Source organism: Plectropomus leopardus, chromosome 16 (assembly GCF_008729295.1).
Source record: "Plectropomus leopardus isolate mb chromosome 16, YSFRI_Pleo_2.0, whole genome shotgun sequence".
In the NCBI taxonomy this organism is placed as follows: domain Eukaryota; kingdom Metazoa; phylum Chordata; class Actinopteri; order Perciformes; family Serranidae; genus Plectropomus; species Plectropomus leopardus.
In genome coordinates this window covers 3,253,209-4,359,715 of record NC_056478.1, presented here as the reverse complement: position 1 = coordinate 4,359,715, position 1,106,507 = coordinate 3,253,209, and the positions used below count along the sequence as shown (strand labels likewise).

General features: G+C 39.7%; 17 protein-coding genes and 2 long non-coding RNA genes across 26 annotated transcripts; 9 read left to right on the top strand and 10 right to left on the bottom strand.

Annotated features, from left to right (window-relative positions):
- The first annotated feature begins 31,920 nt into the window (after positions 1 to 31,920).
- tbx18 (T-box transcription factor 18) lies at positions 31,921 to 45,885 on the top strand. Of its 2 annotated transcripts, none has more exons than XM_042503443.1 (8): positions 31,921 to 32,351; positions 34,047 to 34,206; positions 35,622 to 35,723; positions 37,240 to 37,411; positions 38,621 to 38,788; positions 40,386 to 40,450; positions 41,795 to 41,889; positions 42,935 to 45,885. In XM_042503443.1, exons 1-8 carry the CDS (start codon positions 32,117 to 32,119, stop codon positions 43,474 to 43,476), a joined length of 1,539 nt encoding a protein of 512 aa, XP_042359377.1. In that variant the 5' UTR covers positions 31,921 to 32,116; the 3' UTR covers positions 43,477 to 45,885. The 2 variants fall into 2 exon arrangements, with proteins under 2 accessions (XP_042359377.1, XP_042359376.1); XM_042503442.1 differs by having other exon boundaries at positions 34,044 to 34,206.
- An 89,857-nt stretch (positions 45,886 to 135,742) lies between these two features.
- irak1bp1 (interleukin-1 receptor-associated kinase 1 binding protein 1) lies at positions 135,743 to 139,174 on the top strand. Its single transcript, XM_042503545.1, has 4 exons — positions 135,743 to 136,016; positions 137,145 to 137,226; positions 137,321 to 137,451; positions 138,128 to 139,174. The coding sequence occupies exons 1-4, from the start codon at positions 135,754 to 135,756 to the stop codon at positions 138,378 to 138,380; spliced, it is 729 nt and encodes a 242-aa protein (XP_042359479.1). The 5' UTR covers positions 135,743 to 135,753; the 3' UTR covers positions 138,381 to 139,174.
- On the bottom strand, positions 138,421 to 143,718 carry si:dkey-261l7.2. The gene is made up of 7 exons (XM_042503544.1): positions 143,417 to 143,718; positions 143,001 to 143,135; positions 142,059 to 142,148; positions 141,745 to 141,833; positions 141,307 to 141,467; positions 139,900 to 140,016; positions 138,421 to 139,824 (listed from the first exon to the last, which is right to left on the bottom strand). Exons 1-7 carry the CDS (start codon positions 143,599 to 143,601, stop codon positions 139,714 to 139,716), a joined length of 888 nt encoding a protein of 295 aa, XP_042359478.1. The 5' UTR covers positions 143,602 to 143,718; the 3' UTR covers positions 138,421 to 139,713.
- On the top strand, positions 143,612 to 145,659 carry LOC121955540. The gene is made up of 2 exons (XR_006106635.1): positions 143,612 to 143,676; positions 144,204 to 145,659. It is a non-coding gene; the product is annotated as an uncharacterized LOC121955540 (long non-coding RNA).
- LOC121955539 (pleckstrin homology domain interacting protein) lies at positions 144,607 to 205,513 on the bottom strand. Its single transcript, XM_042503546.1, is given in 41 exon segments — positions 144,607 to 150,870; positions 151,636 to 151,782; positions 152,280 to 152,521; positions 152,603 to 152,814; positions 154,255 to 154,407; positions 155,674 to 155,826; positions 155,966 to 156,025; positions 157,036 to 157,111; positions 157,323 to 157,448; positions 157,547 to 157,667; positions 159,583 to 159,738; positions 160,771 to 160,832; positions 161,950 to 162,061; positions 162,164 to 162,184; positions 162,187 to 162,245; positions 163,745 to 163,869; positions 166,838 to 166,945; positions 167,211 to 167,321; positions 168,418 to 168,625; positions 168,741 to 168,838; positions 169,508 to 169,642; positions 170,591 to 170,693; positions 170,784 to 170,967; positions 174,084 to 174,224; positions 175,441 to 175,666; positions 175,791 to 175,919; positions 181,370 to 181,504; positions 183,843 to 183,999; positions 185,733 to 185,834; positions 186,397 to 186,437; positions 188,252 to 188,352; positions 189,243 to 189,313; positions 189,764 to 189,864; positions 191,521 to 191,742; positions 198,086 to 198,246; positions 198,572 to 198,670; positions 200,793 to 200,943; positions 204,909 to 204,968; positions 205,120 to 205,149; positions 205,235 to 205,293; positions 205,409 to 205,513. Coding segments are annotated over 41 exon segments (5,517 nt in total). The 5' UTR covers positions 205,449 to 205,513; the 3' UTR covers positions 144,607 to 150,151.
- A 6,013-nt stretch (positions 205,514 to 211,526) lies between these two features.
- On the bottom strand, positions 211,527 to 224,853 carry hmgn3 (high mobility group nucleosomal binding domain 3). 2 transcript variants are annotated; one of them, XM_042503507.1, is made up of 6 exons: positions 224,706 to 224,852; positions 221,105 to 221,155; positions 220,850 to 220,879; positions 217,212 to 217,262; positions 215,348 to 215,446; positions 211,527 to 212,322 (listed from the first exon to the last, which is right to left on the bottom strand). In XM_042503507.1, the coding sequence occupies exons 1-6, from the start codon at positions 224,718 to 224,720 to the stop codon at positions 212,281 to 212,283; spliced, it is 288 nt and encodes a 95-aa protein (XP_042359441.1). In that variant the 5' UTR covers positions 224,721 to 224,852; the 3' UTR covers positions 211,527 to 212,280. The 2 variants fall into 2 exon arrangements, with proteins under 2 accessions (XP_042359441.1, XP_042359442.1); XM_042503508.1 differs by lacking the exon at positions 220,850 to 220,879 and having other exon boundaries at positions 224,706 to 224,853.
- Positions 224,854 to 234,290: 9,437 nt separating this feature from the next.
- Positions 234,291 to 244,364, top strand: enpp5 (ectonucleotide pyrophosphatase/phosphodiesterase 5). Its single transcript, XM_042504019.1, has 4 exons — positions 234,291 to 234,517; positions 235,609 to 236,505; positions 237,755 to 237,931; positions 241,806 to 244,364. Exons 2-4 carry the CDS (start codon positions 235,620 to 235,622, stop codon positions 242,210 to 242,212), a joined length of 1,470 nt encoding a protein of 489 aa, XP_042359953.1. The 5' UTR covers positions 234,291 to 234,517; positions 235,609 to 235,619; the 3' UTR covers positions 242,213 to 244,364.
- Positions 244,365 to 245,178: 814 nt separating this feature from the next.
- Positions 245,179 to 266,318, top strand: clic5b (chloride intracellular channel 5b). The gene is made up of 6 exons (XM_042503964.1): positions 245,179 to 245,853; positions 261,157 to 261,266; positions 261,348 to 261,473; positions 262,807 to 262,913; positions 264,488 to 264,669; positions 265,729 to 266,318. The coding sequence occupies exons 1-6, from the start codon at positions 245,260 to 245,262 to the stop codon at positions 265,891 to 265,893; spliced, it is 1,284 nt and encodes a 427-aa protein (XP_042359898.1). The 5' UTR covers positions 245,179 to 245,259; the 3' UTR covers positions 265,894 to 266,318.
- On the bottom strand, positions 251,644 to 276,198 carry LOC121955880. The gene is made up of 3 exons (XR_006106645.1): positions 275,772 to 276,198; positions 264,535 to 264,654; positions 251,644 to 251,702 (listed from the first exon to the last, which is right to left on the bottom strand). It is a non-coding gene; the product is annotated as an uncharacterized LOC121955880 (long non-coding RNA).
- Positions 276,199 to 282,624: 6,426 nt separating this feature from the next.
- Positions 282,625 to 336,630, bottom strand: runx2b (RUNX family transcription factor 2b). Of its 3 annotated transcripts, XM_042503360.1 has the most exons (8): positions 336,445 to 336,605; positions 336,091 to 336,214; positions 312,697 to 312,959; positions 311,147 to 311,303; positions 308,140 to 308,244; positions 293,325 to 293,492; positions 289,228 to 289,389; positions 282,625 to 283,955 (listed from the first exon to the last, which is right to left on the bottom strand). In XM_042503360.1, the coding sequence occupies exons 2-8, from the start codon at positions 336,146 to 336,148 to the stop codon at positions 283,477 to 283,479; spliced, it is 1,392 nt and encodes a 463-aa protein (XP_042359294.1). In that variant the 5' UTR covers positions 336,149 to 336,214; positions 336,445 to 336,605; the 3' UTR covers positions 282,625 to 283,476. The 3 variants fall into 3 exon arrangements, with proteins under 3 accessions (XP_042359294.1, XP_042359296.1, XP_042359295.1); XM_042503362.1 differs by lacking the exon at positions 289,228 to 289,389 and having other exon boundaries at positions 336,445 to 336,630; XM_042503361.1 differs by lacking the exons at positions 336,091 to 336,214; positions 336,445 to 336,605 and adding an exon at positions 314,017 to 314,177.
- Positions 336,631 to 445,000: 108,370 nt separating this feature from the next.
- On the top strand, positions 445,001 to 467,934 carry opn8a (opsin 8, group member a). The gene is made up of 4 exons (XM_042503898.1): positions 445,001 to 445,073; positions 454,909 to 455,202; positions 458,228 to 458,553; positions 467,620 to 467,934. The coding sequence occupies exons 1-4, from the start codon at positions 445,001 to 445,003 to the stop codon at positions 467,932 to 467,934; spliced, it is 1,008 nt and encodes a 335-aa protein (XP_042359832.1).
- A 7,935-nt stretch (positions 467,935 to 475,869) lies between these two features.
- opn8b (opsin 8, group member b) lies at positions 475,870 to 492,364 on the top strand. Its single transcript, XM_042503019.1, has 4 exons — positions 475,870 to 475,939; positions 485,051 to 485,344; positions 490,373 to 490,698; positions 492,029 to 492,364. Exons 1-4 carry the CDS (start codon positions 475,870 to 475,872, stop codon positions 492,362 to 492,364), a joined length of 1,026 nt encoding a protein of 341 aa, XP_042358953.1.
- Positions 492,365 to 501,121: 8,757 nt separating this feature from the next.
- On the bottom strand, positions 501,122 to 531,632 carry mmut (methylmalonyl CoA mutase). The gene is made up of 13 exons (XM_042503650.1): positions 531,547 to 531,632; positions 528,939 to 529,364; positions 526,704 to 527,071; positions 525,370 to 525,527; positions 520,552 to 520,723; positions 520,218 to 520,466; positions 519,977 to 520,088; positions 514,014 to 514,129; positions 509,579 to 509,694; positions 507,485 to 507,616; positions 507,236 to 507,383; positions 504,728 to 504,895; positions 501,122 to 502,277 (listed from the first exon to the last, which is right to left on the bottom strand). The coding sequence occupies exons 2-13, from the start codon at positions 529,333 to 529,335 to the stop codon at positions 502,149 to 502,151; spliced, it is 2,265 nt and encodes a 754-aa protein (XP_042359584.1). The 5' UTR covers positions 529,336 to 529,364; positions 531,547 to 531,632; the 3' UTR covers positions 501,122 to 502,148.
- A 1,093-nt stretch (positions 531,633 to 532,725) lies between these two features.
- Positions 532,726 to 549,077, bottom strand: fkbp1b (FKBP prolyl isomerase 1B). Its single transcript, XM_042503373.1, has 4 exons — positions 548,707 to 549,077; positions 547,269 to 547,316; positions 535,251 to 535,363; positions 532,726 to 533,509 (listed from the first exon to the last, which is right to left on the bottom strand). Exons 1-4 carry the CDS (start codon positions 548,741 to 548,743, stop codon positions 533,381 to 533,383), a joined length of 327 nt encoding a protein of 108 aa, XP_042359307.1. The 5' UTR covers positions 548,744 to 549,077; the 3' UTR covers positions 532,726 to 533,380.
- A 152-nt stretch (positions 549,078 to 549,229) lies between these two features.
- Positions 549,230 to 555,342, top strand: LOC121955575 (WD repeat and coiled coil containing). 2 transcript variants are annotated; one of them, XM_042503594.1, is made up of 4 exons: positions 549,230 to 549,328; positions 550,872 to 552,780; positions 553,202 to 553,322; positions 554,424 to 555,342. In XM_042503594.1, the coding sequence occupies exons 2-4, from the start codon at positions 550,873 to 550,875 to the stop codon at positions 554,615 to 554,617; spliced, it is 2,223 nt and encodes a 740-aa protein (XP_042359528.1). In that variant the 5' UTR covers positions 549,230 to 549,328; position 550,872; the 3' UTR covers positions 554,618 to 555,342. The 2 variants fall into 2 exon arrangements, with proteins under 2 accessions (XP_042359528.1, XP_042359529.1); XM_042503595.1 differs by having other exon boundaries at positions 550,854 to 552,780.
- Positions 555,343 to 555,534: 192 nt separating this feature from the next.
- Positions 555,535 to 585,034, bottom strand: mfsd2b (major facilitator superfamily domain containing 2B). Its single transcript, XM_042503596.1, has 15 exons — positions 584,841 to 585,034; positions 582,859 to 583,242; positions 575,754 to 575,879; positions 574,701 to 574,825; positions 568,080 to 568,203; positions 564,377 to 564,455; positions 564,052 to 564,233; positions 561,845 to 561,935; positions 561,049 to 561,170; positions 559,770 to 559,853; positions 558,949 to 559,032; positions 558,698 to 558,807; positions 557,419 to 557,562; positions 556,213 to 556,389; positions 555,535 to 555,892 (listed from the first exon to the last, which is right to left on the bottom strand). Exons 2-15 carry the CDS (start codon positions 583,222 to 583,224, stop codon positions 555,844 to 555,846), a joined length of 1,863 nt encoding a protein of 620 aa, XP_042359530.1. The 5' UTR covers positions 583,225 to 583,242; positions 584,841 to 585,034; the 3' UTR covers positions 555,535 to 555,843.
- Positions 585,035 to 592,869: 7,835 nt separating this feature from the next.
- On the bottom strand, positions 592,870 to 601,102 carry ubxn2a (UBX domain protein 2A). Its single transcript, XM_042503640.1, is given in 8 exon segments — positions 592,870 to 593,858; positions 595,558 to 595,719; positions 596,706 to 596,764; positions 596,767 to 596,845; positions 598,392 to 598,501; positions 599,254 to 599,356; positions 599,715 to 599,777; positions 601,076 to 601,102. Coding segments are annotated over 7 exon segments (741 nt in total). The 5' UTR covers positions 599,759 to 599,777; positions 601,076 to 601,102; the 3' UTR covers positions 592,870 to 593,674.
- A 3,617-nt stretch (positions 601,103 to 604,719) lies between these two features.
- On the top strand, positions 604,720 to 716,461 carry atad2b (ATPase family AAA domain containing 2B). The gene is made up of 28 exons (XM_042503446.1): positions 604,720 to 604,906; positions 608,718 to 608,884; positions 609,862 to 609,893; positions 610,012 to 610,159; positions 611,492 to 611,591; positions 611,663 to 611,792; positions 612,001 to 612,144; positions 612,655 to 612,730; positions 612,929 to 613,030; positions 613,869 to 613,980; positions 614,129 to 614,244; positions 615,639 to 615,813; positions 616,797 to 616,885; positions 617,649 to 617,808; positions 620,296 to 620,386; positions 622,228 to 622,539; positions 623,157 to 623,307; positions 625,585 to 625,771; positions 627,453 to 627,638; positions 637,199 to 637,334; positions 640,281 to 640,477; positions 641,627 to 641,786; positions 647,252 to 647,374; positions 652,591 to 652,719; positions 684,331 to 685,071; positions 687,483 to 687,613; positions 704,491 to 704,619; positions 714,923 to 716,461. Exons 1-28 carry the CDS (start codon positions 604,808 to 604,810, stop codon positions 714,962 to 714,964), a joined length of 4,365 nt encoding a protein of 1,454 aa, XP_042359380.1. The 5' UTR covers positions 604,720 to 604,807; the 3' UTR covers positions 714,965 to 716,461.
- Positions 716,462 to 723,459: 6,998 nt separating this feature from the next.
- On the bottom strand, positions 723,460 to 1,101,889 carry LOC121955786 (kelch-like protein 29). 3 transcript variants are annotated; one of them, XM_042503866.1, is made up of 17 exons: positions 1,101,765 to 1,101,889; positions 1,100,309 to 1,100,412; positions 1,060,677 to 1,060,745; positions 1,021,162 to 1,021,239; positions 964,567 to 964,878; positions 908,775 to 908,922; positions 901,126 to 901,650; positions 866,080 to 866,218; positions 856,945 to 857,141; positions 850,701 to 850,813; positions 847,665 to 847,811; positions 828,012 to 828,210; positions 805,323 to 805,505; positions 801,612 to 801,792; positions 767,273 to 767,466; positions 748,219 to 748,363; positions 723,460 to 724,851 (listed from the first exon to the last, which is right to left on the bottom strand). In XM_042503866.1, the coding sequence occupies exons 5-17, from the start codon at positions 964,837 to 964,839 to the stop codon at positions 724,668 to 724,670; spliced, it is 2,628 nt and encodes an 875-aa protein (XP_042359800.1). In that variant the 5' UTR covers positions 964,840 to 964,878; positions 1,021,162 to 1,021,239; positions 1,060,677 to 1,060,745; positions 1,100,309 to 1,100,412; positions 1,101,765 to 1,101,889; the 3' UTR covers positions 723,460 to 724,667. The 3 variants fall into 3 exon arrangements, with proteins under 3 accessions (XP_042359800.1, XP_042359802.1, XP_042359803.1); XM_042503868.1 differs by lacking the exon at positions 1,021,162 to 1,021,239; XM_042503869.1 differs by lacking the exons at positions 1,100,309 to 1,100,412; positions 1,101,765 to 1,101,889 and adding an exon at positions 1,081,943 to 1,082,190.
- Positions 1,101,890 to 1,106,507: the final 4,618 nt, after the last annotated feature.

The window sequence follows — 1,106,507 nt, the reverse complement described above, 5'->3', positions numbered from 1 at the left end:
GCGTCAAAAAAAGGAGTAAATGACCTAATCGAGCTCAAACCGTAGCTCGACTAAACTGTGCATGTAAACGTACTGGGTGTCCCAAAGCTTAGCTGAGTGCTGCAAATTGGAGCTAAATTGTCAGCCCAAATTGGCTGTCCACAGACCCAAAACCTCCCCGATTCTTGCTGCCATTTATGTTCTCCAACTAACTCACACTTGATCTTTTGGTGCCAGAACACAGCCAAATATGCGCCGACACTCAACCACAACAGGACAAACACAGCATGTCAGCGTTTTACCCAGAAACGACGCCACAATCAGCTGCAGCGGGGCGCTGTGAAAGGCCACATTGTGAGTACTGCAGAAGAAGAGGTGCAGCTTGTTTGGGCCGGAGGAAGCTGCTATTTACACAAAAGGTGTCGGAGCAGCACACATTTAATTGCTTTGGCTTGTGCGTGTCCGTGCGAGTGTGTAATGAGAGTGTTTAGCTGTGTAAGCCTGTGTGTGTGAACATAATCGCCCATGATATACAACGTTATGGCCGTTTCTTAATAGCAGTGTTTTAAGAACGGCCATTAATGCAGCTTGTAAAATATTCCCAACACCACGCCAAACACTCACTTCAGTTTCACCTCCCTCTCTCTCTCTCTCGCTCCCTCCACCTCGCTCTGCCCCTCTCTCTCTTTCCCTCACCTCATTTGTGGGAGAATTTATTTAACTCGTTAAAAACAATTCTCTGAATATTCCCAGCTGAGTGACCAGGCTTCCGTTTTTTTCCCCTCGTTCATTCTTTCTCTTCGCTCCCTCTTTGTTTTTTTCCTCTCTTCTCTTAAACTAACCTGTATAATGTTGTCAGAACTGCTTGAGAATGAAGTGCTAAGTGTTGCTTTTTATGGGGAGGAAACAGACTGGAACAGCGGGTGTGTGTGTTTTCTGATGCCTACCCGACACACACACACGTATATACATTCACACGCACTGAGAAAACCCCACAGTGAATATGTTATGAATTACAACCTGTTCACTGATGAGACAGCCCCGAAGCTTTGAGCGAGCAGATCATTAGCGTTTGTGTTGTGTGTGTGAGCGTGTGTTTGCGTGTGTTTTTAGGGTTGACAGTATCATTAAGGCACCTTGGTGAAAATCTGTTCTCAATTGTTGTGGTGATTTCTGCTGTTTTAATTTGGACAGTAAAGGCGCTGCCAGCTCTACCCGCCGCGATGCCGTGACCACTTAGCAATGTTAACTCCATTCCCATGCACACAAGCCCTACACACACACACACACACACACACACTTTCATGTATTGTGCCCATAAATGCTCAGCACACAATTTGTTTTTCAAATCTGTGATGTGTCATGAGTGAGGACTCCTTTGTTTAAAGGGTGTGAATAATGTGCAGAAAATTACTTAAACTGTCTTCAAAAGTGTTGGAAAACAAAAACCGAAGCATGGCTCCTCTCTTTTTCTGCATTATACTAATAAGTATACAAGTAGACTAATAACAGGGAGGCAAGCAGGGGAAATATTATTATCTGAAATGTGAACATAGCAGAGATCAGAGCAGAGCTGCAGAGCGGCTGTCCAACTCCACATTCAAGAGAGACTCTGAGCATTTCCACGACAAGCGGTGTTCCTTCATTAATCATTTCAGAGGCTAAAAGTGAAGCTCTGTTTCCTCTGTCAAGTTTATAACTACAGCTTTTAGTTGGCTTCTCAAATGTCCCTTGACATTTGCTGAAGAAACATTAGATGACAAATCTGCTGGTTGAAGTCATGTTACGTCCAAAACACAAGATTCATTAAGGGCCTAAATACAATCCCGTTGTTCCTTGCAAGTTACTTTGCACCCAGGATTTGTCCTATATGTTTAATTAGCAAAAGTGAAATTGGATTCAAAGATAATGATAGCATTCTGGCACTAGGCTATTTGACAGGTGCCATTTTATCAAATGTATCATCAAATTCTGATTTCAGATTTTGGGTTTTAAACCTGCATTTAAATGTTTTGGTCATTTGAGTCAAAAGCTAAAATGACCTCTTTTCTGCGAAGGCTTGAATTCATTCAGAACATTTTTTCTCTTCCCTCTCCCTCCCTCCAGGCTCTCTGCTGTCCCGGCTGACAGCTGCTACGAGCACCTCTGACTCCGCCTGAGGATGAGAGAAGCTAAAACACGATTGAATGGAACTAAAACAATTCCTGAAGCAGCTGCACCAGAAACAGAAATGAATACCACTAAGCAAATTTTGCAAAACAATTAGATCAGAAGACATGGAGATTACATGAGTCCTCCTATTATTGCACCTATTGACCCTAAAGCAGCTTGTTGTCATCGATAAACTGTTCACAGCGCAGATGTTTGCCAGCTCAGGATAAAGAATGCAGGACGTTTCTGTTTCTTTACGTTTAAATTTGATTTCCACGGTGTCGAAAAAGCCACTCATACATCACGTTGGAACATTAGCGGGGTGTAATGGTAGTAATGGTAGTAATGGTGGTGCTGGTGGAGCAGTGAGGGGTCCTGGGATTTTAACGGAAACCAGATGGATGTTTGGATGGCACCGAGTTCCCCTGCCTCACCCAACAGGAAATGGAATTATGGGCGATTATTCACGCTGCTCCCAGCGTCAAATCTCATCTTATAGGTCTATGATATCTTTGTTTTGAAAGCGTGCACGTGTGTGTGTGTGTGTGTGTGTGTGTGTGTGTGTGTAAGAGCGTGATTAGGTATGAGGGGTGTTGGCCATTAAATCGAGCTAATAAAGTCTGTTGCCTTTCATTAGTGTGCGTTTAAACGGCAGAATGAGTTTGTGTGTGTTTAGGTGTAGCTGACTGTGTCTGTGTTAACTGGGTGATACTTTGTGTGAGTGGACAGCCTGCAGTTGAGAGCTTGTGTGTGTGTGTGTGTGTGTGTGTGTGTGTGTGTGTGTGTGTGTGTGTGTGTGTGTGTGTGCGTGCGTGAGTGTGTGTGTGTGTGAGTGTGTATTCATTGAGCATGTGTTATGTTGTTAATAGCACACCTCGTTGGGCAGGCAAAATGAGGTCGTTAAATTGGTGTACAACTATGCTTGTGTACTCAGATTTAACAAAAGACTGGTTTGTATTTGTAAATGTATGAGTAGTGTGTGCATGTGTGTGCATGTGTGTGTGTGTGTTGCAGCATGTGAGATGCTAGCATGATAGTTTCCAAGTTTAAGAAACACAACCATCTGTTCATCTTGTTCTGATCTTTGACTGCAGCAAACTCATCATAGTTACCAGTGTTATGCATGAGTGTGTCTAACAAACGTACTCGTGTTTTTGGTGAACGGTGTACAGAACGTATCTGATTCAAACGAAGGAACTTGAGCATTTTTCACTCTCACAACAGTCAGCATTAGTAACACGCTGTAATTTACAGCACCCGAAGATTTACAGCACCCAGCATGCCGGTGTTGTGCCAGAAACTGTTTCTGCGTTGATATGTGTTTCCCTTTTACCTAAATCTGAACTAAGCCTTTTCTTTAATATGATAGTTTGGGATTTTTGAAGGGCTGTATGTGATACTTATGTATAGTCAATGTATTGTAAACTGATGGTTGGCGTGCTCCCAGTTACAGGGCGCACCCCGCGCAGGGGTTGATATTAAAATGTATTTTAGCCACTTTAAAAAAGGAAGGAATATAAAATGTAATTAAAATATTTAAAAAAGTAATAGTTTTCAGTAAACTACATGCCAAGTCAATTTTTTTTATTATCACGGATATGTCTATCATTTGCAGCAAGATTGATTTTTATAAATCATTTTTTGTGCAGTGTCAAATACTCAGTCATACCGCTTTGCCCGTAAAATGCGCTTTTCATAATCAGGCTATAGAAATTATTTTATATATCAGTCCTTATCATAAAGATAAAGATAAAATATGCATTAATTTTCACAATTTTAATCCCATTAAATGTCAGGTTTTTGTCATGATGCCACTATATTTTTAGATAAAAACATCATATATATACTTTTTTTTTTTTCACACACACACATATATATATATATATATATATATATATATATATATATATAGATATAATATATTTACTTTTTTTTCCGATATACTACATGCAAATTCGATTTTTTTTTTTTTTTACACTGCCTGTCACATCCTGGGATATATCAATATTTAGCAGTAACAGTAATTGTGACAGTGCACTTTAGTGGAAATAGCATGTATTTTCTCCATATGCCAAATATGGTAAAATGGCATCAACAGGTGGAAAATAGTACAAAATTACAAATTCCAAGGCGAAAGCCCAGAATGACACCCAGAAATAATACAGTGCATGTTTTTATGCTTTGATGGCTGTGGGATCAAAAATTGCAGTTTGACTGTGTTTCAGTGGAGCAGCTTTTGAAGTTTAAAGTATGAATGTAAGAGTTTTGTTTGCACAGTGTATTTTAGACTTAGTGTAGAATCTTGCCAAAATGCATGCCATATGCACGAACACAGCCAAAATGATCAAAACAATGAAGAATGAAAAGTGTGTAAAATGCGCCATAATTCCCTAAGGGTTAATATTCAGTCTACTTTGGCCCCATTTTGAGGGTGTTTACAGGTTTTAACTAAAAACAGTTGCCTAGTGTTTCTGAAAATTAGTGAACAAAAAGCTTAAGTTATGGGCCGTGAAACCAAAACAATAAGCTGAAAGATGCAAAAACACTGCACTGAGGTGAGGGGAACTACAGAAACAACTGGCCATTTTCTTTGGATTAATCACTGCGAGAGACCGCTTTAACAACACACATCTGACCCACCATGGACATAAAGATTTGGATTAAAGCTGCTTTAACTTCTGTGCACTTAACATGGAGTCTGCAGAAGCAGGTATGTGGAGGGTGGGACTAGTTTCTCTGATCCTGCCTATCACCAGGAGCACAGATGATGATGTGTTCACACAGCTGCAATCTCAGATGTGGCTATTTTAGCAGCTCCTAACTCCACACCTCGCAACGGGATACACTTTATTACAACACACACACACAAACACACACACAAACACACACACACCAATGTGCTGGGAGCACCCCTCCCAGTCATGCCTGGCAACTTTGTAGTTTCTCACAGCTCGGTTCCCTGGAATCATAAAAACCCAGGCCAAAAAAAATCTAACCTGGGTACCTGCGACATGCTTCAATCATTCTGTGCCCTTTAAACGGAGCGGGAGGTGGGAAAAGTCTCGAATACTTTCAGTTTAACCGACTCTAATCTGTGTGCTCTTTAGCAGCTCATTATGCCAGCTAATTAAGACGCAGAAACAAACTTAGAAAAGGGGGGAAAAAAAGAAGGACGAGGCTGATTATAGAGCTGCTGCATACTTTTTTAAATCAAGTTTGGTCCTTCGACCTCACAAAAGAAACAAATACCCTTTTAACAGCAGAATGAACGCACAACTGCTCGTGTTATTTAACTGTACTGCATATGTTTATCTTGTGTTTATTTATACTGCATAAATCTTTTTACCACAATGTTGTGTTTTTAACATTATTGTACAAGTATGATTATATATATTTTTTAATTATTATTTTATGCTTTAAAACATCCAGCAAGGGGACCGTCAATGATAAGCCACCTTTCATTAACTTGGGTGCATTTACATTTGTTTGCATGTAAGAGTTACAGTTAGGGTTATCAAATGTATCTTTTCAAATAAACTATGAATAAATCAGATTTTTTGCAAACATTGAATAGAGAGATAAGATACTTTTGTGTTTTTGCAGGGATTTTTTTACTTGCTAATCTACTGGTTGCAGTTATGGCAAAGCTCACGACAGCTGAAGACAGTTTGTGAAAGCACGTGGTGGTATGCCTCTGTGCAAGTTACAGTTTACATCCATGTCTGTGAAAACACGGATTCCTCCCACACATCTCTCCTCTGTAGCACAGAAAACCTACACAAACACTATTTCAAGGTGGGTGCCTAAGGTTCTTGAGTTATGGCCCAAAACATGCTTTATGAGGTCACTGTTACCATGACCTTTGACCTTCGAACATCAGATTGTAATGAGTTCTTTCTTGAATCCAGGTGGACATTTGTGCCAAGTTTGAGGAAACTTCCTTCAGGCCATGTTCAGTTATTGCATTCATGAAAATGAGATGGTCCCCCTGAATCTCAAAACTTTGACAGATCAAACGAGAACTATCTACGTGACTAGACAGCAGCAGTTACGTTTCTTTTCCGACTGCTTTCACTTATGCAACTTTGCTGCACGTAAAAATATATAGAGGATTTTTTTAGCTCTGTGTCACTGCAACAGTTGCCAAATTCAATGATGGATTTTCGGAAAACTATCGGAGCAGGTTTTGCTCATTTTCTCAAGTCAACCTTTTCTGTTATGTGTTGCATTAGGATGTTTGTGTGCCAAGTACACAAGCTGCAATCATGAGTCAAACTTTTACCATCTGTTAATGAAGGCGGATGGAGTTTGCTTTTAATTTAGTGCAACTTTTATGTCTGCTTTTAATGAGTCGAACACCATGTGCGCCAATGTCATGTGTTAGCTTGGGTCTTTCCTGTGCTGCCTGCCTGCCCGTCTTCCAGTGCTAATGTGCTAATCTGCTGTTTAGTCCAACCAGATGGGTTTCTCCCCCCACACTGGGGGGAAATGGGGGAGTGGAGAGAGAGAGGGGAGAAGAGGAAGTTACCTGCAGAGATCTCCCCTCATTAAAAATCCCTCTGCCGAAATTACACACCCCACACTCAATCTCTCCCTTCCCTCTTCCATCCCCCTTTCCCAGGATAACCGAGCAAACTTTTATTAGGCAATGACAGCCTCAAACACCAAACTCTCCTTCACTCTTTCTCTCTGCAGCTATTTACTTCCTTCCAATTACTCGCTAAAATCCATCTCAAGCTAACGTCTGACAGTTAGCCCGAATAGAGACGTCATACTTTGGCATCCACTTCACAGGCCTGTTGGCATATGTGCTGACTTCACATAAAACTAACACATTCCTCGCCATAGACGAGAATAAAACGAGAGCTGGAGATGAAAGCGAGCGAGATCTGAGAGCTAGATTGATATATATGTGTGGAAACACGATATGTTAAAGAAAAGGAGATGAAAAACACATATGAAACCCAATCAGGGAGACCACACATACTCTATCCATCATTCACACACACATGCATACACGCACATGCTAACAGCTCTCTTGCCTATGCCCTCTGAACGTCTATCAAGTTCAGACCATCATGCATGAGCGCATTCAACAAGTAAGGGGAGGCGTAGGGCCGAGGGCAGGGGCAAAAAGAGGTGGAGGGAGGAAAGATGGAGGGAGGTTAAAACCTTCCTTGGAAGGCAAATAAGAGCGGACTGTTTTAAAGGCCTGATTAAAATTCTTATACTTCAATACTCTGCTCTTTAAGTGGGCTGTTGACAAAAACTACAATTACGACCACACACTTGTATGCCTTTGTGCACCAGTCAAGTTTCTCTAACAGTTTACATTTATGTGTGTTAAAACATGGATGCCTCACACACAACTTCCCTCCGGCAGCACAAAATATCTATACAGTCAGCTCAGTGTCAAGATTAGTGTCACCAATTCAGTATCTGACCAAATGTCTTCCCTTCGGTTCCTGAGTTATGGCGTTAAAAAACAGGCAGAAAAGTGTTTTTGCACATCATGATGTCACAGTAAAGTTGACTTTTGACCTTTTATGTATAAAATATCTTCACTTCACCGTTTTATCCTGTTAGGTACGTGTGTGAACTGTTGTTCTAACCAGTTTATTCTTAAGTCCAAGTGGACATTTGTGCCAAATTTGAAGAAAATTTTCTCAAGGTGTTCTTGAGATAACATGTCAATAAGAATGAGACAGATGCCACATTAGGTGACCTTTGACTATAAAAATGTTATCAGTCTAACGTTGAGTCTAAGTGAACGTTTGTGCCAAGTTTGACGACAAAAATACCCATGAGCTGTTCTTGAGATATTGTGTTCACAAGAATGGTACAGATGAGGTCACAGTGACCTTGGACCAAGAAAATCAAATCAGTTTGTCGTTGAGTTCAGGTGAACGTTTGTGCCAAAATTGAAATAATTCCCTCAAGGTCGTATTGAGATACAGTTTTCACAAGAATTAGAGGGTTGCAAGGTCACAGTGACCTTGAACTTCTGCTATCAAATTCTGATCAGTTCATTGAGTTCAGGTGAAAGTTTGTGCCAAATTAAAGAAATTCTGTCAAGGTATTCTTTATATATAGTGTTTACGAGAAAACAACAGACGAGCTGTGTTCGAAATCATCCCCTATCATGGATTTAGTGCACTATATAGTGTGTTCACCATTTTTAGTGTTGTTCGAATTCTCAGCTGTTTTCATCCACTATGTAGTGCACTATAAATACCCACAATGCAAAGCAAATTTGAGTGTGCATACAGTGTACCCTACATTCAACTCCTGTACACCACAATGCAATGCGGTCATGTATTTCCAGGGGGAAAAAAACCAACGTAGTGTCCGAACTCCATTTGGTTATTCACTATATAGTGAACTAATTAATACACACTGCATAGTGAATAGTGAGTGAGTGATTAAGGGGATTGTTTCAAACACCAAAGGCGACAGTGATCTTGAACTTTGACCTATGACCACCAAAATCTAATCAGCTAAATTTTGAGTCCAAGTAGACCTTTGTGCCAAATCTTTAAAAAAAAGTCCCTCAAGGCATTCTTAAGATATTGCATTCGAGATTAATGGGAGGGACGAATGAACTGATGGATGGACGGACGGACAACCTGAAAACCGAATGCCTCCGGCCACGGCTTTCACCAGCACAGAGGCTTAAATGGGGAGTGAAAGAAAGAGAAAAGAGTGCCAGTGCTGTGAGGCGGTGCTGATTCTGAACAGGCTGTTTAACGACGGAAACTCTGCTTCAAGAAAACTCCACCGCTCTTGTTGAGAAAATCTCATATCATGAGGAGAAAAGAGTTGCTGAAAACCTTCATATCAAATTTTAAACTCATGGAGAAATTTGATAGAGGTTAACGGTGGCAATCTCTCTCTCTCTCTCACACACACACACACACTCACACACACACACGGGCTCCATCTTTCATCAAGACAATGATCTCTTTTCCTGGACTGTCTACACACTCACACACTCAAAACCAAACCGCGGGACTAAAAACGGTCCTTGTCATAGTCTATTAGGAGTAAATTTGCTGTGTCCACAGAGTTGTTTCTCTCTTTCCCATTTCAGCCCCTTTCACTCTGTTTTGATTGCTCACTGGATTTGGTACCTCTCACCGCCTCATAGTATTTAGGAGGATTTAGCTGCTGCCATTAGCCACACGCAGTTTGATCAACAGATAACACCAGAGCTGTTTTCCAAACGAGCTACTGAGTCCAACGATCCATCTTCTCCTGACTGCTGAGACACAAACAAATACATTTTTAATTCATCTCCTCCTTCTTCTTCTTCTTTGCCTCTTGATCACGGACTATATTTTAAAAAATGATTTAGCCACCCTGACATCACCGAGTGGTTTGTGGAATTCCATTTTGAAGCTTCAATTTTGCCACTTTGTTCGTCACCATTTTGGATTTTTGGAGCCATTTTTGGAGCGGTGACCCAAGGTGACCATATTTGGACAAGAGCTAGGCTTGGGTGATATGGAAACAAGTCACCATCATTTTTTTCACATCAGTCGATATCGATATATATCACGATATACATCAAATCAATATTTCCGTCAAGCTTAAAGGTTCCCTTTGACTCCTAAGTGAAATATGAAGACACCGAGACACCGGCGGAAAATGAGAGCGGAGCGGAAATTCAGAGATATTGGTGGAGAAATCAGCGGTGAATGAGGGCGGAGCAAAGCGGACATTCAGAGACACCGGCGGAGACATCGGCAGCGAATGTAAATAATGGGGGCAAAAAACTCAAAAACTTTGTCCACAGTTTTTTTTGTCTCTCTGATTGTATCTGCCTTTACAAAAAAAACAAAAAAATTCCACTGGTTTAGTTTTCGATATATTCCAGTTTCAATGATGCTCAGAAACATGCAGCCTTATTGGCTGACAGAACACTGATACTGGACAAGTCTGCTAAAAAACTGGATTACTTTGAATTTCAGTGTCCAATACCAACATTTTAAAGAATAGTTCAACATTTTTGGAAACACGTTTATTCTCTATCTTGCTGAAAGTCGGATGAGAAGCTCAGTGTCACTCACATCTTCCTATCTGTCTGCACAGTAAATATGAAGTTACAGCTAATAGCCAATTAGCTTAGCCAAGCACAAAGACTGGGAGCAGGGGGAAAAGCCAGCACGACTCTGTCCAAAGGTTACAAAATAAATCCACCTTCCAGGAGTCTTGTCATCACCGTGAGGTTGTCAGGCGTCCAGTCAAGAGTTATTAAATACTATAATATAATTCTGTGTGCAACCCATGGATGCAAGAAAGGGCTGGATACTATGTTAACAATGGTGATGCATTCAGTCTAATAAAAGTTGCTCACTGGATGCATGTACTTATATGTATAAGCCTCTGCAGGCCTCCTCACTTTTCCCCATTTTTGGGCCCAAAGCATGCAAACTAGTGTCCTTCCCAACTTTTTTTAAACGATTATTTTGGGCATTTCTGCTTTGTTTTGATAGTAGAGATAGAAAAAGCAACCGAGAAAGAGGGGATGACATGCAGCAAAGCACACAGGTCAGATTCAAACCCTGGCTGTTGTGGTAAGGACTCAATCTTAATGGTATGCACTCTACCCCGTGAGCCTCTGGGGTGCTCCAAGTCATTCTCAATTTGTGATGCTCAGAAAAATATATTTGCCATTTTACGGTGGCTCCTTTTCCGATGCTTATGCATGAGAAAAATGGGCCAGTGTGCATGAATGGGGAAATTTCAATACCCCATACAGCCACTATGCCAAAATTGCTTCAAAGTCCAGCTCTATTCCTGGGGACTCGCTGCAGCCAAGAAATAGCTCGGCACAAAGACTTGAAACAAAGTTAATCGGCTGCTGGATGTGGAATCATACAATATTTACAGACATGAGAGTGGTATTAATCTAATCATCTAACTCTCTGCAAGAAAGCAAATAAGCCTTTCTCTCAAAAAAATCTCTCTGGAAAAAATTAGGGAAAGATTTTTGTTATGATTATTATAAAGTCAAAAGTAACTGCTGGATGATGACGCAAACTCCAGCCTTTGATTTGCTACATAAAGGGCTCACACTTCTGGTATTGGCACTGAATGATGACACTGGACAGAAATTGTGTTTTGTGAATTTTCCTACTGAATTAGGGACTCTAAGCAGAATTTTTATTTCTGGGCAAGCTGTTGTTACTATCACTTTTGTGTCAAGGACAGCAAGTATTTTTCTTTACATAATTAGCAATATATCTCTTGATTTCTATGGGTGACTACCAACGGTGATCAAACTCATTGATATAATAACTATCACACAACAATTACCACCGGTATCTAATGATATCATGTGGTTGACTTATAGATTTTCCAACAAAAAAACAAAAAAATGCTACTTTCAGTCTTCACAATCTCATTTAACATAGTTGTGTTGCAGGTGGAAACATAGTGACTGGTCTCTGTTGCAAAGTTTTGGAGCCGTGTGCTTCATAAAGTCAAGGTTTCCAAAACATTTTCAAATCAGAACCCATATAAAAAATTTGTTTTTCATGCCGCTGGGCCAAGGCTGATGAAAACACATTAAAAGTCAGCAGAAAAGAAGCATGACCCATTTAGAGCTGTAAACTGCAGTTCAGAATCCAAGCTGTAAATCACAGGTCTGACCATTGCTCCGGCTTCAAAAGAAAGTTTAATATAAAGTATTACATCAACACACAAAAACATATATATCTGCCCTAAATATCCGTCTATCTGTGCACTGGGCTCTTCAATCCGGCTTGTATGGAGAATTATTTTTGTCCCAAATGTATGCAGACAGCCACAGAAAACATGACTACTCCTCCGCAGTATTTACAGGACTTTTCAACAGTCCTCTGCACTCTTGATTTATGAAATAATTACAGTATCTGCTTCCTAACCGCACCTCGGTCCACACTGTTTGAAAGACAGGCAAGCATGCACTAAATTATAAAAGGGGACCACGGGGGAAGACAGGGGAAGATATGGAAGATGAGACTAAAGAGAAGGAGGGAGATTGAGGTGGACGAGGAGAGAGATAACAAGAATAGGTGAAACTCAGCAGCAATGTCTCTTCACAGAAATATAATCTGGTTACAAGATTGCAACAGACAAGGTCTCAGTGACCTTTACCTTTTACCACCAAATTATAATCAGTTCATCTTTATGTCCAAGTGGACGTTTGTGACAAATTTGAAGAAATTCCCTTCAGGTGTTCTTTAGATACTGCACTCCCAAGAAAGCAAGAGACTAGAGCACAGTGACCTTGACCTTTGATGACCAAAATCATATCAGCTCCTTGTTGAGTCCAAGTGAATGTTTGTGCCAAATTTAAAGAAATTCCCTCACGGTGTTCTTGAAATTCTGTGTCCACGAGAATGCAATGAATGAGGTCACAGTGACCCTGACCTTTGATCACCAAATGCTTATCAGTTCTTCTTTTAGTCCAAGTGGACATTTTTGTGCTAAATTTGGAGACAATTCCTCCAAGTGTTCTTTAGATAGCGCCCTCCCAAGAAAGCAACAGACTAGGTCACAGTGACCTTGACCTTTGACCACCAAATTTTTAATGATTTCTTCTTTAATTCAGGGTGAATATTTTTGCCAAATTTGAAAAAAATCCTTCAAGGCCTTCTTGAAACAGAAGCAAGGTCAAAGTGACCTTGGCCTTTGACCATCAAATTCTAATCAGTTCATTGCTGGTCTAAAGGGACGTTTGTGCCAAATTTGCAACAAAAAAAAAAAAAAAAATCCCTGTGATGAAGTCTAGCTGTATCATGTTGTAGCCGCGTGGATGAAAATGAGATGTATAAGACCTGTATGTGTTTGATAGAATAAGGAAGTTCAGCAGCGTCTGTGTGACAAGTGCGCACACATACACACACCGCATCTTTTACAAATGAGACACTGCATAAAGCCGCAGCATTAGGGCTCAGAATCAGACATTTTTGGATAAATCTGTCCTGACTGTGTGGTGCTATGAAAGCCCAGTTTCAGAGGTTCCGAGCACCGCTGAGCCAAGAAACAGTCCGCTGGTTAGACGAACACAGATTAGCAGCAGGCTTTACTGTCAGGGAGTATCAGTGTCCGTGTCCTTTGACTCCACGGCTATAAAAACAACATTTATAAGGTTTAATACAAACACTCGTGTATTACAGGGAGGTTTAGGAACAGTTAATGGCGTATGTGACAGTTTGTTTCCCTTTCATAATGGGATCTGAGCAGAGCAGGTAATTACAGCAGGCAGTTTCTTAGGCTGCACAGCAATGAATGTTTACCAGTCTGGGAAAAAGTACAATATAAGTGTTGGAGCCTCAAAGTATCAGTGGGATTAGTGACAAACACGCTAAAACCATAATGATATTCTAACCCTACTTTTAATACTGTCCTCCTCTCAATCTGTTTGGCTGGACCGCAGCATGCAAAGCCAGCCTTATAAAGTGATTTCCTACTTGTTGCTGATTAACCATTTGAAAACCGAGCAAATGGGCTTGATTTCTTTCAAAAACATAGGAAGAAGGCAATTATCAATGAAAGGAGAAATAAGCCAAAATTAGCAAGAAATTAGTAACAAGTACAAGAAAATTACCTGATAATAAGCAAGAAAAAAGACAAAGACAGTTAAAAACAAACAAATAAGGAAATTACCTGGAAAAAAGTGCATAAAATGTATAATATTTTTTCCCCTAACATTTTTTCTTCTATAGCTTTTTAAAATTAACTGTCTAAATCTACCAATTTCTTGCATTTGTGGAACATTTTCAAACATTTTTTCAAACAACTTGCCCATTGCCTTTTGCCCTTTGCACCTTTATCACAGTATTACTGTATACAGAAACCCAAAAAGTATGTTTTTCAATACCGTCATAAATACAGGCACTCCTCTTTCTAAAACTCTTTCTTAAACTCATTGTATGTAGTGCACAGCACGCACCTCCAGAGCTCATTCTCCGGTCTCTACTGGTGGAACAGGCAGCTGAGCTGAAAGACAACATGACACCGAATGGTGGAGGGAGAAGTTACAGGACTGTAAACAGCCGACAGCCAGCAACAACAGAGAGAGACTGTAACAGCATGGTTTTTAAATTCTAACTTGGTGAATTTCACATTTATTTTGACCAAAACGGAGCTGGTGATTGTCAGATCAGTGGACTTACTAACTGGAATACAAGCAAGAGTAACCAAAATGATTTGGGTGAGTTATGGTTCTGTGGAGGTTAAATGATGTGTGTTTTATGATGACTTAACAAGGCAATAAAGCTTCGTAAGTCTTCAGTCTTGGTGTAAGAATTTTACTTTTCTTAAAGGTAAGTGACTTTCTTTTGCGTATTTAGTGGTCTGAAAAGTGGAAGGTAATAGCTTTTGCCATATGCTGTATAACGTGGTGAAATTTCAGGAAGGTGTGAGCCTAGCTCAAAGGTTTAAATACATGTAAGAAAAGAAAAGTGATTATGCTCCAGGTTTCAAAGGGTCAAACAAAAAGGATCTTACTGTTTAACAGAAAAGTGCATCTCTGCAGGGGTCCTTTTAATAATGTTGTCAGACACTTAGAATAACAATCTGAGCCTATCAGTGACAAAAAAAACACAAAAAAAAACAAGCCCTTTGAGGGGACGTAAACTGATGACACAAAAATGCCCCAAATGGTGACATTACTGTTTTCCTGCCGACTGCTGCAGCCCTCTCGCTCAATACTGGACTGATTTCAAAAGTTCTTGTTCCCATTAGTCACTAAAAATATTATCTCATCTCAACACAACTAGACAACACACAAACAAACAAACAAACAAACAGACACCACCTTGGCGAGGCGGTGTGATGTCAGCAGGTGTGGTCAGTGCCGTCCAGCTGCATCCTCCTCAGCAGGGGTGCTAGCAACATCCTCACTGCCTCATTAACAAATCATAAAACCTTCACAATGGCATTTGTGTGTGGGTGTGTCAGACAATACTCAGATGGTCCGTTCATGTGAAAGATGAAAGACTGAAAGACTTGGTGAGTACAGTCACACACACACTAACAACTCAACTGTGACCAAAATGTGTAGTTTTCTGGAGTAATTAGAGGGTTTGAGTGAAGGACTGCCAGTGTCTCAGCTGGTGTGCGGCCAAAGTAAAGTCAACAACTCCTAATTTTCTAAAATATAAGAAAGATGAATGAACAGATGGGCCAGTAAACACAAATGTGATGGAAGGACAGATTGATAAATTATCAAAAGATGGCTGGGAATACTGGGGAAAACTAGAACCACTGCCTCTGCAAACCCATCAAGCTGCAATTGCAGATGACATCCATGTCTATGAAAACATGGATGCTTCACACACACCTTTCCCCCGGCAGCGCAAAAGATCTATACAGTCAGCACAGTTTTTAGGGTGTCAAGACTAGTGTCACCAATTTAGTGTCTGATCAAACGTCTCCCCTTCTGTTCCTGAGATATGACATTGAGTAATGGCCAGAAAAGAAAACATCATCACTTCATCATTTTATCCTATTGGGCATTTGTGTGAAAATGCACGAGTTATGACCAAAAACATTGTTTTGTGGGGTGACCACCAAATTCCTATCGTCATTAAGTTTTGGTGAACGTTTGTGCCAGATTAAAAAAAAAATCCCCTTCAGGTATTCTTGAGATATTGCAATTACAAGAATAAGAGCGATGAGGTCACAGTGACCTTGATCCGTCACCTCTGACCATCAAAATCTGATCATTCCTTCCTTGAGTACAGGTGGACGTCTGTGCCAGATTTAAAAAATCTCCTCAAGGTGTTGAGGTATCAGCATAAGACAAGGTCACAGTGACCACTCTTGAGTCCAAGAGGAAGTTTGTGCCAAATTTGAGGAAATTCTCTCAAGGCCATCTTGAGATATCACACATTCACAAAATGAGACAGACACAAGGTCACATTGACTTTGACCTTGGACAACAAAAACTAGGTTAATTGTTGTGTCCAAGAGGATGTTCGTGTCAAATTTGAAGGAATCCCCCAAGGTGTTGTTCAAACACTGTGTTCAAGAGAATGAAACAGATGTTAGGTCACAGTGACCTAGACCTTTGACCATCAAATTCTAATCAGTTCATAGTTAAGTCTAAGTAGATGTTTGTGCCAAATTTGAAGAAATTTCCTCATGGTGTTCACAAGAATGAGACAGACACTAGGTCACAGCGACCTTTGACCACCAAAATCTAGTCAATTTATCCTTGAGTCTAAGTGGACTTTAACACTAAAATTTGCAGATATTTCCTCCAGGCCTTACAGATATCGCGCTCACCAAATAAGATGGATGCAAGGTCACAGAGACCGTGACCTCTGACCACCAAAATCTAATTAGTTCATCATTAAGTCTAAGTTGATGATTGTGCCAAATTTGAAGAAATTCCCTAAAGGTGTTTACAATATATTGGTTTAACGAAAGTGAGTTAGGCACAAGGTCATGGTGATCTTTTTCCACTAATCTAATCTTTTAATTCTTGAGTCTAAGTGGATGTTAGTGCCAAATTTGAAAAGAAAAAATCCCACAAAGTATACTTGAGGTATGGTGTTTACAACAATGAGACAGGTTACAGTGACCTTGACTTTTGACCTTCTACAACCAAATCTAATCATTTCATTGTAAAGTCCAAGCGGAAGTTTGTGCCAAATTTGAGGAAATTTCCTCATGGCCTTCTTGAGATATCACAGTCACAAAATAAGATGAACACAAGGTCACATTGACCTCGGACAACAAAATATGATCAGTTCATTGTTGAGTCCAAGAGGACGTTTGTGCCAAATTTGAATAAATTCCCTACTTGAGGCCTTCTTGAGATATCATGTTCATGAGAATGGGAGAGGCAGACAGACAAACATAATGCCTCCAGCCACGACTGTCGCCAGCGCAGAGGCATAAAAAGGCACAAAGAGTCAAAGCAAAGCCCAGTTTTATTCTCTCTTCTACAACACTGTACTAGCACTGAATAGAGTAGGAATGTAATAATAATATCCCACTCTATAAACATCAGTCCAAACCATATTCCTAGTAAATTCTTCAGCTTTTATATCATTTTTCTGTCGGTATATGTGAACCATTTATTTGCCGCCTTCTCCCTCCATCTGTTCGAAGCAGTCAACATCTTTGGAGTTTATTTGGAGCCACAATGACACGTGGCAGTTTTGCAAGGATGAAAAATATCCCCCGGCTCTTAATATATGGCAAAACCCTATAGTTGTGAATTGAGAAACTGTATAAAATGCACATATGCACACACACACACACAGTAACGTGCATGTGCGACTGGGCTATAATATGTTTGGACGGAGCAGGATGCCAGGCAGTGCCCGTTAAAGGCTCTAATGTGGCGGTGGTTTCATGGTGGTTGGCACAGATCAGCAGGAAGAGGGCAAAGAGAGGGATATAAAAAAAAAGAGGGAGTGATGGGGAGAGAGGGGGGTCTGGGAGCAGGAGGGAAAGAGCAAGCTAAAGAAAGAGGGCTATAGTTACAGAGGCACGCCACAGGCATCAAACAGTGGTGGATATATGAATTTTCTCTCTTTCTCTCTGTCCTCACTTCATCCCTCTCTTCCTCCATCCCTCCCTCTCTCTCCGGCCCATTCACAGTGTGGTCCTGGGGTGATCAGAGTGGACCCTGCCCTCTCTCATTCTCTCACCCTCTTTCATCCCATCTTTTCTTTTTGCCGTGGAGTGAGCGGAGGGGGGGAATCAAAACACTCATACTTCCCCTAAACTCATCTTTTATTAATCAGACCTCAGCAGCGTGTCTGAGGTGGGGGGGGTAGTGACGCACACGCTGGTTTGTGAGTTTTTAAAAGTGCCTCGTGAATGCACACACATACACAAAAGTAAAGACCAAGAACATACAACTGACCGCTGACAAATGCCTCGGGGTGTTTCATATTTCCTCGGCTGCAAAACAGGCTGTCACGAAAAAACACCAGAGTGCTCAGTTTGTGCCTGAGTATGTGTCAAAGAGAGAGAAAGAGGAATTAGCGAGACAGATGACTTGACTGCACCACACGACCTCCTTCTCCCTGTCATTCATAAAGCCCCTCTTTTCTTTTTCCTATCTTCCTCACACACACACACACACACACACACACACACACACATACACACACACAGAGCGGCTCACAAGCGGAGCGGATATTCTGGGTGGTGTTATTCCAGGTGTGGAGTCGTTGAGGTCTCCATGCTGTGACCCTGTTATCCTGGGAAGAGGGAGAGTATTAGAGGCATGCCGGGAGAGGAAGAGACTCTATATCAAAAACACATTTCGCCCCGAGGCCGTATCACTGCAGCTATATTGCTACAAATAAAGAGATGTGTGCGTGTATATACATGCATGTGCACACACATTTGTGCATACGTGCAGACATGCACATGTGCAAACATGGTAATGCAACTGTGTTTATACACAAAACATACTGATGGATTTTATCAGTCAGTTGCACAAAAAGGTTGACCAGAGGGGTCAAACTTAGCAAACTCAATCGTTTGTTTGTTGCCAAGATCTACGTCAGTTATCAAAGCGCTGAAAGTGAAAGAGGAATAACAAACAAATAAAAGCGATTTATCAATTTCCTTACAACTTAAGTAGTCACTTAACTTTAAGAGAATATCTGTGGTCTCTGGTTGGTTCATTTTTTGACTGCAAATAAAAAGTATCATTAAAATGAATTCAGAATGGGGTAGTTTTAGTTTACTATTTGCATTTAATAAGACAAGGTGTTTTTTGGGGTTTTTTCTGCATTTTTCAGGGGCAGAAACAACAAAAACAAAACTGGCACTGATGTTTGCTATCACTGTCCATGCTATCAATACTTAATTCTTCCTCCTTTTGAAAAGAATGTGCCAATTTGCTCAGATTTCAAAAGGTTAAAGTTTCTCTACCATATCGTTACTGTAAATATGTCTGTTCTATATTGAGGATCTTGAGTTTTGCAATACTTTGCCTTATTTGTAATCCTCTTAATGTTTTCTGAATGTTTAATGTGTGCACCAAAAACTAAAGAAAATTCCTTGTGAGTGAAAATATATTTGGCAATAAATCCTTTTCTGAGTCTCATTCTGAGTTAAAACTGTGTCATTACAACCAATTAGATCCTCTGAAAGGCTTTAAATAGTACCTGCCGCTGGCGAGAAAAGACAAAGATCTTTTTGTAACCAAGTTATAAAATTTCATATACATATGAATGTTTTGTGCACGTTTTAACGCAGACATTTCCTAAATGTAGTAATAAAACAGCATTCCTGAAATCTGTGCTAAATGCTAGTTCGCTCTGGGCTGGACGCTGAACGCAGGCGGGGAGGAGACGCAGGCTCACCGGACGCCTTAGCCGCCAATTCTCAATTTTAACGACTCCGATCTTTGATTAAAAAACGCCTAAACGGTTCCAGTTGAGCCAGAGAAAGAGAAAAGGAATAAAACTCCGACATCTAAGAGATGAAAATAACCGTTGTTCTCCAGTTTTAAGAGGCACGTGTGCTGGGGTTTGCCTGAGACGTCAGTTACGAGCTGCAGATGTTTGTATGGTTTTTTATGATTGTTGTTATTTTCAAATTGCGGCGTTTCCGTGATGAGCTGAGCGCTCGTTAGTGTGTGTGTGTGTGAGTGTGTGTGTGTGAGTGTGTGTGTGTGTGTGTGTGTGTGTGTGTGTGTGTGCGTGGGCGAATGAGAGCGGAACATCCGAAGAAAAAAGGTCTGGAGTACTTGGAGCTTAATTAACCATAGTTCTAATCTGTGCACTTTTTAGCAGCTCATTATGCAACCTAATCACAGGAAACTATAGAGGTGATTACACACTATGACAGACTACACACACACACACAGACACACACACACGCACACACACACCTATCAGTTGAAGAATTCCCTGGCAGTGAACAGCAGGGGGTAATCAAAGCCTCTGCACACACAGTCCTTCCTTCTAATGAGCTCATGCACACATTCAGATCGAATCATCGTGTGGTTTCACAGGTTATGAGAGGAGAAAATGTTTTCACCTCTTCTTTTCTGGACGGAGAAAGCCATAAAAACAGCACCTGCTCGCTCGTTCTCTCGCCTGCCCCTCGTCTCTGTCTGTCTTCGAGGCAGTGAGGTAATGAGACGAGTTGTTTTGTTGCCATGTAACAGCATAAAGCTCATTTTTAACACACTCTCATCCAAAGCACAATGATGGGGCAGCTACAAGCACAAAAGCCGGGGTCAAACGTATATGATCAACCAAGTGAAGACTATGAGCTGATGAAATAAACACATTACTTTGGCAGCATATTGACACGAGCGCAGAAGTATTTTGGATCTTTATGTGTCTGTTTTACGGCGTTTTCAATGCCAGGAAATAAATATTTGCGTATTTCCGAAAATTATGACTCTGCTTTGTAATTAACAGAGCTTAGATCAGCCGGATAAATATGTATAACTGAGTCTCCCGCTGACTCCAGTCCATGTGAGCCAGTCCTGCAGAGCTGATGACCTTGTTGAAGTTTAACCCTTTGGGACCTTTAATATCACACACACTCATATTGCATCAGTCTTAACAATAAATATTAAATATTCATCAGTTTTTGGAATTTTAACCCTTCAAATGCCAGGTTTTTGTCATGATGCCACTATGTTTTTAGATTTAAAAAAAAGTTGGAAATAAGCTGGAAATTCTAAGATCAAATACAACTACATAATCTTGCCAAAATGTATGCCATATGCCCGAACACAGCCAAAACTATAAACGTATGAAGAATAAAAAGTGCGTAAAACGCACCAAACAGTCCCTAAAGGCTAAATAAACATACAAAACTGTACAAACCACATGGACGGTTACAGACCATTTTCACAACAGAAATGATTCATACCACTAAGTGGACAAACAAATTAACTTTGAACCTCTAATTTAGCTTTCATTTGCAGTTAACCCTTTGGTTTTGCTGCTAGTAGCCTACATTTCGAAATGTTGCCGTGACACTTTTACTGGTGTTCTGAGTTTGTTTAGAGCATGAATAGTTTCCTACCTGCTGCTGAGTCTTGGCAGTCTTTTCTCCAAAAGCCTCCGACCAGATACTTTTTTCCAGCAGCTGGAAAAGAAGGTTAAAAACAAAAGTTTGTTACCAGATGACACAATGTTTTTTAAACAAATAAACACATATGTCAGTGACTTTTAGCAACATGGATTGTGACAGTGGACCTCATGGAAATAGCATGTATTTCCTCCATTTGCCAAATATGGTATAAATGACATCATCAGGTGGAAAATAGCAAAAATGACAAATTCCAAAGCAAAAGCCCAGAATGACACCCAAAAAATACTACATTGCATGTTTTCATGCTTTGGTGGCTGTGGGATGAAAAATTACATTTGTTTGTGTTTCAGTGAAAAACATAACAATTAGTGACAGACAGATTTATTAATATCACACATACAACGTTTAAGTGAAAGCAAAGCAAAGTGGAAACAGATTTAAAAAATTTTAAAACACAAGCAAGTATTGAGAGAAGCTTGTATAACAAACTCGTATAAGGCGACCGAGCTGGTCTGCAAATTCAAGCAACCGAGAAAGATGCTCTTGTGAGACAAAGGCCTGGCTAGCTAACGAAAAAATGAGCGACAGCGTACTGACTCGAGAACAAGTGGGCGAAACTACGATGCTAGCAATGCTGGTAGTTTTTATAATGCTAGAGTGTAAGGTGAAGAGGTTATGTAAGTAGGACTCCGGTGCGTCATGGAGCCACCCGTTCAGGCCCGCTGGAAAAAAATGTAAAGCGGTAAAATGGTGTGAAACAGTTTATGGTCTAACTCGAAGTAATGAGTCCCTTTACATGTTTTCAACAATTAATTTCCAACATTTCTAAGATGTTTGGACAGAAATCTCTTTACACAAACTTTTAAATAAGTTTAAAATCCCCTCGTGGGATCAAGCTGGACAGATTCAGATGCTGCTGTCGTGTTTCCCAGGTTGAAGGCGAGCTCTTCACGCACTGAGCCAACAGTGAAGGTAATAAAGGCCTGAGAGCGTCTGCTCTGTCTGCTCTGTCAGCTCTGTCAGCTCTGTCGGCTCTGTCTGCTCTGTCTGCTCTGTCAGCTCTGTCAGCTCTGTCTGCTCTGTCTGCTCTGCTCTGTCTGCTCTGTCTGCTCTGTCGGCTCTGTCAGCTCTGTCGGCTCTGTCGGCTCTGTCGGCTCTGTCTGCTCTGTCTGCTCTGTCGGCTCTGTCTGCTCTGTCTGCTCTGTCAGCTCTGTCTGCTCTGTCGCTCTGTCAGCTCTGTCTGCTCTGTCTGCTCTGTCTGCTCTGTCTGAGTGACATGCAGGAGGATAAATATGGCTGCAGTCCAAGGATGTATTTGTAAATGAAGTAATACCGGAGCAAACGTCTGCATATGGATAATGATCATTGGCCAGAGAGTACAAAGTGGAATTGTGAGTGAGCGTTTTTAGTCAGTTATGAATCTTAGAGCTCTGTGATTGACAGCATCAAACATCTGTAAAGAGCTGACAGTCTTTCACGTAAACATAGCTGCGTTTACATGCACACATTTTCTCAATCGGTCAGCTGTTTACACGGGATGTCCTCTGATATGATCTGGTTTACATGTGCTGAAGTGGAGCAGCTGTGGGACATGAGCAAAAATTATGACTATAGTAACTTGACAGAGCTGCAAACTCTCGCATTGACTATGAGACACACACAATTGACACTTTTCACACACTCTCAGGCTACAAGTGTATTTGGTCACGGTGAAAAATAAATAATTGATAACTTCTGACAGCAGCACAGCGCTCTCTTCCTCCTCTCACACACCTGGGAAAGAGTGAGTAAATTACTATGGTTACAGTGCTGCTCAAGGCGCTCAAGCATCGTATCAGCTAAAATTTTCTTGTAACTTTTTACTGATTTTTTGTGAATTTTTGTGCCATTTCTTGTTAAGTTGCTCGCTGCCTGCTGCCCGAGTTTTTGAAAGAAATGAGATAATTTGCTCAGGTCTTGAAGGGTTAACGGAGATGTTTTGTTCAGTCCTGACTCCTGATTTTTGCTCTGATAAACTGCATTGATGAAGAGCGAAAGACTCTGGATGTGTCTCAGTTTGATGTTGTTAAAATAATGATGTGACAGGCTGTGTGGTGACAGACCTGGCTTTGCTCAGCGTTATATTTCTAATCTGTGAATACGAGGATGAATCCAGCGCCAGTCCGGCAGCTTCACGCTGTAACTCGGCGCTGCAGAGAGCTTCAGTCATCTGTGTCTCTCTCTTTCTATCTGTCTGTGTGTGCGTGAGTGCAGGAGACAGGCATCTGCAGCCAGAGCAGGAGTTCAACTTGAATAACATCCGAGGCGCTCGGAGGCCTGAATAAACGGCGTCACGACCAGAACCGGCTCGTAAAAATATTCAATAAATGTCATAGATCCATCAATTCCTATCAAGCGCGTCAGTAAATACCACGTTTTCAATGGAAGGTTAACTTTATGAAAAAGAGAGCAGGGGTCACTTCACTTGGATGACGAGGGACCGCGGGCCAGCATAAGCAGGATGTGCTCACAGGGGCCCCGGCCGTTTGCTCTGCAGTGTTGGCACGACTGCAAATAGAGCTGGAGCTGCAGTTATGACTTTCCCAGTGGAGCCATACGGGGGATCCGGCAGTTCTTGCCTGGGATTCGGCCCCCCAGGGTGACGAGGGACCCCTCAGCCTGCAGGGAGGCAGATGGCTGAAGCTGGACGCGTATATATCACTATATGTCCGTCTGCTGTTTGACGACACTCTCTCACTCACAGTTTCAGCACTAAACTGTCCTGATGGCAGGAAAGATCAAAATTACACATTAGACAACTGAGGAGAGGCTTCACCTCTGAAAACCTTTCACACTTTGAAACCTGAGCAAACTGGCTTGATTTATTTCAAAACCATGGGAAGAAGGCAATGAGCACCTTAAAAGAAATGACCCAGAAATAAGCAAGAAATTTGTAAAAAAAAAAAAAAAAAAAAATATATATATATATATAGTATTAATTAAAATAAATAAATAATAATAAAATAAAATAAATATATAAAAAAATACTAAAATGCACAAAAATTACCTGAAAATGATTTTTTTTAAAAATAAAAAGAAAAAAGGACATGACCTAAAAAACTGCCTAAAACCTATAGTAATCTGGTAAAAAATACTACAATTATGAAACACATAATTCTCTAAATCTACTTGCAAGTTGCTAAAGTTGCTCATTTCCTTTTCCTACATGCTTTGGGGGAAAAACAACAATAATTTGCTGAGGGTCCAAAGGTTCAAATACTTGTGAAAGTTGTCTGAATGCAGCACAAGAAAAGTGATGTCGATCCAGGTTTCAAAGAGTTAAGAGGCAGTATGTCACCACTGTAGGGGAGACTGGGGTCGGTTGTCACGTTCTATTTTAGGGTAATTTTAGAAATAAGAGAGTTGAAATTGAGTTGAGGACTTTTCGTGTTTGTTAAAGGTAAATATCCAGCTCTTCTGTGTTTCTCTTCCAGGTGCCAACCTCCAGGGCTAAAAAATGAAGAGTACACTGAAGTGCCAAAAACTGCTGTTCCTGTACTTGAGGCTGACTCTAAACAGAGTGAAACCCCACAGACCCTCATGTTAAAATGCCAAACTTTACAGCAGAAATAAACATGTTTACAGCCTGACAAAAAATACTTCTGGTCTCTAGAGCTAAAATTCAAAATTCATGATAACTGTACAGGAGGTGATTTTTCTGAACTCGACACACAGTGACGCTCAGTCGGTGCTTTTGGAGTAGGAGTGTGACGCCAAAAGCCACCTTCCATGTCCACATGCAATGCACACAGACACGTCAGATGATAACACTGCCGGATGAAACCGGTCGCCAGCACCTGAATTCTGAAAGACAAAATCAGGTAATAACGCTGCTGGTAACCACGTAATAAAAGGAGCACGAATGCACTTACAGGGCGGGCGGAAATGACCGACCTTCGTGTCTGGAGTTCGCTTGTGGTGTGGGTGTGGATGTGTGTGTGTGTGTGTTTGTGAGAGTGTGTTTTTGTTCCACACCTTACCATGTGCCTCTTTTACCTAAACCTAAGTCTGTAACTTTGGGAAAAACCAACCTCATAGTGTGCGACTACCGACCTCATCATGTGGATGGCTGTCACAAAATTTGACCGTCCATATCTTTTGAACATTAAGCTGAGAAAAGTCACAAAGGGAATTTTTTAGGAACAAGAGTGTAGGTTTTGTTTGAGCATTGGGGAAGGGACACATATGAAACAGGAGCTTCGGGAACCGCCGCCAGAAAATTTTGTGCATCACTCTTTTTCCTGAATTCTGGTACATTTTTAAACGCCAATTTGCAACCCTTCTGCACCGATTTATGTTATAAATGTCTTTGATTCTGTCGAAATTAAACAGTTCTTCTCTTGTTTTTATTGTGGAGGACAACTGCACATGCTCCAAATACTGATGGGGATGTGTCCCCTGGGTCCTCCCCCCAAAATCTACACCTATGATAAAGGATTGTTTTTGAAAGATTCAAATGAAAGTACAACTTGTAATGAAAGTGTAACAACCAACCCTGTTCTCCCCTACTGTCTCTCTCTCCCACACACACACACCCACGCGCGCGCACACACACACACACACACACACACACACACACACACACACACACACACACACACACACACACACACACACACCACACACACACACACACACCTTCCCCCGCCACTCATGCCACTTCCGCCATAAAAGCCCTGGCAGCGATCCACGTGCCCATTAGCACGCGCTAAATAACTGTTAACAATGTATTACCCAGACTCCCCTGCTACACACTTCTGCCCGACCCGGCGTCCCTTCAAAGCTCGCAGGTAATTATGTCAAAGGTTTTTAATAAACAGCCTATTCAGAGCGCAGTGGGTTACGCCTACATTCACAGCGACTAACTGTAGTTTTAAAACGACACTTTGACGGCCTCTGATTGGCTGAATGACGCCCAGAGCCGTTAAAAATCACCAGGTATACCACGCACCTGCATGTGTTCCTACAGGCCTAATTTGGGCTTTTTTTTACAAATATATTCTGGTGACATTGTTTCACTAGAATTTGCTTAAGAAAATTATAAAAATGAAGTGTACACTGTAAAATCTGACAAATTCATCTTAAAATACTCTTGGAAACCGATTACCTTGCAAACGGAAAATAAATATAACTATTAATCTTAATTTATGTTTACTTTATTATCTAATTGTTAATTTTAGCTGAAATTAGCTGCATTTACTTAATCGTGCAACAAGTTGCTGCAACAAGTGTTAGCAACATCAATAAACAGAGCTAGTCTGACTTAAGTTGATCATCACAAAAAGGATTTTGACAATGATGAAGTTAGTTTATATATATATATATATATATATATATATATATATACATACATACATACATACATAGGGAGAGGGAGAGAGATGCTTCTACATATAAACAGAGACTGCTTTGTTCACATCTTCACAGAGACATGGTTAACTCCTAACATCCTGGATTAATCTTTTACTGGATGGGTGGACCTTGTTCAGAGCCAAAAAGGACACAAAACTCTGATGTAGCTGCTGATTTTAATTAACTCATCCTTCAACTCCAAATATGTAGCAGGATCAAAGACAATTTGTTTTGTAATTTTTTAAACTTTGTTTAAAAATAAAGACAATAAAAAATACTTAAATCAAATCAAATAACTTAAAGAGATATAAAGTAAACAAAGACTAGAGATGAATTTACTTACATTTTCAAGGCAATCTGTTTCCTAGAATTTTTCAATTGTAAAACCAACTTTTTTTACAGTGTATTATGGAATTGAATAAATATTATTAAGCCTGTATCAACTATTATGAAAAAGTTAATTAGTTATTGATAAATTATTAAATACCTTAACGTGCCGTTTTTTCCAATATGCGCTAAATGGCTGTTAAAGACTGCGCAGTAATAAATCAAAGAAACAGCCCGAGCCAATTAGAATGGTGCACGTGCATTTTCGTGGATGAAGGGAGAGCCTGTCGCGGGCAAACAGTGATTTACACTTGTTTAACAAAAATCGTCTATTTTAAATTTTCCATGCAGGGATAAAAGGTAAATGCTTCGCTTGCATCCGCTCTCAAACCGTTTATTCAATCACGTTCAGGTGCTGACAAATTGTGATATTCAGCAGAACTGACACAAAGACAGTCTCACACACACACAGTCTGCAAGAAATGAATAGAAACACAACAAAATACATAAAAGGCCCGAGATTTTTTCCACATAATGTGCAAAACGTAGCTGCGTTCATCACAAACGGTGCACACAGCTGCCAGACTGGCTCGGATACATCAACAAGTTTTCGGACAGAGAGAGATTTACACTATTTTTAGAGCAAATGCATGCAGAGAGGAAGGCTGCGAATCGTTGCATGCATGGCCACAAAGAGAGAAAATGAGCTGATATATATTTTAGACGCCCAAAATATCCACAATTACTTTGTCTCAAAACACTTTCAGGTAATTTTGTCCACAGATACTTACTGAACTTTCTCAGTTTCTTAGTAATAGAGCAAATTCACAATAGAGCAATACACGTTTTAGGTGTTAAAGTGAATTTTCTTTATCTTTGTATTCCTGGACGGCTGTGTGTCCTGCTATAATCCCTCAAAAATCAATATAGGATTATATATAGATATTATAGATATAGATATATTATATATAGAATTATATAGAATTATTATAATATTATAAGCTAGCCTATTAAATAACCGAACACCAGGGAAGATGATAGTGATCTCTGAGATGCAAAGACCAAAGCACCAATAATAATTAAATAATTAATTTAAAAAATGTGTGTTTTTTTTCTTTTAAAAAAAGTGTAAATATATTTGTAAAGCTAAACTAGACATGGCTGCAACGAAAATGGTGATGATTCATATTATGATAATGAAACTGCGCCAATTAACAGTTAACCGACTATCCCAACTGTTAACAGCAATAGAAATGAATACATAAAAGTAAAACATGAGAAATATATCATTATCACCATTATTATTATTATTGATATTATCGTTATGTTCATTATTATACTCATTATTATCATTATTGCCACTTTTATTTTATATAATTATTTATTCTTATTATTTCTAAGATGGAAAAATTTATCAGATAAGACTTTTTGGTGAGCTAAGGTCCGAGGTTTATTTTTTTTTTAACTATCAGAACATGACAAATGTCCTTAATTTTATCCGCATTTCGTTGAGGATAGTCAAAAAAATTTAACCTCCAATAGGCCTGTTAAATGCCAGTTCAAAATCCTTCTTACACCTCAACTTTTATCATATTTCAAAATAAATGCAAGTTATTTAGCTATAATGTTTCTCAATATTTAAACTGTTTAATAATATTAAGGAATAAGTAAAATATAATTAAAGGTATTTTTGTTTGTTTCTGTAAACGTTGATTGTAAATCAGAATTCGCTTAAATGTAATTAAGGGGAAACACAAATAATTGACGCTGTGAATAGACTAAAGCATCCTTTTGATTATTGATGTTTGTGGTTGTATGCACACGTTTATGAGCAAACATTTTGGAGTCTTTTTCTGCCATGTGCCAGGAGGAGTCCTGCGGATTTTGAATCGAAACTAAATTCCATTTCAAACGGAGCGGAGCCTCTTTAATTCTCACGGCTTCATTAAGAAACGTGACATTCCTGCAGGTCCGCGGGGAGCGAAACACGAGGCTTTTGATCTGATAACCCGCGCGGATATGGGCACGGGCCTTCCCCTTGACGTCCAATCATTTACACTGAATTTATGCCAATAAACGATGGCGACGGCTTGTTTATTTAACCAACAAGCCACGAGAGGCCTGGAGCTTCGCAGTGATTTTAGCGGAGGAAACATCACTGAAACAAACTTTAAAAAAGAGGCCTAACGAGATCCTGATGTAACTTATGGCATTTCACATAATCGAATGCAATTATTCCGTCAAAACTTTGATAAATGAGCTTAAAAAAAGGACGTTGCTAAGTAACAAATTAGCAGATTGCGGGATGGTCCTTTATTCTGCGTAAATGCTGCATTTCAAACAGTTTTGCGGTCACTTGTGCTCACTGGAGTCTGTATTTGGGGTCCTAACAGGGCCATCAAGAAATCAGTTTTGCGCGCGCTCGCACGCACACTTGCGCGGCCTGACTGCCCTGTTTATTTATAGCCAGGTTCTCCCTCTCCATATGTGCGCACCCGCACCAAAAACGCATTCCCCGCGTGACTACACGCTCAAATACGCAGCCTTGAAAGTGTGGAAGATTATTCCCAAACGTGCACGAGGGAAAACAATTCACATCTCAACTCACTTCAGCTGTTTGTATATTAAATCACTTCTACAATAATGTTATAATGATAATAATAATGTATCTAAATCATAACTCTGGTCTGAAATCGATGTATTTTATTTACAAGAAAATGTTGGGATATATTTAAAATATTTTGTTTACATTTCCAAACCATAATAATAAGAAACGAGCACTGTAAGCCTATAATAATAATAATTATTAAACAGACATTTTTCACCTGAAAACAAATCTTTAAAGCACTTACACTTACATTTATGTGTTAGCTAAGCCGACAGTCGTTATAGGCTATTCAGGCATATATAAGTGATGTGATTTACAATTACAGGTTAAGATGTGACTGCAGTTTTATTTTTGTGCAGTTTCAGCTTCTCTGTGATGGCTGTTCATCATTTTTGAGTAAATTGAGTGAAACAAGGACTGGAATTTGTTTGCACATTGTTGCCAAAGATATTTTCACTACACACACTTGTGCCAAACAGCATAATGTTTTGTATTTGTTTGTTTTGTTTATTAAATGCAGCTTGCTATAACAATGTCATGAAGCAGAGCTTTTGTTGGTTAGGATTGTTTCTGCAGTTGGAAAGAGTCTGTTTTCTCAATAACATGTTTGTGTTATTGCTGGTTTGCGCCGATTTGTATCTTCCTATTAGTTATTTTTTGTTATATTTAGCCCCTTACTGTTAGCTATTTTTATAATTGTTTTTACATCTCTTAATGTAATTTGGCTTATTATTTAATAATATATTTTCCCTGTTACTGTTTTTAAGGAAAATACTTAAATCTTCTCTTACTTTGTGGTATTTTTAATAAGAAGCATCACCATTTGTTTTAATTAGGATCATGCATGCTCTATGTATAATTATTGCTCAGGAAAATTCAATAATAAGAGGCACAAGTTGCAGATTGTAAAACAAAACAACAGAATGCTTTGATCAGAGTGGAAATGTGATATATCATGACCCTGGTCTGGCAAATATATTGTACATATTGATTTGCACCTAATTATACCAGCTATTATGTTTTGTACCTAATGATATCTAGTTTTAAATTTAGTTTATATTTGCTATAAACCAATGGCATTTAATATTTGCTATTTTTGCTTTCTCTGCTATTAGCCCATCTTTATTGTGTACTTTTTGTCTTCGCTCCTAACTTTGTACAGCAGTTTTCCTCAGGATGAACAAAGTTTGATCTTACCTTCAGTAATCTTACATGGAGCATGTTGATGGGACTCACCACACATTAAATGGACAAATATTACAGATTTCAGGGTTTTTATAAGATATCTACTGAAGGGGATAAAAAGAGAAAAAAAAGAAACAGCACTTTAGCAAATATTTTGTGAGCCAGTGCCACATAGGGAACCAGCAGCCTAACCAGATACTGTCTGCTAACAGGGGTGTTCCTAGAATTTAAGGACATTGGGGGCTTAGGCCAGACCTTGGTGGGATCCTTCCTTCTTTTTGCACCAAAGCTGCCTTTGAAAGGTATAGCACGGGATAAGTTGCACCTTAAAAAAATGGTCCCATACTTGTCTTCTTTTTCTGGTGCGGAAGTCAGAAAAATGTCACAATGGTGCAACGGAAGAAATGCACACAGAACAGAAAAAGATTCAGATTGAAGTCTGGATTTTTAATATCTCTTATTTTACATGTTGTGGGGCTCCACAAACAGTAAAAATATGTGTTTGTGTGTCTTCCTTTGCTGCATAATCTACCCTTTAAAACATTTTTCTAAAAAAATATTCAAAATTATAAATTGTGATCAGAAAAATGGTAGTTGTTTCTAATTTCTATTGAGTACAGAATATGTTGTTAATGCAATTATTAAAAATGTATTGACTAGTTTTATTTATTTTATATTTTAACAGTGGTTGAACATGACTATTTCTGTAAATACAAATGTGAACATGATTACAGATTATTATTCTTTATTTTTATATTTAGGCCAATTCTTAGTTGTGGAAATATATATATTATAGATCTAAGGCTATTTATAAAACACTCGTGGCTGAAGCCTCAGATTCAGGCCTAAGACGCCACTGACTGATAATACTGAATATCAACATGTGAAACGTGCTGTAAGAAAAACGCTCATTTCCCGGATGGAAGCTACAAACGGCCTCCATCAGGAGGTACTAATGTCCAGATATGCAAAGCATGTCGGGCCGGTGTGTGAAAATGCGCGCAATGCCCCAGAGAGACGCTCTTCGCGCTCCTCCGCCTGAAGACATGATTCATTCACCAGCTCCACTTTTACCCCATAAGGCGGCACGAGCGGCCCCCTCAGCGGGCGGGACCAGGGAAAAGTTCCGGGGGGCTGTGATCACTCCTGATTGGCTGCTCTGTGCGGTGATTGACAGGTCCACTTCTCCTGCTCTCCTCTAAGCTCCGGTTGTTGACGCTCTCCAAAAGTCCGCACGGCTCTCACGGATAACGGAGACATTACAGCAGCTCGTGCCGGCTCCGTCTGTTTCCTCCGCTGTGCGTCTCGAGGGCGCACAAACCGGCGCACCGACAGCACCGGACTGTCACCGTGGATTCAGTTTTTATCGGCTGTGCCTCTTTTGAACTTTTCTCGCTCCCTGCGAGCTCGTGACGCCGTCTCCTCCCTCTCGTGGTCCCGAGACCGAGAGCCATGGCAGAGAAGCGGCGGTCCCCGTGCGCGCTGAGCGTCAAGGCGCACGCGTTCTCGGTGGAGGCGCTGATCGGAGCGGAAAAGAGACGCAGGACGTCCGCAGAGGATGCCGTGTCCCCCGGCTACGAGGACGGAACGGATGTGCCTGATCTCACCGGGAGCCCGGGTCCACGAGCCGACAGAGCGTGCACCAGCGACCGAGGCAGCGAGGCGGAGTGTGCAAGTGACGGATCCCGTAAGTCAAAAACACCAAATAAGGCCCGTAAAAATAATAATAATAATTCAAATAAATTTAGAGAAAAAATATGACCAATAATAATAATAATAATAATAATAATAATAATAATAATAATACCTTTTATATATTAAGTGCTTTAAAGGGTAATCAAAGGCAAATTGCACGATACAAATAAATAAGAATGCCTGGCTCTTGAAACAAGACAACATTATTAGCATCATATACAACACTGTAAAATTAATCTAAAATAATGCTCATGTTTGACCATATATACTTTCTCATTGTAGGCTGTAATCGTTTTCGCAGCTTTTTACTCTAATTCGGCTAATTATTTAATGGGCTATGCACATTTTCCCTATTATTATTTTAAAGGACGGTATTTAAACTTGCTTTTACTTACTGACGTTTTTAACAAGAAGTGGATCCGGGTTTTTTCCATAAGGATCGTGCATGCTTTCTTTATTGCCAAGGAAATTTAATAATAAGACGCAAAAGTTGCAGATTATACAGAAAAACAATGATATAGGTCAGAGCCCCACAGTGGAAATGTGATATCATATCGTGGCCCTGGTCTAGTAAATATGAGCGGTGTGAGTGTGACTAATGTGAGGCGCTTTATGAGTTGTGTTGCAATCATAAACACGCCAATTAGCAGCGTATAAAGGCAGGAGAAGTGCACGGAAAAAGGAAGAGGTCTGCAGAAAGCAGAAACCGGCCGGCCTCTGACAAATTAGGATTTAAAATCTGCTTTAAAATGCGCTTGGCTGAGGGGTTTGTCTTTGTGTTCGTTTTTTGGGGCTTGTTAGGCCCACGTCTAATGTCCATAAATTTCCCCCACCTGGCGAGGCCTGTGTTGAACAGCGTAAATAACAACAGCGGTGAGACACATAAACACTGCTGTGAGGGTGTCCTCTAAACATATCCTCAAACTGGAGTGCTCCATCATGAAAATCATTACAGGTCCTACTGGGACCTTAATTGGAGTTCACTTATGAGTGTACAGTAAACTTGACATTTTTCTACAGCATCATAATATACTATAGTATATATATTCAGTAATGAGCAGGGTGACCTTAAGTTTAAACACATATAAAATACATTATTCCTACAAATTCTGTAATTATTAGGTTACTTAAAAGCATTTTTTTTATCTGCCTGCAGTAAAAATAACTCGCAGTGTGTCTTAAAAATTTGCGACTTTTTCGTAGGCTGCTGAAAGTTTTTCCATCATTGCTGTAGTCACTGCAACGATTTAAATTATACATAAAAAATATATGAAATTACCCAATAAGTCATATTCATATGAACTATATGTCAAATGCTAAACGTGTTTCATACACGTTTGGCCTTCGTGCATTAGGGAGTTCGTCCTGCTGTGATGTGATGTTTAGATTAGATTTCACTTTGTCAGAAATTATTTTGAAATTTGTCTTGTCCCAGGAATTGTTTCACTTAAATAAAAAAATACAAACTATATTTTAACCAAACTACAAAAACACAATAAAAAATCACAACAGATACGAAAAGTGAGTGCAGTGCAACATATTACTCATTACTTGTTTCATTGTTCGACTCAGTTACATGTAATATGCTACAAGAGTCATAAGAGGAGTAACACTGTGTGTGAGTGCATAATGTTTGGCCCGTGTTTCTGTTAAAACGTGTTCATCCCGCCTCTCTCCGGTGCAGCAGAGAGCGAGGACGCGCTGCTGGAGAGCCCGCAGCCTGCAGCTCTGTGCGCGGCGCCGGTGACCGGCAGCGGAGAGGAGACCCGGGTCGACCTGCAGGGATCGGACCTGTGGAAACGGTTCCACGAGATTGGCACGGAAATGATCATTACTAAGGCTGGACGGTAAGATCCTAATGCTCAGAAAGGAAAAAAAAACGACGCGCTCTAAAGGAATGTTATAAAAACATGCAAAGAAATATTTATTAAGCCTATTTTGGATTCATTTATTGCCAACTGCACAGATACAGGACAGGTACTCTGGGGTTCTTGTGCGTAAAGTAAGCTTTACTTCATCTTAAAAAAGGTCAAAAAAGGCATTTAAAAGGAAAATATATATTAATTTAATAAGAGTCATAATAATGGCACATAATCTACACTGTAAAATCTGATACGTTGATTTTACTCAAAAAAAAAGAAAAATCTTGGAAATTGATTGCCTTGAAAATGTAAGTAAATACAACTATGAGTCTTAATTTATGTTTAGATTAGATTAGATTAGATTAACTTTATTAATCCAAAAGAAAACTGAAGCACCAAGCGGTTCACAGTAAAAAAAAAAATCACACAAGACAACAAAAACAAGTTAAAATCAACAGATAAAAACAAAAATGGATTTAAAAAAAAAAAAACATATACAAAAAAAAAAACCTCAAGGACTAAAACCGAAAAATAAATAAAATATTTTACAGTAAATTTATATCTAATTGTTAAGTTTACTTAAAATTAAGTTATTATACTTAATTTTGTGAAGCGGTTGCAACTTCAAAATGACAAGTTTAATTCAATCAGTAAACCAGGTTTACTGCTGTTTATCTATTCTGCTGGGTGATATTTGTATATTCTTAATATATATACTCTTAATATATATTATTGGTAAAATCCTCTTTGCGATCATCAAGTTCAGTCAGAATAACTTAGTGAAATTGCTGACACTAAATAACAAGGTAATTCCATTTGTCATTTTTAAGTTGTAACAGCTTCACAACATTAAGTAAATGCGGCTACATTTTGAGTAAACTTAACCCATAGCCATAAAGTAAACTTGCACAGAAAATAATACTTACATTTATTTTCCTTTTTCAAAGCAATAAGTTTCAAAGATTATTTTAACCAACATAAATGTGTCAGATTTTACAGTGTATTTGTACAGGTACAGATATATTTGTAATTTTTGTAGGTAAAGTGAGCTTTGTTTTATCTCTATAAAAGTCAAAGAGAGGCAACAAAAATATTAAATAATTATTTTTGAAGAGTCATAATAATGATAATAATAAAATTAATAATAATAACATATTATCTATTAAAATAGGTAATGGAGCAGATCATTTTACAAGAAATCAGTAATCTAATTTCTCACCTAACCAAGATGACAACCTAAACATTTTCTGTTTATTTTATCTTATTTTTTTCAATTTTGTTTTATTTTGTTTTATTGATATATCAAAGTAAAGTATTAATAAGTGTGTGTTGTAAATCCACGGATCCTGAGGCTGATCGGAAATCTCCAATGCTGATGATTTATTCGGTTTTCCTGTCAGGCGGATGTTCCCCGCTATGCGTGTGAAGATTACGGGCCTGGACCCACATCAGCAGTATTACATTGCCATGGATATAATCCCCGTGGACAACAAACGGTACAGGTAAGACGCGCAGAGCACGCGCGCGCAAACGCACACACACTCACCCCCCCGCTGTACATGCCAAATGTAAGTTCCTTTCATAAATTTCAAAATGTCATTTTAGAAAAGTATAAATAAAATAAAAATAGTTTAAGGAGTGACACAGAAAGTGCAAATTTAACAGACGTACAGGAGTGGCCTGTGACCTCACACGCATGTCCTATAGCACCAGAACATTACAGTAATTTTCGTTAGCATGCAGTCTTAATTTAGACTCCATATACACTGATCCTGGGAGAACCCAAGATTTTTCAATTGTGCAACTCCACTTCTGTGTCCACAAATGGCGCTTGGCAGCGGACTGCTGTCACGGCGGTTTTGCGTCCCTTTTGGGAGAAAAAAATCCCTTTTGGATGCCTAACCTCTCCACCCTCGAGGGTCAAACCGACAAATGTCGTTATGGCGCAGAAGAAAACAGCGTGTTATTGCAACGGCGTCAACGCAGCCAAGTCTTTGCATGCGACACACTGCAGGTCTGTCATTTCAAACGTTCAAAAGCCGTTTATATGGCAACACATTTTTAGCGGCGCTGAGGAGTGATGAGTGACACAGAGGACGTGTTATGCGCCAGACTGACGAGATATCGTATAATGGGCCTACAGCACAGTCTATGGCCTTCAGAGGAAATGTGGCGCTCACGTGCACGCGCAGTAAAGAGCCGCAGGCGGCAGCGCGCCGCAGAGTCTGCAGCTTTTAACGCTTTACAGCAGGTGATGAACGCACCTTCAGCCAGATGAGGAGCTAATTAGTTTGGTTTCTAGCTGAAGGCCATCAGACTTACAGCCTCTAATGTATATTTGCATCGTTTTAAGCCATGGTACATTTAATTGCATATCCTAAAAATAGGACAAAGCGGCTTTAGGCCTGCGTGCTTTACATTTAAAGCGGACATTTGACTTGGCACGAGCTTTGTTTAACTTCTTAATATTAAATGTAGCACACAAGGAAATATGTTTAATAGGGCCTACGTTTATTTATACAAAAATCTTTTTTGGGGTGTATGATTAACATAAATAAATCTGTAGTCATATATTCCTGTAACTAATATTCAATCCTCTATTATTTTAGTTTTCAGAAAAGGTCTGTATTGTTTAGGGTTGTAATGGTATGAGATTATCACAATATGATAAGGTCTGAGAAAATATCGTGGTTTCATGGTATGCCTATAGGCATTTCACAATTATTATCATTTTTTTTACAGTTTCTTTGACCTTTCAAAGCATGGAAACAGAAAATATTTTTTTTCAACAAATGTTTTACAGCTAATTAGTTAAAAGGTCTTCCTTATGAAATATAGAACCGTCAATCTTTATACCAGCAGGCTATATGACTGTAACCGTACTTGTGCTTATTACTGATCGTCAATTTTTTCTTGCGTTTTTTTCGTTATGCATGAGAAAAAGGATGAAAAAAATCTAATTTATGTTAATTTCTCTCCCTGTGCGCGCGCTCGTGTGTGTGGGTGCACGCTATAAAGGTACGTGTACCACAGCTCCAAGTGGATGGTAGCGGGGAACGCGGACTCGCCTGTGCCGCCCAGAGTCTACATCCACCCGGACTCCCCGGCCTCAGGAGAGACGTGGATGCGTCAGGTGGTCAGCTTCGACAAACTCAAACTGACCAACAACGAGCTGGACGACCAGGGACACGTGAGTACCACAACCAAGACTGTCTGAAACATAATCTATGATAGTCAGGGGAGGAAGTATTCAGGACACTTATTTAAAAAACAGCAAAATATCACGTGACAGTGCTGCTGTAGCGTCAATAGTCCATAAACTACATATCAACTACTTTTGCACTATTGTCATATTGCCACCTCAGGCTTCCTGTGTGTGTGTGTGTGTGTGTGTGTGTGTGTGTGTGTGTGTGTAACATGGCTGTGCAATTCTCTATGTGGAATATTTAACCACTTAATGCAATGCAAAGTGCAAAATTCTATGTATTTACAGTATACTACACAGCATATGTGTACTTCAGCTATCCTTTGCAACTATCAGTCATTGGCATGCAGTCGGCCTGTCTGTGTACATGATGGGTGTGTAAAGTGTGTACAGATTTTGATATTATATTATTTTAATTTATCTCATTTGTCTTTTTTGTATTTTTTTATCCTTTAAAGCAATCAATAACTTTTTTTTTTGCATTTTTTCTTGCTTCTGACTTGCTCTTATCTTAAAGTAGTAACAGCACACTGTAAAATACTGTTATTAATAAAAGTGAAAAAACAGCCAGCTCTGATAAATGAAAAATGACTCCAAGGACATCAAAATGACTGCCAATTACTTTTCTAGTCAATCAACTAATTATTTCAGCTGCATTTGTATACTTTACTGTGGTTTGTGTGTGGAATTTTTTAAGTAACTAAAATTATGAAATAAATGTAGAGGAGTAAAAAGTACAGTATCTCTACATTTCACCACAGGTGATATTCACAGATATACTTGCTGAATGTTGCCCTTTCTAATGTTAATCTATCTCCGTTACAATAGGATGAGGTAATACAAAAATATTTTTGAATACATGTTTTTGTTGCAATAATTACTCTTCTAAAGCAGCTGTAAACATTATCACTAAAAAGTCAAAATTTACAAGACAACCAAAGCCTGCAACTGAATTTTTCAACAATGACAAGAAATAGTACAAAATATTTAAAATGGAAAAAAATACATCGTTGCAAGCTCCATAGTTCCCCGTCTAAGTTGGGGGTCTTTGATTTAACAGTCTGTAGATGTGTGTTTTTGTGTGTGCAGGTGCAAATAACACCAGCCAACAATGCTGTTTTACGGCTTTGAATAACAGTAAATTGCTGTTGTGTAACTTAAGCCTGAAAGAACATTTTCTTCCTCCGTGTCCAGATCATTCTGCACTCAATGCACAAGTACCAGCCGCGGGTGCACGTGATCCGCAAGGAGTGTGGAGAGGAGTTATCCCCAGTGAGAGCCATCCCTGCTGGGGAAGGCACCCGCACCTTCGCCTTCCCCGAAACTGTGTTCACCACCGTCACTGCGTATCAGAATCAACAGGTAACACAGCTGACCTCCACACCAGCACATTTCCTCCTAAAAACAACGCCACTGAAAAAACTACCGTGGCCAAGAGACCCGCGTTACAGCAGAGCTACACTGACGGAGCTGCCAACAGAGACTTGTAGTTTGTTTTGCAGTTTTGCAGTGTTTATAGTTACAAACTCGTGATGACTGATAAGAGTTTAAAATAAACTTTTGTATGTCTTAATGGAGCACATCTTCAGCTACGTGTTTCAAACAGATACAGGACTATAAGAGGCAAAAAAAGGAAAATAAGGGACAATTTTGGTGCAATAACAATTTTAATTTTTGCCCTTGGTCTGATCTGCATTCTAAAGTCTACTCTGAATGCACGTGTGAGTGTGTTTTGCAAAACAGAGACAGACCAAGAGAAAAATCCTGCAGTTTCCTTCTGTAATGTGTATTGCAATGTCAAATCTGATAAGTCGATCTTTGTAAAATCATCTTGGAAACCGATTGCCTTAAAAAAAGAAAGAAAATATAACTAGTAATCTTAATTGGTGTTGACTTTATATCTGGTTGTAACGTTTACTCAACATTTAGCTGTATTTACTTAGTTTTGTGAAGTTGTTGCAACTTTAAAAATGACAATTCAAATGACCTTTTTCTTCTTTTAAAGTGCTGCCAACTTCAGTAAACCAATATAGTCTGACTTAACTTGATCATGACAAAGAGGATTTTGATCATGATGAAGTTGTGAGATCTGCAAGTTCTGTTTTGTTATCATGTTTAAGAAAATACAAATATGACTGACTAGTTTTCAGCCAGGAGACTACGGACATATGGTGCAGTAAAAGTGGTTTACTGAAGTTGAAAAAACTTGGAAAGATTCATTTAACCAAACTTGTCATATTTAAGGTCCAACAATTTCACAACACTTATGACAAAATAAGGTTTAAGGTTTAAGTAAACCTCACAGTTAGATATAAAGTGAACAAAGATTAATATTTATATTTACTTACATTTTTCAAGAAAATCAATTTCCTAGATTTTTTTTCAACTTTTTACGCTGAGGACTAACTGTTAAAAATGGCCATGCTACTCACCTATATTGATTTTTTAACTACTTTTCTACATGGCTTGGGCGAGTCATATTTTCTGAGTTTTGCCCACCAAATTTCAAAGCTCCTGGTTTTTCTGGATTTTTGCAATGTGAGCTTTGAAGGAGGATGGTAGCTGGCGTTGGCCCGCAGCGCATGACGCCTGAAGTCAGAACATGGTGGCGATGCCTATAAAAGTCCCTCTGGATGCGGGTCACAGAGCCGGGCCTTAAACACCACCCACAGCCTGGGCAGCCCTATGGCCGCCCCACAGACACGTGCGCACACACACATGCACAAATTCACATATATGTGCAAAGAAACACGTATGCATTGCCACATATAGTCAACAGACAGCAAATTTGGCTGCAAGCTATCCACATTAATGTATTTATTTATAGATCTGACTGTCATATTGCACTAAGAATATTATTTTGGGTGGAAAAAAATCTTCCATTACACAGTGTATGTTATCATAGACTTTGTAATAACTAGATTTTTGGAAATAATTAGAGTCTTATTTTACTTTTCAGATTACAAGGCTGAAAATTGACAGAAACCCGTTTGCCAAAGGCTTCAGAGACTCTGGCAGAAACCGGTGAGTTCAACTCAACCACAAAGATTTTCACATTATCTAGTGCATTAGGGGTAATGTGGGATGCATGACTGCATTATATTCTGGCTTGCTTGTGGTTTTTGTCACGGCTATTTCAGTCTGATTTTATGGGGAGCAAAGCTTTGTATTTATTTATTTTTTTCCGATGGAAAACGTGCAACAGCCTCCCATTAAATCTGCCCTAAATGGCAGGAGAGAAGTTGACTAAACGGAGCAGACGTGGCACATATTATTATGATTTCACCGTGATGCATTTTCATTTAAATGTGCTAACTTTAAAGGCACATTAATCCTCACAACTGCACAGTTACGGGCACATGCTCGGAGAGGGGAAAAATCTAACCTCGGCTGCAAACCTAAATGGAGCGTCAGATTCCAGTCGGCCTCGAGAACATAAACATCAACAGCAAAATAATAAAAGTCAAGAGTGTCCTGAAGAAAATCTGTATAAACACATTTCTAAACATATATAAACACAGCATTAAAACAACACGGCAGTAAAACTCCAGCAGTCTCCAAACAGCCACTCCCCTGAGGCCTCACAGAAATCATTAGAGAGGAGGGGAGAGGAGGAAAGGGGAGCGAGGAGGAGGAGGAGGAGGAGGAGGAGGAGGGACGTGCGAGACAGAACATTTGAGAGGTAGAGAACAGCAAACTGGATAACCCTGACAGCTGACCCTATAAAAGTTAAACTCAGGAAGGCCAAAAAAAGAGAACTCCCCTTAAATATTACAGGAAGAGTTAAGCAGTTTGCTAAATAAACTTGCGCTCTGATAGGCTGCTTCAGAGCTCACACAACCGCTCCGGGCAGCTTGTCTAAATTATCACCGTGGCTACAACCCCGCGGGGGGGAGGACTTTTATCCTCACGCTAACGAGGGGTAACAGAGCACTCGCATTACCCCGCCACGGCAAAACCCTCGGCCCCACCTAGAGGAGGAGGGAGACGCAGATTGGGGGGGAGGGGGGAGTCCCACCTCATAAATCCTTGCTGCGGCTTCCTGCTCCTTCGTCCTGATTCGCCCGTAAAAGCCGTGTGAAAGCAATTACCTCCGAGCACCCGGCCGGCAGCAGCCAATCGCAACGTGGCGTTTATGCCCCTCATTACCTGCCGTCTCCATGGAGACGGCGAAAGAGGGGCCCCGCTGGTGACTAAGATGGCCGCCAGGTGGTTGGCGTAATGTGAGGCATGCTGGGAGAGAGCGGCTGCAGCTGCATTGGCGGCTAAACAAAGTGCAAGTTTTGCTCGGAGTGATTTTCTGATGGTTTTTCAGCGGTGTGTGTGTGTGGGTGTGTGTGTTCACGAGTGCGTTTGTGTGTTTTACAGGATGGGTCTGGAGGCTTTGGTCGAGTCTTATGCATTCTGGCGTCCATCTCTGCGAACACTCACTTTTGAGGACATCCCTGGCATCACTAAGCAAGGTAGAGTTAACCAGCAGGAGTTTTTATGATACTGAGAATTAGTCTTTTTGCTTACAGCCCAGCTGCACGAAGATGTAGGCGTTGTAATTTTCTGGAAACCATAGATGTTAACATTTGTATACCTCACTGTGCAGAACTCTGTGCAACTTCACCCCCACAAATTACCATTCATATGTATTACCCAAATAGTGTTATGTCAAAATTGTGAGGAAAACTTGTTTTCCACAGTGAACAAATAATCTAAAAATGGAGAAAATTCTTGATGAATTAAGGTCACAGGGGTCCAACAGCAAAACTAAACTAAATCCTGCTGTATAATCCAAATCTAATGTGTTCAGTCATATTTTTAGTATTTAAAAGAAAGACCTTTCTGATGGGGAACTGAGCAGAGAGTGAAACTCATCTATGCTCTCTTCAAAGCCAACCTCCATGGACAAAAACAAACGTTTTTCCTCTCTGAACACACGAGTTGCTGATGGACTGACTGGCAGTTAGTTTGTGTTGTGTAACTTTGGTGTTTTAAAGGGTTAATTTGGATTCACCAAAGTCACACAATAAGACAAACAAACTATCAATCCAAGCAGCGGTAAACCAGCAGCTCCTGTGTTCAATGCGGTAAAATTACTGTTTTAATTAATGGAGTCCGGCTGGATAAATGACACGCTGTTGTTAAAAGTGGACCCCAATGACTTCAAATCATCGATTTTTGTCTGTTTTTTGGATTATCCATTCACCATGGAGATATGCAAGAAAAGCAATGATTTTGTGGAATTCAACGTGACACAGAGTGAGTTAGTGATATAGAAATAATCATTTGGGGAGTGAAGTATTCCCTTAAAGCAGGATTCCTGTTTGAATGCAGCTGAAACACTGAATGCTGTATCTAAATTTTAATGTGGATAAGTCATGTCGGGCCTGATACTCGTTTCGGCTAATATGGAAAGTATTGATCTGCTTATTGGATTCCTCCCTGAATCTGAAATGACAAACAGCGTTATCATTTAAGTGGATTTAAGTTTTAATTTTCCTTTTTCTGTTTCTGCAGGGATCCCCGGAGCTCACGGCGGTATCGGAGCATCATCTCACCTGCTCTCCACGTCCCCGTGCTCCTCACCTTTCCAGGTCTGCCCTCTCAGCCCGCCGGACTACACCTGCAGCCGACCCACACACCCTCTCCATCGTTACAGCAACGCCCCGGAGCCGTTCCCCCCTCCCAGAGGTCCATCTGCGTACGAAGGCGAAGGATTCTGTTCCCTGCCTCTCCCCGCGTCCCAGCTCGGCTATCTATCCAACCCCACCCCGCAGGGTTACGCCGGGCTTCGCCTCCACACGCCTCCCTACAGCCTGTACGGTTACACATTCCCTCCGTCACCACGCCTCGCAGCCAGCCCTGATAAAATGGCGGCCGCTGCCACTGCCAATCATCAGAGCCCTTTCCTTGGCTCGTCTCCCAGCGGGACTCTAACGGACAGTCTGGGTGTCCTCAGCGGAGGACAGCAGGGATTCTTGTTTGACTCCCGGACTTTAGGACTGGCAGGTAGCCAGCCGGGAGGAGGGGCCTCGCAGGTCACTGCCCACATGGGCTGAATTTGACTCCAGACATCTCATGAAAAACAAAATGACACCCTGGAATGGGTGTAAGTTGCTTTTGGTTCAGAACGAATGAATCATCCGTGTGCTGAACAAGCATCGGGACAAACAGAGAGGAGGGACAGATGAAGCCACCGACTCTGTGAGCATTCAGAGCTCCTCTGAACTGAAGGGAATATTTTACCAAGTTCTTATTTTCCAGTTACGTTCTCTCGGACATGCATGTGCAGCTGCAGTGGTCACTAAAGGGAGAAACTTCCTGCGGCTTTGGATAAGGAGTCCAAACTCAGTGACTGAACTGGAACTGAAAATGGATTGGGCAGAAACTGGGCTGGCCCCGGCACTCAAAGCGAGCACTTCAACCCCTGGCAGGAGGCCCCGAAGCAGAAACCGTTTTACTCACACAGCAGTCGACATCACCGCCGTCATCCTGCCCTCTCTGGATGGAGTTACTGAACACCACTTAAAATCTTTTATGGGATACGTTGACTAAATTCCATTTGTCAATTAAATTCTCTGTCACACCTGGTGGTGTTCTCCATCAAGTCTGTGGAATAACAAACATGTAGCTCAAGTCCATCTAGTAAAAAGCACTCCAGGCTGAGCCTTTTCACCACTCACACTTAAATTTTTTTTTTACACATAACACCAGGAGCCTGTCCAACACGTTGTCATCCCAACTCGCTAAATACCACTATTCCATCAGTGAACCTACACCTAAAAACTGGATGCACCAGGTACCCTCTCGCATCAGTTTTGGGCGTTCAAGGATGCCGTGTCAGTTTCGGATTGTTACGTGCTTTCAACATACACTTCAACTTTCACAGGAAATTTACAGTTTACGTTCGTTGCCTGTATACTAGGGGTGTAAATCACAAGTTTCACCGCGATACAATATTATATCAGTTCCCAGGACAAGGAAATTATATTTGCTGATATCACAACTTCTGCAACGATTCGATTTCCACTCGATTTAATGCAGGGGCCTGTGATCGACATGAAATTATATCAATAATATCCACGTGGTCTGGCACTTGGCTGATAGCACAGTTTGATTTTTTATGAAGGAGACAAAAACGTGCCTTGGGAATTTCAAAATACAGGATGTACTTTTAAGATAATATGTATTGATGTTTTTACTTAGCACATCCTTTAATCACTATATCGATCCAGACAGATGTGTTACCCCCCTGATGCAGACAGTCTTTAAATAGAAAACCGAAAACATACGTCAAACACTTATGTTTAAAAAAAAAAAACATTGTGGTTGCGCTTTAAATAGTTATTACTAATGTAATGTCACTTCATTGACATACATCACGTGACGTGTCACAAGCATTGAATTATACACATTCTAGCACACTGCATTGTTATTAAAAATAATTCCATCAATTTTTGGTTTCACACAGGAAACAAACAGCAGTTTCCCGGGTAAAAGACCAGAGTTTGTTTGAACTATTGACATCCCCTCCTACCCATCCTATGCAGACTTTGTCGCTCTTTATCCAACAGTTGTTGCCGGAGGCGTCACAGACTGTTGCTGCCCGCTGTGTATCATGCAAGTGGCAAACTATGAAAGTGAAAAATGAAGCCAATGCACAAGTGCCAAAAACTGCAGTTCCTGTAACAGCCACTTAAGACTTGCTCCAAAACAGAGTCAGTCCCCATAGACTCACGTTAAAATGCCCAACTTAGCAAACTTAAACAAGTTTACAGTCTGATCCAAAAATGGTTTGTCTCTGTAGTTAATCTCAACATTCATAACAACTTTACAGGGATGAATTTCATATAAATCACCTGTTTACGTTTTACGTATTTATTGTTGCCCAAACATGATCACTTCTGGCTCCAGAAACCAGGATAGCAACACCCGAAATGCTGAACTGGAGGGTTCAAAATAGCAGTCACAAACCAGTGGGGGACACCACAGAGGCTACATCCATTATTTATACGATCTATGATATCGTACCGCCATGAACGGTACCTCTGTGTGTTGGCGTCTGACGCTAAAGTCAATTGACAAAACGGCAGTATTTGACGAGTTGGGTTGTTGCCTGCTGCACGTTGTGTATCGTATGGACGCAAAGCATGGCTCTGTGTGTCGGTGTCGGAAGCTGAGATACGCTGACAAAACTGAGGCATTTGACGAGCTGAAAGTGAAAACAAGCTGGCTTGTCACGTATTAACATGATGACATCACGGCCATCGGAGATATCTCGCTGACAGCTATGGACTGACGAGGTTAATGCAGCGAGAGAATGATGGATGACGGACTGATCCACATATTCTGCGTCTGGTTTGACAGACGTCTACTTGATGCAGCTGTTTGGACGTCAGGCCGAACATCTACCCTTGTGTGACACAGACGTAACTGCACATGATGACTCTGTATATAGGGGAAAGGAGGGAGGAGAGATGTGTATATAAAGGGCCGTGTGACCCTTCGCACTTAAAAACCCCAATGCACCTGCTTCTGCTCTTTAGACTGGGTCAGGTACGCCGCAGCCGACCCTGACCGAAAAGCTTTTCTTTGCAAACACGCGCTATATCACCAGCACACCCTTTGGCTGAGGACATTAATGTGTTCTGTGACCTTTTTGAGCCAAATAAAATATATCTATTCATGTCACAATGTTAATATGTAATCAATATGTTACTAATTTAACTGATTTTGTGTTGTTTATTAAGGCCGTTGTGAACATACATATGTGTCTGAGTGTTTTCTTTCCACTTTTTTCTAAAAGTACAGCAGTTACTTACAGCAAGCTTACAATATAATATTTCCTTGTGAAAACAAAGTTGGAAGACTGTGTGTGTTCTCGCTCATGTATGTGCTCGTGTGTGTGTGTGTGTGTGTGTGTGTGTGTGTGTGTGTGTGTGTGTGTCATGAAGCAGTTATAGTCTGGGGTCGTTCCACAGGATTTGGATTCCAGAGAAATGAAAAATACCACAGGAGACGAGGAAAAAGAACAACTCTCACATCGTCCTTATTGTGTAACGGCGATGCAAACTAAAACCTACAACTGTGCTGAACTGACTGGTCACACGAGGCCGGGTGTGCGGTGAATGTGGATGTGGGTGTGATGGTGCGGACATGTGTGAGTGTGCACATTTGTGTGTGTGGCAACAGGTGGTTGAGTGTGTGACCTCACAGTCTCAAAGTTCATGCAGATCCCTGAGAATTGACCCCCCTCCTCTTCCTCCTCCGAAGTCAAACTACTCCGCTGAAAGCATTCGCCAAGATTTTTCAGAAAGCTGTTTGCTTTGTCATTTTAACCCATTTCACCACCTGAACAAGCACACGCACTAAAGACGCCAAGAACCCGAGACAAAACACAGAGACACATTCCCTCTGTACCTCCAACCCAAAATACATTTTGAAAAGAAAACAAGACAAGTGCTACACTTCATCTCTTGTAATATCTGATACTGCAGAGACTTTATCAGTAAGCAAACAAAAAGAATCATTTAGACAGCAACATTAACAGCTGCTCAAAACTGTCAAGTGTTTCATCTTCATATCATGAGTCTAACTAAATGATAAAAAACTACAACTGAAACTGCAAATAGAGAATGAACTCCTGACAACACTCCTGGTCTGTGGCCAGTTGAACTTAGAGAACTCAATCCATTTTTCATGTGAATAAGTTTAAAAATTAGGAAAAAAGTAACGCTGAACAGTTAACTCCATGCCACAAAAGATCAATGAAGACAACATTTCCATTCTACTTGGATCTTCATCAAGTCAAAATGTTTGAAAGGATGAAAACACGTATATTTACACATCAGTAGGTTAATGAGCTCTATGGTGGCAGGTGGTGATAAAACCTAAAATAAAAACCTGAATCTAAAAATCAAATGAGACAAGAGTCTTGAGATCAACAGCTGGTTACAGTAGACTAGATTCTGCACTCATTACTTTATTATATGAGACCAGGGACGTTGTTTCAGCAAAGGCCAAGGTATGAAAATGTGCAACCCTATTACCAGAGAAAAATGTTGGAAGTGTACATTTCTGCAAACCACTGATTCCTTTGATTTGTACATCATTATGTCGCAGAGATGCTGAAACATTACATTTCAGCAACAATGTGGTTAACATGTTGCTAGGTTAAGGCACAAAACTTGGTTATAGTTCAGAAAAACATATTTGCCTTAAAATACACACTTTTTTACACAGCAATGTCTTGGTAAAACACAACATTTTTTTGTGGTACTATCCCCGTGGAAAACCAGCGACTTAAACAAATCAATCTTTAGCCTCATTCCCACTGCACAAAAAAACCATTAACACCCGCTAACATCTGGCTTTTTAATGCAATGGGAATACACACCATCAGCATTCACACCCGGGTCGACCCTACAGTAGACACTGTTTCATCATCTCCGGCTCAGATCAGCATTGATGGGAACACAACACCCAGGTCAATGCGGTAATTTTAGCTCCTTAACTGGCAAGATGCAATGATGTACTGTCACTAATTACCCCCCATCTCCTCCCAAGCTGCGCTCAAACATTATTATTATTAAGTTACTCTGCACCGAGTTTGAAAGATAAACTGAATAACTAAGAGATAAAGTTTTCAAAAACCTCTGTTCCTGCTGCTATCTACTGTTTACCTGTTCTTCTACCTGTCCATGACGTCGCACAGACACACCAACAAAACAACACACACAATCAAAACAACCCACACACACACAAAAGCTGACAGAAAGGCAGACTCGTATGCTGCAGCGTTGTGTTCACTAGCAGTGGCAATGCAGCCGATCGACTATATTTAGCGGGTTTACCAGCGTTTGAAATACTCGCATGCATGCGCTAATTTTGGTGGGAAAGGGGTATGTGGTTGGTTCACCTCTGCTTATTGTTTGCATGTAATGTTTGACTTAGAGTAGTGAAAACGCCATTTGCTGCACCTTTTTTGGTGCATATTTCTTCAATCACATGTCTGAATTCATTCATTAGCGCATGTCAATGGATAAAAAACACAATCATCAATCATCTGTACAGGTTATTGGGCATTTGCATAATGCAACTGGGCAAAATGCTTGCATAAAACAATGTAAATCATTATTTCATCTAAAACTTACATACTAGCTCTAAAATTTCTGCACATGGGAGAAGTTTCTGACAGAAAGGTGATAATTTTAGCCCACACCAGGGTTATTTTTCTTAACCTTAACTAGGAAATCCAATTTTGGCAGAAAGCTCAGAAACTAGCAGCTATTTTTCTGCCCAGTTATTTTGATAAGTTTAGTTATGTAATTCCATATTACGCGTTACTAATACATAATATGGTCACAAACAAACACATGCAAACTATAAAAATGTGCCATATTAATAGGTAAGGAATCTTTATTTACCCAGGAACTATTTGTTATGCACAAATGATCAATTTTAAGGTAATATGAGTGAAATAGGTTTATTATTTTTATTTTTTAGGGTATGGCAGCTGCCCTACTTTGCCATACACCTATAATGCATGTGTTTGAGACCACAGTGTGTCCCCACGTACTTTTGAGGATTTTGAGATGCACAAGATGTTTTAGGTGGAGAATCTATAATTAAGAGTCTGATAAGTGACTACTGTATGACATGCATCATAATATGCAGTACATCATTATAGAGCTGCACTTGTTTTTAAAATTCAGTCTGTAGATTTAATTTTGCATTTCTAAACAGACTTACACAAACTGATTTTTCAATTTTCCCCAGTATTCATCCCAAAATTTGCTGACTCTCTCCTGCTGTCACCCGTTTCCTCCTCTGCTCCTCTGTCCCCCCCTCAGTTGTCTCCTGTCACTCTGAAGGTGAGAGGTGCTGACGAGAGGAGCACATGTGAGGGGGGAGAGAGGACTGAAGGGGGGAGGAGAGCTTATTTTAGAACCCAGGAATGATTGGCTTGTTGTTTCTGAGTGACAGGGGACGGGCCCCCTGCCTGGCGCATCCGTACCACACACACAGAAACACACACACGGCATACACACATGGAAATCTGACCATTTACACACAGTGCTAGATAAATCTCCTTCAGTTCTTGTGAAAACGTAGCTCTTCTAGGAGATCTGATTCAGGGATGATAAATAAAAAGAGTCTAAATTTGTCCCTGGCACAAACACTCACATATTCACACAGACACACTCCTGCATGGTGTCAGTGGTCCGGTGATTCTCGGTTGAGGTGGGGACATTAACACTTGTGTATGACCAGGTGCCGACGTGACAGATCTGTCACGCTATCTGCCTGGCGGAGGAGGACGGGAGGGGAGGAGGGAGGAGGGAGGAGGGAGGAGGTGAGGCAGCAGTGAGCAGGAGCATTAAGTGTGTATAGAGTTAAAGCAAGTCTGTCCACTTAGCAGAAAATAAGCTTTTTTTTTTTTAAAATCCCTTAAGGAAAGATGTATAAACTATTAAGAAATAAAATGCGCCTTAAAACAACAAAGACAACGAGCCAAAATCTTCAAATAATGTTTGATTTCCTTTGCATCGATGGGGTGTGAGCTCTGTGCAACTGGGTTAGCTGACAACTCCAGCAGCTCAACGCCTTCAGACACATTTCAGCGCAGAGAATACGGCTTACTTTTATTACATTATTGAAACCTAATTTTATATACTTGTCTATTTTTTCCGCTAATGTGTTTTTTGTTGTGCGAACATTTTAGGAAATATTTATGTTTGCTTGAAGTTTGACTTTCAGTTTGACAATTTTGTTTCTTTTTCTTAAACATGCATATGCTGGTGAAGATTCTCAGTCATCCAGGTCATGATCATTCTAAATGCTACATCACAGGCAACTAGGCTTTTAAAGAAGTCCCTTAAATGAGGATTGAAACGTTTTCTAAAAACTCAAGCAAGTCCAGTTGCCTACAATAAAGCACATAAAATGATTTAACAAGAATCTATCTATTTATTTATTTTTGACAGACAAACCAACTAATTAAATTAATGACAACTTTCCCAGCACGTTCACTGGAACGATGCTCTTGTTTTAAACTTTTTCATGCTCTTACAATAATGCCTAGTGTATAAAAGTTGTGCAGAAAACATGGGATCTTGTTTGACCGTCTTTTCCAAAGTGTCTGCTGCAGCTTGACTGCAGTGTTTTGCACTGGTTGGTGCTTTAAGTGATGGAACAGATTTGTGGTGTTGCTATTTGAATGTGTCACTACGACAGATTTTAAAGTATTACAAATTACTATGTTTAACGTATCATCTTAAGATATTAATAGATATTACAAGTGAAGCAGACAACTTTGATTTGGTGTTATCATTAGCTGTACATTAATACACACTCTGCACTGCTGCCAAAGCTTCTCATCATGACACTGAATATCCCCAAAGCTCTGTGGCATCAAATCAAAGCTGAGTGACATCAGTCTTCATCTTAAAGTGTGTTTGCATGTGTGGGTATGAATTCCTGCCAGCTCAGGCATACCAATAAAGACATACATGATGAATGAGTGGAAGAGAGAGTGGGGAAAAAATGACAATATTCTGGGCCGTACTGGCTCCTAAGGTTTATAGATAATAAATATATGTTGTCATAGACATGCTAAATATGATGGTGCACAAAAGTCAATGTTTTTACAGAGCTATCTGTGCCTGCACTCTCTCTCTCTGTCACGCTCTCTCTCTCTCACACACACACACACACACACACACACACGCGCTTTGCCTCCTTGCATTGCTAAAATATGAAGTCTTCCATTTTCCACTTGTCACTTGGTGCTGAATACTACAAGCTCTCCTGACCTTTCCTGTCACACTGTTTACACAGTTACAGTTCGCCACATGAGCTCAGCTGACCAACACTGACTGAAGCGCAGCCCTCGTTAAAGGGACATTTCCCCTAAAAATCAAAAATACTTATTTTTCTTCTTACTTTTAGAGTTACTTATCAGTCTAGATTGTTTAGTGTGGCATGCCGAGTATTGGAGATATTGGCCGTAAACATGTCTGGCTTCTTTACAATAAAATGGAACTAGATGGCTACATGTTTGTAGCCTAAAAACCCGATGGAAACACACTGAAGGGTAGATACTAAACACCCATGATTAAAGACTTAAAAGCAAATGGAAAAATACTGAATGGTTGCTATAAACACACGTTTGTAGCCTAAAAAGCCGATGGAAACACACTGAGGGGTAGTTACTAAACACCCATGTTTGAAGCCCACAAGGCTGCTGGAAACACACCGACTGGTCGCTACAAATAGACATTTGAAGTCTAAAAGCATAACAGACACACACTGACTGGTTGCTACAAAACCCAGATGTTTAGAGCCTAAAAAGCAAATGCAAACCACCGACTGGTTGCAACAAACACAGACATTTGAAGCCTAAAAAGCCGATGGAAACACACTGACAGTTTATCCCTTTAAAATGATCATACTGTACCTATGAGACTTTTTGAATCAGTGAGGATACACAATACTGTTTTCATCAGACACATTTTAAATTGGATTAAATTAGTATGGATTACATTAAATATAAACAACAAGCAATGAAAGCATAAGAAAAACATGCTGCTGTTGAAAAATTGTTGTGAAAACAGTTTGTTGGCATTGCCTTGAAATGTTTCCCATGTACAGAATGATGGTCTCTGGCATCCTCAAACAGTGAGTCTTGGCGAAAGTGGAATAAACCTATTTACCATATCTTTCCTCTGCACTCGCTGCCTCTCTTCCCTCGGGGAATTGGCTACCCCGAGCACTCAACACAGAAGTTAGCATTTGCATAGAGGCCAGTTATGTGGTTTTAGCGTCCTGTGTGATTGAAGCGTGCATTAACATACGGGCCAACGAGGTGACCACGTGGTCGAGCGTGCTCAGAGGGGAGTTGCGGCCTGCTGTACGTGACCGAGCATATGAACTGGGGAGTCCACAGGTGAGGTCATGTTGGGCAGTGACAAGAAAGTTCCCTGGAGCAAAGAATAAGGTTTGGCACAGAAACCTGCAACTGTCAGGCAGAAAAAAAGTCTGTTTGTGTCTGATGAGCAGCGTATTAGAATTACAAATTGAGGTTTAGACGGATTTATCTTGAAATGAAGAAAAAGCCTCATGCTTGTTGAAGACAAAAGGACTCTAAAAAGTTTACCAAACAGGAATTTTGTAATGATCTTAAAATATGTGTCAACACTACGAGGAGTTCAGTAAAAGATGTCCGTTCAGAATTTAGCCTTTGCAGCATTTCTCAATTTAAAGAGCCAAAGATTTATGGAGGAGAGACGACAGGACTGAATACTGACGCAGAGAGGCTCCTCTGCCCCTGCTGCTCTTCCAGGAAGTGCACCTGTGCTCTGGGGGGGGGCTCGGCTGGTGACGAGAGGAGGGCGGGTGTGCTGATGATGTTGCAGGCTCAGCTCAGCTACTCCTGCGTGACCTGTTAATGGCCTAGTGGGTATTTGATGACAGTTGCAAGAATCTGAGGCTCAGGGTGTCCTTTACAGCCACTAAGTCTTTGTCATCAAATCTCCCCCCGCTAAGCTGATTTATGGCCAGCTCCATGGGGCAAGTTTCTCAGTACCCCCCCATTAGACACCCCATGAACTCTGATCTATGAGCAGGGTGTTGAGAAATAATTATGACACAATTTTTTCCTTGTAATCTTTCCATGTCAACAAAAAGAACATGAGCACCTTCACATACTCTCTCCATAGTTTTGCGGGGACAAAGGGACTCGCGTGTGAATACACATGTAGACTTCAGTGTACGAGGCTGCATGTCTGTGTGAGACACTCAGAAGGTCTTACAGACGGAGTGTCGAGCCAAAATGAAAGCACAGGCTCTGCGATGTCTTGTAAATGTCTATCAGTTCTTTAACCATGTGATCTGTGGCTGCGTCCCTCATGAGCCCTCTGGCCAACACATAACCAAGTGCAGGACAGTTATTCACAGCTGCCTTAAGCGGACGGTTTTAAGGGCTGAGGACTTTGGGGGAACTTAAATAAACACTTGACCTAAGCACCTGCTTAACACTCGCACCAAAGACAAGATGGAGAACACCGAAACTACAATGCACAAACAGTATGTTGACACTAAACTGTTAAGGTTTCTTAAGTGTGAAACTGAGACAGTGTGACATTAACCTGAATGGTTATGTCAAGATTATGTAACTAAAAGACAAACCATGGCTGCCAAAGGGACTCTGAATATTGAAATATGTCCTGTAGGACATGAAGATGCCTCTTGTGGGTTTACTGAGAAACACTTTAAAGTCCAAAGTGAATCCAAAACTCTCAGGTTTGGTTCTAGATGTCAGTGAATTTGAACTGGAAATAAGAAAGTTATATATACTTATCATTATGAAGTAATTTTGGTTGCACAGTGTAATGGTTGTAAAGTAATGGCACCACCACCAGCATTTAGATTGGTTCCCTTCAAAGGTGTGTTCACACCAAATGCAACAAGAGCGTCTCGCACTATGAGATTACACGAAGAGTCAAAGCAAAAATATAAATAGACATGAACAGACGTGAATAGACGCAAATGACACAAAGATGCCAAATTTGAGCTGTTTGTGTATTTGTGCAAGTCTAAATTTTTCAAATTGCGCAAGAAATTCACTTGACACTGTGTTGCAAAAGCCTAAGAGTTTTTAATTGTAGTGGAGATTCTACCGATGTTGCCGAGATTGAGAAATAGCATCTCGGTTAACAGAACTGTGGCCGTCTGTGTGCACCCGCTGCTCTACCAGTTGGAGTTGTTTTTGGGGTTTTCATGAGCACTGCACACAGCTTAAAAAAAAGGTCTTGCAGATTAGTGACTGAAGTCATAGGACAACATCATTAGTTCTGAAAATATGCATTTGTGACTTGTTTAAGTTATTTTGATAAGTTGCGGAAAGTGGAAGGTAAACTATGGAGAGAGACTTGTGGAGTTAGCAGCAAGCAACAAGTCCCTTCGTCAGATTTAAAACTACTGTGTGTTGGAGAGGATTCTGGGTAGCATGTAAACACTGGCGTGCAGATACCACGAGTTGTTCTTGGTGTCCCACAAGTGTGCATTTGTGAACCCAGCTTCCACACTAGGAACTAAAGGCTACAAGAAGACTGGAAACATGATGCCAGAGACGTTTTTCAAAACAACTTTGCCTATAGGGGCTTCAGGATTACTTCAGACAAGCTGTATGGAGACATTTTGTGGTTTTATTTATATGTTTTTGTAATTTATATGTTTATATGTTTTATGCCATTTTCTTCAGTTGGGAGATGAGTGCATTGCCTTTTCCCTGTGATTCTTCAGCAGTGTTTTGTGGAGTATAAAACTTCACCCAACTTTCCATCTGCATAAGGGTGAGTAGATAGTGACTGAGTTTTCATTTTTGGGTAAACTATCCTTTAACTCATGTCCTCAGTGTCTTTGAAGCCCACTGTAAACCTATTGCACACTTGTGTAATTATGAGATAAACCATCTTGCTCATAGTTGCATGTCAGTTTAACATTGACGGTTTTTTGCTGCCAGTTAGCAACATTACAACATTTAAAACTACAGATTTTTTCCAATAAAGTACACATTTACAGCATGGAATTAAAAAATACCAATCTGCTGAAATCTGATTTGAGTAGCAGATATGAGACGCTGGAACGACTGGTCAGCAGTGTGCTGGTTACTGATCCACAGCAGACGCGGCTGGAGGTGACTGACAGGGTCGCGCTGCGTGTTTGTATGTTTATATCTTGTGTGTGTGTTTGCTTCCATGTAACAAAAATAGTGTCCCTTCCTCGGGCCCCGGCTCTGACATTCTGCTGCTAATAGGGAAGGTGCGTGTGAGTGTCCATATGTACGTAGCCCTTGCCTGACCGTGGCCCTGTCCAAGTCTTAGCATGCTCATTTATAGCCAAGCAGCCCATCAATCTTAATAGAGGAGAGAAGCGCAAAGAGCCGATGAAATGCCAGACATGATCACTATTCACTCAATGGCGGCGGGGAGAGAGAGAGAGAGGAGCAAGACGAGGGAGGCGCAGGGGTAAGATGAGAGGAGGGGAGATGGAGGAGGAAGGGTGAGGGAGCACGGAGGGAGTGAAAGTGAGGAGGGAGGGAGCGGGGAAGAAGGATGGGGTGAGAAGGAGAGAGGTCGCAAGTTGTTTATCCCTGTAGGTGATAATAATGATCTGATCCTCTCTTCTGTCTGCGTCTCGCTGTGTGAGTGACGGCTACATGAAACACTGCTGAACGGGCCGAGGTGAACGTGATGTCTTTTTTTGTCTGACACGCGCACACACTTTTATATGCACATTTTTTTCTCATAATCAAGCTGCTAAAAGTTTGGAACAAGTTTGACGAGCACATGCTGTATCAGCGGCGGGGCTGGATGGATCACATGCCAGCTGTTAGATCACACTGTACTCTAATGTGGCCATACTGAGACCTGGCCTGGAATGGATTCATATGTGTTTGTGTGTGTGTGTGTGTGTGTGTGTGTGTGTGAGTGTGTGTGTCAGTGGGGGTAGGAGGTCTGCTGAGAGGTGGGGAATGGCGAGAGGATATTTGGCAATGTGCTGCGAGACTGTGCTGACACAGGACACTGCGTCTTCATACAACAACGGAGCTGTCGCTCTCCCGGGCACGACGTGCAAGAGAGTCAATAAACAGACTGACAGCGGCCGTGTTTGTCCACTAACATCATAATACCATTAGGGAAATAATGCGAGAGATGCAGAGCTCATGCTTTGAGAATTGCAAAGGGGATATGCCATGACTCAAAGTCAAGATAAATACAACTACAGTACATGTATATGTATTATTTCCATTGATAGTCTCCACACACATGCAGCTTTTCACACTTGAAGGATCAACGCTGGATGCAAACGTCCGACAGCCCCACATTTGTGTGTTATATACGCATCAAAAAGTGAAGCAGTGCTGGTTATATATACACGCAGACTTTGTCATTGTGAGGTAGAGGCGATGGTGTAAGGTGTTACATCTGGGTGTGAAGTCTGCTAAGCTGCAGACCACTTTTTAAGACCAACAAACAGCAAAAATGGTTGTTTTTTAGCATGCCATCACTGGGTTTAACATGATCTTTTCCTTAACATAAGCATGTGGTTTTTGTGCCTGAACATAACCTCATGTCAACCGCAGCACTGTTGAAATTGTGCAAGCGTTGGATTGAACAGTGGTTGTTAAATAATGCCTGCAAAGAGGCGCAGTGTTATGACGTCAGTCAAGAGCGGCGTGTTGTGTGTTCTCTACCCATGCGTCCATGCAAGCCCCCAGGAAGTGCGCCAGGCTCTGATGCAAATTTTACATTGTGGACAAAAGTGGAATTACAACGTCTGGGTCGGTCGTGTGATTCCCACTGGCCCAGAAAGACTTTCACATTGACTTACCTTGGGAAAGAGATGTCTGTACATCAGTGAATACATTTTTGTGAGCATCAAACCCCCCACAAAACAACTCATTTCACTATCTAGATTTAAGTCATCCAGTTTGATAATATTTGGAAAAGGGCCATAAGATTACATTTTTTAGACCGCCATTCAAGCTAACCAGAGGTCAGTCAGGCGGAAGTTACCCCCCTCAGACAAACTCAGCAACCTTAAATCTCTAGTGTCCATGCTCTATGGGTCAGCAGATCTGGGTATTTTACACTGATTCTGCACCCAGAAAAAGGGCCTTCCAATAATACATCCATGGTGTTGATACTAATAAACAATGGTGTGTGTTTTATGTGGTGCTGAGATGCACTTTTTTTTACATTTTGTTTACATGCATACAGGTATCTTTGTTTTGTTTGTGTCCTTTTTTTCCCGTAATTGACGTGTTTCCATGAGGTGTATTTTATACTCACAATTTCAATGTGTGCAATTTGAGGTTTAATGGAAACCCACCTATTGACCAATCACGTTAAAGATGCAGGTAAACAGTGCGTGTGGAGATTTGCAACACATCAGTCGAAATGCAATCTGAGAAGCCATCAGCTATCGACTGAAAGTGATTTAGCTTTAATTAGCTTTTATAATATTTATCTGCAGTCATATAAAGATATCTGTTTATACAGATTAGTTGAAATGGCGACTGCATGGAGGAGGAAGTCATCGCCCCGATAGCCTACAGCGGACTCCCTGAAATATTCGCCACTGCCTTCAGAGGCTATCGTTGTCAGATCTTTAGCTAATGGTTTCGGAGACTGAGATAAAAGTTGTCTAAGCTTTGTGTATGTGCCCTAAAAAAATCTTCTATCACCTTAATCATCTGTGAAATGCCATTTTAGAAAAGTACGTTTTATTTCTCACAGCCAGAGAGCACAAAAGTTAAATTTAAGTTGTGAGATGTTGTTGGATTTTGTAGGTTCACTAAAGCCTTATCTGGATTTTCCTGCACGTCACTGGAATAAATCAGTACTGAAAATCGAGGGTTGTTTATTGGGGCAGTTATTTGTTTTCACTGTGTTGAGTGAGATTTTCCAAAAAGGCGGATAATTAATGTAAAAAAGTCACTCTGAAAACACATCCTGGATCACCTGACATGAGAAGATCTGAAAAAAAATATTTGCAACCTAAAATCAAGATCACTGATATTAATTCAGATTTTGTGGATTAAAAAAAAAAACTTTAAAATTTTATCAAGTCTGTCCTAAAACAATATTCCCATTCACACATTAAAACAGCTATTGGACACGATCATCCCTCCGCTTCATAGCGGCTGTGTAAAGATTCCTTTCTAACATCATTTCAAAAGAAGAGATGGAGATTAAATTAAAGTCCTTGTTTGAGGAATAATGTGTGCAATGTTTTAGCCAAAACTAATACGAGCAGTCTGGCAAGTATCTTCCAGAGTTAGTTTTTTTAGCACACATTTCCCTCTTTGTGTTTCCACAACGAGATTTTCTTTGTGCAGCTGCAGTGGCTCGATATCTGTACTAAAAATACTGTAACTCTGGATGATACCAACTTTATTTGTCTAACTCAGACAGCTGAAGCTCTAACTGAACTCAAGAACGCATTTTGGCAAACAACGAGGACTTTGGATTTTGTTCCCAATGTCTTGAACCTCTTCCAAACACTTGGCTCCCGCTAAACTACTGAGATGATCTTTCAGGTATTGCCAGTTATTTTCAAATATTCACAATTGGAAGCAGGCAGATTATACGTTTTTAATTTTAAAAATAAAACAGAGAAAAGTGTCCAAAAAACTATATTCACAACTCTGTGCTGCTTTATATTAAGCATTTTCTTAGGGTAATTTTCTCGTTTTTCTTTTTTTTCAATACTTTTTTAATTAATTAAATTTTTGCTTGTTTTTGGGTAATTTTCTCGTTTTTCTTTTTTTTTTAAAATACTTTTTTAATTAATAAAATTTTTGCTTATTTTTGGGTGATTTTCTTGTATTGTTTTACTAATTTTTTGGATATTTTTGGGCTATTTCTTATTGGTCACTGCTCATTGTCTTCCTCCTGTACTTTTGGAAGAAATCAAGCCAATCTATTCAAGTTTCAAAGGCTGAAGACACACTTGTCTTCAGAAGGTGGCATTAGACACACATATAAATGTGTTTTATTAAGACTGGTTAAATTCATTTCAGATTTAAGTCGTTTCTCCGGACGCACAATCTGATTCACAAGCTGAACAGCTCTTAGTGGACAATATGTATTTTACATTACTCATTTAATTAAGAATTATAAAATGTTTTACAAAGCCAGTAAACCCAGATGAAACAACACTTGTATGTTTTGTCTGCTTGAAAAAAAGAGGAACTGATTTATCTTATCATTGCATGAGATGTGTCTGCTTGTTGCTCTGTTCAGCGAGATATATCAAGCACACATCAAAGCAGTTCAAATATTTAAAAGCCTATTCATGTTTTGTATATTTTGCCTGCAGGTCTGAAAGCCAGGACCACAGAGGGCAGTGCGGTGAGGTGAACCTGGGAAAGCCAGCAACAGCTGTGAGAAACCATCAGATCTGCCATTCCTCACACTTCAACAGCCAACAAGAAAGCGATTTACGACGGCCGGAGAGGGGGAGAAAGAGACGGAGAGGGAGAAGGACAGAAAGAAAAGGACAGGCAGCAGAGAAGGAGACATAAACAGAGAGAGAGAGGGAGAAAGAATGAAATAAACAGAGAAAAGAATAAAGACAGAGGAGCTGAAAGGAGATGTAATAAAGCAAGCGAAGTGAAAGAGGAAAGATAAATAGACAGAGAAAGGGGAGAAAGAGGGTGACAGAAAAAAAACAAGATGGCTGACAGGGATAGAGTGATCGCGTGGAGCTGGAGAGCAAGACGACAAACTGAGAGGTTCAAACATTTAAATTTGAGAATATCACATCTAAATTCTGCGCAATGTGCGTTACACATGATCCTGTTTTCTGAGACTCCCGACTGCCTGATCAGCACTGTCACACACGACAGACACACTAACGCAGCTCCAAGGTCATGCGTCCAACAGCTGAGCGAACAGCGGCACAGCGCTGCACCCAACAGGCACGGCAGGCAACCTAATGACACTCGGATATAACAGCATCTCTCCGTACACGAATCCGGCGACCGTTTTGCTCGTTCTGCCCTCTTATGGCACCATTAGAGCCAATACTATGGTGGCAGGTCGCAGTTTTCACTGCAGCCTGATGACAGTGGCAGCAGCAAAACTTGATTTTCTACATTATCGAAACGAGCGACAAACTTTGGCTTTAAATGTAGATATTATTTAGAGTCATCCAAATCAAGGTGAAGTTTGAGAAGAAACAAAAACTCCTACTAAACATAGCTGTAGGTGTTAAATGTAACAAGTGGCTGTGTTACCTGGTGACTTTCAGTCAAATGCATAAGTGATTTTTCTAGTAATTTGCGTAAATGGTCGGCCATCAACTACATTTTTCTAGGGCCAGATTTTTTTCAAGCAGAAGCTGTTGGGGGTCAGACTTTAAAAAATATATCTATGTACATAGCTACATTAAACCTAATAAGCCTATCCTTGTTAAATAACTGAATCAATGGTTGTTTAATAATATTTAACAATTATTAATTTAGTAAGAAAAGAAGAAATAAAACGAAATGTTAAAAGAGAGCTTTGAGACTGTCCCCACATCCAAACAACCTGTGTGTAACAGATAGAGTAACATAGAAGGTGGAAGGTGGACTATTGCATGCAGTGTTTCTAAACTAAAGTTATTAATAAGTTAATCCGTACACTGATATTTATTGCCATGCAGGCAACAGCCTGGTACAGCCTCTTAAAGACAGGAATGTCGGCAGGCTATTAATAAACGAACACTTTAATTACTGACCTTAATCACACACTGCAAATCAAGTAGATATAACTATAAATCTTAAGTTATGTTTACCTTCTTTCTAGATGTTAAATGTACTCAAAATTTAGCTGTATTTAGTTTTTGCAACATAAAGATGAAAACTAAAATTACCTTGTTTTTTCTGAAGTGTTAGCAACTTCAGTAAACCAAGTCAGGCTGACTTAAAGAGGAGCAAAGAGGATTTTGCCAATAATGAAGATCTGCAAGTTCTGTTTTTCTAACATGTTTAAGAAAATACGAATATGACTGACTAGTTTGCACCTGGCGGAATACACAAATATATATATATGAAGTTGCTAAAACTTAGAAAGATCTAGTCAATAATTTAAGTTGCAACAACTTCACAAAATTAAGTAGATATAACTACATCAGAAGTAAACTTAACAATTCGGTAAAAAGTAAACATAAATTAAGACTTATAGTAATATTTACTTGCATTTTCCAAAGTAATCAGTTTCCTCGTTTTTTTTAAAAAGTAAAATCAACTTGTTAGATGCCCTAAAAAAGCCCTAATTATTTTCAACACTTCTTAGGACAGCTTGCATTTATATATGCTTGTATTGTACAGAGACACCACTGCAGTAACAGCGACCTGTTTCCAGTACTTCTTTGAAAATAAAGGTCATTGTGGTAAACTACTGCACCTATAGAAAGGCCAGACATCAGGAAAACTACAGAATGATGCTTCAATGCTTCACTGGTGCAGGTGTGGTGGACCTCATGTCCTCCAGGTAAGGAAAAGACTTAATACACACTGATCCGACCTGCTGCTCCAAAAAAAACTAAAGACATTTCCTTCTTCACCTCCTCCACCTCCGCACATACACACATTTCCTCCGGTCGCGGTCTCCATTTCTGTGTGCTTGTCTTGTCTGCGGTGGGTTGGTGGTGAGGAAAGCTTCGTTTATTTGGTCTTTTAATACAAGCTGACCCCCTGTCCGCTGGTGTGTAAGAGTGTATGTGTGCGCACGGGTCCAGAGAGCACTCTCCCATGACAACTACGTCAACGACCCAGAGACAGTGTCGACAGAAGACCACACCGCACGGCAAGAACACACATCAACTCAACACACATGCACACAAATACACATATACACTCATATATCCAACTAAAACGTATAGCACATAGGAGAATATGTGTGTATGTGTGTGTTTATGTGTGTTTTGGTTTTGAGGAAATCTTCAGCATGTGTTAGATGAATCCCCGGGGCTCTCGCTCAGCTCTGATTGGCTGGCGGGCTCTCTGTGTTTGTTTCCGCAGCGACAGAGCTGTCACTGCCTCCCACCACCCAGGTAGAGCTGTCAATCACTCTGGCTCCTCATCAACCACACGCAGGCCTCGCTGCAACCAATCACAACGCAGAATAACCACCAATATCTAATAATAATAATTACGATAGTGAGACATTATGACGTTTTACTAGAAATAAAGGAAAGCAATTTAAAGAGCTTCTGCTTTATGTTGGAAACAAGTCTGGTTTCTAATCAGATTTAGAGAAAAGGTTCATTTTAATGGATGAAATATTTCAGGACTAAAATTCAAAACAGCCGCTGTTAAACCACAACTTGGCCTTTGCTTGAAAAAAAATTGGCCGTGTCCCGTTCTTTAATCACAACCTTCCATTCGGTGCTTTTCAATCTGCGTTTCGTCATTACTTAAATCGCATCGTCGTTATTATTATTACCCCTCTTATTTATGACCTGAATACCTCAGAGGGCGTCTTTCCAAACAATCAAAATCCATCTTTGAAAGCTGACTTCATTTCTTGACTATAAGTGCAGAATCTTAAGCTAAAGATCAGTCTGTTTACTGAGACGGTAAACACGGGGGTTATTGATGTGTCAGCAGTCTAAGGATAGATTTGGAATAACATCATGAATGTATAAAATGTCAGATGAAAGAGAAATTAATTTGTTTGTGTCATTTTTTGGTGTTATTTTGAGCATTTATGTTTAACACACACACATGTGTGAGTCTTTGGCCACATTTTATCAACAGCAGAGGTGGGACCAATACCCCTTAACCACCAAATTTAGAGCACGCATGCAGGTATTTTAAAAATAATCTACTGAGTCCTTCAGGTTGCCAGTAGAGCAGCAGATAAGTATGGCTTTCTGTATGTGTGTGTCTGTGTGGTTGTTTTTGTTGTGTTACTTTCAACGTCAAGGCAGACCGGAGAAAAAGAAAACAATAGAAAGCAGCAGCTCAGCTACCAACAGCCCAGGTCCACTGGTGCTCACAATGAGCAGTCCAGCTCCAAAAATATAAAAACAATTTGTGGAAGAAGATATATATTATCAATAATGGAAGTCTGCCACTATAGCTGGGCCATATGGCTTTAAAATAATATCATGATATTTTTAGGCTATATCGCCATACACGATACATATCTTGATATTCTGAAATCTCCTCTAAACTACTGTAAATTACTAAAATACAAATGTTTTAAATGAACTACAGTCACAAATAAAGTAGCTACTGCCATAAAATAAAGTTACATAAACTACTGTTATAATAAAATGCAATAAAATAGTTATTATGCTAAATAAAGCATAATGTTATAGTAAAGTTAAATACATTAATGTGATAATTATATAAATCAAAGCGGAACCCTGCGGTGCTTAAACGACCGAGCTTGTCTCGGGGCCAGAGATGTTGATGTTTTGCTGCGGACTTACAGCTTCCAGTCAACAGGTGGATATAAGCGTCACATCACAAAGCCCTATCCACCACAAATAAATTAATCTGTAAAATACGCTGTGAAGTGAACACAATTCTGCCTATTTTGCTGCTAGAATCCAATAAACCGCTCAAAATTCTTTAATTTTTTTATTAAACCAGCTGGACTCTGAAGTAAAAACAAAATGAGCAATAAAACAAGAATGGTAGCAACATTTTAAATGGTAATTTTCTATTTATACTCTAAACTCTGAACGCGATATATTTTGTGTAGTCAAACTTCAATACAATGAAAAGTGATTATCAAACCACTTTCTACATTTTTTATTGTATGCTGATACATTACAGGCACAAGCTGTGGAAACGAGCCACCATGCAAAACACTGGTGTAACCATCAGGAGCAATTTGGGATTCACACTCTGACATGTGAACAGGAAGAACCGGAGGTCGAACCACCAACCCTCAGATACTGGCAACCTGCTGAACCACAGTCATCCAAAAAAAACCACCACAGCCACCCAAAAATATCTCCTCCTCCAAGCCAGATTTGTTTTTTGGATCGGTAAATGTGATAATGTGTGTGTTTGTGAGTGTGTGTTAGCATGTGTTTTGTGTTAATCCTTGCCCTTGCTCAGCAGTCACACACACCGCTGTACACACACAGAGCAGTTTGTCCCCTGCGGGCTACAGTAGCTCCCTCAGTGCTCAGCTGAATACAGTAAAGCCTTTACACTGTAATCACGGATCAATAATAGTGATCAGAGGCCCATCATCAATACTGTTCCATCTGCTTCCATTTGGCCTCAGCAAATAAACACACACTTCATCTGCAGACGCACAATTTGACTAATTAGTGTCTAAACAGGCTGCTGGAGAAACTGATTATTTTCATGATATAAACACAATTATTCTAAACACACAGCTGACACACTCCGCTCACTTTAACACACACACACACACACACACACACACACACACACACACACACACACACACACACATGCAGGTCTACAGTATGAAGCCGTCATTAATGCGTTGAGCCGGATGTTGCTGTGACCTTTCTCTTTTTAGGCGCGACCCTAGCAGATGACCCTGGAGAGGGATTAGTCTCTGATACGCCTAATTAACCCCACAGCACACTGCTCAGACTGCAGCAGCAGCCACTCACACACACCACAACACCCGGTCTCTGAGGTTTTTTTACTTTCTTTCCCTCTTTTCTTCGTCATGTGCGAGCCTCCTTCACTTTTCATTAGTCTTCTCAAACAAACAAAGGCTACAAACGAGAACAAACTGCATCTGTGCTGCAAGGTTTTTGTGCAACACCTGCAAAATCCATCTTCATAGCCAAAACCGCCTCACCTTAAAATGAGCTTCTTAAACCCGTTTTCCCAAAAGTTTTCCAGACACCCTGTCCACCTTGACCCATCCACTAACACTCCTCTGGCCCGAGCTAACCCTGTGTAATCCCTCTGAAGCCTAAACAAGTGTATTTTGACTGTCGGGTTTGCAGAAAGGAAGCAGATTGGATTTCCAACACGAGTTTAAAACAGACAAAAACATCCACATTCAAACCTGCGGAAATAAGCCTGTTAACGTAAGACACAGAGCACGTGCAGACTCGCACCGAGGTTTAAAAAAAGAAGTGAGCAATCAGCAACTGCATACACATGGATATAAAATAAATAACATTTGATGAGTTAAAACTGTGATTCTTCAATTTGCTCAAGGTGTGATAAGTCATTATATATTGATCCAAGCCCAAAGATTAAAAAGTTGTTTTTAAACAGTGTGAAACAAATCAGTTTCTCTTTAGTTCCTAAATTAACCAACATTATTCATTCATTGCAAGCCAACATTCAAATCTTTAGATGATGATTTGTTTGAATCAGTCTGACAGTATCCAGTCAAGTGTCCATGTGCAACGGGTGTAAATATTTTTAACCGCTGAGTTTTGCGTAATTTAGATTGTTCTTTTTGCTTTATTTATTGTTTGTACATACCTTGCTTTAATATCCCTTTGCTGCTGTGATAATGTAATTTTACTTGTTGTGGGACTTATAAAGGATTATCTTATCTTAAGTTACAGGAGAGAAACACATCGAACTACATTTTAATACTGAGTGTCACTTAAAAAAGAAACACAAAGACAATTTTGTTCTGGTGAAATAACTAGACGATGGTCAACAAAAAACAAATCGCAGTATGCAAAATGTGCTGGTATAAAAATTACACAACTTCCAACTTGGTTTGACTTTTAAAGTTCACAAAGGACAGTAAATTAAGGCTGATAATAACATATTAGCAAGTGCAGGTTGCTATCAGACGCCGAGGATGTGACAAGGTGTCGGTATTTGACAACCTGAGAATGAGAACGGCTTGCACTCTTCACCTCAGAGACACACACACACGTGAAGACACACACAGCTGTGTTCATGACCACAGCCGCACGCACGCAGATACAGTACAGTATGTAAAGTATCCTGGGTTGGGTTCGGGACGACGCAACTCGACACCCGACCACGAAACACCCGACACTCTATTTAGAAAGTTACCACGCAACACGTCTGCAAGCTTTGATTTTTAATTGGCTGTGGTAAATAGCACCGATACTCTGACTTTTTATTTAGATGGCTTAAGTTACTGCGTTTATCAATAGATTTATGTGACACATGTTAACTCCCATCCTGTTCGCACCTCCTCTGCTCCTGCAGCTGCGCATGCGTACACGACTTTTAGAGCACAATTTGTATTTTTCTTCATCTGCACACAGATTAGTTTCAGGAGCGATTCAGGAAAATATAATGCAGCCTAAAGACAGCAGTTAACCATGAACACACACACATGTTTCAAAGGTAGCAAGCCTCCACAACAAATCAGAGGAAACCAACCATGTCTGTCAGTGTGTGTGTGTGTGTGTGTTTGTGTGTGTGTGTGTGTGTATGTTCTTTATCTCTTCACAGAGACTTATGGGTAACTCCCTACAGCTGCAACTTTTCCCGGCTGTGTCATTTTGATAACTCGGTGCATGTGAATGCACGTCTTTGTCTCCAGCGCTGTACAAAAAGCATATGTTTGTGTAAACTATCTCCCAAGGCCGGAGTCTGCAGCACAGGTGTGAAGGTGTGAAGGAAATGAAAAAAACTCCAAACACTCATATGTGTGTGTTTGTGTGTGATCTTGTCTGTCTCACACTATCGCATTTCAGTCGCACAGTTCTATCGTTTGTCTGAAAATTCGCTTTATTTCTAATTTCTGTGACGCCTGTGTTATTTGGGGTTTTTTGTGCAGTCACTGGTGAGGACGGAGGACAGAGTCTGAGTAGGAGGACAGAGAGGACAGAGGGGGGGTTAACTGGTTATTACAGGAATCCAGAGAGCAGGACAGATGGTTAGACACTGGTCAGAGTTACACAGCAAAAGGTTGTAAAAGAGCTATGGGAAAACCATGTGTGTGTCACCTTGGGAAGCACACACACTCTCACACACAGATGCACACATATGTACGCCCTCACACTCTCGCAATCATGTGCACATTTGCTAAAGGTGATGAGAGGGGAGGGTTTGGAGAAAAAGGAGAAACAGACATTCAGAAAAAGACTTTAGGATTGTTCAAACAGCCTGCATGCAGAGTCTCTTATCTCACAACAGATATTTTATTTCAGTCAGCTCTCTTTTATTTTAATCAAGTTCAACCGGGGTTTTTTTTTTCATTCTGTTTTACAAAAATGTTCCCAAAGTTAACTGCTGACTGACCTCAGCAACACTGATGAAAAGAGATTTAATGCTGCAAAGAACAAATTCACCAGGTTAGTCGAGATTTTTTGGAAGACAAAACAAAGGCAGATGGTAAAACTGACCCAAATCGTCAGTTGTAAACATCCATCATGGATCCCACACTGATCAAAATAAACAGTGCCATATGTAACGTAGTTGTGTGCACTCAGGTTTTTTAATCATAATGGGAGATTATTAGCGACATTACAAATTGTTCACTGTCAGATTTTACATCCAAATTAAACAGAAGCAAAACTGTCGGCTTATATTCATCCTGTATGGACACAAATGTCATTGCTCTGACTGTAAGGTATGATGCGACTGTCCAGTCACCAAAAGAAAATGTTGCCGCATGTTTGTGCAAATCACAATATGTTGGTTTTGTCATTACGAATTATGACATTTCTTCAGTGAGCGTAGTTCAGATTACACCTCCAACACGACTGACCACTGAACTACAACAACAGAGGGCATTTTTAAGGATTTTTTTGGCATTTTTGCCTTTATCAGATAGGACAGAGTGATAGCGTGAAAGGGGGAGAAAAAGGGGACGACATGCAGTAAAGGGGTGGAATCGAACCCACGGTTGCTGCAGCAAGGACACTGTCTTCATATATGGGGTGCCTGCTTTATCCACTGAGCCACAGGACGCCCCAACAGAGGGCATTTTTAATGACACGTCAGGACATTTCCAGTAATGCTGCATTAGTTGCCAGCTGATATATCCATTGCCAACTAATCTGATAATCAATCAATCATTTGAAATTTTAACAAAAACGAGTTCATGCCTTGCAGCTGTATCCCCCTGCACACCAGTGAAGGTTGCAGTTACACTTTACATCCATGTCTGTCCAGACTCATAAGTAGCACTGACATTTGACAATGCTTCAAATATGGATGTAGCTGCAAAGAAGCCACAAATCCTAAAACATGGATGTTTCACACACATTTCCTCCGCAGCACAGAGGATCTATACAATCAGCACAGCTTCAAGGCGATCACCCAAGATTTACTCAGTGACCAAATGTCTCCCCATCTGTACCTGAGTTATGGCGCTTCATTATGGCTACAAAACATTATGACATCACAGTAAAGTTGAGGTTGGAAGATACATCCCCCCCCCACCCCCCCCCTGATTGAGGTTGCTATCGGCCGATAATGCGTCCAGCAATCAGCGATCAGCCCAAAAAAAATCATCATTATCTCTATATTGAAATACAACCTGATAGATATTGCATTATGAAAGCACTAGCATGATAAATGTTCACATTGCACATTTACGATCAAAATCATAACACTGACATCGCCTCTGTACAGCAGCCAGAGACGCCTTTCACTCAGTGTGTATTATTTTGAACCTCACACACTCATATCATCCTGCACCACGCTGCAGTGCAACACTGCAAGTGACAAAGGGGGAATTTTAGGGTTCAACAGAAATCCAGCAACAGTCCACGCAAACAGAGACATATTTTCATTTGACGCTAAATATACACTGATGACAAGTCGGATGTGAAATCGTGTGGAAGATGTATGAAAGATGGTGGGAATGTGAGGGAGAGAGTGAGAACGAGAGAGGCCGTCAGTCTTCTGGTTAATAGCGCATCACCAGAACCAGCAGGTCATAACCTCTGCTCACACGCCGTTTTATTTCAATTACAGACACAAGGCCTCGTATCGTGTGTGTGTGTGTACGTGTGTGTGTGTGTACGTGTGTGTATGTGTGTGTGGATTGAGATGGAGTGTGAATGGTGTTTATTTGGTCATGGGTCTAAACCGGATGGAAAGGTGTGGGTAACAGCAGCAGTGGGAGATGATATCATGAACGCACATGTGGCCGTGTGACCGTCAGTAGTTTGGTCTTACTTGGTTAGGAGCTCATGCTACATTGGCGTCCGGAGTCCGTGTCCTTCCCGTCGTCGTCCCCTGCAGCGGGTTGGTCGTGGGAACGGAGCGCGCTCGCATGAGGCAGCTCACAATCCGGCGTCTGTCTGAAACACAGGGTGAGAGGACACTTAATACAGCAGCTCATTGAAGAGACACTTGATTTTTCATTTTGTCCCCTCTCAGTGTCCTCTTCTTTGCAAGCCTAAAGAGGAAACAAAAATAAGCTTCAGGCAGCTATATTCTTTTAAATTTCTCTTATATTTTCTCTCTAACTTTCTGGTAAGAGAAAATATAAGAGAGCTCAACTCCAGATGCACCAAACGCTCTGAACCACCCAAATCTGCTCTGACCAGGTGTGCTCAATGATGAACTCCACTGATTAGAAGTCACCTGTTAGCACAGGTAACGCCCCCTCAACACTATATAAGGGCAGGTTAAATATTGACAAAATAATATTTACTTTGAGTTATAGTGGAACTATAGAGAGGAACATTCCCCAAAATGTCAGGACACTCGGAGACACCAGCAGAGAATGACAGCAGAGTGGACATTCAGAGACATTGGCGAAGACACCGGTGGAGACACCTGATGGACAATGAGAGTGAGCGGACATGGCTGGAATGCGTTCTATCAACACTCTTTCGACTGCATCTCATATTTCAATCAAGAAACAGTTATATCGCAGTTGATATCGTTGTTGTTTTATCGCCCAGCCTTACCTGCAATGTAATAATGCAGCTATTATAAACACTCTAAAATCTTATCTAAATAGTTTGTGGTCTGTGAAAATTAGATATTTTTCTCTTATCTTGGTCAGAATGCTCTCCACCACTAAAATTTTTTCTCTTACCTAAGTGAAGAACAAAAACAAGAAAACAATGGTGGATCCCAAAAATCAGTGGGTATTAACAAAATAAGCACAAATCCTGGATACAAGCAAAAATAAGAGAACATTTGTTTTGTGTGTCGTTTCTTGCATGAAGCCCAGTGTTTGTAAGTTTGATTTAGTGTTCGTACAGACAGGGGCAAGTCAAATTCAAGGACTTTCAAGTACTTTTTCAAGCACTCATTTATATTTTCAACCACCATCGTTTTAGAGTACATCCCATGTAAACAGTTTAACCGAAATCTGCAGATTGATTTCAATCAGACTGAGAAGAAGTGTGCATGTAAACGCACCTACTCAGTAAAATTGATTAAATCTGTTATCCTGACCTCAGACGAACCTCTGCTGCCAAGATTAGAGATGCAGCCCGTATAATATCAGTGCAGTTTTAGCATGCTCGAATTCTGACCCACATGACACCAAAGAGACAAGCAGAGCCATAAACACACAAACACAGGACACATACATGTCTAAACAAAGCAGAACCAACAGTGACCATCACACAGCGAGTGGTTACAGATGAAACAGATGAGGCTTTTTCATCTGTCCTCCTGCCTCCGTAAAGATCCCGGGGCGGGATAGTCTCGCCTCACTGCAGGTGTAAGTGTAAGCGGGTGTGAGTGCAGGGAGAGTGGGACAGACTAAAGCAGAGAAAGAGGCAGAGATGTGGGAGCAGATTAGACGCGTCCTTGGCGCCTGTCTGTGGTTCCAGTGAACTGATGTGTCACCCGGATCCTGAGGGTGCTGACAGCAGAGCTGGGAAAAGAGCTTGTTGATGCTACTTAGAGTTATTCTGCTTTTTATATGATCCGGGAAGTTTTGTCTGTGTTTTGTCCGCACAGGGACAGAGAAAGAAAAAAAAAGGTAAAGTTATTGTCTTCACTTGTTTAACTAGCTGCTGCTGTTTTGTTTTGTTAACTTACAGTGGACGCCACCGTAATTATTGGTTTAAGCCTGAAAGGCTGACACCTCATTGTTTTTGTGCTGATTTATGATTCATTTTCTTTAGAAATGTTTTTGTAAATTCCAGTGAAGCCTCCTGCAGACTGAGATTGTTGCAATATTACAAGTTCAGTGCAGCTACTCTCTGTGACATGCATCTTAATAAACTTGGGTAAGACATCAAGTTTGACGTCCGCTGACATCAATATGAAAGAACAAAACATTGTTGGTGTGTTTTACATCAACGCTGCTGTAGTGTCGTGCAGACACAAAAATAAATTGAGCCATCGCTATGGTGGCATTTTTGTGTGTTGGAAATGTCTGAAGAAGAGTGGGAGAATGTGGACGCGGCCGTGGTTGAGGAAACAAAGCCAACTTGGCACGCCAATTTTGCAACGAGAGCTCAGAGTATTTATTAGCAATCACTAGCAGAGTTGCACTGATCACTGCGTCATTTCATGCTGCATTTCTGTTGGTTGGTCAGTAGGCGTAGGTCGTAACAGCAGTCACAGAGTGCGATGATCATCCCAAATCTCTGACGCTGTCAGAATTTTATCTCAGGCTGCCTTTGATGGCACGCCTGTGACAACGGCCATCCTTAAACCTCTCTCACTGTGTAACCACCAATTGGCCAGATGGGGTAATAAATATAATTATAATTATAATTAAAAAAGAGGGGAGGATTATCAGAAAAAAAGGATTTAAAAAAATTAGGGATATGTCAAGAAATATATATTTATTATTTTTTTCAAAATTATTTATTAAAATTAATATTACGAAATTATGTTATTAATATATTATATATATATATATATATATTAAAATATATACATAAATAATACATTTTTTAAAAATATAAAATAATTTTCAAAATATATATTTTTAGGTTTTTTTTAGGTCTTTTTTGTTTGTTTTTGTGCCTAACTTTTTTTTTGCTTATTTTCAGTTGTTCTTAAACTTTTTTGGGGGGGGGGGCGTGCAGGTTTTGTTAAGTTGCTTGTAGCATTCTCCCCATGGTTTTGAAAGAATTAAACCAATTTGCTCAGATTTCAAAAGGTTAAACTTCACATGATTCATGCTGGCTTGAAACCTGGAATTGTTGCTTGCAGCTATATTCTTGTGGTATTTTTCCTTTGTTTTATTTCATCTCAATGTCTGGGAGGGTAGCTAATATTACCTCCCTGGCTGGACAAGACTAAACAAAGTAGAATCAGATACTTAAACTCAGAAACAAAGACATCATCAAACATAACCGATCCACTGCTCAGTCCCAGCCCGTGTTGAAGGGTTCCTCGACGGTAGTTTTTGTAACAGAACTGATGTTCCCAGGTCACCCTGCTCTCCCCCTTCCTCTCCTCTCATTTGTTTTCTCTCAGTGCTAATCTAAATTCCTCGTGAACACCTTCCATCACACGCCTGATGATCCGTGCACGGCGCCCTCCCTGACGAAACCGTTTCATTGGTCCTCTAACACACACAATACACACTGTAGTGTGTTCCTACCCTTGACCTTTGACCTCATCTCCCATAATTTCACTGTATTTGGATCCCAAACACACTCGCCTGTAAGCGCTAACAGATAAATCCTAACAAAAACAAGAGAGGCGCGCGCACGCACGCGCGCGCGCGCACACACACACACACACACACACACACACACACAAACTGTTTGTGCGTTTTCAGGTCAGCATGTCTTACTTGATCATACATCTCAATCTGCACATGACTGCGTGTCTACAGCACATGAACAACTCGTGGATTTATCCGATGATTGTAGAGGAGATGTTAGCACGCTGTCTGTGTGTGTGTGTGTGTGTGTGGCCATGAGCGTTCTCCCCTCAGAGAGTTGTATTTAATTTAGGAGCATGGCTACGACTCCCTTGACTGCAGTAGGCGTCATGCTCTGTAACGCAGCGGGGGCCCTCAGATCGGCCAGAGGAGAGGAGAGTAAGAGGAAGCAAGTATTGCAACAGGCGCATGTAATGGATGAGTGCAAATCTCCTCAAATCTCCAGATCCTACTCTTTCTTTAAGGGTAAATTTAGTATTGTTTTTATCCCTGAACCCATTTTCTCATGTTTTGGGAAAAACAAGTTTCGGTCCAGCACTGAGGAGAGCACTGCAGCCCACAGCCACTAACCAGTAGGCCACGTAACCCCTCTGAGCACATGCACCTTCAATGCATGTCCATTAAAAAAGGTTTTTTTTGTCACTGACAAGACTCACATTGTTATTCTAAGTAGAGCTGGGCGGTATGACTTAAAAACATTACCGTTTTAGGCTGTATCACGATATATACATCACAATATTTTTTAAATGTCCTTTAAACTAAGGTCTACTACTAAAATAAAACAACATTTTGAATGAATTGCAGTTATAATAAAGGTAGACAGAGTAGCTACTGCCAAATAATAAAGTGAAATATACTACTTTTATCATACAATTAGTGCTGGGCGATAAAACGATAATGATATAAGTCGCAAAATAACTTTTCCTCGATTGAAATATGAGACGTAATCGATAGAATGTCGATAGAACACATTCGAGCCATGTTTTGACTGACAACACAAACAGCCAATGATAATAAGAATAGCGCCGCGGCGAACCAAATGCAGTGAACGACTTTGATTCTAGAACAGCTGGAACAGTGTTTGACAGCCACAGCGCTGAAACAGCCAAATTAGCAGAGGTGGAAAGTGACTTCTTTAGACTTCTACAGACTATTTTGTGTTAGTTTCAGGTTTAATTAGATTTTGGATGAATTATTTAGAAACTTGGCTCGTCTCAGGCCAGTTTTGCTGCGTCCAGTCAACAGTTGAATGTTAGCGTTACAGACAGACTGTTACCTCAGGGCCTGATGAACGATGATGATTTATTCAGTTTGTGAGCGGGCCACAAACTAACAGCTCTCAAGCTCATATATTTAACAGTATTTGCAATTTGCAGTTGTGCTCCAGCTGTGCTGGGATCAAAATGTGACTCAATTGTTACAGTCTGGAGCTCTGCAAAAGCCCTGCTCTGTGTGTGTGTCTATAGGAGGTGGAAAACTGTAGAGGAGAGTGAGAGAACCAAAATGCCAGTGGTTAAAAAAAAAACAGTGAAATATTAAGCTTGTACCCAAAAACAGATTATCTCTACCAATTATATTGATGCTGAATTGACAAGAATCCTGTCGACATATGGCAAATTTTGTCTTTGTTTCAAGAGTAATGTGTTTTTGCAGACACATAAGGAATTGTTAATATGTAAGATTTCTTGAAGGGGGTTTATTGTGATATTTTACACCAGGAGCAGGATGGGAAATAATCTCAAAAAGAAACTATTTGTCAAATAGTGATCTTACAAGTTGTCCAATGTTTGCAAAATCTTTACATTGTCTTTAGATGTGAAAGGGTGTCAACCTTTAGCCTTTTAAAAGTATTTCCAAAGTCTTTGAATGTACAGTAGGCATAAGCTAAGTCAATAATGGATTGCGAAGATTCAGATTTTCTGAGCTGATTCTGATTCAATAAAATGATATAAAACCTTGATTAACTCGTCCTCCACATGTTCTGACCTTTAAGCTCTTTTGTCATCTCCTTACATGAACTGTGTAGGAGAGGAAACAAACAGAACAAACTGCTCTTATCCCGTTGGCAAAGCAACTTGTCAAGATCCAATTATGCTCTTTGTACTGCGGCAACACACATTATCCAAAGATTATGGAGACTTTAAGTTCTATGGTCAGAAATCTAAAATTACTCTCCAATTTTTTCCGACCGTAAGCGCCCGGCCACATGTCTGCGTTAACGTCTCGCTGCCGTCTGAGGACATGCATTGTCTTACCTCAAATTTAATTACAACAACAGAGACGAGCGGTTAGTGTGTATTGCGTGCATATGGGCAGCATGGATGGATACATGCACTACAAAAAGTGTGTTTGCATCTGCTGTCTCTTGGCCTATAGGAGCACAGCGTCTCTAAACAGGGCCGTGCTTCGGCCTTGTAAACACTAAACATAGTGGGCTGTGACCAGCACGCTGCCATGCTGCTTGTGATTAGCAGGTTACAGCGGAGCGATCAGAGAGAGCCAGGCGAGCGGAAACCAGAGAATGTGTTTTATGTGGACCTTTTTTTAGCATATATTTCCTAGAATTAGCTCCATCATGGCAGGACTAATTTCAGACGCAGGGGTGTAAACGCTAAATATAACGGAGCAAACATCCGACAGATGCAAAGACAGAAACTAATAAAATGTTTCTTTACAGAGTTAAATGCGCATTAATGTGAAGCACATACACACGGAGCACATGCTGTGTGGGCAGCATGCTGCGCTATATGTGTTGCTTGTAAACTTTTTCTTGAAAAGAAACTTCTAAAAAGTTTAACATCATAAACATAAACAATGTGCCCGAAATGCAACCATGTGTGGAAAATGTGGACGTTTCTATTTGTGTCTAAAGGTCTGAGGCAGGACACCCAACTTATTCCAAAGGGCCAAATTTGGCCCACGATAGGGTGCCGGTGGACCCCTGACCATTTTCTAATTCACAATAAAAATAAAGTAAATCACACTGGGAATTGTTTTCGTACTTTTAGTACACATAAGGTGTCAGAGTGCATAAAACAGCATCAAAACAGAACTTGTCTATCAAAAAAAGTGCCCGTGGAGGATCCCCTGCACACCCCATAGAGGTCCCAGCTAAGCCCCTAATGTCCTAAAATCCCAGAAAAGATCCTACAAATGTCCTAAAATCTAAAAAATGTCCTGAAAGTCCTGAAACTTTGAAAAAAAATCCTTAAAAATGTCACAAAATTCTAGTTATGGCCTATAATCCTAGTAATGTACTTAAATCCTGGAATCATTCTAAAATCTTAGAAATGTAGTAAAATCCCAGAAATGCCCTAAAAACACAGAAATGCTGTAAAATCTGAGAAATGTCCCACAATCCCAGAATTGTCCTAAAATGCAAACGTCCTAAAATCCTAGAAATGTCTTAAAATCCGACATATGCCCTAAATCCAAGAAACTTCCTAAAATCCCAAATGTGCCCAAAAATCCTAGAAAAGTGCTAAAATGCTGAAAATGCTCTTAAATCGAGAAATGTAGTAAAACCCTGAAAATGGCGTTAAAATCCTATAACATTCCCCAAAATCCTAGAAACCTCTATGTTTCTACATCATTGTCATTTTGCAAAAGTGGCCTCCAAACAAAGCCAGCTGAGTGTCACAGGTCTAAGGTGTGTCATTATCAAGTTCAGAGAGCAGACGTCTCTGAACACACACTTCCTCACACACAGAGGTGCTAACTGAGGTGGCCCGGAGGGATCAAAAGAGGTCCGGTCCGAGCAGCCCATTACTGCTATAAACAACCATGAACACTCAAGTCCCCTCGTACGCCCTTTTTGTGCTCTTGTTGTTCATGTCTGTCAGCAGCCTCCCCTACATACACACACACACACAAGCAGTCAAAATAAAGTTATCTCCAAGTAAACATCCACATAATGCAAAGACAGAGGGGGGGGGATGAAAGAGACGGAGGGAGGTGTTATCTGTGGTCATCAGGTGTTGAAAGGAGAAAGCCCCAAATCCTAGACATCTGTATCTGAATGAGCCGGAAACACACATTGACACAAGTGAAAACTAACACCCCGTAACCAACACACCGTCATTATTGAGCGAATTAGGGCTGAAAATCACTCTCCAGGTAAACACAAGTTGGGGCAGATGTGGTGTGTATGTATGTGTGTGTGTGTGTGTGTGTGTGTGTGTGTGTGTGTGTGTTACAGCAGCAGTCAGTGAGGCAGAGAGGTGACGCGGCACAATCTGGAGTGCCGATCTGAACACATGAACGCATAATCCTGCACTCTAAAAACAATAAGATACAGAGACTTATTAGGGTGTGTGTGTGTGTGTGTGTGTGTGCCAGACTAGCCTGTTTTGGATAAAGCCATCAGAGGCTGTGGCAGGAAAAGGCCAAATCACTTACATATTTTAAAGACAGCAAAGGGGGAAGTAAAAAAGAGGAGGAAATGGGGGGGGGTGTCTTACGAGGTGTGTGTGTGTGTGTGTGTGTGTGTGTGTGTGTGTGTGTGTGTGTGTGTGTGTGTGTGTGTGTGTGTCGGAGGGTGACAGCCTGTCGGCAACACCTCCAGAATTAACACCTTATTATTCACACATGCATCACTGTGTGCATGTGTGTGTGTCATGCGCACAGGTCTGTGTCTGCTTTAGAGGGAAGATTAAGGGACAGACGGAGGAGGAAGTGGGGAAGTATGTGAGGCAGGTCGGGTAAAATATGGGCCATTATTCTTCAAATGACGTTTTTTTTCTTTTCATGCATCATAAAAGATATTTAACCTTTAAGTCCTCTTCCCTGCCATTTACCAGCACATTTTTTTAGGGGGCATTACAAAAAGTAGTTCAGTAAACCCTTAGCTTAAATATTACACACACTTGTATCGCACAAAACGCTCTTTTCAAAATCAAGCTTTAAAAAATGATTATACATTAGTGTACATTTTTTAACCAACATCAGTCCTAATCATGATTAGATTTTAGGACGTTTCTAGGATTTTAGGACATTTTTAGGACCACCTTTGTGGTATTTCACTTCACAAAATTTCCCATTTGGGAGCATTTCTATCACCATTAATTTCTTCCAGAAAATGACTTAATTTACATGCACACTAAAATTTCACTTTGACTCCAAAAATGACATATTTTGATCCAGATACAGGTCACGTAAACAGTATATTCTGTTTAGATCTTCTCAATCAGGTCGTTTCCAAATGTGGCATTATCTGATCATCACATGCAGGATATGAAGGTATTATTTGGCTTTTAGTAGCATTCTTTGGACATCGCAATCAGAAAATACATCTCAATCCACAATTTTCCCACAGATTGCAAAACACAGCCTGTTGCCTGTTTAAAGCTCTCCACAGCTTCACAGGATCGAACAAGTCCACCACCACTGCAAAACTTTTTAAAAAAACCCTATCTTGATGCTAAAAAGCAAAAAGAAAAGCAGCTCTAACCATCCTTCTTTTCCATATTTTTCCATGTTAGACAAAATGTTAGGGAGCGTTATTCAAAGTATGCACAGCTGCATGTTAATAGAAATGTTAGTGGAATTTTAATTCTAAGTAGTCATGTAAACAGCTTAGTTTGAATACTGTTTTTTGAATGAGGGCAGAAAGCAGAATATTTTGGCACGTAAACATAGCCAGTGAGACGGTGTATCATCATGAGACTTTGCCAGCAGAGGTCAGATTTATCACTGGAAAGCACTGCTGCTTCTGAGCTTCTGTAAAGGCTAATAAAAATAAACATCTCATGATGGATGGCTGCTGAGTACATTTTTTTCTCTTAATATTATTGTCTTCACATTTCAATAGGTTTTACTTCTCCACACAAGGTTCAACTGCATTCAATGCTTTGTTTGCTTCACATCATCCATCTCGAACATGCATCACATTCCACACGATGTTTTACCATTCACAGTCAGCTTTATGGCGCATGATAACAAAAACACAGGAATCATACATAATTGAATAAAACCTTTCCTTCGTGGCATGTGGGGGCACGGGAGAAAAGCTAATGCATTATTTATGGTGCACGGCGACTCTGCATGGTTACTGACCACACCAGGAAACAGGAGATGGACCGTGGGCTCAACCTCCACCCCAAAAACGTCCTCTCTGAGTCAACCTCAGCATCAGCCGTCCCTGATGTAGATTAGTCTGGTAAACACTTGCTAAACAGGTAACAAATCAGACTGATTGTTTTATTAATCATCACACTGACAGATGTCAGTAGAGTCTGCAAAAGGGAAAGACAAAATATATCAGGCTGATAAATTATGAGCCAATAATGGAACATTTATATTTTTATGGATTATTCTGATAATGTAGTTATAGCTGATAAAAAGGGCCAATAATAAGAAGCCAGACTACTTTCAGTGTGCAGAATTTAAACATCGCGATATAGTATGTGGCAGCAGACCAGTGATACTCAATTTACGACCCGTACGCTAAATCTGGCCCCTGGTAGGGTGCCAGGTGGCCCCCCAAATCACTTTCTAAATTCATAATAAGAATAAATTGATTCGCAATGGGCACTGCTTTAGTACTTTTAGTATACATACGGTGCTAGAGTGCATAAAACAACACCAAAAAAGAGCTTGTTTGTCAAAAAAATGCTTAAAATCCTAGAAACCTCCTAAAATCAGAACAACGTACTAAAATCCTAGAAAAAATTCCAAAATTTGAGCAACATAGTAAAATCCTTGAAACGTACTAAAATCTGTGAGACAAAGTAAAATCCTAGAAATATCCTAAAATCCTAGATACGTCCTGGAAGCTGTGGAATATTAAATCATTCATATTTTCTCACCACATCTTAACCTTTTTTACCCTCAGGTGTGCACAAACTGCAGGCTATAAACTTCTTTTTAAAATACAAAAATGCGACATTATTGAATATCTTTACTGCATCAGTAGGTAGTTATCAGTTATTGGTATCAGATAAAAATATTCTGCATCCCTCGTCTGCAAGTTGGGATCATAGGTTATGATTTTGACCTCCTGCCACTTCCTTTCACCCTGAAAGTCATTCATAACAGCAACTCAACAGCTCCCTCACTCCGACTCTCCCAGACTCCCCCCTTCCCTCCTCCTATCTGTCTCTCCCCCTGCAACTCCCTATCACCCCTAACTGCTCCTCCCCATCCTGCAAGAGTTGTGTGAATCACTTTAACCTCCAAAGATAAGTGATAAGTGTGTGTGTGTGTGTGAGTAATTAATGAGCGTGCGGGGGTGAGGACATTCCGTCTGACGGCTGTCTCCAAACACAATCAGTCCGTGGAAACACACAGAAAAGAACCAGATTTTCATTAAAACACACAGACTTGGGCGGAGGCAGCCTCCCTCCTTATTCCAACATTTATCCTATCTCTGACCTCTTAATTACACACAATTACACAGACAAATACACACATTTATCTTCTTCATGGCTCTCCTCTGTCTCATATCACTGACTGTATCCCGAGTCCTCGCCATCCACGTCAGTTATTACCAAGAACTTCTGGGGTTGCTCTTTTTTTTCTTTGTAGTCAGTCGGCTCTGTCCGGTCGCTGTCCGGTTGGTGAGGCCGCGGTTATTTATCACCCGACGGTAAAATGGAGGGGGCTGCCGGGCGCCCGGGCCTTATTAGTGAGATTTACAGTGCGCAGGAAAGGCTCTTAAAAGGGGAAACTCTCCTATAAGCACCATCAGCTGTTCATCAGATAACACCCACATGACTGGACCAGTACAGGCTCCACGTATGAGAACTTAAAACACACACGCACACGCACACACACGCACACGCACACACACACACACAGAAAGGTAGAGCGGAAACATGCCGATTTCCCATTTGGTTTAAAACATGGACCGCAGTGACCTTTTACTGTCTGTAGTGGTGTTTGGTGACAAACTGGAAGACATTTTTTGGCCTTTTCCTCCCACTAACACTGAAATAATAATTAAATCATCGCTGAGGGAGAGCATATATTTTCATTGTCAGAACTTTCCTACTCAAATCGTGCATAACCATCGTTGTGCCAAAAACAACTTTCCACCCTGCGACACAAATTCTACAAACTGCTGCTGAGGAAAAAATGTACCCCACCTGCGCTGCAGTAACAAACCGGCAAAAACATCGTAACGCAACGTTAGTCGGCCACGTCAACAAACACAGCTGGTGGTGGGAAGCCGATGAGGGATTGCTCACAGTCTTATTGCTGCATTAGTGACTCAGAAATGCTTATTATACTCTACCAAGCCAACAGCATCAGCACACAGGTGAGGTTGGGGACTTTGTAAAAAGACAGTGTTAAGTGCAGTAGCTTGTAGTGTACTTAAAAGCCGTGTAAGGAAAAGGGGCCAAGATTATTGTGTTAAACAGTAACAGACAATTCCTGCATAGTACACATTTTGAGAAGAGATTCATTTTGTCAACATGCTTCTCAGGTGAAATGAAGGTTAGCAGCAAGCTAACATCTGTCACAACAAAGGAAAAAAAAAGGGACAACTTTATCTCAGCATTAAGCAGGTTAGGTACCACCATGAAAACAACGCCAATGGAAAGTCAGTAAAGACCCTTTGTCATGGTGGACACATGAACACCCTTGAATGATATCGCATATTGGGTGGTGGTTCATGTTACGACCCTACAGTATGTATAAAGAGCAAAAAAGTCTGCATAGGAACGAGGTTGTGATGTGGCTAGGTCAAAAAAACAAAGGACTTTCGCCCAGGAGACGTCTGTCTGTGTCCCGTGTGGCGCTAAAAGTCAATGTTGACTTATTTTTACTGTACACATTTACGTCCTTTACATAGTAACATCACTTTACATCATTTTAAGACATACTTAACATGCTGTACGTCGCAAACGCAGTTAACTAATACCAAGTGGTTCTGCTGCCTAAACCCAACCATATACCCACAGTGAAACTGAACACATAACCTGGCATGTATTTTTGTGAGATTAGGTTGAATTGGGAAAACAGACCAGTAAAATGTATTCCTACACCTCTTGTGTCACAGTGTATCTAACGTCACCGCCAGACACAAATAACCTTCACAGTCCTGCACTAATGTGCTGGTGTTAGCAACATTAGCCACCATCACACCTGATGAAGCCCCTCTAACCCACCTCACATAGTGTGAGTGTTAAAAGTTAAATGTGTGCTTGTCGTATCTCATGTTGTTAAGCAGTGGGCCTGCATGCCCTTATCGGGGCTTTAAGAGCTGGAGAGGGTGAGAAAAGACGAACAGGGTCTCTGTCATGTGTCTCCGTCACAGCCCTGGGGTTCAGGATCTGCTCTGATAGCAGCCAACAGCATCATTTGTCACTTAGCACACGCCTAAGTGTTGTTTGACACACAGATACTTCAGATAGTCACACATTTATGAGCTGGTATTTACAGTTCACCTGCACACACAACATGTCACAGCCACATTTCCTCCAACATTACAGCAGCTTCAACCTCTCACAAGCTGTGTGTACATGTTTGTGTGAGCATGTATATATTTTAAAGACACTATACATGGACAGGTATTTATGAAAACATATTTCCTTTTATGTTTTTGTCTCTTGTTCACACATAACCTGAGTTTTAGGTCACTAAAATTAAGACTTTTTTCATAAGTGCTTTCTAAGGTGCAGATTTACCAAATCTCCAGTTACTTTGTATCCATCTGCACATTTAAAACATGTTGGGAAATGATGATGTCATCTCCTTAATTGCACATTCCCACTGTTGCTTTAAATAATGAGCATACACCAGAAACAAAAGCAAGGGGAGCTCTGAAGCTGCTCCGTCTGCTTCCCAGGGAGCTAAAACTGTCGCTGCAGCTCTGATCTGCCTCTCCAGTTTTGAAGCTCTTTTATATATTATTTTAGGAATAGCCTACTATCAATGTTAGACAAGCAAACACATGCAGCCACTCAGAGGCAGACAGACAGAGACAGAACATTAGCTTTATAAGTGATTAGAAAAGAGCCGAGGAGCAAAACTGTATTGTAGTCTACCACGTCATCCCTGAAGCTTGTTCAAAAGGTACGTTTTTGATTTTACATGGAAAGCATTGTGCTGAAAAAAGGCACTATTGAGCACCAGTGCTGAATTCTAGGTACCCAAATGGTACTAGTATAGGTTCAAATGTAAATGGCACCCAATCCTAGAAGGAAGCTGTTTTGGTACGCTTCTCTACGAAAAGTAATGCACCCAAATTTGCAAATATCCCACATATTTTGAAAGGCTACAATCATGCAACTAGTGCACTAACAGAAGTAAACAAGGAAGCCGTCCCCGTGGTGGATGGGTCACAAGATAATGGATTTTCCCCATGGAGATGCGAGTTTGAAATTGTGTGAACTTCAAGTGAACTTTGAGTTATTTTAGGGTGCGTCCTCGCCATGTTTCTTTTCCTAAACCTAACCACAGGGATTCTATTGCCAAAATCTAACCTCTTTAACCGTATATCTATTACCTAACTGTATATTTAAGACTAAACATCATTTGTGGGGCGCTAACTCGTATTATATCATACAAACTGTTATGCGTGCATTTTCATACAATATCATACAACCTGGTCTATAAGAATACGCTGAAGCCATTGCAACATTTCGGCAACACTTTGTAACACGCAGGTCATGTGGACAGAATTTTTTCTGTCAAAAGAGGGTGATATATCGGTTTTTAAAAGTATCTGTGGGTGTAGACGGGGCCTCACAGCTCTCAGTCTTCAGTTTATGATTTCTATAGTAATTTGGTGCAAGAAATGACCCAAACTCGGCCTCGTTTTGCCTGAGCAGATAACTGGTTTCAACACTAAAAAAGCAACATTTTATGATTTTGACTCCCTTATAATGTTACAAAAACTCTTGCGATCTCTCTGGCAACATGTATTTGCTTGGCAAAATGAGTTTATTGAAGCAGTGAAACACTCTCCAGCGGCCGCTGTGGTTTCGCTGGCATCGGACCGCGCGGGCACGAAGCCCTTCCAGGACTTCAAGTTTTGACATCCGTTCAAGCCTTCAGCTGTGATGTTATATGTATGAGCCCACTAAACAGATCTTGTGGAGCACTTTCACTATCATCCATATGCAGAAGCTTCTTCCTTCCTCCCGGCCAGCGGCGGTTGTGGGCTCCTGACGACGAACGCCCTTCCTCAGAAGCCAAAGAGATTGGAGTGATTTCTTAAGTTGTTTTCTTGGCCTCCGCTACAACAAAAGTGTTTCTATGTGAGTCAGTTGGCCGCTTATGTCTGTAGTATTTGCATTTGTGTGTGGGTGTGTTTATGTGTGTGTGTGAATATGATAACTGCGGAGGACGGTTATTTTAGAGTCAGTTCCTCTGCTCCTCTGAGGCTGTCAAAGAGACAGAGAGGCAGGATGAAAGACCGCAGAGAGAAAACCGCAGAGGAAGAGCGAGTGTGTATGTGTGTGAATACAAGCGGCCGTATTTACATGGCAAAAGTTCATTTCTGCCCTTTGAAGTGGGGAGTATCAGTGTCTTAAGAAAACACGCTGAGGAAAGCGCAGTTGACTGTGTGTGTGTGAGAGAAAAACAGAGCAGGAGAAAGAGATGAAACCATTAATAACTTCTTTATCACAGGGGTCCCTCTTTGCCTTCATCTCCTTCTCATCCTCCCTTCATCCTTCTTCTCAATCTCTTCTTTTCACTACTTGTCTCACAGCAGCAGAGTGATGGGGCTTGGTGGCTCCAGCCCTCATAAATTTGATAATAAGTCTCTTCATTAATGTGATACCGACTCCTTGCATGTTTGTGTCTCCCTGTTCTCACTCTTATCTCCTACAGAGACAAAAAGGGCAAATCCCCTCGAAAAGGGAAAATAATACAAACACAGAAAACAGCTGGTGGAAAAGAAGAGCTGAAGATAAATGAGAAAATGATAAAAACACACAAAGATGATAGCTGGAGTTAGAAAGGGAAGTCTCCGAATTAGAAACAAGACAAGAGAGTATCCGGGAAAAGCTATTCAAGAAAAGACTGAACTGTAAGGAATGCTGGGATGTCTTTTTTGTTACAAATGCGACAACGGAGCAAATAGCGGTGTTAATGTCATTACAATAGCGATGATAAAACATGTTTGTTAATGACCTTTTTTCCACAACTAAAGCCCTATTTGCTCCAGTGTGTGAGACAGCATGCCGGCATTGTGGAAGCAAAAGAGCGTGATGTTTAACACAACAGCGTCAGCAGCGCTTTCTAAACAATAACAATGACTTAACTCATCTTGTCCTCTGCTCGGAGCTTAAGGAGCTCCTGGACCAAATTTTTTTTTCGATTTGCAAACATTAACAGCTGCTGTTCTTTTTCTTTGAGTTAGCCGCTAACTCCAAACAGCTCATTTTAAACACAATGTGTCACATGCATACATCGTCAAAATGTCCGATCATGATCCCGTTCTGCAGCTGTCCTGTTTATACGGACAACGTTTGGGGGCTGTTTCTACCTACAGTGACAGTGTAAAAGGGCCTATAGAGACAGACATCCATTCATGCTCACATTCACAAGAATTGACCTAAAACTGATCTAAAACCAATCTGCATGTTTTTGGACTGTGGAAGGAAGCCAGAGAACCCGGAGAAAATCCACGCTGATATTAGCTTAACATGGAGACCCCAGCTGCCTCTATGTGCATCAACCTTCCCTCAATCCAGAAGAGGGTTCAGAGCAAGAAGTTACTCTTCGTGGTGGAGACATTTTTACTTCCACAGATATTCATCACAGCAACTATACACATAGCTCTCAAGGACGTCTTTCAAACAGTCAACTGTCTCTCTCACCACAAACCCTTCACCCTTCACCCAATGACCTCCACGTCATCCGAAAAGATTGCCCATAAAAGCTTTGACAGGCACCATGTGAGTCCTCAGATGATGATTCCATAAGATCACATTTTCTTACGTTTTCTTTTAACAGACACAAAGACTCGCTGCTGCACAACTACACGCAACATGTGCACACAGGTTTTACTGACTTTAAGACGTCTCATAATCATTTTTATGGAAAGTGAGAGAGGGGAGTCAGAGTGTCAGAGAGAGACAGACGGACGGAGACAGAGAAGTGGGGAGCTCGCTCCATCGCCACCGTGTCCAAAGGAGCCGGTATCTCCAGATAAAATAATCTGGTTATTCTCAGCAACACTGGGAGGAGACGTGCCTTTTACATGGCGTGACCCTTTGAGTGTGTGATTGCATGTGTGTGTTAATTGCATCCACGGGGAAAAGATACAGAAGATTATGACGTTACTGCTCGTACTGGAAACCTGGATGAAAGAAAAGAGGAGATTGAGCAAGCGAAGTTTGACCTCGACCACTTGAATAACTACAGAGAGCCATAAAGTGTCGGACGTCAAACACATACACACAGCCATGAACAGCTGCAGAATGTAACTAAGTACATTTACTCGAGTACCGTTCCTAAGTATGAATCTGAAGTACTTTAGCATTTTATTTTCATGTCACTTCATATTTTTACTCGGCTACATTTCCCTTTGCTTTACTACATTTATCTGACAGTTTTAGTTGCTTTACAAATTAAGATTTTTGCATAAAAAACACAAAGAGTTTATAAAAAATGAAGTTTTGTTATAAATTAGATAACAAAAGAGTTTATACAAGAGAACAGATTCAACAACTGTTGATTAATCTGTCAACTGACAGAAAATTGCCAATTATTTTCATAAACATTCAAGTCTTTTTCTATTTTTAAATGAGTTTGAGTTCTGGGGGGTATTTATTCATAATTTTAAGTTTTAAGTTTTCTTTGTCTTTTTCTTTGTCATTTTTTCTGTTTCTCTTTAAATGATTTTGAGCTGTATCCAATTTATTATTTTGGACTTTTGGGTGATTATTTCCTCATTTTTATAATTTTTAGTTTTTTTTGGATTTTTTTTTCTTCTTTTAATAATTTTGTACTTTTGGTGCATATTTCCTATTTCTTTCTAATAATTTTGACTTTTTTAAAGTATTTTTTTTATAAAGATTTTTCTATATTGGGTACTTTTATTTTTAAAACTTTAAGTCCGTTTTCTTGATTAAACTTACTTATTTTTACTTAAGTAGCATTTTTAATGCAGGATTTTTACTTGTAACAGAGTATTTTCACAGGGTGGTAGAAGTACTTTTACTTCAGTAAAGGATGTGAATACTCCCTCCAGCACTGGCTATTCACAAAAACTATTGACAGGCACCGTGGGTTTGTATTATGTGGTTAATCTCTTGATTTCCGATGTATTATGTTGTAAGTCGGACTAACACTTTCTTGGACTGCTGATTTAAACCCACCAGAGGGGAGTTTGGGTAAAAGCAACACATGATTTATGATATGATCAAATATAATATGCTTGATGCCTTCTAATTTCCTCTGTATGACATAATCGTCTTGTTTTGGAGCCGAGATCTGGTTTCCTCCATGTGGGCAGAGACCACTGTCACTCAAATGTTTATGAAGAAAAACAGGACTCACTGGAAAATAATGATACTGAGTTGATTATCCATAATTCATAAAGCCTTTTATTTGTCCTGGTGGTCATATATTTCAGTATTTTCTGTGGAATATGAAAAGTGTTTACCAAAGCAAGCATTGCAAAGAATTATTTGGTTTTTGGCTTTCGCCTATCATCGTTTTTATTACGTCTACTTCCCTCAGTAGTTTGACCTTTATCTTTTGACCGGTATAACTCCTTCCCCTTCTGCAGGAAGGAAAACTGAAGTATTTTTTGTGCATTAGTACTTTATTCATGTTAGCGTGCAATTTTAAACTCCAGGTGCAATATTATACATTATACATTATTATTAGACACTTTATTTTCACTTGTTTTTTGCTACTGTATTTTTAGAGCAATCTGAAACAAGAATCTCAAGAAGTGATCCGTCACGATAATCACTTATGTCTAGGGCTGGGTGTCTGTATTCGACCAAAACAACTCGATACCAAGTGTATGGAGTCGTCTCCTGTCAAACAAAACCTGCATTTGATCCATTTTGCAGCGGCTGGATCAGTGGACTTTCTATGACCTCCCGGCGAATAATCGCGTCTACCCGGTAAGCACGAACCAAACAGCTGCAGCAGCTAACATCCAAAAACATGCCTTTGAACAGTCCAGACAAACTCACACCCACAACAATCGGCTCGTCTCTGTCGTTAAAGCCCTGTGATGCTAACAGTTAGCCCTGTCATTGTGTGTGAACGGCCGGGTGGACTCTCACATCTGTCCCCCGTCCAAATCTCACGCTTACAAGCAGCAGCAGCTCACCTGACATCATGACCTAAATTCAAGAAAATATCACTGAGCTGCGGGTGCTGAAAAACAAGTGTCGTAACACTCTTTCTCTCTCTGACGACTGAAGCAAATAAAACATTATTTATTTAAGTTTTACAGTTTACACACCATTCACATATTGGGAATCAAATGAAGTACTGGTACTGGTGTTGCTTTAAAGGTACTGGCACTTGTAATTTTTTAAACGATACCCGGCCCGACTGATGGCTGACTGACTCACTGAAGTGTGTGACGGTGTATTTATTTAAAGACACTCTGCCTGTATTTTCTTATTTTCTCCTTTTTTGCTTCTCAGTTAAGTTGCTATCTCTCCTGTCAGCAGCTGGAGTCGGTGACACGCATTATTAATTAAACATCCATCGGCCCTCAAACTCAGCTGATGCAAAAAGAAGGACAATTTCTCTACGTGCTGCTGAAATAGCTTCACAGGTCTGACACTTCTGACAAAGTGTAGCTCACACTGAACATTCATTGTTAAATTCATGGTTTACTGCAAAGCTGGAGCCGTATTCATCTGAGAAAACTCATCAAACGAATCAATTTTTTCAGTTTCACCACATTAAGACCTACAATGCATTAAGCTTGCTCTCTATTTTTTCAAATAGTCCAGGATTATGATGATCAGAAAGATAAAAACACTCCAAAATAGCCTTGATAACACTCTGTATTTCAATTTTCTTATCATCACAGCTAAAAGAAAAAGTAAAATACTGTTTTACTCAACACACAAGCAGAGAGGACGTGTGATGTGTCACCGCTGGCTGATACTTTAACGGACAGTGAAATCACGCCGTTCATCTGGCCTCCGCGACACTCATGATGTGACATTCCTTTCACTTTTGCTCAAATATCCTTCCACTCACACATTTTCAGAGCTCACAGGCTGTTTTTTAACGACAGTCAGATGATATAAAGACTTCATTTCAAGGTTTCTCTCTGCTCACGACCCAAATGAGTCCTTGGCTGCGATGACTGCGTGGAGCCCAACCAGCAGAAAAACGGGTCTGTGACCTATTTTGGGTCCTGAGCCATAGCTTAAGTAACCACTGTCATTGACAGCATTCAATAGGTCTATTTCCAAGTGTTTTAGTGGCTCAATTTTCACTGCCCCATTGCAAACAGACTGCAGGGTTAAAGCCAGGAAAATAGTCATAGGTTGAAGTTGCATCCAACTGTTTCAGAGAGCAGAACTTTTGATGAAGAGGGTCAAACTCTTTAATATTCTGCTTCTGTCCACATAAATTATGAATTCAAAGGGTTCTGTTACTGTTTCAGTAAAAAGCAGCTGCAGCAAGAAAGCGAAAATGGATGAGTGTTATTAATCATTATAAACTGTTCTATAGGCTACCAGTCTCACCAGAGGTGGATCCAGAACGTGGCTAATGGGTGGGCCTGGGAAAATCTGCATGTGTCTGGCTGTTTTAAGCTTAGATATGTATAAAAATGAAACAGGGTGAAAAGAATTGGCGGACTAGTATTATTTTTGTAGTCCTCATATCAGAATACCACACATATTAATGTGCCAGTAGCGATGTTTCCATTAAAGTAAAGAACATTAAACTCACAAGTGATTTGTTGTTTTCACCATCACAATGTGTTTCATTTTATTTTCCAGATGTTTCCTCTATATGAGCTCGAGTCTGATGTTTTCTTTTGAACAATGTATGACAGTTTGAAATTTAAAAAAATGAAAAACCCAATGTTTCTGCTCTGATGACGAGATGGAAAATAATGACAGATGAAAACGGCGTATCAGTCGCAGTGTTAGACTGATACGTTCACACTGAAAAGTGCAAAATTACAAAGTCTGTAGCTGCATTTACATGTAAACGTTTTCTCAATCACGATGAAATCAATCTGTAGATTAGTCAGATTGACGTTAGCGCGTGTAAATATGATGTGGTGCTTACACGTGCTGATGTTTACACCCCCATGGAGTCAAACTAACTCTTTATCAAGCAACTGTGTGATACCAACTTCTCCTGGAGGGTATAAAGAGGAGAGGAAGATGAGCACACAGAGCATGTGCAGAAAGAACGAGGCCAGAGATCAATCAGCTTCATGGTTTACATTATACAAATTTCTTTTGATCGAACCGATGAAAAATGAATCAGTTTGGGCCTGTTTAAGATGATTGAGGTGTTTATATGGATTATGTTTCATCTGTTTGGGCTTTTAAACGTGCCTATTGGCTTTCAGAATATTAAAACTTCTGAAAACTCACCAGGTCACCACAGCAACCTGTGGACTGACTGAAATTTGGCTCCTACATTTGACTGACTTTTCATGTATTAGATAATTTACCAAAGCAGACATGGTATCATGTGCTTTCACAGTCTGTCCATGCAAACTTTAATAACTGTTGCTAAAAATGTTTTATGTAACCCTCACAAAAATGTGACACTGAAGAAACAAATGACAAACAATTTCAAAAATAGTTAAATAAATGAAAGTAAGACTGACATAGATAAATAATCTGGGACAATTGCTTCTTTTCTCTGGGAACCAATCAGATTAGCTCAAAAAGGTCAAAACCATATGAGACTGTGGGAGGTATCTGGGGTTTTAGTCCTCTCTCTATTTGTCCATGTGTCCAAGAAAAGAGTGTATGTGTCTGCAAATGTGTGTGGGTGAATACATGACTGGTTTTATCATCAGATTTTTTAAAACGCTCCACTTTGAATATGATGATGTCATAGCCAAACCATCACCATCCAGTCCACATCTGGCCAATCACAACTCACCGCCGGCTATCACCATAATAATTATTATCATATCATGTTATCAGTGTCCTGTTGGACCTCACATTCACCGAGGTACTGCAGCTTTGGGTCTGAGGTTACTGCATGAATCACAGAGAAATATACAGCTTCAAATATGCAGACATGAAAAAGCTGAGCAGGCTGTGGTGCTGAAATACGCTCAACTGCACCTTTGGGAGTAAAAGTGTTTTTAAACCCGGGTGTTGCCGAGGTCAGGATGGCAGGCAGTCAGATTAAACACAGCCGAGGCATATTTTCAAGAGGCAGGGCTGTTTAGCAGCGAGATAACTGAGAATTATCATTGAATACCTTCGAGAGCCACGTCATGACGAGAAGTGAACGACTGGATCTGAATCTGTGCTATCAGACTGATAAGCTGCACTGATCGCCGAATGAAGCAGACTGCATCCATCAAGAGTCCTAAACTCAAACTAGACCACATACCTACGCATCGGATCACTCCCTGAGAGTCTCTGCTGATAAAAATCTTGTACTAAGATCAAAAAATATCTTAAAAAAAAAATGTATTAAAGGCTCAATTTTTAATTCAACAGTTTTTGACAATAGGGCAGACACCTTCTGGTCAGCTGGACGATTGGTTGTGTGACGGATTGGGTCCGTGTTTCTTGATTGACTACTATCAGCTACTATCTTATCATTCATAAACAAAACATGAGCTACACTTAACCAAACTTCACAGAGGTTTAAGACAAGCATCCGTCTGCCCAACTAACTCAACAACGAAAGATGCTGTCTGATGATGTTGCCTCTCTCATATCGAGGCAACAGTTATGTCATGAAGGTACCTTTCACAACTTCAGCTGTTACTGTTAGTCCGCTGATGCACTTTTCCAACGAAAGTCTCATTTTCAGACAATCGCAGGAGTTACTTTCATACGGCTGTGTGACCACCAAAGTGTTTTTTGCAGCTGAAAAAGCCAAGCGCTCCTCTGAAAGCGCCCATCTATGAGCACCAGAAGGTGCAGCATGTTTTCAGCTGAGGTGGCATCTGGTTGCTAAAATATCAAATATCCGCAGAAGTAAAAATGTTGGCACAAAGTAGAGTATTTGCTCTGGATGACAGACGGGCACAGGCATGCTGAGGGACAAACCAGTCTGTGTGGCCGGCAACAAATTATTTTTTCCTTCAGTGTTGTTCAGCAAGTTTGTACATGCAGGGGCGCCTTATATTTCACCTGCTGAATTACAAAAATTGTCCCATGATTCGACAAAATCATAAAGGCAAAGCGCAAGAAGCCAAAGACACAAGTGGGAGCAGCCAGATTATATAGTAAAAACATAAATAAAGTGACATATTCATGTATTTCATGTCCAAAAAAGAGAAGGAGGAAATGAATACTTATCAAAACCCACCCCCCCACCCCCTCAATTTTATTAAAAAAAAGAAAGGAAAAAAACTTAATTTCAAAAATGAATAATTATAAAGAATATTCTGGCTTCTGGAAAAAAAATCCTTTGCACACACACTACATGGTAGCCACATCAACCAGCTGACTGTTTGAAGAGTCGACAGTGTGTCAGTCAACTCAGATTCTTTTGGTTGAATACAGCATCATATGATAAATATCAGTAATTAAAAATAAAACGGTCAGTACTGAATAAAGTTTCAGGAATATGTAAGAAAAGGATTGAAGAGGAGGAATCTGCAGACACACTGTTCAGTGTTATATCTGATGTTTCACTGTGTAATAATATATGGAGAACTCTTTTACATTCTTTCCATCAGAGACTGTTAAGGTAAGTCATGAACCTTTAAACTATGTAAGGGTTAACTGCTCTTGCATGGCTATTAAATGGTAACAAGTACATCTGCCAAATGTGTGTGTGTGTGTGTGTGTGTGTGTGTGTGTCTAAGTAAAATGAACAGGTATCTTATAAGTACTTCGACCAGAATCATGGCACATTAAATGCACATAAAACTGAAGGTGAATATTCGATTTTTCCGACCTCGAGTGTGTCCTGGTTTTTCCATTTTGAAGCTGATCAGAAGTGGCACATGAAAATGTGACACACACTCTCTCTTGTTCCCTATCATCCACGGACACACACACACACACACACACACACACACACACACACACACACACACACACAGAGAGAGAGACCACAGGCCCTCACAGACCTATAAGTGTCTGTCTTTAAGCATTAAAACACACAGAGGCCCACAGGACAGTCAGAGGGAGAAAACGACACATCAGTCAGCTCAGATCCAAAAGACAACACCAGGCCGGCCAAACATTTTTAAAACATTTTTTTGTAAAACTGCATTATTGCAAATTTGACACTAACATGTAATCCTGCAATCTCTGTCTTCAAGTACCATTCTCTTAGTATTCCCCACTTCCCCTAATCTGAAAAGATTTTCGATAAATAGGTCAACATTTCCAGCAACTTTTTTAAGAAAGTCAAGTGAAATTTTTAATGAAAAATGAGTTAATAAAGATAGCTCTCTGAGGATTTACAAAGTAAAAGTTCCTCCCATGCTGACACTTTCTCTGCACTTTTTAATTAATTAATTTTATGGGTGATAATGAAAATAAAATGCCGATGCACATAATCAGCAAAATGCCAAATATCGACTGCAATAATCAGCCAGGCTGATAATCTGTCAACCCCTACCAACGATGCTGCCACATTAGTGTCACAGTGGTTATCTTTCATCAGGGACAGCCCAAAATCGCAGTGTATACCGGCCTTAAGGGCCCCCAGGGCCACAAATAGGGCTGGTGTCCAGGTAGCGTTGCAATAATGGAGTGCCGGTCAGTTAGTGCGGTATCAATCATCTAGGCAAACTCTAGAAAGAAAGCACTAAGCCTATTTCTTTGCATTTTCTGTCCCTCTGTTCATTAAACTTGACTGATTGACGGCACAAACCGTCCATGTGTGTTCAAGGTGCTGATGCATGCAGAGGAAAGCACGCAGAGATTTTGTTTAGTTCTTGGAAAACAAAGTCCACAAAATAAACAGATTTGAAGTCGACACAACAACAAAGTGGAAATCATCACATTGGCCGAGCCACATGAAACAATAACCATTAAGTCATTCTCCTGCCCTCTTAAAATCTTTAATACGCTGAGTCTGTTAATTGTTTCCTCACTCGGGAGGGACACGCTGAAATGTGCTGACAATCAAAATAGCATTTGGTTTATTTTCTCTCCTCATGGTTACCCTGTATACATGGACATAAAACATGAAATGCAACTCATGGCACTGGCCTCAGTGCCCTGCCAACGGACTCTCTGTGTGTGTGTGTGTGTGTGTGTGTGTGTGTGTGTGTGTGTGTGTGTGTGTGTGTGTGTGTGTGTGTGAGAGAGAGAGAGAGTGAGTGTGTGCGCGCCTTTACCCTGTCGGGTTTCAGATTTATCTTGATTGTTTCCTTCCACGTCTCTTCAAAAAGTTTTCATGTTTCTCGAGGGTGAAACTTTATGTCGACTGTGGTCTCTGGGTTTGGTTATTTTTGAAAGCAAATGCGGAGGAAATATCCCAAACATTTTAACGGCCTCTCTTCAAAGGAAGTCGACTCTCTGTTGAATTTAATTAAGAGACAGAACTGAGATTGGCCTTAAATAGCTCGGCTTTTTACTGAGCTTTTCTGAACTTAAACATAAAACCACATTTAGCAGTCATCAAGTCCACGAATCACCACCCTGGTTTATTTAAGTACGAAATTAGGCTAAAATGGGAGAAATCTTTATAAACATGGTGGGACATTTCTGGGACAAGCTTGACTTGACGGCAGCATTCACACCCAAGATCCCGCCTGCAGGTTTCAACAGCTTATATTACAAAGATAAATATGGAAATTAGATTATTACATATACCATTTTAATGATGTAATGCAATGCAATTAAGCAGAATATAAGAAACTTTTTGAAGTATTGGGCATTTGAAAGTCTTTAAAGTCCACCAGCCAGACTAAATTTGTTAATCACAAGGCCACCTTCTTAAGCCCTATTCACAGAGGATTAGCATTACTTCTATTACTCGTAATATTTTCAAACAAACCACAAAAAAAAGCAAAAAGCAAAACAATCGTTCTTTAATTGTAATCAAAAGAAAATGTTAAATTAACAGTGATATTGATTTTAGGTATGAGGTTCGGACCTTTGCTGGGAGGACATTTTAGTAACTGGACCTCTCTGAATTTTAGTAGAATAGGTATAGTAGTATATTTGTCATGTTCAATGTCTGACAGAAAATAAATATTTAAACCAAAATTAACCTTATGATATCTTCATATCTCACTTAGGAGTGAAAGGGAACCTTTAAGCTTGACAGAAATAGTGATTTGATGTATATCGTGATATGTATCAATATCGACTAATATAAAAAAATCTTGATTAGACTTTATTTGATATCGCCCAGCCCTACTGTCAAGTAAAAATTCCACTGCAATCTTATCATATTCCACCAAACAAAACAGTCGTGATAACGTCAGTCCCATGTAAATTGGCATTTTGGTAATTATTATTGTTACGCAGAGCCTTGACTTATTCAAATCACCAGAAACAATGTTAGTATCGTACATTTCTGCATGTAGCAGATTTGTGGAACTTTATGTTTTAACAACACTATGATTCACAGTCAGGTTTAGGCTAAGAAAACACTTGTTTGGTTGTGGTTGGGAGAAGATTGTTGTTCTTTAAGACTATTTTCTTGGCTTTTTGCCTTCATTAGACATCTTAAGTGTGAAGAGGGAGAGACAACACACAAAGGGCCACAAGCTGGAACTGAACCTGCTGGAGATGCGATAGTCTCAGTGCATGGGGCGCCTGCTCTTACAGGTGTCCTGTGGAAAAGACTAAAACTCCACTTAAAAGACTCAGATTTGGGGGCATAACCCCTGCTGGAAAAGCAGCAATGTCTCAAACTGACTGGGGATGTAACTGTTACCAATATCACAATAAACCGCTATAAATTCCTGATGGTTAGTATTATTGTTTTAAATTTAAATGTCGTGATAACTATTTTCATGAGTTTTTAATTCCTGGTAACACACTGTCCGGCATCAACAAAAGTTTGCAACATTCTTCCAGATGCGGGCGCAGCATGCAGCGTGGGTCTGTTTAGCTGTTCCCTTGTTTACAGTCAGTGTGCAGCAAGTAAACCAGTGATGCTACTGGTCCTTTGTCCTCATCTACACTTACACAGACCGCAGCAGCGGCACGTCCAGTGCGAACGGCCCAACTGCTCAACGGGAGTGCCGGGAGCAAAATCAGCGCGCTTCGCAGCTGTTCATGTCCGGTGTGAGCCCAGCAGAAAGCTATCAATCTAAAAGCTTTCATTAAGATTAATACACATCTGATATGGTTTGATATGTTTAAACAAGGTAATTGCCATGTTATTATTCTGATTATATAAACAAAAAAGTGCTGCTAAATTTATTGTGATTTTCAAAACAAAAGTTAGTGAAAGAATTTCAGCACATTTTGGAAATTATGTGATAATTTTGGTCATCATAATTGTGATATGAAAGTCCAATATGGTTTCATCTCTATAATAGAGTAAATAGTCAATTCAGGTCAAGCTTGTGCAGCTGATTCACCTCAACTCTGCTCAACACGAGAGAGAAACTCCCTCCTGAGGTCAGTCTCAGTACTGCACCGCTTCCCTGAGGGAAACCTCTGCTGTAAGGTAGAAAAGAAGGACAGAGAGGTCCAGATGTGGCAGAGCTGGGTGCCTCAGAGAGGAACGGTTTTTAGGGCAAAGGCAGGTAAAGTGACAGCACTTGTACATGTGTGTGATGTCTTCATTGGTCCACTGCAGCAATGACCAAGGAGACGTGTGCGTGTGTGTGTGATGTCTTCATGCTGGTCCCAGTGGGCTGCCGGTTTTAACAGAGCATGGATCACAATTACTGTTCCTCAGAGGGAGAACAGCAGAGAGCGAACTGAGAGCCCTCACACACACACACACACACACACACACACACACACACATCTGCTTTGTTCCTTTCGTCCAGCAGCTGAAATTCCCATCAAAACTTTACATCGTAAAGCCCCATGATCATCATCATCATCATCATCATCATCATCATCATCGTCGTCGCTGCCTCTCTTTGGTTTTCTCCTTTGTTCTTCGGTCCTGCTCTCCATTCTTTCATCCATAGGTCACACACTATTCTCTTACAATATTTATAAAACAGAATAGAAATGTGTTTACTTGATTCTTACATAAAATTTTTGAGCCAACTTCCCGCAGCAAGTATAAGTTCATGACAACAGAATGTTTTCAGCAGATTTATCTTTGTGTGTGTGTGTGTGTGTGTGTGTGTGTGTGTGTGTGTCAGAAGGCCTCGGCAGTGAAACCATCAGCTAGTTTGAAGTTTGTCCCCTCGGGGCTCCATCCAAGAACAAAGATGGTAAAAGTTTTATTCTTCAACACACAAAGATCGGCGGCCAACAAGGGCGCTACAACGGCCAGAAACCTTTGTATTGTATTTGTATTTATTGGTGAAATGTGCAGCAACCTCTGAAGACATGCCAGTTTGAAATATGAAAATCCAAAGCAAAGACAACAACAGAAACACCCTACAACACCGGACCGAAGCAGTTTACTCAGCAGTCAGTCCTGAGTGGAACATAATGACACCAAATCCCAACAGAAAACGAGTGTCTAACAATCAGGTAGCCGTGTCCACATTTCAATCACTTCATGTAAACAAACCATGTAGCTATCAGCTGTGCACTCAAGAACAGAACTGAGACTTAAACATTTAAAATGTGGGTGAGTAGCCAACTTACTTTCTTCCTACGTTTGTAACGTTACTTTTTAAATCAGAAAACACACGTTTTATATTATGATATTTACTGGAAATTACATACAAGATAGCCAATAGCAAGAAACATTAGGCTTGCTGCAAATACAGAAACAAAGCAAAATCAGCTAGAAAAGTACTATCAATATAATGCAGATCTCTGCCTGGCAGCCGTGGTGGTATGATGCTGTGCTGAACAAAACCAGGTCGCAGTATTTGTTTTTCAAAGTTCGTATCTCCTCCTTTATTGGCATGCTTTCTGCTGCTGCGGTAAAAACCCCTCCAAATGTATACGTTTGGGCTGCTTTTGCACTGTTGCCCTTGTCGGCCTCCATACTAAAAATAAAATAATCTCTTCATGACACTCAATCTCCTCAGAGTGTCAAAGCCTGAATGCAAGTTTTGCACATGGTTATTCAGGGTGCAACACAGAGTCACAGAGGTGACAGCGGTGATGACTAAAGCAGAAGTCCCATCAGTTGGTGACACAAGGACACACACACGCATGAAACAAGCCACCTCGGAGGCAACATCTTGCCAGTTCATTACATTCACTTGGACTGTGGCCTTTAACACACAGTACCACCAAGAGAGCAGCAAAACCCCCCAACAACTATACACACACACACACACACACACACACACAATCATCATCTCACAGAAAGCTGACAATCAGCACAAAAGCTTCTTTTTAGTCTCCAAATCCAACACACGAAAAAAGTTAAAGTGAGAAAAAAATCATTGTAATCAAGGACGGTTCATCATTACACAAGTAAATAGTATTAGACAGATTTGCAGACAGATTGCATTAAAAAAAACAAAACAAGTATGGACCGACTATTAATAAGAGGACGTAGAAGACTATCGAGTGCTCCAGGGATGACGTTTTTCTGTAGGTCGACACGGAAGATAGTGTCGCTCTGGTTCCCTTGTCAAAAAGCCTATGAGATTTTTCCATTAGATTTTGGTTTTTGATTTAGATTTTTTAAATAGACTCTGTGGTAAACAAATGTTTATGATACTTTGTTTAGCAAGATAATCTTCATAAATTAACATCACTTTTGGATTTTTAGCCTAAATGTTATCACCAGAAGTAAAACACTAATGTGGCTGTAAACAAACTGCACCACAGTTGCATTATTTAATGTCGCCACCACGGTGCCGTGAAGCCATGTTCGGTGTGATGATGTTCCTTAGTCTAATTTAACCACTTCATAGCCACCTTTTATAAAATGCATAAACGCTTCTAAGGTATTTTATGTTGTGAAACAAAACTTGAAAGTCAGTTTGTTCAGTCCATCCTCTCTTTCCAAACACAGAATATGACACACCCACTGAGGTCATCACTGTTCAAAAGCAAAACGTCCTATTTTTTTGGCTCCGGCTGAAAATCAAGCTTTAAGAAAGGAGGTATCATACATGTGATTAGAAGCACATTATAGAAAATAGAAAAATTAAACTCATGATGCACTTCATGTGCACGTCCACAACATGTTTCATGGTTTAGACAGACTGGACAGATTGGACACTTTGGACAGTGTGGACAGACTCACAGCAGGCTGAGCTGTTAGAGCTTTGTTCCTTTTGCAGCTCAAACTGTTTATTGCCTCCAACTAAAATAAGATGAAACCATCGGCATTTCAAGGTCCCGTGTACAACATGGTTATCCCTACAACATACCACTGTCCTGAGTCAAGGGTCAAAGGTCACGGGTCAGGGCCCACTGACATGCTGCTGACTGTTCCTTCAGCCAATCATCAATCAGTTTCCATCGTCAGGCTGCATAACTGCAGCAATCGGCTCTGTCAGCAGTTGGTCGAAGGGCAAAAGGGGGCACTGACAGAGAGTGTGTGTGTGTGTGTGTGTGTGTGTGTGTGTGTGTGTGTGTGTGTGTGTGTGTCTGCACATTCCCAGTCCTGTAGTGGCATGAGGGTCAGAGGTGAGCAGTAAGCAGCTCTCCTGGGGGGGCTGATCTCAGGGACACACACATGTACATACACACTTGTTGCCAACTTACTCTATTTAAGTGACACGAATAAGGACAGAGTGATGCCAACACACGAAGAATCCGCAGCATGGAGAAAAAAACTCCTGCAGGGTTGCACCCGCCACGAGTAAGTTCACTCCTTATACAGGTTGTAAAGCTGACACTTGTGGCTCAGTAACTAAGTTAGTTCATGACTAAATCAGTTACTAAAAGTGGTTGCACCACAGCTACTTTGGGCATAACCTCAACAGTTTGAATGTAAAGTCATAACTAAAGCCTCATTCCCACTGCACAAACAACCCACTAACATCTGGCTTTTTAATGCGATGGGAATGCATACAATCGGCATTCACACCCGGGTCAAAGGACTCTGCAGTAGTTATGGGATTTTATCGCCTCTGGCTCCGATCAGCATTGATGAAAACAGAACACCTGGGTGAACGTGATGATTTCAGCTTCTTAACCGGCGAGACACAATGACTCATCACTAATTATTGTCCGCAGCCACCTAAGCAGCTAAAACACCAACTTAAATACATCTGCACTGAGTTTGAAAGGGGGGCTTGATAAGTAAAAGATATATAAAGAGGTAAAACCACTGGTAAGTTTTCAAAGACCTCTGATCCTGCTGCTGTCTGCTGTTTACCTGTTCTCCTGCCTGTCTGTGACGTCGCACCGACTCACCAACAAGACAACGCACACACACACACATACATACCAGCTGACAGAAAGTCTGACTCACTCTCCAACGGTAAATGTGGCAGTGGGAACACAGACATTGAACTGGTTTACCTGTGTTTAAAAAACCCGCCTGCACCTGCTAATTGCGGTGGGAATGAGGTATATGGCAAACAGCCAAACTGTGACCAAAGAAGAAAAAATACCCCTCCAAAGGCAAAAAGCAGTAATATTGCATTTCTTCGCTGCATTGAGGTGTCACACAGATTCTGACAACTGAGATGAAACAACACACAACAAAGTGCATAGTCTTAAGTGCCTTTTACACACAGGCTGCAACTTGTCCACAAAGTGTGGCATCATTTCAATGTAAAATAGCCAGAAACTGACAAAAGGCTAAACTGCCAGAAAAGCAAGGTAGGAGGAGGTATTAACTAAGTATGACTATTGTGTTCACTGTCTGTTTTTGCTGAAAATCGCGTGTTGCATGGTAAAAGCTGGGGAGACTCTGTTTCTGTAGATGCACCGCAGCTGAGCCACACCTGAGCAGCGCTGCTCAAGCAGACAGTGTGGCTGCTCTAATCTGTTAAAATGGGCACAGAAATAAAAAAACAGGCTTCGTGAAGCAAATATTCTACTCTGCAAACATCTCTGTATTTGTATTTGTCATCTGAGTGTATCCAAATCTCCATGTTTTCATTAAAAAAGGATATTTTTTTTAGATATTAAAACAATAATTAGTCTTAGTGCCCATGAAGAGAGTATAAAGGTAACTTGCCCAACTGAGAATTTTACTTTGAGTGTGTGACGGTGGTCAATGTGTGTTTTCAGTAAAAACACAATTTCCGTATAGAAGTTGTGAAGTGAAATTCCCACCTGTGCTTTCTCTCTCTCTCTCTCTCTCTCTCATTCAACTTTTCCTCCTTTTCCTCTTTTCATCCTGTATGTGGCTGAATACAAACGCATTCACACCCTCACACACACACACACACACACACACACACACACACACACAGAGAGAGAGAGAGAGAGTACACGCCCACATGCAGCCGGCTCCCCTCCGCTCTGCTTTAAAGCGCTGCCTATCCAAACAGGAAAGTGGCCTCTGCCCCGGCAGCAGTTGAGGGCACAGCAGTGGAGATTTCATTAGTCACAGCTAACAGGCTAATTATCCGCTTCAGCGCACCTGTAAAACTTAACTGTGTGTCAATCTCACACCATCACAGACACTGCACATAGGTGTGTGTGGGTGGGTTTGTGGACATGTGGGCGGGTGTGTAACAAACCCGTCACTTTCTGTGTTAATATGTGAACTGTGTGTCAGTCGGGCCTCTGTGGGCATGTGAGCATTTTATGTGCATTAGTATGACTGCAACTCTAAGCTGCGGGTTATTTAATGGACATTTAGGATCATGAATTGGTAACGAAACAGGCGACAATTACTGTTATTTGCTTACGTTATGTTTTTTTAATTACATTTTCTGTTTGTGCTATGAAACTTGATTATACAGGAGCTGTGCAATGTTTGTCAAACCAAGAAAAAGAACGTTTTGAGATGATGCTGAACACTGTATATAACAGCATCATTTTTTTCAAAAAGTGCAGCAAAATGTTTAAGTGTTTAAAAAAAACCTTGAGCAGCTCTAATAATTATGAGGGGAGCAAAAGGAAGTCAGGTAACACTGGTGTACAGCGACAAATTTGGCGTTGGGAAGTTAACGTTGTTTTTGTAAGTGCGGCCATGTTTGATCCACGTTCTTAATCACGTGCTTATTATTGTCACGATGACAAAGCTCTCCTTACGTTACTTAAGTATGGATTTTGACTAGGAGTCGACAGACAGCGTGGCCGATTATCAGGGACAATATTTGTATTTATGTATTTATATTATCAGTATCAGCGTTTTAATGAATGCTGATAAAATTCAATAATGAAATAGTGTGCATATTACACCCAAACAACACCAGGGAGGGATGTCTGCAATACATGCAAAGAAAGTATCTGCATGGGAGGAACTTCAACCTTGTAAAATCTCAGGCAGCTGTTTTGTGTTGGAGTTTGTTATATTCCAAATTCAAAATTTCAACAGAAATATTTTCATTTTCGATGCATATTGACAGTTATTGGTCTCATTTAGTACTGATAATCGTATCGGCCCTGCAAAAACTAATACTGGTCGGCCCCTAATTTCGTTTCCCAAACACTGAACAATATTAATGCATAAACGACCAAACACTAAAGAATTTGATTATATTTTTGATCTTGTGAACACAATTTAAAGCCTGTCCCTGAGTTCAATGATTTAAGCAAAACACAGCCCGGGCTATTAACTGAAGTTTATTAGTACATAAAGATTAAACACAATTCTAAATGCAGTTTCTCATATATTTCTCATAGAAGAGAAGAAGAAAAAGAAGGAGAGGAAAAAGAGAGAAGATTGCAACAATAAAATGCCATTTTGAGGGTTTCGGGTATCTTTTCAAAATAGCCTAAAATAGAGAGATAAAGGGGAGCGGGGGCTACTGATCTGTCCAAGAGTCTTTGAGGTTTAGGGAATTTCTCACCATTTGACTGCAAGTTCCAAAAACCCGCATCCTGCTCCATGAATAGTGCTGGAGAGACACACACACACACCCACACCCACACCCACACACACCCACACACACACACACACACACACACCGGTACCCCCTGCCCGGCAGCCTCTTTGTAGCCGTGTTGTGATTGTATCAGATGTGGAGCGATAGAGGTTCGGAGTATGGGGGTGTTGGTAGGGGGATGTGTGAATTTGTAATGTGCTTATGCTGGAACCGCAAAGACAGGAGATAGGGGCACCCAAAACTGTGTTGTACTCCCACACACACTCCCACACACACACACACACACACACACACACACACACACACACACACACACAGTTCAAAGGCTCAGAGTGCACAATGTTGAGGTGAGCTATCAGTGTGTGATCTAAGGCTATATGTATAACACATCACAGTTTGAATTACTGCATTAGTCCATACAGCAGCTTTATTAAGGCGGCTCTGCAGAAGCGAGGCACAGGCAGGGGTTTATGAGATTTACTCCGTGACGCTTGACGTGTTGATTTTGAGTCGAGATTTTACTTTTCCTGGCTATGGCTGCTCCTCTACAGTACAAAACTGCGACTGCGAGGCCCTTTAAGATCCGTCGTCGAGCCTCCATGTGTGGTTGGCGGCTGAGGTCCTGGAAGGTCAGCAGAAGCTGAAGAGCGAGCAGCAAATGGTGTCACTTCCCTAAACGGCAGGTTAGAGGTCAAAGGGGAGCCACACTGGACTGCTGGACAGGACTGAGACAACATACCTACAGCACGCTGCTAAACAGTACATAAAAGCTATGGAAATTTGTCACACTAACTTTCATTTACACTCCTTTACAGAAGTGCTGATTATTTTTTCACACCGTCGTTTTTGCAAATCCTTCTGTTATGAAAAGGAGATAACTACACCACATGTACTAACTGTAAAATTTTGGTAAATTGGTAAAAGGTGACAAAATTTTCAGAGAAGAAAATGATGACTAAAATCTTTGACAACAGATCAGATCACTTCACAAGTTTCTGTATTTTCAGAACATTGGGCACATTAAAGAAAACTGAAAGACTTAAGTTATTGAATATTCAGGGAAACTACAACATAGAGGACTGAATTTATGTAATCTTTCCAATTAAAATTCACCAAAATTGTACAAAGCCACATTTTAAAGTAGTAAAACCAACAGGACACCAGAGATGTGTGATTTTGGGGACACTGCATTTTATAAGAGTAAAGCTATTGAATATTTTGAATATTTATTTTGAATCATTTTTCTTGTGCTGCTTTCAGATGCCTTTCACAAATATTTAAACCTCTGAACTCGAAGCAAATTGGTGTGAATTCTTTCAAAAGCATGGGGGGAAAGGTAATGAACAACGTGGTGAGAAATGTGCAACAAATTGCAAGAAATTAGTGGATTTGAAAAAGATATTTAAAAAAAATAGTGATAATGTTGAGAGAAAAAACAGCTAGGGGAATAAAACTTTATAATTATCATGATTAAATATTCAAAATTAGTTTATAAAATTATTTTAACACTTTTTAAAGCACTTTTCAATGTCAATTCCTTGTTAGTATTTTTTTTCCATTAATTTTCAGGTCAATTTCTTGTTAGTTTTTTTTTTTTGTTTTTTTTTCTTTGATTTTCAGGTCAGTGTCTTGTACTTTTTACTAATTTCTTGATCATTTTTGGGTCATTTCCTCTATTGTGGCTCATTGGCTGCTTCCCATGTTTTTGAAAGAAATCTAGGCACTTCGCTCAGGTCTCAAAGGGTTAAAGGAAGGCTTGCTTTGATAAAAAAAAATTGTAGCTTGTTGTCTATTTTACTATGATTAGAAATCAGTTATGTTTAAACTACAACTTCAGTGGACTGTACCGGCCTACTGTCACCCCTGCCACATGACTTAAGTCCAGATATGTTTCTTGAGCTGTTTCCTGAAACTCTCCTTTAAGTCTGATGAAAAACTGCTTTTAGCTCCCACAACAGCTCCTCAAAGCTTTTAAAGATCTTTTCCCTTCATCCTATAGTTCAAATTCCTCCCTTACCTTTTTTTTTCCTCTTTAGGCTGGTTAAGGAAGTGACAGAGCTACAAGATTTAGAAAGAAAGCCTGACGCTCCACTCTTTTTCCTAACAACTTACCAAAGGTTTTCTTTGATCCCTTAAACTCACTCCGTCTCTGGAGTTTGACAAGCAGACTTGCTGACTGTGGTGATTTTGTGTGTGCAGTCGACCGTGACACACCCACAGCCACATACCGTACACCATACACACTTAACATATGGGTGTGCCTCTAAAGCTGGAGCCCGTTACGCGACTGATCTCATGACTGTTCGAATTTTAACAACATTTATTGCTTTTGTTTACTGGAGATTATTCACTTATGATGTGGCACAGACGAGGCCGCGCATGGCTACGAAGGACCTCCATACCAAACCGACTCATAAAGTAAACTTGTCATTATTTTCCACTTAAAGGGATAGTTTGGATTATTCTGAAGTGGGTTGTATGAGGTACTTAACTATACTCAATGTATTACATTCAGTAGATGTCGCCCACAGTTTGAAGAAACAGGCAGGAGTCCAAAAACAGAAGCTAAGCTATGTACTGCTGTGGATGGGGCAGCAATAAATTGTATTTTATCCACCTAAAATAATCACAATCAGTTTAAGAGTGCATTATTTTAAGAATATTTTACTGTTTTGGGTTTCCTTCAAAAAGTCTTTTCAGACACAGCTGAAGTTGTTATATTCGTCTGTGTTCTCTTCACAGCCCCCAGACTCTGTTGACAAAAACATTAATTGTACCTCGCTGAACACAGGAGCTGCTGGTCTTCTGCTGCCTCCATCAGTTAGTTTGTTACTGTGTGACTTTGGCGTATCCGGTCTTAAACACCATTTCATGAGAATCCCACATATTATCATGGACAACATTTCAAAACTATTTCCATGACTTCTCAAGGACCCATAATAAAATTTCCACAAACATTCACATCATATAACAAGAAAATAATTGTATAGTAGAGCTCGGATTCTCTGCCTGAACCTGATTGGGTCTGACCTGCTTGGTTTGGGACAAGCTGTAATTTCTCACTATTCCCTCAAGCTTGGATCAGGACTGGCTCTTGTCGAGTTAACATTTATTTTTTTTGTCCTGAACTGTCTTGTGCTGAAATGGCACTTTGGCAGGAGTTTTAATGGAGTTTTAATGGACAGAATCTAGAGGGAAAGAGAGAGAAAGATGGAAAGAGAGCGAATGCGACAGAGGGACAGAAAAGTAGATAAAGAGAAAGGGGTGCTGCAAGGTGACTTGGCTGGCAGTGTTGGCTTCGGCCTTCCCAGCAGTGGGACAGATGTGGGTGACATGCAGCAGACAGTGGTGATCAACATCTGTGCACTGCATCCCTTTGAATCGCTGTGCATATTAGACGCACTATGGTGCTAGGAAACATGTCAGCCCTTAGTTTGTAATACACGTTTTAATATTTTAAAAAAATCTATATTTTACAATGTTAAAAAGACAGGCAGCAGGAGCGCTTCTGGTGTCCCTAAAACCACCTGTGCTTACACCCCAATGAAGCAAGCCGATGCGCTTTGATGTATTTTAAATGTTTCTAGTCCTATAATTTAAAGGCCTTTTTTGCTTTTCAAACCATCCTCAGTAGCTGGGCCTGGACCTTTTATACCACAGTTTTTTGGCTGTATGTTCCTCCTTTTTTTGATATATTTTTATTTTATCTTCACTTCAAATACTTCAAACTACGTACAAAGTCAATACATTGTCTTGGAGATGCTAACTTCCGCATCATCCTACAAAAAGAAACATCTTCCCTGCAGCGCTTTCTGGTGCACACCGCGGTCACACGGGATGCTGACAGACACACACACACTAAGATCAGAAAACTTCCTGCTGCTCACTGTGGTCGTGGCGGTGTGAGGGTACCTCCTGGCATAGAGCCTTAGCTGGACAGCACGGCGGGGTACAGGAGAGTGTTTACACACACACACACACACACACACACACACACACACACACACACACACACCATGTATGGTGATGACGGATGGTACCTCTCCTCTCTCCGGTCTCCAGCTGATGTACACACACCATTTCTGACAAAACACCTGGAATAACACCACAAACACATAAACACACACTGGCACACATACATACACACACACTCATATACACACACACACACACACGGTGGCCAGAGTCGCTGCACCGCTGCTGGGCCAAGATAATCATAACTCACACAACCCGACTGTTGTGTTGGACGTGACTGTGGTACCACTATGCTAATAAATGAAAAACATACCTGCACTACAGTGTAAAGTACTCCACAGATCCCACATTAACGCCTCTTATTCTTTATAAAATGAACAACCAGGTCGCTGCACTATGTATCAAATGTAAGAGAAATATTGGGACACACATTTATAATTTTTGGGAATCCCCAAAGATCTTAAAATTCTGGAGTAATATTGCACAGGCATTGTGCAAAATATTGTCACTAAAATAATCTAAAATCCAAGCCTCCTCATATGGAGCTTGCAATCTAAAACACTAACCCCAAATAAATCTGGCTTCAAACTATGTGACAAACTCCTCCTTGATGGGAGACGTATTTTAAAGCTGTGGATAAGACAAATCTCCCTCAGTCACCCAGTAGCACCCAAAAACCTTTCTAAATGTATCTGTATGTATCTTATTTTCTCTTACTGGTAATTATTGTCATTATTATTTTTATTATTAGATTTTGTTTTTATGAAATAATAACTCTGGAAAAGAAATACAAAGCACACATCTGTATTTTAAGTTTGCTATCTGTTTGTAAAGACGCCTATCGTTATAACAAACAAACTTATCTCTGCTCGCTTCCTGGTGAGGAGGAGGAGGAGGAGGAGAAGGAAGAGGAGCTGGAGGAATAAAAAGATAAAAAGAAAACAGTAGAGCCATTCATAGAGCACGATCCTCAGGGAGTGTGGTGCTTTGTATGAAGAGAAACAGTGTGTGTGTGGGTGTGTTTGCAAAAGAAAAGGGAGAAAAAGGAACTTCAGGAATCATAAAACAGGTACAAAATTTAAATCTATCAAAAAATATAAGCCTGTTTGATCTATACGTAGATACATATACAGTACACAGCGTGCCATGCGTGTGGTCTCGTCCTCTCATCCTGTTTAGGAAGGAGAGAGAGACCCCTGTTTCCTTTGGCTCTGAACCCTCTGTTGTGACTACATTACAGCCCCTCCATCACCACCCCCAACTCCATATGTCTCCATACTGAAGCCTCAACACCAGAGTCCACATGAACAGGGTTCAAACCCCCCAGGCTGTCAACAGTCGCCTCGCTAGTGTTTAATAAAGCATTAATTAAGGTTATAAATAATAATAACAATCATTTTGCCGACTGAACAGATCAAGTGGTTGTGCAAATGTGTTTTAATATGGAGCAAAAACAATGTCCAACCATAAACCTGTTTAAATAACGTATAAAAACATGATTTTCACAAGATACAGGGATGAAGATGGGATTACAGGGGATACTATTTGTTTATTTTTTTTGGTTACTTAATCTAAATTAGTTTAGAGATTTTTTATATATATATCGGTTTATATATTATGTATCACTATATAGCCTAAAAAAAGCATTACAATATTATTTTAAAGTCGCATAGCCCGTTCCTGCTTTTCCAGCAGGTTATGTGCTACCAAACGTGTCCAAACATCATCGTTTTTTTTAAGCATAACCTGGTGATTTTTGTGCCGAAACCCTATGTTGCCATGACAACGACAGCGCATGTTGATGCAGCTGCCAGTAGCTCCTAAAATCCTTGCTACTTTTTGACTCCATGGGCCCTTCTGCTGAAGCACGACTTTTCTATGCAATCGGATGGAAATTTTCATCAACTCATCCTTTAATGTTTAGGGTTGGCCAGTCTGAAAATTTTCGAACCAGTTGCCCCACATGAGTCAGCTGTTAATCCTCAGTGAAACATAATATCTGCCTTTACATCCACACTTTTTCTCAGTCTGACTGAAGTCAATCTGATTGAAGATTTCGGGTCAACTGTTTACATGGGATGTCCTCTAATACGCTCTGGTGTTTCCATGCACCGACGCATGGAAACAGAGCAGCTGTGTGACTTGTGCACAAATTAAGAATATAGTTACTTGACAGGGCTGCCAACTCTCACAGTGACCATGAGACACACACAACTGACACTTCTCACACCAAAAGTGCATCTTCTCGTAGTGAAAAATAAATTAAGGATAACATCTGACAGCAGCACAGTGCTCTCTCCTGGTCCTCTTCAACAACCAGGTGTGGTTGAGTGAGTGACTACAGTTATGGAAACGCTCAAACCCTCTGAAGTTGAGTCAAACTAACGGCTAAAATGGAGATTTATCGTCTGTTCAGAAGAGTATTTGCTGTCGTTTTGATTATCTTAATCAAGTAACAGCATTATCTAGAAATTGTTAAGGAATGTAACTTCTTTGAAAACTGTACCCTGTATGTACAGAACAAAAAATGTCATACAATACATTCTTTCAACAGTTAATTAGTAATAATTCAAAATGCTGGAGGGTGCAAACTTGACAAAGGACAAAGCCAGGCGGCTGTTTCTCTATTCTTCCAGACTTATGCCAGGCTAAGCTAATGAACTCGAGCTCCATACTTCACGATCACACAAGTTGTGTCGATCTTATCATCCAACTCTTGAAGTGAAGACAGTTTTGTTCCCAAATGTTGGAACTTTTTACTAAAAGAAAAAAGTGGCTCTTTAATGCACAATAACATCTCTGTTTTACAAGATCATATCAAACCAACAGAACAAGCCAAGAGGCAGCGAAAGAAACAAAGAGGTAACCTGGAGTGAATTTCTTCATGTTTACCCAAAATATACAGAGCCTGATTCCCTCCATCCCAGCTGAGCGCAGACAAATCCGCCAACCGCTTGTCAAATTAAACCCCCATTAGCAGCATAAACACACAAGCTCACACACTCGCACAAACAATCCATTACCAGCACAAACACACCAGCGCTGCACACATGTTTAGCCACGTCTCCCGCTCAGAGTGGCTCTTCAAATAATCCTGCACACCCAAGTCGTCTCCACGCCCAGGTAAACCGCTCACAAGCTGCCTCATGCGGCTCGAGCTCCTGACCCGCGCCGCCAACTGTCAGCACCTGTCACGCTGCGTGTCCGGGAAGCATGCGCAGATTTAGCCCCGTAACGTCACACCTGATGAGACACGGCACCCCGCATGGAGTCCACAGTCTAATTCTTTCCATACGCGCTTGTTAACATGTAGGATTTTCTTTGCAGCCACCATAAAGCAGAGTGTGCAGGTAACACAATCTCATGAAACTGCGCTCCGCCTGGCAGCTGCTAGAGGGATTTACCTCATAATGTAGTAACGTAAACCCCAAAAGTAAGACATCGCCGTAAAAAGGACAATTTCATCTGTCTTCCTTCCTCTTCCTGTGTGGGCCCCCAGGGGACACCCGGCCGGTAGTGGAGGGTGAGAGTTTGGGGGAAGCAGAGAGTACATGGAACACTTAATATGCACTCCATCAGCGTAAACCAATCATCAGATGATTTTCAGGTATACGGCGGTGTTTGGATGAACATGACGAGGTGAGTTTATGGGCTGTGGCCTTGAAGCGGATAAAGGAGCGAGCAGAGACGTCCGAGACCCAAACTCAGGACACATAAGGTGTAAAAGAGGAAGGGGCAAGAATAATCCGGTGTCCGTTCCACTAAAGACAGCCTATGCATCATTAAACAACGCGGTTGATGCATGCGTCTCTCAGTTTAGCTCAATTTCACCGACAAGAAAGGGTTCACTCAATCAAACACAAGCACATCAGGAATATCTGTTTTCCACACTTCCCTACTATTAAATGGAGACAAATGTGGAGGAAAAAAAACAGCCACTGAGTACTTTATGTTGAAATTTACCCACTGGATTTATATCACTGAAATATTTTACTTTGACAATCTAAGAAATTACCTAAAATCCTAGAAATGTCAAAAAAAATTTTTAGAAGCATCCTTAGATGCTAGAAATATCCTAAAATGCTAGCAATGTCCTAAAATCCTAGAAACATCCTAAAATCCCAGAAATGTCCTAAGATCTTAGAAACATCCTAAAATGCAAGAAATGTCCTAAAATCCTATAAAAATCCTAACATCCTAGAAATGTCATAAAATCCTAGAAACATCCTCTAATCCAAGGAACATCCTGAAATGCGAGAAATGTCCTAAAATCCCAGACACATTCAAAACTCCTTAGAAAGTCTTAAAATCAGAGAAACATCCCAAAATCCTTCATATCTCCTAAAATCCCAAAAATGTCCCAAAATATGAGAAATGGCCTAAAACTCCAGAAACATCCTTAACTGCTAAAAATATCTTAAAATGCCAGAAACCTCCTAAAATCCTTGGAATGTCCTCAAATCTTACAAATGTTCCCAAATCTAAGAAACATCCTATAATCCTACAAACGTCCTAAAATCTTACAAACATGCAACTGGCCCCTGGCCCCCTGTCATTTTTCTAAAAGCGCACCCCCAGGCAAAGTATCACTGCCCTAAATCGGACACACTGGACCTTTAAGTAAACACAAGCACATCAGGAATATCTGTTTTCCGCACTTCGCTCTTGTTAAACGGATACAAGCGCGGGGGGGCCACGTCTCAAAAGTCTTTGTAAATGTATTAACAGTTTGCCAGAACTTCTTTCACACATCATCAGGCGTGTGAGTTATTTCGAAGGCCTGCAGAAACAGAGGTGCTTCAATCTCTCTTACTCAGCATTTGTTTTAAAAGTTTAAGGCCATTTTGCAGAAACATGCTGAAGAGCTATTTTACTGCTGGAGAAATTACTTCTGAAAGCAGATCCGCTTTTGGGTTTCATTTAGTATTGTGAGTGACCTAACATTGGTTTTATAGTGTGGAGACTTTCCATGCTTACTATGGTTTACCAAAAGCATCCAATCACCTCTATTTAAGTATGCTCGCTCATAAAAAGCGGATCAAGAAGCTATTTTCATTGTTTATTTGTGTGTTCCATAGAGATGCTGTAAATGTTTGCCCTGAAATGAATCCAAACAGAAAATCTATAGCTCTGCCTCCTTCCTCCTCCTCCTCCTTTTTCTTCCTCCTCCTCCTCTCTGGAATTCTACTCTCTCTATTCTAATAAATCTGAAGGGGCCTTTTCCACTTTTACAGGAACAGCAACTCATTAAATGGTTGATTTCAGATGGCAGAGTGTGAATGTTTTGAGTTAACTTTATTGATCTGTGAGTGGGTCTGCAGGCCGGAGAGAAACGGACGTCCCCTCCGGCACATGGGCAGTAGATTTACACCTCCGCCATTTAAAGACACCTCTAAACCCAGATGGCCAGCGGCCCGCTCTCTCCTGGCAGGGACACCGCGGTTGTCTCTCCTGCGCACACACTCGCATAAACACAGCAAAAAGGCCTGGGAAAAAGGAAAAGGATATTTTATTCACTTACCTGCATGAATACACCCTCTCTCTGCTCCGAGGACCGTAGTGATGCGTAACAGCCTGTTGGTTCATGCCTGGTTTACTTCAGCCTCCTCGGAGCTTCAGCTCTGGCCGTCTGTAACACACGAGGAGGTTGTGAGGAGGTCAGAGAGAAAAACATAAATAAATAAATGATTCCATTTTTAAATGACTATTTGGAGGCTTTCCTGTTTTATATGACACTTTATATTAGGGAAGATGAAATAAAGTTCAGCGCAGTTCGAAATGTTGAGAAATAAATATAAATATCATTAAATGTATCTTAATGGACAAGAATGAAGCTTTATGATTAAATTCATCTATTCAAAGCCAGCCCTACACAGTGTAAGGTAATGCTTAGAGACCACTCTCCGTGGGCCCCCTAAGGAAACTTTTTTTTCTTTAAATAAACACAAGACAATAACGGAAAAAAAGTAATTCTGCAGCGTCAGGTAGGTGCATGCCAGCACAAAAACAATATGCTCATACATGATACTGCACTATATGAGAAGTTGAAAAAAATTAATGACAAAAAGCTAAATAAATGACATTTGGGAGTTGATTTAATAAAAAAGGTATAATTATCTTTTTATTGCACAGCCATATGCTTTGTCTATCAAAAAGGATATTTCAACTAGTCTGGAATTTACTGTGTCACAGAACCTCATAAGAAACCATAAAAGAGCACAAATATACTTTAAACCCTAAAATATGAAAATTTAATAACTTTAATACTTAAATAATAATTTATTAAAAAACAAAAACATTGGAAAAAATGCTCTTTTCTTTGGTAATTTTATGCTGAAACCGTGTTTAGTTTGACCACTGATCCCTGCTGAATATTCGTACATACTGTTGTGCAGCATTCGTTGTTGGTCATTTCCAACGCAAATCTTAAGGCAGCTGAGATTTAGCCCTTTCAGTTAACAACAAAACACTCAAATATTTGTCAAACTTTAACTGGATAAAGCAAAAGGCCCTGCGAAGGAGCATTTATGGGGTTAAGGGGTAATTGACAAATATTGTATTTACTGAGGTCTTTTTTAGAGATAATGTTGCAACTGAATAAGTGAATATGACTAAGCTTTATGTGGTAAGAGGCTTAAAAAGGCAAGTCCATTTACTTAAGTCTACATAAATATATGTTCATAATGTCTACTTTAACTAATATTGACATCAAACAAGGGCTGCCACCTGAATGTTGGAGATTCAGATCATTTTTGTTTTGTGGTGTTTGTTTTTTTTTTTTTTGCTAATCCATGTGTTGCGCAGTTTACCTCTGAGGACGTTTTGGTCCCCAGATTTTGCTGTGGAGTGAGTGCTCTTGACTTGTATGCTACTCTTTGATTCAAACAGCTGCAGCACAGAGGAGATTCTTGGCATGAAGGGACAGAGAGAGAAAGATATACTGCTCCTCTGCTAGGAAGTGGTTAATTTACAGCTTACATTAAGTTAATACAATGCACTCTCTGGCTTTTATTTTATATCTAGTGTCAGCAAAACATATTGTTGCACTTTTGCGATCCCTCCTTCGCACCGTTAGTTTGTTTACAAATGACATGAACGTTGCTGTCTGCTAAATAATTTGCAGAGTCCCGTTCAAACATTTTAACTCTGTATGGAAACGAAAGCGAATCATCAAATATTCGTATTGAACAGCCAAATCTGATTCGACTGCCATAATTCTGAGACAACACACTATAAACAAGGTTCTTTAGTGCCAGGTGAGGTGGCAACATGTTATAAGTGGAGCTCCCAAACCAAATACTGCTTTATGTCCCCAAAAGTGTTGGGCCCGGCCCTACATGTTTTTGAAATAAGGCCGTGCCTCCTCTGAGCTCTTCGGGTATGAACAAACGATGGGGCCTCGGGGGAATATGACGCCCCTGAAGGACGTCACAGCGTGGCTTAATTAAGCAGTCTTTGGTGTTTCAGACCCTGTAAGTCATATTTGCCCTCCCTTCGCCGTATCAGCCGGGGAGAGCTTGGTCTGTCTCCTTCGTATGACATCACTCCCTGAGTATGAGCCATTTCTCATAAAGCTCCACGGTCCCCAGGGTCTCCAACCCATGAGATCAGGGAATAGGCAGGGTGATTATGAAGACAGCTTTTTATCGAGAAAAAGCTGAACTAAATCTTGTCCATTTCTGTTTAGAGCCAGACATGCAGGATGTGATTCATTTTGCAGCTTTTTTACGCTCATTTAAACACTCGGACCTCATCTGTGTGTGTTCTGTTAATCTGTTTAGATTCTCTCTTCCTTCCCTCTCAAACGTCTCTCTCTTCCCCTCAGGGCTGAAAGCTGTGAGGCTGTAAGGTCCCTTTCTTCCCACAACTGCTCTCAATCGCCCCTGTGACTGCTCGGCTGTCAATCACGTTAACATCAGACCCACACTGAGCACATCAAGCCTGCTGGCACACACACACACACACACACACACACACACACACACACACACTGACATACACACAAAAAACAGGGTTTTGTAGGGGGAGTGGAGAGATGAAGGGGGTCCTGTCAGCACCTGCTGGGCCTCACCGGAGAATCTGCGGAGACGCAGAAACACACACACACACACACACACACACACACACACACACACACACACACACACACACACACACACACACACACACACACACACACACACACACACACCGCAGGGCACTGGTTGTAAAGGTACCACTTTAATTTTGCTCGTATTTACTCAGCCTCCCCCCAAGTTACCTCCAACCATGCCGTCCCACCGTGTCAGTGAGAGGCGCTCTGCCCTTTAACCGAGGTACGCAATGGGCAGCTAGAACCCACGATATAAAACACACATGCACAGGAGCGTGCACGTACAACAGGTCTAAAGGTCAGATGTGCAGACACAGCAACTTATGAAGAGTGGTGGCAGAAGTATTCAGATCCTTTACTTAAAATATAAGTACTAATACCACCCTGTGAAAAGTACCTTATGCAGAAAACTCTTTAAAAACAGAAATCCAAGAATCACTTTTTTAGGATTATTTTTGGGAGTTTTTGGCCTTTAATCAACAGGACAGATTGAGGGTGAAAGGGAGAGGTTGAGGAAGGGACATGCAGCAAGGGTCGAGGTTGGAGTCGAACCTGCGACCACTGTGACAAGGACAGAGCCCCGGTACATGGAGGTGAGCATGACCAGGTGAGCTAGTGGGTGCCCAAAGCTAACAAAATAAATAAATAATTAAAATAAAAAAATAAAATAAATAAAAACAAGTACATACATAAAAATATTGTTAAAAAGTCAAAATTATAAAACAAAATTTAAAAACACAAACAAAAAGCAGAAAAACCACCCCAAAACTCAACTTTATTAAATAATAAAAAAACACCCCCAACACTGGAAAATCATTTAAAAAATAGAAAAAGACTTAAGTGTTTATCAAAATAGTTGGCAATTTTCCTGTGAATCTACTGATTGGTGCAGCTGTATAAAATCTTTGGTAAATTTATTCATTACAAAAACATCATATTTTATAAACTTTGCAAAATCTTAATCTGTACAGCAACTAAAGCTGGCAGACAAATGTGGTGAAGTAAAAAGTTATTATATTCCCTCTGTAGTAGTAGTAGAGTAAAAGAATTAAGTAGTATGACAAGAAAATATTAAAGTAAAGTACAAGTACCTCAAAGTCATACTTAAGTAGAGTGCTTAAGTAAGTGCACCTAGTTAAACTCCACCACTGCTTATCAACACACACCTAAAAAACGAATTTTCTATGAGCGAAGGACTCACAGACTCAGCTCTCGAGGTCCCTTCTTATGAAAACCTCTCGATTAATTTCATCTGTTTCTGTCCAAAACCACACACACACACACACACACACACACACACACACACACACACACACAGATGTAACACATGCACACAAACATATTACACACACAGAGTCCATTAGGCTCATGTGTTGGGCCCAAACCACGGCCCAGAGTGCTCTTTCATGGCTCCATCATTACATCAATAAGTCTTCACATTAATCTCAGCACAGCAGAGCACACAGGCTATTACCAGACCAGCCCTGCACCACAGAGGCTCACTCCCGAAGCAGACATGAGCAAAATAGTCGTCGAATACATTCTGGATACTTGATAAACACACGAGGCGCGCTCGGTTCGTCTGCGAGGGATGTGTCCAGTTTTGAGGCTGCTTAAACGGCGAAGGATAAATTACCTCGAATGCATGAAACCATATCTAGATATATTTGACCACGTGTGCTCTGAAAAGAAAAACTTTAAGAGTTTTTTTTTTTTTTTTGTCTGCTGATTTAATACAGAGCCCGAAATTATTTTTGAGGAGCTGGTTTCAATAGTGACTAACGAGAATCTTTCGCCAAAGCCTGTTCGAATCTGTGTAACATAAGATCATGCCCTTTTAATGAAGCTCTTGAGACTACGTCTCAAAAAAACGTTGAAATATTAGCTTACTCCACCGTTTATTATGAAATCAGCCTTTGGTCTGCAGTTAAGAGCTCCTGTGAGAAAAACGCTGCTTGGTTAATAATCACGAGGATGAGCTAAGGCGACTAAGCTGAGGCTGCCATCACAAACACGGCATCAATCACACTTAAAGGTCCAGTGTGTCGGATTTAGGAGGATATATTGGAAGAAACTGAATATCATATAATAAGTGTGTTTTCTTTTGTGTATAATCATCTGAAAATAAGGACTGTTGTGTTTTTGTTATCTCAGAATGAGCTGTTTATATCTATATTGGGAGCAGGTCCTCGTCTATGGAAATCACCAACTTGCACTGCCACGTTTCTACAGTAGCCCAAAGAGGACAAACCAAACACTAGCTCCTGATAGGGCCATTCGCGGATTTTGCGTCCCACACTGTAAGTTAGCAACCCCTCTGTGACGAGACCGCCAGAAAAACACTGATCTGGAACGTGAAACTGTTTTATTTAGGGATGGGACGATGCATCGCGATGCAGTTAAAAATCGCAAAAAAGTATGTGAGATTCAAATCAGTGAAATGAAAAACAAACCACAACACTTTCTTTTAACAGCAGAGGGCGTAATCTACTTAAGCTTTCGCTTGCTCGACGTGCTACGTCACTATGTGTTCAACATCCGAGAGTAAAGCCAACTCGCCAACGTTAATAAGACGAAGCAGAAGTGTGGCGGATTGAGCTTCCTTAAGTCAGAAAGTAATAAAGGTGATGCAGCATGAGAGCTGGCATCAGGAGCTGCGGTCCGCCCCGCCTACGCACGTTACTCCTTAACAACGACTACACGGCCAAACCACACTGAAAAGCACATTTGCAACCCCGCTTGGCCAAACAAGTACAAGAGCCAAAGAGAGAGCCCAACCTATCACCCAAGAGCGGGAAAAGACCAACTTAGTTCTTCAAACTCGCCTTCTCTGCTTTCCCCTCTAACAAAAACAAACCTTCCCACAGCAGACACCACTGTCCCAAGTGAAAGGGCTTTTTTTTTTTTTAACAGCAGGGGACACTGTGAATGTCCAGAAATGCATTCATTGCATAGTTTGTGTTTTGCATTTATACCCTACCTCAGAAATAAAAAGGGATTCTTTAATTTGATACAGAAAAGAAGAGAAAATGCAGTATTTTGCATAACTTTTGTTAAAATAATAGAATATTTTTCAGTCATAATTTTTCTGTAATTTGTATTTTAAAAAATCGTGAGAAAATCATATCGTGATTCGTATCAAATCGTGAGTTGAGTGAATCGTTACATCCCTAGTTTTATTTAGTGTTTTAATGGTTTAAATCTTCTGGTTTGTTTGCGGAAGAGACCTCTGTAGATTCAGCTCCCAGTTAAAATCTTCCTGAGCATCTGGAAACGGCTGCACAAAACTCCTAAATAGGGGTCGACAGATTATTATTCTACCGTTTCACTCGGTCCGTTCGTTTTGGAGAGGAGGAAACCTCGGTGGATAATTCGGCACACAGTAAAAACATCATAAACACTGAAAGAATTTTAACCGAGAGAAATTTCAGCTGGTTGCAATCTGCAATTTTTACCACCAGATTCCACTAATTCGCCCCAAATTTTACGCTGTTCCTTTAAAACAGACAAAAAACTACATTTTCGTGCAGTCCAATGAGTTTAAAGCTCAGACAGAGAAAGGGGGAGAGAAGGGAAAAAGAGGAAGAAAGAGATTGAGTGGAAGTGAGAGGAGGGGTGTTTAGCCCTCGTCTGTCTGGACAGGAAATGGGGTTCTTTAACCCTTGACCCCGGTCCACTGTGCGGCTGTGAGTGGGTTTGTGTGTTTATGCCTCAGAACAGGTTCTCTCAGACAGCGTTTTGACGGACAGATGGTCCTCGTTGTCATGGCAGCCCGTGCAGGTGCGTATGTGTGGAGTTTCCTGCCCTAAGGTGCAGGAGGATGGCGGGGCGGGGGTGTTTATTATCCGCAGTGCCAACGGGCAGCCGAGCAGCGCCGCTCCCAAGAGGTAAGAGGAATGATGGAGGAGAAGGAAACGAGGGGGAGAAAGAGGGAAGGTGGGATGAATGGAGAAAAGAGAGAGAGAGGTAAGCTGTAAAAACGCTGGAGGAGCGTCCACTTTTATCACCCTGGATCTGTTCTTGGATGAAAAAAGCTGTGAAGTAAGTTTTTCACTCGTCTCTCATTCTCTGCCATAACGGGAGAATAAAAGAATATTGCCTCAGAAACCTCCGCTGTTCCCGGAACGGCAGCCGCGGCTCCGATGACCTCAGATATTGTTCCGTTGTATCCTTTTATTCTCCTTTCAACATTTCAGACCGCAAAATGTGAGGCGGGCGGAGGGGAGAGCGGGGGGTGCAGCGTGGAGGGAGTTGAGCGGCGGGGGCTAGGGGTCAATACTGGAGATTCTCCCCTGAAGGCAAGTCCGCTGCAAACGGGGTAATAATAAACGTTTTGGCGTTTTGAGTTTCTGAACCCCATCAACCCGCCCGTCTGTCCTCAGTCCACGGCTACAGCTCCAGTATCGAACGCACGCCCACCAAAACGAGTATGAATCAATCATGGTTTTTTTTTTCTGATTTGAGTATTTTATTTATCTATATTTTATTATCATTTCTTCATATATTTTTTATTTATTTATTTATTTATTTATTTATTATTTGTCTGTCTATTTGTTTTTTATGTATTTATTTATTCATGTATTTTCATCTTTCTGTTTATAGGTTTTATCCTGCCTCTGGTGTTTCCTCACGTATGGTGGCGTTTCTTCAGTTCCTGATTTTAAAAGAGCTATATAAAGTGCTATATACATAAAGTTTTTGATTGATTGATTGATTGATTGATTGATTGATTGATTGATGAGGCTTGTTGGAACATTGTATCGATCAGTTCCTGAATCTGTTACATGCTATGGATGAAAGCAGGTTGACAAGTAAAATATTTCTCCAGGATAAACAAATTATTGTTTTTTGGTCTAATAATAAATGAACATTGTTTTGCAGCTGAGTTCAGAAAGTTTTTTCTTAAAAAACAGATCATTATTGGTTTGTTTAGACAATCTGTGTTTGTCGAGGAACAATGACGGTGTGCTCAGAAATATATAAACTAAACCAAAACTGTATTTGTATGCAGTGGTGGTATCTACATGTACTCATACTGTGCTTAACTCTTTGGGACTGTAAGGCGCATTTTACGCACTTTTCATTTCATTTTTGGATCATTTTGGCTGTGTTCATGCATATGGCATACATTTTGGCAAGATTGTGTTGTTTTTGTTCCACCTATGTTTGTAGGAATTATACATGTTTTCTTTTACAAAGAAAAATAAAAAACAAAATGTGATGACTCTATATGTTGTACGAATACTGACTTATCCCTACTATTAACACAGAAAAACATTAAAATCAGCCAGTCATCTGGAGGAAGCCTTTGAGAAGAGGGAAAAAAAATCTCTTTATTGAGATAATCTTTAAATGTTCAATAGTTCCTTATGCAAACAATTTATTTTGAATATTGTTTTAGTTTTGTTTGCCTTTTTCTTTTCTTTTTCCACATGTTTTGTATATTCCAGACCGTAATAAGTGTGAGGTGACGGTGATTTGTAATCCCATGTGGGATGAACTAAGTGAAAATCTAGCCATAAAACAATAAAAAATAAATCAATGAATAAATGAGTACCAAAAACTGTGAGCTCATTCTCTCTTATTCAAGAATAGCAAACGCTACGACTAACTACAACTGTCTGTGTTTAAAATTAAAACTATAAAATACTGCACTAAATTTTGTATTATCTGTCTTGTCATGTGGTTCAAACTAAGAATAAATTATTATGAGATTTATTTCTTTAACTGACCGGGCCACCATGTTTTCAGGCCCCTTTGCTCCCACAGGACGAGTCAGCATTGTTACTGTCACCGCTGCGCTCAAATCACAAACACTTATGAGAAAATACCTCAAACTAAATGACTGAAATCTGTAAAACCTATTCAGATTTATTTGATCAGCTTTTAACCAGCAAAGGATGTACTTAAAACAAATTTAATGTCAGAGCATTTTGAAACAAATTTGATTTGCAATGCACTGCAACCAACATTTGCTAAAAAAAACATATTTTGAATGTCGACAAACAAACATCTTACACCCACAACTAGAAATGAAATTGAATCAAATGTAAAATAAAAAAACTGAAAAACTTTTCTGAAAACTAATTACAGGAAAACCCCAACTTAATAACACTTTAAAAAGAGATTAAATAACCCTGAAACACACAAACACGGTTTGGCAAAGTGGAAATATGCCTCTACCAGCCGTCTAATCCCCAGGCCTCGTTGTCTGGGCTGTTTGTTTTTGTGTTTACTCTGGAATGTCAGACATCCGAGGACACAGCGGAGAGGAAGGTCAAAACCGCAGAGCCCCGAAGACTCAACAAACATTATTAAATTCTAATTTGTTATTAAAGGGTGGTGGAAAGCAGTGAAGAGAACCCATTAACAATTTCACTGTTTTCGTGTCCTTAAAGGTCTTCATGCACTGTGGGAGTACGCCCAAATACGTCCCCAATGCAGGACATATCAGGAAAATAAGAAAATACAATAACATACTACCTCTGTTTAAGTCTATATGTTTGTTTTTTTTTAAAGAAAATCTTGCAATGCATATCTTTCAGGATCCGCAGAAACCCTGTTTTAGGAAGACACGTTTAGGTGACGAAGTGACTGGACGCTACAGAGGAGGAAACAACAAACGATGGAATTTAAACCTTTAAAAGAAGAATTTGACCAATATAAAAGAGTCCTCACTTAAAATCCGACCACCTCTGCAGCAGAAAGACGTAAATACTTTTGAAATTGGTGCTACGTAACCAGAAAGAAACAGAGAAAAAGGAACTTTTGTTAAAGAGATAGAAAACCTACGACTACCAGAATTTGTCGAATTTGTGAAACCCAAAAAACGTCATCCAGGAGAGTGGGAGGGAAGGAGGGATGTCTATGCAGTGGTTAGATGGAGGGAGGTCACCACAGTTCATCTGCACGTATTACCCACAATGTTTTGATGCAAAGCAGGTTGAAAATAAGCAAAGTATCCTGTCAAAACATGAGGATGGCTCCATGGAGATAAATCAAAGCTTATCGGATTGATATATATATATATATATATATATATATTATATATTATTATATTATTATATATATATATTTTACAAAACGTGTTTGTCAAATCCTGCACAAATGGAAATTCACTATTTTCTCAGCATATTCACGATGCACTTTTCTCTACAAGCAAAAAAATTATGAAAACAGGCTCTAGAGAAATAAAAGCTCTGGCTATTTGATTTGAGAGATCTGATGTGGACACGCAGAGATCTTATAAAATCACACTTTCCACTTCATCTGTCAGAAACGCGGCCTGATCTATTGTTTGGAGGAGAAGAGTGGGAACAGAGAAAAGAGGGAACAAACAGGGACAGGGTGCTGAAAGGGCTGTTAAGTCTGTGATAGATCTTTGGCTCTCAAAAAGACATGATTCCTGTAGTAACAACGGACTTTGTGGGGGAATATATCGCTGCAGCCTCCATGAGGGAAACATGTGTCTCTGTGTGTGCATTTGAGTGTTTTTCTGAGTGTGTGTGTGTGTGTGTGTGTGTGTGTGTGTGTGCGCGCACTCATTAGTGAAAAGCCTCAGTGCAGACTAGCTCCAGTTACAGTAGTAAACGCTGCCTTTGAAGTTTTAATAGAGCCCTGAAACCCAACCAGGCCTTAAAAAACACAGATCTGCAGGAAAAGGGGAAAATGGAGAGAAAGAGGTGGAAATGGTAAAGAATAAAAAAAAAACCACACAAAATGTGCAAAAACTGAAAAGATGAAGACCTGCATTAAAAACTAGATAATTTCATGTAATCATGAGCCAAAAAACTGCCACTGTGATACTCTGCAGTCACTAAATGTTCAGACTGGCCGTTAATACTAATGAAGCGCAACATATATAAACACACACCTGCTGACCTGGATGACAGACACATGTTGTCGCTCTGACAGAAGCATTACTGACATATCAGGTATCTCAAAATGCTCTCTGTAGTGCCTTTAGTGTGCATTAAAGGGACAGTTAACCCCAAAATCAAAAATACACATTTTTATCTTTTACCTGTAGTGCTACTTATCAGTCTGGATAGTTTTGGTGTGAGTTATTGAGTGTTGGAGATATTGTCCATCTCTATGTCTGCCTTCTCTCCAATATAATGAAACTAGATGGCACTCAGCTTTTGGTGCTCAAAGTGCCAAAAAATACATTTTAAAAACTCAACATCAATCAGTGTGTGGTGGGGTACAGTAATTAAATTACAAACTGAATGTCAGTTACTTAGAAAACATGTTATTAAATTACAGTTACTAATTAAAATGTTAGTGATTGAGGGTTACATATGAAAACAAAACTGTTCAGTTAAAAGTTTATATGTTGAATAAAACATTCATTCATTCTTTTTGCTGTGCAGGAATCTTTTGGCAGATTTTTGGGACAACGCGGTTCAGCAAAGCCATTGAGACAAACTTGAGTGCAAAATCTATGCACTTATGTTTTTAGGTCTTTTCAACTTTTATTGCCTTGTGTAAAACAAAAATTGGGGACAATTAGATTCAGGAGCTCCTTATCCTCCAAGCAGAGGATGAAGTCAGACAACATATAAAAGAGATGGTAAATGAGTGTTACGTCATTGTTTTTGTTTATAAAGTGCTGCTGACACATGTTATATGTCACGCTAAAGGCCGACACTGCTGTATTAAACGTCATGCTTGTCGCGCCTCTTTTGCTTACACTATGCCGGCATGCTGTCTAAAATGCATGCGTGATGCTGCCGTTCTTTGGTTCGGTGTAAAAATGAAAATTAATTGATGTTATTGCCCATTCTCTGTGTAAAAAGGGCTATTAAGATTGAACACTCAGCAACTCACACCAGAACAATCTGGACTTTTAATACCCATATCATTACCATCTTTAACAGCTCAGTTTAGTCCAGACACCTGTGTGTGTGCCTCGACACAGTAATTAAAACACGCAGGCCTTTCTGTGTGTGTGTGTGTGTGTGTGTGTGTGTGTGTGTGTGTGTGTGTGTGTTTAACTGGGCGGGTATTTATCTGGGTGGGTGTCTGTGTTGCAGAATCTTCTGGCATGCATTGCAATAAACAGATGTGGAGTCTTTATGAGGTCTTTTCAACAGGTTCAGTGGTGCCCCAAGTGTGTGTGTGTGTGTGTGTGTGTGTGTGTGTGTGTGTGTGTGTGTGTGTGTGTGTGTGTGTGTGTGTGTGTGTGTGTGTGTGTGTGTGTGTGTGTGTATGTGGCTAAGCATACATAGGCCTAACATGGAAACCTCTCATCAGCGACCTGTAAAAGTAACCACAAATGGAAATGAACAGGAAAGGTGTGGCATTATTCCTATGTTGACAGAAAACTTTAATGCTTTAAATATTGCCATCATAATTTTGCAAGTTACCATAGTGACAAAAAACTATTCTAATCTACATACACAGGAACAATGTTCCTAATCACAGGAAAAAGGAAAGGGAAGTTATTGGGATTTTTCAACCTGGACCCTATTTTCATGATTTTGTGTCTCAGTGACTGCGAGAGGAGGGCGGTCTGCCGGTGTCTCTCAATGTCTGCTCCGCTCTCATTGTCCAACAGGTGATTCCAATCTCTTCTAGGACACCAAAATATCTAGATCCGGCTCTGATACGGTCATTTATTACCGTGCTCGCTGCTCACAGTAACTGCTGAACTGCTGTGTGTGTGACGAGGACATGATGAGAGGACATGATGAGAGGACATGATGAGAGGACATGATGAGAGGACATGATGAGAGGACATGATGAGAGGACATGCTGGACACGGTTTGAGTTCAGGTGTAGTGAGTTTGCAGCTTGGTTATGCTGTACGAATAAACTGATATCTGATGTTTGATTCCTTCAACAACAAGCAGAACAACATGTAAATATGCAGAGATCACAACAAAGCTGATACTTAGGGACTGTTCTGTAGCTGTGCTGCTTCCTGACATTTTGGGGAATGTTCCTCTCTATAGCTCCACTAGAACTCAAACACAATATTATTTTCTGCATTATTTTTGTACAATTCAAGTTCGCTTATGAAGATAAGAGGGGAAAAAATAAATAAATAAATAAATAAATAAATAAATATATATATATATATATATATATATATATATATACATATATATCAACGTAATGCTCTTGTTCATTATCAGACCAGTTTCAAAAAGTTTCGATACAAAAAACAGAGTTAACCACCGTAACATTTTCACAGGCTTCCATGCTGCTTTCAACTGTTTAGTAACTTGTTTTTCAGCACATTTGTGACAGAAGACACGACACACCAGTAAAAAAAAAAAAAAAAAAACCCACATAAGGATATACTCATTAGCCGGCAGTTGAAAGGGTTTATGGCTTATATTTAGCAGGTTTTGAGACATTTATAAATCCTGCATTTACTCTCTAATTTGAGTGAAAAAATAGTATTAGACTTAAAAACATGGGAAAATAGGGTCCAGGTTGAAAAACACAGAGGTTTCCCTTTAAGTTTTATATCTGCACCGTCCATAAATCTTTTATTTTGCACGGCAAGCATGTTAACTTGTCAGAGTAGAAAAAGCATATGAGTGATGCAACTGAGCTAGCATGCACAACACCACAACCACAGAACTAGCACCCAAAAAAACAGAATGCACTTTATTAATGTAATGAGTTACACCTGTGCATCCCCCGTTAAAATATCTGCTGATACAAAGGTTTGCTCAGTGATGGGAGTGCAGCGGGGCTGTGGACAGGACTGTTTATTTGGCTGCGAGCTGTTTACAGAGATGGACGCTGTGGAGCTGAGCGACAGCATGAGAAAATACTTCTGATAATATACTGACATGCAGAGAACTCAGCGGTGAACTTGTTGCTCGTCTCTCAGGACCTACGGGCATCACTCCACAGATAACAAGAAAATGCAAAAAATCCGATTCTCTTCCAATTCTGAAAAGTTGTGTTTTCTAAAATGCTGTTTGAAATACTCTTGTGTTTTGTGATATGTTGTCCCTATTTCTAAAATGTTATGTTACATGAAATGTCACGTGGTGTTGTGGTTTTTTAATGTATTTTTTGTGTGAAATGTCATATTTTCAGATGCCGTGTATTGTGTTTTCTGAAATGCTGTTCAGTGAAATATCATTGGATTTTTGAAATGTTTTCTAGAATGTTTTTTAATATTGTTGTGTTTTGTGATAGTTTGTCCCAATTTCTGAAATGGTAAAGTTTGTGGGAGTGGATGTGTTGTGTTTTTTTAAAACACTGGTTTTTTTTTTTGAAAAGTCATATTTTCTGAAATGTTGTGTGTTGTTGTGTTTTGTGAAATGTTGTTGGGTTTTTGAAATGTTTTCAAAAATGTCGTGTTTTCTGAGTTGTCATGTTTTCTAAAATACTGGGGTTTTTTTTCAAATATTGTGTTTGTGATATGTTGTTGGAATAACTGAAATTTTATGTTTTGTGACATTTTCTAAAATGTTGTGTATTGTGTTTTCTGAAGTGTTGTTTGTGTAATGTTGTTGGGTTTTTGAAATGTTGTTTTCTGAAATATTGCAGTGTTTTTTAAATTGTCTTGCTTCGTATAGTGTTGTTGTATTTTCTGATATGTGTCTGCTTTTGACCCTTAGGGCCACCATACATCTCGGTACGTCACAAAGCAGAAATGTAATTATTCTGTTTACGTTCATACTGAAATTACACAGCTGTTAATAAAACTTTAAAGTTTTTATAAAATGACGAAAGCCACATAAAGTAAAATATCAACAAACATAATGACAGAGTGAATCATAGGTGCAGCTTGATTTGTGATCTGACTTTTGGTTCAGAGCACCTCCTGCTGATCAAACAACAATCTCCACCTGAACATATTGTTCAGCAGAGCTGAACACTGCTGCTTTTATAACCAATAAAAGTGTTCATCGGAAGAGTCTGGAGACAATGAAAGTCTCCATTTATTGTGTTTCTTCGTTCTATCAGCATCTGTTTTTAACAGGCAAAAAGATTTGTGTGGGGGAATAAAAAAATGAACTTTTTTTTCCCCTTTCACAATAAAGTCCTAGACAGATGACAGCTGTGGACACACAGAGTGCACGCTGCATGTTTTATCGCCTTCGCCCATAAATAAAAAAACGCAGAGTGGAAGAAATACAGTCAAAATATATGATTTATGGCAACGGGCACAGGAGGGAGTCTGGAGATTTCTTGGACAATATGAAAATAAAGCTGCAATAAAACTGCACGGGCCTTGATTGTGGTCTATGGAGAGACGTGGAAGGCCTCCAACGCAGCTAACTTTATTACTTCATCCGAGAGAGCGAGAGACACATCAACAGATTCAGAGACTATAACAGTCAAATCTTTTTCCCTAAGTGGCCACAGTCTCCATCTGAAGACCCCCAGACCCTTTTTCACCCAACAGCCAGGGACACAGCAGAGGACGAAACCTCTTCAGTTCAGTTCACTAAGCGTTTTATTTATGCAACCAACCTTTTTTTCTTGGTTTACATAAATCTTTACAACATAATTTCGTGGCAGGCACAGTAAGTACTATTAAACGGGTGGTAGTTACATAAACATCGCAGGAGAAAAAGAATTAATGCTTTCAAGAGCAAAATGGATTCTTGTTTATGTAAGTGGTTGGTAACCTTGTGACGATCGCCAACTGAACAAATAATTTACAGCCATTTTCATTTACAGCAACATCACAGCGCCCACATATGTTGCTCTAAGCATTAAAAATCTTTGTGAGAAAGAGCCGTCTTTATGATCAGAGGACGGGGAGAAACAGAGACACCAGAGTGAGGGATCCATTTTTTAGGTGGTAAAAGCAAGGGTGTTAAACATATAGCTCATCGGTCAGAAGTGGCCTAACAAAGGGTCCAATCCAGCCCACTGGGGGACTTTGCAGACCTAATCAGGCCTTAGTGGATTTTGCAGGCTGTTTTTTGGATTGTTGTGGCCTGAAACTCTGATTTCAAGGCAGCTTTTTGGGTTTTTTTGTTTGTTTGTTTTTGGCAATGAAACATCAGGGGCAAACTGCAAAGATAGCTGTGATGTTGTCTGGCATTCTGGGCTTATTATTACAAGCACTCTGTGTTTCCCACAAAATTAGAAGCTAAGGCCACCTTAAGTTGAGAAGACCATAAACAGAAAAGTCTTAAAAAATATGCGTTCATATGATAACATTGTGAAAATGATCCGCGTGTACACAGATCCACAAAACCAACCCAAAGTGCTGTAGTAGGAGCAGGGCGATAGATGTTTTAAACATTAGCAGGTTTATTTCTTTTGCAGCCACCGCACTAACATTATTCCCAATTGAAGGCTACGTAGGCGTGTTACAGAGCGATAACGGAAAGGCGAGCCCCTTATACGTGGGAGCGGCCACTTATGAGGGATTTCTGGGAGTTATGTGATGCAATAACAGCTCTTGTAGCGCCTGCTGCATCATGAGGGAGCCAGGTCCTAGTAACAAATGCATAGCCAAAGCACCCTGTGACCTAGAAAAGTGAAAAAAAAGTGTTTCCACTGCAGTTTTGCTAAATATGGCCATTATGCATCACCTAAAATACCACCTCATGCAAGCATAAAAACTTTTTCGCGATAAATAGGAGTTTTTTCGAAATGACGTGTTTCTATTAGGCATATCTTATATTCACAATTGAAATTAACGCAATTTGAGGAATAATGGAAACCTGCCTAGGGAAAGAGAAGGAGACTGATCAAATAAATACGCTGCACGAGGCCCGACAATGAAATGAGATTTTACCCGTTTCACCTGAATTATTGCAGAAAATAACTCTGCAGCAAATAAACTTTTATGACACTTACACATTTTTTTCAGCAAGATAATCTCAAACTTTTATGATTTCCGAAGTGTAAATGCAATCGCCAGAGGTAAAAGCTAATGCAAGGCTATAAATAAACTCCACTACGCTCATCATCGCCACAACAACCAGTCACACATTGACGCATATGAGAGGTTCGTCACGTCAGCAGGTTTAGAAAATAAATTCATCGTCATGTTACACTGAGGGGAAGGTTATCCTCGGATGATTACTGCAACTATTTTGTTACACACAACAAAACTCCATTAATTTTTCAAAACTTTCAATGATTTTCACTAATCCCATGTCTTTTTCAGGCCTGGAAACGTGTTTGTTAAATTCTCAATGACCTTAGGAACCCTGGACTGTGAGTAGTTAACTGACTAAATGTGAAAAAAAAGATATATTGTTGAAATTTGACTTATTTTTCTTGAGATATCTCTGATATCTCTGTTCATCTTGTGTTTTGTAAATGGAAGAACATTTTCAGAATTTATTTCTTTACATTAAAATAAAATATAACATTTTGGAGTTATTGATTTTGTACTGGTCCAGTTGACTTTAGATCATATTGGGCTGTAAATGGCCGATGAACTACAATAATTTTGACGCCCCTGTGTTGGAACGGCAGATAATTCGGAGATAAGTGAAAATCAGCCTGCAAAGAAAACGCTCTCTGTGTAGATTTAACACTGAAGCGTCTCTTCTCCTCCTCATCCTCTCGCATATGAAAACAGTCTATTGTAGCGCTGCATCTCTCTTGGCCGGAGCTGCGCATCAGATCTCGAGTTTCACAGAGCATACCGGGGGACCGGCGAAACCGGAGACAACAACAACAAATACGGCCCTGTATTTTTAGGTTGTGATTATAAAGCCCGTTTCACAGTTTAATACTCCGGGGAAACCAAACAAACTCTGTTGTTTAAAGAAACCAGCGTCCAGAATAAGATCAAATCTCGTCTGTTCCCAAATGTCCGTGAAAAATGAAAGAAGAGGGCAAATAATACAAAGAGGGACCGCAGTTAACACGGCCTCCAAACTACTGTGACAGATCGATGAGATACACTTCACACAATGTCCTGTTTTTACACAAAGTAACATTTTCATCACTAATTTCACAATGAAAATAAATCTAAATTTAACTATTTTTGACCCAATGTCTTTCTTTTGTATTATGATTATTATTATTTCCTTTAACATCACTATCATCTAATTTCTTAGACCTTAAAAAAATCTGGTCACTAATCAAGAGACACTAATTTAAAACTTTTAAACTAGAACATTATATTAATCAAATATAACAAATGCATAGATAAATAACTAATAATCAGAATAGGATTCAATAGAAGCTAAATAAAATTACTACTATTCATCTTTTCTTCCAACAACCAGAAGACCTTAAATATTTGAGTTTGAAGTATTCTCAATAATAGTATAATGATTAAATAATAAAACAAACAGGATTAAAAAAATATATCCACTTTAAGATTGAGGACTGTACTGCATGAAAAGGCCTGTCCTGATTTTTTATTTATTTCTTCCCCCCGTTAAGGGTTTTTGGGGGGATTTTTTCCTTATCACACTATTAGCCATCCAAGACAAACTGTGAATTGTTATATTGGGCTTTATCATTAAAACTGACTTGATTATTGATCCTGTCTCTTCCTGTGCTGCCATACAGTATATTTACTGCACTATTATGTTGTACTTTGTCGCCATCTACTGACCAAACAGAGACACTGACAAACCCAAGTGACCTCTGCAATACCCTGCGTACTGTTTCACTCCACTCTGACTGTCAACAGTGACAAAAACCCTGTTTTTAAAAAGTACTGCTACACAACAAACCATAACATGTTAGCTGACGATACAGCTAGAAGTGAAATCTTCACATGAAAGCGTAAATATCTGCATGTATGCAGCTGTTTACAATTCACATCTTGTTTACATGTTCACAAACACCAAAGCAAAGCTCTGCTCAGACCATGAGGAGCAGTTTAGAGTTTGGTCACATCAACATGTGAACACGAGGAGCTGAGGACTGAACTGCCAAACCTGGACCACCAACTCTCTCCATAAGAAAATTAAGATAATGCATTATGGGATGCTGCTACACTATGAAGATCTTCGAGGACTAGAAGCACAGGAAAGTATTAAGAACCTAATTTACTTTCAATTGTTTATTTGCTGCCAATACTCATTAAAAATTTGTGCAGAGTAAGGCTGCAAAAATGTCAAAATCGCAGTACGGCCAAGTGCAATATTTAAATCACGTGAGCAGTAAATATTTGTTAAAGGTAAAATGTGTCACAACAAACCATTTCAATGAAACATTGTGGTGCTACAGAGATTCATGTGTCCAAAAAATCTAATTCCAATCCAGACGTAAGGGAACATGCTTTTACGCTGAAAATAAAGTGCAAAAAAAAAAACAACAATTTTGCCGTATTTGTCAATAATAATAGCAATATGATTTAAGGTTGTTTTTTTTCAAAAAAGAAACTACTTTCTATAAACTGTTTTGCAGCATATATATTCTTTAAATATCCACTAAAGGCCCACATGTATGAACTCAAGAAACATTTATTTATATTTGTTATTTTGAAATTCTTACTGCCGTATATGACATCCATTTTAGTTGCAACTTATTAATTGAAATGTGATTTTTTTTTTTAATTTACATAATTTTCACCTAATTAATATACTATGTCTTCTCAACATTGTATTCTTACATGGGGTTTTGATATTTTTTAATTTATAACTCTATAAATATTTTAATCTGGAAAACTTTATGTTTAAACTGTAAATAAAAGTATTCTCATTCCTATTATAATGTTGAAATGCAAATACATATAAAGTGTCACATACTGTACATCAAACAATTACATCATCCAGTTTTGTCTTTTAAACAGAATCTATTAGCCTAAATTGCCATGTAAGTTAAGCTAATAATCATTAATAATATTTTCAATATATCCTACTACATGCAAAGTTGGGCTTTTTTGTTTGTTTTTTAAAATTACAACAGCCCGGGATGTGTCAGTAATTGGCAGCATCATTGATTGATTCATGAAAACAGCCAAAATTATCAAAGAAAAAAGCATATAAAATGCTCCAAACAGTCTCTAAGGGTTAAATAAACATACAAAACTGTATAAACCACACGTACAGTTACAGACCATTTTCCCAACAGATATGACTCACACCACTAAGTGGACAAACAAATTACCTTAGAACCACTAATTTAGCTTTCATTTTCAGTTAACCCTTTGGTTTTGCTGCTAGTAGCCTCCATTTCAAAATATTTGCCTTGACAATAATTTTACTGGTGTTACTAGTTTGTGTTTAGAGCATGAATAGTTTCCTACCTGCTGCTGAGTGCTCTTGTCAGTCTTTTCTCCAAAAGCCTCCAACCAAATACTTTTTGCCAGCAGCTGGAAAAAAAGGTTAAAAACAAAAGTTGGATACCAGATGACACAATGTTTTTAGATGAATGAAAACAAAAATGCACGAAACACACAAAATAAACACAAAAATAATTAATATTTTCAATATAGCCTACTACATGCAAAGTCTTTGTTTTTTAGCCCGGAATATGTCAATGACAGTGCACCTGGTGGAAATTAAATGTATTTTCTCCATATGCCAAATGTGTTAAAAAAAAAAAAAAAAATTTCATCAGGTGGAAAATAGTGAGTGTTGAAGAAAATCTTGTACTCTTGATGAACCGATGCACAACTAAGTAAACTCGATAAATAATATAATAAAACTTAACGAGAAAAGAAGTATAGTTGCATAACGAAAAGAACTCCGTGAGCATCAGTTACTTGAATACATGTTTATTACACAAATCTGATCAGTGAAGCTGTCGGCACAACACGTGTGCCAAAACTTAAAGGAACAGAAGAGTCCTTCAACTTTCAGCAGTACATTTCACACGTCTCACAGCTGTGCCAAACAATGCAGACAAAACATCTACAAGGTCTCGCTCCGGCAGTTTCTTAAAACACAGACTTACTGGAGACAGTGAAAGACTGTAAAGTCCTGATGACATTACTGAATCACATCACACCGTACAGTTACTCACGACTGCATTTGCATTATTAGAAAATAATCACTTTCTACGACAGTAAGAATTACAAATTCCACAGCAAAAGCCCAGAATGACACACAGAAATAACACAATGCATGTTTTTATGCTTGGATGGCCGTGGGACCAAAAATGGCAGTTTGAATGGGTTTCAATGGTCCATTTTTGGCACTTAACAGTGTGAATGTAACAATTTTGATTCAACGGTGTATTTTAGACTTATTGTAGGAGCTGAGCTGGAAATTCAAAAATTAAACAAAAATATACAGTCTTGCCAAAATGTACAACATACGCATGAACACAGACAAAAATGTCAAAAGATGAAGACTGAAAAGTGCATAAAATGCTCCAAACAGTCCCTAAGTGTAAAAAAACACAAAAAACATACAACACTAAACTGTATAAGCCACATGGACAGTTACAGACCATTTTCATGATAGATGAGATATGATTCACACCACTAAGTAGACAACAAAAATTACCTGAGAGCCGGTAATTTAGCTTTTATAAACAGTTAACCCTTTGGTTTTGCTGCTAGTAGCCTACATTTCAAAATATTTATCTTGACACTAATTTCACAAGTATTAGTTTGTGTTTAGAGCATGAATAGTTTCCTACCTGCTGCTGAGTCTTGTCAGTCTTTTCTCCAAAAGCCTCCGACCAGATACTTTTTGGCAGCAGCTGGAAAAGAAGGTTAAAAACAAAAGTTGGTTACCAGATGCCACAATGTTTCAGATGAAAAAAAAAACACAAAAATGAAACAATTTAATTATAATTTTAATATAGCCTACTACATGAAAAGTAAGGTTTTTTTATTGGCTGATTTTTATTTTTTTAAAATCACAACCTGGGATAAATCAATGATTTCCAGCACCACTGACTGACAATCCAAGTGTAAATAGCATGTATTTCCTCCATATGTCAAATACAGTTGGTAAAAAGTGAAAAAATAGTTAAAATTACAAATTCCACAGCAAAAGCCCACAACGACATCCAGAAATAACACAATGCGTGTTTTTATACTTTGCAGTTTGAATGGGTTTCAATGGCGCATTATTTGCACTTAATATTACGAATGTAACAATTTAGTTTCCCCAGTGTATTTTAGACTTACTGTAGGAGCTGAGCTGTAAATTCACAGATTAAAGAAAAATACACAGTCTTGCCAAAATGTAGACATGAACAGTCAAAACCGTCAAAAACAGAATAATACGAAGCGTGTAAAATACTCCAAACAGTCCCTAAAGGGTTAAACATGGACAGTTACAGACCATGTTCACAACAGACAGGATTGATACCACTGAGTGGACATAAAAATGGCCTTAGAGCCGCTAATGTAGCTTTCCTTTACAGTTAACCCTTTGCTTTTGCTGCCGACATTTCAAAATGTTAGCAGTGACACCAGTTTGACTTTTAGCATTTAGCATTTAGCATTTAGCATAGCATTTTAAATAAACACTCCGACCGGATACTTTCAGCTGGCGGCTTTTAAAGACGCTTAAAAACTAAAGTTAGGTACCAGAGACCAAAATAAATACATGACGCTAATATATAATTTCAATTAGCTGATATTTCAGGAAAAATAAAGACATGATTTACCTGAACTGTCATGTTTGGGGTCGGAGATCAATGGCGGAAGTGTGTTTAGATGCTAATTTGGGTCACTTTGTTTCACATTTTTCGTGTTATTTATCAACACTGGCGACATTAAACCACCTCAGACTAAGTCAGAAGTCGGCAGAAATAATTCACACGGGAGCTGGTTCAACGAAAACGATGTGGCGAGAGCTGAAATTAGTCCTAAACATTTTTGGGGGCTTCTTCCGAAAGTGTGTGGGGTAGCACATGCGCAGTGTTTACTTAATTGGGAGAGCAAATCACAGGTGAGTCAACAGCGCGACCCGCATCACGTGATCACAACCGCAGGCTTTACGTCATTAACGTGCAGTAAAACAAAATAGTAATCACATTACACAGTCTGGTTTGTAGAAAAAAAGTTCAATATGCAGTTAGGGACTGTTCTTTATTTACCAGAAGAAGAGCGTGGCTGCGGTGTAACTTTGTTTTGTGTTTTTGTTTATGTTTTGTTTTGTGTTTTTTTCTCCCCAAAGTAACAAATATTTTTCTTTGAGCCTCCCTGTTTAACTCGTGGAAAATACACGACCCTCCCTCTACCACAGTTACTAGATTTTAAAAACCTACATGTTCATGTTTGTTTGTTTGTTTGTTTGTTTGTTTACAATAACACGTCAAAGAAATCAAAAGGGAGAACACAAATGATTTGATATCAGAGCCATGTTTAACCTTTAGGGCCTGCTTTATTATTACACACACTCGTATTTTTTACTTTAATTATCTTTATTTTTTGAAAACCAACATCAGTCCTTATCAGAAATATCAAATATTCATTCATTTTCAGAATTTTAACCCTTTAAATGCCAGGGTTTTGTCGCAATGCCACTATGTTTTGACATGAAAAACGAATTATTTTCAATATACTGCATGTAGTCATTTATTGTTAGTTTGTTTTTACATTCAAATGGTTTCGCTCTGCACTCAAAATGTGCTTTTCAAAATTAAGCTTTGAAAAATATTATACATTAATTTTTTTTAACTTTCATTGACCTAATTTTTTTAACCAACATCAATCCTAATCATAAATATCAAAAATGCATTAAATTTCCGAATTGTAACCCTTTAAATGCTAGGTTTGTGTCATGATGCCACTAAAACAGGGAAATGAATTATTTTCAATATGCTGCATGCAAAGTCATTGTTTTGTTAGTTAGTTTGTTTTTACATAGCCACACTGGCAACGCTCTGTGCACAAAATTCACTTTTAAAAATTAAGCTTAAAAACATTATACATCGTTCATTTTTTAAAAAACTTTTATTTACTTATATTTTTAACCATCATCAGTCCTAATCATGAATAACAAATATTTATTCATTTTCCGAATTTTAACCCTTTAAATGCCAGGTTTTTGTCATGATGCCACTATCTTTTTAGATAAAACAAAAGACAAAACAAAACATAAAAATGATTTATTTCCAATATAAATAATGCTAAGTGGAATATTTCATTTTATTCATTTTTTTTTATCTCCACAGCCTGGGATATATCAATGATTGTGACAGTGCACCAACGGAAATAACATGTAGGTTTTTTTTCAACATTAACATTGACTACAACTCCCGTCATGCATTTCGGCTATTACCATAGTAGCGGGAGTTGTTTTCTTTCTTCTCTTCCGTCATGGAGAGTCAGAGCAGAGTCTTCGCTGCTGTTTTACCGGATTTCGCCGGTGATGAGAAAGAGCCGGGACTGGAGGTACGAGCCGTTAACCGTCAGAGTCCCGGTAACCGGCTCCGGGAGGTCCAGGTGACGGGAACGGCGGAGGTGTGTTGTCCGGCGGACCGAGTGTCGGTGCGGGTCAGTGTGAGCAGCAGCAAAGAGTCCGTGAACGAGGTGACCGGCAGCGTCTCGCGCAGACTTGAATACATTTTACAAACTGTCAGGTAAAAATTAAAGTTTAACACCGTTAACTTTAAATAAATATACTCGTAGTTTCCGGTGAAGCTGTAAATCTTCCGTTAGCTAACCAGCTAACGCTGCAGGTTACGTTAAATATGTAACTCACGGTAACATTCACTATGGTAACACTATTTTCAACGTTAACAGCAACTTAAGTGGTAATAATAAAGTGTATGATGATATAAAGGGAGTGACAAGTAAACAGCCAAAAGTTGTTAAAGTTGCTACAAAGATATAGCTAATAGGCTCGTTGTAGTAGCGCTAGGGACTGTTCTTTATTTATCAGAAGAGGGGGGAGGCTGGGGTGTAGCTTTGTTGTTTCTTTATCATCTCTGAAGCTACTAATATTTGTCCTTGAGCCTCCCTGTATGACCTGAAGAAAATGCATGACACTCCCACCACCATAAATTAGTTAGTAAATAAATAACAAAGAAAAAGAAAGTTTAAAGCTGTGTTAAAAAAATATTAAATGTCAAAAGTTAAAGATAAAATCCTGGAGTTGAAAAAAAAAAAGCCTAGATTTTTCACTCTTGTCACGTAAGCTGGTTAGTTAAGACAAAAAGTTTATTTTTGGCTAAATTTAAAATTAGACATTAAAGGGGATTTTAATGAAATATCCCAATTTTAAGGCCAAATTTGGTCATTGTTCTGAAACGTTCATCCCACATGTGTTCAAGGACTGTCAGTTATTTCTGTTTTTATAGTCTCGCCATGATAAATGGTGTAATTTTGGTGATATAAAATCCAAATAAATACAAAGTACAGCAATGTAAAGTTGTATGCTCATCTCCTATGCCAAAATTTAAGTCCAAGCAATCAAACAAAAAACTTTATTTTTACAGATCTTGTTGTGATTATTAAAAATAGTAATGTACTTTGCATGTAGTATACTGATAATATTTTTTTGAGTTTTTTTCATTCCAAAACATAGTGGCATCCTGACAAAAACCTGACATTTAAAGGGTTAACATTATGAAAATGAATCAATGTTTTGTTTTTTTAAAATTGCATATTGTGCACACAGCGACATGGTTGTATGTAATATTGGCGCGGACCCTCAGGGTTAATATAACATGTAATAAAATCATTTTTCATCCACGTTTTCTGCTCAGACAACATGGTGTCGCTGATAAAGACGCCTCAGTGAGGAAGTTCCTGCACCGAGAGGCAAACCAGTATCACATGGAAGCAGAGGTGGAGTGTTCAGACAAACACTGATGGTTATTAATGTGTCATGATGCCGTTAACTTTCACTGATCCACTGACAGCGTGACAAACGGTCCCGCAGGTCGTGGTCACGTTCTCAGACTTTGAGAAGATGGAGCGAGTGTGCAGCGTCCTGCTGGAGAAGCTGGACAGGACAGTCAGTGTGGGGACGCCGCAGTTCTTCCACAGCGCTGAAAGCCTGAATCACATGAGGTATTAAAAACACACACAGCTCAGCAGCTAGAGCCCGACCGATTTATCGGTCAACCGATATTATCGGCCGATATGATCCTCTCACAGACATATCGGAGCATATTGGCACCAGCGTATGTTTTTTTCTGATATGGGCCAATAAGAACTTTTATTTTTTATTTTTTATGGACCATATAATAAAGAAAAGGATGCTTGAGTGGTTTAGTCACAGTTAGTTAGCAACTGACTGATACTGAACAGTACTGATGTTTATTTCGCTATTTATTTTATTGTATTTATTCTTTATTTAAATACAGGGTGATGTGTGTTTTATTTTTATATTCTTTCTTTGAAAGTTCAGCGAAGACTGATGCTGAACACATACAGTACTGGTGTTTATTTTTATTTTTTTATTTTTGTTTGTGTGTAATGTTAAACAAGTACATCGTTAAATAAAAGTTGTTTAAGAAAGCAGCCTTCTGAGTACTTTTGCATCGTCATATCGGTGCAAAATCAACAATCCACATAGAATTTATGTATTTTTTTAATCCAGCTCAAAAATTCACTATATCGGTAATCTGTGAATTTTTCTGCAATGAAATCGGTATCGGTCTCAAAAATCCCACATCAGCAGCACTGTTGACGTTCAGCAGCTGTAACCTCTGTGTGTGTGTGTGTGTGTGTGTGTGTGTTTTAGGCGGCGTGCGTGTGTGTCAGCCGTTGAAAACGCTCAGCAGAAAGCCTGCGCGGTCAGTCAGCTCCTGGGACAAACCCTGGGACCTCCGCTCCTGGTCCGAGAGGAGGAGACGAGGGAGTGGAGGACTGAGGACGAGGAGGACGCGGGCCAGGACGCAGCCCGTCATCACCTCCCGCGCTCAGCCACAGTCACCGCGTCCTCACGCGTGTCTGTCTCCTTCAGCCTCAGAGACAGAGGCAGGAAAAAACTCTGAAGACATTTATCATCGACTCGTGGAAACAAAGAGCTGACGGTCACAGTTTGAAGTATTTTATTGCTCGGCTGTGATGGCTGAATAAAAGTGCTTTTTTTTTTTCTTCCTCAGCCAACACAGTTTTGTAAACAGAAAAAGAACTTCAGATTTTAAAGCAGTTTTGTCATTTTAAGCATTTGCGGGCATAATTTAACTTCAAATCAGTAAAATCAGGCACACGTTAAAGGGACAGTTCACCCCAAAATGAAAAAAAAAACCATGCTATTTATCAATTTAGACTTTTTTTTAAGTTTGAATAAAAATTAAATTGCTACACTTAGCGGCCCCTGCAGGTTTTTCCATGCATTTATTTGTCTTGATGGCCATAATGTCAACATTCAGTACGTTTACATGCAGTTTAGTCAAGCTACGAATAAAACTTGATTACGCCATTAAATTGAACCACCAGGGAAGAATCCGTTTCTAGATGGACGTATGTCCGACTCTGTCACGGCAGGTGGAGATATGCCCTCTTTCAGCTGATTGCAATAAACTTACGTATATTATTAATAACTTCGGGACAGAAAACTGCTGCGTCACCTACAGATAATCAAACTCCGCCTTCATTGATTAGTTTTAAGCCACCTAAAAAAAAAAAAAAAATTAAATAAAAAGACAAATGTTGCCTACGTTACATAAAGAACATTTTCAGCGTTTTACCTTGCTGTGAATCTGCATGTTTGAACACTTGGCAGGTGAATTTTGATAGAGAGAAAATAGTTCCTACATGAAACTGCTCTCACTGACGTCTGTGGATTATCTTCAGTAACCGGGTCATGATTTTTTGGGAAGAGACACTGCTGTTGAGTCTTTAAAATGTATTTTTTTGAGCACTACAAGCCGAGAGCCATCTAGTTCCAGTATATTGGAGAGAAGGACGACATCTCTACAGCCGAAACCTGCAGCAGCTCACACCGAAACTATTCAGACTGATGAAGAGCACCACGGGAAAGAGGAAAAATACGTATTTTTTATGTTTGGGTGAAATGTCCCTTTAAGTTAATTGTTTGCGTTGGATTTGCTCATTTTTTTTGGCACATGAAATTAACATTTTTATATTTTTACATCTCAAAGAAATAAAGAACAGTTCATGAGTGAGTCTCAGAGTTACTTCAGATCCACAAAAGACACCGTCACATCGAGAAATGATCCTCGATCTGCTCAATTATGAGACTTTCACTCATTTCAACACTGACAGATTCAAGAAACCTTTAAAAGGTGAGAAACACACCGAAGCCATGTCCACGCTCTCTCATATCTGGTGTCACCTCTATGAACACACGCAGCCGAGCAGTCAGTCCTCCTCCTTCCCGTCCTCGGGGTACAGCTCTTTGAGCCAGGGCTGCATGATGAACCGCTCGCCGTCAAAATGTGTGAAGTATTTCTCCAAGGTGGGAATGTCCGGCTAGAATCATCCGACAGAGATCAATTAAACGTGTGTGACTGTGGGAGCTTACGTGCTGTGATTCTCAGTACGTACCCTCATCCCAGTGATGCGCTCCAGTTGTGTCTGAGGCAAGTATCCAACCATGATGGAGGAGGGCCCCGGCCCGCTGAACAACACTTTATAATGAGGGGTCTTCTCTGCTTTGAGGCCCTGCAGGCACAAACGCACAGCCACAGAACTCACTGACTTTTTAAAATTTTTTTTTACAGCTTTTCAAATGATAAAATGTCAAACACAAAGGAAAAGAAGTAAAAAAACAGTTGTAATTGGAAGGAAAAAGAATAATAAATTCCCTCAAGGTGTCCTTAAGATATCGCGACAGAATGCGACAGATGAGGTCAAAGTGACCTTTAGCCTTCACCTTCGAACACCAAATTATAATCAGTGTATTCTTGAGTCCAAGTGGATGTTTGTGTAAAAATTTGAGGTAATTCCCTCAAGTTCTTCTCAAGATAACACGCTGATGAGAATGTGACGGACAATGTCATGGCGATATTGACCTTTGACCACCAAAGTCTAATCATTTCATCTGTGAGTAAAAGTGGACATTTGTGCTAAACGTTGTGTTGTGACCTTGGACCTTGATGAACTTCATCAGTTCATCATTGAGTCCAAGGGGATGTCTGTGCCAAATTTGAAGAAATTCCCTCAAGCTGTTCTTGAGATACCGCATTCACAAGACTTAAGCAGATGAGGTCACAGTGACCTTGGCCTTTGACCTATGACCACCAAAATCTTATCAGTCCATCATTGAGTCCAAGAGGATGTTTGTGCCAAATTTGAAGAAATTCCCTTAAGCTGTTCTTAAGATACCATGTTCACAAGACTTAAACAGATAAGGTCACAGTGACCCTGACCTTTGACCTATGACCACCAAAGTCTTGGCAATTCATTGTTGAGTCCAAGGGGACGTTTGTGCCAAATTTGAGGAAATTCCCCCAAAGCCTCCATGAGATATCACAAGCACAACAGTCGGACACACAGACATCCTGAAAACATCATGGCCCTCGTTTGTGAATCTCAGGTGAAAACCAGCTCAGATCGGATCAGAGAACCACCAGTCGCAGCACAGGGATGACAGGGCGTCGATAAATGTGGCTGCACATCCAGCTGGCAATTGTACATTTTTAAGTGATTAAAACATAACTGCAAATTAGCCATACTCAGTGACAGTCAGAATATGGTCTAATAACAGTTCTCCGCTGCAGTGCAAGTCCATGTTGAATCGAACTTGTGTACAAGTTTCAACGTGACATGAGATTTGTTCGTAGAGGTATCGTATCACATTGATAACTGCTGAGCTTTGCGTGGAAATGATCATACGCCGGGTATTTTCTCTGATGTCCGTTTAAATGAAGGCCATAAACTCCAGCTGCAGCTATCGTCAACGTGGACGCATAAAAACATTTGAATGTTGAGTATTTTTTAAGAGCCGCTGACCTCAGCACTGGAGTACACTTTGTCGACCCACTGAGGAGGCGCTCGCATCTCGGGGTCCCAGCTCACCACCACGCCCACCATGTGGCCCTTCCTCTCCATCACCACCTCTCCGACCCGCAGAAACACATACGGAGGGCGAGGGCTGCGCACCGTCTTCGAGGCTGCAGGAATGAAGAACAGCAGAAGAATCCCGTGAGGCATTTTTTTTTGTTTTTTTAACCCTTGAGACATTCATTGTTTTCAGATTGAACCCATTCACTGTCTGACTTCTCAATAAGGGTAACAAATCACAGTATATATTATTACCATAGTCAGGATATCACAAGACATTTACAATCACAACAACATTGTTTCATGACTGAAGTATCGTGATAATATCGTATCGTGGAGCCTCTGGGTATTCCGTAATAAGCACATTATATGTATGAAGAAACCAACCTCCAAAGAAATCCTGGTCGTTGTCATAAATCATTTCCTCGATGGCAGGCGAGTCGAGAGGCACTTTCTCCTCCAAGCCGAGCAAAGACCTTTGGAAAACAAAAATGTTGTCCGTCTGAACTCACGAGAGAGTAGCCTGTGTGTGCTTCCATGTTACATCAAGAACTCTGACATTAGAGACGACTTTAAAGGTCCTGATCTGGACGCGGTGCTTGATTCGAGAAGAGAGGATGCAAATGATCATAAATCAGAACGCGTGTCCAAGTCTCAATCGATCTCAGTCGTTTTTGAATTGCAAAACATCTCAAACTCACATGACTTTGGACATCTGCTGGTTTGCCCAGTCCCTCCACACTGTGCTGCTGAGGTATGACGCTCTCCAGTCTCTCCAAATTCTGAGCAACCTGAAACATCACGGTTATCGATTTATTATTTATTAAAAGTCCTGCATTGAAAATGCTACTTAAGCAGAATCAAGTATGATCATCAAAGTGTACTGTAAGTATTAAAAGTAACAGAACCCCATGAAGAAAAATAAATTTTACAAAAAAGTCACACATAAAAAAATAAAAAAATAAACCCTTCAAATTAGGAAAAAAAGGAGAAAAAAACCCACACCCAAAACTCCAAAAAGAAATTTTTAATTGCAAAAACATCCAAAAATTGAAAGTTAAAAAAATAGAAAGAAAAACACCCAAAAATCAAGATTAATTTTTAATTAACACCCCAAACTCAAAATTATAAATAAAATGATATTGCGTTTGTCTTATATTTTTGATGCAATTAATTTGTAAAGTAACTAAAGCTGTCAGATAAATCTAGAGAAGTAAAAAGTACAATATTCCCTCTGAAATGTAGTGGAGTAAAAGTATAAAGTAGCGTGAAATAAAAATTAGCAAATGTACTTAGTTACATTCCACCACTGTGAGTATGACACAATATATATGCTGCACAAGCAGGAATAAGAATAAGAAACATAAGCCTCAATATGATAAATGCAACACATATGGCACAGAGTATTACTGCAGTTTAATTATTGCATCAATTATCGTGCAGTTAAGATAGTGTTATGAATAATTGTTGTTATATTATAATTATATTATTGGCCCCATTGCACAATTGAAATATCAATCATGGCAAATAAATTATGTAATTATAACTGCATACGCGCTTTTTTTTTTGTTTTTCTACAAAATGGAAACACTCCACACTGACGGATGTGGCAAATAAAAAGCCCCCTCACGCACGGCTCTTACCTCGTGCTCGCGTGAAAGCGCTGCGCAGGCGTGGAGCCGCTCCAGCGGGAGATGAAGTACTGCGCGGGCACGGCGGAGAGCAGCAGCACGAGCTGCAGCACCGCGGTGGCCGAGAGCTGAGGCATGACCGCGCACCTGGGGACGGAAATGCGCGTCAGGAGGATGTGACAGGTGTGGAACAAAAAATGCAAACCGATCTAAAGAAAAGTCGCTAAAATAAATCAAACTAAGTTTTGGCATAGAGCACGTGCACTTTCTACATTTTATTGACGCGCGTGTCACTGTAGTTCACGCTGAAATCATAGGAAGTGAAACTCTTGATGACAAACATATGGCGCTGCAGAAACTTCGACGAAATGCAGGTGAAACAAATTATCCGTCAAAGCTTGTTACTGGTAATGAATCAAGAGTCTTACCTCGAGTTTAAAATCCAAACTTTCCTCCAACTATCTGCCAAACATCGCGCCTGTTTGCGCCCTGGGACCGGATCAGAGTGACACGGTTTCACTTCTGTTTTATTTACATAAAGCAAACTCCCGTCCCATGCCGCCGGTACCACCTGCGTATTTAAATTTTCCGTCAATATTGCCCGAAAGATCATCCACCCAATCACAGCAGCCCACGGAAGAACCGGCGGACCTTTAGCGGATCGCCACGTCAGGAGGAGCCGAACACGGTGAGCTCCGGGCGGGAGGAGGCAGCGCGCAGTGACGCTGTGGTAACGCGAGGTGGAAGAGTTGCTGTGTTTGCAAAAGCATTGAGTGATCCGCCTCAGTCCTTTTACAGGTTGTAGAGACGTAGAAGTACTCAGAATAAATTATTAAATATTAGTTTTAAGTAGGCTATAATAAGGAAAATGTGAAATTGAAGTATTAAAATTAAACCCTATGTAGAATAATCTTCAGAATAATAACAAAAGAATAAAGCACTGCAAAACTTAAAATAAAAAACTAGAACACCCCAAACTCAAAGTAATAAAAAACAGAATAGCTCCAAAACCCAGAATAAAATATAACACCCCAAAAGTCAAAATGATTAAATTATCTACATATATACATTGAAAATAACAAAAAAATAAAGCTCAAAATAATTTCAAAAATAGAAAAAGACTTGAATTCAGAATAGAGCAGTTTCACTTTATAGATCAGTGTTTCTTCTATGCTGTTTGACATGTGTGCTCACCTTTTTTCTCTGATAATTTAGGATCCAGATGTTCGGGAGGTTATTCCCATGAGCCGAATTATCCACAGAGGTTTCTTCTTCTCCAGAACAAACAGACCAGGTGACTTCAATCTGCAAAAACACTGAATGAAGCATTTTCAAGTTAAGAAATCAATGTTGGGGCTGCAAACTACTGTGGCTGAAGTGAAAACTCAAACGTCCAGCCAGCGTTTGGTTTGTCGTTGACGAGGACCTGCTCCCCGTATACACATAAACAGCTTATTCTAAGGTAACAAACACATGTCAAAATCTTATTTTCAGGTTATTATACATGAATCAAAACAGACTTATTACAGTATTTTCCATTTTCATGACAACAGATCCCCCTAAATCCTACACATTGGACCTTTAAATGACACAATCAACAACAGGCAGGAAAAGTAAATATGGAAACACAACTGTTTATTTACTTAAAATATCGGTATGAACTAACAGGACAGCAATACTCCCCTACACATACATTCTAGCTTTATGCTTCTTTTTTGCATTAATTCCTTTATATATAAAAAGTATCCAAACTAACAAAGACATCCTCTTCGATCAGTTCACATGAAACAGACAACCCCTTTTAACCCTTTCCCCTTCCCGTCCCCTTAAAACTTAAAAAAAAAAAAAAAGCTTCCTGGTGGCTCACATGCAGCCACTTCACACACACACACGCACACACACACGCACGCACACGCTGTGACCTTCAACCTCTGACCAAACAGAGTGACGCTCGGTCAGAAGCCACAAACAAAACTCTGCCACACGTTAGCACATTTAGCCGGCGGTGAATGTGTGTGTACATGAGCTCCAAAGCGCAGTGAAGTAAGAGGGCTGATCTGAACCGCCGAATCAAAACGTCTCGCTAAAGATCATCTTCATTCGTGCTTATAAACCAGTGACTCGCTTTTAAGGCCCCTTTTGAAATGATTAGAGGTTGAACTTACAGGGTTAACAACCTGACTAGCAATATAAGATCAGCTTTTACCCTAACAGACGTGATAAATGCAGATAGTGAGGGTGATCTGATGAAGAGACGCGATAACAGAAGAATAAGTCTGATGTTTACTTGGCTGCAGTCCCATGTTGACTGTATTTCAATGGGAAAATCAGGGCGATCGTTGCAAATTCAAAATATGTGCGTTAAATGTGGCACACATTTTGGATTCTCAAGTACTGCGCTTTTGTAAACATTATGAATTGAGCTCAAAGGTTTGAAAAAAACGGGTCTAAAATCTTGTTTCGACTCATGATAATCTGTGCACATATATAAATATGATCTGAGAAAGAAAAACACTTCAAACGCTTTATGCGCCCACTAAGAGTTTATCTTAAATTATGTTTGCTCACGAAATTTGTGGCCGTAGATCATAAGCTTCCTAGCTTTAAACGGTAAATTTTGGTAATTTTCAGTCTATTTTTCCAATGTTTCTGTGTCTAAGAAACTAAAAACATTTGACCTGAATAAGATCCAAGTAGGATCGAAACTTTGTCTTCATTAAACTTGTGTGGCATGGAGGAAGTGTGCAGGCGTTTGTTTTTGTCCTCAAGAAAATAAGAGGAACAACATTTTTGAAATTGGTCCAGTATTAAGTGAGATGAGTGCAGCTGGAAGCCACAAAACAGGCTACAATGTAAACACTCTACACTAAATTTACATCCACCATGAGTGCTTGTTTTTGCCACTGACGGGCTCAGATTATTATTAGAGGTGTCTGGATAGGATCCCTGCAGAGATAGACCTTTCTGCTGAAGAGTAGAAACACAAAGACTGCACTACATGGCCTCTACAAAGTCGCTTCTTTACGCTGCTTTGCAGTTTTCACGCAGAAACAACAGCGGCGTCAATGTGCCACTCCAGTGTGTGATTATAGACAGCATGCCGGGATTGCAGAAGCAAAAGAGGCGTGATGTGAAACACGGCAGCGTCTGCCTCCAGTGTGACATATCACATGCACGTCTGCAGCGCCTTCTGAACAATTATGGCAAACGTGACAAAAACAATCATTTTCTCTGTTACATGGTGGCTGATCTTGTCCTCTGTTCAGAGGTTAAGGAGCTTTTTGACATCACTTTCTCCCGAATTTGAAAATGTTTTCCGCTGTTCTTTTTAAGTTAGCAGTAAAAGTAAAATGTCTATTTCGGCAGGGATCCTTTCCAATAATGCTGTCAGACACTTAAAATAATCTGAGCCTGTCAGTGGGAAAAACCAACACTTTTGGTGGATATAAACTGTCAGCGTAAATTGCCCAGAGTGGTTACATTGCAGCCTGTTTTGCAGCTGCAGCGCTCTCTCTCTCTCCATACCTGATCAATTTCCAATAACTGTTGTTCTCATTAGTCACTTAGGCAGAAAAACATGGGAAAGTAGCGTCCAGCTTGAAAAATACTTTTACTAGTTACCCTTAAATAAAAACCCCAATTTGCTTGCCGCCAGTCAGTTGTGGATGAAGGTGTCAGTTTTTTATGCTGTCTTAATCTGTAATAAAACTCTTCATATACACAATATAAACAAATCTTTTGTGACGTAAATATAAGCCAGACTGTGTGAAAAGAAAGTTGTTAATTGTGTCCTCTAATAAGTGTGACAGAGTATAAAACACTGCTCTAACTCCACAGATCTCGTCAGTGAATCATTGTCCTGTACTGCGGAGACGCAGACAGGAAACACGTGAAAGAACTCGACACACTCGACTGTGGAGACAGAAAATAAACACATTCAAAAGCCATGATCTAAAAACCTTCAGTGCCCAAAGACAGAATTTGGCATTGACAAATGCACAACATAAAAATAACAATGATGAACAGATGAGATATATGTTCAATAATATGTGACATCAAAGACCTATGAAACAAACCAGGTGTGTTTAGATCAGTCCCTTCAGGATTTCGCGAGTGCAACAATTAACACCAATTCAGCAAATCCCTGTAAATTCTGCACAATTTTATGCTATAATAAGCAATTTGAGGCAAATTTGACTATTAAAAAATGGGTAAAATCTCTTTTCATTGTGGAGCTGTGTGCAGCGTATTGATTCGCTCATCCTCTATCTCTTTCTTGGTTTATCATGAGACTGCTGCTGCAGGAGTGTGAGCTCTGTGACTCCGACAGAGTCGCACACAACTTTTCCACAAAATTAGCCCTCGTTCTTAAAGTGGTTCGGCTAAAGATTCGTGAAACGTTGCTACCATCCAGCTAATTAGTCCATGTTTCCGCCAGTTTTGCACACAACCATTGTAATCAAAGATTACAACGATTTGATGCACAACACAAGTACACAGTGGTAGCAAAATCACAGATTGCAATATTATCTATAAACTTTTGTTCTGCTATTACATGATCCTGTTTTTGTTTTTTGTCCGAAGATTTCTCACGTTACTTTTACATCTTTACGCCCGCTGATAATGTCAGGGTTCACTCTTCAGGTCAAGGATTTTTTTTGGGGAGGGGTCCAGTTGAGAACCAACTTTTCAGCTCTGATCCAATTTATTTTGGGTCGAAGTGATCTGAACGGTTCACAATTAGGTCCTAAAACCAGAACAGATTCCAACAGTGACAGGGCTAACTGTTAGCAGGGTTCCCACGGTCATGGAAAACCTGGAAAAATCAGGGAATTTCACATAATCATACTCCTGGAATCATATTTTTCAGGGCTGGAAAAGTCATGGAATAAGTCAAAATCCATGAAAATTTTAGAAAATTCCTAGAATTTTGTTTCATATAATGATATTGTTACAGTAAATATGTATTAAATTTAAATGGGTAATTTTCTAACATTACAGCAAATTATTTTCTGTAGCCGACGACTTAACATTCGGTGTGAGAGTAACAGCTGTTTGTTGAAGGTTAACTGCAGCTGCGGCCTGAGCGGCAATCTATGATGAGCAGTGACGAGGCGGACGAGGTCATGGCGCCGGTCCGTCAGTGCTCGAACAGCTGCATCAGCTGATCGTTGATTAAGTTTCAGTGGAAATGCCAAATACTGATAATAAGCTTCAAATCAGTGACATCACAATTTTTTTTGCAACTTTCGCTTGCAAAAAAAAAAAAAAGCCTTTACCCATCAAAACAACACACGTTTTTATAAAAGCTGCTGTAAAATCAGGGATTTTCAGGCTGCTGAGATCCCAAAAAACAAACTGCAAAATCCTGGAGGGACTGATAGATGCTACCGTCCAGTTCTCCCCGATCAAATCCGCAACACGAGCGGCTGATTTTGGCGTTCAGTCGCACCGTATGCTGGAGTAAAAACCTGCTAAAACTGGAGGCCGTTATCCTATAAACTCAGTCTATTTTTCAGAGAGAGAGCGACGTGTTTGTCCTTCGTCATACAAGCCAGTCAGGTCCAGTCCGAAGTCCAGTTCTCTGAACCGAGCAGAACCAGGAAGTCCAAAATAAAAAAGAAAGAAAACAAAGGCCCCAAAAGCAGAAAGGAGGATTCAATATGCCAGAGTAGCGAAGGCACACAATCAGAAAGATGAATATAAGACTTGTCTCTCTCTCTGCTGTCCAGTTTGACCTGGCTCGATCCTGTTTGCTCCATGAGAAAAGTGCTAAAACATGCGAGACAGAACTGTGTGTGTGTGTGGTCACCATAAAAACACATTTAAAAAGTTCTTTTTTATATGTTAATTTTTAAAATACACAGGGTTACTCCCTACGACTGCATTGATAAACCGGTCTGTGGTAAGTGCATCTCAAAGCTAGTCACCCAAAGCTCCACTGGCTGCTGTACCTTCGGTATAAACTGACGATAGGTTGGTTATAGGATAGTATATCGACATGAATAATGGTTTTACAACAACAGTAAAGTCTTTTTTTTTCGACTGCCATAAATACATTTCTTTGAGAGGTTTCACGACGAACTGTATGCCACTGTTTGCACGCTGAAAGTGAATGACAGTTGCGTTATAAAAACACGCACGCACTCCTCCGATTACAAACTTATTCACACAGGCACATGTACTTTGCAGGGCAGAGGCCTTTTACACACATGCACGCACGCACGCACGCACACCGAAGACATAAAGGCACAAGGTATTGCTAATGTTGAGGACGCGCTGAGACACCTATCGCGACGTATAAATGACCCCTCTCACCCATGCATCCTTTCTCTCCTCCTCACAGTAAAAACAGCTTCTAGAAAAACAAAGAGATGCTTTTTCGTTTCTAACAAACATGCAAAAAAAAGGGACGCACACCCACACACACGTCAACGGTAAACAAAACCTACAGATCTACAGTACCAGCAAAGGTACGCCATTTGGTATTTTAGCGGACACGCTCAGGTCAGCCGATGAGTAAGACTTCCGAAACAGAGAGCCGATCATCACGTACAAATCTTAGAAAAAGAAGCAGAGAGGGAGGGTTGTATAAAAAAAGAGCGGGAGCAATGAAGGAGGAAAGGGGGGAGGCGTAGTCAGGTCCGTCACGGAGCTGACGATTTCAGCTCAGTGCGCGTCTTTGACCTTCCCAGCAGAGACACTCGAAAAATCCTCAAAAATAGCAGGATACAGCTCTCCTCGTGATTTTTTTTTCAAGTACTAAAACTGTTTGACTACTTTTTCTCCCGCTCCGACACCGACTGTGTTTGAGGGCAGGCGGAGGTGGAGATCGCTGGACCGGAGCGAGTCGCGACCAGCAGCGGAGTCATTGAGCTCCTGCGAGATCCAACATGGACCAATAATGTCGGAGGGACAGGTGGACGTGGCGCTATCCGGCGTAGTGATGTGCTTACTGGGCCGAGAGGACGGAGGAGCGGACAGGTGTGTTTCTCCGTCGCCACAGCTTTGAATAGCAGCAGCTGGACGAGCAGCTCCCCGGACGTAAACGCGCAGATCACCCCTGCGCGACCTCCTCCGCTCGGACGCCCTCGAAGAAATCTCAGGCGGATTTCCTCCTCGGTGTCAGCGCCGCGCTCCTCACATCCTGCGTGTCTGATCTGTTACCAGCCTATCAGGTTGGCTTTGGCCTTTTCGGTCAGCTTGCGCACGCGTCCTTTCGAGGAGGTGCCGAATGTGATCGACGAGTCCTCAAACAGCAGCTGCCTCTGCTCCTCCTCCGAGTCCTCCTCCATATACCAGGCGGAGCGTCTCCCCTGGTTGCGTGTGCGCATCGACCCTCCCGCTTCGTCCCCTGCCTCCTCCTTTGGCAACTCCCTCCGATTTGATCTTTGAGGAGCAGCTTGAGGAGGAGGAGGAGGAGGCGTGACCTCCTCGTTGGCCTTCCTGCTGCTCCTCCTCAGTGGCGAGGGCTCAGGTGACTCAGCAGGAGGAGCGGCTTCTTCAGTTCTTGCCACTCGCGGCCGGCCGCGCCGCTTCTGCGTCGCCGCCGCGCCAGAGTCCGACAGCGCGGACGTCTCCTGCGCCGACGACGTCCCGCCTTCGTCCCCCGTCGATTGATCAAGGTCGTCGTCGGGGGTGGAGCTCCTGCGGGTGCCGCTCCTCCTCATCTCCTCCAGCTCCTGCTTGCTCTTCCTGCCTCTCTTCTTGCCCGGCGGGCGGCCTCGCGGTCTGGAGGGGCTCCCCGGAGTCGTGACCTCTGGAGGACTCAGCGGAGCCTCCACTTTGGATTTCCGGCCCCTCCTCCCCACTCCCAGGGTCACATGACTGCTGTGGCCGTTCAGGTGGGCTGTGCTCTGAGATGAGGGGCTGACAGGTGAGCCTGAGGGGGCGGGGATTCATTTACAGGACAAAAAGGAAGAAAATATTTATCAATAACTGACTGAGGTATCTAAGGAGCCCAGAGTACAGCTGTCACACCATTAAACTGAAAATAATCACAGAAATTCCCCTGAAACAGTTGTTATTTTTATTTGGATGTGCTGTCTGATCACCAGTTTACCACAGACGAGTATTAAATACTGCATATTTTGTTGATGACTGCAAGAAAAACAATTACTATTAATTAACATGTTTACATGCTGGAGCGCTGTGGGATCAAAAATTGCATTTTGATGGGTTTAAGTGGTGTATTTTTTGCACTTAACAGCATAGACACAACAATTTTGTGTAAACGGTGTATTTTAGACTTTTGAGGTGGATATTTCTAGATCAAACAAAAATACTATCTTGCCAAAATGTATGCGATATGCATGAATACCGCCAAAATTATCAAAAAACATAGAATGAAAAGTGTCTAAGATGCACCAAAAAGCCCTGAAGAGTTAAAATCTCACAATTCTAAAATAATAATAATCTGTTTCTTTTTTTTCAGATGACATTAGTTACATAATTAATATTGTTTCTTGAGGGGCAACATGTTAACGTTTTGCTGTGACGGTCGTTTATAACAGTATTTTATTCCTGGCACCTCGTCGATCATCCCTGTATGTTAACATGATGGTAATATGAGGGTTAAATATGTGTTTTATGACTTTAATCATAAACTACAGGATCATTCACTCACTTCTTTGACACTGTCTCTTACCAGGCGTGAGTCGTACAGGAGTCCTGAGTTTCCTCCGGGTGCTTCCTCCACTGCTACTTTCCGCGGCTGGAGAGGGCGTCACCTTTTCGGGCGCTGGTGGCGTTGGAGCTGACACAGAGTTATGAGTCCTCAGCGAGCGAGTAGACTCTGACGATAACAGAAGAGATAATCAATAAAGGAAATTAAGTGTTTACCATGTCAGAACTTAAAACTCTTCGAACTAAACAAGCGGATCTGGAGCGATCATTTCGCTCTGACAAGGATGTAAAGGAAAGGAATTAGAGTTCTGTCGCATCCCAATTATTGTTTTTTTTTTTAAACTATTATCAATTAATTTGATCCCTGTTTGTTTTGTTTTTAAGTTTTTTGTTTGTTTTTGTTGTTTTTTTGTTTATTTATATTTAACAGAGTTGATTATAATGTATCACTTTATTTGTGAAAAAAGACAATAAATGCAGTTTAAAAAATAAATAAATAAATAAAAAAGCCAAAGTGACTTTTCTCAGCCTTGTGAAGCCCAAAACATGCTCGCTCCTGTCTGCGATTCTGATTTTTTTTCAGATCTACTTCGTTCTGTTGGCCAATAAAGCGCTTAAACCTGCAAACTGCAGCTTTATTCACTCTGTCTGAACGTCTGATCTCACCTGCTGTGCTCTGTGTGCTGCTCGTGGCGTTATTCGAGGACGATGAGGAGGGCGGAGAGTGTGTAGAATGACGCGCCCCACTCCGTGTCCGGCCCGCGGCCGGTGTGTCTGCCTTCCCGTTGACCAGCTGCGGGGGCTGTTTGAGGGGGGTGCTCTGCCTCAGAGAGGAGGGCCGTGCAGGAGGTGGCGACGGCTCCTTTTTTGCGGTCACCCTGGATGAAACACGTCTCTTCCTCTCTGGACTAGACGGAGGACGAGAAGAAAAATAATCAAACCTGATGTACGGTCAGAGGGAGAAAAAGTCAAAATAAAACGTCTTCTACCTGGATGCAGTGCTGCTGGTTGGTGATTCGCTCCTCCTCCTCCTCCTCTTCATGGCGTGCCGTGTCTGTCTGTCTGTGGTGTGTCGTGTCTGTCTGTCTGAGCCCTGTCGGGTCAGTTTGTCCGTCAGGCCGTGGATGGCCTTGTAGTCGGCCAGGATGGAGCTGACGTGCTCCTCAAACAGTGCAGAGAGCCTCAGACTCATGCTGTAGATCTGGACACAACAACGGACTCACTGACTCCACGGTCACACAAGAAGGCCTGATGACTCTGTGTGTGTGTGTGTGTGTGTGTGTGTGTGTGTGTGTTGGTATAATTTATTTACCTTTTCTAAGATCAACTGTATGTTATGATTGAAAACGTATTTAAGTTGCTTGTATTTCATTTTGTACAAGCAATAGGACTATTATTTTTGAGTCTTGGCTGAAGTCTCATGTGAGTAATAATCACAACAGCAGCGAGGAGGCAGCAAGAGCGCACAATTTCATGCTCTGGTAAAAAAAAAATTTATGGAAGCATAATGGACTTTATTTGGATGTCGACAGTTATGAGAAACCTCTGAAGAATTTTCCCTTTTTTAGCAGCACGCAGCCTACGAGGTATTTTGTTTGGTGAAATGTTATTCTGCACACTGAGGGGGTTTTTACTTCACGTGTGCTGACTTGGCGTAACTATTATTTCCCATAAATTCTTCACAGTAAAAGTCCCTTTTAGTTTCTTTATTATAAAGCCTTAATTGTGATGCAGAAAAACGAGGAAATTATTTTTCATCATCAGTAAGTGAACACAGCTCTTACACATCTGAAACATGAAACTGTGAAATAAAGCAGATATTTAAAACAGAAACAAGGAAGCAGGAGAGAAACTAAAGTTCAAACCACAAAAGCACTGAAAGCTGGACTCAGACGTTTTAAAAGCATCTTTCTCTCTGGTCTCCTGCACAGACAGCTCAACATATTCAACACTGCTACCTGCTTGGAGGCGGTCAGGCACATGAGACGGTCCATCTGAGGCACAGCGTGCTAACACGGTGTTTACATTTCCCTTTTTATACTAGGGGTCGTTTTTTCAGGGCCGATACAGATACTGATTATTAGTACTTAATGAGATCCATAACCGATATTTTGAACAACAATATAACAAACTGAAACACAAAACTTTGTTTAAATGCCTTTTGCAGATGTTTAATCTTTACTGAAACTTTAAACATCAATTGCAGCAAATTCCCTGCAATGTTTTTTATAAAGTTCAGTGAAATTTTAAATAAAGAATGAATAAATGAAAATAGCTTCCTGTGGTTTTACAAAGTAAAAGTTCCTTCATGCTGACGCTTTCCTTGCATGTATTGCAGACTTCCTTCTCTGGTGTTGGTTGAGTGTAATACATATTTTTAAAAAAAAATAATAATTTTATCAGTGATCATTAAAATAAAACGCCGATACAGATAATCAGCAAAATGCCAAATATTGGCCCGAATAATCAGCCAGGCCAATGATCTGTCAAACCCTAGTTTATACTGTGTATTTAGTTTTAAAGGTGGATTTGGAGAGAAGCTCCAAAAGCACCAGTAGTGAGAAAAACACTAGAATCACAGTGTGTGTGTGTGTGTGTGTGTGTGTGTGTGTGTGTGCGTGCGTGCGCGTGTGTATCTCACCCGAGACTTCTTACTGGGCGTGTAAGCTTTGGAATTGCTGAAAATGAGGCGGACATCTTTGCAGAGCTCGATGGGAGATTGGTACTTTCCTTCTTTGAGCGTGTTGAGGACGGTGCCGAAGTCCATCGGTGAGTCGACTATCTGCAGGTAGTCCTGCAGGAGGCAGACGGATTTTTCAATCAGTTTTCAAAAGGACTGAAGGAGAGAAAGACGGAGGAAAGGAGGCTGAAGAAGGAGGAGATTTCAGGGATCTGGGGTTTCACCTTCCTCTGTTGACAAGGAAACTGCAGCCGGCTGAAAGCTTGAGTCTGTTCACATTTCCTCCTTCACAACATTTAAGTCTTCATTACAGATGCTGAACAGACTGTTCTTCACACCCAACAACCCCTTCACCTCAGATAACTCTCCTTTTGTAGCTGCATTTTAGCCACCTGTGCCCCAAACTGACAGTTGAACTTGATTCAAAGACCAAAAACTGAAAATGCAAAATAACACGAGCATAAAGGAAATTGAAAATGACATAAATTCAGATCAAATCCAGATGGGATTAATTTGTTGAGCTCACAAAAAAAGCATTTCAATCCTGTCTGGAGCAAAGCACACCAAATAGAGAGATTTGAGGGAAACATGCCTTAAAGTACACTGAATACTTCAATAAAGAGCCGTGAGGACAGTGCCAAATGTCAGGTTTCGTGACCACACCAACTCATCATTCGCAAAGTCGAAAATGTTAAAATCCTTTGATTTGTTGAATTTCAAACTGCAAAAATAATGTATAAAGCAAGGAATTATCTAATTCTAAGAAATATTTGGAAAATGGAAGAGATGAAGGTTATAATTTGAGGGGAAAATTAAATTTAGTTTTTCAATTTGTGGAGCTAAACTGTGAAACAGCCTGAGAGTGAAGCTAAAGCAACATCCAAACATTTGGATTAAAAAAGGATTAAAGATATGATTTTCACAAGGTACAGAGATGAGGAGGCCCACAAACAATCAGCTGGTGTTTACATGGATTTATATTTAGAAAGGAATACGTGAAAATATGTAGATTGTTTATATGAATATAAATGGGACGTGAGTGAGTGTATTTATATTTTGTCTATGAATAGATTATTGTGGATCAGATATATTCAGAGAGAAATATTTATATAAAGGTGTGCATACGCCGGTTAACATGTGACATAATTAGGATTTTTATAAAGGAATTATTCATGATAATTTAATTAATGAGTAAGGAGGTAAGATTACACGAGTTTATACTTCATCTATGGTTCTTCTTTTTGTAAATTGGGGCAATTTTATGATGAAATTTATTCCTTTTTTTTCTGTCATTCATATATTTCTTAAACTAATGTTTTTATTGTATTTTACATGTTTGAAATAAAGAATCAATGCACCACAGAGTCGGTGCACACGTACCGGGTACTCCTGCAGGTCCACAGGTTCTCTGAAGGGCTCCGAGTCTTCACACTGAAAGATGAGATCCAGCAGCTCCTTACAGCGTCCCCTCCACGCGTGAGGGTCGTATGAACGGGGTCGGGTTCGAAGCTGTCGCTGCGTGGGCCGGCGACCCTGCGACAAAAAAAAAAAAAAAAAAAAAGAAGACATATAAATGGAGGTAAATGTTGCAGCTGACACAAAACTGCCTCCTCTCCTTCAGCTGCTGGATTACGACATGTAAAAAAAAGCTGTTGTTATCAGATATTGTTACCTTATGGTTTCGTGTGGATGTTCCAGGAGTGTTGGTGTCCTCGTCCTCCTCTTCATCATCCTGCACAGAAAGGAAAAGGGGAGTTAAATAAAGGGAACGTCTTAAAGTGCTTAGTATTTCACCTAACGGGCGTAGCTTTGCCGGATGCAGCGGAGCACGTTTCGGTTAGTCCTGTGGGTTTCTCAGCTCGTGCTCTGAACGCACATTCATGCATGCATCATGAGATCAGTTTATCTGATACATGAAGGTATACTCAGGTTTTCCTATAATGTGTTTAACTGTTATCACACCTTTGTACCTTGAAATTGATAGTTTAGCTTAAAAAGTTAGGACAGGGATCTTCTGATGCCAGATACAACAATTAAATCAGAACTGAGAGCCCTGTTTTTGAGTAGATTGTTATTGTTGGACATAATTTACTTACAAATGTAAGTTTGAGTATATTTTAGCACATATTTTCCAGTATAATGTTGTGATGATCTGAGAATTTATCAGGTAAAAGTCATCTGAAAATGTGCAGGTGAGTCTTGTCTTGGTCGCAGTCGTGCCGCAGCACAAGGAGCAAAAATCTAAGTGTATCTCTGTAAAACAAGTATCACAAAAAATAAAAATCATGTGAGGTCCTCTGTAGGTTTAATCTTAGGCTTAAGGCAAAGATTAGTTTTATAAACAAGTATTTTGGTTGTGGCTTTGCTGTCTTGTCTGAAAAATTGATAAGACAATTCCCAATGCGACCGTTTTTGCAACACAGGACGAAAGGCACCAAGTTTTTAGGGAAACCCTTAAATTAAGGTAACACATGTTGTGCTCTACAGGCCGCTCTGACATAGAATATTTCATTATTTTAACTCAAAACTGTCGTTCAGATGCGACATAACTTTTATGTGTAACAGAGTCTTTGAGCTGCTGTTTGACCTCAAATAAAGTGAAAATCAGCTAAATGTAAAAGCAGTAAGTTACCTTATTTGATACAAATTACATTATTATTACTGTCGCTCAATGTGAAATCATGTGATCAAGTTCAGCCATTAATTATTGTAAAAAAAAAAAAACATGTAGCGCAAACACACCTCATCCTCAGAGTCAGAGAAGGTCGCCTTCTTCATGGTTTTGTAGAGCGGCATGAGGTCTGTCAGACTTTGGTCCCTAAAGAAAAAACAGAAGAGAGCAGAAATTACTTTAATGCTGCAAATGTTGTGGGAAAAAAACAGAAAATAACCTTAACAGTTAACCAGAAGTTCCTTGATTACTGTTTTTCTCTTTGTTTCATTAAGAAATGAAACTGAACTGGTTAATAAACATTAGTTGCGACATTATTTTCGAAAACTACATTCAGAATCAATGATTCTGTACTCACTTAATGAACTGCAGCATGAGGTCAGAGACAAACTTGGCGGTGGTGACGATGAATGATCCGGGCTCGTTGAATGTTTGGGCGTTGTGTTCGATATAACGAACCTCCCACATCAGAGAGGACAGTCGTCTGAGGAGGAAAAACAAATGTGGTGAGTGTGTGCTTCATCATATCATACACACACACACACACACACACACACACACACACGGCCTGACGTGGCGTACCTGTAGAAGTGGTTGACCAGCCTCTGTCGTATGGTGCTGAGGTCCGTGACGTAGGCGACCACCGTGCAGTACGTGGGGTACGCCTGCAGGTCAACTGGAAAGGCAAATGGCGCTGCCACATCTGAGGATAAAAGACAAGATGATAAACATGTAGAGAGGATTATTTAGTAACACACTGAACAACGCTTGATATCTATATGATGTACGTCTCCTTCAAAATAAAATAATCATCATGTTGAGTATTACAACAGCAATTTTTGTCGGTCTTACACTGAACAGATTTTCATGTCGGAATAAACTCATGAGATGTGAACACTCTTGTGATGGTTTGATGTAAGTTGGTCATTAAACTCTGTCTAATCTGTTTTAAGTTGATCTTTTTCTCGTCTTCACGTTCTGACAAAATCAAACATATTATTGTACATTTTTTTTGTTGGCTCATGCAAATACTGAAATTCAATGATGTGAACAACAACAACCAGTAGCTGCGCTCTCTGCAGCGCCAAACAGGAAGCAGCAAACTGGGTAGACAGTAAACATGGAGGGAACTCGGCGGAGGTGCAAGAAAATGAACAAGTTGGAGAAACTGGTGGAGTTGTGGAGTAAACAAGAGTTTGTGTTTATTTCAGTGTATCAAATTCATCAAGCAGCACTTATTTTAGTGAGAATTTTTAATTTTTGAAGTGGTTCGCCTCTCGTTCCCGCAGTCTCCTCTCATTAGAGAAGTGCAGCTGACCAACAGAGGCTGGCAGAGAGCTGAGCCGACAAAATCAAGAACATACAGTTTGAAACAGTTCGTCTCTTTGAATTTTCTGATGCCGAATTTACAAGAATACTGTCGTCATATGAAGCCTTTTATCTTGTGTTTCTAGAGTTGAGTGTTTCTGCAGAATCATGAGGAACTGTTAATATGTCATATTTCTTAAAGGGAGTTTGGTGTGATATTTTCCACCAGGAGCAGGATGGGAAATCATTTTAAAAAGAACCTAGTTGTATCATGCAAAAACTGACGCTGCGAGATCCAAAGGCTTTGCAAAATCTTAAACTGTGTGACTGAAAACTCACATGTACGGTCTCCTGGTGTTTGGTAGGCATTAGGGATGACAACTTGTAGAAAGTTACTGGTTGTGTTTAAGTCGGTGTGCGTTTAATACATCAACCAGCACAATTTTTGAAACCTCTAATTTCCAATGTCACCTCCCACCAAATGGCATAGCTAACTAACGGAGGCTGGTCGTAAATTGTGGTGCAAAATCCAAAATTGTAATTTCTTTGTTTAAATAGTTTATCTTTATGGATTATATTGATGCCGAATTGACAAGAATTCTGTCGACACATGAGACCTTTTAATATGTGTTCCTAGAGGGTTGTGTTATTGTTAATATGTCACATTTCTTAAGGGGAGATTGGTGTGATATTTTCAACCAGGAGCAGGATGGGAAATAATCTCAAAAGTAATCTAGTTGTAGTGTTGCAAATACTGGCACTGCAGGAGACAGGGTTATAGTGTGTGCCTAAAAATTCACTGTCTTTAGATGTGAAACTTTAGTTGAAAGTCTTTTCAAAGTCTTGTGTATTGTCGGCATAAGATGCACCTAAAAGAGTTAATAAAATCCAGTCCTGTAAAGCAGCTGCAGCATGAGGCGTAGGAGTAGCAGAGAGAGATCTTAAGGGATTAAGCGTTCTGTTTGTTTTTATGTGTCTAATCCCCAAATTGTCACTAGAGGGAGCCCTTATACCAGCTTCCCCCCCGCTGGGAGGATTGCAGTAATACAAAGCTTTTCCCTAATATGACATTACATCACTTAACAGGAATTCAAGCACCTCAATATGTGGCTCAACATGTTAGCAGCTTATTCCTTTTTAAACGTATGAGTCGTGGCCCCGCTGGGCTCACGCTGGCGAGCTCAGAGCGCTGACTCATGTTGTGTGGAGTCATGCCGCCGCCGCTTTACCAGAAATGTGGCTCAACTTCTCGTCCCTGCTTACATGACACAAGGGGTGTGTTTATTCACAGGGGTTTGATGACGACGTACCGAGCGTGCAGAGCTGGTCGATGGCTTTGATGATGCGCTCGCACTCCTCTGCGCGTGTGCGGCAGCCCCATTCCCCGTCCAGAGGGACGTACAGCAGCTCCTTCTGTTCTTCTTCTATCAGCGGGACGCTCATGCCCAGCTCTTCCGGGAACGTGGCTGCACGGGAGAGAACAGCAACGGAGAAAAGTTGAAACTGTAAATTAATTAAATTGGAATAGTTCAACCCTTTGAAACCTGAGCAAAGTGATTTGATTACTTTACAAAAACATGATGTAGAGAATTACTTTAAAAATGTCTAAAAAAGGTCCAAAAAACTATAATTACCATAATTATTTGTTCAAAACCATGTTACAGAAGTATTATTATTATTTTAAGCACTTTTCAGCTAAATTCTTTGTTTTTTATTTATCTTTCGTTTTGGTAATTTTTTTGTAATTTCTTGTAATTTTTTGCTTGTTTTTGGCTAATGTTTAGGATATTTGGACATGGCCTAAAAATTTGCAAGAAGTTGGTTAAAAGAAACTAAACAATTCCCACAAATAAGCAAAAATAAATAAATAAATAAAAAGTAAAACAAAGTCAAATGATAAAAGTGCTGAAAATAAAAAATAAACATACATGTACGTTTTTTTCCTGTAACATTCATCCCTTTCTTTTTTAAATTTTACCCCCTTTTTTAAACTAATTTTCAGGTAATTCTCGGGTCACCTTTTTCTATTTTCTTGCAATTTGCTGGACGTTTCTTGCAAAGTTGCTGATTGCATTTTTCCCATGTTTTCAAAAGCAATAAAACCAATTTCTTTAGGTTTTAAAGGGTTAAAGGGATGGTTTGGGATTTGTGAAGTGGGGCTGTATGAGACACTTATAATAATAATAATAATTTTATTTATAGAGAGCTTTTCAAGGTAACCAGACACTTTACAAAAGTCAAAAAAGTATAGTCCTTGTATCACATACAGCAGCTGGTGGTCTACTTAGACTGATGTAGATGTTTTCGGTGGGCCTCTTTTAAAGTATTAAAATCCGTTTTGATGTCAGCCTCTGTGGGACTGCGTCTGTTTCTGCAAACCTGGAGCACCGAACACCAGCTACTGTATGAAATATACTGACTATACATAAGTATCTCACTGATGTCGCTCCGGGTTTGAAAGGGTTAAATGTGTGTGTGGGTGTGTTCGAGAGACTTACCATCGTCAGGGATGGGCTCCATGTCCCAAGGACTCATCTTCTCTGTGTCTCCATTATCCCAGCTGGAGGGGAAACAGTGTTGACATGAATCATCAGCATCATCACGTTGTGTTTGCAATTTCTCTTTTTATTTGCACAGGTGACGCGTGTCGCCCTCGCTGACGCTCTCCTCCAAAAGTGGGTGTTATTCTCTTAACAAAGTTTTTTTAAATAACGCGTGACCTTAAGCGCTCGCTGTTGACGAGAAAAACTAACTCACACAGACAATATGCTGATTAACGTTTCCAATTGGAATGTCACCGATAATGAAAGTTGAGCAAAACAAAGGGCAGTGTTAGTTGGCGTTGCTGTAAATGTCATATTCAAACTGTCATCCATGATTGTTTTATAAAATTTCCTGAATGATTTAAGCCATGAGGTGTTTGTGCAGTTAATGAGTGTTTTGAGAGGATGTGTCAGATGCCTGGAGTTTGTCCGATTCGACAAATTACCGTTACATGTTAAGTTTCCATGAAACACTTTTCTTTCTGTCAGTGTGGAAGGTCAGGTCTTAAAACCCGCTCAGTGCCAGCAGGTCTCACCAGGAGAAGTGAAATGTTCGGGAGTGGGAATCACGAATTGGTTTCAAATGGTCTGATCCATCATAATTGTATCCCGACATTATCAATTCCTTTTATCAGTTCTGGTGCATTTTTCTGACAGTTGCACTTTGCAAAACAATCCAGGGTGCGTACAGGTTTCAGACCGGCCTACCACCTGTATAAACAGAGTTTAATGCAGAGAAGGCCAATGTGACAGCTACAAATGTCTATTTAATTTTTAATGTTTACACGTTTTTTTAGTTGACAGTTAAATTTCCCTTCGGGGATTAATAAAGTATCTTCATTATCATTCATTCAATCATTCAGAAAGGCCTACCACCTACATAAATAGAGTCATATGTGGAGTTGGTCATTTTATCAGGGACAAATTATCAGAATCGCCTACCACCTAAAAAAATAGAGTTAAATGTAGCGTAGGTCAATTTAAAGTGAAAAAATGTCTATCAGAATGGCCTACCACCGCTCTAAATAGAGTTAAAGGTAGCTTAGGTGAGCTTAGATTGTGCAGGGCTTTGATCAAACCTGCTTTTTTTAACTGTGCATCTCTGAAAAGAGTAAATCAAAGCTGTGATCGTACCAGACGTTGTAGCACTGAAACAGGCTGTCGGGATACTGAGGCTGGTACGGCTCCTGGCTCTCGATGGTCCCAAACCACCAGGCGTCATCAATCACTGACCGAAACCTGTCACCTGCGCACACATCACAGTTAGGTCAGATCTTTACGAGAGAACAACAGTCGACTGCAGAAAGCGAGCTGGAAACAAGCAAGAAAAAAAAAAAAATCGGCTGACCGATACTCCACTGCCTTTTCTGGCGTTGTCAAACTGCTGCCGCAGAACCAGGAAGTCGATTACATCAGGCATGTCGTGGTACCTGCAACGAGACAAAAATGAAGTCATTAAAACTGCAACAAAGCACGGAAATAAAAAAAAAACTAAACAAAATAAACAGAATAACAGATCAAAAACAAAACTGAAAGTAGCAGTTTAGCATTCCCATAACAGTCTCTGCTTTATAATATCAGTCAAGATTTCTAAATTAAATGTTTTATAGCTACTGTCTTGTCTTGAGTTGAGATGAGAATTAATTAAGTAAGAACTGTTCATATTTATAGTGAGCAGAGGGAGCCACAGAGTGCTTAAGAAAATACATTCAAACTCTGTCGGCACTGAAAACCTGCATATTGCTGGAAAGAAAAACACTGAAAAAGTTCAGTGAAGAATAGGACATTTTGGTCAGACCTGATACCCTGGAATCAGCAACTACCCTGACCTTATTTACCTGACCTTTCTTATTATGTCTATTTTATGTATTTATTTATTCATTTATTTGTATTTTATTTATTTATTTTTAAATTGTATTTGTATTCTATTTATTTATTTTTAAATTTTATTTCAATTTATTGGAATTTTTCCTTATTTATTTAATTATTTTTTTACTTATTTTTTTCTTATTGTCTCTTCTTATTTTTATTGCTAGGCATTGCCTCTACTGCTGTTCTGTTTTTCATTATTATATTTGGTTTGGTTTTCTGTTGTTTTCCAATTTTTGCTGTGCTTTTCTGCTGTTTCGTGATTTCACAAGAGGATGGGGGTAGGAATGAATGAGGTTTGTGGTTATGATAAGTCTTTGTTAAAAATTAAAAAAAAAAAAAATCTGTTTTCTATGTTCTCTATGTACCACCTCCTCGTTTCAATAAAACATTGAAATATAAGAACAGGATGTGTTACACTGTAGCATATTTAGTAATGTATCATATACTAAGAGCACGAGTGCCGCGATGCATCACAAACATGCAGTTCGGGTTTGTTTGCAGGTACTTTTGTATCTGTTGTCTTTGTCAAAATAGTAGAGCTGTATCACATGATGCATACATTTATTCTTTATTAATTCATTCATTTATTTTATTTTATAGGTTAAGGGAATGTCAAATATGTGTTAGATTTGTTATGATGTCCTGTTGTTGTTTTTTTATTAAACCTGTCTTTCATTGCCCTGATATTGTGTGTCGTGATATTGACCGCGGTTTTGTGTCAAAAATAAAAAAAAACCCAATTTGTCCAAAAAAAAAATAACAAAGGGTTCGTTTTCAAAAATATTTTCATTTTCACTTTTTTTCCCCTAAATTATGTTTTTGTGTGTTCAAGACAGAATATCAGTCAAAGTGGTTTTTGGTTGTTTTGATAAGATATGTCAAAGTTTTAAAGCTTTTTCTTTTTTGGTGCGCTCAAAGAAATATCAGTCACACTGGTCGTTTATTCATGTTGAGAAAGGCTCTTATCTGTTTTTGCAAACGAACTCTTCTTAAAAGTGAATCATCAGAAAGCGGCCGACTCTCTGAAGCTCTTGTGGATTCGCAGCGGGATGCTTACTTCATAGAGAAGGATCCTCCGGTCAGTTTGCCGGTGTCGGGGTCCAGGAAGGACAGCTTCAGACAGCACAGCGTGGGCAAGCCGACCTCATACTTGATGCCGACTATCTTCATCAGTTCCTGCTCCTGAACACCACCAAGAGAAGAACAAATTATTCTAAATGATGCAACTAATTACAACTAACTAATGGTATCAATATTTGGGTTGATACAATTTTAAACACAGATTTATTGTTAATATACCCATGAAAGCCGGACATTCTCTCAATGTTTGAGGTCTCTAGTTGTTGGTTGTAAATTTTCATGAGGCTGTGATTATCTTACAGGTCACAATACGTCATACTATACAGTATACATTGAATACAGTTGCCTCATTCAATCCACAAGAGTCTCCGCTTATCAGTTATATCCAATTTATGTAATTTCACGGCTGTTTATGGATGTCAGTATGCAGAAATACTTAAATACAAAATAAAATCTGTACTGCATGAGAAAAACTGCATGACTGTGGCCGTAGGGCAAATATGGCTTTAAAATAGTATGACAATATTTTTAGGCTATAACATGAAACATGACATGTATCTCAATATTTTGAAATCTACTTTAAACTACTAAAATAGAAAATTATTAAATAAACTACAGTTACAAATATGTTAGCTACTGCAATAAAATAAAGTGACATAAAGCACTGTTATAATAACGTTTAATAAAATATTGTTATGATGTAAATAAAGTATAAAGTTTAAAAGTGAAATAAAGTATTGTTATGATTAAATAAATCAAAATGGAACCCATGGTGCTTTTATTTTGAAGGACATGGCTCGCTCAGGCAGGAAGTGTTGATGATTTTGCTGCGAACGCGAAGTTTCCCGTCAACAGTCGGATGTTAGCAGAGAGTTAAACTGTAACTGCAGTATGAGGATTCATCCACTGCAAGATGGAAACAAACTAACAGCTCTCCAGCTCATATATTGCAAAGATTTCCATGTTGCACTGGTGCTCAGTGGTTGCAAAATGTGACTAAATAATCGCGTTTGGAGCTCTGCAGATAGAAAAACACAAAGCCTCACCTGCTCACACTACCACTCGTTAAGTTAAACTGTTACCTCAGCGCCGTTAAACGTGATGATTTATTTCCTCTAAACTGGAAACAAACCAACTTTCCAGTTCATATATTAATAGTATTTTGAAGTCATAGTGGTGCTCCGTGGTCGCAAAATGTGACTTTACAGTCACGATTGGAGCTCTGCAAAAGCCCTGCTGTTTGTGTGTCTGTGAGAGGCAGAGAGCCATAAGAGAAAGAGGGAAAAACAAAACGCCAAAGCGAGACTAATGCCGTTGGTTAAAAAAACTACGAGACAATTTATACTTGATGTTTGGGATGAAGTTATTTTATAAATTGCACATGGAACAAGCTGCAGTACTTTGAGTATATCCGATTTATCGCGCAGCCCCAGTGGGACCAACATAAAGTTGGCATGTCTGTAAAAGGGAGACTCATGGATACCCACAGAACCCATTTTCATTCAGATACCTTGAGGTGAGATTTTAAAGGATCACGGCCGGTACCAGTGGATTCCTAAAGTCTTCTAGTTTTTGTGTGAAACCAGTAAAACTCAGCCTGCTTCAGCCTCTAAAAGACAGTAATGTGAGCCAAGATCACCAGCGTTCCCGCAGCTCTCTAAGGGTTAAACATAGTTCAAGCCCTCGATTGATAGATTTTCTTTTCAGTGAGGTGTGTTATGTAGCCTGAGCTCTTTCAGTCGAGCAAAAGTGAAACTGCAGAGAGTTATTCTTCAGTTTTGCGACGCCTGTTTGTCCAAATTACAATGAAAGATATAGAAGAGAACACTGCATTTCAAACGCTACAGGCAATACAATCACAAAGATGCACACCGTGCCTGCAATGCATTGTGGTTCGCCGTCTGCAGAGAAATCACTATTTCTGCCTCCAAACATGAAAAAGAAAAAAGTAAAAATGCAATCCCATAAGCTCTTACTTTAAAGTGTTGAAGTGTCTGATGTTTTTTTTTCCTTTCTTAAATCTTTTAAAGGCAGTTTCATATACAGGAATGAAACTCTGCAGCGGAAGTATATTTTTAGGACGGAAAAGGGATTTAAATCAACATGAAAGTGAAACCAGACAGGTGTCTGTGGTAAAGACGAAATACAGGCAAGAGCTTTGCAAGCTAAAGACCATGTGTGTGTGTGTGTGTGTGTGTGTGCGCGCGTGCATGTGTGTGTGTGTGTGTGTGTGTGTGTGTGTGCGTGTTGTTAATAATGAAACAACAGAGAGTGATTGCATCATTGTAGCTTGCAACTGTGTAGCAATTCCTAAGAACTGCTGTGTATTTTCTAATGAAGATTTTTAGTCATTCTTTATCTCCATTACTCACATTTTTGGCCCTTAATCTTGAAACAGCCTTAAAAGATGAACGTAACAGAAAATGTTTTTCACAGTGATTTTCTTTTTTTTTTTTTTTTTGTTTTGCTCTTAACCCCTTTAAACCCGAGCAAATTCACCTAATGTCTTTCAAGAACATGGGAAGGCAATGATTAGCAAGGAATTAGTTTTAAAAAAATACAAGATAATTATCTAAAAACACACAAAAAAATGGAAAAGAAAAATGGTAAATAATAAATAATTAATTATTTCAGTTAAACAAGCAATGATAAGGCTCATAAAAAGTGCTACAAATGTAATGTTGTTAACTTTTATTATATAATTATAATTAAATGACTATTTTCAAATATTTTTCTCTCTCTTTCATCTTATTTATTCAATTATTATTAATTTTCAGTTTATTTTCTTTGCTTTTTCTAATTCCCAGGACATCCCTTGTCACGTTTCCTGTTGCCTTTAACACCATATTTTGAAAGGACATCAAATCAATTTAAACTACTGTAGCTCCTCTGTGTGAAGACTATTGATTCCTGTTACATGGCTCTTCTGTTATTCTTATGAAGGGCTCCTCCTCAGCGGTTGTGTGCCCGCAGATAAAGAGACAACAGAAATCTCGGGATACGTTGGGATCTAAAGAGCACGTCGCTCTTCAGAGAGTCTTAAATCCATCTTTGTCAAACTGTTCCTTACCCGTAGCTCCATCTTGTGCCAAGGCTGCTTCTTAGGATTGATGCTGTAAATCTTTTTCTGTTTGGCCATCTCCACGTAGGCTTCATGGCCCTGTCTGAAGTAGTATACCTGCACACACACATCAATATAAATACACCACAGAATTTTCTGATGCATGATGTATATTCTTCTGGGAGGTAACTCTACTAAAAAATATAAAGTCAGTGTGCTTCCTCTATTATTGTGTGCAATGGCCGCTGCAGCCTCCTGGGGCCGCTAACTCTGCTGCAGACTGCTCTGGTTGCTATGTAAAACACGAGCCAGTGTTTTGGTGCGAGCAGACATGTGCGGGCCATGTGGTGCGGACAGTGTAACAGAAACAGCTGCCGTGTACCTCGTCCCCCATCTGGGGTATGTAAGGACATCTGCGGGGGACCGTGTCTGTGATCCAGGCTGATGGAAGCCACTCCTCCAGAGTTAGCCCTTGCTCCTGAAGGTCTGTCCTCTGAATGACAAACAACAAAACAAATTCTCAATTAGAGGGGCACTCTGAGAGCGCAGACCATCAAGGCCAAATGCCCCATCTCACGATGACGACAATAGAGAAAAATAATCTGTGTATCCGCTCTGTAGTTCAGATCTGCTCCAAAATTTAATGTGTTCATTTTTAATCACATTTTCTGTTTTATTATTTTGTATTTTGAGAGTTTTAAGTTCATATTGACATATATATTAATATTTTTGTTTTCATTACTGGCTGTGTGCAATATGTGTTTTTATTACTGGGTGAGTGCAACAGGTGTTGTATGCAATGTGTGCACAATTTGTATTAAGTAAAACTGTGACTATGTGCAGTTGCATATCTGGTGTTTTTGAAAATTTGGGGCATATTTACCCCCCTTTCCGAGAAGCATGATATGGTTGATACCATTAGATTCATTAAGTTTTCTAGTTTTAGATGATACCTGTATCATCACTCTAGCTTTAAACCTCAGCCCTGTGCAGCCTCTTCAGACAGAGGTGTCAGCTGGCGAAGAAGTTAAAAAAAAGGGCTAAATAGCCAAGATGACATCACAATTTAAAATCTAGGAACTGAGCAGGAAATTGTGGGCGTGGCCAGCAGGATTAACACGACTGTGCATATTTAGTACATATTCGTATAAAAGTAAACCTGCACCATTTTGGAGATCATATTCTAGTTATCATAATACATCTATGAGACACAAACACAAGTACCGACCTGCAACCAGACCGTCTACCGCAACAAAAAACAGAGAAGCTCAGATTACAACTCACACACATACATAGGGAGCGAATACAGCAGCAAATAGTTGTTTGCTGCTGTATTAAAGATCTAAATATCATATACAGCTCCTTTAAGAATAAAAGTAGTAATTTTGGAAAACTGCCACTTTGACATTAAGCATGCAAAAAAAATTGCATGAGAAACTTTGAAATCTTTCAAATCTATGCATAAATCACATAAAAACCTAATATTTAATCTGAACACTTTGGGTAATAACTCTGAATCTATGATGTTACTCCTGACGCAGCAAGGAGGAAAAAATATTTTGTTACAGGCATTAAAACTAATGACTCACCTTCCTTTTCTCCTTTGGCTGCTTCTTCTTTGGTAATGCGCCGTCTTTGTCCACTTTGTCTTTCTTTCTCTCCTTCTTCCCATCCCTCTTCTTCTCTCCGTCCTCCTCTGAGCCGCTGCTCTTCTTTTTCACTTTCACGCTCTTCTTGGGCGGCTCAAGGTTGATCCCCGCGTCCGCCGTCCAGTCGGAGTAATCGCTGGAGTAGTCACTGCGGACGCATCGCAGAGAGAAGATTAAACACACAGCTGCTTGTGTTTACGTTTATGTGCATATAGCAGAAAGTTGATATGATAAATGTGCGTTAAACACCGTTAATATCTCACCTTGAACTACTGTGGTCGTCCGGCCAGGGCTCCTTCTGCTCCTCGTCCTTCTCCTCCTCTGAGGAATGCCCGTTGATTTGCCGTACCTCCACCTCTCCCTAAAAACAAACATAATTTAAAGTTAACACTTTAAAGATAAACAAAAAGACAAACAGAATCAGTGCAAATGAAATACATCAAGAAAGGTAATAAAGAAGAAGTCTGTATATCACAGTAACATTTGTGAGCGGAGAAGTTTAGTGTGCTTTTACGGACATTAACAAGAGATAAATGGAACTGAGCCGAGCTACATTAATTTAACCCTTCAATGCTAAGCCCATATCTATTGTTGTCAAAGTGGACATAAAGTTTATTACACTGTTGGACTGTTTTAAAGGTAGGGACATGCCATATCTTTGACTTCTCAATTGTGTACGCTACATTGTTTCCCATTAATAACTACAGTGGGAAGCCATAGTGTAATTTGTCCGGCCATAGTCATTAAAATATACACAGCGCTGGGTTATTTATAGCACAGCAGCGGCAGAGAGGAGCAGCAACATCACGTGCATTAAAAGTAAAACGAAACTGTTATTTCTTCTTGGCCAAAAACTCGCTTTCACTTGCAAAAATGTGCAAATATCTTGTGTCATCCATCGATCAGACTGAGCTCCGTTTTCAGGAACATCATCTGCGTCGAAGATGAGTTTCAAGAAGCGTTTAGCACACAGCTCCCCGTAAAGTTTACAACGTATACATTTAAAACAGGGCGGTAACAGTGTATCTACCTCTGAGGTGCTTTCATCGTCATCGGCAGCCTCGGCGCTCTGGCGGCTCGTCTCCTCCATAGCAGCACGCGTTTGGTAGCCATGGTTACCCTGGCTCCTCCTGCCCTCGTCAACGGACTCTGATGTCGGATGAACCTGAGAGATAATTCAACAACTTTTTAAAATTACTCCTTTGACACCTTTAAATAAGTTTTCTTGTGTCACATTCAGACACCTTTCACGACCCATTTAACCCTTTGAAACCTGAGAAAATTGTTGTTTTTTTTAAAACATGGAGGAAAAGGAAAAGACCAACTTGGCAACAAATGTCCCATAAACTGCAAGAAATTATTAAACAGTGATGAAGACAATTAGATATAAAAAAGGAAGGACAATTATTAGAAAATTGTCAAAAACTATGGAAAATAGGGTGCCGGGTAGCTCAGCTGGTAGTTTGGTGGTTTTTAGAGGCTACATGTCGTCATCGCAGCAGCCTCACGTTTGAGTCAGAACATCAGCCCGCTGCTGCATGTCATCCCCACTCTGTTTTTTTTAAAGATATTTTTGGGGGCTTGTTTGCCTTTAATTGATAGGACAGCACAAATATGAAAGGTGGAGAGAGAGAGGGGGTGACATGCAGCAAAGGGCTGAGGCCCTTACACTTTTCCTGTCATCTCTCTAGCTATCCTATCAAATAAAGAGCATACAGTCCAAATAAAAAACTTTTTTAAATGCACAGTGGGGAAAAAAAAAAAAATTATAATTATATATTTAAAATTATGTTACAGAAAAAAATATGTATTCATAAATTTATTTCATTTTCTGCACCTTTTTGGTGTCATTTGTTTTCGGGTTTGTTTTTGCTCATTTTCAGGTCATTTTCTTGTAGCTTTTTACGAATTTCTTGCTATTTATTGGGCCACGTGTCGTTGTCTGATGCTCTTTGCCTTCTCCTCATATATTTCAGAGAAATCAAACCAATTTGCTCAGGTTTCGAAGGGTTAACTAAAGCTCTGTGTCTAACAGAGCCGGGAATAAAATACAGAAAAATAATTTCATTCCCATAAAACAATAATGTGTGTTTGTGTGCGTTAATTCACTCACCCTGCTCTCCTTGGGGAGCGAGTGGATGGTGCGTCTCCTCCTTTCTGACTGATAAATATTGATCTCCTCCTCGCCTTTGGCCTCACGCCAGTTCACCTGTCTCCTACACGATAACACGCCGAGTCATGACATGCGTTAATACACTCACTCCCAAAAACACGTTCCTCTCCGTGACATCGGCGTTGTGTGTTACCTGACGGAGGCGTCCTCCAGCTCGGGGACCAGCACCCTGCGGCTCCAGGCCACCAGGTCGCCCTCTGTGGCCATCTGGCTGCGCGGCGCGTTGCTGTGCATCTGGCGGACGCCCTCGATCTGCCCGCTGCGACGCAGACCCACGTTGGGCGGGGAGTGCACCTCTGTGGGCGAACCCACTGATCCTGAGGGACAGAGATGAGGGGAAAAATAAAGCTTTCACCTTGAACATTTAAGTGACTCACCTGCTCCACAAGTTAACCCTTTGAAAAGTGAAGCGACATCACTTCTCGTGCTGCTATCAGACACCTTTTACAAATATTTGAACCTCTGAATCCTGAGAAAATTGGTGTAATTTCCACAAACTGAAAGAAATAGGTAGATTTAAAAATGTATTTTTAAAAAACTATGGAAAACTGTCTGGGGAAAGACGTCTATGGGAAACAAGAGAAAAGCTCGGGGAAAAAACTATATTTATAATTATAAAAATTACACATTTAAAATTATATTACAGAATTATGTTGTATGTCCTGCTTTCTTTTATTTAAAAAAATAATAATTTCAGGTGATTTTCTTGTTTTTTTTTTTACTAATTTCTTGCAAAATTTTTGGTCATTCTTCTTTTGTTGTTCATCGCCTTCTTTCCATGTTTTTAAAAGAAATCAGGCCAGTTTACTGAGATTAAAAATGTCAAAGAAAATCTTAAAAGGCCAGCTTAACTATTTGAAATGCTACTGCATGTTTTGATTGAAATATGCCAATACTTGATTAACCCTTTAAAACTGGAGCAAATTGGCTGGATGTCTTTTAATAACATGGGGATTACATGTAAATTAGTAAAAAGGAAAAAAAGAAAGAAAAATAAAGTAAGACAATACATAAATGACCAGAAACAAGAGTTTTAAAATATAATAATTCCGTAGTATAATTTAAAATATGCATTATTAATATTATATTACAAATATAGTTTTCATCATTTGAGCAGTTAAGCTAAAAATTCCTCCCTAATTCAGATTTTTTCAGGTACGTTTAAGCATGGCATTTTGTTTTGTCTCAGTTAACCACCTCTTCAGTAACAACAGACACAGCCGTCGTTGATCCAGTCCTCTCCTTGAATGCATTTGAAAAAAAGCTCATTTCATCCCTGAACAGCATGGTGCTGAATTCACTCATGTTCACATATCATGTTAATACCAACACCTTAACGTGCCTTATCAGTGACAGCAGGTGACTCAAATCATCTAAAAAGTAAATCAGAAGTTTTAAAATAAAGGCTGAAAGGCTGCAGCTGTTGATTATCTATTAATCTGTCAGTTATTAATTATAATATTTCCGTTGCCATTTCTAAAAGCCCAAAGCAGCATCTTGAAACCGCTAATTGTGTCTGAGCAGCAGTTAAAAAAAAAAAAAAAAACTCAAATATATTCAGTTTACAAAGACAAGCCAAAGAAAAGCAGTAAATCCTCACATCTGAAACCAGCAAATATTTGGTATTTTTCCTTGAAAAGAGACTAAAACCATTAATCATTCGACAAAATAGTTGCTGATTATATTTGTGTTGACAGACTAATTAATTGTTTCAGCTCTAAAAATGATTAATTGAGTAGGAGATACAAAGAAAGACAAGAAGAAACAATGAGCTAGCAGGGAGTCAGTTAATGAGTTAATGATATTGTATCTGTAAAATCTAATGTAATTCATGTATTGTACGCTTTATACAATAATAGACACTCATGATTTTGTAATTAGGAAGGCTGTTTCTCTCTGTTCAATAAAAGCAGCTGCATGCAGGCAATTACTTCTCTTAGTGTTTGCTGATGTTACTTCGGAGCACCAGAGCCACAGACACACCAGTGATTTCGTCCTCTCTACACTGACTTTTTAAAATGCTTTCTATGGTGCAGATTTTTCAAACTTCACTTACTTGGTTTCTGAGTCAACAAGTGAAACCTAACGCTCTGAAAACATTGACATTTTCTGCTCAGCTCGTGCACGCACATTATTGCTCTGTGTTATAAGCATGAGCCAGAAACAATAACAACAAAGACAGACTACCGCTTTGTTTCTGTTTTGTTTGCACTGCTTGGTTTAATACACAGAAACTTAGTATTTCTGCTAAGAATGCCCTTTGAAAGTCAGAGGCTCAAATCTTCAGTCGGAGACGCTCAGTCGACTGAGATTTTCTGTGCAGTGTGCTGGGGACGTTTTGGTCACCATTTTTTGCTGCCGAGTGAGTGCTCCTTTCTTTCATGCTTCTCTTTGCAGCTGCAGACATGCAGGCAGCAGCACAGAGTGAGAGAGGCCGCATCGTAAGGTAAAGAATTTTAAAGTTTGTGGATTTTGTTGATATCTAGTGTACATAAAAAAATGTTGTTGCTCATTTATGACCTTTCGTTAGTGCATTTAGCTTATTTACTATATGACTCACTCTAAACGTCCCATAGAGCCCGATCTGATTTTAAAACTGTGTATGAGAAACAAAACAAATTGACGACAAAATCCGATTCGTCTGGCATAATTCTGGGTCGGGTGCAGCCCTAATATACGCAACACTTCAAGGACAAACATTTTTGCCCCACATCAGCATCCATAGTTTTAAGTCCACCAAAGACGATGGTTCAACCAGCAGATGGCGGGACAGTTAGAGAGTGGGATTGTTGTCAATAAGAGGTATCGTAAGCAGATATATCTTAAATTACAAAGGTCATGTGGACAGAATATTTTTTAGAAATCGAAGGGGAAAATATCGATTTTTCAAAATATCTGTATACATGTAGACAGGGCCTAGATCTGCTGTATGTTTTTATCCCTTAATGGATAAGATACCAAAGGTACAGTTCAGGTGTCAGTTCTCTGTATCCACCAACTCTTTGAGAAAGGTGTGTTTAATTGAACTTTCCAGGTTTTCTGTGTAAATCTCACAGTTGTTCAAACTGCTTGTTTTGCATAGTCAGGTATTTTGTTTGTTGCATATTTCAAATGAAGAGTGCATAAAAAAATATCTATTTAATTGTTCTATATGCTAATTAAAGCCAAATATCCCAAGTAATTACCCTGACTATGACTAATCATTATTACAAATGTACTGCATGTTCTACTTTTCACACAGATAATTATACTAATTCATCACATCTGGATTGAAATAGTGTTTGCAAATCGCTCTCAGCTTGTTTTATCGTGCTTCATATAGAGTTGAGTTTGCAACATACTACATGCCACAGAAAGCATCAGGATTTGTTGCTCTGAATAAAGTCCTTCCAACACTGCAGCAGTGTTACTTCCCGTCACGAGGCGGTCTTACCTCTGTTGGACCTGGTGTTTGCAGCAGCAGAGGTGTCATTTGTTCCCAGTCTTTGGTCCTGCTCCTGCTGCAGCCTCTGAATCATCGTGTCCAGAGGACTGGGTCCGTCCACCGCCTGCTCACTCACCACTTGGTTCAGACCTGACCCAGACAGGAACGGAGACAGAGACACAGACAGAGAATTAAAAGTCAAAGACAAACAGAGAGAGAAAGAGACAGTCCTTGTCCAATCTACAAAATCTCTTAATTCAACGACAGAGAGAAAACCGCCACTATCTTATAATAACTGGATGTACATATTGCTTTATTGCACTTGTTCTATTTTAGTGAAGGTCGGCTAAAAATCGTCTGCATGTCACAATGCTCTAACATCATCTTCACAGATGAAAAAGGGAATGGGTTTTTCACAAAACCTTTACAATTGCCTCAATGCCTACAATGCCTCTGAAAGGCTGACAGCAGTGCAAGGTTAGTTTCACACCGTTATGCATAAACTGTGAGGCAAAAACCTCAGAGAGCTTGTAGAGAGTCTCATAACAAATTCATCTCCTTCACCTGCCTTCACTGCGTCCTATTAATGCATTTAATAAACTGCTGTTTCTGTTTGTATCCCTGCCAACATTTTACACTACCATATTAATTCTGCCTTTTTAATCACCAATGCCAGTGTAGTTTCAGTTAAAGCATCTCATTTAAGGAATACTTCAGCACCCCAAATGACTATTTAAATATCAGTTACTCACACTGCGTCGTACTGAATTTGTGGAGGAAATTTGTTTTTCTCACATGCCTCCATGGAGAGTGAAGAATCCAAGATCTGAGAAATATTCTTGATGAATTGAAGTCGTAGGGGATCCACATTTAACAACAGCACTATATAAAAAACTATATAAAAAATCTGTTTGCAAACTTTCATACAACTTGTGTAGTGTAATCTAAGTCTCATTTATCTAGTCCGGTTTTGTTTTTCACTTTTACTCCAATTCATCATGAATATTGTCCATTTTTGGATTCTTTGTTCACTGTGGAGGCATGTAAGAAAAAAACATCTTCTTCTCGAGTTCATGGTAACACAGGGTGAGTAATTGATATAAAAATGGTCATTTTGTGAGTGAAATTCTCCTTTAAGCACATTTGAGAACAGATATTCTTGTCCGAGCAGTATGATGAGAGGAGCGCGATAAAAGTGTCTTTGATCAGTTGACAGATGAGTCACAATTAGACCGAAGACGACAGTTTCACCTTCCTTTAAAAAATCTGATCTGTAGCGTGCAAGATGACGACTGAAAAAAAACTACAGCTGAGTTCGTGCTCTCAGGCCGCTCAGAGAGCAGATACTCCTGCAGGTCCACAGTACCTGAGGAAGTGACGCCCATCTGCGGGATGAGCTGCTCGTCCCTGCAGCCCTCCCTGCCCGGCACCAGCCGCTGGTATCTGGGGGCGTGGGGGTTCCCGTCCACATCCACCAGGAAAGGTGGGGGCATCAGGTGCGGCGCCTGCTGCGTCTGCTCGTCCAGCACGTAGTTGTTGGCATCTCGGATCAGCGGCCGGTAGTCGGTGTGGAAGAACATCTGGTCCGCTATCTGAAGCACAGATGGAAAATAACAGGATGCATTTACATCTTACTGTTTCAATGAGGATGTAAGAATCAGCTGTTAAATTTCAGGTACAGAAATGCTTATAAGCCGTATGAGCTGGTTCCATTACCTTGTCATACTTGCTGCTGGAGCCAAAGCCAAAGATAAGCAGGTGTCCGTGGGAGTCTGTGGCTGCAAAATGCTGCCCATCTGGACTACATTTGCAGTCAAACAGGGCTCCGTGCCCTTGGCCCTCGATCTATCCACAGAGAGAGAGAAAGAGGGGGAGACGCACACTGTAATTCACAGCATTACACTGCAAGAGGGAATTCCAGGCAACTGTTGCATTAGTAGGACATGGACACAGTCAACTCATGTCCACTACACAAGACCAAATATCCCATAAGTCACGTGGCTTTAATTGCATTTTCATTTCATTTTTTCAACATAGATTTAAAACAATCTACCCTTTACATTGTAGCTTAAACCCTTTAAAACCTGAGGAAATTGGCTTGATTTCTTTTTAAAAAATGGAAATAAGGCAATGAGCGACTAAAGAAATGACCCTAAAAATAGCTTGAAATTGGAAAAAAAAAAAAAAAAAAAACAAGAAAATTACCAGAAAAAACAGGGTTCCCACACATTTTCATGGAAAAAAAATAAAAAAATTTTTCATGACTTTTCAAGGGCCGTTTTTTTTTTTTCTCACAGAGACAGAACGTGGGGAGAAGATGAAAAAATGTATGTGATGATAAACGAAGCGCTGTCACACGTCGACACACATTAGAGCTACATTACGGCGACAGATACAGAAGTTAGATTTGCTGTTGTTTCACGGACATTTATCCATTATCCATTATTTTAATGATCCACAATAAAATGAATTATTTATAGCAATTTGTAATTGTTAATTTTCTTATTTAAATTTTCACTTGTCTTAATAAAAAAAGCTGCAGGGAACTCGCTGTATGTGATGCTGAAAGCTTCAGTTTTGAGTAAACATTTGCTGAAGGCATTTAAAAAAAGTTTGGTGGTGGAGTCTGTTATATTCCAAATTGTAAATATTGACAGAAAGATTTTCTTTTCTTTCATTTCATTTTTTAATAAAAATGCAAATCAGTTGCAAATATCAGTTATCGATCTCTTTAACTACCAATAATCAGCATCAGCCCTGAAAAAAACAATGAACGAACCCTACTCCGAATTTCCCTGTATCACGTAGAATGACAACAAAGCTTTCTAGTCTTTTCTGTTCGGATCTATTCTCAGCTCGGGAAAGCGGACCACCAGGATGCAGCATTAGTTTCTGTCTCTGATGTGTCTCTCCAGGTGTCTGCATCTCTCCCACCTGCAGCTGCAGGTAGTGATTGCGTGCAGCTGATTTCAGTCACCCGTCATGACCTGATGGTTAAAAACCCAACAGAGACGCTCAGATGGAGCCAGCGGGCCGGTTGGCAGCTTGTGTGTGTTTGGTTGTGAGAGCTTCTGTTGGTGCACCAGAATCGGTAAACTTGCCGTGGGGAGTGTGTTTCATAGTCTTATATTCCTAAACTGCATTTATTAATTTTATTTATATTACTTTTGTTATATGTGATGTTATTGTTACCATTATTGCTGTGCATCTCCCCCCCTTCTCTCTCTTTCTCTCTCCTATGTGTCATTTTGTCATCTACTGTAATTTATTTGTTTTTTCCGACGTCTATTGCACGTCTGTCCGTCCTGGAAGAGGGATCCCTCCGCAGTTGCTCCTCCTGAGGTTTCCACCATTTCTTCAACCCGTTACAGGGTTTTTTGGGGGGAGTTTTTCCTTAGTTGATGTGAGGGATGTCGTAAGCTGTCCAAACTGCATGTCATCCTGGACAATGTGTCCCACCCACTCCAGGACGGGCTGGTCAGTTACAAGGCTGATAGCACCAAAATGCACCAAAGAGCACCACAGGAAATCATCCCTGCCTGTGGCCATCAGACTTTACAACTCCTCCCTCTGAATGTCCGAGCCTCTGAGTCAATGAGTCTACTCTGGACTCTATAATGTGCAATAATCCAGTGCAATAACTCCATCCATGTGTAATATGCTATATTCAAATGTTAGTAATCTGTTGTTTTATTTATCACATGGTAGAAACAAGATATATTTATTATATATTAGTACTTATGTTTAAATTCAATTGATGTATTCAACACTTTTCAAGACTTTTGAATGGGAGCATCTGTAACTAAAGGCAATTTCCTCTTTGGGGATCAATAAAGTATTTCTGATACTGATTCTGATAAAGCCTTCGGAGGCAAACTGTGATTTGTGATAATGGGCTTTATTAAAAAAATTGACTTGACTGAGTGAATTTAACAGTTACCTTATTAAAACGTATGTTAAGTAGTTCAGCTGTCTAATCTGTGAAAAAGTAGTTTTCAGATGTTGACTTTAAGCTTTTGGTTGTAAACATTTTATTTCTTTATTGTAAATAAAATCCTTGTTTTTGCTTATACTCCCCTGTTTAATTTTATTGTTACGCCCCTCATCCACTGAACTTAGAATATTTTTTATCTAATGAATTTTCATTCTGTTCACATCACTCAGACCATTATTATATATATTAATATATATAAATTTAAATTTGTATTTGCAAATATTAATTTATAAAATAAAAAAGAGTACTTGGCCTTTGTGTACTGAGACAATATTGCCACACAAAATATCTCAATACTGTGCTATAATGAATTTTCTGCCCCCTAAAAAGCAGTGATATCCACTCCTGTAAAACAGAGCACCACCTGCAGAAACTGAAACTTAATCAACAGAAAATCAGAAAGACAAAACTCAAACTGTTCTGACGGTCAGCCGACTGTTGCCTTCACTTCATTCTGTGGTTATTCATTTACTCTCACAATAGCTCCATTCAACCACAAGATGAAAACACTTAAGAGCTTTTTTTGCCTCTCTGTCACTTAATCAGTTAAAAAAAAAACAGTCTGCCAAAGCTAAACTCACTAAACTCAGATTAACCTGAAGCACTGAACGTTCGATCATCTTCCTCTCTGGTATATGTAGAAAAGGTGTGTGTGTGTGTGTGTGTGTGCGCATGCGTGTGTGGGTGTGTGTGTGCGTGCGTGTGTGTGTGTGTGTGTGTGAGATAAGCCAGCTGATGCACAGACAACATTAGAAGCTGTTTAACAGTTAAAGGAGCAGCACTGATGAATCAAAGGCACAGTAAGAATGAGCAGTGCATGTCAGTTTCAACAGACCGCCGTATTGCAAAGTGTGTGTTGGTTAAATGATGTGGTAATTATATTATGTTATGTGTAAAAGCTGCAGTGCAACTCCACCTGAACTGGCTTCAAGGCTTGGGAAGTTTGGCAATTCACCCCAAAAAACAAAAATACATATTTTCCTCTTACCTTATAGTGCTGTTTCAAATCTAGGTTGATTTTGATTTGAGCTGCTGAGAGTTGAAGATGTCAGCTTTAGAGATTCAATTTTCAAGCCAATTATCACAGTTTGCCTCAGAGGACTCTACAGCCTGCGACATCCCTCTGTCCTTAGACCCTCACAGCGCCTAACAAAAAACTCCCCCAAAAAATGGAAGAAACCTCAGGAAGAGCAGCTGAGGAGGGATCCCTCTTCAGGACGCACAGACGTGAAATAGATGTCGTAAATAACAATTAAATTACAGTAACGACAGAGAGAGATTTCTGCCTTCTCTACAATGTATCGGGACTAGATGGCACTCTGCATGTGGTGCAAAAACTTAACAGCAATGTCTCTTTCCAGAAATCATGACCCGATAACTAAAGATAATCCACAGACCTCCTTGTGAGCAGTTTCATGTAGGAACTACTTTCTCTCTACAGAACTACACCAGCAACCAAATCACTGTGCAGAAGGAAGTTTGCATCTTCTCATGGACAAGACGCTGACGTCTGAGACAGCACCAGATGTTAACATTAACACAGACCTGCGGGGGTGACGACTTTTGTCGGACGACAAATAATCCCAAAAATAATTACAATAAACAATACTGTTGTCATTTTAAGACAATTTAATGCCACTAATTTGTTGATAAAAGCATGATAATGCAAGTACATCCTTTAAAATTTAAAACTAAACCCGGCATCATGTTGGATAAAATTTTGGAAACATTCTGGTTTGAAATAAACATGCATGTAAACCTAAGAGCATATATAGACATCACCTTTATGATAAGTTGATTAGGCCTTAAACATTTATGGCGTCCTCATCTGCTGAGCTACCAGTAAACACACACTTCTTTCGGCGCAGTGATACGGTTGGCAGGTGTAGTTTGGTAGACAGAAAATAGTTCCTACATGAAACTGCTCAGAATAAGGTCTCTGGATGTCCCTTTGTCCCTTTAAAGCAAGTCTATGTCCCTTTTTTAACCCTATGAAACCTGAGCAAACTGGTTTGATTTCTGCCAAAACATTGGAACAAAGGCAATGAGCAACGAACGAAGAAATGACCCAAAAATTAGCCAGAATTTAGTGAAAAGTACAGGAATATTGCAATAAATTATACTGATGAAACTAAATAAATATATATATAATTCTGTAACAAAAGTATGATTTTTAGAAATATAGTGCTTTTTTTCTCGCGTTCTTTAAAAACAATTCTCTAAATCTACTCATTTCTTGCAATTTATGGAACATTTCTGACAAAGTTGTTCATTGCCTTTTTTCCCCATGTTTTTGAAAGAAATAGCACTAATTTGCTCAGGGGCCAAAGATTTAAATAATTGTAACAGGCACCTGAAAACAGCACAAGAAAACTGATGTTTCTTCTTTTAAATTAAAAGTCAAATGAATAATTAATAAATAAATTCTTGCTCAACTCAATAAGCTCGAATGTTTTGTTGCTTCAGTTTTGCTTGTCTGTAGTTTATGGTGGCTCATGTTAGGTAACAGCTCATTTCCTCTGTAGGGCATGGTGCACGAACATCAGCAACCTCTACACAGATATTGCTGTGTAACTGACATTACTGAGTCATATATCTGACATTTTAGCATCTTTTATTACTGTCCTGTAATAGTCACTTGGTGTCACATAGTGTCGCTATTCAGCAAAAGCTCCACAGCCTCACTTTAAGTTTCAATCTGAAATTTGGGCCATTTTAACAATCACACACTTTGTGTCATCAAACAACACCATTCACTGTCTATGATCAACACCGAGGTTTGGCCGACTGACCGGCACACCGAGTGACTCACTCGCTCTGAGACTGTGATTAATGCTCTCCCTGGTAACCATAGAGACGCAAGCAGGAAATACAACAGTGGGTACAATGATTAACGCACCACGTAAATACGTGCGCTGGCATATGCGTGTCAGTGTGGTGTCATGATTGCAGTCTAAAGACTCACGCCAGTGGCCAAAACCAGTGCTTAAAATGACGAAGCAGGAAAGCAAAAAGAGAAAGTGAAAGCAATAAGGGCAGAGAGAACAGTGAAAGAATGTGAGACGAAAAAACAAAACTGAGAAAGGAAAAGCAAAATAATGTGTGGTAGGGAAGAAGCAAAGACTGAAGGAATAAGGAAAATAACATGCTAATTCTGCTGATTCACAGTTAAAGAAAAGCGTGTCACATCATGTGAGGATCTGGACACACTTTGAGCGTCAGTGTGAATTCAGCCCAAAGACAAAACAGACAGTGAGTGAGTCAGAGTGAGTGAGAGGCACAGGGTGTCCGAGCATCTCACCATGTTGAAATAGGAGCGGATTTTGACTCCTCTGGCCAGGTCCCACACAATGCAATTCCCATCATGCCCCGCCGAGAAGAGGATTCTTGGATCGAAGGGGTGAGGCTCCAGGACAAACACCTCGTCCTCATGACCCTGGAGGAAAACAACATAAACATACAGATTAACACGCTCAAATATATATTTAAAAAAAAGACTTAATGAGGATTCATTTCATAAGTTTCGGGGTACTTTCTGAATTATTTACCATCTGAACTCAAACAAATTCTGTAACAAGGCCGATAACCTTCAGAGAGGACGCAAACTATACCCAGTCCCACATGAGATCTCCTAATATCTCCAAGTACTTCCTAAATCATCTTTAGCCTTACGCTGTCGATAAGAGTCAGAGGACAATGTATTTCACTTTTTGGGATAAACGTCAATGTAAATATTTTTATTTAATTTTTAATATTTATATTTAGATATTTTTAATATTTATATAATTAATACATTTTTATTTTTTTATAACTTTTTTCTTTTTAAATGTAATATCATAATTATTATTTTTATTTTATTTTAATGTTTTTGCAGCCATATTTTACCTCTATATCTTTTCTTATACATTCCTATTCCTGTTAATTAATATTTGTATTTTTTATTATTTTGTTTTGGATTTTTTTCTTTTTAATATGTAATAATTATTATTTTAATCATGTTTTTACAGATATATTTTACCTCTGTTATCTTACATCGTTATATGTATGAGTGCATTTGGGTTGGGGGGGTTTATACCTTATACCTTATAACCGTGTCTGTACATGATAGATTTGTTTTGTAATATTGTGAGCCTTGTGTTCTGAAAATATTTTTTTTAAAACTAAAACAAGAGACTTAGATTCTACTGCGAGAGCTGTGTGAGAGTTTGAAAACAGATGTTTCGATTTGGGCTGTGACGATAACCGTATCCAAAAAAATGATGAGGACATAACTGTCATCACTGCATTATTTTTTTTTTGAGTTGATATAACAAAATCCTTTAAAAATGCAACTCTGGCTCTGATGCAGCCCCTCCGTCTGCAGCAAACACTCTGTTTTCTCGCTCAACGTCCCGCCCACAACACTGTCTGATTGGTTTCACCTCGATCGACACTGAAGGCTGCCGTGTCACGGAGGGCAAAGACGGAGACAAGAGCTGCTCCAGAGAGCAAGAGGACTCGTGGATGTGAGTCAAAAGTGAGACAGAGCAGATATAAACATCTACAATGAAGCTGCAAAAACACAGAGTTTCTGCCTTTAGTAACAGCAGTTGGTAGATGTGACTGTAGTTGTATGAGTAAGACGACTGTGAGAGGAAAAAAGGGAAGAGACAGCGCCTGCACACGGCGAGAGAAGTGACCAGATTATCATGGTTTATAAAAATACAGCATATTTAGACATTTGATACACCAGACATCAATAACATGAAACCAGTGGTGTATTTTCTACCCACTTTGGACCTTTCATGTGAGTCAGCCGTCCTGTCGCTCTGTTTGTCAGCGTGAGCAGAGAATCCAGCCTGCAGTAAACTTCCCACACTTCAATTGTAAACCAGTCCCTTCAGGATTTTGCAGGCTGTTTTTGGGATTTCTGTGGCCTGGAACGCCTGATTTCACGGCAGCTTTTCTACAAAGTTGCAATGCAAGTTGCAATATTTTTACCCATTTTTTTCATCATTAGATTATTTTTTAAAATTGAAATTACTTAGGATATGATGCATTTTCAGAGCAGTACTGTCGCATGAATTGTTACAATTGCAACAGCACGAAACCCTGGAAGGGTTTAAATTCTCTAATAAACCGGAGAATGATCAGTGACATTATTGATGTACATAATTTTTGGGGCTGGAATGCAAACCGCAATTGTTTTTTCACTGCAGTGAGTAATGTCACCGTTTTTATATGGTTTTGCTGTTGTTAAACACAGTCACCCTTTTAATTAAAATTCATCAAGAATTTTCTCTGTATTTGGATTCTCTGTTCACCGGAGACATGCAAAGTTTTCTTCCCAAATTCAACATTAGACGGGATGAGTGACTGATCCTCAAACATTCATATGGGGGATGAAGTATTAATTTACTGGCGTTTTTTTTCAGTTTTCAGAGCCAGCTACCAAACCAAAACTCTTTAAATGCAAGAAACAACAAATTTATATTTTCACATTTCTATTAATGTCCAAATTTACTTTTTCTTCTGAGTTTGAATGCATTGCTTTGAAAGCAGCTATCACATGGCCCACGTCCTTGAATATGTCAATAGGAAGAGCATCTAACAGTCCCTGCATTGAAGAAATATAAATGAAATAATATAAATAAATAATTCAATAAAGTGAAGAGCAAGTTGTAGGACTGACAGAGATCTGTTTGAATGCCATTTCAGTAAAATGAATGCAAACACTGACTTTTTATATCTGTGTGAGCATTGTGTGCATGTGAGCATGTTTGATCACTACTCACCATCAGGACGTGGACGAGGTTTCCGGTGATGGAGTTCCACACCTTCAGCGTCAGGTTGTTGGCCGCCGTGATCACCGTGCCGTCATGGCGATCCCATGCTACCATGGTAACCTTCAGCTTCGTCACCTTATCCTCAAGCGGAGGAGGGTTGTACTTCCTAAAGGGAAGATGGTGATACACTGATGTCATGTTCGGACCAAATAAAGTCAGTGTGGTTTACTTTATAAACAAGAACTACACAACAGAGCAAATAAAAGATGTATTATAAATGAGATAGAAGTGGAAATGTCTGATCTCGGAGGTTTTGATTCATCTTTTTCTGGAAAAAAAGGAAGAAAAACTTGGAATCTCTGGAACTTAAATTTAATTTGGACTTTGATTTGAATTTAAATTGCAGGCCAATGTCTGAATTGGGAACACTGGGTATGAATCGGATCGACAAACATTACGACAATTTCAGTTTACCATATTGTGTCTCTTATGTATGTGCAGTGCCTATTTGTTTATTGTTGTTTATTTATTTATTTTCTATTAAATTGTCCAGTCTTTTAAAGTAATATATATATATATATATAGATAAACTTATTTCTTTTCTCAGTCTTTTTCCACAATGAACAAGGAACAAGCTATTTCGACAGCCAGGCCTTTATCTCTTAACTGTTAATAATGAAAAATATTTTTTCACATCTGCTGAACTGCAATAAACATCTAAAACATTTCAACACTTTCTTGTGCAACTCCTTGGCTCAGATTTTATGTACTTTTTTCAGAGTATGAACACAGTTAAGTTCGAGGCATTTCCAAAGACTTCAAATTATACTGCAAAGACCAGAAGTCCATTCAACTTTATACTTAATTTACTTCAAATAAATAAATACCTTCTATTATATCCAAGTCATCTAAAACAATGAAATATTTTAAGATAACCAGGTTATCTAAAAATCTGTATGTCTTCTCACTGCTGTCTCGTCTCGTGTTTGTTGTGTTCATTCAGGCTATTAAAGCTTAAACAGCTTGTCACAGTCGTCTTCATTCATTCACTGTCGCCTGACGCCTCCCGTAAATCTATATTCTGTCTGGGAGCAGTCAGGTAATCAATCACTGTGTCACACTTTGTGCCACAGGTGTGACAGTGTTGTTGTTTTTCTTCTTTAACCCTTTGAAACCTGGATCAACATTAAAAAAGAAGAAAGGCAATGACCATACTGGCAAGAAATTATTTAAAAAGGGACAAGGAAATTGTCTAAAATTTTGTTTTAAATCAGAGGGGAGGATTAATCAAAACTATCCATAAAATTCTGAAAAATGTCCAGAAAGCTATAGTAATAATAATAAACAATATAAAATAAATAAACTTTTTAAAAAATCTCAGCATTTTAAGTTGTTGTTTTTTTTTGTTTTGTTTTTTTTTTTTTGCCTATTTATATGTTTTTTTTTTAGAACTTAAGAACTTTTTTTCTTTTTTTAATTTTTGGACCATGTCTTTTTAAATTGCTTGTTGTCTTCTCTGCATGTTTTTGAAAGACATCAAACCAATTTGCTCAGGTTTCAAAGGGTTAACTTAATTATTTACACACTGTAGATGATGCAGTCAACATAAATAAATGCAGATGTAAAGAATTGCAGAAAAGGCATTTTTGGCTGCTGAAACAAAGGATTTTACATTTCTTTTAAGTATTCCTCAATAAATGTTTAACTTCAAAACACTGCATGCTTTCTACTGGGAGCATTTACAAACAATAGGAGTGGGTCTTTTGCATACAGCATGATTGATTTTTGTCAAATTTAGACTGACATCGGAACCCGCAGGATGATCCCAACCCACGGCTCCGAGCTCTGAGCACGGCAGCGCTGGTGGAAAAGCCAGACTCTTGACAGCCGTACACACACATACCCGGTAATTTGGTCTGCATGTCCAGCAGAATGCTCCTCCAGCCCTGAGGCTGCAGCTGCCAGATTCGTGCTGTACCGTCTCTGCTGCCGCTGACAAACCTACAACACACACACACACACACACACATTTGAGAACATGCAGCATATCAACTGTAAATTTAACGCTTGGTTCTATGTCAGCTTTCTGCAGCACAATGAACGCTTTCATCTGTGCACATCAGGATACACTAATTGTATGTAACCTCCCCCCCTCCTCCTCCGTCTCCTCCACTCTCCTTTTTGCATAGACAGTCTCCTTCCTTCACTGCTGAGATTACAGCGACCCAGGGGAATTACAGCTGAGCTTGTTTTTCTGCAAACTCCACATAGGCACACGCAATTTAACACTCACAGAGTGCATGATATGTGCAAGTGTTTGTGTGTGTGTGTATGTGTCCTGTTAGCTTTATAATAGGTGTGGTTAATTTTTTGTGTGTGCACTGCTGTCTGTATGGAGCCTCTGGGTGTTGTAATGTGACTTGATGGTGTCAGCAGAAACACCAACTTTAGTTACCATTTAATACACGCTCTAATAAACGTCCTCTCTCTCTCTCTCTCTCTCTCACACACACACACACACACAATACACACATGCACACATACACCAACTGTGCACACCTACCTGTCACTGCAGTGTGAGAACTGGATGCTGTCGACTTTGTCCTGGGTAAAAAAAAAATACAAAAGCAAAGTCAAAAACAACATAATAGGCGACAAAAATTTCCTCTGATAGTCTTTCAATTCATGAGCGTTTTATCGTGTATCACCAATAAATCATCTGTTTGACAAACCAAAAAATATCTCAACTCAAGGCCAACTTACTAGCTTTTTCCAGAGCTTTCACCTGCATCTCATGGACTTCCTCAATTGATGCAGTTTTCTCAGTTGTTTTAGAGAATAATGACTAATCTCCAAGAAAACTGAGCAGGCTCTGCTGAGGAAGTCCATGAAATACAGTTGAAAGCTTTGGGGAAAAAGCAAATAAGTGGATGTTTAATGTAAGTTTTGTTTTTTTGGTCAAATTACTATTTTCAAGGTGAAGGCTTCATTCACACGGACAACTGTATCTTTGTAAACAGGGGTTTTATTTTTAGTTTCTATTTCTATCTTTATTTTTTTAGGGTTTTTTTTCTCATTTGTTCTAAAAAAAATTGTCTTTATTTTTATTTTTATATTCCTTTCCTATTGACAGATTTGACCGTGTACACTTAAGAGTGGATGTCTGTGTTGTTCTTTTTTTATGTTTATGTAATTTAAAAATTAAAATAATGTGTACAAGTGTGATATACACCTGAAGAAAAAGTAAATGTACACACCGTATTGTTGTTGATTAAAACTAAATAAAAATTCAGTTGACCGTAAACATGTATTTTAAATTGTAAGGTGACAGGCAGTTGTCCGACCGACAAACATTATAATATGTTTTAATACGTTATGTTACTTTTGTTATTGGATACATATATTAACACGTTCTTCTGTTTTTTATTTTCTTTCTAATTTTTGTTTTATATTGTTTGATTTGTAGTATCTGTCTTGCCTTAGTCCCGTCTTAGTTTTGTCTTGCTCTTTAATTCAATTACTACTCACACTTTTGTTTAAAATTTACTGGATTGACCAAATTTTATCTTTTTTTTTATCCGTCCTTAACTGTCCTATTTTTAAAAAAATCAGTAAACAGATTGTGGGGAAAAAAAGTTGAAAAAAATCTTTCCACACAGACTATTATAAAAAATCTCTATCGAAAACACATAAACACAACTGATGTGCTGTCAAACCATCAGGAAGCGATATATAAACTTAACCCTAAAGCCAAGCAAGGAAGACGGTGTCGGCCAATCAGAGGCCTGAGAAAAGCTGTGACCTGAAGGTTTCCTGGAGCAGTGACCTCTGTGACGCCTCAGTATAGTGAAAGAGTAACTCTACATTTATGTGCAAACACGTAAAAACTCCGATGTTGCGTAATGGGACGCGGTGGTCTGATGATGTTGTCTGTCGGGACACGGTGTCGTTACGTTCCACTCAGGAGCAGCTGCTTAGTCAGTGGGACACCGGGTAAAATTTGGTCCGCTCTGGTGTTCAGCCTGATATCAAACCCGTCTGAAAATGATTGAACTGGCTCAGTCCTGTGAGACGGAGATACTCTGAAGTCTCAAGCCAAAAAAATCAGTTTACTGTGTTTTTTGTATGTCAGCACTGCAAACAGAGTTTCACCCTGAACGTTTTACAGAAGGTCAGTTTTCAGTGACCTAAAATGCAGTTTGCACGTGAAAGGAAAGCCAAAATGCATAAAAATAGCTACGTTTACAAAAATACTCATGACCATGTGTGCTCTGCCCTAAAATTAACTTGACAAAAACTAAATATAAAAAAGTTTTTAGTTAAACTTGATGATAAATAAGTCAAAACATTCTGAAGCATCTTACTGTGACACAGACAAACAGAGTTACTTTGACACAAAGATTTTTCGGTGGACTCACTGTGTGGGACTCAAGTTCAGAGATCTTCTCTGGTTGGCCTGAACCGAAGTAGTAAACCCTGATGATGTGATCCGTGCTTCCTGTGGCCAAGAACATACCGCCTGCACACACGCACACACGCGCGCACACGCACACACACACGCACACGCACACACACACACAACAGCATCAGTGAGATAAATGCATATATCCCAATACTTTTATATTAACATAAATGATAATGAAAATAAAAAAATCATATGCATGTCTTATTTACTGTTTCTCAAATGTACCAATATGTGTCCATCACTCATATACTGAAGTTTTTGTCATTATTATTATCGTTATCATCATCATTGTTATTATTAATAAGATTATTATTATTATTATTATCATAATTATCATCATTATTATCATTATTATCATTATTATTATTATTTCTATTATTACTATTATTATTTATTATTATTTCTATTATTATCATAATTATTATATTTATTTATCTATTGTTTAATTTACCTGTCTTTTAAGTTGGAGCAGGGAGGGGGGTATTTGATCCGTTGTTAAATAAGTTTAGTTGACATGTTTACTGTTGTATACGTTGTGCAACATCCGTATGTCAATTTTTAACTTTACTTTTTTCATCTCCAAAAAATATGTACTTCACGAATCAAACCATGGGGAGACAAAACTTTGCAAAACTTGTATTAAAAGTTAATGTTAACTTGTATTCGTGAGTGCAAAACTTTTTCTGTAAAAGAAACTTTAAAAATAATTTTTCAAACATTCAAGGTCAATTTAACCTCCAAACAGAAACAGACTCAACAACTGTGAAGCACACTCATCCCACATTTAGTGCGAAGCAGCAGGCCCACTTGAGAGCGGCTGTCTGCTGTGCTAGCTCTTCAGTTAATCTGGGCTAATTGTGCACATTTTTTTCAGCTCTTTCTGCTGCCGTTTCCCTCCGGTGGTCTCGAAGCATGCGTGAAAATCAAAAGCGGGCCGCTCTCACCTGCACTGAAGGAGGAGCAGATCATCTGGACGCCAGGTCTGGAGCGCTCTGTGAATTTACTGGGCCTCTGACTGGACGCACAAAAGAATGGGGGGGGGGGGGGGGGGGGGGGGGGGGGGGGGGGGGGGGGGGGGGGGGGTGAAAAAGAGACATTTAAAATGAAACGTGCTGAATTGAAATCCCAGTTTTTAAAGGCTTCCTTTATGCTTTATAGAACTTTAATTATTTTTGAAGGCAGCACTGCAGAAAAATGGAAGTTGAAATTGTCAGTAGCCATTAAAAAAAAAGTGACATATCATCCAAAATCCTTGTGCGGCTTAAATTCATACAGTCTTTAAGAACATCTAGATAACACAAAGTAAAACTACAAACTCAGCAAACTTGTGTTATGATACACAAATATGACAAAAGCAGCAGGTTTTCTGGCAAACTGCTGAACAAAGTGTCGATGCAGGAGGTGTGAACGGCACTTGTGCAGGTGAAACTGTGCATCCTGTGTGCACTTTGTATGTGTTTCTCACCCAAACTTGAGCGTGCGTGCGTCCCACTGCCAGAAGCAGATGGTGCCGTCAGCGCCGGTGGACGACAGGTAGCGCTTTGAGCCGCAGCAGAGGGGAGAAAACTGCAAAGACAACCAATTAGAGGTTACAGCTGAGTATAATGGGCGATCGAGAGACGTTGCTAACACTTTGGCAAAATTAAGAAAATTAACCGCAGTCAGCTTAAAAAACATCTGTAACAGTGTAAGGAGAGGTGTGAGATTAGCACACAAGCTTAAAAACACAGATACACAAACAAAACAAAAATAAAAGCGCAGAAAATATTAAACAGATATTAACACAGAGGCCAAACACTGTGTAGTCTGAAACTTTACAGGATAACATCTGCAACGTTCTCTTTTATTCATATTGTCAACAAATCCCATAAAAACACTAAAAAAACAACAATAAACAGATTCGACCAAAAAGTTTTGCCTCATATCCAAACACTAATGTAGCTCAGTCCTCTTTAAACCTCATTTGTTCTTCAGAAACAATTCAAAACCAAAGAATGAGTCGTGCCGTCTATCCGGATGACATGCTCCTTTATTACAGACATGTCCAAAGTCCGGCCTGAGGGACAATTTCGGCTGCAGGATGGATTTTAAATGGCTTGTTGTTCAAAATAAACTACATGTGGTACACCGCACAATATTGGTTAATCAAGCAAGATTGCTTTGCATTTTTTCCGTTCGCCTCATAATGGCATCGTGCAGTTTATAAACATGCACGCAGAAATCACACAGGACGAACTAATGAACCGTAAAGAAGCAAACCAACTGTCACCGAACAGCAGGATACAGACACAAGAAAAAAGCAGTGTTGAAACTTTCAGGAGTGACTGAAAGTTGAATACATTTTCTAAAATATTTTTGGGGCTTTTTTCACCTTAAATTGACAGGGAAGGTGCCTACATTTTCACTAAAAGTTTAAACAGTAACATGAAATCCATTTACAGCAAATACACTTTAAGTCTTTTTTGAATAACATTTTCTAAACACTGCAATGTCCAGCTGTCTCAGGAAATATCGTATTCTTTTTTTGCAATATCTATTTTTATTTATTTATTTATTTGTTTATTTATATTTCTTTATTTAAATTTTATTTTTATTTAATTTTAATTATTTACTTTTTAAATGTATGTATTTATTTATTTTTTAATTTTATTTGTGTCTTCAGTGGGAATAAAACAGCTTGAATTTAAATGCCACAGACAGAATAGGAAAGGTAATAAACACACAAAAAAAACATAGCCTGCCCTAACCTTTCACGACAGGCACCATTATGCAAATTTGATTGTAAAAATGAGTCTGCTGATGACAATAATACTGGCTTTTATCACATACTGGATATCAGCCAGTCGTGCCATCTTTTGCTCATATGTTAGAGGTTTCATCTTGACCTCATCTACTAACAGTTAAAACCTATGGTGGTGCTTTTTTCATCCTATATCGAAAACAGTTATGCAGAATCTGGCAGCATAAAATGAATCAACATGCAGAACTCAAACTAAAACCTCCGCTTGGCTGAAATTTAGTCTAAGACAGATACTTGAGTTGAGGAAGTTTTTCTAATGTACTGCTTTTACAGACACATATAAATATATATAAAGAAAATAAGGAAAGGCATAATAGCCCTCTTTTAAAATTGTTATTAGTTGCTTTTAAACTCCTTTTTTGGAGGAAACCAAATACACTCAAAAACAAACATGCAAAAGCACACAGCGAGCGTCCTCTTACCTGCAGCGAGGTGATAGACGCTGCGTGACCCTCCAGGACGGCCAAAGGGGCGCAGGTCTGTAAGCACCACACCCTGATGGTCTTGTCACAGGAACCAGCGGCGATCATGGTGTTCTCGTAGCTGACGGCCATGTCGGAAATCTCAGCGGCGTGGCCACGAAGCGTCGCCAGCAGACGCCCGTCATCTGTTCCCCAGATCTTCACGAGGCAGTCGTCTGAGCCCTGGAAGAAGAAGAAAGCGCCGCCGATACAGCTATCAGACGTGAGTGAAGACTGGTATTTTATAAAGTTTGAGAAGTGGCGTGTCTGCCTCTGCCTCGCTTCTGGTAAGACAAATTGAACATGTCAAGTTCAAAAAGACTTTAAAATATATCTGGGCACTCTGCAGCCGCAGACTGTCAGCACTCTGACAAAGCTGGAACACAAACAGAGGAGGAAATGAGGTTCTTCAGATGCAGAAAATAGAGGTGATTCATCTGCGGCGCGTCGAAAAGTGAACGCTGAACATTTCAAAGTGTTTACATGCACATTATTAATTTGATTGTTACCAGTAAGGACAATACGTGAACACTGCGGCTGTCGTGTAAAAACCTTCACCTGAGTATCTGCGGCTAACTAAAGCTCAAAGTATCCCAATTAGAATAATCAGTGCCAAATCAACAGGAAGTGATGTCACTGTGGTGTGAGTTTATGGACTCGAGGTTTACACAGAAAGTATGCATTCAAACACAAAGAGCTCCGCTTACCAAGGTTATTATATTCAACTAAAACTAAACTAAAAACATCAATAAGGTGATTAAAAAAACATTTTAGTAACTGAAATGAAAAATAAAAACAGACTTCAGAAAATAAGGAATTGTGTTCTTACAAAACTCACTAAAATAAACCAAGAATATACAATAAAGGTCTTAAGTTGTTGTTTTTGTGAATTGGTCAGTTTGCATAATGATGCACTGGTGCAAATGTTTTATTGAGACTGGGAGTCATTTGCCTTCATAAAAGTGTTGCGTTTGTTTTGTTACACTTGTTTACAAACTTATTTAAAATACACCCCTAACAAATACCCCCGATATTAAAATCAAAATAACCTAAACTTACACCAGAACTAGTGATAACTAAACATTTTTAAACAATAAAACTAAATGGAAACAAGCAAATCCAGTCTGGAAACTAACTTGAGCTAAACTGAATTAAAAGCAAAATAAAAATAAAAACATTAAAAAAAAAAAAAAAAAAAAACTATGATAACTCAGCTAAAAATAAAAAGTACACTTACATTTCTGTTCTTTTATTTTGTAATGCTTGCAATACACTAAATTACAGTCCGTCTGTGCATTATGCTGATTATTGAACAAATCACACAAATGTGGGTTATTGAGGAAATTGTTTTTTTCTAAAGAATTCATTTTTTAAAAATGTTCATGCTTTGTTTTTAATTTAATATTCTAGACTACTTTATTAATCCATGGGGTAATTTGTCTTGTACATAAAGGCTACCACATAAAAAAGCATACAAAGTGCAGACATAAATGCAGCGCTGCTCCTCACTGACAGAGAGACAGATATGAAAGCGGAGAGGAGGAGACCTGCAGCAAAGGGCCCTGAACTGGACTTGAACCTGGAATTCAGCAGCAAAAATTCAGACTTAATGGTACGTGCTCTTTGTGTTGAGCTACCAGAGTCACCACCTCCAGGTTTATTTTACTTTCTCTTATTCAACCTTTATTTAACAAGGCAAGACAGAACAAACGCGTTTTAACAATGGTGGTCTTGCAAAAGGCAAAGCCTCTTGAGGGAAGAGTCCAGACTAAAAGAAATGTCAAAAGTTACCAAGACAGCAGCATTCATCCAAACATTTCCAGAACGCCCTCCTCTTACATACAATCACACAGCGGCTCCTGCAGCCATGTCAATGGCTCCTCAAACCAGAGCAAGGTAAAGTGAATGTCGACTGAGATGCCATTTAAACACAAGCAACAAGAAAAACAAATACAAACGGAGTCACTACACAGAAGTTCAGAACTGAGATTTTTCACATCGCTGTGAGACCGACGGTCCGCTCTGTGAGGAAGAGTGCACCAAAAAAGACGAGTAAACACACACTGCCTATAGATATCAGAGAGGCCACCACAATAAATATTTTTAAAAGAAAACTAAAAACTTTTCTCTTCACTTAGCCTTTAACTAGCTCTGACCTTTGCATTTTAATTTGTGCTTCCGCACTGATGCACCTCTTTAAAATGTTGTATTTTCCTAAGTTTTTGCATTTCGAACTCTATTTTTAGGTTGTTTTTTTTTGCTTTTGTTTTATCATCAAAATTATCTCTCTATGTTATGCATTTTATTTTTATTCTTATTGCTTTCACTCATATTATCAAGTGAAGATGCATTTTGTGTATTAATTCTGATCTTCTCTTATTTTCACATGCAGGTTTTATTATGTCTTTATGTCTTTTCATGTAAAGCACTTGGTGCATTTAAAGCATATTGGGCATCATTTTTTGTATGAAAGGTGCATACAAATAAGGTTTATTATTATTATCATTATTATTATTATTATTATCATTATTATTGAGAGGTGGCTCCGTTTATAGAATACTTATTGTGAGTAATGAATGAAGTAAAAGCGAAAGTGAAAAGCTAAAAAAGGAGCACAAAAGCAATGTTTAAAAAAAAAAACACACAATAAATGATAAATAATCCATACATCTAAGAGAAGTTTAGTTGCCCAGAGGCAGATTTTTTAGGTCCGGACTGCAAAATGCACGACTGAGACCCTAATGAAGACGTGGAAACAGCCTCCGGGACGTAACCCAGACTTTCTGGCTTTGATCCAACTTGTAAGGGGTTAAAGAGTTTGTGATTCAACACGGTGCCAGATCCATCTGTGCCATGATTACAATCTCAAAAATCATTTTTAAAACCAACAGGTAGCCAGAGTCAAGGTGAAAAACGCAGCGTGACATAATCTAATAGTTTGTGTGATTTACACAAGCTGGAAACAAAGAAGTGACTTTTGGGAGGAAAAAAAAGGACAGAAATTCACACAATGAGGCAGGTTGAGGATAAAAATGAAATGTTAGAAATATAATTTATTAAGCGTGGTCGGACGATTTCCCCTGACAGACTGACGTGATTCCAGTAAGTTACAGAACATGCCGAAACCTTTTATATCTGCAAAGTGTTTTATAAGACGGACCACACTATCAGCATCAGCATAGATTTTTAGAGGAAATGTGAGATGAAAACACCAACCCCCGCCTCAGAATAAATCATAATCGCTCGCTCCATCACCAGCAGAACAGAGTCAGACTGGAGCTGTTATTTTATGTGGACTGATCAAAACAGCGAGCGCTCCCTTAGTGATTCAGAAAAAGCTCAAGGACAAAGTACGGCTGTGGCAAGATGGACAAAAAAAACGATACGCCGGTGCAGGTTTAGGAAAAAAGACTTTGCACAAACTTTCTTTGTTGCTACAGACATGAAAGCTGCAAACAATGCAAACCAGCTTGTCTAATTTGTCCTTCCAAATGGCCGTGATAATGAGCTTGCAGCCATTTCTAAAGCTATATCACGCAAATCGATGTGGCTGTTTGCCAATCAATTCTTTAACTAAACCTACATGCACTTGCTCATTGATCACAAATGATCGTGGCGAACGCTTGGGGCTAAATAAGATGATCAATCAGTCTGTCTTCCACTGCAGCAGAGTGAGGAGAGATCCGAAAATAAGGAAATATATAAATAAAAATGATCTTGTGATGAAAGGAGACAGCGAGAGAAAGAGAGAGAAAAGGGAGAAGGAGAAAGTGAGGGAGACCAAGAATGAATTTTAATTCTGGCACTTAGCCAGCGCCTCAGAGGAAACATTTTCTCCAGTTATGATGAGAAATGGCAAGAAGAAGAAGGGGGGAGAAGAGAGGAGAGGGAAAGGAACAAAGGAGGGGCAGCGCAGGATGAGGGACGGGGGAGAGAAACAGAGAGAGAGTGCGGGTGGTGTACGAGCGGTGGAAAGAGAGATAAGAGGAAAAGAGAGACAGAGGGAGTCAATCTAACCCCCTCCCTCCCCTCTCCTCCCCTCCCTCCCTCTCCCTCAGCAGCCAGCCATTTTTAGAGATTTAAGAAGTGAAAGCTGAAAATGGTGTATAGCAGCAGGCAGTGTTTGACTCAAGGATCCAAACAGAAGGACGGCGACATTAAACCAACATCATCTCATTGTTCGTTCAATATTTAACACTTAAGCTGCGCCGAATCTCTGACAAAATCACACCGAAAAGGAAGCGAACAAAGCCACTTTTACACAAGGGGCATCCAGAGGGCAAAGGTCAGCTTCCTCCTTTAAAAAGAGACAAGGGGAGGTCCTTGATTCACTTCCTTAAAAGGTAACTTAATACTACAAAGATGTGTGAATTTTCTCCCGTTTTTCACAGTGAGTCACTCAGCGAAAGTGTCCCAACACAGGAAGGTAAACAGTAATTACCTCCTACCAGAACTACAGCAGGGAATACGAACCCGCGCTCGTCTTGGGAAGCAGAAGACAGCTTGTAACAATCAAACACACACACAGCAAGCAAGAGGTGACCCTAAACAAACACCAGCGCACAACAATGTCACTGAAATCACTTTGAATCCGCTGCTTAAACGCCAGTACACACACACACACACACACACACACACACACACACACACACACACACACACACACACACACACACACACACACACACACACACACACACACACACACACACACACACACACACACACACACACCAGCGAGATACATCCCAGCCGAAGTCAACAAACACACCACAACACCGGGCCTGTCACGATAACTACTTCTGTGCAACGATATATTGTCTCAGAAATATTGCGATAAACAATATTATTGTCATTTTGTGACTATTTTATGCCACTGATTTAATGATAATATCATAGCATACTAATGAAATTATTAAATTAAATTACACACTTTCAATGAGAAATTAACATTTTAAAACTAAAGAATATGCAGACATTTTAATTAGAATATGAAATTTTTTTTTATAGTTTTTTAAATACTTGTTAAAAGGTCTAATGTGTAGGATTTAGGGGGATAAATTGGCAAAAATATAATATAATATAATAAGTATATTTTCTTTTGTTTATAACCTCCTGAAAATGAATTGTTGTGTTTCCATTGCCTTAGAAGGAGCTCTTTTTATCTACATATTTATATTTGTCTGAGGAGATCACCTTGCTGCAAAATTGTTTCTACAGTAGCCCAGAATGGACAAACCAAACACTGACTCTATAAAGGGACATTCGCGGTTTCATGTCATCTCCAATAGTTAACAGCCCCTGAGAGTTGAAAAAACATTGATTTTTTTAAAAACGTGAAACAGATTTATTCTACGGATAATTCGGCTCTCGGTTAAAACCTCCTGAACGTCTGGATCTTCAGTTATCGGTGAAAAAAGGTGAACAAACATAAGCAGGCGCTGCGCTTACGGCCTATCTGCAACAGGCCAAACATCATAGTAGAAACAATGACTTTCAATTTTAAACTGCTTTATTCAGTGTTTTCACTGGTTTAAATCACCTGATCTGTTAGTGTAGGAGAGGAAGAGACCTCTGCAGATATTTCGGCTCCTGATAAAAACCTGAACACTGAAGAAATTCTAACTAGGAGAAGTTTTAGCTGGTTGCAAAAAGCAATCTAAATCGCCCTAAATCTTACACACAGTTCCTTTAAGATATACAAGAAAGCTGCCTTGCCTAAAGTACCTTTATAGGAGTAGCCCAAAATTACTTAGAGAGATTTGCTTCACAATTTAGCCGACAAAAACAACAGAAAGTCAGGCCTCTTGAGACTTCTAGACAAGCTTAGCAAAGCTCCGGGAACACCTCAGTTAACTCCATAATCCTGCCGGTGTGCTGCAGTCGGCTACCGGGGACAAACGGCCTGGGAGCCGGGAAATTTGAAGGTGACTTTACAGAGCTGAGAATGAAGTTTTTGGAGGGTAGAAAACTACAAATGACCAACTTTCTGGCTTGTTGTCAGGAATAGACAAGCAGACTATCAGAAATGTGCCTCCTCCACTCCAAAAGTGCAGCAGCAGGGTACCGTAAGCTACACTGTGTCGTCTTTGAAATTTTGTTTTATTTTTCTTCAGACTTGGCAAGCAGGCGAGAGAGGAGAGATTAAAAAAAAAAAAGAGATTCGGGGAAAACCCTGCTGTTTATTTGGCATCATGTTGACTAAACTGTTATATTCTTATGTTAATGAACACACATGTAAACACAACAGGCAATATCGAGGTCAGCAAAAATGATCCAGGTCATATCCACATACCGTACACAACGTATGCATCGAAATGATTATGTGTAAAAAAAAATTTGCACAACTTTATATTACGTTACTGTGCTGTGTCTTTGTTCTGACCTGCTGAGGGACTGCAGATGCTAATTAGCTCTGAGCACGGTGCATCAAATGTTTTTAACTGTATATAGTCACTTTTAAATAAATAAATGAATGTATGCCTTCCCATGACGCCGCACATGCACACAAAGACTGCAGCCTTACCGTGAAGATGCGTCGTCCCGTCCTGTCGAAGGTGAGGCAGTACACGGACGACAGGTGTCCCAGGATCCTCTTGTGCATCTTCATGTGCTGGTACACGGCTGTGGGCACCAGCTGCCGGAGACGGTAGGAGCCATTCAGTCGACGGCTGAAGCTCGTCTCGACTGGATGGCGAGAAAAAAAACACACACACACATCGGTGAGGAGGACATCTGCATATGTAAAGAAATCAAATCGATGAAAACCCACTCATTTAATAAAGGATTTCAAAGAACATGAAAATGGGCCGTGACAGCAGAAAACCCTGCGCAGAACTACACTGCGAAGAAAATCAATAATAACACTGCTGTCAAATGCTACTTGGCAAGCAAAAACACAGTAAAGTACATAAAATCTGACTCATAGACTGAAAATCAAAGGCAAAAAACAAACAGTAAAGACGACTGAATCTTCATTTTTTGTTTTGCAGAATTCAAATGTTTTCTTTACCGATATTAGGAGGGCTCCCGTAGATAATAGGCGGCTCCGGTGGTCGTCCACAGTGCAGCGCAGCCAGCGCCGAGCCCTTCCACACAACATGCTTACAGTCTGGAGACAAACAAACACAGAGGAGACGCATGAAGACACACAGGCACGGAGCGGGTGCACGTATGACATATAACCCCGGGTTCCTACAGCTTAAGGCACAGTAGATGTAAGAATTTATTTAATACCATTTGTTTGATTTTCCAGTAATTGTACAATAACCTAAATTGAAGAGAAAAAAATTAAACCATCAGCAATTATTTAAGGTTAAGGACAATTTTGTCCATATGTTTATTGTACAATAAAACATAATTTTCATGGCAGATCATCAGCCTGGTCAATTATTGGGCTGATATTTAGTATTTTGCCGATTATCTGTATCGGTATTTTATTTTGATAATTACCGATAAAAAATAATTAATTAAGTACAGAGAAAATGTCAGCATGGGAGGAACTTTGACTCTGTGAAACCTCTGGGAGCTATTTTTTATTTATTCATATTTTATTTACTTGACTTTATAAAAATAAAAAATAAAAAATAAAAAAGTTGCTGTGAATTTGTATATGATGCTGAAAGTTTCTGTTTTGATCAAAAATTTGCTAAAAGTATTTAATCAAAGTTTTGTGTTGGACTTTGTTATATTCAAAATTCTAAACATTGACAGAAAGATTTTATTTTTATTGTAAATGCATATCCGTTCCAAATATCGGTCTCATTAACTAGATGAAAATGGTGGGTGTTTTTTTTTGTTAATTTTGTATTCCTCACTCTGCATGTGGGAGTCCACCACCTTGACTCCCATTGTATCGGGTTTAAAACATTTGCATAAAATACACCAGGTCTCATACGCACTGCCCTTCACTGGTTTCAGCCGTGCTGCAAATCTTGGTTAAATAGGCAGTTTTCGTTAAAGCTGCGCCTCCCCTTGTTGTCCGGGGTACAGTGACAGCCATCAGACAGAGGATCCTCTGCTCTGAGCATCCCGGCTGGAAACAAATTATGAGTGTTGTTGGCTCCACTCTCCTGAGCTGTGTGACATTACAGAGATAGTTCAGATTTTTTGAAGTGGGGCTGTATGAGGTACTTATCCATAATCAGTATATTACACACAGTAGATGTCAGTCTGCACACCCCCAGTTTGGAGAAGCAGGTCGGAGTCTGACATGGAAGCTAAGAAATCTTCTGCTGTGGAGGGGTCAGCGACAAAAAATATTTTAGACTCCTAAAACAAACATCACTTTAAGTGCACTCTAGAATATTTTCACTACTTCACTTTCATATCAGACAGTGATCTCCAACTGGAAAATGAAGCTGTTATATCGCTCTCTTCAGAGCCAGACTCCATTTAGAAAAAAAGTGATTAAACATCACTGAACACTGGAGCTGCTGGTCTACAGCTGCCTCGGACTTTGGCGTGTAAAAGGGTTTGTTTAGATTTACCAAAAAGTCACACAACACAAACTAACTGAGCAGCAGTAGACCAGCAGCTCCTGTGTTCAGCCAGCTGTGATGATTTTAGGCTTTGACGAGAGCTTCACCATCGCATCAGGCTATCTGACAGAAAGGTTGATGAAAATACTCTCAAGGTAGCATATACTTAAAGTCAAACTGAATTTTTTTTGGTGGCTAAAATATAATTTGTTGCAGTGAGTTGCTTAGCTTCCATGTGAGACTCCAGCCGTCTTTTCCAAACTGAAGGCATGCCGACTAAAATCTACTCCAAACTTCAAAAAATCTGAACTTTCCCTTTAATGCAACAGGCATTCAGTTAGTTGTTTATAAAAAATTAAATCATTTTTTAAAACGCAACGTCGGGAAAAAAAGTCATAAAATCCTTCTTCCCTTTTTTAAGCATTTCTAAGACTTTTGAACACCTGACTTAGGAGAATTTAATTCTATTAAGGCATTTTTTAAAGATTTTTAGATCAGAAACTGTCAAATGAAAATGCAACAAAAAAAGAGACACATGCATAGATATATAGTTTGTATAACTTGTCTCGGCATACGAGCTTGTTCTGTGTGCATGCTCTCTGATATCTGCACGAGCGCATGAAAGAATGTATTAACATGAATCCTGTTAGTGTGCAGATCGTGCAGAGAGGTGCAGCAGCCTGAGAGGGTGTGTTTGCATATGTGTGCATTAAAGTAGCTCATCATGTGCACATGCACTGTGTGTCTACTCACTCTTGCTGGTGCGGAGGAGATTCTGTCTGCCAGCCCCCAGCAGGCTGGTGAGTCCAGGCACGCTGGCAGGGACCTCCCTCTCCAGCAGCGGACAAACTCTGGAGCAGACCTGCAGCAGGTGGTCTGGACTGATGTGCCGGTAAAGCTTCACCTGAACACACACAAATGTAGCTCAGCTTATGTTCACAATGGTAAATGATGAAACACAAGTACAAGGAGAGCGAGGTGGTGTAGTGAAAAAGGAACGCATGTTAAAGACACTTTGTTACCAAAATGCTGGTTTGTGACATCAAAGCTGTACGAGCGCCAGGATTCCCACACAATTTCATGGACGAAATTTTACAACTTTTGAGAGAAATTGAAAAAATCTACGTGATGGTAAACAAAACATCACAAATCAACTTCTATTAGAGCTACGTTACATCAACAGTTGACAGAAAATTTGCCGCAGTGTAACATTACACAGAAGGATATTCACAAAAATACTACTGTAATTCATTTCATTACACATGACAACATCCTGAGCCTTTTCCAAAAATTTCAAGAATTTTTCTGATTTCACAGATTTTCCAGGCCTGGGAAATGCGATTTTGGAGTTCAATGACTTTTCCAGGTTTTCCACGATCAATTCAGCATTATGTCACATTACCTGGAAGGTAATTGCCAAAATATTACTGTAACTATTTATTTCAGTACACACAATTCAATTTCATGACTTTTCTAAAAAATGTAAAGAATTTCTCTGATTCCATGAATTTTCAAGGACTGGAATCTTTGTTCCACCTTTAAATTCGGATGTTTTCACAGGTCTCGTCTTGAGTCTACCCTCAGCAGCAGTTTAAGGAAATTAAGTCGCTGGATGGATGATTGATCTGCTGATCTGCAGAGCTGATCTGATCGATGGACGAGAGGAGCAGCTGCTGCAAAAGGCCCATTTTTAGACCCAGTGTAATAAAGGGTTAAGTTTCAATTACACTGCTGCTCCGTCTGTGCCCAGAGTACCCTCTGCACTCTAACAGTGTGGTGTAATCAATAACCGGCAATATATCCTGTATATTCCAATAGCACTCCTAATGAACAGTCCAGCTCCACAAATATAAAATCAATATGTGGCAGCAGATGTTTTAATCACGGCGAGCCACCATCAAGAAATAAATATGCTGGAAACATTTTAAAAACAACAAAATTCCATGACTTTTCCAAAACTTTCAATGTTTTCGACTAATTCCATGACTTTTCCAGGCCTGGGAAATGTGATTATAAAATTCCATGACCTTTCCAGATTTCCCATGACCATGGGAACCCTACAGCTCCACACTTTTTGTTGCAAGGAAAAGAAAACTTCCCTAGACAGACAACCATAGTAATGTGTCACATTATTACACCATAAACTAACTAATAATACAAAGAAAAACATTTTCAGTAGGTCCGACTCTGTTCCAAGAGCGACTGAGAAAAAAGGGAATAACTAAGTATTTACGAGCGACTGAAGATGAAAAGGGTTGTTCTTTGGCTTGAGTCCATTTAGTTTCAAACTCTTAAGCACACGAGTACAAAAATGTATCTTCAGCAAAATAAGGGGAAGCACAAAAACAAGGTCAATACCCCAAATGCATGATGGTTTGCTGAGAATTTCAAAAGTAAAGGTGCCCTTTAAAAAAAATCAAATCAATTATTATTCTCTGAGGAGTTCGCCAGAATCAAATCGAGCACGGACAAAGGTAAAAATAAATAAAACAATAACCTTTCTTACTGACTGACATCATTTCAAATACACCAACACAATTATCAATCATTAAATATCTATGTCACAAAATGGGGAAAGATAAAAAAAAGAGCATCTGCAACACATAAATGCTGAAATTTGGTCAAAATGTTTGTCTTTGCAGCACAGTAAAGCAGCAGTGAAGGGGGTGTGGCATGCAACACGAGCATGAAGCAGAATGAAAGCCACACTGTTATAAACACAGCGAGTCTGTGATTTCACTGACACATGGGCACACTCCTGCACGGCCTACCTCAAAGAAACACACGTGTCTGAGTGACTGGAAAACGATACGCCGACGGGATGAGAGAGATAAACATGCAGCATGCAGCACTGTGCTCATTTCAGGATTATTTTAAACATTTTCATTTAAACCAGACGTGCAGGTAATCATCTTTGTTACAGACACATCTCATTTAAATATCTGAACGGGGTCAAATGAGCCTGAAATTAAACAATTACTGCAATCACACACATTTTTTTCTCCATTCCTTTATCTGACAGTATTCTGTCACACACACACACACACACACACAATTAATGACCCCTTAATTGCTTTCAACACTGTTGCAGGTTCAGAGACGTGATCAGTGTTTCTAATATCAGCCTCTCAGGTGCATGCAGTGCCACGACAAACACACACACACACACCGACAGAGAGATGTGCAATAACAATTTACTCTATTTTAGTTGCATCTTAAGGGTAATGATATCACGAGTCACAACAGCAGCACCAGAAAGCACATGGCCCCTTTACGCAAGCTTCCCAGTATCCTTCTACATTTTAAAAATTATATTATATTTCAAATATTTACACATTTATAAAAATCACTTCTTTAAGATATTACTCCCCTGAAAATATAGGTCTAATACTTAAAAAATAATAAATAATTAATTAATTAAATAATTAAAAATTAAAATTAATAAATGGCTATAATTGTAGTTAGAATGAAAACAGGCTATTTTTGACCAAAAATAGGTTTAAAATTGTTAACATTGTTTTCCCGTTGTGTTTTACATGCAAAATTCAAATAGCGATACATCTAATTAATCAGCCCTAATTAATTAACCACAATTAATATCGTTAATGATTAAAATATCGCTGAAGCCAAAGCCTCATTGTTGCCCAACCCCCTTCTGTAGCAGTCCAGACATCAGCCTACAACCGCGGACAAAACAGCCCGATCCTGCGCCCCTGCCCCCTTTATATGTTTCTATTTGGTCTAATAATTAAAAATCACCCGCAGTATTTTTTTTCTAATAGAGGAAATTATGCACAATAGACAGGAGGCAGGCTGATCTGCTGGGAAAGGGAGGAGGAGGAGGAACGGAGAGCCGAATGAGCCAAGCAGGAAGAGAGAGGAAAAAAAGCACAGGCGGGCAGAAAGACTGTCAATAATGTCTTAAACGTATAAATTGACATTTGGGTGAATCTACCACACGCGATCTAGTCTCGGGTGTTCATCCGTGTGCGTAAAAGAGCGGGTAAGCCAGAAAAATGCCGCAGATTAAATACGCCATATGCCGTAATTTTTATATTAATGTTAAAATATCAATCAAATAAAAATAACCCCCCCAAAAAAGTACGGGTTCACACTTTTCAGCAAACTGGCAAAAATAATAAATATGCACGCGATGATTAATTCTCTCCACGCCCCCATGCGTAAACGGCGCTTTCAGGCGAGCCCCTGTTTGTTTACATGACAATTAGCGCGTCAATTAATAGCGCGATTATAAGATATCAGCTCAACGTTACCTCGCATCTTCACATTAACTGATCTCTCCTCCATCCGAGCTTGCACCACAATCCAAAAACCCCCCAAAGAAGAGGAAGCAGCTCTCCAAAAAAAATGTATCCACGCCAGACAGCTGCCCCTAAAAAATGCGCGCTGCAACTCCAGCTTTACTGTATGTACTGTTTATATTCTCCTCAAAAACTCCTGTTTTCTAACTCTTGCCCCCTGTGTGTTTTCAACCCATGCACACAAATTATGGTTCTTGCAGGACAAGAGCGCCTCCATCTCTCTCTGGCTCGTGGCGCAGGGAGTCCCTCCTCCGGATCCAGGCGCTCCTACACCACAACACTCATGACGTATCAACATTTCACACACATTTTTCCAACAACTATTACAACCTTTTGGACATGCATGGCACCAAACTCGCACACCTCGGTGCACAGCAGGCTGTGGACCCGAGTCCTCGGTGCCCCGGAGCGGCCCCAACGTGCAGGCAGCTCGCCCTGCAAAGTGCTTTGCAGTTTTTTTCTCCACCACCTGATTTAAAAATTGCGGGAAATTCAATTTTTATTTTGCTCTCTAAAAACTTTTTCCTCAGTTATAGGGCTCCCTTACCAAATTTTCGTACGTCCCGGGGTGCTCCTGCCCTGTCCAGTCCAGCCTTATGGGTAGCAGCTGAGATGGAAAAACAGTGTCGGCTGTTATCATCCGCGTTATAAATGTGTCGAGTGATGTTTTAAAACACTAAATGACAAATCAGAGTAAAAGCAACATCACAAAGTACAGTGCAGGGAGAAGCATCTCTCTCGTAGTGCTGACTGCTTACCTCCTTCTCCTCCACCTCCCTTATCAGGGTCTGAAAATAGCATAAAAATACAAAATTACACCCCATGACAATTTCGTACATGTTATAAATTATCCCAAAATGCAAAAACACCAACCTCGGCTGCTTTTTGACACGGTCCAGCTTCTAGAAATCGGGCTATTAGGAAGTACAGTTCTGGTATGGTTGGAGGGGGAGAAGAGGACGGGAGCTGCGTTAGAAAGAGGGCACCGAGGAAAATTGGGGGGATATTAAAACAACAGTGACACATTTTCGGATCTCCTTTACTCACCAGAAGTCAACTGCGCGATGTGTGTACTGTCTGAAGCCATTTTGGTGTTGTTTGCCAGGGCAGCGCCAGAGCCTGTGTGGTGGGTCTAGGTGGCTGCCCTGTAGCTGTCACTGTTTATCCACCAGGAAGAGGCTGCCTCCATTCAGCTCCGCGCGCACAAAGTCCCGGCTGCGTCGAGTACCCCTCCGCGGTGCGACAAATAGTGCGCGGCGTGCCTGTCGTCCCCGCGGAACAGCGTTTTCCGTCAACAAATAACCAACCGCGAAGACTTTATTTATCTCGCTGTGCGTTTATATTATTTTTCGTTTGTTTTGTTTCGTCGCGTGGACATGTTTGTGTGAATCCCCCTCCCCCTCAAAAAAAAAAAAAGAACAAGCGCGAGCCCTCTGCGGAAGGATACACGCGGTGTGTGTGTGTTCAGAGGGGAGGTAGAAATGGCAGCCTGCTGTAGGAGAGGACACATTGCTGCATGATTACTTCGTCGCTAAATAACATTTATTACGATTTTTTCCCGAAATTACACGCATTTAAAAAGTATATTTTAAAGTCTGTTGTGGGTTAATTAAACGCTTTTCGTGCTCTATTTTTCCGTATTTACACGCGCGGATGTAGAATATGGCCACCGTGTTTGAGGGGGATTCACAGCCGTTAGAACTGTTTTTGTTTTTATGAAAACGGTCGAGCGGTTTGTGTTAATTTTGCGTTTTTGGCGACTTTTTCTGATCTTTGCGGCGGTATTGTGTAACAAGATGTCTGAGCTAACACACCCACTCTCTCTGGGAGCCGTTTGGTGGTGGAAGTCGTCCATTTCTCTTCCAAATAACTGCCAGGCAGTAAAATGGGGGAAGGGTTGGAGAAGAAGGGGAATGCAGCTTAATGAATGAAACCTCGTGAGTTACAGGAATTTAAGGGCAGTCAGAGATCAAAATGCAACATTGATCATTAAACGAGACTGTCAAGGAAATGCATCACAGCTACACACTTCCTCTCACTGCACAAGTTGTCTGAAAAAGGGAACAGCACCAAGGTGTTATTTCCTGTAATTCAATTATTTTGATATTAATTAATATTTGTGTGAAGGATGCATTTTATGTCTTTATGTAATGCATACATGTTGCAGCAGTCGGCCAACAAAACACAAGCTCCCAATCTCTGTCTGACCTTTTGAACTGTCAAGTCTGTCTTTACTTTAAAGCAAACATACATCTACATCATAAACTAATATCACTACATCTCTACATTCTGTTGAAAATTACCAAAAAATACCTATATAATTGCAAAATATACCACATTTTGGTTAAAGTCACTGTCTTGTTTTGTTTACCATAACCTAACTCAGTGTGATATGTATCTTTCATATGATGCATAAAGTGTATATATATTTATTATTCTTATTACATACATATTGTCTTGTTCACTGTAGCATAATGCACATACTTTTTGTATTTCAAAACCTTGACATTCTACTTTGTACATAGTAATGTAACATAATGCACATATTTGTATATTTTGTGATTATATATACACATACACACTCTACACACTCAGCATTCAAAACATATTTTACATTTTTAAAAATTTGCATTTCTCATATATCGGTGTAAAATTGAAGCATCATGCACACATTTTTATTTTATCATTTTTTGCTAATACACTTGTTTAATTTTTTAATCTTATGCCTTTATTTTATTATTGTTTTTTACTTAATTATTCTTTATTTTTCTCTATATTTGGCACCAGAGGGACTGTAAGGAATCATAATTTCCCCCCTTGGGATCAATGAAGTGTTTCTGAGTGTGATGATATTTACACACTGGCTCCAGCTCCCTATAGGGGTACCCGAAATATCACAGGCGGTTGCAAGGCTGTCTTTATTTTAAGGGGTATAAGAAAATTTTATATACACATAATTAGCCTATATCTTTGCATTTGATTCATTTCCATGAGGAAAACAAAAAACTTTTTTTTTTTTAAATTTAGATTATGATTCAATCTGCATAAATAAGGAATTATTCCCAGCTGTTTTTAGTTGTACGCTAAAATATACATTGTTTTGATACGATGGTGTTATTTCAAAAATCATAGACGCTGGTATATAATCTGCTCTCCTATTTATATAGCACTTGTCTCACTTAGATTCCTGGCACAGATTTAAGGGAACAGACGAGTTGTTGCTGTGAAGAGTGTGATGATATAAAAACTTGAACAGACGACTGACTAATTCTCGGCCTGTTGTTTACTGAATTTTGTTTTTTGGATGAAAATTTAAAAAATCTATATCACATGGCCTTAACATAGTTTTCTTTAGTGTAGCTTTATTGTGAAATGCAGAGAGGCTTAAAACATCAACTAACTTAGAATGATTTAATTCAGTTTATTTGTAACAGCTGACAAGATGTGAATCAGGAGATGAACGTGCAATATAATATATCTTATATGCATATGATGTCTGAAGTGCACGTTTTCCCCAAATCCTGTTCACTCAACACATTTTTTTGTATGCTTTGCTTTGCAACATCACAGAGCTGTAATAAAATCCAGGCCTTGTTTTTGAGACATTTCAATAACAATAACAATAAAAGACAAATTAATAAACAGACAGGAGCGAAAACATTATTGGTGGAGGAAGTGATCTGATGAAACATATACAATCCCAGATTTTTCACTTACCCTCATGGATTTGAAGGGTGGTGAAATCACAAGTATCTTTTTAGGAACTGAAACCAAATTTAAACCATATGATAAAAATGGCATGCTTGTTGCTTTTGCATATTCACCTCTCTTTCTGCAAAGTTAAACTTCAGCTGCTGTACAGAAATCCTGCAGCCGACAGGGAGTTAATGCAACCTCGTATGTGTCGACTAAAATTGTCTTTTTAACAACTATACGCCAGGTGGCCCACTGACCTTTTTTAAATTCACAATGACAATAAATTTATTTATTTTTGTGCTTCTGTACTTTAAACGTAAATACAGTGCCAGATCGCACGAAGAGAAGCATTAGAATAGAATAAAATATATACTGTCCACCAGAGTAGAAATTTGTATTTGGCCCACCAAACACAGCAAAATAAACTGCAAACAATCAGTGAGTAAAAGCAGAGCACACAAACACGTCATTAGAGACACTTAACCCGACAGCTTCAGGTCATCGTCTGTCCCTGGTTTAAAAACTCAAAAGGATACTGATGGCACTTGGCATGAAGGACTTCATAAATACATTTTTAGTTGCCAGAGGGGCTCTATAGCGCCTCCCAGAGCTCAGGATTATAATGGAGCTTGTTTATTTAAAAAATACATATATATTTTTTAAAAAAAGGTCCTCAAATCCTAGACGCCCCTGTAAACCTGATCTGTGTAGGGCTGCAACTGGAGAAACTTCCTGGCAAACACGAGTGAGGACAGCTAACATCCAAAAATTAAAAGCAGGCAATTTGTTCATTTATTATATATTCTGATTAATATTATTAACATTATTTTATACTGGGCTCCTGTCATTTTGCAAAAGTGCCCCCCTGGCAAAGAACTTCAAGAGACCATCCTGCAATCTGTGAAACACTTCACAGGCTTCATAACGTGGTGAAACAGTGCAGCCAAATTTGAGCCTCCAGGCCTCCGTCTGTCACTGATGTATCACCTGTCATCCTGACCCCAAAAGTGTTGTTGTTGTTGTTGTTGTTGTTGTGTTGGCTCACATGACCACAAGGAGGCAACCTCACTCTGCAGCATGTGTCTGTGCACAGGGCCACAGAGGGGTCAAAGGTCATGAACAACCAGGGACACGTGATCGCTTACATGTCGAATTTTCTGCAGGACGTTACTGATTAACGACCAAATAAAAAATCCACCAGTCTGTGTTGAACTCATAATAATAATAATAATAATAACTTCATTTATATGCCACCTTTTTAAAACAGGTGTTTACAAAGTGCTGACAGACAGAACTCAGGGAATCATAAAAAAATAAAAAAGTAAACATCAACAAACAGGAAGGCCAGAATAAAAAACCGTAAACAAAAGGTCAATGAGATTAAAAAGAGAGATAAATGTAAAAGGTTTTTAAAAATATAAGAATAAATTCAATAAAAGATGATAAAAATAATATAAGAAGCAATATAACAGGTCCACATCACATCAGTGGGAATAAAGAACAAAGAACTTGCCTAAAATGATTAAAAAAAACACCCTGATTATTATTATTATTTGTTTTTATGGTACATTATGACTTCATAACTTCAACAATTGCATTGTCTTTTCTCCTGAAACCATATAGCTTTATTATCTTTTACCAGACATATCCACACCCTTTATGAAATTGCTTCCTAAAGTTTTTTTTTTTTTTTTTTGCCTTATGTCTCGTTCTGATGTAATCCACATTAGATTATTCGATTAGAGCGGTCCTTCCCTGCGTTAATGATTCACAACAGCCACAAACACATTAATCCAGAAAGCTGATATCTTAATGTGCCTCTTGCATTGTGAATTATGGCCTCTATCAAACATGCATCTGCAGCTTTTCTATCAGTTTTGATTTCTGCAACATGAACATTTATCACAAATCAGTCACAGTGTTGTAATTATGGAGGTCTATAAAGCTGCATAAAGATTTTAATTATCAGTATTGAACCTGAAGCACCATGAAACTTCCACAGTTGATTACTTACAAAAAGACAATCACACTTTTGTATTACTAGTTTTCAGATGACTGATATTCAAATATGCAAACGATTCTAGTTACATATGGTCTATTTTCCTTATAATTTCAGAACAAAATCAACACAACTGTTGTTTCACTTTGTTGGTATATTGGAGTAAAAGGTTTTTACAGACGGGATTTTGGATATCTCTTTTACAACTCCATAAATCAGCCAGAAAAAATACATTTTAACCATGTTTTTAGAAAGAAAATGTTCTAGATAGGAATAAAACTGAAAAGTCTGGTGAATCTAAGCACCCCAAAAGTTGAGATTTTTGGCTCAGAGTACGAGAAAAATCTAATTTTAAGAAAATTATCTTTAAAGTTAGTAAAGTTCAGTAAAGTTTTTGAAAGTTCAATACATTTTTAGACCAAAAAAGAAAGAAAAAAGACACTCGGGTATCATTTCTAACTAACAGATATTCTCACAAAACATCTCTATTTAGTTAACCCTTTAAAACCTGAGCAAAAATATGAATAAAACCAAACTACGACAATTCTTTCTGAATCACGTTTTCTGAAATGTTATGTTTAAATGTGCAAATGAGGCATAATCTATTTTAAAAAGAACATTTTTGCCTACATTTTCATAACAAAAATCTTAAACTTAAATGTGTATTTTGGATGTTTTTTTTACTCTAAAAGAAGACATGTTATGAAGGCAAAATAGCCAAAATTAAAAATAAATAAATAAAATTGACCGGTGCATGAAATATTAATTTTCACTCTGTGTGTTCAGATCAGCTCATCCTTGTGGAAGATTTTCCACTTTGAAATTCAAACTCATTTTTAAGTAATAAGCACTGTTGCACACAATCCTACTGCTGTTTAGTTCTGTTCATATTGTTGATCTGATAATACATTTTTAAACTGCCCTTTTCAGTATTTGTGGAAGCTTTTCAGACATCGTCGCTCCACACCTCCACGTAAAAAAAAAAAAAAAGGGAACTGGTCCCCATCATTGGTTCATGAAGGTGACTGACAGTTTGTCCCTAAATGAAGAGACCGTACGAGTGTCATCAGTCCCACCACTCTGGCAAATGCTGACCTTTCACTTCCTGACGCAGCAGTTGTATTTAACACAGCCACGTGCCCCTGGCGACCTCTCTCTCTCTCACACACACACACACACACACACATACACACACACACACAGCGCCGGCTTTGTGTTGGTTTAAAAAGTAACTCTAAACATAAACGCGGTGAAAAGGAGCTCTCGAACACAAGCCGAACATGCATGCACGTGTTGTTTCGCAGAGTCCAGGTGAGAGCAAACTATTATTTTGTATTGGTGGACATAACAAGAAGATATCCACATAGAGAAAATACACATGAAAGGCACTATATACATAAGTTTGCACATGGTATTTTATTCCGAATAAGAGAAAAGACACAAAAAAAGGCACAAAACAGCCCCGAGACATCAACTTTTCCTTTTATTTCAAAATATTCTCCCAACAGGATGAAACTCAAGAGAAGCCCAGAGGGTCCAAAGCCAATAGAGCCGTCTAGAACAGAAGCACCACTCATTATTGCTATGTCACTCTGCTGCAGGACAAGGCGCTCAGGAGGTGGAGGGGGGGAAGAGGAAAAAGAGGAGAAAGGAAAGGAAGGGGGGAACACAGAGACCCACAAACACATTCACTCCAGCACACACATACAAAAGGAGCTATGTGAAACACAGTGGTGATTCTAAAAACTACGATATTTTTAAAAAAGCTGCAGACGTTCTCCGTGTAGCTCTGCATCCAAACTGCTGAAGAACAAACCGTCAGGGGAGAAATAGTCAGAGTGTCAATGTGATCTTCCGTAGAGACTAAAAATACAAGCAGAGCTGGTTTTAGAGATCATAACAGTCGTGTTTACGGCCCCCTTCAGGCAAGACGGAGAACATTTGCAGCCGTCTGATAAAAACACTTCATTCTGTCTTTCTGTAGAGCGATACAGAATGGAGGGAGGGAGGGAGGGAGGGAGGAGAGAGGAGCAGAAACATACTGAGGGGGTGAGGAGGAGCTGAGAGGAGTGTGGACGTGTCACGGGATGGGGCTGCTGGTTGTCCGTCTCTACTATCACAAGTCTAAAAAAAATTCAGCATGGTACAAAAATCGTCAGTAAAAAAAGATGCTTTGCTGCCGTGGAGTCAGAGGGGGGCGAGTCGGGTGGACGCACCCGTGTCTTTACGCCTTCTCCTCAGTCGCCTCCTCCGCTGCTTCAGTTACCTGAAGGGAAGAAGAGGTAAAGGAGTCATACAAGTGTTAGCCATCAGTCTCGCCACGGGTAGGTTCCAATGCGGACTGGAATAAACAGACCTCAAAAACCGAAAGATTATCTCCTTTTTCTTTTAGGGAAATATTCACTTCTTCGCTTTCTTGCGGCGAGTTAGAAGAGAAGACTGATACATCGCTCATGTCTGTAAGCCACATGAGAAGTTAGACCAGAAACAGCTTAGCACAAAGACTGGAAACAAGTTGAGCCCGGCCCTATTTTAACTGTCAAAACAAATCCACCTACCGACACCTGAAGCCTGTTAAAGCAAATAAGCACATTACCCAAAATGTTTATTGCTTTAAAGAGTAACTTCGGTAGTTTTGTTTTTGTGTCTAAATGACTAATGGAAATAACAATTTTTCAGACTGGTCCATATTGATGATGGCAGCACATGTTGATAAAGCAGCCAGTAGCTCCTCAAATCCTTGCTACTTTTTTTGCTATATTTTTCTATTTTTTCGACTCCATGGCCCCTTCTGCTGAAGCACGACTTTTCTACGACAAAGAAGCACTCATCAACATCGGGAAAAGTTGTGTGGGGCTTGGACTGAATGCAGACTGCGAGAGGATCCCCTCCAACGGTCAGCCCAGAGGGGAGAAACGAAACTGAAAGCATCGGACGAAGAGAGGGAGGAGAGCCGGCATCAGGGCGAGGCTGACACGACTTGGACCGTGAGCTTCTCCTGTCTAATGTCCGGTCACAGGACAATAAAGTGGATGAGATGTCATTGAAGCTCACTCAGCAACGGGAGATCAGAGACTGCTCTGCACACATCTTCACAGAGACATGTTTAACCCCGAACATCCTGGATCAAGCTGTTGCACTGGATGGGCGTACCTTGTTCAGAGCTGACGGGACACAAGACTGCAGGACTTGTACAATGCCATCTGCAACAACATGTCTGAGCAACCAGGTGGAATTTTCATAGTTGCTGGCAATTTTAATTAACTTATAACTTTTTTTATAAAAAGAGTATTAAATATACCTTGTACCTTGCATATTGAGCAAGTGGGAAAAGGGCTGTAATGTTACCACTCAGTGTGTTCACTTCTCATGTCCACTAAAAGTGTTTGTTTTTGCCACTGACAGGCTCAGATTTTAATTCTAAGTGTCTGACAACATTATGGAAAGAAATATACCTCATTGTCTCTCGCCAAAGCTACCTCACTCCATTAAAGTAAACAGTAATTTTATTACTAAAACTCACAACAAATGTCTTAATTTGTCTCGCTGGTTTATCAAGTTATCAGGATTATGTAACCCCTTCAGATCTGGTGTGCAGTTTATTTCTGTTTAATTAGGAATATAGGTGTGGGAATATTACTTTTCTTAACATTTTGTGGGTTTCTATTGTGCATCTATTAGTCTGCAAAGCAGAAAATTAGTAACGCACTCTGCACCGGGAGGTGTGGGGGGGCGTTAGCATTGCCCCTTCAAAATAAGGTATGAAATATTACATACCTCCTAAGCCCACCTCAAACCTCAAAAAATAATTAACATGAGTTTTGAGAGGAAAAATGGAACTAATCGCCCTAACTGGATGATTGGTCAGCCTGAACACAGTGAGCTTAAATAACTACTGAATATTTCCCTTCTTAACCCTTTGAAACCTGGATCGACCTATTTTCTTGTGATGCATTCAGATGCCTTTTTTAAGCTGTAAGACACTGTGAAACCTCAGCAATTTAAAAAAGATAGCGAGAAACTTGACTTGAAAATGTCCTAAAAAAGAGAAATTAGTAAAAAAATATTTTTAAAAAATGCCAGATTTTTTTAAAGGGGGGATTAAAAAAAATCTAGGAAAACAAATCCAGAAAATGATATTTATAAGTGTTATAATTAAATATTTAAAATGTTTAAATAATATTTACTTTTTTTCTTTTTCCAATGTCAGCACATTTTGGGGTAATTTCTTTTCTTAAAGCTTTTTTTCATGCTTATTTTCAGGTAATTTTCTTTCTATTTTTACTTTTGAAATGTATTTATTTTTAGTAATTTCTTTCAAATTTTGGGCCATGCTTTATTAGCAGCTGTGTGAATTTCCTTCAGGATAAATAATGTATCTATTTACCTTTCTATTTAGTTAATCATTGTCTTCCCTCCATATTTTTTGCAAGAAATCAAACCAACATGCTGAGGTTTCAAAGGGTTAAAATCTTGTAGCATTCACATTGTTGGCTCATGTGACAGATTTCTGTTTTGTTAACATTTCTCAGCATTTTTTTCTCTAAAAAAACTGCTCACTAACATGCATAACTCCTATCTGCAGGACAGAGACATCTCCTGTCTCTGTCCCCTGCCTGACCATTGGACGAGCCGGTCGTCTAAAAACACAGTGAGCCAATCACACGTCACATCACAGCGACCCCTCCTGCTCGCGTGTTAAAAAGTTGTCCTTGGTCGGCTTCACTGCACACAGCGACAGAAAATGACAGACGCTCAATTCACTCTTTCTCTCACCAACAGTCTCTCTCGGACACGCCACAGCACTGCAAAGCACACTGGGTAAATTTTTGCTTAATTAACAGACAATTTGTAAACGAGTTAGTCACCGCAAAGATGGATTAGAGACACACGAGCGTACCCTTAACTCTGACTGTCTCACTCTGCCCTCTCACTGACATCAAGGAGGGAGCCGTGCTTCTGTTAGAGGACACACTGACAGACGGACGAGACACGTAGATCTGTGTGTGTGTGTGTGTGTGTGTGTGTGTGTGAGCATGCATCATGTGAGCGGGAGGAGATGTGTATTAGTGATAGTGAACAGTGTGGTTATGCAGTGGAGGAATATGCGTGCAGTTTGTGTGTGTGTGTGTGTGTGTGTGTGTGTGTGTGTGTGTGTGTGTGCGCGTGCGTGTTCATGTTTATGCACAAACCGACAACATAAGGGAATAAAGATCATTATTTTCTTGTCTGTCTAACTGAAAGTTCTCTTCTTTCATCAACATTTTTTCCCAAATTTTCCCTCCTCATACCTCATTGGTCTTGGTCTCTCCGTTCTGGGCGGGGCCGTCATCCTTCTTACCCTTAGCGCCGCCTTTCTTTGCCTTCGCCCCCTTATCATCTGCCACTTTCTGCACAAACAAATGAGAAAAACACATAAAAGTTACATGATAGTACACACAAGGAAAATATTTCTAATATGACTTCCAAATAAGGTTCTAAGATCTAACAATACACTTGAGTATTGCAATATTATGTGTTGTAATACTTTATCAGTTTTCAAAAACTCAACATTAGGGCTGTCCCAAATGCTTTAAAGTTTGTTCTTTAGTTATAATTACTCTCTAATACCTGGATCGACTTTTTTTCTGCTTTCATTAGTGTTTGTACCTCTTGAATCTGAGAAAATTGGTTTGATTTCTGTTAAAAACTGTAAAAACATAATGTCCAACTTGGCAGAATCAGTATTTGCATGCTTCATTTTCTTTTTTAAAAATATATATGCATTATATTATTATGTACATATGGTGTGCCCTACATTGTGTTTATTTTTTTAATTGTTATTATTTTAAAATTTTCTTAATTAGTTTAGGCAAGCGCTTTATTTTAGTTTTTTTTAATGTTTATGGGCAAATTTCTCAGAGTGAAAAAGTAGCGTTGTTATGTTGGACGTTAACAGGGCTGTTTACATACAAATAAAGTTCCCACTGCTCTGACTGCAAAAAACTTTCATTTTGAACACTGAATAACCTTTAGACCACAGTATTACATCACAGGAGCAAAACCCCAAAGGAGCTATGGACAAGAGAAAAGCTTACTGGTCGCATATCCTTTAATTTATCTAAAAAATGATAACTTTATCTTGGCTCAAACCATGGCCGCCCACACTGCATCTATGCCAAGACAGGTTAACGAAAGTGATCTCGATGAAAAAAATAACAGCAAAACTCCACAGAAGGACAGAAAGTTTCTTGTTAACATGGGCTCATTTGATTACCTATTTTAGATTACCATAGCGATAAGGCGCTGTACTGATTTAATGTTAATTTGACCAAAGCAGACATCTGTTTCTTTTAATGTATTAATATATTTATTTTATTTATTACGCGCCATGAGAATTTATTGTCCATCTCCTGACAAATGTGGATAAACATCTTGTTAAAAAAACCCCAACTTTTAAGCAGATAGTGGTGTGTTCTTACACTATGACAGTTTTAAGGAAATATGTTTTTTAAAAATAATTGCGAAATACCACCTTGCTTACAGTATTGCAATATATCACAATATATTGTATTGTAACCCATGTATTGTGACAAGCATCGTATCGCCTGATTTTTGCAAATACACAAACATTCCCCAAAGTGATCCATCATGTGTGAGGAGCTTTTTTAAAGTTAATTTTCACCTGAATTCAAATGCGTCAACTGAAACTGATTTCAAACCAAATTTTAAGTTCCCTCTGAAAAAATTAGTGTTTACTAAATGCCTGTCATGACAGAAAATGAGAAAAATGCTGATTATATTGCAGACCGTCTGCAGTCCCTAAAAGTAATTAAAAAAAAACAAAACAATAAAATAAAAATAAATACAAGTTGAAACTAGGAATGTTTTTATTTACTATACTTTCTAAAAATTAAACAATCCTTTAACATTCAGAATAAATACAAATTGGTGGATTTTTCTTTTGAAAGTGAAATGATAGCTGCAATGTATGTTTGTATGTGAGCAGCTGAGTGTGTGTGTGTGTGTGTGTGTGTGTGTGTGTGTGTCTCACATCCAGTGGCCTTGGTCACGCACACGGGGCAACTGAGCGCCTCAGACTGTTGCAAATTTATGGGGATATAAATAAACCATTGTTGACGTAGTTTTGTGTGTGTGTGTGTGTGTGTGCTTTACCTTGACAATGGCCTTCCTGGGCTTGGCCTCAGGCTTAGGTGGAGCAGATCTCTGCAAATTAAGCAGAAGTCATTCAGGTCTGACCACCTGCACAATGCATCATGTTTTGGAGAAACATATTTGTAGTTCCTCCTCCTCTCGACACTTAAAGGGTCATTTCTGAACGATCTAAAATCTTATTGCTTTTGCCACAACAGCTGTGTAGAGAATTCATCAGGACTAACACGTGGAGGCTGCCCTCCCATAAGATATTAATAATAATGAAGTACTTGCACTATATGTCCTCAGTAATAGGATCTGACAATGCTCCTGTGCTCAGTCATTTTAAATATCTGCGTCTTCTCAAAGCAAACTGACCTCAGACCGCTGCACAATGACTATATCAGATGGGAGTTCAAATTCTGGCCGCTCGCTCTGAGAAAGTTTGCTGCAGAGCTTTTCCAGGCCGTCGAGTGTAGATGGCGTTACCCTGAAGCCACGAGCTACAGTACGAGCTACTGCTGTGACAAAATTAAATCATGTGATTCTTTCCCAGAATATCTCTGTTTTTCCTTCAGAAATCTCTGACGCTCTGCACATGAGACGACATACGAAAGGCAGAAACTCTTCTTCGGCGGCTGGAGGAAGTGACATTTGTACATGCCGGAAACTACCAACAACTTATTGGAATTTACAAACTTCATAGCAGTGTTGGTTTACTGCTAAAAATAGTCTCATCTAATCAAATAAGCTGATCACTGAATGCATGCAAAGAGAAGGAAACATCAGATCAGGAAACATGCAAATATTTACAGCCAGCATGCTTACGTCACATCAAAAGCTTAAAGGAGTAGTTTGATGATTTGGGAAATATGCTTACTCTATTAGAAGTTGTTATTTTTGTGACTTTCTTGTGACTTCCATGACTTCTTTCATCATGCTGGAAACGTGTAAGAAAAGTACAGAAAACGTGGTTTCGAATAGGGGTGGACAGATTATCGGCCGGGCCGATTATTGCTGCAAATATTTGGCATTTTGCAAATTATCTATATCTGTGTTTAACTTTAATGTTTGCAGATAAAATCAATTAATAATTCAAAGAAAGTGCCGGGATGGGAGTAATTTTTACTTTGTAAAGCCTCAGGGAGCTATTCTTATTTATTCATTTTTAATTAAAATTTTCACTCGACGACAAACATGGGAAAATAGTGTCCAGGTTAAAAAACGCCTCAGTTATGCTTTAAACATGAAGAGTCAAAAGCTACTTACATTAGTTTGGCATAAAAACAGTTAAAAAGTCGGATTTTCCCAGTACAGATATATGAGTGGTATTGACCTGCTCATCTAAAAAGCATATTTCTTTTCCTTCAAAGCTTCCGGGAACCAAAATCACCAAAAACTTTCTTAAAATATAATGAAGTCTCTTACATGCATAATAAAAGCGGAAAAAATTATCAGACGTTAGCCTCAGTCCAAATTTTAAATAGTCATTTTAGTTTTTTCAGTTATCTCCGATCCATATCACATAATATGGATAAAGCCAGTCAAAAATTTGAAGTCAGTTACAGTTGATACTAATTTAAGTTGCCAAATTGAAATCCCTCAATGCTCCTTTCAATGGGGTGTGTTCATAAACACTCCGAGTGCCGGACCGTTGGTAAATTCGGAGCGCTGTTGGACTGTACCGTTTGGTTATGCAGAGCAGCGCACTCTGGCAGTGTCAGAGCGACTCTGGGCACTCTGTGTGGGGAGAGAGGGGCAGCAGAGCGCCGAATAGAGCGCAATGAAGTTAACCGTTAATTCATGGAAACAGAACGCTCCGTGGCTTTGAACAACAGCTCTCTCATTTATGTGTAGAGCGTCAGATTGGATTTACGAACGCAGCCAGAGTCAGAGGGCTGGACCATACAGAGCCGTACCACGCCGACTCTGCTTTGCTCCATGGCTGTCGTCATGGAGACGAAAGACAGTTGACGAAGGAGGTGTCAATCTAAACGTGATCTGCCATGCACATGCAGTCTGGAGAAATGCTGTTATCCTCAAATTGAGCTGTTTTCTGACAGTTGGGAACGTTTGTTTTCACCCAGATTTTTGTAGATACTTAATGAGACTCAAATTTGATATAAAATGTGAATTCTTACTATTTGAAGCCACGTTTACAGAGGCTTTAATGGTGCAGCTCTTTGAGACTTTCCAAATGTTATCAGGCTGAATCTCTCTGATAGTGAAAGTGAAAGTATTTTTGGGCCCCGTGGCAATACGTGACGTTTCCCCACTATTTCTTCACACTGCTCTGAATGTCGCATACAGCTCCTTTAAAAACACACATGCAAATGTACAAACACATGCAAAGACTCAACAGAGATGGGTCCAACGTGCAGAACACCACAGATAAAAACACACGGCCTGTTTGGCAGAGCTGCATGATCACATAAACACGATAACCAGTTTGCTAGATAATATCATTATGGTAACTATCCATTAGTTTTACTGGGATTTGGGGAACAACTGGAGAATTCTGATTGAAAATTGGACATTTTCCATGAGTGGGATAAACAGAAAGGACATCTAGGCACTCCAAAAAACGAGGAGGAATAATAGTTTTTAAAGCCCTGACGAAGACCAGTAGTGGTCAAAACATGTTGGCTTTTTAAAAATGATTTAGCCAATATAATAATGGACTTTTAATGTAATTCCTTTTCGATTTCACATTTTTGGAGTGCCTGGATTTCCTTCCTGTTTATCCTGTTGATTCCTGTTTTCCAAGAGCACTGCGCACAAGTTTATGACCTATTTAATCATAGCTTATAGTACAGAGTTTTAGGGCCACGTCGAGAAAAAATAAATTAATAAATTTGAGATTTTGAGAATAATATTAAAAGAACACAGTCGTACATTTATGAGAATTAGGCCGGAATATTACTAGAATAAAGTTGTAATTTTACAAGAAAAAAGACGTAATTTTAAGAGAATAAGGTCATATTTTTACGAGAAAGAGGAAATTATATTACGGGAATAAACATATTGCCAGCCAACTATGAAACAGGTGAGAGCACAGGCAGCCTCCGTGGCAGCCAGTGTCCCCGCCTCACACAATCAACAGGTAACCTGTTGACCAGGTAACCTGTTGACCTGTGCTCTTTCCTGTTGTATATTGCAAGTTTATTCTCATAATATTACTACTTTCTTTTCTCAAAATATTACTTTTTTTCTCTTAATATTACGACTTCATTCTCAGATTTTGAGAGTAACTTTTGTTTTTCTTTAACATGGCCCTGATCCTCTGTCGTATATAGAGCAACCAGTCATCTCTCTCATTTTCCATGAGTGGTTCTCAGTCAGTTTTAGTAGAAAATGTTTTATGGTCACTAACTAATCATGCAGCACTACACATCAACGAGGCGTTGCAACAGGCCACACTGAGAACGGACAAAGACAACAGAGAAAAGACACCGAGCCAGATCCAGTCCTCAGGGAGCGTGTTTATGGAATTTGTAAATTGCTTCGATCAGATCCATAAACTGCGCGAGGACTTTACTCTGAGCCTCGGTAACACGACACCTGCTGCCCCACGAGGTGACGGCGACGAGGGGGAGGCGGGAGGAGGAAGAAGAGGACAGTGACAGAGGTGAAGACAGGGAGGGGAGAACGAAACTTACCAATGACAATCTCTGTGACCTTCTGACGGGCTACAGGAGCAAACGGATGATCAATGAGAGACAGAGAGACAGTGACAGAGAGACAGATATCAGTTGTACCTTTGACGGCTGATCTCGAGTGCTTGGTGAGTGCTACAAGTGTCCTAATCATTAACCTGTCAGGTGTCTCTGACTCACACACACTCTCTCGTAGCAAAAAAACACAGCACACCTGCACAACCACACACAGCACACAAACACATCCGAAACTTTTACCTCTTGCTTTGTGACTTTGGAGGCCTCCTTGCCCTCAGGACCTTCTGGAGACTGTCGGGAAAAGTATGAAGCAACACAGGGAGTGTTAGCAGGGTAACTTACTGCACCACCCCCTCTGAAATGAGAGGGGTCTTGTGCAACCATAAACTTATTAAAAAATGGCCCAAAAAATTGCAAGAAATTAGTAAAAAAAGTTAAAAGACAATTACTTTAAAAAAGCATAAATTAAAAAAAATAGCAAATAACCTCTAGAAAGTGCAAAAGAATGTATTTTTTTCTGTAATATAATTTAAATATAATTAATTTTATTTTTATTTTTTGATAATATCCAATTATCCAGATCATTCACCTGTCACTTGTCACCACTAAGAAATAAAAACAATTTTCTAAGTTTCAGACGTTTAAATGTTTGTGAAGGGCGTCTGAATGCAGCAGAAAAAATGGATGTCAATCCAGGTTTTAAAGGGTTAAGGCTGGGTTGTACCAACAAGGATTAATTTCATCTAAGGTTTGCTCTTATCAGAGTTTAGTAAAACCAGGTTTGAAATGAGTAAATCCAGGTTTAAAGTTAATCAGAGCTCTACTGCTCCATTAAAAATTAATCTCAATTTAGTAAAGCCAAGTTTTTTTCATTTAAACTGAGTTTAATCAATAGGGACAAGTGTCATATTGAAACCAAATAATACATAAATAAATACTTGAACAAATACACGTAATCAGCAGGCTGTTGACGCCTAGTAAATATAAAAGAGGCAAAAATGAATCATCATAAAAGTTGAGTTTGTCTCAACATGTTTTGAGGAACTTGATTTTACTTAATCCATTTCAAAAAGGAAGTCATTGCAGAAGTTAAACGTCCTCAGCTGTAGGGTTAAAGTTAAGCCTGGATCACAGTTTAGATTGCAGATTAAAGTTTTCTCAGATTTTAATTTTATCTAGGTTTAGAGTAAAAACTAAACTGAGATTTTAAGAGAGGTTTAAACTGAATCTTTCTTCATTTTAAGTTAGTTTTAAAGTTTGGTGCAACAGATTCAATCAGGTGTAAAAGTTTGTTGTTTTTGGTGCTATCCAGCCTAACAATTTTGTGATTAATGGTTTTCTGATGTGTACATTATGTGCTTTGAGAAGGCTGTCTTATCTGCTCTGTGAAGTAATGTAGGGATATAAATGCAAAAACATGCTAATCATTAGCTTCAGTGAGAGGTCATAAGGTTACAAACTGGCATAGAAAGTGCTGGAGGCTCAGTTCTCTTTCACGAAACACATCACCTCTTGAACAGGAATCCCACTTACTAATGATATAAGACATGTGTTTGGGCTGCACGATTCATCAAAAGTTGCAATATTTTGACAAAGGTAAAATGTGCCACAACATACCAGAGGTCTGTTTGGTGCATTAAATGCAAAAATTACCATTTCCAATGAAATCACAGTTCATATTTCACTATCTATCAAAGTAATCACAATATGATTTTGCATACTGTGCAGCCCTACAATGTGTACCTGGAGCTGAAACCAAAAGCCGATTAAGTGATTATCAACAGAACATTAATCTTCAAGTATTTTAATAATCCATAAAAAAAAAAATCAATTTAGATTTTAAGGACACAACTCATGAGCACAGCACAATAAAACAAAACAGCTGATCAAACAAATTAAAATAAATAAATTTAAAAAAAAAAAAATAAAAAATCAAATTTCAGCTCAGGCTTTGGGTAATTGTTTCGTTACTTTCTGACATTTTACTAACCAAATGATTTAGTCAATTGATTGAGAAAATGATTGTCAGAATAACTGATGATGAAAATGTGCAGAAAACTATCACGCAAAACAAAAACAACAGGAAAAAAACAGCATAACAGCAACTATAATAAATTCTCTCCCCACTGATTTACAAACTTAAAATGTATATAACAAAAACATTTATACTATGTGTCCGCGTATTGATACTATATTGCGAGCAAAACATCGCGATATTATGCTGTATTGATTTTTTTTTAAATCCCACCCCTAAATATATCATTTTATAGGCAAAAATTCCCCAAATTCACTGGCTCCACTTTCTATTTTATTAATATTTGTTGTAGTAATTAATAAGAGGAAAAGCAATTAATTTGATTTTGGGACTGCTGATCAAACAAACAAATTAACAAATTAATTAATAAAAAAAAAAGTCTAAGAGATCTGATTGGTCTTTGGGGACATGTTTGGTTAATTTGTGATATTTTACAAACCAAATCGAATAATTGAGAAATTAAATGTCAGATTAATCTATGATGAAAATAAACGTACAGCCATGTGCAGAACACTGTAACACAAACTTATCTAACTATCCTGTGCATATCTTTTAAAAAAAAAGCATAACAGCAAACAATAATTTATTTTTCCACTTATTTACTAATATACAGTTACTTTGCCTATTTAAATATTTTATTCATATATTAAAATTAATATTCACAATATGATGAGTTCTTGGAATCATAAAATATAATAATCATAAAAATTTAAACTTATTAATTTTAACATATTTGTATTTTTCTTAAAATAACAGAAACAAACTGAACACATAATTTTTAATTTAAATCCAAATTATTTTTTAATTAATATTTGTAATGAAATATCATATGATGTGATGATGACATGTGAGCTCCTTTGGGATTACCATTTTAATGAAGGCATCTTGTTTACATGCCAACAACTGAGGTCCCCAAAGAATGATGTAGGAGTGTAAACACGAATATTTGATACCAACACACCGTCAGCCCACATTCACATGATGGAGGCATGAACACTGTCGGGCTGCAGGCAGGTGAGGACAGCGCACAGGAGAGCCCACCCCCACCGTGAAAAAAATGTGTTGGTTAAGCCTGCAGGTTGGCAATCGCATCATTTGCATGTGGGCGACCTCCGCCCCTGGAGGCCCCCCATTCTCTGTCCTCAAAGGCGAATCTGCGCAGACAATGGCAGTTTTTAGATGGCAGAAAAGCCAATTTCCATGTATGCACTGATACAATGCGCCGGAGCTCGTCGTGCACTGCTGTTTGGATAGTGTCACGGCCCCTTTTAACACAGCGGCAATTGTCCCTGATCCCCTCTTTCTTTATTCCTTTCTCTCCATCTGGACATGGGTTTGTTCAATCGGCTCGGCGCCTACCGTTCATCACCACCGGAGAAAATTGAACCTATAGCTGGTGATATTTCTATTTACTTAAGATCCGATATATGTATGCGCACCTACGGGAATTAACATCACGCACGTCTCTCCTACGGGGTTTACGCATCTATCCATCCGGCGGCTCCGTCTGACATTCACCAGCGCGCACAGTGGACAGAGAAGTGGCACATAAACGACCACAAGAACGGCCATTGAGATGAGCGCAGGGACATATATAGCTCAAATTGAAACATTATTATATTAAAATGACACATAAACGCGGAAAAGACGCGGTAAATGCAGGCAGTGGGCGGAAAGACGCTTCCTGAAACTTTGGCATCGCCTCACCTGCCTCGACGTCGCCACAGAAATCGCGCACTGTTATTTTCCTCAAATGCGAGAGCAGAAAAACTACAGTGAAGTGCACGACACACACACGACACTCACCTTTCTCTTGGGCATTTTTACGCGTGAATTATTCTCCACCAAGCACGGCTAAAAAAAGGCCAAAGCTGAAGGTCCAGTAGAGGCGAATTTGAACTACCTCGAAATACAGGATCAATATCTAAGCACCTTCGATAATATGTTGATTATATGCACTCCCCAAAACTCTATACCTCCCACAGCCATTGGATGGAGCAGTCAAAATCCTCTCCTGTGCTGACTCCTGATTGGCTCCTCGCGTCTCTATGTAAATAAGAGTCTCGCGGACAGTGGATGAGATTTACGCGAGGGCGCGCGTGATTGGCTACGCGCTCTTTGTGCGCAGATCCCACCAGACGGCGGCGGCTGAGAGGGAAAGTGGAGACAGGCCAATGAAAGCGGGGCCGACTCTCTCGGTGGATCTGGGTAATGTAGGATGAGAGAAAGAGAGAATGTTGTAAATGAAGCACAAAGGACCAGAAAAACGGGCACAATGGCACAATGTCGACCATAAAGGAGCTCCAGAAAATCTGGCGGGTATTGTGTCTTGTAGGGTTTCCACCGCTGTAAAGAACCAGAGTAATCATACACCACTTTTTTCACACAATCACTGCAGAGGCACCAGTCCCTGCAGGAACATGATACCGGTAAAACAATACTGTGAATAAGGTCACTCAAAAAATCGCCACAGCTGACAAATTAGACCACTGATAAATTTTTTAAAAGATGAGGACAATTTTTTTCCACTTTATATACAAAACAAAGGACAAGTGTAGATAAAGGTTAAAGGTTAAATTGTGCCCAAGTTAATTTCGTATTCCTAATTTGTTTTGCTTTCTCCACTAGGACTAAAATTATACAGAAAAGTAACATTAACTAGAGCATATTGGCAACAAAAGAAGAAATGATCCCAAAATTAGCAAGAAATTATGAAAAATATAAGATAGTTATCTGAGAAATTAGCCAAATAAAAAAATAAATGATAAAAAGTTTTAAAAATCATCAAAAACACAAACAAACACTGGAATGACCTGGAAAATGTGCTTAAAAATTATAAGAATTTTATAAAATCATTAAAATATGTTATTATGATATTTCTAAATTAAGTTTAGTTTAATGTTTCACATCTTTTTAAAAACTGAAAATCCACTAATTTCTTTCAATTTGTGAAACATTTCTGACTAAAATCATCACTGATGACAAGTTAGACCTGTCATTTTTGAATATGGATTTTTTTTCTCATGGGAGTGTAAACATAGGACAGGTGTAAGATTCATATGGCTTATAACCCTAGAAACCCTCATAACCCTAGAAAATCACAACAAATTGGCTTGTTTACTTTCAAAAACACTGGACGGTGATACGCAGCCAAAGAAGAAATGACCCAAATTAGCAAGAAATGATGGAAAATACAAGAAAATTGGAAAGTTAGTGCGCCGGCAGCAGCGATCTTACTTTGTGCCTAGCCTGTTAAAACCGTCCTGATCACGTGAGCTCATCATCCTGTTTCTCTCCCTCTGTCAGTCTGGACTCTCTGCCAACCCAAACAATTTCAGTCCACCACAGTGGAGTCTGGCCAATTAAGGATCCAATTACGCAGCATGCAGGCCGCTGCTTTGGAAACAGTAATGGCAACTTGCACAGAAACAAGTGCTAACTTTAGCATTAGCAGAGTAAACACGGCGATTAGTCAAGTTAAATTAGTAATAGAGTCAATAACAACAATTAGACAAAAACAAGAGGATGCAATCACATAGTTCTTCAGAGGAAAGTGCTATTTTGGCATTTTGTCTTTCTGGATTTGGCCAAAGCCTGATTTATTAACTGATTGCTCTAATGGAGGAGCAGATCTGAGGAGATTGTGATCATACAGATCAGTGTCACAATGCTTCAGACAACAAGGACGCTGGGATTCAGCCGTCCAGAGGCAGCTGGCTGCTCAATGAGAAATGTTGAAAACACATTAAACTGGCAATGCCAGAGAGATAGGGACTGCACATACAAAGGGTAAATGTAAATTAATTGCATTGTTTAGATCCTTGCAGCTTTGGAGATGCCAGATTGGCCCCAAAGCCCCAAACAGTCACCAGAATAAAATGCTGGCATTGTACATTTCTGCAAACCACAGATGTTTTCCATTTGTACGTTTCATCCGTATTGTATCAGCATTTCTAAAGTGACATAGTTGAAATTACATGTATTTGAGTTTCTGATCAGAAGGACAGCCTGTGTTTTTGACCACATGTTGTGACGTTTCTAGCTCTGTTTGTGGCGACCATAGTGTGTATTTGAAGCCAAAACATGATGTTTTTCTAAATATAACCAAATGGTTCTTGTGCCTAAACGTAACCATGTTAAACCTTAATCCTTAAACCAGGATCAACATCAGTTTTCTTGTGCTGCGTTCAAGCGCTTTTCACAAGTTATTTGACCCTTTTTAAACCGGAAACTGGTTTCAAAAACAAGGGTAAAAAGTAGGGCTGGGCGATAAAACGATAACGATATCAAGATTCAAGATTCAAAGTGTTTATTGTCATATGCACAGTATGGAAACATGTTTCCCTGTACAATGAAATTCTTACTTTGCTGTCCACAGAATGCCTAACGTTTAGCAAATATAAAGAAATATGAAATAGAAATTTAAAAATTTACAATAGAAGAAATTTAGAAATTTACAATAGAAGTAGAAAGAACAGTGCAAATAAAAACCACGATATAACTTTTTGATGTAGTTGATAGAATCCACTCTCATTCTCCACCGGTGTCTCCGAATGTCTGCTCCACTCTCATGCGCTGCAGGTGTCTCCACCGGTGTCCGGTCTCATCCTCTGTGGGTGTCTCTGCCGGTGTCTGCTCCCCTCTCATCCTCCGCGGGTGTCTCTGTTGGTGTCTTCCAATGTCTGCTCTGCTCTCATCTTCTGCGGGTGTCTCCGAATGTCTGCTCCACTCTCATCCTCCCCTGGTGTCCGCTTTGCTGTCAATTTCCACCGATGTTTCCGCCAGTGACTGCTCCGCTGTCATTCTCCGCAGGTGTCTCCGAATTTCCGCTCCGTTTTCATCCTCCGCGGTGTTTCTGCTGGTGTCTCCGAATGTCCGCTCCGGTCTCATCCTCCGCTGGTGCCTCCGCCGGTGTCTTCTCTCATCGTCTGAGGGTGTCTCCGCCGGTGACCGCTCCGCTCTCATTCTCCGCTGGTGTCTCCGAATGTCCACTCCGCTTTCATCCTCCGCGGTGTTTCCGCCGGTGTCTCCGTTGGTGTCTGCTCTCATCGTCTGAGGGTGTCTCCGCTGGTGTCCGCTCCGCTCTCATTTTCCACTGGTGTCTCCGAATGTCCACTACGCTCTCATTCTCTGCCGTTGTCTCCGAATGTCCACTCCGTTCTCATTGTACAAGAGATGTCGGCAGCAGGTGTTTGTCCTACACTGTCTGCTGCAGGTACATGTTTTTGTAACCACTGAGCACCGGTGTAAGGGGCCGCCGTCTCCCCCCTCCCACTTTCTGCTCTGTGTGTGTGTGACGGGGACATGATGAGAGGACACGCTGGACGCGGTTTGAGTTCAGGTGTAGTGAGTTTACAGCTCAGTTCTGCTGAAAGAATAAACTGATATCTAATGTTTGATTCCTTCAACAACAAGCAGAACAACATGTAAATCTAACAGAGCCGTTACTTAGGGACTGTTCTGTAGCTGCGCTGCTTCCTGACATTTTGGGGAATGTTCCTCTCTATAGTTCCACTATAACTCAGACACAATATTATTTTTGGCATTATTTTTGTAAAATTCAAGTTGACATAAGAAGAAGAGGGGGCAAAAAAAAAAAAATATAAAAATGAAATTGATTTTGCTGTTAAAAATTACTTCTTTTTAAAACAAAGTGATTTTCCAGCTTTTTTTGTTTCCTTTATGACAATGCACAAAATAAATTCATCTGTACTCTCCACGTCTCAGCCTTTCATACCTTCGGATAATGAAAAACAAACAAAAAGAAGTTAGCGGTTAACGGTATCTTATTGGCCACAAGAAGCTGGAAATTATTGGTTTATTGGTATCGGTTGAAATGTATCACTGGTTATGATATCTTCAAATATCACTTAGGAGTCAAAGGGAACCTTTAAGCTGGAAAGAAATAGTGATTTTATGTGTATCCTGACATATATATCGATATCCACTGATATGAAAAAAATTATCGTGATAAGACTTTTTTCCATATCGGCCAAAAAGTAAAAAAAGAGTATTATTTAAAAATGATCAAAAAATTTATAGAAAACTTTAATTAAAATAATAATTTTATATTCACGATTATACATACATATATATATTTCCTTTTCAGCACCTTTTTGGTAATTTTCTAGTTTGTTTGACTCTTTTTTGTCCCTTATTTTCAGGTAACTTTTTACACATTTCTTGCCATTTTTTGTCTTAAATTGCTCTTTGCCTTTTCCCAATGTTTTTGAAAGAAATCAAACCTATTTGCTTAAGTTTCAAAGGGTTAAACACAGCATTGTCACAACATAAAATTAAACATTAAAACATAAAGTTACAACATATACACTGCATATGAAATGTACAAAAGTAATATATGTGACATTTACAGATAAGTACAGTGCCAACATCCATTCTGCTGATTGGATTGGTCCCAGTACAAAAACCTCTCTAGCAGCCTGAGTGATTATCTCAGCACGACTGTCACTCTGTTGTGACTTGAGGGGAAAATCCTAAACATAATCCTAAACCTAATCCTGTATTGCACGTCTGTTTTATTTTATGTTGCCCACTGGTCAGATATATTATATAGTTGCTCCACATAACTCCTTTCACAGGATACAAACTCTCACTGGCAACTTAATACATTTTATGACACTGAAGTGATTTTTAAAATCTTGTTTGCAAAAGTTTAATTCAGGATATATGAGCCTCGTGAAAACCAGAGTTGTTTTAATTTGTAATTCAAATTGTATCAGCATGTGCAGAAACTTAATTTTATCCATAGATATTAAATCTAGGGCTAAAACTCACAATTCTTTTCATTTTTGATTAAACTAGCTATTTTTTCTCCAACTGATCCTTACAGATGTCTAGATCTATGATTACTGTTATTTGACTTCACACAAATGCACAGACTTATTTGACGGGGTATCTTAAAGCCAATCACAGTGCCTCACCTCATCTAAAGTGGACTACAGAAGAGTTGACAATGAGGCGATAAGGAAGCACACGGCACATTTCAGTCTATAAATCATTTTTGTAGTTCTCTTTTCATTGGTTTATGAAAAATTCTATTTTTCCTGTGACCTAATTTTAAATATATAATTATAAATATAGACTTGTTGATATTTTTCCCTGATTATTTGATCTTTTTTGTTTTGATTCTCTGCCTCTTTTCTATTTTTAAGCCAATATTTAGGTCATATTTTTGTCACCTTTTACTGACCTTTTTGCGAGGCATTTGGCAAGTTGCTAATTGCCTGTTTTTTTTCTGCTCACATTTCAAAGATTTAATAGCTGTGAAAGGTGTCTCAACGCAGCACAAGAAACCTGATGTCAATCCAGGTTAACAGGCCGCTGACAGGTTAAAGGTGTTTTGTGATGAACTATATTAGGGTTTTTACCTACTTCTCTCAATATAACTGCTGCCACAAGATATAAATTTTGCATCTAACAGTTAAAAGCTCATCCACAAACTCTGTTAATAGCTATATTGGTTTACTACTTTGCCAACTGACAGTAATATTCTGAGCATCCAGTAGTGTTGAAACTCAGCCAACTTTGCAACACTAATAATCTAGAAGCTCTTCTATAAAACAATGTCCTTCGTACTCTACAACCTTGAGCGCATAACAGAGAAAGTCAAAAAACCTTCTACAAAGAAATCAACAAAAGCTACCTCTACATTCTTGTGCAGCATCACAATAGACAGAGCTACAAACGTCACAATGGGCAGAGCTTTCCTGCCCAAACAAACAAAACCCATCATGTCAGAAGTCAACCAGAACACACAGGAGCAGGTAGGTAGACGGCCGCTCACTGTGCACACATATAGATTCACACTGTCAGCTAAATGCACAACACAATGAGGAACATGTACAACACATACATATATAACAGACACACACAAAGGCAATCCACACTGAAGAGAAATAATCCTAAAAATGTGACGTTTTATGTGCTTTAATCAGATTAGGTGGGTTTCCATTAACCCTCAAATTGCATAAATTGAAATTGAGCATGTAAAATACGCCTATTTGAAAGACATCAACTTTAAAAAACACTGCCATTTATCGCAAAAAGGTTCTTGCATTCGCATGAGGTGGTATTTCAGGCGAATCCAAAAAGCCGTATTTTGCAAAACTGCAATGGAAACACTTCTTTGGCTTTTCTAGGTCACATGACACTATGTCTATGTGCTTGTCAGTAGGAACTGGCTCCCTCATGATGCAGCAGGAGCTACAAGAGCTGTTCTTGCATCACATAACTGAGAAAGTTGAGCGGATCATCCTGAAGTTCTGAATCCACAACTCCTTTATTGAATTGTGGACTATCATTTCCAAAAATCCCTCATACGTGGCCGCTCCCACATATAAGGGACTCGCCTTTTTCCATTATCACTCACATAAAACGCCTACGTCACCTTCGATTGGAAATAATGACGGCTAGCGTGGTGGCTGCAACAGAAATAAACCTGCTGATGTTTTGGACATCCACCGCCATGCTACTTGCTTGCAATTGTGTTTTCCAAAATATTGTTTAAGTTTTGCAAAAATCTTTTATGGCAACCCACCTACTGAGAGCACTGGCCTTTACTTTTTCAGTTTGCACATTTTCTCTCGTTTGTACCTTTTGTCACTTATTATGGGCTTCAGCTAGTTTTGCACATAGCATAATAATAACTAGATACTGCAAGCCAAGATGGTGCCTATTCAGTCCAATGGATTTGCTTGCCTGGCTCATATGCCCAAAAAAGTTTCTACCTTCCAGGCAGGGGCATAAACATAGACAGTGTCATATTGACAGTTTGTTTTGCAGTAACAGGTGTAAAGTCATTTCACAGTATATACTGTAAAATTACAGTATCCTGCTGGTGTCTGCGCTGCAAGCTCTTTACTGTTATTTTACAGTAACATTTTTTACAGTGTGCTTTATTAATGCTCTGAATATTTCAGCACCAGAGAAAAGGTCGCGGGATCACCATAGTCTATAGGAATCATCCACTGGGGACCATAAATGTCTGTGCAAAAAATTCATGGCAATACATCTAATGGTTGTTGCAACTCTGGACTGAGAGTCAAACTTATCAACAAGGAGCTAAGCCGCTAGCGTGGCTAAAAATAGTCAAAGTGTAATGATGCATTGCTTTGCATTTGGTGTCCGATTTAAACATGCATGACAATGTGCAGTGTTAAAGGTGATAAATCACATGACTACTTTGTTTACAGAAACCAGAACCAACCTCATCACAGGTACGCCATATCCAAAAACCTCTGTGAGAATAAACATGACAAACAGTCAGACTAACAGTTTTTTCAGTCTAATTTTCAGTCATTTCAATCAACCTAAATTATTTTTTAAAAAATATATACAAAGAGAGTCACAAATGATTCACACCTCTTACCTAATTTAACTCATTTGCCAGAATAATTGTTCGTATTATGTTTCTGCAAACCATGTAGTTACATTTGTGTGTTTCTCATGCAGTTGATATCTTGATAATTTTCTGTATATTTTAATTTATGTTGTGACCACACTGTGGTTAAAGTTTGGTTAGCTTTAGGCAAAAATACCAAACACTTGTTTAGAGTTAGGAAAATAACATATGTTTGCTTAAAACATCTGGTTTGGTCGCTGCAATCACAGCTGGAAATGTCCTGAGGTCTCATTAAAATATCCAGTAGTAGAGTGTGCGCTCCATATGCTGAGTCCTTTGCAGCGGCCCATGTTCGATTCCAGCCCGTGGCCCCATGGCTGTGTCATTGTTCCCAACCCCCCCTCTCCTATTTCTCCTGTCAATCTATAGCTATCCTGTCAATAAAAGGAAACAAATCCCCCCAAAAATGATTAAAAACTGAAATAAATCCACATTCATTAGTCTCCAACAGTGGTCTGCTGCCAGAGTCCATCCCCTCCTCCTCCTGATGAGAAATGCAGCTCATAAACATGTATTCTGAACTACGTCATGTGTAAAATTTAAAACATGTCAAATATCAGTGGTTTGCAGAGCTGTACAATGCCAACATTATATTCTAGTGACTGGGCTGTGAAACTGGCCAAATGCCAGAAAAACTTCAAAATATGTTGGCTGAAATTTTTTTAAATGAAATAATGAGTCAAGTCTTTGCTCTGGGGTCTTAAGAGTCAGTTTTCCTCTGAATATATCTTTGATGTAACTATTCTTAAGTTTCTTCTAAGCTATATTTCAACTTTATTTATACCTTTATTACCAGTCAATTAAAATACAGCAATGCTTTTTTGTTCAGCTGTCTGAAAAGTGCTATTAGACTCAAATTTAGGTAGAATTTGCCAAGTCATTGTTATAACTCAAACTGGAGAATATTATACTCATTGTCCACTCTTGAAATTTCCTCAGAGGGTTAAGGGTGGGTTTTATGCAGCAGTGGATTGTAACTAAGCACATTAACTCAAGTACTATACTGCATAATATAATAATATATAAATATAATTATATATAAAAATATATAACTTTCCGATAATTTTCTAGCACTTTTTATTATTTCTTGCAAATTTTTGGGTAATTTCTTCTGTGCTTTCTTCCAGGGATTTTGAAAGAAATGAAGCCAATTTAATCAGCTTTTAAAGAGTTCTGACTTTGCAGAATAATTCTAGTCCAGGTAGAGAAACCAATACAAATGAAGCTTTGAAAATAATAATAATAAAAAAAAATGTCTAAAAAAGGCTATTAGCACTTTTTCCCTTTTTAAAACAAATTGCAAGAAATTAGATTGAGAAAATTATTTTTTTTAAAAGATAGGGACATTTTTCCAGGGAAAAGGCAAAAAAGCTAAGAAAAGAGTATATTTTGAATTATTTTAATTACACATTTAAAATTATGTTATAAAATCAGTATATTTTTTCATCACTTTTTTTCCAGTGAAATAGGCCTGCTCTTCCTCAGAAGTTTCTCTCTGCGGACATGCAGTGGCTCGTCAGAAATAGTCTCACTGTGCTGATGCAGCGTCATGATTGAGATGCCATCTTTCCTCTAACTGAATGTGAAGAATCTGACCTGGCTGCCTTTATGCAGGACTTGACTGACACCTCGTGGACGCTGTTTGTCATTAGTGTTGCAGGGGCGGATATTGCACTTCCAGCATTATGATGATCTGACGGAATTAGAGCAACACTGTCTTTGAAGGGGGGACTATTTTTAGCAGCGGAGCATTATTTTTGAGTGCGCACCTTCACTCCTTTTAAATGAAACGCCCTTCACAGTGACACATATTTATTTATTTTTTCATCTTAAAGCAGAAACGCTTGTAACCTGACTGACACCAAGACGTCTATTTATACCACCAGACCTCCCTCCCTCCCTCGCTCCTTCCCCCTTTCTCCTCCTCCCTTCCTCATCCTACATTACGTCATCGGGACCGGTGCATTTGCAGTGAATTTGGGGGATGCAGCTGTAGCGAAGCATGCACATGCAGGAGACACCGGACAGCCTTTTGTCTTTAAATGATCTGGTTCGGTTCAGTATATGTAAATAGAGGCGACATAAAGGTTATTAAAAAAACAAAACACACACAGCAGGTTAAAAGGCGGGACTTCCTTCCGGCTGTTTATCTCGGTTGTGCAGCGCAAGGCGAGCCAGTGCAGGATCAGATAACAAGGTAAGCTTGTTGACAGTCTGCGCCGTATTTTGTGTATTTTTTCTGCCGAGATCATGTTTGTTGTTGCTGCTGTGTTTGTCTTATTGTTGCACGCAGAGCTTCGCGTGGAAGCGGTTAGCTCTGCAGCACTGATGCTAAAACACGGAGCTCGTATTTCCCCTAAAATGAGGCTAATTGTCAATAATGTATTTGTAGTAAAGTCGCTCTTATAGATGCATTACAGTCGTTATATCCTCAGTCTGACATAATTGCTATCCTAACCGGTAATGTCTTCAGTGCTAATTAATGCTTTATGTTCGGTGTAGCTGCTGTCTAACTACATGTTACGATTATAAACATGATATCAATATTGCAAAAACGTAATGATACATATATTGTGGCATAACACTAATTATTATCGATCTGATATCACAGTAGAGTTTTGCAGCTGTATTACAGTTATTACTGTAGATGTTTTCCTACTAACTTCTTACACTTGTTCGAAACTGATTATTTTCTTTATTCATCATTTTTCTAATAATTAAATGTATAGAAATGATCTATTACTTGTTCCCAAAGTTCAAGGTGACATCTTTAAATTGTTTTGTCCAACTGCCAGTTCAAAACTGGGTGTACACGATAGGGGTCAACCAATATTGTCTTTTCAGGGCTGATACCGATTATTAGTAGTTGATGAGACCAATAACTGATACACATTTACAATAAAAATGAAAATCTTTCTATCAATATTTAGAATTTGGAATAAAACATTATTATGAGGGGGCCTGTCACTGTTTTGAGATACTAATTATTTTGAGGAATTTTATAATATTTGAAAATGTTTGTCATTTTGAGAAAATTTGTTGTTATTTAGAGAAAGTTTGTCATTATTTTGACATACAAACTCATCATTTTACAGTTCTCTCCTTATAATTACAAGATCTTTCTGTTCCCTCAACTGGCAGCAATGCGCCTCCATTTCGCCCAAATGACAGAAACAGCCTCAAAACATAATTATGCAGAAGTATGTGAGCAGGCTGTCCTTATACTTTTGTGTCGATAAGAGAGGTTAATTGAGTTCTTCCTCAGCGGTTTTTGTTGTGTGTCTGTAGGTTTTCTCGTCATGCTGGGCTGCTTGCTTCGAGGAGGCTGCAGTCCTCTCATCTGCCTGTGGGCCCCGCTGCTGCTGCCGTCGCTTGTCTCCCTCCACCGCCTGGACCAACATGGCAGTAGGAGCCACGGTGTGAGGGAGCAGCCCAAGCTGCTGCTCGTGTCCTTCGATGGCTTTCGCTGGGATTACATCTACAGGGTCCCGACGCCTAACTTCCACAGCATCATGGATGACGGCGTGAAGGTGGAGAATGTGGAGAACGCCTACATCACCAAAACCTTCCCCAACCATTACAGCTTGGTGACGGGGCTGTATGCCGAGACGCATGGCATCGTGGCCAACGAGATGTACGACCCCACCACGAACCGGTCCTTCTCCATGGAGACGGACAGTATTTATGAGTCACAGTGGTGGGAGGAGGCGGTGCCTCTCTGGGTGACCGTCCAGAAAGCCGGAGGGCGGAGTGGGGCAGCGATGTGGCCGGGGTCAGATGTGAAGATCCACGGCATGTTCCCCAATCAGTACCTCCAGTACAACGCCTCAGTGTCCTTTGAGAGCAGAGTGGAGCGGATTATCGAGTGGTTCTCTGCGCCCAAAGAAGAAGCAGTGGATTTTGGAGTTCTGTACTGGGAGGAGCCGGATGAAAGTGGGCACATCCTCGGACCGCAGAACAACCTTATGGATAAAATCATCGCCGGGATTGATGAGAAACTCGGATTCCTCATGAATGAGTTGAAGAAGGCAGGGCTGTATGAGAAAGTGAACCTGATAGTGACCAGTGACCACGGGATGGCGCAGCTTTCCCGGGATAAGATCATAGAGCTGGACGAGTACGTGAGCAGAGACCTGTACACCTGGGTGGACAAGAGTCCCGTGGTGGGGATACTGCCCAAAGAAGGTATCACTTTAAAACGTCAAAATTCAATGCTAGCAAGAAACCTAATTGAAAGGAACAGTTTGACATTTTGGGAATTTAACTAATTTGCTTTCTTACTGAGAGTTAGTTGCCTCGGTCCAGACCTTTAAATAGGTTCACTCCACTAAGTTGACAGATTTGTTTCTCAGCAGTTTCTCCTTTGAAAATTAATCGATCAAATGCACACCATGGTAGGACTAACGATTAGCCAATCAGTGCCACTGGCAAGACTAAAGTTGTTGTCAAACTGTTTTAAAGTGGAACCAGTAAGGAGTAATAACAATTGTAACTGCTATAGACGAGACAGACGCTGCTATTGAGGCTGTTCTAAATTGAAGTGTAGTCTTAATATTGTCCGATATTTTCGTTTGTTTTACCAAATGTTGTTAGATTCAGGAGGACATGTCGGTCTTTAGTGGTTGGTAAGGGGAAATCCAGCCCCCCTCCAATTCTAAAGTTCACAAATTGACATCACATTTATTGGATTTGTACAAAAACCAAAACTAAGTCAACAGAAGGTTACTGAAGGTGTCGGCAAACTTCCCCTTCCTTTTTTTTCATGCATGTGTCTCCTTTGTTTCTTTCTCTGTTCCACCTTTACATTTGGACGTGTCTTAATGACTTTTCCTCATCAGCAGTTTGTGGAGTTTAAGTGGCAGGTTTAATAATTGATCAGTCGATCAGTCTGACCAGATCCAATCAATTTATGAGAGGAGCAGCTGTTTGTAAATGAAAGCAAACGTTTAGTCTAATGAACGCATATGTTTCACTTCAACACTGTGATGCTATGAATAACCAAATGGTATATATTTCCCAACTAGGGATACACAAAAAGATTGGCGCGTTATCGACATTGTCAGATATTGACTTTAATATGAAACATGCAATTTTTTGCTGATATCATTAACCATTTTTAAAAATTGAATGACAAAGTGAACATGTACAAAATACTGTCCCTAAGTTGAAGTATTTTTCTTATTTTGCACAATAAATTAATATTACATAGACGGAAAAGCAATGTGTTTTATGTCTCCATCTAGTCCATCTACATTTTAGGAATACAGAGCTTCAATCTAAAACCAAATGGCTTTTCAAAATTTAATATAATTTATACATAAATTATTACAGAATTTCTAAATTGCTGAATTTCTTGCATATTTGCAACTTCTCCTGAAACCTGTGTTTTATATCTATGGAAATTTTCAACCATTCTTCATGTGTGTTTTTGCAGGGAAGCTCGAGGAGGTGTATAGTAAACTGGTGGATGCAAACCCCAACATGGTGGTGTACAAGAAGGAAGACATTCCCGAGCACTTCCACTATCAACACAACATCAGGATCATGCCAATCCTCATTGAGTCCAAGGAGGGCTGGACCATCACGCAGAACAGTAGCGAACACCTCATGCGTACGTATTTCACACCTGCTGGTTTGTATGAGTATTTTTCAGCTGTATCAAATGGCAGGTTCAGTCTGCTCTAATAATAACTTCACAGGCGGTTTTTCAGTTATTGAACAAAGCTAGCTTGTGTAATAGCAGCTGTAATTAACAAAGAAAGCCAGATTTGTTTTCCCTTGGAAACAGCAGGAGTGTGTGTGGGTTTGGAAGTTGGTCCTGTGCTGCTTCCAAGTGCAGTTTTTTTTTTCTTCTTTTTAAATTAAGCAGGCGTTTTTTCACCCTCTCTTTCGGATTAGAGATCTTAAACTGTGTATTTTGAGTTTTCAAAGCAGCTTATGTTCCTCCTTTGCTGTTAATCAGCAAAATGACCTGATGGAGTCTGAGGCTGGAGGGAAAACCTGCTGACTTTCAGTCCACAGTTACAACGTGGTGTCAGATTGCTCAGCACACACGCTGTCCTGCATATCAAAAGTTGTTTCCTCAGCATAGCTGTTTGATATATGAGAGATCAATAGGCCTGGATGATAAAACCAAAGCAACCAGCGTCTCAGTGTATTACAGGGAAGGCACTTTGATAGATTACACCAGTGATACTCAACTTATGGCTCAGGGCCAAATGTGGCTCCCCAACCATTTTCTAATTCACAATAAAAATAAAATGATTCACACTGGGAATTGTTTTTATACTTTTTGTTTACATAAGGTATCAGAGTGCAAAAAAACAGCATTAGAATAGCTTGTTTATCAAAAAAAAAGTGCCACTGGAGAAACCCCCACGCTCCCCAAAAGATGTCCTAGCTAAGCCCCTATTGTCCTAAAATCCTAAAAAAGGTCCTTAAATCTTATAATATCCTAAAATCTGAGAAATGTCCTTAAATCCAAGACGCATCCCCAAAATCTGAGAAAGGTAAAATCCGAGAAACATCTTAAAATCCAAGAAAAATCCTTAAAACCATGAACAACCTATAATCCTAGAAATGTCCTAAAATTGTAGACACGTTCTAAAATCTGAGAAATATCTCAAAATCACAGACACATCCTAAAATCATGAAAGTGTCCTAAAATCCTAGCATGATCCTTAAAATCTGAGAAACGTCCTAAAATCTTAGTCACATTCTAAAATCCTATAAACATGTACGGGGCTGCTGCGACTGGCCCCTTTCATTTTGCAAAAGTGGCCCCCAAGCAAAGCAAGTTGTGTATCCCTGCTGTAGACCCAATGTGAGTGAATCGCTTCAATGCTCACTTATTAATGATTATTATCGGTGTGTGTGGACTGGACCTGCACTTCCTGGTGGCTTAATATTAAAGGTACGGCCACATTACAGTCAGACCCTGTGAAAACACACAGTTTAATGTTTACTTTGATTGAAGATCGTATGACAGATTAATTCAAGCATGCGTTTCTTGTGTTGGTTAAATCTAACATTCACTGTATTCATATTCTTAGGTGTTGCACTAATGTATCTCTGGGGCCTAACAAAACATGTTAAATGCATTTTCTTCCTTGCAAAACATTTTCAAGGCCAGTTTTTTTAATCTTTTAAATACTGCATTGTTTACATCCATATTAAGATGTCATCCTGTTCGGCCCTGGCTGCCTTTCTTGCTGTTTTGCTACGCTTCTTCACGTGTTAACTCCACCGTCAGTTATTGAAATAGCCTGAAACCTTCGGCAGGACTGCATACTAGTTTTGGGCTGGTGTAAAAATATCCAACAGGTTTGACATTAAAGGCAAATTTATAGTTGTACGTTGGCTATACGCAGAGCCTACGCCATAGCCTATGCATGCGACCTACGCTGTTGTGAGCATTTAATCTTGTGCGGTTGTGTGTTTGTGTCGCTCTGGCCGTAGGGTTTCCGTGAAGTGTTGTAAAGTTCGATTGATTCAAAACACCTAAAACACACAATAAACACGGCCTAATTGCGTCAGTTTCTAACACAAGTACACAAATGGTTTTATTGTAATTCAAAAGGCTCACAGACAAAAAAATCGTCTTTTGTTGGACACATTTCCACCACAAATACAACATGGACGTTATTAGCACAAGCCCATTGTAGAAATTAACAATGGACCTGGACCGGTGTGCCGAATTTTACCACTAGGGTTTGCACTTGACTCAGCAGTTGTTCCCGAGGGGAACATGATGATGCTGCATTCCAGTCCAAGTTAGAGGTCAGAATCCCAGTTGAAATTTCCAGACCCGCAAACTTTAGGTGCACAATGCCAAACGTAAACAAAATCGCTGGCTGACCTTGAGAAGCTGATGTTTCTTTGGCAAGTGTTCACACAATTCAACTTTTAGCAGTGCAGCCTCCTTAAATAAAACAGGAGAGGGAAAATAACGCGTCATCATAGCTGTGTATTAGTTCTGATTAAATACGGGCAAATATACAACACTGCGTTTTAGCTGAGGGTTAACTACTTGACAATGTGCACTTCTATGGGGGTTGCCATTGTTGTGTGGCAACAGACAACTGCTTCCTCATAAAGTCAGGGTAGATTTTTTTGACTAGAGTTTAAAGTATGAACTTTCCTTGAACTTTTTCTAGTAGGAGGTCAGAAATTTTCAAAGTTAGAGTTGTCTGGATGCAGCATTAGACTCGGCTCTATCACTACTAGGGGTCGACAGATTACCAGCCTGGCTGATTATTGGGGCTGATTTTGGCATTTTGCCTACGTTTCATTTTAATGATTGAGGATAAAATTAATTTAAAAGTGCAAAGAAAGTGTCAGAATGGGAGAATTTTAACTTTGTAAAACCTCAGGGAGCTATTGTTATATACCCATATTTTTACATTTAAATTTTCACTTGACTTTATTAAGAAAAAAAAGTTGCTGGGAACTTTCTGTATGATGTTGAAACTTTCAGTTTTGATTAAACATTAAACATTTGCAAAAGGCATTTAAACAAAGCTTTGTGCTGGAGTTTGTTATATTCCAAATTCTAAATATTGACAGAATGATGTAAGTTTTTATTGTAAATGCATATTGATTCCAAATATTGGTTATCGTTCTCATTAACTACTAATAATCGGCCCTGAAAAAAACAATACTGGTTGACCCTTAACCTCCAATGTTGGCTTAATGGAAAAGAGGTTTAAACGAAAAAAAAATAAGGTCATCCAGTGCCTGTGGAAGAAACACTACTTCGCATACTGAGTGGGCTACATATCCTGGAAGCAAACCCAGAACCTAGAAACGTTTTTTAGCGTTTTAGCAGTTCTTATTAGACTGAATATTTCCCAATTTAGGGTCCAGTCTCTGGATCAAATATAATATCCGTGGTTGCAGCTCGGCAGTAAATTGTGCACGGACTAGGTGTTAGTCCGAATATAAACATAATAATATTATCGTAATCATGCTGTTATATTGTAACAGGAGTTGGATTTAGTACAGTGATGCTGTTGGCATGGGTTGCTTATGTAGGCTACTTTTTAATTTGCCAGAACGTGTCATAATGACAAGTGCAGAGTTAGATAAAATCAAATTGGTTCGAGCTTGTGCAGCAGATTGGACCACTACTGTTGCAAACCCTGGTGCACTTTTGGTCCATGCTGGTAGAAAAAAGAAAAAAAAAGAAAACTTCTGGAGTAAACGTCTCTAAGCTCATCAAAGGTCTATGTGCTTGCGTGTTTTGATTTAATTTTCTGTTTTGCTTGTGGGTTGCTGTGATTGATTTAGCAATAACGAGTCAGCTGGGGCAGCAGCGATGTTTGTAAATCATCTGAGAGAGCTGCTATGCCAGATTCCATAAATCTCTCTGCCTGTGATTAACGGGATGTGGAAATAGGAAATGTGTAGAATAACAATGCAAAAATAATTAACATCAGAGAATTGCACCTCTTCATGCAAATATGTTTCTTGTCTTTTCTCTACAGTCGGAAATCACGGCTATGACAACAGGTTACGCAGCATGCAGCCTGTGTTCGTGGCCCGCGGGCCGGCCTTTCGGCAGAATTACATCAAGACCTCGATGCGCTCTGTCGACCTTTACCCTCTCATGTGCCACATCCTGTCCATCCACCCTCTACCGAACAACGGCTCCCTCTCTAACGTTCAGGACCTGCTGTCCGTAGAGCCGACGCCATCCCCGCCCACCACCGTCGCTCCCAGAGTCAGCGGATACTCCTACGCCCCCGTGGTGGGTTCTCTCCTCGGCATCGTGATGGTGCTGGGTTTTCTGGTGGTCTACATCAGACAAGTGACGCTCAAACAGCTGCCCTCACTAAAACACAGAAGCAGGGAGATGTCGCAGCCCTTACTGCAAGAGGACTTGCACCTGTAGCTGAAGAAACCGAACGTAAAAGAAGAGGAGGTATTGCTCCCCAAGGTAGTCCGCTCTGTCCAGAAGCATCCCCTCACGCCTCCCTTTTACCACTAAACGCCACTGTGCTGCTTTTTATTATCATTTGGAGATCAAAGGAATCTAAGCTAGTCGTGTACAGAGGTACATCTCCAGAGTGTAAGGGGAATGTCTGGGGTTTGCTTCTGGTGCAGGCTTAATCAAGATAATAAACCTTTACATGGGCTTTATAGTGGCTTTGCTTTGGTTGTGAATTTTACTTAATATCATCTCGTCATTTTCATCATCACAAGTAAAAACGCAAAGCTAAGAGTGGAACTTTAACCTGTGATTCTGGGAACCTTTGTTGGCCAAAACCAAGACTTTGGCAACATGAAGGTGTCAGTATGCTCAAAACGAACTTGATTATCTAAAGGTAAAAGAACAGACACAGGGGACTGCAGAGTGAAAAGCCTTAACTGAAGCATAAATGCTCACACAGACAATCTTTCTTCGATGGCATTCATAGGGTTGCACTCCTTTTCACATAAGGGAGAAAAGTAATGAAGTGTGAAGAATATTAAAAGATAGCTGGAGGGAGAAAATCAAACTCTGCTTACAACAAGCCTAAAAACAAGCCTAGTTGGCAGTTCAGCATGCTTAGATTCAGCCAAAATGTTAGAAAGCAAGGCCATTTTAACAAAACTTAATCCGTCAATTCACATGATGAGCATCGAATGAAGAAGGTATCAAACGAAGTTCTCAGTTGTCTTTGGTATCACTTTAAGAGAACTGGTTTTGGTACTGCTGTGTCACTTTTTAGACGAGCTATAGGAGGGAGGGGATTTAAGCTGCTGTTCAGCGATACAAAAAGCAATTTGTTTGAAGCATACGGACACCTTTACTCCCTGACAGTAACAGCTGATTGACGGCAGCAGATTTAGATTAGTTGGCATTTTAAAATCTACGCAAAACTGATTTGTTTATGTCACAATGTAAAGATGGAACTAAGTCCAGTTTTTGCCACCAATTGTTCTGCTTAGGATTTATTTGAAATAAAAATGCTGTGATTAATCAAAGAAGTATTCAGCTACAGTCCCAGGAGGTCGGCTGGGGTCAGTGTTGTTTTCGAATGTGACTTGGGTGCAGATGTTCCACTAAAGACTCACTCAGTGTGCCAGGCTCCTGTCGTCACTCATCCCAGGAGCCGATCACATGACGACCTCGCTCTTTAGCAGTCAGTTACCATTTGCCTTTTAACTTCATGGAGAACGTCTCTCTGAAAGTGTGCAATTGTGTGTGGGTCTGTTTTTATTTTTGTAGAGTTTGTGTTCGGAGGGCATTTTTTTCTGTATAGATGACCGTGTCCCGCCCTCCTGTTCATAACCATGGCCATTTGTTGGTGAAATGTGAAGTGCAATTGCTATTGGTCAGTATTTCGTCTTAGGAATTTTAAGGGTTTTGTTGTTGTTTGGTTGAGAAGACTATTTCGGCATGACTTGCAAGAACTGTTCCCCTGATTTGCACTACAGGATTGAAACGAAACAGAACGACGGGGGCAGTAGTTTGATGCTTTTTAGGTCATGTATAATTTGCACTTCCTGTTAGTAGTCGCTATTTAAAATAATAATAAAAAGTTAGGTGCCTCTTGCCAAAAAGCTTTTTAATTAGCATAATCATAGAAAGTAGAATCCAAATCTGCAAATTAATAATTCTAATATTTTTTCAGCATCTTTTAAAAAACAATTGGTTCAATTTTCTCCTTTTGCTTTTAGATGCATTGACTAATAATACGTGTGCCCAAAAACAATGACAGACATCACTGTGATATATACTTTTTACAAAAATTAAATTCTTAAATTGAGAGAATTTATATGGAAATTGTTAATTTTCTGATGATTGTCTTGCTTTATGAAGAAGTGTTGTCTGATGATTTTCCCCTGACTTGTTGACGGAAAAGTGAAATAAATCCAGAATATATTTAAATAATTGATATGAAATTGTTAGATAAGATAAAATATTAGATCAGGTTTACCTCTGATAATTACATGGATTTGAAATATGGATATTGATTATGATTTACAAATTATCTATCTTTGCCATGTTGATGCAACTAAAGAGTCTTCTGAAATTAAAGGGACTTATGTGAAACTGAGCAGTTTGTATTTCATTATTAACTCTCTGCATGTATGTTTAAGCATGTTGCCCGGGTCTTTACACGTGTTCTTTACTATTTATTGTCTTCACTTTCCTCACATCAAAGCCGAAAAGTAAGCGGCTTCACATCTCAAGACAGGCTGACAAAAAATTCATGTAAATACAATTAATTATTTGGCATAAAAAAATAACAAGTTGTAAGATTTAATGGACTGTAACAAAAATCTGGGTGGAGAAGTGTGGGGGTTTAACTTATGTTTCAATTTTTTATTTATTTATTTTTTAAAGTAAGAGCTTCCTCAGATTTCTTTTGGACTCTCCCATTGACTAAAAAAAGAAATACTACCCTCCTATCAATATCTCAGAAAAGATAACTGAGTTTGTACTATTGATTTCACTATTAAAAATTAAAAGAAGGCAAAGTGGAATGAATTATAAGATGACATAACCCATGACAATAGATAGATAAGGAGTACATTAGAGGTGGAAGTATTAATAGAAAAAAAAGAAGAGATTTATCAGATAATGGAGACAAAAAAAATCACAATTTTCAGACAATTTAAATGACTGCAGGTCAAGAATGTACACATTTTATGTTAAATTTTCGTTTCTGTGACCTTCAGAGCACTAGAAAGTAGCTGTGTGCCAACCAGCCCTAAAGCCCTTTAACTGTTTCCTCCCTGCCAGTGCGTCCTTGAAGGCACAGGCCTCAGCTTTTGCATAAATCACTTGTTAACTTTGCGGGATCAAAGGTCTCCTATGAGTTATCGCTGGAATTTGCCCGAGCGCTCAGTCAGTCAGAGGCAGGCGGACTGTGAGCCACCACTGTGTCAGCACTCCTCCTCCTCCACGTTTAACCTCCAGCTCTGCGAAAAAACAACCCCACAGACAACATGGACCACATCTATGACACGGTAGATGACGGGAGCGTGAACGAGGAGCGCCGCGATGGAGCTGGCAGCTCCGACCGAGAGCCCAAATGTGAGGACTCGGGTGAGGCGAAGGAGCAGCTGTACAGCGAGGTGCAGGTCCACGTCTCTGCAGAGGGAGAGCGGGACTACATGGACACCAGAGACAAGCAGAGCAGCTCGTCCTCTTCATCCAGCGATGATGAAGAGGAGAAAGCAGAGGATAAAGCAGAGGAAGAGGTTAAAGCAGAGGAAAGAGCAGAGGTGAGTGTGGAGCCAGTGGTGGAGGTGAAGGTGGAGGACGTGAACGGAGACGCACACGACTCATCCAGGCGCTCCTCGGCCTCCTCAGCATCCTCCGCCTCCCCCAAAGACCCGTGCGACGACCCGCCGGTCCAGCCGAGGGCACAGGAAGAGTATATCGGGGAAGATGGGATGTCGTACACGGTCCCTGATACTGACAGCACGCCGGAGGAGCCTGTCGACTACAGCCTGAAAACTCTGGAGAGTGTCACTCTGGATGAGAGCAGCGCTGCACCGGCTGACCCCAACCAGCCCGACATCTCTCTGTTCGTCAAGGTAAGAAACATATACAAAGTACATGTACTCAAGTACTGTGCTTTAGTAAAAAATTGAGGTATTTGCAGTATTTTCTTTTCATGCCACTTTGCACTTTTACTCCACAACATTTGAAGTAATGTTAAGTTACTTCTCAAATCAAGATTTCTGCATAAAAACCTAACAAGAGTTTATAAAACATGATGTCTTGTTATAAATTAAATAACCAGTTTATACAAGTACAACTGAAATCAATGATCTGATTTTCAGAAAAGAAATTTGCAACTATTTCGATAAACACTAGTTTATCAAAACTAAACTAAGCCATTTCCGTTTTTGGATTTAGGGTTGTTTTTCTAGATTTTTAAGTTTTTCAGTATTTGTTCTTCTATTTTTATAAATGTGTTTTTGGGTGCTTCTTAAAACAGTTTTCATGGGGGGTTTAAATTATCAATTTAGGATGTTTTTTTAAAATTATTTTTCTAATAATTAAAAAAATAAATACATTTCTTTTCCATTTTAGGGTTTTTTTCTAATTTCTTTTTAATAACTTTGAGGTTTTAAAGTCGATTTTTCTCGTTTGTTCGTTTTTTTATTATTATTTTTCTGCATTGGGTACTTTTACTTTTAATACTCTATATACTTTTTCCTAATTATTCTTACTTATGCGATGGACCTTACTTACTTTTACTTAAGTAACATTTTCAGTGCAGGATTTTTACTTTTAACAGACTATTTTCACAGTGTGGTATTAGTACTTCACCTTAAGTAAAATAACTGGATATCTCTCCCACCGCTGCATATAGAGAATCAACCAGTCTGCAGGGTTCACCCAGGCCAAGCATCAGTTTGATTCAGTACCAGAAAAAACAGCTGAATTAATTTTTTTTTTTCACTTTTACTAGCAGTGTTGGCGCCGTCTTGTTTTGTGTTTCTTTCACTGTGTTGAAGGGTACTTTACATTTTTGGGATCGTCTTGCACAACTCCTGTTTCGTTGGTGTTGGAGTTAAGCACCTGCAGTGGTGGCACTCAGTTATTTTACTAACAGCAACAGCAACAGTACCACACAGCAGAATTACTCTATTAAAAGTATGTAAAAAAAAAAGTAAGTATGTAAATACTCAAAGTATTTCATGCATTCAGGTCAAATGGGGCAAAAAGGCAGTTAAAATGGGACATTTATCTGAAGTGAAACCAGCGTGTTTTTAGGCTGCCAGGTGCCATAAAATGAGTTTGGTATTTTTATCACTTAAAAAAATATTAAAGATGACGCAGAGAGTCGATATCAGCCACAACAGTCCAGAATTACACACGTGTGAATTCACGCCCTGGGGATCAATAAAGTCTGCTCTTATCTTCACCTATGATGATAACAATCCATTTAGTTGTTGATTATATTTGGTATTAACTTAAATCTACAAAGTAACTAACGACTAAAGTTGTCAGATAAATTTAAAGTAATAAATAGTACAATACTCTGCAGCAAAAATGTAAATACTCCAGTACATAAGCACTGGTACACATGGAGAACCAACACTGCAGAATTTCAATAATGGTAAAATAATCAGGATTGTTCTGTTAAGGGTTTTCTTCTTTATTTGTTGTATTCCTTTTTTATCTTTCTGATTATCAAAAAAATCATACGTTTCCATACATAATTTAATTGAATATACTTTTAGATTTTAAAAATACTTTGATTAAAAAGAAATCTGTAATATTATTTAATAATAATAATAAATACATAAAAAGTAACGTCACCAATAAATAACAGTAAACATATACAACAGAATAAGCAGCATGAATTCATAATTATATTAATATAATATTCATGTCCAAAAAGGAGTAGAGTAGGAAGAAGTAAACTGCTTTTCAAGTCCTGCCCATGTTCATATCTAATTTATCAATACTCAATCAATCTCATAAACCAACTTTGTACACCAGCGTCTAACCACACAACACAACTAAACCAGTGTTCATGCTCCTTATGTATAATTAACAGCACTGTCCAATCAAAAACGTTAAAAGCAAAACCAACAAACAATATCACCATTAGCACGCTTTACGTTCTCTTCACAAAAATATTTTTTTTGTACATCGTTTTCTCTTCACCTAACCAAACAGAAAGTCAAAAAAACTTACGGTATTAATAAGAGACTGTTCTAAAACATTAGATTTAGTATAACACAGAAACATATCTGCCAAAGTTTTGATTTCAGTCCGAAATGTCAGTGATGTATTTGGATCAGAAGCTCAGTTAGTGACTTTAATCTGCGGGCCGCCTGATGTAATCATTAACTGGTTTATAGTACAGTCATAGAAACCAGAGGAGAACTGAGCAAATCCCACCGTGTGTTTTTTCCTGCCTCTCTGATAGAGCTGCTGCTCTGTGAGGGGGACTATCAGCACACGCAGGGGTCACTTTGCTGATTGGGCAACACAGATTCAAGGAGCTCTGTTTGGGTTCAACAAAGGCTCCAGGATGAGGAACAACAGCAATAATTTGTGCTAAATCTTACAATTGTCTTAGTGTTGTATCACACTGTAAGAACTGAAACGTTGATCTTATTTTAAAAGACTCTAGGAATCTGACTGCGATGAGAAACATCAGTAAATATAACTTAAGTTACCTTTACTATCTATGTGTTCCCTCATGGTTTCCTTAATTCTACAGACGAAACACAACTGTTCTTTATTTAAGTTTAAGAACTTAGAAAGAACAAATCAATTTAACTTGGCTTTTTTAATTCCCCTCTGCATTTTTTAGTTCCTTAATACCCAACGTTAAATTCATTTCAAATTTAATTGTATGTAATTAAATCTGTGACATTGTTGCTACTTAAAAATGACAAGTGAAATCAACTGGTTCCTTTTTAAGTTTCAGCAATTTAAGTAGAAGGTTAGCCTGACTTAACCCTTTGAAAGCCAGGAAAACTGGTGTTCCAAAATAATTCATCCAAAGTCTGATAAAACCTGAAACTTACACAAAGTAGTCTGTAGAAGTCTAAAGAAGTCACTTTCCACCTCTGCAAATGTGGCTGTTTCAGACACTTTGGTCCTTTGAGGAGAAGCTGCGCTCTGTTTGTCTGTCTCACTGTGCTGCTGCCGGACAATCAGCTGTTTGATCTGCGATAATGAAATGCTGTGGCTGTCAAACACTCAGCTGTTCTAGAGTCAAAGTCGTTCACTTTTTTACATGATTGTTCAACACTTCTGCCCTCCCTGTGTTTTGGCGTTAGATTTTCCTCGGTATCATAACAGCGTGAGACAGAGCCCAAAAGCCTGAGACGCACTGCAGATGCGTGGGAGTTGGCAGCCCCGGTGGGGAAAGGATTAACAGAATTTTTAAATAACCGAAATACCCAACATGGGCAAGATTATGTCGGTTAAAGGTTCTGAATGGCGGTTTCAATTATTTTTCGATTAATTGCCCAGCACTACTCCTTTAAAAATATTGTTCTTAGTCTTACGTTTTATTACAACTTGGCCACGGGTCCGGATAGGACGAAGTTTGGTCCGGATCCAGTTGGTGATGCCTGGCTTAGAGGTAGGCTAAGTGATGAATCAGTGGTATGAGCGCTACTAATAGCTACCTCTTTGCATATTGGTCACACGCAATGACAGAGCGAGACTGTTTGTACAACTGCTCTAGTCGGAGCAGTTGGGCGTGCCGGAGCTGGCTGTCGGACATGTCTGCGCTGGAGTTGGACATATCCGCGCGTTGGAGCGGACTGTAGGACATGTCCGCATGTCAGTACAGATGAGTTGCAAACAAACAAAGTGCTACAGTCTGACCTGGATAATAATTCCTCTAAGTAATCCAAAGATATTATAATGGTGACATGGCCTCCAAAAACAGCGTTAGCCTTTAGCTTTGCCAATAACATAAGAACAACATAACGAATATCAATTGTTCTGACTATTTCCAGGAGAAAATGATCATTAAAAAAGGAGGAGGTTTTGTCTTTTTTTTGGTCAGTCATAAAAAATCTCACTCTGCTTTAAAATTTGTCCTTTCAGCTGATTTTCACCCACTTTCTTCACCATTGGAAACACTGGTGGGATTTATACAGATGCACTATCTTGATGTCATTATCTCATAATTATGATAGACACGGATCATAGTTCGCCCTGGAGTTGACAACATGCCTGACCCCTTCTCCGAATACCACCCCGCCCCTCTGTCCTATCCCGGTGATTTCCCAGCAGATTAATCTTCAACAAATCGCCATAAACCAAACCGAGCTGCACTATAAAAACAGGGAGGGGAGTCTGGAGATCGTCCGAGCTGAAAGCCTGCGTGGCTCCTCCCTGCTGTCTGTGATAAAGCAGAGTAGGCTATCACTACTATCACTAATAAGCATTTTTTAAACTTTTATATACTTATACTCTTTGATAACAAGCTGTTTATGACACTAACTGTACGGGATGCTTCACTGTAAAAGTCTGGATGGCCGTTTCACAGCTCCAGGGTTTGTTGTCACTAATTAAATGATTCACCAATAAGACAAAGCTTTTATTGATTACTGGGCTGTCACATTTGCTACGTGTGTGTCGACACAAGAGGAGAGTTCAAACACTCCTCTCCACCTCTGCTCCAGAAAGATACAAAGTGTCTGTTACTGTTTGATGTTTGGGTGAATCATTAGCCCAACAAGTCAGTGATTTGAGCTTCTTTTTGTCTCAAGAGGACACAAAAACTCCCAGGGTCATTTCTTCTAAAGCCTTAATGGTTTTATGATCATTGAGGATTTAGAAATCCTCACCAAAAACTTCAGTGTTCGAATTCAAGATCATTTTTTGAAGGTCTCGGTCTCTCCTCAGACTTGACCAGGGAGAAATTGGGATACTTTATAGACGCTTGGGTGAATTATTAGAAAGAAGAAAAAATATATTGTTTAAATAACATATTGGATGTCAATATATAACAACTCATTGGTCGATAACCTTTTCTAATAGATACATCCACTTTTTTCCACCTAATTTTACTAATCATATCATTTCTGTTGTTGTGGAGTTAACATCACATTATGAAAACTCTTTTGGTCATGACTCACCAGCAGATGGAGACATAAAATACAATGATTTTCAATGTGTGTAATATTCATTCATTGTGCAAAATAAGAAAAATACTTCAGCGTAGGTTGGATATTATGTACAGTTCACTTTGGCAATAGAAAATGATGTGTGTGTGTGTGTGTGTGTGTGTGTGTGTGTGTGTGTGTGTGTGTGTGTGTGTGTGTGTGTGTGTGTATGACATCAGCAGAAATCAGCATATTGGTCGATTCGATTCATTTTAAAGCTAATAAAGGCTGATACCTATGATGTGCTGATATTATCGTGCATCCCTGAAAATAACTGACAGTGCTGAGCCACTCCTTTAACATTTACATATATGTAGGAATTCAACAGGAATTATTTAATTTATGGGCAATAAGACTGTAATCAGTACAAAGAAAGCATTCTGTTTTTAAAATACCAAATGATGATTGAATCCTTTATTTTCTTACATCTTCTAGCCTCTAATAGTGTATGTAGATTTCAGAATTACGGAGACAAGAAGTTGCTGTTTTACCAGCTGTCCTGCATCAGACTATTTCTTGGCGTTTAGACGGAGCCATGCTAACTGCCCGTTTCCAGTCTTTATGCTACAGTGCATTCAGAAAGTATTCAGACCGCTTCTCTTTTTATTATGTTTCAGTCTCATGCTTAATTTGTTTAAAATATTTTTTTCCGTCCATATCAGAGCCCCATAAAGACAAAGCAGAATTGACTCAATATTTTGCAAAGTTTTGCATACCTGGATTTTGAGATCCTGTCGAGCTCTGTCAGGTTGGACGGAGACTGGCAGTGTGTGGCCATTTTCAGGTCTCTGGGAAGAAAAGAAAAACAAAGTCCGCTCACTAGATTTTCCCCGATGGATATTTAATATAATTATCATCCGAGAGAGAGACAGTGAGAAAAAAATACTAGAAAATAATTATTTAATTATAATCATATAATTTAAGTTAATTACATTTACATTTTTCGCACTTTTTCAAGCCATTCATTCGCTTTTTCAAATTTAATTATTATTATTATTCTTAAACCATTTATCCCCAATTTCACTGGTACTTTTTCACTAGTTTCTTGATAATTTCTGGATAATTTCTTCTTAAGTTGTCAGTTGACTTCTTCCCATGTTTTTAAAGGATATCTGCCCTTGTTTCAAAGGGTTAATAAACATAAAATCAGTGTCTCAGGTATATAAAGGTATATTTTGTAACTGAAAGACGACTGAATGAGCTCCACATCTGAAAATACTTTCAGCTCAGCTCATCATCATGTATTATTTTCATCCAGCGAGGTCTATTGATTCTGAAACTGTGATTAAAGCCTGTACAAATAAAACCTAAAATAATACGTTCAACAGCCTTTTGCCTCATAAACACTGATGATGAACTTCCGTAAGTGGCTCAGTAATTGGTTTGTGCTGCATGTTTGTGTGTCAGCCAGGAGAGGGGGCTGCTCTATAAATAGAAACTGTTTAAAAATCATCTCTCTTTTTCTGTTCTCATCTGACTTTCAAATTCACACAGGATGAGATGTTTAACTCTCGGGTAAATCTGCGAGCGCCACTTTCTGGCGTGTGTGCTGCTGGTGAAGATTTTTGGTGTCAGACCTGCTTTTATTTTTGTCGCCCTACATAGGCCATGTTTCTGTAAGCCAACGCCAATTCCTGCCTTAAAAACCAAAGCCAAGCATCAATAATTCACAGAGGAATCCTCTCCAGGTCTCCAGCTGGTGATCAAATATAACCTGCCTCATTCTGCCGCAGTCAAACACGCATGGGCATTAACCCCCGAACACCTGGATCAACAGCACTTTTCCTGTGCTGCATTCAGACACCTTTCATCACTTTTAATCCCCTGAAACCTCAAAAAACTGGTTTGATTTCTTTTAAAAACACAATGAGCAACTTAGCGAGAAATGCCCTGAACTGCAAAAAAAAAAAAAAAAAGACAAGAAAAGTGTCTGAAAATGAGTTGGGTGGAATAATTATATATTATTAAAAAACAAGGGGAAAATGTCTGGGAGGGTATATATACGTATATTATATATGCTGTATACAGGAAAAAAGTATTTAAAATATATCTATTTTTTTTTCTTATTTTCAGGTAATGTTCCTGTAACCTTTACAATTTCTTTGCTAATTTGTCAGGCTGTTGCCTCTTACGGTACTCGTCATTTTCTTTCCATGCTTTTAAGAAACTTGTCCATCACATTATTTTTAGCACTTTATTAAGGAAACTTTTATCTTTTTAAATTTACTTTTTCCTTTTATTTGATTTTATCTCTTATTTTGAGGTAATTTTCTTGTAAATTTTACTAATATCTCATGCCATTTCTAATTATGTTGCTTGTCACCTTCTTCCCGTGATTTGGAGAAATCCAGTCAATTTGCTCATATCTCAAAGGGTGAAATATGAATTCTGCCGCTCAAAATACTGACAAAAAAGTGACACAAATATCAGCCTTTTGTGCAATTAATATTTGGGAATCCTCGAGAGCATTTTTAAAAATGTTATAACATGGCTGGAGAAAGTCAGGCTCATGTGACCTCGAAAAGAACTCGTCCGAAGACAAATAAGAAAGCGAGGGGGGCAGTTTAGGAGAGGAGTCAGGTGATGGTGGTGGTGTGTGGTTTTAGAGGGCAGTTTGGTTGCAGCGGTGGGGAGAGAGGGATGGAGCTCCACCCCCTGGTATAGACTGACACCTGTTTTCCTCTTTGTGTCAGTGAGAGCTTGCTCTGCTCTCCATCTGTGTCTAAATCAGAGCGAGGGGCTCTACCTGCCACCTGGACACAAACACGAGACGACAGCTTTCTGCAGGACCAAAAAGGTGGAGGAAATCTTGAATCAGGGACTTAAAAGAGAAACCAAAAACTGCTTCTCAGGCAGAGTGAGGATACTCTTAAAGAAGATATTTGGGTTTTTCATCTTTTCTTCAGGAGGATGTAGACCTCAAAGGATAAGGATTGTAGTTTAAAAAAAAAAAATCAAGGTGACAGCCAGAAGCAGGCATCATGTCCACTAACAGTCAAGACAGAGACCCTGATATCGAGCTTTTTGTCAAGGTAAGACAGAGACAGAGCTATTATTGCAGTATTTTATGAAGTTTAATGGAATATAGAGGCAGTTTATGGGCAGGATTTCCAGTGTGGCTCCGCTGTGTGTTGTGGAAAGCTCGTGTAACTCAATAGTCGAGGTAGAGTTACAGTGGCACGCTGCTCTCTGTGTTGACCCGGGATTGTTGTGACAGTGATACCGAAGCTGCTCGCTGATGGTGGGAAGCTCGGATACATGCATTAACGGTGCACGGAGGGCTCGTTCTTTTTACTCACAATCCATTAAAATCTGCTCTTTTATATTCACTGACATTTCTGCAGGTGTTCACTGATCAACAGAGGCTCCACATTAAAACAGAGTGATAAAAGTGCCTCCGTCAGTAGATGCAGTCGTGTTGTTTTGTTCTCCGCATGAGATGCGTTCGAGGCCCTGTGGGGAATGTTAGAGGCAGATGAGTCTACCTGAGGCAGGTGAGGGGAAGGCAGGTGGAAAGGTTTGCGGTTGATGTGCTGCCTGGATGCACTGACCCAATTAGCCGGTGTGGAGGCCGATTTCAGCCAAACTAGCTCCCTGGAAACCAGTCAGTTCACTGACACTCTGCTCGTATCACAATGTTCCTCTGCTGTTTCAGTGCTTTAAACTCTTATTTCTAGGGAGAAAACTGCTGTAGCTCAATAAACTATGTTTTGTATTTTGGTACATTTAGTTCAATAAATGCTGTTCTTCATTAAAAACAAACTCAGTGAGATGTGTTAGATGCAGAGCCAGTCTGATGGATGCACATCATACGGATTGACTTTTATAGTATCTGCAGACATTTTAGTTTTTTTACTTCATGCTGCATCTGAGCTGTACAACAGCAAATACGACGGTTAAAAAAAATAAATTAATAAAAAAAGGGTTGGGAAGGGTGTGATATCCAGAGAAAATAAACAAAAAAAATTTTTACTAGAACAAATTCACAATTTTAAGAGAAAAATCTTGAATAAATCTCTGAGATTGAAGTTTTAAATTTATTAACTCACAAATTTATGATTAAAAATAAAAATTAACTATTCTCAAAGGTTAAAGTAATACATTTCCGAAAACACAAGTTTACAAAACTAAAATTTGGATAAACTCAGAAACTAAGCTAAATTTATGATAAGTCACACATTTACAAGTAAAAAACAACTGAAAATGTATAAGAAAAAAACTTGAATTTTCTCCGAGATCAAAGTGGAAAATTCGCAAGAACAAACTCAAATTTATGAGAAAAAAACTTGAATATTCTCTAAGATTAAATTGGTAAATTTACTTTGAAAAAATCGCAAAATTACAAGAAAGAAAACTAGATATTCTCAGAGATTATACATTTATAAATTTGCAGGAAAACCCCCCAAAAATTCTGCAAGATTAAAGTCACAAATTAATCAGAAAAAAAACCTTCAATGGCCCTTATATGCGATCACAGAGATGTGACCTCGATGAACAGACAGCTGTCCTACATGGCTACACATCATCTAATGACCTCAACGCTTCACAAATCTAGACTCTAACTGTACAATCAATTCATCATGAAACAAGATATTTGAGTAATTTTAGCATTTTATGGACTGTACCGCTGAATCGCTGTTTTTTATTCATCTGAACTCAAATTAAGAAGAGAGAGGATCTGTAGTCTAAACTCCAGTAATGAATAATCAGCACTGACAAAATCCTCAGTGAGTGGCATCTCATCTAACTGCATATTCTGTAAAGGCCAGTTTCCTTTATATTTGTGTATGTTTTTTATTTTCATTTTTAATATCAGACAGTAGGCTGCCTTCGTAATTTCCATGTGTCGTTGTCTTGCTCAGTAATATAATGACTTAACATTTCTTATCTTATCTGAAGACACAAAGATCAATTGAAAAATACTACACAGCCTGTAGAAAATGGTTATATAATGGTTTCTGTGGCTCTGGAGGTCAAGGTTTTCTCAGCTCGGACCGGGAGGCTCTGAATGTGTAACAGAAAGCCAAACAGGTCAATGATAACCAGGAGGCCATACACTGAAAAACATCGAATTGGTTGGTTGGACTGTGGGATACAGTATTTTTGGGGCTTGACAAATAGTTGAGAATAAAAGTCAGGATATCTTAACATCAGGATATTCTTTTTTTAATTTCTCCCTTCAACCTTCTGAAAGTACAATAACGAATTGTTTTTTTTTTTTAAAGTTTCACTTCCCAGTGTTCATCTAAACATAAACCCTTAATCTTTCAAAAACTGAGCAATTTGGCTTTTTTTTCTTTTCTCAAAAACATGGGAAGAGGGCAATTAACAATTAAAGAAATGACCCAAAAATTATCAAGAAATTAGTAAAAAGTAAAAAAAAAATAACTGAAAAGTATTTGGAAAACAAAAGAAAATACAAAAAAGGAAAGCTAAAAAAAGCAACAAAAAGGACCTGTAAAAAGTGCTACAGAAAGTTCAAACTTTAAAATAAAATGCCCAAAAGTGAGCAAGAAGTAAGTAAAAAGTTACAAGAAAATTATTGTAAAATATGCCAAAAAAAAAGAAAGACAAACAAGTACTTGAAAAAAAAAACCATTTTTTTTCCCCTTTTATGTAACTTAATTTTAATAATACATTAAAAAAAAAAAAAAAATCAATAGAACTATATTTTCTGGACTTTTCCTCCCTCTCTTTTTAAATTGACATCTAATAATCTATTCCACGTCATTTTAGGGTATTTTTTGTCACCTTTTACTGATTTTTCGCAGTTTGCTAGACATTTCTTGCCAAGCTGTTAATTCTATTTTTCACCTCTTTTTGAAAGAAATCAAACAAATGTTCTTGGGTTTCTGTGGTTGAAATGATTGTTAAAAATGTCTGAATGCAGCAAGAAACTGATGTTGATCCAGGTGTTAAAAGGTTAAACAACATATAAATTATTTTTACAGAGTAGTATACATGTGTAAGTATGTGATGGATCATATGAAGTAGCGTCGCCTCCAGAGGACCTCATCACATCTCTCAGCGGCTCCACGCGCTCGCGCTCCTTCTGCCCGCGGGCCCAGTTGTGTGTGACAGCTTTTGTCCTCCGTGTTCTAGATGTTGATTGGCTATTATCAGCGGCTGAGTATTGTGTTACGACCGTGCCGCTGAGCCCAGCCATAACAATACTCAGACAGAAGCATCACATGCGCTCAGGCTGCATGACAGCGGCGGGCATCAATGGCTGGCGTCCATACAGTCGGCTCAGCTACTTTTAGACTGACAGCTCTGTTTTCTGGTGTTTGCTGGGAGCTGAATGACAAAATGTTTTCCACTTCAGTGTGGAGAGGTGACTGCTGCAGTCACTTTCTTCTTAAATATCAGCTTTCTCAAGTAAAATTCATCTACTTGCTTCTTCATAAACAGTTAAATTCTAAATGATCAACCTCAGCTTTAATATTACACACACTCATATCGCTCTGGGCACAAAATGCGCTTTTCAAAATCAGGCTTTAAAAAATATTAAACATTAAAATTATTTCTACTCCCATTGATGTTTTTTTTTTTCTTTGGTGAACATCAGTCCTAAGCATAAATATCGAATATTAATAAATATTTCGGAATTTTAATCCATGAAATATGAGGTTTTTGTCATGATGCCACAATTGTTTTTAGATAAAAAAAATAAATAATTTTTTTGGAATATTTATTTATTTTAAAGTATTTTTCTATTTTTCTATTTTTTGGATTAACACAGCCTGGGGTATGTCATTAATTTGCAGCAACTTTGATTTTCTCCATATGCCAAATATGGACAAAATGACATCATCAGGTGGAAGACAGTAAAAATTACAAATTTCAAGGCAAAAGCCCAGAATGACACCCAAATAATGCAATGCATGTTTTTAAGCTTTGTTGGCTGTGGGATCAAAAAATGCTGTTTGAATGGGTCTCAATGGTGCATTTTTTGCACTCAACAGTATGAATGTAATATTTTGTTTACACAGACTTATTGTACGAGCTGAGCTGGAAAAGACTAAACAAAATTGCACAATCTTGGCTTAGTGTATGCCATATGCATGAACACAGCCAAAATATATAAAAGCAAAAAGAATGAAAAGCGGGTAAAACGCGGCCCCTAACAGTCCCTAAGGGTCAATGGCATAAATGAAAAAAAGTATCTTCACAGTCAGATCTCTGTTGACCTCGAGGTCAGTGCCCTTATTTTGCTGAGAGTCGTGGAGCTCTCTGCAGGTCTGACTCGAACTCTTTGCTCCGTCGGCCAGTGAACCAGCTGATGGAACCACTATGTATAATTCAACTGGGCCAGTGGGTCAGGTGTCACTGCTGATGCTCCGCTGTGTATTTATATATATATATACCGACACACGATATCACCACGTGTACACGAGCGTACGACGACGCAGAGGAAGTGATTCTATCAGCAGTGTCACTGTTTAGGAGGAAAACTTGCAACCCCTATTTTTTAAAATGATTTAACAATTTATGAAAATTAATCTTTAAAATTAATTAATATTATAATGACTTTATGCAAAAATACGAACTACACAGACGTGACACAAAAGGAAAAATACCCTTTCAGCTTATTTTATAGGATTTGTAATTCTGGATTCACTGATGAGCTCAATAAAAAAACATTTGTTTAAATGCAAATTAATTATTAGGCCTAAGCGTCTGAGACTTCAGCCACAATGTTTTATAAACAGCCTTGGAATTAAAATCTAAGCTTTATATATGTATCAAAAGTAAGAATAAGGTTTAAAATCATAAAGGTCTTGGATCCAATAATGTGTCATACCATTAATATTTGTACTTGAATAAATGTACTTAGTTACATCAAACTAATGTTGTCATAAAAACATATATTTAACTATTTTTCAACTTTAGTCAGATTTTTAGGGGTAGAATTTGTAAAGTATTCTGAACTCAATACTAATTTCTAACATTTATATATATTCTAAGGCTGTCAAATGATTAATTTTTTAAAATTACAATTAATCACACTTTCTGCTCAAGAGACCCCTGTGAAATGGCCAAATTTTAGCCTAACTGAAGCATTAATCCTACCCCTTATTGAAACTCCTCTAGTTTCATATGAATACAATATCATCATCACCGGAGCTTCAAAACTCAGCCCGGTACAGCCTCTTAAAGACAGAAATGTCAGCCAGCAATTAATGCGATTAAGAAAAAATTAACACATTAATTACTACTGACAGCCCTAATTATTTCTCATTACAATTCATAAATAATCTACAAAGTACAAACAACAATAGTTTTTAAGATTAAATAAAGTGCCAAAGTGCAAAAAAGTATCAAAACAGCTAACAGAAGGATCTCCCTGGACTCCCCTAAGAGGTCTGGGATAAGCCCCCAATATCCTAAAATCCTAGAAACACCCCTGCAAAACATGATGCTTTAACCTGACATGAATATGCTGCTTTTGTTATCTGCTCGCATCTGTATGAAGCATTTAGTGCACGCAGAATAACGTTTCCTGATTAGAATATGTTGGCAGAACCAGAGTTTACTTTTGGTTTGACTCGTTTCTTATCATTCATTTATATCAGAGATTTAATGTGTGTTTGTGGTGTGTTTACATTTACACAACCCATGACGCGTCTCTGAACAACCTTCCTGGTCAAATAAAAGTCAAAGATAACAGTCAGCTAAGTCCAATATGTATTTAATTATTAGCAGCAAGGTTGTTTTTAGAGAGAGACAAAGATTTTCCCAACAGCAGAAAGCTGGTTTAAAGCCGGACTGTGCAGGATTGTCCATTACTGCTGCAAACACACTCGCCCGTGAAGTGAGAGCAAAAGCAGACCCAAAATTTACTCTTGTTTAGTGTTCGCCTCACTATATTTGTGTTTTTTGGGTGCTGTGTCTTTTGAAGACCTCACCTGAGCGCTGTGGGGGACCGTGACCATTAATGTCCCAAACAAAGAGAACATAAGTAGAAAATAAGAAAATACAGGCTGAAGGCAGAGACTCTGCAGAAAAACACACCACCACATGCCGGGAATGTGTCAAAAGTGATGATTTAGAGATATTACTTCTGTTTGAGTCTATACGTGTTTTTTTAGCGAAAAGCCAGCGTCGTATATCTTCAACGAGTAGCGGGTGAATAATTTCATTACAATCATTTTGACAATTATTTTCTCGGTTAATTTTTGCGTCAATAAACCTTCCGAAAAAAGTGAACAGTGAGCCCGAGTAATGCCATCAGATGTCTAGTTTTGTCCAACCAACAGCCCAAACTCAAACTCAAAAGTAAGAGCACCAAATAAATGCAGCTGTATTGATGTCAGAAATGTGTTGACGTAAAGAAAAACTTCAGCCCCCAAATGACTGTAATTCACTCTGTGTAAAGTTAAATTCAGGAGAAAAATAAGGTTTTTTTGCATACTTTTGGTGAACAAAATATCCAAAAACTGAAAAAACTCTATGTCCCTGTTTAACAACCTCAAAACTATATTTAAACACAACTCATGCAGCATAAACCAAGTCTTACTTGTCCAGTCACATGCTCAGTGTTCTCGAAATACACGAGTGAAACTAATCTGTGCTTTCTCTTTTAAAGCCAAACTCCATTAACAAAAAACATAATTTTACCTCGCTGAACACAGGAGCTGCTGGTCTAACACTGCCTCAATAAATTATTTTGTTCATGTTATTGTCTGATTTGGGGTTTTAAAGGGTTAGTTCAGATTCACCAAAGTCACACAATAACACAAACTAACTAACTGATGGAGGCAGTTTTAAAACCAGCAGCTCCTGAGGCTCAGTGAGGTAAAATGATGTTTTTTGTTAATGGAGTCTGGCTTTAAAGAGAAAATAGATTAGTTTCACTTTTAGTTCAGTTCCCTGTCAAACATCAGTGTGTTTGTGAGGTACTGAGCGCATGTCGGGATAAATAAGACTTGGATTATACTGCTCAAGTTGTGTGGGAGTTTGTAAACTGATGTTTAGATCTAGTTTTGCTGTTGTTAAACATGGACCCACAAAATATCAATTCATCAAGAATTTTCTTTGTTTTTTCTTTGCAAGAAAAATGAACTTTTCTTCTCAAATTCAAAGTTACACAAAGTATTCCTTTAACTCTGGTACTTTTCCACGCTATAGCTGCTGCTGTACATCCACTCTATGTGCATGTTTTCTAGTGTACACTATATTTCCACTGTGTGTCATATTTCATCACTCTGACTTGTTTCCTGTCGTCTTGTTTGCATGCAGGCGGGCAACGATGGAGAAAGCATTGGCAACTGTCCCTTCTCTCAGCGCCTCTTCATGATTCTCTGGCTCAAAGGAGTCGTCTTTAACGTCACCACCGTCGACCTCAAAAGGTAAAAAATGCATGCCTTCCAGCGCACGAATACACATTGAAACATGTCGTCCTGACAAACTTCTGTCCCTGTCCTCTGCAGAAAGCCGGCAGATCTGCACAATCTAGCTCCGGGGACACACCCTCCATTTTTGACCTTCAACGGAGAAGTCAAGACGGATATCAACAAGATCGAGGAGTTTCTGGAGGAAACGCTGTGTCCACCAAAGTAATGCAACTGGAAGGTTTTACAACACGTAGTTTACAGTATCGCTGACTGCACACACGCTGCTTTTGGCTGGATTTATTTGACTTCAGCGACACTGTTGAAAGGGCAGGAAACATTTTAGTGCAATAAAAGCCAATATGTGCTGTAGTTGATGAAGACTGATGTTGACCCTTAGGGACTGTTTGGCTTTTTTCACACGCTTTTCAGTCTTCATATTTTGATCATTTTGGATGTGTTCATGCATATATTATATATTTTGGCAAGATTATGTGTTTTTGTTTAATCTTGACATTTTCAGCTCAGCTCCTACAAAACGTCTAAAATACACTGTGGATACAAAATTATTACATTCATAATGTTAAGTGCAAAAAATGCACCATTGAAACCCATTCAAACTGCCATTTTTTATCCCACAGCCATCAAACATAAAAACATACACTGTTTTATTTCTTGGTGTCATTCTGGGCTTTTGCCTTGGAGTTTGGAATTTTTAGCATTTTTCACCTAATAATGTCATTGGTACCTTATTTGGCATATGGAAAAATATATGCTATTTCCACTTGGTGCACTGTCAGTCAGTGTCGCTGCCAAATCATCGACAAAAAAAAAAAATCTACGTAGCATGTTGTTAAAAAGAATTCATTTTTTAATGTTTTTTTATCTAAAAACATAGTAGCATCATAACAAAAACATGGCATTTAACGGGTTAAAATTATGAAAATTAATAAATATTTAATATTCATGATTAGGACTGATGTTGGTTAAAAAATTAACTAAATGAAAATAGAAAATCACATTATTGTATAACATTTTTAAAGCGCATTTTGTGCACAGAGCGACACGAGTGTGTGTAGAACTGAAGTGGCCCACTAAGGGTTAACTGATACAACTGTTTGTTGTTTATAGCTGTTATAAATCTTTTAAGAATGAGTATATATGTGTCTCAGGCCCATAAACAGTAACTATACATGCTTTCTTTAGCAGCAGCTTTTGTGTAATTTTTTTAAAAAAGACGACAGGTTTATTGTTTTTTTAATGTTTTTTTTGTTTTTGCCATTTACTTAGAAAATGAAAAAATCAAGAGGCGGTGTGTGTGCAGTTTTAGAGAAAACTGTCAGATCAACTAAATCTTTCTTTTATTGCCTGTAAAGTTTTTTGCATTATAAATGGACCTTAGTGTGAGAGAGCTTAAGGGGCGGGCGGCCAACTCGGTGTAACATGCATTCAGCCTGAGCCGAGCTCCAGTCCAGGTGTTAATGCTATCCAGATGCTTTGCGTCTCTGACTGCGTCTCCTGCCTCTGTCCCCCCCTCCCCCTTCTAACGTCTGCTCAGGTATCCCAAACTGGCCGCCAAGCAGAGAGAGTCGAACACAGCTGGAAACGACATCTTCGCCAAGTTCTCAGCCTACATCAAGAACACCAAACCAGAGGCCAACGCCGGTGGGCTGCTCGTTTTATGCCATTTACACACACACACACACACACACACACACACACACACACACACACACACACACACACACACACACACACACACACACACACACACACACACACACAGAGCAGAAGAAAACATGACAGGCACTATTCTGTCTCTCCACTAGGGCGAGGCAGAGTCCACTGTTTGAGACTTGCTTTGACTGCATATATTTTGCTTTGCCGCCACCTAGTGAGCTTTTTACAACACACTTTGACTTTCCAACAATACTGTATTTTAGAAATATCAGCATCCTGATTGAGCAAAATCAGCCTAATATAAAATAAGAGCAAAAACAGTATTGATTCATCATCCTTAAGTGCTTACATACCTGATTTCCAACCTTTTGATAGCTAGACTGACATCAGTTTTCTTGTGCTACATTCAGCCACCTTTCACAAGCTATTTAACCCCTTGAAACTTGAGTAAATTTGTTAGATTTCTTTCAAAAACATGGGGAGAAAGGCAATGACCACCTTTGTAGGAAAAATATCCCAAAAATAGCAGGAAATTAGTAAAAGGTTGCAAGAAATGTACCTAAAAGAAAATGATCCAAGAAAATAATGAAAAATGTCTGGATAACTAGATTTCTAATTACTTTTTAAATTTTATTTTAGAACTTTAGTCATTTTCTTGTTAGCTTTAGTTTTGGAGTTTTACCTAAAAATTAGGTTTAAAACAATGGGAGGATTATGCACACAAATTATACAATATACATACAAAGACAAGATACATACATATTCCCAAAAACACACAAAAAGATGCAAAACAACAATGACACGCAATACAACAACAAAAAAAAATCAAAATCACACAAAGTCTGTGTGGCTTGCTGCTGTGTAGGAGAGGAGGGTGGAGCCTTTTACATATTTACATACAATTCTCTCATAATCCATGCATGTAACCCAACTATTTGATGTAAATATAACCCTTTGTGCTTTCCATTATGTTTAAAATATAATAATAGTTGTGGTGCATATAGCCATCTCATGTGGCTGTGCTCTAAAATTGTAACTTCTTTGCTGTCAGTCCAAAGCGAGAGTAAGAAAGTACTGAGTATAGATGTATACATAAATCCAAATAAATTTACCGGGAATTAGAATCCAATTATAAACATAATGTGGGCAGAGGTGCATTCTTAGAAACGCTTTGTATGCTGCACTGACCACAAAAATACAAAAAATGTTTAAACAAAGTTTAACTGATTCTTTAGCATGGTATGAAAACCTCATGCCCATTTTTATTTAAGAGTAATATGTATGGGAATAACAAATATAACAGAATAATTAAATACAAACCACATTTTGTGGCTGCTATTATTCACCCTTTTTAAAAATCTCATTAAATGTAATTGATTCACTTATTTTCTTAGTTTTTTGTTGTTGTCTGCTCTTGTTTTGCATTTTTTAAATACATTTGTCTTTATTGTAGGTCTTTGTGTTGTATTATTTTATTTTTATGACTTTTGAAACTGTTAAAACTAAAAACTTTTGACAAGAGTAATTGTACCCATGCTTGTTTGTGTTTTTGTGTTTAGTTCTAGAGAAAGGTTTGACGAAGGCCCTGAAGAAGCTGGATGATTACCTGAACAGCGTCCTGCCGGACGAGATCGACGCAGACAGCATGGAGGAGGAGAAGGGCTCCACCCGGTGCTTCCTCGACGGAAACGAGCTCACCCTCGCAGACTGCAACCTGCTGCCCAAACTGCACATAGTCAAGGTAAAGAGGGAGAAACATTCACTCATGTTAATAAGTTCTTTTATGTGGATTGTGAATGTATACTTGGATGTATACTCACTCAATTATAAAAAAAAAAAGTAAACAGGACATGGTATCACAATTAACTATATATATCTGGTGAATATTTATGTACCAGTTTGTGCATTTTCTGCATCAGTTTGTAGTATAAATGTCTTTAATTTTGTCAAAAAAGTCCTCTGCAACTGAGAATCAAAGAATTCAGAAAGCAGTTTTAATGAAGTAGAAAATTCTGCTCATTTTTCTAAAAAAAAAAGTATAAAAAAATATAAAAGTATAAAAAAAAGTATCAAAATAAATCAAGTTTTTTTCAGAATTTTGAGAAAGTGATTTCACTATTTCAGAAAAAAACAGAACAGATTTTATTTTATTTTTTATTATTATTTTATTTTCTCAAGGTAATGCATTGCACTGGCATTACAGAAAAAAATGACTGAAATATTGAAATATCTCCACGACTATTGAATGAAATGCCATGAAATTTGGTACAGACTGACTGATGTGAACCCTTGACCTTCACTTTAGCGCCACCTGCAGGTCAATAACCAGATAACTGCTAAACTGACAGCTCACTGCATCTTTCTCCTTTCACATTTCCACATGGGAGATTTCAGGGGCGATACAAGTTTCTCAGTTGCAGAGGACTTTTTTGACAAAATTAAAGACATTTATACTACAAACTGATGCAGAAAATGCACAAACTGGTACATAAATATTCACCAGAATGCATGAAAATAAGTGTTTGATGCTCAAAATGTTCTGTCAGAGGAACTCTGCAGTCCTGTTTCATACCTGTCTGCCCCAGCGATGAACCAAAACCTAAACCCTTCTCACCTCTTTTGAGAGAGCAGTACATGAGGCAGGCTGAGAGAGCAGGGCATAAAAATGTGAAGTGAAGCAAATCACCTCTAAATACTACTGCACATAAAGAAATGGTAAAGTTATACGACTGCTTAGTGTCAGATTTTAAATATCTGTCAAGTTTGTCTTCAGTTCATAAAGTCACATCTTCTCTCTCAGGTTGTTGCTAAAAAGTACCGCAACTACGACATCCCCTCGGACATGTCGGGGGTGTGGCGGTACCTGAAGAACGCCTACACGCGTGACGAATTCACCAACACCTGCGCTGCCGACTCAGAGATCGAGATGGCCTACAAAGACGTGGCGAGGAGACTGGCCAAGTAACTCGCCAACCAACCCGAGCTCAGACAAAATAAACTAGAAACACAACACACAAGAAAAAGATCTCCTTTCAACAAATGTGACTGTCCGTTAGTCTTCTTCAGTGGTGTTTTTGACTGTAAGTCAAAGTAAACAGGTCAGATGTTGCAGATGTTATTGGGAGCTCTGGCTGCTTTACAGCTGTACATGTTGCAGTTACAGATATGGCAAAAGACTTAACTAACTTAAAGGAACAATCCACCCCAAAATCAAAAACACATATTTTACTTCTCACCTGTTGTGCTCTTTATCAGTCTAGATTGTTTTGGTGTGAGTTGCCGAGTGTTGGAGATATCAGCTATAGAGATACCGTCCGTCTCTCCAATTTAATGGAACTAGATGACACAAAAAAAAATCTAAAAACTCAACGTCTCTTTCCAGAAATCATTCCCCGGTTACTCAAGATAATCCACAGACCTTGTTGTGAGCAGTTTCATGTAGGAACTATTTTCTCTCTACCTAACTACATCCACATACTGTATCACTGCGTAGAGGGAAGCGTGCATCTACTGCCAGCTCAGCGAGCAGCACTGAGCCCGCCATCGTTTACATATCACGCTGTCACAAGCCTGAGTCCTGCATTGGGTCGTATGTCGATGGGTGAAGAAAACAACGTGGGTCAGTTGGTGGGTGTTGAATGGCAAATATATTAAAATAATAATTTTTAACGATGAATGATTTAATCCTGTGTTTGCTGACTTTGTGTCGGTTCTTGCTTTTGCATAATTTGGAATATAAGAGCCGCTTCACTCAGGTGTGCCACTAAAAGGCACGTTTACTCAGAAAATGCCATTTTAATGAATATTTTTTTGCATATTCTCACAGCAGCACATCATGACAGTTCATTTCATCTTAAATACAATATCTTAGTTCCACATGTACGAAATGTTCCAAAATGATCACTTTAAATGTGCTGCATAACCAAATTATATGAACAAGCCCTGGTTATTACGGGGTTTGCGGTTTTTGTGTCGGGTTGCAGAATCAATTTGTCATGTGTGGGTGACAAGTGTGGTACTGCACATTGCGTTTCTGGTTCATGAGCAGGTCTTAGACCACATTTAGATGAGAACCCCCAAACACTGTTGTCGTGTGAACAAAAGGCCAAACTGCAACAAAAGTGTAACGTTTCATGTATAGTTTAGTAGAGAGAAAATAGTTCCTACATGAAACTACTCACAACGAGGTCTGTGGATTATCGTGAGTAACCGGGTCATGATTTCTGGAAAGAGATATTGCTGATGAGTTATTTAAATTGATTTTTTTGCCGCTTTGAGCACCACAATCCGAGTGCCATTTAGATTTATTATATTGGAGAGAATGCAGACGTCTCAACAGCCAATATCCCCAACACTTGGCATCTCACACCAAAACTATCTAAATTCTTAAATAGCACTACAGCTAAGAGGAAAAATATGTATTTTTAATTTAAGGGTGAACTGTCCCTTCACTTCACAAACCACATTTATTTTTGCTGCTGTGAAACTTCTGACCGAACACTTTTACTCAAACATGATTGTGTCCCGTCTGTATTTATTTCTCATAACACAAAGCTCTCTTTCATACATAATCCGCCGGTCCGCACGGCCAAACATTTTACTAGCTGCTGATGTCAGGGTCGTTCACTTTATTTATTCCCAAACCCACAGAAGTCTAGTCTGACTCCAGTGTTTATTATCAAGTTTTGGCTCCCGCGGAGACACCTTGATTCATCCATGATTGATGCTCGCTGAATATGACCGTTCCAATCTGCAGATTCATTTTGACTCTTATTACTGTCTGTGTTGTAGTTGTTTTGTTTCCTTGAGCTTATCCTGATTCACTCCTGCTTCTGAAAGATTGATTTGAAGAAAGACTGATTTTAATAATGACTTTATATGATGTCAGTTCGATGGAACGAAATGTAGCTGATGAGGGCACTGATAGAACAAAGCTTGTTTCTGATTTCTTTGCATGAATCTGTTTTAAATTGTTTTGTTTTTTTAAAGATTCAGTGTGTAGGATTTAGGGGGATATTTTGTAGGAAATGGAATATAATCACCCGAAAATAGGAACTGTTATATTTCATTACCTCAGAAAAAGCTGTTGCTGCTGAAAAAGTTTCTTTGATGCTGTTTGGCATGTCAGAGATGGGCCGCTAGCCCAGCACCTGCTAATGTGTGCTCACTTTTTTGTCTGATAACTTTAGATCCAGACATTCAGGAGGTTTTTACCAGGAGCCGAATTATCCACAGAGGACTCTACCTCTCAAAAACAAACGGACCAGGTGATTTAAAGTGCTAGAAACATTTAATAAACACTGAATAAAGTGTTTTTCCAATGGGACGTGCTAACTATGGTGTCTGATGCAAAAAAAAAAAAAAAAAACAGCTGTGAATGTCCCTACCTAAAGCCAGTGTTTGGTTTGTCCATATAGGCAACTGTAGAAAAATTTCGTAGACGAGGACCTGCTCCCTATGTAAATATAAACAGCTCATTCTGAGGTAACGAAAATACATTGATTCTTATTTTCAGAAAACGTACTAATAATGTTATATTCCATTTCTGCCAGTATATCCCCATAAATCCTACACACTGGAGCATTTAAAGTACAATAAATCCTCATCTATGTGCCTTTATTTGGAAGTATCAAAAATCCATGCCAACGTCGCTGATGGACTCATTCTGAAAAATGAAATGCATCACAGCCGGAGCTGAGACATTTGTTCTGCCTCCAGCTATTAGTGTTCAGTCCAGGTATTGATTTTGTCTTAAGTTACACATGATATTATGAATGGAGAAAGTATTTATTTAGCTGCCCCCCAATCAGGCCTGATTAGCCATTAGCACTGCGATGAAAAGCGTCTTCCAGGCCGGGTCCACGATGGTCAGGAGCCCTCCGGCCCCCGTCATCACACACACATTTCCTCCGCTCTGAGGAGCCTATCAGCATCCAGAGGCTAAAGTTCAAAAGTTTCATTGTCCACGCAGAGGAGGATGGAAATTTGTCTCGGGGCTTATCGTCTTTGGCTTGGTGTCAGGCTGCAACTATAGCGAGACTTCCTTGAAGAACCATAAGGCTCTTGTGTGGTTTGGACAAACATATGATATGAAATTGGAGCATGATGACTGAGAGCCTTGCTCATTGCGAAGCTCTGCAAATAAAATAATATTTTCACAGATCTGCTTCTGCCTTTTCTTTTCTTTTCCAGCGAGGTGATCAATCAACACGGACACTTTGGAGGTTGTCACGCGGCGAGGCGCTTCGTCTCCGCGATAGCGAAGGTGAAAGCAAAGATCACGGTCCTGAAAAGGGTTAAGTGTGCCTGACTGAGTTGATCAAATCCAGTGGTGCAGGTCTGTTTCTCCATCCATAACGGAGAGAGGGAGAAAGAAGGAGAGAGGGAGAGAGAGTGATGACCGTTGACAGGCTTAAATAGAGGCTTCCATGCCAGGGATCAAACGCCATCCCTCTTCTCCACTCTCTCATTAAGACGGAAAACCCGAGCGCCGCCATCCGATCTGTCTCCATTTTTCCTCAAAGGAGTCTAACTTGAAAGATCTGCGCCTGTCGGATTTACAATGGTGGGCGAGTGGTGTTTACTGAGACGCGGCGTTGCCAGAAACAACAGTCAAAGAAAATAAATGGAGCCTGCCTAGTGTTTCCACAGGAGTAAGGAAATATGGAGCGAGACTTGTGCCTTGCTGTTTGGTAATTAGTACCTAAACATCCCTGTCCTTGGATCCCATCGCTCACATCCAACATTTCTGCAAGCTGGATAATATACAGTGGAGCATTAACGTCAAACACGTCTGGTCATGGGGCCTGGCACGCCACATTAATCTGTTATTACACTCCCAGTGGATCCACCAGTCGCTGGCCTTGGCTCGGCCACCATAGTACAGGGAGTCCATATAGGCTGACAGGGACTCACACTCACTCACACACACACACACACACACACACACACACACACACACACACACTTTTATAGCCAGGTTTACTAAACCTTTGCAGCTCAGGCATAAATTGTCTAAATTGAGCGTCGCTTTGAGACCTGAGCTGATTAAAACAAACTGGTGCGTTTGACGTGTGAGGACCCACCAGAAACAGTCCTGTGATCCAATTAAGGGCCAGACCCATAGTTTAAGAAATACTGCACACATTTAGACCTCAGCGCTCCTTTGCTGCTGCTTACCATAGATATTGTACCCAGGAGACAGACGCATATGTTTCAGCCTGAGGTGGAGTTTGGTTTTACCTCATACTGTCCTGCTATTTTAGCAGAAACCCCGTATTATTCATGTCCTTTAACTGTGAGCGCAGCAGAAAGGGCTTCATATGTTGAGTAATCTCATACTATATCCTATCCAGATTTTTCACTGTGATCATACATAGAACAGACTTAACCCTGGTTTGTGTTCATGTACACGCATGGATGGTTAACTGAATGGGCATACCAGGTACAGGACTCAAAAGGACTACAAAGATACACAAAATAACCACAAAGAGACAAAAAACCCACAAAGAGACACAAAAAAACTATAACCAAAAGGGCAAAACAACAAAGACACACAAAACGACTACAAAGACACACAAAAGAGACAAAAAATGACTACAAAACAACCACAAAGACACACAAGATTACATCAAACAGTATAACTACAAAAGGGGAAAAACAATCAAAGAGACACAGAGCAACTACAGAGAGACACAAAATGACCACAAAGAGAGTGCAAAGACACACACAATGTCTTTAAAGAGACACAATATACAAAAAGGGGCAAAACGTCCAGAGACTTACACTGACTACAGACACAGAAAGACACAAAATGACACCACAGAGACACACACCACCACAAAGACGCAATAACTAAAAAAGGAGGTGAAACAACCACAAACAGACACATAAAGACCACAAAGTGACGCAAAGAAACTTAAAGTTACTTCAAAACAAAAGAACAAAACAAAACAAAAAATGACACAAATTGACTTTAAAGAGACAAAACAACCACAAAGACACACAAAGTGACCAAAAGTATGCAAAAACACCACAGAGAGATGCAAAGCAACTGCAAAGGGAAACAAATTCATTCAAAGATGCACAAAACAATTATAATGGGATACAAAATTACTTCACAGAGACAATATAACCACAAAAAGGGGCAAAACAACCTCAAAGAGACCTAAACTGACCACAAACAGACATTAAAAGACCACAAAAAGACACATGCAACCACCAAAAAGAGACAGTGACTTGAAATTAGACACAAAATGACCAAAAAAGTGACAAATGACTTCAAATGGACACAAAATTACTGGAAAGAGATACAAAATTATTTTAAAAAGACAAAAAATTACTTTAGAGATGCAAAATCACAACAAATTGCCTCAGAGAGACACACCAAACCATAAAAACATGCGTAATGACTAAAAACTATAACAAAAATTATCTAAATACATAAATAAGCGGTAAAACCACCACAATTAGTCTGACAAAATTAATTACAGCAAATTAAAACAATCTATATTTTATAAACCAAACTGTGTTATTTAAGAAACGCATTATCTCTATTTATTCCTAGTATCCATAGGTACACCATGTCAACATGTGCATTTGCCTCCCAAACAGAACGTTTTTTTATTTGTAAAGTAAAAGCCCGCTCCTTTACCTTTCACATACAGATGTGAAATTTGGTAAGCATATGTATCATGTACAAAAGTACATAAAAGCTTATTGGAGCCGTACCCTGAACCCAACAGGAAGTCAGCCATTTTGATTTTACTGTTCAATCTGGTGCATTTTTGGCCATTTCCAGGGGACCTACTTTTTCAACCTTTTACAGATTTCATCAGATTGACTTTAAATTTGATGTGTACCATCTAAAGACCTTAGACAGAAAAAGTAACCAAAAGCTTGAGTTTTCGTCACACCGTGTGCCCGTAGTGAGGTGTTAAACCTCTATTTTTCATCATGAAAGAGAAAGTGGTTTATACCTCCAAAGTAAATTGTCCAAACTTTGCATGTTTGATGACAGTCAGCCCTGACAACATCTACAGTTACAGCGCCACCAACTGGCAACAAGAAATAACATGTTAAAAAGCTGACTCCAATCTCTGTCTGCATTTTGACGTTTTCACAGAAATGAACTGCTGCTTCAGCCGGCGTCCCGCCTGTACCCCCAGCGTGGCCATGGATGCGAGGGCCCTTTCATCGCTGCTTGCAGCTTTAATTATTATTATAATGACTGATGTTGGGTAATGACTGACATGTGACATGAACATTGACCTCTCCAGAAGGTGACGGCTGAGGAAATACAGGCCCGAGAAGGAAGTGTCTAATCAGGAGCACGGCCGCCATCCACAGGAACCATGTCATAACAGGAGATCATGTTTAAAAGAGCAGACAGAGCTGCGGAAGACGAGTCCTCGTCTCTTCCACCCGGAGACAGAGAGCATCTAAGAGAGTATCACATTCTCCGCAGGTCCCCCAACCCTCCTTCACTCGCCTGCCCTCGGAGGCTTGAGTGACTTGTGGTGAAGCTTGATGGGGATTATTGATCTGCCTGGCGCGCGCCTGCGGTTTCGGCGTAAGACTGACGACCTCACCAGAGAGAGTTCTTGGCACACGACGGCCCCTGTCTTAGATCAGCGCGGAGGCCGGGACAGGCCTGTCCTGGCCTGTAGTGAGGACTGTTTGAGCTCGGAGCCAGGTGATCAAGACATTTTTCTGTGTATTTAAATAATCAGGCCCAAATTTAGGCAGAAGATAACAATAAACATATCTGATTGGCTTTTTGGAGAGGAGTAGAAATGAGTAACCATGTCTGCAGACAGCAGGGCCCGCGGGTATTTATGCTCTTGGTTAGATTTACTGGTTAGGGTTTCAGTTCCAGTTGTGGACCACATGAAATAATCCATGGTCACTGGAGAAGGATGTGGACACTGTGCTAATTATGTGAGATGATGATGTCAGGTATTGATACCTTCTAGTGAGCCAGAACTTTCCCCTCTCCGCTGTCTTCCAATGTATATAACCGCGCTGTAGCGACCACACTCGCTATATGACCACACTCACATCCACATGTCGGACATGTCTGAATCCTCGGCAGCCCTCACACATCCGCACTGTCAGCCGGGCGCTCACTTTATCATTCATAGTTGTAAATCATCGCTTCGCCTGCAGGAAACACGCAGCATTTTATTTTCCAGTCATAAACCATAAAACCTGCCTCTAACACGAGTTATGATCCTTGGAGACGGAGAGGATGAATGTCTAAAGCAGAACCAGACACGATGGCGGGCATCCTTCATCCCCCTCTTTGCCTGGCATCCCCGCACGGTTGGTGGATTTTCCAAAAAGCCCCAACATGATCTAAATGTCACCAGGGTTGTATGTCATTCAGCGGCGAACTGGTTCTCACTGCTCCGAATTACCACTCCATTAGTTCTCAATTAACACTCGTCTGATAAAAATTTAACAGCCCTTCATGTGACAGGAAGAACACACAGGGCTCCTTCATGCTTGACTTTCAGGCGAAGATGGGGCCCCTGCCCAAATTTTTGAAATTTTATTGCCTGGCTGAAACCTATGGAAAAGGCCTGTTTTGCATGAATATTTGGCACAGAGAGAAGGTTTATCCTGTCTTATGTTCTGTACACTCATTCGTGCTGCAATAGTTTGCCATTTTTTGACAGTTGAGATGGTGTATAATTTGAAACACTGACATGAAGCGGAGCCTTCGGACAAAGAGGTCTTTTGTTTGTGTGTTTGGTCGCTGTCCATGGTCCTGACACTCGCATTTTCACAGTAATTCCTTTTTTTTTTGCAGGCGGTGTGGCCATGTATCAGATTGCATAATTTGAACTGGCAGAACTCATTAAATGTAGGCTTTTTATGTTTCATAAGTGCACTTTTCTCTGCGTTTCACTTAGCAGCAAATGGTTTCATGGAATCGAATGTTTCCAAAGCGGGCTAAAGACACAGGCATGCTTTAATCTGGTGATGAATGGATTCTGGTGCTGGATGTCAGGCCAACTTACAACCTACCATGTCTGTGAGGCTCTGGGCTGCTGCCTGGACGCAGCTCGCCCGCCAGTCGATCATTTCTTTTATTACAGGTCAGAAGACAAGTCGTCATTTACATCACTCATTCCCTTTTCCAACAACATGGTTCCGTTTCAGTTTCCGCACCTAATTTTGAACCATTCGGAGCATTTCAACCAAAAATAAACCAAAAAATTTAAAAATAGCAGGTTTTGCTTGACCTGAAGTGTAAACTGTGATGGCATCAGTGGGGGTGTTATATTCTCCGGGTGGAAAAATGGAACGCATTCTGATCCCAACTTGTCAAATACCACCGCTTTTTCAGTGAATCTACACGTCTAAGAGGCCAACCACAACCGCTCCAAAAACGCCTTGCAAACACATCTGGAAAAAAGAGCTGGGAGTACTAAACACTGCGTGCGTATACTGCATGCGCATGGCCAAAAATTACAATGATGAGCGGGGCGACTCCGCATACTATTGGGAAACTAGCGACGCATCTCAGCATGATTGGCCGCTAACTATGGCGCACTAGATACCCTCCTGCGTCTGTTTTGGCCGTTCAGGGACGCGGTGTCAATTTGCACATTTTGTGCTTGTTGCATGCAAACAGTCATTTTCAATATAAACTTACAATGTAAGCAAAACACTTTAAGGTTAATTATCTTAGATTTCGACAAAGGAAGCACATGGCTGGCTTAAAATTCACACAGAAAGCGAACAGTGGGTTCCTGTTTTTTGGATTAAAACCAGTAACACATCCAAAACACATCATAACGCACCCACTATATGCACTATGCATCAACACCAACATGAAAGCTGATTTTTAACAACCACAACACACACACATACACACACACACACACACACACACCCAGCGGCGTTTGCAGCACAACCATCAGATCTTCCTGCGTGTCTCTCAGCAATGAAATAGCACACCATCACATAAATAAATATTTCCACACATTAAATATTATTACTGTACAACAATAAGAAAACACTGGTGAATGTCAGAATCTTTGTAAAAAATTGCATTTTTGAAAAGAATATTTTTTACTTAAGACCGGGCTGGGCAACATGGAGAAAAGTCTTATCGCAATAACTTTTTTCATATCAGTCGATATTAATATATATCACCATATACATCAAATCACTATTACTGTCAAGCTTAAAGGTTTCCTTTGACATCTAAGTGACACATGAAGATATCATAACCCTGTGAGAGCGGAGCGGACACCAGCAGAGACACCCAGATACCAGCAGAGAATGAGAGCGAAGTGGACATACGGAGACACGGTGGAGACACTGGCAGTAAATGAGAGCACAGCAGACACCAGCAGGGACACCAGGGGCAAAAGAGAGCGAGGGGACGTTAGTAGACACCTACAGAGAATGAGAACAAGCGGAGACATCAGTGGACACACCCGCGAGAATGACAGCAGAGCGGACATCCGGAGACATCAGCGGAGACACCAGCGGCAAAAGAGAGCGAGCAAACATTCAGAGACATTGGTGGAGACACAGGCGGAGAATGAGAGCATGTGGCGATTCAGAGACACTGACAGAAAATGACAGCTAGTGGACACCGATAGAGACATCGATGGCAAAAGAGAGCGAGCGGACATTCGGGGACACTGGTGGACAATGAGAGCACAGCGGACATGGCTGAAATGCTTCTATCAACATTTTATGGACCACATCTAATATTTCAATCAAGGAAAAGTTACATCGCGATTGTTGTGGTTTTGTGGCCCAGCCCTAACTTAAGAGCAGTTGGTGAATGGGGCCAACTGTCAGTAAATTCAAAGTAATTACCTTTGACTCAGCGACTCTTCCCACTTGTCCTGTCCTCTCAAATTCTTGTTGTCCCAAAAAGACACAATCCATAAAGCGTTTTCAAAATGTCACTTGTTTTTACTCTCTGGTAGTTTCACGTCCCCGTTGCTTTAATCACGCTGTAAATCCTCTCTGGACCCACCGAAAGTCTTCTCCGGTCACTGACGTTAAACCGGAAACACCGTTAGCTAATTAGCATGTTCGCTCGGTGCTAGCTGTTAGCCACCGTTAGCAGTCACAGTTGCTCTCGATAAAGTGCCGTTTAAAACCTTTGCTGGTCTCAGAGAGTCCGTCCACTTCAGGTGTAGGTCCTCCTCTTGAATTTATTCCTTTCTTGTCTCGCAAACCGTCGTTTTAAAAAGAGACACTCGAAGTCGGTCGGCAACACTTTCGGCTTCAGCTGTGAAGGCGGCGGCCATTATGTTTCCCAGCAGCACCACGTAGCTCGCTCACGTCACAGACCGCCAAGTCAGGCTGATGACGACACCAGAAGCATGCGCAGTGGGCGGTTCTATAACCATATATCGAAATCTGATTGGTTGATAATTCTTTTGCAGCTCCAGGCTCCAGCCAGCAGCACCTGTGATGCGTTCACGTGACATAGGAAATCCTAGCTTATTGGATAAGTTTGAACTTTACTTTAAGGCTATTTATTTTATTTTAGTGAGTTTTACTGTTTTACTGGATGGTATATTGTTTTATTGTATTATTTTTAACGTTTCCAATTTCTCTTTTATTATTTGTTCTGTTATCATTTTATTTACCACCTATCTACTATAAATAAATATATAGTAGATAGGTAACTAACTTAATATTAATATTATTTTATTTATTGTCATTTTTTATCTATAGGTTTTATCCTGCCTCTGGTGTTTCTTCCCTAATGTTAGCATTTCCTCAGTTCCAGGTTTAGAAGTAATCTTATTTAATTATTGTTTTGTCTTGTCTTGTATGAAATGTGCTATACAAATAAAGTCTGATTGATTGACTATTTATTTAAACCTTTTAGTGTGTTTTATTGTTTTACTATAAGGAATATTATTTTATTTTATTATTTCATTATTTTTTAACATTTTTATCTATTATTATTTGCTCTGTTATCCTCATATTTACCTTCTACTATTAAGAGTATTTTATTTATTTATTATACTTATCATTAATATCATATTTATGAGTTTTATGTTATGTTGTTATGTTGTGCTTTACTTTTTTTTGCCGTGCAGGAATGCCTTCCATTTTTGGACAACGCGTGTCAGAAAAGCCTTTGAGACAGATTAAAGCGCCACATTTATGCACTTAAGTTTCTATGTCTTTTCAGCTTTATTTCCGTTTTAAAACATTCATTAGAAAAGTAATAAAATGTAAAAAGTTACATTAATTGGATGAAGTAATTAAAATATCTACAAAACTTATTACATTTTTAACAGCATAACTAGTAATTGGTAATCTATTACATTTCAAAAGTAACCTTCTCAACACTGCCACTAACAAAATAAATTTGGCCACATGCAGCCTGCCTTTGGCTGTGTGGAGCTGGTATGGGTGGGCCCCTCACCCCGGTCCCTGAGGTTAAATTTTTAAAAAAAAAGCCACTAGAGTGCGCCAAAGTACACAGTTATTGTTGACTCAGTTTGAAACCCTCCTGGAGCCGAAACGGGAGGGGGGGGGGGTGGTCACTCAATTACAATCAGATCACATTAAGATCAGATTTTGCGTGTTTTTATGGTGGGCATGTTTCTGGAGCGTCTTCCTCTGAGACGCTGAGGTGGCCCGACGCCACCGGATCAGATCAGATGACATCAGATTAGAAAGGTTCAGGGAGGTCGCTCCCATTCGACAGCCGAGGCCCAAACTGGAGAGCTCCCGGAGTTTATCTCAGGGACTAAATGAGAAATCAAGATGCATGGATTCCTGCAGAACACACACACACACACACACACACACTGAGCCCTGTTAGTGTAGACGGAAACATAGACAGAGATATACAGCTCTGAGTGGTATGGGACCCTTGAGGATCACTTCCCGCCTGAGCTGCTCCTCTGAAACCTTTGTAGGGGTCAAGTAAACAGTTTGTATGGGCTGTCAGCTGTGTGTGTGTGTGTGTGTGTGTGTGCATCTGATTGGAGTGGTTTTATCTCCTCATAAACTCCTGTTTGTGCTCCTCACTGCTGGTTGCATAATATAAAGAGGAGAGTGCTGCCTGCTGAAAGACTGCTCACGACCTGGTGCAAAAATCAGGCGCACATCATCGCTGGCATCAAAAACTCAGAACTCCTAAAATGAGTCTGTCTGAGCTCTGCTGTCTCTCCCGTGCATGCAGGACATTATGCTAATTTCTCCGGGTGTCTGGGTCCCGTTGCTCCTCCGGAGTTCATTACTATAATTGCTAGACATGGCTGAGAACGCTGCGAACGTGAACCTGAAACCAGCGGGAGCTTTTTCCACGCAATCTATATTCAGGGAAATCCCGAGAATGTTCCCAATCTGAACCTTAAAAAAACACATGGGATGGTGCAGCTCGCCTTCTCTTCTTCTTCTCTCTGTTTCTCGAGTGTGTGTGTGCGCACACTTAGATTGGCTCTATTATGTCTTGGAATAATGTAAAACAGCTTCCCCGGGTCTCCCTGTCTCTGTTCCTGTCTCCGTCTCTCTGGTTTCTCAGCGTACCTTTGAAATGCAGCCATGGCAGTGGCGGTGGCAGCAGTAGTCTGGCCCCTGAAGCGCCTCGGTCCCCCGTCCAAAGACAATGTTGGTGCAGACGGAGCGGCAGACCAGAGATGACACCGCGCAACACGCTCGGAGATCTGCTTGTTAACTGTTTCACAAAAGATTTAAACGAGTGATGACACGGCGAAATGTTCTTGGAGAATGAGAGCGAGCTCGGCGGCGGGCCTTGAGAATTAAACGGACGTTCAGCAGACGGGGAAAATCGAATTTAAAGGCCCAGAAAATGCTGTGGATGATTTCTAGAAACACACAAAAACCTGAAAGGTCCTCAGCAGCAGCTCATCTGGTAGAACGTGTACGAGCTCAACTAAAAGTCCATTAATTTTCGATGAGAACTTCGGCTGTATTTGCAAAACTTCTGTCCGAAGTTTGCCACAAATACGTTGAAAAATTTTGCAGCAGATTTCGGGGAACAGGAAGTTTGCTTAAAACCGCATTGGCTAAGAGAGTGTTTTAGTGTTTGCACCGGAGGTTTCCACATCACACCTGTGTGAGTTACAAACAAAACCACGATTGGCTTATTGTGACATCACAAAATCTCAGACGAACATCGCCTGGACGTCAAAAAAAAAATACAGTCCGACAATAAAACGAAACACGCATGATGATATGTTGCAATGGTGATGCCTTATAGTTTGCCTACATGAAATAAAACATAAAAAATGTAATTATTCCATGATTATTTTACGTAATTATTCTCTTAAGGTCCAGATCCTCCGCGGTTTCTCCTGTGTGAGGGAGCTATGTGACATTTATTTGTTCCACTGAAGACGGCAAAAAGTTAAAATATTTTAACCTTGAACAGCTTTACAGTCTATCGTTACCATTGCAGATATTCTCTGCCAGCTTCTCCTCGTTTTATCGTCTTGTTTTCATCCAGTAAAATGACATCCGCTTTAAAGTAAACAAAGAAACAAAGAAACTTCCCCTTCCAGCACATGGACGTGAAAACAGCCGTCTCCGGTCGAACTGTGCACACACATCATTCATTAAGTTACAAAAAGCAAAACATATTTTTGAGCGGAGGGGGATTTAAAACGAAAATTCAGCAGACATGAAAATCAAAAACACGATGTGACCCGTTATTTCAGTGCAAAGAGGAGATTAAGAGGGAAAATTAAGTTACAAAATTCCTATTTTATTCTTAAAATAAACAAAATGTACAATCACAATGCCAATTTCACTCACTGTTGTCAGGTCTGTTTGTCCCTTAAAAAAAAAAAAAAAACTCACTTGATGTTTTATGAAACGTACCAGCAAAAACACCTAATGGAGCCTCCATTAGTTTCAGTTTCCTGACAAGTGTTCATGAGAGAAGAAGCATCACAAAAGACATAACAAGTAAACTTTACATACGAGCAGAGTAAAGTAATGGATCCTGGATATCATACATGTTGATCATTAAATAATACAAGGTGACGCAACATTGAACCGAAGCAAAGAATGAAAAAAAAACAACACAAACAAAAGCCGATGAGGACAAAACGGGATGTCAGTGCTGCTTTGGTGTGTAAACAGATTTTCAAAAAAAGACCGTTTCCTGTTCAGAAAGAAAGAAGCAGATGAAATAAATTCCCACAGATGTGCTCGGTTTTTATGTAACTTTGAATAAATTTGTAATTGGGGAAAAAAGCTATAAAATCACAACAATCTAAAAGGTTTTTATTTGCTTTCTTATGTTACACTGTAACAGCGAAAAGACTTTTCGTTTGGGCCGAGGCAGACGAGGAAATGTACTGTGACATGTTCAATTCCATTAAGTGAGTTCAGAACATCCTCTGCAGAGACGGCGAGAGAGGCACTGCGTGCAAACCTTCAATGAAAAGCTTGAAGTCTGATCCTTGGACCGGCCCGTGTTTTTCTCAGCTTTTTCAAATTGGGTTATTATATTACCTACATGCACTGAATATCATATTGTATGAAAGCAAGAAAAATGCTTTTTTCAAACAAATACCAACTGCCTCGTGAGATCAGATTCAACTCCAATGTAAATGGCTTGTTTGGCCAAGTGTTATCCATTCTGAGTGTGTGTGTGTGTATGTGTGTGTGTGTGTGTGTGTGTGTGTGTGTGTGTGTGACTCCAGTGGCGTTATATCTGCACTGAGGACCAAAACCACGAGCCCTGCTGGCAGCCTGCCGCAAGTGCTGCTAGAAATAAAACAAGAAATAAGTGCTTTATGAAACAAACATACACAAGTCTCCCATATTTTTTGGTTACCAGTTTTGCTGCCAGCAGCTGCGTCCAATCACCTCGGTTTTTTTTTTTTGCACTCTTGCCTCCAACACTTCTTTTTAAAGCTCACGTAGTCATTTCAAATTGGAAAATATCAGACCTCCCGTCACACCGGTGCCACGGAGTGATTTTGGGTTGAGACGCCAGTACGTGAGGACGCTACAAATCTGTTCTCCAAAGCAAAGAAAAAAAGGAAAAGAAAAGGAAAATAAATAAAAGCAGGAATGTCACAGTCTCTTCTGTCTTTAACTGTGATGTTTTTCTTTCAGTCTCAGAGACTGAAAGAGGAAAAAGCAAAGAAACAAACATAAAAACTGTACCTGTGTGTGTCTCACACACACCCAGACAAACTTTTTCAAAGCTATCTTTAGCACATGGTGTGAAGGCGAGGGATGGGCTTTAAAACCACCGTCCGAATTTCAGAACTCGCAAAAATAATAAAAATCTAAGGTTAGAATAGGAATGTGAATCGGCCGATAACTGAGAACAAGTGCAATTTAAAATTCAATTATTGTTAATTGAGGCCTTCCTCAATGAACTTATTAACCCTTTGAAACCTCAAACAACATTAATATTCCTGTGCTGCTTTCAGACACCTTTGACAAATATTAAAACCTTTGAACCCTGAGCAAATCTCTTTCAAAAACATCGATAAAAAGAAGGAATATTCAGCAAATTGCAAGAAATTGGTAAATTTAAAAAATGTAGGGAAAATGTCTCTGGGAAAAAAAACTGATCATAATCACATTTAATATATCATAGAATAAATATAAATATTTAAGCATTTTTCAGCACTTTTTTTTTCGAACTCCTTTTTCCTTAATTGATTAATTTTCAGGTAATTTCCTCGTAATTCTTTTAAAAAATTTAAATTCTTAATTTTTAATTTCTTTATTTCTTTTTGAAGAAATCAGGCCAATTTGCTCAGGTTTCACAGGGTTAACGGAGGCAGAGGTCTACGCGCCAACTGAATATATTGCATCATTTATTTTGCCGTATTTTATTACATATTAGCGAAGTGGTCCGTTTCACTGCCATCTAAATTTCTGTGTCGTCTCCTAAAGTCGATCCTGCTCTAACTACGCTACACTGCCCCCACGATCTCAGGTGGTGCTGCTCAGGTTCGTCCGTATCGGCAAGTTTTCAGAAAACGTACACAAATACGGACGAAGTGAATGCAGCGTACATACGGAAACCTCCATCTATCTTTGTGTCGGTACGAAATGTTGAGCGTAAATGAGCCAAAAGTCTCATCATAAACAGAGAGTGAGAACAGCGGCACCAGAAGTGCTGACAGAAGAAAAACGCTCGCAGCTCTACAACAAAATAAGATTTCACCTTTTTTAAATAGCGAAAAAAAAAGTCGTGTGTACATTTGGAAGGGGTGGCAGTGATTACTTTACATGCTGAACGACATCCAGATGAGTACTCGAGTACTCGTGCCCATCCCTAATGAAGCTGTAACAGACTTGGCATGTGTTCCCTATAATCTTGACAGCCAGACTGGAAATAAAAATACGTAGATTTACAAAATCTGTGACAGATCATCCAGAGATTATTCCAGTCCTGAGGAGTTCACGTATCATAAAATAACCTTAAAGTCCGACCTGCCGCTGCGGCGTGCGCCACAAGGCGTGGCAACGCCAAACTCATCTTTGGGCTGCATGTCAGTTCGTGTATAAATGTACCATTTCTTTTTTGGACGAGAAAAATACACATGTATCTTTGTGCATGTCAGACGAGACAAACTAAAAGAAATCAAGCAGAATTTCCCCCAACGCATAATTATTTTTCCTCATTGAAGCTCTCATTCGTGGTGTGTTGCCAAGAGGCACAATACAAGTTATTGCTCAATAAATACCAAAGGTTTAATTCCAGGCCAAATGTGTGTCAACGCCTCGCGAGGATGTCGGGCTCTTAACGCGAGGAGCAGTAAAACTGAAAGTTACACCAGAAGAAACATGTTGCAATACTCTTTGGAAATTACATTTCATATTCGAAACGATTTAAATCTTTGGGTACGACAAAAACAATTAAACCTCTCACTCTTTTTTTAAATTACCTATCAAAAAACAAAACATTTTAACTTAGTCATATAGATGCATCAAAAATATTCAGATTACACTTCTTTGACTCAAGTTTCAAATACAATACATAATTTATGGCTTTATAAGTTAAAACTAAGAAAACGCCTCAATCTACACCAACGTTTCACCCACAATATACAAGTTAAATTAATCGGTTTAAAGCAAATTTACTGTCCATACCACTTAAGGTAACATATGTGTTACTCTCATCACTTGCTACTCAGTGCCTAACTTGCATCTTGATATTGTCGTAGTACAAAAACATGCTCAGCAAAAAGCCTTATTGAAATACAAACACTATACAAAAGAGGCAGTCTTTTACAAATATTGTTGAAGCATCCCTTAGCTTGTGGATTATAATAAAACTGAAATATAGTCTCATCCACTGGGCCTAGTAAACCGAAAAATGGTCTTTCTCGTTATTGCTGTGAGAATGACTCCCTTTGTAGTGCCTTGGTCAAAACACATTCCAGGAAGACGAGTCCATACAAGTCTTTGTTTTTTTTTATCTCAACTTTAATTTCCAAGTAAATCGTAGAGATGAGAGCTCCAAAATCCCCTTTTCAATTTAAAAAAAAAAAAAAAGGTTTTGTGCTTTCAAACCATGACATCAGTTGACTTCCCCTTCGCTTTTTCTTCAATATGGCCTCCAGACAGCTTCATCCATGCGGCCTCCGGTGTTGAGAACGGTCGGGGAGTTACTGTGGCTCCCGTCGCCGTCCACCCCTCCCTCCGTCTGGCTGGGCAGGTTGGGGTTCACCAGGGAGGTGCCCGTGGAGGCGCTAGTGCAAGGCGGGATCATGCGGGAGGGCGAGCGATCCCCGCCGGGAACCATGGAGAACTGGTACGAGCCGGACGAAGCGCCGTAGTAGAGATACGGCGTGCTGCTGGTCTGGAAGGGTCCGCTCTGGCTCTGGGTGGAGCCCGGGTACGGAGGGGGCAGGTAGGTGTGGTAGTGGGCGCTGCCCAGCGACATGGCGGAGGTGACGGGCGGCGTGTAGGTGAAGGTGGCCGGGTAGTGCATCCGAGGGCTGGAGAAACGGCTCTCTGTGAGGGAGGAGAGGCCCGGGAACTGACGCTCGAACTGACCGGGGAACGGGCTCAGATCAGAAGTACCTACGGACACACAGAGACGTTCACATGTTCAGGATCCAACGACACGGCAGGAAATATCACGCAGGCCTCAATAATCACCAGCAGAGCTGAAAACTTCTGATCGGGTGATCGATTATTGATCAATATACTCTTGTGCTTAAAACGTAGCTTTTTTTACACCACCTGACTGAAAATGTTGTTTTTTTGCTTTTTTTGTAATTTTTAGTAGTGATTATCTTTTAAATTTTAAAATCATGAAGTAATTCATTTTTTATCCTCTATATATTTTATTGTGCTGATTCAGGTAATCTAGAGATAACGCACAGACACTCCCCCCATTGACCGATCGAATTTCAGTCGATCAAGTTTTTCTTTGGTTGATTAGCGCCTTAATTACCAGTTTGTCAGTTTTGATTATATTTAATGTGGCTTTGGACCCTTAAACTATTTATCACTTTGTCTTGTCGTGAAACTGAATTTAACAGATAAGTCCCCGGAGGACAGAAACGGTAGTAAATTCAGTTGGATGTAATCAGATATGTCGTTCAGATATGTGTATTAACTAAATCAGGAAAGACTCTGGCTGATGTGGGCTCTGTTATGGAACGGCATCCGTCTATAAATATTGTTATATTCATCAACTTGTGTTTTTTTCACGTAAACTCTTGATAAAGTTAACAAACACATCCCACACATGCATATTCCTTTATGTGTTTACGCCTCTGCATATTTATGTTTCTGTGTGTGTGTGTGTGTGTTGGCGCATGTGTATCTGTATAACTGTTTATGCATACAAATGTGTGTGTGCATACGGTGTGTGTGTGTGTGTGTGTGTGTGTGTGGGTGGGGGGGGCGCGTATGTGTGTGAATACTGTATGCACATAAAAAAGCAGTTGGGATGAATCAGGAGCTGCACATGTGGAAACACTTTGAGCAGAAACAGTTTCCATGAGATCCATAATGAGGCAGGGCTGAGCTCTGATGTGGCTCCTCTCCTCGCCTCCCATCGGCTCCAGCGTGTGTGTGTACGTGTGCGCGCGCACGAGAGAGCGAGAGAGACAGAGAGCGAGAGAGAGAGCCGAGAAGGAGCTGCTCCATCTCACCCTTCGTTCCTCTCTTTGCTTCATCCCTTAAAAAATACCCCAAAACCACTAACTGGCTGCGGCGAGCTTCTCGCTGGGCGCAGAGTTTAAGGAGAATAGGAGGTCCTCCCCCTCTCGCGCTCCCTCCCTCCCTCCCGTCTCCTCTCAGTGGTTTAGTCCAGCCATGGCGCTCTTATCATAAATCACCAGGCGTCTTCCGTGTCACCATGTCTGCTGCGAGAGGACAAGGGGTGGCGGGAAGAGGAGGGGGGGACGCAGTGTTTATGTGCAGGGAGGAATTGTGAAGTCGGGTTTGTCGCTAGCGTCAGATAGCATATGCTGCCAATTAAGGCCTTTAAACTTCCTCTTTCCACAAGATCTGTTTGATTCTAATAGAAATAGTAGGTGATTGTCTCCGCTGTGGAGGAGCAGTGTGATCTCAGACGTGACCGGCGCTGTTCAATAAAGTCCTGACTCCTGCTTTTAACATTTGGACCTGTTTTAGTGCTCAAAGGGGCCCTGTGATGATGAGCCAGTTCGAGCTTTATTCGTTTAAATGAAACCAAAGTGGAACAATGTCTAAATATTTGGAGGGACTTTGCAAACTCTAGAGCATCACTTCCGAATTTGGTGTTTTACTTCCAACTTTTGCAACAACTTCAACATGTCACAGGGTTCCCACGTTCATGGAAAACCTGGAAAAGTTCATAATTGCATTTTCCAGGCCTGAAGAAGTCATAGAATTAATAAAAATCATCGAAATTTTCCAGGGCAGCCCAATAAAAGTCAGAGATTCTAATCATCAGTAGGAAACCCCTCAGTCGTCTGATATTTGCTTTAAACCGAGCGGTTGTGTTTTTGTTTTTGTTTGTTTGTTTTGCGAGTCCATGTGCTGTGCAGTGTACTTCTTGGGATGTTTTGGTCCCCAGATTTTGCTGCAGCGTGAACGCTCTTGATCGTCACGCTACTCTTTGATTCAAGCAGCTGTGTTTGAAGCAGCACGGAAGAGACTCTCGACACGCAGAGAGAGAAGCTGCTCTTCTGCTTAGTCGTGCTGAATTTACAGCTCACAGCAACTTAATATGAGACAGACTCCGGCAAAAACGTTGCACATTTGCAATCTGTCCTTAGCACTGTTAGCTCATTTACTACGTGAATGCTACTGTCACACTGAACGTCCTGCTGTGCCTCTTACAAACTTTAAAACTTTATCTGTAAAAAACCCTGAATCTTCGAATATTCGTATTAAACAGCAAAACCGATGTGATTGACATAATGCTGAGTCGGGTACAGCCCTGGAATTTTGTTGTGTTTGATGAAACTGTTACCGTAATTTTCCGTCAGCCCCACATAATGTAACAATAACGTCAAGCGTACTCTCCCAAGCTGGCGACGTACTATAACTCTCTTATGTGTCTTTCGTCAATGTGTGACGTTCTGTTTACCATCAGGTTTCGGCATTTTCTCCATCTCTCCCTCCATATCCACGTTTCCATCAAAGGTTTTCGGTTTAGTACCTCTGGAACCAAAAGTATCACCTATGAACGTGTACCTAGACCCTAGATCTGTTCAGCGTTTCCACCGCAGACAGTACTTTTACATGTGGGCGGGGCTGTTGTCACTCGCTGTCACTCACATTTATCGTTCACAGAACAGGGCTGCATCACGACATTTTCAGAACAAAAAAGAGCAGGCTGGAGTGAGGGTCTCTCTCTCTGGGATATTTATTAATAGCGGGTTTGTGCATTAAAACAGATGGAGCGGTCAGAGTTGTCATGTTGAAATTTAAGGTGTGTTGATGGATTCATGTCATCAGGTCATATAGTAACATTACAAGGAAATGTTCTATGTTAAAATCTGCCGCTTGTTGGCACAGTGAATTATATCAGTTTTTTCTCAGTCTACAGTTGCTGCAAGAGGCTGCAAAACAGCATTTTAGTTTATAGTTATAGTTTACTACTGTATGAAAAACTTGAACAGCAGCCGTGAGCACTGAGTGTGTCTGCAGTGTTACTAGCTCCAATTTTTAGCATCGGATCTGTGTGCTGGGTACCCCAAACAGAGGGGTGATGAAAAATGGACACGGTCCCACTTTAATACTCATTTGCACTGTTAAATTTGTATTGTTTTTATTCTTGCTTAGTCTTAGATTCTATTGTTTTATGTCATTGTATTTGTTGCACTGCACTGCTGCTTTAATCGTGACCTCAGTCGTTGGTTTCATTCCCTCTCATGTATCACATTGTACCTTCTAAAGGTACCATCCGCAACTTTTCACAATGGAAGCACACAAAAAAGCAAACTGAACTGAAACCACCTGCAGGTGGAAACGCCCCACATGCAAGCTGAAATGATGTTTGAATAAAATTTTAAAAAACGCCCCGCAACTAGTGCTAGGAAAAAATAAATAAATCATGGAATAGTTTTGAAATTTTGTTCGTGACAATGTGTGGGAACCCTGATTTCAACATGTGAGCTGGATTGTGTGAAGGTGTGTGCGAGGCAGGGCGGGACTGTTTGCGTTGGAGCATCCATATCAGCTTCTGCTTGTACTTGTCGGTATGTTCTGTGGCTGGATACTGTTACAGAGCAGCCTGGCGAGGTGTCAACATGATCTCCAGAGATCTGAGGGCCTTAGTCACATCACTTAGAGGGCATTAAGTGCTCGAGGTGTGCGAGTGGGTGAAGGCGGCAGGCGAGGTTCGGGGCCCGCGTTCATGCGTGCGCTCGCACATGCACGTGTGTGTCACTTTGAGAACAAAGCCCTGACGCTGGTGAGATGAAAGCTGAAGGGGGAGACCAAACTAATCAAAGCTGACAAGGCAGCTGGCTGGATTTTAAACCCTCTCTAATGCAGAGTCACACGGCCTGCGTCGCGTAATCACTCACCCTCGCTCCGGGCACACACACACACGCGCACACACGCGCACACACACACACACACACACACACACACACACACACACACACACACACACACACACACACACACACACACACACACACACACACACACACACACACACACACAGGAGGGCGTAGCACAAGAAAACAGAGGGAAAAAAAAGTAGGGCAGAAAAAAACCTCTCATGGCAGCGAGTCAAACAGGTGTACGGGGGAGAAACTTGTCTGGCGGCATGTTGGGAGTTTAAAGGAGCTTTCACATTGGGGGAAAAACAGAGACAAATTGGAACACAGATGCCGCCGCTACGGCAAACAGACTGGCTAATGCAATTACCCAGAATGCCTTGTGAGAGTAGTGTATTGCTATAAAGACACTTTATTTGTCAGTCATGAGCCTGTTATTATCCCTGGGCCTGTTATTACCCATACTCCTCTGGGATCAAAGGCTTGGAGTAGAGAAGAAAAACGGAAACAATCGTCACTGTCACTGACTACATGCAGCTCGCCATGCTATATTAGAAAAATAGTAGCACATCCAGTACTGTGCAAAAGCCACCTTAAACTTTGTTATTTTAGTAAGATTATAATGATCATACATGTTCATGTCTCAGTAGTCTCTGAAATACAACCACAGCATACAGGAAATATGTATGCAGCATTAAAAACGCAAATATTTCAGAATAAAACAGCTTCAACAGGCTAAAGTTGAAAGTATTTAGTGTGACCTCCCTTTTCACTTAGCATGTCTTAAACTCTCTTGGGCAGAAAATGTGAGATTTGAAAAAATTAATCTTCTGGTGTATTTACAGCATGCTAGTCAAAACATTTCCAAAGATCAATATCGATTGATCTAACTTCTGTTATGGTTGCACAATTCCATGTTTCACACTAAATATTGACTTCAGTTTTAATTTTGTTCTAACTTTTTTGGTGTTTTAATGCATTATAAATGTTTATTAATAAAAAAAAACACACCCTAATAAATACATAAATAAAAATAAAATAAATAATCAAAACAACAAAAAAAATAATAAAATAAAAATAAAAAATAAAATAAATAAGTATCCTCATTACTACTTTGCTAAAAACAACAAATCTATGGTGGGTTGAGACTTTTGCAGAGTACTGTAGATTATTTTTGTAATCTTTGAGTGTGTGTATGTACGTCTGTCTTTCTCTCTCCTCTTCCCTCATTATATCGAATAAGAAAGCGTTTAATCTGGATAATTTATGGCAAATTAGGGAGTACTGGTGGGACAATGAGATTATTTAGGTGGTTTCACACAGTGGCGGAGCAGTGGTTCTACCTGGCAATCGTCTAGGCACGTCACTGATGGCAGGCAGGCCCGTGCCTCGGCTGGAGGAGAGGGGGGTGGTGGAGTGGACTGAGGGGGACGCCATGGGACTCAGGTAGGACGGGTACGTCTGTTCATAGGACCAGGGAGGAGAGGACTGGGACTGACGAGGGTCTGATGGGGAGAAGGAAAGTGAGGAAAGGAAAAAAAAGCAAGGGGAGAAAAAATAGCCCAGAAAGACATACAAAGAGAAAAAAACAGACAGGAAAAGAAAGAAAGAATAATTACTAGTGGCCAATCTGCTGGTTTAAATGTGCTATATTTTGGTATAATGGGCATCAAATTAAAATAACATTCTCAACAACTGTAGACATTATTAGTGTCTGTTTCTGTGTCCTTAGATTTAGAGGTAAGTATCAGTTGGCCGTGTTATGCAACATCCTCCATAATGACACATCTAATGTTTACCTTCGTAGAGAAGATCTTCCTGTTTGCCTTATAAAACATTGTGCTTGCAGCTGAGGCACAGAGAGCCTTGCTGGCACACACCCAGGGCGTAAACACACCAGCACACAACCAAGAAAATAAGCACTGCACACACTTTACTGTGTGTGTCTGTGCTGCAAAAGTATTGTAGAGCGTGAAACTTGGTCGATATTGCACTGTATGTGGGCTATTTTTATGAGTTTTAATGAGATAATATAATCAAATGATTCACAACCAGGGCAGCTGCCAGGGAACGTACAGAAAGACTGAGAAAGACTCGCTCAACTAATTTAAACAAGTAAAATATTACTAAAGATTTGATTAAAAAAAAAAAAAAATACTGAGTTAGCTGTAATTCCTGAACGTCCGTGAAAAGTTATTAGCAAACCGAGAGATCAAATGTTAAAAAGTTAACATTGAAAGTAATGGAAAAACTGTTGAAATAGTTAGCTTAAAGATATAGATTAAACAGCTCAAGTTGTCAAGCAAAAGTAAAAGATAAACAAGTGAAAAAGTTAAAAAGAATGGCTAAATTAGTAAAACAGTTAGCTGAAAGTAACAGGCAAACTGTTAAAAATAGTTATCTAAAAGTAACAGAAAAACAGGTGAAATTGTTAGCTAAAATAATGGCTAAACAGTCGAAATAGTTAATGTTAGCTAAAAATAACGGATAAAGAGTCGAAATAGTTAACGTTAGCCGAAAAAAACAGATAATGAGTCAAAATAGTTAACGTTAGCTGAAAATAACGGATAAATAGCTGAAATAGTTAGCTTTAGCTAAAAAAGAAAAAAAGGCTAAACAGTTGAAATAGTTAACGTTAGCTAAAAGTAACAGATAAACACTTTAAATAGTTAACATTAGCTAAAAATAACGGCTAAGCCTGTAATAGTTAGCTTTAAGTAATGGAAAAACAGGTGAAATAACTAAAGTGAGACAAACAAAGTTAAAATAGCTGAAAATAAATAATAAAAGGTTGAAATAATGAGCTAAAAGAAGACTAATGGTTAAACTGGTAATAGCTAAAGTAAAGGCTAAACAGTTGAAATAGTTAACGTCAGCTAAAAATAACAGATAAACAGGTAAAAAAGTTAGCTTAAAGTGATGGAGAAACAGGTGAAATAGCTAAAAGCAGGATAAACAGTAAAAATAGCTTAAAATAATGCATAATCAGTTAAATTGTTTGATAAAAGTAATGTATTAACAGTTGAAATAGTTGGAAGTAATGGATAAAAAGGTGAAATAAAAGTAATGGATAAACAGGCTAAAATTAACAGAGGAAATAACTACAAGTAACAGATAAAAACTTGAAATGGCAAAAAGTAACAGACAAACAGCTGAAATAAAAGGAATGGATAAATTGGCCACATAATAAAAGTGATAAACACATGGTGAAATTAACTAAAAGTACTGACTAATGGTTAAACATCCAGCAACCACACCCAGACAAACATGACAAACTGACCTCATTAACAGTTAAATTGAATGAAAACATTGATATTCACTTTTTATAAGCCTTTTTAAATAATATCCAGAGTAAAATCAATTTAAACAAACGTTTGGTACATGACAGATGTGGTGCTGATGAAGGGTTAGGCCTACTTAAGTTCATGTGACAGGCCTGTTGGGGTTCGTCAGACAAAAAAGTTGGGATCCTTCGCTCTAATTCAAGCAGTACTTGAGTTTTACGTTCTACTTGAGAAGTAGTTTGCTCACAAGCAATTAATGTCCAGTCCAGTGAATAATCCTCCCTGCTCTCTTCCACACTGCCACGCTGTTTAACCATCCCTCAAACGATCCTCTAAGTAACACCACAGCGCCATGCCAGAGAGTAACGAAGAGCTAAATGACGACCTGTGACGAGCCTCCGCAGGTGTGGGTGATCAGGTAGCAGCCATCGCAACCGTGAGAGATGGTGTTACCTTCTAGGATGCAGATTGATGGAGTGACGGAGCAGAGAAAGACAGACGATCTCAGAGGCAATGTAACATATTCTGTGGTCCCACGGGACAGGCACATGGCTCCAGTTAGGGTTTGATATTTCACGTTACATATAGTAAATGTGAGTCAGCCTGCTGGCTCATGCAGTGACACCCTATAAGACATTGCTCAGATGTGTGGTGCATGTTAAAGGAGGTTACCTACTTCAGAAATTGATGTTTTATCTGGATTTTTTTGGCAGTTTGGGTTTAAAATACAATGCAAAAAAAGTATCTTATCTTTCAATACGAACACAAAATGCAAGGCTAGGTAATCTGTCTGAAATAATATTTTTAAGAATATTTTCTGTAAATGTAAAAATCACAATATAGCCAAAGTACAATGCCAAACTGTTGTGCATTACATAAAACAAACCTCTCATCACATGCAAAGCTAAAAAAATGTAATGACTCATTCTGTTACGTTTTAACCCTTTGTCCCCTGCAACAGAAATGGTCTGACGGTTCCTTCTTTGGTATATTTCTGATGTCATTTCTTTGAGTATCTTCAAATGCTTCATATCCCGTTAAAGCCGTACAACCTAAGCTAAAAAGTTATTCAAGTCAATAAACCATAATAATATATAAAAGGTTTGAAATTGTGTTATCCAAAAATCTCATGGTTATTCATTGGATTTTTTCAAAATGTTTCTAAATGTAGAGACATAAACTTTGTCTTACCACTGGATAAGTTATTTTAACTATGTATTGTATTGTTTAGTTTTTCAGATATGCAGATTTTTATGAGGCGTGACGGATTCATCATTCATTCCTTTAGCGCCACCATGCAATTTCCCGTGGTTTTGCACCACACATAGCATAGCGCAAAAATGTCATTACAAGCGTGTAACATGATGATATGCAAGACAGAAGCCTTGGCTTTCTACTGAAAAAAGACTTATTGTTTTATGGTTTTTATTTTAGATCCACAGAAAGAGTAAAAAAAAAAGACTTCTCGCAGCCGTTACAGGGAATACGGGCCCAATTATGATGAAATACCATGTTTGCATGGCGCGTAAGGTAATGAAACGTAACATCATGACGTAATTACAGGGAAGACAAAAACCTAGCTGTCTGAAATGAATGAATGCTTTAGCTTTTATGGTTTTTATTTTAGATCGATTTAAACAAAATCATGCAAACAGCAATATCCCGCAGCTGTCCATGGCACGTCTGTTTCAATTTAAATTTTCTTAAAATTGTTTCTAACTGGCCATAGATCGTGTCATAATAAAAGTCCATATATGGTGAATAATTGCCAAGCTTTAAATTAAATGTGTATCCATGGGACCAGGCCATAAAAAAATAGAAAAAAATGATTGGTTAAAGCCTAAAATTATTTATAATCTGGATAAAAAAAGCTTTCACTGTTGACTGCAGGGAAATGAGGTATCATTTCACTGTATGACACCTCTAAGAGGGGACACACACTTTGAAAAACACTTGTGATGCTAATTACCTGTAACGGTAAATAAACAGGTTTTGTATTTTAAACTCATTTTAGTAACATGAGACTTGAAGCTCTGTCCACTTTTGACCATGAGGATCTTTCACAGGGGGTCAGAGGTCGAGATCAGCTACATGACGCTGCTCTATGACACTTCAGGAGGGTGGAGTCTCTGTGATGATGTAAGCGGGGGGCTCACCTGTTATCTGCGTCTGTCCCTGCGGGTTGAAGGAGTTGGCCCCTGCGTTGAGAGGTGGCCGGGGGCCTTGAGTGGGAACGGCCACCCTCACCCTCATCCTCTCCAGCTCACTGAGGCGGTCTGAGAAGAGACCGGTCTTAGGAGGGTCCTCCAGTTTCTGACGATGTCCTGTGGACACAAAAATGTTTCTTTTATTGGTGAGGAGGATTCAGGCTGCAGTGAAAAAAAATAATTATTTGCTGACAGTGTTTATTACTGCTGTGATGTTGCATGCAAACCATATTATCATCGATGTTTGATGAAAGACACAGACGCCGCTCAGCTCTGTACGATGTATGATTTGTTTGTTTGTCCTCTTGGCATGCAGTCTGACAGTTAATCTCCATAATGTACATTTCAGTGACTCAGTCCCTCTGTGTGCCATGCCTAGCTTGGTAAATATAGTTTGTGCTCGTAAACAAAGAGGAGCTAAAGAGAAGCATTTGGGAGAGGGATGCTACATCCTGCTAATTAACACAGACTTATGCAATTATCTCGCATCACCTCCCATGAGAGAAAAAAAGAGCAAAGACGGGTGAAAGGAGTGAGAAGCATGTATGTTTAACCTGAGGCTTCTTCCTCAGGTAAACACGAGCTCTCACGCCATCGCCCCATTATCCCCACAGGAGTCGTAACTTATGCCAAATAGAGTATATTATATCTTTCCCTGCATTCCTCTGCCAATACTTTTACACTCTTTATATCCCTGATTTTGCTCTCATCACTCTCTCAGGCTGCTAACTCTAAACCCTTTCGATATACAAACACAGCGCACGCACGCTGCAAACACATCCATCGTGCTCACAGTGTGTCACTTGCTCTGCCTGAGCCATCTCGATCCCAGCAGCCTCATCTGCCCTGCAGTGGGAACCACAGCAAAACCTGCCCAGAGGCCCAGGTGTAGACCAGTTTAGAAAAGGTGGAGCCGAGAGAGAGGCCTGTGCACACACAGTCTTTTTTATCACTGACACAGGTTTGTGTCAGTGCGTCTGTCTGGTCTCGCACCAGCTCTCCTGTAAAGGCGGTAAAGTAAATATCAAACAGAGGAGAGTAGAAACTCCTGCTGTGCTTGGCCGAGCTCCAGTTGGCTCAGGCAGAAACAACGAGCTACTTCAGAATCCTGCCCAACCTGCCTGCTGCCTGGCTGGGAACAAAGGCCTGGCACTACCCCTGCAGGACTGGCTGGGTGTTATGGAGGGAGATGATCAGAAAAATGGTCATTACAACGATCAAAGACCGCAGAAAATTGCCTCACCGGGGGTCCTTACGGACTATTAGTCTAACATGTGCTGTAATGACCCCCCGGCTCAGGAGCTTTGTTGCATGACATCTCCACCTTCCTCTCAACCTGAGACACTTAACCAGCTTTGTCTGGGGGCCACATTTGTAAATAACAGGAGGCCAGGGGCCAGTCGCAGCAGCCCCAAACATATTTCTGAGATTTTAGGACATTTCTAGGATTTTAGGACCTTCCTAGGATTTTAGGACATTTCTTGGATTTTAGGACATTTCAAGGATTTCAGTGGAGGGCACCACTCCACTGACTCCACTGGCACCTTTTTTGATAAACAAGCTCTATTTTGATGCTGTTTTTTGCACTCTGGCACCTTATGTATAGTAAAAGTACAAAAAAAATTCCCAGTGCAAATCACTCTATCTTTACTGTGAATTAGAAAAAGGTTGGGGGGCCACCCAGCATCCTACTGGGGGTCAGATTTGACCTGTAGGGCGTAATTTCAGTGTCTCTGCTTTAGCCCCTTTGAAACTGCCTGTTCAGAGCGGGAATATTGTGCTGTCACTTTGCCTTGTCTTTCTGTATAAAAGGTACAATCACTCAATTTATGACAGCCTTTAAGCCTTTAACCTTTAAGCCGCCATAGAAGGCAGTAACTACACCAAAACAATGTCTGTACAATTTAGGACAGCCGGCAGTATAGATGTGACCTTTTGACAATGTTTTTGTGCGACCAGGGTCAGAAATTAACGCACATGCAGGTAAATTTTTCTGTCTGGAGAGTAAATCTCAGAGTCTGTCTGTCACAATGGCGGGTAAATGTTAATGTACCAAAACAGATACGTCATTTAAAAAAATATGCGGAGAGTTTCTATGATGTTTCGGTGTCTTTGGGATCGCACTGTTGTCTGTTTGACACTCACAGCAACAGGGTCTTCATGTTGCATTCAAGTACACCTCGTAACCTGTGAAATCTACATTGTTTTGTACAGCAAACAATGTGGACGCTGACTATGATGCATTCAAGTGCACTTTGCAAACTCAGTAAACGACCCAAACAGCCTAACGGTTGTATAAAAGGGAAAGCATATTACATTACATTTTTTTAAATCCCATTTAGCTCTACACAGAAAGATGTTCAAAATTCAATTTAAAATCAAATCAAGATACCAACATGCTTTCCAAAATTATTAACTGGAGAGGCATGATGTTCCCATCGTTGCCTAAAGGCTGAGGCATAAAGAGGGGACTTAATAGCGGCATTATAGCTCGATCTCAGTGAAAAAAGTGTCCTCCTCTCTGAGGATTTCATGTCATTCTCACCGTCAAATAAATACCAAATGACAACAAAATAATATTTTAAAGACTGCCTCCTCCTCTGTGTAGCATTTTTCCACTACTGCAATTCTGAAAAAAAAATATTTCAGCCACAGAAATGCTTTTATAAACCATCCGGCTCTTCACAACAAATTAATTTATTCTGGAACAACTGTTTGGAATTCGACTCTGCAATGTCTTGGCGGGAGTGAAAATGCAGCCAGTGACAGTCAGACAGACCATGATCTTTATTACGATGACGTTACCGGACTGGCATCATTATCCAGTTCAGAATAAACAGACATCATCCGCTTCTTCACATAGCTGCTCTGGTACGCGAGTAATATCGGCTACTTGAAAACCTCAGCTTATTGAAGTTTTTTTTTTTTTTTCGCTTTATAACATAATTCATGGCCATATTTCATTAATAATATTTCTCCGTCGTTCCTGCGGATAATTTGTGCCTCTCGCTGGCATTCCTCGTCTCTCTGTGCAAGCTGTGCCCAGTCAATCATAGCGTTTCCATTTTCAACAGACCGAATTTCTATTCTAAAAAAGCCTCGGGACACAGTGCGGGCTTTGTGCACAGGCCGTCTCCTAGTGATGGGAATAAATAGCAATGGGAGACCGAGAGAGATGAGGGGAGACAGAGGGGGACAGACACGAGAGGGAGGAGGCACATGGAGACGAAGAGACCCTGATGACCAGTAAATTAAGAGCACTGGATGGGTCTGAACCAGTGAGGAGACGCAGAGTGCTGAGCAGAGCGAATGGTGAAACAGTTAGAGACGGTTTAGAATTTCGACATCTTTGAGGAAGATCCCAAAATACAGACAGATATTTACATGTATATTTAAGGAGATAAAGATCTGCAGAGCAAGCCAGCTCTGTCACTGCAAGCTTTAACGTCTCAGCTTCCACCCTGGAATATATTGTCAAAAAAACCTACGAATGCATCCCAATTTAAAGGAAACCAATGTATATTTTCAACTTATAGGAATGCAGCATGTCAACCACCACATTAAGGTCCAATTTACACTCCAAACAGCCAGACCTCAAGTCCATTAGTTTAGCCTGCCTTGACAGTAAATACAGTTCTTCATGAGTTAATTACACCTTTTAGTCGACAACTGTTGCCAAACACAAGACGTCTCAGCTGTTTTATCGGAACCCTAGCAGGGCGGAGGAATGAGCCGGGGGTATTTAAAGGAGCGGGAAAGGCGGATGATTTCACTGCCGTAGGGAAAGTCCCTGAGATTCCCATCATCCCTGTGAAAACAGCGGAGATTTTCGATAGCGCCTGCCACTTCCCTGCCCAGCCAGCGGCCGGAAACATGGACAGATTCAGACCAGATGTGAGCAACTTGCGCACACACACACGGAAACACACGAGAACGGACGTATGCAAGCACACGTCTGCGCATGCAATCATGCACATTTGCACACATGCATCATGCATACACCCACATAGAGTGCAAGCTCGTGCACACCCACACACACTCTAAAAAAGATTAGTAATGATTAGATAACACCTCTATAGATAGTATCTCTAATCACACAGTTGCACACTGATCCTAGAATAGTATTATTTCAGCCGTCCAAGAGACATAAGTCTGGATTCAACTGGCCCCTGCTGATCTGATAACAGTTAGTAAGAGCAAGTAGACAAACAGAATATAAGTCCTCTGTAATTAATGGCAGCATTAGATTGGATCTGAGTCTGAGCGCAGAGATCTCTGACGAATAGTGAGCTGTTGCTTCATATGTCCTGGCTGAAAAAAATCCTCAAATATCCACTTTTTTTTAAGTAGGGAAAATTTTGCTTCGGGATTTTTACACCAATTTTGTCTGGGATCAGTCTGGTTTCAACCTGGGTGTCCCGAGACCCGATAAATATCTGCAAAACCCCTTAAAGTCTAAAATTTCAAAATTCACCACCAAATCGGCCCAGCTCTCACCACAATTATAATAATAATAATAAGCAGGGACTTGATGAAATCAAACATAACTTAATAATATTAAATGTATTTAGATATTGAAACTAAAAGTACAAGTAAATTATTGAATTAAAAAAAAGCAAGCAGTCAGAATTTTGAGGATTATGACATTTACTTTTTTGTAACATAAACCACCTTAAAAATGGACGACATTAGACCTAAAGAAAAGCTTTTTTCACAACTCTAAGATTTCAAAAACAAATTCATTTTTCCTTCCCTCCCTTTCCTTCATTCATCCGTCCATCCCTTCCTCAGTTCTTTCCCTAATTTGCAGTGCATAATTAAAATGCTTTGGGTAAATGTAAAAGTATATATTAAGGAAATGCAGTGAAGCAAAAGTGAAAGTTGGCAGAAAAATAAAAACTCGGGTAAAGTACAGATACTCCAAAAAACACTTAAGTACTCTAACTAAGTATTCTGACTTCTTTACATTACACCACAGTTGTTAACCTAACCTAACCTAACGTCTCCTGGCTTAATTTTTGCTGCACAAACTGGAAAGCGGAGTCGATTCTCAGGTCTCAGCTAGGAAAAGTCCTGAGATACCTTTAAAGACCCCCCTCAATCCCGGCAACACATCAGCGATCACTACAGACACATCACTCGGAAACTCTCGTGCCTGCAGCCTGACTAAGTAACATGTGAGGAAAATGCGTAGCGCCAGAAAATCCTGAATAAATGGGATAATTTATAAATTTGGTGTCACGTCATGCCCTCTAAGCCCTTCAGGCTGGTTTATGATCACTGGGTGAGCTGGGATGAATGTATCTTTGGGGCTGATTCAGAAAAACCCCCGCGCTCGTGGAGCCTGGGTTGAATCAGCCAGTCTGTGTTTGTGTGTGTGTGTGTGTGTGTGTGTGTGTGTGTCAGTCATCTCGCAGTGGAACGGCCAGTAAAGTCGATGAATGAATGCTCCGGGTCCATATTTCACTTTTTTATTTGGAGCCCTCACAGTGGCCATGTTGTTTTTGTGCGCGGTCAGAAACAATGAATTATTTCAGGTGGCAATCTGAAACTGGCAGAGCGTGGCTCGAAAGGAAAAGCGCTGAGTGGGTGACAGCCAGGCGCCCGTCTACCATGGGGGTCTGGGATAAAGGGAGACGGGGGGGGGGCGAGAGAGAGAGAGAGAGAGAGAGAGAGAGAGGGGGGGAGGTGATGAAAAAAAGTGAAAAAAAGTGAAAAAGAGAGGAGGTGCGGGAGATGAGGGACGAGCGAAGGAGAGGAGACGGAGAGAAAAGGGGGAGCCAGGCTGTCGTGGAGCGCTGCCAGCCGTCTGTGTGGTCCATGCGTTCCAGCCTGGAGGAAGCAAGCCAGGCAAGGGAAGGGCACACACACACACACACACACACTTACACACAGACGTACACAGCAATTCCCAAAGGCGAAACATTTATTGAACACAAAAACACATTATATACACACTTGTACGATAAGTTTAAATAGCACACACAGTTTGGCTTGTGTGTGCCGCACCTCTCCGCTCACATTAAAGCGTTTTGAGTCAGACCAGAGGAGAACAAATCTGATGTTTTTTTACTGCAGCTCAGGGCCAACCACCTCTGGACCCCCTTTCATAATCTTTATCTCTCTTTATGATTCACTTTCTGCCTCCCTTTCTCACTCTCCACTCTGCTGTCTTCCTCTGCGTCTCCCCCTCCCACTGAAAGATTTTGTGTTTTGCGTTGTAAAGGCCTTGGCACCTCTTCAAGGAACTTCATAAGACATTCAACTGACTGACTGCCTCTGGAAAAGCCTGCAGTCTTTTTTTTCTCCCCTCTCTTTCCCCCCTCCCTCCCTCTTTTCATTCCTTTTCCTGCTGATGTTTGGGTGGGTTTTATTTGTCCGGCCCTCATTGTTAAAAGCTGTTTCGAGCAAGGTGTGGGTGTGTAACTGTCTGCGAGGTAGAAAAGAGTTTTGAGTCTTCTTAAAGCCTCTTTAAGTACCTTTAAGTATATTCTATTTTTGGACAAGACATGGTAATCCAGAAACATAAAGGGTCTCATATTCATGGACACAATTCAAATAAAAGTTGGCTGACATTAAATAGTGTGGTACAATGTAATTAGTATCCGTGAGGATTGCAGCATTTAGCACTGAGCATACATATCTGTTGTCTGAAACAAAGCCCAGGCCTTATGCAGCAGGTAATAGTACCCTGCCAGTGCATGTAATGGCATGTGTGTGTGATGACACTGTTCAGAGGCTTGTTGGTGTCGTCATGACAGACATGTTAATGAAAGCGTCTCACTTACTCATACTTTTTTTCCAGCCTAGCAGCACTGAAGGTTGTGAGTGTTAATGTAGTCCAGCAAACACTACTATAAGGTTGTTAAGTTATGTGGGTGTTTGTCTGAGTGCATTTTGGTGAGTGTCAGTGCTGCATCTAAAACAATGGACTATACATCATCTTGTACTCCAAATCTCACTTGTGGTGTGCCACAAGGTTCCGTTTTAGGGCCTCTACTGTTCTCTATGTGCTTCCTTTTGGGGAGATTATTCAAAAATATAATATTAAAGGAACACTTCACCTCCCAAATGATAATTTCTCTATCAATTACTCACCTTGTTTTGCATTGAATTTAGAAGATTTGTTTTTTCTTGCATGCTTGTTTTTTCTTGCATGCTTCCACGGTAAACAAATCCAGTCTTATGGTTGGTACTTCCCAAACACATGCATTTTTCCCTTAAGTGGTAACCGGCACACAGATGTGTGACTCGTCTGTTTATATGGAAGTGTTTTAAATAGTTAATTTTTAGTAAAAATGCATGCACTGCAACAAATTTTCCTGCAAAATTACTGACAGCTGTAGTTGCTAGGGCTGGGCAATATAAAGACATTATATCGTATCAAGAAATGAGACTATATATCGTCTTAGATATTGAAAATTAATATATTGTGATATTTTTACAGCACTTTGTTACATTGTGTGTTAAGGAAGTACTGACTATTTGACTGGATAGATGAGTCTTGGATTATACTGCACGAGTCGTGTGAGAGTTTCTAAACGGATGTTTTGATATACTTATGCTGTTAGTAATTGCTGACCTCTATGACTTAAATTTGTCAAGAATTTTCTCAGTTTTTGGATTCTCCATTCACAGTCGAGGCATGTGAGAAAAACATAGTTTACGTCATGAATTTAACATTACATGAGGTGAGTCATCGATATATAATTGGATATTTGGGGTGTGAAGTATCTCTTTAAGGTTCTTTTTTTATGCAGATGACATCCAACCATACGAATCACAAATTCCAGGCTGTAATAGCAATCTTTATGAAATTTATGAGCTAGTAAATGGGAATTTTCTAAAAGTTCGCAAATTGTTACGTGATTGCTTATGTTTTTAAAAGTAACAATGAAAGTTTCTTTTTTGGTGGATGGTAAATTAATCCTTTGAACCCACAACAGTTGGCGCTTTATTTCTTTCAAAACCATGGAAAAGAAGAAAATGAGCAACCAAAGAATTAATAACAAAAGCTCAGCAAGAAATTTGTAAAAAGAAAAGGAACATTTCATGAAATTTAATAAGTTTCCTAATAATCCCAATAATTCTAATGCATAATTTTAAATATGTAATTTTTTTAATTTGAGAAATTTCTTGTAATTTGTGGAACATTTCTTACCAAGTTGCTTACTGCCTTTTTTCCCATGCTTCTGAAAGAAATCACACCAATTTTCTCAGGGTAAAAATCTTAGAAAAGGAAGAAAGAGAAAAGTAATGTCGCTCCAGGTTTCAAATGTTAATATATTGCCATTTTAGTCATATTGAGATTTTCTTTAAAATTTTATTATGTTTGAGGAAAATGTTAATACGCCCATTGCATCTTTCTTCTTGTCATTATACCTTTGCACTTCCTGCATTACTGTAGGTCGCTAAATTGTTAGCCTCGGTGGCTTCTTGATGCAGACAGTAGCGTCCAAGCTGTCATTGGCGAGCAGCTGTGTTCTCACAGCATAACCACTTGAACACCAAGCATACTGTGTACACAACTTCCCATGTCACAATCAGGAGCTCACAACTTCCACTTGAAAGCAGCATTATTCAGCTTCCTCTAAGTTCCTTTGCGAGCATTTTCATTCACATAATTTCCATTTTACATTAGTTTTTTCCTTTTATCTGTTTATTATTTTTATCTAAATTTCCTTATATTTCTGCACGTTTTTTCTTAAATTTTGCTCTGTGAATCACTTTGTAACTTGTTTTGTATTAATGTTCCATTTCAACATGCATAATGGTTAGACTGCTTTTTTATCCGATTCCTTTTTAGTGTCCTACCTTTGCATTTTATGTTTTATTTGATGTGTTTATTATCTTTGTTTACATATGTAATATTTTCCAATCTTACGTGTTTGTATTTTATATTTTTTTGTCATGTGTGATGTTATTTTTATCTTAAGCACAATGAGCCTGTCGTATGAAATGTGCTAAATGAATAAACTTGACTTGACTGTTGCGAATGTATACAGACATATATCTGCAAGTACTGTGCATATGTGTGTGAGTGTGTGCATGTGTGTGTGTCGCAGGAAGAGTTTGGCTTGGCAGACAGGTCCTCTGAACCACTAATATTGTCTGCAGGCCTGTAAGTAACCAGGGGCCTCTTCACCAGACTTGTTAACACCCTGACCAAAATCGAACCAAAACACGACCCTGTCCCCAAGCCCAAAACCCCCCAGACCCGGCGGCTTCAAACTCCCGAGAGCAGAGACGGGCCTGACCGCTAACCTCCACCGCTGACACAAAACTCACACACACACACACACACACACACACTTTACACTGCACAGAAACCGCTGCAGTATGCCACAGCGAGACACAGTACATGTGACGCCACAATGGTTTTTGTCACCTCCTATGTTTGTCTGTCATCAATTAACTATAATGAGAACAGTGGGTTTGGACAGAAAACCTAGTATATTGTGTTATTACGGCTCGGCTATTATCACTCAGGAAGTTTGTCTCAGCTGGCCACAGCCACCGTCAGGAGCAGCTGAAAGGAGACAGAACCACCTATAAAAGCATACTGGTTTAAACAACCACTCCCTGTCTATTAGCTCAAAATGACATTTAATGAGGCCTATTAGCTCCGCTCCAAATCAGCACTGTGGCTACACTAGACTAATGACACCAATAACACACGCTCTCTGCAAATCCTGTCATGTGGGTCCACACATGCATAGACGCGAGGCGCTGAAGGACACACATACATGCATTTACAATCGTACATCCACGCGAACAAACATACATGTGCACACGCTCGCTGAGCTGTTGGTGCAGTGGCAAACCACAGGGTAACCGAGAGCTGTCAAACGATTAAGCACAATGCGAGCCACAGAAACCGAGTTAGCCTCCCGCTAATAACACAGTGGCCAGAGGGACCTGACTAACCGCTTACCATACCCACACATACACTGCAGCCTCTGAGGAAAATCACACCACAGATCTTTAAACTCGGCCTCGCTGATATTCGTCACTCTGACCACGCAATTAATTAAACAGAGCTCAGCGCCACAGCTCGGAGATATGAGCCCAGTTCGTTCATGGGTGGTCCGACTTCAGCCCTCCCCAACTGATTTTAGACGTGGAACCGCTGGGGAAATGACATCCCTCAGAAAGACTCATATGGCTGCCATAAGGCTCATCAAACACGCCGACAAAATGTCCTTCCTGAATGAGACGCCCACATCCAGGCATTAACAGGGAGAAAAAACTGACAATAACAGAAAAAAAGTGTTAATTAAAGCATGGAGAATGGTTGCTAATTTTAGCCTTTTCAGCCCACATTGAAGTCTTGTGTTATTGTCAGCTTATTTTCCAGAAACACCACTGGCTACGGTTACATGCACACCAATATTACCCCATTATTCTGAAAACGACAATATTATGAATTTTGTGCAGGTTATATATAGGCAGCATATTTTGTTTGAAGTTTCCAAATCAGACTGTTTTCCACATTTGGCATTTTCTGATTAAGTCGTGTCGGATATTTCTGTATAACACTGGTCTTAAGTGCACTATTTTATCTATTATTAACAGTTGGATGACCTCTGGCATATTTCCAAACAGTTTTATTTTTTTATTTATGTTTAAGATTATTATTACTTATTTATCTACTTGTTGGCTTTTGCCTTTATTGACAGGACAGATTGAGCGTCAAAGGGGATACAGGGGATGACATGTAGCAAAGGGCCACAGGTCGGAGTTGAACCCGCAGCCGCTGTGGCCAGGCCCTTGTACATGGGGCGCCCACTCTACCAGGTGAGCTACAGGGCGCCCCCAAAATGATTTTTAACATGATTTTAATCAACCACTACTAAAAAAAACTTATCTGGAACCTCTTTTACTCAGTAATTATCAACCAACCTCTAAACTTTGATTTTTATCTAAGGTGCTGGTGAAGGTTATTTCATCCTAATTAATCTTTCATATAAATAGTAAGAACATTTTTTGCAGTTTTCAGCCTGTTTTTTGATTCCACCATAGCACAGAGACGGCCCTTGTTAAGGTTTGCAAAGACTTACTTTTAACAGCTCCTTTTTAAACTTTACTTTATTCCCAAGTGTTTATTTATGATCACTGTGATGTTTGCATTTTATTTTTGTTCTTGTTTTATTGCTGCCTTGTTTTCATCTGCTGCTTTTCTGAAAAGCACTTTGGAACCATGTAAAGAAAGTGATATGTAAATGAAGTTTTTAAAATTGTTATTATTATTACTATTGTTAATGGTAGTAGTAGTATTAAGCAGCAGTCAATTCCAATTTTCAGTTATACTGCAGTTTGTGACACACTGCCTTTTGTCTGTTTACAGTCGGCTCTGTGTGTTGTCATGGATACGTTGTACACAAACCAGCTTGCCCACAGTTTGCAAAGCTTTGGGGTAAAGATGCATGTGACAGAAAATCCCAAATTTCTGGTCGGAAGAAGAAACACAGCTGTTTTTTAAACATTATGAAAGACTAAGATATCAACATGTTTTTGAATACGCGCAAATATCACAGCAATGCCTTTTTCTAGAAGGTGACAGAAGAAAGAGCCCAACAAGTTTGCCGAAAAAGTTTTGATGCAAAGAAACAAAATGACAAGCGGCTGCAGCTTTCATTATTTTGATGTGATAAATGACATGTTTGGACACATTAATCAAAGTATGCACGGCTGCGTGTAAACAGGAATATTTGTGGAATATTCATGTTTATTAGACATGTAAACAGCTTAGTAGGAATATTGTCTTTTTCGGGCAAAAAGTGGATTATTTTGTGCATGTAAACATACTCAGTGTGTGTTTTTTTGACAGAGAAGGACCACAGAGTGCCAGTGTATGTCAGACTTAAGACAGCCTACTGTTCTTTCTCCGCATGTCTCTGTGTGGACCCCTCCCTGTAGGGGCCCGGTGTACCACAGGCCTCCTAATTACCCACTCGTTTAACACAAAATAGAGCTGTAATGGCCGACAAAGCCCCCCCCACGCATGTGTCAATGAAGCGTTCACAGATAGAATCACAGTTTCGGAGACAGCCGGTGCTCTCAGCTCCGAGGCTCTCCGTGCTGAAAACCTGGAGGAGGGGAGGTGCGGTTGAGAGGGCACATGTGTGTTTTGCCACCCTCCGACCTCGGCTTAATGACCCCTGAGAGGGAGACGTGTTCTGGCTGTAGTTTCTGGGTAAATTACACCGCCACTGCAATTCTGACCACTTAACAGCAAAGCAAAGAAGTTCAGGGGTTACGTATGATGACATACTCTTTATGGCTTAAATTACTGTCCTGAGACTGAAGTTAGAACATGCAGGCTCGCACCGCAAATTGAGAAAATAGAAGGGAACAATGGCTGGAAGTGTAAAGCCTCTTCAAAACGCCACGATCCCCTCACCTGGAATCAGGTAAAGCTGCAGTTTAGTCACTCAGATTCACTTCACAATGTGGAAAGCTCTCTGGACACGACTTTGTAGAGACCAAACCGGGGGCTTTTCTAAACAATTTCTGCTCCAGCTCCCATCTGCTCGCCACCAAATAACAGGACTTGTTTGAAAGTCATCTGACGGGGGACAGCAGATGCACAGGAAATGCTTTTGATCAAACAAGATGGCTTGAGAGCGAGGAGGAGGAGGAGGAGGAGGAGGAGGAGGCGGAGGGAAAGAAGTGGGTGTGATTGCGAGTACATGTGCGTTTTGACGACAAGCATGTGCCTTTGTTTCGAGGGGTGCGTGTTGATGAACGCTGAATGTCGAGCGTCTGAGGCATTTTTTGGCACCGCGGGCAGGTTTTCCTACTTCGGAGACTGATGGTGGTACTAATCCTACTGTCTCCCGGCTCCTCTGTGTCTCTGTGTCTCTGTGCGCCGTGGTGCCATATGGACGGGGCAATGGTGGGCGGGTTGTTTGCGATGTGATATTGTTCATTGAGACGCCATGAGATGAGAATATGTTTTTTTTTTATGAATAGGGAGGAGGGTTGGGGAAACAGCTGCATGCCAGACCAGTTGGCACTGACGGCTATAGTAAAGTTTTTTTCCTCCTCAGTTGTTTTTATATGGCCCATTAAAAGGAGCTGATGCTAGCATTCTGCTACCCAGTGTACCCTCTCAGGAATATTCTGCCTCACTTTTTTATTTCTTTGCTCTCAAACCGTCACATGGGAGGCTGAGCGGCTTTCCTCGGAGGTCAACTTAATTAAAAGTCTGTTGATTGCTCATTAACACAATCACAACCTTTTCCAGTAAAAACCTTTTTTTTGCTGTTAATTAACTTGTTTTATTAGCCTGTCACCATTTTAGCTCGGCATTTGCTGCCATTGGCTGAGCGCGCAGTCGTCCACGCCCACAGCTTGGTTAAAGGAGCAGTGCACTGATTCTGAGGTTTGGCCACATCAACAGCAATACGATTATATTTTTTAGCTGCAGTGTGTAGCATTTTTGGTTTTTAATGTTAGACTGGTTTTTAGTGGTTGTACTGGTTTAAATCACCTGGTCTGTTTGTTTTGAAGAGGAGGAGACCTCTGAATAATACGGCTCGCACTTAATAACCTCCTGAACGTCTGGATCTTAAGTTATCAGAGAAAAAAGGTGAGCACACAGATGCCGGGCTTAAGCCCGTCTCCACAATGCCCAACAGCGTGGGAGAAACACTAATATTTAATATGAAACTACTTTATTAAGTGTTTTTAATGGTTTAAATCAACAGCTCTGTTTGTTTTAGGAGAGGAAGAGACCTCCGCAGATAATCTGGCTCCCAGTAAAAACCTCCTGAAGAAACCAGGAGACGTTTTCGCTGGTTGAAATCCCCCTAAGTCTTTCATGCCGTTCCTTTAAAACTGCATTTTAAAAAGAAAACAATTTCCGATCTCCCAAGCGGTTTTAACAGTTTCAGAAGTAATCTCCGTCTGTGCTAACACGCCTCACAATGTAAATCATATGACTCTTCATGTACACTGTGTGTGCTCGTACTGTTGTTTGTTTACTCTTCAGTTGTTTGTTTAGTTACAGTAAGAACTTCGGAGATGGCGAAAAAATGACCAGAAGCGTATTTGCTTGGACCTACAACAAGGTGGCACAATTACTGAAAGTAACATACGAGCATAAAGCAATCAAGGCGGCAGAAAACAGATCGGAAGTCATTTTGAAGCCAATTCGTAGACATATCAGAGCGGTACTGGGAGCATTATCCATTGCTGGAGGGAGCCATGGCGATGGGAAAAGGTATCGTTTGTTGCTGTAATGTTTTGGCTTTACACATTGTCTGCGTCACTGTTTCCAAAAGTCCCAGTTTCCATCGTTTCCACCCTCCAGACTAAAACCCCCCGAAGGTATTCAAACAAAAAACGGTCAGCAGCGATGTAAATGTAAGCATTTAAAAATGAAAATGTATTAGTGTGGATGCAGCCTTAGTTTATATGAGATGTACTACTCAGCCTGTAAAAACTGTCACAATATGTCTTTTGTGGCTCTGGAGGGAGTTCTGCATAGTTGTAGTTGTGTCTAATTGAAAGGTACAATTGAGTTGCATTATGGGAAATCTAGGAGCCAGTGCTTGAGGGCACTTAGGGACTAAATTCAGGATATTATGACCTCTCGTTCTCCAACTTTGACCAATCTTTTCCTTGTGAATCCCCCACGTTATTCAGTCCATCACAAAATTGCTGGTGCACTCATAAAAGCAAATGAAATCATGTAGTTTTCTGCGTGTGTGTTAACATATTCCCATGCCGTGCTGCGTGTGCGTGCCTTTGTACTCACTCCTGGGCTCACGCGGTCCGTCCACGGTGACCTTTATGGCTCGGTGGTAAGTGGCCACTTGTGGTGGGTTGGTGAATACTGTGATTGTCAGCGTGAAGCTCTTGCCTGTGGTGACATCAAACAACATCAAATGACACACTATCTGCAGAGACAATGACCTGCATTCATCTCTAAACCATCCCCGAGTCACAAGTGTGGCTGTGATCACATAAAAGCCAATACAAACCGGGAAAAAACTTTGAGAGGATTAACGACAGGCAACATTGGCTGTTTGAGAGGGTCTATTTAGGGTTTTTTGGCAGAGCCTAAATGGAAGACTGACTGGAGGAGCCAGTATCTTGTTATCCAGACTTTCTCCCTGTCGAACGCAGTGTGAGTGGGCGAGAGGCATTTTAATAGTCACTTCCTTTCTCGATAATCCCCAGCAGTTGCTGCCTTGGGGTTGAGTGTGTGCGCTCCCATGTGCACGCAACACGAACGCTATGAATCAGAGTGCAAGTCAGCAGCAGCAGTAACGTCTGAGGTATGCAGGCGCGTCACGTAGCCGTGGCTACGTACGGGAAACAGGAAGTGGGGGGCAGGTTGCTGCAGCGACTCATCTGAGCAGCTGTCCATTCAGGCGCAGACACCTACCCGTGCATGTCCTCCCCTCTCCTGCTCTGCACTCTGACTCTGTAAACATGCCTTTCATAGGAGGTGATTCGGGGAGATAGCAGAGCACAGATGCAACAGGTGTTCCAAATACCTGATCTGAGCTGCATGTGGGTGATCTCTGATCGAGTGAGACACCTATGGGGCGTTTACACAAGCAGGTCGGTTCACTTCAGTTCAGCTCAGCTCAGTACGCATTTATTTGTGTTTCCATTGTGAAAAGTTGTGTGTGGTACCTTTAGTACTTTTGGAAGCGTCTACGTTTTCTGTCTCTCTGCTCGGCTACCAAACACACAGATCTAAAAGGTGGAGCTAGAAACGCTGCAGTGTGTCAACACTCAGGGCAGAGCTGCAGCTGGTTTTCATACTTTAGTAAACTATAACTAAAAATAAAAAGATGTTTCAGCAGCAGCTTAAAATAGCTTAATTCACTGGGCCAACTGGCAGCAACTTTTAAGGTGGAACGTTTACTCGTGATATTGAATGCATGAGTTGATGACGTGAATTCATCAACCTATCTTACATGGAGATTAGGGCTGTCAAAGGATTCATTTTTTAAATTGTGATTAATGGCAGAATTTGAGTAGTTAATTGCGGTTAATCACATTTTTTAATCACGTTTTCAATCCCATTATTTTGCATGACAAAACAATTTTGAAGTCCATATTAAAAAGATAAAGCAATTCTTATGAGATTGTCTTGATTAAGGATTAAATGACAACAAAAAACTACATGACTAGCAAAAACTGGGCTTGTCTGTAAAGGGGAGACATGTAGGTACCCACAGAACCCATTTTCATTCAGATATCTTGAGGTCAGAGGTCAAGGGACCCCTGTGAAATGACCATACTGTTTTTAAATCGCCAAAATTTGAAGTTAACATTGGAGTTAATTTCAAAATGACAACTTTGACCACTCCGTCTTTTATTGTCTCTCTTAAATGACATACACTTTTAGTAATGAGTGGATCTTCAGTGTTTAAAAAATATATACTAGATTATGTGAACTGCATATAATCTGATACTCACATGGAGAAAAAACGTTTCTGAGATTTGTTTCAGTGCACTTTGGCGGCACTAAACTCGTGCTCATGGCAGACAAGGAGTCAATGCATAAACCCGAGATTTAAAAACATGTAAGAGTGCTGTCTGCAGGGGAGACGCTGCACGGATCTCGGGTCCAGGTTCACGTTCATAGGTGATACTTTTGGTTCCAAAGGTACTATACTGAAAGCCTTTGATGGAAACACAGCTGGGTGCGTCACCTCCCTGTCATCATCTGATCTAATTCTTACTGTCAAGGCAGCAGCACTGCTATACTATTAACTCTAATGACGTTATCAAAAGTATCCGATTACTCTCTCTCCTGTCCATCCTTGCTGTCATCACGCCGTTTCAGCCCCGCGACTATCAATCCATCTCTGCCGGCTCTGCCCACCTCTGTGTGCACGACTTTTAGCTATCTAACATCCTATCAGTTCGCTCTGCTTGTACTTATCTCGGGTATTCATTTCAGACACCTCGTAGTCTGATCTCCCCTGGCTCCTATGTCACTTCCTGTGACAAGATTCTGTGTCACATCTGAGGGGACGCACGCGAGGTGTCTGTGGCAACAAGTACCATCTGCTCTCTGTATACTGTCACCCCTCATCCCTTTCGACCGCTTCTTCCCTTTTTTTAACAGCTTTAACGGAGAAGAAAAGTGACTGCTGACAACGCTTTTCTGTGAGACGTGCAGAAAAGAAAAGCCTCCCAGAAAATGCTTCCAGTAAATTTCGAGAGGCGCATCCTCTGCTCCAAATCTCAAATAAGACGATTCAGTAACAAGGCCGTAAATGATGCAAAGAGTGGCTTTAGTGATGCCAAATATTCTGGGAATGCCATTTGACCCAAAAGGAGTGCGCCTCTGCCTGAGGATATGTGCAGAGCAATCAGCTGCAGGGCTGCAGCACCACCCAACATGTTTATAAGCCTGAGCTGGGTCACGTCAGGTGAACGTTACGGAAGGGATTAAAAAAAAAGGGACTTGTTATCAGATTGACACTGTCTCTTGCAGCTGACTGACACACATCTTATCTCTGTCAATCTGAAAATAAAAGCAGGAAACAGTGGTTTTGACAAAGCCTTTCTGTGCCACCTGGGTTAAAAGATCAAAAATAAACCAAAGGCCCTCATTTTAAAGCAACACGATTCACCACTCAGACTTTAGGAGACGGGCGGTGGGATTTGAGCCCGGAGTTAGAGATCATTATGTGGTCGCCATGAAGGGAATGTGACCACTAATCCACACCACTGAACCTAATAGCTCCTTCTGAGTTGTAGCAGTGTAAAGTGAACGGGGTGTTTCGGGGCCTCACCTCGGCCACTGCGGCCCACAAAGCGAAGGTCGTTGAAGCGAGCCACTTGGTTCTTCATCACACCTGAGGCGTTCCGCAGCTCGGCGGAGTAGTTCTCGTCGTTGCCTGCCATTACTGTGACAACGGTCCCGTCTGGTATGTCTCCAAGGGCGACCACCTGTTGGGGAAGAAAGGTCAAAGAGCAGAAAATCAGCAGAGAGTTTGCATTTTGCTCCCTTGTGCAGTGACTCAAAATTGGTGAAATAAAAACTCAGTGTGCCACATCTCTCCTTCTGTTCATGGTTAAAGAAAATTAGAAAAATTTGATTATAAAAAAGTAATAATAATAAAAGAACTGCTTCAGTTTAAAAGCCAAAACAAGAGTGGAATCAAACCCCGGCTTCTCTGACAAAAGAATTCATCTAATGTGACAGACTTGTTTTACATCATACCATCTTCCTTCCAATTGTGTTGATGAATGGATTTAATTTCACTCCTTGAACGCAGCCTTTAAAAACAAAAAGCGGCGAGAAGACTTGTGTTATCGTTTAGATTCCTGGATGCAGATAAAAGAGCACGAGCGGGCCTACAGAGCAGCAATAATTACAGAGCCGTAGTAATAAGAACGGTTAAATAACAGATATATTTTAAAGTGTGTCACATCTGATTTGGAGCCAGCGCTACAGCTACAAATTTCCACTTTGGTGCGTCTTTGATCCGTCCTCTAAATAATGTCTGTCGAGTAATTAATAGGACCTTTCCTGTGAAATATCATGGGAGAAAAAAAAATTGTCAAGGCTTCAAAAACGCCTCGAGAGGCCTTAAATGTATAAACAATTAGTCTGTGCTGCATGTTGAAATTTTTCTGTCTGTGCTTGTTCGCTCATTAAACCTCAACATAATTACAATAATTTATTGTATAATCATTAAAATAGTAGTAATAGTAGGTTACAATGTGGTTGTAACCCATATGTGACATGTACTGTTTTTTTTTTAAACATAATGAAAATAATTGTATATTATGGAAAACTGTAATTAATTACAATGGAAACAAAGCTTTGATAATTAACTGAACCATAACAATTACAGTTATTCATAGTAAATTAATTATATGTTATTTGTTTGTTTACGAAATGTAAAAACAAAACAATAACAGCATGTGATTTCTTTCCCTCTTTTCAATCTACATCCATTTCACCAAACCTTTAATACTTTTTTGGCCGTTTAAGCACCACCTTTCCTTCACGCTTTTTCATTTTGTAATTCATTTTCTGAACATATAACTACACTACATTTTTTGTTAATTGCTCTAACAACATGTTGTTCAGAAAATCGAGGTGATAAAAAATCAAATGAGACACGAGGGAAGAGGCTACACAACACAAAACATCGGCATCCAACAGCGTTAAATTCATCACGTTTCATATGGGAGTTTTGAATTTAAAAAAATCATGCATTTACTGTTTTCTAAAATCTATTTTTGGCTTAATTTAGCGGGTGTTTGTCTTCCAGCGCACGCGGAATCACACTGTGGTTTACGCTCCTTTTAATTTCACATCACTGAGACTCACCTTAAAGGCGACTGGCAGCGTCTTGTTGCACCGCCAGTGGGAGGGCAAGACCGAGCACAGAAAGTTGGGGCTGTCGGTGCGGACCAGCTCGGCCGGGTGGTCTGCGATGATCTCGGCCATGCTGCGGTTTTCGTGGGGACGCAGTCTTGGCACCGCCGCCGCTGCGTCCGGCTGCCCGGCTGGAGAGCTCACATCGTTCATCTTCCCTGGGACCGGCTGGAGGCTGTTGGACGGCGGACTGAACCTCCGACTGGCGCTGGGATCTACGGGAATTCGCATCACAACAGCGTTGATTATCAAAAAAAGAGAAGGCACCAAGCGCTCTGCAGCTCCTCTCTTTCTTTTCTTTTCTTTCTCTCTCACACACTCTCGGGGAGAAACTCTGGAGTGTGCGCCGCTGCTCGCTGAACCTCAGCGCGCCTGCCAATGGAAACTTCGGGAGCGCACACCGCGTTTCAAAACCCTCTCCACTACAAACTTTAGTGGGCGCCTTCAAACGACAGAAAATATACTTCTCCGGCGAAGAAAAACAACCCCTGAAAACTTGATGATGTTTTAAATGACAAGCTCTTTTTTCAAACTTCTCGGGGGAAGCGTCCATGCGCCATAACGCAGGCGGAGTTGCTCGTGTGTGGATATAAATAACATCAAATAAATGTCCGGGCGCGTAATCGCCTATACAATTACAAAAAAAGCAAAAAGGAACAACCCAGATGCTCTCAGTTTTTGTCTGTCTTCTTTTAGCGAGAAGTCAAAGCGCTGCTCCAGGTGCGTCATTGAAGTCTTTGTGCCAAACTGAAAGGCTCTCTGAAAGCCCGCAGGCGATGAACACACACACACACACACACACACACACAAAAGTTTTCAAAGTCAAAGGGAGAAGCTTTAACAATACTTAACAGAGCTATTTATAACCTCGCGACGCGTCAAAAGTGTACACATTTTCCGTAAAGTCTCGCGCTGGGTTTGTTTATAGGGTTAAAAAGGTTGAAAAAAGAGAAAGAAAATCGTCGCCGGTGAGATGAAGGAGGCGGAAAATAGAATCCCGTTTTTGTAGCCGTAAATGTGGTTAGTGTTTGGAGGCCGGGGTTTCCCGTGCGCAGGGTTTTTGTGGTTTATATAGCTCGAGCGCCCAGCAATTATTGCGCTGATGCGACTCCAACACGTGGTGTCTGGAGTCAGATCCATTCCCTCTGCCATAATCTATCACGCCTATACAGACCACCGGACGCTCTATACCTTCACGCGGAGCGACGTTTCACGCCTTTTTCTCGCTCTCACAGATAAGAGTTTCACACACAGCCCCCCCGCCGTACATACCGACATGTTACCGCTGCGCTGCCCCGTCCGCGCGCTCCTGACTCCGGTCATTTCCAGTCAGTTAACACGCATCAGTCCCGTTAATCAGCCCGTGTTGTGTTACCGCCGTGTCCTGACAATACGCGGCTCAGGAGCAGCGTTCAGAGAGCCGAGTCCGGCTGAGAAGTGAGTTACACTCCATGCGGCGGGAGTGAGTGAGTCACCGGAGAGCGGTGAGTCAGGTAGAGAGGCGCAGGAGTAGAGTTTCACTCGGTCGCAGGGGAGAGCTGTTGTGCAGGTGTACAGGTATTCTGCAGCGCGCGGGGCTTTAATTTATGTCTGTGCACTCGTGCGGCCGTTGCTCGTAAACCGAAGGGTCTACTGAGAAAATTAGTTCAAAATCTCTCGTGTCTCACAACTTGTGAGAAATATTTTACAGCTACAATTCACAATGAAATGTAAACTAAATATAACAGCGCCCAAAGATACACTTCTGGATGATTTCAGCCGTGCGTAATTACGCACAACTCACTCACTGTTCATGCACTTAGGTACAAATTTGAGGTACTTTACTTGTGTGTTGCCATTTTATGCAACTTTATATATGTATCTCAGTACATTTCAGAGGGAATTATGGTATTGTAATCGACTACATTTATTGTTAAGCTTTAGTTTGTTTGCAGAAAAAACCTATATTTAACACACAAAACACACCGTGATTTAATAAAATATGATGCATTGTTATAGATTTAACTGCAAAAAAACAACATAAAGCAGTTAGAATGAGACCAGCTTACATAATAGGAATATACTTACACATAAATGCATATGTTAATAATATTAAAATAATATAATACATTATGGCATAACACTCACAGAAACCTTTTTCTGCTTTGTGAGTGCTGAAGTATTTTTGTACTCCATTCCACATTTATCTGATAGATTTAGTGACTTTGCAGAACAAGATTTCCCACACAAAACAAACCAGGATTTTATAAAATATAATACATTGTTATAGATTTAACTGCCCAAAACAATATTAAGCAGTTAAAATGAGCTAATTCTATACTTGCTTCAACCTTAAAATGATGCCCACGTGTAAAAATATTAAAATAACATGATATATAATGGTACAACAGTCACAATAACTTTTTTCTCCCCCTTTATGAGTGCTAAAGCATTTTTAATTATACCATTTTGAGGACTTTGACATTGTGGTATTGGTACTCATAACTAAATAAGTAAAAACAAAAAAAAAAAAACTAAAAATAAAGTATTTAAGTCCACTGCTGCAATGTGAAAGATACAAAATACTTAACTTGCATATAATAACATAACAAAGCAAGTCACACAAAAAAATCAAAAAGAAATCACATATTTAGGTGAAATCTTATTTTGAAGAAAACATAAACGACATCCTGATAATTACACATTTTCGCTGTAAGCAAAATTAGCTCAAATCAAAGAAATAAAATATTTTTTAGAGCTTAAAAGTGTGATATTTCAGAGTGTGTGCTGCTCTGCCTGCCCCTCCCGTGTCTACTGTAGAGGGCATCATCTACCCTCTGTGAGACTCATATCTCAGCCGGCTCTCATCACCCACCCCACCCTCCGCCCTGATCACCCATCAGTCTCCCTATGACTCTTTTTCTGAGTGCCACATCACACAGCAGCATGCGTATTTGCCACTCTGTGTTCCCTTTTCCGTGGCTCCCAAAGAGGCTTTTATTGCAGCGAGTCTTTAAGACAAAGGCCTTTGATACTTCAGGCCTGTTTCAAAATAAAAGGGACCTCTGGGAGGCACAGCTGTCAGGTTATTTGGGTCCTGTCGCAGCTTTTGCAGCTTGTTTTTTATATGCTGTTTAGCTCAGTCTTATGCATTTCTATAATAAGGGTTCTGTGCTGAGAGAGAAAAAGCCTAAAGCCTGAAATAACTTGACTTCTTGTGTTTCATAAGTACGTGGGTGTGCACATGCATGAATGTCTGTTAGTGTGTGTGAGGATGTGGGAGGGATATATATAAAGTCTGAAAGCATTGACATGCATCTGGCACCTCGTCATGTGGACGGCGAGGGAGGGAAAGAGGAAAAAAAAAAGAGTGATTGAGTTACACTTCCCCTCCGTGTGCCCCAAACACCAGAAATATGGTTCACATTGTCCAACATTCTCAAAGATCAACTAACAATTCACGGATGGATAAATGCGAATAGTAGTAATTAAATCTGTAATAGTGATAAACACGGCCTTGCAGGAACCGTGGAGCCGGTTATTCCAACAGAGTTAAGTTTCAGCTCCGATAATATCATTTTTTCACCGCTGAATACATTTTGGGGTAATGTGGAAAACATCCTTAATGTTGTAGTGGAATTTAATTTAGGAAATGTTAGGGATGAAGTCAATTTCATGCCATCAATTTAATCAACCTAATTATTTATAATGCATGTGTGTTTTACGTTATTTAAGTGAAATTTGAACTGTTTTTTCTTTTTATTCCAAAAAGACACTAAAGAAATTTCACACTCCTTTTTTTGGCCAAGTCTTAAATTTGGATTTTCTGCACCCTGTTATTGTCCCATCAGACGCAGCAGCAGCAGGAAGAGCCTCTTGATTTTCCCAGCCTGGTCCCAGGCCCCGGCCGCCCCCTCCCTCCACCTCCGCCCCGGTGTAGTCGTGACTTTAACCATGACAAGCTCAACTCATCAAAGAGTGTTTGTCCCATCTGACTCCGCTTTGCCTCTGCGCTGTACGTCCAGCATCTGTCTTCCAGCTCCCTACAGGATACGACCGTGCATTCACACACAGCGAGGCCTGCTGCTGTCTGGCTCGCTGTCACTCAGAGGTAGGGCGACCTCTGCGTTTGAAATGTGTCGTTTGAAGTCTCGGAGATGTGAAGGAGACACTAGAGAAGGCGTTAATGTGCCAGAATACGCCGTTCAATCAAAACAAAACAAAAAATACTTCTCCGCCTCACTGTCCTGGATTTAACCCAGCCAAAAAATTAACTTCTGATTAAACTTCACGCAGTATTGAACTTTTTTTTTTGATATTCGACCCATCCCGCTCAGTATTAACAAACTTAATCTCATGTTGTAATGAATCCAGCATAAAGCTGTTCATTCAGAGCGGCTGCTGCTCGCCTGGTGCACAGCTGGATCGTCTCTCTCAGCTCTGGTATTATTCATCTACTGTGTTACACTGGCTCCGAGTCATTGCACAGTAGGAGAAGTCACTAACAGTGAAGAACCACAGTATACCACATTGAGCAGGATGTGCAGTTTTATGATTTATGGTAATATTGTATTTCTGCCGCTCAGTTTCAATTATTTGTTTTCAATAAAAATCAAACTCGGCTGACACTCTCTGGCTAATTTTCCTGTCGAGATATCAAGCGCGTAATAAAAGTTTCTGTTCTCGTTCCCACTTGGAATGACAAAGAGTGTGCGAACCGCTAATATGTACACACACGCTTTTAATGCTGTCAGCAAATGAACCGTGCAGAATCTCTCGCTTCCCTTGTCTTTTTCTTTATAACTGTGCGTCTGTCAGCGTCTATACGTCTCTCCTGCTGGTTTACAAAGACACAAACACGCGGAGATCCTCAGAATTAACACCTCGTTGGAAAAGATGACAGGACAAACAGAGCTAATGCTAAAAAATACATCAATAGTCTCATGCAACAGTTTAACCCTTTAAAAACCCAAGCAAATTGGTTTGATTTCTTTCAATATCATGGGGAGAACTACAAAAGACGAGGCCAAAAAATGATCAAGAAATCAGTAAAAAAAAGTTCTAAGAAAATTACGTGAAAAAAAGCAAAGAAATTCAAAAACAAACAGAAAATGTCCTGAGTGCTGAATTTTCTGACATTTTAAAATTATTTTTCTGATAATTAGTGTTAATACCTCGCTGGGAAAGATGACAAACAGAGCTAATGCAAAAAATAGATCAATAGTCTCATGCAACAGTTTAACCCTTTAAAACTTCAGCAAATTGGTTTGATTTCTGCCAATAAAAAGAGAAGTTCACGAGTAACGAGTAAGACATGGCCCAGAAATCAAATTAGTAAAAAGTTTTTTAAACAAATTATCTGAAAATAAGCAAAAATAAACAGTAAATAAGTATAAACTATGTTTGTCATCTTTCCCAGCGAGTAAGTAACATATAAATATTTTTCTGGACATTTTTCTAATATAATTTAATAATAACCAGCCCAGCCCCTGCTTCTTTTTTATACCTAATTTTCATATCATTTTCTTGTCACCTTTTATTAATTTCTTGCAATCTGTGGGACAGTTCTTGCCAACTTGCTTATTGCCTTTTCACTCCAGGTTTTTGAAATTATTCCAACCATTTTCTCTTGTTCCAAAGTGTAAAATAGCTTTGGAAAGTGCTTAAGAAAACTGATGTCGATCCCAGTTTAAAGGGTTAACCAGGATTATAGGTCTATGTGTCATTCACACGCACGCAGTGGCGCCTCCAGAAAATTTCATAATGGTGGCCAGAGGGCGCCACTGAAAACATTGGAGTGGCAAAACCAAAAGCCCAAACTTAATTACCGAATTACAATGTTTGTTTGTAATAACGTCTGGCTAGAAAACCGCCGCGTCACGTGCACAAAATAAAACCGTGCTGAGCAAACGTTGCCTCAATTGGTTAGGGGTTAGCCACCTAAAAAAGGCCAAATTTAACCGTTTAAATGTAAGCTTCAGGATATTTTCTGTACTTGCTGTCAGGCAACTCTTTCCGATGAGGAACTGAAGCCGTTATCTCGAAGCAACCAGACTCCATTGACAAAAATCGTAATTTACTTCACATAACATGGGAGTTGCCTCGCTCAGATAGCGTGTGACCTAAAGCAGTGAAAACATTACAAATATACCGTACACTTCAACTTGTATATATAAACTTTTTTTGTAATATGTACATTTCAATAAATTTTGTGTTACTGCCTCATCTTGAAACTTTGATAAATAATTGACTCTTTGTTTTTATCTTGGTGTTTTTTTTAATGTCTGTTTATTGTTGTTTCATTGGGGAGGTATCTTCAAAAGACAGTTTTGGATTCTGCACATTTTTTTTTACTTTTTAATTTCTTACTGCCTTTTTTTTAACACACATATATGTGAAAATAAATAAAGTAAACTAAAACGAATAATGATCTTTTGGGTGGGTCATTTTAGTGGCCCTCGCCCACAGCAGTACGTCGCTCAGCTTCCGTTCTGGTGAATTTGGTTTATCGGTAACAAAGCAACAAAGACCATAAAATAAGCACAGCAGAAACGTCAGAGAGATCAGAACACCCTGTTTAACTCTATATCTTTACACATTACACTTGTGGCTAAAAAATGACAACAGAGATAAACAAGTTTACTGATTTTACATATCTCTGATGGATAGATATGACAATAAAATGCAAAAAAAACACCATTCTGACTTAAGTTGTGACTCATACTGCAAGCACTACATCGGCCCAATATGCGGATAACGTAAAGCTCAATCAGGATGGCTGCGGCCCCCCTGACTGCCCCTTTGGGAGCACCACTGCATGCACACGCTTTCACATTTGACAATAAACATATATTTGCCTATTAATGCAAACACATGAGAGCAACACTCTTCTTTCTCCTCCCTTTCACGAGCTCATACTCTCATCATTCAAGAGGAAAAGTACAGCCACTTAAGACTCAGGATAAAGGCTCCATTTCACAGTGGTGCATTTTTCAAGACACTTAATTATAGCTTTCTAGAGGAGGGCTGTGACGAGGCCCAGGCTCTTTCAGCTCTAACGGGATGTTTCCATGTTTGGCAGGCCACCAGCCAGCCGGCCTGCCAGCTAACCAATCAGCGAGCCCACCGGGCTCGGCAGCAGAGCGGCCAAAGATCCAGTCCACTAGCCAATCAACCAGGAGAGCAGAAATACGGCCACAAAACTAGCCTGCTAGTTAGACTCGGGCTGGTAGCCGGCCAACCAGGCAGTCAATTAGTGAACCGTGCTCGCCACTAGAAGAGGATGACGACGGGCAGAAACTTAACTCCTAGTGACCTCACCAACCTCACCGACTCACATCCACGCACTGATCACAGCTAAGCCCTTAATGACTGTTTGTCACCGAGCACCGTGACATCACCGTGAACTGTTAGGACGAGGTCGGCACGTTCTGCGGTGTGCGTGTGCGTGCGTGCGTTCCCGAGAGACCATTATCACTGTGTGTAATCCAAGTTCTGTGTTTGCTGGAGTGGCTACAGAGTTTAATGTATTTATTTCTCAGTGCGAAACGGCGATACAGACAGTCTGATATTTCAGTCTGCTGTTGAAATGGCAGCGAGCAGCATGGAAAGAGATGGAGACATGGAGGGGGCGGCTGCTCACTGCTTGTGGCAGGAGGGTAGAGAGGGAGGGAGGGAGGGAGGAGGGGTATAAAGACAATTTCCTCTCTGCTCTTATTGCTCTGACTGTCTGCCGCCTACCGCCTTCACGGAGGTCCCTAATTGAGATCACTTGTACTTAAAAATAGGAACAAAAAAGGAACTTCTGTGGGCTGGGAGATGGAGAGGAGAAAATAAAGCGGTAATATGTGACGAAGGCTGCCATTAAAGAGTCCCAATGATAGATCAGAGCGACTGGGGCACACGGAGCTGAGAACTCTTTCTCCGTCTGCCAGCGAACCTTCAGATGTTGACGTGTCACACACCACCTGCTGTCACAGCGCTACAGCCGCGCATGTGGGGGAGTGTGTCTGTAGGGTTTTTGTGTGTGTGTGTGTGTGTGTGTGTGTGTGTGTGGTTCTTTGATGGGGGAGAGTGACAGTGCCCGGGGCCGAGGCCAGACTTATGCCAAAAACAGGGAGTTCAGTTTTTCCACTTATGTATGTGAGTGTGTACATTAGGTTTTGTCTTTACATTGACTACATTAACGCACACAAATATTCCACCGTTTTCCAGAATAGGGGTCGACTGATATCGTTTTTTCAGGGCCGATATTAGTAGTTAATGAGTTAATTAGTAGTAGTTAATGAGACTGATAACAGATATTTGTTAACGATATACATTTATTATAACAATGGAAATATTTCTGTCAAAATTTAGATGTTTATTTATAACAAACTGCGACACAAAACGTTGTTTAAAATGCCTTCAGCAAACGTTTAATCAAAACTAAAAATGGTGCCTATTAACCCTTTAGAACCTGGATCGACATCAGTTTTGTTGCGCTTTACCCAAAAAGAGATCAAACATGCAGTGGTGATGATGCTGTCTGTAACACCTAAAATACGCAGAAGCAGAGACCTGAGCCTGCATGAAAACAGCATCACTTTCTGCATGATAGACTGTGAAGCAAACTTATTTCATAATATAGAGGTACGGGGGCGTGGCAGTATGCTGATTGAAAATACTGTTCACATGCCTGTAAGTTAAAAATGACTGATTAGGGCTGCACCCTGAGAGACGCCTCAGTCGACTCAGATAGATTCACGTTGAGCAGTCTGTTTGTTTGTTTTGTCGGTTACCGTGCGGTGGGACGTTTTGGTCCCAAGACTTTGCTGCAGAGTGAGAGCTCCTGACTGTCACGCTACTCTTTGGTACAGGCTGCAGCGTCCTGCAGTGACACAGAGGGAGAGACGTCTGCGCTGTAAGACTCTGAGACAGTGTTATCTTGTCTCTTCTGCTTAGAAGTGATGAATCTGCAGCTCACAGCAACTTAATACAATATACTCTCCGGCTTTTGTTTGATATCAAGTGTTGCTTTGTGATCTGTTGTTAGAGCTTGTTTACTGTATCACATGAATGCCGCTGTCACACTGAATGTCCCACTGAACTGCGTTAAAACTCCAAAACTTTGCATTGAAAAAAAAAAACAACCGCAAACTAATCGCTAAATATTCATATTGAACAGCCAAATCTGATATAATTGACATACAGTGCAAATTCTGATGACTAAAATATGCATGCTGGCAAGAATAAGACGGGTCTGACGGTACTTATTTTGAGTGCAAAGTAAGACAATGAATATTCATACTTGCATCCTCACTTATTCCCGATTCTACTGCTTTATTTCATTATATTTATCTGTTGCTTCTACTAGTTTTAGATTCTTGTGTCCTATTTTACTGCTGCATCAGTGGGACCTCAGTACTGAGTTTCAATCCCTCTCATGTACCTCATGTTTTGGAAGGACGATAAACCTTCTTGAATCTTGAATTTCTTTTTCATCGAAAGTGCAAAAAACGGAATATTTTGTGCATTAACACTCTGCTGCAACAAAATACCTGCACAGTGATCAGGCATATTTGGCCGCCCCGCTCTGTGCAGCCATTGTGTCATTACTTCTGCTATTATTAGTCCTTCGCTTCAATTCAGCCTTTCCACCAATCAAACCCTCCCCGAAGCTGCCTTTCCCAGACTCAGCCCCGGAGCGTCCCCAAAGGTGTGCTGGTTTCCCCTTCAAAGCATCTATCACTCAATCAGGTCTGATCGTGCTATTAATCAAACAACGAGCCCCCTCCTCGGAGACCAGTTTGAAGGATTGGCCTGGAGGAAACGCAGCGTATCCAGGAGTGGTACCGCACCGCGGCTGGGAACAGGAACCCTGTAAAGAGCGTTTTTCTTGGACCGAGACCCTCTGTAGGTGCTAAAGACAATACAGACACTCGGGCTAGGCCAACATTCCACTTTACACTTTTCCCTTCCTCTGTGTATTTCACTGGTCTACTTCCCCTCTGCAAACTAGCCGGCTAGTATCAAAATATTTATAGTACATCTGCAAGACATGCTGTTCTCATGTATCCAGGACCGTTTAGCCCTGTGTTCATTATGCGAGGTAAAACTAATACCAGATTTATAGGGGGAGACTTCTCTCTGTTCTCCCCTGTCCGTGCAGCGCGATCGAGGATGATTTATGTGAGGCGGGGAGGCACAGGCCAGATAGATAGAGTGACTACACGGCGAGAGGCAAACACGCAGCGGCCCAGACTAGCACTCGCAGGGGGGCTATCGGCTGTCACTCGCCCGTTTCCACTGCTCCTGTTTTGGGACTGGAGGACGACAGGACGGCGGCTGGAGGGAGAGGAAGGAGGTGAGGATGTATGTGAAGGGATGCCCAGGTGCAATGGGTCCAAATCGATATAAGGACATGTAAAGAGGAGCCAGACGAAGGGAAAAAAAGTCTGTCATGGATGCTCAATTGCACACAGACATAAACAGAGCCGGGATAAACCCACGCCTTGAAATGTACCATATGCATTTTTTTGTCTCCGAGTGTTTAAATGTGTTAAATATACTATCTGTTTTGCTTGGCCTTCGTTGCAGCCTGGGTATCATGGATATTACTGTGTCGAATAAGTTCTGGCATTGCTTTGCTGCTTCATTCCTGGGGGGCAATCAACGTCAAAACTGTCAGTCCGGCATGTCCAGCACCGAGACAACGGCCAATCAGATAAACAGGAAATGAAAAAACAGTCCTGGGCAGGCACGGCGTGCAGCCACAGCACTGGGCGTGCATCGAGCACTCAACTTCCGAGGGTTTGGATCTCGCTCTCCTTTTCTTTTTTTTTTTCACGATTGCTTCCTGATCGCGGTCCAGCTCGGAGCGGCTCCAAAAACACCGAGCATGAACTCTGCAACCCGGAGCCATACAGAACACACGAGCTCGGGTTCCAGACCATTTCAAAATGGCCCCGGGAAGATGCTGAGAAAATGTTTGAAGGCCTTACATGAAGCGTCTGTTGTGCCGAATGAGTTAACAAATTAATTTGAGAGTGTCACCGCTGATGCAGCAAACTCTTTGCCGAAAAACCTTAGTCTGTAATTACAGTGAGCCTATTAAGCTACTGGTCAGAAGTGACTCACAACAAGGTGGGGGGAGGGAGGGACGGGTGGACGGAGTTCACTTTCATAGCTTCCAGCCTGAGATGTCTTCAGACAAAATCAATTCCAGTCATCTTCGGAAAAGCGGCTTCAATGAAAGAAAACATCAGGAGAGTTTCGGGAAAACAGGATTTCACAGACAATAAATGACTATTGTGTGATTACGCGACCTACGACCCTGTATTTTCCACTCAGAGGTTGCCGGTTATTCCAGGACAGGGCCTTCTCATGTCTGCTCTGCCCCAAGCTGAGACTCGGATGACGCCAGCTTTATAGCGCCTGAATGCAGTCCTGAGCGAGGAGACTCCTCGACTGCTGGCTCCCACGGGGGACATCAATCACGTTGTGAAACGCTGTCCTTCAAACACAATCAATTCTGTGGGTGTTGCATTATAGCGAGAAGTTGACACATAAAAAACCCCTCTTTGGCAACGGCGTTGTTGGGATGTGGTCTCGGGCTGACAATTAAATTGTCCGCTCGGAATATGCTGTCACTCTGGAAGCGCGGGATTTATGGCGAATAATTTTCGCGAGAACTGATCATCTTAAATGTTTTAACTGGGTTTTATGGCGTCATAGATCACTCTGATATGTTCTGTGGTCCTCGGGGGACTGACAGCTGTCCCCAGTAGTTGCATTTTCAGACAAATAAAAAAAAGCCTCCTCTTACTGAGAGAAAAAAGTCCACCACCAAACTTTTAACAACTTTCCTGCAAGGCGCAAATATTCCACGCTTTTAAAAACCACAATCACACAAGCATCTTTCAGCAGCTTCTACCAGCAAAGAAAACCTTAACATCACAATAAAGGTTAAAGCTGTAAACATTAACCCCATGTTTACATTGCAAGGGACTCTTTTTCATTAGTAATTGCCTCACACTGTGAGCCTGATGATCGGGTAATATTAAGATCAGCCCTCAGGGCCTGCTTCCCTCTCAGTCTCTCCTATGTCTATAAAATCTTTTACTCGCGGCTCAAACTGCAGCACAGACCAGCTCCCATTAGATTGTGTGTGTGCTTTCAGAGTGAGCCTCTTTAATGTGCGCAGGTCATGTGCTCCTGTGTGTTGTGGGTGTGTGTGTGCGCAGTATGTGTGCAGCAGTAAAGGGGCTGGCTCTGAGACTTTGGTTAACCGGACTGTAATTTGGAGGCCCAGTGAAGACTCCCAGCAGCCTCGCTCTGTTTGTTTACCAGAGAGACCGACTCTGCTGCATCTGCAGGGTCCTGCAGGAAAAGGGCGTGTGTGTGTGTATCTGTCTGGCTTTGTGTGCATAAGTGTGTGTAGGTGTAGTCATGTGTGTAATGCTGTATTCATGTGAAAGTAACATTCTGCAGAGTATGTAGAGATAAATTTGTCTGCGGGCACCGGAAAAATTATTTAGACCAGCGGTTCCCAACTGGTAGGTTGCGGACAAAAAGTGGGTCGCGGGTCCATTTTTAATGGACCACAAGTGACTAGTGACCGTGTCAAGTTTGTGAAAAACACACATTATTTTGAAGTACTGTGAATATGCAGCAAAGAGCTTTTATTTTGAAGTGCAGTAGAGTGAGAAAATATATTTTGAGAACAGTAACTATTTCATTGCCTCGTTCTTGGCATTATGTGGCCTTTTTTTAAAAAAAAAAATACGAATAGGTCTGTTCTTTATTTATCAGAGGACGGGGTCGCTCTTTTTTTTCTTTTGAGCTTTCCCAAAGCTACATATGTTTCCTTGAGCCTCCTTAAGTGTTGAGTTGAAAAATTCAGGCAATTTCTTTCCCCAACAGAGGTCCAGGTTACGCCCCTGGTTTAACCCTTTAAAATTTGAGCAAACTGGCTTGATTTGATTCAAAAACATGGGAAGAGGGCAACAAGCATACTCAACAGCATACTTAGACATTTTCCATTGTATATTGGTAATATCTAACCCTTAAGCTAATTTTCAGATCATTTTCTTGTCACCTTTTCCTTTATTTTTTTGCAGGATTTTTCTCGTCACGTTGCTCATTATGTTTTTTCCCGTGTTTTTGAAAGAACATTTTCTCAGGTTTCAGAGGTTCAAATGCTGGTAAAAAGGCATCTGAATGCAGAAAACTGATGTTAACTAATTGCACTTTATTCTCACAATATGTTTTATTTCATTCTGCTTTAAGCCCACGTTATTTACATTTTGTTAAATAAAATCGAGTAGATGGTCATTTCTCTTATGTGCGGATCTTGAACTAATGACTAAGGAGAAATCTGGCTGGACCTCTGACTTTGACTGCACATTTCCTTAAATGAACATATTTTCGAATGCACTTCTGAACTAAAGCTCCCAATTAAGCAAAAGAACATCCCTCATTCTTGTCTCTCCACCTTTAAGCTGCAGTAAATCAAAGCCACAACACTCCACCTTTTCTCTCCTGACATGCTAGCTTTGTCATAAATAATAAAACAACTTCACAAAAAAACACCCTCACATTAAAAAGTGTTTGTCAGCAAAAAATGACTGCTATTTTTGTTTGTGCCGAGAGTAATTCTCCCGAGACCAAACTGCGCGCTTTCTGTCCCATTTGGGCTTTTTTTTCTCCCCCCCCCCCCCCCTCCACCAGTCCTCCTCCCGAGCAGGAATAAAAAGAAAACAATGCGATTCAAAAGGCCGGAGCTCCCAGCCTGTCATTTAGCTGTGACTTTGAATTGTCTTTGCTCTGCGTGAGCTGTTTTCTCTCACACACAGAATTGTTGCAGCATCCTAAAATTCCATCACGGGAGAGGAAGAAAGACAGAGGAGGAGAGGAACTTTCAAAATATCACTCTAATAAAATATTCCTGCTCCTCTGGGATCCTCCTTTGCTCATTCAGCATCAGGAGAAGTGAAGTGGAAAACGCCTGTTATTGGTCTCCGTCCAAAAGAGAGAAAAGAGAGAGAGACCTATTTCCTTTGGGGAAAGACAGAAAATAGAATGAGCGGCGCAACAGTTGACGGAAAAAACTTTTAACTGCGACAACAAAATGAACTACAGACGACTGTAAGAGGGCAGCTGTCTGGGTGAGTGACAGGATTCGACTCCAGACTGAAAGCCCGCTCCGGCGAGGATCAGACGCCGCGTACGTATATAGACTTTGATCACGCGGCGCTGCTTGTCGGAGCGGCATGATTGGATTGAATATGTGTAAACTGGAACAGCTCGGGGATCAACATAAAACACAGCAGCTACAAGTTCTCCAAAGATGCCAGCCTCAGTGGCAGGAGAGAGAGGAGCGCTTTGAAAACAACCTGAAATGTAACGTAGGGGATTTTTGCAGTTTTGTAACATTGCTGCACAAGCAGAAATTTTTCAAAACTTTCCTGTTTTTTCACAGCGAGAGTCACGCAGAACTTCTGAATATTTGCAGCAAAGTTGTAAGACAGTAAACCCAGCCGGCAACACTTTATTTTAACCCCTTGTTTGGCATTTCTAAGCAGAATATCAACACTTTTTAACACACCCTCATGCAGTTAAGTCTTTTCATGTATTTGTCAACAACTTCTCAGTTTGACGTTACAATATACACAACTGTAATCATTAAAAATGTAGATTTATATGACACATTTGACAGTATTTGTTTCTTGTCTGTATTAAATAACTATCACTCTGATTCAGGGAGCTTTTTGTTTGTTGCGTGGCGAGCTTTGACTCGTTATACTTGCATGTAAGTCCAGTTCTGATTAGATTTATGAATAAATTCGTCTCCGTCACTCTCTATGACCGCTGAGCAAACGCTGTCTGCTGATGAAGACCATGAGATCTGACTGAAAGCTCCAGAAAAAAATGGATTTTTATCACGCTTCATAAAAGGAGTTATAATCGTTCACTAATACGTTAATAAAAACGTAAAACGTCCAAATATCTGTTTATGATTCCACCGTAGTGAGTTAGAAGCACACCTTTTTTAAGAATTTATATGCTGCTTATTAATACTAAACAGGGGTTGAAATCAACTGTTTTCACGTCAGCTCGAATTTTTTGGTTCTTAATCTCACTTCACTTCATGCTTGTTTCCCTCTTTTCTTTCTTTCTCCTTGTCGACCCCTCCTTCGGTTTCCTTCTTTTCTTTCTTCCCTTGCTTTCTTCCTTTCCTTCTTCCTTCCATCATTTGCTCTTTTCTTGACTACCTTACTTTCCTTCCGTTTCTCTTTCCTTCGTTCGTTCCTGTCTTTTTGTCTTCTTTCCCCTTTTTGTTCATTCGCATCTCTGTCTTTCTTCCTTACTTTCTCTCTTTTTTCCTTTCTTTTGCATCTCACCTTCCTTTCCTCTCCTTCCTTCCTTCAAGTCTCTTTTGTCCTTTCCTTCTCTTTCTCTCCTTCTTTATTTTTCTTTTCTTTCTTTTGCACCTGCCTTTCCTTATTTCTTTTCTTCTCCTTTCATTCTTTCCTTCTTCATTTTTCATTTCTACCTTCCTTTCCTTTCTTTTCTGCCTCTCTTTTTCCCCTTTCCTCCTTTCTTTCTTTCTTTTCTTCCTTCTTTCTCTCCTATCTTAATTTCCTTTTCTTTTCTCCTTTCATTTCTTTTTCCTTTTATGTTCTTTCTTCCTCCCTTCTCTTTCTTTCAAACCTTTCCCTCTTTCTTTATCTCCACCTCTCCTTCTCCTTCTTTCTCTCTGGAGGCCACTTTTACAAATGAGAGCTACGATTTTTAGCTTCCCTCGTCTCCCTGGAGACTCGTCAATATCAGCTACACACACTCTCCGAGGTTCAAAGACGACATCCCACTACACACACCTACACACACTCTGCTGGCCCCTTTTGTGTCTCTGGGGCAGATTTAATTTCAGTGTCTGTGCACACATTGGATTATGTCTCTATGTGCGCGTGTGTGCGCGTGTGTGTGTGTGTGTGTATGTGTGTGTGTCACAGGTGGTTCAGTGCTGCCGGTGACTCTGCTCTGATTATTGCGGTGACCAAAGCATCGCCGCCCCGTCACATTTGTCATCGCCCTGTTCCTGAAAGCGTGGGTGGGAGGGGAAGGATGGCGGGAGGACAGAAGGGGAAGGAGGACGGAAAGGGAAGACGGGAGAAGAGGAGGGCAGATGATGGTAAATGGCCGCCCCCGCGGTGCCATATGGGAGGTGGTCTGAAAGAGTCGGTCTTGAGTTGCAAACCGATCCCTCTCTTTGTATCACATCTCTGTCTCACTTACTCTTTTTCCTCACTTTAATGTTTCTTTCTCCAATTTTCTCACGTTAGCCGTCACTCTGACATGAAAGAATAAACGTGTAACCCCTCCACACACACACACACACACACACACACACACACACACACACACACACAGACCACCATAAAAGGCTGGCGTGGGCGTTGCCGAGTGGGTGGGCACGCTGATTTTCAGGTGTATTTGATCTGTTGTGTTCACACCTCGGCGCTGGCAGGGGGCCCGCTGTGTGGGCAGGTAATTTGAGCAAATTAGGAGATGGGGCCCGTGTGTTATTAATGACACCCCACACCCTCCGCTGCACGTTCACCTATTGTTCCTCCTCTGCACACACCTTTCTTTTCTTCCGCTCCGAGTCCCCACCGGTCCCATCTGCGCCTCCTGCTCTACACCCACCTTCAACAACCTCTCTGGAGGCGCACTGTATGGAATGCACACACACACACACACACACACACACACACACACACACACACACACGGTGCACATGGGACGGGGGCGGCAGGAGGGGGGATTGGTTCCAGGTGCCAGTTTGAGTGAGAGCATTAATCAAGCAGACAGATCTTGTCACCTTCAGCGCTCTCTCTCTGTCACACACACACTGTACACTACTTCCTGCCACAGAACAAACTCCACTGTCCTAACTCCGCCACATTATTACACCAAACTCCCATTTACAAACATCACATTTCTGTCGTCAAACTGTTTGCTAAGTAGCGCTGGGCGATAAAACAGAACCATAATTATCTCATTATAATTTTCCTCGATTTTATAAATGTTCGATAAATTCTCAATGTATATTTAACCAGCCGTACGCCCGTAGACGGGAGCTGTAGCGCTCTTTAAACATCAGCTACCACCTGCCATTAAGCACAAGAAGAAGAGCGTCCACCTTTCACCGGCCACCGACGAGCGAATAAACTTATTTTTGGTTTGACTGTTTCAACGATGAATAACGTTGCACCGTGACTGAATCCACCACATCGCGTTAGAATAACGTTAGAGAAAAACTGCCGTTGAACAACTGTACGACGACACTGAAGTGCAACTCCTCACAGTGGCACAAATAAAAACATCGACCCGACAACTCCCACATATAAACTAAACCTGTAACAGCAGTAAATAAAGAGACGTCAGCATTAGCACTGTAACAATAAACTATGTTTTAACTTCAAAAAGTTACACTTTTAAGTTGACTGAATCGGAGAAAACAGATGATGATTACACTGATTTTCTCTAATTTGGCCAACTGAAAAATGACAGCAGCCCGACACTTTTTTTAAGAGTATTTTTTGGACAGTTGAAGCTTGAAAGAGGGAGCGAGAGGATGACTTGGGAAACGGGTGGCAGCGATACAGCCTTGTTAAAAACTCGATCTACCAGCTGAGCTCTTGAGCGCCCCCTAACTTTCAAAGTCAAAACAAGTTATCTGTTTTTAGAGTGAGTAGCTGTATAGTCGACTCAGAAAATGCTCATGGTAAATTTAAGTTAACATGACTGAATAACTGGTTGTTTAAAATAACGACGTGACAAACTGAGATTAAGGTAACATGAATTAAATTTCCCTCATTTGTAAACATGATTTCTGCCTCAGTCACTTCAGACAGACTCTCAAAATCCGTCTGTTGTTATAGTTTTGAGTGAGAAACGTCAGTAATTACAGACTGTGGGTGTAAAACCGTCTTTGTCTGTTTACATTGTTGCTAAAACACAAATGTTTCAAAGCGTCTGCACACAGATTCAACATGCTGGTGATCAGGTGTTTTTGGTCGATATATTGTTTTACTTATTGACATTGTTTTGAGCAGAACTGTTTTTAAATCTACCTCAGATTCGTGAAATGTTCTGCTGTTTGGTAAATGTTGCCATATTCTGATGATAAACAGTTCAAACCAAAGTTAACTCTTTGAAACCTGAGCAAATCGGCCCGAGAGTGCACTGAGCAACTTAACAGGACATTACCCAAAATTAGCTAGAAAATACCAAAAAAGTCAGAATAAATGGCCTGAAATTAGCAAAAAACAAAAAAAAAAAATTGTGATGATAATAATAAGAATAAAATAACCAAAATAATTATAACAGGTTTTCTGGAGTTTTTCCTCACCCTCCCTCTGCTTCTCTGTATCTCTTTAAACTAATTTTAAACCACTTTTTCAGTTTTTTTGTTTTTACCTTTTCATAATTCCTTACAGTTTCCCGGCATCTCTCGCCAAGTTGCTGATTGACTTCTTTTCTCCAAGTTTTGAAAAGAAATCAAATAAATTTGCTCAGGTTCGAAGGTTTAAACGTTTGTGTCAAACATCCTGAACGCAGTACGAGAAAACTGATGTCGATCCAGGTGTTATAGGGTTAACGTCTGGTTGCTTTAACTTTTACTCAGGAGCAACAATCAGCCTTTAAACTTAAGAGCAATGACTGTTTTGGTAGATATTAATCGATATCGACCTGGATTCAATTTTTTTTGTGCAATCATTTTGAGCCGTGTCACAGCGCCCTGATGCTGAACGATTATGAGAAAGTGAGCGTAGAATCGGTCTGCAAACATGTTGTGGCGCCGTCTCCCCTCAGACGGCGCCACTGATCCGCAGCCAAGCTATTGATCACAGTCAGCGCTCGCTGCGACTCTTTGATGCTCATCTTGTTTCACCTTTCTCCCCAAAAACAGAGCAGAATCCCCTTCTGTGTTTACAGACGTGTTACCTGACGTGGGATTAAAAAACGCTGCTCCCTTCATGACCTGCCGGTACGTAGGTTTATATATTTGGGCCTGAGTCAGAGGGGATACCGCATTCCTTTAAGATTAAACTAACAAGGGGAAAAACCTGCCCTTTTCTCCGGCGAGGGGGCAAAACAGGTAAGGCCTTGTGTAGGTGCTGCGGCCGCGCTCTCACTCACGTCGTTACAGGCTGAACCCAAACATCCAGGAGCCTCGACACTCCATATTTCCCCCTTATAGAAACACGGAGCGTGGAAGTGAAGCCGCCTCATGTTGAGGACACAATGCTGTTCGGGTTTCTCCTGGTTCTGCTTAAGCGTTCTTCAGACCCAAACAGAGACAAGGGGGGATTTGAAACAGAGAAAGAGGTATATGTGTTATAATACTAGTGTTCTGTTTCATTAGGGCGAACCGCTTCCAAGATTGACCGATTTTCAATGTGTTAGGTAGTTACTTCCTCTCTGAGGGCTTATATCGGATAATTCGCCCAGCGTGATGCAATTTGAAAAGGATGAAGGGCTGCAGGATCTTGTTAAGTGTGAAAATAGCACGGCGCTGCATTAAAAGCCTCAACGCAATGGCATTAAGCTACCTGGTAATTATGGCGCGTTCAAAAAAACGTAGCTCTGTAGCATGCAGAGCGGTCCAAAAAACACACACCAGTTTGGCCAGCAAAGATATTACTGATTTATGAGGAGGGGGAATACAAAAAAAGGCTTTATCGCTGCTGTGAGAAAGTTGCTTTTGAGTCTATTATCAACACGTTAAACAGGCAGAAAGCTACAGTAAGCAGAGTCAATTGGCAGGTTGCCTCATCATAACAGTGTAATTAGCCCTCCAGCTACTGACGACGGGGATAAAAGACGGGATAATACACAGCGCCCTGTGAGTATTTACACTCAACTCTGCGTTTGTTGTTGCAGTCTCCGTATTACAGCAGTGAATGTGATCTCGCTGCGGTGTGTCAATAACTCCTCGCTGCTTCGTTTGGAAGGAAGCGCAGATATTGTTCACACACAATCTCTTGTTTTCTGGCTGCACTCATTTTTTTCACTGATTTCAGATCTGATGTTTCAGACGTAACAGCTCACAATGTGACCTTTAAAAACTAAGAAAAACACGCCTCAAGTTTAAAATCAACAGTGGGAAAGTCCATTCAAATCACAAGTTCCCTTGACGCTCTCATTTGGACCTTAATAAGTGCCTACAGCCTATTTAGCGCCATAATCAACCCACCATTCACTGTTATATGAGTGCAAACACAGACCAATTAATCTATCTTTGATTAAACATGAACTGCACCCCCCTGATTACCCTCAGGAGTCATGGAGACTGATGTGAACCTCCAGCGCTAATAAGTCCTAATAGCCAGTGCAGCAAACACACACAGCACCATTTTACTCCATCAATACGACCCTGCCGGGGATTAAATAACATGTTTGCCTCAGAGGCACAATTAAGCATCGCTAAATAGAGTTCCTTTGAGCACCGAGTTAAAGGGAAGAGTCTTCTCTGGCTGCACAGTAGCAGCCAGTGAAGCGCTCAGATTTTTCCCCCTGGCTTTTTCAAATTACCTATTGATGAGTGGGCTTCACGTCTCTCCCTGGCTGAGGAGGAGGAGGAGGAGGAGGAGGAGGGAGGATGTCTGGTTCACTTTTAAGATGTCTCCAAGAAGCAGGCCTGTGGTTAGATCTAAGGCAACACTTATGCAACAGAAGCTGCCTTTCTCAAATACATATACGGTTTCCCCTGCAAATTATCTGAGATTTTCTTTTGGGGAAAGTTTTCCGCCCGAAGTCTTCAGATATTTACCCGCTGTTCTTTTGATCGTGTTGATTTGGGTCCGTCTGTGTAAGCACTTTTTCTCCCTCTCTCCCCCTCTCTCTCTACTGGAAGATAATTGCTCCCATGACTTAATTGTCTATATGTAATTAAGTTTGTAATAGAGAAAATAGGCACTTAAATGTTCCCCAGAGAGGCACGGTGGTTGAGTGGGTGCCACACATGTTGAAGATTATTCCGCCCTCCTCATCTGATCTGCCAGTCTGGTGGAGGAGTTATAAAAAAAAATGTATTTGAGGCAATTAAATGAAAATTGCTTGATGTAAATGCCAAGACAAAATTTTAATGAGCCCCCTTTTTTCGCAATTTGGAATATTTGCCCGCTCCCTCAAGTCAACTCGATTTATCGCTGGGAACTCAGAGCTAAATTAAAAATGTCCTTAAATACAAATTTACGGACGGAGTACTGTGGCTTTCTAACTAACAAAACATATTTTGTAACTTGTGTTCTCGTAAAGCTGGCTGACGCCGGACAAAATGATCCATGGGAGCAGGATGAAAATATATAAAAATCAAGAAAAGGCAAGATGTTATGACAAGATGTTACAAAATGGATCCAAACTGTGAGAAAACAATCCTTATAACTCAAAAATCAGAATTTAAAGGGAATTAATATGTAAATTTAACAAAATTTTGCATCAAATTTGATCTTATTTTAGTTTAACAAAAACTCATAATCAAAACTTCCTATTGTCTTTAATCAAAACAAACATTTTTAAGCCTCCAATGCTAAATTTGCCACTTTTAACACACTTCATGTATTTATTTAAGATCATAAATACGACAGAAAGCCCTGGTGGTCTTGCAAAATCACATTACGCTGTCAGGGGGGCTTTTTGTGGTCGCACTGACAGATTTACTACCCAGATGTTCATAAACAGGGGCGACATCAGTGAGCCGCAGCACAATCTCAATCAACTGTACTTTATATACAAGAATTGATCTCTGATTATCTCAGCTTCTCTCCACCTGAACATCTGCACACATCTCTCCACTGCAGCGTGCTTCCAATTTCCTGCAGCGCCGCTCCTCTCCTCGCTTCCCGCGCTCCGACCCCAGAGACACAGTGAGAGGTCAGGGGTTAACGTGGTAATAGGTGGTGGTGATTGGTAGAAGACGCTCACTCTCTCCCGGCTTTCAGAGCATATTAGGGAGCCACCCTTCGCTTCTGTGCGGAGCCCCAGAACAGCTGTGTCTGACCACGGAGCGACTTCTTAAAAACATCTTTTAAACATTTGATTTGGACAGAGGAGCGGAGGCTATGGACCGGAGCGGAGGAGAGGAGGAGGGGGCGGAGGGGAGAGAGAAGGGGGGAAGCTATTAAACTGTCTATTCCTTGTGTCGCACGGGAATGGAAATGTTTGTTTAAATTTGAAAATTCGTCTGGTAAACCCTAAAACATCATTTATTCTGCTGATTGAATTAGATTGTGTAAAGAGGCTGTCACAATAAGAGACAGAAAACCCAAAACAGGCCGCAAAATGCAGCGTGTGAGCTGGCCTTCACAGGTAATTTAAAATCATGACGCTGCTACTGTTCACAAGCCTTGAACTTTTGTGATGTTATTACTTTTAAATCCACTTTGGCATCCAATCCAGATCTTAATTATATGACTGGACGAACATAAAATAGATTAAAGTAGAGAGTAAAATCTATTTAAAAGGTGCAAATCTTTGAAAACATATTTTTATATCCTAAGAAAGTACAAATCAGATTATCATACAAAAATAAACATATCTTCAGAGTAATTTGAGGAGAAGTCAGATTGTTTTAAACTTAAATTAATTAATCCAGCACTTAAATCACAATTCCAAATCACGGAAGTCTTGTCCAGAGCGGATTTATGTCTGTCGATTAAACGCTCCCTGCAGAAATCCACACTGATTAATTAATGACAGCAGCAACATTGAACAATTTCAGGAAGCGATTACAGACCTTTCTTGGCAAACTAATCAATACTTCTTCCCTTTGCACACACAAAACAGACACCAGCGCACACACACCATCCAGTAATCCCCACATCTTGTTTCAATGCTCCACTGTAAACTCTCTTGTGCAGCGTCTGTTTACGTTTGTCAAAAATATCACCCATGCTTTTTGTTTTCGGTTCCGCAGAAAGGCATCGGCTTTGTAAATCTAAGAGTATGTTGCACAAACATGTCATCTTCCTCTCTGAGAAATATTTATAAACATCACGTAGAGTAAATACTGGAATCTCTAAATGCACAGAGGTTTTTTTTTTTGTATTTGCGCACCACAAAAAGCCTTGATGATAGTTGGGTCTTTCTTCCACCGCAAAAGCTTGGACCTTGATAGCAGGTCCTCAATGACCTCAGCTGATCCCCCCCTCCACTCTTCTGGATCCTTCAGTCACATCCAAGATCCTTACCCCCTTTACCCCAAACCCCCTTAAAGCCTCCATCCAAACCTCAACACCTGACCCCGAGTCCTCCCCGTGACCTGCGCCCCAAAAACCCAACTCCAGACACAACGGCGAGCGGCGGAGCGGTACTCACCCCAGAAGAAGTTTTGTTGACATGGTGTCACTGTGCTGAAGAGGCTGTTAGATGCCATAGCTGCCTCTGGTTGCAGCAAGCCCCACTTTTGTTCCTCTGTGGTTTCCGTGACCCCTGACACGTCCTAAACCAAGAGCACGCAGCGTGTCATGAGGAAAAAAAAATGGAAAAGCCATCCACAAGACATGCTTTTACGTATCAACTATTTGGATGACCACAAGTAACAACCAGGTCTGGTTTTATGGAGCAAAAAAAAAAAAAAAAGAAAAATTGCAGAGGCAAATATCGCCTTTGCGGATAGATCAGATGGTGTCGGACTTGCTTGCTTGGCGAGTGTGGTTGGAACGTACTTACTCGCTTAGCGCCGTCCTTGTGACTGGTGCTGGCCCGCGACGATTAACCATTTACACTCCAGGTCGCCCTCAAACACCAACCCCGAGCCGCACGTCTGTGGTTCTGTGGTTGTTTGGGAGGCGAGCAGAGCCCTCACACAACCCAAAAGGCACCAGCTTTAAAACTCGTCTCTTTCCTGCCCTCCATGTGCCGTCACTGGAGAGCCTGGGTCACATGAACTCTGACGTCATCACGGCACAGCAGTCGAGTGGGACAGCCTACCGTTGTGGCTTTCTTCCCTCTCTCTCTCTCTCTCTCTTCTCTCCTCTCCTCTTGGACTTTTTTCTCTCCTCTCTGGCTCCCCTCCTCTCTCTCTTGCGCGTGGTTCGGCGGCGTTTCCAGGCTCTCTGGGGGATCGGGGTCTGACGCTCCCATGAGTCAGGAGGCTTCAGTGGGGGCAGCTTGTTCAACCGCCCATGCCTCCTCAGCATATGGGGAACAGCGCTCGCTCTGCTTTGCTCTCCCTTCACTCTTTCATCCCCCTCCCTCTTCTCTCTGACTCCGCTGCTCCTTCCCTCAACTCCTTTAACAGGCTGCTGTGCTGCTCCTGTCTGCCTCTGAGCAGGGAGAGCTGAGCCTGGTAAGATTTGAGGGTGTGAGTGAGGAGCGAATGGCTGGCTGGCGGTGTGAGACTGGGTGTGTGTGTGTGTGTGTGTGTGTGTGTTTGTCTGTGTATGCATGTGCAGCAGAGAGAATGAGGAAAGAGAGAGACAGAGAGGCTGGCTGTGTGTGTGTGTGTGTGTGTGTGTGTGTGTGTGTGTGTGTGTGTGTGTGAGGAGAAAGCGGAGGTGGTGTGAAGCTGCTTATTTACAGAGGAGTGTGTGAGAGCTGCTTCAGTGTCACTTTTGCAGACTGGATTTTGTTTTTCCTCCCGTTACGTTGCCGTGTCACAGACAGTCGTCATGTTGTTGTGTCATTGCTGTAATAACTGTGTGTGTGCATGGACGCGTGCAAGCCTGGACTGACCTTTAAAACTACAAAAAATAACATAAAATGGCACGTTTTATGTGCCATGGGTTTTTAAAATATGCCGCTCTAATATTTGAACGGAGAGGAACAATATTTAGTTTCAGGGTGCAAAGCTGGCATCATTTACCAGCCAAATGTTGGTAAAATATGCAAGTGGCTGGCAACTTTTATGAGCATAACTTTGTGTCATATTTGCAGAATCTGTCAGTACATGAGACAGCTAATCTGTGAAAAAAATCATGGTAATCCTACTCTTTGTAGTGCTGCCCAACTTGTCCAGATTTCTCCTCAATCATTAGGTCCACATGTTAGACAAAATGCCACACTTTCAATTCTATTTCACGAAATGTAAACATGTTGGCTTAGAGCACAAAGAATTAAATCATAATGCATGAATAAACAGACAAGTCACTTAAAAATAAAAGCTCTGTGCCGAAAACTCACTGTACTCTAAAATAAAGTGTGTTTTTTTTACAAAATTGACACATTTTCAAGTCAACTGTGGTCCATGTAGAATGGTCCTGTGATGCACTTTTGGGCCGCGCCCCACCAGTTGGGAACCACTGCACTAGAATATACCACTGCTGCTCGAAAACCAACCAATCAGAGCCCAGGAGTCTCGAATGTTGCGCACTGACTGTACGATGTCAGCCCGTTTTAGAAATGTTCTTGTTTAATTCGAACTCTCACCGTACATGAAAATCACCTGCAGTATAAAGCAAAAGCTCATGATTTATGTGCTCACATTGTGCGATCTGATCATCCAACCAAACCTAACTGTTTAAACTCTGTTTTCAATTATTAAAAGTCAACTTCATTGTCAATTCTGCCACATGTACAGGACACTGACGGGATTAAAATGCCATTTCTCCCAGACCCGCGGTATAAATATGCAATTACACAAACAACAGAATAGAAAAGTATTCAAAAGTAAGAAAGAACCAAATATAAGTAACTTTTTTAAAAAGAGAAAAAGGTCAAGGACGTCTTAGCTGAAAGAAAGACGGAGCAGGGACCCCTGATGACTTATATTGCATAAAATAGAGTTGCATGTTAAACTGGACGGACAGTAACATGTTGGGCCGTCGATGGCATCATGTAGCAAGGTACAGTTCAAAATAATGTTGAGAACAAGATTCAAAAAGAGATTAACAGTCCATTACTGCAAAAACAAGTTAATCTGAGTTCTGATTCCCCTCTTGTGCTCTTTCTCACAAGCACACAAGTTAGCCTGTTAGCAACACCAACATATCAGCTGGGCACTTACCTTGGGGAGTCGATTCATGGCTGTGCTTCTAGTGTGTGAGAGCCTGAAGACGGCAGATCAACATTTCTGAAATTCATTCCAAAATCTGATGGTGGGTTGGGAGCGAGCTGAAACCTCCGGAGCTGAAAAAAGACGCAGACACAGATGTGTCAAAAACTGCAGTTCTCCTAATGACCACTAGAGGCTGGCTCCAAGACAGAGTCAATACCCACAGACCCTCATGTTAAAACGCTCGACTTTACAGCAGAAATAAACATGTTTACAGCCTTATAAAAAACGTTTTTGGTCTGTGTAGCTAGTTTTAACATTCATGACAACTGTACGGGGGGTGAATTTTTATATAACGCACATTTTTTTATTTTATCAAGGTTTGAAGTTACGCATAAAAAAAAGGCGTGGCTCCTCTGAGTGACAGGCAGTTTGCAGATAGCGTCCTTTGCCTCACTCAGATCCACTCCTCACTCCTCCACAGTACCAGACTCATGCCCAAATATGGTCACTTTTGGCTCCAAAAAACAATATGGCAACAGCTGAAATACCAAACTAGAGGCTTCCAAATGTGAGTCTACAAACCAATGGGTGACGTCATGGTAGCTAAGTCCATTATTTCAACAGTCTGTGGTTGAGAGCAGCTGATCCAGCCATGATCAGTCCTCAAAGCCCCCAACACACTACGAAAACAATGCCTGATGAAGTTAAAATTCAGTCTGACTCTTAAATGAGTCGTGCAAGTTGGGTTGGAAACTGGCACAAATCGTGCAGCATGTGCACCTTAACGCAGCTGTCAATCAAGTCAATTACTGCTCATTAACGGTAGTCAAACTGTCAAATTAAGCAACAGCGCTAAAATATGAATCAAGATTTTGTAACTGCATTGCCTTTTTTCTTGTCTAAAATGTTCACAAGCATATTTTAGTATACTGTTTAAAACAAGAAAGTTTGTGCTTGGTTTTCGCTCAACAGTTTCCAAAATGCTAGCAAAAATTCTCATTTTACAGTCAAAATTAAGTTTATTTTAATTTTTCCATATGTACAGGAGGTAGATGGGATTGAAATGCCGTTCCTCCGAGACCCTCTCTATAAACATGCAAACACACAAACAGAGGACTAGAAAAAAAGGATAAAAAAGTGACTAAGTGCTGAATAGAAGTGATAAGATTACAGTTAAAGAAAGGCACACATAAAAAAAAGTACAGGTAAACAGTACACCAAAATGTTTCTGAAAAAGATCTGAGGTGAGAAAAAAGCAGCAACAGAATTGTGATTCATATTTGATCAGCGTTGCCAAGTTTGGCAGTTTAACCACAGTTCACCAGCAATGATTGACAGCAGCGTAAGAGACACCTCGGCTCTGATTGGTTGTTTTCGTTGACGTGGTTGATTCTAACAATGCATGAGAAGCGCAGATGATCTGTCTCGTGTACCACTGTGTGGATATAATGACTATTTAAGCAGATATGACAGAAAGTTACTTTCATAAAAGTTACCTACAGCTTTAATCGACTCTCATAGAAGCGACAGACGGGGGCGGTTCCTGTAAGACGCCGTAAATTATGTCCACCTGTCTCCACTGTGAAAGAGATGCCTTCTCACAGTCTCGCTAACGCTCGGAGGCACACACACCATAACACAGACGCCCTGCAAAACGGCCTGCCAACGTGCAGAGCCGCGCGGGCAGCTCATGACAATCAACAGTGAATCATCACACTCACACACACACAAGTTCCCACACATGCAGCACACACACCCTCGCACGTCACGGCTCGTCTTTGATCAGCGATCGTAGGTGTTTGTTTCAACAGATCAAAAACACAGACGGGGTGTTAGTGCAGCGGCAGAGGAATGTGAGGAATGGCGCTGGGAGTTCAGTCAGGTTCGAAAGTGTTTGAGTGTATCAGTCATCGTGTCAGTGGCCGGTGGGCAAGTGTGACTAAGCAGAAAAGAGAAGAACAGCGCCTCGGGCTCTTTCCTTATGATTTGTTATTGCCAGTGGAAACTACCTTTTAATAAGTCATTTGCATAAATCTATCACTGCTGTTTTTTAATCACCGCCTGTGATTTAAAGGGCTGCTCCAGCCAAAAAAAAAAAAGGTTCGAGTTTCGAGATATCTCGCTTTGATGTTTGAACGCAGTTTCATTTGTGACTCACAGCAAACACAGGTTTCAGACACTTCAATTTAATGGTTTTTAAGATTATTTTCAGCCAAATTAAGACTGAACTTTTGATAAATCATCTTATTCTTATTCGAGCATCGCAGGTAAGTGTAAAGGTACGTATGTGCTCCTGTGCAGATGTGATTTATGTCTGAATATGGTTATTAGAGTGAGTCGGGTTAATCTACAGTTTTCTAACAGGCAAGAGCAAATATCAAGTAAAAAGACAGCATTATGTTCAGTGAAAGGCTTAGAAATTTGCAAGATCAGAAATGTGCACTTTCACACTGAAGAGCTTGACTCATTTTGACAGAAAGAAATTAAAAATGATAAATACATTAATAAATAATAAAATATAAAATCAAACAATACATGAAATTGTGGCTTTAAGACCTCACAGATTTAAATTTAAAACAATTTCATGACTTCTTTAAGGCCTGATATTTCTACAATTAAATGTAAGATATTTTGAAAATTATTTCAAGACTTTCTAAGGACCAGCAGCACTGAAAATTTCTGATTTCTTTTTCTTAAATTGACATGCCTTTCTTGAAGCAATGTCCCCATTTTGATGGACCTTTTTGTTTTAAAGAGCTTTTATATACATATTTTTTGCCAAAGAAATAGTCCCAAAAAATCCTGCTCACACTGTGTTTCATGGATTATCCTTTATTTTTAAACGTATTTCTATTTCAAAAAATGTTTACAGCATCGACTAGCAGGGTTTTAGTCATTCTAATGTTAATTTTTAAAATGTTTGAAGGAAGCACTTCGTACATCACAGCCCTGAGATAACACATAAAATCAACGTACATGAATGAAGCGATTGATTTTATTGCATTAAATCCAAGTGAGTCCAGTCTTAACTCATGTTTGCACACTGAGGGAATCTGGGGAAAAATGAGCCGAATATATAATAAAAACATCACTGTCTGAGAAATCAAGTAAACACTTTGTTTAAAAGCTGAAACTAAACATGTTTTCTTCTTTTGCAGTCAAGCCCTTATTTATTTCAAATCTTGATGACCTTAATATAGTGTTAGAAAAAAAGTGAATAAAAATGTCAAACTTGAAATACAAATAATCCCACCAGATTCCACGGCACAACAGCATTTCCACAAGTCTTTGCCACCTACCTTATTTTTGTGCAGTGAAACATTTTCCTTGGCTTGCTGCTTTGTAAATATTTGCTGTCTAAAACAAGAACATGCCTCTGGAGTTACAGCACATGTTACAGAATCCTTAGGGATGCCTATTCAGACGCTGCACACACACACACACACACACACACACACACACACACACACACACACACACACCACACACACACACACTGGATATCGCCGTACCTATTTCCATCCCCAGATTTAATCGATCTTGTCACCCGTGCAGTTTACCTTGATGCTAAATTTACAATTCAACAACAGTCTCTCTTAATAATTGTTGGAGTATATGTTTTGGATCGGCAGTCCAATAGCAAAAACTGTACACGAGGATTAGTTTGGTACTCGATACTTTAAGAATAATACTTCAGGCCATGTATAAACATTTTTAAAGTTATTGGGAATGGATGCTTTGCTGTCAGAAGCATTAAACTTTTCGGACGGAGTGCAGCACCGCTGCGAGCTGCGCCGAGCCACAGTAAATTACACGCAGTTTGATGGGAATATAATTTGCACATCATGATTGAATCTGAAATACTGAATGAAAAATAAAACATAAACCCAACTCATATGGCAGGAAACACAACTTCTTGGGTGGCACGGCATGTGATAAACAACCTTGATGGTGAAAATGTGAACTGTGATGATGTTGTCGTCTCAGATATCTCTGCATGAAGTCTTTACGAACTGCGAGAGCTGAAACTGAAAAGAGCGGATGATGTTTTCCCCTGACGCAGTAACAAAGTTTAGTTAAAGCCGGCCAAATGTTGTTCTACTTGCCCAACTTTCGGTCGGGTCAGCAGTTCACCCACCTTAGGAAAACCACAACAAACCGTTTCCATAGCTGAAACCTTGACCACAACCTCTGCTCGTGTCTATAAGCAAGTCTGACGGTTTAACTCAACTCACCCGCGATCTAATCCAGAAAACATGCAAATTAAAGGTTTTGATTTTGTTTTCAAAAGTATAATGTTTTGGGGATATTTGGCCTATAAACTGTTTGGTTAAAAAAGGTATTTATTGAATTTATTCTGGCCTGATTGGAGGGATTTTTGCAATTACATCGTTAGAGGAGTTGATGATCTGAAGTTCATGGAGTGTTTCAAAGGATTTAACATATCAAATCAGACCGTGTGTGTACTCTGTTTAAGCGGTGGAGGGAATTTTACACAACCAGCACAGTTGCAGAAGAAAAAGGCGGCATTGTACGTGTCTGCAAATCGCAAATAGGTTACATTTCTACTTTTCATATGTACCATATCAACGTTTGTGAAGTATAGGAGCTGACTTTGTCATTGGGAGGTGGAGGGGATGGTGTGACACAGAGGTGAGACGCCTGCCAAGCTGCAGACCAACGTGTGAGACCAATAAATAACAATTACTGAGTCACTGCTGCATCTCCAGCTGATTTTTTAGTCACCAAACATGGGTGTTTTTTAGCAACTCGTCACGGTGTTCCACTCACGATAATACCACAAAAAGTGGCTGTTTTTACTAAAACATTGCTGCATTTTCTGCCTAATTAGTGCTTTTGCCGAGACAGTGCCAAGAAAATGTATTGTCTTATCACAAAGCCATAGCTGCATTTTCTGCAGGGATAATGTGACGAAAAGCAGCTGTTTTTACTGAACCACCGCTGTGTTTTCTGCCACGATAGTGCCACAAAGAGTGTTTTTTTACAGACATCACTTTCACGTGGTAATAGTGTCTTGCAAAGTGGTTGCTTTTTTATTGAACTATTGCTGTGTTTTGTGCTGTGATAATGCCACTATTTTTTTCAGTTATCAAACAGGAGAGATTGAAACTAGATTATACAAAAGGCCACAGAAATGTGAGGAGTTCACATTTACAGACACAACTCGACAGAAACAACGTAATATGCAATATGCACTATAATGTTCATGAAAACACAGGGTTGTGTTATGTGTTAAATACTGACACCACACTTAACATGGTAGCAGGAGCATGAAGTTGGGAGGATTACTACTGCCTCGCTTCTCTGAAATCAATAAAGGGTAGCCGAGTCTTATTTAAAAAAAAAAAGTAAAATAAATATGACATTTTCTAGTTTAAGGTCCTACATAACATCTCTTATTAAGATAATGTAGGTGGGATGTTGAGCCTGTTTCCAGTTCAACAAAATCAACCTATGTGCTAAAAGTGGGTGTATTTTTTGCCGATCCATCACTGTGTTTTCTGCCAGGGTAGCGCCATGAAACGCCTTTTTTTTTTAAGTTGAGCCATCGCTGCGTGTCCTGATGGGACTGTGCCATCAAAAGCGGTATTTTAAGCCAAAACATGATCTTTTCTTAACCATATCCAAGTGCTTTTTGTGCCTAAACCTGACCACAAATTTACCACGGCGCTGTTGAAGAGACATAAAGTTTAAACGTGTCCACTACATAATAACATGCAAATATAACATATCCGTGGTTTGCAGACATGTACTATTCCAACATTTATTCTGGCGTTTGGGTTGATACAACATACTGCCAGGTTGTCCTCATTTTGCTGTACAGACAATTTTATAATATATGTACTCCTTGCTGTCAAAAAAATGCTTTTATGTGAAGGTAATAATGTTAAAGTCTGGAATATGATGTGGAATATAATATTTCATTCATTACTGCCTCTCCACTGGTGGCCGTATACTACACTTGCTATACTTGTGTGTGTGTGTGTGTGTGTGTGTGTGGAGCTGAAGAGCCTGGCCATACTCTGAGCTCTGGCCAAGGTCTGCCCTGAGGACTGTGGTCGATGGCCCACCCTGCCAGACACTCTCTCTCTCCTACCACTCAGGACCACACACCTTCAAATGGACTCCACTTTGTTATCACAAGCTCTCACAGAAACATAATAGAGGTATCATGTGTTGGAACATGCTTAAAATTACACATGCTATTAACACGGTGTGTCTATGTGTGTGTGTGTGTGTGTGTGTGCGCAATGCAGTGCCGCTGCTTGCCTCGCTTTGTCACAGCAGATGAACTTCGCAGCGGTGTGTTTTCATAGAAAATTATTTCTTGCAACAGAGTATTCCTGGAAAAATATTGGGGGATAATGATACCTAAGATGAGTTAAAATTAACTCAGACGGAGGCTGTGAGGCTGTCTGTATTCGTCTCTCTGCGAAGGCTAAAAATGACGTGACATAATTAGCTCAGAGCAGACATTACACACGTGGAGGTATTACAGTATTAGAAAAGGAAGGGCTTATTAATAGCCCTTTTGGCTCGTGTTGTGTACTCTCTCTGGCGCGGCATCAGAACGGCCCGACGGGGCAAACAGGCAGGTACAGTGATTCACTTTAACAGGCGACATCTGTAAAACGCCAAGGTAGTTTACACTGCGGCCGAGCCCGAATTAACGTGCTTTCATTGGAAACAAACACCACTTGCAATCAGCTTCTGTTGGCCGCTGGTGTGAACGTAAATATCTCCTTACAGCGCTGCTGAGGCGGGACGCTGACCCTGCGCCCATAGAGTGAAGCAAGAGTCATGGTGAGGTTCACTTCAACGCAGTCCAAAACTCATGGAAGTGCAGAAACTTAATCTACGACGCCGTGTCGCCAAGAGGATGTTGATGTTCTGTGTGAATTGTTTGGTAAGGTACGGTATGGTATAATCTTAATGAAAAGTAGATATTTTTCTTCTGGAGTCCAGCAGTGGTATCTACATCTTCCAGTGACTTAAGGCCCTTTCTTGTGGTGTCTGGACAGCTGTTTTTGGAGTCACAGCTTTGAGGGAAAATAAAGTCGGCCTTTAAGTAATAAGGGGAAATGTTTAATATCGAATGGCGCGCGCACAACCTAAACACACATTAAAAATAGCTCTTGGAGTTGTGATTACATAAAATTGCAAAAAAAAAAAGAAAAAAAGGGGTAAAGTCAGATCATTGGTGGAGGCTGCGATGAGGAGGCTGTGGCTGACCACCGAGAGACGGAGCCATTTCTTTTTTTTCTTCCATTCCTCATTTTAATCAAGCGCCCCGTCCAGGATAAACAGTGCCTACCTACACTGCAGTTCAAACAGCGAGGCCCGCTGAGACCCAAGCGATGATTTCTAAATGTTCACTGACAACTTGGTTTAATTTGTGTGCTAAGTAGATGGAGGTGGACTTATATATATCTTTCTTACTTGGCGCACATACCGCTCTCCCGCTATTTCTCCACCTCTGTGAAACTTTATGGTTCTTCTCAGTATGAAAAGCAATACTGGTCCTCTGCGAGTCCTGCTGTCTAGTTTATATATGCCATGCTGTGTTAAAGGTGAGGACAGGTCCAGCTGCTGAGGCCTGAACTGAGACTTACAGCAGCTTCTTCAAACTGCATGCACATTTTAAGTAACTTCCAAATTTGAATGCTTGAATTAAATTATAATACAGGTTTACTGTGGATCTTTAAGAAGTCTTAAAAGGCTTTTAATTAAGTAATTTAGAAAGAAGGCCTCAACTGGTATTAAAATAACTTAAATAAATGTTTTAAAAGTTTTAAAAATGCTAAAACATGGGAAGTTGGATTTTCTGAATCGTTTTTTTCAGATCCTGTATCGCAAAATCACAATTGGTAACATCTGTTTTTAAAAAATCAGTCCTTGATCTCTACTGGTGGAACAGGAACCTGAGCTGATGAAACAGCGACACTAGTGGTGGATGGATAAGCTACAGGACTGTAAACAGCCGGCGGCCTGCAGCGACCCATCTACCGTCCATACCCCGGTGAAATTTCAGAAATGTATGAAAGTATAAAAATAAGATACCACCCAAGCCTTGCACAGATGGATTTAACATGAATTGGTACTGACATAATTCAGTCAGTGCCCTTAACTCCCCTTACCCTACTCTTACTCCTGCAGCAGTCGTGTCATGATAAGCAGAGAGAGGAGCGACAGCGGGACAAGGAGGCACTGATCGAGGCAATAAGCTGCATGCACATCTACAATGAAAACTGGGAATTATTTTTATACTCTTAGAATACATAAGGTGCTAGAGTGCATAAAACAACATCAATACAGAGCTTGTTTATCAAAAAAGTGCCAGTGGAGGATTCCCTGCACCCGCTGGCAGAGGTCCTAGCCAAGTCCTAAAATCCTAGAAACATCCTGAATAACTAAAAATGTCCTAGAATCCAATAAATGCCCTAAAATGCTAGACATCCTAAAATCCTAAAAACATCCTAAAATCTGATAAATGTCCTAAAATCCAAGACATGTCCTAAAATCAGAGAAAGGTTCTGATATCCTACAATATCTTCAAATCCTAGAAATGTATAAAACCTACAAAAGTCCTAAAATCCTATGTTTAAAACCTAGAAATATACATACAGTATATAAAATACAAATGTCCTGAAATCCAACAACACCCAAAAATCCTAGCAAAGTCCTCAAAGCCTAGAAACAGCCAAAAAATTCAAAGTATGTCCTAAAATCCTAGAGTCGTCCTGAAATCTTAGAATTGTCCTAAAATCCTAGAAAAGTCCTGCAATCCTTGATATGTCCTGAGACCCTAGAAATGTGCTTAAATCCTAGAAAAGTCCTAAATCATAGAACTGTCCTAAAATCCTTGACACATGTATGGGGCTGCTGTAACTGGCCCCTGGCCTCCCGTTATTTTGCAAAAAAGGCCCCCAAGCAAAGCAAGTTGAGTATCCCTGATCTACGTGTTGCACTGATGCCCAAATCTAGTACTCGGGTATGATACTCATCCCTACTTCACACCAAAGACTTGCTGACCGTGACCGAGGACCTCCAGATGCTCCTGCTTCTACTCGAACTCTGAGTCTCTGTTCAGCTCGTGTCCAGTGAGGTTGGTACAGTAACGCTGCGGCCACTGGAAACCCTGTCATTGTGTGGTCAGTTGTCAACAGCTGAGAGATTTTACAATAGCTGCGAGGCCGAGGTCGCCGGAGTTCAAGCGTCTGAACTGCTAAGTCAGCGTTATAATTACATCGCGCTGATGATACAACTCCACTACAAGGTCACATGATGCCCTCGGTCACGAGATGCCGTCACTCCAGGCAAATGTCAATAACAGAAATGACTGTGTGTCAGCGGGTGTGAGGAGGAATAAGTTAACTCTGCGCTGGCCGTGACTCAAATCTCGGGGTCACGACAGCCAATCGCAACCTGAATGAGCTTATACATAAGCTGCCCATTATGTGTCTCAGAAACTCAGTTTACTTGCTGTCGAGAACAAAGTGCGCCTGATGAAGGCAGTCGGCTCGCTGGAGAAACAAGCCATTATGAGGAGGAGTTCGGCACTGTGTCACTGACAATGGGGCAAACAAAAGGCTCTGTTGTCTTCTCCAGTCGGTGGGTTATTTTTTTTTAGTCTGTGGGGCTTTTGTGATGGATAATTGCCCTCCTCACATGATTTCATAATGCTGTGACTCGTCTTTCAGTCCCTGTGTAACACAATAACAAGATGTAAAAAAAAAAAGAAGAGGGGATCTAAATCTGAATTTTTGACATTGTTTAGAAGTGGCCGCTTTTCTTCATTGTGGTGTATAATTTTAGAAAGATGTATGAGCAGGACTTGAACCAGTCATAATAGAGCCTGCAGCACAGGCAGGCCAGCTCCCAGAGTTCACTGGCTGTATTGTCTTAGGATAATCGTTTAAAAGTGCTCGCACAACTGTACCATAGTTTATGGCTTTATATCTTATTGCTGTCTGGATATCAAATTCAAATCAGATGGGAATGCTGCGAGTCAACCCAGATTTATCCTGAACAAAAAAGGAAGTTGCCATAGTATGTAGCATTGTACAGCTATATTACAACTGACATTTATATCTCATTTTTATGGTTAAAACATTAAATAGCAGTGAAATAAGGCTGTTTTGTAGAAGAATTTACAAGCTCATACTAATCACAGTTTGCTTCTTAAGTATGACACTTAAGGCTTAGTTTCTCCTTAACTGAGGAACTTTGTTAAATGTGTTGCACAAAATCTTGAAACATTTTTTCTTAGTCAGGCACTTTTAACACAAAGATCGTGCTGCAGGGCAGCTTCTAAATCTCTTCTCTATGCCTCATTTGCATTTTTACACTGAACCATACTGCAAATTTTGTTGCAGTTTGGCCTTTGGCCTTCACATGACAACGGCTTTTCTGGGTGTGAAAATGCAAACTTTTGAAACCAGGTTCCAGAGTGTATTTTTTTGAAAAGGCAACTCCATCTGTCGCAGTGTAAACTGGCAATTCACAGATCCTGTGAGAACAGTGACGTCATGGCCGAACTACTGTTCTTCTATGTGTCATCACAAAGTTACACCACCAACTACTGGCCTGGCATGCATACTACAGCGTTTTTGGTTGTTTCTGTAGATCTGTGTACACGAAGATCAATCTCACAATGTTATCATATCAACGCAGATTTTTAAAAAAAAAAGTCAAAATAAAAGACTTTTGTGTTTTTAGTAGGGCTATTCTTGTGTAAATGTGGCTTAGACAGCATGCAGGCACTGTTGAAACTAAAGAGGTGTGACGCTTAACACAACAGTGTCTGCCTCTCCTGTGACATATAACATATGCATCAGCATCGCTTTATAAACAATAACAATCATATAACACGGCAATAACAATCGTTAAATGTCCCTGTTACATGCCTGCTGATCTCGTCAATACCTCTGTTGCATTCTGCATTTGTACCTTACATACAGAACGGCGAGGCGGAATAATGGCATGACATTCCCGCCTTGAACAGGCAGCGTAAAAGGAGTCAAGGAAAGACATCAGGCATTTACACTGCACTGAAAGATATTTTACACCATTAAAATACTACTGGAGACCGTTGGTCTGCTTGCATTGGAAACTTTGTGCCTTGATTCAACTATCACATCAGATTTCTTTTGACCCAGCACCACATCAGCCAGGCTGTGTAGGTTCTTTAGTTAATAATTTGATGAATATTTGGCAATAAGACATTGTGGTTTTTGTACGTTGATGACACTAAAGGATCAATCAAACTCGACCATTGCCATGAAACCAGCAGCAGATTAGATGTTTCCTGAGGGCGTGGGACTGCATGTCTGTTTAAAATTAACTGCTGAAAGTTAAACAAAATTACTAAAATAATAAATAGTAATAATTCCCCACATGCTAAAGTTAAATAGATGCCTTCATTTTCCCCATTTATCGCTATAAACTCAGCCATGTTTCTGTTAAGATGGAGCAAGAAGTATGTTGTTTTTTTCCTTACTTCGGTTGCTAAGGTCCTCAGTGCAACAGTTTAATAAACTTCCTTTTGCATAAGACCAAGATAAGGAGAAAAAATGAATTCTTTGGTAACCAATTCAAGGAAACATTAAGGAGAAGACTTAATGAAAACTTATGTTTTGCGCAACCAATTTTATTTCTAGTAAACCTTAACCAAGACCAAGAAAAATCTTGACTTCAGATGTTTTGTGCAAACGGCCCAAAGTTAATGTTCCTTTGTAGCTGACAGCAGTTTACTACAGAGTGTAATAAGAGTCTGAGTTTCTGCTGCACCCCAAGAACTGAGCGACCTGTAAAAACTGTCTGTCTGCACGTGTACTGTGCGTGCGCAGAAGAAACCCCGGGGCATTGTCTATTAGATGCTCGGTAGGTATGCAGTCTTTTTTCTGAGTCAGCACAGATCAATCCGGGACAAGCCAGCAGAGGAATGTATTTACTCCTCAAACATTTAACTTCAAACAAAAAGCACAAATCACATTTTAATGTATGCTGGAATCTGACAAATCCAACAGCATATTGACACGTAGGAATGCATATATCATAGCGTGGCTGGGTAAGCGAGCACTTGTAAACACATTCTTAAAACGAAACCTGCATTCCAGTATGTGCCGTTGCAGATTAAATATGCTTGTAAAAAATTAGAGTCTTACTGTGCCTCTGGGAGTCGTTTTACAGTGCAAGAAACCCAAAAGCCCAGTTAAACAGAGGTGGGTGTTCTATATTATAAAAAGCAGAACGGGAGAAAATCGCAGTTTACATGCATACCTGAAATAAACTTCATGAAATTTTGTGGTTTTTCACATCAGTGCCATAAGAAGTATTCTGATCCTCTATTTAAAAAAAGTAGCAAAGCCATTGTGAAAAAATATTCTATTACAAATAAAAGTGAACTGAAATTTTTGTAAAGTTAAAGACAGAAGTAATGATGGGAATCATCAGTCACCACGATACCATATTATCACGACACTTCTAATATTATTGCAGTTTTAACTGTTTACTATTATGCTGACTATTATTATAAAATGTTGCAATACATTTCGATTTATTACCTTTTTTTCAACTGCAAATTATGTTCTAAAAAGTAACTCTTGTCAACATCTGTTTTATTTCATAAGATAAAGTTTTCAGTCTGTTTATCTCACTTCATTTTTATTGCAGCAAATATATCTAGTGGACAACGTCATTAATTTTATTATTCTAGTAGGCTACCAAAAGTTTAATTTGTATTTGCAATATAAAACAAATACATGATTAAAAACATAATACTTGGTGTTTGTCAAGCAATACATTTTTGCCACCCAAAATACTGATGCTGTACTGTATCAAAAGACAGAAAGATTATCAGTAAAATGTTGTATAAATATCAAAAATTAAACTGTGCAGAAAGTAGGCCTGTTTAGTAGTATATTTTTCTATTTTATAATATTTGTTTACAGATACTGATGCATCGATGTGCAGGTAGCATGTTATTGTTGTAGTCAGTCGAGGTGAATTTATTTGATCTGTTACTGGATATTTTGCATGCAGTTAAACTCACTGGATTTAAATATGTGCAAAGTAACAAGCAATGATGATCAAATAAACAAAGCAGAGAATAAAGTACATATTTACTTCAGAAATGTAGTGAAAAAGAAGTACATGGTAGTATAAAACTAAAGTAAACTACCTAAAATGTACACTTACACTGTTATTTTCTTATTTATTTACTATTTTCAGGCTAAACCTTAAATACATATCAGTGGCAACAATGCACCACAAACAAAAAGTAATCCCACCATGGAATGAAAAAGCTACTTCATTCAGTTACTTACTGTGAAAGTATTTAGTTTATTTTTATGTACTCTACACTGTAAAATCCCAAAAACTGATCTTAAAAAAATCTAGGAAACTATATGCAAAAAGGTAACTATAAATGTTAGTCTTAAGTTATAATTACTTCAGTTGTTTACTAAATTGATTCCTAATTGTTTTCTTAACTCTAATAAATAAACACAAACTGTTCAGTCAAAGTCAGGCTAACTTGGTTTAATTAAGTTGACACTTTAAGATTTCACTTGTCATTTTCAGGTTACAACAACTTAACAAATTTTAGCAAACAAAACAAAATTTTAAGTAAAAGTGATAAATACCATCTTGGACTTTAACTTTCCCTAAACATATTTGCTATTTTGCACACTCCCTTGTTAATATTTTTGCAAATCCTGGACAAAATTGTTCAGCTTTCTAATTTTTAAGAAGCTACACTTTTAAAATATGTTTTCCATATTTTTATGTATTTCTATTCGTTTTATGCATATGTTCTTCACTGTTGCAGTACTTTGCTTTTAATTTTATTTTTTGTTTATTTTGTACGAGGAAAGCACACAATCAAATGTACCGGTAACTGCACCAGAGTTAGTTGGCAGCCAATTTGCATCTGTTGTCCAATTAATGATTTTTATTTCCTCTTTATATGTTTAATATATGCACCAAAGCAAATTCCTTTTAAGTGAAAACCTGCTTTGTAAATAATCGTATTCTGATTGAATGCAATGTTTATTTCATGTAGTACAGTGAGTCCTACCAAACTAAACTACCGTGATGACTACTGACATTTACAAGGGTGTCTCTAATAACTAAAAATTAAGAAATGTACCACATACGGTTTAATATTTGGTACACATCCTCAAGCTGGAAAGTTGGCGCCATTTATGAATGAGAGAGTAATGAACTGTGCCTTTGTGGCAGCGACGCATTTAAAAGCAGCAGGAAAAATCATTCATGAATCCTAAATTAGCAAAAATACTTCACGGTTGACTCCCCCGGCACTTTGCCTTCATGTAGCTGTCATATAATCATGATCAGAATTAGATATTTTTGTGCCTTTTTCATCCAAAAATAAAAGGACTACAGCTGCACTTATACACTAACGTGTCTCCTTTGAACAGTTCACTCACATATTGTTGCCTCTCCAACGTTATTTTACAGACGGTGGTTTCGGGGATGTGTATTTGTGAATTACAATGACTCCTTTTTTTACTCTCAAAACATTCCAGCAGCCTGCGAGATGAAATGCTGGAATCCGAGGCATGATGCTAATTTGAAGACAGAATAAATCTATAAATCTGACTTAGTCTCTCGCCCGGGGACATACAGCCATGATAATTACAGGTTGACTTTACAGACATGCAGACATCTCTCATCTGTATCGCTAATAGTATAACCAGCAGGCTGCTACGTGCTTACTCAACGTCTGGCAGGAGGGGTGAGCAGAGGTAAGCTGTAACAATGATATCATTATAAAGCAGAAATCGGGGTGGCTCGGATTGCATGTTGTTATGACAAAGATTTACTGCAGTTTAAAAAGAATTATCTGTTTGTCGTTACACTGCGTGCAGGATTATCCACTAATTATCGACCGTGAATAATTCTGAAATCACAAATGGAAATAACGGTTGCAGAAGTGCAAAGCCAGATGTTCAGTCTGTGTCACGGCGTTAGCTGGCAGCCTGAATTAAAACATATTTGCGAAATACATCGCTTTGATTGTCCCACGCGAACAAACAAACAGGCATCCCCTTTCCACTGGCAGCGTGACTATCTGGGGAAGATCTAACACAAAGCATAACGGATGATCTGGGAGGACAGTGCTGCATCTGGTTGCAGTTAAATCCTTGTTTTGCTGTGTCCTTCAGACTTGGTGCCATAGGCCCAACTGCTCAAGCAAGTAGAGTTCATATGGACGCAAAACCAACATGTGGTGCCTGGAAGACTCCCCACAGAGGTCAGCTCCAGGACTCACCGGCCCAGGAGACAATGGATCAGGACGGTAGTGGATTGGATCGCTGGTGCAGGCCATGAAACGAACACTGGAGAGACATTAACCCTTTAAAACCTAAGGGAAATTAGTCTAATTTCTTTCAAAAACATGGGAAGAAGGTACTTAGCAACTTAAACCCCTTTTCCACCCAAATTAGCGCATGCCTGTGGGTTTTTCAAACATATTTAATCCCACTAAAAAGAGGCTTATAGACTGCTTTCCCATTGCCAGTAGAGCAGAGCTGTGTACACGGCTCTGCAGCAGACGAATGTGCTTTTCTGTTTGTGTGTGTGTTTTTGGTTTTCTTTTGTGTTTGTTCTATGTCACGGATGGAGAGGAGTGCTGGTAAACAAGAGAAAGCAGCATGACGGAGGTCTGTGAAAACTTTACGGTGCTTACTTCTCTTTACGAATCTCTAATCTTCGATACTAATTCAGTCTCTCTTTCAAACTCAGCACAGATTAATTTGGACTGATTTTTCACCTTTTCTGTAAAACAGTTTTTAATACATCATAGCTATTTTAAAAATAATTTTCTAAATCTACAATTTTTGTGCAATTTGTGCTATTTCCTACCAAGCTGCTTATTGCCCCATCAGACCAATTTGTTCAGGGTTCAAAGGATTAACCCTTTGAAACCTGAGCAAATTGGATTTATTTCTTTCAAAAACATTGGAAAAAACTCAATGAGCAATTTCAGAAGAAACTACCCAAAAATGAACAAAAAAAGGTTATTAAAAAGAAAGAAGACAGAAAATTACCTCAAAAAAGTAAAAAAACAAACAAAAAACAATGAACAAAACCCTAAGAAATTAACAGTAATTCTGTAAAATATTTTAAATATATAATTTATAAAAATAGTTTTTGAACATCTTTCTTCCAAATCTATTAATTTCTTTTAATTTGCAGAACATTTCTTGCTAACTTACCTATCGCCTTTTTACCAAATGTTATCAAAAGAAAGACAAACAAATTTTAAAGGTTTAAATACTTGTGAAGGAGTCTGAATGCAGCTCAAGAAAAGAGATGTCAGTCCAGGTTTCAAAGGTTAAATCGTGTGTTGGTGTGGGGAGCTTTATTGAGCTGGAGACGAGGCAAAATGTAGGTCTGCTCAAATTTAACCTACGTTAAAAAAAAAAAAAAACGTTCCTGTTTCTCATTTTATTTCTCCGTGAGTTTTCTTGGCTCGGCCACCAATCAGAGCAGGTGAGCTTCGCATCCAAACCAATCAAACCTTCCTGTTCTCAAAGACGTGACGAATTTCTGCGCGTAACGCTAACATGCCCTCTCCGCTGCTCGACCTCCAACTCTGCATACGTAGGAGTTCATCAGAGGCAGTTATATTGTTTTTGCATGGTCAGACTTTTCCGGGTATTTTTGCGGCCTCCTGTTTGCACACCTGGCGGAATTGTGAAAGTTTGTCTTGGGTCATGTGTGTTTACCCACCCCGGGCCCCAGAGGTGACCCCATCACGCCACCGACAGGGAGGCCAGCACTTGCGTGTGGCGATTTCCAAAGTGGCCGGGCTTGGAGACGTGCCGACACTGCCTGTGCTGCCTTTCAGCAATCTGGCCCCGCTCTGGCTGCGCTCAGAGGAGAAGGGGGGGGGGGCTTGTTGGCAGGGCCCTGCAATGTTTTCAGAAGCACAGACTTCTGGCAGCATCGCTCAATATGATGGAGAAAAATGCCTGCTGCTAATGAAAGCCAGCAGTGTCTCTCGAATTGGACTACAAACCGAAAGGCATTATGTAACTGAGATACCGTAAACATTTCAAAATTGTCTCTCAACAAATTATCAGTGTTTATTTTTTCCACATTATATCTGATATTTTTGAAACAGTTTGTAATTGAAGGAACTGCTCTGACTGGAGCCTGCGTTTCTTTTGAAACAGAGGACATTTTGCCTGCAATTATTTTTCTGTTTCATTATCAAACTGTCCTTTTGGCCAGTGGATTTCAGGAGGGCAAGCAACAGGCGTAGTTTTAGGATGCTGAGGTGTTATTTGTACGGACCTAGTTTGTATCTGTAAACAATCAAAATATTGACTTTGTGGCTTTAGGTCCATGTTAGGTGCAGGGGCGTAGCACCAAATTGTGTGTCCTATGCTTAAGCAGTCTCTGTGGGCCCCCGCCCTGCCTCTGTTTTTATTTATTGACGTGTTTATTTGACAAATGCATAAAACATTCATATGTAAAATACAAAGGAGATGCAACGCATTCATCAGGGAAACTCAACTCACTTTGCTTGGGGGCCACTTTTGCAAAATGACATAAAGCCAGGGGCCAGTTGCAGCAGCACCATAACTGTTTCTTGGACTTTATGACATTTCTAGGAATTTTGGACGTTTCTCAGATTATAGGATGTTTCTAAGATTTTAAGAGGTTTCCTGTATTTTAGGACGTTTCTCAGATTTTCGGACATTTCTCTGAATTTTAGGATATATTAGGGGCTTAGCTAGGACCTCTGTTGGGAGGTTCAGCTGATTAAGAGGCGCTCCATCCCGTCTCTGTCCCTCAACACTGGACTGAAATCCAATTAAATAGTAAAACTAGGCAGCGGTTACCAAATATAAATCAAGATTATGTTCCTGCACTGCCTATTTCTCGTCTAAAATGTCTTCAGAAATGTAATTAATTGGCCTGTTTTATCTTAATGCTGAGAGTTTGTGAAGAGGAAGAGGGTGTCGTACTGCCTCCTGCAGAAAAACAGAGGCTGATCAACTATAAACTAAGATTCAAACAATTTTTGTCAAATCATTTTTTAAGCACTGGGGAAGGATTTTTTTCAGAAAACAATATTGCAGGGCATGTTTTTTTAATTACAAAATACCAAAGATTACACCATTTATCACCACCAGAAACTGTAAAAACACAGATAATTGTTGGATTTTCAAATTTCTGACAATCTTTGAACACATCATGTGTTGTTATTCAGGTTTGTGAAGCAAAATTCCATGATATCTCTAAAACTTTCAGCTTAAATTTAGTTTTCCATAACTTTTCAGGCCTAGAAATAGCTATTTGCAAATAGTTTTTTTGTGACAGCAGGAACCCTGATTTTAATTTAGTCATGAAAAATACATCACAATTAAAATCAAACTTCTTATCAGTCCCACTGTTCCCTCCACTACGATGCTCCTGGTTAGGTGTTTTATTAAAGATGTGCAATGTGAAAAATCAAGACCTTGCCTTATCAGAGACGTTTACACCCTGTGTCTGCGATAATCAGCGGCTGGTGAATGCTCCTCTTTCACTCGTGTTTTGATAGTGGTGCTTTTGGCCCGAGCTCAGCGCTGCACCTACAGTATGTATTAGCCAAATATTTATCCTGTTCAGAAAGACGTGGCTATATTGAGATGGGAATAGGGTAAGATGATTTAATGGGCACACCAGAGGGCCCTCTTGGGTGCCAAAGTTTTTGCAATTTTGGTGGTCTTCTCTCAGAGATCAGACACCTGAAGGGTCGTTTTGGGAGACCACGAGATGCCGTGATTCAAGACCCACTGAGGGGACATGAAAGTGTGCAGAAGATGGAGGGGCCTGGATGGCAATTACTGCTCATCAAGGCAAATTTCAAAGGGTGACTAAATTGTTGAGAGTCTTGCACATGATAGATTTACAGTTTTTCCCCTTGGTGTCTCCCCTTAAGAGTCGGGGTGGAGAAGCAGCAGTTTTTATGTCTGCGCAGACATCATCACTGCACATTAAACTCTTCCTCACTGGAGGTTTTTTTTAAGTGTATGAAGTTAATCAAAACTTACATTTGAGATGCATTCCAGCGTGTCCGACTCACATATTTGCTTCACTGTTTACTGACTGCTGCTCGAGCAAGTATTTGATCCCACAGGAATAACAGAAACGAGACATTAAAGACAAAATCTGTCTCCGTCTTTATTTGGAATCTAAATCCTCTCTTTGACTTTTTAACTGCGGACCAGCAGAGAAAATGTGATTTTTCGGTATATTTAATAAACCCACTTTCACTCAAAATAGATTAAAGCAACATTTCATCCTTAAAGCCGTTTCCTCTGGAAGATTCCTCGCCGTATTTGAGACCTGAAGAAGTTTCGAACCTACACATCGCACTTCATATATCACCATTAACGTCAACTGTCATGAGCTTAAAAATAACACTTGTCTTGTTGTATTTTTCTCCGTGTCATGAAATCTGATGAAATGCTCTAAAGTGTCTTTGGTGTTGTCCTTTGGATGAGCAGCCGCAGGAACAGATACTTCCAGAGGGCACAGCTAAAGTTACAGCATGAGGGGAATCAATCAATAAACCCGAGCTCTGCTGTTTCACTTTCAAACGCAGTGACACTTAATCACTGTACGAGTCACGGTCTGAAGGCACTTAAAGTCCTCGTAAATTCCTTCACGAGTAACAAGTTATTCATTAAGCAATAATGCAGAGTTAATCTAAAGTATTTCACTGCCTCTTAAAATGATTTTAACACATGCAAACACTGCATCCTATTTTAAATACACGATGAGTAAACAGAAAACGAGTTGTTGAAATATGTTGTCAATAAAATAAAACAGTTTATCTGGAAAAGTACAAGAACAAAGTGTGTTGCTCCAAGACGTATAATGAGTTATATAATTGAACAAAGTAATAATACTTAATTAAAGTATTTAAATGATGATGTCATCGTTTGTATAGTTCATTAAAAATATTTTTAGGTATTGGTATCGGGTTAGAAACTCTAGAATTGACAACAATACTCTGCCATGAAGGTTTCTGTGTTTCCCATATTTGACTTTCGTTTAAGTGTTGTATTTAATTTAGCTCGCCTGGCGTACGTTTGAATCTCAGATTTTAGCAAAGTACACAGACATTTTAGGGGACAAAAAGGAAGAAACACATATTTTTAAACAGAGGGAGACTTTAACCCTTTGAAAGCTGAACAAATTGGCTTGATTTCTTTCAAAAACATAAGAAGTCAATTAGCAATGAAAAAAGACCCCAAACACCCACAAAGCCTACGCAGCTGACTGAACCTGCTATACTGGTTCTTTGATATTTTTCCTCCTTTTTTTTATGTTGCTCATGTTTGTTCGTCTGTTTGCTCGTTTACAAACCCGTCATGTCACCCAGTATATTAAGGTGTGTCCTGCTTTGTGTGCGCTCACCTGTTTTGTCTTGCCTCACTAAATTAAAGAAAGAAAAAAAAGACCCAAAAATTAACAAGAAATTACTACACACACAAGAAATTTAACTGAAAATTTTATATAAAAATAAAACAAAATAATATAAAAAATTAAAGAAATTTTAAAAAGGAATTACATGGAAAAAGTGCTTATAATTCTGTCACATAATTTTAAACATGTGATAATGATCATTATAAATATACTTTTACTACTTTACATACTTAATAAAGTATGTATAATGACTTTTGCACACTGTACATAATATGCTGATTATGTACAGTGTGCAAAACTATAAATGTAAGAAAGAAAAAGAAAATTAGCACTACTATGTGAATATTTAAATTATAATATGGATGATACGCTGAGTGTGTTTTCTAGCTTTTTTAACAACATTCTCAATTATCTGCTACTTTCTTGCAATTCCTGGAACATTTCTCGAGTAACTCATTGACGTTACTTGTGAAAGACGACTGAGAACAACACAAGAAAGGTGTTGCTCCGGTTTTTAAAGGGTTAACAAACATAACCTGGTCCATGGAGATTTTTGATTGACAGCTCAGGCCTGCTGTTGATATTCTAGGATTGCTTGGTTTTTAAGGCCAAAACTTGAAATGCTACTACATCTTTTTTGAAGTATTTACTTCAAAGGAGACACTATTACTACAAGATTTAGGAAGGTGTTGTTTTAAAACCTTTAGTACTTCCACTTTCACCACGTCTCGGTTTGTGTGTTTGGTCACGAAAAGCCTTGACGCAGCATCTTGATAATCCTCTGTGAACACTCCTAAAGGTTTCGTAACACGCAGAAACTTGGGTGGCCGTGATAAATGACATTTGACATTCAGAACTGCTTGCATTCATAACAGTCATTACATCAGTGTTCCCTAATGGTGGTTCTTATTTTAATGGGCAGGATTATATGAAAGGCCGTGACGTTTACACTGAATCTGTTGCACCTAATTAGAGTGGAATGGTGGATGGAAGGTCTCTGCTTATTCGCAGGCACAAACCGCCCGACCAGATTCACAAATATCCTTTCCTCTAAAGCGACCGCAGCGCTGTTAGTGTTGTTTCAGGTACAGCGTCTCCTCATTTCATTAATTTCAGCAGGCTTCAAAATAAATGAGGATATACGGTACATGTTGCGTTATTCAAAGCCAAACTCAACAAGACTTGAGTTTCTCTCCTGTAATTCTGCAAAACACTGCAAGATTTCTGTCAGGTTTCACTCTATCAAAGCTCTAAAAATGGACTTTTGTTGTGAGAGCTAAAAAGCCACAGGGGAGCCATCTGAGGCCCAGTGTGAACTACAAAGTCTCCACGCAGCAGCGGTTATCTGCCCTGACCTTCTCTTGTAACCGGGGCCAGGTTTCCCCAAAGCATCTCTGTAAGCTAATGTGTCGACATGATCTCACTGCAAAATGCTTTTAAGAAACTTCACAGGGCCAAGTGTCCTTCTGCCAAACAAGGCTAAATGGTTTACACAGAAAACACATAAACCAGAACGACTGCTTCGCAAAACACAGTTTCATCAGATAGCTCATTCTCCATGCAACAACAGGCCTTAAGGCACTGATATTTAACTTAGGGCTCATGGGCCGGATCCAGCCCCCCCATCCCCCCCCCCCCCCACCCAACCATTTTCTAATTCACAATAATAATAAAATGATTCACAGTGGGAATTGTTTTTGTACTTTTAGTTTACATAAGGTGCCAGAGTGCATAAAACAGCATCAAAACAGAGCTAGTTTATCAAAAGAATTGCCAGTGGAGGATCCCTTGCATCCCCTGACAGACGTCCTAGCTAAGCCCCTTATGTCCTAAAATCCTAGAAAAGTCCTGACATCTGAGAAACGTCTTAAAATCCCAGAAACGTCCTAAAATCTGAGAAACCCTAAATCCTAAAAGCATTCTAAAATCCTGCACATGTCCTAAAATCCACAAAATGTCCTTACATCCTAGAAACATCCTTAAATCTGAGAAATGTGCTAAAATACTTGAAACATGCAAAAATGCTAGAAAAGTCTGAGAAACCTTAAAAAACTGCTAAAACTTAAAGACTTAATGACCTAAAATCGTGGAAACATCCTAAAATGATAGAAATGTCCTAAAATCCTAAAAAAAAGTATTCTACTCCAAAACATCCTAATAGCCTAGAAAACTTAAAAATACTAAAATACTTATGTGCTAAAATCCTAGAAATGCTCTAAAATCCTAGACATGTGCTAAAATCCTAAAAATGTCCTAAAATCCTAGAAATGCCCTAAAAGTCCTGTAAAAAGATGTGTGGTGCTGCTGCGCCTGGCCCCTGGCCTCATGTCGTTTTAGAAAAGTGGCCCCCATGCAAAACAAGCTGAGTGTCCCTGCCTTCGGGGAACTGGCTGACTCGTCCCACCCACTCACTTTCTCAGCTGGAGAGAGCAGAAAGACAGACTGCCGCAGATGCTCTCTGTGTGTAATATAACTGGATGAATGCGCCTGTATGATATACAAGTGACTCACCCCTTTTCTAACAAACGCCTTCATTTTAATTTCAATTTATTGTCGTGACAGCTGTGAGATAAAATATCACGGCTGCAGATATCAGAAGACACGATGACTAGCCACCTATTGAAGGCATGACTGACTCTCAGGGCCGCTGCCAAGCAGAGGGAGATCCCCTGCTAAACAATATGATATCACTTAATCCCGCTCCTATTCCCCGAGCAGCCGAGCCCATATATGCTTCCCACTCAGCAGTGATGACTGGGCGCTCCGCTGATGAAAGAGAGCAGAGGCCCATTAAACCTTACGACTCATCGGCTCATCTGAGTAATCTGGAACAGGCTCAGAGCCGGGGAGCCGGCGGAGGAGACAGAGAAATGATAGAGGGACAAACAACTGACAGCTAGAGGGTGTTTTTCTCTTTTTATGGTTAATTGGTATGGTTCAATTTTCCAAAAGAAATAATCCAATGTGTTCACATTTGACATATTTGGTCAAAACTATAATTGCCATGAAGAGGAAATAAAAATGCTATTTATGTGGAAAGAGAGAGCGAACATTCAAACCAGCAGAGCAGGACGGTCAGAGCAGCCTTATGTGCACAGCTGCCATTGCAGTTGTGGTAGTGAGCCAGCTTCCATATACTCGTATTTCTACGAGCACGCCGCTGACTAGCGTGTGATACTGGAATGATATTCAATTAAAATAATGCAAAATTAGGGGGCGCCATCATGAAACCCAAAGGTAATAATAAAGAAAATAAACATTACATTTACAGAACAGCTGTACAGCAGACAAAAAGGCTAGGCTAACTAGCTTCCTCACTGCGACTACAAACAGCAGGATGCTGCTAACTTAGTGGAGAATGTTGTAGATTGTTTATAGCTAATGTTATGTGGGCTTTTGTGAAAACAGGGAACGTGGCGTTTATGGATGTTTGTAGGCTATACATACAGGACTATAGCGTGCTACAGTCAGTCACACACCACAAAAGTCCAAAGCGTGTCTCTTTCAGATGTCAGTCAGCTGCTATAATGGGAAATGCCCACCCAGAGTCCTAACGCTCAGAAGCTGTTTCCATAAATACGTCCATAAACTGGTTTATTCTCATTGTCAAACTGCTGTTCAGAAGATGCCTGTTTCGATCGGGCCGTTAGATTGGCCCGTGGAGATCGCAGCTCTGTCAAGAACCGCTCACACAAACGTCACACTCAACATCAGCTTCCTCTCTATCCTGAGCAACACCACTGGACCCGAAACAGATGTTTTCAAATGAAAAACGCCGCGTTGCACTGCCTCTCTAACTTATTGTACCCCTAAATAATGTAGAAATTACCCCAAAACCAACTCAATGGTTACTTACTGTGTACCTCTGCTTATACTTCAGAGGAAAACACTGTATAACAGCATTTATCTGACAAACTTGTTGCTGGTTATGTTGCAGATTCATATTTTGTTCACAAAATATATCAATCAAAATATGACACATTGTAATTTCTTAAACTATCCAGCATTATATTAAAACTGGAAGCTCCACCTTGAAGACCACGTTGCTTGTTTTTGATTTCTTTTCAAAAACAAACAACGTAACAAAAAACTACCAAAATAAGAGCAAGAAATTTGTAAAAACAAAGAAAAACATCTGAGAATCAGCACATACACAAAAAAGTAAAGTAAAAATTTTTAAAAAACAAGAAAATTACCTTAAAACAGGCTAAAAATTGATATGTGTTGTTGTTTTTTCGCGACATAGTAATACCAAAAAAATAACAAGAAATTTGTATAAAAAAGATACAAGATAAACATCTGGGAATGAATGTACACACAAAAAAAGTAAAAAAAAAACAAAAAACAAACAAAACAAAACAAGAGTATGACCTTAAAACATGCTAAAGATTAATATCTTGAGTTTTTTTTGTTCTAATTGATATAGATTTGTTTTATAGATATAGATTAGCGCCTCGGTCCTAACCGCATCACTGTCATGCTCAAATGACGTTAAAGCAAACCCTCTCGTGTCATAACGCTTAAATGTAACACGACTCCAAATCACACCAATTTCAGCAATGAGCGCCATTTGGTCCCCTGTAACACACTCGCGATTCTCAAAATATGTGAACAACACACTCACACGCGTACATTCATGGAGAGATTTCTTGCTTAATAGTTAAGATGAAAGAACATATGTCCAATCGTTGCAGTTCAGGAGAGACCCTCTAAAAGTGGTCTTGAGACCGCTATCAAGACCAAAACTGATCTCAGTTACTATAAAATCTACCTCTTCCTGCTGTCGCTATCAAAAAAAGGCATAAATGTTTTAAAAAATAGCTGCAGTATCTTCACAGCTAATACTTCCAAGAATAATGAGACATCAAATATCAGTTTTACTGAATTAGGTGACGCTCCTCTTTGCCCGTGAATTTTTACGCCTTCACTGCTCACTTGTATCGGCTTTATTAAAAACCCAAATGTGCAGCACAGAGCATCTACTGTGGCTCGTTTAAAAGTTGAAAGACTTGTTTCAGCCTGCAGTTTCTCCAACTTCCGGACTATATAGGTCAGGGAAACCTGCCAAAAGGCTTCCTGCATATTGGGCACACGTGTTATGCCACACATCACCGACTGACATTTGATGTTTTCTACCTCTCCACTTCCACTCCCCTCATCCCTCCCCCGCCTCCCCCGCCTCTCCGGGCTCCTCTCACCTCTCTGTTCTCCTCTCCTGCTTCCACTTTTTTTTCTCTCCTCTCCTCTTCTCTCGTCTGCTCCTCCCTCGGATAGTGATTGTGATGGAGAGGTTAATCCGGCCGGCATATGGTTGCCATCGGCGGCAGATCTCCCCATAATGGTGGATGGACAGTGTAGGCTAATCACGATCTTTGATCCTCCACGAAACCCTCAGCTCGCGTGGCTCTGATTTCCCCGCATCGCTGCCACGCTGAAATGAGGAGGCCCTGCCGCTCTGGAAGTCATTTTGGGCTTATTACTTAAGCCTCAGCGTATCCCCATTGTCTTTGCGAGCATTGGAAATGACTAGAGGCTGTGCTTCTGTGCAGTCGGCGTGCGGGTATTTCCTTTAACTGTGCAGCTCTGCTGGCCAACTTTGTGCCTTCTCGCCCTCTTTCCACGGCGGCCAACTTTTGATGAGAGCTTTAATTTGATGTTGTTAAGGTTGTATGGTTTCAACTTTGCCATTTCTTTGGCTTATAATAGTCGAGGTTTTTTCCCATGCGAACTCGTAGCCTGTTGGGCGACGTCCTAAAATGGCCTCCAGATTTATTGGTGAGTTGGATTTTTTTTTTCACTCTCCGAGAAAAGCCAAAGCGAGAACATTACTCAGCAGCAATTACTACAGCAGTTGACAGGGTCGCTGCTCGCCACGACCTACGCACATCCAAGCGCCGAGGTGTACAGTGATTGACTAATGCAGTACTTTTGAAAATGCACAATTACACCTTGCAGGCTTGGGGTTTTGTGACAGTGTCATCTTGGCGAGGCTGAAACTGCACACCGGCAGAGCTCAGGATTGTCACTGAGGCAATCACCGACACCTCAGCAGTAATTAGAGTAAGACTTATGGAGGGCATCAGTCACGTCCCTGTTCCAGTGACTCATGACCCCCTTTAGTGGAACACACAGCCACATACACACACCTCAGTGCCGCCTGCACACACGTGGAACCAGTCAGCGGACACTGAGCTCGGGCTGGTCTTAAGTAAAATGTAGAGGCTTTGAATGGATGATCTGTTCACGGGGAGAAGAAAGGCAGGCTATCACGTTGCCAGATCTGGAACACATTGATGTTGATGCTACTCCCATTGTCAGACGAAACTGTGGATTTTATTTGATATACAACAGATGATTCACAGGATATATACAAATACTCTGACAGGCTACAGGCACATGCAGATCTGTGAGATGTGAATTGGGTTGCATCTGTGCTTTACAGGGACTGCATCCACATGCTCAATTTGATTGCTTCTGTTACTGTTTATTTCAAACTGGCACAGCGAACTAAAGGAGCAATTTTAAGTCAATATTTAGAGCAGTATTGCTCAACTTGCGATCCATGGGGCAAATGTGGCCCCCAATAGGGCGCCTGCTGGCCCCCTGACTATTTCCTAACTCACAATAAAAATAAAGTGATTCACATTAGGAATTGTTTTGTACTTTTAGAGAACTATTAGAGCACATAACAGCATTAAAAAGGCCTTCTTTACCAAAAAAGACCAGTGAAGGATCCCATGTACCCCCAAAAGAGCTCCTAGCTAAGCCTCTAAAGTCCTAAAATCCTACAACCTAAAACTGGAGAAACTTTCTAATATCCTAGAAATGTCCTCACATTGGAGAAATGTCCCAGAATCAGAAAAATCCTGCAATCCTAAACATATCCTATATTAAAAAAAGTCCTGAAATCCTACAAATGTCCCAAATGCTAAAAACATCAAAAATTCTATAAATGTTCTTAGATCCAAGAAATATCCTAAAATCCAAGAAATGTCCTAAAACCAAAACCATTTTCTGAAGTCCTAGAAATGCCCTAAAATCCTAGAAACATCCTTAAATCTTAGGAATGTCCTAAAATCAGAGAAATGTCTTAAAATCCTAGAAGATCCTAAAATCCTGGACACATGTATGGAGCTGCTGTGATTGGCCCCTGGCCTCCTGTCATTTTGCAAAAGTGGCCCCCAAGCAAAGCTAAGTGAATATCTCTGATTTAGAGCATACATTGTGCAACAAATAAAATTCCAACAGACATTAAAAAAACAACTCTGTATTGCTTTTGTAAGAGCTGAAGTTTTCCATCAAGATTAAATTAAAACTTTTGACAGCTCCGGTCCAAGTCACTGCTCCTTTTCATCCAGCGGCCTCCCAAAAGGCCAACAAGTACTGGCAGATACTCTCACCCCGGAGAACTTGAAACAGGAGGGATATTTGACGCGGCCGGCGTGTGTCAGCTTTTCTATTTCAGCCCAGCTTTGAGGCACACCTTTGTGCGTTGCTGTGAAGTAAATGGATATTTTCCTCAAGGATACCTCACAGCGGAGTTTGTGTGTTCACCAGGAGCTTTCAGTGCGTGGTTGGAAGACAGACTACGCTGCAGACAGATCTCTGGTTTAGCTCTGCCTTCTCCCCCCTTTGCTCCTGGCCAAAACTATGCAGATGAAAGTTCGGAGAGTAACAAAGTGATTAACAGCGGTGCAGCATGAATGGCTGAGGTTTGCCATATTTCTCCTGCTGGGTGGTAACCTAATGGCCATATTAACATTAATTCAATTTTCTCTCATGCTGTCTCCTCAGAGAGACGCTTCATTATAGCGGGGGGACATTCCTGAATTTTACAACATAAAGAGTGGGAAAAACAGCTCGTGAGGAAAACATTTGCTGCAGCGACACAGCAAAGTTTCCCAGGATATGGGCGGCTGCTCTTTGTCTTTGCTTTTTTTATCAAACAGAAGCTGAGTTTTATTTTAAAGAGCTGTTTGTGCACATTTTCAAAATGAGAAATGCAGACCATATCCTGTTATTGAAGGCCCGAGTGTCTTTATTGCCCTGTGAGGCAGCAGCACATGGCACTGTCCCCTCGCTGCAGATCAGGGGCGCTCTGCGAAGGGGCAGCATGTTTAGTCATACATTAGGGCGAAGGACACTTAAGTGCTACCTGATGTTAGCGGGAGTGCATGTGGACACAGCGGGGTTTTTTAGGCGTGCCTCAGAAAGTATGCACAATAATTTTGCCATTTACTGCGGTCTTGTGATGGTGCACTGCCGCTGTTATATTGGTTTGGAATGTACCATTCTATTTTCGAGCGAGACCACTCAGTGGGTTGTGGGCCACTACGGCCACTGGCCCACTCATGACTTGTACAACAAAGCCCGGTGATTGGGCCTCGACCGCCCGGCGGAGCTGCCTATTTGACGCAGGACATTTTTGAGGTGATTGTGTCAACATTTCTGCACTGCAACATCCTTTATAAAGAAATATGACTGACAGAGCGGACATTGAATTTCACCACAGTGTTTTCCCAAATTCTATCCAACAAATTGCCCTGTTGGGATTTCCAAGGTTTCTACTTCAACCCTTAAAAGGCAACTGGAGATTGATACAAATATGATGAGGGAAATTATCTTTTCTTTTCCTCCTTCTGATTGCAAATTAACCACAATTTGTTATAGATCTTAAGAACGTCACGAGAACAATCCTCGTTCTGTGGCCGCTCTGCCTCATTCATCTGTGTGAATGGAGCTTGTAATTACAGAGCCCAGCAGTTGTGTTTAAACGGCAATACAGTTTTGCAGTTTTTCACATAAACTGTCAGAAGCTTGAATCTGAAACGAAGCAAAATAAGCAATATTTCTGTGGAGAGTCCCTGCCAATAGCCCGAACAAAATAACAACTCCCCATCCAGGCCAACTGCTGTGGCCGCCCTGTTTATTTTTCTGGACAGAGTTCATCGATGGAATTTCAGAATTAACTGACAGACTTAAAAATATTTATTGAAAGGGCACCGTGGCAAAAATGAACATCAGAAAAAAAAAAATCAAAAAGCATCCATCATCGCTGTTCGGGGAGTATATGAGCGTGGTACAGCTGTCATTTCATTTCCACTCGTGCTAAATTAAATAAAGCGTGAGCTGCAAAAAAAAATAAAAAATCTCTGTACTCTGGAGTCTGCAGCCCTCTGCCACAACATTTGACTGACCACTTGTAAAACTGAGAATGAAAAAGTTGCACCGTAATTTGGACTCCACAAAGACATTTTATTAATGAAAATTAAATATATAAGCCCACATTTTACCACCAAAGAAACTCAGAATGTCAACACAATACTTTTAACCCATTACACATGTGGGTGTACAGGTTAATTTTACTCAGTTTGCTGCACACTAACCGGGTCTGGTGGGAGCTTGCTAGCGGTGCCACTTATTGGGCGACTACGGCTAATAACGCTGTCTCGACCCAACAGCATCACTGTGGAAATACTTTTTACTTATACCCTCAAGTCTCCTGGTGAGTAGTAGTTTAGTTGTAGTAGTTTTAGAGACTATGTTATCAGTGTTACGCTGGGAACAAACTGCTGCGTGAGCATCGTTGAACCTGTTGTTTTTTTTTTTCGGCGCCCGTTTTAACAGGTCAGAGCGGCCACGTTGCCTACATGAGTAACGTTGTTCAGGCGTGTTTCAGTTGCTCGTCAGCCGCAGCACATTTAGAGAAACTGTGACGTTGTGAGCAGAAACAGTGAAAATGATGTTTTAATAATTACATTGACTCTATGCCTCCTTTTATTACAGTTTCAGCGTTTGTCTGTCACAGAGACGATGAAATACAAACACATCTGTCTTACTCCACCTCTCCTGCTTCCATTTGAAAATAAAACGTCTTTTTAACAGATGTTAAAATGTTTTTTTTTTTTAACAGATGTTAAAATGTTTTTTTTTTTAACATTTTATTGTGAAACATCTGCAGGACCGTGTTATTGAATGCACGAGCTGCACGTCTTTATAACTGAGTGGAATATGTGATTATAAAAATACAGAACTCGCAGAAGCTTTACAGCAACAACACTGCCAGTGTGAACTCCTGAGTGTGAAACACGCTGCAGCTCGGCAAGGTTGCCGAGGTTGCTGCTCATGCACGCAGTGTGTTCCCGTTAGCTTTGTTAGCACAGTTTGCAGCATTAGCAAGGCTAGCAGTGCTAACATAGTGAATGATGGGTTGAACAGCACAAAATGACGCCACTCACCAAGATGGCGTTACCAGCAGTTACCGTAATATCAACAACATTGCTACCTAGCTTTCTACGAGCATGATTAGAAAATCCAACCTCCCCGTCCAACCAGAACGCAGCTGGATGGCATCAGCTGAGAACGCAGCAGAACAGAACCGGTGGCACTGTTATTATACACCTGTGGAGGCCGGGCGGCACCAGGTGCGTCCACGTACAGCACGCAGCGGCGTCACTTAAGAACGCGGCTGGACAGAACTGGTGGCGTGTGCACAAAGTGCTGCAGGACAGTGGCGATGGACGGGTCCCAACAACAACGGACTCTCTGCAGGAGTTTGGAATTCACTTCCCGTGTGAATGTGAGTTTATGTTTTTGGGAGGTGGTTTCTGCACCTTACTGTGTGCCTCTTTTGCCTAAACCTAACCATTCATGACTTTGTTGCCTAATCCCAACCATCGTGACAGTCAGCACTGGTTGGATAGCTAAAATGTCCTAAATGGGCAGAGCGGCGCCATGTGAGGAGCTGGGATAAGAATGTGTCGTTGGCTCTGTGTACAAATTTAAAGGCGGCCCAAAAAAGCAACTTTGTAGCGTCCCTAGATCGCAATTACGGTGTAAAAAAGGGTTAATGGATTGCTGGACTAAAAAGAAAGGCCTCTTATATTTTATGTTATTTTGTGTTTTTGTTTTTCCTAAAAATTAACCAGTTAGATACCAGCAATGGCTTAATGAATTATTACTGTTGATATTTCTTGCAGTCGCTGCCCGGAGAAAAACATTTTTCAAGTCTTTGGAGGGTTTTGGGCAATTCTCCTTCACATTCTGCCTTCTTATGTATTGTATATTCTTAATGTTCATATGTTTAATTAATGGCTGTCAGGCTATCAGAAACAAAATTAAGTGAAACCGACATCCCTAAAAGCAACACAAACACTGTTAAATTTTGGGGTTAATAGTTGCCGTGGGGTAACTGTGTGCAGTTGGAGGCCTGCATGAGTATTGATCCATCATGCAGCGTCGGTAATAGTAGCTGCAGTAGTTGTACTAGTGGCATAGTTAAGCCTAAAACCTCAAAAGCATTTCATATGTGAGCTGGCTTTGATTTGGAGCTTGAATGGGGGAATAATGGGAGGCAGACAAGCTGGGGAGCGCAGCCACACAAAGGCACCGTGCCTCTCTGAGGGGTCTGGCTGCCTGGCTGTCTCAGGGCCCTGGGCTGAGGTTGAGACCGAGGCTGAGGATATAAGGTTGGGGTTTCACGCACCACGGAGCTGCACTGGGGTTAGTAATGAAAGGCCTGGATGGATGAGGAGAGTCAGAGGCGTGTCATCCTCTCCTGCAGCCCGACCCTCACCTCGGAGATTAGTTCATCACAGAGGAGTATCAGGAGGGCTTTGGGAGCAGCGGAGGATTGAGTGTGTTGAGGAGCGGGGATGGGACGCGGGCGGGGTGGGGTGACTCGGGGTTGTGTCGACTCTTTTCTTAACAGCGCTCCTAAAAATAGGTCCTTCCACTATTGGAGCATGAAAGCATGAGGGGGTTTTCATTTTAAATCAACTTAAGCAAAGCAAATCTTAAATTTGATGCCAGATCAAAGTTTGGTGAATATATGAAAAAGGGAAACATGGAATTTTCCACTTCTTTTGCAACATTGCTAAAAAAATGTCTGTTGCACCTTTAGCACGCCTGGACAGCCAAACAGGAGCTCTAATAAAGGAATAAAAGAATATCTGCAGCAGTTTGAGAGGGGTGACGCAGCCTAATACAGCCGCAATAAAGTTAGAACGTCAACTACGGCTGATTTATTTGAAGTGGAAGGGAAGTGTTTAATACGGGACACATGGTTTCAATAGATAGCTGAAGTTGCACGCCACGAACTGCAGAAAGATGTAAAACGGACCGTGCAGGAATTGGTCAGTGATAAGTGCATGATATAAGACAGACGCAGAACGATGCCATACAGCAGGGATACGTGACTTGTTTTGCTCAGGGGCCACTTTTGCAAAATGACAGGAGGCCAGGGGCCAGCTGCAGCAGGATTAGGATGTTTCTAGCATATTAAAACATTTCTAGAATTTTAGGACATTTCCAGTAATTCAGTACATTTTTTAGATTTTAGGACGTTTCCAGGATTTTGACCATTTCTAGGACTTTAGGACATCTGTAGTAATTTAATATGTTTCTAGGATTTGAGGAATTTTCTCGGAATTAAGGACATTTTTTGGGTTTGGGACATTTCTAGGATTTGAGGAATTTTCTCGGAATTAAGGACATTTTTTGGGTTTGGGACATTTCTAGGATTTTGGGATTTTTTTGGGCTTTAGGGACAAATCTAGGATTTTAGGACATTTATAGGATTTTACAACAATTCTAGGATTTAAGGATGTTTCTCAGACCTTCTGACACATCAAGGATTCTTGGACATTTCTCTAATTTTTGGGACATTTCTCTAATTTTTGGGACGTTTCTAGAATTTTAGGACGATCGGGGCTAAACTAGGACCTCTGTTAGGGGGTGCAGGAGATCCTCCACCGGTGCTATTTAAAAAAAAAAAAGTATAAACAAGCTCTATTTTGATGCTGTTTTATCCACTCCGGCACCTTTTGCACCAAAACTACAAAAAACCAATTCCCAGTGTAAATCACTTTATCTTTTATAGCCAATTAGATTATGGTTTGGGGGCCTCATTCCAACCTATGGGGGGCCAGATTTGACCCGCAGGCCATAAGTTGAGCATCACTGCTATGCAAGTTCATTCTCAAACTGTTCCTTTTAATTCAGATGTTTTCACAGTACTGTATATTCTGCAAGCATATTTTTACCATTTTGATAAACTCTCAAGAGAAACTTATTTCAGTCCCTCTCCCATATGGAAGCCTGCATCTCTCTTGGTTATATCTACAGAGACAGACAGGTGCAAACAAATACACACCGCAGTGCGCTCCAGGGCCTCTACTGTACACAAGCGTGCACGTCCAAATATACCAAATCCCACACCAAATCTACTTATGCAGTCTTTGTTCAGTGTCTTGCACTAACACTTGGTGCCTCTGCTGCCAGAAAAATAAACACTATCACTCAAGACTGAGACAAGAATCCGAAATACTGTCTGGCACAGAGGAGCTGGGCAGAAACGCCACTGTGAAAATCCAAACATTTTGGAGACAAATTCAGAATATTATAGCAATAAAACATACACTTTTAGAGGATTGACACATTTACTGAATATATGTGAAGAGTTTGTCTGCAGACGACCAAAACCAGGTCTATTTATTTTCCTTTAAAGTGGTCATTTTGGCACCTGCTTTTGATTTTATTTTAATAAGTATTTTGACAAAAGCTATATTAGTTTTCAATGGTTTGAGTCACATTTTGGTCATTCGATTATTGATGTTCTGGTTTTAGTCAACAAAAACTAAAAAAAAAGACTGTAGTCTGGTTTTCATCAGTTAAACTTTAGTCTCATTTTTGTTAAATTTGTATGTGCATTCTGAGACTAAAGCTGTTGTCATGTTTGATTATTAAATTTACCGCTGTTACAGATATTGTTGTTTGCTGTAATAGAATAAACCTGTTCTATAAATAAAGACATTATTCCCAATCTGAGCCTGTTCACTGTCCTTCCTGCTACATATGCTCTCAACTGCAGAACAAAAGCTCACACACACACACACACACACACACACACACACACACACACACACACGCACGCACAGAGCAGGGCTTTTGCCGAGCTCTGATTACGACTATTTAGTCACTTTTTGCGACCACGGAGCACCAATGCAACTTGCAAATATTATTAATATATGAAGTGGAGGGCTGTTGGTATGATGGCCGCTCACAGTGAATGAATCTTTACGGTTAAAGGTGCCGCAGCATCTGTTTAACTGTCTGCTAACGCTAACATTCAACTGTTAACCAGAAGCTTCAAGTCCACAACAAAAACATCAACACTTCCAGCCTGAGACGAGCCAGGTCCTTCAAAATAAAAGTACCATGGGTCCACTTTGACTCGTTTAATTACAACAATACTTTAAAAGAAAGTATTTAATTTCCTTATTTAACTGTATTTCATTAAATGTTATTATAATAGTAGTATACTCAACCTTATTATATGACAGTAGCTACGTAATTTAACTTTATTGTAACTAAGGTTTATTGAGTAATTTAGTATTTTAGCAGTTAAGATTAGTTTAAAGGACATAAAATATTGAGATATATATTGTGCATCGCGATATAGCCTTAAAATATCCCAATATTATTTTTAAAAAAATATCGCCCATAACTAAGGGGGTGAAACTGCATATATTGCAAAGTAACAGCAGCAGAGCTCTCCAGATTGATCTCCGTCTCTGATGAGCTCTGCAAATGGCGTTTTCTTTGATCTCCATGGTAACGCATAATGAGCAAGAGGGTCAAAGTTTAGGGTGCAGTCTTACGAAAAAGTAGTATGCCCTGATATTGTGTATACAGCCTGTAGCAGTACGTACTATATAAGTGAGAAGAATGAGCATGCGATTTGAAACGCATTCTTTGTCTCAAATATCGTCCTCAGTCAGTTTTCAGCATTTTTAGTTAATCGGTTTTATTGATGAAATTACGACTGTTCTTAATCCTTAACATTTCCAGCAAAAGTTGACAGAGCACACATGGTCTTTTCAGCAACACCCTGTTTTACATTTACACACGTTACACACGTTCACACCTGGTAGCTGCAAAAATATCCAAAGTCATCAAGTGCTGGCCGCAAAGCAGCTCCGCTGGAGTCGACGAGGGTCAAATGCCTTGTTCAGCGCGAGACGGCCTGACAGCTTTTCAGCAACTTTCTGCTCACAAATCAGCTTCTACAACTTTTAGGCTGCAGCTCACAGATTCTCCCTTTGAAACATTAGCAAAGTGGTGGGATTTCTTTGATATGGGAGGAAAAGTCAATGACCAAACTTGGTAAGAAAAGTCACAAAAGTGACCTGAAAATTAGTTATTTAATTATCAAAACTATGAAACAAATGTCCAGAAAACTATTTCTAATCCTTCTAAATATTCATTCATGTTATTTCTTGCTTATTTTCAGTTTTATGTAATCTTTTTTTTTTTTTTTTTTTAACTAATTTCCTGCTAAATTTTGGGGCATGATTTGGTAAGTTGCTCATTGCCTTCTCCCCATGGTCTTCGAAAAAATCAAACCAACTTCCTCTGGTTTCAAAGGGTTAAATGACCAATCTCCTGCTGCACTGTCTGCATGACAACCAGCTGCTAAATCAAAAGCGTCTTTTTCGGCTGTTTAGCATTATGTGCTGAGGCTTCATTTCACAGACTTTTAATTTTCTTTTTTTTCTGCTTGTTTATGGGCATGTGTGTGATTTTTTGCGAGTTGAGAGAGAAGAATCCAAAAGGGAGGGAGAGACGGAGAGCTGAGAGACAGAGAGAGAGAGAGAGTGGGAGTCCTGAGATGAAACGCTGACATGGAGTTTCCTTATGGTGCAGAAACGGCCCGTGAGTTCGGAGGCGTTGTTGAGACTACAGAGAAACGCTTTCCTCGTTTTTGCTCTGGAGGAACTGACTGATCACTGGCCAGCCTGCTCGCTTTCGAAAGACAGTTGTCTCCGTAGTTTCCTGATCCGGACCAAAGCCCTTTGTGACTAAACAAAAGGAATAAATTACCCAACTGGAGTGAATTATAGATTTTCCCCCTAGAAGTTGCTGGCATTTATTATATTACAAAATGCCTTTATGTTAGGAACAGAAATTAAATGGGGAAGTCGTAAAAGTGCACGCCCAGACTTATGGCAACGACCTCCATTATTCTGTTAAACAGAAACGCTCCTCTGGAAGGGTCAAGCATTTATACTTCTGTATATGTTTATATCATTTTGAAGATGTCGGTTATTAGTTCAACCTGGTGACCCCACAGACGGTTTGCCTTCTGTCAGAAACGACATTTCCTACAGTGTCAAATGGGCTCCAGGCGTAAGCCTTTGAGCTCGGCTGCTACATCTGCTCTACATATTCATCCCAGGGCCTCTTTAATTCCCTGCGCCCACACACACACACAAACAGAAAACACACACAGATACGTGCACACGCACAGGCGGCTCAACACACATATAAACATGCACTGTGATTAAGGAAGTGAAAAGAAACAATTTATTTATTATGTCAAGCTTGAAGAGGAAGAAGAGTCGGTAATCTTCATTTAAAACAAGCAAATAGTTCTTAAAAAGCTGTGACCGGCTGTGTCGAGTTAAAACCACAGTCTTATTTCAAACAGCCCAAACTGTAAATACACATCTCACAGGCAACAGACTCGGTGGGTGCAATGTCCACAAATATAACTGGTGATTGATGAAATGTTTTTTCGTGAATGTACTTCAAAATGTATATATCTATGGGTCTGTACCCGGCTCAGAATTATGTCAGTTCAATCAGATTTGGCTGTTAATATAAATATTAGACTATTTGTTCAGCATGATGTTCAGAATGACAGCAAAGTTCATTCAATATAGTAAACAGGCTAACTACGTTAGCTACGGATACAAAATGTGCAACAAACTTTTTTTGCTGACACTCATATAATTTTCTTATCAAAGAAAAGCCAGACTGTGTCGCATTAAGTTGCTGTGAGCTGTTAGTTTGACACTCCGTTATCTTGGAGTTTGACCGCGCAGAGACTACCTTCCGTACCGGAGAAGAGCATATAAGCGAGGAGCGCTAACTCTGCAGCTACGGAGCCGTTTACACGGCAACAGTTGCTGCATTACACACTAAACTTTTGTGTAATCTTTTGAAAACGCCAGCCCTTCTGTTGCTGTGTAAACTGGCAATGCAAAGATCTTGTGAGAACGGTCACGTCAAAGATTCACTTTGTCTATGCGTATTACGTTTTAGACAAATAGCCATGCGCAAATACGGGGACAACTGCATACTGTAGCATTTTCAGTTGTTTTGTGGATCCCTGTACGAGGATCATTTTTACGATGTTATAATATAAACACAGATTTCTTTTAAAACGCAAATTAAAGACTTTCCTATTGTAGTAGGGCCATACTCATCTAAGCTTGGCCTAAATCTGGGGACCGAAATATCCCCAGAAGTATGCTGGACGGCAGGGATGTCCAAATGGTTTTTAAAGGGGGCAAGATTAGATAATGACAAAAAAGGTCCAGACCAGCTGCTTCTCCCATTAAAAAGTGATGGCCCTCACTGGTGACTTTTTGTCTTTGCTGCGGCCATGCTTGTTACCCAACAGGAAATCTCTCTTGTTAGATAACCATTTGTTGCTTGTTTGCTGTCAGTTCATGAAAACACATTAGTTCTGCCTGCGTAGTACCAACTTGGTGCATGTCTTCTTATTTTTTGCTCGTCCTGCCATTGTGAGATGAAAAGAAAAATGCAAAGTGATCTTGCTTGATTAAGCAATATTGTGCATTAGGCCACATACTGTACATTTTGATGGTAAAGTCGTGGGCCGGACTTTGGACATGTGCAATAGAAATAAACGTGCTAATGTTTTGAACATCCATCAGCATGCTTCTTGGGATGTTATCCCAAGAGAAGTCGCTTGATATCACTCAGTAGAAACGCAGTGATCTCTCCCCTGTGTTTTATTGAATGTTATGTGCAAATCTGTAATAGAAACCGGCCTACTGTGAGTGGATTTAAAATATACATCTTGTCTTGGTTTGGCTTATTTCAAATGAGTATTTATGTAAAAAGTTGTAAAACGTATCTTAATACAGTACGTGTACATGCATGTGTGTACTCAATGAATATGGACAATCTAAAAGTTAAAAACAGTATTTTGTTTATGTCAGCAGCTCTTTAGAATTTAGTTGATTTTAGAGGTTAACGTTCCCTTTGTACTTTTCAAAGGTTATGAAAATTAACGTGGGTCATGTGCAGTGTTTTGTCAGCAGAAGGCTGCGGGCCGTGAGCTGCTGTTTTCTTTGAGATGGAGAGATAGAGTCGCTGTTTGCCAGTGCGTCATGGTTAGTTAACAAGCCTCTGACTACCTGCTCACGAATAAATCAACCGAGTTCCTGCCACATGGCTCTGTTATCTGTTATTTTTAGTGTTTTTATATGAAAAGCTGTAACTCACTCAACAGAGAAAGCCCCCCCCACAACGCTCAGTTTGGGTCAAGGAAAAATCTGCAAACTGCGAGACAAATTGCTCCCGGGGAATAATGAAAAAACCTCTTGAAGTTGAGTAATTGAGTTACATAAAACAGAAATGTACAAAATCAGCATCGCCTTTAAACCAGGTCTCTTCCTCCCTCGTGTGTCTACCGACCTTTTCTCTCTCTTGTCTGCCAATCTAGACTCTGTTACACCCCATGTTCCCACTGAGTCATATTATTTCCATATTTATGTCGGCAGCAGCCCCTGGCTTTGATCTGCAGCCGTGTTCAGAGGCTGATCCTGTTATGGCTTGTTCCTGTAAATACTTTGAAGTGCTCCAGGATTAGAAGATTGTGGACCCAACGAAAAAACAAACAGCTCTTTACATTTACTTACATTTATAAGGCCCCTTAAAACACACGAAAAAAATCATTTGGTAACTGTAGATGAAAGTTTACTCTGTAATTGTTGGTAATTGTGGTGCCACTGTTTATGGGCCCTGACAGAGCAAGATTCGGAGTGATTGAATTTGGAGTGTATTTCTGCCACACACAGCATCCAGCCTTTGAAACCTGACAGCAGCTGGGGTTTGCACACTATAACCATCTTTCTGCTGACCGTTTGCTCGACATGGGAAAGGCCTGAAGTCAACAAGGATAACACTGAGCATGCCCGCCTGTCTGAGTTTGATGATGACAACATGGGACACACGGAACACATTCGACATACAAGCAAACAAGACTCGCGGACATGTTTGTGGCGGTGTGAGGGCTGTACTTATGAACAGTTGTGCTGGAGACCGAATGTTTACTCATCTTAGTTCAGCATGTTGTACCCCCTTTCTACTAAAATAAGCGTGTATATGCATGTTTTTCAAACATGGGAAAACCCAGCTAAAAATAGGCGATAGACTCCTTTCTCATTGCCAGTAGACCAAAGCCATGTGTAGACAATGATGACTTTATGTTTTTGTTTTTCTGGTGTGTCATGTACTCTGTCTTGGACGTACTGGAAAACAGGTTTAGTAAATAGTAGAAAGCAGCATTGAGGCCAGTGAAAATGTCATGATGGTTATTTATTTAACCAGTCTGTAACTAATTCAGAATTGTGCCAGTCGAATCAAATTAGGCTGTTACTCTACGATTTGGGTTCACCAAATATAGTAAACGAGATAACTGTGCTAACAATCAATCGCAAATGTGCAACAACACTGACACTAATATCAAACAAAAGCCAGAGACTGTTGTATGACGTTGCTGTGAGCTGTAAATTCACCACTTCTCAGCAGAAAGTCTCTCCTCCTATGTGCTACTACCTGCATGTCTGCAGCTGTTTGTACCAAAGAGTACTGTGAAAGTCAAGAGCGCTCACTCTGCAGCAAAATCTGGATACCAAAACATCCCCAAAAAGCACACTTCACAACAAAATGACTATCAAAACAAACAAACTGCTGACTGCTTGACCTGAAGCAATCTCAGTTGACTGAGGGGTCTCTGATTGAAGCTTTTTGAATATCCTGCCCAACTTATTTTAATATCTGTTACTTCTTCAGTCTCTCTTTCAAACTGGGTGCTGACTAATTGAATTTTAAATGATGTTCAAGCGCTGGTTGGGGAATAATTCATCCCCATTCATGATTCATCCTCTGAAATCAAAATTAAATCCAATGCTCACACAAACATGTTAGTAAAAACAAAAATATCAATCTGCTGTTGAGGGTAGAGGAAGTCAGGAAGTTAATGCCTGACCCAAATTTCATGGCAATTCATCCAATAATTGTTAGGACACTTCTGAGCCAACCAGCAGACTAAGATTGGCCCCCAAAGAGCCACAGCGCTATAAAAACACACATACACATTCTCATGTTTACAAGGGGGGCCGATCCTGAGAAGTGTTTTTTACGATATTCTGGTCAGTGGACTTGAGTGAGCGCAGGTGCTCTCTGATCCTCTGTATCAGCCCTCTGAATCACCCAAAAATAAAAAAAAAAGAAAAACCCAATTACACCCAACTATGCTTTTCCACGCTATCCAGAGAACAAAGACACTCTGATCCTTTTAAGTGACAAAAAGGCGAAAATAAAAACAGAGAGTCAACTAAAAGAGGAATGCGTGGTGGTGGCTGCTCCACATCCCCTTGTACTTGTCAAGAAATGTAAAGAGTTTCTTCTCTTCCCCCTTTTATGAAAGCCTGTTAACTGTCGCACAAGTAGTGACCGCAGCTGTTTCGTGACATTTATTTTCTTGTCGTTTTTTTCCCATCGTTCTCTAATTGGCTTCTGTTTGTGCCCTCCTCTTATGTGGTCTCTCTTCACTCAGCTTAAATGAATGTACACTCAGGCTCGCTTTGAGGAGGGAAAAAAGAAAAAATGACTTGTGTGAGTTTTTTAGTGGTGGCGGCACAAATGTTGTAGGTCACCGAAATTATTATCTTTAATTCTGAGGCTGTGAGTCTCTTGATTTTCGGTTGCTGCGTGTGGGTGACCTCATCCACTTCATTGCACATTTCATCGCATATTTCCTGTCCTTTTGCCACTTGGTCTGTGGTCTATCACCCTTCATCGTGTGGTCTCCCTCTGACCAAATCACCAAGCTGTGTAAATTGCACATTGGGACAGACAAAAGAGCAGGGTATCATTTCGACTACTGTACACTGTGGCACAGTATTAAATGAATGAAGTAGTAAGCTGGACACACAGGCTGCCGGCACAGTTTGCACGTTTGAGCCCCCTCTGAAGCGCCTCCAGTGCTTTGATATTCTAGAGTGTGTCTTTTTACGTCATGACAGCCTGTCAAAATGACTTTTTCTTTGCTGCTCTTTATAATAAACTTTGAGAATTACCTCTCTTATCCTATAAAATTCTTCATCCCGCACTCAACTCAACCCAATCACTAGAATAAATGTTTGCATTGTACGTTTCTGCAAAACACGGAGATGTTATGTTTGCATGCTTCATATGTAGTCGATATGTTGAAATATCATGAACTGGCATTAAGTGAATGCAAACATGGGTGGACATGTCCCTGACTCACATAAAAAAACAACCGCTTTCGTTGCTACAAACAAGCTAGATGTGTACCGAATTCATGTTAAAAAACACCCGCTATTGTCACTATGAATAAAACTGGACGTGTCCCAAACTCACTTAAAAAAAAGACTGCTTTTGTTGCTACAAATACAGCTGGACAGGACGAGTCTGGAACTCGCATTAAAAAAACACATACTTTCATTGCTTGAAACACAGCTAGACATGTCCTAAATTCATCTTAAAAAACATTGGCTTTTGTAGCTACAAACACAGATAAACGTGTACCAAAATCCTGTTTAAAAACACATGGTTTTGTGGCTACAAACACGGCGGGACACGTCCCAAAATCAAATTTGAAAACAGCGGCTTTTGTCACTACAAATACTGCTGGACATGTCCTGAATTCTCTTTAAAAAACAAATGCTTCGGTCATTATAAATATGGCTGAACATCCAAAAAACACCCACTTTTGTTGCTACAAACACATCTAGACATGTTCTGAACTCGTATTTAAAAACACCTGCTTTTGTTGTTACAAATATTGATGTGTGTTTCCAAAACTAATGTTTAAAAATATACTCTTCTGTTCTTACAACTATGAACAAATTCATATTAAAAACACCTGCTTTTGTCACTATAAATACAGCTGGACATCTCAGGAACATACGATACAAAGCATCTGCTTTTGTCACTACAAGTATGACTGGACGTGTCCCAAACTCAGGTTAAAAACACCCTCTCAAACACTTATCTGCTGTCTGCTGCTGTGCAAATGCAAACCATTGTCATGTAATCTCACAAATATAAATGTAACAGATTCTTGGTTGGCAAAAAATATGTCATTTCATTTTGGTGCCAAGCTGCTCAACTGTATTTCAGCATTAAAAGAAAAATCTTTAAATCGTATTTACACAGTGAGTATTGTAATGAACAGCATCCAAAACAAAAAGTCATGATGTATTCTCAACTTCAAATCAGTTCAATCGTAAAAATCAAGCCACGAAAACACAGTAAAGGCCGAATGCAGACGCACACACTCATATACCACAACAGGCCACAGAGGCTAACCATTTTTATAGTAGCAGTGAATAAGATGTGAATAATCCAGATAAACGGATAACGCATAGCCCAGAGTTTGCACATAGGAAGTGTAACCCTCAGACCTTATTGTGTTATTTGGAAATGTGTGACTTTACATTCCAACTCACTACCCAAGGCTTGTAAAGATAGTATAACGACAAACACAGACAGCAACCGGAATAAAAACAAGCCTCCTTAAAGCACACGCACACACATTACACACACACACACACACACACACACAAATACACAGTTACTGGAAGAGAGACAGAGGATTGCAACGGGAGAAAAAACACAGAGAGAAAAACAAGCGGGCAAACCACTTGGGGAAAAAAACACCCTATATTATCAGGGGTGGAGATCTGCCACAAGCACATTCCTGATTCAATACTCACTCCATCCAAAGCTATTTCAATATTGGTAAATACTGTAGTGAATCCACAGGCTGGGGACTGCACTGCACCCGGCAGACAAAACACCTCCAGGATGAGACATAATACTGCAGATGTGTTGTAAAACAGGAGCCAATAACCAAAAAAATCACATCGATCTATCCATCGATCCATCTACTTAACTACTTAACCACTGAACCACAGAAATGAGATTGACGTCACAGTTTTTGGCTGTCATTTGGCAACTGAAAGAAAATTTTGTGATGTCTCATATTCTTGCCAAGAATACGGTACGGTACATATAAGGTTAAACTACAAAAACTGCTCTACGGTGGCTGCATCGACTGATCCAATTTTATTTCAGGGTTAAAAAGATGTGACAGCTTTCATAGTTGATACTAAGAAAGTAAAAACATCTTCATGGAAGTAAGATTAGGAATCTTTGTTCTATCATTTTTAAAAAATTGTCTGGCATTTATTCTAAAGGTTTTTTTTTAAACGTACCGTCTCTCTCCCCCTTTCATAAATTCTCTCCTGTCAAATAAAGGCAAAGATGAAAAAGAAAAATAAAATAACACAAGTGTTGGTTTATGAAAAATATTCTTTGCAAGGGAAAGAATAATTATTCTAACTATTTGTTATTGTATGATGTCGCTTTTAGTTTCTAGGAGTTGCGGCATATTGCACTTTTTTTTATTGTAAAATTTTCTATTTTATATAATGTCTCTTGATATTTGCAATGTTTATTGTTATGAACCAAATCTCCAACACAAGTCCATTTTCTGTGTTTTTCTATCGGGAGAGCAGTATGGCCAAACCATGCAGAAGTGCTGCCTCGAAAATGCCTCAAAGCACTGCACAAGATTTAAATGATTTCAGCTTTGTTTGTCACTGACCTTTCAACCAGAGAGATAACAGCCGTACGTGAAGCAGCCAAACGCCAGCAGCAAGCAGCAGAGGAGGCGACCTAAGACAGTGATGAAAAAATAAAATAAATAAAAATAATGATATATTTTATTCATGGAGTGCTTTATAAGGAACTCAAAGACACTTTACAGAAGTCACAAAAAAGATCATAAAAAGAATACATTAAAATAAATGACATGCAAACAACAATTCATTTGACATTAGAAACTGAAAGCAGTTTTGAACAGGTGGGTTTGATAAGTGATTTGAACTTCATCCTCCTCCCCAAACTCTGTAGTACAACCAGTGATGCATGGTAATGATTATTTCAACTGACACCGATAAACCGATAATTTCCAACTTCTTGTGGCTGATAAGATACCGAAAACCACACTTCTTTTTTATGAAAGGGTTTGAGAGGGTATGAAAGGCTGAGATGTGGTGAGTACAGATGAATTTAATTTGTGCATTTTCATTAAAAAATGACATTTCAGACAAAATTTTTTTTAAAGAAAGTTATTTTCAAGAGCAAAATTAATTTCATTTTTTATTTTTGTTTTTTTCCCTTTTCTTCTTATGTCAACTTGAATTGTACAAAAATAATGCCGAAAATAATATTGTGTTTGAGTTCTAGTGGAACTATAGAGAGGAACATTCCCCAAAACGTCAGGAAGCAGCAGCTACAGAACAGTCCCTAAGTAACGGCTCTGTTGTGATCTCTGCAGATTTACATGTTGTTCTGCTTGTTGTTGGAAGGAGACACCGACGGAGGGTGAGAGCGGACACCAGCGGAGACAATGGCGGAGGATGAAAGCGGAGCGGACATTCGGAGACACCTGCGGAGGATGTGGGCGGAGCGGACATTGGGAGACACCAGTGGAGAGTGAGAGGGAACATCGGCGGAGACACCAGCAGACGATGATGACGAAGAGCGCAGCGGACATTCGGAGAAACCCTGCTCCAGTTTGACACGCATCATAATACAGTAATTCAAGAAGGCCTTGAGTAAGTTTCCTCGAATTTGACACAAAAGCCTAGTTGTACTTATAATCAGAATTCATTTTCACAGACATGGACGTAAACCGTAACTTCAACTTGATCCAGAATTCTAGTGTAACGTTGTGCTTAGGGATGAACGATAATTATCAGACCAATAATTATCAGCTTAAGACATCATACCGACTTAACACGTCATACCAATAATTCCAGTAATAAAATTTTTGACCAATAAATAGAACCGATAATAATAAGCAGAACATTGCTTTGATTTGGCCCGTGTTGCCATGGTTTCACTCCGCCAGTCCTACACACACATACACACTGTGTTCACGAGAATGAGACAGATGCAAAGTCACAGTGACCTTGACCTGAGTCCATGTGGACGTTTGTGCCAACTTTGAAGAAATTCCCTGAAAGTGTTCTTGAGATGTCCCATCCACGAAAATGGGACAGATGGACAACACGAAAAACATAATGTCTCCAGCAATGCTGCTGCTGGCAAAGAGGGTTTGAATGAGGCCACGTTTAGACAAAAACGGGTTCATGTTCATATGATAACATTGTTAAAACAATCCTTGTGTACACGGATCTGCAAAAACAACCAAAAATGCTTTAGTATGCCAGGCCAGGCCAGTAGTTAGCGGTGTAGCTTTGTAATGACGCACCGTCTGAAACAAAATGCGCATGTGTGATGTGCTGCCGTGACGTGACGTTTGGGCCAGCAATTCGCCGTTGTCTTGTGAACAAAAGGCCAAACATTTTAACATTTCATGCAAGAACTGTTGCCGTGTAAATGGCCCCTAAGTGTGTTTGCAATGAGTTAACAAGGCATTTAAGCTACTTTTAGTTTGGTAAAAGGGAGACACTTAAAAAAAAGAAAAATAAGAAAAATAAATGTAAGAATATCAACATTTTGGGGGTGAGTTTTACGCTGCACACAAACACTGTCATATACCGTACATTCCGGTGAAATTTTAAGAATGATGTACTCCTGTGTTGCATTTTGCCTCTGCATGCTCTGTGCTCTACCTCCGGGTGAGCAAAGAACAAATTTCTCATTGCGTGAAGGCTTTAGTGGTGTTAATGGTTCATGTTTAAAGAAAAAACATTTGAGTTGTAAAAATGTTCTTATCTAACACTCGATCAGAAAGCATAACTGTATTTCCACACTAAACTGATAACCTGCAGAACCTCAGCAAACATGAAAAAATTTAAATAAACTGAAAACAGTGGTCAGGTATGAAGTAGAGAGCCACAAATATTACGCATAACCCATGACGCGTGCGTCTAAGTATTGTGTATTTGCAATTCTTCTGAAGCAACACAAGCAGCAATTTTGTCAGCCTGCAGAATGCAGCTCTGGAAACCTGCCTGGCCAAAATAGAGCTGAATACATTTTTGATTGCTCTGAAAAAAAAGGCATGTGAAATGAAAAGTTAATGAATCAGTAACGATAGAGTCCAACAGCAAGAAGGAGCATCATAAAGCAGTGCGGCGAGGAAATAAGTGGTGTGTGTGTGTGTAGGGGTTAACATGGGGAGGGAAAGCAGGAGACCAGAGATAGAGAGCGAAAAGGCAGAAAAAAAAGAGCAAGAGGCCGAGACGTTGAGGGGATGAAAGGTCACGACCCTGACACGTGTAGCTAGTTGAACCTTCAACTTTTAGCGGAGGTCAGCGCCGGGAGGCTTGGAGGGGAAGCGCTTTATTGTTCTGGGTTACGAGCTCCTCGCCAGTGCTGTTAGGAGCTCCTAAATCACACACACACACACACACACACACACACACACACACACACACACACAGAGTGCGGGTCATTCGGGGCTGCCTGAGCCAGATACTGCCTGGCCTGAGCACATTTTTCCCCTGGTAAAGTCTTTATCCGAGACGCCTCACCCGTCTATTCCGAGAGGCTGCTGAAATGGAAAAGACGAGGTGGGTTTTATTTCGGACCGTTTTATGATACCGACTAATGTATATGAAAAGACATCACCTCATAAACCAATAGAGTTCCCGTGCTCATGCACCTACTTAACGCACCACGCGGGGTGTTTCACATGAAACATGAGAGCTGCGAAATGCATTCAGATAATGATATGAAGTGTAACAGTGAACGCTAGTTTGCACGATTACATAACTAAAGCTGAAACAACTAGACAAATAATCGATCGGCTGATTAACGGAAAATGAATATACAACTGATTGATTAACAGTTTCAAGCAAAAGAAATCACAGTTTCTCTGGTTGCAGTGTCTCAGTTGTCATCATTTCTTGCATTTCTTTGTCATATATGACAATAAACTTTAATTCTGTGGGGTCTGGACGTGGAAAACAAGCACTTACCGAGTGAAAAACTGCAGATATTCATTAGATGCTAAAGGTGCAATAATTTATCAGTTAACTGACTACTTTTCAACTATTTAATTAATTTGCCAACTAATTTGATAATTGCTTAATTGATTTGAGTACCTTTTTTAAAGAGAAAAAGTCAAAATTCTTTCATTTTAGCCTCTTAAATTTTAGTATTTTCTGTTTGTTTGTACTCCTCTGTTACAGTACACTGAGTATTTTTGGGCCGTGGACAAAACAGGACATTTATGGATGTCATCGTAGGCTTTGGGAAACACTGATCAACATTTCTTTTATCATTTTCTGACAATTAATTGATCCAGGAAATAGTTAGAAGATTGACAACGAAAATAAAAGTAAGTTGCAGCCCGACAGTATATATTAGATCTATTGAAAATATAAATCAATATTTTCAGTATTGAAAAACACATTCATTCAAATGTTCAACTCAAGTACAACTTTGAGGACCTGATATTTTACTTGAGGATTTCTATTTTATGCTTCTTGTTATTTCTAATACACCTCTATTTTATGAGCTACTCTTGTTACTTTTCCGATAATGTTAATCATACAATGAGTTTATAAAATAAAATAAAGTACATTCATGTAATTATCTAACATCTGGAGCTTTGCCACGACGCTACAAGAGTAAAGTGTGACAAATGTGTCATCAGTTATATTTAAGACTTTTTAAACATCACTCGGGATGAAATTTAAGATCAATTTGAACAACATGAACACATTTTGGTGTCCGGTATTAGCAGGTTTCCTACTCCCTCATTTGACTTGTATGATTGATGTTTTCTCAACATATTCAGTCCTTCTGCTTTCTGTGCAGCCGACATACAACGAAACATTTGAAGATGAAATGCTGCAGATCTTGGTGCTGGTATCGTAGATACGCGGAGACAAGCGAAGAACAGACCTGTGAAACACCTGGCGTTTGTTGGAAAGTTGTCTGGGCAATTTTGTGTCTCTCAGTCTCCACTGTCTTGATTTCCATCCTGCCAAGTTTCAAAACGTATCACATAAAGCACATTGAGCCTGGTACATACGGCCTTTTTTAGGGTTTCAGCCATGCCGAAAAATCTTGGTTCAATTTTTGCTGAATTTAGGTTACTGTGGCAGCTAGTGTTGTTGGATCCACTATCTGCGTGAGGTTAATGCGGGAACCATACAGGAAATTATTTTGACAAAAAAAAAGTTTGTTTCCAATGATTTTGAGATTTAGCAATGCAAAGTCAGAAAAAAGTGATTTATGAAATCCTGCTTCCCATGTCTTTGCTTTTTTAAGACTTTTGAAAGATTGATTAAAGACATTTTGACACAAAGTACGATTGAATTCCACGTCTTTTACGAAAGTGCCAGTTTTACTAAATGAGCAGTTATTTTTGATTCTTTATGTATAATTTGCTGATAATACTTTACTGTATTTTCGTGTAAACAGGATTTCATCCTTAAAATAGAGTATTTTTACTCAGTAAAGGATCTGAAAACTTCCTCCATCACTATTTATTTGACATAGAAATCTTTGAATTGTTTTACTTTAATGACGAACAGCAAAACACGTAAAATTGATCATAACTGATTATATTCAGTTTATATTAAAATGTACTCTTTTAGTACTTCAAAATGACGTGCTTAGACATGAGTCCAACAAACCTCACGAGGCATGTGCTGTTCTAGCAATGTGTGTCTAATACGAACCTTTAAAACCAGATTCAAATCTAATTTGACCATAATCTGAGGCCGATCGGTGGGTGCTCCTCATTGATTTATTGTAAACTCTGGTAAGTGTCAGTGTGAGAGGTAGCAGAGAGGAGTGTGATGATGATAACCTCAAATGAATTCTCCTCTCTCCACCCTCCTCCACAGTTTATTAGTTTAGGCCAGAGGCCACTTGTAGCCTTGCAGAGTGGATGGTAATTGTGTGCGTGCTCCTTAAGCACCGACCGCAGCAATAATAGACTGAATTATACAATAAATTCCCTCCAGATGTGCTCCCTCCACTCCCACCCACCCACTCCAATTTGACAGTTCGCACACCCACAATCTGTGCGAGGAGGCCTCTGTCCGCACACACACACACACACACACACACACACACACACACACAAAAGTACGTGCACTCACTCACCCATACACGGGTGTACAAATGTACATACACACACACGGTGGCTTAGTTGCAGTGTTTGCATTGTCAGATTGTTTCCATACTGGTGTTAGCTTGCTGCGTTTCCTCACTGCTGGTGTAATTACAGGTCGTATTAGCTGATAGTGTTTTGCTAACCTCCTAATAGATGTCCTCTTGCCTCGGAAACCTCACAGAGAGTCCATTCAATAACAAGCAGCCTCTCTAACACCCAACACGATTACAGGCTGATGTTTGGAAGTGTCCTACAAAAAGACGCGCAGCTAAATGATGTGGATTTTTCTATAAATTTTTGATTTGCATTATAAATGCTGGGAGAAAACGCAGTGAAAGAATAACAACACCCTGCATGGGAATCTGCCCGTCTATTTCTGTCATATGGAGGAGGCAGCAGAGGAGGAGGATAAGGACAAGAGGAAGAAAGGCGAGGAAAAGAGCGGTCAGACTAATTATTATGTACACTGCTGCTGAAATGTGAGGCCTTTTTCCGGGGGGTGTATTTCTTCCAAAAATGTTTTCATTCCAGATTTTTGTGTACTTCAGCCTACCGTCATAGAAACATATTTTCTTACGGCTAAATATTGCCCAGCGCTCAGCCGGCGTTGTGCTGATGCAGGCGGATGGTGAGAGAGTGGACCACCAGTTAGATTGGCTGGCTACACTTTCTCTGCAGACTCTGTTGGTGTGCTGCTGTCAGCCTGCACAGTGCCACCCAGTGTTCACACACGGGGCTTCATTCCAGTGAAAAGAGACGGATAAAATGTGACAAATATGCATTATTGTAGCAGTCAGTGGTGGAAGATGAATTCAGATAATTTACTTTGAGTAAAAGTAGCAATATTTCACCATAAATATACTCCAATGTGAGTAAAAATCTTGCATTCATAAAGTTTTTTCAGCAAAAATAAATGATCAAGAGTATTATTTATGTAGTCCTTGTGATTTATATTTTATTATTACTGGATTATTAGACCAGATGCATAAATAGTAAAAAGAATGCTGTTGTCAGCTGAGGAAATTTGAGTTGTTTTATATTCTCCCCAGTAATTTAATCTAGAGCATTTCATGTTCTATAAACTGATCATGTTTTGTATGTTTTTTTAATACTTTTTTATGAAGTAACAAGCGAATAAAGGGTTTAAATGCAGTGGAGTAAAAAGTGTTAAGTGTTGGGTTAAACACATGCTGATAATTTTGCCTTTAGAAAGAGAAATAAAGATATGAAAAGGAGAAACAGGGTCTGTTTCAAAGGGTTTAGGGGCAATTTACTGCTGTTGGGAAATGTTAGACTTATCAGATGATGATGAGGATGTTAATTTAATTAAATTCTAGTGAAGATAATTGACAGACTTTGAATATGTTTTTAGGGTATATGTCAGTACAAAATGCAGCTTTGTGTCTGAAAAGTTGTGTCTTTGTCTTTCGTGTTTATTTGTGCCTCAGTGAACTTTGCTTGATGAGGCACGAATTTGTTTTTTCAAATAAATATATTGTTTTAAAAAATACACATATCTCTCTGAAATGTTTTGGAGAAGAAGAATAAAGTAGAAGAAAATGGACCTACTCAAATAACAGAACAGGCATACCGCACTTGTAGAAAAGCACAGTACTAAATTAAATATATAATGTTACTTTTAACAATACAGAAAATATCTTATATAGTTGTCATATTAAAAGTGTTTGCAGTATTTTTTCTGTTTTGCAAAGTAAAGAGTAGCAGGAGAGACTGGAAAAAGAGACAGATATGCAACAGAAGTTCCTGAATTGAAAATGACAAATAATTAGATATGAAATTATAACAAACAACTGAAGGCAGCAAAATAAAATTTATGATTTAAATTAACCAAAAGTGCCATCCTATCAGAAAAAAAGACAAAATTGGCCATCACTCCCACATTAATTTAGAAGTTTAAATCCCACAAAACAAAAAATAAATCCAAGTTTGTTTTCTAAAGCGATTTATGATATTACATTATGACTTTTTGAGCTGCCATATAACTGGAAGAAAAAGACTCTTCTCCAGTAGGATCAATGTGACACGAGACTAGACTTGGTCTTTTCCTGGTTTCAAAGGCTGTTTCACAGTAAAGTGATGTAATTTTCTGAATTTAGCTGTTCTTTTATTTGCCTTTAGCAACTCAAACATTATATCCACATCACTGATGATTATTTATCAAAAATAGTGCTGCGCAAATATTTTGTGAAAGCACAAATGGCCAAACCTACAATGTCAAGGTATTTAGAAAACTTGATGTTTAATTTTCTCCATATAATCCAGCCTTCTCTGTAATTGTTAAAAATACAAATTAGGCCTCAGTAGAAATATACACCTCAGCTTTCAAATTCTTGTTGTTGATGACAGTGATATTATCTATGAATGAAACACATAATTCAGTTCAGGGAAGGCTGCAATTAAAATTTGTATTTCCAGATAAAGAGATGGCATGTAACACATGTTTAAGACTCAAACATCCATCAACAGGGGAGTCATAGTGGATGAAAAAGTGGGACTGATTACCCTGGGCCCCAGTGGGAGGTGGGCCCTTAAAAAACCATTTAGCAGCAGCTTTAGGTAAAGGTGTGAATGCAGCCGAGGCAACAAGCTATAGTTTGTCTTTCTAACTAATTAGAAAGAAAAATTAGAAATCAAAATTGAATAAATTTGTTGAACAGAACTTTGTATGAAAAAATAAGTGGAAGCTCTCTGAGGCTACTCTAAACCCTTAAAGGCACAAAATGGTCTGACAACAGTAACCGACTCAGAAATATGACAGTCGAATCAAACTTGGCTGTACAATACAGATAATCGACAATTTGTCGTCGACACTAGATATCAAACAAAAGCCAGACACTGTGTCGTATTAAGTTGCTGTGAGCTGTAAATTCACCACCAACAGCTCCCTGCACCAAAGAGAACTGTGAAAATCAAGAGTGCTCACTCCACAGCAAAATCTGGGGACCAAAACATTCCCAGAAGTACAGTACACTAACAGCAAACTAACTAGCAAAAGAACAAAACAACAGCTGCTCAGCTTCAAGTAATCTCAGGTGACTGACGGCTCTTCAAATGATTTCAGAATGACTTCAGATGATTTGAACCTCCAACTTTCAAGCAGTAGCTCTACAAAATGGTTCAGCCCGCCTCTGCACTAGGATCGTCTTTAAATGCACTAAAGTGAGTGACTGCTGCTGGAGCACCAACATAAACTGTCATATACCTCCCCAAAGGAAAGGAAAGTGCGGTTCCAAAAAAATAGAGGGAAAGAAATGAGAAAGATAAAAACTGACTTATCAATTTCTTTTTTAAAAATGTGTAAGAGAGATGTGGATTAAGAGAGCATTGGCGGGGGCCTACAAAGACTATGCACAGGGCCTAGAATACTATGCTACGCCCCTGTCCATCACTATAAGGGGCCATGTCCACTTAAGAATTTTTTTTGTTTTTTGTTCAGCTGAAACCCATCATGCCCGACAGGAAACGCACCTCGTACTTTGGAGGCACAGCATTTTTTTGACTGAAGCTTTGGTTGCGTTCGGTTGATATGATACATGGGAGCAGCCACGTGTGAGGGATTTCTGGAAGGTTATAGTCCACGATTTCACAGAGAAGGTGAAGATGATTCGCTCAGCTTTTGAAGATTTGTGACACTTATTGTAGCGCCTGCTGCCATAGCATCATGTGACCTAGAAAAGCCAAAAAAGTGTTTACATTGCAGTTTTGCCACATACAGCTTTTTCGTATCACCTGAAATACCGACTCATGCTATCGTAAAAACGTTTTTTGCAATAAATAGAACTTTTTTGAAACTGAGACGTTTCCATGTTGCATGTTTTATATTTGCAATTTCAATTTGCACATTTCAGGGTTAATGGAAACCTGCCTAGTGACAAGCGGGTTCACCCAAATTTCAACATTTTTCAACTCTGGGTGCAGCAGCACTCAGCGAAAAAAACCAAAGCCTAGCGCCTTGTCACACTGCTGGCATTTGTATCGCGGCGTAAATACGCAGCACTTCATTTGCAAAGTTCTAAAAAAAATATGCTGGCCTCAGAAAAAAAATCATTTGGTGGACACAGCCCCTCAAGCTGCTACTACTCCTACCAGCAATAATAACTACAATAATAATACCTTAAACGTCAAAGACCAACATGACCATGTTTCACATATCTTAGCTGACAGTGTTCGCTCTGTTCCACTGTCACATGGTGATATTGTGTTTGCCAGGTGAGAGGCTGGCCGGACTAATCAGCAAAGGCAGAGTAATTTGCCCGCAGACATGTTCCAGAGCTCAACTCCCTGGTGCTTTGCTCAACCTGCTCTCCCAGGTGGCTTCAATGCTTCAATGCCCCTTTTACCTGCTCCAAACTACGCGGCCAGAAAAAAAGGAATAATTAAAAAAAAAACACGTCATAACAGGAAACAGGAACAGGAAAGAGACTTGGCGGACTCTGCAGAGGCCAGGTGCAGAGTTTGGCTAAACCCCCCCTCCCCCTTTGCCTGTGCAGGCAGCAGGGTGGCTGCTGGTAGCAGAGGCCTTTTCATCGCCAAGCTTCTTTATCAAACCCCTGGGTCTAGTTTGTTCTCCTGTTGCTGCTGCTTGGTGGGTTGCCGTTATAAATTAGACTGCAGGAGATGTGGGGAGCTCCCTGGCGGATCCCTGCCTGACGACTGCTCGCACACAAGGTCAAGTTGAAATATCAGCTACACCGTTCATTTTTTTAATTACAAAAAGCGAGCTCGTAAAAGCGGCCTCATGAGCCGGGGTGGTACGGTTTTCTCTTTTGGTGTTTTCCTCCACGTCTTGCCTCCCGTGCTGTTCGCTGTGTGTCTTTCCACAGTCGCTCAAGGATCTTTAATCACCATGTTGAGGGGGAAAGATGGTTTATGTAGCAGCTATTTCAATTTATTTGACCCATCAGAGGAGGCACGCTCACTAATGACTCCTTGTGAGATAGATCCGCTTCATCCTTTCCGAGCTCACGCTTGGAAATTTACTGCTCGAGTTCACTGTCTGAACAGCGGAGGGAACAAATTAATTTACAGTGGTGCTGACCAGTTTAGAACATGATGACGTTTGGGGGAAAGAATTACTTTTAGCGTGCCCCTAAAAGCCACACTGTAAAACAGTGTGAAAGACATGAAATCAGATACTAAAATTACTAATTCTAATATTGCCCTGACTTTTTTTTTCACAAATCCGAAGATGCATTCATTGGGAATATGAACTCTAAAACATATGCACAATTAATTATTTGCATCCGCAGTAAAAGAGTGTTGTTTTTGTTTATTTTTGTTTGAGTGGTTGTCGGCTGAGTTCGTCATCCGGAGCCCTTGTGGCCTCCTGGGTGGCCGTGGCTCATGCCAAAGATGCCCCTGCCGTGTTTAATCTTTGACATTTATTTGTTTGCTTTGTGAATGAATATGCAAGCTGGAAACATCTATTAGTTCTAGTGTATCCTCATTACAGGGGGCCGTTCATCCTGCTAGACTGTGGTTGGTCAGGCGGCCGCTCCTCCAGACCAACGTCCAGACGCCGCCTGGCAACCTTCAGCCATTCAGTTCTCACTCTCGGCGTCCAGATATTATCTGGCAACTGTCGGTGCAACGGGGCTCAGCTCGAAGCCACACTGGCATCACAGCAGCAAACGGAGCCTCGAATTAGTCCAGGTTTATATCAACATTTTAAAAACTTTCAATGAACCCCCTACACAGGGAGGGGGTTGTGATGCTTTTAAATATTGACTTTTTTATTTGCACATTTGTTGTTGTCTCTCATAACACTTCCAGCAGCCGCGTGCTTGTTTGTGTGCTTTATTCGGCGCTCCTCTGCAACATCCACCAGGCCTCTAAGAGCTGGCCTCACCTCATCTGGCAGCCATTACCTGCACACATGCTCCTGTCTGAAGGTTGATCTGCCGGGTTAAACAAATCCAGGCAGCGCGGCCCGCCAGGAATCAGCTCCATACATCAGCTGTGGAACAGCCAACATGACAGGGTTAGAGCTGGCTACCGTTAGCCGCGCGCTATCACTGATCTCCCAACGCCAAATATGCTCGAAAACGACAAACTCACTTTGGTTCAGGTGCTGGATGTCGCGATCAAATATACTGAGATATGTGGCGTCTGCTGAGAGGTTTGAAGGAGGGAAAAGGCTCCTGAGTCTCCCTCTGGAAAGATGTGACACGAATCATTTCTTATGTATGAAGTTCCAAACTAAACAGTAACAGGCATATAGTCTCGGTATTGAATGTGGAATTCGGTAATTATCTGCAGCAATATGCTTCATCCAGCATTTTGGTGTGAGGCGAGGCATAAATGCATAACTGTCTCTCAGCGGGGATGGCACGGAATTGACAATTCGACCAAGTTTTGTGGAGCCTGATTCAATTCCGTGCCCAATCAAAAGCGCTCGAGATTCCATTTATGTTTATTACATTTCCTGTTTCTCACTTCATCACGTCGGAATTGAAACTGACAGGGTAATTATCATTTCATCCTAAATTGATCCCAATCCATGTGGGCTGGCTCCAAACACAGAGACACGAGAGGGGGAAAAAGAGAGATGGAGGAGGAGGAGAGAAAAAAAAGCATTTTGGGAGCATTTGGCGATGGTTCAGTCATCTGTAAGACGTATCGCTTGAAGGGTGGGGAGAGATGGAGGGAGAGAAGCAGGGAGGGAGGAAAAGGAAGGGGAGACGTTTGGAGATTGCGTTGCGGGTGTTCCCTTGATGTCCCCCTGACAGGAACCAGATTGGGAGCCGCGCGGCGTCGGCGCTTTGGCTTTTTATTCGTCTGGCTCCGCCGGGTTTTTCCTGGCCTGAGCAGGCCCGGTTCTGAGACGCTGTGGCCCACTCGTGGAGCCAGCCTGTAGTTTAAGTGAGAATAACAAATGCTAGAAAAAATAATAGGCCTACAAAAAGAAAAAGAGAGGAGCTGCACAATCCTACTATTGTTCATAGTAGCTCGGCAGAAAGCGCAGGCGAGCCACGTCTTTGGGACATTTTACTGGCTGCAGTAAAGAGTGTGTGGTCCCTGTTTTGGAGAGGTCTGCCAGACTGACAGATACGCTCTACAGTAGTATTGGATGGTTCCGTATCATGTATTTTGAGTTGTGTAACTTGGCACGGCTCGGACGAAAGCTGTCATTCATCACGCTTTTGCCGGGCTGAACGTAGTGGTCCGAGTTGCTTATGATGGCATAGTGTGCAATATGTTGAATAAGTCATCGTAAAGGCGCTTGTGGATAGTGGCAGACGGCGAGATTTCACCTCCACCTCAAAGAACTCACACATTAAATGACAAAATCCTGCAATTTGACAGGCATGTTTTAACTTAAAGCACTCGTATATTAAGAGAAGAAATATTTATACATGTCAGAGAAATAAAGTTATTTACAGAGAATAAACTCTGAATCAAAGGTTGTATTGAATAATGTGTAGCTTAGCTGTAGGGGGTATGCTACATGACACTGAGCATGTCTGTGCGGTTTTATTTCAGAGAACATGTAAGCCAAAAATCTGAGTCTATACAAGAGATGCACTAACTTATTGGCTGAACATCGGTATCGGCTAATATTCACCTGGTTGACTGCCATTAGCCCATCGGTAACAGCGCTGCAACAAAATGAGATTTCTAACAAACGACAGTCTTAAGAGAAAAAAAAGGTCATGGAGAACTACTTTAGAGACCCCCAAAAACCTCCGGATTTAGAGAGAGGACACAAAGTGATAAAAAGGGATATGCAGGCATTTAAAGATACAAAAATAATAACCAACAAACAAAAAAAAATAGTATATCACTGCAACCTTAATGGGAAAATGACATTCACCAATCACATTGGTCAATGTTTTTCTGTTGCATCATATCGATTCGGCACAGACTAAAACACAAAGCCAGACAATGACGACTTCGTTTTTTCCAGAAGACGATGGAAAACGTGTTCAGGACAAACAGAGATCTCCACTGGTAAACTCACTATCAACTTTCCAGGAGCAGACCCACAAGAACAGCACTGCTTTTAAGCCAATTTTGGTAGTTGCCAAACAGAAATAAAAACTGCTGCTATGGGCCCAGAAAGTCTTTTTCCCCATAGACTTGTATTGTGAAAGAGACGTCTGTAAATCAGTGGATATATATTTTAAGGAGCATCATAACCCCCACAAAATGACTCATTTTACTATCTTAACTTTCAGTCCATTCAGTCCAAAATCATTTTGAAATTCTAGAAAAGCTGCAACACTGAATAATTTTCAGTTTTCAATTCCTGTTAGCTGAGTGCTAAAACGGAAGTAGTCGACTTGGCTGGCAGAAGTTTCTAGTGCACCTTCTCTAAGAGTCCACTGATGCAAAGTAGTGCCAGTCATCCGGGTAATTTTACACACGGCACTTGAATGTTATTGGCTTCATGCACCACTGAGAAACTTTTATGGGAATGAACACGGTCCTGCCTCCAACGCTGTATCCAGTTCTCTTTATGCATCCATGATGAGAGGACGCACCATTGTTTCCCTAATAAGCCAGATTGTGAACAACAAATCCATTTTGACGTTCACAAGAGGAGAGCTTTTTAACATTAGCTGTAAGCAGCCGGAACTAACAGCTAACAGAGGTTTAACTGGGTTACATTATGATACAGTCAAGCTGTATTCAGTAAAAATGAGCGTTTGGCAGAGGTAAATTATAACTTTATGATGACGTGTTCATGTCATATTGCAAAATTTGGTTAATGGTGATAAATATACCCTGTATTGATGTGGTGCTGCAATGACTGGAAAAATGAGCTCATCAAGTTGAAACAACAATTCTGAAAGTCATCAAAAATTGTAATACTCAAGTGGTCTTATATGCTAAAACAATGTGGACAAAATTACATGTTTGGTTGATGGTCATAACATTTTTATTAAAGGATGTGAGGGAAACTCTGGGATCATCCGAGGTGCATCAAACATTGGTGTGACTCAATTTGTGTTCAATGACTGTAAAACAATTTCAATTAATTTCAAGATGTTAGTGTTTTCCTGGCACAAAAGTGGGAGTAAATACCTAAAACAAACAAAAAAAATGGTTTGAGCCCAGAATTTTACAAACAGTGCGTCCCTAGTCTGTCCCTAGACAAAGTGGAAAAAAATGTGAAGCGCTGTGTTGCATGTAAGATTACTCTCCCTTCTCCAGCCTTTTCGTGTTTAATATTATTCGGCGTTAATTCCCTGGACTTGTAGCACGCACACGCAGTCATGTCCCTGGCTTCTACTGTGTGGGGTACAGAAACACAGTTCGGTCTGTGCTTAATCAGTTCTGTTTTTAAGTGTTCTCTGCTCGGTTTTCCAGCTCAGCCCCGTGAAAGAAAAACGTCTGGTCGTGGGTGGCTTCGCTGGGTCACTGAGCCCACAGAGTGGAGCATTTCATAAGAAAGAGCCCACTTAATTCTGAACCATACGTCGCATTAGCTGATTTACATGTGGACAGCTATCATTTTGTGAGGAGTTTGACATTGATAAATGAGGTGTTTTACCTAATAGGTAATAAAAACAAATTACAGGTCTTAAGAGAAAGGATGTTCTTCATTTGGCTCTGTTTTCTGTCTCTTCGAGGGCAAGGGCCAGATTGTTTCCATATGATTGTAGCCTTCATTTGTTAAGACTACAGACAGAGATTAATAACGGCATTTTCTGATGACTGATCCATACTTCTCCTTGGAGTTATTTAGAGAAAAAATGGTAGGAACAACTGGACATTCGGAATAAATGACAGTTTTATCTGCACACTAAAAATGTTCCAAGTTACTAAAAGTACACAGTATTTTAATCTGCCAAGAAGCATTATTTCTCTCCCTGTGATTCTCTGTCTTTAAATAGCCTTTTACTCTGTTTGCACAATTAAATTTTATTAATTACAGGAAAGTAAAATCTACCACCGCTATAAAAACCTGAAATGAACACACTGCTGATATTTATATCCTCCCAGCAGTATGCTGAGACCAATAAACATTTCTCTGATTAGCAGGGCACAGATATGGTGAAAAAGGCCATGATGTTTTCACTATGAGACTGTTAATTATGGAGGGTTTAAATGCCTCAGTGCAGTGATTATGTGGCTGCTGCTCTTGTCCACGATCCGTCAAATACCCTGAATTCAAATAAGTGAAACCATAAACAATCTACTTATGGTCAGCAGGGATTCGTGGCGTATTCGCGGAGGGCGAAACGCTGACATACAATGTGGGATGACAAATGACAGTCCTGAGACGAGAACAAATCAGTGCTCTGACCAGAGAGTTTTTTTCCAAAGAGAAAATATTAGCCCAAACAGCACTTAGTAGGTGAGGGTGTGTTATTCTTAACCGGTTTGAATCACTACTGGACTCTGCGGGTCCCACAGAGCTCGTATATAAGCTCTCTCAAGTTTCTTCAGCTAGGCGTGAAAAGGCTTCCCTTCTGGTGTAATGCAAGCCTGAAAGAGGACAAGTCTGCCTCTATTCCCCGTCTCAGCAGAGTCAACCCGAAAGGATGAGGCGGACATAGTCAAACAGGCTATAATTTTCCACTGAGAGATCCCTGCATTGTGAGGTGTGATTCCTCGCCATGCGTCTGCAGGTGCCAATAAATTATCACGATGCACAGTGGGACATGTACTAAAATAAAATCAAAATAGATTAAAATCTGTTATTGAAAAACTCCACCCATGTACAGACGGGGGGCCAAAATGAATGCCTGAAAAGCTCCAAATGTGGGTAGATTTTGTGTTTGGCGACTAAATCTCAAAGGGCTGTCCGCTACAGTGGTGGGTCACATAATTAAAATATGCATATGTATGTTGAGAGTTTTTACGGTGCTTTTGAGTCATTTGCTGTCATGCTGTCCGTCTGTGTCGAAGACAAGTTTGACATAGACTATATATATAAAGATGGACAACATGACAGTTCCCCTAAAGTGTAGCTTTTCAATCTCTTTCGCCCCCTGGTGTCTGAGTGCAGTATAGGTCATAAAGCCCACCCCTCCATGTTAGTAAAATGGACATAGGCTAAACTTAAAACTCAAAGTACAGGCCAAATAAATTTTTACAAAAGATGTTTTCTGTCACTGAAGCTGGTTCTCATCACCCTGACTTTTGTTCAAGTGTTTATTTTTTTATGATAAGTTAGGTTTTAATGAGTTATTAAATTTTACAAATAGGGGATTTCCCACCATAATTGACAGCTGTGACAGCCAATCCATGTGCTCGCATTCAATAAAGCTGCTTGTGATTGTCAGACAGGTGTTTTGGTGGGAACTCTCTCACCACAGATACGGCTACTGCGCAGACAGTACAAAAACAAAACATTACTTTTGTTTTTAAACCAAACTGCCTTTTTGATGTGACGATATTGTAGGAATGACTATTTGTACTTTGAAAAAGTATCAACGCAATTCCATTTTTGATCAATAATCATTAGTAATATGACAACGTGTGTAAAGGCAAAAATTAAAACAGGAAGAGTGGCCTGATAAGTTGAGAAAAGTAGATCACATTACTGTAATGCAACCTTTAAAATCAGCAAAAAAACCCCCCATTTATTCCATATTACCATATAACAATATCCAGTGTCTATGACGATATACAGTCTCATATTGCGATACAATATGATAGATTTATATTGCCCAGCCCAAGTGCTCCCTAACATTACTTTGGACGGTAGAAAATATGCTTGACCGGTCGACTTTTTTCATGTACTTGGTCGATGAGTGAAAAAGCCATTTTCAGACGCTGTGTAGTGGTATGACATGTAATGACTACATTATATGTTTGCAGGACTGTAAAATGGAAAATCCACATGTGCATGTTCAGTTCAAGAGGCCGGAGACATCGCTTTTTAACCTTGAAATTAGAGTTATGTTTTGTCACAGTCCGGCAATCATCATATAGAGAAACAAAGACGATACTTTCCCAGTGAATTGAATTTTGCCGTTCCGTCTTGCTTGTAAATGATGCAGGCGTACGTAATGACTGCGCAGTCAGACCGAGGTAATTTCAAGTGCCACATCCAATCAGCACTATCACCACAAAGCATCACAGCTTGGAGCGCAGTCACTCTCTCTGCAGGGCCCTCAGCTGAGGTGATCCTCAACCGCTGAAACACAGTAAAAGTTACCGATACGCAGCGAAGAGAAAGAGTGAGGAAAGAGAAGGGGGCAAGAGGGACTGGTGGGTGGAGGGGGTGAAAGAGTCTTGGATCCTGTGGTAAGTGCCAGAGGGACACATTTTGTTGGAACACGGGGTGTGCTGAGTGATGGGAGAACGGCTACAGCAGTGTTTAGAAACACCAGTCGGCCAGTCTATTGCCTAGGAGCCTGGGTGTCTGCGCTGAGCTCTCCCCCCCACCGCTCTAAGTAGGATGGTACATGCAGCCTCACTGCATACCGCTCTGCGCGCCGCTAAAATTAGCCCCCCTGGAACCAGATGGAATTCTAAACAGAATAAACTTTTCTTGACTTGATTATATTGAGCCTTTCCAAGCTCCAACATTAAAAAGAAAGAGAGAAGGCAAAGAACGAGGGGGAACCTTAGAAGCTAATTGCCGTGGGTCTGGCGTGCACATTGGGCATTGTGTTGAATCGAGACGCTGCAGTAATGCCGGAGCCTTTCCCCGGGCCGTGTCTCCCAAAGGGGGAACTGTCACATCTTCCATGCGTTTGCGGTGGGCTCGCAGCTCCACGCGGACTGCATGTGAAGCCGCTAATTAAAAGCAAGCGATCCGTAACTGTCTGGCTCACCAGGCCGTGCTCATCCATGTGGCCCCCATTGGCTCTTGGAGACCCCCGGCCCCTGACGAACACTGTTGGGCCTCTGCGTGGGAGTGATTTTGAGGAAAAAAAATACAATTCCCTTATAAAGCAACAATGGCAGCGTTAGTGTATTTCAATAGAAGGAAAGATGGATCAAAGTCAGGCTACAAAAACACTGTAACAGATGACTGAAATTAAAGACAATAAATTAGAGACACTAAATTTTCATCACATTATCATGGAAAAAAAGTGACATTATGAGTGAGAGTATTAGTCAATTTGAAATGTATTTCAGACCAGATTTTTTTTTTTTTTTTTAAAGGTGTAATCCTAAATATTCCAGGCCTGGCTGATTTAGTGACACCCGTGGTTAAGTGCGGTTTAATACAACAGCAAACACTTGTTGAGCAGCTACTTTGTCAGAAATACAAAAGAAGAGCAGCTGCTGTGCCTGTTTACAGTGCAGCAAAACAAACACAATCACATTGTTTTAATAAAAATGTCTGTCAATAATAATAACAACTTGGATTTGATTTTACGCTGCACACAGTGGAATACAACAGAAGGGAACAGCAAAGTTTCTTGCTGAGGAGCTTAAGCTGTCGCCCGCAACTCTAAGGCAGGGCCTGAATACTATTTTCTGGGTTCTGCAGCTTTGGCATTTATCAACAGCGAATAATCGGAGCTTCAGTTGGCGTGCACAGAGAGGGGGGGGTATTAATTTAATAAAGGCCACTAAAGTTGCAGTTAAATTTCAGTGATTTCTGACTGATCTCATGTGAATTGTTGCAATCAAGGCACTCAGTAGGTGTTGGGTTCAATGACCTTTCTATGCACTTTTTGTGACATTACACAGCTTGTGACAATTATTATTATAATGGACAAATTATTAAAGAGCGACAATCTAATCATAATAGCCTGACAAAGCCCTGTGAAACAGAAGCAGATCATACTAACTCCTACAAAGATTTAACACATATTTATTTATTCTCACAAACATGGAAATGACATTTGTCCTCCAAAACACCAAAATGCCTACCCAATTATCGAATATTCAAATGGCCTAATATTCAGGTCCAGCCTTTCTCTCAGGCTACATCCACGCTGATATATTCTCATTTTGAAACACATCATTGATATCGCATTTACCTTTGTTTCCACATTACTGCAGCATTTTGTCCTTCTGTGTTTTCATCCCTCTTGAGTTACTACTCCTCTTTTATTGCGATGGCTTCCTCAGTTAATGGATAAAGTGCATCAGATTTGCTTTGCAACGACTCCCAATTTGTTTTCTGCTACCTTTACTGCCTTTTGCCCCGGCAACACTTCCGACCTCTACCTGTAAATGACCACTACCTCATCAATATCTGTGGCGTTTTGTAGCATTTATTGTATGTATTGTATACATATGTATGTATTATTTCTGACAGTGAAGTGAACTTGCATCTAATCACACACACACAGTGTTGCTGCCTGCCGGCCCTATCTGCCTGCATTAACTTTGCTGCTGACAATTGCTATCAATATGCTACAATAAAAGCCTGGAATTAACAAATGAAAAGATTCTGTCCACAAAAAATGCTAACATGCTTTAAATATAAAAATGAAACAAGAAGTGCTGACTTGAAAATATATATTTTTTTTATGTTTGTGAGATATATTACAGATATTAATATTGAAAATGTAGTAAAAGGTGTATTGTTGCTGGTATGATGTCAATATGATTATAAACAGATAATTTTCACTGTCTATTTTCACACACCATGCGGAAAAACAAGGCAAGACTCTAAATCTCTAGGTGAGCTGCAGCCAAGCCATGCCTGAGCTGAGCCGCTCTTGTGGGCAGTGTGGTTGATGTAAGCCGTACACCTGGGCGCCATAAAAACCCCGAGACGTTCCACAACGCATGTAACTGTCAATAACACGAGTATAAAGGTCCAAGCCAAAAAATCTTGTCTGCCTTTGTGCCATCTCTGTAGTATTTTTTGTATTTAGGCAACCAACTGCAGAGTAGACAAACTGCTGCCTGCTGAAATCAGCACACCTAAAAGATTATTTCTTAAACGGTGCCTAAATGCTCGTGTATACATGGATATTTTCATTTTAAAACACTGTATTGAGTGAAAACACATTAGTGTGAATGTGGCCTTGATATAACAGCTCACTGTGGCTGCTTGTTCTATTAATTCTACAAAAAAAACTGAAATTATCTGACAAACATAAGTGAAGACAATTACCACTGTCCTATTTTATAGATGTGTTTTAGAAAACACTAACAAACATAACTAACCTCACTGACTTTACATTTCTTGTTCCTGCTTCATAAAACAACCTCAGGAATTGTGGACTCTGCCACTAACAATCAAAACTACTATTTAAAATGGGAATTACAGAATGTAAATACATTGAATGGCCATTGCTTAAAACATATAAAGGGTTTGATTTCATGGAAATCATACTGACTATAACTGAATGTGTCTTTCGATACTCCAACTGAAAGTGCTGTTTACATATATATAGTTTTTGCACAATTCCTTTTCAGTTTTGTTGCAGATACTGTAAGCTGTGAACTCCTGGGATCTTAAAAAAGAAATTGTGAGGCAGACAATAGCAGTAAAGTAAGCGATGTGTAAACAGAGGAAGCTCGAGAGCACTTAGAATACAATACAAATTCCTTTAATGAAACAGCCCATGGTTGGTAGACAAGACGGAATGGGACTTTGACTCGCTCCAAACAGCGACTTTGATTACCGAGATTTGTTTGTTTCCACAAAATGACAGCTAAAACCCCAAGTCCTTCTCTAAACCAAAGTCTCACTACACTGCAAACTCGGCCCAGTGGTTGGCCACCTACAGAACAGCAGAAAAAAAAACAAAGACGAGGGAAAAACCCCTTTGTATCAAAGGCTATCTTCTGGTGACTCCCTGGCTCGTGTTTATCGAACGCTGATTTTAATGCTCCATTTTTATCATGGCGATTAGCGTTGTTTAGTAATCAGTCAAACCGAGACTTCCCCTTGTCCGCGTGAGTGTAAACACTTGTCTTCTCAAAACGGCTTCATTTGGATAAGGAAAGGACAGAAACGTCTCTGTGAATGTGATGGTATATTTTTCTCTATTGTTTGCTAAAGCAGAAGCACATGATGCAACACTGGTGTTTACGGGAGAAAAAGCAGTAATTGCAGTATCAGTCATATGTGAGCCATGACACATATGACCACCATGAATCGGCCTTTTCTCTCTCTGAAATCCGTCTCATCCCATCGCAGTTTTTCCACCTCTCTCTGGCTTAGCTCTCCGCCACAAATTTTATATGATCTCCCTTTTTTCAATAACCTCAGTTTGCTTTGATTACTTTAATCACCTTTGAATCTAACCAATTTTCAGAGTTTTGCGGTAGCGCTGCTCGGGCCTGCTTGGTGGCGTGTGTGCGATTGAGGTGAGACTGCACTGCTGCAGTAGCTCACTTGAGCCGAAGAGTTTCCTCGACAGTAGGAAGGAAAACCTTTGGGAGAGAGAGAGAGGAGGGGGCGGTGGATGGAGGTAATGTGAAAGGGAGCGACCCAGACGGTGACTTGGCTGGGGTCAGGTGTAAACATATGCACAGCTGGCAAGCAGATGTGCTCAGACGAGAGCCAGTGACCATGTCTTTGGTTCCTTCCTCTCCGCTCACCTGATGTTCAGCTAATTCAGCAAGAAAAAAAAAAAAAAAATCATGCACATGTAAAATTGTGTGCAGACTGAAAATACACACAAGGGGTCTTGCGATGCAGACAGTAAGAAAAAATCAGAAGGGGGGCGCACAGAGAAATCAAAATCTCTGGTTACTCCACAAGTGGCCTCTGCTCCTCTGTTACTTAGCTAGTCAAGCGAGTGTGTGGTCGATGAGAGAGAAAGTATAACATTTCCCATTTTCTACTTTACTGGAGTGGTCTGGGAGACTCATCGGATGGGATTTTAAAAAGATCTTTCAGTGCACTGACATCCACCAACACGCCATGATTACATTCCTTTCACCCATTGCTTTCTTTTTTTTCCCCCTGACTTTATTCAGCGTGTGCCAGGCCGAAAGAGAACGGACAATTTTGTGCATTTTTGTGGATTTTCTGAGACCCCTAATCAAACGTTCAAACAAATGATCTCATGATGTAATGGACTGGAGAGATGCAAGCAACAACAAAACAAAACTCTCCTCCGCTGCGAGAGCAATAACCAAAAGTTTACACCCCGGCAAACAGTTTAAATATTTACCAACCTTAGTAAAACAGTCGGGGATTATCCTGTATTGTTATAACACTGAGAAAAGACTCTCATACTTTCCATATTTTCTGCTGATTCCATGAAGCTGAAAACAAGGAGAGGGATCAGATTAAAATCTCTTTGTACATAAACTACCCATTGACTCACTGTCTTCCTGTCGGAAGGAGCAATTAGCTCTCCGAGACAAAGATCGCAGACATGTTAAATGGCTGAAAATAAATAAATGTGGGTATTGCCGTTAGACTTTAGGCCCTGTTTCAATTAGAGCAGAGGCCGTGGTCTGTGTCTCTCACTGAGCTGCTGGCTCCTTCCAGCTCTGCTTCTATGGGGACTTTTTAATTGCTATGTTTTAGCTGAGAGGGAAACAGAGAGGGGAAATGTACTGTATTCATCTTGGCCTCCCACTATGCTTCACTCATGAAGGCCTGCGGTGATTTGTCTCTTTAACGTGGAACGCCGTACAGTCAAGTACAGTGCGGCTCAGACAATGCATTCATTCTTCCCATCATGAATGGAGATTTTTCTTCCACAGTTTTTTTTTTTTTTTTTTGCTCTGCAGCGGATTGATTTATGTGACATAATTTATTATGACCGGCTACCCGAGCTGCTTCAATTTCAGGAGGTAAAATGATCTGGAGATTTGCTAAAATCACAACACCTTCAATATAAAAGCTTTTGACAAAGTCTGCACTTGATATTCATCATTAGATTAGCGGTTGGCATCTGTTAAGCCTTATATAACTGATAAAAGTAGTCTGTGGCTCTTATTTTAAGGATTGCATTCCTTTTCAAACATTCCACACAATCTGCTGAAGTTGGTTATACTGTCGATGGAGCGTAAGATTTCAAACTCCTCCGTCTCTTTTTGCTTTTTCCATATCCAGCCGGTGGCAGCCATGTCAACTATCAAAAAGCAGAGTCTGCTTACAGAGATGACTGATGAGCGACGGTAGCCAGATCTGTGTGTGTGTGTGTGTGTGTGTGTGTGTGTGTGTGTGTGTGCTCTTTCCTAGCATCCAGACATGTGGGTCATAAGAGAGAGACCAGATACACACCTCCTGATGTCTCTGCTGTCAGATCAACACTTTTTGTCAGCACATCTCTCTCTGTGCTGCTCTCACACTCTCTATTCATTGTCCTCAGGCATCCCATCAATCACTCTTCTTCTCAGCTCCGCGACCCCAAATCTGTGTTTGCACCGCGCCGGGACGAGAATGTTTAAAGGTCCCTTTGTCCCTTTGAGAGCGGGATGAATTTCCTCTCAGATGCGATAATATGATGACGGTTACGCTATTTTCGGGGACGCCGCAGTCTCTTATTTGTGTCTCTCAACACTCATAATAAGCAGCGTGTGCCTTCTGTGGCGACGCTGATACCTTTCACCCTTCCCTCTCTCTCTGTGCGTTGCGTGATTACACGCAGACACATGGTTTGAGTTTGAACCCCTGCTGCCGCCGCGCGCTAATATCAGACATGCTTTGAATTTATCTCACATCTTAATGGACGACAGGGTAGACAGGCAGTTTGCAAACTGCAGAACCATTCCTCTCGCCCTCTGTTTATGACCATATTTATTTGACTGGATTCAAGGAATGAAGCAAATTGGCCCCCGCGAGAAAGAGACAGAGAAAGTGAGAGGGGTGAGAGCTCCACGATGAATGGCCGCGCGTTTAACTGTTAAGTCTGCGGTCGGGAGAGCTGTCAAATGCTTGTCTGTCTGATAATAAACCTCATTACAGAGTGATCTGAACAATCAAACCATCCCATTTCCTCTTGGACAACTTGGGCCTCTCCCTCAGGTAATGCAGTGTCTTCCTGCCTCTGATAATATTCGAGCAAAGCAGGAATGTCAACAGTTAACTGTTAACCGCCGAGAATATTTTAACCAGTCACATTTGTTTCTACAGGGTAATTTGCTTCTCTTCTGTTTTCTGCACCAGTCGGGTCTGGAAGGAGCTAGCTAGCAAGCAGCACTGTCCCTAACCAACATTTGTAGGTGGGGCCCATGTGGGTAGTAAACAGGCTGAAGAATGGGCCCTATATGGGAATGACCACTGGTTCCATCATGGCCGAATGCGAATTGTCCACATAGCTCAGCTATAAGATTCCCATTTTGGGCCCATTCCCAGGTAACCCTATCATAATCCATGTGGGGCCCACTTGAGTAAACCCACCCATGTGGGGCAATCAGCAGGGGGCCATTACGAAGCCCATCAACAACCACATTTAAAGCCCATTTTTCAGCCCATTTACTACCCACAGGCACCCCACATTCAAATGTTGGCTGGTTTCTTTGGTGGTTACCGTTAGTAACGCCATCCAGTCCTAACAGTGTTGCTGTGGTAACATTGTGCTCAACCTTCAGTCACCCAGGAGGCCCAGTGAGTAAGCGACTTACTTTAGACCTGTAAAACCCCTTTAGCATTGTTGGCTTTGCTATTAATGTTAGCTCTGTTAGCGGTGTGAGCACAGCTTGTGGTGCTAACACAGTTAACAATGCTAAAAGGCTTTTGCGGTAAAAATGATGTCCCTGAAGTTACCAATAAAGTCAGTTCCCACTAAAGTTAACTAAAATAAACCTACCTAACGATTAAGTTACCACAGTTAGTGGTGTTAATACAGCTAGTGCTGCTAACATACAGCAGTTAACAATGTTAAAGGTTTTTGGGGTCAAAATGAAGCCATTTACTCACTGGGGTGACCACGAAAACCACAAACGTATGTTTTTCTATACTGTCATAAATACAGGTGCTCCTCTTTCTATTAAACTCATTGTATCGAGTGCACAGCATGTACCACCAGAGCTCAGACTCTGGTCTCTACGGGTGGAACAGGAAGCTAAACTGAAAGACATAATGACACCTAGTGATGGAGGGAGAAGTTACAGGACTGTAAATAGCTGGCAGCAAGGACAGCGAGAAACCCTGGGAAATAACTAAAATAATAATAATAATAATAATAAATATGTTTTTTCACATCTAACTCTGTGAATTAAGGATTGATTTTGACCAAACTGGAGCTGGCGATGGTTGGAACAGTGGACTTACTAACTAGATTACTACCAAGAGTAATCACTTTTAGTAGTCACTTTTGAATTAAATGTTTAATTATGAGCAAGTCAATTAGCCACATCAATCTTCCGTGAACAAGAGAAAGTGGATTTCAAAAGGTGTACAGTTGTTTTTCTCTGTTTAATAAGGAAAATATACCCCAGTGAAATTTCAGATAGGTATGAAAGTCTCAAATTTAACATACTGTCAAGCCTAGTTTCTACATGTTAACGAAGCTGACCAGCTATCTGTCAGCAACGCCAACAGAAAAAAAAAGTCAAAACATTTACATCACAAAACATTAAAATTTCAACACCTTTAAATGAAATGCAGTCTGAAAATGTATTAAGTCAATGTAGTGCCAGACTAAAGCAAAGGCCGCTAGTATTTCATGTCTTTTAAGTAACTGGTTAATCACCAGTTAATGAGTGTTGACCTTTTAAAAGCAAAATACTGAAACTGACATCCCTGGATCAAAGCGCTTTTTCTCAAGCGTCCAGGTTAATAAATAGGTGTAATGATTTTCATCGGCCCCAGGCTTCTAGTAAAGAACATCCTCACACATCCTCTTGACCCCAAAGGCCACGGGAACACATTCAGATACTTGCGGTCATTTGTATTTTTATGTCAGGCCGCTGCAGTAGTTGCAGTATCACATTTCACTACAGTGGCCCACTCACTTACTGAAAGATAAACTCCTTTTTGTTGACCTAAAGTGCTTTGCTTACGCTTCATCAGTCGGTCGCTCGGTCAAGCAGCAGTTTTGGGCGGGGAGGCGAAGGCGAGCGGCTCAGCACAAGTGGCAGCAGGAACAAAGACTGGCTTATGGCGTGTGGCCATCAGACAGGCTACATCAACACTGTTCGTCAGGACCCAAGAATAGTGCGGAGGGCTGAGTCAGCCTCGCAGCAGCTACCCACAGCGAGGGGAAGAGAGGGAGAAATGTGTGCGAGATGGCCAGATGCAAAGGGAACGGAGAGGAAAGAGGGGGAGAGAGAAAACAACCCAAGATTCTTGTTAAAACGAGATTGTTAAGGATTCCTGCTGTGGGATTTACTTTTTTTTTTTGACGTTCACCGTTTGACTCCATGACTCCACTCTTGACCCCGGAGCACACAAACACAAATGGGGAGCTTGGCCTCCATAACGGCCCTGTTTACTGGAAATGCTGCTCACCAGGGACAATAAAGACTTATGATGCATACTCGGCTCCTGCCGACCTTTTGCTGTTGTGGCTTAATCTAACTTCCATACCCGCACATGTATACTGTACACACGAACAGAAAGAGAAGGAGGTGGTAAACAACATACACATGTCCCTTATAACTGGATAGAAAAAGTGACTCATTTGAAAACAAACCATGGATAAAGATGCCAAATTTTTCTGTCCTTAACGAGGGAAAGAATGAAAATTTGTCTTTGAGGGTTCAATAAAAACCCACATTAAACATTCAGGGGGATAGTATTAGGTGTGTGCATATGGAAAGAGGTACACCTATTAAAATAAAACCATGCAAACACATAATTTATGGAGCTACTGTTTATAGCAACAGGACCCGGCATTGTCATCGACCTAACACTTGGGGTGTTGTGCGGTGGAGGGACGAACTGTTTATTTTGTTTATCGCTTCCCTCTATCGACTGCATGCGGAGTGTGTGCACGCGTGTGTGTGCACGTGCATTTTCATTTGGAAGCGATCTCCTGTGTTTTTCCTGTTGCAGAGCACAGAAGCGTGTGGTGTGGAAGCTCAAAGCGCTCGCCCACATCAAGAGAAACCATCCGGCCTTACAGCCACAAGCCCTCCCCCCCCCCCCCCCCCTCTCAGGCGTAATAACAGAGCCATCAAATAGCCATATTTATAATCTCCGAATGGGCCAATTTTAAAGTGGTCAACTCCAGAGGTATAGGAATTGTTGAGAGCAATTTGCGGTTTTCATTCTTAAAGAGGCACCATCCCAGTGGCAAATGAAATAAAGTCAGTATCTTTTTTTTTTCCCCCCCATTTGTCAATATGGAAGCTGGCTTCAATTACATCTCTGGCTTCATTCTGATATCACTTCAAAATGATTTATTTAAATTGGGTTGGGCAAAAATCGCTTTATTATAATTCTGCTCCGTGTTTATGTAACACACAAATTATAGCATATATCATTTCCCAAAATGCAATGATGAGATTGCGCCAGCTAGATACAGCATGCTGTGCACAATATTAATCAACAAATTCACTACCGGCTCATCTAATACCTCAGCCTAGTCAGTGGCTCTACGCATTCAAACGATATGTTTTCGGACTGAAGTAATTTTTTCATACTACTGCAAACCTAACTTTTTGTTGTCTCTACACCAAAAACATTAGGAATGATTGTTAGTTCTTAAAGTGCTGTTTTGAGGGACATTTTGGCTCCGACTTCCTCCTTGCCAAAGGAGATTTGGCTCACAGAATCAGTGAAACCATTTAAAATCACTTCTGAAAACACATCTTTATAGACTTGTTTTTGTGTAATGTTGATGTCTTGATACTCATTTTCATTATTTTGCAATTGCTTTCATTCTTTTTACTGTATATACTTTTATGGTATGTTTTTTTTTAACATTTATCATCTCTTTTAGTCATTTTAATGTTTCCTCTTAATCTGTCTACTTCTTTACATACTTTAGTGTGGTATCTCTTGTTAAGCATTACCCTAATTGTCGTCTTGCCTGAGTTTAGCGTTATGCTCCAGCTAATTAGGAATAAAGGGAAGCAACATAAAAAACAGTTGTTTAAGGTAAATCAGAGTTATTTACTTAACCAGATCTTGTGGTGTGGACACACGAAAAGGGGGGATTCTTATGACAATGTTCTTAGATCTATGAAAAAGTTTATTCTGTCCAAAAAGATCTTATGTAATGTGACATACGCCAATAACATGGTTTAAAAAACTCAATTTGACTTTGGGTTTTACATGGGACACAAACAGTGGTCTTCTGGGTGAAAGTCCAGTATGTGTTTGACCAATCCACCATCTCTCCCTGCCACTGTACTCAGACTTTCTCACCGTTTCTACGGTATTATTTCTGCAGACGGGACTATATTTGAGTTAGTTAAGTGTTTGGTGTTTCATAAAGATGCCGTATAGTGCCTTGTGTGTCTGTAACATAAACTGAGGGCTACTGAACTGGCTGCCGTATTTGCCACACCGGAAATAAGGACGGGTTGTATTAATATAAGTGCAGTTAGTGTATGTCTCCAGTATTTACTGTTTGCAGTATTTATTATTAATCTAAAGGGTTTTACTAATCAGTTCATTATAAAAACATATTCACACACCTTGAAATGCTCTATATTTATCGGTGCTACATCACCAGTTTTCAGAGGTGGAAAAGAGAAGTTAAATGCACGCAAAAAAGCATCTGGTTTAGCAACACATTGTGAGCAGAACCAGCAGCAGATCAGCATACATGAATACATTTCATCTGGTCATTACTGTGCAGTTATGGAGCCAAGCGCTCCTGCCAGTTTCCAGCCTCCTGTCACTTGCCGGTATCTGACACTGATGAAAAATGCAGTGTGTTTCGATCACCACAACATTAGCATTCTGTTTTCTCTATATGTTGAGATCAGATGACTCCTAAGTGTTGATCCAGTATGATAAATGTAGTGCTGTATAACACGTAAATCACTGATTCAATGTTTTTGTAGTCTGCATTAACCTTTAGAACTTTTGATAGTCGATGTGTGACAAAGGTCAGTCATTTAAGACTTCTTAAAGTGATTTGCCTAATAAGAAATAAAGATTATTTTTATCATAGTCAAAAGTTATAAGTGTAGCTGTATATAGTTTGGTAAACAGGCCTGGATTAACCAGCTTGAATGAAAAATGAGTTGTGGAGCTCCAATTCAGCTCCCAAAGACAGTGCGTGATCGGTGGTGATGATGCAAAAACGTATTCAGGGATTTTAACAGTTTAATGAATATCAAATATGTGCTAACTAGATTTTACAAAGGGTGAGAGTCAAGATCAGGTTAAAATGTGTGGGCCATTGTGATGCCCTTACCAATTCAGTTTATACAGCACGTCGTCTGTGAATTTTAGCAAACTAATCACGAGAAGTCAAATTGCCACGGACTAATTATCTCACAGTGAACATGAGGCCTTTGATAACCCTGAGATCTGGAGTCCTGGGGCAGTTTTCCTCTTTGCCTGGTTGATAGTAAACGTCAGTAATGAAAATATAAGCTCTTTAATAATCAACAAGTTCAATGTGCAGAGCTCTCTTTACAATTTAAGTCACAGTATGCTGCATTTCTTTCACTTAAAATACTCCTTATTAAGAAGTTCCAATGACAGCTTTTTCAGCTCAGTTTGTCTAAATAAATGACAAGTTTGGCTTTAAGGGGACCTGTAATGCTTTCCCTTATTTTCTGTCATATATTAGTTTGGGGAAAAACTGATTCAGCATTCAGAATCACAATTTAATGATTCTTTTAATTGATTTTTAATGCCCAGATCAGTCTAATTCAAATGAGGAGATGGAAAGAATTTGCCACTTGTATGTTGGCTATCTAAAACTAATGTGACGTCATACGAAAAACAAAGACAAGCAAGAAAGCTGTCAATGGCAGCGATGGACCTTCAGCTGCTCTAAGAGCAACTCAAATTCAGCCAACAGGGCGTAAACTCCCTGCAGGAGCAGCAAACCTTCAATGATATTTACTAATTCCATGACTTTTCCAAGTCTGGATAAAGAGATTGTGAAATCTAATGACTTTTCCAGGTTTTCCATGACTGTGGGAAACCTGCTTTATGAGCCACCTGGAGGCCACACAAATGTACGGTGCACCAAACACTGCCTGATATGAGAAACCCAAACAACTTTCAAAAAAACGGTTGCTGAAATATTTTCCATTGTTTTGACCTAAAGACCATCTTTGCTTAAACCCATCTTATGCAAATATACATATACATGAATATTGTTTTGGAAAATAACAAAGTATTTTAGAAACACAGACATCTGCAGATTTCAAACTGCACTAAAATCCACATCTAAAAACTCCACATGAGAAAGCAGCAGTTGCTTTTGACCTAATGGCAAATTATTCAATGATTTTCCCCTTGACTTGAAAATGACGGAACTACTGAATATTGTTACCATCTAACTCGCATTGTTTACTGATGCTGTATCCAGACAGACCCCTGTGCATTTTGACTGCGTGATATGCAATGCCAGACCCATAGCTATTAACTCCAGCCTCCTTTCATCTTTCTATCCTTTCTTTTTGCTCTCTGCCCCTGAAGGGTTGTGCTCACGCATGCCACCCTCATAATCAGCCATTCTGATATTCAAATGAGTACAGAAAAACATCATTCGCACATGTGCAGTCGACGACCAGAATACATCAAGGGACAGCTGGCATGAAAATGGCCTCTCATTTTTTTTTGTAAAAGTGGAGATTAAAATGGATAGAAGTGAGGCATAAGGAAGAAATATTGGGAAAAAGAGGCCAAGCGCGGGGAGCTGTGGAGCTGTTAAAACACGGCCAAATTACACCGCTGTCTGAGCAGGAAGGAAACCGGGCTTTATACACTCCTCAATAACTTCCTGTTAAACATCCGCAAATCACAAACTCACAAAAGGATTAAAAAAAGAGTATAGCAGAGACCTAGTGTCATCTAAACACTGGTTGTGTATTTATGTGACTCCACTTGTAGGAAGCTGACCACCACCAGGTTCCTCTCAGTGTGTGTGTGCATGTGTGTGTGTGCGTGTGTGTGTGTGCGCTGGATGGGATGTGTGTATCACATAGAGGAGGATGTTATCAACATGGCAGTGATGAGAGATGAATGGCGTCCCACGGGGCCGCCTTAAGCCCCTGCACATGTGCACTGCACTACCACCCACTAAAAATATGACTCCTGGATACTTTTCCGACTTCTGGCTCTGTCCATAAATCAGCGGCCGGACAGCGGGGCTCGGACTTGGCAGAGTATCAGACGGGCCTCCAGTGACTTGGCCTGTCCGTCATCCTGCCGCTGCTGCCTCGAGCTGCTTAATTAATGTGGCAATTGAATGCTGCATATCATAATGAACACACAGCCCCCTCTATCTGAGCCTTCCTGGGCTTGTTATTCTTGGTCCCCGTTAAGGATATGTCCCTGTGTATGCTCGGATATTTATAGGTAATGGATCTATTAAAATGCATGAGAACGGATTAAAAAACAAATAAATGCAAAGGTGCTCAAACGAGCGTGGAATGTTTGGAAAAGGGATTTTCGGTTTGATGTGTTTTCACAGCGTAGCTGTCGAATTTATCACTTTCACTTTTGTTGGTGTTACTCCGTCGCCTCATTTCATCATTAAGAACTCACAGGCTGTTTCTGCCGTGGAGATTTTTCATTTTCATGAGGATTCTTGCTTGCTGGAGTGTAAAATATGCTCAGGAAGCTCACTTAAAAGATCTAAGTAACCTGTCCAATGGCCCTTTTCAAAGAGCGGGAATAAAAGGTCGACTTGAAGCAACCAAGTGACGACAGACAGTATGGCTGTGCGATATGATTAAATATATCGTCTGACGCTAAAAAAAAGTCTATCGTTTCATGATATGCTATATTGTTTATTTGGTTTACGTCATCTTTTATCACTTTGCATCACTACCACGTGGCCGAGGGGGCATCTACACAATGCACGGCACCAAAAAAACAAACAAACAAACAAACATGGATGAGCTGGAAAATGCGGACACCGACTGGCCTACTCAAAACAAGGAGAAGCTCGTACTCAAAAGAGGCGCTGCATCTGTTGTTTGGACGTGGTTTGGGTATGAGAGTCAGACATAGAACTGGGGGTGGGCAATAAATCGAATATACATGATGCAACACGCCTTGTTTCACGTGTGATGTATAAAATGACTTTATCACGAACATCAACTATAAATTGTCTTGTTTTTTTAACCACTGGCACGAGACTCACTTCAGCGTTTAATTTTTCCCTCTCTCTCCTGTAGCTCTCTGCCTCCTGCAGACACACCCACACAAAGCAGGGCTTTTGCAGAGCTCCAATACTGACTTTTTAGTTGCATTTTGGGACTATGGAGTAGCAGTATGACATGTGAATACTATTAATATATGAAGTGGAGAGCTGTTAGTTTGTTTCCAGTTCGCAGTGGATGAATCCTCATACCGTGATCTCCAAATCACAGCGCTACACTACATGGAGCTCTTTTTCCACCACTGACCATGCAGGATGTCTAGCCTTCATGGAGGGTTGTAACTCCTGCAGCTCATTGCTCAGCTTCAGGCGGCGGTGTTTCTCTTAGCAATGGGGGGAACTGTATCAATGTGACAGGCGCAGGTAGAGGTTAATGCCTCTCCATTTGTAACTCTTTGCTGAGCGTAATGCCACCTCCCTTGGTTATAAAGACTTCATAAATCACGTGCGCAGATCCTCCGCGATTTTAAAACTAGAGACAGGCTGATTTACGGCTACAAGTTCCAGCAGACTTCTCATCCTTTATCCTCCTGTATCGCCCCCCCTCCTCCTCTCTGTGCTGAAGCAACTATTCCCTCTACTCTCTTTTTCACTCTGTCCTCTCCAGGTGTCTGGACTCTGACTTAGCACCACAGCTAGCCAACCAACACACGCACACACAGGAAAAGGATCCACTTCCAGGGAGGGCTAATAGGATGTGACATCATTTATGGCTGACTGGGGGTAATGTGTGACATGTCAACTCTCCACGGTGGGATGTTTTTCACTGAAATTTTTCAAACCTGCCACGGAGCAGAGTTTAAAATAAAGCTGAATTACACAGCAGTGCAGGTTCAAATAGCAGCACAATTTAAGGCCGGAGCGTGTGCGCCCTGTTTATCTCTGCAGGGCGTGCTCAAAAAAGGCGTAAAAGTTGGGCTGTAATTCTCAGGTCTACATGCACCGATGCACCTACATTGGTACAGCTGCAAAGTCTCTTATGCCACACGTCCACGTCCTTGTGCGATAATACATTTACAACTGAAAACGTAGCGGCATAAACAGAGAAAAGACGAGACAGAGGGGCACGACAGCAGCACTGTAAAAGTCCAGCCTGCCTCGACTGCTGTAGCACAGTGAAGTTAGTATTAAGTTGGATATTCAACAGACTTTCACCCTGGAATAGGGAGGTCAATGGTTAACCATAAACTGTTAAACCACCAAAAACATTTTTGACCAGTTACACATGTCGGTCTATGGGTTAATTCTGCTACCCCTCAGTTTACTGTACTGCACCTGACCCAACCACTATTACTACTACTACAACCACCACTGCTACTACTACTACAACTACTATTACTACTTCTACCACCAGTACCACCACTACTTCTACTACAACCACAACAACTATTACTATTACTACTACCACAACTACTAATACTACTACAACAACTACTGTTACTACTATTACAACAACTACTACTACTACTACTTTTTGGTGCAAGTACAATAAAATTGGTGCATGTACATTTAAAAGCAACATGCAGCAGTACATGTAGAGTCACTGACGGTGGCAGATCTCTATCCTTCGTTGCAAATCATGTGTTTTGATCAGGTCGACCCCGGCCTGGGCTGAGGAAGTGGTCTTGTATATACATTTGGACTTCTTTCCTGTGAGTTATGACCCAGGGCTTTTGATGGCGAGTTCTCTGCGTGCACATGATGCTCTTTCCAGATCAGTAGAAATAAATCAACATGCTGTATGTCGAGTCTCACACTTAAGGAGTATTCAGGGGGCTTTAATCTGTAAATTTGAGCTACCTGCTGAGATTATGTACCTCTCCAATACTAATATACCTCTTGTACTTTCATAGATTTCTACACCAGTAACCAGTCAGACACTAAGTATGCTTTTTTGTCCCGGGCCATATGCTTTTTCTCAAGCTTCACTGTTCTTGTTGTACTGGGAAGACCTTCAATGAGTCGACTTTGAACCCCAATCCAATTTCTCTGCGCAACTCAAAACCATAAAGAGCAATTTTTAAAGAGTCTTTGTTTCGGTCATTGAAGAAAGGAAACAGTCTTTCTTGGATATGTTTGTACTCAAAATAGTGGACCCTTTGTTTTAAAAGACTTTCATTTGTTATGGCTTCACGTCTCTATTTCTGCTGTGCAGTCGGGTAAAAATGAAGTCTCGGTTAGGCTTCGACTGTGCGTGCAACTGTGCGTCTCTTTGCAAATCATTGAGGAAGCTTAGTCTTTTAGTATTCTTGAGTTCTGGAGGAGAGAAGGGGGCAACCCCAATAATGTTGTTTGACAGCTGGGAGCAGGGGCAGCAAGGCGATGGTGTCCCACAATGCAATTGTAAAAACAAACAGCGTGCGAGTGTGTGAAAAGGGGCGGGAGGCGCTGTTCACCACATACTGGAGCAACGTATGTACACACACTCGCATATACATACTGCACAAACTCCTAACAGGCCTCGCGTGTGTTAGACTTTAATCCAGTCCACTTCGCACACGTGTATTATGACAAGCGCAACCTCCATGTGTCCAGATTACTCTCACTTTCTCTCTGTTGTTCTTTCAGTGCCGGCTGAAGGCTTCTAATCCTGTTAAGAGCTGTCAGGACTAATACAACGACAGGTCAAACCACCACTGCTAACCTCGCCACCGCCACCCCGAGATCAGGGGTGTTGACACAAGAGAAAAGAGCCACTGTGTTTGCCTCTTTAGTGGTTACTGTCAAACCATCGTGAACCATTCCTGACAATACAGAGAGAAGCACCAACACGCCCATTTGTTCTGTATCAAGACAGCTTTAACTTAACTTTTGAATCAGAGCTTTTTACTTAATACTTAAACATTATATATGAGATCTGAAAATAAAAGAATATACATCAGGATTTCCCACAGATTCATTAATTTATGATGGCATTTATCATTAGGAGTAGGGGTCAACCGATTTTGGTTTTTCAGGGCCGATACTGATATGGATTATTAGTAGTTAATGAGACAGATAACTGATATGCATTTACAATAAAGAATAAAAATCTTTTTCTCAATATTTAGAAGAATTTGGAATATAACAAACTCCAACACAAAACTCTGTTTAAATGCCTTTGGCAAATGTTTAATCAAATTTTAAACTTTCAACATAACATACAGAAAGTTCCCAACAACTTTTTTTATAAACTAAAGTAAAAAATTCAAATAAAAATGAATAAATAAAAATAGCTCCCTAAGGCTTTACAAAGTAAAAGTTTCTTGAATGCTGACACTTTCTTTGCACTTTTTAATTCATTAATTTTATCGGCAATCATTAAAATAAAACGCTAATACGGATAATTGGCAAAATGTCAAATTTCAGTCCTGATAATCAGCCAGGCAGACAATTGATCAGCCTCTAATTAGGAGATATTTATGTACACTATTATTTTTTTCAGATGCATTTTTTTAAAATGTTTGAAATAGAGTATATTCAATTAAAAAAAGTACTTCTGTGTTTTTGCATTTTCATGCATTTTTGATCATTGCCTTTAAAGCTCTGTGGGCTCAAACTGACGAGTCTCTGCTGCGCAGTTTATTAAAAATAAAGACTGTTTTCAACTTTGATTTTGCACTTGCCTCTCTTGTGCTCGGTTTAGTGGTCAAGCTTCACCGCAGTGTGCAGCAGTGGCCCTGTTTGGCCAAACTTAACAAACCTCATTATTAGACAAGGGAATCTCTTTATGACAGGCACTCCTCACTAATGGCTCACTCTTCAGAGCGGCTGGACACGTAATGCTTTCACCAGCAGTGAACCAGTGCTGCCCAGCCTTGTGAGCTGTTGAACAGACACGAACCCATGATGCCAGCGTGTACATGCTCTGCCATCATTGGATCTGCAGGACACAGTATGTTGACCCGCGGGACGGGGGTTCACACCGACGCACACGCTACGACAAACAAATATATGCTGTGGTTTCTCCTGCGGCCGCTCAGCTCATTCAGGCTCTGACCACCATCAACAGCCCCCCTGCCCCGCCGGCTCCCCGTCCCTGGAGATCACACCGCATCGCTGGGTACTCACATCCTCGGCTGTGAGCAGTAAAGCCAGCAGCTGGGGGGGGATGCGTGAAGGGCAGAGGAGAAATCTGAGAGGAGGATTTATTAAGGAGGAAAGAAAAAAGGTGGATGTGACGAGGCAAGCGAAAGAGGAAAGGGTGGAGGGGGCTACCTATCACATACTTTATCATATACAAAAGTTCCAAGTGTGGCTGTCATCCCGGAGACGGAGGAAGGAGAGCTGGAGAGTAAACGTCTGTGTGCTGATGGAGATGAGGCGATGGTGACATCGGCTACACTGTGGCTATTGTATGAAAGCTTTGGAGGAGTTTGCCTATCTTGAGGGTGATCTCTCAATGTAAATTAAATATATTCAACATGACTTTTTATATTTACAATAAAGACATACAGCACTGTCCAAAAGTCTTATGCCACCCCAAACTTTGTTAATTTAGCAAGGCTGTAATGATCATACATATTTATTTCTCAGTAGTCTCTTTACTAAAATACAACCTAAACATTCAGGAAATATATTACATGCAGTATTAAAAACTCAAATACTTCAGAATAAAACAACTTCAGCTGGCTGAAGATGCAAGTATTTAGTGTGACCTCCACTTCCACTTAGCATGTCTTAACCTCTCTCGGGCAGAAAATAAGAGATTTACAATACTAACCCTCTTGTGTATTTGTACCAGGATGCAGTCAAAATATGTCCAAAGATTAATATTGACTGTTTGATAACACTTTTCTAATAGTTGTACAATTCCGTGTTTCACAATAAATATTAATATCAGTCTGAAGAGGGCATTTTGTTCCAGTTTTTGCAGTGTGTTAATGCATTTTACATTCTCTGCATTCTTCGTTGGTATCTTAAAGAGATTGAGAAATAAAGAATAAAAAATAGATGTTGCCCATTATTTTGAGATTTTACAATGCAACATAAGAAAAAAAGATTAATCAAATCCTACATCCCATGTCTGAGCATTTTAACTCATTGACACATCCCAGAATCTAATAATCCACCCCTAAAAAAAATCAAATCAGCAAAAAAAAAAAAAAAAAAAAAAAAAAAGGCATTTAAAGGGTTAAAAAATCTAAAAATGAATGAGTATGCAGTATTTATGTTGAGGACAGACGTTGGTCAAAAGATAGAAACCAGAAAAACTGGAGAATAATAGTATTGCTTAATATTTTTTAAAGGCAGTTTTAGAGAGAGGAGGCAGAGCTGAACTAACATTTTAGGGGACCAGAGGGTTAAGACCTTTGAAAGGTTAATTTGAGTCAATTCAATACATATTAAGGCCTTATTTTTAGAGTGACGAATTTATTGCCTTTCACGACTTTTAAGGAATCTGTGGAAACCCTGATTATTCTGGCAAAAAACGTCCTTGATTCAGCTTTGTGCTCTTTTGTTCTGGGCCCATCAAGGAAAAGAAAAAGCTGTGTCATCACGGGGGGGAGGTGGTGGAAGGGAGGAGGGTGGTGAAGTGGCTGGTTCCCAGGCTTGCCCTCTGGGCCTGTTAATGCCTTCTTTCCCTGGACACACGTCAGCACATTTAGGGTGTGAGAGGGAAAGGAGGAGGCAGAGAAGGGACCCAGAAAGGGAGACAGTGAGCAAGAACATAGATGGAAAGATAGCAATAATTGCAGCCTGTCAGGAGATCAGAGACACAGAAACTCGCTCAGCGGCAACAAGTCCGACTTCCCCAGCATCCTCTCCTCAGTTTAGGCCCTGCCAGCCCCCACATAAACACGGTGAACCTGTGGAAAGTTTCACTCCTCTCGGGAGGGTCCCCTTCTCTCCTCGCTCGTTTTATATCCGTCTATCTGGCCCTCGACTTTCTTGTCTTGTTTTAGGAAAATTCCGCTGGTGGTAATGGTGTGCGCCCCTGCAGCCCTAACGTCTTCCATGTGACCATCGCAGAGGCAAAGCTCCAGTTTGTGTTTGTTTTAGGCAAACAGATCAGTTGCCACTTCATCCATCTAGTTTACCTCTCCAGTCCTGGAAGTTGACGTCCCACCAGACGCTCGCGTGGGCGCGTGGGCTCCAGGAGAACCGAAAAATCCCCAAACCCACGCCAAGCCGTCACCTCCCTCCACTGAGCTGCGCTTTATTTTCATGTGACAAAGTCTTTGATATGAGGCCTGAGGCCAAAAGGGAATGGGAGATGGAGACAGGGGGAGACATTTGCATAGGCTTGTTAAAAGTCACCAATTAGGAAAAAGGCCTCACACATAGTGGCTCGGGCTTTGCCAGGGGCTCGGTTCAAATCAGGACAACATCGCCATCTGCAGGTGAGCTGCAGGACTGAAACCAATACCAAAATGCCACATCTCAGAGCTACCAAACAACACAAAAACGAGGAGTAATAACATATTTTTTTGACATCAGCAGGTTCCAGTTTAGCCCTGACACCACAGTTTAAAGAAAAATCGACTTAAATATCGTGCTTCAAGGCCTCCTCAGCTGCAGGTGGCGCGCTGATTCCACTCCCCCGTTCATGACTGCGGTAAGAGCTGGATGACGGCCTTGTTTGTTTAGCCAACAGTGTTGACGCCCACCCACAGGTGCCAAAGGTATAGTGAGTGCCGTGCCAGCTGTTTGCAAGCCACAGCAGCCCCTGCACTGCTTGGCTTCACCCTGTTTGACTGCCTGATCTCACAGGAAGGGAGGAAGTGGTTGAGTTACCCAGCAGCAAATTTGAGGTTTATAAAGAGAGAAAGCCGTAAAAAAAAAAAAAAAATCCAAGTGCAGTTTCCTTTAACTCAGCAGCTCGCCACGGTGAGGTACTCTGTCTTAATCTGTAATTCTTTCATTGTCATTAGTCAATGTTGGGATTGACCTCAACTCAGAGTCAGAAGTGGCTGCACTTTTGCCATCACAGCCCCTCGACTTTGGAACGACCTGCCTGAGGACATAAAACTGACAGAATCAGTGACATCTTTCAAATCACCTCTTAAAACACACTTTTACAGACTTGCTGTTATGTGATGTCACCTTTATTTATTTACTTATTCATTCATTCATTTTTTAAAATCTATCTTCTTCTGTTTATTCATTTTGCTGCTCTTACTCTGTTTATGCATTCCTTGTCCTTCTTATATCCTGTTCTTATCTTTTCATGTTTTAAATTTATTTACTTTCATCTGTCTCTTATTCATCTTTTTATCTTATTTTTTATTTTATATTTATCATCTTTTATTGCTTCTTTTCTTATATTTTATAAAATTGTATTTAGTTCTTTAACTGCCTTTAGAAGTCTGCCTGTTTTATCACTTTTATTCCTTTTATTTGCTTTATTCTTATTGACCTTTTGTGTTTGCTTTTTGTTCTTGCCTTTTTGTTTGACTTTTACAGACCTTTCTGTGGTTGGCATGTTTGTTAATGTTTATTTTTTCATCCCCTGAGTTCCTGCCTTTGCTTCATCTGTTAAAGCACTTTATAAACATCTGTTTTTAAGGCTGCTGTATAAATAAAGTTATTATTATTATTAAGGAGAAGAAACGTAAAACTACAGATTCTAGCGTTATATTCAGTAAACAGAGAGAAGGGCAGGAGTTCCAGTTTCATGGAAGCTTGATTGCCTTGTAAAGTTGGATTCATTACTCTATTAATCTGTTGTTACCTGTGTCACACCAGGGAGCCACCCACAGCAACCGCAGGCAGGCAACACATGCTCACTGTGAGACCAATAATCGAAAAAATGTTGCTCATGACATCAGTCATCGCTCTGGCAAGCCGGCAAACAGCGCACACATCGTCTGGCTGCAGGGGGAAATACCTTTGCATTTCTCATGATAGCATAAAGCTGCATTTTATCTGAGATGTGAAATCAGTTAGGCATGTCTAGCATTTGGATTTCATGAGAGCTTACCTTAGCATGGTCCTGTCACTGCCAAGATGTAATGGGAAGAGGGGTTAAGGTACAGAGGAGAGAGAGAGAGAGAGAGAGAGGGAGCTGGCAGCGTTGCCTGGCTTGTTATTGCCAGTACAACGAAGCTCAGTTCACACTCAGCTGTGGCATATTTGGAAAACTTCAAGCAAAGCGGCAAGAAGAAGAAGAAGGGGGGAAAAAAAGCTTTTAAATCAGTTCCACTCTCCAGTAAATTACAACCCTGCATTTTTAATTTCCTCTCTCCATACAATGTTATTCATTGGCATCCAAGCCAAACATGGGCCCCTGCAGCCAGCGTAGCTCTGCAGGACAAACTGTCCTCTCATGCCGTCGCTACCTGTCAGGAGCGCAGGGGCGTGACTGAAATTTTAAAAAAATGCATTCCTTGATGTGGAGCTGAGAGGTGTGTGAGGTGGATGAAAACACGGGAAAAAAAGAACAAATAGAGATGAAACCGCTGAGTGTAGATTTAATCTAAAAAATGTTAACATGCCCAGAAATTTGGACTACAAAATCTAAATCTGATCGCTGATAGCAGCCACTGGCAATTATCTTAATATGTTTGTCCAAGTGAATACTGCGGTCAGGAGGTGTCTGCAGTTTTTAAGAAGATCCAGACGTGCAGCTTAATGAGACTCAAATGCAACAAAAGTCCTGTGACGTATTTTAGGTGCACGCTCCTGCCGTGTCGAATGTTGAATTCGTGGACTTTGCATACCAATATTTCATGGCAATAATATCGCAATTACACGCCAAGACGAGAATGTGCATACCCAAACATGCTTAGTCCATGCCTCAGGAAACTGTCTAAGCTCCACTAACCACTAGAAAGAGACACATTTGGCTGCTGAAATAACATTAAGAGCCTGTTACTATAATAGCAAAGCCTCATTTGTTAGCATTACATATCTAAATACCATCTGAAAACCATGGCTCATTCTGATTAAGCAGGCTCTTGTAACAGTGTAACATTTCAAACTGTTTTTACGCCCGCTGTGGTGTGTAGGCCACGTTACTTTATATCTTCTGTTTGCAACCTTCCATCAGGAGTTAAAGGGATGATTTTCAACGAGCATTGTATCAAAGTGATGTGGGAAGTATCTGTAGATGAGCTGTGTTAAACCTCCCTCCACCTTAACAGAGCCAGATCGCCCTTCTCCCCAACAACAGCCAAACTCAGCCAGGTAACACAAAAATATGCAAAACACACCGTGCACGGTGAAGTGGAGCTACAGTTATAGCTCTATTAGACAATTTAATTGGAAACTGTGCTTGTCCCAGTATACAAGCACTGGGGGAGAGTCACTTTATTGACGGAAGTGTGTCCAACCGCTTCCGTAGGTGGTGATATGCCTCCTCTCAGCTAGTCGCTATTGGACCTTCTTCAGCCTGACCCATTTCGTCACAGACCCAACAAGTTAGCAAGCAGCAAACTGGTTGCATGGAGAACGGTTAAAAACATGGACAACTTTTCAGCGCTGTACATTTTGTACATATTCTGTGCTTTACTTGGTACCTGTTTTGTTTTCTTCCCTTCATCTTCTTTGGTTTTTTCTGGGCTTTCCTCTATGAATTCGTGCTGTTTGACTTTCGGATCAAAGCCTGGCACAGTTACTATGGAGCATGTGCAGGTCGCCGAGGCCAGATCAGGTCTGGTTGAAGTAAATAGTAAATACGACGCAGTAAATCAACCCCTGACCACATTATCTCGATGTGTTATTCTGACTTTCGAGGAATTCAACTTGGTGCTGTAGCGTCAATATATCAGTATATCAATATATTTACTTTATTGGAGTTGCATTGTGCAGAAACAATAAAATCTAGAAAGTATTTTTGCATCACACTATTGTCCTTAAAAAACTTCAATTAATGATTAAGGTAAAATATTCTAACTTTGATAAAATATGGGGACGTTTTCTACCATTTCTAAAAAGGGAGAAGGCTACAGAAGTCTACTTGCCTTAATCTCCTGATGACAGTAAAATTTTGTGCATCTCAATTTGCTATCTGTCTTTCTTTTGGGCCATCAACAGTCATATAGGGGGCCTTTTTCATTCCCTAATTATCTGTTTTGTACCTTAAAAAGTACTCTATGTAATGTCCTTTCTTTGCAGTTTATATTAAGATGATACCTTATTATGAATGTTCTGAATTATACCTTACTTGTTTTCTGCTTTTTTTTGTATTTTTTTTGTTTTGTTTTTTTTTAAATCCAATGAACATACTTGCTAAAAAAAGAAGGTATTTTGCCGTCACAGTACATCTGCTTTTGTCATCAGGTCTGAGTACTGTAGGACTGTTTGACAGAGATGTCGAACAGGTTTCAAACATGAAAGAGGATATGAGATCTCATTTAGAGCGCCAGACTGCCAAGACTTGCCAAGGTTCTGCGAACTCAGCTGTTTCTGTGCCACACAAGGCGATAGGATAAGGCACCTGGCTTTTGCTTAGACAGGCCTCGCATGTCTATGTAATCCGGAGAGACAGCGAGGGCAGGGCTCGAACTTCTCCTTAGATTTAGCCCAGAACACAACAACATAATCATGTCATTACCCCTGGGCCATTCTGCCACATTGTTGTTGCGGGTGGGAGACACTGGATTTGATTTCAGCAGACTTAGCTGACCTCCGCTTCACGGCCCACCAGAACAGGGGGAACTACAGCAGGCCGTCCTCCACGCTGGCACTCGGCCTAGCCAAACATTTTAACTTTCATAGACAAAAACAAAACCGTTTCGCCTTTCTTTCCCTCCATTTCTCCCAGTTCTAAAATATTTTTTTATAAAGCATTGAGAGGACGTGTTTCTACTAACTTTTGCAATTTTGTGCTGCTGTTGCAAAGTTCGGCCAAAAATTCCTCCGCTGCACCCCCTCCGTCTTTCTGCTCCAGTGTTGATTATTTTGCTTTTTGTCTTTTCTTTCCTCCTAAATGTGTTATTCATCCTGTTCCGTGTGTCTCCAGGCACACTTCAGAACTGGATATAAAATAAACAGACGCGTTTTCACCCCTGTCGCTAGGCCTTGACTGCGTATACCTGTAACAATAAACAGCCGGGGCTCTGGGCTTGTTTATACTCATCTCTAGCCGTTTGAGGACAGAAACACAACAGGAACTAGACTGTGTGTATGGATTTGCTAGGCAGACGCCCACTACGAAGCGTTGGGTTGGTGGACGCTACTAGACCATGATAGAGCGGAGGCTGCTGGCAGGTAGTGTGCTCTCTGTCTGGCAGAGTCGAGGTTTACCTTGGAGTGACACCAACCATCTGCATGCTATAAGGACTAAATTGCCAGCTTGATGTCCAGCAAGCGAGACAAAACCGTTCCACATACATGAGAGTGTGTGTGTGTTTGTGTGACTTTGTGTATATAAGTGTATGTAAGAGAACCAGACAGAGACAGAAATCCTAAGGCAGAGCGCTGCTGTACAGTGGCCATCTGATTCCATAAAGCTCATTTGTAAACGTCATTTTTCATTTTACAGCCTTGTTTTTTTTCCCAAGTTGCTCACATCGATACCTTTACACCAACAATGGATGAAATTACTAATTTCAGGGTGAAAAAAATCACTCATGTTGATGAATCGCAGGGAATAATTGCTGACTTTGCAGTTCTCCACTGAGACTTTGAGATTCTTCCAGCTCGCTGTTTTAATTTTAAATAGAAACGGCATGACAGCAAAAATAAAAGGCAATAGGAAAATATAAAGTAATATCCTGATATGTGAAAAATCTAAAACAAACACAATAAAACTCGTAAGATCAACTATTTATATAAATGGATTATAAAAAACTAAAATATTAAAACCACTAAGAACCACCAAAACGTACATCTTAAGACTCATCATCATTCATCACGTGTCAATTTGATTGGAAGGGTTTGACAGAAAAGTGACTTTCTAAACCACATCGACTTTATAAGGCAGCTATGTGTTCACGTTGTGTTTAGAGGATGTTGTGATGCTCCTAAGTTTAAAAAAGTCACGTTTGGAAGGTTTAAGGCAGATAAAGTACAAGAAACTTTCTTATTTGCATTATCTGCACATATATTTAAAAAAAAAAAAACCTCTGCTGCCAAAGACAGTGATAACCTGTCAATGCTACATGTTTGTACTTTTACTGTAACTGGCACCTAAAGGTACTAATATCAGCAAACCACTTGCAGACAAATTCAAATGTAAAATAAGTTCATGAGAGTTTTGTTATAGTTGAGGCTCCTGTGATCTTCATCGTTTGGTTTCAGGTGGTCATAAATCTCAGTCCGAGCTGACATAAGTCAGTCACAGTCTCTGTCAGTCACATGTTTAGTATCATCCTCAGTTTTTAGTCTTGGGTCATGCAAACCATGAAGTTTCATGATATGACCATCAACAACCAATAACTGCGCTCTCTGCAGCGCCAAACAGGAAGCAGCAAACTGAGTAGACAGAGAATATGGAGGGGACTCAGGGGACGCACAACAGAACAAGTCTATTATCTTGAACCGTTGAAAAGGAGGAGAAACTGGTGGAGTTGTGGAATGAACAAGAGTCAATATTTAATTTGAGATGCATCTGATCCACCAGCAGGCACTTATTTTAGTGAGAAATCTTAATTTGACTGTGGATGATTTGCATCTGATTCCCACAAACTCCTCCCACTAATATAGCACAGCGGATCAAATGGAGGCTGGAAGTTGAGGCAACAAAATCCAAAACCTTAAATTTCCATGCAAACACAGTTTAGATTACAGATTATACTGACGCCGAATTGGCAAGTATACTGTGACATATGATGCCTTTTATCTTGTGTTTCTGGAAAAATTAGTTTTTGCAGACACATAATAAATTGTTAATGTGTCCTGTTTCTTAAAGGAAGTTTAGCATATTTTCCACCAAGTACAGGATGGGAAATAATCTCAAAGGGAATCTAGTTGTTGTCTTCTCAAATAGTGACTGCAAGATTTTATAGTGTGTGACTAAAAAGTCACAATGTTTTTGGATGTGAGAAGGTGTTGGACTTGGTAGTTTTAAAAACTTTTAAAGACTTTGTAACTCATCCAAGAGGAAACGTCATTTTTGACAAAGCGTGATGAAGACATGATTGATCCTTTCAGAAAAGTTACAAAAAATCTCAAAGACTAAAATGGTAAATCTGGTTGCTATTGAATCAGTACTTTCAGATATCCTGTAACCTGGACATCTTTATCTTCTTACACAAAAGCGCCTGTAGCCACATCGTAGCTAGATTTGCACCTTATCAATATTGTAACTAATATCCCTTTTCCACCAAAATTAATGCTACACACTGGTCTGTCAAAAAACGGGTAAACCTGTTAAAAAATAAGCTATAGACTGCTCACATTGCCAGTAGAGCAGAGCTGTGAAATCTTCTCCTTTTCAGTAACACGTATCTAGGAAAGATATTTACACTAAAAACCTTCAGCCCATCAAGATCTCTGCTCTTTATGAATGAATGAAAGTCTCCTATTTCATAATGACACAGGACAAATCACAGGGGTGCTATACCGCAGTAAAAATCAAAACCAGCGGGAGTCTCTGCATTGACTATAAATCAAGCTTTATGTCACTGACCTCTTTCACACAATGTGTGCTGCACTGGGCTCAGGGACATGCTGTGTGGAGTCCAGGTCGCCTCCTTTGTTCTGTTTCATCGTCTTTTCTGCTGATCCTCTCTGTGTGAATAAAAAAGATATGAACGCAAGACATCATTCAATAAAAAAGTTCACTTCGGACAGATTCGTGACAAAGAAACACTGATGGAAGTGCAGCTACGAATCAAACAAAGGAAGGTTACAGTAAGGTAACCTTGAGAATTGGCAGTTCGTGCTATAAAGTGTCTAACTGTAGCAAATTCACTAAATCTAGTTGGGATTATGGGTTGGCCCACACACAACCATCATGGTTTAGTCAGGTATGCAGAGAAAGTTTCATAAATAATCTCTCCCAGCGTCTCGAGACACAACACGCCGGACAGACGCCTTTAATTCAGCTGACAAGAAAATTAAAAGCCTTCGTTACCCTTAAGTCATCTAGGGGAAACAAACTTTAACAACTCAGACAATCACAGTATAAATGTCGCTGGGCCAATCCCAGGCCAGCTCTGGGGTTCTGATTAGTTTTCCAGAAGGATGTGGGACTCACAAGTGTGGCAGCTGCTTAAAATAAAGTGACAATATTTAATGGGGTTTCAAACCTCAGCGAGTCACAGCATCCTGCCAAGCCCCTCGCCATGGCATGCGCCCAAACCCTGGTTTTATCGAACAGGACACGGAGGAGTGAGCTTGTTCTCTCAGCTCAGTGCCATTAGGACGCCTGGATGCACTCAACCATTTTCAAGAGTTGCGTTTCCCAGCAGCAGGAGCTTTTTATGCGTGCCATACGTGCACATACGCTGACATACGTTTTTGAGGTAAATGCTCCCCTGACGATCAACGGCATCAAAAAATCCTGCAGAGTCGAGTTAATCTAATGGGGTTACAACAATTTGTGAGGTCTGGGCAAAGCTTTTTTCACAGGAGTGTGGTGTGCATTATCGTTTCTTTTTTTCATTTTTGGGGCTTTTTTTTGCCTATATTTATTTTGCCATTTATTTCCACAAACCCAAATCATCAACTAACACACTTTCATAGAGACAATTTCATACCCAGAAATTGCTACTTTTTACTTTATTTTAATACTTTAAAAATTAGCAAAGAAAAGTAAAAAGCAATGCTGTTTATTAATGATCCTTTTTGGGGGCTTTTGTGCCTTCATTTCATTTTTGCCATGTGTATAACAGTATGATTTTATATTATATGAATTTTTCTTATCATATTAAGAATTATACTGGTACTAGTCCATACTCGAGGATATGTGCGCCACAGCTACATGCAGACTTCATGAGATGTGTGCTCTAAAACCTTGTACAGACCACATATATATATATATATATTGGTGCAGATTTTGCCAAAAACGTAAATGAAGTGGCTAAAAAACATCTGCTTTGTAACAACATAGATTTTTAACCGCTGTGAAAGAATGACAAAATAGCGCTTTATTTCTGTCATTCAACTGCAGCTCCACCTTTGACCACAGTGTGGGTTGCAATGGCAGAGTGGCGCTGTCTGTGTTTTTACTAGTGTCTGCACAGGCAGAAGAAGACACAAGTCAACGTTATTTATAAATTACATTTATACAAAATGGGCACGGGCAGTGGGTGAATGTGACAATGGGCTTCGTCAGTCTCCACCTGTGGCAATTCTCAATGCCCACGTGCAATTTCCGATTGACTGGGCAGAAAAATGGATGCAGACAGACAGAGTTCTCTTCATTTTACTGTAGGATTATGATGAACGATATGATATGGCACAACCCTAATTAGGGATCGACAGATTATCAGCCTGGCTAATTATTGGGACTGATTATTGGATTATGTGGCATTTTGCAAATTATCTGTATCGGTGCATTATTTTAATGATAGCAGATAAAATTAGTTAATTAAAAGGGGTAAAGAAAGTGTTAGCACTGGAGGAACTTTTTCTTTGTAAAACCTCAGGGAGCTGTTTTTATTCATTATTAAACATTTGCCAAAGACATTTCAACAAAGTTCCAAATATCGGTTATCAGTCTTATTTCCTACTAATAATCAGTATCGGTATCAGCGCTGAAAAATCAATATCAGTCGACCCCTAATTTGTTGTATTTACACTTGTACTTGAAGCTGTCCTCTGGTGATGCGATCGCCCAGGACGACTGTTACTACCGGGTGTAAACGGCGCCTCTGTTGCAGTGAGTTCAGCCTCCGCTCTGATCAAGGGCAGCTGAAAGAGGTGTTGAGTCACACACACTCAGACACATAGAGGGGAGCTCGGAGACTAACAGGAAATGTAATTACTGTCTGTCTGGGCGCAGCATTCCTCACAGTATGGCCAATTTCACAGCATTTCAGTGAGTCAACAGGTCATAAGTAATCATAATGAGCACCTTAATGTTTTCACACGGCGCAGAGCACCCCTTTGTGGTTTTATCCCTTGACCATTTGATCCTTCTAATCATCTACAAGCTATTTAAACTGTACACGGGAGCTGCGGGCTCGTACAGGTCCCAGGAGGAGGCCCGCCTCTGTGTTTGTGGAATACTGTCATTTAAACACTGTGTCAACAGGGATCGGGTTGCTCACATAGTTTCTCTTTTGCTCAAAGGCTGGCGGCGGCGTACGGTGGAAGTGGACATTGCGCTGACAGTGCGCTGTCAGGGCCTCAGGTCGTGAGGGGATATTTTACGCTGCAGGTCATTATGGCACCACACATTTCAAGCTGTGCCTGACAGGTTATGCTTCGGCCTTTGTTGGGGACTGTGCTGCATATAACATAAATAACAGCTTTAAAGTGAATGGCTGCCGGGCAGATACAGTACCTCTACAGTGTCGTCTGTCCCATCACTCGATCACACAGACATCCAGAGTGAGTGAAATAAGATCTGGCATCAATGGCTTACACAAGACAACTGCAATAAAGCTTCTCTTAAAGTTACAGAATAACTTAAAATCATTTTTAAGATTTAAACATCTTACAAAAAGACTACAGTTAGCCAGCTGGCTAACACTGGCACATTTACACAAGTGGGAAATAATGTGTGTTGTCCTTAAATAAAATAAATGAAATGAAGTGAAGTGAAACTTTCTAATCTGTCCCATGAACAATATGCTAACACACACACAAATATCAACACCTGGAAAAAGATTTCTTCCCTAAATGTTCAACGAATATTAGCAAATATTAGCATGCTAAGACTAAAATAAAATGCTGAACATTATAAATATTACGTCTGTATAACTGAAGCATGTGATTGTTGTCATTCTGAGCATGTTAGGTTCCCAAAATGAGCATCTGTCAGTTTGTTAGTGTCATTGATTTAAGCTGTTGTTTTGTCACATCTACAAAATCATCTAAAATATTATCAACCTTTTTGGATTTTTGCAATCTATCTTGCTTTCTCACAGATAAAAATAGAAAAAAAATGTTATAGCTGCATGCAAACAGATAAAGCAGAGGGAGACACATAACTGCATTGAGGTACACACATGTACACACTGACACCACACAGGCAGTGGCTGTGAGTCCAGGTTGTCTGTGCATACCTCTGTCAGTGCCAAAATGATTAAACAAATACCCCCTTTGTGCGCAGCAGCCTTGATTAAGCGGAGTTGTATGTACCCTCTGAAAAAGAAATACAGGAAAGTGCCTTTGGTGGTGCCAAAATTCACTTGCCCTGTTAAAACATCGCTGCTGTCAAAGTTGTTTTTACTCTCTCACATGGAAACTAAATTTATCATGCCTCTCCGGAGCATTCAGGTTTAAAAAAAAAAAAAAAAGAAAAAAGCAGAATGAGTGTGATTATTTATGTGGAAAATAAACACTGAAACTTTATCTGCATTAGTGGTCACAGAATGCTGACACCAATAAATTTTAAGCAAGAAATGATCTGCAGCGCCTCCGTCGGATTGGAAACAGGATTGTTTCTGTTTACTTAATCGATCATGGGATCTTTAACGTGATACCAGGCATTAGTGATAAGGATTTGAGAAATTACAAACAAAGTAAGAGAGGAAATTTCTCTTCAGTCATTGTCACTTTGAACATATAGTATTTGTTATTATCCACATAATGTAAAATATGCAGAAATGAACATCTGCTGTCTCACAGTTATAATCATCTCAGTTTAAGATTGATCTGTTTTTTAACAGCTCTGCTTGTAATTTTCTCCAACATTTATTATTAAATCAGATTGATATGTTTGAATGAAAGAGAAAACTGAAGGAATGTACCATTTTTTGCCAAAAATCAAATCTATAACTGCCTATAATTTATATAAATCAGCAATATCACTGAGTAAATTTGTGCATGATCATGAAGTGTGGGCAGACGGACTAAATGAGACGAGCAATCCTGCTCTCTAGTGGTGATATTCTGCATTGCAATATAATGACTTTTCCTATCATATTATTTGTCTTTCAAAAAAGAACATTTTAAAATGCCACCTTGGGTTTTGGGAAACTGAAATGGAGACTTTTCATTGTTTGTGTACATCCGGCCCAAATCATTAACCAGAGTTAGAAAAGTGTTAGAAACTTTAAATATGTTTTACTGGCATGAATGACAGCTGACCAAAATTGTCAAAGTGTCAAGGATAACAATTCACAAATGACGCAAAAGGGAAAAAAAAAGATTCACTGAATAAACAAAAATAGGTAAATATACAAAAGAACAAGACAATGGTAGAAAACAATAATGACGCGTTTTGGGAAGTGCCTGTTTGTGTTTCTTGGTCTTTCACTGTCCCCTCAGGTTTAGGATGTTGATACGTAATGGACAGTAAGATATGCCCCGTCTCCTTCTCCTTGGAGTATTTATAATTTTGAGTGGTTATTAAGCTGTTTGAGATCTGAAATCTGTGTTTAAAAAAACACGCACATCCAGACGACAAAAAGATGCTGGACAAGAGACAATACAAAAGAAGAAAAAACACATCAGACTAAGCTCCCATCAAAAAAATATTCAAAATTTTTTTTTCCTTTTCTTGTTTTCTAAAGGCGCCTTTTAAATTAAATTTAGTATTATTACTACTACTACTATTATTAAAAAATCTTATTTACTTGCCTAAATGAAAAAAGAAAAAATAACTTCTGTCCTCCTGCAAATACATAATGAATGGTCAAATTTTACCAGCCAATCATAGCTGACCATTGTTTTTTTTGGCTGGTGAGAGAAAAAAATCTAGCAACCACTTGCTAATTTCCATCCCTGGATTAACCAGTTGATTGGTAATGAAAAAGTAGAAAAGTTAAGTGCTGTCTTAGTCGATTTTGTGTGACAAAGTTTAATAATTTCTGTCAATTTAGTGTCTAAAGCTGAAACCTGGTTGAAGCTCGCAGGTCACAGAGGCCTACATTTTTCTGAATTGCTAAAAAAGCAACATTTCTGCTTTAAATGCTTTTAAACAAACTTTTAAAATAGCCTATGATGCTACTTCCACACTTTAAAGTTTCTAGAGAACAAGAGCTGATGTTCTGATTTGACGCTTATTGACTCTCACTTGATCTCGCAACTGTGACGTGCAGACATCCGTACACGCAGCATCTCCTCGCTCCGTATCTCTGACACACTCAGACGACGCCTTTCTCTGGCTCAGCTAGCGTCTCTGTTTGAGATGACACGTCACTGAATTATGAATGACCCTCCTTTAGCATTCTTTTGATTCTGTATTCTTATAGAGACTTTATACATTATGCCGAGGCCTCCTGAGGAACTTGCATTATTGAAGCGAGGTTTAAAAACGTGTTGTCTGCTGCTCGAGAAATTTTAGCAGAGAAAACTGGGCACCATTACTCACAACAAGGCACTCTGACAAATGAAACGCTGTCTTAAATGTATCATTCATGAGGTTCTCTGCTCTACCTGTCTTCTCCCCTGCTGTTCTTTTATACTTTCCCTCCTTTTGAAGAGTGTCTTTTTTAATAAGCATAAGTGTCCATGGCAGCCAGGCAGAGAGCAGAGCGTCACAGAGTCAGACGCTCTGCAGCAGCTCTAGAGGGCCTCATACTCAAAGAGAGGAGCTCAGCAACAGTAAAACAGTTTGATTTTGGTTCCAAAATAAAACCAGGCTTTCTACATCTTCAGGCTTTCGATTATTTTTTGGGGCTTTTCATGCCTTTAATTTGATAGGACAGAGTAAATGTGAATGGGGGAGAAAGAGAGGGGGTGATGTGCAGCAAAGGGCCGAGGCCAGAATCGAACCTGCGGCTGACACAGCCTGTGTACATGGGACAGCCACTCTATCCACTGATCCACCAGGCGTACCAGACTTAAGAGTTTTTAAAACTTTTTAAAGCCACTTGGAGAAAAATTTAGCAATTTTTAATGATTGAAGACGTTTTAATATAATTTAAGACCTTATTTTATATATATGACTTCAATACCTTTAAAAACTTTTCAAGGATCTACAGGAAAACAGGCAGATCAAGAATCTCACCTCACATATTGGTCCAATTTCAGACCGTTGAGTAGCCCAAGGTGTCCGTCCTGCCAGGAAAACAAAATCTGTGTCATCAATCAAGGCACTACATCCAAGCTACCAACCTGATTTTCAGGTCATTTACAGAAGAATTTCCACAGTATCAGGTCACTGACACTGCTGGTATCCATGCCGTGGAAGTATGTGAATGTAATCATGGATTATAATAACTGTATGAAGTTGCATGATTAATCCACAGTAATGATTTAGATATTTTGGAGATTCCTGAGACCCTTCCAAACTGCCAGTTCAAGGGGGGCGTATCACACTGTTATGCTGCCTCGCCGTTCTGTATAAAGGTAAGATTCAGAATGGGAGGACAGTTGTTTCGTCTTAAAGCCACCACAGGATGCAGCCACAGCGCCGAAATAGTGTTTGTACACACGGGACAGCTGGCAGGACGGGTGTGACGTTGTGATGATGTATATGTACGATCAGAGTGGTGAATTTTTCCTGTTTGCGCTACTTTTAAAGAAAATGTCTCCTTTCTTTCTTCTTTGTTCTTTCAAGCTGCTTTTACGCAGAGATCAACCTTTATACCGCCCCTGCACTTTTACACAGAACCAAACGATGGCAGCAGTGTTTTGCTCCAGTGTGTGAGTACACACTGCACTACGGCGCCCTGCGATCAAAGGCGGCATGACGGGGACACGAGCGTCTGCCTCCAGCGTGACATACAATATACCCGTTAGCAGCACTTCTATACGATAAAAAAGGCATCTCAATCATTTACGTTCTCTTTCCAAGTTTATAGACATTTACAGCTGCTGTTCTCCCTCTTTGTATTAGACACCGTGATAACAGCTGCTTTTTAAAATTGCCCGTGGTGGTTCGCACACATAAACAGGTCATCAAAACGTCACGCTTGTGCCGCCCATGCTCACGTCTTTCCGGCTTCATGTTTAACACAGACCTCGTTACAGTGCTGTTACTACTGCCGGTCCTGGCTCAGAGGCCAGACCACTCTGTCCCCCCTTTCATGATCTGACGTTATACAGAACGGCGAGACAGCATAACAGTGTGATATTCCCGCCTTCAACAGGCAGTGTGGCTATACTGATATAATAGCAGAACTTTTCACATCAGCAGCAGCCTTTTTGGTTGTCTATGAAAATGCGTAAACAGAGCTCGTCTGTCAGTCATAGAATCAGCTGTGATCAGTTTGACCAGGGCCAGAGCGGAGAGAGCGCCGCACAGAGTACTTTCAAACCTGACAAAGTGAACGCGGCTCCCACACTAGGAGCTACAGGCTACAACAAGGCTACAAACATGACGCCGATGACGTTTTTCAAAACAACTTGGCACATAGTGGCATCAGGACACTTAGATTACTTAAGACAATCAGTTTGAAGACATATTGTGGGTTTTTTTGGGGTTTTTTTTGTTTTGGTTTTTTTTTTACATTTGAATCCTGGTCACCATTTGCTTCAATTGTTTGAGAGATGAGTGCATTTTCCCCATGAAACTACAATGGTGTTTTGTAGACTACAAAACTCCACCCGATTTTCCATTAGGATGAAGGTGAGAAGATAATGACTTAGTTTTCCTTTTTTGGGTGAACTATCCCTTTAATCAGTTGTCATCATTTATAAACTTGATGCCTTGCTTCTTTCCCTCAATGTGGAACCCAGCACTAGATGGCCATGTCACTGTGGGAACTCAATACCCATCTCTACACCTGCGTCTATATACAATACCTGATCACACTGCTATGTATATCAAGCTTACTTTAAATGAGTTCTGCTAATCTTTTTTTTTTATCAAAGTTTAAATTTAATAAGTTTAAATCTGAACAGAACAAACCGATGACATCCACGACAGCACAGTTCAGAGAGATTTGATATCACCCTTTCCTTTCATTATTGAGATCAATGATGAGCTATTTATAGACCCGCTGGTCTTTGGAATTGGCCCTTAGGATTATCTCACTCTGACAATATATACAGAAGAGGTATGCGGTAATGAGCACTCGGTGCCTCACTACTCACTGCCTTTTCACGCCTGTTCTCTCTTCTGACATTAAGGGTGCGAAACAACCTGATCCCTCATTTGACTGTACATTTTTAAAACTCCTCTGGTCAGAACCGACTTCTGAATACAGTCTGCTTGACATCTCATCCAATATCACTTCATATATTAATGTTGCCCTTTCTTTCAGCAGAAGAACTCTACGCCAACTCATTAACAGCTTTCTATCATCAAATTAAAAATGTACCATCCATCCATCAATCCATCCATCCACTTTAATCTGCTTATGCGGGGCCGTGTTGCAGAAGTAGCAAGTGAGATATATAATGAGATATATAATCCCTCCAGCTTGTTCTGGGTCTCCCCAAGGCCTCCTACCGGTCGATGTACTCGGAAGACGAGAGGCGCCCAGGAGGATCCTGATCGGATGCTCAAACCACCTCAACAGGCCCCTTTCAACATGAAGGAGCAGCAGTTCTACTCCGAGCTCCCTCTGGATGTCTGAGCTGTTCACCCCTAACTCTAAAGCTGAGCCCAGACACCCAAACTCATCTCGGTCGCTTGTGTCCACAATCTCATTCTTTAGGTCCCCACCCAAAGCTCATGACCATAGTTGAGGGTTGGGACGTAGATGGTATGGGGTGTAACTATGCACTGATTTGGATCACTTTATCAATTCAATGATCAACAGTGTAATGTGATCGATGAAGTTAAAAAACTTTTTCTTTTCTTCTTTGTCACAGAATATGTTAAATTATTTTATTTTATTTTGATTGCAGGCCCCTAAATCTAATAATTATATCATGGCAGACTTTGCGATATCAGCAAATATTCTGCAAACATTTTTGTGAAAAGAATCAATATAATATTGTGAAACTGGTGGTTTACACGCCTATTAGATGGACCTGTAAACCCCGAATTAATCTCACACTCTATTTTATCCTAGAAACTTGATACCTGAACTCCTTCGCTTGGAACGGCATCCGTCTGCCAATCCAGAGAGAGCAATCCGCCGCTTACCGACAAAGCACGTCGGTAAGCGGCGGCAAGCTCATGTCTTTTTTAAGAAGTGCAAACTAATGCTGTGTGTTGAAAAAACAGGTCTAAACTCAGGTTCTCAGTTTCGTCTACCATGGCTACAGCGGTCACTAGGTTATCAATACAATTGTATTAGAGTGTATGGATGTCATGAGTTGGGTGGTAAATAGGCAGCATTCATATCCCCCCATGAGTACATGTGTCCTTGGTAATTATCTGTTACATCTGATTATAGATGATTCTATAAATAAGCATACAATTAAATAAAAGGATGAGAACGGAGAGCTCAGATAACAAGATAAACATAGCAAAGGTCATTTGATGCTGTTATTGTCAACTGATACTGTCCATTATAGTTATAATTAATATAACACTTACTGGAATATCTCAGGAACGCTCTGAAGGAGAATGTATGATCAGACGGAAAATATGACCTCCAAGAAATATGAGATGGTTTTGAATGCCGCATAAATAGGCTGTTTTAACCAAGCAGAACTGCTCTTATGTATCTACTGACAACTGATTTATTCCATAGCATTCATTTAACAAATAAAATAATAATAAAAATCTACCACCATGTACTGATTTTAAATTTCTGGAGCTGGATCCTTGATTAGGAGTGCTATTAGAACTTGTATACCTTTCGACACTCTCTGAGCGCAGAGCATACTTTGGGCACAGATGGAGCAGCAGAACACAGTACAAACTAAACTTAACTGTCAATTGTGCCAATTCTAAAAGTTTGCATTCAATCGCATCTGCAACAGCTGCTCCTCTCATCCATTGATCTGATCAGCTCTGACCAGATCTATCCATCAATTATCCCCCCTGTGACTCAACCTCCTCAAACTGCTGCTAGGAGGGGAAGAACTCATGAAAAAGGCTTTTATGGTGCAAGTGTCCTGGGGGTTTAGATGTGAAGTACTGCAAATCAAATAAATATCTGAAGGTAGCAAACTAATGAGGTGAGAGATTGTCAAGTGTGATATTATTACCATGTGTGGCCTTCACAACGTCTAAAAAGCTGTTTGATGTTCAACATCTTTTATCTCTGGGACTTTGAATAGCATTTCTATTCTAAATTAATCCACTAATAGCATTGAAAGTTACTATGCAGCTGGAAGTAACAATACAAGCATCCATGTTAAGTGATCAAATCCTCTTGAGACATTCGCTCTCCATATGGCTCAGTGTGTAAATGATCACATGTATCCAGATGGGACCCTCATTTAGTTATGAAAAATACGGAGACAGTTTTCTAGTGAATGTGATATGCCACCTCTGACATCATTCAGATACTTCCGAACTGATAATTGCAGCACATGTAGATATTATTAGATATTATATAGTTGAGGGCAGTGCTGATGTGACAGTGGAGGCTTCAAACTCCAAGAATCTTTCCATCAAGAGTCTGTGGCTAGTTGTTTGTATGGTGGGTTTATAACAGGGCTAACAGCATTAATAAGCTAATTGTGATGCGATTAAGGTCTGTAATTAATGAGTTCTTTTTTTTTTTTTTTTATCACGTTAATCGCCAGCCAATATTTCCATGTTTGAGAGGCTAAGTTTTGAGGCTACAGTAATAACACTAGTATTTTATAAGACTAGATGACCTGAGAAATCCAGTGTCATCTTAGCATCTCAGTAAAGCTTGGCATAAACCATACAGTTTTTTAGAAATGCTATTGTTAATTCCAACTCATACTGTACAAGTAAATGGACTGCGATGTGACATGCACTTATGGCCTGAGAGTGTGTGAAAAGTGGCAACCTTGTCAAGTTACTATATTCATCATTTTTGCACCAGATGATATTAGACAACATCCCATGTAAACAGTTGACCGAAAATCTGATTGAAATCAATCAGAATGCCTCACGCAGCATGAAAAAAAAACAAAGTCTGGGGGTAAGAGAAAGAGAGAAAGAACAGGAACACACTTTAAATTCAAATTTCTGGTTAAAACATTGGACTCAATTAACCAGGGAGCTCTGTCACTACCTTCTCTTTCCTCATTTGTCGACTTTTTGTTTCCTGCTCTTTGGGCCTCCCCTGCCCCCCCACACTCGTACATTCATACGCACTCACATAACAACAACAACCCTACGCAACTGACTGACCTTCCTATTACACACGCCACATACCACAAGGCCTTGATTTTTTTTCTTCTTCTTTCCTTCCCTTTCCTATGTTGCCTGTAAGCTCTGCCCTGTCTGCTCTCTCTTGTCCTGTGTTGCTTCACTAAATAAAAATCAGACTGAGCAAAAGCGTGCATGTAAACACAGCAGAAGTCATTAAAAAAAAATACTTAAAAAAAAACTTTCATTTTTTAAGTATTCATTGGACACATTCAGTCCTCCAAACCAAGGACTTCAATAAAAGCTCAACCACACATAAAAGTTAAGCGCTGTAAATAGGCCACAAGCAAGGAACGTAATTGCCATGGCAATGGAGGGTTTTGTAAATGTATGCATGCATGCCTTTTCAAGAACGTGGTTAAGATGTGGGAATATCAAAGGAAACGCTGCTTCGGGTGATACTTCAGTTTTGATGTTGATGAGATGCTGTGTCCTGAGGGTTATTCAGTAACACGTTATACTACAGATATAGAGCACATACTTAAGTGATGCTTAACTGTAAGTAATGCGTCGCTCATGATTCACGATGCCTGATTTAATGCAGGATATTTCATGAATTATGTAGCTCCTCATTAATAGATTATGAAGTCGGTATGACTTAATGTGGTTGGTTAACCTTGTAAGTCATAAGTTAATTAATGTTAATTCACATTTACCTCAGTCATTAACCCCACTTGCACAAAAGTGCTAATTTTCAGATTTCATTTTTCTCACAGAAATTAGGGCTGGGTATTGTCAAGAACCACACAATTCAGATGAAGAACCCAGATAATTCATTAGAATACCTTCTGATATGTGTTCAATAAAGCATGCATTATCAGTTTTTAAAACTCAAACACATTTAAAGAACAGAAAAGTGCACATTTTTGTCTGAGTCAAACTTAACAAAACATTGGTTAATTATGGTTAACTAAAACTCTGATGCAATTATTTATTCTGGCATAAGGGATACATGTTTTTACATATAAACGTACATTTTGTGAGCGTTACTTTAAGGATAAATGTTTTCAACTTTACAGTAAAGGTCACAACTAGCACTAATAAATGGCTTACTGTGGTAAACCAATGCTTTTTCAGCACTGTGATGCAGTTATTTATTCTGGCATAAGGGATACATGTTTTCAATTTTACAATGAGGGTCACAAATTGCATTAATAAATAATTATTTATGTTAAAGTAATGCTTTTTCAGCACTCTGATGCATTTCTTAAGCGTTACTTCTGGGAAATATGTTTCCAGCTTTATAATAAATAAATAATAAAGAGCGTTAATACATGGTAATATTTATAGGGATAAGCAATGCTTAATCAGCACTCTGATACATTTATTGAAACTTAAAAGATGCAAGCAATGCTTATATATAACATACACAATAATTTATGGGTTAGGCTATAAGTTATATATTTACATGAAGATGAAGGAATATGACAACCTCTACATGACAACTATGGAGTGTGTCTGCTTATCTTGACCTTTACTAAAAATGAATCCTAAATTGGAGGGTGGAGGGAAATCATTATCCTTTAATCTATCTGAATAAATGACATATTTTCCTTCAGTCTGTGTCTTCTTCTTTTTTTGTCATGACTTTAAAGCCAGGTTGTGACAAACATGCTGGCTGCTTTTAAAACTCATGAAAAAAAGAACTTGGACATATTGAAACTATGTATATAATCTTCAGAAATTCTTCTAAAATGCGCATGTAACTTGCACACTGTGTGTAGAGGTCACTGAAAAATGACTCTGTGAGAATGCTATGTTCCATGTCTTAAACTATTCTGCTAATGCATAGATCAGTATGTCACTACGTAGACCTGCAGTTTATAATAATATGGAACAACGTGATAATGGCACATCGCAGCTTCTCAGCAGTTACGGTGCATCCTCAACTATGAACAGCATTTTTATAGCTCACAGAGACAGTATGTGAACTCTGATGTTTTCACTGCCCTTTTCACACATAAAGAGGTGCAAAGATCTCAGGGAAGAGACGAGGAGAAGGTGCGAGGTGGTAAAGATGCTGCACGCTATAATAACCAGGGTCAAGAGTTCAATTATTTCTGTGGTCAGTACAACTGACTTTCAAAATAAATCAAAACATGAAGGGAGCAACTGTTTGTATACAACTCCCTGTCATGGACAACATTTAAAAACTTGACTTGACTTTCTAAGGTCCCAAAATATTTTTTTTTCATGCCCCACTTGCTCAGAGTTCCTCAAACATATAAGCTTAACATTCTGTTCATACATAATTTCAGCAATTTTATTGAAAATCCAATAATAATTTCTGTTTTTACAGTTTCCAGCTATGATAAATGGCGCGATTTTGGTGATTTTCAAAGAAAAAATGCCTTCCAGAAAATTTAAGAAATAAAACAATAAATACAAAAAATAAAATCACCCCAAATTTGTAAGTTTTGATAAAAATCACCCAAAAAGGGCCAAAAATGTAAAAAAGAAGAAAAAACAATCAATACAACTTTTGAAAGAAAACTTTCCTTCCAGAGGCAGTTTTTATGATAGTGGGGTTAAAAAAAATCACCAAAATCATAATATTTTTGTTTTGTATAAAGATCGCCAAAAATAACAAAAGAAGAAGATAAAAAAATTGCCCAAAATTGTTAAAGAAATCACGCCTAATGGTTTGCAAGGCAAGTTTCCTTTAATAATTGTCTGTTAAAAAAACTAAAATACAGCCATTTAAAGTTGAATTCCTTTCCACAAAAGCCAACACATTTTCTTTTTTTTTTTTTTCCAGAACTTTCAATTATTTTTACTAGTTCCATGACTTTTCCAGTCCTGGAAATTGTGAGTGTGAAATTCCATGACTTTTCAAGGTTTTCCATGACCGTGGAAGCCCTAGATTTACATACAGCTATGTTTTAGAAATAAAGCACAGTTTAGAGCCAAGATTCCCAAAGAGAGGAGTTAAAACCTGCAACTACCTGCAATACACCCGTCTGCAACGCTCTGAAAACCTGCCAGTTCTCACCAATGCAACGAGACCAAACAGTGTATCATCTCCACAGCAGCAATTCTATGAACCTACATCCAGCAACAATTAATCCATCAGTGAGTATGTGTGTGTGACATGCGCACAATCAGCAAGCAGCAACAACTGTCCAACACAAACTGCAAGGACAGAGACCGAAAGATGTGCCAACAACCGCGGGCGAGCAACAAGGCAACAGCATGACCAGCTCATTTATCACAGTGCCGCTCAAGCGTTTGTTAATTGGGCTTAACTGACTTGGCCAGCAGGCTTTGCTACAAGCCGAATGGCTGTTGAAACAAATGATGGGTTTCACCTTCTAAAACCAGCCGCTGGTGACTTGTCCAGCTGGGTCATAGCTGACGCCATCGGCTGACCTGAGTCGTGCTGAGACCAGTCAGTTCACAGCGCTGCAACTTTTCTCTACAATGTTCTTTAACAGGGTTTAGAAAAAAGACTGCTTTCATCTATAAAAAAACACACTGTAATCCACATCAATCCAATGAACTAAGATTCACCTGTACATAACAATACACACACACACACACACATACATGCGAACATGAATAATAGGGGACTATCTAAGTGTACTATCCAAGAGGGAACCTTTATTAGCAGTCATTTTAAAAATACAAAACTAGAATTGAAAATTTACTTTTGAGGTCTTCTTTCACAATATTACTGCAAAATCACATTTGCAGTAATGCATCTGTCCCTTCGTCATTTCTCATAATTAACAGCCAAAACATTTCCGTTGTGAGTACAGCCTAATTTAGGATTAAGTAACTTGGTACTTGATCACTTAATGAGTGTAGAAGATAAAAAGCTGCCTACTGATTAATCACCTTTGCCACAATCAGTCAGAGCTGACATCATACAGCGTAAATACGTTTGGCTTTTAGTGATCCAGCCTAGGTGTGTGTGTGTGTGTATAAATGGAGTGTTTTGTGAGGAGCAAGCATAATGTGGCATCAAGTGATTGCAATCAAAATCTGTATTTATGCTGTGTTTGTGTGTGTGTGTGTGTGTGTAAGTGGAGTGTTTCCATGAGGGCCGAGCAAAATGTGGCATGAAATGATTGTTAGCAATTAAAATCTACATGAGTGTGTATGCGTGCGTGTGTGTGTGTGTGTGTGTGTGTGTGTGTGTGTGTTCAGTTGCAATAGTGCGTGTCGGTGAGGGTGGAGGGGGTCTGTAGATCATGTGTGCCGCTGTGCACCGTGGAGTGAAATGTGGCAGGTTAATGTCCGTACAGTAGATTTGGTGTCAGATGCTGCATCGTGCAGGAAGACAACGATGGACAGGAAACAAAACACTCAGTCTTTCAAAAATTCAGCAGAGGTACAAATGGAACTAGACCTGAGAACCTGGTGAAGGATTTTTTTTTCATGTCATTGTTTTAAGCAGCAAGTGGACAAACATGGATGATAAATACATGTCCAAACTGTCACCTACTGTTGATTTTTGGGCAGGGATGTACCTGCTAGTAATTGGTGAGTACATTGCACCTATTTCATTGCCATGTCCTGTTAACTTGGCTGTTAACATTTTGAGCTTGCATAGATACATTTTCTGGAAAAGTTCCTGGCTGCAGGCATGACTGCCATTTAAATTTTTGGTGGTCTTTTTGGCTGGAGGTCAAGACATGGACAGGATGCATGATTTCAGTGTCAAACTCCCTGTCTCAGTCTTATGAGCTACCAATTTGTGTAAACAACGTCGTTAGTTTGATTTGTTTCACTTCTTGTTCCAATAACTTTAAAACTGATAAGAAACCTTGTTGAAGTGATGGGGCTTGAGTGTGTTTACACAACATCTTAAACAAGGTTTTCCACTTGGCACAATCTCTCCAACAAGCACACAACATTACTGATTCTTCACACCAAACAGGAACACACTGCACAACATTTCAGAGGATATTTCACTTATGTGAGCCCTTTTCACGGCCTGAGAATCAGAGCTTCGCATTTGTTTGACTGAAGTCTTCCTGCCAACTTGAGTTCAGTTCTTTAAGCTGCATTCATTCATATAATGCTCTTATGCAGCCCTGTGACCGCTCTGAGGTATTTTATCGAAATGAAATAACAGTTAAAACTGGAGCGAGAGTATCATTTATATATGTATCAATATGTATCATTTGGTAACTGTTTAGATGTTTAATTTGTGGTTGGTTTTGGTTAATTTGTGTTCAGTTTTAACGGAATATTTTAAAGCAAACTGAATTTACGTTATGCTGACATATACAACAATAACACTTATTTTATGTTCTTGAAATTAACAAAATATTTGTCATATTTTGCTATAACATCAAGAATAGAGAAAATTCCCTGAAATATTTTGATATTATTTTAGGGCCATATCTCCTACACCTGTATACATATGCCCAAATAATGCTTTTAAATGCAGATATCACCTGGCATATCCCACGTCTTAATCAGAAAATGCTACATTTGGAAAAGAAAAGAAAACATAGTTTGGATTACATAAACAGAATATGGTGTTCACGTGACCTGCGTCAAATTCAGAATAATCAGAGTAAAAGTGGAACATTAGTGTGCACATAAATGTAGTCACTGATTGGAGGTAACAACTATTCGAGTGTTGCTGGCACATCTCCGTGCATGTGTGTGTGTAAATGTGTACCTCCAAGGAAAGCTCCAACACTTCACTTCCTCTCATGCTGGTGCAGCTTTGTAATCCCCGGGTGACTCATAAATTCACACGCCTGCACTTAGTCATCGATCTGTGTTGCCATTTGCCTCAGTGTTTTCATAAGTGAACCACAATCCAGTGATCCCGAGTCCGGGCAGAGCATCAGTCCACGGGCCATTGTGGGGAGACCTGGGATAAAAAAAAAGGATCAGCTGTTTCTGAAGAGTAAAACCATACTGCATGTTCATACAGCAGCTGAATTTACCCCAAATATAAAACTGAATACGTGGTAATCTATCATAGGTGGATCTTGAACTAATGACTCAGGAGAAATCTGGTCCCTGTGACCGGACCAGTTTGTACCCACCGATGTGCAGTATAAGTACCTTGGTGTAGCTCAGCCTGTCCATATCATCCATGGCCCACAAGCAGTGGCTTTATGACCCCAAGGGGGTCCTGCCCCACAGTTTGAAAACCACTGGGTTAAGGCAAGATATCCTTACAACTAATTATTGATATCTCTAATTTAGGTTGGGAAAAAATGACCTGGAAAAGAGGTCCGAAACCTTCGCATGCCTCTTATTATCATGATGATTTTGATCTATGTATGGCTTTACATCTGACATGTCTTATGCATTGACATGCAGAGTAAATCACAGCTATTGTAGGGACAGAGCAGGGTTGCAAATTGAAAGTACTTTCCTTCATTGATTATTGGTAAAAAATAACGATCGATAAATAGTAATTTTTAAAAAAAAAAAAAAAAACGCTTATTTCACACAACAACAAATGTGATTTTTTTCATCAATCAAAGCTCATCGCAACATACTGAATATAATCTGACAGAATTGCAAAGCCTATCAATAAATAGATTAAATTTCATAGTTTGGGTTAAATTCTCCATCATTGATTAACTGTTATCATCCCGAGAACTAAGATTAATGTGTTCCTGAAACTTTGAAATTGGAAAATGGGAACCTGGAATCATAGACACACTGCCAATAAAGACTATACTTCAATATTATGAAAATTAAAAGCCAAAAACAGCAAATAAACATTTCAATATTGATCTCTTAACACTGTAAACCTCCATGATAGTGTGCATGGCTCCTCTGAGATACCAGGAAGCTAAACACACACAAACATGTCCAATATCTGAAATAAACAAACGCAACAGCTCACAAAATTTTAGTCTTAATCGGCTTCAGTCAAAATATACAGTAACATTATTATTTCACTCACTAACTCACTGTTAATATCGACAAACTGAAACAACCGCTAACAAAGCTAACTTACCGTTAAATCGTATTTTACCGTTAACGTTGTAACGTCCCAGGGCTAACGTTAGCTAGTTATAGTTCGGATGTTAGCTAACGTCGGTCGCTTTCCCTCATTACTTCACAAAATAAAAACATGCTAAAAGACAAATGTTGTCATCAGCAAGTGCAGAAACTGACCTTTTTTACTTGTACACATAAAACACTAAAAAAAGGGGGTTTAAGCCTGAAAAACGGAGCGTTTCCTCAGCTCCTGTTTGGGCTAATTTACACAAGCTGTCTTTGTAAATGCAGCTCAACGGCTGTTCGCTCCCCCTACTGGGTATGGAAGATCATTTTAGCCCAAAATAAATAACAAATGAATCACTGAAAAAATAAATACTAAATGAAAAAAAAAAAAACTATAAAGTAAATGAATTAATAAATAAAACATAAAAAAATGGATCAATAAAATATATATATACACACACACACACACACACACACATATATATTTACACATACACATATATAAATGAATAACGAATATGACCATAAAGTAAATGAATGAATAAATAAAACATCAATAAAAAATGTATATATATATATATACACACACAACATATACATATATACACACACACACACACATAAAAATATACATACACACACACACACACACACACACACAACAAAAAAAAACACACACACACACACACACACACACACATATAATAGTCATTTTTCTCAATCCTCCTTTTATTATATAATTATATTATTATCAAAGCAAAAACTCCCCTATAAAATAGAAGGGTTGTCATACATGTACCAGTGTACACATATACACCCTGTACCTTGTGAGAGTATTATCTTTATGGCTCTTTAAAATGAATACATCATGCATCAATAAATCCATAAATCAAAAAAGTAAATGTAAATGTGCAAAAATAAATGTATAATAAAATTACTATATATATATAGAGAGAGAGAGAGTGAGACTACTATGGCATTTCATAACTACAGACATTTGGTTCGCTGCTGGCAGTAAAACGTATATAATGTAAATATCAGGCCACTGACATTTCCCACAATATATTTAGTCTGACCTGAAACTGAAAAAACAGAATTTTCTGTCATATAAAATAACAATATCCAGCAAAAAATCTGATTCATTGACTCTACAAAAGCTGCCCAGGCCAAGAGAAAAAGCAAGCGGCTAGTAAAGACATGAAACAGTGAGACGTTTAATGTTTTTTATTTTATCTAAGGCTGGGGAAATACAACTCTAAATGGTTGTATTTTGTATTCTTTTTTTTATTTTATTTTTTTTTTTCTGTATGTTTCACTGACTTTAGTTGACTTTGTTTTTGTCTCTGTTAGGCGTCTTTGAGCATTGTGAAAAGCACTCAATTTACAATTTATTATTATTATCATTATTATTATTAATAGGTCTGAAAAGCAAATAAAAAATAAATTAAAAAAAACACGCCAAAACTACACAATTCATCATAAAAAAGATAAAGAAAAAGAAATTACTGCTGGCTTCTCAAATTTTTGACAGTCATCGTGTGCAACAAACCACTTGTTATTATTATCATTATTCGAGTGCTACCAGAAAAGGTCAATTTAACTCTTCATAAACAACATTATTATTATTACATTAGAATTATTTATTATTCCATCCCCATCCCATGTCAATACCATGCTACTTCTTGTGTGAAGAGTGTGTGTGTGTGTGTGTGTGTGTGAGTGTGTGTGTGTGTGTGTAATTTAAATAAGTGCGGTGTTAACAGTGTCCTCCCCGCTGCACTAGAGTAAAAGAGTGTAACTGTTGACCCTGAGCCGGAGCTGCCGCGTGTCAGAGATGTTCATTCCTAATGAACTGGCTCTGATTCTTCCTGCGTGTCGTTTCCCACACGACCGCAGCATTATTGTTCCCCGCCTGAAGACTCTGAAGAGTTTTCGCACACACTGGTGACTCTGAGATCCTCACCGCATGATTCGTCACATCGTCTTGACATAATACGCCATATAAGGGATTGATTATTTGCAAAGTGCGACACGTGCAAACACACAAGACGCACAATCAGTCACACACTGGACACTTAGCCTGCATCCTGAGTGATGCAAATGTCAGGAGCCGTCAAGTAAAAGGCTTGGAATTAAAATGCAACACCGCAACTCAACAATCCATTTTTCAATTATGGTGCATCTGGTTTCCATTATTATTATCACATATTCATATATTTAACTTTTCCTCCATTATGTTTTTCAAATTAAATATCTCAAAATTAATAAATATTTAAATATTCAGAGTAAATAAAGGTTAATTGCAATTTGATTTGTCTTTAAAATTAAATCAATGTTTAATTTCATATGCTCTAGAAGCATATTGCCTCAGTTTACCAGCTAACTCCTCTTAATGAAGGTGAGACCTCATTACTGTAACATAATAATTGATAATCTGATCATTTTTATGTTTTATTTTTCATTTGTTTTTTTGTTTTGTACAAAAGCCCACAGGCATCAGCAAACAAATTTTCAAATGTGTGCACAAACTTTTTAAATTAATTTACATAGAAGGGACTTTAATGTCCATTACTGTAATTATTAATGAAATGATTTAACTAAAGAGACACTCTCAACCAGCTTTCTATATGAACAGTGTGTAGATGAACTGTGGTAACTTCTCTCCATCGAACCTATGCCTCGACATTCTTCTTCCAGATGACGTATTTCACGTTATCCAGCAGAGTTTCGCTGACTTAGGAGAAAAACTAGGCAGTTCAAATCTAGGCTGATCAAAAATAAATCAGGATTATGTTAAAGCAATGCCTATTTCTTGCTTCAAATGTTGTAAGACACCTATTTTAGTGCCCTGTTTAGCTGTATTAAAGTGCTCGGGGAATGAAGTTTTTCTGTAGGCGAATGCGGAAAAAAAGCCTATGGGATTTTTTTTCATCGGATTTTGAATCATTACAGAAAATAAGTTCTGTGGCAAACAAACATTTATGATGCTTCAGCGGGATAATCCTCACAAATGAACACCACCTTTTGGATTTTCGAAGCCTAAATGCAATTGCCAGAAGTAAAAAAGCTAATGTTAGGTTGTGAACGAACTACACTACAGTCGCGGCGCCGTCTCTACGATGCTGTAAAACTATATCCAGCATGGCTCGATGTAATGACGTCCTGTAGTCTCATTTAGCAACTTGTTGGCAGCCGCCTTTATTCAAAACAGCTAAAGGTTTCAAAGTTCACGGGAGAGGTATTTACTGACGTATTTAATGTCATAGAATAAAATGTGAAAGTCTTTTCAGCTAACCACAGATCTTATTTCAGACATCTAACCATAAACCTATTAAAATGATAAATAAATAAAAACACTGACTTTGAGACAAAGAAACCAGAGGTGCTGAAATGCTAAATCATTTCCAGGTTTTAGGACTCATTTCTGGTGTTGCTATAGTAAGAGTTTGTGAACAGGAAGTGGGCGCCACACTGCTTCCTCCACGAGCCCCCAGGAAGATAAGATACGATAATCCTTAATTAGTCCCATGACAGGTCAATTTGCAATGTTGCAGCAGTAAAGGGATATCAAAGCAAAATACAAGATAAATACAGCAAAGAGATCATTAGTAAAAAAAAAAAAGACGCAGAACTAGAACTAGAAATAGCGACTGAGCAAAAAAATAGAAATAGAAAAAGAGCAAAAAGGATAGTATAAATAGTAAAAAAAAACAAGAAACAAAACTCTAAGTAGAGGACTGATTGGGCGAATGAGATGATGTACAGGAGGAGAGAGTCGAGCCGGGACTGGAGGTGATAAATGTGGCTCAGTGTCTCTTTTCACAAGCTGAAAGCAATAATTACATTTAACATTTCAGCAAAATTCAGTGTGCGTGGAAAATTCTGTGGAACGGAACAACAGGTTCATATGAACAGCACTCAACTCTGTCACTCAAAATCTCATTTAGTCTTCTGACTTATCTGTGCGGATGAGCGCTTTGGCGATCAAATCTCAGTGTGACGCGTTCATAATTGATTTGAGTGTCAGAGTGTTGCTTTGGCTCATGTGACGCTGATGCGAACAGAAATAAAAGAAAGGGCTGCACAGTCTGGAAATAAACAGCAAAAATATGGAGTTTAATTACAAAAAGAGCTGCAGAAACATCTGTAACACCTCTTTTTTTGTTTTCGAATTTCATCACAGCAACACGTTTTTGAGCTTGAACATTCAGTTTTATCCCTTTTGAACTTGATCCAGTCAAACGAAACATATATAACAATTTAGTATAAAAAATGATTTTGTACAGAGTAAATCTGTCTCCCAAATTTAACTGATCTCTTGTTATTCTGTTGTTGTTTTTTTACCCCCTTGTAAGGTTGTCTTGAGTGTTTGAAAGGCTCCTACAAATACAATTTTATTTAAGAAATTATTATTATTATAAAAATTATTATATTATTATTATTGTTACCATCATCATCATTTTGACTTTTCCTTTTTTTTCTTTCTTTTTTTCTAATAATTTTGATTTTTTTTGCCATGAGTACTTTTACTTTTAATGTCATAGGTACATTTTCCTGATTACACTTACTTACTTTTGCTTATGTACCAATGCAATGTTCAATGCAGAACTTGTACTTGTAACAGAGTATTTTCACAGGGTGGTATCAGTACTTTTACTTAAGTAAAGGATGTGAATATTTCTTCCGTTCGATTCAAACCTGATGCCCTTTGCTGCGCGTCAACCCCATTCTCTTAAGAAGAAGATTTTTTAAACCGAATTCACAGCAGTATGTAGAGCAAGAATGAAAATTTCACGTGTTAACCGATTTTTTATTTTTTAATTTAATTTAGTTTTCCCTCTCTCCTTGACAAATCCTGGTAAACTTCTGATACTTCTGATTTAGAACAATCAGTGTGTTCTTGTACAGCTAACTGTATTACTCTATTACATGAATGATGCCTGTGTTTAAAGCACTTTGAGTGGCTGATAAGAAAAGAAAAGTGCTATATAAAGATTACATAAATACTTAAATACTCCCATATATCTGCTGCAGTGACTGACTGTCAGCCCAAGGGATTTTTATGTGCAGTGCAGTATGTGCCATTATTTTCTCAGTAAACTTCTGTGAGAGTTTTCTTGTGGATTCAGATCAGCTACGACAACAAAAGCTTATACGAATCTAGTCAGCATGCTCAAATCACTGACAATTATTCCTCCTATTTTCCAACAGTTACAGTCAAAGTCTGCTGCCAAAAGCACTTATTTTTACAGACATAATCACAAAAATCAGCTAACAACATGCATGTCTCGTCTTGACAGAAAGTGAATGAATACGGTATGAAGGTTGCTCTGGGAGAGAAAAATCCATTAAGACTGCTTGGGGACAAGCAGTTGATGTGCTTTTTCATAGATTAAAAGGATGTTTGAAAAATGAATACATGTCGGCACAATATTGCATGCTGTGTCAATGAAATTCCCTTAAGCTTATGTAACAGAGAGATATTATGTAAAGCCGGTTGAACCCAGAACCCATCGACCAATCTCTCAAATGGAGTAAACATTATTACATAATTATCCCAGTAATCTCATAATCAATAGTCAGTTCTATTTTCAGTATCACTGTAATCTGTCACCTGTTTATAATTGTTGATAAGATTCACTATAAACAGGTGAAAATCAATCATTTAGATTACACATTACTACTAATAGATTACAGATGTTAAGAACCAAAGTTTTTGTATCAGTAAATTCAAAATAGTCTCTTTCCTTTCTTTTATTTTTCATTAGGATGACATTGTGGAGAGAGCACTTTAATCACATGCACTCCACATCAGCTCTGGTTCATACACAAGGAAACTACCGTGTAATGAGGCGAGAACATTTTCCAACAACATCAGTTTTCAATAGTCAGGATGTTGTTTATGCTGCACCGGAGGTCTCACTTATGGTCAAATATGCATGAAAAATGTGCTAACTATACAAAAATTCATCGTTTCTGTGACTGTTTCAGCTTTAATTTGAGCATTAGCTTTCCTAGCAGGCAGTTTGACTGTTTGGTATCTGTCTTTTTTTTTAAATGACGCAGTTACAAAGCTATAAGGTGAGCTCTAACTTAAAGAAATCAGTTCACATTGTAGGAAATACACTCATTCACCTTCTTGCCGAGAGTTAAATTAGAAGTTTGATACCACATCTAGACACCATGAGCCTATACTATAGAGGCACCTCGTCAAATACTGATGCTTGGTCAGTGGCCCTACATGTCAAGCTATGATGCTCTAGGTTCCCCCTTTAACATCCGTTTTGGACACTCGGAGACAGCGTGTAAATTTACTCTTGTTACATGCATTGTGTCTTTTCACAGGAAATGTACAGTTTCTGCTCCTTACATGCAGACACAACACAGAAAAAACATTAATAAAACAGTTAAAGCAGCATAAAACTGTCTGTTGAGAACATAAAGACAATAGACTAAGCATGTGATAATGGGAAATTTAACCACGTGCTCTAATGAATCCGGATCTTCGTTAAAGGGCGAGAGAAGCATCAGAATCTCATGTCAAGTTATTTTTAAACAACAGGTGAGTCACCATGGATGTCAACAGCTTTTACCAGCTTGTAAAATTTTCTCTTACCTTCGAAAAGATTTTATTTGTTATTTTATTTTGCTTTTTCATATAGGCTTTTTTACTATACTTTATTGATCCTTTGTGTCGTTTTGAGATGAGATTCTTTAATAAGCCTAAAGGGGTTTTCTGTATCTCACCTGCACAATCTGCTTCTATGTTGTCATTGTTCTGTTGTTTTGTTTTTACTGTGAAATAAATAGATAGATAGATAGATAGATAGATAGATAGATAGATAGATAATAGTAAATATGACAAATTACTCGTGAATCCCAGAAATCAACGGGTATTAACATAAAAAGAAAAAATCCTGGATACGAGCAAAAATAAAATAAGATTTGATGGTATATGGCATCTTGCTTGAGGCCCAACGTCTCCCATGTGAGCGATGTGTAGACATTTGAAACCTCTTCTAACTCGAGCTCTACCTGGACACTGTCCCCACAGAACGTCCTTACTTTACCCAGAGTGGTTGTTTTGTCACTGACACGACCTTTTGACCTCCAGTGATGGATGAGATCAAGCAAATCTCACAAAGGGATGAGTCGATTTTTAAAGGAAAGCTGAAAATATTCATACTTCATCTTTGTAGTCTGGTATTTAAGCAGAGTCTTGCTATCCATATTCTATGTTTTTTTTACTTAATTTATTTTTCAAGATCCATTTTTGCATATTTTATATATTGTTCTTGTTTTTGTTTCGTCAGTCAAACTGTATGCACTTTTACCTGCTTTCCATTTGTTTGAGATGTCGCTTTCCTTGTTTTGATTTTCTCTCCTGCAGCTCTCCTGTCCATCTTTGGGAATGCGGCGGTCCTGGTCAGCGCAGCTCGCCGTCTCACCCTGCTCAAAGCTCCCGAGCTGCTGACGGTCAACTTGGCGGTAACGGACATCGGCATGGCCCTCAGCATGTACCCTCTGTCCATCGCCTCAGCTTTTAACCACGCCTGGATTGGAGGCGATACATCTTGCCTCTACTACGGCCTGATGGGAATGATCTTCAGCGTCACCAGCATCATGACTCTGGCCGTGATGGGGATGGTCAGGTACCTGGTGACAGGAAGTCCACCCAAGACAGGTAGCGTAATCTCAGCTGGGATTTAATAGCAGACAGCTATTCCAATCCAAGACACTTTTCGTCAATTCTCGCAAAAATATCTTCATGGCCTAATCACCAGAATAATGCAAAACATGGATATGTTACATTTGGACGAATCATTCTTCTTCTTTTTCTTACATAATTATCTCTGCCCTCATCTGCCTGCACTTTTTTTCTTATCAGTGTTGGGAGAGTCGGCACTGATTGATAGTTTCATGGGGAATCGCACTTGTCAAACCCCTTGAAGGTTTTCTGGGTTTCCACTAAATATCTCAGTTTCTATAAGATTGTTGCTTTAATATGTGCTAAATAAATCAAATCAAAAAACAACAAATATTTGGTTATGGTTCGAAAAATATCATTTTTGGCTTAAAATATCAGGTATTGTCGCCACAAACACTGCTAATAATGTGCTGACTTACCTACCGACACAACAGCTACCGCCAGAAATGTGGCGATGTGTTTGACTCACCTCAAAAATACTTCGGATTCAGACTCTTACTTCAGCTGAAACACACAGATAATTGTCCATGATACTAAGCTGCTGCCCTGCACATAACATGTAGAGCTAACTAACGAAGCAGCAAGCCAGTCTGCAGCCAGCAGCTGTCACGTCAAGCAGCTGAGGAACTATTTGTGTCAGCGGACCCAAAAAAATTATGAGATGAACAAACAAATCATTACCCGTTGCCGCGTTTAACTGTAAATGTGGCCTCGCCCTGCGACTGAATCACAGCTGTGATGATATACAGTACAGCACGACACAAAATCCTGTGACCATACACAGCCCCGGCCCCGAAATAAAAAAACGTGGCCTGGACCGAGCCACATGACACTGTTACAGCGCATCAGCCACAGGGGGCATTCTCGTTCTAGCAGGAGACGGGGGAAAGGTCACGGATGAATGGAGAGGAAAGAGTCGGAGCTGACAGGAGCACTGATGAGAGGGGGGTATTTGTTTCTGTGGTTAGTTCATTAAAAACTGCTCTGATCTCCTTTAAAGGCGAGTCAGCAGTTCAGGAGGAAGACTGTTGATATTTGAACACCAGCCGGCATAAAGAAACCAATGTTTGAGGTCATTCTTATCAAAGGCCGCAGGGATTAAGCTCCTCAAGCAGAGCTGGACATCAAATGGTGAAGAAAGTCTCTTATCTTTTTGAACCAGAAACTCTTTCCTATAAACCTTTCAGGTGGTCATCAATCACAAACCTCAGCAGTGTATTGACAAGGATCATTGATGGAAGTGAACCCTTTAAATGTAACAGAGTCAAATGTAATTTAGCTATCAGTACCTGATTGTTCTTTACACCTGTGATTTATTGATGTGTTATAGTTTGACTACCTCTGTGTTGAATCTTTGTTCAGCTGAACAAGCCTTGTTTTTGGGAGGTGCAGTTGGTTTTAATGGGATCCCAAGTAAGCAGCATGCACATCATAGTCTGCTGCATAACAGATACAGCTGATGCCTTTAAGGACATTTGCACCGATGTTCATTTGTTCAAGTCATGTTAAACAGTATATTTGGAATTTCTGTAAGGACTTTACCTGCAGGAAATTACTGATCTATCAAATCAAGTATTTGTGTCTCTTTCTGCATCCTAAGAAAGCCCTGTATAGACTGAATAACAGGGATATTTGCTTTGCTTGGAGGTCACTTTTGCAGAATGACATGAGGCCAGTCACAGCGGCCCCATATGTGTCTCTTGGATTTGAGTTCATTTCTCGGATTTTAAGATGTTTCCAGAATTGTAGGACAGATTTTAGGACAATTCTTAGATTTTAAAACATTTCTAAGATTTTAGCATGTGTCTGGGATTTTAGGATGTTTCTAGGACTTAAAGATTTTCTCAAATTTGAGGATAATTCTAGGATACAAGACATTTGTTGACAGAGACATTTTTCCTCGTATTGCATAAACACTGGAATGATTTCAATAACTTTAAAGTGAGCATTGTGCAGCCGTGTTTTCCAGGTAAATACAAGTATCAGATCAGGACTCTGATCGGACTTTTATCTGGATTGGGGGCCAAAAAAACTTGATGAGGACATCCCAAATAATCAGAACAATAATCATCCTCTTACCCGCTGGACGGCAGGGGCCCTTCAGTGTGGAGTTTGCATGTTTTTGTGGATTTTCTTCAGGTCCACTGGCGTCCTCCCGTAGTCCAATGAAAGGTTGTTTCAAGGTGACCTCTCCAGAGTGACCTCTGCCTCTTGCAAAATGTCAGCTGGGACTGACTCCAGCCCCACGTAACCCTGTACCAGGAAAATCAGTTATTATTTGCATTTGACGTACACAAAAAAAAAAAATCCTGGCATTTAATTAATTCCAGAAGAAATCAACCAATACTGACATAGTTGGTTTTGCAACTTAACACCTGTCAGTGCTGATAAGAAACGCCAACACCATCGGCTGCCACAGCTTCCTCCTCCCATCCTCCCCTTTATGTGCTTAGCTTTTCTCGCTTTAAGATCTAATGATTATGTTTGTGTGCAGATTAGCTCTCAGAGAATCCAAACTATCGCTCCAATTCTTCACTCAAAGAGCAGAAGTTTCCTATCCAATCTAACATCTATAGAAATTATGTAATATTTCATCTCTTCATACATTCCTGAAATGTCACCAGAGTAAACATTTAATGCTGGTGTAAGTATGCAGCGTTGACCCCACGCCCGTCAGCTAGCGTGCTACTTTTAGCTTTTCAACACCGAAAAAAGCAATGAGCATCTTGACAAGACATGGCCCTGAAAGTTGCGAGAACTTATTAGAAATGACTCTCTATATATATATATATATATACACACACAGCAGAGGGCATTGAAGGCATTTAAAAAACAGTTTGAGGGATGAGAATTTTAGAAAATTATTAAAACTGAGAAAACTGTATTTCTGCAGTATGTGACAATGACGCCATCTCATGTGGTTTTCTTATCCATAATTTTTACGGTTTAGTTACACAAAGATGCAACATACTGACACAATTTGAAATGTGTTTGTGCTCAGGTATCAAGTTCCAGAGGAGAACCATCAGTATCATGATCAGTGTGATCTGGATGTACGGCAGCCTGTGGGCCTCGTTTCCTCTGCTGGGCTGGGGCAGCTACGGCCCGGAGCCGTTTGGGCTCGCCTGCTCGATACACTGGAGCGGATATGGGGAGTCCATGAACCACTCCACCTTCATCATGACTCTGTTTGTACTCTGCACCTTCCTCCCCTGTCTGGTCATCCTCTTCACCTATTTTGGTATTGCGTGGAAGCTGCACAGAGCCTACCAAGCCATCCAGAACAATAACTTCCAATACGGCAATGTGGAGAAGAAAATCACTCTTGTAAGTATAAGACCAGTGGCGGCTGGTTTTTAAAATATTTTAGGTATAGGTTTGTGCCATATCACTCAAATTCAGTAGCCATCCCTGTGCAGTTTAAAGGAGGTGTATGTAGTTTTTCAGGGGATATACTGGCAGGAATGAAAAGTGATATAATAAGACTCTTTAGTGTGTAATCACCTGAAAATAAGAATAATGCCGTTCTCCGTACCTTAAAAATGAGTCGTTTGTATCCACACAGAAAGGAAGCAGGTAGCTTGTGGAGATAGCTATGCTGCACCACCATCGTTAAAAGTGCTTTATTCAGTGTTTTTAGTGGTTAAAATCCCTGGATCTGTTTGTTTTGGAGAAGAAGCAACCTTTGTGCATAAGCTGGCTTTCAGTGAAAACTCCTTAACGCCTGGATGCCTATTTATCTTAGAAAAAGGTGACTTTTAAACTGAAACAGCTTTATTCAGTTTTTGATCAGTTTAAATCACCAGGTCTGTTTGTTTTTGAAAGCTTCTGGTGTTTATGATAACTAGCAGTTTTCTCTTCTTAGCAACCTTTAACTTAATGACGTAAACTGCAATAGTCCACCTTCCACCTTCTCTCTCCCTCCCTCCCCCGCCCCTCCCTCTGTCACACAGTATGTTCACATGATGCTAGAAAAAGTCTCATTTTTGTGTTAGTGTGACTAAAAGAGGACTTTTAAAATATATGTAAACATGTTAGTCCAACTGAAATCAGACTAACAAGAATTTCGCGAAGAATGACTAACACAACCAGTTAATGCAATTGTAATTTTACTTTCTCCGTCATGTGCATGCCTAAGTTGGACCGTAACTGGACCAGGCGTTCTTCACGTGCACCTGGTCGCCACACTGCCCTCCCTCGGTGTTTACGGATAGGGGTGTGTTTGTTGTTTATGAGGGGGAGAAGGGTGCTGCAAAACAGGTCAGGCACTTAACATAATTAAGTTCTGACAAGGGACTTGTGTTTTTAATTTTGGCTTAGGTGAGGGACATACAACTTTGTAAGGTAGTATTTCATATTTATTTTAAATAAAAAACCCACACCCCAGCCACCCTCCTCCTCCGATAAATAAAGTACAGTCCCACAACCTCGACACATAAGTTTATCCACGTGCTGCTGTGGATGAGGCCGCAGCAAAACATATTTTAGCCACCTAAAAAAATCAATATCTGTTTAAGTTTATGTTAATGAAGTCTCGTGTTTTTGATATATCGGCTTTAAATCCCAGTCGATAAGGGCTGTCTCAGGGCAAGGTAAAGCAGTGAAAATCTTGGAAATATATCATATACTTAAACTGATAATGATTTCTTTAGGTGGCTTCAAACTCATCAATGAATCCTCAGCGCCTTTTGATTATATGCACCTGACGAGGATGTTTTCTTCCCCCAAGATATTGTAAATAAACAGTTATGATAGTTATTCAGTCTTTATTATAGACTGTATAAATAATACAGGGTAATTTCAGCTCGCTGAAGGAGTGCTTATCTCCACCATCCGCAGCAGAGTCGGGCATACTTCGTCAATAAATCGATTCTCCTATGATTGCAGCCCGGCTTATCCGCATGTAAACATATTGACTATCACACACACACACACTGCGGTGCTAAGTGCCAGTCAACTGTGTAAAGTGGACACATTCAAAGGTTTGGACCCAGTCAAATATCCTCATGCAAGAATGGGGACAAATTCATGGCTCATATTTAACACATCATTGTATTTAATTTTACAATTATTTTATTTTATCATTAAAAAATAAAATAATAAAAATAATAAGTACTTGGTTCAGCCCCCAAGAGTCTGCGAGAAAAATCTTGACCCTTGGACAAATATAGTCAATGACCCCTGGTGTTTAGTATCGATCTTTTTTCAATAAGACGATCAATGCTGTATTGACTCTGTCCCTTTAGCGTTCTTCCACTGATTGAAACATTCTCACGAGACAAGAAATCGTACAACATTATGCTTGAAATGCAGATAGTCCAATTAATACTGCATATATTTTATTTTATTTCTTTAACTTTATTGTTGTTTTATTGGTGCCTTGTTTTTTAATCTGTTGCTTGTCTGAAAAGCACTTTGTAATTATTGTTTCAAAAAGTGCTACTTAAATAAAGTTTATAATATCATTATTAGTATTATTATTGTACATGCAAAGGACAAGAATACATTTTTTTTCTTCATATTTTGGCCTATATTAGGTAACATGACAGAAAAAGTAGACAATTTTAAATATATAATTATAAGAATAATAAAGATATTTTTTAGAAGTTCACTATGAATCTAATATTTAATAATCACACCCCAGCTAATTTTCAGGTTGTTTTCTTGTCACCTTTAAGTCATTTATTGGCAATTTGTGTAACATTTCTTGCCAGGTTGCTCACTACCTTTATCCCCTTGTTTTTCAAAAGAAATCAAACTAATTTTCTGAGATTTTACAGGTTTAAATGCTTTTGAAAGCTGTCTGAATACAGAACAAGTAAAACAATAAAATCCAGGTGTTATTGGGTTAAGTGCAAATAAATAATAAGATTTAATACAATTTAAAACTTCAAAATACTAATAAAAAAAACAATAGTCACAATACAAATGTGACTAATATGCCTTGGCTTGCGTGCACACAATCAATTTATAAAAACAAATGAAATCAGTGATATCTATTTTTGAACCCTTCAATATGTTGCCAACCACATTGTAAATGAGAATTATCAATTGCGGCGTATAAATTCACATTTTATATCTCTCAAATGAAAAAAATACAGAAGCTGAGAGACGTTTCTCGGCAGCAGCCTGGTTCATTTTATACTTTTTTTATGTGCCGTCAAGTGGAGGCATTTGTGCTCCATTATGCTCTTTTGAGTATTTGTATTCAAAGCTGTGTTCGTACAGACATCACACTAAGGCGGAAACACTCGTCAATAACTACAGCGATGTTCTGGCTATATCTGGACAAAGAACAGGCGTACGGATCTGTTTGAATAGCGTGGACATAAAAGTGATATCCAAGTAAACAGGATGTGTTGATTTTGTGAGATCATAGCAGGTAATCACCTCGCCGTCTGGTTCCTCTTCTCACTTGAAGCAGCTTTTGGAGCACAACCAAGACAAATAAAGATCAGATTAAGCTTTGTACGTGAACGCCCTCGAGAGAGGATGCTCAAAGGATGAAGCCGGCATTATGTTATATTTTTCTTACAGCTCAGCTCAGCTCAGCTGGACGCCACTGAGGCTGACGAGTAAATAACCCCAAGTCTGCTTTGTGTGGAGTTTTGAAGAGGAATGATAGACGGGAGGAGAGCATCTGTGTCTGAGGGCTGTTTAGTGTCTGTATTAAAACAGAGCATATTTATATATACTGCTGTATGATTACAGGTAATAATACAAAATTTTAGCAGTGTGAAATGCACCACAATCACTCGACTGGACAACCAACAAAACCACCATGTTCCCATAGAGAATACATCCGTCACTACGTTCACACTGCAAGCCTGTTTTTCACGTTATTGTATAAAATCTGAGGAAACTGTCTCTTTTTCCAGAAACGTGAAGAAAGCAATCAGCAACTTAAGAAATGAACCCCAAAAACTGCAAGAAATTCATAAAAAGTACAAGAAAAGTGCCTGAAAATAAACACAAAACACAAGGAAATTACATGAAAAAAGTGATTAAATAGTAATAATTCTTTAACAGAATTTGTACATAATATATAATTATTAAGATATTTAATTTTCATAGTAAGATGTCATAGGATGACGTAGAAGTCGCACTGAATTCCAATACAGGTCACATGGCTGTTCAGGCAGAGATCAGATTTCAAAACATCAGATCTGTATCTGATTCAGAGCAAAATACGAAAGTCACCCAAATCTGATTTGAAAAAAATCAACTCTGTGTGATTTGTGCTAGATAAGATAATATCTAGATAATTAAAAAAAAAAAAAAAAACAACTCCCATTTATTGCAAAATAAAAGTTTTCCCGCTCCCATGAGGTGATATTTCAGGTGATATGGAAAATCCCTACTTCGCAAAATTGCAATGGAAACACTTTTTTGGTTTTTATGGGTCACATGATGCTATGGCTCCCTCATGATGCAGCAGGAGCTACAAGAGCTGTTATTGCATCACGTAACTCTGAGAAAGTTGAGCATCATCTGGAAGTTTTGAATCCACAATTCCTCTGTGAAATCGTGGACTATCAGCTCCCAGAAATCCCTCATACGTGACCGCTCCCATGCTCCCAAGGGGCTCGCCTTTCCTTTATCGATCTCATAACACGCCTATGTCGCCTTTGATTGGAAATAATGACGGCTCGCGCGGCGGCTGCAATAGAAATAAAGCTGCTGATGTGTTGAACATCCATCGTCATGCTTCTTTGGATGTAATTGCCAGAGGAGAAGTCCTATAACATCATTCAGTTGAAACGATTTCTCACAATTTGTGTTTAGATTTTGCACAAATCGGAAACCCGTCATTAAACAATCATATGTGCGTCACAGGGAGGAAAAATCAGATTTGGTCCACAGTGTAAACAGAGTCCACATGAAGCTGCTACATTTGTGTCGCACACTGAACTCAGCAACCTTCCTCTGATGTGAAGCCACGTCAGCCACCTGCTGCAGGTACACTGAGCTGATTAACCTTCACCGCTGGATTTTCCAGAAGTGGAATCACACATGATACAGAATCTTTTACACCAACTAATCCTATAAGAAGAGAAGCAGCAATAATGCGCCACGCTGCCTACCTCTACCTGTGCATGACTGTGAACTCACTGAACTTCTGCTCACACAGACACCGTTCACGCCGCGGCGCCTCTGCCCGCCAGCCCTGTCGTTATACTCGAGGGTGGCACAGGAATGGATTTCCGGTGCTGTGTTAAGTTTGTATAAAAATTTAGCCAAAAATGTATTTACCCTTTGAAACCTGAGCAAATTGGCTTGATTTCTTTCAAAAACGAGTTAGCAGGGTTCCTACGCCTAAAGGCAAGTTAGACTTAAGACTTAATTATTGCCACTCAAAACCAAACAAACCAAAAATATGAACCGTGAGCAGTTGCTGCTTGAAAATTAAGACTAGCAAAGCGCTATATAAGTGCATTTACCATTTACCATGACACAGTCAGCTCCAGATGTGATATGTAATGTAATGCTTGGTAGCAGATTAACTCAGTGTTGGTCTTTTGGGACTTTTGTACATAACAGAAATACAGAAGCTCAAGAGAGTTTTCATTAATTAATTTGCCCCTTGTGAATACAGAGTGGGTGTAAGGTCCAGGCACTGACATCAATTACCATCAGCGGACTAGAACTAAAAAACACTTCATCGCAGATCAAAGAATGAAGGCGATAAAGAGTGATCCCTCTTAGGAGAATGGCACAAATCCTTCTCTTATCACTTCCTTGATATGTGAAACCACTTTCGTGTGAGGTGATGGCGGACTGTTGATTACCGCATGTGATCCGTAAGCCCCCGGTGTATGCATTATCTTTAAATTATACATCTACAAGTGTGCGATTGCTGAAGTGTGTGCGCATATTCATGAGTCTGTCAAAGTGCGAGTACTGACTTGAATTTGAAAGTTGGCATGTTTACAATTACAGTTCAGTGGAGTACTGTTATAAGCTATAACACGCTGTAATTACACCATTAAACTGGACTACTGTTCCTGTTCCAGAATACAAGCACAGGGGGAGAATCCATTTATCGACACAAGTATGTCCGACTGGAGATATGCCGCCTTTCAGCTAGTTGTATTTACCTATATTATTTATACAGTCTATGATATAAATCGCATTACAATCACAACTGTTTATTTGCAATAACTTTGGGGAAGAAAAACGCTGCGTCACGTACATATAATCAAACAACGCTGTGAAAATTCTGCCTTGCTTGATCAGTTTTAAGCCACCTTAAAAAATCAGTATCAGTTCAAGTGTTGCCTACACTATATTTAAAATATTTCCACCGCTTAACCTTGCCATAAGAACGCCTTTGCCAACAGGGATTTGAAGCCATTATATCAAAAACACCGAAAATCATTTTAGTCCACTGAACGGTGGAGCGGCTGCTCTACCGCTGCCTCCATCAGCTGTTATGGAAGCTAAAGAGGAGCAGATATTTAAATATAGTGTAAACTGATGATTTTTTGTGTGTTTTTGCAGCAGATTAGAAAATAAAGCCAAAGGTCATAATTCTTTTGTAAATGTACCTGTGGTTGGACTCCATGCTGCAGGCGATGTGACGCTGCAGGAAACCGAAGGAGGGGGACTGACAAAGATCAGAAGGAAAAGTGTCTGGCTGATCCGCCGTTGAGCTTGACAGAGCGTGCAGGGTCGCCGACTGGTCATCGCTTTTACACATCTGGGCCTCTGTGAACACAACAGATTTGTTTGTGCAGCAGCCAATGCCCCGCGGATACGGCTGTTGAGCACATGTGCCTGAGTGTGTTTATACCTGTGGCTTTCACTTTAACTGTGTTTTCTCACAGAAATGCATTTTTGTTTATCATATAGGTGCCAGTTAATTATGAATCAGTCAGGCAGAGCTGGATTCAACACGTTCCATCGATCACTGATGTGCATTCCTTAGTAATGCTTAATTTTCCATATTTTCACTTGCAGGAAAGCAGGTGTATGTCAGTGTATTGCTCCTTCTCCCCAGTCACTCAAGGTAGTTTTAATCTATTAGGTGGTCCATAAATGCACCGTTTCGCTCAGCGGGACTAACTGGGCTGCTAAGCAAACAGCATCTCCCTGCTGTGGCGCTCATATTTAAATTAGAATACATACATTCATTTGGCACAATGTATGTGCCTCTCTGCAAAATTAACGTAATTCAAAAAAAAAAATGTGCTAGCCACACGGGTACAGGGAAATCACAAGCATCTTCAGAGAATTGGTGGTAATGACGGCAGCGTATTCTCATACAACCGTTCAAATGATATCTAACGAATTAGCACCGTCACAAATGATGTACTTGATGTTAAGTTACTTTGGTTAAACTTTAAAACTTGAGAAAAATTGGCTTGATATCTTTCAAAAACGCACCCCACCCCACCCAAAAAAAAAGTATAAGAGAAATTACTTGAAAATTAGCACAAAAAGTCAGAAAAGTAAAAAAAAAAACACAAACAAAAAAACAACCCAAACAGACAAGGATATCACTGAAAAACATGCTAAAAAACATTTGTGACATCATTTTCAATATCTTATTATGATAATCATGAATATAGTTTGCCAGAAATGTGGCTTATTTAAAAAAAATTTAAAAATTCTTAATCTACTTATTTCTTGGATGTAGACAGACGGACGGAGTTTTCTTTAATTTATAGTAGGACGTTTATTTATACATTTACTATACTGAAAGAGCTCAGACGGTTTGTTAAAGTATCAAAATTGGCATTTAAACATATGAAACAAAACTCATTCTAAGCACTCTAATTTTTTACATAATAGATTGACTGATTAGTTTAAGTGTGATGCACTTAATTGTGCCCAGCCCACATCGGCTTTTAAGGCACCCAAGGATGCTTTACATAGAAGAGGGAACTAAACTTAACAACATACAGAAACGAAGATTTCAGGCCAAAAAGTCCTAGACACAAATGTGGTAACTCCACCTTTCAGCTCTTAAATATTTTCTTTCTCCATTTACAACATTTTCTAACATACATAATGAGCTCAGAAAGAAAACTCTGACTTTACGCAGACTTTAACATTCCTTGACAAGAAGATGAAAACACTAATGATATTGAAATTCTTTACGAACTGCACTGGAGAATGGAAAGTGGAAACCGCTAATTGGTGAGGGGCGCTAATAAACACGCCCCTCTGCTGCTCATCGGGGATCATTTCCCATTTTAATTCCTTACATAATATGACAGACAGTCGAATCCCTCAAGGAAAAATAGATGGGTTGCGGCTAATTTTCACCCGACCTTATCTGGATTTCAATTGCCTACCAGATGGATGGCATGCTATTTGTGTTGGCCTCACGTCGCCATGGTAACACAATGATTTCTAATCATACTGCTCACCATAACTGGTGCTGAAAGGCTGAGCTGTTACTGCTCATTAACATATCACTTCAGACTTAATTCACTTCAGACGTTAAAGCACTGTTCGTTTATCTACGCCATCAGTTTAATGAACCCAAACATAAAATCCTTTGCAGCAGTGCTCGATGTGACACAGCAGCTTTATGCTCGACATCCTGCTATGAAAATCATGTGCGCAGGTGTTTTTGTTATTGGTGGACAGAGCAAACACTCAGTTTCCTCCTGTTTCCAGTCTATGTGCTCAGCAGCTTCATATTTCATGTACAGGGATAAAACAAATAAAGGAGATAAGAAATAAGTGGTACTGATCTTCTTATCTAATCTTCAGCATGAGAGCAAAGCAACATAATTCCTAGAATTTTATTATCATAGCATCAAATATTTTGCAATGTGCAATTGTAGATACTGTAATATATGTACATATTTTTTTAAATGTTGAATATTTGCATCCTATTGTTGATAATGTTCTTTTTGCTTTATTTATCATGGTCAGTTTGCTGCTGTAATAATGCAAATTTACCCGTTGTGGGACTAATTAATTAATCTCTTATTGCACCTCGAAAAAAATGTAAGCCATATGCATGAACACAGCCAAAACAATCAAAAAATGAAGAATGAAAAGCTCGTAAAATCTGCCAAATTAGGGCGCCCAGTAGCTCAGTTGGTGGAGCTGGCGCCCCATGTATACAGCTATGTTCTTGCTGCAGCGGCCGTGGGTTTGATTCTGCTGCATGTCATAACCGTCTCTCCCACTTTCACGCTTGAGCTGTCCTGTCCAATAAAAAGGCTAAAAGCCTAAAAGCCCCTGCGGAAGTACAACATGAACAACAAAGCCTGCGTGTCTTGCTCCTGTATGGGAGAGGACGAGGGGTCTTTTGCATATCTGAGCCCAGGGGTCCACTGTCTCATAATCCGCTCATGCTCACACCCATCTGTTTTATTCTCTTTATTCCTGCCTGCACCTCTCATGCTCTTTGATCTGCTTCTCTTATTCCAGATGGCTGTGATGATCAGCTCAGGTTTCCTGATTGCTTGGACCCCCTACGTGGCCGTCAGCTTCTGGAGCATGTTCCACTCGCAGGAGCAGGCCCGCATGACGCCATTTGTCACCTTGTTGCCGTGTCTCTTCGCCAAGAGTTCCACTGTGTACAACCCATTTATATATTTCATGTTCCAGCGCACATCTCGGCACGAGCTCCTCCGCCTCGAGAGACTGATATTTTGTTGTTCTCATCAGACCAATTCGACGGCTGAAGGAGAGAAGCTCAAAGGCAAAACGGTCAAAGTTACTAATGAAACATGCGGGGTCTAACAGGAGCTGCTGACAGAGAGTCAGAGTCAGATGATGCCTTTAAGCTAAAACACGTGATGAAGTCTACAGTTTTGTTTTACTGATGTTTTCAGTTGACATTAGCTCTTTGAAACTTGTATCAACATCAGTCAGACTTTACAAGCTTAATGACCCTTTGAAAACTCAGCAGATTGGTTTGGTTTCTGCTGAAAATAAAAGGGAAAAAAGGCAATGAGTAACAGGGCAAAGAAATGGGTCGCATTCATAAACACGTCGTCAAAACATCGCAGTCACGCCGCCCATGGTCACGTCTTTCTGGCTTTACACAGACCTCATTTCTGCACTGTTACCTCCTCTGTTCCTGGCTCAGAGTCGAGACCACTCTGTCCCCCGTTTCCGCAATCAGACGTTATGTACAGATCGAGGCGAGGTGGTATAACGGCGTGATATTCGCACCTTGAATAGGCAGTGTAAATGTCGCTTTTGTGTCTGTGTAGGGGAGCAGGGAGGGGCTGTGGATTGAGAGGCTGTACGATTCAATGTCTGGGTGTGTTTTTTCATACTCCACAAGGGAGACACTCCAGGCAAAAATGCAGGTTTTAGTTACTATTAGTTACTTTGCCATTATTGTTTGTGAGTGTGACCTTCCCTCTGCCTCCCATTGATGTTTGTGTTTATTCTTTGATGAACTTTAGTTAAAGTTTTACAATTCCCACGGCATCCTCAGTTTGCCTGCCCCATCGTTTATCCCCAGCATGCTGAATTCACGTTCAACTCGAAGCTCCAGAAGACGGCAGTCAGCTTTCAATTACAGTGTGCGTTACAAAAACACAAACACATACATCAGTGATTTCTGGGTCTGACAACTTGAGCTATAATGTTGTATTTGTCCACGATATCATTATGCGAACCATACAGCAGTCAAAGACCTCCTGTTGCTTTCACATTACACAATTTTCCACAATTTATATCATGCTGGCATTGGAGCAGATAAACAACGCAGCACAGATGGAGGGGAGGGGGGCACACATTAAGTATTTTTTTCATGTGTATTTGGCCCCAAGGGAGTGTAATACCCACAGCTTTACTCATATAAAATAACGATCTGGATTTTCTGTCAGATAACACTAATTGGAGTTGGAGAAAAAAAGAACAAGATACAGCACTGGTATGTTTAAAAAAACAAACAGTAGAACATCGACTTGGAAGGAGAAGGAACAGTCAGTATTACACAAAGAATCAAACAGCATTTATAGGGCTCAGATAAAGGATGATTGGCTGCCATCTACCGTGCGTCATGTACCAGCGAGGAGGAACGCAAACAAATGCATCAACAGAGACACCGCACAACCAATTACAACATTCACAATGCTGCATTACAGAGTGAGCCAAATGGCCTGAACACACATCTATTAAACATGGAACTGCACTTTTTCTGACAATGTGTATGTGTACATATATCTATATACTGTAATTAAGAAAAAAGTAATGTTCTTTTCATTCTCTATTCAACAGCTCGTGTTTCTAAACTCAGCATTTATTGATTTTTATTGGTCGGATTTGAATAGCTGTATTGTCCCTCTTAGTGTTAGAAGCCTCTGCAGCCCGTTTGTTTTTATGTTTCGGCTCAGTACATTTGCATTTATTTACCTGATCTAAAGAAGTTCAGTTTTCTGATTGAAGCTACTGACTCAAACAAATAGGGAAACGATGGACACAAACAAATACTTTACAGGTCTAGTGAGCAGGATTTAGTTGCAAAAAAGTAAAAATTGCAAAAATAATTCACCTTCTCCTTCACCTTCACCTTCTAAAAGTGAAAAGAAACATTATGCAATTCAAAAACATCCTCGTCATGGCAGGTTTGTTGTTTAGGAGCCAAGAAAGTGCCGTGTCAAGTCTGTATTTGTTTGGATGACCATTTCCAGAGCAAGGTGCAAAGCAGCGATACCAGAGGGCAAAGAATCAGCCCCCTCCAAGCAGGCATGTTTTGAATGAGCAGTGCATTAGTCCTAACGATTACTGACATCAATTACTGATTTCTTGATGGATATATATGAACATAATTACTCCCACCTCTCTCACACACACACACACACACACACACACACACACACACACACATATACAGTAGTAACCTAAAGGTTACACTCTAGATCAAATCTATGTGAAACACACGGTACGTGGTAGTGGTTTACCATGTCCCATTATCAGAGCTGTAATTGGGGCCAAAAGGTCGGGTTCACACTGTTTTTTTTCCATTAGACGGTGGGGGGAGGGCTCAGGCAGTACAGCTTTTAGCCCAAATTTTGCTGAAGAATGTAACGTCCTAAAATCCCTGAAACGTCCTAGAATCCCAGAAACATCCTAAAATCCTAGAAATGCCCAAAACTTTGAAAAACATCCTAAAATCCAGAAATGTCCTAAAATCCTAGAAATGTTCAGAAATCCTAGAAATTTCCTAAAATCCTAGAAACGTCCAGAAATCCTAGAAATGTCCTAAAATCCTAGAAATGTCCAGAAATCCTAGAAATTTCCTAGAATCCAACAAAGGTCCTAAAATCCAGAAAAGTCCTAAAATCCGAGAAATGTCCTAGAATCCCAGAAACATCCTTAAATCTTAGAAAGGTCCTACAATAGTAGAAATGTCCTCAAATCCTAGAAACGTAATAAAATCCAATAAATGTTCTAAAATCCTAGAAATGTGCAAAAATCGTAGAAACGTCCAAAAATCATAACAATGTCCTTCAATCCAAGAAATATGTTAAAATCCAGAAATATCATAGAAATGTCCAAAAATCCTATAAAAATCCTAAAATCCAAGAAATATGTTAAAATCCAGAAATATCATAGAAACATCCAAAAATCCTATAAATGTCCTAAAATCCTAGAAACATCCTAAAAATCCTAATATATGGTCTATTTGCATGGCTAAATACCACATGAAGTAATCTAAACAGCACCTTTAGTGCACAAAACCCCCTGAAGGTTCTTTAAACAGAACTAATGATTACGCTTGCTGTTGATGTTGTCTAACCACATGATAAATAACCGAACACTCCTCAGAGAAACAAGACAAGTCAAGTCACGAGCAGCTTCTTTCAAAGGAAAATCCGCATGTTACACGCAACGTGTTACTTTCACCGCGTCGCCTGATGCCCTGGCTGCTTCTGCTGGTTATATGACGTCTGAGAGATTTTGTGGAGAAAACTTGCTGCAGTTACTTTCAAAACAAGAGCTCAGGGCACAAACAGAACGTCTGTTTCTAGCTGTGGGCAAATGTGAGCTGTGGGCAGGGATGTTAATGGATTTCTATAATGTATGTATAATTTCTCTACGGCCTTGAAAATGATGAAAGAATAGGAATAAAAAGAATCAGACATTCACAAGTGCTGTCTAATGCGGTCCAAAATAAAACCTTGTTTTGTTTTTGTTCATTATCGACACAGCGTGACGATAATCAGAATCGTAATTACTCTCCACATGGAGGAGCTTCTTTCATTCTCGGCTGGCCGGGGCTCTCGAGGAGGAGACTCCAGCTCTCGAGTGCTGATGCTGTCGTAACAGAACATAACACAAGCGTGGGAAGTAAAGCGGGATTGAAGCTCTGGGCTCAAAGAAAATTGCCTCTGCGTGATTTTGACGATGATGAGCTGTTATCACATATTTTATGTGATAAAAAAACAACAGTGCATGCTGGGTATTACACCAGTTAATATGACAGACAGAAAAATCACATATTTACTGAGGATTCAGAAAAGATGATTACGGCTTCCATGGACTGGTTTAAGGAATAACGGTCCCCATTATTACGGGCAATGCCAGAAATTTAGAGACCTTGTTTTTCTTTTTCTTCTGCTTGTTTTCCATTTGTTTAATTTCTGTTTTATTAGTGTTCTTAACCTTGGTTTCTGTTGATTATTACTTCTGATTTGTCATCCTTATACTTTTTGTGCTCTTTTATTGTGAACAGCAAGGAGGGAGAAAAATGCCAAATTACCCGAATGCATAGAGGGAAGAGGGGTTGCCAATAAATGGATACTTCATAATGTTGAAAATGGACATGAAAAGACTAAAAATGCGATAAGTATGTGAATCTGTTGTGAACATCTCGGTCGTATGTTGTATGTGTTATTTCTGTTGAATAAATAAAAGTAAAAAAATAAATAAATAACCCATTTGCAATTGTCACTTTGTATGATGTCAGAAATAAACATCCTATTAATCATGTCGCTTTACTATTTTGGTGTCATAATCAGGTTTTTGTTTTGCCTGATATAATATGTCACTTGTGGGGCGCAGTGAGTCATATATATGATAATGAGCTTCACACAGTTGTTATAAAGAATCAGCACAAAAATAGAAATCATGCTTCCACCTCACATAAAAGCACATTTTATGCCTCCTCTGGTGTAATACCAACACTTTCATCTGTGTTACATAACGTCACTCTGTTCAGTGCTGCTATATTAGAAGTCTCACACTAATACGTCACACCCCAGATGAGACTTAAACTTAACTTTTGTTTTGTTTTTCTTTTAAATTTTATATAATGCTGGAAAGTTTAATAAATAATAAATAATCATATGACTTTGTAAAATTCCCAAATTGAAGTTGATTGTATAAAAGCTTTTGTAAAGAGAAACCAAAAAAAAAAATGCAGCGGCAGCATAACAGTGGGACTTTGTCGCGGCCCTATGGCGCGATCTCTGTGTGAAAGCGGTTACGGCTGCCTGTACAATCCATGACGCTTATTTTGTGAGTTTTGTTTCACTCTTCTCAGACAGAAGTGGCACATACAGTAATGTGCGTGGTGCGTTTTGACCATAACCTGAAGCTCCGGATGCTTTTAGTTGACACTTTGAGCCAGAAAAGGTCAAACTGTTGTCAGAATAGATTTTTGTCTACATTATTCAAAGTAAAATTAACACATTAACACAGTTTTGACACCTCGCCCTCAGGCTATATCAGCCTTTTGTCAGACAAACAACACTCCACCAACAGCTACTAATCTTTTGCAAATTACTTTGCAATTACGTCAACAAGTCGTTTAAACTCACACTCGGTCCCTATGCAGCAGAAACATTTGACATCTGCGCACTTATTCACAAACGTCATTTCTGACAGACTGCCCGGACAGTGAGGGTCACTGAGTCCCCACAGTAGATTTCCTATTGCAGGTGTTGGCAGTGACGCAGAGACTCAAACGAGAAAAGACAGCTAGCTGAGAAAAATTCAATAAATCTTTCAGTCTCTTTTCTTTTTTTTATTATTTCACTTTAAGCCTTTGAAACATGAGCAGATGATTTCTGCTTGATTTCTTTCAAAAACATGAGAAGAAGGACAAAACTTAGCAAGGAATTAGTGAAGTACAAGAAAATTACCTGAAAAAAATATATATATAACAAAAAAAGAAAGAAAGAAAAAGAAATGCACATAAAAAACAAGCACACAAAAAAGAAAAAAGTACTTAAAAATATACATTTGTTTGTGGACCCAGCAGATTCTGAGCCTGTGTAAATTATGTACTTAATCCGTTTGTTTTATTATTTTAAATCTTTTAAACATGTCCTATATTTAGAAGTTATTGAAACCATGGTACTCCATTTTGTGTAGATTACCAGTTTTAACATGAGAGGAGCAAATGATTCTATATATATATATATATGTTTGTTTTGAAATAGTCTTTTATTTTTCATTCTGTTATGTCACAACTACATGTTATGTGTTATATGGAAAATCTGAATAAAAACATTGTGGGGGAAAAAAAAATTGTAACACATTTTCAAATTATGTAATTATGATAATTATAATATAGTTCTTTTTTTTTTATTTTTCCCTCACCCCTTTTTTAAAAAAAAGTTTTTTTAATCTACTAATTTCTTGCAATTCGTGAAACATTTCCTACCACTTTGCTCATCGCCTTTCGTTTTCATGTTTTTAAAAGAAATCTTTTCTCAGGTCAAAAAGGGTTTAAATGCTTGCGAAAGAGATCTGAAAGGTTGCTCCAGGTTTCAAAGAGTTATCTAATCACTGTTTCAGTCATAAAGCTGCAGATTCAAAATAAAATATCTTTGTAAAATCATGAGTGTTAAAACTGCAGCTGATGTTGACACAAAGCTAACTGAAGTCCGCCTGGATGTAATAAAATTAGATTTTAATTTACAGTGACCGACAGCTGGAAACGAATGTGATCTGAGGTGCAACTAAAGGGGGGAAATAGAGGGGCAATTACTGCATAAAGCTGCTAAAGCCCATCACAGTGCAGCGACCCCGAAGGAATCTGAGCACACCTGACTGGACAGACCTCTTGTGACGTATGTTGTCAAGGCACATGAAATGTCGGGATGCAGAAAATAGTTTCTTGCCTTCCAGAGAACAGAGAACATCTTGTCTTGGTACAACTTAAAAGTTCACTCAGGAAGACTGTGTTTGCATGTTTGGGCCTGTAATTTATTTTACATACCATCTTCTGGTGTTGCTCTCTCATTCGTTCCTTCTGTCATTGTTGGGGACAGTAAATAGAGACGTTAGAGGGGTATTGAATTAAGGCGGATAAAGGAAAAGCCTGGCTTATTTTGATAAGTCTCACTACTTTAAGTGAGAGATCTGTTCCACAAATGTGGCTTATCTGAGTCACGGCTCAGTAACCATGGTAACTTGTCGTACTAAACTCGTCTGCTCCATGGCAGGATAACCGTCGAGCTTAGTTTAGCCGCGTGTCAAAAAATCCAAAAAGATAGCTGCGTACAGCAGCCTTCCTTCTCTTTATCACGTGTCTGTAGACGTTTTCCTCACAATGTGAGCGAGCATGAATTTATGTATTTTATTTATTTTTTTAAAACACTTTTACTGTCTAAATCCTTTGAAACCTGAGCAAATGAGCTTGCTTTCTTTCAGAAACATCAGAGGGCAGCGAGCAGCTTAATAAGAAATGGCTGTAAAATTAGCAAGAAATTAATAAGGAAAACATACAAGAAAAAATTACTGGAAATATAAAATCAATAAAGTTTTCTGGACATTTTTCTCTCATTATTTTTATTCTATGTCACCTTGTGCTTTTTTTTTGCAGTTTGTGGGATATTTCTTTCCAAGTTGCTTATTGTTTTGGGGTTGTTTTTTTTTAAAAGAAATCTAACAATTTTCACAGGTTTCAGAGGTTAAATTGCTTGTGAAAGGCTTCTACATGCAGCACGAAAAAAAACACTGATGATGGTCCAGGTGTCAAAGGGTTAAAAGCCAGTAGATTAGTTAGTTTGCCACCAAGGAGGGATTTTTCTCCCCACTAAACTACCAAAACATGACCTGTCCTTCAGTGGCTTAATAGACTCAAATAATGCCAAAAATGCCATAAAACCAAACAATCCCTGAAGGTTACGCAAATATAACTACATTTTAAAATCTTAAACTAATAAGTCGATAGAAAGTTCATTCAGACACTTTTTTAAAGCAGCCAGTTTTCTAGATTTTTTTTTTTTTTACAGTAAAATGAACTTGTCAAGTTTTACAGTGTAGCAGCAGCATAAGCCCAAAGTATGTTGAAAGAATTAACTCTTTAATCAAAGGCTGCCTTTCATGTTCTCCTCTCATGTTATGTGTTAAATATGTAGGTGATGAAATGGTGACTCGCTCATTTAGAGCCTCCTCTCTTTCCCTCACTTAAATAACTGCTGCCTGCAGTCCCACAGCAGCCGGAGGAGACGCTGGATGGTAGCCCTTCCCTCAGACGTTATGTCCTCGGAAACACACCTTACACAAGCTACAGGCTTCAGCGCAGCAGAGGACACCAGCTGAGGACACAGCAGTGCGCGGCGCGGACCTCCTGTTGTGTCTCAGCTCCTCACTTGAGGACAGATGGATCTGATGCCGGGACGCATCAACAGCGGCACTTTCTGATCTCCAATCACTTTAAATCTGTTTTTTTTTTTATTCGTTTCTGTACTGATCACAGTTCTAATGGATATCTACACCTCCACGTTATCGCCGGCGGTGGACATCGGCACAGGTTGCTACCTGCTGGTTGTAGGTAAGTTAGAAGCCGCGCTTGTGAGTGAGTGATATAAGATGCGCTCAGAGGCTTTGTATCACGGCTCGTTATATTAGTTACATGTGAGTGAAATGAACAGTTTTATAGATTAGACTAGAAAACAGAAGCAAAAAAAGCGCTAGTTTCCATTTTACGCACATTAAACTACAAGAGGGCTGACATAAACTTTACGCGTAAAAGATGGTAAACTCAGAGAAGTCGCTCGTTTTTATCGCGTTTTCCCCCCTGGCCTTCCTGATCAGTACCTATGTCACACAACTTTTCTTTTTTTTTTGCTATCTTTCTAATTTATTCCCTTTTCATAACCACAATTTTCCTCTTTTTTGTGCTATTTTATTCTGGCGCTCCACTTGCATAAACAGTCACTCACTTGTCTCCTGCTGCATTTAAAGGCGAATCCCGCTGCAGGAGCGGACTGAGCCATTTTTCCAGTTCTCTAACAGAGGTCTGCTGCTGTCTGCTGCTGGGCAGCCACCTCACCTTGGTGTGAAGCCACCTACATCCCCCCTCCTGCTAATGACAGACCCTGCGCATATTCATCAACTAAATCACATGTATGAAACATACAAACAAAACCAAACAAAAAAAACCCATCTTATTCTGGCGACTGGGTTGGCAGTTTTCTTGCCAATATGTTAACGTGTATATATCTGTGAATATATGGCCTATGAATGTCTTTGTCATCAGACATTTGAATTCTCATATCCTCAGAAATGACAAAAACAAATAAGTCTGCCTGTAGAAGTGCAGCTTTAAACCCTATAGAATACATATCCTGTTATACTACATAATTTGGCCTTATGCAGTATGTATATATAGTGCTGTAATTTAGTTAATACGTGTGGTTAAAGATACAATAAGACCCTTCATGTGGACTACAAAGAAGGGAAATTGGTGAACCATTAGTCCAATTATTCACTCACTGCACACTCACAGCTGGGTGCTTTAACACTGTGAATTACTTTACCTGTAAAACTTTATGTGCATATGTAACGTTTATTTTAATTTCATATATCCGACAGTAAAACCATATCTGAAAATGTAGGACAATACGTCCCCTGGAGCTCACAAATGCTCACATTCTCCTGACAGGTGTGCTCTCATCTACTAAGATCTAGCAGCGGTAGCAATCAGCGAGGATTAGAGACAGATTTGCGGTGACATATACCCTCTTTCTGTATCACACTGTGCGTGTCTTCATTATAAGGCAGTAAATCTACACAATAACCAGAGGCAGACTGATAGATTTGCAGAGTGTAGTGAAAGATGGATGATAGTGGCTTTGGAGAAACACATTGAGTGTAAATTTGCCGAAAAAACACAAATAGCTGACCCTGATCGAGTATCCACAGGGAAACACACACACGCACACACACACACACACACACACACACACACACAAAATCCATCATAAGATCATAAGATATACTTTGAAGTGATTTGTTTGGAGGAGCTGGTGCAGAAACTCTCACATCTGCAGCTCATTTCTTTGTTGTTCACTGTTATGTGGCGGAGTCTGTCTGTGTGCATTTTTGAAATAAATCATCTGCAATTATAAAAGTCAACAGACTTAAAACTACAAACACAAGCATTACTTTATGACATATGTTAACCCTTTGATAAATGAGGAAATTGTTTTTGATTTTTTTCAAAAAACATATGGAGAAGACAAAGAGCAAATTAACAAGACATGGCCCAAAATTAAGTAAAAAATTTTTTGAAAAGATACAAGAAAATTACCCGAAAACAAATGCAACTTTACCTAAACTGGATAAATATATATATATATATAAGAAAATCATATTATTTCATAGATTTTGACATATTTTTTTCTGTAACATAATTTTAAACAGAAAATTAATCTAATTATAAATATAGGTTTTCAGACATTTTTCCCTATTTTTGAATAATTTTCTGATAATCCTCCCCTCTATTAAACTAATTTAACTAATTTTTGGCAATTTATGTAATTTTCTTGTCACCCCCTAAAAACATTGTCTTTAAATGCAAATTTCCGGCAGAAAGCACAGTGATGTCCTGGTAAAACAACTGTTTTTTTGTTTTTGTGGATAATTTCTCAGCAGGAAACACAGCTCTTGGTACAATCTCAGGGGGGAGTGCAGTGCTGTCTATGTAAAAAAACAACAGCTTTTCTAGGCACGCTCGTGGCAGAAAATGCAGCGATTACACTATAAATAACAAACACTTTTTGTGGCGCTATGCCTGATGGAAAAACAGCGAAGATTCACATTCAGCGGCTAAAGAGCCGTTGGAAACACAGCTGTTGCAGAAAAGTACAATGCCAACATTTCCTTCAGGTAACTGGACTGTAGTAAAATAGTGTAAAATTTGTAAAACTTTTAAATAGTTTACACCTATTTGAACCTTAAGTTCTAAATAAACTTCTCATATCAATGTCAATAAAACAGTTCAGCTTCATGGATCAAGGAGAACAAGCAAGAGTTGTCTTTTTGCTTTTTGATACTATTTTTTCAACTATATTACAACTATAACTATATATAACTATATTATGCCATACTATATTATATTGCTAAATAATACATAATAAAATATACATTTAGGACGGCAAACAAATGACGGATGCTCCCCTGCTCTCCCAAAAAAGTCACACTACCACCCCTTCAGCTAAAAGAAAACTAGCAAGACCCTTTTCTTTTTCTGAACTCTAACCCCTAATAATTTGCATACAGTCCCTTAGGTCTGATATTACACACTGTGTCTGCATCCGTGACTTGTGCAGGCAATGATGGGACCCTGTGTGGAAGCGTGAGTCACAGTAAGACAGTACAGCCAGCTACTGCAGACTGAACAGATGAATGAATAAAGAAATAAATGAATGAGTTTGATGGAAAGCCAGCCTGCTCGTGTTATTAACGCGTCCACACGGACTGATTCTGAATGACGTCGAGGTCCCACGGGGATCAGACACAAAAGCAGATGTGACACTGTGGAGAATAATTGCCCGTCAGAGTCTTTCCATCATGTGATCATTGCTTGAACATATAAATAATCTCTCCACATTCACTGCTGCTCAGTAAGTTAACACTAACACACAAACATGGACCATTCACAATGTCGCATATCTGGATCACACAAGTCATTAATCTTTCGGGCTCAAAATTCATACAATTTTTTAGATCTTGTAGAATTTCAAATGGCACAAATAATGTTTTGGTTTTTTTTTAATAATTAAATTTACTACTTTAAATTCAATTTAATAATTCATTTTATTTTGATTTAATTAATTTTAATTTTTTTTTTATATCAATCTGTAGAGTGAAGTTATGGAACAGTTTTAATGTGAAGCCCAAACAATGTCCAAACATAAACTAGTTTAAAATAACATAGAAAAACACGATTTTCACAATGATAATATGAATTTGTTGAAACTTGATTTTGGATATTTGGGTACATGCATATGTGTTTAATTAGGACATTCGAATATCTAAACCAAGTCATCAAGCGCTAGACAATTTCTTTTGCTTTAGGTTTTTCATCGTCTTTAAATATTACTTTTTTTCTCTCTTCTGTTCACTAATTTGTACAATAATTTCTCTACCTTCTTATTTACATGTTCGAAAAAAAATCCCAAGTCAAATCAAATCAAAACATTGATATATTTCTATGGATTAATTTTAATTTATGAGAAAAGATTGCTTTCAGCAGAGGAGTCAGGTTAAGAAAATCCTGTAAATCCCTCATCCTTCACTCGCCACCCTTCCCCCTCTGCTCCCTGCACTCAACCCATCTCCCAAGTCATCCCTCCTCACTCAATATTTTACCATTTGACCATTATTGAACCATGTAAGCTTTAGGATACAGAAAGCATCCTCATTTGACCTTCTCGTCTATCCATCTTCAGATTTTACAACAAAAAATTAACATTTTATCACAGCTTCACAAAGCATTCGCTCCGTCTTTAAACCCAAACACTGTACATTACTCACACTACGACGATCTGTGGTTTGGTGAAAAGGGACCAATCAAGCTCATTTTTAGGTTAGTGCTTGTATTTGGGGTTTCTACAAGAACATGTTTACATGCTTTAAAGTTTAGAAAACGCTGTTTTTCTCACACTCTCTGCCTGAATATCTGTATTCTTCCTCTGTCTCAAACACGCAGCTTTAGCACCTATCTCCCGTCCTGATGAAGCCCAGGCTGCTCTGATTGGTCAGCGTTTCCGTAATAGAGTACCTCAGGGATGACATTTTTCTTTTGGCCAACCTGAAAGATAACGTTATATTTTCCAGCTGATTTCACTGCAGAAAATCAGCTCTGTGGTAAAAACACGTTTATGATACGCACACTTTTCGTTCAGTAAGATAACCTACACAAATGAACACCAGTTTCAGGATTTTTGAAGCCTAAATGCAACTGCCAGAGGTAAAATGCTAACGTTAGGCTATAAACGATCTACACTATGGTCGCGTCGCCATCGCTGCAAGGCTGCAAAGCCCTGTTCGACGCTGTTTGGCGTGATGACGTTCTGTTGTCTCTTTTTGCCAAAGACACATAAAAGCTTTAAAGTTTGCAGCAGGGGTATTTACTCACGTATTTATGTTGTAGAACAAAACGTAAAAGTTAACCTTGTGTTAACCACAGAACTTATTTCAGGCTTCTTAGAAAAAGAAAAGAAAATTTAAAAAAACCATTGACTTTGAGAAGAGGGAACCAGAGGTGCGAAATGCTAATTTGTTTCCAGGTTTTGGGACTCATTATTGGGCTTCTCTATTGCACTCTTGACTTTCTTACCAGATCTGGCGACTTTTAAGCCCCTTTAAGCATTCCCTCCAGGATGCTGCAATCGGAGCAATTAATGCAAATTGAGCCACTCCCCAAGATTTCTGCGAGACCTCGTAATTTTGTCCAATCACAGCAACTTTACCAAAAATTTGACCATTTAAAAAGGGTGAAATCTCAATTCCAGGGTTCAACACCAATTTCTGCCAATGGATTTTCAAAACTTCTCCATTACATTTCTATTTTAATATTTTACCTCATCCATGACTTTATATAAGTAGCTAAAAATATCCTGTATAGATGAAGCCACACATTGTTTGACACACACTTCTCAGGTATTTGCCTAAAAATAAAATGTTAGTTCCTGCCAACTTAACTCGTTCGTTAGATATTCCTGCCGCCCACTCGCTGCATATGCTAACAGACCACCAAAAAGTGTGTTTCTTTCGCTCCAAAAGGGGGTGTGGCCTGGGCAGTGACGCCATGCTGGTCTGGTCTATGTGTTTCACATGATGCTAGTGACATTTCAATGGCCCCACTGCGCCGCACTAGATTTTAAATCAGTAATACATGGAACGTATTTTGCTTAAAGTTAGCCATGTTTGGGGGATTTTTATGAACATATTTTAAACAATAGCTACAACAATGTACAATCAAAACTTCCAATTCCAAACCATTACCAGGCCTGGAAAACAGTTTTTCTAATTTCAAAACTTTTCCAGGAATTTCATGACCATGGGAACCCTGCATGTCACACAGCATATTGATTCACTCAGCGCCTCATCCCGAGACTACTGCTGTCCCTGTGACAGTCACGCACACAGTGACAGGGATAACTGTTAGCATCACATGGCTAACGTTACCCGATGATTATTAATCAGTTTTACGGCATAATTGAGCCATTTCAGTGGGAAATGTTGGGACCGTTTAACAGCGCAGTGTCTATTGCAACTATTTTTTCACAATTTAATTTGCTCCCGTAATTTCATTGCTATAAAAAGTCTTAATATACTCACACAATAATTCCACTTTTTCTAACATTATGTAAATATACTGAGTGTGCGTCTGCCTTCCTGTCTGTCCAGGAGGAGCACACAATTTCAAACTAGATTGTTTGTAAATTAAAACTAGTAAGAAATTAGATTTCCTGGTATTAATTAGGTTTGGTGTTTAGGAAACAAATAGCAGCATTAATTTTTTGAGTCACTAATTGTGAATTAATTAAATTTCACCTAATGACTGCATACAACATGGGCTTTTTTTTAAATTCTGCACCGCTGTAGGCTCCTCAGTGAGCTGTCTAAGACCCAAGTGTCTCCATCACTTGAAGTGTCTCCATTGATTGTTTTTTATTCTGTCCAGTGAGTGGTTAGAGCTATGGGCTTGGCCGCACTGGCATGAAATTGATTATCAGCGACCTGGAAGTTGATGGGATCACTGGGTTTTTGTCCTTCTGTAGACTCACAGCTGACAGGTCAAAGGTAGTTTACGGAAGGCAGGTAGGAGGTTAAAAACTTAATGAGTCAAACTGAATTCAAACTTTAGTTGTACCTGCTAATTATTATATCACATATAATTATGCAGCTTTCAAGTAAGCGGTGTAAATGTGGCGCTAATGACGTTAAAAGTCTGTTTAATTGTCAGTTGGCCGACAAGCTCTCCGGGGTGAATCTAGAATTACCGTCCTCTTTCACACTTTCACCTGAAAGATAAATGACCCTGTCAGCAAGAGTCGGGAACAAAACGGCACTGTAGAGTTCAAGGTGCTCGGAAATTATTAATCACCTCACAAAACCAACTGTTTCACCTTGGATCAAGGCAACAGAGAGTGAGCGCAACAGGCCGGCTCTTATTAGGGGTGAAACGCCTCCAGCTACGGCAGGTGAAGATTCAGTGTTTTGACACTTGTGTTTCATGTACTCCACCATTTGATATCCATGAATATATTGTTAGAGCTCAGGTTAGGCGAGAGGGATTTTTAAATGGGAACTACACCCATGTTATTCTTACAGTCCAAAAATACAGGTAAAATTGAAGAACTATCTCCCAAATCCAAAAAGACGAGTGCTAAAATTCAAATTGGAGCTGCTCCACAGACAATAAATTGGAAAATATGTTATAGATAACAGAGAACAAAGTATGACAGCAAGCAGTTAGCTTGTTTATTTTTAGATCCCACTGAGCCCTTTTCAAACTTTAAAACTTTATGTGGGAAAAAAAGAAAAGTTTGAATATTCATACTGAACAGCCAAATCTGATTTGACTGGTATAATTCCAGTTGGGTGCAGCCCTGTGAATCTGCGCAGGAAAACTGAACTCTGAAAACTGACTTATGAGTTTATGAGGCGTCAGAAAAGTATTGGCAGTTATGAACTCATGCACGCTTATTGCTCTGGGTGAGATAAGTGGAAAATATATACAGTGTTGGAAGTCAAGTCCAATATGAAAAATGTCGTGCGGCCTTGACTGTGCCGGTGTGACCAGCAGAGAAAGATAATGCGGCAGCAGATGTTCAGTGACATCAGGTGGAGGTGTGAGTCCCCAGGGATGTGCTCCATTACTGATAGCCGTGTGGGCTGAGATGATGAAAGTACCTATAAAATTTTAAAGATGTAAGAGGGGCACTCAGTTCCCTCTGTGCTGTCTTCATCTTCTGAGTCACACACCAGGGCCGGCGCTCTCTTTTCTAAACACAACCATAACCTTCCAGTGTGGGGTAGTTTGGACAGACGTACTCCCTCATAGCAGTAGAGATGGGGATCCTATAAATGTTTCAAAATAAAATTCACTGTATCAGCAACTGATGGAATTCTGTCCACAGAGACACAGTCAGGTAACTTTTGTTTTGAAAGGGAAGCAAGGAAGTTGAGGTAAAACAAACATATTTGTATTTCCTAATCTCTGTGACAGAGAGAGACTTTAAACTGCAGTATAAAGTGGTATAGAGTCAACAAACGAGAGCGTCACGTGTAAAAAAACGGCGAGCAACCATTTCTGTAGATGTGCTGCAGCTGAGACGCAGCTCAGACGCACCTGACAGGCGCTGCTCAGGGGGGCAGTGTGCACGCTCTCATTTGATAACATGAGCAGCGAAAAAAAAACAACACAATCAGCGCTGCTCACGCTCTCATGACGTGCACTGTGTGAAACAGTGCGACGCATCGACGCACGTTACGTGAATCGACATATTTATGTAATCGATTATGTCGATTACGTCGATAACGTTGACACGACGCCCCAGCCCTAAATGTAACATCAAGAAAAATCGAATTTAGTGTTTAGTGTGAAATTCGCTCTCCCCAACAATATAAATGTAGAGTAGAGATGGAATTACCTGTTTTTAACATCCTGTCATGAGCTCTAATCACCTTAATACAAATACCTTAATTCAAAGTAAATATTTACATTAAAATACAATAATTTATTCCCTACTCACTAAAAACACGACTGAAAGTGACAGTAAGACCAGTTCTGTTAAAAACGATTGTTGCCCCGTCTTTCTACCAAATAACAGAAAAGTATCAGCAGTTGTATCGATGAGGACTTGGATCGTTGAGGAGTCTCGATAATGGTATCAGTGTCAATAAAAATGATCCCCATCCCGACATAACAGTAGCGTCAGCCTTTTACCAGACTCCTGATCGACTGCACCACTGAAAGGTTTTTATTACTGTCTGTTTTGTAGTTTGTGGGCTGAGCCCTGGGCCTCTGTTTTGCAGGCTGATAGTAGTTGCAGTTGAGGGTCTTTCGCCAAACCTCAAACATCTGTTCTGGGGCTTCTGCGCGATAAAAAAACGGAGAGGTCGCTTTCTCTCTCTTGACTCTCAGTCAACCTCCATCCTGTGTTTGTTTGACACTTTCACTCCCCCTCACATACATCACACACACGACTGATCTCTCCCTGTTTTACTTCATCACTTTGTTTGGCCAGTCTGTCAGGATCACATGCTGTCTTATTTTGGACGCATCAAGTCGAGGAGCGTCCAAAACAAACAGAGGCCTGAGAGGGAAGGGGGCGTGGGGGATAACTTATGTCCTAAACATGCTGTGTCACTCGCCCCTGGCATGTCAGCAGCCTGTCTCTCAGGGGGAATGATGTTAAAAATGTCCTGGGAAAAACAGAGGAAACCCCCTCTAACTCACTCGATTTAAGCGAGTAGAAGTGTAACGGATCCTGGCTCTGTGTTATTTTGAGTTTGGGAATTTGTCAAAAAAAATAAAAGCAGAGGTACGCCTAAATTGGGAATTTTGAGAATTGACCTGAGCATCATTATTTACTAAATTTACTTATTTTGTAATGTCTCTGTTTCCTCTTCCTGTCCGTTGCAGCTGTTCTCTCCATCGTGGGAAACATGCTTGTACTTATCATGGCAGTCAAAAGGTCGTCAAGTATGAAACCCCCGGAGCTGCTGAGCGTGAACCTGGCGGTGACAGATTTGGGAGCAGCTGTCACCATGTACCCCCTGGCCGTGGCCTCTGCCTGGAGCCACCGCTGGATCGGGGGGGATGTTACGTGTGTCTTTTACGGCCTGGTCGGGTTCCTCTTCGGCGTCGCCAGCATCATGAACCTGACCATCCTGGCCATAGTGCGCTTCATTGTGTCCCTCAATCTGCAGTCACCCCGTGAGTAATTCAGGGCTCGAAAACTGATTAAATACGACCTGTTTTTTTTTAAAGTTTTATCATTTATGGATCATATTCATGATGCAAGTTTAATGCAGCGACTTCTTCCCTCTGTGAACCTTATGTTCTGTGCTCCAAGACCAACAGACAATGCGACAATTAGAAAATTAGTCAAGGGGTGATTTTTTTTGTGAGGATGATTGAAGCAGGAGTTGTGAAACCTTTTGGTGCTTAAAGTTTAATCTGCTGCGCCAAACCTGATGCCTGCCGGTATCATGTAAAAACCATCAAGTAAAAACAGCAAATTTTTCAAAAGTTTAAACAGCTGCACTTCAACAAGGAAAAATAACAAATATACCTAACATGCAAGACCACAATTGGCTGCTTCTACTTATCGATTCAAACGATAATATTTCTTTTAATTTCTTATTTATTAATCAGACTAATTCTTTGTTATTTACCGCTGTGTTACTGTTTGAGCAGCATTTCAAGGGCCTGTGGTGGTAATGATGCGCAGGTCAGGGATTTTTAAAACCCGCCACAACCTGCCCCGCCAAACGTAAACAATCAGTGACCCAAAACCGACCCATAAACGAAACCAGAGCTGCAAGTTTCTAGTAATGACCACTGTTAAAAGCTTGCTGTTGGCGCTACTGCATGTCATTTCCAGTAATTATCAAAATATATAACGAGTTTTCTGCTCATAAAGTATGAGGGTATAAAGACAACTGACAAGTTGATCTTACTTTAAATATTCTTGGAAACTGATTTCCATGAAAAAGTAAGGTAAATAAAACTAATAATCTCAAGTTAGGTTTACTTTATATCAGGTAAAAATGTATTTCCCTCTGAGAATATGGAGGCCTGACACCGTGTTGTAACAAGCAAGCATCTGTCCATCCGCACTGAATCCGTTACATATGAACTCCAGTAACGTCACGTAAACAAACCACTCCACCAAACAGCTTTGCACTCATGGAAACAAAGTGTTAGCCGTATGTGTCACATTTGGAGAAGGTGTTGCAACATAAAACTGACAACAAAAATTACCTCGTTCTTTTTAAGTGTTAGCAACTTCAGTCTGATAAACTTGATCATGTCAAAGCGGATTTTGTTCTTTCTTGTTAACATGTTTGAGAAATATACAAATATAAGTTTGCAACCAGCAGAACACAGATATAAACTTAGTAAGATTGACTTATTTAAATTCAAATTTATTTTTAAGATAAAAGTTCACAAAATTAAGCAAATGTAACTAAATTGTAAGTAAACGTCACAATTAGTTATGAAATGAACATAAATTAGTTACAGTTGCTTGCCTTTTTTAAGATAGTCAGTTTACATGAGCGCACAGCTGACTGGAAGAGTGGTTTGTTTACCTGACGTTACAGAAGTGCACATGTACCGGGTTCAGTGTGGACAGAGAGGCGCTCGCTTGCTCTTAGGACACGTTGTTAGGCCTACATGTTCTCAGAGGGAAATATTTTTACCGGACCATATGACAGGAGAAATGAAAACATGTCAGACTGATTGTAGGATCAGATTGATAACAGGAAGCCTGAGCGCAGCAGCAGTGACCATAAAGCTGCTTGTTAGAGAAAAGGTGGACTCAGACTGCTGCTCTGTCACCTAATGACACGCCATCTGCGATTCTGGGCGACTTAGTTTAGCCTCGTCCAAAGATGTTTTTGTCTTGTATAATTCTGTTAAAAGAAGTATTTCACTGCTGTAAACATAATAGTAGCTGTATTAGCTGCAGAGAGATGAAAACACTTTTGAAATTGGTGCTGCGTGACAAGAGAAAACTGAGAAAAAAGGGCTTAGTCATTTACTTTCGCTCAAGAAGTAGAAAACCTACAACGACCCTAATACACTGCGGTGCACCTGACCAACAAACTCTGGCGGTAATTTAATGCCGCCAGAGTGACATGTCCGAAAGCCAGTTTACACTCCAACACACCATGGTCAAATGAAACTGTCAGTGAACTATGAGGGCAAAAAACAAACCACAAAAAAAGAGCAAAATAATCGTTCTTTAATCGTTATCAAAGAAAATGGTAAAATGTTCAATTTATCACAATATTGATTTTAGGTATGAGGTTCGGATCTTTGCTGGGGTATAGGTCCTCCAGTATATTTGTCATGTTCAATGTGTGACAGAAAATAAATATTTAAACCAAAATTAATCTTATGATATCCTCATATCTCACTTCGGAGTAAAAGGGAACCTTTAAGCTTTACAGAAATAGTGATTTGATGTATGTGCTGATGCTGCGACCCTGCCTTTGGTTGTGCTCGTGCTGTGGCTGTACTGATTCTGTGCCCCCCGCTCGCCCTGATCGTGGTCTGGTCCTGGTTGCGCCGATGCTGTGATCTTGCCTTTGGACAACTCCCTTTCACATATGCATGAGACTGTTATCATCTCTATTGCTATTTACGGCATCTATTGCTCGTCTGTCCGTCCTGGAAGAGGGATCCCTCACTATCCTCTACCGCTCTTCCTGAGGTTTCTTCCTCTTTTTTTTTCCCCGTTACAGGGGTTCTTTTTGGGGAGTTTTTCCTTGGGTGATGTGAGGGTCTAAGGGCAGAGGGATGTCGTACACTGTAAAGCCCTCTGAGGCAAACCTTGTTTTGTGATAATGGGCTATATAAATAAAACTGACTTGACTTGACTTGACTATATCGTGATATATATTGATATCGACTGATATGAAAAAAAATATTGTGAAGACTTTTTTCCCATATCGCCCAGCCCTACCTTTAAAGTAGTAGCTTGACATTTTAGTAAATGCACTTACTCACTTTACTGCTGAGAGCTGATTGATGAACACACAGCTATGGCAGGCAGCAGGTTAACTTAGTTTCTAACATAAATTTTGGCTGGTTATGGTTTTGCATTACCTGCTACATGAGTTTGGTTGTAATTTTTCCATCTAACAAGCAACATCACATTGTTAGGATGCCTCAGGTGGTCACAATTTGTTGTAAACTTACAATTCAGATATTTTTCCAGCCAGGCTCTCTCATTAACTTCATCCCCTGATACTGGATCATGTATCACAACACACTTTACTGACAGCTAACCTTTTTCACACTGACACACACGATGGCAGCTCTGTGGCTGACATAAACAGACTGTTTTGACAGTGCATGCTGGAGACATGGTAGCTAACCGTGTGGAAAGATTAGGCACTTGACTCCACGCCTACAAAGACCTGGTGCCAGGTGGGTTTAGTCAAGTTGAACAGTCTCATCATAAAGGGGAAAAAGGCCCACACATTTGCAAATGTCTTGAGATGCAAAGAAATTAGATCTAGCCAAAAGGTCTGAAAAAAGTCAATTTTTCAGATAAAAACCTGTCATCAGCACAATTTCCAGACCGCGACTCTTTCCAAAACAGCTTTGAACTGTCAGGTGGAAGGTAGGAGGAGGTGTCTGAACAAATATACAACACAAAAGTACGCAGTAAACCTACGCATACGCATGCAATCTGTTTATGCAGACATGTGCATATGCATGTGGGTGTACTGTTAGTGAGTAATACTACAAATGTACACAAACATACAAAAAACACCAGATGGGCTGGCTTACACAAACATCCCAAATTTGGCTGACATTATGAGACACGTCTGATGTACACTGCTGTAGGTATGATTAGTATACAAGAACTAAAACACAGAGAGCATAAGACCAAGTCCACATCAGCTTCAGTCTCAAGGGAGGAGACAGAGATCCCAAATTACAAAACCCAGGAAGACCATGTGGATATTTTGTCCTCATATAATAAATATTGGCTTCAAGATACTAATATTAAAATAAAAACAATTGAAAATAAAAAATAAAGTGAGGCATTTATTGGAAAAGCATCTCGTGTCCTCCTTTTGTGCCATCTGACAGATCACTAAAGCATGTAGAGGATTTTGTTAGAGACTGCTGAAGATCAGAATTTAAATGGACTTTTTTATATTAAATTTAGAGGATCTTACTGAGAAGTTGTTTCATATTTGTCTTTTTAACAGTAATCTGCTCCTTATAACCTTACACAATCTAATCACCAGAATAATTGTCAGCAGTGTATGTTTCTGCAAATCACAGATATGTAATGCATGTGTTATTATGAAGCGTATTTGTTGAAACTTTGCATTTCAAAAACGCTCTGGTCAACATGTGCTTATGTTTAGGCACAAAAAGCATTTAGTTATGGTTAGGTAAAGATCATGTTTTGACTTAAAATACCTGACTTTGTCTCACAATCACAGCTGGCAATGTCCAGATATCTGCTAAAAACAAAAGGTTTTGAAGAAAAAAAACAACAAAACAATTAGGTGGCTCTATCTCAGCTGGAAATGTAGCCGACGTCTCACTAAAAAACAACCGTTTATGGTGGCACAATCATTGGACATGACAAAGATGTCTCGACGTAAAACGCCCACTTTTGGTGGCACAATAGCTGGTGGAAATGACACCAGTGTCCCCCTAAAAAACAACCCGTTTTTGTGGCAAAATTGCTGCATAAATTCCTCTGATGTCTGGTTGAAAATTCACTCCTGGACATGACAAAGACGTTTCGACATAAAACAACCAGTTTTGGTGGTCTTCTTTGAAATGACCCTGATGTCTCTTAAAAAAAAGGTTTTGGTGGCACAATTGCTGCTGGAACTGCAGCAGATATCTCGCCCAAAAAACAAAAGACACGACGTTGATGTCTCATCATAAAACAAACAGTTTTGGAGGAACTATGGCAGCTCAAATTCCGCTAATGTCTCAATGTTTATAGATTAGTTTTTGGCGTTGCCTTTTTTGTATAGGACAGCTTAAGTATAAAAGGGAGAGAGAGAGAGGGTGACATGCAGCAAAGGGCTGCATGTGGGAATCAAACCTGCAGCCGCTGCAGAGAGGACACTGTCTCTGTACATGGGCCGCCCGCTCTACCAGGTGAGCTAATGGGCGGACCTGCCTATAATGCACAGTGTGCTTAAACAACCGAAGAAACAAGAAAACAACCAACCTTTCTTTTTCTCTGTCCAGATGAGAAGATCGGCTGGAGGAAGGTGAAGATGCTGTGCATGTGGACCTGGCTGTACGCGCTCATCTGGGCTCTGTGCCCCATCCTGGGCTGGGGACGGTACGGCCCGGAGCCCTTTGGACTGTCCTGCTCTCTCGCCTGGGGACAAATGAAACATGAGGGATTTTCATTTGTTATCTCCATGTTCTCTTTCAACCTCCTCATGCCTACTGTCATCATCATTTTCTGTTACTTTGGCATCGCCATCAAGCTCTATTTCACCTACAAGACGTCTATGAACAGCAACCGAGTCCCCAATATCATCAAGCTCCATCGGAGGCTGTTAGTGGTGAGTCGCTCTTTGTAAGGAGACAGCTCTGTCATTACACATCATCTGTCCTTCAGGGTATTCAATACTGAACTGAATGCTTCTTGATAACATGGAAAATAGTCTGTTAGCATAATTAACTGGGCATTGTGAAAAGCATTTTGCTCAATATTGCAAATGCAAACTTCCCGCTTATGTAACAAAGTAGTGCACCAGTAATCCTTCGGTATTGTTGTTACTGAACAAGCAGCCTTGTTTGGAAATCACTTGAGCAGAGGAAAGCCGCGCTTAGCTTTAGACCAGGAAAAGCCAGCAGCGTGATGTTCAGTTTCATTAAATACAAAAACCTCGGGCCAGCTGCGTAAACATTCAGTCGCTCTACAGAAGCATCCGGACAAAAATAATAATAGACAGTAATAGATAACAGTAATAGTTAATAGAGGATAATAAAATCTTAACTTACTTAAGGATGCTTCGAGGATTTCAGGATATTTCTGGGATCTTAGGACGTTTTTAGGATTGAGTAAGATTTTAGGACATTTCTCTGATTTTAGGACGCTTCAAGGATTTTAAGACGTTTCCAGAATTTTAGGACATTCCTAGGATTTACAGACATTTCCAAGATTTTTGGACATTTATAGGATTTTGAGACATTTCTAGGATTTTAGGACATTTATAGGATATTACACATTTCTAGGATTGTAAGAGATTTTTAGGTTTTTAGGACATTTCTCTGATTTTATTACGTTTCTATGATTTTAGGATGCCTGAATGATCTTAGGACGTTTTTAGGATTTTAGGACATTTCTAGGATTGTGTGTGATTTCTAGGGGTTTAGGACATTCCTAGGATTTACGGACATTTCCAAGATTTTTGGACATTTATAGGATTTTAAGACGTTTCTAGGATTTCAACACATTTTTAGGATTGTAAGAGGTTTTTAGGATTTTAGGACATTTCTCTGATTTTATTACGTTTCTATGATTTTAGGACAGTTGAAGGATTTTAGGACATTCCTAGGATTGTGAGATGTTTTTAGGATTTTAGGACTTTTGTAGGATTTTAAGACATTTCAAGGATTTTAGGACATTTCAAGGATTTTAGGATATTCCCAGGGTTTTAGGACGTTTATAGGATTCTAGGACATTTCTAGGATTTTAGGACATTTCAAGGATTTTAGGATATTCCCAGGGTTTTAGGACGTTTATAGGATTCTAGGACATTTCTAGGATTTATTGATGTTTCTATGATTTCATACATCTGTAGTGTATATTGCCAGGTACATATTGGCATTGTTTTTTCCGAGATCTTGTGGGATCCTTACTGACCTCGTCCTCCAATTCTATTGCAGATCGCCGTGCTCATCAGTGTAGGCTTCATAGCCTGCTGGGCGCCTTACGGCATGGTAAGCCTGTGGTCTATTTTCCGTGACAGTAGCACCATCCCTCCTGAAGTCACCCTCCTCCCGTGCATGTTTGCAAAGAGCTCCACCGTATACAATCCTTTGATCTACTACATCTTCAGCCAGAGCTTCAAAAGGGAGGTAAAGCAGATGCACTGTTTCTGCACCGGCCCTAACCTATGCCACATCTCCAACAGCGTCCACGACAACAGCATTTTTATGGTCAGCGCTGAAGTCAAGTCCAAAGTGGAAGCACGGTCTACTGTGCAAGAGATCGCGGACTGAAAGACTGATTCTGGGTTGAAAGACTTTTTTCAGACATGCTTGAGAAGAAAACTTGAGAAGATAACACATGCTTGTGTTATCTGTTGAACAATTAGTGGTCTCATAATGTGTTATCTCACAAACGGATATCAGGATAGTAAACTCTTTCTCCAGTACAAGTGGTGTGTGCAATTCTAAACTAAAAGCAGGGTACTACTGGCCTGTGTTGTGTGTGCACATAATGAATGAGAAGGCATGTTTGCACATTATGTTAAATGCTGTGAAAGTTCAGCAAATTTAGCTTAAGATAAGAGTTAAAGCTGTGCTTACAGGTGGCTAAAACCCCTGAACCATTGTAGCCCAGAAATAGTGATAGCAACAAGCGGCAGCCACACAGAATTAGAGAAAATCATGCATTTTAACACATTACAAACCAAAGGTTGTACAGCAGAGTATGACAAAAAATTATTTTGTGCAAAGAAAAAGAAGAGTTGTTTACTTTAATGCTTCAGGTTCCATCTGTGATACACTTTTTTTGTTAAAAAAATAACAAAAAATACATTTTTGGTAGTTTTGAGACACCAAATCAGTATTTCCCAGGTGAAAAAAAGTCAGGAATTCCAATTAGCCATTACTGTGCTAAATGTTAATGTTTAATTGTTTATGTTTAATTAAGCTTGAAGGTCATATTTCATAAATCTGCCTCTAAAAATGTTTACAAAGTAACAGATTGTCCATGTTTACCCTGTCTAATGGATTTCAGTTGGCTTCTTAAATCTTTTTTCTTTAGCAGCCGTATACCGCTATGTTCAGGAGAGGGAATGTGACCTGCTATTTTATTTTAAGGATAAGACTGTCATTATAATTTTATCTTTTTTATTACCAACAAATTTCAAATACAATGAAAAAAATGAATTTATTCTACTGACAAGTGTTGTCATGTAAAACCGTTAGACTTGTTTCCACTGTAATGAAGGAGTACTTCAGCCGCAGCTTTGCTGTTTTTCAAAGAGTGTGACATTTTGGGAAATATGCTAACTGATAAGAATATCAGCACGACTCATTTTTTGTGTACGATACATATGAAGCTACCGCCAGGGGCCTGTTAGATTACCCAAAAAAAGACCTGTAAAAAATCCTGCAGAGTATTTACACTTTAGTTTCTATACGAGTTTAACAAATACAATAACACAAGAGTGTTAACAAGCAACCTTTGAAGGTGCTGATAGGCTGATTTTTTTTTCTGGCTGGCCATCTGTGAACCAAATATCTCGAAATCGCCTTGAGGGGCGCCGGTGGCTCAGGGGATCGAGCAGGCGCCCCATGTACAGCGGCTGAGTCCTCGCTGTGGAGTGCGGCTCCAGCCATCTCTCTCCCCCTTTTACACTTACTGTTCTCTCCAATAAAGGCCAAAAAAAGCCCAAAAATATGTTTAAAAGAAAAAAGACTGCCTTGAGAGAATTTTCTCAAATTTAGCACAAACATCCACTTGGACTCAACAATGAACTTATTACAATTTTGGGGTCAAAGGTCACTGTGACCTCACATCCGTCTTATTCTTGTGAACTGGTGCCTCATGAAGGCCTTAAGGCTACTTCTTTAAATTTGGCACAAACAGCCCATTAAGCAAAAAATGAAATGATTAGATTTTGGTGGTCAAAGACCAAGGTCAGTGTGACTGCGTCTGTCTCGTTCTTGTGAACTCAAAATCTCAAGAATGCCTGGATGTATTTATCTATTTTATTTTTTTTTAAGTATCAAATTGGACTCAAAGATGATCTGATGAGATTTTGGTTTTTATACATCAGTCATTCTGACCTTGCATCCGTCCCATTCTCATGAACGCAACATTTCAAGAATACCTTGAGGGAATTTCTAAGAAATTTGGCACAAACATCCACTTGGACTTGGACTGATTAGATTTTGGTGCTTGAAGGTCAAAGTTCGAGGTCACCAACACCTCACAAAGCATGTTTTTGGTCATAACATAAATCAGTACCCCAATTATTAAAAACATTTCACACAAATGTCTAATGGGATGAAATGATTAAATTACATGTCCAAAAGGTCAAAAACACTTTTCTGGCATTACTCAAGATCGTATTTAAGATCAGACGGGAAACATTTGGTCCGATGCAGAATTGATGACGTTAATCTGACTGTATGGATCTTCTGTGCTGCGGGGTGAGATGTGTGTCAAGCATCCATGTTTTCACAGACATGGATGTAAACTGTAACTGCAATTTGAAGAGTTTGCAGAGGCAAACGACCACGAGGTGGTAGTTCCAGTTTGACCTTTGGATGAATCCAGGCTGGCTGTTTCTCTCTGCTTTCAGTCTTTGTGCTAAGCTAACTGGCTGCTGGTGGTTCATATTTATCATTAATTGATTGAATTCTATCATCTAACCAGACAGAAGTCTGATTTCCAAAATGCCTTACTTTGTCTTTAAAAGATTTTGAAACTAAATAGAGCTGAGCTACGCACTTAATTTGTGACTTTGGTGAAAAAAAAAGCGGTTGACAAAACACTCCATTTCGCCAGTTCCCTTGTTCTGGAGCTTTCGACTGGATCACACAGTCCTCGTTAGCAGATCAGTTCGCTCAGTGACTACAGACCTTCAAACTTTTAAGTGGATGAACAAATTCTTAAGGCGCTCAGAAACTCAAACTGTCAATAGGGACCAAACAATGCAGTTGGAGGCGTCGGGACAAATGACGACATGGACCTTGAGTTGTGATATTTTGTCAATAAAAATGTTATTCTAAGAGCCAAATGTCTCAGACTGTACAGTCGGTGCTTGTTAGTAGGATGATGTATTTTTCCGTGTTTGGCCTTTCACTGGATTTGTTAATAATAAAAAAAACTGAGCTTTGGCCTTTTAAATCCTTTATTTGCAACTTTGTGAACTCTCAAACCATGAAAATAAAAGCTCTTTTAGAAATAAGTGTGTAGCTGATTTTCATGTCATCAGGGTAACAACCGCTCTTTATATTTCACTGGAATTTCCCCTGATGGTCTTTTGCCTTCAGCCGCTGCTGCAGAACAAACAGCACAGCACTGTATAGAAATCAGCCTATAAAAGCATTGCTGTGAGGATAATCAGTTCATTTTACGATACATCGCTTAACAGGGAACTGTTCTCATCCTGTTTTACTCAGGAATTTTTTATTATTTTTTCCCCAATATGTTTAGCAGCAATTTTCTTTTCATGCTTGACTGAGTGGCAAATACTGTCAGATTTTTCTGTCTTGTGTGTAGCTTTTTTGTAATCTTGTAAGTACTGTTGACAGTGCTAAATTATCTATAAAAGATGTGAATGTAGAGCTGTGAACCTTGAGCATATTTGTGTTCATAACCCGTTAAACATGTTTGAGAATAAACACTGACTGAATCAAATAAAGTGGTGGAGAATGAATTCACTATGGGGAGTGTCACGCAATCACACTTCCAACCTCGATTACGGAAAAATAATCCCGAAAAAAATTAAAAAACAGCGATTCTCATCCTGAATTCAAGTCAGGCACAAGCCCCTTTTACACCACCGTCGATCTGTATAAGAGGAGGAATGGGAGGCAGAGCCGCTCGCCCTTACACCTCCAGCGGAGACAGTCAATATGTTTACATGCAGCGACGCTGAGCTACGGTCGAGGCTCCATTACGCCATTTAATTGGACTTCTGTCTGTGATGTCGCATTTTACAAGCACAGGCTGAGAATCGATTTATTGATGGAAGTTTGTTTCGGGTTAGGGTTTACTACCTAACTAACCCTAACCCTCAACACAGTGGCTGACTGCGTGTCCAGAGGCGTGCTGGAGGTTTCATGTACTCCGTCTCATCATAGACATGAAAAACAATCACATGCTGCCTCCCTAAAATGGCACTCGGTCACGAACACTTTGCAAACCCCCGTTATAATACATCAGGGTTTGCAGGAGGCTGAGATGCGGCCTCAGGTCTGAGTGTGTGTGTGTGTGCCGCTCTGTGTGTTGTGGAAAGAAATCCCCCAATGGGGACAATTAAGTCTAAAAAAAAAAATAGGGTCTCGCTATCTAATTAGTAACAACACAGAGGCTGTGACACACAGCAGAGCGCACAGATTTACAGTGATTTACGCCAGAGGCGGCGGGCTAACACGCTCACAGATATAAAGCTGAACATCACATTAGAAATGTGACTAAAGGCTGGATTTACGTGACATGGTTCATAAACAGAAAGCTCCAATCTTTAAATCAGTGAATTTTAAGATCCTTTCGGTGTTTTTTAAATCGCTAAACGGCCTTGCAACATGTTATCTGTCAGGCATGGTCGAGATAAATGTGCCCGTTCGGTCCCAACGATCCTCAGACTCGAACCTCTCGATGGTTTCAGAGGTCAGAAATAAAAGACATGGAGAGGCGACCTTCGGTGACGAAGGCCCTAAACTCTGGATCAGTCCGCCTGAAGGTCTCACAGGGCTCTACATCTGCGAAACCTTTCAACGAAATCTCAAGACACATCGTTTTACCATTTCTTTCTCCTGATATGTGTTTTAAACTGACGGTTGTTTTATGTCGTCTCCTCAGTTTCAACTGATTTATTTATTTATTCATTTATTTTTTTTATTTTAATATATTTTTATCATCCATTTTCATCTTTATTTCCATCACAAGTGTTATATATTCTTTTATGTTCATCACTTTATGTTGCATTTTATGCATGAATTGGCTATTTAAATAAAGTTATTATTATTACTATTATTTTTTACGTTTACCATGTTCACCATCTTGTGAATTATCTCTGAATATAAAGTACAGCTGAAGCTGATGGTACTGAAATTAGCCTCATAAAGAAGCAGGTCGTACCACTGCATCACCGAAGTCACGGTAACGTCTCCAAGTCGCCGCCATCTTTGTTTGGGGCAGAAGGTTGTGTGTACTCTGTAATCAGCATGCTGCAAAATCTTGAACGTGCTGCAGTTTTTTATTCTTTCTGCTCAACTTCACAACCTTGAATTACATTTTGATTTAAGAATATCGAGGCCAATAAGCATTTGATTATTTTCAAGCTCTTTCTGGTGATGGAAAGGATAACACGGGAGAGAACTCGCCCTCGTCAGCCTTGAATCCACATTAGGCTGTCTTATGATAACACCACCTTCACGCTAGCTTGAAAAAATGATTAAATTATGAATACAAGTAAAATACTTGATCTGGCCACGTCTGGGTCGATCAGTCGTACAGCAGCTCTCTGGCATGTTGATATCACAAAGAAAATGATCTTAATTTCTTCTTTTTTGAGCATTTCTCTGCTATAAACAGTACCGGAAGTGATCTGAACCCCAAAGTCGACTCTGAGAATTTTTTAAAAATAAAAATATGCATGCACAGTATATTTGTGGACTAGGAGGGAGCTGAGAAACACGTTTCGAGGCTGTCACTTCAGTCAGGGCTGTTGGGGCTGACTTCAATTTCAAAATGAAGAAAACCTGAGGGATGTTGGATTATTAAAAAGCGGGCTTACCTGACAGATAACGCCCGCTTCTCATCTCTGCTCGAGTCTTCATTCGCTGCTCGTAGCATCACAACAGAATTTCCAGTCGAGTTGCAATGTGGGTAACGTAGGCACTAGGTTTTAACAAAAAAAAAGAATGTATGTTATAAAAAAGACAACACTGATGGCTGAACAATGTCACGGGCGAGCGACGCTACGTCAGTGGAATATGAGGAATGATTATAATATATTCAGTATGTTTCCTTTAACGTGGAATCACCTGAAAATAAGAATCGTTTTGGTTTTGTTACCTTAAAATTAGCTGTTTAAATAACTACATATGGAGCAGGTGCTTTTTTTAATGTGACACCTGTGTCACCTGGTCCGTTTGTATACACACCAGTCTCACCAGCATAACCAGCTACACACACCAGTCACACCAGTCTCACCAGCATAACCAGCTACACACACCAGTCTCACCAGTATAACCAGCTACACAAACCAGTCACACCAGCATAACCAGCTACACAGCACCTGGCTCAATTTGCGGCAGCGGCACCTAACTGTGGCACCTCGTGTGTCACCCCCAGATGCCGCAGCTAGGTGCCGCTAGCAGTCGCAGCAGATGCCACTGGTTGCCGAGACGTGCCGGGAGGTGCCAGTGCGTGTGCCGCGGTTTGGCGGTTTTTGTGTGTGTGTGTGTGTGTGTGTGTGTGTGTGTATTCACAGGCTGTCAGTGCGCACGCACGCGCGCGCGCGCACACACACACACACACACACACACATACACCAGAGACAGTGAGATGAGAGGAAGCTCATATCATCCTCGTGTCCCCTTTTCGGCGGATTTTTCCGCTGCTGCAGATAATTTTGTCACCTTGTAATATATTAATTTTGTGAGTAGGCTATATATCAAACCGCCAAACCGCGGAACACGCACTGGCACCTCCCGGCACCTCCTGGCAATCAGTGGCATCTGCTGCGACTGCTAGCGGCACCTAGCTGCGGCATCTGGGGGTGCCACACGAGGTGCCACAGTTAGGTGCCGCTGCACAAACCAGCTTGCTGTCTCTCCAGCTACACACACCAGTCACACCAGCATAACCAGCATAACTAGTTAAACTATCCACCAGTATAAACTTGTTTTCAGTTTTACAGGAACTGTAACGGATAAACCAGCTGGAGGGACCATTACAGGCGCGTGTGACCCGCAAAACCATCAAAAATTACGCGAAAACATCCCTCGAGCTGGTCAGGCAGGTAAACTTTGACTCGGTTCCTGACTTGTGCACCGTGTCCAACACTGGCTGAAAAAACTCTCATGGCAACAAAATTTCACATTCACGATTCACATAACAATCTCGATTCTGTTTTTAACGATTCAGAATTGATTCAAAAATCCTAAACATCGATTATAGACTATATTTACTAAATAGAGTTTTTTATCATTTAGAAAAGCCTTAATAATTCTGAGACCGTTTGTCGGATCGTCTCCGGTGAAAGCTGCCGGTTGTGCCGTTCAGAGGATGACTCCGGCGCATCGTAGCTCTTTCAGAGGCCTCGGTATCCAGCCCTGGAATTCGGTGTTCAATAAATCCATAATGACAGATCGATATTGGGTGTCTTCGGTCCATATTTTATCCATATTTCGATGATAAAAGTACATTAGCGTCGATGCTAAACGCCATATTGGTTTCCCATGGTTCCTTTAGAGAGGTCAGAGGTTTGTTTCGGTCTTTTCCACCAATCGGAAGACGATCCGATGCTTTGTATCCGGCTACGTATGCCATACGTCATATGGAGCAAACTGCGCTGTGATTGGTCAAATCCTCCCGTATCTATCGCTGTGTTATTGGTAGCGCCTCATGCATTAGAATAAACGCTGTATCCCCTATCAGGCAGAGCAGGCAGGAGAATCAGGCCCCTCTCTGAAGTGTCAGGAGTGTGATGTGGCCCTCTGCAGCAGCACAGAGAGGAAAACGATGGGACTTTTCTTGGAAAAGTGTGTCCATTTTTTAAACTATAATAATTACAATGTTTATTTTTTCACTTTCTGATTCCCCACACTTGGGAGAAGGTTTTCTACAGCAAAAAAGCTAAAAAAGCTTGTACATAAGAAAACCTCCATAATTTCATCCACACTTTGCTTTCATAACACAATATGCCACTGTCGAAACAGACTGGAGTAAATGTTGAAATTACACCTGCTATGTTTTGAATTGGAAATCATTTTGAATTGAGAATCGATGACCAAAGAAGCAAGGCTAAAGGCAAATCTGGCCCTACATAGGATGCTAAGTGGCCCCCCAATAATTTTATAATTCCCAATAAAAACAAAGTGATTCACACTGGGAATGTTTTTTGTACTTTATAGTCTGCAGCAGTTGCCAGAGTGCATAAAGCAGCATCAAGATAGAGTTTTATTAATAAAAAAAATAAAAAAGTCCCAGTGGAAGATCTCCTGCACCCCCCAAAAAAGGTCCTAAGTAAGCTCCTAATGTCAAAATGTCCTAAAATAGACACGTCTCAACATCCTAAAAATGTCCTAAAATCAAAGAATCGTCCTTAAATCCCAGAAATGTCACAATAAATAATAAAGCAAGAAATGTCCTAAAATCTGATAAGTGTCCCAAAATCCTATTAATTTCTTAAAATCTCATAAATGTACTAAAGTCCTAGAAATGTCCTTAAATCCTAGAAATGTCCTAAAACCCTAGAATTTAACGAAAATCATAGAAATGCCCTGTAGCAAAGCAAGTTGAGTGTCCCTGGTTTACTGGTTTGGAGTGGCACAATGCATTCTGGTAGTTGTAGGTTTTCTACCTCTTCAGCAAAAGTAAATGCCACAGCTCTCTTATGTTTTTTTCTGATCATGTAGCAGCAGTTCAAAAGTTTTTGCATTGTTCTGCGGAATAGACAGCCTAATTTTCTGAAAATGTCCTCATTCCAGCGATAAAATACTTAAAATTCAAGTATAAGTATGCTTACATGGAATAAAATTAGTAAACTGGAGGTGCTGCGCTAGAAAAGTACCACAATGTCATCTGACGTCTGCACTTATAAAGTGATTTCAAGCCAGTAATAACCAGCTGGGACCAGTAATTACTGTGCCCATAATTACTGCAATTTTCACTCTCTAACAAGTACATATGCTCCACCTCCAAGGAGCCAATTACTGCAATTTAGTCGGTGTCAAAACAGTGTCAAAATAAATCATCCTCTCCTCACCAATTCTTACACATTAGTTTTGAAATACTACAAGTAAAGAAGGCTTAAAAAACCCAAATGAGATCACCCACTTCATTTCCAAAGTTTACAAACTTTATTGAGATCGCTCAGTCTGATTCACAGTCACAAGTAGAAAAATACTATATCCAACTGTTCCATAAGCTGTTCTGTGGTTTTATCTCTGACACAAGTAATTGGAATTAAACACGATGAAGAAGAGGCAATAGATCAAGACAACAGAAGGCCACTTTCATGATGATAATATCCATGAACAAAAAACCTGGGGGTCATAGGAGCTTTGATTTAATGTGAATTACTTGATCCGTCTCACTGTGCTGGCAATTATAACACCCTGCTAAGTAACTGCAAAAAACACACACATCTTACAGTTAAAACATTATAAGTAACTTTATAGCGCTGTGATGTAATGTTTTATCGTGGATGAAAAACAGCCAATGTGTCCATCACATTTGTTTGCTTTGGACATTTATTTGATTAAATTTGGTGTATAATTTGCTTGTTAAAGGTGGGTAAAAGTCTTAGGGCCCTTTTCACACCGACCTTGTTCTCGTAAAGATCTCCGGTTCTGTTTCTTGTTAAAACTCGATAGTGTCGAGCGAGAGGCAGAGCTCCCATTCATAGTCTGAAATTTCTAGAATATTAACAGGATATTCATAATCATGTAACCACTGCAATTCACACACAGGCATGCTGCAAAAGGTGAAGTAATTAATTAAATCACCATTTAAGCGAAATATGTGTGATGGGATTTCTTTAGATTTTGAGTGAATGAACAAAACTAAAAACTGTTTGTGATGTTCTTCTTTTGTGCATTTACAGGACTGAAAATAGCAACCTGTGAGGACAGTGTTAGAAACTAAAATCAAATCTGATTTTCAGAAAATGCAGCACAACCACGACACCCCAACAGGTTTTTAATCATTTCGACTGCTGTATATATGTTCGAGGTCTCATGGCGGCGAGTTATTTTTCCTTTTTTACAATCTTATACCACAAGCTGACTCTGTACACGCGTGTGAGCTCCCACTTGTGACTCTGCTGTTGCCACAAAATGAATAAACAGTTCTCGAAGTTGTTGTTTGAGTTCACATGGCCTGCCGGATGTTCTCCAGGCTCTTCTCAATGTTGTCAATAACCTCCACCGCAGCTTGAGGGATCCGGGTTCCTGGGCCGAAGATGGCGCACACGCCGCTCTGGTACAAGAACTCGTAGTCCTGCAGACGCACAGAGACAGAAGACAGTTTATACGAAGACCGCTTAATGAGAAATTCAGCTCTCATCCTGCCGAGAAGGAAGGATGTGTATAATCCCTGGATAATTATATGAATTATGCTTTTTGGAGCGAGATGGCACTGCATGGAATCAAGGAAATCTGACAGTGAGGTGATGATAATTACATGATCATCCTCATCATGTCGGATTGGTTCTTTGTCCACATGACAGCAGGGTAACATTTAATTTGTTCATTTGTGTGCCTTCAAAGTAAAGCTGAGTAGTGGCTAAATCTAGGTGTCCACACTGCAGACTTTGGTCGTACACACTGTGATGTTTTCACCAAAATAATACCGTGAGGGGGGAAGACCGCAAAGCCGCTGATGGCCAGGCGTCAGATGTGTCACTCGTTGCTGTGGAGCTGATTCTTATGCATATTTCTGCATCATGATGTGTTTTACTATTATTTCTGGCCTTTATGATTGAAGTATTCAAGTTTTAATTCAACTGTTTTACACATCTGTCTGAACTTTTTCTTTTTTAGACTGTAACTGGAAAAACTACGTCTTTATTTCAATGAATTTAGGTAATTAAATCAGTGAAGCTGGGTAAAGTCTGAAGCCCGAGAGAGTATGTACAGAGAGTCAGCGTGAGGCGCGTTTTGGACTTGATGAATTATGGATTTAACTACACTTGCTGCGAGCAAGCAGGCAAAACGTATATTAATTAATTTCATTCCAGGTGGAATGAATAAAAGCAAGGTAGAAGCTGCAGGTACAACACCAACCATAAAAGTGAATTAAAGCCATTAAAACTTAAAACAAAATCTCATTAAATAATTATTCAGACAAAGAATAAACCAATACAAAAAGCAAAGATGTGAGTCAGAACCTATAAAAAAAAAAAAATTAAAATTCAGTTAAATAATAAAACTAAAAGGGGACCATTAAAAATAGAAAAATACGTATGAATTAGAATAAATAAAAGAAATAAAAAGAATAAAATAAGATAAATACACCTAAAAAAAATTATAAGATACAAGTAAAACCAACAAAATACAATAAAATAATAGATAAACCAATAAAACAGTAGAGGTAAAAGCATAAAATTATAATAAATAAATTAGAATAAAATAAAATGATAGTTAACACTTTAAACCTTGGCAAATGGGATTAATTTCCTTTTTCAAATACATAGAAAGGCTGTTAGCAACTTTAAAAAAAGACCTAATAATTAACAAGAAATTAGCAAAAAGTACAAGAAAATTACCCAAAAAACTGAAACTAACAAAATAAAAAAGGCAAAATAAAAATAAAAAGGGGGAAATTACCTGAAAAAATGCTTAAAAATTATTCTGTAAAATAATTTAAATATCTTTTTATGATAATTATAAATTTAGCTCTCTCTTAGCTTTTTTCCCTAATTTTCTAAATCTGCTAAATTCTTGTAATTCGGTGGATATTTCTCGTCAAGTTGCTCATTGTCGTTTTCCCATGTCTTCAGAAGACTTAAAACAAATTTGCAAAGAGTTCAAAGGTTTAAATACTTGTGAAAGGTGATTAAACACAGCACATGAAAGTGAGTTAATCCAGGTTTTAAAGGATTAAAATAGTTGAACCAGACTACTGCTGCCACTAAGGCTGCGTTTCGTTGCTCTCTTTGGGATTTGCTAGACTTCAAACCTTGCTGTAATTTGCTGTCTCTTTTTCGTCCTCTCTCGTGGTCGTCCCTTTGAGCTTCATTAGTGTCCTCAGTCTTTCCATTTGGTGGCCTCCTCTTCTCTTGTCTCCAAGCTTTATTCTTTTTACGCTGTACGAGAGACGGCGTCTGAGTGGCGACTAAGTGCTGATGTTTTGTGATGGATCAGTTGTGTTTGAACAGCTGCTTCGCCTTAAATGCTTAATCGGCACAGTTCCTGCGTCAGCAGCACGTGACGGCCACCTCGCTGAACTGCTGCGGCTCGCATGAGTGCGGTGTTCACGCTGCTGCAGAGCTGCCTCTTGCTATAGCTGCTGTATTTCCACGATTTAAGGACATACATTTATGGAGCCATGCTAGCCGCTGCATTGTCAACAACACGGTCATGAAAATATTTCAAAATAGTACCAAGCCACAGCTACAGGTGCTCAGTGTGCTGGCATTGTTAACACGAACATCAGCTAAAATGTTTAATGTGATCATCAAAGTGACGCCAGCAACTCACGCCGCCTTTCTGAGGCTCATTAAAAGATGAAGTCCTCCCTGTCGGCTTTAATTATTGAAAGAAAATGGCTCAAACGTACTGGAAACTTTGATGCTTTTACCGACTTTGAAAAGCATCACGTCGAGCTTAAAACATTAGCTCGCCAGACAAAGTTAAAAATACATGACTAACTGCGCCCACACCTGCTCACAAGTCTCCATCACCGGCGTCAAAGAACAACAGGACGACAGGAAATGAGTCAAAGATTACCTGCGGCGGGATGACGCCTCCACAGATGACCAGGATGTCCGGCCTGTTGAGCTTCCGTAGTTCCTTGAGGAGCTCCGGGACCAGGGTCTTGTGTCCCGCGGCAAGCGTGCTGACCCCGACGCAGTGTACGTCTGCATCGACCGCCTGCTGGGCGACCTCGAGGGGCGTCTGTTCACCCGAGAGTCAGACGTGCAAAAACGAAGAAAACACAACTGTTGAGTGATGTGTTCAAAACATAATATAAAAACTGCAATATCGACACTACAAAGTACAGATGAAGTGATTCGATTTTGGTGGTCAAAGGTCAAGGTCACTGCGATCTTGCAGCTGGCTCAATCTCGTGTACGCAATAACTGAAGATGGCCTTGAAGAAGTCTCCACAAATTTGGCAAATTTTGGCCATATAAAAATATTTTTAGTTTGTTTACTTTGTTATTTTTGTTGAAAAAACAAATGTTGTACCAAGTGGAATTTTGATAACAGCCATATAAAAATATTTTCAGTTTGTTTACTTAATTATTATTGTTTAAAAAACAAACAAACAAATGATGTGGAAGTGTGAAAAGAGCTACATAAAAATATTTTAGCTTGTTTATTTTGTTGTTTCATTAAACAAATATGATGCACTGAGTGGATATGTGGTAAGTTTAAGATTTTTTTTTTTTTTTTTTACTTTGTTTTACTTTTGTACTTTGTTTTTGTTACTTTGTTTTATTTTGTTGAAAAACAAATGTTGCACTAAGTGGAATTGTGATAAGCAGCACGGAAAAAATATTTGTACAAATAAAAATAAAAATCCTTGGGATGCTTGGATGCAGACATTTGTTCATGTATTTCATTGCAGAGCTATTTAACTATCAAGCATATACACTGGAATGATTTTAATAACTCCAAAGTACTTCAAGTAGCGTCGGCGTAGTTGCATAAAAAAAAAAAGCTTCTCAACTTCAAATGTCTCTGTCAGCTGAGGGGTCTCTGATTATTTGAATCTTCGACTTTTCGGGGGCAGCACTACATCCTTCCCTTCCTTTAACACTAGGATTTTTATTCAAATATATATTTTTTTAATTTTTGGGAGCAAATTACCCCACAATAATGAATTGCCTCGATCCTGGCAGCACACCCTCTTGTGTACTATTGCTTAAGTACTACTGCTGTACTCTGAGATACTGTGTACATCCTGAACAGATCGGGGGATTCATCAGGATTTTACACATCAGCACGATCCGTCACACGTTATCATTACAGGCGGAGAAATCTGAGCTTATCTGGCTGAACTTTAACACATCACAAGATTCAGAAGTTCAAAGTTATTTGAATTTGTGAACTCTCTTATCAAACAATGAAACAAAAAAATGACTGTGAATCTGCATCTGCAGCATGTAATGACCGTAAAGAGCAATGACGCTCTGCCCTTCAGCATGTACTTGATTTATTTGATAATCTGCACCAAAGTCACGGCGTTCGGGGTCACGGCGTTCGGGGTCACGGGTCGGGGTCACGGCGGTGAGCTCGGATGTGTCTGGTTAGCGCAGTCACTCCACCAGTTGGCTTGTGGACCTTTTTTTTCCTCTCAGGTCAGACTACACTGAAATGTTCGGTATTACATCATAAAAGGTGTTGTGTTTTGATAGCTATTTTCGGGACCCACTCAATGCCAGATAATTTCCTGTGGGGAAAAAAAAACCCTTTTCACATTTGAGTACATGAATGACAATGAACATTTTGTATTATAAAAATCTATTTGGTTTACCGGCAGAAATGGGAAATGCACGGCATTTTCTGGCTGGTTTTCCTCGCAGTTTTGCGTTATTTACTTCTGCATGTGAGATTCGAGAGACTGGATTCCTATCATGACAGGTGTAAGAGGAGGAATTTGGGAAAGTATTTTTTTTTTTTTTTAAAAATAGATATTACCAGTTATTTGGAGATTTTACTATGCAAAATAAAAAATAAAAAATACAATCCTACTTCTCAATTCCACATTTGTAAGGATTTTGAAAGATTAATTTAAGATAACAACTAAGACCTATTTTTATATTTACATTTACATATTTTACTAATTGGTTACTATACTGTATTTATATTTTTACATTTATATTTATACTTATACATACTTGCGCCTATTATTTCTACTTGCTATAATTCTGTATGCCGGCATAAAAGCGACTGTAACGAACCACATTTTCCCCCCGGGAATCAATGAAGTATTTCTAATTCTAATTTGGATGTAATTATATTTTAACACACAGAATGGAAGCAATCAAGTGCTTACAAACGCAAATATTTCAATTTATCACAGCAGGAGAAGCGCAGGTGCAACTAATAAGATTCATGATGCCTTTGTTCCATGAGAGTGTGCCTATAAGCTCTGCAGTGAGTGTGCGTCACGCTTAACTGTCACGCTTTCTATATGATGTGCTGACTGTTTTATGTCTGCAGAAAATGTGTGAGGTAAAAAATTGAGTTAGGCAGCACATGTGTAACTTCATTGTGTCAGACGCTGACCTGAAACAGTGGTCCGATGTCCACATCAAAGCCCAGATCAGCGAACCCTGTGGCGATGACTTTGGCGCCCCTGTCGTGACCATCCTGGCCCATCTTTGCAACCAGCAGTCGAGGGTTCCTGCCCTCGTGCTTCTTAAAATCTGCAACTCTGCGATATGGTAAAAAATGGTATGAAAACAGAACGTAACTTAAGCAGTTGGGCAATGAGTCTGTGCATTATGAAAATAAATATTAAGGTTTATTTTGTACCTGTTGTTGGCCGTGGCGATCTCTTCATGCTCCCCGAACTCGCTGCGGTAAGCACCGCTCACCATCCTGGTGCTGGCCTTGTGTTCTCCAAACACTTTCTTCATGGCGTCAGTTATTTCACCGACAGAACATCTATAAAATAAAAAAAATAAATAGAAAACTGGAAATACTGCCACGCACTCGAACAAGGAGAATGACTGAACGATTTCTTTTAAAATTTCAAACCAAAAATTAAAACATATATTAAACAAACAAAAAAAAAAAAAACAAAAGTAGAGAGCCCAAAAAGGAGTTGGTAGTTGTAAGTAAAACATATATATTCCTACCCCTTTCTCGCTTTTTTTTTTTTTTTTTTAAAAACTCCTATATCGCTGCCATCAGGCACAAATCTCAAATCTCCACATTTCACTATTTTCTTCTTTTTCCCATAAATTAAATTTATTGTCCCCCCTCTATGTCTATCATTGGATTTTACCATTTCTCAACCAATAATGTATTTTTAAAAAATCTTTTAACTTAACCTCCTATTTCCATTGGATCCTTCTGAAAACAGCTTTGTTTCTAATTCCTGACAAGTAGCAATGTTGGAGATAAGATGTTTGCACCTGACAACAGCGATATTATGTTTACAAATTTCACAATTATATAAATGTACAACTATTTCAAGTTTATTCACAATCCAAATATCCAAATGTCTCCACTTCTGTTCCTGATTGCAGGCTTTTAATTGTGAGCAAATAAAATAAATAAAAAAATTAATAGAGGAATGTTTCATGTATGTTTTTTAAAGTGTCATTTTGTGTTGACAGTCATGTTTAATTCATGTTTTTAAATGTCTTTCTTTGTGTCAACAGTCATGTTTAATATATGATTTTAAATGTCTTTCTTTGTGTTGACAGTCATGTTTAATTCATGTTTTTATATTTCCTTCTTTGTTTCAACAGTCATGTTTAATGTATGTTTTTAAATATGTTGTTCTGTGCAATCAGTCATGTTTAATGCATATGTGTTGCTCTGCGTCAACAGTTGTATTTAATTTATGTTTTTAAATGTGTTACTTTGCGTGGACTGAAATATGTAATGTATGCTTTTAAGAGTAGACCTCAGGAAGATTAGTGTGCTTTAGGGCACAGCTAAGAGATCCGGAAATAGAAACAATAAACACTGTGTCACACTGTTATTATGTAATTATATACAAGAGCTCTATGTAAAGTTTGCATTACATCAAGCTAAGAGTTTCACATTATATCTAAAAAGTCCGCTCTGCATGTAAGGTTTCAGGTTTCTTAGTCAGCATTAACATATTTCTATAAGCTTTGTGTCTAATGTAGCTTTTGTGATGAACATTTGAATCTCGGATTTTGTGCACAGACAACCGCTCCTTTTTCACAGAGGTGTGTGAAAACACATCTCTAGTGACCAACTTTGAACAGTTACAGGTCAGTATAGTCAAAGTCAGATATTTTAGGGCACAAAAACATAAGAAAAACACATTTTTGAGTGAAGAGCATCTTAAAAGATCCAGTGTGTGGGATTTAGAGGCTTCCTGTGGTCAATTCAAAGAATGGAAACTTCTCGCTCGTGATTAGCATTTAGAAGAACGACGGTGGCCAATGTGAAAATGTAAATGGCTCTATTCTAAGATTTAAGGACATTTCTCGTTTTTGTAGACATTTCTATAATTTCAGGACATTTCTTGGATTTTACATCACTTTTAGGACCTCTGTTGGGGGTTGGAGGGATACTCCAATGGTACAGTTTTTTGATAAACAAGCTCTATTTTGATGGTGTATTATTCACTCTGGCACCTTATGTATACTAAAAGCACAAAAACTGTTGCCAGTGTGAATCGCTTTGTCTTTATTATGAATTAGAAAATTGTTGAGGGGCCACCCGGCACCCTATCAGGAGGCCAGATTCTGCCCGCAGGCCTTATATTGAGCAGAAAAGGTCATCTTGTCGTAATGTAACCTTTTCACAGAACATCTTGGTGAAGAAAAGGCAGGAAACATGATGAAAACTGCAGTTAGTATCTGAAGCTGCAGTCATGCAGACGTTAAAATAAGAGATTTTCGTGACAGTGGGAGGTCTGACCTTGCTCGTGCCGCCTCCACAGCCAGGGCTAAAAGGTTCCCCTCCCCTGTCCGGGCGCACTCCTCAATGGCTGCCAGGCACTTGATCGCTGCCTCAGGGTCACGGCTCTCCCTCACCTACCACACAGAGAGGAGACAACATGCCATAAACATGCTATTTTGATGCTTTACCTGCACGACATTTATGCCCACTGTAAGAAATTGAGATGGTGTACAGACGATTTTTTAACTCATCATTTCAGGAAAAGCACTGGTGTTACTGATAACAGTAATGATTCCTCTGCTCAGACGACACAGCTGCATTACAATCATCAGAACAGACTTCACAGATGTTCAGATGCTCACTAATCTCAAACATGCACTCACTGCAGGATTTGGAAATAATGGCACATAGTAAACCCTGCAGGATAGTATTAGGATTTTTGTGCCCGAACGCACAACCTCACTTCATCTCAGATGTAAACAAAACAAAGACAGATCATGTTTTAGAGTATTTATAAAGACAGTGGTTCCTACAGCTTACAGCAAGTGGAGATTAAGTCTTTTTTAATGCCACTCACTGATTTCACTGTAACCAAAATTGGGGGAAAAAATGGGAAAAAAGACCTGACACCAATTAGGGATCATTTTTGCCCAAATATTTACATTAATAAACAACATGACTTTTGCAGGAATTGCAGAAAATTTGCAGATTTAGAAAATTTTAAAAAGCAAAGGAATATGTTGAGAAAACTACATTTATAATTATCAGAATTATAAATACATATAGGTCGATGAATATTTCTGATTGTGCTGCAAAATGACTGTTTTAGCCACTTTTTTCAGGTCATTTTCTTGTTTTTTTGTTTTTTAGCTTATTTTTCAGATCATTTTTCTGGTACTTTTTACTAACTTGTTGCAAAAGTTTGGCCTATCAAATGACTTTTCTGGTCCTTGAAAACATAATTGTGAAATTCCATGACCTTTCCAGGTCTTCATAACCATGGGAACAACCTTGTTACCCAGTTTAGTAACAAGTAGATGTTGATCTGAGTGAAACTGGCTTCGATTAGTTTGACTCATCAGTGCCTGCGGCAGTCTCCCATAAACCCTGAACCTTGAGACATTACCTGACGTCTCCTGCATAATAATATGGACATTATAAAAACACAGCGTGTCCGTGACAACGATTCAGGCTTGGAAGATGATGGATAGCGTTTGAACTGCCTTCACAAACAAACAATGTGCTCATCACTGACAGATAAAAGATCCTATGTTGTAACACAATAAATAACGTGAAGTCTGCAAACATTATCAGTTAATCTGAAAATAATCTGAAGAGGCATAGCTAACGTCCACATCTGCATGCAGTCGTGAAAACGTGTGCGTCAAAGAGAAGTGGAAGAAAGAGGCGAATATAGTGCTGTCAGAGGACGAGTGGGAGGAGATTAATGAGCAACAGTGGAAAACAACTTGCTCGTTACCCTGGAGAGAACATGGATGGAAAAACGTTATTGATGATTACCATTGATATGGTTGATTACCATAAAATGTCTAAAGACAAAAAAATTAAAATAAATAAATAAATAAAAATAGTAATTTAATATTTAATTTTAATTTAATAAGTTACACTGAAATAATTCCTTAAATCTCTCTTTTGACAGAAGTGCTAAAGTTATGTATGCAGAGATAATATTTTATCTTTGTTTATCTCGGGTTCTCTCTCTTTTTTTAAATAAACTATAATTATTATTTATTTTTACATTAGCAATTTTTTATTTCAGTTAATGTGTGAAAAATCGCATGTGGGATGGGTCATGAAAATGGCCGGACACATAAACAAAATATTAATTAATTCATTTAATATTCATTCAGTATTCGTCTTGCTCGTTACCCTGATAATTTTCTGTGTCTTTAATTCATGTGTTTTATTTTATTTTATTTTATTTTTTTGAAATGAAATGAAAATGAGTGGATAGATATGGATACAGAAACATATGTAAATATGTGTGTGTGAGTATATGTAAGAGGACAAATAGGGAGAGAAGCATGAATATACTCATGGAGTGTCCGTCCTTTTTAGTTCTTATTTTTGTTAACTTTTAGGATAATTTGTTATGATTTTCATTATTATATTGTTTTTTTTCGTGTTGTCCTTGAGGTCAATCTGAACCCAAATGAAATCTTTTGCCATCAAAATATGCTTTAAATAACAGTCAAAACAGGGCAGGTCAGAAAGACCCCAGAGGACAAAAGGGGTATGACATTACGAGGGTTTTAAAGGACAGAAAAATGTGTATGACACGATTAAGTGTTTGATGGATATTATGTCCTTGTCTCAATAAAAACAGAATTTTTAAAAAAAAGAAAAGAAGGCGTGCATCACGTGAAGAAAAACTATCCGTCACATGGAGCTGCAAACTGTCATCTGGTCTGAATTCTGCTCCGCAGATAAAGCAATAATGTCCTGCAGACCTAAACACCGCAGTCTTCCTCCCTCTTAGATCACAAAAACAACAACAGCTTGTCATCTGCTTTTGTTCGTGGTTCAAAGTTCCTTTCCTACTTCAAGCATTCGCCCGCAGGAAAGGCAGCGTTCGGTTCTGGCTAAGCACCGAGGCATTTCTTTCCATCTGTTCTCCTCGTGTACTGACATTACAGGGCCCAGTGACCCTCCGACAGAAGCCCCAGATACTTGACTGGCTCCTGACAGCCGGAGCAGGAACGTTCTCCTGTTCGTTCACAAACATTATACAGGAGAGCTGCCTGCAGGCTCACTGCACGTTATAACCACATGCATTCATCATACAGACAGAGAAATGGCTAAATGTGAGACAATAGTTCTGCTGGTCGGACAAACTAACAGACAAACACACAGAAACCACAAGGTTCCTAAATGAGAGAAGTGCATATCCTAAATCTAAGGATCATCTTAACAAGTCATTTCCCTGACATACAAACAGAGGAAAACATTAAAACTCACATTCTTAAAATGAACTTTAATAAAACTGAAAAAAAAACCTCTTGAGATTCTTGTAAAGGTATATAATAAACTGAATTTTACTCAATTTGCTTTGCTTGAGGGCCACTTTTGCAAAATGACAGGATTTTATAGTCTCTAGGATTTTAGGGCATTTCTCAGATTTTAGAATGTTTCTAGGTTTGTAGGGCATTTCTGGATTTTAGGACATTTATGGGATTTAAGGACATTTCTAAAATTTTAAGATATTAGTAGGATTTTATGACACTTCTAGGATTTGGGGGCATTTTGGGGATTTTTAGAGCATTTCCATGATTTTAGGAGGTCTCTCAAATTTTAGGAAGTTTCTTGGATTTTAGGACAGTTTTAGAATTTTAGGAAGTTTCTTGGATTTTAGGACATTTCCTGGATTTTAGGGGCTTAGCTAGGACTGTCCATCAGGGGTTGGATGTTAGGATATTTCCAGGATTTTAGGATATTTCCAGGATGTTAGGACGTTTCTAGGACTTCAGCTCGTTTCTAGGATTTTAAGACATTTCTAGGATTTTAGGGTATTAGCTAGGACTGTCCGTCAGGGGTTGGATGTTAGGATATTTCCAGGATTTTAGGATATTTCCAGGATGTTAGGACGTTTCTAGGACTTCAGCTCGTTTCTAGGATTTTAAGACATTTCTAGGATTTTAGGGTATTAGGGGCTTAGCTAGGACTGTCTGTCAGGGGGTGCAGAGGGTCCTCCTCTTGCACTTTTTTGATACACCAGCTCTATTTTGATGCTGTTTTATGCACTCTGGCACCTTATGTATGCTAGAAGTACAAAAACAGTTCCCACTGCGACTCATTTTATTATTATTGTGAATAAGAAAATGGTTGGGGGGCCACCTGGCACCCTTCTGGGGACCCTTATTTGGCCAAGGGGCTGTATGATGAGTATCATTGACATACTGTGAACACATATAAGAATATATATGTTTTCCTTTCTTCATCTCCAAGTATGACAGATTTTGCTTTAATAATTGTATCATTTATTTACGCATGAAAACTGTGAATCGCAATATCAACATAAGAATTCTCTGGGAAGATGGTAAACAACACTGGACAAAATGTTGATTTTGTTTTGAAAAATGAATGCAGACTGTAACATCTAATTTCAACTGCCTGAGGACCTTTGTTGCATGCGTCACTATCTCCCCATGTTTTCTGTCAACAAAGTAACAAAATACCAAAACAAACAAACCAAGAAAGCTCATGCATGTGAGTGTGTGTGTGTGTGTGTACTATTTAACAGTGCTTGAGTCATCGCAACACATTAGTTCAAGGTTTCCAGCATGGATAGTCAAGTTGTGTAACGGTGACACTGTTTTGAAGTCTTTACACGCGGTGGTGGTATTCCCTGAATAAAAAGCACAGGTGGAACAAATGACGTGTTAATCTTTAAATACCACTAATTCTTCTATTAAACTGTCAAAGGAACACTGACCTTCTTCAGCTTTTCAATCTGTTTCTGACGCACAACAGTGTTATCTATGGCCAGCACCTCCACAGTCTCCTCTTTCTCCAGACGGTACTTGTTCACCCCGACAATGACCTCTGATCCTGGAGGAGAACGGAGAGAAAAGTATACGTGTTCGTGAATCAGCAGGAAAGAAATAATCCCTCAATAATCACTCATGACCATTACAAGTGTGTGGCAGCGTATTCGTCCGCAAAGAATCTGCTCTTATTTTCCTCTTATTTTGCAGCATTTGGGACGATTCTGGGCACACCGTGCAGGTGAGATTAGGACTAATAAACTGTATAATAACTTAGAGATTGGGTGCCACACCATTAGCAGCACACATCCATGAGGATATATATATATAAACTATATATATAAACTAATAATTTTTTACTTTTCCTCAGGTACGATTTTGAATAGGGATGTCCCGGTTATGTTTTTTGCCCTTGTACCCAATCCAAGTCATTTAATACCGAGTGTCTGCCGATACCAAGTCTCGATCCGTTACTTGTATTTACCTGGTAAATACAAGTACTCAAGTTATTAAATCAATCCAGTGAATATACTTGGCAGTGTAATAGCTCTCCAATGAGATACAAGAAAACCTGTCTGTATCCAAACATTTCCTCAGAGTTTATTTTTTTCCATTTTTTTAAAATAACAAAATAAAAATAAAAAATCATTTGTTTTCTCAACAAAATAACAAAGTAAACACACTAAAATGTGTCCTCTAAAATTGCTCTCAAATTCAGCATCGTAATAAAAGTACATAAAACTAAACACAAGTAATATAATCAAAATTCCACTTTTAAGCAATGTTATATATCCTAATTTATTTTACAGAATAATGATAATTTTTAAGTAATATTACAATACAATATTTTACAGCCGCTTAGCTCAAGACAAGTGCGTCCCCCGTGCTCACCTTCAGGGGCAGGAGGGGTGTAAAGTGACACACACATATACCATCATACCAGAGAAATTTCCGGAAGGTATAAAGCATGACACACCACCCAATCCTTGTCATCTCTCACTGAGCCCATTAAGATGAAGCACTCGTCTTCTTTGTTGAGAGTCGTACTGGGAAATGTTGAGGAGAAGCTTCAACAAATCACACGAATGCAAACAATAACTATCTCCACATGTGCTCCAAACTCATTGTCCGTATTTGCAGGCACAAAAGCCCGTGACGACAAACCCAAATGACACGACTGCGTCAACGAGCACTTGATCAACATCTCAAAGGCGACTCGGCTGTGACGCAGCTTTGTCGCTCACTGTGTAAAGGGACCGTAACAGTGTAAGGTGCCCCTGCTGTCTTACTTAAGTGAATACTTGAGGCTCTATACTGAACATGTCATATCATGGATAAAAATTTTAATCCGACCTAGATACGTGTCATCTTGGACAATGTCATGGCAAGACTGTATAACTCCTCGCTCAGTGTGTCTGAGTCAATAAACTGTATCACTTGGATTTAATTCACCCATCTTCAATTATAATTTCCTAATTTATTTACTTTAAAATGTGCAATAGGTTATTTTACGGTGCAATGACTCTTTATACACAATAATTGGTGCAATAATTCAACTACAGCAATCCTGTGTGCAATTACTGAAATGTGGTCAAGATAAGGAAAGCACTCCAATTATACTTTTTTTTTATTGCTACACGGACGTTTCGTGCCAGACGCCCTTCTTCAGAGTGTGCATTCGGCAATATCACGAAAAAAGCCCACAGGCCCAACTCCACACATGAAAACACCTTCAGTTCCTCCCAGCAGAGGGAGCCAACATTTTTAAGACGCAGAATTTCAGTAATATGCATTTAAATCATAAAAAAAACAATAAAAATAAATATAAAATAAAGTAAATCAATAAGTAAATTAATAAATTATTAAAAATAACAGCATAAATGAAATCAATAACAACCATAACAATAATAAAAAGAACAAATATATAAATTAATTTTAAAAAATAATTAAATAAATAAATGGAAAAAACCACCACCAACAACAATAATAATATGAAAAAAATAATAAAAATAAAAATCATCAATAAAAAAATAATAGAGAAATTAATAAAATAAAATAAAATGTGTTTTTTTGTTTGTTTTTTTTTACCTATTAATCAAATTTGCAATATTTTTTCAATTCTTGTATATAGGCTATTTTTAACATGCGACACATATTGTGTATATTTGTCTTCCATTGTTCTTCATACTTGTGTATACATCTGCTGTAGATTGTAGCATCATACGCATATTTTATATTTCTAAATTTGCATACTAGTTTTATAAATTTTACTGTAGCATGCGGCACATAGTGCTATTTTATATGCACTTCACAAACTCAGCACATTATAGATATTTATCATTTTAAATATTCATATACTTGTGCTAATTGCTTCTTACTAATACTCTATTCATATATTTTTTTCTTTTATATATTTATCATATTATACATATTTATAATATTAGATATTCATATACTAGTGCTCATTGTTTTTATCAGAACTGTATTTCTGTTTTACATTTTTACACACTTTGTGCTGGTACTTTTTTCTACTTCTTTCTATAATTCTCTATGATTGGCATCAGAGCGACTGTGACGAATCACAATTCCCCCTCGGGGATCAGTAAAATATTTCTGATACTGATGAAGAAGCCCTGCGTTTCAAGGCCAGCTTACAAAATAATGATTGCTATGAACACTTAAGTGCTCAAAAATTACACAGAGAGCAGACAGAAGCTTATAATTCTCTAAAAATACATCTCAAAATTTGACCACGGTGTCGGAAACCTGACCTGAGAACCGAACATGGTCAATCTGAATTCAAGCCTCATCAGAAGTGGAAACAAATGTCAGCAGCCGAGATGGGCTGCAGGGCTGAATAGAAAGCCAATGAATATCAATGAGATCAGGCATCAGGGGGATTACGGAGGAGAGCTGCACAGTCTGTGAAGGTCCTGCTCTGCTACATCGCAGACCTTTCAGGGCTCACATAGGTTACATAAATTCCGAGAAGACATTATAAAGCCTCGGGTAAATTCCTTGATAACAACCTCTCCGAGAGCACCACACATGCTGTCCTCGCTTTTCTAACAACACAACAACAAACACAATGTCTGAATGAAGCTCAGATACCATCTTGTGTGAGCTGCGTTCCTGTCCTCTTGTGGTCGCCCTGTAAGACCGGCCTACAAATTACGCTCCAGGCACTGAAGTCTAACGAGGCTCAACATGCACGCGTTTGGGTTCAGGGCACTTTCAAGGGACACGAACTATATATATATAAATTCCTCTGCAGGTGAAGGGATCAGCATTTCAATAGTGAGAGTGTAAACAGATAACACGCTCAATTCAAGGCTGCTCAATGCAGGATTAAGAGAATCTGCTCATCGGGGTCATTACATCTGAAAGGAGCAGGGTCGCCTTCCTGACGTTAGTAAATCTTAGAGTACATTTGCACATGAAACAACTCGGTACTTAAATCCTTCACTGGATTCATGAATGTTTATGATGAAGTGGCCGATATTTGGTATACTGCAGATTATCTGTATCTACGTTTTATTTTAATGATCAATGATAAAAACCTCAAGGTGCTATTTTTTTAAATTTTATTTTAATTTAAATAACATGAACAAAGTTTTATGTTGGAGTTTGTTATAATCCAAATTCTTAATATTGACAGAAAGATTTTCATTTTTATTGTAAATGCATATCAGTTCCAAACGTTGGTTATCGGTCTCATTAACAGCTAATAATCAGTTGACCTCTACGAAATACCTGCACCGGATTCATTAACACAAAAATCTGTATTTATCATGTAAACCTACTGACTGAGCACACCTGGATGAGAGCAAAGTAAGAACATTTGGTGCATCTGAAGTTGACTTAAAAATTAAAGAAAATGTTGCTGCATGACGTCCAGTGTTTCTTAAATCACTCTTTGTCACATCAGAGTTCGGCCGTTAGCTCATCACCTGCTGAAGTGTTCTCTTTATTTCTCTGATATTTCATAGCGAGATGTTCAGGAGGATTTCACCGTGAGCCGAATTATCCACAGAGGTCTCTTTTCTCCAAAACAAATGAACCAGGCTTAATGCTCAATATTTATGAAATTAAATTTAAGACTTTTTCAGGACCTGCAGACTACCTGGATTTAAACAGTTTATGCCAAATTTGGTAAGAAATGTGACCGTTTTAAACAGGATGAAGGAGCTGTACACGCCACCTGATTATCAGATCCGAAACCTTCATTTGACGTTTGACTGCAGCTGCGGTTCAGAGGAAGACGATGTTAGTATGATGGAGATGAAGAGGCTGCAAAGATCACAGGAAGAGCGGCTTTAAGGCAATAAGATTAACAGTCAGTGACCTATATATACACACGGAGGTTTTATGTCCTTTAACTTGACAATTTTGGGAGGTAGACTTCAGGAAGTTTCAAGCAGAATCCATTCCTCCTCCATATGTGCCCGTCACACTCTCATTCAATTTAAAGATTGATTATTAACTGTATTTACTATTATTGAGTCATTTACATTTTAATAATTCCTTTTTTTCTTTCTCCCTAGAAAATTAAAATGACTCTATCAGCTTACTTAGATTTATTTTTTTTAATTGTATACATGTGTTCATATTTATATGTCTTTATTTTTATGGTTTTTATTGCTATTTTTACATATTTTCATTTTATTGGTGTAGTTGACATTAGTTATTTTCCCGTTGCATTAGGTTTTTATCTGTGTTATTATAAGTATTATTATCATCATCATCATCATCATTATTATCAGTGATAAACCGATCATTTCCAGCTTCTCATGGCCGATAAGATACCGATAATCGATCATTTCCCTTTGTTTGTTTTTCGGATCAGTCAGTATCAATAACTTAACCCCGACTTTGTCTCTCAGTCCGCAGCGCCGTCAGGTCTCACGGTGCAGGCTGGTCAGCAGGTCAATGATGAGAAACAACAGGGGCGCTGAGTTTACGATTATTTCTATCTTTATTTGTTCATTTGTTATTTTCAAGGCAGAACACGAATAAAAGGGCGCTAACGGGCGCAGCAAATTATTATCAGGTTTGTTTTTTTAGCACGACCAGCAGCGCCCCTCCAGCGTGTGGCGCTCTACGACCTCCTATATCTCCTCAGTGACAGTATGTTTCCTCCTTGCTCAATGATGATCTAAATAAGTTGCTAAATGTTTCTCCTGTTGTGTTTTTTTAAAACAGCGCTGCTGAGAGGGTCCGAAAAGCTGCTGAAAAGCGATTAAGTCGGCACGTTAGCAGTCCTCTCCTCTCGTCACCCTGGGACCTTAGATCGTCTTGATCGTTTGTTTTTGGACCTGGAAATGTTGTTTTATTGCGTAACATCCGTAACAGTGTCCCCTACACTACAGCGAAAACACAGACTCACGGAAAATCTCGTCAATGGCGGGGAAAGAGTTAAAAGAAACAATGGGTTAAACCCTGCTGCTGACTGATGTTGTGGACTGATCTAGCAGCAGCAGTTTGACACACAGCATAATGCAGAGTGTGTAGGACTGGAGGAGCGAAACCATGGCAACACGGGCCAAATCAAAGCAGTTTCTGCTTATTATTATCGGTTCTATTTATCGGCCAAAAATGTTATTATCGGAATTATCAGTATTACGTCATTAGTCCCATTATCCTGCCTATAATTATTGTGCATCCCTAATTATTATTATTATTATTATTATCATTATCATTATCATTTACTTTATTATTGATAATAATTTGAATTAAAACTTGCTACAGTTGCCAGTTGAGACAATATTATTAACTGTTTGTTTCTTTGTTTAACATATTTGTGTGTCACATGCACGATCGTCATGTCTGTTGAAAATGTTAAATCAAAAAATAAAAGTTCTATAAAAAATTTTAAAAAAGGTATTAAGCTAATGATATACTCAAACGGTACCTGAGTCAATGCGGGCCTGTCTGCGTGCAGCACACTCCTCAATTTTAAGTTTTGGGATGCCCTCTGCCACGGCTCTGGCCATGCCGCCCATCTCCTCGATCTCTTTGATGAACTAAACAAAGAAAAACACAGCTCGATTATCGTGACAGTTTCACAGAGATCAACTATCCCCTGAGTGAGACAGACATGGACAGAGTAAAGAAATAAACCCGGCTGTGGACGTTTTGTCCCAATGACAAACCTTCAAAGCTTTGTTATAGACGTCGTCGGTGAGAGCCTCCATCATGTGCGAGCCCCCCCAGGGATCGGCCACTTTGGGGATGCCGGACTCTTCCTGGATGATGATCTGCGTGTTCCTGGCGATGCGAGCGCTCTTCACTGTGGGCAAGCCCAGAGCTTCATCGAACGAGTTGGTGTGGAGCGACTGGGTTCCTCCGAACACGGCCGCCATGGCCTCAATCACTGTACGGATCACGTTGTTGTACGGATCCTAAGAGGAAGGAATCACACAGGAACGTTCTTCATTTTTGCACGTTTGAGTTTGATCTCTATACATTTTAAGGATTGCTATTTACTTGTTCGGTGAGAGACCAGCCCGAGGTTTGGCAGTGTGTGCGGAGGAGCAGAGACTTGGCATTTTTGGGCTGGAAGTTCTCTTTAATGAGCGTGGCCCACAACCTCCTGCCCGCCCGCAGCTTAGCGATCTCCATGTAGAAATTCATCCCAATCCCCCAGAAGAATGACAACCTGACAACACAAAATTCAAAAAAGAAAAACAGTCAGTTATTGACGTTAACATGGATAAACATCAGTTTTCATTCAGGTGCCTTTTACTAGCATTTAAACCTCTCAAACCGGAGAATATTGGTTTGATTTCTTTCAAAAACGCAAGAAAAAACATAATGAGCGACTTGGTGGAAAATTTCCCGCAAGCTGCAAAAAAATTAGTAAAAGGTGACAGGTAATTATCCGAAAATTAGCCGGGGTTGATTATAAGATTTAATCAAAAAACAAAGCAAACAATGTCCAGAAACTATATTGGTGATTCTCTTAATTATAAATGTATATTTTTAAAATTACAGATCTTTAGCACTTTCTTGAGGTAATGTTTTTCTTGTTTTTTTGTTTTGTTTTTGAGCATCTTTTTCCTGATTTTCAGGTAATTTTCTTGTAACTTTTTTTTACTAGTTTCCTGCTAATTTCTAGGCCATTTCTTTGTCGCCCTCTTTGCATGTTTTCGAAAGAATTCAAGCCAGCTTGCTCAGGTTTCAAAGGGTTAACTAAAAATTGAAAATGAACATAAATTAATTCTATCAACATTTATATAGACACAACATAATATGAGACCGATCCATCACATTTAAAGTATTGCATCTTAGATTCAAAGGTAAAAGTTTTGTTTTTTTCAGCCTGGATCCTGTTTTCCTGTGTTTTTGTATCTGCTTGTAGTGACTGACAGAAACAACAATTAGTCACTGAATCGGTCAAGTATTGAGTGCTATTGAGTGCTGCAGTCGGCAGTAAGAAAACAGGCTGCAGTGTAAGCATCTGGGGCATGTTTGTGCAGCACTTTGTTAAAGAGTAAGATTCTTTTCTTAACCCATAAACAGCCTCAAAATCGTTATTGCCAAACGCACCAGACTCCATTAAAATGAACACTATCTGAAACGCAAAGTCGACAGAAACTAAATAAAACACACAATAGCTGTCGTGATTCAGCTCAACACTGTTCCTACAATCACCAGCTCTGGTTTGGCTGAAAAAAAACCCTCAATTCACTCAGTTAGATGTGAAGATGATGAAAATGACTCACTGAAATTACTGTTTATTTATAAACCGAGTACAATCCTAGTTAAAAAGGTCTATTTAGGCTGGAGTGAGAAAGCAGACGATGCAGACTCACCAGTCTAAATACTAAGTATCCCGAGTGTCCCATTTGGCAAAATATTAGGAGCAGTTATCACCAGAGGCCCCACAATACGACATTATTGCGATACTTGAGTTACGTTTAAATACTATTGCTATTTTAAATATTTTGCGATATGCTGAGTATCATGATTGACATTTATTTATATTGTGATTTATCACCTCTTTTTCCCCTAAAAACTATATCCCCAGAGATGAACTTTGTCAACATCAGTTTCATCTAATAAGGATTATAATGTTATTGTTGCAAAATGGACATTGGGAACTGAAAAAGCAATTGACTTTTTTATTCTAGAAGGCTGATAAAAAAAACAGTTTAATTTGAATTTTCAGTATTATCAACTCATATATTATGAACAATAAATACTTGGCGCGTATTGATACAATATCGTCATGCCAAATATTGCAATCCCATACATTTTTTCCGCCATTATAGCAAGTTTACTGGAAAAAATTGTGCATTGATGAAAAAATGAATAGAATAAATGTAATGCATCAAATAAAAGAATAAATACTGTGTAGAGGGAAGGACAAATGATAAATAATGTGTGTTTCTCTTGCAAAGAAACAATACAAACTTCGTCCTTCACTGTACAGCAGAAATCTTCCTGTTGTTTCAAAGACACAATGACACAGTCCACTGAAAGCCCATCACTGTGGCAGATCCAAAAGCATCTCGTAACCAACACAATTTCAGCACTTCAGTTCCAGTTTTTGTGTGAACACAAGGTCGACACTGGTCATGTGTCTGAAGAAAATCTGAACAATAACAGATAACAGGGTGAAAGCCCTTTCATTTCACACAATAGCGTGGAACATCTATATTGATTCAGAGCTGCAAGGCCACTCTCTGAAGTCATTATTTGGAGACCCTTAAAGCTGGACTGGTCCATCAAGATGTTCCTGGGAACAGCTTGCAAACATAACTCTGCTGTTATGTGAGTAATCAGCAGATGAAGAGGAGATGATGAAAGTATAAGCGCATGAACGAGAGGTGGGCAGAGGGCACGGATGGTGAAGTCGTGTTGTGTAATTGACTGATAAGACCGTCCGCTGTCTAAAGCAGCTCTATCATCGATAATTTCTTTCAAAGTGCACTGGAAGAATGTAACTCTGTGAGTGACAGGTGGGCCGAGCCGAAGGCCATCATATAAAAGATACATTATAGACAACAGTAAGAATAAAATTCAAAACCTTGTTTAGGTCAACAAGTGGCAAATTTAAGCAAAATGTCGGAAATGTCAAGTTAACATATCACATACCTCACATATCATATATATTTTATATTAGACAACACTCTTTGTCTTGGGCTCAGTGGTAAGTATTTGTATAAATTACTATTTAATCTGTTTGATTTGACTAGCAGCATTTCCATCTGGCTTTAATCGTACGCTGATTCAGTCTGTGAGTCCCATCTGGTGGTTTTACAAATAAAGATGAAGGTATTTGTTTGCTGGTTACATGTGGCTCTCACGCTTAGCTATCATGCGTTAGTTCAATATGCAAAGCGTCAGCAGAGTATAAATAAAAGACCAACATCATGGCAGAGCTAAGCGTTTTTCTTCAGAAGAAAAGCGGTGGCAGGGCGATGAGGAGCGTTTCATCCCAGCATTTTACAAGTAGCTCCCAGTGCTTTTTATTATGACCTAAAATCCTAACAACTTTCCTAAATCACTGGAAAAGTCCTCCAAACCTAGAAACAAGCTACAATCGTAGAAATGTCCTAAAATCCTAAAAAAAAAAAAACCCACCCTAAAATCTTAGAAATGTTCTAAAAATCCTAATAATGTCACAAATCCTAGAAATGTCCAAAAATCCTTGTAAGGTCATAATATTCTACAAATTTTCTAAAAATCCTAGAAATGTCCTAAAATCCAAAAAATGCCCTAAAATCTAAGAAATGTCCTAAAATCCTAGAAATGTCCTAAATATTTTTAAAATGAATGTCCTAAAATTCTAGAAAAGTTCTAATATCCTAGAAACATCCTAAAATCCTAGAAATATTTTAAAATCATAGAAATATCCAAAAATCCTAAAAATGTCCTAAAATCCGAGAAATGTCCTAAAATTTGACAACTGCCCTAAAATGCAAGAAACGTCCTCAAATCCTAGAAATGTCCTAAAATCCAAGAAATGTCTTTAAATCCTACAAATGTCCTACAATCCTAGAAAATGTCAAAAATCCGAGAAATGTACTAATATCCCATAAAATTTCTAAAATCCTTGTCATGTCCTAAAATCCTAATAACGTCTCACAATCCTAGAAATGACCAAAAATCCTTGAGATTTCAAAAATTCTTGAAATATTCTAAAATCCTATAAACATCCTTAAATCTGAGAAACATATATGGGGATTCTGGGACTGGCCCCTGGCCCCCTCTCCTTTAGAAAAACTGTCCCTGGAGTACAGCAGGTGGGGTGTCCCTGTCCTGAGGTTTGTAGGAACTGTCCGTCCATGAGACCGTCCACTTCGTGGCTGCACCACTTCTATCACGTCTACCTCGTCTGCCGGCCACAGCCGCACCTCTCTCTCCACAGAACGACCACACAGCTGCTGAGAGAGCGAACGGGCCCGAAGCCCGTTTGTACGACAGCCTGAAAACAAACACCTATTTCTCCGAAGGGCACCGATGAAACAATCATAAACGAGCATTAAGCCCTGTGATGTGAATGTAGCCAAAGTGGCCGAAACGAAATTTAAAAGGTCACAATCCATGTTATAAACACATCTGAGTCACACGTGAGCAAAAAACAAAACAAAATCCTAACTTAGGTCACGTTTTAGCTGCAGTCTGAACTACTGGCCCTTTGTTAGTGTCTGACAGAAATACTTATCTTGGTCATTAGTGACTGCTGAAGCTCTCGTTAAAAAAATAGTGTGAAGAAAGTCTTGTTCCTGTCAGATGCGGCGTGTGACAGACTCTGATGGCGCTAAGAGCTTTGTCACACCTGAGATGAAGGCGTCATGGTTGACATCTTGTAACACTGGAGTCTCGAATTGCTTTGTAATGTTTTGGCTGTAGCAATTTCAACAAAATTTCCTCCACTGGGATCGGTTAATTAATAGTTTTCATATCTTATATTTCAATCTATATTTTTGAAACAGAATTTAGATTAGACTTAATAAATGTTCCCCTGCAGCACATTTATCATTTTCCAGTATTCATTTATCAATCCTGGCTGCTATTTCCTATATTTAGCAATTATTCTAGCAAAGTCATGGTTAAAAATAATTTAATATATACAAAGTTAATGAGACAGTGTATTATGTCTGACCTATATGTAAGAAATAATAAACCACAGCAATATAATGACTCATAATAACACACAATGTCACTTTAACTCCTCTAACATTATGAATAGTGGTCGCAATATTGCAGCCCATTAATAATATTTAAGAATACATTATCCGGCCACAGCAGTGAGCTCCACACCTCCACACTTATTCAGATGTTAATATTTTGTACCTCGGTGCAAACTCATCGATGGTTAAGCCTGCCTTCAGACCAGTGCGGCAGTACTCCAGGCCGTTGGCAATGGTGTAGGCGACTTCCAGGATGGCGTCAGCTCCAGCCTCCTGAAGGTGGTAACCACTGATGGATATGGAGTTGAACTTGGGCATGTGCTGGTAACATGGAGAGTTAATAAAATCAGTGAAACTCACAATATAATAAACATTACATTACTATTATATACGCAAGTTAACCATTAAAAAAACTGACCAGATTATTCTTTCAGAAACATGGGGAAAAGGCAATGAGCAAGAAAAGAAGAAATTAACCCAAAACTAGCAAAAAATTAGTAAAAAGCACAAGAAATTTTGAATGAATGAATGAATGAAAACGTATTTCAGACATGTGAAAATTAAATAAACAAACAAAAGGTTAAATCAGTTTCAACAAATAAGCGGAATAAGTGAAACGCTTGTTACATAAATTCCATTTACAAGCACTGACATGCCTGTAAAAAGGAGAAGGAAGAAGTTTAGGCTCATTTAATCATCCCCTGCTCCGCAACTCAGTCATTTATCTTCATTTTGAATAAATATATTACACATATATATGCATATACCCATATTTTCCTGAAAATTAGATTTAAAAGAACATTAAAAAAACAAAAACAAAGAAAAGACCTTCGAAAAAGTCCTTAAAAATATTTTAATATTTCTTTAACTGAATTTTAAATATGTAATTTTGATCATTATAAATATAGTTTTCCACCAGCTTTTGAATTTACAGTCTGTGAAACATTTCTCACCATGTTATTAATTGCCCATTTTCCCTATATTTTTTAATCTAAGGTTTAAATACTTGCGAAAAGGCATGTGCGAGCAGCACAAGAAAAGTGAAGTTGCTCCAGGTTTTAAAGGGTTAAATAATATGTGCATTCAAAATTCTACTGTTAGTAAAAGTAATAAGTATTTTCAACACGTTGTAGTTAAAGTATCAAAAGTAAATAAACTAATTTTGCAGTAAAAGGTCTCCTGTAACTCCATCATAAGCAAGTTGCTTTTTGCAGGTTTCAAAGGGTTAAACAGCTCGTAAGAGGTGTTTGAGCTCAGAACAAAAAAACTGATGTCGATCCAGATCTCAAAGGGTTAAAGTATATTTTTGGCGCTTTGATTACCACAAGCCGAGCGCCATCTCGTTCCATTATATTGGCGATTAGGCAGACATCTCTACCGCCCTACTCTCGAAAACTCACACTAAAACTATCCAGATTGATAAATAGCACTACAGGTAAGACGTAAAATACGTATTTTATGTTTTTCGGTATAACTGTCCCTTTAAGTGGTACTTACTTTGGAGGTATAAGCGAAGATGTCTGCGATGGCGTGCATGGAAGGCTCCGGGGGGAAAATATAGGTGTTGCGTACCATAAACTCCTTCAAAATATCATTCTGAATGGTGCCAGTCAGTTTGGCTTTGGGGACGCCCTGCTCCTCCCCCGTCACAATAAACATCGCCAACACGGGGATGACCGCTCCGTTCATCGTCATGGAAACGGACATCTTCTCCAGAGGGATTCCATCAAACAACATCTTCATGTCTTCAACCGTGTCTATGGCAACTCCAGCCATGCCGACGTCTCCGTGGACTCGGGGGTTGTCCGAGTCGTAACCGCGGTGAGTGGGGAGGTCAAAGGCCACGGAAAGACCTTGCTGTCCAGCTGGGAAGACAGAGCATAAGAGACAGTAGATTAGAGCTAATGAGAGACAAAAATGGGATGGGGAGACAGACTGGAGCTCAGAGCGAAACAAATGTCACTCATGACAGTGATGGGAGAGTGGTGTAGAGACGCCTCCAGTTATATGACACTTTTAAATGCACTCTTTTGTTCAGACATCTTTTAAAAAACTGCCATTTCTCTTGTTTTGCTTGCAGATTATCACCATAAGATTATCACCATTCTTTGATTTCATGTCGTGTGTAAACCATCACAGTCTGCGGTTTAATGAAGTCATGTATGTTTCACTTGACTGAGCTCAATTCAGCGTGCCGAGACGGCTCCAAAACACTGGAAAGTGTGGCGGTACTACGAGCCTGTGGCATCTGGTGACATTTTACGCAACTGAGTGCCTCCGCTCACATGATGGGCAGAAAAAAATGCATTTCAGCACTAGTGTTCGTGTGTCATTATACAAATCTCCTCCGGCAGCGGTTTTCAAAGTTAGGGGCGCCTGAGAACTTCAGAGGCGGCGCACGGTCAGACAAAACAAACCAGAGAAAGGAAAACTAATATGGACTTGAAACAAAAGATAAAATGTCCGTGGAGATAGGAGTTGCTCACCTTTCTAAAATCCTCTTCCCCTAAAAGTACCAGCAGAGTGCGGGTTTTCTGCATTGACCTTGATTAAAAGCAAGTACCGTTAAAGGCTGCGGGGCGAGGACGATTTATGCATCCCTGCAGCACCTGCCTATGTGTGTGTAAGACGCAGACTCATTGTTCCCACTAAAGTAGGTGAGTGAGCAAAATAAGAAGGCAAAACTGTGAATCAGCTTATCGCAGAGAGATTTCTGCACAATACTGACACAGTAGATGGTTTTTCCATCACAGATTTGCACAAAACTTAAGCGATATTATTGAAATGTCGATAAAACACAACTGTGAGATGACTGCGTTTCCACTGAGTGACGCTATGTGCCTTCTCCTCTGGTGATAATATTCCAACAAGCACGGCGACGGATGTTCAAAACATTAGCAGGTTTTGGGTTTACAACAAACAAAATGTAATCCATTGTGTGTAAAACAAAAATGGGAAAAGATGGGAAAAACCGAAGAGGAATGGGAGAAGTTTTGTGAACTACAATAGCATGTACCAACTGCTGGAGACAATGTGGGATCTCAGATGCCGATCATTACCATAAATTCTGGTCTCTCCCATTATCATTTCCTCTCTGGCAGAAGGCTTATTGTTTTCTTGAGTTTTCATGCTTTACCAAGAGGTGGACTGTTTTTTCCCTTTTTTAATGTTTTTTTCTTGTTTGTTTCTTTCCTCTTAAAAAAAATCATACAATTAGTATAACTGTTGCTTGTATGAATAATGTTACAACATATACTTCTCATTTATTTTGATCCTCTTTGATGTCTTTCTCGCTTTAATGTTAAAAACAGAAAATTATGTAAGTATGTTGTGCTGTATAATGTACACCAATTTTATTTCCAACAAAAGCGTTCTTAAAAAATACAGATGAGGATGTTTAAAATGTTTTTTAAAAGATGTTTATAGATGTTTAAATAAATATTTAAAACATTTTTTTTTAATCAAGATGTTAACAACATGGCTGAGTAGAAAATGAACTAAAGCAACAATGACACAAGTTTGGGGGGATGGCAGCAAAAAAAAACATATACATAAACAAAAAATAGTGACTTTATGTGTTCGGGTTCAGATGTGTTCTGGGAAAATGATTTCCAAAACTGTGTGTCGAACAAAACATATTCTGCTATTAGGTTATTATTTAAGGGTGTGTTTTCATTTCACATTTTTCTACAGTTAACAATGTAAACATACATACACAAATACAAAACCTACCTTTAATATTGTCTTTATAGAACTTGTTGCTCTCCTCCACGGTGCTAAAGCCAGCATACTGCCTGATAGTCCACGGTCTGTAGGTGTACATGGTAGGATAGGGACCCCTTGTGTAGGGAAACACTCCCGGCAGTTCATCGGGCCTGTCAGCTGAGTCTGCTTTAGTGTACACAGGCTTGATGTTGAGTCCCTCTGGCGTGCGCCAGATCAGATCTTCCGGGTTCTTCCCCTTCAGCTGCTTCTTGGCCAGACTGGCCCACTCAGGGTGCAGCTCCTTCTGGTCCTGACATGGTGTGGAAGTGTGGATCAGACAGCGGTGTGTGCGTGCTGAGGAGACGGAGACTTGAGCCAGGCGCCGGGCAGCCATCGCTGCACACGCCCTCTGTGCAGTCAGCATGTTGACTCAGTCAGACGCACATGGACCACCTGAGGGAGACAATGAGGAGCGGCTGTGAAGTGGCTAAAAATAGTTTAGGTAGGAGTGAGTTAGTGCGCTATAAAATTTCATTTAAAAAACATCTGGAAAACTGACTGCCTTAAAAAATGTAAGTAAATATACCTATTAATTTTTATTTATGATAAATTTTAAATGAAAGAACAAATATATTAAAAACACAAAAGCAAAAGTCAAAACAAACGGCATAAAAACTCACACAGAAGCAACACACTTAAAACAAACAGCCAATTTGCAGCATTCGGAGACGAGATGTGCATGCAGTGCTCAAAAGATCCTTAATCCTGTTTTTAAAATCTCTAAGGCTGATAACAGAGTCTATATTAAGATGACTCTGCAGCTGACACCAAGATGACGGAGCAAAAACTCTAAAAGCACCAAAGTCAGTGCAGGTTCAATGAGCAACATACAAAAGTTGCCCATGTAACTCAAAATTGCAACTAGTGTCCATTTTAGGAGTCAGTAAAGAACATAAATAAGAAGGCAGTTCATGTAAAATGGCCTAAAAAGAAAAGAATATAAAAGTATGTGATGCCCACATTACAACTATTGTTCTGGAAATGTTTACACACCCCTAAACTGATATTTGTAGATTTATGTTGGATAATATTGTCTGTAATTTTGATCTGTTACTGGAAAATATTTATTTTGGTTGTTTAAAATTTAACACAATACATGAGAAAGAATATTTTCTAATCAGTTTCATTTTATAGTTTGTTAAGTTTTCCATTCATAAATGTAAATTTACCAAAACAAAACCTCACTTTCAAGTTTTCAAGAAAAACACCGAACTGTTTGTCAACACTTTAAAATTCGTTTATAAAAAAGCACAATGGTCAAGGCTGAGTCAGAATTATCCATAGTGCTTCTTTTATTTTAAAAATTAAACTGGTTCAACAAATCTCTCCATATTTTAAGGAATTTTAAAATGTTAAATAACTATTTACCATTATTACACACACAGTTGATTCCTCATAAAATTATGTTATTGCAACTATGTTTTCACTTTATATTTAAGGAATTTTAAAATGTTAAGACAATAGTGTCAAAAACCATTAAAGCTACCAAAACTGTGAGACTGAGCTCCCAATTTAATGTTTTCACTTATTTTTTTTCCCCTGTTTATTTTTATTGATCCCTGACATGTTTTGTGTTTATTTTAATTTATTTTAGCTCCATCATTTATTTTTGTGTGTATTTACCTGTGTCTCTATTTCATTTGAAACTTAACTAATTATTTGTTTCATTTCATTGTTAACTAATTTCACACAATAAATAATAAGTAAGAAATTTTAGTGTTGGTTTGCTGCTAGCTGGTTTTGTTGCATAATTAACATGAGGCCAACCAGTAAAAAAGCATACTCTGACACGCTAAATGTCCTTTACTGACAGGTCATTTTTGGGATATCGATGCTCATAAATTAACTACTTCAACAACATTTCAGAAAATAAACAAACAAACACTTTAGCTAATGCTAACGTCAAGATAAATAGCCAAATTGTTTAAAAAGCCGACACATAATGTTACTGATACTAACTTCCACTAAACGCATTAAATAATTACGTTTTTAGGCACTTTTAAGATACTTAGTGAGCAGCTAACGTGTGACATTATCAGTTATCAGATGACATTATTGTAACATTCAGCAGCAACAACGTTAGCATTAGCTAGTTTAGCATTGTCTGCTAGCTAAATTAGCTTTAAGCAAAGTTGCAGGGCTAAGGATTATTAAATGTATATTGACTAATGTGAAAACGTTTTCAATTGATAGTAAAAAGCCAAAAACGCGCATTTTAATGATGACAAACGTGATGACATTGTTGTAACATTTTGCAGCAACAACGTTAGCATTTTGTCGGCTAGCTTAACTAGCCAGCCGTCATATTTAAGCGAAGTGAAAAAGCCTGGATTGATTAAATTCATTTGTACTGATGTGAAAACATCTTCAATTGATACTGAAAATGCAAAAAAAAAAATGCACGTTAATGTTGATATGCGTTAAGTAAGATTAGCTGCGCTGCTAGCTAACAGCTGATGTTAGCTCGTTATGTAGCGTACATTTAAACTGATTTTCGCTGACATTAGACGTATTGTTGGTACGTTTTAATATGTATCAGCGCACATTTCTGCATATTTTGAGATCATTTTCTGACCTTGCCGTGTGTTGAGCTCTCTCTGGTTGACGAAAGGCGTGTGGTCGTTCATCCAATGAAGTTTCATAACATTGACTGTCAGCCAATAGCACGCTAACGTCGGCGGATGAACTTTGACCCGGAGACACTGGAAGTAAACAACACTTTGAAGAGTGTTGAGCGTCGCAGAGATCATCAACCTCAGCCAACGTTAGCAGGCTCCAGTTATGTCTTATTTAATGTTACATAATATATTTTTTAATAATATGAATAAGACTTGTCAGTGTATAAACCTCAATTCCCATTAACGTCTGATTTAAATTTTCATGTCTCAATACCATAGACTGCATATAATATATACTTAATACAGTTTATGCTCAATAACAACAAAATTATCTATTATTTTACCCTTTACAATAATGATTAAAAAATTAGTTGCAAAAACATAATATTATGAGGAATCACCATGTTCATAATTATGGTAATTACGTTTATAACACTTTAAAGGTCCTTTTAAATAATGTGGAAAACATCAATGGACCAATTATTTTCTTTAACCAGTAATCAATTTAAAATTGTGTGTTGTAATTATTATAACAGACAAACACATATTCTTTTAAATAATCTGAATTACGTATTTTATTTTTTAAATAAGGATTTAACCTAAAGAATGTGTTCATAAATATGGTAATTAAACATTTAATTGCCATAATAATGAACACGTTAATAAATTAAATGAATACCCCAAACATGTTCATTTGTTTTTATTTGGTATTCAATTTTTTAAATTAAATATTTATAACTTTACTGTTATCAGCTCTCTTGTATTATTTGCCTGGTGTAATAAGTACTTTTTTGCTTAATAAAATGTTTGTATAAAATAATAATGGCAACTGCTTCTTTTATTTCTTCTTTTTTTATTTCTTTTAATATGTATATACTTTTTGAAAGTATAATCAGATCTCTTGTCATGTACCTGTATGTCTGACAAAATTATTTATTTTTGCTAAATTAAGTTTAAAAAATAATAATAATAACAATATAGTGTTGATTATAGGAGTGAAATTAGCATTATCAATCATTCTGACCTTGACCAGTATGTGTTTTTTAATAACATCTGCCAGTAGGCGGCGATGTTGCCACTAACATGCAGTCAAACATATTACAAATAAACTTAGAAATCACACACAGGACTCAGACTTCTCAACACAGTACATGCCATTTTTATTCAAGAGTTGGTCGATAAACTGTCGTAGTAGCAATGGCTCTCACAGAGTTCTGTACAGTATTGGATCGGGTTAGACTGGATAGGGTACACTTGCAGTAAATGTTTATGAGGGATATAAAACATACTAAACATAGCAACATCATTCAGAGCATTCAGCAGGACGACCCTTTATCAAAGTGGCAATGCAGACAGTGGTATATAATGCCCAGTTATGACACAGAGCTGAAGTTTTGTACTTTTCGACGTATGTACCCTTCCTCTGTTGTTGAAACTGTAAGGCAGTATATGTTTTGATTGCAATGTAGTAACGGCTTTTCACCCGGATTTTCTCGTGGTTCAACGAAATTTACAACTTTAAAATGCAATTAAACAAAATAGCATCTCCGACTAACAGAAACAAAAATGCGACGTGTGTATGTTTGAAAAAGTCTTGCAAGATTCCTCGCAGTATCTATGATGACAAGATGGCAACGAAGCAGCATTAGATACGTTTAAATACTGAACTAAAGACCGTAAAAATCATAGAAGAGTGACGGGAGGCGGCAGCCGAATATGGTCTCCCTGTGGAAACAGGTTGTGGCGAACGCAGCCTCATTCAGCTTCAACCTTCTGATTTAAGCTCGAGCATCACTCCAGCTTCAGCAGTTCCACATCGAATACGAGCGTGGCGTGCGGGGGGATGACTCCGGGGTGGCCTACCGCTCCGTAGGCCAGCTCTGGCGTGCAGGTGATCTTTGCCCTCTGACCCAGGCTCATCTGAAGGACCGCAGAAAAGGAGAACATCATCAAGCCAACCATTATTCTCATGATCGATTGGTCTAAAATTATTTTCTATATTTGTGTTTATAAAATTGTGAAACGTGTCCTGTGTAATGTACCAGAATCTAAAGTGACATCTTCAAATTATATGTTTCATCGTAACAGCCACCCATGGTCTCTGAGTGTATGTTTTGATGCTGTATCCGTGGTTACAGAACATTTGTTTGCCTTTTAACTTTTTTGAAACTTTCTTATTTCTTATTTTAATAATTAATTTAATGTATTAATTATTAATTTAATAATCAATTTCTTCATTGTATTATTATTATTTTTTGTATTTATTTCTCTTTTATTTTTTTCCATGCTTGAAAGGTCTTCATGTTCATTTGGTTGTTTTTTTTTTTTTTTGTCGGGTTGCAAGAAAAACCAAATATAAAAACTTTGCTCATCAGACAATACAACACAAAAAATGTGTTTTATCCTCAGTCAAAGCTCACAGCTTTCAGCCGTCAATTATTCAATTACATTTCACATGTTCATGTTCGATTAAATTCTTAACAACAGCTTAATCAATCATTGATTAATTGTTATCATCCCTGGTTATTTTTATGTATGTTCACATGAACATCGAACCATCCATCCATTTATCTGGATATCAAAAAAAATTGTCAAATGTTCATTTTTGAAGAGCCAAATCTGATTGGACTGGCATAATCCTGAGTCAGGTACAGGCCTAACATTAACTATTGTTTTGCTTTAACCTAAATATGATGAAGCTGCAGACTCTTTGTTTCCCATGAAGACAGGGGGACACTTTAAAGGCCCCTGTGTGGAGTCTTTTTCGTCCCCCGAGAGGAAATTCACTCACGGTTTATCGTCTAAGATGCAGTGTGCGTAATGCAGCTGAATTTGTTCTCATTGGGGACAAATAAAACAATGAACAGTCAGGTGTCTTCAGTCTCAGATCAGGGTTGCTATGGCTTCAGGCAAATTAGATTTAAGACTTTTTAAGACTTTTATTATTGCCTCTCAGAATGAAATTTAAGAGCAATTTTACAACAACAAAACTGAAGGATAATTCTGCCGCAAGACATGACGTTATTGTCCTGTGAAAACATGAGATTATCTTTACCAAGCGTTGGTAAAAAAAAAAAAACCAAAATTTCAGAGCAGAACACATGAAAGACAAAGAAAATATTCTTAGAAAATAATATATTAGGTTTAGTGAAGTGGGAATATGTGGCATTTATTGGCTGGTTTTTTTGGTGATTTTGTGTTTTTCTCTGCATGTGAGATCCGGCTGCCTGGATTCCTATGATGACGAGCTTAATACGAGGAATTTGGGAAATTATTTAACCAAAAGTAGATGTTACCACTTATTTTGAGATTTTACGGGGGAATATCAGAAAAAAAGCCCTACTTCTCATGTTCCAAAAATGTTCATAACTTTTGAAGGATTGATTTCATGTTTTTTTTTTTTTTTTCGATTAATGAATTCAATGCCTTTTAAGACTTTTCAAGGATCCCCATGAACTCTGTCAGATAGCAGAGGTACCCGGCACATTCACACAAAAGTGAAAAATAAAACAAGAATAACAGCAATAACTATGTGGTTGGTATGATTCTGTAAACACAAAAATAAAAAGGAATAAATGAACTTCCAGCTACAGTTAAAAGGGCTGAATGTAGTGAAATAATGTAATAAAGTTATGGGCCCGCCTTCATTTTCTCCTCTTACCTGTGCTACACCTTCCTCCCAGCCCTTGATGACCTCACCCCGTCCAATCTTGAACTTAAATGGCTTGTTCCTGTCTCGGGAGGAGTCGAACTTCTTCCCATTCTGCAGCATACCTGCCAAAGAGAAAAGCATATTCAGAAAATAACATCTGCTTAAACCTTTGGATGCTTGAGCATAATGGCTTGATTTATCTGAAAGCACGGGAGGGTGACGAGCAGCTGCACGAGAGAAACGGCCCAACAAACAACAAACAAACAACAAACCTGAAAATAAAGTACAAAAGAAACCGTAAACAAACAAAAATGAAAAAAGGGAAATAAAATTACCTCAATAAATGCCTTTGGGGTTTCCTAACTTCTCCTGCACAATTTGTATTATATTTGTTATTATCCACTTGTTTTAATCAAATCTTGTGTCCTAATAAATTTAATTAAAAAAAAAAAAAAGTTTAATGAATTATTTAATTTTAATGTGCTAAAAAACACTTTTTAAAATATATAATTAAGAAAATTATATAGTTTTCTGGACATTATCCCTCCAAAAAATTTGGGATAGAAAAAAACCTAGAAAATTTAGCTTTAAAAAGACAGAGAGGGAGCTAAAAAACAATATTAGAAGATATTTAAAAAAAACAGTGAAAATGTCCGGAAAACATTTACAATTAGTTAGTTAATTGTTGTTTTTTTTTTTGCCTTTTTGTTGTTTTTTCTTTTAATACATTTTCTTTTCTTTTTTTGCTAGATTTCAGGTAATTTTCTTGTTTCTGGTTACATGAAATGTCAGAAAAATACATCTATAACTACTATCATAATAATTATTTTCTGAATATATTTATTAACTTATCTTTACCATTTTACATTTTTTTCTTTTTTACATATATTTTCTTTTCTTTTTCTGCTAGATTTCAGGTAATTGCCTTGTTCCTCCTTACTTGAAACTTGTTTTCGAAAGAAATGAAGTCAATTTGCTCAGGTTTGAAGGGGTTAATGAACCACCCATTTTGGTCATCTAATACATCATAAAGACTAAGCACGCACTGCAGTAACCCTACCTACCTTAATCCATTTTCATCTTTTATCACAGCTTGATGCCAGATCAATACACGCCCTTTCCTCAGCGCTAATGTTTTGGAAAGAGGCATTTTAAGATTAAAGGAATAAAGTATTTCTGGCTCCAGTCGGAGGAATTATTCTGGCGGGGCTTCTTATCGGATCTTGGGTCTGTTTCAATTACGCAAATGAACAAAGGGAATGTGAATCAGGAAGCTTTGGCCTGGTTCAGTGGATTATTTTTAAAGTTAAGTAGGCCATTGCTCGCCTGTATCTAGACCACAGGGAAGAAAAGGGGTAACAAAGGCGGAGCGGTGCAGGACCGCTCCTTCAGAGCGCTGACCGACATCATGATAACACTGAGGCCATTAAACACGACTAAAAGGCACCGGCACGACCTCATCCGTCATTTCAACATGCACTCCTCGCCTTCCCCTCGTCACTTTGGCTTCAACCCTTTAACACCTGGATTGTCATGAGTTTCCTTGTGCTGTCTTCAGACGCCGTGCATTTAACCCTCTGAAACCTGAAAAAAAAGTTTTATTTGTTCCAAAAATGTGGCAAAAAACTTAAAGCAACTTTGCAATATATATCCTGCAAAACTATTTTCTTGCAGTTTGTTTAACATTTCTTATAAAGGTGCTCACTGCCTTTATCACCATGATTTTGAAAGAAATCGCACCAGTTTTCTCAAGGTTCAAGGTTTAATACTTGTAAAAGGCAACCGAAACCTGGAGCAATATCATTTTTGTTGTGTTGCTTTCCAAGGGTTAATAAAGGCATCGGGGGAGAAAATGCAATAGCCAATTGTATCACCCAAAAATGTAGTTATGTAGTTTGTTTTTTACTAAAATGTTGACTACAAAGAGTGTGTGTGTTATCTGTGATGCAGTTAAATGTTGTTTATTAAAAAGTGATTCCAGTGTGCTTTACTGCATATTTCGATGATTTTTAGGATAATATCATGAATTTTAATTATTTTGGCCGAGATAATCATGACATCAAATTTATCGTGCCTAATCCATAAAGCCCATTAACTTTTTAAACCTAGACCTCAGTGATGCAGCGAGGAGTCAAAGTGGTCCTCAACATGCGCTTGCATTTTGGAGGCCGCTCCATGATAGTCCTTTGATTTACTTTTCTCTGTCGTACTTCAACAAGTGTGAATACTTGGCATTTAAAGTTGTGTGCTAAGTGAAGTCATCCAGTCACATGAATGTCGGTACTGTACTGCTTCTCCCATTTCATCCCCCCTAAACTTAGTAGGTCCATCATTTCCGAGAACCACAGTAGATATCAGTTGGACTGGGCTCAGTCCAACCACAGAGTCATCAAGTGCACACACCAAAGCAAACACCACCTGCTGCAGGGCACTCGAGTAGCAGGGAGGCTAAACCTTCTTGCGTCAACCGCAGAGAAGCGGGTTCGGTTTCTGGCAGTGTGGCTGCAACTCGCAAGGAAACACTGGCTGGAAATGTTCACATGTGAGGGGGGGAGTGAGTGAGGGAGCATATCCTGGGTGTTACACTAATTAGTCTTACAGGTTTGTTGGGGTGTCTGTTAACCTTTTGAAACCTGGACAAGCTGGTTGATTTCTTTAAAAAAAAAAAAAAAAAAAAAAGAAGGGGGGAAGAAGCCAACATGCAACTTAAGAAATAACCCAAAAATTAACAAGAAAAAAATAAAAATGTAGAAAAAAAATTACTTGAAAATAATAACTCAATCACACAAAAAGCTTGCAAGTAAAAAAAAACAACAACAATGAAATAACCTGAAAAATGCTCAACAATAAATAATTATTTTAATTATAATATTGTTTTAATTAATAATTTTTTACTAGCTTTTTTTTTCCCAAATTACTTTTTTATTTTTTGTCAAATTGCGCGACAATTCTTGCCAAACTGTTAATTGCCTTTTCCCCATGTTTTCAAAGGAAATCAAACCAACTTGCTGTGGGCACGAAGATTTAAATACTTGTGAAAGGTGTGTAAACCCAGCACACAAAGAGTGATGACTGTCCAGGTTTCAAAAGGTTAAGAGAATGCTGGTTTTAAGAGCCGACACCAGCAAATACACAGGCAGTAAGACCCCAGGAGCAGTGCCACGTTTTGAAGCTAATTTGACAGAGTGGCCCGGTTATGAAATTCATACCTTCACGAGCGATATATCTAATATACTCGAGGTATTGCGTCTTGTTCCGCCTGCAATATATAAGTAATATAAATTGTCACGTCGTTTTTATGAGCCACCGGCATTTGGGTTCCCTCGTTCTCTCCTCTGGCTCTCTGCCTCTAACAGACACACACACAAAGCAGGGCTTTTGCAGAGCTCCAGACTGTGACAATTTAGTCACATTTTGCAATCATGGAGCACTACTGAAAATTGCAATAAAAGCACCATGAGTTCTTCAGCACCGTTAAATGCAATGATTTAGTCTCTGTAAGCTGGAAACAATCTAACAGCTCTCCAGTCATATATTAATAGAATTTGCAAGTCATAGTGGTACTGTGTCTGACTTTTCACACACAAACCACGTCCAAATGACAGAAGTAGCCCCTATTTTGGATACGAGCTCCTTCTCATTTTGAGCAGGCTGGTCGGTGTCAGCGTCTTGTGCTGTTTGTTTGTTTTGGTGACGTGGATTGTGTAGACGATCAGCTGACAATGTCACTCAAAGAGGCCCGATGTTAAATATGCGTAACTTTGGGCCATAACAAAATATAAACAGGTGAGTTATATAAAAATTCACCCCCTGTTAAGTTGTCATGAATGTTGAAATTAGCTGTAGCGACCAAACCGCACTTTGAACCAGGCTGTAAACATGTTTATTCCTGCTCCAAAGATGAAGAATTGACTTTACTTTGGAGCCGGCCTCCAGTGGCCATTAGGCTTCATTTTTTCAGACTCTGAGGTTGCAGCTTGGGTACACACCAGCAACTGGCTAAAACCAGCTTGAAAAACAAACAAAAACAACAATGGAGAAAATATCATTGGCTCCTTGTTTCCTGTCAGAAAAAAAACCCACACAGCAGCATTGCTCTAAAGAGAGATATGACCTCTGATATTTCATAACAGCATGGTGGTTTACTGTGAAACTGTGTTCTATGCTACCTCTCAGTTTTTGTTGCAACATATATCAGTTCGGCTGAACAGGAGCATAGATGTTTCACTCATGGCTCTCGGGCTGTATCTTGCAGGAAAGTGGAAACATCACAAACGACTCCTACATCCCATCGGTATCAGAGCTCCGTTATCACTCTCTGGACAGCTAAGCATGGGTGGGGTCTCTGCAAAAATAAAGCGGGGCCCGTCCCTTCCTGAGGCTGACTCCCAAACTCTCCTCGTGAAAGATTTCACTTGCTAGAGCCCTGGCTATATCTGCAAAAAAAAAAAAAAAAAATCTGTGGCGCACAGGGGTGGGGTTATTTTTACTCAGTTTACTGTATCCTGTCTCACCCCTGTCTAGGACGGCAGCCAGCACAACAACCCCCCCTTGGCCCAAGCGTGGATGAAATGAGATGCGTGTAAAGCTATCTGTCTACAACAAACTTATCTATGTGTTGTCGTGTTTCGCAGCTGCAAGCATGCACGGCTCGATGGAAAGAGTAAAATCTTCTCATGCTTCATATGTGCCACAAACTGGGAGTACGTGCGGTGTGTTATTAGAAGTATTTCAAGCAAAGATGATGAACAGCAAATTTACTTCTGCAGCACAGACAGCCTGAAAATGATCCTCAGCAACGGCTTAACCCTCTGAAACTTCAGCAAACAGGCTTTTTTTCTGTCAAAAACATGGACAGCAGGTGACAGGCAAGAAATTACCCCAGAAACTGCAATTAATAAAAAGACATAGGATAATTACCTTTAGTTAGCAAAAAAAGACAAGTAAAAATACAAAAATAGGAACGGACCTTCAAAAAAATGCCAAAATAAAATAAAAATGATAAATATAAAGGGGTTAATAGACATATTTACTAATAAATTTCCACGACTTTGAGGCAAATCTTAAAGATCATATATTCTCTGAAACATCCATCGATACCCCTTATTGGTTCTTTTTCATTACTATATAAGAGGTTTTAAATAAATATTATTTGATGATAAATGTAGGGACTGTTCATTATTTATGAGAGGGGAGGGGGTGGTGAAAAAAGGGGGAGGCATGCCAAATAATTCTTTAAGCACTTGCGAGAACCCTATGTTTTTTAAAATAATATATATATATATATATATATATATATATATATTTCTAAATTATTCTACTAGCACGTTTTCTATTTTTTAAACAGCCTTGTTTTTTTTTTTTTAATTTTCAAAAATGAAAAATGAAATATTTAATCGCTAGAAATTTTAACAGAAATTACTGGTGAATTTTAACATTTCTGACGGTCTTTAAACACATCATGTGTTATTATTCAGGTTTGTGAAACAAAACTTTCGGGGTATATCAAGTTATCCAAAACTTTTCCAAGACTGAAATGAACTTTTTCCAAATTCAATTACTTTTGCATGTTTTTCATGACTCTGACTATAAGAAATATTTGCTTTTCTTTAACCTAATTCAAAATATGCAATTATAATAATTACAAACATAGTTTTATTGATATTTTTCCATAGTTCACTGATGATTTTCTTAATTATCAGCTAAATTTTAGGTCATTATCTTGTCATCTTAACTATTTTTTTTTCTTTCAATTTGCTAAACATTTCATGCCAAGATTGGCTTTCTTCCAATTTTTTTTTTTTTTGAAAAATCAAACCAATTTGCTAAAATTTCAAATATTTAAATGCCTGTGAAAGGCATCTGGATGCAGCACAGGAAAACAGACTTTGATCTAGGTTTCAAAGGGTTAAAAATGACAATTTTGAACAAGACATTGGGTGTCATCTGGCAGGATTTCTCCTGCTCTCCTCTATAGGGGAACTGCAAGAAGGCCATAATTCAGCAGAAGCTCAGGCTGATTTAGGATTTTTTTGTCCTAATTCAGAAGCATTATCAGCTCCCTGCTTTCCTCAGCTCTATGAAGTTGGGACTGAAAACGTCCCGCGGCGTTCAATCACAACATTTTCCCTTGGAGTGCGAGTTCAGCCTCTGCTGACACACAACCCCGCGTTTCAGTCTCTATTTCTGTGTCACACACCGAGGACCCATAAGGTCTCAGCACGTTTCGTGGTGAAGTCTGGAGCTCAAACATGGTAAGGAATGACGTCCACATTTAGGCATGACATCATATCCACGCAGCCTGTTGCTCCCAAAGCTCACGCGTCTTGTCAGCGGAGCTCGACATGGCCGTTTATCATCATCGCCTAAGTGCCAAATTTCATCAATCACGGAAACCCAGCGGCTGCTGTAGTTTTCTTTATATTGACTGATATCAGATCTGCTTCCCTTTTCTTCCCTCAGTGAGAGCTTGACGCAGAGAAATGAGCTTGTGATTGCAGAGTTGCTGGCTCAGCTCTCAGCTCTTCAAATCTACGATCGACCCTCAACTCGGGCAATTTACCGTCAGATTTTCAATCTTTTGTCCAGTCATACTAAGGATGCAAATATATGTCAAATTTATCTACCACGAAATCTGCCACAACATTGCATGGTTATTTCATAACCTTTTACGCTTCAAAATATTGATATTTTAAAACATTAAATAAAAGCCTATTTTTTCAGTCAAGCTTTTATGTAGTGTCTAACTATCTTAATTTTACAATTTATATTTCTTCTATTTATTAAGATCCATTTTTGCTTATTTCCTATGTTGTTCTTGTTTTTATGTCTTCAATCAAACTGTAAAGCGCTTTGAATTCGATTTGTTTGAAAAGCGCTGTATAAATAAAAATTTGATCGATTGACTAGTATAACTGTGCTCTACTACTCTCCTTACTGAAAACGGACCGGGCTCTACATTAACACATTACATTACAGGGGAAGTAATCTCAGTTTGGGGAAAGTGAAATGCTTCGTGCAGTTGGGCGCGTAAAACATAAATGTGATGTGTAATATAACGTTTTCTGAAAATCAACAACACACTGTTACACTGAAGCAGAGCTGGATCTGTCTCAGCACCGAGTATTGAACACGACTGATTAAAAAAATTCGGACATACTGGACACCATAGAGGTTGACTCTGGGGTCGACGATGTCATACACGATATAACGTTACGAACGTTAAATATCTCTTCAATGCTGCATGCAAAAGACTTTTTTTTTGCATTACAAGGGTACTCAGGTAGTTTCATGGGGTCTCGCCCGTAGATGCATTATTATACGGTTTTATTCGTTGATATTGTGTTCCACTTTCATTGAGTTCATTTTTTAAGCCAACATCAGTCCTGATCATAGATATCAAATTTTCATTTATTTTCAGAATTTTAAATGTCAGGTATTTGTCATGATGCAGCGGTGGTTATCACAGCATAGGATATGTCTATTACTTGCAGCATCATTGTGACAGTACACCTGGTGGAAACAGCATGTATTTTCTCCAAACATGGTAGAAAATGATGTCAGGTAGAAGATAGTACAAATTACAAATTACAAGGCAAACGCCCAGAGTAACACCCACAAATAATACAATACACAGCCAAAATTATCAAAAAATGAAGAACAAAATGACTTAAAATGCGACAAACAGTCTCCAAGCGTTAAATATTGACAGATCAGTTAGTGAATGTTTTTTTGTTTTTGACTTTCGAAGGCAAAATGAACCAAACTGACATCCCTCGCTTAAACTAAACAAAAAAATACATATATATATATATATATATATACACATCAGACTAACACGTGACATTTTTTTCAAGTCAATTCTTTCTTTGTTTCTATATGTTGTATTAATACTGTATTGGGGCCTTTTATCGTGGTAATATCGTCCTGTGAGATCTTTATCATCGTTATATCCCTAATTGTAATTAGACTGGGCAGCTGTGCGTGCATGTGTGAAGGCAGAGCAGGTCACTGAAAGATAACCTGAGAGTCAAACAGATGATAACACATCTCAGACCAACCTGACCCACACGGACGGCAGCTCTGAGACGAGCTGCTGATCCAGACGCTGTTAACAGACCGCCAGTCAGACGTGACACAAACCAGAATATGTGTCAAAGAGGGAGCAGCTTTTCCCTCTCTATTTTTTTATCCCAGCAAGAGCCTTTAGCGCCCTCGTGGCTATGAGCGCTCGGCTAATTTGGGCAACCACAACTCTCACCAGAGTCGGGGAGGGGGGGTCACACATATCTGTGTGTCTGTGTGCTCTGGCATGTGTGTGTCTGCATGTTTAAAATCCCAAAGGAGAAAGTGAGGATTGAAAAAGTACAGCAGTGTGAGCGTCTCTGTGACAAACCAGGCTCCCTAATGTGAAATACTGGGAGCAGAGTGGTTTCCAATCCCATTATGTGTTAGGAAATCACTCTCTCCGTACAGTTTCTCTGGCTCGGTGCAGGCTGCACTGCAGGGTTTTTGCACTAACAGCCAGCTGGATGATTCATGTCCCAGATCTGCTGCTAACCTCTATCACCACTTCTGTCTCTCTTTATCAGATCTTGAACTAATCTCATATCTGAGCTTTTAAATAAAACAAATGTGGGTTAGTGTCCGTCTTTACTGACCTGAAAAGTAAATCTTAAGTCCTCATTAGTTTAGCTTTCATACAAATTCCTGGATATCTAATCCACAGTGGCTGACTGCACCAATTAATCTGGATTAACCAAAATAGGAAATTAGATCATCAGGGTTCCAGGATTACCTTTTGCCTATTAACCCTTTGAAAACTGCGTAAATTGGCTTGGTGTGGCAAAAATATAGGATGAAGGCAAGCAAAACTTAAGAAGAAATGATCCAAAAATGATCAAGAAAGTAGTAAAAGAAAAAAAAAAGTTCAAGAAAATTATGTTAAAAATAATATTAAAAATGTTAAGTCAAAGACAAACACACGGAAATGACCAGAAATATATATATATATATATATATATATATATATATATATGCATGCTTAATTCTTTAATATAAAACATGATGAAAAAAATCTAGGGGGAAATGTCCAGAAATCTATACTATAACTGTAATAATTATATAATTAAATTTATGTTACAGACTTATTATTTTAAGCACACATTTCTATATTTCTTATCAAATTGCTCATTGCCTTATCCATATTTTCCCCAGAAATCAATTCAAACCAATTTGCCCAATTTGCTCAAAGGTTTAAACTTGTGAAAACCACTTAAACGCGGCACAAAAAAGTGACGTAAAGTGTCAAATTACACATTAAAAAATGTGGATAAAAAAATCTAAATTAAATGATTATAATTATATGATTTGTGACTTGCTGTGACATGCATACTGTACACCAACCGCCACTTATTACATTACAAATGCTCTAATTTTCTCTCAGCGAACCACATTCTCCGGCTAATCTCCTGGCTTGTGTTCAACACTAAGGTCTTATTTTCTCACGGCTCTACCTTTCAGCACCGGTGCACTCTTTTCTATCTATGCACTGCAACACATTTCCCCTGCTGTTACAAAAACATATTTACAGCTCTTGTTGTGCTCCGTGGATAAAGTCCTGGCTTTGGCTTAACTCTGCATTTTACGTGCCACTGCTGCTAAGTTACAGAGAGCTTATGGGTAAATCCTGTGCAACAAAGAGGGAAAAACAAAAGGAGAGATGGGGAAAACTTCAACAAAACAGGCTGAATCAGAGAGTGAAGGGCACAAACTGAAAATAAACGGTTATTCCCAGGCTCGAGCACATCCTGGCGTTAACGGGTCTTGTAGTCGGGAAACAGTACTGAGGTTTGTTCCATTCAGGAAGCTGATCAGTACATCCGCTGTTTTCACTGTTTTTAGTTTTTCAACCTGAGTCATATTTTTCCATGTTTTCATGTCTAAGTGACGAATGGAGAGACAGCAGTTTTTAAAAATGTGTCTGATATTGAGTGAGAGGACGAAGCAGTAGCAGTGTAACATTATTGGGTGATTGTGCACCATCCATTCACGTCCCCTAAAAGTGCTTGTTTTTGCCACTGACAGGCTCAGATTGTTATTATGACATTATGGAAAGGATCCCTACAGAGACAGATATTTTTACTGAAGTAAGATCCTTTTTGAAACACCACTAAATCGCCACCGGACTCCATTTAACCCTTTGAAACCTGAGCAATCTCGCTTGATTTCTGTCAAAAACATGCGATAAAGGCAATGAGCCATGACACAAGAAATCACCCAAAATGAGCAACAAATTAGTAAAAAGTACAAGAAAAATTACCTGAAAAATTACTTAAAAAGCAAACAAGTAGATGACCTTGGAAAAATTGCGTAAAAACCATAATAATTCTGTAAAATAATTTTAAATATATAATTATAATAATTATAAATACATTTTTCCAAGCTTTTCCCCCTAAATGTTTTCCCTAGCTTTTTAAAAAATAATTTACGAAATTTGTGGAACATGCCTCACCAAGTTGTTTATCGCCTTTTTTCCCATGTTTTTTAAATAAATTGCACTAATTAATTTTTCTTCATTCTCCAAGAAACGTCTTGCAAATTGTAAAAATCTAGTAAAAAGTGACAAGGCGGGGGCAATTATCAAAAATTTTTTTAAAAAAAGGAAAAATTTCCAGAAAACTATATTTATAATCATTATACTTAAAATGATGTCACAGAATTTTCTAAGCCACTTTCTCAGGGTTTTTGTTTTTTACATCTCTATCTTCTTTCTTCTAACTTTGTACTAATTTTCTGGCAAATTTTTGGCCATTTCTTGTTCAGTTGCCCATTGCCCTCTTCTTGTGTTTGGAAGGGGAAAAAAAGCCTATTTGCTCAGGGTTCAAAGGGTTAATATTCTTAGGCAATTTTTACGGAAAGCTGCGATGTTTTTTTGTTTGGGTGTTCTTTAAAAATCCCCCAAATAACACTATTAATTACAACCAGGAACTTGTAAAATCAGAAATTATTGTTGGATTGTCTAATTTCTGACGGTCCTTGAACACATCATGAGAGATGCCTAAATTATATATAAGTAGTTTGAATCTTATATGTTTTAAAAAAAACAAAAACATAAAGGCAACAACACAAAAGCACCCCAAAAAATAATCTAAAAAAAAAAAAACCTACGGGAAAGTGGGACATGAAAAAAATATATATTTTGGGTCCTTGAAAAGTCATGGAAAAGTTTTGAAATTTTGTCCGTAACAATAAGCGGGAATCCTGACAGCAGTGAAACAAAGCGGAAATTTTTCCACTTAACTAAATACTATCAGAAGTCATATGAGCCAAGTAATCGTAACGAATTAAGACGACCATGTGGACATATTTTTAATGATGGACGGGAAAGGCCCAGCTTCAGGGACAAGCAAAAGTTTCTCCGGACTAACAAAGAATACACTATTCAAACACAATCAAACCTGTTTCCTAGAGACAGAGCCATCGCCGGAGAGCGTGCAGTAACTTTTATAGCAATGTAATAACACTGATACTCAGACAGAGTGATGACTGTGAACTAGGCTTTGTTTACTTTCTGTCTGACCTAGTTGTCTGGACTGCCAAGCCCGGGGCACTGAATAACCCAAATTTATTTCCTAAATGTCTCAGCGTCTTACTGCCCCGCCTAAAAATTGGGGAATCTGACAGGAGACAAACAGCAACAAGAAAGCATGTCTTTGTGTGCATGCGTATTCTACATGCATGGTGCAAGCTTCAACAGTCTCTAACTTGGCATTAACAACACAAGTGTCAAATTTCTCCAGCAAAACAAAAGAAAAAATATATTTCCAGCACATACTGGCAGCTCCACCCTGTCTTTGAAACTTTAAGCGACACACAGGTGCGTACATGTCCGCAGACTGCGAGAGCCGGGCTGCATACTGAGTCATGTTGCGCTACAAACACGCACAGGGACAAATTTCCTCTCTCACCAAGGAGACAGGACAGACGTCTGGCTTGCAAAACACAAAAACAAAAAGGTTAAGTTACCTATGTAATGAACAACACACGTCTGGTTCTTCTTTGGAAATGTTCTTCCTGTTGAGAGGAGAGAGAAAACAAGTGTTACTGTGTGTTTACACACCTCAGAAACTGTCAGGCTTATCTTGTGGATTAACAATGTCTGGGTTAAGTCTGGTGAGGCGTTCCCAGCAGGAATGTCCCCTCATGCCTGCAGACAAGTCAAATCTGTTAAGAGTCAAGCTCATTTTGCAACTTCAGCCTGGAGGCGTCTTTTTCCACTGAGGGGCTTTCATATGTCTCTAAATATGCCATTAGCAAGGTTCACACACATTGTCCAAGACTGTCCCAAGACTTTCTTTTTTTTGCACCACTTGCCTGGCATTTTTCAAACACATAAAACTTGTTCAAACATAATTTCAGCGTCCCACATGATGTGTTCAATGACTGTCGGAAATGTGAAAATCCAACAATAATTTCAGTTTTTACAGTTTCTGGTCATGATAAATGGTGTCATTTTGATGGTTTCCTAGAAGAAAAACATGCCTTTCGAAAATGTAAGAAATAAACATAAAGCATTGCTCCAAAGTTTTAAGTTTTCTATTAAAAGAGCAGCAAAATTGCAAGCGATAACTTTCCTTCCAAACCCTTCAAAAATAGACAAATAGTCACCAAAAATCTCCTAAAGTTTTTTTTTAAAAATAAAAATCACCGAAAAAAGTTTTCTATGAAGATCTCAAAATAACTAAAAATTTAAATCGTCATAACTTTTTCATAGAAAACTCCAAACCGGTTTTCTTTTTTTTTGTTTGTTAAGAAATGTAATCTTCTTTTCTTTAAAGATGGTGGGAAGCCATGAAGGGAGCGACCAATACATAAACTCATAGTCATGTTCCATGAATGTAATTTGACTTATTACACATAGCACATTTCCATGATTCATCCAAAACTTTCAGTGATTTTTACTAGTTCCAGGACGTTTCCAGACCTGGAAAATGTGTGCGAAATTCCATTACTTTTCCAGGTTTTTCTATGACAGCTGGAAACCTGCATTAGTGCGTTCAGCAGAAAAAAATAAGCCTGCAGGAGTCTTGCAGGTCAGTGCCTTTATTTTGTCTGCCTAATCTTAGCTGCATTGTGGGCAAATACAGAAATGCAGATTTATTTTTATTAGTAACAGTGTGCATGGAGAGTTCTAGAAAGACCCCGTGCAGGAGTCAGTTATGATAAATAAACAGTGAAAATTTGGGCTTTAAAAAATCCCAAACATATGCCGAATACTTCAATTAGTTACCATCAATCTAAAAAGTATATGTACATACATCCTAAAACTACGAGTTTGATATTTTCCGTAAATTATTTTTAAATTTTACAAAATTCGAGCGACATTCCGGGGGAACCACCGAGCCCCACCACAACAATCACCACCTCCGCCTCAAAGCACTCAGGAGCGGATAAACCCACTTACCGTCACCGGGGGATATTGTCTCGACCTCCACGCCCATGGTTGTGCTTCTTCAAAATATAAGCTCTAAAACATACGGACTAAAAAGCCTTTTCGACAGACAATATTACCCGTTTTGCGGCTACAAGTCGGGCTATCTCGGTGGAAACCATGCATTCACCGACCAACACCGACCCGGAGCTGCAGACAAGCGCGGGACAAGCCAAGATATTTTGTAGTTTGTCGCGAGACAGCGTCGAGATCTTCAACTCCGCTACGTACGTTGTCTTCAGTCTTCAACGCAGCACGACGGTTAACCTAAATTTCAAGTAAATAAATCAACTTGTGCCATTTTTTGTTTTCTAATTAACTGGTCTTTATCAGAGTAAATATTTCGCTAGTTTTAGTTTCCTTAAATTACCCAACAATAAACACGAAGCACCCTCTAGCGGGCAAAATGGCTTAAAACACGCCGATGTCGAATTCAACTACATATCCCATGATACACCGGTAACGTCCGTTAGTTTTGCTTCCGGGCGAAGTAAAAACGAGCAGGGAAGACACTTTTCAGCCGGTAAAACGTGATTAAAATGTGGGAAAGTCGGCTTTATACGGATCCCACATGAAATGCTGATGGTTTTATAAGGTACGTGCAGAGAAAAAATATTTTTTACGGATTTTTTACGCTTATTATTCGTTAGCTTGCTAGCTAACGTACTTAAAAACGATAAGTAAACGCTTATAACATTAATGATTTCCTGTCAGTGTGTTTTGGGAAACTTCTGCGTCTTATTTTTAACCAAATATGTAATATAACCACACCTCATTAAATTTGTTTGATGTTATTTCCTATAACATATACATATAGATGTTATAATCAGATTAACATATTAGTTAATGTGGTCCAGTATTAAAATTATCCGTTTTTAATGATAACTCGCTCATCTAATTAATAATACCTTTATCTGTTCATATTTATTTAGGAACAATGCTTATTTGATTTTTTAAAAATTCATTTATTTGTTGGGGATGTTGAAATAAGCTACTTTATTTAAAATACAGAGCATACAGCTCATGTGCTTCACAGAGAGATTAGGGACTGTTCGTTATTTATTACAGATAAGTAGATGGTACTAAATTTGGGGATGTTGTTTGACTTGGTTCAGGAGTGAGACTTTTCAACTTTAAATGAATACCCTCTGGACTTTAAATGGCTGTATTATCTATACCCTCTAAATCCCGAATATGTAGCTCACAAAACCACAATACACTACACATGAAAATACACAACACACAAAACAAGGGCGGCAACTAATGTTTATTTTTTATAGTTTATGGAAAACTATGGATTATTTTCTCTATTTATTGATTGGTTGTTTGCTCCATAAAATTGTGAAAAATGTTGATCAGTGTTTCCCAAACCCCAAGACGACATCTCCAAATGTCTTTTGTCCACAACAAAAAATATATATGTATTTAGGTCACTGTTACAGAGGAGTAAAGAAAAAAGCTGTAGATCAGCTGTAAATCAGATAATTTTGACTTTTTTCTTTGTTTAAAAAAGTACTCAAATGGATTAGTTGGCGATTAATGTAATTGTGAAAACTAATCGATGAATCATTGCGGCTCTACACATTGCTCACACATCAGCACATTTGTTAAACTACAATACAATGAGCTGTAGTATTTCGTTTGGCTCATCCAGCACTTAATCTTTGTTATTAAGGATTTATTCCTGGAATTAGTTGGTAACATGTTCCACATTTGGAAACGCGTTGTCCAAAATTAGCTCTACAATGAGGTGGACTAAAAGGACATGACCTAATTGACCCCAAAGCGATCATGACGGTTTCACCAGCTCTAGAAGAGGAAATGCTGTGATGAGACACTCCCACTCAACACATCGTATCGTCAATGCCCCGAGGTCCTAACAGGAGCGCGTGTTGTTAAGGTCATTCAGGCGTAAGCAGCTATAAGTGTTCGTCACCACGGCGTCGGCTCAGGCAGAGGGGATTAAGGCATGTACTTGGAAGGAGACACGAGAGAGGCTTTTGCTATTCTTAATCTGCATAGGTATAGGCATAGGAAACTCCTGTGCGGGACCCATTCAGACAGCTCTCTGCCATCAATATCAACTCTGAGTCATTTGTCTTTTCCTCTTTTTTAACAAGTGTTTTCATACCTGCCAGGATGGATCTTGGGAAGGCAAAGCTGCTTCGGACGGGTCTCAACACTCTTCACCAAGCCATCCACCCTGTGCACGGGATAGCATGGACGGACGGCAAGCAGGTCTGCCTGACATCTCTGTATTTTATCAACGGCGAGGTGAATTTTGGGGACACAAATGTAATCGGGCAGTTCGAGCACGTCTTTGGGCTCTTCTGGGGCCCGCTGTGCTGCCCGGACTCCCCAGCCTTGCTGGCTGTTCAGCACAAGAAACATGTCACCGTGTGGCAGCTGCAGCTCAGCGCGCTCGAGCAGAACAAGCTGCTGTGCACTCAGACTTGTGAGATGAGCGAGCCGTTCCCGTTGCTCTCCCAAGGCTGCGTGTGGCATCCTAAGCTGGACATCCTGGCTGTGCTGACCAAGAGAGACACCTCTGTGTTGTTTTCAGTCCGAGTGGACAACCGGAGAATCAAAGCGGACATTAAAGGTAGCGGACTCATCCACTGTGCATGCTGGACTAAGGATGGCACACGCCTGGTGGTCGCTATAGGAAGTTCTCTTCACTCTTACATCTGGAATGACATCCAGAAGAGCCTGGTGGCGTGCTCCTTCTGCCCCATATTTGACGTGGGAGGCTACATTTGTGCCATCGAGGCCACGGGCGAGGCTCGAGTCGCTGTGGCTACAGAGCTGCCTCTTGATAAACTCTGTGGGTTAAACGCCGGCATCGCCTTCGACATGCCAACGGAGGCCGAGTCGCTGCAAAGCCACGGCTCGCATGTGGTCATGTCAGAAGACGACAACCTTTTAGATTCAAGAAGACGATCTTTTGAGTCCGAGAGGTCCTACATCCCGAACTCAGGCCCTCTGGACCTCACCCACCTCTTGGCGAGGCACCGCCGCTCTGACCCCAGCCCTCTCATTCACCTGCGTCGCAGAGACACAATGACAGGCTCCGGCCAGGACTCCTCACACCTCATCCTGGTCACATATGAGCGTAAAGTCACCACCAGCCGCAAAGTGAGCATCCCGGGGATTCTGGTTCCGGATATTGTGGCTTTTGACCCACGTGGGTCCACAGTTGCAGTGGCATCCAACACCTGCAACATGGTGCTGGTGTATTGCATCACAGCGTCCGCCATGCCGAACATTCAGCAGATCTCTCTGCAGACGAACGAGAGGCCCAAAGGACTTTGTTTCCTCAACGACAAGATGCTGCTGTTGATGGTGGGCAGGCAGAAGTCCAACGACCCTGCCTTCCTCCCGTCGTCTAACACGGATAAATATATTCTCCGTCTCGTAGCCAAGGAGCTGATGCCCGACGGAGAGACTCCCATCACACCATCCCCCTCTCCTCACAACCACGAGTCGAACTTCTGCGCAGGGATTAGGAGGCACTCGGAGCACCTGTCTAAGGACGACAGGGAGCGCCCAGGGATAAAGGACTTGGTGTTACCTGGAGGGGGAGTTGTTCGCTCGCCGGGCAACACGCGCAGGCTGGTGACGGAGGTGAGGAGCAGCGAGCCCAGCCCCGTCACTAGCTCTGTGGACTTCTCCGATCGAGCCTCAGCCCTGTCCAGCGCCTCCTCCATCACGGTTGAGAATTTCGACATGGAGCACGTCAACCGCATGACCAGCCTGGCGGTGGCCGGACAGGTCAGCAGGGACTCCAGCCGGGCCAGCTCGCCTCGCCTCGAGCCGGCGGACAAGCTCCACACGGACCCGACGCTGCCCATGCCCGAGAAGACACCGGGTCCCTCCAAAGAGCGAGCCCTGGAGCAGCTGGTTCAAAACATGGAGAGGCTTTTTACGCGCTTTGCAGACGTACAGCAGTGCCTGACGGAAATCAGAGATTATACCCAGAACGGCAAAAAGGCCCTGAGCGTCTACCCCAACGCCTGTGAACCCCCTTATGTCAATGTCACCTGTCAGGTACAGTTTTACTCACTACACTCTCTTCTTTGTGTGTTTGTAACTGACTCTGCACGGATGAGCTCGAGAGACGGTGATTCCTTTTCTTCCTACACACAAGCAGCTTTTGCACGAGAGGCTTAAAGAGCTTAATCAGCTGGATTTTACACTTTAAGGATAAGCAACTGAAATACCTGGAATCGTTTAATGTGTTACAGAATCCATCTCTGCTGTCTCATTGGCTTATCTGATTGTTTTCTTGGTGGGTTACTACGCTTTTTTAACGTTTTTTCTAGGTCTGATTTCTTTATTTGAACACATCATACAAACATATCAAACCCACAGTTCATTTGAGTAAATATTCAAGCACATCTGATCTAACACGGTTTCTAATCAGCATCATTTATCCCAAAAAAACAACAGTTCTTTGTTCATTATGCAGAAGCAGTTATCAGAAAATGTGTTCATTGACGAGCGGAGGCCGGTGCTGCTGTGCGATGGGAAGTTGTGTCTGCGTGCCCTCCAAGACCTCTTCAACCTCACTATTGTGGAGATGATGTACGGTACGTGCAGCCTTCTTTTAAATTGCACCTTAGAGTCTCATTTGCTTTCTGTTTAAACCTTGGAAATTAATTTGCCTTCACTACACAGCATGAAAGTCCACATTTCTGATGTTACAAATCTTCAAACTCCTGCACCTAATTTTGTCTTTTTACTTTACACTTTGAATTACCTGTTTGCAGAAAGTAAATTAACCTGACTTGTGGTAATAGCCATATTTCTGCAGAAAACCCACCTCTGACACCTACCTGCAAATCTTGAAGAAGAAAAAGATAATTTATCCAAAAATCTGTCGAAATTTGGTTAAAAATGGTCTTGAAAAGATCTAAAACAGCGTTAAATTTAAGTGTCTGATAACTGTCGACATGCTGAATACAAGGTTAATAAATTAAAACCTCTTAGAGGAAACTCCTCGTAGGTTTTTGGGAAGTTCTCTCTCTGAGTGTTTTTCGGTGAGCTTGTGTGACGGGTTTCCCTCGTTATCTTGTTATGTCACCTGAAAGTCATCAGATAGGCTGTCCTTGTCAAACTCTCTGCAGGTGCTCCTCTTTAGCTTTTTTTAAACCTTTATGTGAGCTATTCACACTGAATTTTAATTCATGAAAAACTCTTATTTTATTGCAGTCTTGGACAGCATCGCAGGTGTGTCAGCGTGCGTAAGCTATAATTGGAAGTGATTAAAAGCCTAGGTCAGATTACAGGTTTAAAGCAAAAGCAGCTTACTACTTTTTAATGAGTGAAGTGTTTCGTTGCAGTAGCACCAAAACACTGTGCTGGCCAGAGCTGACACAGCGGCAAGTATAAGCGATCACAAACTGCCTTTTGCGGTGCTTTAACTCTTTAATTGATAGTTAAAATGACACTTTGTGGGGATGCACGATATTGGATTTTTGTCAATCTCAGATACACTGATACTTTCTGACTCATTTTGGCCGACTGTCGATAACGATAAAAGCACATATGTTTTTCCACCTAATCGCAGAGAGCATCAAGTCTCTCCTGTAGAGGAATTAACATTATATCATGATGGTCCACTGATGGATTTTCGGTAAATCTTAGATGCACAGAAAAACATGCTAACAGGTCTTGTGTTTTGACTCCAGGTCCATTGTGGATTGTACTTGTGGCAGATGCAGACGGCTTTGTGCCTCTCACGTTCAAGCCCAAAGAGGAGCTCACAGTGCGAAACGGGAAGCGAAAAACTACCCTGAGGACTCCCGGGAGTCCGGACAGCTCCGCCCCGTCCAGTCCAGCCCCCGGCCAAAACCCCAACACAACCACAGAGACCTCCACATAGTGCCTCCAAAGACACCTCGGTTTGGACTTGTGCAGTATTCCTCCGGTATCTAAAATATGCAAAGCGGAGCAGATGTGGACTGAAGATGCAGATACATAGTTATTGTTACGTTCATTTTTCTATTAAAAAACAGCAGTGAGTTTAAAAAATGGGCTGCCTGTTCAGATGTGATGTTTACATGCTGCTGCTTTGAAATGAACCTGAAAGATGTTTGAGCCATGTTTTGTTTTTTCTTGTTTTTGTTGACAAAATGCAGTGAGGACAACAACTGTAGTGCCACGATGCTCCAACAGCCCGGAGTACGTTTTAGAGATAAGTCTTGAATTTTCCTGCTGTCATATTTCAAGATCCAGTAGAGGCTTATATATTTTGTAAATGTTTTGATTTTTATTTGTTTTTCTTGAATCCCTGCAGAAATCCCCACTGGTACGAAATTCAGGTTTTTAACCATTTTTCCCCTTTTTTTCTTAATGTGTAATTTTTGTTATACAACAAAAGTGGTTTAGAAAAATATTGATGCACTTTTTCTCCGACACTTGTAATGTGTCAAAGCTCAGTAACACGACTGTACCAGTAGAGGGGGCAAGAGTCAACAAAAACTTCCCTTTTATCACTATTCAGTGCTGCACTGAGCTGTACTGAAGACCAAACCAGTAAAAGTGTATCTTGTTTTGAAAGAAAACCCATCTTTTAGAATCTTTTTGAATATTAAATCTGAATAACTACTTTGCACTCCTTTGTTTGTTACTAACACCTTACATACACTTTGGAGTTTTTAGTTACGCTGAAAGATTTCGCAACGACTGGGGACGTAATCTATAAATGTAAACTGCATTTCTGTACAAACTTTGCAATTTGGATTTTGTCGCCTGAACTCTGCAGCAAAGAACGCACACACATGAATTCGGTCCACCAACCAACCTCTACAACATTTATTCATTTCATATCATCAGCCCTCAGTAATCATATATCATAAATAAATAACAGTGTTGTAGAGCTAAACACAGCAAATAATGATACATTCATTTATATAAATTAGGTAATCTTATTATATTTTCATATATATATATTCAAGGTAACTGTACAGTACATGTGAGAATGAAACGATAATGTTTACATTAAAACAATTGAACTATTTCTCAGTGTAATATACACTAATGAACAACCTTCCAGCGATCGGCGCTGGAATACGTGGCTTTGTGGATTCACTTCATTCAGGACGCAGCTCACACGTTACCCAAATCGTCCACTGATCTGGAGCCGATGCTTTGTTTCCTGTTGAGACAAAATGTGTTGAATTAACAACGGTCATGAGAAGTAACAAAGTACATTTACTCAAGTACTACACCTGAGTGCAGTTTTGAGGTGGACAGGATAAATGAGACTTGGATCCTGCACAAATTGTATGAAAGTTAGGAAAATGATGTTTTTATAACGTTTTTCTGTTGTAAAATGTGGATCTCTATCACTTCAATTCATCAAGAATTTTCTCTGTTTTGGATTCCTCCTTCACCGTGGAGGCATCAAATTCAACACAAGGTAAGTATTTCTTTATTTCTATTTCTCTCAGGTGAACATTCATGATTTAATCTCACCGTAGCTCATCCAGGCACAGTCTGTTCCTGAGCCGCACGTTTTCGCTGATAGGATAGAGCAGCAGGATCATTAACCCTGTAACGATGAAGGCCACCGGGGCAGCACCGATCAGCAGCTTCAGGGTGTACACCACCGGAGCCGGCTGCTTGCAGGCGCCGGTGTCATAACCTGCAAATCTACACACACAAACACACACAGGCAGAGATCCAAATTAAACACAGTCACAGAAAATCAACATCCACACTGACGCTGCAAAACTGGTAATGTGCAAATGTGTGCAAATGTCCGGCAGCCAGGGGCCAATCGCAGCAGCCGCACACGAGTTTCCGGGATTTTAGAACGTTTCAAATGTTATAGTCCTTTCCTTGTATTTTTAGATTTTTCTAGGATTTTAGGAAGTTTCTAGAATTTTAGGGCATTTTCTAAGAATTAAGAACATTTTCAGGATTTTAGGATTTTTCTGGGATTTTACAAGATTTCTTAGATTTAAGGACGTTTTTAGGATTTTAGGACATATCGAGGATTTTAAGACTTTTCTAGAGCTTCTAAGATTTTAGGTTAGATTAGAGATTAGATTTTAGATTTTAGAACGTTTTCTGGATTTTAGGATGCTTTTAGGATTTTAGGACGCCCAGGTTTTTTCTAAGATTTTACAAAATTTCATGGCTTTTAGGACATTTCTAGGATTTTAGAACGGTTCTTGGATTTTTAAATGATTGAAGACGTTAAGGACGTTTGTAGAATTAAAGGATGTTTGCATAATTTTAGGACATAGCCAGGATTTTTAGGATAAGATTTTATGAAATTTCTATGATTTTAGGATCTTTCTGGGACGTTTCTCTGATTTTTTTATGTCTCTAGAATTTTATGATTTTTTATCAGATTTTAGGATATTTCTAGGACAGTAGGTGCTTAGCCAGGACTTCTGTCGGGGAATTGTACTTTTTTGATCAACAAGCTCTATTTTGATGCTGTTGTACGCACTCTGGCACCTTACGTAAACTAACAGTACAAAATAATTCCCAGTGTGACTCACTTCATTTTTATTGTGAATTAGAAACTGTTGGGTCACCCGGCACCCTACCGGGGGCCAGATTCAGCCCACTTGTAACTGCTGTGTAGTATCATGACACCCTAAATGCAGATCCAGAGCGTCACAGAGTGTGTACATTAACGGTGCACGTGTGATAATAACGCAGACTCACTCCAGGCAGAGCGTGGAGACTCCCAGGGAGATGCCGGCTGCAAACTTGGTGAAAAACACGTAGAAGGAGTAGAAGATGGCTTCATGGCCTTTAGAGTACGGGTTGGCCAGTCTGAAGTCATCTACCACATCTGGCAGCATAGACCTGAACAACACACACACACACACACACACAGTTTAATGTTTAATGTTTAGTTTAATGCACACAAATCTGCTGCATTTGTTTATTTTTTTCTGCAGGATTTCCTAACGTGTCCTTTATCTTTAAACCCTCCCTCACGCTCACTTTAATCATCTTATACAAGATGGCAGCAGCTGATGATGTGAGGTCTACTTATAGCGCTCTGATAAAGCGGTGGGCTAAAATTACAGAGCTAATAACACGATTAGATGATGAGCGGCGGGCGGCACCATCGGCATCGGCCCACAGACAGGATAAACAATCGGGCCCTTCCAAAATAAACATGCCCCCGTGGGAGGCCCCTGTAATTTGGGGTTTGAGGGAGGGGACAGGAGATGAGTGAGGAGCGGATTTACACAGTAACGACAGAAAAACAGACAGAGGAAGAAGCCTGCTGCACCTCTGCTGGTGTATCAGCTCTGTGATGGTATGGAGGATTTATAGCAGACGCCGCCTCTGATTCATAGAAATGACGTCATTTTATGACCCTGACGTGACCCGAGTGGACGGATGGAGCCACGAAGGCACCGAGTCACCACTAACTGCAGGTCGCTGCGCTATTGTGGGTTAACTAATGACACTTTGCATCAAATCAAAGGAACTAACATGAGCAGCAAAACCACTGCACAGACTTCTAATCAGGCTGCAGACAATGTCAGAGGCTCAGTGGAATATTGGAAATATTAAAATAAATAAATATTTAAAATTAATCATTAATGATAATAATAATCAACAACAATTAATAAAAAAATATCTATATAATCTTATTTAAATATATATAAAAATAATCATAATTTGAATATATTCAGGGTATGAATTCATATTCTAAGGATATAAGCTGTAGTATATTTCTTTATTTGATTTATTTAGTTAGTTTCTTTATTTTGAACATGTCAAAATAAAATAGGAAAACAAAATAAAATACAGGCAAGAAAAGCAACTTCAGAGTGCCCATTGGACATATTCCATAAACAAACCGAACAAAAGTATTTCATGTCCGTAAAGGAGGAGGCTGAATATATTTTTCAAATACATGTAAAGAGAAGCGTTATGTATGTTGTGTGTTGTTTCCAGTATGATTTTCTCTGGAGTTTCTTACCACGGCAGCAGGAGCGAAGCAGCCACACTGAGTCCGGAGGAGACGGCCACAACGTACGCCACCACAACATTAGGGATGAAGACCAGCATCAGCGTGAACGGCATGATCCACTAGAACAGACAGAAACACAGATTAATACGGTTTTTTTTTGATGAGGATGCCACATTCCCATTTTGTCCACAAGATGGCGCACACGTCAAAGTCAGTGTTAAAGTGACTCTTGCAAACCAGAATAAAAACAGTGGACTCACAGTGATGCCGCAGAAAGCTGCCGTCTTTTTCCCAAACCTCTGCAGAAACCATTGCCACAGCGGGATGCTTATCACCGCGGAAACCTGCGGGAAAAAAGAAAATAAGTGATGCCGTTTATATTATACCACTTTGCATTTTAACCCTCTGTGGTTATGGTGCCAGTTGGTAATAAAAAAGTTTGTTTTGTTTTGTTTTTTGTCATGAAAGGGGTGAAGTAAACATGATTAAAAGACATTTTCAAAAAATGTATTTTTTGGTTACGTTCACTTAAAGCAACACTGTACCATGATGATAAGATTTGAAAAATACTGTGAGAACAAAGTACTAAAGTACAATACCAAAGAACATTACTGTGGGAAATATTCAGAAATGATCAAATTTATCTCGGTTTATTTGAAAAATAAATACAATTATGATGACTGTTATATGCTACAAACTTAAATACACAATACCAAAAACTGTCATGGTGGGATTCCATAAATAAGACATTTGCAATCTAGTAATTTTTTCATTATTTTGAAATTAAGCACATTAAGCAATCCAAAATTAAACATTACTCATCTATTACTGCAAAAAAAACATTCTCTAGATTTTTAAATGACAGAAAAAGACGTTCTCAGACCATTTTGGGGGGAATTATTGGGGCTGAACCGTGCCAGGCCCCAAAAAGGGACTCAACATGGCCTCAAGAAAGTCCTGTTACAATATACAGGTTTAAATATATGGTTTCCTGAGGCTCAACGCCGTACCATGGAGGGTTAAAGAGAGATTATATTTTTGGGAATTCGTGAGGCGAATCAATGATAAAAGCCGTACTCACCAGGATGGTCAGCACTATATTCTGGAAGTGATCCCTCAGGTCGGCGGCGTAAGTGCAGAAGAGGACGAAGTTGCTCTGTACCAGCTGCAGAAATCAGAGATGAAACGTTCAGATATTCAGCCTCGTCTTGTCTACTCAGCGCTGCCGCTCGGCTCGCCGTGCTGAGCGCCAAACGAAGTGACTGGAGAAGCTGCTGACGGCGTTTTGCAGTGATTTATTCCCACCACCCCCCGGGGCTCACACGGATGACAACTGACACTTCGACTGAGATGAGAGGGCGAAAATACGCAGGAATAAATCTGCTGCAAAAGTCGGAGTAGTCTGCAATAATTTAAACCCCCGGTGTCGAAACTGAAGCCTGAGAGTGACAGTCAAACAGCAAGGATGTGCCGCGCTGCTATCACCCACAAGGGACTTAAAGCGAGTTTTAAACTGCGAGCGCTCAGTCTGCGCTTTCCTACGCCGATCCGATCAACAGACACCGAGCTTTTGACATCAGAGCCCCTCGACTTTGGAACGACCTTCCTGAGGACATAAAACTCGCAAAATCAGTGACATCTTTTAAATCACGTCTTAAAACAGACTTGCTTTTATGCGACGTCACCTTTATTTATGTATTCAGTCATTATGTATTTATCTCTCTCTCTGCTCTCGCACTGACTCTCCGTGCCTCATCCTTCTGTCGTCCTCTACTCGCCATCTCTTCATGTCTTCATTTATTTACTTGTTCATCTCTAATTTATCTTCTCATCTTTGTTTTTTCTCCGCTGATGTGATGTCGTCTTCTGATATTATTTCTTACATTATTTTTTATCATCTTTTATTGCATTTATTCTTATATTTTCTAACATTTTATTTAGTACTTTAACTGCCTTTAGAGATCTGCCTGTTTTATCACTTTTATTCCTTTTATTTTCTTTACTTTTAGTTGACCTTTTGTGTTCAAATTTTGTTCTTGCCTTTTTGTTTGACTTTTGGCCTGATTGTTGGTGTATCATTATTATTATTCTCCTTATCATTATTACTATTATTATTATTATTATTATTATTGTTATTATTATTATTATTATCATATTATTATTTTTACCACCATTGTTGTTATTTTATTTTTTATTATTACTACTATTTCTACTACTGCTGCTATGATGATGATCATTATCGTTATTTTTATTATTATAACTTCGAGCTGCAGCATTCACATTTTCAGGACGCCACATCGCCTCCTTCCACTGTAACGAGTCGTGTGTGAGGAGTGCTTCATTAATGCATTTGCTTTTACCTGGATGGCGACGGTGATGAAGAGGAACGCAGCGGTGAGAGTGAGGTACGGCCCGTGTCTCATCACCAGGATGAAGCCCTGATGGAACGGGATCTGCTTCTCCGTCTTTGGGGCGTACGGATCTGAAACAAAGACGATGTGAGTAAGCAGCGTATCGAATAACATGCAGTCAAAAGAGAGAATGTGTTGCTGCCCCTGCAATGCAGAGGATGCTGTGTGTCGCTGATAATAAAGATCAGAGAGTTGAGAGCAAACTCTGGCAGATTCCCAAGTAGTTCAACGACACTCACTGTGAAGCAAAAGTAGAGAAGATGGAAGGAAAATAGAAGAGCAGACGTTGCAGTTATGTAGTATGCAGCTTAGCCCAATAACCCAGAGGGAAGCCCCGAGGCTGCTAATCTCATCCACTGTACTGGTTTAAATCCAAAATGAAGTTCCAATTATGGGGTGGCTGATTTGAATTTTCGTAATTAATGCTTAATTTCATCTTTTTTTCTTGTTTTGTTCGTGTGACAGAGTATAAATAAGTGACAAATTACACAAACAAAAGTGTAACAAACTATAAAAACAAAAAAGGTTTTCTTTATGAATTTAATGTAACACCAGGTGAAAAACTAATGATCATTCTGGGGGTGAAGTATTCCTTTAATGCGTACTCAAGCATTTTTCAAATCCGACACCTCCAGACTTCCTTTGTTTTGTCTTGAGATAACCACTTTAAATCATTAATTTATTTTTAAATAATTTTTTGTCAAACAACTGATTGTTCGAGCAGACTTTAATAGAAAAATCTCACCGTCTCTCTCTTTGACTCCCAGGAACATCACCACGGTGCAGATGAGAAACACTCCTCCTATAACACCAGCAGCGATCATGTACACCTCCTTCTGCAGAGACAGAGAGAGCACACATACAGAAACATCAGTGCATCTCTTCTTACACATCCAGCACAATCCCGTCTATTCTGAGCACATCTTCAATCTTTCAGTCATAATGGACTCAAATATCTGAAAAAAGCTTGATTTCAACATGCTGTAAAGCCATTCTGCACACTTTTATGTCAAATACAACACTCATCTGTGCTTGATTTATCGCCTGCGACCTTCCGAGTTGTTTTCCACATCAGTTTAAACTTTTCACTGTACAAATACAAGCATAAACAGGAGGAAACCTCAAGTACATCTGCATCCCAAAATACAGCCTTAACCATTTAGCGCCGAACCCCGACAGGAACTGCTCTGCCTTAAACAACCTCTGTTTGTTTGCTATTTTTCCGTGCGGCTCGGCCCGGCGGTTCATTATTATTTATGCACTTCAAACACTCCCTGTTTCTGAGGGCAGACCCAGTTCGCCCAGACGGTGTGCCACCCTCACCAGCGACCGCGGAGGAATTTAGCGGGTGGCTGCAGAGGGTTTGGCGTGATGAGTGGGTCGCCCCGATAGGGTTCACCCAAAATCCATTGGAAAAGAGTCATCTGAAGCCCAAATAGCTGTGGTGCGACCAAAATCCAGGACAGTTTGGACTTGTTTCATCTTTGCAAAAAGGTCCCATGATGGATTTGCAGCAGTTTATTAACAGCTCTGCAAACTGAGATGTGGATGTTCCCTCAAACTCAAACCCTTTAACACCTGGAGTGACATCAGGGATTTTTTGTGCTGCCTTCAGACGCCTTTCATAAGCATTTAAACCTCTGAAACCTGAGAAAACTTGTTTATTTTGAAAACATGGTAAAGGCACCAAGCAACTCGACAATAAATGTCCCACAAATTACAAAAAAATGTAAAAGTTACGGGGGAAATTACCTTAAAATTGGGTGATTATTTTGAAAAAAGAAGGAAAATGTCCAGAAAATGAAAATTTTAGTTATTTACTTACATTATGTTATGTGCTTTTCAGCATTTTCAAGTAATTTTTTGTTTCTTTTTTTATCATTATAATTTTATTTCTGCTTTTATGTGCCTATTTTCAGGTAATTTTCTTAGAACTTTTTAGTAATTTCTTTTCACTAATTTTTTGACCACCTCTTGTTTAGTTGCTCATTGCCTTCTCCCCATGCTTTATATATTTACAAAAAAATCTGATAATGACACATTAAAAATCACGTTAGAGGAAAAAAGACATAATTTTGTAAGATTTTTTTTTCATTTTCTTAAGGTCATTTTTTTTCTTGGTTTTTTTTGTAACAATGCTATTTTTTCTTGTAACTTTGTATAAATTTCTTGCTTAGGTTTTGGCCATTCCTTGTTAAGGTGCTTGTAGATATTAACAAAAAAACTTGTCTAGAAAAAATAAATCTTATAATTATAAACAGAAATGATGTTACAGAAAGAAAAAAAACATTTTTATGAACAATTTCTTGTCTTGAATTTTCTTAAGGACATTTTTTGTTTGTTCTTGTTTTTTGTTTTTTTTTTAAATGGCCTTTTTTTGGATCATCATTGCCTTCGCCTTACGCTTTGGAAAGAAATCAAGCCACTTTGCTCAGGTTTCAAAGGGTTAAGCTGCAGCCACCTTGAAGCAAAAGACTAATATCTCCAACATATTGAATCTGGAGCGCCTCCTTCCAAATGCTGAGATATAAATAGACCTAATGACTTACAGACTGTGGAGACCCCTCAGTGTGGGGGCCACAGTTTGGAGCCTGATGTGAGGGAGGAACCCCCTTTGTGGTCACGAGAGGGGAGCCGGCTCAGGATGTTGGGTTCGGATATCAAACAGTGGCGTCTCCTTTCAATCCCGTGGGGTTTCATGGGTTAAAACACGAGCCCATTTTTTGATGTCAGAACCTGCAGACAGTCTGCAAATATGGGCCCAATTTCCAACAATCCTCCTTTTCATTCGGAGCTGCTTTTTTCGACCCCCGGATATTTAGCAAACCGCCTTGAGCACACACCGCAGTCCTAATTTAAGTGATGACAGTCCGAGTTATTTTCAAACCGACTCTGCGGCCTACTTTGAGCACACCTGGCTCTCCTGCTTTGGCACCGGCAGGCGACACTTACAGAGTGTGACAGGTAGTCCTGGGAGCGCACCAGGCTCTTGACGATCTCTGCCCCGCTGCTGTTGCCAAGGTAACCGGCGGACATGTTGTGAGGCGGGCAGTGCTTCAGAGTGTGAGCGCTGGCCACGATCTGGCCCTGGATGGCAGCGCCCACCAAAGTCCCCAGCACCTCCATCGTCATTCCTGGCATCACACGGGGAAAAAACGCAGCCATCAGTCACAGCGCTTCAAATATATTCTCACATTTTTAATCTTTAAACTGGAAAGCCAAAGATTAATTCATTGCAGGCATTAACAAGTGCTTTTTGCATATTGGAAGAGCTTACGGTACGCTGTGGCCGAGTCTCTCTCCTTCTGGTCTGTGCTCAGAAACATGGTGAGAGCAGAGTAAGGCACGTGGAAGCACTGCGGAGGAGCAGAAAGACAGTCATGACTCAGGTGACAAATAAACACTGACTCAGCAGCAGTCAGTCAAGGTCTCATGAGGTTGGAGAAAGATAATAAAAATTGAGTTTTATTGTTATTTATTTTTCAGCCTGGCAGTGTGGCTCTAGTCTTTGCAACTTTTAAATTGCAATTGCCATGAAATCTGCAGACATTCATGTTCCCCACATGATGAATCCTGATGATCCTCATGATCATGATCTTTTTCTCATCTACTGTTTTATTAGAAAAAACAACAAGCACAACAAAAAGACGAGGAACAAACAACAAAGAAGGAACAAATGCATCAACTGTAAATACAGAAACAAAACAAGATTGAAAGCACACAAATGCCAAAACACATCACTGGACACACAGAGCACCTGCTCTACCAGGTGAGCTACCGGGCACCCCGCCATTTTTATTGTTTACAAAGCACTGCCAATGTTTATGTTCAACACGCTCTCACTACGAACTCGTCAGATAGCACCCCTCTGTCAGTACTTTCAGCGTACGAGTGTGACGCCAAAAGCCATCCTCCGCATCCACCTTGAATATGGCTGGACGTTGTCAGATGACAATGCTGTCAGACAGGTAGCAGCGGCACGTCGACACGCAAGATGCACGGGCAGCGTCAATTGACAATGCGGCCGAACAAAAGCGTTGCCGTGCGCCTGAAACACTGAAGGACAGTGTCAGGTAATAACGCTGCCGGTAACCACATAATATAAGCAGCACGAGTGCGCTCATAGGGCAGGCAGAGGGGTTGGGAGGTGAATGACTCCCACAAACAACTGACTTTCATGTGTGTGTTTCCTGTGTGTGTGTGTTTTTTTTTACACTTTACCATGTGCTTTTGGTGCCTAATCCCAACCATTGTGACCGTCTGCCCTGTTGTGTGAATACAGTATAGGGACCGTGCTGCTTAACCCGCCACATGTGCATTTGTTGACATCATCGTAACAACATCCCGGCGTGTAAACAGCTGACTCACAAAGATACCTAAAACATCATAGGTTGACGCTGAAGGTCCTGAAAGAGCCGCACCATGTGACGAGTTTGGAGTGAGAACGTGTTGGTATGTTATACGTCATACTCGAGGCCAACGCTGTTGTGTTACATGATGCGCCCGTCACGGCTCTTTTGATTCCATGATGCCAGCTTGCTGTCTATAATCTCACACTGGAGAGTAATGATGCCGCCGTCGTTTGATTCTGTGTAAAACTGCAAAGAAGGCATTGAGACGGGACTTTGTAGCGACACTAGAGCGCAATCGCCGTGTAAAAAGGGCTTAAGATGATGAAAATGGTAAACATTGTACCTGCAAAACATTAGCTTTGAGCACATTAACACGCTGATGTCACTGAGCTCAGCCTCACAGAGCATCGCTTCCCACTCTTAAAACTTTCAACTCACGATCAAATGGGAACACCCAAGATATCTTTAGACGCCTTTTTATCTACAAGTTCCTGTGAAAATGCAAAAGTACACACGCTGACTGTATATATATCAAAAGCAATCTCTGCAGTTTCCATGTCGGCCAACCTCAGCTCTCTGTTTTCTCCCTCCTCACCACCTCTCCCCGCCAGAGAATAGGCGAGCAAACCGAGTCCTGCTTCACTTTGTAATTTACACAAGGGCTCAGTCAGCACTGCGGAAGCCACGACGAAAATAAACGCGACCGTGAAAGGATTTTTTTTTTTTCCAGCCGCTGGTTCTATACAGCATGTCATTTATGGGGCCTTTACTGGATGCAAACGTTTATAGAGTTGAACCTGCTTAACCATCCGCTGCAGTGAGAGCTAATAAATCTGACAGAAGCCCATTAAAGGTTGATTACATAAATAGAAATTGCATCCTAACCTCTGTTTACAGACTGTGACCCTCTGAGGGATAACAGCTGGCCTTTTCCAGCTCACTTCACACAAACACACATCCAGAGACAATGAAGGAACAGCTAAAAGTGGTAACCAGCATTTACCCAGCGAGAGGTTCCTGGCAGGACTGAGCGTATACTTATCAGGTAGTTAGAATGACATGCCATTACAGCTGGCCGCAGTGTGGCCGCGGCGGTCTGCACGCTCTGTAGCACATGTTATACGGGTTACCCCAGAGCAGAGCGGAGAGAGATGAATGGTCTGGACCATACTAACAAAAGGCAACCTAAATAACTACACTTCCCCTTTGAGGTGAGGTATCCAAGAGCTCTGGGCTCTAATCTGCAGCACGTCACACAAATCAAAGCGTAAATCCGACCAGGAGCTGTCAGAGTCTGGCGTGAGACGACTGTAATCATCCCCACTTCGTTATTCGCAATGTTGCAGCATTTTATCTATATGTTATGTAACGCGTCATCTGCAGACTGCGAGATGCATCACTCCGAGCTTTTATCTCCGGCTCCACGTGTGTCTCGCGCCGCGTGTGAAGTCCTGCAGAGTGATCTGAAGCATGCGCTCAGATTTCTTAAACATCAAATGTGCTTCTGAAAGAGCATTCGTCAGTGTTGTGGGCCACCTAAACCAGGACCGAGACCAGAGTGTATCGAGACAAGGCCAAGTCTTTGACCAAGACCGGGGCACGGCGAGTCCCACACTGCATGACACAGTCGGGATAAAATGTGGTTCATATGCACTGTATGTGCGTATGCATCTGTATGCCATGAGAAATGTCTCAAAAAATAATCAAAAGGCACCTTACTGAATTTAATATTTGAGTTTTGCTTCGTTATCTTCAAGCAAACAAATACAAAGACTAAGGCGCTGAAATTAACTTAACACTTTGAAACGATATCAGGTTTCTAGTGCCACTTTCAGATGCCTCTCACACGCGTTTAAACCAGAACAAACTGGTTTGATTTCTTACATGGCTAAAAAGGCAAGGAGCAACTTGGCAAGAGATGTCTCACAAATTGCAAGAAAATCACCCGTATATCAATTTAAAAAGAGAGAGAAATTATTGTAACTTAACAGTAATTTTTAAAATAGTGGAAAATGTCCAGAAAACTATAATTATATTTTTATAATTATTCTTAACCTTTTAATTTTTTTTTTCCTGGTTGTTATTGGGTTTTTTTTCTCCAATTTTTTGTTGTTTTTTTTTTTTAAAAACTTTTTTTCCCTTCTCTTTTTAAATTGATGTGAATATTCTTGTGACTCTCAACTTGTAACCTGTAACCAATGTAAAGGTCTCAAAGGGTTAATTAGGGCACTTCCTCATAAAGCAGTTCATTTGATATCCTACAAATAAGCGCCCCATGAATGATAATATATCTTTAATATAAAGTTCTGAAGGTAAAGAAAAAGAAACATGGTGACGATGTACCCTAAAAGTACTCCAAGTTCTCATGGTTCCTAACAGCCGTCTCATGGGTAAGTGAATTAATGGCTCATGATAACGTACAATATGTACGAAATCTGGTGCATTATGAACGTACACATGGGGCATGAGAGCACCCTGCCTGGAGGCCTGCCTCTTTGTCGAGACAAAACTGAGTAAAAGTGCAGATGAGTACGATACGGTACGATACGATACGATACGATACGATACGATACGATACGAGACAAGAAGAGACCTTTAAACAGCGGTAACACCTTTGTTTTTACTCACGGTGATGAGGGTTTGGTAGAGGCAGTAGAAGCCGAGGTACCAGATGAACCTGCCGCTGATGAAAGGAGGAACGAACCAGAGGTAGAAGTAGGAGACCACTAGAAACGGAGTGCAACCAACCATCCTAAAAAAAACAACAACAAAAACATAATAGGTGAGAACTCTGAACCCAATCTGAAGCACAGATATCGGAATTTTAATCACATCCCATAATTTCTTCCAAGCAATTACATTTCGAAGCTTTCTCTGAGCGGCCACCATCACCATTTCAAGCTGTCGGGGTGACAGTGGCCGTGTTATGTAATTTTCAGAGCAGCGCGGTGGCGGTGTTAAAATCAGGCCATATTTCTGACAGATTACAGCGAGGCTTAAGCTGACTGCTAAATGATTATGTTGCTGTAAGTATGACAGGAATCTGTCCGGGGAGGGACGGGCAAGCAGGCAGGGAAATACCACAATATTTCAAACCCACATAGCGTTTAAAGATCAACACACACACACACACACACACACACACACACACACACACACACACACACACACACACACACACACAGTCACAGGTAAACAACAGTCATTCAACACTCAAGCAAACGCAGCATGAAGCAATTCTGCTGTGTTGTGCTTTTTTTCCAGAACTTGGACTGATACACAATGTGGGCTATGTATAATTCATAGGTAAACAAGTGGTGTGTGTCATTATGGTTAAAGCGAACAGTTGCGTGTTTTGAAATGAGGCGAAACGGGCGGATTACGGATGATCATCAGTATGACTTGTCTGCGAACGCTGATAAATCATCCGCCCTCTTCCTCTGTTAAGAGTTTGTTTGTCACACAGTGTAGAGCAGCGATGCTCAACTTGCTTTGCTTTGGGGCCACTTTAGTAAAAAGCCACGAGGCCCCGGGGCCAAGTCACAGCAGCCACATACATGTTTCTAGGATCTGGGACATTTCTAAAATTTTAGGACATTTCTTGGATTTTAGTACGTTTCTCTGTTTTTGGGAGATTTCTCAGATTTTAGAACATTTCTAGGATTTTAGGGTATGAAGGATTTTGGCATGTTTTTGCATATTTCTAAGATTTTAGGACGTTTCTAAGATTTTTGGATGTTTTTGGGGCATTTCTATGATTTTTAGGATTTTTCTAGGATTTTGGGACACTACTTGGATTTTAGAACATTACCCGGATTTGAGGAAATTTCTAGGATTTTAGGGCATTTTTAGGATTTTAGGACATTAGGGACTCTGGACTAGGATTGGACTGGACTAGAGCCTCTGTTGGGGTTGTGGGCGATCCTTCACTGGCAGTTGTTTTGATAAACAAGCTCTACTTTGATGCTGTTTCATGCACTCTGGCACCTTTTGTGTACTAAAAGTACAAAAACAATTTCCAGAGTGAATCATTTTATTCATACTTTGAATTAGAAAATGGTTCGGGGGCCACTCTCAGGAGCCAGATTTGGCCCGCTGGCTTTAAGTTGAGTATCACTGGTGTAGAGTTGCAACAGCTGCACATCTACAGGTAGGAAAAAAAGGGACTGATGGTATTTTGGTGACTGTGACAAAACCCTGCAGGCACTCTGACCTCTGACCTGCTCTGCACCAGCAGGTATAAAGAGAGAAAGTAGGAGAAAGAGTCAGAGAGAGGCAGGGAATGGTCATTTCTAGCATCGTCCAGCCCGCCCACCTCGCTCTCCTCCTGATTGTTTGCTCAAACAAAGGCGGCTGACAACGCTGGTGCTGCAGTATTGACCGCTTGGTCATGGGAGCGCTGAAAGGGCCCCGGGGGTCGATGAATAGGACAGTTAGAATGTTCCTGCAAGATGACTGTGTTCAGGGAGAGGCAACAAAGCCACAAACACATATTTTCTCACACGTCAGGCATCCATGAATACACATTCACACCTGTCCCAATAATTTGCACAGTCTTAATTAAGCCAGAGTAGGCTGATAGGAAGCTGGCACGTACGGTTCTCTCCTCTCTGACTTGTTCTGGACACTCGCAGCATGTTAATTAGATGGCGTGGAGTGGAACGGAGGAGATTTAGAAGAGGTCTGGTGGGTGAGAGTGTGCTTTTCTTAGCTGATGTTGGGTTTAAAGTGTTCATACGCCCCCAGGACGGAAAGTACTTTTACTCAAGTACTGTTTTTATACTAAAGTATTTCCATTTTGTGGGACATTATACTTCTACTCCACAACATATTGTACTTTTTACTCTGCTACTTATTTCATCTTCCAAAATCAAGTTTTTACATTAAGAATATACTAATAATGTTATGAAATTCAATTTAATGTTGAAGTTTAAAGGAATACTTCACCCCCAAAATAATCATTTCTATATCAATTACTTACCCTAGGTTGCACTGATTTTGTCAACAAAACTATTTGTTTCTCTTACGCCTCCACAGTGAAGGAAGAATCCAAAAACTGAGAAAATTCTAGATAAAATCACAGTTAAAGGGCTCCATTGCCAAACTACATCAAAACATCCATTTACACACTCTCACACAGCTCATGCAGTATAATAAGTCTCATTTATGCAGTCGAACGCTCAGAACTTCCCAAACAGCCCTTTTTGATGGGGAACTGAATCAAAAGTTACACCTCTTGAAGCTCTCTGCAAAGCCAGACTCTATTGACAAAAACAGTAATTTAAGATTTTCTGAACACAGAAGCTGCTCGTCAACTGCAGCTTCGATCAGTTAGTGTTTTTGTGTAATCACATGTGTTCTGTGTTAAAAAGAGTTCATTAAGATTTACCAAAGTCACACAAGAAAGCAAACAAAGTTACAGCTGAAGGCAGCAGTAGTGCAGCAGCTCCAGTGTGCAGTGATGTTAAATTCATGTTTTTGTTAATGGAGTCTGGCTTTAAGGAGAGAAAAGATAAGACTGTCTGTTTGGGAAGTACCGAGTATAAAGTTGGATAAATGAGACTAGGATTATTCTGACCAAGCTATGTGAGAGTCTGTAAACAGATGTTCAGATACAGTTTAGCTGTTGATAAACATGGTCCCCACTTTAATTCAGACTTCAAGAAAAAAGAACAAGAGTTTTCTGATATTTTGGATATTTCGTCCACTGTGGAGGCTTGCAAAAAAACAAAGTTTTCTTTATGAAATGAACATAACTCAAGGTGAGTAACTGCTATAGGAACAGTGATTTAGGGGGTGAAATATTCCTTTAAAGCAGTGGTTTTAATCATTTAATTAAATAAACATACTTTATATGGACATATTAATCACATGGACTGAGTAAGTAGGAGTATTATGCTGATACTACTTTTATAATAATATACTTAAGTGGGTTTTCAAGTGTAATGGAGTATTTTTACACTGTTGTATTTCATTTTGATCAGCCATTGTCATAACATCACTGTTGCCTTGTCTTTCTGTACCAGAGACGGGAATAACTGTTTCGTGGAGGTTCCTCTCACCACTGGGATTGCACATTACTACAATCACAAAATCATAAACACAGCAGCACCCAAGAGAGCCGAATGACTCCTAAAATCCTAAAGAACTCAAAGATAAAAATCACCTCATGTCTGGCTGTGAATGTGACAGCCAGGGGGGAGAAACACTTCCTGTTGGATGGGCACTGGAGGGGAATTTCCAAAACTGAGGGAGTGTCTTGCAATTTCATCACAAATACTGATGACCACACATTTAAAATACCCCTATGTATCCCACACAGAGTATTCACATGGGCGCGCGCACACACACACACACACACACACACACACACACACACACACACACACAGCTTCCCGAGAGTAATTAAAGCTGATTTAACAGCCATCGGCATCTGTCTGCTATTGAGCGGCTGGCTGGTCGGCCACAGTGGACTTGATCCCCCTCCAGTTCTCAGTGTGTGTGTGTGTGTGTGCGTGTGTGTGTGTATAATCTATCGTTTATGATTTAGTAAGCTGGATGTGTTATTATTGCAAGTATCAAGCTGGTATGTTCAAACAGCATGCAGACACGCTCTTATAAAATCATCTGTGCAAATGTGATTTATGGCCCTAATAGCTTCATATAATCCACAATCACAGAGCCTCAAACAGGGTCACACACATTTTCATGGACAAAATTTCAAGACTTTTCCCTGACTTTTCAACATGCCACAATAACTTTTTTTTCCTTGCCCCACTTGTGCTGCATTTTTCTAACATCTCAGATTGAAGCTGTATTCAAACAGATTTTCATCTAGCTGGCGTACATGCAGAGAAAGACGAGAAACGTACGTGATGATAAACAAAAAGTTGTCAGATATCAAAACAAATATCAGAGCTACGTTACGCCGATAGCTACAGAGATAAATCTGCTGTTACGTTACATCACTTGGAAGGTCACCTACAGAAGATTACTGTAACAATATCATTACACACAACCGAAATTCAATGACTTTTCTGGAGCTTTCAATGTTTGTCAGCCTTTGAAACTCAGATTATCATCGATTTTCAGACATCTTTCACAAGTACTTTGAGCACCAAGCACATTGGTTTGATTTCTTTTAAAACATGGGAAAAACAGGCAATCAGCAACTTGGCAGGAAATGTCACTGTATATTAAGAGAATTAAAAATGTTGAAAAAAAATGTGGAAAAACTAGAATCATCGTAGTTATGAATTGAAAATGATGCTACAGAATTGTTATTATTTTAAGCACTTTTTTCAGGTAATTTCCTTGAATAGTTTGTTTTTTATTTTGCTTTTTTTTGCAAATTAAATTTAATTTTCTTTTACGTTTTACTTATTTATTGCATACATTTTTGGAGAATTTCTTCTTTTAGCTTGATCATTGCCTTCTTATTTTTGTAAGAAATTGAGCCAAATTTCTCAGGTGTCGAAGGGTTAAGAATTCATTGACTTTTCCAAAGCTTTCAATGATTTTTACATATTTGATTTTTATACTTTTCTAGGCCTGGAAGACGTGATTTTGAAATTCAAAGACTGTTCCAGGTTTTCCATGACCGTGGGGACCCTGCACGAAGTAAAACTGCGCTGAGAGGACGTGAGATACTGAGCAACATCTTGCAGACAAAGACAAAGACAAAGACAAAGACAGCTGGACGATGCCCAAATGTGAAATGAGGTGTTACATGAATGCAATGAAATGCCAACGAGCAGCACAATTGCAACATGATTAATGAAAGAATGCAGATCAACCTCCTTGTCTTTTGTTGTCTGGCCTCGAAAGGCAGAAAGCAGCCGACGCCCTTGAAGCATACGGTATGCAAAACTCATCAGAGGGAGCGTCGGGAACAGTGTAATTAAAGCACAAAGGCTATTTATTCAGTCCAATCCTCAGGTGAGATGTTCGGGCCTGAGAATCATTTCAAAACCATCAGAAACTGGGGCACACGCTTTGTTTTTGTTTGGATTTTGCACAAACATTAGCATTATGGAGCGGCCATAATTATGTGTGTGAGAGTGGGAGCACACCAAAACAAGTTTCGTAATCTGTCGACAAATTGCCGTCCTTTACGCAAGCTTAGCTGCATGTCAACAGAAGCACTTCCCAAGATTTTTAACTGAGATAAATAAATTAAACATGTCTTGCACTTTTACCGGGTCCTTTGATAACTTGAGCGCAGAGCTGAGCAACATGACAATAATAGAATATGATATTAGACGTTGTCCACTATTTTGGTTGTTTTAAGTGCATTCAAGTGCATTTTGCAATAATTTAAAAACACTAACTTTATTTTAATTCCAACTTATTATATTTTTGCATTTATATTTAACACACTATGATGCACATACTTGTACATATTATTTAAATCTTTCTGTTTATCGCTTTTATTGCTGTTTACAATTCTTGACAAAGTGCTGCTGGTTATTTGATATAATGGACTTTTTCATTATTTTATTGCGACTGCTATCAAACATTGTATATCATTTTAGCTCATTAAATGTGAATTCTGGTTACTGCTGTAAAAGAGCTAAATTCAGAGTCAATTTTTCCTGAATAAACTATGGTTTGATGATGACTTATTTCTTACATCTCCTTCTTACACTCCTGTTTTTTTTATCTCTTATTGTTCTACTTTACATTTATATGTGCATGTATAGTGTTATATGTTGTATTAAAATGCAGCTTTTCCTGAATTTCTCAGAAAAAAGGTGAGAAAACATTGTTGGAGAAACACTGATTTATAACATGAAACTGCCTAATTTAATGTTTTTACCGTCTATATCATCCAGTTCGTTTGTTATGAGGAGGAGATGCCTGCAGATGAATCGGCTCCCGGTAAAAAACCTCCAAACAATGAACACTGAAGGAATTCGAATCGGGAAAAGTTTCAGCTTGATGCAATCTGCTGTCCTCACCACAAGATGCCACTAAATCTCCTTAAATCTTACACACTGGACCTTTAAACAATATGATTTTGAGACTGAATTTAACTTGGTGTCAAAGCTGCTAAATTACTGCTTATTAGCAGTTTTTGTGTGCAATCAGATGTTTTTGATCTAATTCTGTCAGTACTGCCAAGCCAATGAACAAAATCTAAATGCAGAAATGTGGGAATATAAAGTAAAAGCAGGAAGAAAGAAAAACATGACCGGTGAGATTAAGAGCAATGAAGGAGTGTCCTCCGTAGAGAAAGCGGGAGCTCACCAGGGCATGAGTCTGCCGATCTTGGTCCATCTGCTCTTTGTAATGAAGAAGCCGACAATGGGGTCAGTCACCGCACCCCAGGCTTTACCGATGAACAGCACCATGGAGGCCTGAAAGGCATTGATCTGCAGAGAGGAACAGGGGCAGACTAGAGTTAAAAACTGTGGCAGAGACACACACACACACACACACACACACCCTTAAGGCCTGCTTTAATATTAAACAAAAAAAATGCACTTGTCAAAATCAAGCTTTAAAAAATATTATACATTAATATTATTTTCTATTTTTTTTGATATTTTTTTTAACCAGCATCAGTCCTAATCAAAAATAGCAAATATATATCAATTTTCAGAAAATTAAGCATTTAAAAGCCACGTTTTTGTCATAAAGCCACAATGTTTTTAGAATAATAAATCTAAATAAAATAAAAAATATAAATATTATTTTCCAATATAATACATGCAAAGTTGTTTTTTTTAAATAATGACAGTCTGGGATGTGTCAGTGATTTGCAGCAACACTGACTGTGACAGTGCACCTAGTGGAAACAGCATGTATTTCCTCCATATCCAAATTATGGTTAAAATGACATCATCAGGTGGAAAATAGTAAAAATGGCTAATTCCAAGGCAAAAAGCCCAGAATGACACTCAGAAATAGTATAATGCATATTTTTATCCTTTGATGGCTGTTTGATCAAAGCTTGCAGTTTAAATGGGTTTCAAATGACCTTTTTTGTTTGTAACAATTTTATGTCCACTGTGTATTTTAGACTTATTTTAGGAGCTGAGCTGGAAATTTCAGGATCAAAAAAAAAAAAAACCCACAATCTTGCAAAAATTCATGCCATATGCATGAACAGCCAAAATGATCAAAAAAGCACGTAAAATGCGCCAATCAGTCCCTAAAGGTTAACCCGTTTTCTCTGTGCACACGTAGACCACATCCTGAATGATCATAACAGGGATTAGTTTCATAAACAGGGCATTCATGTACGTGTAACCACACTCATACAAACACTCTCATTCTCTTCGTCCTCACACAATTTACCTGAGCGACATCAAGCAGGTAGATTTGCAGGAAAAAGGCGGTGGCGCTGGCAGCGACTTCTTTGGGTGCGCCACCGATGGCGAAACACAGCTTACTGCATAATGTCAGCTTCTGACCTAGCTCAGTCTGTGAAGACAAAGGTGACAGGGAGAGGAAAAAAAACTTAATTAGATAATGACGATCTGACAGGTCAGGCTGCTAATGAGAAAATTAACTTTTAACCACATGCAAGCATTGTGATGAAGACTCTCATTCCTCGTGGGAACAGGAAACAAAAGCCGGCCACTGAAATATGTGGTGTAACTGCTTACTGTTGAAGTTTAAACTAACTACAAGGTAATTGCTGCCAACATGGAGATGCACTTATGGACACAAATTGATTGCAAATGACATATAAATGATCATTTCTATATATAAAAATATAAAAATTCTTGATGAATTAAAGTCATACAAGTCTATATTTAATGACAGCAAAACTAGATCAAAATATATATATTTGCAAACTCTCACACAACTCATGCATAATAATTGACAATAATAATCCATTGACAAAAACTGTAATTTTACCTCACTGAACACACACGCTGCTGGTGTACCACTTGCTCGGCTGGTTTGTTTGTTTGTGTTTTTGTGTGACTTTGGTGAATCTGAACTAACCCTTCAAAACTCAGAAGTCACACAGAAACACAAACAAACAAACCAATCAAGGTCAGCAACTCCTGTGTTCAGCAAGGTAAAATTACTGTATTTGTCAATGGAGTCTGGCTTTGAAGAAAAGCTATATTTCACTTTCAGCTCAGTTCCCAGTCTAATAGAGCTGTCTGTAATGGAAACACTGAGCATACGACTGGATAAATGAGACTTGTATAATACTGCACAAAATGTGTGGGAGTTTGTAAACAGATGTTTTAATATAGTTTTGCTGTGATTAAATGCAGACCCCTGTTTTACTCATGAATTAAATGTAACACAGGGTGAGTAACTGATCAACAAATCATCATTTGGGGGATGATGCAATCCTTTAACTGAATGAACCAAACATTCAGGGCAAAGGCCAATAGATGTTCTGTATTTGAATCATATTGAGTGTACAATTATTGCTTGTATTTTCATCAGAATAATCCCTAGAAAAGTAGGTCAGGAATAGAAATAATGTGTCATTTTGTTTTACCAATAAGCGTGGATGATTAAGTCATAACATGATGCACTTTAAAATCCAACCAGCTAAACTAACTTTGTCTTTCTATTGTCTCATAAGGGCAGAGCCAACTTCTATCTAAACTTTACTTCCCAGAAACACCAACACTAAGCGAGGTGTGTCTCTCTAAAAGAAATCAAGCCATTATGACAGATTTATGACTCATAAATAGTGAATCTCGAAGTCATTCATATTCTTTTCTATTTCAGGTGCTCCTAAAATAACATTTCCCTCTTATCTCCGTGTTGCAACGATCAATGATTCAGTGGAACTTAAAGAAATGTTGCAAAAGTGCGTCCACGTCACGCTGCGTTTGCAGTGATGATGTATGTGGAGGATGTGCTGACAGTGAATTCCACTCCCCCGAAGATACAAAAATAGTCACCTGATCATCAATCTTCCTGTACGTTCGTCTTTCTTAACGGCAGGTTACTCTAGAACAAGAGAGATGCTCATGTATAAAATATTTGTGTGTGCAAAACAGAGCATCAGAGGAGAGACCCCCCGTCGGCTGTTTGCATTGTGGCGTATCGGAGCAGACGTCGAGGCCCACGGAGGAGCCTGAGAAACCCACAAGTCATCCACAGCTTCGCTTCCCCTCACCGTACTCTGCCAAAACCATCAGACACGTGACTCTGTGTGTATATGTGTGTGTGTGTGTGTGTGTGTGTGCGCTGGAGGAAGGGCAAGCTTTCATCTTCACACATGAATGAGACGAGACACCACAGTCTCGGGAGCCCAATATTTACGACTGTCTCCGGGGCCGTGCACAACCTTTGCCTGTTCCCCCTTCTGTACAACCTCTGGTGTCACACACACACACACACACACACACAGATTCATGTACCTCTGTCTTTGTGAGGACTCTGTCACGATGTCCCGGACCATAACCTTAACCATCAGAACTAAAAGGCCTAACCCCAACCCTTAATACACTTCATTTAAAGCACTTATTTTTTATGTAGGTATGCCAGGTATGCGCTGCTGTACTGTCTTTTTCCCCTCCCAGCACCAACCAACCCAATGAACTTAAAAAGAATATTTATTTATTCATTTATTTGTTCATTTACTTACTTATTTATTTATTCTTTTCTTAACTTTAATATTTAAATATAAAGATTGAAATTGATTTTTTTCAATATGGTCTTAAAAGACTAACCACATTCTCCTTTTAATGAAAATTACTTATTGTTTTTATCTTTCCTTCCCTTTTATTCTTCTCACTTCTCCCTACCATTTTATTATTTACTACATTATATTGGAAATGTTTATTTTTCACCTTTACAACCTATTGTTTTATCTGAGTTTTTTTTTTTTTTTTTAACCACATAAACGGTCTTGGAGGAATTTTTAACCAAAACAAACATTCAGGAACTTTTTAACAGTGAATCTACTTTTTTGCCCTTGTGCCCACACCCTGCATCCTAAAACCAACCCAACCCTTATCCTAACGCCCAGTTCAGACAAAAGATTAATGATAAGATGTGTTGACATATGCAACTACTTGCAATGCCCCAGTCTGCAATGTCCGTGCCACTGTTGCATGCATTGTGTTTTTTTAAAAAAAGATTTCCATTTCACAGGAAATGTATAATTTCTGATCGTTAGATGCTTACAGTCTTTCTCAAAATAAACGTATGCCAGTAATAGACCTTGTATTTACCGCACTAGCTGTCATTATTTCCAATCGAAGGCGACGTAGGCGTGTTACGTGAGCAATAATGGAAAGGCAAGCTCCCTGTTTAAATAAAGGTTAAATATATATATATATATGGGAGCAGCCACTTATGAGGCATAGTATAATAACTTTTATACAATAAATGGGAGTTAATTTTGTTAAATTGCCCTGTTTCCATTAGGCGTATTTCATTTTCGCAATTTCACTTTGCACAGTTTGAGGGTAAAGGAAACCCGCCTACTGTTGGTTACAAAAGTGTTAAGGTCCTCACTATGTAGCAAAAACGAGAACTCACACACAGGAAGAGTGTCACTCCACATCCAGAGGCCCGGGCTTGGCCCACAGCTACTCCCCTCAGAGTTTTATGAAAGAGGGAAATCACCAAAGTAACCACAGCCACGACCAACACACTGTTATTATCCGACTCACGTTTTCTCTTCCTGCTTTTTTCGCCCCATCAAAACACGGAGGGGTTCGAGAACGACAATTACCAGGAGGGAGGTGTGTAATTATTCAATCGCAAGACAAGCGGGTCAGAGGTAAGTAAAGGCTGTGCGGCGGTTCAAGACTTCAAAACTCTCTCTTCTTCCACTCTCACTGCAATTACCCCTAATTGGAGAGAAAAAATTTAAAGTCTTTGGTGTCTGGAGAATGCAGCTTAACTGATGATGTGCAAAAATACTCTCATTCTTTCCCTCCAAACACTCTCAATCTTTCATTACTGAGTTCTTATCATCAAAGAGGATAAACAGGATATCCCTTCCACTGTTGTCTGGATGCACAAACAGCACCGCAATTAACACACACACACACACACACACACACACACACACACACACACACACGCAGAAACACTGGCTCAGACTAAAGGGAGCATCTGCAGATTTCGGACTGTCAACAAGCAACGGACAAGGACAGATAAGACTAATCTCCAAAGTTAATGAATCCTTAACCGTTAGAGGGAAAACAATTTAAATGCTTGAACTGCACGGCGAGCGATTTAAATCTGGATTGAGGCTGATTCAAGTGCAAAGAACGGAGAAGCTGAGGTACATTCGCTCAGATTCAAACTTGAACGTTTGCGTGCTAAAAGTTAAGCTGGTAAAAAAAATGGATCCATAAAGCAGTTTCTATAGTCACTGGAGGATTTTCTGACCATTCTGGGTATCAGGGTCGCATCACAGTTATGGGAGTTGACAACAGCAGCTTTGCGCCGTCAATTCAGATTATGGATTACGAGAATGAAAGAAAAAGGTTGATTATGTCATGGATGGAGGCAAGCCTTTACAATGTGGTTTAACTGGCAGAGAATCAATCCAAAATCTAGAGATGGACAGAATTTAGAGTCGCTGTCTTAAAAGTGCTCCACATGTATGTCAGAGTGACAAAGCTCTGCACTTCAGTGATGGATCAGGCGGCTCTTCATGTGGAATTTGCTGTGGCAGTTCAGTGATCATGGATCTATCATTCACAAAGGAAAAAAAACTACTTTCATCTAAAATGTCCCACTCAGTCATCCTTATTTGACATTTCTCATGCAAAAAACTTCTTTAAAAAATCCCTCTTGTTGTCCAAGTCTTTCAGAGACACATCATTTTTTTTGTAAATTTCTCATTAAGTCATCTTAAAATTTCTATCTTTAGTGTCATCTAAGTCATCAAATATAAAGAAATTGATTGCATATGTGCAGCCTTCCTAACGTGCAGTTTTGGGAGGTTAAGCTTTTTTTGTATTAAGAATAGAATAACTTGCTTTGAGAAAACCCAATCGCGGGACAAAAGTGTTGGCACTGTACGTTTCTGGAAACCACAGATATGTGACATTTGTATTTTATTATGGAGTGGATAGCTTGAAACTTTATGTTGAAAACTTCACATTTCAACAATGTTGTGGTTGATGTGTGGTTAAGTTTTGGCACAAAAAAACCCCGCTTGATTATAGCGATCAGGTTTTGAAAATGAGGGATCTCTGTGTAAAAGAAAAAAACAATTGCTTTTCAGGATACAGTTCTGGGAGAAAACACAGCAATGTTTTGGTAAAAACAAAAAAACAAAACAGCTTTTCACTCTTATTAAGTCGCTGCAAACACAGCATTGGGTTGCTATAAAAACATGCTACACATGTTTTGGACCTACAAAGCTGCCGAGGACACAGCAATTACTTGCAAAATCACCACTATTTTTGTTTGTTGGTCTCCAACAGTAGTCTGCAGCTTGGCAGGCGTCTCGCCATCCACGCCTTGCTTACTGTCCTCCACCATTCCCTCCTCCAAGTCTATACATTACATCACTTAAGGAACGTAAATGTGCATAAAATGTGCAAATGTAACGTTATTGTGGTTTGCAGACACGATAATGCAATCATTTTGAGACAAGATGTAAGAAAACATTGTTACACTGGAGTAATGTGATATTATGTTTTGTAATGCTGCATCAATTCTTAAATATCAATTATCCAATTTGAATTTATATGTAGTTTACATGCAAAGATTTGTGAAAGTGGTTTGTTTTATGTTATGTTTAAACTTTCAACTGCTTGATAGTATAGTGTTGTAATCTATCTTTAGAAATTTGACTCTTACACTCCAGCGTAACAACATATTGCTCGCGTGTTACAGGGACGTGATAGTTACAAATACAAATTCCACTGTTCTGATAGCTTAAAGTAAATTTTTCCAACATTTTATGCATGTGGTGGTATGTTCTTTTACTGTTTTCCTAAAATGAAAATCAAAGACAAACATAATATATCGCCTTACTTACAGTATCACAATATATTGCGATATTTTAAATTGCGACCCCTGTATCGTGACACATACTGTTTCGCCAAAGTCTTGCCAATCCACACCCCTAATGTTGAGTCATGGTTGCTATGACTTTAATGGAAACAGCACTAACCACAATGAACGTTTGTGTCCACTTCATACTCTGCTTTGTACCAATTCTGGTCAAAAACTCGAGCCAACAAGAGCAGCTACAGCTGTAGCTTTGAGTTAAAAAAAATGAATCTTTACTCTTAGAAAATAGTCAAATTCACATCCAAGTTCAGCCCAAATTTTAAATCAATTTTCATTAAATCAGTTACAGAAGATACAAAAATATTCTGCATTTCCATCCACTATGTAATGTGAATATCAGTTCTCTGGAAAATAGGGATTTTCTAACTGATATAACTGATAACTGATATTCTGAAAAATAGTTGTGCTTAAATTAAGCTCATTACAGTTTTTATTATGATGACACTTAAGTCTTGTTTATCTTTCGTATGAGTGTTGGTTGTGTACATTACTGTCTGCAGACCTAATTGCCCCTCGAGGAGATTAAAGACTATCCAATCCAGTTCTGCCATATTCTGGCAAACTACCTTCAATCTCAGGTGTCAAATTCATTCAGTCAAAACAAATAAAACTGCAGCTTACACAGAGCTCTGGCAGAAATGAGACAGTTGCAGAACTGGTTGGATGGAGTGATGTCACCCTGTTTCTGGAGCGAAACAGAGAATAAGTGACTAACTGCCATGGTATCGCATTACGACAGCATTTGACATGCTGTCTGCATAATACGGTATCTACCTAAAAAAGGGGCAATGCACCACATAAATGTCTGGTTGTTTGTTCTGCATTTTTCTCTGTTGTACCGTCTAAAGAGCATCAACCTGAATGCACAGCAGCATTTATGCAAACAAACTTACATCACAGACTTATCACCTTCAAGCACTCAAATTGCAATCACCCATGAATCCCTTATAAAGATAAATAACATAAGATGACAGAGATGTTAACCCAGGCTTCTTGTCTTTGTAAAACTTGAGTAAGTGGCTCCTTTCTACTGTCTTGCTTCTTATTATAGCCGTGATTACAGCTGTCTTTATCACTTACTGATCAGGCAAGAGAAAACAATCATCTGGCAGTTCATCCCGTCAGTGGGAACGGCCTTTATCAAATGAAAACAATCAACTTCCCGGCATTGAATCTGCTATCTGGGGGATTGTAGTTCACAGGAAAAACAATGCAGCTGATTAATCACAAACCGATAAGCCACTAAAGAGATCACACTTTCCATCTTTTTTTTCCCTGCTCCATCCAATCAAGTCACTCAAACTAAGCTGCAAACACACCAAATGAGATTGGAAATTCTCACTCAGATTTACTGCCTTGGTTCAAACTTAAAATACTGCCATTACATGTGATAAAAACACACACAAAAACAAGAAAAAATAGGTGATCTTACCTGCTGAGGTGTTTTGGGAAACAGCGGTTCGGTTGGTTTGTTGAGCTTCCCTGCAGGTCCCTGTGCTCCCTTCTCTCCCTTGGCCATGGCTGAGAGACTGTGTGTGAGGCGGCAGCCGTACTTCTGCGTCTGTGTGTGTGAGGGAGTGTTGAAGTGAGTGTGACTGTGACTCCTCGTGTGAGCGAGAGCGCGGGGAGGCTGCCACTGGGTGGTGGTGGAGGAGGTGGTGGTGTGTGTCAGAGGGTGAAACTGGATGTGGCTCTGACTCCGAGTGTGTGCATGGTTCTGCTGCACGTGAGCGGCGGCTCCAGAGGCTGGGAGCTCGTCCTGCTCCTCTGTGACGACTCTGCCGTTTTCTGCCGCCATTCACATGCTGTTGTTGCTCTGGAATGAGGCCAGGAGGGAAGGGCAGAGTCAGACAAGCACACATATGCAAAAAAAAAAAAAAAAAAAAAGACATATAGGCATACGCAGAAACGATCAATGGCAAGCATGCACTGCAACATACAAGCAGAGGAATGCAGGAACATAAACACACACACACAAAGACTGTGAATGCCCAAAAACATAAATGGGACAATGCCCAGGAGCAGAGTTGAATACAGATGCAGGAGAATGTAACAAGAACACATAGGGGGTGACGTTTTGTTTTTAGATAGGGGCTAAACAAATGAAACAAGGGGATCCTCCAACAGAGATTTTTGACCATAATGCAGTACATTTCTTGAATTCTTGTGACTTTTTCTGCACCAATTTGTGCCTTTTCTGCATCAGTTTATGGTTTAGATGCACATACATACATGACACAATGCACAAAAGCAGATGCAGAATAATGTAACAAGAACACAAAGTTTTATGGTTTGAACATTAAACAATTAATTTCTTGCATTCATGTGAAAATGTATACACCTTTTTTTTGTATTTTCTGCATCAATTTATGGTTTAGATGCCACAAAATAGAACAATATTTACATTATGGTGAATTTATATGCACCAATGTCTGCCTTTTCTGTGTTAATTTAAGGTGCAGATATATGGGACAATACACAACAGCAGAGAGATGCAGGGGAATTTGACAAGAACACACAAGAGTGTAGGTTTTAACTTTTGGGACAACATATATGAAACAAGGCTGTCCACATTTCCAGCAACTTTGTGAATTTTCATGCACCAATATCTTTCTTTTCTTTATGAGTGTATGAAGTAGATACACATAAATGGGACGATGCACAAGAGCCGAGTTGAATACAGATGCAGGGTGGAGGTTTTGTTTTAACATGGGAGGGGGGACACGTATGAAACAAAGGTCCTCTGACAGAAAATTTTGAGCATCAGTTACTTGTTTTACTGCATTCTTGTGAATTTTTATGCACCAATGTTTGCCTTCTCTGCATACATTTATGATGTAAATTTCACATGAATGGATGAATGCACAAGAGCAGAGTTGAATACAGATGCAAGAGAATGTAACAAAAACACACAAGAGTGCAGGTTTTGTTGGGGGAGGACACATATGATCCATCGGCAACTAATTTTTAGCATCAAACACTTAATGTTTGCACCAATCTGTTCCCGTTCTGCATCAACTCATGGGGTAAATGTATGCAATTCTATCAAAATAAAAGCCTCTTTTTTTCTTTTATGCTTTTATTTGCTGGGGACAAATGCACATGCATGTTCCTAATGAGGGGAACGTGTCCCCTGAGCCCCCCCTGAAATTTACACCCATGCACACACACATGCTTGCAGTCTATCTTAAGCAATCTTTTTTTAAAATGTCACTCATGTTCCTATAATCTGCAGTATTTAACAGCTTCAAACAGCCATCAGGGGCACAAAACGCGACGATGTCCCGTGCAGGAGTGCGCTGTCTGCTCATCTTACTGTTACTGTAAGTGCTCCCATAAACAGCCGCTCTGCACACCTGATTAAACACAGGGAAACGAGTAAAAAAAAAGGAGAAGAAACACGTGTGATCTTACCCCGTGTTGATGAAGAAGCAGCCGGCGGTGTCAGCTGGTTTAGTTGCAGGTTTGGTGAGTTAGTTTTGGTCGGTGCGGTGATCTGCCGCTCAGTCAGACGGGCAGGATGAGAAGGAGACTGCGGAGGATGGAGACGGTCTGCGCGTCTCCACTCTCGGTTTGTGTCAGTCTGCAGTGACGGAGCTGCGCCCTGCAGCGGCCGTCACGGTGCATGACACTAAACGGATTGCATTTATGTAGGCTATGCGTGTGCGTGCATGTGTGTGCGTGCATCTCTCAGTAGATTATGAGCGGCGATGATTTGACACCAGTGGTGTGTGTTTTGGATTGGAAAGATTTAAAAACTGTGACGTTTCCATAACATTTCACAATGTAGCATATGCAGGGATTGTTTTCATGTGATAAGCAATCCCAAAATAAAATGTAAATAAAAAAACATAGTGGCATCATGACAAAAACCTGGCACTTAAAGGGTAAAATTAATGAATGTTAATGATTAAGACTTATGCTGGTTGAAAAAATAAACTCAGAAAATCATATTAATCTCTATATTTTTATGGCCTAATTTTGAAGATAATAAGGTATAAAAAATAATAAATGTTGCTGCAAATCATTGACATATCCCATTTTGGATTTTTTTTGTTTTTTTAATTTTCTCTTTAAAACAGTGTGGCATCATGACAAAAACCTGGCATCTAAAGGGTTAAAATTCTGAAAAGTAATGAATATTTGATATTTTGATTAGGACTGATGACAGTTAAAAAAAATTAACTCAATGAAAGCAGAAAATAACATTAATGTATAATATTTTTTAAAGCTTGGCCGCTGAGCGATACGAGTGTGTGTAATATTAAAGCGTACCCTAAAGGGTTAATTATGATCCAAATGTGCACAAGATACAATTGAGGCTCACTCAGCAACGGGAAATCAGAGACTGCTCCGCACACATCTAAACAGAGACACGGTAAATCACTAACATTGACCTTGTTCAGAGCCGACAGGACACAACTCTGATGCAAATTCAAACAATGCACTGCAGGAATTGAACGATGCCATCAGCAGCAACATGCCTGAGCAACCAGATGAAATTTTCATAATAGCTGCTGATTTTAATCAACTCATTCTTCAACTCCAAAGATGAAGCAGGATCAAGGACAAATTTTAATAAATCTACCCTCAACCTTCTCAAAACCCATGTCATTTTCTTACTATCACAGTTCACTGCAGAGTTGTTGAACATGGTGGGCCACGCTCCAGAAATGTTGCCAGAGAACTTAATTATTATTATATATTGGTTTATGATGAGATAAGCGTTAATTTTCAGTAATGGGAGTTTATAAATGTAAAGATAAAAATGATTAAGCTTAACTGTCGCACTTTAACCTTTGTCCCACTTTGGCAGTATTCACCTCTAAGATGAGGCTGAACATCAAAAGGCACATTTTCCTGTCACTCGCCATTGTTTTAATGACACATTTCTTCTTAAAAGCTTTCAGTTTTGGTGATACTTGTTTACAAACACCTGCCTCATACAAATCAGTTATTGGTGTTTCGTTATTCTCCTCACGCTGGTAACATTTGACATTCCAGGTCCTGAATGTCATTTCTAATGAGTTGCGCTGTGGTGCACGCGGAATGTCTAAAATGCAGTTTGGTTTCATTTCCGTCACGCAGAATTACCTGAATTATGCTTTGGAACAAGGAGCCGGAAAGGTGTGTGTGTGAAAATAGCTCAGGCATCTGACTGCATATTTCCCAGACTGCATCATCATCATCATCATCATAATCACCACCATATGATTATCATTATCATTATGGTGTACACTTCTATCCCATTGCAAAATAGTTTGTTGTACCAAATGCTATTTTCAAACAAGATTAACATATATTATTTAAAACAGGTAGACCTGAGGGACTCACAAGAAACAGTTAAAAAGATATCAACATCATAACAGCAGAGGCAAATGTCCAAACTTTTGGTCCTCCTATTTTGGCTGATGCTATGACTTGCTATGTTGACATGCACAGTTTACATAACAATATGAGAATTTCTTTTTCTGTTGGTAACTGTGTTGATTTTTTTCATTATACTCCTTCAAATATTCATATGACCTATATATTTGGCAATATATACCATATGTTACAGAAAACAAAACAAAACATATATTTCCCTGAGGAAATTGGTTTGATTTATTTCAGACAATGAGCAACTTGGAGAGAAGAATTTGCGAATTGAAAACTGGAAATATATATATATATATATATATATATTATATATATATATATATATATATATATATAATAATTTCCAAAAAAGGCTAGAGAAAAATGTTCTGAGAACTGTATTAATTTCATTAATTTGTTAGAATTATTATACTTTTTACACTGTTTTTGAACAGGACATTTTTGTTCGTTTATTTGTTTTTGTTTTGTTTTAGATTTTTTAAAAAAAATTTTAAATTTTATTTCTACAAATTTCTTTGTCATTTCTTCTCAAGTGGCTCATTGCCTTCCTCCCATGTTTTTAAAAGAAAAATAAAAGAAGCCAAATTTGCCTGATTTTCAAGGGGTTAAAAGGTTAAAATACATAAATCTAGTTCCAGTTTGATTCTGAAAAAGAAAGTAATCATTTTCTACACATGTCGGTCTGCTTGGAGATGAGATACAGCTCTACACACTTGTTATGCTATTTTTACAGGCCCCTTTTTTCTGCTTATGATATATCGAGTGGCTTTCATTTCCCCACAAAGCACTTTCATATGCAGCTTCTTTAGTGCAAGAGGCTCGCTCTCCGCAGTAAGCCTGTCCTCGGAGCATGACAACAAACACGCCACAGAGAGACCTCGGCCGGTGAACCCAGACCTCTCCATAAATTCCAAGCATGCAAACCCCTCAACCGAAACCACATTATTGACAATGAAAAAAGGCGCCGCTGCAGAAAGGTCCGGCATATGACCTGCATTAAAACGGGTATGTTTCCGATAATGCGTGAAGAGGAATGTGCAAAATGAAAGGTTGGCTGCTGCGCGAGTAAAAGGGTCATTCTGAGAGGAAATGTGGGAGTTAAAGGGAAAGTAATTCCCTGCATGCTTAGCCTTATTAAATATGTAGCAGAAAGGAAATGTGCTCTCTTTTACTCTTTAGCCAGACCCCCTCTGGCTGCCAACCAAGTGATGCCCTCAGCAGCCCGCACGTTCAGGTTAAAAAGTCCCAAAATGTGGCCTCGTGAAGAGGTAATTCTTCAGAGGGGATTTCAATATTCAGGACGTTTCTTCCCCTTGACCTTGGCCGGCCCGAGGCTGTCATCTCCTCTTCCTCTGCCACGAGCAAATACAAACCCTCTGCTGTTCGCTCTGCACCCCCCCTCCCTCCCAGTGCTTTAAATATTGAAGATGGATAATGGCGTTCGCCTTCTTCCCGAGGCCAGGCAGAGAGGAGAGGGAGAAACATATGCACGCTGTCATGTAAAAGTGCACGTGTGTCCTTATTACACACACGCATGCCAAGAAACACGGCATGCTTCATTCAAGAAGAAAAGCAAAGATTCAACCTACTCAGCTCCATCTCAATCACATTTTTAACACCAGTTTTTAAAAATAGTTTTAGTATAAAGCCACTGATTTCTAAAACTCAGTCAGGACTATCCTCCTGGGCACAGCTGTGCAAAACCCCTCACCACTTTTTTAGATCAAGAAACAAAGATTTGGTGGTGATTGGCATTCCTTTGTAGTCCGCATGTATCCTTTTTGTGAATTTGAAGTCATTTTCTGTATCCTATAAGTAATTTTGTGTCTTTATTTTGGTTGTTTTGTGTCCTATTTAGATCATTTTGACACATTTTGTGTCTTTTCATTGTTTGATCTCTTTGTGGTAAATTTGTGTCCCTTCATTGTCATCATTTTGTGTCTCCTTGTTGTTGCTGTGTATCTTTCTGAGGGAATTTCATGATCTCTTTAGTCACTCTGTGTCTCTTTGTAGTCATTTCAGTTTATAAACATACCTTCATGGCAGTGACTGCTGACTCTGCCACGTTAAAAAAACACATCATCGTGCTCTTTGCACCACTGCATCAACACTAACACGGAAACTGATCTTAAACAACCGCAACACCACTAACAGCGACTGCACCACCATCAGATCATCCTACACGTCTCTAAGCAACCAGACTGTAAACCAGCACCACATGACGGAAAAAAGAGTCCACGCAATAAATATTACCATAATATTATCACTGCACAGCCTAAAGTTCAATAAGAAAATGTAATGTGTAAGTTACTGTGATGCCTCTGAGGCGGGTGTCAGACCTGTGCTTCTCTTGCAGCTCCTCTAATTAGTAACGCAGCACACCTGGGCCAGGTAATTAGGCTCCTGCAGCCCTGAGCTCTCCCTCTACCCTGGCTGAGCAGGCACGCCCCGTTTTGAGTCTTTTGCTATGTTTTGCACACCGCACACCACTCACTCTACTGATTTCCACATCCCATCTTGTAGATATTTATTTGGCTATTTAATTTGGTTTAATTGTTTTAATAAAGTATTGTTTGAACATTTAACATGGTGTTATCTCCCTTTTTGTTGAGCCAGGTAATGACAGTTACACCCAACAATAGCTACTTATCACATACAACCTTAACAATGCACGATGCTGTATAAACCACAACTGTACAATAACTTTATCTGAGAAAAAGAGCAGCACTCACCCATCACATGTAAATCAAGGCCGTCCTTCGATCCTTTCTGAAGAAACGTCTTATGACCTTCTCATGCAGTTGCGGCGGAGACACCGAGAGAGAATGAGAGCTAACCGGACACCGTCGGAGACACTGGCGGAGAATGACGGCAGACCGGACACCGGCGGCCTGGACACCGGTGGAGACACCAGTGGACAATCAGGGCGGCCTGGACACCGGTGGAGACACCAGCAGCGATACCAGCGGAGAACAGCAGTGGAGCAGACACTGACGGGACATGGGCGGAAAATGAGAGCGAAGTGGACACCAGTGGAGACACCAGCGAAGACACCAGCGGAGAATGACAGTGGAGCGGACAGGTGGAGACACTGGCAGGGCATGAGAGCAGAGCGGAAACTGGTGGAGACACTGGAGGATAATGAGAGCGAAGTGGACACCAGCGGAGACACCAGCGAAGACACCAGCGGAGAATGACAGTGGAGCGGACAGGTGGAGACACTGGCAGGGCATGAGAGCAGAGCGGAAACTGGTGGAGACACTGGAGGAGAATGAGAGCGGAGAGGACACTGGCACGATTTTTTCAGAGAGAAAAAAAGAAAAGAAAACACTGACCCTAACTGGCCCATAAGAAACAAAAAAACAAGCACTTGCCTGGTCCACATCTACCCAAACCGCTGCTGGCCGCATCATGTGACCAGGTTCAAGAGTCATTTTTGTTTTCTCCAAATATCTGCACAGCGGCATAGCAACAAAATGTCAGAAAGAAAATAGGAGCACAAAAACAAAAAGCACAACGGCTAAAAGACCTGCGTGACAAAGATTTGTTGAAGAAATATTCCTAAATTGACAGGATACTTTAAGGCTGTTGACTCTTTATCTAGTCAAGACCGACATGACGATCCTCAGCAGGACTGCCGGCTAGCTAACGACGCCATGGTTGAAACCGCCGTCGCGGGAGCTAACGCCGCGGCTAACTCCAGTGAAGCTGTCCGCGACCATGTCTCACCGTCTCACTCAGGTAACGACTCTGAGACAGAGAAGCCGGGACTTCAAACACCCGTATCTTGCGCAGGTAACACCGCGAGAGTTAGCCGTGATGGCGCGGCGGCCCGCCCCGCCGGCACCAGTGCCTCCATGGCGGCTGCACCTGCGCTGCCGAGACTGCGCAAGAGGCCGAAAACCTCGGCTACAGCTCGGATACCTGCAAGCTGGGATACTACTGATGAAGATATGAGGACATACTGGATTAAGGACTTCTCCGCCACAAAAAACGAGGAAGAAAACCCTCTAAAGGTAGGACTATGTATCAGTTATAGATACTATTATTGCGCTGCTGTTGAATTATTGCTGGTTGGTATATTATATTGCTGCTGCTGTGTTTAGCACACAGAAAAAGTAATTACATACAGACACTTTTTGAGCACATTTCTATTTAATTTTGAAAAACAAATTATGATTTTGACAGGGCCAGCAGGTTAGGTCCTGATGGCCCTGACAGCCCACCACTGCTTATTGTATTTATTCTGTCTTACTGAGGTAATGTTGTGTGTCTTTGTGGTTGTTTTGTGTCTTATTTGGGTTATTTTTGTATCATGCTGCCATCATTTTGTGTCTCCTTGTTGTTGCTTTGTCTTTTTAAGGTAATTTGTGGCCTCTTTGGTCTTTCAGTGTCTCTCTGTAGTCATTTTGAGGCAAATTTGTGTCTAAATAATTGTGTATCCTTTTCAGTTTTTATGTTTCTGTTTGTGGCCATTTTTTGTCTCCTTGTGGGGTTTTGAGGGAGGCTTTGGCCATTTTGTGTCTGACTGAGGTGACTTTGTGACTCATTGAGGTAATTTTGAGGCTTTATTGGGTCAATTTGTGTGTCCTGTGAGTTCATATGAGGATCCAAAGTGCAGAGCAAAAAAGGGCAGACAGGTGTACGCACAAAAGGCGAGCCATGTGCTGATAAAATGTCCAAAAAACAAGCAGGTATCCAAAGTAGAAATGAAATATAATGAAACCAACCCGGATCACAGGGAAGAACTCGGGTGAAGACGGGAGCAAACAATTCAGAAGATCATCAGGAGGATGACAGACAAACTGACAGGAAACAAAGAGAGACACACAGGGAACTAATCAGGACTGTGACACACAGCAGGGGACACAAGGGAGGTAAAACTAAAACAGTACAGGTGTGCAGGGAAGACTAACAAGGAAGGACAAACCAGACTGATAAAAGACAGGTGATACTAATCAGGGAAATACTGAGGCGGGAAAACACACAAAGACGTGAAGTAAAATGAGACATATGACACATGAGCAGTGACACCACAAAATAAAACAGGAAACAGAACATGAGTAACTGACAAACTGGAGAAATGTGTCTCTCTGTAGTCATTTTGTGTCTCTTCCTGGTTGTTTTTCCCGTTTTTTTGTTGTCATGTTGTCAGGTCATTCTGTGTTTCTTTGCAGTCTTTTTGTGTCTCCTTGTGGTTGTTTTGAGGCCCTTGGTAGTAATCATTTCATGTCACTTTGAGGTAATTTTGTGTCTCCTTGTAGTTGTATTGTGTCTTTTGGAGGCAAATTTGTGTCTTTTTCAGTTGTTGCATCTGTTTGTAGTCATTTTGTGTCTCCTTGTGGCTGTTGTGGTATCATTTTGTGTCTTATTTGTTTGTTTTTTTGTCTGTTTGTAGTCAATTATGTCTCTTTGTGGTCATTTTGAGTCTCTTTATGGTAGTTTAGTTATTTTTTTTAAAGCAATTTTGTGTCTTTTTTGGCCATTTCATGTCTCTGTGTAATGATTTTGTGTCTCTTTGGGGTTGTTTTGTGGTTATTTTGAGTTCTTTGCAGGTTTTTATGTCTTTTTGTTGTCATTTTGAGTCTCTTCTTGGTCAATATGTGTCAGTTTGAGTTACATTTTGCAGTGTGGCCCTGACCCTTCGGTCCCCGGGGCCTGTGCTTAGTTGACCCATTGAGTAATCCATCCATGTTCAGATCCTTAGATACAAGCTTTCCATTATATATGTGTCTCAGTATCAACATTGTGAATTTTTTAATCCTTCGATTCTGATGTTTTTGACATCAGCAGCTCCCCTCCGCCTCCTTAATCTGAACCCCATTAAATCTGTAATGACAGCACAGATGTTGCATTGCAGCACACAGAATAAGGTGCTGCTTGGTGTCGTGTCATAATCACTGAGATAATCATAATCGCTCAGAGCTGATGGATGCCTTAATTATCAATTATTTCTGTCAGCAGTCTGCACACCTGGGCAGTAATAATGTGAATGTGAATACTCAAAACACTTCAAAAATATTCCACCTCATTTGGTTTTACATCAAAAATAAAAACGCAGAGCTTTGGGGGGGATTTTTATTGTCCCTTAGTATGCGATATGTCTTAAAAGGATGCAGTCAAATAAAACAACACCTTGTACATTCTGAATTAAATCTCCTCCACCCGAGAACAAAGGCAACTGATCACGTAAACTGCAAAAAGGCAAACAATAAATAAACGTCTAACAGGCCAACACAAAAAAACAAGCTGTTGTATTTTCTCTTTTTTAAAATCATAACAATGTGCAAATAAAACATCATACGTTCATTAAATATTACTGTAAACTCAGAGATACGTGTTGAAATATCAGCCCCTTGTTTATTCCACTGTAAATAGTGCAGAGAAACTGGTGATCACAGTTTGGGAAGACTTTAGAGAGTTGGTTGGTGGTGCTGGTGGTGGTATTGTGCACGTGTGTGTGTGTGTGTGTGTGTGTGTGTGTGTGTGTGAGGGGAGAAGGGAGAGTACGACCAACAGATGGACACACATGGTTGACCATCTGCACGGGGGACAGAAGTGGTTTTGGGGTTTGGTGAGGTGTGCAGGAAGGTAGACAATGTCCTCCAGAGGAAAAAAAAAAAGACAAAGTATGTGTTGCTGACAGCACCTCAGCACCTGTGGTGGTGAGGAACTGACAATATCTCCATTATTAGGCTGTAGATAATCCCACACGGAGATTAGTAAACAACAATCATCAGATGCAGCACAAACTGCAGAGTAAATACAGACTGTATAGGCGGCCTTGAGACTGCGGTCAGGGTCATAGTGAGGTGGAAGTGAAGGGAATAAGTGGCGTGCTGTGTGAATTACAGGGGGGGCCCTTTTAGTCAGGAGTGTCCAAACGGCGCCTGTGTGTTCAGGGGTCTCTGGACGATGACGGCGTTCGCTAAATCGGCTTCCTCGAGACTCAATTCTTTGTCGTCGAGCTCCCGGAAAGGGACTGATGTCGTCAGGACGAAAGGTGGGCAGCTCCTCTGGCAGCGCGCCACGAAATCTTGAACATCCGTGATCCTGGAGAAGAACAAGAGACAGAATTAAAGACAGAGGGTTTAAAAAAAACATAATTAAAGGGTAATGTTGTTGTTTTCCAACCTGGCCCCTATTGTTTCTGTGTCTAGGTGACAAATAGAAAAAATAACTTTCATAATTGGTCCAGTACTAAAAGAGGTGAAAAAGGCTGCAATGTAACCACTCCGGGCATCTGGCACCATCAGTGTAAATCCATTTAAAGCGCTTGTTTTTTGCAACTGACAGGCTCAGGTTGTAATTTTAAGTGTAATTGCCATTGCAGAACACACCAGACTTCATTTAAATAAACAATAATTTTACCATCGTAAAACACACTTTGCTCAAAGTCGACAGAAATAAAACAAAATCACAAAAAATATTTTGGGTGGGTTTAGTGATGGTGATTCTGGTGCCTTTCTTTCTGTTTTATTTTATTTTCTTTAAAAAATGGGAATCAGTATTGTACAAATATCAAATACATGGTACAAATATATGTTCCAGTATTTTTTTTCCCCTCCCCACCCTCTTTGTGGCAGAACAGAAAAACATCCTTATCCTTACACCTACACACCTCAAAACCCAGAAAGTAATTGAAACAAAACTAACAAAATAAAATAAAAAGATTAAAAAATTAAAAAATAATAATTATAAAAATAAAATAAAATAAAATAGAGGAACAGAGAAAAGAGTACCATATGAAAGATGGTGCTTAAGAATAAGATGGGATCCAGAGAGGAAAGAGCATTTGGATAGGAAATGATAAGATGCCATCTTTTGTAGAAACTGGCAGATGAGCTCTCGATGCATTTCTGGTTAAACAAAAATGATCTTATTCTTTAACAAAATGTTTTATTTCTGTTGGGATCCCTTCCATAATGCTGTCAGACACTGAGCCTGTCAGTGACACTTTCAGTGGACATAAATTGCAGCCTGTTTTGCCTCCGGCTGCAGCACTCACTCAACACTGGGCCGACATCAAAAACTGTTGTTACCATCAGTCAGTTAGATGCAAAAATATTGGGAAAATAGGGTCCAGATCAAAATATACTGTAATTTTCCTTTAAGAAAGCCACAGTTAGACCTGCTCCTCACGTCTGCTCCTTCCTCCCAAATACTCTACTCTCCTGTGACACATGATGTCTCTCTGAAGCACTATACTAGTAACATCATCCATTATTTATATCACGGCCCAGCACAGACAAGCGATCCCATGGCCGCCCCACTTCACCACACACACTTCACACACACACACACACACACACACACACCGAGGTCTAGCTGAAGGGTTGGAGGGGTTCAGCCCTCCCCTATCCTTCAGCCGCTAACCCCGTTATATAAATGCTGCATCCGAGTTACGCAATCCCTCTCTGGGGATTTTATAGATCCACTTCGTTGCTACATCTCAGATTATGTTTTCTGCAGCCCCGTGCACTGTGGCGGGGAATCTAACATGCAGCACGCCTTCAAGTCCAGCAGACAAGAACAAAGCATTACGTAATCCTCAAACAAACCCCCCCTCACCACCTCCCAACTAGTCCAAACAAAAATCTTATGTCATCCCTTGAACTACGTCTTTCCTGCGATGCTTGAGATTAGGGGATTTACAGACACGGTGCAAAGATATCCCTTATGCAGAATACTGAGTGTTATGCAGATATGACTTGATGATGTAAATTTCGGGCCTTGACTTTGTGATACGCACCGATGCGATAGGTTAAACCTCTGCACCAATCTCCTTCCGTCAACCAACCAGATCTGCAGGGAGGTGACGGGAAGGGCATGGTCTAGTGTTACCATGGGAATAGGAGGAGATTCTCCGTCCTCGTGCACAGATGGTGACCTGGCCACGACTCTGGGTGCAACGCTGGAAATGGACAGAAGTAATTTAGAGATTAACAATCAGTTAAATGCACAAACGGCATCATGCATTGTGTATTTTACTCACTGAGAGCTAACTGAAGGCAGACAAAATCTCACGCAAAGTATTTTTTGGACTCTCTGGACAGTTTGGTATTCACACAGTGATGTGAAGAAAATCCTGAGGCTCTGAATTAGTCGCGCTCACTGACTGCTTGGTCAGATTTGTGGGTGTTTGATACCTGGATGTAGAAGGACACCTAGTGGTATAAAGTTGTATGGTATCTTTGAACTTGAGCCCTAAGACTGAATTTCTGTAATATTATTTTGAAAATACAGTTATAAGTATTATTAATATATTTATAAATTTATAATTTAAAAAAAAAATCTAATCTATTACAAGAAAATTTGCTGAAAATAAAAACAAAGGTAAAAAAAGACAAAGAAACAAGAAATATAACTTAAGAAAGTGTAAAATAAAAAAATAAAAATAAAATTTTAAATGATTTTTAACATGTAAGAATTATAAATATAGCTTTTTGACATTTTCTTCCTACTTTTTGATAATATGCAATTATATGCAAAATCTGATAATTTTCTTGTCACCTTCTACTATTTTTTTTTGCTTTTTTTTTTTGTGAATTTCTTGTCAAGTTGCTCATGTTTTCAAAAGAAATCAAACCAATTTTCGCAGGTTCCAGTGATTTAAATGATTGTGAAAGTCATCTGAATGCAGTTGCTATCCCTAAAAAGTTAATTTCACTTGTCATTTTAAGTTGACTTCATAAAATGAAGTAATTAAAACTAAGTACACCCAACAAGTAGATATAAAGTAAAAATATTTTCTGACATTTTTAAAATCTAGATTTTTAAAAAAAAGTAAGATCAACTTGTCAAATTTTCTAGTGTAACAAGTGCAGTATTGATTATTTTATGGCCGTATTTATACTTTTTTAAAAACTTGGTAATATTATAACGACCACAGTCTCCTACCTGCCGAGTCGGTACCCTCGGCCGCTGAAGGGGTGAAAGGCCTTTTTCCTGGGAACATAATTTTCTCCTCGGTCAGATCCTCCACGCTGATCTCCAGCTCCTCCTCCTCGGCTCTGCTCTCCCACTCCGCCGGGAGCTCCCTGCGACAGAAAAAAAACACCGGCCTCACAGTCTGGTCAGATTAATCAATATGACAAATTTATCTGTCTTATGTGAGGGATATTTTTTACTGCTAACCTCTCATGTATTTACAGTGTTGTTATTTAATGATTTTTTTAACTTCAGATATTGTATTAATGAGTCACTGAAACAGGCTACAGTGGTTTGTCGTGGACAAAAAAGTCACACTTTTTCAACAGAACCCAGAGCCAATAGAAACACACAGTGATGGAGTATATTGCCAAAATAAAAAATGGAGTAATAATAAAAACACTGCTATGTTATTTGCTTTTTATCGGCGGGAAAATAGTGGCAGTATCTGAGCATTGCATAAAGCGCTGTCCTCCATCTGTATCCACATGACAATATGAAAGGAACAAATGATGTTGTTTTTTGATTATAAATTATGTCACTAATATTCATCAACAACCCAATCAGAGCATAAGATACGATGGTACTTTTGTGTTTTAGCGTTGTAAAAATCTTCAACACACCTGTAACTACAACATTATATCCCAGAATAAAGCGCGTTTTTACAGTAAACATGGGGTGAATTATGGTGTGTATATACAATAATTCAAATAATAAAAAATAATAAATAATTTAGATAGATAGATAGATTTAGATAATTTATAGCGGGGGGAGGATATTGGTCTATTGCAGTATGGTGCCCTTTTAATCTCGTATAAAGGCATCAGAATATGCCCTACATATTATTAAATTACATGTGCCATAATGATTTTAACCCTTTGAAACCTGAGCATATTATTCTTTTAAAAATATGAAGGAAAGGCAATAAGAAACTTCAGAAATTAACCCAAAATTAGAAAAAAAAAAAAAAAAAAAAAAAAAAAAAAAAAAAACCTAGCAAAAAAAATTACCTGAATAAAAAAAAAAGTTACTAAATAAATAAAAAAATTAAAAATAAAATGTCCAGAAAAGAGAGCTTAATAGTAATAATAATAATAATAATAATAATTCTGTAAGAACATTTTTAATATACAAATATATAAATTATATATGTATTTTTGGGACATTTTTCACCAGCTTTTTTTCCCCCCCAAAAATAAAATCTACTAATTTGCTGCAATTTTCTTAACTTTTTTTGCCATGTTTTCAAAAGAAAGCAAACTACTTTTTACTCCTGGTTCGAAGGTTTAAATACTTGTTAAGGTGTCTGAACGCAGCAGAAGAAAAGTGATGTCAATCCAGGTTTCAAAGGGTTAAATAGGGTACCATGAATGTGCTATTGATTTGCACTATGGTAGCATTTTTCAACAAGGTAACAGACCACCAGACGTCCACTGGACTTTGATTTTAGAGCTATTTTTGAACCGTAATGGGACGTTTTGATTGGACGTACCAACACTAGTAAAAGTCCTGAGCTTGACTCAAGAGTGTGTGCATTCAGCAGCTCATCTATGCTTTTATCTCATCCAATGTCAGAGTATTTTTCATTTTATTTTTTACCTACAGTGGCCCTTACACACTCTCATATGTCGTTCTGTCTCGGCCACTTTGACTCACCCGCGTTTGATGGCGTCCAGGAAGTCTTGATTCTCTGGAATGGAGTAGCTGCGAAAGTCCTCGTCGTTTACGGTGAAGCCGTCCTTCCACAGCCTCACCACCATCTCCACCTGAAGGAACGACGACCACAAAAATAAACCCCGATTACTCGCAGACTATGTGGAGACTCTAGAGGCCACATCACAGAGAAAAACGGAAAAGAAACTAAACACTATGATGCTTGTTGCTGCTTTGCTGCCACGTTTTAACGCTTAGTTTTTTTTTATTATTATTAAATATAAGTTTTTAAATATGACATTATTTCACTAAATGACATTTATTTCCTATTTCTTAAAAAAAGTAATAAGCAAATAAAAAAGGAATTACACACAAAAAAAAGTGTTGAAAAAAGTTTTTAAAAAAAAATAAAACTTTAAAAAACAAGACAGGTACAGGAAATGATCTGAAAAAAGTGCTGACATCTTTATAATAATTCTGTAACATAATTTTAAATATGTAAATATGATGGTTACAAATAAAGTTTTTCCCTAGAAATTTTTCCTTAGCTGTTTTAAAATTTTCTAAATCTACAAATTTCTTGCAATTTGTGGAGCATTTCTTACCAAGTTGTCTTTTTTTCCATGTTTGTTAACAAAATTGCACCAATTCGCTCAAGGTTCAAAGGGTTTAAATGCAAATGCAAGAAAATTGATGCCCCTCATTCTTAGGCAGTAAGTCCATAAAAGCGTTTTATGCAAAGTTAATTCCATAAAACAACCTAAAAACATGTTCATGCACATAATGATGTTTTCCTGTTTTCTCTGCAGGATGCACATTCGCAGAGATTTGGCTCCCACAAATTTAGCGGTTGTGAATCTCTAACCTTCGATGTCCCCGAGGCATCGTAACAGATCTTCTCCACCTCATCGAGGAGGTCCTCGACCGAGAAGCTGCGCCTCATTGGAGCCTCCTCTTCGTTTTCCTCACTGTGGCGACGCATTAAGAAACAGGTAAGTGTGTAATTCAGTCATTATATGTCTTATTGAATTCAGCCTGCAGACACAGGCTTTATCGTACAGAAACATCTCATTATTGACTTCTCACCTACAAATTATGGTTAAGCGTGCAGGTTTGTAAACCAGAAAATGAACCTCAAGGGAAAAAAAATGGTCCTCTTGACACATTTTGGTCCAATCGAATTGATTTCTCATTTCGGATGAGTCACACATGAGCCTGACCTACATAAATCCAGTCATGGAGTTGATTTGCCACAGGCTTTCAGTAACTCTTCAATCCAAATGCTCCATTTAAATTTAAAGGATTTTTGGAGAAAAATTGACTTACCAATGTTCATCTTTCTCACCCCCGACAGTGTCAACCTCTTTCATGACGTTGTGTGTTTCCCATCTGAGAAAATTACAAATGGACAAAGCAAGCAAATCAAACGAGGCCTGTCACAGCTTTAAATGCTGTACTTTTTAGTCTTTGAATTTTCCTTCTGAAACAGAAATTAAAAAACAAAAAATAAATAATTATTTGATTTTCATTTCAAAATCCAACATTAATTTATTGATTTTTAAAAAAAGAAAAAAAGCTTTTATTTTTTGAGATCAGAAATGGAAAATACAGAATATGAATTCCCCCGTTGTAAGGGGTTTTTTTTGGGGGTCGATGTGAGGGTCTAAGGACAGACGGTTGCCTTTTGCTGTAAAACCCCCTGAGGCAAATAATAATTTGTGATAATAGACTTTAGAAATAAAATTGACTTGAACTGCCAATTTTCTTTTTCTCCCATCAAAAAAACAAGAAAACGAAGACTACATCATATATTTACCATTTATTGTAATTATTGTACTCCATTTTGTTTAAATTACTATTTTTAACATATGAGGAGAATTTTTTTTTCTATTTCTTTATTTCTCTCATATTCTGTATTACATCACAACTGTATGTTAAATATTATGTGATTGCAAAAGCTGTATTTTTAAAATTGGAAAATCTAAATTGAAAATATTGTGGGAAAAAAAGAAAAACAAAGATGAAAAACAGTGTTTTTCCATTTACTGAAAGTGAAAAATGTCCTTGTGTAAAATAAAAAAAAATAAAATACATAAATATAAAAAACATGAAAGCATGGGTACCAAAACCAAGAGTGCCCATTTGTTTTCATGTTATTTAATTTTTTTTTGATTGGATTAAAAAAATAGCATAAATTATATCCTGTATTTTCCATTTTTTGAACCCCAAAAAATCAATAAAAAATGCCCTTATTTTCATTTTTGGATTTTTAAATTAAAAAAGTACGTTTTTGTTTTGTCATTTCTGATCCTGAAAGGAGAATCCAAAGACCAAAAACGACACAGACCTTTACAGGCGTGTTTAATATATTTATATAAGATCAGCCATTTATTATGTAAATGCATTCACTTGCATTAAGCTGCTAAAACGCCTACACGTGTCTCCATACGTTCTCACGGAGCTGAATTATCGATAAACAGCAGAAAAACAGCCTGTAGCGTTATCGTTAATTATGTAAGTGGGCGTCAGAGAGTCATGGAGGCGCACAGAGACAACGACACTCTGCGGGACTGAGCCGTGTGTCCACCACTACATGGATTATACACACACACACACACACACACACACTCACAGCAGCATGCTCATTCGCATGCACGTATCAAGGTTAAGGTCAAACACTGATTTACCAGTCCTCGTGTTGTCGGTTAATCCGGGCTACACATCTGCAGCCGTAAGTTTCCTCCAGCGGCTCTTCTGCTGAGCAATGCGTGTGACGTCACGGCGCCGTAAACCCGCTCCTCCTGTCGCGAGGAAACTACTGCTGAGCTCAGCACGTCGTTTTATTTCACAAGTGAGACCTCAGACTGAAACTGGTGACACACGCTGAATGTCACAGGGAGGTGGAAATAGCACATAAGGACAACATATTCCATTATATATATTCAGTTCTAATAATAAGGGTATCACTGTACCATTGCCAAAAAAATTACATGACATTCCCTGATTGCATTGCAGCAAATATACATTTTCTGGGATATAATATTCTGCACCTGTGCTTATGTACTGTTATACTGTATAACTATAGCTTTATTTATTTATTAATGTATTTATTATTCATATTATTATCATCATCATTATTATTGCTGTTGTTTTTTTTTGTTGTTGCTGCTGTTTATTTATGATTATTATGGACCACAGTCCACATGTGGACAACATTATGTAATTGTAATATAATAATATATTCTATGTAATCATACTTTTAGTAGTAGTAGTAGTGGTAGTGGTAGCAGTAGTATGAGTAGCAGTAGTAATAGCAGTAGTAGTAGTAGTAGTAGTAGCAGCAGCAGCAGCAGTAGTAATAGTAGTAGTAGTAGTATTGACCACAGTCCAGATTGTCTAGATATCATCATACATATAATATGTATCATTATATTTTTATTACTGTTATTGTGTGTGTGTGTGTGTGTGTGTGTGTGTGTGTGTGTGTGTGTGTGACACAATAATTATGCTATTACTGGGCTATTTTTTGACAGTAAATTCCTAATTGCATCACAGTAATGTAATTCTGCCTCAATTGTTTAGTGCATCTGTGGTGCAATTAGACCATAATGATATGATGACAGATTGTAATGACCACATCTGGACTGTGTAATTATATTTTCATTATTATATATTCTTTTTTATTTAGCCTTTTCCTGGTTTTATTCTTTGTATTTGTAATTAGGATATTTATGTTGTCATTTTGCATCTTGCACCTAATAGTCTCTTATTTTAACTTTATCCAAATTCACTTTCATTTCATCTCGTCATGCAAGTTCATTTTAATTATTTTATGTCCACTGGATTTTTAGACATATAAAATATGTTGCACCTTAGTCCAGCCCATGTTACCATGCCTCTTATTGACCACTAGGAGCACATAGTATAACTGAAAGTGAAGGGATACTGCACACCATGAGTCAGTTAATTAATGCATGCATTACTTAAATGAATATGCAACTGAGTAACTTTTGGGATGTATAATTCATAATGCAATGCAAAGAAAAACCTACTTATAGAAATATGTTAAGGGAAAAGTTGTTTAACTCTTTCTTGCGTATAAGTGAAAAATGATCTGTCTTCTCGTGACCATTGAAAGTCTCATTAAATCCTTTATTTGTCCATAAATTTGAGATATATTCACAAACACACTTGAAGAGTTAGTTACAGATGCATTCATTTTGTGTATTTCGGAACGAACCAGAATAAATAAAAACTTTTTACTTTTTTCTTTCTCTCTTTTCTTTTTTTTTTTTACAGTGTCAGAAAACAATAGGATTTACATTTAAAAATTACAAAAGGTTTTAAACTTGTCCTCAGTGGTGGGGATACCCATTTCCCCACACATCACATTTGGATCACAGACAGTGCTCTCAGCAGCTCCGTGCACACAAACATAATGCATTATCCAATAAACGAAAAAATACTTTTGATTACGCTTTTAAAAAACAAAAAACCAAAAAACAAAACATAGCGTGAACCAAAAACATGCTACAGATGGCTGGCACAGTTGCATCCTCAGTCAAGCCAGAAATAGATGAGACAACACACACACACACACACACACACACACACACACACACACACACACACACACACACACACACACACACACACACACACACACACACACACACAGGTTTAGGTTTCAGCAGTGATCTCCAAACTGGGGTTAAGGGATCCCACTTGGGCTCTGGAGAAGATCACAGGAAGTTCTTGGCAAAGTGCACTTTTGTTAAATGTCACTTTTACTTTAGACGAAAGCAAGTTTGATCAAAAGGTGCAACGTTTCTGCTGTTACTGCACCACCTGCAGTAGAAACAGAATAATAAAACATAGTAAATCTTTGTAGGTACCTTTAACATTACTGTGTGAATTCTGCCTGACAGATATGATATTTCATTTATTTATTATATATTTTTTATCATGTGTGGGAACCAAATAGTGCAGAGAACAAAGTGGAACAAGACAAGTTTATATCGATATATATAATCATTCAGACACAAGGCAATTCAAAGTGCTTTATATGGGCATAGAAATATATTAAAAAAAAAAAAAAAAAAAACCTCTCCAAACTATCCCTTTAAGGTTACAGTAAACAATGACAACATTTGAAAGTCATTAACTCCTTAAAACCTTGAAATTGGCTTTATTTCGTTCAAAAACATGGATAGAAATGAGCAAAAATAAGAAAGATGAAAAGTAAAAGAACAAAAACAGGTCATGAAATGGAAAAAGTGCAAAAATAAAACAAAACATATCTATATATACACATCAATATAAATCTTTTTTTTTTAAGATAATTTCCATACTTCTGGGGCTTATGACTCCAGTCCAGGTTTCCATGTCTATGTGTCTGTGTATTTGATATTAACATATAAGAAGAGTAAACTTTAAAAAAATCAACAATGTGGCTATTAAGTTATATATATAGATTATTATTTATATATATATATATATATATATATATATATATATATATATATATATATATATATATATATATATATGCACACACGTACACATACATGCACATACTCATTCATACATAAAAAACAACATGTGTGACTGTTTGCTAAAGTCCTGAAATTTCATTAAAATATACACCTCCTTGGTGACAAGCCTTGTTAAAATGGCGTACATTCAAAGATCATTTCCGTACTTCTGGGGCTTTTTGACTCCAGTCCAGGTTTCCATGTCTATGTAATTTTAAAACATATATCCTACTATGTATTTGATATTAACTTAAAAGAAAAGTAAAAAAAAATATATATAACCAAACACTCACACATGTATACAAATAAATAAATAAGAACATAACTTTTTTTTAATAAATTGGAAGCTATCCACTTCCATCTGTTTCCTGTCAGCTTCAAACCAGTGTCCCACTGGTATTAATCTAAATAGTACACTGTGTTCTACAGGTTGTAGACTCAAGTTTTAAAACATCACATTTCTTTCTCTTTCCTAACTTTTTTCTTTTACATTCCTTTAGGGACTTATTATGCTGAAGTAGTACTTATCGGGGCGACTTTATTTAACTTTATGGACTCCAGTATCCTCAGAAGTGTAAACATTCCCATTGTAAATAGCTTTTTTCACTAATAACAAAACACATATGTTAGTGTCGATTATTATGGGTTTTTATGATATTTGTATAGTAGTAGTGTTAGTTTTTTGGGGGTGGTAGAAGTCCAGTCAGCAAAAAAATAGTGCACCTGCAAAACAGACATCCAGTGGAGGGAGAGGGAGGGAGGCAGCGGGGGGAGAGACAGACAGGGGGAGAGAGAAATGGCGCCTCGATGCTGCGCTCACTGAGCCAGTGTTTGGAGCCGGCTAGGGAGATCCAGTAAGGGCAGACACAAAAAGGCAAAAAAAACATGGTGAACACGAGGAAAAGCTCTCGGCCTCGGACTGGCCCCTTCATCTCCTCGAGGACTCGGTCGTCGTCGAGAAACGAGCGAAACTCTGAGGAGCATGTAAGCCGGTTTCTTTTCTTTGCCGGTGAGCTAGCTAGCTGGCTGGCGCTAGTTGGGCTAGCTAGCTGTAGCCGTGGCCTCAGCGGGTGCTCCACATTAACGCGTTATTCACATCAAAATGCGAGCATTATCGAGCTTGACACCCACCCAGTCACGCAGATACACAATAAAACAACTGAGTGCAGTCATTTACACTCGTGTCATTATTCGTGAGTGTGTTGCCGAGCTGTCAGATTGAAAGCTAGCGATGTTAGCTCCGGGCTAGCTTCAAGTTGAGTTCCCTTTGTGTTTGGCTGTTTTACCCGGCTGACTTGTTTCACCATTGTCTCCCCAAATTAGCGCTCTAAATAAAGACAACTGGATTTTCCGCTTAAGGCTTTTAGCGTCACTTTATGCCGTCGTCCTGGAAGCATTGGCGTTGTTATTTTCGCAAACGGACTCCGATAAAGCTTTAGTTTAGCGAGCGTTTGTGGGTTAGCTAGCTCGGCAGCTAGCTTCCAGTGGGGGAAGGGAGTCCCGGGTTCATAACAGTTGGCTGGCTCGAGTCCCATATTTAGCAAGTCTGAACTTGGTGAACTTTCAGTTGTAAAGACCTCAAAGCACCCCATACGGCATGTTTTCACGATAACGCTGTTAAACACGCTGATATAACGTAAAAACGAGTGCTATTTTGTAGTTATTCTCAACGCTAAATTCATAGTTTTTACTCTCTGACCCGCAAGCTGTCTGACAGTCTTTGTCTCAAAATGTAAACATTGACATTATGCAAGGCTGCAGACGTTGTGTTTCTGTGTTATTTACGATTATTACAGCACTTAACACAGACGAACAATATAATTCGGCGATTTGATGATTTATTGATCGCCATTTCTTGAGTTTTAAATGCGCTGTTTGGCGAGGGTTTGAGTTGAATTGTGGTTCAAGAAACTCGAGTCCTTTCTGGACTCTGTCCAGTGTTGTGGGTCAAACCAGGCTAACCGATGACACGTGAAGCGATATGTGATTGATTATAAGGCTTTCAGAGTGATAAATCTTACACGTTCGCCATAATATTTCCAACATTTCGGATTGTTTTTGTACTCTGAAAGGGGTACACTTTGTGTATTGCTGTGTGGTTGGACTGCTTCTGCTTATTATGTAGCTTTAAGTTTTGTTTGTGGTGTAAACTATAGTTTTTTTTTCTTTATTCACTATTATATTATGTGTTTTTTTTTTACTGATGCCTCCTGTTTGCACCACCCCCTTCCTTGTAATGTTGCTTATTTCCCAGCTGTGAAAAACGATTGTCTTATCTCTTCAAAATTCCTTTTAAATTATGTGAAAAAAATGTTAGAATAATTTTATTATATGAGTAATTAACTTAGATCGTGCATTCCTAAATATGGCAATTAAGTATTTGTGTACTGTTACCATAATGGTTAACACACGTTTTTAAGTTGATTACTAGTAAAAAACAATATTGGTCCAAAAATGTTTTCCACAATATTTAAAAGGAATTCTACAGTCTTATCTTATGTTGTCTTGTCTTGTCGTTCAGTTTTTATGTAGTTCCTCACTGGTGGTTTGCAGTCCAAAATTGTGTCGCAGGTTCATTTTGAATGGACCACAAGTAACTCTTGAAAGTGTCAAGTTTGTTAGAAAAAAATATTAATAATAATAAGAATGTTATCCTCAAAACACTTTATTTTGAAGTACAGTGAGTTTTCAGCACAGAGCTTTTACTTTGAAGTAAACCTGTTTATTCTTGTAATATATTATTCCTTCTTTGTGTTCTAAACCAACATGTTCTTTACATTTTGTGAAATATTATTAAATTGTGGTATTTTATCCAATATGTCGATCTTGACCTAATGATAAAGGAGTAATCTGGACCCCCTGGCTACACCAGTTGGGAGCTACTGGTATAGACTACTTATCAAAGGCCTTTATGTTACATACAGTCGATGTCATTCTGCCTGACATGGAGGCTTACTAAAGTACTTCTGTCGACGGACGCAGCAATGAAACTTATATTAGCCACCTAAAGAAAGTTCCACCTAAAATCATCAATGTCTGTTTAATTGTATGCTCCACTGAAGGTATTTTTTACTGCTTTACCTTACTGTCAGACTGTGGTTTCCAGGGCAAAAACTGAAACTGTAATATCGATCTCTTCAAAGCCAGACTCCACTGAGAAAAACAGTGATTTATCATCACTGAACACAGGAGCTGCTGGTTTACCGCTGCTCTGGTCAATCATTTCATTTGTGTTATTTTATGACTTTGGCATCTAAAAGGCTTATTTCTGATTCACCAAAGTAACACAATAATACAAACAGACTAACCGATTGAGGCAGAGGTAGACCAGCAGCTCTCATGTTCAGTGAGCTAAAATTACTGTTTTTGTCAATGGAGTCTGGTGGTTTGACAAAAACATAAATGGGGAGCTAGGAATGCACAATAATATTGGCACAGTGACTGTGAAATGAACTTTTGCAATTTGCTAACATGCTTTTTCTTATTTTGCACAATGAAGCATTGTATTTCATGCCTCTATCTGCTGGTGGGACATCATGATAAGAGTATGCATAAGATGTTATTTCTGCCAGAAACTGTTCATTTGTCTTCTATATGCTAAATACATGCCTTAATACAGTTTAAAGTTTTACATTGGCTTTTTTTGAAACAATTGATAAACTATGTGAATATCTTCCTGGCCTGTAGGGCTGGGTGATGTGGGCTGAAAATTATATTGCAATATTTTAAAGCTATATCACGATACAGGATATGTATCTCAATATTTTTTAATCTCCCCAAAAGCACTTTATTAATGCTAGAACGGGAAGACAGATTCAAACATTTTTCTGTCAACAAATTCCCTCTTTGATCTGACAATATTGTAGAAATAACTATTGGTAAAATATTTCATTTTCATTTTCATGGTTTCATTTTTGATCAATAATCATTAGAGATATGACTAAGTGAGTAAAGGAAAATATTAAAACAAGTAGAACTGTCTGATGCAACCTTTAAAATCAGGTTCAAATCAGTTTTCTGTTGAGCTTTTGTGACTCGTCTATTTTTCTTTATTTTTTCTTTCCATGCCTCATTACATTTCTCTTCATATTGGTACCTCAAGATTACATTTTATGTCTTGTCTAATGACTTGAAAAAATTCAATAGTTGTTAAAAAAATCCCTTTCATTTCCATCCATTTCGCTCAGTTTCCTGTGTGTAGACCTTGTTGTCAAAAACTTGTTTCTGAATCTGTAAATGACGAGATTTCCAGGTGCACCCGTCAGGCCACAGCTGTGCATTTATTGGAACATTGTGCACTTTTCAGTCCGTCTTCATCTATCTGTACAGTCAGTCAGTCAGACAGTCAGTCAGACAAACCCCTCTGCAGACATTGCAGACAGTTGCCTATGACAACAGTGAGATATGCTCTCATATCAGCAGGGAAGTTAAGCTGTGAAGGGCGTGAGCATCAAGGGCATATGTCTGGTTGGTGCTCTGTTATGATTTGGGGAATACATTGAGGAGTTGGGCACAAGGTGTCTTGTCTCATCATAATCCTACTGGAGCTATTGCTCTTGTCTTTCATGTTGTTACGGATTTGATTTTTACTTTGTTCATGCATGCCTGAAATTTGCTTAATATTCTGGCTTTATTCTGTGATTGACGGGGTGAATTTTTTATGCAAATAATTGTGGAAAGCTGTCACGGTATGAGGCATCCTCTGCTTGTTGTGATTGTCATTTTTTATTTTTTATTTTTGCATTCTCTCCTCCTTGCTGTCCTGAATTGGTGTGATTTTCTGTTTGTTCAACAGAAGGAGCCCAGTAGTGATGTGAGCAGTCCCAGCAGCCCACGGTTGGCTCCCCCTTCTAAGCGGACGCGGCGGCAAACTGCCTCCGAGCCAAGCTCCAGCGATACCTCACCGTCCCCCCAGACCAAGGGCCAGAGGGTCAGCTGGGACATCCCCACCTACCGCACCAGGTCAGCTGCCGGCCTTTGTTTCACTCATCATGAGCATCTCTGACCGACAGAGGATAAAACTGTATGCAGCACAGTGAGAGGCTAGTGCGTTACTGCATGTGTGTGTTTTTATCCATGCAAAAAGTTCACATAAACCAGATTTGATCTAGACTATGCTTCCCAACCCGAGGCTCCTGACAACAAATACGGGTAGCCAAAGCTTTATGGGGGGTTGGAAGACCTTCTTGATTTTAAGGGGTGCAAGAAAACTTTGAAAAAATATACAGTAAGCCCTCATGTTAGGATTGTATTCTTTCCTGTGAAGACAACAAAATGAAATTGTTATCTTTCAAAGTTAGAGAAATAGATGTCATTTAAACATCACCTTCAAGCTTTTATACCCTGTTATAGACAAGGATTTATCGGCCACATATGGCCTGATTTTAGACATTTTTTAAATAGATTTTTTAACATACATAACTGCCACACAGCATATGAAAAGAAAAACAGTTAAAATAAATTTAAAAAAATACCCTAATACCCTAACCCGATCTCTCAAAAAATCTATGATGTAGACAGAAAATAATTTGAAAATAGTTTGTTAATATAACAGGAAAACTAATCTCTGATTTAATATTCACAGGAAATAATCTGATAAAATTCATCCAAATTTCTCCTTTTACACAAACTTCCTGCAGTTATTGTGTCACTGTTTGGGTTAGCTGTGCTGTTTATTAGTTGTTCTGTGCTGTTATTGTGATGCACTGATATCAAATATCAAGAAAATACGTCAGTCAGGGATTGTCAGTTTACACAATGACTGAAATGGGGTCTCTAGCAGAAAAAGGATGGGAACCAGTGCTTTAGACACATATTTGTTGTCACTAGTCAGATGAGTTAAACAGACAAATGTAAACATGAGCTCTTAAACAGCATTATGTGTGGTTAATTGCAGCGTTTTGTGTCTACGTGTTTGACTCGTTTTGTTTAATTTCCAGGTTATCCTCTCGCATAATGCAAAATGGGCACGGTAATGCAATTCTTTCCACTTCGTTCATATTTGAGCCACACACGGAGCATATGATTTTAGAGGTACACAACTGAATAACTGGTCCCTAATTAATTTTTTGTTGTCGTTGATGCTGCAGCCCATATGAGTCACCGGAGTGATGAGAGTGGAGGGGGAGATCACTCTCACATGAATGGCCATGTGGAGCTGAAGAGGAGCTGCCGCGTGAAGAAGAGCCAGTTTGAACACCTCAATCAGAGCCTGCTGTTTGACCAGCTGGTCAACAGGTAAGCTCCCAGTCACGCTACTGACACCTTTCTCTGCAATGCTGCTTCCAACACAAGAGAAAATGGGAATGCCCTAATTGTTTGGAGCATACTTAATAAATCTCAGAAGGCTGGAATTGAGCTTTTGAAATTTTTTTTTTTAGTTGTTCCCAATGTGGAGGGAGTGTATGTGGTTGCATGCTGCCGCCCAGAAAAAAAATATTTTTTTTTAAAGAGCACTCTGACTTTTTTCCAAGAGTTTCTGCATTTTTATAAACACATCCAGGCGCTGTCTTACCATCGCTCTATTAGTAATACCAAGTAAAATACCGATGCACCTCACACACAAATCCTCACTTCAAACAACTGGCTCTATCTCGCATATACAGCACTGTGCAAAGTCTTATGCTACTTTTAACTTTGTTATTTTAGCAAGGTTATGATCATACATATTTATTTCTCATTAGTCTCTAAAATACAACCGGCACACACAGGAAATATGTAAACAGTATTAAAAATGCAAATATTTCGGAATGAAACAACTTTTAACAGGCTAAAGTTGCAAGTATTTAGTGTGACCTCTCTCTCCACTTAGCATGTCTTGAACTCTCTTGGGCAGAAAATGTGAGATTTACAATACTTATTTTCTGGTGTATTTACACCAGGTTGCAGTCGAGACATGTTCAGAGCTCAGTATTTTTTGTTATGGTTGTACAATTCTATGTTGCATATTAAATATTGAAATATTGACTTCTGTCTGAAGCACTGAGTATGCTAGTAGTATGAAGCTGTATATTATTAAATTTAAAATTGATAAAAATTGATATATATATATATATATATATATATATATATATATATATATATATATATTACGGTGCAGCACTTAGCTGTATAGCACGACTGCTACTGCAGTAATTTAATTCATTCACAGACAGATTGAAAAATAGTAAAAGATGTTGCATCATGGGGCGCCTTGTGGCTCCGTGGAGGTGTGTCCTCGCCGCAGTCCAAAAAAAAAAAAAAAATATATATATATAATATATATATATATATATAAAGATGTTGCGTCAGGATTAGGCATCATCTGGGGGAGACAGGTGGTGGAGTGGTAACCTCTGCAGATGATGAAAAAACAGTCAATAGCTCTCTTTATTTTAAATTTTAAATATGTTTTAAGGTCGTGATGTTGCTCGAGGAGGATTACAGGGCAGGCAGGAGACACAAACACACAGACACACCTGCTCAATGTCAGGTGCACCGGTGCGACCACTGAAAATGTTAAGTCGTTTGGTGGCACTTTGGAGCTCTGCTTGAGTTTGTCTAATTCTGTTTTGTTGTTTGTGTGTGCAGCACTGCCGAGGCTGTCCTTCAGGAGATGGACAACATCAGCAGCATCAGGCAGAACCGTGAGGTGGAGCGTCTTCGCATGTGGACCGGAGACACTGAGGAGGTGAGTGTGGAGCAGTAGAACGGTGATCTATTGTGAATATAAGCGACAGTGTAAAGGCTTTGTCTCTCCAGGAAAACATGGACATGTACTCCCGGGTGAAGCGCAGGAAATCCATGCGCAGGAGCACTTTCAGCATGCCTACACACCACAAAGTCATGAGCAAAACTGAGCAGGAGGATGAAGAGGAGGAAGGGACGGAAGGTCAGGTTCCTACTAATGTTATACTTGTGAATCAGTGGAGTGAGAGAAAGATCATGAAACTTAATGAAGCGCCTCTGCTTCGACTCTAGTCATCAAATGTAAAAATCTCATCTCAATTGCTGCATGTACTTTGGGTGAATCTTTTAAAAGCTATATTTTGGTAGTTTTCATTTATGGGAAGTTTGAAAACGGCATTTTTGACTTTCAGACTCTCACGGTGAGGAAGAGGAGGAGGACGCAGAAGACGAAGATGATGAAGGAGATGAAGCAGAGGAGGCAGGAGAGGAAAATGACAGACCGTACAACCTGAGGCAGCGAAAGACGGTGCAGAGATATGAGGCACCACCTATTGGTAATTACAGATTTTTTATTTTATTTTATTTTTTTCAAATAAAACTTTTGTATATACACTTTGTTTAGCTGTGTTAGGGACATTGTCCATTTATTTAATGATTAACTCTTTGAAACATAAAAAAATTGTTCTTATTTCTTTCAAAGAAATAATAAGACATGGCCAAAAAAAATAGTTAAAAAGTCACAAGAAAATAAGCCAAAAAAGAAAATGACCGTAAAAAAGTTCTGACAATTTTTTATTTTATATCTAATATTTTTTGAAACATACTTGTAAATATAAAATTATTTAAATTTTTAATTTCTAATTTTATTTTTTTTTTTTTTTTTTTTACAAATTTCTAGTAAAAAGTAAAGTACTTGTGGCGTGCACTGTGCAGTTTTATTATCAAAGAAAATACTTTTTAACTGGATCACCGGGATTTTGGCTAAAAAAAACTTGATCAGGATATCCGAAGTGTTTTTAGAGGCTTAGTCGTGACGAGTTGTCGCTTTGTGTTTGTTCTCTCAGAGCCCGTGAACAGAAAACAGAGCAACCCCTCACTTTTTGACACTCACAGATCCCCAGCGAGAAGAAGCCATATAAGGTTGGTAGAGATTTGTGAAAAATCAAATCTGATGCTACAAGCATAACAGAGTGTGACTCGTAAGCTGCTTTTTTTACAACCATGACTAATGAGCTGCTGTTATAGAAAAGGGTGTTACATGTTGATTGGTGTGTGCTGATTCAGAAATGTGACTGTGTAATGCTGTGATGATGAATCTAGTGTGTCTCACTTCTCCAGAGTGAAGAAACACGCCATTCACAGTAGTGACACCACCTCGTCTTCAGATGAAGAGCGGTTTGAGAGGAGGAAAAGCAAAAGCATGACTCGGGCCAGGAACAGGTGCTTTCTTTCATTTACCTTTTTGTCTTTCATCTTCTTTGAGTTTTTAGATCTCCTGCTGTGGGTCGCACACATAACACGTCATCAAGACATCACAGCCGTCCTGCTGGCGTTCGTGTTTATACGGACATCGTGTCGGCGCTGTTGCTACCTCCCTCGGCGGGTTAACGCTTTGACACTTAGGCTAATTGGCTTGATTTCTTTCAAAAACATGGATAGAAAGCAGTGAGCAAGAAATGACGCCAAAATTAGCAAAAAATATTGTAAAAGAACAAGAAAATTGCCTGAAATTAGCAAAAAAAAGGAAAAGAACAAAAATAATAAAATGAAAAACTGCTTAAATGAAAAAAAATCTTTACAAATAATAAATATTTTTTTCTGTATCCTAATTTTAAATGTATAATAATAAATATGTTATTATTAATATTTTTCCTAGTTATTTGATAATTTCTCTTCCTCTTTTTAAGCTAAATTTTAAGTCACATTTTACTGCTTTTTTGTGTTGCTGATTGCCTTTTTCCCCATGTTTTTTGAAAGAAATCACACCATTTTTAGGGATTTTAAAGTTTTAAATACTTGTGAAAGGCTTCTGAAAGCAGCACAAGAAAAGTGATGTCGCTCCAGGTTTTAAAGGGTTAATTAAAGGCAAGACAACTCTGTCCTCCTGTTCTGCGATTGTACTTTTCATACAGAATGAATATTCTCGCCTTGAACAGGCAGTGTAAGAGTTTTTTTTTCTTTGATTTAAACACTTTTCTGGTAGTTTTTCAAAAATCAAATTATAAATAATTTAGATCTGGGATGATTGACTCCCATTTAAATCTTTTTTTTCCCGCAGATGTTTGCCCATGAACCTGACAGCAGAAGACCTGGCCAGTGGGGTGCTGCGTGATCGGGCGAAAGTGGGCGCCAGCTTGGCTGATGTGGATCCCATGAACCTCGATAGCTCAGTGAGTGGGAACTAAATAAATACCGAAAAGCTGTAAAGCAGCAAAGTGAACAATTTAGAGATGTTCAAGTTTTTATGAGCTATTACTATTTGAATGGAGATCTTCAGCTTTTAGAGGTGGATGTTAGAAAAATGTGTTTTCTCCTCAGGTGAAGTTTGACAACGTGGGCGGCCTCAGTAATCACATTCAGTCACTGAAGGAGATGGTGGTGTTCCCACTGCTTTACCCCGAAATCTTTGAGAAGTTTAAGATTCAGCCTCCCAGGTGAGAAGAGCTGAGGTGTGACTTTATCTGAGAAGTTTGATGGAGAAACAGACTATATTAAACCGGGATAACAGTTTCGCTGTGCACCTCCACAACAACATTTTGCCATTATTAACCCTTAGGGCCCGCTTTAATATTACACACACTGGTATCGCTCTCTGCACAAAATGCGCTTTTCAAAATCAAGCTTTAAAATTATAATACATTAATATGATTTTCTAATTTCGTTGAGGTTTTTTTTAACACCATCAGTCCTAATCATAATTATCAAATATTCATTAATTTTCAGAATTTTAACCCATTTAAATGCCAGGTTTTTGTCATTACGCTATGTTTTTTGATTAAAAAAAACCCAAGGAAAATGTAATTATTTTCAATATACCACATTATAAGTAGATTATTATTATTTTGTATTATCACAGCCTAGGATATGTCAATGATTAGCAGCAACATTGAATTTTATTCATTATTATTTCTCGTACAGTTTCAGATATTCACACTCATATGGCTCTGCACACAAAATGCTCTGTTCAACATTAGGCTATAAAAATATTATACATTGATAAGATTTTTTACTTTCGTTGAGTTTATTTTTTTAACCCACATCAGTTCTAATGATAAATATGATATATTCATTCATTTCAGAATTTTAACCCTTTAAATGTAAGGTTTTTGTCACGATACCACTATGTTTTTAAAAAAAGACTCAAAAAAGTAATCATTTTCAATATACTACATGCAAAGTAATTTTTTTTTCTTTATTGTCACAGTCTGGGATATGCCAATGATCTGCAGCTACACTGATTGTGACAGTGCACCTAGTGGAAATAGCATGTGTTTTCTGCCTATTCCAAATATAGTAAAAAATGACGCCATCAGGTGGAAAAGAGTTAAAATTACAAATTCCAAGGCAAAACCCAGAACGACACCCAGAAATAATACAATGCATGTTATTATGCTTTGATAGCCGTTGGATCAAAAATTGCAGTTTGAATGGGTTTCAGTGGAACATGAATGTAACAATTTTGTTTAAACAATGTATTTTGAAGATATTTTGGGGGGCTTTTATTGCCTTTATTAGATAGCAAAGGGCTGAGACCGGACTCAAACCCGCGCCCGCTACAGTGAGGACACATCCTCTGTACACGGACGCCTGCTCCACCAGCTGAGCCACCAGGCGCCCTAAACAGTTTATTTTAGGCTTATTGTAGGAGCTGAGCAGGAAATTTTAAAGATAAAAATATACATTATCTTGTTAAAATGTATGCCATAAACATGCCATGCATGAACACAAAATTATCAAAAATAAAGAATGAAAAGTGCGTAAAATGTGCCAAACAGTCCCTTAGGGTTAAATAACCATGGTTTCCATTCCCTCTGCCTTCCCTTTTTAGAGGGTGTTTGTTCTACGGCCCTCCGGGGACAGGAAAGACCCTGGTAGCTCGGGCGCTTGCCAACGAGTGTAGCCAGGGAGACAGGAAAGTTTCCTTCTTCATGAGAAAAGGAGCCGACTGCCTCAGCAAGTGGGTCGGGGAATCAGAGCGCCAGCTACGCCTGCTCTTTGACCAGGTGAGACACTTAAAACGGCACACTTATGAGGCCGAAGGCAAATATCGTTGTAACCATAGCTTTCGGCACTTGACCTGAATTAACCTCAGAATGTAAAGAGAGAACTGATGGTGCCTGGTTTTCATTTCTGCATTTATTGTGTGTTAGCTACTGATATTGTCACATTGCTTTTCAGTGTTTTTTGAGAAGATGTGTGTGTATTTAAAGGATGACTTTGGTATTTTTCAATTTGGAAAGTATTCTCCCATGTTTCTGTGTCTAATGGATGAGCAGTTTTTAAAAGTGGTCCAATATTGTGCGAGACAGCATCAGCTGGCTGCAGTGAAGCAGGCTGCAACGTAACATTTTGCATGAATTTATGTCTAGCAGAAGTTCTCCGTTTTCCCACCAACAGGGTCACATTGTGTTATAAGCGTTTGACATCATTATGGAAAGGATCCCTACAGAGATAGATCTTTTTGTTCAAGAGTAAGATACATTTTGTTTAACTAGAAACGGCCCTGAAGTCGCTATCCATTTGTATATGTCTCTGGCTTCTAAACTACACTTTCTGTTGACTTTGTATGATGTGGGTTTTATTTTTTTATTTAAATACAGTCAGGTGGGTTTTGCAACTGTGATTTTGTGGCTGTTTCTGGTTAAACAAAAAGCTCTATCTTTGTAAGGATCCTTTCCATAAAGCTGGCAGACACTTAAAATAATCTGTTTTTATAATAATCTATTATCTAATAGTAATCTAATAATGATCTAAATAATAATCTATTTCACCACTGCTATCTGAAGCACTGTTGGCCAATACTGGACCAATTTCAAACATTATTGCAGTCAATTTGAAACAAAACATGGGAAAATAGAGTCCAGGCTGAAAAACAAAACAAAGTTACGCTTTAAGTAAACGGATCCCGTTTTTAATATGTTTCTTGAATGAACATAATGTTGTTGTTTTTTAGTTTGACCTCGGTCTTGTGTATGCTTTTGATCAGGCTTACCTGATGAGGCCATCGATAATTTTCTTTGATGAGATTGATGGTTTGGCTCCTGTTCGCTCCAGCAGGCAAGACCAGATACACAGGTAAGGCTAATTAAAACTTAAATAAAAGAAAAAAAATAACTTCACCCCACAGATGTGACATGTAGAGGTGAGAGTGTCAAAGTTGCAGCTGCTTTTACTTTTGCACATTTTTGCATGTCTACATCTGCAAGTCTGAACTGCTGCTTCTGTGATATTCCTCGCCAATAGGTGGCGCAGGTTTTCTTAAACTGCAGATTCAAAACTACTTGAACTGCAGCTTTGATTCTGGATGAAATCAGCTGGATTTGGGTGCTTAACATCAGTGCCACTTTATTTGGCTGTGAGTTGCCATAGCAATGGAAATTGGAAATCAGAACAATTTCACATCTTATTTAAACCACTTGTATATGAACTGCAGGTGAGGAAAAGTCCTATTATGCAAACACAGCTTGCAGTTAATCTTTATGGAAACGGTCGCCGTTTAGAAAATGGAATATTTGCAACTGTGAAATGTAATTTTTGAACAGAGATTATTCAAAACATGAAACATGCTTATGCTTGAGTTTATAGATGCGCTCCTCTCTTTGCCATGCTGGGTAAACACATGCATGGAGCCCTAGTCAACATGGAAATAGAGCGGCATATATTTATGCCTCAAACTGTTTGTTCAAATGCAGGTTTGGTGCTCCGTGCAGTTTGCAGAATTAATGTTTATTTTTGCACTGATTCATGATTTTTGTCGATATTGTCTCAGTCTCCTTACAGTATTTTGACTCAAAATATCTGCATATTATACTTATAACTCCTCATTCCCTCCGTCCAGTTCTATTGTGTCCACCCTGCTGGCCTTGATGGACGGCTTGGACAGTCGTGGGGAGATAGTGGTCATTGGTGCTACAAACAGACTTGACTCTATCGACCCGGCACTCAGGAGGCCTGGACGCTTCGACCGGGAGTTTCTGTTCAACCTGCCCGGCAAGAAGGTGAGACGGAGCTGCACGTCAATACTGTGCACAGTGGACACATGTTCATTGACCCACACATGCAAAGTCTTTCGCTGTCCATGGATTTTCTGCAGAGGTGTTTGCGGTGTCTCTGTGTATGCATTATAAACACACTTATGCATTGTAATCTGCTTTTAGCACTGTATAATTATAGTTTTAACCTCACTCATAAATATTTAAAACTACACAATAATAATGACAATAACAATAATAATGACAATATCACAATATAAAGCATTTTAAGACCTATAAGGTCAAGCATCAAAATGCATCATAGTTGCTGGTCACTCACATTTGTTTTTGCAAGGATGAGAATAGCATTTTTTTTCTATATATTATTTGTAATTTGAGGCTTTAGAGTGAGGTTGTGAGGAAACATTATGTTAGTGAAATGTAAATGTCCATCATTTAGTTGATTTGCATCAAAAAGTTCTGTCAAATTCAAGTATGCAATTTCTGTCACAGCCCATTAAAGGGATACATTTAATTTACAACTTTTTGCGTTTTCTGGCATAGATTTATGCCTTTTTTTCAGCAAACAATGAATGACAATATGATTTTAAAATAGAATTTTTAATTTTCAAAGATAGTAATTAAACATTTAACTAAAAACCCTCTCTTTAAGGGTCATTGTAACTGATAATAATAATAGTAATAATCAGAATAATAATAAAAAGAAGAAAATAGTAACATTATTATTATTAGTATTATTATTATTATTATTATTAGTATTTTGTTTATTATTATTAATAATAATACCACCATGATACTGTGATATTTTCTGAGACAGTTTTCATACCCTGAAAGTCCAAATATCCTTTGCAATCCAGTGTGTTATAATGAAATATAGACATGGGTGTCATAGAAAATGTTACCATGTTTTTTTATAGTAGAAGTATTAACTTTGCATTTTACACAAAGTTGCCCAACACATACAGCGGCGGTTTTGCCTCAGAATCTGTATCACCTGTCCACTGTGAGATAACGATGTAATATTCTTTATGAATAGCACTCTCTGTACATATAAAGTTGTACCCACACGCCCGCTCACCCAGCAGGAGACTCAATATAATACTTACATAATTGGTGTTTTACTCATAAGAGTCGTGCGATGAAATTAGTACATGCAGCCCTCTGGCTATTAAGAGTCTCCTCAACTGTTGTTCCTTTTTTTTTTGCTCCCTGTTGGATGTTTTGATCCAACTAGCAAGTGGCAAAGCAGATGCTCATTAGATTTCTGGAAAATTAAAAATCAATTTTAGAAGAATTATAGCCGTGCAGATCTGATTGCTTTAATCTTGCACTTGGGGGTGGGGGTGTTTATTTTCCCGCCATGTACAAAAAAAAACTGCTACATGTGTGTAAAGTGACAGTGAGACGGATAAGCAGCTCAGCGTAGGTGACTCCTCACAGTCGAGCCTGTCTGATGGGGTGGCCTTGCATCATTTGTCCACTCAGTAGGATCATATTAATCAAAGCCTAATCTGCAGGCCAGTGCTGGTTAAGCTCACCAGTTGTGAGATGACTGATTAAAAATATTGCTCTTGTGCAAACTGCGTTCCTCTCCACACATTCAAGTTGAGCTCCCTCCTGGTATTGCCCAAGACAGAAACCTGCGTGAAATCAGGCTCAGCTGTGTCTTTTGAATAGAAAGGGAGATGTGATGAAAGATGATGAAAACTGTTGCCCTTGATTCACGACAAAGACCACTTTGTTCTTAATGTCTGCTCATCAAAGCGGAGTCCTGTGGAGACGATGCAATGAAATGAAGGACGTATTGTGCTGAAATGTTAGGAGGCCCTTCAGTTGGGCCTGATTCCTTTTTGATCTTTCTCTTGTTGTTGTCAGTTTTAAAAAGAGGAAAGGTAGGAAAGACATGGTATTTTAATTATGATATTTATGATGTGAATTCCTGGGCATAATTGTCATGCTTTGTTTCTTTTCATCCGGTCTTATGCAACATGCCGTTTAAATGACAAAAGAATCATTTTAAACCATGTTGGCTTGATTTCTTTCAGTGTAAAAAGTTATAAGTAACAAGAAAATTACCTGAAATTTAGCATAAAAAAAGAAAAGGAAAAAAAGTAAAAGCACAAAACAAAAAAGTACAGTTATAAATATACGGATAATTTTGTCAATATTTGAAACAATCATAATCATAAATATATTTTTCTGAACATTTTTCATATTTTGTTTTAATCATCATTTTTTTAAAGGTTTAAATGCATGTGAAACGCATCTGGGAGCAACAAAAGAAAACTGATGTCTTCAGTTTTTAAGGCTTAAATCAAAATGATGTTCCATTGTTAACAGTGGCAAACACTGTGGCATTTTAACTTGTTATTTTGCCAGATTTTTTTTGACATGTTGTTCACAGGGCTTGTGCCTCCTCATCGATTGACTCTGCCTTTTTCTGTTTTTCTCTCTGTGTTTTTTCCCTTTGTCCACCCCAAATCCTCTGTTCAGGCCAGAAAGCACATCTTGGAGATTCACACGCGGGACTGGAATCCCAAATTGGCTGAGCCATTTATAGAGGAACTTGCAGAAAAATGTGTCGGTAAGAGTGAATCCTGTGTATTAAACTGTGTGAAAACTTTGCAATATACAGAGGCGGAAATAAGAAATCAACACGTCAACATTTTTTTTTAATTCAACATATTTTATTGCAGCTATTCATGTGAAATTCAGATCAGACATTGGTGTTAACTCATTAAACTGCACTGAAATCTTAACATTTTAATCCATAATTCCTCATATTGTTGCTTAAAAGCTTGTTAGAAGTTTGCTACACAACATTAGGAGATTGGGAGAATGTGGTCAAATTAGATGAAAATGACTCATTCTGCAACATTATAACGCATCATGTTTGGAAGAGAAATGGCTCTGCATATCATCTAAAAACACCATACTGACAGTTAAATTTGGAGGTGGAAGCATCATGATACGCTGCTGTTACTCTCCTCATGGTCCCATCAGAATTAGTTTAGTTTAGTTTTTCAGGGCTGATACTGACACCAATTATTAGTATTTAATGAGAATGATAACCGATATGCATTTACAATCAAAATGAAAATCTTTCTGTCAATATTTAGAATTTGGAGTATGACAAACTCCAACACAAAACGTGTTTAAATGTCAAATGTTCATTCAAAAACTGAGACTTGCAAAATTGTATACAGCACGCTGCTAGCAACTTTTTTTTAAATATAAAGTCAAGTGCAAATAAAATTTTTTTTTAAAAAGAATAAATAAAAATAGCTCCTGAAGTTTTACAAAGTAAAAGTTCCTCCCATGAGGACACCTTTCCTTTGCACTTCTTAATTAATTTTGTCTGCGATCATTAAAATAAAATGCTGATATAAATTATCGATAAAATGCCAAATATCAGGCCAAATAATCGGCTAGGTCGACCCCTAGAATGGAATCATGTTCCAGTAAATTCTGGAAATTCATCCTCATCGCCCTGGAGAGGTGCACACAGAAGGTTCTCCCAAAATATTATATAGATTTAGGTTAGTGGGTTCAAAACAGTTTTTCCTGTGCCGCTCCATTTTATTGCACGTGACTTTTTTTTATCTGTGTAGTTTAATTAGTTTAATGGATAGTTCCAATTTTTTCAAGTGGGGTTGTATGAGGCATTTATCCATAGGCAGTAAAGTAGAGGTCAGTCTGCTCATCCCCAGTTTGGAGAAACAGGCAGGAGTCCGACACAGGAGCTAGAAAATGTACTGCTGTGAAAGGGGTCAGCAATAAACAATATTTTGGCCACATTCAGTTCCCCATGTATGCTCTCCTCAAAGCTACCAGACTCCATTGACAAAAACTGTGACTTTTGGCTCACAGCAGCTGCTGGTCTACTGCTCCTTCGATCACTTACTTAGTTTGGGTTATTGTGTGACTTTGGTGGTTCTGAACTAACTGCTTAAAACATCGACGTCACTCAATAACAAAAATAAAATAGGTGATCAAAGCAGCTGCAGACCAGCTGCTCCTTTTTACATATTCCCAGTGTTCTGTTTAATCACTGGTTTTCTCAATGGAGTTTGGCTTTGAAATAAGCACTAAAACTGCTTAAGTTCCCGGCTGGAAATCGCTGTTTGATGGTCAGGTAAAGTGGTGAAAATATTCTAAATATAGCATACGCTTTAGCTGATACAGATAGTGGGCGGGTTTCCATTAACCCTCAAAAGATTTATTTTTAAAAAGTAATTTCCTTGTTTTCTTGTTTTTTTGTTTCCCTTTATATTTTGTTTTTGCTAATTTTCCGGTGTATTCCTTCCATTTATTTATTTATTTATTTAACTCTTAATCTCTTTTCTTACTAAATTCTGGGTCATTTCTTTTTAAGTCTCTCATTCCCTTTTTAAACTAACCTTTACGTATATTCCTCGCCCCCAGGCTACTGCGGCGCTGACATCAAAGCACTTTGCACAGAGGCAGCCTTGGTGGCGTTGCGCCGGCGCTACCCCCAGATCTACGGCAGCAGCGTCAAACTGAGGCTGGATGTCACCTCCATCGTCCTGGGGCCCGGCGACTTCACAAAGGCCATGAGGACAATCGTCCCAGCCTCCCAGAGGGCCCTGGCTCCCCCTGGCCGGGCCCTGTCCCCCACCCTCAGGCCCCTGCTGGCCAGCTCTTTCTCCTTGGTGCTGAAAGCCCTGCTCCGAGTCTTCCCCCACGCTCAGTGTACTGACAGGGACAACACACACGGTAGGGATCTGGAACCAGTTGTTTCATTTGTTTTCTTTCCGCTGCTTCTCCCACTCTGACTCCTGCTCTCCCTCGCCACCTGTCTCACTTAATGCGCCTTCCCCGTTGGCACGTTGTAGTGTTTGATTATTTGTCTCTCTTCCCCCCACCTTATTACCAAAGTGCTTCGTATCACCCGCACACACTGAGCTTAGTGTGTGTGATGAAGCGTCCCCCCAGAGGTGATAGCACAGAGATTGGATAACCAGTCATCCTGCTTCAATAACTCAACTCCAGTCAACAAAAGTGTTTACAGCAGATTAACCACAATGCAGCACTTGACCAGTGGGAGATCGCTCATGGGAGTTGTACTTCTTGGACCCAATAATGACACGAGTTTCCCAGAGTGCTTCATCGCTTTAAATGCCCATTACATCTCGCCTAATAAGCCGGCTCTCTGTTTTTTTACTCTCACTTTTTCGGTGAAATGCCCGCATTAATGTCAGCGATAAGGCCGCTTTGAGGATTAAACTTTGTGGAAACAAACTTTTAAGTGCCATTGTCCCAAATAACTGCAGGAAATCGTGAATTGCTGCATTATGCATGGCTGTTTTAAGCAGCGATTCTCTCTGTGCCAGGCGGTGACAATCAACTGCTCGAAGAGGACTTGTACAGCGACGATGACAATGAGGAGCGCTCCGCTTCCATCTATGAAGTCCAGCCTGCTGCATCCCCAAAGAGTCAGCTCTCCTCTTCTGCAACGCACAGACCCTTCCTCCACTTCTCCTCGTGAGTGCATAGAAAAAGACCGTTGCTATATGTAAGAAAGTTAAGTTGTTTAATGGACGGATTTGTGTTTTTCAAATTTAAAGTCTTACTGAGCCGTTATCAAAAATGGGTGACGTTGGTTAGAGAGTGCTGATCCCCGCCTCGATCTTTGTGTTCTGTGCAGTAAAATGACTTTTTCTGTAAAGGGAGTCTTGTCGCTGTGGACGGGATCAGTAACAAAATGTATTTTAGCCTACTAATAAAGGACCACTATCAAAAAAAAAATCAACATAGCGATAAAAATATTTTTTATTTTTGTTTTTTTTTTTAAAAGGGACCATCTACAGTTTAAAACTGTACCAGATTACATTTGAAGCTAATTTGCATCTGCAGTCCAGGTCAGGTCAGAACAGCACAATAACATGATGATATAAAGTTGTACAAGAACAAGAGAAAAACACAAAACACATAAGACAATCAATACACTCAAAGTGATACAAAGAAGAAGACAATACAACATAAAACACACAAACAATACAGTAAATATGCTGTATTTGTATTATTTTACAGCTTTACCTTAATGTCAGACAGCCCGTTCACAAACTTATACAATAACACAGTTTTTACAGTAATTGGCAGTTATAAATGGTGTAATGTTTGGTGATTTTTAAAGAAAACATGCTTTCCAAATACACAAGCCTTTTTTAAAAAATGACTTTTTTTTTTCTTTAAAAATCATACAAATTTTAAGTAAAAAAAAAAGGCAAAACTTTTAAAAAATCATAAAAAATATTAAAAAAAAGGTAATGTTTTTTCCCCTTAAAAAATCATGAACAATATTTAAAGATAAAAATAAAAGCCAAATGTGTTTCTTTAAAAATCATGAAAAATATTAAAAGGTTAAAAAAAATCCCAATTTTTCTCTTGGGCAAATTTTTATTTAAAGATAACAAACATGTATTGAATCAAAACATACAAACAGATACAATGGAGGGACTACTTGTTACTTGTTGAGACATGCTTTCCATTTTGTCATGTATATATTATATATTTATTTTCAAACATGGAGCCGATGCTGAATGCTGATGCTGTAAGGTGCCGCCTCTGCTCTCCTCTGTTACATTTGATAGTGTCTTGAAATTACAGATTAACATAGATCTAGTGTGTCTTGGAAGACCAGTTATTGTCTGAGTAGGAGGAGGCTCTAACGCTGACCACCTTAATTAAGATAAAACAGATTACAAGTTGTACTGTATGATAAGAGCAGGGGAGCAACATATAGTGGCTCCACAGGCTGCAAAATCCTCCTCAGTGGAGACAAACGAGCGAGATCAGAGGAGAGGATGAACGCGAAGAGAGATCAGACATTTCTGAAATCAGAGTTTCAATTGCTGTTTCCATTCAGAGATGGCAAGAGGTGAAGGAGGACTAACAGCTTTTCATTTACTTGAACCTGTCATTGATGGACCAGTTGTCAGCTGGTAGTTTTCAGGTCGTACAGACAGATAAAACTTTTTTTCTATAGAGATGTATGAGACATGTGAAAGAAAAACAGAAAAAATGCTTCATTGGATGGCCACCAGACTTACAGCACTTAACGCCGGTAGACCCTCTGACCTTTTCAGAGCGCTCTCAAAGCACCTGCGCTGCAATGAAAGCTCACAAGAATTCTTTCAAATACATTCACTCAAGTGAGAATTGAACAGTAATGAAATTAATACTAAGCGAATTCTGCTATTCCAATGTTGTTTTTTGTTTTTTTGTGTCCTTGCAGCAAGTAAACCACAAATATATTCAAATGCTGTTTGAAACACAGAAGTTTGTCCAAACGATAAAAAGCCTCTTTCACTCTACCCACTTAACTCGTGTGCGGCTCATTCGTTTTTGTTTTTTTCCCCTTTCTATTAATTAAACTGCAACACTTGGGCTCGGCGTTGCTTTTTACTCCAGTTCAAAGAGTTCATTGTTGTTCAGAGGAGGCCAAATCAGTCTTTATTGCGGTCTGATTGCTCTCATTTTGGTCAGAGATCTGAGGCACTCCATTTTGTCCTTGAAATGTTTCAAAGTGACAGAAAACGGTAGCACAGATATCTAGAAATTTGCTGGTATTGTCAACATGCGCTGAGGCCTGCCAATGCCATTTACATTAAAAATGAATTAAAGTGAAGCAGGATTGTTTTGTTAACTGAATCAAAGGAACAGAACTGAGCTGAAGACAGTACGGCCTCGGCTGTGCAAGTGTCAGCGATCAAAAGGTGAGAGATGCTACGCTTACTGGATTTTCCTTTCTGCTTCTAGCTCCGCCCTCCAGCAGCCCACAGCGTACCGGCCCCGTCTGATGCTGGCGGGGGCCCCGGGCTCAGGACAGAGCTCCCACTTGGCCCCCGCCTTGCTGCACCACCTGGACAAGCTGCCAGTGCACCGCCTGGATTTGCCCACTCTCTACTCCGTCAGCGCTAAGACGCCAGAGGAGTCCTGTGCTCAGGTAACACACACACACACACACACACACACACACACACACACACACACACACACACTCTGATGCATTCACACACACATGCAAATCCACACAAGACCATCTGTTACACAGGTGGTTGAAATCTGGAGAGAATAAGCAATTTACTGGCTTTCAGGTTTAATGATTTGTAGGATAGCTTTTTTTCCCCCTTAAAAATCTGATTTAAAGGGATATTTCACCAATTTTCACCAGTTTTGAATCAAAACAGTCAAAATGACGTTAGAAAAAGTTGAGTTATTGTTTTAGTCTGAGTAAAACTGGAATTTTAAAATACTAAACATGTTAGTCATGAAATGAGTCTAAATCAAATGTCTCAAAGTTGGACTAACACACTGAGATAGTTCTGTTGGAAGTTGATTTCCTCCGTCATGTAAACACCTCTGTCGGATTTTTACTGGATGAGGTGTTTTGGGTGTCCTCCTAGTCTCCGTGCTGACATCCCTCAGTGGTTAGGAAAAGGGACTGTTTGTTATTTATGAAGGAAGAAGGGGTGCTGTAATGTAATTATGTATAGTAATTATGTTTTTTAATTATGGTTCAGGTGAGGAACATACAACTTAAAAATGGTGTATTTTATGTTTATTTTAAATAAAAAAGTCACATCCCAGCCACCCCTCTCCTCTGATAAATAAAGTCCTACAACACCAGCATGGAAGTTAAGCGATATACTGCTGTGGATGGGGCTGCAGCAACAACATATGTCAGCCACCTAAAAAAAATCAATACCGTCTAAGTTTGCACTATATTTGAATATTTTCTCCACTTTATTTTACACATCAGCTGATGGAGGCAGCAGGAGAGCAGCAGCTCTGCCGTTAAGTGGAGTAAAATGACTGTTTCTTCCTCAACTGAGTCTCTTTTTTGATTTAAATGTTTCAAATCCTCATCATTAAGGGCTGCTTTGTGGCAAAGCAGTGAAAATATTCTAACTATAGAGTATATTTACACTGATTCTGACTGTTTTAGGTGTCTTAAAACTAATCAGTGAAGGCAGAGTTTAGTCAGCGCCCTTTGATTGTATGATCGCTGCGTGGTTGTCTGCCTGAAGTTACTGTAAATAAACAGTTATGATTGTGGTGCGGTCTATATCACAGACTGTATAAATAATATAGGTTTGTAGAAACTGGCTGAAAGGGGCCATGTCTCCACCTACTGTGGTGGAGTCTGACATTATTTCATAAATAAATCGATACTCCCCTGGTCCAGGTACAGTGGGACAAGGACAGCAGTCTATTATTTCTGCCTCCGTTTTCACTGTGCCATTTAACTGGAGATCAAACTGATGCGATGAAATGTAAAGTTACTGAAATACAGATTTCTTACCTCAGATGTTTTCAGAAACGTGTTTTAGTTTCCCGTTTAACCGTAATACGAGATCGCCAGCTCCCTATTGTTTCTAATGGTCCAGTCCACATTATGTCGGCCACCGCTGGGAGCGGTTATTGGTCTGGTACGGCACAGTGCATTCTGGTATTTGTAGGTTTTCTGCCTCTTGAGCAAAAATGTCCTTTTTCTCTGTTTCATGTAGCATCAGTTTCAAAAGTATTTGTGTCTCTTACAGCAGAGGCAGCCTTTTTTATGTGAGGACTTTATATAATTGAAAAACTTCTTTATTCAATAATGTGTGCTCGACCTATCTCTTAAGGTTTTTCGCGAGGCCCGGCGGAGCGTGCCCAGTGTGGTGTTCATGCCACATATCTCAGAGTGGTGGGAGACAGTGAGTGACACTGTGAAGAGCACCTTCCTCACCCTGCTGCAGGATGTGCCCTCTTTCAGCCCGGTCCTTATCCTCGCCACGGCTGAGACTCACTACTCACAGCTGTCAGACGAGGTAGGAACACTGCACGCGCGCACACACACACACACACACACACACACACACTCTCACACACACACACACACACACACACACACACACACACACACACACACACACACCTGTGCTGACAGGTTCACATTCACCTGGAAGCCTGTGCAATGTTTTTTTTTTTGGATTACATATTGCTGGAATTGCTTCCATTATGTGGAGGACAGTGTTACCCTGATGTCTTTTTTCATGTGGTTTTGGAGGCTAAAGCAGGATTCAAAGGGTTTCTTCTTGTCTGTCATGCTCAGGAGCGCTGGTGCAGACACACACAGAGTGTCACACTCAAGGTCATCTGCTCCCACAGAGTTTTTATTTACTTTGGCTCCATCTCCCTTTTCTTGTCATTTATCCCACTGCCCACTTTTCACCATGGGTATCCCCACCCCTGCTCCTACATCCGTCCTCTCAGATTTATTATTCTTTTTTCTGAAAGCCAGAGCAGAGTCAGACCACCCGTCGTGGGTGAGGCTGTCAGGGAGGGGTTGCGTTAGAGGAAGGGGAAATGGAGAAAATTGGAGGGAGAAAAAAGAGACGGAGAAAAATAAGGAGGAGGGTCCTCTCTAGTCAGGCAACAGAGGGGCTCTAATTAGGTCCGGGGGTTGGCAGCCCCGTGTCATCACCCCTGGATGCACACACAATATCAATATGCCTGCAGGCTGGACTGTTTCTTTTTTTTTTTCGTGTGTGTGTGTGTGTGTGTGTGTGTGTGTGTGTGTGTGTGTGTGTGTGTGTGTGTGTGTGTATGTATGTATGTGTGTGTGTGGCTGCTGTTTTGGCAAGGCGTCAACCCTGGCTATACTCCAAGGAGAGCGCAGCTCCGGGGATGGTTCTTTCTGTAAAGCTGACTCATTAGGACCGAGGCACCTGCGCTGTTACACCCATTGAGGCTTGAAACAGTTTTTTTAACCTTTAAAGTTTCTAGCTGCCACTTTTTAGGCCTCGTGGTTGGAGACGTTATATTTCGTGTTGTCCGCCTGTCTGTCCCCCACAGAGGTGCAGGGATGATTTTGTTTTGTAGGTGAACCTGGAGGATAGCGTCATCCTGGTTCCCTCGACAGAAAACTGATGGGATGTTTATCGGGTTTTGAATTATGCAGACAGTAAGCTCTGTTTCAAACAAAAGTTTATGATAGCGCTGGACAATATGGCTTTAAAATAATATCACAATATTTTTAAGCTATATCTCTATTTTGAAATCTCTAAACTACTGTAAACTACTAAAATACAAAATTATTAAATGAACTACAGTTACACATAAAGCAGCTACTGCAATAAAATAAAGTTAAATCATCTATTTTTATAATAACATTTAAGAAAATGCTGTTATAATGTTAAAAAAGGAAAGTATAAAGTTTAAAAAAGTCCTGTTTTAGTTAAGTCAAATAAAGTATTGTTGTAATAAAATAAATCAAAGCGCTTTGATTTTGAAGGACCTGGCTTTCAGAGGCAAAGTAAAGTACAAAATTTCACCCGAATGTCTGATTGGAGAAAAAGATGAAGTGATGATATTTTATATCCAAAAGGTCAACTTCATGGTGACTTACAAACACTTTTCTGGCCATTATCCAACAAAGATGAGTAGAATTGTATTTTCAATTACAAGTTTGACATGCACAGATTATGAAAACAAGATAATCAAGATGAAAAGATTATTGTTGTAGTCCGTTTTGCAGCAACGCTCTCATTTTGTCTTGTGTCATAAATCCAGTGCACCCCTTTCCTTTATAGTGTTGTGCTCTGTTTTCCCAACTTGGTTGCGTCTCTCTAGATTTAGCAACATTTCAGACTCTAAAGTTACTTTATTTAAAAAAACAACAGCAAACAAACCAAAACGCTGCCTCCACGCCGGCTGCAGGTAAAGCGAGTTGAGCTCTCATCACAGTATGAGGCAGAGCTGTAAGGATGGCTGTCTGCTAATATTTAATTTATGAGTGCATCGAATCGGTTGATTAATGGAGCAAAACAAAAGAGACTCGAAGGCAAGTCCTTGACAGTGTTCAGGCCCATTTATTTATATGTTTAAGATGTTTTTGGGTGGTTTTGCCTTGATTTTAGAGGACAGTTTATGCGTGAAAGGGAGAGAGAGATAAGGCGTCATGAATCAAACAGCTGAGGTTGGAATTGAACCTGCGGCTCCTGCGGCGAGGGCATAGCGTCTTTACATGGGACACCCACTCAACTAACCGAGCTACGTTTATTTGTAACGGCCGTGTCGAGGCCCATTTAAAAAACAAACAAAAAAACGTTGTCTTTCCGTCTTTCTTTCACGTCATTCTTCATCTTCTTTATACTGCATCGAAATTGTTTACATTCTTTAAGGCTTTTTTTCTTCACTTAACTCTGCCACGTTTGTATTACATGCTGTGTTAAGTATGAAAATGGAGGTAATCACACCGCATGGACCATTCAGCCTCTGTGTCACATGGCAGATTGCTTATTCATTACATGCTAGGTGACGGGCTGAAACCATGTAAGAATGGCAATTACTGTTTTCATTAAATTACCTTTTCTTTGCTCATTGAACATGTAACCATGTAGCCTGTAAAACTGGGAAGCTCCTGATGGGACAAATGGTGTGCTCGACTCAATATGGAGCCAGCATGAGGATATCAACGCTGTCCTGAGGCTGTTTGGCTCTCTGCTGTGTCTTTTTCCCCATTTGAGCGTCTTGCACCGCTAGTTTGTGGCAGGATTGCATCATTACACTTGTTAATCAGTTCTTTTCTTAACTTTTGTACAGTTGTAAGTAGATCCAGTCTTTGCTTTTTTAATGCTTTTTTTAATAATGCTAACCATTATGGCTGCTCCGGTCTGTCTTCACTACAATGATAAATACTTTGCATTAATAGTATGCAATAAAAGATTAACATTAATGCTAAACCTTTGTGCTGAAATACCACCAAAGTGCTGCTGCAGTTACTTTCCTGGTTTTGATAAGGCTGCTGTTCAATGAGTCATTGAGTCATTTCCATTAATGGTGATTCTGCTTATTTTGGGTCCTACTTTTAAGTCTCTCACGCTGAATCTACCTTCACCACATGAATACAATGCACCAAATGGACTTTTACAATATACTTTTCTCAGAAGAGCTGTGGTTCCCAGCTTGTGGGTCGTGATGGAAAAGTGTTTCCAAACGTGTTTGGTGTAGAGTAAATTTTCTGCACAGAGCTTTTGTTTTGGAGTACCATATCTGTGTACTCTAGCACTGCGTCTCATTTCTTTGTATTCTAAGCCAACATGTTAAATATGTGGTGATTTATAATATGTGGACCTTGAAATAATGACTAAGGTGAAATCTGGACCAGTTGGGGACCACTGCAGTAGAGATTAACTGATTTATCACTTTAGCTTATTAAAAGGGGGCCCACATTGTTATCAACAGAACTTGCCTGCGATAGCCATTGTTGGCTACGTTTCCACCAGTCAGCTGAAGAGGGGATTGTTGTGTCAGAATGATCAAAAAGGAGCTTTTTGGGGTTACAGCTCCAGAGAAAGCAGGTCCCTCGTGCAGTATGACTGTGTCTGAGTGTATTTTTCTTTATTTTAAAACATATTTACATGAAGTTTTTGTCTTGACCACAACAGCTGTAAAGCTTTTAGCACTACAGCGAACAACTGTGAGTGCATGATTGAGTGAATGCTGCAGCCTGCCGTTTCAAATTAAAAGCTCGAGCATTTCATACACCGTCTGTTCCTTATACTAGTTTATGACTTGACTAGTTATTTATGTTATGTGAATCCATCAGAACGAATATCAACAAGTACTTAAAAATTACATAATTACTCCACTCTTCAGTATCTTGTTTCACAATACAATTAATTTTTTTTCACTTATCACAAAATACTAAAAGGTAATTGAAATACATATTGTACAAGTCACAGAAATGCTGGCCATCTAATGTCATTGTGTAACTGAGAATCTCAGTTTGATCAGCGTTAGCTCAGTAAAAATCACCCCCATCTACAAAGTGTTTCTATTGCAGAATTTTTGAAATATTGCCTGGAATACCACCTCATACGAGCGTAAAAACTTTTTTGCGATAAATGGGAGGTTTTTTTTAAATCGACATGTTTCCATTAGGTGTATTTAATATTCGCAATTTTAATTTGCACAATTAAAGGGTTAATGGAAACCTGCCTAGTGATGGATTACGGGCTAGTTTCTGCTATGATGAGGAAAGGCATACTAACTCCACATAACTATCACTGTTGGGGATTTTCTATGTGAAGCAGGTGTAACCACGAGCTCTGTGTGGGAGTCTGTAAGGAAGCAAATCTTGTACTTGTTTGACTTCCAGGCTGCTTGACGAAAAAGTGGAATTTTGTTCAGGCTGTGTACATGTTAAGCAGCTAGAACTGTTTGTTTTATCAAATGATTTTTTTATTTCTCTTGTCTCTAGAGTGGCCCAGTTGTTTCCTCCAGCAAGGTTTGAGGAGTTTTGGTTTAATTTTTTAGGCATGGACATGCTGCAGTCTATGGTGCTTTAAGTGATTTGGCTATCTCTGAAAGTGTTGTTTCACTCTCTGGCAGAGAAAACACAGTGACAGCTGCTGCCTCAGCTTCAAACCTCAGCAGGGAACAGGCAGCATCCCTCCCCAGCCAAAACTGACACTACAGGCTCGGGTCCAACTACATAGCTTCCCTCCCTCCCTTAACAGCCGCTCACTCCGCTTAGATTGACTTCCTTCTCGGTGGAGGACCGATGGAAATTGCTAGAACATGTGATTGTGAGTGTGAAGGAACTGCAGTTTGAGTGAGGGATCGTGTCCCATCAGTCTTTACTTTTACTGCTGTAACACTTTTTGGATGTGTTTTGAGGCATCACAAGTGCATTGTATCGGTATAAAGTGCTTGCTGAATGTGAATGTTTGCACCACAGTTTTGCCATGAGGGCCAGCCTATTGATGCCCCGTTAATTTGGTGTCAGTGCCGACATAAAGCAGAACATGAGCCAAACTATCGTTGCATCTTCACCAAAGTTACTAGATTTTACACTTTTGGTTGATTTTGCAGCTGAATTCGGAATTGTGCGACAGCCCACTTTAGCGCATGGACATGTCCGACAGCCCGCTTTAGTGCACGGAATAGTGCGACAGCCCACTCCAACATGAAGTGTCCACAGCCCACTCCAGCGTGGACATGTCCGCACCTTTCTCCAGCGCTGACATGTCCGACAGCGCGCTTCAGCACGGACATGTCCAACAGCCCGCTCCAGCGCTGACATGTCCGACAGCCCGCTCCAGCGTGGACATGTTTGTAGGTCGCTCCAACGCTGACATGTCCGACAGCCCGGTCCAGCTCAGTCATGTCCAACAGCCCGTTCCATCGCTCCGTGTCTCATCCAGCCATTGGCGCCGAGCTCAATCTTTCAAAAGTCTTAAAAATGCTAAGACATGGGAAGCGGGGTTTGACTGATTTGATTTATTTCGAACATGTAAAAAAGGAAATAGAGAAATTATTATAGAGAAGCAGGAAGACATATAAAAAGTAATACATATAGACAATGAAAAACAAAGCAAAAGAAATGGTCAAACACATGATGACTTGGTTTACATATTCAAAAAAGATTAAGAAGTAAAAACTTATTTAATCCCACCCCTTCTCCCTAAGTTGTTGAATTTTAATCAACCAGCTTCCTTATTCATTTAAACTTATACTATAATTAATTAAATATATACATGCACCCCCACACCCACATTCTGAGTGGCATCAAAAAGTCTTAAAAGTCTCAAATCTAACTTCTCTTTGGCTGTAGGAACCCTGTAAATGGTACAATTAATCATGAAAAATTCTACCATTATTGTCTTAATAAATAATCATTATTTACATTTCTTCGTCTATGCTGCCATCTTCATATCTTGTGGCAAAACAACTCTGAGCTGTGCACTTTTGTAAAACCAGTAAACCGCAGCAGTGTGTGCTCTGATCAGCAGAAAAGTAAATTATCACTGTCCATCCACCCATTTTCTGTCACTTTTCTGAGTTCAGGTTGCAATATCAGCAGTGTAGGCAAGATACTCCACATGTTCCTCCTCCCTTGCCACATCCTCGTGCTCTTTTTGGGCGATCCCGAGGCATTTCCAAAGCCAGATGGGAGGTAATCCCTCCAGCGTGCCCTGTGCTCTGCTCCCAGTTTGACGTGCTGGAAAGCCTCCACAGGGATGATGCCCGAACCACCTCAGCTGACTCGCACCAGTTCTCTGAGCTCCTGTTGGCTGCTTATATCTGTGACCTCATTCTTTCGGTCGCTACCCAAAGCTCATGACCGTAGCCACAGAGCGGTAAATCGAGCCTTCAGCTCCCCTTTTACCTCGACAGGCCAGTACAGAGTCTGCATCACTGCTGATTTCGCAGCAGTCAGCCTGCCAGTCTCATGTTCTGTCTTCAGGGTTCATATGGTCATGAAAAACCTGGAAAAGTCATGGCATTTGAAAATAGCAATTTCCAGGCCTAGAAAAGTTTTGCGCAACTAGATATACCATGAAAGTTTTGGAATTTTGTTTCACAAATCTATTTAATAACACATGATTTGTTCAATGACTGTCAGAAATTTGAAAATCCAACAATAATTTCTATTTGTACAGTTTCTGGCACCCTGCAGTTTTTCTGTAAAAATCACTAAAACAAATATTTTTTTCCTTGAAAATCTCCAAAAATGTTTAGAAATCACCCAACACACAAAAAATAAAAAAATTAGCCAAACTTTTGTCTTTAAAAATGGCTCTGCCTTTTTTCACCCCCTCCCCCCTCCCATGATCAATAAACAGTCCCTAAGTTATATTTAAATATTCAGTTCTTATCCTCTTATGAATTCAATACACATTTTAAAATAATATGGGTAAAAAACTATTATATAATATGATTAAGAACCGGGTAAGGAGTATCGATGGTCATTTTAGAGAACAAATTTGCCTCAGAGTCATGGATAATTAATGGAAATCTCTTGGTAAAAATGTGTATGAATACTGTATCTTACCTTCATTTACCATCTGGACTTTACTATTTATTTTTTTTCCGGATGTCATTATCAACATCTTTCTTTATTGCCGGGTGTTTTCTTGTTTGTGTCATCGTTCCAGTTTCCGCGAGCATTAAGGTATCATGTTTAGGCTGTTGTGACTCAGGAAGGCGTCTCAGCCAGAGCTGTTTTTATGTGGATTACACAAAGAGTTATTCATTCCAGCTGTGTTTTACTGCCATCTCATTTTATACCTGCAGTAGGAATTGTTCTCTGCAGAAAATTGAGACGCAGTAATGGGGCCGAGTCGGGCAGTCTGACAAATGTTTTTACTCTGCTTTTAAGTCTGTTTCTGCAGCTAGGAATTGATCACGCTAGCAGAACAGGTGTCCAGTTTTGTTTTACAGTTGCTCTACGCAGCCAGACATCCCCAATTTTCTTCGCACATCCAGCTACTCTCCTTTAAACCCCCTCCCTCTTTTTAAGCACCCCCCCCCCCTTCCTGTGTCAACACCCCTGCAGCCTTTATCATGATGAAAAATACAGAGAATCATTACCTGCTGTGTGCTACACACACTTTGGCTGTCTCTGGCTCCCCTACTGTCTTCCTCGTTTCTGCTCCATTCCTCCTTTTCTTCCCCGTCTTCTGAGGAGAGAGTAAAATCCAGAGAGAGAGAGAGGGTGAAAATAAGAACAGAAGGCAATGCAGAGAGAAAGAGAGAACAAACATGTCACGGGTAGAGGAGAGGATCGATGTGAAAGACAGATGGGGGGAGATATAAAGTGGAAAGCAGGTGCTTAGTCAGCAACAGGGCTTCCCATCGGGAGCGGCCTTGAGCTCCAACGCGCAGCTGAACTGGGATCTTTGAAGCACCCTGTTGTGCCAGCGTGAATGCACACCAGATATTTAGGTAGCTGCGAAAAGGCTTGTTGGCCAATACTGTATATTAACTTATCAAAAATGGTTAAAAAAACATCACTTTCCCTAAGTTTACGCTGAGATACTCAAGGTTTAACTGTCCATAGTTTTTTGTGATTCTATTATTTCTTTAGGGGTATTTTTGTTTGTTTTTTGTTTGTTTTTTTCGTATCAACACACCATTGGTGTTGCTGTTGCCTGTATGAATGATTTTAAAACAGATACTTTTAATTTATTTTTGATGTTATTATTTCTCTTTTTGATGTTAAAAACAGAAAAAAGAAAATGATGAAGGTATGCTGTGCTGTATGATGTGCGCACATTTAGATTCCTATAAAAATGTAGATTAAAAAAAAAGGTAAAATCTCTATATTAGCTGGTTTAGAACTAAAAAGATAATTTTTTGGCAGCTGTAATGAAGATTCAGCAGAATTGGCCCAGCAGTAAGATACAGTGATCTCTTGCTGGTTGTAGATTCATTGTATCCCCCCAGCTTGACCATAATAATTACTGGTAAATTCCCATTCCACCGTCATAATTTTCAATTATCAGCTCTGTCAGCCCTTTAATTATACTACTGCTGCATAAAACCGACTTGACAGCTGTGGTGAAATTGTCATTCAGCGTAAACCAGATGATGGATTTGTCAAACTGGTCACGAATTTCGATTTATCAGCAATTTTTGTTGATGCGGTTCTTTTCTCCTCCAATTTGTGCTCATTGATTTATTTATTTTTTTGCAAATAGGACAGTTAGAAGAGAATAATAACTGGTCAGTGAGTGGAATAGAAACAATACAAAATCAAGACAGAATGAAGAAATCAAATCGGTACCCAAAGACAAAAAATAGCAATAAAATTAAAACAAACAAAAAAAAAAACAGAAATAAAGAAACTCTGTACAAGCTTTAACATGGCAGTACAGATTAGATTTAAGACGTCTGAGCTTTTGTACAGTCCATATCTCACATGTCTGAAAGCTTCAATGAATGCTGACATTTTGAAGATTTGCTTTAATCAAGTATCATCTCACCTTTCTTTTTACCTTTATGTGAATAATGTGGAAAGCTCTACTATCCCCCCGTCCCAAGAACACAGTGTGTGCAATCAAAATTTAAAAGCCAAAAACTTGTCTGTTCCCACTTTAAATCCTGTAGCTCATCTGAGCAGTGTGCTCAGCGTCTGCTGTGCTCAGTCGTGCTTCAGTTTAATGTAGCAGCTGATGAAAACAGGCACAATCAGCTACACACAGCCTGTTATGTGACAAACACAAATTGGAGTAATCAGTTCAATACAGTGGGTGTAGAAAATGAAAATGAAATTGGGTTAAAATGCGGGATTCTCAATATGTGATTAATTTTACAGGGAGCTAAAATTAAGAAGTGAAAGTGATTTAGTGTTCTGCTGCATGAAAAAGGACAGAACCTGAGACACAAACCTCCCACACAGCCACCGTACTTTCATCATAATAAGCTATTTTTCTGCTGCTCTGGGTGATGGCATAAATCTAACCAGGTGTCACGGCCTTTGTGCTTGTTTTTTTACGCTTTAACCTCCTGTTTTTATTACAAAACGGGTTTATTTGAAAGGCGTAGCAATATATGGTGACTGAATTCTCACGAGCCACCTGATTATTTTTTATCACAGGTGAGGAGTATGTTTCAGAGGAGCTACGGGGAGGTGGTGACGCTGTGCCCTCCAGGAGAAGAGGACCGGAGGAACTTTTTCTCTGACCTGTTGTTGGTCCAAGCGGCCAGGGCGCCGCCTCGCCTCAGGAACACAGGTACTGACTGCGCTCACTGATGCAGGATGAGACAGCTCTGACTCATCTCTGCTGTCAGTGCTAGAGGGCAGTGTTGTCTGCAAGTGCTGCTCTCCTTTCTCAGATCTGCTCTCCATCTTTCTCATAGTCATTTTTGAGTCCAGCGAAAGGTAGAGGGGAGATCCTCCTTTGAGTGTACATGATTCACATTCACACACTGCAGTTAGATGTTTGACATGTTCAGAATCTGTTATGTGAAGGCAAAGTTCAGATTTTCAAAATTGTATGAGCTACTTTTCCATTTTCAGCACCTACAGCAGATGATAGTCTGCATGCTCCCAGTTTGGAGAAGCACACATGAGTACCTCCACAGAAACAAAAGCCTCTTTCTTACTGCACAAAAAAAACCCATTAACACCCAATAACATCTGGCTTTTGTGTTAAATCAGAAGGTAGAAGGTAGATTTATTACTTATTTTTTAAACAATGTTTAAAAAACAACATTACATTTGTCCTTGATCCTGCTACATCTTTGGAGTTTAAGGATGAGTTAATTAAAATCAGCAGCTACTATGAAAATTCTATCCGTTTTCTCGGGCATGTTGCTGCTGATGGCATCATTCAATTCCCGTGGTGCATTTTTTAAATTTGCATCAAAGTCTTGTGTCCTTATGGCTCCCACCAAGGTCCATCTATCCAGTGCAGTAGCTTGATCCAGGATGTTAGGGGTTAACCATGTCTCTGTAACAGGAGATCAGAGACAGCCCTGCACACATCTCTTCACAGAGTGAGCCTCAGTTGCATCTCGTCCACTTTATTCTCCCGCAACCGGCCATTAGACAGAAGAAGGCTTGGTAGAGGAGCAGCTCTCGGTCCAAGTTGGGTCAGCCTCGCCCTGATGCCGACTCTCCTCACTTTCTTTGTCTGGCGCTTTCGGTTTGGTTTCTCCCCTCTGGTCTGACTGGCCGCTTGGCAAATGCCATTGGTGGAGATCCTCTTGTGATCTACTGCATTCTGTCCAAACCCACACAACTTTTCCCGATGTTGATAAGTGCTTCTCTATCGTAGAAAAGTTGTGCTTCAGCAGAAGGGGACATGGTGCTGAAAAAATAGAAAAATATGGCAAAATGTAACAAGAAATAGCAAGGATTTGAGGAGCTACAGGCTGCTGCAGCTACATGTGCTGCTGTCGTCATAGCGAGTACATAAAACCAGCATTCACTTCCTGGTCAAATCACTCTGCAGTAGGGGTGTAATGATCTATCTATCTGCATTGATATAATAAACTTTATTACAGACTCAATGGTCCAGATAAGAGGAAGACAATACATACAAAAGATATGAAAGACACATAGAAGTACCATACACAACATATTCACAATGCGATATATTAATTAAATTAGCAATTTTGACGTACCATCAATGCAAATTGAAAACATCGATACATATCCTCATCTTTTGGATGTGCCTTTACTGTCACCGTCACCCAGTGTCAGGCGAATGATGGCAAGCAGCCAAGAGAAAGATGATGAGGAGAACGTTATTTACTCGGGAATAAATCATCGGTTTGTTTTCGGATTTAATTTTTGATTGGCTTTTTCCATGTTACATGATATGGATCAGGGATAACAACAGCCAAATCAACCCAGCTTCAGGAAACGGGAAAAAACTAAAATAACAATATTTCACATTTGGATTGAGGGTGATGTCTGATCATTTTTAATGTTTTTTATTATGCATTTAAGACATTAAATTACATATTCAGAATGTTTTTGGTGATTTGGGTTCTCAGAGGCTCTAAGTAAATTTGTAAGCATTAAATTGCTTAGCTTCCATGTTGGTACACCTGCCTGCTTCTCCAAACTGAATCGTGCTGTTCACCATCTACAGTAGATAACACACTGACTATGCACAAGTACTCATCACACCACACTTCAGAAGATCTCAGCTTTCCCTTTAAGAGTGAACATAAAAACACACAGATGCAAAGTATTGAAGAAGCTGTGCTCACAAGTGCACAATTGGCCCAGTGTGAAGCCTGTATTTTCTCAGACATCTCTATCCCTCATCCACATCAAAATACGCAGCCTCCATACACCCTGTACCCCCCGCCACTGCCCCAGTCCTCAGCGTTCCCCTCGCCCTATGATCAGGGTTCAATATAAGACAACTGTCCTCCCGGGCTTTCAAATGGAAATTGTACCCAGCGTTCACCCACAGTTTGCTCATTGATGCAAGGCAGGGGTCTCCCGCTTTACTCGCCCGGTGCTCCTCAGGGGTTCCTGCCTGACTAAGACAGCAGCCCGACTTCCAGCAGAGCGGCCGGCAGAGAAGCAGGGAGAGGAATTGCTATGAGAGGGCCTGGCTGCTATTAGCCATAATTAGAATCAGGGTTTTGGATTGCTGCTAGTGAGCGTAGTGGCCCGAGGTGCTGTGGAGCCTTCCTAACGATGTCGGCAGATGCCTTGGGCGAGGACTGGTGCCTTGGGAGCGGAGGAGAGGATCTGCTTGCCTTGCTTCATCACTCTGTCATTGGCCAGAGGCTTTTCCTTAGTGTATTTCATAACCTGTGTTTGGGAAGGAGAGGAGCTGTATTATTATTTTTTTGTTCAGTTGCAAGAATCTTAGAACATGTTTTTCTCCCTGGGGTGAGTATTTTTTTTGTTGCGTGTCTGCAGTGATGATAAAAGGAAACAGTCAAGGTTCAGGTTTGAGATTCAGCTGTCTGGTTGTTCATTTCTAACCAATGTTCTTGCTGTGTGTTTATTTTTTATTATATTTTTTATTTATTTGCATAGTTGCTGTAGTGATTTTTGTAGGTGAGGTAGTTATGGGTTTTTGCTTTGGGCACAAAGATTCTTTATTTGTGTCTTGGCGTTGGAGTTTTAAGTCTTTTCTATTGACGGAAACTGTGTGAAAACTTTATTTAGTTAGGTTACTTAACCTTTTTTTGTGCATCTCTCCCAGGTGAGAGGTGTGCAGAGGTGCTGCCGGTGGCCGAGGCTCCAGGCCCCCGAGTCTTGTCAGCAGAGGAAGAGCGCCGCCTGGCTGAGCAGGAGGAGAACACACTACGGGAGCTCCGGCTCTTTCTCAGGGATGTTACCAAGCGCCTGGCCACTGACAAACGCTTCAACATCTTCAGCAAGCCAGTTGACATTGAGGAGGTGAGAGGAGTGGACTCATGTAGGAATGCCTTTAGGTTTGGGCGGTATCTATTTTTTCATAACTTACTGGATTTTCACCGGGGTGGAATCACCAAAGGCCCTACGATACGATATTATCGTAATAGTTAAGTCATCAAATCATCACGTTACTGCGATTTCAAACCTTTTGCGATAGTATTGCGATAACATATATTGCGATTTAGTACCTTTCTTCAACTGAAAATTATGTTCCCAAAGGAAAATATATAGCAAAAAGTTTGCAGTAAATTTTGCAGCAAATTTTCTCTAGTGGACTTAAAAACACTTGATTTTATTATTCTAGTAGGCTACCAAAATTTGTATTTTAAATGTTAATAATTTACATGATATGATATTGCTCCGTTGTGCAGGCTATCTCGCCTTGCCATTTTTTACTCTCTGCACACTACAGTCACGAGAGGTCAACAAAAGGTAATATTTTTATACGTATTTCAATTTTTAAATGGCGAAACACAGCCATATACCTTCTGAATTCTTGCTTCTCTCTTTTACTGAAACTCAGACTTCGGTGTCATGGTAGCTGTTTTTTTTTGTTGTTGTTGTTTTCCAGCCATGCTAGCGAAATGGAGTCTCACACATTTTTTATGCATGGCAGGTGAGGTTTTCAGCAACAACAGATAGTGAAAATGGTCTTTTGATAATTATATTGACTCTAAACTGCCTATACTAAAGTTTGTGTCTTTTAAATAATCTGTTTTACTTAACCTTTCTTATTTCTGTTTCAAAATAAAAGCGCCTGGCAATGTTTCTGTCGTCAGAATCCATTTAGTTGTTGACACAAGGCATTTTACTGTGAGATATTTGCAGGACCGCCTTGCTGACGATGCAGTAGCTGCATGACTTCATGAATAAGTGGAGTATGAGCTTTTTATTGTTGAAATACAGTAGCTCTAACAGTAGGCACCTCCAGGACACATGATGGCACTGCATGCAAAACATCTGCAATACATCCTCCACGGTATGAAGTTAATAGAAAGATGAGAGTTTGTATTTTTAATGGTATTTAAAATCACACTGACGGTATTTCTAACCCGTGCCTAGACGCCACACCCTGATATCTCACTCAAAGTTTAACAACACAGGTTTAATGAAGTGACCTTTGTGTGTCAGGTGTCAGACTACCTGGAGGTTATTCGGCAGCCGATGGACCTGTCCACCATCATGACCAAGATCGACACCCACCAGTACCTGACAGTGAAGGACTTCCTGGTGGACATCGATCTCATCTGCAGCAACGCTCTAGAATACAATCCTGACAAGGATCCTGGAGGTGAGGAGAAAAATGACACGTGCATACACCTGAATACACTCATGCACACACATGCAGGTTACTCTCCGTAAATGCACCTGCAATATACACATGAAAGTTAAGGGTATAGTTGAGATTTTATTGAAAGTGGGGTTGTATGAGGTGCTTATTCATAGCCAGTGTATTACATACAGTAGATGTTGGTCGGCATGCCCCCAGTTTGGTGAATCAGGCTGAAGTTGGAGATGGAAGCTAAAAAATGCCCGGGGGCAGCAGCTGAACATATTTCAGTCATCAGAAAATAAATCTATTAGTTTAAATCTATGCTATATTTAGAAATTTTTCACCACTTTACCTCGCTGCAGACAGTGATTTCTGATGAGGACCTGAGGCAGATGTATTGCTTTTGTCAGAGCCACCAGACTCCTTTGACAAAAATATTAATTTAACACTGCTGAACAGAGGAGCTGCTGGTCTACAGCTGCCTCGATCAGTTAGTTTCTGTTGTTTTGTGCCTTTGGTGAATCTGAACTAACCTTTTAAAACTCCAAAGGCTCCAGTGTTTTTTCTCGGTGGAGTCTGGTCTTGAACAGAGCAGCAAGAAAGACAGGCTGTCTTTTGGATTGTTGCAGCCTGAAATGTGAACTGATTTTTTTAGGGGGCTAAAATATGTTTTGCTGCTTCCCTCGTCCACATCAGTACATTGTTTATCTTCTATGGGTGAACTCCAGCCTGCTTCTCCAAACTGGGCATGTGCTGACTGACATCGACTGCATGTAAACAGATGAAGGATAAGTGCCTCATAAAACCCCACTTCAAAAGATCCAAACTATCCCTTTATTGTGTGCACACTTCACCTGTTTGCTATTCATCAGATGTGCCTCTTTGCACATAAATACAATCTGCCAAAAAAAAAAAAGTTTTCAGATGAATATTGATCATTGCAGCCTGGATTTGATCAGAAAACAAGTAAATTAATTCAGCCAAATGTCGAAGAATTACTTTAATCACAAACTGAATATTACACTGATACCCAGAACTGGCAGTGCATATCTGAACTCAACTTGTCACACTTTAATGTCCCCAGTGAAACTTTAGTTTCCTAGTTTTTGTGATGGCGTGCAGCTGTCCCCTGATAGAGAGTCGGCGTTGGACAATCCAAATAAGTGTGACCATGTGTCTCTGTAGTTACTGTTGTGTTTCATTTGGCTGTCATTGTGTGAGCAAAAAGTAATTACATTTAACACTTAATGACTTATGAAGATGGCTTCTGGGCAGTCAAATTACAAAACCTCAAGATGGTTTTCTTCAACTTGGAAATTCAAATGAAATAAAGTGCACACAGGCCCCAGCCGCCCCCCCCCCCCCCCCCCCCCCCGCCCGAAAATAGCATTTCCTCAGTGTAATTCATGCTCTGTAGCTGAGAAAGGCTGCATATGCATGAAAATTTAATTGTCTCTTGTCTTGCAATTTGAAGCGATTTTTACATCATCCTCCTTCCCGCCTCAGCACCTTTTTCCAAAGCCAAATATGGGCTTCATAATGAGTGCTGGAAGATACAAGAGCACACATGTACACACACACCAACACAGAGGCCAGTTATTTGCAGTAGCTTACAAATAAATTGGATTTATGGTTTTTGTGTAAGCGGGGTACTTTCTTGCATGACCAAGAAAAGCCTATGCAAAGAGAATAAATGTTTGTACATACATTTAACCCCTTCCTCTCCGCTAGGATGCCAGCGTTCTTGGCTGACAACAAAACGGGCAGATTTTTTAAGCTAGAGCGAAGATTCTGGTATAATATGAAACATGAGGACCTAAGAAACCCATCGCTACCAACCATGTCATACTTATCTGGCTTAGCTCATCTGGAAGGAGGAAAAATGTTCCAGATTTAGACTTAATTTTTGCAATGAAAAAACCATTATTGCTATTTTCATCAGGGTCCATTTGATCACTTACCTCAAGATATGTCAATGAAAATTGGTTCTGTGGGTACGACATGTCTTTGCATACATACTCACTTCATGCTAGTCCCATGATATTTTCTGCAATAAACATACAGTTTCATAACAATGGTGTATATAAATATTTTCTCATACTGGTGTCCCTAAAGAGTATTGTAGCTACACCAGTCCAAAGAGTTAATGGCCACACTTTGTGCTGATGTTTTCTGAAGATTTATTTTGCTCCTCTTCCTTGTTTCCTAAGTTACCTCAAACCTTGTGAGAACTAAAAAAAAAAAAAAATCATAAAAGTTTTAAAAAACCATGAACTTACTGTTAAAGTCATTAAGCTGGTGTCCATTAATTCGCAGTCCAATTAGCATGACAGAAATGTGCTAAAATAAAATAAAACAACCAAAAATTCACCACTAGTGTCCACGCAAGGCACATTAACGTTTTACAGACGTGAAACAAAATGAAAGAAAAATTACAGTGTGCCCCTCTAGGATCACATCTAGAATATCGTTTCTTTGGAGTCGATGTTTATCATCTGTCTCCATACAAAAGATATGAAGACGATAAAAATAAACAACAATGGCATACAGTTCATTCAGGTAACTGAGACTCAGGCTGCAGCAGCAAACACTAGAGAACAGGCTACTCCCTTACTCCTCAAGAGACAGGCCAAAATGACTAAAGAGAGGGTTTGTCATCTTAAACTTTTAATAGAATAGCAAATAAATTACAGAGCTACTCATGTATTCATATTGTAAAGCCTATTTTATACATTGAGTTGATCTGACTAACCTGAAAGAAGGTGACTTAAAGTGTGCTGCTGTATAAGGAAAAATAGAAGTATTGGATTGGGCAAAAAAAAAAGAAACACAACCAGGACATTCTTACTTAGATGTTACAGATCTATTTTTTTGTCAAATTCAACGGCAAAGAAAATAAAAATCTATGGGCAGGGCTTTTGACATTTATCTGAATGTGGAGAAATGAGAAATCAGAAAGCTTGTTTATTTCTGTTGTCATTTTCAGCTGTAACTGTAATGTTTGAAGAAAGTTAAACAAGGTGGTCCAACAGATCTGACATTTCCTGCATAAAATACATGAGAACGGTTTTTAAAATATGATATTTTCTAAAAATTAAATCACCAAAAAGTTTACACAAGTGCAGCTGCAAAAGTTAGTTCATTAATCAAACAGAAAATTAACAGAAAATTAATCGCCAACTATTGTTACACACATTTAAGTCTTGCTCCTCAAGTTTAGGGGGAAATATTTTCAATTTTGTTCATAATTTTGAGGGTTTTTTTTTAAATTTTTGGTTTTTTTTCCAATAATTTTGAATTCTGGGGTGTTATTTTTTTTTTATTATGTCTTTTTTCGGGACTCAGTATCGACAGATACTCAGTATTGAACGACTCGGATCAGACTGGGGGCAAAAAAAATGATCAAGACATCCCTACTTGGATCTTATAGATCTTTTTTTGTCAAACTCAGTGGCAGGACTTATGACAGTCATCTGAATTTTGGAGGTTTGGGAAATCTTTTGTCATTTTCATCTGTAACTGCAATGTTTCAAGATAGATAATTAAACAGGTGGTCCAACACATCTGACATTTCTTGCATAAAAAAAAACATAAGAACATAAAAAATCACCAAAGACTAACTGTTACAGATTTGCAGCTGCAACAGTTAGTTGATTAATCAATCAGAAAATTCAAAGAAAAAGAATCGCCAACTGTTTTTATAAACATCAAAGTCATGAAGTCATACTCTCTTTTTTCAATGATTTTAATTTTTTTTTTTTTTTTTTTAATAATATTGATTTTTTTTTTTTTTATTTTGAAGTCTTGGTTGTTGTTTTTTTCTATTTCTTTTCTCCAGGACTCGGTATTGGCAGATAGTCAAGATTAAATGACTCAGACCAGGTCTATGGTAGGGAGGGCTGGAGTGGAAGAGGTTAAAAAAAATAACATCTTAAAAATGATTGGAAAAGTGAATTGAGAAAAAGAACTTGTCGCACAGAAGAAAAAATGAAAAAAACTTTCTACCACAATCAAATCCTCGAGAGCAATACCATGATGTTAATTGAAAGCTGCATACAGTAGGCCTGCTTCAGACTATTCAATTCACATTACCATTTTAATTCCCGCCTTGTGTCTTTAGCTGCTCGCCTCCCTCGCACGACATCAACGGGAAGCAATTCTTTGCCAGCCCAAATGAATAAATCATATCTCTGTCTTTGCAGGCGAGGGGCCTGGGTCATTTGTTGGAATGCAGGGTCTACAAATGATACACTAAAGGGGAAAAACGCAATTAGGCAGTTTAATAAGGAAGACTAACGAAGCCTCTCACCCGGCGCTTGGCCCGGAGAATACAGCCCAGACCTTGCACAATTATGCTTCTGGGTGAAGTTGTACACCAGCTCACAACGTGCTGGGGGGAAAAACCCTCATTATCCCTCAGCGGTCTGTTTCACCTCGTCCTTCATGCTATCTTCATCACGCCATCCCTCCGTGTTCAATCGCTTCCTTTCTCTTACCTCCTCACCTTGCTAAATAATTACTTGGTTGTGTTAAAAAGGCCGATATCTCTGCAGCTCACTGTCACAAACACTTCTCTGTTGCTTGAGGGAAATGGCGATAACAACCCTTTTACCGCGGAGGAAACGGTTGCATGTTCTGCTCTCGCTCAGGCAGGACCCATAAGGGTGCTGATGAGCTCACGCGACATCCCACCTGGCCTTTGACACGCCCCTCCACCGACGGGCTTTTCTAATGCACTCGCGTGTACACGCACTCAGGCACCGTCTGTCAGTGGAAAAGCAAGCGCGTGCACAGATTGCCACTGTCGCAATTAGGCAGCCGTCCTCCAATTAGACAAAGGAAGCCGGCAGATTGTGACCCCTCTGCCACTCTCTGCCTGAACTGTTCTCCCTCTGCCTGCCGTAATGAGAGAGTGCCTGTTTACAGCGCCGATGCTTTTAGCCTGCCTCCTCGGCTCCGTCTTTATTTTCCCTCCATGGATGCAGGAGCGGGGGGAAAAGGGAGGATTTAATGATGCCGCGGTACATCTAAGGGAGAAGAGGCACAAGAGTTATGAAGGTGTAAGGAGTGTGAGAGAGTACGTGTTTCAAAAAAAGAAAAAGAAAAAAATCCTTGTATATGTGTCTGTGTGTGTGTATGCACCCACCTTTGTCTTAAGTGGTGATATCAAGACTCTCATGCATGTCTGCGTGCTGACGTTTCTCACCAAAGCCGGCTCCATCCTTTTTTTTCTCCAACGTGTGAGAAAAAGCTACAATCCCTTTTCTCACAGATACAGTGGAAGGAGGAGGGCTCGACTCTTTGCCTCCCATTTACATATATGATGGGGTGTGACGAACATGCAACATCATTCGGAAAATTACAAGAGGAAAAGAGAAAATAAATAACAAAAAGCCAATGCAGAGATGCAGAGAGCATGCACAGAAAATCACTGTCTTGTATCTCGTTGCACTAATGTTACGTTTAACTTTCTTCTTTCTCAGATAAGGTGATCAGGCACCGAGCATGCAGTTTAAAGGACACGGCTCATGCTATTTTTGCATCCGAGCTGGACCCCGAGTTCGACCGCATGTGTGAAGAGATCAAGGAGGCGCGCAGGAAGAGGGGTAAGGAAGTCACACAAAAAAAGCTAAAGCAAATTGGCTTGATTTCCCTCAAAAATATAAAAGGCAATGACTGACTGAACAAGAAATAACCCCCAAAATTAGTAAAATTCTCCAAGAAAATTACCAGAAAAAGGCATATAAAAGGAAAGAAAAGTAAAAGATCAAAAACAGAACATGACTAGAAAAGTGATTAAAAAAAAAAGATAATTATCATCATATTTTTTTCTATAATCTTATTTTTAATATATAATTAGAATAATTATAAATTTCTTTATTTCTATCTAAATATGTTATACTTGAATACAGAAAATGACCTGAAAAAGTGATCAAATTAAATAAATAATATTTAATAATCATATTTTTCTCTTTAACCTAATTTTCTATCTATAATTATAATAATTATAAATGTAAATTTCTTGATGTTTCTACTTAATTATGTTGTAGTTGGGCAGAAAATGACCAAAACATTATAATAATCATATTTTATTTTGTTAAAGTAATTTTCAATATATACTTATACTATACTAATAATTATAAATATAGATTTTTTAAATTTCTGCCTAATTATGTGATAATTTTCTCATGATTCCCTTTTTAAAGTTTACTGTCAAGTAATTTTCTCGTCACCTTTCACAGTTTTTTTGTTTTGTTTTTTGTTTTTATAGAAATTTAAAAGAAATTTCATGCCAAAGTTCTGCTTGCTTTTTTTTCCTTGTTTTTGACAGAAATCAAACCGATGTGCTCACATTTTTAATGTTTAAATGCCTTCTGAAAGGCATCTGAACACAACTGCATCCAGGTTTCAAAGTGTTAACACACACTAACCATTGTGTACTCCTATCTTAGGGATCACACAATAAAAATTGATCATTGCACCGACCCAAACATAAACTTAAACGGACGGTTCACCCCCCAAATAAAACACATTTTTCCTCTTCCCTTTGGTGCTATTTATCAGTCCCGGTTGTTTTGGTGTGAGTTATCGAGTGTTGGAGATATCGGCCGTGGAGCTGTAAAAAATTTGAAACTTGAAAAACTCAACAGCAATGTCTCTTTTCCAGAAACCATGACCTGGTTACTCAATAAATCCACAGACCCCGTGAGCAGATTTATGTAGGGACTTTTTTTTCTCCCAAACTACACCTGTGAACCGTATCACTGCTCAGAGGGAATCATGATGGTTCACCAGCAGATGGAGACATGAAATACAATGCCTCTCAGTTTATGTAATATTCATTCATTGTGCAAAATAAGAAAAATTACTTCAATTTAGGGTTAATATTTTGTACAAGTTGACTTTATCAATTGTAAAATGCAAAAAAAAAAAAAAAAAAAGCATGCATGTCAGTCGATTCTGAGACAGCTGCAGTGGAGCCAAAGAAGTACACGTTTTTATTAATTTTATTAGCCATTATTAGAACGCAGATACAGATAATCAGCAACATACCAAATATCGGCCATGCCGATAATCTGTCGATTCCGAAGCCACACGCCTCATAAATCTATATAAGTCACAAATGAATCAGTTTTATTAATTTAAAAAAATCTGAAAAAAGAGTAAAAATTGACACAGATTTTGCATTATATCTCTCACATGTTTGCCAGTATGGCCTTGAAGTTGGCATTAAATTATAATTATAATATAATTATATTCAAGGTGGTATTAAAAAGCTCTTAAAAAGTCTTAAATTAAATTTTGAGAAACCCTAGAGAGAGCGCAGACATCTCTGCATCTGATGTGTCCAACTCTCACCAAAACAATCTCGATTGATAAACAACACTGATGGTAAGAAAGAAAATATGTGTTTTTTTAGTTTTGGGGTGAATTGCTCCTTTAATCAGTATTTATCCTCTGATGAAGCTTTGCAAGATCATAAACTTTAATAACCCCAGATACTTGATAAATACCTATAATTTCTGCTGCACTGCCCTCTGTATCCAGGGACGGTTGTTTTTCGGCGGATTATTGGTAGAGCAGACTAATATAGCATACTAATAAGACTGAACTGAGAAGCATCATTTGTTTATCTAAATAAATAAACATTTTGAAAGAATACTCCCTCTCTTGAATAATGAGCGCAGTGCGTGCTGGCTGTGTAGTTCCCGGCCTGCCCTCTCACCCTCTCTGTGTTTGTTTGTTGAAGGTCTTTGATAGATTATTTCAGAGAACAGAAACTTGCTTTTTTTGGGAGGAAAAAAATCTGTAGGCTAGCCCAGTCATACTTGATGGAGCAGTCAGTTTTTAGTGTAGACTATGTGGCGCGGAAAGGAGCGATGCCCGAGGCTTCAGTGTTCCAGACAGTGCCTTCTGTGCTCGCTGTCTGCCTGGCGCTCTGCATCTGTACACTCACCAAACAGCCCCGAGCGGTGCTGAGTGGGTTTAGGGTAAATCTGAATTAGGTTTATGCACATAGAAACACACATATACAGTGTAGTTAAATTGTGCACTTGAACTTTTAAGTTGTTTTTTTTTTTTTTTTTTGTTTTTTTTTTTCAGATTCTGTTTATTGGCTTTTTGTTCATTTTTGAATAAACAGAGCAAACGTTCACAAACACCATCCCACATAATAAAACTTTCTCTCTATAAGGAGAAACTTAGGAAAACACATTATTGAGATTACATAAATAAGTTATAGATAAGCATAATTGAAAAAAGTTTTTAAAAACTAAAATAAATAATATAAATAAATAAGATTTAATTTAAAATAAAACCAATACACACCTTCTTGTTCACAAATGCTTACATATATACCTCAGTATATACATACCAAAAACCATATAAACATAAAACCTAATTGAGTAGAAAATCAGGTTTACAAAACGGTCATCATCCAGTTCTCTCTTCTTTTTACCAACCATTTTACTCTGAATGTAATACAAGTTACAAACTCCCTTGGAGTGATGAACTTTTGTCTAATCACAGGCATCTACACAGTTAGGTCTCTCATGAAATGTAAGAAAGGCGTCCACATCTCATTAACATCCTCAGTTTTGCTCTAAATATGTAAGTCAGTTTTTCTAATTCCAGACTCTAATCCAGTGATACTCACACTGGGAATTGTTTTTGTAGTTTTAGTATAAATAAAGTGCCAGAGTGCACAAAACAGCATTAAAATGAAGCTTTTCTATCAAAAAAAGGGCTGGTGGAGGATCCCCCGTACCCCCCAATAGAGGTCCTACCTAAGCCCCCAATATCGTAAAATTCTGGAAATGTTCTGACATATTAGAAACATCGTAAAATCCCAGAAATGTGCTAAAATCATATAAATGTCCAAGAATCCCAGAAATGTACTAAAAACCCTTGAAACGTCCTCAAATACGAGATACATCCTAAAATCGTAGAAACGTCCTGGAATCCTAGAAACACGCTAAAATCCTAGATATGTTTTATAATGCTTGAAATGACCTAAAATCTGAGAATTTTCTAGAATCCGACAAACATCCTCGAATCCTAGAAATGTCCTAAAATCTTAGAAATATCCAAGAATCCTAGCAATGTCCTTAGAAATCTTAGAAATGTCTTAAAATCCTGGAAACATCCTAGAATCCTACAAACGTCCCAAAAAATGTCAAAAAATGCTAGAATTGTCCTAAAATCCTAGAAATGCCCTAATATCAGAGAAATGTCCCAAAATCCTAGAAGTGTCTTAAAATCTTAAAAATGTTGAAAAATCCTAGAAACTTAAAATCCTTAAATCCAAGAAATGTCCTAAAATCCAAACAATGTCCTAAATCGTAGAAATGTCCTAAAATCCGAGAAACGTCTTCATATTAGGGACACATGCACTCGCAGAAAAGCTTCCTTGGAAGATCATATTAATCTTCTCATTGTCTGAATGAAATTATAGTGGCTTGGTAATTTTGGTCTTTTATTTAAATTAGTCCCTTGTCCATCCAGTGTTAAAACTCAAATCACGTCTCCCTGTTCTGACATGATTATTGAAACATGACAATACAGTATTTGACAGTATTTCATGTGCGTCAAACATTAAGCACATAGCATGTCTTCATATACGCACATATTTTGCTGCATAATTTGTAGCCAAGACTGAAGAAAGAAATCCGCTACAGTTTTTTTTCTCTCCTACTTTTATTGATTGACCATGAAGACATGTCCCTCCCTGCTCTTGATAGCTTTTGAGTTTACAGGCATGAGAACACAAAACAATCCTGCTACTTCAGAAGCGGATCTAAGTGCCTCATGCTTTTTGCCATGAAATATCCTTTATCTTTCAAAGAGATGAGACACTGTCACACATTATTGCCCTTTTTGTTCTGGTCTGTCGTAATTCGTTTTTTTTTTTAAAGAAAAGCTCCCAAGCACATTGAAGGGAGTTCACAAGAGGACCCGGTTTCCCTTTAAAAACATTATCTACAGTATTATGCACAGCCTTTTACCCCCCGAGGGCCTATTGACTTCTGACTTAAGCCACAGAGGTTTGGCTCTTCCGTGTCAAGCGGGAAACTTATCAAAGAGGAAGCAATTTTCAGAAGTCACTCTGTTGCTTTTGATTTCCTCTTTTAGCAACTAAAAGCACAGGATGCTAAATGAATATTGCAGGAGCAGAAGTCAACTGCCTGAGAGGAGGAATACAGCAGTGTAAATATTTCATCTTCCAGTCAAGGTCCTGCTATAAAGCTATCAATTAGCCCAGCGCTGCATGATGCCCATTTGCAGCAGTGTTCAAAACCCGCAGTGCATCTCGCTGGATTTTTCTCTCCGCCCGTGACAAGATGAAAGGAGCTGTGATAAATTTGGCCAAAAATTTTCAATATCACTCGATGTCAGAGTTGAAATGTCTCATTTTCAGGAGCTTGCATGTCTCCGTGCTCCCCCCTCTGCTTTTTCATTCCCGTCACACTCAAGCTCTTGAGTGAAACATGGAGTCACTGCAAAAGGAAATCGTTATAGTTTTTTTTTTTTTTTTTTTTTGTAGTAATGTTTGTGCTGATGGACGTGTGGTTGCACCTCGCTCGCCGTGTCACAACCCCTCGGTCGTTCTCGTCTGTCGGATCACATTTTCATCACTGTCTGTCAAAGCACCTTCCTCTTCTTTAGGTGTTTATACACACACACTCACACAGGCACTATATCTTGGCAGCAGTGTGTTTCAGAAGTGTTTTTCCCATTTACACACACACACACACACACACACACACACACACACAAAGACTACTGTCTGTTGTCGGTAACTGATCCTCTGTGGGCTCTGCAGACTTCCAGACGCCAGCTCAGCCGATGCCGCCGACGGGCGCTGTGGCAACCAGGAGGCATCACACTGCAGGAGAGGAGCAGGCGAGGAGCAGCACTCAGGGCGAGGCCACTTACAAACAGTGCACCACTAGTGAGTATCCAAAGCTGATACCAAACTTTTATAGTTGCTTATCTGCAGTGATGATGCATATGTGTGCCCTCCACGACCCACACACCCACCTTATGAGACAAACTATGCTCATAACTTTAAAAATACTTCAAAAAGTGTGACACCCTCTCGTTTTAGTCGCAAACTGTACAATTTTGCAAAGACTGGATTTTGCAAGGTCACTTTTTCACATTGTGACACATTCAATTATATTTCATGTCTCCATCTGCTGGTGGACCATCATGATAAGAGTTTGCACAATATGATGATTCCATTACAGAAAAGACTTGATGATCACTAAAGTTAGGTAGGGAAAAAGGTGGATATTTTGATATCAAATCACTTATCGGCATATCGGATATCTGCAAAAAAATCCAGTGTCGTTCATTCCTAGTTCTTGCACCTCGACAGCGTCCCCTCGATGTTCCCCGTCTACATGGTTTGCTGCTTCCTGTTTGGTGCTAGAGAGAGCGCAGCTATTGGTTGATGTTGATGTTCACATCATTGAGCGTCAGTATTTGCATGAGCCTAGACTAAAAATGTAAAATTATATGAAACATCTTATTCTATTTGAACGTCAAGAGCAGAAAAATTCAGACTTAAGACAGCTCGGGCTGAGTTTTATGAGTTTTATGACACCATTCGAACGAGAGCACAGGACTCTGATTTTGTTCCGACACTGGGAATTTGTCTGTGAAGTTGCTTAAAGATTAGTTTGTTGTCAGGCCGGCATTAAATGACAGCAGCTCTGTGTCCCTTACCAGGTCAGGAAATACACATCCTCGCCGTTCTGTTTGACTCGGACATCTCAAACTTTGGTTTTTGCCTTTTTTTCTGTCTGTGACGTAGAAGCAAGCAGCTGTGTTGTATTACAACAGTTTACCAGATGTATACGTGGCGCCACACACCTGCCTGCTCTCTCTCACACACACACACACACACACACACACACACACACACACACACACAGATACATCTCTCAGCAGCGGGGAAGCATCACAGTGAGTAGCCTCATTAGCAGGGATGCTCCCTCCTAACCACTCAGAACATGACCACGCCACAGAGCAATTACACGCCCACCTGTGGTAAACGGCAGGTGCCGAAGGGTGAAGGGAGGGCCAGGTGAGGGCAGGGGGCAAAATAATGAGGCCGTTACCTGAACGAGTCAGAAGTAAGCAGGTTTTACATGAAATCAGGAGAATTCCTTCTAAACGATACTGCCTGAAAGAGGCTCCCTCAACAGTCGTCATGAGATGTACAGAAACCAGATAAGACGAACAATATGTGGAGGAAGGATATTTGGCATTTGTACTGTTGTGTTGGCATATTATTAATTTATCGATACATATTGATATTGAAATTTTGAAATTGTTTCAGTACTCGTTTTTCACAGCGTCAGTACACTGGTACCAGCTTTGCTTTCTCTCTCTCTCTTATAGTTCATGTTTTCTTCAGTCATTCTGCTGATTGTTGCCACTAACAAAGAGGAGAAAAGTCTGTGTTGTCATGTTAGAGCCTTGTTATATTTATCTTTTAACAATAATGAATATAATGTAAATAAATAAATTAATATAAATATTCACATATAAGTGCAACACTTACATTCTCAGCATATGATACATACTTAAGTTTTAAATATTTGCATATTAGTATTTTTCCTGCCTGCTATAATTCTCTATTCTGGCATCACAGTGACTGTAACGAACCACAATTTTCTTTGAGGATCAATTAAGTATTTCTGATTCTGATTTTTAATTTGACATTTTATGTCCTCAATGTCAATATTGATATTTTTATTTGTATTGTACTGAATTTATAAATTTCGGTAGTATGACAACAATAGTGTAGTGACATATCCTCGGAAAAAAGATTCACCAAACTTTTGTTTTTCTTGTGCAAATTACAGTTGATGCCTTTTTTGTGTGACCGGGGGTCGGGATAATATTTGAGGTTTGGGGTACAAAGTCCAGCTGCAAATCCACAAAAGGACGTTTATTGTGAAGTTTAAGTTTATGAAGTTTATTTGATACTTCTACCTTAAGTACAACAACACGCGACCTTGATTTTTCATAGTTTGATGCGTCTCCGTCATAAATATTTATAACAAAAATATTTTATACAGTATAAAGCTCTGAAATTACTGACTCACTGCATAAATGTGAAATTGATCATAAAATTACAATGAACATGGTGGAAGTGCCTACTTCAGTAGATGTAATTTTTCACCTATTGCTTGGATTTTATTTAAATTTACACTCATTTCCGCCCTTAAGGTAGAGGTGTCGGTGATATTTAAAAACTGAAATATTGAGGTCATCTTAATAATACGCGTATGATAATATTGTGTAAAAAAAACATTTTTCATATAATTTCTATTTCTCTCATGTCTTGCTTTGTCTCTCTCTACTTCCCCACATTTTCTTCTCTAGTTTTCCCCTTTAGAAAAAAATACATTTTCTTGTCACTTTTTACTAATTTCTTGTAATTTGTGGGATTTTATTTGTCAGTTTGCTGACTGACATTCTTCCGTTTGATTTTCAGAAGAAATCAAACCAATTTGCTCCGGTTTCAAAGGGCTAAGCAGCTGTAGAGACAACTGCTGTCCATCCAAGTCTCAAAGGGTTAATATAGAGTGAGTTTTGAGACTACAAAAAGTGCCCTCTGAAAATCTGTAGGGGACATGTCCCCTGTGTCCCCCTGTGTAAATTACGCCCCTGTGGAAGGACACAGCTCTACTTTTTGGCGAAGATGCAACTGAATTTATCGACTGAAGCTTTAATGATGATTGTGGTTCTTGTTGCAGCCAAAGTTTAGATTCATTTCTGTGTCTGTAGTACAGCTGTCCAACACAAGGTGGCGCTTGTCCCTCATGAGAGCGTCCCTAATGGAACACCTGCTGTGTGGGTAAACCAGCCCCTCTCCCCGAGAGACGCTGCCCTCTTGAGAGATGAGGGCCTCTGTTGGCCACCATTAATACAGTAAGACTCTTGTCTGCAGCTCCAGCAGTTTATCTCGTCCTGCTAAGCCCAACAAAAAAAATAACAGCTATATACCAGGGAGGTGATATTTAATTAATTAAATCACTCCAAATATAATTCACTGCGGTGTAAAGTAATGCAGCTTCGATGGAAGACTGCAACATCAGAAATGATCCAGTAGTTTTTGAAAGATTAATTTTGATAAGTCAATACATATTATACACAGTTCAGTCTAATGCAGTGCAGTGCGACACAATCAATTACGACAGCCCAAAATGCCACAGAGCTGATTCAACATCTCTGTCAACAAAAACTGAACTTGAAAAGAATCACAAATACCTGATTTACTGCCTTAATATCTTATTTTCATTACTTTATATCACACCTAATGAGCTCGCGTCTCTGAGTATTGATTAATTTATTGTGCATCAAGCCTATATAATGTCTAATTTATCACGTCAAAGCGATGTTAAACACATAAAAACAAGGTTAAAAAAAGAGCACAAGCTCATTTTCATCAACTAATTGATGATTTTGAAACCCGGGCAGAGCTGTTTTTCTTTCAGTCAGCAGTCACAGCCGTATATGCCACTTTTAGCTGTAGTTTTTATCTCCAAAGCCAAATGTCACAGATGCGGACCACCAATTTAGAAGCTCTTGGGAGAGTCGTTATCAGCCTCCACCAGAGGCTTTAATTAATTAGGCTAACTCAGGTGATTAATTTGTGACATCGGCAGCATGTTCTCACCTGGAGCACCTCAGCAAGGCAGCTATTAGGCTAATTGATCACAGAGTCTGTCGTGTCTGGAGATGTGACACAACATCATAATGAAAGCGCAGCGGAGGAGAAGCGTCCTCTGTGCCAATTCGGAAGAAATAAACTGTTTGTGAAATTGCGGCCGCCGCAGCCAGGTCACTGCCGGGGTCGCCGGCTTTTCCCTTCGACTTCTGCGAGAGGTCAGGACACGTGAAGGTTATCCTAGATCATTACCTGCAGGGGAACGCCTATCAGGAGCTGTTCTGGTATCTTCTCTTCTATAGGGCTTTTATCTGGGCCACCTCTCCCTCTCTCGGTCCGCCCCGGAGCTGAGGATTGCCTGTGACATTCAGATAGAACGGAGAGTGGTGGTGGCCGGATGAGATGCACTATTTGGAAGCGTGGAGAAAAGCTTTTTGAAGGATATTTCTGAATCAGGTGTTAAAAGCAGCAGCCGTGGATAACTCCGCTTGTTGAGACTCGAGATAGCCGGGGCAGCTGCCGGGGTCAATCAGGGGGAGGAAGAGCGGAGACCTCGCTGCTGTTAATGCACAAGGAAACTGGAGGAAGGATGCGGTTTCCATTAGCCAACATGGATAGCTCTGTCATGGTTTCTTGGCCCCCCCTCCCCCATCTCTCTCTCTCTCTCTCTCTTGCAGCCTTCCTTGCTGCCCCCCCCTCCCCCTCTCGCCTGTCACTCCCTCCCAGGAGGAGCAGGAAACCCAAGGCCCATTACCTGGGCCACAGCCCTGGGTTCATTCGTAGTGCATCACCACAAGGATCTGGTTCATATGGAGTGCCTTCCTTTCATTCATAATTAAGTCCTCCGTTTTTCTTCTTCACTCTGTTTTTTTCCCAAGCAGCAAACATGTGCTATTGATTGCTCCGCCAAATATCAATGTCAGATTATTCTCCTGCTTTTCTCAAACGTCTTAAGTGGTGTGCTGCGCTGCTTTTCCAGTTTGGTTAAAAAAACCTTTCTGTTTCTTCTGGCATGGTTCACCAGTGTTTTTCCACTGCCGGGTTGACAAGATCGTCCTCATTCAAGTGTTGAACTGTTTGCGGGAGAAAAGAAAAACGATGCATGCGCTGCATAATGTGTCCTCGGCGTCACTCAATAGCACGCCCAAGGCAACAGGCACCAGGCTGTATTCATGTAGATGGAACGCCGCTGTGTCTCGCCTGTCCCCCGCCTCGCATCTCGCATCACGGTAAACAGACAGCTCCTCTCCCCGTCGCCAGTCGATCCATCACAAGACCTTGATGGGATATTTAAAGTCATAATAAACACTGGCGCTTCCTTTCACCTCGGGCTGAAGTAGTTACTGCATGAAAGGATGGCCTGGATTTTTTTTTTTTTTTTGTGCTCAGGACAAAAGGACAGCGGGCACGCAGCCTGTGACGTACGCGGGGAAATAGGTTAATAGGAGGACGCTTTGTCCGTTTAGGGAACACAAAGCGCCGTCGAAGACAATTCTATTAACTCGATTTTCTCATCTTTGCCTCTTCTGTTTACAAGCGTCCACTTCGCTGACTGAAGGGGGAAGTTTAACCTTGAAGCCAGTGTGTTTTGCATGCAACTGATGTCCATTATATATCTGAAGTACTTGTTTTACATGCAGCAGCTACAGAATCAGAAATACTTTATTCAAGGTTCCAGCAGTCATGGAAGACCTGGAAAAGTCATGAAATTTAACAGTAACATTTCAGTTACTGTTAAATTAACTAAGTTAAATTTAAAAAGTCATGGAATTAGTGAAAATCATTGAAAGTTTTGGAAAAGTTATGGAAATTTTGTTGTTTATCGAAATTGTGATGGTAATCTTCCATGGATAAACTTCCATGTGACATAAATATATTTTCTCTAAATATAGACATAACGTCACTCGACTTTGTGTCTATTTGTGACATTTATGCTGTTCAGATGCAACGCTTAACTTTTGTTGCAGTTTGGCCTTTTGTTCTCTCGACAAAAGTGTTTCGGCAAAATTTTAAATCCAGGTTCCAGAGTGTAGTTATTGAAAACGCCACCCCTTCTGTCGCCGTGCAAACTGGCAGTGCCGGCCGTACCTGAGACATGCACGTTATGTTACAGACATAGTTATGTGGGAGTAGGAGGACAACAACAACAAAAATCGTAGACTACCGAGCCGTGTTTGTGCTGTTGACTCTACTGAGTTTATTAACACTCCTTCAGCAAAGTGAAGATTTGTTGCTGAGCTACTGTGATCAGCTGTCAGTGCTCGTGTGTGAGTTATCCGCTTTTTCCTGTTTCAAACTATTGTTTTTGAATTGGCCTTAAAAATTCCACTATCACTCAACCTCAAGAACCTAAGCATAGAGAAATGCAATAAGAAGTTTGCAAGAAAAATTTGCATTATGCTATGATACATAACAAAATATATATGGATATAAAAATAATAAATATGTTGTGTAAGAAAGATGTACAAATATGTGCATCGTGCAAGTGTGGTAAATGTGTTCCAGATAAGGATAAGTAGGAATTAAGTAAGAAGAGTAATGCTCAGCTGAATTATTACTGCACATATTATGTACATTACAAGTCGGTCTTACATATTATACAGTTTTGAAGATGAAACGGCAACGTTTTACAACGTTGAAAATCTAAAAAAGAAATAAATGATGGGTTTCAGCTGCTGCTGCTGCTGCTGCTGCTGCTGCTGCTGCTGAGTAAACAAACCAGTTGTTGTCACTCTCACTTCTCTAAAGCTCTTCAATACGAGTGTTGCATTTGACTCATTTCAGTCGATTGAGAGTTAAGTGAAATGTGGGCACACAGTTGGCCGGTACGTGGTGACTGTACAAGCTACTCTTTCAGTCCAAGTGATCTATAAACACCCTCGTGTCACCAAATCCCCCTGTGAAGATTTCTCCACTTGTTTTACTCCTTCATCTCACATTTTTGTTCCAAAGCCGAAAATTGGAAAAGAAAATGTGATAATGAAATTCTGTCCTGCAGTTGATCCTTTTCATGTTTGGCAAATTGATTTAGAGAATGCAAAACAGGATTTTCATCAAAACACTTGAAAGTTGGTGTATGTATGACTTTGCACTCAAAGAGGCTCGTATTAAAATTAGAGACGTAATTGTATCAGTTACCATAGAATGGGTTTACATGGACACGAATGACTCGTTTATGATCAGGTTTTTTCAGTATTTTGTTTATGTTCATGAGCATGTGAACACCATGTATATGAGCGTCTTGAATATGTGGAGTACTCTTAAATACTGTTCCGTGTATACGGAACAGTATTTAAGTGAAATTAGCAGTGTGAAATGGGACACCCTGATAAGCTTTTCAAAGCTTGTAAACAGGGGCCCAGACATTAAAAGACATACAAGTTTACAAATATAAATCTCATCCTGCAACTTAACTCTAATCTAAAACTTCAAAAGCATTCACATTTACTCTGATATCCTAAAAATACAATAACAGTAATGCAATAAATGTGTGAAGACAAATGGCACGTGATGCTATGGCTGTGGGCTTGTCAGTAGGAACTGGCTCCCTCATGATGCAGCAGGAGCTACAAGAGCTGTTACTGCATCACATAACTCTGAGAAAGTTGAGCAGATCATCCGCAAGTTTTCGATCCACAATTCCTCTGTGAAATCGTGGACTATCATTTCCAGAAATCCCTCATAGGTGGCCGCTCCCACTTATAATGGGCTCGCCTTTCCATTATCGCTCCATAACACGCCTGCGTCGCCTTTGATTTGAAATAATGACGTCTAGTGTGGCGGCTGCAATAGAAATAAAGCTGCTGATGTTTTGGACATCCATCGCCATGGTTACTGGAGTGTTATTTCCAGAGAAGAAGTCGCACAACGTCACTCAATGGAAACGCAGTCATCTCACAACTGTGTTTTTGAAAATATTGTTTAATTTTTTTCCAAATCTGTAATGGAAACTCGCCTATTGTCAGACTGGCACCTGTGTGAAAAACAGTGCTGTAAAAGTTCTCTCAGGAGTAACGTTTACATCATAGCTGACATCGTGTGTGGTGGAGAGAGTGGCGGTGGACGCCTTCAGAGCAGACAGCTGTTGGCGATCGCAGATGAGTTGTAAATTATCAGTAAATGAAGAGTGTAGTGTTTAATATTTCCTGTCGCTTTGATCTCCCATTGTCGGTTTGTTTTTGTAAACATCTCCGGCGTCTGCACAGATAGACTGCAGTAATCTGTAAGTGGGTTACTAGTATTTATCATGTTTACAGAGAATGCGTATAACCCAATTTCTCAGTGCTCTTGTATCCCAAAGATGATCATAAATGGGATAAGCCTCATAAACAGGTTATTCATATCCATGTAAACGCACTCACATGTTGCACCCTCGCACAGACCACAGGTGATAAATGGCATCTTGTTCTGTAATATTTCCTCCGCTTCCTAAGGGATCAAATTAGAGTGTCCTCGTGGTCAGCAGCAGAAAACAAAGTGTCTTGCCTGAAACTGTGTTATTAGTAGTTGTTGGAAGTGGACACTGAGTCTCCCTGAGCTACCTCTCGGCGACCAGGCGGAAACAATCTTGAGTTGTACACTCCGACACCCAGTGGTGCTCACTGATAAAAATCCATGCAAAGCGTGCAAAAGCCCAGAGCGAATAAGCGCCGAGCTTAAGCTGCCATTTTGTGGGCACAGATGCCTCTTGGATCATTGTGGCACCAAGCGTGAAATGAATGTAAAATCATCCATGATGCCTCGTGCTTCCATTTATTGTTTTGGGGTGCAGATGAGCTGACATCAGTGTTAGTGTCTCTGAAGATTCACTCTGTGTCTGTGCCACTCCCGGCGTGTCCCCGTGTGTAGTTGTCGCCGCTTAATAAGTGCACACAATCGACGAGGTCGGGTTGTGATCCTCTTCACAGGATTTTAATGCCTGTTTTTTATGACTGTGCGATGAAGATAACCATATATATATTATGGTAAACAGCTCACACTCTGCCTGAAAGGAATGAGCCCGGAGAGTTGCACTGGGATGATTGAGCGTTGCTGCTCATTGCCTCCGTGCACGCCCAGTAACTGCAAGCTGTGCTGCCTGAGGATGTTAGAGAGGTGATGGGAGGGGAGCGGAGAGCGAGCGAACGAGCGGCTTCGACAGTGTCGAAAAGCCAAAACTTCTTCTGATTGACCACTAAATCAGATGGCTGGGCCTCAAATGACACATTAATTGTTTTGAGATTGTGTTTTGTTTCTAGGAATATCTGTCCATCACAAATTACATTCCACGGGTGGTAGACAGGTTCAGATTTTCACCAAGGATCGGCCGGCCCGTCATTCCAATTAAGTGGATCTAGGGCTGTGCTTTTGTATGATAAAGGGCCTCTCTGTTTCTCTCCGACATTAAAGAGCAGCCCAACATCTCAGCATTTAGGTTGTACTACAGAAAGAAAATTATACGAGGCCTCCTGGGCTTTTTACTCTCATTGTTTTTACCACAGTGCAGTCGATTAGTCAATTTCAGTAAACATCAGAAGCTAGTCAACGCCAAGCTGCTTAATGGGGTGTATTCCCTTACTCTGCTTGGTTCTGGTAAATTGTAATTGACTGGAACAATTGCACAAACATGATGCGTTAGAGCTTGATTAGTCGGAATGACTTATAGATCTGTTTTTGAGATGCAAATTATCTTTTGGACTTTATGCGCTACTCAAACTCAGCTTGATGTAAAGTGAGCTGGTATCTGTTTCTCATTAGGATCCACCTTTTTCTAACGGGCCACTTTGGATATTTTGTCTGCATTTGAATGCAGTGATGCTCTGAAGTTTCAATTACTGATGGTGGTCTCCAATTTGGCGCCTGTTCAGTCTAGTGGAATTGCTCGCCCGGTGAATTACGCCAAAAAAAAGCTTCAAGCCTCTGTGTTTACTTGCAGATTCCCACTTGGCTCATAGACTTTACATTGTGATGATTTCACAGATTTTACATTGCTTTTCTTGCACCGAGTGAAGCTTAACAAAAATAAAATGTCCATGAATCAAATTTTCACAATAAAAGATTTCTAATTGACGTTGATGTTCGTAGTTTTAGGTAGACAGTGGATTTTTTTTTTTTGGCCAGTGGAGAAAAAAAAGGATGGAAAAACTCTTTCTGGGCCTGAAAATTGTTTGGAATTAACAGAATGTTTTGGAAAAGTTTTGAATATACCCTGTTTTATTCATCAAAATCCCAAATTATTTGTATTTGGCTTTAAAATGTCACAAGTATCCGTTACTGCTGACCGATGGTTAATGTTAGCTTGTGTGGGAAACAAACGTTTGTTAATCAAGAAATGAATCTGGCATATGCAGTTAGTTGGTGGTGGGAATGCATATGCATGTCGGGAAGGTGCATGTTTAACCCTTTGAAACCTGAGCGAATTGGTTTGATTTCCTTCAGAATCATGGGGTGAAGGCAACAAGCAACATGACAAGACATGGCCCAAAGATGAGCAAAAATAGTTTTTAAAAAAAGAAGAGAAAAAAACAAAAATTAAAAGAAAATGACCTGAAAATAAGCAAAAAAATTAAATTTAAAAAAGTAAATGGCCTAGAAAAAGTGCTGAAAAAATGGATGCATTCATTTGATAACATTTGTTAACCTGTAACATAATTTTAAATGTAAAATTATATAATGCAATTTGTAAGATGGTAAAATATTAAGGAAAAGTTGTTGAAAAGTTCTGAAAATTCATTGGTATAAATGTGTGTTGATGACCTTCCCCGCAAGTTCTGCAACTAAAGGGGATATGAGATCCCCTATCACACTAATTCTTGATGTTTTCTTTGTTTTTTCCCCTTTGTACGTATTTGGTGGAAATCTACATTTGAGTAGTTTTGGTCCTTTGTTTTTGTTGGTTATTATTGCTACTGCTGCATTTCCCAGAATAATAGATACGCTAATGTCTGCGTGTTCTGTGTTGGAGATTAACTCGCCTAAACACAAACTCAACCATCCATGCTCGCATCTCCGGGGACTCTGGAGAATAGATGGCCACATTAAGCGACATGAGTCACATTAGACCACCATAAGAATAGGAGTGTGCATCGACTGGCTTTTTAATTACATCAAATTACTCTTAGAATTGCACTTATCCAGGCTAATCACTACGTCTCCATTAAAACCCGGAGAGATGAGATGCATGTTCTCTCAGTGAAACTGCTCTTTCCCTGCTAACTGCTCATTATGACATGTCAGGAAAGGTCGAGGGCAGTTATGTAACTCATCAGCTCTCCGGTGTGAAGTCCGACCTGCGATGGGTTCTTTGTTAAATATCAAACCATCTTATCCGCGGCTCGTCATTTCATGCAGCGTTAGCATGACACATTTCAGTAAGAGCTTTTAACTGTTTTGTGAGCCATTTGGGCTCTTTTGTTGGTGCGGCACCGTCGTGCCATTTTGGGGTTCGTGTCAGGGATAAGTGGCTGTGAATTGCTCTCTTTTTCTGTCACAGACCTTTTCAATGACTTTTCAGAAAAAAGCTTCACTCTCAAATCAAAGCATTGTTAAGCATCTCACCATTTAGGGAAATCCACCGAATCCAGTCCCACCACAAAGTACAGAATCACAAATTATTGATTCCTGTAATTTTGTTGGTTTTGAAAAAAAATCCAACATTTACACCTAAGATTTATTGCAGAGCTATTGTATCACATCTTAAACCTTCCAGGCGGTATTCACTGTTGCTTTGCAAATGTAGCATATTATGTATGGTCCAAATTACTGAAGGCTATTGTTAACATTTTGCTTTTAGTTAATGCACTTTGGAGATCCTAATTACATTCAGGCTTTGCATGATCGGAAAGATTTTATTCCCAAATCTCTTATCTTTATTACACTAGACTATTATAGTCATAGAAAATTGGTTTAAAGTTATGAAAAAGTTTTGAAATGTGATTGTAAGATAAGCGTGGGAAGGCTGGATATATAAATGTCCCTTCCTTGCCTCAGAAAACCTCTCAAAAGTACAACCACAACTTGAAAGGAAAGAGTGTTCACACACAGGAATGTGAGCTCAGATAATCACATAATTGTTCATCTTAATATTGAACTAAATCGCCACAATAAATGTTGTTATTGTATGTTTCTTCAAACCACAGATATGTAACATTTGCACATTGTTATGTAGGCGATGTTAAAGCTTCTTTGGACTTCTCAGCAGAGCTGCGGTTAACATTTGGTCATAAGGCACAAAAAACACTTGGTTGTGGTTAGGAAAAGATCACATTTTAGCTTAAAATATCCGGATTTGGTGGCACAATCAGACCAGGGAATGCTGCAGATGTCTTGCTAAAAATCACCCGCTGGTGTGAAAAAACTTTTGGTTAATCGCCATTTTGATGTATGATAGAAAAACTTGATTTAACTTGAATATATTTCTAATATAACACACATCTGGAGCCTCATCACATTCCGGCATGCAGACAGTGGAAGATAATAATAATAATAATAACCATTATTATTATTTAATAGAAGTATTCTTTAATGACAACTATATGTTGTTTTTGTTATTATTATTATTATTATTCATGATGGCATTCACATGATTTCTTACTTGATCATTTTTCAAAGGCAGGATCTTTTGGTGTCACAGTCACGGCTGGAAAAAGAGCCAGTGTCTCAGAAAAAACACCTGGGTTTTGTGTCACTATAGTTGTTGTTTTTTAGAGGGACATTTGCAACATATCAAGCCCTTTTTGTGGCAATGCTGCTGATGTATTGCTGAACAACTGATTTTGGTGGTGCAATTTTAGCTGGAAATGCTGCAATGTCTCGTTAAAAAGCAAAGTTTTTAGCACAGTCGCAGCTATTAATGCTACCAGTGTCTCACTAAAAAACACCAGTTTGGGTGGCACAATCAGGGCTGGAAAATGCCACCAATCCCTTAAAATCAACCAGTTTGGTTGTTTGTTGGTCTGCAGCTCAACTCCACTTCAGGATGACAAGTCATATCATACACGAAATCAGAGCTACGTCACTTTAAAAACATGATTTGAAGCGTATGAAATGTACAAATGTAACATATCAATGGTTTGCTGCAATGTACAATGCAAACATTTTCTTTTGGTTACTTTGCTCTAATATTCCTTTTAATAGTTATCAATACTTATTCAGAATCACCTCTATATATGCTATGTATCCTTTGTATAAACTGTATCATTAATAATGCAGAAAGCTATTTAACAGCGTGATACAATTGTCCAACCTGTCTGACCACTTAAAGAAAAAAGTTCATAGTTGACAAGAAATATGAATTATAGATCTAAAGATGAAATTCAGCTGCAGCCAAATTTAATCTGCTTCAGCAGGTAGTTTTTGCTGCAGAACAAAGTCAAAACAGGAGCAAGAGAGAAAATGGTAACAGCTGCCGGTGGGGTGTGAATACATAGGAAGCTCCAGCAGCGCAAATTGCAGTTCAGAATCAGCAACTCGGTTTGACACCTTAAAAGACCATTCACTCGGTAATGACAATGCAAGAACTCAGCTGACAGATTAGCAGATCAAGTGCACGGCACCGTTTGAATTGCCTGCCTGAACTAGCAGACTCACTTCATTTTCGCCCAGACAACTCACATACTCCATAAGATCATTTTTATTGAGCATAAATGTTAATACGGGGTTTTATTTTGGCGTCTGGCTCTGTTTTGTTTACTGCCTGCAGGCAAAATTGTTGAATCAGCCAAAGCAAGAGTTGAGAGCAATCAATAGTAACCTCCCGACATCTCAAAGTCCGACACCAACTTCACCACAGGGCGGTTTGAGCCTGGATTAGCCTGAGTCTAGACACTGTCTGAGAAAACTGCCATTAGCCCATCATGCAACCAAACCCTGTGCAATTTTTCTTTCAAGGAGAAGAAAACAAGCTGTTACATTTTCATGTTTTCAGTTTTTGTTAGATAATGACGTATGATGTATTGAAGAAAATCACTGCAGAGAGCAAACTTTACTTCTGTTCAGAAACTCATTATTCTGAGTGCGGCGGTCTATCTCGTATGCAGCAGTGATCTGCAATCACAACACGGCATTATTCCTTAATGCTTTTCATAACAGCAGGAGCCCATTGTCTCGATATAACTTCTGAAGATGCAGCGAAGATCCTGAAAAAGAAAGATAAACGATTAGAGGACTTTCCAGTGGACGGAGCGCAGTTTGTAAGACAGCGGACGTTTATTTTAGCGTTATAACTGGAGAACATCAGGGCAGAGTGTTTAAATTTGGGACATGAAGGAACAAAAATGTTATTTTGAGAAAATAATGACTCCCTGTCCTTAGTGGTAAATTGTAAAGACATCATGACCTCATGCATGTAACTGAAAGAGACCTAAATTTAATTCAATTTGCCACTGTATAGTAAGTCAGTGAATCTTTAAACTGATCCAGCTGGCTGTCTGTGTAGAGCAAAGAATCCCTGCGTAAAAAGTGTTTCATTTAATATCCCATTTCTGCCGAGTCCTATTATTATACAGCTGTGACGACCGGAATCCCTTAACAGACTCGCAGGGTATCTAATTGGTATCTAATCTAATCAGTCCAGCCAGTGAAAGTGTTCTGACAAAGTACAGCGGCTATCCTTCACAGAGCACGCCTGCTGTCTGATGGTCAGCCGAGTGAGAGCGAACAGAGCAGTAACTTTACATCAGGAGCGATCTGACTCATACCATCCCATTTAGGACCTCCGAGCATCTGTACTCGCATAGATTCGACATTCCCGATGTATACGACATTCAGAGCATTAATATAGCAGCAAACAGCTTTTTGCTATGTAAAGACATCGAGGCATAATGGCGTCCTTAGCAGAGAATAAAGTCACATGACCTCTGTGAGGGTTTTAGAATAAAATAGAATATCTTTATTGTTATTGTACAGATGAATTCAACGAAATTCTGCCTGAATGAGGCGCAAATAGAATAAAAAGGGCATAATAAAATGAATAAAAATAAATAGTGTTGAGTTATATATGCATACCTATGCACACACAGCAGTTCAAACACACATACACAGTTTCTGCGTATACATTATATTGCACAGAGTACTGCACAGGAATTAAAGTGCTTCTCAGTGAAGTACTGTGTGTTTTAGAGCAATGTTCAGTGGCTTCGGGGTAAAAACGGTTCTTGAGTCTGTTTGCCTTGATAGCTCTGTAACGCATTCCTGAGGGGAGGGGGTCAAGCAGGTGATGGGCAGGGTGAGATGGGTCTTTAAGAGCAAAGGATGTCTTCTTTAATCCGGCGTTCTCTGTTCTTTGTTGTGATAAACGGTCGAGCATGAGGCTCTGTGTGTGTATCCCACTGGCTCGCCAATTGCCACAACTGTGTACACACTAGGCAGGTTTTTATTACAGATTTGCACAAAAATTAAGCAGTGTTTTCAAGATGTCGATAAAACACAGTTGTGAGAAGACTGTGTTTCCATTTAGTGATGTCATGCCACTTCTCCTCCGGCGATAATATTTTAAGAAGCATGATGGTTGTTCAAAACATTAGCAGCTTTATTTCTATTGCAGTTACCACACTAGCCGTCATTATTTACAATCCAAGCCAACGTAGGTGTGTTTTGGGAACGATAATGGAAAGGCGAGCTCCTTACAGGTGGAAGTGATCACGTATGAGGGATTTCCGGGAAGTGATAGTCTTGTGGATTCAAAACTTCCAGATGATCCGCTCAACTTTTGAAGAGTTATATGATGTAATAGCACCTCTTGCTGTGACTCTTTGCTGTACATCATGTGACCTATAAAAGTGAAAAAGTGTTTCCATTGCAGTTTTGCAAAATAAAGCTTTTTTTCTGAATCACCTGAAATACCATCTCATGCGAGCATAAAAACTTTTTTGTGATATTGCAAAATCGGAAAAATCGATATGAAATTGACGTTTTTCCATTTGGCGTGTTATAGTATATTTGCAATTTCAATTTGCACAATTTTAGGCCGTGGGTGTAGCCCCCTCCATGATCAGAGACGTGCAAACAGCCTCTGCTCAGACTCTGGATCATCGATATTTTCTGGGTGTCGTATAGAGCTCCTTTAAATGTTACTTTATGGCCGAAGGCTCATTGTGAACAGATGGGTGTTCAGTCTGCAGCAGCAGATTTGTCGAGTTTCTTGCGTCCTGATGCGTATGAGAAGCTTGTTCCACCATAACCGAGCCAGGTAAACAATACGTTAAAGATCTTCTAGAGCAGTTGGCGGACACTCCTTTCCCGGTGAGGGAGTAGGAAGCTCATTGACAGTAGTAGAGCATAGTAGATGAATCAGGATGTATTTCCAGGATGTAGGTTGGACCTGAGCCATTCACTGCGCCGTACCATCGGCTCGCCGTGAGACATTGCTATTCTCCTCGGAGGGCGCTCTCCAGGTGTGCGCTCCCCTCCACAAGAGGTGTGATGACTCAGACGTCAGTCAAATGAGCCAACCAGTGCACATCTCTTTACCTCATCACTCCTGCCGTACAGCTTGTCTGTATGCATGTTTTTGCTGTGGGCGACAGACCTTTCCCCCAGAAGGCTTTCAAAGCCTGCTTTGTATGTACGTGTGTGCGTAGGCTGACATCTTCAACAGTGCTCGGAGCTGCTGGTGCATTAGGGCATATCTGTCTTCTGAGGAGAGGGCACCACAGGCTCCGTCATCTCACTGGCCATTTACTGAGCAGCAGAGAAGAGGACAGAAAAAGATAGATGCTCACATTGAATTATGTCCTCAATTCCTCCACCTTGTGACTTTCCTCTTTTTTTTTTTTTCTTTTTTTTTGTAAAAATAGTGATATGCAGCAAATATGTAGCCAGCCCATAGTCACCTTAGGGTGCTTTGACACCACAGCTGTTCGGTCCACTTTAAACAAACCCTGGTTTGTTTCTTTGGATGGTGTAGTATGTTTTGGGGGGGGTGAAAGCTCCTTTGAACTCTGGTGTGAACCAAACAAGTGAACTCTGGTCTGCTTGAAAACGGAGGTCTCGGTTAACTTCCAAGTGAACTCTGGAGCGGGTCATTTGTGGTGTGGATGAAAACGAATCAACAGCATGATTTTATGATAGGCAGGATTTCTCCAGCTGAATCAGTAATAAATCCATCTGCTGATTGTGAAATCTCTCCATGATCTCATGATTGATCCTGATAAAGACCAGTACCACTGCAACAGACGGGCGCAGTTTTTAAAATAATGTAAGCTTATTAAAACAAACCTGTGTTCCACATAAAGACAGGAGCGTTTAACGGGCCTCTCTGTCATCAGTTTCACTGCAGAGCTCGCTCAGACGCCATCATAAAACGACCTGATTAACAGCCTGGCAGCAGGTTATGCAGGCGTGTGTCTCTGTGGAGTCTCCAGCAGCTGCTGAAAGATGCCTGTTTACAGTTGTTCTGTAGTGGAACATATATGCAGTTTATATATGCAGAGTTCACAAGATTTTGTGATTTGGCTTCTGTAATTTTTGAGCAGAAAAATGAAGCAATTACGGCGGCCCTGATAACTTGATCGATTTGCAGTCTAATAATAGCCACCTAATAGAGGTTAAAATCGGTTTAATCTTTTCTCTATCAGCTCTTTGCTACACCACAGAATATAAATATAAACACTCTGTGGGCATCAAAGTGCTGCATAAACTTCTGTCAGTCAGCTGAATTTGATTCCTCGTGGGTCCTCGTGATACTCTGATGATTCAGGATGACAAACGCCGAAACTGTCCAATCAGCGAGTTACCTGTCAGTCGGTATTACCTCATGTTTCCTCCTCTGGTTCATTTGTAAAAAGTCTGCATGACCACAAACAGAACCAGATCCGAAACATGCAACAGTGAATCATTTTTCCCCTCCTTGGTCTGAAACAAATAAACCGAACTAAAGGTGTGAAAACAGCGATATAGCAGCCTGACATATTAAAGAGCTCTCTGAAAATGGATGTGTATTATTATGAGTTAAAAACAAGATTTTTGTACCTGTTTTTTGTATGGAAAGACTTATCTTGTTTGTTGTAAGCTGACTTGTTGGCATATTTTAAAGCTGGGTGGTAGATATGGAATGTGCAAATTATTGGGTTCATCTATCCATTAAAGTTAATGGGTTTTTGTTTATGCTTTTAACTTGGCTCCCCATTATGAAACATCAATGCTGACTCCGGCGTGACATGACAAGACTTGGAGATAGAGTTGCATTGCAAGTGTACGCACAAAGACTTTAGATTTGTGGCTTAAAGGGACAGTTCACCCCAAAATCCAAACTACATATTTTTCTCCTCTTCTTCCATCTTTCTCCACTCAGGCAGCGCTAGAACGTCATTCAGATTTATTTTAGACTGAAGAAGTGACAGATGTAAAAAAAAGAAGAAACTACTATTAGATTTTCATTGGCCTTCATATGTTTTTTTGTTTATTTTTTTAAACTGATAAACTTTTTTTGGCCTGTCGGTGACATTGAGCGTGGTACACCAGAAAAAAAACCCCAAAAAACATACTCATCCGCTGCTGGCAATGGAAGTCAAGGTCACTTAATACATTAAGATTATATTTTTTGGCTGGTGATGAAGTAAATCTAGCAGCCACATGTGCATTTTACTCAGCATTTTGGCTGGGTGCTAATTTCTGTTAGGTTTCCCACAACAAAATCACAGTTTCCACAATCGAAAAGTCACAGAATTTCTACAGTCACATATTTATGATGTTGAAAAGTCATGGAGTTTGTCAAAATCATTGAAAAGTTTGGAAAAGTTATGTAATTTTGCTTTGGATAATGATTTTTGCAATATCCCCCTGTGGATAACCTGCCATGTAATGGCAAATTAATTTTCTGTAGCTGTCGACATGACGTAGCGTAATATGCGTCGGTGTGTGACAGTGTTTTGTTTACCATCACACACATTTCGTTATTTCCCCCCTGAGTTCCCCTCTCCTTCTCTGTAGCTCAGCTAGCTGAAATTATGTTTAAATCTTGAGTTTGAATCTTCTATGTTTGAAAAATGTCAGGCAAGTAGGGCAAGAAAAAAACCAACTTTGATTATTATTGTTCCTTGAAAATTCATGGAAAAATTTGAAAATTTTGTCCATGAAAACGTGTGAAAAATGTTAGACTGTCCCTTCAAACCAGCAGGGATGTGTGGCCAAGCAGCAACCTGAATGAAGCCAACTCAAAAGTGCCAAAAAACTGCCACTTAAGGCTGGCTCCCAAAACGAGTCAACCCCCATAGACCCTCATGTGAAAATACCCAACTTCACAGCTGAAATAAACATGTTTACAGCCTGTTAGAAAGCAAATTTAGGTCTCTATAGCTAATTTTTCCACTCATGACAACCGTACGGAGGTGAATTTTTATATGCGTCCACTAAATTTTATTATTTTACATGAAGTTATGCATAATTTAGGGAGTAGCTGCTTTGAATGACAAGCTGTCCTCCAGCATCTCGTCCAAATATGGTCACTTCTGGGTCCAAAAACTCCAAAATGTCGACTGCCAAAATGCCAAACTCTGTTCTGTTTATGGAGATTATTATGTGAGAGAGGGAGTGTGTGAAGGAGGGAAATAGGAAAAGGAGGGCAAAACAGCAATTGAGGGAAGTGACTGATCTCTTTCATTTCTAGAAGCAAGGATGGGATCATTTATTGATCTGGACATTTCATTAAGTGTCAGTGCGAAGCGTCACATCAGGTGACAAACGGCTTTCCTCCTGATGTGACCCGGAGACCCAGAGGCCCTGTGTCACCATGACAGCCTCTCCAACTCTCTTATGTTGTCTCCTGTTTGCTTTTCATCCCTTTACATGCTTTCTTCCTCCATAGTTACAGCTTTAAAATGTGTGATGTGTTGCTTTTTTTTTTTAATGTGGAGTCGTAAAACTATTGCGGTTAAAGTTAATAGTTCACTTTACTACCTCGGTTGAAAAGAGGTCATTTGAAATTCAGCTGATGCCGGACTGAGAAATAGTCTTCATTTTATCTCCACCTATGCTTCCAAATTTATATGTAGAATATCTCTGACACCTCAACAGAGCGATAAAGAACATCATTATTTATACATGCTCATCATTTACGTTATATAAGCATTCATAGAGAGTTTTCTCCTGACCTGTATTTCTGTTTAAAACACCCCAGAGTGGTTATTGTGTTTTTATTTTTTTTCCACGTGCATTTTTCTAAAGACAAAATTTAAATTATTCATTTAGTTTAAGTGATTAGGAAGCATTGAATTGGAATTTGTTCAGCAGTCGCGGCAGAGGATATACAGCTTTTGTGCTGTGTTAATTACGGCTCAGTGGAATGATTCAGATAGAAAGAAAAAATGGCTGAAATCCCCACGGAGGGATAGTGTTAGAAAAATATAGTTTTCAAGAATAAGCCTTTATTGCTTATGCTTAGAACAGCAAAACCAAAGCACTGTCACAATTTAGATTCACCATGAATACAGTTAGATTGTTTCTGCCTTCATTTCTTCCTTTGTTTTTTGTTTTTATTTAGTTAAACATGCCAGCTCGTGTTTTTGGTTTTGATTTGATTTAACCCTTAGGGCCCCCCTTAATATTACACACACTTGTATCACTCTACGCACAATACGTGCTTTTCAAAAGTATTTAAAATCACTTAAAAAATATTACACATTAATGTTATTTTTCAACTAAAAAAGGAATTATTTTCATTATACCACACGCTAAGTAGATTATTCTAATTTTTCGATTATCACAGCCTAGGATATGTGAAAAGGATTGTAAATGTGTGAATATGTAAATGATTTTGATACATTATTATTTTTTGTGCAGTGTCAAATACTCACATTATAAAATCAGGCTATTAAAATATTCTACATTAATATGATTTTCCAGCTTTATTAAGTTTGTTTTTTTTAACCAACATCAGAACCAATCATGAACATCACATATTCATTTAATTCAGAATTGTAACCCTCCAAATGCCAGGTTTTTGTCATGATGCCACTATGTTTTTAGATGGGAAAACACAATAAACTACATGCAAAGTATATTTTGTTTTTTAATCACAGCCTGGAATATGTCGATAATTAGCAGCAACATTGATTGTGACAGTTCACCTGGTGGAAATAGCATGTTATGCCAGATATGGAAAAATGACGTCATCAGGTAGAAAATAGTCAAAATAACAAATTCCAAGGCAAAAGCCCAGAATGACACCCAGAAATAATAATAATACAATTCATGTTTTTATGCTTTGATGGCTGTGAGATCAAAGATAACAGTTTGAATGGGTTTTAATGGTGCATGCGTTTTTTTGCATTTAACAGCATGAATGTAACAATTTATTTACAAATTATAATAATTACGAGATCTGGCTGGCCGCCATCGTTTCACACGGACCATTACACATTTTGTCAGGCACGTAGCATTCTGGTAGTTGTACATTTTCTACCTCTTGAGCAAAAATGTCCCTTTTCTCTGTTTTCTCTGGTAATATATCAACACTTTCAAAAGTATTTTGCGTCTTTCTACAACAGAGTTGTGACAGAGTTGTTTATGCAAGGGGATTTTTTATATTGGTAATATACTTACTTGAGTTCGAAAAGAGTTGCTGACAGAAAACTATTAAAGTGTCTGGAAGCACACCTATGCATAACTTAACAGAAAGTTTGCCAACAAAGTTTTACCTCATTTTTATTATCTGCAGACTTGTAGAATGAAAACAATATCAGTCTTTAAAATCTGCTGCAAGCATTAAGAAAGCAAGTCTCCGTGTAAAATCATAAAAAGTGAGTGAGTTTGTTTGTTTTAAGATTGTAACTCGACTCGTAACTCTAAGCTCCTCCCCGTCAGTCGCAGGTGATGAGAGCGCGGGCGGATCAATACTTCATTAATGTTACAAGATTGAGGCCCAACTGCAGTCAATTCCAATGAACCAGGAGTGCAGGCGGAGCTGGAGGCCGTGTGCTGCCTGTGACCATGCACACATTGGGTCTGCATGCGAGAGTCTGCCTGTGCATGCTCTCTTATGTGCTATATGTGTGCAGGAGCACGCACAGAGCCCATCAGTTACAGTGACTTGGGAGGGCAGCAGATCAGCAATTCTTCCATAAGTGTTTAATTAGTTTGAGACCAGGGCCTCCTCAGCAATTTATATACTGTACATCACAGAGATTGATAGGATGGTAATTACTTCTTTGTTGCATGCAGTGCACCTGTATGGATGTTATGTTTCTCCAGACATTTATTTAGTTTTATTTTCCTTTAATTTTTAAATTGCACCACAATAATCTTTGATTTTTTTTACAGAGCGATTTCTTAATTGTTGGAGGCACTGTGTTTAAGAATAATTTTCCTCGACTGCATTTTTTTGTTACTATTTTACATAATTATAAGTAATTAATAACCCTTTGAAACCTGAGCAAATTCATTTGATTTCTTTCAAAAACATGGGGAGAAAGCAGCAAGCAACTTGGCCCATAAACTGTCAAAAAAAAAAAAAAAACACAATGAAAATGACCTGAAAAAAGGTGCTTGACAATACAAAAGTACATGTGTATTTTTTTTATTTACATTTTGATATATTTTCTAAAGTGCTGAAAATACCAAAATATATTTGTATTTTTTATGTTTAATTAGATATTTTTTGTAACATAATTTTAAATATATAATTATGAGTATAGTTTTCTGGACATTTTTCGCAATATTTTTGATAAATTTTCTAATAATCTAAGGTGCCGACAATACCTAAATAGAAATATATAATATATGTATATTTTTTGTAACGTAATTATAAATACAGTTTTGTAGACATGTTACTCAATTGTTTTGATAATTTTTAAAATAATTATTTTTTTTCTTCTAAAAATACTTTTTAGTAAATTTTCTTGTCACCTTTTACTAATTTCTTGCAATTTCTAGCCAAGTTGGTAATTGCCTTTTTCCTCCATGTTTAAATAAGAAATCAGGCCACTTTGCTTGGGTTTCAAGGGATCAGATAGCTTGTGAAAGACGTCAATGTCGGCCCATTTTTCAAAGGGTTAACTACTAAACAGCAATGATGTAATCGGATATATTTCCCATTAGTGTCAGTAATAGTTTTAATCCACCATAACCTCCAAACGAGTTTAATATTGCATTCATATTCTGTCAGAGTAACTCATATCTCACATGCTGTCCCCTGTTTTTTCTCACTCAAATTTGAAAGTGTAATATTTTTCAATTTCTTGCTCTAACTCTGCCTTCACTTCAAGTCTGCGCTGAGATCTATAGCTCCTCATACTGTGACTGATGTGAATCTTAAATCAGTCGGACTCTACTGCTGCCAATACGCACACAACTCCCCATGTGGTCACGGCTCACAGAAAGGCTACCCGTTTGTACATTCACATATTTTTACTGGCACTTGTTTTCCTTTGGTCCCAAAATGTTGTAATACATTTCCCAGTGTCCTAAATGTGAATTCATAGAGGCTAATTAGAGAGCAAGCATTTTCTGGAGGCAGGCATTGCCATGGAAACACACTCCACCGACCCCACACACACACAGACACACACACACACACACACTCGACAATAAGGAAGTAAGTAGGTTAGTAAACAACAGAGCATCTGTCCAGGTTAGGAGAGGACTGTGTCAGTGTGAATTTGGACTGATTTGGGCAGACGAGCTGAGTCTTCAGACCAGTCCCTCTGAAAAATGTGGATACATGCTCGGCCTGCTGCAGTAGTCTGTGGTCCTTTTTATACAGAGATTGAGCTGCTATAAATTCCCTTTATTTAGACTCTTTTCTCTTTTTTACACAGAACTAAACAATGGTGTCATCAAGCTGCTCCAGTGTGTGATTTTTAGACAGCATGCCAGCATCACAGAAGTAAAAGAAGCGTGGCGTCGAACACAACAGCTTTGGTCTCTAGTGTGATACATAACAACTAAATCTAAATAACAACAGTGACATAATGTGGCCAAAACAGTCCTTTACTGTCCCTGTTATTTGGCAGCTGATCTCGTCCTCTGCTCCGAGTGTAAGGAGCTCCCAAATCTCATGGTATTCCCAATTTGGTGATATTTTTGAGTTAACTGCTAACTAATAGCTATTTTTAAATCTCCCAGTGGTGGGTTGCACACATAACCATCATCAAAACGTCAGCATGTTTGAAAACTGTGCGGCAAGTAGGGTAGGATTGTTTTATTTTTTTATTTTAAATTATGATTATAGGTTCTTGGAAAGTCATGAAAAAGTCATGAAATTTTGTCCATGCAAATGTGCGGGAACCCTGCAGGTCCATTTACCAGTTGTTTTTTATGAACTCCACATGGGATTAAACACACCATCACAATTCAAAGCATGTATCATCCTCCGGTTTTACAGCAAAAAAGAAAAAGTATGTACATGAAATAAATTAAGTTACAAAAAAATACATGACCAATATTTTTGTCAAAAAATGGGGAAAAAATGTATAAATTTTACAAATCTACAGTTTATCTTGATAAATAAATTTTTAATCTCCCTTGCTTTCTCCAGATAACGAGCTTATGTAGATGCTTTAAACATGAATAACAAATCTTAATCTTTGTGCATCATCCATGTTTACTCAATCAATATCTATTTTTATATTACCAAACAAAACATTGCGTAGTTCCACATGAAAAAAGGCAGTAGAAAATACAATTAAACTCTTTTCTATATACGCCAAACAACACAAACAACTTCCTTCGCCTCCTTCATGTCCGTACAAATCACGTCACCTCGCGAGGCAGCTGGATTTCATTATCTCTTGAGAGGATGCAGCCCGGATTTGTGGCACAGCCTGCCTCGAATAGCTCCTGTGGTAGAAACGGTGCTCACACACATCCTCTGTCGCATGGAATTACGTCATACTGCCCAACACTAACTACATGTGACTTTTTGTTGCCGAGTTTTGATCCAATTACTTAATACTAGGAATTATTAAATAAAGACATCTGTGAATCACTGATTCACAATTCCACCCAAAAGCATTGGCAGAGTCTGCGGCTGAATTGTCCGTCACCGTCAATGGACTGATTCATTTATTTAATACTTGCTGGTCCTGCAGTTCGGGGAACTTGTCTCCCGGGGCTTTTTTCCACTCAAAAGCTGCATTTGTCAGCGTGTGCGTGCACAAACACACTGTTCTGAATGTACGTGTGATGTCAGCTTATAAATATTTGTACCACTTTCTGAATCTTGTATGGCTTTGGCACTTTTAATTATTACAAAGTGCTCCGGTCCTCTTTTCCTTTCCTCCCTCTCTCCCCCCATCAGCATCTCTCTCCTCTGTTGTCGGCTCCTCGTTGCTGTTTCATGCATTATTTAAGAGGCGACTATGACGAGTCATTTGCTGCCATTCTGTCTCACCTTTTCCTCCCTAAGGAGCATGCTTCAGAGCTCTGATGGTGATAGCTGACCTCATCTAGACCTCTTTCACTGGGTTGTGGATTGTTTGTTTTGGTTTGTGTGTGTTAAAAAAGACTGCGGAGAGTACGTATCCAGAGAGGGTTAAAAGGGAAATGAGGGGTCAGCAGAAAATTAGCCACTATGCTTCTTTTTTATTACGTTCTTTTCAAGGAAACCATGCTGAAGTTTGCCTTTGCTGTGTTTGATGGAAGATGTAATATATTTAAAAACATAGATGTAAGGAGCCAAAAAAAGCAATATTTTCTGTACTTAATTTGAAAAGAGCCAAGCAATGACTAATCGTTGGACATTGCAAAGAGACGGCTCTAAATGAAATCTAAATTCTGAAGGTTACATTTGGGGTTGGCAGTTTTATTGTGCAAAAATCCAATAATAAACATTGAGCATATTTTAATTCAAGTGGTCTCCGAGAAAGCTAGATTTCTGTGGATGTTGTCAGGCTTTAGAAAATCGACGCAATTATAGGAGACTTTGGCCAATCACAGGTCTTTTCAAAGAGATGGTGTTCCCATTGGCTGTCCTTCAAATGTGGATGTGTGTCCCTTCAGATGGTGAGAGCCTATAGAAAGAGTTTTTATTCCAGCATTGGCAAACACTGCAAAACAACACAAAAGAGGAAGACATACTTTTGAAAAGAGTCTAAAAGAGAGCCTGAGAATAAATACAGTCAAACATTTTTCGTTATTGGTGAAGTGTTTACAAGATGGAGAGAAATTTAACAGTATTGTAACCATCTTAGAAAATGCAGTGGTGTCACAGGAGCAAGGTATTACAGAATAACTCTTATCATCAGCTACAATTAGTATTACTTTTTTTAGTTAAAAAAATTAAACTTTTTATCTGCCGGGGGCCATCAGCGTTAACACGTCAATCGGGATGTTATTAAGGTCCGTAATTAGGATGTTCATTTTTTTAAATATCATGTCCATTGCTGACTGACATTCCTGTTTTTAAGAGGCTCTACCGGGCTGAGTTTTTAAGCAGAAGCGATGATAACGGTATCATATGAAACTCAAAGACCTGGGGAATCCAGTGTCCTGTCGCGCTAGCTCCTCAGGAAGGAGGCTATGTAATGCTCCCAAATTTAGGCTTAATTTTGGTGATGGAAATGGGCTCTATTGGTACCCATGAGTCTCCACTTTACAGACACGCCCATTTTATGTTAGTCCCATTATATATATATATATATATATATATATATATATATATATATATATATATATATATATATATATATTTGGTGCTATTTGATTCCAATCAAGATAATCTGGTAAAAATTGCTTTACCTTGTCAATATGGACTATGGACCATTTTGCAGTGCAAAATAATGGAATTGAAAAGGTGATTAAAAAATGTGATTAGTGGTGATTACCTACAGAAACTCTAGGATTAATTAGCAATAATATATAATTAATCGACAGTCCTAATTTTTTAATACTGTAGATGAGCAAATGTAGATAATATGATAACTGCCAATTTTTATACCACAGATGTACATTAAAACTGCTGCAGCCCTAGTTGCTAATAAATTTGGGCTTTTGCTACCTGAAGCTAAAGGCTCATAGCTGCATCTTCAAGTTCCTGTTTATGTAGCTAACGTTAGCTAGAGCCTTGAATGTCCTCCGCCTCGCTCCTGCTACGCACCACCTCACCAGGAGGCCTGTAGAGACGGGCCCCCAGTTAGCAGTGACAGCAACCAGAATCCAGCCAGCACAAACCCACAACCCCGACTCCCTGCAGAATCAGCAAACTTTCTGTTGCTGCTGTGACACAGATTAGACCCGCCTCTGGGGGGTTTGCGCTGGCCAAATTCGAGCGTTTAAAACCGCCGACTGACACTCAGTCTCCAGAGCTGCTCTGCTCCCGGGAGAAGCAGTCCACAGTGGTGGGGAGCACGCTGAGGGGACCCGGGGGTTGCTGGCTAGCTAATTCTTGTCTCATTTGTAGGCAGTTAGTTTCTAATTTTGCTTATCTGTTTCATTGATGGCATTTATTTTTTTTGTTGGGGTTGCGGTTTCTTTGTATTTCTTGAAATTACCTGATTTATTTACTTAAATGCTGCATAATTTTAAATCAGGGACCAACCATGTAAAGCACTTTCTAACTTTGTTTTAAAAAGTGCTTTATATATAAAAGTAATAATAAGAAGAATTTATTTATTGTTGTTATTATTATTATTATTATTTGTGGTCTGAGCACAGGAGCTGCATTCAACTACGATGGAATAAGATTAATAAATGACTGTGCTGGAAAACTGGGTTACAGTATGAAGTGTGTGCATATGCCCGTGGTCCTCTGGCGGGAGCAGCTAAGGACGGAGATGCAGGAGGAGGGTGTCTTTCAAATTTTGCTGTTTGATTTTTTTTTGCATTTTCCAAATTCGGCCTCCTCCAGCTACCAAAAAAAAGGTGGTCAAAATGGAGCATTCTGACTAGATGAGAAAAAGGCATGTTCACACACACACTAAAAGAGAAACATTATTGATGGGATGCCAGCATTCAGAAATATCCAAGCCGCCTGGCAGGTTTTCTTGGTCTTTGTTCTTGCACTCGTTTCTCCATCTCTGGTCCCCCCCAGTTTCAGCAGAGTAACTATCCCATGTGCCAGTCACGCCTGAAGAAGAATGGCGCTCACTGCGTGCTTCATAGCTTACCCTACGGCTGTCTCCTCCTTCCAAATCAGATCAGAAGGAACCAAAAAACCAAAGCTGCATCCCATCTTAAAGCTCACTCCTCCAGCAGCCTCTGTACCCACTTGAGAGAGGCTCTGTGACAAACTGGGCTTGTTGTCCAGGGGACAGGCTGCAGACCGCTGCAGCTCTGATTGCCTCCCCTACAGAGAATAAGACCAGTCTGCAGAAGTTGTGTGACACTGGTCCTTTTCGGGGATGTTATGTTGTTGTCTCGTGCATGTAGATCGCTCGTAGCTCTGTTTTTGAAAGGTTTCCATCAGTCCCCCAGTGTGATAACGTTTGTAGACAGAGCAATGTTTGAACACTCTGTGTATTACAAAAAAAAAACATGGTAAGAAAAATTTAAGACAGCACATAAACACATACAGTAAATTCCAGGGTTAGTACTTTCATGGAAAAACCTGGAAAAGTCATGAAATTTGCAAATAGCAATTTCCAGGCCTGGAAAAATCTTGGAAAATTAAATATACCCTTAATGTGTTGGAAAAGTCACGATAATTTAGTTTCACAAACCTGTATAATAACACATGATGTGTTCAAGGACTGTCAGAAATGTAAAAATCCAGTGATAATTTCTGATTTTATGGTTTCCTCTTCTTCTTTTTGAAGAGAACATGCCTTTAAAGTCCCTCTCCTCCTCCTTTTTGCACAACCCCCTCACTTCTCATGAATAACAGACAGTCCCTAATTTATTTTGAAATATTCAGTTCTAATCTCGTTCTGAATTCTTTACTTTTTTAAATGATTTATATTTTAAAAAGCTATTATATAGTAATGAAAAGAGCCGATAAGGAGTGTTGATGGTTCTTTAAGAGAATGGGTGGTCTTGATTGTGTGGTGTATAGTGAATGTATGCTTAAAATTTGCCTTAAAAGTCATGGAAAAATCAGGGAAATTAACTGGTAAAGATGAGTATGAACTCTGAAGTACTCTTTTGAAATGTCCTTGAAAGCGAGCATGAATAGTACCCAAACACAGCCACTTCATAAACACATGCAAATTGCTGTTTGTTGCAACATCATTTGGCACCGAGTGTACTCTGTTCCCCTCAGGGTTGTCTGATGTTTCGGGGGGTGCCTGACAGGAAATGCGTGGCCGGTCATTAAGAGGGTCACTGGAGAACAAAAAGATTAAGGTCCTGAGCCTATCAGCAAGCCCCCGCCGACTAATTATCCCAATTTTTGTGGTGTTTTCTGTACGAGATGAAATATGACTGAGTCAGTGTGATTGTTTTCCCTCCGTTCTATTGTGAAGAAGCACTTAACATAAGGTTTCATTTTCTACCTTCCTCTGAAGTACGCACAGTGTGCATAATCACGTCTTTGGAGTGGAAAGACGAGCCCTGGTTAAAAGCATCGGGGGGGTTTGAGGGAGATTTGACAGACAACAAGCACGCGTATCATGATTTCTTGTCAGAGATTGCCTATTCATATCTTTGTGGGGAATGTATTTCAGATCAAGATTATACAACGGAGACCTTCGGAGGTATTAAGGGAAAAGCTTTGCTCAAAGCACAAAGGGAGGATGTGTGTGCTGCACAGTGTGATCTCTGCGGAATAACGTGATGCAGTCCTGTCCGTTCGGTCCTGCGAGAGCCGCGCTGACATTATTGATTCTGCATAAGATTCCACTTTGGCAGATTTGGCTCATTCCAGCGACCCTTGACAGAATTAAAATGGAAAAAGGCCTTTATGGATTTTAATGTGTCCGTTGTGATGTGTCCATATCCACATCGGAGCTCATTTGCACATATAGATACACACACGGGAGCTTTTTAAGTTATCTCTTTTTTCTTTTCTGAAACTGTTGTTTTATGAATGGATTACTTGCTTTACTCTGCCGCTGCTCTGAGTTATTCAGAAAGCTGTCTTATATGACCAGAAGATAGTGTAAAAATAATGGATGTGTCCATTTGTTTGTGGACTCCTGTTTTGAAGCCTCTGGTTTGGCATTTTGGCCATCGCTAAGCCTGTCACAGTCATTTTATTATAAACTTATCAAGTCATGTTCATATATCCTACATCTAGGGCTGCAACTAAAGGTTACTTTCATTATAAATTAATCTTCCAATTATTTTAACAGATTAATCATTTAATTACAACAAATCGAAAAATGACATCTTTAAGTTGCGCGTTCTGTTCAGTCAATTGTCCAAAACCCCATTTTATGATGTTTCTAGGATTTTAGGATGTTTTTAGGATTTTAGGACATTTCTCAGATTTAAGGACGTTTGTAGGATTTCAGGACATTTTGGGGTTTAAGGACACATTTTAGGGCATTTCCAGGATTTTTGCTTATTTCTAGGATTTTAGTACATTTTTCAGATTTTAGGAAGTTTCTAGGATTTCAGGACATTTCTAGTATTTCTGTACATTTCTTGAATTTTAGGTCGTTTCTAGGATTTTAGAACAATAGGTGCTCCGCTAGGACCTCTGTCAGGAGCTGCAGGGGATCCTCCACTGGCACTTTTTGGTAAATAATTTAATAATTTAATTAATTTTTATGCACTTTGGCATGTCATGTGTTCTAAAAGTACAAATTAATTCCCAGTGTGATTCACTTTATTTTTATTATGAATTAAAAACTGGTTTGGGGGCCACCAGGCACCCTATCAGGGGCCAGATTTGGCTCACGTGCCGTAAGTTGAGTATCAGTGCATTAGAGGAACTGCAGTTTTTGACACTTTCACTTTGACTTCACTTTCAGCCCTGGAGGTTACTGCTTAGATGTGACTCAACAGATGATTTTAAAGTGTGAAGGCCTTTTGGTGCCAAGAACCCAAAGGGTTTCTGTGGGGTTAGGGTGTGTTCACTGGCAGGTCACGGTAATGCCACTCACTGTCAGGTTCAAACGCTTGTGTCTCGGGGAAACTGACTCGTGGTGGTCCCAGTGTGTTTGCTCTCTCGCACTGTCTTTCTGTGTCTGCTCCTCTGTCTGACTTTGTTGCTCTGGTCTCTATCTCGGTCTCTGCTCGGCAGAAGCAGTAAATGAAGGCAAATGCCTTGAAGTTTCGCTGCATTTAGTATTCTTGCTCGCTTGCTGTGACACTTTTACTGCACTCTCAGAGAGCAGGCTTCTGCTTCCCCCTTCCTCTTAAACCCGCAAGCACCATCTGTTGTCATTAGTGTCCAACATCCATGATGTAGCAGGGCTGCGGTCTCTGCCTTCCTCTCTCTAGCAATATATGTCACCCGCTGCCTGTTACTCTTTGAAGAAGGCTAAATGTCCAGATTTAAGTCCAGTCAAATTGCATCGCCCACGATGAAACTACATGAGGAAAAACATGTTTTCCTACTCTGCAGTTTTTAAAACTGTTTTTTTTTTTTTTTTTTTTGCAGTGTCTTATCCCATAGAAATACAATTACTCATTTTATCTCCTAACCTTTTGTGAGGTCGTCACAAGAATTTTAAACTTTAATGTAATCCTAGTATAGACAACAGTACTCAAACAGTACTCTGTAAAACTTTCTATACTAAGGTGGAAATATTTTTTATTTTGTTAAATTTCCTTTTGAATTTTTCACTGGTGGAGAGAACGTCTAACAGCAAGAGGTTAAAGACCAATTAATTTGCTTCCCTATTGTTTCACCTGTGCAGGGTTAAAAGTCTGACTGTGCTGCTGTTTGATTTAAACATTTTTTTTATGATTTTAGTCTTTCTCTGATCCAGTGTGTCCAGAATGATTCGGATGCAACATTCACATTTCAACACAACTAAGAGAAACTACAAAAATGACTGACTGCTCAGGTGAATGTTTTCATTAACATTTCTCTTTCTTTTCTCTCTCTCTCTCTCTCTCTCTCTCCTCTCTCCATCATAGATCACATAAAGCGGAAGATTCGCCGGCGGCCATCTTGGGGGCGGGGCATCATCCGAAAGAAGAAGAGCTACAAGAAGGAAACAGAAGAGGAGGAGGAGGAGCCCGAGGCGGAGGCAGAGGCGGAGGCTGCAGGGCCCAGTGACTCATGTTTGACGCAGGATGAGGAATCGTCCTGTGACACCATGGGTCCGCAGCCCAACGGCCACCATCCCCACGCCCCCTCCACGGAGGAGGAGAGCTCCAACGAGCCCCCCGTCGCAGCTCTGGCCGAACCTCCTGATGCCAGCGAAGCCCAAAAAGAGCCAGCACCTAAGGAGGAGGAGCCCCCAGCCAAAGAGGCCGAGGACACGGAGAAACACACTGCGCTGCTCTGCCCCGGCGGCTCCTCTCAGCCGCAGGCAGACGTGGAGGTCCAGGCCAAGCACGCTGACGACTTCCGGCCTTCGATTGAGATGTCCGAGTCTTCAGACGCCGAGGTCCAGCCGACGCACACAGAGGGTCTCCTCGTATCACAGGCGGAGTGTGTGAATGGAAACGAGTCGATGGACAGCCTCGACTTGCAGAGCCTCAAGAGGAGCGGTGAGGCGGAAAAAAGGACTCCTCTGAGCGCGGCCGAGGGCTCGAATGAACCCCAACAGGAAGAGCACAAAGACAAAAATGAGAGCAATCCAACTCAGGAGCACCCTCCCCAGGATGGGAGTGCAGTAACGGAAAACGCAGAGGAAGATCACGACACAGAAGGTATGAAGCCACATCGAGAGTTTACTGTTCACTTTCACTTTTATTCTGCTCGTGGAAACAGACGGTTAAGAATCAGACAGCAGGTTTTTGCCACATTACATTCCTTAATCAAAAAGGGGCAGCCCCTTTCTCAAAAATAAATCAAGAAATGAAAATAGATGCTCTGTCCGTCAGTTAATTAGAAAGAAAAATAAAGAATCAAAAGCTACACTCAGCAACTCACCATCAATCAAAAAAACCCAAAACAAAATTACCTGGAAACTTAATATTGTCTAATTATTTCTTCCTTATACATATTTTTTAACTGAAAAATGTTGATATTACTCTTTGAATCGTTCTCTAAAGAATTCCAGTTTGACACCACACACTGAAATACACATTTACTTTAGTTTGAGCATACTGATGTTTAAAATTACATTTCCTTCTAAGATCCCTGTCCTCTTAGCTTTTTGTATATTTTCTGTTAATCCTCTGCTTTCATGTCCTGAACATAACTAACAAAGTCTGTTATTTAACTAGATGCATGAGTCCAGTCATCCTGACCTGATGAACAGTCTCTTGTTGCGCCTTGAATCAATTTTCTACATAATTCATACAATGATCCAGCTTTAAAAGCTCAATTAGATGAAGCGTTTTCTGCCTTTAACTAAAGTTTGTGTTTTCTGGGTTCCCACAGTCATGAACTTCCTGGAAAAATTATGAAAGCAGAAAAACTTTTCCTTTAGGCCTGGAGGCCTTGTGATTCTACATTTTAAATTTTGTATATTATATACAGTTATAATTTTATGTATTTTTAGCACCATTTTTCAGGTCATTTTCTTGTTCATTGTTGTTTTTTACCTTTCTTTTCTTGCTAATTTTCAGGTAGCCTTTTACAATTTTATCTTGTTAATTTTTTGGTAATTTCTAGATAAGTTGCTCAGTTTTACTCTCTTGTTTGTTTCTTGCAGAGGCAACACAATTATGAGAACCAAACAATAATGTCGAACTGAGGCCAGTCAAAATTTAAAGAGAGAAACAAATTACAACACAAATAACGATAACGACCCATACCAATAAGAGTCAATAAAATTCTAAGAATATTAGCAGCAGACACAGAAATAATATTACATATCATAGAATTATACACAATTGAGACAGAATAAAAGAGTAAATTAAAAGATAAATTAAAAGACAAACCAAAACAGATTAATTAGAACAGGCAAATTAAAATAGATGCCTTTCACGGACACATTTTTCTTTAAATATATTTTGTCAAAAAATGTGTGAACACAGTTTTTTTGTTTGTTTTAATGTCTTCCTTGAAAATGCTGAAACTCTCAGTACATTATCATTTTAACCTCATTTGCACAGTGCTGGACACATTTTGCATTTCAAGTAATGATTTGCTGTTTGTGGGTTTCGGGTCACATTTCAACCTGCAGAGCCCATCTGTCACTTCTGCAAATATTTGGAAAAGATATTAATCAGCTAGATGTTTTTTTGTCAATAGTTGACGCTCTGAGTTTGATCTGAGGGGAGTTTTTATCTGAGAAGAGAGAAAAAAGTGTGAAGAAAGTTCTCAGCTACTTGTTTTGGTCTCCTCATTTTACTTGCTAATCAGCTGATCTTCACAGTAGATATGCAATTAAGCAAGTTAACAAAATCTGTTAATTTTTACACATCCAGTCAGTGCTTTGCCCACCACTTAATTATGACGATAAATTACTTTCTTGATTACCATCCTGCTCCTTTGATTTACACTAGCTTTTAAAACAGAGGACATGAATAATGCAACATACAGAATATTAAAAAAAACTCTCCCCTGACTTTGCCAATAGTGTATTTCAACAGAAAAATTAAGTTTACCTTATCCAGGCTTTCTATTATTTTGTAGCATCTGAGTCGCAGATAAAGTAGGATATTTATGCGTTTGATTAGAGGGTTGTGTTTTGGCTCGTGACGAGTCGAGGCCAGCTGGAAAGCGGAGGTAATGGCGCTCGTAGAATATGGAGACGCCATCAGAGGACGGCAGGATCAGCCAACAGAGCACAAACAAACTGTGGCTCCTCAAACAACAGACAAGTCGGCTGCTCCGCCCCCACTCTCATTACGAGCTGTGCCAGGCCTTTTGTTTCCATCAAAGCGTTTCTTGAGCGGTTGTTATAAACGGACAGGAAAGAGGCCAGATGTGAAACATTGTGCCCTCGATCGCTGCTTAAAATAGATTGTCCTCACATGCTGTAGTGTTGCTTTTAATCCTGTAGTCATGGCAGTTGGGTCTTATTTTCTTTTGAGAGCCAGTTTGTGTTTTTCTTTTCAGGGGTTCGGGAAAAAAAAACACCAAAAGAGGTCTTCAAATTTAGCTCGCCCATTCTTTGTAGGTTGTTTTTGTTTGTTTTGTTTGAATAATCCGTTTGTCTTTTTGGCAGGGGGGTCCACAGAGAGGACATGCGAGGCGAGCCCGTCGGAGCAGCTGAAGGGATCTGCAGAGAGGACGGAGGAAGAGCCACAACCAGTCCCTCCCCATCCTCCCTTAGTGGTTGACCACCAACGACTTTCGGTAAATATTCCTACTAATCAGTTACTTTCCTCATAAATGCTGTATCAATAGGTACATGAAATTCTCAGTCTGAAGGCTGCTTCGGTTTTGAGGTCATTGTTCAACATTTTTTCTGCACATTATGGCAACTAAAGAAAGAAAAAGAATAAAATGAACGAAGGCTGAATTTCATTTAGCTGCTTAAGTTTCAGGGTTACGGTCACACTGTCACGGCTTAAGTGGGACGCTTGATTTTAATGGAGGCATCATTATTCATAACATCTGTGCTTTTCCTACCAGAACAAGTGAATGTATGATAGGACTCTGCGATCTGACAAAAAAAATCAAAAAATCACAATCATTTTAGTTATTTTAACATAGAAAACTAATTTTTTATATATATATATAATATATATATATATATATATATATATATTATATATATGTGTGTCAGCGTGGAAGAGATATAATAAACATTCACAAAATACGTCAGTCTATGAAGTGCAAATCTAATATACAGTATGTCTTTGTCCATACATGCAGCAGCACAACAAAGAAAAAAAAGAATATAAAAGATCTCTATAATGAGCCCTCCTCCAAAAAGGTTAAATATTTCCACCACTTTCATCAAGTATACTCTCCCATCTGCTTATAGGAAATACAAAAAAAATCTTTAAAAAAGTCCCACTGATGTTATTCTCCATATCAGCACTTATTGAATCCCTATTGTCCAATCAAACTACTAACTGTAAGAATGTATCCTCTGAATTGTTCAGTGTGGTTTCAAAGTTATAAAAACATCACCTATAAAAAAAAATCTTATTTCTTGCACCGCTAGAAAAGCCGTAAGTGCCCACAGATTGGAGTCTGTCACAAGACAGCATCAATTTAGTGGATTATGTTTATATTGGTGCATCTTTTCAAGTTTATTTGAATAGGAAACTGTTATTGGTTATTTATTCAATGTAAATCCTTTTATCCTTTTGCAAGACTGCAGCGCTGTGAAATAGAAGTTTGTTTCTCACAATGCATCCTTTACATCTTGAAAGAAAGGCTTATTTTTTTTCGAGTGCACGGCGTGATAGATGGCAATTTACAGACTCTTTCAGATGATATTTGTTTTAAAGATTTTCAACCTGGTTGTTGTTCACGTCTCTGCGCCTTGTTGGGTTTTTTTTTCCTTTGTCGTGTTACAGAAGCGTTTGTTAGAAAACCCCCCCCACATTGCCGCTCTAGTGCTACAGCATTATCTAACCCCTCCAAGACTTGAGCTGTTTAAAACCCCGGTGCGTGCCCCGTCACCATCTTGCCTGATTTTCCACGCTCATCATTCTAATTCAGACCATGAAGGATGTAACAGCTGGGGTGATTTGGGTGTTGTGTGCTGACTGTGGATTGGAGATTTAACAGGTACTGTGATCTGTATCAAAGCAATGATCTGCTAACAGGAGGGAGAACATCCTTAAAGGGAAAACGCAGTCGCACAGAATATCCACGGTCATTTGTTATGATCGTGATCACTTTATGTATTCAGTTATTTTAGGAATCGGCGTTGATGTGTTGCAGCACTCGAAGAACATTTGTAGCACGTTCCACAAATAATTAAACACATTCAGTAATTAAGCAAAATGTATTGTGGACGATCTTAGAGATGGAAAACCCAAAAGTTACAGTGTAGCTGGAAATTAAACCCTTTTTTATGTCTTATATGTAAAGGCGGTAAAGAGAGGGTCGATATTTTTCAGCACAAATAAACATCCCCACATCCCATCAGTAAATAAGAAGCAGTGTTGAGCCAGCTGTGGCAAACTGTCACATTTTGCAACTGACTAATTAGACTGTGATTATGGAAAAGAGGAGCTATAATCTAAAAAATGTTACCAATATGTTTTTGTTTTTGTGGTATCTGAGTTCATGCGGGTGCTTGTTTAAATGCTGGCGGTGTTTATTTTTAATGTTTTCTCCTCCCGTCTGTAACAGAGACAGATGTTGTTTATTTCTGTACTCTAGATCGGTCACTTATTGCTTCCTGTGGACTGCTGAATCACTTTTTGTTGACAGACATAAAAAGGATAGTTTGGATTTTTTGCAGTGGGGTTGTATGGGGTACTCATGAGGGGTTGACGGATATTGTTTTTTTTTTTTCAGGGCCAATACTGATTATTAGTAGTTAATGAGGTGGATAACCTCATATTTGGAACATTTTTGCATTTAGAATAAAAATGAAAATCTTTCTATTGACATTTAGAATTTGGATTATAACCAACACAAAACTCTGTTTAAATGCTTTTAGCAGATATTTAATCAAAGCTGAGACTTTCAGCATCAAAACAGAAAGTTTAGAAAATGTAGTCAAAAAATAAGTAAATAAAAATAGCTCACTGAGGTTTTACAAAGCAAAAGTTTCTCCCATGCTGACACTTTTTTCTCTTAATTAATTAATGTTAGCGGCGATCATTAAAATAAGAAGCAGATACAGATAATCTGCAAAACGCCAAATATCGGCCCCAATAATCAGTCAGGTTGATTATCTGTGGACCCCGATACTCATCAATAGTCAGTGTATTACACACAGTAGATGTCGGTCATCATGCCCCAGTTTGGAGAAGCAGGCAGAGTTATTACCACAGAAGCTGTGGAGGGGGCTGCAACAAAACATATTTTAGCCACCTACAAATATCAAAATCAATTTCATGCTGCGTTCAATTACTCTTTGGATGGTCCCATTTCCTGAGTTGGGAAGTTGCTTGTCTGACTTTGTTGTGTTCGTGAGCTTTAAGTTGAAATGTGGAAACGACATGGTTAATGCTGTATTTGCTGCTCAGAACATTTAAAGTGCACCTTAATAACAGTATGAAGCTTTATATTACAAAGTGATTATCCAGGACTTGTTGCTCCCTAAAACCAGTAACATTTTTAGCCAACTTCCCGAGTTGTTTTGACTTGAGGAGGATTTCACATAATTTTCCTAGTCAGAGACTCATTTTTCCAATTTTTCCAACACCACATGAATGCAGGGTAAGTGTCCGCTATATTTAGAATATGATTAACCCTTAGGGCCCATTTAAATATTACACACATTCGTATTGCTCTGCGCACAAAATGCACTTTTCAAAATCAAGGTTTAAAACATATTATACATTAAAATTATTTTCAACTTTCATTGAGTTAATTTTTCAACAAACATCAGCCGTAATCATAAATGTCAAATTTTAATCCTTTTAATGCCAGGTTTTATGATGCTACTATGTTGTTAGATGAAAAAAAAAAAAGAATTATTTTCAATAAAACTACATGCAGAATAGATTTTTATTTATTTATTGATTTTATTATCACAGCCTGGGATATGTCAATCATTAGATTTTCTTCAATAATAAATATAGTAAAAATGTTGTCTTTAGGTGGAAAATTGTAAAAATTAAATTTCAACAGCAAAAGCCCATAATGGCAGAAAATACAACGCATATTTTTATGCTTTGATGGCTGTAGGATCAAAAATTGCAGTTTGAATGGGTTTCAATGGAGCATTTTTTTCACTTAACAGTATGAATTTTCTTCCAAGTGGCATTAAAAATGTTTAATGAAATTTTAACTTTCCTTAAGCTGTAGGAGCCCTGAAAAACTGATAATGATTTTTTTTTTCTTGAATATGATTTATTGCTCCCCAAATTTAGCTGTACATTGCTTAGCTTCTGTGTCAATACTCAAGGCTGTTTCTCCAAATTAGGGGCGTGCTGACTAACTTCTGCTGTAAGTAATAAACTGACTTTGGATAAGTACTCTATACTATCGTTTTAATATGCAAAAGCAGCAGAATTAAAAAGCCAGTGTGTGTCCTGAGTGATCACACTCAGCTGGTGGCTTTGACGGCTAACAGCTCATGTTATCTGTAGTGAGCCAGCAGAGGAACTCCACCCTGTCACATGCTCGTCTCAGAAACCGTCTGCATTTGGCTTTAATTCACCCCTTTGTCCTCCTTTTATTCTGTAGCTTCCAAATATAGAGCAGGTTAAACCGGACCGGTGTCCGGATAATTAGAAGTCCGCCATTATTTGAACAGACGGCAGCACATACATTAGACTTTTGTGTGTGTGTGTGTGTGTGTGTGTGTGTGTGTGTGTGTGTATAATGGGACTCGAGGTGTGGAGGATGTGGAAACTCAATCATGGATGACGAGCCTTAAGCTTCCTCCAGATCCATAGGTCGGCTCTGGAGACGATGCTGTCACACTGCCCTTCTCAGATGGATAAATTCGGAGGCTTATCCCTCCTTTCCATTCACCCTGTGGTCATGCCACTCTCTTTTTCCTCCCTTTTCATCTCCCCCTTTAACCATCAATTCTGTATCCGTGCTTTCTGAGAAGGGAGGGAGCCAATTACAGTGGCAGACCATTTTCACATCCCTCAATCAACAGGTGGTGCTCCTGCGACATTTTGAGGCAAACAAGGTTATGACTCAAACATGAGCTTCTCAATGCCTCACTACATCCGCCAACTTGCTCCAGGATGTGTTTGAGTAACAGCAAGCATATGAAGCAGCTTTTTTTTGTTGCACAGTCACGCTAGGGTCCCACCTAATACCCCAAGTGTAAATTGGAGCCTCGGCTCAGTGGGCTCCCCTGACAGCACTTCTCACTGATCGGGTGTGTGTGTGTGGGGGGGGGTTGCTTGGTTTTAGGGTGCTCTGTGTAGTGTAATTGATGTAAAAGAAGTGTCCTTCTGACATGTGCTTACTTCTTTCCCTCCATGCGCCGAAGTGACATCCAGCTATCAAGCCATTATCTAGTGGCTTTTACCCGCGTCCCATGGGGATGATGGGGATGGCGGGGTGCACACTCTGTCTTGCCGAACCTGACTCCATCTTTCAAACTGATTGACAGGCTTTTTAGTCGGCCTGATCTCGGCGCCTCAACTGGCTGCCCCCATGAACAGCCACACGCAGCACTAATCTGGAGGTTTATTTGTTGGCGGGGTGGGGGGGTAGGGGAGGGGAGAGGAGATATCTTAAAGAAACAGATCGTGAAAAGAGGGGACTGTGAATAATTGCTTTTTCATCCCCGGCTTACGGAACAAATTGAATATCCGGTGCGCAGGATGAGAGTCACCATTTAAGCAGATATTTGCTGGCAGGGTTGGGGACTGGCACGCTGCCTGATGTGTATTAGGGCCCGCAGTGAGTGTCGCACTGTTCCTTTTCTCTTCCTTCAGCCATTGATTGCAGAGGGCTGATTATTTCTGACTTTCAACTTGATGGAAGTGGCTCTGAAATCTCCCTGGAATTTAAGAGTGTTACGAGTTTGTTAATGCACCATGCACTCAAAGCCTGTAGGACAGAGATTATTATTAGTAGTCGTAGCATGATTTTCACAGTCATGAAAAATCTGCAAAAGTCATGGAATTTGTAAATGGCATTTCCCAAGCCTGGAAAAAGTTTGGGAAAACAGCTAGTGTGGTGGCTGCAATAGAAATAAAGCTACAAATGTTTAAACATAACATCACTCAGTGGAAACACTGTCATCTCACAATTGTGTTTTATCAACATTTTGAAAGTATCGCTAAAGTTTTGCTCAAATCTGTAATGGAAACCCAACTTTTTCTTACATTTGCTTTCTATTCCACAAGTTGATGAATTAAGGGATTTAGAAGGAGGCTCATGTTATCAGGTTTTGCTGCATTTCCATCACCTGACTGCTTAAAGGGACAGTTCACCCCAAATTCAATAATAATAATAATTCAATGCCCCTCACGAAGCCTAAATAAAAAAACAAAGGGCTTAAAAAATGGTGTGACATGTCTTCTCCTTTTTGCACCACCCCTTCCCCTCTCATAAATAACACAGTCTCTAAGTTAGATTTAAATATTCAGTTCTAATCCTGTTCTTAATTTATCATTTTTTAAATAATAAACATTTAACAAACCTATTATTTGTTCATGAAAACAAATCAATAAGAAGTATCGATGATCATTTCAGAGGATGTACGGCCTTTAAAACTGACCCCAGAGTCACAGAGATTTATCAGTAAAATATATTTGAACCCTTTAGTGGTGTTATTTCTCTGTCGTGGCTCAGAGTTTTGCTCTGATTCACTTAGTAAAATCAAGTTCTGTTATTGCCAGTTTGGCTGAAATGCTGCTTGATGCTGTCTGGATCAAAATGAATTCCTCAGCATGAATAAATAGGTCCTGAGGCTCGCTTCTCTAACTACTCCAAAACGTCTCTTATTGTCAGCTGTTTTCTTTCATCAATAATCACACACTTGTCCACAGATGGACTGGAAGAAGTGCTGCTGATGATTGCAGATGAGAATTCAGTAACAAGGAATCCAATCTGGCCCGGCAATTTTTCCTCCATCTCACCAAGAACACACAGATTATCGTCTGCTCTGCTGTTTTTCTTCAGCAGCTGCCGAGAAAGAGCTAGTGTCTCTAGTCGCTGGCACAGTATGGAGTCTTTTGGCTTGATGTGTAGCTATTACAGCATGTCAGGATTTCCTGTTTTAGAGAAGCCTGTCAACAGAAATGGCCCCATTTCAGTTTGTCATCTTCCTTCGTTTTTAGCACTAATAACAGCAGGGGGGGGGACCCTCTGGCGAAGTAGCCGTGCCACATGTCTGCTCAAAAGAGAACAGTTTAATCGTAGTGCTGGACCAGCGTTTGATTGTCAATAAAAATACATAGCGTCTGAAGTGGTTCTTTTGTTTTCATTCATTCCCACTGATGGTCTTGACAATGTGGCTATTTGCATGTAATTGCGCTTCCAAAGCTGCGCCTCTTGGCCATGCGTGTGTGAGGGCCGGCAGTGTCAACAGCTCACACAACATAAACATACCAGGCTCTTGTGTCTTCTTCGTGGTCTGCTTTAGTTTGCCCTCTTGCCAAGTGTTTCGGGTGATTGATTATGCCCCTGTGGCCTCATGCTTCCCACTCAACTCTTAGTTATGTAATCTGAAGTTTGCATTGTGTGGGACTTTGTACTCACGATTAGTTAGACAATAAATTAAGAGTTTTTTAAATGTTTTTATTGTACATATGTTGGTGGATATGATAGCAGTCAGCAGTTATTGGTCTACCACTGGAGGCAAAGGAAAAAAAAGATGTGCAACAGAACTGTTGATGAATTGGAAATGATGATGAATTATCCAACTGCATTACTTTATGGCCAGTTAGGAGGTGCAAATTGCGCAAATTGAAATTGCGAATATAAAATGAGATGTTTGCCTTCTCCTCAGTGTGAAAGAACTAGATGGCACTCAGCTTGGTGCTCAAAGGGCCAAAACAACACATTTGACAACCACAACAACGATGGCTAGTGTGTGTTAACCCTCTGAAACCTCAACTGACATCAGTTTTCTTGTGCTCGGTCAGATGGCTTTCACAAGCATTTGAACCTTTGAAATGTGAGCACATTGGTTTGATTCCTGTCAAAAACATTGGACAAAAGCGATCCGAAACTTGACATGAAAATTATCACATAATTTGGAAGAAATAAAGAAATGTATATTTAGAATTAGTGTAATTACATATTAAAAGTAAGCTTACAGAAAAAATATGATTATTATTTTTTTTTTGTTTTATTATTTTTATTATATATTTTTTATGTCATTGTCTGATTTATTATTATTGTATATTTATTATTTATTCTATTATTATAATATATTTTTTATGTCATTGTCTGTTTTTCTTCTTGTAATTTTCTTCCCATTTTTGTGCATATTTCAGGATATTGATATTTAGTCATTTTTTTGCTAATTTTTGGATAATTTCTGGTTCAGTTATTCATTGCCTTTTTCCCCCTGTTTTTATGAGAAATCAATTCAATTTCCTTTTGCTTTGTCTGATTTTCTTACCCCTCTTCCTGCATGTTTCCTTTCTCTCTCAGCTCAGATTTAAATATAACACGGGCTGTGTCCTATAGTTAAAAGGAAAAATATGTATATTTGATTTTTGGTTGAACTGTCAGTTGAAAGAGCCTTGATGACAAAAATGTACTGCAGTGATTTAAGCAGCCGTAAATATTTAGATGTATCCAGTTTTCCCGGGCTGTACGTGTTTGTATATTCTGCAAACATATTCTCATAATGCATAACTGACGGTCTGAAATGCTTAGCGCTTGGTCAGCACATTTATTTCACAGCTCAACACCCCTCCCACCCCAACACACACACACACACACACACACACACACACACACACACACACACACACACACACACACACAAAAGTACACTCACAAAAGTACACTCACAAACACATTATTTGCACTACACATGTAAAGGACATTGCATCGATTAACCTTTATTTCCCTCGAGGTTTACCTTAAGTTTAACAATAGCTGTTCAATAGCTGGTCCTTTCTATAACCTTGACCTATTTATAACTTTTTTTGCCGTTGGTTTCCGTGCATCTATTTTGAAAACATCAGGTAATTTGGCGGGGGTATGTCAAGGTGTGTTTGGGGTTATTTGTGTAAATTCAGTGCTGCAAGTTTCTCCTTCTTTATTACCGGGTTATATTGGATCTCTGCTGTCTGGAATCTCGAAAATATTAAAATTCTTTCCTGTAGCTTACTAGTCAAACATATTTTTTTCCTCATACTTATTGCTGTTATTGAATAGATTCATTTATTCTATGAAACTTTTCAGACCCAAACCTTGTCACTGAAAATGGAGGAGTGAAGGTTGCCTCATGATTTTTTACATTTATCATGATTCTTGTCCTGCCCTTGACTATCAAAAAGTGAGATTTGTGACAATAATTACATTCTGAATGGACGGTGTGGCTCAATCCGACAGTAATGCATTACATTCTTTGATATTTGGAGTTTATAATAATAATAATACATTTATTTAAATAGCACTTTTCAAAACACAACAATACCGTAACAAGACCTAACAGCAGATAAATGAGGCAAAGTAATAACAAAAATGTAAATGTTAACATCAAACTTTATAGAAAATGCTAGTAATAATAAAACAGAGTGATAAAACAAGCTGTTTAAACAGATACAAATGCATCTATATGCATACACCAGGCACACACGAGAAAATATTCAAATTACATATAAATATTATGCACATGGTAACACGGAAAGCCTGCAGAAACCAGTAACCACCCAGATCAGCCCTCAAAATATTTGAGTTTACTGACCAAAGCTGGTCAAGGTTTAGTTTTTACTCTGTCAGGAAACAAGCCCTGAATCTCTGAGCTCCACATTGATTTAAGACAGTTCTTTTATTGATTCTCACTCTGAAGTGAACACGGTAACAGTTTTATTTCCAGCTTGTTTATTTATAATGTTCCTTTTATTTCATGTGGTCTGAAAAGGTCTCTGTTTTCATGATGTGACGGCATCATCGATTAAGGCTCTGTCTCTGCATATATAGAGATGTTTATGAAAACTGACATTTTCCTCGTTTTTTGGCCTCTAGTTGAGTTTTTGCTGATTTATGAAAATGCCTTCTCAGTTTCAGAGTTTTCTGAACTCCAGTTGCTGTAGATCCGTCTTCAGATGGAGTGTTTGAGAAACGTTTACACGCATACTTTTTCTCAATCTGATTGATGATTTCAGGTCAACTGTTTTCATAGGATGTTCTCTAATACGATCTGGTGTTTACGTGCGCATGTAAACGCTGCAGCTGTGTGACATACGCAAAAATTCTGAATATATAGTTCGACAAGGCTGTCCGCTCTCTCATCGACTATGAGACACACACAACTGACTCTTTTCACACACCGATAATCCTCGGTGTACTTGGCAACAGAAGCGGTTGCGTTTTCAAAAAATTGTACTCTGGAACTCAGTTTTAAAAGTTTAACATTTCATCCAAGATCCGTTGTAAACCGTGTAAACGCTCCTTCAGTTTGCGTGTGGACAACAGGCCAAAAAGTTGGGAGTTGTTTTCATTTGTCCAAAACATGTCTATACATGTAAGGCCTGTACGTGGTGAAATCTAGACTGAAGTTGACAGATATTGAAATACACAGAAATTCAACTTACATCAGATCTTAAAAAAGCAGAAAAAATGATCAGGCTACATGTAAAAAAAAAAAATCAAGAGTAAACAAGTATTACCATCTTTAACCCTTAGGGCCAGCTTTATTTTTCACTTTTGTTGCTCTGTGCACAAAATCAAGCTTTAAAAAATGTCAAACAGTAGTATATTTACTGCTTTCACTGAGTTTATTGTTTAAACCTTGATCAGTCCTTATCATAAATATCAAATATTAATTTTCACGGGGAAAAAAAACAACACAAAAGATGAATTATTTTCAATACACCACATGCAAAATCGATTTTTTTTCACAGCCTGGGGTGTGTCAGTGATTAGCAGCAGCATTGATTGTGACAGTGCACCTAGTTGAAATAGCATGTATTTTCTCCATATGCCAAATAATAAAATAATAAAAGTCCAGACTGACACCCACAAATAATACAGTGCGTGTTTTCTGCTTTGATGGCTGTGGGATCAAAAATGTCAGTTTGAATGGGTTTCAATGGAGCACTTTTTGCACTTAACATTATGAATGTCACAATTTTGTTTCAACAGTGTGTTTTAGACTTACTGTAGAAGCTTAATTAAACAAATCTTGACAAATTTTGTGCCATATGCATGAGCACAGTCAAAATGATCAAATAAAATGACTCCCTAAGGGTTAAACAATGCCAGTGGATTAGGTGTATTGATATAATAAACCGTATAGTTGACAATAGATCCTGCACTAAGGACCCACAGCTTGATAATATAAACCTTCTCCTCCTCTAAACTGAAAAAAGAGGCTGCACAGCTATAAACTGGCTGGGAATTTGCCAGTGATTTGATGTTGGAAGTAAAGCCAACCATTTAAGAAGAGTTGTCAACCGCAGCAGGGTTTTAACACGCCCAGCCAAAAGGAATGACCATTTCATTTTAATGTGCTGAGACCATGGTAATGCGATTTGTCATGATCGTCCCTGACCCTTATAACACCATCTATATTGCATTACCTGTGTGACCGAGTGCCCCGTAAGCCACATTATGTGCAACTGCAACCGATTTTTTTTTTTTTTCCCCTACGAACAAATCACCGTCCGCTCGAGCCACATCCACTCTCTGCTCTGATTAAAGGCATTCATGGTGTTCACGGTAACAAGCAAACCAGAATAATTCATAACTCATTCTTTTACAAGAAGAAAAAGTTAAAACAGGAAGAAGGGGACGGATTGTTCTCTTGGAGGCAGATATTGAAGGCTTAATAGTGTCCCTGGTGACGGTGACTGTTAGACTTCAAATCATTGTTCTTTTCCCCTCGCTGCCTGAAAACTCTTTTCTCTCCCTCACTGCTGAGGATGGCTCTTCATAAACACTCACACACAAAAAAAGACCCTTTACTGCATCACTTTCTCCTTCAGTCTGCACCTGTGACTGTTTACAGGTCGTCTGTTTGAAAACGTAACGCGCTTAATTATATTAGCATCAACATTTTGTCATTACGTAACAGCTACGTTAGAGTTTTTTGTTTGTTTGTTTTTTGGGAAGTATGTGAGACTGTGGGATGAGTTCACAGTGACATTTTACTAATTATGTTTAAATAGCAACTCAACACCACTAGAAATCATGTTTTCTGCTCGAGGTTGAGTTTCCCACACTTACATAAACTTTATTTATATAGCACTTTTCGTACAAGAAATGCAACCCAACATACTTCACAAGAAAGAAATTACGTGCACCACGTGCTTCACATGAAAAGACATAGAGGACTTAATAAAACCCGCATGTAAAAATAAAATAAGATTAGAATAAAATGCATCTTCACATGAACGAAACCCACTTTATAATACTAGTGTAAGTAAGTTAAAATAAGGATAAAAATAGAATGCATAACATAAGATGGAAAATAAGGTAAATAAAATAAAACCCACTGACATTATAAATAAAAATAAGGCAATGATGAGCTAGTAAAACCTAGTCAGTGTTCGGTGTATTAATACATATTTGGAAGAAGTATCAGTCATAAAGTCTGAGTCATTGCATTGTGTTGTAAATTATAACCTTCTGGTCGACACATCTTACATTTGTCATCACTGTTGCATTAATAAAAGATGATTGTGGTAAATTTTCGATGTAACTCTGTGAGAAAAAGTCTTTCTGAGCCAGTGGGCATCACCTGACCGGCGGTGTAATTCCACTTTTGCCCTATATGTAAAATTTGCATCAGAGGCTGGTGCATTTTACGAGGGGCTCGGTCTGAGTGTATTGTGTAGCTGCACAAAATATGATTGGCTTATGGTGTTCGAGGGCGGGGCTTAGCGATAGGTCAGTTGACATGGTTCATAGGTCAGAGGTTGAATACCAGAGCTGCGATTTCAGACCTTAATCCACTTTGCATGAATCCCCTCTGGTTTGTTCTGCTTATTTTTCCTCACTATTTATGAGAATTTAGTGTGTGTTGTTATGCTTTAGCAAAGCAATTAGATTTTGGTAAATGCCATTTAAACAGTATAATTGTCCGGTTAGGATTCTGCACAAATTATCAGTCGTGAGCATAAACCCAGTATTAATTAGTCATTACGCTGCAATAAATCCTGCAAGTTAACACCTGCAGAAAATGATCGGATCCTCTTTTCCCGGAGAGAAATTTTGCTACTAAAATAACTCCATGTGCCATTATTCTGTTTCATTTCCCCAAGCCACTGTCATCGCAAGCCCCGTTAGCTCCATCTGTGGTCCTGAGAAACACGGGGAAAGATAGAGATGTGAGTAAAGAAAAGGGAAGTGAGTGAAGACGGGGAGGGGGAGATGGAAGGGAGTTTAGAGGGGGGTGAGGTTAAATGGTCCATGTCAGTGGCAGTCTTTAACGCATGGGATTACTGCCCTTTTGTGTGCAGTGAGCTCACTCAATCAGCGAGCCCCCGTGTAAGACACACTCTCGCCATTTACCCCACACTGTCACAGGCGTCCTGATCAGGCTGACAGAGGCTGGGGGGAAGTACAACGCCGCAATCAGCGGCGTCCATGAAAAATGGAAAGAATTGCAGCGGATGAAAGGAAGGTCGGAGATGTGTCTTAGAGAGACATTTTCCTGTTATTATGCATATGTGAGATGGGTTGTAATGATGCTAATTAAAGCTTTTATGCATGTGTTGTTAAAATAGGCATCTATCCGCGATGTGCTCCATTTGGTCCTCTTTTTACGAGCCCTCGTGGCTGGTTGAAACCTGAGAACTCCCTTCGTGTTAGACCTGTATTATGAAAAAAAAGCACAAAAAGGAATCCAATAAAATATACCCAATAAGGAGACAGCGCTTTTTGAAGGGATGATCGTTATCACTTTGCATGAATTGTGAATATTTTAGAGATTGGTAGTGTTCTTAACTTCTGTGTGCACACTTTATTTGCCATGGGAGCTGCAGTTATTAGATTGGCCAGGTGGAGGTTTTTATGTCAAAGGCACATTACCGGTGAATCCTCCTACACTGCCAGATTAAGTTATGGGACTGTGAATATTTGAAAGGTATTATCTACTCAATTACAAGTCATGTTTCCGGGCTATTGAGTTCAGTATGATAAGCACCCCTGTGGAAGTCAAAGCAGCAAAGTGTGGGAAATGCTTTCAGTGACAGAATACAAGTGAGATTTGAAAAGTTTTCTCCTCTTTTCTTCATATTCACTCATTTTAAACTTATGTTAACCCTTTTAAAACATCACACGTCATGACCTTAGGTCACTTTACCTGATGTGCTGTGCAAACTTACACTGTATGAATGAATGAATGAAGTCTTTTATTTTAGTGTCATGTCACGTTGTGGCCCATCCCCAAAGAGATTATATGACACCTTTATAAGAAAGAGAACAAAGATCCATAATGCATATTTCATTAAAGCTTAGCTTCTGGTATTGCATATTGCATAACTGCTAAAAAAAACAAAACAAAACAACTATGTATATATATATATATATAAGATAAGATAATCCTTTATTAGTCCCACAGTGGGGAAATTCTAGTGTTACAGCAGCTATGAGGTAAAGTATAACCAGCAAAAGAACAATACAATAATAAAAAAGAAAAAATTACAAATATTGAAATGTTAGATAATAAAAACAAAGTGCCAAGTGTGATTAAAAAAACAAGGTGCAAAAACAGTAACATAAAATAAGATAAAATTACAATGTGCCAAAGAAAATGGTCTAGAAAAAAAAAGAAAATATGTACACCAATTGCACATGGAGATAATTGCACTTGTGAAATATTGCACTTTTTCAGTCAAGCTGGTGTGTGTGTGATTATGTGTATATATATATATATATATATATATATATATATATATATATATACTCATATATATATATATATATATATATAAAACACAGTGATGCCGATGAATGATGAACCACAATGCCTTTGCACTATGCTCATGAGCTTATCTCAAAATTATATAATGTATATGGTTGAAATAACTTACTGAGTGTTCAGAAATGTTTTGTTTATGTTTCTACATTTAAAAATCTTTTGGATCAATATTTTTTTACTTTGTAAAATTTGTTGAAAAATCATTTTTTTAATGATACAAGTTCAATACTTTTATCAGTTATTATATTTTATTGACTAATATAACCTTCTAGTTTGATTGTACAGATTTTAAATATGTGAAGCATTTGAAGATACTCCAAAAAATTACATCACAATAAGCAAGGCACTGGCAGACAGTTTCTGTTGCAGTTCAAATCCACTTTTCAAAATCTACCATTCTTAAAACATTTATGTAGATAATGGCATCATAAATATATGTTGAAAAAGCAGTGCAGAAAAATGTGTTTATTGCCTTCGGGGTTAAATAACTACCGATTGTCTTATCTTGTAACAGGTGTCATTTCTCACTCTTAATGCCGTTGTGCTCGCTGTGGGGCCGAGTTATTTTTACAGGGCTGTAATGGGCTTCTGTGATGCAAATAAAAAAATCTAAAACAAGAAAACACTCCCAATGCAGGCCCCTGACAAGCACTAATAATCTCCCCCGTCACCCATTACTATTACTGTCAACACTGTGGTGGTTGAGATGAAAGAAACGTTACGCAACAGTAGCCACAGTCTGGCCTGGTGGTCGTCCTGGGAGACTTTCCAGGACCCATATCGCTGCTGCTTAAAGAGTAATGTTGGTATTTTTCAACCTTGACCCTGTTTTCTCCATGTTTTTGGGTGTAAGTGAATAATGGGAACAACATTTTTTTGGAATTGGTCCAGAGGGCTGTAATGTAACCACTTGGGGCATTTATGCATCATTGATTAATGTTCATTAAAAGTGCTTGTTTTTGCCACTGACGGGCTCAGATAATTACTTTCAGTGTCTGACAAAATTAGACCTTTTTGTTTAACCGGAAACAGCCCTAGAGTCGCTATCGCCGAAACCCACCAGACTCCACTTTATCATCCTAAACCACACTTTGTTCAAAGTCGACAGAAACAAACTAAAACTGTATCAAATTTGTTGTATAATTTAGCAACTCTTCAGTCCAGACACAATTATAGCGTCATATTCAGTTTGCAAAGGATTTTACTCGTAGACAAAAAGCTCTGTTTTTGTAGGGATCCTCTCCATAATGTTGTTAGACACTTACAGTGAAAATTGGCGCCTGTCAGTCGCAAAAACAAACACTTTTGGTGGATGTAAATTAACAACATGCAAATGAAGTGGTTACATTGCAGCCCGTTTTGCTGCTGCCGTTTGCAACAACCTCACTCGATACCATAGCAGTTTCAAAAATTGTTGTTTCTATTAGTCACTAAGACACAAAATCACGCCAAAGTTAGCCTGAAATTACATTTTGATAATCACGTATAATTAAAGCTTCATAAAACATGGCATTGTGGTTGTTGCATCCGTGATTTGTCACATTTTGAGAAATAATTTTGAAGGTTCACAATATTTTAGTTTAGAGCTGTGGAGAAACAGCACATGTTAGATCCCAAGGGCAGCCCATATTTGAACTTCACTTTTCGTTAACTCCATTAGAGCTGTTTGTACTGAAAACTAAAAAAAACATCCCAACAAAGCGTAATATTGCTCTCAAGGTCAGATTTTTGGTCATGAGTTAAATGTGTCTTGGGATTAAGTTTGCACTGAAGTGTTTGCTGACGTGAAGTCGTCGCCCGTCACTTTAATCAAGACAGCTGTTGTGTCATTTAAACAGAAATCATAGTCCGATGGAGTACAGTGATTAATACAATGCTAACCTTTTTGCCTCTGTAATTTTTCTTTTGCTGACTGTAATTATCTCTCAGACGTTTGCTGATGAGCGGCTTTGACAAACATCCACATCTTATTAATCTTGACATTGCCTTGGCTTTATGTGTTTAACACATGGTCACTGTCTCTCTCTCTCACACACACACACACACACGCGCGCGTCATTTCATTTCTGTCGAGGTTTCTCTGTTTGCCTTGTGTCAGTGATGGTAACTTTAATTATTGTGCCTTTGCAGCCTCAGTCCATGCATTCTGATGAGCCCTGTGTTTAAATAGGCACGCATACACACACACACACACACACACACACACACACACACACACACACGACTTAAGCTTGGGTAAAATGTGAGAAACAGGTCAATTAAAAGGGCCTTTGACTGTCCAGAATGTTTTAATTAAAGTAGCAGTGAAATGTAAACTTGGTTTTAATTATGATTAGCCTTAATTAGCTGTCACTCTGATCTTAATTGCTTTTGAATAGAGCTGACCTCCAAACGCTTCATCTCCGTGCACCAACATCAGCATTTAGCCGCTGTGACCAGTTCTTCAGCGCTGTTTGCCCATCTGTTTCACTGTTGTTTCTCCATACACACGTTTATGGATGTCAGGAATAATGTATACAGTGTGTACAAATACTTTATTTGTGATGTATTTGTTTGTATCGCTCTCCTCAAGGCTGTCCTGGACACGGTGGTGAAGAAGAGTGGAGGCTACAGCGTGGAGCAGCTGGAGAGACTGTACTCGTGTCTCAGCCAGTGTATCTACCAGCACCGCAGAGAGTACGACAAGACCCAGCTACTGGAGGTCAGAAACATCCTCAGTGTTGACTTTGAACGGATGAATTGTGAGAATATTCAGCAGATTACTTACAGAAAAGAAAAAAATCATTAGTTGAGACAGTTTTTAGTGTCTCCAGTTCTCATCTTTCCACCAAAAATTGCTTCTTCAACATCTTGTTACCACCTAAGCAGGAAGGAGGTTAACATTAGGCGGCTTTTCATTAATCCTCAAATTGCGCAAATTTTTAATTGCGAATATAAAATACAGCAAATGGACACACGCTAATTTAAAAAAAACAAACAAACTCCCATTTATCGCGAATGTGTTTAAGCTCACATGAGGTGGTGCTTCAGGCGATTCGAAAAGCCATATTTCACAAAACTGCAATGGAAACACCTTTTTGGCTTGTACAGGTCACATGATGCTGTATATTTACTTGTCGGCTCCCTCATGATGCAGCAAGAGCCACAAGAGCTGTTATTGCATCACATTACTCTTCAAAAGTGGAGCAGATCTTTCAGAATTTTTGAATCCACAATTCCTCTGTGAAATCCCTCATATGTGGCCGCTCCTACGTACAAGGGGCTCGCCTCTCAGTTATCACTCTTCATGACGGTTAGTGCGAAAGCTGCAATAAAAATAATGCTGCTAATGTTTTGATCATCCATCGCTGTGCTTCTATGAATGTTATCACCAGAGGAGAAGTCACAGAACATCACTCAGTGCAAACGCGGTCATCTCGTAATTGTGTTGACATTTCGAAAATATCGCTTAAGTTTTGCCCAAACTGTAATTCTCAGTCGCACCTCTCCCTCAGAAAGTGTGTAGGGTTGTATTGGCTGGCCGCAGAGAGTTACTTACTGCACGTTGTCTGACGTTGAAGTCACTGACACTCACTTGACTCTGATTTGACCTTTCAGACTGTTTTCACACAGCAACGGTTCTCGCACGAAGCGTTCATTTTTTGTTGCGGTTTGGACTTTTGTTCACGTCATCAGCGTTTTGGGACTCTGAAAACGCAAACTTTCGTAACCGTATTTCCGAGTGTAATTTTTTGAAAAGCACAAACTCGTCTGTCGCTGTGTAAATTGGCAGTTTACGAATCCTGTGAGAGCGGTGACGTCACGGCCCGCTTCAGGCGTGTGTGTGGTGCTTTTCTATGCTGAGTCATTACAAGGTTACACTGTTAATTACTGGCCTAGCATGCATGCTACAGCGTTTTCGGGTGTTTTTGGGAATCAGTGTACTCAAGGATCGTTCTTTCAATGTTATCACATGAACACCAATTTTTTAAAATACGCAAAGGACAGACTTTTCTGTTTTTATCAGGGCTGTTCTCTTCTAAATGTGGTCTAAGTGAAAGTTATGAGCCAAAAAAGATTAGATTTATCCACTGTAACCTGCAGTCTGAATGCTGCTGAAGAGAGTTTGTTGTGAAAATGGCAAATTCAGTTGTGAGTGAATGTGAGTCTGTGTTGCTGCTGTCTAACAAGGAACATCTTTTGTGTGCAGCACAAAAGATGTGACATTAGTAGTCCTGCAAGGTGTTACCGAGGCGAAATGGCCGGGAGAAGAAACCTGAGGATAAATATGTATTTTCTGTCTTCGGTTTTATTTTGTGCTGCAGATTTGCCATCGTGCGAGCAGAATAACTCTGTCTGAGTATCTCTTTTTATGATGCTGAATCACATGTTGCCAACTTTGACAGTTATGTTTTAAACAACTCGTAACATTTATTGAACTAAGAATATTCCAGGCGTGATGGAGAAGATGTTGGGGCAAATGATATCTGAGAAAAGAAGTGCTGCATGTAGAGTGTCTCTTTTTGGAGGTTAGATAAAGACATCCACACACACACACACACACACACACACACACACACTGAGACAGGCTGAAACAGCATCTGGAAGTGACGGACAACACAACCACAGCTTGGTGCAGCTTTTGAGAGGAAAAATACAGCTGAGCAGTAAGGGTATATATCAATACCAGAGTTAAAATCAAGGCTTTATTTTTAATCGGCGTTCTTTCTGCTTCAGAATAGGATATAATGAGGACAGTGGGGACTCTGAGTAAGTGAGAAAAATGTAAAAGATTGGGTTCAGTTTGTGTGTAAGATGTGCAGAGAACAGGAGCTGCAATCCAAAACAATTCATAAGATTAAGACCTTTATATTTCACACAGTTCTCTTTTTGGTGGTCTTAAAAGAATATTTTACCCCTTAAATGCCAGTTTGTCTATCAGTTACTCACCCGGTGTTACGTTCACCGTTGGGCACATTATTCAAAAAATGTAATTTATGCTCATTACTCCTTACTCTTTTCAAATGTAAAATTAATTACTCATTACTCTCCGCCAACAGTAATTAGTTTGCCATATTACTTTTCCGTCACGCTGTTGTGTCATTTCTCCTCAAAGCTTAAAACTTGCATTAGCGCCTCTGTGTGAACATCAGGGTAAAGTTCTTGATAGAAAGGAAAAAAACACCCAAACAGAGGTACTAGCCAAAGCCCCCAAATAATCTCAAATCCTCGAAACATCCTGACATCACTGAAATGTCCTAAAATCCGAGAAACATTTTAAACTCGGAGAGACGTTCCAAAATCCTAAAATGTCCTAAAATCTGAGAAACATCCTAAAATCCTGGCAACTTCCCCAAATCCCAGAAATGTTCCAAAATCCCAGAAATGTCATAAAATCCTAAAAAAAAAGAAAGGAAAAAAAAAATTAAGTTTTATTATGTTGCCTATTTCTGGTATTTTCTCAATGATCTGTCTGAAAAGTGCCAAAAACTGCAGTTCCTTAAATGTCCACTTGAGGCTGGCTCCAAACAGAGTTAACCCCCATAGACCCTCATGTTAAATTGTCCAACTTTTCAGCAGAAATAAACATATTTACTGCCAGGTATTTTTTTTAAAAAAACGGCTTCGGTGTAATCATGGCAACTGCACAGAGGTGATTTTTTTACTTTGAATTGAATTGTCAGATTTTCTAATTATTGCACAGATTCACAGATAGTTTAACAGATAGTAGTATATGAACTGGAGAGCTGTTAGTTTGTTGCCTGCTCACAGTGAATTAATCAGGATTAACCCTTTGAGACCTGGAGTGACATCACTTTTCCTGCTGTTTTCAGATGCTTTTAGTATTTAACCCTTATCAAACTGATGTAATTTCTTTCAAAAGTATTTGAAAAATGTACAAAGCAAATTAGTAAGAAATGTTCCACAGTTAGTTAGTTATTATAAAAAAGCTGGGGAAAAATGGCTCTTTGATTTAAAAAACAAAAAACAAAACAAAAACATTTATATTTTTATTTTAGATTTTACAAGCTTTTTTTATTATTATTTTTTGGGGGGTAATTTCTTCTTGTATTTCCCATGGCTGTCCTCCAATGTTTCTGGAAGAAATCAAACCAATTTGCTGAGGTTTCAAAGGGTTAAAGGCTTCACGGCAAACACTAAAAACCAACTGCTGACTGGACGCTTCAAGTCCACAGCAAAAACATCGACACAACATCGTTCCTTCAAAATAAAAGCACCGTAGGCCCCACTTTTTAAAATTTCAATATAAAAGAATTTTGATATGACAGTAGCTACTTTATTTAACTTGTTTGCAACTGCAGTACATTCGATAATTTTGTATTTTAGCCGTTGGCTTAAAGGACATTTAAAAATATCAAGATATATATAATTTATCGTGATACAGCCTTAAAATACTGAAATATTGTTTCAAAGCCACGTCGCTCAGCCCTACTGTGACTACCTGTCACCCAAAAAGACTCTTAAAATAAGGTCATGTTTCCCCCTATTTTCATTTTAAATCTCTCTTGACATTGTTCCATACAGAAAAAAAGCTGCTGTATTTTCCCAGAATCCCATCTGGTCATCTGCTGCTGCTGTTAGGATGTCAGCGCAGTTAGCGGGCCAGAAATGGCAGCGTCCTGGTGCCGGTAGCCAGAACTGGCTGTCAGGATGTCAGACGGAGGAAGTGAGAGAGAGAGAGGGAGCAGTCAGCCAGGTGGTGCCGCCTGTCGACAGGCCGGCTGGTGGAGGAGGGGAGGGCGCGCGTCGGGGCTCATCTCATACTGCCAGCCTAAATTGGTGTTTCCAGAGCAGAAATGTCAGCTCGTTTGGCACGTGTTTTGTTTGCCTGTGTTTCCACCACACACACACCTCGACTCCACAGCAGGTCATCTCCTTGTTCCTCCGCGGGGAATGCAAAAACATGAGTACACACACATACACACTCGTATGGCGGGCTTACACGCGCCTCATATGGCGGCTGAAGCCATTCCCACTTAATGTTGCAGCGCGTGGTGTTTGTGTCTACACCGCAGAGTCGAGTGAAATGGAGCGCGTCCATACATTTGTCTCCTTTACTCTCGGCCCGTCCTCCTCTGGGTACGGCTTGTCTCGCTCTTCCAGAGGAGCTGACCTTTCAGCAGATGGAGTGGACTTCACCCCGCTTCCAGTTAAAGCCAGAGGGACCGTCTCTGCCCTGCACACCACAACACGGCAGGCATGTTCCCATCTACAAATTGGCGTCCATATTGCCCTCGGCCCAGTATTACAATTTGCCCGTGCTGCAGACAGCAATTTAAGACGTTGTAAGAGCCTTTGACCTTTAACCTGAGTCTGTGCGGTGCCAGAGCTCTACATGCCGCCGCTCGAGTTGGCTGAACATCAGAAGTGTTATTTCTTTGCTTATTTGTGTGTTAATTGCTGAAGCTTGTGTCCTGCAGGTCATTTTGTGGACCTTTTTTGGCTTAATTGCTCATTAGGGCTGCAGCTGATGATTATTTTCAGTGTTGATTAATCTGCTGAATATTTTCTCTTTTAATCGATTAGTTGTTTTGGTCTGAAAAAATGTCAGAAAATGGTGAAAAGTGTCGTCTTTTCCAAAATCCAAGCTGATGTCCTCAAATTATAGTCTTCCATCGGGTCGAGTCCCTGTGGGTGACTCAGGGACCACAAAAAAGGTGATTTTCTGAATCTGAATTTGAATTATGGCTTCAGATCTCGGTGAACAAAGAGGTCAGGTGCTAGATAATAAATATTTTAAAATAAAATGAGGATGATAATTTAATTTAATGTTTTAATCCTCTGGCTGCTGACTTTGTGTGTCGGCTCTGTCTTCTGTGCCAGCTGGAGTATGAGAGCCACTTTAATCAGGAACGCTGCCAACAGGTGTGTTAACTGCAGAGATGTGCTGCTCGGTATTACGAGAAGAAGCAAAAAATATCTGTGCTGGTTGAAGTTTTTCCGAAAACATGAAGATAATGCTGATGATAATAATAATAATAATACTCTTTTGACTTAAATTTTTGCATTCGAATTGCAACTTTATTTATACAACACCTTAAAAACAGAGTTTACATCTTTGTCATCAAAAGCAAAGCAGATACCACAACCAAAAGAAAAACAGTCCTACTGAACACAGCGAGACGAAACTAAGTTAAAGTTAAGATGAAATTAAAATAAGTGGACAGATGCAGACGTAAAATGTCAATAAAAAAATAATACAGAGAAGCAGACCAAAAACAACATCAACAGAAGCAATAAAAGCAATAAAGCAACAAAAAGAGCAAGTCTTAAAAAGTGGGTTTTAAGAAGATTTTTAAAAGAAGTCACTGATTCTGCAGCCGTATCTCCTCAGGCAGGTCGTTACAACGTCGAGGGGCTCTGATGGTGAAACACGGTCACCTTTAGGCCAGAAACACACTGCCTGTGTGAGCGCCGCCAAACCTGTTGAGTTTTGAGCGCCGGTGTTAACAAGTCAGAGCAGCCGCACTGCCTGCGTGCTCAGGAGCATCCTGTCAGCCGCGGCACATTTGGAGAAAACGGTGGATCGCCCTTTTTTTTCCGCTTGCTGCGTGCAATGTCAGCAGAAATAAACAGTGAAAAAGGTGTTTTATGCCGCCTTTACTACAGTTTCAATGTCTTAATCGGTCACAGAGACATATCACAGTCAAATATATCTATTTTACTCAAACTTTCCTACTTCTGTTTCCAAATAAAGGCAGCGCCTTTGGAGACAGAATGCTTCAGTTGTTGTCACGAGGCGTTTTATCCTGAAACATTTGCAGAACCGTGTTGTTGATGATGCAGGAGCTGCACGACTTCATAAATAAGTGAAATATGTGCTCATAATGTGGAAATACAGACCTCATAGCAGCAGAGGCGTCACAGCAGAAACGCTGCCGGTGTGAAACACGCTGCAGTTTGGCGAGGTTGTTGTCATGCGTCAGCTTTAAGCCTCGACTTTGGACCGATCAGAAGACCCACCTGAAAAACCTAAGGCTCAATCAGCTGTAAAACAAACAGGTAGTCAGAGGAAGAAAGCAAGGATTGGGGTGATATGATGTCGTCTGTTAAATCCAGTCCGAAGATTTGATTTTGTCTTATTCCTGCAGTCAGCTGGTAAAATCTAGATGAAGAAACTTTATGGGACGTAACGTTATTAAGAGCGCGTTTACTCTTTAAATCATTAATGGTTAACATCTGCCTTTGATGCGTGCTCTTTGGAGACCCTCTCTGAAGACATTTGTTCCAGTGTTGTCGTCATACAAAGGCAAAAATCAACGGGCAGAGAAATGCGTTGACAGCAGCTTCAGTGGAACGAAATGCAGCCAAAGCTTTCATCGTTGAGTCTGTTGTCAGTAACTTCAGAAAAAAACACTTCACCCCGACACAACTCACACAAGATTGTTCTCTCTTAACTTTCACTTTTTCTTTAGTGGAAAAAAGTGAACGATGTTGTTGTTTTGGCTCCTCTAACCTACACACACACACACACACACACACACACACACACACACACACACACAGAGCAGAAACCCCGGTTCTCTCAGGGGTTGTGGAGAATTTGATGTGGGAAATAGAGGAGATCAGTAACTGAGGTGGAAGAAGATAAGATGAGTTTCAGGAAGCCGGGTACACTGAAGTAATTTAAAACACCTTTGTCACAAATTGATGTCATCTTGACGACTGCGAGTCATCCTGGATTTTTTTCTTTTAATGCGCAGAATTGACGGCCTCATCGGGAATTTAAACTCCTAAATCTATAGTTATGTAATGTTGAAGCTATCGAGGGACACAGGAATTAAACCTTGACATGCTGATCGACTTCCAACCGTTTTTTTTTTAAATTAATTTATTTATTAGGCTTAACTTTGGCTCAGTCCCAATGCATCCTTTGCCCCTAATACCTGGTCCTTACACCTCCGTCTTGGTTGTTAATGTCCACAAATATTTATGTATAGAAACCACAAATGTTTTTTTTATTAATCTGTTGAAATATGACCAAAATCATCTTGATTTCATTCAAATACATGAGCAACTTGACAATTAATGACCCAAAACAAAAGGCAAAAAATGTGTAAAAAGTTACAAGAAAATTAACTGAAAATTTGCACACACAGAAAAAGGAAAGTAAAAAACAAAATAAGGAAATGACCTGTAAAAAAGTGCTTAAAAAAGATATTTTCTGAATATTTTTTCCATTTCCATTTTTTTTAAATGACATTCTCTCTATATATTTCATTAATTCTTTTTGGCTTTTTTCAGGCTTCATTGTTTGTTTGGTTTTTGTTTGGTTTTTTTTTTTAGCATTTCTTTCCTTTTTTTTCAGGTAATATTTTGTAACTTTTTAGTGATTTTTTGTGAATTTTTTGGTCATTTTTTGTTTCTCCCCGTCCTCTGTCCCTGTTTTTAAGCTGGTTTGCCTCATTTCATAAAAAAACATTTTCAACCAAAACCCCTTATAACTGAATTGGAGCAAAGGGGCACTTGAAAAAGAGGGTTAGCTGTTTTTTTTCTTTTGTATGTTTTGTTTTTTCAAACATGTATACTTATTGTTTTTTTGAAAGCACACACACTTCTACACAACAGACAATAATAGAATAACATAAACATATACTGAAGTGTGTACATTAACATACATATAGACAATCACTCACACACAGACATGCAGTTGCAGATAATAAAGGCCCGTTGTGATTGGCTCCAGAAAGATGCAATAAATGAGATAAATATGAGTCATTCCTTTGAAGTTATGTTCAGTGACGGGAGGTTTGGAGCTGAACTAAAATATATTCAAAAACACGATTCCAGATTCTCACAAATTTATCAGAAGAGCCGTTTAATGTAAATTTCTCAAATTTGAGAGGGTTAGGTTTAAAAAAAGAAATGGGACTGGGCCTTCGTGTTGGACACAGAGTGGGTTAGAGAGACAGAGGCGAGGAGCTGCAGAGACTTTTTGATTGTGTGCGGCGTTTTTGGGATGACAGGGTGAAAGGCCTTCAGGCAGACAGACCGGAGATCACACAGGTGCGACGCGTCAAGGCGGCAGAGAGCTTTCTGGCGTGTTGGTGGTGTGTGGGCGTGCGGTGAGACGCGCCGACAGACAGGTGTTAAAAGCAGAGACGTGTCTGAACACGCGCCGCGCCTGATGAGCCGAAGCTTTCAGGGAGTTTTTCTAAACTCGTGACTTTTTTATTCAGTCACGTCAACTTCGATTTTGATGCCGTCGTCGGGTTTTACAGCTCGTGTGACCTGGTGTTGATGGTTTTGGGGACACGATAAAGTGCTAAGTGCTTAATGGATGTTGTAATTGGAGCTGGGAGGGAAGTAAAAATCACATGCAGTCAGATTAGCATCACTCCTGTGACCTTTTAAAGCTGCTCGGAGTAAAAAGATGTGTCGGGTATCGTATCTAAATTATCAAATGAGCAGCGTGCCGTAATGCACTCCTAGTGTCTGTTAGCAGAGGATTTCGGCAGCAGTTGACTGTTTTGTGGGTACGAGAGGATTAAAAATGACATTGATCATCAAAAGCTTATGAATTCTGGAAAAACCATGGAAATGTTTTTTGTGTAATAAATTGAAATATATTAATGTGACATAATAGTAGTATTTATTTTTTTAAAAAAAAGGGGGGGGGGGGGGGGTTTATAGAAAAAAAATTTTTTGGCTTTTTTTCATAGAAAACAAAAAAAAAAAAAAAAAGTTTTTCTAGAAAAATGGTTTGGAAGGCGTGTATTCTTTAAAAGTTTTTGGTGATTATTTTTTATTTTTTGGGGAAAAAAGGTATTTTTTTAATAGAAAACTAACTGGCGAAATTCATCACAAGCAGAAATGATTATTGGATTTTGGAATTTCAGTTGTGGCTGACTTTACTAAACAGCTAAAACCTGCACCGTATCAGAGTCCTCTACCAAAAATCCCGAATCCTCAGAGCAGACCGTCGGTTTATCAGCGGTCGAGATTCAAAGCTCAAGTTATGTTGCATTAAAACGATCGACTTCATATTTATCAGAAACTTTTATTTCCAGAAGAAAGAAAAGTATCTACCGGCTGTGATTGGTTGTTCCTTGTCACGTGACATGTGGCGCGCGCTGCTGCTTTCCAAAAGTTTAACCGTCTTTATCGAAAACAGGCGCTCGGAAAGTGTGCGAGTGGTGATGGTGTCGGCCCGCTTTATAAGTCTCGATTGAGTGATTTTCATGTTAGAAGCTCACAACGAAAACAGTCGTTTTGTCATAGTTTTAATTACCAAAGATCTATTTTTAACTCGGAGAACATTTTTTTGTCATAGTTTTCGTTACCAAAATAAACACTGATTGATACATAATTAAAGTTTTAATAATCATCACATCTTGATTTTAGAAAGATCCTGGCAGCTTTCTTTGTCTTGGCTACAGACAGAATTTAGGAGGCATCACAAAGTTTTAGTTTTATTTTCCAGTAATTAAAAATCAAGTCATTTCAGTCTTCACTTAGTATTTGAGTAGTTTTTACTTCAGAAAAACAAAAAGCTGATAGTCTTGTGTGCCGGTATTTGACTCGATGTTGCTGTGAGATGCAAAAGTCCCTCCCTGGAAAAGTTCGTCTCTCTGTAAAAGAGTAAAGTTGCTTTTTACTGTAAAGTTTTCAGCTTTTGTTGTCGATGTTGAAATTGGTATCTTGTAGCGGCGTCTGTCGCACTGACTCAGCCATTCAGATGAGAGGAGACGCGCAGTGTAACATCTTCAAGGCATTAATCACGGTCTATCGCAGGCTAATATCCATCTCTCTTCCTCCGGCTCTGTTCAGATTTAGTCAGTGTCAAACTCTGCTGTTTTCACGCTGAGAAAAATCGCCCGTCTCATTCCGGCACAGCTTTGCTTCATTTTACATCATTTATCATGGTGAAAGCTGTTGTTTGCTGTGGGAAATTTCCAAGTAATATTGAAAAACCGCGGCGCACAGATGCTTTATGCACACATCCGAGTTGTTGCAGTGTTGGTTGAGGCTAAGCAGCGTGTGTGTTTTCGTGTGTGTTGCAGGAGATGGAGGAGAGAATCCAGCATTTTGATACATTCCTGTGAGACGGAGAGAATACCGAATCAGGTAGATCCTGAACAGCCTGGGACCACAAAGACACACACAGACTGAGTGAGAGATGAAACACACACACAGAAAATCCAGCGCCCTCTTCTCGCTGGGTTCGGGGGACGCAACGAGGACGACGTTGAGGACATTCAATGGTGCTATCGTCTCAGGAAAACCTGGCCAGATCCAGACCCATTCTACACAACCAAACTCCTGGAGGTGTGTCAGCCACACACACGCACGCACACACACCGACGGTGACGGGGCTGCCCTGGTGCTACTCGGGTGCTATCCAAACTTTCATCCATGCTGCTCTTGGAATTCTTAACTTGGATGACTAGCAAAACCAACAGATCGGGCGATGTCATATCACGAAACCTGCAAGCCGTGCATAATACACACACTCACCTGAACCTTGGGGATGCATGTGTCTGCACACACACACACACACACACACACACACACACACACACACTTCTGCACACACACACACACACACACACACACAGATCACCACCAGCAGAAGTGTGAATGCAGAGTGCCGCGAGGAGATGAGGACAGATAATGTTCTGAATCACTGAACCACGTTGCTGAGCCCCCCCCCCACCCCCCCCACCCCCCTCGAGTGAAACGCTTCGTCATCGGCCGGTCGTTAACCACGCTATTATGCGGCTCATTTTTTTTCTGCCGTTTTAGCTACTTGATTAATTCAATATCTGAGCCGCCGTCAAGGATACTCACCCAGAACAATAGTTTACAAAGAAGTTTTCAGTGTGAGCGGAAAACTCGACGAGGTTAGCACAGCAGGACTCGAGCTGATTATGTCCTCGTCGTCGCAGCGGCCGCCGGCGGTTCGAGAGCCCCCTCAGCGGTCGTTACCGGTGAACGAGCTCGTAGGTCAGCTGTACAACCACTCCGCTGATAGACCACCTCTGGTGCTCGCAGTCTCAGCAGACTGTCGTGTCCTAAGTAGTCTGCGTGGTAGCTGAAACCCCCCCCCCTCCGCTCATTCTGCGCCCGCCAGTTGATTTTCCTTGCGACACCCGGCTGAGGAACTGGAAGCAGTAGAAATTGGAAATGTGTCAAAGAGTTTGCACTGCCTAGCGTGTGCCTTATTTAAAAACCTCACATCCAACTCTGATATATTCAGCAGGATTTTTTTCTTTACTACGTGTGAAAAAGCTTGACGTTAAAGGGGGGGCGGGTCCGAAACCACTGAGGTCGCTGCGACCTTGAAGCAAAAATATGAATATATAGACATTTAAATGCCATTAGGCCGTTTCAGAAACATATCTAGGTTATACATCTTCAACCAGAGCTAAAAAAACATTTGAAAATCTGAGGACTACAAAAAGTACGGCAGCAAAAAAGAGACAAAATTATTTTTATTCTTGCAGCCACTGAATATTAAATAAAAATTTAAACACCAGGTAATTCATAGCATTAACATGTGTTACTCTTAAAACCATGTATCTGAATTTATTTATTCCTAATTCGCCTCTTTTAAATTAAAATATTATTTCTTGAATATATATTTTAAATGTTAATAAATTCAGATCTAACAATTCAAGTTTCGGAATTTAAGGGGAAAAAAGAATTTTCAGGTCAATTTTATATCTAAAAATTTCTAGTTGAATATCTTTTTTAATGCTGAATTTTGAATTTTTAGATATGAATTCAAGAACATAAAAAATAGATATTTAAATGGAGCACAAGTCAAAAAATTTGAATATTTTCCATATTGCTCAAAATTATATATGCTCAAATTAAACAAACTTTAAAAAAAAAATCTGAATTCAAAAACATTGAGACAAATATATAAATGCATATTTAAAATCACAAATGGACATATTTCATATCGTAGACATGTATTTGACTTTAAAAGACGTGAATTCAGAACAAAAAAAATCAGATACATGGTTTTCAAAAGCAGAGTTTGTTAAGAAATTCAGATAAATAAAAAAAAATTCAGGATTTCCTAAAATAAATTTAGGAAATGGTATCTCATATTCATTCGGTCAAATTCAGATTCAAAACCACTTGAATTTTTGGATCTGAATTTAAAGAAAAAAACATTTTAAATTCAGGAGGAAACCAAGAAATTTCATTCAATTTTTATTTTAAAGATGTGAATTTGAAACAAATAAATTCAGATGTGTAGTTTTCAAAAGCTGAGTTTGATGTTCAGAACTTTAGATTCAAACATTCAACTTTCAAAATTTTACAAAATAGATTCTGGTGCTCAAAATCAATCCAAAAATTCAAGTCCAAAAATATGTATCTTTATTATTTTTGTTCTGAAACGTGTAGTTTTGGATCTGAATTCAAAAATGCTGAAAAAACAATAATAATTCTAGCTTTTGAAATTTTATACTGGAACAAATAAATTGAAATACCTCAAATTCAAGCTTTGCCAATCAAATTCGGATGCAAAAATTTAATTCAAAAAAAGCTTAATTATTATGAAAAATGTTTAGATCTGAATTCAAGAAAAAAAATCAGCTTTTGTAATTGCAAATCAGGATTTTTTTTAATGTTAATTTCTAACAAACTGAATTGAGAACAAATAAATTAGCTTTTTGAAGTAACATGTTTTAATGCTATGAATGTAACGTAAGAACTGGCTGTTAAATTAACTTCCTCGTGTCTCGTATTTGCTTCCGTGAAACACTTTGACTCTGCGGCAGAAACCCCTCGAACGCTTCAGATATTTAAATGTGTTGGCGCCGCGTTTAAACCCAGAGCGGCTGGGAGGTCGGCTGGCGTACGAACACCAGCTTCCCCTCAGTTTTCCATATGCAAACACAAATTATGATGCGAGTCCAAACCGTGCCAAGTGTTACCCCGCTCCCCAAAAAGGTGCTGACGCGCCGGTGCCTGTTCACAGGAAGTCTGTTTCAGCTCTGAAAATGTTTGTTAGATGGTCATGGCAAACTATGTGTTATGTTTTTGTATTTGATAATTGTTTTTTACATTTTTTTTAATAATGAAATGCTTTGCTTGAGTTGTTTTTGGTCGTGAATCCATAATGAACAAGGCCATTCTAGGCAGTGCCCGTCACTACGGTGTGTGAAGCATTACATGAGTTTTTTTTTCTTTTTTTATGTGTGTCGACTTTATGGATTTATTTTCTCAGACGAGGAGCTCCTCCGCGGCCGTCACAGTGTATGTTTTCTGACTGCAGTTAAATGAAGGTATATTTGCTGAAGCTTTATAAAGTTTTCATGGCGTTGTCGTGGTTTTTTTGTTTGTTTTTTTTGGAGATGCCATATTTCGAGCAGGCTGGAGAAGGGCCCCCTCTGTCTCTCAAAGCACTCGTGTCCGATCCTCAAACTCCCCTCTCTTGGTGCAACTCTGACCCCAGCTCACCTCTGCCTTTTTTCTCGAAATCACAAGCAAAGACCATATGCAAACTGGCAAATGACAGGTTAGCACTTGGACTACTGCAGAGAGAAAAACCAACGCTACCTCAGCTTAATTTATTTTAACGCGGAAACTGTTTACCGGGTACAAAAACAGTATTTTTTCTCCTCCTCGCCCCCCGAAATACTGTTGCAACATCAGTACCATCAAAGGTACCAGATCAGTGAAAACCACGGCTGCTGCAGTAATCCAAGAGTTGTTTAAATCTCTCCGATTGTTATGTATGTTTGCATTTGAGCCAGATGATGATTGCATAAACATATTTCATGGACTGTATATTTTATGCTTTAGTTTCAGGTTATTTCTACTGTACCATGATAATGAAATTTCCCATAAATCTGCTCCTTTTTCATATTATAACCCCCCCACTCATACCTTCGTAGAAACTACAGAGAGCATTTTCTGCCTCTTTACGCATCCATCCCTTTTTTTTTCATTTTTCTTTTTTTGCAGAGTTTCATCTCATGATTCTGATTATTTATTATTAAACACGTTTTACACCTAATATTCAGTCAACTGTCTTTTTGTACGTTTTGAAATTTAACAAATCGGGAAGCGTCGCGCGTCCATTTTAACGATTTTTTGCTGAATTGCGTAGCGTTTGTGTAGCAGGTTTATTTGGCGTGTGCGGGGGAATAAAGGGTTTACAGGTCTCTCAGGTTCAACACGCGACAACATGCCCTGTCGACTTTTTTTTATTTATTTCATTGTTGGGGTGTTTTCTTCGTTAAACGTGGTTACAGACTGTGGCATACTGGAAGAGACTAACATTAGGACGCAGTTTAAAACGTAGTCGTCTAGCAAATCCCAGACTGAGAAACAGGACCAGAATTAACCTTCTAATGTTGCTCACTTTGTCTCCACTTTCTGCCAAAAGAGTTATTTTTTATGAATTTTTAGAAACGCATACGGAATTAAATATGGGTAGTTAAATGTCATACATTGTGATCTTCCTTTCTTATTATAAATTGTAGCCAGTTTGGACTAACAACCAATTTTTGTCTGGTAGTTGAGACTACTTAGTCCAGTATGCAGAAGGGAAAGGTTTTTTTTTTTTTTTTTTTTTTTTTTTTTTAAAATCCCCTATTTCTTTGTTTTTTTTCCCTTTTTTTTTCTCCCAGTTAATTTTAGTCAAACTTTCCATAGCTTTGTCAGTTCTGTTTGTTTGTGTATTTAACACACCTGTTCGCAATTGTTACTTTAGTGTAAGTTATATTTGAAATGAAACATTTACTGTATTTCTCAAATAAAACTGCTGTGATATACTTGAATAAAAGGTGCAAACTGTACATTTGTGTATAGATTTTTTTTTTTGTACTGAAAATTCGGACTAATGGGAAATACACACTTGAATTAAAATGCATCTTCTTTTCAAAAATCACAAATCTTTGTACCAAAATGTACTTTACAGCCGTGCTCCGTGGAAAAGCGTAACAAGAAACCTACCTGGATTTATTAGAGCGCTTTTTAGGGGAAATTTAAAGGTTCTGTATGAAACTTTTAGGAAATTTTGTTATTAAAGTCAACAACCGCCAGCTTACTATTGTTTGCGTTTACAATCATCATTTTGTTAGAAAATAGATAAGATTCATATTTAGAATAAATTTACCCATCTGCCCAAACCTGGAAATGTTCTTATATTTTATATTTTGCTGATTGCAAATTGCGTTTTCAGCGTAGTGAAGTAGTGATGGTTCACTCGTTGGCCGCCACTCGAAAAACAATCATAATGACACGTTTTTTCACGTTTTTATCCGACATCCTATAGTTTAAAATTTTGTGAGGTTTTTTTTTATGACACACTGCACTGACTTTTTTTTGTTAAAATTTAAGATTGTGTACTGCACAGTAATGTTTTGTGAGATTTTGGATAACAGGCTGTTCTATGACATTTTGTGAGATTTTTGAGCACTATTATGACGTTTTTGTCCATTTTTGACCAATGTAGTACTCATTCATGTTTTCAGGATTTTTTTTTTTTTTTTAAAGATTAATTTTTGGCACTTCAGCCTTTATTTGATAATACAGATCAATAGTGTGAAAGGGGGAAAAAGAGCGAGGGAACGACATGCAGCAAAGGGCCTTGAGCGGGAGTCGAACCCAAGGCCGCTGCAACAAGGACGTTTATGGGACGGCTGCTTTATCCACTCAGCCACTGACGCTTTAAATGTTAATTTTGGCATTTTTGCCTTTATTAGATAAGACAGATCAACAGCATGAAGGGGTAGAGAGGGGACGACGTGCAGCAAAGGGCTGTGAGTTGGAATTGAACCCCGAACTGCTGCAGCACGGACCACGCTTTCATTTACGGTGCACCTGCTTTGTCCACTGAGCCACCGGACACTGTATGTTATTTGACTGCCGTACTATAGTATGACGTTTTGGTCAATTTTTGACCGTCATCCTCAGGCGCGTAGCAGACGGGGGATCATGTCACCCCACGGTATATATCCAAAACGTCATGTGTATTATGTCTTTCAATATCGTCCAAAATGTCCCTAAAACATCATAGTATAATATGTCATCTATATGTCACCAAAAACAAAACATCATAGTTTCTAAAGTATTAGTATGTATTAGTATATCGATCAAAATTAGACAAAAAAGTCATAGTATGGTACGACCGGGGTGAAGCCATCGTTTCAGAAGTGAGGGGGACAGATTCTTCACCATATCGTTACCATATTTTGGACAACATGCTATACTGTAATGCTTTGGTGACATTTTGGAGGACATACTATACTATGACGTTTTGGTGACATCGTGGAAGACATATTATAATATGATGTTTTGGGGACATTTTGGACATACTATAGTATCATATTTTGGTGACATTTTGGGCGATTTTGGACGACCTGCTATATTAAGACATTTTGTTGAGATCTTGGAAGACATATTACACTGCAATCTTTTGGGGACGTTTTGGACGGCATAATATACTATAACATTTTGGGAACATTTTTGATGATTTTGGGCGACATACTATGCTATAAAATTTTCGGTAATGTTTTTAAGATGCTGTAGTATGATGTTTTTGGCAGTTTTTTTTACATTCTATACTATGATGTGTCTCAACATGCTATTTGAGGTGATTTTCAGCATTTTTTTGGACATTTTTCGCCATACCTAAATATGCCGTTTTCAGTCATTTTTTCGACATGCTATTTTATGCGTTTTTTTGTCCCTTTTTTTTTTTCAAAAATCTATACTCTTACATGTCTCAATATGCTATACTAAGAGGTTTTCAGCTGTTATTTGGACGCCATATTTTGACAGTTTTTCACTTTGCTTCTTTGGTCATTTTTTCGGCGTTTTATTTTAAGGGGTTTCTGGACATTTTTGGATGTTTTTTTCAACATTGTACACTATAACAGGCCTCTACGTGCTGTACTGAATGGTTTTTAGCTGTTTTTGGGATAAGTCATATTTTGACATTTTTGCCATACTATAGCCTTGCTTCTATGGTCATTTTTTTGACATGCTATTTTAAGGGGTTTTGGGACGTTTTTGGATGGTTTTTTCAACATTGTACACTATAACAGGCCTCTACTTGCTATACTTAGTGGTTTTTAGTTGTTTTTGGGATGTGTCAAATTTTGACATTTTTTGCCATAGTATATTCTTGCTTCTTTGGTCACTTTTTTGACATGCTATTTTATGGGGTTTCTGGACGTTTTTGGATGGGTTTTTTTACGTTGTATGCTATAACAGGACTCTGCGTGCCGTACTAAGTGGTTTTCAGCTGTTTTTGCGATATTACATATTTCGACATTTTTGCCATACTATAGCCTTGCGTCTTTCGTCATTTTTTCAACATTGTATTTTATGGGGTTTCTGGACGTTTTTGGATGTTTTTCCACCACTGTACACTATAACATGCCTCTATGTGCTATGCTAAGTGGTTTTCAGCTGTTTTTTGGACATGTCATATTTTGACATTTTTCGCCATACTATAGCCTTGCTTCTTTCGTCATTTTTTCGGCGTTCTATTTTAAGGGGTTTCTGGACGTTTTTGGATGTTTTTTCAACATTGTATACTATAACAGACCTCTACACGCTACATTAAGTAGTTTTCAGCTGTTTTTTGGACATGTCATATTTTGACATTTTTCGCCATACTATAGCCTTGCTTCTTTGGTCACTTTTTCGATGTGCTATTTTATGGAGTTTCAGGCTGTTTTTGGATGTTTTTTTCATCACTGTATACTATAATAGGATTCTACATGCTATACTAAGTGGTTTTCAGCTGTTTTTTTGGACTTCTCATATTTCGTCATTTTCCGCCATACTTGCTTGCTTTTTTTTTACCTGCCTTGCTTTTTTGGACATTTTTTTTTGGTCAGTTTTTTCAATAAGCTATATTTTGACGATTTTGGCCATTTTTTTTAGACATTCTATACTATGACTTGTCTCTACATGCTATTTGATATTGTTTTCAGCATTGTTTAGGACATGTCATATTTTGACATTTTCGGCATACTATAATACAGTGTTTTTGGTCAATTTTTAGACGTGCTATTTTATGTTGGTTTTTTTTTCGACATTCTATGTTATGACGTGTCTCGAAATGCTATACTAAGTGGTTTTAAACTCTTTTTTTGACATTTTTCGACATACTATAGTATGGCGTTTTTGGTCATTTTTCCAACATGCTATATTTTGATGATTTTGGCCGTTTTTTTAGACAGTCTATACTATGACATGTCTTGGCATGTTATTTTAAGTGGTTTTCAGCTGTTTTTGGACACGTCATATTTTAACATTTTGGAAGACATACTATACTATGACGTGTTTGGACGACATACCATAGTATGATGTTTTAGTTAAATTTTGGACTTTACACTGTACATGTGAAGCCTGTAGTTTGGTCGGTGGCGGTCCTTAATTAATTTACAGCAGACTCTATATTTTAGCTCATCTTAGCTGGTGTTACAGACCTTTGGAAAAGTCTATCACGTAACAATGTGTTCAATGACTTAAAAAAAAAAGCAATCGATACATTTCTATAATTTCATTCAGTACCTTTAAACCATAAATTCGAAATAACAAAAAAAGAGTCGACAATGTGTCCATGTTCTGGTATATGTATTAGGTTTCAATAATAACAATTGTTAATTTCTCCTTTTTGGGTACAGATTTACAGACATAACATTTTGAATCCAACATATCAGTTTTTTTCTAAAAACATTTATACAGAATTGCCTTCAGGTTTTAAAATATACATATTTCCTTCCTGTATTTACAGAATACCAACCCAAAATCATTTGTGGGTTGCATGAATCACATTGTATAAAACAAAAAGAAGGTGGGGGAGGGATACAGATGAAGGACATAAAACATGAATCAACAGATAACTATGATAACAGTCACAGGTGATTATTGTGCTTTTTTTCCGGAGGAACTGTCCCAGGTTGAACATCTGATCAGAGGTTAGCAGAAGGAGGAATTCCCTCTCTCTGAATGCAGTGCTGCTTTTGTCCCAGAGAGCAACAGAGTGTGAATCAATCACCCTGCAGATGATGTCTTTTCAGGCTGGAATTTCACAAGAACCGGTAGGTTTGTTTTTTTCCTGTGTTTAACAAGTCATTTATAGAACCGGGTTACAAAGAGTTCACAATATGTTTTTAAAATTTCCTCATAAATTTAAACTCACAGTATGAATTCCGCTTCCTGACATAGTCGAGAGAGAAGAAACTCGTCACATGCACTGATAAAGACAAAAACAGTCGATTCCCTTCCTTCACTTTTCCTCCTGCCCTGTAGATGTCACCACTGAAAAACTTTCATACACCACAAAGAAGCTGTTCTCTAATGAATGACTGTGAAACTGATTCTTCAAATGGGACAAAAATTTGGACCTGCAATGGTTTTCGCTGCACTGAGTCAGAGTATAGTAAAGAAATAGGGAGGTGGTGAGTTTATAGACATTTGGAAAGGACAGAACTTAAACAATGATGACTTTTTTGATAACCAAGTAATTTACTAAGAGGGTCCCTGTGCCTGTTGGATGAGAGGATGAACTACTACCATGATACATACAGTACTGGAGGTTAGGCATCATCACCTGACATGGCTGAGTAGCTGAACATGAGTACATTCTGCACAGGGCTTTTTTTAGGTGGTGGGACAGATAACAAGAGTGGATGGATGCTGGCGTCAAGTCCAGAGGTCGCCGACCAACAGGCCCGGCCCTAAGCTGCCGTCGCACATCGTCCCACAAACCGGAGCTCAGCTGGTGTTTGCCGTCAACCCAGTGAAATCAGGTCTGAGCGGCTCTCACCCGCTCTGAATGTACTTCTTGATGACCACGCAGCCGTGTCTGAAGAGCGGGCAGGGCAGTGACTGCAGAAGCGTCCAACTGTTGGTGCAGGGGTCGAAGGTCTCCATGTTGCCGAGGGCAGGACCCTCGCTGCTCACGATGCCTCCTGTGGCGTAGATCTTCCCGTCCAGGATCACAGCGCTACACAGGTACGCAAAGAAATGTTTTAAAGTACAGCGTCTACAAGAGTCTTGTGATGCTGTAAAAACAATGTTGCAAAAATGACACAATATGTATGCCTGCTGTAATCTAAAAATAAAAAAATCATAGTGTAGACTGTGAAAAATGTCATAGTAAAATCATTAAAGCTTGTCCTCCTAAATAGTCCAAAATGTCACCGAACAGCAAAGTGCAGTATGTTTGGAAGTTTTTTCAACACTGTACACAATAACATGCCTCTACGTGCTATTCTAAGTACTTTTCAGCTGGTTTTGGGACGTGTCAAATTTCGACATTTTTGCCATACTATAGCCTTGCTTCCTTCGCCATTTTTTGGACATGCTATTTTACGGACTTTCTGGCCGTTTTTGGATGTTTTTTCAACACTGTATGCAATAACATGCCTCTACGCGCTATTCTAAGTACTTTTCAGCTGGTTTTGGGACGTGTCAAATTTCGACATTTTTGCCATACTATAGCCTTGCTTCTTAGGTCATTTTTTCGACATGCTAATTTATGGGTTTTTTGGACATTTTTGGATGTTTTTTCACCACTGTATGCAATAACATGCCTCTACGCGCTATTCTAAGTACTTTTCAGCTGTTTTTGGGATGTGTCGAATTTCGACATTTTTGCCATACTATAGCCTTGCTTCCTTCGCCATTTTTTGGACGTGCTATTTTACGGAGTTTCTGGCCGTTTTTGGATGTTTTTTCAACACCGTACACAATAACATGCCTCTACGTGCTATTCTAAGTGGTTTTCAGCTGTTTTTGGGACGTGTCAAATTTTGACATTTTTGCCATACTATAGCCTTGCTTCTTAGGTCATTTTTTCGACATGCTAATTTATGGGTTTTTTGGACATTTTTGGATGTTTTTTCACCACTGTATGCAATAACATGCCTCTACGTGCTATTCTAAGTGGTTTTCAGCTGTTTTTGGGACGTGTCAAATTTCGACATTTTTGCCATACTATAGCCTTGCTTCTTTGGTCATTTTTTCGACATAATATTTTATGGAGTTTCTGGCCGTTTTTGGATGTTTTTTCAACACTGTACACTATAACATGCCTCTACGTGCTATTCTAAGTGGTTTTCAGCTGTTTTTGGGACGTGTCAAATTTCGACATTTTTGCCATACTATAGCCTTGCTTCCTTCGCCATTTTTTGGACATGCTATTTTACGGAGTTTCTGGCCGTTTTTGGATGTTTTTTCAACACTGTACACAATAACATGCCTCTACGTGCTATTCTAAGTGGTTTTCAGCTGTTTTTGGGACGTGTCAAATTTCGACATTTTTGCCATACTATAGCCTTGCTTCCTTCGCCATTTTTTGGACATGCTATTTTACGGAGTTTCTGGCCGTTTTTGGATGTTTTTTCAACACTGTACACAATAACATGCCTCTACGTGCTATTCTAAGTGGTTTTCAGCTGTTTTTGGGACGTGTCAAATTTCGACATTTTTGCCATACTATAGCCTTGCTTCCTTCGCCATTTTTTGGACATAATATTTTACGGAGTTTCAGGCCGTTTTTGGATGTTTTTCGAACACTGTACACCATAACATGCCTCTACGTGCTATTCTAAGTACTTTTCAGCTGTTTTTGGGATGTGTCAAATTTCGACATTTTTGCCATACTATAGCCTTGCTTCTTTGGTCATTTTTTTGACATAATATTTAATCAGGTTTATGGCAGTTTTGGGATGTTTTTTCAACACCGTACACAATAACATGCCTCTACGTGCTATTCTAAGTGGTTTTCAGCTGTTTTTGGGACGTGTCAAATTTCGACATTTTTGCCATACTATAGCCTTGCTTCTTAGGTCATTTTTTCGACATGCTAATTTATGGGTTTTTTGGACATTTTTGGATGTTTTTTCACCACTGTATGCAATAACATGCCTCTACGTGCTATTCTAAGTGGTTTTCAGCTGTTTTTGGGACGTGTCAAATTTCGACATTTTTGCCATACTATAGCCTTGCTTCCTTCGCCATTTTTTGGACATAATATTTTACGGAGTTTCAGGCCGTTTTTGGATGTTTTTCGAACACTGTACACCATAACATGCCTCTACGTGCTATTCTAAGTACTTTTCAGCTGTTTTTGGGACGTGTCAAATTTCAACATTTTTGCCATACTATAGCCTTGCTTCTTAGGTCATTTTTTCGACATGCTAATTTATGGGTTTTTTGGACATTTTTTGATGTTTTTTCACCTCTTTACACTATAACATGCCTCTACGTGCTATCCTAAGTGGTTTTCAGCTGTTTTTGGGACGTGTCGAATTTCAACATTTTTGCCATACTAGCCTTGCTTCCTTCGCCACTTTTTGGACATAATATTTTACGGAGTTTCTGGCTGTTTTTGGATGTCGTTTCACTACTGTACACAATAACATGCCTCTACGTGCTATTCTAAGTACCTTTCTGCTGTATTTGGGAGATGTCAAATTTGAACATTTTTGCCATACTATAGCCTTGCTTCTTTGGTCATTTTTTCGACATAATATTTTATGGGTTTTGGGCCGTTTTTGGATGTTTTTCCAACACTGTACACTATAACATGCCTCTACGTGCTATCCTAAGTGGTTTTCAGCTGTTTTTGGGATGTGTCAAATTTCGACATTTTTGCCATACTATAGCCTTGCTTCTTTGGTCATTTTTTCGACATGGTAATTTAGGGGTTTTTTGGACATTCTTGGATGTTTTCTCACCACTGTACACCATAACATGCTTCTACGTACGAAACTAAGTGGATTTCAGCTGTTTTTGGAACATGTCAAATTTTGACATTTTTTGCCGTACTATAGCCTTGCTTCTTTGGTCACTTTTTCAACATCATTTTTTCGGCCTTTCTGCTAGTTTTTGGAGGTTTTTTCAACATTGCATCCTATGAAATGACTCTACATGGTATACTTAGTGGTTCTTAGCTGTTTTTTGACATGTCATAATTTGTCTTTTTTGCAATTTTTTTTTTGCATTTTTTGATTTCAGAAGGATCGCTGCTGCCCCTGCCTCTGCCCCCATCACCCTCTGTGACTCCCCAGTTTCAACCGTGGAGTTTTGCTGCCTCCTGGGGACCATCATCATCCAGGACCTCAAGTGGGAGCTGAACCTCAGCTCAAGAAAGCATCAAGAAAGCCCAGCAGAGGATGTACTTCCTGCGGTAGCTCAAGAAATTCAACTTGCCAAAGACCATGATGTGCACTTCTACACTGCCACCACTGAGTTCATCCTCTCCTCCTCCATCACAGTGTGGTATGCTGCAGCTACAGCGAGGGACAAGAACAGGCTGTAGCATATCATCCAGGTGATTGGCTGCTACCTGCAATCTTTCCATGACCTGTACACCTCCAAGGCCCTGAGGCGTGCAGGTAAAATTGAGGCCGACCCCTCTCACCACGGACACGGACTCTTTGAGACCCTCCCATCCAACAATAATCCAGCCCCCCCCAAACCACCCACATGACACAAACTCTCAACCAGCCCCAGAGTCTGAAAACATTACATTAATGTTAAACTAAATCAGTTTTTATGCATTGCATTAATGCACAGTGGACTGGATTTCTGTACATTGCACACTTTAAGTAAACCTAATTATCTAAACTTAAGATATTTGCTCTGCAACTCTACTTCTGAAAAACTGTACAATCCCTCCATTTCACCTTTTGTACATACATTTGTGTCCTTTATATTCTAGTTTGTAATTTTATATATTTAAATTGCTTGTATATTTTTTGATGTATGTTCTATTCTATTTAAATTCACTATTTTATTCTTCCTTTATGTTAATTGTTTTGCACCACAACACCAAGTCACATTCCTTGTATATGTAAATTTACGTGGCAATAAAACTAGATTCTGGCCGTTTTTGGATGTTGTTTCAACACTGTACACTATAACGTGCATCTACGTGCTATTCTAAGTGGTTTTCAGCTGTTTTTGGGACGTGTCAAATTTCGACTTTTTTTGCCATACTATAGCCTTGCTTCTTTGGTCATTTTTTCACCATGATATTTTATGGAGTTTCTGGCCGTTTTTATGTTTTTTCAACACTGTACACAATAAAATGGCTCTACGTGCTATACTAAGTGGTTTTCAGCTGTTTTTGGGACACGTGTCAAATTTCGACATTTTTGCCATACTATAGCCTTGCTTCTTTGGCCATTTTTTCGACATGCTATTTTATGGGTTTTTTGGACGTTTTTGGATGTTTTTTCAACACTGTACACTAATAACATGCCTCTACGTGCTATTCTAAGTGGTTTTCAGCTGTTTTTGGGACGTGTCAAATTTCGACATTTTTGCCATACTATAGCCTTGCTTCCTTCGGTCATTTTTTTCGACATGCTATTTTATGGGTTTTTTGGACGTTTTTGGATGTTTTTTCACACTGTCTCACACTAAAACATGCCTCTACGTGCTATTCTAAGTGGTTTTCAGCTGTTTTTGGGACGTGTCAAATTTCGACATTTTTGCCATACTATAGCCTTGCTTCTTTGGCATTTTTTCAACATAATATTTTATGGAGTTTTCTGGCCGTTTTTGGATATTTCTTCAACACTGTACACAATAAAATGGCTGTACGCGCTATACTAAGTGGTTTTCAGGTGTTTTTGGGACGTGTCAAATTTCGACATTTTTGCCATACTATAGCCTTGCTTCCTTCGCCATTTTTTTCGACATGCTATTTTATGGGGTTCCTGGACGTTTTTGGATGTCGTTTTCACACTGTACACTAAAACATGCCTCTACGTGCTATACTAAGTGGTTTTCAGCTGTTTTTGGGACGTGTCAAATTTCGACATTTTTGCCATACTATAGCCTTGCTTCTTTGGTCATTTTTTCGACATAATATTTTATGGGGTTTCTGGCCGTTTTTGGATGTTTCTTCAACACTGTACACTAAAACATGCCTCTATGTGCGCTATTCTAAGTGGTTTTCAGCTGTTTTTGGGACATGGCAAATTTCGACATTTTTGCCATACTATAGCCTTGCTTCTTCGCCATTTTTTGGACATGCTATTTTATGGGGTTTTTGGACGTTTTTGGATGTTTTTTCACACTGTACACTAAAACATGCCTCTACGTGCTATTCTAAGTGGTTTTCAGCTGTTTTTGGGACGTGTCAAATTTCGACATTTTTGCCATACTATAGCCTTGCTTCTTTGGTCATTTTTTCACATGCTATTTTATGGAGTTTTTGGCCGTTTTTGGATGTTTCTTTCAACACTGTACACTAATAAATGCCTCTACGTGCTATTCTAAGTGGTTTTCAGCTGTTTTTGGGACGTGTCAAATTTCGACATTTTTGCCATACTATAGCCTTGCTTCTTTGGGTCCATTTTTTCAACATGCTAATTTTTATGGGAGTTTCTGGCCGTTTTTGGATATTTCTTCAACACTGTACACAATAAAATGGCCGTACGCGCTATACTAAGTGGTTTTCAGGTGTTTTTGGGACATGTCAAATTTCGACATTTTTGCCATACTATAGCCTTGCTTCCTTCGCCATTTTTTTCAACATGCTATTTTATGGGGTTTCTGGACGTTTTTGGATGTCGTTTCACACTGTACACTAAAACATGCCTCTACGTGCTATTCTAAGTGGTTTTCAGCTGTTTTTGGGACGTGTCAAATTTCGACATTTTTGCCATACTATAGCCTTGCTTCTTTGGTCATTTTTTTTCGACATAATATTTTATGGAGTTTTCTGGCCGTTTTTGGATGTTTTTTCAACACTGTACACTATAACATGCCTCTACATGCTATTCTAAGTGGTTTTCAGCTGTTTTTGGGACGTGTCAAATTTCGACATTTTGCCATACTATAGCCTTGCTTCTTTGGTCATTTTTTCGGACATGCTATTTTATGGGTTTTGGACGTTTTTGGATATTTCTTCAACACTGTACACAATAAAATGGCTCTACGTGCTATTCTAAGTGGTTTTCAGGTGTTTTTGGGACGTGTCAAATTTCGACATTTTTGCCATACTATAGCCTTGCTTCCTTCGCCATTTTTTGGACATGCTATTTTATGGGGTTTCTGGACGTTTTTGGATGTTTTCACTACTGTACACTATAAACATGCCTCTACGTGCTATACTAAGTGGTTTTCAGCTGTTTTTGGGACGTGTCAAATTTCGACATTTTTGCCATACTATAGCCTTGCTTCTTTGGTCATTTTTTCGACATGCTATTTTATGGGGTTTCTGGACGTTTTTGGATGTTTTTTCACTACTGTACACTAAAACATGCCTCTACGTGCTATTCTAAGTGGTTTTCAGCTGTTTTTGGGACGTGTCAAATTTCGACATTTTTGCCATACTATAGCCTTGCTTCTTTGGTCATTTTTTCAACATGCTATTTTATGGTTTTCTGGCCGTTTTTGGATGTTTCTTCAACACTGTACACAATAAAATGGCTGTACGCGCTATACTAAGTGGTTTTCAGCTGTTTTTGGGACATGTGTCAAATTTCGACATTTTTGCCATACTATAGCCTTGCTTCCTTCGCATTTTTTGGACATGCTATTTTATGGGGTTTCTGGACGTTTTTGGATGTTTTTTTTCAACACTGTACACTAAAAAAATGCCTCTACGTGCTATTCTAAGTGGTTTTCAGCTGTTTTTGGGACGTGTCAAATTTCGACATTTTTGCCATACTATAGCCTTGCTTCTTTGGCCATTTTTTGACATGCTATTTTATGGGGTTTTTGGACGTTTTTGGATGTTTTTTCACTACTGTACACTAATAACATGCCTCTACGTGCTATTCTAAGGTTTTTTCAGCTGTTTTTGGGACGTGTCAAATTTCGACATTTTTGCCATACTATAGCCTTGCTTCCTTCGCCATTTTTTTCACATGCTATTTTATGGGGTTTTGGGCGTTTTTGGATGTCGTTTCAACACTGTACACTAAAAAATGGCTGCCTCTACGTGCTATACTAAGTGGTTTTCAGCTGTTTTTGGGACATGTCAAATTTCGACATTTTTGCCATACTATAGCCTTGCTTCCTTCGTCATTTTTTTGGACATGCTATTTTATGGGTTTCTGGCCGTTTTTGGATGTTTTTTCAACACTGTACACTAAAACATGCCTCTACATGCTATTCTAAGTGGTTTTCAGCTGTTTTTGGGACGTGTCAAATTTCGACATTTTTGCCATACTATAGCCTTGCTTCTTTGGTCATTTTTTCGACATGCTATTTTATGGAGTTTCTGGCCGTTTTTGGATGTTTTTTTCAACACTGTACACTATAACATGCCTCTACGTGCTATTCTAAGTGGTTTTCAGCTGTTTTTGGGACGTGTCAAATTTCGACATTTTTGCCATACTATAGCCTTGCTTCTTTGGTCATTTTTTCGACATGCTATTTATGGGTTTTTGGCCGTTTTTGGATGTTTTCTTCAACACTGTACACAATAAAATGGCTGTCTACGTGCTATTCTAAGTGGTTTTCAGCTGTTTTTGGGACATGTCAAATTTCGACATTTTTGCCATACTATAGCCTTGCTTCCTTGCCATTTTTTTTCACATGCTATTTTATGGGGTTTCTGGACGTTTTTGGATGTCGTTTCACTACTGTACACTAAAACATGCCTCTACGTGCTATTCTAAGTGGTTTTCAGCTGTTTTTTTGGACGTGTCAAATTTTGACATTTTTGCCATACTATAGCCTTGCTTCTTTGGCCATTTTTTGACATGCTATTTTTATGGGGTTTTGGACGTTTTTGGATGTTGTTTCAACTACTGTACACTAAAACATGCCTCTACGTGCTATTCTAAGTGGTTTTCAGCTGTTTTTGGGACGTGTCAAATTTCGACATTTTTGCCATACTATAGCCTTGCTTCTTTGGTCATTTTTCAACATGCTATTTTATGGGGTTTCTGGCCGTTTTTGGATATTTTTCAACACTGTACACAATAAAATGGCTGTACGCGCTATACTAAGTGGTTTTCAGGTGTTTTTGGGACGTGTCAAATTTTCGACATTTTTGCCATACTATAGCCTTGCTTTTCCTTCGCCATTTTTTGGACATGCTATTTTATGGAGTGTTCTGGCGTTTTTGGATGTTTTTCAACACTGTACACTAAAACATGCCTCTACGTGCTATTCTAAGTGGTTTTCAGCTGTTTTTGGGACATGTCAAATTTTGACATTTTTGCCATACTATAGCCTTGCTTCTTTGGTCATTTTTTGACATGCTATTTTATGGGTTTCTGGACGTTTTTGGATGTTTTTCAACACTGTACACACTAAAACATGCCTCTACGTGCTATTCTAAGTGGTTTTCAGCTGTTTTTGGGACGTGTCAAATTTCGACATTTTTGCCATACTATAGCCTTGCTTCCTTCGTCATTTTTTCACATGCTATTTTATGGGGTTTCTGGCGTTTTTGGATGTTTTTTTCACTACACTGTACACTAAAACATGCCTCTACGTGCTATACTAAGTGGTTTTTCAGGTGTTTTTGGGACGTGTCAAATTTCGACATTTTTGCCATACTATAGCCTTGCTTCCTTCGCCATTTTTTGGACATGCTATTTTATGGGGTTTTCTGGACGTTTTTTGATGTTTTTTCAACACTGTACACTAAAACATGCCTCTACGTGCTATTCTAAGTGGTTTTCAGCTGTTTTTGGGACGTGTCAAATTTCGACATTTTTGCCATACTATAGCCTTGCTTCTTTGGTCATTTTTTCGACATAATATTTTATGGAGTTTCTGGCCGTTTTTGGATGTTTTTTCAACACTGTACACTATAACATGCCTCTACGTGCTATTCTAAGTGGTTTTCAGCTGTTTTTGGGACGTGTCAAATTTCGACATTTTTGCCATACTATAGCCTTGCTTCTTTGGTCATTTTTTCGACATAATATTTTATGGAGTTTCTGGCCGTTTTTTTGGATATTTCTTCAACACTGTACACAATAAAATGGCTCTACGCGCTATACTAAGTGGTTTTCAGGTGTTTTTGGGACATGGCAAATTTCGACATTTTTGCCATACTATAGCCTTGCTTCCTTCGCCATTTTTTGACATGCTATTTTATGGGGTTCTGGACGTTTTTGGATGTCGTTTCACTACTGTACACTAAAAAAATGCCTCTACGTGCTATTCTAAGTGGTTTTCAGCTGTTTTTGGGACGTGTCAAATTTCGACATTTTTGCCATACTATAGCCTTGCTTCTTTGGTCATTTTTTTGACATGCTTATTTTATGGGGTTTTTTGGACGTTTTTTTGGATGTTTTTCACACTGTACACTAAAACATGCCTCTACGTGCTATTCTAAGTGGTTTTCAGCTGTTTTTGGGACGTGTCAAATTTCGACATTTTTGCCATACTATAGCCTTGCTTCTTTGGTCATTTTTTTGACATAATATTTTATGGGTTTCTGGCCGTTTTTGGATGTTTTTTCAACACTGTACACTATAACATGCCTCTACGTGCTATTCTAAGTGGTTTTCAGCTGTTTTTTGGGACGTGTCAAATTTCGACATTTTTGCCATACTATAGCCTTGCTTCTTTGGTCATTTTTTCGACATAATATTTTATGGAGTTTCTGGACGTTTTTGGATATTTTTCAACACTGTACACAATAAAATGGCTCTACGTTGCTATTCTAAGTGGTTTTCAGCTGTTTTTTGGGACATGGCAAATTTCGACATTTTTGCCATACTATAGCCTTGCTTCTTTCGCCATTTTTTGGACATGCTATTTTATGGGGTTTCTGGACGTTTTTGGATGTTTTTTCACTACTGTACACTAAAACATGCCTCTACGTGCTACGCTATACTAAGTGGTTTTCAGGTGTTTTTTGGACGTGTCAAATTTCGACATTTTTGCCATACTATAGCCTTGCTTCTTTGGTCATTTTTTCGACATAATATTTTATGGAGTTTCTGGCCGTTTTTGGATATTTCTTCAACACTGTACACAATAAAATGCTGTACACGCTATACTAAGTGGTTTTCAGCTGTTTTTGGGACATGGCAAATTTCGACATTTTTGCCATACTATAGCCTTGCTTCTTCGTCATTTTTTGGACATGCTATTTTATGGGGTTTTGGCCGTTTTTGGATATTTCTTCACACTGTACACAATAAAATGGCTGTACGCGCTATACTAAGTGGTTTTCAGCTGTTTTTGGGACGTGTCAAATTTCGACATTTTTGCCATACTATAGCCTTGCTTCTTTGGCCATTTTTTTGACATAATATTTTATGGGGTTTCTGGACGTTTTTGGATGTTTTTTCACTACTGTACACTAAAACATGCCTCTACGTGCTATTCTAAGTAGTGGTTTTCAGCTGTTTTTGGGACGTGTCAAATTTCGACATTTTTGCCATACTATAGCCTTGCTTCTTTGGTCATTTTTTCGACATGCTATTTTATGGAGTTTCTGGCCGTTTTTTGGATGTTTTTTCAACACTGTACACTATAACATGCCTCTACGTGCTATTCTAAGTGGTTTTCAGCTGTTTTTTTGGGACGTGTCAAATTTCGACATTTTTGCCATACTATAGCCTTGCTTCTTTGGTCATTTTTTCGACATAATATTTTATGGGTTTTGGCCGTTTTTGGATATTTTTTCAACACTGTACACAATAAAATGGCTGTACGTGCTATTCTAAGTGGTTTTCAGCTGTTTTTGGGACATGTCAAATTTCGACATTTTTTTTTGCCATACTATAGCCTTGCTTTCTTCGCCATTTTTTCACATGCTATTTTATGGGGTTTTGGCGTTTTTGGATGTTTTTTTCACTACTGTACACTAAAACATGCCTCTACGTGCTATTCTAAGTGGTTTTCAGCTGTTTTTGGGACGTGTCAAATTTCGACATTTTTGCCATACTATAAGCCTTGCTTCTTTGGTCATTTTTTCGACATAATATTTTATGGAGTTTCTGGACGTTTTTGGATATTTCTTCAACACTGTACACAATAAAATGGCTCTACGCGCTATACTAAGTGGTTTTCAGGTGTTTTTGGGACGTGTCAAATTTCGACATTTTTGCCATACTATAGCCTTGCTTCCTTCGCCATTTTTTGACATGCTATTTTATGGGGTTTCTGGACGTTTTTGGATGTTTTTTCACTACTGTACACTAAAACATGCCTCTACGTGCTATTCTAAGTGGTTTTCAGCTGTTTTTTGGGACGTGTCAAATTTCGACATTTTTGCCATACTATAGCCTTGCTTCTTTGGTCATTTTTTCAACATAATATTTTATGGAGTTTTCTGGCCGTTTTTGGATATTTCTTCAACACTGTACACAATAAAATGGCTGTACACGCTATACTAAGTGGTTTTCAGCTGTTTTTTGGGACATGGCAATTTCGACATTTTTGCCATACTATTGCCTTGCTTCTTTGGTCATTTTTTCGACATAATATTTTATGGGGTTTCTGGCCGTTTTTGGATGGATGTTTTTTCAACACTGTACACTATAACATGCCTCTACGTGCTATTCTAAGTGGTTTTCAGCTGTTTTTGGGACGTGTCAAATTTCGACATTTTTGCCATACTATAGCCTTGCTTCCTTCGCCATTTTTTGGACATGCTATTTTATGGGGTTTCTGGACGTTTTTGGATGTTTTTCACTACTGTACACTAAAACATGCCTCTACGTGCTATACTAAGTGGTTTTCAGCTGTTTTTGGGACGTGTCAAATTTTGACATTTTTGCCATACTATAGCCTTGCTTCTTTGGTCATTTTTTTGGACATGCTATTTTATGGGGTTTCGCAGTTTTTGGATGTTTTTTCAACACCGTACACTATAACGTGCCTCTACGTGCTATTCTGAGTGGTTTTCAGCTGTTTTTGGGACGTGTCAAATTTCAACATTTTTGCCATACTATAGCCTTGCTTCCTTCGCCATTTTTTCACCATGATATTTTATGGAGTTTCTGGCCGTTTTTGGATATTTCTTCAACACTGTACACAATAAAATGGCTGTACGCGCTATACTAAGTGGTTTTCAGGTGTTTTTGGGTCGTGTCAAATTTCAACATTTTTGCCATACTATAGCCTTGCTTCTTTGGTCATTTTTTCGACATAATATTTTATGGAGTTTCTGGCCGTTTTTGGATGTTTTTTCAACACTGTACACTATAACATGCCTCTACGTGCTATTCTAAGTGGTTTTCAGCTGTTTTTGGGACGTCTCAAATTTCGACATTTTTGCCATACTATAGCCTTGCTTCTTTGGTCATTTTTTCGACATAATATTTTATGGGGTTTCTGGCCGTTTTTGGATATTTCTTCAACACTGTACACAATAAAATGGCTGTACACGCTATACTAAGTGGTTTTCAGGTGTTTTTGGGACATGGCAAATTTCGACATTTTTGCCATACTATAGCCTTGCTTCCTTCGCCACTTTTTGGACATGCTATTTTATGGGGTTTCTGGACGTTTTTGGATGTCGTTTCAACACTGTGCACTAAAACATGCCTCTACATGCTATTCTAAGTGGTTTTCAGCTGTTTTTGGGACGTGTCAAATTTCGACATTTTTGCCATACTATAGCCTTGCTTCTTTGGCCATTTTTTGGACATGCTATTTTATGGGGTTTCTGGCCGTTTTTGGATATTTCTTCAACACTGTACACAATAAAATGGTCTACGTGCTATTCTAAGTGGTTTTCAGCTGTTTTTGGGACGTGTCAAATTTCGACATTTTTGCCATACTATAGCCTTGCTTCTTTGGTCATTTTTTCACATAATATTTTATGGAATTTCTGGCCGTTTTTGGATGTTTTTTCAACACTGTACACTATAACATGCCTCTACGTGCTATTCTAAGTGGTTTTCAGGTGTTTTTGGGACATGTCAAATTTCGACATTTTTGCCATACTATAGCCTTGCTTCTTTGGTCATTTTTTTTCGACATGCTATTTTATGGGTTTTTTGGACATTTTTGGATGTTTTTTTCACACTGTACACTATAACATGCCTCTACGTGCTATTCTAAGTGGTTTTCAGCTGTTTTTGGGACGTGTCAAATTTCGACATTTTTGCCATACTATAGCCTTGCTTCTTTGGTCATTTTTTCGACATAATATTTTATGGAGTTTCTGGCCGTTTTTGGATATTTCTTCAACACTGTACACAATAAAATGGCCTGTACGTGCTATACTAAGTGGTTTTCAGGTGTTTTTGGGACATGTTCAAATTTCGACATTTTTGCCATACTATAGCCTTGCTTCCTTTGGCCATTTTTTGGACATGCTATTTTATGGGGTTTCTGGACGTTTTTGGATGTTTTTCACTACTGTACACTATAACATGCCTCTACGTGCTATTCTAAGTGGTTTTTCAGCTGTTTTTGGGACATGTGTCAAATTTCGACATTTTTGCCATACTATAGCCTTGCTTCTTTGGTCATTTTTTCGACATGCTATTTATGGGTTTTTTGGACCGTTTTTGGATGTTTTTTCACTACTGTATGCACTAAACATGCCTCTACGTGCTATTCTAAGTGGTTTTCAGCTGTTTTTGGGACGTGTCAAATTTCGACATTTTTGCCATACTATAGCCTTGCTTCTTTGGTCATTTTTTCACCATAATATTTTATGGAGTTTCTGGCCGTTTTTGGATATTTCTTCAACACTGTACACAATAAAATGGCTGTACGCGCTATACTAAGTGGTTTTCAGGTGTTTTTGGGATGTCAAATTTCGACATTTTTGCCATACTATAGCCTGCTTCCTTCGCCATTTTTTGGACATGCTATTTTATGGGGTTTCTGGACGTTTTTGGATGTCGTTTTTCACTACTGTACACTAAAACATGCCTCTACGTGCTATTCTAAGTGGTTTTCAGCTGTTTTTTGGGACATGTCAAATTTCGACATTTTTGCCATACTATAGCCTTGCTTCTTTGGTCATTTTTTCGACATAATATTTTATGGGGTTTCTGGCCGTTTTTGGATGTTTTTTCAACACTGTACACTATAACATGCCTCTACATGCTATTCTAAGTGGTTTTCAGCTGTTTTTGGGACGTGTCAAATTTCGACATTTTTGCCATACTATAGCCTTGCTTCTTTGGTCATTTTTTGGACACATAATATTTTATGGGGTTTTTCTGGCTGTTTTTGGATATTTCTTCAACACTGTACACAATAAAATGGCTGTACGCGCTATACTAAGTGGTTTTCAGGTGTTTTTGGGACGTGTCAAATTTCGACATTTTTGCCATACTATAGCCTTGCTTCTTTGGTCATTTTTTCGACATGCTATTTTATGGGGTTCTGGACGTTTTTGGATGTTTTTTTCAACACTGTACACTATAACATGCCTCTACGTGCTATTCTAAGTGGTTTTCAGCTGTTTTTTGGGACATGTCAAATTTCGACATTTTTGCCATACTATAGCCTTGCTTCCTTCGCCATTTTTTCGGACATGCTATTTTATGGGGTTTCTGGACCGTTTTTGGATGTTTTTTCACTACTGTACACTAAAACATGCCTCTACGTGCTATTCTAAGTGGTTTTCAGCTGTTTTTGGGACGTGTCAAATTTCGACATTTTTGCCATACTATAGCCTTGCTTCTTTGGTCATTTTTTCACCATATAATATTTTATGGGTTTCTGGCCGTTTTTGGATATTTCTTCAACACTGTACACAATAAAAAATGGCTGTACGCGCTATATACTAAGTGGTTTTCAGGTGTTTTTGGGACATGTCAAATTTCGACATTTTTGCCATACTATAGCCTTGCTTCCTTCGCCATTTTTTGGACATGCTATTTTATGGGGTTTCTGGACGTTTTTGGATGTTTTTTCACTACTGTATACACTAAAACATGCCTCTACGTGCTATTCTAAGTGGTTTTCAGCTGTTTTTGGGACGTGTCAAATTTCGACATTTTTGCCATACTATAGCCTTGCTTCTTTGGTCATTTTTTCGACATAACATTTTATGGAGTTTCTGGCCGTTTTTTTGGATATTTTTTCAACACTGTACACTAATAACATGCCTGTACGTGCTATTCTAAGTGGTTTTCAGGTGTTTTTGGGACATGTCAAATTTCGACATTTTTGCCATACTATAGCCTTGCTTCTTTGGCCATTTTTGGACATGCTATTTTATGGGGTTCCTGGACGTTTTTGGATGTTTTCAACACTGTACACTAAAACATGCCTCTACGTGCTATTCTAAGTGGTTTTCAGCTGTTTTTGGGACATGGCAAATTTCGACATTTTTGCCATACTATAGCCTTGCTTCTTTGGTCATTTTTTCGACATATATATTTTATGGGGTTTTTGGCCGTTTTTGGATGTTTTTTTCAACACTGTACACTATAACATGCCTCTACGTGCTATACTAAGTGGTTTTCAGCTGTTTTTGGGACATGTCAAATTTCGACATTTTTGCCATACTATAGCCTTGCTTCTTTGGTCATTTTTTCGACATGCTATTTTATGGGTTTTGGACGTTTTTGGATGTTTTTTCAACACTGTACACTATAACATGCCTCTACGTGCTATTCTAAGTGGTTTTCAGCTGTTTTTGGGACATGGCAAATTTCGACATTTTTGCCATACTATAGCCTTGCTTCTTTGGTCCATTTTTTTGGACATGCTATTTTATGGGTTTTGGACGTTTTTGGATGTTTTTCACTACTGTACACTATAAAATGCCTCTACGTGCTATTCTAAGTGGTTTTCAGCTGTTTTTGGGACATGGCAAATTTCGACATTTTTGCCATACTATAGCCTTGCTTCTTTGGTCATTTTTTCGACATAATATTTTATGGGGTTTTTGGCCGTTTTTAGATGTTTTTTCAACACTGTACACTATAACATGCCTCTACGTGCTATACTAAGTGGTTTTCAGCTGTTTTTGGGACATGTCAAATTTCGACATTTTTGCCATACTATAGCCTTGCTTCTTTGGTCATTTTTTCGACATAATATTTTATGGGTTTCTGGCGTTTTTGGATGTGTTTTTTCAACACTGTACACTATAACATGCCTCTACGTGCTATTCTAAGTGGTTTTCAGCTGTTTTTGGGACATGTCAAATTTCGACATTTTTGCCATACTATAGCCTTGCTTCTTTGGCCATTTTTTGGACATGCTATTTTATGGGGTTCCTGGACGTTTTTGGATGTCGTTTCACTACTGTACACTAAAACATGCCTCTACGTGCTATTCTAAGTGGTTTTCAGCTGTTTTTTGGACATGTCAAATTTCGACATTTTTGCCATACTATAGCCTTGCTTCTTTGGTCATTTTTTCGACATAATATTTTATGGGGTTTTGGACCGTTTTTGGATGTTTTTTCAACACTGTACACTATAACATGCCTCTACGTGCTATTCTAAGTACTTTTTCAGCTGTTTTTGGGACATGTCAAATTTCGACATTTTTGCCATACTATAGCCTTGCTTCTTTGGTCCATTTTTTCGACATGCTATTTTATGGGTTTCTGGCCGTTTTTGGATGTTTTTTCAACACTGTACACTATAACATGCCTCTACGTGCTATTCTAAGTGGTTTTCAGCTGTTTTTGGGACGTGTCAAATTTCGACATTTTTGCCATACTATAGCCTTGCTTCTTTGGTCATTTTTTCGACATAATATTTTATGGAGTTTCTGGCCGTTTTTGGATGTTTTTTCAACACTGTACACTATAACATGCCTCTACGTGCTATTCTAAGTGGTTTTCAGCTGTTTTTGGGACATGGCAAATTTCGACATTTTTGCCATACTATAGCCTTGCTTCTTTGGCCATTTTTTGGACATGCTATTTTATGGGGTTTTTGGACGTTTTTGGATATTTCTTCAACTACTGTACACAATAAAATGGCTCTACGTGCTATACTAAGTGGTTTTCAGGTGTTTTTGGGACATGGCAAATTTCGACATTTTTGCCATACTATAGCCTTGCTTCTTTGGTCCATTTTTTTGGACATAATATTTTATGGGGTTTTTGGCCGTTTTTGGATGTTTTTTCAACACTGTACACTAAAACATGCCTCTACGTGCTATTCTAAGTGGTTTTCAGCTGTTTTTGGGACATGTCAAATTTCGACATTTTTTGCCATACTATAGCCTTGCTTCTTTGGTCATTTTTTCGACATAATATTTTATGGAGTTTCTGGCCGTTTTTGGATGTTTTTTCAACACTGTACACTAAAACATGCCTCTACGTGCTATTCTAAGTGGTTTTCAGCTGTTTTTGGGACGTGTCAAATTTCGACATTTTTGCCATACTATAGCCTTGCTTCTTTGGTCATTTTTTTTCGACATAATATTTTATGGGTTTCTGGCCGTTTTTGGATGTTTTTTCAACACTGTACACTATAACATGCCTCTACGTGCTATTCTAAGTGGTTTTCAGCTGTTTTTGGGACGTGTCAAATTTCGACATTTTTGCCATACTATAGCCTTGCTTCTTTGGTCATTTTTTCGACATAATATTTTATGGAGTTTCTGGCCGTTTTTTGGATATTTTTTCAACACTGTACACAATAAAATGGCTGTACGCGCTATACTAAGTGGTTTTCAGGTGTTTTTGGGACATTTATTTCGACATTTATTATTTTTTATGATGACTACTGATGTCCGAAAACTTTAAATATAAAAAAAAAAACATTATAGTACCATATGTCCAAAATCTAAAAATTAATTCGTCATCAGATATCAAACCGAAACTTCATAGAAAAGTATGTTGTCCAAAATGCCATCAAAATATCATAATACAGAATATGTCGCACAAAAACATGACGGTATAGCATGTCATACAAAACATTATAGTATTTCATCCAAAAAGCCCCCCAAAACATCACACATCTAAAAAAAAGGGATAGTACAGTATGAGGTCAAATATCTCACAAATCACAAAATGTGATTGGATGGTATGCTGCAAAACATGTTAGAAAAAGCTCCGCGTATAGTATGTTGTCAAAAACATTCAAAAATTTAACAGTATATAACGTATTCAGTTCATTCGAACCGTTGTGCCAAATTTGAGGAAATACTTACTTACATACTTGAGTTACCACATTTCGAAAAATGAGACTGACAAAGTCACAGTGAGCTTCATCTTTGAAATTTGACCACCAAAATCTAATCAGTTAGTTCTTGAGTCCAAGTGAGCAGTCGTGCTACATTTGACAAGTGACTACTGAAATCTAATCAGCTCATCATTCAGTGGAAGTTTCTGTCAATCTTGAAGAATGTCTGTCAAGATGTTAAATTAGATATTATTATTGAGTTTAGTATACCATAAAAATATCTTAATTTTTAAAATTTTAATGACCAACTACAGTATGTCAAAAAACGCCATAGTATAGTGTTCCATGATCGAAGTCCACTTCCACTTAATCAAACTGTCATAGAAACTTCCCACAACAAGGTTCGGGGGATTATCTTGAATAACCGTCATGATTTCTGTTAAGAAAAGTTGCTGTTGAGATTTTCAAATGTATTTCTTTGATGTTTTTGAGCTCCACAGGCCAAGTGTCAGTTTCATGATATTAACTTTTAACAGGCACTGTAGCTGCACGGTTGACTTTTTTTGCACTACTAATAACTTGTGAAAACCCAGTTTTATTCTATATAGATGTTTTTATACAATGCAATTTAGTATTTTGATTACACTGTAATTCTATGCAATGCTATCTTTATTATATTAAATTGACCTTTTTTTCAGATTTTGTTACTAGATCCATTATTGTTTGTATGGCTTATTTATATTTATTAATTAATTTTTAATGAAGTTACTTTTATTTCAGACTTTTAATATATAAAACTGAAAATATATTTTTATTACATATCTTCAACTGATTTTTTACTAGATTCATTTTTATTTGTATCTATTTATTTTTTGTTTTTATTGTACAAGGTTACTTTTATTTTCAGATTTATACTGAATTACATTGACTTTTGCACTTTTTACAATGCACCATACTGGTAAAATGTTTTTTTTCATTTTCCAAAGGAATTGATGCATTTCGGTCTTTTATGATGTGTCATTTTTTGCAAAGGCATTTCTTATTGTGACAGTTAAAGTGTTAACGAGAAGGCAGACATCTACTACAGCAATATCTCCGACACTCTGCAGGTCGATAAACAGAAGTACAGGTAAGGAGAAAAATATATGATTGTGATTTTTTGGGGTGAACTGTCCCTTTATCTTTTCACTCTCTTGCAGCAGTATCTGAGCAGGGTTAAGTTACTGCTGCTGCTTCCAAGTGAAAGCACTGACTGCCTGTTAGGAACAAATAATAACGAGAGATAATCAGTGTCAGGGAAGATAAGTAGGTGAAAGCGAGTGTTCGCTAATGTGGCTGTGATGTGAGATATCTATGACTCATAGCAGCGGAGAATATTGCTCTTATTGTCAACCGTGATCAGACAACAAAGCCAGTTAGAAGACAACATCTCCATAAACACGCTGATTGTCGCACCGGGAGCCACGCCTAAGATTGTTTCACATTACTCACACAAGCTCTCAACATGCCCAACAAGGCTACTTTGTCAGGTAGGGAGAAAAAAAACACACACACATTACAGTACCTCTTGAGGGCAAGAGAGAAAACTAATGAAAAAGCAAATATCTCTACAAATGTGCTCATTTGATATGAGAAACAGAAACAGGAGTTTGTGTGCGGAGAGGATTAAAACTTGGGCTGTAAGCTGATTAGGGCTTTGTACTCCTATTGGGGTTTGGAACGATCTGCATTTACATAAGGTGCACACTTACACACACACACACACACACACACACGGCGAACAACATGCAGTCCTATTGCACAAATTCACAACACTGTTGGGAACGAAACAGATTATTACATAAAGCCTAAATCTACTCAGAGAGGAAGCACAGCTGATCCGAAATGGAGAGAGCGCGGGGCAAAGCCTTGGAGCTGCTCTTCCTGATAAACAGAGGGGAGGTGCGGGCCCTGCAGAGGGCCGGACGCAGCGAGGGGAGAATATCAGCTCTCCCGCACGATGACCTGCTAGACTTCATCTTGTGTGCAGGAGCATGCACTGTAGATAGTGCTGTTTCTGAGTGTGTCTCTCTTTTGGCAGCTCTGTGTGCTTGTTGTTTTTCTCCCTCCCTCCTTCCCCGCGTCTCTTCCTCCTCTCGCGTCAGACTTAGTTAAATGTAGCAGAACAGCTGCCTGGCGTGTGCTGCTGCAGCTTATCAATAACTCTGACAACATGATTTATGTTATACATTTCTGCACATAAGATCACCGCCTGTAATTGCTTCCCAAATGTATTTCGCGCATGATTCTTTCTTTCTAAGCTTTTGCATGAAAAAAGAGGGGGGCTCAGGCCTGGAAAAGAGTGGGTTCATTATCCAGCAAACTGCACACCTCAGTGGTTCGAGCTGACTGGGATATTAGGATGTGATCCTACTGTTGTTAATTTTCATTTATCTCCCTTTATCAGCTATTACACGTCCAAGAGTGTAGCAAAGTTACAGGTGTCTTAGCTCAACAATAAGGATTTCCCTGAGAGCAAGTACAATGCAATATTGGGCAATAAGTCTTCAACCTCATTGGGCGAGTGTTAAAAAAAAGAAAAAGGTTTACACAAGGACTCAAGACTAACAGCAGCTCAGGACTCATGCAACCTTCAGGACCAAAGGGATTGGGAAAATTATACATGTATGTATAATTATCGCTCTGTTCATCGCTGACACTTAAAACGCGTTTAACCCTTTGAAACCAGGCAAATTGTTTTATTTCCCTCAAAAACATAAGAAGCAAACAGCAACTTAACAGAATTTAGTAAAAAGTACAAGAAAATTACCTTAAAATTGGCTCAAAAAAAGTAAAAGAAAGAAAAAGTGCTTAAAAAATAATAATAATATGTAAAATAATTTTAGAAATTGTTATGATTAATATTTTTCTTATTCTATTTAATTTATGCAATTTGCGGAAAAAAATCTTCTAAAGTTTTTTCTCATGCTTTTGAAAGAAGCACCAACGTGACTTTAAAGTTTTCTCTATATATGTATTTTTATTAGAATTTTGTCTCGAACATAATTATAAATATAAAATTGTTATGAATATAAATATTTTCTTGGATAATTTTGCCAATCCTCACCTCTTTTTTAAAACTAGTTTTTAGGTAATTCCCTTGGCATGTTTAACTTATTTCTTGCAATTTGTAGGACATTTTTGCCAAGTTGGTCATTTCCTGTTTTCGAAAGAAATCGAATCAGCTTGCTTACATTTCAAAGGGCCAAATATCTTGTGAAACACGTCTGAATACAGCACAAAAAAAAGACAATCCGTGTGTCCAATAGGCGCAACCTATATTTTCCAAGATAATGCTACACTGCGGGCAAAATCCCTGATGAAATTGGCAGTTAGTTAACACTAATAAACATTAGTTGTTGGCAGCACAGCCCTGCTTGGCTAAACAACTGAGCTAACAGCTAACAGAAGTTGCACTGAGTGATATTATGATGCATTTATATAATCACACTGGAACACACACACACACACACACACACTCGCAATTTCATTGAATTTTTGATACAATGACAATAAAGGCTTCTTATCTTATCTTTAAGCTCTATTCAGAAAAAATGAGTAATGGGCAACATTTCATTATGTCGTTATCATGATGTGTACAAATGAAATTTTTGTGCCTCGGCGAGAGCTGTGGCCAGAGGCATTGTGTTTTTGGGTTTTCCATCTGAAACGTTCATGTTAACGCCTTGCCTCAAGGATGCCTTGAGGGAATTTCTTCAGATTTGGCACAAATGTCCACCTAATGATGAACTGATTAGATTTTGGTGGTCAAAAGTCAAGGTCACTGTGACCTTGTGTCTGTCTCAACCTCTACAACGCAGTACCAATGCCTCGAACCTTGAGTCCATCTCGTTTCATGAACGCATTATTTCAAGAGGGCCTTGAGGGAGTCCCTTCAAATTTAGCGCAAACATCCATTTGAACTTGATGAACTGATTAGATTTCTTGAGTCCATCTCGTTTCATGAACGCATTATTTCAAGAAGGCCTTGAGGGAATCCCTTCAAATTTAGCGCAAACATCCATTTGAACTTGATGAACTGATTAGATTTTGGTAGTCAAAAGTAAAGGTCAAGGTCACTGTTATCTTGAGTCCATCTCTCATTTTATGAAAATGTTATTTCAAAACTGTCGCAACGAATGTCTTCAAATTTAGCACAAACATCCATATGGATGTTTGGTTCTTGATCACAACTCAGAATTTATATGCTACTTATGACAAAATTCAACATGAATATGTCTTATATGATAAAATGATTAGGTGATGACATCATAATATTCTGCAGAAACACTTTTCTGGCCGTTAACGTCGAATCTCAACAGAAGGGGACATTTGGTCGGATACTGAATTAGTGACACTAATCTTGGATGTCTGCCTTAAAACTGTACTGATCTTTTGTGCTGCCAGATTGAAGATGAAAAAATTGCAGAAACATCCATATTTTAAGCATTTTCAACTATCATGGCTTCATATAAATCAGGACGGACACGAATTTAAACTGTAAGTGCAACTTGACGGTTTACGGAAGCATACGACCGCAAGTTTTACATGTAGTTTTCGTTTAGCTGTTTGAGGGAAAATTTGTTGATGTTTTCACCGCAATACAAAAGTGATATTAAAGAGGGAATAATGACCCGTTTATCAATCTGCAGACTAAAGTTAGTCTATATCTGCTCATACATAAAACAACCTGTATAGTGGCAACTTATAGTTGGCTTTTGTCAGGTAGATTTCTGACTTTCTTCTCGGGGAAAGTGATAAAACGTTGAAGCACTATTTTTTTTCTGTTCTCAGATAACTGCGCTAAGAAAATACAAAATACAAATGACTCATGTCACAGTTTTAAGAGCAATTCAGTTTCTTTGAAAGAAAGTTGATTAAATCAAGCTGAGTCTCTGCTATTCGAACGGATGTGTCTTGTTTCTCTCAGCGTGACAGACGACAGCGATACTGATCAAGCAATTGGGAGAGAAAAAAAAAATCAAGCCCATGAATTAGAAAGCTATTTTTTCTACCAGGGGAGAAGTTTCACAACCGAAATGCAGCGTGTTGGAAACACTGTCAGCCCAATTTTGCTCGAGTTTTAATTAAGCAGTCTGAATACATTTTCCCTGCGCGGCCGTTTACCTGTGTTATGACACAAAGACTGACAGATTACTAATAAACCTGAATTTTACATATTTTTTGGAGGCTGTGTAATAATGTCAGGGTTGTTTTTGAAGCTTTGCACAAAAACGGACCTGCAATTTGAGCCTTTTTGAAAAATCTTGAATACTCCACGCTGGGGGATTTAACTTATACGATGCAGCGCCACATTAATAATCTCTTACCTGCAGAACTGCCGGGAGTGATTCATGTTGGGACCGGCCTTGATGTTGCCTTTGTCTGGGTCGTAGATAGTGGTGGCCCGAGCGTAGGCTCCTCCCAGGATGAATATAAAACCGTTTAGACTCACTGCAGGGGCGTATTTGTTATCTGAAGATATGAGAGGAAGCGAGGGAGAGAGAGAAGAGGAGAGATTTTTGTTAAGGAAAACACAGAGCTATTGTTCGAATGTCATTTACACATGCAGCAGAAATTTCCATTCAGCATAATGGCATCAATTTGTTTTTTTTCTTTTCTCTCTTTCTCCCTCTTTTGGTCCCCGTCCGCATGCAAAAATCATCATCAACATTCTCCTTATCACTTTACAGATGTGTCATTCTCAAGATTGCTTTGGAGGAAAAAAAACTGAGAATGGATGGCGAACCAGAGAGAAAGCGGAGTTCATAGATCACAGTGGCTTTATTGGGTTCTGCTCCAAAATATGTTTGGGCTTGGCAGCAATATAAAAGAGTTACCTAAGTCCCAATAATTCACAACTGCATTACGGCCTCTGGCACATCCATACATCCACAAAGAGAAAAAACAGTGTGCACATGTATTGGAAATACATGAGTGAACAGGTGGGATACTGCATACTGTGCATACGGTATAATTCAATCTGATACAGTATACAGCACAGGAGGAAAACAGAGGCATTGAGGCAGCACCGCTGTAGAATTATAGATGATGGGAAACAAAATGAAACAGTGGTTTGTGCGAAACAATGCCACTGGAAACCTGCAGCTCGCGAGCAGCGGCCCTGCTGTGTGGGAAGAGGAAGTGTATTTCAAACTCAGAGCAATTTCTCTGGAGCAGACCGCAGCTGGCCAATTTACAAGCAGCATGAATAATGCACAGACAGTTGGCCGTGAGCCGCCGTCCTCGCTGTTTTCTGCCACAACGGACAGACATCCCTCATTGGAGACGGGCGGCAGGAGGAGGGGACGTCTGACGCCTTAATAATGGCGGCGGAGGCTTTAAAAGCTCCTCTCGTGGAGCAGAAACACCTCCCACTTTCCTCCGCCCGCTGCTGCGAGGAGTCTGACATGTTTAATTAACAGGTCATCTCTGGAGGCAAAGAGGTGCGTCTGCGGCTCCGCCGGCTGACGCTCTGAATGAGCTGCGCCGCATTATGTTTTCAGCTACTACACTTCAGCTCATAATGCTCTGTAACAAGACCAGGGGCTTTTAAAGCTGCACACATGGCTCACTGTGGAGCCGGCGCATGTGCAGCAGCCTGTTTTCCACACCCACAGCTCTCAATAAATAGATTTAGGAACTATCTTTAACATCCAGGTGTGTATTGATACTTGTGCTCATTAGAGGGGTCAATACGGCAAAGAAGAAATGCAATTTCACTGATTGTGTCGCATCGATGAGGTTCTCAAACAGCTCTGGAGGGGCTGTCAGTACGCACGACTGTGGCTATTTATAGAGCCCCAGGCACGACTTAATCACATGTACCTATAAAGTGTCACTGCAGCCATATCTCAGCCATCATTATTAAATGTCAGAGGGATCGTCACTGAGCCCGTACCGAAACATGACTGCAAAGTGCCTCACAATTCAGGATAAAATAGAAAAATCATTAACAGATGGCTTCAGTGGAGATAAAAAGTGTTAAAATTCATCATCCATGAATAATATAAGTTTATAAATGCGCATTTGATTGACATTTTAAAGAACGCTGTATCTACTGCAAAATGAACACAAAGAAACAGTTTACATTTACATTCTCGTGACAGAATTACTGCGCACAATTATTCAACTATTATTTGAATATATGATAATATTTTGAATTTGATATAGGTCATGTAGGCAGGAATTTTCTGATCAGATATTCTTACTTAGGCCTTTTTTCAGAAAGTTGCATTTTAAGATAAGACATAATACTCAACTTACGGCCCACCAGCCAAATCTGGGAGGCCCCCGAACCATTTTTAAATTCACAGTAAGAATAAAATGAGTCACACTGGGAACTGTTTTTGTACTTAAAGTATACACAAGGTGCCAGAGCGCATTAAACAGTATTAAAGTAGAGATCAAAAAAGTGCCAGTGGAGGATCCACTGCACCCCCCGAAAGAGGTCCCAGCTCAGCCTCTAAAGTCCTAATATGTTAGAAACGTCCTAAAATCCTAGAAACATCCTAAAAGAAATGTACTAGTTTAAACAATGTGCAGGAGAGGTTAGAAGCCAAAAATGGCCGATGAAGATACCTTATTTATATAAGAACTGGAATCACAAAAAAAGAGACAATTTCAAATTTCAAGACTAAGCAGTTAAACAAAATTAATAAAAATCTACAAGTTTGTGTTTAGAAATGGTTGACAGAAGAATCAATGAAGTGCTATGAGTTTCTGCAAATTAAAGTCCTTTTCTGATGTTTTTAAGTAACGATAATGTTGATATTGATTGAAGTGATGAAAGTCCAACAATACGGAAGATAAAAGTCCTCAGAGTGTTTTTGGGGATTTGAGTGAATAACCGAACACTTAGAGTTCTGGAAAAAATTCGGCAAGTTATGATTTCGGTGTTTTCATATATATACCTGAATATAAACTTCACTTCAGCAACATGCTCACTGTGACTTTGCTGAAATAAAATAAAAAGTAACACACCAAAGGGGTGTTTTGAGGTGCTGATCACCGGCTGCAGACTTGAAAGAAAAAAAAAAACAAGTGCTGCACACTCTGGCTCCAAATGCATCTCTCTTTCATTTGGATGATGTTTTGGCCCTCGGGCCCTCTTGATGTTGATCTCGAAGAAAGCCCGAGGGCTGAAACTTCATCTACATAAAACAGAGACGCATATGGAGCCAGAGAGAGTGACACTCGTTTTTTCACTCACAATGACGATGCAAACAGGCTGATGCGAAGCACATTCATCTGACTTTAGTACGTCTGCAAGCCAACATTTACTAATTTATAAACATAAAATACACCTGAAACTGATGGGAAAGTATTTGACAGATGACCTGATGGTGGCAGAAGAAAAAACACAAAGGTCATTTGTAGTTCGTCCTCTGGGGATGATGAATATCTGTACACAATTCTGTGGTATGTCAAGTGTTGGAAGTATTCAGATATTTTTCTGAAGTAAAAGTTAAAATATCTGAAGGCACAATTACTTTTACTTTAGATTCAAAATCCAAAGTAAAAGTACAGATGTATCAGCAGCAAAATGTATTTAAAGTATCAAGAGTAAAAGTACTCATTATGCAGCAGACCGAAGTCAGTGTGACATCACATTATTGGGTTAGATTAAGCGTGCATTACAGAGTCAGCAGCATTTTATGACGTAGCTGGTCAAAATAAAGCAAATTTTAACTACTTTTTATACAGTTGAATAGTTTAATTCAGAGGTGGGACCAAGTCATCGTTTTACAAGTCACAAGTAAGTCTAAAGACTTACAAGTCCCAAGTCCTGAGGTCTTTGAATTTCCCTCTGCAGCAAATGTAATGATATTTTAACTAACGAGTATAAAGTATAAAGATTAGCTAAATTATTTATTGGCCTGGACTTACTGTTCTTTGCGCAACTTTAAATTTCAAATGAAGTTGGACGTTGTTTGGCTTCATCTGTCATTTTCACGTTTCACTTCCTGCAATTTATGCATTTCCTTTTTTTGCTTCATAGTTTTTGTACGTGAACAAAATCATCTTTGGTACCTTTCAGAATTCAGTGTCGACTCGCTGTGAACGAACAGCGTTAACATTAGTTGATTTGGGAAATAAACTGATTTGTGACACACTTTTTAAAGAACACACTCTATAATATTCGATCACGTACTAATGTCAGATATGTTTTAGTGTCAACTCACAACAGACGGAGAAATATTTCCCATGTAACTCCTGAAATCAGATCAGCAGTCATCAAAGAGATGAGGTTTTCTTTTATTAAACATAAACATAATTTTTCCGTCTGGCCTTAAGTTATCAAGCTCGCAACAGAAGTTTGACTCCAGTCATGTGACTCGAGTCCAAACCTCAGGTTTGATTTGTACAATCATTTAAAATGCATTACATTTTCTAAACTCAGCAGATATTTAAAACCTTCATCCTTACAGTAAATAACTACAACTGTCAGATGAATAAAGTGCTAGAAAAAGTACAATATTTGTCTTGTAGTGTTTATGGAGTGGATGTGGAAAAAAAATCATAAAAACTTCAAAAAACCTTTTGAAATTTTTTTTTCCAATCTGTACAAATGTGCTTAATTACAGTACTTGAGTAAAAGTATAAACTGACAGAGAGACACTGGCATAAAGAAACAAAGCACTTAACTTTAGCCTCTAAGTGACTTTGTGCAGTTGTTTCGTGTGTTATGTGACCACACGTCATTTACACACACTGACATCCAATCTGAAGCTGAAATCTGCCGCCATCACGGGCGTCGGCTTCAATTTCAGCCCTTGAGAAACAAGTCGCGACTGATTGGTCCTCCTCACATTCTGCCTGACGTGTTTATTTTCTTCTTTTGCCGTCTTCATCTCATTGATATGCCGCTGCCAGTCTTTCCGAGCCTGTGTGTGTGTGTGTGTGTGTGTGTGTGTCAGCATAAGTGTGTGTACATGATGTTTTGTGTTAGGTCCCATAAACACAGAACACTCATTTCTCTCTGCTCGGCGCCTGAGGCAGAATAATAACAGGATGTTCTCAAAGGAAAAACCTTTCTCTCTTTCTCCCCACAGAAACTCTCACCATCGCTCCCTGCCTCTCTCCCGTGGACGCGCTGTGAGCGGCGCGGGTTTGAGTGCTTGGAGAAGCGCCAGCCAGGTGTGCCTTATTCTCATTTGGCGAGCCTCAAAGGGCTGCTGCGGGGAGTTCAACATCTCCCCGACACTTTGCTTCTGCTTTTATCCCCCTGGCCTTTTTGGAAAACAAGCTGCTTAAACAACACTGAGATACAGTCCGTGTTAGATGAAACCATTCTGAGACGAACCTCGCTATTCTCCGAGCCTCACAATAGATTTTGTCTTGTTTCGCAGCTCTTAGGTTAGCCAAGAATCCACAACTGACCACATTCTACATAAAACATGAATAAAAGGGAAGGGCGGGAGGAGGAAAAGACAGCAAAACAAGGTTTGTTTTTTTTAACACGGCAGCGGTGATAGAAGTACAGCCGTGCCTGCGGGGCAACACGGGCTGACGCAGCCTCTCACACTCTGATAAAACAGCTTAGTCACCAAGTCTGGGACCCCTCGGGCTCGGGTCAAGGACAGCAAACAAGTGAAAACACACAAACATGATGATGAAATCTGCAGCCGCTGTCTAAACAAACACCTTCCTGTTCCTTCACATCCTTCCCTATCTGATTCCTGCATCAACGCGGCGGATATCTGATTCTATAAAACCGGAACACTGTGATAACAGACGAATACAACACTAAATTATACCAATGCTGTGTACTGTACAGATCGAGATAAGACCCCGCGCTCTGATAAAGACTCCCAAACAGCAGTCGTCATCACAAAGCAGTACAGCGACGGGAAAATGTGCGCTCAATCACGGCGGAGGAACAAAAACATTCTCCTCCGAAAGATGCACTGTAAAAAAGAAAGCTGGTTTAACTTAAAATGACATGGACGTAACCTGGATGCCTTCAAATGTTAAATTACGCACGCTCCTTAGCTCCTCCTAGTTCTTTAGCACTTTAAAGTCAAAATTAAAAAATGAATAAATATATTAAAAAATAAATAATAATAATACATTTATTCTCATTATTTTATTTTGTTTATTTTATGTTATCTTGTTTAATTTTATTAATTTGATGTTTGTTATATTACTTAATGTTCAGTTTTTATTTTTAAAATTTTAAAATCTTATTTATTTATTTTTATTTTATATTCTTCTTTATATTCAGTTAATTTATAATCAGTTGTTATTGTTATTATTATTATTATTATTATTGTCATTTTCTGTGTCTGTGGGAATGCTTGACTGTATGAGGGGACATATATCTGTACACTAATGTGTGTGTTTTGATTTACAATTGAAATTTCAATAAAAATATTGTTTAAAAAAAAAGTCATTTTCTGATCAAAAATCTGCACTTTTACTCAAGCGTGGCTTCAGATACTTCATTCATGTAATAATGTACAAAATGATCTGTTACAGTGGGTATGGTTATTACTTTTATTATTTTTTAAAACATACTAGGCGTTCTGTATCGTCTCCATCGTCATGCGTCCCACCAGAGAGCGCGCGGGAACAGGAGGAAATAGGACAAAGAAGCTTCAGTTCTTGCTGCCAGGAGCTTAGATAAGATTACAACAAGGTAATTGGAGCAGCAAAAACTTTTCTTCTTCTTCACACAATGTCCTTTTCATGTGGTGAGAGGAGAATAAGAGCAGCCTTTGAAACGACGGGCCAAAAAACAGCAGAGGGAGTTAAAGAGGATGATGTACTTTAATTAAGTATAATGGTGAACAGGTGGGGGGGGGGTCCAATTGCGTAGCTATGGAAACACTCCACCTCTCTCTCGCTCTATCACTTTCCCCTCCGCATCCATAATGGCGCTCTCACCCTCCGTGCACCTTCGGCTGAAACGTCACGTGCACGAGGAGTTGTTCTGCTGTCAATTTCCCGATAGAGCAGTCTGGGCGCGGGACCCCGAGATTGAGCAGTCGATGGAGACCTGCTCGTCAGCGAGAGACGCACGCCGGCTGAATACCGGAGGGAGCTGGCTGGAGAGCTGTGTGAGTGTGTGTTTCTGAGCGAGTGTGTAAACAGATAACTGTTAGTAAGCGACTTTTTAAATGTGTTTTCAGAGGGTCACTTTTCCCAAATTATGGAAAAGCTTGTTTTCTCACTTCACCTCGAAAGGTTTCCAATCATGCAGATAGTTTTTAGCCATTTGAAAATGGAGCAAAGAGGCCGGTTTATTTCAGAAACACATGGAAAGAAGGCAACAAGTAATTTAACAAGAAATTACCCAAAAATTGGCCAGAAAGAGAGTACAAGGTAAAAGAAAATTACCTGAAAAATAGCAAGAAATAAAACGAAAACAAGTAAATTACTTGGAACAAAAGCGCTAAAAAAAAAAAGGTATAAATATTTTCTGTGACATCATTTTAAATATAGAATTATAATAGTCATAAATATGTATTTTCCATACATCATCCCATTCTTGATATTTTTTAATAATTATCTTTCTTTTCCTCTCTCTTTAAAATCTAATTCTCAGTTATTTTCATGTCTCCTTTTACCAATTTCTTCTTTTTTTTTTTTCGTCATGTCTTGGAAGGAAATCAAACCGATTTTCTCAGGTTATTAGAGTTTGCTCGTGAAGGGCGTCTGAGGGCAGCACAGGAAAACTGATGTCGATTCTGGTTTCAAAGGTTCATTTTCTCAATTAGCCTCTGCCGTGAGTAACGGGATCCTTCCTGAACACACTTTTCTGGCAAATAAAAGTTTGCATACATTTTTTTAAATTTATTTGTTTTGTAAATTTGTTTTTCTCTGTTATCGTTTCACCGGTTTGAAGTGGGAAGGGCTTAAAGTTTAGAAGTTTAGTTTATTTGCACAAACATATGTTCCACATGACCCATGGAAATAGATCCCCTATAATCTTTCATAAAAGAAAAAAGATAAAAACAAAGACTTGATCAAAATTCAAGACTGAGCATTAATACAAAATATATTAAAATGTACAAATGACAAGTTCATATTTAGAAAGTGAAATGCATTACAATGGACTCGATGAAGTGCTGAGTTTTTCCTTTTGAGGTGTTTTCTTTAAATAACGATAAAGTCGATGTTGATTGTACTGATGGAAGCAGGCTGAAGAGACGGTCCTCCATATTTCAATAAATACTGATTAAGAGAAGTCTCACAAGATGTCAGTTTTTTTTAGATATGAGTGAAACACTGTGAATCAGGACTTGATCATATTTATACCTGAAAACACAAGTCTGGTATATGTTCACATTAAAAATAAGATATTTTGGCTTTATTTTGTATATTAGGAGTAAGTGGAGACACATCGTCCGTCTTTATATACAGTTTTTGAAATGACGCTTTAAAACAAAATAAAATCACATAATAACATATTAATGAACTGATCATCGCAGTAAAACATGAACCCCTTTGACTTCAATTCAACATGAATTTTCTCAGTTGTCATGCGAGAAAAATGTTTTCTTTCTGAATTCTAGGTAACACAAGGTGAGTTATTTAAAATAAAAAAATGAAAAAGGTTATGTAATGCACTTTCACAACATCACCAATTTAGCAGCGTTTGAATCTGACGGTGAGTCGCTTAGTTACTGTCAAAGAAATCTGATCAAACAACACACCCACACTGTCCTGATGAAGCAGGTGAAGTTTCTGAGAATTACACCAAAACTTCACTGCCGCTTATTAACATTTATAGGGCTTAAATATCTGCGTCTGCCATCATATTATGGAGGTGAATGGAAATTAAAAAATAACAGTCATCCACATCTCCTCATTCACTATTCCAAAAGCAGTGTCCCAATTACACCATAGAAAACACTGTGAGCAGTTTCTGAAGGGGCCTATTTCTTTAGATGAAATTAGTTAATAAAAAATCATACGAGGACAAAAGCCCAGAAAGGGCTCATATCAGCTGTGACATTTAAAAACAAGGCTGAGAGTCCACAGCCACGTTAATAGCTCTGAGAGGCTGCAGGCACAGCCGGGCTTTCAGCTAAATGTCAGCATGATAACATGTAATGTTTGCCAGGTTCACCACCTTTAGTTTAGTGTGTTAGCATGCTAAGATTTGACATTCAAAACTAAACTAATACAAGCACAGCAGAGGTTGATAAGACTGCTATTAGTTCTGCAGATATTTGGTCAAAAAGTGAAGTACTGATCACCAGAGTTACAATCCAGACCCAAAAATAAAACAAAAAAAAGTTGGGACACCATGAACAAACTGATAAACTTAATTTATTTTTTGTAAATGAAAGTTTTCTTGTGCTGCGTACAGTATTTAAATCTCTGAAACTTAAGAAAAGCGGTTTAATATATTTTTTAAAAATATGATAAAAACCATAATGAGCAACTTGGTGAGAAATTTCCTGCAAACTGCAACAAATTAGTAAAAAGTGGCGTTTATTAAAGATTCCAGAAAACTGTATTTATAATTCTCTCAATTATATGTTTAAAATGAGGCAACAGAAAAAAATATAGTTGTTTTAGCAATTTCTTGACTCATTTTCAGTTTTTTCTAGTAACCTTTTATGAATTTCTTGCTATATTTTGGGCCATTTCTTGTTAAGTTGCTTGTCGCCCTCATCTAATTTTTTTTTAAGAAATCAAGCCAATTCGCTCAGGTATCAAAGGGTTAACAACACTGAGTCAGTAAACATTTATACACTTCTAACTTTTGTGGCTTAAAATGTTCCAGTTTCTTCATGTATTCAGTTTTATTGAGTTAATACCAATGTATGGTAAAGATTTCATGTAACATCTGCACTGGAAATGTTTAATGAAAACATTCTGAATACTTATTTCCTTCACTGTCATTTGCAAATTATTACATTCTGTTTTTATTTGTTTTACAGCGTCCTCACGTTTTTGGAATTGGGGTTGGGCAACTTATCCAGAAGGAGAACATCGATATTATGACGATGCAAGATTTCCCACACATTCATTTATTTGTGGCCCATCATGTTTTAAACATCTGCTGCCACATTTTTTTGATTTTTGGTTATTCATTGCGTCACACTCTCGGAGCACAGAGCGTATTCTGGGTACAGATGGAGCAGCAGAACACCAGGTGAAAGTAAAGTGAATCTTAATCATTATTTCCGCCGGATCTAAAAGTTTGCTTGTCTTTTGCTTAAACAGCAACAACATTGGATCCACAGATCAATTATCCAACCCACAACTTTTAAAGCTGCCGCTGAGGAGAAAATGAACTCATGACGAGTTTCGACTGTGCTGCGTTCACAGAACTGCAGAAATGTCCAAATTTACAGAGGGGACACAGAATAATAGATTCTAAATCTGTGGGACACAATGCAATCAATCACGTAGTTGTTGAGATGTTTTTGGACAAAAGTAGAGGGCCGACAGACAGACAGACATTTCCAACCCCTGAGCAACGCGGCGAGCATGTCCAAACAAAACAAACAACATGTTCCTCTGTGGTTCAGGATGTCGGTTTAGTCAAATCATAAAATGAGTTCCATAAGTTTGGAAATAAACAAGCAGATGCACTGATCTGAAGGGGTTGTGAATCTTAAAAAAACATTTAGAGTTGGATTTTCTTTTAAGGTTGTAGAAAATGTCCTCGCTGCCAGATTATGTGGCAGTATGAGAAGTAAGGCTGAATCACAGAGGCTTATGGATTCTCATTTTTCAGTGCACAAACAAATTTCCTTTCACCTCCGTTTTGCTGAGACGGAGGCAGAAATCTCAGAGAGAGATATCTCAAAACCTTGGCATGGTGGTTATTTGGGCGAGCTGACCTTTTAAAGAAAGTAACGAGGCTTAATAAATAGTTTACTGCATGTGAGGACGCTCATCCTGCTCCAGTGTTTCAGTGCAAATAAAGGCAGATATTCTGGAGACAAAGGAGGATACAGATGAGGCTGCAGAGTCACCGGGCATCTCAATAGACTTGTTGAAGAGACTATTTTTGGCATGAGGAATATTATTTTTCACTCTGCAAGAGATAGGAAGTCAGTCCTGATAAGTGTTTGTGAAACCCATTTGCAGTTCATGCGGGAGATGGTCCATGCAGAGGGAAAACGCACACGCGCGCACGCACACACACAGACGCGGAAAACGCACACAGCTGTATTTGTGTCAGTCGATAAGACAGTGCTGAGAAGCCGCGAGAGACGGAGGGAGGGGGACGCGTACTGAGAGACAGGGAGAGGGGGGAGAGAGAGATGAGCAGAGAGATTAGAGAGGGAGAGCGATGGAGGGAGGCAGAGGGTTGATCGAGAAGCGCTCCCCACCGGCTCACTAAAATCATCGCCGGCCCAATTTCACAGGAAGCACTAAACCTGTCCATTATCTCCCGACTCGTTGGCTGTCAGACGCGGGCTCATCTACACCCTGACAGATGACGGTCTGTCTGTCTGTCTGTCCTTTTTCACACACACATAAAAAGACAGACACCATGCAGGCACACACACACGTGGAGTAACCTCCTGCCTCGTTGCATAATGCATGCGTGGTGTACCTGAGCCCCGGGGGATGTATGGTTGATATGAGGTAAGGAGCGCTTGCGTGTGTCTGCATCGTTGTATGTTTCCCACCACACTTCTCTCTCATTCCTCCTCTGCCAGCTGCTCCGCCAGCTCTTTAATACCATCCAGCTCTCGCCCAAAACACCACTGTTACATAATCCTAATTTTGCTCACAGTGAGTCTCACTCTGAAAAAAAAAGGCACTAATAGCGGAGAGAAAGTTTTAGTGCCGAGGGAAGTGCCTCCACGCCGGCGCTTTAATGATACAACAGAACCTTACTGTCAGGAAACATTTGAATTCAAAAACATTTTTGACCCAGTGTTTCCCAGCGATGCCCGCTGCTCCGAGTATTGCCTGCAGCAACAGTATGCCAACATTTGAGATACTAATTATATTTTTTCAAAAGCGGCATTTGGACGGCTCTGTGCCCTCAGAATCCATCATTTGCCACAACATCTTTAGTGGGATAATCCAGCATGAAATATAGAATTTTTATTTGTGTGCAAAATTGATTTAGAATGAACAAAATCAGAGACTTTATTTAGCTTTTTAAATAATCATGTCTGTTGCTGCTTTAAAGGAATGCATTGAGCCTGTGGGAAATAAGCTTGTTCACGTTCTGCTTGAAAGTAAGTTAAAGGGATAGTTCACCCAAAAATGAAAGCAAACAAGCAAACAATTGAAGCAAATGGTGACCAGGATACAAACGTTAAAAAAATACATAATACACAAAATGTCTCAATACTGCTCGTCTAAGTAAATCCAAGTGTCCTGAAGCCCCAACGTGCCAAGTTGTTTTGAAAAACGTCACTGCCGTCATGTTTTTAGTGTATTAGTAGCCCGTAGGTTCATAGTGTGGGAGCCGCGTGTGCGCTTACGCGAGACCAACGAGAGCTCTCGGTATCAGCACGCCAGTGTTTACATGCTACCCAGCAGGCTCCTCCACACACGGTAGTTTTAAATCCGACAAAGGGGCTTGTTGCTTGCTTCTAACGCCACAAGTGTTTCTCTCTGTTTAATTCAAGGCGAGCAGAAAGGTGGATTAAACATTTGCTTCTGGTGGCAAAGCAATTTTATGTAAAGGAGATCGACTGGTAAGACAGCCAATACTGACCATGAAAAATACAAATTGCCCCACATGAGAGATGCTGCCTGGATGGTAGACCAAAAAAAAGAAAGGAAAATGTACCAAAAACTAGCAAGAAAGTACACAAAAAAATCATATTTTGTGTTATTTATCAGCAAGCTACAAAACATAGGATATCAGGTTAGGTTTCCATGTCTGCCACGTTAGGCACTGCCCATATTCAGCATGAATACTGTCATCGTACTCTAAAGGCATATTTGTCCAAACATAAAGCACATTTTATGCATGGCCAGGTCACAATGAAAGTTAGTGCAAAGATGCAAATTTCTGGCAGGTGATGCGATAACATGCAAGTAAGTATTATTGCAAAATGTTTCAACATAAGCAAAAAATTGACAGGAAATGTCTCGTCAAAGTTTATCAGCATTAAAATTCACTTGACGTCAAAATGAAGGACAAACTTGAAGCTGTCTGTGGGCAACTGGCGCTCTACGACTCGATGACTTTTTACAAAGACAAAATAAAAGAGGAGAGGGCGTGGAAAAAAAGTGTTAAGTTTGGAAAATGCGTATTTGTAACTTGACTTTACTACGAACCAAGTTAGCACTATACCATTACATGTTAGCCGTCTTCCCCAGTTAGTTAGCACAACTGTTAGCACAGTTGGCACTCCAGCAGCTGTATTTGAGTTAGTAACGCGAAGAAAAAAGTTGCTTTGCATTCGGTCTGAACACGTGAAGGCTACAACCGGCAGAATTAGCTTGGTTTAAAGCTTAGCTTATCATAAAGACTGGAAATCAGGAAACTATAATTACTTGTTTCACCAGTAGAAACGCCAAAGTGTGAAAATAACAGTCTGCTAGTTCACTTGTGGTTATCTGCTGAGCATTTCTTACGTAACTTGACTTGCACACACACATTGATGTATGTTGTGAGCCCAAAAGTAAACAAGCATATTTCCCCAAATCTCAAATCATTCATTATAAGCTGCAACAGAAATGATTATTTTTAAAGCTCAAATAAAGTCTCGGTTTATTTTCCTTTTAATTAATTTCCCAAACAAATAAAAATCTTATATTTCATGCTGGATTATCCCGTTGAAGATGTTGTGGCAAACGATGGATTCTCGGGGCGCAGAGCTGTCCAAATGCAGCTTTTGAAAACATAGAATTAGTATCTCAAACGTTGGCATACTGTTGCTGCAGGCAACACTCGGAGCAGCGGGCATCAGAGAGAAACGCTGGGTCAAAAATGTTTTCCAATTCAAATGTTTACTGACAATAAGTCGCTCTTGTGTCATTAAAGCGCCGGTGTGGAGGCACTTCCCTCAGCAATGAAGTTTTCTCTCTGCTGTAAGTGCCTTTCAGAGTGAGACTCACTGTGAGCAAAATTAGGATTATGTAACAGTGGTGTTTGGGGGCTTGAACATACCTTACGTTAGGTTATTTACGTTTTGCAAAGGTAAGACATTTTCAGAACGATTACGGTACGATTACGGTTTCACAGTACACTGCAAAAAGAAACTGATTAGTTTAATTTAAAGAAGCCAACTTAAAATCTTGAGTTGAACTTGAAAAGACAAGCTGAGGTAAGTTTGTAATCATTCAATTTGTCTTCTCAAATTCTGTCAACTTAAAAATGTAAAGGCAGATTGATCAATAACTTTTCAAAGTTAAAACTATGGCTGTCAAATGATTCATTTTTTAAATAACGATTACAAGCAGAATTTCAATAATTAATCGTGATTAATCACATTTTTCAATCACATGTTTTCAATGTATTTCAATTTTGCATTTAAAAACAGGTTTAAAGTCCATATTGACAAGGTAAAGCACTTCTCACCCAACTGTCTCGATTAGGAATCAAATGACGGCAAAAGAAACTGCACGGCACTAACATGAAGTGGGCCTGTCTGTAAAGAGGAGGCTCATAGGGACCCACAGAAGCCAATTTTATTCAGATATCTTGAGGTCAGAGGTCAGACAGAGCTTCACAAAGGTTCATGTGATTACAGTATCGTCACTTTAGTTTAAAAACTCATCGTGGTACAGCCTCTTAGTGACGGGAATATCTGCTGGCAATTAAAGCAATTAAATTAAAAATAATGCGTAATGTATGTGCGTAATGCTGGCAGGTCTAGTTAAAACAAATAGTTTGTTTTTACATTGTATCACAGAATATGGTTTCAGACATTTATTATTATTTATATTTATTATCAGTTACAATGATCCTTAAAGGAATTAAAACAGGGTTTTTAGGGGGTTGAATTTCAATTTAAACTTGTGTACCTTGTGTAAAAAGTCTCCCTTTTCAAAATTAATAAAATAAAGGTGACATTCTCCATCATGTTGTTTTTGTTTTTTTCAATACTGTAGATGAGAAAATGTACACGGTATGATAACTGTCAATTTTCATATGCAACCTTATATTGTATTTTTATTTCTTTTCATTTGTTTTAACCTTTTTAATTTATGTTTTTATGTAATTTATGTTTATTTTATCCCTGCTTTTATTACTTTTATTGCTTCTGTTGTTTTTGTTCTATTTCTTTTTATTAACTTACATTGACATTTTACGTCTTGCATCTTACATTATTTGTCCTCTCGCTTTAATTTGATCCTAACTCTAACCTAGTTTCATCTCGCTGGTGTTCAGTAGGACTGTTAGGCTTTCTGTTGTGGTATTACACTTAATGCTTTGCTTTGTCTATCAAAGCACTTTGTAAACTCTGTTTTTAAAGGTGCTATATGAATAAAATTATTATTATTATGTTACAGTTAGTTCGAATAAGTCGACATGGATTTTTTTTTTTTTTTTTTACACGGGACACAAACAGTGGTTTCCTGGGTTAAAGTCCTGTGTTTGTTTGACCCATCCATGAACATCGCCTATCTTCCTATATTGACTTTCTTCCTCTTTATACTTCCTCACCTTCCTTCTTTGCTCCTGCCATAATTATTACAACCACTGGAGCCACATTAAAGTTGGGTCACAATAAGCTGCTTGTCCTACGGTGTTTTTTTTTTTTTGGGGAAATGAAAATCTCACCTCTTCACAAGAGAGAAAATTCTTCCAAAAACAGCAAAATACCTAACTATTGCTCAAACGCAAGGAATTCTGTGGGTTGGATTTGAACTTCACATAGCTTTTCATGTGTGTGATAATGTTGTCCAGATCCAAATTTAAAAAGCCAAGAAATTCACAGGTAAGTTCAAATCAATGGCAATCATCCCTCTGCGGTACTTTTCAAGGATATATTTTTGTGGAAGGGAAAAAAACTGCCTGTGGATAACATCTTTGCTCTGGGAACACAGCTGTCAGTGTTTTGAATCACACAGAGTTGTACACTGTGTTTTTTCCTGCTACCTTGGAGTTATGGCAGCTTGGTTAAAGTGTTTTTTTCTGGTGCCGTGTCCTTCACAGGTCCCTGGTGGCTCTGACTGGAATGTGGCTGCAGGTTTGTGCGGTGAATAACTACAGATTTTGGCCAATAACACGTCAGAAGCTGTGGTCGGGCCCACCTATCACTTCAAGTATGGTCTTCTCATCATAATAATGGAGCAATAACGTGGGAATAATGGAAAATCCTGAGGAGAATGGTCATAATCATGAGGAGAAAACAACAGTAGTGGAAAAGGTCATACAATGACCACCAAATTTTCTGTTGCAGTGGCTGTGGGTCAAAATGTTCACTAAGACACACTTTAATATTAAAGACAAAAATCACATTTTGAGGTTTCCCTCCATACACATTTTAAAATTTTAGGTATGTCTTTAAAGCAGCATTGTGAAGGATTTAGCAGCATCTAATGCTGAGGAAGTAAATCTAAACTCCCGGTTAGAATTCCTTGAACGTTTATTGTTTGCAAAGTTTTTGCTGTTTTTAATTATCTGCATTAATCTACAATAATCCTGATAACTAACTTTTAGTTTAAAGGAACAGTGTGTAAGATTTAGGGTAATTCAGTGGCGTCTAGCTATGAGGATTGCAGATTGCAACTAGCTGAAACATCTCTGAGGTCTCTTCATCTTCCGTAAAAACACTGAAAAAACTGGTTTTAAGTTCAAATTTAGTGTTTTTTTTTTAATACTGTTTGGCATATTGGAGAAGAGTCACCCACTTGGCACCTGCTAATATGTGTTGTCTCAAAATTTAAGATCCAGTTGTTCTGGAGGTTTTTATTTCCTGGGTGCCAAATAATCCACAGGTAAACCAGTATGGTGATAATGGTAATAACTGTTTGGTTGTAGATCCGTTTAGAGCATTAGTTATTCGAATTGGGTAACCTTGAAAAAATTGTATCTGGATCAAATTGATCTTATCCAATGTTGATTTGAAAAACCGGAGCAAAAGTAAGATTCAGAAAACGACTAATATATAAAAATGACCGACACAGGATGTCCACGTTTGCACTGAAGAGGATTCTTAATGGATGAAGTGTAACAGGAACACGAAGCTCCCGAAAAAGATTCAGCCTCATAAAGTCATCTACTGTTTGACAATATGTTGCCTTCAAATGGCACTCGGGAGTTGGTTTTCGACAGGAGAAGTCAAGCACATGATATGGAAGGTATTCAAGTGGGTAGAGTTGTGAGAACACTGTTGCTAGGCAACCGGGCAACCATAATGGAGGCCCAAAGGCTCTCTAACGAGATAGCAGGATGTCAATGACCAAGGATTAAAGGAATGCATGCATATAAATGGGTACAGTAATGCTGCAATATGTGCCTTTTCCAGTTTTGGTGTTACACCGCTAATAAAAAGCCAACATTAATATTCATGTTTTTTAAGCTGGCGAGGGGGTAATTCTCTTTCAAATGGGAAATGCAAAAGCATAATGAGGAAAGAGAAACCACACATTTGGGAATATCATATCACAACCTGGTACGCGCTGGTTTAAAAGGGAAAACAACAGATCTGTCATCACACAAAAAGTAATGGTAACAATGGCAACACGTCCCCCGAGGGCAAAACAACTCCACGCTGTGTGGAAGCTTCTGTGTGAAGCCTGCTGACGACTGAAAGCCTGTTTTTACCTGATATTAACATGCAGCGTGGGTGAACTGTTCACAAGCGGACAGCACTAAATAAAAAGTGCAAACGACCACAAAGACACATTGTGATTCGATCACTAAACTATTTGCAAAGATGGTCTCAGACGCATTTGTCCTGATGTGTCCCACACAAGCAAGTTACAGAAAAACACAGCGTTGAACCCATTTCGTCTCAAGCTGGACAAAGAGTTGCTCCAAAGTGTTGTTCCTAAAATCTCAGGAATAAATAATTCCTTTAAAAAATGTAAGATGCGGGGCGTCGGGTGGCTCAGTGGATAAAGCAGGCACCCCATATAAGAGGGTGGTGTCCTTGCTGCAGCGGCCGCAGGTTCGATTCCAGCTTGGGCCCTTTGCTGCATGTCATTCCCTCTCTCTCCCCCTTTCATGCTAGCAATCTCCTGTCCGATCTAATAAAGACAAAAATGCCAAAAAATAATCTTAAAAAATAAAAAATGCAGCAACAATTGAAGCACAACCTGCTGTGTAGGCTGCTGTTTTGAAAAAGTGGAAAAGAAAAATTACATTTTCGTGAAAACTGAATTTTTATCCAGGTGTGAAACTACTTAAAATGTATTAATTAATAATATGGTATCAGATTTGGTAAATAGACTTGCATACTCATCAATACCAGCATTTTAGGCAGCATCAGAGGTATTTCTGACACTAGTATCAATATTGGAATAATTTGAACATTGAGCCTAAAGAGATGACACTTCACCGGTGAAATATTTTCCGGACCTGCTGCATCATTGGGCTCATAGCTCAGGAGCACTACAGACTTCGCTGGCTGAGCCATTTATTTCTGGTTTATCCCTCGGCTAACTTGAATGGGGATAAAACGACTTCCTCCTGCAGCTCCTCTAGACTTTCAAAATGTTATCAAACTGTGTGGATCAAATCGTGTTAGTAAGTTGTGATGTTATAAAATGATGCATTCATTGATTTACTGACAAGCCTTTCCCTGTGTCTATAGAGTAAAGTGTTTTAGCCCCCATGGCATCGCCAATTTAGAAGTTGTAATTACACATTTTGGCCACTATGTAAAATGGGCTTCCAGGTCTGGCGTTCTTCACTGGCGCCGTCATGTGAAGGCCCAGAAACACTGAACCGAAATCAAAAAACAAGTGGAAAAAAACTATTGCATTGCCTCACGTTGTCTGTGTCACAGCCCAAAAGTTGCACCCAAACACACTGCAAAGACTACAACCAATGGACAACTGGCATGTACTCTCCATACCAGCAGACAGCAGCCGTCTGTAAATGTCATTAAAAAAGGAATCATGAAGCGAAACAAGATGGATTAAATTTCTAGTTAGTCAGGTAGCACACTTATGACATAACCGGATGTTAAAAGAATAAAGGAAATTGACCGTACGCTACTGAACAATAGCACCAACAATTACCAACCATTTCTGCTAAAGAGCTCAACTGCTAATAACATGATTTTCCCAAATATCTATCCTACACGCTCTTCACTTTAGTTGTTTGTTTGCACTGAACTGCCAATAAGAGGGACTTCTTTCACTGATGGGCTCTGGTGTCCCAAAAAGCCGTCAAGGGCCCACTAGTGGAAACGGCGCAGGACACACAGCAACAGACACTCACACTCACTTCACACACGAACACTGATCAGCAGCCCACCGTCAGTTTGGTGTGTCAGGGCCCCAAACAGGCCCAAAGACTGGGGGTGGTGTCATGTATCGTACCTATCATGGGTGATTCAATGAAGCTCCAGGTGTTGCTCTGCGGTACGTAGGACTGGAGGACACCTGCCGAGCGCCCGGCCTCGTTCACGCCTCCGAACACGTACACCTTCCCTCCGCACACCGTGGCCGCGGCAGAATGGACCGGCTTGGGAAGAGGAGAAACCGTCTCCCACTGGTTGGTGATGGTGTCGTACCTGGAGTGAAAAAAAGAAACAGGATTTAGTTTTTTGTTTAAATGTTTTGAGTTTTTCGTACACCATGATACTAATTTCAACCTTGGATAAATTTGAATAAAAAAAAAACGGAGAGACACATTGGGTCAAGGTTCAAACTTCACCCCACTTCCATTAAACAGATCTGCGACGGGGAGTCTCTAAATTACCTCAACTCTAATGATTCATAAACTAACACTCCCACACAAACACCAACAGTACACAGAAAGACTCGGATTTTTTAAAGTTCCCACTGCTCTGAATTTGCTGTGAAAAGCTCGTTTTGGCTGCAGGGCTGACAGATATAATTAGCAGAATGCCTACACCACCAGGGAAGATGAAAAAGACCAACCATTACGTACAATGACAGCAATTAAAGCAATTACACAAAGCAACATATGTTGGGAGCTACAAGCCATTAGTCTCTAGAGTTGGGCTGTGTGTCAGCGCTGAGCTCTGGACCTTTCTCACTGAGCCCTCTTTGGCAGAGACTTCAACGCCGAGCCGAAAAACTCAGCCGACCCAAACCGGCACAAACAGATGAAAGGGCCTGACACAATGGGGTGCATGAGAATAAGACGCCGGCTTATGCGACTGTGCCCTTGTCAGAGGTTGAGTGTGCGTTTATGTGTATATTTCCGAAAATTTGCATTCGTGTTTGGTGTGCGTGCTGCATGTGTTTGTGTGTGTTTTTGCCCCGTGGCACCATTAGCGTAGTGTGTTAGCAGTGTAATCCGGTGTCCACGGGCCACTGATCAAAGCAGCCGCGCCGACAGCCTTCCAGCTGGAGAAGGCCTCATTAAAGAGCCGCGAACGGATCCAGGATCTGTGATTAAAACACGCAACTGTTCAGACCAAAGTGGGCTTTCTTAATCAAGGTTGTCTCTTTGTTACAGAAGAAAAACACCTTTACATGAAAAAGTCTAGCTACTGTCCCCCAGGACAACAAACCGTACACTTCAAACACTTGAGGAATGCTTTACTGCTCAAAAAGTAGACTCGCACACTGTCACTTAAAGGGATTCTTAATAAAAAGTTTTTTAACTGGGGTCGATGGCCTTCATTTGGGCGTTTTGCCTGATTTTAGCGAACACAAAGGTGTCTACTTTCTTTTCTGCAAAGTTATTTTTCAAGATGGTTTAACTGTTGCAACTTCCTGTGGCATTTAAAGCTGAATTTAAAAGACACCCGGAAGCTCTGTTTGCATCCACCGTCCTGTGAGAACGCCGTTAGATAAAGTGCGAGAGGAGACGAGGGAATCAGCCTTCGGGAATTTTCTCTTTGGGGGTCTGATAGCGTTCTTGGCAACACCTGCTGAGGGGACGGGTCTGAATCGACTGGCAGTCTGAGAGAGTGGTGACACAGGAGAGACTCTGGGAGAGGTGGACTCGCAACACTCAAGAGTGCCAATTAGCAGTGTTTAAACAGGGACACACACACACACACACACACACACACACACACACACACACACACGCACAGCAGCAGCATCAGGTTGAGTAAACGAGCCCTGCTGAGATAGAAGGACGAACACGTGTCTCATTCTCCGGCAGATGTAATTACTCCTCGGACCACATCGAGGGAGGTTCATAAATTTAAGGGTCAGACGCCGCTGAGAGAGGCCGACAGGACTGCTGCAAACAGCTGGTCATGACGAGAAGAGATGAGACAGAAAAAAAGTTATTGTTTAAGTTAACTAGAAACTCTGAGTATAATATCTTCTTGTTTTTCTGGCTATTTTCATGTTACTCAAACTTGGCTCTTTAACTTTTCATAATAACTGTGTCTATTTGTGAATAACTAAGAAACAAACTTAAAAATAAATTTGGGTGGATTTCTGGTTTTGCCTCCCGGTGTACGAGCTTAAACCTGTTTGATTTTATGCAAACAAGCTGAACCAGGGTTTGTCATTATGACCTGTTCTGGCAAATTAAAAACACAGCACCAAATCCAACTCATACTGCATCAGTAATAAGCAATATGACAACATGATTAACATAATAGTGTTTAGAAACAGACTCGTGGACCCATTAGGGGGAAAGCAGCCACGCTATGGTGTTTTCTGAAGAGTTCATGTGTATTTTTGGGGTGACAGTTACACATGGAATAGATTGAAGATTTGTGGCTGTTTTAGTTAAAAACATACCCATCTCACCAGCGAACACGGTCAGTAATGTAAAAGTAGTTGTGAAGTGATGAATCCACAGAGAATTATCACCTGTCTCTGCAGGCCCCCTCAGCTCCAGCTGTTTACCTCTTTTTTTGTTTTCATGGCCCATCACTGTTTTGTTTCACTGTCACTGCTATCATCACTTGTTGACACAAAAAGCAGCAGATATTTCCCTGTAGGTCCCAAAAAAGAGATTTTAAACTACAGTGAACACTGAACTTTAGGTTGCCAGAAACACAACTCCAAATAATTGCTAATTTTGCTCTGTGTCTGAATGTGTAAATAGAAAACTAACACCACCACAACAACTTCACAAGGTGATAATATGTCAGCGATTCGTTGACAGTTTCTTCCTGCAGCCATGGAGTGTTAAAATAAAATTCACTATTGCAGCTTTAAAATGTAAAAATGCATTCAATCAGGTGATGCAACAACAGATCTGAGTCTTTTCTTTACATACCACTTCCCACGTATACTCTTCTACACTTTTTTTCTTATTCTATGTATTATGTTTTTATTGTGATTTTATTGTTTAAGTGAATGTGAGCAGCTGACTGCGGGAATTTACTATCTCTATCTCTCTCCTTCCATCCATACATCCATCTACGTTAGAGGAAAAGATTGCGTTTTTTACTCCACAGCAGCTTTAGTCACAAGTTACTTTAACGCTACCATGATGTCAACAATGGGATTACTCTGCATGTGGCTGCGGCGGGAGGTCAACAAATGCATGAAAGTCCGGGGTTTGTTGGATTCATCCAGCGCCCCTCCTGCGTGCCCTATAGGGGCCTTCATGCTCCTTATATTACATCATTACCAGCAGCGTCTCAACCTGACGCCGTCCAGCAGCGTATCACACGGACAACACAGGCTCTGTCCGTACCATAGACTGTGTATAAAGACGGACAACTTGACAGTTCCCCCAAATTGTAGATTTGAATCTTGATCGCCCCCCGGTGTCTGGCTACAGTATAGGTCATAAAGCCCGCCCCTCCATTTTACCGAATGGGACAAACGTCAAATTAAAAGCTCAAAGTAGGCGCCAAATAAATTTTTCTGAAAGATGGTTTCTGTCACTGAAGGTAGTTCTCATCACTCTGATATTTGTTCAAGTCTTTGTTTTTAAGATAAATTTGGTTTTAATGAGTTATTGAATTATACAAAAAGGGGATTTTCCACCATGATTGTCAGCTGCGACAGCTAATTCATGTGCTCGCATTCAATGGAGCTGCTCGCGATTGGTCGGACAAGTGTTTTGGCAGGAAATCCCCCACCGTTGATATAGCTCCTGAACAGACTCTGGCTCCAGATGACTTCAGCAGCGCAAGATGGCAGCACCCGTATCCAGGATATTTAAGCCTCACACGGCAGGGGAAAGTGGGAGCTCTTCATCCATCTATATAGACAGTCTATGATTTGTACGCATTCCTAATTCACGCCGCCTGTCAGCGTACCATGCATTTGCTGCAGGTGATGTCCAGCTGTCTGCCGGCGTGTAATAACAATGCGAACGGTTGTGTCTGGCTGCGTATAAAGCACAGGCAACAGATGGGGTTTGTCGTTGGAATGTTACACTGAAGGCGGCGATATATGACGACTTCAGATGAGAACGAGCTGCGTAGTTCGATCAAATGATCAAATTCTGATTAATTCATTCATACAGCTGAGACCACCTCTGGTAAAAAGCAGATAAAGAAAATAAAGTTTTAAGGGCAGTTAATGTAAACATGACACAGCTGTCACGCCGTAAAAAAGGGTCGGGAGTTCAACCGAAGAAGAACATGTGCAGGTCAAAAGAAACTGACTCAGACGTTCTCAGAGGTCACGAATCTGATTGAATTCATTACACGTGTGATTCACCATCAAGCCTTAATATGAAGCGTGACATTAGGACTGACGCTAAAAGATTCCCAGAGTGTGTGTGTGTGTGTGTGTGTGTGTGTGTGTGTGTGATTATATCTCCAGAGCAGAGGAGGGAAAGGCAGGAGAGAAGGGACTAGAAATAACACCCTGCGGTAGTATGCCTCCGCACACAGGTCAAAACATGGATGCTTCACACACACACAAGGTCCACGGTCAATTTATTGGTCATTTTTTAAACAGATATTTATATACTTTATATACATAGAAATATAAATATATATATTTATAGAGAGAGAGATAGATAGATATTTAGATAGATATTTTTTGACATAAGAGCTATGCAATCAGTTTCCTGGTAGGCACCTAAAGATTAGTGTCATCAATTTAGTATCTGACAAAAAATCTCCCTTTTTGTTCCAAACTGTTTTTGCAGAACATTATGATTTCACGGATCTTTGACTTCTGGGATGTTAAATGTCAGAACATCATTATTATTATCAGTTAGACATTTGTGTGAAATCTAAGCGTACAAATTATTGAGTTTTGGCCCAAAAACATGTTTTATGAGATCACCATGACCTTCACCTTTGACCTTTGACCCCCAGATTCAAATCATTTCATGCTTGAGTCCAAGTGGATGTTTATGCCAAATTTGAGGAGACTCTCTCAAGTCAAAGGGAATGTTTGTATCAAATTTTTAAAAAAAATTCTCAAGATAACAAGAATGAGACAGACGTTGACCTCGGACCACCAAAATTCAACTAATTTATCCTTGGGTCAAACTGAACAATTGTGCTAAATCTGAAAAAAAATCTTTATGGCCTTCTTGAGATATCACGTTCACAAGAATGGCCGGATGTACGTCTAGACAACCCAAAAACACAAAGCCTCTGGCCTCAGCTGTTGCCGGCGCGGAGGCATAAAAAACTCACAGTGCTCATTTAAAATACAAACGCGATATCTCTCCTCGAAACTCTGAAGTTCTCCGTCAGACAGAAAAGGCAGACGGAGCTTTTTTCTCCGTCACTAAGACACTGCTGGAGTTTATCCATCAACATGTTGCACTGCATCGATTGCTTTTTTTTCTGAAGTGTTTATACACAAAGACTGATCACTGCATGAAGCCATGTAATCGGCTGTAGCTTCTGACAGGGCTTGTTTCATCACGCAGGGACAATCATCTCGAAAAAATGCGGCTGCGGGGTTACAACAGAACAAACAATGCAGGATTGTGTTCTTTTATGTGGGGAGAGAGGCGGAAAGAGCGACAGATACGAAGGGTAGACAGAGATTATGAATGAAAGAAAGAGGCCAGACATTCAACTTGGTTTGCCTCTGAGCGTGTACTGTAATCTGGATAAAGAAAAACATGCTAATTCTCGCAGGATGTGCTGCGACTGACACGTCAGCCAATCAGAGCTATAATTCGATGTGAGCCAGGTGTAAAAGTGACCCACGCAGTGCGACTGTGTTGGTGAAAGAGAGTACCAGTTTCTCTGGCCTTTCGTTCACCGCTGACCTGACGGGATAAGAAGCATCACGCTTGAGAATAACAGGTGAAGTGGGACGGCTGCCGTGGAAATGTACAGTCACACCTGCCGTGTTTGTTTACGTTGACAGCAGACGGATTTGCAATCCCTCCGCACCTGCTTGCATGCTCTGCATCGTGCACACGGAGAATTACAACCTTAATATGCCAGTCTGCAACCCACAGTATGGAGGGAGTATAAATAGCAGGTGCTAAATGTAAAGGTGGGAGTGGATTTCACTTTATCTAAATGGCGTATTCACACATAAAACACAGCTTTACTGGTATTTGGAGGCTGGTATAGCGAGCCCTGACAAGACTCATTACAAGATTATATAGGTGTGTGCATAAGACACAATTTTTTGCAAATCTTCTTTGGTTCATCTGTACTTTTCTATGCTTTGAAGGAAACGTATCCCGCTGAAACCTACTGTGACACCACTTCTCTGCTGCTTTCAGACATCCTGAAAAAACTGCGTGTGGTGTGATTTTGTTTTTAAACATGGGTTTAAAAAAGGACATGAGAGTGAATTAACCCACATCTGAATCCACTGCCATGTAAATATCTAGAGCAACCAACCACCTTACCTATATCTATATCTATCTATCTATCTATCTATAGACACACACACACATATATATAAATATATACATACATACACAGATATACATGTGTGTATGTATAAATATATATAGCTGTAGTATTTAGTTTAATTTAAACTGCTGATTACTTAAGAACTAATATATATTCAATTCAAATTGGCCATTACAATAATAAAAAGCCATTGTTTCATGCCATTGACCGTCATTTGTGCTTTATTTTGAAAAAAAAAAAAAAAAAAAAGTATCATTTTGGCACTGGTACTGGAAAAACCCAAACCATACCCAAAACCTAGTGCTGACTTACATGTACTGTAAGAAATACACTGACTCAAATTTTCACCTCACACAACCCCACTTCTAAAAATCAGAGGCAGATAAGAACGTCATTAGTTTGCACATATTTCTTCATGAGTATTAGTATTAGAGTAGTAGAGTATTAGAAATTCCACTAAAGTGGACTGACTGACCGACCGACTGACCAACTGACTGACTGACCGACCGACTGACTGACCAACTGACTGACCGACTGACCAGCTGACCAGCTGACCAGCTGACCAGCTGCCACTGGCATTCTTCAGAAACATCACTGACATGGGTAAAAATCAGTGCAGCACAGATTTGTGAGAAAATCTCAACTAGTTAAGCCATGGTGATCAAACTGTGCATATTTTCTTTTGCAAACAAGACAAATTAACCCACACAACAGCTTTAGCGAATCATTTGGAAGTGAGCACGTGCATCTGAGGGTGTGTGTGGGCAGCAGTGAGAGAATGCAAGAGAGACACAGAGATAGTTTTCATGCTAGTGAGATAGATCGCCGGGGTGTTGCAGGGATTAATGCGAATTTGTAACTTAAGGGCATGAGTTGCTGCTCTGAAAGAATCTGGAGCATCAGCTCCTCTCTGCAGGCGATTAATGCAATTTTTTTTTAAACTGACTTCCATTGCGTTCCAATGCACGTGCTCTGTTTTTAAAGGTTACAATGCTGTTGTTGCGTGTGGTGTAGAAAACAGCTTGAATGAATGCAGGTTTTGTTTGTGTTTTTCCTGGGTTTTTTTGGGGGGTTTTCTTCACTACGTGCTGCTTGAATCTCACGGATTTTAATAGGTAGTATTGAGGAGATACTGTAGCTATTATTAAGTGTTTGTACGGCATTTCAGTGTGGTTTTAGCTGCACTCTTCTGCCACTTAATGGATCTTTTTGTCAGCGTCGAGGTGTATACAGACTTAGTGGTTTTGTTATCTGAGCTAGGTGTTTTTTTCCTTTTCTTTCCTCCTCCTTTTCTCCACATTGTGGTTTCTCACTCCATATACGCTGTAGTTTGTATCTCAGGGGAAATGGATATGTGTCAGTATCTCAGAGACTGGCAGCCCATCTATTATAGTTTATCATATGTGGGTGTTTGTGTGTGAGAGAGAGAGACGGAGAGGTGTGGAGAAAAGCGTGGCTCATCATCAACACTCCCCTGCAGGTAACCATATTAGTGAACTGGCTGTGTTGCCTCAGGCGTGTTCTCCGTGGTTAGATTGCATAGATACAGACGGCTGGTTTATGTAGGTCATGGTGAAAAGATGGAGGGTATGTGGTCAGCTTCAATAAGCAGGCAGTGGTCAACAATTTGTAAGTACGGCTCTTAAAGCCATCCAATGCTAAGACTGCAGATATTAAGAATGTTTACATGCACAAAATAGTCCGTTTTAGTCCCAGCGCTTCATAAAAGAACGCTCCCGGTGCTTTTTAAATTCAATTAAATTCAAAGTTTGTTTGTTGAGCACATTTGAAACAACCCTAGTTCACCAAAGTGCTGAGCAGGCACAATATAATGAGAGAAAAATAGAAAAATATAGCTACTGTGCAGCATTGGGTCACATTCAGGGATTTTTAGAGGCAAGTAGCAGACGATGTGGAAGACAATGAAAAACTATGCATTATAATGTGCAATCTGCATCACATGAGGCTTGAACTCGCAACCTTTGGCACCAACAGCAAGAAACTATTCCAGTAAGATACAAATGGGAAACCATCGATGGCCTCACACTATGACTGAGCCAACCACCAGGGGGCAGAACATCAGCTGTCTGTGCATGGAAAGGCACATTTCAAACTGCCGTCAAAATTCACTCAACAAGACAAAATTCTGAGAATTTGCATACTTATCAAGACAGCATAGAGAAGTTGATAATTTCTTTTTACAAAGACTGATTTGCTCCATACGTGAAAAACTGATGTTTAAAGATGCCGTTTTCCCACAGACTGCAATAGTTTACATGAGGGCAGAATTCAAAATGCTATCAAAAATTCAGTTTTCGAGCTAAAATTCTGAAATGTTACACACTCTTGTTATATGCAGCTTTCCATACTCTAATTAGCCAAAATATGGAAAAAGTAGAAAAGCTGGAGCCACTTGTCAATTTGCTTCATTGCATCAAAACAGGATTTTTTTCAGTTTACTACTGACGTGTTGGACCGACCAGAAATATTGGCTTTTCTTTTGAGCATGCAGATCCACCCTTTCTCAAACTGCTGACAAATTCGTATGTGTACACTGTTTCCATGACAACACCCCAGTTAGCAGGGAACGTTCCCACAACATTGGCTAATATTACCTACGAGTTGCAAAAATGTTTTAAAGAAATCATTTTTTTCAAAGGACGTTTTAAGGATGTTTACCATTGCAAAGAATAATGTCCGTATACGGCTAAATGTTGACTAAGACGTAACGTTTTTTAACGTTTTTTTTGGTGATGCTGAGAGGTGACAGATCATTGAATGTTCTCTTCTAAAATGTTCCCAAAATGTTACATCAGAGCAAAGGAAGAACATTTAAAAAGCAACATTCAGAGCACGTTATTGAGGACTGAGATTACAGAACATTTTTAATGAAAATGTAATGTAATGTGATGTGTGAAACAAAAAAACATATTTTTTTATGTTTTGGACAATGTTAAGAAGGACATTCTGGAAACTTAAAGAAAACTTACTGCTGAAAACATTACTACAACATTGCATTGGTTGTATTGTAGCTTTTTAGATGTACGGTTTTAGATCAAAACATTAATAGCTGGGACAAGAAGCCAACCATAAAAACAGACAACAGGTTGTTTGTTTCAAACTGCAGCAAAAAAACCCAACTGACATACATATTCCAAACTGGCCCTTTACATGCCCAAATAATGCTGTTGAAACCCGAATAATACCAACATATCCCACAGGTCTTAATCAGAAAATACTAAATTTGAAAAACAACCTAATGCTGAATATCCAAACGGGCTGCTTACATGACCCACATCAAACCAGAATATTGTCATAATTGGAATAATAGGGAGATATATATTGGTATATTGGTGTACTGTATTGTTTTAACTGTATTGTTTCCTGCTATCTTGTCTTCCAGAATCACATTATATCACACTTACTGATTCATGCTTTTTATATTTATTCCTTCCTTCTATAACATCTTGATTCTGCTCCATCGCAGCTGCTCCATAAACAGAGAGAGAAAAAAAAGATGGCACACACACAAGGCGTTTAGACGTGTAATGCCACCGAGCAAATCCAATGGAAGGCTGCATAACGGCGCTTTACTGCATCCATTAATTTTTATGCTCTGACTCAGATGTACGTTTCTAAGTTAATGTTACAAAGTGAGAGCCCGAGGGGCAATATCTGCTTATGCTCCACATTTTTCTCAGCTCGCCTGTGATGATGTCATCACAGAGTGACACAGTCTTAGCTGGTGAAGCCCACGTTCAGGCACATGTTCCAGTTTTTTGAGGACAGGGATGGATTTTTAGCGCAGCTCGTCTTTCAGCTCTCTGCTGAGCTGCAGCAGAAGAACCATCCTAAAGAGGGAACATCTAAAATTATGTCTTTTTTAAAAGAGACTTAAACACATAATATGTAACTTTTCTGCATTAAATGTTAAAAAAAGACTACAGCAATGGTATATATTTGTTGAGTTGTGTACTGAAATAATCCTAAATTCCAACAATATGTAAACCCAGAAATGTGTTATTTTATAGAAGGACACAGTCTGTGTCATTTGGTCCTGTCCTAAAATGACTTTCTGTTACAGTTTTAAGACACAATTTTACTGTATGTTTTGAGATCTTGGTCGTTTTTAATCGTATGTTTTACTCTGGTGAAGGATTTTAGGCATCAGATGTCTGGATCTTAAGTTACCAGGAAAAGCAGCTAATCAAACATTGGTGTCATGTCATGCCAAACAGCAAACAGCATTGGAGAAACAGACTTTTAACATGAAACTGCTTCAAACTGATTTCCATTTTTTTCTTTTTTTGGTGGCTAAAATCCATTTTATGTCGACCTCAATTCACAGCAGGACATTGCTTAGCCTCCGTAGTAGTACTCCTGCCTGTTTCTCCCAACAGGGGGAAAGCCAACTAACTTCTACTGCATGTTATACACTGACTGTGGGTAAGTACTTCATACAAACCCAATGGAAAGAATCCAAACTATCCCGAATAAATATCACCCAATTTTATCAAAGTAAGATGGTGAACACGTTAAACATATCTGCTAAACATCATCGTTGTGACCATGTTAGCTCTCTGATGTTAGCATGTCTGTAGACTTTTAGTCTCCTTACATGTGCCTTTCAAAACTTTTCCATGACGTTTCAAGGACCCCCCCCCCCTTGTCTGGGAATTTTTAAAAACATATAAGATTCAAACTCTATTCATATATAATTTCTGCATCCCATCTGATGTACTTAAAGAATGTCAGAAATATGAAAACCCAACAATTATTTCTGTTTTTGCAGTTTCTGTCTATTATAAATGAAGTAATTTTGGCAAGTTTTAAAGAAAACATGCATTTCAGAATTAAAAATAAATAAATAAAAATCGCCCATGATTTTACATTTTCTACAAAGACTGCAAACAATTTTTAAAGAAAAACAAATCGCTGAAAATTAAAAAAAGAAAAAAAGAAAAAAAAAACATGCCATCCAAACATGTTGTCTTAAAAACAACTACAAAATGATGTTTTTTTTTCCCATAAAAATTGCAAAAAAATTAAAAAGAAGAAATATGCCTTCCAAACCCACGGGCCAACAGGTTGTTTTCCAGGTTTTCCATGACTGCGGAAACCTTATTAAATTTAAACCACAGTTTCTCTTTCCTGTGTTGATTATAAGAGATGAATCATACCAGCTTTGACTCAGTAAGTGAAGAGATTTGTGCATTAAGTAAGTAAACAATCAGGGACTATAAAGACAGCGACTGCCTTATTTTACAGTTAACCCAAGCTCTCCCATCTGGTGTCGAGTGTAATTAAAGCAAAAGATCTCAGTGTAAGAGGATATTTGCATGCACGCCCGTGTGCTACAGTCGTTTGATTTGGTTTCCATACAGCCATTGGAAGCGGCAGAGGAAGAGAAGGAGTTGAGTGCACGTATATGTGAGTGCATCAATCCCTCACAGCCCTCTGTTTCCTGTCAGAAGTAATGAACTGAGAGGTTGTGATTTGGCTTGAGGAAAACAGGGCTACTGTGTGAATCAGCTCCTGCCTGGAGGGCACTCAAAACAATTTGCACACAAATATAGGCATCATTTGCTTACATTAACATTTTTCGCATTTGCCAGGAGCGTTCATTAGCAGCGAGGTGGGGGGAAATCTCCACAGCATGACGTGAACTACTACAAAGAGTCCCGGTAAGAAGATGAAAAAAAGAAAAAGAAAAGCAGCTGAAATAGTCTGCTGAAGTTTCATTTTAAAGCAAATTCGGCTGCACATTCGCGCGGCGCAGGTGGGCTGTTTTGACAAAGGGAGCTGCTGATAGTGATGGTGGATGTTCATTTGAAATCATTCGACTGTGACTCCCTGCTTCTTTGCATATTTGCTAGTATCTCATCCAAAATGCTTCACTCACACCTGGGCAAGATCACTGTGGACGAGGACGACAGGAGGAGAGAAGCAAAGACAGGAAATGTGAGGGGGACAGAAGAGGAAAGAAAAAACAGGAAAGGAGAATGGTGATAATATATTTCTGCATTAATTTGAATGTCTATTAAGTCAGGCAACAGATAGGAGCACATAAATGGAGCGGGAGCATCCATTTTGGAGGAGGAGTGAGAGTGGGTGTGAGAGGACGGAGTACGAGTCTATCTGTGTTGTGTCAGCTGCCATCTGTGTGTCAGAGCACATCACACAAACTGTGAGGCCCGTGCCCACACCTCCACCGTCACCCTGCAGTCTGCCAGGGCCGTCCTCTCGCACACACACGTGCCTCCAAACCACCAGCGTCACTCTTTTACTCAGAAACACGCTGGGTTGCATTTTTGCAAACAGTGGGACTCACGCATACCGTACACGAGCACACAACGGCTGCCCATTCATGGTGGCTGAATACGGATATAAAGCAGCACCTTCAGCGTAGTTTCCTTAAAACCTGAACGGACATGAACCTAAACCCTCGATCTGCTTTGTGTTTCCACAGACAGTGAAGTTAACTGAAGGCGGGGTTTCTACTGGATGGTAATGACCATGTAATCACCACAATGCACATATGTGAATATATAAATAGTGTATGTTTGTATGTATGTATATATATTATGTCTGATGTCTTTTTTTATTTTTATATCTTATTAATTCTACGTATATACACACATACATATATATATTTTTTTCTCTCTCTCTTTGTACTTCTTTTTTGCACCGTGGGCATGAAGGAAAACGTATTTCCGATTCCTGTACGTCTAACACACACAGCAGAATTGACAATTAAGCTGACTTTGACTTTAATGTCACTGGGTGGGTTTCCATTAACCCTCAAATTGCACAAATTGAAATTGCGAATATAAAATAATGATAATGAAAACACATCAATTTAAAAAAAAAAACAACTCCCGTTTATTGCAAAAAAGTTTTTAAGTTCACATGAGATGATATTTCAGGCGATTCAAAAAAGCTTTATTTCACAAAACTGCAGTTGAAACACTTTTTTTGCTTTTATAGGTCACATGATGTACAACAAAGTGTGTCGTAGGAACTGGCTCCCTCATGATGCAGCAGGCGCTACAAGAGCTGTTACTGCATCGCATAACAACTAAAGTTAAACGGATCATCCAGAAGTTTCGAATCAACAGTTCCTCTGTGAAATCGTGGACCATCAGCTCCCACAAATCCCTCATATGTGGACGCTCCCACGTAATGAGATCCCATTATTGCTCGCTAAGCCTGCGTGGCTGTAATGACTGAGTGGCTGCAATAGAAATAAACCTGCTGATGTTTTGAACATCCAAACAAGCTTAATTTGACACACCATCGCTGAATGTCTAAAACTGATGCATGTGAATGTGTTTAAAAAATGATGGGATGGGATGGATCGGTTCTACTGATACCATCCACTTTTATCAACCGAACGAAAAAATCATTGTTTCAATGTGTAATGTACTGAACTGAACTGAAAACTGGTGGAAACAAGGTTTACTGATATATGATATATATAAGATATACAGTCTATAGCAAACATATACAAGAAATTTCTGCCTTTCTGATTGAATGTCTGAATTTCTGAGGGATTGTAAGCAAACATTAATGTTCTGTACTTTCTGTTCTCACTGTACGTCTTTGAAGCGATCTGCTTAGGTCCACTTTTATGTATTTATTTTCTGACAGTAAGACGATGTAATGCGGCGTGATGATATGTAGTTGCTAAGAGACGGTAAGCTGCTAATCATGGCCGTGCTTGCAGTGTTTAAAGGGTGGAAATATACAGTAGATCACAGGAAACTGGTTCACTGTAGGTTAACAGTGATTTGACTGTTGACTGTTGTACTGATGTTTTTTGGTGGTCAAATGTGGCAGGAGCAACACGCGCGCAAATTCACCTTTCGTCACGCTCCATTTCACAAACGACAGCAGCACGCAAATTGTCAGAGATGAAAACAAAAACAGCAGCTTTGTGACAACTAATTTGAACTCGTTTGTATGCACCTCTGTTCCCCGTGTTGATTTTCTCTGCATGTGACAGCTGTTTGTACCTGTGTTCTCTCTCCCCAGGTTGCTAATCAATGTCTGACGGTGAAGTCTACCGAGTCCTACCTCACAGAGGAAGAGCTCTGCAGCGCTGCTCAGAAATGTAAATGTTTGGGTATTTGCATCCTATAGGAAGCGCAGCGTTTTGCTGACATACTGCAGCTTCGTCAGGGGAATTGTAGAGAGCGCACAACAGCAGCCGTTATTCATTTTAACACATGGCGTCAATGACGAGCGCTGTACTCTCCTTGTATCATATTATGTTTCAGAGTTAATAGTTTAGAATAAGTAGGACATATCAGATTATTCTAACAAACTTTAGCTGACGTTCTACTTAGACTGTTTTGGTGAAATGTAATTTAAAATCTTCCCAGCTGACAAACTCTGTGAACACAAGGCTCCAACACATTTTCATGGATAAAATCTCAAAACTTTTCCAAGACTTTTCAAGCACCAGTAATATTAATTCAAACATATACGACTCAAAGTCTGTTCAAACATAAATTTAAGGGGCTGGCATGTATGAAGGGAGAGAAAGTATGTGGGGAGAAAATGAAAAAGATGTACACAATGGTAAACGAAAAACACTGTTGCACATTAATGCACGTTAGAGCTACGTTACGATGACAGCTGCAGAAATAAGATCTGCACTCATGGACGGTTATCCACAGAAGATTACTGTAACATTGTCATTACACACAACAAAATTTCAGGACTTTTACAAATTTTTAAATTTTTTGTACAAATTTTATGACTTTTCCAGGTTTTCCCTGTGAACAGTTAGTTTGCTGTATTTAAAGGACTGTCAGGAGTATACGTATCCAAATATTTTGCAAACACAACTGCAATTAATCAAAAATCAGAGAAATAAATAGAATTTTGTTTTTCTTTATTAATTCTCTTCTCCTCCTGAGACCGGTGAGATGTACCTGTGAGCACCATAAAAGGTAACAGGTGTTTTACCACCTGAACCCCGTTTCTGCATGTTTGTACCATCAATAGAACTAAAAGTGCTTGTTTTTGCCACTGACAGGTTCAGATGGTTTATTTAAGTGTCTGGTAACTTATGCAAAGGAAACAGACCTTTTAGTGAAAGAGTAAAATCCCTTTTTTTAAACAAGAAACAGCCCCAAAATTGCTATTACCAAACCCACCAGACTCCATTTAAATAAAAACACTTCACTTGAAGCAGACAGAAATAAAATAAAACTTACAAAACCCACGCTGGCTTGTCTTTTTTTAAACCAACTCTGGTTTGGTTGAAATCAACCCTTAATTCACAGAGTTAGATTTAAATATATGCTGGCTCTGTGCTTGCTTAAATTATTGTTTTTCTCAAATTGAGTCATTTAGGTTGTTTTCTGGTTTCTGTCTATCTCTGTTGGGATCATTTCCATAATGTTGTCAGAATAACAACTGAGCCTGTCAATGGCAACAACAAGCATTTTTAGTGGCTGTAAATAGACGGCACAAATGCTCAGAGTGGTTACATCGCAGCCTGTATCCTGGCTGCAGCCCTCTCGCTCAGTACTGGACCAGTTTCAAAATTCTTTGTCCCCGTTAGTTGTTTAGACACAAAAACATGAGAAAATAAAGTCTAGATTGGAAAATATCAAATGTACCCTTTAAGAGGTCTTGACCCTCAGCTTGGGGCGCCACTAATTTAACCTCTGACACCCTTCAACATTCACGACCTGCCAAATCTGTCTCCTTCCCCTCGCTGAGCCGTTACGCTTGTTATTTGCTCATCGTACACACACCTGACAGATTGTGTATGATGACATCTGGGGAGCTGATGGAGTCTTACTCTCCGTATGGACGGCCTCGGAGTGTGTGTTTGTCTGACAGACTGAAGTCAAGGTCAGCCAAAACACACACACACGCACACACTCTCCACTGCCATCACTGTAGGAGAACACACACACACACACACACCCACACACACACACACAACTCATTAACTCTGATGGATTGCAGCACATTTCAGGCTAATAACACAGACATACGTGTACGCACCATGCATAAATGCCCACTGCCACACACACACACACACACACACACAAACACAGCACACTATGGCAACCCGTACAAACACAGATGGACGCGGACCTGTCACCTCCGTGTCACCTTCAGCTAATCCTTGCGAGACAGAGAGCAATCCATCCACTGGCCACACAGATTTACCCATAATCCCTGTGAATGAACTCATTCCTCACTCCCTCAAAGTGTGAGCAAACAATGTGTGCATGTACAGTATGATCTCTCTCTCTCTCTCTCTCACACACACACACACACACACTTTTCGCATGTAGATAAACTGATATGCTGCACAACACTTGTGTCAACTTAAAAAGGCACCTTGAAAGACTATTAGGAGGAGAACTTAGGGAGCAATGATAATAGTGAGTGTGCTCTTTTAGTATCTTTGTGTGTGTGTGTGTGTGTGTGTGTGCAGATGCGGATTTAATTGGATGGGAATGTCACGTAGGACAGGGGACATGAGTGCTGCCGGTGGTGTAGGTCGTACACCAATTACTGCTCGCCGCTCTTCAAAACGAGACAGGAGATGGAAGAGTGAGACCCCACTTCATTAACAGAGTAAGCCCCCGTGTTGATGGCAGCCATGTAGGGCAGCACTGTGGGGTGCAGGGTGATGGTGGGGGGGTTAAAATTAAAACTGACACCCAAAGTGCTGAGGAGATAGTGTCTGCAGCCAGAGCTTGAGGTTTGATTGTGCAGTCGTGGGTTTTTAGGAAGCTTCGAACGGGGTCACGTTACTGCCGTCAGAGGGGTTGTGTTGACAATAATCTGATGATATGATATCTATCACTATATGGAAGCGAGGATTCAGTATATTTTAATGCATTGTGACGGGGACGTGCTCAGGAACTTGATTAAGTGGCCCAATAACCCCCCTATTTTGTGTTGCTGTGAAAGATAAATACAAGTAGCCCATAACAACAGTATTAATCAGGGGTTAATAACAAATGTATCTGCCTGGATGATTGTTGGGGCCGATATTTGGCATTTTGTTGATTATCTGTATTTGTTTTGATGATCACTGATAAAAATGTATTAATTAAAAAGTGCAAAGAAAGTGTCAGCACGAGAGGAACTTTTACTTTGTAAAACCTCAGGGAGCTTATTTTTTATTTTAATTTTCACTTGACTTTATAAAAAAAGCTGCAGGGAGCTGTATATGATGTTGAGTGTTACAGTTTTTTTTTGGAGTTTGTTATATTCCAAATTCTAAATCTTGACAGAAAATTTTAATTTTATTGTAAATGCATATCAGCTGCAAATATCGGTTATCAGCCTCATTAACTACTGATAATCTGTATCGCTCGACCTCAGTATTAACCCTCTGACCCCTCTTGTGCTGCGTTCAGATGCCTTTTACAAAATTTAAACCTTTGAACCTGGAGCGAATTGGTTTGCTACATGGGAAGAAAAAACAATTAACAACTTTACAAGAAATGTCCCATAAATTACAGGACATTACAGGAATTACAGTTGATTTGGATTTTTTTTTTTAAAGGCAAAAATGTCCCAAAAAACTATACTATACTACTAACTATACTATAATTATAATCACACGTATATACTTAATGTATTTGATGTTATTGTACGAAATTATAATTCTTTTTAAGCACTTTCTTCAGTTCTTTACCTTGTCAAGTGAAAGCTGATTTGGGGGAGGATTGAACGTAAATCAAGTCCATGAATTTTTGGGTTACAACAACAAACACTTTTTGGATTTTTTTTTTGGTATTTTATGCCTTTCATGTATAGGAAAGACTTAGCGTGAAAGGGGGAGAATCGGCTGGAATCGAACCTGCGGCCGCTGCGGCGAGGACACAACCTCTGTACATGCAGCGCCTGCTCTAGCCGCTGAGCCACCAGACGCCCCGACAAGAAACGCTTTTATTAATAAATTAACAAGTTAAGAAAATATAGAAAGAAAGAAAGAAAGAAAGAAAGAAAGGTTTTTCAGCATGATGAGTTCCTGTTGCTGCTCATGAATGAAGCCAACTGGCTTGATTTTTTTTAAACACATTTTTTATAAGAGTTATATAGACACATTTTCCCCTAGTTTTTTGATAATATCAGAATAAAATTTCCTTGTCATATTTTCCTGATTTGTTTTTTTTGCAATTTATGGCACATTTCTTGCCAAGTTGCTGATTATGTTTTTTCTCATGTTGTCAAAAGAAATCAGACCAATTTTATCAGGTTTCAGAGGTGTAAATGCTTGTGAAAAGTGTCTGAACGCAGCACAAGAAAGTCCCACTTTTGCCATTTAAAATAAATAAAGATACTTTGACGTTCACCCACACAGTCACAGTAAAGCTGAAGTTGAAAATAGCACTGTGTCTGCACTTTTCTCGTGTTGATGCGAGCACCTTCACCTTGAGCCCACTCACACACAGACACACAGACACACAGACACACACACACACACACACACACACACACACACACACACACACACACACAGACACACACACAGGATAAATCTATATATAACAACTAACCCTCCCACCTCCAGTGTCGATCCCTCCCCGGGTGCCGGCGAGGTGCGGTGTCTGGATATTGCGATGGTTTGCCAGGGCTATGCTTTCTAAAGGTCAGTTGTTGCTTCCTCCTGTGGGGGGAAGGCGAACCGACTGCCAACCATCTCGGCGGCATCTGTCACATCCTAACCGCTGATAATTAGCCAGCGACACTCTGCTGCAAACTGACGGACTCCATCGGCGACCGCGTGGCAGCGAGGCAGGAGTGAGAATCTAACTTTTTTAATGTGTGTGCACCTGTGTGTTTCTGACAGCGAGACGGAGGGTGAAAAACAAAAGAAGAGGATAGAAAAAGGCACAGGAAGAAGGTGAGAGAAAAATGACTCCACTGTTGGTAAAGGCTGGAAATTGTCCGAAGTGCCAGCCCATCGTTTATCAACGAGGCAGAAGCACGTACAGCTCGTGCTACTCATTACCTGCAGCCTCTCTCTGCCTCTCCCTAATACCATCCTCGAGCACACCTGCCGCCGCTCGCCAATGTTTCTCTATAACTGTCACGCACACACACGCACGCGCTCTCTGCATCATCTACCTCCGTGTCTCGGAGACCTCGGCGCCCCATTAGAGGACAATAAAGAGGAGACAGTGTCTTTGCTCGAGCATGTCAGACAGATTCGACATCACCGGCCTCACAGGCCCCAAATACACCCATCATCTCCTGCCCACCTAATCAGCGCAGTGAAGAGACGGAGAGCGGTGGGACAGAGGGTACTGGAGAGGCTGGAGATTGTGGTTAAAAGAGGAAAGCAGGGGGGAGGATGGAGGGAGGAGAGGAGAGAGAGAAAAATGAGAGAGAGAGAGAGAGAGAGAGATGTGATGATGTGCCTGATTTGGGCCCACTCTCTTTCAGCCCTGCAGCCTCAAAAATCACTGAGACACAGAAGCTCCTCCACAGAGCGCGGAAATAAATGACTGTGCACATACAGTGCACAAAAATGATCGGGCCCAAAAAACCTGACATGAACCCACTGAGTCTCTGTCTATGCCCAATACTGAATATGATTACATACACACCAATATTCCCCTAGTTTTTGCACACACACACACACACACACACACACACACACACACACACATATATAGAGTAGAGATGCACGCAAAAATCCCACATTTCTGGTCAGAAGGACAAACACTCCTGTTGTTAAAAATTATGACAGACTTAGATATGAGCAGGTTTTAAGATAAAAGACACACATCACATCACCTTTTCAAGAAGTTGGTTGAAGAAATGAAAGAGGGAGGATGAGCGCAAATGGTACAACAGGTCCAACACCAGTAAGAAATTGAAAAAACTACTTTGATGCAAAGAAGCAAAATGAGAGCCGACTCCAGCTGTTCTCCTTCACCATATTTTGACATGACAAACAACACTTGCAGGCACATTAATCAGAGTATGCACGGCTGCATGTAAATGGGAATATTAGTGTAATATTCATTTTTATTAGCCATGTGAACAGCTTAATAGGAATATTGTCTTTTTCCGAATAAGGGCAAAAACTGGACTATTTTGTGCACGTACTTGCTGACAAAGTTACCATTTGTCCCTGGTGGACTTTAAAATGGTTAATCTGGTCATTCTGTAATTTGGTTCTCACATTACTTGTCAGATAAAACACAAACACAAAATTTTGCTGTTTTTTTTCTTCTTCCTTACATACTGTGTCAAAAGGCATGCCGCAGGGCTCCATACTAGGACCACTGTTGTTCACCATTATTGTAAACAATCTTTGTCATAACTTTCATGGTGTAAACAGCCATTGAGGCTATTTACACCCTGTTTAAATATAGCATTGTTGTCTACAAACACCAGGATGCTACAGCTATAGCATTTGCAATTTTAAAAAAAAAACATAAATAAATAAAAAATCCCATCACAATTCTCCCAAAGTCCTCAAATGACAAATGCAACTAATCCTTCAATTTGAGTTGAAATCATGTTTTTACAGGGCTTGAAACTTGACTTTAATTATTGATTATCAAAGTTATTGCTGATTAATATTCTGTTGTTTTACAAAATTAAATAACTGATCATGTCAGCTCTCGTGCTAGTAATTAAGAGCAGATTCCCTTAAAAACTTTGAACTGTATTATCTCATATCTGTAATGTAACTGACATAAATGAGTGCGGCCCTGATGTTCACACAGCTCAAAACAAGTTCGGAGTTAGCTAATAGATTTCAATTTGTAGTGGAATGAAAGGAAACTGAGGGATGCCTGGTAGTAAAGATACATTAACATTTCTAAAACTTATCAGCTAAAAGCAGTATGGTTTAAAAAGTAATTAGCTATTATGTAAAGAAAACAGGATTCTTAGTAAATTCTAACATGCAGAGGAAAAGAGTGAAAAGGTCAGAGAGAGACAGAGATGTGAGAAGTGAAAATCAGCACTGACATTTCAGCAGGGAGAGGGGTACCATCGAGGGGTAATGAGGGTGTACGTGAGTGTGAGTGCGGGGGAGGGACGGTGGGTGGAGGCGGGTGGTGGCTAGGGCAGGGTTGGAGGGTGAACCGGTGCCTTGACAGCGCAGTAGGGGCCAGCGCTGTGAAGTTGGTTAATCCTGAGGAGCAGGGGATTAGCTCGGCAGGGGGGAACCGCCGCGGCAGGGGGGCTCTGGGAGCCCGTTGTCCCCCGACCACAGTGCCATGCTGCAGAGCTGCCGGGGCCGGCTGCCAGCCCCCTCCCCAACCTCTTACCCCCATCTGAAAGCAGCCCCAGGCACCGTCTGACCTAGTACGTGGAAACACATCCGCACTGTAACACACACGCAGACATATAAAGGACGTGCACAACAGCTCATCAGTTCATTATTGCTGCAGAGAGGCTGCGGGGAGAGCAGAGTGAGGGTGTCTTCACATGAGCCCATTGGTTCCAGTGTGACTGATTGTGTGGAGCTCGCAGGCCCTCCTGGGGGCTGCTGCATCTCCACTCTCCTCTCATCTTCCTCCCGTCGGCTCTGCACTGCTAAACTCTTCTTGGCTCGCTGCTCCCCTCTCTCCTTCCCTCTTTCTTGACTCTTCCGCCGCGGGGTCCCGCGACCACCCGGGGCTGCCGAGCGACGGGACGCTCTGTTGTTATTAGCGTCATCGCCCCGCTGATTATTTCCCCACTGTCTCCAAAAGAGAGTGCTGTTGGGCAGGGAGCTGAAATGGACAAAGGAGGACGTCCATCTCCGAGACATTGTGTTGGATGTGAGAGAGTGTTAAAAATGCAGCTGAATGGACTGGACCGGCTGTGGTCTCGTCTTTTTGGCCAGTGACAGCTTCTTTTTGCTTGACGACAAAAGGAGCAGATCCCGTACGTAGACAAACCCTGCTTCGCCACAACTCAAAGAGCAGATGTAGCCTCCTCTTTAATGAGAGCGACGTGGGGTGTCTCCCACCTCCTGGAGTCCCACAGGGGGGACCTTTCTCTGGGTGACTGGCAACCCAGCGTGCACGCCGCTGGCGGACATCAAGTACTTAAGGACTTGTCAGTTCACGGAGACGCCCACAGAAGACCTCAAACCTCCCGCTGCAATCTCCTTCTCGCTATATGTTCTCGCTCATTGTGGAGTCGATGGAATGTCCCGGGAGACATTCAGTCCTCTGCAATGTCCCCGCAGCATTAGGATAAAACTCCTGCATCAGACTAAGCTAAGATTCTTAAAACATCCCATTAAACGCCACTCAGGGGAAAAAGTTCAACTCAAGTTGTGTTAAGAGTCAGATAAAGGCGTCGGATAAGTCAGAGAGAAAAGCTCAACAACATTGAGAGAAGTCGAAAAGCCATAGTTTGAACAGTGAGCAACAGATGAGGGAGTACAGAGTGCTCCAGGGATGATGTTTTTCTGTCAGCTGAAAGTTTGCATCACCCTGGGTCCCCCGTCAAAAACCCTATGGGATTTATCCATTGGATTTCGGATTACTGCAGAAAATAAGCTCTGTGGCAAACAAACATTTACAATACTCACACATTTTGTTTAGTAAGATAATCTTCACAAATACTTTTCTAATTTTTGAGGTCTAAATGCAATCGCCACAAGTAAAGAGCTAATGTTAAAAACAAAGTACATCACACGGCTGCGAGGCTGTAAAGCCGTGTTCGGCGCAGCTTGGCATGGTGATGTTCTTTAAACTCATTTAGGCACTTGTTAGCAACCGCCTCTTCAAGACACATGAAAGCTTTCCCAACCTCAGTGCTTTTTTTCTCACTGCGCTTATGTGAAGTGGCAAACAGAGCATCTGAAAACGCCATGGCAACAAAACGCTGGACGTCCCGATTAAAACTAATGTTAGCAACAAGTGGTAAAAACGTAGTAAGTGCAGTTTATGGTTGGTATCAACTGCACAACGGGAATGGTTAGCGGAGCTAAGTTTAGCTATAAAGTTATCAACAGTAGAAGCATCTTGCTAACCTCCAGTTCTCTCTGCAAAATGGACAAGCCAAACTGTCCACGTCTCCCGAGCCATCTGTGAGTCCATTTTTGGAGGAGTCAGTACAAAGGATTGCACAGATTATCAAGGCAGCACACTTCTGCCTTGATAACTTTGTTGCTAATACCCGCCTGTGAGCTTTCAAACTAATCTTTATTGATTATGGTCGGCAGGGTCCGATGGGCCGTTTTTACACCTACAGTGAGAGTTCTCAGGTCGCTGCTTGACGATCGGACCGTACAGTGTGAGCACATTAATCGTGAACATTAGCTTTACATCGCAGACAATTTGCTCGTACAGTATGAGTTGGAATTCACAACATTTCTAAAATGATACAGGGTATACCCAGCATAAGGCACACGCCACCACTGTCCAAATCCAACCACAAAAAGCACCACTAAAACTTGCACAACAGACATAAGAGCCTAAATTTAGCCCAAACTTAGCCAAGCAGACAGAGAGCTTACAGGCACATGTTTACATACTGCAGATTAAAAGGTCATTTTAGTGTGAGAAGCCGTAAAAAAATTCCAGAAAACAAGATCTCTGTAAATTGCTCTTCTCTCCTCCAGACTTGTTAGCCAAACAACACAACATCCCTGATGAGAAAAGCTAGTTGCGGTACTCAGTGTCATGTTGCTAACAGTCTTCATGCAATATTAACTCGCAATAAAGCTCAGAGGACGCACAAACCTGTGCATAGTGCGCAATAAATAAAACAAAACCGTCTGTGATTGACACATCATTAGACACCCATGAATTATTCAATATCTGCAATCATATTGGTTCGCCAAAGGATCAACATGCTGAGGAGCACGCGGGCCCGGGGAACCTGATTGCAAGTTAAAAGCCTCCCGAACTGAACTGCTCCCATCCCTAAAAATCTGTCAGTGATTAGTGTCGAGAGCGGAGACAGGAATAAGCCCGCTCGGTCCTTTGAGTGTTGATTTGGACCTCCTGCCGTTCCCGAAGAAAGGCTGCATCCTACTAGCTTTGAGATGGCTCTGATTGAAGACATAATTGTGAATGTGGGTGAATTTCACGGTTAGGAGCGTGAAACCCTCACTGAGATGGATGGAGAGATGGGGAGCGAGGGAAACAGGAAGGACTGCAAATGAGGAGTCAGGGCGCCGGGAGCTCGGAGCTGAGAGGTGAGAGACCTCGGCTGATGTATGCAGACAGACAGACACACAAACAAACACCAGTGTGTGCACAGAAGGCATTCATATGTACATATACTCCAGGAACAATGGGGGCACACACAAGTTTGCGCTGAAATGCCGACGCACAGGCAATGAGAAGAGGATTGTCTGCGTGTGTAAACAATCTCCGCATCAATCACTCCACGAGCGCAGCAAATCAACTCTGGCTGTCGCACCGTTTCATGCCATTGCCCCCAGCCTGCAGATGCAAACCCCACCAGCCATCTGCATATCAAACAAGGCAGCCATTCACGTACACTGACTAATGATTTCTGAATGTTATTAGCAACTCCACTTCAGACCTGTGCAGTTCTTCTTCCTTGTGCAGAAAAAAAAAAAAGCTCCCTTATCTCCGCTGGCCAGGGTTTTGGTCCTGCTGAGGACTGGCTGCCTCCCTGTTGGAGTCTCGACTATCTTTAGAGTTTTGGCCGAGCAATCCAGAGCTGCAGTGGAGCCAACTGTGTCTCACAGCAGAGCCACACCTGCCAAATCTGGTGGTTAGCTACAAAATAAAAGGATCAGCAGTTAATGAGGCTCATTTATCAAAGCAGATCTGAACAAATGACTTCAGAAGTAGCCTGAAAGTGATAATCTTCAACTGTTTTCAGCCGTGATTTTTTACATAATGACTCATACGTGACCTCCTTCGGTTAAAACGCAGCCTCATTCCCACTTTGGGGTGGGGACTGAAACCCAGTTCTATTGAGTTCTGAAAATCAGTAACATTTGTGCTTAATGATACAGCTGTCAAGTGTTGTGATTACTATAATGTGGCATTATCTCTCAAGTTGAGTCACGTCATTTAAATCCAATCACAAGTCCACATTTAGTGATTGTCCGATAAAGTTTATGAATGCTACTGAATATCCAGCCAACAAGCAAAGAAGAAATCTGGTGGTCAGTTGTTTGCGATGGCTGAACATGTAACGAGGCTTAAAGTTTAGCTACATTTTACCAAAGCAAAAGACGAGGAGGAAGCAAAATGCAATTTATGTTGCAAAATAATTTCTTGCAAGGGAGGGAACACAACCTCCATAGCCAAGCACACCAACATGTGCATCACATTAAACCTAATGCAGTACCTTTGACTGTCTTCAGGTTAAAAAGAAAAACTACAAACAACTCTGTCAGCTGCTGCACAGACGGCACAGTCTCTCACCCTCATCCTCTCACAGCAGCAGTGGTAAACACACCCAAACTCTGCAGCAAGTCCCGTCAGATAAAAATAGAGTTGAAATCAGCAGGATAAGAGCTAGTTAGCTAAACAAATGAGGTTCCAATAGGTTTCACTGTGATGTGTTCGAGGTCGGCTCAGTAACTCAGTGACTGTTAGGCATCATCATCACGTCGCCATGGTTCCTGCAGCTCAAGACAAATTGATTAAAAAAAAAAAAAGAAAACTTTTTAAGACCTTTTTATGCCACTCCAGAGACCAATTTTAACAATAAAAAAAAAATAAATGAACCAACCTTTTTTACAGATTAGAAACCATTTTGCCCTGACATTTATTGTAACATAACATATTACATTTTTGGTCCAATGAAAAAGTAATTTCTGGTTAGAATTTGGAAATACCTAGCATCTCTTAGTATTTTTTATTACTGATTGTGTGTGCCTCACTCTGTAATGTGGGATTATTTCACTGCTTTGACTCCCACCACGAAGAGTTTAAGAGGAGGAATTCAGTAAATTATTAAAAAACAAATAAATGCTACCAATTATTTTGTGATTTACAATACATCAGAAAAAAATAAAATTATAACATCCTACTTCTATTGTATTTGCATTTTTAAGACTTTTGAAAGACCGATTTAAGACATTTTAATACCAATTAGGGCTTTATTTTTAGATTAATAAATTCAGCGCTTTTTAAGATTTTTTAGGGATCTGCGGGAACGTTGGACGTCACGAACACACCAACAAAACAAACCAAACATGCCAGCTGATAGAGCAGCAGACTTGAGCTCCAGCTGTGAGTTCACTGGCAGTGTGAATGCAGGTGATCACCTACACTCAGTGGGTTTTACTCGTGTTTGAAAAACCAGCGTGTATGCGCTAATTTTGGTGGTAAACGGGTATATGAAATTTTTAGTTAACAAAAAATGCCTTTAATGTATGCAGAAGCAAACTTCAGGTGCTTGTGCGTAGGAGCTGAAGCAAAGCCAAGATTATAAATCTATTTAGAAACATTGCTGTTGATATAAAATATAAAAAATGTCCAAAAGGTTTTGACCCGTGTAGGTCCTCATGAGCGTTCAGAACTCCAGATATCACTTTGGCTGTTTTTACCGGGAAAATAGTTCTCTAGATGGGTTGAATTCGGAGACAAATAATGGTGCTTTTGTGCTGATTCCTGTTCCAAAAAAGCTCATTTGATAATAAAATAAACTTTATGAGTCTTATGAAATAAACTGCTGTTGTTAATCTGCCAAGCTCTTCCCGAAGCCGCTGAGATTGCGTCTGATTCATGGCACCTGTCTTAGAGTTGAATTGACAGACCAGCTGTCTGTTGTTGACAAATCTCCAGTTGTGTCAAAAAATCCTCTGTGAGTTGTAAAATGGCTCGTTCTTCCTCCGCAACACAATCATGTATATTCAGGTGCAAAACTTGCTCCCCCGTGCCGACTCCTTCACATTGTTTTAATATTTCATCTTAGAATATATTACGAGTCAGAACTCCATCCATCGGTTTTGACAAAAGTTCAGCAGCTCATATCATAAAATTTGTCTCCAAATGATTCTCAAGCCTCGCCAATTTCTAAAAACCCACTCAAAATCTGATGAGTAAGTTCAAGGAAAACTTCTCTACAAATGATCATTTGTTTTTCTATTACTCACCCTGTGTTATGTTGAATTCATGAGGAAAACCTTGTTTTGCTCACATGCCTCTACGGTGAACAAAGAATCGAAGGCTGGAGTAACCAAAACTACATCAAAACTTTATAACTAAACAAACGTTCAAACTAAATTTCAAGTGAAACTTATCTTTGCTCTCTTTAAAGCCAGACTGCGTAGACAAAAACAGTAATTTTACCTCACTGAACACAGGAGCTGTTGGTCTGCTGCTGCCTCAACCAGTGAGTTTGTGTTTTTGTGTGACTTCAGTGAATCTGAACTAATCTTTTAAAACTCCAAAATGACACATGAACAAAAATAAAGAAACTGATGGAGGCAGCAGTAGACCAGCAGCTCCTGTGTTCAGTGAGGTAAAATTACTGTTTTTGTAAATGGAGTCTGGCTGTAAAGAGAGCATCAATAAATATCACTTTGGATTCAGTTCCCTGTTGAAAAGGTTGTCTGTTTGGGAAGTACTGAGCGTACGACCCGATAAATGAGACTTGGATTACACTACACAAGTTGTATGGACGTTTTTAAACTAATGTTTTCATACAGTTTTGCTGTTGTTGAACATGGACCCCCTATGACTTCATTTAATCAAGAATATAAGACCATTTTTGTTCACCGGCATGCAAGAAAACTCTCACAAGTTCAGTCTAACAGGATAAGCAACTGATGTACAAATGTCTATGTGTGGGGTGAAGTTTACCTTTAAATCAAAGTTATGTAAATTTGCTAAAGAGCAGCCACAAATGGAAACTACAGGATAACAGAAAATGCTAAAAAGCTGTGTAACAGTATCAAAAGTAGAATAAAAAGTTATCGCATTTACTCAGTAATGTCACAGCAGTTATATCTGGTGTTTGCTAACATCAGCCACCATTCACACCAGACCAAGTAACTGCAAACCCCTATAAGTCAAATGGTCCCAGTTGGCACCAGACAGCAATATGATGTCCAAAGATGTTGGACTTTTACACTGGAGAGATGTTACATTTTAGTTTGAATGAAAATGGGGTTGACGATATTTTAAACGTCTAATGACGATGGAATTTCATGTTGTGTGGACGTTAACATTATAAATATTGCAGACTTTGGGTTTTGTCCTCCGTACCTTACGAATAAATATTGTTACTCTACACCAAGATGTTGCTGGCATGTGATGTTTCAAAGATGTTTAATTTTAGTTATTTAACAACAAGGGCTGTCAGTGTTATTTGCGATGCAATTAAGTTTGCATGTAACGCGCTTTTTATTTTTGATCGTATTAATCACCAACATTTTTATCCTAAAGAGGCTGTGGCGGGCTGAGTTTTAAAGCGAGAGTGATGATACTGGTCGTGCTAACTTCTCATTAAGGGGGCTAAATTATGCTCCAAATAAATAATGCTGGCGATGGAAAATTGCGTGGTCATTTCACAGCGGCCCCTTGGCCTCTGCCCTCAAGATATCTGAATGAAAATGGGTCCTGCGTGTGCCTGTGAGGCTCCTGTTTACAGACGCGACCACTTTATGCTCTTTCCATGCAGTTTTTTCTGTCATTTGATCCCATTTTAGACAATCCGCTAAGAATCGACCTACATTGTCAATTCGGACTTTGTAACTGTTTTGCAATGCAAAATAATGAACCTGAAAACATGTGATCAAAAAAGCTGATTAATGGCAATTATTAGAATTCAGTGATTAATCACTATTCAAAAATGATTTCTTTGACAGCTCTATTAACAACATAACTCGAAATCAACTAAACATTGACGTCATTTGTCGTCAGTATTCTGCATCAAATTTACATAGAATTTTGGTCTTTGACATCACAACTTAAATTAAACCAAATGTCAACGTCTAACAACATTGGCGGCACTTGCATTTAAATGAGTCATGGTGTTTTCTATTATTCATTATCATAGGCGACACATTATTTTTTCTTTTAAAAGTTAGGCTACACAGTCTGTCTTTAACGTTGCGATGCTGCTTTTTAACGTTGTCCTCATCCTCGGCTCGTCTGAGCGCGGATGAGGTCTTGCTTCAGGTTGGGTAGAGGATTTGTGTGACATTGTTGTTGGTAAGTGGGATTATTCAGCTGTCAGTGAGACTCATTGATGTATTTTTTGGAATCCATGACAAAGACGAGCAATTAGGCTGTCTTTGTTGTCACCTAATTTCTTCACTGTTTACATTCCTGCAGAGATAAATAACACTTCAGAAGTGATGTGGGACTTTTGAAAAGCTCTTTTCTTTCTAAAGGAGGGTTTCTTAAAGTGGCAGGAATATCGCTCAAAGGTGTAAATGTGTATTATTGAGCATTGGCATTTCTGCATGTGGAGCGGTCGGCCACATTGTCACTCGGCCCTAATGAATACCTTGTTTTAAAAAATATGTTTGAAGTCGACAACTCTGTTCCTCGTAGTCAATTCTCGACAAAACTTTTATTGTGAATTATGCATAACCCTCCACATTAGTTTTGCTTCACAGACTCAACAAAGAAACGATGTACTTTCTCTCTAGAGGCTGTCGGACTGATATCTGAATGTCTAAGCTGCATGCGAGCATGTTTCCCATTGAAAATGCGACCAGTGCTGGAGTAATTCCCTGCTCCCAACATCAACTTTAGGGCCAAGTCTTTTTGAAGAGAATATTGCACATACAAATGCAAATATGCAGAATGCTAAATACTTCCAATCTTTACAGTGCGTTTGTTATTCCCCTCTAACAGCTGTCACCCTGTGCACATTAAATAAAGCAAAATATTCTGGTCTCCATAAAGCTCACATCACCAACATTTATGCTATTTGTTGAATCTACACCAAACTCGTGGTAGAGGAATTTATAGCAGGTCAACACATTTTGTCAGAAAAAGTGTAAACTATCCAAATAACACGTTTTAAAATGTAAATCTGAATCAATGAATAATGCATCTGTAAGCATTATCATAAAGTAGAATTACCTCTGCATTGTTATTTGCCTTCACCAAACAGTTAAGTTGCAGTTTACATCCGTGTTTGTCCAGACTCATAAAATCAGTGGTGAATACTTTAAAGGAATTTAATGAAATGTACTTTTAAGTAGATTTTAAGGCCAAATTAAAGTTAAATTGATGTGTAGGATTTCAGAAAATATTTTTTAAGGAGAAACATGCTGTTTTCACTTTAAGACTATTTTTGCCATGGACCGAAAGATTGTCATCACATGGTGCAACAACAATCACCTCGAGCTCAATAACATCAAACCATTGAGCTAACAAATGGTGGACGACAAGAGGAAGAGGACAAAACAAAAAAGCTGTTGCCATGACAGTAGTCAGTAAGTCAAATATGGATGTTACTGCAAAGAAGCTAGAAATTCTGAAAAACTGATGCTTCACACACATCTTCTACCCGGCAGCACAGAGGATCTGTACAAGATCGAGAGTAACTGACACCAAAACTTATCTTACCACTGCATTTTTCTTTATTAAATTAAAATTAAAACTCAAATAAATTTAAAGAACAGAGAAGTGCACATTTTTGTCTGAGCCGAACTTAAAAGTAATAAACATTTATGCATGTCAACCCGCATTAGTGTGTGATCCACAGCTTTAGCGTTAGCAACAGGTTGTAAAACATCTGCGCGGTGTCGGCTCAAAAGGTTACGGAAGTTGGTCGTATTGTTGCAATGTTTTAACACTGACTCACGAGGCGTAACTTCTATCGACTTCCTCTATCCAAACGTCAGCTTTTACTGTTATCGGTGCTGATTTTAACAACTGCTACCTCGTGCCACTGTTGCCTTTTTAATGAATAAACAAGACGTTGTTTGCGGGTCAACTGGGGCCTCTGAACAACGTCAATCACACTCAGGCGCACTCACACTGCCCCCACAGGAGCGGGGCGTCATTAACACGGAAATAATCAATTTCAGGATTTTATGAATCGATATTGAATTGGCAAAAAACATATTGCATTGCATTAATGAATTGCTTTTTTTTTACACCCAGCCCTAGTTTACAAAGTGTTTTGACAACCAAAGCAGAGCAGAAATGGGATACATAGACAATAGCGATACAATAACAGTCCTATTGAACCCAAGTGATACAAAAATAGGGTAGAAATAGAAAAGAAATAGACCAAAAACAACAGAAGCAATAACAGCAGTAAAACCACAATTAAAGGAAATAAAATAAGTAAAACATAAATTAGAAAGGTAAAATAAATAAAAATAAATAAAAAAGTAACCTTTGACCACCAAAGACTAATCACTTAATCCTCAAGTCTAATTGGACGTTTGTGCCAAATTGAAGAAATTGCATCAAGCCATTCTGAGAGGGACAGACAGAAAACTCGAAACATTATGCCTCAAGCTGCTGCTGTCGAGGCATAAAAAATAAACACAAAAACTTGAGGAATTTTAATGCAATCCATCAGCAGGCGGACCAGTTATAAGAATACCTCACATATATTCTTCTATAAGTCTGTGCCCTCTCTAAAAGCACATATTTTAATGTATTAATATATTCTATTCCGAGAATTTTGAGTCTTTAGACCAACTGAGTCAATTCTGACTTTTGCTCCAGATAGCTGTTTCTGAAAAAGACAAAATAAAAGCCTGGGTTGCTTAGAAACAAGCCCCGTCCGCTGCTCCGATGATTTGCCCAAACAGCTTGAGAGACCTGTTTGCTTTAACATGATAAGGCTGGTGGAAGTGACCCTGACCCCGCACTACAAACGGTCCGCTTCGGCCGCAGCACCGTGCATTTTCCTCCTCACAATTAAGAGTTCAACTATTTTGCTCGGTGTGTGGGTTATTTCTCCCAAGCTGGTGCAACCTTCACGAGTGCAGTGCTCGGACAGTAATGCCAAGCAGAAGAGGCCTCTGGCAGTTCTTGGAGAGAGGCAAAGTAGGTTAAAGTTTTACAGAGCTGATAATTGAGTCCAGTTGCTGAGGGCCTCGGAGAAGCCTCATGATTGCACAAAAACGCACACGGGGGCACCGGCAGAGAGACACACATAAACACATCACACGCTGAAACGCTGATTTCTTCGGAGCCGTGAATGCCCCAGATGCAGCGGCAGCCCTCAAATTAAGCAGCTCAGAGACAGAGGAATCAAATGCGTTTCCATTACGGGGCAAATATTCCATCTACCCGTCATAACGACACTGTATGGCAGCATTATGGGGAAATATCAAATTAGGCTGTTTCATTTGGAGGACTGTTGTGCATTGCGAACAGCTTTGGAGATCAATTGAGCTGCTAGGTAATGAGCGGCAGCGGCCCGCTCTAATATACTCAGTAATGTTCGTTTGATTGCTTTGGTTAATCTCGCTCTGCCGTGCAGGGGGAGGTAGCCCCCTCTCTCTCTGCTCAAACTCTGCTCAGCCCAGGTTACAGGGAGGAATGAGAGGTGGAGAGCGATGCTACAAAACAAGCCATAATACTCAAAATTTAAGGAAGCAGTGTGTAAAATTTAGAGAGATTTAGTGGCGTCTAGTGGTGAAGAGCTGCAGATATCAATCAGCTGAAACTTCTCCCAGTTAGAATTCCTTCAGCGTTCATTTATTTAATTATTCTGGAGGTTTTTAGCAAGAGAACCATCAACAGAGGTCTCCTCCTCTCCAAAACACACGGACCGTGTGATAAAAACAGGTAAAAACACAGAATAAAGGAAATTCAACTTAAAATTTAGTAATTTTTTGTACACTATTTGGCCCAAAACCTGCTAAGTGCGCTCACCTTATTTCTGATCCAGAAAAGCCAAATTATCTGCACCCAGTGATTTAAACTGGTAAAAACATTTAATAAAGGTGAAGGGCCACAGTGATCGAGATTTATAAAACAGAATCAGACTTAAGCAATTTATAAATCTGACAAAAATAATCCATATTTCTGCCTTTTGTGCACACACACACAATTTCAGTCACGTATCGTTTTTATGCATCTGGACGAAGGTGATTAAAAACACTGAATAAAACTCTTTGGTGATTTAAAAAAACAAAACAAAAACAAAAACAATGCTCTTTTTTCCAATGCGTCTCATCACGGAGGGGCCTCTAAATTTGGTGGCTAATGCAAAAACGTTAATTTATCTTTCTAGAGCCACTGTTTGGTTTGTCCGCTGCGGGCTACTGTAGAAAACATGGCAGTGCATCATGGCCGCTCCCTATGAAGATATAAACAGCTGATTCCAAGGTAACGAAAATAACAAACCTTATTTTCAGGTGACTATACACTAAAGGAAATATTATGTTATAATTTATTCCCTTTCTGCCATCATATCCCTGTAAAATCCTGCACACTGCTTCTTTAAATCCTGACAATCTCTTTTCATGTTTTTAAGCCACCAGGAAGTCATGATACTCCACAAGGACAGTCTGTTTTTCTGCTGAAGAGATTCAATACGAAATACAGGCAAAATAAGACGAAAAGATGCAGCTGAATGGGCCACAGTGGACGACCTTCGACTGAAGTGTCGCTGATGTGCCGATGCTGAAGTGGATGGAATCAGACACAGTACACCACTCTGCTCCCTGAAAGCAAATCCTCTCACTCATGCGCCACTCCAAAACAAGTAAGAGGTGCTCCGTCGCTCCACAACAACACTCGCAGCTGCGACCATTTAATATGCCCGGGCTCAGGCTCATTCCTCGGCACCTTTTGCTCTCACAGAAAAATGCTAACAAACCTGTCCAACCACTTTTGCAATATGCTGCGCCGCACTACTGCATGCCACACCATCTGCCACGTTTCGCTGCGCACTGTGAATATTTATTTGCTCAAACCGGATTGCTCAGCATCCACCTACTTTTGCAGAATTGTCCACACATGAGCTCTCTCTCTCTCTCTGAGACGGCTGTCGGAGCGAAGTTAGAGCAGCGTGGGACTCTGCGGCCGCCAGCTGGGAGCCGCTGGAGGTGTTTGATGTGCGGAGACGAGCTGCTGCTGGTTTTACGTGACTCTTACCTCTCTACGTGGTCCAGGTTCCCTGAAACGCCCAGTCCTCCGATGGTGTAGAGCTTGCCGTCGTATACCAGGCTGTTGTGTCTGCAGCGGGCCACCGTCATGCGGGACACCAGGTTCCAGTTGTCCAGCAGGGACATGTAGCACCAAACGTCAGCCACCATCACTCCAGACTCTGTGCCGCCTGAAATATATGAGGTAAGAGTCATTCAGATGGGAAAAATGATAACTAAGAGCTTTTCAAGGGAATCAAGAACCTTTTGTGTAACTTTTGTAGTACCTCTTAGTACCCAGTCGGCTGTTTTTGGAACCCCAAGAGCCCGGTACTAAAAAGGTAGTACCAGGTACCAGGTACTTTTTCCTAATGGGAAACCAAAAAAAGGCGAGTAGAGAAGAGCCGGTACCATGTAGTGGAAAAGTGTATTAGTCTCCTTTTCCACCTTTTTGTTCATTTACTACATCCAATCAAACATATAAGTCCCATTTACACTGCCTCTCAATGCACGGATATTACGCCGTCATGCAGCCTCAATGTTCTGGACAAAAGGTACAATCGCAGAATAATCTCGCCTGTCACCCTTTAAAACCTCAACAAATTGGCTTGAAAGGGCCAAACTAGCAAGGCATTATTGAAAAACTCCCCAAAAAATGACCTGAAAATAAGCACAAAAAAGGTTTTAAAAAAAACAACAACAAACAAGGAAAATAAAATAAAATTAAAAAATCCAATTTTTTTAATTTATTTTTTTAACAACTTGTATATATGTATATGTATATATACATATATGTGAGAAAAGGAACAAGGGGAAATAATATATATTTTTTATTAGATTTTTTTATTTTAAATACACCACTATTATACTTATATATACAATTTTCTAGTTTATTTCCTCTGAGTTGTTAATAATTTTTCTTTCTTATAAGGTCATTTTTATTTTCACCTTTAGATGATTTCTTGTAATTTGCGGGGCATTTCTTATTAAGTTGCATATTGCTTGTTTTTCATTGTTTTCAAATAAATCAAAATACATTTCTTGGGTTTCAAGGGTTTTAAATGCTTGTGAAAGGCGTCTGAATGCTACAAAACTGATGTCAATCCAGGTTTCAAAGGGTTAAAATCTCCTCTCCTCAATATAGTGTTTTCTTCAGATGATTAAAAGAAAAAGTGACACACTTTGCCAGCTGACTGAAAGTTGTTTGCTGCTGTGCTGACTAGTCAACCATCAACACTGTGCTTGTTTCAGCTCTCTTCAAAGCCGCCCTGTTGGCTGTGTAGCCGACATGTAACACCAGCCGTGACTCAGTGACCCTGCTCGCAGTCTGAGGAAGGTTACAGACCCGAGCCTGTTGATTGGCTGGCTAGAACACCTCTGATTTCCCCACTGGCTGTCTGACTCCCAGCGGACACATGCATACCTGTTCCAATGCCCAAACACAAATTTACATTTATATGAAAAGAGGGAGAGGAAAGGTACACGCAGGACAAATCCTGCTGCATTTCCACGGTGCAATGTCAAGGTCTGAGTACCGTGCAGGATTCTCGCACAAATGGACCGTGGAGGGAGAAATTCAGTCTACCTCTGGAGGAGCAACTTAAAGGTGTCTCATAGAGCGGAGTCACAGAGTGCACAGTGTGCCGCTATGGAACAAAATAAACTGCAGAACACTGCAGCGACTGTAGAGCCAGACACAGAAAAAAAAAGTCAAGTTCAGAAAAACTCTCCACACAAGGTAAATAGGAGTCTCCTGAAAAGAAAGACATCAAAGATGTCTGCAGTATTGGGCAGTTTTCAAAGCAACAGATGAGTAAGCGTCAAGGGCAGCAACCCTTTTTAAAAATCTTTATTGGTTTCGCAAAGGTCACGAGAAGTCGGCGGCAGGCTGGGCAGCTACACTTTGTCAAATTATACCTGTCATGAAGTGAAAACGTCTTCAATAAGAGTCCCTGAATCCAAGTGTGGAGACCTGTGTCAACATTCAGTGTGACGAAAGGGGCTTTATCAAAAGAGGTCAGAACAGTAAAACCACCGTCTCTTGATCTATAACCGTAATGCAGTTTTAGCCTCAAAAAGTGAAGTAATTTTTCCCCGTGACTAAATCAAAAGAGGGTCATCACCTCTTTACGTCAACTCTGTAAACTTTGGGGAGTTTGATTATCGGTAGGTGGGTTTCCATTATAGATTAGTGCAAAACTTTAGCAATATTTTGGAAATGTCGATGAAACAAAACTTTGAGATGACTGAGTGATGTTCTGCGATTTCTCCTCTGGTGATAACGGTCCGGTAACCATGGTGATGGCTGTTCAAAACATCAGCAGGTTTATTTCTATTGCAGCCACCAAACTAGTCGTCATTATTTCCAATCTAAGGCCACGTAGGCGTGTTATGGAGCCATGATGGAAAGGATGATCTGCTCAAATTTTGAAGAGTTATGTGATGCAATAACAGCTCTTGTAGCTCCTGCTGCATCATGAGGGAGCCAGTTCCTACTGACAGCACATATCCACAGCATCATGTGACCTACAAAAGCCAAAAAAGTGTTTCATTGTAGTTTTGTAAAATATGGCTCTTTCAAATGCCACCTGATGCAAACTTTTATTTTTGCAATAAATGCGAATTTTTTTCGAAATTGAGGTTTTTCCATTGGGCATATTTTATATTCGCAATTTCAATTTGAACAATTTGAGGTTTGATGGGAACCTGCCTACTGTCAGACTAAGAGTCTCCAGCAGTGATACCCAACTTGTGGCATTTCTGACATTTAACACATAGAGATGACAGATTAGAATCCATTTTATTTCGGATAACGGGGGCCAGTAAGATAGTTTGGGATTTTTGAAGTGGGGCTGTGTGAAACACTTTTGTAAAGTCAGTGTATTACATACAGGAGCTGGCGGTCCTGGTTTGCGCACCTCACAGCTCAGCATCACCATCCTGTACAGAGGGGTTGATATCAAAACGTGATTTAGCTGCTTTAAAAAAGGCTTATATAGGAGAGGGACTTCTGGTGTTGGCAGCAAGCAACAAGTTCTTGTGCCGGATGTAAAAATACTGTGTGTTGGGGAAGCTTCCAGGTAGCATGTAAACACTGCCATGCAGATACTGTGAGATCTCAAAGGTCTCGTGCAAAGGTGAACGTGGCTCCCACACTAGGAGCTACAGGCTACAGCAAGACTAAAAACATGACGCCAGGGGCATTTTTCAAAACAACTTGGCACGTCAGGGCTTCAGGACACTTGGATTACTTCATATGAGCAGTATGGAGACATTTTGTGGTTTAATAATTAATATTTGTAACTTTTTTAATCCTGGTCACAATTTGCTTTGATTATTTGGGAGATGAGTGCAACGCCTTTTTCCTCGTGAACCTCCAGCAGTGTTTTGTGGACTATAAAACTTTCCATCAGCTTGAGGGTGAGTGGAACAATGACTGAATTTTCATTTTTGGGAGAACTATCCCTTTAAACTCCATCCATTCCAATATAAAGACAGGGATACAGATAATGGTGTACTTGCACATCTTTATTAATTGTAAAGTGTGTTTTCTAACTTCCAAAGTGACTATGAGGCGTCCCTGGCTGCAGGGATAACCTTTCACTACTGCAGTGAGATAAACTGACAGTATTGACTGTCCTCCTGCTCCTGTGCCACAAAAAAATGACTGCGATGGGAAAAGCCACAATTGCGCTGCTGGAAGTGAAGCGATTTGGCTCACCTGACAGGTAGATGTTGTCTCCCGCCGAGATGACACTGAAGAACTCGCGGTCGTAGAAGGGCAGGCTGGCCAGCGGGTACCACTTACTGTTCTGAGGGTTGAAACAGGTGACTGCTGTCAGGGAGCGCTGGTTCATCCCGATCGCCTGACGCCCTCCCACCAGAACTATCACCTCGGCTACACCTGGAGGACAAAAGGGGGGAGGAGGAGGGTGGAGGGGGAGGATGATTGGGGTGGACAAAAGAAGGGAAGAGATGGAAGAGGGCAGGTCATCAGGTGAAAGTTTCCACCAATACATAAGAGCCAAGAGCCAATCATTGCCTCTTTTTACCCTTTTTTTCTACAGTCATGCAACTATCAGAAATGATCAAAAACTAGTGAAATATTTCCAGAAAACAATATTTATAGTCATTATAATTATATATTTACATTTATGTTATAGAAAAAAAAAATAATTTCATTCACTATTATTGGGTAATTTTCTTGTTTATTTATTTATTTTTGCTTAAATATTTTGCTATTTATGGCCATGACTTGTTAACACTGCTGCTCCACGTTTTTGGTGAAAATCAAACCATTTTGCTCTGATTTTGTTTTTTCCACAGCCCGAGGGGGAAGGTGAGAAATATTAGGAAATTAGGAAAAACTAACTGTCCAGAAAAACTATATTTATAATCTTAAAAATTTTATATTCACAATTTTTATTTTATTTTTTAATTTCCTACACTTTTATTTTTTTCAGGGATTTTTTCTCTATTTTCTTGCCATTTTTGGCCATGTCTTGTTCAGTTGCTTATTTCCTGCTCTCTATGGTTTTTGATAGAAATCATACCATTTTGCTCAGGTGTCAAAGGGTTAAAGACGCCTCAGTGCTGCACTAACAGGCGGCAGTTTTGTGCTATAATATATGGCCTAAATATTTATACATGCATGTTTCCCAAGGGCAAGGTGAGCATTTTTATACATCTGCAGTTATAATGGCAGCATTAAAAGAAAATCTTTTTTCGAAGAACCTTGATGGTTTGCAAACACAAGCAGCAATACATTACAAGGCTGCTGTTTTGAATTCAGCAGGCCTTGGCTGTCCCAGAGTCAATAAGCTTGTCGGGAAATGCAAAACAAAATGCAAAATAGAAAAAGTTTCCTCTTGGTCACAGGAAGCGACTGACTTAAATGGGGAAAGTATAACTCAATTACAGAGACTGATGGGGCTGCCATTCGTTCAGTTGCCGTGCAGCTCTCTCGCTCTCTCTCTCTCTCTCCGCGCGATGCAAACACTATCTCACACATTCACTCGTCCGCACACTGAAACATACACTGTGTCCGGGAACCCACAATCAATAGGTGAGAATCAATGTGTGTACATATGTACGCGGCGCGGGCTCATACACACATGTATGCGCCGAGTGTGATTAAGAAGATACTTGAGACACGTTTCGTCCCTGTTAGTCCTCAGCCAATCTCACTCACACACTCACACACACACACACACATAGGCAGCAGCTGGATAAAGACACCAGTGATCCAAAACACACAAACAGGTTGGCAGGCTGCCACATGCGTGTCTCAGGTCCTCTCAGTCTTCAGCAGCAGGCTCCAGCGAGCAGGCAAGACGACGAGCCGCCAGACAGAAATGAGCTGTGTGTTTGTAAGCAGCGGGCAGGCGGGCGGGCGGGCGGAGGGGAGGCGAGCCAGGGAGGGAGCGAGTGTGAGGAGAGAGAGAGAAGAAAGAGAGGGAGGGGAAGCTAATCTTCATACACTCCAAACCAAGGCTAACCACTGGCTCATCTGCTCGGATCGATACTTTTTCCACACACACGCCTGACAGGCACATCCATAGGCGGCTGTCTTCCCCCTCTGTTTTCTTTTTTTTTCCCCTCTTAAGCTTCTCTTTTTCTTTCAAAGCTGGTAAAACACAGAGAGTATTTCTCTAGGAAGAGGGAAAGATACAAAAACTACAATGGGCTTTAGTGAGGCTGAGCAAACAGACAGAGCGGTAAGCACTGCCTCAGACGTATCGTGGACATACAGCTTAGACTTAGTGGACAGCTTAAAGCTGACTGGCTCTTTTCTGCGGTGAGATTTTAGTGCGTGGGACTGAAAAAAAAAGTGATGGCTCAAGGAGAAAATGTGACAGCGAGGATGAAGGTAGCTAAGAAAAAGGACAATCAAGGCGATATGTGGAAGGGCGTAGGAGTCGAGCGCGTCATCGCCCTCTCTGGTAACTTACTAAAAAGATTTGAATTTGTCCCCATCGTTGGCCCCTGGGGAGTCTGAGTTTGAGGCTCAGAACAGGCCTCCATAAGGGGGTTCAGGGGAACCTCCTTTTGATAAACATGCTCTATTTTGATGCTTTTTTAATGCATTCTGGCACTTTATTTACCCTGAAATACTAAGATTAACTTTAATCATAATCTATGATATTAATAAAATTAGAAGTTGTTAGTAAATAGTACTGAGTAGAAACAGAATACTTTGCAACTGCTGTCACTAAAAAATGATTGACTAGAGTTGGAAAAATAGTCTGTATTTTTGTTTAAAGTGGCGTAATCGAACTAAATACATTTAGTCAAGTTTAAGTTAGGACTGATTAGATCTAGAGCTTTTATCATTATTAGGGACTGTTTGTTATGTATGAGAGGGGAGGGATGGTGCAAAAAAGGGGGAAGCACGTCAAATAATTCTTAAAGCACTAAGGAGGAAGTTTAGTAATGATCTTCTAAAGAAAACATGCTTTCAAATTATGCAGGCCCGCAGGTTTTTTTTTATTCTTTTAAAATGTTTTGGTGATTTTTCAAAAAAATGTGAGTTTTTTTTCTTTAAAACTTTTTTCCTTTAATTTTTCCTTAATTTTTTTGTGATTTTTTTCTAAATTTGCTTTGTTTTCTTGTACCATTTAAAAAAAACAAAGCCTTTTTGGTTTCTTTTTTCTTTTAACAAAAAGGAAAACATGCTTTCCAAACCCGCAGCCTCATCAAAATAAAAATCACCAACACTGCAGCATTTATCACAGCCAGAAACAGTAAAAACAGAAATTATTGTTGGCTTTTCAAATTTACAAAGGTCCTTTAACACATCATGTGGGACAAACGTTTTCGTCAATTCAGTCAGGGAGGCTCGAGGAAAGATATTTACAGCAACCAACCATCCCTCCCCTGATAAATAAAGAACAGTCCCTTGGGCCTACCTACCTACCTATCTATCTATCTATCTATCTATCTATCTATCTATCTATCTATCTATCTATCCATCCATCCATCCATCCATCCATCCATCCATCCATAATAGTCGGGGCTGATGTCAATGGTTGGCCCTGTAGTCAATCCCAACATCGAGACCTCCAGCACCTTCGAATATTCAGTTAATAATTAATAAATGGGAGTGTAGTTTTATAGGACAGTCGCAGCTCCAGCGGCTGTTCTTTGAAAAAAGAAAAAGTTAAGAAAAGGCTCTTTGTCTTCCTCTCTCATGAGTCTCCAACCGTACCTCCACACACACATTAATTATATTGACTTTGCTCTGCTATTGTTCTTCCTGGTGATTAGTTTGCTGCTGTTGCTGTACGTGTTTGTACTCCGTTTCTCTTTATCACACGCAATTTTTCACTGGATTTTAAAAGTTTTCTCTGCCTTTATAGGATTACATTTTCATCTCTTTTCATCTCTCCTCCTTTCATCCTATTAGCTGTTTCAGTTTGTTGATATTGACTGCCTCAATTAACTTGGCAAAGTTTCAGTGTCTGTGTCTCAGCCAATTTGAGTTTTCTTTTTGGCTGTGTGCACGTCAATCAATGTCCTACTGTTTGGTTTAATATCTGTAAAGATTTGTTTTGTTCAGGAGGAAATATTGAATTGTCTTTTAAAATGTAGTGGACAATGTACAAATACAAAATTCAAGTTGCCGCAGGTTTAGTCTGAAGATGTAAACTTAAAAACAAATAAGAGTAATTTGTGTTTTTCTGCCTGGAATTTCTTTCTCAAACTCCCACAGCGTCTAATTAAACCAGCTTAAGCAAATTTCACATGCAGCTCAGACGTGCTGCATCGTACGTCTGTGCACACGCAGGTCTTTATTATCACCTCACGAACATGTGCCGGGTTGTTTCTGGCTCTTTCCGCTTGGTCACACACGTCAGGGAGAGTCCACATCTGGGCGCCGAGGCTGCAGCGCGCCTCTGACCCCTGAAGCCCCAAACAGACTCACAAGCGAACGCAACCCAACAACCGGCCTGTCAGAACGCAACAACACAGGAGAGCGGCGCCGCTGACGGGGAGTCACGGCGTCGGATCAGATGGTTGCGTGGGTGTGTGCATGTGTGTGAGTTTTTCCTCCGAAAACGAAGCCTCGCAGGGACGGCTGTCAGTCAGTCGGAGGTTTGATGGGAGTGGGGTAGGGGGATGAAGGGATGGAGGATCGAAGGATGGAGACGAGCGGTTGGGGATGAAGGGATAACCGAGTCTTGACAGCTCTTGTTTTTTTTCCCTGATGGAGTTTATACCCATGGCAGTTTGGGAAGGAAAAGTCTGCTTCTCTTGATTGTTACTGACCTTTTGTTATTTTCTGCTATATTTTTAACCTGTCTATATTCAGGAAAAATCTACTTTTGAGCAGCACCCTTCTTGGAGGAAATATATACATAAAATTGTAGGTTGATGCTACATTGTGAAACCATGGTCCTCTACTCTGGGCAACTGTGCAGCTCTACAGGACATGTATTATCTTTATCAGCAGGTTTGACTCCAGCCTGCTGCATGTCATCCTTCTTTAACGCTCAAGCTGTCCTTTCTGCAACAAAGGCAAAAACCCAAAATAATAATCTAAAAAAAAAGAAGAAAGAATGAAGTCTCGGCCACCTCTGTCAAATTTCATCCCACCTCCAGCTCTCAACAAAGCTCTGACAGGTGTCAACAGTATTTTCTAACAAGCATTGGTGAATTTCTGTCATTTGGACCTGCAATTGCAGAACCACCTCTTTATTGAAATCAGCACCAAGAGAGGAGCTGCCAAAACTGCCAAAAAGGAAGAAAAGAGTCTTCTGTTTTGGACCGCAGCAAAAATGGGTCAACAGTGATTCTTCTGGTAACGTCTTTGCCACCAAAACAAAAACACGCACTCAAGAAAGCAAAACTCCTTTTTCCTGACATCCAATGACAGTTTGGAGTTTAGAAATTCTGTTGCAAATGGAAGTTTGATTCCGCTTATATGACCGTTGCTCCATGTGCCTCTTTATGTTTGTCTGTACGCCGTCTACTGCTGAGACCACAACATTTACACTGGATGAACTCCTGATGAAAGTCCAGCGTTTGTTTGACCTCCCCACCTCCCCTCCCGCCTGTCCTTTACAGACTGTCTTGCTCTTTACAGTAGAAACAGTAGAAACCTGAAGCACCAAAACAAGCTGTTGCTCAATGGTGCATTTTATACCACCGCTAAAGGGTGCCTGACAACAAGGGTCACTGGCCAAGCGTTGATATTTAATAGGTTTTGAGTGGGACTGGGTTGGTCCATCTGCCATTTGGTGCTGTGCAGGGAGTGTCGAGTTCCAGCTTTTTCACTGAAAATCTGCCGGCTGCATTTAGAAACGCTGGTGGTGTTACCAGTTACACACCATAAAATCAGAAGAGTCAAGCAGCAGCTGACACAGTGAAACTCAACATACGGCCTGCGGGCCAAATCTGGCCCCTGATCTTCCAATTTGCAATAAAAATACAGTGATTCACACCGGGAGTTGTTTTTGTACTTTTGGTAAACATAAGGTGGCAGAGTGAATGAAAAATCATCCCCCAACAGGGGTCTTAATTAAGCCCCTAATGTCCTAAAATCCTAAAAACATCCTATAATCCTAGAAATGACCTTAAATACTCGAAATATCTTCAATCCTAGAAATGTCCTTATATCCTTGAGATGTCTTCAATCCTAGAAATGTTCTGAAACCCAAGAAATGCCTAAAATCCTAGAAATGTAATTATATCTGGAAAAAAAGGTCCTAAAATCCTAAAAACAACCTAAAAATTCCAAAAACATCCTAAAAACTTAGAAACCTAGAACTGTCCAAATATCCTAGAAATGTCCTCAAATCTGAGAAATGTCCTTCAACCCTGTAAAAATCCTAAGAACCTAGAAATGTCCTAAAATCCTAGAAATGTCCTAAAATCCTAGAAATGTCCTAAAATCCTAGAATCACGTGTGGAGCTGCTGTCACTGGCCTCTGGCCTCCTGTCTTTTTTACAAAAGTTGCCTTCAAGCAAAGAAAGTTGAGAATCTGAGCTAAAACCTTCTCAGAGCTGAGCTGAGCTGCAGAGTTTGGTGATTATTCTCTGCAGGTTTCGACTCTTTTTACACACATGTAGTAATTTCATCCATTAACATATTAATAGAAAAATATTGACTACCGGCACTTTAAGAAACGCCTGAAATGGTCCATTAAAACTGCAACAAACAAGCGCGACAGCAGCCTGGTGAAGCAGTATGGCAGCGTGCATCGAGCGTAAACACAGACAACAATGGCAACATCTGGACCGAGCCCGGCATCAAATCTCTCAGGAGGAGGTTTCAGTCATCGCGGGCTGTGAATTGTGTGACAAAAAAGTCTGAATTCTGAGGGACGGACGAGCTTGTGTAAGAGCTGAATCTCAAATTGAAGTTGATGCCCACCCACGGAGCGTGACACACACACACACACACACACACACACACACACACACACACACACACACACACACACACAAAAGTACACCCCCTGACAGTTTCTGCATATTGCTTCAACTCAACTTCAACCAAATGAAACCTATCTGTGACAGGAGCGCACCGCCCATGCTTTACCCCCGTCACACACACGTGGGACGTACAGTCGCTCCGGAGAGGTTGATGGAGAGATGAAGACAGACCGGAAAGATCGTGTTTCCTGCTCTTCCCTGCTGCCACAGCGGCTCTTATCTCACCTTGTTATGTGTCTCCTTGCTCTCTGCACCATGCTGCGACCATGCTTTCACTATTCATCCTGTTTTTTCTTTTTTTTTTTTTACCCTGCGGCTAACACCTCCTTCCTTCTCCATCTCTCTCTAAACCTACGGGAGACTTTGCTCCCTCTCTCAAGTCGTTCCCACTCAAACCCCCCTGGGAGTCGTTGCTCTTTTTCCAATATTCTCTCCATTTCATCTTCCTTCACTGCATCCTGTTCTTTCACCCCGTGCCCTTTGGCCTCTTTCAGCCCTCTGCGACCTTCCTTTAACCAGTCGGACTTTGCCGCGGGTACAGTCAAAGGGACACTGCGGGGTTGGGTGAAGTCGCAGAGACACACTGACACCTGATAGTTACTCTGCACGGCTGAAGCTGAGAGTTAAAGTGGCTTGCTAAAATGCATGTCATGTGCTAGAATTGTCCTCCCGGCTTGAGATTTCCTCGTCTGTAAGTGGTTTCTTACCAAAACAAATATCAGCTCAAAACTAGAATTACCGCCCCGGTGTTGAATGCCTCCGCACAGCAGCCAAGCTTCTTTTAAAATTTACGTCCATGTCTGTGAAAAAAATGGGAAAGTGAAAAAATTCGGAGACACCAGTGGAGAATGAGAGAGAGGGGACATTCAGAGACACCAGTGGACACACCGGCAGAAAATGAGAACAGAGTGGACATTCAGAGACATCGGCGGAGAATGAGAGCGGAGCAAACATGCCTGAAATACGTTCTATCAACACTCTATCGACTACATCTCATATTTCAATCGAGGAAAAGTTATTTCGCGATTGATATCGTTGTTGTTTTATCGGCCAGCCCTAACCTCTTGGATATAAACTGTTAGACTGAAGACCAAAAACATGTTTTGTAAGGCCTCAATGACCTTGACCTTTGACAGTCCAATCAGTCCATCGTTGAGTCCACGTTTGTGCCAAATTTGAGAAAACTTCCTGAAGACCCTCTTGAGATATTGCGTTCACAAGAATGAGACAGACGGGGTCACTGTGACCTTGATGTTTGACCATCAAAATCCAGTCAGTTCATCCTGAAGTCCAAATGAATGTTTGTTCCAGATTTAATTTTTTTTAAGAAAAGCTGCCTTAAAATCAGGGGCGCAACGACTGCAAAAACAGCCCAAGAATTCCTGAGGGGATTTTCTAATGTGCAGCAGAACGGCATTTGAAAATGTAAGTGGTGTGTTTTTTTGTTTTGTTTTTTTTTGTGCAAAATTTGCATCCTTTTTATAATCAAATATTTATTCATTTATTCAGTCAGAAATTAGGAAAGTGACAGTATTGTTACTGGAACTCAAAATATACAGGACCCTGGTCGCTACACATTCTTAGACCCAAAATAGTAATTCAGCAACCACAGCAGTACAAATAAACACCAAATCATTAAAGTTCAGCAGACAAATTACAAACAAAAAAACCTGCTTGTGACCTCTTAAAGCCTTCAACTTCATCACTGACCCTTTCTAGCATGTGTTCCTATGACACAATTTCTAACACAGATTGCTCCATTTTTCAAAATCTGGAGGGGATGTATTCTTCCAAAATCTGAGGATCACTCGAGCTGCTGTGGCGACCCCTACTTTATCACAACAAGGTCATATTTTGATACATTTGGCACTTCTGTTAGGTCCCCCATCAGACATAGCCTTGAAGATTTAGGTACCATTGCACCTAACCACTTCCCTATGTGATCCAAAACTTATTTCCAAAACGGGTTACATTCCCAGATTGCATGTAGAACAAAATTTGCATCTCAGGGAAGAAAAGTCCTCCTACAATTTCTCTGCTTTTTTATTGCACTTTACATCTCCATTTTTATGACTATGACTCATATAAACTGAGAAATCTACAAGGGCTTAAACTCAACAGTGCGCTTTATGAAGGATGCCCTGGCTCAAATAATTCAGATATTTTTCTTGGTCTCTGACTTTATCATTATTCTAAAGGAAATTTGGCTGTTTTGCAATCAGCCATTAAACACATAAATTATAGAAATACCCTGCTGACAATGAGAAACGAACATCTGGTCGAGTCTCATGAGAAAAAAAGTGTCTGCGAGTTAATAAACATGTCACATGTATAAATATATATGTGTGAATATATTCACATGCTGTGTGAAAAGTGGTGCAGACTTTTCCTCACTGGGTATCACAGGCAGTGCCAGTCCGCCTCTGAGGGCTCAGAGCCATTCATATCTCACTGCTGGTCCATAACCATTTCCTCTTATCTCAGCCGCTTCTCTCTAATCTCTCTCCTTTGCTTTTTTTCCTTCCTAATCCGATGATTTCTCTCCCAGGGTGTTAATTTGCTATGGTGAGGATCAGGGGGCCAAAGGCTCCCAAATAATGTCAGTGTCCAAGGAGGTGCAAGATGTATGCATGTGCAGGATTTGAGTGTGTGTGTATTTTTCAATTTGTGTTGTGCACAACTCTGCACTCCAGTGATGGGCTGGTGTACAAACAATTCTCATGTCCTCAAATATCCTCAAACTATGTTTAAAGGGTTGGTTCACTCAAATTACTGACTTATTACAGTGGTATCGAGTCATGCAGATCGTTTTATTTGCCCATATTTTGAGATATCGTTACCTAAAAATCCCACTTCCACCCTAAAACAGTGAAATTAAATAGATTGTGGTGCTTGCAGGATTGTGATTACATTAAAAAAACTCAGCGGCATTGTGTCTTTCATGAAACAGTGTCCCCGATACCCAAATACAGTTTTTGGTGGAACTCCTTTCACCGAAGAAATAGTCCCAGTTCAGGGTTTGTTCTGTGAATTTTCCTGAATAACTGGGACATGGTCACTGGAGACAGATGTTCTTGTTGAATTTTTTAAATGTAATGTTTCAATGCTGCGAGCAGGGCACATGAAATTAGATTTTACTTCCATGGATTGCTTTGGAGCAGCAACACAAAACACAATAAAATGATGGTGACCTCAAAACTTGGACAAATAAAACAATATAAAAGTGACATGTTTTCTTGTAATTTGCAATGACTTGACAAATGTTTCTGTATTCAGATCTTAAAGGGATAGTTTTTTGAAGTGGGGTTGTATAAGCTACAGTTTGGAGAAGCAGGCAAGAGCAGTGACACAGTTACGATAAACCTTTGGAGAAATTCAGTTGTCCAATGTGCTGCTGTGGACGGGGGACAAATCATATTTTAACCCCCAAAAAAAAAAAAAAACAATATCTGTTCAGGTGCAAAATATGGTTTACCAGTATCATCACCACTTTACCTTCCTCTCTGACAGCCTGAGCCAACAGACGTTTTTAACAGCTTCAGCTCCCCAACTATACTGTCGTCACAGTCACCAAACACCATTAACAAAAACATCCATTTAGTCTCCTTGAACGCAGGAGCTGCTTCGATCAGTTAGTTAGTTTGTGTTATTGTGCGACTTTGGCGTTAAAAAATGTTAGTTAAGATTCTACAAAGTCACAAAATAATGCAAACAAACTAATTGATCGAGGCAGCAGTAAAACCAGCAGCTGCTGTGTTCAGAAAGATCTCCATTTTTTCAATGGAGCCTGGTGGATCTGACGAGATCCCCTTTCTCAATAACATGGGCTGTCTGATGTCAAGGTAAAGCAATGAAATATTCTAAATATAGCACACATTTCAATGTTTTTGTAGGAGTGTTTTTAGGGGACTAAAATCCGTTTTGCAGCTGGACCTCATTCATTGCAGCACATTGCTTAGCTTCTGTGTTCATACTAAAAAGCTGACTATGGATAAGCAAATCATGCAAAATCCGAACTATCCCTTTAAACACCCGGGTTTGATGGATGCGGGTGCATCTGTAACAAATCTGCACTATCAGCAAATGCAATGATAAGTTTTTGATACAGTTTTATTTTGGTCTGTTGAATATTGGATGAAGCCGCCTTGCAGCCTCGCAGCGGGTCAGATGTGGCATGAGCGATGCTGAGGCCGATCCATGTTCCTGAAAATGCTTCTCGCTTTGGGTCTGAGCACGATCTGCGGCTCGAGGAATAAAATGAGTCAAATTTTCAGGTGGCAACACAATCCTTCACCAGACCCCCCCCCACCCCTCTCGCCCTTTCCTTCCTCCTCGGTAGCTCGGGCTGACAGTCGACGCTCGCCAAAAGGTCAAGAGAACAGAACCTTAATTTTGGCTGCAGCCCCTCCAGACATCCAGACCAGAGGTTATCTAATCTGGATTTACTGCCTCCATGTTACATTTATGAGCCCAGATAGAAATGTTTGCTTGAGATTTCACTGATAAGCCGAAGGAATATCAAAAACTCACACTCCAATTCTCCCGTGAATAGCTGCATCCAACTTTCTCTCTCTCTCTCTCCTGCTCGCCCCCTCCCTCGCTCTCCCTCCCTCAAATACCATCTCAGACTCCAGAAATAAAATCGGAAGAGGATCCGCTGAAGGGCACTCTTCACATAGAGCGATTAAGACGTTTCTGGCACATTCCCCTGCATCCTGCTTTTCCAGTTTGAGAGGTGAAACAGAGTAATCTCACGCTGCATTGGCTCTAAAAGACAAACCAGGCTGAATAATTACACAGAGCAGGACAATAATCAACAGAGTCCTGACATAAAAAAAGAAAAAAGAGACGCAAAGCTTATAATTGTCTTTCCAAACTGCTGACAGCTTCCCCGTCGCGTTGGCCTTGCTTAATGGTTAGCGTTGAAGCGGTGAAGCCAGAGAGAAAGATGACGAATAAATTCAATTATTTCATGAAGAAGAGCGAGTGTCAGCGTTGACGGCGAACATTTGAGGAAACATGCAGGGGATCGGCGAGTATTAATCAGGCCGGAGCCGGAAGCTGTAGGTGGCAGACTTTCGGAGCAAAGACATCTGATGGTCTTTCTCCTCTCAAGGTGTGAATCTCCTCTCTTTGCGGTGGTGGCGGCGCTGCAGAAGAGCTGCTGGCTGGCGGAGGTGTGAATGAGTACATGAATGTCACACCTACGGGCCGCGGACCTCACAGAACGTCCCGGGTTTATTGTCTCCAGCATGGATGCGAGCCAAGCCATTGTGCCGTGCTGATCTAATGAAATCCAGCCATTTTCAGACCGCAGCACAACCAGCACGGAGTGTTTTATTTGGCGTGCCTTATGCTGCAGGAATGTTAAATGGTCAATAATGTTTAATATCAACATTTCCAGCTGAAATCCTGCTGCAGAACATGCTGCGGTTCTGAAAAAATCTTGTTCTGGGAGCTTTAAACTGAGTAATGTAGTAAAAGGAGTGATTACAGATAAAATGTGTAAAAAAAGACTGCTGCAAACTCTCAGTTGCTGCTGCTTCTCTGCGTGTTACTGTGATTCTTGACTTCTATGCCTTTAGATCAGTGGCGCCCCCATGGGGGGACCACAGGGGGCCACGGAGCTGCAATACAATTGCTCGTCCCCCCTCAACATATAACTGTCTCTAAGGGGCTGTGGTGTGCTCATCTATTCAACTTGCATGAAAGCAGTATCTTGTGAAAGTAGACAACCTAGTGCAGAGATACCCAACATGCTTTGCTTGGGGCCACTTTTGCAAAATGACAACAGGCTAGGGGCCAGCAGCAGCATACATGTTTCTAGGATTTGAGGATGTTTGATGAATTTTAGGACGTTCGTGGATTTTAGGACATTTCTAGGATTTTAGGACCTTGCTCAGATTTTAGGAAGTTTGATGGATTTTAGGATGTTCAGAAGATTTTAGGAAGTTCGTAGGATTTTAGGACATTTGTAGGATTTTACAACGTTAGTACGATTTTAGGACATATCTAGGATTTTAGGATGTGTCTTAAGGACGCTCTTCGTATTTAAGGATGTTTATAGGATTTTAAGATGTTTATAAGGTTTTGGGACATTTTTGGGATTTTAGTACGTTTCTAGGATTTTAGGACTTTAGGGGTTTAGCAAGGACCTCTGTCAGGTGGTGCAAAGGATCCTCCTTGACCAGTCTTTTAAAGAAAAGGACACCAAGCCTATTTACAAAACGACAAATTCTCCAGACATTACACATTAAAACAGGATTGTGGCAAAGGTCAAAGTGTTAACCTGTACCAGCATTAGTCTTTGCACATCAGGTGAGATTAACTGTAAAATAAGAACCCAAAATATATCAGAATGCAAATCTTACTCTCCAAGTAGACATATTGTTCAACTTGCCTGTACACTTGAGAAGCATAATTGAGTTTGTTAAATTCAGTTATAACTTTTTTTTTATGTGTCACACAAAGATTTATGAGAAAAAAAATCTGGGGGTATCTCTTGTTGTAGCATACGCCACGGCTGTGAAAAAAAAATCTTTTCCTGGGCAGCTTTAAACTGAGTAATCAAGTAAAAAAAAAAAAAGATCACACAGATAAAGCACATGGACAGAAATACTCAACCTGCAAACGCTTATCTCAGTTGCCCCTCCTGCTGCTGTGCACGTTACTGTAATTTACGACTTCACCGTCTTTAGAAACGTCTACGCTTGATTACAGATGATGAAGTGGTCATGGAGGAGGACAGGCTGAGAAAGAATGGAGCTACAATTTAAGGATTCCCTTAAACAGCGCATGTATTTAAAGGTATAACAATGTGTGTGTGTGTGAGTGAGACGGAGAAACAGTGTGAGCCGAGCTGGACCCCTGCGTCTCCTAGTCATTACAGCTCATTTGTCTGAGTGCTATTCCACTTGGCTGGGTTGAGTTAACAGTTTGCCCTGGCGCTCTCCACCCTCCTCCGAGCCGAACAGGGCGACACGTGGAGAGAAGGAGACGGGAGCACGGCGTACGAGGTTTGCCGCGTGCACAGTGGAAACTTTTCTTGCTCCTTAATGGCACATATGGATGGAACAAATCAAAATGCAAAACAAAAAAAAAAGGTTTGTGAGTAAACTCAGAGCACCAGCGGCTGTTTAATCCCCCCCGACCCCCTGGAAAGTCTAATGACAGCTAATCAGATGCACATCCACACTCTAATTAACCAATTAGCAGCTAATGGATACACATACAGTACGCAAAACACTGTGGATTCATTAGGAGACACTCATAGTTTTCACTTTACCCAAGACTCTTTTCTGGCCAAATGAGGACGACGGGATGCTGCTAACAACCTGCCCCCCTGCTTTCCTGAAAAGTTCACCGCTGCAGCAGGGAAATGAGGCGCCGAAGAACAGATATGAGCAGGGTTCATGCATGTTTTCAACCAATACATTTCCAGGACTTTTCCAGGACTTTGAGGCCATATTTAAAGACCATGCATTCTCTGAAATTACCATTGATATTCTTTATCAATACTTTCTTATTACTTTAAAATATAAATATATATTTAAATATATATATATTTTTTTTAAATATTAATTCAGGATTAGAAGGGAATATTTAAATATAACGAAGGGACTGTTCATATTTTGATGAGAGGGGAGGGAGTGGTGCAAAAAGGGGGAGGAGTGTCAAATAATTTTTCAAGCACTTTTTTTATTCTGGCTTTAGAGCAGGGGCATACAACTTTAAATGGCTGTATTTTGTATTTATTTAATTGCAAATTTAAGAGTAAAAAAAAAAGAAGCCATAATTTTATTGTTTTAACTTTTTTTGTAATTTTTTGCTTTTACAAGATTTGGTGATTTTAAAAAGAAAACACAATTCTTTACTATTTTTTTTTTCTTTTTTGATGGCAAGTTTTCTTTCTTAAAAGTTTTTGGCTTTTTTTTAATTTTTGGTGATCTTTAAAGAAAACATGCCTTCCAAACCCATGGGCCTGTTAAAATAAAATGCCAAAATTAAATTTCTGATGCTCCTTAGTCACATCATGCGTCAGTAAAGAGGTTTGTAAAATAAAATTCAATGACTTCTTTAAAACTGTTCAGAGTATACTGGTATTTGGAAATCCCATGATGAAGTTTTTCCATGACCGTACAAACTCTGCATGAGGGAAAAATAAGATGCCTTAAAATCAGTGCAAAAATCAAAAGGTGCAAAAATCAAAAAAAAAGATTCAAAAACGCCATCTGTTCACACACAGAAGCATACAGAGCTTCTCTTTATGTTTAAAATTATATCTGAAAATCACAGACAGCCAATTTCTATTCTGAATATCTTTTTTTGGCTCCTTAATTAGCATCTAATAGAGCCGACGGGCAGAGCATCCACTCAATAAAACGCTCCAGAATGCAAAGTGACACAGAGGACTGTCTCATTTTCAGTCAGCAAGGCAACTCAAAAATAAACTTTATGTCACGGTGGTTATCCGGATTTTACGACTCTTTCCTCGTCGTAATTGTGAGAGAAAATGTCTAAATGCTTCCCGGCTTTGTAATACATGTATTTTTTATTTTTTAAACGCTTCCATTAACACCCAGGGGAGAAGGAGACAATGTGGTGATCGGCCAGGACTCGTCAGGAGTGACTGACACAATATTCAACCATCAATAAAAATCCTGGGGCTATTAAGTAAAGAAATAAATTACAACAATGCGGCACAGCAGGACTCTTTATAAAGAAAAAAACCTGAGAAAACAAGACAATTAAAGGGAGTGTGGAAAAACCATCTGGCTGCTTCTGTTTAGCCGCAATAGAAATAACTTTTTTAGAGCTAATGGAGCAAGTGCTCATTAAGACGTCGGCCTTTTTGCTACATTTAAAAAAGTTCATGCTATTCCATCTTAGGAACACACTGCAGAGTGCGTCTTCATAGGCCATTAATATTCATATTAATGGTTTTCTTTTTCTTGACATGACAAATGAGCTTAATATCAACCATATTTTTTACAACCATAATATGATATTAAAGCTGCTGTTATCTATATTAACAATGGATAAAAGAGCTACTTGTAATGTGAAAGGTCTCTTCTGTGGTGAGGAACTCACACACACTCTGCAGTTTCCCTCCGAGCTTCTTTTTGGTTTAGTTTTCTGTAACTTTCCTGCTAGATTCATGTTTACTGCTCGCTAAAACGGTGAATCATACATTAGTCAGCTGAATCACGACTCAAATTATTGCTAACTTTGCTCTTTTTATCAGTTGTGTTAAAACAACTTAAAATGATATCAGGCTCATTCGAGATGAGTCAGATCTGCACAGACCTGATCAACGCCAGTCGCCGCACAACGCACGCCAGCTAGATTTGTGTCCGACTTGCTCTGACATCATGTGGGTTACAATAAGCTTGAGATTGAGGCGAACACAGTTTTTGGAGCCAGGCGGCGCAGATGCAGCCCACCGACTGCAACTCAGGGCATGATGGGAAAATGCTTGACTGTTGCCTGATCTCTGAGCTGATTGGCTCTTGGTTTTGACCACAAACACCTGGGTTTGTCAATAAAAATCCTAATTTTAAAGCTAAATTTTAGGCAGTTAGTCTCATATTGTGCATCGTAGGTTTAATCTGTTGAACATATCTGGTGTGGTTGATGAAATAAATAAATGAATGAATAAAATCCATTAATAATAATAATAATAATGATAATAATAGCAAAAATAATAATAATAGTAATAATAAAAACAATAATAGTTATTGTTAGATTAATAATAACAACAATAATATTACAGTTGAATCTAACAGGATGTAAATATTGGTGTAAATTCCTGATGTTGTTTGACGGCTGCTAGAAACTGTCTGACTTGACCGCAGTGTTATATTTTACCAACATGCTGATGCAGCAGGATCTCATCAGCGTCCGCCCGAAGAGCCGTTCATCTTAAACGAGCCTAATGCGTCAGTGTTGTGTAAACAGTTTGTGGCACCGCCTAGCTTTGCTCAGAGCAGATATATTGCATATTGTTGTTTATGTTGGATGATATCCATCTCTCCCGTCCTGTCCTATCATACCCTACAAACAACACAGTGCAGAAATATCAACAATATTTAAGGTCATTTAGGAAACCGTCACTATAATGTCTAAAGTCTGCCCTCTGACAAGTTTACTTTTTTACTCCTTATTCCTTTATGGGAAAAAGCTAAACTTTTTGGGAAATACAATTATTCACTTTCTAGGGTCGAGATATACATAAAAAGATTTATACAAATCTGTCGATTAAATAAGAGGCCTGGATGAGCATGGATGTATAAAGAGACCAGGATACATGGTCGGAAGCAGGGCCACATTTATTCCAATTAAAGTTGCTCAGTGGCGCATGAAGCCAAAAACATTCAACTGCTGCTTGTAAAATTACCCAGATGTTCGACACTGCTTGTGAACAGTGCGGCCCATAGAGCAGGCGCAACTAGCGACTTCCACTGGCAGAGCCGGCTGCTTACAGTTTAACCATTCGCTAACTTGAATGGGTATAAAATGATTGAATCTTTCTAGGCTGTATTCAATGTATTCACTGATTTACAGATGGCTTTTTTGCAATATAAATCTATGGAAAAAGAAAGTCTGGGCCTTGTGGCATCATGGATGTAACTGTTTGGCCACTGCAGAGCCAGCTGCCAGTTAGCTTAGCAGAAAAACTGGAAAAAAAAAAGAAGGGATAAGCTAATCTGTTTGTGCTTGAAACAAATAAACATCTTCACAATAATAATAATAATATTAACATTAATATAATAAAGCTTGCTTATATTGTTTCTATGTTATTACCTAAACATCATTATATTTTTCTTCCTTATTTATCTTCATCTTTGCTTTTTTACTTTCGATAGACCTCAACAATGCAGTATTAATGGTCCTTTTCTAATGAATGATGCGGGAGCACCTGCACTGTGAGTCTAACCTCTATCAGTGGATTCACTGATTTAAGTCTGGATGTGAAAGGATGTTAATTAAAAATCTTTCTCACAAAAAGTAAATTAAATTTCCGGGCTGAAAAAAATTTAATTCAACTCACATTTATCACCAGTGAAAAGGCTGAATGTGTGAGGCGCTCAGATGCTTGTCCAAGCACCCACACACACACACACAACACACACACACACACTGAATGAGCACAAACACCCCCACTATAATACACGCACATATGCACGCGACTCACAAGTTCACAGATTGACTGCGCTCAGCAAGAAGTGCTTCACGGATGGCAGTTTTCCTTTCTTTTTCCGCTTGACAGACTTATCAACCGAGCTCAGGTGGTGCCCCATCTGCTTGCGCACATTTAAAATACACACACATACGCACACTCGCACACTCACTTACTGCTTACACAAGTAGACACATGCTCAAGGAATAAACTCAATCAAATGTCTGCCCTTCAAATTTCATTTCTGATCCCCCTGGCTCCTTCACCCCCTCCCCCTCTCTGACCACATCCCGACCTCTCCTCCTGTTCTCCAACATCTCTTTTCTTTCTTGTCCTCTCAGCGCCAACCGCACTCCCCGACAACCTCGAATTCTCCTTCCAGGCTTTTCTTTATCTAACTGGCTGTCCTGTGTGTTCACGTGCTCGTCGCAACCCCACAATCCCAGTGACCGTGCCCCCTGCTGTGCAGAGCCCACCCTGTCCAACGCAGCAGATGGCGGAGCAACACATGCATGCACACAGACAATCACAACCACTGACACACACTCGGGCGGAAAGAACAGGCCAGCAAGAAGACGCACAACTACGCAAAATGTCAAAGCACATTGGTATTTATCTGCACACCAAGTACAGTGCATCAAAACACAGTTTTACACACACACACACACACACACACACACACACACACACACACACACACACACACACACACACACAATGTTTATAAACACTGATGATGAAACATATATATTTAATTTTTATATAATATATAGCCGTGGATATATATATCTAAACACTTATATATATATTATTTATATTATATATATATATATATATATATATATATATATATTATTTTTATTTTTTTTCCCTTGAGCCTGCCTGAATGACAATGCATGAAGCGTTTCTCACATGATGTGTTCAGTGACCACCCGAAATTTTTAAATCCAATGACAATTTTTGTTTTGACAGTTTCTGGCTGTAATAAATTATGTAAATTTGCAGATTTATATTTTGGCAGGTCAGCAGGTTTGGAAAATATGTTTTGTTAAAAATTAATCAATAAATAAAAACTTTTTTTTTTTAGAAAAAAATAATTAAAAAATTGTTGACTTTTTTTAAATCACCAAATAAATTCAAAACAAAATGTTCACCAAAAAAATTTAAAGAAAAATCTTCAAAAAGTTAAAAAAGTAAATAAAAAAATAAATATAAAAATAAAAAGTTCCTTCCCCAGTTCTTCCCCCCAAAAATTATTTGACATGCCCCTCCATAAATAATAAACAGTCCCTAATAATGATAAAAAGCCCTGAAACTAATAATCTATCATTCTAGCCATACTACAGACTATTTTTCCAACTCTAGTCAATACATTTTTAATGAGAGCAGTTTCAAAGCATTCTCTTTCTAATCAGGACTAATTACAAATGACTACTTATATCTTTAACATCACAATTCATAATTAAAGGCAAAAGCTCTGTGGTTTTTAAGGGTAAATAAGTTGCCAGAATGCTTACAAAGCTTCAAAATAGGGTTTGCCATCAAAAATGAGGATCCCCCTAAAGGTCTGGGCTGAGCCCCCAATGTCCTCAAAACAACAGAGCTGCAGCTTCAGAGGAGTTCAAAACTTGATCGAGAAAACTTACATTTATTTCTCATTCATGGAGCCATCGGGGTATAATGCATCATGAATGTATTCATACCGGCAGCATTTGTGCATTTATATAATTCTGTTGTACAGAGCCATGAGCTGCTGTGAATCAATACACACTTCAGCCTGCATAATGGGGCTGTAGCACGCATAAGATATGCACAATCCAAACACTAAAATGGGCCTTGACAGAGGATTGCTTCAAGAAACTGCTGAGAACAAGGAGAAACTACCGGATCGACGATGAGTAATGGGATGATGCCACAAATGTCTTTTCTCAGGAGGCAAATGATGCTTTATAAAGCTTTGTGTGACTGTGTTACAGGTAATTAAAGATGCAAAAATATTAACGCAATTCCCCCAATAAAGTGACAATACCCGCACAGCAGCGCTTCTCTCCTGGGTGCCAGCGGGTAGAGGGTAAACCCCAGTAAACCAAAACTAGAATAACCGCCTCGCAGTTGTATACATTCACTAACCAGTCAAGATACAGTTACATCCACACCTGCCACGCAGTGATAAAAAACAATGCTCTAACTGTGGATGTTTCTGCAAAGAGGCTAAAAATTCTAAAACGCAGATGTTTCACACACATCTTCAACTAGGCAGCACGAAAGATCAATACAACCAGCACAGTTTCAAGGTTAGTGTCACCAATGTCTGACCTTCTGTTCCTGAGGTATGGTGTTGAATAACAGCCAAAAATGGGAATTTGCTGAACACTGATGTAAAGCTAAACTTTGACCTTTTGGATATAAATGTCATCACTTCATCATTATATCCTGGTAGACAATTTGAAGAAATTTTGTCATAATGAGCGTATGAATTCTTGAGTTATAGTCAAAAACATGGTTTTTGAAGTCACAGCGACCTTTGACCATCACATTTTAATTAGTTCATTGTTGAGTTCAGGTGGACATTTGTGCTAAATTTGAAGAAATTTCCACAAGGCGTTCTCAAGATATCATGTCATATCATATCACAAGAACTAGACAGATTGCAAGGTCAGAGTGACCTTTGACCACCAAATTTTGCTCGGTTCATTGTTGAGTTCAGGTGACCGTTTGTGCCAAATTTGAGAAAATACCCTCAAGGTTGCTATGAAATACTGGGCTCAGGAGAAAGAGACAGACAAAAGGGCACTGTGACCTTTGACCACCAAACTCTAATCAAGTCATTGTTAAGTTGAAGAGGACATTTGTGCCAAATTTAAGTAAATACCCTCAAAGTGTTCTTGAGATATAGGGTTCACGAGAACGAGACAGACAGATGGACAACCCAAAAACATAATGCCTTCAACTACGGCTGTGACCTGTACGGAGGCATAAAAATCCAGCGCACAGCAGGTTACTAGACCTGACACCACATTTTAAAACAGATTAAATTAAAAACAAAAAAGATTGAACTACACTTTGCATGTTGTTTTATTAGAATTACTCTGTGCCTGATTGCCATCAGATGTGCCTTTAAATAATCAGCTTCTGATTAGCAGAGAACCCAACAGGTTCTCATTTCTCCATACAAATGCAACACAAAAGGTCAACAATAATAGGCAAAAGCAACTCTGAGTCAACTATTCAAAATTATATAAAGATTGAGAGATTAAATTTCCATAAGAAAATGAAATACAATGACAGAAAAACTTGGTAAAGTTTATAAAAAATAACTTTTAACCCCAAATTTTGTTATTGCATGTAAACTACAGTCAAACTGTCAAACTAGGCAGCGCTGGTCAAATATCAAATTTATTTGCTACTGCATTACCTGTTTCTTACCTCAAATGTTTTAAGAAACATATTTTACTGTACTGTTTAGCTGTAAAATTAGAGCGTTTTCTTACAGTGCCTTGTTTGTTTTGGCTCGACTGTTTCCAAAACGGCGGCCAGGTCACAAACGTTAACACTAAAAATATGTTTCTGAATACATCTGAGGTGAGAATTAGGCAGTGAAGTCACAGAATATTGATTTTGTCTTTGATCGGCACTGCTTAGTTTGACAGTTTGACCGCAGTTCACGAGCAGCGACCAACATAATTCACTCCTCAGCTCTGATTGGTTGTTTATACTCACATGCAGTCTTGCCATTTTTTTCATAGATTATCTGTCTTATGTGAATATAGTGACAATTTCACTAATCATGACAAAAAGTTATAAAAGTTACCATCTACAGCTTTAATATCAGAGTACAAAATCTGGCTATTCCATCTCCAGTACTACTGATGAAGAGTAGATCCAATTCCCCAACTGTTTGTTTACTGGCAAATAAACACACTGGCTGGACAACAGTGTTGGCTAATAAAACGACCTCTCCATAAAGTGCCATTTGTTAGGCAATTATCTTTATTCTACCAAGCAGAAAATAACTTGAGCGCAATAGTAAGGTGTGCCGGTGCGGAGCTCATAATAGCATGCAGACGCTATAATTAGGCGGCTCTTTACAGGGGGAACGAACGGGTTCCTGGCCGACCTGGGGGAAAAATCTAACGGCCAAAAGCAATTTGCAGGCGCCTTCCAATTTCCATGAATGATTCCTTGAATTTAACGATGTAAACAAACACGCTCTTCAATGGCTTGGACATCGGCGGCGGTCGGACAGCAACTGGTTGGCAGGATGGACTCGGCTGTGCCTAGCTGGTGTTAAAAAGTTGTTAGGAGATTTTTATTTGCTTTTTTATTTTGGAAAAAAAAGGAGGCTGGGTTCAGAAGCCTGCAAGTATGCCGTTCTGTTTTCAACTTTTTCACGGTGCGCTCAATCAGGCTCGGCTCCAGTATTCATTTGTTTGATTGTGGAGAGAAAAACCTGCACTGACATTTGGAAACATGACCTGTTGCCCACGTCTAAGTATTTACAGAAGTTGTGTGGAAAACATTATGGAGCTCTAAAGCACTGCTTTCCAGTGGTGGGCTGAAATCAATACGATGCACAAGTCAGGGTCTTCTCGTGGAGCCCTGACCTCTTTGTCACCTCGAAGCAGCAAAATGTGAATAGTGGATATATAAGTGTGTGGGTGCATGGATCCTGGCGATGTGTTCTGGGTCAATTGCACTGGTGGGTGGCGGCGACATGAGCCGCCACCTTGTTACTGGGTCATGCAAGCCAAAGATGCTACACATTTCCGTTTATGTGTGTGAGTTTGTGTTTACCAGCAGAGAGCCTCGGCCGAGTCCTGGGTGTCTGCATCTCTTGCCGTGCGTGGGGCAGCATGTGGTAGCGCTTGGCTTCGTTGACCAGATCGCGACACGCCTCCGACGACTTGATGAGCTCCTCGTTGTCCACCACGTTCAGAAGGTAGGACGGGTGGATGAAGGGAAGACGAACCACCGCCAGCAGATCTGACAGAGTCTGAGATGAAGATGAGGAGGAAGGAAAAGAAAAACAATGATTCGACGTTGAAGGCAATCAGTTTACGCCTATATAACACAACAGAGGCAAAAAATAAAAACACAAATAAAACAGTGTTTGCAGACGTTTAAATTAATTTAGACTGAGTGAAACTGCCAGGGATGATCAAAGGTTTTATATGAACACCATTAAATAAATAGCAGATAATGGATCACAGTCGGTAAACACAGACTCTCACATATTTTACAAAGAACATTTGGATTAACTCTAAACCTCATTATGAAGGTTTTTCTTAATAATATTAAAAACAGAAAAGTGACGATAAACGCCTGAGCTGTTCCAGTGAGGAAAGCGGCGAGAACATTAGATCCGTCAGAGTCAGGCCCTCAAAACTCAACACGCTGAATGTGTCAGATTTCTATTTCTGTTCTTGTGCAGGACAAAATGCCCACACTGGGATGAAAAGGCAGGAGAGCATCTCTAAATCGCAGTTTTTGTGCCTCCACACCGGGAATAGCTATGGCTGGAGGCATTATGTTTTTGGTTTGGACGTCTACCCTATTCTTGTGAATGCAATAATGTCAAGAACACCTTGAAAACATTTCTTCAAATATGGCACAAATGTCCACTTGTACTCAGCGATATAATGATTAGACTTCGGTCATCCGGAGGTTAAGGTTACTATGAGCTTGCACCCGTCTCATTCTCAGGAAACACAATATGTCAAGGAGGCCTTGAGGGAGTTTCCTCAAATTTGGCACAAACATCACTCACTTTACCATCCTTGTGAATTTGATATATCATGATTTATCGAGAACACCTTGAAGAATATTTTCTCAAATTTGGCACAAACATCCACCTGGACTTAACCATGAACTGATTAGATTTTGGTGGTCATTGGCCAAAGGTCAAAGTCACTGTGACCTCTTCCTTATGACCACAATATCTCAAGAACACCTTGAGGGAAATTTCTCAAATTTGTCACAAACATCCACTTGGACTCAACAAAACCCTAACCCTTTGTGTCCCTAACTCAAGAATTCATATGGTAATAAAGACACATTTTACACAAAAGGGACAATTTTGAAATTTGGACACTTTATATCCAAAAGATCAAATGTCAACTTCAACGTGGCATCATAATGTTCTGCAAAAACACTTTTGTATCCAAAACTCAACATCATAGCTCAGAGACAGGAGAGATATTTGGTCAGACACTGAATTGGTGACACCAATCTTGAAACTGTGCTGAGTGTATAGATCATGTGTGCTGCTGGGGGAAGATGTGTGTTAAACATCCATGTATTTTTGCATGCAAACTATAAGAGCAGCTTGACTACGTGAAGGCATTCAACCACAAGGCAGTAATTCTAGTTTATGCACGCACCATTATAGGAGCATTCACTCTTTGCAAATATAACTTAAAACAACTCCACAGACATCTGATTCAGTCATTAGAAGTTATTCATCACCAAACAAGAAGCCACCAATAAACATTTTACAAAGTTTTCAGCAACATCCGCTCACGATCTCACTTCACGTATGTACATTTGGTTGCGCTGCGAGAGCCTAAACAAGGCAGCGGGGGAGCATCCTACCGCTTCTTCCACCTTCTGCTTCTGATTTTTCCCGGCTCCAAATTAAATCTTTCAGACAGCTAATGTTCTTCTGCAGCTAAATTAAGACCCAGTTCTGGTTAATCACAACTCCATTCAAGCCGGGAGACGATGCAAAGATGCCACAGCACCATTGGGTTTTTTAGGGATCCAACAAAAAAATAAAGACTGATTTTACACAATTACGGCATATAATTGGCACCTTTTCCTTTGACGCGTCTTTTGAGGTGAGGATTTGAGCACGGTGATTAGGCTTTTAAGAGATTTAATGTTGTGGAGTGAACCGAAAATTATGAAAATCCTCAACTGTGGCAACACAAATATTTGTTTTTGTGTGCGTATTTGTTCCGTCGCTGGATGTGCATACATTTAATGTGTGCTTATACTGTATAGGTGTTCAACCACAGAGGTAGGACAGGCTGTTGCCATGGAAACCATGTCTATAGCTCTGGCTCCTGCTTCTTTTTTGTCTTTTCAGTGTGTGTATAACTGTATGTGTGCCCGTCTGTACCCCCATGGGAGTCTCATCTATGCCAACAGTAAAAGCTGTAAACAAGCTCGGACGGTGCGACAAAGAGCTGGGTGGAGGTTGACCCCGCTGACCCCTTCGGTTCAGACCGACGTGACCGAGCCGCGCAGAGGGAGAGAGTGACAAAACAACAGACTCAGAGAAACATCATTCAGGGGAGAACAAATAATAAGCTGACACTCTGCCTAAGCATCTCTCTCTCCCACCTGAGGCCTGCTTTCTCTGGCATGTGTCCCATTTGTTTTCCGGCCATGTCCGGGGCGCAGCTGACCAGAAAAGAGGAAATAAGACAGCGGAGAGAGGAACAAAGTAGAAGAGAGGAGAGAGTGGCGTGAGAAGAGACAAGTGAGAGACGAGGGGGAGGAAGAAAAGACAAGATAAAGTAAGACAAAACGAGATGCCGGCAGAAAGGACGCGACGGCAGTCAGGGAAATCTGCTGATGACACTTCCTCTCTGCGAGCACGCTCCGAGCCAAACACCGTCCTGCAGATGGGACCGTCTACTTCCCTCCTCCACGAACGCACACAGCTTACCCAACAGTTTATCAAACAAACAGCTCAATATCCACATAAACACCCGCGGTCGCTCCCAGCGCTGCAGCCTCAAATGCAGTGGGAAGGTAAAGCCAAAGCGAGCTACTTAGCATCCTGAGATATTCTTCAGGGAAGAATCACCGGCTCAGGAGAAGATACTACTTCCAATTAAAGTGCCCCCATAGTGGGAGATTTGCCCCAATAGTTACTGAGTCATGTCACACTCAAACGGAGGAGACTTAAGCTTCAGGCTCTGCTTTTCTATTACCAGCTACTTTTCTCCAGTTCTGCAACAATCTCACCTACTTTGGTCTCATGACATTGAATCATTAATGCCAGCGGATGTGGATACATTTCCAAAACACCTTTTTGACGGTGCATCATTTTTAAAGCTTCTGGGAACCTGAATCACCAAAAAACTTTCTTAGTATGTAATTTAGGATCGTACTTGCATAATAAAAGGCGTCAAAAATGATCAGACATTAGCCTCAGTCCAAATTTAAAATATTGTTATTTTAGTTTTTTCAGTTTTCTGAAGCTGGGTTGATTTGGATGTGGTTATCCCCAATCCTGATCAAAATTTCAAAGTCAGCTATCAGTTGACACTAATTTCACCGCAATCCCTCAAGACACTTCAATTCAATACTGTAGATATAATGTTATCAGACGTGGCGATGTCATTCTGTCTTTAACTAACGTAGCTTTAAAAAAAACAAACTCACCATTCAGTGACAGAGTGAAATGTATAATTTTGAGAATTTTCTGATTTTGAAAGTTCAGAGGGTGCTGAAGATGAGAGACAGTTTGACAAATGTGGTATCCAAGGAAGTGTCAATCAAAACGTGATCTGCTGCGCCCACACAGTCTTGCGAAATGCTATTATGACATGCTGATTTTATTATCGTCCATCCCCAGACTGTACTTCTGCATTAGGACACAAAGAGTAAAGAAGCAGATTGAGCAACACACTCCTGCTCTCAACTTTTAAAGTACAAACCCCCCAACAGTCCTAAATGTCTGAATACGGTGAGCTGAGTACCCCTCTTGTTTTTACATGCATTTTATCTTTTATATCTTTTGTGATTAATCTAAAGATAAAATAAGCTGACCATGACCATCCTTCCAGCAGAGTAATAGCTTCTAAATCAATACTATCTAAGTAGGAATGCACACGCTGGTGTTGTATTTAAAGTCAGTTCTGGCTCATGAGATCATATGTGAGCATCTGCAGGTCGTCAGAAATAGGTCCTCACAACTGACCGCTCTGACCCTCAGAGCTAAATTAAAGCTGTATATGGGGCAGTTCCAGCCAGGTGGTGCCCTTAGTGGCACTGCAGAAATACATGTGCAGAAATGTTTGTGAGGCGCATGTGTGAAATCTTGCTCCTATTTGGAACAGAAGGTGGACCGGCTAGAAATTTGTGTTTGGTCTAATCAGGTGTAGTTTGCATGTTGCGTGGGTTTTATCTAAATATTCTGGTGACCTTTAAAAAGGTCCTAGCTCAACCCAGATTGTCTAATAATCGTAGCAATGTCCTATAATCCTAGAAATGTACTAAAATTTTAGAAATGTCCTAACATCCTAGAAATGTCCTACAATCCTAAAAATGTGTTAAATCCCAGAAATGTCCTAAAATCCTAGAAACTTCAGAAAATCCCAGAAATTTCCTAAAATCTTACAAATATCTGAAGTCCTAGAAATGCCCTACAATCCTTGGAATGTCCTACAATCCTAAAATTGTCCTGAAATACTAGAAAAATGTATGGGATCGTGCAACTGGCCTCTTGTCATACCCCCAAAGCAAAGTAAGTTCAGTATCTCTGCACCGGGCGATACGGTCACGACCTGCTCCAGGTGGTTTCTCCTGACTCTTGTGCAATGCGTGCAGGGATAGACGACCTTGAATAAGAATAAGCGAGTAAGAATAAGCGAGTACAGAAAATCGGTCATGTAGGAGCTCAGAAGGCAAACTGCTTTCAGAACTCGAGGAGCGGATGAATTCGGAGCACAAACCAGTCGGCAGGTCGAGAGTTCAAGGCGTGATGGACAGACTAAGCCACGTTTGAGCTCAGTGCACATGGGTTCTCATTAGCAGTACCAACGTGGCACACCAGCATCAATACTCACACACACATATACACACACCAAGTTAACTTTGCTTTACCTGTGCGAGATAAAGTAAAGAAAACAAGCATCCTACTGTACCATCTGCAAGTCTTAGCTACACACAAACCCACATCTGCTGTAGCTTCTCTTCACTTGCCAAACATCTTTAAAATAGCAGTAAAACTACCTCAAAGAGCATCTGGTCTCTGCAGAAAAGGCAAGGACGGCTACCACATAAATATCCACCCAAAGATGCAGTCACACACACACATACAGCACACACAGAGAGGGATTTTCACATAGAAAGAGACAGATGGATTCACTTCAGGCCTGCAGGATGATTGTACTGTACTATAATCATTTGCTATTTGTGGTCACAGTTGTTGATCTGGTTCAGTCCGAAGGCTGATTTGACTGTTGATGAGATTAAAGCAATGCAAAGTCACTGGGGCTGACCTCTGATTAAATAAACAACCAGAGATTCAATGGTAAATAGAGCGGGATCCTCAGAGTATGTGCGTGTGTTTGGATGGGTGTATTTGGTGGAGTGTGTTTGGGGTAATGCCTGTTTTCCTCCTCTATTTCTGTGAAGGGGGAAAGAAGAATTAACTCTTCATCTCTAATTCTGACTAACTCACTATCTCTCCCACTTCGTCTTCTTCTTCTTCTTCTTCTCTCTCTAACTCTATTCCCGCTCCTCGCTCTTCCTCCCACACACGCATATATCGGCATGGAAATGAGGAAGAGTTGCACACTTGCTGCTAAAATTCAAATCCAAAGTGTCAGGCCTCACGAAAATGAAAAGAAAAAAAAGGAGTCCTGCTTCGTGCCAGCCGTGAAAGCAACTCAAGCAAGGAATTATTGCGAATATTGTTAACTCAAGGTTCTTGTTTATCATCTGAAATAGTGTTTCTAAAGAAACGAAAAAGGACTAGTTTATTATCGCCTTAATACAAGTGTGGAGTCGTGTCTTTCCTTGACTTTTTCTGCATTTTGGGTGAGCAATTTTTACTTAATACTTTGTTGCTTTTTTTTTTTTTGCAGACTTGTACCTTGTGGTCACTGATTCACTTACTGATGTTAGTGTCTGTCTGATATACACTATAAAACATATATGGGCCCTGTCTAACACCTGGTGTAAAACCGTGCATAGCAAAGCAGTAGTTGTGTAAGTAGTAAATGTACTTGCTTCCATGGGCGTTTAAGTCAGTGTTTTTCAAACATCCACTTTATTTGAAGCAGCCTACCACGATTTAAACATCTGCCACCATGTACTGATTTTATATTTTTGGAGCTGGGCTGTTTACTAGGAGTGCTGTTAGAAAATCTATAAAGTGTTCATTTATTCATTACACCACACTCTTAGAGAGCAGCACGTACTCTGGGCACAGATGGAGCAGCAGAACTTTAGGTGGAGATAAAGTGAAACTTTTGTTCACTGCGCTGGGTCTAAACGTTTGCTTTCACGCCCTTCTGCAGCAGCTGCTCCTCTCTTCCATCAATCTGATCAGTTTTGACAGATCGTCAGATAAATTATCAACCCCCAAACTTAAACTTCACAAACAGCAGCAGAGAAAAAAGAGAACTCCTGATGAGTTTCACCTGTGCTGACTTCACAGACCTGCAATACTGACTAACTTTTGAGGGGATGGAAAATGATAAAAAAAAAAAAAAAAGGGACACACTTTGGTGCATTGCATTTTGGAGGTGGCAGAAAGCTTTCGAGTCATTGACCAATATTGACCAATATCAGAATAGCACTTCTTTTGGCAATTTTTGTTTTTTAAACTTTTATTAGGTAAGGAGAGAAACACGTTATTGGGGTGGATTAAAAAGAGGAACATTATCTGCCACCTCTAATCGCTCCCTACAAACGAGAGGAGAGAGGGAAAGAAGAAAAAAAAAACATCAATTCCACGACTGTGTTTTCTGCTACGTATGTTTCTATGGTCACCCTGTGATCAAATTACAGTGCATTATGAAAATGTATGATGACAAATGTTCAGCTGAGAGTGAAAGGCAGTGAGATGTCATGAGGGTCCTCCTGGTGCTGGAGAATAATCAAAACTCGAGAGTTTTAAAGACATTATTTAGCTTAAGAAGTAGGAGAATTATCTCAGCACATGAAGGAACACTTCACCCTTCAGTTTATCTTTTTGTCTCCAAGATGTAGTGGAGGAGACGCATAAAGCTAAATAAAATGTAAATACTCTAGTCAATTACAAATACTTTAATTTATACTTAAATAAAATACTTGAGTAAACGTAATTAGATACATTTAATCACTGGTGACTCACTGCTCTTGCTGCAGCACGCTCAGGTTCTCCAGTTCGCCATATAAACAAATAAATAGCAGTGTGCCAGGTGCAGGAACACCTGGCTTTTGAAGGAAACAGGAGATGACACTGTGATTGGTTGAATTTATGTTACGCCCAAAACACACCTATGATTAATGAGGGGCCGAGTGCAACCCCCTTGCCCCTTACTTTGCGCCTAAATTATGCAACATTTTGGACACGCCCGTAGACCACGCACTACAGATAAACAGAGTATATGTTTGATTATGGTGGCACCTTGTCTAATGACATACTTTTATGCAAATCTTGCTTCAATGTATTCATTCATTATGTTGTCAATTACTACGCTGCCATCTTTTCAATCTCTGCCCACTTAGTAAATAGAGTTTAATCATTCATTTTGGGGAGAATTAATTCTGCATTTGTTTTGTGGAGCTCTTAAACGCCACGCTGTACCTCTTTCTCTGTTCTACAAATCACTTTATGGATTTATAAGTCGACTCTTGCAGTCTGAAAGTGAAAACACGGAGTGAAATGATAAGTAATTGATGATTTTGGAGTTGAACTTTCATCTAAAGAGGCCTATCCTTCCTGACAACACGGCGGCAGCATGATAATCCTGTACTCCAATCCCTTTGTTGAGATATTATGTTAAAAAATACAAGCAGCTCTTAAGCCCCTTCATTCCTCCATCTTCTCCACCTGTCTGAAGCTTCAAAACCCTGAAATGACACAATTCTTTTCATCCATTGTGATTGTGGATGAAATCTTTTCTGGTTTTGCTCTTTTTGAGGCAGATATACTCTCGGGATTACACTAATATTGACGACGTGTGCCCTCCCCGTGAACTGAGGCTCAAGTCTTCAGTGTGGGAAATTAAATTACCGTGTTCTTGTAGCCGTCTGAAATTGCCGGCGGGGCTGTGACAGGGCCGAGGCAGACCCGTATGTGTGTTTACCTGAATAGGTCATGATTTTTATTCACGTCTGAAAATGAGCTGAAGTCTGATTTTTCGCAAGATAATCCAACAGCTAAGAAGACGATTTGACATTTAAACTAAGTGGGACCTTCATCTGGTGAACTCTGGTAAATATTGATGAAGGCTTTTATCGTCCTCCCTAAAGGCACGGCGAATGATGACTGCGTGCGCTGGACACATGCCATGTGCTAAAAGGGTTAGATTTGTCATTGTGTTTGCATGTGTGCAATCTGAATCAGGTAAATGAGAGTACTCACGACACTGACACCAATGAGTGACGTGATTGCACTCAGCGGATGAGAGCAGGCATCGTGCATCTGACTCCATTTCTCTCTAACAACCTCTTGAGCAATCGCTCTCTCTTGCACAAACACGCAGAGTGAATGTGAGCTCCGTCCCTTCAGATGGAGCATGTGACCTGTCATTTTCAACTCCTCGCCTACTCATGCAAGCAACCCGTGTGTGCTTTTAACCAGAGACGGCATCTAATGGATGCAAATCATTAAAGCTACTGTGCCAACTGAAAGATACAGACTGTGTCTTTGTTCACCCTAAAATGAAAAATATATATTTTTCCTCTTAGCTGTAGTGCTATTTATCAGTCTAGATTGTTTTGGTGTAAGTTGTGGAGTGTTGGAGATATCGGCTGCAGTGATGTCTGCCTTCTCTCTAATATAATTGAACTGGATGGTACTCGGCTTGTGGTGCTCAAAGCACCAAAAAATATATTTGAAAAACTCAATAACAATGTCTCTTTCCAAAAAGCATGACCCTGTTACAGAAGATAACCCACAGACCTTGCTGTGAGCATTTTCATTTAAGAAATATTTTCTCTCTACCAAACTACACCCGCCAACTGCATCACAGTGCAGAAGGAAGAGTGCATCTACTCATGGATGAGACAATGGTGCTTAGATGCACGCTTCTTTCTGGGCAATGATACAGATGCCAGGTGTAATTCAGTAGGAAGAAAAAAGTTTATACATGAAACTGCTCACAACAAGGTCTGTGGATTATCTTAAGTAACCTGTCATGCTGTTCCCATGCACTGTATATATTCTTACTAAAAGTATGCACCATAATTTGTATGTAACCCGAGTAATAATGAGCCAGTAATTCTTTTATACCCCATGTATTCAGGCAGGCTGAATCATGTCACCAATACTGTGACTTGAGTTAAACAGAAGTAGTACACTGAGCCAAAGTCTGCGCAAGGAGGCAGGTTGGGTTTGTGAATGGGTCAAACAAACACAGGACTTTACCCCGGGAGACCAGTATTTGTGTTATTTCAGGGTATGATGTCACCATGTTTCTTTTCCTAAACCCTTACCAACATAACTTTACTTACCTAAACTATACCTACACATCTTTACTTTCTTTATTCCAGCCTATGTAACTTTACTCACCTTAACCAGCCTCAGCCTGCGCAACTTTAAGTCAAGTCAGTTTTACCTATAAAGCCCATCGTCACAAATCCCAATTTGTCTCAGAGGGCTTTACGGCATACGACATCCCTCTGACCTCAGACCCTTATATCAACTAACCCCCCCCTTACATTAAGTACTTCATGTGACAAACGCATGTATGGGGAGTTAATTCATTAGATATCATACAAACTGTTGTATGAGGATAGAACTGAGTCATGATTTCTGGAAAGAGACATTGCTGTTGAGTTTTCAAATAGATTTGTTTGGCGCTTTGAGCGCCACCAGCAGGGTGCCATCTAGTTCCATTATATTAGAGAGAAGGCAGACATCTACAGCTGATATCTCCAACAGTCAACAACGAACCAAAACAATCTCGACTGGTAAATAGCACTGCAGGAATGAGAAAAAAAATACACATTCTTTAAACTAGGCGGTGAACAGTCTCTTTAAAGAAAACATGGCAGCAACTTTTCAAGTTCATAATAAAAAGTTCTGTGTTTTTTTTTCAACAGGTGGACCATATGGAAAGTATTCACAGAAGTCTGGACATATGGAGGCGCTACTTTTAGCTTGTCCGCCCACACACACTTTTTCCCCCTCTTCTATTTTCCAAGGGTCATTTATGAGGACTCCATATGTTTATCCACTTGTATTCTGATATGCAGCACCAATAACACCATGTGACTTCACCTCTCTTGAACCTGCAGAAAATGCTGCTGCACAGCCCAGCACAAAACTCACTTTTTTCTGTCCTCTACACACACATATACATACACTGAGGAAAGGTGGACAGAGGATGTGAATAGGATGATCCTGGTGAAAGGCAGGGATAATGTGTCTAACAGGAGCCTCTCAGATCTGTCAGAGGCAGCGGAGAAGCAGCCGTGAAGCTGCCATCCGCTAACACAGATGACAAATGTCCACTGAGCATTTTCCATTCCACTACTGTCAGCGAGGACTAACGCCTCTCACTGTACGTGTGTGTGTGAAATGATTCAGTGCCACAACGACATCAAATAAATGACACATGAACGGTCATATCTATTTGCTTTGCTCTGATAGGAGCACGCGTCTGCTTTAGTGTGAAAAATGGACAACCCGATGCTTAAAACGCAGCTCTGTATGAAAAATAAAAATAAATAAAACACACTCACTGACTCACGAGTGTTCAATAGAGCGCGTGCCCATGTTTAGCCTCACAGCGCTAACAAACCCACTCAGCTGAAATGACCACAGCTCGGTGTCCTTTTTGAGGTTTGTGTGTGAAAACACATGCGTGTGCTTTTTCCTCTGGTAATGGATGAGTAAAATATGCTCTTGCAAATGGCACTTCATTTGGGTTCAAGAGATGCTTTGCTGAACGGGGTTGTGTTTTGTTTTCGTTTGCGACTGCATGACGATGTGTACGAATCAATCAGAAGGACAGACGAGTGGCGGGGTGGAGAGAGATGGAGCGGACGACAGACGCTGACTGCTGCCCTGAGCAACAACTGACAGGTGCAATGTGTTCTCCTTTGAGGCTTTTTTCAGCATGACTTCATTAAAAAAAACTTTCTTCTGCTCATTTAACACAAAAAATAATCATATGAATGTCTGCTTGCTGCAGAGTAACAGAAAACTTTCTGGCTTGTTTCTCAACCTTCTGCTCTTTGACATTCACTCGTAACTTCTGTGCTCCGAGCTCTCATGATTATAATAACTATAACTTCATATATAAAGCACCTTCAAAAGTATCCTGTTTCTGCAAAAGCACAGACAGGACGCTCAAAAGACAACATAGCAACAGAGAGCTATAAAGTCCAACCAAAACATAAGCAAGAAAAAACTAAATCAAAGTTAGTGTCACAAATTCAGTATCTGACCACGTGTCGAAGGCTAGGTCACACTGACTTTGACCTTTGACCACCACCTCTCATGATATATGCACTATATAAATTTGTGAGTTATAGCCAAAAGCATATTTCATAAGGTCACAGTGACCTTTGACCACCAAATTCACAAAAAAAAGGTCACATTGACCATGGCCTTTAACCTTTGACCACCAAATTCTAATCTGTTCATCACTGCATACAAGAGGGCATTTGTGCCAAATTTTAAGAAATTACCTCAATGCACTCCTGAGATATGGTGTTCACAAGAATGAGACAACCCAAAAACATAAGGCCTCCTGCCTGGTCATCGGCAGTGCGGAGGCATAAAAATGCAAAATCCAAGACACAACGTCAGCATGAGTAAATTCAAATAAAACATTAAAAAATAAATTAAAGCAATAAAAGTACTAAAATGACAAAATACTAAAGAAAAAAACACTGACATCACATAAACAGAAATCTATTTAGATGGGGTTTTAAGATTATTTTTGGGGGTATTTGTCCCTTCATTGATCAGTTATAGAATGACATGTTATGGCAAAAACATGATCACCTTTAGATTCAATCCTTGACTACGAAACAGCCAGAAGGTTACCCTACCGGAGGATCTAAGGGGTCTCAAAGGGGTCAACATTTGGCTGAAAGGGGTCAACATTTCCCAGACAACCCAGACGAGCTTTAAAAGTGATCAATAAAATCTTAAAATCAATTCTAAATCAAACAGGGAGCCAGTGGAAAGAGGGCAGAGTAAAGGTGATGTGATGTTTGTTAAAACCAATAAGAAGCTGAGCTGCGTTTTGAGCTAGTTCGAGGCGAGACATGATGATGTAGCGCGGCCCACTTTTACCATCCTTCATGAATCTCGGGAAAACAAAGGATTGCTTCCGTTGAACTGATGATTTGTTTGTTCTCTGTGTGTTGTACAGCTCGTGCAACCCTCGTGTGTTTCTAAGAGCGCGCGGTGGAAATGAGGCGCCTTTGACTCGCTGTGGATATGCAGCCGCCGTGCTTGAGTGACCGCGGTTCAACTGGCTGCACACATCAGGACCGAGCGCGCTCTGGGACGACAAAGGACACAGATGAGAACGGAGGTCCGGAGTTCAGTGGCTTGGATCAGATCCCATCCCGCTCTCTAATACGCGAGTCGTGCTCGGGGCCGATACACGAGCGATTTCCAGTCTTGTGTGAACGTTTGGGATATGAACAGTGACATCCTGTGCGTTCTGTGCAAATCCCTATATGTGTGTGCATGCAGGGACGTATTCGTGTGAGTTGGAGAGGCAGAGAGGCAGGAGGAGAAGGACTGCACACTGCATCAATCTCCATTTCCTGGCTGCGTCTCCTCAAGAGCCCATATTTGTCACAGGTTGCACGGGTGTCGGCCTGCCCGAACATTTCGCCCCGCTCTATAACCGCCTCAGTTTCCTCTTCAGGGATGATTGTTGTGACACAAAGCTTCTCATCTCCAAAAACACAATTAACCTTTTCTTAAGGGGTCCGCGGTGATGAAAAGTTCCCGTTTTGAACTCGGAGCTCAAAAGGAGAATCGCTAAATTAAAAGTGATGCTTGTGGTGAAAGGGTCATTTGTAGTTTTGAAGGTAAATGAATCGTAAAACAGTGAGGGAAACGTTTATATCCCAACACAGCCTCAAAGCATTTTTGTCCTTTGATAATTTTGTACTCCGACTACATAATGATAGCATCATTTGTTCTGGGAAAATGATTTTTTTTTTTCCTAATGAGTGCTGGAGGCAAAAAAAAAAAAAGAATCACCTCGCAACATTAACAGAGTCAATTGTATAAAATCCCCAAAATAATACAGAGTGACTTTAACTCTTTAACACCTGGACTGACATTGGTTTTCTTGTGCTGCGTTCTGATACCTTTTACAAGCAATAAGCAATGCAATTGTCAACACAATTGGAATTAAAAAAAAAGGAAATAAATAAATATATATACATATGTATATATATATACAGTCATCGAAAAAATTATATTAAAATATATTTTAAACAAATATTAAAATTATATTATATATCATCTCAGAAAACAGATTCTTTAAATGTTTTTTTTTTTCTAATTTAGCACTATCTCAACCCTTTAAATCCCTTTCAAACCTGGACCAGTATCACTTTTCTTGTGCTGCATTCAGATGCCTTTCACAAGCTATTTGGTACTACAAAACCTGAGCAAACTGGTTTCATTTCTTTCGAAAGCGTTATGGGAAAAAAGGCAATGGCTAACTTGGCAAGAAATGTACCACAAAAAGCAAGAAATTAGTTTAACTGTGACGAGTAACTCACCTTAATTTTAGTTTTAAAAAAAAGTGGTGAGGATTATTAGATAATAAGTAAAAAAATATCCTGGAAACTATATTCATGATTATAATAATTGTTATATTTTATATTATTTTATGTAGAAAAAAAATAAAATAAAATTTATAAAATAAAAGTTATTTTTTGTTTTTGTTTTTTATATACTTACAATTCATTGTGCTTATTTTCAGGTAATTCACTTTCTTGTACTAATTTTTTGCTAACTCTTGGGCCAGTTGATGTTTTAGGTAATTTTACTATTTTCCTGCTATTTTTCTAACCATTTCTTTCTTTTTTTTTCTTCCTTCTTTCTCTTCTTCTCATGTTTTTAAAAGAGTCCAAGCCAATTTGCTAGGTTTTAAAGAGTTAAAGGATATAAAGCAACATCTTTAACTATATTAATTTGGCTTCGGAGCTGCAAATGTCAGGGCAGGCCATTGTTATTTCTGATGAGTGGACGGCAGGTCTTTGCTAATGGCACAACTGCCCCCTTTTTTTTTTTTTTGAAATCATGAAAACACACCATTAACTGTCCTTTTTAGCTGTTACATTAGTTGGCCACTTTCCAAAGAGCCAATTAATCAGCCTCTTTTGTCAGGTTGAGTCACCTGGCAAGATAGGATCCTTTATGAAATATGTTCAAGTGAGGCGTAATGGAGGTCCTATTCAGGGATTTGGCAGCGACTGGCCTGTTATAATTGGAGCCATGTGTCTGTGGTCGTCCCACAAAAGCGTGCCGGGTGAAAGGAAGGACAGGTCTCTCTCTCTGTCAGCACCTTCACAGAGAAAACACGACGCGGGACACCTCTTGCTTATGGAAGCGGTGACTGAATGTGGAGGCGGGTTCAGCTCTCAGATGTTCTGTTTTACGGTCATTAAAGGGTGAGTCTCTTTGTTTAGACTACATTAAAGGTGCAGCGTGTCATACCTGGCCACATGCTCCCGTCTAATAGGGAGCAGTATTTCACCTCCACGCCAACTACAAACAAACTAACAGCAGGGATACTTTCCAGGGAAAAAAAGAAAATAGCCGCATCAAAACCACGAATCAACGCCATTTTGGAATGTTATCAGGTTCAGTTTGTATCATGAGTTTCACTGTCTTTGCTCTGTGAGTCTCTAAGCTTTTCGACGGCGGCCGACAGTTGCAACCGTGCTGCAAATGGACAAAACACAAGCAAATTAAAAAAACATCTTTGTCTATTTGGAGAATATGCTGCAAATATGCTGCTGCTTTTTTTGTTTTTTATTTTTACACATTTTCTTCTTTGATTTTTGATTTTTTCTTCATTTTCATTTGCTTATTTTAAGAAATTTTTCTTGTAATTTCTTGATCATTTCTTTTTTTTTCAATTTCTTTTTAGTTCCTCATTGCCTTCTTTTGCAGAGTGGATGCTGGCTTTACTGCAGTAAAACTCACATTTAAGCTCATTTTGTAACAACACTGACTCCAGTAACCATAGACTAAAAAACGAACGTAAATCATCTGTGTGCATCACTATTGAGTGTCCTCTGTAAACACTGGAAACACTGGAAAAACTAAGATGTTTTCTTAGTTTACTAGTCTTTGTCTATTTGCAGTGTGGTTTAAATATGATGATTATAATATTTTACTATCACACCCTCTAGATTTTTTTTGCCTCCCAGCAGCTCCATTTACAACATCAAAGACAAGAAACATGATACGTACATTTAACACCATTCATGACCTCTCAAAGTGCATTTGAGCTATAATTAAGCTGCATATTTAGGTTCAGGGTTAACTGGTGCACAAAGGAGTGCTTTAGTATAACCGTCTTATAACATAAAAGACATTTCTGTAACACAATACAAAGATGTCTGTGACATCAAGTCAAGACTGTAACTCCTTCACATTCAGTAATGGTAGCTCCTTTTTTTAAAGTTTTCAATTAAAATTCTGGACAAATGTCAAACATTGGACTGTTAGGGTTTGCATAACTGATTAACTGGTTTGCAAAAAAAAAGCACATCCAGTTTACAATCACACAAAACAACAAATCCAAATATATCTTGAAATATCGCCTTCACAATAAGACAGGCAAGGTCGCAGTGACCTTGACCTTTGACCATCAACAGTTTACACAGTTTATCATTGAGTCCAAATGGAAGTTTGTGCTAAATTTGAAGAATATTGTCTAAAAGCAATCTTGAGATATCGCGTTCATGAGACTGGGACAACTGAACAAATGGACAGGGGGACAACTCAAACACACAATGCCTCAGGCTACGGCTAACGCTGGTGCAGAGGCATAAAAACTCATTTTTGAGTGGAGGGGGACTTTAACAGACAGTTGTATCAATCCTCTCACATGACAGTCGGCAAGTAAGCACAAGATTGTTAATTTTCATCCAATTTGTTGTGAAGTAACTTCTCGATTCAGCACTAAATTCTACGCTCCTCTGTAGCGAAAGCGTCTCTTTTCTGCTGAAATTTGATATTTAGTTAAAAGACTTTAAAACAGACACATATGGACACTTGCAGGGCGGCACACCTGCAATGATACTCAATCAAAGAAAAGTGACACAGCTCTCTTCCTTCGTTCAGTGGCTCTGTGTCTCAAAGCAAACCGTTATTAACGCTCAAATGCGCTCCCTCTGTCTCTAAGCGATGTCCGGGCCCCGTTTCCTGGTGCCGTCGGATGTTAGTGACAGCATAGCGGGGAGAGAAAATTGCATATTATTTACCCAGCGCCTTCAATATGCCACTTTTCCACTCTATGGCCTGCAGCTTACAACCCACAGCACATGCACAGACACACAAACGCACAAAAACACACACACGCTCTGATGAATGCAAACTTAGCTCACGGCTTAAAGCTTTTCCTCCCTCCCCCTCGCCTGAGTTTGTGACATTTTGTCATGACATGTCATTAAAAAGTGTCACAGGTTCTGATTTCCGCAGCTCTCTGGCCCCAAACAGGCAGCAGTGACGGAGGCGAGCGAGGGTGACGACGATGAGCTGGACCGTGTGTGTGTGTGTGTGTGTGTAAACTCAGCCCTCGGGGCCACACAGCCTTCTCCTGTGGCATGATGGGAACAGCCTCGTCTCTCCTCCTCCCCCTCTGTCCTCTCCGCGGGCCTCGGGCTGGCTCCGTTGTTTTTCGGTCACACATGGGCAGGAGATTTGAGCTTGACCGAGAGCTCAATCACAGCTCCCCTGCCTGGATGTCATGGCTGTGCGCAGAGGCACAAACTGTTGGATATCAGATTGAACACAGGGGCCTCTCTTTCTCACTTTCTCAATCACTCCTCGCCCGTTTATGTCTTTCTGTCTCGCTCTGCTTCTTTCTCTCACTCCACTTCTCTCTATCCGCCCCTCCTCCTCTCTCTCTTCTGAGACGGGGTGACCCGGGTGTCTCGTCTCAGGAACCAGTGCGGTGGGTTGTTCAGACAACCGGGAAAATGTTCCATTTCTTCTTTTTTATTTCGTTCTTCTACTTCATCTGAGTAACTCACCTCTGCACCTCTCCATTAGAGTGTGAGATTGCAGGAGTCGGCCGGACTGAGCTGGCTGGACGTTTTTTCGATGCAGATGACAGGGGTCGTGTGTTCTCCTGAAAACTGTGCGTCAGCCTTGTTGTGGATCTTTGTGAATCTGCACTGAGTCAAATTTCCTATCAGTCACCCCAGAAATTCCAATTTCAGTGGATTTATCAGTCACCATGTCATGAAACTTGAATTACCGCCTTGTGGCGGTACGTCCGCGCACCAGTTACAGTTTACATCCGAATCTGTGAAAAATGCTTCACACACATCTTCTCCCCGACTTCAGATGACCTCGACAATCAGCAGAGATTATTAAGATTATAGTCATCAGTTCAGTATCTGACCAAATATCTCCCCTCCTGTTCCTGAGTTCTGACGTCACGGATGGCTAGAAAAGCGTTCTTGGCAAACATTATGATGTCACATTGAAGCTGACCTTTGACCTTTTGAATATAAAATGTCATCACTTCATCATTATGTCCTGTTGAACATCTGTGTGAAATTTTGTAATGTTTAGCGTATTGGATTCTTGAGTTATGGCCAAAAACGTGTTGTGAGGTCACACTCAGCGTTGACATTCATGAAAATGAGATGAACAAAAGGTTACATTTACCTTTGACCACAAAATGATCAAAGTGGATGTTTGTGCCAAATTTGAAGAAATTCTCTCTGGGTGTTCTTGACATATTGCATCAGGTCCAAGTGGACATTTTTGCCAAATTTCAGAAAACTCCCCCAAGGCCCTCTTGAGATATTGCGAAAACAGAAAAGAGATAGGTGCAACGTCACATCACCCTTTGACCACCAAAATCTGACCAGTTCATCATTGAGTCCAAGTCGACATTTGTGCCAAATTTGATTTTTTTTTCTCCTGGCATTCTTGAAATAGTGCTCTCATAAGAATGAAACTCATGAGGTCTTTGGCACAGTTCAAGTGGACGTTTGTGCCAAAGTTGAAGAAACACCTTCAAAGCCTCCTTGACATATGGCGTTCAGAAGAATAAGAGTGATGCAAGATCCCGTTGACCTTGAACACCAAGATCTAATAACTTCATATTTGAGTCTAAGTGGACCTCTGCCCCAAATATGAAGAAATACCTTGAAGGTGCACAGAGGCATAAAAACTCCTCCCAAACTGTTTATTTTTTTTTTATTTCTCTCAGCACCTACGTGAGCAACTAACGAGCGTCTCCATCTGCTCTCAATGGCCTGTCCTTATGCTTTGTGTTGCACATAATGTAAAATCCTCCACTACAAAACACCCAGTAGGCCTGATGGATTACAGAGTGCCACATATCACAAGATAAATGCGAAATGTTTAATCCGAAAGGTAAAAAAAAATTCAAATATTGACGAATGTGCCTCATAAAAGTGGATGCCGATAAAGTTACATTGATTGCCGAGGTCTGTGCCGGATCTGATCCGGCTGATATAAGGCAGTTCTCCCTCGTGCAAGTTGATGAGAAGGCATTACTCTGAATGAATGACTCTGGTGATGGACCGGTGTAATTTATCTGATAATAATCTCACCTCCATTTTTAAACAGCTATAAAATACTTAAAAATCATCAGCTTTAAATTCATGGTTTTCATGACTCAATCCATAAAAATCTCATGACCTGAGGTTTTTTACCCGCCGGATGGATATCCCTCCTCAGTGCAGTCCATTTACCTTTTCATGAACGTGAGCCGACGCTCTGACCTTGAGGCATATCGATTCCACGTTTGTTAAAATTTGACCCCCTGTACCTCACTGTCAATACCTCTCCGTGGGACATAACCTTTGATTATGATTAACGGCCTCTAGGAATAAATTGCACACCTGTTAGTCTTACAGAAAAAAAAGGACTGCCTGTGTTTTTGTTGTGATTTCTCATGCGGTACAGTCTCTCACAAACAAATGAAGTGTAACTAAGAATAGAGCACATACTGAGGGCAAAGCACTCCTGGGATTACGAACAACTGCTGTGTTAGGCTGCATCTGAAGCTCAAAGTTGATGAACACTACCAAGAGAGAACGACGAGTCACTTTACTGGTTTTTCATGCTGTGCAGCTCTCGGAGCAGACGGGGGAAAGTCGATAGAACAGCGGCGCTAATGCAGCTCTGCAGACATACAGTATCTGTACTGTCAGCGGTAACGAGAGGTTTCACCTCGCTTCTTTTGTCTCCTGATAAAATGTGTGCTCATTTTAGTAAAGTGCGCTGTGGTGTCAAAGTGGAGCAGAAACACACACTTCAATAACACACCCATCAGGTCTCTGTTTTATTACCTGCACTCTGGAGTCGGGGTCTTGTTTGATCCATTTGATGACCGTCTCGTAGACCAGCTCCTCAGCCTTGGTGTTGAGGCTGTCGTTGGACAGGTAGGCCACCAGGTCCTCCTTGGACACGTTCAGAATCTCCTCTTGTCCCGCCACCTGAAGCGTTACGAAATAAACACTTAAACTCAAATGATATCACATGTTTATTATTTCTATTTTCTGCAACTTCACACCTCTACTGCGTTTCATCTCAGAGCAAATATTGTCAATAACACAAAACAGTCAATAAAACAGGTTTTAAACAACTGTGAGTCAGTGTTATCGAGACAGATCCTCAGACATACAGTCATAACTGTGCACACAAATAGATACAACGTATTTGAGGGTAAAAATTAGGCTGATTGGTCGAGTAGTTTTCAAGATTGGCTGCAGACAGACGTACACACTCACACGCTTATGCAGGCACACACACAACCAAACGCATGATCCCCTGCAGGCTTACACCTACAGCGGAGATAATACATTATAATATTAGATCAATAAGGCTTTAATGGACCTCAGGGGGGAAGCTACCCAGTAAAGTAATCTATAAAATATATATAAATGGACTGAAATTAGCTCCACATTTACCAGCTGCACAACTTCTTGTGCAGCTTGGTAATTTTCTTGTAACTCATAACATAAACACAAATGAATCATGTACTTTAATAATATGGTTTATAGACTGAAATGTGCCTTGTGCTTCCTTATTGCCTCTCGGTCGGCCATGCTTGCCAAAAAAGTGCCCTACTGCAGTCACTTTAGACGAGGACTTCAGCACCGTGATTGGCTTATAGATATCCCATCAATTAAGTCGGTGCATTTGGGTTGAGTCAAATATAGCTAACCATAGATCGAGAGATCCTAAAACATGTTCTGTTGTAATGGACGAGGGATCTGTTCGTTTCAGCCCTACATTTCATTTCTATGGATAAATTGGAGTTTTGGCACAAAGTGATGCATTTTGAAGAACAGCTGAAAACATCTCTGGTTTTCATTTATCCTGAATTAAATTAGAAATATCTATCTATGTATCTATCTATGTACTCAAAGCCAACCTTCATACTGAAACGGACAACTATAGTATAGTACTATAGTAACTTTGACCTTGCTTCCCAGATACTTGAACTATTCCTTTAACACTTCATCAGTGCTTCTTGATGAAAAGATGTATCCAGTAATGCAGCTGAAGATTAACTAGAAAGACTATTTGTGTATTTTCTTCTTTGATGGCTATTGAAAAACGCCTGCTGTGGCATCCGAGATGATGGTGGGGTCAGACCGCCATCATACTCTCAAACCCTAGAGTGCGGCAAAGCAATTTTCTGTCCGACAGTGTGTGATTCACTCTCTTCTAATGCTTCCAGAAAGCAGAGATCTCTGCGTTTCTCTGGTGCTTCTGTCAGACTTAATTTTTCACATTTTTATTGGGTTATCTAAGGGCTCCTGCAGTATTATTATAGGTAGAAACAATTTTGCTAAATCTCAGGTGAACCCAATTTATTCATTAATCTATTTATTGTTATGTGTAGTAAAGGAATATTTCGATCTCAAAAGAATATTTGTAGGTCAGTTACTCGGCCTATTTCATGTTGAATTCATGAAGAAAACTTTCCCACATGCCTCAGGAGAATAAAGAATACAAAAACTGGGGCTGCCCCTTAAAAGTTGAAGATTTGACTCATCAGTTGGAAACCCCTCAGTGGACTGAGACTGTTTCAAGTTGAGCAATTTTTTTTTTCTTCATTTTTTGTTAGTCAGTGTGCTGTGCAATGTACTGCTGCAGATATTTTAGTCCCCAGATTTTGTAGCGTAGGGAGTGCTCTTGACCTTCTCATTACTTTTTATTTAGAAGTGGTTAATTTACAATTCACACCAGCTTAATACGACACAGTCCCTGGTCTTTGTTTGATATCTAGTGCCATAAAAAATGCACATTTCCTATCTCTCGCCAGCATATTTACCTTTTCTCCCTGTATTATGTGAATGCTGTCACACTGGACGTTCTGCTGAAACTCTTCAAACTTTTTAAATGATTAATTGTGATCTGATTCGACTGACATAATTCTGAGTCAGTATTTAACAACAGCAAAACTAGGTAAACACATCTATTTACAATCTCACACAGCTCCTGCAGTAAAATCCAAGTCTTAATTTATGTTGTTGCATGTTTAGAGCTTCCCAAAAAGGGAACCTCTTCTGACATGGACCTGAACTTAAGGTGAAACTTATCCATGCTTCTTTAAAGACCCCCCCGCTAAACAAAAACAGTAATTTTACCTCGCTGGACACAGGAGCTGCTGGTCTACTGCTGCCTCGATCAGTTAGCTTTTTGAGTTATTTTGTGACTCTGGTGAATCTGAATAAAGCCTTTAAAACAATAAACTGGCTTTAAAGACAGAGATTCATTTTTAGTTCAGTTCCCCATCAGAAAGAGCTGTATGTTTGTTTACTGAGCATACGACAGGATAAATGTGACTTGGATTATACTGTATGAGTTGTGTGAGAGTTGTTAAACAGATGTTTTGGTGAGGTTTTGCCATCGTTGGACCCCTGTGACTCTTTTTTGGATTCTTTGTTCACTGTGGAGGCAACCAAGACAAACAAAGTTTTCTTCACAAAAACAACACAAGGTGAGTAATTCATATGCAGATGATCATAACTATTCCTCTGACTTAATTATTGTCATAATTTCAATTAGATTTTATTACCATTGATAATAGTTTTATTTGCCTTTATTTTTCCCTTTTCCACCTAATAATGTCTTTTTTTAATTTTTGCAACATCAAACAAGGACAATTAAATACAAAACTGTAGGTTGAGGATCACGTTCACATGAAACATTTCAGTTTACATCTTATATTAAGACAGATTTGGATGTTGCAGGGGTTAAATCACAGTATTTCCCCGGTGCTTCCTTCATATGGGCTCTAAGTCTGTCATTTTTTCTGTCTGATCTAACATATGGCTTTCACAAAAATTCACAAATGACAAATCTCTACCCACCTCAGGGAAGTTCTGCAGGGCGAAAGCTTTGGCCATGTTATGGAGCTCCGTGCAAGTCATGGCTTCAGCCATCGCCAGCACTCCCAGACAGTTCGCTGCAGTCAATTGTTTCTCTGGAGTCGATAAACGAGGTCGGCGCGATGATGAGACAGAAAAACAAAAACAAGAGAAACAAAGACACAGGCAGGTTGATTAATACAGAGAAAAAAAACCCAAACATCATTCAGACATCCAGAAAAACATCACAGAAATCAGAGACAGAAAAGGCAGCTGCAGGTAGCGCAGACCTGTAGCCTATCGGGTGTATATCTGCCTGAGACTAAGGGAGAACAAGTATAATAACTCAAAACAGCTCCGGGGACAAACAACGAGGGGAATCGATCGCTCACAGCCCAGGCAGGAGGTGGTGGATGGCAGGGAGCGGGATTTGGGATTAGCTGGGCCACTTTAAAGAAGTCCTGTCAGATCTCGGAGTCTAACACACACACACAGTCGAGAATATATGAAACTACGCTGATAGCCAGGCCAGCGGGGAGAAGGCTTACACTGCGCGCCTGTGATCTCTTGTAAGGGTGAAGCATTTACGGTGGTGTGTCTGTAATTTTAGTTTTTTAACACACGCAGCCATTTATCACAAGAGAGGGGAAAGTGTTGGTGGTGTGGCGTTCACACACAAGCGGGCAATCGCGTGGATGAACTGGGTCAGCGGCCACTGAAAGAGGCCTGATTAAACAATAGCCATCAAAGAGAAGCGGTGCCAGGCCTTTTATCGCTGAAGACAGAGTCTGAGAGTGTTTCCTAAACAAATATCAGCCAAAAAGGTCACCTCACATCTGCTAAATCATAACGAAACAAAAGCCAAACCAAAGACCGAATAAAAGTGGGCTTCACGCTGCATCAAAGTGGGGGTTAGGGCCTAAACAAAAGGCTGTTTGAAAATGTTGCTCTGCTGTGCCATTTGAGCAGATGAAGCGTTATTTCAGTGCACACTCGTACATTCAGAGCACTACACTGCACAAACCTTTCATTAGTTTGTTCAAAGCGGGACAGCCAGGTTTGCAGTTTAAGTCCTCCTAAATATGGCTAAATTTGGAGCATGGCACCGGGGTTTGGGGATTAACAGAGTAAAAGTGTCAACTTATTTTAACTACATTAAACTTTACGTTTAACTGTGTTCAGGTATATTTTAAATTGGTGGCATTCTGAATACAGTTAGTGTCATTAAAAATAGATTACTTATATGGTTAGTTACTAAAACCTGGTGCCAACACGGTACCGGTTCCTATACAACTAGTACCAACTGGGCCGAATCGTAACCCAGATTTTTGTGCTTCATTTTGGTGCAAGGCTTTGTGAGAGGCGAAATGGAGAGCGAGCACGAGTGAGGAAGATGGAACGAGTGAGTGTGTGTCTGTGATGGTGATAGTGAGGCTGCGGTGAGCAGCGCAGAGAGTATGATGTTTGGTCGCAGTGCAGCGTGTGAACAGTGAAAGGAGTTAGCACTGAAGTAAACTAAGCTAAGTTAACCTCCGCAGATCCTTAAGGTGGTCTGTTAAGGTGGACCAGCATTGTAGTTACAGTCTTACAGTCTGTCTGCTGAGTCTTTCCTGAGTAAGGTAGACAATTAAAGATCCCAAATTAAAATTTATTTTGCTGTTAGTATTACTGTTAATGGTATTTAGTGTTAAATTATTGTAGTTGGGTTCAGTTTTATTTATAAGGTGAATTTGTGTTTATCTAATTTTGTATTCAAGTATTCTCTAAACTGTTAAGAATATTGCATCAATTTCATGTTTAAATTTGCCTTTTCAACTGGAAAAAAAAGTTCAGGCACCATTTAGGTACCAGCACTGTTTTAAAAGTATAACGTTATCACCAGTATCGAGAAAAAAAACCCAAACGATACTAACCCCAGTTAGTTGAAGGGATTAAGTTATTTGTTTTTGTTACACACAGTGTCCTTACTGAATGCAATGCAAGTTTGTTTGTTTTGCTTTTATTGGTAAGTTCAACTGTCTGCAAGTGATGCATTGTTGCCGTTTTGAACTTTTGTCAGACACCCAGTTACTTATTATTCCTGATGCTTGCTTTGAAAGCTCACCAATGGACGTGGACCTATCTTGAAATGAGGAGTTTTAATTTAACTACAAAAACCTAAATAAGGTGGCAGCTGGCTGGAAGGAGGTTATCAGAGCTCAAAACTGCTGGTAAAAAATCATCTCCATTAATAACCTCCTCACTGTTATCTACACCAATCAGCACAATGCACCAGGCAACACTGTAAAAACTGCTCAGGAATGACGCCAGGAACATGACAAAGAGCTCAAGATGTCACCCTGGCCTCTAAATTCTCCAAATCCTAATCTGACTGAGCATCTGTGGGATGTGCCAGTACCTCACCTCACAATCCACAGGATTCAAAGGATCCGCCTGTAACGCCTGAGTGCAAGACACCACAGGACATCATCCAGAGGTCCTGCGCATGCCACGACAGGTTAGTGTGATCCACAGTGGGGCCTCTAACCTGGCAAGGCACAGGACCTCTGGGGTACAGCCACGTCCCACAGATGCTGAATCGATTAGGATCTCAGGGATGTGGAGGTCAAGTTGACACTTTGAGCTCTTTGTCACATTTCTCGGGCCGTTCCTGAGCATTTTTAACGGTGTAGCAGGGTGCAATGTCCTGCTGGGAGGACCACTGTCACCGAGGAGCTCCGCTGCCATGAGGGGGATTACTTGGTCTGTAATCTTGTTTGGGTGGGAGGTGTGTGTCAAGTGGCATTCACATGGATGCCAGGACCAAAGGTTACCCAGCGAAAAATCGAATTGCAACAAAATGATGATCGATGTTATTCACTTCACCTGTCAGGGGTTTTCATGTTGTGGCGGATCAGTGTATCTTGTATGTCATTTCCAGTAAATATTATGATTGTGTGTTTGAATGTGTGTTTTCTGTTTGAAAAGTACAAAGATAGAACAACAGACCGTACTGGCCCATGTTTCAGGTGGTTAAGTCTGCAGTCGAGTGTACAGCTAATACGTAGCTAGTTTGTTTGCATTATGGACATATAAAGCTGCATGACCGTGTTAGTCCTCTGCAGCAATAAGTCGACGCCGGGCCAAAGTGCAGACGGTGTGTAATAAAACAAATGTGTTGGCAGCACTTTGTAAACAATAGAAGGGGTTTAACATGTCAAACTGCAAATATAAAATCTAAAATACGCCTAATGGAAAACATCAATTTTCAAAAAAGAAATTCCATTTATCACAAAAAAAGTTTTTTATGCTGGCATGAGGTGGTATTTTAGGTGACTTGAAAAAGCCATATTTTGCAAAACAACAATGAAAACACTTTTTTGGCCTTTCTAGGTCACATGATGCTATGGCTATGTGCTTGTCAGTAGGAACTGGCTCCCTCATGATGCAGCAGGAGCCACAAGAGCTGTTATTGCATCACGTAACTCTGAGAAAGTTGAGCGGATCATGAGGAAGTTTTGAATCCACAATTCCTCTGTGAAATCGTGGACTATCAGCTCCCCGAAATCCTCATACGTGACTGCTCCCATGTATAAGGGGCTCACCTTTCCATCATGGCTCCATAACTCGCCTATGTGGCCTTTGATTGGAAATAATGACGGTTAGTGCGATGGCTGCAACAGAAATAAGGCTGCTAATGTTTTGAACATCCATTACCAAGCTTCTTATAATGTTATCGCCAGAAGAGAAGTCACGTGACATCACTCAGTGGAAATGCAGCCATCTTCGCAATTATTTAGTTTAATTAGTTTTATCGACATTTCAAAAGTATTGCATTAGTTCTGCACATATCTGTAATGGAAACCCACCTACCGTTTTCCCAATTTGTGGACTTTTCAGCTGCTTTTCTTCTTTGAGTTATTTGCTCTTTTAAACTCCCACAGTGGGTCAAAATGTCACACCTGTCCTATCCATGATCCCGACCTGCCTGCTGTCCACTTTATACATACGTTTCAGGTGCTGTTTCTACCTCAGTTGCCGCCTTAAAGGTGAGACAACTCTGTTCCCCCATTTTGCTCTTGTACCTTTTATACAGAACAGCGAGGCAGCATATGGCATGAAAATCCCACCTTGAAGAGGCTGTGTAAAAGGGGCTTACATTGATGGTTTACATGACGAAACAGAGGTGCCTTTCTGACAAATTCAGTGTGCACAGAGGGTGACGCTCACTTGCTGTTAGGACACGGTGTAAAATTCATACATCATTTACCACAAAGACATTTTTGTAAGTGTGCAGTGCACCTGCAACACGACAATGACAGAGGAGACGCAGCCAGGACACTGTTTAGTTTGGTTTGGAATTTTAAGAGGCTCAGCAAAACAATTTTGAAGTACAAAAGACACAAAAGTATTTAGAATATGTTTTAATTTGAGTAATCTCTCGAAAAATGTTTAAAAAATCCCATTTGAGGACATGTATTCAGTCATCTGCAGACTTTGCATGTCACTAATTCACTTTGAATCTTCGGATGACACAACGGTTCTGATTTCTGGCGGAGCGGCTGGCGAACGATGAGCAGGTAAGTTTTCATTTGCTGGAATCTGAAGTTGTGTGAACAAAAGTCAGAGTGGTATAAGTAGGTCGAGGAGATGCTATTTCTCCTCGGCGTATTTGTTACAAACTTCAATAATATCTGACACAGTATCAATTTCTCTTTGCTCAAGGACACACGCTTGCGCCTGCATTTCTCCCCCCTCTAATGTGCTGAAATGTCATGAATCTTGTCGGGGGGAGAATGGATTGACGTCTCTCTGGCAATGAAGTCTACAAATGGCTTCCCTGTTTGTTGTTTTTTTTCTTTTTCCAAATCGAGAAAAACAAATCAATAACGTGGGCTGCTGGTTCTCTTTTTACTTTCTTTTCACTCCTTTCCTGCCGCTGACCTTTTTGCTAACATGCACTTCCCTTGTGTTACCGATACCCAAAACAATTTATTAAATGGAATGCAAAGACTGACATTTGCAGCTTTTTGGTTGGTTACCCACTAAAATCTGGAACATGCCATTTTGCGTTTCATGTGACCCCCCCCCCCCCCGAGCTCCTGGAAGCCCCTCCCTCTCCTTTGCTCCACTTTCCATATCTTGTCGAAGTATCAATCTGTTTTGCTATTTTTCTCATGGTTCAGGCCAGAGGATTTGACATTTAAGTGACAATTGTTCCCTGACCTTTTTATAAATCTGCCCCTGTGCTTGGTCTTGCCCACTGGGACGACATCAGAGGCAGCGTGCCCGACTGAGGCGCAATTCTCGCACGGTTGCCGGCTTTGGAAACACGACAAAAACGAGTCAGCGAGGATTTAGCTTCTTTACAGGAGACGTTCAGTGAGGTTGTGCATAGTGATGAAGCATGACAGTGGATGAAAATACACGAGGCTGCAGAAGCTGCAGCAGGAAAGCTTGTATGTATCTGATGTAACAGACTTGCACACTCGCTGATATGAGCATATAGCTCAGTCTGTCAAAGATTCAATTTAAAAATCGTGATTCATTTCTGACTTCAACATGTAATGTTGATAAATCACATTTTTTATTTCTACAATTCCATCATTTTGCATTTCAAAACAGTTTTGAAGCCCATATTGAAAAGATGAAGCAGTTCTTACCAGATTGTCTTGAATGGGAATCACATGACGGTATTTACACTTTTCAGTTTTAACTATTGTTTGGTTAAAGCTGTAAATTTGTGAGAGAGAGAGCAACAAATTTGCATCAAAAAACATATACTCTCCAATGAAGTGCCAAATTTGGGAGGAAAAGTATTTCTTAGATTAAGTCACATATTTATGGAAAAAAAACCTAATCTATATTACTGATTTAAAGGTTGTAAAATTACAAGAAAAATAATGACTAATTTACATTTAAAAAAAAACATTCTATATATTCATACATTTGGAAAAGCCAGAAATTTCTGACAAAAAAAAAATCAGAAATATAATAGAAAAAAAAGGATATTCTCTGAGGTTGAAGTTGTTGATTTACACAAATGTGTGACACAAAAAACATAAAAAGTCATAAAATCGGATGCGAAATCAGGAATTTCTGACATTAAAATCACAAATTTGGAAAACAAAAAAACTCAAAAATATAGCAAAGTGCTTTTGTTGTACACACACATACACACACACACACACACACACACACACACACACAATCAAATAAACACACACTCACACACACACACACACAGGAACCCCTCGTGTTTTCTTACCTAGGAAGGAGACACAGACTTTACAGAATGTGTTGAACTGGAATTTGTTGGCGGCCTCCAGCAGCGTCTTGGCGTTGGCCGAGTCGATGACCAGCGACCCCGTGTACACGAACTCGAGCAGCTGCTCCAGCACGTCGGCACTGATGTTGCTCATGGTCAGCTCCAGCGTCTCGCTGCTCCTCGTCTCCCCCGATGACCTGATCAACCAATCATGGCAGAGAGAAGCGAGTTAGGGGATAAAAAAATGAAAAAATATTAACAAAAAAAAAAAGAAGAAAAAAGGAGGACAGGGACACAGATATGCTACAACACAACACCCATAACACACCTGGGCCAGTACGAGAGTGGGGAGAAAATAATCATTACACAATAACAACGTAAAGTGAAAAAAGGGACAGGAACTTTCTACTTTTCTACGAGGCTATTTGCAACTAAATGGCTGCATCTGAAACAAAACGTCCTCTCTGAACGAAGATTAGGCAAACAAAAGTTATTGCTTTGTTTCAACAGGCATGCGTACAGTGTGTTTTCATGTATGCATAGTTTTTCGGGGTGGACATGCATACATGGGATGAGGACAGAAGACAGAGAGAAAGAAAGTGACAGTTCATACGGGGACATGTGAGGTATGCTGGGTAAAAATGTGCAGAGTGTCCACTCCTGGCGTGGTGACAGGAGTGTCAGGAGTGCTTGTGTGAGCAAATTAAACAGAATATGATCTCCCTCCGTAACTCCGAGCCTGAGATGTGCGAGGAGACGTCACCGGGATCAAATGGCAGAGATTAGTCCACATGCAGGATCCCCCCGGGGAGCGTTAAATAACACCTCGCCACCCATGTTTAATGTCCCATGTGGAACAATAATCCACTCAAGGGCGAAATAAATGGAATCAAAGTGCTGCAGGACGCGTGGCCACGCTACTACGTCTCTGCAGCTATATGAAAAGCAGCCTACATTAAGATGGATGGAGGCTGTTTGCGTGTGTCACTCATGGCATTGATAACGCTCCGTTTCTCTGAGTGCGCGCGCCTCTTTCCCCTTTTTTCTCTTGCAGTTTGTCGGACTAGAAATCATGACAAACAGTCAGTGAGACACAAGACGGCAAAACAAACAAGATGAGACAGGTAGACGAAAAATGGTTAGAGTTGGAGATGAGAGAGGAGAGCGTGTGAGGCGATGAGGAGGAAGCAAAAAGGAAAAAAGGGGGAGGCAGGGCGAGACGGGTTCTTCCACAGGGGAGCCAGCAGCCATCCTTCGGAGGGAGGGGTTGGGTTGTTCCATGACTGTGCCTTGGTTCTTTTAAATCAAGAGATATCCCCGCCCACCGCCACCCGAAAAAAAAAAAAAAAAAATCCACCATCACACCTAAACAGAGCCTCTGTCCCCGCTGCAATACTCATCAGTAGCCTGTAGTGTATGAACTGAGACATTAGTCGTCATTTGAAGCGCACTCAGGAGGTGAGAGGGGGGGAGAAGGACATCCAAAAAAAATAAAATAAAAAGACATTTGTCTCTGGATGGACATTGGCTGGAAAGGCAGTTACTCTTTTTCCTCCTGCAAAGCAAAAAGCCACATAGTGTTATTGCCCTTTTTCCCCGCACAAAGCCCTGCAGTGGGGGGCAGGTAGTAAAGACAGAAAAGAAGGGAAGAGGGGAAGTGTCGTTCAGGGTTAAAGTGATGGAGGAGGGGGAGAAAAGAGGGAAAAGGAAAGGGGGGAAAAAGAGCTAAAAATAAAAGAAGAGCATGCTCATCAACCTGCTCAATTAGTGCAATAGGAACCGGCCTCGAGTGGCAGTTTGTTTTGTCTGAGCACTTATGTTATGGAAATGACTTTTTTCCGGAGCGTCTAAAAGAGGTGGATATTTATGCTGCGTCTGATTGCAGACTTGAATTTAAATAGTGGGAAGAGAGGGAGGACAGGAGAGACAGAGGAGGAGAGATACTGTAGGGCGAGGAGGAGGAAGAAGAAGAAGAAGGGGGAAAAAAAAGGATGGGCACACTCAGGCAAAGAAATTTGTTTGTGAAAAATGCACCACTTATTCAAGAGGAAGTCTTAAAATCAGCAGAGACTGTCAAAATGGTGGTGAGCAGAGGCGGAGAGGGAGGAGGGGAGCTGCACGCGCACACACACACACACACACACACACACACACACACACACACACACACACACACACACACACGCACACACTTCCTAATACATCCTTCAACCTAAAAAAAACCCATTTTACAGGGAATACATTTAGCTTGTTCTTACAAGACCATCTATTCTGTGGAAGTACGAACACGAGCAGGATGTGTTAAGATAGACGCTTATTCAAATGCAAAGCCGGCGCTGTCTGGGGCTAAAAATGGCCTCCATTTACAAGTCCCGTCACAACATAAATCAGAAATAAATTATAAAAATAAACAAACTAAATGTGCCGGCTTTATGGCGTTCTGCTTGTGTTTGCTTTTTGGTATCGAGGCCACGGCGTTCAGTTCAGCTGCAGGTTTGATACGGGGAGGCTTCAAGGCTATCTGGCTGGAACGAGTCCAGTTTGTGTCAGACGCTCTGAAGGACAAAAAAAGGACAGGGTGACAGGTGGAGAGTTTAAAAGCCCGAACCTCCGTCCAAGTGTGAACACAGGGCCATCAGCGTGAGGGAGGAAAAACTGAGCGTGGACATTGGAGTGGCAGAACTCTTGATACGAAAACTTAACTTGGAAACAGAAGTTTATTTGGAGGACGGGTGACGGAAAAATGGGAAAAGAAGCAACTGCAAGTGCTGCTTTGATACTTCTGGGATCTCACTGCTTTACAATTAGAGAGTCACTTTAATGGACTAAAAATGCATTTTATAACCCACCTTTAGTGATATCTATCTGTGCAGTAAGTGAATGTTTGGGAAATCCATCTCTGATTGTATTTGAGCTGCTCACAGCGTCACATTTAGCAACATCTATTTCCTACAATGATGCATAAGGGCCATTGTAGGCAGACAAAAAAACTGAACCGGAAAGAGGGGGTTAACAGTCCCCCAAAAAAATCGAAATTCAAGAGATTACTGTTGTGTATTTGGAGGGGAAAAAATGAAATTATTCAAAGATAAAGTGGTAAACATGCAAGAGAAAAACCACAAATGTATGAGAAAAAACAATGGATTATTATATAGTAAATTTACAAGAAAAAAACATCTATATTCTCTCAAATTTAAGTGGTGAATTTTAAGAAAACAAATCACAAATTAACAAGAAATAAGTAAAATTATTCTTTGATGTCAGGAATTTCTGAGATTAAAACCCCAAATGTAATAAAAAAAAAGAGAAGAAAGAAAAAAGGTTTTTAAATTTGTGTTAAAGTTAAAGTGTTATTAAATTTTAATGTCTGATTTTGATGACTGTAATCTTGGAAACTGTGAAGTTTTTTTTCCCCTCTGTATTTTACACCTCTACCTCAGCTCCTTAATTTCATTTAATTATTGTTATTACTATTTCTTAAATTAATTCTTTTTTTTAGCTAAAGTGGCCCTGATGTCCTGGTTTTCTGTAAAAGTACTTTCAGTTAAAGAAATACTTCCTATTAAAACTGTTGAGAGGATATTTTTTTAATAATCGCGACACTGAGCCTCATAGAAGAAACACTCTCACAAACTGCTCTAAAGATGCACATAAAAGCTGATTAAGAGCACTTATCATATTCACTAATTTTCTGGCACTTAAAATGTTTTTGCCATACAAGTCATGAAGGGATATGTCTTTCTTCACAAGTAGAGAGAAATATAAGAACATAACTCAATTGAATTTGGAGTCTAAATTCACCAAAATCGACACATAAAATCTGTATTCTGTTCACTGTATCATCTTGCACATGGCTTGACAATTTAATGAGAGGTTTGACAATGATTTCTGATGACTCGCTGTAGGAATCAGTGGAAATATTCCAAATTTTCTGACAATGCTTAATGTGTTAATCTTTTGTTATCTGCTGATTTCTGACAGCAGGAGCTGAAGTTCTGCAGCCTGAGATGCTTATTTTTACCCCTGGATGAGAAAAAAACTAAGCTGTGAATGAAACAGCGTCATATGATGTGCAACGAGCAGCCTTCTGTGCAGTAATGTAGTGGAGCGTGTACCCACCCATCACCCAAAAGCCACTGAAATATAAAGGGAAGTATACCTACTTCACCAACGCGCACTACACCACTGCTTATATAGCAATTTAAGAATGTTGATCATACCAATAATCAAATCTCATAAACAGAAAAACAGCAATTTACAGCAGTTTGTGCAGATTGGAAAGTTTTGCGAATCAGATTTGGATCAATCAAATGAGCAAACAAGAAAAAGTAGGGAAAAAACATGGATATTTTCTAAAGTTTAAGTGGTAAATTTGTGAGGAAAAAAGACAAATTAATGAAGAATAAGTCAAATATGCTTTGAGACTTTAAAATCGTTCATTTGTGAAATAAAGTCAGGAATTTCTGAGATTAGAGCCTCAAAATCATGAGAAAATCAAAAGGAAAGAAAGTTTAAAAAGGGGTGGAGGGTACACCCACCTATCACTGAAAATGCTCCTGAAAAACATATATGGGAGTTTACCCACTTCACCACTCGCACTACACCACTGCTTATATGGCAATTTAGGAATGTTGATTATAAAAATAATCAAATCCAATTAACAGAAAAACAGTAATTTACAGCAGTTTAGAAGTTTTGTGAATCAGATTTGGAACAATCAAATGAAGAAAAAGAAAAAAAAGATCTTTAGTGAGAATACAAAAATATTCTTGCATGAGGCCCAAAGTTAGGAAAAAAACACTGGGGTTGTTTTTCAGCATTGTGAGCAGCACAGCTCAAAAAAGTGCATTCACTTCCACTTTATGGGCAGAATAAACACAATTATCTCAAAACTTTGACAAAAAACTATCTGCATGACTAGATATCACTAAAAGTAAGTGGGAATAATTTGGGTGAAGTGACCCTTTAAATCTCAGAACAACGCTGCTGATTGAAATCTGCGGGGCGTACTCTAGTGTCCTGCTTTCCCCTCGGGCTGAACGCAGCAGCAGAGGGCTGAACAGGTGCACTCAGGGCTCAGCTGCGACGTTCAACACGGCTCTGTACCCATAACCCCCTCTGACTCACAGGCATGTAGAGCTCACGGGTGGACAGGGAGGCAGAGAAACACACGGCGTGAAAGCATGTGTCAGGGCTGCTCATAGATTCAGGGCTTTTTACATTACTGTGGCGCTGGAGATGCAGAGGCCATAAATTAAATGCCTGCAGAGCACACTTATTGGAAAATCCTGAGGGGTAAAATGGAATTACCGGAGATGATCTGTCTCCCTGCTCTGTGCATCGGCCCTTTAAAGGGTAGGGTAATAGGTTTTTGGGCGCGGGGGGCGAGGGCAGACGTGTGCGCACATTTTCGGCGCCGCATTACATCCTTCAGGTGTCGTGGTGTGAGATGGCAGTTTGAATGAACACTTGAGGTGAGGGCGGTAAGAGGAGCAGCACATTGAAAAAAAAGGGAGATTTTGCTATAAACACAGTTTTAAAATTTTCTTTCAAAATTTGGAAAGAGTGTGGAGACTGAGGCGAACCCTCCGAAAAGAACATTTACAATTTTTTTCAAGCAATTTTCGATAATTGCCTCCTTATTTTGTGCTGCTAAATTCCGGCTATTTGCCAATTAGGCCTTTAATTTCTTGAACGAATCATTGGCTCTCTGTGTGTGTGTGTGTGTGTGTGTGTGTGTGGGCTGGGAAAAATAACTGCAACGTGCACTCCCTCACCCTCCTGTATCACATCTCTACTTTCCCTCAGACTAATGGCAGCCTGCCTGGATAACACACGAGAATTATGTCCTTGCATCCTACGCGCACGGACACACCGCGCGCCGTAAAAAAACGCAGAGTACATTCGCACACATTTTTCTCGAGCACATACTGCACGCACATGCACGGCGTGGTTGGTTTATAGCGAGCTGACGTGGGGGGGGGGGGGGTGCTGAATGGCAGTGAGAGCCTCCTGAATGAGATGGGCGAGGAAATGGTGGGCGGGAGCGCATATGAAGTCTCTCGCTCTCTTTTATTTGACCTCGTAAAAGACGTGGACAGTAGCGGGCCACGTGAAGCCTCAGCACAATTCCAGCTGCAGCGAGAGAGTGACCTGAGCTGCACACGGGAGGCCGTAACTCAATGACAAACTCTTTGCTCCTCTCTGACCGAGCTTACAAATGCCTCAAAGCAGCGAGTACAAAGGATTTTTACTGCGCTACAGGGGCGTCTCTAGGATTTAAGGACATCGGGGGGCCGGACCTCTGTAGGGGGGTCATCCTACTTTTGATTAACTTTTTGTTTTTACTTCAATCATGAATTATGATGTTAAAAATATTAGTGGTTGTTAGTTATCACTGCAGAGTAGAAACACTTCGGCTCTCATTAAACATTTATTGACATGAGTTCAAATAGTCTGTATTTTTGTTTAAAACTAAGTACATTTGGTCAAGTACAAGGTTAGACAGATTATAAGATCTAAAGCTTTTTTTAATCATTGTTAGGGACTGTTCCTTTTTTTATGAGAGGGGAGGGGGTGGTGCAAAAAGGGGGAGGCATGTCAAATATTTTTTTAAGCAATGGGGAGGGACCAATGTTGTTATTTTGGCTTCAGGGAGGGGCATCCAATGTTGTATTTATTTTCTAGCCGATTTTTAAAGAAAACATGCACAGATATTTTTTTCTTTTCTTTTAAAATTTTTGGTGATTATTTTTTCTTTTTAAATTTGTTTTTATTTATTTTTTTCCCTGCAATATTTTTGATAATTTTTTGTAATTTTTCAATGTTTTTTTTTTAAAACAAATTTTGGTGATTTTGTTTTTCTCTTTTAAAAGTTCTGTGTTTTGGGTTTTTTTTTTTTAAGAAAAAAGGACTTTCAAATCACCAAAATCACACCATTTATCATAGCCAGAAATGGTAAAAATAGCAATTATTGTTGGATTTTCAAATTTGTGACGGTCCTTGAACAAATCATGTGTGATGAACGCTTCACGCAGGGAGCCTCAAGGAAAAATATTTGGTTTTTTGGGAACCCGCCCCCCTCTGATAACCCTTCTCTTATTTTTGAAACTATATATGTGTTTAGATTTAGGCTATCAATAAAACATTGGGGTAAGGCCTCAGATGCACAGGTCTAATGACGCCACCGCTGTACTTTCTGTGCGATCTAACTTTTGTTTTTGCTCCTTTCTCTTTTCAACTTGTCACTGCCGTCTTGTCACGCAGCTCTCATTTCCATAAGGTGCCACACGCCTCGTAGAATCAACACCGGTGTCGCGTTAGCATAATGCTGACTTCATTACATCACACCAAAGACGTCTTACGAAATTAACAATTAGTATAACAAATTCATTAGATATTCTCTAGTGTGGAGATTTCTCTTTTAGACGTATTCTCGTGAAAAAGCGACAGCTTTATGACAATATATCAAACTGGTTTTACAATTAATTAACCGATTAATGAGAATTTGCTCTATTAAACTGTCAAATTAAACAAGAAAAATCAGGCGGCAGCCGGCAGATGAAATTCAGCCCCGCTCCTCTGGGAGCTCCGCTGTCTTTTTAGGGGCCCTCGTCTTTGAATGATCGTCCCGGATAAGAGGCGCAGACGAGACAATCTGACAGACAGGTTGACCAGCATGGGGGCTTCAGTTCGCTCCAAAGTCGCTCCAGTCTCTCAGGAAGCTTCTCTGCTATTGTCAAGGTTAAAGGAAGACTCGGTCTCTCTTTTTTATTCATGGGGTGTGTACGAGTGTAGCTGTCACGGAGATGAGTGGCCCTGGAACAGACACAGTGTGGCTTTTTCTACCTCTTTCCTCACTCCACTCCCATTCAGGAGGAACAAGTGTATCGGTGGCGAGTGAGGAGGCCGCGGCGGCTGATAAGCAGCTCTCGGCTCTCTGATGAGCTCTCGGCGGCGGCGGCGGCGTGGCTGCGGGGCAAAGTGGCAAACTTCCCTAAGGGCATTTTTTTCAGGCTTCTTTCTGTCTTTGTCTTTGCCACTTTATCCTTAGCCATGCAAGCGAGAACAAACACACACACACACACACACACACACACACACACACACACACACACACACACACACAAACAACACCAAGGCGGCAAAAACAACTTTGGGTCCAGGGGACTCTCAATCAAGCCGAAAACACCTGCAAGGATTTGAAGTAAGGATGAGGACATTAGGGAATTTTTGGTATTCCCTTCCCGGGAAACAAGGCAGATCAAAAAAAAAAAAAGACATACTTGCGCTATCAGACTTAAGCACACACATATCTAGAGAAACTAAAAAGGTCTGCAGCTGACACACACACACACACACACACACACACACACACACACACACACACACAAACACACACACACACTAGTATGCAGACAGGCACCCACGGAAACAAAACAGCCCGAGAAAAAGAAAAAAATATGGAGTATGAAGGGCAGAATCGTCGGGGAATACTTAGATCCACATCAAATGAATACATTAGTGAAGGGTGGTGTTAACCTGTGAAAGTGGTGGTTCAGTAAGCTGTCTTAGATGTGCTTTTGTTTTGTCCTTTGTTTATGACTCTGAAATGTCTTTTTTATTACACTAACCAAGATTTATTAGCATATGAATAGCCTGTTTTTTTGCACTTAAAAAAAAAAAAGTCAAGAATTAGCAACAGAAAAATATGGTAGCTCGGGAGACAAAAATCCCACAGAAGACAGCGTGGCTTTGGCGAATTACCACCCAATGTGTAGCATGTGTGATTCTTTTGTTTTGGCCCCTTTGGTGAATTTTTAAAACATCCCCAGTCATGGAACATTTTCACTGCTCATTAAAATGGAAATGTGGTTAAATTGCCCTACATGGGGAGGAAAGGTAATGACGAGGGTTGACCTTTTGTGTGTTTTGTTTTTTTTTTCTCTCCAGTTTCAGATACATTCATTTGAGCGGGAAGAGGAAGGAATGGCTGCTGGCCCTGTGTTAGGAACCAAAGTCTTCACACACCTGCAAGAGAGAGAGGGGAAGGGAAAAAAAAATAGCGACACAAATGCGCCCTATGAAAAGAACAGATTGGATCAACAGCTGGTGGGAGGGAAAGCGAAGGCAAACCTTTTCACCAGGTCCTTGAAATACAAGCTGCAGGAAGCTAGAACATTTTGGTGGACTTCAAACTCTTTGCCTTCAACAATAATTTTCAGGTCTGTAAACTCTTTCGCTCTGCGCTGTTGGTTCAACTCCTTCAACATCTCTGTAGAACAAGAAAAAGAAACAGACAACGCCACATGTGGGTTTAGAATTGCTTCGCTTTGCGAACATACATGAGCAACAATAGCATGACAACAAGAAACAGAACAAAGTGTTGGAAAGTGCAGATTGCAGAAAACAATATTGCTAGAAACAATCATTGTATGATAGAGAGAAAGTGACAGATTTGACCAAACATTTCAGCAAAGGCATAATGAGATGTATATATACAGTATATAGAAATGTGGATATGTGCAGAAAGGGTGCATGTAAAAAGGAAATAATTAGCTCTAATGTCAGTGATACTCAACTTACGGCCCGTGGGACAAATCTGGCCCCTGATAGGTACACATAAGGTGCCAAAGAGTTTTAAAAAAGCATCAAAATAGAGCTTGTTTATTTAAAAAAAATGCCAGTGGAGGATCCCCGCACCCCCGAAAAAGATGTCTTAACTAACTTAACTAACTAAGCCCCAAATGTCCTACAATCCTTCAGACAATATTAAACCGTATTGATGTTCTGAAAACCTAAATATTTCCTGAAGTTTGAGAAACATCCTAAAATCAAAGGATCATCCTTAAATCTTAGAAGTGTCCTAAAATCCTAGAAATGTCCTATAATTTTAGAAGCATCTTTCAACCCTAAAAATGTCGTTAAATCCTAGAAACATCCTCAAATATGAGAAATGTCCCAGAAATGTCATAAATTCTGAAAATGTCCTAAAACCCTGGCAACATTCTAAAATCCTGGAAACGTCCTAAAATTTACCCAAATATTCTTAAATCCTGGAAATGTCCTCAACTTCTTTAAAAGTCCCAAAATTTTGGAAAAGTCCAAAATTCTGAGAAATGTCCTTAAATTCTAGAAACATGATTGGATCTGCTGCCAATGGCCCCTGACCTCCCGTCATTTTGCAAAAGTGGCCCCCAAGCAAAGCAAGTTGAGTATCCCTGTCTTTTGTTCTAACTGTAACCAGGAATTTGCAGCATGCTCGTGCACTGAATGCAACTATAAATGAGATCAAAAACTAGGACTATTATGAGAAAAGACACGTGTTTAGCTGTGTTTGACTTCTGTAAATTTACACTGCGGCGCCAGAACTTCAATGAAGGGAAGCTGAATGAGATTAATAAGCGTCTAAAAAAGATGTGGGCTGAAAACAGAGACTGCCAATGCATTATTCATACTGAAATAAAATTCTTTGGCTTCTCACAAAGTGCCCTACTCGGCGAGGAGTTGACCTTCAAATGTCGCTCAATGAGAAAACAACTGCTTATCCCCAAATCCCAACACCCGCCTCTCTCTCTGGAAGAAAAATACCCCCACCAACACGCCTTGTATTCCACGCTGCAAAGAAAAGAAGAAAAACAGGGACGAAAACGCAATCGGAGAAAACATGCTCGGAGCGAAGCAGTGTGCTGTTGAAGGCCGCGCCGCACAGCGAGTTGTATAATGTGGTGTAGTAGCACCATGTTGGGCCTGGCCTTACTGTAGCGTTGGGTCGGGGGGCGCCTGTTTCTCAGAGTCTTAATGAGGCACCATGAGGGGATGCTGAGAGTGAAAACCAGCGGGAGACTAACAACTTATTCTACGGCCTTAGGAGGGATAACCAACAGTGCAGCTTTGTTAATCTCCTATCGAGAATTCCACTAAAAAGGGAACGCTGAGAGATCCAAATAATAAGACACAGACATCATAGCGTGGTACATTATGATTATAGAGGGAGCCGGCTTCCATAATGTCGCCTTAGCATTAACAGAGCATTTCATCGAGGCTGCAGGCTGTGAGGCACAGTAAACATCTATTTGGCACAAAGCGTTGTATAAAGGCACATGTTTCATGCTGGGGGAGATAAACTGTAGCCACAGTGAGAGATACACAACGGTTTAGGTAAGAAAGGAGGCAAAGCCTCCTTTGATCAGTTACTTTTCTTAAAACTTGTCCTCATGCTACCTTCACAATCCCTGCTCAAACATGGTGATAGACTTCTCGAGGAAGACAATTTGACTTGTAACAGGAGGAGAAGGAAAGATAGAAATCATGAAATTAAATGGATACTTTACATTTGATCAGCATTGGCAGTTTTTTACCAGCAGTGAATGAAAATTGGCAGTGCTGATCAAATACAGACCCACATTCAATTATTTTAACACCTATTTCTAAACTACGGTGTCTTCAGAAACATATTTTAGTGCACTGTTTGGTTGTAATAAAAGACTTAAAATAAAAGACTATGGTAAAACAAAGCAGTGCTGGTCAAATATAAACCAAGATTCTGTACCTGTGTTGCCAAGTTCTTACCTAAAATTTTTCCAGAAACATATTTTAGTGCACTGTTTAGCTGTAATATGAGAGTTTGTGAACAGTAACAGGCGCTGTTGTGTTTTTTGTGTTGTTAAACTGAGGCTGAAAAAACTAAGATCAAACAGTGAAACTAAGCAGCGCTGTTAAAATATAAACCAAGATGATGTTACCATATTGCCTATATCTCACCTTACATGTTTTAGTGTACAATTAAGCCGTAATACAAGAGTTTGTGGACAGGAAGTGGGTGCCATACTGTTTCCTGCAGAGTGAAAACGAAAGCTGTAAAAACTAAGATCAAACGGTAAAACTAGGCAGCACTGATAAAATATGAGCCATTATTCTGTGCCTGTGTTACCTATTTCTTATGTAAAATGTTTTCAGAGACATATTTAATTGCGCTGTTTAACTGTAATATGAGAGTTTGTGAACAGGGAGGGGGCACCATACTGTTTCCTGTATTTTCAGCACAAAGAAACATGACAAAAAATATCATCTGCACCTAAGAACTTAAAGCATTAAGGTTTGCCAACAGCAATGCACTGTTTTATCTGTGCCTTATTCCCTTTGTCTATTTATTTCTATGTTTCAGTTGTCTATGTGTAAATTAATGTGTGCTGCTCTACATGCCTTTCACCTAACATTAACGCTTCGCATTCCCAGCAAGTTAATACTTTATTTCCCAGATCCACTTTGTTTGAACCAATTGGACAGCATCAAATCAAGTGGCTGGAAACAACCACGAAGAATTAACATTTCATTACTTGGCAGAGGTTGGAAAAAAATATACAAACAATTATGTTTTTTGTTTTTTATTTTTACTTGCATAAAAACTCCTCATAAACTTGTTTTAACAAATAAATACAAATTTTACAAAAAGCAGTCATGATTTCTGACTGATTTCTGTAAATCTACTATATTGTTAATTTGGTGTAAAATGTCATTACATTTGGTAAAACAAGTGTTATGACTAGTGTTGACTTGACAGTCCTGACTTGGGACTTGAGTGCAAAGACTGATGCTGCATTTAAACTGAACTTATGAACTCGTTTTTACGACATGTTAAGTCACAAACACAATGTCATGAACTCTGAGCTCCCAGAAAATTTCCACTTACAAGGTCATGCATACCACAACGTTTATTTGGACTCTTGTTAAGAACAGGGTAAATATACCGCCATTCAAACGCAGCACCACTTTGACTTGGTCCCACCTCTGTTTTAGCAAAAGTGAACGCCACATCTCTTTTTTCGGTTTTCTCTTATCATGAAGCACCAATTTCACAAGTATTTGTATTTGCAGCCTAGTTTTGTGAAAAGACAATATTTCTAACAGTGAAATACTTCTTTTATGATTCCATTTAGCTGCTTTAATTCAAGCACACTGGCTCTCTATCAATAAAAAACCTGAATAAAACACAGCCACCATTAGTGTTATTGGTAACACATGTGCTTTATGTACTATGTCACGTCAAAATGTCTCGCCTGTAATGTCACGTGTAGGAAGCAAGGTGTGCACGTGTGTTTGGATGAATGCTTCACACAGCCGTCTGGCCATTAAATTTTGGAAACTGATCAGATTTGTGATTGTATTGCCGACACCGGAGCTGAAATAAAGGAGTTTGTCTTTATCATCCTGAAAGAGGTCTGTGTTCACGGCGCACTCAAAGCAGGGATTTAATTAACCTGGAATGACACTTGCCCCTCTATTTGGCTGGAATATCCACTCATTTAGCTCCCTCCATTCTGCTGACTGACACTGGGGGCTCAGCTCAGAATTAATTCGCCAGCCGAAATTATACAGTATAAAGACACATGACAAATAAGGTGCAATTCAGGAGTGCTCTTTGGTAAAAGCCTTTTTCGCCGAGCGGCACATCCTTCAGAGTTATCGCATGGAGGAAGTAATGGCCAGCAAGAAAATGACCTGGTTATTAAACATGCTGAAATGGGGAGAGAAATAATAATAGATGCAATTTTTGACAATATGTGCGCTGGATGCACAGCTGCAATGGTTCGCGGGCGCCGCACAAACACAAAGGCCGCCGTTTGCTCGTCTTTCATCCATCTCTCTCCACATTCCACTCCACTGCTGCTTGTCAGCTGGCCAGCTATCTGATTACTGTGTGGGCATGGACTGTGAATAGTGAATACACAGTAGTTTTGAGTTTGCATTAGTGAATCTCCAGCGACCGATATGGCTCTCACCTCCAATCAGCCACACCGCATACCATCCATTTGCCCCGAGAATAGGGAAAGTGAGAGTTGGGGTTTGGAGGGGGGGGGGGGGGGCTGACAAGGAACTCCACATGTCAGCAAACAATGGCCGCCTCCCTCAGAGCCGTGCAGACACACCTGAATGCCTGATGGAAAAGCTAATTATGGTTTCTCGGGGGTGGTTCGGGGAACAACTCATCACCACCGGGGACCATGAAACCGCACATGACGTCCCCATTCTCGGGTTTGGCATGGAGCGTGGTGAGGCACAGCCATGTTCAATGGGACCACGGCAGCTCTGAGGCACCAAACGTCTCAATACTGTTAAAGGAAAAAAATCTCTTGAGGACCGTCAAGTTCTGCAACGGACGGATAGAATAGTGGTACGTTTTGTGAGAAGTGCAGAGAAATCCTCACAGGGGGTTTGGCATGACCTGCAAATAGTGATGAAATGTGCTTGGGTAGTTTCTTGCCTTTAAGCTGTTCACAATTACATTAACACCCTGCGCTGGCGCCGCATGATTGGTCGAAACGCCGCACAGGGGGTTAAACCGGTGCCAGCTCTGCTGTTCAGCCTAGTAACTCTACTGTCAAACATCTCTGAGCGCCGCGGCCAATGGGACTCCCCGGGTGCGATTTCCAGTAACCTATCAGAGCGCCATGCGTCCGTACTGTAAGGTGTAGTAAGTCGCTGTGGTAGGCTGCTGTAAAAGGGCGACACAGCACGCCATTGGTTGCTCAATTTGGAGCCATTTTAGGGTTCTACATGTATGTTACATGCACCCCTGTACAGTACACCCACCATTTTGTGTTGACACGAAAATTGAGATTCATAAGCTGATAATATTTTCTGGATTTTTCGGAGTAACTTGCCTGAACTGTTGTGTGCAATATGTGAAAAAGTCAACGGCAAACATTATAAATGTCTATATACTTGTAATATTTATGTATTGGAGTGAGTGACTTTTAAACTGGGACCCTAGAAAATAATTTTATTAGAAAAATGTTTAGTGTACGTCTCAAATATTTGACCTGATATCGTGTGAATAAGTATTAGAAAGACATTGAAGGGAAACCAGAATCTCTCCATAGTCTCTACGTGTATGTGTGGATTCAATATCTTTGTTTACAGGACATATATATTTGTTTACTTTTCTATCTATTTTGAATCCCCATTTTATTTAATTTTATTTATTTATTTAATTAATTAATTTTGATTCCATTAATTTATTATTTTATTTTGGGTCCATTTGTGGTACAAAGAGTGACAGTCAGTATTTGACTCTTACTCTTTTGTGACAATACAACATATAATTTTTATTTTCTCTTGCTGAGGAAATGTCTAAAATAGTCTTTAAATGTAAATTTATATTCACAAACATTGATATAAAATTCTGGCAACAAAAAGGAGTGAATTTTCAGATATTTTGTGTTTAAATGTATGCCATCATAATTCATCTCCCTTTAATTTTTTGATTTCTAAGGCATTATTTTTTCATATTGAGATGCGATTTTTAAAATTACAGATCAAGAAGAGGGGTAAATTAATTTTAAAAAATGAAAAAATACATTACATGTCAGATGAGTATTAAAAAGACAGCCCAACCCCTCCTTGAAAATACCCTGGCTTTTGATGAATCAAAATTTCAGCAATTAAAAAATTAAATAATAAATGAGCCAAAGAGGGTAAATAAAAATAAATCAATAAGAGGATTAAAGTCTGTTACTGAAGACAGGCAGCATGTATTATATGTACAGTTAATGTAGCAAAAAGTCAATTTTCTACTCCATTTAAGGATTACTTTCCTTATCACTCTTGTTTTCCTTCTTATCTCGTCTGCTGAATCTTGGATTTTCTGCAGCACAAGTAAACACAAAATTGACCAAATATCTCTATCCAGTTGGATGACATTTTGTGTTGTGCAGCAGAAAGGACGCTGATGTGTTCACTCTGACCTTTTTGTTCTCTTTTAAACTTTCGACAATCAATTCCCAGCAACACTCGCGGCTTAATTACCCAGAACAAACCATGCTAGCTGATCAATAATTCAATGTACAACTCGGCCATAATGGCTTTCTTAAGCTTGGAGGACACCACAGTATGACTGAAGCAGTGATCATTTTCCACACCACATACGAAAATGAAATGACTTCACAGCGACTACATGATAAAGCTGTAAAACAGTTCATATACTAATATTTTCTGAGCGTGTCTGTTTCTGAAAAAAATCCCTAAAAAGATAATGATGATTAACAAAAATGAATTCAATTAGATTATTTATTTTGGTTTATTTTGGTTTCCTTTACTGCTTATTTTTCAGTAATGCATGCAGTGTTTTGAATTATTTTTAACCAATACATTTTTTATTTCATAATTATTTTTTATTATTTTTTATAACCCAAATCCCATTAAAGACCAAATACAAATACTTATTAAATATATTCACAATTTCAATTAATTTGTTTGTATTTCATGGTAATGACACCAAAATTAATTAAAACATTGAATAAATGACACTGAAGTTTAAAATTACATTAAAATTCAAATAATCATTTAATATTTATCTTTTTTAAAATACGTTACAATTTCCACAAAAATTACTTAAACTTTGCAAATGAACAATTTACGCGATGATCTCTATAATACATTTAAATTAAATTAGGTTAGATTTTGCAAGATCGAATGAAAACAGATTTTTTAAGCTATATTTAAAGCAGAGAGAAGCAGGTTGGACTAAAGGATCAAAATAGGCTTCCTCCTCGTACAAAAGCCTTTTGATAAGTGAGGACGTTTGAGAAATTTCATGTCAAAGAGGAACTTGCAAAAGAATAAGAAGAGCAGGCCAAGGGCATGATTCATAGCGAATGCACACAAAAGATCTCTCTCCGAGCAGAAAGCTTTCACAGCGCTGGGCTCCCCAAAACACATCTTCTCGCCTGCAGGGAACAAAGGGCCTGAAACCCCACAGCAAAACATTATATGATAATGTCAGTAGGATTTATGAGGGATATTCCCATGTGAAGCGTGCTCTCATAATGAAACAGAACTAGTATGAATAAATTTTGATATTAATTACGGCCTCACTTGGTTTTGTCGCAGAATCCGAAACATTACAGTTGAAATCTGAGCAGCACACAGATGGATATTAGGGAAAAAAAGCTGCCGTTCCCCTGCTGACTCTGATCAGGCAAACACTCTAAATGGTTTCCCTGTTTCTGCCTGCACGCATTAAATACACCCACATGCAACATTCACAGGCGGAGAGATGGTCAAAAGTTCACTATCAGCACAAGTTGTTGGATAAAGTAATCTCTCTATTCTGCAACCTCGGGTCCAAAGCACAGCAGCCAAAAAGACTAAATCTCAGCTGTGATGCCAAAGAGCCATTTAGACACAATTCTTACGAATGTCTTGAATGACTGATATTTTAGATCCTTTTTCTTTGTGAAGTTAAACCTCATTTAAAATCAGGTCAGAAGATGCCCAGACCAAAAGAAATAAAAGATGCTTTTGAGAATTTTTGTGTGCAAGGGTGCTGCTGTTCAAACAAAAAATGTACTTGTCTTGGCTTTTTGTATATTTGAATTTTAGGACATTTTTTGGCTGGAACAAAAGGCAAAAATATGTATTTCCGTTGTGTACAGTCACATATTGTGCAGGTGAAACTAAATTTGTGAAAATGAAAAAATAAATAAAAACTCTTTGACATTTTACATAATGATAAAATTATTTTAGTAATAATTTTTTGAAGATTCGAAGTTGTCTGTATTATCGAAGAGAACAACAGAGAGGGCAACTTAATGAAAAAAAATCTGAAATCTGAATTCTGTTAAATATAATTTGAATGTTGAAATTTTGCTTCATCTACTGTAGCTAAAATGTCTATAATGACAAAAAATGTATGCATTTTATATCTTAATATTTTATTTTTTATTATCACTTTATGGAAACCTCAAACATTTACTTTTCTTTTATTGTTAACAAAGATATAATTGAAAATGTAAATAAAATGAAAACAAATAAATAAACAAACAATAAATTATTGAAAGAAGAAAATTCCCAAATTGCCAGATTAATGTTCAGGTTCATTTAATTATATCTCCTCTTGTGCTCATCAGGGCGAACTAAAATCAAACATTAATACTGCTTAAAATATATTAAATAAAATAAAACGTCCACAAATGTCACTAATTTGTACATAAAATTTGGAGAAAAAATACAACAATCCTGAAATGCTTTTCTTCTGTTTATTGTTTTTTGTTCAGCACTTCAGTTTTTTAATTCTTAATTTATTAAAATGAATAAATTTTTTTCTATGTTTGGGTCCTATTACAACATTTTAAAAAAATGAAAAAAAGGTTCACTCTGTTATTGTAACTAACTTAAGATGACTACGACTGCTGTTTAAAGAGAGGACATTTTTTAATTACTTTTTTTTAAGATTAAATAAAAAATTGGAACGTAAACCCTTTGGTATTTCATATTTTATTTTCTATTTGTAATAATTATTTTAAATGTTAAATTACTGTACATTTTAGGCAATTTGGGAATATTATTAACTAGATCCCTGGTGCCTGAATGACAAATGTTTGTCTAAATATACAATATTAAAAACAAGTTAAAAAAAATGCAGTGTTTACAAATAAAGACTATATTGTTCATTAACACCTGGATAATGCTTTTGTGTTATTAGTTCTTTGTTTATTTTTGTTATTTTTTTTTTACAGACTTTCTTATTTTTAATTTTTTATTGATATGAATGAATGGAGTTTTACATTAGATTGTCGACTGATTTACTAAAATATACAATATTTGAAACATAATTTGTTTCTTCCATTTTAAAATGTCTTTTTTTCAGACTTTCAAACTTTTGGTTTTCACACAAAATCACAAAGGGCCACAGCACACTGTAAGATCTCACTGATAAGAATCATGCCCTATTTGCTCCTACAAAGGAAAGTGAGGAGGAAACCACTTTTCCAAAGAAACGTTTCATCAGCCATTATTTCCAACTCCACCATCTCCAGCTCGGGTCAGATCATTTCAAAAAGCCGTGGCGGCTAAATGTCACGCTTAAACACGACCAAAATGTCACGGACACTATCAGGCCGCTCATCTAGATGCCATCTTCTGAACTAATGATGCTTTATGTAGATAAAAACCTACAGATCCCACCCGGTCTAATTACTCCGAACAGTCTCTAAAACGTACCTCCAACAATCACCGTCTCATTCATTCATGGAGACCGTCCGTCTAAACCGTTTGGGACCACTCCCAGTAAATCAGCTCATGCAAGGCATCAGAAATCCTCGAGACCCCTCGAGTCTCTTGCTGTCCTGACTTCACTCTGTACAGGAGCGCTGGCACCACACAGCCAGAGAGAATAGTCCATGATGAGGACGCTTTATTTCTCCCCTGCTCGAATGTGCTGAGCTGAGCTGGTTGAGCCCCGACACTGCTGTCGACCAGTCTGGACTGAGCCGAGGGAGGTGGGGGGGACTATGACATCTAAAAGGCATACGGGAGAGTGAGGAGCCTGTGCCCCTCAAACACCCCGTCTGGGCCTTTGTTGCCTCATCCAATAGACATGCAAGACCTAAAAGCACAGTTGTCCTGCACACTGCTCGCTCACACCTCCACGTACACCCTCTGGTCCTCGGGTCAGACGTGTATGCACACACACACACACACACACATGCAAGCAAACAATTGGCACTGGTAGAACAAAGTCGAGGCAAATGCAAGTACAGGCTCAGAGGAGGGAGAACATAAACAAAGAGAGCCCCGGGAGCATCCGTTGGCCTGCTGTAACAGTGTGACAGGATGTCATGCAATGTTCTCTTTGTGTTTGTGTGTAGCACGGAGAGGAGAAAGTCTCTGGTCCCCCGGCTGCCGCAGTGACTTCCTCATTAGCCAGGCAGGAGGGACAGTAGGTGACAAGCGGTCACACTCGCTCAAACAGGTTTTAACAAGAGGATAGTGGCGAGCAAACACGGGCGCCGTCATGTCTCTTCCTTCAGGTGGTGGTCAAAGTTTGGGGAAAAAAAAAAAATCCTGCAGACTCTTTAAGAGTTGCTTGTGACTGTCTTCTGTGGACACAAAGTAGAAATATGTACTGTACGCATATCCTGTAGGTTACAGTTCACAGGAGGTTAGAATTTACATTCAGTGCTGCAGTTACGACATTACAGCTCAAAGCATCTCCTGCCTGGCTGATGCAGCTATTTTAAACCGAGAAGAAGGAAAAAAAAAGATTTACTGTAGCAGAGTTACTGCTCCGAAAACTAACTAAATTTAAGAGAGGGGAGGGAGGTTGCTTTTGGAAAATGGTTGCCTAAGAAACTCTGCAGTGAGCCTCAGCTGGTCTGTGCTACTTAGATTTAAGTGTGCTTATGCTTTTTGAAAAATTAAAATGATGCTCACATACATAAATCCAGGGAAAAAATGCTTTGGGTCTGCAGGGTTAGGGTACTTTTACTGCTGTGGTCTATTAAAATGTATAACAGCAGTATAAAGAGGATTAGTAAATCATGATATTATGAACGAGATGCAGGATGATATCTATTGCAGCTGATTCTGATGTGATCATGTGTGTGTTCAGAATTTTAGTGTTTCCCACAGAAACTGAGTTTGTGTGTTCATGGCAGTAGGACAGCTAACTTTATTTTTATTTATTACTTTTCTTTTAAATGCATGTGTGTCCCTTTGTTTCATTCTGTGTCCCCTCTCTAAATTTTGAGTTTTTTTGCAGAGCAGTTGACGCATCACAAGTTGAGCTGTTTATAAGATCCTCAGCAGCAGTTTATGAGTCACAAGGTAGCAATCTTTTTACTTTTTTAAAATTTTATTTTAAATTTGTCCCCTTTTGCGATTCTGTGTCCCCTCTCTAAATTAAGGGGTGACACAGGTGAAATTCTTCATGAGTTTTTTTTGTTAAATCTTAATTTTAAATGTGTGTGTCCTTTTATATCATTCTGTGTCCCCTCTCTAAATTCAAAGGGTTTTGGGTCCCTGAGCGCAGCACAGATGGAGCTCTTAAGGAGTTCCTCAGCTGCAGTTTGTGAGTCACTATTCTGAGTCCCCTCTCTAAATTTGGAGATTTTTGCAGGTCCGTGAGCCCAGCACAGGACATAATTTTTATTAGTTCTAGTAGTGGGTTGTGTGGGAAAATTTTGGATTTTGCACACGATCCCATCTTTTAAAATTGCTGGTGTCAAAATGTTTAGAAATGCTGTTATTTTGAAGGTTTAAATAAGTGCATGCATTTTTAAAATTTACAAAATAACTAAAAAAAGGTTGCCAACGTATCTGAGCTGAAGCTTAATTTTTAATTAGATATGTCAATTACTTAATTTGTTTTTGAAATGATAGCTTCACTTGATATTTTTCCACATCTTCACCTTGCTAAATGGCAAAAACAAAAGAGTAAAGCGCACACATCTATCTCTTTTTTTTGCAATCAATACAGAGCGAGAACAGGAACAACTCTCCCACTGCAAGAACTGGGACATGACTTCTGTTCCAAAATAATTCAAAGGAGAAATGTGGAGTTTGTTCCAGCTGAAACACTTTAAACTAAAAAAATAAAACACATAAATCAAGTCATCGTTTTCACCTCCAATTAAAATGTTCCAGGAGATTCAGAGACACTCCAAAGTCTTTAAACAAATTTAGTATTATAAAATGGCAAGAAAGCATGTTTAAATGAAATCAGGTCTAAATGAGCCGGTGCAGAGGTAACAGGAGGTAACAGCATTTGTGCCGATGTTTGTTACCCAGTCAGGTCACATGATAAGACGAAGACTTAAAGGGACCACAAGAGCGTTAAAGAAATAGGTATGATCACACGGACTTCAGGCAAAGACACATCAATGGTGCGTAAGGATCTATATTCCTGGAAACCCTTTTTATCTTACTTTTTGTGTGTGTGTGTGTGTGTGTGTGTGTGTGTGGGGGCCATTTATAGCTTCCTGGTGTGTCATTACTAGTGCTTTTTTCTGAGGCTTTTTCAAACCTGCTTAAAATGTAAAAATCAATATGATGCCAACCAAGTGGCAACCTGCGAGGCTGAAAAACAAAGCCAACGCCAAAAACTGCAGTTCCTCTATTGGCCACTTCCGGCAAAGAAATCCCCTTAATCGCCTTGGTTTTTTTTTTGTCTAGCTTTAAAAAAATTACTTTCTACATGAACCAATTTCTTGCAATTTGCAGGACATCTCTTGCCAAGTTGTCATTTTTTCCCATGTTTTCAAAAACATTTTTTTAAAAAATACTACAGGTTTAAATACTTGTGAGAGGTGTCTGAATCCAGCACAAGAAAAGTGATGTTGATTCTGGTTTCAAGGGGCTCAGCCAAAGCAGGATCGTTTTCCAAACCATAAGCAAGTAGTGATTGTGCCTAAACCTAACCTCACATTAACCAAAGCGTCAAAGCCTGCCAAGCTGCAGACCACTGACTGAGACCCAAAAACAACAAAAAAGGTTGCCTGTGAGTAAGTCATCACTGTGTTTCCAGCACCCTTTTAGCTTACAAACATTGGTGTGTTTAAGCAACCTTTGGCGGGTTTTCCTGGAGGGATAGTGTCACAAAAAGTAGCTGTTTCTTCACCAACACATCACTGCATTTACACCCAAAAGTATTTCAAGCCAAATCCTGCTATTTTCCTAACCATAAACATTTCCTAAGCCTAAACACACATTAACCACAGCATTGTTGAAACTTTATCTGCTACATGATAACATGCAAATGTCAACTGGGCTCCAAGGCTTCAAAATAAGAGTCCACAGACCAATAGGTGACTTCACGGAGGCTACGTCCGTTATTTTCACACAGTCTGTGGTGTCAGCCTACTATTATGAGAATTCACAGCACGGAAACCTGCTCAGTCTTTATTTTAGAGTGGCACAAGCTTGATGTGCTTGACTTTGTGCTGATTTAACCTTGGATTATGAATCAAAGTCCTTAATCACAGCAAAACAAAATGAGCTGAAAAAAAATCCAGCTCACCTGTCACCAAAAAGGTCCCAGTCAAAGAGAAAGAAGTAGGAAGCAGCGCGAAATGACACACAGATACTTACATAAATTGCACCTGTTTCTGAGAATGTTTAAAATGAAAAACATGACTTTAAAAACAGCCAGTGACAAAGTTTTCATGCTGAGATGTCACATCACAGTAACCTGGCCATCACCAAAGATCTAAAATCCCTCTGACACATTTACCCGCTCGCCATATGATTCATGCAATCTCAAGTAAACATTCTGATGTTTGCGACAGCACCTTGAAGGCAGCTTCATGTTAATATTTGAGGCTGATGTGGTCACAAATGTATTCACAGTTCAGTCTGTTGGCGTCGGCTTCGCACGTATAGAGAAAGGTAAAGTGGCATTTACGACAGAGTTCACAAAATAAAGTGAGTGGTGCAGAAAGACGAACTAATGAGATGTGATGAAGACTGAATTAACTAATAATTATATACTAATTACTTCAATTAACTGCTCCGATGATAAGTGGCAGTCGCTTTTCTGGTTTTCTGCCACTGGAAGCAGACGGAGGTGTGCAGCGGGGATGATGGCTCTGATTGGACGATAGATAGCGAAAATGCAACGCTGACCCATGACAGGCGATTACACAACAGACAAATGCTGTAAATATACCACAAAAAGAATGTATTGGCATATGACTGGATTATTTAAATGTAAAGAACCGTTCTCAGTGTCTGGATGTCGCTTCTGTACAACCTGGAGCTCAATGATATGAAGACACAGGAGAAGTTTGTGGATTTTAGGAAGAACTCAACCTCAGGGGCCCCATCACCCTGTATGACCCTCAACTGTATCTTTAATACAGAACAGCGAGGCAGCACAACGTCCAATATTTTTGCCTTGACAAGCAGCAGAAAAGCAGGTAAACACTTTGAAACGCTCCTCTCCAGCAGGATGCTGCGTGCCATCGGGACCAAAATCTCACACCACAGGATCAGTTTCTCCCCGACTGCAGCTGGCCTCATCAACCAGGCCCAGGAACCCCACTGACACCGACTCTTCTGCACAAACTAGTAAAGAAACTTCTAATAAACTAGTAGTACAATTTTTTTCTATATTTATGTGTCTTGATTTTTGCAGTACTCTCTTTTATTTAGATTTTTTCTTCCTGTATTATATTATGCACCAATACACCAAAAATTGTTTCTGTGGCCAACAAACACATTCACATTTATCATAGGCAGTAGCCAAATTGTTCCATGGCAACAGCCTCTGACTGGATAATTTATGTTTCCTCTATCACTCTCAACATTGTGCAAATTGCTTGTTGAAATAAAACAATATGGCTGCACAAATCACAAGGAATTCATCCAAAACTGACAATAGATTTAGATAAATGGGTTGATAACCACACTGATTAATCATCTATGAATGAATCACAATTGCTTTTAAATGCCTTAATATTGAGATTCCAATTTGTTTTTACTGTAATATTATTCTTCTATCCAGGAATTCTGCATTATAAGTTTGTCTGAGAAGCTTTCTGAAAAGAAAATCCAAGAACTTTTTTACTTAAAATAAGAACTCCTTTTGGGAGCTGAGATAAAATGCTTTAGGAAAACAGGGCTGCATGCTTAAGGAAAAAAGCTCACTTTTTTTATTACTCGAGCCAAGCTTAAGCTTTGAATTCGTGGATTGGCTTATTGTCATAGTGCCAAAGAGGCAACATGCCAATATGGATTTTAGTTTGTTTTTTTATGCCACATGAAATTGTAAAAGTGGACTGGGCCGCATCACAGATTAGCGAAACATTTCTGCTTTTGGAGGACGTCATTGTCAAACTCGGCCCGGGGTTGAGTAATTCATTCGAACCCCGAACACAACGAGGGGAGATGTGCAAAAACACACCAGCGCTGTTGCAAAGATTCGCACGTGCAGCCGTGCACACGCAGAACCAAAGCACACATGTAAACCTACCTACACACAAATACACACACTCGACTTCAGGCAAGACAATGTCATAAGAGAATAATCCTAATAACAATGTTGCTGGCTGGTGTAGATAACATACTGTATGCTTGCAGGGGGATTTGATTAGAACTGAGTGGGTGTGCAACACTTTCTCCGTCTTCCCTTGTAATTAAATTGCTATGTTACTATTTTATACAAATGACTGCGAGGTCCAGAGTTCTGTCAAACCCACATTATAACCGCCGGTGGAAAAACAGCACTAATTGAGTGGAGTGATTCATCTGGACACAGGTCTGGATGAATGCAACCTTTCAGAGAACATCTGCGCAAACTATGTTTCATTTCGTACTTCACCTTGAGAGGGTTGACTGAGCATCCAAGTTCTTTTGGATGGTCGCGTCCACTTGTGCGTGCGACCAACTGAGAGTGTGTCACACTTACTCACACGAGAGCTGCTCTAAAAAGCAGCTTTTTACTGGATCGCTTCTGTTCCGAGCGCTCACCGTGAATGAGATCTGACCTTAAACCACGACAGCACGACTGCAACAAATATCAAACTTGTCTCCGGGCACTCAGTCAGGTAGCCTGTCCGTTCTGGTATTTCATCATCCAAAGTCTGAGTTTTCACTTGACTGGAACTTTCATAACCCCAGGCAGTGGGAGGAAACACTCCATGTTGTCTTTAAAAACTCTCCACAAGAAAACTCAATGTATGTTGATGCTGAGCCGGAGATGAGGGGAGATTCACCGACATGCCACGGTGACAGGAGCAGAGCAAGTCACTGCCATTTAGGGCTGCAACGATTATTTACATTGTCAGTGAATCTATATCTATCCATCTATCCATATACATGTAGTTTTGTGATATTGGCAAAAATGGCAATATAAAAGGCAATATCTGCAGATACTGATGGCATGCCGATATTATCGTGCATCCCCAATAAATATCCCACAATGCAATGAGTTAGACGACAACATCCATAATGGACGGCGGCTGTAACAGGTCTGTGACGCCTATAGTGCTTCAACTAAAGTATTAAGTATGCCAAAAGTCTAATATTTATCTCTGTTTGATGTAAATTATTTAAAAATATTTTTAAAGTTTGTTGACAGAGTTTGAGATGGACAAACGTATATGAGTAGGTCTGTTAAATTGTCCGGTAAATGTCACAAATGAAAATAAGATTAAAAAAACAGTAGGGAGGAAAACTCATTCAAAATAAATAAATAAATAAATAAATAAATAATATTTTCAAACTATCAGTGGAGCTTAGGTTGGCACAGGTTAGCATCGTTATGCTTCTCTAGCCAATCAAAAATCAATGTTTGTTGAGGCATGCGAGAAAAACAAGGTTTTCTTCATGAATTGAAGTTAACACGGTGTTAAAACGGCATGACTAATTCATAAACAAATGCTCAATTTGTGGCAAAGTTTTCCTTTAAGGTATGGGTCTTCAAAGTGACCCCAAGGGGGTCTTCAGAGTTACTGCAGGGGGGGACGCCAAATTACCTCTTCAGAATTTAAAGTTTTCTCTTTTAATTTTTTTCTTTGAAAAGTAACGTGTCTAAAAAATACACATTAACATGAATCCAACATATCTTCATTGAAGATAAATTGGCCTTTTTATCAAACCTAAGGAGTTTACAGTACAGAACATTAATGAAATGCTAACTGTTACCCATGAATCCTTGTGCATTCATTGGGGCTAGAGGACATTATATCTCTGTGCAGCACCTGTTTTCACACACTGGCTGCTTAGTTGTATTATGCACGTATGTCCACTGTACGGCCATTATCATGAGCCATAAGAGATGTTTTGTAACTTTTCGGGAGGGGGCTCTAACATACTGTTCACCTCAAAAACCACAGGTGAAAGTGCAGAGGGTGAGGCTGATACAACCAACAAGTGACTTCACAGCTTTAAGGCAACCGATAACAAGAAAAGACCAAATATATTTAAATAACCAAGTGAGACTTCATTTTATACAACATATGCAGCTGGTGTTCCCTGCTCCGGCTAAGGACCCATGCTTTAAGGTATTTAATAATTCAATTTCTGCACTTCCTCAGCACCCCAATCCTGAAATTCCAATTATTAACATGAATTTACATCTATCAACACAGCACAAAGTAGCTCTGTACCTCAATGTCTCCAAGACAGTTGCTGTAAAAACTTACAATGGCATAAAAAGAAGAGTATTTGAAAATAAAATTAATTATGTTTACAGCTTTTCAACTCAGAAGTGCGAGCTGACAAAGAGCGCTTTGGGTGATTAAAGGTTTGTAAATGAGAAAAATACTCAGACGACAATCACTGCTGTTGCTGTATTATTGGAGTCACACTGGCATAGAAACACCTTTTTTTCCCCAGGTGACATGACAATGAGATCATAAATACAACAAAAGTTTAAACTACTCCTTAAAAGGCAACTAGCAGAGGCGACATTAGGGAAAAACAAAGCACTGCTGCCCTTTAAATGTTAAAAAATACTCTATGGAAATCATGTGCAAGCCCCTTTAAGCATAGCTGTGAAGTTGTTTTCTGCGTATTTAAAGTGCAAATATACCAAACATAAAACAAAGTGCAAACTCCACTTAAGTACTAATTAAAAGTTTAGAGTTACTTTCTCCTCCGCTGCCTCCGACTGCCGCCTGGAACCAACAGCCTCAGCTGTGCCAGGCACTCTTAACATTTAGGGACCCAGGCACGTACTGGTGGTCGAGCACAGATGCCAGCGTATGTGTGAGAGAATGTAGATTTGCACCCCCCTGCTTGTCTTACACCTCGACTGTGTTTATGAGTTTGGTTTGTGTGCATTCCTCACGAGCTTTGCCCGCGGGTGATACTCGCCTCTGTGGGCTACGCTTCCTCCGAGTTGACCCTCAACAGCGAGGCGACGCAGCCACACACAGAAAAAAAATAAAAATAAATAAATAAACCCCATGTCAGCAGTGCAGCTTAAGATAAATGTCACATCTCCCCCTGAAGACAATGTGTGTTTACTGGGTAGTTTTGTGAAAGTCACAGCAGCCCAAGCAGAAAGGTTGGTGCTGGGGTTAGCTTGTATGTGGGAGTCTTCTCAGCAGACTGCACACCTGAGATGAGCTCCTGCAGTGGAGTCAGGCGAGTAATCTTTGCATTTCATCAGGTTTTTTTTTCTCCTCTCTTTCATTCCTCCTCTCCTCTCCTACTTTCCATCTCTCTTTCTCCATCTCTCTCCAGGGATAGAAAACAATCTATTAGACGACTGGACTGCCCCACAAATTCTGATTGTCCCCAGCATGCTCCAATGCCTATGTATGGCTCGTGTGTCCTTGCAAAGTTGTAATCCAAGTGTAACTCTCTAAGATAATACTCTTTTTTTTATTTTTTATTTTGCACCCCAGCAAGCTGCATTACATAAGAAAACAATATCTGTATCGGAGAGAGAAGGGAACAATGGGTACAATGACTACTGTAGCAGAATAATGATAGCTGCAGCCTCCAGCAACAAACCTCATTCTGTTCACTTAATAGGACAATGGCATATTGCTGCCAAGGCATCTCGTCTTGTACTATCTAACTGCTAAGGATGACTTTAAAGAGATAGATCAGATTTGTTTTTAAGTTGGGTTGTATGGGAGTACTTATGCATAGTCAGTCTATCACATACAGTAGATGTTTGTCAGCACACCCCAGATTGTAGAAGCAGGCTAAAGCTAAGCAATGTGTATTTTAGTCACCTTAAAAAAATACTGCCTTCATATGCTCCTTGGAAATATCGTATATAACATATTTAAGAATAACAAGCACATGAACGGCCCTCTAAATTCGTAATTACGCGTGGGAAATGCATGAGGCTTCAGGGCAGCAGAAATGGCAGAAAGCAGAAAACTCTAAGCAGCTGTCATGTACTTTTAATTAGTTGCACATTTTAGTGTATGCATCTATTAGATTTGGCAAGCATGCAAACTTTTAACTATAAAGCATGCCGAGTGAGTATACTAGCACTGAAACGTTATTTTATGACACGAGTGGCCGACTTGACTTCATAAATTCATAAACATGGTGGGCAAAAGTCAACGTTTGGTCAGTGGTAAGACTCTTTTTAACTGATTCACTTGTAAAATATTAATTTTTGATCACATGTAAAGTGTAATATAATATTAATTTTAACTGCTGTCAATGCAGAGTGATCTAGATGAAAAAAATCTAGTCTTTGCAGATGGCATATTTGTTTTTTTCATAAACGGAATATGGTGTTTACACCTCAAACACAAAAACAGGATACTCCAAAAACTCAATTATAAACAGGTACTTTGTGTCCATGTAAAGACACTTTGTGTTCTTGTCAAAGCAACAAGACTCCCTGAGAAAAACAGTAATTTTAGCTTGCTGCACACAGAAGCTGCTGGTCTACTGCTGCTTCAATCAGTTAGTTTGTGTTATCGTGTCACTTTTTTGAATGCAAACTAACCCTGTAACCAAAGCTACAATATTCCTCCTTGTCTCAACACGAAACACAACATGACATTACATTGTCACAAAAAAAACAACAACATCCTATCACCACAACAACATCAACAACCACAATACAATACAGCACCACACAGGACTCTAATCAGTCAAACTAAAACAAAGGTCTTCTACAAGGACATAAAATCAAAGACATCTCATTACTGAGTTGTAGTTATTGAGCAGACTGTGACTTATAAATAAAAATCAATATAACCCCCACAATTATCATCATGGTGCTCCAAAACAACCATGATTTGTCTTAACAGTGCTGTGGTACTTCCACTGCTCTACAGCATCATCGTCATTAGAGTAACTCACGAGGTAAAGCAGTGAAAATACTCTAAACATAGCACACACCTAATGTGATATTGATTATTTTAGGTGGGTTTATTATTTAGGTGGTTAAAACGTGTTTTGTTGCTGACCTCACTGTAACAGTGCATTGCTTAGCTTCCATGTCAGACTCCAGCTGCTTCTTTAACAAACTGAATCTACTGTACGTAATAAACTGTCTGTGGATAAGTACCCATCACGCAACCCCACTTCAGAAATCTGGAACTGTCCCTTTAAGTGTCTCAAACTTACAGAGTGCACCACTCGCCTGCAAAGATCTCCTGATTGCAATTCAGGCCATTATCATTTGTCTAAGTCACAGACAAATTATATATCTTCACATGCTAAGCCTGTTGCTAACTCGGTGGAATAATGAGTTGTAGAAGGGCGCCTTTCTTGCTAATGTCTGGTCCTGTCATTAGTATTTATTAGATGCCCTGCAAGCATTATCAAACCCATTTAAAAGTTTCTGGCTGAGGAAAAAGTTTGACAATCCACTCAAATAAGTGAACACACCGTGAACATTAGCGAGCTAATACTGCTGAACTTCTTCTGGATGTTGTTTTTTTTTGTGGCACATCTGCTGCTGTTTTGGATACCGAGTCCTCTCCCTGTTGCTATTACGCCTTCTCATTAGAGAGAAACATCCGCTATCGACTAACTTCCTGGTAACATCTGCTGTGTTTACACTCGGCCTCATTGATAATGCATTACTGCCTTTTTCATGGCTGATGTGCGGAATAACACACCGACATTTGACTGGTGGCAATTAATCCTGTCACACAAAATAGCCTCTGACACGAGGCGTTTGAGATTCAGACCCATTTGAGGTGTAACCTCCATTCACTCTGACACTACTTTACACATAAATCAATTTGCTCCCACATAACTGAGGGCAGTGGACGTTTCATGTCGGGAAATGGCACTGTTCCAGTCCAAGACCTCTCCCGAATACTCAATGCATGATCCTGCAGCTCTGAGTGTGCACTTTATCACAAATGCTACACATTAACACTGTGTGTGTGTGTGTGTATTCTTAAATCTGGGATGGGACCCAAAAACACGAGAAGATTAAAATGGGTCTCTGAATTTTCCTTAAAAAAAAATAATCTTAAAACCAGTGTTGGAACATAATTAAATGCATTGCTCTGATACTGTACAGCTTATAAAACATTAATCATTGTTACATAATAGACTATAAAGAGGATATAAATCCACATTAACCACATAAAACAGTGTTTTTTAACCTCTTTTTTGTGACTTATCATCACAGCCCTGTCACATTATCTTAAGTACCACTTCATCAGAACAACCCATCATGTTCTACATGCAGTTATTTTAATTTAACTAGCTGCTATTTAATACTATTAATCGATATTTTTACAAGATTTTTTCATACTGTCAAACTGTCAATGTAATTACTGGGCTACTATTTAGAGAGGCACATCACTATTAGTTTACTATTCTAACAATTTATCCATTAATGTTACTTTTAACTAATGATTACAGCCATTAATCTATTGACATTGCTTTCAGCTGTTTTTACCATAGTAGATTTAGAATTTTTCTATCCAGCAAACTATATTTATAATTACCATAAAACATATATTTAAAACTATTTTACAGAATTATTATACATCGTTTTACTTTCCATACATATATATATTAAAGATGATAATTTCTTATTATTTTTTTATCAGTTATTCTTAAATTGCCCATTACTTTTCTTCCCATGTTTTTGAAAGACATTGAACCAATTCGCCCTGGTTTTAAAGAAAAGTCATCGAGATTTCCAAGAAAACATAATTCTCATACGGCTAGCTGAGGCTTTGGACAAAAAGTGCAGACTTTTTGTGAAGGTAATAAAGCAAACGAGACGGTCTGATTGGGCGTTTTGGATAAAAACAGCCATCTGACACTCGGTCCAGCTGTCAGAGACAAATCTGGGATGACAGCAGTGGGTTTTTTTACCCTCTTTAATCCCCTCTTCTCTAAAGTTTCACACTGCCACTTTGCTAACCGCGGCATTACCCGCTAAAAACAAAAAAAAAAACAGGCTATTAGAGAAACGGCTGACAACAGCGGCATCAATGGAGGGAAGAAAGCAAGGAGGCGGAGAAAAAAGTTAGAGAAGCGTGGAACAGGTGGCAGGTACGATGAAGAAGGAAGGAGATGAGACAGAAGAGATGGGAGTAAATAAAGAGAAAAGAGAGGCTATAAGTGGGAAGCAGGTGGATGTTAGGATGGCGGGGGGGCTGGAGGCGACGCTGAGAGACAACAGCATGGGAGGGGTGATGGCGTGAGTGGGAGTAGAGCCGAGTGAAAGAAACAGACAGACAATTGCAGTGAAGAGGACAGGTGGGAGGAGGGGAGGAGGAGAGTATAGGTTGAGGAGAGGATGGAGGAGGGAGGGAGGCGTGGATGCGGTGCCCCCTCTAGCGTGGCAGGGGAGCCGGGCGGCTGCACTGCGTCTGTGATTATGCATGTAGGAGCCGGGGCTGTCAGGCTCCGGGTCCTGCGACTGCGCCGCCACTGAGCTTTATCTTGAAATCCCGGTGATTAATGAAGCCGGAGCCGCGTTCTGCATGGACGAGGTGGACGAGGAATGATCAATCTTAATGAGCTATCCGCCGTCCCTATATTAACTGTGGGGGGATATAATGTATGGGGCTCCTGGCAGGGCTCCTCTCCTTTAAAATACGATAACGAGGGAGAGAAAGAACGAGGGCGAGCAGCTTTCCTTCCTCCGCTTATGACACGCTGCCGCTGCTCACCTCACGTTTCTTCCACCTCCTCCTCCTCCCTCTTCCTTTGGCTCCCTCCGGAGAACCGGAGCTGAACGAGAAACTGTTATACATCTCGAAGAAAGCCATCCTTAGCCAAGTTAAAGAGACAGCGTCAGGTACACTCTGACAAATAAAGGTCCGTCCTGAAGGGCTGAGGTTCTATGCAGAACCATTTGCTTACACATAACCTTATTTTGTATAAAGGGTTCTTCAAGGGTTCTTTGTAAGACAAAGAGATCCATCAAGAACTGAAACCATTGGTTAGAGGAGGAGAGATGTATGGGTGACGTAGTCACTTAGCGTTGTTTGAGCCCCTACTGGGTGGGTTCTGGATTACACCCTTGGAATTTATTAATGGGTTCTAAGTCGAATCCCCTGGGCGGGGTCTGAATAAAACCCCTGGAATAAATAAGGGTTCTCAACAGAACGCCCAGAGTGGGTTCTACATGAAACCCTTGAAACATAAATGGGTTCTCGGTTATATTCATTGGGTGTGTTTGAGATGACACCTTTGGAATATAAATGGGTTCTCACAAGAACCTCCTAGATGGGTTCTCGATGACACTCTTCGAATATAAAAAGGCTCTTAGCAGAACATCCTGGGTGGGTGTTGGCACCCTTAGAAGATGGACAGGTCCTACAGCAGTGATACTCAACTTACTGCCTGGGGGCCAAATCTGGCCCCTGATAGGATGCCGGGTGGCCCCCCAAAACCATTTTCTAACTCACAATAAAAATAAAGTGATTCACACCAGGAATCATTTTTGTACTGTCAGTAAATGTAAGGAGCCGGAGTGAATAAAAACTGCATAAAAAAGAGTATTTTTTTTATTTAAAAAAAAGTGCCACACCCTCCCAAAGAGGTCCTAGCTAAACCCACAATGCCCTAAAATCGCAGAAATGTCCTAAAATCCCTGAAATGACCAAAAGTCCTAGAAACGCCCTAAAATCCTACAAACATCCTAAAGTCGTAGAAAAGTCCTAAAATCCTAGAATCGTGTACGGAGCTGCTGCGACTGGCCCCTGGCCTCCTGTTACTTTGCAAAAGTGGCCCCCAAACAAAGTAAGCTGAATATCCCTGCACTACGGGAACAAGCCAAAGAACTCTGTGCAGTTCAGGTCAGCACCTTTATTTTTAAGAGCGTAGCCTGGCGCTCTAAAATGAGATGTTTGACTCAGGATCATTAATATGTGGGCCCCATATGGACTCATGTGCCAAGGTTACTCATAAGCATATCTCCTCAGTGCTGCATGTTCTCATTTAAGAGAATTACCTGCACATACCAGGTCCGGGCTGATTGGAATAAATTTCAGCCTCATTAATAATTTCTAGCATTCCCAGCTCTTGTGAATCCCTTTTCCACTTGAGCCACCTAGGATTAAGGAATGCTATGACATGCATATGAAAAAACACTTAAAAATCCATGCATTTCATATTCCAAGTTAAGCTTGTTTTGGATAATAAAACTCTAGTTCTGCTTTAGCTAATCCTGATGTGGATAGCTTTAAGATAATCGCCCAGCACAACACCGCACTGACTTTAATTAATTTACCACTGCTTACGCTGCAGACACTCATCCCAGTCAGCATATTGGAAATTAAAATAAAAATAAAAAAAACTCTTACACCACATCAGTATTATATTTGTCTAAGTGAAAGGCGTACTTTGGTGTAACTGGCAGTGAGGGTGTAGCAGAGATGCACTCCATCGAGTGAAAGAGAGACGGAGAAAGAAAGGAAAGGGGAGGGTTTAATTAATGTGCTTGCTGTGATTAATGGTCTCAGTGTGGCTATCACAAACTGGCTGTGTTTTTAATAACTGGTTTGAACGGGCTGTCATGCTAGCAGTTTATTCCTGTGGTTGAATCAAAATGAATATTTACGCATCACTAATAACACTGATGATACTGTATGCTTTATGTCTACTTAAAGGACCAGTGTGGAGGGTTTAGGAGGATGTTTTCAAATGGAATATATTATGTCAAGTATGATTTCTGCAGTGTATAAACACCTGAAAAAAAGAATTGTTGTGTTTTTGTAACCTTAAAATGATCTGTTTATATCTGCATAGTGAGCGGGCCCTCGTCTACAGAGTACACCATGTTAGTCTATAGTAGCCACAAACGGACAAACCAAATACTGACTCTAATTAGAGCCACTTGTGTTTTTATGTTGGCCACCGACAAGCCGAACAGCACTGGAAAAACACTGAATTTTATTGTAAAACTGCTTTACTTAGTGTTTTTAGCAGTTTAAATCTCCAGATCTGTTTGTTTTGGAGACAAAAGAGACCTCTCCTGATAATTCAGCTCACGGTTAAAACCTCTGACTATCTGGATGTCAAGTTATAATGAAAAAAATGTCACTAGCAGGTGCTAGGCTCACAGCCTGGCTGTGATGAGCCAAACAGCATTGGAAAAACAAGGTTTTTTAATGTGAAACTGCTTTATATTGTGCTGTTTAAATCACCGGATCCATTTGTTTTGGAGAGGAAGAGTCCTCTGTGGATGATTCAGCTCCATGTAAAAACCTTGTAAATGTATGAAAACAGAAATAAGGTGAGCACACATTAAGTTATCAGATAGATGAACCTACATTAGCATGTGCTCGGAGCTGTGATGTGCCAGAAGCATAAAGAAACACTGATTTAAATCGTAAATAGGGAAGTCAGTTTTGGCTGATTTGGCTTTTGGAAGGCAGACACCCATTAATCAGTAATTAATCAGTTATGTATGTTTTTAAAGGACATTTTTTGGCTCTAAGTGAGCCCCTTACTCACTGGGGGGACCTATGGAGACTGGAGTGTGGGCACAATGTTTCCAAAGCAGCACTGTTGGATCAGGATGTGATGGTGTTTAACCAAATTAATGATTAATTGTTGATATTCCTTAATATAGAACTACCTTATTCAGTGTTTTTACCTGTTTAAATTAGGGGTCAACAGATTATCAGCCTGGCAGATTATTTTGCTGATTAACTGTATCTGCGTTTCATTTTAATGATCATTGATAAAATGTATTAATTAAAAACGAGGAAGTGTCAACATGTCAGGAACTTTTTAAAAACTTTTGATTTATTAATTTTTAATTAAAAAGTTGTGGGAACTTGCTATATATGACGTTTAACGTTTAAGTTTTGATTTAGCATTTGCTAAAGGCATTTAAACAAAGTTTTGTGTTGGATTTTGTGAAACTCCAAATTCTAAGTTTTGACAAATATTTTCGGTTGTATTGTAAATGCATATCGGTTCCAAATGTTGGTTATTGGTCTCATTAACTACTAATAAATAGTATCAGTATCGATTTAAATCTCCCAGTTCATTTGTTTTGGAGAAGAGGAGACCTCTGTGTGAAATTCTGCACCTGGTAAAAACCACCTCAACATCTGGATTTTAAATTCTGAAAAAAAAAAAAGAAAAAAGGTTTGCGCAAATTAACAGGTGTTGGGCTCATGGTCAGTCTGTGAAGAGCCAAACAGGGTGAGAGGAACACTGATTTACTGTGTGACACTGCTTTACTTTGTGTTTTCACCGGTTTAAATCACCAGGTCTGTTTGTTTTAGAGAGGAAAAGAGCTCTACGGATAATTTGTCTCCCGTAAAACCTCCTTAACAATGAACACTGAAGGAAATCTCACTGGGAGAAGTATCAGCTGGTCACAATCTGCAATCCTCACCACTAGCTGCCACTAAATCCCCATTAATCCTAAATACTGGACTGTTAATAACTGTAATTACTTTGATCTGTAGACAAGTATCTCTGAAGCACAACACCTCCAGAAATAAAACATTATTATCAAATCCAAAGGCATCATAAACCAGTAACAAGGTGAAACGATGCAACAATTAAATAGCACCTCGATTCCAATATAACCTTTGATGAGGTACGATAAGTGTCAGGAAAAAAGCCTTGAGACCCCCTAAAATAAACAGCACCAGCACACACAGCTCTCCTTTGTAAACAGTCGCTATCTCACTAATTTAGGGATCTATAATTTCCTCACTTACTGGTAATATCGCAGCCATAATGCGCAAAGAACCAACATGTGAGTGGACAGTAATGCGGCAGCGCCAATATGCTTTGCCCCAAAGTAAACAAAAATGAACACATAATTAGAATCTTACTGAGAGCCAGGTTTGAATAAGGCAGATAAGGCAGATGAAACGGTCACGGCAGAGGAGAGGTGAGCCCACGCTGGCTGTGAGGCTGCGCCGGGGCTCGCCGTAGCAAAGTGAAACACTGATCTTAACTCAGCAAGGCATCTTAATTGCATTCACTAGCAGCTCCAGAGCCGCTTGGTCCCCAGATGACGGCTGATGTGAGCTGACTGGAAGATGAACTTCCTGGGCAGAGTGGAGGCTGGGTGCTGTGTGAAGACTAGTGTGTCCCTCTCTTATAGTAGTGTGTGTGTTTCACCCCTGTGTGCATTTATGCATGTGATCGTCTGTGCGCATATGTGCGTCTCTGCCGATGTGTGGGTGTGTGTGTGTGTGTGAGAGAGAGAGAGGAATACGGGAGCGGTAAAGGTCAGTGAGGTGGAAGGAAGCATTAAAATGATGTTTGACATGAGAAAAAGAGGCGGCTAATGCTCAGCAAGGCAGCAGGTGGCCCAGCAGATCTGTCTCCGACCCCGAACTTCAAACTAAAGCTTCCAGCAACCATGCTTCACGTGTTTCTTATTTTCAGGCATTTAACCACAAAAACTGTTTTTCCCTCAGCGTCACAGTTTGCGACACTCAGGATTTGCAACACAGCTACCAACAGTTCAAGACAGGACTTTTTTTACTGCTAAGGACACTGGGGGCTTAGCCAAGACCTGTGTACGAAAAAACATTGCTACAATTTTTGTAAAAAAAATGTTGCCAAAACTTTTCACAGAAAAATTAATTTGCTTTTTTTTTTTCATCAAACCATGCCTCCCAAACCTTCAGGCCTGTAGATTTGGAAGGCAAGAATTTTGAGCTTTTTTTATTATTATTTTTAAATCAAAATTATTGGTGATTTTTAAAAACTTTTGTTTTCTTTAAACATTTTTCTATACATTTTTTGGGCAATTTTCTTCCTTAATTTTCTATTTGATTATTATTATTAACTTTTTAAAAAAAATTTCTCTTAGAATTTTGAAGGATTTTTTTTCTCCCCGTATTCTCGCAATATTTTTTTTTGAGATTTTATAACACTTCTGCAATTCTTTTCCTTTAAATTTTTTTTTTTTTAATAAAACATGACTTACAAAACATGCCCCAATAAAAATCTGCAGAATTACACTATTTATTATAGCAACAAAGTGTAACGACAGAAATTATCAATGGAATTAGATTTTTACGATGGTTCTTGTGCACATCATGAGGGATGAATAATTCACACATTTTCCCAGAGTCACTCAGGGAGGCCCAAGGAAATATATTTGTAGCTTTGGGAGGGTAAAAATCAAGCCCCTCCTCTTATAGATAAAAAACAGTCCCTGAGGACTACTCTTATTTTTGAAACTATCCATATAGCCTGTATATTTAGATCCAGGGCATTTTATAAAACATTCAAAACAGAGGCCTTAAATGCCCAGGCATAATGACGCCACTGGTTCACACTTAGCTGGAAAACGATATCAAAAACATGATTTGAGTGGCTGGCATATGTAACAGCGGTAACCTTAAAAACAGCCTTCGAAATGTGGAAATAATAACTTCCTTTTTGATATTGTGTTTTTCATTTGTGAGTTGCCTTTAAACGATGCTTGGTCACGTTTGCTGCGAGCGAGTCTGTCCCTGCTGAGCTCTGCACTAGCTTCCCTCGGCTGATATTCATCAAGACAACCATCGATTTTAATGACTTGGTCAATAGACACACACCGACTCCACTCTCAGCATCTCTCGCTCTCTCATGTTCACCCTCTCTCTGTTGCTATCTCCTCTTCTATCGCCTCCCATTCTGTCGTTTTTTTATTGTCCTTTCTAACAACAATGTCAGTCTTTCTCTGTCATCCCCGCATTTCACACAATGTGCCGACAGTTGTGATTGGCTCCGGCTACAGATGGATTATTTAGGTGCTCGAAAAGCTTCTCTGTCTGAGAAGACAATAAAAAAATAAGCGAGGAGTGGGTGGTGTGAAGGAAATTAACAATCGACAAGACGGTGTGTTGTTTGATTTGTACACTATGACAGGCAGGTATTATGAAAAGCCCCGCTGTGGGGAAACCAGGTAGGCAGATCACAGCCTGGTGACTGGCATATCTCAGTAGGTGATGAGGTTAAAGCTGCCTCAAGCTGCTCCGTGTGAATCTTCACACAAACTCAGGCACACAAACATATGGCATTTGCTCAAACAGACACAAACACACATACTATATATACAGTAAACAGAAATACAGATAGATACCTATACAGACACACATACACCCACGGAGAGACGAGAGCACACAGTTGTTGATGTGCCCACTGATGCAGAGCGAAGACAAATTGCTCCCTTTGAAGGCAAAGCCAAATCAAACACGGAGTGTGATTTCTGTCACTGCGGTGTTTGGCTTTAAGGCTATGAGGCTGACATCTGACAAAACATCCATGCAGTCACACCCAAGAAGTTGTGCGTGCGAGCAGCCACACACACTTGAAGGCACGCACGCGTGGGCACGCACTGCGGCCTGTTGTGCGGCTGGATTAAGGAGGAAGAGCTCTGTCAGCTCCTCCAAGATCCAGGCCTTTGCCATCAAAAAGCCACAAACCTCCTCTGCACATCAGCGCTTACCAGCATTGTGTCCAGAGGCTCAAGCTTTTCTTCTTTCTTTTTTAATGCAGCAGCACAATCACTTAAGCAGTGGCTTTGGTATCTAAACTGTTTGTCCAATAATCACGTTTGAGAAGCCAGGATTTGACTATAAAGGCAATATTATAAGACATTATAAGACATTATAATTTAGAAAACAACATGTTAACAAGGCATGGCTGAAAAGATGAGCAAGAAATAGTAAAAAAATACAAGAATATTACCTAAAAAATAGGTAAAAAATAAGCTTTAAAAAATCAAAGTAAAAAACAAAAATAAACAAGAAAATGACCCTCAAAACGCACCTAAAAATATTTATTTTTAAAATATGTATCCTTTTTTAAAAAACACAATTTTCATAAGAGAATTATTTTCATTTTTTTCTGAACATTTTCCAGAGGTTTTTCTAATATATATTTTTCTAACCCCCTCCATTTTTTTCCCAATTAATTTTGACGTCATTCCAGTGTCACCTTTTACTAATTTCTTGAAATTTGAGTATTAATTCGGCTAAATAATTACCGTCCAGGTACACAGGTGTGTTTTGCTCTTCACACATTATTAGCATAAGCGCTTGTACACAACATTCATTAGCATAGCGGCTAGCGGAGTTTAGCTTGTCAATTTACATGTATTATTTTCACTTTTTCGTACTCACAGTCCGTTGGTTAAAGTCGCCGCATCTCCCGACAGAACAGCGCGGTTGTATTTCGGGGGCACGCACATTTTTCAGCCAAAAACAGAGCTGCTAATGTTGCTGCAAGACGCTAGCTTAGCGACCATCCAGAAAGGTGCGTCGTCGTTACTCGAATGACGTCATTGTTTACGTTGACACGTCCTCCGTCTGTATATTCCTATAATACATCCCTGGTTTATCCTCATCCTCTCCGAAATACAAATATATTTCCCCGCTCCTGGTTTATCCCACAGTATATATCGCCATTGTCTTTCATCATTTTCCGGTTTGACTGTCGCTGCCTTCACATGCTCCTCAGAAATATCGTATTTACCGTATTTACCAGTTAGGAGCGCATACCCGAATTGCCGAATTGTGACGTTTGTGTGACGTTTGTGTGACGTTTAAGGGCAACAGAAATGGCGGAAAGCATGCATTGTCAACAACTGAAAGATTAAAAAAACATAATATATATATATATATACATACATACATATTTTGTTTAGTAGCTAGTTTTAGTAGTTGCACATTTTGGCATTTGCATTTATTAGCTGTAGCAGGCAGGCGAACTTTTAACATTAAAGCAGGCGAGTAAACTGACACTGATAACATTATTTTATTAAGAGTTGTCAACTTGACGTTATAAATTAAAAATAAACATGTAAAAGTCAATACTTGGTTGATAGTAAGAAGCATTTTTATAATTCATTAATAAAATATCAACTTTTGATCACATGTAAAGTGTCATATGATATTAATGTTAACTGCTGTACATATAAATACAAAAATATATAGAAAATTCAATATATTATAGAAAATATATGTATAAAAATAAAATAATATATAAAAATAAATAAACTGGAAACAGCTATCAACCTCTTTTTAAAAATGCTTTCAGCATTAAAATGAAATCCTTCTTCTTAAGAGCTTCCACTTAATCTCAAAGCACATGAACTACTAAACTTTTAAACCTCCTGACATCACATGAATGCAGCATATGACATAGAATTTCAAAATAAAGGCATGTCCTTAAGATGATGATATGGATCAATGTTTTCACTTTTCACCGTTTAAATTGCATAATTTCAATGAGTAATGTATAGACTCAAATCAATGGATTGTTACACCTCCATTTGTTTAAGGGGGATATGGATGTGAAATATCACGACATTTCAGGGTATTTTTACTCTCTCTCTCTCTCTCTCTCTCTCTCTCAACAATATTGCAAAAATACTGAGAATATTTTATGATTAACTACAAAAAAATACAATTGCAACAACAGTAAAAATGGAACGAAACTCTCTGTTCTTTAGTTTGTAAACAACAGTAACTCATAGTGAGATTCAGATTCTGTATAAAATATAAAATCAATCAAAAATGACACATTAAGTTGCCAAATAAAGTGTCTTACAACATTATGGAAAGGATTCCTACAGAGACAACCCCTTTTTAAAAAGATCGTTCCACCTGACTCCATTTAAATAATCAGTCATTTTAGTGTAGGTAGAGCCAGCATATTTTACATTTTTATTTAAACAGAGTGTGGTGGGTTTGGCAATAGCCATTTCGGGGCTGTTTCAGTTTTAAAAAAAGGATCTTACTCTTTAACATAAAGGTTTGTCTCTGTCGGGATCATTTTGATAATGTAAAATAAGAATCTGAGCCTGTCAGTGGCAAAAACACTTTTACTGAACATACACTGACAGTGCATATGGCTCAGAGTGGTTACATTGCTGCCAGTTTCAGTGTCCTCTTTCAGTACTGGACCAGTTTTAAAAAATTCTGTCTCCATTAGTCACTTAGACAAAAACATGGACAATAAGGTCCAGGTTTTGTCTACATTTGTTTGGGATGCGTTCTTTTTTAAGACCTCGTTCTGGATGATATTTCATCAGCTATTTAAACAAAGTCTCCCACATGCAGTGCTGGATGAAGTACAAATACTTCAGAGACGTTTTTCAAAACAACTCGGCACGTCGGGCCCTCAGGACACTTGGATTACTTTGGATAAGCAGTATGGAGACATTTTGTGGTTTTATTATATATTTCTGTAACGCTTTGAATCCTGGCCACCATTTGCTTCAATTGTTTGGGTGATGAGTGCGACGCCTTTTCACTGTGAAACTCCGGCAGCGTTTTGTGGACTACAAAACTGCACCTGACTTTCCATCCACATGAGGGCGAGTAGATGATGATTGAATTTTCTTTTTTTAGTGAACCATCCCTTTAAAGACAGACATTTCTTGAGGACAAATGAAAGCATAAATAAAGCAAAATAAGGAAGAAAAAAGAAGAAATAAAGCCTATTTGTCCATCTGTGTGGATGCTGGGACATCATTTTCCGCCTAGCTCTATTCCCGATGTGTGACTCACACTCTGCCCTGGGATCAGATTCGCCTACACTTTCATCGTTACCTCAGCCATTAGAGAGCTGCAGAAACAATGACCTCTCACCTTTCGCTGTTTTCCTTTCTTTTCACAAACTTCTCCAGAGAAGCAGAAAAAAGAGCCAACAGCAGGTTAAAATTAATTGCAACAGAAACGAGGCGGAACGCAGGTCGCAGGAGCACACCCTCCATGTTTCCTCACCATGCCGATACAGCAGGACAGTACTCGCCGCACTTATATGCAACGTTAATTGATTTAAGAGTGCGCAAGAGCGGCGGGAGCTTGGGATTTGTGAGCGAGCAGGGGGATGGCAAGAAAGGCGACAGGACAGATAATCAGAAAGACGGACACAGAAGGACCGCAGTGGACAGTGTCTTGAGGGGCAGGGCGATCGAGGCGGCGTTGTTGTGATTACAGCTGCTATGTTAAGTGTTCCTGGGGGGGGGGGGGGGGGGCTCGCCACTCAGGAGCCCGTTGAAGAGATGTCACTGCTGCTAATTTACTGGTGCTCTTCTCGGTCCCACTGTTCGTGTGACATTACCCTCACTAATGTCTATTCAGTGCCAGGCAGGAATGAACAAAAAAAAAAGTGCCACAATGGTTGAAGAGATGTGATTTTCAAGTGCCTCTATTTGCAGTTTGACCTTCATACACAAGATTTTCAAGTGTATATTGTGTCTAGAAATTGACACAGGGATGCTTCCCCTCCTGCCTTTGAAATACAGCAGCTGACAAACTGTAAAAACACAAGCTGAATATATTCTCATAAAATGAATCACAGCAACAGTGTTGCCTGAATTTTAACAATCCTGCAGCCTTGTAAAACCGCTCTGTATAAATACTGTAATCCCAATTAAACTCTTGCTTCTTTGGCCTGTTAGAACAAGGTCAATAAATTTTGACGCGCACGCGGTTAATGGATCGCGACGGTCCATCCGACAAAGGAGCTAAAAAGCTCTCATTCGACCGCGGCCGGACCGAGCCGACGTCTAATTATCCATTTCCAATTCTACCTGCAGTCTCATTTCAACGTATCGCGGGCCCCCAAAATAATTGCTTCTTTTTTTTTCTTTTGCAATCTACAAGTTCATTTGCACACATTTTATTGATCAAACTGAGTCAGGAAAAAGAAAACAATCTAAACCTAAATTAAAAGCTTCATTAAATGTGAAAATTGGTCGGGGGAATTGCCAACATCTGTTTCTAGCGCCCTGCGTCATAAACTCCAAGGTTAAACCAAACACCAATTTACGGCGTGCAGACTCAGGCATGAGTCGGGAGCTGAGGAGCACCTTCACAAACACAAGTCAACAAGGCTTCAAACGATTTTCGGGGAGAGATGCGAGGGCAGGGGGCTGAAAGCTCTTCCTGTCTTGTGTTTAGTAGGCCCGGTGAGTGCTGCAACTCCGACAGCGGTGGAAGGATAAACCTGACACACTTTTAACCAATTTCAGTTCACACCAGTACTGATGCTTCTGTTGTTTGGTAGTTTGAGATCAGCACAACATGTTCTCTCCAAAGAGCCCACTATAGGCAGCGTTATAGGTTTTTAGAAGCAGTCATTTCACTGCTGCTGCTGCTTTTGGTGCACCTCCATTCTCGGCGACCTTGGAGCAGCTTTGAAGCGAATTGGCTCTGTTTGCAAGTTGGATTTTAACAACGCCTCGCTCGAGTGTTTGCTGCCTTGTTTATGACCGCTGGCATCCCAAACTGCTCGGGTACACAGGAGGAGGGCAGAGGCCTGCGAGATTCATTCCAGCGCGGCCTCACATAAGGAGAGGTCACAAGGAACAGAGAGCTAAGAGTACATTGATTTAATACCTAACACCTCCCCGGCTTGGATTCACTTCTGAGCTGAGGTTGCCCGCTGAACAGATCTGCTTTGATTTAGCCTTTCAAAGATAGCCGTGACAGGTTCATATCTGGAAGAGAGTGATTCTGAAAAACTCAGAAAATCCGCCTGTGCAGAGCAGCAGCTGAAGCGGTCTGTGCTTACCTTTAGGATGTCCCGGGTCACTGAACTCGTACTTTCCCATCCCGACTGTCCGCAGCATTTGAAGTCCGTTCGGTCCGTCCTGATTGTCTGCGGCTGTGGGCTGAGCCTGCGCCGCCGCTGCTGCGGCCGCCTGTCCGTTGGTCAGAGGCAGAGCGGGGGGCTGGATGAGGCCCGGATGAGAGGTTAAGTGGCCGTTGCCCATCACGCTGTGAGGGTTTGGATGGACCACCTGGTTGGCTTGGGCGGCGAGGGCGGAGGTGGTTTGAGCAGAGGGGTACGGAGGCTGGCTGGGCATGCTCAGGACCATGGAGGGCGGCTGCTGGGTGGACTGTGGCGTCAGCTGGAAGTGAGCTGTCATGAGAGGGTGCTGCGGGGGGACCGGCGCCTGTATGGAAGGGGTTACTCCGATGATGGGTGACTGCGCGGTCACACTGTGGCTGAAGGAGGGCGGCTGGGGGAGGGCGTAGGTGTGGGGCAGGAGGCTGGGCTGGCTCACCGCTGCGACTGGTGCAGCCCAGGTCGGACCTGTGGTCAAACACACAGAAAGAAGAGAGAAGCTGGATTTAGAGTTACAGTTTACATTCATGTTTGCAAAAATGTGGACGCTTCAGACGCATCTTCCCCCGACAGCGCAAAAGATCTACGAATATAATCAGCACAGTTTCAATATTAGTGTGACTAATTCAGTATTTGACCAAATGTCTCCCCTTCTGTTCCTGAGTTATGACGCTGAATAACAGCCAGAATAGTGTTTTATAATAAGAATAACATTATGATGTTACAGTGAAGCTGACCTTTGACCTTTTGGACATAAAATGTCATCACTTTAGCATTATATCCTATCAGATATTTGTGTGAAATTTTGTCATAATTAGCCTATAAATTCTTGAGTTAGGGCCAAAAACAAGTTTTGTGAGGTTAAAGTCACCTTTGACCTTCAACAACCTAAGCCATCGGTTCATTTTTGAGTCCAAGTGGACGTTTGTGCCAAATTGAAAGAAATTCCCTCAAGGTGTTGTTGCAATATCGCATTCACAAGAATTAGACTTTAACCTTTGACCAACAAAATCTACTCAGTTCATCCTTGACTCAGAGTGGACGTTTGTGCCAAATTTGAAAATAAGAAATGAGCCGGATGAGATCACAGTGACTTTGACCCATGATCACCAAAATTTAATCACTTCAGCGCTGAATCCAAGTGGACTAGGGGTCAACTGATACTGGTTCTTCAGGGTCGATACCAATTATTAGTATTTAATGAGAGCGAAAACCAATATTTGAAACTGATATGCATTTACAATAAAAATGAAAATCTCTGTAAAAATTAGGAATTTGGAATGTATGAAAATAGCTCTCTGAGGTTTTCCAAAGTAAAAGATCCTCCCATGCTGACACTTTCTTTGCACTTTTTTTAATATTAATTTTAGCGGCTATCATTAGAATAAAATACAGATACAGATAATCGTCAAAATGCCAAATATCGGCCCCAATAATCGGTCAGCCTATAATTTGTCAGCCCCTAAATTGGACATTTGTGCCAAATCTGAAAAAAAGAAAGAAAATCCCTGAAGGTGTTCATGAGACATTCACAACAATGAGACAAATACAGCCTAAAAACATAATGCCTCTGTGTCCCGGCCATCGTTGGCACGGAAACATTAAAAATAAATATATAAAAAAACAGAGAGATAATCAATTGTCTATCCAGAATTTAAACCATAAAACACCGTGAAATCTTAGAGTAAATGTGCTCATGTAGAGTAGATTGATTTTGGTCGTGTAAGTTGTAGAAAGAGCCAAAAACCGGGGCAGAGTAATTTGAAGTCTGGCATTTGATGATCAAATAGAGACAGAAAACAGCATGAGAAGACAGCTTCCAGCTTGAGTCTGTTCCTCTCCACGCCACAACTGTCAGCTCGCTGCTCCGCTCCCGTCCAAGTTTGTTTTTGACTCAAGACTTAATATCAAACAAAAAAAATATCCCCAGCGATGTACAGATCTGCGCCCAAGATCAACATCATAATAAGATTAAGAGATTTACTCCGCTACAAGATGAGCAAATGCTTTTCTGAATGTGAGAGCATACATGCTCGGTGCAGTCGACACATTATCTGTGTAGGAGTCTGTGTTTACCCAGACACTCGGAGCCAATCATTTCTCTACCCCGAGGCGTTAGATGCTGAGGGTGTGCTGGGAAGACGCCGCCATATTGGCCCTGATCGCTGACTCCCTCGCTCGCTCATTCGCTCTCACTCCCTCGTCTCTGTAGCTCCGCCTGCCGCGATCCAAGCTCCAAAAATAGCCCACCACTCTGCCAAGGGGCCAAAGGCTAAATCACAGCATGCAAAAAGCTACAAAAAAGGCCCACATTATTCATGATACTGGCCCCGCTGATATAATAGTTCAGGCTGAGGAGGATGGAGAGGGAGGAAGAGATAAAGACGGAGAGGAGGAGGAGAACAGAGGAGTTCAGTTCAGTTCATAGCGCACCACCAGTATTTCATTTCCCTTCTTTTGTAACTCATCTTGATAAAAAAGGCTTCTAATCAAATGTGTTATTATGATAATTCCACATCTAATAAAGTTTTATGGGGTTAATGCAGCATTGAAATTGATAAAGTTATATGTACATACGTTATTTCTGTCCTCCAGTTCTATGTTCCTGTCCTCAAAGGGAGACACATTTTTAACTAATAAATATCCCCACAGAGCTTCTCCAGCTGAATACTTGCCTGAAGACATTTTTTTCATTTGAATCATGTATCAAGTACATTGTGTGGAATTGTGTGTTTAAAAACGCCAATGCAATATTGTCTAATTGAATTATAACTTGTGCACAAAGACGGTGATACAACACCGCAAAGCCAAACCGTCCTATTGAACACGAGCGAGAAGGAACTAGAGTTAGAGTTAGGATGAAATTAAAAGTGGAGGACAAATAATTGATTTTAAAATAATACAAAGAAACAGAGATAAAACATAAATTAAAAAAACAAAAAGAAAAAAAAGAAATAAACAGACAAAATAAAAAGATGACATCACATATAAGCAAGTCTATAAAAATGGGTTTTAAGAAGTGATTTAAAAGAAGTCACTGATTCTAATTTGCACCAGTTTGCATTACTTTCCAGAGCAAAATTATGAAAATATTTGATAAGGCCAAACTCACAATTCTTGTTTTATTTTGTTGACATACAGAGTCAAATACCTGATGTCTCTTTTCATCACTCCAAAGATCAGAAAATGTTGTCATCAGTCATAAACATCAATGTCTTTTATAACTAAAATGAGGAGGAGGTTTTTGGCTCAGAGTATGAGAAAAAAAACTCATTTTGACAAAATGTCTTTTAAAGATATGTGTAGTAAGATTTCATAAGTTTTTAGAGCAAAAATAAGACCCCAAGTGAGTAGAGTAAAAAAATTAACAAATACATTCTACAACAAAACATCCCCAGTTTATTACTTCCATTAAGAAAATATTTTTTTTGAATTTCAAGTTTTTAAAAATATGTTTACATATTCGAATGATGCATTATCTAATTAAATGAATGCTTTTTGCATACATTTCCATAAGAGAAATCCCAACACAGGATGATGAATGATATAATTTAAAAAGGTAAAAAAGTAAGTAAGTACTGGCTAAGGAGTATGATAAAAAAAAAATCATTTTGAGAAAATGACCTTAATGATAGGTATTATAAAATTTCCTACAATTTTTATACATTTTCATTCATAACATTTTTTACAGAAATCTCACAATGTCAAACATTTTTGATTCAAAATTACAACATGGATTTTTGTATGGTGTCCCTCAAGGTCTTGGCGTCATATTGTGATATTTTGGAGGGATTTTGACAGGGATTTTGATTTATTCTCAAGTGGTAAAAAAAAAAAAGACAAAATTAGCACCAAATCTGTGTAACAAATGGTGTCAACTCAAGAAATGCTGCAACACTTATGAGACACAATTGAGCATCGAAATGGCGATCATTCACTTCTATTCTAATGTTGTGAACCCCTTTAAAGTCTAAAGTTTAAAAGTTTAAAAAAGCGCCAAAAACGAAATTACACCTCGACACACAGTGCTGAGAGACGAATTAATCTTCCAGTTCCCAGCTTTCAAATGATGTGCCATTTCTACAGAGGATCTACTGCTGACCTGCTATCTCCCTCTCAAGATCTCTGTCCCCCCAAAAAGATAAAAATGGTCGATGATAAAGAGGGACGAAATGGAAGAGGTCTGTATTTTAGATGTGATGTGTAACCATATGTTCGTGAATGCTGTCACATATTTCAGAATTATGATTTTCAAAAGTGCTGCGTTCCCTTTTAAAGGACCCGCTTATTATTTATTTATCTTTTCCAGTTTTTCACAGTTTGCTTGAGCCCTAAATCACGGCATCAAAAAAAAAAAAAGAACTATTTTCGTACAAAGAAACTAAAGTTGAAACAAAACTTCTTTTTCAAAGACAAACTTTCTTTAACAGACACAACAGTGAAGTTTCTGTTGAAAGAAACCGTTGATTAATTCTGGCACAGTTGGCAGAGAACTCTCTGGCAACACAGTTCAGTGAAGTGTGGAGAGGAGCTGGCTTCGTTGCAAACGCCAGTCACAGTTTGAAATAGCGCACACGCGCAAATCAATATGCAACACTATGCTCGGATTTGAGTGTCATATGCGGCAGTGTGCTGGGTCTGTGACATCTCACTCTCCTCACGCTCTGCTCCAAGCTGTGGTGTGGGTGTGGGAGCTGTGGTGCTGGGAGGAAGGGAAGAGGGGCGAAGCATCGTTCACTTGCACAATAACAAGACCTCCAGAAGTTCATGGCCAATTCAGCCAAACCCTCGCTGCACAGCAGGAGGCTGTGGTCACACAGCGGGGGGCCGCACAGCGGGGGAGCTCCATACTCTCCCATCACAACTGCATCCTTCCAACATAAGAGCACCTTCAGCGGTTTCTCCACAGATACATCCCTCTCGGGTAATCTCATAAATAATCCATCAAGCATCTATATGTCAGAAATGTGAATTATAATTAGAAAGCGTGAGTTGTACAGGCAGCCGCAGCGGCTCAAACATGTTTTCAGGCTTTGATACGTCAGAGTAGCAGCTGTCTACAATCTGGATTCGGTGAGCGGGAATTTCCACCGGAACAAGCTCTGTGCCGGACTGTTCTTCCATCAGACACATCAGTGAGGAAACCATAAGACCTAAGAAAGTGATACTAAAGTTACAGCTGGCGGGCCAAATCTGGCCCCCAGCCATATTATAATTCACAGAAACAATACAGTGATTCACACGGGGAATTGTTTTTGTACTTTTAGTATACATAAAGTGTCTGAGGGCATAAAACAGCATCAAAATACAGCTTGTTTATCAAAACCAGTGGACGATCCCCCGAACCCCAGACAGAGGTCCTAGATAAGTCCCTAATGTCCCAAAAACCAAGACATGTCCCAAAATCCTAGAAAGTCCTAAAATCCTAGAAATGTCATTAAATCCTAGAAACATCCTAAAATCTGAGAAACATCCTAAAATCCTACAAATGTCCCAATATCCTTAAAACATCTTAAAATCTCAGAAATGTCCTGTATATCTCAAAAAATCCAAGAAAGGTCCTGAAATCTGAGACACATTCTAAAATCCCCAAAATCCTACGTCCTGGGGTGCCAGGTGGCCCCCAAACCATTTTCTAATTCACAATAAAAAATAAAATAAGAATTGTTTTTGTACCTTTAGTATACATTAAGTGCCAGAGTGCATAAAACAACACCAAAATAGAGCTTGTTTATTGAAAAAGTGACAGTGAAGGATCCTTAAAACCTCCAAACAGAGGTCCTAAATAAGCCCCTAAGGTCCTAAAATCCTAAAAACATCTTAAAATCTGAGAAATGTCAAAGATTAGAGTCACCAATTTAGCATCTGACCAAATCTTTCCTTCTCTGTTTGTGAGTTTTGACGTTGAGTAACGGCTTGAAAGGTGTTTTTGCAGAACATTATGATGTCACAGTGAAGATGACCTTTGACCTCTTAGATATTTGAACTTCATTATGATTTCCCATTTGGGATTTGCGTAACATTTTATCATAATTAGCCCGTTTATTTTTGTGTAATAGTCAACCGTCAGCCACCAAATACTAATTACTTTAATTCGAGTCCAAGTGGACGATTGTGACAAATCGGACAAAATCCCCTCAAGGTATTCTTGAGATACTGCGTTCATGAGAATGAGACAGATGAGGTCACCGTGACCTTTGACCACCAAAATCTAATCAGTTCATTCTTGCGTCAAAGTGGACGTTTGTGCCAAATTTGAGGAAATTCCCTCGAGGTATTTGTGACTTATTGTGTTAACAAAAACGGGACAAACAGATGAAAACATAATATCTTTGTGTCCGGAGTGGAGGCATAAATGTCTCATTTTGTAAATATTTTGTCAAAGCAATAGTAGTCCACTCTACAACATGTCTGCAACATCAAAACTGAGGTATTTGATTAAATAAATAATGATACTTGATATCGTATTGCACAGCCCGAAATGAACATGGATCCTATGAGTACCCATAACACGCGTCCAACTCCGTGCGCTCGTATCACAACCGCATCCTTCCATCGTACGAGTGCCTCCAATGCTTTCTGCTACAGAAACAACCCTCGCATGTAGCTGATCAAACGGATTAATAATAAACCCGAGAAGCAATCTGTGTGTAAGAAATGCGAGTCGTGCAGGCAGCAGCAGCGGCTCTAACATGTTTTGATGCTTTTGCTGCCACAGAGTAGCAGCTGTCTACAATCTGGATTTGTTGAGCGAGAATTTCCACTGGAACAATCTCTGTGCCAGTATTATTCTTAAATGAGACACATTTGTGATGAGCAGGAGGCAGAGGCCAGCAGAGCAATGGAAGGAAATTAACTGCTGGAGGGCAGAGCCATTCTGGGCGAGTTCATTACAATAACGGTAAAAAACTTCAACACCGGTTTAACTCCTTCACGTCTGGTCTGCTGCGCCGCTGTTGCTCTGCACACGCTGTTAAAGGGCGTGAGTAGAATAAGGTCGGCGTCTAAATTAGACCTAGTGGAGATCATTTGGAGGACTTTGCCACGTAGCTTTAATTTAGACTAAATCGGCTTCAGTCAGTGACACAATAACATGAACAAGGACAATAAAAAGCGAGGGGGCTGGAGGGTGAAATTTAGCTCTCTCTCTCTTTGTTGTGAAACTTCTTGATATCAGGCTGACGTTTCTATAATTTTATGCATTATTGTGCTGATTTATGTAAAAATGATGTTTGCGGATGTTAATTATGCATGATTGTAAATGTAAAGTATGCATGTTGTGGAGGCAAAGCATGTATTTTATGTAGGGCAAAGCAGCCAAGATGTCTCATTAGCATCTGATGCTGGTGTAGCTGGTCAGAGCCGTCTGGGGTGCAGCACACGCGTGTGTGCATGTGTGTGTGTGTGTGTGTGTGTGTGTGTGTGTGTGTGTGTGTGTGTGTGTGTGTGTGTGGTCCATGTACATGCATACATCTGCTGTGTGCAGGCCAACCCATGATGAGAAACCTACCGCAGGTGGAAGTGCTGGATGTGTCTGTCAGTACATATGCGTGTGTGTGTAGGTGATGCTGTGTGTGTGTGTGATTCATTACCCGTGGGCTCGCTGTCTCGATGTTGCTTCGCAGGGGGCTCATCTGTATCCCAGGGTGTGAGCTGGTTGATGGGCGTCTGTCCCCACCTCACCCCCGGAGCCAGCAGCAGTCCTGGGGTCTGGTTGTCTCCTGGAGACAGACCGGAGACCTGCAATGAAAAATCAGTGATTAGAGCTTCATATGAGGAAAAAACAAACACTCAAACACGTGTGAGAATTAAAACCGAACCACGCTCTGCTGCCTGATCCATACAGAGCAGCTTGCTCATAAAATAACATAAAATCTATTTAATCAACAGCTACGGCCGTGATACTCAAATTATGGCCCACGGGCCAAATCTGACCCCCGATAGGGTGTCGGGTGGCCCCCCCCAACCACTTTCAAATTCACAATAATAACAAAGTGATTCACACTGGGAACAACATCAAAATAGGGGTTTTTATTGAAAAAATGCAAGTGAAGAATCCCCCGCAACCCCAACAAAGGTCCTAGCAAAGGTCAAAATGTCTTGAAATATTAGAAATGTCAAAAAATCCTGGAAACGTCTTGAAATCTGAGAAATGTCCTGAATTTCGAGAAACGTCCTATAATCCTAGAGATGGCCTAAAATCCAAGAAATGTCCTAAAAATCCTAGAAACGTCCTCAAATCCAAGAAATGTCCTGAAATTTGAGAAATGTCCTATCATCATAGAGATGCCCCGCAATGCTAGAAATGTCCTAAAATCCTGGAAATGTCCCAAAACCCTAGAAACATGTATTGGGCTGCTGCCACTGCCCGCTGGCCTCCCGTCATTTTGCAAAAGTGGCGCCCAAGCAAAGCACGTTGAGTGTCCCTGATCTATATTTCTAATTAAACACAATATTTAGTTTTATATTCTGAATGAAAAATGCAACAAATCACAGCCTTCAAACAGTTTTTTTAAGGTTTTGAAGTGATGATGGATCCTGGCTTATGATTAGCGGTGAGTGCTGATTACAGCCTTTGTATAATGGGCGAGGGGGGGGGGGGGGCGTCCTGTTCACAAGCACAGGAGTTTTTGCAAATAAAAACAGCATTTTTCTGTTTTACAACCACAGACGATGACAATATTGATTCCGACTTTGCTTTTGATGGAGATCTAGCGGTTTCCGAGTCTGTTCTTTCTGGGGAGGTGGTGTAACAGCACCTGCCAGACACCATCTTCATCCCACAATTAACTTTCTAGTGTGGCCTACATTCAAATTCAGATCCTTCCCCCCGAGACTTTGTATATCTTAATTTTGCAATGAATTAAACATTGTGTTCAGTCAAGTGAGATAATAGAATTCTGAACACAAATATGACAAATAGAGTAAATAGAAAGAAACCCTTTTGAGGGGGGATGAGAGCGGAGAATAAAAAGTAATTTCAAAGAAGAAAATGAAAAGCTGGGTGACGATGTGTGTATGGGAGTAAATCCAATGCAACTTCACCAAACCAAACTAAGATTTCCCTAAGCCTTTCTTTGCACCCACATCTCTAATATTCTGCGCTGGTAAGGGAGTAAGAAATGTTATCAGGCAAGCCCAGGCTGATGAAAACACCGGGTCAATCACCACTGGACCCCTGAGCAATATTGGCCTCTCCCTGTCTGCAGCTTGGACGCTCGCCCTAACGACCAGGCAGAGAGAGGGCAGCGGCGAGCCTGATTCCCCCGCTCGCCCCCGCCAGCCTCCAGAGTTAATAGAAAAGACCTGGTCACCAGGCCCCTCCTGTGTCCTGGCTGATCCCGCCATCCCTCCCTCCATCCCTCAATTCCATTATCCTCCCTGACCCGGCGTCCACTTTATCAAGCACGCCATCATGAATTCCAACAGCCGTGTCGACAAAGCCAGACGGAGCGCCACAACCACTGAAATCCAAACAACTGGGTTCACAAAGAATCAACGTGCAGTGAGGATCTCCAGTTTGGTTCATTCTGCTGTTGATAGCCACACATCCATTAATCGATAACTAACTGGTTAATTTTTTAAGAAAAACGGAACAAAATGTGCTGAAATAAAAGAGACATTTCCTTTTACGCCAGCGATCTATCGACTCTAAGCCCCGTCCATTTAAAGCTGGTGAATTTTCAGTGTTTTCTGATGTAAAAATCCTCAGCCGTGTTAACGTGGAAACATGGCCACCAAAAGTGTTAGAAAGGTTATTTTTAAAATAAAAAAGTTTAGAGGTTGTTCGTTGGCCTGTTAAAAATGCACCGATTAATGGAACAATTTAAAAGACTTCGTCAAAGCACTGTGACTCAACACATTTCATTACAACTTGGCTATTTTTCTAATATATGTTTTAATCTGGTTGATACATACATATATGTATATGTGTGTGTAAATATACAAATATATATACACATACATACATACATATATACATACACACACACACACACACACACACACACACACACACCTATGTATATACACATATATATACATATTTGTGTGTGTGTGTATATTATACATATATATATATATATACATAGATATGTATGTGATATATTTGTGTGTGTATATATGTGTGTGTGTGTTGTGTAAATATATAGATAGATATAGATATGCTGTAGCTGTAGAGAGATGGATATAGATATAGATATAGATATACGTATATGAATGAATGAATGAATGACTTTATTTCGAACCCAAAAAAAAAGAATTAAAACATATTATAAACAAACAAACAAACAAAACAAAAGAACAAAAGTGTCCAAAAAGGGGTAAGTAGAAGTCAAACCTGTACATCCCTACCCCTTTCTAACTTTTTCTTTTAACACATATATTTTGTCAACTAGTGTACACACACACACACACACACACACACACACACACACACACACAAAACCATCCCTAGTTTACCACCAAACTGAATAGGTAAATAACTATCCCAGCTTTATTTACAGTCCAAATATTTACAATACAAATATCCCCAAATGTTACAAAATACAATACAAACACCCCTAACACAACCTTTCCTCATCCATATACCGTTTTTTTATTTGATTTATATTCATGCTTTGTTTCACACACTGAAATACACACACGCTTTTTTTATTCTTACAAACATGTTTTTTAAAATTAAACTCTTAAATTATAACCCCCCTCCCTGTCACAAAACATCTTTTGAATATTGCCCACGAGTGAATTATGTCTCGCTCTAAATGTGATTATTGCAGTTTTAAATCTGAGCAGATCTATAAAGTCAGTGTATGTGACTTTAAAAACAGCGTGTTCCTGCGCTCCCTTTATCTCACATTATGTACTTTTTTGATCGCTCTCTTGTGAAGTACGCATATTGGTTGTAAGTTGCTTTTGTAAATGTTACCGCAAACTTCTTCACAGTAATTCAGATCAGGTGAGGAATACAGAATGTGCAGTGATTTATGGCTCAGTTTCGGTCTTGTTTTTCCCTGAATGGCGACGCTCTTTACCAGTTTCATCCGTACAGTTGATCTGAGGTTTCCAGCTGATTTTGTGATCTAAAATCACACCAGGAAACCTGTTTTCATATAGTCTCTCTATATCAACATTATCAATCATCATCTGAACTTGTTTGTCTGTATTGCAGTTTCCAAACGTCAGTTTAGTTTTGTTCAAATTCGATGATGACTTGTTTATGACAAACCAATGTTGTAATTTTCTCATTTCTGCCGTGACCTCCTCCAAAAGCTGCTGCAGATTTTTAACATTGGTATCATCTGCAAATAAAACTAATTTCAATATCTTGGATACCAAGCACATATTTTTTATGTAGAAAATACTTTTGGACCTAATTCCGACCCTTGTGGGACCCCAACTGTTATGTCAGGCATGTTGATGTGTAATCACCCATTTGCACAAATTGCTGCCTGTTTTTTTTAACATAATCTTTTATAATTGTTTGACCCAGTCCAACACAACCCCTCTTATAAGATACTTTTTTCTTATTAGTATATCAGGTTTATGGTATCAGAGCTTTTTTTTTTAATCTTTGACTCCTCACATACTAACGATTTTTCAAGGCAACTTGTCGGATTTTACAGTGCACCTGGTTGGTGTGCAGCTAACTAGAGAAACAACCTGCAGACTGACTTGCGTAACCGGTTAAAAATATTTTTGTTGACACTCTTAATGTGTAGCTTTACATGTGACACCGACCCCATTTCAGGAAAAATTCTCCCTCCCTGCTTTAAGACGGATTTATCAGAGCTTTCGAGGCGCTTTAACACTTAAAGACATGACATGCTATTGATGCAGCACAACATCTGCTCTGTAATAAACAACTTCACAATAGCAGACAAGTTCAATGAGTGTCACTCACTTGATAAATTCATACTGAAAGTTATCTGACAGTTTGTAAGTGCTGGGGGGCAAAAGGAAGGAAAAAAAAACACAGCGAAGGGAAACATCTCAAGGCAAAGCAGAAAACAGAGTGATGGAGGGAGAGAGCGAGGCTGGGTTTTAGGGGGGAGACAGGCTGTCAGGTCTTTTTGTCCGGCTCAACCTGTCGACTTCAGACAAGAGAAAACTGAAATGGTTTACTCAGAGAATGCCCTGAGCGCTCAATCCTATCTGAGCGCCCTGGAGACTCGGGGAGGGAAAATTCGGACCGAGGTGAGGAGTTGCTTTCTGCAGCCGACTATTTGTTTTAATGAGCGTTTTTCCTCCTCTTTTCGCTCTGTGTGCTTTACTTCAGTCCTCTCCAGCCACGCTTTATCTTCCACTATATATAGGCAACTCATTAACTCGCAGCATTGACTTCTGCTTTCCTGTAGCCCCGCACCTGCCTCGTAATATTCTCTCGTTAATAATCCCACCCACTTACCCAAAAACAGAGGAAAAAAGAAAAAAAGGAGAAATCTCTCCTGCTGTCACAGTTTTAGTGCACCAGGAGAAAAAAAAGGGTTCTTAGTCAGCGCCATCACATTGACAGCGTATCAGCCAGGCTCGGGAACAATCCTGACTCGAAAATGATCAAGGTTAGATGGGAAACACACACACAGAGACACATACACACTGGAAGCGTGCACACACACACAGCAGGCGCTCACACACACACACACACACACACGCACACACATGTAGGAGAATCAGACGGGATGTTTATTAAGATGGCAGACTTGCTGCAGGTAGGCAGGAAGGTACTGTAGGTTCTGGGACAGCGCCTGTCATTTTCTCTCAGTTTTATTTGCTCTCCCTGTTTCCAGTCCCCTCCTCCCTGGCCGCCCATTATCACCGGGCAGCAGATGGTTTCCTCTGACTCGACAAAAACCATGCTGGAGAGGAGGAGGGGAGCCAGATAAATAATTTTTGAGTCGTGCCAAGCCATTCTGTGTTTGTTGTCAAGCTGGCTGGGGAAAGGTTTTTTTTTTTTTTTTGTATCGTACGCAGCATCCGCGCATATGGACCGCATACTGTAAGTGTGGAATGTGGCACGAACACAGACACACTCAAAGGTGCAATCACGTGTCAGCACACGGAGCTGCACACATGAATCTGTATGTTTGACTGCCCGCACACACGGGAGACGCTCCTCTGCACCAGCTGAAACTGACTGAAAATCGTATGTGCACACGGGTTCTGTGTGCAACTGTTTCACTTGAGGGCCACTTTTGCAGAGTGACAGAAGGCCAGGGGCCAGTCACAGCAGCCCCATATGTTTCTAGGATTTCAGGACAATTTAAGGATTTTTGGACGTTTCTTGGATTTTAGGACGATTGTAGGATTTTATGACATTTCTTGTATTTTAAGATGGTTTTCGTATTTTGGGGCATTTCTCATAGTTTAGATTGTGTCTCAGACTTTAGCACGTTTCTCAGATTTTAGGACATTTCTCAAGATGTAGGACTCCTGGGATATTAGGGCATTAGGGGCTTGACTTGAACGTCTGTCGGGGGTATGGGGGATCCTCCACTGGCATTTTTTAATAAACAAGCTCTATATTGATGCTGTTTCATGCACACTGCCACCTTGTGTACACTAAAAGTACAAAAACTTTACTTTTAAGTTGTTATGCTATTGTTAAGCTAGCGGCTAATGGCTAGTAATGAAATGACTCATGTGAGCTCGGCAGCCAACGTTATCAGTCCTGCCCGTCTGTAACATTAATCAGCAGTGTTAATTTAACAATATATTGTTTAAATATTGTTGTTATTGATGTTATGTTTTGTATTGTTCTTATCTTCATTTAAAATACCCCCCCTCCCCGGAAATTTGCCTGGAAATGGTGGGGATTTTTTTCAATTCTGTACGAATCCAAATAAATAAGGCGATTGCTGTTCGCACCAAGGTGATCATAGCCAATAATGCTTTTTACACCAAAGGTAAAATAACAAATGTGGCCACTTACACCAGTGTGTGTATTCCTGGGTGTCCTAGCAATGTCTTAGTGACTAATTTCGGATTCGAACATCCAAGATTAGCTAGTACGAGCCCTAAAGTTGACCTCTTTGCCTCTGTCCTATCCACTTCCAACCTTGAAGCGTCAACTGAGGAGCCAATCACAGCACACAGTGGGCTTGTTAATAATGTGTTGTAAGGATAATAATAACTATATTTATATGTTGCCTTTAAAGGCAAAGCAGAAGTGGGAGGGGTTTCCTGCAGGAGCAACATAACCATAAGAGCCAAACAACGATGCCGAATTGAGGCCAGACAAAAGAGACACACTTACAAAACAAAAATAACTATAACAACCCATACCAATACGAGTAAATACAATTCAAAGAATATAAGCAGTAAACACGGAAATAACAGCACAAATTATAGAATTAGACACGACGATGACAGAATAAAAGAATAAATCAAAAGATGGGTGTAAATAACCGGATAGCTGCATTGTGATTTTTCTCACACAGATGTAAATAGACACTCTGAATATGGAAATCAATAAATAAAAGTACGGCCTTCCATTTTTATCCCTGTTGCCCTGTAGAGCCTTTTCCAGAATTCGAAGCGGCTATCCATCTGCTGCTTCATCGCACATGCAGATACACATGAGAACACACACATGCACACACAGCAAAACTAGCAGGATCTTTTCCCCGTCTCAAACCTCTGACTGCTGCAGACATGTCAGAATCAGTGTACTGCTGAGAGGGAGATCAAATCAAGAGGCATCAGGCTTAAATATATATACGTGTTTGTTTCTGTCCAGGCAGCGGAGACAGAAGTCTGATCCTGGCTGCCGTAGTGGCTTTTTTTCTCAGACATGACAAACACTGTCAATCTGTCATTATATATGCTCTGCCATCCTGCAGAGTAGGCAGCATTAATGTGCCTACAAGAACCGCCTGCCACTGGCCACCATCTGCTGTGGGTACATATAGGAGGGGGCCTCGATCCGGGGCTTTGATTGCTTTGACTCATCCACAACATCCACATCCGAATAAACAGCCAACGTTTGCTCGAGGCTTTGTGTTTGCCTTTGCATTTTTGCTCCAGCCAGCCCTTGTCTGTGTGAGTTATTGCACCAGTTCAATCCTTTAATAACACGAGGTAGGAAACCAGACTCCCACACAAAACTACCACCGTGGATATTCAGCATGCAGCCTGGTCTCACTACCAGGGTGCCAAAATGTGCCGCCTGAGCAGTGTCGAATCGTCGCCATAAAGATGTGACGGGAAACCCTTTAGCTTCTGTGTGAGACACTGCGGGATTTCCACAAACTTCAACAGAAGCCAGTTATTAGGGTGCTTCATATCAACACAACGCTGCTTTTCCAGCTGCATTTGTGCTGCTCGGAGCTGTGTGTTTTTCATCGACACACTGCAACCTTTTCAAATGTTAATGCAACCAAAGCCGGGTGTTTTTAACTGACACCTTTTGCCTTTCTAGCCCTGACTGTGCCATCAACAGTCCCTGCATTTCCTGCCACTTTTAACACCAAAGCTCAGTGTTTTTTATTGACAAACTGCTGCATTTATGCCACCAAAGCTGGGTGTTTTTTATTGACAGATTACTGTTTTTCCAGCCACATTTTTGCAACCAAAGCTAGGTGTTTTTTTCCGAAACCCGCTGCTTTCTAGCCCCAATTGTGCCCCAAAAGCACAGTGTTTTTTATCAACACATTGTTGCCTTTCTAGCTGCATCTGTGCCACCAAAATGTTTTTAAATTTACACATCGTTGACCTTTCAGCCATGTTTTTAGGAAATCATCGCAGCATGTCCAGCCTCATTGTGCCACCAAAGCTGGGTATTTGATATCAACACAAAGCTGCATTTCTAGCTGCATTCGTGCCACCAGAGTCAGGTGTTTTATATCAACACACTGCTGCTTTTGCAGGTGTTTTTGTGCCACCGAAGCCCCAATGTTTTCCCAACTTTAACCACTTAGGTCTGTTGCTGAAAACGCCAGCCCCTGATGTGAGTTGACTCACATAACCTACATCAACGAAAATCTTTCCCTGACCATAATCAAGTCGTTTTCGTGCAAAAATCAATTCTCTGACTCCTTCTTACTGTTATCTGCATCAAGATACAACACAAAAGGCTGCTGCTGTCATTATCGTAACAAAATATGACCAGCTCCGGCTCTTTGGACTATTGTGCTCGATACTTTGGGCCAGTATACCTTTGCTTGAACATGCAGGGCTCCCCTCCAGTTAAGAGATGGCTTTAGATTCCCCAGAGAAATTACTTTATTGCTCGACTCGGGGAGAAATGGCGAAAGAGAGAGCGAGTGAGCAAGAGAGAGAGAGATGAGTATGTCTATAACACCAAGGTCCCATTGGGGTAAACAACGTTTCAGCACACACTGATCAAATCAACTAACTGCTCTGAGATTTAATAACAGGTCTGGGTTGGTAAAAAAAGAGGTGTAGTGAGAGCAAAGCAGGAGAAGGAGAAGAAAAAAGGGAGGCGGGATGAGGGAGGGCCTGGGCCTTAGATGGAGAAAGGGGCTCATCTAAACACACACACAGAGCAGGCCAGCAACAATACTACATTGAAAAGCTAATCTCGCGAAATGTCATTAGCACAACTGCCAGACACAATGTGATAGCAACGCGCAGGATGCCGGCCGGAGCTACAGCGGGTGATTATGTTCTACCTTTTTGAGGTTCAGTGTTCCTCTGGTGGCAAAGCTCTTTACGCACAAGAGGAAAATAACAGACCGCAGGCGAGGAGGAGGCTCACTGTTGTGTGATATCACTCAGCTGGCATGGTAATAAGGCCTGTTAATGTGCAGTTGTTCTCTTGATATCAGGTAATCTATTCCAAATGGATGGACCGGGAACGTTCGCTGGATTTCTGGTGGTCCAGTGCGGGGCTGCCATTATGGCTTAATTTAAATTCAACAGAAAGAAATATACCTCCACAGTCAGCCCGGTTATCTCTGGGGAGATAGATGCATGTACACAAATTTAATTATAATCACAATTTCAATAACAGCAGTCAGCGCCGTGTCTTGCTATAGCGCGTGCAGCCGTGACATGATATCACATTGTAATCCCACAGCATGAACAAATCATAAAAAACAGTATGTGCGGGCGAAGGAAATGAAATTCAACTCCGACAGAATGGCTTTTTCTTCCCTTTGGCCAAGCATGGACAGATACAGCGAATTTGGCTGAAATGTGGAGGGTGATGGAAATAATGGCTTTCCTCAGAGAAAAGACGCAGAGAAAAAATGGCAGCGAAGGAGTGAAAGATTGAGAGGCAGAGTAAGACAAACCCATCCATCACATAGCCTCGTATCATTGCCTTTGACAGATCGTTCTCAGTTTTTCTAAAAATGGAGAAAAAAAAAAAAAAACCCTCATTCCTCCTCCTGCTCCGTCCGAAAGCTCCAACCAAGTGTGGTCCGAAACTGACCAGCAGCTCTGAGGAGCGTACAAAAGCGCACAACTCATTTTCTTTTCGGACATTATTCACTTACTGTATAGAGGTATCTCTTTTCCATGACAACGCGCTGACACCTAAATGTGAAGTGGATTTGTTCTGGGCTTCCGTCATAATGGTGCTGAATGCTGGAGCCGAACCACGGGGCGGCTGTGTCCAATCTATTAGACTGGAACATAGCAGAGCATCTCACGAGTAAACAAAAGAGGCGACTGCGCCATTTTTGGCAGCCATCTTAAAATGGAGTGGTGCTCCCAATATGCCGAGCAGCGTGGTGCCATAGACGGAGAAGGTGCGTATTCAGCATGAAGCCTGCATACTGAAGAGACGGAGAGGAAGAGAGGTAGTATTTCTTTTTTTACTCCAAAGAATCTGTCCTACTGCGAATAAAAATGTGGACTGTAATTAGACAGGACGGCGGAAAACATTTCTTGAGCATTAGAAAGCAAACCCTGTGTGGCGTTTAAAGACCTTTTGGTGAATCGGAGGAGCTCATACGACACTTTTTGAATCAGAAAATGACTTAACATAAAAATCTGCGACACCTCAAATCGCGTTGTGCTGAAACAAGTCGGTACCTTAACTGAAAAATCGACTTCCATACGTGGTTCTGATCGCAAAAGCAACAAATTATTTCGGACCATTCCTTGTTTTACATAACATTGATTCTTGAAAATCAGGAAAACACTTTAATTTTGAGGTTTTAAGTTTTTACTCTTTGATTAGGCTGGGACAATATAGTATGAAAGATTAAAGTTTTGATTATTAACCCCTTGAAACCTGGATCGACATCAGTTTTCCTGTGCTGTGTTTAGATGCCTTTCACAGGCTATTTAACCCTTGAAATCTGTGTAAATTGGCTTGATTTCAGTAAAAGGTGACAAAAAATGACCTGAAAATTAGTTTTAAAAAAAAGAGGAAAATTTAAAAAATCTACAGACAAAAAGTCCAGAAAACTACATGTATAATTATTATTACTATATATTTAAAATTTTGTAACAGAAAAAATGTATACCTTCTATATTTATAACTTCCATTTTCTTCTATTTTTTTTTAACCATTTTTAAGGATTTTTTGGGGGTCGTTTTTATGTTTGTTTTTGTTTTTTACTTTTTTCTTTTTTGCTTACTTTTAGTCAATTTCTCTCTTCTTTTGGGTTGGGGGGTGTTCATGACAGTGTTTGGACCATGGTTTGTTAAGTTGCCCATGGCTTTCTACTCTCATTTTGTTTAGTTTAAAAGTTTAAAAAGCGATCAAAATCATTTAAAATGCTATTTATCTTCTATATTTCAGATGAATAAATTCTTTGAAAAATGTCCCTACCCAGAAACAGAATAAGCATGTTGATAAGTTAGTTATAAGTTTTTTTGTTTTGTTTTGGGGTTTTTTTTGTTTTTGGCAGGACATGATTTGTCCCAGTGGGTGATAATCGGTCTATAACCTTGTGTTTTCTCAATATTTTTATGAGTGCACAATGAGCTTCTTTTTTTTGTTTTTTACAAGAGATAAAGAATTAAAACAAAACTGAACATAATAACACTGATATTATCATTATGTACCATTAGTTTAAGATTTCAAAGGTTTTTAAGACATTTTTGTTTGGGTGATAATTAGTCCATAACCTTGCGTTTTCTCACTATTATCTATCCACAAAAAAAGTGCACAAAGAACTCAGTCAAAATAAAGAAAGCTCAGAATTAAGCTGAAAGGAAATTGGCATCTAAATGCTTCTTAAAAGCCAAAACAACTGTTATAAAACTCAAAGTCTATATACCTGAGAGAAGTCAGAAAAGGTAGCTCAGTATTGATTCACTTTAGTTTTTATGAGACTGAGGAACGATGCTTGCCATCATTTACAACACCTGCCTGGTTCTTAAAGAAATACGGCAGTTTAAAAACATGTCATATCGGCAGACACCATCTGCATACAGGCAATTTCACTTAATCCAAGAAAAATGTCACCCATTACTGGGGGTTGACTGTTCATGAGTGGCAGTTTGTGCACTAAAAATACTGAAAACACAAACAAAGCGGATCCTTCCACGTGCCAACACTTAACACTGACCCCCGGCAGCACGACAGACAAACATAATGAAAACACACAACACAAGCGCCTGGCGGGTATATATATATGCTATTGATGCACCACAGAAAAGGCTACGGATACAGACTGTATAATTCAAAGCCCGGGGCCAAACGACTGAAGGGGAACGGACTTTCACTTCCACTGAAATTCCAGCTAAGACACTCCGACAGCTCGGCAGGCTCCTGGCTCGACGCTCCAGAAAAGAGAAGCGTGATCGGAGGGGCGAGGCCGACAAGCTTCAGTGGTAAAGCGGGGCTGGAAACCCCGCCTAATATCCCATGAGTGCTCCGAGGTTGCAAGCGCTCACCCTCCACACCCCGACCTCAGCCCCCCTCCTTTTCCTCGTGTTTTCTTTTCTCCTGCAGACAGTGTAAGTGGCTCGGTGAACATGTTTTATCTGTGGGACTAAGCGGCGGCGGGGAGGCTTCTTAGAGTCGTGCTCGGACATGTGAGCTGTGGAGACGTCCTCATGTCATGGTAACACCTCCCAGAGGAGCGTGTCAGGAAACCCTATTGCCCTCCGTTGGCACTGGCCGGGACAGTGAGAGACACAGGTCTCCAGCAGGCCATGACCCTGCCTGATATGTGGTGAGTGTTTGGGGAACAAAATATCCACTGCCTGTCACAGCGGCCGCCTCGGAGACCCGGAGATGACTGTGTAGCTGTTGTGTGTGGTTGAAGCAAAATGACTTCTATGTGTGGCCCCTGTGTGTGTGTGTGTGTGTGTGTGTGTGTGTGTGTGTGTGTGTGTGAGAGAGAGCTGTGCTAAATGAGCGTTAACCGGGCAAACAGCCATTTAGCGCTAAAGAATAAATTGAATTTATATTGATGTTGCAATATGAGGGGAAACAATATCTACTTTGCCAAGAGTGCAGTGTGGGGAGATTTTAAAACGCTTTTCAAAATGCATGCAACCTGCAAGCCAAGCGCGGTGAGGTTTTGGCAGAAAGGCCGAAAACCAGATGGCCAAATGGCAAGACTGGAAATTAGGTGGGGTAATGCGGTGGATGCTGGCTGCACATGTCCACACTTGACGCGTTTTCGTCAAAAGCTTTCTGTATCGTACCTTTGGAACCAAGACTAACACCTTCAAACAGGTACCTAGAGCTGTTTACGTTTCCATCGCACACTGTGCTCTTTAATGTGGGCGGGGACTGTTGACATGTAGCTAAATACATGTACTCAAGTTCTGTATTTATATACAAATCTGAGGTACTTGTAGTTTACTTCAGTATTTTCTTTTCATGTCACTTTATACTTTAACTCCACTACATTTCAGAGGGAAATACTGTACTTTTTCCACTACATTTATCTTTAAGCTTTAGTTACAGATTGCGATTTCATTTTTTATGAAATGTCTTTTTTTGGTATAAACAAAATTACCAAACAGTTTATATAAGTACAGTTGCAATGATTAGTTGATTGATCAATCAATTGACTGACAGAAAATAAATTGAAAATGAAAATAAATTTTTGGGGTATTTTTTCATATTATTTTGAGGGCTTTTTTAAATTTAATTTTCTTAAATAATTCTAATTTTTAGCATGTTTTTTGTAATTTTTTGTGAGTTTTATTTGGGCTTTTGGACTGATGATTCCTTACTGACCAATCTGCAGTGTTTCTAGCTCCATGGTTTAGTGCCGAAAAATGGGGACGTTAACGGACGGTTCTATTGCTACCATCCACAACTATTCAGTATCAAAATGCAAAAAAATTGTACCGGATGACGTGCTTGGCAAAAACACGGCTTTACACTGATTTGAGTTCCAAACTGGCCTACTGTCTGTGCAAAAGAATTCAATCACCGGCGTGTTCGTACACATTTCTTTCTTTCTTTGACCCCAGTGACGCAGAGCTTCAGCTTGTTTTGTTGATGCTGCAGTCTTCACCATATTGTTCTGTTCACATTACAGATTGTGCTGTATGTGTAAAAGGGCCCAACGTCAGGTCGCTATTGTGGCAGTTAAACAGTTTACAATGAAACGCTCATTCTTTTTTCTTCTTACCGTCAAGGACAAATTTCATGAAAACATTTACCTTTAGGGAGAAGAATGTACACGCCTCAGTTAATGCTGCTTTACATTTCGTCCTTTTGGCACAACAACTTTACCATCTCACCTCCACACTTTTTTTATATCACCCTTTCTGTGCTTATTTCTGCTCATACAGAAGATATTAAAAAAGTTTTGTAGATTTCAGTTACCAACGTGTACAATAAGAGCTGCAAGTTTGCAGATCAACTTTAAGGGTCGTCCTTAAACGACTTCTGCTAGACTTGATGATCCCCATTATTTGCCACCAGGGTATTATCCCCAAAATCCACACAAATAAAAACAACACCATACAATCCCAGCTGGCCACCAACGTTGTTACGCTACGTTCCAGACGACTCGGACGTCGAGATATCCTGACCTCCGACTAAAATTGTACAATGGAACGCCATCAAAGGTTCCTACTTGAAATCGGGGCAAATCCACGTACCCCGACTTCAGATCTGACATCAAACAACAAAGGCAGCATCCATGGAGGCCACATTGTAAATGATAAGAAATCAACTAAAAGGCAAAGTAAAGTGTATTTGCATGTATTTAATTAAAATAAGATATCTACTTTTATAAAGTAAAACCTGTTCTGCATGTAAATGTATCGCCGGCGTCTGTTACCTTATGCGTGGTTTTTCCACTCTTTTGCTCATGTGTGCAAAGAGGCGGCCCAGCTAAAGGTGCAACTGTCCGTGGACTAACCACAGAGACACCAGTCCATGTTTTTTTCTTTATGTTTGGTGTTGTGCATCCTCGAATGTTTGGAGGTCAGAAGTCGGAAATTTCAGCTGGGAAATTCAAACTTACGACTTAAAATGGAACGCAGCATTAGGGCTCATTTATTCTCGATGTTAGATTCATTCATGGATACCGATAGAGTCTTTTGTCTGATCATTTCACCCACGTGTGCACGTCTCTTGAAAGCTTACGAATACAGACGACAAAGAGCAGAACAAACATAACACAAGGGGTCCAATGGTAATTCAACACACAGGAGTTTTAAATCTGACAAAGGGATTTTTTGTTGCTTGCTGCTACCTCTACAAGTCTGTGTGTATACAGTATGTGTGTGCGTGTGTGTGTGTGTGTGTGTGTGTGTGTGTGTGTAGGAGGCATCAGGGCAGCATGTAAACACTGCCATGCGAATAGTGCGAGCTCTCGCTGGTGTGGCACAAGCGTACATACGTGAATGCGGCTCCCACACTTGGAGCTACAGGCTACCGGAAGACTAAAAACATGCTATCAGTGACGTTTTTCAAAACAACTTGGCATGTCTGGGCTTCAGGACACTTGAATTACTTTGGACAAGCATTTTGGAGACATTTTGTGGTTTTATTTTGTATTTTTTTAACGTCTGAATCCCGGTCACTGTTTGCTTCAACTGTTTGGGAGACGAGTGCCTTTTACCCATAGCAGTGTTTTGTGGACTATAAAAAATTTAACCCAACGTAACATCTGCATGAGTGTGAGTAGATTATGACTGAATTTTCATTTTTGGGTGAACTATCACTTTAAAATTCTGTCTTCAATCTTAAGCTACAAGAGAGCATCATGCCAGCCCTCAACACTCGCCCTGGATCAGCAGTGAAGAGATGGACGTTCAGCTTTGTTCTGTACAACTTAAAGCTTGTGCAAATCTCTTTTAGTCTTTAAGTCGACTTAATGTACATGAAGAGAGATTAACAAGCTGGAAAAATCATCTATCGATAGAATCTACGGACTCCTGCAGGTCTGACGCATGTTTCATGAGCTACACAGATAACAGATTATAAAGCTGATGAAGCAGATAGATGGATGCTACTATCCCATGGAGCCTCCTATTGACTTTGCTGGGAACTGAGATCTGGCAGAAAAAAAAGCAGCCTTTGGTCAACAGGGACCACAAGTGTAGAACAGTCAGGTTTCTGGCCAGCATCCACCCTGCTCTGACAAAACGCCCAAATATGAGCTCTGAGAGTGCATATTTCAAACCAGATGGTAATAAAATAAACAAGGCCGTTTTATTTCAAGCTCCCATCCACATCCATAGGATTTTCATCCTGCTGAAGTGCGCACACTGAAGCGTTTTACAGTGTTACATCACCTCAGCACCTGGGAGGCAAAGTCTCGAATCAAGACTGCAAGTGTGAGTAATTAAACTGAGAACGGAGGCGCTGCCAATGGCCGGGATTTGCTGCAAATGTGCCTAATTAATGACGCAGTGCTGCAACATTATGAGACCAAATTTATCAGCTCCACTCGGATGAACTCTGGACACTGAAATGAATACGCCAGTTGGCTACAGAGTGCCTATCACCTTTCATTCGGGGGGTCCTAAAAATAGCAGATTAAGTGAGGTACAGCAGAATCTGCATTACAGCGCTGTCAATTCGCAACCCCTCATGACTCCACTGAGGTATATAATTACCAGTGCGCCTACAAGCCTCTCACTATGTTATTTTTGCAGCCCTTTTTATTCACTTTAGAGCATTTCTGGTAACAGGAACAAGGATTAAAGGGGTAGTTCAGATTTTTTGAAGTAGGGTTGTATGGGGTACTTATCCATATAAAGTATATTACAAACAGCAGATGTTCGTCCACACGCCCCCAGTTTGGAGAACTGGTCTGACATGTAAACTAAGTTATCTACAGCTGTGACTCCCACCTCCAAAAAATTAATATCACTCTAAATATACGTTATATTGAGAGTTTTTTCACTGCTTCACCTCAGACAGTAATTTCCAAGGGGAAATAAAGCCATTATATCTGTGTCTTCAGAGCCAGACTCCACTGAGAAAAATGGTGATTTAACGTCACTGAACAGCAGCGGCTGGTCTACTGCTGCCTCAGTCAGTTATTTCAGCCCGTTCTCATTCCCAAATTTCTCAGTGATTTCAGCGGAAGAAACAGATGCCACTGCAGAATTATTTACAACGCTGTTCTTGCCCTCCATCAAGCATATTTATGTGTGTACATCAAGGAAAAAAACTGTGAATGAACCTTTTCTTAGTGTCTATACCGAGGGTTAGTACGATGTTTGGCTTTATGTATGAGGCTCCGTAGATATGCGGTCTTCTGCTGAAAGACTTGAAGCTGCACTCGTTGGTTCGTATCTTAGATGGTCTTTTAATTTTCCTTGTTTTATGGTTCACTGGTGACAAATGTTAACATATTTTTAGTCCTTCCTTGTAGTAACTTCATTTGGTCTTTTATATTGCTTGTTCTGTATGTCTGTATGAGTGTAGAGCCAAACCATTATGTTTTTTCCAACGCTGTACTGAAAGTGTGAAATGTAAAAGAATGCGATTCAGAACAATCTTTTAAAAGTAAAAAATTAGAAAGAAAAATTTAAAAATTCTTAACTATTAAAAAAAAAAGACTGGCCACAGTACCCAGTTCAGGAGAATAAAAAACACCCCAAAACTCAAAACTATCTAAAAAAAATAGCAGCAAAATAAGGAACATGACTAAAAGGCTTTATTAAAATAGTTGCCAAAGTACCCAATTCAGAAAAATTAAAAAACACAAAAACCTCAAATCTATTCAAAAAGAGAGAGAGAGAGAGAAAGAAAATGACTAAATAGTTGCCAGCTGATTTTCTGCCCATGCGCTAATTGATTTTTTGATTGGCCATTGCAGCTGTACACGTCTAATCTATTGTTTAGTTTAATCTGTAACAAAACTTCATATTTCATTTCTCTTCTTACATTTTTATGAAAAAAAACACAACATCTTAATTTGTAAAGTAACCACAGCTGTCAGATAAATGTAGTGGAGTAAAAGTAGAGAGTGGCATGAAAAGAAAAGCAAAGTACAAGTACCTCAAATGTGTACTTACAGTGCAAGTACAGTGCTTGAGTAAATGTACTTGGTTACATTCCACCAATGAAAAACTTGAACATGCGCTAATTTATGTGGAAAAGGGGTTATAATACATGATGAAACTTTAATGTTATGCGTATTTTATTACTTATTTTAGTGTATCCATCCTATTTTATGAACCTTTTGTAATGTGTCTTTGAGTTCCTTGAAAAACACTCTATAAATAAAACATTATTATTATTACTATTATAAATTACTACAGACAAGTACCCCATATAACCCCACTGAAAGAAAAATCTGAACTAATCCTTGACAAGTCGACTTTTGATCCTCACAAGAAAACAAAAAAACGTGTCAAATTTTAAATCTATTTTAAGCCATGACTTAAAAGATCTGGTCGCGCGGCCTCGAGACTTCATCAGCCAAAGAGACAAGCCTCCACATTAAAGCGGCGCACAGGCAGCCACATGTGTAACCCGTGGCAGCGATCCAACCTTTGAGGTTCCAGTCTTGGAGCTCCGGCTCTGCTCCCTCAGGGTTTTGAGAGGAGACTGAAAGACGCGGTTTATCCCACAAGATGAAGTGGTCACTGCGGCTCTGTGCTCCTGCAAGCACAGGGGGGAGTCCACACTGCACACCGCTTGGGGTAAGATATACACTGGAGAGACACGCTGGGATCATTAGAGACCCGAGACTCCTAAAGAAATTGAGAAATAGCCATGAACTACACTGCGGCAGGTGGATAAACAGGCCTTCGCTTGAATCATGGGAGGATTTATTACGAGAAAAAGGCTTTTCTGTGTGTTTGGAGCCGCCTTTCAACTGCCTGTGAATGAGCTTCTCTTGATTTGGATTTCGAAACTTTTTTTCCTTTTTTTGGGGGGGGTTTTCAAATGCTAATGCTCCTCTATACAGATGGCAAAAGTAATTTCAAGGTCCACATCCTGTGTCGAAAGCTACAATTGACAAGTAAAATTAGGATCTTTCTGAAGATTGGTTGATGTCTCCATGCTTGTTTTGTTTCTTAATGGCACACAGTTTGGTGGGAAAAAAAAACAAAAAAAACTGCCTTGTTACAAAAGTAAAGTCTGCATAAATATCGTTGAGGAAACTACACGTCTTCCATTCAAAGAAAATATAATAATCATGGATTGTGGGCTATTATCACTCTTGTAAGAATAAAATCAATTTATACCAGCTATAAAACACTGCCTCCTGTCTGTGCTCTGAATGTCAATGTTTTTAAATGCGTTTCCCTCTCTTTTTAAAGACTGGAAATGCTCTGTAAGTACATATTTCAAGAGCTAAAATCGATGCAGTGAGCCTGTCAATGTTGCAGCTCACACATATTCTCTATTTCCTTTGTTTCCTCTGCTTTAAACGTGTCCAGCTCTCCTCAGCAGCCTTGTACACTGCAGTTACATTCCACACTATTGTAGAGAATCAAACAAACAGCAAATGTGTCAAGAAGAAATTCCTCTAGTTAGTTGGCATCCGTCTGTTCCTCTCCGTTTTACCTCCAAACTTGTGAGGATATGGGTTCAGTAACTGTGCTATCAGTCGCAGTAGTGCCTGTGAAATGGGCAGACGTACAAACACTCGCTTTGGATCTTTGTAGCAGCTACATGTGCACATCAGATTTGTGAAAACTAGGACTTCAAAAAACAAAAGAAAAGAAAAAACATTCTTGAAATGCAGTTTTGAGGCCAATATTTAGTCCCTCTGGCATAAATAAAAAACGGTTTGATTTTGTTTTTGGATTTACCTGTTTGTTATGTGATACTGTGAGAGATGAAAAAGTGTTTCTGCTTCACGGACACAGACATATTAATATTCATGAGTTAGATGATTAATCACTTACATGGATGAGTCATGTTACTAAAAACGGTTCCTGCAGCCAAATATAAAACTAGAGTACCGATGTGCATAAAAATCGGGCTTAATACCTGATGTGTCTCTGAGTCACTTATGTAAGGAGACACATCACACACCCACCAATCGATAAAATGCAAAGACAGACACCATTAGTAGTTCATACACCCATCAGCCACAGCATTAAAACCACCGACAGCTGAAGTGAAAAACATTAATCATGCCGTCACACTGCAACGTTCTTTATGTTTCCTGACACGCACAACACACCTAAACATTGTTGCAAACGAAGAACATCCTCTCAAGGCGACGACACTCAAAACCTGCTCAAGAGAGGTCCAAGAAATGCCCGGAGTACCATTTTTTAGCCGCCAGAGCTTCAGCATTAATCAACACCGAATAATTTGAGCTTCAGTCAGCGGAGGGTGGACGGTAGGCACGTTTCCATTACAGATTTGTGCAAAACTGAAACGTTGATAAAGCACAGTTGCAAGATGATTGTGTTTCAACTGAGTGATGTTAAGCGACTTCTCCTCTGGTGATAACGTTCCAGTAACCATGGCAATGGATGTTCAAAACATCAGCAGCTTTATTTCTGTTGCAGCCACCGCATTAGCCTTCATTATTTCCAATCTAAGGCCACGTAGGCGTGTTGTGGAGCCATAATGGAAAGGCGAGCCCCTTATACGTGGGAGCGGCCACGTATGAGGGATTTCTGAGAGCTGATAGTCCACGATTTCACAGAGGAATTGTGGATTCAAAACTTGATCTGCTCACCTTTCTCAGAGTTATGTGATGCAATAACAGCTCTTGTAGCTCCTGCTGCATCATGAGGGAGCCAGTTCCTACTGACAAGCACATAGCCACAGCATCATGTGACCTAGAAAAGACTAAAAAGTGTCTCCATTGCAGTTTTGAGAAACATGGATTTTCTGAATCAACTGAAATACCACCACATGCGACATTAAAAACATTTTGCAATAAATGGGAGTTTTTTTCCAAATTGACATGTTTCCATTAGGCACATTTTTTATTCACAGTTTCAACTTCCATAATTTGAGGGTTAACTGAAACCCGTCGACTGATGTCATCGCAATTCACACTTCAAGTCAAGTAAAGATTAAACAAAAATACAAAATCGTGCCAGAAATGTATGCCATATGCATGAACACAGAATTTTATTTTTTTTTAAATGAAGAATAAAAAGTGCGTAGAATGCGCAAACAGACCCTAAGGGTTAATGATTTCACTTCATCTGTTTTTAAATATTGCGAATTTCTTATAAAATGTATAAGATTGTGCAAAATTAAGAAGTCTTGATTGCGTTGCTTGGAATCACTTACTGTATGTACAGTACAGTGTGTGTGTGTGTGTGTGTGTGTGTGTGTGTGTGTGTGTGTGTGTGTTTGCCAGAGAGCTAAAGGTGAGAGAAAATGTGAGTCACCCCCGCCTGAATAATATCAGCAATAGTGACACAAATAAAACAGTCTAATTAAAGTTCTCTAATGGCTGCATTATCAGGGTCCGTATACAACACTAACTGCACGTCCACGATGCTGTTAGAGTTATTGCTCGTATTAAAGTTTATCTGACAGTGATGGAGGATGTTATGAACTGTTGTGAGCTTGTGACATTTGGCCCCCGAAAAAGACCTCGCCCCGGCCCTTCCCTACAGCCGGAGTTATGGCACACTCGACTCAGAAGAGATTGCGCACCAATGAGGAAATGGCGTGCTCTTTCTTTTGTTTCTGCACTCAAATATACAGCCTCATTTCATCGGCTTAACGACCTCGTTTAAATGAGCCTAATGACTCTCACTAATGTCCGGGCATGGCCAAGAGACTGAGACTGTTCTCGCAAGCAATGTCCTCTGTGCGCACATTGTATATCTCCATTATGAGGCCTGGTCTCCATGGACAACACAACCTATTTATTGGCTTCTCTCTTTGTTTAAGATTAATATTAATACAATGCCACAGCTTCTCTGTTATATAGCTTACAGCGGTGATGTTCAATTTATTTAATTTCCTATAATCATGGCAACATCTGAATATTCTAGAAATGTCCTAAAATCCTTGAAATGTCTAAAGGTCTCAGAAATGTCATAAAATCCAAGAAATGTCCAAAGATCCTAAAAATGTCCTGAAATTCCCAAATTGTCCCAACATCCTAGAAATGTCCTTAAATCTTAGACACATGTATGGGGCTGCTGCGACTGGCCCCTGGCCTTTTGCCATTTTATAAAAGTGGCCCTCAAGCAGAGCAAGTTGAGTATCGTTGGTTTACAGGTTGAAATTTCTGGGACATTGTGAAGCATAATTTAGCTGCTCTGTGTCTGAGTGTTAAATGTTGTTTTAGGTAAATGCCAAAAAAAAAAAAAAAAAAGAAAGCTGAATATATCCATTTCAATGGATGTTTTGAGTGTATATGCTCTTTTTGGCTCATTGCTTCACAGCAGTGTAATTTTTGACATCTGAATTGAATGCAGGAAAGGTCACTGAAATGCTAATGCCAAAATATAATTTCAAGGCAGCTCTTCAAAATTCACTGAGAACACATCACAGAAAAGGGAAACATTAAATCTTGCTGTCTCTGCGTTGGCCTCCGTGTCAAAGCTTGTGACGCCTCCGCTGCGAACTCGCTCAATGTACACTGTGATAGTTTCCATTAAAGACCAGAGTGTGAAACCAGTGCTCGGCCACTCTGTTATGGATCAATTTAAATAAGGGACTTTGCTTGGCGTCAACACAGATCGATATGCGGATGGACTTCCTGATGTGGTCATAACCACCAAAGCGGGCCCATTATGCGAAGCGCTGTTGTCAAAGGCGGATGTAAAAGCACATACAGTGGGATGTGTGACAGGAAATCAATACGCTCTGATAGGGACTGAAATCTGACAGCTCAATAAGCTTTGGAGGGAAGATGTTCCCTCTCATTCCTCCTCGTCCTCCCTCTTCCCACCATAACTATATCCCGCTCCTACAAGGGACTTAACAGCTCAACCCTGCAGACTATTTCAGATTACAAGCTCCTGTCAACAAGTGCACAGGGAACCAGTGTGCAGGCTCGTGTCGGGGAAATGGGAATCTGTATACGGCACAGCTGCTGCTGCTGCTGACAACAGAGGTGTCTTTAAAGTCCGCCTCCTGTGGCATCATTACTTCATTCGGATGCAGTAAAGGGGCTCTGCACACTCCTGGTCAAGAGGACGGACCTTTAGATAAAAACTCATTCCGAAAACTTACTGCTGCCGCAAGACAACTGCAGATATCCCAAAGAGATGTACCAAAGGAACACGCAAAGATCAGCCACAACTTTAACCCTTTAAAACTCGTGCAAAATTGGCTTGATTTCCTTCAAAAACATGATGCCAGAATTAACAGCAGGGGGTTCCCAAAATGGGAAATGTCACAATACAAAAAGCTCGTTACAAACACAATACTCTGTGGAAGTGGAAATAAATTGCTGTTTTTTTATTCTTTCACAGCAGTTAATAACCTGTGTTGTCAAAAAATAGATTTTTAAAGCTTGTTTGCATTTTTGGCACCAACATTTAGGTCTGCAGTTTACACAAGGTTGTGGCGTGCACATCCCCTAAAGTCTGCTTGTAGCTGCGGTGCACATATCTCCGGGTATGGACTAGCTGTTAGAATAATAATCTGGTTACAGAGGGTATGCGTTGACATCACTTACCCCCCGAAAACACACCTCGCTCAGTGGGACTGAGTGGCAAAACATCGGTCAACCCGGCTTTTGTTACTTAAGTACAGTTAATATGAAATGGGAACAGAAAATCCATGTTTGGGTGCTTGGATTCTAGTTGTTTCTGCAAATTTGCTTCTCTCTCTTTTGGCTTTTGGTGGTCTGTAAAAAGATAAATTAAAAGTTAACGGCCCTAAAATTGATCCTTGTGGTACACCACAGGTAACCTCATAGTGTTTGGAGAAGGGATTATCTATAGATATAAAAAGCTCCAAATACTTTTTACTCTTTGTAAAGTCAATCGCGAAACAGCTCTCCCCCATTTTAGATGTGGTTTTGTGTTTGCGTAACCTCAGTGACCTCCGCATGCTGTGACGTCACGTGCAAACCCTCTACTGCCGTATATCATAAAAACTAACCAGTGGTCAGCTGCTGTGGGAAACAGAAGGTGAAGCGAGCCTCCCGTGCTTCAGTTTTAAGGTATTTTTTTACCCATATAGCCATCTAAGGTATGTACAATGTCTTACTATTTCCAGATTTATACCACAAGGATAAAATTTCCAAAAGCAACCAGAGATATGTCACTTAAACATAAACATGTCATTCTCACCACTTTTCAGTTTCACTCTGTTTCATAATAGAAAGCTGAAAGTTTGGACGGTGAAAGAAGATTATGAATGGGATGAGTGTAAGAAAGGAGCTACAAAAAGATAAGACACACACGAGTAAAGCCATGATAATAAGAGGAATAGATGACAAAGGAAGGCCGAGGGAGGGAGGGGGAGCTCATTGTTCAACATTTATTGTTACACCTCGACAGCGAGGTGCCTCAACATGTTGAGAGGCGACAACAATCACTCGTTTAGAGACAAATCCCGCTTTAGTGCTGATCTAGGATTATGACTCTGATTAAAAAACCGCGTTCCTTTTGTAGCTCAAGTCTGATGAATCAGTCATGGGTGATACAGCCAGAGGATGTGCCCTGGAATTAATCACATCCCACCTCTTTGTTTTTGATCGAAGTTGGTCCTTTTTTTTTTTTTTTTGCTGCATTTTCCGGGAAGACTACTAAGACCGAGGAGGAGCTCACAAAACATTCAAAGGATCTCAAGATGAGATGGATGAATTATTAATTACCGGTGTCTTTGTAAACTGTATATAAAATGATCATGTTTGTGGGACTATGCAAGGTTGAAAGCCTTTTTTACCCTCGCAGGTTTTCTCAATGTTTTTTTGCCCGTCGCGGCAGCCGGGTGCAGCTTCATTGAAAATCTGGCGCATGGTAAATAGCCCTTAAATTAGGTCCCTGGCCTTCTAGCTTGGTTATCTGTGATGATCGGAACAGTGTGTGCTGCTTGAAAAGACCCATTTTCCCTCTGGCACATCATTTAACATGTCTCATTTACCAGGGAAATATGCAGGTCACACACCAAGAGATTTCTGGTCACATCCTCACCTCGCTCAATACAAATTTAAAGGATTTGAATTAGAACAACTATTACATTTCTTCTTCTCCCTGTATTTCCGCCTGATAAATATTAATGTTTTCTTCTTCTTTGACCACAATAAATTTTAAGTAGGTGCCTTCAGCAGAAAGAGGAGGAGGAAAAAAACTTTTTACTTGGTAATGATAGCTCAACCTAGATCTTTGAGGGGCACCTTAATATAAAATAAGGAACGCTGGACACGGCAGAAGGACCATTATGCCAAAAAATGAACAAGAGGAGACAGAATCCCTAACGCAAGCTGTTTCAAACTGTCAGCTTACAGCAGTGATACCCAACTTAAGGCCCGCGGGACAAATCTGGCCCCTGATATGGTGCTGGGTGGTCCCCAAACCATTTTATAATTCACAATAAAAATACAGTGATTCACACTGGGAATTATTTTTGTACTTTTAGTAAACATAAGGTGTCAGAGTGCATAAAACTGCATCAAAATAGAGCTTGTTTATTAAAAAAGTGCCAGTAAAGAATTCCCTGCACCCCCTGACGGAGGTCCTGGTTAAGCCCCCAGTGTCCTAAAATCCTGGATATATCTTAAAAGCCTAAAATTTCCTAAAATCCTTAAAAAGTCTTTACATCCTTGAAATGTCCTAAAATTCTAAAAATGTCCTGAAATCCATGCAAGCTCCTAACAATCCAAGAGATGCCCCACAATCCTTGAAATGTCCTAAAGTCCTACAAATGTCCTGAAATCCTCTACATTTCAAAACCCTAAAACGTCCTCCAATTCTTGAAATGTCCTAAAAGCCTAAAAATGTCCTAAAATCCTAGAAATACCTGAAAATCTTAGAAATGTCCTAAAATTATAAAAATGACCGAAAACTCTAGAAACTTCCTTGAATCTTTAAAATGTCCTAAAATGCTAGAAATGTTCTACAATCTGAGAAACATGTATGGGTCTACAACTGGCCCCTGGCCTGTATCCCTGATATACAAGCTAAAGAGAGAAAAAGCTGACGTAAATCTACTTTAAAGATAGCGAGTCATTTAAAAAGTTGCCCTCAAAGAGCAAAAAGCCACACTACCTGAAACGCATTCATGTCGTATCTGTGTTTATATTCAGCGCTTTAACTCTGACGTGCAGATGTCAGCTATTCAGAATGAAAGGTTTTTGTGTTCAGGGTGGTTTGGAATTTTCTTTCACATTAACTTACAATACTGACAGTTAATTACGTCTGATTAAGTTCAGCAGACCTTTAGACTTTCAATCTTGTTCAAGGACAAAAAGTATAATTGTGACAATTACCATGGATAAGCATAAATTAAAATATTAAAATGTCAAGGGGATAAGAGACAATCTTACCCCCAAAGACTTATTTCTACAGCTAACTAACAAATACGTCAAGGTTGATTTATGAGGACTAAACACCACCTGATATCGCTCGGAAACCCATTATACTTTAACTTAAAGCAGCTGTAATGGATATTTCTTAACGAAACAGAGTAGGGTTGTTGCAGTGATGAACCTGCAGAGCATTACCACCTGAATCCAAAGCTCCTCTGGACTTCACAGAGTGTTAAAGCAGATAATTGTTTAGCAGAGACAGTGGATAAACCACAATTCATTTCACGATGTGCCACCCCTTTAGGAGTCTAGTTCATTCATACCAAGTGACAAAAAGTACAGATTAAGACCGTTCCCTTAGTCCCACAGTCACTGAAGTAAATTTTGGATCCATCTGTCACAAGAACCGACCCCTCTAAACACTCCGACACTGAAATGGCATTTTTTCAGACAGATATTTCAGGAGAAAATTACCTTTGATCGAGACGTGTCTCTGATTACACAACATACTCAGGCAACAACTGACGTGATCTTACACTCAGTTGATATCAGAAAGTACGCTAGAAGACAAAAACAAGCGGCGAGATAAGGAATAAACATTACATTTGTACTGTATATAGTGATGTATTATTTTGAATCATATTTCTCTATCCACAAAATGTTTACAACACATCCAGGTTGGGGTATGAGTGAGGAGAGAAAAACTGTACAAGTATTCACTTTGCAGCAAAAATGGACTTTGTCAGTATTATTTATCACAACAGTATTAGTGTTATTATTTAAGCATTAAAATGCAAGCAGAAGTTAATGTAGTAGATAGTTGCAGCCAGGGCTGGGCGATTTGGAAAAAGTCTTATCACGATTATTTTTTTCAAATCGCATCACACCAGAGGAGACACCGATGGAGACACAGATGGAGACACCGATGGAGACACCGATGGAGACACCGGCGGAGAATGAGAGCAAGTAGACATTCGGAGACACCAGTGGAGAACAAGAGTGGAGCAGACACCGGCGGAGCGGACACCGGCAAAGAATCAAAGCAGAGCGGACAATCAGACACACCGACGGAGACACCGCTGGACAATGAGAGCGGAGCGGACACTGGCAGAGACACCGTCGGACAATGAGAGCGGAGCAGACATGGCTGGAATGTGTTCTATCGACTCCATCTCATATTTAAATTGAGGAAAAGTTATATTGCGATCGTTTTATCCCCCAGCCGCAGCAGAGCAGCAGAGCAAATTTTTCTTATCCTGTTATATTTGGCGGATTAATTTACAGCACTGTCTACTGATGCCAATGATAGACAAAGACACAAAGATAAACTATAACTAGAAAACACATTTTCTGCAGAAATTATGTGTGACAGTTGACAGCTGAAATGAATCAAAAAGCTCAAATGCATTGACCACACTGCTGAAAAACCTGGAAGCTACGATGTAAAACTTGCAGAATTGCTGTAACTTAAGAAGCAAAGAGCTGAAATACAGTGCTTGAAAAGATGGAAGCTTAACTGTATTTTATACTCTATCTACTCTTAAGTCTCTATCTGCAAACTTTAAAAAGCTGTTGAATAAATGTAGTAGAGTAAATATCACAGTATTTCTCTGAAATGTATAGGAATCGTATGAAGTAGTAAAAAAATGTATTGTTTGCATAAATGTTTGGTTAACTTGTATGCACTAATGATGCCAAACCCCAAACACTGCTGCTGTTCTACGTCTTAAAAATTCTCTGGATTTCTTCTTATTTTTTGCTTTTTGTGCAAGTCAGCAGTTTCAATATTTGCTCTTGGAGCAGGTTGATTCATAGATTTGCACTTCCATTTATGGGAGCAAATCAGCTGCAATAAAAACCTGTTATGGTTCAAGACAGTTGCTATTCAGGCTGCAGAAGTTTAATTTTGTTCGGTTGCGTGTATGCAGATTGAGAATTATGCTTTATTCCCGTACTAAACTTGATTCTCTGAAACAGCAGTAAGAGAATGGTGCAATCATGAGGGAAAAGAAATGTACAATGTGGACGCAACCTTGCTGATCTTCGCCATTCTGCTTTTCTATTTGCGCTTATATTGTGTAGGCACCGCGGTTCAAACCTGCAGCTGTCGTTCAATGAATTGCAGATGGTTTATTCAGCTGCACTTATTCATTTTTAACCTCGTCAAGGTAATCATTCTGTCGGGGAACACAAGACACACCCACATGGTCTTCACTCTGCTTTTATTCTCCCGAGAGGAAAAAAAGACACACACACACACCCACAATACTCTGCATAAAATCTTTCATTTCCACAATGGCTGACACATTTTGCAGTAACAAGACAATCACGCTCATTTTCAATAATCTCTATTGTGGGTTCACAAAGCCCGAGATAATAATTCAGTCGATTTTCAACTGGATTGTTCTGGGCTTTCTGTGATTTAATGTGGAGCAGCCTGCACTGCCCTTCTAGATTTAAATTTAAAAAAAAAAAGGAGATACTTGCGATGACTTTTAATGGCTGACTGCATGTCAACAAACAGTCACTACAAAGCAGATGTGTGCTGAGCTCTTGGCGCCCTTGCTAAAAGTCAGCCCGTGTTCTGTTGGCGTGCTATCTGACATTGCTTTGCTTGTTGAAATATAATTAAGATTTTGTCCAACGAGTGAACAATGTGAGTCCTTGATTATGTCAAACTCAGAATGCCCTTTCGAGCTGAGATATTAACATCCGTTTCTTGTCAAATCTGTGAGCCAAACTGAATCGTGTCTCGCTCCGTCTAATTATTTGAGGATTTTTCTGTGTTAATGAAGGACGTGATCTTGTCAAATACAGAATGCACTTCATATTCTCTCCACTTCCCCGTCGCTGGTGCTGTCATTTTAGAGTCATTTAAGGCTGGTAGTGAGTTTTTTCAGCAGTATCAGATTAAGCCTTTGAAACCTGAGCAAATTGGTTTGATTTCTTTCAAAAACACGAGGAGAACTCATCAAGACATGGCAGAAAAAATGTGCAAAGAAATTAGAATATAAATTGTATCACTATAATATAATTAATTTAAACATTTTATGAGTGATACATTTCATCACGTTCATTAGCATTCATCTTCCTGTGTGTAAACATTTAATTTTATATGTGGAACATTTTGAAAAGTTAGTTTCCACATGAGCGCTGTGACTGAATCACTGATCCTGGCAGCGCTGCAGAATGTCACAGATGCAACACAGATGGTGAAATTGCATTTTCTTTATCAAATTTCTCAGTGGACGGGTTTCCATTACAGATTTGAACAAAACTTAAGCAGTATTTTTATAATGCTGATAAAACATAATTGCAAGATGACTGTTTCCCCTGAAAGATGTTCTGTGACTTAACATCTCAGTAACTATGGCGATGGATGTTCAAAACATCAGCAGCTTTATTTCTATTGCAGCACTAGTCGTCATTATTTCCAGTCGAAGGCCACGTAGGCGTGTTATGGAGCCAAAATGGAAAGGCGAGCCCCTTATAGGTGGGAGCGGCCACGTATGAGGGATTTCTGGGAGCTGATAGTCCACAATGTCACAGAGGAATTGTGGATTCAAAAACTTCCAGATGATCAGCTCTTTCTCAGAGAAATATGATGCAGTAACAGCTCTTGTAGCTGCATCATGAGGGAGCCAGTTCCCACTGACAAGCACATTGCCATAGCATCATGTGACCTAGAAAAGCCAAAAAAAGCATTTCCATTGCAGTTTTGCAAAATATGGCTATTTAAAATCACCTGAAATACCACCTCATGCGAGCATAAAAACTTTCTTGCGATATAAAAGTGTTCAACAGTAACATGTTTCCATCAGGCAAATTTCATATTCCCAATTTCAATTTGCACAATTTGAGGGTTAATGGAAACCTGCCTTTGGATGAGTGAAATGAAAAGTGGAGGGACACACGAATCAAAATGCAAACAGTTGTTCAAAGCATCTCTACTTCTATGTTTGGTGTATTGTGGGTGTGGGCAAGAGGCTCATGCACATGGGCCCATCAGCACAATGACAGATATATAAAAAAGAATCAGGCGTATGCACGACTTTCTAAATCTGATATAGCGAGCATGTATGCATATTTCTGCCTTTTTGCGTACACACAATTTTATTAATGAGTCTACAGTTTTATGCATCAAACCCCTGGTCTGTTTGTTTTTGAGAAGAAGAGACCTCCTGAAAAACCAACCGAACGATGAACACTGAAGGAATTCTAACAGGGAGAAGATTCAGCTTCCCCTAAATCTCACACACTGCTCCTTTAAGGCACCTGCCAGCAGTGAGGTCCTTCGTCTGAACAACATGCATTATTTGCACTGCAACTGTTGGCACATCCCGTGCTGAAACGTGATTTTTTTTCCAGTACTCCTTTTGTTTTAGTTCTCAACCTCACTTCCAAGTTTGTTCGGGGAGAAAAGAGAAGACGCTCAAATCATGACATCAGTGGAAGGCCGGTCACACATCTGCAACATTCAAACAACAGTAAATCTTGGCCCTAAAAATAACACATGGAGGAGCAGCGTACCGCCCGTGCTTGGCTCGACAATATTTATTGCCCCCTCAGATGCACGGCACTTCCCATAATGCCTCATGATGAAACGGTTCCAATTTCACTCTGACCTTGAGAGCGTTCTCTTTATGCGTCGTCCTGACATGCAGCGCTTCATCGGGAGACACTCAAGATGTGGCAGGACCGCGTGAACGCTCCCTTGAAATCAGCTCCTTAATTGCAGCTGGAGGATTTCCAACGACAACAAAAACAACCCCGACACAGAGGGAAGGCTGTGTTGTGGGGACAGACACATGTTCCTTTTTTTTTTAAATAAAATGGAAAGATGACTCAAACTGGGCTGACATTTGGGCAGCGTAGCTCTCAGTAATAGCACCAATAATGGATCAAATGAACAGGGGATGTCATAATGGAGGGAAGGGGAGCAATCATACCTTACATTTTCATTTGTGTCAAATCACCACACGCACCCGCACACACACACACACACACACACACACACACACACACACACACACACACACACACCGTCTCTCTCTCTAAATGACAAACTCAATGACATCACCTTCTGGCATGGCTGGCAACACTGAATCAGACCGCCACGTCGACTGACACCCAGACAACCGTGCCGCACTGACGGAGATCAGCGCGTCTTTAATGAGTCGGAGAAAACACAAGAGGTGTCCTCTGAGACCAGGAATATTCACCTCGCTTTACCGGGGGCCACTTTAACAAAATGACAGGAGGCCAGGGGCCAGGGGCCAATTTTAGGAGATTTCTGGGAACCTAGGACGCTTCTATGCTTTTAGAATGATTCAAGGCTTTTGGGACTTTTCTGGGATTTTGGGACGTTTCTAAGACTTTAGGTCATTTTTAGGTTTTAGGACAAATTTAGGATTTAAGTACATTTTTTAAATCTAGGACATTTCTAGGATTTTTAGACATTTCTAGTATTTTCTCGGACGTCAGGGCATAACTTGGATTTTAGGACGCTTCTAGGATTTTTGGACAGTTCTAGGATTTTAGGACATTACTCAGCTTTCAGGATATTTCTAGGATTGTCGGACGTTTCTAGGTTTCTTGTGTATACCGAAAGTACAAAAACAATTGTGAATCACTTTTTTTATATGAATTAGAAAGCGGCTATGGGGCCGTGAGCTGAGAATCAATGCTCTATATTTGAATTTGTGTGAAATCACAACAAGAATCACTCTCTCTCTATAAATGAGAAACCCAGTGACAGCACCTCCTGATGTGGCTGGCGTCACCGAATGAGACCGCCAAATCCACTGGCACCCAGACAACAGCGCTGCACCAACAGAGATCAGCACATCGGAAACACATCAGAGACAACACAAGAGTTGTCATGTACTCTTAGACTAATGCTGCGATGATGAGTCACAAAGTCGCCCGCACACCTGTGCAGCAATTTAAGACATAATCACCCAGTATGTAAAGAAGAGCTCCACTCCAGCACCAAGCAATTATAAAGCAACTACTTGATTTAATCAACCTGTTACACTGACAATAATTGATTATAGCTAAATTAGTTAACTTCTAGTTTGTTGGAAATAACTTTGGATGTCACTGTTGAGTTCAAGAGTAAAATTAAGCAGAGCCACAGAAAGAAAAAGCAAATTAATGCTAATTTTTAAGCTGTTACTCCAGAGAACAGAACTTAATATTGTACTGAGCAATATTATTTATACAGAACATCCACTATTCTGTCAACCGTGCCACAATGTGTTACCAAAATACAAGTTTACTCGAAAAATGTATTCTGTAGCTTATAACCGATCATACACCTTCTTTAAACTGTCAACCAGTGGCGTGATCCACCATATTAATCAAATTTTGTAATCATAATCGTATTGCCTTCTATTACTTTTGGATTGCTTTGCCTCTAGACTCGGTAAAATATTATGTCGAACAGACAATTTATTCCATTCCAATTTGCAGACTAATTTGAACAGGGATATTATCCTCCTCTTAAAACATTATCAACTGTTATTTCCCAGAAGTATCTAATCTGATTATGGTTGCAATATAGTTGGCGGTGCTGTTATTAGAGCAGAATAACAAAGGGATGCAAACTGTGTGGCCTTTTGTTGCTCTGATGATGATTCTCATTATTGTGGCTGCAGGGACTTTCAAACATGTGTCCGGGATTAGGAGGGACTTAAAGTTGTGGGGAACTCTGATGGCCAGCTGTTGATTTTAGCAGCAAAGAATGTGAAGACTAGAGAAACTGTTGTGAAATACAGCTTCTTTTTTTCTGTCGTAAAGACGTCATGATGTTATAATGTCGAATTCTCATATTAAATGTGGCTAACTCTCAAATAGAGAGGTACTGTTTCTTTACATGGTCATCTGCTCCTGGCACACGTTTTGTTTTTTTTTGAGAGTGGGTGATGAAGTTACATGATTGGTCACAATGACGGATGACAATAGAATTGGTGTTTTCTCATTGGCTGTTGGTCTTTTCACAAAAAAAGGCCCTGACAGGCTAACAGAGCTGTGGGCACTGACAGTCCTGTATTACTGTACTCCTCATTTTCTGGAACAAGGATGGGGATCGTTAATTTGTATGGATATTGATATAATTATCAAGACTCCTTAACGATCCAAGTCTTTATTGATCCACTATTGATACTTTCTATTATTTGGTGGAAAGTTTTTAACAGAACTGGTTTTACAGTCACTTTCAGTCATGTTTTTAATATTTACTCTGACAATCTTGGCATTAGTAGTTTAAATCATGTATACTAAGATTACAGAGCTCATGACAGGATACCTGTCTTCGTTACACAGGTAATGCATGATATTTGACATTCTTGCATCTGTCTCTTTGATTGGTGGTGTGTTTTTGTCATCTTTTATGGAGGCACAACTTAACATTTGTGAGGAGGGTGCAGTAAAATGTCCTCACTGTGATACACAGTCCAGATTTATTGTTTCAATCATTTCCAAACACACTGCAGTTTTTATGGTCATGAATGGTGGCAAAGTGGCTCGATGGATATTGCCGCTGCCTCACAGGAAGGTGTAAGGCACTTCTGAATTGGCTTCACTTGACAGACCTGGAGATAACCTCTTCTGTTCAACAGGATAAGCAGCTACAGAGGTTGACAAAACAATTAGATGGAAGTTACGATACTGGATTTTTGCTGCTGCTGTTGTTGAGCATAAAAATCTCTGTTTAGGTTTTTAAGTTCATCACATAGTTTATACATTGTCATGTATCATCTGCCAGCAAAGCAATGAGCTAATTTTGCACCAAATTCCTCACTTCAACTTCCAAGTTACAATTCATTCAATTAATTCTGTGATCGGCTACTTTTACTCAAGAGTATTTCCATTTCACGCTGCCTTCACACTCCACGCAGAACCGCTCCAATATGTTAACAGTCACGCAGCAACTCGTCAGCAGTCGGCTGGCTGTTCACACCAGGACCACGATTCTCCTGTCTGAATCACATGTAGAGCTCTGTCTCTGAATGCATGTGTCTCTGAATGCATGTGTCTCTGTCTGCTGCTTGTGTGTCTCTGCCTGCTTGTGTGTCTCTGCCTGCTTGCTTGTGTGTCTCTGTCTGCTTGTGTGCTCTGTCTGCATGTGTGTCTCTGAACTGCTGATTGTGTGTCTCTGTCTGCTTGTGTGCCTGTCTGTCTGCTTGTCGTCTGTCGCTTCTCTGTGTTCAGACACAACTGAAGTCTGTGGGAACATTGGATACATATTTTATAATTTATCATAATCCGATAGTTTATATCATGTCTAATATCTAATATCTGGATGGAATCTTCATTGTAGCTGCTGTTTTTTTAATCAACTCATCCTTCATTTACAAAGATGCAGCACGATCAAGGACAAATGTAATTTCATTTTTTTGAACATTTTGAACCTGACGCGGAGCTGGAGGCCGCAACACTTCCAATGTAAGCAGCTCAATTACTCAACAAGCGCGCCAGAATTAAGTGGGCAGAGCTTTATAGAAAATCAGCGTGCCTCGTAATGCTTCGTAACGCTCCCACAGCACTACCGTGTCCAGTGTTTTGCTACTTTACTTCTATTATAATACATTTAAGACAAAAATGTTGTACTTTTTACTCTACTGCAATTATTTTACAGCTGTAGTTATTTAACAATTAATATTTTAAATTTTGAAAAAGCATTTGATACACTTGATTATTGTCACAGATTAAACTCCTAGCCTGGGCTTGTGGCCCTGTGCAAAAATGCAGCCTACTTCCCCTTGTCACATGCCAGATGTCACCAAATAGTAACTCCTAAGGTATAATTCAAATAATTTATTTGGGAAAAGTAAAAAAAAAAAATCCATATCTTTGTACTATAACTTTTCTTACCTTTCTCTTTTAACATTTTTTATTTTCTACAAGACGACTACTCTTATTTGATCTTGTAAGAGTGGTTAAAAGATTTGCACTTTTATGGCTTTAACTCTACATGTCACATTTACAGATTCACACACACATTCACACGCTGGCGGCCAAGGCTGCCATACAAGGTTCCAGCTGCTACTCAGTTTAAAACATTCACATGCACTTATTTGGGAAAATTCTGGTTCAGTATCTTGTCCAAGGTTACTTCAACATGACGGAGACAAGACGGAGATCAGACCATTGATGCTGTAGTATATTTTAAATATATAAAGGTACTTCTTCCACAGCTGCTTATTCTTCAGCACCCATATTTATTCATGACTAATCATTCCATTAATCGCTGGGTGATTTAACCAGGGATGCACGATACGATCACCACGTTATCCTTATCTGCAGATATTGGCTTTAAAATGACATACGAGACTTGGCCAACATGCTGATTTCTGCAGCTATGACATAATAAAATATATCCATGTATATCTATATATATTTCTATATCTATATCTATATCTATATATATATATATATACATATATACATACACATATATATATAAAACTTTTTTCTTTAATTGACGAAGTGAAACATATATATATATATATATAATATATATATATATATATATATATAGATAGATAGATAGATAGATAGATATAGATATAGAAATATATAATTATATAATATAATTTGTGCAATGAATGAATATTACATACATTGTAAAGGTTTGTATTTTCTGCTAGTGGACCATCATGATAAGAGTATGCATAATATAATAATACCACATGAAAGAGACGTGATCACTAAAATTGGGTGGGGAAAATAAAGTGGATATATCGATATCTGTATTGGTTACTGTCAAATGAGCTGTCATAAATCGTCATATCAAATATCTTGTTATGATTTCTTTCAAAAACACGGAAAGAAGGCTACTGGCAGTGAAAGAGGAAATTACCCAAATTTTGGAAAGAAAAGAAAGAAAGACACACACACACACACACACACACACACATATATATATAGTTATATAGTTTAATATTTTTTTCTAATAGTTTTCCCTGGCCTTTGTCTGTTTTCCCTCTTGACATTTTCCCCTTACTTTTTCAAAATAATATTCTTAATCCAACAATTTCTTGCAATTTTTTGTTTCCAATTTACTCAGAGTTCAAAGGTTTTAATACTTGTGAAAGTCATCTGAAAGCAGCAAAAGAAAGGGGGTCAATGGGGAAAAAAGTAAGAAACATGCAGACAATAGTAGCAGCGGTGTCATTAGCCCTCTTTTCTACTCTGATATCAGCAACATTAAGCTGCTCCTGCTGATAAATGTTGGATCGCATGAAGCGTAATATGAGTGTGTTGCCATCTCATATAAAGTGTTACTCTCAAATCCGCATGCCAACACTTAAACTATGTGGTGAGAGTGCTAAAAAAAAAAAAAAAGCACACGTAAAAACTCACATAAACTGTGTAAAGATGAAAGCAAAACATTTACATGGTGTGCACAGTGGTTGTGGTTATGGCTGAGGAGTACTTGGCAGTGTGATGATGCGTGGAGCTCCTAATGAGAAACACTGAGCTCCCAGTAATTTGTTAGCCTGAGTTAAGGTCAGACCACAAATGCTGCATGATTGAGTCACCCCCAAAGTCCCTATTAGAATTTGCATTTAAAATATATCTATTATTTATGTGTGTATTATTAAAGTGGCTGGCTGTGGATCCCCTGAGCACAGCGCACAGGAGAGGCCCACAGCCACTGGACCACAATGCAGGGGGCCGACAGTCAAATAATGGACAGGGAGACATTGAAGAATAATGAGAGAAAGAAAAAAAAGAAAAAGTTGTGTGAAGTCCAAGAAAAGTGACTGTCATAATGAGGACTTTGTGGGATATTAATAATTAATACCACTTCAAGCATTATGCAACCTTCTAAATATTTTTTTGTGACCAGATTTGTTTTTTTACATTATGATGAATAATGAGCAAAGAAATGAACATAATATTATTTAAACAATAAAACTATCAGTTAAAAGAGCAATTAACAGTCTAACAAAGCTGTCGCTGACAAATAACTTCAATCTCGGTATGGTTTCAGCCCAGATGCCAGAAGAAAATGTTGAGTTATATGATTCAAAAACCACAGATAGGTTCCATTTGACGTTTCATACATATTACATCAATATTTCTAAGGTGACGTTGATCTGATAACGTGTATGAGCTGAGTTTGTCATCGGGAGGTGGAGGGGTTGGCTTCTGCCAAGCTGCAGACCATCGTTCAAGACCAACAAACAACAAAACTGGCTGGTTTTTAGCGAGACATTACAGCATTTCCAGAGAGGATAAGGCCATCAAAAGTGGTTATCTCAGCTGCACTTCCTGCTGCCACTGTGCCACCAAAAGCAGGTGTTTTTACGTGGGAGACCCTCTGCATTTCAGCCACAATAAAAGCCGGTCTTTGTTAGCAAGACATATTAGCATTTCCAACGGAGACTGGGCTATTGTACCACAGAAAACAGTTGTTTATCAGTGAGATTTCACCTGAATTTTCCGCTGCTACTGTGCCACCAAAAGCAGGTATTTTTAGGGAAATCATCAGCAACAGAAACCAGTTTTTATTTAGCAAGACATAGCAGCATTTCTGGGTGCGATGGTACCACGGCAACTCGTTTATAGTAAGACATCAGCAGGATTTCCAGCAGAAATTGTGCCACAAAAACAGGCTGTTTTGTAGCAAGACATTGGCAGCATTTCAGTGGCAAATGTGCTACTAAAGGAGTTTTTGTGTTGGTTTTTTTTAAGCCGGACATTAGCAGCATTCATAGCAGCGATTGTGCCACATAAACAAGTTGTTTTTTAGCGAGATTTCAGCTACATTTCCCGCTGCCACTGTGTCACCAAAAGCATTTGTTGTTAAGTGAGAGATCGTCTTCATTTCCAGCCGCACCAAGTGCTTGTACTTCTTTTGCAGAATGAATGATTGAATGTTACATACATTTAAAAGCATTGTATTTCATGTCTTCGTCTGCTGGTGGGCCGTCATAATGAGAGTATGCATAATAAGACGTTAATACCACTACAGAAGAGATGTGATCACTAGAATTGGCTGGGAGAAAAGAGTGATACCAATATCTGTTTTTGGCTGAATACGTTTTTAAATATTGGCATATCAGATATTGGCAAAAAGTCATACATCAAAGTATTAGATAATTTAAGTCATCAGACTACATCAGATGTGCAGCATGAATTTCTGCACTAAATTTTATGGTCATTGTCACAATAGTTTTTGGGACATTTCAGTCTCGGTCGAGAGGTCATTCTGCTTTTCAGCACGCTCTCTGTCCCTCAAAATGTGTCCTCAGTTAGAGACATTGAAGCTAAACAAAACATGGTCAAGATCCGTCACAGATTTCAACTCAGTGGGGGAGAAGAGCACAAAGTCAATCGGCTAATGATTTTTTCAACAAGTATTTTCAAGAAGCCTCTCTTAAGCCTCACTTATTGCCTCTTTCGTGCACCCAACTGAAAACCTTACCAAGTCAGGCAAAGAAATTTCAAAGCAAAGGCTGTCAATGTCTATTTACAGTCAAAGAAAGTGCAAGTACTTTTGTCCACCTTCTTCAAATAAGAATGAAAGCGTAAACGTCTTTGTTTTACTGGGAGTAAAGACTTAGCCTTGGGCAGATTCTGAAGGTAATTATCCATAACTCTTTTTTTCTTTCGGTATCCACATTCATTTGCACAAATACAGCCTGGGCAGTCCACCAGACAAATATGAAAGAGAAAACTCTTTTGCTGTGTTTAACTAATTCTGAGATCACCCATAGACCACCACATCAAAAAAAAAAAAAAAAAAAAAAAAAAGATTCACACTGAGAATCGTTTGGGTACTTTTTAGTATACATTAAGTGCCAGAGTGCATAAAACAGCATCAAAATAGAGCTTATTGATTAAAATAAATTGCAAGTGGAGGATCCCCCGCACCCCCGACAGAGGTCCAAGCTAAAACCCTCATGTCCAAAAATCCTAGAAATGTCCTTAAATCCTAGGAACATCCTAAAATCCAAGAGATGGCCTAAAATCTTAAAAAAGCCCAAAATCCTGGAAATGTCATGAAATCAGAGAAATGTCCTTAAATCCTGGAAATGTCCTAAACTCCTAGAAATGTGCTACAATCAGAGAAACATATTACAATCCTAGAAATGTCCTAAGATCCCAGAAATGTCCTGAAACCTGAGAAATGACTAAAATCCAAAAAATAACCCTCCCAAAATCCTCAAAGTCTCCTATAATCCAAAAAACGTCCAAAAATACTAGAAATGTCCTAAAATCCAAGAAATGTCTTAAAATCCTAAAAATTTCCTAAAATCCTTGAAATGTCCTAAGATCCCAGAAATGTCCCAAAACCTGAGAAATTAACTAAAATCCCCCCCAAAAAAGTGTCCTATAAACCAAAAAACGTCCAAAAATACTAGAAATGTCCTAAAATCCCACAAACAACATGAAATCCTAGACACATGTCTGGGGCTGCTGATTGGCCCCTGGCCTCCTGTCACGCTGTAAAAGTGGCCCCCAGGCAAAGCGAGCCGAGCATCTCTGCTGTAGACCTAAATGCAGCAGGTGTCTGAAAGCCAGACATGCAGGAGAGAGATGTATTGTTTACTTGTGCATCTTAAACGCCACTCCGTCTGCCTCCTCGATGAAATCTGATATTCCTCCTGACATGACTGATGCTTTAAAAGCCTGCGCTCGCCACCACCTTTCGTCTGGAGTTAACCTTAAGGTGGCAGCACTCTGAATGTCAGCCCCTCCACATGTGGACCTTTTTAAATGCCACCACTCTTTATTCTGCAATTGTGAAACAGGACAGACAAAGGGGGGGTGGGGGTGGGGGGGACGGAGAGCGGGGTGGGTGAGAGTGGAGGATGGGGAATTATTTCCCAGCAGAGGAAAGCCAAATGACATACAATCAGCTCGGCTCAGCGGGGAGTTCATTTAACACTTGAAGGGGAATATGGGTACTAAGTGTGGGTTTTTGAAGGGCTACAGATCTGATCCGCTCATTTGATGATGTGCTCAATTACATAGATGGATGAATGGCAGCCTTGAACTTGAGAGCAGAGAGTCCTTTCTTTTTTTGGGTTCACTGATTTTCTGTCGACTGCTTTAAAAAAAAAGCAGCCCTCTAAAATATGCAGCAAATTCTTTTTATAGACCAACCTGAACATGGAGAGTGTCAACACTGGTGCTGAATGACATTAGCATCATTATTACACTTCTCTATAAATAAAGCCTCCACATGTAAAGCTATGAGTCACGGGTGCCAAGGTGTTTATGGAGATTGTGATGTGATGTGATGTGTTCAAATCCAATTTTAGGCGACATCTCTTTAAAGGTTCTGTATGTAACTTTCAGAAAGTGAGGGTCCATCCTCTGGGCCACTGCTGCAAAACTGTATATCACAGAAAAATACCTGTGAATCTGTGGTGGTAGGTGCTAGCTAACGTTAACTACTTTTAAAAGTGAATGCAAGATTTACTTCAGTTTTTTAAAAGATTTAAAGTTACATTAATTTTAAGTAATATCTTAAGTTTAAGTCTGAAAGGAAGGTCACAATTTTTAAGTTGCATTACAATCTGTTCACCTGTTTACAATAAAAAAAAAAATAAAAAATTGACACATGGACAAAGTTACATCCAGAACTTTTACGTAGAAATCTCCTGAGAATTAAACACTTATAAAAATATAAATCTTTTGAGTTCAAAAGTGGCTTTAAAAGTTTCTGACAGAACAGCAGCCAGTTAATTTAGTAAATTTGTCACAGTTTTGCCAATATAAAGCTATTTAAGGAATATGAAACTTTCAGAGCAGAGGATTTTACCATATTTTTCACCAAAATATAAACTCCTGTGCTTTGGAAATTTGCCACAATTGGAAACCAAAAATCAGATCTCAGCCCAGAACAAACAACCACCTCTTAACATCCGCCTCTTCGGCCGGCTGAGAGTGAGTGTGTGATAATCACGGGGTAAATTTGTGTGAAGAATCACTTTCCCCTTTGACACAAATCTCTCACCCGGCGATGAGGAAGTTTTGGAGCGAGATTCGGCAGCAGCAGCGATGACAAACGATAATGGTAAATCTAAGACGACAGCCGCTTCAAATAGCCGCGGGATCAACAATGACCTCTTGACACTTCAGCAAATGGAGCACATCTGACAAAACCTCCGCACGCCGCGGAGCGCACCGCGCCTGACCACAGCCGGCCGTGTTTGTTGTTCAGCGGTTTTCTCCTTTATGTTGTCATGAGATTTGCCGAGAGCGTTTCCAGTCTTGAGGGGATGAGGACAAGGAGTCAAGCATCATCTGTGATCCGGCGGCGTCCTGTAACAGCTGTCTCCGGCATCGGAACATGCGGCCGCCGCTATCCCATATTACATCTCTGCCACTCAGCGCCAACGGATCAGCAATCCAATTTCACACAAGCGCGCTCAGAGGGAGGCAACGCTGACGCAGGAATGAGGATCTATGCTCCGACAAAGACAAGAAGTTGTTTGAAGTGGCTGGAGGGGTGGCGGCGACGGTTGGCGGGGGGGCGAGCTGAAGAATTGGTTAGAAACAGTAATGAAAGTGTGATGGAGGGTGATAAAAAGTCAGGGTGATAACGTGGGGAAGGGGTTTCCATGGCTTAACTTTCATCATCTTCATCGAGCTGCTGCGGAGAGAGTTAGCTCCTAATTTCCCAGCCCGTCTCCGAGCACAAGAGACAAGCTCAGACAGACAGAGAGACAGAGAGACAGAGGGACAGAGCAAACCTCCGAGACCAATCTGCACTTTGTAAACACACCTTTGTTTGTGTAGCGACGGCCGACGCGTCGCTTTCTGCTCAGCCAGAGACCCGGCGAGACAATGATCTCTATGTACTGCGGGGCGAGCAGATGTACAGTATTGGATGACAACACACTCCTCGGCTCTTTCAATATCGCGCGCTGCAGAGTCATTGTGACATAAATAGAGAAGGAGCTCGCATCTCATCTTTCGCAAAGCAGAAAAGAGATTCAAATCTGATATCCAATGACTGCTTATTAGATCGAGCCATCAGGCCGTCAGTTTGGAGCCAGACTCATAAGACAGCCGGTGTGTTTAGGAGGCTGATTTCCATTCCCGCCCACACACACACACACACACACACACACACACACACACACACACACACAAACCCAGCAGAAAAAGAGGAGAGCAAGCCCCTCCTGGACCATCCTATTTTCTCCTGCCAGAGCTGTGCATACAGTCTTTTGTAAAGCCTACTGTCACCAGAACAAACCCACCACAAAGCCAGGACCCTGAAAGGTCTCCTATTTTTAGGATATCCGTGGTTTTCAGAACAATCACCCGTCTCTGCCTGTGTTTTATTTTCTCCAAAAGGATTGAAAAGAGGATTAAAATCTGATGAAGCAGATGCATTGAAAGCAGAGGCAGAGAGAATAGCCTGTTTGTAAACAAGTGACTGATATGATGGTGGACAGGAAGTGATAAATCCATATATTGCATGATTTGGCAATAGAGGAACATGAAAATCCTAGAAACGTCCGGATATGCTGGAAACATCCTGAAATACCCACAACTTCCAAAGGTCCTAGAAAAGTCCTAGAAACTTCCAAACATCCCACAAACGTCCTAAAGCGATAGAAATGTTAAAAAAAAAGATCCCACAAATGTGCTTAATCCTAAAATATCCTAAAACCCCACCCATGTCCAAAAATACAAAATAAAATCCCAGAAACGTCCAAAAATTCTAAAAGCATCCGAAAATCCTACAAAAGTCCTGAAATCCTGAAAATGTTCTAAAATCTTAGAAACATGCCAAAATAACAAAATGTCCTACAAAAATCCCACAACTTCAAAAAATTCTAGAAATGCACGAAAGCCCTTGAAACATCCAAAAATCCTAGAAATGTCTTAAAATTTCACAAATGTCCAAAAATCCTAGAAATGTCTGAAAAACCCAGAAATGTCCCAAATCCTAGAAATGTCCTAAAATCCCAGAAACGTCTTAAAATCCAAGAAACATCCTAAAATCCCAGAAATGTCCTTACATCCTTGAAATGTCTTAAAATCCTAAAAACATGTACAGGGCTGCTGTGACTGGCCCCCGGCCTCCTGTCATTTTGCAAAAGTGGCCCCCAAACAAAGCAAGCTGAGTTTTGGTGATCTAGTGGATGTTTTTAACACAAAGGACGCGCAGAAATATGAGGACCGTGACGTTCTAACATTTAAAACGGACGTATTATTTCCGTATGTAAAGGGAGAATCAATGAGACCTGAAAGTGGACGTTATTTTTTTCGCACTCTGATCGACCGGAAAAGCCGTAAACGGAGTAAATTACAGGCATTTGTGCCATATTGGTAGTCTTCGTCTCCAGTTTCCTTCACTGGTGTTTGACTTCAGATGCACAGAAGCTCTGAGGACGGATGGAAAAATGTGGCGCTGCATTGTTGGTCCAAAAGGTCAGCTGGGATCCTTCCTTTGTAGAGGACAGACAGACACAGTGGGGGACCCAGATGAGGACGAAACCTGTGGAACATCATGTCACAGTGAGATTGACATGTCAGACAACGCTCGTCTTCACCTATCCTCTGACCTGCCGCGCCGTTATCGCCCCACATCTGCAGACGGTTTTATTTCCGTGTGGATTTTTTTCTCTCTCTTAAATCAAGAAGACGGCTGTCAATTCTTTCCGCTGACGATTAAAGATGACGATGTCCTGACTGTGCGATGAGAGTGTGAGATTCCCGATAAATCTGTCATCAGATTCACGACTCCCATTTTCCATCCATCTGATTTCAAACACTGATAACAAAAAAAAAAAAAGAAAATGTAGTCTGACAGTTCCCTCTTTCACCAGCCTTTCCTCTGACAGTTTGACAGTGTGCAGTCCTCATGACTGAGGTGTCTGTCTGCCTCTCTGTCTGTTTGGCTCCCCGTCCGTCCGTCTGTCTGGCTCCGTCTCTCTGTCCTTGATTAGCAATCACTGCGGCACGGCCTGGTCTGATTCAGAGTGGAAAGCTTTAATTCTCCCCACATGGTGCCGAGACATCCAGACCCCGGTGCAACGGCTCCCGGTAAACACACAATCACCGCTTCTCGTTAAAAACTTTCCACAAATCATCTTAAGGAAAATCGCTGCTTAATCCGCGCTCTGCTCCCTCGAGGTCCGCTGTGTCTTAATGACACTGTTGTAGAAGCTTGACGGAGGATTTGTTTGTCCACAAACATGATGTTTGTGTTTATGGAAAAAATATGATTATAAGGAATTAATGCATGACTAATGGAAAGTTAGACAGCACAGTAGGAAAATTATGGTGCGTAGTTTGTAAAGCGACAGGCCAATTAAAATCAGGTGTACGCATCCAACCATGGACGGATTATGAGATAATGGGGCCCCTGGGCACCGAAATGATGAAGGCCCCACCACCTCTTCTAAACAAGAGATGACTTGTCTTTCTGAGTTAATTTGTGTGATTTTTCTGTTGTTCTGTCTCTTTTAAGCCATTTCATGTCTCTCTGTGGGTATTTTTTTGTTGTTTTTTTTAACTTTGTGGTTGTTTTGTAGAATTTTGTGTCTCCATCTGGTCACTTACGTGTATCTTTGAAGGCATTTTGTGTCTCTATGTGGTTACTTGTGAAATCTTTCAGGGCATTTTGTGTCTTTGAAGTTATTTTGTGTGTGTGTGAGGGCATTTTTGTCGCTCTGTAGTTGTTTCTTGTGTCTCTTTGTAGATATTCTCTGTCTCTATATTGTTATTTTGTGTATCTTTGAAGGCATTTTGTGTCTTTATGTGGTCATGTAGTGTCTCTTTGAGGTATTTTTGTGTGTTTTTCTAATTATTTTGTGTTTCTCTGTAGTTGTTTTGTGTCTTTTTTTTTGTCTGAGGTAATTTTGTGTGTTCTGTAGTCATTTTCTGTCTATTTTTATTTGTTTTCTGTCTGAAATTTTTGTCTCTGATGCAGTTTCTTTGCATCTCTTTGTGGTCTTTCTGTGTGTAATTGTAGCTGCTTTTTGTAATTTTGCTGTTTTGGTGTCTTTATAGTCATTTAATTTGGCTCTTTAAGGGTATTTTGTCATTTAGAAAATAAAAAAAAATGTCTTTTGGCATTTTGCATTTATTTGATAGGACAGCTCAAGCGTGAAAGGGGGAGATTTGGGGGAAGACATGCAGCAGAGGGCCAAAGTTTAGAGTCGAACCTGCAGCTGCTGCAGCGAGGTGACAGCCTCAGCATATGAGGTGCCTGCTTTACCGCTGAGCTACTGGATGCCTGCTTTCTGAGTCATTTTGAGACTCGCTGGTCGGTATATGTTAATTTGAGTGACATTTTGCAGGTGAGGTTTGGGGGACACCTGACATTTTGGGCCCGTTCAGTAATCGATTCATGCATCTAACCATAGAAGCTATGAGTGTCCTCCGGACGGCAGACTTTACAGTCCTGTGCCAGGGATTCAAATCCGGTTTTCTCAGCGAGGAAAAATCCAATCAGACAAAGCAAAAGAGGAAGTGACATTTTTAATACTGGCATGTCTAATACTTGAGGGCGGCGCTCTGCATACCCACTGAAGGCTGTCTTTATCCAAACTGACATTTTAGCCTGGACGGACAAAGCGGAGAGAGCTGACAGGTTCGTCTCGGCTTCAGTGTCAGACGAGCTGACTTTTAGCGCTAAAACACACTCCGACACACGCGCCACTTAACCACTTACAGAGAACAAAATGTGCAACAGACCCCTGGCTCCACATATTTGAAATTGCATAACTGTTCAAACACTGAGAATCAGATAAAGAGACATCTAGTCACCCAGGAAAAAGCCTTCAGGTTTTACACGATGGCGTCGGGATAACAAATGAAAGCCGTGCTGGTGAAAAAAAGTGTTCCTCATCAATCAGTTTTTGGTCGACTTCTGAGGACTCTCGTCTTCCGAGAGCTGAGATTTTTGTGACATTTTCACCGTGAATGCAAATGGCACGCAGCGAGTCTGTGATAAGATGACAACACATACAGTAGAAGCTAATAAATCAAATCCAGGCAGCAGAGTGTGAAGATTGTTTACCTTCCTGCTCCTCAGAGAGAGATAAAGGCACCTCAGAAAGCCTGAGCTACTTAGTATTTAAGGGGAATTTTGGAGTGTATATATTTTGAATTTCAATTGAAGGGAAAATGTCAGGAATAAAAGAACAACACAATATCCTCCATCCTTGACAGTAACACATCTGCATTAAGATTTCCATTGTAGTATTAACGTTCTGAATGATATAATCTAATTGGATGCGGCGTCAATTTATGTCCATCAGTATAAAGTCACAAAATGTAAGCGTCAAGCTGCTAAGCAATAATTTTTTCCTCCAGCTATGTTTGGTGTTCTTGGCTTTCCTCGTAAGGTATCTGGGTTTTCTATAAGACCCCGTGCTGAGTGTGTCTGCTTTGGAAATGTAAAGTTTCATCTTTTCCAGATGATAAGAGTTTCACTATTTGATAGAACAATTGTAGTTCCCTCTCTTATCAGAAGCTAATTCAAAAGCGGCTCTCCGCTGCCGACTCGCCTCCCCCACCCGTCTCCGTTCTGTCTCCCTCATCCAGCTTCCCCAGCGTGCGCCTTCTTAAACTTTAATCATCTCATATTCGATACATTTCACAGCAGCTCGTCACAAGGTTATGCCAGTTTTCAAAGAGACGCCTTTGCCTTTTTAGCCTCAGCCTCCATGATCAGTGATTCAGATTCTATTCTTCCAGGGATCGCTGACACATCAGCGATGCTCACATAGAGCACTGATACCAACTTACGGTGTGAGGGTCAAACCTGGCCCCCAACACTTTTCTAATTCAAAAAGAAAACTGTTTTTGTACTTTTTTTGTACATAAGGTGCCAGGGTGCATAAAATATCACCAAAATAGAGCTTGTTTATCCATAAAACAGAGGTCCTAGCTAAGCCTCTAATTCTCAAAAATCCAAAAAATGTCCTTAAATCTGAGAAAAGTTTTAAAATCCTTGAAAGTCCGAGAATCCATGAGATGTGCTTTAATCGGAAAAATGAACTAAAATCCTAGACATGTCCTAAAATGGGAAAAAAAATCCTAAAATCCAAGAAATGTCCTAAAATCCTAGTAATGTCCAAAAAAGGGAAATGTCATAAAATGGGAAAAACATCCTAAAATCCAAAAAATGTCCTAAAATCCTAGTGATCTCCTAAAATCTGTGAAAAGTCCTAAAATCCCAAAATATCCTAAAGTCCCAGAAATGTCCTAAAATCCCAGAAATATTCCAAAATCCTTAAAACATCCTACAATCCTTGAAAATTCCCCAAATTTTAAAAACGTCCTTAAATCAAAGAAACACCTGGAAATCCGATAAGCATGCTAAAATCTTAGAAACCTGTATGAGGCTGCTGCGACTGGCCCCTGGTCTCTCGTCATTTTTCTAAAAGTGGCCCCCAAGCAAAGCGTGTTGATTGTCTCTGCTGCAGAAGTTTTCCTGATTTAAAGGCCCCCGAAGAAAAAACACTGTTAATGCACTACAGAAGTGATGCACAGTCATACCACCCTGTCTGTCAACACTGTTTCTGCTTTAAAAATGTTTCATAGCTGACAAAATGTATTGCATCGTAATTTGTTTGCCTCGTAACCGTTCGTGAAATAACACACATGCCTCAGTCTGAATGTAGTAATATTAAAAAAAGAAGAAATCACTCACAGAGGAGACATGCTTTTTGTGTGTTTTCTTTCTTTTTTTGATTGTGTCAGAGTGAGGCCGTGACACCTGCTGTTCTCTGGATGCCATGTTGCGTTGGCCACAGTATGAGGCCTGCTTCAATCCATTGGCGGGCTGACCTGGCTCAAATCAATGACCAAAAACACACAATGTGTGACTTTGTCTCAAAACGAGGCTCTATTGATTGGTGCTGTCAAAGTCTGGAGTTCAGGATTTTTGTTTTTCTCCAGATGATGCTTAACTGACCTCAAAGGACTTGTGAAAAATCAAAAACATGTTTCAAAAATATAAAAAGCATGAATCTACAATGTATTCAACATGCAGACGACAGTGGCTTTTAAACATATGCGTTGGGAATATCCACTTATTGTAAAAGAATCTCTGCCAGGTGGTGACAACTGTCATGGGATGCGGTTCGTGTCGAGACGTGCTCAGTGGAACAGCACACTTTATTTGGCCTTGCCAGCAGGGAAACTGCTTTAATAGACTGCCAGCAGCAGGTTATATAGATTATAAAAGATCAAACAGCAGTAGGTATTGTATCTGAAGCTGGAGTAACACTACTTGTTTTCATAAACTGAACTAAAGGTAAATATTAGGGATCGACCGATTATCAGCCTCTCTCTCTCTCTCTCTCTCTCTCTCTCTCATACTGCAATAAGCAGGTGTTAACATGTCAAAAGCAATTTAAGATAATGTTGAAAAGTTCCCTTTTTCAGCATTTAATTTCTGGTAATATACAGAAATTGTCAATTACTATTTGTAAACATTATTGCTAGAAAAGTTAAAGTTAAAGCAGATTTACTCCTTTTTGCTTTATTCACATTTTTTCAGTGCCGGGTTCATGATTTTTGTAGCTTTCACTTGGATGCTTGCTGTTTATGGTTTGATACCTGGTTACTAAAGTCCAGACCTTATCTGACTGTGCCCGGGAACAAATTGAACACAGAAACACAAGTAGAAAATCTTTAAATACATGCAAAGGGCACAGTCTCTGTAGGAAGAAGAAGAAAAGAAGGTGGAAGGTGGACTATTGCGTGCAAAGTTACTGTAAGCTTAAATGCTTGTGGTCAAATAAAAACCAGCCTAATGTGAAGCCAAAAATACACCAGAAAACAAACATTACTGCTCCTGACTGACTTAAGTACTCAAGACCATTACTTTTTAGAGGTAGAAATGCTTTCTTCAGGTTCTGCTCTGCACACACCAAATAAACAAGCCGCAGAAGGTGATTTGAAACAAAGAAAGTTGCCAAAGAAAAAAAAAATATTACTGTGATTTGTACAAAAACTTAGAAAAGTAATATTGTCAAAATACTACAAAACTCACTCACTACAAAAACTTAATCTGGAGAGCCTGACTGCACCACAGTACTACAGCTACCTGACCAGAATACCACAGACACAGAACTAACTTACTTTTTTGTTTCCAACAACATGAAATTAATGAGATGGCTAAAGGCTCGAGGAAAAGCTCACTCGGCTCTGTAGGTCAGAAAAATTCAACAGAGGAATTAATGAGATGACTGGATCAACATAAGCCTATAAGCAAAAAGTCCCACACAAACAACGTTATTAGTTTGTTCTGTTCTTTAGATCAATATGTAACTGTTTATAATTTGATTTGTGTTTTTTAAGGATTGGTAAAGAAACACAAATTCCAGCTCTGCTGCTATTAAACATCAGGGGAGGATGGATTAAGACTTTAATATTAAAGGATTAGACCAAGCAGGGAAACGCACATTTCAGAGGGCTTTCTATGGAGGATACAGTCTGAGTAATATCATCTGTTATCAGATACAAACTCCAGCTTTGACCCACGTTTAAACCCTGAGACGAACACTAAATAACAAGCTGTAACATTATTATACAAACATTTAACCCAGCAAAGATTTTTTACAAAATGTTTACCAGAACGTGAATGAGCCTGCTGTGTATCATTGTTTGAATCTCTGGCTGTGAACGACAGGTAACTGCAGACAGAGCTCTGTCTTTAACAGTTTAAAAAAGTTTTCAGTGATATTGGTGGCACACTGACATTGATGACACTGATTAACTATGTGCTATTTAAAAAAATAACACAGCTTCGAAGGTGTCTGAACGGTAGGGTTTTTTTAATAAGCAGGGTGAAATCACTGTACATACTGTAGGTTTATGGGTTATATAGTCAAAGATGTTTTTCTGCACACTTATATGAAGCAGTGACCCTTTGGGCTGTAAAATGAAGCCAACGGGGAGCTGCCCAAAAACTGCAGTTCCTCTAATGGCCGCTTGAGGCTAGCTCCAAAAGTGAGTCAATCTCTATAGACACCCATGTTAAAATGACCAACTTAACAGCAGAAATCAACACGTTTACAGTCTGGTACAAAAACAGTTTTGGTTTCTATAGCTGATTTCAACATTTATGACAACTGTATCGGGGATGAATTTCTGTATAACTCACTTCTTCACATGTTATTAAGGCTTAAAGTTGCACATGATTCAGGATGTGGCTGCTTTGAGTGACAGGCCATATTCTGGATATTTTAGCTTCACTTGAGCATTGCGGGGGTAAGTGGGGACGCGTAGTTCATCTTTATATACAGTCTATGTTTAAAATCAGTAAAATACTGATTTCTAGTAGAGCTGCATGCAGCGTATTGATCTGCTCAACCTCTCTATCTGTCTGTCACTCAGGAGGCTGCTGCTGCGGGACCAGGGCTCTGTGTCAGGAGTCACAGACACAACAGCGTCAACTGTTAGCATCACGCTGCTAACGTTACTATGTGGTTATGTATTTATGCTGTTTAGTCATGTAGCTTTGCTGTAGGTGTGATATTAATAAATGGTAAGTGGACCTGCACTTGTAAAGCATCTTTCTAGTTGTTTGACCACTCAAAGTGCATTTACACTAACATTCACATACACCCACACACACACACACACACACACACACACACACTAGTGGCCGAGGCTCCCGTACAAGGTGCCACCTGCTACTCAGTTTTTTAGCACTCATATGCACTCATACACTGATGGAAAAGCCTTCAGGAGCAATCTGGAGCTCAGTATCTTGCCCAAGGATACTTTGAAATGTGTATTACGTGTCGAACAGCCAACCTTCTGATTAGTGGACGACCCACTCTACCTACTGAGCCACAGCTGCCTAACAGCCTGGTTTCCCCTTTCACAGGGACGGTCCTTCAGTGCCGCATCAAACATCTAACAGTTGATGCCCCCAAGCCTACAATCCTCAAATATAGATTCTGATGTTATGGGAAACACAACATTAAACTCATAATTATAAGTTTTGTTCCATGACAATATCACAACTATTTTTGACACTTTTACTACACCCCCAAAATTTGATTGCAAAAAAAATAAACAAACAAACAACAACAAAAAACATTTATAACCACTGCAACATGCATGACTTTTTTTTTTTTTTAGAAAAGCTGCTGTGAAATCAGGCATTTCAGGCTGCAAAAATCCCCCAAAACAGCCCCCAAAATCATACAGGCTACTTCAATCATTTTTATACACTCTATGGCCCAAACATATTATAAGTAGCCATAGGCCAACCAGTGGGAAAATAAATCACATCATAGCAACATTTTGGTTTATTCACTGTAGATCTGTCATTAGTTTTCTTAGCTGCTGCCATGCTGGCTAGAAAGCTGGACAGAAAAGTGCTTTTCAATTTTGTGAATCCAATAAGCTGCAATGTAGCAATTACTTCTTTTGAAAAACTCCATTTAATTATTACCTCCTAAATTGAGTAGAATTGATACTCTGAGAAAACAGATCACAGTATCTCTTAGAAAAAGTATAATAGCATGAAAAATGAAACTGGATTTTCCGCTGACATATTAAAGTCCTGTTTACAGGCAGGACGCAGACACAGTTGTGTTACATTAACAACATGTGTGCAGTGACTATACATCCATGACAACTGCGCAAAAATACATCGAAATTAATTAAAGAACCTGCAGGGGATAACAAAGAGCAGCTCTAAATTAACTACAGTCTACTGTTCCATGTGGTTAGCGTTACATCAGGATGGACGATATGAACAGATGGTACTTTTCAACTCTCAGCATTTGTCCTACACACAACCGCACCTACGCACGTGCACGCACACACAGCACTATCACGGCAACCTTATATCTCTTAACTTGAGCATTAAAGCTGAAGCAGACCACATGAAGACGGATGATTTATGACAGACCACAAAAAACACCAAAGTAAAACAATACGTCTGCTCTGTGTCCCAATTTATATCAAAGGTCCCAGATTATACTCATTTCATGTTCATACTTGTTATCTAAGTTTCCACTGGAACATGTTTACATGGTGTCAGTGTTCATAAAAGCTATTATTTTTCCCATACCGTTTGCTTGAATATACCTGTATTTACTCTGTAAACACTACGATTAAGCACCTGTTTCTTTAAAACATCATCCCAAAAAGCCCAGTCTGCTCTGATTGGACACTGCGTCTTCCAAATCTGCGATCTCAACATCATTGCACCGTCACTGCTACCAGGAAATGACTGTAACATCACAGTCACATATGTGTCAGCTGAGTGCTGTTGCTTCAGAAAACGGCGGATCACGCATATACGGTCCAAGGTTTGGACATATTTTGGCTTTTGTCGTTCTAAATAAAATGCTAAATGTCTGCAAAATATGTAAATACGAGATCAAATACAATGACAGTTTGCCATTTCAATGTTGTGTGAACTTATTTTGTTGATTTATTTCTGATCTTTTTGCAGAAAAATGCTGAATCCTGACCTCTACTTTCCAGTATTCAGGTTTTTATGTAACACACATAAAGTAAAGGGCCTTGCACTGAATGTTTGTGTTGTTCAGCGTATTGTGCTTTTACATTGTTTTACCTCCTTTCGGCAAAAAAGTTACTATATCGATTTCTTGACATTGAATCGCTATAAATAAGCCAATGTCGTTCTTGTATCATATTGCCAATCATGTATCGTAACACGCAGTGTATCATTGTTAAAACGTACTGTTACATCCCTGGTCTCTACCCATGACCTACCAAATCTGAGCAGTGCATACAGAAGTACACTTCGACAAACAAACCACACACAGAACTTTATGGACTTTTGCATTTTAGAAAAGAAGAAAAAAAGAAAATGTAATGAGTAATGAGGGTAGGGGTCGACAGATACTGTTTATTAGTAGTTAATGAGACCATGAGATCATAAAAATACGTTCAAAAACAAAAAAAAATCCACTCAAATAAAGTACAGATGCTCATAAACTGTCCTTAAGTACAATACTCAAGTAAATGTACTTTGTTGCTGTCCACCACTGCTATTGGAACATGTCCCCACTTGGGCTTCAGTGTTTATAAAGAGAGAGTCTCCAAACAGTGGAGATCAATAACGGCCTGTCAGCTTTTTAGTGGAGCCATGGACAGAGCAGAGACACAGGGACCACGGAGAGAGAGAGCTGCATCCGTCCATCAGACTCTTTGTGACCCCCGCAGCTTTGATCGAAGATGACAGAGAAAGAGAGAGAGCAAGTGAGGACAGCAGACAGCTAAGAGGACAGAAAGACAGGCTCCTATGGCGTTGGCCAGCTCTTGAGGCCCCTGTATCTTTTCTAGGCCGTAATTAAAGCAGCGCCCGGACTCTGGGTATTTCCCTTTTTAAACGTTCCTGGTCTCTGTTGCCCGCCTTACAAAGGACTGTCAAAGGCGAGACAGAGTGAAAAAAGGTAAATCCCTGAATGAAGCTAACAGAGTGGCATCCAGGGAGGGATCTGCATTATGTCGCCGCACACGTTCCCACATATACTGTACCTTTAAACAAACGAGCACTCGCGCGCAAGGCAAAGCACCTAATTGCTCTGGCAGCCATTGAGTGATGACAATGGCCACGGTGGGAGTTGGCGAGACTTTGTCAGGATGTATGTAATTATTCAGCCCCACAAAAGGAGGGGCCGATGCGGTGCCAGAGCAGATTTACTGTGTCTGTGGTCAGTGCATTCAGCAGGGTATCTAATGATGTGCACTTAGGGGCTAAATTACCAGAGCATTGTTTACCTCGACTCTTAGAGTGCAAGGCCCCACCGAGAGTCCTCCAGAAGGTGCCGGGGAGGGAGGGCGAGAAAGAGCCCAGATGTGTCTTGTGAAGTTCAAATTAAAGCAAATGATCTGATAGTGAGGAGGAGTGCCGAGAGAAGATGAATGGTATCCATGGAAGCAGAGGCTGGGGAGAGGCTGAAATGTCTAACTCTTTTTTGGTAAAGGCCCCTCTCTTCACACGCTGCTGACAGCCAGATAGCGAGCGAATCCCTGGACGAGGGGGTGGAGAACACAAACTGTTCGGCTCTCGGCTTCACTGCTCAGACATTTCCAAGCTGCAGCTTTCTGAGTAAGGTACACAAATATGATATATAGCAAACTAGGAATATGCCATAAAACTTCAAATAAAAGCCTGGTCCTAATTAAATGTCCTTACCCTTTTACTAACCGGTGTGGCAACACGTTTTGACAAATAAAGGCCGTCTCGACTTGTATCCCGGTGTGGTTACCATGCAGTTTGTTTTTATAGAAGTTCTTTGGATGTATAAAACCTGGTTGTTGGCTACCTGCTAGAGATAACCTTATCCAGCGGCTTACAATACAAGATGCATTTAAACTTTTGTCAATATGGACATACTACACACAATGTTAGCTCGGTAGATTCTCCACAATTCAATATTTCAGTTAATTTTACTGAAACCGTGAGCACCTCAGTCTTCCCACTGTTACCAAAATCACCAACTCCAGTCAGGATGAAATAAACACTAAATTTCCACAGTCAGATGTGAAAATATGCTCTTTACACGCTAAAATGACAGATTATTAAATGGAGCCTGGTAGGTGTGGTGACGGCAATTTCCTTCCGTTTCTAGTTATACAAAGAGGATAAAACTCTTTAAAGAAATTACCTATCTCTGTGGGGATCCTTTCAATAATGGCAGACATTTAGGATAACAATCCGAGCCTGTCGGTGGCAAGCACTTTTAGTGGACGTTAACTGCATGTTCACTTTATGAGCGACACTTGGACACTCACCAGATCAAGCGAAAGGTAAAGACAAACATGTTTTTTGTGTCTATAGGGATCCTTTCCATCATGTTGTCAGACACTTAAAATGACACTCTGAGCCTGTCAGTGGCAAAAACAAGCACTCATACTGAATGTTGCTGCTGCTGGCTGCGGCGGTCTTGCTCAGTACTGGACCACCACCAAAAATTGTTGTTCCAATTAGTCACTTAGACACAAAAACATGGAAAATAGGGTCCAGTTTGGAAAATACCCTTTAAGAAAGAAGGAGTTTGAAATGGGAAATGAGCAGCTGTTAGAGAAATAAGCTTCTTTTTTTAAAATCCATGATATTACTCAGCTCACATAATGATGCAGTCCCTTTTTTGTTTGTTTGCTTGTTAAGAAAAGCACCACCTCCAGCCATCACTTCTGACAGCAGCACCCATTTGAGCCGCTGTCAGAGGTCATTTCCATAATGAAAGAAGAAAATTACCAAGGAGGCAAAGGCAGGACAAGCCTGCCATTTGGCAGAGAGAGAAAATGAAGATGGAAGGAAAATGGTTTGGCAAGAACGGGGCACTGGACGGAGAGAGTGCAGAGAGAGAGCAGCAGGACCGGAGTGAGGGATAAGGGTGGAGAGTGCAGGAGGCAGCAGAGAGAGAGGGGGAGAGAGACGGAGGGGCTTGAAGAGCTGAGACAGTTGAACCATGAAGACAGGCGTGCCAGAGAGTTGGACAGCGCAGAAACATTTGGAGAAAGTGAGAGATGAAAACTGGAAGACAGAGAGAGAGGAAGGGAAGCTGGAAAGCCTCAAAACACACAGGAAAGTTGGAGATTATGTCCAGTTGGGGAGCCTTCACAGATTAAAAAGTCGACACACAAAGAGACGAAGACTAGAAAGAAACTTGACGGAGCAGGAAACTGTTTTTTCCGGGAGGGAAGCAGGCATCGAGCCTCTTACCTTGGCAGAAGCGGAAGCCACTGATCCCGCCGCCGTGATGCCTCGCTTGACCGCTATGTCGCCACTCGACGTTGTCACGGCAACTGTAACCGGGGTCGGGAGGAGAGAGGGGATGACCGGGAGGGGAAGGAGCCCCGGACGGTTGTTGCCATTGACGACGGCAGAGGCACAGCTATGATTGGCTCCTCCATTGTGGAGGCCAGAAGGACGGATGTCTCTCCGCTCCCAGGGTCCCCGGTAGTCCCTCTCAAAGCGGTGGTGGTGGCGTGACATCACTTCCTCTTCCTCTCAGAGGGAACAACGGGGGCAGGCCTGCAGGAAACAGAAAGAGAGACAGACATTTTGTTTTATTTATTTATATGCAGTTGTAGAGGAAGTACTCAGATCTTTTACTTAAGTAAAAGTACTAATACCGCACTGCGAAGATACTGTGCTACAAGTCGTGCTTAGTACCATCAGTAAAATGCAATTGAGGTATTAAAAGTAAAAGTATGCAATGTAGAAAAATCTTTTGAATTAATTAAAAATAAATTATCAATTTTAATTATGAACAAAAAACAAAAAACACAAAAAGTCAACAATGTAAAAACCCCAAAACAAAACAACAAAACAACAAAAACCCCAATCTTCCAAACCCCAAATTATTAGAAAATTTCAAATAATTTGCTCTCAGCTAATTGATTAATATACTTATCATCTCAGCTGTACTTGTATAAACTTTTCGGGAGTTTAATTAATAACCATACATTACAACAAACACATTCTTATGTTTTAATGCACAAATATTAACTTGTAAAATATGTCAGATAAATGTAGTGAAGCAAAAAGTACAATAGTACCCTCTGAAATGTAGTGGAGTAAATTTTAACTTAAGGATGTAGATGTACTTAGTTATAGTCATGCGGGCTTGTTGGGGTGGGGGCTGGGTGATCCTGTCGTGTTAAACGTCATGCATCTTTTGGTTTCACGATGCCGGCATGCTGTCTTAAAATAACACACAGGAGCGACATGATGGCGCCTTTGCTTGTTTCTGTGTGAAAATGCAAAGATTGCATAAAGAAGCAGCCGTGTGGTCTGATTTCTGAGTAAAAAAAGGCTTCAAAGTGAAGGTTTCACAGACTGGGGGACAAAGAAAGAGCGAGACACAGAGTGAATTGAGAGAACATGTTGACACGGAGGTGTAAATGCTCACAGCATCTGCTCCCAATGCACCTGACTGACACGAACACACTGCGGCTCATTTGTTGCCTCTAATTCCTATTCTCCCAGTCATTAACGAGCGCTGCGACGAGAGGGAGAGAAATGAGCGCTGCTAAGCAGGTCTATAAAAAACACCATCAGTGCCAATGCCATGAGGAGCTAAATTTGTTAGCAGGGAGGCACCTAGGCTCGGCGAGGAGAGGTTAAAGCAATACGGCCAGGCGCGACACAAACAGGTGCACGCTCAGTCAAGTCGCTCCGAGCACGGCGCAGCACTATCATGACCTTGCGGTCGAAACTCATTCATCTGAATAGATAAATACCCCCGCAATTACAGCTCATCTCATACATCTAATGGCTGGTTAATTCAATCAGATTGCCCTTGAAGAGCATTTGAGGATTCTCCCCTTTTCAAGCACAGCGGGCTGCGATAGGCTGAGAGGCGACAGTGAGCTGGAATTACATCAGTATGGGGCATGGCGCTGTTGTGTACCATGAGCAGCGCATCAGTATTATATCATAAATCAAAGCAGCACAGGATCTGAGAAGTGAGATCCATCACTGAGGGGGTTTGCGGCGCATTGTACTCCGCCTCACCAAAGGCGCGTTATGCTTCCCGAGCCCTTGATAACAGATGAAATAAATAAATAACAACCTCAAACCAGGTTCAGCAAGCCCCATGCAAAATCCCCTGGTCTGTAAGGAGAGAATGACAGCGGATGATAGGTCTTTATTCTTCACGCTGGGGTCTGTCACGCTGCTTTTTGCCTCACAGAGGAGTCTTGAACTGCCAGCTTCTCTGTGTGTATCTCTGTGTGTGTGTGTGTGTGTGTGTGTGTGTACAGAGGCAGCACACAGTGCTCCTGCAGATCCGTAAAAGTCTTAAAAGGTACTGAATTTATTAACCTAAAAGTACAGCCTTTATCTGTATTAAAACGTCTAAAATCAATCTTGCAAAAGTCTAAAATACTGTATGCTTAAACCTGGGAAGAGGGATTTTAGAAACCTTTTTTTTCCGATGTTGCTTTATAAAATCTCAAAGAACTATTTTTTAAAAACAATTTGCAGAATGCCTCTTACATTGACATCACACAGATCAGGATACTGGAACAAATGTTATTTCTGGACAGGATGCTCGGAGGCAGATTTGGAGGACTCAAGTCACATGACTCAAGTCAGTCTTGAGTCGCAAATCTGAGGACTTGAGACTTGCCCCGAACGCGGTATTAGTGTTTGTGCACAGGTCAATGCAAAGATGCGAATAGACGCGAATGTTGTGGATGCAGAGGACACGAAAAAATGAAATTCATGTCTTCGCATCCATCAAGCAAGTTGAAATTTTTCAACTTCAGCGTGAACCTCCCGTTACGCTGTGTTGCGATCAGCACTAAAATCTGGTTGAGATTCTCCGGATGTTACTGAGATCCAGAAATGATGAACCAGAGCAGATTAGTTTGATTTATTCTGAAAACTTGTCAAAAAGGCAATGAGCAACTTGTCAAGAAATGTCCCTGCAAATTGCAAGAAATTAGTAAAATGTGACAAAGAAGAAGAAGCAAGTAACAAAGAGAGAGAGAGAATATTATTAGAAAGTTTAAAAGAAAAAAAATACTGAACATGGTTATGAATTGTTATTTATTTATTTATTATAATTCTGCATTTAAAATTACATAATAGATAAATAAATTATGTTACGGATAAAAAATAAAAGGATAAAAAATCTATTTTAGTGCTTCTTTAGGGGTCAGGTCATTTCCCTGTTTGTTTTTTCTTATTTTTTTCTTTTGTTTTGTAAATTTCCAGGCAATTTTCAGGTAATTTCTGAGCAATATTTTGGGTAATTTCTTGTGAAATTTCTCATTGCCTTCTTCTTATGTTCTTGAATGGAATCACGTCAATTTTCTCAGGTTTCAGAGGGTTAAATCCAACTTTCCTTGCGCTGTTGGAACCGCGAGTAGATCCTTCAGACTGTCGAGATTGTACCGTTTTTACTGTTTTACTGTTTTTTTGGATGTCATGAGAACACATATGTTCAAAACTCCAGCGTAGTATGTGAGTGTCTGTTGGAAATCTGAGTTTTTAAAGAAATCTTTGATAAAAGTGATACACGGCTCAGCCTGCGGTGGGAGCACTGGCCCCGCTGTATCCTCAGCTGCTGTGACCCTCCATTCATTTACCCGCTAAAACACTCACTCCTTCCTCCTTTATGTCTGTCTCCGTTGTGCTTTGTTTCATTCTTTCTCCATCATGCATTGTGCTGCCTCTCTCTCATTTATTTCTCTTTCATACAAAGTCTGCTCCGTCCAAATACAGCAGGCTGATCCGCGGCGATAGAGCCACACGGACCTGCTAAAAGCTGCGGGACAACACTCTCGCGCTTTCTTCCTCGCTCTCTCTGCAATAATCTTTTCTCCCTCTCTGCAGTAACCCCTTTTAACAGCCTCACATTTTCCACCAGAATAAGCTTGTATTATCTCTAAAAAATGTTTTGAGACAGAGAGAGTAACAAGGTGCTGGTCGGCTGGAACAATGGCAGAGTTAGTGCCAGGTAATATTCTCTTATCGCTGGCGCTCCACACCTCGGCTGAGAAATAAGAGGGCAGGCAGAAAATTCCTCCACATAAAAACAGGAAGAGGAGCGAAAAATAAAATTAAAAAAAGGAACATTATCTCCACAATAGTTAGAATTGGGGGCAGAGTGCATTTGCGTTTTTATTCTTACCAATCCTTTTTAGACGTGGAGTGGATACACGCCATTGTGCATCCACTGAGTCTAGACATTTTTCTTTGATTTACCAGAAACTTGACGGGTTTTCGTCTTCTGGTAAACTTCAGGAACAAGGGCGCACTGAAGACGCATTAGATTATGCAGAAAAGGTATTAAAGTGAGTCTGAAAGAGATCACAGAGGAGAGCTTTGTGGGATAACCTTCAGTTAGGCTGAAGTATACAGCTCCACAAAAGCGAAAAATAAGTAAAGTACATGTGTGTTTCCACTTCGAATGTTTTAAATATCGTGGTGGCTTAGTGGTATCAATATGAGAAGTTTGGGGATTTAATCCTGCACCAAACTATTATTCCATCTTCCTCCCCTAAATGTGTTGTTCCTATTTCCAATAAAGGAGAACACAGATAAAACAGAGAGAGACAACAAGAAATTTCTTGGTTATGTAAGTATCATCTCAGGAGGTTTTCTAAGTCAAGTTCTTGTACATAAATGCCAAAATAGGTGGCTGCATTTTCTTTTCTGCTACCTCTACAGCTGAGGTATGGTTAAGGGTCAGACCGGCTAAGGGTGGTTCACACAAGGGGTCGACAGATTATTGGCCTGGTTGATTATCGGGGCAGATGTTGGCCATTTTGCTGAATATTTGTATTAGCGTTTTATTTTAATGATTACAGGTAAAATTAATTTATTTATTAATTTAGTACAAAAAAAGTATCTGCATGGGAGGAACTTTTACTTTGGAAAACCCTCAGGAAGTTTTTTTTTTTAATTCATTTTTTATTTCAATTTTCACTTGATTCTGAAAAAAATCTGGTGGAACTTGCTGTATGTGATGTTGAACATTTCAGGTTTGATTTTTTGCTAAAGGCATTTAAACAAAGGTTTGTGTTGGAGTTTGTTATATTCCAAATACTGACAGAATGATTTTCATTGTTGTAAATGCATATTGGTGCCAAATATGAGTTATCGGTCTCATTTACTATTAATAATCAGCATCGTATCGGCCCTGAAAAACATTATCAGGAGCAATTTGGGGTTCAATATCTTGACCAAACATGCTTTGACATGTGGACTGAAGGACCCGGGGTTTGAGCTGCCAGTCTTCCAATTATTGGGCAACCCGCTCTGAGCCATAGCCGCCCCAAAGGTGCCTGTGCTAAGGTTATTTCCTGTAATTGCTTTTGATTACTATTATCATTACATCAGGAGATGATGTCATAATTAACTTTTTATGTAGTAAGTGTTCATTCATGAGTAAAAAGGTTCTGAAGAGGAGTGTCTCAGTGCTGGCATTTTCAAAATCTTGGCACTACATTTCGATATGTGCACACAATCCTCTAAGTTAGTTCCTGTCATCCTCGCACTATGCATGTCGGTATGCGCTGTGTAACCGGAGGCTGGCGACTGATCCCTGCAGAACGAGTGTCACCGAGACAAATCCCACTACATTTATGGTCCTTGGTGAACAGAAGGATTTAAGCTACTAATTATAGACACTTAAATTCTCTTCACAACGACATTTCAGTGCCTTTAAAGTCAGTGTGTGTGTGTGTGTGTGTGTATCACCTCGAGGATGTGTGTTTGCGAGGGGAGGTAGGCGATAAAAGAAACTTCGCTCTCAGGGGCGCCTGTGGAAACCAACACCCAACACACCTGTGGACTCTGCCAGACCAGATAAACACTTACATTCATCACATCTACAACGACACTTTGCTCGGCACCGCGCTGCTCCGGGGAGGAAGTGTCAATAAAGATTTGCCCATTCGCTTTCACATCCACTGCAGTCACTGTCAACCGCGGACAAAACCGCGGCCTTTCAGAGGAGACATGATAACCTTTGCTGCGAACCTTTTTAAAGAGCCTTTTCAAATTTCCTAATGACAGCATTTCAGTCGTACCCAAAAGCAAATTAATGAGGCTCTTCAGCTCCTGCGATCCTGTCAGCATGTTAATAATCTTACCTGAAGGTATCAGACTTCCCCACGCCAAATGCTATTTTCTGACTCCTACTTAAAATAACAGCTCAAGACTGGGAATCCTTTTGCAAGGAGATGGAAATCCAAACAAATGATTAAAATCACTAATCCTCTGCGAACGTAAATAGTAACAAAAACGCTCTGGTTTCCTACCGGAACAGAAGAGCCGAGAAAGAAAGTGAGAAATACCATGTCAGCAATCAAACCTAATGAGCTGACTGACTGGCTGACTGGCATTTCCATTGTGTTGTCAGTCACGTCATGAGTTAAAAGCAGTCAGCTGCAGAGGAGGCAGCGTGTGTGTGTGTGTGTGTGTGTGTGTGTGTTGGTCGCTGGATGTTTTTCAAATAAAAAAAAAAAAAAACGGTGATCCTAGCAGTGCTGATGCGTCAGAATTACATACCATGTTCCCAAATGCAACTCAAAGTGAGAAGGTGTGGGTGTGTGCAAAGAGGCGCAGTTAAAGAAGTATTAAAATATGTTTCTGAAAACATTTTAGGCAAGAAATATGCAGTGCAGTAACATAATCTTGATTTGTATTTGATCAGCACTGCCTGGTTTTACCATTTGACCGGATTTCGGTCCTTGTCTGAGAGACAGATGCTGGGACAGGTGTGTCTTTGGATCAAGTGTATACTCGTAATGTCCACGGTGGTGGCATGAGTAGCAGGCTATACAAAAATGCAGAAGTACAGCTTGTAGTTCAGTTATACTCAACTTACGGCGCGCGGGCCAAATCTGGCCCCTGATAGGATGTTGGATGAACCCCCCAAACAAATTTCTTATTCATAATAAAAGTGATTCACACTAAGAATTGTTTTTGTATTTATAGTATACATAAGGTGCCAGAGTACATACAACAGCAGCAAAATAGAGCTTTTTATTCAAAAAAGTGCAAGAGGATCCCCAGCACCCCCATCCTAGAAACGTCTGAAAATCCTAGAAATGTCCTAAAATCAGAAAAATGTCCTCAAATCTGACAAATGTCCATAAATCCTAGAAATGACATAAAATCTGAGTAATGCCTCTAAAATCCCAGAAACGTCCTAAAATCCTAGAAGCATGTATGGGGCTGCTGTGATTGGCCCCTGACCTGTCATTTTGCAAAAGTGGCCCCCAAGCAAAGCAAGTTGAGTATCCTGGCTATAGTTCGAGCAACAGCCCCAAGAGCCTGCGAAAATCCGCCAAATGAGGTAAAATACGTCATACGGTGGAGTTTGGCTGTGGTTGTGGGGGGGGGTGATATCTTGGCACTGGTTAAATGGAGGGAAGGTTACCACAGTTTATATTCACATACTATGAACATACATGATACAAAGCTGGTTGAAAATCACCAACATATCCCTTCAAGGAGTAGCACAAGAGTAGGGTGTCTGTGTGTGTGGGTGTGTGTCAATGTCCGCACGTGTGCAAGGCCTCTTGTCATGGTGACCTCGATGCCGTCACCATGGAGATGCTCTGCATGTTCTTGTGTGTTCCCATGTGAGTGCACATCAGGAGTCTTCACTAACCTCCCTTCAACAGCAGAGTGATTAGCCGAAAGAAAAAGTTGTCTGGCAGGTGGGAACGTGAGACGCGCGCCATAAAGAGCAGCATCTGTCACTCCGAGGCGGCATGCAGCACGTCGGAGCGTGTGTGACAGAGCTGCGTTAACAAAGCCATGTGGGAATACGCAGGGAGCCGCGGATAGACGTGAGGAAAGAGGGAACCTAACAGATGGACAGAACGTGGCAGCGACGGAGAGACAGCGAGCCAGTGTGAGCGGGCGTGCAAATGAGATATAACAGCAGCATGAGTGTGTGTGTGTGTGTGTGTGTGTGTGTGTGTTTGTGTGCGTGCAGCTTGAAAGAAAGAGACGGGTGTGCGGGGTGGGGTGTGCAATCATACTTCTGCTCTTGGGTGTGATGTTTGCTTTGCTGGCACATTCTGCCTCGCTTTTAATACCCCCGGCTAGTCCACCCGCTACGGATACTCCCCCAGAGGAAGGGCTCCATTTCCAATCTGTGGTAGTGTTTACTGGTATTGACCCAGTGGCAGCCCAGCTTTCACCACACTCACACATAAAGAGCCACCTGCTACACTCTGTGCTAATGATCAATTCGTCCGTCAGCAGGTCTGGATGCTACAAATGAGAGCCGGGGATAGTAGGTATTCTGTAACTTTACAAGATATTGCTGTAAATGAGCGGCCCCGTGGGAGAAGCGCACACACTTTTACTGTCGCAGGCACACGCGCACCTGCTCACACGCACGTCGCATACACTGCCTATACAATGGCAGACCAGTAAATGTGCTGACAGTTCCTCCAGGACAACAGAGGTATTCATCCTGATATTTAAATAATGGGAGAGACTGTTGGTACAGGAATAGCCCGGAGCAACGCGAGCCAGAGTCTGGAGCTTTTTAAATTCTCCTCCTCTGCTCGAGTCCATACCGCCTGAGACACACCAGATGATGAAGGTGCAGTCTCAATTTGGATGGTGCAGCTTTCACACCTTACATGCATGTCAATGTTACCCACAGAGTTGGACTCTATTTGTGGCAGGAGGGATCAGCTAACATTCTGGGGTTTTTTGGGTGTGTGTGTCCCTTTGTGATCATTCTGTGTCCCCTCTCAAAATTTGGAGGTTTCTGATGGTCTGTGAATGCAGTGCAGGTGGACCTCTTCATGAGGTTTGCTTTTCCTCAGCAACAGTTTGTTGAGTTTGAGTTGCAGGGGACCGCAGGTGTGCAATTTCAATCAGAACGCTGCTGGTTTCATCTGACATAGGTTGAAAAAACTATGGACAACAGTAAAATGAGAGCACGGAGCATTTTATTTAGGTTTCACTTTCAGCGTTTCCTGTTGTGCTGCTCCATCTGTGCCTAGAGCGCACTCTGCACTTACCGAGTGTGGTGCTCTGAATAAACAAAGAATATATACGTTACAACAGTGCTCCTTATAAACCGAAAAAAATAAATAAAAAATCTATGATAAGGATGTCTTTAATTGCTCTGTCTGTGCCCAGAGTGCACCCTACTCTTGGAGAGTGTGGTGCTCTGAATAACCAAACTTTATAAATTCTATCAGCACTCCCACTACACCACACCACCACTCCTGACATTTACACTGGCTGACTGAGCAAGAAAGCCTGCTGTATTGTAAAAGATCCAACCCACCCTGGACACGGCCTGGTTTTCCTCCCTCCCCACCAGTAGGAGATACAGGGCAATTAAATGAAAAACAAACAGACTAAAAAAAAGCCTCTGTCCCAAAGCTGTCACATCAGTGCAACCCCCACTCCTTCCTCCCTTCCCAAAATGACTGAAAAGACTGACTGCAGAGAGCAATAACATTCACACATACATGCTCTGGCCACTTCGTACTGTGTTTTTAGTGTTTTAGTATCATAGCTGTCTTAATCTGTGTTTTGTTTATACTACTGCTGAAGCATCACCAAATTGACTTTCATTGTCTGTCACAATGACATTAAATCTTATCTTATCTTAATAAAAGGTCAAATTAAAAAAAAAAAAATCAATAGGTGACAGCATATTGTAGTGGGCTACCACAAATACATTAATTTGTTGGAAACCATGAATATGCACCTGCATTAACAAACAATTTAGGCACACTAAAACATTGCAACTGCTCTAAGAAACAAATAGTATTTCCATACAAAATATGTAGAGCCTGTTTCTATATGTTTTTAAGTTTTACTTTTACTGTGCCTGGTGTTTTGCTGCTCCATCTGTGCCCAGAGTGCACTTTCTCAAAGTATGTTGCTCTAAATAACAGTACATATATTCCAACAGTGCTCCTAATGAACAGTCCAAAAATTAAAAAAAAAATAACTATGTGGCAGCAAATCCTGATATTTTGGCGGGCCGCCACAAATTAATTCATGTGTGAGAAAGGAAGTATGTGCACCTGCACAAACAAACAACACAGGTGGCATTAATTTATGCACTGGCACACTAAAATATTGTAAATTAGATGGTACTGAGTAAATACTTTCTTTATTTGGAGATTTTTCTTTCCAGCATCTTTCAGGATTTTTTTTTTTTTACCTCTGAAAGGTGAAAAAAAAGGCAAAGTATTGACGGATGAAGCAAACTGATCTGCCAGAAAAGAACCAGGGCTTCCTGGGTATTTTTAGCTTTGCCTCTTAAGGACGTGATACAGGAGAAACCTAATTGATGTTCCACAATACGAGGAGAAAAAAAAAACACAAGAGCAACAGAGCTGAAGGCAAACACAAGAAGGGAAAAATGGAGTTCTGTGTTTAACTCCTGAGCTCAGAAACGACTTGTGCATCACGTGTGTGTGTGCAGGCAACGTGTGGGGGTTGAAGAGAGGAAGAGAAAGGGCCATCTTCAGGGATGAGAAGCAGAGATGAATGTAGCTACCTGCTGGCATGGAAACCAACGAGCCCATTGTTGGGATTGATTTTTAGCATTAGCAGGTCCAATTAATCCCCGCGGTTTGAGGGGAATTAGTACTTTGCTGCAAATTCGTATACCTCATTAGTGGTCTGAGTGGAATCCAGAGACGCCGCGCAGTCAGCGGTGTATCATAAAAACATAGGACGTCTCCAAACAGAGCCCACCAGCTTAGGCACCATTCAGACCATAAATAGCTTCCATTTTAGCAGATGATTAGAGGCATGTAGGCTGGTTTTACTTAAACAGCTGCAGCTACAGGACAACTGGGAAGCATTTGACACTCAAATAAACCTGAACCACGGGGTAGTCGGCAGTCATTCTGAGCACATTCTTGCACTAATCTGAATCCAGCACCTAGCTTTTCGTTATCTCATCTGCCTATTAGGATTTTCACTGAGGTTTCAGAGGAGAGGATAGTGGAAGATGACACTTTGTACATTAATCTGACACCTTGATGGATGAAACACTGGTGGCTGACATGCACACAGTGCCTCATTTTGCCAGAGACAGACACTTCCTGATCATCTCCTCTTTGATAAAGCATGCAAGCAAAGGCCAAATCATTCAAAGCGGATAAAAAAAAGGGATGAGGTGTATTAGGTAGACAGAGAGAAAAAGAACTAAAAAGGAGATGAGGCCAAGGGTTATTTTTTTCTTAAGATTAAGAAATATTGCATATACCTGCACCACTGACAGCAAAGTTCCCCCTCAGTGTGCATCAGCACAATTCTTTTAGCAGAGAAATAATAAGTTAAACTTTGTTACAATGTGGGGGAAAGGTGGCATGTGTGTGTTCAGCATGTGTGGGGGAATGCTGATATCATGGCCACAAATAAATGAATGTGTGGGAAAGCTGAATGTGCACCTGCATGAACAAACAATACAGGGCTTATTAATTAAGAAATCCACTGACACACTAAAATATGTCTGTTGTCACGATAAATAAAGAGCTCTAATTCTATATGAATTAATTTCACTTTCACTGGCGTTCTGTTGCTCCGTCTGTGCTCAACAACGGTAATAACAACGGTTTAAAAAAACTCCAAAACTGTTCCTAACGAACAGTATAAAATGAGAAACTTAATAGAACTAAAAAGGAAATGAGGCCAAGGTAGGGCGATATAAAGAACGATATAAAGCACAAAATAATTTTTCCTCGATTGAAATATGAGACGTAGTCCATTGAATGTCGATAGATCGCATTCCAGCCATGTTTTGACAGACAACACAAACAGCCAATGATAATAAGAATAGCGCCGTGGCGAACCAACTGCAGCAAACGACTTTGACTCTAGAACAGCTGAGTGTTTGACAGCCACAGCGCTGGAACAGCCAAATTTGCAGAGGTGGAAAGTGACTTCATTAGACTTCTACAGACTATTTTGTGTTACTTTCAGGTTTAATCAAACTTTGGATGAATTATTTAGAAACACCAGGACGCATCGCTCCGTGTCTCATCCAGCCGCTCGCACTGGGCTCTCATTATTATTACCAGGGGGCAGGTGTAATGATTTTGGGGCCTGGGGCAACAATCACATGACCTTATCTTCACCCTTTCTCTAACTAGGAATATTGGCAGGCTATTAGAAGCTATAGGAGAAGTAGGCCTACTCAAAAGTTTTTAATTCCTGAGTAAAATGATTAATAGCACAGAAGTTTCACAGAAGATTGACAGAAGTTGAAGTCAGGGTTGTGCAGTCAGGAGAGGTTGGCCTATTATCAGCACAATGTGCTTAAATTTAAAGGGAAAGTTTAATAAATAATAATAAATGAAAGCAAACTTCCCCCTCAGTGTGCATCAAAATTCTTTTAGCAGAGAAATAAGAGGTTAATCTTTCTTCCAAATGTGGAAAAAAATGCAGTGGTACGTGTGTCTTCTGTATGTGTGGGGGAATGCTGATGCTGTGGTGGGTCACGACTAATAAATGAATGTGTGGGAACCCTGCATGTGCACCTGCATGAACAAACAATGTAATGTTCTAAACAATAGACTATTCTATGTCTATATGAATTAATGAACAGTCAAGTTAAACTTTCACCGTTCCTTTACTGCTCTGTTTGTGCCCAGAGTACTCCGGAGTGTGCTGCTCTGAATAACTATACGGTATACACATTACAACAGTACTCCCAGTGTACAGTACCAAAAATAGACAATCAATAATAACCAACATGTGGGAAACCCTTCATATGTACCTGTACAACCAAACAATACATTCTGCCATTCTGCGTGAATTGGTAAGGTTTCACTTTCACTACACCTGGTATACTACTGCTCCGTCTGCACCCAGAGTCTTTGAGTGTGGCGCTCTGAAAAGTTGAAGTATATATTCCAACAATTCGTCAATATGTAGTAGCAAATGCTGATATTGTAAACAAAGAAATGAATGCACTGGCATACTAAAACATTTCTGTTGTTCTAAGAAATAGCACTTTAATTCAATATGAATGAATGTATGGTTAAGTTTTACTTTGACTAGCATTCTACTGCTTCGTTTGTGTCCAGAGTATGTTCTGCACTATGAGAGAGTGGTTCTCTGAGTAACCAAATGGTATATAAATACTCCAACTGGGTTATTCTTTCTTCAGATAAGAAATATTGCATATACCTGCACCAGTGACAGGAAACCCCCTCAGTGTGCATCAGCATAATTCTTTTAGCAGACAAATAATAAGTTAAACTTTTTTCCGATGTGGAAAAAAGGCAGCGGTATGCGTGTGTACTGCATGTGCGGGGGATAAACGTGATGCAAGGCTTTCCAAGCTGCTTGTTTACTGTAGTTTAAACACACGGGCCCTGTTTTTACTTTTACATGATGAAAACAGCATGGGCCCAGCATCGTTTTTCCGGTCCAAAAAATGTCAGCTCTCACTGGCATCCGTCCAGACAGGATTGACCGCGGCGTTATGGAATATTGCTGCGGCCGAGTCAGTAACACCCCGCCGGTGTTTGGTTGTCAGTATCCCAGGCATGTGATTAGCCCAAGGAACAGAAAGGCTCTGCTACCTCCACCGCCGCACGCTGCTGCTCAGTTAATTAAAACACAGACTTTCAACAAAACGCCACATTATCACAACGGCAAGACACAAAGCTGGAGAAAAACCCTGGGGCTAGTGTGCACACTTTCCCATCCAGCCTTTCTGCATGCTTTTTTTCCGATGTGATGTGGGAGCAGCAGATTTCCAGACGCCAATCATACAGTGTGTTTATGCGTGTGTATATATGCGTGTGTGTGTATCCTCTGTGGCCCATGGCAGCTGTCGCCTTTTCTCTCCCCGCTGCATCCTTTTGCGGATTTCTCTGTTCTCTAAATAAAAACCAACAACGGCATCAAAACAAACAGCTCTCGCTGCTTATGTCACACACACATGCATGCATATGCACATGCACACACATGCAGGCACATGCACACACACACACACACACACACGCACGCACACACACAAACATACAGGGCAGTCGCAGCCAAAAAGCTGACATGCTCTACGGCAGTGCTTTCCAACTGGGTCCAGAATTTTCCTTTGTCACTGGTTCAAGGTGTGCACATAAGAGAAATGACCACATATTTCTTAAAACATTTGCCAATGTTTCGTTTTTTCCTTTAAAATTTCTGACGATTTTTTAAAATTTTAAACAGTGATTTGTTTCCTCAAAAAAGTTTTGGTGATATTTAATACTGTTTGATGATTTTCTTTTTCTTTAAATTGTTTTGGTGCATTATTTTCCCATGGAACCTTGTGGGAATAAAAATGTTTTGGTGTTTTTTTTTTTCTTTTAAATTTTTTTGTAATAAAAAAAAACAAAAACATGCCTTCCAAAGCAACGGGCCTGCCAAAATAAAAATTGCCAAAGTTACACCATGTATCACAGCCAGAAACCAAAACACCATCACTGTATTTTAAAATTTCTGATGGTCCTTGAAGACATCATGAGGAACCACACTTCATGCATTTCCCCTGAGTCACTCAGGGACACTTAAGAAAAAATATTTGTAGCTTTGGGGAGGGTCTAAAAAAAAACAAAACCTAGCACCCCCCTCCTCTGGTAAACAAAAAGCATCCCCTTAGGCTTATTCTTAACAAAAAAAAAACTCATTCTACAGCAGAAAGATGCACTTCAAAAGAAAAGCTCTGTGCTGTAAATTCACTGTACTTTAAAACAAATTGTGTTTTTCACTAACTTGAAATGTTCACAAGTCACTTCCGGTCCATTCAGGATGGACCTGAGGCCCACTTTTGGTCTGCGACACACCAGGTGGGAACCACCGCTCTATGGGCTGCTGCATTATTGCAACTACCGTGTTAATATATCAATATGCATGTGGGCATGTGCGCGGTTTCGGTAGTGGGACACGAGGCAAGTGCAAGAATAGTGACTTAATTATCTAAATGGCTGCCGCGGAGATTACCGAGGGCAGTGAGCATCCATCTCTTTCAACACCACCGGCTTAGAGTGCACGGCCAAGCTGGAGGAGAGATCAAGAGATATAGCCATCAATAACAGAGACGGGGCGGCAATGAGAGAGTGAGAAAGAGACCGAGAGAATTAAACGAGAGCAAGAGACGGGAGACAATGTGGAAGAGAGCGCGAGGAGTGGATACAGTGACAGTGATTTACAACGGGGGAAGTTTGCGAGCCGACCGGCCTTCGCTATAAAAAGCATGCCTCTTGGTTGTATCCTCGGCTACAGAGAGATTGCCGGCAGCTGGGATCACGGCACCACCTCTGTCGCCATGGAAATGCCCCGCATGTCTTCGATTTTGCTCTTTTGCGTCATTACCATAAAGATGCTCCGGGGCTGGATTGTATCTTGACCCCCACCTCGAAGCAACAAAGGCTCTACGTTCAGGTCTATCCCTCTTGTTACATGAGAGCGTGTTTTCGACTGCACGGCCAAGGGGTTACAGAGGTCATCCTCAAGACTGGAGGGCTTGTGGTTCGATCCCCTTGTGTCCTCGTAGAGTGCCAAGAGCCCTTGAGCAAGATGTTTAACCCCTACCTGCTCTAGAGGCCCCAGTCCTGCTGACTGACCCTGCATCCCAAGCACAGGGCAGGAAGAGAATTTCCATCTAAAGGCTGAAAATAACTAGAAATACCGCCTTGCTGCTGTATGCCTCCACAAAACACTCAAGTTGCACTTACAGTTCGCATCCATGTCTGAAAACACGGACGCTTCACGCACATCTTCCCCCCAGTGGCACTGAAGGTTGACCTTTGACCTATTGGATATAAAATGTCATCGCTTCATCATTTTATCCTGTCAGACATTTGTGTGAAATTTTATCAGAATAGCATATGAATTCTTGATTAATGACCAAAAACATTTTGTTTAGCGAGGTCACGGTACCCCTCTGATCAATACATTAATGAGCCCAAGTGGACATTTGTGCCATAACACAGGAAATTCCTCTAAGACCTTCTTAAAATATTCATTCAAATGTGATGGGCACAAGATTACATTCATCTTTGACCGTTGATCGCCAAAATCAAATCAGTTCATTTCTGAGTCCAAGTGGACGTTTGAGCCAAATTTGTGAAAAAGGTGTTCTTGAGATATTGCTTTCAGAGAATCAGACGGATGCAAGATCACAGTGACCTTGACCTTTACTTCCCAATTACCAAATTCCAGTCAGTTCAACCTTGACTCAAAATGGACGTTTGTGCCAAATTTTGTGAAATTTCAAAGGCCTCTGTGAGGTATCACATTCACCAAATCAGACAAACAGTGTCGCAAAAATCTTTGACCAATGATCACCAAAATCAAGTAGGTTTATTTTTGTGTCCAAATGGATGTTTGTGCCAAATACACAAAATCACCCTAAATATGTTCTTTAGATATTGGGTTCAAAAAAATGAGATGGATGCAAGGTCACAGGGACCTCGACCTTTAGCGACAAATTTATAATCTGTTCATCATTGAGTCCAAGTGGCCGTTTGCACCAAATTTTAAGAAATTCCCATAAGTTGTTCTTGGGATATTGTGTTCACAAGAATGCAAAAGAAGCTGAGGTCACAGTGACCTTTGACCATAAAAATATAATCAGCTCATTGTTCCTTTAAGGCGTTCATGAATGATCGCGCTACGAGAATGTGACAGATTAAGCCTGATCATTAAACCTCTAATCACCAAATTCTAATCAGTTCATCCTTGACTAAAAGTGGATGTTTGTGCCAAATTAGATGAAATTCCCAAAAGTTGTTCTTGAGATAACAACCCAAAAACATAATGCCTCCAGCCTCAGCTTGCGCTGGTGCTGAAGCAAGCTTCAAGCATTCATATTAAGCACCAACCAATATTCTGGCACTAAAAGACGATTTAATGAAGAACAAAAAGCCACCATCACCCAAGACTCCCTGCTCCTGAGCAGAAATTATTAAAAGCCTTCATTAAATGTTCTTGTTAAGTGTTCGTTTTAGAGGAAATGACAGCTTATGCAGCCAACATTCCCCTTGTTATAAACTTTAAGCTGTGGCTCCTGACAGCAGGGACAGCGGCAAAGAAAAGTGTGCTTATGACTGGAAAGCTCACTGGTTTGAATCCCCAGACTGTCTAAAGGAAACAGAGAGTGAACAAATAACACTCTCTGTCTTCAGCAACTCCTGCCAATGCACCGCTGAACAAGATGTACAGTACTGCAACTTCCCCAAGTCATACTTAGTTGGCTCTCCGAGCTTCGGCCAGCCAGTGATTTAGTGCTATGCAGGAGAACACCTCAGCAGTGTGAATATTTGCCAGTATGGGAATAGAACCAAGGTCCTCCGGGTGAGGGATGGTCTGCACACACACCGTTTCCCCAAGTGACACCCTAGACAACAGTAACAACCTGGTTGTACCGCTCAGCTCTCTGGTGAGAACATGTTGAACTCGGAGGGGAGGCAAACATTAAGCCAGTTTGAAAAGCAACATAAAATAAAACTGACAACAGATGGACAGACTGAAACTTGTAAAAGCAGCTTTTCAAAGACGATAACTCTGATTTATCTCGCGTGTAATTATACACAAATTCATTTGTCTTTAAAGTTATTCGCTTTTAATGAGTTCTTAAGTTTTCCCCTTGAGTGATGGTTTAATGAAAACAGCGATCCAACACTTTCTTAGACATCAAATTCAAGGACTTTTCAGGCCCAGCACCCTCAAATCCAAGGACCCAACATTACATAGTCTGAGACACGGATCAAGGTTAATTACTGTTGCAGCACTGAGAATTTTAGGCTTTGCAAAAGCTCAGAGACAACAATTAACGAGAGAGAAAAAGAGACTTGAATGTGTGTTCTTGGTTGAAGCATTGGCAGACGATATCAAAAGAACCTCAAGTTGCACAAAATGTATAAATTAAAGTAATTTCAATGACAAAAAACAGGGTTCCCACACACTGTCAAAGACAAAATTTCAAATCTTTTCCATGACTTTCTTTTTTAACCGTACTTGCCAATTATTTTTCAAACATATCAGCTTCAAACTCTACTCAAACATAATTTCAGCTCTTTGGCACACACGGAGGGTGTGACAGAATGTAGGGAAAAAACAAAAAAACACGTGATGGCTCATATTGGTGCATATTACAGCTACGTTAGGTCATCAGCTTCAGAAAGTAGATTTACCTTCATGTTACATTAGAGATTTCATCACTTACAACAAAATTCCTTAACTTTTCAAGACCTGATAAATGAGATAGTGAAATTGCATGACTTTTCCAAGCTTTACATGAGCATGGGAACCCTGAAAATCTTCCATGGCCTTGATTTCCCTCCCTTGGTTTTACAAACTTTCAAGGATTTCAAGGATCTGTGGGCACCCTGCAAAAATCGTACAAAAAATGAAATAATAATCATTTAAAAACACGTAGGGATGCCACAAGTACGATATTTTCCCACTGGTAAATGAAACTATGAGACGGATGTTTCAATTAAAATAAAACATATTCGCCAATGACACTCAGTATCTGTAAAGTGCCGTATTAAGTTACTGCTAATACACACTAAACATTTCCTACTACTGCAGCTTCACATTATGGAAATCTAACTGGAAATGTATGAGTTGAATTTTTATTAGTCATAGGAAATATGATGCGTTTGTCAATGACATTAGCACCAAATAAGTCGGAAGCATGTTGGTATTTGATGACCTTGAAAAGAGACTCAACAATGAACTAAAAGTTAAGTAATGTTGCTTAAAAATCAGGAGATTTTTTAAATTTACCAATGACTGACTGAGGAAAATGCTAACAATTTGAATTACTACTGGGTGTTATTTATTTTTAAATTCAATACCAGTTCCCTTAAAGTGATACCAATACCAAGAGACTACTTACTTTGATATCTCCAATGTGATATAATAGTTAATAATATATAAAAATTGTAAGGGTCCATCGTCTGACTAATTGATGAAAAAAACGTGAGACCAACATATATGTACATATATGTAACACACACCACCACAGCCAGCCTAAAAACATGCAGAGGAATAAGTTCGGAGACGGCTTTAAATAAGTGAGATGTATTAGCGGGATAAACAGGGCCTTTTATAGATTTAAGTCAAAATGGCACACCACAAGGAAATGTCTAATAAATCAAAGACTGATGTTTCTTTCTTAGTGAGTCTAATACTTTAAAGCTAAAGCAAAACAGAGTTCAGATGCTCCGCGCACCAAATTCCCAACTCAGTCAGCTCCAGTTCTTTCTATCATGGTTAATGACAGAGCCTCCAGTTAGACCGTCTTCACTGCCAAGTTTGCAGCATCTGCACTGCTTCTTCTTACACACAAGTATCAGCGCACACACGCATTTCTGAAGACAATTCCTTCACACAAACACTACTGCAAACCCAGGAACACACACACACACAAACAGACATGTATGCTCCCTGATTAAGCCGGGCCATCTGCTTGAGTCCCCCGTCACCACTGACGGCTGCTGCGTGTCCAGGCCGGTTCTGGGCGAGCCAGAAATCCCCCAGTGTGATCCAACCGCATATTAATCTCCCTCAAATCTCAACCTTTTTCAAAAGGGCAGACGCCTCGGTAACCTCGGAGCAGTTGTTCGGGGCAACATCATCTCACTCTCTCAAACACATGACCATCACTTCGGCCTTTACAGGACATGAGAAGAGAAGGAGGGGCGGGCGTATTTTTCCCTCTCCCCTCCTATCCTTCTCTTTCTCTTCACTTATCTCGTGTCTCTGGGTGCTTTCTCTAAAAGCCATTCTCCGTCTCTGTCCGTGGTTTCATATCTGTATGAACACAGCGGCCTTTCAGAGCGCACGGTGAGTGGCGCTGCAGCCGGGCTCGGCCCAGAGGAGCGGTTGCAGCGGTATAGATTAATGGCCCGGGAGACAGCCTAGGCAAGTGGAATGAACAAATAGAGAGGCCGCTGAAATGACCAAAAAGAGGAAAAAAAGGGAGCAGGGAGAGAGGTGATGATAAGGAGAATGAGGCGTAGACTAAATTGTAGTAGAGGTAGCGACTGGGGGAATGTGTTCGGTCACAGTATAGTTTTATACGCCTGTCACACTGACAGAGTGAATTAAACCTGAATGGGGTCGATGTGCGTCATCCAACATGGATTTGCGACCCTCCTCCCACCTTGGTTGGATCAAGGTCGGACATTGCCAAGATTCAGTGAACAGCAGTCTCTATCAGGGATGGAAACTTCAATTAATGCTGCCGCAGATAAAATGATGTTTTGGAAAATTTACTGCAGTGCCAGATCTGGCCCTCAACAGGGCGCGGGTGGCCCCCGCAAGTATTTTCTAATTCACAATAAATAAAGTGATCCACACTGGGAACTTTGTACTTTATGTATACATAAAGTGCCAAAGTACATAAAAATACACCCTGTGTCCTAAAATGTGAGAAATATCCTAAAATCCTAGAAATTTCCTAAAATCCTAGAAAAATCCTAAGATCCTGGAAATGTCCAAAAAATCCAAGAAATGTTCTAAAATTCTGGAAAAGTCCGAAAACCCTTAAAATGTCCCTAAAATCCCAGAAATGTCCTAAGATCCTAGAAACAGCAAAAATCCTACACACATGCTTAAGTCTGACAACTGTCCTAAAATTCTAGAAACATCCTAAAAGCCAAGAAAAGTCCTCAAATCCTTGGAACGGCCTAAAATCCTCGAAATCTCCTCAAATCCTAGAAATGTGCTTAAAGCCAAGAAACATCCTAAAATCCTTAAGGTGTCCTAAAATCCTAGAAATGTGCTTAAGTCCTATAAATGTCCCAAAATTCTATAAATGTTCTTAAGTCCTAGAAACATGAATGGAGTTGCTGCGACTGGCCCCTGACCTCATGTTATTTTGCAGAAGTGGCCCCAAAGCAAAGCAGACTGAGTATCACTGATTTACAGTCCGGATGAGAAAAGAAATGGCATGAAGGGAAAAAACGAGAGAGAGAGGGAGAGAGAGAGAGCAGGTGGAGGAGAAACTTTCTCCGTCACTTTTTTAATGTAATTTAGCATAACTGTAAGTAACTCTATGGATTGGAGGTCACGTGTGGAGCGGCACTGACGCTGAGTTGAAGGAGACACTGTTTGACAGCAGACTCAAATGGATGATGGGGTCAAATGTGAGCGGAGCTGCTACAGTTCATCGATTGATCACTGGGCTGGAAATTAATTGATTATGATAAGCAATTAATCACCAAAGTCAGGCTAAGAGTCTACAGCAGCTATACTTAACTTATGGGGCCAAATCTGGCCCCATGCAGGGTGCAGGCTGGCCCCCCAAAACATTTTCTTATTCCCAATAATAAAGTGATTCACACTGGGAATCATTTTTGTACTTTAGGTAAACATAAGGTGCAGAGAGCATAAAACAGCATCAAAATAGAGATTGTTTATCAAAAAACAGTGCCAGTGAAGGATCCCCCGCTAAAATCAGCGACATCCCAAAAATCCCAGAAATGTCCTAAAATCCTCCACATGTCCTTCAGAAACATCCTAAAATCCCAGAAAAAGTGGCTTTAAAATCATCATTTCTATTTCTATTTTGTATGTTTACACACTTTACATACTAAGCACATTATACATTTTTAGCATTTTTAGATATTTACATACTAGTGCAAATGTTTTATTATTTATGTATTTCTATGTTATATTTTTACACACGTGACATACTCAGCGCATTATACATACTTATAACTTTTAAATATTTAGATATTAGTGCTAATTGCTTTTATTATTACTGTATCTGTATTTTATATTATTAAATACTTTGTGCAGGTACTTATTTCTCATTTCTACTTTATTATTCTCTATGCAACTGTAACAAACAATTTCCTGCAAGTGACTGATAAAGTATTTCTGATTCTGATCATATGTACGGTTTTCTATGTGGACGTTATTAAACATTGTGATGGTTTATTTTCCGACGACTGTAGAAAGAAGAACTCTTAAATATGCCACAACCCTTTTTGCCTGCGATTATTTGAACGAATAAATGCGGCAGCTACAGTGGGAAGCATTACAGTGGGATTTTTTTTCTTGCACTCTCTTTGTCTGATTTTCGCTCTCCTACTTGCTCCCTCCCTCCCTGCCAGCCTTACCCATGCCTCAGCTGTACTCTCACACACAATCAGCCACATGAGTCCACGGCCGACACAGATGAGAGAGAGAAACAGAGAGAGAGAGAGAGAGAGAGAGAGAGAGAGAGAGAGAGAGAGAGAGAGAGAGAGAGAGGTTTTTGGGCAACATCAGTGATAGCGGAAGTGAAGTGAGAGATAAAAGGAGGAGAGAAAGGAGAGGAGAAGGAGGAGGAGGAGAGGCAATGACAGAGAGGGGAAAATGAGAAAGCCCAGGGAGATGGAGAAAAGGTGTAACACACACAGGCACGCACGCACGCACGCACGCACGCACGCACGCACGCACGCACACACACACACTTGCATGTTCTTTAATCAATATGGTGGGAATGTGGACACATGGTAAATCACTTTCCCGGCAATAACAGAGAGCAGCCACTATCCCTCTTTTTAATATGTTGCCAGAGTGTCTGAGGGTGATACACAGCAATATAAGGCGAGGAGGAAGGCTGAGGGAGACGACAGGAAGTGGGGGAGTCGTGTGCGTGCGTGGGGGGGCTGTGATGTATAGGCCCGGACAGTTGGTCTGCACTCAGATAAAGGAGGTGAATCATGATTAGGTTGGGTAAAGTGTCCGACACAAAGAGGAGAGCCCGGCTGGTCTGAGAGCCTCCGCAGCCTCCTTATCGTGTGTCCGCTCCCATGAGCTCTCAATGCATCAAAACCTCCTCAGAACAAGGATCCACTACAATATGAGCGTAGGGAGGGGGCGGCAAAAGAAAAAAAATTTCATTACGGGGGTAAAAACTCCTCCTCTGGTCACATCGATTTCTGAGATATTGAAGGCAACTTTTCCACCAATCCGTCCGGCTGTCACCGTCCACAAAGCCACCAGATTACACGATGCCCCGGCAGCTTGACCTTCACTTAACTATCTGACCGCGGGGGCCACATCATCCACCGTGCCTTTTATTGACTTGATTCCATCTCGCTCAATCTCATCTTCGAGACTCGGTCGGCAAATGTTGTTACCGTAAACGAGAGCGGCTTCTCAATTGACTTGGGTCCCCTTTAAAGTGGTGCTAAATAAGTAATGGGGCGTCTCATCTGCTTTGGCTAGCCGGTCGCTGGATGGGTTACAGTAAAGGGAGATTAATGGATGGGCAAATGGAGATAAATGTATGAGCTAAGTGGAAGCGCCCGGCCGGCCCGTGATGAGACCCGGTGACATATAGCGTCACTGTGCCACTGGACAACTGTCAAAGCGGAGGTCGATCCCAGGCAGCGGGCAGCATGCAGGTAGACTGATCACCCTTTTATTACATAATCAAAGACTCATTTTAACACCTGACAGATGTCAAGAAAGCAGCGAAAAAATCTCAGTCTGAATACAATTTGAACAAGTGACAATGAAATGAGTAATGAGCGTCTGGAGGAGCAGAAATAGGGCCTGTTACCGTAGGTAGCTAAAACGTAGAGACTGTAATTCAACACCGAGTCCTGGCTTCAGTTACACGGTCAGCACAAAGTGATGAGAAAGGCCGGATGTGTTACTGACTCACAGGCCAAACTCAGTTTCCCCAAAACATCAGCAGCACGTCCCACTCTTTGGATTCAATATGTTTGAACTTCAGGGCTGCTGAGAAAAGTGCAATATTGCAAAGAGTCGACCAATTTACGGAAAACATGTTGGCGTTGTACGTTTCACAGCAGCAACATTATCAAGCAACCGGATAAAATCTTCACGTTAGCTGCTGATTTTAATCAACTCATCCTTCAACTCCAAAGATGCAGCAGGATCAAGGACAAATGTAATTTTGTTTTTTAAACTTTGTTTAAAAATGACTAATAAATCTACCTTCTATCTTCTTCTGCAAACCACTGATGTGTTAGATTTGTATGTTATCTTGTAGCGGATCCGTTGATTTCTTTATGTTTTAACAATAATGTGGCCCCCAAATTAGCAAGAAGTTAGCAAAATGTTACAAAAAATTACCTTAAAATAAGCAGAAAAAAGAAATGAGAAACGTACCTTAAGAAAGTGCTATAAATACATTTTAAAAAGTATTTTATTTTTTTTAAATAATTCAACTTTTTGCTGACTTTAAATGGGTTGAACAAAGAGAGACTTGTGGAGTCCGTTTGTTGGATTTTAAACTAGTGTGAGGGAGGCTTCTGGGTAGCAGGTGAACACTGCTGTGCAGGTACTGTGAGCTCTTGTTGGTCTTGTGTGAGCTCCCACAGTAGGAGCTACAGGCTACAGCAAGGTTAAAAACATGACGTCAGTGACGTTTTTCAAAACAACTCGGCACACTGGGGCTTCAGAAGACTTGGATTACTTTAGAAGAGCAGTATAGAGACATTCTGTGGTTTTATAATGTATTTTTAACGTTTAAATCCTCGTCACAATTTGCTTCAGTTGTTTGGGAGATGAGTGCAACACCTTTTCCCTGTGAACCTCCGGCAGTGACGAGAGTGAGAGTAAATACAAAATTACACAATTTTCATTTTTGGCTGAACTATCCCTTTAAACGTACAAGCACTGAATAACAACAACAGTGAAGGAGAAATCACTGAACCCTCAAACACCAGCGGGTCTGTCCTCTTTCACTATGTGCTTCATTCTTCCTGTCATCCAGCAAAGGTACTCTACCTTTTGCAGACTTATTTATATCTGCAAATATTCTGTGTCGAAGCAACCACACCTGGAAAAATGCTGCTCTTTCATTAAGCGCAAACTTTAGCTGCATCATCTTTGTCATTTAAAAACCTGCAAATACCTGACATTAACCTCACAATAAAGCTTACTCAGAAAGCACTAAAACAGCAATAACTGAAATATTTTGACAAAAGAAGGTGCTAATACCACATATTGTGCTTTTAAACCACCTTTTATCATTGCAGGAGAAATTCCTTCACTGCGACAGCCTTAATAACGGTCTCTCTAAAACGGCTCTATCACTTCTGCCACCAGATACCCTAACGAAATAAGAGCTGAGATAAGACAGGATAAGACTTTATTGATCCCCAGAGGGGAAATTCATTAGTCATTTAATCAAGCAGTTATCATCAACTACTCTGATGACTGACTAATCATTTTAGTCATCTTTCAAGCAAGAATGCCAAACATTTGCTTGTTATGATGTGAATTTTTCTTCCCATATGCAGAATGAAGTATGAAGCCAAATGAGGACATAGCCTTGGACTGCGTTATTATACATGAACATATTTTACTCTTCTCTGATAGTAAAAGAAAAAGTGATATCTGACACATCTGTGGCATTAATTTGTACAACTTTGCTGTCATCAGGGTTCATACATATATTTATCAATAAAGTTTCAAGACTTTGAGGCACATTTTCAACACCATACATACTCTAAAACAACCACCGACGCACTTTATTGGTTCTTTTTTCATTACTATATAATAGCTTTACAAAATGTATATTATTCAAAACATTAAAAATTTATAACTGGATGAGAACTGAATATTAAAATATGAATTAGGGACTGTTCTTTATTAATGAGAGGGGGGAGGAGGTGGTGCTAAAAGGGGGACCCATGTCAAATAATTTTTTAAGCACTAGGGAGGGACTGATGTTTTTTATTTTGGCTTTAGGAGAGGGGTATACAACTTTGTATGCTCTATTTTGTATTTATTTGAGCAATTTAAAAAAAAAGTGATTTAGAAGGCTTTTTTTCTTTTAAAAAAATGGTGATTTTTGAAATTTCTTTCTTTAATAAAATGGTTATTTTTTCAATTTTTTGGCAATTTTTAAAGAAAGATTTTGGCAACATTTTTTGTTCTTTATTTTTTTGTGATTTTAAAAAAATGTGCAAGTTTGGAACTCTTGTTTTCTTTTTAAAACTATTTCTTTTTAAAGAATTTTTGGGGTGATTTTTTTTTTTTCAAATCATCCAAACTTACAGCATTCAACACAGTTAGAACTGTGAAAACAGAAACTATTATTGGATTTTTTAATTTCCAATAGTCCTTGAACACATCATGTGTTTTTAAACATTTTTGTGAAACAAAGTGCTATGACTTTTCTAAAACTTTCAGGTTATATATAGTTTTACAAAGCCTGGAAATTGCTATCGGAAATGAAATGCCTTTTTTTAAGATTTTGTCATGACTGTACAAACCCTGTGTCATGGTTTGTCTCTTTGCGTCCTTTGCTTGCACATGTGATGGTTAACTCGCTCTAAACTGGCAGATGAGACAAGCATTGTTGCAAAAACAAGCTGAAAAATGTCCAATGAGAAAAAAAGACGTCTCCTGGGGATGTATACATCAACATGTACTGAAGTTCACATACAGTGGAGCCTTTCAGATTTGTTATTGTGAAATGAACAATTTTTTTTTTTTTTTTTTTTTGTATGCTGAATACTGGGAATTTGATTCTGTGCATACCTTTGTCGTCGTGAAGCATGTCAGCCCCCAAACCACACTTGGCAAACCGTGAATGTGTTTTGTTTTTTTCAAAGAGTGCAGTCAGATTTGGGAGGGTCACTGGGGTCATTCTATCTCTGGATTTCTGCAGCCGACAGCATTCACATATCTCTCAATCTCACCTGCGTTTTATACAATGCAGATACCATCTTGCACAACCTGAGTGTGCAAACAGTTTTGGAAAACAACCCGTGGTGCTCACACTTGGCCTGACTCCCTCTCTAATCACATACACTGGTCAGGTTTATGACGCCTACACTCTGCATGGCGGATCCCACTGTACTGTGTGTAATTAAAAATGCAGGAAGCTGGGATTTGAGTTAGAGCCGCTGATGTGTTGTCCCCTCCCTGACACACCGAGGCTGCTCTCGTCTCTCCTTTGTTCCTGCAGTCTGACGCTGCTGTTGACGGGCCAAACCGCACGCAGCATCAACCCCGCTACAATCAATTCCCTCAAGTTGATCTTAATTAGCTGACCACAAAGAGCCGCGCCTACGCAGACGAGGCGTCCCGCTCCCTCCCTGGATCTGCGTCTCGCTTTAAAGACAATTTTATGTCGTTTGAATTTCATGCTACACATGTTAATGACATGTAGGTCTAATGATCAGCGTTAGCCTGTGACAAACCCGTGACACGTTCCCACTTTGTCTCAGTTTCATCTGCATCAAATGAGAGACGGCTTATCATCCGATTGGCATCAAAGAAAATGCCATGGACGGCGCAGGATGTGTCAGTGCTCCCATGTAAGCCTTTAACCAGCCACCTCTCATTTCCAATGCAAGATATGAACTGTTTGATGCTTTTTCATATACTGAACGGATGAAATATGAGCTGTGGTAAAGCCCGGCTGTAATCCACAATGCCCTTGTGTCCTGTGCAAAGACGTGTGCTGAAATGAGGGTGAAAACTGTAAAACATAACAGAAGAGACGTGTCTCTTCGTGGTTGTTTTGCCTGTTTTTGCGGTTATTTTGTGTCTCTATTAAGTAATAATGTCTCTTTGTAGTTGTTTTGCCTGTTTTTGCAGTTATTTTGCATCACTTTGTAGTCATTTTGTGTGTCTTTGTGTTTTTTCGTCTGTTGTTTTGCTTGTTATTTTGTTTCTCTGTAATGATATATGTCTTTGATGTTTTGCTTTTTTGCAGGTATTTTTTGGCGCTTTGCAGTTCCTTTGCATCTTTTTGAGGTCATTTTGTGTCTCTGTGGTTGTAGCTATTTTTTAGAAGCTATTTTGTGTCTTTCGGCTGTTTGTTTTTTGTAGGTATTTTGTGTCTCTTTGTGTTGTTTTGCCTTTTTTGTCATTATTTTGTTCCCCTTGCTGTTACTTTGCACCTCTCTAAGTCATATTTTGTCTGTTTTGCCTGTTATTTGCAGTTATTTTGTGTCTCTTTCATCTGCATCCAATGAGAGACGCTCATCATCTGATTGGCATCTAAGTAAATGTTGAGGACAGTGCGGGATCTTTGAGTACTCCTTTGTAAGCTTTTAACCAGCCACTTCTCATTTCCAATGCAAGATATGAACTGTTTGATGCTTTTTCACAGATATTGACTGGCTGAAATATGAGCTATGGTTAAGCTCGGGTGTAATCCACAACACCCCTGTATGAAGAAATGTGCTTAAATCAGGACGAAAACAGCTTGGGATTCTGTATAACGCTCCCCTACCAGTTTCCTACACTGGAGCTTTGTATAAACTGAAGATAATGGATGTCTCCACGGGCACGTGTTCATAAATAAAACAAGCCGAGCTACTCGCCTGGTATTAACTGCACTTTTCACGGGGAACGGGGAATCGATGCTAATGGAACACATGCAAAGCAAATAGGGACAGTTCTGTGGCCTTTTGACCTCCGGTGGCAACAAACACGGCGGTGCATGTAGAGAGCAAATTCAGAGGGGAAACCTGCATCTGGAGAGGAATAAATATGGGGATAATATTCCCCGCGCTCAGCAGTGTCTGTGAAAAAAAAAAAAAAAAAGCTGTGAAATGTAGAATTTGATATGCTGTGAGGGTCAGCCCTGAGGTTGAAAAGCAGACGAGCCAGAAATGGAGGGGATGGAGTATGTTTGTGTACAGCAGGCAGGAAAAAAACACACCACTATGAATTCATACACTCTATGGACGGACTGACAGCAGCAGGATGGAAAAACATATTAATGCGTGAAAGATACACACGCCGCCGCCGCTCATGTGGTCGTATACTGTGGAGTTAAATGTTAAGGCTGCTGCGAGACAGATATGTGATTTGTGTGGGAGGTCTAGAGGAAGAAAGTTAAGGAACAAAGAGGGATGAGACAGGAGGGGAAAAAGTGGGGGGAGAGAGGGGGGGGGCTTCGGAGCAGAGCAATAATTTACAGGTATTGTAAAAGCAGGGCTGGCGGGGACGTCAGTAAAACAAAAATGCCAAAGCGCTCTCTGGAGGGAGCGCGGTTTTATACATTTCTACAGACATTTTTCATCAGAGGAGAGTGGAACACTTTCTCAAGGAGTCCCTCCAGAACATTCAAGTAGGGCAAAGTGCTTTCTTTGGAGCCATTTTTTAATTGCCCTGCAAAGTCGAATTCAAGACGATGACATGGAGCCGTGATCGAAATATCTGAATTATAAAGACATGTAATCTTCTAAGTGTATCATTATAAAAAGCACCTACTGTAATGGTGATGAGAAATGTCGGCGAAAATATTCTTGAGCGCCTAAGCATGTCAGTCGAAAGGTTAATTTGCATACACACACACACACACACACACGCTCCGCTGCCGCCGGTGTTACACCGACAGCACCATGACGCAACTCCTGGGAGGAGACCATCATAACACGGCACCTCTCAGACGCTCAGATGCTCAGACATTAATCTCCAGATATCACAGACAGACACAGTCAGAAACAGCCACGGGTTGACTACGACACAATGGGGCCCTGGGCACGGAGAAGGAAGAGGCCCCACCACCTCTCCTCCGTAGGGAGCCACACACAGACCGGTTTACCTTTTGTTTGTTGTTGTTCTGTGTCTCTTTGCAGTCATCATGCATCTTTTTATGTAACTGTGTCATTTTTGTTTGTTTTGGTGTGTCTTTTTTGTTTTGCCTGCTTTTTTGGCTTTTTTATGTCTCTTTGTAGTGGTTTTGTGTCTCTTTGTGGTGGTTTTGCCTGTTTAAGTAGTTATTTTGTGCCTCTTTGTGTTGTTTTGCCCTTTGTTGTAGCTTATTATGTCTCTAAAAAGCTAGAGAGTTTCTTTGTGGTTCATTTGCCTGTTTTTTGTCTCCTTATTTGGCCTGTTTTTGTAGTTATTTTGAGTGTCTTTATATTTATTTTGTCTTTTTTTATAGTTGTTATTTTAGTAGTTATTTTGGATCTCTTTTCAGTGGCTTTGTGTCTCTTTGTGGTTGTTTTGCCTGTTTTGTAGCATTTTTGTGTCTCTGTGCTTCTTATGCCTATTTTGTTTGTTAATTTGTGCTTCTTTGTATTTCTTTTGTCTGTTTTAGTAGTTATTCTGTGTGTCGTCCTGGTTGTTTTGCCTGTTTACAGCTTTTTTTGTGTGTATCATTGTGGTTGTTTTGACAGTTTTAGTAGTTATTTTATGTCTCTTTGTAGATGTTTTGCCTGTTTTATTAATAATTTTGTATCTCTCTGTGGTTCTTTTACCTGTTCCATTAATCATTTTGTGCCTCTTTGAGGTTGTTTTGCTTGTTTTGTCATTTTGTGTTTGCAGTTCCCTCTTATCTTTCAACAGTCATTTTGTGTGTCTTCCTGGTCGGTTCATTTAAATTTGAGTGACATATGCTGGTGATGGCCACTGCGGGCCCCGGGGCCTGTGCCCTGTAGGCCCATTCAGTACATTAAACTTAAATTAGACTTCACATTTAATTTTCACTTGCCAAATCAGACAGCTGCATGAGGCATTACACTTGCTCAAACACAAAGCTTACTTTCATGTTGAGCCCTGGTGCCTCTTGTATTTCACATCATTTTGTGTTTTTTCTTCGAAGTTAACCAGTTAGTTACCTGTTAATGTGTGCTGAAAGCAAAATAAACAGAGACTGACATCCCTCATGACGATCCAGTAGTTGTATAAGACTGTTGTCATTTTGCATCTTTTCCTTTTGTATCCCAACGCTGATGATGTTGACATTGCCTCACACTCTCCACCCCTCTGACACCCTTCTCCCTCTGCACACGGCGGCAGCGGGTTAGGGGGCTGCGATTTCATGCGCTCCCTCAGGCCCCTTCACTTTGATAAAGGTTGCATACCTCTGGGCATTTTTTGAGAACATTTTCCACTCTCTCCTGACACTTCCACCTTGCAACCCCTTGTCCCCTCTCAGCACGCCCTTTCCCTGCGGTGCAGTGCAGTTTAACGACCGTGACACAGCGCGCCGGCTGGATAATCCCAGCGAGACCGAAGCGCTATTAGGAAAAGGAGGCCGCTAAAATGCCAAACCATATTACCGACCCCCTCCTCCACCTCCTCCTATACTGGGTTCCCTCACTGTCTCTTTGTCACAGAGGGCACCTGGTACTGCATCTCTTCATTAATGCATGAAGGCGGGGGAGCATCACACACACACACACACACACACACACACAACTTCTCATTCCCTCACACAGCCACTTATCTGTAGTGAAGAGCATGACTACACCGCTGTTGCCCTCTGACAATGGGAGCCAAGGAGGGAGGTAGGTATGTGTGTGTCTGTGTGTGACTGTGTGTGTGTGTGTGATTGTGTGTGTGTGTGTGTGTGTGTGTGTGTGTGTGTGAGACCCAGGGGCATTTCTAGAATGGGAGGTCACTGGGGGGACCTCTCTCGGGGGTCGGGGGGAATTTATGCATTCTGGCACCTTATTAACCGTGAACTTGTATTTTGAATTGTGATGTTAAAATTATTAGTAGATGTTAGTAAGAAGTCTCAAGTAGAAACAATACTTTTCAACTGCTATTATTAAAAATATTGCCTAGAGTTTGAAAAATAGTCTGTGTTTTTGTTAAAAACGGCAAAATATAACAAGTATATTTGGTCAAGTATAAGTAAGGACAGGTCATTAGACGGGGGAGGGGGGGCATGTCAAAAAGTACTGAGAAGGGATTTTTGTTTTTCTAATTTTCTTAGGACTAGGGCTGGGCGATATGGAAAAAAGTCTTATCACGATAATTTTTTTCATATCAGTCGATTTCAATATATGTCGCAATATACATCAAATCACTATTTCTGTCAAGCTTAAAGGTTCCCTTTGACTCCTCAGTGAGATATGAAGATATCATAACCAGTGATATACGATAATGATTATTTCAGCTGATAACGATAAACCGATAATTTCCATCTTCTCGTGGTCAATAAGATACCAATAAGTAATAACTTCTATTTGTTCTGCTTGTGATATCAGTTTATTCTTTCAGCATAACCGAGCTGGAAAATCACTAGTGGAGACACCGGCGGAGACACCGGCGGAGAATGAGAGCGGACATTCGGAGACACCGGCCTTTGACCACCAGATTCTAATCAGTTCATTCTTGAGTCCAAGTGGACATTTGTGCTAAATTTGACAAAACTCCCTCAAGGCCACCTTCAGATATTGCATTCATGAAAATGAAACAGATGCAAGGTCACAGTGACCTTTGACCTTAAACCAAAAATCAAATCAGCTCATCTTTGAATCCACTCGAACATTTGTGCCCAATTTGAAGAAAGGTCCTTGTTTTCTTGAGATACTGCACGCACAAGAATTAAAGAAATAAGGCCACAGGGACCTTGACCTTTGACCCATGACAACCAAAATCTAATCAGCACATCTTTGAGTCAAAGTGAATGTTTGTGTCAAATTTGAAGAAATCCCCTCAAGGTGTTCTTGAGATTTCATGGACAACCCGAAAACATAATGACGCCTCCGGCCTCAGATATCACTGGAGTCGTGGCATAAAAAGTATTTGTGAGTTGGAGGAGGGAAAAAAACACAGACACGCCTCTCTTCTGATAAATAAAGAACGGTCCTTTAGGTGTATACTTATTTTTTAATCTATATCTACACATGCACGTTCATATTGGGGGCTACTAAAAAAATATTTAGTGCCTGGACCTCAAAGCCACAGATTAAAGCTAATCATGCTGAAAGTAATGAAGCTTCCTCAAAACACCGTGAGCCTGCAAGGTTAACACAACTGTATGCGAGACGGAGGCATCATCTGCACAAATCAGTGGAAGTCAATGTTTCTGCAAACTCATACGGCTCGTGCACGTGACTGTGTACATTATTCACTAGAAGCGCTGGGAGCCTCGAGAGCTCAAAGCGGTAAAAAGAGATGCCGCCGAGCGCCGCCACCGCTCGTATCTGTCAGCATCACAGGAGAAGAAGAATCCCTTTCTCCCTACAACACATGAGCATATTTTTCGGGGAAGGAGTGGGAGTGTGTGAAAACTGTAGCAGACCCTGAAGGTGAGACAAATCAGAGAGGTTCAAAACTGAAAAAAAAAAAAAAAAGAAGTAGGTTAACTTGTTAGAAGAAAAAAAATGCAACATTTAAGTCTCCGTGTAGCAGATCCATTTAATTTCTTTGAAATCAATGGGCTTTTTAGAGGCATATTTCTGTAATTCCCGCACCGATCTCTAAACAAATATTCAAATCTGATCAAACAAGCCATTATGTTGACAGCTTTCAATTCCATTCAATGACAGAAGCGTCTGCAGGCAACCTTTGAGGAGGAGAAAGCAGGCAGCTAAATTATGCAAATGTCTGTCAGTTTAACGAATCAGAGGCAGAGAATTAGCAGCCTGTTAGTCTCTCTTAGACCCGCAAATGCCGCTAATATAGATGAAGGGCTGGAGCCTGATTTCATTATCGGCGCTCTGAGGAAAAAAAAAAAGAGAGAAAGGGAAGGAGAGAGAAATGAGAGCTCGGGAGATGGAGACAAATGTATGTGAAAAACACAGGCCTCTATTCAGAGCCCCCCCTATCAACTCCAAATATCAAATTAGCCAAATGAATGGTACAAGATAAAGGACAGCAGGGGGAGGAGAGCGAGCGGCGGCGACGGCGGCAGACCGGGCGAAATGAAAGGAGCAAAGAGAGAGAGAGAGCTGTGAGGGCGTGTTAAGAATGGAGGGGATCGGAGAGTATTTCAATAATCGATAGAGCGTGAAGTGAAGAGAGGGGGAGACGCGGAGAAGAGAGAGGAGGAGAGAGAGAGGAGCAGGATATCACAGTTCATTAGTCATAGCTGGTGACAACTAGAGACTGTAGCAAGAAGATTGTCACTGGGTCTTAATCAGATGAGAAACGATGGAATGCCAGTCGTTAATTCCAGCAGCATTATAGTGTCTATTGTCTGCCTCTGAAGGGGCTTATCGCAATCTCTCTACCTCCGACTGCTGCTGCTGCTCCTCCCGCTGCTCTGCCAGCAAACAAGCTGCCAGCCAACTCACCAGGGAAACTCTAAAGAGCTGGGGAGAAACTAAACTCTCCCTTTCTGCAAAGTCTCACTCTCTCATACTCCTTTTCTCTCTCAACTCCTGTCTCCCACTGCTTTTTCTACACACACACACACACACACACACACACACACACACACACACACACACACACACACACACACACACGTGCACGCACAGGAACTGAAAAAAGCCCCCACGTACAGTAGCCCTCGGTGGTACGAGGAAGCGTCTGTGAGGCAGAAACCAGGAAATCAATTCTCTGTTTTTAAGCAAGCCATTAAAAGGCGCCAAGGAGAGTTAAAGCACTTGCTCAAGACATACCATTACGGTATATTATATATATTCTGTTCCAAGGCTAATGAACACACTCACCATAACACACTGCTGCGGAGAGAGCTGCTGAATGCACACACACACACACACACACACACACACACACACACACACATACACTCAAGTTGTATACAGCTCTATTCCATTCAGACACCACGAACACTCGACCTGTTTTACTTGGCGGCCACTTTTGCAAAATGACAGCAGGCAAGTCACAACAGCCTTGTACATGTTTCAAGGATTTTTTAAGGACATTTCTAGACTTTTAGTACATTTCAAGGATTTTCAGATGTTTCTAAGATTTTAGGACATTTGTCATTGTTTCTAGGATCTTTGAGCATTTTTAGCATCTTAGGATATTTATCAGATTTTAGGGCATTTCTTGGATTTTAGAACATTTCTAGGATTTGGGGACATTTCAAGCATCTTAGGACATTTCTAGAATTTGGGGACATTTCAAGCATCTTAGGACATTTCTAGAATTTGGGACATTTTTAGCGACTAAGGAAATTTCTCAGATTTTGGGAGGGAATTTAAAATGTTTCTAGCAATTTACGACATTTCTAGGATTTTAGAACATTTCTAGGATTTGGGAACATTTCAAGCATCTGAGGACATTTCTAGCATCTAAAGACATTTCTCAGATTTTAGGACATTTCTAGCATCTTTGGATATTTCTCAAATTTTAGGACAACTGCTCTAGGATTTCTAGTGTTTTAGCACATTAGGTGCAGGGAATTTTAGGACTTTTCAAGGATTTTAGGACATTAGAGACTTAACTAGGACCTCTGTTTGGGGTTTTGGGGAATCTTCTTTTGATCGACAAGCTTTATTTTGATGCTGTTTTATGCACTGTGGCACCTTATGTATACTAATAGTACAAAAACAATTCCCAATGTGAATCACTTTATTTTTACTGTGAATTACAAAATGTTTGAGGGGGTCACTCAGCACCCTATTGGAGGCTGGATTTGGCCTGTGGGCCATAAGTGGAGTATCACTGCAGTACGCTGCCAAAAACACACACACACACACAGATAATAAAATGTCATATTCTCTCTTTTCTCCCTGCGTTCGCCTGCACGCAGACACAAATAAATACTGCAACATTCCTCCTTAAAATGCACATCTCCACCATGTTTTCCTCTCCCAGGGTCTGTTCCTGTCAGAACCATGGCCCAAAACTCTCAGTCAGACGGCTCAGCTGGGGACGGCTTCTCCCCGACTCAAACAACTTCCCTGCCTGGTTGGAAATGTGTTTACTGTATTTGTACCACTACGCTGCACTGCCTGCCTCATTCACCACAACCAAACAAAAACTACAGCGAGTCGTGCAGCTACAGTATGTGAGCATTGTGTAAATTGTGTCTGCGGCTCCTGTTTGGGCTGTGTGTGCTGGTGTGCATCCTCTTGTGCGTCTCTGTACAGGAGGGGGTAGAGGAAGAGTATCAGCTTTCATGAGAGAGGAGTAACTTTAAAGGCATAACAAAAAGGTGGGTCATGTAAGGTCGCACAACAGTCAACACTTACATACCGTGTGAGTATCGGCCTTCATTTTAACGTCTCTGTTTCTTCTAATCAGGGCTGCAGTCTGACATTGCCAGATCAGATCGCATATGAGAGTTAGTCGAGAACCTCGTAATTCTGGACACAAGTGGACAGACCGACAACCACAGAAATGAGACCACAGAGATGAGCTGATGCTGTAGCATCAATATGTCTGTGATAAGCGTTGCTGTTTTTGTCATCAGACTGTGAATACAGACAGAAACTCCCACACTAGCTGCAGCAGCAATCTTTGTTGTTTTGAAAATGTCTCAATGACGCTGCTGAGGAGGAACTGAGGAAACACCAGAGGCAGGATAAAACCTATAAATAGTAATATAAAAATAAATAATTAAGTAAATGAATTATTAAAAAGACCAATAAATAAAATTTTAATAGCCGTAAAAATAAATAAATAAATAATAAAAAAAAGTTGACCTGTAAATAAAAGGTAAGTGAAAGGATAACAGCACACAGTAAAATAAAAAATAATAAAATTATGTAGTGTAGTAAAACTGTTAAACAGACTGCAATATAGAAATAAGGAGTCAACAGATAAATAAAGTTCAATTAAAAGCCAAACTAAAAAGTAAATAAATAAAACAATATGTATGTGCAAAAGCCAAAAATGACATCAACATGTATTTGGCATTTAAGTTGTCAGGCATCATCTCAAACATGCAACATATTGGATAAACAGTTACAATTGTTACAGAACTGGATGCAAATTTATTTCCTAGGATAAAAAAGAAATGACCCGCCCTACTCTGCCTTGAATTTATATTTTGTTTAACCTTAAAAAAAAACCTTTTGAGACTGAAAATCTCCTTTTCAAGACCACCCTGGCCAATAAAGGCAGCAACCAAATTACAAGTTTCAAGGCAAAAGACCAGAATGTCCCAGAAATAATCCATGTTTTTATGCTTTGATGGCTGTGGGATCAAAAGCTGCTGTTTGGGTTTAAATGGCACATTTTTTCGCACTTAACAGTATGAATGTAGCAACTTTGTTCACCCAGTGTATTTTAGACTTATTCTGGGAGCTGAGCTTGAAAGAAAATGTGTGCCATATGCATGAACACAGCCAAAATTACCAAAAATAAAGCATGAAAAAGCATAAAATGTGCCAAACAGTCCCTAAGGGTTAAGGAAATGTATAAAAATGTCGCTGTATATTCATTTCCCCAAATCACAAAAGAGTTTCTCTGAGCCTTAGATGATGGCTTCAAATTGCAAGAAAGATTATAAATCTCTGCTGATTAATTTTCTATCGATCAACCATTTCAGCACTAATGCGCTTGTGTGTGTTTGGCATAAAGTGATGATTTTTGACACTACTCCTCTTAATAATTTTGCAGGCTGTTCTGACCAGTAAACACGGCTGCTCTGAAAACAAACATTACACAGATGTTCTCTACTATTGACAAATGCTGTTTCCTGACATGCAACGGTGTGTTTGTAGTTGGGATTAACCTCTGTTTGCTTCGATCATGTGTTTGCATCAGTTCGCCTCTCCTCTCGACATGTGCGCCTCGTTTGCCCTGAAGTGTATGAACATGAATACTGGTGGATTTTTCCTCATCTACATGTGTGCTTTTGCTGTCTGACTGTGTGAGGGAGGGTGAGAGACAGCGTGAGAACGTGTGACTCGTTGTGAAAATGCAATTCTGCGCTCCACTGTTCATGTGTGTGTGTGTGCTGCAAAACGCTGCACAATTGTGGCTGCGATTTTGAGTGTGTGTGTATACTTTTGCTGCTTGTGAGTATGTGTGAAACACTGCGATGTAGTGTGACTGCTTGTGACAAAGTGACTGTGAGTGTAGGGAAAAGTTTGTCAATGAGAGAGTGAGAGAGGAGCAGAGAGACGGCTTCTGCTTCAGTTATTTGTCAGCAGTGCTGGTGTTTCACTTGGCTGAAAAGACCAGTCAGGAGGGACCAGAGCACCTCCTCCCTGATGACACACTTTTCTCACTGCACTCTGACTGACCTCACACTACACCACACTACACACACGAGGACACACACAGAGACCACAGAAAAGCACATTTAGTCAGACACACGTGTCCGCATAAAAGCGCACACGTTCGAGTGCACAGGCAAGGACACGGTACTTTACACACACGTATAGCCACAGTTACTCAAAGACACACCCCGAGGCCACTCATACATGTGCACAAGCACACACACTGGTCCTCATGCAGGAAGTGACATATGAGTACATTTTCTTAACCTCTGAACTATTGAATATAAAACATCATTGCTTCTTTTTTTATCCTATTAAGCCACATTCACACCATTTTTAGGGGGGATTTTTTTGGAACTCGTGTTAACAAGTTAGAGCATCCACACCGTCTGCATGAGCAACACTTTCCAGTGAAATAGCGTCGTTATTTAAAAAACAAAAAAGTCAAAGCTCACAGCAACGTGTTGCATATATTTTGACAGTATTTCATAGCCTATTGATTAATCGATTAAATTTCACATGTTCCATCAAATTCTTAATGACCGATTAATCAATCGTCAATTATTGTTTTCATCCCTAGTTTGAAAGAATATATGCACATGCGAGCACACATTCTGCTGCAGAGCGCGCACACACGCCCGCACACACGCACGCGCACACGCACGCGCACACACACACAGTGTAGGTATAGTAGACAGCAGCGGCTGTATCTGAGGCACTAGAGTGGGTTTGATCTGGTCTGATTCACAGTGAGCATTAGTGCTCAACAAACCATTATAAATGGCCACAGCTGGACCCCTGAGCTGGAGTGTGTTGGTGTGTTGTGTGTGTGTGTTGCCGTGACTTTGTGTGCTCGTCTGTAGGTTTTTTTGTGTTTGCTCATCCTTCATCCCGCTATAAAATCAGCCCACTCACTATTACCCAACTCCATCTAGATTTCTCTTTTCTTATTCTCCAGCCTCCCTCTCTTTTGTCCTCTTTACGCCTAATTTTCTCCCTCATTCTTCCTCTCCTTTTTATCGATTGGACCCCACCCCCCACCCCCCGAAAAAAAATGAATGTATGCCTCAGCAATTATTCCATTCAAGGGCCCTGGAGTTCAAGGTAGGACTGTATGCTCAGCACTGGGAAAGAAATCCGCTCTGGGAGGACATTTTCATTTCATTTCATCTTTGCTCGGTACATGTGCTAAAGTACAAAGTCACGGCTGCGTGCTTTTTCATTTCACAATGCTATGCAAGTGTTTTAGAGACAAATTATTCCCTGATGTCCGGTGACTGGAATCGAAATGGCTCTCGATCGACACTGACTTTGAACCCAGCTGGGGCCTTGAAAAAGCAGAGCTGGCTTCAGGTGAAAGCGGGACTCTGATGTCGGCTACGTGCAGCAGTGCAGTTTGCAAAAAGTGCTAAAGAATCTGCTCCACAGTTAGAAAGTAGAACCTTTAAAGAACTTATTTGTTATATTATAACCCGACACCAGAGAGACAACTAATTTCCCCGACAATTAAACAGAAGTTTACACGAGCACTGCAACCCCCGGAATACAAAAAGGTTCTGAGTAGATTCCTTTGGGTGGGTTCTGGATTGAACCCTTCGAACAGGAATGGGCTCTTGATAGAACCATCGAGGTAGGTTCTAGATTAAATCCTTAGAATACTAAAATGTTCTTGATAGAACTATCTGAATATGTTCTAGATTAAACCCCTGGAATAAAAAAGGTTCTCAGTAGAATCTTCTGGGGGGGTTCGATATAAAACTCTAGCAAAATAATGAACAATGCGCATTTTCTTATAAAACATTACAGCAGCTCCTGACAAAATAAAAGTTTTGAAAACAATATTTTAGAGGAGAATAAATCTTTAAAAAACAGAATATCACAACTGCATTTTCACTGGGTTAGCGCAATTGAATAAAAAAATAATATTAATTTCAATAATTAGTTTAACAGTCTAGTGTGGTACCGACTTGCGATGGTAGAAATATTTAATTGACTGCTCGACTTATCGTGCACATCCATAGATATAAACAGCATGCAAGCTTTTGAAAACTGTGTAACTTGAGTAACGGTCTCCTAAGGACAGACTCACGGAGTGGGTTAAAGTGAATGGTTAATTCCATCCATTTTGCTTTTTTGTTATAAAGCTTTATGTAAAACTGAGTGATAACGGTCACATATGATGGTTGATGCTCATAAAAATCAGATGAAAGAAACTCTTCAGTGGTCACGTGTGCAAGTGAGAGACTACAGGTTTTTTCAAAGATTCATTAGTTCCATTTCACTTTACAACACCAGGAAAACTCAGTCACACACAAATAATACGAATAATGATAATAATATCAATAATAATAGTAGACGCAGCACTTTGAACAGGGGGAGGAAATAATCAAACACACAAAGTTATCTGTTAGACAAATCCATCAGCATCAGCAGCTTTGAAATTGGTTTTATCTCCAAAAATGAGTAATGCATTTGGATGAGAGAGGGCCTGTACAATCAGGAATACGTGTTAAATTTATTAATATATGCACAAAACAAACTCCCATCAAAAACAAGGGAGCGACTGAATTGGCAACATTTTCCCCAAGAGCAAAATGCAATTACTAAAGCTGCGTATGACAAAATAAATAAATAAGGACGTTAAAAGAGTGTATGCTTGACAAGATGAATAATTTCCTGCCTGGGTTATGGCATCAACTCACTGTCTCTTCACTTAATACCTTCCTTATTCACACAAATGGCTCCTTTCTGTCCAGATATGACTGGTGGCCGCAGCTGAAAAGGTCATGCTCGGTGCCACTGTGGAGTCTAATTACCATGTATTAAATGGCTCGACCCCTTCCTCATTTGCATCCACCTCTGTTCTCCCCCTGCCATTCTTAACTCTCAAGTTTTTTTTGGGCAAAGATCACACTTGGCAAAGCTCTCCAACAGAAGCTCATGAGAGGTTTTGTTACCGCGGCTTCTCTACAATGCAGATGTGTTGGATTCTGATACAGGAGCTCAGTGCATTAGATTTTCTAGCCTATAAAGCATGCATGAAGGACAGTGAACGCTGTTTTGACTGGGAGTTTTTGTTTTGCTGGCTCTCTGTGAGGTTTTTGTGGTGAGAACGTACACATCGAAAACAAAGCTGCTCTAAAAATGTTCGATTCAATACAACCAAAAATCATTTCTTAGATTGCCTAAAGAGTGGGTATACATCTGTGTTTGTTTTTGTGTTTTTCAAATAAAAATTGCTATGACGTGTTACAGCGGTGATGCCTTCTGTCCATAGCCTCTAATATACGCATTTCACTGACAGCAGGCTTGGGCAGAATCACGGTATTATGGTATACCAGAGTATTTAGAAAGGTATTCCTTTCAATACCATCATGAATATAGGCGCTCCTCTTTCTATTTAACTTATTGTATGTAGTGTACAGCACGCACCACCAGAGCTCTCTCTACTGGTCCCTACTGGTGAAACAAGCAGCCGAGCTGAAAGACACCTAGTGGTGGAGGGAGAAGTTACAGGACTGTAAATAGCCGATGGCCAGCAAAGAGAGACCTTAGGGAATAACAGTTTTTTTTTTTTTTTTACATCTAACTTGGTGAATTAAGAATTTATTTGACCAGCCCAAAGGTGGGGATTGTTGGAAGAGTGCACTCACTAACTAGATTACTAGCACGAGTTACCAAGATGTTTTGGATGAGTTGTATTTTCTGTAGTTTCTGTTGAGTTTGAAGAAAGTGTGTTTTTTTTTGTGTTTTTTTTAAGATTATTTTTTGGGCTTTTTGTGCCTTTATTTCACAGGACAGGTTAAGCATGAAAGGGGGAGGGAGAGGGGGTGACATGCAGCAAAGGGCCGAGGCCGGAATCAAACCCACGGCCGCCGAGTCAAGACACAGCCTCCATACATGGGGCACCCGCACTATCCACTGAGCCACCAGGTGACCCATAAAGTGTGTTTTATGAGTTAACAAAGCCTCTTCAGTCCTCTGTGACAAAAAATGAATTCAAAAGGTGTACAGTTGTATTTCTTTGTTTGGTGAGGAAAAAAGATTTAGAATATTACTTTCGTTAACATTTTCTGGGTTTCTATTGTCCCAGTGAACACCATTATCTTAGCGCTTAAGTTTTATTTATTGTAGCTGTATATTTCTTTGTTTTATTCTTATGCACTTTGCAAAGCACTTTTTAACTTTGTTTTGACAAGTGTTTCACAGATAAAGTGGATAAGGACAAATATCATCAGGTAAAGGGACTGCCGATGAAAAGCAGCCTTTCAGCTAACTCTTGTGCATTTACATTTGTTTGAATGTTGATTAAAGTACATCTTTCCTCTTTAAATAACACATACATTCAATTAAAACATAAAAAAAATGTTGTTTTTAAGTTTAAACACTTAAGGAACAATCGTGAGAAGCTTTATAATAATATAAATCTATTTTAATTCTGTTTTAATTTGTCTATTTTATTCATCTACCTCAGTTTGTTTTTTATCTTATCTTTTAATTTATTCTTTTATTCTGCTGTGGCCATGTTTTATTCTTTTATTAGTACTATTATTACTGTGTTTACTGCTAATATGTTATTGGAACAGCATTTGCTTTTATTGGGATGGGTTGCGGTTGTAAGTTTTGTTTCGTAATCGTTTATGTCTTGTCTGGCCTTAGTTCAGTATTAGTGTTTCGTTCTTATTGTTATGTGACCTCTGCAAGAAACTCCTCTCCTCTTGTAAAATCTGTTTTTAAAGGTGGTATATAAATTAAGTTATTATTACTATCATAAAACCTAAAAAAAATTAGGATGCATTTTACAGCAACATAGTGTGTATATATATATATATACAGATCACACCAATCATTCGTGCATCGGGGTTAAAAGGCCAAACCATTCGACTGCAGGGAGGACACGTCAACATCTGAAATAGTTTCCTCTGTCTGAGTCAGCTCGGTGTGAATTGGAAGTGTCAGTCAAAATAATGAACATCCTCATAATGGCTGTGCTGCCTTGTCGCTAAATTGTAATGGATACCTTGGCATCACTTATCATGTTGCTCTGCCAATCCCCCCGCGTACCTGCGGTACAAGAGAGCGGAATAATACTGCGACGGCTATGGAGATTGATTTAAAGTGGGTTGTTAAAAGATAACAGATCTGTGTGGAGTTGATCAACGGATAGATCAATCCCACGTTTGATTTATCTGTTTGCTGCCTGGCCTCGCTGTGATATTACCAAAGACAAAAGCAACCTGCGTCAGCACCATCAGCTACTAAAACCATTAGTTTATTCAACCAATTATGTCCAAACTGCTGATACAGGTTGAAACACGGCGAGGGGTGGAGCCGTGGGGACGCGAGGTGGAGGTGGAGGGGGGTTAGCCGGTATAATAAAGTGCATTTTCACACAGCACATCACATAGCCAAGAGCCATCTTCAGGGCAATAATACAATAATGAGGAAATTCAATCAGCAGTGCTGGCAGCGTCTGGACTCCATGACTGTTACTCATCTGATATGGTGGAGGAGCCTTTTAGTGGCACTGTTTTACCATCTATTACTGTAAATGAAAATACTGAATTTAGCACAGTTTGTCCAGACTCCATAAAAAAATCAAAACTGAGCACAGAGCTACAGTAAATATGAATTTAAGAGTATTGATTAGTGAACTCTCCAGCACAGCTCTGTTGAGGCTAATTTAGAGCTCCAGTATGGAGGCAAATAAGAGACTAAAGTAATTGAATTTTAAACAGCCACTGAATACTTAATTTACATTGACATTTAAACACCAGTGAATTCATGGCATTTCAATATACAGAACCCTTACTTTGAAAACCTTGTATCTGATTTTTTTGTTCTGAATTCACCTCATTTACATTAAAATATCTCATTTCTATCTTCGCTCTTTCTTTCTGCAATTTAAAATTGAATATACATTTTTTAAAATAAATTTCTTTCGATGTGTTTTGGATCCAAAATTTCAAGTTGCAGAATTTAGAAACAAAAAAAAAAAAATATTTGTGTTGCTCATATTCAAATTCAGATCTAAAAAACGTCCGTGCTACCCAGGACAGGACAGGCAATCAAATGTTTTGACAGATTAAATTAGGAAGATCCCTATTTATTTATTTATTTATTTATTCATTTTCAACTTAAATTTTCTAGATTTGACTTTCATTGATTAATTTTCAGCAAAGTGACTTTTTTTTTTTTTTCGTTTAAAGTATGAAACATGTATTTTTGGATCTGAATTTGACCTTTCAAATTGGAGCAAACTGAATCAATTTTTTAAATTTAAATTATGAAACTTGAATTTTTAGATCTGAATTTGGGCAACCCAGCTATATATTTATTAAAAATGATTAAAATTCAATTTTTCAACCCAAAACTGACTAATGAAATCGGAGCAACCTGAATCTATTTTTCTTTTATTTAAATTACGAAACTTGAATTTTTATACATGAATTTGACCAGTTGACTTCGAGTAACATGAATTGATTTTTTTTTCATTATTACTGTGAATTATGAAACTCTGATTTTAAGTTCTGAATTAGACCAATTCAGTTTAAGCCACCTGAATTTAAATCATAAAACTTAAATGTTTGTATCTGAATTTGTGAACAAAAAAAAAAACACGGCATCTAAAATAAAACATTTCATTGCCATGAATTCTGTGGTGTTTTAAATTTCAATAGTAAATATATTGTGGCTGTTAAAATCTAAATATTTATGTCTCGTATTTGCCTCCATACTCCAGTGTCTCTTGTTGTTCAGAGAGATGAATATGGGCTTTGATAGAGAGAGAAAAAAAACAAAACTCTGGCTCTGACACCAGAGCAGCAGAGTGGAAATTAGAAGGGCTCCCTTTAAAAATCCCAAAATCACTTGGACCGAATGAAAACACACACACTGTTCTACATTATTACTTGTCGCACGGAAGCAATAAGAGGAGAGATTTGCAATAGGCAAAGACTAATACCTGCTGATATACTCGCGTTCCACAGGGCCTTCAGTCTGGAAATCTTCCCGTACAAGAGCCTCTACATTTCCAAATGACTGCAGTACGAGCAGTTAGCGGAGCACATTGGATTTAATCAACCATAGAGCAAAGGCGTGGGTGAAACACTGATAATTCCAAATTTGAATATAAGTGAGAGAGACGTACGAGTTTAAGATCTCGCAGCCGGGTGTTAGTTTAGTTTTAATGACATTTTGACGTTCAGGAAACCCTCGTGTTCAAAGATTTTCTTTTATAAATCAAAGACTGTAATCCCAAAGTGGTGCAGGGCCTGATCGGAGAAATGCACAGCAGGTGTTAGGCTACACTCTCAGGTTGGATACCCGCAGGCTGTGTTTTTTTCCTAACCCTGCCTTCTCCTGGTCATTTCTCTAAATGACAGTGAAATATTATCATGGGCTCAGGGATTGACGTTACCTCTGAATACTCAACCCTATCAGCGCTTTGCAGTTATAACCCGGCTCTCCAGAGCGTTCCTGGGAAACACTCATTCCCGCCCCCACCCTCGGCTGAACCCCCGCAACATCCTGACATTTAAAAAAGCTGCACATGTTAGCGTTGCTCTGCACGCTCATTATTTCCCTGCACGATTTACACGCGTAAGCAAAAAATGTTAAAATACTACAAAACGCTGCCATTTTTCTTCCTCGTCTGTTTAGCCTCAAAGGGGTGTTCTTGTGTTAATTAAAACTGCGACTGGACAGCAACAATTATGGCCACAGAAATGGCAAATGAAGAAGAGTTTTTTTTTGTATACCACACAAAAAACAACAAAAACAAGGCAGTCAGATGAAAGGTGGTTTGCTGTGTCCATTATTTTTGTTACGGTTTATGAATATCTCAAGAGATGAAAGAAATACGACTGGAGGGAGCAGCAGATGGAAAAACTCCATCATATCTCAAGAGGTACAAACACCAACTCTCGGTCTCCCTCGCACACGCTGAAGTACACAAGCTGTGCATGGGCGCCGATACACACGGGATTTTCAATTTGCAATCAGACCCAGCGTGGCAAACTATCCATGTTCGCCTCCACTGTCCCTTGTATTTGGCATCAAAGTTACGCGCCGCCATAAAAGCCAAATTCTCTATGACATAGTGGAGATTGCTCTGTCGAAAATGCAATCAGCCAAAGCCGCCTCAAGTGCTGATGAATTACTGTGGCTTAGGAAAAGACAATGACTTGTCAGTTTTGCACCGATTGGCTCCGTCGAGGGACGCGCACACAGGGGACACGGGGAAGTCACAACGCAGCCTCGCAGCCTGATCTGAACAGATCAACACTCCTGAATGTCAAGTTGCAGTATGACTCATCAGAAACTTTCGGCTGAAGTAAATATATCAATCCTGATGTCATTTATTGATTCGGTTTAATCTGTATTAACCCTTTGAAAACTGACAAAATTGGTGTGATTACCATCAGGAAAAGGCAATGTCCAACTTGGCAAGAAATGTCCCTCAAATTTCTCAAATTTGGGGGTGGGGTATTATTCGGAAAAAGGCCACAAAAAAAGTCCCAGAAAGCTATATTTATATTTATTATAATTATATATTTAAATGTATGTTACAAAAAAAAACCCCATATATATTATATTTTAGTTTTTAGCACTTTTCTAGCACTTCTTTTTATTTTCTTATTTTCAGGTAATTTTCTCGACTAAGGGGTCTGAGACTGATTAGTGTCTTCTCCGGCTTTCATAGGCAATCCCTATATATAACATTATTCGGTTTAATTGTTGTATGTGAAAAACAGGTACATTTTTCATGAACATCCATTGCCATGCATCTTGAATGTTATCGCCAGAGGAGGAGTGACATAACTTCACTCAGTGGAAAGCAGTCAATTCGCAATAGTGTTTTATCGACATATAGAAAATATCACATAAGTTTTGTGCAGAGAAGGTGGAAGGTGGACTATTGCATGCAACGTTTCTATATAAATGGCTGTGGATCCTAATTCATGCATATTGATATCATGACACTACTTTTCAAAACACAACACTCACTTCAGATCTGTGCTAAAGTGAGTGTGAGTTAATCTGCTCCAGTAAATGGCTTAAGTGCATAATTATAAAATCTCTCTACTTGCAGTGCAGACATATAGAAGTTGTTTGGCTCTAAATTACAGGGATGAAAATGAGGAAACTTCACAGACTAGGCTGCAACAGTCTGTACAAGTAAAATGACAACTGGGAAAGACTTTGATTAAAAAAATATATCTGATTCAAAATGCTGCATCCTACTCATATGCTCTAACTCCATCCTTCTCTCCTCCATTTTTATTTACCCATTCACTTTCCCTCTTTCTTTCCTGGTTTCTTCAGTCACCTAAAAAATGTAGCTGCAGGCAGAGGTAATTGAGAGTGTGTAGTTGCCCACATAAAACGCAGCTCCAAGACAGAGCAACAAAAGGGGCCACATGAAAATATGGAGCGTTAACTGTCACAGAGTCGTTGAGTCAGCCTGAAGCATGAAACACTGCTTTCAGCTGCGTCAACCACGATTACTGTTTACTCTCTGCAAATGCACTGTCAATACTGGTGGAGGATTTTACCGACTATGGGAAGCTTTCTAAAAATAGGCTTTGAGAGGAGAAAAACATCATGAAAACAGGAAATGACCCCTCCACATTTAGGCGTAGAGCAACGCAGTTTGTTCAGTTTATCAATTTTAAGCAACTTAACATAGAAAAGATGATTTGCAGAAATTATTTTGGTCAGTGAGTGAGGTACAAGTGCTTTGCTAAGTGGCTATTTAAAGGTACAATTCAGACCAAAATCAAAAATACACTTTTTTACTCTTACTTGTAGTGCTATTTATCACTCTGGATTGTTTTGCTGAGTGTTGTCTGCCTTTTCTCCAATATAATGGAACTAGATAGCACTCACCATCAAAAATAAAAGACAAAAACACAAACACAACTGAACAGCAATGTCTCTTTCCAGAGATCATGACCCAGGTACTCAAGATAATCCACAGCCCTTGTTGTGAGTGGTTTCATGTAGAAAAACATGAAAAAACACACACAAACACCTGTAAATATCTGGCTTTTATATTTAATGTTAAAGGTTCAAATCGGCATTCACTCCCAAAACAAATGACTCTGCAGTAGTCAGGGGTATTTATAGCCTCTCCTCCAATCAGCTTTGATTGGCAGTGATAGAAATATGACACCTGAGTGGAAACGCTAATTTTAACCTCTTAGCCAGCACGATGCAATGATGGCCGCCACAAAATACTGTCTGTCTCTGACCCAGTGGCACTCAAATATTGTTCAAATTAGCTGGCACTGACTTTGAAAGTGAGACTGAATTAGAGATATGAAAAAGAAGAAACCACCGAAACGTTTTCACTGGCCTCCCTGCTGCTTTCCACTGTTTACTAACCTGTATTCTGACCCGTCTTTGTTGTCAAATGTGGTACACCAGAAAAGAAAAAAGAGAGGCATACTAGTCTGCTACAGGGTGTTTTAACGGCTCTGGTATAGAGTCAGTGGTAAAACAGTCTATTGCCTATATTTAACAAGTTTTTCTACAATTGAAAATACCAGATATGCATGCTAACTTTGGTGGAAAAAGGGAATTTCGAGATGAGCCATATTGTGTGTTTGGACGCTTTGGTGAGTACGTGAACGCAGCACAGTAGAAGCTTGTCAGTTTTTTCTTTTCCTCAGCAGTAGTTTGTGGAGTTAGAGTCACGGGGTGGATAATTGATCTGTTGATCCAGTCCAGAGCTGATCAGCCAGCTGCTGCAGAGGGAGTGAAAGAAAATGTTTAGACTTCCAAATAATCGAATGGTATAACTGAAAGGTACATTATGTTCCAATAACATTCCTGAAGAGCAGTTAAGCTTCAAAAGTATGAAATCAACACCTGGCGGCAGCTTTTTAATCATAGTAGGCGGCCACAAATAAAAGAGCGTTATATATATAATATATATATATATATATATATATATATATATATCACCAACACTCTGCAGCTCACACAAAAAAAATCTAGACTGATAAACAGCACTACAGGTAGAAAGGGTGGGGGTGGGGGTGAACTGTCCCTTTCAGACCACAATGCTGCAGAAATATATAAATATTTCTTTAAACCTAAAAATATATTTTTGTAACTAAAGACATTATTAAGAAAGACAAAGCAAGCCATGCAAGACCATGCAACAAGTACAGACCGGACTCATCCAAACGTCCAAACATATTACTAAACTTATTTCCTTGACATCAAAAAATCCACACTGGCTATCTTACAGACGTAAATTGTGAAATGTTCTCTTTACTGCTCAACTCTCTCTCATCACAACAGACAACCTGCCCCGCTGAACACTCGCTTCATAAATAGAAACGCTGTTAGTGATGCACGAGTCCTTTTAAAAATGGATCTTTTGCTGTTACATCCCATTAAAAATGGACGAGGAAGGGGGGTCACTGAGAGTTGGTTTTGTTTCAAAGCGCCATTCAACACCAGCTGGAAAATAAAAAAATAGGCTAAATCTACACAGAGCAATACAGGAGTGTTTTGCGACCTACCATTTCCCCTCTGCTCAGACGTAGAGTACAATAAGGTATCATACTCCAGCAGGAAACTGCTGACTGGCCCATGTTGCCTCTGTCAACATTCATTCATGTTAATGCCCGGAGTATGGGTTCATTCTCTGTGGCTGAGGACAACACACAAGAGCGAAAAGGAGGAGGAGGAGGTGCATTTCCAGGGTAGAGGCCTGGAAACGCACCTCCTCCTCCTCCTCGGTCATTAAATAGTCATGGGTCCCCGTGCTGAGCGGAGCGGTGCCCGGCTGGGCTGGGCGCGGGCTGCTGCAGCCTTAGTGCTCATCACCGCAGGGGTCAGGTAGAGTGCAAGGCTGCTTTTCTGTTATGGGACCAGTTCATCCTCACACGCAGCACACACAGCACACGGACACAAACACACACGTGCACGTTCACCTTGATTTAACCCTCGCTGCATCGTCTGCGTGGGGTAAGGTCATATCACGGTCACCGAGCGGTTTGACACGTCACGGGAAAACAGGATGGGCTTTTTCTGGGACTGTCTAGTCTTTTTGTGAGCATTCATGTTGCTACATCAATGCAACTCAACTTATGGCCCGCAGGCCAAATCTGGACCCTGCTTGGGTGCCAGTTGGCCCCCGAACCATTTTCTTACACTGGGAATTGTTTTTGTACTTCTAGTACACGTAAGGTGCCAGAGTACATTAAAAAATCATCAGAATAGAGCTTGTTTATCAAAAAAGTGCTAGTGGAGGATCCCCCACACCTCCCAACAAAGGTCCTAGCTAAGCCCCTAATGTTTGAAAATGCTGGAAATGCCCTGAAACTTTGCAAACATCTTAAAATCTTGCAACAACCTCAAATCCTAGGAACATCCTCAAAGGTGAGAAATGTCCTAAAATCCCAGAAACGTCCTAAAAACGTTGTTAAATCCTAAAAATGTGCTTAAATCCTTAAAAAAAAAACATGTGTGCTACAATTACAGAGATGTACTAAAATCCTGCAAACATGTATGGGGCCGCTGTGATTGGCCCCTGGCCTCCTTTCATTTTTGCAAAAGTGGCCCCCTAAGCAAAGCCAGTTGGGTATCCGTGCGCTCCATGTTTCTGTGTGAGTGAGTGTATGTAAGCTGGTTATGTGAAGGTCACCAAGCAAAGCACATGAAAGAGGAGGCGGCCTTTGAGCTCTTATCGGCCGATAAGAGTGCCATGCGTGTGTTTGGTCAGTCACAATGGAGCAGCCCTTTGCAGTGCTCAACTGTGGGAGCCAATGAGACACGTTTGTGAAGTGGCACGGCTTAAGAGATCTGTCCTTGATGTTTGGATTCCTCCCACACTTTTATGGGATTTTTTTTTCGGCAGAGTTTACAATGGAAAGCACACATTTTATAGCAAGTCATGAAATGGTGCATTTTCCCTCCACGGTGTGTGGGGGTGGGAGCAGTTCAGCTCTTTCTGTCACGCAGTAAAAAATAGCAAAAAACACAGGAAGCCGACTTGTGTCTTTGCGCTTATTAACACGTCTGGCAGATATATAATCATAGTGTACTTGTTGAAAAACTGAAGATGCAATAACAGATATATTTCTGGCCTTGAAGAGGAGTTCATGCTACATTTCCCTATTGACAGTTTTCAGCCATGCTAGCGGCAAGGCTCTCCAGCACTTTCCATCCTTCAAGCTCTTCAGTCCAGACAGAAATATCCATCACAAACAGTGGAGTGATTTGTCATCATTTTGGTAGTTCCCTGACTTTTCACCCAGCATCATCAGGTCAAAACTATAACTTACACAACACAACAATACATACTTACAAAACTCATGACGTTCCCATCAGCCTCAGCTGTACTTTGTGTTAGTGCTGACTGGCCGATGTTAACTTGCTAATATGCTAAACCAAGATTGTGAATATGGTAAAACATTATAACTCCTAAAAAAACAAACAACAAAACACATTAAGTTAGCATGCTGATATTAAGGATGTTCCTAATGACTGACTTCCCTGACAATCAAACAGAAGTTTACTTTTAGACTAGCTGACTCGTTTAAAATTAAGAAAAATCTATAAATCCTGCCCTTTAGTTAACATTATCCAAAAAAGATTGCAAAAATTGTAAAAAGCCATTTTAAATAATTGAAATCACATTTTTCAAAAACCAAATTGCATTTTAAATGCAGCAAAAATGTTCAGTTCTTTGACTGTGTATTATGAAACTGCACATTACCCTACAAAACAGGATAACAAATAACTCAGAAAAATGTTAAAAAGTAACATCTATTAAAAACAATATGCCGTAGAAAAATAAATCTTTAGGAAACAAGACTGATTTGCAACAGCATTTTCATAAAGTAATAGCAATTGAAAAGAATATTTTTTTTTTAGTAAGTTAGAACAACTAATATTTATGTTGGGTCACGATCCTTAAATCTACATGTTGACTAACTCTGCCCATCCCTGATAGGTTGTAACAGAGATTTCCACAGTACAATAACTGTCCTAGAAATTATTGTGGTTTCACAGTATTACAGAATTATTGTTATTCGGTCAGAATGACTCTTAAAGGGATGAAAACAAAAGGTTATGTTTGGTTGAATAAATGCAAAAACTTTTTTTTTTAATGGATGTGTAAAAAGTCTTTCGAGATTTTGCATCCAGGTGCATTTTTTCCAATATCCTGGATAAGCAAAAGTACACAATGTGATAATCATCAACTTTCATGTCACATTATTCCTTAAAACTGATATACCTTAGCAACCCTGATCACCTGTTATCAATAAAGCACAGTTATGTCAATGTGCATCCTCACAGAGCTGCTGGCTGTAAACTGACTCTTACTTTCAGTACGGACTGCAGCTGCCTTTACAAAGTAAGTACAAGTACATACTATAAGTATGTATACAATTATGGCATACTACTTCGTCATAGCATTATGCCTTGTATTTGGACCCTCTTGCTCGTACATTTGTGAAATATGTGCAAAATTTGACAAAAAAAGAAAAGTATGTGATTTGAAACTCAGCAGATCTTACACCAAAATGCCAAAAATGCCAAGCTCACCAGAGACAGAGCTCAACCCAAAGGGTTTACTTCGAGGGGTTGTTACTTGTATGTATGTTTGTAGTTTTAACTTTTAAGTTGTGACTGCATACAGTGTCGACTGTTTATGATTGATTGATTATAGTCACTGCGGCTTCTGTCAGCTGTCAGTGAGCTGTCGTGTGTCTGCGGCTCAGTCGCTGTGACGTATCGTCAGCCGTGCAGAGGATACTCAGAAAAGCACGCTGGCTTTCATACTGCGAAATGCAACTGGAAGCAGGACATCCTGGTGTTTTTAACATACTGCGCGTGACTTCATATGTATCGAGACATATCAGAATAAGATTTGCTTCATCAATAGTAAGTAGAACAGTTTGATATGTAAACAAAATGTCAAAAATGGTGAAAAAAGACATCTTCAATCATCTTTTTTCCTCAGTGATTCTCCAGCAGTCCAAAACCTAAATCTACTCCATGTCCAAAATCATAAAACAAAGATAGATTTCGAGTTTGAGACGCTGGAAACAGATAATATTAGGTGTTAAAATGGAAAAACAATTGATACATTATTTGTTATAAAGGCTTCAACAATTTGAAACGCGAACAAATTGACAATTTCTTACTAAAAACTAGTAAAGAACTAGTAGTAAAGAAGTAGTAAAAACTACTTAGCCAGGAGTGGCCAAAAAAATTAGCAAATGACCTTAAAAGAATCTAAATACATAACTATAAGATTTAAAATTTTTGGACATATTTCCCCAGTTTTTTAATAATATCTTATAATCCCCCCCCTGGATCATTTTCAGGTCATTTTCTCCTCACATTTTAGTATTTTTTTGCAATTTGTTGGACATTTCTCGCCAAGTTGCTCGTTGCCTTTTTCTCATGTTTTCAAAAGAAATCAAACCAATTTTCTCACATTTCAAAGGTGGTTATCGTTATGAAAGCATCTGAAGGCAGCACAGGAAAACGGACGTCGCTCCCGGTGTTAAAGGGGTTAAATGTGAAAGGATCAAAAGAGACGCTCGCTCAACATAAATTCCAACAGCCTGCAGATCCCAAACGATCAATTAGGCCCCTTCCATTACCCTGACGCGTTTCTCTGCACTAAACGCACCTCCCTGGCCCCGCCCTCTGGCCCTGTGGCGGCGAGACATCTTGCACACTCAACACATAACTGGAGAACTGAATCAGCGCCGTGATGAATGACTTCCAACACTGTGGACTCAGCAAATGTTAAATATTCTCATTAGCTGGTTGAGAGATCACACACACGCACACACTCTCCTGCAGCACCGACGCCCTGAACCGTCGGGAGTCCCCGGCGGTCCAAAACAACCCACCTCCACCTCCACCCCCGACACACTTGTGCTTTCTTCTCCCGCTGTCTTCATCACCCTTCTCTTATTCTGCGGGCCTTCGAGTGCGACAGGCAATACCGGCGTCGGAGCTGTCATACATGTCTCTGTCAAAGCAGAAGCAGCGGGGCGCTGTAGGTGGACGGACACCTGATCTGCTGTAACCGCTGCTCCCCTTTGGGACCGCTAATCCTGGTTGTTAGCACGAAAATCAAGATTAACAGAAGCAGCTGTCCTCGCAGAAGCGCTGTGCCTTCTGCTGTATCAACTGTCACCACCAGACTATAATAACTAATAACTCTGGAGTCTGCTTATTTATTTATCTGTTTGTCGTGTGATGTAGCCGATATTGAGAACAAGGTCCATTTTTTTGTTTTTTTGCCTTGTTTATGATAACTTGAGCGATGTACTTTTCATTAAAATGTCAGCATGAGTACTCTTAACATAGCACTTTTATTAATCATACAATTCATTTGTTGGCTTTTAATTGAATTTTATTTATTTATTGACTATTTATTTATATGTTTTAGTTTGTTTTACAGTTTTACTACTTTGTTTATCGTTTTTTAACATATTTATTCATTATTTTACTTTGTTTTTATCTCTTAATTTACCTCTTATTTACAGTTTAAATGATCACATTTTTGTTTTTATTTACACGCTTGTGTGTTGGTGTGTGTTTTGGGGGGGTGGATTTTGGTTTTATTGTATAAAGCACGTCGTGTAACAGTTCTATATGAAAAGTGCTACACAAATAAAGTCTGATTGATTGATTCATGGCAAACGTTAGCGCTCTTACTCCTCTTGCACCTTACAGAGAAACATTTGGCTCTATTTTTCTGCGGCTGCCAACAATGGCCCCGTTTAGGAGGAGGGTCTGGGATAAAGAGTGGAGAGGAGCAGGAGAGACGAGCGGGGCGCGGAGCTCAGGGCAGAGGTGGCTCCCGGCCATCCATCTCCGGTTTCAGGATTCAGAGAGTGCTGACAGGTCTGGGTCCCCCGGCACAGGCCTCTGGGCTGTAACCACGGATACCCAGACAAACCAAGAGCTGTCAGTCAAGCGCTACCAGCTAGACAGAGTCACAGGAGATGGGAAAACAGGATAGCGAGACACCAAGGGGGTGTGTGTACGTGCTGATACCTGTGTGTGTATGCATTACAGAGAACACGGCAGGAAACTCAGAAGCTGCGAGTGCAGACAGTCGCTGGTCTAGTGAGATATCATCAGTCACCACTGGGACACATACAGAGGACACGTGAAATACAAATTCTTGATACTGTAGACGGTTTTGGGAAACTCCGGGGCTGAGACAAACACAGACATGCTGATAATAGCAAACTTCCACCTCATGAATTTTGCAAACCTCCTTGACATTTTTTTATAAGCGAGCTCCTCCTTTGGCAAGCATCACACTTTTTTCGATAAGGCAAATGAAGAGGATGGTGAGGTGGACACGAAGGATGTGACTTCTAACGAAATACAGTCAACACTTAGAAAAATCGCCAAGAGTTTAAATGTTTCACCTCATAATTAAAAGGCATTTTTACCTTTAATGATAGGACAGCTCAAGATAGACGGAAAAATGAGACAGAGAAGGTGAAATGACTAAAGGCTAACAGCTTGTATCCTGGGACAAGGACAGCAGTCCAAATTCTGTTATTGAGTATCTGTGCTAGCAGAAGACGAGTCTACCAACTGGTGAGCTGATTTTCTTACTCTGTTGAGTGACTCGCAGCAACACACCGCCACCATCACCAGAGCCATCCAAGAAAAGCACCACCAAGACATGCAAAACACATTTTAAGGCAAAATTTAGCACAAATGTAACACAAGATGGACAACATGACAGCTCCCCCGAAATGAGCTTATTCAATGTATCGCCCCCTGGTGTGTGACTGCAGTATAGGTCCTAAGACCCGCCCCTCCATGTTCGTGAATGGTCATAGGCCGAACTAAAAACTCAAAGTACACGTCAAATAAATTTTTCCCAAAGAAGGTTTCTGTCACTGAAGGTAGCGTTCACCATCCTGATGTTTGTTCAAGTGTTAGTTTTCATGATAAGTTTGGTTTAAATTAGTTATTAAATTACACAAAAGGGGGCTTCTTCGTCATGATTGACAGCTGTGACAGCCATTCCATGCGCTCAATGGCGCTGCTCACTAACGGTCGGACGGGTTTTTGGGCGAGAACTCCCCCACCGCGGATATCGTTACCGCGCAGGTGCAGGGCTCCCGATGACATCACCCTCGCAAGATGGCAACGCTCGTATCCGGGATATTTTAACCTCACTTCAGCATAGCAGAGGTAAGGGGGGGCACGTCGTCCATCTTTATTTAGTCTATGGTCACAAGTGCCGATGGAGATTGGTTTATAATAATAATAATTATATGAAAAATATGAAAAATTCTATATTTAATTTTGGGTCTGCGGGTGTATGCAAATATGTTTAGTTAATTAGAGTACCTGTACTACTAAATTAATACGGAAGCTGGTTGATTGAAATTCAATGACTTATGGCAGGCATGTCAAACCGGTCCACGGGGGGGCCGGGGTGGCGGGGGGTTTTTATTCCGACCAGGTGGGGATAAACAGGTTTTTTCTCCTTTTTGAATATGTAAAGCAAGTCCACAAGCTGTTGACCATTTCTTTTGCTTTTTGTAAATATTACTTTTTTTTGTTTGTTTGTATAATCATTTCTCTATTTTCTTTTTTACATGTTCGTAATAAATCAATTCACAAATTTGACTAATAATGATTCAGTATTTGCCTAAATGAAAATACATTCAGGTGGGGCAACATGAGAGCACAATAAAAAAATATACCGGTATAAATCAGTCTCCCTGAAAGGACACTGCCCACATCTCCTTCTAAGATCACAGACAAAAAAAAATCTGCTTTCGCCAAAGACAATTATGGATTTGTACGCTACAGTTTTCAGCAACGTCTCCAAGGTTTTTCAAAGTGCAATCATCATAGATTGTATCTTAAAGATGACAACAAGTAAAACACACAAAAGTTTCCACACAAACAGCCGAGAAAAAGCGTAACGTAGCGCCCGTAATGTCTGCACATTGATGAATTGTCGACAGCAGAAGAATAACAAATAAATTATTCAAATCTCTACCTTGGTGAAGTCAGAGGGGGTTTTCTCTTTGTTCTACACCCTGGCATTGATTTCTCCCAGTGGCGAAGAGTGGGATGCCTGAAGGTTAGACAGAGAGACACACACACACACACACACACACACACACACACACACACACACACTATGTAGATAAATGACTCCTGAGCTCTGGAGTTTGATCCAAATGAAGCAATGATGTAGCTCACTGGCCCGGGCCCACATTGAAGTAAAGTGTGTGCTCTAGTAAAATGTGTTCTCGGTGAGTCACAGTGTGTGAGTGCTACACTAGCACCAGTATGGCGGCGGCGGCGGCGGCGGTGGTGGTGCGAGGGAGAGAAAACAAGAAGGTGGAGAGAAAGAGAGACAATCTGCTGTCTGGGTATGAAGCTTATATGTTGTAATGAGCACATCTTTAACACTTTAGCTCACAGCCGTGTGCCGTCTGACATTTAAAGAAGAAAAGTGCAAATGTGCCTTAAAAGACTCAAATGTCACAACTCTCCTGCGATTCACACAGCTGATGCCACAAACATGATGCAACACTGATACCTGTATGTGTCTCTGTGCTCGTGTCAGGATGTGCCTCTTTATCCATGTCTGCAATTAGACTCTGCTCCAGTCTTACTATAAGAAGGTCACGTTTATAGGTTTTAGGGGGATATATTGGCAGAAGTGGATTTTAGTGAAATAAGTGTTTCTTTAGTGTATAATCACCTGAAAATAAGAGTTTTTATGCTTTTTCTTTGTTGTTCTTTAACCTTAAAATGAGCTGTTACTTAAAGAGTGAGCGGCTCCTCCTCTACAGATTAGAGGGTGACAGATTATCAGACCGGCTGATTATTGGGGCCGATATTTGGCAGTCTGTCAATTTTCTGTATTGGTGTTTTATTTTAATGATCATGGATAAATTAATAAGTTAAGAAATTCAAAGAAAGTGAGAGGAACCTTCACTCTGTAAAACCTCAGAGAGCTATTTTTTTTTATTATTCATTTTTTTATTAAAAGTTTTACTTAACTTTAGCTGCTGGGAGCCTGCCATATTTGATGGATGCTGAAAGTTTAAGTTTTTCTTAAACATTTGCTGAAGGCATTTAAGCAAAGTTTTGTGTTGGAGTTTGTTATTCCAGATTTTAAAAATTGACGGAAAAGTTTTCAATTTTATTGTAAATGCATATTGGTTCAAAATAACGGTTTTCGCTCTCATTAACTATAAATAATCGATGTCGGCCCTGACCCTGAAAACCCAATGGTGGTCAACCCCGACTACAGAGATCGTTATGTTAAACCGCCATGTTTCTACAGGAGCCCCGAACAGACAAACCAAACGCCAACCACCAAAATCTAATCAGTTCATTATTGTGTCCAAGTGGATGTTTGTGCCAAATCTGAAAAAACTGCCTCAGAGCATTATTGAGATATCTCGTTCACAAGAATCTGATGGACAACCCGAAAATGATGCCTTCTGCAATCACCAGCATGGACGTATAAAACATGAGCACATATTATCAGGCTGTGATGTGCCAAACATTGTCAGAGAAACACTGATTTGTAACCTGAAACATCCTAAAATCCTAGAAATGTCCTTTAATCCAATAAAACCTTCCAAAATCCGAGAAATATCGTAAAATCCTAGAAATCTTCTAAATTCCTAGAATCTTCCTAAAATCCTATAAACATCCTGAAACCCATTAAAGTCGTAAAATCCTTGAAATGTCCTAAAGTCCTTGTTTTTATAGTAGTCCAGAATAGACAAACCAAAAACTGGTTAATTTGCATTTCTGTATGGACCGTAGTTAAAAGACCCTCTGCAAAGCGCCAAGGCCGGCATATTCCAGCTTACGGGCGTCTGGATCTTAAGTTATCAGAGAAAACGGGAGCACAGTAGGTGCTGGACTAACGGCCGTCTCCGACATGCTGAACAGCATCGTATACACAGAATTATAACATTAAACTTCTTCATTCAGTGTTTTTACTGGTTTTTAACACCTGATCCAGAAAGAAACAGACCTCTGTGGATAATTCTGCTCACGGAAAAAAGCTCCCAAACAATGAACACTGAAAGAACTGTAACCTGGAGAAGTTTCAGCTGGTTGCAATCTGCAATCCTCGCCGCAAGATTCCACTAAATCCCCCTAAATCTCACCCACACTGCTCCTTTAATAACGTCTCTAAATGCATGTGTGTGTGCACATGCGTGTGATGGTAGTAATGTTTTCTCTCCTCCCGATCCAATGCCCAGCGGTGCTCGTAGCTGTGCAGCGCTGCAAAATTGGCCTGAGAGGGTTTGGGAACATTTCCCCCTTACAAACAGGGGCAAATCAATAACGTCTCGGTTGAGGGAGCCACTCTCCATATGAAGGTGAGCTGACTCAGCAGCAGCCGGAGGGGGAAGGGGGGAGCGGGGGGGGGGGAGTGGGGATGGAAATGATTGCTTTACAAGCGGTAAAATGCACGGCGGCGTTGAGAACTCTCTGTGGACGCAGCGCTGCACGCCTTCTCAATCCTCCAGTGGAAGAGGAGCGGGATGGAGGGGAGAGGAGAGCGCCGTACATGCATGGCTTGTAAATACAATACTCTCTTGAGCTGCAAGTGCAATCGAGCTCTATTTGTTTCCACTTTTCTAACTCATACTCGCCCTCTGTCAATCTACTCCGATAAAACCAGCCATGATTTCGCTTTTGCCGAGTCAATCACGGCTCTACAGTAGCATCACGGGGCCAGATATCGTACGAATGTTCCCATCTCTGCCTCCTCGCTCTCTCTCGTCTGTTTTTTACTCCAGGTCTCAGCAGCTATCTCTGCGCTGATTAAATGTGGGAGTTCGCTAATTACAGTGTGATCGGGCGGGAGGAAGAGGTGAGGAGAGGGGTGGACATCGCAGGGTGCTCCGACGTCCTTCAGGCACAGCGGGGAATCTGCAGCAGCAGCAGTTGTTGGCGGCGGAGAGGAGAAGACTGGATCGTACTTCATTAAAAATCATCACCTCCAAGTCCCAACTGTTATAATAATGGATATGACAAAGGTGCTTTTACTTTCCTGGTTAACAGATCTGTTTTCAAACGTGCCAAGGTCGGTCTGCATTCCTACATCTCTGAGTTAAAGGATCATATTGGTGATTAACCCTTTTAAACCTGGACTTCATACCAGTTTTCTTGTGCTGCTTTTAGATGCTGTTCACTTTTTTTCTGATTTTTGGGCAGTTTCTTGTTAAGTTGCCTTCACCCCATGTTTCTGAAAGAAGTCAAACCAGTTTTCTCAGGTTTTAAAGGTTTGGATGTCTTTCCAAAGCATGTCGTACGTTCACAGTGATTGTCTATCTCCCAGTGCCATTGGTTTACATTTACTTCGGCCCGCTCACTGCAGAGCGCTGAACCTCGCTTTAGATAAGTCATCCATCACAGTGCACAAAGCAATGCGACGCTATTGTTGTGCGCTAATGCAGTTAAAAACAGGGACATTTCTGAGAACTCTCCTTGTTGCCGTGTGGTCAAGGACACACGACGTGACATTTAAAGGAGCTCTACACGACATTCAGAGTGAAACCCATTCAGAGTCTGAGCTGGAATTCATCGACTGTATATCAAGATGGACGACATAACAGCTTCCCAAAAGTAAGATTTGTAAGAGGTCATAAACCCCGCCTCCTCCATGTTAGTGAATGGGATGAACTGAAAACTCAAAGTGCACGCCAAATACATTTTTCCCAAAGATTAGCAGCTCTTATCGCACTAGAGTTTGTCCAAATGTTTGTTTTTCTGATAATTTTGGTTTTAATTAATTATCTGATGCTTTAAAAAGGGGATTTGATGTCATGACTGGCTGTGCGCCAGTCATTGTGCTCGCAATCAATGACACGATTGGTCCAAAACTTCACATCCGTGCCGTTTGACACAGAACTTGCTTCGGGGCTGTTACTACCTCCGATCAAGGCTCAGAGGCGAGATACAAAGTTATACACAGAACAGAGGCGGCAAAATGGCGCGATATTCTGACTCTTGCAGTTGACACTGTTCACACGCTCTCATGCCACAGCTGGTGTACGCTGCACATTTATTTTCTCTGGCAGTAAAAAAAAACACAATCTCCGTTTGATTCAACAGATTCAGACATTTGTGTCTTCGTGTACAGCTTCGTATACATACCAGACTGCTCGTAGCGGCAGCCTGAGCAGCATCATTTGCTGGTGGTGACAGGGAAGGTGGCGGCCAGACGTCGCCGTCAGCACCAGAACGCATCTCAACTCTGCAGCTAACTGGGCTGATAAATAAACATGTGTGTAAGTGAGAGGAGTGTCAGCGTAATGCTTACATGATTAGATAAAGCAAACCTGGGAAGAGTCGGCGCTCAGATTTTAGACTGATAGGATAATAGAGCGGAGCAGCAAAATCTATGAATGGATGTGAGTCCTGAGGCATCGCTGAGAGGGAGTAATAAATGAAGGAGTGGGGCAGAGAGAGTGAGGTAGGAACTTTGACGAACACTGAAGGCGATGAAATGCTCACTGTGATGGATTACTTATTTCAAGCTAAGTTTAAGTCTCCGCGAGTTTCAAATCTGAAACGAAAGGGAAGACTACGGCTCCCCAAAAGAGGAGGAAATCAACCCAAAAACCTAATTTTTCATAAAAGTTAAGATGTGATAAGAGTTGAATGATGCAAACTGTCAGTATAAACATTTAACCCTTTGAAACTGAAGCAAAAATAGGCTTGATTTTTGTTGCAATAGCAACAAAAGATGAAATTATCCCCAAAAATTTACAAGAAATTAAGAGAAGAAATTAGTGGAAAAAAAAAACAATCAACTGAAAATTACTGTAAATAAATAAAAAAATAAATAAATGGGTAAATAATAAAAATGCATAAACTCCTTAAAATCATATTAATTTTTAACATAATATTGAATATGTAATTACAATAGTTATATAGTTTTTCACATAGCTTTTTTGTTTTGTTTTTTTCTATACATTTTAACCTAGCTTTTTTTGTTTTTATCCTAGTTTTTTTTTTTAATTTAAATCTACTAATTTCTTACAATTTGTCTTTACCTTTTTTAATTTAATTTTTTTTTTACACTGCCTACTCCACCCACTAGAGACTGCAAACTTATTTTTAGCTAATTTTATATCATTTTAAATAATCTTTATATCTTTGCACTTGTTGTCTGAACCTTTTCTATGTTTAATAATGATTTTTATTTTTAAATGTTTAAGTCACTTTACCCTCTTGATCTTATCTCAATACTCTTTATTGTAAATCTGTATCTTTATGTTTTATATTTTATTGCTCTGTTAAGCACTTCCCTAAGCATTTCCCTGTTTTATGATATGTGCACCAAATAAATCTGCCTTGCCTATTTTTTTCCATATTTTTGAAAGAAACTGCACTAATGTGCTCGAGATTAAAATGTGTCTTAAAGCAGCACAAGAAAAATAATGTTGCTCCAGGTTTGAAAGGGTTAAGAATATGTTCCTAAAGTCTTGAAAGCTGCAGCTGCAGGACTCCAGAGCATCTCTGCGGCTGAAGGTGAGCAGCTGTTTTCCTCTCCTGCGGTTGCAGGAGGTGGCTGAGCTGCGCTCTTCAAGCTGCACGGTGACAGTAAATAAAACTTGTGGCATCAGGCTTTCACATCAGCACGGCGAGAGTGGCAGCAGTTGCCATTTTGTCATCTAATACAGCGTGAGGAACAGAAAATATTAAAGGAACGCTCTTTGTGACAAGCTGAATGTGACTGGCCGTCCCTGTCCATCATTTGAATGAAATGTTAAATGACATGTGCAATGCAATATGTCAGGACGTAATAGCCTACTGCCACATCTTCACTGCATTCTGGCGTGGGTTAAAGCGGATCTGCTGCGGCGCAGGGCGATAAAAGAAAAGAGAAAAACACAGTAAATGTGAAAATGCTTTGTGTATATTAAAAACATTTGAGATTTAAAAACAAAAACAGCCCATACAGCAACTATCTAAATGTCTAAATAAAGCATGACCCCTGCAGCGCTGGCTTTTCGCTCCATTCTGGGGCTGATAAAATCATGCAGCCCAGCGACAGCGAGTTGTTGACAGTGTGAGAATGCTTGGCGCACACAGCCTTTATAGCAGCTGTCTGCTCTGGTGAGGGGCTCGATGAGCCAACCGAGGTGAATATATTACTCTCACTCAGTGAATGTCACAAATGCCATTTCCAACTGCTGAATGTCACAGAGACTGTTGGGGTGACTGCAAACGCTCCCGAGCGCCATGACGTCTATATTCCCGCTGTTAACATCCTGCATCCCCGCTTTTTGAATATCAAACAAAATCACACTTGTTATGAGCCAAATAAATATCAATAAGCCGGAGAGACAGAGGACGAGCGCTCGGTGTGTCCCTGTTGGTTACTGCTGGAACTTTTGGCCAGTCGCCAGGAGAAAATGTTGGCAGTGAAAATTTCTACAAACCGTAGATATGTTACATCTGTACTTATGATACAAATCATGTCAACATTTCTGAAATGACTTAGTATGTGAGCTGACTCTGTCCTCTGCAGGTGGATGGCTGCAGACTACTGTTCAAGGCTAACAAATAACAAAACCACTTTTTTTTAGGCAAATTATTACTGCGTTTCAGAGGAAAAAGCGGCTGAATTTTACTTAAACATCACTCCTTTTCCTGCTGGGATGCTGCCATGACACGCAGCTGTTTGCAGCAGCTTTTTAGCCACCAAAGGTGTGTTTTGTGTGTTTTTTAAGCAACTTGCCACTGTGTTTCCACCTAAGACAGTACCACATAAAGTAAGGTTTTTTTTTAACGAGAACACTGAATTTTCTGCCAATATAGTGCCACAAAAAGCTGTTTTTTAGTCACTCATCACTGCGTTTCCAGTGGCTTTTTAAGTCACTAAATTTAAGTGTTTTTTAGCAATGTGTCTCTGCGTTTCCAGTTGAGATAGAGCCACAAAAAACGATTGTTTTTGTACGGAAACAGTGCTACACTGTAGGCCGAGACAGAGTCACAAAAAGCTCTTGTTTTTAGCAAACTATTGCTGCTTTTCCTGCTGGAATAGTGCCACCTAAAGGGGCCGATTTTACTGAGTCATCGCTGTGTAATGCCACAGAAAGCACAAGTTTTTACTGAGACATTGCAGGGTTTGACTGAGATGCAACAAAATGTGTTTCTTTACAGAGCCATCGCTGCTTTTTCTGCCAGGATATGGCCACAATACTGAAACTTATAGTGCCACCAGACACTGTGTCATTTCCAGCAGTGATACTGCCACAAAAAGCCTCCGTTTTTGTTTTTTAAAACAAACATCACTGCATTTCTTGTCGGAATAGTGGCATGAGAAGCAGTTGTGTATAGCGAGTCATTTGTTTGTCATTCGTTTCCAGCAGCTTTTTTGTCACCAAACGTGGAATAGTGATAGTAGTGAACCATTGCTGTTTGAATAAAACCAAGAAAAGAGGGTGGTTGCTGAGCAATCCTTTTTTTCCTGAGGATAGTGCCACAAAAGCCTTTTTTTCCCCCCAGAGACATTGCTGTGTTTCCACGGGGAATGTGCCCCGGAAAGCAGGTATTTTCAAACCAACAAATGAACTTTTCCCAACGACAACCGAGTGGTTTGTGTCCCTAAACCACACAATCCCCAGAGCGATGTTAAACATGAAGAAACATAAAATTTCAACATATCAGCCACATAACGCACAAATGTAATGTATCCATAGTCTGCAGAAACATATAATGCCAACATTTATTCTGGCAATTGGTTTTTGGGGATTACTGCTCGAATACGTATCATGCTTTTCAACTGAATGAGCAGCTTTGATATCGTTGCTTTCCCCCTCAGCACTGGGCACAAACGATATTAGAGAGGGAATCGAATGTGTTATTACTGTAAACAAACATCAGGGAGAGCTTCAGTCTGGGAGGTTATTTGGTTGTGGTGAGGCAGCCATTTTTAATGAGCGACCCCTTCACCGGCTGTGGATTGCACTCGGGAAAAGAAAGAGAGAGCGCAACTGAAAGAGAGGAAAGTGAAGCACATCTCTGTAACAGTCTCTCCTTCGTCGGCGAAGCTCATTGTTGTCGTCAGGGGCACGCCGCCGCCACTGCTGAGAGCCGGGAGCCGCCGCTGATTATTTCCCACCGCTTCACATATGAATGTCTGACGCCAAGGTCATTCTCCTCCAGCTAACCAAACCTCTAATTCTGCCGTCACTCATTACTGCTATACATCATCTCTCGCACATTCTCCACTCTTCATTTCTCCTGATTTAATAAGGCGAAATGCTCATCTGATCTACCAGAGCACGGAAGGACCAAAACTGCAGCCTAATTTTATTGCAATATGATATGGTCATGATTAGTAAGTATGTTAAAGATGATCAATCTCCAGGTTAACTCTCTGAAACCTGGAGTGACGTCACTGTATTTGAAAAAAATAAAGAAATTAGAAGATTTAGAACATTATTTTTTTAGAAACTAAGGAAAAATGTTTGGGGAAAAAGAAAAAAAAATTGGGAAAGACTATTTTTAATTAGCACCATTATATATTTAAAATTATTTCACAGAATTAATAATTTTTTTAGCGCTTTTTATTGCAATGAGTAACTTGGTAAGAAATGTTCCACAAATTGCCAGAAATAAGTAGATTTATAAAATTATTTTTAAAACTATGAAAAAAAATTATGGAAAATTTCAATTTTTAAGCATTTTTTGCTTCGAAATTTTCCAAAATTTGCAAGAATGTGGTAGATTTCAAAATCAATTTAAAAATGTTATGGAAAAGCTAGGGAGAAGCTATATTTGTAAATGTCACAATTATATTTTAGGCTGTTTTTTGTTTGTTTGTTGTTTGGTTTTGTTTTTAATTTTTCTGTATGTGCAACTAGTTTATAATTGTTCTGAAAATTGCAAGACATTGGTAGAATTAGAATATTATTTAAAAAAAATTAAAAATCTAGCTATCAATTAAATATTTATGTTGTTACAGAATTATTTTTTTTGTTTTTAGTTTTATTTTTCAAGGTCGTGTACATGTTTATTTTTCTATAAACTTTCTTTTTCTTTTTTAATTTTTTTTTTTAATCTTTCAGGTCATTTTATTGTACATAAAATTATCCCACAAAATTATCATACTTTTAAAAGCACCTTCTCAAGGTCATTTGTGTGGTTTTTTAATTTTATTTTAATGTTAAAAAATACATTTCTGTTAATTTTCTTGGTTTTCTTTTTGTTTGTTTTGTTTTGTTTTTTTTTACTAATTTCTGGCAGATTCTTATTTCATTGCACTTGCCACCTTACCATGTTTTGACAGAAATCAGGCCAAATTGCTGTGGTTTCAAAGGAATAAACTCATCTTTGTTTGTTTGGATCCGAGTCTTATTCAATTATTATTTCCTTTAAGTTCCTTTTTTTTAATTAAAAAGGTTCCTATCAAATCTGAATAGCCTGCATAATTAGCTGAACTATCCTGGGAAAGTGAAAGTCGCACCATTATCACCTTCTCACCGCAAATAAACCACCGATACAGCAGCTAGAAACAAGAATAGTGCTGTGAGATCGTTTTCTGTTTCTCCGGGGCTCTGAAAATATCTATTCCTCATGACAACGCTGCTACAAGAGGCAGTAAATAAAAAGACGGCGACCAGCCTCGTTCTACACGAGACACCCAACCATCAACGTAAGCAATAATTATTCTTTCAGAACGTCTGAAGATTATACACAGCAAAGACAACTAATTTCATGCAACTGCCAACACGTTTGACTGTATTTACTCATAAACCTCCCATCAATCTCTGCGATTGCTAAGTCAAATCCTGCTCGTCTTGGAGCCATGCGCATCTGTCAAGGCAGAGAAAACAGGACGTTACTTTCCAAGAAGAAAAGGGGCACTGTGCCGACCAGCGTGTACAACAAAAGAAAAACAATCTCCTGTAATTGCCTGCCATCAAACGGAGAGCGGTGATTCCAAATGCAGGAGAGAGGGAGGGTGTGGCGGCGCATATTGCAAACCAGTCAAGGACGTTGGAGCCATCCATCTTCCAAGAAACCTCAGAGCCAATCAGAGAGGAGGAGAGGAGCCTGTAAGTGATGCTGCAAGTGGCGAGGTGTTTTGCAGCTGCATCATTAGAGCCGGACTAAACAATGAGGAGTTAAAAGACTCGGCTGCTTCTGACCTTTTGAAGGTAAGAGGTGGGGAAGTGTGCACGGGCGGAGTGGCGCATGAGCTTATTGATTTCAGACAGTTTATCTGTATCACAGGCAGCAGCCCACACAGGCTGCGGGAACAACACTTTCACCTGTCAGGATTAGGGCTGTAAAGCCGAGCTGACGGAGACAAGACGAGCATGATGTAAACATGGACACACATCTGGTATCCATCCATCCATCGTTATATAGGTGGATTAAAGGTCCAGCGTGTCGGATTTAGGCGGATATACTGGCAGGAGTGCAATATAACATCATAAAAATGTTTTGTTTTGTGTCTCAAAATGAGAATGTATTTGTTACCTTAGAATTAGCTGCTTATATCTATGTCTCGTCTATGGAGATCGCCACGTTTCTACAGTTGCCGAGAACACACAACACAAGCAACGGCTCTAGATAGACGCGCTTTAGCGTCGGCCACCCTCCATGATGAGCAGCGTTGGAAAAACACTGATTTTTTAATGTAAAACTACTTTATTCAGTGTTCTTACTGTTTACTGTTGTTTTGGAGAGGAGGAGATAATTAAGCCTCTGGTAAAAACATTCTGAACATCTGTTTAAGGAAAATAGGTGATCACATATTGAGTTATCAAGAAACTAGAATTAATGCCTCACAGTTGTTCGCCTCCGCCTTTGTCAGGTTGCAGTTACAATGAACATCTTTAATTCCACATCAGAAGATCTTTTCAATCAGCACAGTCTCAAAGTGGACAGCAAAGATTAATGTCCCCAATTCACGATCTGACCTGTCTCGCCCTCTGATGCTGAGTAATGGCAAAGACAGAAGTAACAGCGACCTTTGACCATCAAAATCTAATCAGTTCATCGTTGAGTCCAAGTGGACATTTGTGCCAAATTTAAAATATGATATGATATAATGTTCTTAAGATATTGCGTTCACAGGAGTAAGATAGATGAGGTTACTTGACTTTAGACCAAAAAAATCCAGTCTGTTTTATCTATGGTCCAAATGGACTTTGTCCCAAATTTGAAAAAAAGCATTACTGAGATATCTCGCTCATAAGAATAGGATGGACAACACGAAAATGAGGCTTCCTGCTTCAACTATCACCAACACAGAGGCATCATAAATGTGAGCACACATTAGCAGACTGTGATGTTCCAAACAGTGAAAGACAAACATTGATTTGTGACGTAATACTGTTTTATTTAGTGTTTTTGCTGGTTTGTAATCACCTGGTGAGAGAGAGACCTCTGCGGGTAATTTAGCTCTCGGTAAAAACCTCCTGAACAATGAATACTGAAGGAAATCTAACCAGGAGATGTTTTTCATCAATAAACCCCCCTAAATTTAACACACTGGACCTTTAAAACTCAGCTTGCTTCAGTGTAAGATATCATTCTCCCTGAAGGTGTGCACATTCGTGTTAATATGCAACACATTTAGCCATTAATAACTCATATTGTATACCTCGGTGCAATGTGATTTCTTCCTCGTGGCCAATATGTAGCATGTTCCCGGTCAATACTGAAGCTAGACATTTTATATTGATTAGTTTGTTTCCAGCACGCCGATACATAATTCATCAACTCTTATGGGGATGTATAGGTGTGTGTATAAGTGTTGGAAGGGTAAACCATCAGTCAAAGTCAACACCTCGCTTTGTACAATTACCACAAGTGTTAAGGTAAAACAAGGCTCCTCTAAAAATGCAGCATGCTGCTCTGATTCTCGGGGCCAAAGTGGCAATCGCAGCTCTCTCTTATCTCTTCATGAAATGTTAAAAAAAAAAGGTCCGAGACTTGTTCATGAAAGAATTAAAAGCCTGATGCGATTAAAAGACAAGACAAGAAGTAAGCGAGTTCAGAGCCCGGAGCACGTTAGCCACCTCAATCTTTTAGTGGAAATTGGGTTTAGGGCCGTTTTTCCCCACAGGCACATCACGGCCTCTCCTCCACAGATCAGGGATCGTCACACCGCTCAATCCGAACCTCGGCCAACACCAGAGGAGAAACACGACACTGTCACAGCGGTCCTGGATCAGTAGTCAGGAGCCGTCTCTGTAAAGTGCTGCTCATATCACAAGGGCACTGTAGCGCTCTTGTGAACAATCCTTGATGTACACGTACAGCCGCTGACCGGCGCCTCAAATACTCTCCAGCAATGATTCATAGACATTGGTTAATCTTATCAGGGACTGCCCGGACACAGCAGTAATAAACTGGAAATTGTCTAGTGAATCTCATATCAAATCACAACCATGGGGAAACTAAAGCAACACAGCTGCTCGGAGCAGGAACGGACAAGTCTGCGGACCGTTGTTGTCGAGACAAGCTATAATGTGATGGCGGTAATTAATTACGTGATAAACAAACATAATTTAGCTGAATCTCTAATTAGTTATTATAAACAGCCAGGCTTCCTAGCTCGCTGTTTTCCTCTTTATCTAATATTTCTGTGAGCTTTTAACCCTTTGAAACCTGGATCAACACCAGTTTCTTGTGTTACGTTCGGACGCTTTACACAATATTTAGACCTTTACGCAAAATTGTGCCATTTCTTTCAAAGACATGGAAAAAAAAAGCAATTCGGTAATAAATGTTCCAGAAATTGTGCACATACACACACACACACACACACACACACAGAGAAATATATATATATATATATATATATATATATAAATAAATAAAAGACCTTGGAAAAATGTCAAGAGAAAAAAGCTACAGAAAACTATATTTAGAATTATCATTATGACATATTTAAAATTATGCAGAATTATTATAATTTTTGAGCACCTTCTCAAGTCTTGTTTACCAAGGGGGTTTTCTCTCTCTTTTCCCTTTAAAAAAAAAAAATTCAGATCATTTTCTTGTAGTTTTTACTAATTTCCAGCCATTTTTTGGGTCATTTCTTCTTCTGTTGCTCTCTGCCTTCCTCTTTTTGAAAGAAAATAAGCCAATTTGCTCAGGTTTTAAAGGGATGAACCTTTGAAACCTGTGCAAATTGGTTTTATTTTCTTTTGAAAACATGGCTAAAAAGGTAATGAGCAACTTGGCAAGAGATGCTCAGCAAGAAATTAAGAAAAGCTGACAAGAAAATGAAGTGAGAATTAGTTTAAAAAGAGGAGAGAGAAAAAAGAGAGATCAAGTATCATAGCTATTTATTATTAGTAGTATTAGTCTTTAATTTTTAGCATTTTCGCATTCCCTGTTTAATTTTTTTTTTTTTTAATTTAGTAACTTTGCAAATTTGGAATTTTTATTTTCTTTTTTGTGTGCCAATTTTCAGGTAATTTTCTTGTAGCTTTTTACTCATTCCTGACAAATTTTGGGTTATTTGTGAAGTTGCTCATTGTCTTGTTCCTGTTTCCTGTGTCCTGCCAATTTGCTTGGGTTTCAAGGGGTTAAACAGTAATAAATGGCCTGGCTAAAAAACAACAACTAAGTCCTGGACAAGAGATAATAAAAGAGAAGAAAAAACAAAGTCTGCACACTAGATTATGCTCCCATAAATATTTAAAACCACCAAGGTGACGTTTCGTGCTACATACTGTTCATCAGAATCTACTGCGTGGACTTTTGTTTTTTCTGGCTTTGAATTCAACCTTCAGGTTAATCAGACACAGAAATGTAATGTCTTCATTTCCCGCCCCTTTCTTATTGAAAACTGCCAGCGAGACCTGGAACTCCACTGAATCTAAAGGTTGTTTGACTGCTCGCGAGGAGAAAATGAGATTACGGTGAGGAGTTGAGTAATGAAGGAAGCTGCTTGTCCTCAGCGATGTGACTCTTTCCCCCTTAAAGGAGGTAGTAAAACCGCCTGCCACAGACATAAAAAAAATGACTGGCCACTTCAATTAGCCCAATCATAAAATATAATTTCAGAGACATCTATCTAACATGACCTGAAGACTTCCGGACAAAAAGAGGAGTCCTGTTGTTCATTTATTAAACATCACATTCACTCAACTTCTCCATCTGGGTCGGGAGTGACATTGAAGTGTAAAAGTTAGGGGTCGTTGCACGGATGTAGTTTTGTTACAATATTTAACAGGCGCGCTAAAATCTGAGGGATGCACGGTGAGACCAAAAAGAGTTATAAAAAGCCTTATTAATTCAGCTCATTTCTGTGATCTGTGAAACATAATTAAGTAGAGATGTGACATTTCGAATGCTGATTTACTGGTGGTTTTACATTTTCTTTTAATTCTGTATTCAGACTAAATAACAGTTATCTGCGTTTTTATTTTCAGGGGAAATGACTGTATTTAAGTGAACGATGCAGAAAAGAAACTGAAGATCTAATAAAATCTTACATCAAAATTGCTCAAAATTTATGTTTCACACTGGACCTAAATTATTTCTGACAAATCAACAAGGCTGAGAGTCTAGAGCCATTTGAGCAGCTCTGCAAGGCTGAAATTAAAGGGACAGTTCACCGAAAATTGAAAAGTGTCATTATCTACTCATCCTCATGCCGATGGAAAGTCGGGTGAGGTTTTGTTTTGTTTCACAAGGAAAAGGTGTTGCACTCATCTTCCCAACAATTGAAGCAAATGGTGACCAGGATTCAAACGTTAAAAAAATACATAATGTCTCCATGCTGCTTGTCCAAAGCAATTCAAGAGTCCTGAAGCCCCAACGTGCAAAGTTGTTTTGAAAAAATGTCACTGGTGTCATGCTTTTAGCCTCGTTGTAGCCTGTAGCTTCTACTGTGGAAGCATCGTTCTCGTATGTGTGCTCATGCCGGACCAACGAGTGCTCGCGGTATCCGCACAGCAGAGTTTACCAGGATCGTCATCACTTTTCTTGTGCTGCTTCCAGATGTCTTTAACAAGTATTTAAACCTTTGACCCCGGAGCAAAGTTCTAAATACAAGAAATTAGTAGATTTAAAAAAACTAAATTTGACAAGAAATGAAGCAAAAAATTAGTAAGAAATTAGTCAAGAAAAGCACAAGACATTTATCTAAAAATTAGTCAAAAGAAAGAGACTGTAAATCAAACAAGGAAATGACCTGATATACGTTAATAATATTGTCACATAATTTGATGTGACAATTATAAACATAGATATTTTGGCTATCTTTTTAAGTTCTTCAATGCCAACTTCCCATGTTTTTGAAAGACGTATAGCCAGTTAGTTTGCTTCAGGTTTCAAAGGGTTAGTTATCAAAGATTTTAACCAACAAAACCCATGATTCTTGACTCACAACAGAGGCCCTGAACATTTTTTGTAATCCCAGTTTTTCAGATGAGGGCCTGAACGCCAGCGACCATCCTTCACAATGACTGAACAGTTTGATGTCCTGACTGAATCCATTTCTGTGTCCATTATCCAGCGTGAAGTAGATAGTATCTCACCTCCGGCTGTGCAATGTTTTGTGGATTATTACAATAGTTCAAGAGGGTTTGCACCGGGCAGGCAGCCGTGCCAGCGCTGAAACCAACTCTGGATTTATTCCCCTGTCACAATAAAGGGGCGCTGATGAGGAAGGGTAATGCTGATGTCACTCTGTGCGTCAGGGCTGATTTCAGGTGAACTATCCCATTTTATCTACTGTTTCCTCCACAGCTCTCCATATAAAAATAATCAAGGAGTGATTCAAGCAATTTCATTTTGCCTCTCATGCTCTGAGTGTTTGCGAGCACAATGTGGAGTTTGACGTGGGCTGGGGAACACAGAATTGCCTGAATAAGCACAAAATCTTTAAAAGGTGTTGCTGGGTGGGTGTTTTTTGTAAGACGGGGAGAAAAAAAAACGCCTCTTTCATTCCCACACTCTTGTGGGTGAAGCGACTCCTATCTGCAGACTGATGGGAGTCAACTGGCGATGTCAGATGTGATAAGTGGCAGCTCGCCGCAGATACATATATATACTATCCACTATCCAAAAACTAAATGAAGCTATTTGAAAAGCAATGGAAAGATCATCCTAATATAACCTCGTCATCATCCTCGCTCCCAGAAACGGCTGTTTACTCTCTCCCCTGCGAGGCTGCGGCCTTGCACGGCGAAGAAGACGTCACTCAACATCTTCAAAATCTGTTTACCAGGATGCAAGGTAGCAAAGGGGGGAAATTTGACTCACAAATTCAACCTCAGAGCCTTCGTGTCAATGTCTTCCTATCTGATTGTTTTGGCACCCACATCTGAATGGAATTGGGGAGCGCGAGGCAAACACCGAGCTGCAGATGGTGCTCCGGTGAGGAAGTAAGTGGCGAAAGTGCCGCCACCAGACACGCTTTGGCTAATCGACGTGGGCAGAGCAGAGCGGAGCTGAGTCTGCTCGCTGCCCGGGCACAGAGCAGACAGTGATAAAACAATGTGCTGGAAGCACCTGCACAGTTTCCTGGATTTTTGCTCTCTGCAGTATTCTGGGTCCAAACTTTCAAAAGTTTTATTTCTAGTGCATGAGATTGTTTTGCTCAGTGCCAGAGATGCAGATCAAAGTAATGAAAAAATAAGACTTTATCTGACCGCTGTGACACATTACTTGACAAGAAGCATGGCGATGGATGTTCAAAACATTAGCAGGTTTATTTCTATTCTATCTTCCATTTCAATTTAGTTTGATTTATAAGTACACAATTTTGTTTCAGTTTGTTTTTGGTCTTTTATTAAGTCAGTTTTTATTTTTATTTCAGGTATCTAAAAAGTTTTTTTACACCTAGTTTCAGTTTCGTTCTATTTAACTATAATGACGTTGATTTGACCACTATTTATTGAATTTTCTTTTTAAGTTAGGGGTCACAAGTTAATAAAATTCCCCCCAAGGGGCACATGCAAGTCTGTACTAAATTTCATGACAATCCCTCTGATAGTTGAAGACATTTCACTCAATCAATTCAATAGCTGTTGAAGGAAAGCGTCAACCATGGAGCCACCACGTTACAACTACTGACAATAAAAGCACACGTCACTTCAACATTTTCCTTTCAAAGATCTGAAAGAGTTTATTCTGACAATTCCCTAATGTGGCCTTGAGACTTGACCTGCCCCAAAATACTTAACAGCTCTGCTCAATACTTTAAGTGCGCTGTATTTCATCGTCGCCACAAAGAGGGCTTCAACTAAACCACAAGTTAACATTTTCTTACAGAGTTGACAAAGACGCGAACACAAATGACAGTAATGCCTCAGGGCCGACATGTATTTGACTTGCTTTAAGTGGTATTACTTGAGCACATTAAAACTTTTAAGATTCTGATATCATGACACACGCAGTGGCACACGAGGTGAACAATATAATTCAGCGAGCGGGTGTGGAGAACATGCACAGAGCAGGCAGAGAAACTGTGAATGAGAAATGTGTCTTTCTGAGTCAAAAGCTCATTAGTAGCAAGCCTGGATGTGGTTTGAACAGTGATACCACAGATCTGTGAAATCTGGGCATTATTCCCACCAATAGCGGTTCCAAAACAACAGGCCTTGTGCTACACAGAGGCTCTGCCTCCATTCAGCTCCGAAGATCCTCCAAAGCAAACAGTTTGGGTGACAGCTGGACTTTCACTCTTTACCATGAAGGCAAGCTTCCTTTCGGACCGTGTTTGGAATCTGCGGCCGAGGGCCAACAGACACAACATTACAGCCCACCAGGGGACGGAGAGGTTGTAAAATACCTTCGCCTAGTCTCACAGGGAGGAAGCTGCAGACTGTTAGCTGCAGCCTTCTAAAGCCTATTTACACCTGAAGGTGTGAAAGCTGCACCCAGGAATCAGTCGTGCATTTACACTGAATTTCAACCACATTATTCCCACACAGAATTTATTTACGGCAGCCTGCCACAAATAAAACATCTGCCGCCACGTACTGATTTAATGTTTTTCTAATTCTACTGTTAATCAGGAGGACCACTGGAATATACTGTTGGTTTATTTATCGCAGTGTTACCCATAAAATTATGTGTATGTGTGGTAATAGCTGACGACGGGGGGGACTACGGCAAACGTCATGTGTGTCCCTTTCTATAATTCTGCGTCCACACCCTAAAGTCAGTGGTTTTTGTGGGTCCGTGTTGAAAAAGGGGAAGTTATATGCACATCACATAAGTGCAAAGCTACGAAAAAAAAGCAGCGTAGAGGAAAACATTTCAATCCTGCTTGGATCTTCAACGGGTCAAGTGTTTGAAAAGATGAAACCACATTTATATTTATACATAGTAGACAACATAAGCTGAGCACTACGGATGGTAAAACGATTGACAATTACATAAATTAAATAGAAAATGCATAGAAGTCAGTACACAGAGACATAAAAACTAATCTCGATATAACGTTTTTACCAATTGAGACATGTTTGATGTTTTATTGTCATAAATTGAGAAAACAATGAGATCCTGAAACTTCTTACTCTCTTGAGCAGAGGAAGCAATTAGCTGCCATTTAACACGATAAATGATTGCTGTTGACATGTTGTGCCATTGTTATTGTTTATAAAGTGCTGCTGATGAGAATGTTATATGTCACATGAGAGGCTGATGCTGTTGTATTAAATGTTTTGCCTCTTTGGTTCCATGACGCCGGCATGCTGTCTAAAAATTACACACTGGAGCGAGATGATGCCTCGGTTATTTGATTCTTGGCAAAAATGCAAAGGAGGTGTAAAAAAGGGACTTAGTAGCATCTCCGTGCAAAAAAAGGCTACAGATCCTACTTCTTGCTCTACCCAGGCTTCTTTTGCACATTTACTCTGAGTTTCAACACCACATCTTGAGGCCCGAAACAGGGTTATTGCTATTGTTATAGGTCATGAAAAGAGGTGGAAGCAAACAGAGGGCAGTGGGCCTGAAACGGCAACCTGCATGGAAGGGCCGTTCACTAATGCTTTCTCCAGCTGCTCCACCTCAGGCTTATTGTTCCACGGTGCCCATCAGCGAAAGACGGGAGGCCGTTTGAACAGCGCCTAGGCTGGGGCCGGGGCAGCACACCTTGGCCCTCGCATGCTCCATTAAACCGGGAGGAGGGGGAAAGTATGAGGTCCTGACAGTTACTGGCTAAGAGCTCTGCCGCTGACACAATTACTAGCCCCTCGTTCCTCGTCCGTGCTTTGCTACCTTGTTTAAAATGGCCGCCTGTAGCCACAGCTGTGGATGTAAACAGCAGAGAAGCTGCAGCCGAGAGGACAGAGCTTTCAAACACCCCTGTGACAAGAACTGTTGCTTTTTTTCTCTCTCCGCAAGATCTCTCCATTATTAATCTATCTGTTTGTTGTGTTCTAGTGTGACAGTATGAGGTTCAGGTTGCTGGGCAGATCTGGTCGGATCTGTTCAAGATCACAGGATGACTGTCCAGGCTTATATTGTAAAAAAACAAAAAAAAGTTAATAAATACGCTTTAGTGCCATTTAAAATATTTCTAAGGTTTAAACAGGTATGCAGAAACCAACCCACTTTGAACAAAAACGCCTTAAACCATAACACACACAAAATCACATTGAGAATATTGCCATTTTTCCCCGAGGCAGAAAACAGCTGGTCTGTGCTTCATCCCCAACACTCACATAATATTCTCCCTCCCCTCCCCAGAAACACCGACTCCATTGTGCCTACTTCCTTCAGCCAGCGGACAGTGTGCCAAGCAAAGCTGGAAGGGAAAATTAAGTTTCATCTCAGAAAATGTTCTGTTATGCAAACCTACTTGATAGTAAAAATAATTGAAGCATTGACGGATTTGAGACAGAACACCACGGTTTGTTTGGAGCGATCACGAGAGGATGCAGTTGGCTTACCAGACTTCATTAAGCTGCTTCATGTGAACTGAAGTGAGAACAGATTACAAGTTTTGGAAATTCAGACCAAAACCAATGTTGTTCATCATAGCTCTGACTCTCTAGGGTTTTATTTAAAGGGAAAATTCACCTTTTGAGTGGCTGTCCAGAGACTGGCTACGCTTACATGCACACCAATATTCCCCAATTATTCTGAATATGACAATATTCTGATTTTGATTCAGTCAGATAAAAGAAAATTCCATTTAAATAATCTGAATTAGGCCATTTTCTGAATGTAGCATTTTCCAATTACGATACATGGGATATGCCACTATTATTTGAGTTTTAGGAGCATTATTTGGGCATGTATACAGCCAGTTTGGAATATGCATCTCAACTGAGGTTTTTACCGCAGTCTGCGACACACGGCCTCTCGTCTGTTCATGGTCTGCTCTGCGTGTTGTCATGGATCCGTTGTACACAAACCAACCCCCCAACAGTTTGCAAAGCTGTGGGGTAGAAATGCCTGCAAAAATCACACGTTTCTGGTCGGAAGGAGAAACACGTCAGCTTGTGATGTTTATGACAGACTTGGATATCAGCAGGTCTTAAAATACACACAAATATTGCAGCACCAAATTTTTCAAGAAGATGAAGGAAGAAAAGAGGAAGTCCAACAAGTCTACCACCAGTAGGAAACTGTGGAAAAAAATCATATTTTGATGCAAAGAAGCAAAATGACAAGCGACTCCAGCTGTTCTACCTCTCCATATTTAGACGTGATAAACGACATGTGCAGGCACATTAATCGGAGAATGCACGGCTGCATGTAATCAGAAGTGTTAGTGGAATATTTATTGTCATTAGACATGTAAACAGCTTAGTAGGAATACTGTCTTTTTGGAATAAGGGCAAAACCAGACTATTTTGTGTATGTGAACATACTGTTGATGGTAAATGAAGTAAACTTGAGCAATAAATCCTTTAGTGTGTGCTATACTGATCAAGAAATCTGAGTTCACAGCTGCAAATCTGTTGTTCTTTCTTCATCAGTTGCTGATATTTAATGTGACAGTGACGTAGTTGGATGCAGGAAAAAACTACAAGTTGAATTTTAGCCTCAGAGAAGGCAGGAAGCATCCTTTAGATGGCACTCAAAAACAGAACTTATTAATTATTACTTATTACTGAGCGGGCCTGCTGGGCAAATGTGCTTCAAAATGTCCCTCAAATTAACAGTCATTAAATGACCACAAACAGGCGCAAAGGATAAGAGACACAAATAACTATCAGAGGTGCCAAAAAACCCAAAAGAGACACAGAATGATCTCAAAAAGACACAAAACCACGAAAATATACACAATTACAAAGAGGTGACAAAAACAACGACCTCCTCGTCTCATGCGCTCTTGATTTTACCTGAAAGTCAACAACAGCCAACTGATGCAAACAGCGCAGGACATACTGCCAAAACTAGGGCGACAGATGCTCACCAACAGCCCAACTATGACCGGCGGCCGACCGGTGGCTTGGTGTGTCAGGGCCCTAATGATAATGTCACTTTGTTGAGTTGGCTCTTAGCAAAATGTATACTCAAATTGGACTTTTATTATGAAAGGTAAAAAATGGAATAAGTGGAGCAGGAATGAACTGCTGTGGATAATGTAAAAAAAGAAGTGTTGCTGTTTGGTTTCAGACTGATTTAACATTGACTGGGCTGGATGATTTTCCCGTCGACTCTTTGAAACCTGAGCAAATTGGCTTGATTTCCTTAAAACAATGAGCGCTAAAGGGAGAAATGACCAAAAAATGAGCAAGAAATTAGTAGCCTACAAGAAAGTTTGCTGAAAATGTGTTTTAAGAAAAAGAACAGAAAAGAGAAAAACATTAAATTAATAAAAGTTCTGCAACATAATTTGCAAAATGTAAATATTAGAATTGAAAATATTATTTTTACCTAGCTTTTTTCTTTTTTCTCAAATTTTTCAAAAAAGCTAATTTCTCTTCCTGGATCATGTTTTACAAAGTTGCCCATTGCCCTTTTCCCATGTTTTCAAAAGAAATCAAAAAGTTCACAAAATCATGCACATCCTGACAACAACAAAGGCTATGGTGCTGGACAAGAGATATTACAAGAAAAGAATGAACAAAGTCTGCACACTAGATTTTCATATGGGTATCTAATATAATTACCACAGGTGTCATGTTTTAAGCTACATGCTTTTTATCATCTGAAATCAAATCAAATTTATCAAAGTTTAAAGGTTTAAATGCTTATGAAAGGTGTCTGAAACTAGTGCAAGAAAAGTGATGTCGCTCCAGTTTCAAAGAGTTAAGATCGACTGACACAACAGTGATTGACGTCTGTCTCATTGCCCTCTCAATGGTCAGATGGTTTCAATATATTTATAGTAAAAAAACATCATTTTGAAGGAGCAGCATTGGAGTAGAGCTGCTGCACATTCTACAAATCTGACAAATCATCCTGCACATCTTTGGCAACCAAACAGGCTGTTTATTTTTTATTGCTTCTAAATAAATGGTTGTGCATAAAAGTTACCAACTGCAGCTTTAAATTTTTCTAAACACGACGTCCCCTTGGTAGATAACAGCAGTAGAAGTTCATTCTTACTGTGTCAACCGCATTCAATTTATAGTTGATTTTTTCCTTATTTTGATGAAACCACCGAGCAGTGCGCAGCTCTGGAGCAGAGATTAAATATTCCACCGTCTTAATTACATAAACTAACATATAAAACAAACAGCAAACAGGTTATTTGCTGAAGTTATCAATGTTAAACTTCTCGGTTTCTAAGAAGCTTTGTAGTCTGACCTGAAGGTGCAAACAGCAGCGAGCTGGTAGACAAAGAAAGAGCAGATCTTGCATCACCTGAGGGAAATATAAAGGTTAATTCTGGCGAGCCTATTTTCCATCCCAGAATAGAGCAGGGTGCATAAATGATTATCTACTGCCGGGGAAGAAAAAAAAAAAAAAAAGGTTTCTGATTGGATTAATCCAAACCGAGGTCATCTCTGAACAAGAAACATCGTATCTTTCTCGTATTGCTGCTGTATGTTTTTATTCTAATTGAGAAGGGCCTGAAGGGGAAAACAGAAAAGAAAAAAAGGCAGCGAGATCATGGAGAAGGACAGCCTCCAGTCGGCTCCAGCAGAGGGGCCTCGCTGACCTAGATCCGGGCTGAGTGGGGATGATATTAGCAAAGCAATTAAGGGAGATGACAGCCGTCAGGCAGGGTCAGACTGACAGGGATAGCAGTCTGTCTCCCTCCCTCTTGAGCGTGCTCTCTCGCTCTCTTTCTCTCCCTCCTGTAATGGCTATTGATTTTTCACAACCAAAACAAGAGGCTCCTCTCAGCCCAGGAGTGGCTGAATTGGTAAAGAGATAAAAAAATGAAGTTTTAAAAGAAGCCAGGGTAGGAGAAAGAAGAAAGCGCAGATGGCGAGGGTGCAATGTAAGGGGAAGGGGCTCAGGCTCACAGGTTGGTGACCCTGTCAGCTCGCTGCTTGGATGTGCTGAAATCACTCCAGGCATGTCAAAAAAATTCATTCCCCGGCGATGATAGGGAAAGTGTAACTTCTACCTCAAAAAACTTGCTCCATGTTTTTGCCATGGGGATGAGAAAATGATAATATTTGGGGTAAAGTAAGGCAAGCTAAACTTCTGGTGTGACGAAGATAGAGGCGAGACATGGAAGTTAATTTACTCCAGAAAAAGTTAGAGGGAATTAAGAAGTTAACCCTCTGAAACCTGGATGGACATCAGTTTTCTTGTGCAGCATTCAGATGCCTTTACAAGCTATTTAACCGTTTGAAACTGGAGAAAATTGGTTTGATTTCTTTGATAAAACATGCAGCTGTGTGCCTCCTTGCAAAAGTCACGACAGATTATCTGCCTGGTCAATTATTGGAGCTGATATTTGGCATTTTGCCAATTATCTTAAGACCGATGAGGACACAGTAAGTTTCAATTTTAACCTTTGACCACCAAAATCTAATTAGTGCATCCTAGAGTCCAAGTGAATGTTCATACCAAATTTGAAGAAATTCCCTAAAGACGTTGAGATATTGCATTCAGGACCAGACGGACAGACGGACGGACACCCCAAAAACATAAAGCCTCCAGCCTTGGCTATCACCGGCACAGAGGCATAAAAAGGTAATTACCAATCTGGCAAAAAATGTCCCACAATGTTTTTTTAGAAATTAGTAAATGTGACAAAATGTGAAGAAAATGAACTAAAAAAAACTAGGGAAAAATGTCCAGAAAAATATATTTTCAGCACTTGTTTGGGGTCATTTCCTTGTTTGATTTGTTTGTTTGTTTTTTTTACTTTATTCAAATTTTTGTGCCATGTCTTGCTCATTGCCTTCTCCCGATGTTTTTGAAAGAAATCAAGCCAATAGTCCCAGGTTTCAAAGGGTTAAGGTGTAGGCTTAGTACATCTATTAACTCTAATTTGTTGGCTCATTTACCAATTCTTTGTTCATACGCTCATAGACACTATTTAATATATCCCTATCAGATATTTATGTACATAATCTCGCTGCACACTTCAAGTACTTTATATTCTTGATAACACTCTGTAATTAAATAGTTTTGCAAGAAGAAAGAGCGCCTTGTAATTTCATGGAATGATTTAACTTATTAAAACACCATAGGGTTACAAATGTATTTACACTGTATAAAAAAACTGCATTTCTCTGAAGAAACACAGCTCTTCGCCCACGATTGCTTCAAGGAAAGATGCCTTTGCAAGTGTTGAGTAACTTTTCTTTCTCACAACAAGTTGTGGGCATTGGCAGTTAACAGCAGAAACATGAGAGCTGGTGCAGACAGAGAAACAGAGTGCTGATATAAACAGAGCACCAGAATTCAACTGGACGTTTAGATGACAGCGAAACCATTTGCTGTGACTGGCTCTGATATGATCTTTCACTCTGACTCAGCACATCCTATATTTAAAAAATACTGAATTTCTCCAGCTAAATTCCAATTAGGGTGGGATGTTAGGCATGCACAATAATGGATTTTTTTTGCTGATGTCCAATATGCAGATATATAACATTATTTGGCCAATAACTGACTGCGAAATAAATGTTTCCACTTTTTTTCCCCAACTAATTTTAGTGATCATCAAGTCTCCTCTGTAGTGGAATTAACATCATATCATGCAAACGACGCATGAAATAGGGCTGGCCAAAAAAAAAAACATCACAATCTTATCACAAGAACATACAACTGCAACAAAGTAGGCGTATGTAGTGAATGATATTATATGGCACACCTACTCCCTTCTTTTCTATTTTGATCAAATAAATGGCAAAAACCATTGTGATAATACCATTATGATGACGGCGTATTGGGGTCATTTCAAAGGGGAAGATTTCAACCACTATCCTGGTAACTTTGTTTGGAGGTGCAAAGAGGAACTTGAAAATGAGGGGTAAGAAATGCCACTGGGCCCAAGTACCTGAAACTCTACCTCTGCCTGAAACTGATACAGACACGGAGGGACATCAGCCAATATGAGTTTTCTGATTAAGTTTTTTCAGCGCAGGTGTGAGGAACCTCATCCCCAAACCAAACACGGAGAGAAAATAGAAGACGACATGTGTGCGGCAACAATCCCGGCGAAAACAAGATTACGGTGAATCTCATAAAAAACATATTACAGTATGGCTGCATTAAAATCCCCCACGGACCATACATCCAAATCACATTCACGGCAATTACAGGAGACAGCGCCACTTAAATCGCCAGCATGTACAGCTGTCACAGAGCTGCGTGCTGTATGCATCTCTCCGTCCCAGCATGCTTTGCTCCAGGCGCGCGACTCAGTGGTGTTCGACGTGTCTGCTCTAATCTGATCTCAGTGGGTTGGTATAAGTTTGACAAAAGCGGGAGAGGCACAGCAGATTTCACACACAAACAGCTGCGTGGAACATAAGTGACGTGATGAGATAAAATGGCAGAGAAAAAGGTTTGTGACAGATGCCAGTGATTGCGTACTGGATGCTTTTAAAAATCCGCAGTGTGAGTGTCAGTGCGCTCAAATCAATACATTAAATAAGATCTGTAGGTGGCATCCTCTGAAGTAACACCTGGGAGACAACTGCAAAGAGAGGAGCAGCATTTTTTATAGACTGTTCACTGACGTATTTGTTTTTCTTTCATCGGATCGTCTCGCCACACAAGGTCAGTATGTATGGAAGAGGGCTTTTTTTCAACTGCTCTCCAAAGCCAAGAACACCTGCTCAAGTACACTCCACACAACAACACGCTTAGCCAGGCTGCATGCTGCACTGTTTTCCTGCTCTGCTTCTCTATGCTATAGCGTTGAGGTTTTTTTTTTTTTCCTCTTCTTTTTTTATCAACAGGAATTTCTTCTTCAATCTCAAAATCAATTTTACAAGCAGCACTTTCATTTCTCAGTTCGGAGGGAAAAAACTGTTGAGTTGTGCGAGCGGCTCGGCTGATGTGAATTCTGATTATTTTAGTAAGCAGAGGGAGTTAAAACCGAGAGTTGATTTGTTTTTGCCTGAGCGATATGCGAGGATTTCGGGAGACGCTTCGGGGGCAGGAGTTAAGGGAAAACACATATGGTGCAGGAATGCACATTTACAAGCACGGGGTAACCATATAGAATCGCTTTGACATCTGCGCTACACATGTGTCCTACTCATAAAACTGCACGAGGACCCTTTTAGAGAAGTATTTCACCGATATAAAGAGAGTCCTCACATAAAACTAGGCCGTCTCTGCTGTAGAAAGACGCAAATACTTTTGAAATAGGTGCTACCTGACCAGAGAAAAGGACACTGTTGCTCAAGAGGTAGAAAAGCTACAACTACCAGAATGCACTGCGCCGTACCAGAGGAATAAACCCTCCCGCTGGTGGGTGACGAAATGTGTTGGAATGTCAATGGTCCATGTGAAACAATAACGGCCGGCCAGATCTCATATTGCAGTTAAACTGTATTTAATAATAATTTAATAAGGAAAATAGCTGTGAGAATATCACTTTTCTTTCCCGCTCCAGCATGGACATGTGTGACAGCTCGCTCCAGTGCGGACATGTCAAACAACCCACTCCAGCGCGCGGAAATGTCCGACAACCAGCTCCAGTGCGTTTACATAATCTATAATTTATATTCTATTAATGTTTAGTCAGATATCAGTCAGTATACACTTCGTGTCTATGGTGTTGGCAGGGGTTGCGGGCTTTATTAAAATGCGAAAGTACGGCCTGCAGTACAGCCTCCAGTTGAGTTTCGCTGTTAGGGGGACGGGGGTCGATTTCTAGGCATTGGTTTGATAAAGAGAGGCTACCACAGTTCATTTTCACATACTACGCACATAGTTTTAATACAAAGCTGGTTGAAAATTGAGAAAGTATCCTTTTAATAGTCTTCAACACACCAAACCTGCGGATCAAGAGGTGCGATCACTGATGCAGCCTCCTGACTACATCATTAAGGCCCGATAGAAGCTGAAGAATAAATCTTTATTTCAAGGGCCCGGCTAAATGCATAACTGCAAATGACCTGTAGCATGCCAGTAATCTCTCAACTACTTAATGTCTGTATTAGCCCTCTCATCTCCGCTGAAAGACTTTAGCAATAACCATTCAGACAAATGACAGCAGCCTCTCAAGTCCCCTGTTTAAGTGGAAAATGCAGTTTTAGTTTTTCTTAGCCTCGAGCAGAAAGAGCATGCATGCCAATCTTGGCACCGTAGTCACGCTTGTGAACAGCAGTGGAAAACACCATAAAACATCTCCTACATATGTAGGGAGAGAGATACGGGCCATAATGAGTTGCACCCTGCAGATGGCCATTAAGGCTTATGTCAACATTAGGGAGATATCCAAATAAAATTTGGCAAATGATACTTGCGATTAATTCAGAGTAAATTTTCACGCGGACCCATTGACCACACATGATAAGAAGGTACATCTGAATTCTTTGATAAGAGTCCCTGTTGGGAAATTAATTTCAGCGGAGAACATTTCGTCCTCACAGAGCGCGGATGTAATTAAGGTTAAAAAGGAGTTTTCATACCAGGCATGGAAATTGCTTCCTTTCAAATGTATCTTTGTGAATCTGACAGGGGCTGGAGCGAGGCTGGACTGTGGTTATTCACAATGTCAGTGCATTCTTAAACTGATGCAGGACAGGAAGTGGCTACGCAGTGTAACAGCTCGACCCAGAAGGGAAAAAAAGGGGAAGAAATCTTTTTTTTTTCTCCACCAAAAAGCTTGAGTCAGCTGAAAATGTTAAATGTCTAGCCAAGTTCAGCAGGAAACAAAGAGAATAGAACAGCAATAAGTTATGCTTTTTTAAAAAATCTGAATCTATTGCATAATGCAGTGTGTGGGCAGCAAGGCCGTAGCACAAAAATGATGGGCCCAATGCATAAGCTGTCCCTGTGGACCCCTGTTGCACCCTATGTCTCTCTCAAGCACCTTTAGAAAAAAGTTTGCTTTTTTTTTGTTTTGCTTGAGCCTAACATCAGGACTCAAACAGACACTCTAAAATAAAAATTCAAGGACTGCCAAGTCCTTTTTCAAGCAGTATATTTTCATTTCAGCCTACACATTATCACAGTGTACAGATATGGAGCGCTGAAGTACACATTACCAAGAGCTCATTATCCTTCAAAAAAGGAAATTATCATTGCATTTTAACTAAAGAAGGAAACATCATGTTTAAAATAGAACCATCTGTAGGCCAAGGAAATGATGCTAGTGGAAACGTAAATTTCAAATTTATATTTTAGCGAAGCTATGACATTTGAGCCCTGCTGAGAAGAGAGGAAAACAAAGCTGGCTCATGTAGTTAAGTTATGTATAGTTCTGTTATGTCAACATAGGACTACTAGTTTTGGCTGGGTTTAGAGGACAGTACGATGTTGTGCCCTACGAATGTGGGGCTGAAACCAACAAACAGAGTTGGGTTTCAAGTAAATATCAAAATATGTTTGTTTTCTGTTTTCAAAAGTAACAGTGCAAACACAGGAATGCAAGTCAGCTTCTCACCCATTTTTAAGCGATTGTGTCTATGTTTTGATCGCAAGCGCACAGCTGATAGGTACATGGTTTGTTTACATGTCGTGATAAAAGTGTATATTTAATGGATTCAGTGTGAACAGAGTTCTGATGTTATACGATTCAACGTGATAGTCAGACGTTCGTTTTCTGTTGGGACACAGGGTTATATTCCACTCAGGAGGCTGCTGAGCCAAGCAGGAAACCTAGTGGTAAAATTCGGTACACAAGTCCAGTCTAATGTTTGGCTTAAAATCAAGCCGGTTTAAAAAAAAACTGCACATCAGCCTAACCCTATCCACTGATTGTCTATACACATTTCTTTATGGCAAAACATTGCAAACAAAACCAAACTTTTCATTATAGTCTTTCCAAGGATTTATCCTCCCATTTGAGCCCCCCCCCCCCGTGTGTATGGGTGTTTTATATATACATGGTGTCAGCATCATTGTGGAGGTTATAGTGAAATAATACAATATAGGTTACTAGCTGGAAATACACAAGCAAACTGCCTTTTAACTCAGCTTCTGCAGAATATGAGTAATATAATACAATAATACTGTTCTGCAAAGATAAAATTACCTATAAATCTGTTCCTGAAGCACACACAGTTTTATATATCCATGTTCAAGTTGAGTGCTGCTTGAGACATTAAGTGAAACAATATCTGCTGTGATAACTACTGGATCTTACAATAGCATGCAAACTAATGACGCACACTAGGCTTTGATATATGAGTCATGCCAAAACGCCTCTCTATACATTGCATAAAAATCAATACGGCATCACTTGCGAGGAGCACAAGGGGACGCTCAGGTGTAGATATTCTTAAATAAGACAGCTGACATGACAGAAGAACTGGATGCCCCGAAACAGCAAAAAGCTTGATATCGTCGGGCTGCAGGACATCTTCACCAAAGAGGAAGTGAAGGTTTTGGCAACACAGGGCTCAAGCAAACCATGGCTGACAGGATTCCACGGATGAATAGATGGATGGACGGCTATTGATGCTGAACATTTTGCAGCTTTCTCTTTGCGTTATGTCACCAGCATTTCTCAGCTGAATTGCAGATTTAAAACGGGAATGAAAAAGAGGATAAGTTTCAAAAGAGCTATTCAATAACACAAGCTGGTAAATCTTGTTTTTGAGTGTTGGATTTGAATGATTTTCCATCACAGGTGTGTTTTTGTAAAGCTCGGTATTTCGCCAGCTTGTGGTTCTATCAATAATTTTCAGCAGGCAGTGTTAAAATCAATGCCTGTTTATTTATTTTGGAAGGATTTGTCGTACGTTGTTCATCTGTAGCTCTCTATGTCACTGCTGCACATCCTGAACTGACACCACTAAGAAAGAGAGACTTTTTAATTTCAGTCTGAATCAAAGTTAAAACAAAATTAAACTAAAAAAGGTTGAAAACATTGAGCATTTTTCAGCGAAAGGCCAGGTGACATTTTCAGAAATCAGATTAAAAATCAGATTTGCTTTCATGTTTGAGAGCCTGTAATGAAACTGTAATAAATGCGCTGGGCTTTTTGTGGCCTATTCAATACGCAATGTGCTTTTTGAAAGAACTTACAAAGCCGGATATTTAAAAGTTCAGTGTGTAGGATTTATTGGGATATTAAATGGAAATAAGAATCACTGTGTTTTCGTTACCTCTGAATGAGCCATTTATAGATAGGGGCATTAACGTTTTCGGATTGGGCACCATAGTTAGTAGATCCTTTCCAAAAAGAGGATCAGAAAAAAACGTTTTTTCATGTGAAACGTTTTTGGTTTTTTTCATTATTTTTGACATTTAAAAAAAAAAATGCTGTTTCGAGATGGAAGACACCTCTGCAGATAATTCAGCTCCTGGTAAAAAACCTCCTAAAAATCTGGATCTTACGTTCTTATAAGAAACTAGACTTGACCCTCGACTGCCAAATTCTAATCAGTTAATTATTATGTCCATGTGAACGTTTGTGCAAAATTTCAGGACATTCCCTCAAGACTTGAAGATATCACATGCACGAAATGAGACAGACACAAGGTCACAGTGACCTTTGACCACCAAAATCTAAACAGTTCATTAAGTTCAAGTAAATGTTCGTGCCAAATTTGATTAAATTCCCTCAGAAGCGTTCTTGAGGTATCGCATTAACAACAATGTGATGGACAGACAGGGAGACGGATGGACGGACAGCCCGAAAACAAAATGCCTCCAGCAACAGCTATCATCAGGGCAGAAGCATAAAAAGTTGAGCACACATTAGCAGGCGCTGGGCTAGCAGCCCGTCTCCAACACGCTGAACAACGGCTTTATATTGTGTTTTGCTTTATTTCTATTCTTTATTTCTATTTATTTCTATAAATTATTTGTTTTATTCAGGGGGTAAAACCCTCCCAGTTTAAGAGAAAAAACCTCTGCTAATAATTTGGCTTCTGGTCTGGATCTTAATATGAAAAAGAAAAAAGAAAGGTGAGACAAGCCAGGTCCTTCAATACTTTTTAAAATGTCATTATAAAAGTTTTTTAACTTCCTTATAACCATATTTTATCAAACATTATTATAACAGTAGTGTATTCAACTGTATTATATGACAGTAGCTACTATTTAACTGTATTGTAACTGCAGCTCATTCAATAATTTTGTATTTTAGAAGTTTATATTAGTTTAAAGACATTTAAAATTAGAGATATATATCGTGTATCATCATATAGACTTAAAATATCACAATATTATTTTGAAGCCTTATTGCCCAAAAAACCTCCTGCACAATGAACACTGTAGAAATTCTATGCACAGAGGTTTGAAGGGGGTTTGGGAGAGATAAGAGGGTTGGAAAAAAACCCAAAACACTCTTTTTTTATGTGAAACTGTTGGATTCAATGTTTTGTTATAATCCCAAGTTCTGTTTGTTTTGGAGAGCAGGAGACCTCTTTCACCTCCTGAACAATGAACACTGAGGGAATTTTAACCAGAAGCTGGTTTCATTTTGCAATCCTCACTTGTAGGTGCAACTAAATCCCCCTAAATCTGACACACTGCTCCTTTAAACATCACGGAGTACATGATGGTGATTTCACGGAGCCGAAGCAGGTAGCGCTGAACCTTTTTAACTGCAGAGTGAAGAAGTTTTATCTCTCCAGCAAAACATGATCTGACAGTTGGACTTAAATGACTTGAAACAGAGGAGTATTGCCCTTAATCCACTCCTCTACTCCTCAGCGAGGACGCTTAAAATAAAGTATCTACATACTCCGCCTCTCCCTTATGATGTGTTTATGCAGCGCGGTCCCCAGGGGCGTTTTAAGGAAAAGAGACAACGCTGATAGCGCGGCTGAAAGTGCCAGCATGCCCCATTCATAGATATTAGCCTCAATGGACTGGATAAGATGCCATGCTAAAAAACCCCCGCTGTGCGTGTATGTGTGTTTTTGAGTGTGTCAGCCTCTTAGGATTGCATGCCCCTTTAACCACGGGCCGGCCCCCTGCGGTGCCCTACGTCTTAATCACCTCAGGACCGAGCGGGAGACAATGCCTCGCCGTTTATGTGACAGGAATATTAGCGGGTCCGTGTGACAGCGCGAGTCGCGGCCTGTGTTTATGCGTGTGTATGTTCCGCCTCTGTTATAGTCTGGTAACAGCATGTGAATGGGATCCCCGAGTGCCTGACAAAAAAAGGGAGGGCGCCATTTTTATCATTAAGGCAGTGATTGCGTGCTGTGAGGGCGGCGGGTCGTCTCTTGAATGGCAGCGGGGGAGGATGGTGAAAAGCGTGACCTTGCTCCCCGCTCGCTGCGCTCCCTCCTTCCTGCACACCTGATTGCACTCAGCTGCAAAGGCAATATCAGACATGCACCTCATGGCGGGCGGGTCAGGGGTCACGTCATTAGTGACATCACTTTTGTGCTTAAAACATACCAGAACTACCCTCATCATTTTCTGTCTCTACAGCTAAATACTTTGCTGCGCTGTGAACGACCTTCTCAAGGCTTTTTCCCTTTGTCAGCAGGTGAATACTGGGAGCCCTAATAATGGTGGTAGGCAGTGTAACGAATAATCGGGGCAAAGGGCAAAACAGCCACCAAATTCAGCAGAATCAGAACACAACTGAGGGGGCAAAAAATGCCTCTGAATATGAAACATAAAGTGAGCAAGAACCATCCAAAGCTGCACAGTGAAAAACCCAAAAAACTTTCATTTTCTGCTCTAGCTGTAGAAATAGGCCTGTCCTCATGAGTGTTTTACATTACATAACTCTACTTCTGCTGCATCCAACAGCGCCGAGAAATGTGGCAGTGGGAGATGACACGTGATGTGGCATGAGCCACGGCTAAAAATTAACAGGAGAGTGCATTTTAATATCTTTATCCCCCTCACAGCAGGACCTTCCATTAGGCAGAGGCACATGTTTGCACAAGCACAGCCGGCAATTATTATTGTATTTTTGTTCAAGGTGGATAATGCATAATGCAAAACAAATGCAAAATTTCCATGAACTCAAACATCAGTGTTATTTAAAACAATTGCAATTATGTCTGTAAGTGATGTAGTTGATGGATTAGAGCGCAGTAAGTCTGCAAAATCCAAACTGACCCCTTACAGCGGCATATTTTACATATTTGTTATGTTGCAGTATTTTTTAAAGATTCTTTGTCATATTTTTATTGTCATGTATCAAAAGGAAATAAGAATTTATAATAATAATTAATTTTTTGTTCATGTTTTTGAGTGTTTTAGTACTTGGCCGTACTTGTATTACACATAATGTTTATTTGTTTCATGTCTTCACCAAAACCAAAGTAAAAGCTTTGTAACTGGAAAGTATCTTGGTTTATATCTTATTCTGATTCGGTGTGATATAAATGCATGTTTGAAATGTTTAAAGGAAGAAGTTTTACTTGTCAGAGTAGTATGACTTAGTGGTTTTAGTGACACTTTGTTATTTAGTCCAGTGCTAGATGCAGCTTTTTCCACTGAGAGGATCTGCTGCTTTTCTCTAATATAATTGTGAACAGAGTGTCTTTGGATTTTGGACAGTTGGTTGCACAAATCAGCATTTGGAGAGGTCACATTGAACTCAGGGAATCTGGAAACTAATTTCTGACCATTTTTTAGACTAAAATGATAATTATTCCAACTCTAGTGGACTGGTTTTAACACTAACGACCAGATCTGAAAACCCAAATTAATTCTTGACCTTGAGAAGAGTAGTTGGACAAAAAAAATCTAAAAACAAAGTCTACTAAAGGTTGGGTGATTAGGCAAATATATGGGTGGTTTCAGGTTTTTTTTAGTGAATCAATCAATCATTTATTTGTCACATGAGGTCACGCAATTCGATAAGCTGTCCTAATCAGCACTGCTCTAATTCAATAAACTCAATAAATAAATGAAAATACCGTCATATACTGTACCCTACCCCGCTGAAATTTCCAGAAGGTATGAAATATTACACACCAGCCATTCCCAAACACCAGTTATTGAAAGGTAAGGTACATCATTTTTTCCATTTTGTCTTGGTTGACATATGGCACGCCCGCCCTGCACCCACTGTTCCAGAGAGCGCTCCCAAACAGGTGCTTAAAATAATGACTACAGATAGAAAAATGAGATCTGCATAGCACATATAAAATTAATACTAAAGTCATTAAAATTTTATGCTCAGCCCAAAGTCAAACTCGCACAAAAAGCTGAAACTTCTTGTTCAGCTACAGAAAAGGTGACCACTCCATTTTATTAGGCCTCACTGACAAGAAGGAGTCGCTGCACCCGTCTCAATATAATTTACTCCTCAGATGTAGCTGTCTCTCTCATTAGGTGCTGCAGAGTCCCCTCCGGTCTTTTATTCACCGCCGCCCCCCAACCCTCCTCCTCAATGAGTGCAGCAGGTAGGCTGCCGGCTGATGGCACCTCTGTCTGAGAGGCTCTGCGTGCTACCAGGAGACCTGTTTTCCTCCTCGCACAAGCTTGTCATCTATCATTACTCGAGGTGGCCTTGAGAATGATTCCTTCAGACAGCTTTAGCTTACTGTCTGGGGGTCCAACGTAAACAGCACACTGTCGGGCAAACAAGGGTGATGATGACCATTACTTCCCAAGGTATGTGGTAAAATAAAAAATCTATTGTGTTGTTCTCCAGCTTAAATTCAGGAGGCAGGCAGCTGGGGTATTTTGGATAGGGTTCGACAGATACTGTTTTTTCAGGGCCAAAACCAATACCAATTATTAGCAGTTGATGAGACCGATAACCAATTTGCATTTACAATAAAACTAAAAATCTTTCTGTCAATATTTAGAATTTGGAATATAACAAACTCCAACACAAAACTTGTTTAAATGCCTTTGGCAAATGTCGTTAACTTTTAACATCATACAGTTTCCAGCAACATTTTGTTTTTCACAGAGAAATTTAAATAAAAAATGAATAAATAAAAATAGCTCTCTAAAGTTTACAAAGTGAAAAGTAAAAGTTCCTCTCATGCTGACACTCTCTTTGCACATTTTATGTGCCAAATGATCCAACCCCTAGTTTTGGATCATTTGGATGTGTAATTTTTCTATATTATTCTTTCTTCGTCTTCTCGCACTCTCTGCTGTGATGATTCAGGGCACATTCACACAAAGAATGTCTGGTTTAAACAAACTCTGGATCACTCGCTCTTTTCTAGTCAAAATGAGAACAACGGCATTCAAAACTTGGCTCTGCAACAAATAACTGCGCCACGGCTGCCGGAAAATGCAAGTCTGTGTCCCGTTCCAAGTAAAATGTTGTGCAGTTTGTTTGGAGTAAGAACAGTCATACCAACTAATGGAAAAACCCCAAACCACTCGCAGCTTTATGGGCATGCGGAGACGGATGGCGACACCTTATAGCCGGCGGCGGTAACCACTGGCCATAAGATATTCCCACTGACATTTTAGATTAGCGGGTGGATGGGATGAATGCAGAGTATCAAATAGTGGACTTTAAAAGTTTCAACACCTTTCTTGTGATATTCACTGTAAGTGCAAACAAACCTAAAATCTGAGGCACTTTCTGCTGCAGACACTTTGTTTTAAATGAGATGAAACGCTCCATAATGGCTTTATTATAACACATAAGAGCACTTCAAGGCCAAAACAATCACTTTAGACACACTAATTTTATGCCATAATACATTTGAGTTACAGACTGTGGGGGATTTGTTAACCCTTTGAAAACCTGGATTGACAAATCTTTTCTTGTGCTGCATTCAGACGCCTTTCACAAGCATTTAAACCTTTGACCCCGGAGCAAATTGGTTTGATTTCTTTCAAAAACATGGGGGGAAAAAAAGAAATGTCCTGCAAAATTGCAAGAAATTAGTAGATTTAGAAAATTATTTTTGAAAAGCTAGTAAAATTTATCTTGAGAAATATATTTCAGATTATCATAGTTAAATATTTAAAATTATTTTATAGAATCATTATTTTTCATGTAATTTCCCTGTTTTTGTTTTTTTGTTTTTTTAACTTTCCCATTCTTACTTGTTTGGTTGATGCCTTATTTCCTTCTAATTTTCAGGCAATCATCTTGTTTTTTTTTCCTAATTTCTTGCTAATTTCAGGATCATTTCTTCTTTCATTGCTCATTGCCTTCCTCCCATGTTAGTCTGTTGCCAGCTTACAGAGAATAAATCACGTTTAACAGCGCTGCGGTAACAGTCTAACAGTAGTGTCGTTAGTGCGAGCAGGTGAGGCTTTGTGTTTGTATTTGCAGAGCTCCGATCACAACAATGTGGTCATATTTTGTGACCACGACTCACCAGTGCAACTTGGAAATCTTGGCAATATATGAACTGGAGAACTGTTTGTTCTCAGCTCGCAGTGGATGAATCCTCGTACCGCGATCACGAGACTAGCTGTGTAAAGGCAGGAAAAAGAGCGCCTGAGAGAAGTTTAAACCGTGCTCGATACACCTGGACAATCACTGAACAATGCAGATGTGAATGTTGGGTTGTCTGTTCAGGAGAGTTACAGAAATTGCAGGATGCAGCCTTTCCAACTTCAACGACCTACAGATGTTCAACCATCTGACAAGCACTTCTTGTTGGAGCGCTCTGGTGAGCTAATGTCTGCGATGGAGACACTCTGGTGCACAAGGCCTGATGCTGTGCTTGAATGGTCCTCATCAACTCGTGCACTTGGGGAATTTTCAATTTATGACAAGAATTTACACTTGAAGCGACAACATGCCAACATACAACAAGCAGTTACCGGTTTGTGAGTTGCGTAAGTTCACTTCCACTCATGAAAACAGCCTCAAGCATTTAATGAAACAGGTTTCATACAGACAGGAACAAGTCAGATTCAAGGTCTTTTAAGTATTTTTTCAAATACTTATTTATCCCTTTGCAACCTGAACAACTTGACTTGATTTCTCTCATGAACATGAGAAGGCAATGAGAAACTTCTGGAGAAATGACCAAAATATTATCAAAAAATTATTTAAAAATACAAGAAAATTACCTGCAGATCTGCAATAATAATAATAAGAAGAAGAATACCCAAATAAACAAGGAAATGGCCTGAAAAAGTGCTTAAAATAATTATATTCATCCTGATAGAAACTTTTAAAAATATGATTATGATAGATTTCAAAGGGTTAAAAGATAAAATTGTTTTCTCCACAACCATTGGTTGCAAAAGAATTGTGCAAATTCATAAATGGTACAAAAACATGCCTCCAGGGCTATCTTACTATTTATCAACTGGTTATCATGTCATGTGATTGGTAGAGGACAAAAAAGCAGAAAAATATACAAAGCAAAGCGCCCGCTGCAACTGACAAACAGCTGCAGCATCCAGAGTCAGACAAACACAGCTCATTATTTACTGCTGAATTACAGAGTTTACCAACCTCGTGTTGCTCTGAGCTCATTCGACATTAGAAAGTAGATGCAAGCACCATCATTCTTGGCTTTCTAGTTTAAAACATTTATCTAATATGTTTTGTGAAATTGTTCATCAAACTGCCTGATTTTCAAGGTATTCCACTATTCAAACTGATGGGTCTCAAAATCAAGCACTTTAAGCACAAATTACAAACCCTGATAAAAAATTGCTAAAATGGTTCCATTACACAAGCTGCAGGTGTGATCGCAGGTGAGACTTTTCGAAATGTATGCAGCACGAAAGTTAATTTGCCAAACTGTGAAAGCCGAGCACAGCGTGAACCACCAAGGCTTCAGACCACAAAGGCCACGGCACGCAAACCAAACACAGCAGAATGATTTTTACACCTGAAGCCCCCCAGTGAGGGTTGAACCCCAGCAAAGAGCGCACATAATGAGTCCTGCTCATCAGCGATGCACTGACCCAGGACGGATACACGCACACGCACACGCACACACACACACACACACACACACACACACACACACACACACACACGCACACAAAGCACCCCCCCACCCCCGTGTGCCTGTGGTGCCCGCGCCTGGTCACCTCGCTCTGGGATCAAAGGCAGTATGTCGTTTTAATCAGTCCTCACAGTGGGCAACCCCATTAATTCAATTCTATTTCATCAGCGGTGAGCAGACCACCAGAGGGGTCTGTACATTCCTGGGGTCCCGCCGTCCAGGAGTAATCCTATCTCTCAATGACCCCAGATCAGACTCTAACCCCGTAATTGCTCGGAGACCCATTTGGGTTTTGCACGCTGACAGAATTGCGAGGTCTTTGCGGGAGGAGAAACAAAGACAGACATAGCTCATTTTGTGGACACGGCAGGGGAAGTCAAGCAGAATTAATGATGTCGTATATCAAATAATTCCAGACCATCAACCCCCCACTAAACCAGGCCACCGAACGTACGCTCAGTAAGCCGGGGACACTCGGCGTGCTCTGCGTGGGGGCCACTTTTGTAAAATGGCAGGAGGCCAGGGGCCAGTCGCAGCAGCCTCATACATGTTTCTAGGATTTTAGGACATTTCTCAGATTTTAGGCCTTTTCTTAGATTTTAAGACATTTCTGGGATTTTAGGACATTCCTATGATTAAGATTTTAAGGTAATTTCTAGGATTTAGGCCATGTCTATGATTTTTGAATGTTTTTTGGGATTTTTGGACCTCTGTCAGGGGTTGCGGGTGATTCTCCACTGGCACTTTTTTTAATAAACAGCTTTATGTTAATGCTGATTTGTGCACTCTGGCACCTTATGTATACTAAGTGTACAAGAAAAATTCCCAGTATGAATCTTTTTTTATATTGTGAATTAGAAAGTGACTGAGGGGCCACCTGGCACCCTATCAGGGGCCAGATTTGATCCGCGGACCATAAATTAGGTATCCCTGCAGTGCGCTGTATCAAATGATCATTGCATGCTGAGATTGGAAAAGTAGATTTTCTCAGGTTACACTAGAGAACAATTTATTATTCTTTTGATAAAAATAATAATAACGTTAGTGAAATGACAATTGTTCGGGATTGTTGCTATGGGAAAACAGGTATACAATAAAATGATGAGGCAGACTGACTCATATGTTATTGTGCTTTTGTATCACGCTGTGTGGCTTGCCTGTGGCATAATAAAATGTTTATTGGGACATAAGATAATGAGCTTTTCATATCTTACCGTACCTTTGGTCTCTGGTGGATGGGGATGCTCATCACAGACAAATTAGATCTTTTGAGTATTGCCGTCTACACCTGCAGAAACAAAAACAGTTGGTGAATACGGTGAGGCTTTAAAACACAAATGAATATATAAATCTGGCCCTAATATTCTCACCATCTGTTAATTAGGGGGAAAAAAATCAGGCAAGCCTTCACTCAAAAGAAATGCAAAAAAAAACAAGCCATTCATGTGTGGAACAATCTGCATCAAGAGATTTATTAGTGTATTCTTTGGTCTGGAGAACAGATAAATGACTCCACAGAGAACGACGCTTCTGTGCAGAACCTATCAATAACTCTCCAACTGTCCTGAGAGAACATCAGAGGTCAACACGCCGGATAATTCGGCAGCGGAAAAGGTCAGACTGAAAGCATATGGTTGCAGTTGGGAAAGCTCCCAGGGATCGGTCGCAAATGAGTGAAAATAAAAAAATTACAAAATTATATGCAAAACTCAAGGCTGTGCTCTTTTTAAGATGACGACAAAAGGAGAGGGCTGACACTTCAAAGGCCCTCATTGTCGAACGCAACAACAGCACTGGTGTTTGTTAAAAAAAAAAGAAACAGCGATCATCTGACTCCACTGCGGTGGCAGCCTTTGGAAGTCACCACATCTCGCTCTTTGTGTGCGTCTGTCTGAGTATGAAAGAGTCTTGTTTGCAATCAGTGTACAAGGGCACTTTTTTGTTGAAAACAAGTGCAAAAGAATCCTGGCAGACATCCTTTATGGCTTTGAATTATGACTTAATCACAGCAAATGAAAGGAATGAAGATCAATGTGGCAAATACAAGGACCGAATCTTTAGTCTGGATCATTTTGATGTTTTGGCGATTTGTTTTTTTTCTCTTTCTTACCTTACCCTGGACAAAATACAAGTGACATTTCCACTGCAGATAATGACCAGTGGAAACATCAAGTATTTTTAGAATCCCTTCACAATCAAAGAGCAAAGGGGCTCTCTTTCTCAACTGAATAATACAAACAGAAATACCTCACAGATAAGGTAAAGATATCATTTTCCTCTCTAAAGCAGTTTTCATAAACCAGAATGCAACATAGCCGTGTTTGACTCCAAAGCCGTGAGAGTCAAATCACGCCCTGCGGGCCAAATTTGACCCATGATTGGGTGTCAGGTGCCCCACTAACTAGGGTAGCAATGGTCAAAGTATACTGGGATATAAAATTTGACATTTATCATACCATGTACATTTACTTATCTATGATATTATATATCATAATGTTGCAACCCTCCTGCCAACCAATTAATAACAATAAAGTGATTCCAGGGTTTCAGATGCTGCCATTTATTGATTTTTTGTTTGTTTTTTTGCCTTCATTTGATGGGGGGAGGGGCAGTAAAAGATCACGTACAGCCACTGTAGCAAGGATGTAGCCTTTGTACATGGAACATCTGCTCTACCAGGTTAGCAATTGGGTTCCCCATGTATTGATTTTTTTTATTTCTACAGCTGGACCGTTGATTAGTAGCGCTATTGAAATATATATTTGCTTATTCACTGCACCACACTCTCGGAGCACAGAGCTTACTCTAGGCACAGACAGAGCAGCAGAACATCAGACGTGATGAAAGTTAAACTGTACAGTGTATTGCGTTGGTACTAAAAGTCTCTCTCTCATCCATCCATCTGATCTGACCAAATCAAGAGATCAGTTATCAACCCCATGACTAGATTTAGCAGACTGAAGTTCGGAATCGAATACACGGCCACTGCAGCAGGGACATAGCCTTTATATGTTGGGCACCCGCTTTAACAGGTGAGCTGTTGGGCGCTCCATGTATTGATTATTTATTTTTAGAACTGTACTGTTCATCTCATTGGGACTGCTATAGGATTATACATACTGTTTTTTTATTCACTGCACCACACTCACGGAACGCAGAGCATACTCTGGGCACAGACAGAGCAGCAGAACATACTTGAATTGCACCCTGCTTTGGGGTGGGTCTAAAAGTTTGCTTTCATTCACCTCTGCTCCTCTCATCTATCGATCTGATCCGACCAAAGCGACTGATCAATTCTCAACCCCATGACTGAATTTAGAGAGGGGACACATAATACTAATAAAGGGACAAATACACTGGACGGACAGACAGACAGATAGATGTGTACCTGCGTACACCAGATCTGTGTGGAGTTGTGACTGGATATGCCCTTTGGCCAAGATGAGTAATGACAGCGAACGTAGAAAAGTTAAAAATGAGCTGTTCATTCATTATTTGTTTTTATTAAATGGTGCCAGGATATCTGTCATTTTGCAAAAGTGGCCCTGAGGCAAAGTGAGTTGAGTATCCCCGCTCTAAAGACTCAGGCTAAATCCAAATGTGAGGACATCACCACACTTTTTAGACACACTGACTTTGTGGATGCGCTCTCGGGAAGTCTGTTTAAGCTGCGGGTTGTCCAAATCCACAATCCATCCAGTCCACGAGGGATCTCAAGTGGACTTTCTATGGACTTCCAGAGAGTCTGCATGGGGACCTCACCCAGTTTTACCGAGTTTTATTATCCACAATTAATTTCAATACTGCTGTGATGTACTTTTTCCAATTGCGAACTAAAAGAAAAACAACCTATGAATGTGCAAAAGAACTACTGCATTAAAACATCACTTGAATGACGCAGGCAGGGTTATCGTGCTGTTTAATTAAGTACTGCAGCGTACCTGTGTCACCAGGGTATGTGTGCAGGCATGCACAACATTAAGTTGTGACTCATTTCAAGAGCAACAAGTCTAAGTGCTGTTCATATAGAGAAAAGTCTTCACACAGTCAGTTATAAATATAAAATGAAAGAATGTTTTGCTACCTTTTCATCTTGACTAGTTAACAGCTATAGCCTGAAAAAAAATTATTCACTGTTTGGCTCAAAGGCTAGTGCTGGTAGCTAATGGCAACTGCGGGATGTTTTATTGCATGTTACTTATAGCATGAGTTGACGTCACGAATCAATCAGTATGAAAGTTGTATGTATATAAAATTAAACTGTATAATGCAAAGTGCAAAGATTCTGTTTCCGCACTTGGATAAAAAGTGGCATAACATCATTCCAGTGCTCCCTGGCAGCACTTCATCTCTGCACATATGCCAGAAATAATATTCAGCCACATCATGACACAGAAATATGTACAAGTATGGGCTACAGAGGAAATCAAATTGCATTTTATTACTGCAGCCTGTCCTATAAAAGCCGTGCATTGGAACACCAGGTATATAGCCTTAAAGAAATAGCCCAAACACAACAAAAGGTCTTCCAATGTAAGTAATATCCAATTTATTTCGTCATAGTCAGGTCCTTTTTTACAAACATTCCTGTATTTGAATCTGCGTCTCCTATATGTTCTATAAAAATGTATGAATATCATTTTGTCCACTCACAGAAAAAAAAGCCTATACATGTGATTTACATCTTATCTGCAGGGACGGATGAGCAGAAACTATTCATCAACTTGCGTGAGGAATATGACAGCAGCAATCACCGTGTACATGACTGAAATGTTTCCATGGCAACGAGTGAAACAGACTCCAGGCTTTGCAGTCTGGCGCCCTCACAGACGTTATGCGATGACACTGAACACGTCACAGACGATATGTACGGCTGAAGTTTGCAAGTCCGGAGGGTGGACATTTGGATTCAGCCTGTGAATCCTGCTTTTCCTCTCACTCTGCCTTCGATAGGACTACTGCTTTTTCTCTCTGCGTACAGCACGGACACTCAGCACGCTTTGCTTAGGGGGCCAATTTAGCAAAATGACAGAAGGCCAGGGGCCAGTCGCAGAAGCACCATATATGTTTCTCTAGTATTTTTCAAGGATTATGGGACATTTTTAGGATTTTAGGATTTTGTAGCATTTTGGACAACCAAGCTCTATCTTGATGCTATTTTATGCACTCTGGCACCTTATGTACACTAAAACCACAGAAACGATTCCCAGTGTAAGTCACTTGACTTTTATTGTGAATTAGAAAATGGTTGGGGGGCCACATTGCATACTATCGGAGGCCAGATTTGGCCCACAGGCCAGCTGAGTATCACTGACCGACACATAAAACCCACTGCTGAAACGCTCTTGGATTTCTTGAAAGTCATTCTGGGAAATGTAGGCATCTTGATACTGGAGTAGAAATAGATGAGAGGGAGCAAAAAGGTCAATTAGAGCCACTTCAACAGAATGAAAAAACTCATCAGGTGCTACAATTTGATGAAACACGGCAGTCTGAGAGAAACCCTGGTGGATTCATTTTCATCTTCTCAAACTCCCATGTAAGACTGCATGAAAACTTATGAGCAAGGCACTGACAGGCTTTGATTACACTGGACAGTTAGAGTCATACCATTTGTGTTTGACGTTTTTCTGACACGCAGGTACATTTCTTTTTGCTCTTGCTGCCAAAAAATGATTTTAAAAAAAAAGAGTAAGAGAGTTGAAGGATCTGCTCTCCTTCAAAATAAAGCACTGACGCTATAGACAGCTCTCAGGAGGGGCTACAGAGTAGCAGCGCCGCACGTCTGAGGCAAAGCAGACAAGGAACCTTTACAAAAAGTGAAATGTTATCGAATGCTCATTCATCATGTTTTGCTGACTCCACTTCCAAGTCACACACATCAAGTCGGACTTAATAGTCTGCAGAGCGTGATTTTGACTGCATTTTTCCTTTTAAGATGAAAAATGGTGGGAGAAAGTCATGTTTCTTTACTCTTGAAAAAAAAAAGAAAGTCAGATTTCCATTGTGATGATTGTGCAAGAATGGAAACAGCTACCTTGCCAAAGCTTCCTCGAGAGGATGATAAAAAACAGTAGCCCGCTGATATAAAACCAATTCTTTCCACCATCAGTTTATGGAGCTTAAAAGCTGCTGCTGTTGCATGGAGAGCCAGTCGAGAAAAAAAAAGAAATCTGACATATGGTTATTTATGTAACGCTGCCAAAATAATACTAAGTGAAATCTCATTAAAAGTTAGTGTCCAACTGTGCATGGATGAGAAATATTTAAAGAAGTTATGATGGATATTACCCCCCAAAAAATGATGTTCTGCTGCTCTCTTCTCTTCATCACATGACAAAGTGTGACTATAATTAAAACTACACCCATTAAAACACTCATAATACAACTTATAATGACACAGCAGTTGACATAAATGCACCAGAGAGCATTGATTTAATGTAGCGGGTGTCTACATGTGTCAGACACTTAAATTTAATGCTTTTTAGGACCTTTGTAAGATCATCTTTAACCAAATTTTTGACAAAACATCTTTTCTTACTCAAGCATAATATGTCAAAAAGAAATTAGTCAGAACCCTCTCAAGTCGGTCTTTCTCTCGTCTTGACACTCCAACAAAATTAGGTATGTCTCGTCACAAACTGCTGCTGAGAAAAATAAAAACATACTTTGCCTGTGCCACATTCAGGGAACTGCAAAAACCTCAGACTTTAGAGAGGGGACACAAAGCGGAATAAAGGGACACACATGCATTTAAAAGAAAAAAAAAAGGTTTGCTGTTGTCGTCCCCATCAGTAGCTACCGTTATACATAGATTTGAATTCTGTATGAAAAACTAACAGCAAAATGGCTCAATTGTTAAATCTCAACTATTAAGCTGCACTATCCAAAAGAAGTGTCACAAAAATTAAGTTTCAAACATTTAAAGAACTGCAAAAAAACTGTAAATTAAAATCCAAATACTGTATGATCAGTTATTAAACTGAGCTAGAACATCGTTCAGAGTTGCGGTATGACATTTTTTTTATACTAGAAAATGAGTTGAAACCCTGCAGGAAAAATGTTTATTTGCCATGAAATTAAAGATGTTTTCCATTAACTCCACACAAAGCGAAATCATTAACTACCTCATTGACTTCTCCCTATAGATTTATATTTGGTCCCCTCTTCGTCTAATTACCTACATCCACATCCATAAAGAAAAACATGCAGAATGACTCGCAAAAGTCACTAATGAAAGATATATAAAATGAGAAACCGCCACAGTAAACGATAAGTAACAGATAAATACTTCATAATAAGTGACGGATAACGCCTCAAATTGAAAACATTAATCTTCTTTCAGGATACGGATAAATGTGGAACAATGAAACTTTGTGATATCACTTTTGGGGATTTGCTGCAGCATTAACACATAATCAAAGAAACAATTTCAATTTATTTCGCTCCAGAGGCCGCTCCCTCTCTTACTCGCAGGACCGACAGAAAAAAAAGTTGTGCCATGGCAATTATTGTAAACTTGTCAAAATGAGCCCCAGCAATGAATCATCTATGTAATTATCGATTGATTGAAGGAGCTATCTAACTGTGTGAAACACTTGGAAGCATAATACATCAATTTTAATGGCATTTCTTAATCAGAATGCTCGGCAATCAGCAGAGACCAATTAGGGCCTGAGAGATAGAGACCCGCCATTAATAATCAAACTTGGCTGCTCTCACATTGCTTCCATTCTCAGAAGGCTGTTGGAGCCCTTTTAAAGTGGACTAATCATTTCAGGGTGAAGGTATTAAAAACAAAGCCAGGGTCTGCAAACTCTTGAGTAGCTCTGTGTCCGACAGACTGCTAAATAACCACTGACTGCACAATTACAGATTAAAGCCATGATATTCAACTCATGGCCTATGGGCCTCATCCAGCCCCCAAAAGAGTGCCTAGTGGCCCCCAACAATTTTCTAAATAACAATAAAAATATTTTGTATTTTGACTGACAATAAATTGCCAGAGTGCATAAAACAGCACCAAATTGAACTTGTTTATCAAAAAAACTGCTAGTGGAGGATCCCCCGCAACCCTCAACAGAGGTCCTAGCTAAGTCACGAATGTCCAAAACATGCTAAAATCTTAGAAATTTCCTAAAAATTAAAGAAATGTCCTAAAATCCTAGAAACATCCTAAATTCTTATAAACATGCTAAAATCCTAGAAATGTCATAATATCCTAGAAACCTCAAAAAATCACCCTAAAACCCGAGAAATGTTCTAAAATCCGAGAAACGTCTTAAAATGCTGGATATGCTCTGAATTCACAAGCATCCCTTAGTCCTAGAAATGTTCTAAATCCTTGAAATGACTTTAAGTCCTAGCAATTTCCCAAAATTTTAGAAATGTCCTACAATCTTAAAACCATCCTAAAACTGGAGAAACATCTTAAAATCCTGAACATATTCTACAATCACAAATGTGCTGAAGTACTGGAAACGTCCTAAAATCCTAGAAACATCTTAAAATCCTAGAAATGTCCTAAAACCGCAAGTATGTCTTACATATTACTATTGTCCTAAAACCCATATACATCCTAAAATCAGGGTGTTTTTAAATCCTATGAATATTCAAAAATCTAACAAATGTCCTCAAATCCTTGAAACATGTACAAGGCTGCTACATTTGCCCCCTGGCCTCCTTTCATTTTGCAAAAGTTGCCCCAAAGCCAGTTGAGTATCCTCTGGTTTAAAGATTTCTCTCATAAAAATCAAAAAGGCTTCTTTTCCAATGAATTTGTGTCCGGAGAGCGGGAATGGATGGGCCTGTCTTACAAATGCTGAGAAATAGAATTGTCTGCTTGGAAGAGGCTATAAAATTACACCCAGGCCCACGGGCATGGAGCAATGACAGAGGATCGCTTTACAATGCCACCTTCAGCCACCGTCTTATTAACATTATGGTCACTTTTATCGCGGCCAAATGTCTGTGTGTCTTTGAATACAACAAACAGCCAAACCGCGACGCATAAAATATACGAGCTGCACAGAGACCGAGTTGGAGCTTTGCCCTTCATGTCCTTCCAAGCAGGAGTTTACGTCTCTCTGATTTTTCACTGTTCATTTCCTTGGCTGCAGACATGAGCAGCGATCGCCTGACTTTTAAGTCCACTCCAATGAACTGTGAGGATGTAAAGAGAGGTTAAGTAACTGTGTTTTTCTATTTAAGCTGAGGAAGCATTATGAGCAATGTCCCTGTGACTTTGCTCATATGTTCCCCTACACGCCAAGGACGCAATGTGAAATTCTGGGCCGATACTGGTGTTTGTTTGTTGTGTTGTTTATTCTATTTTTGTTATTAATTTCCCCTTTGTGCCAGGGAAACAGAGAAATTACTATTTTTTAAAAAAGTAACTAAACTGCTTTAAAGTCTTTCCTTAAAGTCCTTCTGTTCTAAAGCCCTTCATTATAGGAACACATCATAATGTAACTCACTGCAACCTCCGTTAGCTGTTAGTTTCAGTCACCAGCTGCTAACAGCTAACGTTAACTAGCTCTCCTCATGCCAATTTAACCCTTAGGGCCCGCTTTAATATTACACACACTCAAATTGCTCTGCTCACAGAAAGTGCTTTTCAAAATAACACTTTAAAAATGTTATACATTAATATTACTTGCACATTGTATTTTAGACTTATTGTAAAAGCTGAGCTGGAAATCCAAAAATTAAACAAAAAACATACAATCTTGCCAAAATTTTTGCCATACGCATAAACACAGCCAAAAATTTTTTAAAAAAATGAAGAATGACAAGCGTGTAAAATGTGCCAAACAGGGTCGAACATTACAGTTACAGCTGAAATTACAACAGAAATAAACAAGTTCAGCAATTTCACATATCTCCACAGTTCAAATAAATTGCCAGTTGTCTACCCAGAAGTTGCTGTTGTTGTTAACACAATGTCATGGAGATTTGGTCGAAAGTCCAATACCGATGTTCAGACGCATCCCTACTAGACACAAGTGAATGTGACAACATACAGTTTTTCATCATTCACTGTGTATCAGTGTCAACAGCTGGACCCCCCTGACAGACAGACAGCGTGCATTTCAGCAAACAGTCTGCAAATAAAAACAGCCTGTCTCCATTATTATATGTCACCAGATGTCGAGCAGTAATTATTTAATACAATTAATGACCCTGGTCATTGTGCCGCAGGCATTTATACGGGCAAAGTCTCCTGCCAACGTGAATTAATCAAAGCTAGAGAACATGCATCACAGCATTAGGTGGCTGGGATGGGGCCAATATTTTATAAGCTGCTCTAGTCCTTGGAAGGAAACATGCAGGCGAAGGCAAACAGGTTGTAAATAGGATGCTAATACAGATGCACATCACACCTCCTGCAAACACATGATTTATGTATCCTCTTAACTCAAAAGCCACCTTTCAACCAGCACTGTTGGAGTATGCAAATCAGACGTGGCTGTAAGTCGCTGTTGTGTATACTTCCATTAAATGTGAACTATTTACATATTCGCTCTTTACTGGAGATAACTGATTTGGAGTTTTACAGTCGCAGAACGAGCAGATCCCTTGAAAACAAAATGCATGGTTAGAGGATAAAGAAGCAGTGATATAACGAGGTGCAGGCAAACAAAAGCCTGTCAGTTCTGGTTATTCTTTATTATGTATAATGGTTATAATGATTTCAGAAGATTACTGGGAAAGCCTGCTTGATGTCAAATATTTAATGTGCTTTGTTTTCTCGCAAAGACGAATGATAAAATCAAGGCGAAAACACTCCACAGTGAATTTACCGTAGCACATAAACTATATACCGCTGTTATGTGGTGGCACCACTCAAATGACAGTCAGCTTAAATAGTTTTAATGTAATTTCCCATGCTTCTGAGAAGAAAGGCGGGGGGAAATGAGTTCAAGTGACTTCAGTGACCGGTGAAATTTGTTTTCCTCTTGAAGTAATTTGAAGTCTGGTTTGCCTCAAGCGTACAGAGCTGGTTCAAGCCTGACATTCCACCTAGAAACCTGTTCCAGCGGGCCGCTCTTTAAAGCCCCGCTTCTCCTCAAGGCAGATTCAATTATTCAATTTCAAATAAATTATTACATAATACATCCATGTCCTTCTAGGGGCCAATGCACTCTTAAATAATGTCTGGTACACTCTGCATTTTTAACAGCCCAGACATACCTAGAATAGATTTTATATTTTATTATAGATGATGTTTATTCCAAAGTAGAGATAAGATAGTAAAATACACCTTATTAAAATGACTAAGGTTCATAAAAGTGATGCCAGGGGAGCTGTGGCTGTTGGGCAGCCTCAGAGCAGAAATACTCCTGTAGCCAGGCTTAATGGGAGCCAGCATAAACAAAACATGGCAGCAGTTGTGGTGATGGTAATGAGCTGCAACAGGGATACTCAACTAATGGCCCACAGGCCAAATCTGGCCCCTGATAGTATGCCGGGTGGCCCCCCAACCATACTATAATTCAAAATAAAAAACTTTTAGTAAACATAAGGAGCCAGAGTGCATAAAACAGCATCAAAATACATTAAAAAAAGTGCCAGTGGAGGACAACCCCCAACCCAACACAGAGGTCCTAGCTGTGAAAATCTGAGAAATGTCCTAAAATCTAAGATACATTATAAAATCTGAGAAATGTTGTAAAATCCTAGAAAAAACCCTAAAATTCTAGCAACCTGCTAAAATTATGGAAATGTCCTAAAATCCTAGAAACATAATAAAATCTGATATATGTACAAAATTCTAGAGATGTCCTAAAATCCTACAAACATCCTAAAATCCTAGAAAAATCCTAAAACAAGAGAAAAATGCAAAAAATCCAAAGAATGTCCAAGAAATGTCCAAAGTCCTAGAAATGCTCTAAAATCTAAGACTTCATAAAATTCTAGAAATGTTGTGAAAATCTAGAAACATCCTAAAATGCTAGAACGTCCAAAAATCTTAGAAATTTCCTTATATTCTAGAAATGTCCTGAAATCCTAGAGACATCCTAAAATCGTAGAAATGTTACAAAATTGTAGAAAAATTCTAAAATGCTAGCAATGTGCTAAAATCCTAGAAATGTCCTAAAATCATAGACACATCCTAAAATCTGAGAAATGTAAAAAATTCTAGAAATATCCTAAAATCCTAAAAATGTCCTAAATCCTGGAAATGTCCCTGGGGCTGTTGCAACTTGCCATTTCACAAAGTGTCCCCAAAAAAGCAAAATGAGTATCACTGAGCTACAAGATACAATTTTCCATGTCCATGTTCCCGTCTCCTCCCCCATCCATGGAGCAAACCTGCAGCGTCATCGTATGGGGCTAACAGGCTTAACCTGCCCCCCGCGGAGCCTCCCACCACACTGCAGACTCACAGACCTGCAGGGGCCCCAAGATGAAGCCCTGCAGGCTCAGAGTCCTAACCAAATCCCCGCCCTTCTGTCCCCAAACATGTCAAGTAAATTTAAACTGTGTGTATTCAAATTATGGTAATGGCTTCAATTTTTATTCTGTGAAAGGCTTCTTTTTTTTGTAGGGAAACCAAATATTTCCAAACACCACATGAAATGACACTGGGTTAAAGCCATGGGTAAATTTGGAATTGGGTCCTTATCTGGTAAGTATGGCCCTTGGCACTGGCTCTTGGTGTCAGCTTGCTTGCTCGGGGTCTAATGAGTCCCAGCATTTTGTTGGGCAGCGCGGCTTGGCTCTCCTTCCTGGAAAGCTGATGGACTACATAGAAAATATTAAGGCCACAGTAACATTATGGCGCAGACTAATGCACGGCTCTCTCTAATGTGGCATGTATGTGCACAGTATGGAGCTGGATCCACAAGAGTGTGCACTTTACCAATGCTGTTATCACAGGCGAGTTTCTTTTATTTTTTGGGAAAAGGCATTTTTTTAAGCGAATGGATTGGATAAATAAATGATAATCGAAGAAAAATCTGCTGAAACTATATTCTTTACAAATATACATCTAAATCAGGGTTTCTACAGCTTAAGACAAGTTAGATTTTTAGACTTTTTTATGATGCTCCGATTGAAATTTAAGACCAGTCTTACAAAAAGCAAAACTGGAGGAAAATACACAAACTGACATCAGTTTCTTAGGTAGAGTTTTGCCTAAATGTTAATTGTAGGTGTAGATCTGTTGCTGCTGACCTGGGTGCTGTTCTCAGGAGATTATTTTGAGATTTTACAATGTTAGACAAAACACTTGATAAATCCTATTTTCCAGGTCTCTGCTTTTTTAAGACTTTTAAAAGATTGATTAAAGACATTTTAATACTAATTGAGGTTGACTTTTCTAGATTAATAGATTCAATGCCTTTTAGCAATTAACTTTTTCTAAGGCCTTTAGCAAATGTTTAACCAAAACTGAGACTTTCAACATCATATACAGAAAACTGATTTTAAAAAGTCAAGTGAAAATTTCACTAAAAATGAATAACTAAAAATAGCTTCCTGAGGTTTTACAGAGTAAAAATTCCTCCCATGCTGCAGTTTAATTGCACTTTTTAATTATTTAATTCTATTGGTGATGATTAAAATAAAAAGCAGATACAGATTATCAGCAAAATGCCAAATACTGGCCCTGATAATCGGCCAGGCCAATGATCTGTCAACCCCTACATTGGAGTTTCCCGTGAGTTTCACCAATCATAGCAGTCCACAGCATAATGTCATCAAAGATGCAGACGTGCCCAAAAAACCACACTTAACAAAAAAATTAGAGCTATAGACAGTGCCATTCCCTGATATTCTGCTTGGAAGTGGGGTAAACTGTGTTGCACTATGTGGATGCAAACAAAAATCATAATTGAAACACCTGCAAAACACACCTGCCGAAACTGGATGAAACTTGTGGACAACAAATAAGACAAATCACCATAACACAGGCTGTAGCATCCAGATCTACTGCAAGTACAAAAATACTCCAAATACTTCAATGATATACCATTCAACTACTATGGTAATTCATTAAAATAGCCAATTTTTTTATCCTCAAAACCCATTAAAAATAATTCAGCAACTACAATAGAGTGCCATAGTTTCAGACTTATTTTAAATGGCACAAAGTAAAACTTAAAGGGCTGCTACCGATTCGAATCTCCGCGGACGTAAGAGGTTCACAGCTTAGTGCATTCTGAGACCATTTGGGTCTCTGCACAGGGAAACTGCAGGCTTTTTAGAAACTTGATACCAGCATCACTAGCCCTTCAGTGACTGTGTTCAAGAGGGCAGCTGAAGAGACTGCCTTTCATAGTTCACTGATCTCTAAAGAGCTCGGGAAGCACAGCGTTTGCGCATGGCCTCTTGCCCCGTGTACATTAGCAAGTATATTATGCTTTGTAATAACCTCTGATGCTAAATATTCAGTAGCATATTCAAGCAAAGATATCACTGCCACCACAACGCAATATGGAGAGCATTAGGGCTGCAGTGGGAATAGTAGAAGACTGATAATGCACTGTTGGTTAAGATGAAGAACTCACTCATTAATATTTAAACCAAGGACATCTTTATTGTCCTTAGAAAAAAAAAGGGTCATATCTTTTTGTTTTGAGCGATAACTGCAGTTTTTTCAATGGCTCTAAAAACTCTTACTGCAGTAATACTGAACTTACAGCCTTAGGCCAAATCTGGCCCCTGATAGTGTGCCATGTGGCCCCTCAACCATTTTCTAATTCCCAATAATAATATAGTGATTCACACTGGGAATTGTTTTTGTACTTTTAGTATACATGAGGTCCCAAATGCATTAAACATCATCAAAATAGAGCTTGTTTATAAAAAAAAAAATGCCTAGCTGAGCACCTAATGTCCTAAAATCCTTGAAATGTCCTAAAATCTGAGAAATCTCCTACAGCCTACAGACATTTACAGGTCTGCTGCGACTGGCCCCTGACCTCCTATCATTTTTCAAAATGGCCCCAAAGCAAAGCAAGTTGAGTATCCCTGTCTTTCTGTTTAACCTGACGAAAAAATAAAATATCAGTCTCACTAAAAAAATATGTATATTTACAGGTGTTTCTCTGAAAGCACATAATGGCAAAAAAAGGCCTCAATCTTGTTCATCTTAGAAGTAAATTACATCCTATCCCCCTCCTTTCACTGAAAACTCCTTCATCATCTTGATATCAAAGCTGCACACAGTCAACCAACTCAAGACAGATCAAGCATTCTCCCAACTCTTTTGCTACCTTTGATTTGCTCACAAACACGGCCAGGACATCCTGAAACCCACAGTGATCAATGAGACTCTGGATCTTTTTAAATGTCGGAGTTAAACCCAGCTTGCATCGGTGCTGCCACTTCAGAGCAATTAACAGACTGCGGGCCGCGGGTAGAGCTCGGATGCAGCTGTTGTCTCCAACAGGTAGAGATAATCTGTGTTTGGTCCTGCTGTCATCTAACTGCCGCTCTCGCCACTTCGGCATGACTACTTGAAAAGGGAAAAAAATTAAAAAGATGCTAGCGCCTTGATAAGCAAGCTGCACTCAGCTACCTGTGTGCACCACTTAATGTGGCTGTGGCAATTTATCGAGGGTAGGATCCATTTCTTAATGCAGAGCTTGCTGAGGGGAATTCAAATGACAGCTTCAAGAGGAACAAAAACAAGCACGAGGACAGAACAACCAGTGTACGCTCTGAAAGGTTACAGTGACATTAAGGGTGCACAGAGACGACCAAAGACCTCTGTTTAAACAGTGTCCAAAAACTGGATTATACTCGAAAACAGAATTTAGTCACCTTGGCAAAAATCACATCACAAGAATTCAACCACATTTTGGAAATAAGCTTTTGTGCCAAACATCAAATAAGAAGATTGATATCAATCACTCTGTATGGCAAGGCAGTAATTTAAATATTTACTGGAGGGAGGACCCTAATATTCAAATATGCTCAAAATGCCATCAGCACCTCTAAAGCTCAAAAACAAGAATGAGTCCTAAAATCTGGAGAAGCTAGTATTTCAGAGGGCTGCCCCTTGAAAGGCAGAATTAAATAATCAGTCGGAGAGCCCTCAGACGAATGAGATTGCTTTTTGTCTATTAGTTGTTCTTTTGTTTTAATTTTGCTTGTCAGTGTGCTGTGCGGGTGTATTACTGGAAATGTTTTAGTCCCACATTTTCTGTGGAGTGAATGCTCTTGACTTTCACGGTACTCTTTGGTACAAGCAGCAGCGGACATGCAGGTAGTGACACAGAGGGAGAGACAGCCTGTAACTGCATTCACACAAAACACGAACAGAAATTCACATCATGTTACTCACTCGTATACAGTCGCTTTTTTATTTTTAGAGCATTTTGAAACTCGCCAATTCGCCCTCAACAGCTGTGCTATGCACGGTAAGGCTAATAAGCCATGAATTTACAGCTTTAAGCAAGTTAACCTAACAAAATGTCTGGCTTTTGTTTACGTCGGCAAACATGTTTTTGCTTATTTATGATCCATCATTAGCGCTGTTTTAAGATGACTGAATTTAATCCTTTGTGAAGAAAGCATGAGCTGCTTAAAAGGAAATTACAAAAAAAATTGCAAAAAATAAAAAACAAGTCTAGAAAAACACCTTTTTTTCAAATAAACAAACAAGGAAATGACCTGAAAAGGTGCTAAAGATGATCATTCTGTATAATATTCCTTACTTTTTAATTATAACAGTTATAAATGTAGTTTCTTGGACATTTCCTTTAAGCTTTAAAAAAAAATCCAATATGCAAAACGCTTCTTGCCTAATTGCCTATTGTTATTTTTACTCATGTTTTCAAAAGAAAGCAAACAAATTTCTTCAGGGTTAGAAGGTGTTAATACTTTTGAAGGAGTCTGAAAGCAGCACAGTAAAAGGGATGTCATTCCAGGTTTCTAAGGGTTAAAAGGACAAGTTGAATAATTCAAAATTATCTTAATTTATCTTTTCAAATTCAGTCAACTTAAAATGTTAGGGGCTGCTTGACACAAACTTTTCAAAGCTCAAAACAAATGGTTTCATTTTAATATTTGGTAACTTGTGATTATTTCACCAACAATTATGAAAAGTGCTGCAGAGGCTCCAAACACTCCTCTGCACTCACAGTTTCAGTTGTGTTTAAAATTAGCTTCATGTTTATGTGCTAGGTGCAGCGCAACAACATCATGCACTCCAGGTTCAAGAGGCTCTCACAGTATTCTCACGGATTAAGTGCCATCTGAAAATCACAAACAAAAGAATTCCTCTTCCCCGACGTCTGAGAAAACGCTAAAATTCCACAAAGCAACACTGAGTTTAAAGTCAACAGAGACAGTTAAGTTACCGTTGACGCAGACAAGCCGAATGTGTAACCTGCATGAGTCATGTTCTGGAAAAAAAAAAAACTCAGATAACACCTGAACTGTTTTAACTAAAATCATTTTCCCAATGTCACCTCATTTCTTGTCATCATCGTAATAGACGGCAATAATTTGATCACAACACTGGAGCTTTTCAACTGTATTAAAGCGGTGCAAATGACAACAGATTTTTTTTTCTCCTCATAATCTATTGAACATTTTCTGACCGACAACACAAGAACAGTTTCCGCACAGATCTCAAACTCAATCAAAATACAGCGTGAGATCCTGGTGTGTGGAAGCTGCTCTTTGTGCGTGTGATCATGATCTCTCCAGCTCCTGACAAAGGTTTTAGCCAGGTAAGCAGCGAACAAAGAGATGACCAAAAGAGCTTTTAGTTTTTCTGCTTATACTCAACATTGCATCTGTACACTGTTATTTCTGAACGGCCATTGACCTCTGCATCTGTATTACAGGTAAACACTGAGGTGTTATTTCCAACAAACAAAAAACAATAATCATGCTTAATACGCTACTGTTTGGCCAGCAGTCAGATCCTGGCTGAGGATGGAAATTAAGCTTTTTCTCTGACATACTCCAAAAACAAACAAACAAAAAGCTACAAAGCACATTCAGAGTTTCAACTGGCTCAGAACAGAGTGGAGGTGTTGCAATCCAGATCATGTGCACACACGTGTACTGTGACTTTAACTGGATCACACAACATCCTTCAAAAATATCCTATTAAAGAGACTGTAATTACAGAAAATTAGGTAAAAACCAAGTGTTATTACAAAAAGAAGACATTTTTAAATTTGAAGAACATGGAGTTTATTGTCTAGCAAAGGTATAAAACCGCACGATTACTGTTTTTTTTTACGGTGATGGGGGCCGGTTGATCCAGATTGTCCTTCTAATACTCACCACTCCACCAGAATCTGCTTAATTGCCAACCAGATTAACAATGCGCTTTCTGGAGGAGGACCCCAGAAAAGTTACGCCCCCATAAGTGCAGAATGTGCTTCAATAGATTTGGCATATCAGTAAAAAGAGACAATAGAAGAGATTCTACTTACAGAAAATGAGTTAAAAATCAAGTGCTAGAGCATGTCTGTGTGGTTACAAAACACATACATTTTTAAACTTGGGAAAAAATTGAGGTCATTGTCTCGCAAAGGCATAAAAACACGCACAACTGCTGTTTATTTTCACTGTGATGTGACGGAGAGCTCCGAGACCTCCCCTTTTATTGTGCCCTTGTCACTTCTCAAACCAAAGTTACACCCCTGAGTACTCAGATAGCCTAAAAAGACTCAAAGAAAAAATAACCAATTAAAGATATTATAATTACAGAAAATTAGGTAAAAGTCAAGTGCTAGAGCATGTCTTTGTTTACAAAAAAAGGCATTTTTAAACTTTGAGTTTATTGTCTCTCAAAGGCATAAAAACACACAATTTCTGTTTCTGTTCATTGTGATGGGGGCGGATTGTTCCAGATTGGCCTTCTAATACCCACAGCTTCACCTGAATCAGTGTAATTGCTGGTTACATTCACAGTGTCGTTTTTTTTCTGGGGGACGACTCCTGTTCTCTTGTTTAATTATGCCCATGCCACCTCTCAAACCAAAGTTACGCCCCTGGATACTCAGGTACAGAGACTCAAAGTACCTGTAAAATAGCCCATAAATGAGAATCAAATTACAGAATATTGGGTAAAAATCAAGTGTGAGAGCAAATAGACTTAATAAAAATAGACTATAAAAGAGATTCTACCTCTGGAAAATGTGTTAAAAATCAAGTGCAGGAGCATGTCTGTGTGATTACAAAAAATACACATTTTTAAACTTGGAAAAAATGGAGTTCATTGTCTTGCAAAAGCAGAAAAACGCACACAACTGCTGCTTCTTTTCACTGTGATGGGGGAGGGTTGGTCCAGATTGGCCTTCTTAATATCCACTGGTCCACCAGAATCACAAAAATTGCCAGCTAAACACACAATCTTGATTTATTTTGACTGGGAGCATCCCAAGACCCCCCATGTTATTGTGCCCTTGCCATTTCTCAACCCAAAGTTACGCCCCTGTATACTCAGTTAGCCTAAATGGGCACAAAGTACCTATAAAAATAACCTATTAAAGAGATTATATTTTCAGAAAATTGGGTAAAAATCAAGTGCTAGAGCATGTGTTTGGTTTCAAAAAAAGACATCTTTAAAGTTAACTGTCTTGCAAAGGCATAAAAACGCACTATTTCTGTTCCTTTCCATTGTGATGTGGGCAGGTTGGTTCTTATTGGCCATTTTATACCAATTTCTTTCACCAAAATCGGCAAAAGTGACAGTTAAACATGCAATCTTTTTTTTTCTCCACGGAGAGCACCTCAAAACCTCCCATTTTTATCTCAAACCAAAGTTATGCCCCTAGATACCCAGATAGCCTAAATAGACTCGAAGTACATAAAAAAAATAACCCATTAAAGAGATAATAATTACAGAAAATTGGTTAAAAAGCAAGTGCTTAAGCACGTATTTGTTTACACAGAAAAAGGGATTTTTAAACTTGGAGTTCATTGTCTCTCAAAGGCATAAAAATGCACAATTTTCTTCCTTTTACTGTGATGGGGGCGGGTTAGTCCAGATTGGCCTTCTAATACCCACCGCTCCTCCAGAATCAGCGTAATTGCCGGCTACATTCGCACATTAATATTTTCCTTTGGAGAGCGCGGTGTAGATAAACAGAAGCCTTATATGTGCATCCTTAAAAAGGAGCCAGTGGAAATGGCTCCATCTCCTCCGAGCAGCTGCCTGCCTCGCTCCAGCCGAGGCATCATTATGTTTATCTGACTCTTGTTACAAGAAGAAACACGGAGAACCTGGCTTTCCGCGGTCATGTTTGTTGGGGGAGCTTGGCACGGCTTCTGTTCTCTGGACTCCTTTAAACTACAGTCCATCACCGCGGGCGAAAGCAGCAGATCAGAACTCCATCCAAGTACAAGAATACACTACTGTACGGTGTTTTTCATCTTTTCACCTGTGTTTATTTACAGCCCGGGATTAATGCACACCAATCAAATTATAACTCCTTACCCTGCAAAGGAGCTCCTGGAAAAAAAGTGCAAATAAAATAAATAAAACACCCTTGAGCTACAGCATTGTAATTTGCTGACCAGAACAGGAGTCGTTTTTCGCCTGGCCTTTACTAATAGGATAAATGGCTCGGGGTAATTTAAAAATGAATTCCTCAGGCCAAAGTGGTTCCCCGGGCCAACCTAAATCACGGTTGATATAGACGGATTATCCCTGATTGAGTTTTACAGCAAAGAAGCTTGTGACAATACCTCCACAGAGATGCCTGACAATGAGGCTGTCTTTGACACTGTGTATTGCAGCTGCATTATAATCCTCCACCTACAGCACTGTCAGCAAGCAGCAATTCTAAATAGATGCAGAGACAATTCTCCGTCACTCGGAGCAGATGAGGCGAGAAGACCCCCGCTAAATGGCCCCGGCTCTGAGGCAAATGCATTGTCTTACCTCATCGAGTGCAGAGCTCCCTGCCTGTTCAGGGAGGACTAGGACTAAAGCCTTTAATCCCCGCCTTGATTCACGATAGCCCGCTAGGTTTTCAAATGTCATCAGTGGGGAAGTGTGTCCTGCTCCTTCCACACATGTTAATACAAAAACAACACCGGGGCGCATCAATTTAGGGATACAAGCAGGGTGTCTATTTATACATCAGGCTCAAAAACAAGCATCAGTGCCAACACCAGCGAGAATTGACAAGTGTGTTTTTTGGATATGAGATGGTGAATCACGCTAAATACTACAGATTAAATGATTATTCTCTATCCTCTCTTGCCAGGAAATAAATGCTCGTCATGGAAAAAAAAAATCTGCAACTTTTCTACATGTGAAAAGGCACAGTGTCCCTTTACGGGGAGGGCTCCACTTCACAGCCAAGGGTACAGCCCTTCACTGGAACAACAGATGGGACTTGTGATGAGTAATGCTTTGTTGTCTGCAGGATGTGCTGCAAGTCAAATACATCTGTAAAATGTAAGAATAGGGGTTTAAAAATATACAGACACGCTGCGAGAGGAGGCAAAACTAGGATGCAACATCTGTGCGCGTGAGATATTAATATTTGTGTATTTTGGGAAAGTATGCAAACAAATTTAAAGATGTAGTGCAAAAAGGAAAGTCGTGTAACATTAGTTAGTTTTGCATAACAGTTGAGTAATTATTAAAGGATTTATGACATGCATTTTTATGGATTTTGCATGCTTTATTAACCCTTTGAAATCTGGATCGGCATCGGTTTCTCACGTTACGTTCGGACACCTTTCACATGTATTAGAAACATGAGCAAATTGGTTTCTATTGAAGACACAGCTAAAAGTGTAATGAACAACTTGGCAAGAGATGTCAAGCAAATTGCAAGAAATTGGGAAAAGCTGACAAGAAAATGAACTGAAAATTAGTTTAATTTTTTTAAGCAGTGAAAAGTGAACGACAGAGGAGAGAAAAATATTAGAAAACCACTATTTAATTATAATGACATTTTTAGCACTTTTTTCAAACTATTTCCTTCTTTGTGGGTGGGTTGGGGTTTTGTTTTTGTTTTTTTTTTACAATTTTTCTTTTCTTTTTTGAGGACCAATTTTCATGTAATTTCCTTGTTACTTTACACTGATTCATTCCTAATTTGGGGAAATTTACTGTAAAGTTGCCTTTCTCTCATGTCTTTGAAAGCCAATATGCCGAGGTGTCAAGGGGTTAAACTGATTTAAATCAAATTGTGAGCCGATTTCTTGGTGCTATCTTTAAGGGATACGTCTCTATGTCCTTGGTTGCCGACCTCTCCACTGACCAATGCTCCACTATTTCCCTCACCCTTTCTGTCACAAGCTCTGAGACGTGAAGTTTTCTTTCTTGCAGGAGCGCTTGCGCACAACATGAGCGCCGCACACACCATTTGGTAGGCTATGGTCCTCAGCTAAAGGGGGTGGCAGTGAAACTGATGATCCTCCTCTCATTCATTCATGATAGGACAAGTGCCCGTCTTAAACTCCAGCCTGACACAAAGCAAAAACGCAGCCGTGCATGAAGTCAGCGTGGCGGCGGACGCTTCCACCTCCGCTGCCGGACTGAGCGCTTACCTCCCCGGTCGCTCGCTGCTCCTGTCCCCCGGCGTTTGTCCTTGTTTTTCTCTACGACGCTGCTTTATGTATGAATGCTGTCTTTATCCCCGCAAAGAGCGCTGTTGCATTTTACAGCAGAAGGAACAACACTGTGCACCGGGAGCGGCTGTGTGCTGCTCGGTAAGTCGCCTGTCTGTGCGCCGCTCTGCACGTCACCAAGTGGGGTGGACAGGACTTGGCAGACGCGTCTCTCCGTGCTCCCTGCGCGGCGGCGGATCTGAGATGTAAGCGACTGCTTGGACGGGGCTGGCACACCGTGTGGCCACTTTTCTCCCGATGCTGCTCCTCCCCTTTCACTTTGTTTGGTCCACACCGGCCCTACAGCGCCGCCCACCCGACACTGCGCGCTATTGCATGCACCCGCAGAGCTGTTTCCACCACAGACACCATCAGTGACAATACAGTCACTCACACTCTGTAAGAGGGTCCTGGGATCATCAGGGGACACTATCCGTTTCTACTTATTCTACTCTTCAGTTCTATTAAACAAATGATGCACATATTTTTAAATATTTCTTATTCTATTTTTTATATTTTTATATACCAATTGTGTTTTATATTGCAGCATAATGCACAAATGTGAACATACTCAATATTTTCTATTTTCTCATGATTATACATATACATGTATGTATACATATACATATATATATATGTATAATCATGAGAAAATAGAAAATATTATATATATATATATATATATATATATATTATATATATATATATATATATATATATATATATATATATATATATATACATGAAAAAACAGAGGTTCCATTTTATTTCTATTTTTTTTTTACTTTATTATGACACTTTATAATACTTATCTTATTATAATCTAAATGTTCTTTTACTTCATTTATGCTCATTGTAACAGTATTTAATTTGACTTGATTTAAACTTTACTGTAACAGAACTTTAACGTAATTGTAACAGTACTTTATCTTTAACATTATTGTAACAGTACTTATTTAAAGTTATTATAGAAAAGTAGATACTTTGTTTAATCTTAGTATAACAGTACTTTATTTGCCTTTATTATAACAGTACTTTAATTTTATTATAACTGTACTTTATCTAACTTTATTTGAGATGTAGTTTGTGTAGTAGTTTAGTATATATACAGTCTACAGAAGTTAAATGGAGATTTCAAAATATTGAGATAAATATTTTTATATCACGATAGAGCCTAAAAAGTATTGCAATAATATTTATAGTCCATATCACTCAGCGCTGGTTACACCTAAAATATGTATGACCCTTACAGGCAAGAGAGCTGACTGACCTAACTAACAGTATCATGCTGTTACACAGCAGCTACCATGGGCCCCACAGGGATTTTTGGGGCAGTGACGCTGCAGTGTAAGTGGCCTTTTCTAATACTTCTGCCTGGCTTGCTCTCCTGACTGTGCGCCCCTGATTCTGTCATTTTTAAATATCTACTTCCCATATGACAAAGAAAAAAGAAATCACTGAAAGTTTCCCACAGGTCAGACTCTCTCTGAAGGACGTCTAACACCGGTTGTTTTGCTTCTTGGTCCTGCAGTGCCCCGAGCACTGCTGCTTTTCCATCCTACCTGGTAGTTAAATGCTGATAATTACATTCACTTTGCATACTGGTTGTAAATCAGTCCCTGATTAGACGAGAATGAAAATCAACAGGGCTCTCTCTGTGGCTGGATCCAAATCGGCCAAAATAAATGTCCTTTCTGCTTCTCTAATCACTTTTCCGTGAACACAATAAGAAATGTGATGCGGTCAAGCAAAGACGAGAAGAAGGGATTAAATAAAGTTAGGGACAGAGGTGTTGAGAGAGTAGGCCACATTATGCCATGGCACTGTAGGAAAAGCGCATGTAAGCAATAAAACTAATGTTGGCTGATTTCCATTTAACACTTTTTTAACATTTAGATAATTTGACCAGCTCTTATCTTGGCTGCCTCTTAGATAGGCTACTTGCAGGGCAATTAACTCAATAATTAACACAGGAACTGTCTAATCCACACTTTTTTCTGACCACAGAGGGCCTTTAAATACTGTCCATATCTTCACAACCTCTTCTAAAACTTTCCAGTTGTTGCTTAACAGAGCTAATTGTGCTGATTATCAGCCCGTCAGTGAAGCACGATGTGGAATCCATTAGAGCAGCTTAAGGCCCGGGGGCCAAATCTGGCCCCATATAGGGTGCCCAGTGGCCCCCCTACCATTTTCTTATTCATAGTACATAATAAAGTGGTCCAGACTGAGAATTGTTTTCATATTTTTAGTATACACAAGATGGCAGAGTGCATAAAGCAGCATCAGAATAGAGCTTGTTTATCAAAATCCTAGAAACGCCCTAAAGTCTAAGAAATGTCCTAAAATCCTAGAAATGTTCTTAAATCATAAAAATGTCAGAAAATCCCAGAAAAGCGCTGAAATCTGAGAAATGTCCTAAAATCCTAAAAATGTCCAAACCCTAGAAACATCCTAAAATCCTAGAAATGTCCTAAAAACCTAGAAATGTCCCAAATTCCTACAAATGTGCTAAAATCTTAAAAACATGCTAAAATCCTTGAAATGTCCTAAAAACCTAGAAATATCCCAAATTCCTACAAATGTCATAAAATCCTAAAAAAAATTCTAAATTCCTAGAAAATACCTGAAGTCCTAAAAACATCTTAAAATCCTGCAGATGTCCTAAAATGCTAGAAAAGTCCTAAAATCCCAGACAACACAACAAATACCAAGGATGACTAATTTTTTTTCTGCCACCTAAAAAGAGGCCAAAGTTGTCTTGTGTCAATATTTCAACGTTAACAACGTAGGTAGGGAGGGAATTTGGTGGAAACAGCATTTCCTGACTTGAAACCTATTTCTGCCTATTTGCCTATTTCTGTTCACAGAATGAAAGTTTAGCTGATAAATCTACTACATTTGAATCCAGGCCATAATGATCTGGCTGCTCTAATTACAAATCAAGGATATTTAACCATGCCAAATAAATGAGGTCCTCAATACTCTGAATTGAATATGATGCCAACAGACGAAAATCTTCTCTGATCTATTAGATTTCTTTACAGATTCAGCCCCCCCACCTCTGACTGACAGCAGTCAGCACCTCAGCAGCTTTTTAGCTCCCCATCCTGGGTGTATTTTCAGTAACATGGTGCCTTTTTTCTCCAACGGGAAAAGTGCCACAAAGGTGTTGAAAAAGCAAAAAGCTTTGTCTGCTCAATGTTTTTATCTATCTCTAGGGTTATCTGGCCATGCAGATAGTTTATGTTTTGTTTGTCCAGGTTTTGAGATATACGTCTGAGACCAGACCAGTCGCTAGAAGAAAATGGTGGCATTGCACATTTGTACATTTCACACATTATCAAATCAATGTTTCAATGGGATGGTGGATGTTGTCGCACCTATAGGCGAGATGACTGCCCAGCTGCCCACCACCACTGTTTGCAGCCCTTCATTTTTTTCTTCATTTTAGTCACCAAACATTGGTATTTTTTAGTGATCTACTGCTATTTTACTTTAATTTTTTAAGCATAAAACGTGGGTGTTTTTTGTGATCAATTTTTTATTGGTTTTTCCATTTAGTTTAAAACAAAACAAACAAACAAACAGATGTGGCAAGCAACAATTAGACTATAGTAGCAACAGCAACAAAGGAAATATAATGGTAATGTAGCCCATCCAACAGAAAATGAATAACTAAATAAATACCTAACAATGGCAATACTACCAACCAACCATATCAACAGTATTGAGTGTATGAGAAGGTAAATATAAAGAATGCCACATCTCCCCTCCCACCCTCAGGACCAAAACGTGGGTGTTTTTAGGTGACCCATAACTATTTTTTCCATGGGGAGTAATTCCACAAAAAGTGGTTGTTTTTACCAAGACACTGCTGCATTTACAGTGACAATTTTAAGACAAAAGATGATCTTTTCCTAACCATAAACAAGGCATTTTTTATGATAAACAAACTATACTGATGCTGTTTTTTGCACTCTGGCACCTTATGTATACAAAAAGTACAAAAACAATTCCCAGTGTCGCTTTATTTTTATGATGAACTAGAAAATGATTAAGGGGCCACCTGGCAACCTATCGGGATACAGATTTAGCCCACGGGCCTTAAGTTGACCACCCTCTAACAAGAGAATACAAAGTGTCTGACATTCATGTAGAAGAGTGTAAAATGGTCAGCTCTGGTCTTTGAATGACCACTTTAAAGTCAGGACAGTACTTTAAACATTTAAGTGAATCACCAGGATACAAGTTAAGTAAATGCACTTGAGAATACATGGATAAAATACTTGAGTGCTTTCTACTTTGGAGACATCCAGCGTTTCATCAAAATGTCACACTCGGCAGAATAGATAGTGGGCCCTTATCAGGGGTCAAATTCTATTTTGCAGTAATTTCACAAGTCTTCCACCTGTGCCTTTCAGCCATGGCGGCGTGTGAGACGGTGTGCAGCGGTGTGTACTGATTTGTCGTAGAGCTCCGTGAGCCTAATCTGAGCCAGCAGGTACTCGTTTGAATTAAAAAGGACTTTTATATCGTACAAATAAAGCTTCCTATCTGAGATCTGGGTTTTATGGAATTACTCCCCCCAGAGGAGCACGAGTATCATGTTCAATGATGGAGCGAGCCTCTGTGGGGACTGTTTGACTATAGGCTAACATTCAATAGCATTAAAGAGGAGGGGAAGGATGAGGGACGAGGAGGGCGCACAGTGCAACTCCACAGTTAATGGCAGCATTGATAAAGATGCAATACTAAAGCAGTAAGAACCAGAGAACTACGAGCCATTGTTGTTTGATAATTAATAAAATTGTATATGCAGTGACAGCAAAGAGATAACCTAAAAGTGTTGTGAAATATGATGGGGCTGGTGTTGGGACAGATCAGGATCTACAAAAAAACTGATTTTGATTTTAAAGGTGAAGAGAAAAAGGCTTGAAAAATCACTCAGTTACACTGAAGTTAGCATGCGCAACTGGTATACTGAATTTAAAGGAACAGTGTGTAAGTTTTAAGGGGATTTAGTGACCTTTAGTGGTGAGGATTGCAGATTGCAAACAGCTGTAACTTCTCCTGGTTTGAATTCCTTCAGTGTTCATTATTCAGGAGGTTTTTACCAGGAGCTGAAGGTTTCTCTCTCTCTAAAACACAAATCACAAAGTGATTTAAACCGATAAAAACGCTGAATAAGGCACTTCATGTTTTAAGTCAGTCTTTCTCCTTTGCTGTTTGGCATTTTGGAGTTAAACCAGCAAAAAACTAAATTTTTGTGGCCAATGCGAAAACGCAAATGTCCCTATCTAAAGTCAGTCAGAACATTTACATGCAAAGATTAGAGTTATAGCTCAATTAGGCCATTTATTTAGACAACATATTCATATTTCATTCTTAAAAAAGAAGAATGAATATTTTATTGCTTTCAACTCACGATCAGTGTTGCCATTATATAATGTCCTTTTGTCTTTTAAATCTTTTGTCTTGTGTTTTTACTGCATTGTTTGTATGGTCTCTGTGTTTTCCCTGTGTTGTTTATTATTTATTTTATTTTTTATATCATCTGTGTTTCCCTGTGTTGTTCTTACAGTTTTTCCTATTTTGGGATTGTACAGCAGTTAATTTGGATTAGATTTGATACTTTTTAACATGTTTGATGAATTTAAGAAGAAAATAAAACATTTACGTGACCTTGAAAAGGTGCCAGTGACTGTGATATTAATTTTAATAAAAAAATGAAGTTGGAACCTCTTTGAAAAATAAATGTCAAAGGTTTAACAGAATAAAAAATACACATTTTCTATAATCCTCTGTTTGTGTGGGCGTGTTGGAACTTGTTCTGTTATCTTTCACAGGTTATTTCATAATTACTCACCTAGAGCCGGTGATTGTGCAGGGCAGCGAGTTACTCATGCCCTTTACTGTACGCTATATATGTGACAAAATCTGCAGCCAGTAAACAACAGTAATTGGGCTCAGGGGGCAGTGGGCAAAAACAAACTGCATCTTCGTGGATTTATTTTCTGTATAATCCAGAGGAACAGAATAAATAAAGACAAAAAAATGAAATCTAGTCTAAGCTTTTTTTAAATTTTTTTTTAAAAAAGTTGTATAAGAGTTAGATAACTGTTTTGGGACTGTGTGCCTAACCTGGGAAACCTGGGAACTCCTCTGTTCTTGGCTGATGCCTTCATTCATTTTCACAGACTATCAATCTGTTTCTATCTATCTATTATTTACTTTGGGCTGTATATCAGCCAAGTTGTACTTTGCACTTTGGCGTCAGTGCTGCTTCTCACCAGCCTTTCCAGGGCTGCAGCTTCACTGCTGTTCTTTTATGGTCAGTGTATATCACTGTCAAACTGTGTGTCTTCTCTGCAACATTTCTATGATCCGAGTAGTTTGTGCTGCGCCAAATGTGTCAGTTCCACAGTGTGTAACTGTCTCTCTCTGCGTATGCCCCAACAATACAAGTTAAAGTTTTTCTGCAACCTTTGCGTTTTTAAAAGTTGCAAAAAGTGATTCTGAGTAAAAGTCTGACAGGGAGTGAAATGGGTTTGAGGAATGCACCTCAAGACACATCTCGGGATAAGTTTTTTATAGAATGATGGAAATCTACAGCCCGGAGCTTTTAGGACTATACCTATATACTGTATATCATGATACTTACCTTAGGGCCCATGGGCTAAATCTGGCCCTCAATAGGGTGCCTCAGCCATTTTCTTATTCACAATAAAAATAAACTGATGCACACTGGGAATTGTTTTCGTACTTTTAGTATACATAAAGAATCAGAGTGCATAAAAAAGCATGAAATTAGAGTTAGTTTATCAAAAAAGAAAAGTTTGCCCACAGTCCGCAACACAGGTCCTAGCTAAGCCTTGTGTGTCCTAAAATCCTAAAAATGTCCTTAAATCCTAGTAATGTCCTTAATTCCAGGACATGTCCTAAAATCGTAGAAATGTCCTAAAATCTGAGACATGTCCTAAAATCTGAGAAATGTGTGAAAACCCTAAAAATGTCCTAAAATCCAGAGGAAAAATCAACGACATATAAACATATAAAAGTGGCCCCCAGACAAAGCAAGCTGAGTATTTCTAGTCTAGACTGATAAGTTGCACTGCAGATGAGAGGAAAATAAATAGTCTGAAATTTGGGGTGAACTGTCCCTTTAAAATGCACTCCTATTTTATTATTGCTATTATTGGTATTATCATTATCATTACATTATCATTATAATAATAATAATAATAATTACTATTATTATTATTAAGTAGCAGTAGTAGTAGTAGTAGTTGTAGTAGTAGTAGTAGTAGTATTGTTATTATTATTATTATTATTATTATTATTATTATTATTATTATTATTATTATTATTATTATTCATCTTTTACATTTCTTTATTTTCTTTATATAATTTTGTATTTGCTGCTCAGCTGCAATACTGGAAGCCATCTTCATGTAATGAAATATGTTCTGTGGTCTACTGTTCCTTTGCTGTAACCGTATCATATAATCCCATGGGGGACGGGCCACTAGGTGGCATGGCACTAAAATAAAAGAATTCCTTCATTCATTGTATTTCCAATTTGAAAATGAACTGCAGCTCTCAGATATAAACACTGAAGCCTAACAAGCAGGTCCATCTTGTTTTAATGAGGAAAACTTTTCCATCCATCTGGGAATCAAATTCTTCCAAGTTTTACATGCTTCTGCAGATATATTTTATTTTCTTCTTTTCTTCAAAAGAAGAGAGAGTATAAATTGGCCGCACCCTGCTGTGAGAGACTCAAACTGTTTTAAGCAGAATTACAGAAAAGGGGAGAGTCAACACATTTATCCTATTAGAAGGAAATGAAGCAGACAGTGAGTCTCTGTTTGTCCATTATGAAATCCATATCTGTCTGGAAATGAAGCAGCGTACGTCCAGTCTCCAAAGCACTTCGTCTTTGCAAATCATGGTCTGACCTCCAAAGAATTTGCTTTTCTAAGTGATTAATTAGCTGCCATGATTCTCTGATCAGCCTCGCAAAATCAATTCAAGTTGGCATCGTCAACAAGGTGCATCTTCAGAAAAGGGGTTCAAAACACACAGAGTCTGGCCAAATTTATATTCAGGATGACTCTGCTCCTGTGAAGAGAATGAAGTAGCAATGCTAAGTTTTTAGAAATGCAAATGTTGTTAACAGAGGGCCTTTGGGTGGAGGCACCTGGCCTGCGTTAAATCATAATGGCATTTATGCTGCTCACCATCAGAAACTATTAAAGTATTTTCTCGCCTTGAGACAGAATTTTTTACATGAAATACTTCTCCTATCTAACGGGACGCCGCTTATCTCGGTTCTCGTCAGTGAACGCAGGTGGTTAGTACGTGGTTGAATGGCTGCCATTCTTGCAGAGATGTTCAAGTGGCTTTTTATATGGATGAAATGTGAATTAAATTGCCACTCCTATGACAATAAACCCAGAAAATTGATCACAATGTCCCTTAATGCCAGCAGGTTTTTGCAGTTTGAGGTGCAACTCGAGAGCAACTAGAGATTGTATTGTCCCATTCCCACTCCACCACGGATGCCTGGAAACCAAAACAATTAACAGGACTATTTCTGTTAGAGATGACCACAAACTCACAGTATAACTGCCGCAGGTGGCGAAAGGCTCTCTTCCAATTAACAAGTCTAATTACATCACAACTCTGCAGAGTTGTCTGGCGTCTACTGTGTCTGATTGCCGGTGTGTGGGTGTTTTCTGTGTATGCGTGTGTGTGTGTGTGAGTGTGTGTGTGTGTGTGTGTGCAACAGAGTCTGAATTTAAAAAACAGCAGAATGATCAGTAGGGTCAGGGGACAAAGCTTCACTTCTTACTTGGCTCCATAATTGGCTTGAAGAGTTTTAAATACTGAAAATGAACACTTAACAGGCTTGTGCATTTGATATTTTAAAAGGAAACAACTGCTACATTGTGGGCAGCTCGGTGCTCAGTCACCAATGCAGATTTATCCGGTGGAGCACTATAGTCAGACATAATTAACTGTTATTTTTTGTGGTTTTTCCAGAATGACATTTATATAAATAAATGCTGTGTAAACTGACCAAATAGGGGAAAAAATAACTGCCATTAACATTTCAATATAAAGTAGCTATAATCAGTACTTTCAAAATCACAACAGATCAAATTATTACATGTAAAGTAAAAGGGGACGTTCATGGTTAGGAAACAACGCCTATAAAATAAAGATGCACGACATAACAGCTCCCTAAAACTGAAGCCAAATCATCTCGATCTCCCGCCGGTGGCTGAACGCAGTATGGTCATAAATATCACCTCCCCGATGAACGGGCAGCACGTTTTCATTCCAAAGTCATCAAATGCCGCCACTTTTGTGATTTCAGCAATTATTACATTTTTTCCAAATATTTTTTTTCTAACATAAAACATGAGTTTTTTGGTGCTGTTAATGCAAGAGGCCTTCGCTAAATTAAACATCAAAAAGATGTTACCAATTAATTTGAGATTTTACAATGCAAGTCAGAAAAAAAAAAGATTCATTAAATCCTGCTTATCAAAGCATTTTAAGACTTCTGAAAGATTGATTTAAGACATTTTAACACCAATTAAGGCCTAATTTTTGGATTAATTTATTAAATGCCTTTTTAGACTTTTTTAGGATCAGCTGGAATACTGCAAAAAGCCACCTGTTGTGGCTGTCTGATTCACTGTCGGGCGGCGTAAGCTGAGAACGCGGCCTGACAGAACCGTTCACTGTGTTTTGACATGCACCTGAACGGCCAGATGGCACGTGTCGCTGCAGCATGATACACAGACGGGCTCAAGACTTGAGAACGCAGCCAGACTGAACCTGTCACATGCATATGAAGCTGGACGGCGTCAGGTTGAAACGCTGCAGGTAACGACGCAATATAAAGAGCATAGAGGTCCCAACAGAGCGGGATGGAGGGGCTGTGGATGGATCCAACAAACCTCAGACTTTCCTGCAGGAGTCCAGTGTTCCCCTGCTGTCTGGATATGTTTTGGTGTATATATCTTACTATGTGTCTCTTCTGTATAATCTTAAACATCCGTGCCAGCATGTGCTTATGTTGACATCTCAGCATTGGCTGCTATGTGCTTTTGTTACCTAAACATAGCTTTTGTTGACATCACAGTAGCGGCATCCCAGAACCTAAATTTAAGATGCAGAAGGATAACTAAGGCATAATATATAGACACTGAAGTCCACTGTAAAGTGGCAATGTGTGACGACTTGGGATGAGAATGTGTTGGACATGGGCCAAAAACTCTCGTACAGTAAGAGTACAGAGTACACATTAAAAAATTATTTTTTCCGAAAGATGGTTTTGGTCATTAAAGGTATTGCTTTACACATTGATTTTGTACCAGTGTTTGTTTTCGAATAAGTTTGGTTTAAATTAGGCATCTGATGCTACAAAAAGGGAGTCATGTAACGAGAAATGAGAAAGATTACTGCTGGGGATTAGGTCAGACAGGTGTATGGGCGGGAACTTGAGACTGTGGCTACACCTCCTAGGGCCATTTGTGTTTTCATGTTTTCTGGGTTTTTCACGTCATAGCTCTCCTATGCTTGGCACATGAGACAAGCTTCAGTTGGTTACAGTCTGCACTCTCACCACCAGATCCTGTTAAATCCAACAAACTAGACCTTTAAAGAGGATATTATGTGAGTTCTCAGCTTCTCCTGCAGCCCACAAGTCGTCAAAAATAAATAAATAAAAGTAAGTTCCTGCAAGTTCAATAAAATACATGATGAGCTGAGCAGTAGAACGTGGACATTTCAGTCCATAAAATTGATTTCCTTAGATATTTTAAAAAAATATTTCAGGCCATGCATCATGTATCACATCACACGTTGGCTGTTTAACTTACATGTGTTTAGACTGATCAAGGCTTGTATTTTTAGTGTGCACACCATATTTCATTCATGTGAAAAAAATAGCCCTCGGCCATTTGCAGCATGCAGGATGTTACCGTCTCCTGACTGCCTCGCTGAAGAACCGAAAACTCAGTCTGAACAAAAACTAGACACTGCACGCTTCAGAGGTTTTATCTGAAATGAGAAGTCCCGTTGTTGTTTTCTCCTTTCTCCCGCTTCTCTTGTACCTCTGTAAGGCACAAAACAACCTGTTTCACCCAATTATCTCTCCCACAGGGCACAGTCGGGCAATTTGGCTCAGTCAAGACTCTGATTCATTGAGCCAGATGATTTAAAGCTTTTGGGGGCCACAAGTCAGCCCACTAGGACTGAAACTGCTCCGTGATTTCTCAGTTGATATTTAGCAGCGTGAGTTGCTCCACTAAAGGTTGCGGGGACAGAAATAGCTTGTTATTTCTGGTCTTCCTCATTTGTCAACTCTGTGAAAAACATATCTCTGCGTGATAACATTTTGTAGAGCATAAAGTAACATCTACCCCTATGGATGGATTACTGAACAGGCCTACCAGGCTGAGGGACCTAAAGACTCAGGGGCCCACCTGGCCTTCACTGGTGAAATGTCCCTCAAATTAACACGTACCTGACAAGGATGAGACTCAGAATGACTACATGGAGATACAAACAGTCTACAAGAGATGCAAAAGAACATCAAATAGACAAAATAACTACCAAAATGGTCAAAATAACTGTAAAGACACACAGAATGCCTACAAAGACACAAACGACCTCAAGAGACATAAAATGACCAGAAAGAAATACATAATGACCTCAGAGACACGAAACAACCCCAAAGAGACACAAAATGACAACAAAGAAATGCGAAATGACCTAAAAGAGACACTAAATGACCATAAGGAGACACAAAACGACCAGACAGAGACAGAAAACAACCTCAAAGAGACACTAAATGACCACAGAGAGATGCAAAATGACCTGAAAGTTAAACAAATGACTAAATGAACACAAAGAGACACAAAATAACCACAAAGAGGCGTAAAATATAATATATATATTGTTACATGTTTCTTTGTTGTTATTATATATATAATATATATTATTTTATACATATATAATATATATATAATAACAACAAAGAAACACGTAACAAACCAAAAGTGACATAAAACTACAAAGAGACGGAGAAACCACAATGAGACACAAAATGACCTAAAAGAGACACAGAATGACAACAGAGTCTTTCCCTGTGTAAGAGAGATGTTGGGGCCTTTTGGGGGGCCCATCATCTCATAATGTGCCTGTGTCTAGCCTGTAGTGACAGGTAAATACTAACATATCTTAGTTTCTTTATCTTGTAAAATTAATCCATGTGAAGCCAGTCGATGGGTTTACATACATGTTAGTAATTAGTGAGGATGATGAGCATTGAGACAAACACGCTGTCCTTGACAAACATGGGAGTAATTACCGCCAACATTAAACCCTGCAGAGCCGATTCAAACATGCCTGGACACCCAGAGGACAGCAGCTCCAACAATTACTGTATGAGGTTTTCTGTCAGGCACACAAAAAAGCCAATGCTTCATCTGATGCCTGCAGTCGATATAGCTGTCCTTAAAAAGAGCAGTTGCTTACACCAGGCAGTGGCGTCAGAGCCACTGAAACTAAAACGAGCCAGAAAAAGTGCCTTTTTCTGTGACCCTGCAAGAAAACGTGTGATCTCTCCTCTGCCCCCCCCCCAACCTCGCCTGCACTCTGTTTAAAGCCATAATGGTTGATCAATGCGTCAAGTCACTCTGGATTGTTGCAATTAGAAAACAATGCCCCCCCCAAAAGCTATTTTAAGTCGTGCGCTATCAGTGGGAGAAGCAATGGAGAGGATAATTGGGTATTGACAAAAGAGTGTGAAAAGCAGAGACAGCATGCAAGACCACTCTCCAATTTACTCTGTCATCTCGAGGCTCTGATTATGCTGTTTACTGACCACATAATTGGGGCAAGCGCTTGATAAAAACAAACATTTTTAGGGGCGAAGCATCAAATATAAGCAAACTTGCATAAAATGATTCCGAAACACTTAATTGGGATGATGCGTCCCTATTTGCTGCGACTGCTTGTGAGGCCTGACACACTCGTGACTTCCTGGCTCCCTGGGGTTTAATGCATCGTTATTCACCGGGCTGTGCAATTTTTAAAAGCATCGGGGGTTTCCACGGGTAGAAACTGATACTAAACGGCTTGTTAAGAGTTAATTAGCAAATTAACATCGTGATGGTTTCTGCTGCACGCACACAGCATTTAAATAACAGTGATCGGTTCATGTTCTAGCAGCATTAAGTATGGGAGTTAACCCCTTACAACCTGGATCAACAGTTTTGTTGTGCTGCATTCAGACGACTCTTACAACCATTTAAACCTCACAGACTTGAGGAAGTTTGATTTCTTTTCATTATCGTAATAATAATAATAATAATAATAATCTTTAATCTTTATCTGTGTAGCAACTTTCATACATAAAATGCAGCTCAATGTGCTTTACATGCAAGTGTGCTAAAAAATTCAAACCGAACAATATATAGAAATATATATATTTATAAACATAAAAATAAATAAATAAAATAGAATAAAATAAAAATCATTAGATATTACTTTTGTTGGCAAAGGGCAATGAGTAACTTAACAAAAAATAGCCGGCAAATTGCAAAAATAAGTAAAAGTTGACCAGAAAATGACTTGAAATTAATGAAATTAGTTTTGGAAAGATTATTAGATATTATAGAAAAGAAAGGGAAAAACTGTCTAGAAATCTATATTTACAATTATATTTTTTAAATTATGTTACAGAACAAACATCTTACTAATTTTATTTTATGTTGAGCACTTTCTTTAGGTCATATTTTTTTTTTTTTTCTTTTTAACTTTTTTTGCTTTGTGCTTTTTTCGGTAGTTTAAAAAAAATGTTTTCTAAAAATTTGGAAAATGGCTGGGAAATAAAGAAAAAAGCAAGAGGAAAACTATCTTTGGATGATTATAATTACATATTCAAAATTATGTTACAGAATTATTATATTTTTAAGCCCTTTTTTCCAAGTCTTGATATCTTGTGTTTGAGAGCTTTTCTTTTTAAAATGTATTTATTTATTTATTTATTTATTTATTTATTTAAACACAAATTTCCAGGTAATTTTCTGCATCTTGGTAAAAGATGTTCCAGAAATTGCGAGAAACTAGTAGAGTAAACAAATTATAAAAATGTTTTAAAAAGTAAAAAATGTCTAAGAAAAAAAGAAAAAAGCTAGAGGGAAACTATATTTGGATGATCATAATTACATTATTGAAATGATCTTAAATTGGAATCATAATATTTTTAAGTGCTTTTTCAAAGTCTTGTTTGCCTTTTTAAAATAAATTGTTTTTATTTATCTTTTCTTTTTTTTTTGTTCATTTTTTTTAACTAATTCTCAGGTAACTTTCTTGTACTTTTTACTTATTTCTGGCTATTTTTTGGGCCATTTCTTGACAAGTTGCCCATGGCCTCCTTCCCACGTTTCTTGGCAACTCACACCAAAACACTCAAGATTGATAAACAGTGCTACAGGTAAGATGAAACATATTTAATTTGACATATAAAGTATGTATGTTTATCTGTGTATGTCTTTTGAAAATAACCCACTGTTTACCCAAAAACTGCAGAATATAACATGAACCTAAATGTGATCCTTCAGTTAACAGCTTCCACTCAAAACTCTGTTGTTGAGCACCATCTAGTGCTGAAATCAGTTACCTTTTTTATTTCTCTTTCCCAAAGACTGCAGAAGGACTCAGTTTGTTATAGAAACCTGCTTGACACATTTTATGAGATGAAATGCAAATGTGATGTGAGCTGTTAACCCTTTGAAACCTGACCAAACTTGCTCGATATCTTTCAAAAACATGGATAAATAAAAAGAAGGTTTAAAAAGGCAAACAAGACTTGGAAATTAAATAATTTTGTAACATAACTTTAAATACATAATTATGATCATCCAAAGATAGTTTTCCCCAAGCCTTTTTTCTTTCTTTTCTAGACATTTCCCCTAACTTTAAAAATTAGGGGAAAAATCAATCTACCAATTTCTTACAATTCCTGCAACATTTCTTACCAAGTTGCAGAAAATTTTCTGAAAATTAGTGGTAAAAATAAATAACTTACGTTAAACAAAAAGAAGAAAAAGAACATTAAAAAACAATTCAAACAAGACTTGAAAAAAATGGTTTAAGAAACGTAAGAATTATGTAACAACATTTCAAATATGTAATTATGATAATCATAAAAATACTTGAAAGCCAGATTTTTACATAACAGATATTTTGCCCTTAATTTTTTTTTTAATTACTTAAATCTAAATCTAATAATTTCTTTCAATTTCTGGAACATTTCTCACACATTTGCCCACTGCCTTTATTCCCATATTTATGAAAAAAACAACAACAACAATGTGCTCAGGTTTAAAAGGTTTAAATATTTGGGAAAGGCTTCTGAAAGCAGCGCAGTGACGTCACTCCAGGTTTTAAGGGGTTAACTATACATATTGGATTCTGAACATTAAAGCTAATGTGATATTTGCCCCCATAAATAATTACTTGCAAGAGGATGCACGTACAAGCTAAAATATATGAATGTGATTCAGAAAACAGCTTCTCTTTGTTGTCTGCTGTCTCTCTGCAGTTCGAGGCGGCCTCGCATGTATGACTCATATCCACCTGACTGAGTCGCAGGTTTCTCTGCACCTCTGCCGCTCTGTGGGTTTCGTAACCTCGAGCCAGCAGAAGCCTCGTGGAAGACAACAGAGGCCATCTGTTGTCTGTGTGTTTTCTTTGGTGCCCTGCCACAAAACTGTGCTGCCAGAACACCCAAGGGTACCCATGTGCACGGCGCCGCGCCCGGGGACCGGCTCACTGAAGCACCTTTATAGCCTACTGGCTCCGTCAGGGGGACGCCTGCACTCTGCCAAAGGCCCAGACACAATAGCAGCGGTGTTTTGAAAAGGGGGCCTTGTTGCAGCGGGATCGTTACACAACCGTGCCATTAACCTTAATTGGAGCAGCTTGGTGGAACGCAGAAAAACTTTCAGCGCTCTGAGACAGCAGCGTTGTTCCCCTGGGTTACATAAAATCGAAAAGTGATCTCAGGCTGAGTTAATTGAATTGCAGAATAGTTACGTTCCTGCTGAGGAGCTGGAGTGAGGAGTAAGTGTCATATAGTGAGACATCATTCTCCGGGTCTTTGACAGAATACCGAGGCCGATACAGAAACACATGACGCATCCTTCAGGGTGAAACGCTCTTCCTCATCCTTCTGCTTGTGGGTAAACATAACAAACCGAATGAATTAATTCCCATATGGTGGTGATTGGGTGTCGCCCAGGAAACACTCGAATAAGGAGAGACATTAGGGGACGCGGGGAGAGCAGCTCCCTTAAAATAAGTCTGTTTGTTCATCCTTCATCCAGGATTTAGCCTCCAGGCTGAACAAACATCGTGATGTGAGCATCGTGTACGGCGTGGCGTCACATGAGCAGATTAATATTTAACGGCTCAAGAGCAAACACTTCAACATCATCCCAGTGCAAACCAGGTGACTGTTTCAAGAACAGCCCGTCTGTTCAACACGTACCCGTGTACTGCGTCCTCAAATGTCAAGAATCATTACAGCGAATAGTACACAGAGTACCTCAAACTGGCTCCACATCGACGGAATAATCTAATATTGAAGAAGCCCATGTTATGATTATCAAAATAATATTTATGTGGTAAAATTACATTTTTAAAAGGAGTCATTCTGCATAATGAGTACTTTTTACCTTTGATACTTAAAGTGAATTTTCTGTTAATACTATGCTATACTATACTATACTACATTATACTATACTATATTATATTATGCTATATAGTAAGATATTATTTTATCGTCTTATATTGCTTTTATTCATGTTACTGCCTGTTTTATTGCTTTTATTTCTTTATAATTGTTGAGCTTTTGTGCTCACATTTGGTTTTGGCCTTTTTGTTTGACTTTTATCGACCTTTCTCTGGGATGTTTTTTAATGTTTTATTTTATGATTCCCTGAGTTCCTGCCTTTGCTTTGTCTGTTAAAGCACTTAGTAAACATCTGTTTTTAAAGGTGTTATATCAATAAGGTTATTATTATTATTATAACTTTAATATGTATCCTTTATCTAACCAAGTAAAAGATTCATTGAGATTAAAATCTCTTTTTCAAGAGCGACCTGGCCAAAAGGGCAGCATAAAACATTGTTGCAGCAATAAATACAAGCAGAGAAATAAAACTAACTCGCAGCACAAAGAGCAAAAACAACCTCCCGTTAAAATGCAACACAAAACATTCAAATTAATTTATGTGCAATTTCCGATTTAAGTGAGAATTAGAGAAGCAATCTCACTGACCGAGAGTGCTATTTTCTCATTCCTTTAAAAGTGACTTAAATTCCCCGACAGTAATCAGCTCAAACAATTCAATTCAAACAAAGGTCCTTCTGTAAGTTATCACAAGAGGAGCCGACGGCGTATTTAAAGCTTTTTTACCAAGTTCTGTGTGAACATTGGGGACCAACATCACGAAAGTAATGTGAGAGCGCAGGCCATATTGATTTTGTTTTTTAGACAGATATTTGTCCCCGTGGGAAATTGGTTTGCAGCAAAAATCGCTTTATATTTCCATATATCAACATAACCAAAGTCAACACATCAGTTAACGTACTGCACATTTACACTGCACCTTAAGTAAGAATTTGATGAGACAGGACAGATGTTTTACCAGACCGGCTGGACATACTGCTTATTATCTGTGCACGTTAACAAATGTAATAGCTTGTGGAATAAAGGACAGTTTGGATCTGTTTTTTTGTAAAAAGACGTCGTCCAGATGGGAGCAGGTTAAATGAGGAGGCTAGTGGACGCCTCTCGTCACCAACAATGACGGTTGCCTTGTTAATAACTCTCTCTGTGAATAAATTTAATATTTGGCAATTTAATCCCCAATGGTTTACTGCCTGTGGTTACTGTTTTCTAAGTATTTTTGTGCCTCAGTAGCATTTTTAAAACCAGCAGATGATGCAGAATAACAGAACACGTGTATGTAAAATATAAATACAAGGAAATATGAAGAAAACAGCCCAAGTAAACTCTTATATACATATAAACCAACCAATGCAAAAGTCTGCAGAGGGAATTTTGACCTCAGTAACATCTTGAATATAGGACTTTTTTGTTCTGGAGTATTTTCAGACTGTGGTGTCTCTAATTTTACTTATGTTTAAAAAGAAAACGGAGTATTTCCTCCAGCACTGGACATAACATCAGCTGACATGTCGTTTACTCACCCCCTCCTCCAGTTGGGAGTACAGCTGGGTCACTGGTGGGGGTGTGTGGGGGCAGACGGAGCTGCTGAGGATGAAGCTGCGTCTGTATTTTGGCCTCCTGATACCTGGCAGAGACATGAAAACACTCCTGAGTCGAGCTGATGTCACAACAAATTCATAAAACATTCATGTACATTAGGGGGTGACAGATCATCGCCCCCGCCATTTAATTTTAATGATCACTGGTTTAATTAATTAATTAAAAAGTGTGCGTATTACACTCAACTATCATCAGGGAAGGCAGTCTGCAATACATGCAAAGAAAGTGTCAGCATGGGAGGAACTTTTACTTTGTAAAACCTCAGGGAGCCATATTAATTTATTCATGTTTTAATTGAAATTTTTACTGAACTCCAGAAAAAAAGTTGCAGGAAACTTGCTGTATATGATGTTAAAAGTTTCACTTTTGATTAAAATATTCTCATTTTTACTGTAAATGCATATTGGTTCAAAATAATTTCTTAAAAACATAAACATCATTTGCTTGGTAAGATTCTCCATAATTCAATTATTTACTTAATTTGACTGAAACCGTGAGACGTTATTACCATCACAGTAAACAAAAAAGACGAAAAGAAAAAGAGATTAGCAAATGTAGAGGACTATTTTTTTTTAAAAAAAAAAAAAAAAAAAAAAAAAAAGGGAAAATGTCCAGTGAAATGTATTCATAATGATATAATTAAAATCATTTTTACAGAATTATTATAATTTTTAAGCTTTTTTTCAGGTAATTTCTGTCTTTGTATTGTTTTTGTTTTTTTTTTTGTTTGTTTTTTAGAACATTTCTTTAAGGTAATTTTCTTGTACTTTTCATATTTCTTGCTCAATTCTGGGTCATTTATCTTTTGTCACTGATTAACTTCTTCCCATGTTGTTGAATAAAATAGAGCCAATGTTCCTTGGTCTCAAAATTTTAATAAATTATTTTGTTTTATTTCCATCTCTGCTGAGCAAGTTTTGTGTTACAGGAATCAAATATCCCAAATCCCAAATATAAACTGTTATGTAATTTAATCAATTAATAAACTTAGCTATTAACAGAAGTGTTACAGTATTACTGAGTACCCTTTTGTTAATTTACATTGTTACTAATACCACAAACATTATCTCCACCATAATAATTCAAATCGTGTCCATGTACAACTACAGTTAATCTCCATACTTTAAATATTTATATGTCATTAACCAGTACACACCTGTGTGTATGTAATCTCTATGCCTTTGAGTCTCAGTTATTGAAGGTAAAACTTTAGAAAAACACACAGGGCGACTCATTTAACACCAATAACTTGCTAAAACTTTGGCTACGTTGAGGAGCTAACGGTTAATTTAGTGAACATTTTAGCTAACGTTTGGGGATAAACGTCGCCTAACTACGGACCAAACAGGTGAACTTCAAACAGTCACGATGACCCACCTTTCTTTGCGAAATACTGGGTGACCTATGTCACATTTTCCCTCCTTTCTTTTGTCTTTTTCTTTTGTTTTTTGGTACCGAAATTTTTCTTTTTTGAGCTAACGTCGTCGTGCCATGGACCGCACTTTGCTAGCAAAAACAGTTTGCACACGTTACACCGTTGGACCGAACCACCTCATAAAAACCGGGGGGGGGTAATACGAAAATATGGTATTTACCGTATTTACGAGATATGAGCACATGAGCAGCCGTAATTACGGGTGGGAAATTTGGAAATTGGACGAGTTGTGACGTTTGCGTGACGTTTCAGGGCTGCAGAAATGGCGGAAAGCACGCAAACCGATGCAAACAGTGACAACAACTGATACAAAAAAATCATATGTCATTATTTTGCTCTTAGTAGCTATCATTTACTTTTAGCAGTCGCACATTTTAGTATACGTAGGACGTCATAAATGCATAAACATGGCAGGCAAAATGTTTGGTCAATGGTGGGAAACATTTTTATTAATTTTATTAATCATATATTTTTATATTTAACTTTAACTTCACACAAACATCACGACTGGCAACACTGGTATCAAAATTTCCCAATTTTGAAATGAATTCTGACTTTGGAGGATCACTCGTGCTCGTAACTCGTAAATACTTAATAAAACATTATAATAATAATAAAAATAATTATCAAGATTAATAAAAACCATTTTATCTTTTTGGAGTTTTTTTTGGTGTTTTGTGTTTTTTTTTTAATAAATTTCAGGTAATTTTTTTGTAACTCAGAACTTGTAACGTCTTTCAATGCTTTTTAAAAGAAATCAGGCAGATTTGCTCACGTTTTTATCAGTAAAAACATGGTTGTTGTGGATCTTATAAAGTTAACTCGACTGGAAAACACTACACACATCAGATAATTGGTAACTTTACAGGAAAATAAAACAAAATATATAATTCTGTGATTGAATTCTCACAGTGACATAGTTTTAATATGCTACAAACTAGTATAATTCCTGAAATTCAGTCATGGTTTTTTTTCTCGTTGGGCTCCATCTGCCCACCACTATGAAAAATTTCTGAGGCGTCGCTGAGATTATCTTAAATTTTTGCCTCCATTTCCATTCATCAGCTTTCAGTGGGCTATATTCGGCCTATCTATCTCCCACAGTAAGGAGATTTATTATTAATATCTCCCATTCATCAGAGAAAATAGCCCATGGTGCTTCCTCCCTAAATCTGTTATCTCATACTCATATTAATCTCCCAGAGATTGGATTGCAAAAGAAGATTACAGCGGCAGCAGGATTTACTGGGGCAGCGGGTCACTGCATATGTTCTGAAACCAGCATGAATTATTTGGATTTTAAGCAGAGACAAAAAAGATGTTTGTCCCTAAAGTTAAAACTCCATTTAGCGTTAACAGAGACTGTTTGTTGGTTTGTCTTTTCGACACTTTAGACAAACACATTAAAATGCCAAACAGGAAGAATGAGCTCATGAATGGATGTTTTTTCTTCTTTTAACTAAATATCCGCGCGGCTCGTCCTCCGGTGCTACAATAAGCTGCAGACACACATCGATTACTTTGCTCAAACACCACCAGAGATGTTTCTTCTCAAAAAAAAAAAAGTTTATGAATGTCAACAGCTTTCAGCGTCGGGCCTGACAGACTGTGTAAACATGATGAATCATTGCTGTCAACAGGCGATTCAAGCCGGCTGTGTGTCTGAGATTCTGGTCTTGGCTCAAACCAGCCTTTAAAATCTCCATCTAATGCAACCAGTTATTACTTTTGTATCTAGAATTTTCCAAATTTAAACACCCCGCTCGGTCAAAAATAGATCCGGTTTGCCTCCAGGAGTGTTTGTTTACACTGTGAAGCTGCAAAGCCAAAGATGTGAACTCAGCAGAAGCTCTCTGACGAGTCAAAGAAAGTCCTGATTACACGGTGGAGGGACTGAAGATGCTTTTAACACCCACAAACGTAATTAACCACAAACAAAATACAAATATACAACTGTTTATGTAATAAGCCCACGAATAAATACATTTCCCACAAACGTAATAGCAGTTGGCTACTATGAAAATTATGAAATTTCCTGCAAATGTCCACAAAAAACATCTATATGACGTCCAGAAAAAAATCCTGAAAAAAGATGTCATAAAATTAAAAAAGAAAAGAAAAGAAACAAAACAAAATGTAATAATAAAGGTAAAAGAAACAAACAAGAGATGACCCCCCCAAAAAATAAAATGTGCCAACAATTTAAAAAGAAAAAAAAGACTACTTATCTGTGTGACATAATTTCAAATGTATACTAATAATAATCATAAGTATATTTTTCATGATATTTTTTCCTAATTTTTCTTTATATTTATTAATTTATTTGTAATTTTGCCTTTTCCATCCGTGTTTTCCAAAGAAATCAAACCAGTTTGCTCAGTCATAGTAGCTCGTGAAAGTTGAAGACTAATGTTGATGCAGGTCTGAAAGGGTTAATATTGCAGGACTATTCAGTGTGAATATTTCTACTTCACTGAGGTATTTCTGGCACAGATACTCTCTCCGCTCACACCACTAGAGGTCAGGCTAACATTCACCGGCTCAGAGCAGAAGTATTATTTCTGCAGTCTTTATCTGCAGGACAGCTGTGGGTTTCAGGTGCGCTCTGCTTATTTAAAAAGTGTCACAGTGATCCGTCTATTTCACATTTCTAACACAGAAACATGAGACGATTTTGTCTCCAAAGTCTCGTCTTTTTTCAGTGAGAAGAGGAGGCAGTTTTTTTTTTCCACGTACAGAAACGACGCGTCCTCTAAAGCAAGAAACACACAGGATGTCGACACAGTGAAGCGGCGGGATTGTTGACTTTAAATTGTCATTGTGTGACAAAAGATGCTGGTTTATCCCTACAAATGTGCAAAAGTCCATATGTAAGGGGTATAAATATATTTAACCATTGACTTTTGTTTCTTATATTGTTCTTTTTGCCTTATTTATCTTGTACACACTTGCTTTGATATCTCTTTGCTGCTGTAATAATACAAATTCCCCCGTTGTGGGACTAATAAAGGATTATTTTATATCTAGTCTTTGTCTTGTCTTGTCTTGTCTTGTCTTGTCTTGTCTTTAAAACATGGAGATAAAGACAGTTTGGGTTGTTGCAGCAGCTGTCTCATAGATCTAACTTTAATCAGGATTACTCTGCAAAGAAAAATATATTTATCTGGCAGGACTACCGGTCGCCAAAAGCATCCTGTGACTGTGTCACTGGACTAATCTGTTAATGGAAATTCTACACATGAATTTTTTTTTTTTAATTTTTAAAAAATTAGCGTGTGATTTATTAGATATTATCAAAAATTTAAATTTTTTAAAACACTTTTTAAAGTATTTTTCTTATTTTGTTTTTTTGGCTTGGGATTTTTTGTTTATATATTTATTTATTTGCTAAATTTTAGGTATTTTTGTACACACCAAAAAAAAAAGAGCCACTTGCCAAGAAATTTTCTGCAAATTGCAGGAAAAAAAGTAAAACATAACCAAAAAAAAGAAAAGAAAAGAAGACCTGAAAATAAACTTTTAAATAATTAAATTATATTTTATCAAAAACTAGGAGAAAATGCCAAGAAAACCACATGTATAATTTTTTATATTTATGCATTTGAAATTATTTTACAGAATTAACTACAGAAATACACCTTTTAAGGTAATTTTCTTGTTTTTGTTTTTACTATTTTATTTATTTATTTTTGCTTATTTTTAGGCAATTTTTGTCTGACAGATCTAACTTCTATCAGGATTACAGTTTTCATTGTTGCAGCAGCGCGTCGTGCGTGTAATCGCTGAGATGAAGCGGGGCTGACGGGGCGGCTCAGTCGGAGCCTTTTTCTTTTCGCTCATTTGGAGTCCATTCAGGTTCTGTCGGTGACTGCAGTCTCATGATGAACTGGAGAGTGCTTTTTGGAAGGGCCGGCTGCTGGGAGTGTACTGGAAGTGAAAAATAATCATTTTTTAATATACGGATGTTTGAAATGGAGAGAGAAATCTCCACATCCCGGAGCTGGAGTCACTTAGATGTGTCTCAGGGATGAAAAAAGTGTCTTCTAGTCAAGAATCAAAGAAAGGGAGTCCTTTGATAAGAGATCAGACGGTGAGATTCAGATTTTCCCTCTGAGACGTCTGCAGCCATGTCTGACTTCACATTTGCATTTCATAAATCAATAAATATTTGGAACATACGAGGAATGTCACACAAAGCATTTTTAATTCGTTTTTTTTATACCATAAAAATTGCTTTTTGAGATATTTGGGGTCGCTGAGAACAGACGCGCTGAAGGCCGAACCGCCTCTCCGACATAAAGCAGGACAGACTGTAGCTGTTACGCCTCTTTGTGTCGTTGTTTTGTGTCTCTTTGTAGTCATTTTGCATTTGTTGTTTTAAGTCTCTTTTTTGTGTCTCTTTGGAGTCATTTTTGAGTCTCTGTAGTCATTTTGCATCTTGTTGTTTAGTCTTTTTAGTTATGAAACAGTAGTTTTTTGGTGTCTCTTTGTAGTAATTTTTATCTCTGTAATCATTTTGAGTTTCTGCCGTTTCGTGTCTCTCATTTTGCATCTTGCTGTCGTTTTGTGTCTCTTTGCAGTCATTTTGAGTCCCTCTGTACGCATTTTGAGTCTCTGTTTTCATTTTGAGTTTGTTGTTTTGTGCCTTTTGTAGTAATTTTGAGTATTTGTAGTTGTTTTGAAAC

Coding starts and splice junctions, on each gene's coding strand:
- opn8b (XM_042503019.1), top strand. CDS start 475,870: ATGGATATCTACACCTCCACGTTATCGCCGGCGGTGGACATCGGCACA. Junction 475,940..485,050: donor TTGCTACCTGCTGGTTGTAG/GTAAGTTAGAAG, acceptor TGTCCGTTGCAG/CTGTTCTCTCCATCGTGGGA. Junction 490,699..492,028: donor TCCATCGGAGGCTGTTAGTG/GTGAGTCGCTCT, acceptor ATTCTATTGCAG/ATCGCCGTGCTCATCAGTGT.
- mmut (XM_042503650.1), bottom strand. CDS start 529,335: ATGCTGACTGCACAGAGGGCGTGTGCAGCGATGGCTGCCCGGCGCCTG. Junction 520,467..520,551: donor GCTGGTCTCTCACCGAACAA/GTAAATAGCAAT, acceptor CCTTCCTCTTAG/GATCCGTACAACAACGTGAT. Junction 514,130..519,976: donor ACAGGCCCGCATTGACTCAG/GTACCGTTTGAG, acceptor GTTCTCCTCCAG/GATCAGAGGTCATTGTCGGG.
- tbx18 (XM_042503442.1), top strand. CDS start 32,117: ATGGCAGAGAAGCGGCGGTCCCCGTGCGCGCTGAGCGTCAAGGCGCAC. Junction 35,724..37,239: donor GTGGACAACAAACGGTACAG/GTAAGACGCGCA, acceptor CACGCTATAAAG/GTACGTGTACCACAGCTCCA. Junction 38,789..40,385: donor CTGCGTATCAGAATCAACAG/GTAACACAGCTG, acceptor TTTACTTTTCAG/ATTACAAGGCTGAAAATTGA.
- LOC121955575 (XM_042503594.1), top strand. CDS start 550,873: ATGGATCTTGGGAAGGCAAAGCTGCTTCGGACGGGTCTCAACACTCTT. Junction 552,781..553,201: donor ATGTCAATGTCACCTGTCAG/GTACAGTTTTAC, acceptor TTCATTATGCAG/AAGCAGTTATCAGAAAATGT. Junction 553,323..554,423: donor TATTGTGGAGATGATGTACG/GTACGTGCAGCC, acceptor TTTTGACTCCAG/GTCCATTGTGGATTGTACTT.
- clic5b (XM_042503964.1), top strand. CDS start 245,260: ATGGACCACATCTATGACACGGTAGATGACGGGAGCGTGAACGAGGAG. Junction 245,854..261,156: donor ACATCTCTCTGTTCGTCAAG/GTAAGAAACATA, acceptor GTTTGCATGCAG/GCGGGCAACGATGGAGAAAG. Junction 262,914..264,487: donor CAAACCAGAGGCCAACGCCG/GTGGGCTGCTCG, acceptor TTTTGTGTTTAG/TTCTAGAGAAAGGTTTGACG.
- runx2b (XM_042503360.1), bottom strand. CDS start 336,148: ATGGCATCTAACAGCCTCTTCAGCACAGTGACACCATGTCAACAAAAC. Junction 311,304..312,696: donor CGCTGCCAGTCGCCTTTAAG/GTGAGTCTCAGT, acceptor CTTCCCCAACAG/GTGGTCGCCCTTGGAGACAT. Junction 293,493..308,139: donor CGGACCGCGTGAGCCCAGGA/GTGAGTACAAAG, acceptor TTGTGTCCACAG/GACATCGTCAGAAACTGGAG.
- hmgn3 (XM_042503507.1), bottom strand. Junction 220,880..221,104: donor CCAAAGTCACAAAGCAAGAG/GTAAAAGTTTCG, acceptor TTGCTCCTGTAG/CCCGTCAGAAGGTCACAGAG. Junction 212,323..215,347: donor GAGAGACCAAGACCAATGAG/GTATGAGGAGGG, acceptor TCTTCCCTTCAG/GTAACTGAAGCAGCGGAGGA.
- LOC121955786 (XM_042503866.1), bottom strand. CDS start 964,839: ATGTCACGCCACCACCACCGCTTTGAGAGGGACTACCGGGGACCCTGG. Junction 748,364..767,272: donor CATTGAATCACCCATGATAG/GTACGATACATG, acceptor TCATATCTTCAG/ATAACAAATACGCCCCTGCA. Junction 724,852..748,218: donor CACTCCCGGCAGTTCTGCAG/GTAAGAGATTAT, acceptor GTACCTGTGTAG/CGCTGTGATCCTGGACGGGA.
- si:dkey-261l7.2 (XM_042503544.1), bottom strand. CDS start 143,601: ATGATCTTTCGGGCAATATTGACGGAAAATTTAAATACGCAGGTGGTA. Junction 140,017..141,306: donor AAGTGTACTCCAGTGCTGAG/GTCAGCGGCTCT, acceptor TTGTGCCTGCAG/GGCCTCAAAGCAGAGAAGAC. Junction 139,825..139,899: donor AGCGCATCACTGGGATGAGG/GTACGTACTGAG, acceptor GGATGATTCTAG/CCGGACATTCCCACCTTGGA.
- atad2b (XM_042503446.1), top strand. CDS start 604,808: ATGGTGAACACGAGGAAAAGCTCTCGGCCTCGGACTGGCCCCTTCATC. Junction 604,907..608,717: donor AGCGAAACTCTGAGGAGCAT/GTAAGCCGGTTT, acceptor TTTGTTCAACAG/AAGGAGCCCAGTAGTGATGT. Junction 616,886..617,648: donor AGGCAAGACCAGATACACAG/GTAAGGCTAATT, acceptor CCCTCCGTCCAG/TTCTATTGTGTCCACCCTGC.
- irak1bp1 (XM_042503545.1), top strand. CDS start 135,754: ATGGAGAGTCAGAGCAGAGTCTTCGCTGCTGTTTTACCGGATTTCGCC. Junction 136,017..137,144: donor TACATTTTACAAACTGTCAG/GTAAAAATTAAA, acceptor TTTTCTGCTCAG/ACAACATGGTGTCGCTGATA. Junction 137,227..137,320: donor AGTATCACATGGAAGCAGAG/GTGGAGTGTTCA, acceptor ACGGTCCCGCAG/GTCGTGGTCACGTTCTCAGA.
- mfsd2b (XM_042503596.1), bottom strand. CDS start 583,224: ATGGCGGCAGAAAACGGCAGAGTCGTCACAGAGGAGCAGGACGAGCTC. Junction 574,826..575,753: donor ACCTGCTTGATGTCGCTCAG/GTAAATTGTGTG, acceptor TCCTCTCTGCAG/ATCAATGCCTTTCAGGCCTC. Junction 564,234..564,376: donor AGACTCGGCCACAGCGTACC/GTAAGCTCTTCC, acceptor GTGTGATGCCAG/GAATGACGATGGAGGTGCTG.
- fkbp1b (XM_042503373.1), bottom strand. CDS start 548,743: ATGGGCGTGGAGGTCGAGACAATATCCCCCGGTGACG. Junction 535,364..547,268: donor GTGTGTTGTTCATTACATAG/GTAACTTAACCT, acceptor TCTCTTTGGCAG/GTATGCTGCAGAATGGGAAG. Junction 533,510..535,250: donor GGGAGGAAGGTGTAGCACAG/GTAAGAGGAGAA, acceptor GCGGTCCTTCAG/ATGAGCCTGGGTCAGAGGGC.
- enpp5 (XM_042504019.1), top strand. CDS start 235,620: ATGCTGGGCTGCTTGCTTCGAGGAGGCTGCAGTCCTCTCATCTGCCTG. Junction 236,506..237,754: donor GGGGATACTGCCCAAAGAAG/GTATCACTTTAA, acceptor GTGTTTTTGCAG/GGAAGCTCGAGGAGGTGTAT. Junction 237,932..241,805: donor CAGTAGCGAACACCTCATGC/GTACGTATTTCA, acceptor TTTTCTCTACAG/TCGGAAATCACGGCTATGAC.
- opn8a (XM_042503898.1), top strand. CDS start 445,001: ATGGATGATAAATACATGTCCAAACTGTCACCTACTGTTGATTTTTGG. Junction 445,074..454,908: donor GATGTACCTGCTAGTAATTG/GTGAGTACATTG, acceptor TCTCTCCTGCAG/CTCTCCTGTCCATCTTTGGG. Junction 458,554..467,619: donor TGGAGAAGAAAATCACTCTT/GTAAGTATAAGA, acceptor CTCTTATTCCAG/ATGGCTGTGATGATCAGCTC.